The 1,153,433-nt window shown below is 44.9% G+C and overlaps 2 protein-coding genes across 2 annotated transcripts in view; one reads left to right on the top strand and one right to left on the bottom strand.

The window, feature by feature from the left end:
- CPNE3 (copine 3) overlaps window positions 1-430,095 on the top strand; it is a 493,182-nt gene extending 63,087 nt beyond the window's left edge. Inside the window, exons 2-16 of the mRNA XM_078687070.1 lie at window positions 123,197-123,339; window positions 198,011-198,190; window positions 207,141-207,215; window positions 207,535-207,606; window positions 246,064-246,147; window positions 263,931-264,020; window positions 284,696-284,794; window positions 291,226-291,312; window positions 297,633-297,692; window positions 316,876-317,009; window positions 321,363-321,417; window positions 379,077-379,128; window positions 382,695-382,828; window positions 400,945-401,181; window positions 429,515-430,095. Coding sequence (XP_078543196.1) covers window positions 123,205-123,339; window positions 198,011-198,190; window positions 207,141-207,215; window positions 207,535-207,606; window positions 246,064-246,147; window positions 263,931-264,020; window positions 284,696-284,794; window positions 291,226-291,312; window positions 297,633-297,692; window positions 316,876-317,009; window positions 321,363-321,417; window positions 379,077-379,128; window positions 382,695-382,828; window positions 400,945-401,181; window positions 429,515-429,625 — 1,605 coding nt within the window. The 5' untranslated portion in view covers window positions 123,197-123,204 and the 3' untranslated portion in view covers window positions 429,626-430,095. The remainder of the gene's footprint in view (window positions 1-123,196; window positions 123,340-198,010; window positions 198,191-207,140; window positions 207,216-207,534; window positions 207,607-246,063; window positions 246,148-263,930; window positions 264,021-284,695; window positions 284,795-291,225; window positions 291,313-297,632; window positions 297,693-316,875; window positions 317,010-321,362; window positions 321,418-379,076; window positions 379,129-382,694; window positions 382,829-400,944; window positions 401,182-429,514) is intronic.
- A 69,388-nt stretch (window positions 430,096-499,483) lies between these two features.
- On the bottom strand, window positions 499,484-1,064,469 carry CNGB3 (cyclic nucleotide gated channel subunit beta 3). The gene is made up of 16 exons (XM_078686155.1): window positions 1,064,192-1,064,469; window positions 1,030,177-1,030,331; window positions 967,200-967,391; window positions 945,064-945,272; window positions 867,402-867,452; window positions 832,984-833,070; window positions 815,800-815,864; window positions 801,397-801,519; window positions 775,234-775,375; window positions 772,414-772,573; window positions 712,284-712,381; window positions 710,912-710,995; window positions 638,504-638,622; window positions 631,832-631,978; window positions 617,994-618,183; window positions 499,484-500,009 (listed from the first exon to the last, which is right to left on the bottom strand). The coding sequence occupies exons 1-16, from the start codon at window positions 1,064,467-1,064,469 to the stop codon at window positions 499,587-499,589; spliced, it is 2,523 nt and encodes an 840-aa protein (XP_078542281.1). The 3' UTR covers window positions 499,484-499,586.
- Between the last annotated feature and the right edge of the window lie 88,964 nt (window positions 1,064,470-1,153,433).

Genomic DNA, 1,153,433 nt, shown 5'->3' with positions numbered 1-1,153,433 from the left:
CATAAGTTAGCCTTTGTGAGTGCAGGCCGCCTTTCCCAGTTGTATATGTGCTAAATTACCAGAGTTTGCACTAGGAATGTATTGCATTGCAGCATTTATATAACACTTACTACACATATGTGGGCCAACATGAGTAGCACGCAACGCCATACAGGGTGTGTGGTTGGAAGGATATTGTCTTTGTTTTGATTCTGTGTTATGTGTTTCCATGTCATGTGTGATGACCACTCAGGTGCGTTTATCATGTTATGGGGCTCTGCGTGTAGCAGCGCGCTGGATGATGTGAGAGGCCGGCTCGTAGTTTTATACTTGGGACCTGCAGTGGTGGACTATTTTAACATCCTCTAAATTGTCCAGCAATGCGTAACAGATCACTTAAGTTATTCCATGTCTGTTCATTTGGTGATAAATGCAAAATCAACAGTTGATGAACTGAATGCAGAACAATGTCATACATTCACCCCAGTACAGAAATCTGGGCCTAAATCCATCCTTTTTTTGCTCACCACACCACCCCAGTTCAGACCTGGCCATTTGCAAATCAGCCTTGACCCTGTGCCTCATGGGAACAGTCCATCCCGAACTGCCAGCCATGTCTTCCCTGGACCGGAATCGAGTATCCTTAGGACCGGTTTCTGGTTAACAGCCGTCTTCATCCAGGATAGCTTGACTCCAGTGGCGTGGAGAGCACAGGACTCACGTCTGAGCCACTGAGGTCTCACGGGAGATTAAGTGATGTGCCCAGAATCACGGGATGTTGAGCTTCATTGCCAAGACTCAAACGTAGCTCCCCAAATTTGAGATCTACCGCTCTAGCTGTTAGGCCACGCCCTCTCCTGCAGGGTGTCCTTGATTCCTTGAATGTGATCAGCTAATGTAGTTAGATTTCCTTTATCACGATTTCATGTCTGCTTGTGACCATTGAGGCTTATTAGCTACTACCTGGACATGTATGTAGTTTTTAGAAGGTCACACAATAAGGAGTTGTTTCCAGATTCTCATCTCCGCATATTTATGGCTTATGCTCATATACTTTTTTTATGATGTTACTGTGAGAGACCGGTATGTTTTGCCCCTTGGTAATGTCAAAATACAAACGAGTTGCTGTTCTTTTTCAAACTGGAATGCAGTAAATCAAGCAAGTTGTAGTAGCAGTGCACAAACTCATCTGCTTAGAGCCAGGCAGGGGATCGTGTTCCTGTTTTCTAACCATGGAGATGCATGATTGACAAGCTAGGCATTTTCTGTCCTCTACTCAAACGCTGCAGTTGAAAAGAACCCGAACATTCCCGGATGTGATGCATGTGTGGAGTATGTTTCTCCGTAAAGAAACAGGAAGATGGTCAGTTTCATTATAGTGTGGCACTCCAGGTTCCATTGTAAAGCTTTGTGTTATTAAGAGTTTATTTTCTCAAAGCCTTATTTATAAAGCAGGTGCAGTTGCAGAGTGCGTGCATCTCCGGGCTGCTCGGGCAAACTTCCTTATGAGTATTGGTCACCAGGGCACATGACGTTCTGGAATTCAACTGAAAAAGCCCTGCGCCTGCTGTGCAGGAGGGTGTGCGAGCTGCTCCTGCGGTTCTGGCATTTAGTGGCCGGTGGTTGCATGGCCCCAGGTGCTTGGGAGAAGGTGACTTGTTCCTTTGGGTTCTGGCTTCTGGCTTCTGATGTGCCATTGGTACTATACGGATGTATGACGTTACCACGCATACTTTTAGCACGCATACCTTTACAACGCAATTTTTACAACGCAGGATCCATTACAACGAACTACCATTACAACACATTTTTTTACAACGCAAATACCTTTACAACGCATACCATTATGTAAATGTATGTAAATGTATTGCGACTTATATAGCGCACGTATCACCCGAAGGTATCAAGGCGCTTGCTTAGGGAACCCGTCCTGGTATTCCCCTGTGAGATACCCCGGCAGGGTATCCACAAGGTGAAAGCCAGGCATCCCGCCGCGAGGGGCCGTAGTGGAGATTAAGCAAGCTATTGCCCAGAGTCGCAGAGTGTGACCCCGTGAGTCGAGTAGGCAGCAGAGCGAGAATTGTCGAGTCCGTGGAATTTTGAGCCCGAGACCCGCCGAGGTGGGGAATCGAACCCTGGTCCACGGCCGATCTCAGCTTCCGGGTCTGCCACCTCTAACCACTGAGCCACGCTTCTCCACTAGTTCAACTGTTCACCCTCTCAACTTAACCGTTGGTTTGAGGATGTTCTATTGAGCTTCTTAAATGTTTCACAACAGATTCACTCAAAAATTCAAAAATTTCCGCATTCACGAACTGCACACCATTGTCTGAGACATGCGCTTCTGGGAAACCTTCCCTCATAAGACTTGAGTAAGAACCTGTGTATCTGGAAGCACCTGGCTCCTGTGGTATCGGCAATAAATGGACTAGTGTTGGTGAAGAAATGTTCGGTGTGTCTCCAGAAAAGAGGCAATAGCTCAAAAAGAATTTTACATGTTGTGTTCTTGGCTGTGCATTGTTTATGAAGCCCTGAATTTTTGGGAGGTGAGCCATGTGAGCGCACATAAGTAAATTACGCTGTCTTGCAGTCTAGTGGGGAATGGCAGCACAAGTATGCTCTCACCTTTGTTTGATATGGGAGCAGGAATTTCACTACAGCTTTGAGTTTGCTCTGTGCGTGTTTAGAAACCTGTCTTGTTGCCTGCAATCTATGTGATGCCTGATTAGCTTTATTGCGCTGCTGGGAAGCGGTTCACAATGTTAGGAAGAAATTTGAAATTGGAATTGTGCGCGTGCACCTTACCTGTCTACGGTACCACAGTTGTTTCTAGTGACGTCTTCGTTGGTTAACACGTCTCCTGTGCTGCCTGGGGACGCTCTGCAGCAAGGACGTGCGGAGAGCCATCCGGCTCAACGTTTACTACATGCGGCCATCTTGGATGATGTTCATGCTTTGTCAGACCTTCGCCTGGAATCCGTTTTGCGACTTTGCAAGTTTGACCAACAGGCCACATTTTGGAAAAACGTATTCTATGATGAATTGGCATCTTCATCACGTCAAGTGGTTTATCGATGAAGTAACTATTGATAACTGAATTTATGTTGCTTTGACTTCGTGTTGCGCTGTATTTTGGTTGGGCTTTCCATGAAAGGCTTGGAAGTGTCTTCGGAGATCTGGTATGCTGTGAGGAGTTTCGGGTGAGAAGTCGCTCACCATGGACTTCTATTTACCATTCTTAAATTACTGCATACATGTATTATCACAAGTACAACAATATCCATCCAAGTTAATCTGGCTTCAGACAGACACACCCATTGGGAAAGCCAATAGGTCTCGCCTTTTTTTACCAGTGCAGACCTACTGACTTTGGCATTGCTTTTTGATGAAGCTGTAAACCAAAAACTGTAATTGCCTTGTTGCCGATGCTGAACAAACCCGCCCCACTCCCGCCAGCCAAAAAAAATAATGATGTACACATGTGTATGTGTACTTGCACATCTGCGCATAGGTATCGTGATGCTTTGGAGTTCTTGGCATCTACACACATGCATGCTCATGCATCATCACGCTTAACATTGTGGTACATAAAATGGTGGTGGGCATTTTATTTTTCATGGTGGAAGCCCATATTGAAGCTGTAAACGTGAGGGGAAAGAAAAGTGCACCAAAGCTTTTTTTTGTATTGGTTTTTTTTTTTTTGGTGCGGCCAAACGACTAATTATATTACAGCGGAGGCGCAGGTGAGTTGGTAGCAGTCATACCCTAAGCGGGGATGACTCTGGAGCAATAGAGGAGCTTTCCAGGAGGGGGTTTAAATAAAAAATGGTCGCTTGAGCGAAGCAGTGGACAATCGGGGATGGTGGGACAATATGGAAAGCATAGCGGGAGAGGGTCAGAGCAAGGAAATTCAAATTAAAAAACGTAGTTCCCTGAATGTTAACAGTAGAAGGATAAAAGTTATTCAGTCGAAAGTATAGTAAAGACGTAGGGACAAACTGGAAGAAACAACATTGAATAAGAAGCAAACAAATGAGATTGACAAGAAAGCCAACGAATGGTAATGAATGGACTGACTCAACCCTACTTTAAGTTTTGGTGTTGACAACAACAGTTCTTTGCCCACAGACAGCTAAGGGCTGTCTCCGGGGGAGGCTTCCTGGTTAGCAGTTCTGGACCGGTTATTTACTTCTATATTTAAATACCCCGTCATGATGATGGTCTAAATGTCCCTGCGTTTTGAACCTTCTTTTTGTTCATTTGATTCTTCTTCTGGTGTTAAATAAACATTTGGTTTCTCAAGTATCAATACAGTGAGTTTAGGAATCCTATGTTATTTCCGTAGACAGTCAGCGAAGGCCAGCGAATTCATCCTTGAGAATGTGTTTCTGAATACTTCACTGAGCCCGGAATACAGCAACATGAGAACAGAGGGCTCTGGACACATACAACAGGGAGTTACATACATTGAGCCTGCCAAGCCATGTACATTAAAACATTGAGTACCCCGATATAGACTCAGGAGCACACGGAGACTGGGAGAGGCAGTAAGATTACTGGTGGGTAACTGAGACTGCATACACTGACACTGGGACTGAAAGAGATAACAATGGAACAAGGAGACATGGACCTCAGTTCAGGGGGCATGTTTTCACTGTTTGGACAGACAAGTGCACAGTGCAAAACTGTTCAGTGCTGTCACATTGACACAAACACATACAATGGAATATTAAAACACTGTTCCAGGGCAGGTAATCTTGGACACTGGGGCAGAGCAGCACAAACTCCTTCACTGGATAAAGGAGGCACTAAATTAACAGTGGTAAAGGGCAACATTGACACATACAACTAAAATAGGACTTCCAAGGGCTTGATGGAAAGTTGCAAGACAAGGGACGGGACCCACTGCCATCGGGAACATCCAGAGCCGGCATCGCCAAAAGTTCCAAGAACCCATGGAAATGGCAATCGCCTCTCTATTCAAAACATGTGTACTGAATGATGCAGGTTGATTTTGCATGGGTTGCCTCTCCCTTCTAGGCGTTTTGGGTGTGGTCTGCTGCTCAGTACAGTGTGGATATTCTTTATAGCTAGGTACGTAAGCATTACGTGCAAATAAAAAAAAAAATTGATCCTCTCTGCCATGTCTTTCTTAGTTGCAGGGATCGGTCCTCTCACCCGTCTTTACGATGGGGCAGTTGTTCTTGTCCTCAGTGCCCTTTTGGGTCCCTGACTCTCTAAGATGGATGATTGATGGACAGTCAGGGGGCTGAACAAGAGTGCATTTGTTGGTAAACTCCGATTTGTGTACAGCCCCTCACGACAGGAAACCTGTATGAGCGCAACCAAGTCAAATTGCAGTCCCCATGCGGGTAAAGTGCAGAAAACAATGGGAATCTCTCCCTGTTTCCATCTCTACGCAAGTTACTCACAACAGAGGGTGAGTTAGGCTTACAGTGCATGGCCAGGATAATACTGCCAATTTTAGGTCTAGCTTAAAAGCTATTGCCAAAAAGAGATTTCAGAAGTGCTACTATAAACAGGCTTAGCCTTTACACCACGTGTTGGTTGCCTTGAATACAGTACCTGACTTTGTGTGCCTTCACTGAAAAAGAGTGCTGGCTTTACACTTTTTGCCTTGTGGGAAAGTTTACGCTGAAAATAGCAGAGCGGTGTTGGTTGTGGTGGTAATCCCAAAACAAAGGCGACAGGCCACATCCTAAGTTAATAGAGGCAATTTGCCTCCTATTTTTATTGGGAAAATCATATGTTAATGTCCATAGCCATGTAAGGGTGGATTGTTAGTACTGTGTATTAAACCCTTCAAAGAGGTACTTTGTTACATGAAATCACAGATTATCATAGTAGGTAAAGGTGTTGGTTACTCTCTGCGTGAGAACATGGATATGTGCACTGTGATAACCCTTGTTGGGTCCTCTCAAGATAGTGTTTCATTTTGCCAAATGTTATTTTTTTAGTTCGATCCTAGAGCCAGCACGCATGAGCTGCTCTGCAAGACTGGTTGTGGCAGAGTCATGAATAGAAGCTCCACCCATTCTCCGCCCATATTTGCCATTGTCTTGTGTCATTGTCCGTCCTAAATGCTGGCTTCTAATTCGCAAATAGCCTTGTTAGTCCCTCCTTAGTACCGCCTCTTCTTAATTTGTCACCTCCCATGGCGACTGGCCCCTTTACTTCGGTTGTTATATGGTATGTCTTATTTACAATGCAAGCACTATTTTCTTTAATGAGGTTCTCCTACAGCGTTGTCTGTGCCTTCTGCCCCCACCCCACCCTTTCTCCCGTTGTCCGCGCCTTCTCCCCACCCCCGGCCCGCGCTCCCGTTGTCCGTGCCTTGTCGCCTCCCTTTACCTCTGCTCGTTGTCCGTGAAGCCAACGGGCAGGGATAGATCTATTGCATTGCAAATGCTTCTTTTTTTTTTTGTTTACTTTTTAACAATTGCATTGTTTATCATTGCACACGAGCTCCTGAATGTTAGCTACCCTAAAGTCCCTAAGGGGTCTGGGTGCTATGCTGAATGAGACTTGCATATAGGTGCCACGGAGAACATAACTTGTGCGCGGGTGCCATGAGAAATGGGATCTGGTGAGTCACACAGCCAAAGTTTTACATGCTTTGTAGCGTGTAGTTAATGTATACAGCAGGGTTATGAATCAAGCCAGTATCGGGTACCAACAGAATAACCACAGAGAACGGTCACCCCATCTTTCCTGGCTGCGATCACGCCACGTATAGTTATCACACCCAACCTGAACAGAAACTAAGAGGGTCTGCCTAACAATTCTTAACAGACATGATCGGTTTAAGATATAACTCCTTCTCCCAGAACGTCCCACCGTCAGAAGGGCAGACGAGGAGGGGCGTGGCTAAGCGCCCGACGCGGATGGCAGCACAGGGGTAGCAGCTCCGTCCTCACCGGAGATTACCGGCGGCCCGTCTCATTTCAGCGCAACAAGGAGACCTGTCCCCAACGGCGGAAATGGTCAGGATTCTCTACAGCTGGACCCCGCTCCTCAATTGAGCCGACATTGTACACGAGCGCCTGCTTTTGCTCCGGCCGCGGCTCCTCCCGGTCGCGGCCGCCATTTTGTTTTCTTCCCGGCGCTCATTTCAGATGTGCTTTTTGCCGTACGCAATCTAAACGGCTCCCATGGCTCATTTTTGATGCTGTTCTCCTCCCATCTCTTACTGAGGACCTTCTATAATCATCACAGGTGACTTTTTTTTCTTTCTCTGGCACTGTTTTTATGGTGTTTTATTGACTTTATCGCTCTCCTCAGGCTTGGCGGCCATTTTGTTCCTTTGAAGGCAGTTTTGCTCTGGCACGTTGTGGATGCTGCTCTTTTCCTGCAATTAACTGGATTTTTGGCTGCTCCTCTTCGTTGTTTTTGTTCTCTTTTTGCTTGACCCTCAATTGGCTTTCTTCTCAACTCTGAGCCCTTGCCTTTTTTATCTCAGCTACATTTCGCGCTACTCACGTGCTTTACTAACCTGCTTTTCAATGGCGCAGCGTCTTGACAAGCCCCCTAACCGCAACTACGTCAAAAATTCGAAATTATTTTCGGCGCTGGCTCAGTTAGAAGCCTCCACAGACCTTCCTACTGCTAGCACGACAGCAGACATGGAGGCTTCTCCTCAGGTTGCAATCAAAACTAATCCTAAAAGGCTGAAGAAGGACCCACCCTCCCCCTCGAAATCCTCCTCGACTATTTCCATCGAACTACTTCTTGAAGAAATCCGAGCCTTGCGCCCTTACATGGAAGACACTAATGCCAAGTTGCAAACTCTCACTGACAATTGGTCCAACATGGACGCAAGGGTCTCCACCGTGGAAAAAGATGTCTCATCTCTTCAGGAAACGGCAACCAAGGTTACTCACATGGATCTTCAGATATCCTCCCTTCAAAAGCAGGTTGAGGACCTTGAAAACAGAAATAGACGTAATAACCTGCTTCTCTACGGCCTGAAGGAGGGCAGCGAGGGGAATGATCCTATTGCCTTTTTCCGGTCCTTTCTTCCCAAGCTACTGCACTTACCCGAGGACACCTCACTCAACATTCAGCGTGCTCACAGGCTTGGTCGACTCCCCTCCTCTGTCTCCACCTCAACTAAACCTAGAGGGGTGATAATGTATTTTCTGGAGTACACAGACTTGTTGAAGGTCCTCTTAGCAGCCAAGGCCTCACCACGTATTACTTGGTCTGGATCTACCTTATTCTTTGCTCAAGATTACGCTAAGTCCACGGCTGCTCGTCGTAAAGCCTTTCTTGACATGAGAGCGGATCTTCGTTCCATTGGAGCCAGATATGGACTTTTCCATCCTTGTTTATTTAAAGTCACCTATAACAACAAAACTACAACTTTTGAAGACCCTGTACGACTTCGAAGTTTCCTGAACTCTTGTGGTTCTGTTGGCATGGATTTCTCCAGTTCTTCTTCTCCGTTTCCACCATGACTTTAGTTGTTGTTTTCACTGATTTTTCCATGCCATTTTGTTCACTGTTCACTCATGTGTACTTAGTTCCAAATTCTTAGACTCTCAGCCGAGTCTATATTTCTCTTCCTTGTTATCCGTTCTCGTTGTATTCATTCCTTTTTCTCGTGTCGATATGATATTTGTTTGTATTTTCGCTGTTTATCGTTCTCTAACCCGGTTACTCTCCTTTCTCCACAGATTTTATCTAACGTTCCGTCCTGTCTTCCCCGGTTGGACATCTCGCTGCCCTGTGTACCTGCCGTTCGTTGGTTGGTCTTACCTCCCTCCCGTTACATCCGTCTTGTCCCCCTTTTGATAGTCTTCCCTCTTCGACATCCTTGTAAGTACCTCCCCTCTCCTCTTATTTTACCATGTTACCATTTACCGCATTTCTTCTCTTTTTTCTACCCTTCCTGACTTTTTCAATTCTTCTGGTGTCAATTTCGTCTAGATTGTTTGTTACTCTCTGCGTGAGAACATGGATATGTGCACTGTGATAACCCTTGTTGGGTCCTCTCAAGATAGTGTTTCATTTTGCCAAATGTTATTTTTTTAGTTCGATCCTAGAGCCAGCACGCATGAGCTGCTCTGCAAGACTGGTTGTGGCAGAGTCATGAATAGAAGCTCCACCCATTCTCCGCCCATATTTGCCATTGTCTTGTGTCATTGTCCGTCCTAAATGCTGGCTTCTAATTCGCAAATAGCCTTGTTAGTCCCTCCTTAGTACCGCCTCTTCTTAATTTGTCACCTCCCATGGCGACTGGCCCCTTTACTTCGGTTGTTATATGGTATGTCTTATTTACAATGCAAGCACTATTTTCTTTAATGAGGTTCTCCTACAGCGTTGTCTGTGCCTTCTGCCCCCACCCCACCCTTTCTCCCGTTGTCCGCGCCTTCTCCCCACCCCCGGCCCGCGCTCCCGTTGTCCGTGCCTTGTCGCCTCCCTTTACCTCTGCTCGTTGTCCGTGAAGCCAACGGGCAGGGATAGATCTATTGCATTGCAAATGCTTCTTTTTTTTTTTGTTTACTTTTTAACAATTGCATTGTTTATCATTGCACACGAGCTCCTGAATGTTAGCTACCCTAAAGTCCCTAAGGGGTCTGGGTGCTATGCTGAATGAGACTTGCATATAGGTGCCACGGAGAACATAACTTGTGCGCGGGTGCCATGAGAAATGGGATCTGGTGAGTCACACAGCCAAAGTTTTACATGCTTTGTAGCGTGTAGTTAATGTATACAGCAGGGTTATGAATCAAGCCAGTATCGGGTACCAACAGAATAACCACAGAGAACGGTCACCCCATCTTTCCTGGCTGCGATCACGCCACGTATAGTTATCACACCCAACCTGAACAGAAACTAAGAGGGTCTGCCTAACAATTCTTAACAGACATGATCGGTTTAAGATATAACTCCTTCTCCCAGAACGTCCCACCGTCAGAAGGGCAGACGAGGAGGGGCGTGGCTAAGCGCCCGACGCGGATGGCAGCACAGGGGTAGCAGCTCCGTCCTCACCGGAGATTACCGGCGGCCCGTCTCATTTCAGCGCAACAAGGAGACCTGTCCCCAACGGCGGAAATGGTCAGGATTCTCTACAGCTGGACCCCGCTCCTCAATTGAGCCGACATTGTACACGAGCGCCTGCTTTTGCTCCGGCCGCGGCTCCTCCCGGTCGCGGCCGCCATTTTGTTTTCTTCCCGGCGCTCATTTCAGATGTGCTTTTTGCCGTACGCAATCTAAACGGCTCCCATGGCTCATTTTTGATGCTGTTCTCCTCCCATCTCTTACTGAGGACCTTCTATAATCATCACAGGTGACTTTTTTTTCTTTCTCTGGCACTGTTTTTATGGTGTTTTATTGACTTTATCGCTCTCCTCAGGCTTGGCGGCCATTTTGTTCCTTTGAAGGCAGTTTTGCTCTGGCACGTTGTGGATGCTGCTCTTTTCCTGCAATTAACTGGATTTTTGGCTGCTCCTCTTCGTTGTTTTTGTTCTCTTTTTGCTTGACCCTCAATTGGCTTTCTTCTCAACTCTGAGCCCTTGCCTTTTTTATCTCAGCTACATTTCGCGCTACTCACGTGCTTTACTAACCTGCTTTTCAATGGCGCAGCGTCTTGACAAGCCCCCTAACCGCAACTACGTCAAAAATTCGAAATTATTTTCGGCGCTGGCTCAGTTAGAAGCCTCCACAGACCTTCCTACTGCTAGCACGACAGCAGACATGGAGGCTTCTCCTCAGGTTGCAATCAAAACTAATCCTAAAAGGCTGAAGAAGGACCCACCCTCCCCCTCGAAATCCTCCTCGACTATTTCCATCGAACTACTTCTTGAAGAAATCCGAGCCTTGCGCCCTTACATGGAAGACACTAATGCCAAGTTGCAAACTCTCACTGACAATTGGTCCAACATGGACGCAAGGGTCTCCACCGTGGAAAAAGATGTCTCATCTCTTCAGGAAACGGCAACCAAGGTTACTCACATGGATCTTCAGATATCCTCCCTTCAAAAGCAGGTTGAGGACCTTGAAAACAGAAATAGACGTAATAACCTGCTTCTCTACGGCCTGAAGGAGGGCAGCGAGGGGAATGATCCTATTGCCTTTTTCCGGTCCTTTCTTCCCAAGCTACTGCACTTACCCGAGGACACCTCACTCAACATTCAGCGTGCTCACAGGCTTGGTCGACTCCCCTCCTCTGTCTCCACCTCAACTAAACCTAGAGGGGTGATAATGTATTTTCTGGAGTACACAGACTTGTTGAAGGTCCTCTTAGCAGCCAAGGCCTCACCACGTATTACTTGGTCTGGATCTACCTTATTCTTTGCTCAAGATTACGCTAAGTCCACGGCTGCTCGTCGTAAAGCCTTTCTTGACATGAGAGCGGATCTTCGTTCCATTGGAGCCAGATATGGACTTTTCCATCCTTGTTTATTTAAAGTCACCTATAACAACAAAACTACAACTTTTGAAGACCCTGTACGACTTCGAAGTTTCCTGAACTCTTGTGGTTCTGTTGGCATGGATTTCTCCAGTTCTTCTTCTCCGTTTCCACCATGACTTTAGTTGTTGTTTTCACTGATTTTTCCATGCCATTTTGTTCACTGTTCACTCATGTGTACTTAGTTCCAAATTCTTAGACTCTCAGCCGAGTCTATATTTCTCTTCCTTGTTATCCGTTCTCGTTGTATTCATTCCTTTTTCTCGTGTCGATATGATATTTGTTTGTATTTTCGCTGTTTATCGTTCTCTAACCCGGTTACTCTCCTTTCTCCACAGATTTTATCTAACGTTCCGTCCTGTCTTCCCCGGTTGGACATCTCGCTGCCCTGTGTACCTGCCGTTCGTTGGTTGGTCTTACCTCCCTCCCGTTACATCCGTCTTGTCCCCCTTTTGATAGTCTTCCCTCTTCGACATCCTTGTAAGTACCTCCCCTCTCCTCTTATTTTACCATGTTACCATTTACCGCATTTCTTCTCTTTTTTCTACCCTTCCTGACTTTTTCAATTCTTCTGGTGTCAATTTCGTCTAGATTGTTTTTTCTTCTCTTCTCACTTCTCTTTTTTCTTCTTTTCACCGTTCTTTGGTTTCATATACTCAGTTCTTTCTTTTTCCTGTCTTTTCTTTCCACTCTATTTTGCTTCTCCTCTTATCTTACCACGCATTTTTCATCTGTTCATTTCCCTATTACATTTTTTATACGATTCTTCATGTTTCTCCATTCCGATGATTCCACTTCATCTTGGTTTACACCTGTTTTTCTATCACAGCTCACTCATTCTCCTACATCTTTCTTCTTCTTCATCAAAATCCTTGATATTATTCTCCTTGGTGTCTTTTTTCTCCTGCTCTCCTATGTTTCTTCTTATTTCTTATATCATTCTTCTCTATCGTTCCTTTCCTTTCCTTCAATCATTCTTACAGTTGCTGCAGTCCTATTCTCCTTTGCATCTTTGCTTCTTTTGATCACTTCCTACTTTCCCTTTCTTGGCTTCCTTTCTTCCTTTTTTTCCATTTTTCCTGATTATGAGGCTTTACTTTTGTTCATTATTTTTATTATGTTCTCCCTCATTAATTTTTCTTGATGTCAATACGTATTGTTTCCTGGAACGTTAAAGGTTTGCATTCCCCCATTAAGAGGCAGAAGATCCTTTCCCATCTAGCTAAATTGAATGTAGATATTGCCTTTCTGCAAGAGACCCATTTATCTGACATTGAAGCCGCTAAGCTTAAAAGAGGTTGGGTGGGGACTGTTTTTTCTGCTCCTGGTGATGGTAAAAGGAATGGTGTTGCTTTGTTACTTTGCAAGTCTTTTTCTCATTCAGTTTTACAGTCCGAATTTGACCCTGAAGGCAGGTGGTTATTTGTTAAACTTTCCTCAAAAGGTATTCCTTTTTCCCTGCTTAATGTTTATGCCCCCACTGGTGGGAATCCTATCTTTTGGAGTGCGTTTGCCTCCCGTATCACTGAATGCATTGATGATAATTTCATTTTGGCAGGCGACTGCAATATGCCTTTGGACCCCTTTCTGGATAGACACTCCAAATCTCTTTTTGTCCCTCACAAGTCTCACAAGCTTTTCACGCACGCCATTTCTCAACACAAGCTTGTTGATGCTTGGCGATTATGCAACCCGACCTGTAAGGAATTTACTTTTTACTCCCCGGTGCATCACTCCCAATCACGTATTGACTATATCTTCTTGTCTCACCGTATGTCCCAATCCCTCACTCAAGCTGACATAGGCCCCATAATGTTTTCTGATCATGCCCCAGTTTTAATTAATATTGATATTTTGCCCAAATCCAGTGGACCTAAGAGGTGGCGCTTCAACAACACTCTTCTCCTCGACCCCAAATTCACTGCCTCCTTTACCGATTTTACCACTGAATTTTTTGTTTTCAATGTTACACCCTCTTTAGCCGAACACACCATCTGGGATGCTTACAAAGCTGCTGCCAGAAACTTCATCATCAGACATGTTGCCGCAAAACGCAAAGCTGCTCGTAAGCGCACTAGTGATCTTTTATCTCAGATCAAGATCCTAGAACATGCTTTCTACACTTCCCACACTCAGGAAAGTTTAACAGCTCTTGTTGATGCCAAAATGAAATACAACAAGCAATCCACTGAAGATGCCTCACTCTACCTACTAAAATCCAGTTCGAAATTTTACGGTGGGAAAAATAAGGCGGGGAAAGTTCTTGCTAATTATTTGAAAGTTAAGCAAAACAAATTGAATATTGAGTCTGTTTTTGATGTTAATTCAGTCCTGCAACATAAAGATGCTGATATCTTGGAAGAATTTTCTCGTTTCTACTCTACACTCTACTCTTCTGGAACTCAACCCTCTGCTCATTCTTTCTCCACCTTCTTTGCAAGCATTCAACCTCCTCCCAACCTTCCTATTGACCTGTCCACCCTTGAAACCCCCATTACTGTTCGCGAATTACATACCGCACTCCACTCACTTAAAAAAGACAAAGCTCCAGGCCCAGATGGGTTTACAGTCGAATTTTACCAACATTTTGCAGCCCTTTTGTTACCCAAATTACATTGTCTCCTTGATTCCTTTAAAGCAAGTGGTGCATCCTCGGGCACTTTTTCAGACGCTTACATTTGCATTATACCCAAGGAGGGGAAGGACACTCAACATTGTAAAAATTACAGACCAATATGACTTGTTAACATAGACTACAAATTATATGCCAAATCTTTAGCCATCAGATTAGATCCTTTTCTTCCAGAGCTCCTTGGCCCCGAACAATCTGGATTTGTCAAAGGTCGCTTCATTACCGATAACACCAGACTCCTCTTCAATGTCCTTTCCAAGTCTTCGCGTTTTAATGACTCCCTAGCTGCAATCGCCTTAGACGCTGAGAAAGCGTTTGATAGAGTAGAATGGTCTTTCCTTTTTTCTGCACTAAAATGGTTTGGGTTTGGCCCTAATTTTATTTCCCTCATCTCCTTACTTTACATGAACCCTAGAGCAGCAGTTTGCGCCAATGGCTTGATCTCTTCCTTTTTTAGCCTTGGCAGAGGCGTTCGCCAGGGCTGCCCTCTTTCACCCTTCCTCTTTAACTTGGCCCTAGAACCTTTCCTATCTAAACTACGTCAAAATCCAAACATTCATGGTTTTCAACTTTCCCATTCGCAGGTTAAACTAGCTGCTTATGCAGATGATATTTTACTCTTCATTTCCAATCCCTCCGATTCCATTCCCGCTTTCCTTGCCGAAGTCGACGTTTATTCTCAACTTTCTGGATATAAACTGAATAACGATAAATGCGAAATTCTCCCCCTTACCAAATTCACCTTCAAACCTGATTTTGCGGCATCCAACTTCAAATGGAGCCCGGCCCATATAAAATACCTTGGTTTGCATATAACCTCTTCTATTTCAGATACTATTTCACTATGTCTTAATCATTGTACCCAAAAATTATCAGACCTTACCTCTAGATGGCACCCCCTCTACCTCTCCTGGTAGGGTCGTCTCGACACCATCAAGATGATGTTATCCCCAATCGTCCTCTATACCATTTCAAATATTCCTGTTTCCATCCCTGTCAAATTTTTTACTAAAATCAACAAAACCCTATCCTCCTTTTTATGGTCTGGTAAAAAACCGCGCATGTCTTTATTCCGATTGCGTCTCCCCAAATCAGAGGGTGGGGTTAATTTCCCAAATTTCCCTGCATATCACAAAGCTTTCCTCCTGAAACAAGCTTCCCTCTGGCTCAAAGACCCTATCCAGCCTCTCCCCCTTTGGGCTGCACTTGAACGTCTCTCTCTCTCTCCTTTTTCTTTTGCTGAATATCTCTCCTTTTCCCGCAAACCCCAATTCATTTCTACTCCAATTCACAAATATACTGCGAAACTACTCTTAGCTTCTGCTCCAGATCCTCCCTCCTCTGTTACTGAACTTCTCAACACCACTATCTGGTATAATAATAGCATTCTCATCAACCAGAAGCCTTTTTACTGGAAAACTTGGAGGCAGCGAGGCCTAATCTGGGTTTCCCAACTCTTTATTGGGTCTGTTTTCAAGTCCTTTTCTGTCCTTAGTCGGAATTTCTCTCTCCCTTCCTCCTTTATCCGCAAATTTGTCTTACTCAGGACTACAGTTATGTCCGTCTATGATTCCCTTTCTCACTCCCAGCCTTCCGCTGTTTATTCTAACCCAACTTCATCACTCCATTCCCTATTACGTTCAGGCCCTTCAGCTTCTTCCATTTATCATTCCTTTTACAAACCTCCATCACCTCGGCCGAAATCCACGGTGGAGGAGCAGTGGGAATCTGAATTTGCCACATCTTGGTCTACCTCCCTCTGGGATAAAATATGGACTAAGCTCCGCAAATCCTCTAGAGCTGCTTCCATCACACAAACACTTTTCTTCCTTTATAATCGACTCCTCTATACGCCATCTCTCCTTCACAAGAGGTTCCCCTTGGTTCCGGACCTTTGCTGGTCCTGCTCCGCCCCCAATGCCACGCTCTTTCATATGCTTTTTCTATGTCCCCTCACACACACCTTCTGGACTCAAGTCTGGGACCAAATCAATACTATATTCCAAACTTCTATCCCCTTCTCTCTTACTGACATTTTCCTTGGCTCACTTTCCTCCTCCTGGACTGATGTTGATGCACATGTTAAAATTATAGATTTGTTAATAGCTGTCGCATTCTAACAGATTACTGTGAATTGGAAAAACTCAAATGACATTACTTTCAGAGCTTGGTGGTTTAATGTATGTTATAATCATAGACTTGATACTGCATTTGTCTATCCCCTTAACCTTGCCCCGAAAAGACATGCCCTATGGCTTCCCATCACCCTTTACCTGGATGTTTGTGCCAAACGTTCCTCTCATTTACCCCCTTTTCAACAAGAGGTTTCAAAACCTCCCTGAGTTACCTTTCGTTCCTTTATTTTCTCTAGTATTTATTTTTCCACATATAAAATGTACCGCCTCCCCCATTTACACAGCCTCATATATTTTATATCTCTAGCCTCATTTACTTTTTTTTTTTCCTCTCCTTCCTCCCCTGTAATCTTTACTTTTTGATATTTATTGTTGTAACCTAATTTACCTTACTTCTTGATGATAATGTATCTCATTTCTTTTTCTGTAATGACACCTTTGTTATTCTAATAAAATTTTACTTGAACTTAAAAGAAGGGCAGACGAGAGCGCAGCAGGGTCCCACTGTCCGGCCTGTAACTAACTCATCTCAGGAAGACCTCCGTCAGCCAAGCCAAAACACGCACCATTGCTAAAGAACCGCAACACTCACGAGCTGAGTGTATCTTCACTTTCTTAAAGTCAATGTTTTGGGGGTTTTCAACAACTTCAGTCATAGCCTGTTGCCAAAAAATAAATCTGCATCTAGGAAGTCATTTCGCTGCCTTTAAAAGGTCATCGGCCTGGACAATCGAAAAAGCGGTCAATTTGCTTTAAACCAAGGTTGCAGTATGCAGAGTAGCCGCTCTTCCGGCTGGCGAAACTCGGGGGTTCCCTATCCTAAACCCAACGCGCGCTCTGCATTGCTTCTAACAATAACCGCTTTCTGCAGGGTACAGCCCCGCCCAAGGCTTCGTATCGAGCCAATGGGGCGCACTTGGCAGGAAGATGCATCAACATGTAAGAATGGGTCAATAATGGGCGCAGATTCCAAGACCCATTTCGAAATGAAGACCAGTGTTCCAGGCAGGTCGCTGCAGCATTGGGCAGAGACAGTGTAGGAGTAAATTGGCAAGCATAAGATAACATGCCTGTCCAGCTTTGAAGTTTCCATTGACTGGTTAATTGAGCATTTGCAAAACAATAGGTCTTGCATTTGCGAGAGTTTGAGCTATTGCCATTGTAAACAACAAAACCTTTTATTTATGTCTTTTGAAAACCTGCAAACGATGCTTAAATACGCACTTTGTACTTACAGTCATTACTTACGAGAAACCAGGCTGGCAGTCACTGCTTCTTTTTGCTTCCGTAAGCAAGAACTATAAGTACAAAGAGCGTGATTACGCACTGCTTGCAGGTTTTTAAAACGCATAAATAAAAGACATAGCCATTTACAATGACAACAGCTCAAACTCTCGCAATTGTGGGACCTATTACATTACAAATGCTTGTTTGCATTTGTAATGTTATGACTGTATGACCTGAGGGTTGCATTTCTCAATACCGTAGGCCTGATTTGTTTACAGTTAGTTACAAGACAATGATGCTCACAACAGGCCTGGTTGGTTCAATGTTGTGTCCAGTGTTATACATCTGATCCGTTTAGCAGGAAACGTTATGACAAACTCAGTAGGCTGTGCTTATTTGCTGTGAAAAGCGTTTGTTAAAAGCAATGGGCCTTTTGCAGGGTACCTTAGCACACTTTTACAATTTGTGCACATGTATTTTGTTACATGAAATGTGACATATTAACATAGTAGGCAAGGGTTTTGGTATTGGTCCACCCTTCTGACAAACTGGGTGCGAGGTGTTGAAGATTGTATTCTGTGATGATCTCAGTTAGGCCTTTTGAGACGCATTGTATATTATTTTGCCATCACAATTGTGTACATATTTGTGATTCTATAACTGTGTTCTTGGTTGCCAGCTTATGTGCACTCCAGGAGACCTGTGTCGGTTACAGTGTTAAGCTAATGGTAAAGTTGTATGCCATATTGGTTCATTGGGAGACGTTATGTCAGATTCCATAGTATGTGTGTGTATATATATATATATATATATATATATATATATATATATATATATTTTTTTTTATTTTTTTATTATATGCTTAGTTAATAAAAACCATTGCATAAATTGCTTGTTGGATAAAAGAAAAATGAAATATAACTGGTTAAGACACACATTATCACGTTGTTGTCTCATTCACATAAGATGCTGAGGCTGAATTTACATAATCATCCTTTAAGTCCTGTCAGGTAAAGTCACATTTAACAGTTCTGTGAGCACAATCTCTGTTATCATTGTTCTTCCCTTGAGCATAGTTTGTTTTAGGTCAAGTTATTGTAGGTAGGAAGAATAAACACTTGTGGCCATCAGTTTAAAAATACTTAAGATCAGATAATGCTTTTCCAATTGAGATGCTCTTAAAATCTAAAAAAATAGGTTTGATCCGTTTATTATACAAAAGTTTCATTAGGCCTGACTTATTGTAAAAAGCATATTCTGGAGGCCTTAGATTAAGGGTGGAGTATTACACTATACCAAAGCCGGATTGCAGATATTTTGTTATATGGACTCTCACCAAGTACCTTAGTAGGCAAGGGTTGTGGTGTTGATGACTTACTTGAAGAAAACACGGGGAAAGGAGATTTGCAGTATGAAAATCCTAGTTAGGGACTCTTACGAAAGATTTTATAACGTTTGGACATCTGTACTTTTGTACAAATTTGCTATGTTATTATGGAATACCTGATGGTTGTCTTGTGGAAACGCTTAAACTCAATAGACTATTGAGTTTAAGCATTCCCACAGATAACCCTTAGAAGAGAGAACCAAAGTTTAACTATATCACATGGCCTTTGGAAATGGCATATTAAAAAGAGGAACTGGCAACAAATGGTGCCAAACGTGGAGTCCTGAACCTATCCTGTGAACCCTGACGCCCGTAGTGCATCAACTGGTGGAAAGGCAGAAGAAAATGCAATGGGTACTGTAATGGTATATTGCCCCCTTGCAGCGGGATCATGGCAATCTTCAACAAGCTGTCAAAACACAAGGCGAGCAATTACAACCATTGTTGTCCGACCAGACTAACATGTTAAATCAAATAAGAGCTGCCCTGACCCAGAGTAAATGAGGGATGGGTCAACCCTCCTCTGTAGTACTGCACACATTTGCTATGGGAGAAGAGATCCTAGTTTGTTTTTCTTAGCTTCGAAAGAATCGATTAAGCTGCCCATTGGCTACAGACAAAGTGGAGTGCCATCATTTGGGTCTCTTTTTAATCAAAGATATACAGGCGGCATTTCAGTGGGATAATCCAACCGGTACCACACCTTACCTTGCAATTAAAATGGAACAACATTGTTTTGCCAAAGAAAGATCGTTTGTTTCTGTAAAAAGGGGAACCAGTCCGGTTTCTCCTCATGCTCAGTTTTTAAATATTAAGGATTGGGATGTAAAGTGGTAGTCTTCTCAGAATGCCAATAAGGATGAATGGAGGGAGAGGATGTAGCCCAATGGCTACTGCCGTCAACCTCAAATCTGGGGAACCGGGTTCGAGTCTCGGCAGGGACGCTCAACATCCTGCGATTCTGGACGAATCACTTCATCTCCACATGCCTTAGAAAATGAATGTGCCCTCATATAATGCAAATGGTGCCGATTTAAAGTGCTCTGATACCGGATTTCGAGTCAAGTTCGCGCTATATAAAACTTCGAAAGAAAAAAAATAATAATAATGGATAAACTCGATCCAGAGCAATTCCAGGAAGCCTTTTCCAGTACCATACAAAGATGGCTGTGTCAACACAATGGCTTAAGTGTACTTTAAACCATTGAGATGGCAACTGCATATTGAAGAGACTAGAGCCACGATCACTATCGAAAGAACACAAAAAATATTGATATTTTCCTCTATACATTTCAGACCAAGTTACTTCCCAAAAAGGGTTAGGTTCAGCAAAGACTACTGCAAATAAAAATCACGTGATCTCCCAGAAACCACAATGCTTCGATTGTGGTAGCTGGGCGCCATATCACACAATACCGCCCTCAGAAGAAAAAAGAAGTAATGGAGATTGGGTGGACACAGAAACCCATATATTGGACTTGTGAGTCCTGGAAATTCCAATTATTGATATGGTGAATGGGGGGAAAGTAAATTCTCTGCTTCTTAGCTTGTAAAACCCCAGCAAATTCTTACAGAAAAATAGGTCAATATACAATCTGTACACCGGGATGAAATAGTTATCCACTGGCTGTAGTTGAACTTAAGACACCCTCACTAGTCCGGGTTCCGTTGGAGGGCGGTGTGTTAGATTACCTACTTGAGGCTTTCATTGTAGTCCCAGATTCTGAAGGCTTAAAAGTATTATTAGAGAGGCTCTTCTCCGAAAATACCAAGTGATTAAAAGAGGCAACTTTTCATGACCTTGAGATGCCTAGAGTAGACATACGGATGATATACAAGTCTAGGAGGGTGGGAACAGAGGATAAGAAAAGGGGAAGGGTTTTACCAATGGTTACTCTCCCAGGAGAGTTGGAAAGAGACAAACTTTCGTGCAGTGCAATTTCGCCTTTGATTGGTCCACTTTCATTTTTTCTTTACTTCTCTTTTTTACTGTCATTTTTATGGCATACTACAGCTACTCATATCATTCTAATGGGTTGTTTGCTTCCTGCTCATATAATCTGCAGTGCGCCGCATTTCACACAGCCATTGCTCCTCGACCATGCAGTCATCATGGAATGGCATTGCCTCTAGCATATCTTTTTATTATTATTTCAGGATGGCAAACATATTGGCTAAAGTTGGTGGCCATGCTGTAACTTAAAAACAATGATACATTATGTATAATACCATTGCAAAACGACCACTCTCTGCTATGTTTAATTGTATTTGTTATTGCAAGTATATGCCTGCCATGTTTAGGTGACGGCATATTTTCTATTTCTGATTTTATTTTATTAATTCATCTTGCGTATGTTTGTGTGTGTGTTTTATTTTGGGACATTTTAGATTACGTCAGTGCTGTTGCTGATGTATTTTGTCCTTAATAACTATATTAATGTGATGTGAGGGGGACAATGTCGATTTTCTGGTTTGTTTTAGGGTAATCATAAGCAACCTACCTTACCTAGCCTACCACCATAACAAACCTAACCTGTCATGCCTACTTACCTGTCATACCATACCTACCATATGTATATATATGTATCTCCCATACCAGTTTACCATTTGTACCGTACTTTATCTATTTTATCCAATGTAACTAACCTAACTTACCGTACAACATACCATACCTAACCTGTAATAGCTACCTCACTACGGTATGTACCTCCCTGTTTACCATACGTGCCTTACCTGCCATCCCTATATGACACTCGTGCCATACTTAAATTACTATGCCTAAATAACCTACCATAACTAACCTTGCTACTTGACCTACCCATACATATCTAACCTACCAAACCTACCTGCCAGACATGCATCCCAATTCTATCATTCCATGCCTTACTACCATAACTAACCTACCACTCATATCTGACCAAATCTGCATACCATACCTACTTAATTCCCCTATTTACATAACTAGCATATCTACTTACCTACACTATGCTTATGACTTACCTGCCTTTCATAACCACCATACATAAGTACCTTCCATATCTATGATACCTTACATGCCACACTTAACCTACCATAACTAAACCTTCCTCCGCCTCTGCACCATACATCACCTCTGAGGTGGAGGGGGTGTGGAAATGGCAGCTTGGGCCTATGGAGACCTGGGCCCTTAGCGGTTTGAAGTACTCCGCCTCCTACTGAAAGCACTTGTGCCTACCGCGAGAGACCTCTGGTATGCAAGCTGTGCTCCTCGGAGATCTAAGGTACACAGCCTGCATAGGGTTAATGCTTTCCAGGGCATGAGGATGTGTATACCATTGTTCCGTACTGCAAGATCCATTGGCTTTGCCACTGCTTAGTTTTTGTCTGACCTACCACTGGGTAGCAGTCCAATTGTTTTCGCATGTGTAGAAAACCAGTTAAATGCTTTATTTATAGCTTCACCGACACAATCCAGCTGCTCTCCATTGGTGAAATAGCACCTCGGCTGACTGATTCCGCACTGTAATTAGGCTAATACTAACCTCGCGAGCGCTGTGCCACTGCGGTCTGTTGGAAACCTGTGTACCGACTCCATACATTAATTAAACCCATTCACTTACAGCTTGTTGTGCCCACTGGTAGGGCGACTAGACATGACATCAGGGACTGCGACAATGTCTGTCATCTTAAAACAGCTTTGTTTACTAGTGAACTTTTTAATGATGGCCCTGCCTTCTTCAGTGAACACCCCTATAGATGCTGTTCAGTCTTTCACAACCAAAAAAAACTAATTCTGGAGCTACATCACCAGGGCGTACGTTACAAGAAGTCTAAGGGTGGGTTTTGGGCTGCGCCAATATGTAGTCCATGGCTCCGCTGAAGTCCTAGAGAAACAAGTGGGGGAGACTCCTTTGCATGTGCTATATCAAGTAATGCCACTGGCAGTGACACCCCCCCCCCCCCATCTGTTCCTAATCCACACTTTAATGTACATTTAGTAATCTTTTGTATAGAAGTTATTTCTCTTCATAGCTGCTGGGCAGTTGGTTCTACATTGAAGTTCTGTGCACCATACCATGGTATTGTCTATGCTACAGACTTACCGAGCTGACGTCAGGGGTTCACAGGGGAAGTTAAAGAGTAAAGGTTTTAAGGGTGATGTGGTGCCTGGGGTTTATGGACATGTTCGGTTTGGTGATGGAGTACACTTGCACTGCTCTCTGTGTATGTCGAGACCCGTCTTCTTCAGGACTCCAAAGTGTCTCCCTGTGACTACGTGGCAAAAACCCAGCAGTTAATACCCCATTCTTATTTGTAAATCACACAGTAGCATCACTTATTTGCAGCGCTTGGAAACGGCAGAATTGCGGTAGGAAAACTATTTATTCTTGTGCATCCAGAGAAAGTAACTGAGCGTAGAAATGGCCCCAAAGTGACCGCATTTTTAAACAAAATGGGGTTACTTTTTGCAGACATGTGAAACCTGCGTTTTTCGCTGAGCAAATAAAAAGTACTGAATGAAAGAAAGCAGAAAGTGCCTCTCTTAATCCGTAAGACATTCACGGCTTGTGACGGGTGAAATTGTAAAGTGTGGGCAGCTCGGATCCCTCTACAGCTGACATCAAATTCCTTTTGCTAAAAGTGGTATGGCAGTCCCTACTCTAGGTATTATTTCTTTTCAGCCACGATTAATCATTTAGGTTTTTTAATGCTGGGCCATTTATCGGCTACAGAGACCAAGTAATTTAACCACAATTTATGAACTGAGTTTGAATACTACTGATAGGAGCTTTTTGATCAATTGAAAAGGAAATGCGCAACATTAAATAACCTGCTGGAAGGTATTGTTGTCACTCTTCATCAGTGTAGTCTATTTCCATATGTGACAACAGTCCACATGATTTCAGATCACATTACTGTAAACCTTCTTTTCTTCATTGCGCTCTGGGGTGGATTGGATACCAGTTAGCAATGTAGAAATGCAGCAGAGTAAAAGAGGAAGCGAGCCTGGCCCAATTCCCATAGCACGTTTTTAGAGACCTAAGCCACAACGACCTATGCTATGCAGCTGGTTTCCCCATCAAGCTTTGCCAATGTCCGTGTTTTTGGGTACCTGTAACTGATTGCAAATGTTTATTTTACTGTAAAATGTAATTGCAAGAAGGAGGAGCGCTGCCCGCAGGACACACCTCTTTTCCTACTACTTCCGGTTGGTTCTTTGTTTTAGCCAGCTGGAAGGAATACACTTTTTACCTGGGGAGCACCTAGAAGGTTCAACGAGCTTCTGGACATCTGTGTGTTCCTGGTATGACAGACCTCTATGAGGGGGTAAACATGACCCATCTTTAATGTCTGTACCATTGAAATTGTAGGAATACACTGGACGGTGATTGGCCGTGGGTATCTGCTCAGCTTTGGGAATATTAGTTGTGGCTGCAAAGCAGCTGAGTGAACACTGTTTAGGTGTATGATGGTTGTGGTCCATTTTGCTGAACTGCATTCCAGAGTGTGGGGCTCCTCTCTTGTTGGCTAGGACTGAGCCTGTGGACCTTCTGACGTAGCGCTTGCTGGCCTTCTGCTGACCCTGCCATATGCTGAATCCCGGCAGTCCTGCATCAGAGTCTGAGCTGTTTCTGAGAAGGCAGAAGCGGCCTGCTGACGTCACCCTCACGGAGTCAGGTGTTCACAGACCTCCGCTGACTCCCTCACACCCCTCACCAATGACCGGGATGGGGTGCTAAATTCACTGCTGCAGGAAACGGGTGAGGCAGTGGTTACTGCTTCAGGAACACTCCCCTCCCTGCACCAATCTTTATTTGTTGGTCCTTTCATCTGCTTCCACTTGATCTTGCAGAGGGCAGTAGTCCAGCTTGCAGATACTAGCCACAAGCTGCGTGCAGTGACCCGCTTGGCCTCTTCTTCTTTTTTAAGTAAATTTTTATTGTTGCTCTGGGTGTATCATCTGAGAATATATGAGGACACGGGCTGGCTTCAACATTCAGCCAGTATCCGTGAGTTCCGCAACTTTTCTTTTGCCCATAAGGATCACTCACATATCAAAACGACAGTACTGTATAAACCAAAGCATGTTACGTATGCAAATAAAGGAGAACAAACAACCCCCAAAGAAACAGCTCCTGACATGCCCGCCCCCCTCCCCCACCCCGGAGTCCGCCCACCCTTCCCTGATGAAATTACATCCACCGGACAAAAACTGGGTTCTACAGTAAGACATTCAACAGTTCCAATCTTTGCCTCCACCATTAGGCGTGTATCAATCATCAAGTGTAACAGCGTTCTCCTTCAAATCCCCTGTGAGTTCACTCTAGACCGTGATATTGCCTCCACTTTGTCCACACTCTCCGGAACTTCTTGGGGCAGCCCCTGGCTTTATATGTCACCCTCTCAGCCGCCATATAGAGGTCGAGCCCTCTTCTCCATTCCTCTAAGTTCGGCGGTTCGACTGCCCCCCAGCGCCGTGCAATGTCTCTCTTGGCCACCACCAAGGCCAGCACTAGGAATATGGTCAAGGGGCGGGCCAAGTCCACTTCGGTCGTCAACCCCAACAGAGCTAGCTTTGGGTCACGTGGTAGAGTAGTTCCCAGGACCTCCTCTAATTCCCCAAATATGTCCTCCCAGTATACCTGTATGATTTTACAGCCCCAAAGTATGTGGTAGAAGTTCCCCTCTGGTTGGTGGCACCTAAGGCACGCCGTGTCCATGACCTTCCCCATTTTGTACAGTCGCACCCTGTCGTAGTAGGCTCTGTGTAACACCTTCAGCTGTATGAGACGGAGTCTGGACTTAATCGCAACCTCACGCGGGTGCATAAGAACCATCTCCCAGTCCAGGTCTTCCATCTCCCCCGTGTCTGCCTCCCATTTGTTTCGCAGGTCTTGTAGGTTTCCTAATGCATTGTTGGTCAGCGTTCTGTACGTGAGGGACACCGCTCCCCTCCCCATTTGCTCCTGCAGTAACCTACCCTCCAACGGAGCGTATTCTGGGCTGTCTGTCAGAATGATGTTCTGTGCCCTCCAGGCGTGCCTTAGCTGTGTGTATCTGGAATACTGAGTGTTATGTAGGCCAAAGTCCCCCTGTAAGGCGTGGAATGTTTTCAGTTCACCCCTGGCAATCACGTCCCCTATGGTCGAAAGGCCGATGTCATCCCACTGTCTAAAGCCTGTCAGTTTGTTAAGTTCACCCAGCCACTTACAGTGCCATAGTGGCGTCTGTCGGGTGGGCCGTTTGTCCCATCCCATGAGTTTGGTCGCCCTGTTCCATGCAGTCAACGTGATCCTAGTAGCCGGCAGAAGGTGTCTCCCCACTTGAATTCCGTATAGGTAGTACAGAACATTGGTATGAGACCATTTTGATCTTTCCAGCGCATAAGTAGGGTGATCTAGTGCTGCATGCAACCATTCATTTATCGGGGTAAGGTGTTCTGCCCAATAGTATGCCTCCAGGTTGGGAAGGGAAATCCCACCACTGTACTGGTGGCGTTGCAGTGTGGCCAAGGCCACTCTCAGGTGTTTCCCCAACCATAAGAATGTTCGTAGATCTGCGTGAATTTTAGGCAAGGTTGTGGGAGGCAGTGGGTAATATTCGTTTTGCAATGCATAGAGGAGCTTTGGCAGCAGGACCATTTTATATAGAGCTGCGCGCCCCAATAGGGTGAGCGGTAGCTGCCTCCACCGGTCCATGTCCAACTTCGCACTTGCCATGATGCGGGTCACATTGTTATTAAGGGAAAGTGTCCTGTCTAGCGTTATGAATACCCCCAAATATTGGAATCCCTCAGTGGTGTGAATGAGGAGTTCCGGTAGGCAGTCCCTTCGCTCTCGGCCCTGTGGCCGCTTGGCCTCTTCTAAGCCTGGGGTGTTCCAAGGTTGTTGTAATTGTCTCTCCACGCCCACCCCCTAGGCCGATGTACCTCGTAATGTTCAGTCAAACCCGCGAGCTCCGAGGCAAACTATTCTCTGGACGTTGTAGTTGTGTTTTATCTCTGTTTTGTGGCGATTTGGATGTTTTCAGTCCTTAATGGCCAGAAACAACAACAGTTACAATAGATACAAAGCAATCTGTTTTTACAATAGATACAAACCAATCTGTTTGGGGAGATTGTTGTAGTTCTTCATTTTAAATGTGGCAGGTTTTGCGAACAGAAGCTGTTTGCAAAGCGCTTAGTTATGTACATGCACTCGCTGGCATTGGAATTTTTTTTGTTTTTTTGTTAAAGGTGTGTTTTGAAGCTCTGTGAATAAGGATATTGTACAGTGTGATTAACCAAGAGCCTTGTTTTAATTACTGTATTGTGCTGAGCATCTACTTTAACTGGTAGTCATTACCGCACACGAGATTACCATCCTTACCGGGAGATTACATTTTATTACACCAGCATGTGTGATCTATTGCTGTATTGTTTTGTGGATTCCATTGATTTTGTTGTGTTTATATTGAAAATATACTTGATAGAAGATATTATTAAAAGTTTTGTCAATACACACTCTTGGCTGGGCATCTAAAAATTGTTAGCTTCATTGTGTCCCCCCCTTACACCTTCGGTGCTGTGCTTACCAAAGACTACAGAGCGTGTCGAGGGAGCATAAGTAACTTAGTCTTTCTGTTGCGGAATCACTACCTTAAGTTCTCAGGGATGGGCACCCAGGCTTTCCCTCTTACAGTGAGCCTAGTGACTTCTATAATGATATGCTCTGTGAGTTACCAGCCGGACAGCCCATTTATAGTTTTACTAAACAGTGCTGTCTGACATGCGCTAACACTGACCTAAAAAGTCTGATGGCGAGCTGACCCAGGACCTTGTTCTTTGGCTTTTTTGTGGAGACTTGCTTTGAGGCTTGATAATGCAATCCTGGTCGTTCCCTTAAACGTAAACAGCAGAGTGGTATTCTAGTTCATGTGTTCCTAAATGTGTTTGTTTTTAGGGAGTCAGACCAATGTGCTATTTCAGCTGTTCGTCAACAAAGAGAACTGAGCTGCTTACACTGAAGCCAACCAGAAAATCCCCTGTATTTCCTTGTGTACAATTAGCAACGTATACGATGTGCATGACTTCTGCCACACCTGTTGAGTGCCCTTTCCTCCCTTTTGTGAGCAGGTACCTCTGATGAGGCTAGAGGAGCAGAACCCTATAAATGGTTGAAGGGCGGAATACTGGATCTGGCAAAAGCACTACAGGCTTCTCATGGTCAAACCACAAGTTCACATAAACAAATATAGCACTTTGGAAAGAGTAGAGGAGTGCTGGAAATGATATAATTCACTGAAAAAACAATCCAGCGGTGGAGTATTCTCTTACAGACCACTTTTTGTCCCTACATGATAATTACATTCAAATAGTTTTGGTTTTCCGGATTAAAATTGGATACAGCACCAGTACTGTTCTTTCTTAAAGATAAGTCTTTTCAACCTGATGATTCTACCTGTCAAGTAGATATTAACTCCTGAGGGATAGACCCCTTATGAGGATCCTCTTCCAAGCACTACACTGGGTCCCAACAGAGCGTAAGGAACACTTTGCTTCTTCTCGATGAACGCTGCTCTACTGTTCTTCTCAATGGGCCACCACTTGCCCTCAGTAAAGGAATGAATACTTTTAGAGTTTTACAAGCTCACAGGGACAGGCCAAACGCCACTTACAGAATGTCATCCTCAGACCAGAAAAGAAAGCTAAGTAGCTTCCATTTATGTAGTAGCTTTAATACAATGCCGTTCATTTTATATATTTGTCCACAGGGATCACAGGCGTGCCCGGGTTCTAACCGTAAGCTGAGGACACTTACGTAATGTGCCCAAATCTATAGAACTCACCTTGCCTATCACTATTCTACATCAACTGAAAATAGAAGACTGATTTATGGTTGTAGGTTTTATGAAGCCGCCGAGGCTTTTGTCGAATATGCATGAACCCCCTCTGATGTGCACAAAGCCAGCCCTCTTTGGCCCTGTAGTCTTCAGATTTGAGGTACCATGAGTTCCCAATCTAAGGAAGCAGGCAGAGCGGAAGTGGCATGTGTTACACCTTTCATTTTCTGCATCATGCACTGAGATAATTAGTTTATTTTGTATGGGCACATTGGGGCTGTGAAAACACTTGCGATGCTAAACTACACCTCCAACTATTACATGAACTCTAGCTTGTGCAGAACATTGTTGGTCAAATGCTGTGGCATAGTGCTGCTCGCTGTGCTTCTATTGCATATTCCACTCGTTACCGTGTATCCTGTGAACTTCTAGATTCAGATCAAGATGGCTGCCCGGATTCTCTTACTCAGCATGGTCAAAGACACCGTTATATTCCAGACTATATAATATAGGGGGATTCTGCCTGCTAGTTACTTGTTCAGTCTCTTGTTTATTAAAAACACTCTGCTATCACTTTGCACTTACAATCAAAACCTCTACCCATGTCCCTAAAGACTCTGGCTGCGCAAGGTGCATATCTTCCTTCATGACTTACTTTCTATCCAGCTTATCGTTTTCCAAACCCTGAGATAGTAAAGATGACCCCTGGCACCAGCACTCAGTGACGGGCGTAGACATACATCCCCGACACTAACCTCTCTTCACGGAGAAGTGTGAAGAAGGCCTCCTCCACTCACCGAATGTAAAAGTAGGCTCACTGGAGTCTGCAGCAGCCTAACCTTCAGTAGTGCATGCGGAGGAGAACCTCTAGCTGGCCTTTCTTCCCTCTTCTTCTTCCCATACACCATCTGGTCACTCGTATGATATAATTGTATGGGATGTCCCTGTCCCAAACACATTACTCCACCCACCCCATCATCTCATTGTATTCTCCCTCGCTTCACTGTTTGACCTATTTATTTTGACAAAGGTATGTGTTTTAATTTATCTTCCTCCACTTCCTCGTTCAGTCTTCTGCTAAAAATGTTCTCAAAAATGTTTATTGAGCTTTAACAGGAAAACCAGTTTCGTAGCTGGCATATGCACCTAATTACACACAATTCAGGCTTAGAAGTGGACACAACTTCAAAACATAGAACATATAAAAAATGTCAGCCATGGTTCCAGGTCTATCACAAATCTTTAATAAGCAGATAAGGAGGCTATTGTTTTAGTCGGAGGCATCAGTTTCACAAATGTCGCAGTGGGGAGCTTGGTCAGTGGTAAAAGGGTTAGTGAAGAACATGTACAGCTTACCAGCACCTTAGTGGACTAGAGAGAACGGGAGAGAAACTGGGAGACAGGCAAGAGAAATGCGAGGTACTGCCGGGCAACCCGGCTCTGGGGCACATTCTAGAAGGGCATCCCTCGTATTATTTAATACACTATTGTTAGAAATGGGGGTCTCTAGTTGGCAGAGTTAGGTACCTTTGTCCAAATAGGGATCATTGCTTCTAGTCGGGGTAAGGGGGATACACACTTTAGATAACCCCTGCTCATCCCCATGGTAGCTTGGCACGAGCAGATAGACTTATCCCGAAGGCTATGTGTAAAGTAGTTGTACCAACACACACAGTAAAAACACCAAAAATGGACACCACACTGGTTTAGAAAAAATAAAGTATCTTTATCTAAACTTAACAAGACCAAAACGACAAAAAAAATACAAATATTAAGAAAAATGACTTTCAAAGGGATATTGCAAAAATCAAGCTTGTAGTAACAAATAGCACCACCTGGGGTTATTGCGATGTTGTGACAGCAATAAATCCAAAGTACGGCGCTGACCGCAAACAGCTTTGCGGCGGGCACGGAGTCACACAGACCCCCAAACAAACAGTACCTTTGAAACTAAGTCTGTGGCGATGCAAGACTTCAAGGAAATGAGGCGTCTGAGCCGATGTCGAGGCCAGCTCCAGGGCTGCCACGTGTGTATCCAGGACAGGGTTAGACGGTTGCATCGGCAGTGAGGTGTCAGTTCCGGTGACTATTCAAAGCCAGCGATTTCATGGAGTCACCCTCAGCGGTTATCGGCGCCGTGATAACAGAATGCAGGCGCTGGCGATGACTGAGTTGGTGTGAGCGCTGGAGTCTGGCATGGCCGATAACTGCAGGAGTCTGCGGGCATGGGAGCTGTGGTGCAGGCCGGGTGGTGCATCGTTCACTTCACGAGCGGTGGCCCGGGCCTTGGCATCGCTGATGGAGTTGGAATCAGGTTTTCTTACTTCTCTTAGGGTTCTTCCAGCTCCCAACAGCAGGACAACCTCCAGAGGCCCAACACAGATACAGGCACCTCTTGGCAGGTCAGAACTCCCAGCAAGGAAGTTCAGGGGAGCTGGGGGGTGTACTCGTCGTGTCCCTGAGACTTCAAAACAGGAGACAAGCTCTACTCAAGCCCTTGGAGACTTTCCTCAAGCAGGGTACACAGCACACCTCAAGGATCCGTCTCCTTTCCTTGGCAGAAACAGCAACTGCAGGCCAACCCCAGGCACACAGCAAAGCCAGTATTTCTCCTCAGTTTCTCCAGCTCTTCTCCTTGGCAAAAGTTCCTCTTGATTCCAGAAGTTGTCTAAAATCTGGGGTTTTGAGTCTGATACTTTAACCCCAAAATGTATTTGTTCTCTTTGTTCAAGGGGATCTGAGCCCAGTTCCAACCAGTTCTGCCTTCACTGGTGCAGCAGGATCATTGGAGATGGAGACAGCATTGTGCAAGGGGGACCGGCGCCATTCAGGTGCAAGGTAAATCTTCTCCCACCACTCTATATGCAGCCAGGGTCTATTAAGCTTAGTGCTGGGTCATCCAGGAAGGGCCAGGCACACCTCAACGCCCCAGAGGCTGTCTACAGGGAATGCACATCCTCTGTCACACTGAAACCAGACTGTCAATCTACAAACAGGCAGAGTGGCCCACAGGATGGTTAAAAAAGAAAATAGCCACTTTCTAAAAGGGGTATTTTCAAACGCACAATTTCAAAAACATATTTACTAAAAGACGTGTTATTAAATCCTGAGTTCAGGGATACCAAACTCCATTTTTCTAGCTTATCCCTGTGGAAAGATATGCTTGTAAAATGTTACAAACTATTCCCCAATCTGTCCTATGGGGCAAGATAGCCTTTCAATAGTGAAAAACGAAATTGGCAGTATTTCGCTAGCAGGACATGTTACACACACCAGTGCGTCGTACCTTTCACATACACTGCACCCTTCCCATGGGGGGGTACCTTGGGCCTACCATAGGGGTTTTCTATGTGTAAGAAAAGGGAAGGGTAGGGCCTGGCAAATGAGTGCACTTGCCAAGTCGACATGGCAGTTAACAAACTGCGCACAGGCACCGCAGTGGCAAGCCTGAAACCTCTTTTCAGGGCTACTCATGTGGGTTGCACAATCAGTGCTGCAAGCCCACTAGTAGCATTTGATTTAACAGCCCTGGCACACTCAGTGCACTTTACTAGGGACAACCTGGGAAAACAAATATGCCAATCAGGGAGAACCAATCACATTATCAATTTACAAAGGGAGCACTTGCACTTTGACACTAATCAGCAGTGGCGAGGTGCCCAAGGAATCTAAGCCAGCAAAAACAAAATCCAACACAGCATCAAAAACACAGGAGGTAGTGGCAAATAGTCAGGAAAAACCAAGCCAAGGATGCCAGGTCTAACAACTATCCTTTATTGCTGCAATCGTAAATGCGGCGCGTGAAGCAACTCACCGACATGATGCTTGGCAGGCGTCCTCATCCTCTTAACCTTAATTACCCTTGGTTATCTCTAATCCTTTGGCGCGTGCAGAAGAGTTTGTCTTCTTACCCCAGACAACCTTCTTTCTCCTGCTCTACTTATAAGTCGTTTTTAGGTTTTGCCTAGCGAAAGCTGCGCTCTGCGCAGCTTTTCGCGCAGGCGAAATCCTGTTGAGAACTGTAGGGTGCTTTGGGTCGGCCCTCGTCATTGATTGGCTGGCTCCGTAAACGGAGCCTTGCCATTGGACGAGGGGCCTGTCCGTCAATGCCGGACCAGACACGGGGGCGTTCCTGACATTCTTTGCCTTTTGCCGACGTCACGCGACGCCGGGAACGCCCCCGAGTCTGGTCCGGCATTGCCGGCACCTCCCTTGCTCTACTGTCATCACCACAACACTGCGCCCATTTTATCCCAAGCTAAACACTCGGAGAGGCGCAGTGACCGGGTCTTTGAAGGCCGCTCTCCCAATGAAAACAAGTTTTCTCTCCGAGTCAGCACGAGCAGGAAGACGAGCAGCGCGCCTCCCAGCTGGCCTCTCGCATCAGCATCCAGAGCTGCCCTGCGCGGTGTGTAGCTTCAGTGGAGCTTCAGAGTGCAGAGTGGAGCTTCAGAGTGGAGCTTCAGAGTGGAGCTTCAGAGTGGAGCTTCAGAGTGGAGCTTCAGAGTGGAGCTTCAGAGTGGAGCTTCAGAGTGGAGCTTCAGAGTGGAGCTTCAGAGTGGAGCTTCAGAGTGGAGCTTCAGAGTGGAGCTTCAGAGTGGAGCTTCAGAGTGGAGCTTCAGAGTGGAGCTTCAGAGTGGAGCTTCAGAGTGGAGCTTCAGAGTGGAGCTTCAGAGTGGAGCTTCAGAGTGGAGCTTCAGAGTGCAGAGTGGAGCTTCAGAGTGCAGATTCAGAGTGGAGCTTCAGAGTGCAGAGTGGAGCTTCAGAGTGGAGCTTCAGAGTGCAGAGTGGAGCTTCAGAGTGGAGCTTCAGAGTGCAGAGTGGAGCTTCAGAGTGGAGCTTCAGAGTGGAGCTTCAGAGTGGAGCTTCAGAGTGGAGCTTCAGAGTGGAGCTTCAGAGTGGAGCTTCAGAGTGGAGCTTCAGAGTGGAGCTTCAGAGTGGAGCTGCAGAGTGGAGCTTCAGAGTGGAGCTGCAGAGTGCAGATTCAGAGTGGAGCTTCAGAGTGGAGCTTCAGAGTGCAGAGTGGAGCTTCAGAGTGCAGAGTGGAGCTTCAGAGTGCAGAGTGGAGCTTCAGAGTGGAGCTTCAGAGTGGAGCTTCAGAGTGGAGCTTCAGAGTGGAGCTTCAGAGTGCAGCTTCAGAGTGGAGCTTCAGAGTGGAGCTTCAGAGTGCAGAGTGGAGCTTCAGAGTGGAGCTTCAGAGTGGAGCTTCAGAGTGCAGAGTGGAGCTTCAGAGTGCAGATTCAGAGTGGAGCTTCAGAGTGCAGATTCAGAGTGGAGCTTCAGAGTGCAGATTCAGAGTGGAGCTTCAGAGTGCAGAGTGGAGCTTCAGAGTGGAGCTTCAGAGTGGAGCTTCAGAGTGCAGAGTGGAGCTTCAGAGTGCAGAGTGGAGCTTCAGAGTGGAGCTTCAGAGTGCAGAGTGGAGCTTCAGAGTGCAGAGTGGAGCTTCAGAGTGGAGCTTCAGAGTGCAGAGTGGAGCTTCAGAGTGGAGCTTCAGAGTGCAGAGTGGAGCTTCAGAGTGGAGCTTCAGAGTGCAGAGTGGAGCTTCAGAGTGGAGCTTCAGAGTGGAGAGTGGAGCTTCAGAGTGGAGCTTCAGAGTGGAGCTTCAGAGTGGAGCTTCAGAGTGGAGCTTCAGAGTGGAGCTTCAGAGTGGAGCTTCAGAGTGGAGCTTCAGAGTGGAGCTTCAGAGTGGAGCTTCAGAGTGGAGCTTCAGAGTGGAGCTTCAGAGTGGAGCTTCAGAGTGCAGAGTGGAGCTTCAGAGTGCAGAGTGGAGCTTCAGAGTGCAGATTCAGAGTGGAGCTTCAGAGTGCAGAGTGGAGCTTCAGAGTGCAGATTCAGAGTGGAGCTTCAGAGTGCAGAGTGGAGCTTCAGAGTGGAGCTTCAGAGTGCAGAGTGGAGCTTCAGAGTGGAGCTTCAGAGTGCAGAGTGGAGCTTCAGAGTGCAGAGTGGAGCTTCAGAGTGGAGCTTCAGAGTGGAGCTTCAGAGTGGAGCTTCAGAGTGCAGAGTGGAGCTTCAGAGTGCAGAGTGGAGCTTCAGAGTGGAGCTTCAGAGTGGAGCTTCAGAGTGGAGCTTCAGAGTGGAGCTTCAGAGTGGAGCTTCAGAGTGCAGAGTGGAGCTTCAGAGTGCAGAGTGGAGCTTCAGAGTGGAGCTTCAGAGTGCAGAGTGGAGCTTCAGAGTGCAGAGTGGAGCTTCAGAGTGCAGATTCAGAGTGGAGCTTCAGAGTGCAGAGTGGAGCTTCAGAGTGGAGCTTCAGAGTGGAGCTTCAGAGTGGAGCTTCAGAGTGGAGCTTCAGAGTGGAGCTTCAGAGTGGAGCTTCAGAGTGGAGCTTCAGAGTGCAGATTCAGAGTGGAGCTTCAGAGTGCAGAGTGGAGCTTCAGAGTGCAGATTCAGAGTGGAGCTTCAGAGTGCAGAGTGGAGCTTCAGAGTGGAGCTTCAGAGTGCAGAGTGGAGCTTCAGAGTGGAGCTTCAGAGTGCAGAGTGGAGCTTCAGAGTGCAGAGTGGAGCTTCAGAGTGCAGAGTGGAGCTTCAGAGTGCAGAGTGGAGCTTCAGAGTGCAGAGTGGAGCTTCAGAGTGCAGAGTGGAGCTTCAGAGTGGAGCTTCAGAGTGGAGCTTCAGAGTGGAGCTTCAGAGTGGAGCTTCAGAGTGGAGCTTCAGAGTGGAGCTTCAGAGTGGAGCTTCAGAGTGGAGCTTCAGAGTGGAGCTGCAGAGTGCAGAGTGGAGCTTCAGAGTGGAGCTTCAGAGTGGAGCTTCAGAGTGGAGCTTCAGAGTGGAGCTTCAGAGTGGAGCTTCAGAGTGGAGCTTCAGAGTGGAGCTTCAGAGTGGAGCTTCAGAGTGGAGCTTCAGAGTGCAGATTCAGAGTGGAGCTTCAGAGTGGAGCTTCAGAGTGGAGCTTCAGAGTGGAGCTGCAGAGTGCAGAGTGGAGCTTCAGAGTGCAGAGTGGAGCTTCAGAGTGCAGAGTGGAGATTCAGAGTGGAGCTTCAGAGTGCAGAGTGGAGCTTCAGAGTGGAGCTTCAGAGTGCAGAGTGGAGCTTCAGAGTGGAGCTTCAGAGTGCAGAGTGGAGCTTCAGAGTGGAGCTTCAGAGTGCAGAGTGGAGCTTCAGAGTGGAGCTTCAGAGTGGAGCTTCAGAGTGGAGCTTCAGAGTGGAGCTTCAGAGTGGAGCTTCAGAGTGCAGAGTGGAGCTTCAGAGTGGAGCTTCAGAGTGGAGCTTCAGAGTGGAGCTTCAGAGTGGAGCTTCAGAGTGGAGCTTCAGAGTGGAGCTTCAGAGTGGAGCTTCAGAGTGGAGCTTCAGAGTGGAGCTTCAGAGTGGAGCTTCAGAGTGGAGCTTCAGAGTGGAGCTTCAGAGTGGAGCTTCAGAGTGGAGCTTCAGAGTGGAGCTTCAGAGTGCAGATTCAGAGTGGAGCTTCAGAGTGCAGATTCAGAGTGCAGATTCAGAGTGGAGCATCAGAGTGCAGAGTGGAGCTTCAGAGTGCAGATTCAGAGTGGAGCTTCAGAGTGCAGAGTGGAGCTTCAGAGTGGAGCTTCAGAGTGCAGATTCAGAGTGGAGCTTCAGAGTGCAGAGTGGAGCTTCAGAGTGGAGCTTCAGAGTGGAGCTTCAGAGTGCAGAGTGGAGCTTCAGAGTGGAGCTTCAGAGTGCAGAGTGGAGCTTCAGAGTGGAGCTTCAGAGTGCAGAGTGGAGCTTCAGAGTGGAGCTTCAGAGTGCAGAGTGGAGCTTCAGAGTGGAGCTTCAGAGTGCAGAGTGGAGCTTCAGAGTGCAGATTCAGAGTGGAGCTTCAGAGTGCAGAGTGGAGCTTCAGAGTGGAGCTTCAGAGTGCAGAGTGGAGCTTCAGAGTGCAGAGTGGAGCTTCAGAGTGCAGATTCAGAGTGGAGCTTCAGAGTGGAGCTTCAGAGTGGAGCTTCAGAGTGGAGCTTCAGAGTGGAGCTTCAGAGTGCAGAGTGGAGCTTCAGAGTGCAGAGTGGAGCTTCAGAGTGCAGAGTGGAGCTTCAGAGTGCAGAGTGGAGCTTCAGAGTGCAGAGTGGAGCTTCAGAGTGCAGAGTGGAGCTTCAGAGTGCAGAGTGGAGCTTCAGAGTGCAGAGTGGAGCTTCAGAGTGCAGATTCAGAGTGGAGCTTCAGAGTGCAGATTCAGAGTGGAGCTTCAGAGTGCAGAGTGGAGCTTCAGAGTGCAGATTCAGAGTGGAGCTTCAGAGTGCAGAGTGGAGCTTCAGAGTGGAGCTTCAGAGTGCAGAGTGGAGCTTCAGAGTGGAGCTTCAGAGTGCAGAGTGGAGCTTCAGAGTGGAGCTTCAGAGTGCAGAGTGGAGCTTCAGAGTGGAGCTTCAGAGTGCAGAGTGGAGCTTCAGAGTGGAGCTTCAGAGTGGAGCTTCAGAGTGGAGCTTCAGAGTGGAGCTTCAGAGTGGAGCTTCAGAGTGGAGCTTCAGAGTGGAGCTTCAGAGTGCAGAGTGGAGCTTCAGAGTGGAGCTTCAGAGTGCAGAGTGGAGCTTCAGAGTGGAGCTTCAGAGTGCAGAGTGGAGCTTCAGAGTGGAGCTTCAGAGTGCAGAGTGGAGCTTCAGAGTGGAGCTTCAGAGTGGAGCTTCAGAGTGGAGCTTCAGAGTGGAGCTTCAGAGTGGAGCTTCAGAGTGGAGCTTCAGAGTGGAGCTTCAGAGTGGAGCTTCAGAGTGGAGCTTCAGAGTGGAGCTTCAGAGTGCAGAGTGGAGCTTCAGAGTGCAGATTCAGAGTGGAGCTTCAGAGTGCAGAGTGGAGCTTCAGAGTGGAGCTTCAGAGTGCAGAGTGGAGCTTCAGAGTGCAGAGTGGAGCTTCAGAGTGGAGCTTCAGAGTGGAGCTTCAGAGTGGAGCTTCAGAGTGGAGCTTCAGAGTGGAGCTTCAGAGTGGAGCTTCAGAGTGGAGCTTCAGAGTGGAGCTTCAGAGTGCAGAGTGGAGCTTCAGAGTGGAGCTTCAGAGTGGAGCTTCAGAGTGGAGCTTCAGAGTGCAGAGTGGAGCTTCAGAGTGGAGCTTCAGAGTGGAGCTTCAGAGTGGAGCTTCAGAGTGGAGCTTCAGAGTGGAGCTTCAGAGTGGAGCTTCAGAGTGGAGCTTCAGAGTGGAGCTTCAGAGTGGAGCTTCAGAGTGGAGCTTCAGAGTGGAGCTTCAGAGTGGAGCTTCAGAGTGGAGCTTCAGAGTGGAGCTTCAGAGTGGAGCTTCAGAGTGGAGCTTCAGAGTGCAGAGTGGAGCTTCAGAGTGCAGATTCAGAGTGGAGCTTCAGAGTGCAGAGTGGAGCTTCAGAGTGGAGCTTCAGAGTGCAGAGTGGAGCTTCAGAGTGCAGAGTGGAGCTTCAGAGTGGAGCTTCAGAGTGGAGCTTCAGAGTGGAGCTTCAGAGTGGAGCTTCAGAGTGGAGCTTCAGAGTGGAGCTTCAGAGTGGAGCTTCAGAGTGGAGATTCAGAGTGGAGCTTCAGAGTGCAGAGTGGAGCTTCAGAGTGCAGAGTGGAGCTTCAGAGTGCAGAGTGGAGCTTCAGAGTGCAGAGTGGAGCTTCAGAGTGGAGCTTCAGAGTGGAGCTTCAGAGTGGAGCTTCAGAGTGGAGCTTCAGAGTGGAGCTTCAGAGTGGAGCTTCAGAGTGGAGCTTCAGAGTGGAGCTTCAGAGTGGAGCTTCAGAGTGGAGCTTCAGAGTGGAGCTTCAGAGTGGAGCTTCAGAGTGGAGCTTCAGAGTGGAGCTTCAGAGTGGAGATTCAGAGTGCAGCTTCAGAGTGCAGATTCAGAGTGCAGATTCAGAGTGCAGAGTGGAGCTTCAGAGTGCAGAGTGGAGCTTCAGAGTGCAGAGTGGAGCTTCAGAGTGCAGAGTGGAGCTTCAGAGTGCAGAGTGGAGCTTCAGAGTGCAGAGTGGAGCTTCAGAGTGGAGCTTCAGAGTGGAGCTTCAGAGTGCAGAGTGGAGCTTCAGAGTGGAGCTTCAGAGTGGAGCTTCAGAGTGGAGCTTCAGAGTGGAGCTTCAGAGTGGAGCTTCAGAGTGGAGCTTCAGAGTGGAGCTTCAGAGTGGAGCTTCAGAGTGGAGCTTCAGAGTGGAGCTTCAGAGTGGAGCTTCAGAGTGGAGCTTCAGAGTGGAGCTTCAGAGTGGAGCTTCAGAGTGGAGCTTCAGAGTGGAGATTCAGAGTGGAGCTTCAGAGTGGAGATTCAGAGTGGAGCTTCAGAGTGCAGATTCAGAGTGCAGATTCAGAGTGCAGATTCAGAGTGCAGATTCAGAGTGCAGATTCAGAGTGCAGAGTGGAGCTTCAGAGTGCAGAGTGGAGCTTCAGAGTGCAGAGTGGAGCTTCAGAGTGCAGAGTGGAGCTTCAGAGTGGAGCTTCAGAGTGGAGCTTCAGAGTGGAGCTTCAGAGTGGAGCTTCAGAGTGGAGCTTCAGAGTGGAGCTTCAGAGTGGAGCTTCAGAGTGGAGCTTCAGAGTGGAGCTTCAGAGTGGAGCTTCAGAGTGGAGCTTCAGAGTGGAGCTTCAGAGTGGAGCTTCAGAGTGGAGCTTCAGAGTGCAGATTCAGAGTGCAGAGTGGAGCTTCAGAGTGCAGATTCAGAGTGCAGAGTGGAGCTGCAGATTCAGAGTGGAGCTGCAGAGTGCAGATTCAGAGTGCAGAGTGGAGCTTCAGAGTGCAGATTCAGAGTGCAGAGTGGAGCTTCAGAGTGCAGATTCAGAGTGCAGAGTGGAGCTTCAGAGTGCAGATTCAGAGTGCAGAGTGGAGCTTCAGAGTGCAGATTCAGAGTGCAGAGTGGAGCTTCAGAGTGCAGATTCAGAGTGGAGCTTCAGAGTGCAGATTCAGAGTGGAGCTTCAGAGTGCAGATTCAGAGTGGAGCTTCAGAGTGGAGCTTCAGAGTGCAGAGTGGAGCTGCAGAGTGGAGCTTCAGAGTGCAGAGTGGAGCTGCAGAGTGGAGCTTCAGAGTGGAGCTTCAGAGTGCAGAGTGGAGCTTCAGAGTGCAGAGTGGAGCTTCAGAGTGCAGAGTGGAGCTTCAGAGTGCAGAGTGGAGCTTCAGAGTGCAGCTTCAGAGTGGAGCTTCAGAGTGGAGCATCAGAGTGGAGCATCAGAGTGGAGCATCAGAGTGGAGCATCAGAGTGGAGCATCAGAGTGGAGCATCAGAGTGGAGCATCAGAGTGGAGCATCAGAGTGGAGCATCAGAGTGGAGCATCAGAGTGGAGCATCAGAGTGGAGCATCAGAGTGGAGCTTCAGAGTGGAGCTTCAGAGTGGAGCTTCAGAGTGGAGCTTCAGAGTGGAGCTTCAGAGTGGAGCTTCAGAGTGGAGCTTCAGAGTGGAGCTTCAGAGTGGAGCTTCAGAGTGGAGCTTCAGAGTGGAGCTTCAGAGTGGAGCTTCAGAGTGGAGCTTCAGAGTGCAGAGTGGAGCTTCAGAGTGGAGCTTCAGAGTGCAGAGTGGAGCTTCAGAGTGGAGCTTCAGAGTGCAGAGTGGAGCTTCAGAGTGGAGCTTCAGAGTGCAGAGTGGAGCTTCAGAGTGCAGCTTCAGAGTGCAGAGTGGAGCTTCAGAGTGGAGCTTCAGAGTGGAGCTTCAGAGTGGAGCATCAGAGTGGAGCATCAGAGTGGAGCATCAGAGTGGAGCATCAGAGTGGAGCATCAGAGTGGAGCTTCAGAGTGCAGAGTGGAGCTTCAGAGTGCAGCTTCAGAGTGCAGAGTGGAGCTTCAGAGTGGAGCTTCAGAGTGCAGAGTGGAGCTTCAGAGTGGAGCTTCAGAGTGGAGCTTCAGAGTGGAGCTTCAGAGTGCAGCTTCAGAGTGCAGCTTCAGAGTGGAGCTTCAGAGTGCAGCTTCAGAGTGCAGAGTGGAGCTTCAGAGTGCAGCTTCAGAGTGCAGAGTGGAGCTTCAGAGTGCAGAGTGGAGCTTCAGAGTGCAGAGTGGAGCTTCAGAGTGTCAAGAGCAATGCCAATAGCTCTAACTTTAACAAAGGCAAAACCATTGCATTGTAAATGCTTGTTATGTATTTAGGTTTCTCTATAGTGCAGCCATATAACCCAACAGGCTGATAGAACTCTTTACATAGGAAATGGAACAGATTTACAATTACAGTGGTCCAGAGATGGGAAAACTACGTAAGTATTTCCCATAGTGGCAAGGAGAAAAACATGGGTGGAGAAAGAGCCTTGCAGCCTCATGAATAACCGCTTTCACCGAGTTCATGTGTGGAGCAGGGAGGCCAGGGAGAATGAGACGGCATCATTCAGTCACCGTATTGCTGGTGCCTGTGCAGCCTGTTGAAGATCTTCAGGCAGCAGTCTTTTCTTTTATGGCATGAGCTACCTGGTGTTGGGCAGCCGTTACCAGTGGTTTTAAATGCATGCTTACGCTGGGTTTGTTGTCTAATTTAATCCTGGAAGTTTGGCATTCTGTATCCGTGCAGAGCTAGTACTGGTCTTTGAATTGTATAAGCAATCATGTTGGGAGTATTTTTGCGGTTGAAGCTTATCATTTTGTCCTTTTTTGCAGTGCCACTTTCCTTTGGCACACCTACTCTCCCTCTCAGACTGATATCCCACAGCGCCCAACTCCTTTCCACACCCTAATAAAGATGTCCGGATTCATTTTGAGGATAGCAGTATTCAGCACACTTTGGCAAACTTTATGCACATTAGTATGTATGTGAGTGTTTGTGTATGTGGTCTTTGTTTAGCATTGAAAAATACCTTCAAATATCAGATTAAATTATTTATATCCTATATGCATGCTATACTCAAATCGCTCCTTTTTTGCTACTTTTTACGCTGACATTGGATATGCCACTAGGTCAGGATTTAATGTAATAAATCGCATTTGTGCATTCAAAGCATTTAAATATGATTGGTGAATTCCTACCCCGAATGCTGGACTTCTGACGAACAGGCCCTACATGGCCGTGGGGTATTCGACTTAAGACTCCAGAGTTACTGCCTGGAAGATCAACTATTTGTATGCTTACAGTTGCAATACACAGACTACTATATATCTACAACATTGATGAGCCACAATGGATCGCTTTGATGAGCGAGTTTAATCTGGACTTTCAATGGACTCGTGTTTGATTTAGATATTTCTGCTGTGGTCAGGCCTCCATGCAGTCCAGGATATTTGTATATTTGTGCATCACACTTGTCAAATTACTCGGTTCCCTCTTTGTACGTGTGATTGCCCTTAGAAGCCCTGACGAAGTTCTCCCAGGGAGAATAGAACGTGTTGGCTGAACCTATTGTTTTGAACTTCCATATGAATTGATTATTAAAGAATTTTGAAAATCATACTTTCCATCTCTGGACTTTTGTCACCCTGCTCACACCCATCATACGCTTTTAAAGGATCTGGACCACAGAGGCTTCATAGGACGGTTGATGCCTGGGTTTGTTGCGCTGGACTTTAGTGGATGTTGAAACTGGTGTGAGGTGCAGAAACGTCAGTCCACCGTCTTGTCTGTTTTGTTGTATGATTGGTGAATCCCTGTATTTACATGCTTCGGCATATTAGTTCACGACATATTGGCTTTGCCAAACCCTGTTCCGTTATTGCACTTATTCGTCTCCATTCTGATGAAATCCTGGTTGCACGTGTGACAAAAACTGTCTTTGCGCTGTAACGAGCGTCGGATGCTGACTCTTCAAATGTAATCAATGTTTGCATGTTGGAAAAAGGGGTGGGCGATCAACATACGGCTCAAACCAGCTTCGAGTCGGGGATTATGTACAAAAATAATCTGATGTAGTAAAGTGGAGTGCTTCTATCTGTTAAAGAAATACCTTTTTCATTTTAAAGAGATTACATTTTCACGTTTGTTGAATGATTTAGATGCCAAATATTTTCAGGGATTGGCTGCGCTCAGGTTCTTAAAGCCCAGCCAGACTCTTGGCTCGACTCGGCTCGACTCTCCTTGTTACCTTTGTTGGCTCTCCTACTTCTAGGGGGAATTTTGCGCTATAGTACCCTCCATGCCAGCGGAGCTTTCGGAAAATATACGCATGTCCACAACCTGGCATTAAAGTCACAGTGTGGCATGTTTCAGATGGCCGACTTGTTCCACAGATGGCAATTTAGAAATTGGAACCTATTTCCCCAACAGTTCACATCAGCTTGATGGGATTAGTGGTGTACAGAAGCGTTTGACATCTTGCTGGCTTTGTATGCTTTTTTTCTTTAGATACTCTTACTTATTGATTGGTTTTATAGATTTGATGTACATGTGTGTTGACAAACTGTTCTGGAACACTTCCTCTCCACCCATGCTAGCAGATTTCCCTCCTCGTAATATTACACCTTACTGGGTAATATGTATGAGAAAATGTATCTGCAGTTGTAAGCCGTTGGCATGGACATGTTAAAGTTACAAGTGCAAATGGTATGTGATCAGGCATCATATGTCTAAGACTTCTTTTTGGGTTCTGCTGCACTTTTTGGTTCCTTTTCACGTACAAAGTAGTACAGTTGCACCTGTTGAAGTACAGCTATATATATGTCGGAGAAGTAGCTGCAGTGGAAGAAAAGTGAGTGATTGGATAATGTCAAGGACGATGGACATGTTCTGGGTTCCAACTAAGGTGTGAGACTGATCTAGATTATTCTGATAGTGAATCAGAAACCTGGTTGAAGACTCAACTCCCCTGTTACTGTAGCTATTCAGTGGCATTGGTGCATGCTCTGTAATACTGATGTGTGTGCTTTTCAGCATGACCGAATTTTGACCGTATTTTGATGTTAATGTTAGATACGTTGTTATTTACCAGTCTATGAGGAGAGGTCCATGTATGCAGGCTAATGTTAACTGTTACTCAATGAAAATGTTTCTTCAACAAAAAAGTACGTCTGAGTACTGGTGTAGATGTACAACTTTTTGCCATTCACCAACATTCCCAGTAGTACAACAACCTTCTGCTGGAACAACTTTACACCAAGCACAGATTTAATGGGCATTCTACTGGGTGACACGCATCTTAGGTTGAAGTAACGCATTTTACTAATTTCCCTGCATCGCCACACTACCTGAGATCAGTCACGCAAATCAAGTGAGTCTATCTAATAGCGGTCTCTGAGGCTTTTGAAAGCTTTGTGCATCAAGGAAAATGTGTTGTGGCCACCCAGCTGCACACGTTCATTCAACAGCCAGGCATCAGCCTCAGTGAGGTGCACGCGTCCATTCAACAGCCAGGCACCAGGCCCAGTGAGCTGCACACGGCCATTCAACAGCCAGGCACTAGCCCCAGTGAGCTGCACGCAGCCAGGCACCAACATCTCAGCAGCCCCAGTGAGGTGCACGCATCCATTCAACAGCCAGGCACCAGTCCCAGCGAGGTGCACGGGCCCGTTCAACAGCCAGGCACCAGCCCCAGCGAGCTCCACACAGTCATCCTTCAGCCAGGCACCATCCCCAGTGTGCTACTCACGGCCATGCAACAGCCAGGCATCAACTCCAGTGAAGTGCATCTGTCAGTTCAACAGCCAGGCACCAGCCCCAGTGAGCTACACGCGTCCGTCCAACAGCCAGGCACCAGCCCCAGTGAGCTGCACACTGCCATTCAACAGCCAGGCACCATACCCAGTGAACTGCACGCATCCATTCAGCACCCAGGCCCCAGCCCCAGTGAACTGCACGCGTTCCTTCAGCAGCCAGGCACCAGCCCCAGTGAGCTGCACGTGTCCATTTAACAGCCAGGCACCAGCCCCAGTGAGGTGGACGCGTCCATTCAACAGCCAGGCACCAGCCCATGTGAGGTGTATGCTTCTATTCCACAGCCAGACACCAGCCCCAGCGAGGTGCACGCGTCCGTTCAGCAGCCAGGCACCAGCCCCAGTGAGCTGCACGCGTCCGTTCAGCAGCCCAGCACCAGCCCCAGTGAGCTGCACGCGTCCGTTCAGCAGCCCAGCACCAGCCCCAGTGAGCTGCACGGCTCCGTTCAGCAGCCAGGCACCAGCCCCAGTGAGCTGCATGCATCCGTTCAACAGCCAGGCACCAGCCCAAGTGAACTGCACGCTTCAGTTCAGCAGCCAGGCACCAGCCCCAGTGAAGTGCACTAGTTCGTACAGCAGCCCCAGCGAGCTGTACGCGTTCGTTCAACAGCCAGGCACCAGCCCCAGTGAGCTGCGCGCTTCAGTTCAACAGCCAGGCACCAGCCCCAGTGAGCTGCACACTGCCATCCAGCAGCCAGGCACCAGCCCCAGTGAGCTGCACAAGGCCATTCAACAGTGAAGCACCAGCCCCAGTTAGCTGCACACGGCCATTCAACAGCCAGCCGCCGGCCCCAGTGAGCTGCACACAGCCATTCACCAGCCAGGCACCAGCCCCGATGAATGCCCTTCATTCGTTGTACTTTGATCTTACCACCGCCTCGAGCTGCCTGTCATTTGTGGACATTCTGAACTCCGAGAGACACCGTCCTGCTCCAGCACCAACACAGTAGCAGTACTCCCGGGACAGGCAGACCACCATCTCTGCCTCTGGTTGAAGCTCTTCATGTGTGGCTGGTGCCGAGTCAGTAGAGGTCAACAAATGGATTTCTGTATAATCCCGAGCTGGCATGCCTCTGGGACACCTGCAGTGGCAGAGCTCATCAGTGACGCGGGGCTGGTAAGCAAAAGGTTCATTTAAATAGCAGGCAACCCATTGTGCTGGGGCCTCAGGGTCTTAGTTAGGGAAGGGGGGCATCACCTCTCATGCATCGCTAAAGTGGACTATTCCGTGTCTGTCAGCCGCTGTCCCATCCTTCGTAAACCTGCTATAATTGAATGCTCTGCAATGCACAGTAATTAATACATTTGCTATTTTCTAAGTTGCCCTCTGCCTGTGAGATTGTCAATAAAACCTTTGTTTGGTGTTCTTTGAGCCTGTTCGTTAATCACGATTAACACTTTCAGCATGCTCTCCTCTCTTCAGTGCTTGACCACTTTAGTTATGAACATTGCAGTTGTTGTAATGCACTTAACAGACCATTACATCACGCACCGAGCATTGGCAAAGCCAATAGTTTACGCCTACGCAACTTCTAATGGCTTTGTCAATGTTGTTAGACAATTTGCACAGCAGCGCGGGCTGCTATGCAATGTAGCTTAAAGAAAAAAAAACTATGATGCTGCCAGCGTTGACTGTGTCATAGCTCCTTTTTTGTCTTTAAACTATGTTGCACCGCAACCTGTGCTGCTGTGCAATATAGCATTGGAAGCAACACATGGGATGGGAGGGAAGGGGAGGATGGAGGTGGTAAAAAAAGCACAGACTACTGGAGGAAGGCAGGGGAAGTAACGCATGGACAGTGGGCGGAGGTCGGGAAATAAAGCATGGTCAGCAGGAGGAGTGGCGGAGTGGAAAAGCATGACAACAACAAAAATCCACGGGTCTATAACAAAGAAAAAAGTGTTTAGATCAATATTGCAGAGTGCATAAGACAGGAGACAGTAAACATGGAAGGAGTCTCATTTAAAAGGACTGATTCCCATCGCCCATTGAAGTGGCATGCTTCATCATTTGGGGATCTCCTCTCGGCTGCACACTAGTGCAGCCAAGGAGCTACAACTCATTGCTAGTGTAAAGGAGGAGCTCGCAGATGTTTTCAAATGAAATCCAAAACTAGATCACTTAAAATCAGTGAAGCATTATGCAGTGTAGTGAATATGTAGTGCAGTGTGGCAACAGGTGAGTTGAGATTGACTACCAGGGGAAAATTATATTTATTCAGTATCCTATGGTGTCAAGGGTTAAAAAGTGCAAGAACGCTCTAAATAAATGTACGAGCGCGCTAGTGGTGAGGTCGACATGTTTCAGCCATTACAGATCTTTCAATGATCATGAGGCTTCGGCGGTATCGAAGAGAGTGATAAAAGAGAGTGATAACCCTGCGGACATGCTCCGTAGTACCTCTCCCAGGGATGAAACCATGCTGAATGGGTCAACCAATTTACCTATGACTTTACAAAGCCTAAGAGCCATGGCCTTGGAGAAGATTTTTGGGTCAGAATTCATTAAAGTTATTGGTCTATAAGACCCTGGTTCTATTGGTGGTTTACCTTTTTTTAAGATGACTACTATACCGGCACCTGCCCAGGAACCTGGAACGGTAACTCCCGCCTGAGCCTACTGTACTGTTTCAATCAAATCGGAGCAGATTACCTCATGAAAGACTTTATAAAATTCAATGGGAATCTGATCGGGGCCCGCAGCTTTACCCGAGGGGAGACTTTTCATAGCGGTTTAAAATTCTCTTCGGCAGCCAAAGATGCATCCAATGCCTCCCTATCTCCCTTGGTGAGTGATGATGCAAAGATGTCCCTAAGATACCCTTGAATTTCCAAGAGGTATTTCGGGTGTTCATTATACAAAGTAGCATAGAATTGCCTAAAAACCTCTTGAATCCCATCCGGATCGTTAACTATCCCACCCTTTCCATCCGAGATCCCCCTAACTTCCCCCAGAGCCGCTTTGTCTTGTGCGTACTGCTAATGTTTGCCCAACGCGCTCACTTAGCTCATAGCATTGCTTCTTTCTTGCCAGAAAAGTAGCGGCCGTTTTATTAGCTATGATCGCCTCTGCTTCGGTCTTTGCCCATATGACTTTGAGCAAATCCTGATCCAGAGGTGCCCCCGACATAACTGATTCATCGATATCAAATCCACACATAAATGTAAATCTCCTGTGCGCGTACATGTCAAGACCACTGGGACACCCACTCCGAAGCCTCAGTAGGTTGGATCAATTCTTTAGCACATAACTTAGCTAAAAGATTTTTTTAATCCTTTTTCTCACTAAGGGGTATTGTTCTGACATTATGTATGATCGGCACAGCGTCCTTTTTTCAACCTAATCTCATGTTAATATCCTTTTACATTATTAATTTTGTTCCTAAACACACCAGGGTACTCGGCCATCACCATCTGCACAACATCCTCCTCAGTACTCACTGCCAAAACAGAAGTGTCTCCCAAAATAATGGCATTCTCATGACCAAGTCTTAAAAGAATCGCCAATCTTGCCAAATATTTCCACCCCACAATGTCACGACCTCTCACCACTACATATACCTTTGTCCAAATGGTTCTGTCCAAACATTCCAAAGTTGTTTTAAAGTACTCCAGCATATCAATATCATAATTCTTAAATGCCTTGGGATTGAAGTCCGTAGAATTACGGTCTTTTTTAGACCAAACCTTGTAATATGTAGTGTCTGTCAAGATGGTAATTGGTGCCCCAGAATCTGCCCTAGCCAACAGTCAAACTCCATCAACATTTGCTGGACAAACATGCCCCTTTAATTTTCTAACTAGCATTAGCATCCTTCCCTGCATCCAGTGTCAATAGAACATAGTCCTATTTCCCCACACACTCTTGCACACACGCATCCAAACATTCTTGTTGTAACTCCACATTAGTTATTTTCGCTTTGTTTAACACATTTGTGATGGCCGCGAAGCGATTGAAAATGTCCAATCTTCCTGCAGTTGCTGCATTTCTTCCCAACTATGGGACAAGATGTATTATTCCCAATGTGCCTTCTAGAACCACACCCATAACACTTGTTTGTGAATTTCTTATTTTTTACAGTCTTAACATTCATTGCACACAGAATTGAATTGTCTACAGAAATGCAATTGACAAAATATAATCTCCCTTGAGTAGACAAAGGTTGCGATTAAATAGACCTCCCTATACTTTTAGCTATGTCTATAACTTCTGTCAGAGTAGTATTTCGGTATGTTAACAGATGTTCCTGAGTTTTCTTGGAGTAACAGTTAAATACAAATTGGTCTCTTCTATAGATATCAATGTTGCTTTAAAATTCACAAGTGGAGGCTAGCAATTGTAGGGCAGCAATAAACTCTTCCACCGATTACTCACTAGACTGTTTCCTTTTGAAAAAAATATGCCTCTCCAAAAGTACACAGGACTCCTCCCAAAATTGTTTTTCCATTCTCTCCTTTGATTCCGTGTACACATTCCAAATAACATTTTCATCTGTGGTAGCAGCTACCATAGAAAGATTATCAACACTTTTCCATCCAAAGCCCAAACGAGTAAATCATTTTTAAAAATACCTAACCACTCTTTCCATTTTATTTCTGACTTGCCTGCTCTCTGCAGAAATGGCGGTGGCTGTATCACCCTTTGGTTAGATGCCATGACAAAAAGACTCGTAAAAGATATCATGAGTGAAAGAGTATTAAAAGTAATAAAAATACAGATAAACAATAAACTTGCAGATCAAAAATACATTTTCGGAAAACAAATGCACCTCAAGATTTAGTCCTTATTTTTCTTATATTGTTCCCTTTGGTGATCAGTGCTCCACAAGCTGCTGTCTCACGAAGGTCAAAGGAATAAACAGACTGGTGCCTTACAACCGAGATGCGACGTGCAAATCCAAAGCAGTCGCGCCTCCCATCCTATCCCAAACGCAATCGATCCAAAATAACTGCTGTATCAACATCAGACGCTCACCTGTTCATTGCCAGAAAATGGCTACCATGTCTCACATCAGATGTGCCAATGTGAACCCGATTAAAAAGGACTGTTTCGTCCACGTCGGATCCACCTTGTCTCTAAAGCCTGAAGGTAAACCCACAACGGCACACCTCCTCCACCTGGTTGTGCACTAGAGCCGCAAGCCTTTTTATTGTCTCTGTGATGGAATGTGTGTGCTGGCTTTCGCAGGTGAGTACGTAGTCTTAACTGTTGGTGGTAACCAAACGCACTCACCTGGCGCAGTTGCCGTACTTGTAAACTTTGTCCGATGTCCATAGTTACCACAATAAATGTCTATCCTCCTGTAGTCTCTATGGGTCCTTAACGATTTTATGGTCGGTTCTCCCTTCTAGAGGAGCACCTTCATGGTAAAATGCAAACTCCACTCCTGGTAGCAAAAATATGTAGCAGGCTCCCCTGTAAAGGCAGGCAAGAAGAAATACTCTAGGCAGAACTTTAGCTAACTGAGTAAGAAGCTTAATCTTCCAACAAAAGGACCCACGAGTACAGACATCCATATAATCCATGAGATCAGCAGCAACTGACAATCCCAGAACCAACATAATAGAAGCCCAATACATCTGATATCCACAAGGATCTTGTTCGCGCTCGATAAAACGTTCAAAATAAAATAAATACATTAAATGAATAGAACCTCTGACAACATCAGAAAAGTAAACAAGCAAAGGGTGAAGGGAAAGAACAAAGCACATTAAATTACATTCATAGTATATTACATGGCTGCGTTTGAAGTCACATATAAGTCCGAATGAATGTGTATTACAATGGTCACTAGCAAAGACCATAAAAGAATGGGCCGTTTCAAGTACCTGTGAGTCCCCTGGCTGTCCCCTGGCTGTGCCCCTGATCAAGGCGTCTAGAATTCAAGACATCTGACCAGCCATCAGCAACCAGGGCACTTAGGCAGTTGCTTCTGTGCGCTGGTGCAGTTATTGTGATATAAAGGAGACACACATTACAGTTCACTATTGTGCTATAGTGACATATGTTATCTACAACGCTTGCCTTGGTATTTAGCACTATAGGATGCCAATTATTATTAATATAGTAATCGGATGAGGCCTTCGTGTTGCAACTGGAACAAAAGCATTTCCCATTCATCCCTCTGGGTAATTCTACCATTTCATACAGAGACTTAAGTTTAATCCAGGTTTCTTGGTAGACCGATTAATTATACATTATGCGGCCGGCCCTCGATACGCTGCGTGCCTAAGCTGGTCTCGATGTGTTGAGAGTAGAGGCTGGTCATGAAAGGACCGCTGCAAATTGTTCTCTTTTGAGTCCTGTCTTTTGCCAAATGAAATGGTGATAAATCTGACTATTTTTCTGTATAATAATACCAATAAACCTGGATTAAATTTGTGGACACATACCTTTGTGGTGACTTACCATTCATGGTATTTTGGTATTAAAGCCCATTGGCCACACGTGGGTCTGAATCGGTTGGTTTTGAACCATAGGTTGCCCTATACTGTTCGTATTGTCCTGATGAAGACCCACATGCTGAGGACTTAATCAATGAGCAATGAGTCGGGTAACACGTCAACATTCTCTACCTTTTGGCCTCCTTGATTGGTTTGCTAGCCCTTCTTGAAAGGTGAATCCAGACTCTATGATCACTATCCTCCAGTATGGACTCTAAAAATAAATGTTTTCTCGAAACAGGCCTCCCACACTGGTCTTTTCTCCAAAGTTACACCAGCCAATGTTCATGTCACAAATTAAAAAATTGTTCCCTCCCTATTTTCCTGATTCTTTTTCCTATTTCCACTTTGTACATGAGCACTCTCATCAACACATCTTAATGCACTCTTTTTGAGCAACCGCCGAATAATCGTTTTTTATATGTGTATGCATTATTGATTTATCTTAAAGAAAAAATATAAAATGTGAATCTTTTTCTTATTAAAAAAAAGTGTGTTTTCTTTCTCGTGTGTCTATATATTTATTTCTCTCATAAGAATCAATTTGCTTGATCGTAGACCTCATATTTTGGTTTCCTTTTGATAATACGTATTGTCATTGGGGCCATCTTGTTTCTGTATCAAATTGTACCCAGGTCCTTTAGCTTACCATGCATTACCCCGTTATTCTGTAATGGTACATCCTTTCAATGACATACGAACTGCTGGATCTGCTCATCTCGGGAATTATGCCATAGTAGTGAATTATTAGCAAAATGAATTCAGGTACACTGATGCCTAGAAAATGATGTTCTCAATACCGCGTCCTGTGATGAGTTTAGCAGGGCAGCAGTTTTGAATAATCAAAAGCGCAAGGTGCGGTTTAACTAAGGACCATTGTCTAGTGAGATTCTAAGTAAAAAGGTAAACAAAACTTAACTTAAATACTACATAAGAACTGCCTGCTGTTAGCTGAACTTCAGAAAGATTAGCCACAAATTCCCCCACTCCTATGGATAAATATTACTTAAAAATGAAAAAACCCAACACCTACTGGTTGTCATAACTAAATAATTTGTTCAGTTCATTTTACAAGTACCAAAGAGCTTTCGACAATATTGAAATGTATGTTTTCAGCACGCTTCTATTCTATCAGTGTACATAGTTAATACACTCGGTTAAACACAACTCCTCTCACCGGTATTTAAGGAGGTTTGGATTGGTGTCTCCTCCCGGCATTGTATTTGCTATTGTTTCTCCACCTGTCACAAAACAGATTAATGAAAGGGTCAGTCTGCTGGTTCTAATTTAGATGCACGTTCCGCACTCACGAACAACTGGAATTGGTGGGAGGTGATAGCTGAGTGTGACACAGAGCATAGAAACTGTAGAAGTAAGGTACAACGCGCATTTTATAGCACACTAGTCCCTACCCCTCAGGTCTTGTAACGCAGCTCCATTTTCTGGACTAGATACGATTATTTTATAGAGCACAGTCGTAAGCTCAATGGCAGGATCTGACTAACAAGCTCGTTAACATGGAAATGGAGTGGCTGTGATTGACCTCAAGCCACAGTGATTCAAATTAGCTGCAGACACAATGAATGGCTTGCCTAGGGGATCTGGAGATCATCACAGAGTGCAGGCCTCCTTTAATCGGATTTCCATATGTTGAAACTGTTTTGTTCAAAGTCCTTACACAAAGAGGAAAGAACAAACAACAAGCAGTATTTCAGCAGTATGTATACCATTTATGAACTGCAGTCAATCCTAACTTCAGAAGAAGATGTTGGAGAAACCATGTCTATAGCATTTGCTGTTCTCCTTAAGGTGGCAAGTTCCGATTCTGGTTTTTTTCTTTGTAGCAAACGGGATAGAGCAGAGGGAGTTTGGGGAGTGGTGAACATTGGAAGGATGAAATAGGGTCGGACAGGCAAGCAACAGGAGGGGGATGAGTAAGGGAGTTGGTGAAAGGCGATGAATGGAGGCAGTAGGGCACACCGAAAAAGGACAGTGGAAGGGGAGAGTGGAGGTAAGCAACACGAGGGGTATGGGGGAGGAAGGGTTGGGAGATGGGAGGGAGTCAGAAAACACACGGACAGCAGGGGAGGGCGGACAAACTACAGACATGTACACTCTAAGAGTGCATGTCTAAGAGTAAAAAAAAAAGGACCTTGGGAAGCAAGTATCCAGTGGAAGGGCACTGATGCAGACAGGAAACTGTAGTTGGTCCAAACTCCACCACAGGGAGGAAAACACGAATCCCAGGAGGAGGCAGGAAGCTGCTGACCCGTAAGAAGGAATGAAACCAGAGTGATGCACAAGCCAATCAATGTTAGTGATGGCAAGTATGGGGCAGCCTTTATACCCCTTTTAAGTTTTTTTTTCTTTCTTTATTGCAAAAGTTTTCACAAGGACAGTGCAGAGATCGAAGTACATAGTGCAGCGATCGAAGTACATAAAGAAAAATATGGCCACTGTGATGCAGAGTACCATGGAGTTGAAGACATGGCTAAAAGGAACAGAATATTCTATAGCTATTTTGTCGGCCTTTCACTTACAGGTAACTTACATATAAAATATAATGCACACATCTTAAAGGAAAAATAAATGCGACTTAAATTTATCTCTGGGAAATGCATTAACCTGGTAGGAAAGTGTTGCGGTGAAAGCCATAGGGTACATCGAACACCAGTAATCTTTTAACAAGATTTAATGGAGCATACAAACTGGCGTCCATTTTCTCCAAGGTGCTGGGTGCAACTGGCAATCTTGGAACACCAACTGACTTACACTTTAGAATATAATACATGTAAATTCATTTTAAATCATAACACATCCCACTCTCTTCCTGCATAACAAAATGACATAATATTACTATATTAAGGTGCACATGAGATAGGAGCACACATCGTAGGAAAAGTAAACCAAGATCTCATAAATGAAGATGAACAGAAAATAAAATAATGCTATATCATTAAACATAAAACTCTCTTCAACACCTATAATGTACATGAATAAGTATACAAAAAGAACACTCGATGGACAGAATGCAGAACAATGTCATACATTCACCCCAGTACAGAGATCTGGGCCTAAATCCATTGGTTTTTCGCTCACCATGTCATTCCAGTTTGAACCCAGCCATATGCAAATCAGTCTTGACCCTGGGCCCAATGGGAACAGTCCAGCCCGAACTGCCAGTCCAGGTCCTCCATGGACTGGAAACTAGCATTTTAGGACTGGTTTCGGGCTTTTAGCCCTCATCAGCCAGGATAGCTTGACTCCAGTGGCATGGAGAGCCTGGCTGATGAAGGGCGTTACCCAGAATCTGGTCCCAGGATGCTTGTTTCCGGTTGAGCGAAGACCTGGCTTGGCAGTCCGGGCTGGACTGTTCCCATGAGGCACAGGGTCAAGACTGATTTGCATATGGCTGGTTCTGAACTGAGGTGGCGTAGTGAGCCAAAGAATGATGGTGGATTCAACCCAGATCTGTGACTGGGGTTGAGTGTCTGAAAAGTTTCAGTGCTCCGTCCGCCATCTCCTTGTGTTTGCTTTGTTCGCCCTAAGTTGGCAAGGTATGCCCAGACGTGGGTCCCTTTCTCACTTTGGCACTGGATTCAAGCTAGCCTGGCTGATGAAGGGTGTTACCCAGAAACTGTTTCCAGGATGCTTGTTTCCGGTTCAGGGAAGACCTGGCTTTCGCAGTTTGGGCTGGACTGTTCCCATGAGGCACAGGGTCAAGACTGATTTGCATATGGCTGGGTCTGAACTGAGGTGGCGAAGTGAGCTAAAGAATGATGATGGATTCAACCCAGATCGGGGACTAGGGGTGAGTGTCTGAAAAGTTTGTGCTCCGTCCACCAACTCTTTGTGTTTGCTATGAATAGGTATACACCATGCAATGTATCATCATGGAGATGAATACAATCTCATATAGTCCTCAAGATAAGAGGGTGATCTGCAAACTAAACTCTTGCTTTCCTGGTAAGTCGTGAACCACCAGCTTCACTACAAATGGGTTTGCTAACAAAACCTTCCCCCCCTCATTGATTTCGTAAACTCTGATCAACATCATACCTAAGCATCTCTCCCTCCTCCTCTTTACTTACACATTCACCTATTTTTTGATATAACAGCACAATTTTGAAATTCCACCTTTCTACTCCTTCTACCACCACAAAAACCTTGCTTAGCTTCACAATATGAAAAGAACCTCTAAATTTCCAAAGTCCCCCTGTCACCCTTCTAGATTTTTTCTTGACCCAATCACAACCTCATAATTTAGGATCCCCTTTTTCCATGGACCTTACTACATTCAGACCTTCTGCTTTGACCCTTTGTTTCAACGAAGCAGGAGCTAACTTGGTACTATGTAAACGCCCTCGGATTGCTGGAAGGAACTTTTCTATGTGATAGTGTGAATGGTGTTGCGATACACCCAAACCATATCAGCCATTGTTTTCTTAACATTACATTGATTAGCTAAAGCCAATTGAATAGTAACTGTGACTAATATGTTGGCCCTTTCTTCCATACAATTCCCTTGTGGATTATACAATGCGGTGCAAGAATGTTTTACCCCACATAGCTCCAGAAAATGTACCAGTTCACAGAAGTTAACTGTGTACCATTATCAGTTATGAGAATGGAAGGTACACCTTCTTCCTCAAAAATTTCCTCCAAAATTGCTTTAGTAGTCCTTGTAGTAACATCTGTCATGAACTTTACTGTCAACCATTTGGAACATACATCTACAATCTCTACTGCAAACCGTAGCTCACCAGGCATTTCCGACATGGGGCCTATAACATCTAAGCACACTGTGTGCCAAGGCTTACCAAAATCCTCAATATGGCCTCCTTCACTCTCGATACCCACTGTCCATCTTTTCTCACTTTCCATACAAATCCTACACTTCTCTACTCACCTCTTGACCTGATCATCCAAACCAGGCCGCCAAAACTCCATCTGGAGCCTTCTAAATGTCAAACTCTGTCCTAAATGGCCCTCATGTCCCAAATTGAACAATTTGCACTTCAAACCTTGAGGAAGTACAAACCGATCACCCCTCATGACAACGTTTTGATCACACACCGATAACTCATCCAGTACTTGAAAATATGGCCTCATGGTACCGATAATGTACTTTCTCTCATAGCACCCCTGTGAATCATTTTGATAACCTCCTTAAGGACCACATCAGATTCAATTTCCTCATCCCATTTCAACATGGTGAAAGCTTCCAGCCCACTGTGTACCACCTCTGCATCTAAATTCCTCTCTGCAAGGCTATCCACCATTTCCTCATCCAAGGACAATCTCGACAAACAATCCGCCTGTACATTCTTCCAACCCTGAATAAATTCCACTGTAGACAAATATTCCTGAAGCCTAGCAGTTAACCTGGCCAGCCTAGCTGACCCTTTTTTCTGCGACACCAGGTAATAAAATCTTAATCAGGGGCTTATGATCAGTTTGCATAACAAAAGGCAAGCCCCACAAATATATATGAAAATACTCTGCACCCCAAGCAGCAAATAAAGCCTCATGTTCTATTACAGAATAGTTCCTTTCTGCAAACTTTTTTTTTTTTTATTTATTTTTTTTATAGTTCAACTGCTTTTATTAATGTTGACTTCAATACACTGTTTCGCACGCCTACAACCCGGAGGCCGGCGGCTACCCTGTAATCAGCAGAGAGTAATCAATTATTCAGACACAGCCTTAAACCGGCATCCCTGAGGCCCGGTGGCGATAGGACGGAGGTGTGAGAGGAGCACTAATCAGCCTGTACCATTGAATTTGTAGCGCATTGAAGGATGTCGTGCAGTGGAACAAAGGGAGCATCGTAACAAACCCAACTTCTGAACCCTTCCCCCCCCCCCCACCCACTCGTAACCTAGAAACAAGAAAACCTGGTCAGTGAGTTTCATCTTCCTCAGCACAGTACCAGCGCCACGAGCGCAGTGGCAATAAACACATTCATCTGATATTCCCATTTGTCAGGGATCTTAGTCTATGTCTTCCTGCCCAGCCTGTGTAGCCAGGGGAGGTTCACATATATTACCTCTAAATTCATTCCAGCAGGACCATATATCATTCCATTTGCGGGGGCAGCCTCTTGTCTCGTAGACTGTCTTTTCTTGCAGCATGCACCAGTCCATGTCGCTCTGCCACTCTCTCAGTGTCGGGGAATGAGGGGCTCCCCAGAGTCTTGCTACGTTTCTCTTTGCCACCATCTGTCCAAGTGTTACCCAGACCCTCCCTTTGGAAGACAGGTCCGTGGGTTCCCATATGTTTAGGAGGCATTGTTTGGCCTCAGGGCGAAGTGCTACCTCCATAACCTCCTGCATACAGTGGACCACTTTCCTCCAGTATCTTTGCACCTTTGGACACTCCCATAGTATGTGGAAAAAGGTGACATTCCCGCCACAACCCCTTCTACAGAGACCATCTCCACCCCTCCCCATCGCCGCCAGCCTAGTGCAAGAAATGTAGACTCTATGGAGGATTTTTAGTTGGACTAGCCTTAGTCGGGCCGAAATCGCTACCTCCCTGGGTGAGGCTAGTGCGTGAGACCATTCCTCCTCATCTATCTCCAGCCCGTCAGTGACCCATTTGTCCCTAAGAGGAAGTAAGGAGTCAGGGGGGTTGTTAATTAATTTACGATATGTGAGGGAGATGGCGTGTTCTGGGAGGTGCCCATCAAGTAGTCTATCCTCCAGTGGAGAGGCTAGGGGCAAGGTGGTGTCTGGTGGGATATTCGCTTGTAGTGAATGTCGGACCTGTATGTATCGGAAGTACTCAGTGCGCGCCATGTCGTATGTGTCTCGTAGGTGCGCAAACGTGTGGACACCCTTTGGACCCCAGAGGTCTCTAATGTGCGAAATCCCTATCAGGTCCCAGCCGCGGAACCCTTTGGTGCGTCCCAGAGTGCCCAGCTTTTCAGAGGCCCACAGAGGCGTGGACATGGTGAGGACATTAGACCATCCCAGCATTTTGTGAGCAGTGTGCCAAATTTGAACTGAGTGCTGGGTCGGCCCGGTAAGTCGGTACCTCCCCGGCCTTGAGTAGAGCGCAGCCTCGTAGTTCCCCCCAGGGAGCTGCCACCTGTCCATCCCGTATCCGGGGTCATCCCCACTGCAGTATGTCCCTTGGTTTATGGCTGCAAGGTGTGCTGCCCAATAGTATTTTCGGATGTCGGGAACCTTTCTGCAAACTTAAGGATGCGTGATGCAAATGCAACAGTTTTCTCTTCCGCCCCCCCATGTATTTGAGACAAAACAACTCCTAATCTTTTTGCACTGGCATTCACTGTGAGTATTGACTTCAAATTGATATTAAAAGCAGTCAAAATCCCTGCATTACAAGTTTCTACCTTAATACTATCAAAACATTTCTGTTCCTCCTTCCACACAAATCGATTCCCTTTACGAACTAGCTTTCTTAAGTTTTCTGTTTTGTCAGCAAATCTCTCCACAAATTTGGCATAATATTCTATATGACCCTAAAATGATCTCAATTGGTCTTTGTCATTGGGGGCAGGTGCCAATCTTATTGCACCCAGAAAACACCGCTTGGGTTTGATTCACCTATTCGATTTCATATATCCAAGATACTTAATTTGTTCAGTTAAACAACATTTTTCACGAATGAAAGTCAAACCAGACCCTCCCACTTACGTTCATACCATTCTCAAGATGACATTATATTGCTCCACTGTCTCACCATTATCCAGTATGTCATCTTGAAAATAGACAACATTTTTCATCCCTTCAAACATCTGTGTCCTCATTCGTTGGAACACACTTGCAGCTTAGACTAAGCCGAACATCATGCGAGTGAATTGGAATGTACCTTCTGTCATTATGAATGCTGTTAAAGCTTTTAAATCTTCATGTAACCTGATTTGATGGTAAATACTTCTCAAGTCTAGCTTTAAGAAGTATTTACCACCCTTCACAGACCATAACAGTTTATTGATATTAGGACGTGGGAATGTATCAGAAACCTGTGCCCAGGTTTCTAGGATCTCCGGTCCTCACAGAACCTCAAACGACTATCAGTTTTTTTGATAATTACCCCGTAAGAATCCCAAGGAGAAGACTACAGGTTCTATTATACCTCCGTTAAACATATCATTGAGCAATTCTTAACTTAATCTCTCACTGAAAGAGGTACCCTTCTAGGTTTGTGCTGTATAGGCACAGCATTCTCCTTCAAAATAATTTCATGCACATACCCTATCAAACATCCAAGAATTTTGTCAAAAAACCCTTTGAGCGCCATCCAGAACATCTCCCAGTTGAACTTCTTACACAACCATTACCTGATTTTGTGCTCTAGGATGAATGATTATATTATGATCAAACTTGTGCATACAAGTGTGAAATATATACTTTTAGGAAGGTAAAATTGCAAATGCTGGACCTAGCACAGTCAATACAATAACACACAATCAAAAGAGTAGTATGAAATACAACCTGTTTAGTGCATAATAGACAACAACATTTTCTATTTATTTTCTTATTTGGATTTTTAAATTATTTTTTATTATTTGTCATAAATACCATATAAAGAGGTTGTCTTAAGAATTACATTTATCAGGTTATGTTGCCCAATAAAGATTATAAAACTGTGGTGCAATTATATTCCTTTTTTTCACAGTTTGTAAAGTTCAAGCTTAACTTTCTTAATTCATTAGATCTGGAAACACATCAGAAGAACATATGATGATGACATGGCTTTAAATTCTTGTATATCCTACGCGCGTTTCGGCAGTCAGCCTTCATCAGGAAGCCATGAATATATTTCAATAAAACCTTGCAATGGATGAGGAACGTTCTATCTGCAGCATAGGACGACCAACTGTTGCCTCCCTGTGGATCTATAAATGACCAACTGTGATCTAAGGAGACCTGCTATTTATATCAGAGTTGGTCATTTATAGATCCACAGGGAGGCAACAGTTGGTCGTCCTACCCTGCAGATATAACGTTCCTCATCCAATGTAAGGTTTTATTGAAATATATTCATGGCTTCCTGATGAAGGCTGACTGCTGAAACGCGCGTAGGATGTACAAGTATTTAAAGCCATGTCATCATCATATGTTCTTCTGATGTGTTTCCAGATCTAATGAATTAAGAAAGTTACGCTTGAACTTTACAAACTTTGAAAAGAAGGAATATAATTGTAGCACAGTTTTATAATCTTTATTGGGCAACATAACCTGATAAATGTAACTGTTAAGACAACCTCTTTATATGGTATTTATGACAAATAATAAAAAATAATTTAAAAATCCAAATAAGAAAATAAATAGAAACTGTTGTTGTCTATTATGCACTAAACAGGTTGTATTTCATACTACTCTTTTCATTGTGTGTTATTGTATTGATAGTGCTAGGTCCAGAATTTGCAATTTTACCTTCCTAAATGTATATATTTCACACTTGATTACTAGCCCCGGTTTAGGAGTATTAGTCGGGGGTACCTCTTTTCTTTACAAACTTGTGCATACATCCTAAAATGGAAGGACCAACCACTGAGAGATACACTTTTTCCTTCAGTGCACCTCATTCCATACTGTATGGAACCTTCCATACATCCTAAGATATCTATGGATTAACCCCTATATCCCCTTGAATTAATATCTTTAGGCATTTGTATAACATCATTACAGTGCGCCCTTAACAATATTTCTGGGATGATGGCATACATTGACGCAGAATCTACCACGAGTTCTACTTAATACCCACTGACACTAAACATAGCTGTAGGTCTTGACATACTTCTCTCGTCACCTGTCAACATACATTTGTTACCCTTGTCTTCTGTACGCTGATCTATCACAAACACCAAGTCACCATATTTAATTTCCTCTGCACTACTCTCACTCTAGACTTGCTATCTTTGCCCAATTTGTTGTTCTCCATACACATGCGTGCATAATGACCTTTGTTACTTGCAAAACACTGCTTGGAGTCTGACGTTTGATATGTGGGCTCCCACAACGGGTACATTCCTTCACTTTACCTCTGAACATAGTCACTGCACCCCCCTTTCCATCTTTTTTCAATATAATGCTGACGTCCCACTCTAAACTCTGAGTATCAATATTTACTATGGATACAGCACTACTTTTCGCTCTTCTGCTTAACTCCTTCATACATCATTGAGACTTCTCAAGTACTTTAGCCATTTTTACAGCCTACTCAAGGGATGGATCCTTCGCCGCTCATAACCTCTTCTGAATCCTCTTCTCTCCACACTGAACACTGAGTTGATCGCGAATTATCTCTTCTGTCATGTTACCAAAATGACACTTGACAGAAAGCTCCCTGAGCCTCACTACAAATGTATCAATTGATTCATGTTGAGCCTCATTTATAGGTCGCCATAACTTTTCACTTCTTTTGCAAATCTGGTCTCCAACAGTTTAAGCGCTTCTTTATACACATCATCCATGGGCTTCCGTTTGGACCAAATGCCCAAAAAAGCTGCACAAGGTCCAGTCATACTACAGCACTAAACAACGGCTAAACCCATTGTAGTGATCCTCACAGAAGCAGCTCCTGAGCTCGAGCACGTGTTATGGGCCAACGCTGAGTGCCCCACACAACTACACCAAACCGAGACCTTGCCTTCAAAAGCAGAATCTTTGCTATGTCGCCAGGGATAAGTTATGCTCACACCACAGCCAGACACACCAAATGTCGCTGTAGCTCCACCCCTGACTTCACGCTCATCAGTCTCCTTGCTTCTCACTGTCTCCTTAATAACCGCACAGCTGGATCACCCAGGTTTTGTGCCCTCTCCCTTCACCGAGGTTTTCTAAATAACAGCACCAAAATGTTGTGGTGCGAGAGAGGACACCAGTAATCTTTTAACAAGATTTAATGGAGCACACAACCTAGTGTGGATCCTCTCCAAGGCGCTTGGTGCAACTGATAATCTTGGAACACCGACTGGCTTACACTCTAGAATAGAAAACATGTAAATTCAACTTGCACCATAACAGAAAGCTGGGTTGGTTAATGTGAACACCTCAGATGTCTGTGGGTGTAACCTGACAGTCACTGATTTGAATTCTGGTCGGTGTACAGAGGATATAGTAAAGTGTATTTACAGTGCTTAAAGAGCCAAACCTGTGACGGAAAGAACTGTGAATATGTATGTCACTTGTTTAAACAAGCATCTGCAATGCAATAGGTCTTGCATTTACAAGTTATGTAAATGCGACACCTATTGTATTGTATTGCTTTTTTTTTTTAAAGTGCCTAGTACCGCGCTTTCACTTTATTAGCGGCCGTGCCCTTTTCCTTGGACTCTGCTCATTCAAGGTAAGGAGCACGGCCGCATTTAAATCATAAGTGTCCTTAGAAAACACTCACACGCTTGCGTTGCTCCGACGGGGCTGTTTATGTTGCACAAGGCTTCTGCATGTTAATTTATCGTGGTGGCTCTTTTGTAATAGGGCTTTTTGGTGCAGCTTCGGGGCACTTTTTGGAACATCGTTGCTGCTGATGCCAGGAAAGCTGAAAAGACCTGCCCACAGCAGGCATGTTAAAGCAATTTAACGAAATAGTGCTTAGAGGCTGTAATTAACGGTTAAACCGCGGCGCAAATTCCGCCGCAGTGCGGCGGTTTAATTAAGTGGGCGGGGGCCGCGCCGGCCAACGGACTTGTGCGGCACTACGGAGGTAGTGCTTGCGACGGCCGTTGGTCGACAGAAGCTGTGAAAAGGCTAAACCTCCCGAGCAACAACACATGTAACAGGGGATGCCGCCATGGGATGTTACAAAATGCGACAAGGTGGAACTAAGGAGGGACTATTAAGCCTTTTCACTAATGAACAGCCACAGTGGACAAGGACTAAAGGCAATGAAAATATGGGCGGCAAGTGGGCGTGGCTTCAAGTCCTACTTCAATACAGGATGGTTCGCAGAGCAGTGCATGCGCTGCCCAGGCTCGATCTAAAAATGTATTACACACAGTATAAGATACTTTGCACCCATTCTAAAGAGGTTGTTGCAAAAAGTGTAAAATGATTGTCTTTATATGTTTACAGTGCTTCCAGAAGTTATGCTTTTAGTAACACGTTTCTGTATCTTGTGAAATCCTTTTTTTTAGGTTTCCAGTTACATTCCAAATTCTATCAGCTAATGCCTATAGTGAAGCAGCCTTTAGATATTCTAGTTAACCAAATGCACAGATTTACATTTCTTTCAAGTAGCTGGCACCCTAGAGAGAAGGCCGGTTTATTCCTTTGCTGCCTCTCCATTCTCTCACTTATCCCCTTTCAATCTGCAGCAACTCAACTGTTCAGGAACTGGAACTGTTTTAATCGAGTTAATAAAGCTTTGGAACGCCATTACCCAGTCCACTTAGACCACTGGGAACGCGCATGCGCTGCATGCAATGTTCAGGCAAAACCTAAAAACTGGCTAATATGCTATCCTAATTCCTGCTTCTTGAATTTTTCCCCATGAGTGTCACTCAAGGTTTTTTTTTCACAACAGCACACTGAAAAGATCACACATGAGCAACAGACTTGGAAGTGATGTATGTAATCTCTTCCTCAAGTTTCTATTCCCCTTGTCATGAATTCTACACAGCATAGAAGAAGGCACAATGGAAATGGAGCCTTCTGTGCTAATGCCCTACACTCATGGCAAACCTGGGGGTGATCCTAGAAAAGGGAGTTAATGCAACCCTTGGCTTGAGGATCTATATGACCATTTCAATGGTGGGAAGAGGTATTGAAGTTTGGGAATGTCATGTATGGACGGTTGTGGGCGTTTCCAAACTGAGAGGAAAAGTCACACCTGGGAACATCCACTGCCCATTCATTGAGCAGGATTTACGAATGTGGATTTGTCCACACTTGTGGCTGAACAATCCATAGCATTAAATGTCTTTATGCCTTGCTCGAAATCCTGTGGTGATTTTTTTGTCCGGTATAAATAGAGGCACATTTACTGTAAAATTATGGAAGGACGCTGGTTTAACATGAAGGCCTCTGGTTTACAGAGAACTGGCGGAGAAGGGAACTGGGTCCTGCTTTAAACGCACACCTCATGACTGAGTCTTAATAATGAAGGTAGACCAGAGGCTTCAAAAATAGCTTCACCACTTCCTTTACGTGCAGCTTTACAAATGTTTTAAATGCATAAATGCCATTTTAATGGCACCCATTCCTGGCTTTTATTTGTCTGAAAAAAATTAGTCGGAAACCATCTTGTACAATAATGGTGGAAGCGAATTACAAATCCCAGCTTGCAAAGTGCTGAATGGTAACAAGACAAGACTGCTTGAATAGGGCATATAACCAGGGCCACTGGAATTATGCGCAGGACAGGGCTAAATTATGTGGGTTGAGTAAATTGAGCCGCAAGAAAAAACTAATTCTAAGACATAATGCGGCACATTTTCTAATATTTTTACATAATTTTTTCATTTTTACACTTAACACTCTCTAGGCATTGGTTTTATCTCATTGGTACTGGTTTACCACAAAAAAGTACTTTTTATGTACGAAATATGTACAATCTGAAACAAACTTGTTCAGTAATATTTATATTGGTAGGAGCCAATTACAAATCCCAGATTGCAACGTGCTGCATGCTAAAAATCCAACACTGCTTGAAGAGGACATATAACCAGGGCCACTGGAATTATGCTGCAGGACAGGGTCAAATTATCTGGCAGGGTTGAGTACATAAAGAGGCAAGGAAAAAACAAATGTGACATAGTGCTTCACATTTTCTAATAGTATTACTTAATTTTTAAACTTGTTGACACTGTCTGGGCATTGGTTGTACCTCATTAGTACCAACTTAACACCCAAATATACCAATAAACAACAAATGTGACGAGTCAACCTTTACAAAGGGCCTTCTTCCACTGTGCTGCATCACGTGGAGAAGTGTGGCTCAATGGTTAAAGCGGCAGACCCTGATGCAGAGGTCTAGCCCGGGCCCAGGGTTCAATTCCCACCTCGGCGGGTCTTGGGCTCAATTTCCCCGGACCTGATAATTCTCACCTCGGTGCCTATTCTAATCATGGGTCCCACTCTGCAACTCTGGGCAATAGCTTGCTTAAACTCCACAACGGCCCCAACAGCGCTAGGATGCCTGGCTTCACCTTGGGGGTGCCCAGGAGTGGGCACTTCACAGGGAAAGGCCAGGAAGGGTTCCACAGCGGTATGTGTACAGCGCCTTGAGGCCCCTTCGGGGGTGATTTGTGTGCGCTATATAAGCACTACATTTACATTTACATTTACGTCTTCTGCGTTTGTAGTAACTTTTGAACCGTTTGAGCTAGGAACATTATTTTTGTTATAATCAGCATATTTTGTAGTGGATAATGGATCATGTTGCAAATTATGCGAAAGCGCAGCGGCTACACAATCGCATAATTCCAGCGGCCCTGCATATAACTTACGACTCTTGGCAACAAACAAACTAACATGCCTCATTAACTGTGCATGAGTGGAGAATTGTAAACTTTAAACACCAGTGACCTCATGTTGTCTATAATGTTTTGCATTGCAGTACTTGAAGTTTTGCTTATCCCATTATCAGTCCACCACTAAAGCACCAAGAGTGCAATTCAGTTGGATGAAACATGATTGCACGAGCTACTCCTACTTGACACGAGAAAACCGCCTATGAAATGAAGCAATACCCTTGGGCACGTTTAACCTCGTGTGCCACTCCTGCAGCAGGCACTTGTTTTACACACACAACTTTGGTTACTCTAGTTATTCGGTAAGCTCACTCTATTTTAAAGACCCACTTGTCTACTTTTAAAGTAGAATTGCGTATTTTCGAAAGGGTTGCCCAACCTCCTGCATTGTTCTAGTAGCACCAGAAGGAAGGAGGCGGTAGGGGAGGTGCTCATTGCAGCCCCTGTAGCCATGATTAGTTTTAGTTCTGTAAACCATTAATTAGCCTCTCTGTCTGTGAGTCCCGCAACCCTAGAACTGTGAAGTTTCTCAATTCCAGTAGCTCGTCAGATCAGTTTTTTCTTTGCTTTTTGAGGTTTGGCGTCCTGTTTCTCTCTTTGCAGGTGTAGTCCTGTTTCCCCGTGTGTAAAATTAGGACAATACTTCTTTGAGAAAAAGAACAGGCGTTGTAGAGCGGCCGCAGACTGGCAGCTACATGCTCTGAAAACTGTGTTCAGGGACACCGTCTCGGCACAAAGGTGCGTGCTGCTTCAGAAACACGCCACTTCCGCTGCTGACGTAGTCACGGAAAGCGTGTGCCTGCAGGCCCCCCGGGGGCTCTCCTGGTGTCGTGCAACAGAGCCAGTTAGCAAGCGACATAGTTCCAGTTAAGGGTAAATGTTTGACCATTCTCATTCGATGCGCCATAACTGCGCCTTCGTTCTACAGCGCATTTTATTAACATTTTTGCACTTGGCCTACTCCCAAAATGAAAAGAAAAAAAGATGACTGAGTAAGCTACTCATTCATGGTAGCTCCGCAGCGCCTCTGTCTGGTGACAGATGCATGCACCCTTTTTGCATTGAAAACTGTCCTAATCAGATTTTCAACTTTGACAAACCTACATTTGACGGTTCTGTCTCAACCCAGACCCCTATTATCTTTACTTGCCTCATTCCGTGTCAGCTCTAGTGGGTGAAGCGGCCAGTTGGGCAGTTCCTCGTCAGGCAATAGGGCAGTTAATGAAGTATGAAGTCTGCAAGCTCTGCTGTGCCTCAGGCCAGCCTTAGGAATAAGATTAAAGACCGGTTTGGTTTTGTGGAGTAGGAAAAACAGGTTTCAATGGGGCTCTCACATGCTCCTTAGGAGGAAATAACCTTTTTCCTACACATTTTAGGGGTTTTAGTGCGTTCATCAATGTTTGAAGTAAGCGCCAGGAGAAGAGTAGGCAGAGTCAACCCCTGAGCCGGACTGGCAACGGAGAAGCTTGATCTTCCTGCGGGCGTTAAACTGTGTCTGGCCATCCTTTGCCCAGTCGACAATGAACAGCTGGCCAGCCCCTTAAAGTGATTTTTCCTGCTTACCGCTGTGATACATACTGGGATATTGATTGCTTATGTATGACCAAACATAAGGCAATAGTTTGCAGGAAATGAAGCCCTAGAAGTATTAACTAGGACTGTTGAGACGAATGAACGTTGTGGTGCCCCGCAATCAGTCTTACTTGGAGTGGTATGAAAAATATTCCTGTTTCCGCCACCTATTTTCTGTGAGACAAAAAAAGTGGTAAATAATTGCAGTAAGGAGGCAACTCCCACAGTAATCTTTGTAAACTAGGTATGTCGTGATCCATGGTAACAAAAGTCTCTGATCAATCTTAGAAAGCGGTTTACAGGTACATCATGTGGCCTCTGCCAAAAGAATGGTGTCCCTAGGCTTGCAGAGGACAACATCTTGATTGTTTAGCTATGTCTAGGTAGTCCTGGAGCTGGCAAGCAACCAGTTTTTCCAGCATCCTGAATTGGAGGGGGCTAGGATAATATTAGGCATATTCAATGAATCCTGAGGTTTGTTTTAGGACGATTTCAATATACCTTTTATTGAAACCCCTTCCCGGCGGTGGGAATCCGAAATAGAGCTACTAGTGCAGCACATGCCTGAATATCCTGAGCTGGAATGGGGACAGCGCACAATTCCCTGCTTTTAATGACTAAGAAAAGACGGTAATTTGCCTGTTAAATAGGACGGAGAGAGCAAGAGAAAAACCTTATACGTGGTGGGTTATCTGTGGTTCTTTTCCTGTAGGGTAACCTACACTGTCAATGAATTAGAGAGGGCTTTTGTTTGGTCTGGCTTTGCCAAGACATTTTGATTTTACAAAAAAATAGATGTATTATATAATTTCTTAACAGCCTTTTTGCCAGCCCTCTTCATCCAATTGGCCTGTTACTGTTTCATTCACATTTTACTTCCAGCTACTACAACACACAGTATACAACAGTGGGTCTAGCCACTTCAGTCATTGGCGAACTTCTCTCTGAGTCACGGCATTCCTTTCTTTCCCAAAGAGCACATCCACACACAAACTAGTTCCCTTCATGTCCAGGACAGCTATGGCAATGTGCTGCTTTTTGAGATCACCAATTATTTTTAATTTTAGCCTTTTTTTTTTTTTTTAGTTTGAGATGGGTCTGACTGCTTCCCAAACAGTAAACGTTTGCAAAACTATGAGAAAACAAGCCTGTGACAAAACCAAAAGGCCACCAGCCAAAACCAGGCCTTTTGGCTTTGCCAATGCTTGTATTAGTAATTAGTTTAGTACAAGCCTTTAGAGGTAAGATATGTTTTTAGAGCTTGGCCTAACTCTCTGTATTTGCCTTTGTTAAGCAAGGCAGAATCAATTCGAGTTAAAACTCCCTACGTAGAAGCATAATGTGTAACACTGGACAGTAGCAGTGTGGTTGGTTAGATAAAGACAAAGGCGATGTGTACGGAAGGTGAGGGTTAGCACTGAAGGCATGGGACATATAAAAGGCAGATATTACTTTTTTTTGTATTTTCAAATTTTTATATTCTGTTCCAGACATGAGATGCTTTGGTGGTGGGTTGGTTAGATGTCGGCAGTCCCATTATTACAGTATGCTTGGTGTCACTTGACAGTGCTGTAGTTTGTTCATTGTGAAGTTGATTGAGGTGGGAGTAGGCGCAGCCAGCATTAGTGCATTTTGGGGTTGAAGAGGTGGGTAGGAGTGTCATCTAGTAGGGCGAGGATGCACACAGATCACACGTGAGGTATTAGCAGGGGTGACTAGCTAGACTCGGTGAAAGTGAGTGGGGACATGAAGTTTTACTGCTTTGTTGGAAGTGATGTTGGCTGTACTCTGGGCCTGAGGAAGAGTAGAGGGCGTTCTAGTCAGTAAGGTGGGGTGACGGGCAAGGTAGGGCAGGATAGAAAAACGCAATGGATTGCCATTGAGCACTATGGAGGAGAGTATGTATTTCTAATGATTGTGTGCTTCATGGTAAAGGTTGAATAAAAGATTGGAAGAATGAGGCTAGAACATGGGGGACTGAGGAGTGAAGAGGCGATGCCCTCAAGTCAGTGAGTACTCCGAGTGTAGAGCACAGGATAATGGGATCAGTTATATTGTGTTTAGAAAGGTAAAAGGGTTATAAAAGCGCTCCAAAAAGCAGTGGTTAGAGTGGGTGGGATCTGTTGGGAACGGCGTTCCCAATCTTTTAAAATTTTACACCACCAGTTCCCATATTTCTTGTTGCCTTCCTACAGATTCGCCGACCTCACTTCCACTACACGCATCATATGCTTAATTTTCACTGAGTTCTATTTTCAATATGGCATATCAAGTGCCCCTCATATACAGAAGTACAAGTATTTAATAATGGAGAACCAGCTTGACTGTTTTGTATGTATGGAACAAATATTACATTATACATTGTGTAAGAGGGGAGTTTGTAGCCTTACGGCTAGAGCAGTCGACCTCGAAACTGGGGAACCGGGTTTGAGTCTCGGCAGCGACGCTCAACATCCTGTGATTCTGGGCAAATCACTTAATCTCCCCGTGCCTAACAGAAATGAATGTGTCCATCTGTATTGAAACTGGTGCTCATGTAAAGCGCTTTGATGCCCGATTTCTCGGGTCTAGTTCGCGCTATTTTAAACTCTACAATATAAATAAATAAATAAAATAGTCCCCATACTTTTTATGCACTGAAAGGTCTTCCAAGGACTGCTGGCGTGGAGACACCAGAACAACCCATGAGTCTAGATTTATTGTCCTAGTACCTAGTCTGTAGGTCTGGTGCCTCCATATCCGTCTCTCCGTTAATGTTAAACAGGGTAATTACCAGGGCTCGAGTCGGGGTACCACGCGGGTGGACGGCGTCCCCCCACTTATTTTACCGGGACCATCCCCCCTGCCAAACAGCTGGACTTCACTCTTTGGCCTCTCTGGGACGAGGACCTCGGCACCTTTCGTGACGTCACTTCCTGTCACGACGTCACCTCCGGTGACAGCGTCCCCCCACTTCTTTTTTTACGACTTGTGCCCTGGTAATTACATAGATCACTTAACGGTGACGTATTTTCCCTGAGCACATATCTTTACTTCGCTGGTATATAGTAAGCCGCTTCCTGTCCCCTTCCCACCCCATCCCGCCACAGGCGAGAATATCAATGGGAAGTTTGTGGGACTGTTGGGCTCTTGTGAAGCAAGGTGCACAAGGGTGTGGGGGCGAAGGGTGATTGCAGGAACTATAAACACCCAGGGAAGGTCACCTATTCAATTAGGCAGGTAAAACAAATTACAAAATCTGTTTTAGGAACGTTTATTGTTGGAAAAAGGTCAAAGGTATCCTACACATTGATTAGTCACTCACTACTGTAGAGTAATTTTGCTCTTTCAAATTAAAATGCAAAGAGGCGCGTTTTAAGTGGGAAAGAGGCAAACACCACGACTCTGGGATACCGTCCTGAAAGCAAGGTCCTTCTGTTCGCCCATGTGTCTGAGGGAACTTTTTATAAGACACAAGGGCTGCACAAAGGGACCAAAGAGTGACTTCTGGCTGCAGCACAGTGTTGCTTCGGGGGGCGTATAGAACAGTATACGCTGACAGGGTGATAAAACAGTTTTGCCTGACAGACTGTGTGCTGTACAGGACTGCCTAGAGGGAGGGATCACTAGGCAGATACTTTATTTAGTCAAATTAGTCTTGCCATTGATGAGAGGATGTAGGCGTCTAAAAGAGTAGTTTGTCTTCCACAATACTTCTGCTGTCTCTTTCCATTCAAGCACTTTAAGACCTTAAGTACCACATTAGCTGTCAACAGTTTAACACAAGGAGGTCGCATCTGGAGTTTCGGAGCTTCTCGCGCCCGCCTCTTAAATGATTTGGATGAGTTTTTAGAATGGAAGTGTCTTAAATTGGTCACTTATAGCATCTGGGATTATTGCCAGCAGGGCAAATATCTCCATATTTGTGTTTGTTTTTGCTAAAAAGTACATTTGCAGTCCAGTGTTACTGGCAGAGGGGTACTCCATACTATGAGAGGTGTCCCCATTAATTCTGTATAGACTTTGAAAGCCAAAACATATATTGAATGTATTTGATCATGAATGAGAAAACTGAGGCAAACCAATGAGGTTGTCGTTTAGATTGTTCTTGCCTGCTTCTGCTTTATCTTTTGTTATCTTTTATGTCAGTTGCGCGCAATAGTTTAAACAGTGCAGTGTGGTTTCAGCTATCTTAGACCTGCTCTCTCCCCCTGCAGCTCCTCTGTTGTGCCGCTGCCCTGTGCAGTGCTCTGTACAGGTAGGTGCTCGAGGCCCTCCTCCACCCACAGGCTCCTTCCTGCACCTCATCTCTGGTGGGCCAGTGGGAGAGCCTTGCTGTTCCGCTGGTTCCGCAGCTGTCTGTATTGTGTTATCAGTTTTTCTGTCTTTTGTTATTATGCCGGTTTTTCTGTCCTACTGTTATTGTGCCTCTGTATTTTTATTTATTTGTTGCCTTGTCATTCTCTGTTTTGTTTGTTATTTTCTGCTAATTTCCCTTTCCCACCGTTGCTGCCCCCGCAGTACCTCCTACCCTGCCGGTTCCCACTCCTGCCTCCCAGCTGCGCTTTCCTCTCCCTTTCCCTATTTAATGGCAGCCGCTGGCATGCCAAAGGCGCACCGAAGGCAAATCAGTCTGCACCAGTCCGCGACCAGCACCAGGGACCCTTGCTCTCCGACCACCCTCCGCTACAACTCCGCTGCCCTCCTCGCACTCAACCCCAGAAGGAACAACAACTGTCGGCTATCCATGCCGAACAGCACCCACGGCCAGTTCTCCTGCCACCACTGCCCCTGAACCTTCACTACCCTCCGCACCACCACGGCTGCCTCCCCCAGGCCAGCCGCCAACACCACCGAATCCCTGAAGGGCATCCTCCTCAACATGCGCTCCCTGCACAGACATGCCGTAGAGATATGGGACCTCCTTGACACCCTCTTGCCAGATGTCGCCTTCCTCACGGAAACCTGGACCAATGATTCCTCCGCCCCGACATCGCCCTGCCGTTCCCGATGGCGGCAAGATCCAGAGGAAGGACTGCCCCAACCGCCCAGGGGAGGACTCGCCATCATACACATGAGCACCCTCCGACTCTCCACCTCCACCACAAGCGACTCCGCCACCAAACACCTTGACTTCCAGATCCAGACCAGCTCTAGAACCACACTTTGTGGCACCCTCGCCTACAGACCTCCTGCTTCGTTCGCCACTACCATTGCTGACCTCATCTCACCCCAAGCTATTGCCTCCATAGACTACATACTCATCGGAGACCTGAATTTCCACCTCAGCGACCCTAACTCCAGCGCCCTCCTCGACAACCACGCCCACATTGGACTGAAACAGTTTGTCACCACCCCTATTTACAAGGCAGGACACTCCCTCGACCCCATCTTCGCAGGTCAGAACAACATCCGCTTCAGCCACACAACGCAGCCCTTCCGGACAGACCACCACTGCGTACACTTCTCGTTCAACACAGCCACTGCTCTCAAACCCACTCCTCGCCCTCCGCGAAGGAACTGGAGAAAATTGACAGAGGAGCACCTCAACTCCACCCTCGTCAATGACCACCCCCCACCTCGACCCACGCCATCTCTGCAGCCAAGTAACTACATCGCTGGATCACCGACTGCGCAGACAAGCTTGCATCCCTCCACACCACGACACACAAGTCCCCCTGAAGGCCACCTGGTTCAACACCGACCTCCAAGAAGCCAGACGCTCCTGCAGACGTCTCGAAAAATGATGGGGAAACAGCAAAACCATGGAAGACCTGACCACCTACAAGAACGCCACAACAGAATACCACCAATGCATAAGACCCACAAAGAAGGCCTTAATCCGGAACAAAATCCTCACCAAATCCAGAAACTCGAAGGAACTCTTCAACATCATCTAGTAATTCACCAAACCCCCCAGTGAAGCCACAGACGTCACTCCCTCCCAGGACCTCTGCAACAAGCTCAGCTTCTACTTCCACCTGAAAATCAAGGCCCTCAGACTCCAGAAACCACCCTTCCCTCCAGCGATGACAGCCGGCCCACCATCACCGCCTGGACCCCTGTCACCACCGAGGATACCACCACGACCACGAAGAGCACTCACTTAGGAGCCCCCACCTACCCCTGCCCTCCACACATCTTCCACAGAGCCGCTGCTGCCATAGCGCCCGAGCTGTGATGCACCATTAATGCCTCCTTAGAATCCGGCACGTTCCCCGATGACTAGAAATGCACAGAAGTCAAGCCCCTCCTCAAGAAACCCTCTGCAGACCTGACGGACCTGAAGAACTACCGACCCATCTCTATCCTTCCCTTCACAGCCAGTCACAGAGAAGATCGTCAACACCCCGCTGACAAACTTCAACAAAGAGAACTCCATCCTCGACCCCTCCCAATCCGGATTCCGCAGCAACCACAGCACCGAGACCACCCACCTCGCCGCCGCAGATGACATCCGCACGCTCCCTCGACCGAGGACACACTGCAGCCCTCATCCTACTCGACCTCTCCGCAGCCTTCAACACAGTCTCCCACTGCACTCTCGCAGCCAGACTCCATGACGCTAGAATACAGGGAAATGCCCTTGACTGGCTCCGCACCTTCCTTGCTGGCAGAACGCAAAGGATCAGGCTCCCACCGTTCCTTTTCAAACGATCAACTGCGGAGTACCACAAAGATCATCGCTCAGCCCCACACTCTACAACATCTACATGGCCCCCCTCGCCACCATCGTCGGACAGCATGGACTCGGCATTGTATCCTATGCCGATGACACCCAGCTCATCCTCTCCCTCACGAAGGACCCCAAAACTCCCAGACTCCGCTTTCAAGATGGAATGAAAGACATCGCAGATTGGATGAGCAGCAGCTGTCTGAAATTCATCTCGGAAAAGACAGAAGTCCTTGTCCTTTGACCCATCCCCTCATCTTGGGACATCTCCTGGTGGCCCTCGGCAACCCTCCCACCTCCACGGACCACTACTGAAACTCGGCATCATACTCTACTCCTCCCTCAACATGACCCAACAGATCAACGCTGTCCGCCTCCTCCTGCTTCAACAACCTCCGCAAGACCTTCAAGTGGATCCCTCCCAAAGCCAGAAAGACTGTCACCCATGCACTCATAACAAGCAGACTGGACTAAGGAAACGCCATCTAGCTGGAATGAACAAATCCCTGCTACACAAACTCCAGACCATCCAGAATATCGTGGACAGACTCGTCCTCGGCATCCCACAACATGAGCACATCACACAACACCTGCAAGACCTCCACTGGCTCCCGGTCGAGAAGAGAGTAACCTTCAAGCTACTCACCCACGCCTACAAATCCCTCCACAGCACCGGACCCAGATACCGCAACGAAAGAGTCTCCTTCCATGTACCCAAAAGGAACCTTCACTCCGCCAACCTCACCCTAGCAGAAACCTGCGCATCCGCAGAACCAGAGCGGGTAGAAGAGCCTTCTCCTACATTGTGGCCAAAGCCTGGAACGAGCTCCCAGTCAACATCCGATGCTCCCTTGCTTGGCACGCCTTCAAGAAGAGCCTCAAGACCTGGTTCTTCGGCTGAACCGGAGCTGCACCCCTGTGCCTTGAGATCCTCATGGGTGAGTAGCACGCTTTAAACCCCCTGATTGATTGATTTAAGCCTGCTAGATGGAGATGAAACACAGTCTATTACCAGCATGCAAGGCAGCCTGTTGCCAGCCTGCAAGGCAGCCTGTTGCCAGCCTGCAAGGCAACCTGTTGCCAGCCTGCAAGGCAACCTGTTGCCAGCATACAAGACAGTCTGTTGCCAGCGTGAAAAGTAGTCTGTTGCCAGCATGCAAGGCAGCCTGTTGCCAGCATGCAAGGCAGCCTGTTGCCAGCATGCAAGGCAGCCTGTTGCCAGCATGCAAGGCAGCCTGTTGCCAGCATGCAAGGCAGCCTGTTGCCAGCATGCAAGGCAGTCTGTTGCCAGAGTGAAACGCAGTCTGTTGCCAGAGTGAAACGCAGTCTGTTACAAGCATGAAACACAGTATATTACCAGCATGAAACACTGCGTTTCATGCAAACATACTGCATGTTACAAGCATGAAACGCCGTATGTTAGCATGAAACGCAGTCTGTTGCCAGCGTGAAACGCAGTCTGTTGCCAGCGTGAAAGGCAGTCTGTTACCAGCATGCAACGCAGTCTGTTACCGGCATGCAACGCAGTCTGTTACCGGCATGCAACGCAGTCTGTTACCGGCATGCAACGCAGTCTGTTACCGGCATGCAACGCAGTCTGTTACCGGCATGCAACGCAGTCTGTTACCGGCATGCAACGCAGTCTGTTACCGGCATGCAACGCAGTCTGTTACCGGCATGCAACGCAGTCTGTTACCGGCATGCAACGCAATATGTTACCAGCATGAAACTCAGTATTTTAGCATGAAACTCAGTATTTTAGCATGAAACGCAGTATGTTACTAGCATGAAACGCAGTATGTTACTAGCATGAAACGCAGTATGTTACCAGCATGAACAGCAGTATGTTACCAGCATGAACAGCAGTGTTACTAACGTGAAACGCAGTATGTTACCGGCGTGAAACGCAGTGTGTTACCGGCGTGAAACGCAGTGTGTTACCGGCGTGAAACGCAGTGTGTTACCGGCGTGAAACGCAGTGTGTTACCGGCGTGAAACGCAGTGTGTTACCGGCGTGAAACGCAGTGTGTTACCGGCGTGAAACGCAGTGTGTTACCGGCGTGAAACGCAGTGTGTTAGCAGCGTGAAAACACAGTATGGTACTAGCATGAAACGCTGTGTTTCATGCTAACATACTGCATGTTACAAGCATGAAAAGCAGTATTTTTTTCGCACGAAACGCAGTATGTTAGCATGAAACGCATTATGTTACTAGCATGAACAGCAGTATGTTACAGCGTGAAACAGTATTTTACCAGCGTGAAACGCAACATGTTATCAGCGTGAAACGCAGTATGTTACCAGCATGAAACGCAGTATGTTACCATCATGAACGGCAGAATGTTACCAGCATGAACAGCAGTATGTTACCAGTGTGAAACACAGTATGCATCATGAACAGCAGTATGTTACCAGTGTGAAACGCAGTATGTTACCAGCGTGAAACGCAGTATGTTACCAGCATGAAACGCTGTATGTTACCAGCGTGAAACGCAGTATGTTAGCGTGAAACGCAGTATGGTACCAGCATGAAACACAGATTGTTAGCACGAAACGCAGTGTTACTAGCATGAACAGCAGTATGTTACCAGCGTGAAACGCAGTATGTTACCAGCGTGAAACGCAGTATGTTACCAGCGTGAAACGCAGTATGTTACCAGCGTGAAACGCAGTATGTTACCAGCGTGAAACGCAGTATGTTACCAGCGTCAAACGCAGTATGTTACCAGCATGCAACGCAGTATGTTACCAGCATGAAACACTGCGTTTCATGCAAACATACTGCATGTTAAAAGCATGAAACGCCGTATGTTAGCATGAAACGCAGTATGTTGCCAGCATGGACAGCGGTATGTTACCAGTGTGAAGCGCAGTATGTTAACAGCGTGAAACGCAGTATGTTACCAGCGTGAAACGCAGTATGTTACCAGTGTGAAATGCAGTACGTTACCAGCATGAATTGCAGTATGTTACCAGCATGCAACACAGTATATTACCAGCATGAAACACTGCGTTTCATGCAAACATACTGCATGTTACAAGCGTGAAACGCAGTATGTTACCAGCGTGAAACGCAGTATGTTACCAGCGTGAAACGCAGTATGTTACCAGCGTGAAACGCAGTATGTTACCAGCGTGAAACGCAGTATGTTACCAGCATGGACAGCAGCATGTTACCATCATGAACGGCAGAATGTTACCAGCATGAACAGCAGTATGTTACCAGTGTGAAACACAGTATGCATCATGAACAGCAGTATGTTACCAGCGTGAAACGCAGTATGTTACCAGCGTGAAACGCAGTATGTTACCAGCATGAAACGCAGTATGTTACCAGCGTGAAACGCAGTATGTTAGCGTGAAACGCAGTATGGTACCAGCATGAAACACAGATTGTTAGCACGAAACGCAGTGTTACTAGCATGAACAGCAGTATGTTACCAGCGTGAAATGCAGTATGTTACCAGCGTGAAATGCAGTATGTTACCAGCGTCAAACGCAGTATGTTACCAGCGTCAAACGCAGTATGTTACCAGCATGAAACACTGCTTTTCATGCAAACATACTGCATGTTAAAAGCATGAAACGCCGTATGTTAGCATGAAACGCAGTATGTTGCCAGCATGGACAGCGGTATGTTACCAGCGTGAAGCGCAGTATGTTACCAGCGTGAAACGCAGTATGTTACCAGCGTGAAACGCAGTATGTTACCAGTGTGAAATGCAGTACGTTACCAGCATGAATTGCAGTATGTTACCAGCATGCAACACAGTATATTACCAGCATGAAACACTGCGTTTCATGCAAACATACTGCATGTTACAAGCATGAAACGCAGTATGTTACCAGCGTGAAACGCAGTATGTTACCAGCGTGAAATGCAGTATGTTACCAGCGTGAAACGCAGTATGTTACCAGCGTGAAACGCAGTATGTTACCAGCGTGAAACGCAGTATATTACCAGCGTGAAACGCAGTATGTTACCAGCGTGAAACGCAGTATGTTACCAGCATGGACAGCAGCATGTTACCATCATGAACGGCAGAATGTTACCAGCATGAACAGCAGTATGTTACCAGTGTGAAACACAGTATGCATCATGAACAGCAGTATGTTACCAGTGTGAAATGCAGTATGTTACCAGTGTGAAATGCAGTATGTTACCAGTGTGAAACGCAGTATGTTACCAGCGTGAAACGCAGTATGTTAGCGTGAAACGCAGTATGTCACCAGCATGAAACACAGATTGTTAGCACGAAACGCAGTGTTACTAGCATGAACAGCAGGATGTTACCAGCGTGAAACACAGTATTTTACCAGCGTGAAATGCAGTATGTTACCAGCGTGAAACGCAGTATGTTACCAGCGTGAAACGCAGTATGTTACCAGCGTGAAACGCAGTATGTTTTACCAACGTGAAACGCAGTATGTTTTCTTGATTTTCTTTTAAAGGTCCATGGTGCGAGACATGAACTTCCAATCTAACTGATAATTGGCCGTGATCAACTGGCTTGCCATCAAGTGGAAGAAACACAGAAGTTAGGTTGGTCCTAAACTGCAGAGTCCATTTCACACTTTCACCCGAATAGCCCCAGATTTTCTGGGAACCCTTAACTAAACTCCATTTTTTAAATGGCTCTATATATATTATTTTACTTGCTTTTATTAGAATACTGAAATGTAGTAGTGTATTCGTCAATCTTACTTAATACTAAGTGGTGTATAGATAAAAAAGAAAGTGTGAGAAATAGAGCCTAAGATCCTGGTTTAAGGGACAGTGGAATGTGAAATCTGCAAAAAAATGCGAGTTTGGCTGCACCTCTGTGGTATTGGTACGTAATTTGGATGTGAGGAATGGCAAGGTAGCCTCAATTTGGGGGTCACATTTCTAGCTCTCACATGTTGACAGAAATGCCATCATCTGGCAATGGGCATTGGTAGAAATGTACCATTCACAGTGGCCCCTCCCCTTTCCATACATATTGACTTTGGCATAGTACCCGCTCCTATCATCACGGTGATCTCTAACCACCAGTGTGGGGTAGGAGTTAAATCTACTACTACAACTGATAGGGGTAGGAGGAGGGAATCTCCAAATCTCTAATGAATGTCCGCAATACATTCTGTCAGTGCATGGAGTAGTCAGGCCCTTAATAGACCCAGAACCAATCCAGTATGCACAATTAAAATTCTTCTTTGCAAAGTGTGCAAGTACAATGGTAGGACTTATGGGACAGAGCAGAGTCATGGGCCCTAATTTATTAGAATTAGTTTTGCTCTGTATCCGTGAGCAGATCTGTCTACCCCTCCTCCCCCAGTTCACCAAAACCTCTTAAGCCACTTTCTCACGTTGACCAAGCGCGACTAGTTGTGCTCCGTCTCTGTGCTAGCTCTATAGGTCACCTTCAAAAAGCAATCGGATCTAACCTAGTTTCCCAGAAGCCCTGTATCCGATTAGGCTAGCTTCCTCTGGCAGCCTAGTGAAGACCTACATTCGTGGAAGAATTCACTACAAAGCTCTTAGACCACTGGACAGTCCAGAGTGCCTCTCCTTCTGCCTTTTCAAGGCCAAGATATACTTCCCGTACTCAAACAGGTAGAGATGTATGTAAGACCGCCCCTCACCTTTGCTTAGTTGCTATGGAGTCCTATTTGCCTTTGGACTGCCATATAGAGCATAAAACCAAATTAGACCAGTTGGTCAAGGCATTCAACCGCCATTATCCACAGTCCAGCTTTTTCTTTTTCCATACAACAAACCCATGGTCGGTCGCAGGACTTTAAGTGGATGAAAAAAGTGTGTTTGGCGGCGGAGGGGTGCTGAAAGGGGCGTGGCATATATATTTAGGGGCGTGGCTTAAACATAGTGCCACTGTACCCACATATTTGCACAGAATCACAACTGCAACTGGCACATGTGACCATTGCTCTGTGCAGTTTGCAGAGGGGCCAAAGATTGGATGGCCACTTATTCTGAACACCTTTTTGCCCACCAGGCACCGCCTTCCACAACTCAATTGTGCCCGGTTACAAAAGCTTGGATACAACTGAATTCAAATGATGCACTAGAGTGATATGCTACCTGAAAAAATAAGTAATACAACATCCTGGAAAAAGCAAACCCTCATAGGGACGCAAGATAAGTAAATCTTGTGAAATGTAAGCAGCAACGACATCGATTGCCTTAAGGTTTTTTGCACCCATTAATCACAAATAGGTCTGTGTTTTTGCATTAAAAGTTAAGGACATGAATACAGGGACCGAAAGCGACACGTTATAGTGTCCTTTTTAAATTATTACCGAGATTGTGACCCGGAGCGACCCGGCCCACTTAAAGCCCTGGTTGGTGTACATGTATCAGTTAGGTAAGCACTGTTTCACCGCTGCTGCCTTCCTCACCCTGATGCATTCCTCTCCTGCTTTCAAAGGCAAATAGCCTAACATCACAAGTCGGCTTTTAGCATTTTAAAATCACTGCAAGTAAGCAGCAGAATACGCCCACTTCTCCCACCCAGCCAGACAGTTCCTGTATTTCTCCCTCTGACACCACGTGATGGGTCTTGGCAGGCTGCACACAGAGAGACCACATTCCATTCTGCCGACACCCACTGCTTCACCTCATTCCAAGCTTTGACACGGGTCAAGACTGTCTTCCCCATGGTCGGACTGGGACGAAAAAACTACGCCCTAGTATAGGGTGACCCGACGTCCCGGTTTTTCACCAGCTGTCCTGGCAGATTTGGGTAATTTTGGCTCATGTCCTAGTTTTTAGAGGGGGGTAAACTGAAAACAGTGAGAGGCACTTTTTTGGTTGTTTAAAGCTGTGCTATTTAGCAGCTGTTATAAGTAAGCAATCTAATTAATAGGTATGATGCTTGTAAAAATTAATTTTTTTAATGCATCTTCTGTGATCCTATGTTGATGAGAGCTGTCATTCTGCGCCATTCCGTGGATGAAAAATTGTAGTCCTCCTTCTCTTTTTCAAAAAAAGTTCCGTTTTTTGGTTCTCAAGATCTGGTAATCCTACCTAGCATCAAAATAATAGTTGCCTCCAATAAGCGAACCAGGGGGCTAAAAAAGTGGCCCACACTTGGATATTAGACCAGTTCTCAACTTGTAAAGGTGCGCTGTATGGGAGACTGCATGCATTTATGCTTAAAACATTTTTTTGTCATCATTAATATTTAAAGTTTGCATACAGGATACAAGGAGCAATCATGACTATCCTGACATTGCACTATGCAGTAAAAAAACGTAATAAGTAATCAATCAGATTTAGCAGACAACCATTGAGCATCTTCACCCCCACCCCCCCACCCAAGAGCTACCACGTAGATATTAATTCCTATCTCGCAGGTAGTTTGCATCCCAGGATTTAGTGATATGTCGCAGTGGGCCCCTATGCATCTATTTCCTGTGTGCTGGCCATGGCATCCGGCCACGCCCCTCCCATCGCTACATCAGTGCCCCGAACCGCCGGGCTCAAGCTATGTCTGACCGGGTGGCTTCAGCAGTGCCCGTGTCATTGTTTCAGACTAGTAAAGCACCTTGTGCCTTTTCAGCTTTCCTGGTCCTTTTCATATGCGCATCCTCTGCTCCCACCCTAGCATTCCCACCCTAGCCCCCTGTTGTCTCACGTACCTTGTAGGGATTCCGACTTGGAGAAGGAAACCCAGTAATACAGTTGCATTATGAACAAAACACACCAACTACTTTGTTTTGTGGGAAAATCGTTGCAAGTTTATTTGCATTTTTGTTATGTATGTATATATGTGTGTGTGTGTGTGTATATATGTATATATATATATATATATATATATCTATCACTTTCCCTTGGTTCCTTTTCACCGGGAACTGCAGCGCTCTCAAATGCCGGTTCGTTAACCCCTGGGGGCAGAACCACGCCGCTTTAGACATCCAGACAAAATCTTTCCAGTTTGAAAAGAAAACGGCGACGAACTTGCTACTCTATTTTTCACTTTTTATTGCCATCCTTTAAATCATGGAAGCTTTTTGGCAGGCAGGCAGGCACAGATCAACACGTTTCAGGGTGCCACAGCCCTTGCTCAAGATCGTGAGCAAGGGCTGTGGCAGCCTGAAACGCGTTGATCTGTGCCTGCCTGCCAAAAAGCTTCCATGATTTAAAGGATGGCAATAAAAAGTGAAAAATAGAGTACGCGAGTTCGTCCCCGTTGTTATACATTATATATATATATATATATATATATATATATATATATATATATATATATATATATATATATACTCTCAGTCTCTCACTCTCACTCTCATACTTATCTTACAGGTGATCATCTGAGTGAAGCGCTGTTAAGGACTAACTGCTGGCACCCCTTCAGAAACAATCTACAGCCACCGGGCATTGCGTTGCCATCTTATTCTTTAACCGGTGCTGTATCTTAGGTATTTGGGCTGCAGCTCAATCCTTTTTAAAACGATTGCTGCACCCCTGCCACCACGGAGCGAGATAAGACCAACTCCCAGCTGTCAGGATACCAACTGTCCCTTATGGGAAGAAGGGGTCACCCGCGTTCGACTCATGGCCCGCTATGGCATGAGGATCTCGTTTTATATTGGCAGACCCATCGCCCCTCTGATGGGGTATAGCTTGCCTTTTTTGCATGAAGATCACCCTGTAACTCCGCTTGCGAAGCCGTTTGCCAGTTCTTGCATGCGTGTTTTGTTCTTCTCCCCTGCTGGGTGGGTGGCAAAATCCTTCTGCGGCCTGTGCCGGAAGAAAAGAGGGCTTGCCCAGGTGAGTACCCCCCTATATACACTCTGTGCCCCAGGAAGTGCGTTGTCCCTGGGGGGAGGCGGGATCAGCTAATGATTGCCAGGTAGGCATAGAAGAAATACTAGCCCCCCTTCTGGGCATTGGAGGAATGCTAAGGGGCTGTCCCCTCTAGTGTCCCTCTGTGGGGGACGTGGCTATCCGCCATTCCAGCGGGTCTTTCTTCCCACCACCTTGAGGCCTAGTACTGTAAAGCACCGACTCAGTCGCTGCAGGCAAAAGCTTGTGGTGATAACCGAGAAATCGAGGATAAAAGCTGGTCCACCAAACCATAAAACATGCCAACAAACAGCCAAGAGCCGACCCCCACACTGGCCTGTCCGACCAGCCCATTGGGCGCTGCCTGGTTGCCCTATAGGGTCGTACGACCCTGGTCTCCCTGCCCCGGTCTCCCTGCCCCATTTCCACTAGCTTAGTTATCTTTGATTTTCTATTAATTTGTGACTTCACATATGACGGGGGAGAAAACGGCCTAACAAAAAATCTTATACATCACACACTTCAGTCGAAGTGAGTGCTCTTTTTTTTTTTTGCGCCCAAGATCCATGAAAATTGGAAAAATTATACAAAATAAACTTTGCTGTGTATTGACACTATTTACATATACATTAGAAAAAAGATTGTGACTCGTGACCCCAGGGATTTTTTGTTGTTGTGCTGTTTTCTCCCTAGTTCTATGTGAAGTCATAAATTAATGGAAAATGAAAGAGGTAACTAAGTGTTGAACATATTGACTATCAATAGCTTCCTGTGCATAAATCACTGCAAGACAATTAAAACCTGCTTAAAACAATAATTCTTTGCGTAAATGAGTTCCCTGTGAACAATTGTGCTCTCGCTTAATAACTATACCTAGTTCACAGGGACATATGGGTTGCTCTTGTTTTTTGTTGAACCGTTTCTACTAGCAACCAGAGTTCTGGTAAACCATTGTGCATCTTGTAATATTGATAATTCAATCACTGGATGACACACACTCTGCTCCGGCCATTGCATAATTGAATTAGATACTGTACCCGTGTCCTTTTTGTTTCTAACTCCTTAATGACGACAGGCAGTGCAGACAGTTGGTGGCTCCGACCTGTTGGTAATCCAGACTGTTTGTGAGGATTTACATTCAGATGATTATACCTGCCTTTGACATTATTACTTTAGCACATACCTTGCAGACTGATTCCTGCCATTAAAGAGACTACGTGTGTTTTACTTGCAGATTACTGCTCCTTTTTGAGGGCTGCTCCAACCTAGAGGCGTCCCGCTTGTCACCTCCAGCAATAAATTATTCTTTTGAAGGGTTCGGACTTCCATATCAAGGGAAACACTGTTATTTTGCCATGCCCTCGGACCCTTACTCGTCGCAGAGCAGAGGAGAGCTTTTGCTTTAGGTGCATACGTTACATTCCTGCACTCCTCTTAGTGTCGCTGCATGTTTTAACTGTCAAGGCTTTTTTGACATTTCCACGACTGACTGTTTTGCATGATTTTTAATTACAGTATACTACTTCGTCACAACATCCATCTTTGATGCAACTGAACGCTCTGCAGTCCTGAAGTCCCAAATAGTCTCATTGTCAGAACTCATGAACGGTTGCCAGCCACTGTTGTACCTTCTTGGACGGCATTCTGGCATAGTAGGGTTGCAGCACGTTTAGAGTGCGGAAAAGCAGAATGGACACGTTAGACATGGTGTATATTGCATTTCTACGTTCATATCACTGAATTAATGAATGAGAGAGTTTATAAAGCACACAGATACTCCAAAAGGAGTGTCCCGGCGCTACAGAATCACACGGCTGCTGACACAAGAATGAATTAACTTCCAAAGAGGCAGGTTTATAACAATTTCCTGAAACTCAGCAAATCCTAAGAAAGCCTGAGGGGTAACAGAAGTTTATTCCATGCCTGTGCCCCAGATGGCTAAAGGATTTTCCTACCCTACGTGCCAGTCGTACCTTAGACACGCAGGCATACGCCCCCAAACTTGATCTTAGAGTGCTCTTTGGGGTGTACCAGCTAACACGCTTTCTGAGATTATATATATATATATATATATATATATATATTCACTGAAAAAACCATAGGTTATAGACCATATATAGTTAGGAATTAGCATTTAAAAAACCTTATTTTACTCACACAAAACCATTGAAATTCCATATATAGTTAGTTGTACTAACTATATATCGCGCACCCGCAATCCACTGCTGATCATGTCACATATTACATCATTCATGACATGGTCAGTGACATCTCAGATGACATCACTGATGACATCTCAAATGACATCACTGATGACATCTCAAATGACATCTCAAATGACATCACTGATGACATCTCAAATGACATCACTGATGACATCTCAGATGACATTACTGATCACATCACTGATGACATCATTCATGTGATAATACGATGAACCTCTTCAGACTCTAATATAACCTTAGATACACTCAGTGTAAACAGACACTCACAGACTGTCACTCATCCATGGAGTTACTCAGACACTTAGTCAGTCATGCAAAGAATCAATCACACCTCCATTTCCTCAACTACACACCTTACTTATTCAAACATATACTAAAACATATTTACTCACTTATACAATCCTGGATACAAGTTCACAATGATCCATACAGCCACTCACACATTCACTGGCTCTTATGCACATTTATATATGTCAACTCTCACATGTACTGTATTTTACATATGTACTTACTTTGACATGTAGCACTGAGATATCCATTCACTCACCAATACACTCATGCACACAGTCAACCGCCCATACAGCTGTTTCCACATGCACTTTTGAACCCATACATCTAGTGAATCAACTGCTCACACATCTATGCAGAGAGTCCTACACCTCCCAGCCACCCACACACACACTCAGTCTCCCATACAAATGCTTGGGCAACCAATCAATAACCCATATAGTTAATCATATAGCTACTGATCAACACATGCAGCAGTTTACAGAACAGACATAATGATGCACAAATTAAGACAGTTTAGTCACTAACCCATGCACTCAGTGAGACACATTTAATCAGTCACTCATACAGTCAGTCATGCCCCTACTAAATCCTTCATCAAGACACTTATACATTCACTTATTCTTCAATATGTAAGACATATTTTAACTTTACAGAATTATACAGTCACTGGATGTAGTCATCAGTGATGTCATTTGAGATGTCATCAGTGATGTCATCAGTGATGTCATTTGAGATGTCATCAGTGATGTCATCAGTGATGTCACTGACCATGTCATGAATGATGTAATATGTGACATGATCAGCAGTGGATTGCGGGTGCGCGATATATAGTTAGTACAACTAACTATATATGGAATTTCAATGGTTTTGTGTGAGTAAAATAAGGTTTTTTAAATGCTAATTCCTAACTATATATGGTCTATAACCTATGGTTTTTTCAGTGAATTTTCAAGGTTTTGTAAATGCTAATTCCTAACTATATATGGTCTATAACCTATGGTTTTTTAGTGAATTTCATTGGTTTTTTAAAAGCTAATATCTGTAGCTGTAAAATGTATTCTTCTTTAAATCCAAAAATATATGTTATATGTTTATTAATAATTTTTTTTTTAATATTTTTTTTTCTTCGCTCCCGGTTCGCGAACCGGGAAGCTTCCCGTTAGCTCAATTTGATGCCGCGACCCAGTCCGCGAACCGGTAAACGTTCCGTTTGCGCAACTGCCGCGTTAGAAATCAACATCGTGACGGGTCACGGAAGCGCGACGTATCGCGTTGTCGCGTAATGCGTCTTATGACGCGCCGCCGGAAGTGCTCCGGTACGCGAACTGAGACGCGAAGCGCAGCTCCCCGGAAGCGATCAGGGGCGCGTCGCGAAAGCGCGACGTATCGCGTTGCCGCGTAATGCGTCTTATGACGCGCCGCGTTAGCGCACCCGGAAGTGCTCCGGAGCGCGAACCGAGTCGCGAAGCGCAGCGACCCAGAAGCGATCCGGGGCGCGTTCCGCAGCGCGTAACGTAAGCGTAACAGGTCATGTGACTTGTTAATAAAACTTTTCATTAGTTCATTTCACTTTTGGTTTCATAATGATGTAAGGCTAGGTCAGGTGACCTAAAAATAACACTTTTCATTGGTTTAGAACTATTGTTTTTCCCAAATGATGAAAACCCCTCCTTCTTTCCTCACTCTGACTTTCATCTTTGTGAGAGGAAGACCTTTTTTGATAGTTCAGCAATGGCTTCATTGGTAGCTTCAGCTGGTGGACCCCCACCACCACCACCACCTCCTCATGGGAAGAGAGGACCACCTCCCCAGTTCATCAGCAACACAGAGGAGGAAGAGGATGAGCAAGAGGAAGAGGAGACAGAAGGACCACAGTTTTTAGAAGAGCAGCCCCGGGTTTCTCATCGGAAAAACAGTTTTATTTGGCAGTTTTTTTCGATCCCTGAAGGGCAGAAGAAAGTAAATGCCAGATATGTCACCTGCCTCATATGTAAGGAGAAGTTATCTAGAGGCACCTTAAAAAGATACAGCTTCGGTAACTACACCATGCATCGTCATATGAGCAGGTGGCATCCTTTAAACTACAGCCGGGCAGAGATACGTGACCAGCAGGACAACCCAACAACTCCTGTGGCCAGGTCATCATCACAGATATCTTTGACACCAGCAGAGGCACGGGAAACCGTGCCAAACATTCAGGAAAACTTTGTCCATATGAAGTTTACCTGCTTGTATTGTGGTGCATTATTGTCTTGTGGTAATATGAGTATTACCTTATTCAACCGAGCTTATGAAAATCACAATTGCCCTGAACGCCGCAGACAGTAATTTTTTTTTGTTGCTCCTGTTGAGCCCTTTCCAATGCCTGTTTTTTGTTGTTTCCCCTCCATCAAAAACCAAAAAAAACATAAAACTGTTCAAAAAATACAAAAAAAACCAAAAAATGTTCAGAAAAATAAAAAATATATATAAATCAACAAAAACAAAAAGTTCTTTTCAGAACTACCTCCCCTTTCAAAAAAAATTGCTAGAATGTTTAGCACTCTGGCAAACTCTATTTCTTTTGGTCGCTTCCCGGTTCGCGAACCGGGAGCGAACCAAAAAAAAAAAAAAAAAAGAAGAGTTAGTATAAGGGAAGTAAACACAGAGTAATGTTAAAAGAAAGACAGCTATAGGGATTAAACCAGAGATACTGTTTAATAGATCTATTTACCGAAGAAAAGATGGAAGAGGGTATAATTGTGAAAAACAAAATAAAAAAGGAAGTGAAAGAAAAAAAAGAGAGTAGAACAATAACAAAGACGAGTTTCTTGGAGAATGTGAGTGAATGTTCAAAATAAGATTAAAACATGTGGAATAACAGAGAAAAAACAGAAAACAGAAAAGAAAAAATAACAGAAAAAGATTAATTGAAACAGCAAAGAAATGTAAATAACATAGAGCCATATCATCAACATAGCCAATAAAAGTTTTGCAGCTTTTATCTGCAGAAATGTGTCGCTAAAGCCGCTTTTGCGGCAGAAAACTGCCGCTAAAACCACTTTTGCAGCAGTTTTCTGCCAATAAAAACAGCAATAATTTTATTGGCTGTGTTCATAATATGCCCCTTAGTGTGCTTCAACTACACAGAGAAAGCATTATGAACAAGTAGTGAAAGAGTGATCAGTCAAAGACACTAAGAGTAATAGAGACGGAGTGAGTGAACAAGAGTGAGGAACTATGAGAAGAGAGGGACTGAGAAAAAGAGTGGAAGGAGTTGAGTAAGTAGGTAATAGAGAAAGGAATGAGGAAAGTAGCAAAGGCAGGAAACTGAGGGTTAAAGAAATGAAGCTGTGGAACTAATAGTAGGTGAATGTGATAGAAATGTAACAAAAAGAGTACAAAACATTTACCTTATAATTGTCGTTAACTTACTCACTTTTTATTTTTATACTTTCAATCTGTGAAAGAGAGAACAAACATTTGAAAAATATTAAAACATGTATTTAAAAATTTGAAAAGACAAGGGAATAGATTGAAGGACAAACAGTTTTTCAACAACTTTGACACTTACAGAAACTTCTGCTTCTCCAGGCCCCCTACACAGTCCTAAAGATATACATTTTAAACTAACAGTATCTTGATGCAGATGAAGTGAGGCCTATCTTAAAACATGGTGCATCTTTTGCACTGCTGTTGTCTCACAAAAGTGTCGCAAGACACTAACATTTTAAATGATTGTTTCAGGATGCCAATAAGATGTGTCCTATCCAGAGGTTTGTTTGAGGTGAGGCCTACTCAGGGTTCCAAATGAAATTTCGAGTTGTTGAAGAGAACAGAGGACATAATACATGTGAAGGCCTACCAATGAAGTAAGTCATGTCCACTTCACTCTTGAACAAAGGCCAGACCTCTTCTGTGTCCGTGGACAGACCTAAATTTCATCTGCACAATGTCATTCGTAAACTTAGGAAACACTGGTGATGTAATTGAAAAATGTGGAGTTTCTTTTCCTCATTTCACAATCACATCACCTGTGTTGCCTTTGGTTAGGTATCTCATAGTGCAGATGGAGTCTAGCATATCGAGGAGTACATAGAAGTTGAGCAGTATATACAACAATTTTGACATTTACAGAAGACTTAGCTTCTTATCTTGTTGGAGATGAAGTCAGGCCTGTCTTGCAACATGGTGCATCTTTTGCATCACTGCTGCATCGGTTTCATGTGGCACGGGTTTTTTACAGCATGACACATCTGCCTAGATGCATCAATTTGTAATTTTGTCACCTCATAGCAAATCTTTTGCACCGCCGCTGCATCACAAAAGTGACGCACAGTGGTGCAAAAGAGGCATACACCTATCATAAATCTGTCCCTAACATTTGAAATGATTGATTCAGGATGACGATAAGGTGTGGCCTCTCCAGAGGTTTGTTTAATGTGAGGCCTACTCAGGATTGCATATCAAATTTATGCTTGTTGAAGAATACAGAGGAGATAATACATGTGAAGGCCTACCAATGAAGTAAGTCATATCCACTTCACTCTTGAACAAGGGCCAGACCTCTTTTGTGTCCGTGGACAGACCTAGACTTCATCTGCACAATGTCATTCGTAAACTTAGGAAACACAGGTGATGTAATTGAAAAATGTGGAGTTTCTTTTCCTCATTTCACAATCACATCACCTGTGTTGCCTTTGCTTAGGTATCTCATAGTGCAGATGTAGTCCAGCATATGAAACAGTACCCAGAAGTGCAGCACTGTATGCAACAACTTTGACACTTACAGAAGCCTCACCTTCTCCATGCCTCCTACACAGTTCTACATGTACATCATAAATGCAAACAGTACAGAATTAATTATACATGTTAAATGGTTTATTTTTGCTGTTCTCAGAATGTATCAAATTTCACTAAAAACAGTGACTTGAAGGTATTCATCATATAACAGCGGGGAAAAAAACCACAATCAAAATGATTGTGTTTAAAAAACCCATACAACATAACAAATCAGAATTCAGAACTCCTTAAAGTTAACTTACTTTCCATGACGTCGAAGGATGTCCTATGAACAGCTTACACTCTGTTGTGCTGTTATTACTTTCAGCCCGCCACTTTCTGAAAGAAAACCTCCATCGTTTTGAAAAATATGTTACATACAATAAATGACTTCTCGCTCTCTACCACACGTTTCCACAAGGCCAAATCATGTCAGAGCCATTTATAACTCTTGGAATTCTTGTAAGCCAATCCCGTCATGTTGTATTTCCGCAACTTTCAGAATTAAAATGTTGAAGATCATTTTCACAATCCTGGACTACTAATATCTTACCCTTCTTGCTCACTCATGTTCTACATTTCCTATGACACTGATACTGCTTACTATGAAGCAGACTTACACTACCTCTATGACTACTACAATTATTCAATTCTCTACATCACTTTTAATCACAAAGCAATATAAAACAGTAGACAGCATTGCAGACTTACATTCCCTCTACTCCATGTTTTGATTGGCTGCTTGAATTAGCTTATAAAAAGAAATAGTTTTTCTGAACTCATTCAAAGTGCACTTATTTTTCCATGACGTCCAGTGTTATGGTAAGAAGTTATGTCTCTGTACTACACTTATCCTCAAGGCCAAATCGTGTAGGAGCCATTAGAACTTCTTGAAATTCCTCAGAGCACATCCCGAGATTCTTTCCCTAAAATTTTGGTTTTAAAAACACCAGGTAAGAATTTTTAAGGTCATACGGCAATTTTTTTTTGAAAATTAAAACAGAATCGTTGCAGAATGACCAGCCATTTCTAGACTTTAAATAAGCTGTGTAATGTCCTGATGTTATTGAAGGACCGTCATGATATATAATTGCTACAGTTACAAAAGTCCTTCCTGATATTGACAACTGTGAAGCCACAAAATTTTTAATTAAAGTTGTCAATTTTGTTCCATCAGACCTACATCGTTGGAACATTAAAATGACATACTGGCCATATGTTCGTATAAATAAGGTTGACATCATTTCAGATTTACATTGGCTACATTCCATGTTGTGATCAGCTGCTTTTACTAGCTTATTAAAGGAGACTGATTTACTGTCTGGCAAAGTTAAATATATAAATCTTTCTGAGTCTACACTAGTAGTACTTGATACCCTACAGTTCTCGCAGTCATGCTGCCATTGATAAGAAAGGCCAAACAGGTGATCTACATCTACACCTTCAGCATGCAATACATCAAGCATATACAATAAAAACTCCTGACAATCTTGCTGAATATTTTGAGAGAATTGTGTTTGGCCTGAACATCTGTCTAACAGATTTCGAATTTCAGACACACTTTCTATTTTTGTTCTATCAGTGCTACATTTCTCTAACACAGAATTTAACAAACTGCATAATCTTTGATCAGAATTGACCACAATCTCTTCTTTTACATTTTCTAGAGAAAACAAAACATTAACCACTACATTAGCATAGCAGTTGACACCAGAAGTGTTTTCAAATTGAAAACCAACAACATCTTCAACAGAATCCTTTTTGTTTCTGCTTATAATTTCAGGTTCATCGACTTTTCGTCTTTTTGCTACAACCTCCCCAGTATTGGTCACATTTCTTCGTTTCCGGCCTACCACACGTTTCTCAAACAAAGGATATTGAGGCAAATGTGGCGCATACTCTCTTCTCAACCTATTGTATTCCTTAACACAATCTAGATCCGCACAAATGTTTGTGACATCACACTCAATCAAGTACAATCCCGATAAAGTTCTAACTCTTGACAATGCCACATATGCCATACCCTCCTTGAACACAGAACTGCCAATATTCACCAATGCACTGTCTACACTTAAACCTTGCGATTTATGGATTGTCACCGCATATGCCAAGCAAACAGGAAACAGCTTACGGCGAACATATAAGTCTTTTACAAGCAAAAATCTAGCAGAACAACGACCAATTAGCTGTACTTCCTCAATGCCATCAAATTTAATTTTTAAAAATTCAATTCCATCTCTATTTCTGTATTTCACAAAATCAACAACATTACCCATTGATCCATTTACCAGACCTCTTTCAACATGTAAATTCCTTCTTAAAATTATACGGCAGTTCAAGCACACATTCAGACTCTTTTCAAAACCTGCAGTTTTAGATGTAGTCTTCTCTAATGAATCCAATTTTGATTTCAAATTCTCAGACAAAATAATTGTTGATCCCATATGCTCTACTCTGTCAATAGCTTCCAGTTTCACAATCTCTTGCTTTTCTAAATGCAACATTATGTTGTTGAAGATGGCACATTCTGCAAGAGTTGGCATCAAACATATTCCAGATTTCTTCTCAGTAATTTTCTGAAAAATATTCTCAGGCACAACATCTTGTTCTGGATATAAATTTGACAGTAATCGTGCATGTAAAGCTTCTTTCCCATGCTCGGTCACTTTTCCAATTCTAACATCTTGTAGAATATTCTTGTAAACTTCATCCTTCGCCTGACGCATATTTTCATGCAGTTCAGCATAATTGAAGTTTAACCATATATTGACGTTGCCAATGCTCCCTAGGCACTTCCTGGTATCTTCATGCGTGAGCATTTTGAACACAGGTTGCCCTTTCACTGGTGTCAGCTGCAGAAGATCTCCGAAAACAATGATGTGTTTGCCACCAAATAACACATCATACTCTGTTTTGAGAACTTCTTGCATTCTCAAATGCACAAAGGCAAGCATGACATTGGAAACCATGCTTACTTCGTCAATGATAAGAACTTTCATTTTCCTCAAGATTCTTGAAACTTCACAACAAGCATCTCCAGATAGCTTGTGATATTGTAATTTGTTGTCATGCTCCACTGGCAGCATCAGTAAACGATGTAAAGTAATCCCTTTAATGTTATGTGCTGCCAGTCCAGTTGGAGAGGTGACAACACAAGACAGCGATGATTCAGTCCTTTCCTGCAAATAACATGAAATTGCTTTAATAAGGAAACTTTTTCCAGTTCCCGCTTCTCCACTCACGTAGAGTCGGACAGGCTTCAACGACGAAAAAAGTTGAGAAAGTTATTGATCAGGCATTTGAAATTAAACATAAGTTATTTATTTTGATAATCAATAGAATTAGGAAGCTAAACAAGGCAATTTATGATTTCAAAAGAAATAGTAGATGGAAGAGAATAGTTAATCGTAGTAATTTTTGTGAAGTTTTTTCCGGAGAATGGATGCATAGTTCAAGTTGTGAGGCATTTTTTAATGAGGAGAGTTATTTCCAGGATAATGATTTGGTGCATGCAGTTGACACCAGTGGTCGAGCTTATGAAGTGAAAGATGGTTGTCCAGTTGAAAAAGAAAAACTTGTGACAACAGAGACAGAAGAGGTGTTAGGTAATGAGGTTTTAGGAAGACGTCCTAAGGGTCCTGTGTACACCTGGAAGTGTAAAATTGTAAAATTGTTTAACAAGAGTAACATTTTGCAGCTATTATTTAGCCATGACCAGCGATGCTGAGGAGGTAAGGCCTATGTCCAAGTTTTCAGTGAACAGGACTCATCTCTTCTTAACCTTGGATAAGCCTCACCAACTCTGTGTCCCCTGCTCATACTTAAATGTAAAGTGGCAGATTTATGTTAACTGACGCATTCCCAGGGATGCACCAGTTAATGTGCACCGCTGCTCTGCCACCCATGGTGTGCCGCATTTACAATGTGGAGCACCATTGAGTGAAAACAGCACAGATGCGTCACGCATCTGTGCCGCAAAAGCAGCACATTGCAGGAATCACGTCGTAAGCGCAACATGTCTACTGCAATGCACAGGAGCAAGTCACACATTGCATGGTGCATCACTCCTTATGCCTGTTTCAAACAGGCGTAATGATTTGATTCAGCAATGCTATAAAGCTGAGTCAGTGAAATCTTCTAAATTTCACTGTGTTAGTTTTACAGGGCTTTCTTGCAAATTAATGCATACCTTGCAACAAAACACCTATATGAAAACTGACGCAGGTTTCATGTGGCACAGGACTTTACAGCATGACACATCTGCCTAGATGCATCAATTTTTAAATATGTCGCCACATAGCAAATCTTTTGCACCGCCGCTGCGTCACAAAAGTGACGCACAGCGGCACAAAAGAGGCACACAGCTATCATAAATCTGTCCCTAACATGTTAAATGATTGATTCAGGATGACGATAAGGTGTGGCCTATCCAGAGGTTTGTTTAAGGTGAGGCCTACTCAGGGTTGCAGATTAAATGGAGATGGGGCACCCCTGAGCCTTGCTGGAGCTGCATGGCACTTGCGATGCAGCTCCAGCAATGCGGCACCTTTACGGCACAGATGCGTCACGCATCTGTGCTGTTTTTGCCCCATGGTGCGCCGCATTGTAAATGCAGCGCACCATGGGTGGCGGAACAGCGGCGCAGGATGACTGGCACATCCCTGGGGATGCACCAGTCATCATAAATCTATCCCTAAGCTTCTTATCTTGTTGGAGATGAAGTGAGGCCTGTCTTGCAACATGGTGCATCTTTTGCATCACTGCTGCATCGGTTTTATGTGGCACGGTTTTTTTACAGCATGACACATCTGCCTAGATGCATCAATTTGTAATTTTGTCGCCACATAGCAAATCTTTTGCACCGCTACTGCGTCACAAAAGTGACGCACAGTGGCGCAAAAGAGGCATACACCTATCATAAATCTGTCCCTAGCATTTTAAATGTGGAGCACCATTGAGTGAAAACAGCACAGATGCGTCACGCATCTGTGCCGCAAAAGCAGCACATTTCAGGAATCACGTCGTAAGCGCAACATGTCTACTGCAATGCACAGGAGCAAGCCACACATTGCATGGTGCATCACTCCTTATGCCTGTTTCAAACAGGCGTAATGATTTGATTCAGCAATGCTATAAAGCTGAGTCAGTGAAATCTTCTAAATTTCACTGTGTTAGTTTTACAGGGCTTTCTTGCAAATTAATGCATACCTTGCAACAAAACACCTATATGAAAACTGACGCAGGTTTCATGTGGCACAGGACTTTACAGCATGACACATCTGCCTAGATGCATCAATTTTTAAATATGTCGCCACATAGCAAATCTTTTGCACCGCCGCTGCGTCACAAAAGTGACGCACAGCGGCACAAAAGAGGCACACGGCTATCATAAATCTGTCCCTAACATGTTAAATGATTGATTCAGGATGACGATAAGGTGTGGCCTATCCAGAGGTTTGTTTAAGGTGAGGCCTACTCAGGGTTGCAGATTAAATGGAGATGGGGCACCCCTAAGCCTTGCTGGAGCTGCATGGCACTTGCGATGCAGCTCCAGCAATGCGCCACCTTTACGGCACAGATGCGTCACGCATCTGTGCTGTTTTTGCCCCATGGTGCGCCGCATTGTAAATGCAGCGCACCATGGGTGGCGGAACAGCGGCGCAGGATGACTGGCACATCCCTGGGGATGCACCAGTCATCATAAATCTATCCCTAAGCTTCTTATCTTGTTGGAGATGAAGTGAGGCCTGTCTTGCAACATGGTCCATCTTTTGCATCACTGCTGCATCGGTTTCATGTGGCACGTTTTTTTTACAGCATGACATCTGCCTAGATGCATCAATTTGTAATTTTGTCGCCACATAGCAAATCTTTTGCACCGCCACTGCATCACAAAAGTGACGCACAGTGGCGCAAAAGAGGCATACACCTATCATAAATCTGTCCCTAGCATTTTAAATGATTAATTCAGGATGACGATAAGGTGTGGCCTATCCAGAGGTTTGTTTAAGGTGAGGCCTAGCTACATTCATGGGGAAATGAATTAAAATGTCCTTAAGACACATGAAAGCGTTTTTTTAAAGCCTTTGCAGCATTTTTGGGTCACTTTTAACATGGCTTTGTAACTCAAACTATCAAAATGTAAATTTGCCAAGCACAGGTGGGAGCATATTTACAAGGAATTTGCACCACGGGGAAAGGTCTTACATTAAAATGGGAAAAATAACATCAGAGACACTCCAATGCCTTATAAAGAAGCAGACACCATTATGTCCTAGTCATAAATGTTAAAAGCATTCCTTTTCCTCAAAAACGATTTTCAAGTCTTAATTTGAAAACACTGCACATGGGGAAATGACTTAAAATGTCCTTAAGACACATGAAAGCGTTTTTTGATTGCCTTTGCAGCATTTTTGGGTCACTTTTAACTTGGCTATGTAACTCAAACATTCAAAATCTAAATTTGCCAAGCACAGGTGGGAGCATATTTACAAGGAATTTGCACCACGGGGAAAGGTCTTACATTAAAATGGGAAAAATAACATCAGAGACACTCCAATGCCTTATAAAGAAGCAGACACCATTATGTCCTTCTCATAAATGTTAAAAGCATTCCTTTTCCTCAAAAACAATTTTCAAGTCATAATTTGAAAACACTGCACAGCTCCTATGCACAAAAACACACTGTCAGTACTAATACTTCACATTTTCTCCAATTACAATTTCTCAAAGAAACAAAATCTATTTGTAAAACACTTGAGGCAAAGCAACATTTTAAAAACACAACTTTCTTCATAATTTTCTCCTTAAAGCACACTATTCTCAATCTAAATTAAATGAATCTTTTCTCACCTTAGCAAATACTTTGAGTTTCAAAACAGTCTCAGAAACACACCACTTTGTCTTTAGCAGAGCAAAAGGTATGCACTCCAGAGTCTGCAGCTATCAAAAGCACAGAAATGCTGTAATTCTTCACACATATCTCTCATGTCACCCAATCAAAACTCTTCCCTCACTTTTTTCAAATCAAAACCCTTCCCCCCTCTGCCCTCTCTGCCTTTTTTGCATAGCAACCACCTCTTGGAAGACCTCTGGTGTTTGCAAGTTCACACAACAATGTTTCAATTGAACTCTGAACTCTCAGTGCACCTGCATATCCAGTGCAATCTTTCATTTAATGATTTTTTCTTGACCATTCAAAATACATCTTTCAAAGAACTCATCCATGCACCCTAACTTTCTGTTTTCAGCAATCAAAATCCACCAATCACTGTTACTGCTTCATTAACACAGAAACTCCTCAGTTTTTTTCATTTTACACTCTTATTTTTTCAACTGCCATTTCATTGCCACACTTCATCTGACTGCAGCAGAACCTTCTCTCACCATGTTTTCTGTCTGGATTGTTGGACATAGTTACATCTACTGGGCTCAGAGGTATGCTGATAACAGAAATTTACCTAACCTCAATTTACAAGATGTGGAAATTAAGTGGTTTGGCCACAGAGGATTAAAATGTCACCAATTGATACCATTGGTGAAAACCTTTATGCATTTGCCAAAACCTGACCTGTTAATTGTGCACTGTGGAGGTAATGACTTGGGCACTTTGACTGGGGTAGGTCTGGAAATGCTTTTAAAGGACACCTTTGAGCAATTAATGGCACTTTTTCCTCAGACTGCCTTGGTATATTCAAATATATGCCAAAGACAGAAATGGAGGTGGTCGAACCAATTTTGTCCACAAATTGAGAAGTCGAGGAAGCATGTAAACAAATCTGTTTCAGCTTACATGAGAGACCATGGAATGGGCTCCGTGTACAACAATAACTTGCGTTACTACATGCAAGATATCTACAGAGGAGATGGAGTTCACTTCTCAGATGAGGGCAACAGAATTTTCATTCTGAATTTAAGACTGTGCATTGGTACCTACTTATAAGTACCTAAATGTACCATAAACCCAAAAGCTCTTCTCAGAGCTACCCTACATCTGATCACTCACAATTATTATTTTACTCTAACTTTTTTCACTAATTTTCAACAAAGTACGCTCCCCAGGGCGCTACCCGGTGGGCGGACCGGAAGCTAACCTCGCGAAATTTTTTAAAAAAAATGTTTTTTTCCCGCACATATGGGCCTCCTCAGCCACCCTCAGAAAACCTAGGGGGTCAAGATAAGTCTACCGTGCCCCCTTCTACCCATTCTGAACATTAGTTGCCCTCCATCTTGTATCTTAATTCGACCGAAACACAAAATGGTGGACTCCCGTAACGCTTCAGGTTCGCGTACCGGGGCGCTCGCCAGTTCGCGTACCGGGACGCTCCCCGGGAAGCGCTCCATCAAAAAAGGTGGGAAAGTAATTTACAGAAAAACGACTGGAGACACTTTCACCAAATATAGATTAGCTCATACTACATACCAATCCCTATCATTTTCACAAATTTGATTGAAATTCCATTTAGCCATTTAGCCTGTAGACCTCTCTAAATACCGTGAGGTAAATTACTTCACAAAACACATCTGAAGTGTTGGAATTGACAACCAATGAAAATGTTACTTTCATTTTCTACTTTTTTTACCTGACATTTGATTGGTTATATACCTGAATATATATAAAGGAAGAGAAGGAAACACAGCCATTTTGACTACTACTTCCTGGTGTACATTTCAATTGGATTTTCACTAATCACTTCAACTTCTTTGTAAAGGTAAGTTGTTATTTTAAAAACTGAAGTATATTGTGCACTATCAGTTAATATGGTAAACTTTTTCTGATAGTTATATACTATCCCTCTGTAGTAGTTATAGATTTAGATAGACTTCTCTGTTATAGTTATGGATAGAGTTAGGTTTCTCTTGTATAATTATGAATTTACTTACGTTAAATCACATACACTTTTTTATATTCCTACTTCCACTCTGATACTATACACTGCCCAAAGATAAATTCACTGATAAAAACTGCCTATCTAAAATTAATCCCAACAGTGCCCTATCTCTACTAATATATTTTTTTTTTATCCAAATTTCAGGCAACATGGAAGGCGAACAGAAAGTTTCATTTCAAATTGTCCTGCAAGAGAGCAGCCAAGAATTAATTGATCCAAATTATATAGAATTTATGGATGAAACTTGGGACCAAGAACTACTGCAATGTGTGCAAGCAGTAGATGACCTCCTTCAAAATGAGGACATTTTACACACTCAGAGATTACAAGCTATGTTCAATGAAAATGACGACATTTCAGACAGTGAAATGTTAGAAATGTTATTAAATTTTGAAACACAATCACAATAATAAATAATTGCTTAAAAAATAAAGAAATTAAAAAATAATCAACAAAACCAACAATCAATTAACATACAGTATTTGAAAAGTCTATCATTCTTTTTTCCTTATAGTACGCTCCCCAGAACGCTTCCCGGTTCGCGGACCGGGCGCTCCCCACGCAAAAAAACAAATATATTTTTTTTTTTTTTTGCACTGCGGGGCCCTTTTAAAGCCTCCACATCAAACCTAGGGGGTCAGGGAGGATCTACTATGCCCCCTTATGGTCATTTCCCCCTTTGTTTTGGCCTCCTCTTGTCTCTCGATCCTACCGAGAGACAAGATGGCGGCCGCTCCGGACTGTTTAGAATGTTGACAGACACCGGAGAGCCTATCAGCTTCGCTACGCGAAGTTCCGTTACGCGTCAGGTACGCGAACCGGAGCGCTGCCTGGAGCGCGCTTACAGATATATATCTTTTTTTGAACGTTAATTTCTCAAAATCCACTGGAGCACATATATTGAGACCTAGCAAAGGCACATCGGGCTAACAGTCCCTACAATTTTGCCAAGTTTCGTGCAAATCCATTCAGCCGTTCGGCCTAAAAGTGAGGCCAACCGCCCTATGGAAATTAACATGGGAAAAACACGTTTTGGGACCCCCCTTTTTTCTCGGCCACCCCTTGACGAACACCCCCAAATTTCCAGGGGCTGCTCAGAAACAAAATGTTCCATTTTCCTGAAAATTTCAGCCAATTCCGTCCACAAACGCCAAAGTTATTAGACATAGAATTTTCAAAAATCCCATAGGGAAAAAATCCTAACTATATATACCTACTGGCGACCGCCAGTAGGTAATATATATATATATATATATATATATATATATATATATATTCATCATCACACAAGGTTGCCCCCACCTTTGAGAATGCACTCAAGAAGCAGTCGAATTCCCTCTTTTGTAAGCAGCCTCCTTTATTACAGCAACCGGCAAAAAGGCATTCTGAACAATTAAATGCCCTACGCGTTTCGGAACTCCTGTTCCTTGGTCACCGACAATTTGCATGCTGTGAGGCAGAATGGGCGAAGGTAAGAGTCTGTTTTTATATTCCTTCAGTAGGTAGCCCTCCAGTGGGCGTGTTCATCAACTTGGCATTCTGGGACCCGCAGTTCTTCACCCTTTCGCGCAAAATTCGACTTTAGAAGCTGGTGAGTCGAGAGACCCAGCACAACATGGGGGCGTTTTGAGTGACATTTGACCATTTTGGAGTGTTGCATATCATAGCACACACGCACTTTACCCTGGTGAATATCAACAGTAATTATAACAGAAATACGGTGTAAAAAAATGTTGGAATTTACATTGTGTCTATCTCACGTTCCCCTGTCCGTTTGATTGTTTGGTGTACTGGATATCGTCATCATTAAGTCTACACCTTTTGGCCACCTACTTTGGAAAATCAGTACTTTTACAGTGAACTTGATTATTTGCCCTGAGGAAGCCCAAAACGGGCGAAACGCGTTGACTGTCTTTCTGATCATCTTGTATCAAGAATATTGGCTGCCTGTGTTAACATCTTGTACCAAGAGGATATATTAAAAATAACTTTTTTCAAATAATTGAAGGACATTTGTTTCGTTTTGGTGCTTCGAAGCACTGTATAATTACCTTATTGCTGCCTCTCTATGTGCTTGGTGTTTGTTGGTTCTGTATATAGATCAGTATATTCTTAGCTAAGATTTTGTGAAGAGCCTTTTATCGTTCTGTAATTTGCTCCCCCCTTCAGAATCGGTGTGGAAAACTACACCTCAAGGAATCAAGCTTGTTTGGGTCATAAATTATATTTATAAATAATGATATTGTATTGCAGCATTTATACTGCACCAAAGCACCAACACAGATAGCTTGCTAGCTGCATCATACGGGACTGTTTGATTATAAGCATGTTGTCAATGGGGAACAGCCTTTACAACGCGGGCATTACCACGTGCTGCCATTTACTACGCTGCTTTTACAACGCAAGTCGTTTCAACGACTTGCGCTGGAGGGCGATGTTGGACAAGGAATAGTTTAATTTTCTACTCCAACACCTTCCCTACTGTAACGTGGGCTGGAGTTGAAATAGAAAATTAAACTATTCCACTATCCAGCGCTCACAGCACAAGTCATTGTAACGATTTGCGTTGTAAAAACAGCGTTGTAATGGCACGCGTGGTAATAGCCCGCGTTGTGCTGACATACAACCGTTGTCAATGGGAGTGTGGTAAATAAATAAATAATACCCTATTTTTGACTAGACATATATCATAACAGATAGCTCAATAAATAAGAGTCAAGATTCGAGGTAGTAGGAGTTTTGCAGGTTTATTACAGCATAAGGACAGGAACAGGACAACCTGCATAGGAATAGGATGACAGGGCCTAGTAGGGCGACAGGGGCCCAGCAGCTGCTGGGGCTGGATCTGGGATGAGCGCGCTGGGAAGGATAACCTTTTAATAACAATACGTGAGCATATATACATAACGCGAACACATAGCATTACATTGCAGTAGGCGTAGCAGTGGGTGGAGCAGAAGGCGTGACGCGTAGCAGTCGCGAAAGATAAGAGTAAAAAGAAGGTGTAACTGGGCGTGTACATAGACATGTGGTGCAGACGTAACAGAATATGTCATGAATGGGGTGGAAACATAGGAGGGGGCTACCTAAGGAGTCGGGACCTCTAACCTGATGGTGGTGCGCAAACTGGCAATGACGTGTTACGAGGAGAAGCTGGGGGCTATGAACTCTGTGCTAGGAGCAGAGACTAAAGTCTGGAGGGTCGGAGCGACATGTACCTAAACCCTATCTGGTATCTGATGTTTAGGGAACATGTTGATATAAACTAGAAGTCATGAGGGGAAAAGCTAACTGACTCTAAGACTGGACCATGCATTATTCTACATGTAGTGCGTGATGAAGAATACTAAATGACCATTAAATACAGTATTTCTCTTAACATGGAGCCGCATAGGCTAGACAGTGACGGAAACTATTGATGCAGTTCAGTAGCTTAGGAATGCAGAGAAGGAGGACTGAACTGATAGCTGGAATCACAACATAGTCTTGGCAGACTCAGAGGCAGAGCCAAGCTGCACCGGGCACTGCGAGGCAGGAAGTAAGTGAAAGGTCGAGGATACAGGTGGGGGCTGTATCGCTCCTCAGCGAGGCTTCAGGAGACAGGAGCTGAATCTAGTGTCCGGGCCCTGTTGAGGCCTGGAAACGGGGACTTTATAATGGAATAACGTGCACACTGAGAAACGTGGCAACGTAGCTTTACATAGGCCTGATATTCGTAGTATTCACGAGGACTGGAAACTGGCATACTAGAGGTGGACACAACTATAATTGCGTCTTGAATCGGACATGGGGAATAACATATGCATATTGGTCATGCACACATAACATATGATGGATGACTCGTAGGGACACAGAACATGACAAAATTTACTTTTCCACATTCCCTCCTTGTCACTACGTTTCCATCAGGAAACATCAATATTCATGATACCATCTATCATTTCATACAGTACCATTTGCTCGTCTCGAATTGTCTTGGAACGGGATTTAGAACGGGGCTTGGGACTAGGAATACAAGAGGTAGCACAAATGCCGCAAATCGCAGGGCCACATTGTATACAGAGGCAGCAGCTGAATATGATCGCTACTGCGATACCTAGAAAGGACAGGACTTTCCATCCCCATGCGGAAATTATATTCCAGAACCAACCGGACCATGTCCAGGTGCCTGGATTCTGGTGTATCAGATGGGCAATTTTATGGAGTCTGGTTATAGCTGAATAAACAGACGGCGCGTTATTTGGAATGAAAATGCAGCAACTAGATCCGATGACTCTACAGGCCCCGCCCCTATCGGCCAGTATGACGTCAAGGACGAGACGATTCTGGAGCACGACAATTCTCATAAAGGATTGCTCTTCAGTTAAGTTACCTAGAGCGGAGGCAGTCTCATCTACTACTGCTTCAAGGGTTCTTGTTAACCTACGGATTAGCTTACTATTTACAACTGTACCTAAATAAGGGAACACACCTTTATCAATATCAATGAATTGCTCTGCAGCAGTTTCAGTATAATCGACAATCGGGAGATTTCTCTTGTGTCTAGTATGTACTAGATGTGTGTTTCTATGATAATCAGGTGGGGCTAGAAAAACAGGTGGCAGTAGGAAGGCAATGTAACAGGTTCCCTCCCAATCGAGGGGCAAACGAACATATGCGGTTTGATCACAAACAAAATAAGAATGACGTGAAGCTTTAAAAATAGATTTCCCACTGTCACTATACTGGATAATAGTAGTACAATCACTATGTCCTACATGTACGGAACCCTTATTTCGGACACATAATTCGCCTTTAACTGGTAGTACTGAAATAGCAGGTGAGTCTGGAGTAGTATCAGACTGAACATTCAGGACCATGAAATTCGAAGAATAGTTACCTAAATTGTACACTTCATTCTCTAGATCTAAACCTGTTCTGTGGGGGAAACCTTGCTTGTCTGGGAAACATGTACTGTTAAGAAAAGACATATCTGTTAAGGATGACGTTAACGTGGACCATGCTCCACACGAACCATTATGTGAAAAAGGATAAGGAAAGAGTGGCAGAACTCCCTTCGGTGTCTGGAAAGGGGGGAGTCGACCACACACCCAACAATTAGTGGCATTGCTGGTCTGGTGTGAGTAATGTAACATACGGATAAATGAGTTATTACGCATAGCGAGGCGGTATGAATATTCGTGAGGAGGCAGGTCACTAAACGTGTGCTCTACTGTAACATTAGCAGACTTTTTTACATGAGGAACTGAAAAATACAGGAAAAATGCGTAACTGGTGCAGGAAATCATTATGCTGATGAATAATATGAAACTTAGAAAAACGATACATTGAATTGAGTTTTGACTAACTCTCTCACTATGGGGGTCTATTTTATACATGTCAGAAACAGTCTAACCGTTTCACCTAGGGGAGGACTTAGACAATCAAACTGACTGACTTATTTTACTAGACCAGAGTTTTTGCTTATACTCCTGCTGCGGAGTTTTCTCTAACAGGGGAGGGGTTGTAGCAATGTCTTTTGCGGGACAGTCCTTTAAAACAATATTTTGGCAGGTCTTGATATCCTGGGAAATGTTCTTTAAGGCGGGTTTCAGTCCGTTAAAAAGTTTAACATGAGAAAGGTGTATCCATCCCTTGCGTCCTTCCAACTTCACGGCTGTACGGGTGGTGAGGAGGACCTGACGGGGCTCTTTCCATCGAGGCTCCAGCGGACTTGATCTGTCAAAGTTTCGGACCATCACCATCGAACCTGGAACGATTTCGTGCGGTGCCACCTCGGTATTGTCTGGAAATGCGGCGGCAACCTGTGAACGACATGAGTTGAGGGCAGACATCAAGGAAGCTAGGTAATCTGTCAGCATATTACATGAAACATCAGTAATACTTCGGGGTCTAGGAGTACCCCACATGTTAGGGGGGCGGCCGAATACGACCTCATACGGGGACAGACCTGATCTGGAATGTGCGACCATGCGCATATAAAACAAAGCAACTGGCAGAGCTACTAGCCAGTCCACACCCTTGTCTTTACATATTTTAGCAATTCGGATTTTCAGAGTCTGATTATGTCTCTCAACGAGACCGGCTGCTTCAGGATGGCGTACACAATGAAACTTCCACTGGTACCCTAACAACAGGGAAACGTGCTTCATCAACTCAGATGAGAATGGCTGACCGTTATCAGAATATACGACTCTAGGGAGTCCATATCGAGGGAAAAATTCACGAACCAACTGCTTGGCAGTGGTCGCGGCTGTGTAATCTGGGACTGGATATGCTTCTGTCCACCTGGACAAAGCGCATACTACTACAAGGACATACTTGAAACCTCGACATCGCTCCATCTGAATATAATCCATCTGGAGGACTTCAAAAGGGTGGTCAGGAGGCTGGAATCCACCTTGTTCCACCGGGACACTTTTACCTGGATTAAACTGACAACATATCATACAGGTACGGACTTTCTGCTTGGCTGCAGCTCGTAAATGCTTGTTGAACCAAATGTTCTGGATACTGTCTAACATAGCTTTTTCTCCTAAATGTGCTGGACTATGTGCGGTATTAATGATGACTTGAACCATAGAGTCGGGGAGAAACCATGTGGCTCTACCCTTTGTTAACCATCCTTGATCTGTCTGGACCCCTCCTTGTTCGGACCATTTCTTGATTTCATCGGGAGTAGCATGTGACTGGATATCTATGACATCTTGTGCAGGGTCCTTAACTGTCATACATGTAATCGGATCTGGAGTATGTGTCTTGTTAACTGGAATGTCTGGAGTCTGGGCTGTAAGCTTGGCTGTGCGATCTGCTAGATCATTACCTTGGGAAATAATGTCAGTAACTTTCGTATGTGCTTTGCACTTCATGATAGCGATAGATGTCGGTAAATGTATGGCATCTAACAGAGCTTGAATGAGGAGACCATGCTGAATCTTGGTTCCATGAGAAGTCATGAAACCTCTCTCCTGCCAGAGCACTCCGAAGTCGTGTACGACTCCAAATGCGTAGCGTGAATCTGTGTAAACATTAACTTTCAGGTTCTTGGCGTGTATGCAGGCTTGTGTCAGAGCAACTAGCTCTGCTGCTTGAGCGGACAGGGTATCAATACGGTGTGTTTCAATAACTTCGGTGTCAGTAGTCACTGCATACGCGGCGACCAGTTCTCCTGTACTAGTTCTCATACATGAACCATCCACATAAAGTGTCAGGTCAGGATCTGGTAACGGAATGTCTGTCAGGTCTTGTCTTGGCTTTGTCGTAATGTTGACTACTTCCACACAGTCATGTGTGGCTAGATTTGAATTAACTGATGGTAACAGTGTAGCAGGATTCAGGATGTTGCAGCGTCTGATTTCTATGTGTGGCTGAAACAGTGTCAATTCATAACCTGTTAGACGTGCAATTGTCAAGTGCTGAGTTTGTGTTCGATTTAAAAGAACTTCCACGGAATGTGGAACTTGTACTGTCAGAGAGTGTCCTAAAACTATGGAATCACTTTGTCTGATAGCTAGGGCTGTGGCTGCAACTGACTTGAGGCACGCAGGCAACGCCTGGGCGACTGGATCTAATGTGCTCGAAAAATAAGCGCAGGGCTTGTATTGTCCTGCTTGATCTTGTGTAAGAACAGATAATGCTGTACCTTCACGTTCAGTAACGAAAAGTGTAAAGGGCTTACTGTAGTTCGGTGTCGCTAGAACTGGAGCTTGGCATAGGGCTTTCTTTAACTCGTTGAAACTAAGTGTATGTTCAGATGTCCAAGGGAGGACAGTCGATGCGGCTGCCTCCTGTGTCGTTAACTGTATCAGTGGCTTGGCTAGAAATGCATACTGAGGAATCCATTGTCGGCAATAAGAAGTAAGGCCGATAAAGGCACGTACCTCCTTCTGGGTTCTGGGCTGGGGAAGACTCGCTATCAACTGGATACGGTCTGGTGTCAACTGCCTACCCCTCTTGGACAGCAAGTGTCCTAAGTATACCACTTGCTGGACACAGAATTGAAGCTTCGAAGGGGACACCTTGTGCCCCATCTCGGCTAGGAAATACAGAACCGTCAGTGACGCTCGCTCGCAGTCACGTTCAGAACGGGCTGTGATCAGTAGATCATCGACATACTGGAGCAGGGCAGTGTCAGTTGGCATATGAATGTTGTCAAGTTGTCTCTTAAGTGCTTGGCTGTAAATACTAGGGCTTTCTGTGAAACCTTGAGGAGCTCGTGTAAACATATAGCTCCTTCCATTTAAACAAAATCCGAAAAGAAACTGGCTGTCTGGATGAATAGGAACACTAAAAAATGCGTTCTTGAGGTCTACGACAGTGAAGAACGTGGCTTCGGAATCAATGGCTGTTAATAGGGAAGAGATGTCTGGGACAACTGGGTACTGCGGAATAATACATTTGTTAAGCTCCCGTAAATCAATCACTAATCGATATACAGGGGGTGCATTTGGATCAGTACGTTTCATGACTGGAATGATCGGAGAATTACATACATTGGAGTCAGTTTCTACAACTACTCCTTGAGCCATGAGCTCGTCTATAATTTTGGATAAGGCTGCTACAGCCTCAGGTGGCAATCTATACTGCCTGATTCGGGGTAACACTACACCTGGCTTGAGAGTCACACGATGGGGTGTGATTTGCATGTAACCTACATCAGTTGGACCTTGCGCCCATAAATACTGCGGAACTTTAGACAGTCTTGAATCAAAATCTCGTAATACATAGTGACCCTTAAAGTCACGTAGGAACAGACGTATTCCCTCTGGGGAGCAGCAAATAACTGCACCTAACTCTTTCAGTGTCCTAATGCCTAATAGGTTTTCTGGACATGACTTAGTAAGTAATAGATCAGTAGTACGGGACAATGGACCTACTTCTAGAGTGACTGGCTTTGAAATCTCATTAACGATCGGCTTTCCTGAAAATCCAAGGGAAACATTTCTTGAGCCTGAGAGCGGAGCCCCTGGAACCTCGGCATGACTAATTGTGGTCCTACTTGCCCCTGTATCAATCAAAAACTTTCTATCTTTCCCTAATACTTGACTGTGAACATAGGGACCTTCTTGATCTACAGGTATCTCGATGAGAGGCAAGCCTACCTCCCTCTCTAGGCTGTTTCATGAATATGGCTGGTACTCTGGATACTCAGACTGTGCATACTGGTACATCTGCGATGTAACATGCTGTGTTGCAGCAATAGGCTGCGGTGCTGTAACTGTCTGTGGTGCATTCTGTGACTGAGGAGTCTGTGAAACTTGTTCTTGTCTAGGCGGACGTGGTCTTTCTTTAGTCTTACCAGTAGCTATGTTGTGTTTCAGAACTGCACACTCGTTTATAAAATGACCTGGCTGTTTACAATAATTGCAGTTCCCTTTAACGGGAGCTGCAGGATGACTGGCTTGATTCGGACCCCTCTTCTGACTGTCTTGAGGAACAGATTGTGCAACTAGTACTTTCATTTTCGTGTCTTTCATACGTTTTCTTTCGTGTTCTTGCTCTTCTCTGATTCTATTCTGGTGGTACTGGAGCATCTGGAGCATCTGGGACGGAGTATTTGCTTGCCAGGTGCTTTCGACTTTCAGAACTCGGTTTTTAATTGATGGACTTGAATTCTCGACTAATTTAGTAACGAAAAGGTGAGGGTATGACTCACTACTTGTCTTGAGACCACTGTTGATACTGAAACATTTTTCAAATCTAGAATAAAAATCACTAATATCTTCATCTTGTTTCTGTTTACAGGCTGAGATTGCATCCCAGTCTTCTTTTCTAGTTGTTAATAATCTAGGTAAAACTTGTATTAATAATTCTGGTAATTCTTTACATTTATCTCCAAGACCGGTACCTGGTACTCGTGCCTTGTCTTCAGCTTCTAGAACTGCCCAATCGATCTTTTTCTCTCCCACCTCCCATTCTTTTTCCTTTAGCTTTTCATACACCCCTGCGGGCAACAGGACCTTTAACATTTTAATGATATCTGGGTAAGTGTATTCTCCCATACGGAGCATGTCTTTTAATTCTCTATGGAACCCTGCTGGATCTTTGTCATGACAGGGAATTAATTTCTTCATCTCGAGGAGTTCCATCTTTGTTATTGGAGTGTATACAAACACTCGCTGCATTTCGCCACCCGTTCCTTTAACTGGGTGGACTTCTCGTAACGGATTCTGTCTGTCTATGTAGAATGATTTACTTTCTGGGGGTGAGGCATGAACAAAATGCGGGTTCAGAAACGTTCTATATTTGTGACGCTGTTCTAGAATGACACTAATTAAATCGGTACCTAGACCTTTCCATCTATACTGGAGTAACTCGTTCAGGACATCATGTAACGGACCTGGATCAGAGTGTTGACCCTCATACAAAGTAATGAGGTGCTGAATCATATACATACCCACCAGTCGTTGCTCGGCTGGGGGCATTTTCAGAAACATTTGTGCCACTATTTCGTCTGGAAAAGTGGTAGAATCAGTAATCCATCGGACTGCTGATCGGGCTAGTTCCTGTTCATGCATGGTACTTAACTCACTATAACCGATTCGTGATTTCAGAATGTGATCGGTAGCTTGGAATACTTGTTCTAGAGAACCTTGTTCTGGTGCTGGATGATGAAAAATAGACTTGTGTTCTAGGCGTAAATGGCGGTCTGGAAATCTAGATTTTCCTACATACGCTATTCTGGCGGGATTCTCGTCTTCTACCTCTTCAGTATCAGAGATACTTTCTTTCTCGCTTACTTGTGCTGCTTTACGTTGTTCGTGTATCTTTATTATTTCCCTACGGATTTTCTTGTACATACTCTCCATAGCACCGACGGTCTTGTGCTTACCCTCGGCTATATTATCACTCCACCTTGTCAGGATTTTCATTTCGGCAGGATCTTTAGACGGGTAATCTTGTTCTCTTATTAGACAATTTATCAGAAACTTTAATATCATGAGCTGGATCTCGGCTTTCCTTTGAGACATGGCCTCGCAAATACTTTCTGGATCATCCCCTGTACGGATGAAACGATATATTCTGTCTAGATCTTCTTTCATATTCGGTAAGGTGACTAGATACTCGGCCACCTTTCTTACGCGGAATGAATATAAAACCATATTATCCTCGCCTGGGACTGGATCATAGCAGCATTCGGCAAGGGATTTTCTTATTTCTGCTACAGTCTGATGTCTAGGCGTACGCTGTGACGCTTGTGCATGTAATTCGGCTAACGTTAAACGCTTGTGTGGCGGCGGGGTTTGAGGAGGACCTCCCCCTGCGGCCCCTAAACTAGAGTCTAGGTCTACTGAGGCTCTTCGTCCTGGCAATGTGGGAAATGGAAATGTAGGCTGGACTTGTATGGCGGGCTGGACCGGGGGTACCGTAACAGGTACTCCGGTGTCTGGAGGAGCGGGAAGTGCCTGATTTACAGGGACTGGCGGAGCGCGAACAGGATTTGCATATTCTGGGACTGTGTCGTCCAAATAGGACGAAATAAAAATATCAGCTGCGGTCTGTTTGTGGCGTAGCTTGGTCGGAACTAATGGTGGCGGGATATTACTGGATGCCTCTGGGGTCGCTTTTGGCAAGCCTTCGGCAAGAAGAGGATACATACCCCTAATAAGGGCATGCCTCTGTCTGTCTGACTGTTCGGCTTTGACTTGTTCACCTATCTCGATTAGTTCTTTTTCTTGGGCTCGTTCTTGGGATTCTCTACTTAGTTCTGTCTTTCTGATTTCCTTTTCAGTTCTTTTATGAGATTCTTTACGCCATAACTCGATGGCATCTTTCTGTGACTGTCTGGCTTTCTTTTTCCATAATGCTTCTTCTACTCGCATGATGCATTCGGCATCCCATGTACCCGATACGGGCCATCTATACTTCTCTTCTAACTGTTTGGTATACTCTACCCATAAATCTAGATACAATATGGCGCTTATGCCATGTTTCTGATACATAAAATGACCTGGACTGTCCCTCGGCGGAACAGGAACTGCTTCTTCTAACAAACCTTTTCTAGTTTTTAGCTGACGTAATCTCGAAAAGAGAGACATTGTAAACTTGAATCGGAACACAATACAATACACGAGGAACAATAACAATTGGGAGAACAATTCAGGCATACCACGACATTGGAAATACATTGAACAACATCATAACATAACAGTTCGGACGGAATATTACCTGGAATACTGAGAACAGAAACACAAGAATTTCTCGAGAACGGAACAGACTAGAGTTACTGGATGCACTGCTGAAAGAGTACGGAACATACCGGTCCCATAAAGGGACGCATCAAGACCCGTATCCACCTAGGTGAACACTTCGTTTGTGAGTCTGGGTACCACCAACCCACGGACCAGAGTCAATTTAGATTGACCCTGTCTAGATACTACCCCAGTAATGGTACTCACCGGGCAGCAAGAACGGAAAGCCTCGGACTGGACTGGACTGCTACGACGACGGACGACGAACTTCGGACTTCAGTTACGGGTGGGCCTCCGGATACCTCGGACCTTGGACTCTTGGCTTGGGCTCTGGTCGGGACTCGCCGCGTTCCTCCACCGTCTCGTTTGGATGCTGGACCGCCTCCTCCGTCTCCTCCGTGGGCCTGAGGGATACTTGAAGCAGAAATATCTGCCGGTGCACGGTATGGTTCCGTCACGGCTGCAGAGGGTCAGGGGGTCGGCGTGGCTTCACCGACGCGTGGGGAAAGGGCAAGTCCCTATTCGGGCGCCATTATGTGGTAAATAAATAAATAATACCCTATTTTTGACTAGACATATATCATAACAGATAGCTCAATAAATAAGAGTCAAGATTCGAGGTAGTAGGAGTTTTGCAGGTTTATTACAGCATAAGGACAGGAACAGGACAACCTGCATAGGAATAGGATGACAGGGCCTAGTAGGGCGACAGGGGCCCAGCAGCTGCTGGGGCTGGATCTGGGATGAGCGCGCTGGGAAGGATAACCTTTTAATAACAATACGTGAGCATATATACATAACGCGAACACATAGCATTACATTGCAGTAGGCGTAGCAGTGGGTGGAGCAGAAGGCGTGACGCGTAGCAGTCGCGAAAGATAAGAGTAAAAAGAAGGTGTAACTGGGCGTGTACATAGACATGTGGTGCAGACGTAACAGAATATGTCATGAATGGGGTGGAAACATAGGAGGGGGCTACCTAAGGAGTCGGGACCTCTAACCTGATGGTGGTGCGCAAACTGGCAATGACGTGTTACGAGGAGAAGCTGGGGGCTATGAACTCTGTGCTAGGAGCAGAGACTAAAGTCTGGAGGGTCGGAGCGACATGTACCTAAACCCTATCTGGTATCTGATGTTTAGGGAACATGTTGATATAAACTAGAAGTCATGAGGGGAAAAGCTAACTGACTCTAAGACTGGACCATGCATTATTCTACATGTAGTGCGTGATGAAGAATACTAAATGACCATTAAATACAGTATTTCTCTTAACATGGAGCCGCATAGGCTAGACAGTGACGGAAACTATTGATGCAGTTCAGTAGCTTAGGAATGCAGAGAAGGAGGACTGAACTGATAGCTGGAATCACAACATAGTCTTGGCAGACTCAGAGGCAGAGCCAAGCTGCACCGGGCACTGCGAGGCAGGAAGTAAGTGAAAGGTCGAGGATACAGGTGGGGGCTGTATCGCTCCTCAGCGAGGCTTCAGGAGACAGGAGCTGAATCTAGTGTCCGGGCCCTGTTGAGGCCTGGAAACGGGGACTTTATAATGGAATAACGTGCACACTGAGAAACGTGGCAACGTAGCTTTACATAGGCCTGATATTCGTAGTATTCACGAGGACTGGAAACTGGCATACTAGAGGTGGACACAACTATAATTGCGTCTTGAATCGGACATGGGGAATAACATATGCATATTGGTCATGCACACATAACATATGATGGATGACTCGTAGGGACACAGAACATGACAAAATTTACTTTTCCACAGGAGCGTGCCTCTATGGGAAGCATGTTGGAGTTTGTGAGTGATCAGAGAGATGGTCTTATTTTGTTATGGATCACAGTGTTAAGCCGTGTGATGGATCACAGCAATGCGAGAGAAAGATGCTCCAGTTTATCCTTGCAGTCTTTTGGCTGTGAATTAGATCTTCGGGTCCCTGATCTAGTTTGTTTTCTTCCTTTTAGTACTTTTCTGTGCTCTTTAAAGCATAATAGTGTCTATTTTCAGGTCTTATGTTGGTGGGCATGGGACCAGGCTGTGGTGGTGAGGGCAAAAGTAGATTTTTACCTGGATGGCTTGTGTTAAAGTCATCTTTGTTGTGATTAGTATTCAAAGTGTGAGATATTTTAGGAGTAGGTACCCAGACACATTCTGGGAGCATGGTTCAACAGGTTTGATTAGGCAAGATTCGTATCATCCGTTTTTTCAGGAAATAATTCCAATCCAGCACTGATTTGTTGTGAGGTATTTATAGTATTATTGGCACTCTATTCGTAAGAGTGAGTGAAAGAAAAACAGCCAACACGTGATTCGCCCCTTACATGGCCATCCGGCCTGGGGCTTCCTCAGGGCGGGTAATAGTAATTGAAAGTCAGTCAATGTCGGAGGAAAGTAAAAGTTCTAAGGATTCTTAGGTCACAGGCTTAATGCCGGGTCAGGATATGTCAGTCCGACGTAACCGGACTGACATATCCCAGCCCTGGCATTATGCCCGTGACCTAAGAATTTTTGGTATTATGGGCTTTTTCTAGGGTTGCTCTATGAACGATGCTGAGTGCATTTCATATTAGTCATGGGGGCTATGGGTAGCCAGTGCAGTACTTCCAAGATTAGCTTCATAAGCTTTGTTGGATGTAGGCTTGCAGCTGTTCTCTCAGTTTATTGTAGCTTTATGGTGTTAGCACCTTCCCAGTAAATTCCGGTGGCCTTCAGTTGTTTATACGGCAAAGGTCTCCCCACAATTTACTCAGAATGTAGTTACCTGAGGCTGTTGTCAAATTACTCCTAACACTACAATGTTATTTCTTCAGTTATACCATAAATTGCGATCTCGGTTTGCCTTACCCATTCACATGTTTTCACTACTCTGCTCAGAGCTATTGCGAATGGAGTACACTCCGCTGTAGAGATGCCAACTAGCCAGTAGTTTTCAGGCTTCACCATTATTTTCGAGGCAAGAGTGGGAAAAATAGTGAGCGAAACAGTAAAAGTCTCTATTTATAAGGCTTGCTATGTTAAAATATTAGAGGAGTTTACAGAAAACCATTTACAAGTACTAGCTCGATTTTCAGTTGAGAAAGGTGGCAACCCTACTTTTGGTTACCACTCTAAATTGCTAGTGCCTCCAGATGGCGAATTCAACTAACGTTTCTTTGGGGTTTTAAGAATAAATGTTTAATGGTAGGCGTATGTTGTCATTTTTACTGTTTATCGTGCTGTGGCTGCTTATAGAAAAATTACGTTAAGATTCGATGTGTGTTTTTTGCTGGAGGCACTCTGGCACTATTGTACGTTGCATGCATGCACCATAGTGCGGACAAACTCCCGTCCAGGCACATGACAGTATACTGCCATCAGTATATCTTAAGATACCTATCCCTTACATTGACGGTATTGCTGCAGGAAAGACGACTATGTTCCTTTTTACACTTCACTCCCACGAAGCACTAGCACTGTACTAGAAATACCACATTCCATTAAACAGTCCTGCCACCCAAAGTTCCATCCCCTCGTAGTAAGGGTACCAGCTTTGCAGGGTTACTGTGGCACTTTTCTACAGCTTGCGGAGACCGAATAGGCCTTTCCACATGGCCATCTGAGTAGTTAGCATAACAGTGGTGCATGGATGGGAGAAGATATGAACGTTAATGTCTTTCTTATGGAAAGGTATGTGGAAGTAATGTGAGCTTAGTTTTACAAAATTCATATTCAAGCCACTTAAAAAAACGATCACAGTTTAGGACTACTGGTATCTTGATTTTTGGGCCAAGAGTTCATTGCTATTCTGAATTCTTCATGGTTGATGCTTGCTGTCCCCTATTTGATTGAGGAGTGTAACCCCATTCAGGCATGCTGGTTCCCCCATCCTTCTGGGCCATACAATGTATCGTCCCCTTCCCACCAATCATTCAGGGGACAATAGTTTGTGGTGAATAAAGGCCGCAGTTTATTTCAAAACATGGATCATACATCTTGCAACTTACTGGTTGGTCATTCACAACCCATGTTTGTTTATTACATACCACACTTATCACTCTGAATATTATCCACTGGTTTCCTCCTATCTCTGTATGACAGCACTGCCCCTGCACAATGTCCCTTTTGCAGATGTCTCATGTTCTGTGGGTTCTAGGCTTACCTTGCTAATGACTTCAAACCCAGCCCGGACTGCAAGTGCCGTTCCGCTTTCCTGGACCCTTGCTGGCCACTTGCCTGCTCCCTGTGCCCCTGCCGTGTGGCTTCCCAAGGATAATGTCTGAGCCGCTCTTTCATCTGGCTGTCATTGTGTGCCGTCACCTGCCTCGCCTTGCCTGCTCCCCGGTGTCCCTTCTGTGAGGCATCCCAAGGACACTGTCTGAGCAGCTCCTCTACTTCTTTTCTCTGGGTCCCCTTTTTGTGCTGCCTCCACCTCACCCTCATCCACTGTCCTTACAGCTGCGACGACCATATTCTTTTGTTATGGGTGGGTTCCAAGGTGATGAGGCAAGGTCCGATTGTAGTAAAGGTCAGCCCCTGCCGCCTTTTGAGCCTGTTGATTTCCCCGCCTTTCTTCATGTAATGGGCAGTTCGTACTTGTCAAAAGACGCGCCCAATTATTAAGCGTGTTTTTTCGCAGGCTTTCGCCCTTTGCACTTCCGGTGGTCCCGCCGCCGTTAGGGGTTCCCTGCAGGCCCCTATCATTATTATTATTATTTTATTATCTATGCGTTTTTATATAGCGCGGACTTTACCCGAAGGTGTCAGAGCGCTTCACAATAGGAACAGAACTGATACATGAGAACATTACAAGTGAACAAATTACAAAAGCAAACGTTACATTACATGAGGCAATAGTGACAATTGTGAGCAAACAAAATACAAGAGGTAGCAAACGGTGCATTACAGGAGGAAAAAGTGACGCGTGCAGGTTACAAAAGCGTACAAAGTACAAGTAAAGGTATAATACTGCAATAAATGGAGGACACTCAAACACAAGAACAAACGTTACGTAGGCAATGGTGTCACTTGTGCAAGTATCGAAAGGAAACAAGATGTAAGAGGTAGCAAACAGTGTGTTACAAGAGAAAAGTGACGTGGGCATGTTACAAAAGAGTACCAAACACAGGTAAAAGGGTAATACTGCAATAAATGGCAGACTCTAAAACCACAAGAACACACTGGGAAGGCACTTCCATAGTCATGGAGAATAGAAATTTTCTATACTCAAAGGTCTTCCTTCAGATAATAGAGAGGGCATGAATTAACTTTAGAAGTGTCTTTGGAGGAGGAGAACTTTGAGGTCAGTTTTAAAGGCCTGGGAGGAGGTGGTGGTCCGGAGCTGAGGCGGAATTGAATTCCAGATTCTCACTGCGTTGCCTGAAAAGGATTGGGCCATCGATCTTTCCATCTTGAAAGTGGGAGGTTCAAGCAGTAGATTTTGCGCATTTCGTGATGGTCTAGAGCCTCCAAAGTTTCAGTTTATTCGCCAGGTAGCGAGGAGAGGAGGAGTGCAAGGCTTTGTGGGTAATGCAGGCAGTCTTGTAGATAGATCTTGCCTCGATGGGAAGCCATTGGAGGGTGGATAACATGGGTGTGATGTGGTCACTTCTTTTGGCCTCATAAATGAAACGAGCTGCTGAATGGAGAACAGACTTAAGGGGGGACAGGTGGGATTTGGGGAGGCCAGTAAGAAGAGAATTGCAGTAGTCCAGTCTGGAGAGGACCAGCGATTGGACCAGGGTTTTAAGGTCATGCTCCGGGAAGAAGCAACGAATCCCCCAAAGAAGGCGCAGTTGGTATCGAGCAGACTTTGCAATTGAATTAATGTGGGAGAGTAGATTGAGTTTTGTGTCGAGTATGACACCAAGAGATTTTGCGCTGTCGACAATGATGGGTTTATTGTTCAGTAGATTCATCTGGTCCACCCATGATTGAACCGGGGGAGAAGAAAGTGAGGAGGAGAGGAGGAGGAATTCAGTTTTGGAGGGATTCAGAATCAGTTGATGTGTTGACATCCAAATTTTTAATGGAGTCCAGAGTCGAGCTTAGGACGGAGAGATTGTGATTGGAGGCAACCTTGAGGTAGATTTGAGTGTCGTCTGCGTAGAGATGATAGCGGACCCCGGATTTACTTAGGAGATTTCCCAGTGGTTCCAAATAGAGATTGAACAATGTAGGTGCAAGTATAGAGCCTTGAGGAACACCTTGACCCATCGCCAAAGGAGATGAAAGACTGTCCGTTATTTTGATAATTTGGGATCCATCAGAAAGGAAGAAAGCAAACCATTTAAGAACAGTGCCCTCCATGCCCATTGTCTGTTGAAGAGTGTTGAGGAGGGTGTTGTGATTGACAGTGTCAAAGGCTGCAGAAAGGTCAAGGAGAATTAGAAGACAAGACACCCCCGAATCGGGTATCCGCAGCACGTCATCAATCACTTGCAGCAGGGCTGTTTCAGTGCTGCAGTTTTGGATGAAGCCGGACTGAAAATTGTCAAGAAGATCATTGTCCTTGATATGACGAGAAAGTGGTTTCGCAACACATCTTTCTGTGATCTTCGCAAGAAAGGGTAGGTTACTGATGGGGCGGAAGTTGTTGAGGTCATTCGCATCAGCAGTGGTTTTTTTAAGCAGAGGGGTGACCTGCCCAGTTTTGAAGGGAACAGGAAGGGAGCCTTGACAGAGGGAGAGGTTGACCAGAGTGGTCCAATAGGGAAGAGAATGGGTATAGAAGTCAATGGCAATGGCACTAGGGATGGGGTCAAGAGAATGGTTGGAGGGCTTCGTTTCGAAGATGCACTTGAGGAGGACATCTTCAGAGATTGGGTCGAAGTTCTGCCAAATGGCTAGTGATTTGCGCTCCTCTGGAGGGGTAGGATGAGCGACCTGAGCCCATGTCTTATTCCACCGCTTGCATGTCAGAACTGAGATGGAGCTTATATTATATCAAAATTTTAGGTCCGCAGGCACTTGCAAAACTTGTGTTCAGTAAAGGGCTTGGAGCCCTGCCATGACTTACATTTCAAGGCTTGATTGTCAATTATTTTAACTGCCTCCTAATTGGCCATCATATTCCTCATGTTATTTCCTTTGTTCCGTTCCTATTTCTTTTACAGTAACAAGCATCTGCCCCTGACTTGGTATTCCCATGTTGCTTGCTAGGCCTCCACACCCTCCTAATCAGTAGCTGCTCTTGCTTCCCCTGCACTTGGACACCAGCAAGCGGAAGAAGCTGCAATGTTTTGAAGTCAGAATGTAAGCTACAGCAAAATGGAACATACCAGTATATAAAGCCCTAATCTGAAAAGCTTTTAAAGTGAGAGTGATTTTGAAAAGTAGAGCCCACTACAAATGCACTCTGCGCTGTCTACTGGCAAAATTTTAACACATTCCTGGTGTGGTTAAAAGACTATGAACAAGCATTGGCATAGCCAATAGGTCTCGGCTTTGGGACCTTCTAAGCATTTAGACTATAATACAGCAATACATACAGCCTAACTTCCCTTCTCCCATCTGTGTCTTTTACCTTCCGGTAACTACATATCAAATAACCCACAGCTTAAATGAAAATTCATAGTGAATCAGTGGGAAATGCACTATTGTACGTTATGAAACCTCTATTAGTTAAGGCACCGCACCAAATCCTGGTTGGTGTAGTGGAGAATAGTGACGTGTATATTTAGTGCTACAAGGTTCCAGTCTGTGACAGAAAGCACTGTAAACATGTAGGCCATTATTTTAAATTTGCATTACACACAGTATAGATATAATATGTGCAAAAATGCTAAAAGATAAAAATTACAATTACAAAAATGCTTCCAAAATATAGGTATTTTGCAGGCTGTATGTAGTGCAGTGGTTTATTTATTTATTTTGTGAACACTTTTTTTTGACATGTGTGTCACCAGACAGCTTCAAGGTATTCCATCAATAAAAGCCAATGCCAGGTTCCCAGCTCCCATCACATATGCAGATTGACCAGTTGTGCCCATTTACTTTTCTTTCCCCCCCAGTGACGGCAGCTCCCACTTCCTCATGGCACTGTTTCTCCTCCCTCTTCATCGTGCTACTGCTCCTCCCACTTCATGGCACTGCTTCTCCTCTACCTTCCATGTGCTACTGCTTCTCTTCTTCATCGCATTGTACTCCCCGCCCCCACTTCATTCTACCCCACTCCGCCCCACTTCAATCTGTCCCAATCTACCCTACTCAAATCTATCCCCTTCTACCCACACCTACCCACACCAATCTACCCCAATCTAACCCATTGTATTTTACCCAAATCTACCTCACGCCAATCTATCCTACCACAATCTACGCATCTCCAATCCAACCCACTCCAGTTTATCCCAATGTACCCCATCCCATTCTACCCCACTCTACCCCAATCCAGTCTACACCAATCTACTCTATTCCAATTTACCTAAATATACACTACTCCAATTCACCCCATTCTACTCCTCCCAAACCACCCCAATCTTCACCTCTCCAATCTACCCCACTCCAATCTACCCCATTCCATTCTATTCCACTCTCTCCTACTCCATTTTACTCGAAAAGACCCCACTCCAATCCACATCCACCCCACCCAATCTCACCCACCTCAATGTATCCAACTCTACCCCACCCCAATCTACCCAACCTTAATTTACCCCACCTCAATCCACCCACTCCAATCTGTCCCACCCCAATCTACACACTCCAATATATCCCACCCAAATAACTCCAGTCTACCCCACCCCAATCTCCTTCAACCAAACCACACCCTACCTCCAGTCTACCCAACACCAATTAGCCCCAATCTACCCTACTCCAATATACCCCACTCCAAATTTCCCTACCCCAATCCAATCTGCCCCACTCCAATCTACCCCACTACAACTACTCCAGTCTACCACAATCAACCCTACTCCAGTTTACCCCAATCTACCCCACTCCATTGTACCCTACTGCAATCTACTCCAGTCCAGTCTACTTCAACCTACACCATTTCAATCAACCCCATCCAACCCCGCTCCAGTCGACTCCAATCTACCCCACCCAACCTACCCCAATCCACCCCGCCCTACCTACCCCAATGCACCCCACCCAACCTAACCCAATCTACCTTACCCCAGTCTACCTTACCCGAGTCTACTTCAATCTATCACACTCCAATTTACCCAAATCTACCCCACTCTAGACTTTCCCAATCCAACCTGCCCGACTTCAGTGTACCCCACTACAATGTACCTCACTCCAGTATACCCCACTACAATCTAGCCCACCCCAGTCTATCCCTCTACGATCCTCCCAATTCATCCCACTCGAGTTTACCCCAATCTGCCCCACTCCAATTTACCCGTCTGCCCCATTCCAATCTCCCTAATCCACCACACACTGATCTACTCCAATCCAACTACTCCAGTCTACCCAAACTACCCCACTCCATTCTACTCCATTCCAATCTACCTTAACAACCCCACTCCACCCCAAACCATCCCAATCTTCTCCACGTCAAACCACCCCAGCCAACCTACCCCAATCTACCCTGTCCCAATCTACTGCACCCAATCTACTCCACTCTAATCTATCTCACTCTAATTTACCCTAACCTACCCCACTTCAGTCTGCCATACTCCAAACTATCACCCTCTAACGTACCGCAAACTAACGATCTCTCCAATTTACCCCAACCTACCCACTCAGTCTACCCCACTCACATCTACTGCTATTTAACCCAAACTACACCAATCTACCACTCTCCAATCTACGTCAACCTACTACACTCTGATCTACTCCAATCTAGCCCACCACAATGTCCCTTGCCCCAATCGATCTCCTCCTGCCCCAAACTACCCCACCCAGTCTACCCCAATATGCCCCAATCTACACCACCACAATCTACTACACCCTAATATACTCTACCCCACCCAAACTATCCCACTCCACCACAATGTACCCCACCCCAGTCTACCCCACCCCACTCTACCCCACCCCACCCCACTCCACCCCACCCCACCCCACTCTCTTTTAGCCATGCTGAACAGCAGTCACACTGGTGTACACCATGGCTAAAACACACTGCCAAAGCTAATATCTCTTGCATAGGTCAGGCCACTTTTAGCCATGCTGAACAGCAGTCACACTGGTGTACACCATTACTAAAGCTCACTGACAAAGCCAATAAGTCTCACATTGGTCCGGCTTATTGGTTTTATTAATGCTTCTTCAAACAAGCATTGGTAATGCATCGGTTTCTCCTGTGTAAAGAATAGAGAGCTGTTTTCATCAATCATCGTCTGGTAGAAGGAAAGAGCTCCCTGACAGATAACAAGGAAGTGGAGAGGATGTGGCGCAGCAGCCAGAGGTTCCGACTTGAGAGCTGGGGAATCTCGGTTTGAGCCTCGGCGGCGCCGCGCAACATTCTGTGGTTCTGTGAAAATCACTTAATCTCTCTGGGTCAAATAATGTTATATAAATATGCTGCAAGAGTAAAAGACAAAACGCTATGAAAATATAGTTACACCAATGCAGATGATAACCGTTTTTCGGCGGCAAGTGATAAGAGAAGCAGGCAAGGTACAAGCATTGGTAAATGCATCAAAATATGCGACAGTCAATAGAAATGGGGGAAAGCTAAGTGTCACGCACAGGAGCCAATGGGAAGCTAGGAAAGAGAGTAAGTCCCTTATATTAAAAACAATAGACTTATCAAGCACAGTGCTGTGCTGACTAAAACTAAAAAGGGATTCCAACATGCAGGAGCATGTAGATGTAAAAAGGGAATACAACCCACAGAAGCATGTGGATGCATATTGTTCACTGAAACAGTAACGTTTTTATGATGGAGAGAGACGACAGTGGAAACTATAAAAATAATTAAGTAGTGTTGCATATGAGTCACCAAGAACCAGTGAATAGTGGATCTGCAAAGGGGAAAGGGAACCGGTGTAACCAGAACGGTTCAATAGCTTTGAGCAAATATTGAGATGGCGTGCCTGAGCCTTTGCTTCGCACGCCCTCCCACAAGGTTTGAGGAGTGAGAGGCTGGCACAGGGCCAGCCACGGCTCGCTTCATCATTCTGCAAGACGGAATCCCGTTTTAGGCAATAGGATTGTGACACTGAGCACTGTAAGAACTGAATATAGTACACACAGCATGTGTTGGTGAAAGGCTGCAGATGCAAAGGTAGCAAGGGCTGGATTGTGAGAATCTGTGTGAAATGGGTTGCAAAATTACCACCGACAATGCCACTGGGTTGCCTAATTGAAGAGTCCTGGATCTGGTGTCTTGCATTCAGCGCTTCCGTTAACATTGTTGGAGAGGAAGCCAAATGACCAATAACGTCCCATTCCTAAAATGTGTAAGGCGTTTTAATTTCTGGATAATGTAGAGGTCTCGATTTCTAAATTTTTGGGGTTAAATGATTCATGTGACAAATATAAAGGCCATTGAATTCCTCCAAATTTAGGTTTTCAGTTCTGAAAGCAAACCGAAAGCAGTGCAGCCAACAGTGTTTGTGGGAGTGACAACCTGGGCCCTGGAACTAGGAGTGGCTTTGGATGCGGTTGTGTGGGGCTCTGTGAATGCCATTCGAAGAACTCTCCTTATGCTACTGACTTGGAGCACGCTGTGACATTTATGGGAGTCTTTCGGTCTTTGGCTCGTTTTCTTTAAGTTGGTTATGCCTTTTTCTGCACATAAACACCCGAAGCGAGCTTAACTAAAGCCCCCAGCGCATTGAAGAAGAAGATATAACAGAATGGTATAAAATTATTGTAAAACATTTAATCATCATTTCATTCATGTAAGACAATATATGATCCCCAAAATGCGTCCTGATAGTTGGTCTTTGAACCATGCTATTTTCACAGCCATTGCCCCCTGGTACTACACAACCCATTCAGAATGTTGGCCACCAGCCCCCCTACGCCCATAGGCCTTCCTCTTGCAGCAGGGTCTCACTCGCATAGGCATGACCTCTTCTTCCTCCTTAATCGCTCCATGTGCTCGGCATGCACCAGGCACTCTTCAGAGCAAACCCACAATTCCATGCAATGTTTTGAAGCTTTTAAGTGTTAAGAGTTTGGGTGAGAAAACCTTGGCCTTAGATGCCCCCCTTAGATGCTCCTCATCAGTAAGTTAATGCCATGTTCAGCAGTCGCCCATGTGGGCATATTAGGTGTGTAGAATGATATAAAGAATTGGGTACTGCTTTCCCAATTACAAGAACTACTCTACCCCTCCTGAACTGCAATTCTACAGAATCTTTTCTTTGGCCGAGAGGTGCTTTCCTGGTTTGATGAGCAAAATTGTCTCTGAAGAAATTGGATGTCTCCAGTCTGTTTGTCCTTCGACTCTGGTTTTCTTTCTAGTGTCCTAAATTAAAGAAGCCAGTATGGCAAGGGAGACCTCCGTCCCCTTCTTTGAGCCCACTAGGAAAACAAGGCAATTTAATACAACCTTTTCTTGAGCCCAGCCAAAAACCCATTTCTGTTTAGAACTACCGTATTAAAGTGCAGTATGTCACGGAGGAGGATACATATAGTTGATACTAGCTGCTAAAAAATCCAAGTAATATCAGTCTTAGGCTGGCCACTAAATTCTATTTGACAAACTGGATTATGCACTTCTACCCAGAGGCATAGACAGACGTGACAGAAGGAACTAGGACAGATGATCCGTGTTCACTAGGCAGTCTCCTCTTCCGAAGGATCAGGTGGGTATCTAAGGTGTTGTGGGATTGTTGCCACAAGCATTCAAATGTTTGCACTTTATTTTCTATCCTCGAGACTGCCTTCTATGGTACATAAAATATTCAAATCAAGTTTAAGCCACTTTCAATTTCTTAATGTTTGTGTGTTACCACTCAGTCAGTGTTTTACGCACGTCTGGTAAACCGCTGTACTGTAATCTGGTGTTCCGACTTCAATGACGTTTGTTGATGTTCTTTGTTGACTGCAGGGTAGGAGATGGCGGCTCAGCAGTGTGTAACAAAGGTGGAGCTCAGTGTCTCTTGTAACAACCTCTTGGACCGCGATGTGGGCTCAAAATCAGACCCGCTGTGTGTGCTGCTCATGAATTCAACTGGACAGCATTGGTTTGAGGTACTGTATCGCATCCATCTTATTTGTACCCCTGGCATGCTTTTGACAGTAACAAAGTGTAAAACTCTGTAACACATATCAGCACCCTAGTGTAAATATTTGTGATTTCATGATCTCTTGTAGAGTTTGCAATGCTTGATAGTATCATTTAATTTTTATTATTTTGTTGGCGAAATACATATGAGCCAGTTTACTCCCGTTCCCTTGCCATGGATAGCTGTATACTAACCCTTCATACAAGTCCCTCACCTATGTCTCCAGGCCATATATAGTGTTTGTCATGGCTGCTGCATCCTACACATGCTGTGGGTTGTTCTGCTGTAGCCCTGAAGGAGTCCAATAGAAATTGACAACGCTCGATGTAATGTCAAGTGGGCATACTCAATCAGCCACTCCTTTTCCCCACCACTACACGATTTAGACTGCGACGCAAAAGAGGTTTGGAGGACCCTTTTGGTCTCTCATACAAAATGCTTCCCCCATCACATACTCCACGTTGCAGTAAAGCGCCTCTCCAACCCAGCCCTCCCTCACTGTGTAGTATGACTATGCAGCCAATTCTCAAATGATCTTCAGAGCCTGAAGCAGGGATGAAGTGCTCTACAAATGAAATTGCACTTTGAATATTTTGAGAAAGCCACAAGCCAGCTGTATTTAACAACCATGAAAATTGAAACCCTTTGCATTTGATGTTTTTATCCAGACGTAAGCCAAATCCTCTTGCAGCGTACATACTTTGTGGGTGGGCTAAGGGCCAGCCCTCTTCCACCATTGGCTTCTTTTGGTCAGCTCCCTCAAGCCATTGCTTGCCTGGGTTTTCTATCACGTTTTGTTTTGTCAGATCATGACATTCCGTGGATATTTACATTTGCACTTTGGTAATTCATCATTTTATGCTGTTGATGATTTTCCTCAAGCCCCCATCACTTTGCTACTTCCACGTGTCCTCCCAGTTTGCTGCTAATAAACCCTCCAGAGCGATCCTGCCCTAAAGCACCTCTAAGATCCTGAGCTGACCATATAACTACTGTCTTCCCTTAATACAGAAAGCAGCAACTTAAACTGTACTGCGAACAGGAAGTGGATGGTGGCAATTCCTTCTGCTCACCCCTAAATATCCATATGTTGGTTTGCACAGATTACAAGGCCGAGCACTTTGGGCATTACTACAAAGAGGATATTCCCCCCCCCCCCCAGGCAGGGCACAGCACAGCTCCGCTTCAGTTGCATTGCAGACATGTCTCCCTCTTTCCTTGCCCACTGATCTGTCCTTCTCCAATGGAGGACATGCAGTAGCGGTAGACCATGGAGGAGTCTACAGGGTCAGGAGATGCTACACTCTTCAGAGGAGCACAGTTAGAGGTCAGAACCACTTTCAGAGGGCTACAGGGCCCGCAGGTCTTACTGGGCCCATCCATGGTGGCTGAGGCCTTTTACTCCTGATGCCCTGGGGCCCAACCTACTATGGATCTCGCTCAACTGGGCCAAGCACCCCTTCTGCACTTGACTCTCACTGGTAGCTGTGGTAGAGCAATCCAGGCTCCCTCGGATGGGATGTAGATCCAGGTTTGTGAACACGACTCATAACTTAAAGTGCAAACAATACGAACAATAAATCAATGTCCAGCCAAATACTTGCTTTTACATGAAAAGCAGTATTTTATTTCTAACTCTACACGTGCAACGAAGTACGACATTCAGAAGCAACAACCCAATCTCCCTTGCAGTTGGGGGCTCTAGTAATTGTCAGGCGAATGTGTGTCCCGCCCTCCTTCATGTCACGTGTTCATGGTTATTCCCCATTCACTGGTGGAAGTAATCGGGAATGAAAACTATTAGGCTGTACTCAAGAGTTCTCAATTTGACTCTTTAGGAATTTAATCAAAAGTATCTATGGTGCCGCAGCACCATTAGCAGCAAGTTCTCTGGGCCCAACTGACCCAGTTCGCATCTTACCCACTCTCGCATCATGCAAGAGTTCAGCGATGCCGTGGGTGCCTTCTAGGCGAACCCACACGTCCTGCTAATTTAAGAGAATTCTGACTGCTTGCGGCAAATGCGGCAGCACCCAGCGGTGCAGGCTCTCTCTCCTAAGTGGCGCAGCGGGAGGTCTTTCAAATGTCAGAGCAGCTCCCTCCTCGCGAAGACCCGCTAATTTGACTCTGCTCAGCGGGGGGAAAGGAATCCTTTCTTCAGCTTCTGGCTGGAGCCAGTGAGGGTGCGATGTCTTCCAAGGTGTCCCCGGCAGTCCTCAGTTTTGAGTCAGGGGCCGTTCCCTTGCAGTATCGGTCCAACCCGTGGCCCATATCCTCAGTCTCTCCTTCGAGCAGCAGCTAAAATCCTCAGGCAACGTAATTACTGGCAGCCCCTCCTGGCATAAGAGTTTGGTTATACAAACCATTTGTGCAGGCTCTCCCAGCACAAATAGTCACTAGTATTGGCACTCCTTTTAGTAGGAACTTTACCGGTGGCCCCCTCTGACATACAGGGTCCTCGCAGTGCAGCGGAACGGTGTAGCAGACCTGCACACCATTCAACACATGGCGCAGTCTACGGTGGCCCTCTCGTGGCATACGGGGCTCGCCTAAAATAATCCTGCACATGGGAGACAGCCCGATCGGTGCACAGCCAAATCCTCTGACCTTGCACAGGGAGTCCTCATGGTAGGGCTCCCCGCTGGACCTTGCTTCCTTCAACACTCCACTTTGCCTCACAAGGTAGACTGATCTTGGCAGGTGCTGGCGCTCCAGGGCAGGAGGTCTTGATTTCCCTGGGTGATGTTTCCTCAATCGGGAGTCTAGCTGGTCACATGTAGAAGTTTTGTAGAACTTTCCATTCGCAAACAGCCCATCTGACTCCTTGACAAATGACACATATTTGGGGACTCAACCTCCCCTTCTTATAGTCCTTTTCCAGACCCCAACTGTGATTTAGGATCTGGTTCTTTGAAGTTTTACGTTGGTGTTCTGCATCTTTTTAAGTCGGCATTTCTCCTTTTCTTCTTTCTTCGTGAGATGTCGGTCACAGCAGGCACAACTCCCAATCTGATTCTCCACAACACAATTCATGGGAGTGACCAGAGTTCACACCTGGATGTCAGCCATAGTGATATATGCATCAAAAGGTTAATCCCACACCCCCAACCGTACTCTTTATGACCCTTTATCAGCCCCATCGCCCTTCCTGAGATGTGTCCAGGTCCCTTCCTTGTGATCTATCACTGAACCAAAGAACAGTCTTTTGAAGTGTAAATTGTGTCTCTTCCTTTTACCTCCAGTGTGTTCCTACCCACCTTACTGGAATACAGCAATACACAAATCTGGCTTGGGGGAGGGGGGGGGGGAGTCCTCTAGTACCCATGTCTTCACCAGACAGGCCTGGGCTTCCCAGAATGGTACCTAGGGTTCTCCATTGTAAATGGATGGCTGCAGCATAAGTCCCACAATTGAAGAACAGTGCAGCTCGATGCAGATGAAGCATGGAAGCCCCTATGGCAAAACTGAGCTGTCACTAGCCATGCCATATGTGCGAGTGAGGAAGTTGCATGCTGACCACAACCGCAACAGCACACTTGATGCGTTTGCAACAGTGGTGACTGGTGTGGTGATCTTTCAAACTGGTAGGCATAATACTTGGCCAGGAGTTCACCCTATTTTTTCAAATTTTTCTTTGGATGTTCCCCCTGTGTTAAGAATTAACTCCAGTGTGTGACAATGCCAGCATTTTGTCATGGGGACTTCCGTATGCCTACAAATTACATAAATATGCAAAAACTAGAATTGGGCCATATACTTAACTCTCCATATACCAGCATTTGTACATGGCTTACTTCACCCAACCCAACCTCTAAGCCCCAATATGTCATGGTTGTGCCCCCTGAGGCCAAGATATACCTCCAGTATGCCAGCACTAAATATTTTGCCATAGGTGTCCCCATATGCTCAGTACTACTTCTAGTATTTTAGATTCTGTATTTTGCAGTGGGTGCCCTCCCTTATGCCCAGATTTGTCTCCAGTGCCGAGCGCCAGCATTTTGCCACAGCTGCCCACAATCATGGAATTACTTCTAGTATGTCAGAGCCACCATTTTTACTGTGATGACCTCCCTTATGCCAAGAATTACCTCTATTATGATAGCAGCAGCATGGAACCTTGCTAGTCCCCATAACTCCAAAATTATATCCCGTATGCTATGGCCAAACTCAGACTCACAAGCATAAAAAGTAAAACTCATAAAAACACACCTACTCACACACACACACTCACTCATACTCACTTCCTCTCTCTCATTCACATTTACTCTTTCCCCCTCACTCACTCATTAACTCACTCTCTTTTACTCATTCTCAATCCAAATCACTTTTGCTCACACCCAAAATACTCACACTCACTGTATCCAGTCTCACAAACTCACTTATTATTATTATATTTAAGTTTATAAAGCGCTCAGCTACCCGTAGGTTTCCCGGTGCTAAAAACCAAATGAGAGAGGAGAGTCAGGAGGAAGGCTGTTACATGTTGAATAACCAAGTTTTTACTTGTCTGCGAAACCTGAGGTAGCAGGGTTCAGTTCGTAACTGGAGAGGAAGGGAGTTCCAGAGTGAGGGGGCCAGCCAGGCGAAAGAGCGGCCACCCATTCTGGATTTTTTGATTCTGGGAACCGAGAATAAGTGCTGATTGGATGATCGCAGAGTGCGGAGGGGACAGTAGTGCTGTACCAAGGAGTTAAGATAGGGTGGTGCCAGGCCAGTATTTATTCTGTGCATAATGCAGAGGGCCTTAAATTTAGTGCGGCTTTCAATGCGAAGCCAGTGCAGAGTGCACATGCTCACCCTTTCACACTCACTTTAATCAATAGGATTCACCACTGATGGGTACATCCCTGGCTCATTTCCACTTCTCACAAACTCCTCTCATTCACTCATAACTCCCTCACACTTCTTCACTTACTCCCTTGCACTCACTTTCACTTTTTCATACTCACTCACTTTCACATACTCGCACTCTCTCTCACTGATATTCACTTTCACTCTCATTGACACTCTGTCACTCACTCCCAGTCACTCATTAGCACATTTATGTATTCTAACAGGTTTTTTTTTGTACTTATCTTGCGTACTTTACCAGTTACTCAGAGTCTTCATGGCCGCAGCAAACAGGAATCCAGTGCTGGACATCGGAAACGGTGTACGGAATAAGGGGTTTTACCCAACAATAGTCACTGGGACCTGGGTTATCTAAGTACTAAGAGGAGAGGGTGCAAGTTTAATCGGTATACCGCCTGATTCAATCGGCACCCGACATCGTTGGTCCGCGAGTTTTTCAAAGCAATTATTCCCCCTCGAGGAACGCGTCTTGAACGCAATGACTGGACACAGCTACGAGTTCCCCTTCGAGGAACGCGTCTTGAACGTTTTACTGGACACAGCTATGAGCTTCTTGTAACCAAATCGTATCCATTTAAGATACAGGTTGCCTGCCCCAATGCACGTCCTGATGAAGACCCCATGGCAAGGATAATAGAAATACCTGCGCTTTTCAGAGGGTCGAAACGTCGACAACTACCTGTTCTTTTGATGTCAACTCCATGTCCTAACTGTCCATTGGTTGAGCGTTGTGGAGTATGACCCATGTAAATAGACAGTCCGAACTTTATTGTCCATTTTCTTGTACATAATATGTAACTCCTTTTTACCGTTTACCTCCAATTGATTGATTATTCTGTCACTCAATTCCTTCCCTACCACATTGTCCTCACTTGAAATCACTCACCCCCTTCCCTTCCCCTACCGGGGCACTTTTCAACCAATTGTTATTGTTCTAAAAGTGATATGCATTACTTTCTCCCATTGTGAATAAAACAATGTGGACGGATTCATTCTTTGTAAGATTTTTTTATATTTCAATTTTTTCATATTAATTGTCTGTTTAGGCTGGGACCCTCTCCTCTTAGGACATCGGAAACGGCAAGCTATATTCCCGATAATTAGCCAGACTGAGCAGCAGAGCCATGTGTGAGAGAGGACGACTCCCCTCAATCCCTCTTCCCAGCATCTTGATAGGACTGGAAGCGCAGCCCTTTAAGAAGCTGGGCCAGTGCTACGGGACCAGCCATTGCTGCTCTGTGTGGGCCGTCATTGGCCTGAGGATGCACTGGTTGGCGCCTTGACAATCCCATTTTACCACAGGTACTGTTTGTCATACCTAAAGAATGCGCAGTATCTCTGCTAAATAAAATGGATGGTGCCTATGTAGTTGTAGTGAAACTATGCCCCCTTACATGTGCAATCCAGACACCCACATACAGCACTCTGCAGGTGGTTCCTGCTCGCGCCCCCCCTTCTCCGGATCCTGGAGAAGAGGCAAAGAGGGCTGACCTGCACACCAGCAGTGTTCTTGGAAACAAGACGATTGCTTTCATGATCACTGCTCAGTTCAATAAGTAGCAGTTGGGGGTGGAGGCAAGGACCAGTCCGTAGAGCCTCACAGGAGGCAGGGCTATGCCCTGAAGCCTCTTTTAAAGAGCCGCCACTGGCTTGCAGCATTTGGAATGTGCAGGTAAAGGTAGCTTAGAAAAGACTACTTTTATTTTGGAAATGTAATCCAACGGGTACCTGGCCGCTTGCACTGTGGCCTTCGGGAATGACCGCATGCTCTGTGCTTGAAGTGCTGGGGTCTGCACGGTTGGTTTGGAAGGCGGTGACTGACATCTGTGAAAGTTCATACACATTAACATAGCATGTGCAGATCGCAACAGGCGTTCAGGTAAAGGCTGAATCTGTGCACATCATCATTCGACCACATTTATATTTCATTTCCCAAAGCTACTGTATTCTTGTAAAACATTGTGAGGGACACCTACCCCATCCCACAGAGACCAGGTCCATACTGCATTGTAAAATAAACAGTAGCTTAATTCATTTCACGTTTTACACTTTATTGATGAAACCTGCTTGGGGAAATTCACATATATGTCCTGAATTAGATGTGTTATTAACGTTCATTTGATTTGAACATATACCACGACGGTATTGGAGAATTGCGTACATTTGTTAATACTTTCATACCATTATATTTCCCTTCACAAAGGAGAGTTTGTGCAGGTGTGTAGGCCCACCTGTGTTGGAGCCACAAGTGAGCTTTGGAAGGCTTCCCATCACAGAGTGATGAAGTGAAAACAATATTACACTCTTTTCTGCTGCATTCAGGGTTTGTAGCTAACCTGATGTAACAATACTGCAATGAAAAATATTGAAACATAGTGCAAAACATTATGTATCAAGCCGCATTCAACCCATTGTAAGAAATACTGTTTTACATTTTAAAACGGATTATGCACATTAGTTTACAAAATGCTAATTTCCACTTTTTTTTAATGGAGAACTGCTGTTTGACATACATAGTGTTTGTAAAACGTCTCAGTTCATGCTATACGCTGGACTTAAGTTAGACCGATTGTGTTAACTTCTGTGCTATCAGCTGACTAATTTGGGTACAATCCGTGATAAGTAAAGGAATTTGTGGTGCATTTGCTTAGACATTGGCCAAATAAGGCACATTCTTATTTGACTTGTTTGAAGTAATTGTTCTAATTTTCACAATTCATTCAAAACCTCTTTTATGAATGAACAACATTGTTGGACTTGGTCCTTTTCGCAGGTTCACCCCTAAACTTTTTGCATTTCTCCCAGCCTTTTTCTCTGTGTAGTGTTAGTGGTTTTAGGCCGCTGGGCACTTTAGCCCTGTGGTCCAATGTAAAGTGCGTGCGCTCTGTTACATTTAGTGGTAGTGAGAGTGGTCTGCCCTCCCATGGGAATGCATGGGGGATTCCCTGCTCAGTGTGTCAGTGGTAATTCCTGTTATGAGAGTAGCTGTATTGTCAAGTCTGGTATGTATGAAATTGCGGGAATAAACTCTGCGCAATGGTGTGCGCAGATTTATTACGACTATGTGAGAAATGCCACTTTTAGAAGTTGGCATTTCTGTGTTCTATGTGTCCGCCTGCCTTATGTGAATTGCATGTTTGTTTTTGGAGGGACAGGGCAGGCTGAGCCAGACATGGGTTGAATAGAGAGATCTGCAGTTGGAATATGGGGAGGGATGACCCTTTGATCTGAGCAGGGCTGTGCCTGGCAAGGTGAATGATGGCTCCACCTCCCACTGTGCAGCTGATGGTAGACCCCCTCTTCCTCAAAGGCAGGATGCAGCCTTGTAAACAAAGTGCTCCACTACCACACCAAACTGGTTCTGGCTGGGTTCAGTGACTCATGACGTTTGAGAGCAAAGTCTTTTGGTGGTATAAGTAAAGGGGCTGTGACCCCATGAAATTGTTCAGTTCCATGGTGCTCTTCTAGGATGATGTGCTGTTCCTGAACCTGCCGGGGCATGTTGCTGCTGGGGCCCAGGAGCAACTGCCAAGAGGGCTTGCCTCCCTGGGTGCTGCATTGCCCCCTTGATTGCTGAGGACTTTTGCTTTTGGAGCTATGGCTCCCTGAGCCCTGTGAGCGCTATATTTTAATTCGTTCCTGGAGAAAGAACGTGTTACTTCTGGATGCCAAGACGAACCTCTGTCCGTGTAACTAGTGGGAAAGGACTTTGAAACTTTCATACATCTTGCTGAAGCAACTACCCATGGGCCTGAGTTGAGCTTGCCTCCTGCTGAAATCTCAGGGACATTAGACTTCACCCATCAGCTGTCCGGATTCCTATTTGAGGGTAGTTCTCCTCCCGGGTGAGGCCTCTGTTTAGAATTCCAGAGCCTCTGATTCTAATGCGGGGAACGTGGGCTGAAAGTCATCGTTATCGCTATTGTGGGCGGCGGCGGCCGAGGAGCTGTTGCCGATGAGAGCCCGCATTTTCTTGTGTTACCAACATCATTGTTATTGCTATTGCGGGCCGCTGCAGCTGAGGAGTGTGGCCGCTGAGTGTCCACATTTGCCGCCCTACGAGAATCATTGCTATCGCGTGCCGCTGCAGCTGAGGAGCTGTGCCGCTGAGTGCCCGCATTTGCCGTACTACGAAAATCATCGCTATCACTGTTGTGGGCTGTTGCAGCTGAGGAGCTGTGCCGCTGTGCCGCTGTGTGCCCGCCTTTAAGCCCCGTACTTTCACAGCTGTGCAGCACTTAGTGGCAGCTGCAACGTTTAGGTCTGCGCAATTGCGCACATGGATTCTGCTGCATTAGCAGGCGCCATGACACTTTGGACATAGGGCATTTTGATCCCCTTTGAGAAGGCCAGTTGGCCAGTGGGACTGTTAGGTTTGTAGGGCTCCAGGCCCTAATGTGATGGATGTGGTGCTAGGAAATGTGATTTACGCACCCTGTTTTATTTCTTTAAATGTGGTTTATGATTGAGTTTTTGCATACTGTATTTTTGTTTGAGTTATCCTCTACTGTGTTTTATGCTAGTGAGATTATTTCCTAAGGTCAGTTATGCTCAGGAGTTAATGGTCTAATATGTTTAGGCTTATGAGGTTGGCGCAGGATATATTTCACGCCTAATGTGATACTGTGCATAATGATTTATGTTACAGGATGATGCGGAGTCCAGTGTTTGCCAGTAATTACTGGTTGTGTTATATGCTTATTATATGTTCTCCATTTACTATCTTTACTAAGTGACAGTTCGGACAGTGGTCCAAGTGGCCCTGTCATGTGTATATAATCCCCTGTAAATATTGCCCAGTGCTAGTTGGCACAGTGTATATTGTGTGATTACTATTCTAATGTGTTTTATGATAATACAAAGGCTATTTTTGATATAACCTTGTGTGGAGTTCCTTTTGTGGTGTGCTGAGTATGTTGTTGCTGTGTGGGTTGCACAAAGGCTTTACACATGGCCTCCGGGATAAGCCTGACTGCTCGTGCCAAGCTGCCAAGTGGGTGAGCAGGATTTATCTTTGGCATGTAACTCCCTTGCCCTGACTAGAGTGGTGGTTTCTACCTGGCTTAGGCGCAAGCCCTAGCCAACCAGAAATCCAATTTCTAACAAAAAAGAATTAAATTATATATTAAATAATATAGCGCATGAAAGAATAACCGGTGGGCATTCTGGTACTGAAACTTTGGCGAGGTAAGTTGGATTTTGTTAGAATGACCACGTTGTAGCCTATTTCCTGCAGCAGAGATGATCAGTGTTCTCTCTGAGGTACAGAGGGAGGCTGTTCTAGACTTGGGTGGCAATGGATGTAAAAGAGCAACCAACAGGTCTGGGGCTGCTGACATTCAGAGCCCTGGTTAAAAATAAAGTCCGATTGTAGAGAGCGTTTGATCTGTACCAGGAAAACTGATCTGTGTGTTGCCAGCAGTGTAATAGATATTAAAGCCAAAAAGATGTTACCAAAGCTGCAAGAGGGGAGCCATAAACATTTAAACGAGTGGGACTTGGTGAGGAACCCTGGGGGACTCCGCAACTAAGGAGAACCACTAGAAAGGATGGGGGAGCAGGATACAGCCTGTGTTCTGCCAGTGAGGAAACTATGAATCCATTTCAATGCCACCTCACCAAGACCTGCACCTGCAAGGTTGCAAAAGAATCGCCTAGGGAACTGTGTCAAAAGCCACTGAAAGGTCCAATAAAATAATGGCTGCAGAGTCACCTTGATCTGAAATGTGTCTGTCATCCAAGATTGCCTTCTGTACAGACTGAATACTGTGGCTGGATGTGAACCTTGACGAAGAACTGTCAAAGATCTTGTTCTTTTCTCGATAGACTGAGAGCTGTACGTTAACTGCTAGATTTAAGGTTTTGGTGTGAGGGGGCAGCAGATAGATTGGCTGGTAGTTAGAAAAGACCAAAAGGTAGACCTAGGGTTTTTTTAGGAGGGGAGTGACCGCCACCCTTATCTAGGCAGAAGGAGCAGTACTTGAGGAAAGATACTGATTCCATCATGATGTGAGTATAGGAACAACTTAGTTTCTAATTGAAGAACAATAGGGTGGCAGGGATCTAAGGGGAATACCGATTTAACCAGAAGGGCAAGCTTGTATATTTGATGCTCCAAGATTGGGGCAAAATCGCTTAAATAGTGATAGCAATGGGAGTCCTCAGACTTGCCGAATAAGATCTCGGTATTGATAATAGGGTTTTGAAAATTTGGTGTGTATCAGGTTTGTTTTCTCTCTAAAGAAGGAGGCTAGATCATCGCACAGTTTCAGCGATGGCAAGGTATAGCTGTTCAAAGTTGCAGATTGAGTGAGCTGTTTAACTATGGCAAAAAGCCTTCTTGATGAGTGAGTTGACTGTTCAGTCGTATTAGCGTAATAGATGGATTTTGCACCTGTTCTAAGGTCCTGGCCGTTTACTAAAGCAGTACTAGCTACAATAGGTTAGCTACTGTGACTTTAGCCCACGGACAAGAAGAACGTCTTGTATTAAGTGTTGGTGTCACTTTAGAGGACCAACAAATATTAAGTGTCCCCTGAATGATCTAACCATTCTAACTGTATTTGGTAGTCAGTATTATGTTTGAATCAGAATAGGTTGGATCCAAGATAAAGCAGTGGGGAGGCATCAACAATATTTGGGCAGAGAAATCAGTTAGTCATGTTTGATTTAAGAATAAAATGTCTTGCTTATGGTCTCAGATCAACTTGTTTTTCGAGTTTCTTCTGGGTTAGGATGCGAATATTCAAGAGATGGTCAGAAAGAGTATGGGGTGGCGGTGTGGCATGGTTAGAGTAGGATTGATGAGATCTAAAGTTGTAGCGGCTCGGTAATAAGCTGAGTAATTGTTTGCTTGTAGATAAGCTGCAGGTATTAGAAGTATAGGATAGGGAGCAATCCAGATCCCATGCACTGCACAACATGTTAGCTGGATTAAGGTCAATAAGGGATTTTGAGGTATAGATTAGCCGATTGACTCGAGCTGAGAGCCTGGGGACCTGGTGCTAGGTGCGGTCCAGGTGCTATAGACTGCCATGGGAAAAGGAGTGGGGCCGGACAGGATCCGCTCATGTCAACAGTTGTAAAGAAGGCTGGGTGCAGAATTTAAAGCCAAACCAGAGTTAAGCCACTCCTATTTCATGGGGAAGACTTTTCTTTCTGAGAAGAGAAAAGGCGTGTTCCAAGATGCACCTGTTGTGTCAGAAGGGAGCAAGTCCTGTCCAATGGGCCTGTCAGAGGCTTACAAAGACATGAAGAGTGGTAAAATATATCAGCCAGCAGGTGTCCCGCCTAAGATTTGCACAGGTGTGCTAAAGTCTTGCTTCAGTAGCCCGCCATGCGCAATGAGGCATGTCCGGGCAGGACTTGCTTGCATGAGTAAGTGTAAAAAGGATTTATTTTAAAGCCAAATCGAAGCTTAACCACAACTATCTCTCAAGAAAAGCTTTCCTTCCTGAAGGCTATAGAGAAAAAAGAAAACTAAATCAAAACTAAATCAAGCATGTTTACCAAAAAGCATAAAATAAATAAAATGCGCTGTTCCACGGTTGCGCGTGTTGTCGCAGAGTCGACCAGGCTCCTCTGATGGCTTTCCAGAGGCTGAGAAGGAAATGAAATGGGAGTAAAATATATTAGGCAACTGGCATCCTGCCTAAGATCAAATGAAGGTTATGCTATAAGTGTACCAATGTTTTTGGTATTAGGGTTAAATATTGGTATCACATTTCTATAACTTCCTATCATGCGGAACATGCACCCTAGAATCCACACTGAGGCATGTGAGTGAGTGAGAGACGTCAACTGTCTTCTCTCAGAACTTGCATACATCAATAAAAAACATACAAAGGTAGACTTAGACTACCTTCTCAACTCCGTGCTGATCTGCCCGAGCAGTAACATAGCCCTGAAGCAGTCTCCAATACTGCCGCCAGAAAAACCCTCCAAAAGAAGTTTTTTTGCCTCACCAAATAACTCCCACAGTCTCCGACCCAGCAAACATACCAGAGCGTCCCTCTCCTGCTTCAGGGACAGCTCTGTGCTCATCAACAACAAATGTACCCCTGCATCCCAGTAGAAGTCCTATTCTAAAGAACGTATGTCCGGGTGAGCTAAATGTTATCAACTCCCCATTCACCTTAAAGCGCGCTTTATCAATCGCTGCAGGTTTCTTTGCACCCTGCCATTCTCTTCTAGGAATAAGTCCTCTCCACAGCAATGTTGTCCCAGGCAGGTCCTTTTTATGGCCAACAAGTCACTTTTTGATGGTCTTTAACACAGTTAATCCCTTCAATTGTACAAGAATGTTTTCTCTGAGGTGAGTTAGCAAAACGTCAGGACAAATACTCCCGCAGGCTAAACTGTTTAATCAATCAATCAATCAATCAATCAGAGTACTTGTAAAGCGCGCTACTTACCCGTGAGGGTCTCAAGGCACTGAGGGGAAGGGGTGCCGCTACTGCTCGAAGAGCAAGGTCTTGAGGAGTCTTCTGAAGGCGAGTAGGTCTTGGGTCTGCCGTAGGTGGGTAGGGAGGGTTTTCCAGGTCTTGGCGGTGAGTTAGGAGAAGGATCTGCTGCCAGAGGTTGTTCGTTGGATGCGGGGAACAGCGGCGAGGGCGAGGCTGGCGGAGCGGAGCTGGCGGGTGGGGGTGTATAAGCTGAGTCTGCTGTTCAGGTAGGCTGGTCCGGCGTTGGGGAGTGCTTTGTGTGCGTGGGTGAGGAGCTTGAAGGTGATCCTGTTGTCGACGGGGAGCCAGTGTAGGTCTCACAGGTGGGGGGTGATGTGGCTGCGGCGGGGGACGTTGACGATCAGTCGGGCGGAGGCGTTTTAGATGCGTTGTAGTTGTCATAGGTGTTTGGCTGGGATTTCTGCGTAGAGTGCGTTGCCGTAGTCCAGTCTGCTGCTGACGAGTGCCTGTGTCACCGTTCTTCTTGTTTCTGTCGGGATCCACTTGTAGATCCTGCGGAGCATGCAGAGGGTGTTGTAGCAGGAGGAGGAGATGGCGTTGACCTGTTTAGACATGGAGAGTCAGGAGACGAGGATGAATCCTAGGTTGCGTGCATGGCCGGTGGGTGTCGGTGCTGTTCCCAGTGTGGTCGGCCACCAGGAGTCGTCCCAGGCTCAGGGGGTGGGTCCGAGGATGAGTACCTCCGTCTTGTCCGAGTTCAGCTTCAGACGGATGTTCTTCATCTAGTCGGCGACGGCCTTCATTCCCTCTTGGAGGTTGGTTTTGGCGGTGTGCGGGTCCCTGGTGAGGGAGAGGATGAGCTGGGTGTTGTCCGCGTAGGAGATGATATTGAGGTCGTGTTGGCGGGCCACTTGTGCGAGGGGGCCATGTAGACGTTGAACAGCGTCGGGCTGAGGGATGAGCCCTGGGGGACGCCGCAGATGATGTCGGTGGCCTCGGATCGGAAGGGCGGGAGGCGGGCGCTCTGGGTTCTGCCGTAGAGGAAGGATGTGGTCCAGTCAAGGGCCTTCTCTTGTATTCTGGCTTCTAGGAGGTGTGTCTTTAGAGTGCGATGGCAGACCGCGTTGAAGGCAGCTGACTGGTCCAGGAGGATTAGGGCTGATGTTTCTCCGTTGTCTAGTTGGCGCCTGATGTCGTCTGTGGCGGTGATGAGGGCTGTCTCTGTGCTGTGGTTTCATCTGAACCCGGACTGGGACGGGTCCAAGATGTTTTTGTCTTCCAGGTGGCGGGCCAGTTGCATGCTGACGATTTTCTCGATGACCTTCGCCAGGAACGGGAGCAGGGAGATGGGCCGGAAGTTCTTGAGGCTCTTATGGTCCGCCTTGGGCTTCTTGAGGAGGATGTTGATTTTGGCGTGTTTCCAGCTTTCCGGGAATGTCGCTGTTTCGAAGGATATGTTGATGACCTTCCGTATTTGGGGTGCGATGGCAGCGTCTGCTTTGTTGAATACGTGGTGTGGGCAATGGTCTGACGGAGATCCTGAGTGGATGGAGTTCATGACCCTGCGTGTCTCGTTGTCGTTGACGTTGGACCAGGAGGTCAGGCGGTTGGCGCTGGTGGTGTTCACAGGGGAGGTGGGGTCTGGCGTAGTCTGGCGGTCATGGTGTTGAAGCTGTCATGGATGTCATCGATCTTGCGGTGGAAGACGATGGCCAGTGAGTTGCACAGTTCTTGTGAGGGTGGTATGTCGTTGGCATTGGCGCTGGGGTTGGAGAGTTCCTTTACAATGCTGAAAAGCTCTTTGCTGTCGTGTGCGTTGTTATCCAGGCGGTCTATGAAGGCGGATCTCTTGGCTAATCTGATGAGGTGGTGATGTCTGTGGGTGGGGTCCTTGTGGCCCGCATGGTTGTCCGGAGTGCGTTTGTGGAACCATATCTTCACCAGTTTCCGGCATGTACGTTTGGAGGTCTGCAGCTCGTCGGTGAACCAGGTGACTCTCTTGCTGGCATGGTTGTTGGAGGGGTTCTTGAGTGGGGCTAGGGTGTTGGCGCAGTCGTCGATCCACTGTCTGAGGTTGCGGGCTGCGGTGTCTGGGTTGGTGGGGTCAGTGGGTGTGTTTTGGGCGAGGGTGGTGATCAGCTGGTCTTCGGTGACTTTGCTCCAGCAGCGGCGAGGTAGCTGTTGGGTGCAGTGGTGTGTGGTTGGTTTATTGAAGGTGAAATGGATGCAGCGGTGGTCGGTCCAGTGGAGTTCGGTGGTGTGGTCGAAGGTGACACGGGTGCTTGTGGAGAAGACTGGGTCCAGCGTGTGGCCAGCGACGTGGGTGGGTGCGGTGACAAGTTGTCTGAGGCCGAGGTTGGCAAGGTTGTCGATCAGGGTGGCGGAGTTGGCAACAGTTTGTTCCACAGCTTTCCTCTTTTCCCACACCATTTTATTTGCACGTTGGTATTGTCAAAGTCTAGTTGTCTCCCAAAGCTCCATCTATAAACCACTGAGGACAGATCCAAATTTCAATGTTCCCACTTAGCCATCCTGAGACACAACCTGCAAAATTAACAACAATAATAACACTTAGAGAAGTAATACTCCAAAAGCCAAGAAGGCCTTGTCTAGTGCGTGTAGCACTCTGATTTCTATCTCTGCATATCCTTATCTCCTCTCCAGAGCAGTCCCGCAGCTCCGCTTCAGTGGTCACAGGTATGCAAAAATTAATGCTTTTTAAGTTCTTCTGCTGGCAAACTGCTGCGTCTTAGGTAAACCTGCAAGCAATCTAAAAGGTGGAATTCTTGAGTCCAAGACTATTATACTTGTAACTTCTCCACCGGGTCATAAGACAAACCCTCGAATCCTGGTAAGGTATCAAATCCATGCACTTTCCTATCCCTCTCTGATTTTTTTTTTTATTTTGACAACCAACCACATCTTTTCCTTCTACTAAATCTGATAAAGGTAAACCATTCTTGCCCCGGTCACCAATATTTCAGGCAAAAAAATGAAAAAATTGTTGCACCAGGGAATTGCAATGCCTCCATGCTGTCCCTGCACACATCCCGAACCGCAGCCAAAACCGTGCTCAAAATCGGTAGCATCAAAGGTCTCCTCACGTTGTTACCCCTTTCTCATGTGTCCACCCCTCCAATATGCTTCTTTCCTGCTGACGGCTCATACACCTAAAAAAGCTTTCCATAAAATGCCGACACAGCCTGCTTCCCCTCAGTTGTCTGATGATAAACCCTTTCCGATCAGTGTCATAATGAACGTAACTGCATCATCTCGGTCGCTCCATACTGCCTTCCAAAATATCTCCTCTTTGCACCTGGTGCTAAAAACCTCATTTATACCTTCTTGGTTGACTCAGCCAGTGACTGTTCAGCTATCTCGATCATTCCACAAATGTTATACTCCACAGCTTCTGGCATTGGTGTCTTCTCCTCATCTACCCCCAGCCCTCAGAATCTCCTTCAGCACGAACGAAGCAACACATCCACAGTTTCATTGTTAACACCCAGATGGTGCTTGGCTCTGAACACTATGTTGTAATGGGAACAACCCAAAACAAATACTCTCCACAACTGCAAAACTCTCACATCACATGCTGACTGCCATGTTATCCAAATTTAAAAAGCACCCTCTTGTTTTGGATAAACCTGCCTCATAGCACCAATGCCGCCACCAGTTTGAATAACAATGAAAAGGTGATGTTGCATCCTGCCCTTATCCGGCATGCCTCAGCACACCACCTCACCTGGCAAAAGATGCTAAAACCTGCACCTCCCGCAGCATCAGAGAATGTCTCAATGGCCCACTCCGCTTCTACTCCTATATCCACCAAGTATATTCCATTGAAATCAGGCATGAATGTTTTCTACTCTTTCAAGTCCTCCTTCACGCCTGCCGATAGTTAAACTCTTTAATGAGGAACAGTGTACCCAGAAAGGGCCACACTCAATACCCCAGGCGTCAGACTGGATCTAGAAACTGTCGGTGAGCAGTACCCTGCGTGCCAGTAGGTAGTGTCTTTCTGCTCCGCGTGGCGTCATCCGCATCAGAAGGGACATGCGCAGTGCCTATATAAGCACCACCCAAGTGTGCTGAAATCAGTTCTTTTCTTTCCATGCCAGTCAGCGCAGATCCGAAGTCACTTTTGACTGACCTTTTTTTGACCTTTTGTGGAAGGTTTTTTTTTACCTTCGCATGGTGTGCAGGATGTCTACCAGAAAGGCAGGTTTTAAACTATGCGGCGCCCATCACCGACAGATGTCAGTGACAGACCTGCATTTGGTTTGTCTTTGGTGTCTTGAGTGACACCGCAATGGCAAGACAGTTGAGGAATACTGCAACATGCACCCTAAGGTGCTGAAAGAATGCACCCTCAAGCACCTTGCTGCCCGACATCGATCGAATCCGCAACGCTATCAGTTGCGAAAAAGAACCCAAGATCATTCACAAAGTCATATACCGTGATCTTCCCATTCCAAGTCCTTGTGGAAGTCTGGGAAATCACACAAGAAGAAAATCGAATAGGTCTTCGACTTCATAGCGCAAGACTGCGGATGAATCAGGGGACCTTCGGCACTCGAGACCTAGCATTGTGGTGGAGCCTGCGCCTGGGCTGTCTCTGTGCCTCCCTGAATTAGCCAGAGCTACTCCAGTCCAACTTAAAGAATTTTACAGGGCCATACACCAAATCATTTGGCAGCCTGACCAGCCTGGAGCACCCTTGGGCCCCACGGGTCCGGGAAGGACCACTACTCATCTTCTGCCGGCGGGTTCACCCTTGGTGCCAGTCAGTCCCCAAGGATCCGTTGACAGATCACGAGCGGCACCATTCGAGAGACTGACGTTCCCTGGTACCACCGATGCCTAGTGGTGGTGCCTCCCCACCTCATCATCCCTGACTCTGATATTGAGCTGCCTCGGCGTCACCTGACGCTGTGTTCAGCATCGACCTGGGGCAGACGCCCCATGTTGAACCCAGTGCCTTATTCATATGAAAGGCCTGACTTGGGTGATGATTGGGAGTGGTCTGCGACCCTCATGGATTTCAGACATTAGAAGATCCAGAGGACAACTGGTATGGGGAGCTAGCGGATGGCAGTTGATTGGACACCTCCCCAGAAACTTGCCCGGTTCCCCCTACCATGGCTACAGAGAAGAGTGCCTCTTATACAGTAGTGGTGTGGCAGGTGGCTGAGGTCCTGGAGATGCCCTCTGTGGCAGTCAAGACAAATGTCTTGACGGAGGTGCTTCAGCTGAGCATTATCCCAAATGACCCATTATTCCCGTTCAATGAAGCCCTTACCGACAACTTACTCCGGGCCTGGTCCAAGCCTTGCTCAGGGATACCTGTGAATAGAACAATTGCCCTCCACCATCGTCCTGCCCCGGGGGACCCCAGTTTCCTCACCCAGCACCCCAAACCAGATAGCTTGGTGGTCAAAGCCTCCACTAACAAAATCAACTCTGGCACATTTCCTACCATTCAACTGGTTAGGGAATCCAAAAAGATGGATACCTAGGTTAAGAGGATGATCTCTTCTGCCAGCCTGGCACTGCGGTCGGTGATCAACATGTGCCTCCTGGGCCGATACTCCGATACGATCTGGGACTTGGTTGCTTAAGTGCTGCCCATGGTCTCGGAAGAGGCCTGAACCATACTCTCTCAAGCAATTACTGATGGGAGGAAGGCAGCCAAGTTCACCATTTTAATGTTTTATTGTGAAATGATATTTATACCACAATATTTGTAATGAACTCAATTTTATGAAATGTGTTTTTATTTTCCATGATTGTGATGATTTATATTAATTGGACAATAAAGAATAATAATAAAAAAAAAACACAAGATGTGGGCTGGACACAATAGACTCCCTGGGCAGAGCGATCATCGGTGCCCCTTAGGTGCTGTGCCTGGTTAAAAACCACTGGCTTTCCCTGGAGACTTGATGGTTGGTATTGCTGGACTTGCAGGATGCATATTTTCATATCCCCTCTTGCCTATAAACAGGGTTTACCTGTGGTTCATGGTCAGCCAAGAGCACTTTCATTTGCCTCACTCCCCTGTGGCTTTGCCAGCACCCTTCGGGTGTTCACGAAAGTGATGGCAGTAGTCGCAGCTCATCTCCAAATGTTAGGAGTTCCAATCTTTCCCTTCCTCCACAATTGGCTGTTGAAGGTTGGTTCACCCCAGGCAGTTACCTCCCATTTCCAGATTACAGTGAACCTTCAGCACTCGTTGGGGTCCACTATCTACGCACCAAATTCACACCGACTCCCTCTTGCACACTCCCTTTCATTGGAACTGTTCTGGACACTGGGCAGTTTAGGGCTTATCGTCCTGAGTGGAGCGTTCAGATTATTCAGGTTACGATACTGATGTTTTAGCCTCTGTCCTGGATTTCAATAAGACTGACTTGGGTTGCTGGGCCTAATGACCGTGTACATCCTTCTAGTGACACACGCCCATTGGCATATGCAGACTGTGCAGTGGGGCCTGAAGATCCAGCAGGTGCAGCATCAGGAAAGTCTCTTTGACATGGTCCAAATCTGGGCTTGAACTTCAAAAGACCTGTAGTGGTGGCTAACAAACCTCAGTTGGGTCAGTGGCAGACCCCTCTGCCTTGCCCAACCAGAGCTTACTGTAGTGACAGCTGTGTCACTCCTGGGCTGGGGTGGCCATCTGGGAGAGGTGGATATCAGAGGACACTGGTCACCGGTGGAATCCAGGCTCCACATCAGTCTGTTGGAGCTTCAGGCAATCTGATTGGCATTGAAAGTCTTTATTCCATTAATCAGAGGAAGGCTGGTAAGAGGTGTTCATGGACAACACTACTGCCATGTGGTATTGTAAAAAACAGGGTTTGGTGGGGTCCTGGACCCTTTGTCAAGAGGCTTTTGCGCCCCTGAACTTGGCTGGACCACCAGGGCATATCCCTAGCGGTTCAACACCTGGACGGGTTCTCTGAACGGCAGAGCAGACCAACTCGGCCATCGATGCCTAGAAGATCATGAACGATGACTCCATCCAGAGGAGGGTCAAGGTGTTTTTCAAGAGTGGGGAGATATTTGGTTATATCTTTTCACCTCTGCCAAGAACGGCAATGTCTGCAGTTTTACATACTGGAGTTTCCAAGGCTGCTGTCACTATAAGATACTTTTGGTCATTAGTGGAGCTCCAGCCTCTTGTACGCCATTCTGCCAGTACCTCCTGCCCCAGTTCTCAAAAAAATCAGGAACGACTGGGCCCAAGTTATTCTTCTTGCTCAGGATTGGGCATAGAGAGTCTGGTTCGGAGCTGGTCCCTCGATCAGGCTGCCTCTTTGGGAGGATCTTCTGGCGCAGTAGGGCAGGGTTCTGAACCCAACGCTGAAAACACTTTGCCTTCATCCTTGGAAATTGAGTGGTGACAGTTGAAGGCTTTGGACCTTCCGCCCAAAGTCTGCAATGTTATACCAGCAGCCAGGCGTCCTTCCACCAAGAGCAAGTCTGTGGTAGAGTGTACAGATAAGCATGTTGACACTCAATCTGATCTTCTTTCTCAAGTTATTTTGTTTATTCTTACATTAGTTCATCAGGGCTCTGCTTTGGGCATGTTAAAAGATTATATTTTTTTGCGGTTGCCAGATCAGCCATCCCTATCCAATTCCCTTATTGTACATAGGTTCCTGAAAGTTCTCCAGCATAAATTCCCACTAACACCTTTCAGTAGACAGTGGAACCTCAACCCAGTTCTCACATTTCTAATGTGAGCCTCATTTAAGCCAATACAAATCTGTCCCCTCAGGCTTCTCACAACCAAAACGGGTTTCCTAGTGGCGATGACACCTGCCCAAAAGGTCAGTGAATTACAGGCACCTTAAGATCTACCCAGACAAGCTGGTCCTTTGGACTTTAGCATCTATGTTACCAAAGTGGGAGACTCCCTTTCACATGGGCCAGTTCAGCATTTTGCCTACCTTTTATGCTCCGCCTTACCCCGCTAAAGGTTGAGAGAATCTATCGGCTGGACCCTAAAAGAGTGCTGTCGTTTTACCTGGACTGCACAAAAGAGTTCTGTGTGGGCGATCAACTTTCCGTGGGTACGTGAGAGAGAGAAAGGGAAGGCGAGGCAGATACACCATCTGACGACAGGTACTGCTCTGCAGCAAGATCTGCTAAATCACCGGCCAAAAAGCAATCTCCTAAAGACTGCGACCACTGTTAGCTCGCAGGGTTCCTGTCCTGGATATCTGCCAGGCAGCAGTGTGAGCTTCCTTGTAAACGTTTACATAGCACTGCTGCCTGTACACTCAGTTCTGGTGTGGCAGTCACTTTGCCCGTTCGGTCATACAGGACTTATTAGTCTAATCTATATTGCAGCCCAACCTCCGCGGAGGTATTGCTTTGCTATCTAGGCATGGAATCTGCGGTTGGGTGACTCTTATCAATGAACAAGTTACTTTGGTAACTCCATATCTAGTAGAGACTCTGTCTAGCTGCAGAATCCTTACTGACTCACTCATCCTACCCTCTTTGTGAACGGATTTTGTAGTAAAGGGTTGTCCCCATTTTTAAGGGCCCTAGCTTAATGCATCAGTGGTCATTGTTCCTTGTGGCTCCATGCTTCTGGCATAGAAAGTCACGAAAAAAAACTGAGGCTAGCATGCTGGAGTGGCACCTGTATGGGCACCGACGACGCCTAGCAGATGCAAAGGACACCACCTTCAGGCGTGCAGGGGTACTGCTCACCAAACGTTTCCAGATCTAGCCTGACACCTGGGGAATATTTTAAGGTAACGAATCTGTGGCTAGCTAGTCTCGACCAGATAAGACATTACCAAAGTTAAGTAACTTATTTATTAAAAGTAAACCATCATTGCAGGAAACTGCAGAACATCTGAGCAACTTAGCTCCAAACCTTCAAAAATGGATCACCAGACTCCAGTCCATGGGTTCAAGTTACAGAGGGCACCACACAACTCTAGTACAAGTCCACAGCAAAATGTGAATTTTCAACTGGAATGTCTCTGTTGTAGGAGCAGCTTGAGAAATCTACATGATAGTTGAGCTTTTCAGAAATTGGATACCATTTTCCCTGCGGTAGACAGTTGAAATATCCAGTTAAAGCTGGTCTTTTGGTTGTCTCTCATGTATGTCACAGTTTCCTCTGTTACAAGAACTTATACATTTTCCAACAACAGGAGACAAATTTCATAGCAGCAATCAGCTTTTACTGGCAAGTTATCGACCGCTATATCTATCACTAGAAGTCGGGGAGAAGCTTGTGGTATCCCCTCTTGGTGTTCCTTTCTGGTGCAAGAGGTTCATGACCGAAATTGAGACAACTCTCACCACAGTACTATATAAGGCAGGCTGTTTAGCCTCATTTTGGAAACGATTACAAAGTTGTTTGAGAGATAAAGAGCGCAATGGTTGTATCTTGTGTGAGTAGCATTATGAGGACCTACGGATACACCCCTCAGAATAACTGGATCAGATGAGCTAAGGGGTGTTTACATCATGTGTGGCGATGAGCACAAGAAAGAGACCATCTCAAATGCACATCTGAGGTAATATGAGGACAAAAAAGGAAGGCAGTTTCGTTCAGCAACAAGTTAAGTATTATTCTCGTCTTCCACTTCAGACAGCTCTCTTCTAACAGTGTAACCATGGTCTATTTCTCAGTACAGTTTGTATTTTATTTTGTTGAAAATTAATAATTCGCAAGCAACCACCTGGAGGCTGAATTCGAATCCATAGTATAACCATAAACAAGATAATTACAGCTTGTTGATCCAACTCCTGCAAGAACGTTCTCAATTCTTCACACCTCACTAATTAAAAAATGAACACCCTTATTGTGGAATGCTTTGGCTTGTTTCCCAGCGCAAGATAAGGCAACAATCCATCCCTCAGGTCACGAATACAGCAACATCTATCCTTGGATCAGTCTTATCAGTAAAATCCCAATGTCCTTAAAGTTGTCATGCTATGCAGCTTGGGTGAGTCACTTACAAGAAAGTCAACTTTTTTAGACTCGTGTGAATTTGCCATACATATCATTAACAATATGGGTCCGGAATTCCATCACCAGAATGCCACAATTTCTCTTCTCCACGCAGGCATTTATAGTGGATAGTCTGTTACTTCCAGTGACACAGAATCTCCAGTTAGACCCTAGTAGCATATGAGGTTTAAAAATGCAGTCACTACTTAGACGTACCCTCAGCACCTCATCCCTTAGACCCAGAATCAATAGAGCTATTTTGTCGTTAACAGGTAACCTAGAATCTTCTTTATATGATCCAATATTTCTTCCTGGAAAAGTTCAGTTTATAGCAAGACCTCCATATGTGATATACTTCTTTTATTCTCTCTGTCATTTGACATCAATATGCATACATAACTTGCTTAGTGTTCTTGGGGTGATATACTGGTCGTCAGCTTTTGGAACCTTTACCTTGCTTAGAACAGGTTGATGCTCTGGATCATTCTTCCTACAATTGTTGATGTTGTTTGGATCGATTTGGATCCAACTATTTACGTCAACGTAATAGTTGGATAACAAACGCCCAGTGTTTTATATAGGACTGAGGTGTGGCAGCTCAATGGAATTGTATATCTTGAAGAGTTTTTCATGCAACACATTCATTTAAACCTGCAGCATTAATCTCAACATCCATGACCCATTGCCTGCTTATAGATAAATCAACCGTGGTCTCTCGTCTAAGTAAAAACACACATTCTTACAAGTTTCAAGGACTTGTGGTGTCATAGGGTTTCGGTCGCAAATTGGTGCTGCTTTCGCTCCATCATGCTCAGGGTCCGCCGACCCCTTTGAGGTGTAGAGGAGTTACTCAGACTGCTAAACATGTACGTTCATGGGTGTGCATACAGCATCTGTGCATGCCAGTCTTGAATCTAGCACCGCACACACCTGCTTTCGGCCCCTATGAGCAGATTTCTCTGCAAGAAATATTTTTAAGAGCTTAAATCCAACTTCTTCACGTGTAAGCCACACGGAGCTTTGAGAATCAGGCCATTAATGTTTTAACTCTATTAAGACCTTGAAGAGTTCATCGAATTGTAAAATGTAATCAGCCCTGTAATTTGCAGCTGCTTATACGAGATTCCTAATACATATCTTCCGCCATGACCTTGCCCTGAAGGTGTCATAAAAGCACATCTTCCTCCAGTCCTCCCACCTACCATCCTATAGGGAAGATGGCGGCATACTGTATGTGCTCTGACAATCCATACAGGGCCAGAGTCCTCTTTCTTTAGAATGCCTCTAAATATTTCAACAGCATATTTTCTGGGGTCACTATCACCCAGATTTTGTTTTACTTTACTCAGGTAAATGTCCCTCACCTGGCATGGTCTTTCAGGCCATTGTGCTTGTTGCGCTGCTCCCTCGTGCACACACCGCATTGCCGTCTTCCATTTCAAGTGCTTCCTTATGCCTTTCATATCACCAGGCAGAAAGGAAATATTATCTTCATTGGTGCTCACTCTGTTCAGCATGTGCTGAATTTCTTTAGAGATCTCCACGAACAACTTGTCATATCTTCCTTGACACCTTTGGTTTGCCCCTCATATGTGTTATGCTAGAGACAACTGATGCAGCCCCGGGGTCTTCTTTAAATCTGTGGCATGGGTATCTCCATATAGTTTAGCACCTTTCCATGGCATGGATCTCTTCCAAATAAAACGTGATGCCCATTTAAGCCTTTCCTGTGACACACTTCTTGAAAGATGGGCTCACTGTTGTACGATGTATGATATGCGAAAGCAAGCAATAATTCAGTACCAAAGGCAGCAGAAAGTTCTGCCTGCCAGTCTGAGGTACAACAGGATTTAGTTCCATTGCCCTCATCTCATAGAGACTTCAGAATCTCACAACAGTGCTGGTGTAGATGGTACTGAGGCAAAACCCAGGCCAGCCAAGGATGGCGCATGCTCTCGCTCCATGCGCCTCAGTACAGCAATCCACAGCTTCTCAGAGCACCTTGCTTTAATTCTGAAGGAATATCACAATTTCACACAGTTTGGCACCCAGGATGCAGTTAACGCACCCTACAGATCTAACTGTATTCATGAATTGTCAGAAGGAGCCGTCTTAAGAGCGCCTGTACCCCAATAGGCTTCATGTGGATGAAGGCCCCGGAGACGGGCCGTTTCTCCTCCCCTTCATAGTGTGCATTGCATTTGCATCAGAGAAAAGTGGGGAAGGAGGTTTTGGAACCCTGTGTGGTCTGCTCACCATATATGCCTTTGTCCTTTTGCACAGCACTACAGAGAGTCTGGATGTCTGTATGCCATCCTCCTCATACCGACAAAACCAGTCAGCATTCTGTCTGTAGTTGGGTTGGCCACCTCCTTTACCACTCCACTCTATGGACACCTAATGTCCTTACCAAGCCAAAACATTCATACTAGGCAGCCACATTAGATGTCTTGTCGCAATCGGCACCTATCCCCTTGACTGGTCACCTTACGGTCATCCTCTCTCAGAGCTGTCAGTCCCAGCACAGGCTAAAACTTCTTTAGTGGGTTATTTCTTTTCTGTTTTCCAGGGAATCTGTGTCAGAAAAAAACACAGTAATGGGTGCAAGCCCAACAACAGAATGAAGCTCACTGTAGGCACTTCGGCTACTGCTGCCTTAGCGAATATATAAGAGGGTGAACTGGACCAAGGTCAACTCCCAGAGTCCTCCATCGCTTACTGCACCTTGTGAGCATGGAGTTTTTAAAGGGTAAAACTAGTGAACAAAAGTTGAAAATCCATGCAGGTCGCCAGCTTCTCACTACCATATATTGCAGCAGGATTGACCCAATTCCTGTACATGGCTTCAGGCAAAAATTGGTCACAGAGTCCCTTTCACCACAGAAGCTTTCATTGTGGATCAATTTCTGGACAGAGCTCTTTCAGTCTCGTACTCTATCCATAGCTGGCCAAGGTACTACTACCAAGTACCACAGGAATCCTTCACTTTTAATATGTATCTGCTGTAACTTACATGTGGATGTTGACTTTAGAAGTAGGCTTCTGTTCCCATAACTAAACAAACATTTACAATGCAACGGTCTCGCCTTTGCAAAAGTTAGAGCTATTGGCATTGTAAATGGCGTAATTTTTATTTATGTGTTGGTTTTGAAAACAGATAAATAAATGGCATTGTCATTTACAATGCCAATAGCTTAATCTTGTAAATGCGAGAATGTAGTGTGCACTGAGAGGGACAGTAAGGTGGCAATTGCGTTGAGAGGGGCAGTGAGGAAGTATTGTGCGTTGAGGGGGGCAGTGAGGAGGTATTATGCGTTGAGGGTTCAGTGAGGAGGTATTGTGCACTAAGGGGGCAGTGAGGAGGTATTGTGCGTTGAGGGGGCAGTAAGGAGGTATTGCGCACTGAGGGGGCAGTGAGGAGGTGTGCTGCCAGCACCTTTAAATCACAAAACTGTAAAGAAAGTTATTATTACTTGTGTTACCCAAAAGGTGCATCGCTGCTTGACCTGCTAACAATAACCAGCACGGGAATCCTCTTTCACCAGCAGGAAGAACACCCACACCTACCATGCATACTATGCATGAAGAACTTTTAAGAGCAAGGTGGAATGCTTAGGAGACCTAAATAAAAGGGGACAATAATTATTAGCAACACGACCTTTCTGCACGCAAAACCTTAGGCGCATGTCGCGTTTACATAACTAATGCACACAAACTGCTTTCCCCCTGAAAAGCCAATCATGCTTCCCAAAGAAGGGGTGCAGAGCCTCTTGGGTGCAGTAGGAGGTTGGGCATGAAGGTATTCAGTTTACTAATGCTTTGGATAAATTCTGTTTATAGCTTTTGTTAGGAAAATCCGGTCCTTTAAGGAGAGAATGGGAACACGGCTCATCTCTGGGTTTGTGATCTTTCACTGGGGCGGGAGGTAATACATTCACCATCACCCACAAACTAGAGAACCAACCACACTGCTAGCCCAGTATACTGAACGATCAACCTATTTTTCTTGTATATAACAATCGAAGGTAGGAACGATTTTCGGTTCATTTCAGAGTGCTGGGACACAGACATTTTTGCCAACCATAAAATTAAGCTGCATTAGTAAAAGAGGCTACCACTGTATTAAGAACAGAGGATGCGAGTTGCAATAAGAAGGATGAGCCCGGAGAAGAAAGAGTCTAGGAATTATTCCGCGAGTAATTTAAGGTCCAATTCTCTTAAACGGATTATCCCATCGACTACTGTCGTCGTGACAACAGCAGTCATTTACTGTGTGCCTTAACTAGTTTCCACACGGTTATTGGTCTTACGTCTGCCCTCACTTGACACTTTAACCCCTTCACTGCGGCGGCTATTCCGCTGCAGTGCTAAGGGGGCGGGGCGGCCGAGCGGCAGGCGCATGCTGGTGACGGAACCGCTCCGTCACCAGCCGCGGTTGCGCTGTGCTCATGACGGTACAAAAGGGGATGATGGACGGAGCGTTTGAGCAAATCAAACACTCACCCCCAGTCAACTGATCTGGGTTTAATCCATCACCATTCTTTAGCCCACTCAGCCACTCAATTTCAGACATGGCTATATGCAAATCAGTCTGACCCTGTGCCTCATGGGAACAGTCCAGCCCGAACTGCCAAGCCATGTCTTCCATGGACCGGAAACAAGCATCCTGGGACCGGTTTCGGATTCATAATCCTCATCAGCCAGGCTATCTTGAATCCAGTGGCCAAGTGAGCAAGGGACTCACGTCTGAGCATACCCTGCCACACTTAGGACGAACAAAGCGATACAAAAGGGGATGTATCGCTTTGTTCGCCCTAACAAAGGGTATGCTCAGACGTGAGTCCCTTGTTCACTTGGCCACTGGATTCAAGATAGCCTGGCTGATGAGGATTATGAATCCGAAACCGGTCCCAGGATGCTTGTTTCCGGTCCAGGGAAGACATGGCTTGGCAGTTCGGGCTGCACTGTTCCCATGAGGCACAGGGTCAGACTGATTTGCATATAGACATGTCTGAACTGGGGTGGCTGAGTGAACTAAAGAATGGTGATGGATTAAACCCAGATCAGTTGACTGGGGGTGAGTGTTTGATTTGTTCAAACGCTCCGTCCATCATCCCCTTTTGTATCGCTGTGCTCATGACGGAGCGGTTCCGTCACGGCCCCGCCCGCTCAATGGAACGCTCAGCCCAGGCGCAGAATCTGCGCCGCGCAGGCGTGCCGAGCGGGCCGTGACGGAACCGCTCCGTCATCAGCACAGCGCGACCGCAGCTGATGACGGAGTGGTTCCGTCACCAGCAGGGGAGGGGTTAAGTAATGTTTCTAGATCAAAAATCACTTTAAATAAAACGGTGGGAAAACAGTTGCTGCACAGAAGGCTTTGTTCGACGGGACTGAAAAGTATTAAGGAGGGTAATGCTCCAGCAAAGTGTAAATTGAGACAGCAGAATTAATGCTGGTAAACACCCATCTTTTCTCTCCCCGACCACCGTTCACTGATAAATACACACGCACACATCTTCCCCAAGGAGTTCTGCTTTGTGTCCAATTAGGTGGTTACGTATATATTACCCACACCCACTTAAAAAACGTAACTTGTGCTATGTAAAGCGCTCTGATACCTGATTCGGTTCGGGTCTAGTTCGCGCTATATAAAACTCTACCAAAAAAAAAAAATGTGCGACAGGGAAGGAAGGATCAGATTATGCTGCAGGTTTAACTTAATAATGTGACAAGAAAAGGCAAAATTATGCAACGCATTTCGACAGTATTACAGCATGATTTTTTTTTTTTTTTTTACACGTGTTAACACTGGCTGGAGTACGGACACATGTTTAACACTCAAATACAGCAACAAGCAAATAAAGTAACCAGTCTACTTCCAATGCATGACAGCATGTCGTTTTAGGACCTTTTGATCCGTTTGAGTAGCAGATTATGTACTACATGGCAAATTAATAAAGTCAATATTTATGTGAAAACGATACAGCCTCACAACATCGCAATTCCAGTGACCATGCCTATAACTCAAGATAAATGCACCGTTTCAAACAACGTGTGTACTTACCAGTCATTGGGTGTATACATCAAGTAAGGAACAGTATTATGTGTGCTTACAGCAGTCAATACAACAATGCAGTGTCCAGAACCCTGAAGCCACTCCCAGCATCAAAGTAAAGGAGATCCAACAACTGCTTGCTAATTCAAGTACCAAGACACTGCTATCGCCTGGGGCTAATCTGAAAACGTGAACACAAGCCATGGTTTATTGTCACGATAGGCTGCAGCCATTGGTTGGTATTTTAGTACCTATCTACCATTTTCCCCTGACATTCACTCATCCTAGACACGCTGTGCAAATGTATGTATCATATGTATATATTCCTGCCTACTTTGTTTTAATCTTCCGGATTGCTGGACCAGTGAGTAAACGGAGTGAAATTTCGATTTTTCCTATTTAAAAAAAGAAAGTGTCTCTCAGTCACGGGAAAGAAGGAAAAAAGTTTCTCTTTCTTGCGATTGATAGGGTTTCTGTGCGGACGCACAAAATAAAGACGGAAATGCTATTGGCATCTAAAACACACAGATCAAAAGTTTAGCAATATGACCCATGTCCCTTTGTTAGCAAATTCCTTCTCGTTCCATAGGGTCTCCAACTCGCTGAATTGTGCCTTTGTGTCACATTTGGGCGCACTCCCAGTAGATGCTACATACAAAGCAGGACTCCCGTTCCAGCTCGGGGATGTCTGAACAGGGGGTTGGGGGGGCTGAAAAGCGAGCGGGAAGAGGAACAGGGGGATTGAGGGGGGGGGGCTGAAAAAGCAAGCGGGACGAGGAACAGGGGGGTGGGGGGACCGAAAAGCGAGCAGCGAGCTGAACGAGGAACAGGGCGGGGGGGGGGCAGAAAAGCAAGCACTCAACGGCTGGGGCGGAGGACTCCGCGACTTCTTCCGGCGGCGGTCGGGCAGAAATGGCATAAGTAAAGCACTGCCATTTTCGCATTCGGGGGCGTGGTTTTTGCAGTTGAATGACGGATGACGTCACAAAGTTAAAAACTGCAAAAAACACGCCCCGAATACGAAAAAGACGGGGCTTGAACTGAGTGACGCCCCTCTCCTCCAATGGCTGGCCAGCATGTACGAGGCCAGCCAATGGAGAAGAGGAGCGGGTTCAAGCCCCATTCTCTGAAAACATAATTTTCTCCCAGCGGAGACTGCGCAAGCGCAGCCTTCGCTAGGCGAAACCTAAAAAGGTATGTAAAATCTGTTCACAGCGAGATGCAACCTAGAATAGCTTGCAGGCTTGTCTTACCTCCTTGCCAAGCCTGTTGGATTGCAGGCTGGTCTTTGAAGCGGTACAAAAGGGGGTGGTGATGGACGGAGCATCTGAACCAATCAAACACTCACACCCAGTCAAAATATCTGGGTTTGATCCATCACCGTTCTTTAGCCCTTTCTGCCACCCCAGTTCAGACATATCTATATGCAAATCAGTCTGACCCTGTGCCTCATGGGAACAGTCCAGCCCGAACTGCCAAGCCATGCCTTCCCTGGACCGGAAACAAGCTTCCGAGGACCGGTTTCTGGCATTCCAGCCGTCTTCAGCCTGGCTTGCTTGAATCCAGTGGCAAAGTGAGCAAGGGACTCACGTCTGAGCATACCCTGCCACACTTATGGCAGCCAAAGCGGTACAAACTGAACTGGGGTGGCAGAGTGGGCTAAAGAACGGTGATGGATTAAACCGAGATCTTTTGACTGGGTGTGAGTGTTTGATTGATTCAGATGCTCCGTCCATCACCACCCCCTTTTGTACCGTGGTCTTTGAAGCAGCAGCTGCTGGCGGTTCTTTCAAATGCATGATTGAGGTGTAAATGACTGGAGGTGAGCCAGGAAGGTGAATGTCTTTTGTCGAACGTTGCAACTTAGAATAGGTGGACTAAATTTAATGTGTCTGATCTGGATAAATCTTGGTAGGTAGAAAATTCTGACTACAACAATAATGTTATCATATCGGGCAGCCAATATGCTACAAATTTGGTTTTGGTGTTTTTGATGCTGAAGAAAAATTTATCTGATAGAGATTTCTAGCTGCAGATTCCGTAGTGTAGAAAATTCCCTGGTATGCCGATAGGTGGCGTCATGCGGCTCTGTGTTGTGTCAGCAGAAATGAGCTGTGCGGTGGCTATGTAGGTGCTGTCCAAGCACAAATCCAAATCGAGCTCCCCATATCATCTTTTGAACAACGTCTTTCGACCTTTTGTCGAAGTCTAGTGTGCCTTCTCTTTTTCCAACTTTTTTTTAGAGGTGTCCCCGAAGAAACCCACCGGGTTCAAACCTTTTAGAGCTTGTTCGACAGATGTTGGTGACAGACCCCTACTTGGTAGGTCGACAGTGCCTGGAGGGGGACCATGACTTAGCGCCATGTACAAAGTGCAAGACCATGAACTCCAAGGCCATCCGCGAGCGGACCATGAAGCCCTTGGTGGCTAGTCATGTTACTCTTCGCCGCTCTAGTTCCCTTTCGTGTGGGAGGTCTCAGGTCTGCTCACAGAGTTGCTTGTGTCGGTCCTGATCCCACTCCAGGACTTCTTCTGTTAAGTCCCACAAAAGGAAGTCAATATGTTGAAGTGCTCTTTGACTTCTGTGTTGCTCACATCCTTCAGATGACGTAGGGGGTACGACGCCACAAGTCTCGACTTCGCTCACAGGTGGTCTCTATGCATCCGGTGTCAGAAACTGGGTATGCTCGGCACTTCACCAAATTCCCTGGAGGCAGAGCGACCCCCACCCAACTCAGAGAGTATTATGAGGCCATGAGCCTTAATTTTGGGTGGTCAATTCTCTACGGAGCACTTTTGGTTTCCACGGGTTTAAGAGCGGCTCTGCTGGCAGGTTCGCCCTCCGTGAAAATCAACCCCTTAGAATTCGTTTGTGGATCCAGATCAGCCCCACTGCGACTTTGTAACTCCCTCCAAGGATTGTTCCATCAGGATTTCTGACTCCGATGCAGAGCCGGACCATCATCTCCCGATGTCTGTTCCAGCGCTGACTGGGCTCACACGGCATGAATTGGAAAAGGAGCCCTATTTCACAGAAGGGCTTACTGAGGAGCATGAATAGGGGGGGAACTGAGGATCCCTATTCGTATACTGTACTCCTTACGAAGTCCATGACCGCTGACAACTGGTATGAGGTCCTGGTTAACGCCTGGGGTCTGGACACATCACCTGATGCTAGCCTCCTCTCTCCTCCCACAGTGGCTACAGCAGAATGGTCTTGCTTTGTATTGGTGGTCTGGAGGGCGGCCGAGCTCCTGGACCTAAAGCTGCCCACGGTTCAAGTCAAGTTTTTACTGAGGTGCTTCAACCGGGGGTATCCCCAACAGGATTCTTACTACCCTGCAACAAAGCCCACACCAATGTCCTGATTGGTACCTGAAACAAGCCCTGCACAGGCACTCCTGTGCTCAATACCAATGCTTGTCACCATCGTCAGCTCCTGGGGACCCAGCCTTCCGCTCCCCTCACCCTACCTCTGAGAGTTTGGTAGTCCAGGCCTCAACTTCCTGAATCAGTCTTGGTGCATTCCCTACCACACCCCCTGATAGAGAATCCAAGAGGCCAGATACCTTTGGAGAGAGGATTTCTTTCTTTCACCAACCTGGTAATGCGGTCCGTGAGCACTGTGTGCTTATTGGGCTGTTATTCTCATACTGTTTTGGATACAGTTGCGCAAGTACTGCCTATGGCCCTGTGTGAGTCCTGGGCCATACTTTCCAAAGCTATTGCTGACAGGTGAGATGCACCAAAGTTCACAATCAGATGTGGGTTGGATATGACCAACTCCCGTGGCAGAGCCATTGCTTATTTGGTGGAACTTCGACGTCACAACTGGTTGAGGAATACTGGCTTTTTAGTGGATGTCCAAGTCTTGCTCATGGACATGCCTTTAGATTGAACCTGTCTCTTTGGAAACAAGGCCGATTCAGCCCTGCAGAGATTCAAGGATAGTATGGCCACTGCTGGGTCGTTGGGGCGAATACCTCCTTACACCCCTTCCATGGCTACAATAGGGGTTATCATTCAAGTTTCCCCCCTCCCCACAACCACCACGGCCAGCATGCTCTGTCCTTTCATGGTGGCGGATGTAAGTTCTGCAAGCCGTATAGGGCCCAAAGCAACAGAATGGCCCAATTTGCTCCGCTCAACAGCTGCACAGACAAAGCCTATTCAGTTTGCCCTCAATTCAGCATTGTCCATCCTAACCATGCCTAATCCCTTGTGTATGATGGCATTAATCCTAATTTCATCATACTGCCTGCCCCGTTGTGCCCCTACCCATAACTACACCATAGTCCCTGTGCAATTATCTAGAGCCTAGTAGATGTACACCTACTTACGCACATCATACTTTGACACCTACCTGGCCCCAGTGTCTCACTCCCTTTAACCTTCACTTAATCCAGCTGATTTGTTTTCTCACTACCTTATTTCATGTGCCATTTTCTCTTTCACTCTTTTGATAAGTTGTTTGCTGGATTTCTTCACTATTAACTTGGAAAAATGTTTTCTCGTTTTGGGAAATTTCCAAAATGGTGTTTCACCAGCCTGGGGTTATCAGGTCGGTTTTCTTCATTTTTTTATTTGTTATTTTCTCAAATAAGCTGTTGCGGGTTTTAAAAACATTTTTCTCAGAAGTTGCAAAGTTAAGATTTAATTCATTTTATGTTTTGTTTTGTTCATTAAATCATTTTCACGTTCTAAAACCAATTTTAGGATTTAAGGTGCAAGTGGAAAAGGTTTTTGTCTGTGCGACGGCTTTGTGCGTCCCTGGGGCACATTGATATTACAGACTCATCTACGGCCCCTTCTGAAATACTGACAGCACTGGGGCACATTGCGTGCCAGCGCTATCATGAGGGGGAGTTCTCTCATTTGCATAGAGACGTGAACCAATGCAAATGAGGGAATTTATTTGCCTCTGCGCCAACGGCATATTATTGACACAGACACAAACAGACCAGTAGAATCCGCACTCACAGTGCGCCACAAAAAGGTGATGCATTGTCCGTGAACTCCCTGAGGGCTGCCCTCTCCTAGGTTAAATGGGGTCCCATAAATTCTCCCAACTCCAGACATCCCTCATGCATGGGGGTATAGTCGCTCACTTCTCAGCCTTTAAAGGAATCTCTCTCCCCTCGTTAAAGCACAGCTTTGAACCAGCTACTCCATATTCCACTGAATGCGCTACTCCCAGGCAATGGTCCCACTAATTTTTTCCTCTGTGTTCGGCAGTGGAGGGTCTCTGTGCTCTGCAACCATGGCTATGTACGACAGGAACTAGAGTGCGCGTGTGTGCAGCGCTAAATATCACTCCAAACTTTTGATTAAAGTGAAAAGACGGTGCATTTCAGCACATACAGCACCACGTTAAGGGTCTTACGGCAGGTTTGAAATTTGGATACATACGCCATGACATGAATTGGTTACACAGGCAAGTACACTCCGGTTTAGAAAAGCACAAGGCTCCCAATGGTGGTATCATCAGAAGATTTTACAAAATATTCTTAACAGGAGCACTGTTAATTGGGTGGGGTAATGTTGAGAGCCTCTACAAGATCACATGAATACTTAAACAATAGCACACATTCTGCTCCGCTGCTCCGCAGCCGCGCTTTACTAACAAAAGAGTACAGCAAGTTTAAAAACAGGGCGTGTGCTTTCAGATTAAACTGAAAGTACACGTGTTTTTAAACTTGCTGTACTCCTTTGTTAGTAGAGTGCAGCTGCGGTGCAGATTGTGTGCTTTTGTTTAAGTATTCATGTTAATCACAGCGTGTGAAGGGGCTGCACCCACACAAGCAGAACCACATGTATAGAAGCAGCTCAAGTTCCCATTATATACGCAAAATCCTTAAACAACATTAAGTAGTAATAAATGGAAGGCTGACAGAAGAGGATGACGTGTAGAGAGTCATGGTCGAGAATAGACTGGGGAGGATTATAAGTAGAAGAGTTGTTGTATGGCGTATTAGGATCCGAGCAAATTTTCCCGATTCATGCCCTTATATAGGTACAATTCACATTGTCCTAATATAGGCATAGAAATCATACCCTTATTTAGACATAGCCCATGCAGTCCAAATACAGGCATGGCTACTTCCACCCGTACCAAAACATCACAACAATTTCTTGGAAAATTGGCTTTAGCAGTCAGGGACCTCCCTTGGTTGAATATTGATATGTCCAAGAACGCATGTACTTTACAAAGAACTACTATTCCCTTGGGGTTCTTTACTGACGTTATTATGCTCGACTTTACGTCAAACTAGGCACCTTCAAGGTATAAATATGCCTTTACTTGCTCTAGCAAGACACGGTGGTTCGGAGCAGTTCGACTATCTACTTGCCCGACGCAGCTCGCTACAGCAAGTGCCGAAGAAAGCCTTCCCTCCAGCTGACGCACTGATCGAGAAGCTGTCCTTTCTCTCGCTGAGAATCCAGCTCCAGTGTTTCCAAGCTCCCCTTGCGGGGTGTTGGGAAATCGAGTCCTGAGGCAGAGATACCAGACCTCCTTCATTCTAAACCAAGGTATGGAGCTGATTCGAACCTAAGAGAAATCTTGGATAGATTCTTGGCAAAGAAAACCAAACCTATGCTACACACTACTTACTCCCTCCCGCGTACTAGACTTAGGTTGGGTACATTGGGGAAGGCGTATTTTAGAAGCACCAGTTGAGTATTTTAGCCTGTGTATTTATGTATGTATTTTTATATGGCTTAGAAACCATACAATGCTTTTACAGTATTATTTTATAATACTATTCTCGCTGTACGCATTATACTTTGCAGCCTGCATTATGATTGTAGCAGTTCACTTTACTTGCATGAGAAAGAAGACTGTTCAATAATACCTTTTATTGAAAACGCCCGTCTCTCTAGTTCTCTGCACCTCTGTTGAAACGAAGCATGCACGATTGACTGAGTGAAATATTTATCTATTGTGTCCGCGACACTAGAGATGTCATTCTTATTCTTGGGAAACAAAATTGTCATGTTTATGCGGTTGTCAGAAACTAATCCCTTCTTGTGTGTTTGAGAAAGTTTCCAGTGATCTCTGAGTTAGCTGGCACACTCACTATTAAGTTTAATACATTCGATAGAACCCTAGTCGACCTCAGTCCTACGTCTAAACTATAGGATATATTATTCCAATGCGCAGAGCCTATTGGGAATATAGGAACTACACTACATGGTGCCAAACATTTGGTAAGGCACTAATTTAACGCTAGATACTAAAGTAACTCAGTCGTGCTTTTCTCAGAGACCTCTTTTTCCCGTAAAATACTCCAACAGACGTCTGGAGTGGGTGAAAGGATAAAATATCCGCCATAAGTGAGTAGTACGAAAATCCTATGTATTAGTTTTTGGTTAGTTCAACATTGAATGATACAGTGTTCCAAAAATATTGTGCACCTTATTTTTGTTTCCTTGAAACTTGCTCTTCAAACTTTCAGCCAACAAAATGACTGAAAACGAGACCGGTGGAGCTGCAGCAGCTGCAGTCCAACCAGGCCTAGACGTTACAGGTTTCCAAGAGACTGAGACTGATGCAGATGCTATAATCATCCCGGAAAATTTAAGAAAAACCATCACTATAAAACTTATAACAAATAGCCTATCATCAAGCGGTGGTAGGGTAATTTTTGCCAGAGAGGCACATGAATATCGGCAGACAGAGGTATTCTAGTCATGGATTATCTACCCTGAAGCAAATCCAGTAACACATGTGCTTCACTTCATAAAGAAGAGGAACCTCCAACGGAATACACTCTTTTCGAGGAAATTGAAATTCCACTAACTTACCAAGAGCATGCGCTCTGACTTAAAGGCACCCTACAACATCAAAATCACATTATCAGGCTCGGTCCACTAGGTAGACCAGGAGCAACATGGCAGGTATTAGCCAGCTATACACCACATCCTGCCATTGAAGAAATGTCAGATGCGGCACTATTAATTCAACTAAAACAACTAATCAAAATCCATAGACAATTGGTTCAATATGTCATGCGAACTTTAACAGTCCAACCTCCTATAAGGATTCCACAACACACCCCTTACCAGGGGAACACAAATAAGATTACACCACAGACTATATAATCAGTCATTGGTAAACTGCAAAACTGGAATAAATTCCATTCTGGATAGCTCAAAAAATTACTCAAATAGAGGCAGTATTTCCCGATACTACCCGTCATGAGAAACACATGATTTTTACAATCTGTTTACCAATAGGGATCGCACCACACCTGGAGGACTGTGACACTTGGGGTACAGTCTTTGCTGCAAACTACACAAAAACACATGGTGTTCCGTCTATGGCGGTAATACCAGACGTCCTGAAACAGATTCAAAATGAATACGGGGCAGAGCCTGCTTAAAATTTGGGTATGAAACTACTGAAAGATTCCAAACCGGTCTCAACAATAATATTAGCTAATATTATAGGTGAGGGAGCATCTGTGGCGATCCGCCAAAAGTTAAGAGAATTTGATGTAACTGAGCAACCATTTGAACTGGGCAGAATAATTAAAAAATCCTATGAATAACTAGGTAGCGATAGTTTGGGTGGGAAACCAGTTAAACCCCAACTAACAAAGTCCTGAAAAAGGTCTTTATGAAAAACACTTTCACTGTCCCTAAAAAGAAGTGGGAGAACACTAAACAAACTTCTAAAGAGAATCGTTCTCAATCCTGAGGTAGGTCTCCTCAAAAGGAGCCCTCGGAAAAGAGGTATAACATCAGGAACAGGGATATTTTGAGAAAACCTGATAGATATCAAGATACTGATACACGTTCCTCTCGTACCTTTCCGACTTCCTCACAGAAATCGGAAAGAAGAGGACAGTCAGAACACAAGCAAGAACGCGAGAAGTCCCAAGACGATCAACACGTTCCAAAAATTATGAAAACCCAATTCTCCAAAAAGAAGGTAGCAGGTCTAACAATCAGATATGCTGAGGATCTTGAGGACACAACTCCGGAACGGGGAGTGGGCTCAGACAATGCTGGACAGCGCAGCAGAAGTAACCATAGCTCGCAAAATCTTGAAGGATCATCTGGAGACAGAGGACTTGAATGAGTACATCCAAGTTGAAACTGCTGATACCAGGGTTAGTGTACCCCATAAATTATATGAAGTAACACTCCGATGGAGGGGGATATAACTAGAAAAATAAGAGCACTCTTTTGGGAGAAGCTCTCTAAGGGTTATGACATTCTTCTAACTGAGAAAGACTGGCCACCTGAATTTGTCAGGGAGCGCTCACATGGCGAAGACATAATTATGCCAGCCTTCTCCAATCATTTTCCAATTCGTTTAAAATACACCTATGCCAGAAAATGAGCTGTAGCCCAGGCTCCAGCATTGTATAAAAATCATGTAGGATGGGATGAGGATTCCCTTCACCATAAAATACAGTTACAAACTCAACCAACTGCACAAAGGCAGTACCCAGTTAAGCAAGAAGCTAAAAAACAGGTCATGGAGATATTAGATCAACTGAATACCAAGGGGTGATTGAACATGCACCTCGTCAATGAACAATCCTTTGTTTCCTGTCTCCAAACCAGACAAAACATATCGTCTAGTTTTGGATTACAGACATTTAGGGCCAGATGTATGAAGCTCAAATGGGTTCGCAAACGCCGAAATTCGCATATATGTAGCAAATTTCAGTGCAAAATAAGGAATCGCAAATTTGGGATTCCTTATTTTGCGATTTCATTTAAGGAATTGCAAAATTTGCAATTCCTTAAATGCAATGTATGAAGTTTTAAAAAATTGCTAATTGTCCCTAAGGAATCGCAAATTACCACCAACTTCAAGTTGGTGGTAATTTTCAAATTTTTTGAAAAATGCCCATTTTTGCATTTTTCAAAGTGCCATGTGATGCACATACAGCACCACATGTGCACCCATGCTTATTTCAGGGGTGCAACAGGGTGTCCTTTGGACACCCCTGCACCCTTGAAATTATTCTCAATTTGCGATTCGCAAATTGCGAATCGCAAATTGAGAATATTTTCACATTCTGAATGGGAAATTATTCCTTAATTGCGTTTTAGCAATTTGCTAATCGCAATTAAGGAATTTTAAGAAATCGCTAAAAAATAGCGAATTTCCACATACCATTTTGCAATTCTCAAATAGTGATTCCTTAAAAATCGCTATTTGAGAATCGCAAAAGTGTATCTTGATACATCTGGCCCTTAAACTCTTGTTGCAAAACTTTTGCAGTGCAAAATGCACACAGTGTAGCACTAATGAATAACATTGTGCGTAAAAAATATAAATCCACATTAGATATTTCTAACGGTTTCTTCTGTCAAAACATTGCACCAGAAAGTAGGTACTTGACCGCTTTCTCAATTATGGGGACACAAAGTCACCTCTGTCGTCTCCCCCAGGGATTCAAGATCAGTCCGGGGTTATTTTCAGCTAGAGTAACAGAGTTACTACAAACGTATGATGATGAGGCATTTTCTTATGTCGATGACATCTATCTAACAGACGATGACTTGGACAGGCACTTGAACAGAGTGAATACCATTATACTTGGATTTGCCTCTGAAGGGTATGAATTCAATTTTAAGAAATCAAGAATTGCCCACCTCAACGTCTTTTTTTCTAGGTTACGAGTTATCAAGTGAAGGCAAAAGCCTGGCAGACAACTTTTTAGAAAAGTGTGCGCTGCTCCAACCTCCAAAAACGCAGAAAACGTAGTCAATTCTAGGCATCCTAAATTTCAGAAGAACATGCATTCTAAACTACGCAGAAAGGGTTAAACCTCTACGAATTAATCAAACCTGATTTCATACAAATTAATTGGACTCAAAAACACATAGAAATGTTGCGTTCAGTACTAACAGACATGTTGGCAACAACACATTTACAGACTCATGTAAACGTACGCAATCTTATAATCCGAATCATTCCAGGAAGATGCGGATTCATGTACTGAACCTTTAATGAAGGAGAAAAAGTACCAATAGCTTATACATTATACTTGTACACACAAGCTGAGATGAAATTCACCTCTACAGAAAAAATTCTGACAGCGGTTCAAACTGCATTAGCAAAAGAGAGAGCCCTCGCACAGGGAAAACGCATAATGGTCATTACTCCTGTACCCGCCTTAGAGGCAGTGACAAAAGCGAGCATTCCGAATGCAAAGGCTTTACATCCGAGATGGATACAATGGGTTAACTCTCATGCTGCAACAGACGTTGAATAAATTTTTGGCCCATACTTGAAAACACAAGAATTTCTACAATACGAACAAGAATGTCCTCTGCCCACCTAGATTCTGCCTCTAGAACAGTACGAATGTATAATTTATACAGATGGATCAGCACAGCCCGCAATTGGAGGTAAACAAGCTTGTAGTGCTGCGTGCACGATCGTTAAAGGTCGCTGGCGCGATGGTAAATTCCAACCTATGGTCACAAAAACGGAAGCTCTCGGAGATTGTACAGCTCAGCGAGCTGAACTAAAAGCATTCAAGATGGCGCTTGAAAATACCGATTGCGAATTCCCCACACACATAGTGTGCGATTCCTATTACTGCGTTCAATCTTACAATGAATACTTGCAGAACTGGATTCAAAACGGTTTCAAAGACGCAAAAGGTGGCACAATCAAGCATAAGTTGTTTTGGGAACAAGTAGTTCAATTACAAAAAGAACTACAAAAAATCACGTGATCCATACACATAGTCTTCAACGTGATGGCGTTCACGTTGCAGGGAATTCATTGGCTGATGAAGCCGCGAAGGCAGTTGTGCAAACGGCTTCCGTAGCTGCAATCACTCGTTCAAAAACGAAAATAGACAGCGAAATAATGCAAGCTGTCACTGCTTCCAGCAAAGACAGCGGTAAAACATTACCAAAAGGCTTTCCACTCAAATACTCGTATATAACTGATGCAAATAATGTTCTGTTTGCTCAAATCCCTGGAGTGGGGGATAGAGTAATTCCAAACATGGAAAATAGATTAGGACTAATTTTAGCAGCACATGAAGGGCTTGCCTCAACACATGCAGGTGTTTCCGCCACAGTGTCGTTATTAAAACAGAGATACTGGTGGCCGCGCATGAGGAAACAGAACAGAAACTATGTTTTGGAATGTGAAATCTGCCAAAAGATGAAAGTCTCTACAGTGAAACGTCCTTATATAGGTACAATTTACATTGCCCTAATATAGGCATAGAAATCATACCCTTATTTAGACATAGCCCATGCAGTCCAAATACAGGCATGGCTACTTCCACCCGTACTAAAACGTCGCAACGATTTCTTGGAAAATCGGCTTAAGCAGTTGGGGACCTCTGTTAAAAATAGCAATATGTATGTACATAAGCGGCGTTCATTTGTGTTCTCAGTGCCCCTTGACGTAAACAGAACGAATATCGCTAAAACTCTGACTATGTTGTCTCCCTAGCATAGACCCATGCACACACGTACGCGACAGCCATTTTAGGTACCATGGTCTCCCTGTTCACGATCGCTCATCAGCGCCCTTCCCTGACCCTGCGAGCACCCCCCCCTGTGTACCCTGACTGCCCCCGCTCTCTCATGACCAAGTCATGAGCCCTCCCCTCCCGCATGACTCTGTCCCTAAAGAATCGCACCCCGCGCCTGACCAACACCTCCTTCCCTTGAATACCCCTCTTGTGATCAACCCTTCCACAGCATTCGACTGTCCACACTGACCCTCCCTTTCATGAATATCTCTCCTTTGATGACCTCTTCCTCTGAGCCTGAATGTTTGCCCGGACCACTGGTCATCCCTTAGCCTGAGGATACGGTTTATTGCCCATTACTCTATGCGCTCGTCTCTCTCGGAAGAAGCTACTATTGATCACGGCCACCCCACCCCCTGAGACTCGACCAGACACACACATTCCAATGGAAATCAGCAGAACACTCAGCTGCGTGACAGCCCCTCCTCTTGCATGGAGGATAAGGGCCCGTACTGTAGCCACGTGTTGAAATACCTTCATACTATACAATGTATTGATTGTAATATAGGATGCCTGTGTGTCACGAACCTGTGTATAAAAGGCGAAACCTCAGAGAACTTGTTAGAGCACCTCCCGAATACACTATGCGAGTGTCCCAAAGGACAGGCTCTCCTCATGAGTAATAAACCCTGTTCTTGTTTTCCTACTTCCAGTGCCCGTCTCTTTATTTGGTAACTATTCAAGAAGGAAACGAAGAGTCGCCCTGCGCCAGCAGCCTGGGCATCCGGGGCGTTATGGGCTGACTTTTCGACACCTCCCCTTGCTTGAATATTGATTTGTCCAAGAACTCATGTACTTTACAAAGAACTACTATTCCCTTGGGGTTCTTTACTGACGTTATTATGCCCGACTTTACGTCAAACTAGGTACCTTCAAGGTATAAATATGCCTGCACTTGTTCTAGCAAGACACAGTGGTTCGGAGCAGTTTGACTATCTACTTGCCCAACGCAGCTCGCTACAGCAAGTGCCGAAGGAAGCTGACTCTCCAGCTGACGCACTGATCAAGAAGCTGTCCTTTCTCTCGCTGAGAATCCAGCTCCATTGTTTCCAAGCTCCCCTTGCGGGGTGTTGGGAAATCGAGTCCCGAGACAGAGATACCAGACCTCCTTCATTCTAAAACAAGGTATGGAGCTGATTAAAACCTAAGAGAAATCTTGGATAGATTCTTGGCAAAGAAAACCAAACCTTTGCTACACACTACTTACTCCCTACTGAGTACAAGACTTATGTTGGGTACATTGGGGTAGGCGTATTTTAGAAGCACCAGTTGAGTATTTTAGCCTGTGTATATATGTATGTATTTTTATATGTCTTAGAAACCATACAATGCTTTTACAGTATTATTTTATAATACTATTCTCGCTGTACGCATTATACTTTGCAGCCTGCATTACGATTGTAGCAGTTCACTTTACTTGCATGAGAAAGAAGACTGTTCAATAAACTTTTTATTGAAAACGCCCGTCTCTCTAGTTCTCTGCACCTCTGTTGAAACGAAGCATGCACGATTGACTGAGTGAAATACTTATCTATTGTTTCCGCGACTCTAGAGATACAATTCTTTTTCTTGGGAAACAAAGTTGTCATGTTTATGCGGTTGTCAGAAATGAAACTTTCTAGTGAACTCTGAGTTAGCTGGCACACTCACTATTAAGTTTAATATATTCGATAGAGACCTAGTCGACTTCATTCCTACGTCTAAACTATAGGATATATTATTCCAATGTTCAGAGCCTATTGGGAATATAGGAACTACACTACAGAGTGAGATGTAATTGGAGACGGGCGAGGCAAAGCAAAGAGGATAGTGATGAAGCAGGTGGTGAAAGGGAGGCTTGGAAGCAGAAATTGAGAAGGACGAGGCAGTGAGACAGTGTAATAGTAATGTAGAATGATGAGGTAAAGGCACAGCGAGAGGATGGTGTGGTGGGGAGAGCATAGTGACGCAGAAAAAGGGGAGGAGGATTAAGTGAGAGTACCGTGAGGGTGGAGCAGAGAAAGGAAGCAGGCTAAGGCAGGAAGAGATAGAGATGAGGTGGAGAAAGGGGAGGATGAGAAAGAGGAGGGTGAGGTGAAGAGAAATGAGAGCAAAGCGGGAGAATGCAGGGGGTGAGGTGGGCAGGAGAGCAGGGTGTAGTGGAAGGAAAGGTGGTTGAGGTGGAGAGAAAGGACAGTGTGAAAGATACAAAGGTGGGTGAGGCGGAGTCCAAGGAAAACGAGACAGAAAAAGCAAAAGAGATAAAGCACATAAGTACAACTCTCCATAAATACGGAATGGAAACTTATAAGTAAGACTCCACCACTAGGTAGGTTATGCAGGACATCCACCCCCCTTCAAAGAGTATCCAGCATGCCCAGACCCAGCTTGTGGACACCTGGGAGATGCTAAGTATCTTTATTAATCTTCATGCCCACCCAAGCTTCCTAGTGGCTCTCTCAGATCGCGAATCATGAAGCCGGGCCTGCAGTGCTAAGCAGTTGAATATGGTAATGTGATTTTTTATTGTGACGCTATGCTAGAACTGCTTTGTCTCACCTTGGGTACCGGTGACTGATAGAGATGCAAAAGTTGTGTTGCCCTGCCAAGGGTGGTTATTTTTAGAGCAGCCGTGCAGGGGGAAAGAAGGCGAGCGGGAGCTGTGAGCCCATTTACATAGTCCCTTTCCCAAATATTGTGGAGCCAGCCAGGTGTGATTAGTGCACTGCACCTGTATGCAGCACCTCCCGCACTAGCCGAGATTTCTATGTAGTGGTCACTGAAGATGTACTTCACAGGGTGATGGGAAACACTAACAGGCTATCCACTCTATTGTCACCCTGTGGGTGATATGACTAGCCGGCATCTTCTTGTATTTGCTGCAGTGCTTCAAGTGGAATGAAAAAACTGGAAGGTCTCTCAAAGGGGTGTGGCTAATGTAATTTAGGGCATGGCTTAAAAACACTTAAGCTAAAAACCTGTGCTTAGCTTTGGTATGTTGCTGCTTCTGACATTCCATTCAGATATATGCTACAACAAGTAGCATTACACCTACAACAAGCCAGGACCATTGCTTTGTCACTGGTTGTTGGTTGCATAAATTAGCAATAACTACGACTTTGTTGTACAGAATATTGGAAATGGGTTAGTCCTTGAGGGAGAGGTTGTAGCGTAATGGCTGGCTGCTGACTTTGGAGCTGGGCAGAGGGAAGCAGGTTTGAGTCTCGGCATCTGCTCCCCGTCCCGTCATTCTGGACAAATCACTAATCCCCATGCCTACCAAAAATAATATGAACAATGTCTTTTGTGTAATGTAACTGTTACCCCTGTAAAGCGCTCCAATACCTTCGGGTCAAGTTTGCGCAATATAGAGCTGCCAATATTTACTAACGAAAGAGTACAGCAAATTTAAAAACAGGGCGTGTGCTTTCAGATTAAACTGAAAGTACATGCTGTGTTTTTAAACTTGCTGTACTCTTGTGTAACTAAAGAGTGGTTGCGTGGCAGATTGTGTGCTTTTGTTTAAGTATTCATGTTAATCACAGCTCGCGAAGGGGCTGCAATTAACATGAATACTTAAACAAAAGCACAGAATCTGCCCCGCAGCCGCTCTTTAGTAACACAAGAGTACAGGAAGTGCCTTCAGCCCAACAGCCCCAAGCTAAGACAGACTTACCTGCCCCTCCCGACTCTTCCTCTGCTGTCCACACCGTATTCAGGAAATGCCAGTTTTTCACGCCTCTCGCTTTTTTAAAGCGCTGACATAAACACTCCTATCTGTGTGCGTGCTCCACACACGGCAGTGTGTGCTCGTGGGAAGAGAGGTGCACACGTGTGCGTGCACCTTATAGAGAACAGTGCTCCCAGGGCAGCGCAAGTTCGCAGCCACCCTGAGGACAGTACATTCATTGTAAAAGGGCGTTCTTTCTCTGTTTGAGCCCGGCGCATCAGATTAAAAGTGCACCCTGGCGCAAGCAGCAAAAGTGCAAAACCATATGTAAGACAGGTCCAGATGTTCGTAGTAAACATTGGGGGGAGGGGACACAAACAAAATATTTATTTTACTTAAAGGGGTTAATATCAGATATTCAGTTTGAGTAGTATCCACTTGATACTGCGTCCCATTGTGGGCTTTACTCATGACATAAAAATAGCTTCCCATATAGGGACCAAACAAAGGAAACACTTTAAACCCACAACATGTAGGCAAGTAGGCGCGGTGCGTCCATTGGGACGTGGGGGCGTTGTCCCCGCGCCCGCAGCTCCCTCGGCGTCTCTGAAATTAAGTAAACTGACTCAGTTTACTTAAGCTCAGAGATGCCGAGGGAGAACTGACAATTATGTCAGTCAGCATGTCGTCAGACCGCCCACTCCCTTCAGAGTCTGAAGGGGGTGGGCAGTCCGGTGTCATGTTGACTGACATGATTGTCAGACCATTTTGTGTAGCAAAATGGGGGTACCCCTAGATTAATTTCCTAAATTAGGGAGAATAATATTGTGTGAATAAAATTGAGTAGACAGAGATTGACATGCAAAAAAGACCAAAAAATGTAAGAAAATATATATTTATTTATTTTGTTATTATTTTATCATATGGATATTTCATTTAATCAAACAAAAAAAGAAATATATATATACATTTTTCAATTAATGCTATTGGGACATCTATTGATGAATAGATTGCCTATACTTTGTAAGAGTGATGATGATGAAAAGACTTTGGAAAACTAATCATACACACAAATTCATTCACTCGTGGCCTAGGAATATTTTTAATAATGTATCAAAGCATGATATTGTTCAATATAGTACTTAGACGTTGCTCTCAACAATAGATGACCTAAAGAAACACATTCAAACATAAGACAATGAAAATATTAATAAGGCCGACAGTGTCAAGGCTAACAATATTCAAATCTGCGCGCGTTTCGGCCTGACGCCTTCATCAGGTAGCCATGATGGGGAATTTTTTGCCCGTGCCCAGTCATGCGCACTTGTGTTTGCACTGCCTTGCGCATGCCAATTAGGAGCCCCTCGGTCTCCTAATGGGCAGGCGGCGGGCGAAGAGAAACCTGTTCCTCAAGTCAAATCCCAGCGCCAGGATTGGCTGAGTGGTTGCCATTCCAGTGCTGCTGTTCTGTTTGAAGAGGCGCGGACCAGGAGCAGAGACGGTCAGGTAAGTTTTATAAATTTTAGTCTCCCTCGGCCCCCACGCGACCACTCTCCACCCCTACCCGGACCCCCCTTCCCCGTGAGTACTGCGACCGAGCCGCGACTGTACAGGCCTCTTGACACATTTGAAGGGGGGAGTCCTCGCTGGGTTATTTAGAAACCTAACTTCGAAGCTTTTGTGTGCGGTTTATCTTCGACCCCCCCTGCCCGGAATTCGTGTACAGGACACAAGGCTAATAGATTTTCATTAAACATACTCTTTTTAATGCTCGCTAAATAATACTTTTAAAGTATTATTAAAAGCCTTAGCATGAAAAGTGCAAGTGCTGCACTCTTTCCTCGACCTGCGCTCTTTGTCTGTCGAGCCTGAACCTGAGGGGGTGGAGGTGGGGGCTGGGCAGAGGTACGAGTGTCTCCCCAAGACATATTTATAGTTCGTGAATGTACAATTTAATTATATTTCAGAAACCGACACCCTTTATTTAGCTTGCCTTCCTTAAAAGTAGTCTGTGAAACGATTTTTTAAAGTTTCGCATAAAAATTAGCATGCTGGCCGAGATGGGCAATGTGTACCACAGCAAAGACAGAATGAAGTGCACTGAACAGAACCAGTGAAAAGGAAACAGCTATATTCAGGGATACAAATCGATCCATCCTGTGGGCATGCATGCATTCATCCACCCATCCATGCATACATCCACCCACTTATCCACTAGTCCATCCATGTTCCCATCCAACCACCCATGTATTTACCCACCCGTTCATCCATACAACCAACCGTCAATTCCTCCACTCTGGCATCCATTCAGTCACCCATCCAGTCACTCATCCATTTCAATACCTCTAATCATACATCCACGTGTCCAGTCACCAACCTACGTACCCACCCATCCATCCACACCATCAGTTCATCCAGCCAAACATACATTCATACACCCATCCATTTCTTTTGTGTATACGAATATATAACATGTACCCTGTATTTTGACCCTACCATACCTCTCAAGTGCCCTGTTTACACCACAAAGTAGCAGGCAGCTGGCCCACGACGGTACATTTCCCTAGAACCTTGGGGTGTTTTTAGGGAACAAAAGATTCGCTCGCCTGGCCTTGTGTATTGCATGCTGAATGTAACATCTGAAGGGTCCCATTTTTAAAAAATAATATGCAAGTCGCTGAATTTATATATTTATTGTGAATTATAGAAAACAACTGCCTGGTGTGATATTGGTCCCGTGAATTTAGGTTCTGGCCTGGGTACGGTGCTGTGCGGGCGCTGTGATAAAGGTTATAAGAAATGACGTAATCATGTGCTGCGCCTTCATTGTGGGAGGGCGAGGGTCCTGGTCAGTGATACAAATTGTTAGCACCGGGCAGCTCATGCAGGTGGTCCGAGATTAGTGCTCAAAGGAACCCAGAGATAGTTAAAAAGGCTATTGTGTCTCACAACAGCAGCTTTTCACTGATCTATCTATGTGGGCAGCCACCCCTGGGTTGCAGGCTCGCCTCTGTGCGTGTTTACCTCGCAGCTGCATCTGTTTAGATTGTGGAGCCGCTTATCCTGTGACGGTGCAGCGTGCACCTTGCACTCCCCGATGGAGAGGGTGTGACATCTATCGGAGTCTCTTCAGAAAGAAGACCACTGGTGCTGGTGTTGCTGGAGGAGTGCAGTATTCCAGGGGTCTCTGAGCGTGGCGCTAGGCCGGAGGTATTTGTTTCCTTTTAAAATACGCTATGTGGCTTTACATTATTCACTTTTCCATGCTTTTTTGCAGCTAGGTGTTTTGATCTTTAAACCTATTTTCTGTGTTTCGATAAAACATGGGGTAGTCACGAGCCTTGTTTGAACTGACCAGTATTAATAGCTCTTCTATGTATGTACTATTGTTTGCAAGAGCCAGGCAGGCAGCTAAAGTTATCAGGCCAGACCTAAAAAAAATTGAAAAAGTCATAGTACCCTGAGGTCTGGACAGAAATGCATGCTTTGCTGAATGTTGTGTGTTGCTTTAAACCACTCTTAGCACCTCAGTTTATTTGATTGCGCAGGTCCACTGAGTCCATTAGCGCAGGCGAATCCATTGCATGAACGCTCTGGCCACTTCCATTTATCAGTGTTTATTATCTGCTCATACCTGATAATTTGGGAGCCTCTGTTGACGACGTGGGGTGGCTTTTCTGCTGAGAATTTTGGGAAACAATAACATGGGAAGCCTTTGCTGTTATATGCAGGCATTTTTTACACAGAGTACCATTTGCAATGCATTCGTATTTTCTGCGCTTTACTTTTTAAAATGGTGTTTCTTGCATGAAAACAGAAAATTAATGTAAGGAAATAGTGTCATCGTATTGATGTACAGCATTGCACAGTCAATGAATGTATTTATTGTATAGCTAAAACCATTACAAGTGTATCAGTGTGTTCAAAAATTAATGTGGGTAAATAACATCAGCATACGCGAAGATCGTCCTCTATAGCTCATAAAAATTAGCAATTTCTTAAATGATAAATACTAAATCATATTGCTTTATTAAACTTCCTGTTTCCTCAAATTTGCTTAAAATTGCACCATTTGTCCACTCTTTTTTCCAAATTTAGGTTGTTCAGTCTCGCTCGCTACGCTCGCCGCAGTGCTTTACGACAATACTCCCCCTCCCCCCAACCAATTTCAAATATCACCAGCCGCCGCTGTGGGCAAGTGCTTCAGCACCCCACACGGGGGTAGTAAGTGCACCATAACCGTTATAATAGAATAAACACAGAAAACAGCAGTCCTGCTTTTACAACTGGATAATTGTACAGTTACTTCCAGGTAATGTTATGTGTACAATTATCTGGCTTATTATTGGTAAATTGCAATAAGGGCCACTAATATTGCGTAAATAAAGTCCTGTGTGGAATTGCCGGACAATCACCACTCTGTGGGACACATTCCTGTTCCTATAATAACACACGTTTTCCGTGATTGGATTACTATATGCACTGCTGCCAGGGAGGTGGGAGAAATTAAGATTGAGGTTAGTAAATTAACGTTTTGCTGAGATCTGGCCCCAAAAACAAGACCTTCAAAGGATATAATGATGTGACGAAGCAACTGAGGGACAAAGATCTTAAGTAGGAAGTTATTGGTAAGGCAGCTTCGGAATGGATGGAGAAACAAACTCTTTGGTATGAAGTATGACGAGGCGATTGTGATGTTGATAAAGCAGGATACATACTAATTACCTAAAAAAAGTTTGACCACTTATCGGTTTGCATTTTGTAAGTAGTTGAGCAATACTTAATATCTGGGAGCGGCATTAGAGTGCCATGTAGTTCTGGGAAGTAGCAAATAGTTTTGGCGCTTTGTATTGAACATATATTTGAGGCGTGTATGTGTGTGGGTGTTTTATATAGAAGATCATATGCATGAAGAGGCTGCGGAGTCTGCGTGGGACACATAAGCACCATGTAATCTGCTGCTTCTTGAGTGATCTCCTGGACTACTTGCGGATGTGACAAGGTAACCGGTGTAGAGTTAATTGTTTGTGTCTTGCTTTGTAACGTAACAGCCAGAGCTGCCAACTTTTGATTTGATTTGATTTGAGATTTATAAAGCGCAGCAATTACCCTAAGGCATCAAGGCGCTAGAGACCAGCTATCCATACACAGGAACTAGAAAGAGACAAACTCCAGCTAGATGCTAGACCGCGAAAAGCCAGGCTTTAAGAGCTTTTCTGAAGGGGTAGGGAATTCCAGATTTTGCTTGCTGCCACCCTTAATGCTCTATCCCCCCACTTCTTCTTCTTGGTACAACCAGTTGCATTTGGAGTGAAGAACGCAGGGTCTGCTGGAAGAGTTCCACTTGAACACAGTCTTCAACCATGCAGCGATTTATGAACAATACAAAGTGATTTGAAGCTAATGCGTTGTTCAATGGGGAGCCAGTGGAGGAACTCCAGTCCCTTCCTGGAAGATTGTTTCCAGGGAATGTCCAGAATGAGTCTAGCCAATGCGTTCTGCAGTACCTGGAGTTTGTACTGCATACTCTTATTGGCGGCCAGGTATAATTCATTACAGTTATCAAGTCTGGACATTACCAAGGCCAGTGCTACCTGTATCAGAGCTGGTCGTTGGATAAAAGGGAAGATTTTTTTAACATCCTTATGAGCCAGGAGCATGTTGAGATGGTACGGTTCATTTGGATATTAAAGCTAAGTTCGATATCCATTCAAACTCCAAGGTTCTTAGCCTTTTTGCTCTGGGTAGGACAGCAGCTACTATTCCACTTGGATGACCCTGATTTAAATCATCACTTCGGTTTTATCCCCATTAAGTTCCAAAAAGTTACCAGACATCCATTCTGCCACTTTGGTCATGCATCCAATAATATTTTCTGACGATGAGTAAGGCCCTTTAGGGATAGTGACCACAATCTGTGTATCATCTGCATATAACACCATCTCCAATCCAAATGAGTGGATCACAGTTGTTAGGGGTGCCACATACAGATTGAAAAGAGTAGGGCTCAGAGATGATCCCTACAGAACTCCACATGGTAGAACAAAGGAGTCTGAGTGAAAGGATTTTAAATTCACCCTTTGGGATCTCCCTGTCAGAAATGAGGACAGTAGGGCTAGTGCTTGATGTGAAATGTATTTATTTATTTATTTTATGCGTTTTTATATAGCACGGACTTTACCCGAAGGTGTCAGAGCGCTTCACAGTAGGAACAGAATTGATACATAAGGAGAAACATTACAAAAGCAAACGTTAATTTACATGAGGCAAAAATGACAATTGTGAGCAAACAAAATACAAGAGGTAGCAAACGGTGCATTACAGGAGGAAAAAGTGACATGTGTGCAGGTTACAAAAGAGTACAAAGTACAAGTAGAGGTATAATACTGCAATAAATGGCAGACACTCAAGCACAAGAACAAACGTTACGTAGGCAATGGTGGCACTTGTGCAAGTATCTAAAGCAAACAAAATGTAAGAGGTAGCAAACAGTGTGTTACAAGAGAAAAGTGACGTTTGCATGTTACAAACGAGTACCAAACACAGGTAGAAGGATAATACTGCAATAACTGGCAGAACACACTGGGAAGGCACTTCCATAGTCATGGAGAAAAGGATTCTCTATAATGGAGGGTCTTCCTTCAGATAATAGAGAGGGTGTGAATTACATTTGGAAGTGTCTTTGAAGGAGGAGAACTTTGAGGTCAGTTTTGAAGGCCTGGGGGGAGGTGGTGGTCCGGAGATGAGACGGAAGTGAGTTCCAGATTCTCACAGCGTTGCCTGAAAAGGATTGGGCCATCGATCTTTCCTTCTTGAAAGTGGGAGGTTTAAGCAGTACATTTTCCGCATTACGTGATGGTCTAGAGCCTCCAGAGAGTTTCAGTTTATTTGCCAGGTAGCAAGGAGAGGAGGAGTGTAAGGCTTTGTGGGTGATACAGGCAGTCTTGTTATTTTTATTTTTATAGTGTGCACAGCTACCCAACAAGGGTTTCCCAGCGCAGGCCATAACAGAAGCTAGGAGAATATCGGAATTAGCAATGTAGGTTAAAAAACCAGGTTGTTAATTGTTTCCGGAAGACGGGAAACAGCTTCTCCCTCCTCATCGCATTAGGTAAGGAATTCCATAAGGTTGGCCCAAGAAGAGAAAAGGAGCAGCCTCCCATTGTCAACAGTTTAAACCTCGGGATTTCAAACAGTTCTCCTGATGACGAACGAAGCAGGCGACGGGGATGGTAATCATGAACCAGATCTTGTAAATATTTGGGGGCAGAGCAGATCTTTATTCTGAACATATAGCATAAAGCTTTACATTTTATGCGATGTTCTACCTTGAGCCAATGCAGTTCTCTCAGGGCATTTCCCATGTTGGACATTCTGGGAAGGCCGCAGAGCAATCTAGCGGCACCATTTTGCACCACCTGAAGCTTACGTAGTACCTCTCTGTTGGACCCCAAAAAGAGAATGTTATTAAAGCCTGTACAACTGTTCTTTGGGTGTCTACAGGGAGCATCCAGATAATTTTTTTTAGCCATTTTAAGATGGTAAAACAGGTGGCTGCTTTCTGAACTGCCTGTTGTTTCATTGACAATTTATTGTCAATGATACAGCCTAGATTACGTGCCTGAGAGGAGGGTGTGGGTAAAGGTCCCATTTCAGCTGGCCAATGTTTGAGGCCCCAACATTCAGACTATTTCCCAAAAAAGAGTACTTACGTCTTTTCCCCGTTAAGTTTGAGCAAATTTAGTTGCATCCAAGCTGCAATCCTGCGCAAGCCTAGTTGCAGATTAGAAGGGTCCTGTTTCCCCCTGCTGATAATGAAAAGATGATTTGTGTATCATCAGCATAGGAAAACAATGCAAGCCCTGCTGCAATAATTGCTAATGGTTGCACATAAATATTGAAAGACAACGGGCTCAAAATAGAGCCCTGTGGCACACCATTTAGGGAGGAATACGACTTAGACGAGGCCCTGATGGAGAACACCTGGAACGTTCGTTCAGCTAAAAAGGAAGACACCCAACCAAGAGCCGTCCCAGCAATACCCAGTGCCTTTAAAGATTCAATTAATACGGTATGAGAAACCGTATCAAAAGCGGCACTTAGATCTAATAAAATAAGGGCAACTGTGTCGCCGGCGTCCAAGCGCTGGCGTAACATCTCAGTAACACCCAGCAAACTGGTCTCCGTGGAGAACCCTGCTCTAAACCCTGATTGCGAGTTGTGCAGAAATTGAGACGCTTCCACGAACAAGGATAACTGTCCATTAACGTGTTTCTCCAAGACCTTGGAGAAAGTCGGGAGGAGGGAAATGGGTCTAAAATTAGATGGCATGGTCGGATCTGCATTAGGCTTTTTCAACAGAGGTAAGACCATTGCATGTTTCCAGACTGTGGGCATCTGTGCTTCTCCAAGAGAAGCATTTAGTAGCCCCATCACTACTTCAAGAGCAGGTTGTTCCATCTGAAAAAGCACTGTGGCTGGAAGCAGATCACAAGGAGAACCCGATTTAATATTAGTTAAAATTTTTAATAGGGACCCCATATCTAAAAGATCCCACTGCTCCAGTTTTAACCGCGAGACTTCTGACCCGGAATACATCCGGGCAGTGTTCTGGAGGGCTGAGGTGGACACATTAATTCCCCCTAGTTTCTGATAAATTTGCTCAACTTTGTTTATGAAGAACTTGGCTAGGGAATCACATTGAAGTTCATCAAGAACAGGCGGACTTGGTTCAGTCCCAGCACCTGCCAGCTTTTTAACCATGGAAAACAAAGTCCGCAAGCAATTTTTTGCCCCCGAAATGGACGGTGAAACATAATCAGCACGTGCCTTTTTACACAATGCATGATATTTTTTCAGTGCGGCCTTCTAAATCTGTTTGGCCTCTGGAGCATAGTTCCTTCTCCAATTTCTTTCCACTGCTTTCCTCTTGCTTTTTTCGATTTTTAACTGCTCTGTAAACCATGGGGCAGGAGGGCGATGGTCATTAAATTTTTTAGCCGACAATGGCAGGCACGCATTGGCCGCAGAGGCAATCCAATTATAAATACTATTCAAAGAGGCAAGAGAAATGGAATCCTGCGCAGGGAAATTGTTTAACAAAATTTGATTAAATTTAGCAATGTCCAATTTTCCCCAATTTCTAGACCGACCGGGTAATTCGGGAAGCAGAGGTGGCAGGGTAGACAGACTACTATATTGGAATTTAACCGCATAGTGGTCAGACCATCTCAGTGGTAATGCAGGCGAACATTTAATGCCAGGCAGATTAGAAAAAATAGGGTCCAGCAAGTGACCAGCTCTGTGCGTGGGGCCATCATTGCAAAGAGGAAGATTCAATGCAGAAATGTCCGCAATGAGCGCCCTGCTTGCTGGGCAATCAATGTTCTCCAAATGAAGATTTAAATCTCCTAAAACAGTAAAATTGGCTAGTTTAAGTAGCCAAGCAAGGAGCCAGCCGATCTGACAACTGGGGCACCCAGGCACCAGCTGGTCCTGGGGGACTATAAATCAAGGCCCCAGATAGAGTGAGTTGGGGAGAAAGCATAAGTTTAAACAAGGCAGCTTCACACTCCTGTAGAGGAAAATCCTCAAATTTGCATGAATAGCTCTTGTAAATAATCGCAATTCCACAACCCTTCCTAGGAGTTCTGTCTCTCCTTATTATTGAGTAATTATCAGAGAGGGCACCGGCCACATCAGGACCTGAACTATCATTCAACCACGTTTCCGTTAGAAAGATCGCATCAGGTCCTTCACTATGTAACAGATTAAACGCATCCTCCCCGTGTTATGGTAGAGAGCGCCAGTTAATGCTCCAGAAATGGTAAGTTTTGTTCCACGTGCGGTATGTGTTATTTAAGCTAGGATTATTAAAACCAAAACTGCAACCACTGCACCGAGAGTAGGCCGCTAGTGGACATAATAGCTTACATTCCCCACCCTTCCTTCCCTGAAAGCTGAGCAAGTAATCTGCCGAGTACTGTAGTTTTGGATTAGGGAGGGGAGAAAATTGGGCATGAGTCCTGGTCCTGGTAGGTCTCGGACGGTCGGAGACGGTCTTGCCTTTGTCGCGGCTTCGTCGCGACATTGGCACGACCGCTGCGCGAAACCGCTGCGCGTCAATACCATGGCTCTTAAGAGGTAACAGGGCCAGTGATTGTGCAAAGACTAGAACGCTGACCTCCGTCAGCGCTTGGCAATTTCAAAATGGCCGCCCGGGGCCAAAACGAGTCCCACAAGAGCTCAAAACACCGTTATACAAGCCCCAGGTGAGGTACTATTCAATGGTGACAAAGGTTTGCTCCCCAGAATAAAAACAGTGTTGAAAACCACTGAAATTGGTTATGTGCAAGAAATTATTTTTAAAAGATGTGAGCAGCAAAAAACATTACAAGCGATTCACAATCCCCCCCGCAGCTTTTTAATTCCAAATTTACAAATTCGAATAGAGCAGCAAGCTTCAGTTAAGCAGCTCACCCGACCAAACCAAGCCCCTTAAGTAGGAACAGGGCCGGTGATCGTACAAAGACTAGAACGCTGACCTCCGTCAGCGCTTGGCAATTTCAAAATAGCCGCCCAGGACCAAAATGAGTCCCACAAGAGCTCAAAACACCATTATACAAGTCTTGTAGATAGATCTTGCCTCGATGGGAAGCCAGCGGAGGGTGGATAGCATGGGTGTGATGTGGTCGCTTCTTTTGGCCCCATAAATGAAGCGAGCTGCTGAATGGAGAATAGATTTAAGGGGGGGACAGGTGGGATTTGGGAAGGCCAGTGAGAAGAGAATTGCAGTAGTCCAGTCTGGAGAGGACCAGCGATTGGACCAGGGTTTTAAGGGAAGAAGCGACGAATTCCCCAAAGAAGGCGTAATTGCTATCGAGCTGACTTTGCAATGGAGTTGATGTGGGAGATTAGATTTAGTTTTTTGTAACCCTGGGCGAAGGACTTCGCTACGCCCACGAAGTGGGCGTAGTGTTGCCTACTTCGCCCTTTGCAAAGTAGGCGAAGCAGGCAACACTACATCCACTCCTTGGGCGTAGCGAAGTTTCCCGCCACCCGCCTCCCTCCCGTCCTCCCGAACAAACTTAAATTTACTAAATGGGCAAATAAAATAAAAGAAAAGGCACTTACCTTGTCCACGGCGTCCCGGGGCTCCCTCTGCTCGTTCACGGCGCCGTCTTCATAACCAATGCGCATGCGCGGGCGGCCGCGCATGCGCATTTCTCGCTACTTGCCCACACACTAGTCCTATTTTCGATGATGTCTTACAGTTTTTCAATGCACCTAAAAATTCATCTTTGCAGCCAAGAGGTACCGTAGTTTATAACGGTATCCTTCCCCAAGATTGTGATACAGGGTATATGTATGTAAGAATGCAGCTTTCAAATTAGGAAACCATGTTTCAGTGGCATAATGTGGTGATGATGGCAATCATCACAACCAGGCTTGACTGGTTGGGAAAATGTATTTTTATCATTAATAGGACATACTACTTTGAATAAAACAGTAGTGTTGGACAAGCTTGAGTTTTGCCTTTACAAATAGCCCATGTTTTGTTGGGAAAACATATTTGTTGAATTGTTTTCTGTCACTGGTAAATTAATGTAGTCTGCAAAGGCAGTGTAGGGTAGAATGGGAAGGTTTGTTGAGGAGCTTTGTCAAAGCAGGACTTGTTATCTCCAACGTGATGCATTACTACTGAGTGTGCTTTATCTGAAACCTATGTGCAGGTGATTGAAAGAGGATGCAGTAAGTGCGAAGCACAGGCTCTACATAGTGGATTTCCAAATGCTCTAAAGTAGCTACCATTCAGGAAGTTAGACCCTTGCCCATAAATATTACATCCGACTAGAACAATATTTCTAGAACCACGTTGTTCCATAACTGTCTGACGCATATCATTAGATGGATGCATGATAACTACCTCAAGATAAAGACAGACAAATCGCAGGTGGTGGAGTTTGGGAATGTCCCTCCCCTTTGGAATAACTACTGGTGGCCCTCTGCGGAAGGTTTACGTCCTGACCCGGTTAACAAAGCGAGAAATCTGGGAGTCCTGGTTGACGATCAGCTCTGCTTTTCAGAACAGATTACCCATATTACATCTTCCTGTTTTTTTCTCTTGAAAATCTTGCGAAAGATCCTCCTCTACATTCGACAAGAAATGTGAAAAAATGTGATAATCACTCTGATCTTGTCTAGAATAGACTACTGCGATTCCCTTTTTTGGGGCATTGATAAACATCTACAACTAAAATTACAGTCTTTAGAAAATACTGCTGCACGGGTGCTGTTGAATTTTCCCAAATTTCATCACATAGCCACCAGCATTAGCGACCTCCACTGGTTACCTGACCAGGTAAGGATAAGGTGTAAAGTACTGTGTGGTGCACAAAGCATTGTATAATGGGGTGCTTGTGACTACAGAAACTTTATGCGGGTATTGTCTGTGACAGGACCTAAGGTCTACCAATGCTGGGCTGGTTATTGTTCCTAGGATTAGAAGGGCTAGGTGAGGTGGTAGAAGTCTATCCTACCGGTTTGAGAAACTTTGGAATGCGCTGCTGGTCTCAATCTGACTGTAATCTAAATAGATCCTCTTTCAGGAAGCTACTAAAAACTTGGCTTTTCCCCTCCAAGTAAAAAGCAAATTTGTCCTCCATTCTCAGATGAAGTACATGTAACCGTTGGCGGCAAGACGCCTCGGCATTCGTTGCGCTTTACAAATGTTTACTTACTTACTTACTTAAATACTTACTTGGATCACAGTACCAGATGTCCCCTTCTCAAGCAGATGTGGCCTCTTTTAGCCAGTTGTGATTGAAAAAATGGTACCTACACTTGCTAGTTGTTGGCTGAAGTAGATTTCTAGCTTCTTTACTTAAAAGCATGGCCACTAGAATTATATGATTGTGCCACCGCTGAGTTTTACACATAAATATGGATTTGCCACACAATCCGTCATTTGCTGCATAATTTGCATATTTTAACAAGAAAAAATGTGTTTCTAGCTCAAACGGTTCAACAGTTATTAAACATATAGTGACACATGTTGCTGCACACAAGGAGGCCCTTTACCAAGATTGACTGTTCACCTTTCCCTTACTTCTTGTTATATTTCTTTGTTGAACTGATGCATATGAGGTGCCACCTATGCCCAGGCATTGTTAATAAGTGTAAAAATAAAATTAATAATGGAGTAATACTCTCACAAAACATTTCCACATTACACCACGTAATTTGGCTTTTCTTGCTGCATAATTTAGGCCACGTAATTTGGCTTTTCTTGCTGCATAATTTAGTCAACTCTGCCAATAACTTGGCCCTCTCATGCCACATAATTCCAGTTGCCTTGCTTAGAAGCAGTGGATGGCTTGGAGGAGTTTATAGACGTGTTAGTCATTGAATAGGCATCTTAGAATGCACAAGCAGGAATGTTGTGGTCGCTACCGTACCTGAGTAGTGCATTTGTAGCACCGCGGAAAGTGACCAAATGACGTGCTGTAGTAGTCGTATAGGCCTCTGTTATAATAGTCATTTATGCCTCTGGTATGAGATTGTCGTAGGCTTCAGTGATATTAAATGTGGGTTGGGAACGTGATGACTCTAGTTTGAGTTAAAAATTAACCAAACGAGCCAAGATGAACACCGAACATAAACTGGTAAAATGCCAGTGTCTTTTATCGTGCGCCAGCAGCCCTTGTGAAATTCAGTAGATTGTACAGGGTACTGTACCATGAGCAATGAACCGCAGGTTTATGCGGAAAGGTCTGTGACAGGAATAACATTTTTACAGATGAAAGGGCGAGATTTTGATCGATACCTTATATCTATTGATCCAAACCTCGATCTGGTCGACTGAACCTTTGTTGCCTGTCTGTAAGGAAAGAAAGTGCACCTATTTCCAAGCTAGTTCACCCAAGAAAGGACTCTACTCCCAAAGATCACTGACAACTTCTAGTTTTCCAAAGTTTATTGTAAAGATATAATGAGCTGCAAATACAGGCATCTCAGAATGAGATTCACGAGATACACAGGTCCAATTACATACATGTGCTCTCGGAAAGCCCTCAGACGAGCAACAGAAATCACTAACACAAGTTCTAAGAATAATAAAGCTATCAGCATAGACGCATATCTCTCCTTCATTTAGGTTGGAGGAAAACAAACACAGGTTAGGCGTCCCTACCCTGTTCTAGATGGTATCCCTACTTAACCAAATCCCAACCTAACAAAGGTGTCAGCAGTGAATGACCCCCAAGGGAAGTCACCCACTCTAAGTCTCTTGGTGAAAACCTAAAGTTCTCCAGTCATGACCCCTCACTGCCTACCCATCCGCTCTCTAAAGGGTCCTCAGGTCTCTGCTCTAACTCCACCCAGGGGTGCTGTCCCTAATACAAAACAGTCAACAACATTTGAGACGCCCCTTGCGAAACGCCTCTCACGTGGTGTAGCTTCAGGCTTTTTCCATGATGCTCTGTATTGGGCCTCAGACGTTAGAGTTGACCTTGCTTCTCAGGCTCTTCTCCGGCCCGCTGATACCCCTTAAACATTCCAGAACCCTCCTCCATGTCTGGGCCGTCTACTGAACAGACCTCTATTCATTCATTTATAATTGGATCCCCCCTTTCCTGTTGCAGACAGATATCTGCCGCCAAGAACCCAACTCTCATAGACTTCTAAAAAGGCTTGCAACATTTCTCAGCCCAGACATGTACGTGTAAATCAATGCTAAAACATTTCAGGCCTACAATATTTCTCATTATGATTATAGCATTCAACTTCTTCATTTAATTAAAGCATGTTAATACTCTTATTCTATTATTAAGTAAACATTTCTATAAATCATGGCCCATTAATGCAATGACCAAAAACCTTAATATAATCTGTGTCGTGAAAGGAACCACCTTCCCTTTCCCTCCAGCTCTGGCCCTGAGGCCTACCACGTTCTGCTTTTAACCATATACCATCTTATGTTTTAGCAGCTTCACGACATAGATTCAAAATAATCACATCTAATAAATCATATAATGTCACACATTTCTGTATTAGTTCCACTTCTACTTAAATCTCTATATTAGCTATACATTCAGAATATAATTGCAGATACTATTAGCACTCATGGCATTTCTCTTCATGATTTGTGCTTACTACAGGTAAGTGTGATGTACTCATACATTTAAATCAGTTTGCGCTCTCTCAGTTCCCCCCTTTGATGACCTCTCGGGGTCATCACTAACATTTAAACTGCAGTTATTGCTGGCATTCTCTGCGCTTCCAGAGCCCTCAGGCTCCTATACTGATTATCTTGTATGGCAGCCAATCTCCGCAGCTGCTCTCTTTGGGCCCTTTCTGACCTTCTTGCTCTGTACCATTTGAATACCCTCACCAATCCCCACAATATTATCCCACAGATCAATATTATGATGATAGGCTTTAGAATGTACCATACAAAGCTTTTGCCTAAGGCGGAAAACCACCCTCCAACTGTACTCATTCCGTGGCCCACCTTTTCCCAGACATTTTCTCTACTCAAGTCTTCGATCTCCTTGTGAACACTAGTTATGTTCTTAATAACTTTCTCAAGGGGCTTCGAATTGTCTGGAATGTAAGTGCAACATTCCTGGACCTTCAAAGCCTTACAGACTCCGCCCTCTTTTGCTAGTAGGACATCTAATGCAAGACGATTTTGAAGAACCATAGCCCTTATCGATTGCATCTCTCCTTCTACCAGCATTAAGGACTGAGCAGTGCTGGCAGACAACCTGTCGACAACTGTTGCCAGTCGTCTAATTTTAACATCATTAAGGATTATTCCCAAAAGAGGGAACATAGCTCCAAAGACATCTCCAACCATTTCGGCATCACCTACATCTCTCCTTCCCCTCGATGATGTCTGACCCTCAATGATCACTAAGTCTTGTGCATGATATATTTTGGGGAAGACAATTGCCAAGTAACATGATCCATACCAGTTGTCAGGTAGTCTCACGTAAGCATTTCTTCCACATACAAAATACACATTTGGAATCACTTGCATTCCCTTCAGGAAATCCTTAGTGTAATACTCTAAATTAAAAGCATGCTCACAGTCAACTTCACCCACGTATACATTTTCATAATACGTTTTGGCTCGGTGAAGACATAACTTTCCTCTCTGCGCTCTATCTAAAGCTATTGGACCACTACTACCCTTTCTCTTATGTGACTTCTCTTCCTCGGTCCAATCTATTTTCCCTTGTCCAGATTTTTTCAAAATCTTTTGTCTCCTGTAACGATCATCCACCTGCCCTATGAACTTCTTCTCGACTTCTGACACCTTGCATGTCAGGTTATTTCTACGGGCATGTGAAGTATCTAAGGTAATCCAAGGAATGAAGAACTTGGCCAATCTGTCTTCACTCTTCCAGTAATCCCATTTATTCATCTGCTTATAATTTGGGACTTCTGGCAACACTGAATCATAATTTGAGAAATAGTATTCAAAACTATCTCTCTCATAAAATATACTAAGCAATAAGCTACATGTAATGCCATATGTCAGCGGGAGGTGATGGTATCTAATACCCTCGTCTACAGATGCCGGCAACTGCATGCAGACGTAGCAATCCTTAACCTCCATGGCATCCACGTATTCATATAAAAGTTTAGCATAAGCATTTGACCTAAAGTCTCCTTGGGACTCGTCTACATGTAACCTGCGGGCTTCTGCAGCTAATAACGCTTTCTCTTGAGTGTTTTCCCTTTTCTCACCAGCAACAGTGGGTGTAAGCGTTTCTGCAGAATTCACATCAGTTACCTTTACCTCTTCTTCATGTCCCTTCACATAAGAAATTGTTACCACTAAAGCTATTAATATTATCACTCCTACTATTAGTGTACCTATTATACATTTAGCTCTGCGGTTCGGGGTGCCGGCCTCCATTTCGTCAGACAATCTGGCTCTCTCTTATCTTAGCAAAAAGTTATTTTCCTCTCGTTCCTTTACAGTCTCTTTTCAATCCTTTTGTCTTTAGAATCCACACAACTGGAGGCTGACAACCTTCTTCGCAAAAGTCCTTTAACAGTTCAAAAAAAAACAACCCTAGCCCTTCTCCATCAACTCAAGGGAAGTTCCCTAAAATTCTCTGCTTCCTGGGCGCTAGGTAATCTTCTTTTTTCTGCTTGCTTTATTTACAAAGTCCTTTAACAGTCTACTATCAGATTTGTGGTTGCAGCTTCAATAGCATAGTTCAGTATTTCCAAACGAAGATTGTGCTCTTCATGTGCTGTTATCGTTGTACCAAAGTCGGGGAATTGCAATTCTGTAAGAAACATGTGTTTTAACTTGCTGAGGCGGGGAGGTCTGGGGAGCATGAATGTTAGTGACCCTTCTTGTTCGACACCGGGTACCAACAGTCGTATTTCCACGGTGATAATGGGCTCAGAACTGGACACCACCACCGCTCGGATCCTCCCTGTCTCCGGTTTCACAGACATTTGTCGCCAGATATGTCCACTCAGGTGTGGAGTATCTTCTGTTAGGCACACGCACTCTTCTTGACCTTCTTCGGTCCGGTGCTTCAGCGCCCTGAGCACCTTCTTCGGGGTCTGAGTCTTCTGATATCGGAGGAAGGGTTGCTTCTGGAGTTGACCTCAGGCTAGAGCTCCTTCTTTGCGGCCAATTTGCTTCTCCACGTGCCCTTCTACTCCGTCTCCTTCTGGTCTGTTCTCGCTCTCTTTCAGACCTGTCAGGGTCTGACTCGTACTCCCAGCTACTTTCTCCTTCTGTAGCGTCTTCTGTTTCGCTGTTGTACTGACCGTCCTCAGCTTGGTCAGACTCGTTCCCTGCTTCCGCTGGCACCTCTACAGCTTGGCTAGCCCCCTCTATGGCTTCTTGGTCCTCAGCTGGACGTCTATCCGAGAGAGGAGCTGTTTCCAGAGGTGCTGGAACCCTTTTCGTATGTGACGCGTGGATCCAATTGGGCAGGCCTCCCACCTTTACAGCTGTGTTTGTGATCAGGATGACCTGGAAGGGCCCACGCCAACGAATATCCAAGCAGCTTCTTCTCACATGTTTCTTCACCAGGACCCAGTCCCCAGGATACAGGTCATGGCAAGGGCCCTGGCACGCTGGAACCTCGGCAGCCTGTACCTGAAGAGACACAGAACGCATTGCGTCAGACAGCCCCTTACAATAGTCCAGGATCATATCATCTGTGATATTTAACAGTGCAGTAGCTGGAATAGATGGCAGCCTCATTGCTCTCCCCATTAACACCTCATGTGGTGACAACCCTGTTCTTCTGTCTGGGGTACTACGAAGGCTCATGAGGACTAATGGCAGGGCATCAGGCCAACTCAGGGTCGTTGAGGAACAAACTTTTGCTATCCTGCACTTGATCGTTCCATTGATCTGTTCCACAATTCCTGAGGCTTCTGGTCGGTAACTGCAATGCAGCTTTTGGTCAATATTTAGCGCTACACAGATCATCTTCACAAGCTCGCTGTTAAAATGTGTTCCCCTATCTGATTCCAAAAAGGCCGGCACCCCGAAGCGAGGAATGAGTTCTCTAAGCAGTAACTTGGCCACTGTGAGGGTGTCGCACCTACGTGTAGGGTATGCCTCAACCCATCTGGAGAACACACAAACAACCACCAGGACATAGCGGAGGCGGTTGCACCTTGGCATTTCAATGAAATCTATCTGCATTCGATTGAATGGACCTCCAGACCTTCCTATGTGACTTAGTGCAACTGGTGTTCTTTTCCCTACATTCAGCTGCTGGCAGGTCACACAACGCTGGCACACTGCTTCTGCTGCTATTCTAAACTTAGGATTGTACCAAGTCTGTCTAAACACTCTCAGCATAGCATCTCTCCCTAAGTGTACGGGACCATGTATGAGCCTAGCCATTGGACTCACCATCTCATTGGGCAACACTGCTCTGCCGTCTGCTGAGACCCAAAAATGGGTCTCACCCATTACACATCCTGCCTTTTCCCATGTTTCTTTTTCAGAATCAGGAGCATTTTCTTGCATGGTTGACAGTTCATCCCAAGTATCAACAGTTTCCAGTATCATGGCTAATTCAGTTCTTACATTTATTCCACCCACATCCACCTCTGTGAAAGAGTACCCTTGTTCCGCGCAATACCGCGCAACTTCATCAACATATCTATTGCCTTTCGAAACAAAGTCCTCATTTCTGGTATGTGCGATGCACTTTACAACTGCGATACTTGCTGGGCATTGCAATGCCTCTAACAACAGGCGCACAAACTCTCCATTGCGAATGGGAGAGCCTGAAGAAGTCATGAACCCTCTTTGAGACCATAACTGCCCGTAATCATGAACTACCCCATACCCATACTGGCTGTCGGTGTATATGGTAACTCGAATTTGATTGCCTGCTAAGCAAGCACGTGTCAGGGCAATAATCTCGGCTACCTGAGCGGAGTGTACTCCTTCCAGGCACCCAGCTTCCACAACTCCTTCAATTGTACAAACAGCATAAGCTGCTCTCAACTGCCCAACTTCGTCTCTTACACATGAGCCATCGACAAAGAAAACTTCGTCTGGGTCGGTCAGTGGCTCATCTACGATGTCGGGTCTGGGTTTGGTGCATAGTTCAGTCACATCGAGACAGTCATGGTCTGTACATTCATCATCATCATCGATATCATTTGGAAGTGGCATCAATGTAGCAGGGTTCAAAACAGAGCATCTCTTGAGGGTCACGTTCTCTGCAGCAAGAATAACTTGCTCATAGCGCGTGAGCCTGCTATTGGTCAGATGCTGTGTTTTGGTCCTGGTCATTAACAGTTCAACAGAATGTGGCACGCACACCTCTAACGGGTGCCCCATAACGATATTTTCACATCTTTCAATGCTGACACCCGTTGCAGCAACGGATTTGAGACATCCGGGCAACGCTGCGGCTACTGGGTCTAAAGTAGCCGAGAAATAAGCAACTGGTCTACGGGCATTCCCATGGATTTGGACCAACACAGACAACGCGCAACCTTCTCTCTCACAACAGTAAAGAAAAAATTGTTTAGTGTAATCAGGCATTCCCAATGCCGGAGCACGACACAGGTCCTCTCTCAGCTGTAGGAACGCCATCAAACAGTCTTTGTCCCATGGTACCGGATCACTCACCTCTTTGTGCGTCAGTTTTTGCAAGGGCTTTGCTTTCAGTGAAAAGTTCACGATCCACTGTCGGCAATAACCCACCATCCCTAGGAACATCCTGACCTCTCTCTGTGTCTTAGGCGCATTCATTTTCATGATCGCCTCTATCCTGTCTGGTGACACTTTTCGTTTGCCTTTCTCAATTCTGTGTCCCAAGTACTGCACTTCTGTCAGGCAGTACTGCAATTTTCCCGGGGACACCTTGTGCCCATTGGCAGCTAGGTGATTTAACAAAGCAATGGAGTCTTCCCTGCAAGCTTCTTCTGTTTCTGACGCCACAAGGAGGTCGTCTATGTACTGGACCAGAACTGACTTCTGGGGCAGCACTAGACTTTCAAGATTTCTCTTCAAAAGCTGGTTAAAGATCGATGGGCTCTCTGTATACCCCTGAGGGATACGACACCATGTTAGGACGCGATTTTCCAGCTTAAATGCGAAAAGAAAATGGCTTTCTTCGTCCAGAGGGATCGAAAAGAAAGCCTGACAAAGATCGATCACAGTGAACCACTCTGCTTGGAATGGAATCTGAAACAGTATCACTGATGGATTCGGTACCACTGGACAACACGAAACGACTATGTTATTAATCTTTCGAAGGTCCTGCACTATCCGAAATTTCCCATTTGGTTTCTGCAGACCCATAATCGGGGAGTTGCATGGACTACCCACGATTTCTTTCAGTATTCCCTGTTTAATCATGGACTCGATCACGGGTTTTATGCCTGCAATCGTTTCTGGAGTCAATTTATATTGGGGTGTTCTTGGGAACTCAGCATGCGGTTTCACTACAATTTTCACTGGGTCCACCCCTTTGACCAATCCAATCTCTTCCCCAGTGAAATCCCATACTTCTGATGCCACTGTCTCTCTCAAGTCCCAGGGGAGCTCATCTACTGTCAAAGTAGGGTACAGCTCCACACATATTCTAGAGTTTGCAACTTTGAAATCTGCATCATCATCATTAGTCAATACCTCCACTCCCTGGGGGGTACAATATATAGTACAATTCAATTTGCACAACAGGTCTCTTCCTAGCAGACACACAGGGCTTGAATCGCAAACCACAAATTGGTGCTCATCACTGTACTTCCCTATTTTCACCTGCACCGGTTCTGTCAATTGGCTGGTTATTCTCCTGTTTGCGACCCCTACCACCTGTATAGTCTCTCCAGACATGGGCAGGTCTGGAACTGCAGCTGATCTGATCGTGGATCTAGTGGCTCCTGTGTCCACCAGAAATGTCGTAGGGCACCCTGCTACTTCTGCTTCAACATAGGGTCCCCTCTGATCTACCTCCAAGGCTGCCCCGAGGGTGCAGTCTTCTCTTTCCACTCTCTGTCCGGTTAATGGGTCCACATAATAGCACTCTTCCCCTTCCACAAACAGGGGCATTTGTCTATAGGTCTTACCCATACTCCCTACTCGAGGAGGTTGCGGGAACTGGGCTCGGGGAGGAGCCCCCCCCCCTTTGAGCACCTTTCCTTGGTATGGCGTTACCCCTCTTGTAGGCGCGCTCTGAACCTCTTCCTCCTCTATCTCTTGCTCTCCTATCTCTACATTGTAAGGGCACTCGCGTTTCCAATGCCCCAGCTCGTTGCACTGGTGGCACCTAGTCGTTTTCTTCAAGGTAGCTATGTCTATTCTGGGTCTAAAGGTGGAACTCTCCTCATTGCCCTTGTTCTGACTGTACTGCTTCTTTCCTCCTGTACCTGTTCCTTGCTGCTGTTGCTGTTGTCCCCCCTTCCCTGCTGCCTGCATCTGTACCACCATCAACTTTTCCTTTAGTTTCTTAGCCTTGGAATCTATCTCATCACAGCAGTACCTGGCATATCTCAGTATTTCATCTAGGGGTTTAGTTTGCCAACAAATCGAGTGTTGCTGAATCATTAAACTAATATCCGGTCTCAGTCCCAGGACGAACTTGGACACGAATTGCCCTATGTCTTTTGGATCCATTACATCCAAGCCGCTATACTGTTTAAACGCCTTCAGCAATCTCTCGTAATATTCATGAACTGTCTCTTTGGGTTCCTGTCTTGTTCGGTCTATTCTGACCCAATCTATGTCTTGCATTGGCACTTTCTCTTTCAGCCAAGTCATCACTCTCTCGTATTTTGCCATCACAGTCTCGGACGGCCCATTAGTCTTGGCATCTCTCTCTGGCTCAGTTGTGGGCCACTCAGCGCTAACCTTGCATGCTGTCCACAGATCGCCTGGTACTACAATGTCAAACAGCGTGTTCAGATCTATCCAAAGGACCTTTGAGATTTTTACAAATCTCTCCACTTGCTTGTACCACTCCACTGGGCTCTCACGTAATTTGGGGAAAGAGGTGGTAAAAGCAGCTAAATCTCCCCTACTCCAAGGGACATGTACATAGTTCCCATTTGCAACTTCACGCAAAGGGTAAGCTTCTATTCCCTGCTGTCCTGGTGTCATACCAATCATGCTTCTCCTGCCGGTCCCTTTCTTGGACCACCTCTCTTCCCACTTATCTAGTGCCCTCCATGTCCTTATTCCAGTAATCAGTTCCCTTATGTGTGTTTTCAGCCCAATCGTTCTCCTCTCATCTAGGTCTCGATCTGAGTAATGTAGCCTGTGGTTACCCTGTAATGCTTTGGTTCTTGACAAGTCCACCATATATTTGCCTGCTAGTTCGACTAACTTCTCATGGACTGCTCTCGCTTTTCGAGTAATGTCCTTTGCCATATACAGTATTTCATCCTGTTCATACATTTCCATCCTTTCTAAAGGCAGGGTACCATCTACCATGTCATCCAGGTCTGACCTTAAGCTGGAGACATCAAGTCTTTTGGCTTTTATCTCAGCTCGCAATATGTCTTTCGAAGGGGGCTCGCTGGTTTCCCTACCATCCCAACTTCGAGCTCTACGTTTGGGCTCGGGAGAGTTAATGGGTGGTCTCCCTCGCTCCCATCTCTCCAGGTCCCATGCTCGGCCATCCGATCTGGGAAGGTGATGGAACACGGGCCTGTTACCCCCACTCTCTCTCTGCCCACTCTCTTCTTCTTCTCTCCTCTCACCGCACACCTCTCTGTTATTTTCCCTCTGGTCGCTACACTCCCTTTGCCTCGTATCGCTCAGTATCCGATACGATCCTTCCTGGTTCCCCATATTCCCTGGGCTGCGCTCATTGCCGTCATCACAGGGACTATGGTGCGACCTCTCACAACTCCCATTCAGTTCTCTGGTGCCGGGCACACAGTGTGGACACTTAAAGCTATTTCTGTACTCTTGCGCTCTCCTCTCTCCTTCACTGAGTATTGGGCGCGCCACCCCTTCACTCCCGGGGCCCCCGTTTTCCAGGTCTGTTCTACCTCCACTCCGGGCCCAATGGGTGACTCCCCTACTCCCTCTACAGTCCCACTCCGGGCTACTCTCCCCAGCCCCGCAGTGAGTCCGTGCTCGGCTGCCCTGACTTTCCCTTTCAGCTTCCGCAGCATTGATGCTCTTTTGAGCCTTCACTGCCTCATCCCACTGCTTCATGTATTCATTTAACTCTTGAAAGGATTTTCGTCCAGATCCCCTCAGATCCATTGGCCATCTAGGACCCCCAGGATCTCCTCCTGGGTCCCCTGCTGTGTGCATCGGGGTACTCCACTCTCTGGGTATCGGCATCTGACTTGGGGAATTAGTGGTATCGTTCCTCCTTGCCTCCTCTGCTCTTTCTCTGTCTTTCCGTTTCCGTTCTTCCCCTCTTGCTCTCTCTTGGTCATATATCGATATTATAGGACCTATGGTAACAGGTACCTGTAGTGCATCTGGTAATGGGTAGGATGTGGCGCTTTCCGTTTCCGGCGCTCTTTGTACCACAAACCTCCCGACTACCTGTTGCACCTGACCAGGCTGGGACAGCTCTTTCTTTGGCTCAGGATCCCACTCTGAACTGGGAAGCGGTCTATGCTCTCCTGCATTGCCCCCCTTTTCTCCTTCACTCTTCTCGACCTCTCCCCCTGCTCTATTATACGGGGGTGGCCTGTCTGTCAATAATCTGTTTATCAAGCTATCCTCTGTTTCGCTCTCATCATCTTCTTCCAGGGGGGTTTTATTTACGGGCGCCTCTAACACTGGGTACAGTTTATTTATTTCCAAATTATGCACTCTCCATCTTTTAGCATCCGCATCCCACCTGGCATCCTGTACTGCCCTTACCGATCGTTTCACCCTTTCTTGTCGTCTGTTCATATTCTTTTCATGCGCTGCCCTAAGCCATGCATCAAGAGCTTCAAACTGGGTTGGTCTAGGCAAGGGTCTCATTGAGGTCATGACTGATTTTAATCGATGTAACACCTCTAATCTGAACGTCCCGTACTTCGGGAACGTCAGTTCCTCATTTCCTTCAGTAATCTTACTCCACTCTGATATCCAAAGGATCGTATGCAACCCAACATTTACTGCCATGTAACGAGCTGGCGTACCCTCCGGCGGGGCTTCTTCCCCTTCATACGATCCCCGCTTCTCTTTCTTAAACACCGCCTTCAACCACTTAAAACACTTCATAATTATGCGCACAAAATCCAGCCTCGCTACTCTGTTTACTTCCTGATGACAATCCACCAATCCTGTCGCGGCTTTGCTAGCTTGGCCTATCACAGCGCGGTCTTTCTCCTGTCGGCCAATCACGTCGCGACCCTGTCTGACGTGTTCGCTAGCTGGCCTATCACAGCGCGGTCTTTCTCCGGTCAGCCAATCACTGCGCGACACCACCTGACGTCACTTTTCTCCGCTTCGCAGCAGCACCCCTCCCTTCTCAACTCGTCTCCCGGTTATGCATGCGTCCCATTCATACACCGAAAAATGACTACTTCCGACCAAGCGGTCACTTCTCTCGACTGTACGTCCACAGTCTATCTGTAATTGTCAACACAACTGACGAGATGTCTATCGTCTCTCTGATAGGTTGCTTACACACACAGTAACTTCCGACCAGCGTCCGTTACTCACGCACTCACTCTTACGTTCCCCCTATCTCGGTCTCTCGGGTGATCAATGGTACCTCATGACCCCCTTCACACTAGTTGACAATTACTCTGGGTGTCCGATACACCCGAACCACTTAAGCTCTCCTTGAACTTAAGATTTCCACCGGTTGCGCGCGCTCACAACCTGTTCCACAGTCACTCTACAGACATTCAACTCCGCCAGACATTACAACATAGATACAATACAAAACACCGCAATCTAACACGCATAACCCTTTATACTCACTCTCAACCGATACTGCTGCTTTTTCTGTCTCACGTCATCCGGATCTTCTCCAGCGGGCTGTTCTTCCGATCATCGATCTCTAGGGGCCTTGGGGTAAGCTAACCTGGCCTAGGTCACCGTCCTCAAGAAGGCAACCATCCTCTATAGCTACCAACTGAAAGGGCGAGATTTTGATCGATACCTTATATCTATTGATCCAAACCTCGATCTGGTCGACTGAACCTTTGTTGCCTGTCTGTAAGGAAAGAAAGTGCACCTATTTCCAAGCTAGTTCACCCAAGAAAGGACTCTACTCCCAAAGATCACTGACAACTTCTAGTTTTCCAAAGTTTATTGTAAAGATATAATGAGCTGCAAATACAGGCATCTCAGAATGAGATTCACGAGATACACAGGTCCAATTACATACATGTGCTCTCGGAAAGCCCTCAGACGAGCAACAGAAATCACTAACACAAGTTCTAAGAATAATAAAGCTATCAGCATAGACGCATATCTCTCCTTCATTTAGGTTGGAGGAAAACAAACACAGGTTAGGCGTCCCTACCCTGTTCTAGATGGTATCCCTACTTAACCAAATCCCAACCTAACAAAGGTGTCAGCAGTGAATGACCCCCAAGGGAAGTCACCCACTCTAAGTCTCTTGGTGAAAACCTAAAGTTCTCCAGTCATGACCCCTCACTGCCTACCCATCCGCTCTCTAAAGGGTCCTCAGGTCTCTGCTCTAACTCCACCCAGGGGTGCTGTCCCTAATACAAAACAGTCAACAACATTTGAGACGCCCCTTGCGAAACGCCTCTCACGTGGTGTAGCTTCAGGCTTTTTCCATGATGCTCTGTATTGGGCCTCAGACGTTAGAGTTGACCTTGCTTCTCAGGCTCTTCTCCGGCCCGCTGATACCCCTTAAACATTCCAGAACCCTCCTCCATGTCTGGGCCGTCTACTGAACAGACCTCTATTCATTCATTTATAATTGGATCCCCCCTTTCCTGTTGCAGACAGATATCTGCCGCCAAGAACCCAACTCTCATAGACTTCTAAAAAGGCTTGCAACATTTCTCAGCCCAGACATGTACGTGTAAATCAATGCTAAAACATTTCAGGCCTACAATATTTCTCATTATGATTATAGCATTCAACTTCTTCATTTAATTAAAGCATGTTAATACTCTTATTCTATTATTAAGTAAACATTTCTATAAATCATGGCCCATTAATGCAATGACCAAAAACCTTAATATAATCTGTGTCGTGAAAGGAACCACCTTCCCTTTCCCTCCAGCTCTGGCCCTGAGGCCTACCACGTTCTGCTTTTAACCATATACCATCTTATGTTTTAGCAGCTTCACGACATAGATTCAAAATAATCACATCTAATAAATCATATAATGTCACACATTTCTGTATTAGTTCCACTTCTACTTAAATCTCTATATTAGCTATACATTCAGAATATAATTGCAGATACTATTAGCACTCATGGCATTTCTCTTCATGATTTGTGCTTACTACAGGTAAGTGTGATGTACTCATACATTTAAATCAGTTTGCGCTCTCTCACAGACATATTTATTTCGTGACACCACCCTTCGTATGGACTATTTAGATGATGTTAACGCCTAAGGTTTTGTTATGATTCTCTTATGCAAACGTAATGGTGTGTATTATGCCCAAAGCATTCATTTTGTGAGTTGTCTTATTGTAACATCAAAATTTGGAGTCACCATTTTTCAAAATGAACTGGTGGACTTGAGATTACTTTTGGGGCGGTGTTTGTATGCTTAAAATAAAAGTATTAATAAGCTGTAAAGAAGTCTCTGAGCAGATATCCAGGGGCCTGATTCACAAAGGAAAACCTGCACTTTTGTCTAATTTACAATAGTTTGCTATTCACAAAGGTATTTGTTAATAGTATATTTACGACTGCTGAGTCTCCATACATAAAAAGATATGACTGTCCTATATTTTTGTGTGCGTGGACACGACTATTGTAAAGATATTCCTAGTAAGATACCTTTGTGAATAGCAAACCATCGTAAACTTATACACACAGTGTAAGTTTCCCTTAGTGAGCCAGGCCCATTGTCTGTGTGCATGGGCGCATGTTAAGGTGTAGACAATCTGCAGCCAGCTCAGCACATCCCCAGCTCAGGAGAAGTGTCAAGAGGATGGGTCTGTGAGTGAGAGAACGGGGTCTGTGAGTGAGACTGTGGAAAGTAGTAGCCTGAATAGTAAGGGACACAAAGTGTAATATTGATGAAGGGAGAGTGTCAGAGTGGATGGCTGTCATAAACCTGGCTCATTCTGATGGCCATAAATAGGACTGTTAGTGTCCAATTACCGGTACAGAGCTTCATTTGGCATTTCTAAGGACATCCATGAGGTCTGAGGCACAGAGATTGATGAAGTAGTTTAGCCATGAGGGTGCAGTGTAATAGAGATCTGAAGCAGGGAGTGTAGCTCAATCCATGGAGCGGAAAGGATGGCTCTCCACCCCACGCTGCACACGCCTTACTAAAGTTACTACAGATGGAGAGTACAGAGTTCATTTACACATCAATGTTTGATACACAAATGAAATATCACCACCCTCTGCCTCGCTGTAGTGTACATTGTGACAATGCAAGGCATGGCTTCCGCGACAGCTGCAGCACACTCTTCAGACACACTGGGTTCTGTCGAGCACAGTATGTTGCTATTGGGCTCACCTGAAATGTCCCGAATTTAGTGCCTATACCTTACTGTGGATCTTACGTTTTCCTTAACACATGCCATGTTTTCCTGTTGTGCTCGTAATCACAATATTGTGTTTTGACATCAGGTTATGTGAGCCCAAGTTAGAGTGTGGCTTCAGTAACACCAGATTATACACTCCACCGCTACATAAACTGTGGAATGTGGAAATCCATATCACTCCTATCATGTCCGTCAGGTCCTGCAGGCAAGCAGTCCTGGCATGCTTCTCAGGTGACGAAGTCCAAATGGCTTGTCGATTGGTAAAATATATCGAAACTGCAGAAGCCCGAATCAACAAAAAGAAAGAATAAACGGTTAAAGACAGCGCACTGTCCATATCCCCAGAGCTAAAATATTCGAATTATACAGAGGCACAGCTGGCTCATAAGAGCACACAAGGACAGATTACCATAAAGTACGAGCATACGGGGAAAAGAACGTCTTGCCTCCTATATGGAATGTGGACTGCAAGCACGCAACCATAAGAAACCCCCCATGAGGAACATAGAAGTGCCTTTGCGGCGGACAAACATTCCTTCCTATCTACTTTTTAAACTCTAATTTTTAGTATTGTCTAATCGAAGTTTTTTTAATAACTTACCACAAATATTATTCCCCATGCTGCTATAGATATTTATAATTGTTTTTATCGTTGCTGGTTTTGTAATGGTTTTTATTAACTGTACAATAAAGTATTACTTACTATCATGTCTGTCTATAAAAAGACCACTCCGTGTATTCCAGACACTGGTCAGTCAGTGTATATGGCACTTCATAGCCTTCTGGCTTGCGAACTACACATTAAATGCATAATTGATTTACCAAACATTCATCAAAATTACTAACTACACTGCCGGTAATGGGGATCAGTAATAAAGAAGTGAACATGTTTTCTCCTAATATAATAATTTGCTATTTCATAATTGATCACAGGCTCCAAATACATGATCAAATTGTATTTTTGTTATTTGAAAAGCGAAGCGATTGATTCAAGAGTCTGTTTTTTCCTCCTGTTATTTCTTCTAGGTTGATCGCACTGAAAGAATTAAGAATTGCCTGTCCCCAAAATTTTGTAAGCGATTTAAGGTGGATTACCAATTCGAGATAGTGCAGAAGCTGATCTTTGGCGTCTATGACATCGACAATCAAACCATCGGCCTGGACGATGATGATTTCTTGGGACAATTTGAATGCACTCTCGGACAAGTAAGTACAATAGTAAAATGGCCGTGGCTTCATTGATTTATCCTTCCTTGCAGTCGTCATATTTTGCCGACAGATCATATTAATATTTTAACACATTGATCTGCAATGCATCTTCAAATAATCCCTAGGCCACTGCAGACAAAATACAGAATATTAATAACAATGTATAAATGTGTAAGTGGAATGAAATGGACAAGTGCATTGTATTTGTCTTTTTCAATATAGCGATAACATTATCTACTAATGCTACCATAGTGTACAGCACGCGAGTGTGCAGACAAAATGTGGACTTAGAATGATGCTACGGAATGAAGTGGATGGTTGAAATCTCACCATTGTGATTTGGACATGATTTTGTGGTGGCGCAAGTGTGTGAAGCATTAGTCTTCTTACCGCATACATGGGCGCAGGCAGTCTTGATGCTGAAAGCTCATTTTAGGAGGTGGGGTTTCCGTTTTATGCTGAACTTTTTTTCTTTGATTTCATTAGATCCATTGGATGGTGAAAAATTATCATTTCTGTTTTCCGGAATTAGCTGATGTGCTTTGAACGTTTCCTTGGACATTAGGTCAAAAATGATGATCTCATCGCTTTTCATCTCATTTATTATTAACATGATGTGAAATCTAAAGAAGGTTCCAGGCAATGTTGAAGTCTTCACCGCTGACCACACCATAAGCGGGATCATAAAGGATTTCTTAAGAAGAGTTAATTGAAGATTAAAGACTTGTAATTGATCATTGTGGCCCATGATAAACAACATTATCCCATGTTGTGGTAAATAATATTATCACTTGTCTTCTAGCTAAACATTCTGAATAGTACATTCTGTATAGTTCCATAACTTCCTAAGTCTCCAATGAGTTTCATCGATAATTTATAGGGCACATATAGGGTGCAGAAGTGAGAACCATCTTGACTTCTACCACTCTTGGGCCCCCTCCATATAGCTAACCGTGCAGAAATAATTAACTATTTTTTAACTTCTGATTGAAGCTATTGTCCTTCTAAGCGCTAACATTTTACAAATGTTTGCCTGGTATTGAATCATGCCAGTAGGATCATACAATTACATTGCAATTAAAAGAAAATGAGCACTCATGTCACAAGCCACAGCTCTACCTTCCTGCTAAGAGCTCTGTGCAGAACTCATTGCTGCAGGCATGGTTCCCTGATTGTGTATGCCGATTGATGTTTGACAATTAGCAGTTGCGAGACCAGTTTGTTCTGCTCCAAGGTATTTCTCCGATTGTAACAATTTTCCCCAGCGACGAGTAGGGATTGGTGGCACTCTGTAGAGCCGCTCATGTCATATTATTAAAACCAGCCCAAGAGCATTCGTGTTCCTGCTGTTTTCCTGGTCTCCTCATCCCCTGACAGCTGATGCTTCTTACCTTCTCCTCTGTCCTCATCTGCTCTGTGCTCTTAGTCTTCGCTCCTGCCCTTGTCTCTCTGTTCCTGTACACAGCTGATGCTTTAGTTTTTTCTAGACCTCTGCAGTTATACAGCTAGCTCTCTCCTCACTGCTCTTATGGCCTCCACTTGTACTACTTTACTTCTCTCCTTGGGCTGCAGCTTCCTCCTCCCTCAAATCGTTTTGCTCCCATCTTTCTACAGTGCGACCGGAACTGCTGGTCCTCTTCTCAGCTTTCAAAATCTCTCTGATTCACACTGTTTCAAGCGCCTTCCCTTATGCCCCCACATGCGCTCCAAATTTGCACCCCAACATCTCCCCACCATTGCTCCCTATGAAATCCCTTTCACTGCCTCCTGTTCAGTGTGCTGCATTTGCTGATTCACCTGATTTTTTCTCTGCCATGATCTGCTTGCCTCGCTCCCTGTCCAGCCAGACGTGGGCAGCATGCTTTGTGTTATAGTCTGGTTTTGTTTTTCTGGCCACCGTAAGACAAATTTAGTCAATTTTAAGAACTCTGTAATTGCGCTCACATTTTTCTTTGATTATTTTTTGTCTAAATACTGTAACTTTGTAGCTATGGTTAATATTGTGCCTTCATCTTGGGCTAAAGCTAGAGCAAATAGTGCAGTCGGAGACACTAATAAGGTTAAAGAGTACCCACTCAATATTAAAGAAATAAAAAAAACTCTATACCATAATACCAAAAAACATATCCACAAAACATCAGGTTATCTCAATTGTTCATCGGTACATAGTTATTAAAAACAACTCCTAAATCCAGAAACTGTAATTTGGTCTTCTCAGAAGATTTATAAGGAAAAAAGACATTCTTTAATAGATAATCAAGCATCAAACACGGAGGTGGAATTGCCATAATCTACAAGGACACCATCCGCTGCACGATCTCCTCAGACGAATAGACCACGATAATGGGGCACCTCAACTTCCAACTCCACACAGATGGAAAAAGTGCCATCAAAGGCAGCCTAGCCTACAGACCACCAGTGCCACGCCCCAGCTTCTGCAACTCCATCCCTGACCCATACTTGACCACATTTTCACATCCAGTGACAGAGTTGTGTACAACCACGTCTCTCAGCTCACCTGGACCGACCATTACAGCATCCACTTCACCATCCCAGGACCTACCTACACTGGCCCCCTATCCACCAACTCCATGTGCAGAAACTGGACAAAGATATCACAAGATAAGTGGAAAAAGGCTCTCAACTGCCACCTCCCAGACACTACATTCAACCATGAACAGGCAGTGTAGAACTACTCCCAGTGGATCACTGAATGCGCCAACAGAATAGCCCCTGCTAAGCCAGCCAAATATAACCGACCTGCCAGGACCGCCAGCTGGTTCACCATGAAGTTGAAATCCACCAAAAGCAACTGCTGGCAACTAGAGGGGAAGTGGCGCACCGGCAAAGAGACCATACCACCTTCAAGAGAGCACTCAGTACCACCGCCTCCTGAAAGAAGCAAAGAAGAGTGCCCTGGCAGATGGCATAGCAGCCAGCACAAACCACAGCAAGGAGCTCTTCTCCATCTAGAACGATTTCTCCAACCCTGCATCTGACGGGAACAGCATTACCCCCTTCCATGAACTGTGTGACACCCTGGTTGCCTTCTTCCACAGCAAAATCTGTCATCTACGAAAATTTCAAACCCCAATCCACTGCCACCAACCGCATCGGCCTTCTCACACCCACAATCCCCGAACACCTGATCACCCACTGGGACCCTCTCACACCTCAAGCCACCATCTTCATCGTGAACTCCGTGCGCTCCGGTTCACACTTGGACCCCTTCCCCCACCATGTCTTAAACCTCGGGAGCAAGAAAGACCTGAACACCTCCATCACCTCAGCCTCCTTTCCTGAGGACTGGAAGCACGCTGAAGTGAGGCCAATCTTGAAGAAACCCACCGCCGACCCGAGAGATCCAAAGAACTACCGGCCCATCTCCCTGCTCCCCTTTCCAGCTAAGGGTATCGAGAAGGCAATCAACCATCAACTCACCGAACAACTGGAACACAACAACCTCCTTGACCCCTCTTCATCAGGTTTTGAGCCAACAGCAACGAGACAGCCCTGATTGCAGCCACCAATGACATTGGGGCCCTCCTGGACCACGCCAGAACGGACCTGTCAGCCACCTTCGACACTTGTTTCCCATCACGTTTTGATCAACAGACTCCACCACATCGGAATCCAGGAAGACTCCCACAAATGGATTGCCTCAGACCTCACCGGAAGAACCCAGAGAGTCAGCCTTCCACTGATCATCCCGGAACCCAAGAAGATCATCTCGGGCATCCCCAAAGATAATCCCTCAGCCCCTCCCTCTTCAACGAGTACATGACCCCCTGGCCAGCACCATCAGATCATACAGCCTCAACATCCTCTCATATGCCAATGACACCCATCTCATCATCCGCTGTCTAAAGAACACTCCATCACCAGAGCTAACTGCCACAGGTGCATGAAGAACGTAGCTGACTGGATGAACAACAGCTGTCTCCAGCTCAACATGGACAAGACGGAAGTCCCCTCTTTAGAACATCACCTCTCCATGGAACAACGCATGGTGGCCTACTGAACTCAGCCCGTCCCTCTCCCCGACAGACCACACCTGCAACCTTGGCATCATCTTGGCCAGCAAGCTTTCCATGAAGAAATAAATAAACGCAGTCTCATCTGCCTGCTTCCACACCCTGCGCATGCTAACTCAGGTCCTCATCACCAGCAGGCTGGATTATGTGAATGCACTCTACGTAGGAGTCATTGCAGACTCTTGAAGAGACTACAGATAATGCAAAACTCAGCGATCATACTCATCTTCGACATTCCCACATGTTCCCACATCACGTCCCACCTCAATAAGCTACACTGGCTCCCGATCCAAAAGAGATGCCAGTTCAAGATGTTAACCCACACATACAAAGCCCTGCACAACTAAGGACTAGCTTACATCAACAAAGACTTGACCTACTATTAACCAACCAGGCACCTACGGTCCGCCTCCATCTTCTTGGCAGACACCCCATTGATCGCCAGAGCATGTTCTCCATGCAGGCTGTAATTCAGCCTGCATGGAGAACAGGAAAAGTGCGCACGACTCTTTTGGGCGGCCCGAGAGGGCCAACCAGTCATTGCGCACTTAGCAGGATTCTACTGCTCCTCCTCTGCTATGCAGCCTGCCCCACCCTGTCAGGCAAAGCTGTTGCAGCAAAAGGACAAAATAAAATGATAATAACATTGTTATTATCATCTTATTTGTTCCTTTTTTTGCTGCTTCAAGGCAGTGGGGCGACCTCCGCCTTAGTGGAGGAACCGCCACTGGATAATGCATATTTTTTGCTTCTGTTGACACATTTGGTCAACTCTTTAAGTTTGGCTTTACGTGTCTGTTGTGCTGAAAGACTCTTGTATGACGATATAAGAGCTGCTAACTCTCCGGAAAACCATCTATTCGTTTGGTGCTCCAAGTTAAGATTTCTCGACCTGACCTGTAGGCGGATTAGGATATCCTGAACACTTAGGATAGTGACATTAAACAATTTTAACATTAATGAGGAAGCTTTAGAAGAACCTCATCCAGAGACCTTTTGAGCACCTTGGTTAGTAAAAATGTCATCTGTTTAAAGTGTAGTGATGGGCAACATGGGTGTGCCTGCAAAACATTGGAGGAGATTCAGAGATAACCCAGAAGTAGACTAGCGTAGCTGCTGATAATCATCTTTTTTGACAATCACACTTTATATACATTTTTATTCATATTCAAATATAACATATTTGTTAAATATCAAATATTAATGAAAGAGGGAGTTGGGTCGGAGGCACAAATACACCAAGACAGTCCTGGAAGCATTGTGGCAGCCATATTGAATACTCTTCCTGAGCTGACAGCAGGTGAAGCTCATCTGTATGCTTTGTGATTTGGGGCACATATGGTGGCCAGGGCACAAGGGTTGGAAGGGATGAGGGCAGAGCCGCAGTTAATTTTAGTGGCATGTTGGTGGCACACAATGGGGTAGCTAAAGTGTTTAGAACACGCTCGGCTGTGTACTGCTGAAGGGATTGTAGTTTGCGTTTTGGGAACAAATTTAGGTGGCTCAGAGCATTATGGTGGGGTGCAGGGCAACGACAAAGAACAGGGGACAAGAATTGAAACGACCAACACCATCTCGCTGAAAAAAAAGCTGACCTCGCACCACTAAAGAACCCTTCCAGCAGACCCGGCAGCAAGAAAACCCCCTGGTTCACCGACGAACTCAAGGAATCCAAGAAGAACTGCCGCACCCTCGAGAAAACCTGGCGGCTCGACCAGACCACAGACAACAGGACCGCCCTCAAGCACGCCACCCGCAAACACCATCAGCTGATCCGCGCCACCAAGAAGACGGCACTCAAAGAACGACTGAACAACAACGCCCACGACAGCAAGGAACTCTTCAGCATCGTCAAAGAGTTCTCCAACCCCAGCGCCGGAAACAACGGCATCACTCCCTCGCAAGACCTCTGCAACTCACTCGCCTCGTTCTTCCACCGCAAGATCGCCGACATACACAACAGCTTCGACGCACAGACCACGCACCCGACCACCGAACCAACGCCCGCCACCACCACCCTCTGCAACTGGACCCCGATCAGCACCGAAGACACCACCCGCACGATGAACTCCATCCACTCCGGATCACCAACCGACCCATGCCCACACCACGTCTTCAACAAAGCCGACGCCATCATCGCATCCCATCTCCGAGACATCATCAACTCCTCCTTCCACACCGCCACCTTCCCGGAGAGCTGGAAGCACGCTGAGCTGACCGCCCTCCTGAAGAAACCAACGGCGGACCCCACCGACCTCAAGAACTACCGTCCCATCTCGCTCCTTCCTTTTCCGGCCAAAGTCATCGAGAAGACCGTCAACAAACAGCTTGCCGCCTTCCTCGAGACGAACGGATCCCTCGACCCCTCGCAGTCCGGGTGTCGGGCCTACCACAGCACCGAGACCGCCCTAATCGCAGCCACCGACGACATCAGAACCCTGATCGACAACGGGGAAACAGCGGCCCTCATCCTCCTGGACCTCTCTGCGTCGTTCGACACTGTCTGCCACCACACCCTAGTGAAGCGCCTCAGCAACATCGGAATCCGAGAGAAAGCGCTGGAGTGGATCATCTCGTTCCTCGCCGGAAGAACCCAGAGAGTCCGCCTCCCTCCGGTCAGATCCGAGGCCACCGAAGTCATCTGCGGCGTACCACAAGGATCTTCACTCAGTCCAACCCTCTTCAACGTCTACATGAGCCCCCTCGCAGCCATCGCACGCCAACACAACCTCAACATCATCTCCTACGCCGACGACACCCAGCTGATCCTCTCCCTCACCAACGACCCCACCACCGCCAGAGCCAATCTACACGAAGGGATGAAAGACGTCGCCGACTGGATGAGGATCAGCCACCTTAAACTGAACTCAGACAAGACGGAAGTCCTCATCCTGGGATCATCACCCTCCGCCTGGGACGACTCCTGGTGGCCCCCGGCCCTGGGCACCGCCCCCAAACCAACGGACCACGCACGCAACCTAGGCTTCATCCTGGACTCCTCCCTGTCAATGACCAGACAAGTCAATGCCGTCTCATCTTCATGCTTCAACACCCTGCGCATGCTCCGCAAGATCTTCAGATGGATCCCCACTGAAACCAGGAAGACCGTCACCCAGGCACTTGTCACCAGCCGACTGGACTACGGGAACACCATCTACGCCGGAACCACAGCCAAACTTCAAAAAAGACTCCAACGCATCCAGAACGCCTCCGTACGACTCATCCAGGACATCCCCCGACACAGCCACATCACCGGACACCTGAGAGACCTGCACTGGCTCCCCGTCAGCAAGAGAATCACGTTCAGACTCCTCACCCACGCACACAAGGCTCTCCACGACCTGGGACCCAAGTACCTCAACGACCGCCTGACCTTCTACACGCCCGCCCGCCAGCTACGATCGACCAGCCACGCACTCACCACCGTACCACGCATCCGCAGAGCCACCGCCGGAGGAAGATCCTTCTCCTACCTTGCAGCCAAGACTTGGAACTCCCTCCCCACCCACCTTCGGCGAACCCAAGACCATCTCTCCTTCAGGAAGAAGCTCAAGACCTGGCTGTTCGAGCAGTAACATACCCCTCTCCCCCAGCGCCTTGAGACCCTCCCGGGTGAGTAGCGCGCTTTATAAATGCTGTGATTGATTGATTGATTGATTGATATTTTTAGATGAGAAAATAACGTTTGTGATTTAAAAAACAAACTAAATGAGACCCTAAAATTATCACTTTAAGGAGTGTTGTGGTTACCATCTTAAACCCAACAACCACTGAAATTCACCATTTATAATGAGCGAGGCAACCATAGCTCCCTTCCAATACACTGCTCAGGAACCTTCACAGGATGTTACAGATTATATGGATCTTATGTGGAGAGTGGTGTGTGTGTGTCTGGCTTCCCATTCTACTAAGAAATTAAACCGAGTAGCCCTTCATCTTGCATTGTATTTTCCCCAGGTCATTTAAGGTGTTTCCACGTGATAAAAAGACTATCTTGCCGCCTTTAATAATTAATTTAATATGTTCGGATTCAATCGTGGTTACTATCAGTAAAGTAAGTAGAGTCCTGTATCCTACATGCCAGCGGCGGAGGTGACGCTCTCTTGTTGAAAACATGTCACTCACTATTCCAGAGGAAGGATTTTGCCTTCTATAAATAGCGCGCCGTGCATGTGGCGTTAATTCTAAAACTGCGTGCGTGTTCCACCTTTTTTGCCGCTTACTTGGGCTTCGTTCTGCAGTTTTATAATGACTTTGTCACTCCTCGACTAGTGACTGCTGATTACACAAAACATATCTGCTGACGGAGAATGAAACCCTAGGCTCATTACTTCGACAAGTGACTATCGATTTCACAGTATGCAATCCAGGGAGAGAAAGGATCCGAATTACGTTTTTCAAATTATTTCTCAACTAAAAATAGCAAGGTGAATTATTCATTATCTCAGTTTGGAAAATATGAGATATGCGTACATTGTATCCGATTTACCTCTTTAATGAGTTTGTGTGTGCTACACTGAGAAATTGAGGAGTAAACCGGGTTTATGCTGCGAGAACACCGTTGTGCAGAAAACTACATGGAAACTGAGCCTTCTATTCGCCCTGCAAATACCACAAAAGATATCCCTATATTTCACGAAGTTTGTTGTGTCCCGTTGATCAAAAAAGAGTGGCAGGCCATCTGCATTGCCAATAAACACACCTGTTGTGTGTCATACTTGAGCAATATATGTAGAGATGTCTTCCAAAATCAGTCCTTTGCATATATTGATCTCTAATCTCAATGAAATTTGAATGCACGAGGTCGTCCATTTTAGGACTTCTCCAGGAAAATAAGCCATTCGTAATAAGTAAAGCACGAGCATCTTTGTCGAATATGAATGTTTTTAATGCATATAGTTTCATTCCAACAGATCGTATCCAGTAGGACGATAACAAGACCTTTGGTGCTAAAGAATGGCAAGCCAGCCGGAAAAGGAACCATCACGGTATGTAATCTTACCCATAATGTTATTTTTCTATTGGCTTTCTCTTGTTGACAGTGCAGCATTGTTATTGTTTAATTCAAGAATGCCCTCCTTCAGAATCTCACTGCTTTCTTATGTAGAATTTTATTGGATAATTTAAAAATAAGTGTGCCAATTCTCCAGGGTCTATAGTTTTAAGTTCTGCTGTTTAAAAAAAAAAAAAATACCTTAAAAAAGTCGATTCTTTTTGCTCTTTGCTAATCTAGCTTTTGATCCGCATTAAATGCTACGTGAATATTATCATCAACAAGTTTACTCATTTCAAATTTTCATTTTCTAGATTGAAGCCGAAGAAATAAAAGATAACAGAGCTGTCCTTTTCGAGGTAGAAGCAAGAAAACTGGACAATAAGGTATGTATAATCTGTTTGCTGCATGAGAAAGCAACAGTAACGTCACTAGCTTCAACTGTTAGGGCCTCATGTACAAAGCCACTTTGCGATCGCAAATCCTGCAAGTTGCTAATCACAAGGTATGGGGCTACAACATAGGTTTTTAATGTACTTAATACATTTTCTGTGTTACTGGATCACAACATGGGTTTGGAAACATACAACAAATCTCTTTGGAAGGAGAATGTTTAGAGCATCCCTCCCAAACAGCAATTCGTTAAGGTGTTTATCAATGTTTTGCGATCGAAATGCAGTTGCAAAACATTGACATTTTACTGACACCTCAAAGGAGCTTTTGACGCTACACCCCCCATGAACGCTTCTGAACACACCACCGTCCGGAGTTTATCTCCCCCCCCCCCCTTCCATCCCCCCCACGGCAGATCCATCTCCCTCCCAGCTCCCTCTCCACTCTCACTCGCGACACCCCCACCCTCCCAACCAGTCCCACAGAACATACCGCCTCCCTTACCTTAGCATCCCCCCCTCTCTCCCCTCCCATTCTCAGCCCCCACTACCTTCCTGCCACCCCCACTGTCTTCAGCCTTCACTCACTCTTCAACTCACCGGCACCGTCTCCCACTGAAGACACTACCTATGCCTCCCACCCTCCCCCTACTTCGCCCACAAACCCGCCCACAAACCCGCCCACACTCCGAATGCCATCCCACTCATTATCACCGTAGAACCTTCCAACAACGCTAGCATATCCCCCCCCTCGATACCCTGCCCGCTTTCCAGCTCACAACTTAACCATTCACCAATGGCTCTCACCACCAACGCCATCTCCAATCCTCCTCTTGACCTGACTTTATCCACCCTCCAACAAGTCAAAGAGGATCTCCTACAAGTCAAAAAAGATCTCTGCGCAATCAAAGACCTTCTCGTCTCACAGCCCAGTCTACCTCCCACCATCCCACTACCCTACAAACGACGCACCCTCCCTACATACCCTCGCCTCCAACGACCCCCGCGATGGCTGACTATCCCCGTTCGCAATAACTCCCCCCGCCGTGTCCTCAACTCACTGTCTGACCACGACCTATGCTCTCTCCTACGCTCTTATGGCCCAGGTCCGGTAAAACACATATCCAACACACACATCCCCATACCCACAATTCTCTCAAATCCTCTGAGGCTCCCAACCCATAGCAACAGAGGTTCCATCCCTAACAACCTCAGAAAAGTCCCCCTCTCTCTAGAAGGCTCGACCACCTTTCTCACTCCCAAACTCAAATGCATCCTACTCAATTGCAGATCGGCCCAGAGACACTCCTCCGACATCGCTGATCTCGTCTCAGCAACGGATCTGGACCTAGCCATTCTGACTGAAACGTGGCTTACTGAAGCCTCTACCCCGATAATGGACATATTAGTCCCCCCCAATTATCACATCATTAGACTGGACAGGCCTGGCAAGACGGGCGGGGGAATTGCATGCATTTTTAGGAGCAACCTCTCCGTTACTAAAGCCACCTCCCCCTCCCTTACTTCCTGTGAACTCCTCTGCCTCGATATCACCAGCGAGGGCAAACAAGTTTGTGCTTTACATCTCATCTATCACCCGCCTGGTGACAACCTCATATTCACCCAACAACTCATGGACACGATCACATCCAATGCCGGTCGGCAGATCACCCAAGTCTACCTGGGTGACTTTAATCTCCACTGGAATGATCAGAAAGACACAGCGGTGAATAGTCTCAAAACTTTCCTTAATGCGCTTGACCTCACCCAAATATGCGATAGACCAACACACGACAAAGGCTCGATACTCGATCTCATCATCGCCAAAGAGGACTCTACCCAACTGGAGGCGATCCAACCCTGCGACTGGTCAGATCACCACATTATCACCTTCTTTATCAACGAAAAAGTTAAACCTAACCCGGCTCAACCCACCAAATCCAAAACCTGGAAAAGGGACATGAAGAATCTTAACCCCACTACCCTGCCTCCCCACATCGGCAGTCTCCTCATTCCCCCTTCAGGTGCCTCGGATGTTCAATCACTGACCGACCACTACCTTGACTCTATGAATTCAATAGTCAATGAAGTCGCCCCATTGCAACTGAAGAGAGTCTCCACCAAAATTTCTAACCCCTGGTATGACGGCAGACTCAATGACGACAGGCGTACTATGCGAATGGCAGAACGTACCTGGAGATCTGACCCCTCATCACTGCATCTAAAAACGCTTAAAAACAAGAGAAATGCCTTCTTTAGGAAAATAAAGCGCACAAAGTCGGACTTCTTTAGCCGCCAGCTGGACCAAGCAAAAAACAGGCCAAGAAAACTGTTCGAACTAATCAAGACTCAAACAAAGACACAACCCTTACAATCAAACAGCGCAACAAGCGACACCCCACACTGTGAAGCCTTCTCTGCTTTCTTTAAGCTAAAGACCGACAACATAAGAAATGACCTCATCATGGATGTAAGCCGATTCCCCAACCACACCAGAATGTCTAACATTCAACCTAAAAACAAGGCATCCTGGCTGTACTTCGACACCTACTCGGAAGAAGCAATACACAAACTGCTCTGCACCTTGAAGCCCTCTAATCACCTCACAGACCCCCTACCTGCTAATGCAGTAAAAGACTTCATCCCCTTGCTCCTCCCTCTTTGGACCAAAATCATCAACAGCTCCCTTCAACAAGGTCTCATTCCAGACTCCCTCAAGGTGGGGCAAGTCACGCCTATACTCAAGAAACCCACAGCTGACCCGTCTGACCTGAACAATTACCGGCCTATCACCAATATCCCCACCCTGGCCAAACTGCTGGAGAAATGTGTCCAACTCCAACTAACAAAACACATTGACCAATTTGACCTCCTCAACCCTCACCAATCAGGCTTCTGAGCGAAACATAGCACGGAAACAGCTATGACACACATAATTGATGACGCCCTCCAAATCCTTGATCGCAATGAGTCCTGCCTCCTCATCCTTCTTGACCTCTCTTCAGCATTTGACACGGTCAAACATGAGAACTTACTGGAGCTGCTAAGCACTAGAATGGGTCTATCGGGAACTGTTCTCAAATAGTTTTCTTCCTTCCTTCATAACCGGTCTCAGAAGTTCAAGATCGACAATGTGCTATCTACACCGGTGCCTGCAGATCTAGGTGTTCCACAAGGATCCTCCCTCTCCCCCACACTGTTCAACCTCGTCATGGAACCGCTCGCCACCTTGCTCCAAGCATCCAATGTTCAATTCCATATGTACGCCGATGACACACAACTTTACCTAAAGCTACAATCCCCGGAAGATATCAAACTTCTGAATTCCACACTTAGTAACACTCAATCTTGGTTGGCCGATAATCACCTCAAACTAAATGCGCTGAAAACTGAGTTCCTACTCATCTCACCCCCGGCGAAAATTTCCACCACCCAAACCTGGCTCAATAACCTAACAGCACTCAATGTCCAACCTACCATCGTGGACTCGGCGAAATCCCTAGGCATCACAGTCGACGCCAAGCTCAACATGCAACAGCACGTTAGCAAAGCCACAAAAGGAGCTAATTTCCAAATCAAGACACTGAGGAAACTTAAACCCTTCCTCCCTGCCAAAGACTTTCAAACTGCTGTACAAGCTTTAGTCATCCCTCGCATAGACTACGGAATTGTGGCCCTCAGCGGACTCCCGCGATCCACAACAGCACCCCTAAGAGCCTCCCTGAACGCTGCCGCGAGACTCATTACTGGCTCAAGAAAACATTCGCATATATCCCCAGACTTAAAATCTCTAAAATGGCTGCCTTTTGAAGCCAGAATACAGCTAAAAATTGCAGTTATGACACACTCGGCCGTGCACCACAATGCACCCAACTACCTCGCTCAAAAGTTGTCTATATCAGGAGAGTCGAGATCCAATAGAAGTACAAAAAATCTACTCCTGAAACCTCGTAGATTCCGGAAAGAAAAAACATACAAGCGCTCCTTCTCAGGAATGGCACCCAGGATCTGGAATGCGCTCCCTCCGGAAACCAGGCTTATCTCCTCCACTGCACTCTTCAAGAAAGAGGTGAAAACAATCCTTCTGGCCAAGATCTCCTGAACTTTATAGGTACTGGATCTGAGACTCTGCATCGCTTTGTATCACTGATCACCTTGTTCTTTGGCACTACACTCCTACTTGATGGTGACACTACTACGCTACTCTCTTACTACCGACCAATATATGATACACTTTGGTTTATTGAATCACCCTCCCGATGCCCCCACCCAGTGCTTTCTCTATCCTAAGAAATTGGTATAAGCCATCCACACATCCAAGGTTTTACCTGAACCCTTCTGTAGTGGGATCAATGACTTGTGCCGTCTTATATTACTTGTTTACCTGATTGTATATTGATATGTTTCTGTACATTACTGTTATCCTATTATGTTAGTGATTACTATACTGCTCCCATTATCTTGTTCATTCCTGCTGCCCCTACCCCTGTCTCTGTGAAGCGCTCTGATATCTGTAAGGATCTTGTTCGCACTATATAAAACTTTGAATAAATAAAATAAATAAATAAATAGACCTATTCGCAACACATTTGTGTATATAAAAAAAAAAAAAGGTTTGGGGGAAGGCTGAAGAATGTTGGAAGTTTGTGAAGATTACTTGCTTTCTTCCGCTTATGTCCTGAACCCATAGGAAGGAACTCAGTTGTGGCTCTGTTTATTTATTTATATTTATAAATTCTTTATTCGGAATTTCGAATTTTGAAATCCATAAAAGCAATATTAATACGTTTCATTTAAAAAAAATTTAAGCATAACATTTTACAATACAGTGAGATTTAGTATGCACAAATTATTTTCACAGTACATTTTAAATGCATTAGTTAATTATATTTACAAATTTTTCCTATGCCTAAATATGCATTTCAAGAAGTTAAGAACGTGATAGCAGGTGGTTTCTGAGTCTAAATACTGTAAGTGTAGCATGGCTGGACGACACTGCTTAAATCCGCAAGATTTTAACAAAGACAATAACCACAATTTACGGTGTTCTTTGTAAAATTTACAAAACAAGACTACATGTATGGTGGATTGTACTGAAGTTTCGTCACAGGGACAGAGGGGTAAGGGCGTGTCCCAAGAGTTCTTTTCGGGAAAGGCTACTATCCTATGCAATAAGTTTAATCTGAACCTCGTCAGAAGAAAACGGTCAAATATGCTTATTTCAAGGTTTAAGTAGGGCTGTATAGTGAGGGTAGTCTGGATCATTATAGCGTGTTGGACAGAAGGCTTGCCTGATTCGGTAAGAAGTCTCAAATTGTCCAAGTGACCCAGGGCCAGGTCTTTTAGCTCTTTCTTGGAGATTTCACTAATATTTTCCGGAGTGGAGTAATAAATCTCCAATCCTAGGTCAGTGAGAAAATTCTTAATGTAGGCTAGCCATTTTATTTTTTGAGAGTGGTCCAATGACATGGCATCTGCCACTATCTTTTTTGTAAACACGTTTTTTTCCGAGGTCCAGATACGCCGCCATAGGAGCAGCGGTTGAATTCTTGCCAGATCCTCGACATATGGGGTGCCTAGTTCTACGTGGCACGCATATGTTGAGGATCTCTTTGGGGCCATCAGGAGAAACCTAAGAAATGCGTTTTCTGCAACCTGTAGGGCAGAGACATCTGTATGACCCCAGACGCCAGCCCCATACAGTGCTGTTGACTGGCATTTGGCTCTGTATATTTTTAATAGTTCAAGGGGTGGGCGTTTGCCCAGTTTTTGTCAAAAGGAGACCAAGGCTGCTATGGCTCTCTTAAAACAGTGTTTCCTGGCCTCAACTGCCGCCTTCCAAGATAGTTTATTATCTATCGTAATGCCCAGGTAACAATAGTCAGAAGTGAATTCTATTTTTTGGTTTTCTAGCACCAAGTCTTTGGGCTGTTTTCTCCCTGTACCTTACAAAGGTCTTTGTCACGTTTATGTGGAGATCAAGGCTACCCATAAACGAAGAATATCTACTGAGAACCTTCTGGAGTTCACGAGGGGTCCGTGCCAGCAAGACGGCGTCATCTGCGTAGAGTAGAGCGGGAATCGGGCGTTGTTTTGCCTGTGGGAGGTCCTGGGCACCCCTCAAGAGCTCAACCTCCAAGCTGTTAGTATAGAGGGAGAATAGGAAGGGGGCCAGGACACATCCTTGCCTTACTCCACGCTCCACTCCGAATGACGTCGATAGCTCGCCCTTTGTGCCATAACGGACTCTCGCGGAAGGCTTGGAATACAGCTCCCTCAAAAAGTTTAAGAGTGGCGAATCCACCCCCATTTGAGACAGCACTGACCATAGTTTTTCATGGGAGACACAGTCAAATGCGGCAGACAGATCCACATAGACCATGTAGAGTCTGTCTTGCTTTGCATGTAAGTATTTTCCCATGATGATGGAGAGATTAAGGGCCTGTTCCACTGTCCCGAAGCCCTCCCGAAAACCAAATTGCAAATCAGAGAGGATATTTCTCTCCTCCACCCATTGCTGTAATCGCTCCAGTATTACCCTGCCTGCTATCTTGCCCAGTGAATCCAACAGGGATATCGGGCGATAGCAGGCAGGGTCCTGGCGATTTCCCTTTTTAAAGATCGGGACCATCACAGACCTTGTCCATGACTCCAGGAGTCCTTTCTTTGCGGCTGCCGTGCATACCCTGGTAAGGATGGGGGCCCAAAGGTCTGTATTGTGCTTAAAAAGATCAGTCGGGACTCCATCCGGGCCAGGGGCTTTTCCATTTTTAGTTGCTTTTATGGCCAGAAGGATCTCCGAGGTTTCAAACTCTATTTGGATGGGATACATAACATCTGGTAGTGTTTCTCGTTCAACTTCTTGGTATGTTGCCCGCTTTTGGAAAATTTTGGAAAAGTGGGATACCCATTCTGTCTCATCTATGGCTACTTCAATTTTTGGGGTCTTATCATCTGCCAAGAATGGGGTTCTCACTACTCTCCAGAATGCTTCGCTATTTCTTTCTTGGGCACTAGAGTGGAGTTCGTCCCATAGGGCCTGCTTTAAATCCGCCTTTCTCTTCTTCCTTGTTACGAGGTACTCCTTTCTTAAGATGGCAATTTGATGGGGATCTCTATCGTTTTTATTTAGTGCTAACTTAAGTTTAGTGTGAGCCTGAGTGCAATCATGATTAAACCAACCTTTATCGCTCCGGGGTCGAGTGCTTGGTCTTGCTGTGAGTAAGGTTTTTATTTTTTCCATAATTATGGAGAAGTTGCTAAGTACCTCCTCGTCTCCCGTCGTTAAGTCTAAACATTTCATAAACTGGGAGTTAGTGACTTTTATCAATTCTTCAGTAAGTTCTCCGGGATTTATCTTCCCCCATTTAATTGTAAAACCGTTTAGTTGGCCCAGACTGATGTTGTTCTCAGTCAGTGCCTTAGCTATTATTTGGGGTAGGGACCGTTGTTGAATTAAGTTCATTTCCAATTTAAGAACTGAATGATCGCTTAACGTGTTTGGGATGACTTCAAAATGTTTAACCCTAGTTTGAAGAGCTGCAGATATTAAGATGTAGTCGACCGTTGACAAAAACCCCCTTCCCACATAAGTTGGTTCTAGGTGATTCGTACTACCGTCTAGGGTATTAACTATCTGGAGGTCCAGATCTGATAAAAGGTCGTTCATTATGGTACCATAGTTAGTATGGGAAAAGTGAGTGAGGGGATTGCCCTCCTCAGTCACCATCCCAGCACAATTTTTGTCCAGATTCTTGCAGTGATGCAGGTTGAAATCCCCCGCCCATATGAAAAAGACAGAACCCTTTTCACCTTTTTTTTCCCTTAGGGTAGATAGTTTCTCATGTAGATTTGCTATCGCCCTAAATAACTGTTGTTCCTCGAGATTATTATAGAAATTTATGAGGATAACTTGCTCATTTTTAGGTAGGGAAAGACTAAGAATCTGAGAGTTAACATCCAATTGGATTGTCGTTATTTTTATTTGCTGAATGGTATTAGCTATATGGATGTTTAAACCTCCCTTTGGCCTGCCTTTGGGTCCTTCCAGAGCTGGGGAGAAATACGTCTTGAAGCCTAGGAGGTGGTGTTCTGTTGTTGACCATGTCTCCTGAAGGCAGACTATTTGATGTCTACCCACAAGGTTCATGATGCTCCCATCTTCGATCTTTGAGCGTAAACCGGCAATGTTCCAGGACACTATGTCCAGGTGTGAATAATCGCTCGCGAGGATGTTATCGCTATGGGTGTCAGCACTTTGGGAGTTATGGGAGGTGTTGGACTTCTCTGGATTGTTGCACCCTGGGTCTGCTGGCTGTGGTGGTCAGTCTACTGACTCTAAGCCGCTGTACCTGTTTGTTAGTGGGATTCCATTCCAACCCTCCCATCGTGATGTTTCTCTATAATTCCCCCTCTGATATGGCTCTCTCCACTCATCCCTTCCTCTTCCCCGATAGCGAGGACCCACTGTGTACCAAGGTCCATCATTTGGGGAGGTACCTTCCGTAAATTTTGGTGGATAAAAAAAAGGAGAGGCGCTTCGTACCGATCCCCCCCATTCAGACTAAGTTCCTCCCCTGAGCAAATGTGTTCTACTATTCTAGGGTCTTCAAAAGTGATTAGGATACAGTCTCCCTGTATTGTTTTTTCCCATGGCCCACCTAAGGGGCTCTTCTAACCATCAGGATTCTTGCTGAACAATAGGGCGGAGGTGGGCGATTAATACTGAGCCAATGTTGGATTTTATTCTTGAGCGACCAGTTAGGTTCGGAATTTTGGTCCACCAATTCTGGGACGCCAGTCATAATGACAACAAATGGGCTTGCTTCTGGGGGAAGGGTGACTGGGCGTGTTACGGCCATTGGTTGTCACTCCCTCTCACTGTTTGTTTGTGATTGTTTTGTTTTCGTAGCTATGTTTGTGTTTTGGCGGGGGGTAATATTTGGTCTGTGTGAGGGATTTGGTAATTTTCTGTTTTATTTTTGACCACTGGGATATTTGTGGGCTTGGCTACTACTGCCAATGATGGAGTCACATTTTTCAGTTGGGGAATGGGAGTTGAACAAGGCAACTTGGCTGCCGCTGCTTTCTGCGGCTCCTGGATTAAATTAGATTTTTGAATTGGTTTCATCAGAGCTAAAAGATCGGCTATCGCTGTTTCTAGCTTTGTTAGTCTAGCTTGTATGGGTGAGAAAGTTTGTTGTAGCAGGTCACAAATTTTTGTTAAGAGTTCGGTATTATAATTGTGGCCTAGCTCATTTAGTTGTGGGGCGTTGGGTACTATTTCCAAGCTAGTAGAGGGTGTGGTATCGTGAGTATGGTGTATCATCACCGTATGCCTGTTCTGATTTTCCAACAGGGGGGGGCTAGGTGTGTTCTCTGTGGTCACGGTTAGGGATACTATTGGTTTGTCTGTAGTTATATTATTAGCATCTACGAGTTTCTTTTTCTTTACTGCGCCCTCCCTCCTCCCTCTTGCCTGTCTTACCTCTTCCGGGGTGGGTTGGGAGGCTAAGTCTGGAGTCTTCTCTAGGTCGGAAGTTAATTGTGTTTCCGAAAATTGTGAGACTGATAGGTCCACTGTGTTAGGAAGGCTCTGTCTTTTACTCCCGCCCTCACTCTGTTTTCCCTCTTTGTGGGACACTGGCGTTCTTATATTTGCCAGGTGTCCCATAGAGGATCTTCTAGCCTCTAAAAGGTCTTGCGATACTCTACGTTCAATGAGTGTAATGCTCTGATCTATAAAAGAGTTTGCTCTCGTGATAAAACTATCTATAGGACCGGTAAGTTGCCTATTTTTTTCAGCGGTTTTACTTCTAGTTCCTCTCGGAGACATAGTAGCAAATGTAACAACGTTAATAAATAAATATAAAATAGTAACTGTTACTAGTGGGGCTAAATCACAACAGGAGTTAGAGGTGTGGGCCGGCCCGGCCCTAATCGGCCTCTAACGGCCTAAAACGGCCCGCTCTTTGCCCGGTCTTCGCTCCGGGCTGCGTCCCGCGCTGCGGGAGAATAGGGCTTTAATATAGGGGGACGTACGGGCAGTGGGCGGGACAGCAGGGAGAGCGGACCGGAAGGTGGGAGTCGGTCACGCAGGGACTCCTGGGATTTGGAGTCCCTGCAACGCTCGCAGCCCCGCTGTGTGCCTGGCCCAGTTCAGAGCTCCTCGGTTCCCTTGGGGAGAGATGTGCAGCCCCTCACGCCACCAGGCGCTGCGGCACCCGCGAAGCGGGTGCGGTGAGGTCCGAGGCTGGAAAGGGCGAAGCTCTCCTCCTGCCGGTGTCTCCACAAAGTTGAAGGTAAAATGTCCAGTGATCCCGCGGTGAAAGGCGGAGTTTGGATTTTTAAAAGAGTCCAAGGGGCGGTGGGCGGGACAGCAGGGAGAGCGGACCAGAAGGTGGGAGTCGGTCACGCAGGGACTCCTGGGATTTGGAGTCCCTGCAACGCTCGCAGCCCCGCTGTGTGCCTGGCCCAGTTCAGAGCTCCTCGGTTCCCTTGGGGAGAGATGTGCAGCCCCTCACGCCACCAGGCGCTGAGGCACCCGCGAAGCGGGTGCGGCGAGGTCCGAGGCTGGAAAGGGCGAAGCTCTCCTCCTGCCGGTGTCTCCACAGAGTTGAAGGTAAAATGTCCAGTGATCCCAGTGGCACTGTTTAGTTTTATCCCACTGTTGATCATCCAATAGTCTAAGTTGTTTAATCCATTTAGTAAGATGCCAAAATTATCACTGGGGATCATTACATCGCATCATTACAGACAGAGTATCCTCATTATTGTGGACTTCTTTAGTCCAAGCACTGTATGACACCATTAACCACTCATTGCCCCATTGCCCTACTATACCGTTCACAGGCAGTCATTGCGCCGGCTCACTGTTCAACCCTCCAGCACCATCCTCCCCATATTTACCCTATTTTTTTTTTTTTTAATACGGATATTTGACCGTTGATTATAGGAATCCTGTTAGGCTACGGTTGTACCTACTTTGCTATATTTAGCTCTATCTCCTTCCCCATTGGCGGATTCGATCTAAGAATTGTAATGCTAGGTATGTGCAGGTTTCAGTTCCGCCCCTTTCAAGATGGAGCCCAAACAGGAGGCTGTGGACACTCCTTGGATCGAGGTGTAGTAACGCTGGCTAGTATTCTTAGTGAGTTTTTATCTCTTAATCACTTTTACCCCTTGGCCGCGATTATGGTTTCACCTTTTAAGTAGTTCATTATGTGTTACATTATTTGTGTCTTAATTGCAGAGTGTAGCACTCCTTACTCACAGCATTGCCAATGTTCACTTATTTGCGAGAGGCATCTTCTACAGTGTGATATGGTTTTGTAAAAAAACAGTACTTTTTGTTTGACTTTTGTGCTACTAAGATGACCAGCTTTTAAGACAGGAATTATAGGGAGCTTATATGAATGTTATTCTATTTAGAATGAAGTTTCCACACTGGAATCAGCCGTGCTTTTACCTCAATATGTAGAGATTTGAATGTTATTCATGTAAGTATATATATGTATATATATATATATATATATATATATATATATGTGTATCACGGTGTGATGTCATGTTGCTTTTGATTTGATTAACTCACACTTTGGTGCTTTGAGGTTACACAGGTTGAGAGGAGACACGAATAAGGTGTCATAGGCAGGCAACACGTAGCACTTTAAGATATGTGTATGCTTTTTAATGGTGTGCACAACAGATAAGGTTATTTTTTTTAAAAACAGATTTTATTTGTCTGGATGCACATATGATGCACTGCTCCGAACACCAGAGACTACTGCAATCAACAACATAGCAAAAATACCATATGCAGACTTTTACAGAAAACTTTACTTTGGGGTCTCGAGGAAGCACCCAGGCCAACACCTCCGACAGGCCCTGAACCCCCTCCCCCGAACCTCTGCAGTGCTGAACAGCCCCAAATAGTATGTAAGAGTGTGCCCACCTCTGAACCACACCTAAGGCATTCAGGGAGCCCCCCATTCTGGCCCGCCACAGGCGCTGTCGTGTAAAGTATGTGCGATGTAGATATTTGAATTCGATTAGGCGCAGGCGAGTGGATATTGCGGCAGTCCACGGACTTGCCAGAGCTTCATTCCAATCCTCCTCTTCTAGGTCCCCAACGTCCTCCTCCCATGCAGTCCTAAGTTTAAGTAAGTCGGATCAGCAATGGTGGACCAGTGTCTGATAGATGCGTGAGAGTTTCTTGTCTGGCAACTCACCCATAAACAGTTTGGCCTCTAGCGGGCTAAAGTCGGGGAGTTGCTCCAGGGCAGTCAAATAGGGCGTTAGGGCGTGGCGAAATTGAAGATATTTAAAAAATTGGGAGCGGGGCATCCCAAACTCATCTTGCAAGTCCTGGAACGACTTCAGGGAGCAACCTGTCATCACATCCCCCAATGAGGAAAAACCTATAGCGTCCCAGCCCCGGAAGCCCACGAGCGCGGACAGGTGGGGCAGGCGACCATTGTGCCATAGAGGGGTTTCCTGGGTAAGCACGTTCCACCATCCCATTCTACGAAGCGCTTGCCTCCAGACATAGAATACCACTTGCGTGGCCGAGGGAAGGCAGCGCCGAAGCGCGGCTGAATACAGCAGCGTATGGACCGATGCCGAGCCCATGAGGAATCGTTCAACCGCATATGCAGGGTCTCCCCTGTCCCCGTACCACCAGTCATTTAGGACCAGTAGATGTGCAGCCTGATAATACGAGAGTACGTCAGACGTGGGCAATCCCCCTGTGTAGGTAGAGCGGAAGCAAGTCCGCAATGCCACGCGCGCGATCCCTCCCTCCCACAAAAACCCACTCAGCGCCGAGTTGACTTGTTGGAACCAGCGCTAGGATGGGATGGGATCCGATAAGGATGGTTTTGTAGCTAGTACACGATACGAGGGAGTGCCACCAGCTTAAAGATGGCCGATCTGCCATGAATGGCCAACGGCAAACGGGACCACACCTTCATATCCTCATGCGCACGATCCCGACAAGGGTAAGGTTGCGCTCCCGGGAAACCGTAGCCTCTTCCGACAGGTACACACCCAAGTATTTCACCCCACCCGACGCAATCCGGAGCCCAGAGGTTCATTCCCCGACCCGCCCCCACTCGCCAAGCACCCACAGCGTTGACTTGGCAGGGTTCATATATAGGCCAGAGGTTTCACCAAAAATGTGCAAAATGCGCAGCAGCCGCGGCCCTGAGCGGTCTAAATCTGTAAGAAAAAACAATACATCATTCGCGTAGAGCACTATTTTGTCCGCCAGGCCCACGGACCATTGGAACCCCTTAAGTTGGGCATCAATGCGCACCCACGCCGCAAGGAGCTCCATAGTGAGCGCGAACAGATAAGGGGACAGGGGGCAGCCCTGACGCGTCCCCCGTTGAACCGCGAAAGATCGGGAGATTTCAAAGTTGTATCCACAAAGACTGTTTATTACTATGTCTTGTGGTCTTTTTAGTACACCAAATCTTTGATTTCTGAGTTTGACATATCCTTAATATGTTTTTTAATTGTGGGTATTGCATGGAGACGCTAGCTACCACTGTATCTCTTCTACCAACTTGGTGAACAATTGGAAGCTGAGAATAGGTCACAAGAATGGTTATCACTTTTGAGAGAGCACATGTTTTAAGTGTGTGCTCCTGTTGATTCCCTTAGGTTGTAGAGGTTACAAGGCCTAGGGACAACTGCTGGTTTACCACTGGTGGCCCGATTGATGGACAAAACCTGGGTGACAGTGAGCATATAGTAGGTGAGTGATTGGCCGAAGGAATGGGCATGCCTGAAGCCTGTCTGGGATAGAATGTTCTCTGAGAGCGGGAGAGATATTGTGGCCAGGCTGGAAGAGAAAGGAAGCTTTCTTGTAGTTGGTTGCCTTGCACTTTAGGTTGCATTGGGGGTTGGCCCTGCTTGGGAAGTGACCGCGCAGGACATGACAAAACAGTTGTCAAAGAGTTGGATGAGTGGACATCAGGATGCCTTAAGGTGCAGATGTGTGTTTCCTGGGGCCGTTTTCATCCCTTCATCCACTCTGGAGAATGGAGTAGTGTGGTATTTTGGTATTCTCAATGCAATCCTTCTCTACCACTAATGGAATGTTCTTTCTCTACCACTAATGGAATGTTCATGAGATGTTTCTATTAGAATGTTGGTGCTCTGCCTGGGAGTTTACAGTTGGCTGGGCTGAGCACCATGTTGGATGCTCCTGGTGGGGTCTGTCTATCTTACTTGGAATAAATTATCATAAAACCATATGATTACTTGTGGACTTCTCATCATTACAAGTAGCCAGTATCCTGTTGGCAACAAGCCACCATGTGGATGGGTCTAGGCACTGGACAGTGTCTTACCTAACCCTGGAGGGCAAGGGGGTTGCTCCTCACCTCACTGTCTGCCAGGTGACATGTGGCACTATGATTGCAGTTTCAGAGTATTTTATGGCCCAGTTCACACAAGAAGTGGAGTTACCCATCACATTTAACCCAAAGTCCACTCACTACCTACTAACATAGGTGCCCAACCTTTTTCCTTAGACCTGGGATGCTCTTCTATTTTTAGTGCTTCATTTTCTTTAGATATTGTCCAGAGCAACCGGAAAAACAAGGTGTTCAAATCTCTTCTGAAAAAATCTGTGTTGGATCCCAGACACATGAGAAATGATCGACCTTTCTCCTACCAGCCATTGCTTTGTTAGAGAAAAATGTCTTGCACAATAGCGCTCGGTTTGGAAAATGACAAGTTGCTGGATTAATCAGAAAAAGAGCTTCACACAAGCATGAGCGTAATGCCTTAGTTACAGTTCTAGATTACCTAAGGATGAGACGGGCCTCTGGTTATCCAACTCGCCTCATTATTGCATTTCTCTGCCCCTTGTGTTACGGTCAAACATTCCATTTTACATGGCTTCTCAGTGCCACATTTGTTTGGTTATCATATTTTCTATTGTGATACAGCCAGTTGCTCATTCTCTCCCCTAAATTACAAAGAAGATCAAAAGTGCGACTGACCAAGGTTCAGCACATCAAATCCCAGGTAGATATAAATAATTAAAGAGTCTGTGCAACTGCTTCCAGAGCCCGCCGCACTTTCGCTCCACTGGAAACCAGATAGGCAAACATTTTGCAAAAGGGAAGGTGCACCAGAACAGAGTCAATTGGCTCCAGACTTATCCAAAATTATCTTTATTGTCGATTGGGATTAAAAATTGGACATAAACTGGTGTCCAATTTTTAATCCCAATCGACAATAAAGATAATTTTGGCTAAACCTGGAGCCAATTGACTATGTTCTGGTGCACCTTCCCTTTTGCTCAAAGCTCATTCTCTCCCCTATTGATCCAGCCTCATTTCAGTGTCATGTCAGGCCTATTTCTTGACATAAGTAAGGTCCTGGACCTATCCTGCTCCTGGAGGGGCACAGAAACTGTGTTGTCAGTTGTTGGAAAGTGTGCGAATGTCCCTGTCATGGGTTTACCATATGGCGCAATGGAGGCATCCTACTGTGATTTGTGAATGAGTAATTGTGACAAGGCATTTTTTATCTGTGTCACTGGACTGGAGTCCAATTGGCCCACTCATGTGAAATTCTGCTTCTGGGCACTGTTGGGTCTTAACGCTAACATCCCAGTGTATGTTATGCATGTTTGTATGTGTGGTGCATGCATGATATGTATGAGTGAACCAGAGTAATGGCAGCCTGTGGATTCCATTTTGAAAGCCCTGAGCCTACTCGTACTGAAGGAGGAGGTGAGGGTGTTTTCCCAGTGAAGTGTATTGCTAACATTCTTGGGGCTGGAGGGAGTAGACCTAGACACGGAGGCAGGGAAATAGGAGACAAATCTCCTTTCGAAATGTAATTAGATCCTTTTGCTGAGCGAGGCTTCTGATTAGTCTTCTTAGTGTTGCTATTTGTTAGATATTGGGGGTGAGGGATGGGGCTTCAATCCCCATTGTTCAGACTGTGAAGGATCCTTGAGGTGAGGCCTGCCTTGTTTACCTGTACTTCTGCACTGTTAAGTGATTCTGTTTGGAACCTGGTTCAGAATGTTAATGTAAATGTATATGTCATGGTACTTATAGAGCGCACTGTCACCAGACGGTCACCTTGCGGTGTCGCCTATGCGGCTTCCTGGCGCTGATACTCATACCGCTGTGGAACCCCTCCTGGCTTTCCCTGTGAAGTGTCCACTCCTGGGCACCCCCGGGGTGAAGCCAGGCATCCTTAGCGCTGTTGGGGCCGGTGTGGAGTTGCAGCGTGGGGCCCGTGATTAGAATAGGCACCGAGGCGAGAATTAACAGGTCCGAGGAAATTTAGCCCGAGACCCTGCCGAGGCGGGAATCGAACCCTGGTCCCTGGCCAGAACTATGCATCAGGGTCTGCCGCTCTAACTATTGAGCCACACTCCTCCACACCTCCACACCTCCTCCAATGTTCACACATTTTTGTGCCTTGTGGGTGTTCTAACCTAAGATGACCATGCTGTTGGGAGCATCACTTTACACAAAGGCTGTGTCTAGAGGATAGACTGGAAAGAACAGAAGACGCACCCAACCTGGTTCTGAGAGTGGACACATGGAATACACATCCCTGTTCTGCTTTGACTGTATTAAAGTGGTAACTTCCCGCACCTTTCATGTTTCCAGTTCCAAATTCTCTTTGACTTAGGAAGGGGAGTGCTTTGCAGAGTACCCAGGAGACTGCATCCAGAGCTAGTGTCTGGTGGGAGTCAGCTTCACAGAGATGAGGGGACATCACCTGGAGTCTGACCTGAGAGGGAGAGCCGTCTCCCTGTCTTTAAGCTTCTGGAAGTTAACCTGCTTGAGGGAAAGAGGAAAAGAGTGAGCCATTCTGAAGGAAGATCTGACTGCCAGGATGAATCGATGCAGCTGACTCTGGAGCTGAAGGTCTCTCCGCCAAAGGCTCCAAAGAGAGTGCATGGTGTGCTCCTGGATCGCAGCATTGTCTTTCTCGGCAAACTGCAAACCCTTGGCACTATTGTGAATTACCAGACTGGACTGAGGCACTGTGTCCTAAACTGTGTGGTCTTGAAGCAGGGTGAGGAGCTGCAAGCCAGAAGTGGAGCTGGAGTAGACTACTTGCTGCCTGCCTTAAATCAAGCATCTGCTGTCTGTCGACATGTGGGGGTAGCTGGTGCACATTTACCTAAAAACTACCACACATACTTTACCTTGAATAAAGCGGAATGTAGAAGGGAACAGGGAGGACATTGAACTCTAGTGCCAGTGATTATTCTTAACTGCAGTTTGTAGTGTGTGGTCTTTTTGTTTTCAAGTCTATTAAAGTACTTTCTTTTATAAAAAGGCAAGCACTGGCTGGGAATACCAGTTATTGCGCTGCTAACTGTTGAATGCGGAGCTTGATGCACCGTGACACTACCTCCTTAAAGACATCAATGACTGCTCACCACTTCTTCCACTGTGAGTCAAATGCAGTAGGGATTGTACTGACCCAGCTTGCAGAGCTATAGAGGATGGGCCTAGGACATCATTCCCAGTAGCCCCTGCTTGCCCCATGGCCCCCCTGAATGGGTCTGAAAATATGAACAAGTATCAGAAGCATGTTGCAGACTACACGATCTTCCATTGGAATGGGGAAGTGTCCCCACCATCCATCCTCGTATCTTACAGATACCTACCGAGGTTTCCTATGGTTATCTAGCCATCTGGTGGGATTCGTTTCTCATGTCAAATGGACTCGTATGAAATGCAGAGCTTTTTCTGTGGTCTCTAAGTTGTGAAACCACTTGCTGTCTTTTCACAAACCACCAAAAATCCATTTAATTTATTAGTCTTTTGGACTTCTGTCTGAACCTCTCATCAGTTCTAGTATTATCAGTTCTCGTCTCACCAGTCCTAGTGCCGAGAGGCCTCTGGGCGAACCTGCGCTGTCAAATTAAAATTTAATGTATTCAATTCTGGTGTGATGGGTAACATTGCTCTGTTGCAACACTACTCACTGAGTATATGTCGAGCCAGTGCTGCTAGTATAAATGTGATTCTTCGTATTTATGTGAGAGTGGATTGTTTGATGATGTGCCTTATCCACCGTAAAACATCCTGTGGCATTGTGCATGCTCACAGCAGGTCCGTCTCCACCCTTTTGACATAATGTCCCTGTAAATGAGTTTGGTACATTGGGTTTATGTTTCTATTCTTTTTTGGGAGTTTGCAGGGTCACAGAGTAGTTCATGGGCTGTCACTAAATCAAGTTTAGGCACTGATTTAGGGTATGGTTTATTGTAGTCGGTTCCCTGAATTACACAGGCTCATTATTGGGTCCGACAAGACCTTTCGTGCATTGTCCACCTCGGTTGGCCCTTCTTAAAGGAAATTATATCATGCCCTGCTATGTGTCTTAAACTCTAGGCTGAGGAGGCAAGTGTTAAATAAGACACAATTCCTGGAACAATCATTTTGGACAAAAGCCAGATTAGTTCATTGTACCTTTAGCAATCGCAAGTAACTGCTGGTGCAAACCTAAAGAACATGAGTTTGAATGTCTTGATTCTTAATATGTAAATTGTTACCTGAATCTAAAGCTTCATGTAGTTTTGCTGCAAGATATGCTATTCTGAAAACAGGTGAATTGACATCTTTTATACTTCCAAATTTAGCTGTATTCCAAGATATATGAATGGTTTTTCCTTTACCTGTGTGTTACAAAGGCAGTGTACCTAGTTTTGGTGAAAAAAAACTGGTATGTTAGAACATTATTTTTTCATGGAGAACGTGTTGAGAACGACACAGGCATCACGATGAACTGTTTGTTCTGGTATAGGATCTTCAGTAAATATTTACTAAATGCCAAGAATATTTTATTCAAAAACATTGCTTGACAATTTAGTTAAATGCATTTGAATACACTTTGAAACCAGCACTCGCAATGTCAATAGGTCTTGCTTCAAAGAAATGTTGTATGGTAATGGGAATAGCAAAGGAATATATATGTATTTGTATGGAAGCAAAGAACTGTACAATAATATTGGTATGGGTAAAAGGTCAGGTGACAGTTGCACTGTCAAGATGAGACCTAAAAAGTTTAAGGACTGCCTTCCTCCCATATGTGCTGCTGCCACAGAAATCATTCCAGAATTTTCTAGTTATAAAACAAACTTTCACAGCAGTACGGTGTTATGTCTGTGCCCCTCTAAGTTCATGCTCCGGCATCTGAATAAATAAACACAATCATCACAGCAGTGTGGAGAGCAACCACTTTTTTTGTAAACGCATACAATTTCTGCTCAATCAAATCATGTACTCCTGGCTAAAATAACTCTCTATTAATGCTCACATAATTGTCTGGCAACATCTGTACTTTCAAGTCTAACCATAAAAAGCAACGAAATTGCTTTGATTGGTCAGGTAGAATTGTGTTAGCGATGATAGCATTTGTATTCATAAGTCTCCTCGAACATATGAACTCCTTATATTTTTCAAAATACTCTTACTGTCACATCCACTGTTTTTGTTATGTGTTGCATCCAGTGAATTGAGTATTTCTGATCTTTAATATATTTCTGTTGACTCTTAGATAATGAATGTTTGGCTCAACCGACTAATGCAGTTGGTTGAGTTGTAAATGCTTCTAAATGAAGACTGTATTTTGGATGCTGTTAAGCCTGTACTAGACCATTCTTCAGACGATCACAGCACTTATAGACTATTTATCTTCTTCTCGTGTCAGTATCCTTGAAAAGAAACCGATCTGATGAGTTCAGGTCTTTATGGACTGTTAGAATCACTGTTAAAGGGCCATGGGGCTTGCAGAGGCTACTGAGCCCAATCATAGGGGTTGAGACATTTTACTCCTGTTAACGCGGGATTACTGGTTACTAATTATCTTACCAAATCCCATTTCCTGTCGACTGAATCGTTGGTACCTGTCTTGAGTAAAAGGTAATCTCGAAGTAAACAATCAATTTAAGAACTTACACCACTCTAAATGACCACTGACCAAAATGAAGTTTTAAAGATTTAATATAAAGTCAAAGATAACTGAAGATACAAACTTCTCAAGATGAGATTCAACAGGTATATCGGAATCACTATGAACATGAACTTCTTGAATAGTCTGAGTCTGAAGAACAAAATAATAAGTACAAGTTCGAATACCATCAGGGTTGCTAAAATGGATACAAGTTGCAACCTCAAAGTCATTACAGAAAAGAAAATTAAGGTTAGTCTGTCCCTACACTATACTAAATGACATCCCTACTTAACAAGATCTTAACCCTCTAGGTGTCAGCCGAGGTGACTTCCTAAGAAGATCACGCACTTCTCTTTGTCTCTTCTCTGATAATGGGTCTCTCCTGATCAGCCTATCTGCCTACCCATCCGCTTCCTTAGGCTCCCAAAATCATCTGCTCTGCTCTCCTCCCGGGTCACTTTCCCTAATACCAAATCACATTTCCAATAGAAACGCCCCTTGGGACGCCCCTCACGTGGTACATCTTTCCGCGGCAAACTCCATGATGGTACTCTTGAAGACCCTCGTTAAAGTTGACCTTGGTTCCCAGGCAGCTTCTTCCGTGCGCTGATACCCCCTGAAATTCCTGGAAACTCCTACAGGCCTGCGCAAGGGGCCACTGAACAAAGTCCCTTTCATTCGAGCTGATTAGGACCCTCGCACCTGCATACAGCTTTTCCTGCAGTGGGCCTCAAATTCCAGACTTCACCATATCTTAGGCCATAAAACACTCTCAGAGTTTCATACTGGACACCTCACGACCTCTCCTCTAACGAGCACATGACGATTTCAACTTCATGACATTATCGGCTCTGGCCTACTTGATTTACATTCAGCAGGTTCCTGCACTCCTAAAACGTTAACTTGATTTAAACAGCAAACATTCTTAACTAGTATACGTTTCTAAAATAACACATCTATAAAGCATATACTTTTAACCCTAAATTCAATAGTACATTTTGAAAGAACCATGTCAACCTTGTCTCACATTATTTTAGCAGCACGTTTAGATTTGCTTGTGAATTGCCATGAGGCCTACACAAAATACTGGGTTTTAAGAGTTACATTCAACTCTTACATTATTCCTTTAACATGAGAACATGAGGTTTTCATATTCATCCCAAACATTTCTACATTAATCTCACACAGTTATGATTATCGTTACTCTACTTAAACATTCTATGCATTTCTCCACTGAATATAAGACACTCTGTGTATTTCACTTCTAAATATAAACACTCTGGGTATTTCACTTCTAAGTATAAACACTCTGGTGCAAAGTACATGTGAACTAACTACGTGCTTGTAAATATGGCGTACTTATACATTTTTTTTCAAACTTGTGCTCTCTCAGTCCCCCCTTTGATGACCTTCAGGGGTCATCATCACCATGACACAAAAATGTAGAACCTTTAAAGTGAAGTCAGGACAGTACCACTTCTTTTCATACTCTCTAATGCTTTCAGACTTTTGTATTGGGTGTCCTGCATCGCTGTCAACTCTTCTTCCTGTTTCTTCATAGCTCTCTGTAACCTATTTGCTCTGTACCATTGATACAAACGCACCAATCCCCACAAAGTGATTACACAAATCACTACTATGATGATGGGTTTCAATATGTACCAAACGATACCCTTTCCTAAGTTGGCAAACCAACTTCCAACTTTACCCATTCCATGGCCTACTTTTTCCCACACATTTACCTTGGCCAGGTCCTCAATTTCGTAGTGTATGGCAGTGATGTTTTGTATATACTTCTCTAGAGGCTTTGAATTGTCTGGAATGTAAGTACAGCATTCCTGTACCTTCAAGGCCCTACAGACTCCTCCCTCTTTTGCTAACAGAACATCTAAAGCAAGTCGGTTCTGAAGAACCATTGCCCTAATCGATTGCATCTCCCCTTCTATCAGCATCAAGGATCTTGCAGTACTGGCAGACAGTCTATCTACGACTGTAGCTAACCTCCTGATCTTAATGTCATTCATTATCAATCCTAAGAAAGGGAATGCAGCACCTATTACATCTCCAATTACTTCTGCTGCACCTAGCCCTCGCTTCCATCTAGTTGATATTTCTTTCTTAGGCGTGTCTAAATTCTCAACATGATATATTTTAGGGAAGACAACAGCCAGATAGCATGATCCGTACCAATTATCTGGTAACTTCACATAGGCATATCTTCCACATACAAAATATACATTTGGTATTGCTTGCATCCCTTTCATGAAGTTCTTAGAGTAGTACTCCAATTGAAAAGCATGTTCGCAATTGACTTGTCCTACAAAAACGTTTTCATAGTAGGAGTAACTCCTGTGAATGCACAGTTTCCCCCGTTTCTCCTTATCCAAAGCAATTGGACCAATACTTCCTTTTCGTTGTTGTGCCCTCTCCTCCTTGGTCCAATCTGTTTCTCCTTGTCCTGATGCCTTCAATGCCTTCTGCTTTCTGTACCTAGTATCTACCTGAGCTATAAACTTTTTCTCAACTTCTGATATTTGACAAGTCAGATTGTTGTTTCGAGCATGTGAAGTATCTAACGTTCTCCATGGAATAAACCATTTGTGTAACCTGTCTTCGCTTTTGTAGTAGTCCCATTTGTTCAAATGCTTGAAATTCGGAACCTCTGGCAATGTCGAGTCGAAATTCGAGAAGTAATACTCAAATCCGTCTCGTCCATAAAACATACTTAACAATAAACTGCACGTTATTCCATATGTCAACGGGAGATGATGGTATTTGATACCCTCCTCCACCGAAATTGGTAACTGCATACATACATAGCAGTCCTTTACCTCCATGGCATCAACATATTCATAAAGCAACTTAGCATAAGCATTTGACTTGTAATTCCCCTGTGATTCATCCATGTGTAACCTTTTTACTTCTGCATCTAACAACGCTTTGTCTTTCTCATTGATGTTTCCCTTCTCCTTAACTGTGGTAGTTCTCGGTGTTGACACTCCCCTATCCTCCTTAACTGTGATTCCATCCCCTTCGTGTCCCGCTAGGAATGAAACAGTTACCACTAAAATTATAAGAGAAACCACTACTCCTAAAAATGTAACAGCTATACATTTTGCCCTGCGGTTCGGGTTGCCAGCCTCCATGTTCTCAAACAGTGTAGTTTTCGACTATCTTCCAGCATTCACTTCCTCTTCTTTTCAAACAAAGTCTTTCTCTCTTGCAATGTCTTTCTTGAAACACTTGGAAGCTTGACAATTTGTTTCCGCAAAACAGTTCAAAGTCCAGTAGAAATAGACAACCCTAGCCCTTCTCCATCCACTAAAATGAAACCCCTATCACTTTTCTTCTTCCACTCGGCGCTAGGTTATCTTGCAACAAGTTTACAATTTCTTTTCAAAAGTCTTATTTTCGTCTGAAGTTATGTATGACTCAAGGAGTGACACTACTTCTTCATAAATGTCCATCCGAAGTATCATTCCCTCAGGTTCTGGACAGTTTGTACCACACCATGGAAAGTCAATCTTTTCTAGGATTATTCTCCTTATTTCGCTCAAGACAAGTGGACGGACGAAATTGAGAGTTAGCGTTTTTTCAATTTCCAATCCTGGTACTATCAGTTCTATATCCACAATTACAAAGGGGTCCGTTCTAATCAAGATCACTTTCTTCACTTTTCCAGATCTGCACCCCTTTGAAGACATTCGTAGTATGATCTTAGTCCACAACAATAAGCACTCCTAGCAATTCTACTACTCGTTCTAGCATTTCCAAACGAAGAAGAGTTCCCTCCAATATTGGATATCGTGAACAGCAAACTGGAAACTCAACTGTCTCTAAAAGCAATTTTCTTATTCCACTCAGGAGAGCAGGATGAACGATGTTGAGTGTCAGCAACCTTTCGGTCTCCGCTCCTGGCAGTAGAAACTTTATTTGCACTGTGATGATCGGGTCAGTTCTGATCAGTTCCACTTCCCTGATCCTCCCTGTTCTGTGTCTCCCAGACATCTGCAACAAGGTAGGTCCAGTCGGGAGTAGAGTATCTTCTGCTAGGCACTCGCACCCTACTTGATCTTCTAAGACCCTCCTCGGTTTGATCCTGGATATCTTCTTCTGGATCTGAGTCTTCGGATATAGGAGTAAGTGTTTCTTCTTGGGCCGACCTCAAACTTAGCCTTCTTCTTCTTGTCGGCCAAGTGGCAGCTCCAAGCCTTATTCTCCTATTCCTTGTCCTCCCACTTGGTTCTTGATCGCTCCGATACGGATCTGAGTCTGAGTCGTATTCACTTCTGCTCTCTCCTTCAGTTGCGTCTTCTGTCTCACTGCCGTCCTGCCTTCGCTCTTCTTCTGAATCCGATGCGTTCCCAACTTCTTCCGACACCCCCTCAGCTGCCTCAATCCCTTCTTGCGACTCTTCTCCCACTTCCGGGCTTTCGTCTGGGATGGGAGCTGTTCCTTCTAGAGGTGCTGGAACTCTTCTAGTATGGGATGCATGGATCCAATTTGGCAGCCCCCCGCACTTCACCGCGGTGTTCGTGATCAGGATTACCTGAAAGGGCCCACGCCAGCGAACATCTAGGCAGTTCTTCCGGACGTGTTTTTTAACCAGGACCCAGTCCCCTGGGTTCAGGTCATGACACAGGTTCCTCGCTGTTGGAACTTCAGCCGCATGCACCTGAAGGGACACAGAATGGATGGCGTCAGACAGTCCTTTACAATAATCCAAGATCAGATCATCTGTAATATTCAATAGAGCAGTAGTTGGAACTGTAGGAAGTCTCATGGCCCTCCCCATCAGGATCTCGTGGGGAGAGAGACCTGTCCTCCTATCAGGCGTGCTGCGCATGCTCATGAGCACCAATGGAAGAGCATCTGGCCAACTCAAAGATGTGGATGCCACTACTTTAGCCAATCTATTCTTCAAAGTGCCATTCACTTGTTCCACAATTCCTGAAGCTTCTGGTCGATAACTACAATGCAGCTTTTGATCGATATTCAGCGTGGAGCACAACATCTTCACTATTTCGCTGTTAAAATGTTTTCCTCTGTCCGATTCCAAAGAGGCAGGCACCCCGAAGCGCGGTATCAACTCCCTGAGCAACAATTTTGCCACTGTGAGTGTATCGCACCTACGTGTAGGGTATGCCTCAACCCATCTGGAAAATACGCATACAATCACCAACACATACCGAAGGCGATTGACTCTTGGCATTTCGATGAAGTCTAGTTGCATTCTATTGAAAGGCCCCCCTGACCTCCCAATGTGACTCAGTGTGACTGGTGTTCGTTTGCCTACGTTCAGTTGTTGGCAGGTAACACATCGCTTACATACTGATTCTGCTGCTATTCTGAATTTCGGGCAATACCAAGTCTGCCTAAAAACTCTCATCATAGCATCCCTTCCTAGATGTACTGGACCATGTATTTCTCTCGCCATGGGATTAGCTAATTCTTCCGGTAACACAGCTCTCCCATCTGCTGAAACCCAAAAATCCATTTCACTTCGCACACAGCCTGCTATTTCCCATGCCTTTTTCTCTTTTTCAGGTGCGTTCTCCTGCATTATCCTTAAATCCTCCCAAGTGTCTACAGTTTCTAACATCATACTTAATTCAGTCTTTTCTTCTGCACCTTCTATTTCCACCTTTGAGAAAGAATAACTTTGTTCCGCACAATAGCGTGCGACTTCATCAGCATATCTATTACCTTGTGACACAAAATCTGTATTCTTAGTATGAGCTGCACACTTCACCACTGCAATATCAACAGGACCTTGTAATGCTTCTATCAGCAATCTCACAAATTCTCCATTTCGAATAGGCGAACCAGAGGAGGTCATGTAACCCCTCTGAGACCACAACTGCCCGAAATCATGAACCACACCGAAACCATATTGGCTGTCCGTGTAGATGGTGACTCTCTTTCCATTTCCTGCTATGCAGGCACGAGTTAGGGCAATAATCTCTGCTACCTGTGCGGAATGTACTCCTTCCAGGCAAGCGGCTTCCACAACTTCAGTAATGGTACAAACAGCATAAGCTGCTCTTAACCGACCAGTATCGTCTCTTAAACATGAGCCATCAACAAAATAAATTTCATCGGGGTCAGACAATGGCTCATCCACCATATCTGGTCTGGGTTTCGTGCATAGTTCAGTCACATCAAGGCAATCATGGTCTTCACATCCTTCGCCTTCTATTACAGTAGGTAATGGCATCAAAGTAGCAGGATTCAAGACAGAGCATCTCCTGAGAGTCACGTTCTCTGCGGCAAGTATAACTTGCTCGTAGCGCGTGAGCCTACTATTGGTCAGATGCTGCGTCTTCGTCCTGGTCATTAGCAATTCAACTGAATGTGGTACATACACCACTACTGGATGTCCCATTACAATACTTTCGCTCCTTTCAATGCTGACACCCGTTGCAGCAACGGATTTGAGACATCCGGGCAACGCTGCGGCTACTGGATCTAATGTAGCCGAAAAATATGCAACTGGTCTACGGGCATTACCGTGGGTCTGTGCCAAGACTGACAAAGCACATCCCTCTCTCTCACAGCAATAGAGTGAAAACGACTTTTCATAATCTGGCATTCCCAGAGCCGGAGCACGACATAAATCGTCTCTCAGCTGTAAAAACGCCACCAGACATTCTTCATCCCATGGTACCGGATCACTCACCTCCTTGTGCGTCAGTTTTTGTAAGGGCTTTGCTTTCAGTGAAAAGTTAACTATCCACTGTCGGCAGTAACCCACCATTCCTAGGAACATTCTAACCTCTCTCTGAGTTGTAGGCGCATTCATTTTCATTATCGCCTCAATCCTCTCTGGGGACACCTTACGTTTCCCTTTTTCTAACCTGTGCCCTAGATACTGTACTTCTGTCAGACAATACTGTAACTTGCTCGGAGATACCTTATGTCCATTTTCAGCTAAATGATTCAGTAAGGCAATTGAATCTACTTTACAAGCTTCCTCTGTTTCTGACGCAACAAGTAGGTCATCTATGTACTGTACCAGAACCGAGTTCTGTGGCAGTACTAGATTCTCTAGATTCTTTTTCAACAACTGATTAAAGATGGATGGACTGTCTGTGAATCCTTGTGGGATTCGACACCATGTTAGAACGCGATCTTCCATTTTAAACGCAAAAAGGTACCTGCTCTCTTCATCCAATGGGATTGAAAAGAAAGCCTGGCAAAGATCTATCACGGTGAACCATTCTGCTTGACATGGTATTTGAAACAATATCACTGATGGATTCGGTACCACGGGACAACATGAAACGACTATGTTGTTAATCTTTCGTAAATCCTGAACTATCCTAAACTTCCCACTAGGTTTCTGCAAACCCATAATCGGGGAGTTACAAGGACTGCCCACAATTTCCTTCAGTATTCCCTGCTGTATCATTGACTCGATCACAGGCTTTATTCCTGCAATCGTTTCCTGGGACAATTTGTATTGAGGCGTTCTTGGAAACTCAACATTTGGTTTTACCAGAATTTTTACCGGTTCTACCCCTTTAATCAATCCTATATCTTCTCCTGTGAAATCCCATACCTCTGACGCTACTGCATCTCTTAAGTCTTGTGGAAGATCTTCTACAGTCAGAGTAGGATATAGTTCTACACAGAATTTTGAATTGGCCACCTTAAAGGTAGCATCATCGTCGGTAGTCTGTACCTCCACTCCTTGTGGGGTGCAGTATATGGTGCAGTTCAATTTGCACAACAAATCCCTACCTAACAGACATACCGGGCTCGAGTCACAAACCACAAACTGATGTTCGTTCATGTGGTTTCCAATTTTCACAGACACTGGTTCTGTCAAGGGACTAGTCATTCTTTTATTTGCGACTCCTACCACCTGAATTGTTTCCCCTGACATTGGCAAGTCTGGAACCACCGCTGATCTCAGAGTCGAACGAGTAGCCCCAGTGTCCACTAAGAACGTAGTGGGACACCCTGCCACTTCTGCCTCAACAAATGGCCCTCTCTGATCCACTTCTAGAACTGCCCCGAGGGTACAGTCTTCTTCACTGCTCACCCGTTGTCCTGTCAATGGATCAATGTAATAACATTTTTCTTCCTCGATAAACAGAGGCATTTGTTTAAAGACCTTTCCTCCAGCTGCTACCTTCGGTGGCTGTGGGAATTGGGCCCGTGGAGCCGAAGTCCCCCCTTTGGCCACCTTACTGCTTGGGACTGTCACTTTTTGCACTGGGTCTTCCTGGACCTGCTCTTCTACTTCTTGCTCTCCGTTTTCAGGGTTAAAGGGACACTCGCGTCGCCAATGCCCCACCTGATGACACAGATGACACTTTGTCGTTTTCTTTAAAGTGGCAAAGTCTATCCTAGGTCTCTGCCCTTCTTCATTATCTTTGTTCTGACCATTTGGTTTTCGTCCCATCCCCTGCTTCTGCTGGCCACCCTTCCCAGCGGACTGCATTTGCACCACCATCAATTTCTCCTTTAGATTCTTGGCTTTAGAATCTATCTCGTCACTGCAGTACCTCGCATATCGTAAAATCTCATCTAGTGGTTTGTTCTGCCAACAGATTAAATGTTGCTGTATCATCAAACAAATATCAGGTCTCAACCCCAATACAAACTTTGACACGAACTGCCCTATGTCTTTGGGATCCATTACATCTAATCCACTGTATTGCTTGAATGTTTTCAACAATCTTTCATAAAACTCGTGAACTGTCTCCTTGGGTTCCTGCCTTGTTCGGTCTATTTTTACCCAATCTATATCCTGTGGTGGTACCTTATCTTTCAGCCATGCTATTACCCTTTCATACTTTCGCATGACTATCTCAGCTGGTCCATTAGTTCGAACATCTCTCAATGGTTCAGCATTTGGCCAGTCGACACTAGTCTTACAAGGGGTCCACAAATCAGATGGGACCACGATGTCAAACAACGTGTTCAAATCTATCCACAGTACTTTCGAAATTTTAACAAACCTCTCTACCTGCTTATACCACTCGACTGGGTTGTCCCGCAACTTCGGGAATGAGTTGGTAAATGCGGCTAAGTCTCCTCTACTCCAGGGCACATGTACATAATTTCCATTTGATATTTCTCGTAAAGGGAATGCCTCCATCTGCATTACCCTTCCCTCAGGGGTCATCACATTTGTACTTCGCCTAACTGTGCCCTTTTTCGACCACCTTTCTTCCCATTTATCCAGTTCTCTCCACACTCTTATCCCTGTTACCAGCTCTCTTATGTGTGTTTTTAATCCAGCAGTTCTCTTCTCATCTAGATCTTGGTCTGCGTACTGTAATCTGTGGTTACTCTGTAATGCCCTTGTCCTAGACAAATCCACGGCATACTTGTCTGCCAAATCAGTCAGTTTTTCATGAACCGCTCTAGCTTTCCTAGTAATATCCTTTGCCATGAACAATAACTCATCCTGTTCATACAATTCTATCCTCTCCAAAGGCAATGTTCCATCTATTATCTCATCTACATCTGATTTTAAACTGGTAACATCAAGCCTTTTTGCCTTTATTTCAGCTTTCAAGACACTCAATTTAGCTCCTCCGTCCGCATCTCTCCCATCCCAGCTCCGAGATCTACGTTTAGGTATTGGTGAATTATAGGGAGTCCTCCCCTGTTCCCATCTCTCTAAGTCCCATGCCTTTCCGTCTTCTCGGGGTGGGTGGTGAAACACTCCTTCATGCCTCCCAGCCTCCCTCTCTCCATCCTGGCTAGTTTCACGGGATTGAGGATAAGAGGTTCTATTACTCCCTCTTTCTTCCCTACTTCCCTGTGCTTCCTGAGTATTCGAGGCGTGGCGGGACCTATCGCTGTTCTCCTTTCTCCAATGTTGAACGTCTTCCCCAAGCGTATGATGAAGGCACCTAAACCTATTCTGAAAGTTCCGTACCGCCTCATCTCCTCCGTTCCCCCAGAGACGGGACATTTCCTCACATTCTACAATCCTAGTATTTTGTTCCGACTGTTCTCTCTGACTTGTAGGACCTGCATCCCCTCTATTCTCTTGACTTTGGCCTTCCCGGCCCTGACTGCTTTCGCTGGCCCCACAATGAGATACAGTCGCGTTACCCCTGCTTTCCCACTCTGGTTCTGTTCTTGTCCTGTTACTCGGAGATACTATGGACCCGTCCCATTCCCTCAAATCAGCTCTTAACTCTGAAAAAGATCTTGGCCGCGGTCCCCTTAGATCCATTGGTCCTCTCGGACCTCCCCGTTCTGAATTGGGACCGACAGTGGTGTCTAATGGGGTGTTCCACGTTACCGAACCTGGTAATTGTTTCCATGCATTTGTCACATTATTCCTCCTTTCCATCTCAATCCTTTCCCTATCCAATTGCCTTTGTTGTTCCCCTCTATCTCTCTCAGAATTATAGATCGAAACTATGGGTCCTATGGTAACAGGCACTTGAAGAGCGTCTGGCAATCCCACAGACTCAACCCTTTCTGTGGTTGGCGTTTTCTGCACCACAAACCTTCCCACTACACTCTGTACAGTGTTGTTTGGAGGTGTTTCTCCGCCTTTGCTAGGTGTCCATTCCGATATAGGGAGTGGTGTATACCCCTCTATCTCATTCCCATCTTCCCTTGCGAGCCCTCTATCTTCTATCAATCCCACTCTCGGAGGTGGTCTATCCATCAACAATCTGTTTATCAGATTGTCCTCCGACTCGCTTTCCTCGTCTTCTTCCATGAGGTTTCCTCCTCCTGACACCTCCCTCATCGGATACATTTTCTCCACCTCAATAGTCTGTACCCTCCAACGCTTTTCCTCCTCATCCCATTTGGAATCTCGCACTGCCCTTACCGATCGCGTCAGCCTTTGTTGACGCCTGTTCAAATTTCGGTCGTGTGCAGCCTTAATCCATGCATTAAGAGCCTCAAACTGTGTTGGTCTAGGTGAAGGTTTCAATGAGGACATGGTTGCTTTTAGCCGATGTAACACCTCTAACTTAAACGTTCCATACTTCGGGAACTGCATTTCCTCATTTCCTTCCGTAAGCTTATTCCAAGCCCCAATCCACAATATCGTATGCAGCCCAACATTCGTTGCCATATAATGAGCTGGTGTACCCTCTGGGGGAGCCTCTTCCCCGTAATAATGTTCACTTCGTTTACGTTTAAAAATCCCTTTCAAACACTTAAAACACTTCATGATTTCTCTTTTCTCCGCGTTTGTTTACTTCCTGATGATATTCCACCAATCTCGGCGCCGTTCTCACTAACTGGCCTATCCGTACGCGGCTTTCCTCCGACGTCACTCTAGCCGCCCAACCAGAGCGCGGCTCTAGCTAACGTCACACCAACCGCTCAATCAGAGCGCGGCTCTAGCCGACGTCACCCGTCCCCCTTCGCAGCAGTTCCCCTCCTTTCTCAGCTCGTCTCCTCGGTCATGCACGCATCCCATTCATACACTGAAAAATGATTACTTCCGTCCAAGCGATCACCTTTCTTTGACTGTACGCCCACAGTCTTTCTGTAGTTGTCACCCTAACTTGGCGAAATGTCTTTCCGTTTACTTCCAGACAATCGCCTTCTCCGATAGGTTACTCACACGCAGTAACTTTCGACCAGCGTCCGTTACTCATACACTCACTCTTACACTCCCCCTATCTTGGATCCACGGCGGTCAATGGTACCTCGTGACCTCCGTACTATGGTCGACAACTACCCTGGATGTTCGATACACCCAAAACCACTTAAGCTCTGGCCTGAACTTAAGATTTCACCAGTTCACCCGTTTACCAGGTTACCAGTTTACCAGGTTGCGCGCGCTCACAACCTTCTCTCATTCACACTACAGGCATTCCACTCCGCAAGACATTACAATACAAATACAACACAAAACACCGCAATCTGTTCACGCATGACCCTTTTTATACTCACTCTCCGATACTGCTGCTTTTCTCGCACCGTCTGCACCTTTCGGCACACGATTCTTCCGCTGCTCGTCTCTCGACGTCTCGGGCCTTGGGGTAAACTAACCTCTCTAGATTACCTTCCTCAAGAAGATAACCATCCTCACTCTGCTACCAACTGTTAACGCGGGATTACTGGTTACTAATTATCTTACCAAATCCCATTTCCTGTCGACTGAATCGTTGGTACCTGTCTTGAGTAAAAGGTAATCTCGAAGTAAACAATCAATTTAAGAACTTACACCACTCTAAATGACCACTGACCAAAATGAAGTTTTAAAGATTTAATATAAAGTCAAAGATAACTGAAGATACAAACTTCTCAAGATGAGATTCAACAGGTATATCGGAATCACTATGAACATGAACTTCTTGAATAGTCTGAGTCTGAAGAACAAAATAATAAGTACAAGTTCGAATACCATCAGGGTTGCTAAAATGGATACAAGTTGCAACCAAGTCATTACAGAAAAGAAAATTAAGGTTAGTCTGTCCCTACACTATACTAAATGACATCCCTACTTAACAAGATCTTAACCCTCTAGGTGTCAGCCGAGGTGACTTCCTAAGAAGATCACGCACTTCTCTTTGTCTCTTCTCTGATAATGGGTCTCTCCTGATCAGCCTATCTGCCTACCCATCCGCTTCCTTAGGCTCCCAAAATCATCTGCTCTGCTCTCCTCCCGGGTCACTTTCCCTAATACCAAATCACATTTCCAATAGAAACGCCCCTTGGGACGCCCCTCACGTGGTACATCTTTCCGCGGCAAACTCCATGATGGTACTCTTGAAGACCCTCGTTAAAGTTGACCTTGGTTCCCAGGCAGCTTCTTCCGTGCGCTGATACCCCCTGAAATTCCTGGAAACTCCTACAGGCCTGCGCAAGGCGCCACTGAACAAAGTCCCTTTCATTCGAGCTGATTAGGACCCTCGCACCTGCATACAGCTTTTCCTGCAGTGGGCCTCAAATTCCAGACTTCACCATATCTTAGGCCATAAAACACTCTCAGAGTTTCATACTGGACACCTCACGACCTCTCCTCTAACGAGCACATGACGATTTCAACTTCATGACATTATCGGCTCTGGCCTACTTGATTTACATTCAGCAGGTTCCTGCACTCCTAAAACGTTAACTTGATTTAAACAGCAAACATTCTTAACTAGTATACGTTTCTAAAATAACACATCTATAAAGCATATACTTTTAACCCTAAATTCAATAGTACATTTTGAAAGAACCATGTCAACCTTGTCTCACATTATTTTAGCAGCACGTTTAGATTTGCTTGTGAATTGCCATGAGGCCTACACAAAATACTGGGTTTTAAGAGTTACATTCAACTCTTACATTATTCCTTTAACATGAGAACATGAGGTTTTCATATTCATCCCAAACATTTCTACATTAATCTCACACAGTTATGATTATCGTTACTCTACTTAACCATTCTATGCATTTCTCCACTGAATATAAGACACTCTGTGTATTTCACTTCTAAATATAAACACTCTGGGTATTTCACTTCTAAGTATAAACACTCTGGTGCAAAGTACATGTGAACTAACTACGTGCTTGTAAATATGGCGTACTTATACATTTTTTTTCAAACTTGTGCTCTCTCACTCCTGATGTCCCCGGGCCCGACCTAATATGGATTCTGAGCAACGGGGCCAAGTTCTCCTCCTCGCAGGGTTAGCATTGTCCGAGCATTCCAAAGCTCCCTATGGGGTTGGTGGGTACAGGATAGTGAACGCGGGCTCACAACTCCACATTCGCACATAAATAAATGATTGTCCAGTCAAATACACACTTTTATGACAACTTATTTTATTTCTACCACTATCCACACATTCCCAAAATAATACATCCACAAACATTTACACAGTAGTCTCTTGAGGTCGGGGGTCTCTACTGTTTCTTTGGTTGTTCCCAAAATGATTAGCGCATTAGCGTTCGTAGTTATTCCCCATTCACTATTGGTAACATCCAGGGTACGCCCCACAAGTAGTTCAAGTCTCAAGAGTCCACTACGATTTTAACTTTTAAGTCAATAGTGTACCAACGTTATTGCGGGTTTTAATATTAATAATAGTGTAATAATAGATTTTAACAGAATCCAAGCAAATACAGACAATTTACTTGGTGATGTGCTGATAACTATTTTCTGAAACACCTTATTTCCACATAATATAATTTGTGTGATATATAGTTCTACCAGTAAAACTGCAAATTTAGTGACCATTTCAATAGAAAATTGTCTGTCTGTAAATTACTTTTTTGCAAACACAACAGTGTTCCAAAATGCACCACTGGCTACATACCACAACCTTACTACTTTCCTACATGAATCGTCGCAATACATTTGCTAGGCTTGGACTTTTCACACTCACTAGGACTTTAACGATGTAACAATAAGGTAAGCACCCCATCTCTGACAATAATCTAGCATCACTGCCTGAAGTACCAGAGGCTGATTTGGGTTGGCTATGACGATCCTCTTTTGGTCCTTCATCTGATTGAAAGTGCTCACCTGATATCCTTGCTTCTCCGGTGAGGGAAGAACAAGTCTCAGTCTTTGGCGACCCCCTCCGACATTTGAGGTGTCCACAACTCACTGTCAATGGGTTTTGGCATGATTAATATGGTTAAGTTCTCCACTGCATCCCTTACTGCAAACAGGGTTGTCGCCTTGCTACCGCACAGGTCTACGGACCTTACAATACTGCAGTTTTTCCCATGGCGCCACTCCTGGCATACGGGCTTCCCACCAGGTAACTGCACAAGGATTTGGCCTTCCAGCATGACAGTCTTTCCCACAGTGGTCCTCTCTTGGCATATGGGGATCTCCCACTCTGTCCTGTACACAGGCAACAACCAGATCGGTGCAGCAGCTGTTTCCTCACACCTCGCATAAGGAGTCTCCTCGACAGGGCCCCTCACTGGGCCTTGCTCCATCCAATGCTCTTCCTTTCCTCATGTCACACTGGTCTTGGCAAGAAGGCAGGTGCTTGTATACTCTGGGTGATGTACCCTCACCCAGCAGGGAGACTAGCAGGCCTTGGCCCCCAGTCCTGGTCATAGGCAGAAGTCTTGCAGAGATTCCCCTCCTCACACATCTTGTCTGGCTGCTTGGCAGATGACACTTTTTGGGCTTTCAAACTCCCCTTTTTATAGTCCATTTCTAGAACAAAACGTGATTCAGGGTCTAAGTCTTTGACGTTGTATGTTGGGGTTCTGTTTCTTTTGTAGTGTTTAATCCTCTGCTCCCTATTCCTCTTGAAAAGCAGTCTTTCACAACTAGCGTGTGTCCAAAGCAAGCTCATAGTCCCACACACAAGCCATGGAAGCGACTAGAGTTCACACCTTAATGTCAGCCACAGTGAATGTGCGTTAAAAGGTTAGCATTGGGCCCCTACCTCTACCAAATTTGATTCTCTTATCCACCCCATCTCCTTCCTAAGATGTGCCCTGGCCCGTTCCTTGTGACCTCTCAATGAATCAAAGATCACCATTTAAAAGCGCATGGGGATGCCTGGTCTTCCCCTCCCCAGTGTGTGTCCCACACAGCTTACGGAAATGCTGCAATACACAAATATGTCTGGGGGAATCTCTCTACCCCCATCAATGTTTCCTCATGCAGGCCTGGTTTCCCAAAATGAAACCCAGGGCCCTCCACAAATTGTGCCATTCACATAGCACACATATATCCAATGCATTTGTTCAACACAAATGCACTGCACAGTACTGTATCCTCCATGTCCTGCACCAGCCATAGTCCCACATACATCCAGCATATGTTTAACAGCTCTTCTCATCTTGGGAAATTCCGACAATCTCAAGTCTGGTGTAGTAATACCTCTCCTAAAGCCTAATCTGGACGAGAATGAGGTAGCTATTTTGGCTCATGTATTTGCTTCTATATTTGACCAATATTATTGAGAAAGTTGTCTCGACTAGGCTTACGAGCTTTTAGGAGGAGAATAACCTGTTGGATCCCCAGCAAGGGAAAGAAGTACCGAAGTTGTCCTGTTGTCTGCATTGATTGATCTGCTTGGTGAGGTGGATAATGGTGGTAGTCAACCTGATAGAAGCAGCTTTCATTGTAAACATAACTGTTAATATTATAAAGCTCTGTTTCTTTTGGCTGTCAAACACGAAAAGGCTTATAAAAATAATAGAATAATCGAATTAATAAGTTAACTATTGCTTGCAGTATGAAAAGAATAATCTAATAAATAAGCAAGCATAGCTTTTCTGATGGATACTTCTAACCACAGATTCCTCACCAGATAAGATTTGGAAAGCTCTCCATTACAGTGCTCCTGCAAGCCACTAGGTGGTACTGGGCAGTTCCACATGGACTACATACCACCCCGGAAGTGATAGAGTGGAGCCACATATAAGTGGCTTTGCGCGAATGTCAGTTAATTTCTTCCCGTATCTTCTAACGTGAATCAGGAGCTCCACTCAACATTTCGTTGCCCTTCCAACAACTCCTAAAACAGGGAAAATTCCATTTTGCTAGGGAAGGATACCCACTCCTAAGGCTAGAGGTTTGAATCCATGCTGCAACTGTAGAAAGCAAACGTCTGTCATGGACCGCAGGAGGTGTCTGTGGTGTTCACGACTCAGTCATGCGACAAGTGTGCTCTTATGCACCCGAAGGCATTGGGACTGTGAAGTGAAGCTGTAACAAGAAGTTATGGACCTCTTTTACATCCTGCTCCAAGTCAAGAAAACACACTCCTGTGAGGTCAACTTCGAAGTCCTCCAGTAAGTCCAAGTCTAAGCGTCAATTCAAGAAAGTGAAGTGGAACTCTGCCCCATCCTGCCACTCTCTATCTAAAGAGAAGACATTAGTCCTTCACAAAGTATGTCGGTCACCCTCCAGATCTCCAGTTGTGGATCTGAGTGCTCATTTGCTCCTGGTACCTCCTGCATTTCTCGGGCCATCTAGGACACTGAGGCTGATTAAAGCGTTTATGAGAGGCCATATTGCAGATATATGGCATTCTTCTAGCTTCCTTTGGCATGCCCTTGGACCCCAAGGATCCGCCTGGGCCATCAGTCAGGCTACCACAGGCAGACTTGTTCTCTGCGCCATCTGACCCCCATGGTCCCAGTACAGAATCCTTACTGACTCTGGTATAGATTTCCACCTAGCTCCACAACCATAGGTAGATGGCCAGAGCTTAGACAGGCCCCCTGCAACCCTGATTTCTACACTAAACATCCTACTCCAGACAATCTGGGTGTTGCCCCTTCAAGCAGCACCCATTTAATTCCATATGAGTCCCCTGGATAGGGAATAAGGATTGTGGTTTTCAGAAAACGAATGCAATTTGTTTGCATACCCTCTGGGGCTTGACCAGTAAGATCTTTTCGGTGATCCCGGAAGACCTTAGGTCCTCACTGGCTCAAACCATTTAGAATGGTCCAGATGCAGCCAAATCCGTGATTTGTACTGGGCTCAAAACTACTGATCGTCTTGGTTGGTGACCAGTGTTATACTCCTCTGACATGTTTGAATGCTCACCACAAGATTCTCTGGATCTGTACAGGCCTCTATCATGGATATGCCTTTAGATGGTTAATGCCAGTTTAGGGAAAAAGCAGATAATGCCTTGGAACGCTTAAGAGAGAGTATGGCCAAGACCACCCCCTCCCCAGTAAGCACAGGACACACGTCTGGGCATACGCTTCCACAGTTGACAAAACAAAAAAACTATAGATGATGGACGGAATGCTGAACTAATCAAACATTCACCCCCAATTACAGGTCTGGGTCCAATCTGGGGTGGCATGGTGAGCAAAAGGACAATGGAGTCATTTAACCCAGATCTGTGATTGGGTGAGTATGTTTGATTTATTCAGCAGTCTGTCCCTCATTTGTTTGCGTAGCATTGGATTAAAATGTGTCATGGCCCTTAACTGACCCCATTCCTGATTTCAAGAAAGCGAATCCGACACGATACAACGGTTAATGATAACAAAGGCATTGGATATTTCTGTTTTCACGTTATCTAGAGCGATAGTAAAGAAAACTGCCTCTGCGCTCCACCAGCTGATTTTCTTGAATTCGATACAGCAGTGCAACTGTTCCTGTAGTTGTTCCAGCAGTTTTCAAGTGTAGGAGTGGTTGGAAACTCTCTGGAAATTTCCTATACCTCTTCACCATAAGAATGTTATTCCTAATCCATAAATATTCTGTAATTGGTTTTTGAAATGTGGATTTTTTGTTTTTGTTTAATTCTCCCAACCATTATTATTTAGAATTCAGAAGATCCATGAATACATTGACTTATTCTTAAAGTTTCTTGTCTCCTTTTCCCATAAGCCTTGTGTGCCTGTATGTGTATCTGCAACAAAGAGACAATGTCGTTTGATCCTTACACTGTATTTACAGTCTCGCTCCCATCTGCCACGCTTTTTTTTTTCTTAAGAGATTTAGTTCAATTATAACTGTAAATCTTTTACCTGAATCATGCCTGAAGATGGCCATTCCAGGTGCATGTTAATGGAAATATGTGACTTGAAACCAATTTTGAAATCTCTCATTATTTTTTTCAGGACTTATTCTCGAAGTCAGACCCCTACTTGGAGTTTTACAGGCAGACAACCGATGGAAGGTGGCAGCTCGCTCACAGAACAGAGGTAAGGCTGATTTTCTTTTAGAATGAACTCAATCAATCGTTGAACAGTTTCTCCTGCTAGGGGAAATGTTGCACCATATCTGGAAAAGATCGCTTGTCTATAGCATTTTGTTACTGGATAATTGTGTTTGTTCTTAGATTTGGAGCAGTGTAATTATTTTGTCAACAGCTAGTTTTTGTTTCCTTAAAAAACACGTCGTCAAAGTTGTGGTAATTTGTAATCTTGCAGAATACCTGTATCTTGCAGAATTTACTGTGCCCTAGAAACAGTAGGGGCACAGTAAGTTCGTCACATAATATACGAAGTCAGGAGGAAAAGGTAATATTTTTAAAATCTTATCAGACTGCACCTTTGAGGCAAAGTGTCAATGTTGGCTAAACGTAAGCACGTTGCTACAGTGCATGCATTTAAGTGCAGTAACTAAAGAAAAGGTAGTCGCCTGAAACAAGAGTGGTGTGTTATTAGAAACCATGTACATTAGTTGGCTCATTGAAGCAGAATGTGAAGAAACAGTGTGCGTTCCTAGATTTGCAGTGTAGTTCAAAATAGTAGTTAGATGGGCTGGCACCCGTTATACAATATACATTCTTTAGAATTGTCTATGATTTGGCAAAAATTCCCAAAGCAATTGGAAATTGTCATGCCCCAAAAAACTGATGTGCGTGTTCGGACGGTCATGTTAACAACCAGACGATCGTGATACCCAACCCAGAATAATATAGAAAAAAATATTACTTTCAAAGGACATATGGTCCGAGGATTAAAGGGGGAACTAAAACAAAGTAGTATGTTTCCTTAATGTTAGATAGAGGTTTGTTTAGGGATCCTACTTGTTACAGTAGTGTACAAAACTGAGTCCTAGCATTGCTGTAAACAGCTGGCCCTCTGAGAGCAGCCACATGAAGAAATGCCTCTCGTATACCTGGGTATGCTGGATATAAAATAAAAACACCACATTCATTGAAAGATGTCAAGTGGCGCTACTTTAGTAGGCACCATCTTGCATGTGTAGGCATACTAGCATATATGACATAACAGAAGAGTTGGAAATGTGGTGCTAAAATGTCAGCTCAAAAAAACGCTTACTATGTCATGTAAGACAACAGTAAATATAAAAAACATTGCATTTTGAGCCATACCTAGAAAGGTCAATTATCGTCCCATTTTAGGATTATAAAACAACGAGAAGAGATGCTGAATCCTAGTATGAAAGGTACAAATAACTTTATGAAATATATTTTTGCAAGGGTGTGACCGGTTTGTCCAATAAAAGGCTGGCCAACATGGGAGAAAATATACAGAACAATTTAGTAAAATCAGAGCATGAGTATAATATTATTGAAATTAAATGTGAGGTAAAACGTAGTAAATGTGGTGTTGTAGAGGAAAGTATAGAAAATGAAATAATCTGCCATTTTTAATACCATGCATCATCATTCATATGTAGCAATAACGTATATACAGCATAATGGGCTGGACATATGGTGAAATTACAAAATACAGTAAAATATATGTATTTGGCTACAGCGGATGAGAATGTACACTACTAATAGTGCAAATTAAGGAGAAATTAAGCAGTATTGGTAATTTAATAAAGCAATGTGGTTTAAAACAAGAGGCAGTGTCGAACAGGTACATAATAATTTCATTAAAATGAATGCGTAATTGGTGCTCCATATCCTGTTTCTGACTCTTTTTCTTTAGTGAGTTTCTAGATCTACCCATATAGATCAGTTTGAAATGGCAAATTGTAACATAATCAGCATATTTGTTATTCATATTTATCAAACCACTAATTTGATAAATCGTGATAATAATGTATGTAAAATATTTCCATTTTTGCATTCCAAACTGGCATGTTTTGCAGTTGACAAATTTGTAAAAACCCTTGGGTAGAGATGATGACCATACTTTGGTGTTAAGTAACTTGGACACATCATGCATGTATTGGTCGTGCCTCATATATAGGTAAACAAGGTGTTCATGGTGGTATTCTTTCTAAGGCTGCTGTCTTCCAGTGCTTCGGGATTTTATTTAAATGCCTTCCCTGGCAGTACTTGATAGCGTAATCATTGCCATCTTATAATGGAATTGCCATTTTTGTTTCCTTATAGTGTATAGTGACTGTATATTTGTTCAGTCGTATTTATTTAATGCTTATCTGACAAGATGCTCTAGATAGCCTTATCTCTAACTCTGCTTTCTAGGTTTTGTGACCTGGTCTGAAAGTCACTGTTCATACTACAGTTACATTTGAATCGTGGTATCTCCGTTAAAGGTATTTCATATATCCTGGTTTTAGTAAGTGCACTATTAGCACATGGTAGAGAATAGAGATTTGAGAATAGAGAAGCAGGATCTCATGGTAGAGAATTGCAAATTATAGTTTTACGAAACAGTAAAAAAATGTAATGCTGTTTTCAGTACAGGAATTTGACATCATATCGATTCGCATTAAGGTAGGCTTGTCCAAAGTATTAGTACGACATCAATCCTACTTCCCCAGTACAATATGCTATTAGTATATTGTTTTGCAAAGGCTCTAGACCTACTTTCTCTCAAACTACCTTTTGACAGGGTTTTTAAAAGAGGATGCAAACCTGGAGCACATCATAACCAGAACTGTTCATTGCTGTTCAGTCTGCGAACTGCCCTGTACCTGTCCATTTGAGTATGTCTAAGAAAGTAAGCTTTTGTTGTTTACATAATGTTTTATGTCCCTGAGACTGACTAACATGTCTGGTTCCTAGTTTACATACAAAAATGCAGTGTTCCATTCGGATTCATTCAAAATCTTTCAAATTTTAAGGGAACCTGAAAGAGAGAATAATCTCTGGTAACAGACAATGAGATGCACTATTGTAGGCTGCCACCGCAAATTAATAGACCGTTCAAACACTAAGGCTATCATTTTGATGTTGTTCAGAAAGCCTCCGACCTGTTGATCATAGGCTTTCGGATATATATCTTTGGTTTCACTTTCGATTGCTGTGTTACAAGGAGCCCGCCGGCCAGTCGGAACCAGCCTGTAATCACTTAAGGACGGCGTTTTCCGCCGTCAGGATTACGAGGTCTGTTTCCCACAGGCTTTTCATGTCGGGCTTTCCGATTTGAAAAGCCTGTCAGAAAGCGACATATGGTGCCTGACACCCGATGAAGGGTTTAACAGAAACTCCCAGCTTGTGCTGCGGCCGGTTTCCGACCGCAGCACAAGCTCCCATAGGGAAATGGGAGTGTGCGGTCGCATCCTAATACTGCGGTCGGGACTGCGGACTAGAGGTCGGTCGTCCGAATTCAGCAACGGTGTCGGGCAAGCATGTTTCCGCCCGACATCCTAATGAGGCCCTTTGTGTGCCTAGTTAATAGACAGTTATATACAGTTAGCATTGCTCATGGTAACACACATTAATTAGTATTGAGATATATTTCAAATGAGGATTGTAAAGAGTCCAACATCAAATGAGTAACCAAGGCTAGAAAATGTTGATGTTTTGATCTCCTACATGATTCAGAGGAGCACTCCGCTTACACTACAAGGTCACTGCATGGTGGAATACCAGCTCAGCTGATTCCTGCTTACCAACACAAGGGATGTGCAGCTGTACACCAAGAAAGACAGCCTGATGGCACTTACCCGCAGGTAATGGGTAAGTTAGACTACCCAGAAGAGTTTTGGCAGATCATCCACCCAAGGCAAGACTAGGTTAGGGAGCTCCAGGTAGGAGACAATTATACACAGTAATCATATGCCGGCTTATATTCACTGTTATAGCACAATGGCAGAATTGTTAGTCTTTTTCACTATTTTTGTAATGCTAATGACCTTTTTATTAATCATTGCTGCACACATATTTTACTCAAGAATCACAATGCTTTAATAAATGTTGAAACTGAAGGTTGTGTATTTCTTGTGTATTTATTTGGATGAAGTTCTAAATCTGTTACCACGATTTCCTTGGGTTTTCACAGTTTTCATGTTCTGAGGTTGCATAATCAATCTGTTACATGATTGGGTTTGGGGTACAGATAGTGCGCTCCAACATATCCTGAGGGTGTACCTAGAATCAGTCTGGCACAATCCTGACATTTTTGTTCTCCAACAAATTTATAGTTTTTTCTTGGAAGTATAAAGCGGCGACAAGTTCTTTCTCAGAACAAAAGACGGGTAGCAACCTGACTGGGTATTATGAAGCAAAATAATTGTGTATCATCAAAACTGAGGGCTGAGCTGGTCATTGAATGTATATGAATGTTGATATTGGTATATGAATTGCACATTGCTCTCTTGCACACCCCCCGTTACATCAGAGCCCAACTTAAAATCATTTTTGTTTAAGAGGTCTTTCACATTGTATTACTATTGAAGATTTTTAACCAGTGGGCTTAAGAATATACCTACGCAGTCCGAGAGCTTCTCTGTGGGTGAACAAATACTAGAAATAAAAACCCGTCCGTGAGGAATGAACCCAGGTTTATGGCTCTTTGGGAGAGCATAAACATGGATTCTTAGGGAATTACATCCATAAATATCTGTATTCTAAAACAGATATCAGTCGTTCTTTAAGCTAGACCAGTAAGTGTGTTCCATTTAATCCATTTATTTTTGGGATGGGATTATTTAGTATGGTTTAATTTCTAGTATCATATTAATCTGCTTAACTTCTCTTTTGCCACTGACCTGTTTTGAATTTCTCTGTTTTTGGGGCCTGCTGTTTGTCTTCATTCTCCGTCCGACCTGCTTGTTGTTCGCCTTGATTTGTATTGTTTTGTTATCAATGCAAAAAACAAACGTTTGTTTTTTTTAAAAAAGAAGCTTTGTGGCTGTCTATTTGTTGAATCATCCAGTACTGGACAGATCTGATCCATACTGAAGTTAGAAAATACTAGATCGTTAGTTGTATTGTTTTTTTAATAATCAATGTATTGAGTTTTTAGCCAGCAGTAGGTGAGCTGTAATCATGTTGACATGCAACACATAAGCATATGATACTATTCATGGAACTCAATACATTGAAGGTGGTTGGTCAAAGAGCAGTGGTGACTGATGTATTTTGCATCAACCATCATGATAATGAAATATGAAAATGGTCCCACCAGGGCCCCTATATTTTCCTGTGCTTCTTAGGGCATCCTTCTTCTTAGTATATTGATTCTTCTGTTCAAGAATATTTACTCATCCTTCTGAACCACTGTTTGATTAAGGGGTGTGATTTGATCTCCAGTGCATTGCAGCATCTCTCTTGCCTAGCAGGAACTCCATCAGACCCACCCACGTCCTACATAATGCACAGACTCTCCCCGCTGTTAGGAGCCAGATCTACAAGCTACCACAGTATCACTTAGTGTGTGTGTTGTGTTGCCAGTATCTTTGCATCACTTTTTAGGTCGACACCTCATAAAAGAAGTTTCCTGTCCCTGCGTGGTACCTTATAGACGTAGGTGAGGAGTACTACCCATCGTCCATTGCTTGTCTGGTGTATATTTTATTAAATTGAAGTATTTAAATTGAATTACTCAGAGTTCACTGATATGATTAGGTCCTGGCATGCCATCTTCTCCTCCCTCTATTCATAGTCCTGTTCCCATCACAATTGCAATTCAGCATGGCAATTTTGAGTGTAAGCCACTAGGCCACAGCAAGTGTAAGTCTTTTTTTTTTTTTTTTTAAATACTAGGATTTATGGAGTTCACTCCCAGGCTTAATCGTTTTCAGGTATACCCTGGTGACTGTACAGCACAGAGTGGGTTCAACGGAGACTTGTACACCCAAATATTTAAAGCTGAGAGGCTATCATTGGTCCTTTAAAATTGCCATGCTTTCATGGAATTTTCGTCCCAGACTCGGACTCTGATGGATTTGTTCAAGTTGGTTAGTAAGCCAGCTGTTTCCCCAAAGATCTTAAATATGTCCTCAACCTTTGCCCAATCTATCTAAGGGAGTGAACAAAAAGAAAGATGTAGTCTTCATAAAGCAATACCCTGCCTTCAATGTCATTGTCCCATTGAAAGTCTTGCACTAAAGTGTGGTGCTTGGTCCCCCTTGGACACTGATATGCAAGTCGTCCAGCTCCACTATAGCAACCTGGCTTCTGGAGATATGTAGCTCTCTTGTAGGGATTTGGTAAATATATTTAGAAGGTGTCAATCCTGATAATAGAGAAGCCTCTCAAACATTTCTAAGGTGAGGTTATTAGGCCCACATTTGTCCCCCTCAGCTGCATTTTCCAAATAGCTTTTGAGGTCTCCTTCGGAATCAGTGAGAGCTCTGGCATATTGGACTCTTTATTAGAAAGACTTGAAATTGGCAGGTCTTAGTTCAATGGGGTTGCAATCTCACAGTTCTCTAGTGAGTGGCATACATATCTTTGTAAACTACTCAGGTGGCCATTTCTCAATTTGCTGACCAATGAAGTTTGCATGCTTAGTCTCCTGTATAGTAGACATGCTGCTGCGAGGCCAGCCAAGCAGATTGAGCCATGTCCAATTTTTGCCGTCTTAAAGCCAGTCTGGCCAAATCTAGTTGACACAGTATAAAGGGGTATTTAGTACTGATGTACCTCTTTAGCATGGCTTCCTGATCCACTGTCTTAGATTTCCTTTTACTTCTTTTATTGGTAAGGCATACCATTTCTCTACCTTTGAAGGATTTCCACACCATTCTGGCAGAAAAAAAAAACAATCCCATGTTTAGAACTCTGCAGCTTCTCACAGGTAAGCTTAAAAGTCACCATCAACCAGCCAACAGACATTGAGGGGCCACATGGCATGCTCTCCGCCCCAAAGTCGGTGGAACATCAGTTTGACTGGTGAGTGATGGGAAATCCCCTCAATGGTGGATAGTTGAGCCAGACACCCAGGACAGATCTGTTAGAGGAAGAAAATCCAGACTGGAAAACAACCCATGTAATTCTGAGAAATAAGTGAACTCCTTCTCACCCATGTGCCAGCAACTACATACGCCAACAGGAATCCTGCTTTCAGACAGCGAAGTGTTTGTGTAAAGCTGCTGCATGTATGTCTCCCCCACTAACTGTTCCACCTGAGATGCCTCAGCCAACAAGTTGCTTATGTCATCTAAGGTGCCCTGAGCTACGGTGGGAGTTGCCCAAACACTAATGTCCAAGGGTGACCCTCCAGCATTGTGGCCACTTATACTTACCTCCCGTTTTTCAGTTTTAGATGGGGTGACAGCTTATATGACTTTCATAGTAGAATAGCTACTTCCATAGAGCCTCAGGTTAAAGCAGAATAGTTAACTGTGTAACCATGCCACTCAAGAGAGCCACAGTGTGTGCCCCACGGGTAGGTCTCTCGTAGACATGTGGTGAGTGCCCATTAGTCAATTGTAGCTCTGCCTCTCTTTTGATCCTATTATTCTGACCAATTATGTTGCAAGATATGATGCAATATCTGTCTTATTCATTTTTGCTGTGGCATATTGGCCATACATATGTTTAGCTATCATTATAGTCCATACTTGAAACTCAAGTTTGGTTGAGATACATTGCAGCATGCACTCATTCATCCAAGCCCACTCGCGTTGGCCTGAAGACTAAACCTTTGGTTTGCATTGAGTTATGGTGGGCTATGCAAAGTTAGCAACTTGGAACCTCAGTGAGAGGTGTAAAAAGCAACACTAAGGATCTATGTGTCTCAGATCAACGCAATCATAATGGCACTGGTATTAGAGAATTGGGATTCGAGTCACTCATGAGTCAGTCACTGGCTGGTTCCTTCTCATCTGCGCGATCTGGTGAGACAAGGTGAGTGGCTTCAGCAAAGCTTCTGGTTGGGGTTTGTTGGTCAGGGGACAGTAGTCTTTTACAGTGATAAACAGGAGGAGAGTTATTGGCTATTACCATAGCATGCTACCAATTGTGTGAGTTAGAGAAAAATGAAGAGTTGATGAAGTAGAAACATAAATAGTTGACTTGAACAGAATGAGTTGAAATGGAGAAGATAGCCCAAAGAGAGATTTGTGTTTGTGAAAGCGACACAGAGGAGTTGACAGGGAAAAAGGGGTAGAAAGTGAGAAATAGACTCAGCCTGAAAAGGAGTAAGATATTTAGACAGGTGAAGGAGAGTGAACAGGCAGAAAGGAAGGAAGTGGTTTAGGGGTGTGATGTAGTAAAATAATAGTGAGATAAATTGATATGTTAGGTAATCAGAGAGAGGGGGTGGCGAGGGAGATATGAGGTGGAGAGGGAAATGAGTAGAGAGGTGATGGGGAATGGTGAGGCGGAGTAAGGGGTAGTGAGATGCAAAGTGAAGGATGATGTAGACAAAATGCTGAGATCAAGAGAATATCAGGAGTGATTTGATATAGAGGTCGGCACTGAAAGTGATTTATAAAGAGGGGCGAGGTAGAGAGGGATAAAATTGAGTGAGTGTATTGAGAGAGACGAAGGAGACAAAGGTGAGGTAGAGAATGCTGATTAATGCTGAGATAGCGAGAGCGTGAAAGTACAAAGAGATATAGAATGAGGTTAAAATAGAAGGTTACAGTAGAAGACGTGAGGTAAAGTAAGGAGGGAGAAATGTCACAGATTATTTTTCAATTTACTTGCCAAAAACTGCATGAGAGTGCGAGGATGGAGGCTGGGCATACCAGGCATGCACACCAATGTCGAGGTTGATCAACTCTTTGCAATGGTGCAAAGTCACTAAAAGTTACTCAAATGGGCGCTAAGTGTTGGTTTGAGATTTACTTTGTAATGTAAAATATTCTTTGCTCTGGAAAGTTCAGCACACACAATTGGGAAAAATGTGAAAGTACATCTAAAGATAGTATTTTGTATTGGACGAGTACCCTTTCAGTACAAAACCTATGCTAGGCATATACTGACGCCTTTGCGCTGTGGTGCAAAGGTATGTGTATGATGCAAGGCAGAGTGAAAGCACCCCAGCACTTGGGAGAAGAGCAGCAGCACCGTATCTTTGCAGATCTCCCCATTTCACATAACACGGTGCATCAAGTTTAGTTGCTGTGCAGTGTTGTGTGTAAATAAAATTACATTTGCACCTAATCGTCTCTGAAGTATGCTGAGCTGTCCCTTTTAAAGGACACAGCAAAGTATATTTTGCAGTGTGGAGTGAACTCTAAAGAGTGTGTTTGGGAACTGAGAATGATATTCTCTCATGGTTTTACTTTGAATAATCATTTGACTTCATTGCGACACAGGATAAATGTATTTCCTGCATTGATTCCCTGTACCACCCATAATACTTTTTGTCAATTCTATTTAGATAGTATGCACTCAGAATGTTCTCCAGGCCCAATATACCTCTATCACTCTTTTTCGTACCTCACTTTAACCCGGCCTCTCACTGTGCCTCCACCACTTTTTCCTCTATCAGCTCTCTTTACGTCACAGTTATCTACACCCACTTGTTCTCTTTCCCACTTCCTCCATCTCTTTACACAGCTCTTTCTAACTTGCCTCCTTGTCTTCACTGTATAAATCTGTATAGGCCCTCTTTACATCACCTCTCTTTACCTCCTAGCTTTCTATCACTCCCCTCTATATTTTACCTCACTTCTATCTACCTCCCCTTTCTGCTCACCTCTTGCATGCGCTACCTCTTATTTCTTGTGACCACTCCTCTGTGTTTCATTGGCTCACTTCTCTTCTAACTCACTTAACCTCTCAACCCTCCTCGTTCTGAGATTCTCACATCTGTCCTCTGCAGCTCTCTTCGCCTCAGCTGTGTCCCTCTGTTTTTGTCACCTCTTTCCCTGTACATCACATGCCATTTGTTAAATCCTCTGCTGGAAGTTTGTCATCTGGAAGAGAATCTTCCTGTGGAAATTCTTCTGATCTACTAACCGTATGGCAGAGGAACTTCATGTCACAAGCATAAGGAGGGTTCACAGATGCACACAGAGGATGATTTTCTTTTACCACCAGATGCATAATTAGGCCATAGCGGTTCATAGTCATAGTAAAATAATCTACAGAAAGGGAGCTCAAAAACCTCACTTGCAAAGAAAAAGGTGGGAAATTATTAAGATTGGGAAAAAGTAATGAGGGAAAGACTTTTACGCATGCAACCGAATTACAAAGCGAACAATAGAAAAAGATGGCTCAACATGATTAGGTAATAAAAAAACAATGGAAGGTTGAAGGGCAGGCAGTTGATCAGAGGGCTTGATTCAACTCAAAACATTGCTATTGGCATGTGATAGAGTAGTGATCAACTGGGATCAATTGTGAAGGGTTAAGAATAGATAGTAAAAATTGAAGCACCGGCGGTTTCTGCCTAATTGAGATTGAAAAGTCACTTGTAAAATTCTATTAGAACTGGTAGAAGAAAATTAAATGGAGACTCAAAAATTTTTCTGCCAAAGGAGATATGAGAATGCAATTAATGAAATCTTTAAAAATGACAACCACACTACCTCGGCTGTTGTAATCCTGATCAATATGATGGATCCTATCATGATCTGGAAGCAAACCATCAAACGTAGGCTCTGAAAAGGAAATACACCGCATATTGTGGTGAAAAGAATTAAAAAAATGTACAAAAACAAATCTTAATAGATCAGTAGTGTTTTTGCAGAGTATTACACAACATACTAAAACACGTGGAAGACCTGGTGGAGATATATGTACTAGTGGAACTAGAATAAATGAGTAGCTCCTTTAGTTTTAGCTACACAATTAATTTCTCATATATACAAAAGCCATAGAAAAAACATTCCATATAATTATATTTTGATTGGAACAATAAGATAATCCTTTGAGATCTTATGACGTACATTTGTATGTATGAGAGATTAAATGTAAATAGATATTTGTATTTTGTGGTGTGTGAGAAAGGTTGTAGAAGAGTATTGCGGTGATTGAGTGGGAGTCAATGTTTTTGGAATGTGTACAGTGTTATGTATTAGTCATTGTATAAATTGTTTCTTTGGTGTGTAGGTTGAAAAAAATTGTACAAATGTTATAAACTAATTGATGGATGTTCTTTGAATAGCTTACTAAAATAATGATTTATTCAGACTAAAGTTGCAGTCCTAATCCCATATTTGGTTTAACTCCAATGTGCTGTGAAAATAAAGAAGAATCACATACAACAGTATTGGCAAATTGTTCAGTTTAGTATTAGGTCAGAGGCTTGGCCTTACTGTTGGGAGCCCGGACCCAGTGGTGTTTTGTCACCATACATCTCATATCACTGACAACTGTGACCCTTTGTTTCTGTGCCATGTGCGACTACATGCAACATTGTTATCCCACATTGGATACCAATGCTGCCATACACTGCCAATCCAGTTCAAACACACTACTAGCCTGTGTCACAATAACTTATTAAGATCTTACGGTGGTCTGCTGCAAATATTATGCACCATACCTGAAATTGGCTTTCCCGCGAACAGCCTCACTTTATATTTCATTGCCCGTCACAATTTTAGTTTGGTCCTTTAGAATACCATTTATTGACGAAACACCTGTCAGCTGTTTCATTATAAGGTATATATTATTAGATATATCAAGAATAGCATATATAAGTCTATTATATGAACTGTGACACTTTGATGCATGAAAAACTCAGGATTTGTATATAAAAACAAACACCTATCGAAGTGCATAAATTGTTTCCGATTGTTGCATTTTCACAGTTGTACTAATAAATCCAGGAGTGCTGCCATAAATCCCTGTTAGGTATTCGATCAGTTCAGTTCTCCCACCATAGGAAGCTTCCACTGCACAATGTACAAGTGTCTAGCACTTATAACGTTCCTGAGTTCCGAACAGGCCAGAACAGATAAAAATAAGAGTGCGTCATGGCCAGTTGTTTAGCAAATGAGGATCCACAATATGGTGAAGGGTGGCAGTGTTAGACTTTGATGACACAGGGCAATCTTTATTGGACATCCCTTCCTTGTTGCTATTTCACGAAGTAGGTATCATTGTCAATGTGACCTCTCAGATGAGGTCCTTGGATACATCAGAAACCACAAAATCACTGTAGGTAAGGGCCATAAACTAATCTAATGAGGTGGGACAGGAGAGGAGGGCAAAGATGGAGCTTTTTGATCCCTTGTTGCATTGTCCCTAGCCCTTGAAATTCTATTAAAGTAGTGCTAAGGTTAACAAACCTGATTGGGCACTGGTACAGATGCTTTCACATGGTGAGTTGTGTATCGAAAGTTTAATAGGAGTGAATAAGTTCTCTCCATGCTCATGTAATCTGGGGCAGTGGTAACACAAACAATATGAAATTCGGCCTTGGTGGGCAGGGCTGCTAGTTTTTAGTTGAAATAATTTTTTTCTTCAGCCACCTCTTTGCAGACTTCATCACCTCTGGTAGTCTCAATACTAGCTGTGAGGGCTGGTCAGATGTTTGTTGGTGGCCTTCTGTTAGTGAGACTTGGGTTGGCATAGAGCAATGGTGCATCAATCACTGGCGTCTTGTATAGGCTTTTAACTGTTTTAAGCAGAATGTTCACAGTGTGTTGCTCAAACAAACCGTTAATAGCGATCACAGTTAATTATTTTCTTTGCCATTCAATCAATCTTATTTGTTTTTTACATGTAACTAACTATTCCACTTTCTTTCCAAACTTCGATTTCTACAGTGGACAAATATTAAATGCAATTTCTGATTCCTCATTTTTATTCGGCTCTGGATGGGCTTGCGCATGTAGCAACTACAAAATTATCTGTAAGATGTCAGATGAGGGAAATTGCATAAGGCTCACAATCCAATTATGTTTTTGCAAGGTGCATACAACACACACCAGTTACAACTAAAATAGCTTGAGTAACAGAAGACGTTAACGCTTGCCCACATACTTACCTTGCAAGTTTGAGGTTTGCGGTCTGTAAACTGTATGTCTAAAGGTTTTGCTTTCTGCTGTTTGAGCTCATTCAAATGACCTGTGCTTCTCTAGGTACATCAGCCAGTCCATTGGCGGTATAAACACCCCGCAAGGTTGGAAAAGGCTTAATCTTATGTGCCATGCATCAGCACAGTGTTGATAGTCTCACGTGTTACTGTATACAATTTACCGACCATAACACCTGGGCGAGCTTATTGTGAGCTCATTGGATTTTGCGGTATGGACACCAGGGCAGGAATCACTGATTCCACCGAGTTCCCGGACTAAGAAATTAGAAGATTACAAGCATTTTTCCTCTAAAGCGGGGAATATCCCACAGACCCACAAATATGGGAGTCCAAATCTTGGTGTTTCCCCCATGCCGGGGAAAATAACATGCTAAAATTCTGCATCCATTTACCATCTGCTTGAGCAGGAGGAAAGTGGCTGTGTGGTCTTTCCTTAGGCATGTGGTTGGGGCAGTGCAGGTTTGGGGAAGAGAGGAAGAGCATTTGCCGCTGCCCTGATTGTACATGAGAGGAGGAGACCGGCATAGCAGCTCCTCTTAGCTCCTGCAGTAACTCACTCATGCAGGACTGGGTCGCCTGGAATTATCAGGTCCTCTGTTTTTCGACTCATTAATCTCAGGACCACAGCAACTCTAGGCGACTCAGTGCGGGCTGACAACTGATGAGGGACTAAGAATTTGCCTCTGACTCCGATCACTGAAACAACTATATGCTTCTAGTTGAGAGTTGTAATGCTTTCTTTACCATCTCTTTTCTCATGACAATATATATTGGCATTTATATGGCCCAAACCTAGCTAGGAAACAACAGAGCACCGTACATTACACAGGGGAGTTGGGAGACAATCTACAGATTGTCTACATCAAGTTGGGATTCCACAAATACATTTGACATTGATTTTTAAGAACAGAGAGATTTAGTGAATCTGCCAGAATCACACAATGTTGAGAGAAGCACTGAGGCTGGGATTTTAACCTGGGTCCCCAGGTTCCAAAGTTGGCAGGTCTAGCCACTTCTCCTTCTATAGTACTTACAACAGTACGGGTGAAACGTACCAAAGACAGGAAACCTTGTTCATCCCCTTGAGTTTTTTTAATGTGAGGAAATTCTACATCCTTCAGACAAATTGCACCCCCTATACAAGTCTGCTACAGCAAGGATAATCGGAATCCAGCAGCAGCATCGTACGCAATGCAAACAATAATCATGCGGATCTCAATTTTGCGACTAGTAGCTATAGGGCTCCCATCCAAGATTGGCAAAGGGAAAATTTGAGGAAGGAAGCTGGGCTATCAATCTTATGTCCCACTGATGCGAAAAGGCAGAATTCTTCTGCAGGAACTCCTCACATCCCATTTCCCATCACATCGATTCTAGGCCACCGTGAGTAGTCAGGAGCAGCCTCGCTCTAATTTATAGCAGCTGTTCTATTGGTCTGGGCCTTAAAGCTGGGAAGCAACAAGCAATCAGCTTTGTAGTAGTGCAGAATGGGTGTAATGTTGGAAGTGCAGGAGCATCTTGGTCCATCCCAGCATGTGATGTTAATTTGCTTTCTCAGCAGTGCGGTGTAGTGGATCCAGGCTCAGTGCATCAAGCTCTGCCTAAGATTGTGCACCAACTATAGATTTGCATTTCTGACTCCAAAATACAAGTTGTGCCCTCTGACTGACATCTGCGCAACAGAAAATTATAGGAAGTGCTGTACTTCCCCACTACCGTTTCTTGATAGCTGAAAGCGGGTGCAGGGGACAGATCTTGTCTTCTGTTTTGTTCACCTATATCTGGTAGATGATGAGACAGATATGGGAGAAGAAGGAAAAGGCTAAACAACATTGGAGACTATGTTCTTTGACAGACCAGAGTGACACTATCATTTATGGCTATTCAAGGTAAAAGAGGGCTCTTGAGATATAAATAGACCACTCTATAGTTCTCTATCTTTACAAGCGATTGCTTTGATGTGGATGTGACATTTCCAAAATGCATAGTAAGACTTTATCTCTTGGAGGGGTTTGTAGAAGAGTGTCCTAGTGTGGTCAATGTGGATCCAAGTTGGCCAATATGTCGGGCAACACCGATGCCTACAGAGTTTGCCAGACCTACTGACACAGTGGAAATACCTAAAGGTATCACATGAAAAAGTAGCATTTTGCAGCAAGCACCATTCTGAGATCTGGCCCATGTGCAGTCTTCTGTCTGTAGTCTCTTGACAGATCTGCTGAAGTTCTATTCTGCTCTTCTTGCTATGGAGGATTGGTTTTCTATTCTATCAGCTGCTAAGAAATTGAATGACCTGTTCTTATTGGGTATTACATTTGATAATCTAAGAGTAACAGTATCTAATGTTGATATATTTGCCTCCGGAGTGGCGGTGTTCCAGTTGAGATTGTTTCATGTTTGTAGTGGCTGCTCCTCATCCCATGGTTGACCCCGCTGTAGGACTGGAAGTGTTGTCAGGATGTTGCTTTTGTTTCCTAGTCCGACCATATGGATTGTTACTCTTCCCACTTACTGTCTTCATGTGAAATGCATTTAACTACCAATAGGTGGAGGAACTTATGAGAAAAAGATATGATCTGGAATGCTATCCTTTTTCCAGCCAGAAGTGGATAATTTCAAGTGGATAATTACAATGATTGTAATCAATCATTGTAAAAAGGAAAGTAATTTACTTGTGATTTCAATATTTGTCTCACAAAGTAATTAGCAGGTGGATCAGTGAGGTGAAGAAATGAGTGGTATTACTCCATAATCCTTCTACTAAAAACCAAATGGCACATTTCATATTTTTCTGGACTGTCGCACCAGGTTTATTTCTAACTTTCCTGGATGTACAAGATACATATTTCGATATTCCAGTGAAGCCATTGTATCAAAAATGCTTCAATATATGCAGTAGTTGATCTAAATTATTAGTTTCAGCTTCTCATATTTTGGCTAAGATCCACCTCAAGAGTCTACACAAAAGTGCTGGCTCTGCTACTTGTAAGAGTTCGTATATTTTATTAAAAAGACTTGCCCCTAACTCAATGGCCAGCTAATGTGTGCAGGGGCTTAGGCACACAATTGTCCATGAAACACAGAGCTTCTCTCTGTATGTAAGTGGGGAATACCAGAGGTTAATCCTTAACTGACACTAGTGTGCCATTTGTGTTCCTGGGGCGTGTACAGTAAGTAGATAGTGGTGGCTTCCAACTGATTTTGAATCTACAGTAGTTGGGCACACATCTTTCCCTGTTCCGAAAAATAGCACCATGCCTACATGCCTGCTCGTGTAAAATTCTGATTGGGTGCCATGCCCAGATGTTGCAAAGACATCCCTATGTGTATGTTGAGTGTGTGTTGTGTATACAGTACCTGCTTGTAGGACTCCATGTTCTAGGTGGGTGTGAGTATGCTGAAGCCAGTGGGATCCATTTTGGATTGCCCCCGTTTTTTAAATGGTAGAAGATTCAGATGTTTATACAGCCCCCCAGACAATAGAAGTGTATTTTCTACATTCCTGGGCTAGAGTGTATTGCTCGAGACACTAAAGTGTGGAAGGGAAGGAGACTGGGCTGCCTTTAGAAACTCCATGTGGCCTATTGCTGATTATCAATAATAATCCCTAGTGGCGAGGGCCTCCAACTGGTGTGCACAGGACAGGATTATTGCTATAGCAATTCAATGTTATTAATCCAATCAATCACTCTCAATCTTCTGTACCCCACCGCTGCAGGACCACCTCCAATGCAAAATACCACAATGAAGGGAGCACCGTATTCAGTATTTGCAAATGCAAATTTGTTCCCAACTGATTCAAAGAAAGACAAATTTCCTTAGATCCACAATTTATTGCACGTCACTTTAGGATAGTGTTTCCACTACAATTATAACAGTTCATCAATATTAATTGACAAACTTGTAGCAGTTCATCAACAGAAGTTCCTAATAAATTCAGCCAGCGTGTTTCGTGCAACGTAGGACGTCATCAGGGCTATAGTTCAGTGTTGTTTCTGTATAACTTCTACCTATCACACAAACGGTTCTGGGGCTTTAAATGAAGGGATTGGACTGCAAATAAGTAAGATGCTTTGACAAGATCACTGTAATAGCTGTTTACAGGTAATCATTGGAGCATCCATGAATAGCTAGCATTTCTTGATTTATTGTGTACTTGTTGGTTAAATATTTTGGAACAATCTAGGAATTGGGGGAAAGAAAGTGTTTTGAGAGCAAGAGGTGAAACTAGCTCTTGGGTACCTCATAATGGTCATTGGCCTGAAATTGCTTTGGTAAGCTGGGGGCCACATTGCCAATGGTCAACTACACAGTGAACACCCAAGAACCCTTCCCTAAGTTCAAACTAATGACAGTGGAAAATCCAACACACTTGTAGATTTTACTTTTTCCTTTAGTTAGATTTGGGTTTGGAAAACCCTTCAAACACTGATTGTATGAATCAAAGTGTAGGGATTTAAACCTATCCAACTTTCTGCCATTGTAAGTGTGTCCTTAAGTTTGTTTGTGACTGGCTCAAAGTGCGTACGTTATTAGACCACTGCTCATTAGTTTGCTTTTTAGAGTATAGTGTTGGGACACTGGAGAACCTCTGAAACAGGAAAGTCATCAGAAACATTTCGTGGTTCTCATGTACCTGCTCACTAGCTGTGCAAACTGAAATCGCAGAACTTTTAACAGAGGTGCATCTTCAGCAGACATTTGGACAACCGATACACATTCAAGTGAAATAGATTGCAAGGTGTATTTTCATAATCTCTCGGCTCCTGGGAAATTTCATAGAATGAATGAATGCCTTTCATGTCACTGCTTAATTGTGCAAAAAGCTGTTGATAGAATTGTTTGTAATACTCACAGTAGCAGGAATTAAGAATAAGGAAAATATCCATTCGTCCATATGTTAATTTCATGTGTGTTTATTTTTGCAGGTTATTAAAAACAATTTGAATCCAGTCTGGAGGCCCTTTAAAATACCCCTTCAGTCACTGTGTGACGGAGACTTTGACAAACCAATCAAGGTAAATTCTAGTACATACATATTGTATATGCATGAAGAATTGCCATTCGGGGTGTGTGACAGTAAAGAGGGGTAACATTTGTTTAATAATACCTATTTCTGTCTTCAACAACATAATGTAAAATTCATAAAACTTTCAGCATAGTCCAATGTTCTCGTCCATTTACTATGTATAGTTTTATAATTCAAATTAAATGGCTCGATTTAATGAGGGGGCATTGCAAGAAGAAGCTGCAGGCAACTTGATCTTTATTGTATAATCCTATGTTATTTGAAAATATCTATTTTCAAGGGCTCCAGTGTAATTAACCTGGCTATGACTGGACTATTTATTTTCAGTTATTGTCTTTTTGTTTTCACTAGCAAAGTACTGTCTGAAGTGGCATCCACCCGTTTAAAAAAACTTTCTGCATAGAACAAAAGAGACAAAAATCTCTTTGGAGATCGCCTGTCACGTAACCACAATGATAATGTTAGTCTAATTTCTAATTAAATGCTAATAGCTGGATTTTTTCATTGTAACATGGCAAAGTCGACTGCTTTCTTGTAAAGCCTAACATTGCATTTGACCATAGACCCATACTTCGTTTAATATGAGAACTGTTGTATTAATGGTTTCTCAGCAAACCAATTGTATCTACTATGTTGTAAGATCAGCACTACAGTCTAACCTCATTAGATTGAAAAGTATATAGAAATAAGAGTGGGGTATATATTTTAATAATATTGCCATTGGTCACAGTTTCCTATTCTTGTGCACACCTTTTTTGAAGACTGTGGTGCAATTTCAGCTTGCATAATCGATGCATCTACCTGGTGGTATTATTTGCTACCTGGCGACTTTCAGGATTAACTGCAGAGGAGACCATTTAGCGAAGAATGCAACTATTAAACAAGCATTAGCAATACAACCAGTCTGACATACCTGTAACAGAGCAGGCACATGTTGATGCCGTACATTTGTGAGCCAACATCGTAGCTGCTTTGCCAGTGATATAATGGGGTCAACTAAACTGTGCAAATCTGCTACATGCTCTGGTCTGGTTGTATAGAACTCATTAGATTGCCAACAGACCACTAAGGCGGTCTGTAGCCAGAGGCTAAAAAGAACTAGATACATTGAAAGATTAGTAATGCCGAATGAGAACCTATGACCTTGGTCGAAGAGTGAGCCTCATTCATGGCATGCATTATATTACTAATTTAGAAACCTTGATCTCTCAATGTGGTTAAGGTGTTAATTCTTATTTATAGACCCCTATTATACAGCGATAAATATACTAGGAAAGTATGCTGTTTTATTTTATAGCCCTTTTTGTCTGTAGTCTTATGTGGAGGAGTGTGGCTCAATGGTTAGAGTGGCAGACCCTGATGCAGAGTTCTGGCCAGGGACCAGGGTTCGATTCCTGCCTCGGCGGGGTCTCGGGCTCAATTTCCTCGGACCTGTTAATTCTCGCCTCGGTGCCTATTCTAATCACGGGCCCCATGCTGCAACTCTGGGCAATAGCTTGCTGAGCCTCCACACCGGCCCCAACAGCGCTAAGGATACCAGGCTTCACCCTGGAGGTGCCCAGGAGTGGATACTTCACAGGGAAAGCCAGGAGGGGTTCCACAGTGGTATGAGTATCCGCACCAGGAAGCCGAATAGGCGACACCGCAAGGTGACCGTCTGGTGACAGTGCGCTCTATAAGTACCATGACATTTACATTTACATTTACATGTCATCTTAAGCTCAGAACTCTCTAGAACCACATATACTGAACATCGAGTGTTCTTTAATTTGGAAGCCAACATACTCGCCAATCATTTCTGAACACAGGTCATACCATCACCTCACCTACTGGCTTCCCCATGCCCCAGTCCATTCTCAATACTGCTTGGAGACTGGGAATTTTTGCACAATGTATGCAAACCTCTGCCTGCATGTCTGTTTTCTGTGTACTTGTAAGGCTCTTTTTATGCTTGTTATTTCTTTTTCCTTTTGACTTCCCCAGTTGGTCCCAGTCACCTGATCGTGCTGTATGTGCCAGATTTACAATAATACATCCGTTTTTAGTTGTGGCTTTCTGATTTTACTTGAGCAAGTCACACCTATGCATGGCAAACGTTTTGCGTATCGTTCCTTGGTCTTGAAGAGTTGAAAAAATGTAGCTCCTGTTGCCCTTATTTCTTGGAAACTGCCTTAGAGTTTATCGATCCAGGGTCTCCCATAGATTGTGTTTCCACAGTCTGCAAGAGATGAAACCAATACCCCTAGGTACAAGAGTAAATATCTGAGAACTCCAAGTACTCTTTGAGCCCTGCAGCTCATAACGAACAAAGCAAGCACATTTATTTCACGTTTTCGGAGTTCAAAATTAAGCAGGCATAGTGAAAAATAACTCACGAAACCTGGGCTGTCAGAGGTCTGATATGGCTTCAACTACACCATAGCAACATGCCCATTCTTTTTCACTGGGTGTTTTCCCTATATTCAAAGAACTCCTTTTGAAAATTTACAAGCTCTGCTATGTGGCATGCCATTGACTAAATTCTATCAATTATTTAACCTAGACCTGAACGATACCTACATTCTTATTCCAATTTGGCAGTCTCAGTGGACATGTTAAGTGGGCGACTCACGTGAGTGTATTACCTGTGCAAGCTGCTCCACTTTGACCAATTCCCTCTGGAGTCTTAAGTGTTTACATCTACTTAGGCAACTGCTTGTTCATAGCCACTTCCCCATGGATGCTCTGAGTTCTTTCTGGTAGATGAACGATGTTCAAGCCGGTCTGACAACAGAGCACTCTCCCCCTGGTTGGAGCACCACAGTTGACCTTCTTTTCACAACTGCATGTTAGCTTTCCCTGCCCGGTGCTTTCTTAACGACCTTTCTATACCCCAGGCACATTCTCTGACCAGAACATAGTTTCTTCAGAGAGAGGACTCTTGGACTTCAGGTCATGAGTCCACACGTCCCTTCAAAGTGTTTGTCATGCTGCTGACCCCCACATGTCATCAGGAATCTGACCCTCAGCCCCTCTATATGCATATTTGATTGGTCGCCCATATACGTCTCAAAATCACGTCTTACTTTGAGCTCAGACAGCCATGACTTCATATGGGCCCAAGTACAGGTAAAGTGTCACTTCAACATTTGGCCTAGGTCACCGTCTTTAGTTCCAGATGAATAGTGGCTCCCTACATATGCATCCCGGAGTTAAAGACAAAAATTGATAGACAAAAGACTTTACTTCATGCAGTGCGAAACCAAAACCTTTTGATTTACACTGACTATGTAACTGCAGTGTTAATAAACAAATGTGTGTATTCTTCTCTTGTTTGAATGAGAATTTAGTATGGGTTTTGGATTCTCTGCAATCAGCCATCCATTAAACAGAGCTGCAGAATATTCAAGTAGAGCATCTGGTCAAACTAACGCACACCGCAAACATATGAGAGTTGCCCAACACAGACGCATCTTTGTCATACTCTGGATGTAAAAGTTCTGTTGTAAATGTCTTAAATTTAAATGATGTATGGTTTTATGGCAGGTCTCTCTTGTGGAGATGTTTACGGTTTGATGAGATAGGCTCTATTTCTCATTTAACTCTAAATATTTTTTAATCACAATCAGATCGGCAAATCAACAGTCAGAAATGTTCCATGGGTCAGATAACACGTGTATTCCACAGTCCTTCCAGAATCTAAGCTCACCAAGAATTGACTAGCGCGCTAGTGTTCCTCTACTCCAGCGAGGCAGCATTCCATCGCAGGCACAAGAGTTAGTGCTTCACTCCTTCTGAATAGTAAATGTAAACATGTAAATTGATACTTGTATAGCGCACTACTCACCCGCAAGGGTCTCAAGGCGCTTGTACGAATACCGCTGTGGAACCCATCCTGGCTTTCCCTGTGAGGTGTCCACTCCTGGGCACCCCCAGGGTGGAGGCCAGGCATCCTTAGCGTTGTGGGGGCCGTTGTGGAGATTAAGCAAGCTATTGCCCAGAGTTGCAGAGTGGGACTCCATGATTGGAATAGGCACCGAGGCGAGAATGATCAGGTCCGTGGAATTTTTGAGCCCAAGACCCGCCGAGGCGGGGAATTGAACCCTGGTCCCGGGCTAGACCTCTGCATCAGGGTCTGCCGCTCTAACCATTGAGCCACACTTCTCCAGTAGCCAATAGCTACTTTGTGCCGCAGAAATTAGCCTTAAAACCCTAGGGATCACTACACAACATCATATTTCATCTTAATGCCGAGAAGAACTTTTTCAGGTAACAGTATGAGAGCGAATAAACACATTCTGCTATTGGGATAGTCAAAGAATAAATCTGCTTATTCACTCTTATACTGTTATGTTGTGATATTATTGTAATATCCACAGTGGGAAGCTGACTTTCTCTTGATATTCCTTTGGAATTCTGATGTTTATGATCTTTTTGACAGCCGTTTCAATTTAAATTTACTTTACCGGAGAATTCATTAAGTTTGGGATTACAACCATATGTCTTCATAAAAGGCCGTATCTTTATTTGAAAGAAGCACAGACTTCCTAGCATAGTGATAAGGTTTTTCTTCTGTCTCACCTCACCCTTTTCCCAACATTTTATTTAACTTACATCTTTAAAACTGGAAATTAGGAGGACCATCAGAGTTTAATTTGACCTTCTGAAAGCCTTCAGGTCCTGCTCTAGGATTTCATGCAGATGCAGGCAGGACTAAGGGGACATCGGTAACTTTTCATTGACTTGTTCACTAAACATGCTCTGCATTGTTTAAGCCTTTTGTAGTCCGATTATTGTAATTCATCTTTCTCCATTAAATTATATGTTTTATTGAAAAATAGTTGATCTCTGTGAATTCTGGAAATGTACGTAACAGAAATCCAAGGAAAATGTGTTATTTGAGACCAAGTTTTCTAGGTGTTGTGGGTTAGAAAACATTGTGGGATCCATGTGAGGCACATCACCAAGAACTCCACTCGATGTCTAGTTTTTAGAAATGTCTGGGTTTGGTCGGTTTCCCCAGGTGGTGGCCGACTCAAGCCTGAAAATTGCATCCATTCAGAATGGGAGGTGAGACGATATTGGAATTTAGGCCCACTCTGTTAGCCCATTTGTAAAAACAGCACCCAAAAGAATCTAAATTTCCTCTTGCTTGCCATAGGGATGGGGATGCTTTAGTCTCCAGGTGAGCAGAGAGACTGTTGAGGCTTTAGGAATGGGACCTGATGTCAGGATGAGCCAGATTTAAATCCATTAAATCCATTATTTTATTTAAATAAAAACAAATTTGTGTCATCCAGTGGGCTTTCAGCCCCCTCTCTGCCCCTAGGGCGAGGGTATAGTCCAATGCCAGGGTGGATAGATTGGGGATAATCACCTCCATCCACCTGTGTGTTTAGGACATAAATACTTCTACTGTTGGGAGGATGTGATGAGCACAAGCACTTGCCCAATGGTCCGCTCCCCCTGCTACAAATACCTGGATCTAGGTTGAGGGCCAGGCAAACATATCCCAATGTGATTGCAAGGCATTTTGCTAGGTAAGGGAGGTATTGTTGGAAATGTTCCTCTCTCAACTTTCCAACGCCACCTCCCTTTTCGCATAGATCAGGGCTATTTTCAGCCCCCTCCACACCCCTAGGGAAACCAGGAAGTACCTGGTGTTAGCCCCGCCAATGACTTGATCATATATCTGACGCAATCGCTCAATGAAAGGAGAGTCACACCCTCCTCAGCTGGAATGGGAGAGTCTCACCCTCTTACCAAGAGGGATGTGACAAGGTCACTGGAGCAGCACACAAGGGATACTGTGTTGTTGCCTTGGTGCTTGGACATACAGGCTTTGGTGCTTGGACGTGACCTCCAGGTCCATAGCGCCCTCTTGGGATTGCTACGGACATCAAGGTCATGTCATAGCACTCAGGGGGATTAGACTTTCTAACTCTCCATTGTCCAGTAAGTCCCTGTGATGTGAGCTGCTCCCACCCCTTCATTTTCTCCTTTAATCTTTGCCTGGAGTCAAGTGCACTTTCTGACCACCCCACCACACCTGAAGTGTTGGGAGAGACATGGGGGGTATGGGGTGGAGTATCTCCCTTTTAGCACAATTCCCTCGGAGCATGGAGAACAGAGCTGTTTGCAAAGATGTAGGATGTTCTTCAGCTACATGTGATGAATCACCGCTTGTTGGTACCAAGGGTTGGGAGAATCCTGTGGTTTTCCTGCATCACTTGTTTGCCTTTTTACATTTTGTTTCGGATTCTAAATGTAAATAATATATTTTGAGAATATTGCCATGATAACAAAAATACAATTAATCACTGCCTGACCAATTTTATGTATTTGGGCTGCTTACCTAACAACTATGCTGCTGTAGCAATGTAAGTACAAGGTGTTTTATGTTTTCACGGGTGATCGTTTACAGCGACTCACCTTGTGCATTAATTGCTAATGCACAAACCATTGTGAGTCATCAGTGTGCCATTTATGTGTGTTGTGCTATAAGCAGCAAGCATTTTGTAGTGTGACTTATAGGTGAGCCGGTAAACCCCATAACAATTTTTGTGCAAGTCTCAGGAACAAGGTTAGTATAATGAAAATCACTTAATTTCATGTACTCTCTTTGGAGACCATGTACTCTCCAAAGAGAGTACATGGTCGATCGATGTGTGCGCCTTCAATAGACTCTTGGGAGTCGCATCATCATTGTTCAAGAATGAGCCTGGGTTCCACGTATTAGTCCAGTTGAACATCTCCTGGACATTGTTCTCATGCACTGAGTCTTGGAGGAGAATGATGCACTTGCTCTTGTAGCAGTCATGCAATCTATTATCCTAGAACATTAAACCTGGGCCTTGAATGAAGACTTGTAAAGGTGCGATGGAAATACCCATCACATTCCTGCACATGTGATCATGTGGCCTTCTAGCTACTTGTGTCATTAATTTGGACAAGATTTTGTGGACTGTCAAATAGTGTCAGAAATTAATTTAAATTACTATTTGACTTAGCAGTAGTCTCCAGTCTAAATTGTAACCTGTGATGTTTGCATGTTATGTAATATTTATCTGAAAGAAACACGTTAGTGTTAGATTCCTTACCTTAGAATATCCCCAGGCGTCAGACTGGATCCGGAAAGTTTTCGTCAGCAGTAGCCCTGCGCGGTGGTAGGCGTCGTCCTATGGCTCCGCGTCCGTCGTCGGCGTCACCGGAATGACGTCGCCGGAATGACGTTGCTGGAGTACTTAGACGCTGCCCTCGCGCGCTGACGTCAGTTCTTTTTTTGACTCCTGGTGCCGGTAGGGATGCCTGGTTTCAAGCCGTGTGATGCCTGTCACCGACTGATGTCGGTTACCGACCCCACCGCTGTTGTCTCTACTGTTTGGGGGCTGACCATGATGACATGTTGTGCCCCGACTGCCGGTCCTTGACGTCGAAGGCTAGGCGGGAGCGTTCCCGTAAGCTCCTCGAGCTCTGGCAGCCGGCTCCGCTCGAGGAGGAAGTCGAGGGACCAGTCGCGGAGCCGCAGTCATCCTAGATTGTCTGGATCCAAGTCCTCGCACTCGGGTAAGTCGAGGCAAGGCAAAAAGAAGTAAAAGAAACATCATCATTCTTCGACCTCCCCTCGCCGGTCGCGCAACTTGGCCGAGGGTTCAGGTGCGCCGCCCACACGGCTCAGGCGGAGCCCGCGCAGTCGCATCCAGCCCCGCACCCTCCTGTCCCTATGCTCAATGCAACTCCGGAGCAGATTGGAGACTTCTCGTGGCCATAAGGACTGTTCCCGCCGTCGAGATCCGCCGGCGCGCCTTCAGGCCCCGCGGGTCCGACTGGATGTCCTAGCCCTGTGCTGCTGGCAGCTTCGGCCTCAGCGCCGCTGGCGACTTCGGTCCCAGCGCCGCAGGCCCTCGAGGGCTCCAGGCCTGGATCCCGGTCGACGCCAGTTGACCTTACGACTCCGCTGGCGCCGACCCCCGCGGTGCCACCCCCGATGCCGTCCTCGGTCTACGGCGTCCCCGTTTTCAGCCCGGGTTCGCCGTCAGAGCGGCACCACTCGGCGCCAACTGGTGAGCTTTTCACCTATTCCCTGGCTCCGTCATTTTTGCCTATTTGTGTCAGGACACGGATGAAGGGGAACACTGGGATGGGTCTGAGGACCCTCTGGCACAGCAGTGCCAGTTAAGTCAGGACTGGGCAGGTGAGCTGGGGGAGGCCAGTGGTCTAGACACTTCCCCTGACACTGGTTTTCCCTGTCCTCCTTACATGGCTACGGAGGAGGGAGCGACTTATGCTGTGGTGCTGCGCAAGGCGACCAAGGCCTTGGGCCTTGAGCATCCTGCAGCGGCCTTGAGCTTCCTGCAGCGGCCGTGAGGACTAACCTCCTCACAAGGTGCTTCAACCGCCAGTAAGCTCTTCGGAGCCTCTGCTGTAGTTTAATGAGGCCCTCTCTGACGATCTGATGGGCACTTGGTCCAAGCCCACCACAGTCCCTCCTGTGGATTGGAACGAGGTCTGGCGCCACTGCCCAGCTCCGGGCAACCCCTGCTTTCTGTCCACCCACCCCATCCCTGAGAGTCTGGTTATCCAGGCCTCCACGTCCCAAACCGCATTCCCTACCGCACCCCGGACCGAGAATCCAAAAGGCTGGAACAGTTTGGCAAGAAACTGTTTTCCTCTGTCAGTCTAGGATTGCGGTCCATTAATACCGCATTCCTTTTGGGCCGTTACACCCACTCTCTGTTGGATACGGTGGCAGACGTGCTGCTACAGTGTCCGGAGGATGGTAAGACACAGCTTGCCCAGGCTCTTGCTGAGAGGCGGGATGCAGCACAGAACTCCATTCGATGTAGACTTGACACCACGGACTCGCTGGGAAGAGCCTTTGCAACAACGGAGACAATTCGTCGTCACACCTAGCTGAGGTCCACCAACTTTTCAGGGGATGTCCAGAGCACTCTCATGGACATGCCTTTCGATGGCCATTGCCTCTTTGCCGACAAGGCAGATAGTGCGCTGGAGCTGGCCAAGTCCTTGGGCCTGTCAGCCCAGCGCCAGCAAACTTCTGCTTTTCGCTCCTTTCGTGGCCAAGGAAGGGGCACCCTCACATTTGTCCAGCCACAGGCCGCAGAACCAACCTCAACGCGGATGTTCATTCCGCCATGGCGGAGCAGGGGGCCAGAGAGCCGGTCAGTTCAAATCTGCTCCTGCAGCATCTGCCTCAAAGCCTTCCTAGTCCGAGCTTTCAGGCCCATTCCACGCCAGTGGGAGGCAGAGTTCGCCATCACTTGCTCCATTGGCGTACCATCACTTCGGACAGGTGCTGCAAATCGTCCTAAGGGGCTACTCCCTCCCCTTCAAGACGACCCCTCCAGCCATGCCACTGAAGTACCACAGCATGTCGGGGGATCACTTGCAACTTCTGCAGGAGAAAGTTATGGCCCTCTTGGCCAAGGGGGACATCGAGGGCGTTCCTGACCCAGAAGTAGGGATGGGTTTTTCCTCCCACTACTTTCTGGTTCCCAAGAAGGGCAAACTGGGCCTGCGCCCTGTCTTGGACCTCAGGAGCATCAACGTCTTCTTCCGGAAGGAGAAATTTAAGATACTGACGTTAGCTCAGATTCTGGCTGCCCTAGACCCCGGAGACTGGATGGTAGCGTTGGACTTGCAGGATGCTTATTATCATATTCTCGTCCTGCCGGCCCATCGGTGTTACCTGTGGTTCACGGTAGGCCATGAGCACTTTCAGTTTACAGTGCTCCCCTTCGGCCTCACCAGTGCCCCTCGGATGTTCACAAAAGTGATGGCGCTGGTCGCAGCTCATCTGGGCATATCAGGGATTCCAGTTTTCCCCTATCTCGACGACTGGTTCTTGAAGGCAGGCTAGCCCCAAACAGTTGTCTCCCACCTCCAGACTACGGCCGACCTCCTGCATTCCCTGGGGTTCTCCATCAACATGCCGAAGTCGCACCTGAGCTCCACCCAGAAGCTTCTCTTCATCGGAGCGGTTCTGGACTCTGCGCAGTTTCGGGTTTATCCTCCCGAACAGCGGGTACGAGATATTCAGGCTCTGAGTCCGATCGTTCAGCCTTTATCCTGAGTTTCGGTCCGGTTGACCCTTTGGCTTCTGGGACTGATGGCCTCCTGCATCCTACATCCTTCTGGTATATCACGCCAGGTGGCGGATGTGGGCTTTGCAGTGGGACCTGAAGTTCCAGTGGGCACAGCATCAGGGCAACGTGTCCGACCGCATCCTGTTCTTGGAGGGCACTGCGAGTCAGTTGCAATGGTGGCTCACGGACCGCGATTGGGTCAGTGGCAGATCCTTCTCCCTTCCCCAACCGGAGCACACAGTGGTGATGGATACGTCCCGCCTGGGGTGGGGGGGGCCACATGGGAGAGGCAGAGATCAGAGGCCTCTGGTCTCCGCGGGGAGTCCCGGCTCCAGATCAACCTTCTGGAGCTGTGGGCGATCCGGCTTGCACTGACGGCATTCCTTCCCTCTGTCCGGGGAAGTGTAGTGCAGGTGTTCACAGACAACACCACGGCCATGTGCTATTGCAACAAACAGGGCAGGGTGGGGTCGTGGACCCTATGTCAAGAGGCTCTGCGCCTCTGGACATGGCTGGAACATCAGGGCCTCACCCCTGGTGGTTCAACACCTGGCAGGTTCCCTGAACGCCAGGGCGGATGAACTCAGCCGTCGGTGTATGAGTGGCGTCTGAACTAGAACGTGGCGCAAGGTCTCTTTCAGCAGTAGGGAGAGCCTTGGTTAGATTTATTCGCCACAGAAGAGAACGCGCAATGTCATCAGTTCTGCGCGTTGGAATTTCCAAGGCGGCACTCGCTCGGTGACGTTTTTCATCGCGAGTGGAGTTGCGGTCTATTGTACGCCTTTCCACCTATACCACTTCTGCCCAGAGTGCTGAAGAAGATCAGGCGCGACCGGGCCCAAGTCATCCTTGTGGCTCCAGATTGGGCATGAAGATATTGGTATCTCGAGCTACTCAGTATGTCAATCGATCCCCCGATTCGACTACCTCTTCAGGAGGACCTTCTGTCACAGCAACAAGGAACGGTCCTCCACCCGAACCTGTCCAGCCTCCACCTACATGCGTGGAGATTGAGCGGCGACAGTTGATGCCATTTGACTTGCCTCTTGAAGTCTGTGATGTCATTCTGGCAGTAAGACGTCCCTCCACAAAAACGGTATACGCCTGCAGGTGGAACAAATTAGTGGCATGGTGCACAGCAAAGGCTGTGGATCCCCTCTCTGCCCCTCTTTCAGAGGTTCTCCTCTTTCTTCTTTCCCTGGACCAGCAGGGCTCTGCTCTGGGCACTATCAAGGGATATCTTTCAGCCGTTTCAGCCTTCCTGAAGTTTCCTGATCAGCCTTCTCTTTTCAAGTCCCCTGTTGTAAATAGATTCTTGAAAGGCATTACTCACATGTTTCCTCCTGTTCCCTTTGTAATGCCTCAGTGGGACTTGAATCTGGTGTTAACCTATCTAATGTGTGCTCCCTTTGAGCCGCTTCATAACTGTCCTTTACTTTTTCTGACTCTAAAGACTGCTTTCCTGGTTGCCATCACCTCTGCCAGAAGAGTGAGTGAGCTCCAGGCTCTTTCTTCTAAGCCTCCTTTCCTCTGTCCTTCCGGACAAAGTTGTTCTGAGGACTCGTCCTCCTTTTCTACCCAAGGTGGTTACTACCTTTCAAATCGGTCAGACCATTACCATGCCCTCCTTCTTTCCGCCTCCGCATCCCTCAAAAGAGGAAGAGAGGCTCCACCGTCTGGACCCAAAACATGCGCTCTCTTTTTACCTGAGCTGCACACATCAGTTCCGGGTGGACGACCAACTCTTTGTTGGCTACGTGGGTGCTAAGAAGGGACGGGCAGTGCACATGTGGACCATCTCTCTGTAAATCGTTTTGTGCATCAAGATCTGGTATTCCTTGGCTAAAAAGGAACCTCCCGTGGGGCTGCGCGCCCATTCCACTCGGGCCACGGCGGCGAATACTGCCTTAGGACGGGGAGTCCCTTTGCAGGACATTTCTCAGGCAGCTACGTGGGCCTTGCTGCACACGCTTGCCAGCATTACTGCCTTGACAGCCAACTCTGGAGAGACGCCTCTTTGGCCGTTCTGTTCTCCAGGACTTTCTGGTGTGATTTTGGTTCGCAGACCCACCACCGAGGTTGGTATTGCTGGGGTATCTATTCAAGGATCTAACACTAACGTGTTTCTTTCAGATGCACAAGTTACTTACCTTTGGTAATGATATATCTGTAAGAAACATTAGTTAGTGTTAGATTCCTTATCCCCCCACCCATCCTCCCCGTTCTGTGAACCGATATCTATGGTTACGGACTTTCCCTGTTAGGGCCCCCAGTTTCATGGCACCAGTGTCGGTTTCTTGCATGGCTCTGTGTTCCTGGTGCGGAAATCTATGTACAGAACTGATGTCAGCGCACGAGGGCGGCGTCTAAGTACTCCAGCGACCTCATTCCGTCGACCACGATGCCGACGACGGACTTGGAGCCACAGGACGACTCCTACCGACGCGCAGGGGTACTGCTGACAAAAACTTTCTGGATCCAGTCTGACGCCAGGAGATATTCTAAGGTAAGGAATCTAACACTAACTAATGTTTCTTACAGATATATCGTTACCGAAGGTAAGTAACTTGTGCTTCAGGTAGGGTACCATTAGACTATTTAAAAGAGTGTCTACATATGTCTCTCTTCATCTGGCATAAACGTAATACATTTGGTGGATTTATAACACAGCATTACATATTCCTGACATCTCATCACATTAAAAAATGTCAGTTGATGCTTTTGATATGCAATGCACAAATTAAGTCTGGTTGTCCACCCACGCATGTGCATGTGGGCTTTTCTGTGCCGTATTTCTGAAAGGTTGCACAAATCTAACAAGTGCCTGATATTTTAAAAATGTAAACTACCTAGTGGCAGCATCAGTTGAGGCAATTTTATTAAAGAAAAACCTACTAAGTTCTTTTTCGTTAGTGGAATGTGCTTATATGTTTATGGTGTGTGGCATGTTTTTATGGATAATGGACCAAGAAACATTTTGCTTTAATTATGCCTCCATATTGCCTTATATACAGCACCTTATGAAACCTTTGCTCTTTCACCCCCAGGTCATTTATCAGGGCTACTGGATGCTTACTTACTGCTTCTCACCATCAATAAACATAACTGTCCGCTTCTTTGGTTTATGATAAAAATACCACAATTCGAACAGTCTCAGACCTGCTTCTATTGTGTTCATCAAGAGGCTTTGGGTGATAACCAGAATATCTAAACATTTAGGCACTTCATTTTTCCCTTCTTGAATGAATGGCTGACCTGGGCTCATTTACTGCCTCAGGCCTTCTTCAGAACGCTTGAAATGTTTTGTTGAATCTGTTTCTCTGTACACTGACCCAATTAGAAATTACTTTCTTATCAAAGTTTCTTCTATTTGAGGTCATTGTAAACCAATCTGCTGAGAGGTTCCTGGATTTCAAGAGCAAAACTTTGAACAGAGATGTCCATTCCAGAGCCATTTTATTAAGCATTTGGCTTCCCCTGCTCTCCATATTACTACTGGGGGGGCCAATTGCAGCCATTTTTAAATTGCTTTTTCAGGGGGACGTATACGTGAAGATTGTGTAATGTTTGGTCTGTACAACAGATGGCTGGTTAGATTTTTTTTGACTGTCATTGCAGATTTGGGAGCCAGTCCTTAAAGTAGTTTTGCTTCAGTCCTGGATACACATTTTGCTTGTGGGTCATATCATGAACAGAAATTGCAGCTTATTACTCACCTAGGGTTTGATGGAATCAATTTTAAAAGAGATTGCCTCATGACTTAACTTAATACATTAGGGTAGGTTCACTAGCAGGGCATAGTTTATGTTGGAGAAGATAGACTCAATAGACTTTGCTACTCTTTACATGAATGTTAAATGAGCTATCTAATTACTCAATGGATATTCAACTTTTGTAGGGGGCATTTTCAAAGTGAATCCATGTTTTGCACGCATAATTGCACATGGATGACCAGCTTCTCTCAAGGAGCGGATGATCTAAACCATGAAATGCTGCTCCAGCAGCTCGTAAGAAATAACCCCAGATGATAGGCACTGTATCCAGCTTCTCCATCAATTTTTTGTTTCCATCTACAGTGGCATCTATGAAAGGATTATACACTCATAATGAAGACTGTGCTTTCTGATGAATATTCTAATGGCAAACTCCTCACCTTTCAAATTTCCCCAGGGACCAGACTGGATCCAGAAGATGTTTTAGCATTGCCCATGTGCACCAGTAGGTGGATTTGTGTGACTCTGCATAGACTTTGCTCCACACCGGATATGACAGCTGGAACCGCATAGTGGCTCCACCAAAGTACCCTGGCATCAGTTCCTTTCTCTCCACGCTTCGTACGCTGATTCAGATTTAGCTCCTACTTTAGTTGACAAGCATTTTTTCAAATCTATTTCCACTATGCAAGGAGACGCATCCATTGCTACAACTACAGGGTTTCAGCATTGTAGGGACTGGTGCAAACAAATGCCTGTGGTAGATGCCTACACAAGTTTGCTGTTGTCTTGTTTAGGGCCACTACTGGAAGTCATGTGGGAGGGTGCCCTGATGAACCCGAAGGCGATCCGGAACTGTGAAGTGAAGATACACGCCGCTGTACATTGCAGTAAGTCACGTAAGGCCCGCTATCACTTGAGGTTGAGGCCATGGATCATTCTTGAAGCCGGTCCCGCAGCAACTTATCGTGGCAATCCAAGTCTTTGGGTAAGCCCATGTCCATAATGAAGCACTCGTCTCATCCTGGACAATCTCCCCCCCCTGATCGCATACTCAGGATCCAGTTGTATAGCTGATCCCAATTCACCACATATTCACTGAAACCTCCAGTCAGGTTACCACCAGCGTGCCCGCCATCAGCGCCGTCTGTGCCTCCTGAATCTGGAGGATGGGGTGCTGGGCGCTTTGCCAGGAGACCCCACACATCTGGAACAGGCTGAATCATCAGGGCATCTTCCTGATTGTACCCCACACGGCAGGATCTTTAAATAGCAGGGCGGAAAAACTCGGCTGGTGACGACTAGTGAATCATGAATGGCAGCTACACCCGGGGGTGCCGTAGGGAACACTCTTGCTGATCTCTTCACCACTATTGAGAAAGTGCAGTGTCAACATTGTTGCACATTGGAGTTACCAAAAAGTCTGTCTCTCAGAGAAGCATTGCATTTCCCATAGAATGGAGCTCGGTATTTCTGCTTGTCTTCCTGCTGCTACCTCTCCTGCCCAGAGTTCTGAAGAAGATAAAGAACGCTTACAACCAAAAATCACACTGAGGGGAGAGAGAAAATTCTGTTATGGGGCCTGGAGGATACTATGTCCCTATCTAGAATTCACCTCTCAATGAGAATCCTACCTTTCTGCAAATTATTATGAAATAATGACCTTGTCCTATTTCCCCTGAAGAAGCATTAAGAGTTTTATTGTGGACCCTGATACACACTTTTGGTGTCATGCTTCATCATCATTTCGCACCCTGGTCCCTGACAACCAGGGTAGGCTCAACCATCTTCCAGGGATCACTTGGGATGATATTCTAATCCTGATGGGGAGTATACATATTATTAATACCTAGTGGTCACCCCAGTTCCCTTTATTTTGGGTGCCACTGGTATGATTAAAATATATGTTCATTATTCGGGTGAATTAAGGAGAGGGTTACTACCCCAATACCCTCATACTACGTCAACATGTTTACGCCCTTCCTCACGAACCATACCGGGTCCCGGGCTTTTATCAGTATTTATGTTGATTCCCTGGTCCTTATTTAATGTCACTGTTTAGTCTGTAGTTTCTGGTGTTTCACGCTCACTCCAAAGGTTGCCTTGGGGAAAAACTTCGAGGGTGGAGCAGAGTTGACGTGGAACCACACAATGTCACCTACTGGCTCAGAGAGGCTATGCTGAAAACTCTTCTGGATCGAGTCTGACGCTTGGGAGTATTCTAAAGGTGAGGAATCTCTAGTTTGAGAGACTATCAACCAGAAAAAGTTTTTTCCCCCAATTCGCCAGATCAGCTGTTAGCCAGCAGACTGTATCGCCACAGTGTCCATGTTTCTGAATCAACTTTCTAACTGATCCTATCATTGGATAATTGAAGATAAATGGAGGCAGCACCAGGGATGAAGTCACATTAGCCAATATGTTCTAGTCAAATTAATTTTATTCTTCTTTAGAGTAAAGCAACAGGACAACAGCCAACGTGTTTCATTCCCTTTGTAGGAACTTCATCAGGGCAGGAGATTTTCTGTATAAAACAGCTACCACTTGAAATATCAGGGTGATGGTCAGCCCAACGATGCAGGCAGTGTGAGATCAGATTTTGTCCGGAGCATATGAATGTCCCTAAGCAGTGTCGGCGCAATAATCCGACTGATGATGGTTCGCTCTAATAGTTCCCTCACAGATATCCGACGGAGTTCGGCGTAATTAGAGGATCTAAAGTGTCCAGCCATGCAGATTTGTAACTGCGGTCAAGTGTCCACATGTACAGCAATGACATTGTTATTGACGAATGCCATCCACCCACTATCGTCTGAAACAGAAGTAGTTCTTGGGGAACAAAAAAAGCAGTAGTATGTAGCTACCAGCGAAATCCCAGGACGAATGAAATCATAATCTACTCCAGTCGATACAATCAAAAAGAGCCTTGTGTAGCGGCAGCCATGAAATGAGCCCAGGCAAGCCGTGAAAAAAAGCAACAAAGCTTTCAATCATTGGATAAAATCAGAGTGGCTAAACCGTTTTATAATAGTGTGGCCATCTTTGCATTTTGAATTTGTCTCTGAATATTCTTATGTGCAAATCAGGTCCATAAAAATCCTGTAACCGTCCTATGATGTCTTGTTTTAAAACCACATGTTGATACATTTATTAACTATTTTTGTTTTGTGACATTATTGTGGTTTGTAAATATGGTTTATAAATCATTACTGTTCTTCAAATATGGTTCCAAAATATGGCTGAGATAGCCGAGTAGAAAATATACCAGAACAGATGTCTTTGTTCCAATGTCATTCTGTTAATATTAAATAGCATTGCGTGCTTCATTGCATCAGTGATTATATTGCAGGTTTAAAGATAACGGTTTAAGCTGGTTTGCCTTCTCCAGGGACATCTATATTAAACAAACGTGTTTTGCTATTTTGTTCCTTGGCACTGGCTGTACAATGATACAGGAGTGATTTACAGCAGCTCAGCTATTGCCACAGAAGCTTGCTGTCCGACTAAGAAATGCATTGTGTAGTAATGGTGAGGCCTTTACCTGGTCTTAAACAGAACAGCCTTCACGGAAGAGAGTTGCAGAAGGGCTGGCCCCAAAAAGCTAATTCACCGCGGGTTTCAGCGTGAGACTTGGTACCCCACAAGAGACTCCTTCGTGACTCAGGAGAATCACCACATCGGAATAATTTGCCATCGAATGGAATCATTTGTGTAAACTCACGTGATATTGATGACTTTCTGCAGATACTCAATTATTCTGCCTCTGTCTGGCCCTCTCTTATTTGCTGTCTCGCTGCCTCAATCCAATAGTTTTTACTATCAGATTCTCACTCTCCCAGATTCTGGATCGGTCTTGCTAAATAAAAACTGGGTCCCTTAATCTATTTACCTAAGCTCCATCCTACCGTCCATTAGTCCTCTGTGCAGGTCGGAATGTGAGACCATACCTGCCCACTTTCCTGGCTGGACTGAATTAATGTCCAGACTGCCTTGCCTGTTCCTTCTGAAGCCGTGGTTAAAGGACGTCACCCATTCTTTCCACTTCCCTCTATGTACTATTGAGATTTGTCTGTAAAAGGGGCAGATTAATGATGAGTGCTGACCTTTTCCTATCATCGTGTGTGAACCATTTTTTTGTTTTTTTAAGAAAATTAGAAGAAAATAGTGCTGCACCATGATTTCAATCCATGATTCTTATTTGACTTTTTTTGTTAAATATAATTTTCTGTTCCAATTATGAATTGAACATTCTAAGTACAAGGAACCTCCCCTCCCCCAACCATGTCATGGTTCTGGAACGAAATTGGCCCAAACTCCCCACTGACCAATGGAGGTCAGTTTTTGAAGCCTCTGGACCAGCTACTGACCTCAATCCCACACTCGCAAATGATAAGTTCAACCACTGGATTACCAGCTCCCTCAATTTAGTACTCCCAAAAAAAACCACCCTCAAGAAATGTAGACAAAAATCGGCCCTGTGCTTCTCCTCTAAGCTCATCCAATCAAAAGAAGAAAGCAGAAGACTAGAGCCAAGGTGGAAACAGAATTATTTTGAATCCAGACTACTGAAAGTTAATCACACGTTATAAATCCGACATTAATGCTGCCCAAGCCTCCTTCTATGAGGAGAAAATCAACGCTGCCGCCAACTGCCCTAAAGTAATTTTTCAAATCGCTAAAACGCTCTCCAACATGCCTCTAAAACAACAAACCTCAGAAGGGGCACTCACGCGTGGAAACAACCTGGCGGAATTCTTTCAACATAAAATCCAAAATATCTATATATCTTTCCAAGCCTCCCAATGTAAACATATAGCCCCTCTTACTTCAGAACTTCCTGTTGAACCCCTAATCTCGCTAAGCCGATTTCCTCTGCTGGACTCAGCTTTACTGGCTTCACTCATAGTTAAAGTAACCTTAGGCTCTTCCTCCGATCCAGCCTTCCCATCAGTCCCTTAAATTAGTCGCTAACATCGTCCATCCAGCAATACTTGATCTCCTAAACTCATCTATCCTTACTGGCACAGTTCCCCCTGCTTGGAAATGTGCTCTGGTCAAAGCCCTTCTAAAAAAACAATCTTGACCAGGCTAATCTAGTCAACTATCGCCCCATTTCCCTACTTCCCTGGCTGAGCAAAGTACTAGAAAAGCACATAAACTCCGTTCTGGTTGAGTACTTGAAATCGAATGTCCTCCTCCACCACTCCCAAACCGGCTTCTGTCCCCAGTTGGGGACCGAGACTGCCCTCTTCGCGGTAACTGAGGAGGCCAGAAGGATACTGGACCAAGGAGGTACTGCCGCAATCATCCTCCTTGACCTCAGTGACGCTTTTAACACTGTTGATCACAACACCTTTATCCTCCGTCGTAAGAGCCTAGGAGTATCCGGCACTGCACTAGCATGGTTCCAGTCTTTCCTTAGTGACCGCTTCTTCCAGGTGTTTGAAGGAGATGTCGTCTCCAATCGGCTGCCGCTCAGTTGTAGGGTTCTCCTCCTTAAGCCCCACTCTTTTTAACATTTATATGTCCATCCATTTGGCATACAATCATCACCTATGCAGATGACACGCAACTTGTGGTAGCACTAAATCATCCCGAGCGGTCATCTAGCACCCTTGGTCCCTGCCTAGAGAAGGTTGCCAAGTGGATGGAACTCTCCTGTCTCAAACTGAACGGAGATAAAACTGAGCTAATGCTTCTAGGCAACTCTCCCCCCTTCAACCCTGCATTGCTATGGCCCCCTTGTCTCGGCCCCGCTCCAGACTCTAAGGACCAGATCAAGAGCCTTGGCATGTGGCTTTACCACTCCCTTAGCTTCAACTATCAGGCTACTAAGCTCTCAGCTTCCTGTTTTGGCCTGCTGAGGATGCTCTGTTAGATCCTCCACCTTCTCCCATTTCAGGCGAGAAGAATCCTGGTTCAGGCCCTTATCCTCTCTCACCTGGATTATGGAAATGCTCTTTATCTGGGAGCCCCCCTGTTCACCATTAATAAGCTCCAGATCATCCAAAATTGTACTGCTAGTCTGCTTCTTCAGATTCCCCACAGACAATCCGCTAAACCAGCATTAAGCAACCTTCACCGGCTCCCCATCAGGGCCAGGATCCTATTTAAAGCCATGTGTGTGGCACACAAGTCCTTCTGGACGTGCGGCCCAGCCATTTCCCAATCCCTGGTCACACCTTATCACCCAGCCAGGAACCTTCGCTTCAGCCTCACCTTCTCTGCCGTTATGCACAGAATACGGAGAGCCAGATGGGGCGGGCGCTCCTTCTCTTTCAATGCTGCAAACTGCTGGAACTCCCTCCCCCTACATCTGCGGTTGGAGTCCAACATGTTGGCATTTCGAAAACTCCTGAAAACTCATATTTTAACATCCCTTTCTAGCACTTGCTCCTGGCCCACTTGATCCGTCTGCAGCGCTGGGAGGCCTCAGGTTAGGCATGTGCTATACAAGTATCATTTCATTCATTCATTCATTAGTATTTTATCAGTAATCTTGTAGCAGCACTCTACAAGACATCCTATCAAATGACATTGCCACATGGTATGTCCAATCAGAAATTTCCGTTTCCGCATAACATTTTGTGGCTTTCAGTAAGGCTTCTTACATAGCTCAATCGATTTTCCATTTTCATTAAATCTATTGCTGTCTGTCAAAGTATTACATTATAGCCCTGTGTACCCGGGATGTATATTTAAATTGAGGACTTCTAAGTTAGAGCCTTCTTTCACAGTTTCGCACAGTTACCTTTAAGGAGTAACTTTACCTTCCACTTTGTCAATTGTAAGCCATTGGAGAGTTTTTTATTTGAATGAATTGTTACTTAGATACATTTATTAATAATAATAATAATTTTTTGCAGGTGGAATGCTACGATTATGACAATGATGGGTCGCATGACCTGATAGGAATTTTTGAGACGACGATGACAAATTTTAAGGAAGCAAAACGCTCATTGCCGGTAAGTTCCTTCCTAAACTGTTTGAGAGCTTGTTTTTCTTTTTTTAATTGAAAAACCGAGTTTGAAGAACCGAAATGACCTTAGTAGAATTGATGTTTCAGCCCTGCATTTATTCTCTAGTTTGCATACAGGAAAGGGTTGGGCGAGGCTGTGTTCAACTCAGAATAGTGGATGAGTGGACTTCATTGAAAGGATGTAAGCAATTTACAGCCCATGCCACTGTGGGTAATCAGTGCTACATGTGGAGGCAGCGTGCTAACCGTGAGCTTACAGGTGGTGGGAGTGGGAGACTCATGCTCAAAACACTGTGGTAAGTATGCATTTGGCAAACCAAAGTCACTAGATGAAGTTAATGTCAGGAACAATGGAAGTTGTTGAAAACTATTGGACCCTAAGCTCTTAGCATGCAACCCTTAAACAAGCATCCTATGTCTAGAATAGACTAATGTGGAAGGAATAGGTGATCCAAAAGAAATGTAATGTAATGCATTGAGTCTTACCCCTGACGAGGTGGTTAAGTGCTTTTCGATGCATAGAACGCTACTCTGAACCCAAATGATTGGTAGTAGATTAGTATAGGGAAATAGTAGTTGTTAATTTGAGCAGTGGACATGTGAGTCTGTTAGTTTGATTGAATAAGATAAAGGTGGGATAGGGGAGGGAAGGGTCTAGATTGTGTTATTTTGGAGCTCATATTCGTAAAATGAGGTTTGGGGTAAGTCAAAGGAGGGATCGAAGAGGAAAGAGTCTAGGAAGTGTTATTTTGGAGATCATAGTGATAAAATGAGATTTTGGGGTGAGTTAAGGAAGGATAGAGGAGGAAACAGTCTAGAAAGGGTTGTCTAGGAGATCATAGTAGTAGGCTGAGGTTTGGGGTGAGTCAAGGAGGGAGGGAGGAGGTAAGAGTCAAACAAGCATTTGCTATGCAATAGGTCTCACATTTATGCGAGTTTAAGCAATTGGCTTTGTAAATGACAATGCCTTTTACTTATGTTTAAAAAGCGAAAACAAAAATAAAAGGCATTGTTATTTGAAATGTCAATAGCTCAAACTCGCATAAATGCGAAACCTATTTGCAAATGCTTGTTTGTTATGAGGTCCCATATTACAAATGAAACATAGGAAGCTAATTCAGGCTCTGAGCCAGCAGCGTGCTGACTCTTTGAGGCCTCCAAGCTGGTGGCTTACACCATTATTCCCTAATCAAAGAAAAAAAATATGCTCCATCTCAATTTAAAAGTAACATGTATGATATATAAATAAAATAGAAAAAGACACCTTTCGTGTGAAAAGCGAAACTACAGGTCCTGGAATGCAAAGTTTCAGTAACTAAAAGAACCCGTGCCGGCTGAAGGGAATGGTGAGCTAGGCAGCTAGTGATCTCTCTGTCACCATCCCTGTCACACACAGGCACCCCAATAACCACAGTGCCTGTTCACACCTGCTGTCCAGATCATGCTCACTGACTCAGCATGGTGATTCAAAAATGATGTAGCAATCCTACTCCAAAAGTGAATCTCATCTCAAAATGCCCTGAGCACACTGCAGTACGAACAGAAAATCATATAGTTGAATTTAAAAAATACGCGTTCCAGTGCAATAGGAAAGGCAGCTCTTCACATAGGCAGCAGCTGTCTCAGGCGCAATAGACAAGCACGCGAGTGGTGCCCGCGCGCCACAGCGAGACATCTGGTTTCAATTTTCGTGCCCGTGTCTGGGCACGATAATTGAAACCACATGCCGGCTGTGCGGGTAACCGACACCAATAGGCCATGGGCGGAGCAATGCGCCTGCCTTTGGACAATTGCGTGCTGTCTTTGTTAAAAAGACGCAGGCAAAGGCCAATAGCGTGGGCCAAAACAAAAAGCACACGCACAAGCGTGTTCGATTCATAGGCTAGTTTTGAAACCCCCTACATGAAGTCTTCGCCAGAACAGCGCATGTGCGCTGTTACAAGCTCGACCTAAAAAGTAGTACTTACCTAATACTGCACGAACATACGGTGTGTTATCTATGCATACCACCCCCAGTACTCAAAGTAATCAAAAAGTAATCTGAAGGTACTTACTGTGTAATTCATACTGTATTTCAAAGTAATACATACCTATAACAACTTCAAATTTAACCACAACTGCATTTCCTTGAACAGTCTTGCATTAGAGAAGTGTATTTTACTTACCTGTGCCAAGTCCTGCTTGATTCTAAAAATAAAACATAAGTATACCTTTTTTTTATACTTACCTAATTGGTCTGGATTCTGTCTCTTAGTGTGTGTATTAGTCCTTGATTGAGTAAATAGTATAAATGCTTAACGCACCCTCTAGATAAGCCTGACTGTTCGTCCACACTACCTTAAATAGAGTAGTTAGTACTTATCTAATTTAGATTTGCTACAGCCCTGGAGACTCCCAGGACACTGTACACATTATACCTAATTTTGGTGTATTATATACAAAGCCAGCTTCCTACAACACAAGAATGAAAAAACTCTTTTGGACCAGAGTCTACCGCTCAGCTCTCTCACAAAGTCACTCCCCTCAAAAGAAGGCATCTCACTTATCGGATGTTTGTACCTATGGCCACATGATACACCTTCAGAGTGCACCAAAAGCAAAGCTAGTTGCACTAAAATGCTACATAAACAGAGTGCAATATGCAGGCATACTTAGACTTTTGATTTATAATGAGAAACAAAGATCTATATGTCCCAGAATGCAAAGCAAAGATCTATTGCCATTAGTGAGCTATTCCGACATGGAGAGCTCCAAAGTTTTGTCATAAAGAAATGATTAACTGAATAAGAAGACCCTCAGCCAGGGGCCCTAGCTCACCTGCCTGTCCCTGGTCTTGATCTTCCCGTGACAGAGACAAGTGGTTATGTAACAGGACATTACTTCACGTTCTAGCATTTAACAGAGTTTTGAGTCTGATGTTTTCTTTTGGCATACATAAAGCGTGTCTCCCCTCGCCTTTCCTTCAAATTTTTCTATTGCATTTTTGTTATTCTACTTTTGTTTTTACCATTGTAAAAACAGGACTACAAATCCCAGAATGGAATGAAAAAAAGTAGGAATCCATGAAGAACCCACATTTGTCAAGGATTGCGGTGACCGCTCTTTTCAAACCAGGCTATTATTTATACTCTGAGTATAGTCTTTCTGCATCCGTGGAATTTGACAATATGTAGCCGTACTCGAACGACTGACACGTTCCTGTTTTTGGTTTTGGACATCTGTTCACCCTAAGCAGTGTTGCTATGAAATGGACGGAGGTGTTCATCCTCACGAACCAGGTGTGTTTTCATAGCTTGGAACTTACTTTAGGTCTTCTGGATAAGGGTCTTCAAATCAGAATGCCTTTGCCGCTATCTTGATTTCGTTTCTGAACTACATCAAACAGTGAAAAATGGGACAGCCAATCGGAAAGCTAGTTTTCGTTTACATACAGCTAAAAGGACCAATCTAAAGGCTTGGCAGCCATGCAGCTTCGGAGAAAGTTGCAATTGGTTAGAAAGAGAAAAATGTGTCCAGGAAGTGTGACACAATAGCCCAGGAATTAACCTTAGTTGACCTGGCAGCTGCCAATTCTTCCCTGTGCTAATTTTCACACGCAGTCTCAGAAAGTAACACTGAGTTGAATGTGCGTGCGGCAGGTCCATCGCTTCCGCGTTGGCGTGGGCTGTCATTTCCAAAACTGCTAGGGTCGTTGAACTTTGCAGCTTCAGTTTTCAGGAAGAGACCGGTCTCATCGCTGCGTTGCTGGTGTTTGTGGAGGGAGTGATCTGACAGTCCAGCCCGGGGGAGATCCAGTTTTCTTCGGTACCATTCAGCGAGGGCAATTACCCTCGACCAAATATATCTTGCGGTTAGACAGCGCACAGTAGGGGGTTCTGGCATAGGAGACGACGCAACAACAGGGTAAGTGAGGTCCGTGGGAACTGCTTATGAGGGAGCGGACGCGCACGGAGTGTGGAAGAAGCCGTCACCAGGCTAGGTTGAACATGCCTAGTGTGGCAGTAAGGAAAGAGGAGCCCAGCGCAAGCCGAAGCATTTGTTTCTACATTCCACGCCATATACGTTCGAGTCAGATCCAGGAAGTGTTTGGTAAAATCTGGGAGGTGTTTTGATTTGGGTGGGCGTGTGTGTGGTGCCCCTGCGTGGTACAAAAGGGAGTGGTGATGGACGGACCATCCGAACCAATCAAACACTCACACCCAGTCAAAAGATCTGGGTTTGATCCATCACCGTTCTTCAGCCCACTCTGCCACCCCAGCTCAGACATGGCTATATGCAAATCAGTCTGACCCTGTGCCTCATGGGAGCAGTCCTGCCCGAACTGCCAAGCCATGCCTTCCCTGGACCGGAAACAAGCCTCCAAGGACCGGTTTCTGGCATTGCAGCCGTCTTCAGCCCGGCTTGCTTGAATCCAGTGGCAAAGTGAGCAAGGGACTCACGTCTGAGCATACCCCGTCACACTTATGGCGGCCAAAGCGGTACAAAAGGGAGTGGTGATGGACGGAGCATCCGAACCAATCAAACACTCACACCCAGTCAAAAGAACTGGGTTTGATCCATCACCGTTCTTCAGCCCACTCTGCCACCCCAGCTCAGACATGGCTATATGCAAATCAGTCTGACCCTGTGCCTCATGGGAACAGTCCAGCCCGAACTGCCAAGCCTTGCCTTCCCTGGACCGGAAACAAGCCTCCGAGGACCGGTTTCTGGCATTGCAGCCGTCTTCAGCCCGGCTTGCTTGAATCCAGTGGCAAAGTGAGCAAGGGACTCATGTCTGAGCATACCCCGCCACACTTATGGTAGCCAAAGCGGTACAAAAGGGAGTGGTGATGGATGGAGCATCCGAACCAATCAAACACTCACACCCAGTCAAAAGATCTGGGTTTGATCCATCACCGTTCTTCAGCCCACTCTGCCACCCCAGCTCAGACATGGCTATATGCAAATCAGTCTGACCCTGTGCCTCATGGGAACAGTCCAGCCCGAACTGCCAAGATATGCCTTCCCTGGACCGGAAACAAGCCTCCGAGGACCGGTTTCTGGCATTGCAGCCGTCTTAAGCCCGGCTTGCTCGAATCCAGTGGCAAAGTGAGCAAGGGACTCACGTCTGAACATACCCCGCCACACTTATGGCGGCCAAAGCGGTACAAAAGGAATGGGATGTCTGTTTCATCACTAATTCTTACGTTTCCTGTGTGTATTCAGAGAGTTTATGTAGCACGTCCTGTTTGTAGTGTGTCCTTTTCAGCGGCGAGATTAGAAACGGAGGTTATTTTAAGACCAGAAGATAATATTTTCAATTTGTACTGACAAACTAAGCCGATTATATTTACTTGAAAAGTGATGTTTTATATTGTTTATTAAGATTTGAAAGCGCAACAGCTCAGCAGTGTTTTTCCTGCAAACATCCAGGGCTTAACCATTGGACTAATTAAACTGCAACTACATCCGAGAAGGGAATGGCATTAATGAACTAAACAATCCATGGAATCGTGCAGTTGGGGATTTAGGGCGAACTTTCCAGAATGTTTTTCTTCTTTCTTGATATTTTACAATTTAAGGGGCTCATTAGGCGATAGTGCAATGACTTCATGTTTCCCCTGTGACTAGCTTTAATGAGAGAACAAATAAACCAGCTATATATTCCTGTCCGCTCGAACTTATGACTCAAAGGGTTATCTTGAAGATGCCAACAGCTGAGAGGGGTTTGCAGTGCCCTCACCCTCCCTGGCTCTTCACTGTTTCTGCAGGGCTCTGGACTTGCACAGCCGTGCTGCAGCAACACCAAAGCAAAAGATGATGGACGGAAAGCAGAGCAAACCAAACATTCACCCCCAGTCAAGAGATCTGGATTAAAACCTTCCTTCTTTTGCTCACCATGCCACCCCAGCTATATGCAAATCAGTCTTGACCCTGTGCCTCATGGGAACAGTGCAGTCCAAACTGCCAAGCCAGGCTCTCTCTTGCCGGGAATCGGGCATCCTGGGACCAGTTTCAAGGCCTCACCCTTTGTCAGCCAGGCTAACTTGACTCCAATGGCACAGTGAGCCTGGGACCCATGTCTGGGCATATCCGGCACGCTTAGGACGAAAAAGCAAAAGACCTGACCTGGCACTTCGGGCTGGACTATTCCCATGGGGAACATGGTCAAGACTGATTTGCATATGGCTGGTTCTAAACTGGAATGGCGCAGTGAGCAAAAATCAATGGATTTAACCCAGATCTGTGACTGGGGGTGAATGTTTGATTAACAGCATTCCGTCCATCATCTGTTATTTTTGAATTTGCTGTAACACCAAAGGCACGTGCTCAGCATTCACATCGAAAAGTGCACATTCTACTTGTGTTGTAAAATTGTTTGGCCCACTGATAATCTGCTTGTCATTGATGATCTGTGACATGTATTCCTTTTTGTAGGTTGAATTCGATTGCATAAATCCGAAAAAGAAACAGAAGAAAAAAGGCTACAAGAATTCTGGAGTAGTGAGTGTGAAACAGTGTGAGGTAAGTGTGAATATGGTTCTAATTGCACACACATTAAAGAAATGTAACTTTGAATAGCACTTGGATATTTTGATGTGTGCAATATCCGTGCTACGGAATCGGAGGCATAGGTTTCATGATGTTTAGCTGCAGGGTCTGAGCATCTACATTAATACTGAAAAGTATTCTTTTTTTTTTAATATGTGTTTTGGTTTGTTTATAAGAATATATAGATTTAAATATTTAATTACACAAGCTATCCAAATCTCATTAAAAAGAATATTTGACCAACAGAGAACAGCACAACAAACCGTTCCAACTGACTATCTTGTGAATAAAAAAGTGAATTTCCAAAATTTGCAGTCAAAGAAGAAACTGTATAACACAGTCTTGATCATAAGTGGATCAGTTCTTGATATGTTGACACGTAGATAAAGCATACATACAGCTGACACGTGTTTCGTCGTTAGACGTTCTGAAGTCTCAAATCTGTGTCCAAATAAAGAGAACGTAATCATTTGTACACCCTTTTCTTATATTTTAAAGGGGTTCGTATCCAAGAAATGCAAAATTATCTTGCCAAAGTGAAAAAGATAATCACTCCTAGCATCAGGAGAGCTTCAAGACTCGTTATAATAGACGAGCGGAGGCAGTGTACCAAGCCTTAAGGAAGACAGACGTCTTCTGTAATAGTCCATGTGCGCATTGTTCCCTGCTTGCGTTCAATAAAGAACTCATTAAAAAAGAGGTTAAGTATACATTTCAGTGACAATTTAAGGAGATATATATCTTGCCTACTGGCGGTCGCTAGTAAGTAGTTTTAGTTAGCTAGTTTCCATAGGAAAATCATTTCTTGTTTTGCTAATAACTGTGGCGCCAGTTGGAGGAATCTTCCAGAAATTTTCAAACTAATTTACCAGTCACTTCAGCTGCTATTTTGAAAGTTTCGGGGTGACTCGTCAACTGGGGGCTAAGAAAAAGGAACATGTTTTCCCTATGCAATTTCCCATACCACCTGAACCACTGAACGAAATTACACCAAATTTGGCAGAAAGCTAGATCTTGGTCCAGAAAGAATGCTTTTTGTATTTTGCTGAAAATCTGTTCAATAGTGTTGGAGTAATTAAAGGAAAACAAATCTTTGAATATCTAGGGACACGGATCTACCACTGTGGATCTGCGGATCTACGCACCAACAGCAATGCTGCGATTGTCTACCACCACTTGAACCAGGAAGTGTTGGCAGCCATCTCGGGGCTTGGCCGAGTCTCAAGAAAAACGGCAAAAAACACAAGGGGTCAGTGTAGGAAAACCCTGACTTGATAGACCTGGTAGTGGGGTCCGAAAGGGACCCGCCTGGAGCCAAAACCTTTTTTTTAATAACATTTTTATTTTATTTTGCAGCCAATTTGTTTAGGATCTGTGGCGATATGTTAAAACAAAACACAGTCACCCACGCCTGGCCTGATTCTAAAAGTGGGAGGAGGGTACACAGCCCCATACCCTGGGCCAATTTTGGCCTCCGAGTTCCGACCGTATAAGTAATGAGGAGGAAGACCATGCGGGGCCCCACCCTAGGACAATTTCAGCCCGGGACCCCATCCCCCCAGGGCCAGCTCATATATTATGTCCCAGTTGTCTCCCCCTGGGACATAGCGGTTTCCCAACCCGCACTGGCGCGAGCAGGGAATCCTGTATTTGGCAGGAGCAATTTCAAAACTCCTGCCAAGCTGGAGCAAACACTAAGTCCGCTCTCAGCAGATGGGAACATGAACAATTCTCCATCCCGTTGGGAGCAGACTCTTCATCTATTTCCCTTCCCCACACTGCCATAGTGTGCAGCATCTTTAGCTGCTCCCTGTGGGTGGGAGCAGTGCCAGCTCCCTCTAGAGGTGGGTAGCTGGCTGAGGTTGTGGGGGCTTCCTCTGGAGCCCACAACAGAGTGGGGTGGGTGGGCATCAGGGCACCAACCTTTTGTTGGCCTGGGGAGGGGGCTGCGTTCCCCCTCTCCCCTTTTGGAATATGGCCAGGCCCTGGTTGATGGGGTCTCCGTGGCCAAAATCAGCCAAGGGGGGCTGTGTGCCCCCCCCCTCTTGTAAATATAGAGGTCAGCCTCTGGGATTTGTCCCTGGGGTCATAATCAGCCCAGGGAGGTGTACACCTGTTCCCCTCCTCCACAAAATGTGGAGATGGGGTCCCTGGGTCTGAAATATGCACAAGAAGGGAGGCCAAGTGCTCCCCTCCCAATTAAATGTGGTGCTGGGGGTTGAATCCCTGGGGCCAAAAGCGGCCCGGTGAGGGGGCCTGCAAATTGAGTGCCTTTGGGGATTAGCCAGAGGGTCTGGTCTCAGGCCAGGCCTTGTGCCCTATACAATAGTGCCCATGGCAAATGGCCATGCGCGGGGGCAGTTGGATTAACATATGGTAATTAAATATTACTTTATGTTAAAAAATCCTAGAATATTCACTGGAAAAAAAATCAAAGGTTACAGGGACTTTATAGTTAAGTTCAGATTTTACACACTTAAAATCATAGAAATTCAGCAATTATAGTTCTCAAGAAACTATAACTCATGCCCTAAGGTAGCTATGACTTGCGTCCTCGCCATGCACTGCTAATTACCCCACATATTACATCAGTCATGACATCTTCTATGACGACATTGATAATATCACTGCAACATTGGCAATACAATTATTGATGAGAAAACTGTACATGGCAGGGGTGTGAGTTATAATTACTTTAGGGCACAAGTCTTCGTTTCCTGAGATAACTAAGTGCTGAATTTCTATAGTTTTATGTGTGTAAAATCTGAACCTAACTAACGTCCCTGTAACATTTGTTTTTTTAGTGAATTTATAAAGTTGTTTTAATTCTATTTCTGAGCTATAACATCCTTGTAACCTTTTTGTTTTTTTCAGTGGAAAAAATAATATATATATATATATACACACACACACACACACACACACACACGATGCTTGTTGTTTTATATCCTGAACTGCGAATAACATTACGTTAATGAGGGTAAATCGGCAAAGGTCCTAAGTAAATTGAAAATCTTTAAACACGTTATTCTTAACTTATTTGCAAATGGTGTCTGTCCTATTGTCAGAATATTTCCAGCACATGCAGAGTCAAAATCAGAGTCCAGTATTGTATAGATATCTTCAAGGTATGTACACGTGGAGTTAAGAATAGTAAATCCATATTTACCTAAATATACTTAACTTCACAATGTTGTAGTAGTCCATATCCTGGATACAGAAATTAGCCAGGATAATATTTAGTGCTCAATATTGTGATGGAGCACCCTCTTGGTTGTTTGTCTCAATATCAAAATCAGTTTTGACCTGCACATGTATTGACTACACATTGCCTACTACCAAAATATTATAAGACTAGTAAATGTAGGGAAGGATTGTTTTACTGTTGACAACTCCGCACTAATGTACTTTGAGGATATGCTGGTAGTCGATAATGTGGAGTTGAGGTAAGTGCAGGTTGATATTAACTCTTGGATATGGTAGGACACCTCACAGTTGTAGTCATTGTAAAACAACATTGAATTATGTTGTTGTTGTAATGGAACTAAGGATCAAAAGGACACATCTTTGACTTTGTCTTCTCAACATCACCAAGAGTCCATTGCAAACCTTCCATACCCTAGACTACAATGACCATCTCACCATCCCTATCTCCCTTCTTAGCATCTTACCAACAGCCCAAATGAGATAGCCAAACCTTCAGATCCTTCAACTGCTTCGGCATTGACATCCTAATGCTTGAACTCATCTCTCAATGCTAACACCTTTCTAAATGGCTTCAACACGATTTTCAAGAACTATGTGAACATCTGGGCTTTAACTAAAACACTCAAGTACAAGCCAAAACCTTCAGCACCTTGGTGTTTTCAAAACCTTGCTGATAATAAATGCTCCATCCGCTGACCAGAAAGAAGTATGGCGGAAAAACAAAACTCCTGATGACCTAATGAAATTGATCTCCTTCCATGCGACACACAGACAGCTCACCATGTCAGCCAAAGCAAGTCCTAGACCAACACCATTGATGAAGCCACCAACAGACCCTGGATGCTCATTTAAACAATCGAGCCCTACATATCATGCTGCAGCACGGGAGCTTCTGCCTTACTCATCATGGATGATGCCCTCCTGAACTATAGGTGAAGATGACCCTTTCCTCCTGATACTACTGGACGCCTCCCTGGCTTCAGCACTTTTGTTGACCATGCCACCCTCCTACATGCCTGTAGTCTTCAATGGGTTTCACTGGCAGTGTCCTGTTGCTGGCTGTCCTCCTACCTCTATAAAAGACATCAGATTGTTCATATAGACACCTGCAGGGCCTCCACGATTACATACCGTCCCGTCATCTTCAATCTGTGCATGGAGCACCTTCACCTGGGTGCCCTAGCATCAAAATTCACCAACATGCTGACAATACACAACTGTATTTTAAAGTTTCCTCCGCTTTGCTTCAAACACTGCCTGTACCGCAACCAAACCTGCATGTTCAGTGCCGACCTGAAGCTCATACCCAAAAAGACAGAATTCCAGTTGTTTGCCTAGAGCAACAAACAATAAAAAGTATACTCTTGGGCCAGGGACCTGACCCTTTATGGCTTTGAATCACAACTTTTACCAAATGCCAGATCACTTGGATTCACTTGGACACCAACCTTACCCTCAAGGACACATTGCCAAGAAAATAAAGATTTAGAACCATCTGTCTTTATTGAAGAAAGTGAAACCAGAAACTGGCTTCAGAACCGCTGTTCAAGCCCTCATATTCTCACAGCTGGATGGTAGAAACACCCTTCTCCAGGTCCTCCCAGACTCCACACTGGTACCCATTAAAGGGCATCCTACCTGTCGCAGTCCGTCTCCACCAAGTACTGCAGAAATATGATCACATCACCCCCATTCTGATGGAACTCTATTGCCTCCTCTTGCCAATCCGCACCATCTTCAAAGCCAGCTGTATCGCTTACAAAGCCAGAAAAAACGGGCACCCCGGCATATCTAGAAGGCAAGCTCGCCATCTCTGGTGGTTCTCGGCACACCCTCAGGCAGGACATCATCAAACAGGAGATTGAGAAGTGTGAAAAAGAATAAAAACAAGACAGCAGGCCTTTTTTTCTGTGTACCTAGGATCCAGAACAACATCTTAACATCCAGCAGGATCGCCCCCGAGCTTCTTTAATTTAGCAGTGAGTGGAAGACTCCTCTCTTTAAAGAGCAGTACATTACAAAGCAATAATTGTACACTTTTCTGCTCCCAGAACCAGCCACATCTCTTTTAATTCATTAACTACTCGCTTGCTTCAAACCCTATACATGGTTCAGCTGCCTTTCGGCTAGGTTTGCGCTATACAAATACCAAATATATTCTCACAACTAAAGGGCGAGACTCTTAGGAAAGCACATTGAGTCATGGAAAACGTCAAGCGTTGGTCCTACACTTAGTAAGTGGTTTGGTGCATTTTCTGTACTGATAGTAGTGGGAACACCTGCGGGTGGAGTGACTGCTGGGTAGAATGTTCCCCTTCAAGAGATTTCATCTTTGATGCCCTAAAAATGGCAACTGTAGCATAATTCCCACATCTTGATTAACAGACTCCATATCTGGAGGCATTTACGCCTACTTTATAAATTAATGTCATAGAAAATCTGTCAGTGTTATAGCCTTTCCACAATAGTAAGTTTAGGGTTTTGTGGGAAATGTTTGTTCTGAGGAGTGGGGTAGTATGGGGACTTTTGGGTAGCTGGTGAGCCCTCTGAAATTCTTAATGATGCAGGTATTCCTAAATATTCCCAGTATATTTTCCCTTTTGCACACAAACATACTCCTGAAAAGGTGGGGTAAATACTTTCTTGAAACACTTTCAGATATGTGACTTTGCAACTTATTGTGGATTTTGTGAACCACCAAAAAGTCTGATATGCTCTTCAGTTGAAGTAGAAAAACTAGTCTGAGTAGACTGTCGAATTCTTCTTAAAAATGATTTGTGAGCCGTTACTGTAGTAAGTCCATGTCACTGTAGTATGTTAAATAATTTTCTCTTCCGGGCAAATGTCATCTCTGGTGAATATTTCAATAAACTTGCATAAATATTTTGTGAACATTTGAAAGCTCTCTGTATAGTTGCAACTGTTGAATGCTGCAGAACAGAAATATGTTTTGTTTTTGGTTTTTCCTGCTTTGGACGGTTTTTAAAGGATTATCAGATGCTGATAACAAACATGTTTTTTTATCTTATGTTGGTTTTACAGTTCATGCAGTTGTGTCAAGCTCACCATGGTGTGTTTCCTTTTAGATTACAATAGAATACACATTCCTTGACTACATAATGGGAGGATGCCAGATGAATTTTATAGTAAGTAAAGCATATACAAAATACTTGCAAGGAGCTTTGTTTTCTTAGAGAAATCATGCACATATAGAGTGTCAATTTTCCCACAGTATTTGTTTTTTACAGCCGTAGACGCAGCTGCTTGAAAGATGATTTGGTTCCCTGCACTGTCTAACAGGTAGCCGCATTTTTAAAGAAACCTCTAACTACCTAGCTAAATGTTTCTGGCACGTAGGTCACAGTGAGTGATCATAAGACCGTTGGGTATTTTAGGGATTCCTGACCACTTAGAACACTGCGGCTTTTAAAACTGTCGTTGGAATGTACTGTCGTTTTCTGCCGCAAGCAAAGGGCGCGTGTTTTCAGAGTTGTCAGCTCTGTTGATGCACGGAGCACGACCTTCGTCAAACAAAACACTTGATGCACAAGCCAATCAACATAGTTTTACCAAATTCGAGGCATTTTCAAAATGAAATGTAACTGTCAAAAATACATGTGCACAGTTGCATATTTGACATTTTTGGACTGCCTCCTATTTTTGAAAAACCATGTAGCACCTGTGGATGTAATACATTTGAGCATGCCTCTGTCACCAGAATGCAGCCCAACCCACGTGGACTTACTTTGAAGTAGTCTTTTATGGCTGATGAATGTAATGCAAAGCGTAAGGCAGTCAAAGCGATGTGGCGCATGCGTATGGGAATGCTCTCCATTTAAATTCGGTTTAATTAGCAAAGTACTGTTACCTGTCATGTGATCTTTAGGTTGATAAACATATTTTCTAGTGAGGTCATACAGAAATTTTTGATTTCTAAAGTAAAATTCTTTGAGCAAAGGGCCAGTTCACCCTCTTAAAAACTTGAGGCCGTTTGGTAAGATGCAAAATAATATTTTAAGGTGGCTGTCCATCTTTACTTGCTTTTTAAAAAAAATCAAATATCAAGTGACCACCAGAGCAGTGAGTTGGAGAACACTCTAGACTTTGCCTCTAGTGGTCTCTTCCATTTCCCATATTTTAATTTAACCCATTTCAGGCTACTGTTGTCACAGAGCGCATCTGCTCTCTTAAAAGAGGGCCGGTCTCATTTGAAGACTTGAAGTTTCAGAATTGTGGCTTTCACAAAAATTCGCAAATAGAAAACTGAAACAGCAATGTTTGATTATTCCGAATTCTAGCAGGGTTGAGGAAGGCATAGACATTCACCTACTACTGAAATTACTTAATCCATCATTTTTCTGGTACAGCAGACTTGGGTGTGAAAGAGTACACAACATCAAAACGCAAACCCAGGCACACGTTTTAAAAGGATTACTTTCTTCCTCTTCGGATTCTTCCTGAGTGCCCCTTCCAGAGTCTGTTACTTGCTTCAGTCAACCACCAGTGTTTAAAATGAATTTTGAAGTACGTAGAGAACAAGAACAATATTAAGTCTTTAGCACGGTCATAAATAATGTCCCTTGGATTTACCTTACCACAGGGTGACATTTGAAAGTGGTGGGGCGCAAAGTGATTTGCATACAGCACCGTAGCGAGCGAGCGCAGCGAGCCCGAACCCCAAAAGGGGGGTTTGGGGGGCTAACCCCCCCCCCCAAGAAAATTTTGAAAAAAAAGAAGAAAAATCGTGCATTTTTAAGCAAATTTGAGAAAGCAGGAAGGTTAATAAAGCAATTGTGAAAGTGCAGTTATTACATTAATAGATGGCATAACCTAGGTAGCTGCTCATTCAGTATAACCACAGAGCTTCATACATTCCGTCCTATTACGCTCAGGTGCTGAATTCAGACTATAAGACTTTCATGAAAATCTCAGCTCTAAGAGTAGAAGAAGTTGCACAGCAGTTGGGATCTCTGTGACAAAAGCAGTGACTCACTGACCTATATACATCATATGCATTTTGTGATCTGCATCAGGTACATGTTTTTTGCAGCAGGCACATTAACCTTCTGCGCTACCGCCTGCTGCTATTTCACTACTGGGACCACAAACATAGGCTAGCTCTGCCGGACTATTCTTCAGATTCCACTACTATTCTGTTTATGCAGAGTCTAAGTACAGGCTGCAGAGCTGTCCCTCAGATTACAAACATTTTACAGACTATAGAGCAATTTTAAATGGCTTATTCCTGGATGAGCTGAATGTGAGAGGGGTCTCTGTCAAACTGACTGACTTCATTAAGGAAAACAACTCCACTTAATCTCTCCTTTCAGGCCATCCAGGTAACAGGTGGAGAGGTTAATGATGTCTTCCTGTAGCATCATTGCTGTTTGCGGCTGTAGGGGCATAGGATGGGAAGGACCTTTGTCCAAACCCCCCACCCTACTCCATATTGCCACCATGCCTCACCTTCACCACCTTAAATCCAAGCACCATTTCCTTCCCAGAACTACTTCTACACACTCCATGTTCCAGTACTGTGGTGCATGTGGCACTCATTTGGAATCAGCCTCTGCCACCTCTGGGTGGACCTACAGTCCCTCTTCTGCGGTATCTCCAATGTGCCCTGGGTTGTACCATTACAGCTCCTGAATTGCCCCACAGATCTACTACTGTGGTGTCTCTAGTTATTCATGGGATGTTTTGCCCAAAACCTCTGCCTTCCTCTTCCTCTCCTCACTAGCTTCTCTTGAGCCTCCAATGGGGCGGGGGAGGCCACATGTTTAGCCTCTTTTTTAAGCGTATCTGTGTCTCACATGTCAGCACCTAAAGAGGTACATTGTAGCACATAAAGAAATATTCAAATGACTAGGCTACCTTAAGAGTGAACAAAGTCATTGCAGACATTCCCATGCCATATCGTTCCAGTAGGTTTCTCAGACAGAATTCATGATGTTAATATACGGAACATAGCCCATAATTTAATTACCCATCATCTAATCGCACCTTAGAAACAATAGGCAAACACTATATCACTCATTTTAGAAGTAGTCAATTAATTTGAACCATATTTTCTAGATTAATCCCTAATAACAATATTGAGCACAAAGCTCTGAAATGAAATGAGCATTAAACCAATGATGTTCTGGTAGGCAACCTGAGTTACAAGTGGACTTGGGAGCCAAGTACACACATTTATTGGTGGAGCTCAGTTCACATTATCCAATATGGAGTATACATTGGGAAACCCTGCATGTGTGTCAGGCTTATGGATTGTGATCTGTGAAATTTGATCTATTTTTAAGATTGAACTTCCCTTTAATTGTACTTCAAAATCTCTGCTTCTACCCCCCTATACATATACATGTACACTCACTCGCCTTTGCTCATCCACTTTCCTCCCTGTGCTCTCACACCAAGCCCCTCCGCTGCCTACAACTTTTGAACGATTAATGCACCCTTTTACCTGCCCCTCCAGCTCACAAACCGCCCCCTTTGCACATATTCTATTCTCCTTGTGCCCCCACACTAACACCTCGACTGCCTGCATCCTCTTAACACTGCCATCTCTGCTCCCTGCCCGTCCAGCTCACAAGCTGTCCCCTTTGCGCATAAGGCTGCCTGCTCGAGCAGGCAGTCCACTATTGCCTTAGTACAGTGGTTCCCAAACTTTTTTGACTGTGGCTCCCTTGACCTAATTGGCAGTTGGCCATGGCTCCCCACCAGTTTTTTACCGGTGAGGGATGCAAGCCCGACCTCGGGAGCACTTCCAGTTGTCTCCCTGAAATTGATTGGGATGCGATGAAGGTATTATAACCATATTTGTAACAAAATAAAAAATATACGTTTTTTCTTAAAAACTTTAGGTTGCTATGCCTTGATGGAATTCAGGCCTTCTGCATCCAGGATCAGGAGTGATATTTCCATATCCATTACGACTTCCCCTACCCTGCTCCAGTAATTTAGGAACAAGCTGAAGAGACATGTTTTTTTCAATAGCACCCCATCATGATGTAGTAAAAGTCCACTCTTAAAAACCAGCTAACCTGCCATTTGCACGTGGACTGTGTCTATGCATTATATAGGGATTGTGGTTGCAGACAGCCGTATATATGCCCGCAGATTTTGTGTTGCACTGAAACATTTGAGTGTGCCTTGCACTCAGGAGAAGAGGGCCCAACCCCAAGCTATCCAACCTTAGAGTGAGTGAGCAGGCCATAGAGACAAACGTTTGATTTGCATTCTGGTGCCAGAATCTGCCACCAGATACTATGCTTTGTTATGGATAAAAATGGCTTTACATTACATACACCGGGCTAGCACAGAAAAACAAAACCAGATTTACAAATACCAGAATGTAAACGTAAAAGTAAGACTGGGAGAGCCATTCGCAGAACACTTGAAACAATTGAAGCCCTCTTGTGTTTTACAGATCACTACCATTAATAATCATGACCCATGTGTAACCACTTGCACATGCGCAGCTAACCAAACATTTAACGTGGTTAAACTCACATAAAAGACAATGACATGGCAGCCGAAGGGATAAAAGGACATTATCATAAATTGCAGATAGAAGCTCCCAGAAGTGGCTGTGTGTAAAGGCTGCTGCTGCTGTGCGCTCTCCTGGGCCTGGCTGGGAATGAGCATGCTTGCTGGGAACCTAACGTGTTGCTAACATTATGGTAATGCGGACTCTCTTTTTAGCAGATTATGTAGTTGTAGGGCAGGCCCCTAACCCTCCTCTTAGAGCTGTCACTTGTCAGAACCGAGTAGCTGGCCCTCATCACTACCCCGCTTCCTCAATAACATGTAAAGTAAATGCTGGTTGCAGCACTTGACTTTCCTGGCTTTGGCACTTGCTGGCCTCGCTGCACAGACCCAGCCCCGATGCTCGCCCTAACAACACGGTTGTGCGCCGAGGCCAGCAAGTGCCGGGCCGGGAAGGTTAAATGTTCCAGACCACATTTTAATTTACATGTTATTAATTTTACAGGGTTTGTGCCGTCATGTTTGGGAGGGAGATGGTGAACGGGGAAGAACTACTACACAATAGACGAAAGATATGAATCATGTGGCTGTACTAACAGTTATCAATTCATTAGCTTATTTTTGTGAATGAAGTGTATTGTCTTGTGTGTTTTCTCTCTCTCCCTCCCCTTTCTTTAAGGCGGAAACCATATTTGGATTGTGCTGTATGAACTTTTATATTAGTCATTAATTGTTTTCATGTATTTTTGATAGTGATATTGGGACTGGATTTTAATAATAAGTCTGTTTTTATTAAATATATTTTTTAGATATGATTTATGATCTTGTGGCATTATATACTCCTGTAGGTGGGGTCATAGGTATGTATATGTGATCAAGTCATGGCAAGTGAAGTGTGTGGTAAGTGTGACGTGAATAACCGGTTGCTTAAGGGAACATTTGCAGATATGAAAATCTAATATTGGACTACATTATCTTATCTCAATGTGATTCATTCTTCCCAGGCCAGAGAGCCTGTGCTTTTCTAGGCTTAAAATATTACTGATTTGTGGACGTAAAAACGTTTTCCTTAAAATATTCCCGTTCCTGCAACCCTCCTCATGTTGTCCAATTTAGCCCTCAAAATGTAAGTCCGTTGCTCGTGGGATGCCTTTTTCTTGGATTATGGGTCACCTTGTCCTTCTTACAAGAATTTCTTTCACTCTTCGTGTTATTTGCAAATTTTTCAGGAACACTGCTTCTCATTCACAACTATTCAGCAGATATCTATCAGGCTCAGGAACTGGGAGCAGTTGTGTTCAAGTGTGTAGTTCATAATTGCCTTGCTTGCTTCTATCAAGATAGATGTTCATTTGCAGTTTTGCAGTGTCAAGACAAGGGTAGCACATTTTGAAGATCCAACACTCATCCACATGTGTGTGATCTGTGGACTTAACTTCATAGTCGTGCTCCAAACAGCATCATTGTGTTTACCTTGGCCTGGAAGGTCCTGTTAAGGAAACGGGTAATGTGTGATCTATATTTGATGTCACAATATGGTACAGTATCTTCCATCCCCTATGCTTTTTCAGTTGTGTTTACTTTGAGTGTGCTTTGCTTGTCCAGAGGGTGAGGCCTAAATATTGACATTATTTACTTAATATAGGAAGAAGGTTTTGTGTCTAAGTTAAGATTTGTGATGATCCCGGGCTATGACCGTGCCCTTCTGCTTGTAAATTTCTCTTTTCTTTCCTTTACTGTACCCGGTGGCACTGGACAGTGGTTGCTGGAAGGCTTTCGCTATTCAGAATAGTACAATATAATCACATGAGTAGGTCAGGAGTGGAAAATAGTAGCCGACTAGTACCACTTTGTTCGCCATAAGTTGGCAGGGTATGCTCAGACGTGAGTCCCTTGCTCACTTTGCCACTGGATTCAAGCAAGCCAGGCTGAAGACGGCTGAAATGCCAGAAACCGGTCCTCTGAAGCTTGATCTGTTGACTGGGTGTGAGTGTTTGATTGGTTCAGATGCTCCATCCATCACCACCCCCTTTTGTACGACTAGTACAAGGGCATGCTCAGCAATTTCAAGGGGAGCTGGTAAAATTGACACACAACCATGCCTTTCTTCAGACATTATAGCCTGATGAACAGCTGCTGTGCAACCTTTTTCAGTAACAGTGCAAATCTCATTGAACCTTAGTTTAGGGACATCTTTGTATAGTATAGTACTTGGGGGCAAAACTATCTCAAAAGATGTATTGATACCAAGGTTAAGCGGTATAATCTGTAACAACAACCTTTTTGGCATGGTATGTGAGCTGCTAAATCTGGCACTGGCTGCCAACTTCTTCCCAAAGTGAGGTGGTAATTGATAAGACAGATATAAATACAAATGCTTTGACATTTCAAAATAAAGCTGGTTAATAAATTCTAATTATTGCCCAGCTTTATTCCCTCTTGTTAGTGAGTAGGAGAGTCCTTTTGGCTTCTGTAAAGTTAACAATTTCGGCTGTGAGTCAGTCTCAGGGTCATACTTGTAGCAGTCCTCTGGATAATTACCTCCATTATCAGTTGTTCCATCCCACAATGATTTGTACCTAATCCTCGTCAAAAGTAGCCACTTATTACTTTTGGAAGCTATCAATCTCAGTGCTTCGACCAAAGTCAGGATCACCTATAGTCAGTAAGGTTTTAGAAAAATAGCTATCAATCAGTTGCTAAATCATTTTGATGGACATGGGATCATCTTTATATCAGTCTGTGTTCTGCACCCTGTCTCGGATGGAGTCTGCACGGATTGATGTTGTGTACTATCTTTTACAGATGATGGACGAGGACAATATGGCTATGCGCTCATGATTCATGCCTTTGCTGCAAGTGACATAGAGGGGCACTCGTTGTTAGTCCAGCACCTACAAAAGATGACATGAGTAAGGGGTCTTCACTGGGCTGGTTTTCTTAGTTCCTTGCAGACTGTGTTTAGTTAGGTTGGTAGTCTTTACTTTAGCCAATAGACAAATGGAGTGTGGGAGCGTGGGGTTCGCCTGTATCATTGTCTATGTGAAAGATAGATCTATATAAGTCCACTCCTTGGGTTAATTTATGAGCGTGACCTAGTGTATCAACCATACATGGTTAACACACAGATCCTTTTAAAAGCTTGCAGTATGGCTGATCAATATGGCAACATGTTCGATTGCCTGTCAGAGGTGAAATTATACATGAATCAGAGTTGGCTTCAGGATCAAAGGGCAAAGACCAATATTTTTTTTCATTGCTCAAGCTCTGCCTAATGCGCAGCTTCATCATAAGTCTCGGTCTTAATTCTTCATAAAGCAGCTATTACCAGTAGAGTTGTGGTGAGAAGTGGATGAGTTAAACAAAAATCTATCAATGTACCCACAATTCAACTATTCTGGACCTTCTTTTCCATTTAAAAATGGCAGAAGGCCTGGTTCCTATGGGGCTTTGAGGTATTGACCACAATTGATGCATTGGCTGCGCCCCATGTATTACTGAAGCACAGGGAAACAACATCTAACAAAACAATAAAAGGCAAAGGATGTGGAGGTTCACTCAGCTGCAGGGGTAATAAAGAAAAGAAAAACTAAACCTTCTCAAACCTCTAGGCCAGTGCAATTCCAGTATTAAAATGGGAACAGTGCAGCATGGTCATCTTAAGAATCCAAACTTGAAATTCGTGTTCTAGAAATATACGATTTGAAACATGTTTTTTCACTGCATTCAAGTCCCAAGTTTTCAAAAAAATCTGTTATAATCATGTTCCTACTTCGAGGTAACGTAGTAGTGCACCACCAACAGAGATGATATATAACTCTGTTGTATTGTAGTTTGCATTCATATAGTGATTTTTATCCCTGCCTAGGTGTTGAAGTACTTTATGAAAGGCAGCACACTGCTGCGGAAACCCGGGGTTAGTGATTTATCCAGTGGTTATTGGTTGTTTTTAGTTATTGGGATTATTCTTGTGCTCTAAAGCAGAACCTGCTATGCATTTAGTGCAGCGTTTTTATTTTATTTATTTATTCAAAGTTTTATATAGCGCGAACAGGATCCTTACAGATATCAGAGCGCTTCACAAAGACAGGGTAGGGGCAGTAGAGATAATGGGAACAGTATAATAGTCAATAACATGGTAATAACATGGATAATAAAAACATACATAAAACCAATCCAAATACAATCAATTAAGGAAGTAATATAGGACAGCACAAGTCATTGATCCCACTACAGAGGTGTTTAGGAGGATCAGTAAACCAACGTGTATCCGGTCTTGGTCGGTAGTAAGAGAGTAGCGTAGTAATGCCCCCAACAAGTAGCGTATAGTGCCAAGGGATAGGGTGAGCAGTGACATGAACCAATGCAGAGTCTCTGAACCAACCTCTATGACGATCAGGAGATCTTGGCCAGAAGGATTGTTTTCACCTCTTTCTTGAAGAGTGCAGTGGAGGAGATCAGCCTTGTTTCAGGCGGGAGCGCATTCCAGATCCTGGGTGCCATTCCTGAGAAGGAGCGCTTGTAAGTTTTCACTTTCCGGAATCTACGAGGTTTCAGGAGTAGATTTTTTGCACTCCTATTGGATCTCGAACCTCCTGATATAGACAGCTTTTGGGCGAGGTAGTTGGGTGCCTTGTGGTGTACGGCCGCGTGTGTCATCACTGCAATTTTTAGCTGTATTCTGGCTTCAAAAGGCAGCCATTTTAGAGACTTTAAGTCTGGGGATATGTGCGAATGCTTTCTAGATCCAGTGATGAGTCTCGCGGCAGCGTTCAGGGAGGCTCTTAAGGGTGCTGTTGTGGATAGCGGGAGACCGCTGAGGGCCGCAATTCCATAGTCTATTCGAGGGATGACTAAAGCCTGTACAGCCGTTTGGAAGTCTTTGGCCGGGAGGAAAGGTTTAATTTTCCTCAGCGTGTTAATTTGGAAATTAGCTGCTTTTGTGGCATTGCTGACGTGCTGCTGCATGTTGAGCCTGGCGTCGAGTGTGATGCCTAGGGATTTCGCCGAGTCCACGATGGTAGGTTGGACATTGAGTGCTGTTAGGTTGTTGAGCCAGGTCTGGGTGGTGGAGATTTTCGCCGGAGGTGAGATGAGTAGGAACTCAGTTTTCAGGGCATTTAGTTTGAGGTGATTAACGGCCAGCCAGGATTGGGTGTTGATAAGCGTGGAGTTCAGATGATTGATATCTTCCGGGGATTGTAACTTTAGATAGAGTTGTGTGTCATCAGCGTACATATGAAATTGAACATTGGATGCTTGAAGCAAGGTGGCGAGCGGTTCCATAACGAGGTTGAACAGTGTGGGGGAGAGGGAGGATCCTTGTGGGACACCTAGATCTGCAGGCACAGGTGTAGATAGCACATTGTCGATCTTGAACCTCTGAGACCGGTTGTGAAGGAAGGACGAAAACCACTTGAGAACAGTTCCCGATAGCCCCATTCTAGTACTTAGCAGCTCCAGCAAATTCTCATGCTTGACCGTGTCAAATGCTGAGGAGAGGTCAAGAAGGATGAGGAGGCAGGACTCATTGCGGTCCAAAATTTGGAGGGCATCATCAATTATGTGTGTCATTGCTGTTTCCGTGCTATGTTTCGCTCTGAAGCCTGATTGATGAGGGTTGAGGAGGTCAAATTGATCAATGTGTTTTGTTAGTTGGAGTTGGACACATTTCTCCAGCAGTTTGGCCAGGGTGGGGATATTGGTGATGGGCCGATAGTTGTTTAGGTCAGCCGGATCAGCTGTAGGTTTCTTGAGTATAGGCGTGACTTGCCCCACCTTAAGGGAGTCTGGAATGTGGCCTTGTTGCAGAGAGCTGTTGATGATCTTGGTCCAGAGAGGGAGGAGCAAGGGGATAAAGTCTTTTACAGCATTAGCAGGTAGAGGGTCTGAGAGGTGATTAGAGGGCTTCAAGGTGTAGAGCAGTTTGTGAATTGCTTCTTCCGAGTAGGTATCGAAGTGCTGCCAGGAGGCCTTGTTTTTAGGTTGAGTGTCTGCCATTCTGGTGTGGTTGGGGTATCTGCTTACATCCAAGATGAGGTCATTTCTTATGTTGTCAGTCTTTAGTTTAAAGAAAGCAGAGAAGGCTTCACAGTGTGGGGTGTCATTTGTTGTGCTGTTTGATTGAGTGGGTTGTGCCTTTGTTTGAGTCTTGATAAGCTCGAACAGCTTTCTTGGCCTGTTCTTCGCTTGGTCCAACTGGCGGCTGAAGAAATCCGACTTTGTGCGCTTTATTTTCCTAAAGTAGGCATTTCTCTTGTTCTTAAGCTTTCTGAGATGCAGTGCTGAGGGATCCGATCTCCAGGTGCGCTCTGCCATTCGCATATTACGCCTTTCGTCATTGAGACTATCATCATACCAGCGGTTAGACATTTTGGTGGAGACTCTCTTCAGTTGCAGAGGGGCGACTTCATTGACTATTGTATTCATAGAGTCAAGGTAGTGGTCAGTCAGTGATTGAACATCTGAGGCCCCTGAAGGGGGAAGGAGGAGGTTGCCGATGTGGGGAGGTAGGGTAGAGGGGTTGAGATTCTTCAAATCCCTTTTCCATGTTTTGGTTTTGATTGGTTGAGTAGGGTTAGGTTTAACTTTTTCGTTGATAAAGAAGGTGATAATGTGGTGATCTGACCAATCGCAGGGTAGAATCGCCTCTAGTTGAATAGCGTTCTCTTTGGCAATGATGAGATCGAGTATCGCGCCTTTGTCGTGTGTTGGTTTATCGCATAGTTGGGTGAGGTCAAGCGAATTGAGGAAAGTTTTTAGACTATTCACCACGGTATCTTTCTGATCGTTCCAGTGGAGATTGAAGTCACCCAGGTAGACTTGAGTGGTCTGCCGACCGGCATTGGAGGTGATCAGGTCCATGAATTGTTGGGTGAATATGAGATTGTCACCAGGCGGGTGATAGATGAGATGTAAGGCACAGACTTGTTTGCCCTCACTGGTGATGTCGAGGCAGAGTAGTTCACAGGAGGAAAGGGGGGGGGAGGTGACTTGAGTAACGGAGAGATTGCTCCTAAAAATGCATGCAATTCCCCCGCCCATCTTGCCAGGAGACCTGTCCAGCCTAATGATGTGATAGTTGGGGGGGACTAGTATGTCCATAATCGGGGTAGAGGCTTCAGTGAGCCACGTTTCTGTTAGAATGGCTAAGTCCAGATCCCTTTCTGAGACGAGATCCGCGATGTCGGAGGAATGTCTCTGGGCCGATCTGCAGTTTAATAGGATGCATTTGAGTTTGGGAGAGAGAAGGGTGGACGAGCTTTCTAGTGTGAGGGGAACTTTTCTGAGGTTGTTAGGGACGGAGCCTCTGTTGTTGAGTGTTGGGAGCCTTAGAGGCTTTGTAAGAATTGTGGGTATGGGGATGTGTGAGTTGGAAAAGTCTTTTACCGGACCTGGGCCATAAGAGCGCAGGAGAGAGCATAGGTCGCGGTCCGACAAGGGGTTGAGAACACGACGGGGGCGGCGGGAATTATTGCGAACGGGGATAGTAGTCCATTGATGGTGTCGTCGGGGGCGAGGGTATGTAGGGAGGGTGCGTCGTTTGTAGGGTAGTGGGATGGTGGGAGGTAGACTGGGCTGTGAGGAGAGAAGGTCTTTGATTGTGTGGATGTCTTTTTTGATTTGTAAGATTTCCTCTTTGACTTGTTGGAGGGTGGATAAAGTCAGGTCAGGAGGGACATTGGGGAGGGCGTTGGTGGAGAGAGCCGTTGGTGAGTGGTTGAGTAGTGTGCTGGGGAGCAGGCAGGGTATCAGGGGGGGGGGGTATACTAGCGTTGTTGCGGGGTTCCGCGGTGCTACTGAGTGGGATGGTATTCACGGTGTGACCGTGTTTGTGGGCGAGGGGTGTGGGTGATGTAGGTGAGACAGGCGGTGGGTGGGAATCATAGGTAGTGACTTCAGTGGGAGACGGTGCCGGTGAGTAGAAGAGTGAGTGAAGGCTGAGGACAGTGGGGGAGACCGGAGGGTAGTGAGGGCTGAGAATAGGAGGTGGGAGAGCGGGGGATGCTAAGGTAAGGGAGGAGGTATGTTCAGTATCTTTTGTTGGGAGGGGGATAGAGTTGTGAGTGGGAGTGGGGAGGGAGCAGGGAAGGGAGAGGTGTCTGCCGCGGGGGGGATGGGTGGATAAACTCCGAGTGATGGTGTGTGCAGATGTAGGCGTGTTGTGAGTGGGAGTTGTTGTGTCAGGTGTGAGAGACTCGTGGGTGGGAGTAGGGAGGGAGATGTGGAGGGGGAGGTGTCTGTCATGGGGGGGATGGAAGGGGGGGGTGGATAAACTTTGGGCGGTGGCTTGTTCAGATGGTGGTGTGTTGTGGGCGGGGGATGTTCTGTCCGGGGGGGGAGGGATGGAGGGGGAATGGGTGGGGATAAGAAGGGTCATGTTAGAGGGGCTGCTAGTATGTGCGGTGGCGTTATTTGTGACTGTCCAAGGGGAGTGGTGGGCGTTAGCAGCAGGTGGGCCATTTACTGGGGTGTTAGGGGTAGAGGTGTAGTAGGTGGTGGCTGCGACGTCAGGGGTGGAAGTGCTGGCGGAGTTCTGAGTGGGGGTCCGCCGCTTGGAGAGGTGCTCTTTGAACTTGGGGAACAGGTTGTCTAGTAGTTCCAGATTCTTGTCCGTGGATTGGATTAGGACAATCCCGGTATTGTATATAGTAATGGTAGACCTGCCAGGGAAGAGGTGGGAAGGTGTGATGGTGAGAGTTAGGCCATGAGCTGTTTTCCTGGTGGTGGAGACTGTGAGTAGGGATAGGAAAGTTTTTCTCCATTGGGCTCTGCGTGAGGTGTGGAAGATAATGTCAGTGTTCAGGGCTCCATTGCCCGGTGAGAAGTAAGTGTCGGCAAAGGGTGTTTCAGGGTGCGCCCTCAAGAAGTTGTGTTTAAAACGTTTAGTGGCATTTTTGGAGAGCGGAATGGAGGGGTAGTTAATTCTAAACGTGTGCTTGCCGTTAAGCTCCATATTAGAGAGGTTGTGGTGTTAGGAGTAGGAGATAGGACGATAGTACAAGCTGTCAGCCGCTAGTTACAGGGCCAAGGAAGACACTAGTGAGTGTCGCTAGTGATAGCCTATAATATAAATAATATATTGGAATAAAAATAAAATACCTATGCAGGTAGTAAAATACCTGAATCGAAAGTGACAGTAGTGAGAATAAAAATAAAATACCTATGCAGGTAGTAAAATACCTGAATCGAAAGTGACAGTAGTGAGTGGTGGGTTAAATTATTAGTAGTTTAGTGTGGTCATCAGTAGGGTGTGTACGAGTTCATGCAGATAGTTGATGGGATTAGTGAATGAACTAGAGGAGATTATGTATTGCTAGGTTTCAGGGTAGGACTTCCAAAGGAGGACATGTTGTTATCTTTGAGCTGAGGTGTTGGCAATTCACAGAAATACAATCTAGAAATTAATTCCAATATGCAAATCACTTAAAGTAGGCTGCACCCAGAGAGAGGAAGCACACATAGGATATGGTGATAGTATGTGGTGATAGGAAGTAAGGTGAGGGTCATTCAAAGAAAATAGAGAAGTGACAATAAAAGATTTTACGTCAATGCAGGATTTTAGGAACATAAGAGTAAACATTTGAGGCCCGCAGGATGCAAACCTGTAGTAAGAAACATCCTTATTTCTATGTGAGATAGTGCTTTATTAGGTACTTTTTGACAGGCCCTCGAATCAGATGAACATTCTCCCCACTGCCAGGCTACTGGTAGAGCACGGCTTCGGCATGGACAGCTCATCAGCTAAGGGGTCGGAAGCGTGAAGTAATGGCCGGACACATACATAGGGAGATATTGAGAGCTTTAGGCTGCACTAGAATGAATCAGTTGACATGATAAATGCAATGCGAGGGAATATACGGGGGAAGAAATTCAAACACTGAATGTAATCATCAAAAAAAGGAATTTCTCAAAATGCTGGAGCATGTGTCTTCTGATGTTAAAGTTTGATTCCCAGCATTTATTATAAATGTAATGGCGCTGCATTTTAGATGGTCCAAGAGGAACCCCAGAACCACGTGCAAGGGCATCTCAAAGTGGTAGAAAGGCCCAATACAAATATTGACTTGACCTACAGACTGAGGAGTTAATTTAGAGCTGAAAATTAAGTAAACTGTGCCGGAGCTCTTGGAGATGGTCATTCGCCTTAAGAGCCCCGTCGCTCCGCAGCAGAAGTGGAGAAGTGTGGCTCAATGGTTAGAGCGACAGACCCTGATGCAGAGGTCTAGCCCGTGACCAGGGTTCAATTCCCCACCTCGGCGGGTCTTGGGCTCAAAAATTCCACGGACCTGATAATTCTCGCCTCGGTGCCTATTCCAATCATGGAGTCCCACTTTGCAACTCTGGGCAATAGCTTGCTTAATCTCCATAACGGCCCCCACAAGGCTAAGGATGCCTGGCCTCCACCTTGGGGGTGCCCAGGAGTGAACACCTCACAGGGAAAGCCAGGATGGGTTCCACAGCGGTATTCGTACAAGCGCCTTGGGACCCTTGCGGGTGAGTAGTGCGCTATACAAGTATCAATTTACAATTTACAAGTGCTCCGAGCGGGACTCGAGGTCTCGACAGAGGTGTTGTCATTTCCGGAACTGCAAACAGGGCACTTGAGCAGTATCCGGACGCAGCTGCGTTCTTGAACCCCTGTGGGCTGTATCTCAAGTGCTGCGCCCCCCTAGTCTGTGAATGGCCCCTCTCTTGTGGTGTTATCTCTCGCCGCCTCTCCTTTCTATATACAGCTTGGGTGCGTTTTTCTGTCTGTCCTACTGCCACTAACGCAGGACAGATAAGTGGACGCTCCAAGGGCTGAGGGTGGGAAGGCAGCGTGGGCCCAGCAGTCATAGGTTGGTCGTCTGGCTTCTAACATTAGATTAGATAAAAATGAATCTATAGTATTTATAGCTCCTCCTTATTATCGTAGCGGTTAGGGAATGTTTCACGTGACCTAAAAATAACTAGATATAAATCTTTTTTTAAAACTGCCAATCACACTTCTTGTCCGACCAGTGGGCCCTTATGCAAACGCACACGTGTTTCTTTCCCGAAGAGAGTGCGTTGCAGACAGGAACAGCACTTTACACCTGGCACGTGCAAGTGGCTTGCTTTACAAGTGCAAGCATTAAGCAAGACACAAAAGATGAAAAATACCGTCCGAATTTGATTCACACGTGTGCAATTTTATCTCAGTATGACGTAATGTTATGCAGGTGTAAATCTACTAACCGGTACAAGCGCTGGGTCATTCTGGGCGAGGATGTTTGGGCATTCACAAACTTATCATGCAACCATTTGATTCCCCGTCCTGTAAACATATTTAATCCGGTCATTGGCAACAATTAAGCAGATTTAAGAGTGGTAATAGCAAAGAACACACTCAAATCTGGTGGGTGTGTAAGGGGAGGTGTTTATCGACACTTCCCATGGCTAGAAAAGTAGCAGAAAAAAAGCGCCATTACACTCAGTACCTAATGCTTTCAGGACCGTATTTGCAGAGACAAAATTAAGTAATCGCAAAACGTTTTCAAGACTACTTACAGAAGCAGCGTGGCACCGGTGGCTTACCAACTTGTGGTGGAGGCTGGCGTGCTCGAGGGCTGCCAGTGCCAGTGGGGTGTGTGTGGCAGCTTTCCCTCCACCCATGCCTCTTTCTGACTAACCTCCGTGGACCGCTTCTCTCTCCTGCCGCCTCCTCGCCAGTCTGAAGAAAGCAGACCACGAGGAGAAATGGAGGCGTCGCATCCGGGTGCGGCATGACGTGAGCCAGGTGTAGCCAATCCAGGCGCTGGGGGGGCACATTTGCTGCTCGCCCTGTCGCCCCTTACAAACCCGGGCTACAGCAGGCAGAGAAGTCCCCGCAGGGTCCCACTGGGGTACTGTAGTGCGCATGCTTGCAAAAGTTGGAACCCAACTCGCACTTGCGCACTACGGTCTGTCTACTGCAGCCTGAGTGTACTGTCACTCAAGCTGCAGCAGGCCACCACCCCCCTTGCGCATTCCGAAATCTCCGGGTGTGTCCCGGCGGCTGACTCACAATCCTTACAATAAATTACTCTGTACTAGTACAGAGTAATTTATTGAATGGATTGCGTTGGCGGCCGCGATGCGGGTCCATGTGGCTGGTGGGGCTACGCCCCTACGCCCCAATGGACGCACCGCGGCTGCCTTACCATCGCTAAATTTTGGTTTAAGAATCATTTATTTTGAAATGAGGATGTTATGACATCTACTGAAGTCTCTTGCCTTTGCTTCTCTGCCTTGGCCCTTGTCATTTACCCTCCCACTTCATTGTCTAGTCCATATCTTTGCAAGTCTCCATTTTTGCACACATTTCCCTTGGCCACCTGGTTAGTTTTTTGTCGCTTGAATTCCAGGCCCATCTTCCTCCTGCCCCTCCTTGTTCGAGCCTCTTCTGGTGTTTGGCTTTCTCTTTGTGTGATCCTTTTACTTTCAGTATTTTTTCTTTTATGTCTTTACTCCCACATGGCATCTTTCCCTTCATCTTCTTCCCGTCTTCATATCTCCTTGCCTTTTCTCCCTTACACTCTGATCACGCTCTCCGTTTCATCCTCTTCCTTCTACCCTGGAGAGAGGGGTATTGGGTGCAAGGCTTGGGGAAAGACCACCTCCTTTTTCGACTGTATGCTGTACTTGACCAAAAGACGAGACTAGCCGCAGGGCATGATCAAAGGCATTTAAGCAGCCATTGAGACTGGGCTGGCACCACACTACACCCAATGCCCACTGTAAAAAAAACAGATTCTTTGTGCAGCGGGTTCCTATTTTTGCCAGTATAGCATAAAAAAAAGAATATTGACAATCTTGTCAAAGGAAAGTTATTGTTTACTCATATGAGAAGAGAAAAACAAAGCATCAATTTAAATTGAACATTTTGATTACAATGTAAACCCAAAAGAACTGAAGTTCACCATTTATGCTGAGCGGTACAGCCTTTACTCCTCCCTCTAAACCTTGCAAAGCAGTGATATTTCCTTGTAATGACTGCCTATTTATTTATTTATATATTTATTTATTTTGTGTTTTATAGAGCGCGAACTAGAACCGCAAGGGTATCAGAGCGCTTAACAGGATTGACAAGTGGTATACAAAAGAACTTAGGAGGGGCGGATACGTTAGGGATAAAATAGATGGACACTTTTTACAAGAAACAAGCGGTCTCAGATTCCAGGGTTATACATTTGGGATAAAAACAGGTATATACATTTTACATGAAACAAGCGGTGCCGGGTGGATATCATCTGGAAAAAACATGGCGAGGCCATAATAGGAGGTAGAATAAAGTCGCTGAGGTAACTGTAATGCAAGAGTTAGGAGAGGAATTTGCCCATTAGGAAGGTTTTGGCCTCCTTTTTGAAGCGCGCCAAAAACGGGATTCTTCTAATGGCGGGCTGGAGTGGATTTCAAATTCTTGGTGCAGCACCAGAGAAGGCCAAATTGTATGGGGTTTTTTCCGCAAGCATGCTGGTTGGAGCAAGAGGTCTCTGGCGGACCGGGAGTTTCTGGCTCCTCCGGATATCACGAGTTTCTGAGCGAGAAATGCAGGGGAATTGGATTATAAAGCCTTGTGAGTGAAGCCTGTATTCTGTTGTGTGCCTAGATGCTGGCGTTCCCTCTGTCGTCTCAAAAAATATAACTAGACAGTTTTTGAGTAAGATCCGCACTGCAGAAGTATATGTTACATACCTGTAACACACATCTTGGCACCCTTTGTTTCTTTACATACACCATCTCTGCCTCTTTAAGAGGAAAATTATGTTGGTTTCTCAAAGTGTGACAGAGCAGTAAATGTCTAATGATAGCCTTGCTGAGAAGAGAATTCTAGTGTTCCTCTGGATCCCATCAGGGTCTCCTTACAGTGGGCCTACTGATGGCTCCTGTGAGTTATTTTTTTTAATGTGTTTGACCTTGAGTCACCGAGTAGGTGAAGAATATATGCATGAAGTAACATTAAAGACTAGACCAAGCTGGTGAACCAGTTTTACAGCCGTCCGGGGCTGACCGCAGATGTGCCAACTTGACCCTAGCTGTTTGTCTGCTACCCTGGTAAGAATGGCTTAAGTGATGTAAAATTATTGATCAGCAGGCCCCTGGTCCAGTATGTGGTGCTCTGCCTCTGTTCGCTAGCCTAGTTGAAGAAACACATTCATGCCTCTAATCTAACATCTCCATCCTTCGAGGTTATTGGAGATTGAAAGCAACATATAAAGACCAGGTGGGCAAAATAAACCTGATTTGGACTCCGGAGAAGAGTGCTGCATGGGCTATATATCTAAATGTGAATGTGCTATTTGACCCTCCATCTCTGGAAACACATGAATGCCTCTGCTCCATCGTCGCTACCCTTAGAGAATATTAGAGATCACAGAATAGGAAACAAACCAGATTTGGGATCCAGTGAAAGTTACAGTATATATTATATTTACATGTGAACGATTGATGGACCTGTAAATAAATACATATTAATAAAATAATTAAATAAATATTGTCCTAGGTGTGCACTACAGCAACGCGGCTCTGCCATTTACATCAGCCTCTTTTAGTGCTGACTAAAATACTCATTTGCCATAAGCAAATTCGCTCTTTTGATGCATACGAATGACTGAGTCTGCTGCAATTCTGTGAATGGCCCCTCCTAGCATTGTGACAAATATTCACCTGCAGTGTGGGCATGTGCTACCCCTTTGATTAATCAAGGTTCACAGGCGCATTTAGATAATCTTTTTTATTTTTATATTTTGTTTACTAGTCCATTTTCAAATCTAGCCATTAACAAATCAGTGCGTATCTTCTGTTTTTTGTTGGTGAATTATTTGTTCCTTCTAACAGGTTGGGGTAGACTTTACTGGCTCAAATGGAGACCCGCGATCACCAGATTCTCTGCATTACATCAGTCCCAATGGAGTGAATCAGTACCTAACAGCGATCTGGTCTGTCGGGATGGTCATTCAAGATTACGATACGTATGTCTACTTCTCTTCTTCATTTGATTTGAAATGATTCATTTATAAAGGGCTCTGCTAACTAGTCACATTAAAGGATTCGGATGTGTACGTTTTTACATTTAAAAAAATTGGCCCTGGTTAGGTCTGCAAGAAAGTGACTTAAAATTACATATGCAAGATGCTAAGTAGGAAAACAAAGTGGTGCTAGTATTTGGTCGAAAAATTCTCACTGCTAAAAGGACCACAAGATTGGCAAAGTGAAGCAATGTGCAGGCAGTTTGCTGTCTGCTTTGTAGAAAAAGCCAGATAAATTCTATGGTGGTAGCTGTGGTTAATATAGTGAAGTTTCGAAGGTAGAGGTAGGGTCGTAGTATCTGCGAACCAGATATGTTTAAGAGCCCTATTCAGCTGTAATTGTAAATTGTGTAGACCTTAGTAAGGCCCTAATAAAATGTATTCCATTAGCTGTGATGAAAACAAATAGTTGTTGCATTTAATTTTTTTAATGTAGGATGATCTCAACATGATTCAAAGAGGGTAAAAGCTGGCTGTCAGACACATCCGTACCCAGCTATGGAGCTAATGTAAGCTTGGGATCAAACTTCAGCCTAAGATGGGATCTGGTTGCAAAACGATGGGGATGGGAGCGGATGGAGGTGCAATCCAAACCGGAAGAGTCTCGTCAAAAAACATTGTTTTTAGTTTTGCTTGAGCTTAGCTTCCGAGAGTTAGAGTTCTTACATTAACCAATAGGAGAGTTGCATTGCTGAAAGTGGAGTTTGGGTCCTATTCATTGGGTCTTCTGATAGTCTTTCTAATAGTCTGTTTTCAGTGTCTTTCTTTCATCACCTCTCTGAACTGTGGCCCACTGGCTGGCTACTTTTGTCTAAGATGTGGACTCCGCTCTGGAAACCAAAGACAATGCAGCCCGCTTTGTAGGCTCAAAACTTGCATAGGGAGGAGTAGTAACATAAATATCAACGAGAAGTGTTTAAGTTTCATTGGCAGATGGAAACTGTCTTAAGGTCTGTATACCAGTAAGACGAGAAGAAAGCTAAGGTTAAGATAATCGATGAAAAGAGTCAAAGCACTGCATAGGTTTGAAAATAAAATGGATAGAGAAATTGGGAAGAAAGGTGATAGATAAGTGATAAAGCTCTTCCCTCATGTAAAAAGAATAGTATTATTGACACTGTTTTTTAAGGAATTAACATCACTGCAATTTCGCCTTTCTGTAGCTCAGAAAATTTGTTAAAATTACCATTCTTAATGGTGTTCATTTTATCTACCTGTGAAGGACTTGGGGTTGAATTAGCCTGACGTGCTTTACCGTCTGCGTGCTACCATTGTATATCAGGGTGCTAGTCAATATGCCCGTGTAATGCTATCAGGTTGTTGCTTCTTCCTGATCTTCTGTCATCTCTCTTTACAAAGTAGGAAACTGTTTAAGCTATTATTATTTTCAAATTCCCCATACCTCTGGCTTGCTTCATCCATCATTCTGCTCGGGAGAGTTGGGGGTATTTCTATATCTGTGCTTCTCAAATGTATTAAACCTATTAGAACAACAATCCCATTTTTAGAATGGCAAACTTTCTCGTCCCACCTAGCTAAACGGACATGAGAAGGGGCGATTTTTTAAATGTAATATTAAACTTGTTCTTCAAAATGCTCATAATTCCCAACATAAAATACTCTACTTTTTGTGTGTTCCTCTGTAACAGTAGGTAGTAACTGTCACAATGTTGACCACGCCTTTCGATATGTCTTCATATGACTGTGGTCAAGATGTTGATCTGCTCATAAAGGTAGCGGATGGTGCACTGGAGCTGGAACACGTTTTAGAGTGGGGTGCTGGCCTGTGGCATCTGTTCACTAAACTCGCAAGGCCTCTGAAAAATATTAGTGTTAATACGATTGATTTTAGCAGATTCGAAAAAAGCCTTTCAGCAGAAGAGTATGGGGATACAGTCTCATGTCTATTTTCGTTTTAAGACAAAGCCCTATGGTATATTTTGGACTCCATAAATAAATATTCCAGGTTTCTATATCACAAACACTGTTTAAGGTATGGGTACTCACAAATACTTTCCCTGGGGTCAAACCGTTTGGTTGGTGGTGTGGCAGAGGGCCGCATTGACGCCAGAAGGGGGCTGGGGGGTTAAGTTTGGTGTAGGCGACATGACACATGTACAACTTAACTACAGTCTGACTCTCACAATGTGGAACCAGAAAACCTGGGATCAATTCTGGCTTTTTTTTTGCAGAGTTTTATATAGCGCGAACTAGACCCGAACTGAATCAGGTATCAGAGCGCTTTACATAGCACCAGTTACGTTACATGAGGACACGCATTCATTTTAGGCACGGGGAGATTAAGTGATTTGCCCAGCATCACAGGAGGTGTTTTGGCGTCGTTACCGAGACTCGAACCCAGATCCCGAGGTCGAGCGCCCTAGCCATTAGGCCAACTCCTCTCCCCCACTTGACAAAACTGTGTGATTGTAGACATTTTTTTTATTTTACTTTCCCTGCATTATTACATATAAGAGGGCCTTGAAATGCATGGCATCAGGACATGCATCGAACAAAACCTTCTCGTGTGTTTTATTTAATTAACTATAATATTCATGTATACTAGCAACTCTGGTCACCCAAAGGGTGCACATAACAACTGACTTGCCTCTTAGTTTACTATTGGTATTGTTTCCAGCATGGGGGAGGGGAGCATGAATGTTTCTAAATTTATGTTTGAAAACTATCACTTTTAAATAAAAATACTTCTCAGTGCATTGATATAATCTGATACTAAGGTGAAACGATCCTGCATGTTAATTAACTGAATTTTGAAGAGCCTGCTGCAAGATGTCTTTATAAATTGAGGTGTTCCTAAAGTTAAGCAGTGGACACCCTAGTTACTCCCACTCTGTAATCTTTAAATAAATGCTTCCCTATTTATTTAACATATTTGTAAAGTTAGTGCTATGTCGAGTAAACAGCAGCCCAATTCTGCTGTTGACCAGAGGGCTGCACATAAAGGTTAGGAGGGCCGCATGCGGCTTCGCTGGGCTGTACTTTTAGTATTACTGGTCTAAGGGCAGTGGAGCGCTCTACATGAGCACCAGATTACATTATATTAGGCCCTATTCATTTTATTTTAAGCACAGGAGAAGAAAGTGATTTGCCTAGGCCTCCACTGGGACTCTAACTTTGTTCCCCGGATTCAAAGTCAAAGCTCTAGCTGTTAGGCTACATCCATATTTCTCAATTTATGTGTGACAGTCTTATACAAGTGGACTGATTGTGTATGATCACCTATAATAACATAATATGTATTTGTAAAGCACACATTCGCCCAAGGGTATCTTGGCGCTCAATAACATGCTTATTGTTACCCAACTCAATGGAACTCATTTTATTGACCTCATTAGGATGAAAGACTGAGTGGACCCACTATGATTTGAAGCAGTGATCATGAGGTCGAACAAAGGCCCCTACAGTGGATGCGTTAGTCCATTAAGCCAGCAGACCCGCCTAGATTGTGTGCATTCTCTGTTGTAATGGCATTCTGAAGTACAAAAAGCTGAAAAAACTACTGGAAAGTTCAACTTGAGTCTTGCTTTGGAATTCTTGCAAGGATTTCTTTTAAAACTGGATTTAGTCATAATATTGTGTTCAGCAGGCGAGTGGTAAAGCTGTAGCATGTAGCTTATGGTCCGTTTAGGAGCACACTGCCACAAATATAATGCTAAAGCATTGTGCAGTAGCGCACTGTCATTTACAGACAGCACAGCTTCCATTGAAATGGCCATTAACTTTGCGCAGACACATTTTTATTGATAAAACTATAAATCACACAAATGATAATGTGTGAAAATCGGGGTTCAGTGAATATTTATCATGCACATAAACCACAAGTATCTTGATGTGTTTTCATCCTATTAAAATCTGTGTCCGTCAATCATTTTTGCTTTCCTAAGTGCTGATCTATTCTGAAATGTGGCGGTTTATTTACGGTTATCTAAATGTTGTTGTGTGTTACAAAAATGTACATCCTACGGCCTTTACTTTCTATACCCCAGCATGTTTGTCATATAGTTCATTTTAAAAGCTCCTCTAGTTTTGCAGTCAGGGAAAGAAAAGTAAACACCAATTCCCATGTTAAGCCGCAATTTATCAGGAGACATAGTCTGACATTTGACCTCTGTCTGAAGCACAGGAAATGCGACAAGATAAATACAAACTGATAAATACCAACGGTAAAGTCATCTTTATTTATTGCTCTTTCACGGCCTATCAGAAATTGGGCGATGGGCTACAGTTTGGGAAACGCTGGTCTATATAATTAAATTATCTTTTCATTTATTTCAGGGACAAGATGTTCCCAGCGTTTGGATTTGGTGCTCAAGTACCACCTTCATGGCAGGTAAAGAATCTCCCACCTCCCCTATGCCCCTCATTTTTACATCAAATTCTCTCATAAAATGGTTCTTGATGACTCATGCCACCTCTGATTAATTTCTACTTCCTCAAACTACTCATACCCCCTTACAATATATCTCGCATATACCCAAACCAATGTTCAGACCTATGACAGTTTCAATGTAACTGCTACCCCATTTTATGACATTTGCTCATAAGAACTCAGTTTGTTGATTTGCTATTATCCTATGTGCTCATTCCTCAACTTTTTCTGCACCCTCTTCTTTACACCTCATCATAAACATAATGTCCATTCAGGGAAGTTGTTTACCCTGGCTAGGGAAAGGAGCAGCCACAGGTCACCACCCATGTCTGTGTCTTACAAGGCCCTCTCCCTCTACTTTACTCCCACATAAATCATTTTGCAGCGTGAATCTTTCTTGATTCACTGTGCTGTGCATTATTCTGCCATCTAGTGGTTGGGTCCGTAATTGTAGTCTTTTTTTTTTTTTTTTCTTGACCCAGGTGGGCGTCGACATACCACCATTTGGTGTCCTTCGTGATGTTGACGCGCTTCCTCCGGAACCTCCCACCTTTGGTCGCCATCTTCAGATTCTTTTTTCCGCTGTTGGCTCTGCATCGTTACCGAGGAGTTCCAGAGATTTGGAGAGAGAATCGACGAAAATAGCAAAGAATCCATGAAAATCACTGATTTCAACTGACACTCGTCTTTTCTACCCTCGTCCATGTAGACTGGATGTGGTGGTGTTGAACGTGAAGGCTGCCACTTTCTATACACTCGTCCTGCAGTTAGCTGAGGTTTGTGGTGAGAGAGGAGAATTTTCAGTTCTCTGTGCTCCCCTTCGAGTTTTCCCAAAAGTGATTGCCATGGTGAGAGCACACCATTGTCAACAATCTCCATTCTACGGTGAGCCTCCTGTCATCCTTGGGGTTCATTATCATCGTGTTAACGTCAAACCTTACTCCTTCTCATATGCTCTTCTTCATCAGAGCCAATCTGGACATGGTTCAGTTTGGTGCCTTTCTCTGGCAGAAAAGAGTCCATGACATTCGGACTATGATCCCATTCTTTTAGTCTCGGTCCTGGATTTCAATGAGGTACACTCTGAGGCTGTTGAGACGGATGGCCTCCTGCATCCTGCTAGTCAAGCACGCCAGGGGGCACGTGGGCTTTGCAGTGGGATCTGAATTCTCAGTGGGACCACTATCAAGGGGACCTCTACGACCACATTCAGGGCAGACAAGCTCAGCCGTTGGTGCCTAGCAGATCACAAATGACAGTTACATCCAGAGATGGTGCACGTTTTCTTTCACAAATGGGGAAAATCTTGGCTCAGTTTGTTTGCCACCGCTGAGAACACACAATGCAAGCTGTTCTGTGGGATTGAGTTTCCAAGGCATTGCTCACACGGAGATTTGTTCCGCCTCGAGTGGGACTTGAGATTTGAATGCCTCTCCACTGATATCTCTCCTGTCCTGAGTTCTCAAGAAGATAGGATTGAGCATCTGTCCTTTGCTTAGGCTGCCCCTCTGGGAAGATCTGCTGTCATAGGATACGGGCAGGGTTCTGCATCCGGGCCTTCGCAATCTCCACCTTCGTGCTTGGAGATTCAACTGCGACAGCTGAACACCTCGACCTTCCTCCAGAAGTGGTTGATGTCATCTTAACAGCCAGGCATCCCTCGACAAAAACTGTGTCTGCCTGTTAGGACAGATTTATAGCTTGGTGCGGTGTTTCACACACAGACCTCTTTCAGGCAAAATTATCTGATGTTTTGTTATTTGTTTTGTCCCTGGTCCGGCAAGGCTTTGCTTTGGGCACCGCTAAAGGGTACATTTTGGCTCTTTCGGCTTTTTTACAGTTGGCAGATCAGCGCTCAATGCTGACAGCCCCATTTGTTATGCAGATTTTGGAAGGTTTGTAAAAATTGTCTGCTCCCTCTTCTTTTGTCATTCCCCAGTGAGACATTCACCAAGAGAACGCTGACCTTTTGCATAAATCACACCAAAGAACACTAGGTGTACAATCTGCTCTTTTTGGGATTTGCTGGAGAGAAAAATAGGCAAGGCTGTGCAAAGGGAACCATCTCCCACTGTATCATGCTCTGCATTAAGCTCTGCTACGCATTGGCTAAAAAGCAACCTCCATAAGGACTGCCTGCCGGATTTTTGATAGGGACTATATCTAGCCTCCTACCCCCCCTACTGCGATTGGACTCTATCCATTGATAGGAACCCAAGTCTAGGAATCTGCAAACTGGTCACATCAATTTGCTTTTGATGCTCTGCATCTGGGGGAGGGCGGGCACATATTGGTGCGCAGAGGTACTGCTGAAAAGTCTGGATCCAGTCTGATGTCTGGGGAATATACAAAGACAAAAGGTCAGGAATCTGCAGCTATATAGTCTCTCAAAGTTATCTATTTTGATCATCACATAGTGCTGAACCTGTGTGAGCCGTTCTCCACCTGTTATCACTAGTCGTACTTTTTTATTCCACATGCAAACCCGAATGCCATCTTCTCATGATCCCTACTCTGGCTTTCTTCCCTCTTCTGCTCCGTCTTTTTATTTTTTGAGTTCTTATTTCATATTTTGGAGCACTACCACTAATGTAACACATGATGCAATCATGATGTCACTGGTATTGAGTATAATAAAAAACAAAAGCTGCATGCTGTAAGTTATATGCTGCACTTGCTTTGTGTTTTTGTTTTTTTGCAGAAGGGCTGTTGCTATATATATATATATATATATATATATATATATATATATTATTACCTACTGGCGGTCGCCAGTAGGTATATATAGTTAGGATTTTTTCTCTATGGGTTTTTTGAAAATTCTATGTCTAATAACTTTGGCGTTTGTGGACGGAATTGGCTGAAATTTTCAGCAAAATGGAACATTTTGTTTCTGAGCAGCCACTGGAAATTTGGGGGGAGTTGGTCCAGGGGGGGCCGAGAAAAAAGGGGGGTCCCAAAACGTGTTTTTAACATTGAGTTTTCCATAGGGCGGTTAGCCTCACTTTTAGCCCGAACGGCTGAATGGATTTGCACGAAACTTGGCAAAATTGTAGGGACTGGTAGCCCGATGTGCCTTTTGTAGGTCTCAATATATGTGCTGCAGTGGATTTTGAGAAAATAACGTTCAAAAAAAGATATATATCTGTAAGCGCGGACCAGGCAGCGCCCCGGTACGCGTACTTGACGCGTAACGGAACTTCGCGTAGCGAAGTTGATTGGCTCTCCGGTGTCTGTCAACATTCTAAACAGTCCGGAGCGGCCGCCATCTTGTCTCTCGGTAGGATCGAGTGACAAGAGGAGGACAAAACAAAGGGGGAAATGACCATAAGGGGGCATAGTAGATCCTCCCTGACCCCCTAGGTTTGATGTGGAGGCTTTAAAGGGGCCCCGCTAAGCAAAAAAAAAAAAATTTTTTTGTTTTTTTTCGTGGTTAGCGCCCGGTACGCGAACCGGGAAGCGTTCTGGGGAGCGTATCACAATGAAAAATGAATGATAGACTTTTCAAATGCTGTATGTTAATTGATTGTTGGTTTTGTTGATTATTTTTTTTATTTTTTTTTTAAGCTTTTTTTATTGTGTTTCATAATTTATTAAACTTTCTAACATTTCATTGTCAGAAATTTCATAATAATCATGGAATATAGATTGTAGTCTCTGAGGTTGTAAAATGTCCTCATTTGCAAGGAGGTTATCTACTGCTTGTACACATTGCAGTAGTTCTTGGTCCCAAGTTTCATCCATAAATTCAATCTCATTTGGATCAATGATTTCTGTGTTGGACTCTGGAAGGACAATTTCAAATGAAATGTTTTGTTCACTTTCCATTTTTCCTGAAATTTGCATAAAAAAAATATATATTAGTAGAGGTAGGGCACTGTTGGGATTAATTTTAGATAGGCAGTTTTTAACAGAGAATTTATCTTTGGGCAGTGTATAGTATCAGAGTGGAAGTAGGAATATAAAAAAGTGTATCTAAATTTATAAGTACTACAGAGGGATAGTATATAACTAACAGAAAAAGTTTGCCATATTAACTTAAAGTGCACAATATACTTCAGTTTTAAAAATAACAACTTACCTTTAAAAAGAAGTTGAAGTTATTAATGAAAATCCTATTGAAATGTACACCAGGAAGTAGTAGTCAAAATGGCTGTGTTTCCTTCTCTTCCTTTATATATATTCGGGTACATAACCAATCAAATGTGAGGTAAAAAAAGTAGAAAATGAAAGTAACATTTTAATTGGTTGTCAATTCCAACATTTCAGATGTGTTTTGTGAAGTAATTTACCTCACGGTATTTAGAGAGGTCTACAGGCTAAATGGCTAAATGGAATTCCAATCAAATTTGTGAAAATGGTAGGGATTGGTATGTAGTATGAGCTAATCTATATTTGGTGAAATTGTCTCCAGTGGCTTTTCTGTGAACTACTTTCCCACCTTTTTTTCCCAGGGAGCGACCCGGTACGCGAACCGTTGAGCGCCCCGGTTCGCGTACCTTAAGCGTTCCGGGAGTCCACCATTTTGTTTCGGTCGAATTAAGATACAAGATGGAGGGCAAATAATGTTCAGAATGGGTAGAAGGGGGCACGGTAGACTTATCTTGACCCCCTAGGTTTTCTGAGGGTGGCTGAGGAGGTTTATATGTGCGAAAAAAAAACATTTTTTTAAAAAATTTCGCGAGGTTAGCTCCCGGTACGCGTACCGGGTAGCGCCCCAGGGAGTGTACTTTGTTGAAAATTAGTGAAAAAAGTTAGAGTAAAATAATAATTGTGAGTGATTAGATGTAGGGTAGCTCTGAGAAGAGCTTTTGGGTTTATGGTACATTTTGGTACTTATAAGTAGGTACCAATGCACATTTTTAAATTCAGAGTGAAAACTCTGTTGCCCTCATCTGAGAAGTGAACTCCATCTCCTCTGTAGATATCTTGCATGTAGTAACGCAAGTTATTGTTGTACAGGGAGCCCATTCCATGGTCTCTCATGTAAGCTGAAACAGATTTGTTTACATGCTTCCTCGACTTCTCAATTTGTGGACAAAATTGGTTTGACCACCTCCATTTCTGTCTTTGGCATATATTTGAATATACCAAGGCAGTCTGAGGAAAAAGTGCCATTAATTGCTCAAAGGTGTCCTTTAAAAGCATTTCCAGACCTACACCAGTCAAAGTGCCCAAGTCATTACCTCCACAGTGCACAATTAACAGGTCAGGTTTTGGCAAATGCATAAAGGTTTTCACCAATGGTATCAATTGGTGACATTTTAATCCTCTGTGGCCAAACCACTTAATTTCCACATCTTGTAAATTGAGGTTAGGTAAATTCCTGCTTTCAACGTACCTTTGAGCCCAGTGAATATAACTATGACCAACAATCCAGACAGAAAACATGGTGAGAGAAGGTTCTGCTGCAGTCAGATGAAGTGTGGCAATGAAATGGCAGTTGAAAAAATGTGAGTTTGAAATGAAAAAAACTGTGGAGTTTCTGTGTTCATGAAGTAGTAACAGTGATTGGTGGATTTTGATTGATGAAAACAGAAAGTTAGGGTGTACAGATGTGTTGTTTGAAAGATGTATTTTGAGTGGTCAATAAAAAATCATTAAATGAAAGAAAGCACTGGATATGCAGGTGCACTGAGAGTTCAGAGTTCAATTGCAACATTGTTGTGTGAATTTGCAAACACCAGAGTTTCTCCAAGAGGTGGTTGCTATGGAAAATAGGCAGAAAGGGCAGAGGGGGAAGGGTTTTCATTTGAAAAAAAGTGAGGGAAGAGTTTTGATTGGGTGACATGAGAAATATGTGTGAAGAATTACACCATTTCTGTGCTTTTGATAGCTGCAGACTCTGGAGTGCATACCTTTTGCTCTGCTGAAGACAAATTGGTGTGTTTCTTAGACTGTTTTCAAACTCAAAGTATTTGCTAAGGTGAGAAAATATTTCTTTACTTTAGATAGAGAATAGTGTGCTTTAAGGAGAAAATTATGATTTATGTGGCGCAAATTGCTTGTAAATATGCTCTCACATGTGCATGGAAAATTTAGATTTTGAATGTTTGTGTTACATAGCCATGTTAAAAGTGACGCAACCATGCTGGAAAGCCAATCAAAAAATGATTTCATGTGTTTTAATGACATTTTAAGTCATTTTCTGATGTGCAGTGTTTAGAAATTATGATTTGAAAATCGTTTTTGTGGAAAAGGAATTGTTTTTAAATTCATGACAAGGATATAATGGTGTATGGTTCTTTATAAGGCAATTGACTGTCCTTGATGTTATTTTTCTCATTTTAGTGTAAGACCTTTCTCTGTGGCGCAAATTGCTTGTAAATATGCTCTTACATGTGCATGAAAATTTTAATTATCAATGTTTGTGTTACATAGCCATGATAAAAGTGAACCAACCATGCAGGAAAGCCAATCAAAAAACGCTTTCATGTGTTTCAATGACATTTTAAGTCATTTTCTCATGTGCAGTTTTTTGAAATTATGATTTGAAAATCGTTTTTGGGAAAAAGGAATTGTTTTTAAATTCATGAGAAGGACATAATGGTGTATGGTTCTTTATAAGGCAATTGACTGTCCCTGATGTTATTTTTCCCATTTTAATGTCAGACCTTTCTTTGTGGCGCAAATTGCTTGTAAATATGCTCCCACCTGTACATGGAAAATTTTGATTTTGAATGTTTATGTTACATAGCCATGTTAAAAGTGACCCTACCATGCAGGAAAGCCAATCAAAAAACGCTTTTATGTGTCTTAAGGACAATTTAAGTAATTTTCCCATGTGTAGTGTTTTGAAGTTATGATTTGAAAATCGTTTTTGAGGTAAAGGAATGTTGTTAAAATTTATGTTCGCCATATGCCCCCAAATTTCTTTTTCAGGGTTGCAGCAGGGTGTTCTTGAGACACCCCTGCACCTTTGGAATAAATTCCTAATTTGTGATGAGCAAATTGTTAATCGCAAATTGCACCTTCATTTATATGAGCCTCCTAGCCCATGGAAATGAATGGGTAATTTGCAATTAGCAATTTTCTCAAACAAATTTGGAATGGTAAAGAATCGCTATTTATTCCTTAAAATTCGCTTTTTTGGAAATGCAAAATAGTTATATGATACATATGGCGGTTGATGTCTAACAAGATAAGAAGCTTATGGATACATTTATGATGACTGGTGCAATGAAGTAGAAATCACTTACTTCATTGGTAGGCCTTTACAATAAATTATCTCCTCTGTATTCTTCATCAAGCGTAACTTTAATCTGCAATCCTGAGTAGGCCTCACCTTAAACAAACCTCTGGATAGGCCACATCTTATTGTCATCCTGATTTAATCATTTATAATGCTAGGGACAGATTTATGATAGGTGTATACCTCTTTTGTGCCACTTAGAAAACATTGTCCATGGGGAAATGACTTAAAATGTCATTAAGACACATGAATGTTTTTTTTTAAAACGTTTGCAATTTTTTTGGGTCACTTTCAACATGGCTATGTGTCTGAAACAGTCAAAATCTAAATTTGCAATGCACAGGTGGGAGCATATTTACAAGGAATGTGCTTCATGGGGAAAGGTCTTATAATGTAATATGGGAAAAATGACATCAGAGACACTGAAATGCCTTATAGAGAAGCATACACCATTATGTCCTTGTCATAAATTTGCAAACCATTACTTTTCCCCAATTTTTTGTGATTTGTGATTCCTTAAATGCAATGTATCAAAAAAAAATATGTAAAAAATGATATTAAGGATTTGGAAACTACCACCAACTTCTAGTTTGTGATAATTTGCGAATTCTTTTCAAAAAGCATTTTTTTTTTAAAAAAAAAAAAGGTCCCATATGACGCCCATACATGCCATTAGGGCATGTAGGTGTGCCATGTGCTCCCAAATTTCTTTTTCAGGGGTGCAGCAGGGTGTTCTTGAGATACCCCTGCACGCTTGAAAAAAATCCTATTTTGTGATGAGCTAATTGCTAATCACAACTTGCAACATTAATTCTTATGAGCCTCCTAGCCTATGGAAATGAATGGGTAATTTGCAATTAGCAATTTGCTCATTGCAAATTAGGAATAGTAAAGAATCGCTATTTATTCCTTAAAATTTGCTATTTATAATATGTAAAATATTTTGATGATACATATGGCAGTTCATCTGTAACAAGATAAGAAGCTTAGGGATAGATTTATGATGAGTGGCGCATCACCAGGGATGTGACAGTCATCCTGCGCCACTGTTCCGCCACCCATGTTGTGCTGCATTTACAATGCGGCGCAGCATGGGGCAAAAACGGCACAGATGCGTGACGCATCTGTGCCGTAAAGTAAAGAGGAGAATGTTGAAATTGAGCAAGAAGTAGAGGGTCATTTGGAAGATAGTGTACATGTTTCCAGTACAGATAATTTCCAGAGGGAAATTGCGACGTTTGACATGAAATCAAGTGAGAGGCCTAATTTCACTTGTGTGTGTTGTAGACGCACTTATTATAAGAATCAGACTAAGTTAGTGGATTTATATGCAAAAAGTGAAAGGGAAAATAATAGTGAATGGAAGGATTTTGCAACATACTTGATGGTAGAAAATTGTTTTGATTTGGGATTGGATCAACGTGTGTGTACTTATTGTTGTAACAAATTAAAACAAAACCAGTTGCCTGCTAGAGCAGTTCATAATAATCTGGAATTGGTTGAGATTCCTTCTGAATTGAAGGACTTAAATACTTATGAATCTATTTTGATTCAAAGTATCCATCCCTTTCAGGCTATTGTAAGAATGGAGCCAAAGACAGGGAAATTGCCTCCATCAGATTTACAGAGAGGATTAAAGGGAAGAGTTGTTTATTTGCCTCTAGATTTCAAGAAAAACATTAACACAATTGGAGTAGAAAAAGTGGAAGAGGAACCTCTGGTTATCTTAGTTAATGGGGTTCCGACAAAGAATAAGAAAATATGGCAAGATTTAGTAGATGTTAGGAAAGTTAAAAAGGCAACATTGTATTTGAAAAAAATAATAAATACTATAAGAATGTATATGTTGCAGAAGAGGAAGTAAGTGAGGAAGAGGATAGCGATTTGTGTGCTGGTCAAATTGAGAAAGTAGAACCCTCTACTAGTGAGGAAATATATGAACATTATAGTGTTCATCCTTTGCATTCAAAGGAAGTCATGGGGAATGCTATTGAGTTGTTTCAAATGAAACAAGCCAAAGGGAGTCCCATTAGTGTTTGGGAGGAAAGTTTGGAAGCTCGGTGTTTCCCACAGCTTTTTCCAACAGGTCAGGGAGGAAGATATGATGAGCGACCTCATCAAATTCCTGCTTCTGAATACCGGACTTTGCGATTGTATGCAGGAGATGCTAGGTTTCGACAATGCATTCCTTATTTGTTTCATCTCCTGTTTGAAAGCGATCTGTCTGGACTGTCATATGCAGTGAACCACATCTTGAAAAGTGGTATACACATGCAAAACATCTCGGCAAGTGATTTTATGGATAAAGTGAATGTCCAAGATAGTATTTTGGATTCTCACCTGATTAATCTCATGGCGTGTCAGCGTGGTACTAATGAGTACTGGTACCGTCGTCATGGTGATTTAAAATGTATGCTGAGGAACTTAGGTACTCCCACATGGTTCCTCACTCTGAGCTGTGCCGAGTATGGCTGGGAAGACTTACTTCAATTTCTACGAGAGGCAAATGCTAACGTAGAAAACATCGAATTCAAGACACCCGGAGAACTGTGCTCTTTGGATCCAGTCAATGTATGTAGGTACTTCAATCATAGATTTGAAGCTATGATGTCTTTCATCATGAATAAGAAGAATCCACCTCTTGGAGAGGTGTTGGATTTCTTCTGGAGAAAGGAGTACCAAGCAAGAGGTGCTCCTCATATACATATGTTGCTGTGGATCAAGGATGCACCTAAATTTGGAACGGATCCAGAAGACTCAGTGATGAGTTTCATCCAACAGTATTCTACGTGTGCTGTTCCAAACGCAAAGGAGAAGAAAAGCCTAAGAGAAAAAGTTCTGCGTTTCCAAAGCCATCGATGTGGAAAGTACTGCCGTCGTAAATTCCGAAACAAAGACAAGTTCTACACCAAATGTCGTTTCGGCTTTCCACGACCGGTGATTTCTAAAGGAAGAGTAAACAGTTTGATGTCTTCGCTGCGACATAATGTGATGAAGAAATCACCTAAAAACACTTACAATTTGAAGAGGAACGAAGAGTCCAAGTACATCAACGACTACAACCCGGTGATTTTGTCCATGTGGAATGCTAACATGGATATACAGTTTGTGGCTGATAACTGTATGGCTGTGGCTCGGTATGTGACGTCTTACATCACCAAAAAAGAGAAGACAGAATTGAAGGATATGTGGGAGGACATTTCCCATGAAAAGAGCCTCAGCAAGAAGTTGTACAGTTTCAGTCTGAAGATGTTGTCGCATCGAGAAATCGGAGCGTACGAATGTTCTGACCGGTTGTCTTCAGCAAGTCTCTATGCCAAGTCCAGGAGTATCGTTTGGGCGAGTCTTGGTCTTGCTGCAACGCGTAATCGAGTTCTCAAACCTGTGCGGGAAATTGAGTATTTGGCGGAAAAGGAGCCAAACAGTACCGACATTTTGAAGACAAACATGTTGGATACATATTATCCAAATCGAAGCAGTCACCTAGAGAATGTTTGTCTGTATGAGGTTCTGCAAAATTACATGTTCAAGAGGAACATCAAAGAAGATACTGAGAAAGGAGTGTATGCTGTAATAGGAAGTGAGGGATGTCTGGTCAAGCAAAGAAAATGCCACTTGATAAACCATCGAAAATTGAGTGGCGAATCTCCTGAAAAAAAGGAGTTTTTCTATTTAGCACTTTTGCAACTTTTCAAGCCTTGGCGTGCAGAAGAGGAACTGCTTGGAGATTTCCTCTGTTACGAAGACTCTTTCAATGCCGCCAAGGAGACCATAGAATGTCCTGCTTTTCCCAAATATGTAGAAATGTTGAATGCGGAAATTGAGCAGGAAGCAACGATTGCAGCCGAGATTGCCAGAGACAGTTCTCAGGACAGTCAGAGTTCTGCTTCATTGAGTCAGGATCCACTAGGAGGACCTCTTATTGAAAATGAAGCTGCCACTGCTATGAATGAGGTGGAAAGAGCCATGGCACATGCTCAAGAGGATGCGGTTAACTTAGAAGAGTTGGAAAGGCAACTCAACGTTGAGCAGAGGAAAATATATGACGAAGTTACCATGCAAATTGATCATGGATTAAGTCATGATAAGAAAGAGTGCTCATGTACGTCGTTGAAGCCTGTCCGACTGTACGTGAGTGGAGAAGCGGGAACTGGAAAAAGTTTCCTCATTAAAGCAATTTCATGCTATTTGCAGGAAAGGACAGAGTCATCGCTGTCTTGTGTTGTCACTGCTCCAACTGGACTGGCAGCACATAATATTAAAGGGATTACTTTACATCGTTTACTGATGCTGCCAGTGGAGCATGACAACAAATTAGAATATCACAAGCTATCTGGAGATGCTTGTTTTGAAGTTTCAAGAATCTTGAGGAAAATGAAACTTCTTATCATTGACGAAGTAAGCATGGTTTCCAATGTCATGCTTGCCTTTGTGCATTTGAGGATGCAAGAAGTTCTCAAAACAGAGTATGATGTGTTATTTGGTGGCAAACACATCATTGTTTTCGGAGATCTTCTGCAGCTGACACCAGTGAAAGGGCAACCTGTGTTCAAAATGCTCACGCATGAAGATACCAGGAAGTGCCTAGGCAGCATTGGCAACGTCAATATATGGTTAAACTTCAATTATGCTGAACTGCATGAAAATATGCGTCAGGCAAAGGATGAAGTTTACAAGACTATTCTACAAGATGTTAGAATTGGAAAAGTGACCGAGCATGGGAAAGAAGCTTTACATGCACGATTACTGTCAAATTTATATCCAGAACAAGATGTTGTGCCTGAGAATATTTTTCAGAAAATTACTGATAAGAAATCTGGAATATGTTTGATGCCAACTCTTGCAGAATGTGCCAAATTTAACAACAAAATGTTGCATTTAGAAAAGCAAGAGATTGTGAAAGTGGAAGCTATTGACAGAGTAGAGCATATGGGATCAACAATTATTTTGTCTGAGAATCTGAAAACAAAATTGGATTCATTAGAGAAGAGTATATCTAAAACTGCAGGTTTTGAAAAGACTCTGAATGTGTGCTTGAACTGCCGTATAATTTTAAGAAGGAATTTACATGTTGAAAGAGGTCTGGTAAATGGATCAATGGGTAATGTTGTTGATTTTGTGAAATACAGAAATAGAGATGGAATTGAATTTTTAAAAATTAAATTTGATGGCATTGAGGAAGTACAGCTAATTGCTCGTTGTTCTGCTAGATTTTTGCTTGTAAAAGACTTATATGTTCGCCGTAAGCAGTTCCCTGTTTGCTTGGCATATGCGGTGACAATTCATGAATCGCAAGGTTTAAGTGTAGACACTGCATTGGTGAATATTGGCAGTTCTGTGTTCAAGGAGGGTATGGCATATGTGGCATTGTCACGAGTTAGAACTTTATCGGGATTGTACTTGATTGAGTGTGATGTCAGAAACATTTGTGCAGATCTAGATTGTGTTAAGGAATACAATAGGTTAAGAAGAGAGTATGCGCCACATTTGCCTCAGTTTCCTTTGTTTGAGAAACGTCTGGTAGGCCGGAAACGAAGAAATGAGAACAATACTGGGGAGGTTGTAGCAAAAAGACAAAAAGTGAATGAACCTAAAATTACAAGCAGAAACAAAGAGGATTCTGTTGAAGATGTTGTTGGTTTTCAGTTTGAAAACAGTTCTGGTGTCAACTGCTATGCTAATGTAGTAATTAATGTTTTGTTTTCTCTAAAAAATGTAAAAGAAGAGATTGTGGTCAATTCTGATCAAAGATTTTGCAGTTTGTTAAATTCTGTGTTAGAGAAATGTACCACTGATAGAAGAAACATAGAAAGTGTGTCTGAAATTAGAAATCTGTTAGATAGATGTTCAGGCCAAACACAATTCTCTCAAAATATTCAGCAAGATTGTCAGGAGTTTTTAATGTATATGCTTGATGTATTACATGCTGAAGGTGTAGATGTAGATCAGCTGTTTGGGCTTTCTTATCAATGGCAGCATGACTGCGAGAACTGTATGGTATCAAGTACTACTAGTGTAGACTCAGAAAGATTTATATATTTAACTTTGCCAGACAGTAAATCAGTCTCCTTTAATAAGCTAGTAAAAGCTGCTAATCACAACATGGAGTGTAGCCAATGTAAATCTGAAATGATGTCCACATTATTTATACGAACATATGGCCAGTACGTCATTTTAATGTTCCAACGATGTAGGCCTGATGGAACAAAATTGACAACTTTAATAAAAAAATTTGTAGCTTCGCAGTTGTCAATATCAGGAAGGACTTTTGTAACTACAGCAATTATATATCATGACGGCCCTTCAATATCATCAGGACATTACACAGCTTATTTAAAGTCTAGAAATGGCTGGTCATTCTGCAATGATTCTGTTTTAATTTTCAAAAAAAAATTGCCGTATGACCTTAAAAACTCTTACCTGGTGTTTTTAAAACCAAAATTTTAGGAAAATAATCTCGGGATATGATCTGTGGAATTTCAAGAAGTTCTAATGGCTCCTACACAATTTGGCCTTGAGGATAAGTGTAGTTCAGAGACATAACTTCTAATCATAGGATTGGACATCATGGAGATGTATGTGCACTTTAAATGAGTTCAGAAAAACTGTTTCTTTTCATAAGCTAATTGAAGCAGCCAATCAAAACATGGAGTAGAGGGAATGTAAGTCTGCAATGCTGTCTACTGTTTTACATTGCTTTGTGATTAAAAGTGATGTAGAGAATTAAATAATTGTAGTACTCATAGAGGTAGTGTAAGTCTGCTTCATATTAAGCAGTATCAGTGTCATAGGAAATGTAGAACATGACTGAGCAAGAAGGGGAAGATATTACTATTCCAGGATTGTGAAAATGATCTTCAACATTTTAATTCTGAAAGTTGCGGAAATGCCAAATGATGGGATTGGCTTACAAGAAATCCAAGAGTTATAAATATCTCTGACTAGATTTGGCCTTGTGGAAAATAGTGGTAGAGAGCAAGAAGTCATTTATTGCATGTAACGTGTTTTTAAAAACGATGGAGGTTTTCTTTCAGAAAGTGGCGGGCTGAAAGTAATAACAGCACAAAAGAGTGTAAGCTGTTCATAGGACATCCTTGGACGTCATGGAAAGTAAGTTAACTTTAAGGAGTTCTGAATTTTAATTTCTGATGTTGTATGGGTTTTTTAAACACAATCATTTTGATTGTGTTTTTTTTTCCCCGCTGTTACATGATGAATACCTTCAAGTCACTGTTTTTAGTGAATTTTGATACATTCTGAGAACAGCAAAAATAAACCATTTAACATGTATAATTAATTCTGTACTGTTTGCATTTATGATGTATATGTAGAACTGTGTAGGAGGCATGGAGAAGGTGAGTTTTCTGTAAGTGTTAAATTTATTGTATGCAGTGCTGCACTTCTACGTATTCTTTCATATGCTGGACTACATCTGCACAATGAGATACCTAAGCAAAGGAAACACAAGTGATGTGATTGTGAAATGAGCAAAATAAATTGCACATATTTCAATTACATCACCTGTGTTTCCTATCATTACGAATCACATTGTGCAGATCAAGTTTAGGTCTGTCCAGGGAAACATAGGAGGTTTCTACTTTGTTGAAGAGTGCAGTGGACATGACTCACTTCATTAGTAGACTTTCACAGATATTATCTCCTCTGTACACTTCAACAAGTGTAAATCTCATCTTGAACTCTGAGTAGGCCTCACCTCAAACAAATCTCTGGATAGGAGACATGTTATTGGCATACTGAAGCGACACTTTTCTGAAACAAGAGCAATGCAAAAGATGCACCATGTTTTAAGATAGGCCTCACTTCATCTGCATCAAGATACTGTTAGTTTAAAATGTATATCTTTAGGATTGTGTAGAGGACCTGGAGAAGCAGAAGCTTCTGTCAGTGTCAAAGTTGTTGAAAAACTATTTGTCCTTCAATATTTTCCCTTGTCTTTTGTAATTTTTAAATACATATTTTAATTTTTTTCAAATGTTGGTTCTCTCTTTCACAGATTGAAAGTATAGAAATAAAATGTGATTAATTTAACGGCAATTACAAGGTAAATAGTTGTACTCTTTTCGTTACATTTCTATCACATTCACCTACTATTAGATCCACTGCTTCACTTCTTTAATCCTCAGTTTCCTGCCTTTGCTACTTTCCTCATTCCTTTCTCTATTACCTATTTACTCAACTCCTTCCACTCTTTTTCTCAGTCCCTCTGTTCTCATAGTTCCTCAGTCTTGTTCACTCACTCCATCTCTATTACTCTTAGTGTCTGTGAATTACTTTCCCAACTTTTTTTTTTTTGGACCGCTTCCCGGGAAGTTGCCCGGTTCGCAAACCAGCAGCGTTATGGCAGTCCACCATTTTGTGTTTCGGTCGAATCAAGATACAAGATGGAGGGCAAATAATGTTCAGAATGGGTAGAAGGGGGCACGGTAGATGTATCTTGACCCCCTTGGTTTTCTGAGGGTGGCTGAGGAGGACCATAGTTCTTCACTCTTGTTCACTCTCTCTGTTTCTATTAATGTCACTGTTTATGACTGATCAAAAAAATGTTTTTTAAAAAAGAACAGTAACTATAAGGGAAGGAAATAGACAGTTATGTTAAAAGAAAGACAGCTATAGGGAGTAAACTAAGGATACTGTTACCTACAATCCACTGCTGTTGATGTTACTGACCATGTCATGAATGATGTAATATGTGACATCATCAGCAGTGGATTGTAGGTAACAGTATCCTTAGTTTACTCCCTAGAGCTGTCTTTCTTTTAACATAACTGTCTGTTTGCTTACCTTATACTTACTGTTCTTTTTTTAAAAAAATATTTTTTTTGGTTAGCTTCCGGTACGCGTACCGGGTAGCGCTCCGGGAGCGAACTAAGAGAAATAGAGGTTGGCAGAGTTCCAAATATTCTACCAATTTTTTTATAATGGAGAGTTAGTTCTGAAAAGAACTTTTTTTTTAATGTTTTTGTTGTTTTATATTTTTTTTAGTATTTTTTGAACATTTTTTTACTTTTTTTGTATTTTCTGAACGTTTTTAAATTTTTTTTGGTTTTTTTGGGGGGGGGGGGAAACAAAAACGATCCATTATAAAGGGCTCAACAGGAGCAAAAAAAAAAAAAAGAATTTATTTTTTGGTGCGTTTCGTACAAACAATAATATGATTTTGAATTGCTCGCAAAATCAAAGTGATGCTACTTTCTCTGTAGCAGATGAAAGTGCCACATTCCACGCACACTTGCTTTACGTGCCCAAACAACATTTGGATGTTTGCGATCATCTCCCTCGCCTCTGGTCCCGACACCTCTGGAACCACCGATCTTCTTGCCATTGGGAGGGGATTTTGTTGTTCGTCACGTAGCTGGGCAGCACTATAATTATTTGGGTGCCACCTACTCATATGCCGATGCATAGTATGATTGCCATAACTGTATTTTTTATCAGTGCCCCTTGACAATCTATCACCGCATATGCGGCAAAACACGTAACGTGCATTCACTTTCTTTTGCCCCTCAGGAATTCTGTAGAATTGCCAGATGTAATTCTCCTTTCGATTGTACCTCCTGGGCTCCTCTGGCAAAAACTCATGCTCTTCCTCCTCTTCCTCCTCTTCCTGTTCTTCCTCTTCTTGCAAAATTACTTCTGCAGGTGGTCCTCTCTTTCTTGGATTTGGTGGAGGTGGTGGGCTAGCACCAGCTGAAGCTACTAATGAAGCCATCTCAAAGTCTCAATAAAGGGTCTTTCTCTCACCAAGATGAAAGTCAGAGTGATGAAAGAAGGAGGGGTTTTCATCATTTGGGAAAAACAAAAGTTCTAAACCAATGAAAAGTGTCCATTTTAGATCACATGACCTTGTATTACATCATTAGGAAACCAAAAGTGAAATGAACCAATGAAAAGTGTTATTACCGAGTCACATGACCTGCTATGTTTACGTTACGCGGTCGGCGCCGCGCCGCGGATCGCTTCCGGTTCGCGTACCGCTGCGCTTCCGGGTACGCGAACGTAGCACGTAATATGACGTATTACGCGAGAACGCGAAACGTCATGCTGACGCGAAGCGTCACGATGTTGTTTTGTAACGCGAGAGGTGCGCAAAAGGAACGTTTACCAGTTCGCGTACCGGGTCGCGCCTCCGGATTGAGCTAACGGGAAGCTAACCGGTACGCGTACTGGGAGCGAAACAAAAAAAAATAAAAAAAAAATTGTATAAAAAACATGTACAAAATATTTTTCTTTTTAAAGAATAATACATTGTAAAGGTTTTGATATTAGCTATTAAAAAACCAATGAAATTCACTGAAAAAACCATAGGTTATAGACCATATATAGTTAGGAATTAGCATTTACAAAACCTTAAAAATTCACTGACAAAAACCATAGGTTATACACCATATATAGTTAGGAATTAGCATTTAAAAAACCTTATTTTACTCACACAAAACCAATGAAATTCCATATATAGTTAGTTGTACTAACTATATATCACGCACCCGCAATCCACTGCTGATGATGTCACATATTACATCATTCATGACATGGTCAGTGACATCACTGATGACATCACTGATGACATCTCAAATGACATCACTGATGACATCACTGATGACAAAATCCAGTGACTGTATTTTTCTGTAAAGTTAAAATATGTCTTACATATTTATGAATGAGTCGATGTATAAGTGTCTGGACGAAGGATTTAGTAGGTGCATGACTGAATGTATGAGTGAGTGATTAAATGTGTCTCACTGAGTGCATGGGTTAGTGACTAAACTGTCTTAATTTGTGCATCATTATGTCTGTTGTTCTGTAAACTGCTGCATGTGTTGATCAGTAGCTATATGAGTAACTATATAGGTTATTGATTGGTTGCCCAAGCATTTGTATGGGAGACTGAGTGTGTGTGTGGGTGGCTGGGAAGTGTATGACTCTGTGCATAGATGTATGGATTCAAAAGTGCATGTTGGAAACAGCTGTATGGGCGGTTGACTGTGTGCATGACTGTATTGGTGAGTGAATAGATATCTCAGTGCTACATGTCAAATTAAGTACATATGTAAAATACAGTACATGTGAGAGTTGACATATATAAATAACTGTGCATAAGAGCCAGTGAATGTGTGAGTGGCTGTATGGATCATTGTGAACTTGTATCCAGGATTGTATAAGTGAGTAAATATGTTTTAGTATATGTTTGAATAAGTAAGGTGTGTTTAACTGTATAGTTAAGGAAACGGAGGTGTGATTGATTGTTTGCATGACTGTCTAGGTGTGTGTGTAACTTCATGGATGAGTGACAATCTGTGAGTCTGTGTTTACACTGAGTGTATCTAAGGTTATATTAGAGTCTGAAGAGGTTCATCGTATTATCACATGAATGATTTTATCAGTGATGTCATCAGTAATGTCATTTGAGATGTCATCAGTGATGTCATCAGTGATGTCATTTGAGATGTCATCAGTGATGTCATCAGTGATGTCACTGACCATGTCATGAATGATGTAATATGTGACATCATCAGCAGTGGATTGCGGGTGCGTGATATATAGTTAGTACAACTAACTATATATGGAATTTCATTGGTTTTGTGTGAGTAAAATAAGGTTTTTTAAATGCTAATTCCTAACTATATATGGTGTATAACCTATGGTTTTTGTCAGTGAATTTTTAAGGTTTTGTAAATGCTAATTCCTAACTATATATGGTCTATAACCTATGGTTTTTTCAGTGAATATATATATAGTTAGGATTTTTTCTCTATGGGATTTTTGAAAATTCTATGTCTAATAACTTTGGCGTTTGTGGACGGAATTGGCTGAAATTTTCAGGAAAATGGCACATTTTGTTTCTGAGCAGCCCTTGAAAATTTGGGGGGGGTTCGTCAAGGGGGGGCCGAGGAAAAAAGGGGGGTCCCAAAACGTGTTTTTAACATTGAGTTTTCCATAGGGCGGTTGGCCTCACTTTTAGCCCGAACGGCTGAATGGATTTGCACGAAACTTGGCTAAATTGTAGGGACTGGTAGCCCGATGTGCCTTTTGTAGGTCTCAATATATGTGCTCCAGTGGATTTTGAGAAATTAACGTTTAAAAAAAGATATATATCTGTAACAGCGGACCGGGCAGCGCTCCAGTACGCGTACTTTTCGCGCAACGGAGCTTTGTGAAGCGAAGCTGATTGGTTCTCCGGCGTCTGTAAATATTCCAAACAGTCCGTAGCGGCCGCCATCTTGTCTCTCGGTAGGATCGAGAGACAAGCGGAGGCCAAACCGAAGGGGCAAATGACCATAAGGGGGCATAGTAGATCCTCCCTGACCGTTTAGGTTTGATGTGGAGGTTTTAAAAGGGCTCCGCGGGGCAACAAAAAAAAATAATAATAATAATCGAACAGCTGAATGGATTTGCACGAAACTTGGCAAAATTGTAGGGACTGGTAGCCCGATGTGCCTTTGCTAGATCTCAATATATGTGCTCCAGTGGATTTTGAGAAATTAACGTTCAAAAAAAGATATATATCTGTAACAGTGCACCGCTTCGCGTACTTTTCGCGTTACGGAGCTTTGCGAAGCGAAGCTGATTGGCTCTCCGGTGTCTGTAAACATTCCAAACAGTCCGTAGCGGCCGCCATCTTGTCTCTCGGTAGGATCGAGAGACAAGAGGAGGCCAAAGCGAAGGGGCAAATGACCATAAGGGGGCATAGTAGATCCTCGCTGACCCCCTAGGTTTGATGTGGAGGTTTTAAAAGGGCCCCGCGGGGCAAAAAAAAAATAATAATAATAATAATCGAACGGCTGAATGGATTTGCACGAAACTTGGTAAAATATTAGGGACTGGTAGCCCGATGTGCCTTTGCTAGGTCTCAATATATGTGCTTCAGTGCATTTTGAGAAATTAACGTTCAAAAACAAGATATATATCTGTAACAGCGCTCCGCTTCGCGGAGATAAAATTATATCTGTATTACCTAGCTGTTGCTAACACCAGTTAGCGACGGCTAGTAGGAGATAGCGACCATCTTGGGCCCCACTTTGCATGTGAGTGATATTTATCACTAATGACATGCAAAGTGGGCATGCCAAGATGTTAGCGACTGGAAACAGTCGCTAACATCGCTATCTCCTATTATCAACTTTTGGAAATATTCGAGATAAGCGCGAATATCTCCCAAAGCTAGCACCTGCCCTGAGCAGTTCTTAGCCATGTTATCCAATGGGAGGTGGATAACATGGCTAAGAGCATTAGCTCGGTAATGCATGAATATCGCTGAGTTTTCAGCGATATTAATGCATTGCGGTCGTTTTTTATCGTATTTGCGATAAACCTTGATAATAGCAAGGTTTATCTGCGATAATTTCTGACGGTAAAAAAATCGTTGCTAAGCATCGTTAGGGATAAATATCGCTTAACTTTGGTAATATGCCCCAACGTCTGTTAACGTTCGATTCGAAGGAAATCAGGAAGTGTTGAAAAACATTGTCTGCGCCATCTTGTCTTTTTTCAAATGCCACACTTTTGTCGTGCACGGCAGCCATTTTAGATGCCTTGACCAGACCCACTCTGTGCACGCTGTCGATCCTTAGCATGGCTCCCCACCCTCGCAAGCATCTCCCCCAGGCAGTGGTCACCCCCGCTCTGTCTTATGCATGGGTAATAAACCTCCCCCCATCTGCGCTGCTCTTCCCTGAGAATCACACCCTGTGCCCGCCCGACACCTCCCTTTCGCCCTATTCACTACCGCACCCTCTGACACTCCTTTTCCTCTGTGTCCGATTGTCCAGGCTGGTCCTAGGGTATCAGCTAGCCCTGCAGATGTAGTTTATGGCCACAGCTGTAAAGAATCACCCCTCTTCAAAGGAGTTATAGTAGATCAAGGCCCACACTCGATGAGATCCGTCACAGCAGAAGCGTTGCTATTATCTGAAAACCATCCTGTATTGTGATTGGGGAGGGGACCGAGCCTGAAGCGGAAGATTCCAGGGATGACTCTTTGTACATCAAAGTTTTTACAATTATGTGTCACATTAAAAATATATAGCACTCCGACAAAGTAGTAAGATTATAAAACTTTAATAATTTATAAATATATACAAGAAAACAAAAATAGTAATAACATATAAACATTTTTAGGGAAAAACAACGAAGTAGCGGTCGGCTGTGCGAATAGTCCCAACGCAGCACAACGTCCAGATTTCCGGCGTGGGGCGTCGCGGGGGGTGGGTCATCAGTAGCAAACTGTTGTGCGAATAGTTCCAAGGCAGCAGAACGCGTTGAAATCTAGATGACACGAAAGTGATGTCTAGTAAGTTGCCACCCAGCAAATAACGGCGTGGGGCGTCGCGGGGGGTGGGTCATCAGTAGCAAACTGTTGTGCGAATAGTTCCAAGGCAGCAGAACGATGGCACCAAGGTGATGTCCAGTAAGTTGCCGCACTGGTTTTGGTATCCTACAATGCTGCTCCGAATAACGGCGTGGGGCGCCCCGGGGGAGGCGGCGTGAACGGGCCTCTCCAGGTGGAGTGTCATCTGTTGTAGTGGGGCGCCCCTTTACCGTTTCAGTTGCCATTCCGTCCGTTTTTGGTCCACTGTGTCAAAAGCCGCAATTCAGCTGAGTTGCGCCCACTCTTGCGGTGCAGCGATAGGCGGCTGTCACAGGACTCTCAAAATGGCGGCAGGCTGTTTCCTTTTTGGAATAACTACTAACAGGAGGGGGGAGAGAGAGAGTCAGTGGATTCAGTCTCCCGAGTCATATACATAAACAAAGTGGAATCCACTCAGGTGATAGTGATCCCTAAGGTGATGGGGAACACACAATGTTGTTTAAATGCCCCTCACACACCAACAGGCCCCTTGGTGTCATGCTTCATCATCGGGGCCTTCGCACCCCTCTACGGGATGCGGCGTGCTACGACTCGCGAATACGCAGGAGCACTTGACGTGAACTATGTGTGGGGGTGTGTGTTTTTAACAAGGATGTGAGTGAGGTGAGGTGAAAAAAGTGGGTGGTTAAAAAATACCTGGCACGTGGGAAGAAAAAAACTTTATTAAATCCCCGGCTGGTATTATTAAAATTTAAAGTGCAGGGCGTGGTTGTAAAAAGATACGTATTAGGGTATCAAACCACTGTATTAAAAGTCAACATGTTTCGGAGGTCAGAGCCCCCTTCTTCAGGACAAGGGTGTATGCACTTACCCTCCCCTTACTCACATGTAAAATGTAAAAGTGAAAAATAAAATTACCACAATGTGTAATGTTCCTCACAATGTTATATGTAAGTGAGTGTAGTTGCGCCCAGTTGGCGTAAGAACCTGTGGAAACAAAATCATATATAAACAGACAGTTTATCACAGTTTTAGAGGAGAAGGATAATGCTTCTCTGAAAAAACATCAGGTGAAACCAAAAAATAATTGGAACCTGGAAGAAGAAAGAAAAAAGACACTACACACATATACACACGCATACCAACACAAATTGCTGCTCAGATGGAATATGAGCAGAACAAAGAGAACAAAAGATCTTACTTAAAGTTCACAACTAGAGGACTTCATGAGCCTTTAACGTATATTGGGGAATCCTTTCCTAATCAGAAACCTAGGAAATCAAAGGTTCAGCAAATCAGTGGAAGAACTCAAGCATCTGAGCGCCACAAGAACAATGTACAACTGCTTCTCAAAATGGTCTCATAACTCACGGTTACAGCAACAACAAATCGCCTGCCATCCCTCAACGCGGCTCCGATGAAGTGAGCAGCAGAGGGATTCGGGCCTTTAAATACGCTTGTCAGGGGGTAATTAGTGAGGGTTAATTGATTAATGCAAACCGGTACAAGCCCAAATACGGAGAGATATCACCAAATACCCGGTAATGCGCTAACGTCCTACACTGATCCTTCGTGCATGCGCACAACAGAGTACAGCCGGCGCATGCGCGATAGACTGATCTACTGCGCATGCGCACATGCAAACGCTTTGTAAAAGACGCGAAGCTAGCGGTATCATATTGAAATGCTTGGAAGTGGATGGCAAGATCTAATGCGCATGCGCACCTGCAAATGCTTCGTGAAGGACGCGAGGCTTGCGGTATATATTGGAATGCTTGGAAATGAATGGAAAATGGCCTATTTAAACCCAAAAAAACAAAAATAAGGCAGGGATAAGGTGTTATGGCCAGTAGACAAAAAGAGGATTACCCTATTTCAGGGGTGTGCCTACCTGTGGTGAGAGAGGTTAAGGTCAGCTCCAGAAAGGGTTCAACATCCATCAAAAATCGATGGTACCACGTTGAGCTGATGTGTATAACCCTATTGGTCCACAAACAATTATTAAGTAACCATATGAGTATATTGACCAAAGCTCATTGTAAAGGGTGGGCAGATCGAGTGTTTATCTAAGAAGGTTCCATGGAATGGAATCATTCAGTCCAGTGGTGTCGGTCCCCAACCGAAACACCCACCGTTGTTCTTTTTCCAGCAGACCTGTCTCTGAGGGCAATTGTTCAATAACTGTCCACTGCAGCTCATTCACACAGTGTTGATTTTCAATATAATGGGTTGACATTTTGGTAGTTTGTTTCTTGCACCTGATGTTGCTCTTGTGTTCATTTAACCTGACCCTAACAGGTCTGGTGGTCATGCCCACATATTCCTTTCCACATGGGCAGGTAATTAAGTAAACTACATTTTTGCTGTTGCAGTTAGTAAATGCCCGCTGTTCCCATGTGGTGCCATTGGAAAAGATTAGGTTCTGCGTCTTTTTTGTGAGGTGGCAGTTATTACAGTTTCCACATGGGTAGTGCCCATGTAAGCCTTGCAACCTCGTCTGATCCTTGACCGGGGGGGGCGGTCGAGTGTGGACAAGTATGTCCCTCAAGTTCCTACCTCTTCTGTGTGCAAAGAGGGGTTTCTCCAAAGACAAGCCACACCGCGTTGAGGGATGGCAGGCGATTTGTTGTTGCTGTAACCGTGAGTTATGAGACCATTTTGAGAAGCAGTTGTACATTGTTCTTGTGGCGCTCAGATGCTTGAGTTCTTCCACTGATTTGCTGAACCTTTGATTTCCTAGGTTTCTGATTAGGAAAGGATTCCCCAATATACGTTAAAGGCTCATGAAGTCCTCTAGTTGTGAACTTTAAGTAAGATCTTTTGTTCTCTTTGTTCTGCTCATATTCCATCTGAGCAGCAATTTGTGTTGGTATGCGTGTGTATATGTGTGTAGTGTCTTTTTTCTTTCTTCTTCCAGGTTCCAATTATTTTTTGGTTTCACCTGATGTTTTTTCAGAGAAGCATTATCCTTCTCCTCTAAAACTGTGATAAACTGTCTGTTTATATATGATTTTGTTTCCACAGGTTCTTACGCCAACTGGGCGCAACTACACTCACTTACATATAACATTGTGAGGAACATTACACATTGTGGTAATTTTATTTTTCACTTTTACATTTTACATGTGAGTAAGGGGAGGGTAAGTGCATACGCCCTTGTCCTGAAGAAGGGGGCTCTGACCTCCGAAACATGTTGACTTTTAATACAGTGGTTTGATACCCTAATACGTATCTTTTTACAACCACGCCCTGCACTTTAAATTTTAATAATACCAGCCGGGGATTTAATAAAGTTTTTTTCTTCCCACGTGCCAGGTATTTTTTAACCACCCACTTTTTTCACCTCACCTCACTCACATCCTTGTTAAAAACACACACCCCCACACATAGTTCACGTCAAGTGCTCCTGCGTATTCGCGAGTCGTAGCACGCCGCATCCCGTAGAGGGGTGCGAAGGCCCCGATGATGAAGCATGACACCAAGGGGCCTGTTGGTGTGTGAGGGGCATTTAAACAACATTGTGTGTTCCCCATCACCTTAGGGATCACTATCACCTGAGTGGATTCCACTTTGTTTATGTTTCCTTTTTGGGCCTGGTCCACTGAAATGGCCCTGGGACACCTTGGAAATCGGACGCTTGTCTGCTAGGTCTTGGACCCCATTCTCGAAAGCGTCCCCTCCGCCTTGAGAATTCATCAAAAGTTTTGGGAGCCCCGACTCCCGCAGGCTTCCGGTGGGGAGCGGCTGCCATGATTGCTCGCGGAATGACCACGACGGAGCCACGAGATGGTGGTGCTCTCATGCTGACGCCAGCTTCAGTCTGAAACATCCAGAAACAAGGTGGGGCTTTCATCGTTTGGGAAAAAAAAAAAGTTTTCATCCAATGAAAAGTGTTGTTTTTGGGTCATATGATCAAGCCTTCCATCATTAGGAAACCAAAAGTAAAATGAACCAATGAAAAGTTTTATAAACAAGTCACATGACCTGTTATGCGGCATAGGGTATAAAATGCGGAGAAAATACGTTGGCACGTGAGGCGGCGTCAGTAGCGGACCGATGTGCGAATAGGCCGAAGGCAACACAACGCGCCAAGATCCGGATGGCACCGAGGTGGTGTCCAGCAAGTTGCAGCACTGGTGTGGCCATCCTACAATGCTGAAAGTCGGCGTGGGGCGCCCCGTTGGCCTGTGAGTTTGCGTCAGTAGCGGACCGATGTGCGAATAGGCCGAAGGCAGCACAACGCGCCAAGATCCGGATGGCACCGAGGTGGTGTCTAGTAAGTTGCTGCACTGGTGTGGCCATCCAACAATGCTGAAAGTCGGCGTGGGGCGCCCCGTTGGCCTGTGAGTTTGCGTCAGTAGCGGACCGATGTGCGAATAGGCCGAAGGCAGCACAACGCGCCAAGATCCGGATGGCACCGAGGTGGTGTCTAGTAAGTTGCCGCACTGGTGTGGCCATCCTACAATGCTGAAAGTCGGCGTGGGGCGCCCCGTTGGCCTGTGAGATGGCGTCAGTAGCGGACCGATGTGTGAATGGGGCCGAAGGCAGCGCAACAATATTTTCGGAATAGAAGACACCACTAGGCGCTGAGATGCCAAGATCCGGATGGCACCGAGGTGGTGTGTAGCAAGTTGCCGCACTGGTGTGGCCATCCTACAATGCTGAAAGTCGGCGTGGGGCGCCCCGTTGGCCTGTGAGATGGCGTCAGTAGCGGACCGATGTGTGAATGGGGCCGAAGGCAGCGCAACAATATTTTCGGAATAGAAGACACCACTAGGCGCTGAGATGCCAAGATCCGGATGGCACCGAGGTGGTGTGTAGCAAGTTGCCGCACTGGTGTGGCCATCCTACAATGCTGAAAGTCGGCGTGGGGCGCCCCGTTGGCCTGTGAGTTTGCGTCAGTAGCGGACCGATGTGCGAATGGGGCCAAAGGCAGCGCAACAATAGTTTCTGACTGACACCACAATGCGCTGAGATGCCAAGATCCGGATGGCACCGAGGTGGTGTCATAGTTGAGAGTTCTGAGCAGCGGTTGTAACACTGTCTGAAGCTTATTTGCAGCTGCTGCAGCTTCACTACGCGTCAAGATCCGGATGGCACCGAGGTGGTGTCTAGTAAGGTGCACTGGTGTGGCCATCCTACAATGCTGAAAGTCGGCGTGGGGCGCCCCATTGGCCTGTGAGTTTGCGTCAGTAGCGGACCGATGTGCGAATAGGCCGAAGGCAGCACAACGCGCCAAGATCCGGATGGCACCGAGGTGGTGTCTAGTAAGTTGTCGCACTTCTGTGGCCATCCTACAATGTTGAAAGTCGGCGTGGGGCGCCCCGTTGGCCTGTGAGATGGCGTCAGTAGCGGACCGATGTGCGAATGGGGCCAAAGGCAGCGCAACAATATTTTCTGATTTGAAGACACCACAAGGCGCTGAGATGCCAAGATCCGGATGGCACCGAGGTGGTGTCTAGCAAGTTGTGGCACTGGTGTGGCCATCGTACAATGGTAAAAGTCGGCGTGGGGCGCCCTGTTGGCCTGTGAGATGGTGTCAGTAGCGGACTGATGTGCGAATGGGGCCAAAGGCAGCGCAACAATATTTTCTGACTGACACCACAAGGCGCTGAGATGCCAAGATCCGGATGGCACCGATGTGATGTCTAAGTTGCGGACTGATGTGCGAATGGGGCCAAAGGCAGCGTAACAATATTTTCTGTATGGAAGATACCACTAGGCGTTGAGATGCCAAGATTCGGATGGCACCGAGGTGATGTCTAGCAAGTTGCTGTACTGGTGTGGTCATCCTACAATGCTGAAACTCGGCGTGGGTCGCCCCATTAGCCTGTGAGATGGCGTCAGTAGCGGACCGATGTGCGAATAGGCCGAAGGCAGCACAACGCGCCAAGATCCGGATGTCACCGTGGTGGTTTCATAGTTGAGAGGCACTTCATCTGCAGTGGGGCGCCGAGATCCGGATGGCACCGAGGTGATGTCTAGCAAGTTGCTGTACTGGTGTGGTCATCCTACAATGCTGAAAGTCGGCGTGGGGCGCCCCATTAGCCTGTGAGATGGCGTCAGTAGCGGACTGATGTGCGAATGGGGCCAAAGGCAGCGCAACAATATTTTCTGAAGAGAAGACACCAAAAGGCGCTGACATTCCAAGATCCGGATGGCACCGAGGTGGTGTCTAGCAAGCTATGCAGTTGAGTTGTGTGCGCACTTGCGGCGAATAGGTCGAAGGCAGCATAACAATGTTTTCTGAATAGAAGACACCACAAGGCGTTGAGATTCGGTTACCACCGAGGTGATGTCTAGCAAGTTGCCGCACTGGTGTGGCCATCCTACAATACTGCTCCGAATAACGGCGTGGGGTGCCCGAAGGGGGGGGGGGGGCCGGCGTGAATGGGCCTTCCTAGGTGGAGGCTCGTCTGCTGTAGTGGGGCGCCCCTTTACCGTTTCAGTTGCCATTCAGCTGAGTTTCGGCTGCTCTTGATGCTACAGCGACAGGCGGCTGCAAGAGGACTCTCAAAATGGCGGCCTGTTCTTTGGATTTGGGCCTGGTCCACTAAAATGGCCCTGGGACACCTTAGAACTCGGACGCTCGATTTTTTTTTCCTTTCCTGTACATGCAAAAAAAGGTAAATGCCCGGTACGTTACACGCTTCATCTGCCACGATGAACTCTCCAGAGGAACCGAAAAAAAATATAGTTGTGGTAACTATACCATGCATCGTCATATGGAGAGGTGGCACCAATTAATTATAGTGCTGCATAAAAGAGAGATTTGGAGGAGAACCCCTGACCTGCTAGTACATTCATCAAAGAAGTGGCACTGAGAGCTTCAGAGGCAAGGGAAACGGTCCCAAATATTTAGAAGAACTTTGGAAAGATTAAAATGACATGTTTAGATTGTGGCAAATTAATTTCATGTGGACAGAAATGAAATGAAATGAAATGAAAAAGAAACTTATAAAGCGCTCTGTGGCCAAGCGGCTTCCTGGCGCTGAGGAACACATCAGTGTCTGCCTAACAGGTGCGGGAGAGTATTAGCCCGGGAAAGCCTGGAGGAAGAAAAAAGTTTTGAGGGCTTTCCGAAATTGGGGAAAAATGGGAATGGAGCGGATAGGGAGGGGAAGAGTTCCAGATCTGCGGAGCGCGCACAGAGAAGCGGGTGCCCCCTGTGCGGGACTTACGGAAGCGGGGAACGTGAAGGAGAGAGAGGGAGGAAGATCGGAGGGAGCGGGGAGGGGCATGGGAGGAGATCAGAAGAGTTGATGAAGAGAGGAGCGGACCGGGCCTGTGCCCGAAAGGCCAGGCAGGCAAGTTTGAACTGGGACCTGAACTGAACGGGGAGCCAGTGAAGGGTTTTTAGGGCGGGAGTGATGTGAGAGAACTTCGGAAGACGAAGGACAAGACGGACCGCCTGGTTCTGGATGGCCTGGAGACGACGGGTCTCGTAGGCAGGAATGCCTACATACAGGCCATTGCCATAATCCAGGCGGGATGTAATAAGGGCAGTGATGATAACTTTGAGGGCATCAACAGAAAAAAACCGGGAGATCTTACGGATGAGGCGGAGGGAAAGAAAACAAGAGGATACAACAGAACTAATGTGCGCGTGCATCGAGAGATCATTGCTGACCTTGATGCCCAAGGTCCGAACAGAGGGAACCGGGGAAGGTGGAGGACCAAAAGAAAGGGGCCAGTGGACAGAGGACCAAGGATTGGAGGGGCCACCAGTGAGGACAAGCTCTGTCTTATCAGGGTTGAGCTTCAAGTGATTGAAGCTCATCCACTGAGAAATAAAGACAAGAGTCGACCTGAGCTTGGGAAGAGAGTGAGTGGGGGAAGATAGATCGAAGACGAGCTGGAGGTCATCAGCGTAATTATACACTGAGACCCCCAGCTCAAGAAGCGAGGAAATGAGGGGGCGGATATAGAGGTTGAAGAGAAGGGGGGAAAGAGAGGAGCCTTGGGGTACCCCACACGTGACCGGAAGGGGAGGAGCAGAGAAGGAGGAGAGGTGGACTGCCTGTGAGCGTCCCTGCAGAAAGGACGCGATCCAAGAGAGGGCAACGCCCTGGATGCCCGCTGCGCTGACACGGTCAAGAAGAATAGCATGATCGACCGTGTCAAACGCAGCGGACAGATCCAAAAGGACTAAGGCCTGAGGAAGGTTGCCATCGGCCTTGCCCTTCAGTTCGTCAAGGACCACAAGGACCACGCCCTCAGTGGAATGGCCCGGTCGAAAGCCGGCCTGGCGGGAGGCCAAGATGTTGTTCTCCTCGATGTAAGAAGAGAGACAAGATGTTACATGGCTCTCCAGAATCTTCCCTAGATAGGGGAGGAGGGAGATCGGCCTGAAGTTCGATGGAAGGGAGGGGTCCAGGCCAGCTTTCTTCAGGATGGGAAGCACAATGGCAGACTTAAAGAAAGAAGGGACAGAACCCAGAGCCAAACAGGAGTTGAGAAAGGTTAGGGGGGGGTAGGACAGCTAGTGAATAAAGTTCTGAGGATACGAGCAGGTGCGCAGTCCACCGGGGAGCCGGACTTGACCTTAGCAAGGAGGTCGAGAAAAAGCTCGGGTGAGATGGGTGTGAAGTGATCAAAACCGGGGGAAGAGAGAGGAGGAAGGTCCGGTAAATCAAGGTGGGGAACAGTCGGGATGTTGGCCTTAATGGTGGTTATTTTGTTGATGAAATAGGTGTTCAGCGAGTGGCAGAGGGATTGCGAAGGAGCGGGGGAAAGACCAGCACGGTCAGAAGTGGCAAGGCTACGGACCAGAGAAAAGATCTCACGAGTTTTGTTAGCCGAAAGGGCAACACGGTCCGAGAAGTATTTGGATTTGGCTGCTAAAATAGCCGATTTGTAATTATTGAGAAGGGCCCTATATTTCAGGCGGAGAGTGGGGCAATAGGTGCGACGCCAGCGACGTTCCGACTGTCTGAGCTCGAGCTTCAGGGATCTAAGGTCATCGGAGAACCACCTGTGGGCGTCGTGAAGACGGGCCGATCGAATCTTTTTAAGAGGAGCGGCCTGATCGCAAGCCGAGGAAAGCCAGGTGTGAATGGCATCCGCCTGATTTTCCACAGAGAGGTCGGTCAGAGCAGGGGCCGATAGAGAAAGAGAGGAGGAAAGACCATCGAGATCAACCTTATTCCAGCACCGAGCCCAGATGTTCTTGGGCAAAGTAGCTTTCTCGGGCTGAGCTAAGGGGATGGAAAAGGAGATCAAGAAGTGATCTGACCAGCCACAGGGGGAAATAGAAGACACCAGGGGATTGCAACGGAGAGACCAGATCTGGTCAAGAATATGACCATGAGTGTGGGTAGGGGTCGAGACGTGAGATGAAAAATTGAGACAACAGAGGGTAGCGGAAAAGTCTTTCGAGAGAGGGTCCTCCTGCGGGTCGCCCGGCCAGAAATTAAAATCCCCCAGCAGAATTAGCGACGAATTATCAACAGCCAGGGTGGCCAAGAGATCCTGCAAAGAGGACACAAAAGAGGACATGTACTGAGAGGGGCGGTACAAAAGAATCACCGTGAGGGGAACCGGAAGGTTGCGAGAGCGGGCCACCAGAAAATCTACATTGGTAATGCCAGGATGCGAAAGAAGCTGGAATTGCAGGGATCGGCGGACTATCATCGCCACGCCACCCCCAGTTCTTCCATCTGGGCGGTCGGCACGGAGGGCGTAGTGAGTTGCAGGGAGAATAGCAAGAAGGTCAGGAAGTGAATGGGAGGAAAACCAGGTCTCAGTAAGGAAAAGAAAGTCCGGGGGGTCCGTATCCAGTAGGTTGAAGAGGGCGGTTTGATTTTTTACGGCAGAGCGTGTATTCAAGAGAATGGCAGAGGCATCAAGGGAGCCGGGGGACACACGAGGAGGAGAGGGCAGGGAAGAGATTGGAGAAGAAGAAGAAGGCAAGACGACACCGGGGAGGGGGGGGACGTAGATACCATGCGAGGATAAGTGTAGAGCTACAGATGGGGAAAGAGGGATTGAGGCAGAGAATGATGAGAGTTGGGCCGAAGAATACGCCAGGCGAGGGGCAGAGTCTATGGCCCCTGGTCCCGGTCGGTCGCGGACGGGCGCAGACGGGCTTGCCTTAGGCGCGCCTTCGGCGCGCAAACGGCGCGCCCGCTGCGCCCGTCCGCTGCGCGAACGGTAAAGGCACATGTTAAGTAGTGAGGGGGGAGGCGGGATCAAGGGGGCGTGGCCAATAAGTGGGCGTGGCCGGGAGGGCGCCCGCTGAAGGCGGGAAGCGAGTGGGAAGGCTACCGCTGCAGCGTCCAACTCGGCTGCGCGGGAGGGAGAGAACAAGGGCAAGGACCCTGAGCAGGTAAGGAGAGGGTAGGTTTAAAAAGCGCACTCAGGCGCTGAGAAATCAAAATAATCAGGGCTGAGGTAGATTTAGCAACTAAAAGCTCCCGCGGAAGGCAGGGAGTGATCCTGTGATGAGACAGCTCGTAATCAGCTGCTAAATAGCGTCCCGGGGGGCGTGGCCAATAAGTGGGCGTGGCCGGGAGGGCGCCCGCTGAAGGCGGGAAGCGAGTGGGAAGGCTACCGCTGCAGCGTCCAACTCGGCTGCGCGGGAGGGAGAGAACAAGGGCAAGGACCCTGAGCAGGTAAGGAGAGGGTGGGTTTAAAAAGCGCACTCAGGCGCTGAGAAATCAAAATAATCAGGGCTGAGGTAGATTTAGCAACTAAAAGCTCCCGCGGAAGGCAGGGAGTGATCCTGTGATGAGACAGCTCGTAATCAGCTGCTAAATAGCGTCCCGGGGGCGTGGCCAATAAGTGGGCCTGGCCGGGAGGGCGCCCGCTGAAGGCGGGAAGCGAGTGGGAAGGCTACCGCTGCAGCGTCCAACTCGGCTGCGCGGGAGGGAGAGAACAAGGGCAAGGACCCTGAGCAGGTAAGGAGAGGGTGGGTTTAAAAAGCGCACTCAGGCGCTGAGAAATCAAAATAATCAGGGCTGAGGTAGATTTAGCAACTAAAAGCTCCCGCGGAAGGCAGGGAGTGATCCTGTGATGAGACAGCTCGTAATCAGCTGCTAAATAGCGTCCCGGGGGGCGTGGCCAATAAGTGGGCGTGGCCGGGAGGGCGCCCGCTGAAGGCGGGAAGCGAGTGGGAAGGCTACCGCAGCAGCGTCCAACTCGGCTGCGCGGGAGGGAGAGAACAAGGGCAAGGACCCTGAGCAGGTAAGGAGAGGGTGGGTTTAAAAAGCGCACTCAGGCGCTGAGAAATCAAAATAATCAGGGCTGAGGTAGATTTAGCAACTAAAAGCTCCCGCGGAAGGCAGGGAGTGATCCTGTGATGAGACAGCTCGTAATCAGCTGCTAAATAGCGTCCCGGGGGGCGTGGCCAATAAGTGGGCGTGGCCGGGAGGGCGCCCGCTGAAGGCGGGAAGCGAGTGGGAAGGCTACCGCTGCAGCGTCCATCTCGGCTGCGCGGGAGGGAGAGAACAAGGGCAAGGACCCTGAGCAGGTAAGGAGAGGGTGGGTTTAAAAAGCGCACTCAGGCGCTGAGAAATCAAAATAATCAGGGCTGAGGTAGATTTAGCAACTAAAAGCTCCCGCGGAAGGCAGGGAGTGATCCTGACAGATGAGTGTTACTCTAATAAATACAGCATATGAACATCATCATAGTCGATGGTTGGTAGAGACATTTTGACTATATCCTGGACCTGCCCGTCCTCGCCCAAAATGGCGCCGGAATAAATGGGACTCGTAACTCCTTGTTGTGTACTGGTTGCAGAACCTTGAAATCACGAGATACGTATGCAGTTTTGAAGCACATGGCGGGCGGGGACGAGAATTGATTGAATATTTCGACTTCCCTATTGATATTAAGTTATGATGTGTTATTGATTACTGTACTGTTGAAAGTTCGAATTAACGTCACCCATGGCCCTTGCCCGCAAATGTATATCTAGATAATTTTATTGTAACTGGCCCTGTCGTATTTTAATTATAAAATGTACGTCCACCGATTCCGTAACTGTTAGACACCTTAGTTCTTGCAACCTAATGGCCCGCCCGTTACGTTCCTCTACAGTGTAAATGTCTATTCATCATATACGATTACAGTTTGCTCCGTGGCAGGCCCACGTGGTTATAGGCTCGTATTTGTATAATGAAATTTTCACAATAAAGGTTTTTAAAAGAAAACATGGTAGTAGTATATACATTGGTAAAGTTTTTAATAATAGTCACTGTTTTAGAATCATTAAAAGGCAAGTGAAATAAAGCAGACCAATTACATGAAGGGTAAAAGGTATAATACGAAGGAACGCAGTAAAGATAAATGGTCAAGGGCTGTTGTGTTTTCTATTCCTGCAACATAAAGTGATCGATAAGAATCTCATATTCAGGCGTATCGGCGACTAAGACAGCAGGTCGACCCTCTTTTGCTCAACGGCTCCGTCATGGGACGAAGAAACGCTCTTTTTCTCGAAAAAAGAATATATTTTACTTGCAGGACAGTTGTAAAATTTCCGGGAAAGTACATTAGCCTGGAACATTATAACATATATTTAAGAAAAAATAATGTTCGGAAGTAATGAAAAGCGTAATTTTTAGGTCATATGACCAAGCCTTTCATCATTACAATAAGAAAAGTAAAATGAACCAATGAAAAGTTTTATTAACAAGTCACATGACTTGTTATGCTTACGTTACGCGCTGCGCGCCCCGGATGACTTCCGGATGCGCTAACGCAGCGCGTCATATGACGCATTACGCGACAACGCAGGTCCAGAATATAGTCAAAATGTCTCCAGCGGTCGGAACACAACCCCTTTCAGCAGGCTAAATAGTTCTGTTAAATGACAACAGAAGGGACAGGCAACAAGAACCATCAGTCAAAGAGGGGAGGGCTAGTTCTTCTCTACCGGGTTACATTGGGGCGCTACCGGAACTGATCGAATTGGTAGTCTACAGTGTTTCTGGATGTTTCAGACTGAAGCTGGGGTTAGCATGAGAGCAGCACCATTTCGTAGCTCCGTCGTGGCCATTCCGCAACCAATCATGGCAGCCGCTCTTTATCGTTATTTTGGGCGGGGTGGGTGGCGGAGCCGAGCTGTTTTGCAGCCATCATTGTGTGGAGTTCAGTTCATCTCACTAGTTTTGTATTTGTCATGAGGGGTTGTTCCTAATGTTTCTATTTTAGCGAGGTCAAAAAGAGATCCCATTAGTGGCCTACTGATTTTGCTCGATTCCTTTTCTTTTTTTTTACACGATTTTTCGTTATCTGCAAAGACTAAACAGAGTATTGCGACTCTGTGTTTGTTTGTAAATAGAGAATGAACCAAAGAGAACTAATTCTAAAACAGTAAATACTTGGATAACAATCAATCAAATGGAGAGAGAAGCAGGCACGACGGATTACAACGGGGGCAAAGGCCTGCGTTAACTACCTTTCACTATCTGCAAAGAGAGAGTACTCCTAATAGAAATAAGGGGGGGGGGGCACCATTCAAAGCAGATCAGTGTGCATAAACACGAAAATGTTTTCACTTACCACGTACTTGACATTCGACAGCTTATGATATTTGCTATTAAAAAACCATTGAAATTCACTGAAAAAACCATAGGTTATAGACCATATATAGTTAGGAATTAGCATTTACAAAACCTTGAAAATTCACTGAAAAAACCATAGGTTATAGACCATATATAGTTAGGAATTAGCATTTAAAAAACCTTATTTTACTCACACAAAACCATTGAAATTCCATATATAGTTAGTTGCACTAACTATATATCGCCCACCCGCAATCCACTGCTGATCATGTCACATATTACATCATTCATGACATGGTCAGTGACATCACTGATGACATCACTGATGACATCTCAAATGACATCCCTGATGACATCACTGATGACGTCTCATTTGACATCATTCTTGTGCTAATACGATAAACCTCTTCAGACTCTAATATAACCTTAGATACACTCAGTGTATACAGACACTCACACACTGCCACTCATCCATGGAGTTACTCACACACCCAGTCAGTCATGCAAAGAAACAATCTCACCTCCATTTCTTCAACTATACAGTTATACACACCTTACTTATTGAAACATATACTAACACATATTTACTCTCTTATACAATCCCTGATACAAGTTCACAATGATCGATACAACCACTCACTCATTCAGTGGCTCTCATGCACAGTTATTTATATATGCCAACTCTCACATGTACTGTGTTTTACATATGTAATTACTATGACATGTAGCATTGAGATATCCATTCACTCATCAATACACTCATGCACACAGCCAACTGCCCATGTAGCTGTTTCCACATGCACTCTTGAACTCATACACCTAGTGAATAAACTGCTCACACATCTATGCACAGAGTCACACACCTTCCAGCCACCCCCACACAAACTCAATCTCCCATAGAAATACTTGGGCAACCAATTAATAACACATATAGCCTCTCGTATAGCTAATGATCAACACATGCAGCAGTTTACATCACAACAGACATAATGATGCACAAATTAAGACAGTTTAGTCACTAACCCATGCATTCAGTGAGACACATTTAATCACTCACTCATACAGTCAGTCACGCACCTACTAAATCCTTCATCCAGACACTTATACATCCACTCATTCTTCAATATGTAAGACATATTTTAACTTTACAGAAACATACAGTCACTGGATGTTGTCATCAGTGATGTCATCAGTGATGTCATTTGAGATGTCATCAGTGATGTCATCAGTGATGTCACTGACCATGTCATGAATGATGTAATATGTGACATGATCAGCAGTGGATTGCGGGTGCGCGATATATAGTTAGTGCAACTAACTATATATGGAATTTCAATGGTTTTGTGTGAGTAAAATAAGGTTTTTTAAATGCTAATTCCTAACTATATATGGTCTATAACCTATGGTTTTTTCAGTGAATATATATATATATATATATATATATATATATATATATATATATATATATATATATATATATATATTACCTACTGGCGGTCGCCAGTAGGTATATATAGTTAGGATTTTTTCTCTATGGGGTTTTTGAAAATTCTATGTCTAATAACTTTGGCGTTTGTGGACGGAATTGGCTGAAATTTTCAGGAAAATGGCACATTTTGTTTCTGAGCAGCCCTTGAAAATTTGGGGGGGTTCGTCCAGTGGGGGCCGAGAAAAAAGGGGGGTCCCAAAACGTGTTTTTAACATTGAGTTTTCCATAGGGCGGTTGGCCTCACTTTTAGCCCGAACGGCTGAATGGATTTGCACGAAACTTGGCAAAATTGTAGGGACTGGTAGCCCGATGTGCCTTTTGTAGGTCTCAATATATGTGCTCCAGTGGATTTTGAGAAATTAACGTTTAAAAAAAGATATATATCTGTAACAGCGGACCGGGCAGCGCGCTGGTTCGCGGACTTTTCGCGCAACGGAGCTTTGTGAAGCGAAGCTGATTGGTTCTCCGGCGTCTGTCAACATTCCAAACAGTCCGTAGCGGCCGCCATCTTGTCTCTCGGTAGGATCGAGAGACAAGAGGAGGTCAAAACAAAGGGGGAAATAACTATAAGGGGGCATAGTAGATCCTCGCTGACCCCCTAGGTTTGATGTGGAGGTTTTAAAAGGGCCCCGCGGGGCAAAAAAAAAAATAATAATAATAATTGAACGGCTGAATGGATTTGCACGAAACTTGGCAAAATATTAGGGACTGGTAGCCCGATGTGCCTTTGCTAGGTCTCAATATATGTGCTCCAGTGGATTTTGAGAAATTAACGTTCAAAAAAAGATATATATCTGTAACAGCGCTCCGCTTCGCGTAACGGAGGTTTGCGAAGCTGATTGGTCATTCTGTCACTGGGCTATAGTTGGGCTACATCTGGCTGATATTTGGGCTACATTTGTTTTTTTGTGTGTCTGGCGGCCATCTTTGGGCTACATTGGGCTACATTGGGCTTCATTGGGCTACATTCGGCTAATTAGCAAATAGCTCATCGCAAACTAGGAATGGTAAAGAATCGCTATTTATTCCTTAAAGTTCGCTATTTAGGAAATGCAAATAACTTTGATGATACATATGGCGGTTCATCTCTAACAAGATAAGAAGCATAGGGATACATTTATGATGACTGGCGCATCACCAGGGATGTGTTAGTCATTTTGTGCCGCTGTTCCGTCACCTATGGTGTGCTGCATTTACAATGCGGCGCATCATGGGGCAAAAACAGCACAGATGCGTGATGTATCTGTGCCGTAAAGGTGGCGCATTGCTGGAGTTGTATCGCAAGTGTGATGAAGCTCCAGCAAGGGTCGGGGGTGCCCCTGTCGCAGGGTTTCTGTTCTCACACAGAACTGTGGACAGAGGATTGGAACCTCGGCGAATGCATTGCTGGAGTTGTATCGCAAGTGTGATGAAGCTCCAGCAAGGGTCGGGGGTGCCCCTGTCGCAGGGTTTCTGTTCTCACACAGAACTGTGGACAGAGGATTGGAACCTCGGCGAATTAGGGTGTCCCAAAACTCACGTTAGTAATCAAAAACTCCTTAGCAAGCTAGGTACAGTGTCACATTGGATATAACAAACTCTCAATGTTTAGACAATCCAGAATATGAACTTATAGTACCTCAGGATACGTGGAACTCATGAACAGTCGGTCGTTATAGATTTCTTAGAAACCAGAACATGGAGTTAAGAAGAACAGATGTGTATTTGAAATGTTTATTTACTAATGCCGTCTTCTCAGGCGTAGTACCTTAGATAATAAAAGTACACATATTATCAGTAGCAAAATTACCAGCATAGTTACTAGTACATAAAAAGTGAATGGTGATAGTATGTTAACATGCTGTAAATGAATAAGAGTTAGCAACACTTATAAGCAGCCGCGGGCCGTGGAGGGAGTTACGGTGAGGCAGGGAGGCGGGGAGGGGGAGAAGCAGGGTGGAGAATACAAGTACACATATTATCAGTAGCAAAATTACCAGCATAGTTACTAGTACATAAAAAGCGAATGGTGACAGTATGTTAACATGCTGTAAATGAATAAGAGTTAGCAACACTTATAAGCAGCCGCGGGCCGTGGAGGGAGTTACGGTGGGGCAGGGAGGCGGGGAGGGGGAGGGGCAAGGTAGAGAGGGCTCCACCCTGCTTCTCCCCCTCCCCGCCTCCCTGCCCCATCGTAACTCCCTCCACGGCCCGCGGCTGCTTATATCTCACCCTCCCTAATACACATATTATATTATTTGCTAAGAAGGTCTCTTTGTGTTGGTTTAGGGCGTGCCCATACTTTAGTGTCTTAGATTTGAAGGAATCACATCAGCATACACCAGCTCTCTCTTCATGTGAACCGCATCAACTGTTGTGTATGTGTGTTCGGCAAAGCAATATAAAACCCGCCTCATGCCCAGAATTGGCAGAAGTTGCACTTATGTTATGAGTATGAAGTTGTGGAGATCAGACCTCATAACAATTCTGTATCGTGTTGTTCTTGAAACTTTAGCACTCGCTGTACAGATATAGTTTAACAAGTAAAGCAGATAGTAGACCAATAACATATTATTCTCATGTAAACCACGATGAACTACTAGGTGGAAAGCTAAAGCAACAACTAAGTGTCGTGTGCAGAAGTTGCAAAAAAGGAAAAATGGCGTTTAAACCGGTAATGAGCCCATGCTAACTTAACACGGTGTAAAGATATCCAGGACCTAGATGACACCTCCTCATGATCCGGAAACGAACTGAATAAGATAATAGAAGTGCCATCTCATGAGAGCAGATTGCAAGTTTATATGTGGACGGTCCGCAAGGTAAAGCATTAAAAACTAGGAAAATTTAATGCTAAAGAAAAATAAAACAGCCAAGTACTTTATCGAGTCTTAAGCCAATAGGCAAGGTAAATAATAAAAACTTGACAAATAAGTCAATGAATTGTCAATGAAATGCTAGTACTCAGCATATCAAACATGAAAAAGGTCTATGACATAACTGTGTATGCAAAATAAGCTGCAACAGCCTCCAATAGGAAGTCACCGTCTTCATCCGAAAACAGTTCAGCCATCCAATTTAAAAGCGGAAAAGAACATACGTGCTCTCCCAGCACCGGATCCTCTATCACCATCAGAGGACAGCTCGGTGGGTTTTCAAGAAAGCTCTGTTCCAAGAAAGACTGTGCTGCCGCCAGTAAATTCCAGGGACCAAGTAGTCCATGCATCAATGCCACAGCCATAATCCTTTCGCCAGGACAAACCAACTCGTGAGTAATGATAGGAGTCATCAGCTGATTAAAGTCGACGTCAGGAGAAACCGGTCCGCAGAGACACAAATCAATGGCCCAATCGAAATCACAGGTCAGGCAGTGAAATACAGGCTGGACACAGGTGAAGTAGGAGAACCGAAAAGATAATCCATATGCCGTGCTTAATATCGCCAACGGCATTGTGCCATAATATTCTAGCATGCGATTGCGGAACAGTGTCAGCAGCTGCAGGGTCGGAGGTTGCATAGGAGGGACATCCATATTTAAAAATGTAAAAAAGCACAAGAGCGTCCGCTGGTAATGCAAGTAAAAATGCCAATCTACGAACCAGAGTGCAGAAAATACAATGAAAGGAAGCAGGGATGACTCCAAAGATTTTCTCAAATGAAGTCACAAGACCACTGGTAACAACTTTAAAAAAGTGTGCCAGGGACTTTGTGGAGGATGCGTTAAAGATAGTCGGAAACATGTTGCTGAAATTGAAAGGCAAATCTTAATTGAAAAGGGTGTGCACCTCTGTATGGGTGTTCGCTATGTGAAGTACGAAAGTTTCACGGGCCGAACTCAAGGCCACCTCTCTCTGAGACAAAAGAGCTCTTATTCTTGCCATGCCGTTGAAACGTGTCCCAAGGTTGGTATTTGTGGCCAGATTGAAAACTCCCTATGTTCATGTGTGGGAGGAAATAGAACATTTCTGCAGCAAATAACCCGTTCACTTACTGTTACGATAAAAGGAATACTTTTAATTAACTCAGAACAATCTTCATTATTGAGCATCAAATAACTACCATTTTCCAACAACTTGAACGTGGGGATGATAGCAGGAACTGGCGTGCCTTGCAACACGCAAGCCATATTTGGTCGGTGTTTGTTGCATGAACCGTGTAACTGTATGTGCCTACACATTAGTGAATGATCTGGCGTCTCAGTGCATTCCTCTCCATTCAGATAAACTTCTTGATCATCTTTGAAACATCTGTATGTGTATGGAAGCGACCAGACCTCATGAAGAAAAGCACTACCTAAAGGTTCATAACGACCTATTGGTATATATTTCATACAATTTGAAAACTTATATAAAGCAAAAGGCAGCGTTATTAAACCGTGGATAAGGCATGTTGCCAAAAAACCCGCAATCCTCTGCTGATGATGTCACTGAGCATGTCATGAATGATGTAATATGTGACATCATCAGCAGTGGATTACAGGTAATGGTATCTCTAGTTTACTCCCTTATAGCTGTGTTTCTTTTAACATAAGTGTCTGTTTCCTTCCCTTATACTTACTGTTTTTGGTTCGCTTCCGGTTCGCGTACCAGCGAGCGAACTAGGAAGCGAACTAAGAGAAATAGAGGTTGGCACAATTCCAAATATTGTACCAATTTTTTAATAACGGGGAGGTAGTTCTGAAAAGAACTTTTTTTTTATTTTTCTGAACATTTTTTTACTGTTTTTGAATTTTTCGGAACAGTTTTATATTTTTTTGGGTTTTTCTTGGAGGGGGCAATGAAAACGATTCATTGTAAAGGGCTCAACAGGAGCAACAAAACAAAAAAAAGAAGTATTTATTATTTTGGGCGTTTCGGACAAACTTGCATATGATAGTCAATAGCTCTGTTGATCAGAGTGATGCTTTTTTCTCCGTAGGAAATGAATCCATCGCAAAATGCGCAGATGTGTTTTACATCACCAAATCTCATTTGTATATTTGGCACCATCTCCCTGCCCTCTGGTCCCGTTACTTCCGGTACAACAGATCTTCTGGCCATAATAGGGAGATTATCTAGGTCGTTCCGAAACTGTGCAGCACTGTAGTTGTTAGGATGCCACCTAGTCATATGGCGATGCATTGTGTAGTTTCCGAAACTGTATTTTTTGTCGGTCCCTCTGGACAGTCTATCTTGACATATAAGGCAAGTTACGTATCTTGCATTTACTTTTTTCTGACCTTTGGGAATTTAAAAAAATTGCCAAATGAAGTTTTCTTTCCGGTGAGACGTCCTGGGCTGCTCAGGCAAAAACTGCCTCTCTTCGTGCTCGTCCTCCTGTTCCTCTTCTTCTTCTTCTTGTTGAATTAGAACTTGAGCAGGTGGTCCACTCTTCCTTGGATGTGGTGGAGGTGGTGGGGAAGCACCAGCTGAAGCTACTAAAGAAGCCATTGCTCAGTGATCACAAAGGGTCTTTCTCTCACAATGATGAAAGTCAGAGTGAGGAAAGAAGGAGGGATTTTCATCATTTGGGAAAAACAAGAGTTCTCAACCAATCAAAAGTGTTCATTTTAGATTATATGACCTAGTCTTACATCATTAGGAAACCAAAAGTGAAATGAACCAATGAAAAGTGTTATTACCAAGTCACATGACTTGCTGTGTTTACGTTAAGCGCTTTGCAGGGCCTCCCGGTTTGCTTCCAGAAACCTGCGCTTTGCGACTCGCTTCGCGTACCAGTTCGCTAACGTAGCACGTCATATGACGTATCACGCGACAACGTGAAACGTCATGCGGACGGGAGGCGTCACGATGTTGTTTTCTAACGCGGCACTTGCGGTAAAGAAACGTTTACCGGCTCGCGGTCTATTTCGCGGCATCAAGGTCAGCTAACGGGAAGCTTCCCGATTCGCGAAGCGGGAACGAAGAAAAAAAAATATTTAAAAAAAAAATTATTCATAAACATATAAAATATATTTTTGGATTTAAAGAAGAATACATTTTACAGCTACAGATATTAGCTGTTAAAAAACCAATGAAATTCACAGAAAAAACCATAGGTTATAGACCATATATAGTTAGGAATTAGCATTTACAAAACCTTGAAAATTCACTGAAAAAACCATAGGTTATAGACCATATATAGTTAGGAATTAGCATTTAGAAAACCTTATTTTACTCACACAAAACCATTGAAATTCCATATATAGTTAGTTGCACTAACTATATATCGCGCACCCGCAATCCACTGCTGATGATGTCACATATTACATCATTCATGACATGGTCAGTGACATCACTGATGACATCACTGATGACATCTCAAATGACATCACTGATGACATCACTGATGACGTCTCATTTGGCATCATTCTTGTGCTAATACGATAAACTTCTTCAGACTCTAATATAACCTTAGATACACTCAGTGTATACAGACACTCACACACTGCCACTCATCCATGGAGTTACTCACACACCCAGTCAGTCATGCAAAGAAACAATCTCACCTCCATTTCTTCAACTATACAGTTATACACACCTTACTTATTGAAACATATACTAACACATATTTACTCTCTTATACAATCCCTGATACAAGTTCACAATGATCGATACAACCACTCACTCAGTGGCTCTCATGCACAGTTATTTATATATGCCAACTCTCACATGTACTGTGTTTTACATATGTACTTACTATGACATGTAGCATTGAGATATCCATTCACTCATCAATACACTCATGCACACAGTCAACTGCCCATGTAGCGGTTTCCACATGCACTCTTGAACTCATACACCTAGTGAATAAACTGCTCACACATCTATGCACAGAGTCACACACCTTCCAGCCACCCCCACACAAACTCAATCTCCCATAGAAATACTTGGGCAACCAATTAATAACACATATAGCCTCTCGTATAGCTAATGATCAACACATGCAGCAGTTTACATCACAACAGACATAATGATGCACAAATTAAGACAGTTTAGTCACTAACCCGTGCATTCAGTAAGACGCATTTAATCACTCACTCATACAGTCAATCACGCACCTACTAAAACCTTCATTCAGACACTTATACATCCACTCATTCTTCAATATGTAAAACATATTTAAACTTTACAGAAACACATAATCACTGGATGTTGTCATCAGTGATGTCATCAGTGATGTCACTGACCATGTCATGAATGATGTAATATGTGACATCATCAGCAGTGGATTGCGGGTGCGCGATATATAGTTAGTGCAACTAACTATATATGGAATTTCAATGGTTTTGTGTGAGTAAAATAAGGTTTTCTAAATGCTAATTCCTAACTATATATGGTCTATAACCTATGGTTTTTTCAGTGAATTTTCAAGGTTTTGTAAATGCTAATTCCTAACTATATATGGTCTATAACCTATGGTTTTTTCTGTGAATATATATATATATATATATATATCCATACCAGTCTCTCTCCAACCAGCATACCGAAGAAAGTGTGAACAACTCCGGGGGAACAAAGTGGCTTTTAATAAATGAAAAGCGCTAACAGGCAAGTTGCTTTCTGAAACGCTAGGCAGACGCGTTTCATCCTTTAGATATGAATCTTCAGTGCCCGTTTCAGTCCGTTAACAAGCACAGGGGCCATTGCTTCGATGATTTTTGAAGCTGACACCACTCTCATTCCGTGGCCACACCCTGTACCTGCCTCGTAGGTGGAAAGTTCTAAGAAACCATGTCAGCTCACAGTGCTGCATTATGGGTCATGTGGTCCGCCGCAGGGTCCCATACAGTGAGGGGTTTTCCGTAAACATCCAGTATATATATATTACATTAGGAGAAGGCATAGGCAGCAGTTGGAAGCTAGAACCCAATGGCAGCAGTTCACGTCATCCTATGAAAACAAGCTTCACAATGTTAGAAAAAAGGGGTCCATGTTTGATGGACTTATTGCCTTGAAATTTAATGAGTGTTGTAAACCCTAGAAAGAGAGCAGGATGATAAATTATTAGTATAAACATAATCACTTGGGGTATCATTAGGAAGAGCCTCATTCCATGCCTACACATTAATATAAAGATCAATCAAATAAGTGCAAGATGTGGTCCAAGTCCTACTAAGCGTTTGTTGCACTGCTAAATTAGAAGTCCTGCTTAAGAAGCAAGAAGTTGGTGGCGTGGCCAAGATGGCGGCTTGGTAGGACGTGTCCGCGGAGGCTCCCCAGGCCCGATCCCCCACCAGGGATAGTTGCGGACCACAGCCTTGCCCAAGCCGGCCAAAGCGAGCGGACAGACACCCGGCAGTCCTCCGAAGCCGGGGAGCCGCAGACTAGACCTTGGTACGGAGAGAGGCGCCAAGGAACAGTGACACCTGGCAGCTGCCGGAAGGCGCGAACGGCCCCGTCCCGCACCCCGGCACCTGGAAGCCCAGCGTGGCCGCTCCACAGCATCGCGGGAGCGGGGAAGGCGAAACTAGGACCCCCGGTGACATCCGCGAGGTTCGAACAGCGACGCTCCAGGCGGGGAGTCCGGAGGCCTGACGGAGAGTGGAGCGGTGCCGGGCTCACCGGCCCTCAGATCTACGCAAGGCCCCGGCGTGGGCCTGGTAGTGGACGGCGCGGCCGGAGCACGTAACTGGCCGGCGGCAGCACGGAGCGAGACCCAGGAGGCGACCGGGAGCACGAGCGGCCCCAGCACCGGAGGTAGGGAGTGAGGACGTCCCCCCCCCTGCGAGGCAGCGAGAATCCACGGGGCCCGGGTGCAAGGGCAAAGGGAGAACGGTGCACAGACCGGGGGGAAGCGGGGGTGCGGCTGTGGACCTCCCCCTCCCCCCCCCCCCCAGCGAGAACAGCGCTGCAGCGCACACACGGAGGCACAGACAACCTTTGGGCCCGTGTGAGGAGGGGGCCGCGACCCAGAGACACAAGAGGCCCCGAAACTACGGCGAGACTAGGCCCCTGGGACTGCTAGTGGGGGCGGTGGACCCCGAGTAGTGAGGCCTGGGAGGTCAAACGCGGGCCCAAGGACCGACCACGTGTGCAGGGGCCTACGCTAAGCACGAACAGGAGCAGCAGAGAAGGGACTCAGAGGGGAGGCACCGGGGACGGGAAGCCGGCCCCCACCTCGCGACCGGAGCACGCCTGGGGACCCTACAGGGGCGCCCGGTGCCCCGACCAGGCTGAGGCCTACGGCCCAGACAGCGACCGCCATGACGACCGGCAGTCGCAAGGGGAACCGCAACATCTCAGAGATGCTGTCCAAAGGACCCCCCAAAGCGGACAAAAGCCCAGACAAGCCGGCATCGGGCCCCCCCCCCAGGGGGAAGGAACTTCCAGAAGGCGAAACGCCGGCGACTAAGGCATTTATGGAGGCCCTCTTCACTTCCTTGAAAGATGATATTCAAACTTTCCGACAGGAGATGACCGGGGAATACAAGGAACTCAGGCGAGACGTCGACGACCTGGGGGAAAGGGTGGCGGCCAACGAGCTCTCAGGCCAGGCCAGGAGCGAGGAAATAGAATCTCTCAGGCAGGAGATCGTCCGCCTTCACGACCAGCAGATGGACCTACAGACCCACACAGAGGACCTGGAGAACCGCTCCAGGCGGAATAACATTCGGGTCCGGAACGTGCCACTCAAGGCGGAGGGGGACGACATGGCGGGGTACCTACAAGCGCTCTTCCGGATGGTGCTGGGAGAGGGAGAGGACTTCGCGATTCGCATCGACAGGGCCCACAGGGTGGGCCCGGCCCGCCGGACCCAGGGCCCCCCACCGGACATCCTGGCCTTTCTGCCTGACTACCCCCTGAAGGAGCGCATACTGAGAGAGGCCCGTCTCAAGCAGCCCCTTCGCTTCCGAGACCACAATGTGGACCTCTTTCAGGACTTAGCTGCGTCCACCCTACAGAAGCGGAGAGCGCTCAGGGTTGCCACCGCCTTCCTGCGTAAGGAGGGGGTCCCCTACTCCTGGGGGCACCCTTTCCGCCTTGTCTTTAAGTGGAATGGCACCCTCCACCAATTGTGTACCCTGCGAGACACTTGTGCAGTACTGGACATCCCCTACGAGGAACCACCCCAAGACGGCACGAATGAACGGCGGCCCCCCGGAGCCACGTCGGGCTCCCCCGGGACGTCGGGGGACGGATGGCAGAAAGTGCGCCGGAACAAGCTACGGAAGAAGAATCTCAAGCCTGACCCAGACACGGTGGCCCAGGAGAAGGCCGCAGCGATCCACGAAGTATCTAAAGACACCGGCTCCGCTTCCTGAGTCGACTCCAGCGACGGTCGTCATCAGCTAAGTTTTGACTCCTGGTTGGGGGGGCTGGGGGGCCGAGAGCCGCCACTGCCACACACCCATTCATTGACTCATTCACTACAGGCCTAGACTGTCTAATGATTGGCCTGGGACTATGTTCTCCAGTTGGGGGGGGGGGCGGAAGGGATGGTTGGGGGGGGAGTTGGGGCTGGGGTGGGCACGGGGGGGGGGGCTCGGTGTGTTCAGCCTGGATTAGCGACAGGAACTCGGGGTAGGGCCAGCGGGGGGCTCAGGTCGAAGCAGGTGAGAGGCTCGAATACCCATGGCTGTTGATACCATTCGTATACTTTCCCTTAATGTTAAGGGACTCAATAACCCCATCAAAAGAAGGGCAGTCCTCTCCTTCCTGGAGCGCTCTGAGGCCGAAATCTGTCTGCTGCAAGAAACACACCTGCTAGCGAAGGATTGGCATCGCATGAAAGCAAGGGCATTCCCCCACCAATTCTACTCTGTGACCAGTGAGAAAAAAGCTGGCGTGGCCATCCTGGTGGCCAGACACTTTAGAGGGCGGGTTGGGAGCAAGGTGGCGGAGATCAGGGGTAGGCTCCTAGCACACACGATTCATGTAGGCACTTCTTCCTTCACGTTAGGATCTCTCTATGCACCCAACACGAAACAGGAAGCCTTCTTGAGGGGAGCGCTGTCTGAGACGCTGGCTGGCGATTTGAGGCAGGTGGTGGTGGGGGGGGACTTGAACCTGGTCATGGACAACGTGGTGGATAGGTCCGGGAAGAGGTTTGGGGACACCGGAGCACTGTCGGTGGCCGGGAAGCAGTGGCTGGGGGAAAGGGGACTGATTGACCTATGGCGGGATAGACATCCCACGGCCCCGGGTTACACCTTTTACTCACACGCACACCACACCTACGCTAGAATAGATCACTTCCTGGGCTCCCGAGACATGTTACCCATGGTTCATGACATTGACACCACCCCGGCGGCACTTTCGGACCACGATGCAGTGATCCTCCACCTGGTGGTTCCGGGCACTCCCCCACACAGAGGCAGATGGCGACTCAGGGAAAGTCTACTCTCCCGCAAGGGAGTGGCGGAACAACTGTCCCAAAGCATTTCCGACTACCTGGCTCACAACGACACAGGGGAGGTGTCTCAGGCGACATTGTGGGGAGCGCTTAAAACGGTCATAAGGGGCGAAATCATGGCAATCGCGGCGGCGGACAATAAGGAGCGGAAGGAACGGAGGCGGGATTTAGAGACGCAGGTGCTAGAGCTGGAGCGGGTTCACTGCCGGACGGGTGCTCCCCGAATTTGGCGCAAGCTGAAGGCGGCCAGGGCACAACTGGCGAGTTTAGATCTGGACAGGGCAGAATACGCGGCGCTCCGCCTCCGCCACACTTACTACGTGGGGGGAGACAAGACGGGCCGCTTGCTTGCTAGCAAACTTAAGGCCAAAACCGTCCGCTCCCAGATCACAGTGATCCGCAGAGACGATGGCGTAGAGGCCCGGGAGGATGCCCGCATAGCGGAGACATTCCGTGCCTTTTATGCGCAGCTGTATGCCGCCGACCGGACCGTCGGGGAGGAGGCGGGAAAGTCCTACCTGGACACTATGGAGGTCACCGCTCTTAATGAAACGAACTCCTCGGCGCTGGACGCCCCTTTCCGTTTGGAGGAAGTCATAGCAGCCATCGCCCGCCTCAAGCCCCTAAAGGCTCCGGGCCCGGACGGCTTTTCCGCAGGCTTCTATAAGACCTTTTGCCCCCTCCTGGCACCGGTCCTCACGAAGCTGTTCAACTCGTTCGGGGGCCAGGGTTCGATCCCAAAGGAGATGTTAGAGGCGGAAGTCATAGTCCTTCCAAAGCCGGGCAAAGACCCCTCAAGATGCGCAGCATATAGGCCGATCTCGCTTCTCAACATTGACCTTAAGCTCTTCACGGGCATCTTGGCCTCCCGCCTGGGTCCATGCCTACCAGGCATCATCGAACCTGATCAGGCGGGCTTCGTCCCCTCCCGGCAATGCGCGGACAACACTGCATTATGCATGTCATAGACAAAGCTCATTTCAACGCCTCGGATGCGGCTCTGCTCTCGGTGGATGCCGAGAAGGCGTTCGACAGAGTCGACTGGAGATTCCTGGAACAAACGTTGCTTAAGTTCGGCGTGGGCCCTCGCTTCCGCTCTTGGGTGGCAGGATGTTACACGTCCCCTAAAGCAACCGTCAAAGTCAATGGGGTTAGCTCCAAACCGTTCGACATCCAGAGAGGCACGAGACAGGGTTGCCCCCTCTCGCCGCTCCTGTTCGCTCTCTATATTGAGCCGTTCGCCCAGCGCGTCCGGGACAACGATGCCATTGCCGGAATCAAGTTCGGGGGCATGGAGCAAACCATAAGCCTCTATGCTGACGACATTCTGGTAGCAGTGGAGAACCCGAGGGTCTCCTTGCCGGCCCTCCTGTCGGAAATGACCGCGTTTGGGGGGGTGTCTGGCTTTAAAATGAACATCCAAAAATCCGTCGTCCTGCCGCTAGGTAGCAACACCCGGCCGGCCAATAGAGCATCGCTGCAGGTAGGGGGGCTCGAGGTCAGCACCACCATACAATATCTGGGGATAGACTTGACGCCAGCGACTACCCAAACAGTGGACCTTAACTACACTAAACTACTGTCACGAGTCCAAGGGGACATAGCGAGATGGAAACGACAGCCGCTCTCGTGGCTGGGCCGTGTGGCAGCCATAAAAATGTCCCTTCTACCCAAGATCCTCTACATATTTCAGACTATCCCAGTCACTCCCCCACTGGGGATGCTGAAAAAGCTACAGGACATCCTGAACCACTATGTTTGGGCGAACAAAAGGTCTAGGCTGCGGCGCGACTTGGTCACGAGACCGACGGCGGAGGGGGGCTTGGGGGTCCCAGACCTGAGGCGCTACTTCCAGGCGTCTCAGCTTAGATTCCTCCTGGAGTGGTCCCGGCCAACTTCGGAGAAGCACTGGTTGTTCCAGGACAGGGCCATGGCGGGCCTGCCCCTCTGGAAAGTTCCCTTCCTCGCACGCCCAGACAGGCCGCCATACCTCAAGAAATCCCCAATCACCAGGACCCTAATGCAAGTGTGGGATGCAACAGCGGTCTCGAGGGGCCTGACAACCTTTCCCTCCCCCATGACGCCACTGCTGGACAACCCAGCGTTCCCACCAGGCCAGCCCCCGGGCGCGTTCCATCAGTGGAGGCAGTCCGAATGCCGCTCCGCCGGCCACTTGTTTGACACGGAGGGCTTTTTGACCTGGGACATAGTGACGGCAGACTATTCACTGGATAAGCCGCTTCGCTACCAGTATTTCCAGCTAAGGCATTGGCTGACGCACGCCGATGTGGCGCCATTGACGAGCCGCACTCTTACACCCTACGAGCGATGGATCATGACCAAGACCTCAGATACAGGGTCCATCACTGACTTATATTCGATGCTATCTCCCCCTCCTCCTACGGAGAAGTCGGCCGGGCAGAGGCGCTGGGAGAGAGAACTGGGGCGCACCCTTTCTGCTAAAGAATGGACAGACATCTACTACCGGGCTCACCACACGGCCAGAAACACGGCTAGCAAAGAGGCGGCGGTAAAGATCGCCTGTTACTGGCACCTGACCCCAGAACGCCTACACCAGGGAAACCCGAGTAAGGACCCCAAATGCTGGAGGGGGTGCGGGCAGACGGGGACCATGCTACACATTCTATGGGACTGCACGGAGGTAAGGGAATACTGGGAGGCGGTACTTAAGGACATAGACACACACTTTGACACCGACATTCCACGTTTCCCAGCCTACGCTATCCTCGGACTCCCAAACAGCCTCACTTTCCCACTCAAGTCCATGCGGGGAAAACAGATGGGATTGGCGATGGGGGCAGCCTCCCAGCATATCTTGTCGCTATGGGGGAACCAAGAGAAAGCCCACACACACAGGGTGGTTACATAGGTTATGGTATATCATGGGGATGGAGAGGATACAGGCCGCGCTCACGCAGTCCTCCGAGACCTTCAGAGAAACATGGCAGCCACTCATCTCTTTGCTTTCCCAAGAATTTACGGAGCTTACGTGCCCGAAATATCTCAGGGTCCTGAAACTGGCGGAAGGGTTTCGAGACGTAAGAGCCAGAGTGGAACATAAGGTCTAGCCTGACCCCGAATAGTCACCATTAAGCGCTACGAGGAACACACCGGGCGAGGGAGGGGGGATGGAAGGGGAGGGGTTTGATGGAGGGGAGGGGTAGGGCACAGTTGGGGATAGTTGAGGGGGCGGGTTTGGGGGGGGGTTGGTAGAAAAGAGTTCTCGCGGACGGCGAGGGGCAGGCCTCCCACTGTGCAAGCATACATGGACACATGGCCCTGCCTCACTTATTGAATGCAAAGATGGGTACCATGCATCGTAGGGGATGGTCGCAGCGACGGTGCTCCCTGTCTGTTCTGGTCATTGTATACGTGTTTTTGCTTTGTGGAACTCAATAAAAATATATTTGATCAAAAAAAAAAGAAGCAAGAAGTTTGGGCCATCATAACCACTGTCTGTTTTTCAAATATTGGCGACAATAATTCTACAGTATTTCTTAGAACTTGAATTAGATATTCAATATGGTGTTCCATTTTTTATGTGGATACTGGATTTTAATGTGGCTCCCAGCTCTGAATCTGGGTAAAATTATTTACAGGCTCCTCCTGTATGTTGTCAGATAGTACTCTTATTGTGTTTGCTTAAGATCCAGACCTAGTACAATGAAAAACATTGAAATGGAGATTCATCACAGTACCTCCCCTAAGACGGGGATTTCATTGAGGTGGCATCAACATTTACAAAAGACTTCTTCCAAAGTTAGTTTTTTTCTGCAAAGTCTCCCAACATGACAGACCTCTTTAAAATCTTGTAGGATTGACCTCCATACTTCAGACATCTGGTCACGATTTTCAATTACTTTTGGCTTCAGAATTGAAATCCAAAAGCCAGTTTGCATTTCCTAGTTTAATCACTCCATAAACCCCTTAAGCAGGGGTCGTAATTTGGGTCCCACCTGTGATCTGGGCAGAAGAACTTAGCTGATCACTCTGGTCTAGATCTGTTTCTTCTCGCAAGGAGGTGACTGGCTGCTTTCTATGCGTCTACAGGAGGCATAACGTCAGATGCCAGTTTCAGAAAGCCTCCTGATTGCTGCGCTACCTGATGGGGTGTGAGAATCACCAGTACATCTTCTGATGTGACTAATATTGATCTCCATGTGTCTTTCACCAAAAATATATATTTATGCTTATGGCGCACCTGATGCCAGGATGCGCCCGTCTATCTGTGTGTAGATGCCAGGATTTTAGGGCCCTGTACTCAGCCTAGATATCATGAGCCATTCCTTAACTTTGACATTGGCAGTGAAACTATCCAAGTAGCTCCTGAAGTTGACTCAGAAGCTATGTTTCATAGCTTGGGGCTGTATTTGGCAACTGCAAGGAATAGTGTTCCTCTATGGTTTGCCTAAGCTCTACAGAGCAGCAATGAATGACTTCTGTGACTTTATAATGGGATGTAACTTTGCCTCCTACATCTCAGTGTTTAGGATTAGAGGCTTTTAGCTTCATCCCGAAAGCATAAAGAGATGTGAATGCTCTCTAAGGGAGGCGTCCCTTTACTTGTGCAAGTTTGGGATTTAATCTGCCTAATTTGGGGTTTTGGGTCCCATGGTACCGTGTGGTTTGGGACCACTAACATATTGAAGTTTGTTTGGAAACTTTTAATGCGCATCAGAGGCTTCCAAACAAACTGAGACTCAATCTATACTCAAAAGAATACTATTGTCTTAAAATAGGCTTCATCGAGCCAACTGTTATTATTATTATTAGGCTTTTAAAGTCATTATCCTTCCTCGATGGAATCTATTCCTGACTGCCAGTTTCCTGTCTTTGTCGTAATTTTACATCGGTATTGATTTGTTTATCAATGTAGAGGTTCTCCGAGAAATTACTGCCATATGTTTGCTGATTCTGGCAATAAGATTGTTCCCTGAAGGAAGTGAGATATTGGAAAGGAGTATAAATAGGTTCTGCACCTGTTACTTCATGCTTTTCCATTATTTGGGATGAGAGTCTGAGGCAAAAGCTAACAGTGGGAGATACTGAGAAACTCTTAAGGAGTTTAGAAATATTAGAAACTATAAAGTTTAGTTGCACATGAGGAAAAGACGCCATTACACAGCAAAGCAGATTCTACAGACCCTTCTTGCTGTATCCATGAAATTTATGAATTTAAAATGTGTTGTAATGTCGTGTCCTAGAGGATTTCAGAGTTGGATCTGGAAACTTTAGAACTATACAGTAAAGCGAAGTCTATGAATAAAAGGTTAGGCACACTGTACCATAATTATGATTGAATTGCAGCCTGGCTGAAACCGAGTGAAAATTAAAGTTTACAATACAAGTTAACAGTTGCCATCATGTTTGTGTGTGTGTGCAGACCTGGATTCTCAAGGGTTACACTTGCCAGCTCAACTGTATGTTTGTCCTAGCATATATGTTAAAGTAATCTGAGCGGTTCTACTTCTGGTCCAGAAGAATAGATACTGTTACATGCAACGAAATGGTGCACTTGGGTAAGGGTTGGTTCTGTTCTTGTCACAGTAAACAAGGAAGGGCCAAGTTCCCTGATAAGTATTTCTTAAAAAGACTGAAACAGTCCTGTCAAGTCAAGTCAAGTCAGAATTGATATAGCGCACTACATACCCATAGGGTCTCAAGGCGCTTGAGGAAGAGGGAGGGGGGGTTTATTTATCGAATATCCATGTTTTAAGTTGTTTTCTGAAGGCTAGGTGGTTTTGAGTAAGGCGGAGGTGGATGGGAAGGGAATTCCAGGTCTTGGCCGCTAAGTAGGAGAAGGATCTTCCTCCCATGGTGGCTTTGTGGATGCGCGGTACAGCGGCGAGGGCTTGGTTGGACGAACGCAGCTGGCGGGTGGGAGTGTAAAAGGAAAGGCGCGTGTTGAGGCAATCAGGTCCAAGTTCGTAAAGGGCTTTGTGTGCGTGGATGAGGAGACGGAACGTTATTCTCTTGTTGACGGGGAGCCAGTGAAGGTCTTTCAGGTGAGCGGAAATGTGGTCTGTGCGGGGGATGTCTAGTATGAGTCTGGCTGAAGCATTTTGGATGCGTTGGAGTTTTTTCTGTAGTTTCACGGTGGAACCGGCGTAAAGGGTGTTTCCGTAGTCCAGGCGGCTTGTAACCAGTGCGTGGGTGACCGTTGTTCTTGTTTCGGTGGGGATCCAGTGAAATGTTTTTTTGAGCATGCGTAGGATGTTGAAGCATGAGGATGAGACGGCGTTGACTTGTCTGGTCATCGAGAGTGAGGAGTCCAGGATGATGCCCAGGTTCCGTGCGTGGTCCGTCGGTATGGGGGCTTTTCCTAGGTCCGTTGGCCACCAAGAGTTGTCCCAGGCGGAAGGGGATGAGCCTAAGATGAGGACTTCCGTTTTGTCCGAGTTCAGTTTCAGACGGCTTTGCTTCATCCACTCGGCTACTTCTTTCATCCCTTCGTGTAGGTTGGTTTTGGCGGTTGTTGGGTCTTTGGTGAGTGAGAGGATCAGCTGAGTGTCATCAGCGTAGGAGATGATGTTGAGGTTGTGTTGACGTGCGATGGTTGCGAGGGGGCTCATGTAGATGTTGAAGAGGGTGGGGCTGAGTGATGATCCTTGCGGGACGCCGCAGATGACTTCGGTGGCCTCTGACTTAAAAGGGGGAGGCGGACTCTCTGAGTTCTTCCAGCGAGGAACGAAATGATCCAGTCCAATGCTTTTCCTTGAATTCCCATGTTTCTGAGGCGTTGTATCAGGGTGCTATGGCAGACTGTGTCGAAGGCTGCGGAGAGGTCAAGGAGGATAAGGGCGACTGTGTCTCCGTTGTCCAGTAGTGTTCGAATGTCGTCTGTTGCTGCGATGAGGGCGGTCTCGGTGCTGTGTTTGGCTCGGAAGCCAGACTGTGAGGGGTCGAGTGATTTGTTGGTTTCGAGGAAGGTGGCGAGCTGATTGTTAATGGCTTTCTCAATGACTTTGGCAGGGAATGGGAGGAGCGAGATGGGGCGGTAGTTTTTGAGTTCGGTGGGGTCAGCTGTGGGTTTCTTCAGAAGGGCGCTGAGTTCGGCGTGTTTCCAGCTATCTGGAAATGTGGCGGAGTTAAGGGAGCAGTTGATGACATCTCGGAGCTGGGGTGCGATGATGGAGTTTGCTTTGTTGAAGATATGATGGGGACATGGGTCTGTAGGGGAACCTGAGTGGATGGAGTTCATCAGGCGAATGGTCTCTTCTGTGGTGATTGGGTTCCATTCGAAAAGGATATTCGGAGGAGGTAACGGTTCGGAGGTGAGTGGGGTGGACTGGTTTGCAGGTTGACTGTCGAAGCTGTTATGGATGTCGGCGATTTTGTCATGAAAGAATGAGGCAAGGGAGTCGCAGAGGACTTGAGAGGGGGTGATGTCGTTAGAGCTGGCGGTGGGGTTGGTGAATTCTTTGATGATGTTGAAAAGTTCCTTACTGTTGTGGGCGTTGTTGTCTAGTCGGTCTTTGAGTGCTGATTTCTTGGCTGTCCGTATTAGTTGGTGGTGTTTGCGGGTGGCGTTTTTGAAGGCGGCTTGGGTGATAGTGTTTGGGTCTGTTTTCCAAGTTTTCTCCAGGGAACGGCAGAGCTTCTTGGATTTCTTAAGGTCATCGTTGAACCAGGGGGCGTTCTTGCTTCCTTGCTTGATTTGATGTTTTTTCAAGGGTGCTAATTTGTTGGCGGTTCGGGTTAGCCATTGTGTGAGGTTGATGGCGGCTTGGTTAGGGTTCGTTGAATAGGCAGGGGGTTTTTGAAGAAGCGATGTTGAGATCTGGTCGATGGTGATTTTGTTCCAATTTCTTCATAGAGTTGGTTGAGGGTGGTTGTGGATCGAGGTCTTATTGTAAATAAAGTGGATGCAGCTGTGGTCCGTCCAGTGGAGGGGTGTGGTATGAGTGAAGGAGATATGCTTGCTGGAAGTGAAGATAGGGTCGAGTGTGTGTCCTGCATAGTGTGTGGGGGTGTTAACAAGTTGTTTGAGTCCGAGATTGGCGAGATTGTCCAGAAGGGTGGTAGTGTTATTGTCGTTGATCTTTTCCAGATGAAAATTGAGGTCTCCCAGTAGAATGTATTCTTCCGAAGGGAGGGCGTGTGGGGTGATAAAGTCAGTGATGTCTTCGCTGAATTTTGTTCGGGTCCAGGTGGCCTGTAGAGGAGGGTGCCCCTAAGTGTTGTCTTGGGGTCGGTGTGGATCTGGAAGTGAAGGTGTTCGGCGATAGCGAGGTTGTCATCTGAGCTCGTTGAGACGCGGATGGTGTTCTTGTGGACGATGGCGATGCCTCCTCCTGTTTGGATGGGGCGGTCCTTACGGATGATCTTGTAGCCGTCCGGGATGGCTATGGAGATGTCTGGAGCTGACGAGGCATTCATCCAGGTTTCTGTTAGGAAGGCGATGTCCGGAGAAATGGTGTCGAGTAGGTTCCAAAGGTCGATTGCGTGTTTGTGAACCGAGCGGGTGTTGAGAAGGATGCATTTGAGGTGGTTGGTGTTGGCTCTCTGTTTGGTGTTTGTGGATTTGGATTGGGGCTTGACGCTGGTGAATTTGCAGGAGTGGCAGGTGAAGGGTCCATGGGTGTGTCCTGGTGCTGCTTGGGCGCAGAAAGTCAGTTGGCCGGGGTTGAGTGCAAGGAGGGAGGAGGCGTCGTATGTAATGCGGGGAGGATGGGTGCAGCGGGGACCAGGGGGTCTGGCTCTGGGCGCGGTCCAGGCGCGGACGGGCGTAGACGGGCTTACCTTTGGCGCACCTTCGGCGCGCATTGGGCGCGACCGCTGCGCGCAGAAGCATCAGACATAAGTGGATGGTGGCGGGGGAGGGGCGTGGGAGGGGTAGCTGGGAGGGGGGAGCGAGGTGTAGTGACGGTGTGGGAGGAGGGCACAATAAACAAAAACAAAATGGCAGCAACAACAACAAACGCTGCAGGGTACGACGAGATGAGGTACGAGCAGTGAAAACAGTGGAGCGCCTATGGGGAGAATAATGTACTAGTACCTAGCTGTTCAGGCGCGATGAAAGATCAAAAGCGCTAAGAGATGTGGCAGTCCCTTTAAATAATGTGCACGTAGTCACCAAAGCAATCGAGCCCAGCAGTGTGCAATGCGCAGGTAAATAAATAATTGTATAATGCACTCAGCAACCAGTGAGGGACAAAGCGTTATAAAAGCCCAGCAGTAACAAATGCCCAGCAGCGCTATGAAATAATTGTATGTTGAGCCGTGCGCAAATGAAGGCTGAAATGAAAATAAACACTACGCAGATCGTTAAACACAGAGCGAGCAGCCAAAAGCAGAGCGTTACAGATGCTCAGCAGTGCGCGATTATTCTATCTCAGGCAATCGTTGGATTAAAGTACTTGGCAAAGTTAAAGCGCTGTGGAACGATACCAGGTCGGGAGGAAGTGGTGGGAGCGGCCGTTTCTGCCGAGGACAGGACGGTCACCTGTAAAGAGACAGAAACCCTTTACCCTACCCAGAATGGCGCGGCTGAGTTTGGGAGCCTGGCCAGTGGCCATCCTATTTTGTAAAATAATTTGAAGTAAAATCAAAAGTGTTCTTGCCTGTAAGTACTAAAGTGTGATTTGCAATTAGCTTATCACGGCTGTAATATCTGTGCTGTGGTCACATTACTGGCAATGTATACGAAAAGAGTAGCAAATATTGTGAACAAAAAGATACAGATGGAGGAGGAGAACTTAACAAAAGTAACTATGTTTACCGCAAATTACATTTTAATGTTTATAACTGAAGTTGTTTGTTCATGCCGCCAGGTATCGCACGAGTTTCCACTGAACTTTAACCCTGCAAACCCTTACTGTGCAGGTAAGTTTACTTTTAACTATTTACTAATAACACTTGTCTATTGATGGTTTCTTTTTCTACATTTCTGGATTTGTGGGGTATCATGACTCCTAGCAGCAGTCTAATAAAAATGGTAATTCATGTCTATTAGGATTTTTTTAGCAAGTTTTATAGAGACAACTTGTGCAGTTTATCTATTGGTGCGCTCTCTCCGTGTGACAAACTGGCCATCAGGGGCGGCTCACTCTTATGCGCTTCTTGTCACTGCACCCCTTATTTTTCTGTCAATTTTTCCTCTTTACTGGTAAACTGATATTCACTGGTAAAGTAGTATAAAACATGCTGTTTGAGATATGCAGATGACTGCTGGCAGCACACCAGTGAATTCTTATCCCATCCTTAGCGGCCTTGCACGTCTCAGTGACTCCTCATCTGTGATGCAGCACAGAGTACCTGTCACAGGTAGCCCTGTGATTTTTGGAATTTTGCCTGCTGCTGTCCGTCAGTGTGTCATCCCACCCTTTCCCAACTAATTACAGAGTTAGGAAGGTTTGGATGAGAACGCAAGAGACTGAAAGCTAAAGCGGTGCAGTACGTCAGCATGGACCCTGTGCCATCAGGACCACTCATCAGTTGAGTTTCACAGACAACAGTTAAGTACTTCTAGGGCTGCTGGGTACTCTAGAGGGGCTGAATTACTTTTAATATTTCTCCGGTCACTGGGCAAATTTAGTGGTAGTCTAGGCTCTCTGCTAGGAGATCGGGAAGAAACAACTTACTTTTATCATCTATGGCTATTTTTCACTTCATTCCGAGCAGGATCCATCCTGAATTCCAAGAAGTATGTTTATTCAGAGGTCTCACCAGTAGATGGAGCTAGAGAGTGGGACCATATTCCCATTCCACATGGCCTCACTGTTAGATGTATTGAACTGGATTGAGAGGGTGGGCCACTCTCTCCCATCATTTTTTATCTAACTATGCATAAGAAGATGCAAGTGGAAGGAAGACGAGGTTCTCTTTCTTTTAGCTCCAGATCCGTGGTGGTATGAACTCTGAGGTCGAAGGATCAAAGAGAGGTCAAGACAAGCTGACATCTTTGTAAAGGGGCTCAGCATGTTTGCATCGACTAATTGCCTTTCTTCTATCTCTCCTTGCTATAGGCAGGACCTATATTAGTTTTTTCTGATTGAATCATAGGACATTTTATTTGCTACAAATTTCTTTTTAAGGTAGAGTCTCTTATGGGCTGGCTAATACTTAGAGTATTAGGCTCTCATCCTGATGGTTAAAGATTCATTTCCCACTTTCTGCAAGAGTATGTATCTTGATTTATGGTCCATCCCATTACAATACTTTCAACGTTGTCTGGATTAAAAAGAAGGGACATTTTGGGCACTTGAGACCAACCTTGGGGTCCGCCTTGAGTGTGCATGAGAGAATGTTTCTTTTCTCTCTGTGTCTCACTGTTCGGAGGCATTCCTGTGGCAAAAGCAAGTCACCGACTTCTTCAAAAAGGTTCCTGCAATGTGTTCTGTCCTTCCGTTTTCTTCCGCATGGCCTTCACAGATGCTGATGTTCAAACTCCAGATTCTAAGCCTAAAGGCAAGTTTGTCAAAGAGCTGAACTTTCTGTACTGTTAAAGTACATAAAAATGTGGTCCGGCAATAATCTTTCCTCTCCAAAGACGTTTACGTTTCTGATATGGTGGATCGCGAGGTTGAAGTTTCATTGAAAAAATTGTTTTTCCAGATTGAACCGTGCCAATATTGCTGTTATCTATATATATATATGCATCTCAGCCTTTGATAAAGGACTTTCAATCTGTGTCCGCAGCTATTCAGGAGGGCATGAGCTGTGCGTAACTATTCCTAAGTATTAAAGTATATAAAAAAGTGTTGGATGGAATGCTTGAATTGATCTGTCACTGGTAATCACACTGGTTATATCCCACTCCATCGTTCTTCTGCACACCATGCCACCTCAGTTTGGACCCAGCCATATGCAAATCAGTCTTGACCCTGCTCCAATGGGAACAGCCCAACCTGAACTTCCAGGTCCTCCCTGAACCGGAACACACGCAACCCAGGACCGGTGTTGCCATATTTTCAAGGTTTGTTTTCTCTTCTCCTTTCTTGGTATCTTCCTTTAATCATAAGGGCATTACAGTTCCAACTTCTAACCATCTTGCACATATTAATCTTAAACATCTGACACTTTAGGCGTTTTTTTCTGGAGTCCATAACGTTAGACCATAGGCTACGAGAATTGTGTTTTTAAATCATGTGATCCCCATGTTTGCAGATTTTACGAGTAGATTCGTTTTTCGTTTGGGAACTGCTTTTCATCCCATGGTAACGTATGCATTCCATCATGAAAAGGAAATTAAACTTCCTTCTTTTTCTTCATCTTCGAAATAATCCTTGCATAGATTAGATGTGGTCAGAGTCATTCAGGGTTATCTTACTATTTCTCAGGACTACAAATAATGATGAAACCTACCTTTTTGTAAATGCTGTCTGTAGGCATGAGCATAAGACTTCCTCTTCTACCTTGAGTTTATGAATTAAAAAATGATTTCCATGTCATATATTCCACAGAGCTCTCCTCTAAGGATTAATTGAGGGTTGGTGTACATGATATGTGACTGCATCTTGGGTGAGGCCTGTAAGGCGGCAGAGTGGGCCACCCCACCTTTGTCTCTAACTATGGGCTGGACTTTGGAAATAATCAATCCATGGAATTTACATCTAGAGTACAAGCGGCTACAATTCCTAGATGAAATAATTCTTTCCTATTTTTTCTGCAAAGTTCCTGTTAAAACTAGATGTGGTGCATCAGTCAGGAGTCTTTTTATCTGGGTAATCCGGTTGCTATGACTTCTCTAGTAAATCCTCAAATAGTAAGTACTGGTGCGAGTTCTGGAGGTAATGTCTGATTACTGGCAAGTAACCTTCATTGATCTGATTACCCTTTTCTTTTAGCAGTACATAGGGCCCTCTATCCTCTCCCACTCAGCCTCGATTTCTTCAGGCTAGAGCATGAGAGGATGTGTACGAGACCTTTCCTCATTTTATTCTCCTGGTACACTGAGGGGCCAAGGCAGGCTAAGGAGGATGGTGAATAGCCATTTTTTTTGTTTTATTCTATTTTTTATTTTTATTGCTGGGTCATGTTGTGCCTGGATGTTCTGTGCAGAACCTCATATAGTAAGCTCTGGTATGAGAAAAGGTAATAAGATAATGTAGTTTACTGGCTAGTAATCCATGCATTATGTAATATTACAGCCTGCAAGGATACTTCAGTTGTCCATTCTTGCAATTGGTGTTATGGTATCACGAGGATTTTTTTTTTTTAAAGAATAGACTCTGTTTAACATTATGTCCATCACCACTTTTGTATGACTATACAAACGTCACTCTATTATATATGTACAATTCAAGACAAAATGTGAATGGCGAAGTAGAGTTACGAATGGAAAGACATCTATAATTAGAAACTATCATGTTTTAGCTAGAATAAAGCACTACAGTGATGCAACACTGAGTTTTATCTGCAGTTACAAGACTTGTAATGTGTTTTCTCAGGTATTCAAGGCATTGTAGATGCCTATCGAATTTGCCTGCCCCAGGTGAAGTTATATGGCCCCACCAACTTTTCTCCAATTATTAACCACGTGGCTAAGTTTGCTGCAGCAGCAACCCAACAGCAAACCGCTTCTGTAAGTATTTTTCCTGGTGTTTGTTTTGTATTGCATGGAACAGATTTAGAGTAGCATATCATGTTGCAGTTCATTTAATCTCCCCCACCTTCGACTAAAGAACTCCACGATCATTCTTTACGAGATTTGGGGTATATCCAATTTAGGTAGAAACAGAAGTTTCCTCCCAGATAAACATTGAGTTATGCAGAAAAACCGTTCTCAACAATTTTCTACCCTCTATAGATGTCTTCAGAATTCTCCATTTGCTCCCAATGTCTGGGTACAGACCTTGCAGTAGTTTGGTGATGCTGCTCTCCTAGAATTGCCATATCCCACAGTGTTGCAGGTGAAACATTACTGATACGGTTTACCGACCCATCACATGATAAGGGTCATATTTTTTTAAAGAAAAGCCCTATAGAAGTTATGTGTAGATATTTGCTTAATGTTCTGTGCACTGTACAAAAAGCTCCAACGAAGTCCCCTCCTGGAACGACAGCCAGGATAGGTGTTCTAGTGTCCGGAAATAAATAGTTTCAGCAGTACAAACAAAATGCAGGTTGCATCAGCTAATACTTGAAACAAAAGAATACCAGGAGTGTTTTGATCTTACTCGACATTCAGTGTTCTTATTTGTTCCCAGATATCCCATTATTACAGCAACCGTTTGATAGGCTGAGCCTGCAAACGGAGGATATGATGACCAAAATGCCGGAATTGCCCCTCATTAATCCTATAAAGCAATGGCAAACCATGAGTAAAGACATAAAACACAACATTTCACTGAATAAAGGGAATCTTAAAGGAACCATTAGATGTAATACCTAAACATCTTGCCACACTGTGTCATTGGTAATCTATGAGAGGATTGGAAAGGAAAGAAGACAAAATACAAACAAATGTAAAAGCCTGAGTAGACCGCACCGTAGACTATGACAAGATTTGTCATTTTTATTGGATGCTCTCATTAACAGAGCTGATAAGGGCGTGAATGTAAAGGAGAATTTACTGACCTACCTCAGAGAGGTTTGTTAAACTTGTTTAAGCAACGTAGGTAGCTCAGGTGTATCCACTCAAAAAAAGGCCACTGCAATGCAATGTATACCCATGATAATGGCTTAGCGGGAACACCAGACTGACCAGATGTTCACGAAAGGCTTTGAAAATCAGATTTAAATGTAACAGAATATTTTTTTCAAATGCAAGACACTCTAAAAACCTTTTCCAACTTTGATAATGAAGTGTATGAGAAATATATACATTAACTTTGTTTTGCTACTATTACTATACTATCTGATGATTGCAATTTCCTAATTACTACTGATTGTCCATCAGCTGTATACATGAATTCATATTGTAATTAACAACATGCCATGATTCTATCTTGTTAATATCTTCAAATAATATTTTTAATTGTCATATTTATAAATAAAAACATACAAAGACCCCTCTTCTGCTCTTACATATGAGGATGTTCTTAGAATTATATGTAATACCCGTTCTGATGGATGCCTCTAATCGCAGATTCCTCACCTTTAGTTTATTCCCCAGGTGTCAGACTGGATCCAGAACTTCATAGGCCTCATTCTGCCTCAGAAGGGGCAGAGCATAGACACATGGAAGTGCCAACTCTGCGAGGCATCAGCAGTTCCTTTTTCTGTTGCTGTCAATCGCAGATCCAATCTGTGCACCCTTTATGTCAGTTGAGAAATTCCTTCCAAAATCTTATTGAGTGTGCAAGGGAACAATCTCCTCTCCGATGGCTACAGGGGCCGTGGTGTACCATGGCTGCTGTAAACAGATGTCAGTGACAGACTCCCACAAGATGTTCCTCTGGTGTTTGGTCTTGAGCTCAAATCCAGGTTGTGCGAAGAATGTGCCCTTATGCAACCAAAGGCTATCCCAGACTATGAAGTGAAACTGTATGTCTCTGAACACAGAAGGAACTCGCAGACCTTACATTAATCCAGTTACAAGTCAAAGGCTCTGACTTGTTCCTGTTCTTAAGGCGGCTCCTGCTATGGGTCCTCTTTGCAGTCAAGAGCACCTGATACGTCAAAGTTTGAATCTAAGAAGAAGCATGGGATTTTAAACAGGACCCCCACGCAATCCTTCCAAACTCTGTCCTGTGAGAAGTCAGGAGGATGTCCAGGAGTCAATCAATCTCACTCCCAATCACCAGCTGAAAAGCAGATTTCACAACTGGTCCTGTTGTACCCTGAATTTCCCAGGCCATTGGCAATGCTGCAGTAGGTTAAAGCATTTAAGGGGGCCATGCTGCCTGTTTTTGTCATCCTTTCGGCTCTCTGACATGCCTTAGGGCCCCAATGATCTGCCCTTGGTGCCGTATGTGTCCCTACATTAAGCTTTAATTCCAGTGCCAAATTCCATTCTGGTTCTAAGATCTGTGCCAGTCCCTTTCCCACTAACTTTGGTTACAGCGTTGCCGGAGGTCAAGCTGTTGCAGACTTTACTGTTCAACCTCAAGCCAAATTCACTTTGACCCCAACTGAGGGTACACCTTGACTCCACTCCAGCACACCGAGTCCCTGTATGCTCTGATTTGGAGAAAACACGTTGTCTACCACCATGCCTTACTCAGAGGCTTTATCACCTTTTTGGCTCTGATACTAAAACTTGATAATTATTGTGGCGATGATGGGAATGATTAACCCACACACTGTCGTGGTGATAATGATCCCTATATCGGCTTTTGGGATGCCGTTGGACTGGATACCACCCATCACATGGGTTGTTTTTTTCCCATTGGACTCCCAACGTTGGGTAGAGGCGATTAGACAGCAGCTGAGGTCTTCTCCGCCTCCAGTCAAGTCAAGAAAAACGTCCTTTACTGATGTTTTGCACTGTGCACCAACTTTATCTGAATGCCTATGTTCGAGGCATATGAGCTGCAGATTCTACACTTTGCATTAGATCGCCACCTGGTTTTGGGCTCGGATGATTGCATGTTGTTGTCGTCTTGGAAGAAGTCTTTGTAGTCACCCGATAGGTGACTCCTCCCTTGGACGATAGTGCGCATGGGCATCGGCTCCATCCTTAGATTGTGTTTTTCCGCCAGTGGGTTCAGATGAAACTTTTCCGCTCCGGTTCGAAAACTACTTTTGAAGTACTTATACGTGTAAACATTTCTTCAAACTTCACCAAACAACTTTCGATACCAAAAAACATCGACTAGACTTCATCAGCTCGATTCCGAACGGCGATGCGGGCCGTTGAACCTACCCACGCCGTGAGGCCTACACCTCATGGAAAGGACTAGCTTTCAAAAGATGCCCAGAGTGTGGAGCAAAATTCCCACACAGTGACCATCACGAGGTCTGAAACCTGTGCTTATTGCCAGAACACGACAAATCCAGCTGCACAGCCTGTGCATCCTTTCGATCGAAAAAGACGACTCTGGATCGGAGGGCCCGTCGACCCGACATTCAGAGATCAGCGCCGGAACCATTGGTTATCTTCGAAGGTCCATGTGTCCCGGAGGAAGGTTCCTATGATCTCCATCAGGCAGATGACGCTGATGACTCCATACCTTCGGGGCAACGATGCCACTACCACAGCCCAAACACCAAAATCGAAGGCAAAGGTCAACACTCCGCCTACGGGGCCCAGTCGAGACAGAAAAAACACTTTAAAAAACCCGCGATCGAGCCCGGTTCCGAAGAAAATAATGAAGCCTTCCGGTAGCTCCATACTGAGCAGACCGCATGTGTCGACACCACCTGCTCCCTCTGCACCGAAACAAAAAAAGTCCCGGTTCCAAAAGACACTCCGAAACCGTCGACTCCGAGAGACAAAGCGGCTCCGAAAACAACGAAGCCGGTTTCCGATGCCCCGAAAACAGCTTCCACTCCGAAGCCGATACCCTCGATGCCGAAACAAACAAAGCCTGCTTCCGATCCTTCCAAGTCCACGAAACAGGCTTCAGCTCCAAAGACAATACCTTTGGTGCTAAAATCTACACCAAAGGACTCCACATCGGCTCCTAAGGCTAAAGACAAGCAACAAACAGGTTCGGAACCAAAAACATCGGTGCCGAAGGCTGTGCCTCAAGAAGAGAAGCTTTTCCAACCAGATCCTTTACAAAAAAGGATCTACATTGATCCAGAAACAGGACATGTTTCCACCACACCACACAGGAAGAGGAAGTCAGATACAGCACCAACAACTCCAGTGCCTGTGAAGGACTCTGCCACATTTCCTATGCACCCTTCTTCTCCTGCATCTCCTTCACCTGCTTTTCCTTTAAACATTTCACCTCAAAATTCTCCTCCTCATTCTCCACAACATACACCTCCTCAGGATGTTGATGATGATGAGTATAGCATGGGGGGGTGGGGAGACCCAAATGACCATTTTCCCTACCCAACAGGTTCACCAGACTGGGAGTATCCAAACCCACAGGATGTACCAGATATTCCTGAGCCACATATATATCCATCTAAACCTTCTCCTCCGGAAGACAATATTGGGTTTGGACACTTAATTAATAGGGATGCCATCTATCACAATGTCACCATGCATTCAGATGAGGCAGAGGAAGATCTTTTACTAGACACTTTTGAACACTCAAAAATCTGTGCAAATACTGGCAATGATTAAAGGAGTCATTAAACATGCACCAGAAGTGTTTAAAGATCCTGTATGAGCTAGAATCATAAACCCAAGGATGGAGAAAAAGTACAGAGCGGCTCCTGGGGATCCTGCCTACATTAACGGACAGCTACCCTTAGACTCCCTAGTAGTTTCAAACGCTAGGAAAAGAGCAAATTCCCAAACATCAGGTGAAGCACCATCTCCTGATAAAGAATCAAAGATCATAGATGCTTCAGGAAAAAGAATAGCTGCCCAAGCTAGCAATACATGGCGCACACAGGCCCTCCTCGCAAGATACAACAGGACTCACTGTGATCAGCTAGAGAAGCTCTTACAACATCTACCTGACCAATATAAGGCACAAGCAGATGACCTCATACAAGAGGGTAAGCTTATATCAAATGCCTCTATTAAATGCGTACTAGATGTAGCAGACACTGCATCCAGAGCAATAAACACCAGTGTCCTCCTTAGACGTCACGTGTGGCCATGCATTTCAGGATTTAAGCAAGAGGTGCAAACTACTATCTTAAATCAACCATTCAACCAACAACAATTGTTTGGTTCAGAGGTAGACACAGCACTTGACAAAATGAAGAAAGACACAGACACAGCCAAGTCTATGGGAGCTCTGCAGTCCACCCAAGCAAGATGCTCCTTTCGTCGCTCCTTCTACAGAGGAGGCTCCAAACAAGCTGGAGCAGACAATTCAACTTCTTTTAAAACAAATACACAAACATCCTCTAATAAGGGATACTTTAGAGGGGGCTACAGAGGCAACAACATCAAGGGAAGAGATCGAGGAAATAACAATAATCAAACCTCTCCCAAAACAAAACAGTGACTTCCTTCTGCTCCCCCAACAGAATTCCACTCATGTGGGGGGCAGACTAACACAGTTTCTACCTGTCTGGAATTCCATCACAACAGACAAGTGGGTAAGACAAATTATCCAGTATGGTTACTGCCTAGAGCTTACAGCTACCCCTCCACATATACCACCCAGACAGCGTCCAATGTCCATAGAACATCTAACGCTGCTCCGACAAGAGGTTCTCTCATTGCTGCAAAAAGATGCAATAGAACTAGTTCCGTTAAAACATCAAGGAACAGGAGTTTACTCACTCTATTTCCTAATACCTAAAAAGGACGGAACACTAAGACCAATTCTAGACCTAAGGCCTCTCAATCTGTATATACACTCAGATAATTTTCACATGATCACTTTACAACAAGTGCCCCCATTGTTGCAACAAGGCGATTTCCTAACCACACTAGACCTCAAGGACACCTACTTCCACATTCCCATACATCCTTCTCACAGGAAGTATCTCAGATTTGTAATAGAAGGACAACACTATCAATTCAAATTACTTCCATTTGGGGTCACAACTGCACCACAAGTGTTTACAAAGTGCCTAGCAGTAGTAGCAGCACATCTCAGAAGACAACATATCCACGTCTTCCCATACTTAGACGATTGGCTCATAAAAGCCAAGTCATTCAATCAGTGTGTCCAACACACATCTCGAACGATCCAAACACTGCACGACTTGGGGTTTACAATTAACTACACCAAGTCACATCTCCAGCCCTCTCATGTACATCAATACCTAGGGGCTACCATATACACCAATACAGCTCTAGGTTATCCCAGTCCAGCCAGGATACAGAGCATTCAAGCCTTAGTTACAAGGTTTTAAAACCAACACTCTCTCCCAGCCAGAGTGTTCATGCAATTAATAGGCATGATGGCATCTTGTATTTTTATTGTCCCATATGCAAGACTGCAAATGCGCACATTGCAGGAATGTCTAGCACATCAGTGGAATCAGGCACAAGGACAACCAACAGACCTGGTGTTGGTGGACAGCCACACACATCGCTCTCTGCAGTGGTGGAACACCAAAAACTTGACCAAAGGGCGGCCGTTCCTCGAGCCAGTTCCACAGATAGTCCTGACAACAGACCCATCCCTGACAGGATGGGGAGCACATCTGCTCCACCACACAAGTCAGGGAAGATGGACCGCTCAACAAAAGGTGCTTCACATCAATCATCTAGAGTTGCTAGCAATTTACTTAGCACTGAAGTCCTTCCAAGTGCACATACACAACAAAGCTGTCTTAATCCGGACGTACAACGTGACAGCCATGTACTACATACAAAAACAAGGAGGCATACATTTCCTGCAATTGTCCCAGCTCACACAAAACATTTGGAGATGGGCCATTCCACAAAAGATATATCTGCTCGCAGAACACCTTCCAGGAGTTCACAATCAGATAGCTAATCTGTTAAGTCGACAGACACAACAGATTCATGAATGGGAACTACATCTGCAAGTTCTTCAACCATTCTTTCACAAGTGAGGTCATCCAGACATAGACCTGTTTGCCATACACGAAAACGCAAAATGCCCAACCTTCGTCGCCAGGTTTCCACACCCGTTGTCCAAGGGCAATGCGATATGGATGAACTGGTCAGGCAGATTTGCGTACGCTTTTCCGCCAATCCCTCTAATACCACTAGTGATACGCAAGCTTAGACAACAGTCTCTCAAACTGATCTTAGTAGCCCCCACAAGGGCACGCCAACCCTGGTTCACCACACTTCTAGAACTCTCTCTAGTTCCACGCAAAAACTGTCTCTGACGCCATCCATGCTAACGCAGAACCATGGAGACATCAGCCATCCAGATCCAACTCAACTGACTCTGGCTCCTGAAGTCTTGGAGTTTGGTTACCTTAACCTGCCACCAGACTATGAATATCATTAAAGAAGCCAAGGGACCTACTACTAGGGCTTGCTATGTGGCTAAATGGAAAAGATTTGCCATTTACTGCACTAACAATCAAATTGATCCTTTAGATGCTTCCATCTAAAATATTATGTTACCTTCTCCATTTACAAAGCCATTGCGGCATATCTACAAAACAGACAACATTTGGCGTTGTTTAGAGTACCAGCAATAAAAGCTTTTATGGAAGGATTAAAAAGAATTATTCCTCCTAGGTTACCACCCTCTCCACTGTGGAACCTAAACATTGTTCTTACCAGGCTCATGGACCCCCTTTTGAACCTTTACACAAATGTGAACTACAATTTCTCACATGGAAAACAACTTTCCTCATTGCTATTACCTCTCTTAGAGTTAGTGAGATTCAAGCTTTCACTATACAAGAACCATTCTTACAATTACACCGTAACAAAGTGGTTCTAAGGACTAATCCTAAATTCCTTCCAAAAGTAATTACCCCTTTTCATCTAAACCAATCTGTAGAGTTACCAATGTGTTTTCAAAACCCAGACTCTGTAGCAGAGAGAGCTCTACACACACTAGATGTCAAAAGAGCTCTTCTCTATTACATAGATAGGACCAAATCCTTTCGCAAAACAAAGCAACTATTTGTAGCTTTCTCTCCACCACATAGAGGCAACCCCATTTCTAAATCAGGAATTGCATGGTGGATTGTTAAATGTATACAAATATGCTGTCACAAAGCAAAACGCACATTAACAATTCCTCCCAGAGCGCACTCCACACGCAAACTAGGAGCCTCCATGGCTTTCTTAGGGAACATTCCCCTAGAAGACATCTGCAGGGCAGCAACATGGTCTACAACACACACACCTTCACTAAACACTATTGTGTTGATGTGCAAGCCAGGCAGCAAGCTGCAGTAGGCCAAGCTGTTCTCAAAACTGTCTTTCAAACTACTTCAACGGATACAGGTAACTACCGCTAGGTGAGACACTGCTGCACAATCGATGCAAAGTGTAGAATCTGCAGCTCATATGCTACCAGTATGCATCTGTTCTTGGCATGTAGAGATGCAGATTTTTACACGTCCTCCTGCCTCCCCGGGACCTGTACCTGTTCCAGTTTTGTTTTAATTAGATATACATGCATGGACATCCCTTATTTCTTTCTACTAACTCCATCATTTCCCATCATGGCGAAAAACAATCCAAGGATGGAGCTGATGCCCATGCGCACTATCATCCAAGGGAGGAGTCACCTATCTCGTGACTACAAAGACTTCTTCCAAAACGACAACAACATGCAATCATCCGAGCCCAACACCAGGTGGCGATCTAATGCAAAGTATAGAAATCTGCAGCTCTACATGCCAAGAACAGATGCATACTGGTAAGTAGAATTTTCCTTCCACTTAATGAAGCCCTGACTGGCATGCTAACGGACAGTCGGGCCAAACCCTGTCTTTTGATGGGCCCTGCCTCTTTGGAGAAAAGGCTGATTCTACCCTTGAACAGTTTAAAGAAATCAGAGCCACAGTGCATTATTTGGGCCTTTGAACCCCTGCCTGACAGTTTCCTCAACAGTCGCAACACTTTTGAGGCTACTCCAAAGCCTTGGCATATAGGCAACACCAAACCCTTTCACCACCACAGCAACCGCCCTTTCGTGGAATGGAACTTGGATCAAGAAGACATTGTTCAGGTCACCAGGGACACCACCTCATTTAGTAACCCACCCATGCGGAATCAGCCTCTAAGATGCTTAGTTTGCCCTTAGTGCTGCACACCCATCCTGTGGGAGGCCGGATCAGACATTTTCTTCTACGGTGGATGGCCATCACATCTGACAGATTGGTCCTTCAAATTTGCCAGCATGGTTATACCCTTCCCTTCCTACTCACCTCAACTTTCTTCCATATCAGTGCGGTTTTAGAGGAACACCTTGCCATCTTGCTGAAAGAGGTGCATGACTCCACTGGCCAAATGACACAATGAGATTGTGCCAGCCTTAGAGGTAGTGATGGGTTACTACGTGTCTTATTTCCTTTTCCAAAAGAAGGACGGAGTCATTCATCTTAGTTTAGATCTACACCCTCTGAATGCCTTTCTTCGGAAGGAGAAATTCAAAATGCTCACTCTGTCCCAAGTTGTGTCCGATCTGGATTTGGGAAACTGGATGGTCCAACGGATGTCTACTACAGTTCATGGTCCGGCGGGAGCACCTTCAGTTTTCTGTATTCATCTTCATCCTTACCATTGCACCTTGGGGATCAACAAAAGTGTTACCAGTGGTCGCAGCACATCTTCGGTGATAGGGGAAACCAGTTTTTCCCTGCCTCTACCACAAGCTGCTGAAGGCAGATTCACCACAGTTACTCATAGACCGCTTTCAGACAATGTCAAACCTTCTGACCTTTGGGGTTCCCGATCAATGAGCCAAAGACTCACCCAATTTGTTTGCAGAAGCTTCCCTCTGTTGGAGCTCTTCTGGATATGCTGCAGTTCCGGGCATTTTCTCTCCCTCAATCAGTACACCGCGTTCTGGCTATAATCCCAGTGTTTCAGCCTTAGTCCTGGAACTCGATGAGAGCAGCTCTGAGGATTCTTGGAGTGCTGGCTTCTTGCCTCCGCCTTTTTCCACTTTGCCTGGTGGCATGTGCAGGTTTTTGTAGTGGGATCAGAAGTGTAAATGTGCAGAACACGAAGGAAACCTGTTGGATATCATCCAGATTTCAGTGGAGACTGCACAAGATCTGCAGTGGTAGCTGTTAGACCATAACCTAACCAGCGGCAGACCCCCTCTTCTTTCCCCACCCAGAATTCATGGTGGTGATGGATGCATACCTAGGGAGGTCATCTGGGAGAGGTGCAGTTTAGAGGACCGAAACCATCTCCCCTATATCTGTTGGAGTTGCAGGGCATCTGTCTAGCATTGAAGGCCTTCCTGCCATCCACAAAGGAAAGGCCTGGGGCAGATTCTCATGGGCAACACCACTGCTATGTATTACTGCAACATGAAGGGCAGAGTGGATTTCTGGGTCCTGGGCCAAGAGGCGCTGCACCTTGGAGTTGGCTAAAAGGCCAGGACATCCTTGTGATCATCAACCACCTGGCGGGATCGTTATTTGTAAGGGTAGACAAGTTCAGCAGGCAATGCTTGGCGAATCCCAAATGGCGGATGTTTCCAATTATGGTGCCAGACATCTACCGATAGTGAGAAGAGCCCTGGCTGGAACTTTGCGGCACTGTCAAGAACATGCAGTGTCAAAAACTCTGTGCATTGGAGTACCCAGGAATGTTTTCTCTACGAGACAAATTCAGGATAGAGTGGAGCACAGGACTCCTATGTGTTTTTCCACCACTGTCTCTCAGTTACTGAGTTCTGAAGATCAGAAATGGCTGGGTCCAATTCATCCTAGATGCTCCGGATTGGGTCAGGAGAGTGTGATACCAGGAACATCTGGGCGTGAACATCTGTCCGATCAGGCTACCTCTTTGGGTGGAACTTCTACTGTAGCAACAGTACAGGGATCTGCACCCAAACCTGCGCAATCTACACCTCCATGCGTGGAGAGTGCGCAGCAGCAGTTAGCTGCTTTCAATCGATCTCCTGCGGTTGTGAATATCATCCTCATAGCCACCTATCCCTCTGAAAAATCTAATAAAATCTATTTTTGCTGGGAACTTGGACAAATTTAGTCTCTTGTGGCGTCCACAACTCAGACTCCTACTTCCAAACAGTTGAATGTTCTGTTGGATTTTTTTTAGCTTTGGCCCAACAAGGTCTTGCTGTGCGCACCATGATAGGCTGTCTGTCCTGTCGCCCTTTCTGCTTTTACTGGACCAACCATCCTTGTTTAAATTACCTGCTGTGATGCACTTTATTAAAGGTTTGAGACGTGTGGTCCCTCTCAAACCACTTGTGAGGCCAGGGGGACCTTAAGTTGACTCCTACATTCCTTTTGTGCACTCCCTTCAAGTTAGTGCACAGCCCTTCATTGTCTTCTGACTCTCAAACCCATCTTTCTCATTGCGATCTCGTCATGTGAGTGAATTCCACTCTCTTGGTGCAACTGCTCTACATCATCTTTTTCCCAGACAAACTGCTTTTGAGAACCAGAGCAGCCCTTTTGCCTAAATTCATCATGTCTTTTCATGTTGGGAAATAGATTACACTTGTCTCATTGTTTGCCCTTCCTCTCCCTTCGAATAAGGAGAGAATCTATTGGCTGGTCCCCACAAGAGACATGAGCTTTTATATCAATCTCAGCAAAGGCTATCTGGTTGGACGGTCAGCTTTCTTTGAGATTCTTTAGAGCTAAGAATAGTAAGGCCGAGCAGAAAAGGACTTTGTTCAGGTGGATAGTCTTCTGCATCAAGGCTGGATATGCAGTAGCAAAAAGCCAGCCTCTGGAAGGCCTGAGAACGCGTTGCACCCGGGCCATGACACCTACCATTGCATTGACTCACTGATGGCTATTTCTTCACATCTGCCAGCCACGATGTGGGCATCGGTGTGTTTGCTCATGAAGCAGTATTGCCTTGACATTAAGGTCCAATGGGAAGGGCATTTTGCACGTTCGGTCCTGCGGAACATTTTGGTCTGTGTCCACACCACAGACCCTCTGTCTTAAGTATCTAGTCTTGGTGTGAGGAATCTGAGGTTAGAAGTACCCCTCAAAACAAGTTAATTACCTTTGTTGATGTTCTTTCTGGTGGATACTCTATCAAACTGCAGATTCCTCACTGCCTTCCCACCTCCCAGTTATTGAACTGGCCTCTTTTTTACCATCTATAAATGTCCCACATTAGAGATGGGCACACTGGTACTGACAACTATTTTGTGCTCCATGTCCGAGGGCATGTCAAAAGTCTATGAAGAAACTGACGCTCGACAGGAGTGGTGCTGATTTGCTGCTCCGCTCTGTCACTTTGAGGATAGAATGAGGCATATGCAGTCACATGATGTCACCTAGTGGCCGGCAGGACCACTGCAATGAAAACTTCTATATCCAGTCTAGTGCCTGGGGCGTATTCTAAAGGTTAGGCATCTGTTAAATGGAATATCCACCAGAAAGACTATCAAAGGTAACAAGCTTGTACTTTGGTGTGACAGAAGAGTAGGAAAATGAGAGAGAAGGATCATGGAAAATGTCTTTGTTTGTATTCGCGAATATTTTTCTTGCATTCCCAGACTGAAAACATTTTCCCCACCATGACCCTGGCATCTCTTTACATTTCTTTTCTGATCTCTAGGCCTCACTTACGACTAAGGGAAGGCCTGACAAAATAGGTGGACATTTAAACATGAATAAGTAGATTCCCATTTGGAAATCCTGATTCTGCGTTTCAAAATGTCCAATTTGTATCAAAAAACCCATGTTCCTCGCTCATGTGACACTTTTTTTGCATAGGAAACTTTGTGAATTTACCCTTAGTGCAATGAAGTTGTAATCCTACTAAATTTCCTCCAACCAGTTATGTATTAGAGGGTAGAACTACGCTAAATTCCTGAAATGGACATATTTGGGGGATTAATGCGATAAATGTCCTATCCATGGTTTTCATTTCTTAACACCATGTTTGTTCTTCCTAGTGAGCTCGACAGACATGCTAACCTGCTGGAGTTGCTCCCAGTTGTTTCACAATGCTGAGCTCTCTTGTCAGGGGAACACTCAACGGCTACTTCCCTCTCTCCCACAGCTAATTGGAGACTGATGGTGGTGAGAGGGTGCTTCTTGTCATTGACGGAGGCTCTTTACTTTTGCGCCTGTGAGGGGACTACATGATGGCTGCCCGCTAGTAGAATTTAAGAATGGGCGTTGAAACGGGTTCCTATCGGGTCCTATATTCAGGCCCTTAAGTTTACTGGGGGATTAAACACTGACGATTTCTGAACAGTTAATGTAATAAATGTGCAAGTAATCCTTGTCAGAGATATAGTTTCCATGTATATTTCACATGTGTGTTGGCTATCGCCAGGATGTTGTTTTTGTATTTTTTTTCTGTTCATTCATCAATCACTCAATCAATCAGGGAATTGTAAAGCGTGCTACTCACCTGTGAGGGTCTCAAGGCGCTGTGGGGGGGAGGGGGTTGGGGGGGGGGGGGTTGTACAGCTCCGAGTCAGCCAAAGAGCCATGTCTTGGGGCTCTTCCTGAAGTAGTGCAGCCTGGTGGAGTGTCCGATGATAAGCGGGAGCTCGATCCAGGGCTTTGCCACGACATAGGAGAAGGCTTTTCCACCCGCTCTGGTTCTGCGGATATGCGGGGTTTCTGCTAGGGCGAGGTCAGCGGAGCAGAGGTTTCTCTTGGGTATGTGGAAGGAGACTCTTTTGTTTTGGTATTTGGGTCCAGTGTTGTGGAGGGGTTTGTAGGCGTGGGTGAGTAGCTTGAAGGTTACTCTCTTCTCGATGGGGAGCCAGTGGAGATCTCGCAGCTGTTGGGTGAAGTGATCTTGTCGTGGGACGCTGAGGACTAATCTGGGCGCGGTGTTCTGAATGGTGTGGAGTTTGCCCAGCAGGGTTTCGTTGATTCCAGAGTAGATGACATTTCCGTAGTCCTGTCTGCTTGTTACGAGTGCGTGGGTGGCAGTCTTTCTGGATTCAGGGGGGGATCCATTTAAAGGTTTTGCGAAGGATGCAGAGGGTATTGAAGCAGGTGGTGACGATGTTGACCTGGCGGGTCATAGTGAGGGAGGAGTCAAGTATGATGCCGAGGTTCCTGGCGTGGTCTGTTGGGGTGGGGGGTTGAGGGTTGCCATGGGCGGTGGGCCACCAGGTGTTGTCCCAAGCTGAGTGGGTGGGTCTGAGGACAAGGACTTCAGTCTTCTCCGATTCGAGCTTCAGACAGCTGCTGCTCATCCAGGATGCAACCTCCTTCATTCCTTCCTGGAAGCTGAGTCTGGTGGTGTCTGGTTCCTTTTTGAGGGAGAGGATGAGCTGGTTGTCATTAGCGTTGGGATACTATGCGGAGTTCATGCTGTCTGACGATGGTGGTGAGGGGGGCCATGTAGATTTGAAGAGCGTGGAACTGAGCGATGATCCTTGGGGTACTCTGCGGTGGATCTCTGTGGGTTTGAAGAGGAAAGGAGGGAATCTAATCCTTTAGGTTCTTCCGGCGAGGAAGGAGTGGAGCTAGTTGAGGGCGGTTCTCTGTATGCCGGTGTCATGGAGACTGGCTGCAAGAGTGTGATGGGAGACTGTGTCGAAGGCAGCAGTGAGGTCTAGTAGGATGAGGGCCGCGGTGTGGCCTTGGTCGAGGAGCGTGTGGATGTCTGTGGCGGAGAGGAGGGCAGTCTCGGTGCAGTGGTTGCTGACGAATCCAGATTGGGAGGTGTCGAGAATGGCTTTCTCTTCTATGAAGTTTGTCAGCTGGGTGTTGACGATCTTCTCGGTGATTTTGGCTGCGAAGGGGAGAAGAGAGATGGGTCTGTAGTTTTTCAGGTCGTCTGGTCTGCCGAAGGTTTCCTGAGGAGGGGCTTGACTTTTGGTTCGTTTACAGGTGTCGGGAATGTGCTGGATTTGAAGGTGGTGTTGATAGTGCATCGTAGCTCTGGTGCAATGGTGGTGGCTGCTCTGTTGGAGATGTGCAGCTGGCAGGGGTCCGTGGGGGCTCCTGAGTGCGTGCTCTTCATGGGCGTGGCGGTATCTTCTGTGGAGAGGGGGGTCCAGGCGGTAATGGTAGGCTGGTTGTCGACGCTGGAGGTAGGGGTGGTATCTGGAGTCTGTTCGCTGAAGTTGTGGTAGAGCCTAGCTTGTTGCAGATGTCCTGGGAGGGTGTGAAGTCCGTGGCATCACTGGAGGTTTTGATGAATTGCTGGATGACGCTGAATAGTTCCTTTGAGTTGCTGGAGTTGGCGAGGATTTTGTTCCGAAATAAGGTCCTTTTGGGGATCTGATAAATTGGTGGTATTCTGTAATGGCTTTCTTGTAGGAGGTATGGTCTTCAGTGGTTTTGCTGTTCCTGCATCTTTTTTCTAGACGTCTGCAGGTGCATCTGGATTCTTGGAGGTTGGTAGTGAACGAGGTGGCTTTGATAGGGTGCTGTCTGTTGGGGTTCCGGAGGGGGGCGAGTTTGTCTTTGCAGTTGGTGATCCACTGGTGTAGTTCTTTGACTGCAGAGTTGGTGTCGGTCGAGGCAAGAGGGGGATCATGGTTGAGGGTGGAGTTGAGGCGCTCCTCTGTGACCTTGCTCCAGTTCCTTTGCGGTGGGCGTGGAGTGGGTTTGTGTGCGGTGGCATTGTTGAAAGAGAAGTGTATTCAGTGGTGGTCTGTCCAGAGGGGCTGCTGGGTGTGGCTGAAGCGGATGTTGTTCCCTTCTGCGAAGATGGGGTCCAGGGTGTGTCCTGCATTGTAGGTGGGGGTGCTGACTAGCTGTTTCAGTCCGTTGTTGGCAAGGTTGTCCAGGAGGGTGGTGAGGTAGCTGGGGTTGTCAAGTTGGAAGTTCAGGTCTCCGATGAGTATGTAGTCCATGGAGGCAATACAGTAGGGCGTGATGAGATGGGGATGGTGAACAAGATTACAAGATTCGGGGGCTCTGTAGGCAAGGGTGCCGCGCAGCATTGTTCTGGGGCTGGGCTGGATCTGTAAGTGTAGGTGTTCAGTGGTGGAAGGGGATGCTCTCATCCTGGAGGTGGAGAGTCAGAGGGAGCTCTTGTGTGCGATGGCGAGTCCTTCTCCCGGGCGGTTGGGGCGGTCTGTCCTCTGGATCTTGTATCCGTCTGGCATGGCGGTGGCGATGTCGGGCGGAGGAGGCGTTGGTCCAGGTTTCTGTGAAGAAGGCGACGTCTGGCGAGAGGGTGTTGAGGTCCCAGATCGCTATGGCATGTCTCAGCAGGGCGCGCACGTTGAAGAGGATGTACCTCAGGGCTTCAGTGGTGCTGGCGTCTGGTGCTGGGACCATGGGAGGGTCCAAAGGAATGTCAGCAGAAAAACTGGCTGTGGGTGGTGTTCGGCATCGACAACTGGCCGTTCTTGTTCCTTCCGGGCTTTAGTGCGAGGAGGGCAGCTGAGTTGTTGCAGTGGGTGGTTGAAGATTCAGGGTCCCTGGGGCTGGTCGCGGATGGGCGCAGACGGGCTTGTCTTTGGCGCGCCTTTGGCGGACCAGAGGCGCAGCTGCCATTAAATAGGGAAAGGGGAGGGTAATGCAGCTGGGAGGCAGGAGTGGGAAACCGGGAGGGGCTGCAGGGGCAGCAGTGGCAAAAAACAGGCACAGAGGCAGAAATAAAGAAAGGGGGTTAAGATAAAATTGAAAAAGAGGAACTAGAAACACAGAAGGACAGAAAACGAAAGAGAAAGACAGAAAACGGGCACAGCACGAAGACAGACAACACCGGACCAGCAGAAGAGCAGGCTCTCCCACTAGGCCACAAGGGATGAGCTGCAGGCAGGAGCCTGTGGCTTAAGGAAGGCCTTGAACATCTACCTAGCAGCGAGGTGAAGGTGCAGTGGCACTACAGCGGAGAGCTAGGTCTCTGACCAGGAGTTCAGAGGTCTTGCTCAGACGTTCACACAACGGCTGCCATTAAATAGGGGAAGGGGGAGGGGAGTGCAGCGAAAGCCGGAAAACGGCAAGGAGGAGGGGCAGCGGGGGCAACAGCAGCAAAAAACAGGCACGGAGGGCACAACAGGAACAGAGGCAGAAATAAAGAAAGGAGGCAAGATAAAATAAAAAACTGAAAATAGAAGCACAGAAGGACAGAAAAAGACAGACAAAGACAGAAAACTGGCCCAAGGCAAAGACCGACGACAACGGACCAGCAGAAGAGCCAGGCTCTCCCACTGGACCACCAAGGATGAGGCGCAGGTAGGACCTGCGGTTGGAGGAGGGCCTCTAACACCTACCGACCAACGAGATGAAGGGGCAGCGGCACTGCAGCCGAGCGGCAGGAGCAAAGAGCTAGATCTCTGACCTGGAGGTCAGAGGTCATATCGCTTTCGTTCAGTGCAAGTTTTGAAACGAGTCGCCTCCAGGTGTTTATAATGGCCACGATGAAAACGTCTAGATTTGAAGTTGAAGGCAGTGCGAGTTTCTCAAAGTGCCTGTCAGTGAGTCAAAAGAGTGTTCTGAATACATGGTCGTCCAATCCTTGGCTTTTCTCCTGAGCGCGCGCAGACAACCACTGACAAAGCCAATAGTTGTGTCTAGTTTTAGGTGTACGTCAGTTGCTATGTTATTATACCTGGATACAATGACATAAAGCTCAGAGAGACACCAAAATACACTGGCACAATATGGGAATTACAAATGTAGTTTGTGGTTAAACCACGCCTATACTACATAGACCACGCCCCTTTAGTGCCCCCCTCTTTTATATCCTACTTAAAGCCCTGCATATATGTATTGTTCTGTTGGTTTGTTCACAGATGTTTAGTGTGCTATGCATGGTTTTTAATTTCAGGTGATTGCGGATGTTTCCCTTGTTACTCAACCTCTCTGTAGGGAATTTATCTTTGGTAGTGAGGGGGCACTCTCTTCAAACTTCCAAAATCAGTGGGAAATCCTGCACAAAATGACCTCTAGGCACCATTCTTTGGGGTCTCTTAAACCTGTGCCACTGAACTCAATTTACATAATAACCACTAACGGTACATTCCCAAAATGTGAATTTGATATTGGACTTTGTTAGCTGTTGCTAAAAATTAAAAATATGCTACTCAATATTTTTTTAAGCTATATGTTATACTTGCCTATATTTTTAAATTGTAAATATTGGGAGTAACATTCCATGATTTAAAAGTGTGCTCTTCTTGGCAGCAATACTTTGTGCTACTTATAATCACGGATGGAGTCATTACGGATCTCGATCAAACGAGGCAGTCCATCGTGAACGCGGCCAAGCTTCCCATGTCAATCATCATTGTTGGCGTGGGCGGGGCGGACTTCAGCGCTATGGAGTTTCTGGACAGTGACGGGGGAGCGCTCAAAGCCATTACGGGAGAGATGGCGGTCCGGGATATTGTGCAGTTTGTGCCATTCAGAAACTTTCAAAATGTGAGTTGTCATTCTGTTTAATCTCCGTGGATTTGTAATGCTTTATTTCATGTGTTATTTTAGACAGCTGCGTTTCTATTGTGTGCTGCTGCAGTACGAAGCCACTTAAATAATTGAGAACATACATTATTGCATAGCGGTGATTTACCTTTGTTCTTTGCCTGTGTCAGTTGTATGAAAACCTTTCCCTTGCACATTCTAGTGTGTACCTTCTTTCTTCCAGTGTTCAATGGCCTGTTTCTGTCTGTTAGCCGTTCTCACATCTACAAAGACCTCACAGTGACGACCAAGAACTGGCGGGTGTGTGGGCAGAACTTCGGTCCACAACTGCCGCACCCCAATACATTCCCTCACCCAGGAGACATCAGCACATCTGTATAAAATAGAGATACCAAACAAGTTCTCTCCATACAACCCCTAAACCTACTGGCTCTATTTAGTTGTTTAAAAATTGAATATTTTCCATTATTTTAACTATTCAAATACCGTTATGCAAAGCAGGATTTGGATGATTGACTCTGGAAGCTAGTGTTTCCCTGGTTGAGAAATGTAATGTCGCTGTGTGAGGGATTCCACGCGTCACTGGCCCAGGAAGTTTCATCCTCCTAAAATGAAGGAGAAGAATCATGTTGAATACGTTGAGAAACGTTTTTGATTCTGATGTACCCCATCTTTGGCCTGCATGTCCCCGATGATAGACGAGGCCAGAGAAAATAAGGTTCCCAAGGCCATTCCGGTGAGACTCGTGAGGTTCGTGCCGGCCCCACAGGCAATGTGGGCCAACTTAATTCTTCCTTTATTATTTCAGCCATAAAGTATAAGGCACAAATCACAGCAACTGACAACGGGCCTGGGTGACTTTTGAAACTAAGATGTGGTACAAAAGAGGGTGGGGATGGATGGAGCATCTGAACCAATCAAACACTCACACCCAGTCAACAGATCTGGATTTAATCCATCACCGTTCTTTAGCCCACTCTGCCACCCCAGTTCAGACATGGCCATATGCAAATCAGTCTGACCCTGTGCCTCATGGGAACAGTCCAGCCCGAACTGCCAAGCCATGCCTTCCCTGGACCGGAAACAAGCTTCCGAGGACCGGTTTCTGGCATTTCCGCCGTCTTCAGCCCGGCTTGCTTGAATCCAGGGGCAAAGTGAGCAAGGGACTCACGTCTGAGCATACCCTGCCAACTTATGGCGATCAAAGTGGTACAAAAGGGGGTGGTGATGGATGAAGCATCGGAACCAATCAAACACTCACACCCAGTCAACAGATCTGGGTTTAATCCATCACCGTTCTTTAGCCCACTCTGCCACCCAGTTCAGTCGGACCCTGTGCCTCATGGGAACAGTCCAGCCCGAACTGCCAAGCCATGCCTTCCCTCGACCGGAAACAAGCTTCCGAGGACCGGTTTCTGGCATTTCAGCCGTCTTCAGCCCGGCTTGCTTGAATCCAGTGGCATAAAAGATAGCATAAAAGGAAAGTGCAGACAATTGTTTTTACTATCGTCGAGCTGTTAAAATTCAATATTTATAGACATATCTCTGAATCCCTTATGGACACCAAGGGGGCTCTTTGTACTCTTGGTTGAGAGTTCTGTCTGGTGATTCTTATTGTTTTAGGCATCTGGCGAGGATATTCTATATTATGTGCTTCTCCAGGTTTGCAGGGGTGAGGGGGGGGTTGGGGGGGGGGGTTAAGGCTCTCTCCCCTATTTAAATTTCAACCTAATCGCTCTGTCTTCGGGTGGCATAACACCTGGGTTTTAAGGTCGTGCTGGGCCAGGCAAACCAGCTACTTAAGGCAGACTAGTGGAAGTAGTAAATTTACCATCAGGAGCTAAATTGCTGTAGATCGTCAGGTCTGCCAGCTCGAAATACTTCACTATAAACCGCACAGGGGACACATTCTCGAGATGTTTGCCCCTGCACTAAATGAACTATGAGGACCCCTGCGGGGGGGCTAGGGTGACCAGATCGTGCCACCCAAAAACCGGGACATTTCGCAAAATAGAGGAAGGACTACAAGTTTACATCAATAATGTGCCTATGAATGACAGCCCTCATCCCAATAGAAACACAGAAGAGGCACTAAGAAAATAAATAAAAGGTAGTTGTTAAACCCAGCATTATACCTGTACATTAAATTGCTTACTAGACCTGCTTTGGAACACCTAAAAAAAAAAAAAGCCTTTCACAGTTTTCAGTTTACCCTCTCAAAAAATCGGGACATGTGACACTTTTACCGAAATCTGCCGGGACAACTGTTGTAAACCCGGGAGATGTCAATAATCAGACTGTGGAAGTGCAAATCTCCAACATCCAGGGTCAAGACAAATGAGGTCGAAGGTGAATTTTAATTCCTTCCCTACTTTTTCCTTGGATAGGATATCTAAAAATGGTCATGCATCAATCACCGGTCCGTAATTAATTTTTAGCAAAAGTGAAAGAGTGGACCCCCAAGTTACTGTGGACCACTTGGCACAGTTATTCTTTTTCAGAAATAAAACCCTAAAGCAAGAGTTGGCTCTGAAAAAGAAGTAGACCAATGACCATGAAAGATAGGGATTTTTTTCCTGAGAGTTAGGGATAATATGCTTTCCTGCTTGAGACTACTATGCCCTTGGGGCCACCTACCAGTGGGGCACTGTTTGTGGAGGTCCAGAGGCACGGGACCCGCTTACCGCCGCCGCCGGAGCAGATTGCACGGGAGCAACTACACTTCCCAGCGTCCCCTGCTTTTTCCCGGGGACGCCGGATGCAGCGTCAGCAGCGACAGCCCACAGCGCCCAGAGGCGCATAAGAACCAGCGGCCCCTGCAGAGGAGCGGGGCACCTACCAGTGGGGCACTGTTTGTGGAGGTCCAGAGGCACGGGACCCGCTTACCGCCGCCGCCGGAGTAGATTGCACGGGAGCAACTACACTTCCCAGCGTCCCCTGCTTTTTCCCGGGGACGCCGGGTGCAGCGTCAGCAGCGACAGCCCACAGCGCCCGGAGGCGCATAAGAACCAGCGGCCCCTGCAGAGGAGCAGGGCACCTACCAGTGGGGCACTGTTTGTGGAGGTCCAGAGGCACGGGACCCGCTTACCGCCGCTGCCGGAGCAGATTGCACGGGAGCAACTACACTTCCCAGCATCCCCTGCTTTTTCCCGGGGACGCCGGGTGCAGCGTCAGCAGCGACAGCCCACAGCGCCCGGAGGCGCATAAGAACCAGCGTCTCCTCCCGCGTCGCGGGATGCGCGCGGGCATCACCGGGCGGAGCCCGGGCAGAGGGCGGGCCGTCTGTGGCCGTCCGTGGCAGGAGGCGGCAGGGCAGGGCCAGAGACCCTGCTCAACTCATCCGGAGACCCGTAACGCAACCACAAGGTAAAGAGAGCGTCATAGCTTAAGGTCTTTCGTGAACTGTTGTGCTATCGAATTGACCTCACCTTCGTAAGCTCTGAACTGGTTAGCGTATATTAAACTCTTGGTCCAGTACACATGCCGGGGCCCATGAAAGACAAGGCTATTGTGGGGGCGGGTTATATTGACAATTTTCTTGTAAAAATGGTAAACAAGATCAATAATGACAGAAGGGCCTCCTTGGGTAGAGGTAATTCCTCAGATCAAGACCAAGTCAAGGAGAGCCCTTTTCCATTAGAGGTTCTACCGGATACCGTCACCATTACAGACATTGAACCAGAGGCAATCATTGCAGTAGAAGCACTGAACCACCAGGCCCCGGATACAGAAGTACTTGACAAGTCCATCTCGGAGTATGAGGAGGAGGCAGCTCCTGTCCAAATCCAAATCCATACTAGGCCAGTTAGAACCTGTAGGAAGCAGCAAGGTAAGAGGGCGGGAAGGCATGCACTGAAAAGAAAGGCAGAAAATTATCAGTCTGATAGCAACCCCTTCCCGGATTTGACTGTTATGGCGGAGAATAAGAGTGAGGATAATATAACTCTGAGCCCTGGGCAATTGGGCCTGTTAATTCAAACTATGGAAGCCAAATTTGAGTTGAAACTAGCGGAATCCCTCAAACCACTAGTGTCTCAGCTGGAAACCGTTACTGCAGAGGTCAAAAGATTAGGTGCCTGTTAGAGAAGCAGTTAGCTGACATAGAAAAAGTTAACCCCTCTCTACCCACACCTAATACAGACTCCTTGGAGAATGGCAGGATCGGGACAGCCAGGATTGATAAAAATTTACACGCCTTACGTCAATCCTCTAGTGCTACCCAAGAATCTCCTGGTTCTTCTGTTCTACCCCCACCTCCACCTATCAGTACAGGAGTACACCCCAAACCTGGGCCAGTCACAAAGCCAATTGCTACCCCTATTAGGAGAAGTAATTTTATTGATCTTCCCCCTGGTTGTGCCCCTTATGTAATTGCATTAGTAAACGTGCCCCCACAAAACTCATCTTTGGTTGAGCCACTTGAGGAGTCACATGACTCCCTAAAATATAAAGTTGTATCTTGGCTGAACTCAAAATGTGGTTTCCCTCCAAAATTCGCAGGAGAAATAATCACAGTTAGGAGGGTAAACTGGATTGCCCCCCCACGCAAAACTTGCACTGGTGATTGCGTGGTGGTAAATTTTAGATTCCCCCAGCATGTGGCCACAGTTCTATTAAGGGCAGCCTCGATGGCCACCGATAGTAGCAGTATCTGTGTGCGCCCTTTGGGATATTTCTATAATTACCTTACAGGACCTCCCACCCCTAGCTTAGGCAGAAGCTCCTTTACACCTTTTGGCCCTCTATCTGCTATCCCTAGCCAGGCTTCAGGGAGGGAGAACCTCTTTAGGTTTGGACCCAACATCAGAACGCACAATAGATTTGACGCCTTGTCGGGTCTCGAGTTGTGCGATTGACGGGGGCTGGAGAGGGTATGGAAGATGCTGCTGTAGTGGATCATGCCCCTATGGCTCCTGTACCTTCTTCAGTTAGCAATGGATGTAAACCGGAGCTGAGTACCCCTGATAAAAGGGATAAGATCAGATTATTAAGCTGGAATATTGCCGGCTTACCGTCCAAGAGAGAAGATCCCGACTGGCTGAACTTTGTAAAATCGTATGATATTGATGCTATGCAGGAGACCTGGGACATGGACTGTGACTTTTGGTTGGATGGATTTATTTATTTCTTTGTCCCGGCATTACCATCTCCTGCAGGAAGGAATAGAGGGGGCCTGCTGATGTTGGTTTCGGTGAATGTAAAGGGTAAAATTATAAAAGTTGATTGTGACACCCATAACTGTCTAGTCTTAGAGGTAACTCTGGTTGACGGCAACAAACTACTCTTTGTGAATTTTTATAATTCACCGAATGGCTACCCTGTAAATGAACACTTAGTGTGGCTAACTGACTTTTTAATTACATATAAAGAAAAGCAATCCACTTATTGCCATTTTATACTGTTGGGCGATTTTAATGTACATTTATGTGTAAATTGTGACCTAATCGACTCAGATGCCCCTGACAGTATTTCCCCCCCGCATTTTGAACACAGTCAGAAGGGGGTGGTTATGGAAAATCTATTGGCGACCAATGATTTATATGAGGCAGAATTTTTTGACAAAAATTGTAGGGTACCTACGTATACTGGAAGGGACTGTGATTCAATAATTGATTATATATTTTTATCGTTAGGTCTCCTTAAATTCGTGATTTCTTATAACGCTGTACCGATGCCAGCGAGCGACCATAACCCCGTGGGGATGGAGCTAGTTAATGGCTTCTCCCTTATAAATTCTACTGATACATTTCAGGTTGTTTTACCAATTAAGACCAAAGACCAGGGGAGGAGGATTAAGTGGCGACAGGTAGTACCAGATGATTTTTTTCTCACCATAACCACTGAGGCTGCAGAACAATTGAACATCTGTGTTAATCCCCTTTCAAAAGGAGAGGAGGTTTTAACCTCATTTGAAGGCATGTGCCATATAGTATCCCTGAATTTAACATGCAAAGGTCAGGGAGGGAAAAATAGACCGGCATTAGGTTGGTTCGACACTACCTGTAGTAAAGCTCACAACCGCCTAAAAAAAGCACTTAATACCTGCCCAAGGGACATAGCCTTAGTGCGGCAGCTGAGAAAGGATTATTCCAGGACAACCCAAGCACGTAAACATGATCTAAAAAGGGAAGCCTGGGTGGAGCTCATGGATAAAGCTACCTTAAAAAATAGCTCGAAGTTCTGGTCAATAATAAATACCCCACTATTTGCACGTGATCAAAACGTGGAACTGGAACTTAATATCCCTGAGGACGACTGGCTTAACCATTTTGAAAAAATTTACGGACGCAACATGGAGCAGGAGCTCTTTGAGCTTCCTGCTTCAGAATTTCCTATAGTGACAGTAAATTTCAACATAACTGAAGTCATTGAAGCAATCGAGAGTAGCGCAGGTCAAAAGGCACCTGGACCCGATGGGGTTCCTTCGGATATGTTTAAGGCTAACTCGTTTTATTGGGCAGATATTTTATCTAAAGTCTTTAATGCTTCAACTGTTGTGGGATTCCCGAAATCTTGGTCCAGAGCTACCATAATCCCCGTGTTTAAAAAAGGCCAGAGGGGAGATCCAAGATGCTATAGGCCCATATCATTATTGGACTCCTCTGTTAAGATCTTAGGAAAAGTTGTACTAGCCAGAATAACAGCTTGGGCTACCAGGAATAATATCCTGACGGATGTACAATATGGCTTCAGAGCGGGGAGGAGCACAGAGGACCAATGTCTTAACCTCCACCTGATAATATCAAAGTACACAAGGGCTAAAAGGGGATCTATATTCCTAGGCTTTATGGACCTATCCACAGCTTTTGATCTAGTCAATAGATCAAAGCTGTGGACTATGCTCCTGACAATGGGCCTTGATTCCTCTTTGGTATACTTCCTGGCGGAGCTGCATAAAGATCTAAATGCCTCCATTAGGATGACTACCGACGGGAAGTGTACAGCAAACTTTAGGTCCCGACGAGGGGTACGCCAGGGCTGTATATTGGCCCCAATGTTGTTCACGTTGTACGTGAATTAGTTGGAGGCCAACTTAACAGCTGTAACTCAGGACACACCGTGCATTGGGGGGGGAGGCCAATCCCGGTGCTCCTCTATGCCGACGATGCGGTGCTGATAGCCAGGACCCCGATTGCCCTACAAAAACTCCTTGATTCTTTTGGATCCTTTATGTCCAATCTGGACTTGGTCATTAATAGTGCCAAATCGCATACAATGTCAGTGGGTTGTTCTAAAAGCAAAGAATTTTTTTTTTTTTGCGGCAGTGAAGCTATCTCCGGTGTAAAGGTTTTCACCGACTTAGGTGTAGTGTTTGATCAAAGGGGAACCTGGGTTCCGCAGCTAACTTCCAAGGCAAATGCGGTTAGAAGTTCTGCTTCCGCAGTATTGGGGTTCGCAAAAAGACTTGGGGGGGTGGGGGGGGAACCCACAGAGGCTATTCTGGCCATTTACAAAGCCAAATCAGTTTCTATAGTACGATATGGGGCAGCAATTTGGGGATACACAAAAACAGATTGCATCCAAGTGGAAGAAAATAAATTCCTACGATCATTGCTCGGTCTGCCCCATCAAACAGCAACCTATCCCCTACACCTTGAATTAGGGGTGGGATTTATTACTGATATGTTAAAATTAGCACCCATCATGTTATGGATAAAACTCTGGTTAAACCAGAACCTTAGTCTGAATCATAAAATCATTAAAGACTGTATGAAACTAGATCACGTGAGGGATATCCAGTGGTTGTCATATGTAGAGAATGTGGCTGCAAAGCTAGGACGACCTGAGATTTTTGAAAGACCGGAATCCCTATGTAAAGAAGATCTAGTATGGGTGAAGATCAATTTCATTAAGCACTGTGACGCGGAGCGAGAGGCGAAGGAACTGGGCAAACCCTCAGTGAGGAGTCATGTAATGATAACTACTACTCCTGAGATGGCGCCTTATTTGTCAGTGGTAACAAACTTTTTCCATAGATGGTTACTGACAAAATTCCGTTTCAATCAAATTCATACAGTCTTATGGGATATGAAAATCTGGTGTAAGTTAGAGGATTCTACCCCATGTAAATGTGATGACAAGTCTATTCAGGATACTGCGCATTTTTTATTTTTTTGCCCTTGGTTTTCGGAACCCCGTAAGCGATATGTCAAACCTTTGCTGAAAGAGATGAGTTTTTCTCAGTATAAACCTGCACTGCTATTTTTGTTAATGTTCGAAACCCCTGTCATTATGTATTGTATTGCTAGTTTTTTGACAGCTGCTGTAAGAATTAGGAGATTAAGATTGGACTTTTAATGCTGCAAAACATCTTTTTTAAAACTGTATCTTGTATATGAATTATCAATTGTGGGGTTTGTCTGGAAAGGGAATCATGAATTTAATTGTATTAATTTGACTTTTTATACTGTTTTTAATATGTACTTAACATGTTTTAGCATACTTTTATGATTTTAATTAATCGAATAAAGTGGTTTTGACTGACTGACTACTATGCCCTTGCATGGCGTGACTTGGCTGAAAAAATCAGTGGCGCATGCCCTGCCCTTAATAGGGTAGGGCAACCTCCACTGTGACACAGTGGCCCATTATGAAGCCTCATGCACCAGATCAACATATACCACGTAGGCCAAACTACAAACACCCTTTTGACCATGCAATCCGAAGGGTTCCCAGGAATCTGATGCCAATCAGAGGGCTGGATGGCCTCGCCTAGGGTGTAAAGCCAGGAAAGCTCTCTAATCCTTGCAGTGGGTATGGAAAGCACTGTGTAAGTACTGGTACCAATCAAATGAAGCTTAGCTTATCATCACACCCAGCCTAGTCTACCATACCTAATTTAAACTAACGAAGCCTTGCCTAATCTAACTTTATCATTGTTATGTTATGTTACTGCCACTTGTTACAGTTATAGTGCAGCAGCTCACACCTGGAGGTGTATCTCGGCACTTCACTAACTTGGGGCTGGTAGAATACATTAAAACAGCCACATCTTCAGAAGTCTTTCAAATTTACAAAGGAGGTTTGCTCCAATGGAAAGGGGCAAGGTATGAGAAAGATCTGTCGCCAAATCTCGAGGTGTGGATTCCAGGAATCCGTAGTAATGCTTTGTGTATGGATCAAAGCAATCTGAGGGTGCGGTAGTGGCAAAGCCTACTGTGCAGATAGATTGGGACTTTGCTGGTTAGTGCCTTGTGAGTTAGACAACATAACTTAAATATTGCACGCTTCCTAACTTGCAACCAGTGCAAGGCACTTCAAATGGATGCTTAACGAGATCCTGAGTGAAGATTCACATATTAGTCGGGGGGCTGTGTTCTGCACAACCTGAAGCTTGCACATCAGCGTGTTATTGGCTGCAACTTGCAGTGCGACCAGAGTTCTGTGATCCAGGCAACTCTTAATTAAGGCCTGGACTAGGGTTTTCCTAGAGGCAGACGGAAGCCAATTGAAAGCTTTCCATAACAGGCTCATGGTAACAAAACATATGCCACAAGTGGCAGTGTCCTCGGGGACGAGGCCAGACCTAGTTCAGCGTGTCGCCAGTCAGCTGACCAAAGCTGCTTAGCCTTTCCAAATAGCAATATCTCGGTCTTGTTGTTGTTTAATTTAAGACAATTGCTTGTCATCCAGTCTACAGTATTTCTAATGCATTCATTTTCCATCTACACCCTCAAAACACTAGTTAGGAAACGGCATGACTATTGCAGATGCCATATGCATGATGCAGTAAATACTAGTCGACAACATATTATATAATTTCTTTATATAAGAAAGTGTGTAATACATTTTGATAACTAATAATCTGGCAGCTGCATGATAAATAGCTTGACAACCTATGTCAATGTCAGAGGTTCTTATATAGGTCAACTTTTCACCGTGAGGTCTCAAGGCGCTTGCAGCCTAAGGAACCCAAAAAGAAGACAGAAGAGAAAAGGGGATTACACAACACAGGGGGTCCTACTTGGGAAAAGTCAGGTTTTCAGTGCTTTACGGAATTTCTGGTGCTCCACGATGGAAAGGAGGTGGGAGGGCAGTTTATTCCAAAGTGTCGGGGCAAGGTAGGAAAAAGAGCGTTGGCCGTACCTAGAGGAACGCACACAAGGTTGGGTCAGCAGAGACTTATTACTAGACCTTAAGGGCCTTTTCGGAACATACCAATTAAGTTTTCTTTGGAGGTAGCGGGGCCCTTTGTTATGCAGTGCGTTGTGGGCCAGGCTCAGGATCTTAAATTGGCTTCTTTGCTGAATGGGAAGCCAGTGCAACTTTTCCAGACACGGCGAAGAAGCAGTTCTAGACGGCATGTCCAGCACTAGTCTGGCAGCAGTGTTCTGCAAAGTTTGCAACTTTGCCAGTAGGTCCCCATTCAAGCCATGGTACAGGGCGTTACCATAATCAAGACGACTAATGATAAGGCCCTGCACCAAAGGTTTTCTGGCCTCAATGGGGAGCCACCTAAAGACTATAACCACCTATACCAAACCTATACCTATAACCTATACCAAACCACCTATACTAAACCTATAACCACTATGAATTCGGCCATATGACCTAAGGAACTTGTAGCTTATCTAACCACATCAAAAGAAGTTAGAAAACTAGGAGTAACCATAGATTCAGACCTATCCTTGATGCCTTATGTTAACCACTCCAAGAGTGCCTTCTACAATTATGAAAACCCGTTGCTCCCATACCTTGCGTACCAGCATAAACTGCAAACCATCCTCCCGCTTGTAATCTCCAAACTTGATTATACCAACAGCCTGCACCTTGGTGCATCTGTGTTTAATATATGCAAAATACAACTCATCCATGCTTCCGCAAGGCTTCTCCACCTCCTTCACCCAAGAGAATACACGACTCCAGTCCTGCAATTGTTCCACTGGATACCTATAGCTAAATGGGAAATGTTTATGGCACTCTTCATTGTCCACAGAACCACCAAAGGAAAAGGGCCTTTATACTTATAAGTTAAATTCAAGCAATATAAGCCAAACAGAAAGCTGTGCTCCAGTCTTGCACCAATTACCATCACACCACCTTACCATAAGAAAGCTGGAGTAGGCACTGCTTTCTCAGTACAAGCTGCCAAACTGCTGAACTCACCACCAGCCAACATTTAGAAGCATCCAGGAACATAAACACTTCCGAAGACAGTTGAAAACATGGCTATTTACTTGATAACTGCACCACTTGCAACCCCGGAATAAAGCCCAAAAACACTGCACCCTCAAGCGAAATCTGCTCTCAACACACAAATTGCAAACAACTCCACCAGCAAACTGCTATCATTAGGCAGGCAAGCAATAAAGGAGCTGACTTAGGGTTCACTGTGGCAATATATTGATATTTACTTCCATATATACCAGTTATGTCCCGCAATAATGCCAAGACCATAATAGACAGCTGTCAACAACAAACTGTAACTTATACCGATTAAATTCAAGTAAGATGTATCTTCTATGAGGGTTATCCATCGCCAGCAGTGTACAGCCAAAGCAAAACATCACCAAATGAACAGGCATGGAATAACGGAAGAGATCTTTCTCTTTACTGGAAATTTTTGGAGGACTTTTATATAGTCCATTCACTACAGGTCATGAATATCTGTAAATTCTGACCACTCCTTTACATCTCACATAGACACTAATATAAGGGATAATAATGAAAATAACCATCACAACAGATCTCTGCACTTTTCTCTCCCTGCAGGTGTGCAGCTCAGGATCACAACTATACACTAAATCTTAGACTGGACAACCCAGTGCAGTAACCAGCTAAGCAGACTATATCATATGACCATAAAGGGACCTGCAGAGCTTTTCAAAGCTGCCAACATTCTGAAAAACTTAAAACTGCATTTCATCATTCAGCACACTGCTCCACGCTGCGTCCCATAACAAGTTAGTCTCACCTCTGTGGTCTTCACACACAATTTGGAAACACTTCCCACATAGGGTCAAAACAAAGATCACATTCTTCCAATCACACACCCTACGTTGTGTGCTAATCATGCAGGCAAGCACTTCAGCGACCCACATAGGGGTAGGAAGCGCTGCATAATGCTGCAATGCAATATAGAGGATCATAGTGATAGCAGGCGGTATATAAATACCTTTCCCATAACATTCCATGTATGCGCCGAAATGCTGTGTAATACTTAACCCGGGGCAATGAACTCCGCTCTGCTAGCGGAGTTTGCGGAGATTTGTTAACTACGCATTCCATTAAACACAGGGAATTCAGGCAAAAACTCCGTTCCTCCACATTGTCCGCTACTAAACTGCACCCACAAATTCTTTGATAAAGCAACTTTACATGCTAAAAAGCATATAACCAATTCACAAAAGTGAACTTTGAAAATGGAAAATATCAGGCCATGAGAGAGGTGATGATTTTGGGGTCCCCCCTAACTTAGAGGGAAGACCAAGCAGATGCTTTGAACACAAAGAGCATATCATGATGAATGATTCAATGGTGGCCTCATCCTCTTAGGACCAACCCAAGCACAGTTATGGGCAAAAATACAATGCCAACCAAGGCCCTGCAAAGCATTATGGGACGAGATTAGCAGCGGGCAGTGAATATTACATTATCCAATATCAAAATAATTCTACAAAGAGCTGAGGTTCAGCTAGTCGTTACTAGGTGTACCTCACAAGTCAAATGCAAAAGCATTGAAATCATTACATCAAGCTGCAGAGTCAAATGCAAAAGCATTGAAATTATTACATCAAGCTGCAGCTCAACTAGTCGTGCTAGGTGTCCCTCAAGCCAAATGCTTTTGCTTTTGACTCATGAGGGACACCTAGTAACGATTAGTGGAACTGCAGTTTCTTGAAAGGGTTTTAATGCTTTTGCATTTGACTCGTGAGGGACACCTAGTAACGACTAGTGGAACTGCAGCTTAATGTAATAATTTAAATGCTTTTGCATTTGACTCGTGAGGGACACCTAGTAACGACTGGTTGAGCTGAAGCTCTTTGTAGAATTATTTTGATATTGGATACTATAATATTCACTGCCCACTGCTATCGTTCAGCAAGATGTGCTATTTGTTTTCAAGGCATATGCTTGGTTCTCTCTCAAGGTTAAGGAGGATCCCAAAATCATCACTTCTTTCACTGCTTGCTAAATTTTCATTTTCACTTTCGTGAAATGACTATATGCATTTTAGCATGTAAAGACAGAGATACTTGTTATTTTACCAAAAGTATATGAGGTTTCTGTTTTATTAATTGGTGGTGTGACGGAGCGAAGTTGCGGACTGACTTTTTGTTCAACTTTTAGGAATTCTGCGTAGTAGTAATAATACAGCTAGAATCAGTTTCTGGTCCTGCCTTTAGGTGGCAGGTATAACCCAAAATGTTGAAAAAGGGAAAGAGCCTACAGACCAAGAGTAACAAAGTCATCTTAAAGGTGTTTGCATAATAAATCGGAGTCTGAGTTCTGCCGCTTTGAATTCTGTCTGGTCGGTAGCATTAGTGATAACTGAATAGCTTTAGAGACTCCCGGCAATGGGTAATCTGTGTAATGCAGTGTACTTTCCCTTATTGAATTAGGGCATTACTTAATAGTTGTATATCCACAATCAGGCATTTGTGGTCCTTGGTAGGATTCTGGACCCACAACAAAGAATTGCCTTTACTTTTTCAGGCATTGAATTACATTTTAGATATCTCATATTAAAATAAAGTTCTGAGTCCTGGCGACAAAATCATGCTTTGCATATACTCAGGAAAATATCTAGAACTAATAACGGAAGATGCACACATAATCTAATCTGAAAAGTGCCTTTGATGCAAGAACTTGTAAACAAAATTGGATCGGCTAGCTTTTCCCTAGAATTAGGATGCACATTTTTGAGTCCAAGCTCCCTTAGTTTTTGTATAATGAGAAAAGAGCCGACTACCTTTCATGGCATAATTTCTCTAAGCCCCCCTTGCAAAAAAAAGAGAAACGCTTTCAACACAATTTGAAGGGTATCTGGTCTTCTCACACCTACCCCAGTTGTTCCTGCTTGCCTTGTTTGAAACGAGGCCTTTCTTTGAAGATTAGTAGATGAGCCTTCAATGGTTGACCCTGCACCCCTTTTTGTGTTGTCCTTGGCCCATGAAAGGCTCTCCTGCTTAGCCACTAAAGCTCTAAAATATGTGTTTGGGTTTCTGCCAACCTCCACTAAGTCCTTTTGATTATTGTTTCACGAGCTGGATTATTACACAGGTAGCCCAGAAATGCCACTTATCCTTCCAAGTGTTTGCTCTATGTCTATTAAACGAATATTAATGTGTGAAGTGATGAGCCTATTTAAAATGGCTCACCTCTTGCTATTGTTAATGCTCGCTTTTACAGTTTCAATTCTGAAATATGAATACAAGTTCATGTAGATGTTGTGCAGTTGCTTTGCTGATTGTTTAACCAGTAAAGTATAGATATAGACGTGGACATGTGGTGTATCTTATTCATGTTCTTTCTGCCCATCGATTGTCACACACAGTTGCCTTGTTCTGAACCTCACCATCCACAGGTTTAACAAGCATTGGCAAAGGCAATAGGTCTGGCACTGTCCGCCAGCCTTTTGGCAGTTGTTTGGTCATGGTTTTTGCAAAACTTAGTTTGATAAGCTGTTTGGCCCTCATCAGTCACATAAAACATTTGACTACAAGTACAAATGTTTTTTTGGTCTCAAGAAAGCATACAGTACCATAGCACTCCCTGGCACTGAAGGGAATTACTTTGTGGGTGGATGTGCTCCTTGTGAAAGGGAAGCGTCCAGTAACTCATAGTGAAGTCACCCAACTGAAGTAGTATAACACCTTAATGCACGCTAGAGTGAGTAGAAGAAAGATGTTATTGACACAACCGCAGACTAATGGATGAAGTCTGCCGAAAACCTAAAAAATCCACTCGGTCTGGCATTGGTTGCCAGCCTCTTGCGTTTCAGATAGAAGGCTTAAAAAAATAAATGCAACATAGAAAGAAGGGAAGAAAGAAAACTGGCAAGAAAGAAAGAAGTCGGGTTAAAAAAGACAGCAAGAAAAAGAAATCCAGAAGGAAGGAAAGTAGTCCAGAAAAAATGAAAGAAAGTTTGCAAGAAGGAAGGGAAGAAAAGGGACAAAAAGGAAAGCAAGAAAGGAGAGAAAGAAAGAAGGCTGGAAAAGAAGGAAAGAAAGAACAAAAACGCTAATAAAGAAAGGCGGCTAGAAAGAAATAAAGGAAATAAAGAAAGCAGTAAGAAAGAAGTGTGGATAAAAAGGTTGTGTTACAGATTGGGAAACTTACTCAGAATCAGCCCATGGAGCTATCTCAGCAGCATGCAAAGGTATCACTGAATCCATTATAATAAGCTGTCTACCTGGCTCATGAATGTGTACGTAATTGAGTTATCTCACTATCTTCAAACGTATCAGTGACTATATTATAAATAACTATCTTACTAGTGTATGAAGATAACTATAATTCCATGTTCAGATACTGAAGCACCCGTATGTTTCTCAAATTGCTTCTAAGAGTCACATTCTAAAATATTGTTTACTGAAACCCAAATTACACCCCATCTATGTTTAAATAAAAGTGTTTGAAGTGTGCTGCGAATCATACACTTCTACGGTTTCAGCTACGAAAATAAGGAAAATGAGCATATTTCTCACTAAGGAAGCCCTGCTGCAGGTAGTATTAGAAGGGAACAAAGAGGGGAGTAGAGAGGTACTACGTATCACAAGTAGTGGAGGTGGCTACGTCCTCCTTTTATAGTCTATATACCATGAAGATCCACCCTTAAACAGTTTCAAAAGCCGTGTCCTCCCAAGTTAGGTATGTTTCCTACAATGGTGGAAAATATACAGTGTTTTTAAATACCCCTCACACACCAAAAGGGCCCTTGGTGTCATGCTTCATCATGGTGGTCTTCCCGCCCCTCTACGGGACGGGGCGTGCTACGACCTACAGATACGCAGGAGCACTTTTGTTATGAGACGACTATGTGTTGTGTAGGAGTGTGAGTGGGAGGGTCAGGGGTGGATGGGAAAGTGAGGTTAAAAAATACCTGGCTCGTCGGTTAGAAAATAATTTTTAATACACCTGTGAGCTGGTATTGTTAAAAAAGTGGGGACGGAGGTGTGTATGCCTCAATGAGCTATGCCTCCTGGGTTAGTCAACATGTTTCGAAGCCCCCCAGGCTTCTTCTTCAGGACTAAACAGATTCCTATCGACACTCACTATTTTATGTGGTGTGTGAATTCACACTAATCTTCATTAGACAGGTGTATTCGTGAAAAATATATATTATAATGATGTGCACGTAGATTCCCAATGCACATATACGATACCTTAATAGGTATCTTTAATCAATTATCTGGAAGGGAAACAGTGTTGCATGTATTATAATGCCAGACATAGAACTGGGCCAGCCACCGTGACATAATGAAACCTGCAAAGGAAGTGAGATGACTGAATATGTATTCCTTATCATTATTTATTGTGCAAGTGGATGGTGGCGTGTCCCGCTGTTAACTGGAAGGAAAAGACAATGGACAAAGACTCACACACATAAAACATAAAGCACACACACTATGTCAAAGGATCTGATCTATTGATCCGTAGCGTTGGTGTCATATCTCATCAAATAACGTATAGTTAATAATATTCTGTCAGGAAAGGTATTGTGGTAGGGAAAATAAAACATAAAGCACACACACTATGTCAAAGGATCCGATCTATTGATCCGTAGCGTTGGTGTCATATCATCAAATAACGTATAGTTAATAATATTCTGTCAGGAAAGGTATCGTGGTAGGGAAAAATAAACCTACTTGGATTCAAAGGAAAGCGTGCCCCATGAGCCTGTAACGGGTGGAAGGGGTGCCCATAATTGCAACCTAGAGGGAGAAAAATACATAGCGGAGGTATGTCTCCAAAGTGGTTGACTCAGCCTGAAACAAGCCTTCCAAAAGTGCAAAGGACCCCCGGATATGCCGTACTCGCTGCTACTGGGACACTGCCCCGCCATGTCTGGCGGCTCTGCTGGACAATGGAGCTCGGTCGGGAAGGGGTTTAAATACAGTTACTGATTGCTGTTCGCGCTCTGGAGTCACCAACTGATGGGATGCACCTGAATTTTGCCGGGCTCAGGAAGCTGGAGTGCTAACCCTCTGTGCTTCTTAAGAGAGGTTACGGTGCACTGAGCCGCAGCGTGACGCCGTCACTGAATATGGCGTATACGGTGTTTGGAATGTTAAACGCTGGTGTGCTAACCTAATGTTAGAAGTGGGGCGAGAAAACAATAAAGACTGGGTATTGGCTTAAAAATTATAAAAATCAAGAAGACGGTGGTACGTCGATGGTACCAATGCTTGTAGTCCGAGAGAATTCCAGGTGATGTTGGCAAACATATGCCCTCCCAAAAATAGGGGTACCTGTAAGGTGTAATATTAAGACAGAAGGAGGGACACATTAAACCGACTCTTCCAAAGAGTACCCAGAACAGAAAGTTCAAGTGGTATTGACGTTTGAATCTGATATTGAGAGGTAGTAGCAGTGGCCATTGCACTGCTAACACCGTGCAGGTGTAGGAGAGGTGTTCAAAATGATTAAAATCGGTGGTAAAAGTGTACCCACTGCATGAGGCACCAAGAGTTGGTAGGGGTCCCTCAAAGGCTGTCTTGTGATAAAAATGGTGTTAGTCAAGAGGTTGCACAGGGATATCAACTGTAGGGATTCCAGTCTTCTAACCCATCTCATGAGAACTGGTTGCATGGTATTTCATCGTTGAGCCTTTCGTGTGTACCCAGACGAAACACCCATCTTTGTTCCTTCCTAAAGAGTCCAATCTCACTATTGAGTTGTTCAATTACGGTCCACTTTAAATCGCTCGTTCCATGATTGTGGGTAAGGTAGCAGGTTGCCATATTGGTTGTGCTTCTTCTGCAGTGAATGTTGCTCTTATGTTCCCCAATACGAATTTTGACGGGTCTCGTGGTCATTCCAATATATTACAAGCTGCATAGGCAGGTAATAATATAGACAAGGTTCCTGCTATTGCAAATAGTGAATCCTCTTTGTTTCCATTCACTACCATTCCTGAATTTCAAAAATCTACTTTTGCGGGTCAGGTGGCATGCGCTGCAGTTGCTACATGGATGGTGTCCCTGATCTGGTGGCAATAGTTGGTCCCTAGATCTGGTGGGTGGGAGTCTCTTAGGTCTTGTATGGACAAGCATGTCCTTTAAATTCCACCCTCTCCTGTGAACAAACATTGGTTTGGGGAAATTTAATTGGTAATTGTTGAGGAGTATCCAGTGTTTATTCACCACCTTGGTGATCTGATTCGAATGTGTGTTACAAGTGGTAATGTTGATGGGTCGTTCCTCTTGCTCAGTTGTCACTTTGTCCTCCAACAGAGAGTCCCGATTATTGTTTTTTGCCCTTTTCATGGCCTTGTCAACGACCTTTTTAGGATATTTCCGTTTCAGGAGTTTTGTTTGTAAGTCAGCTGCCTGGCTCCTGTAATCATGTAACTCCGGGCAATTCCTCAGAAGGCGGAGGAATTGTCTGTAGGGAAGGTTCTCCCTCAAATGGCGGGGATGAAAGCTATTGTACATTAGTAAGCCATTCTTAGCTGTCAGTTTGAAGTGTGTCTTGGTCTTTAGGTTACCTTCATCTGGGTAAATGTTGAGACCAGGTATACCAAATTGGTAGATGAGGTGGTACTAGTAAATTTCAGAAAACTGTTCTGTTCCTTCAGCCATACCATGAAGGCTTCAGTGGATGGGGTGTCCCCTTTCCAAATTACTAGTATGTCATCTATATACCATTTCCACGTTTTTATGTTTTGGTAGAAGGGGTTATGGGAGTTCAGGATCTTCTTGGACTCCAGATGGTACACGTAGAGACCAGCCAGGCTGGGAGCAAAAGTGCTCCCCATGCTGGTCCCGTGCTTCTGTAGATAGTAGGTGCCTTCATACATGAAGTCATTTTTTGTGAGTGCCAGGGAGACGCACTCCATCACCACATTTCGTGGTGTTTGGTATTCTCACTCGGTGGAGAACAAAACCTCCTCAATTATAGTCAGTCTCATTGTGTGGGAGGCTTGTACATAGGCTCTTCACATCGAGTCCTATGAGGATGTTCTGCTCTGGGTCGAACTCAATATTTTGAAGTAGTTGTAGCACCGCCTTGGTGCCTTTCAAATAGGTATCAGTTGCTCGGACCATTGGGCGGAGGAATGCATCCGCGAATTTGGACAGAGGCCCCAAAATTGAGTCTATCCCAGAGACAATTGGGCGCACTGGTGGTTGCCCAAGATTCTTATGAATCTTGGGTATAGTGTAGAAATTTGGGATCCTTGGAGATTTTTTAGTAAGTGTTAGCCCTGGTCTTGTCCCACATCGATTATGCGAACTCCCTATACTTCGGCCTGCCTTCATACCTGACAAAGAGACTGCAACTTGTGCAGAATTAGGCCGCAAGACTCATTTATTGGCAGCCCAGATGGCAACATGCTTTCGCTCTCATGAAGAAGCTACATTGACTCGCTGTACTCCAACAATGTACCTTTAAAATCTGCTGTCTTATCTTCAAATTGTTACATGGTGCATGCCCGGAATTCATCTCCAATATCATTCAGAGATATACACCTACCCGCGATCAGCTCACACGAACCTGCAGGTCATCCTGTACTACAAATCAAAACGGTTAGGTGGCAGTAGATTCGTTGTACCTGCCCCCTGCTTTTGGAATGCCCTGCCTCCTTAAAACATGGCTGTTTACTCAGGCGTATGATGAACTTCAAACTTGGCTGTTTACCCAGACATCTGATTATCCGCCCAGGACTCCGGTCACTCCTATAGTTAGCGCCATAACAACATAAACTATAAAGGTTGTCTTTCTTCCTGTACCAAGTTGATTAAATAACCATTTTAGGATAAACATGTTCTTCAGAATTGTCTGCTTTTAAACTCACATCCTATAATATTGAAACTCTCGGTTTGTCTCATATTAAAATAGATAAGTTATATTTGCACTTAACTGGGTGCATTGTGAAAAGAGGATAACTTAATACAGGATAGCTTCACATGGGCATAAAATGGCATGTTGTGCATTCTCAGCAGTGCTGTAAAATAGCAGTCAAATAAACTTTACAACAGCATTAACAGGGGACAGTAACTGATAAAGATGGAATGTGCCCTGTGCTTACATCAAAAGCATCCAGCTATTAAATCATGCTCTTAACATAAAGGCAACTCTAAAGTAATTACAAAGTAAAAACAACAAGCATTGGCAAAGCCAATTGGTCTTGCGTATGTGAGACTATTGGCTTTATATGTAATCAAAAATGAACTGGTCCAACAAGATTTAGTACAGGACTCAAAATGGTATGTATTGGGAACAGAATGTGTTCCTTCATGAAGCCCTCACCCACCTACCTAGTTGGTGGCATGCTTCATCATCGGGCCCACCCAGTGATACCGAATGTGCAATGGGTGCTCCAATTCCTGAAACATGGCGTGGCGCAGAGATTGTAGCTATCTTTAAGAAGGGGGACCGTATGAACCCAGCGCACTATAGACCGATTAGTCTAATCGACGTCCTACAAAAGGTCTTTGCAAGGCACATTTTAAATAAACTGAGTTCTTGGATTGTGGAAAATAGTATCCTAACCAAGTACCAGGCAGGTTTTAGGGAAAAAATTAGTACAACTGATCAAGTGTATAGATTTCTTTGTATTATCTAGAAGTATATTAAAATAAGAAAGGCGCATCTGTATATTGCATTTGTTGACCTCAGGGCAGCTTTTGACCTGGTCCCCAGAAATGCACTGTGGAAAACACTAAGGGATCAGGGTGTCCCGGGGGACATTTTAGCACAGGTTATTAGGCTGCATGAGGCTAACTTTGCTAGGGTCAGATGGGGCCCAAATGGGGAACTGACAGATCGTATATATATATATATATATATATATAATAGGAGTGACCGCTGTGCCTTTCTCAAGGCCGGGTCACCCCCTTGCTCCCCACGCCTGCTGATCGCCAGCCTCCTTGCCAGCCTCCTTGACGCCGACGCTGACACCGTCGCCCCCCCAGCCTGGGACTGGACAACAACGCACACAACAGCAAGGAACTCTTCAACATCGTCAAAGAGCTCTCCAACCCCAATGCCGGAAACAACGACATCACCCCTTCGCAAGACCTCTGCAACTCCCTCGCCTCCTACTTCCACAACAAGATCGCGGACATACACAACAGCTTCAGCACTCAACCGACGCACGCCACGACCGAACCCCCGCCCCCCACCACCACCCTCCGCGCCTGGACCCCGATCAACACCGAAGACACCATCCGCACGATGAACTCCATCCACTCCGGATCTCCGACCGACCCCTGCCCTCACCACGTCTTCAACAAGGCCGCCGCTGTCATCGCACCCCACCTGCGGGACATCATCAACACCTCCTTCGACACCGCTACCTTCCCGGAGAGCTGGAAGCACGCCGAACTCAGCGTCCTACTCAAGAAGCCTTCAGCCGACCCCACCGACCTCAAGAACTACCGCCCCATCTCGCTGCTCCCGTTTCCTGCAAAAGTCATCGAGAAGACCGTCAACAAGCAGCTGGCCGCCTTCCTCGAGACGAACGGATCCCTCGACCCCTCGCAGTCAGGCTTCCGGGCAAACCACAGCACCGAGACCGCCCTGATCGCAGCCACCGATGACATCCGTGCCCTGCTCGACAACGGAGAAACAGCGGCCCTCATCCTCCTAGACCTCTCCGCGGCCTTCGACACTATCTGCCACCGTACCCTAGTACAGCGCCTCAGCAACGTCGGAGTCCAGGAGAAGGCACTGGAGTGGATCATCTCCTTCCTCGCCGGAAGAACACAGAGAGTCCGCCTCCCTCCGTTCAGATCGGAAGCCACCGAAGTCATCTGCGGCGTCCCTCAAGGCTCCTCGCTCAGTCCAACCCTCTTCAATGTCTACATGGGCCCCCTCGCTGACATCGCACGCCAGCACAACCTCAACATCATCTCCTACGCCGACGACACCCAGCTGATCCTCTCCCTCACCAACGACCCCGCCACCGCCAGAGACAACCTACACGAAGGGATGATAGAGGTAGCCGAATGGATGAAGAACAGCCGCCTGAAACTGAACTCGGACAAGACGGAAGTCCTCATCCTAGGATCCTCACCCTCCGCCTGGGACGACTCCTGGTGGCCCCCCGCCCTGGGCAACGCACCCCAACCCACAGACCACGCACGCAACCTGGGCTTAATCCTGGACTCCTCCCTCTCCATGACCAGACAAGTCAACGCCGTCTCCTCGTCGTGCTTCAACATCCTGCGCATGCTACGTAAGATCTTCCGGTGGATCCCCACCGAGACCAGGAAGACGGTCACCCAGGCCCTCGTCACCAGCCGTCTGGACTACGGCAACTCCCTTTACGCCGGAACCACCGCCAAACTCCAGAAGAGACTCCAGCGGATCCAGAACGCCTCAGCACGTCTCATCCTGGACATCCCCCGGCGCAGCCACATCTCCGGACACCTGAGAGACCTGCACTGGCTCCCGGTCAACAAGAGAATCACCTTCCGACTCCTCACCCACGCACACAAAGCCCTACACAACAAAGGCCCGGGATACCTCAACAGCCGCCTCAACTCCTACGCTCCCAAACGCCAGCTTCGATCGACCGGCCACGCCCTCGCCGCCGTCCCCCGCATCCGAAGAGCCACCACAGGAGGACGGTCCTTCTCCTACCTCGCCGCCAAGACATGGAACTCCCTCCCGACCCACCTCCGCCGGACCCAGGACCACCTCGCCTTCAGGAAGCAACTCAAGACCTGGCTGTTCGAGCAGTAGCGGACCCCCCCTCCCCAGCGCCTTGAGACCCTTTGGGTGAGTAGTGCGCCTTATAAATGCCGTGATTGATTGATTGATTGATTGATTGATTAAGACAAGGGTGCGTGCTTGCCCCCACACTGTTTGACACCCAAAGGCCTACAAAACCTACTTTATACTTTTAGAATCTACTGTGAGACCAAAGGACTAGAGATCAATTCATCTAAAACCAAATATAAGGCAGTCAACTCGCATAAAACTTAAAAAAAACTTTGTCTGTTAATACAGAAAGAATAGAATATGTGTATAATTTTAATTACCTAGGCATTACTCTAGATACTAAACTAGATTGGAAGCCCCAGCTGGACAAGAGTGAAAAATTCTTGTCCAGAGTAGCCAATCAAAAGCCGGCTCCCCAGTATTGGAGCTATACAAATATAAGGTGCAATATGCTTCCCTTTATGGTGCAGAACTATGGGGTTATGCTATGCTATGCTATGGACACTTATAGTGCGCACAGATGCTCCAGCAAAGGAGCGTCCTGGCGCCCGACAAGGTAGAACACAACACCGCTAAATGCAAAGACAGAAAAAGGGGAACAGCTACGAGGGCGAAATTTAAAATAAGAAGGTTTTAATGGCCTTACGAAACAGCAGGAGGTCCTCCAACATACGGATCTCTACCGGAAGAGAGTTCCAGATAGCCGCAGCTCTCACTCGAAAGGAACGGCCCCCAGCTCGGCTGAACTTGAACCGGGGGACCACAGCGAGAGCTTGGCCCAAGGATCTGAGAGAGCGTGTCGGGACATACAAAGACAAGAGGTTGGCAAGGATCTGGGGAGCAGAACCTTTCAAGATTTTGAAGGCCAGACATAAGACCTTAAAATGAATTCTCATCTTGACCTGCAGCCAGTGCAAGGATCGTAGGGTGTTAGAAACGGAGCAGAACCTGGGCAGGCCAACTACCGCTCTGGCTGCAGCATTTTGAACGCGCTGCAGGCGAGTGATTTCTGCCTGATTGGCCCCCACCAGAAGAGAGCTGGCATAATCAAGCCGGGACATCACCGTCGCCTGAATCACCAGCTGCCTGGTCGGGGCATCAAAAAATTTGAGGACATGTCTTAAGCCCCGAAGAACACCAAAGCAGCAGGCCGCAGTTCTCTTTGAGTGGCCAACAAAGCTGAGGGTGGGGTCCAGCCAGACTCCCAGGTTTCTTAATTCCGTAACCGGAGTCGGAGATGGCCCTAGTTCCGGAGGCCACCACCTGTCCCCCCAGAGTTCCGCTCTCTTACCGACAATCATGATTTCAGTCTTTTTTGCGTTAAGCTGGAGACAGTTGGCATTCATCAAGCTAGCCACCGCCCTCAGTCCACTCTGGAACCTAGGGGCATCCCGCTCAGCATCCCCACTGATAGTGACCGCTAGCTGAGTGTCGTCGGCATATGAGACCATAGTCATGCCCCACTGCTTGACGACATCAGCCAACGGTCTCACGTATAGATTGAATAACGTGGGACTCAGCGAGGATCCCTGCGGAACCCCCTTGTCCAGAGGATGGAATTTGGACTGGTGAGGTGGGATGGCCACGCAAAAAGAGCGATTGTCGAGGAAGGAGCGGAACCACTGCAGAGCAAGCCCACCGATGCCAATCTCCTCCAAGCGATGCAGAAGAATACGGTGAGAGACGGTGTCAAAGGCGGCGCTAAGGTCTAATAATACAAGCGCCGCCATCTGACCCGCATCCAACACCGCACGCAAATGCTCCACCATGGCGAGAAGGGCTGTCTCCGTGCTGTGGCCAGCGCGGAAACCGTTCTGCGTGGGGTCCAGGGCATTGGCCCGAGTAAGATGGTCTGAGAGGGCCAGATTAACGTGGGCCTCCGCAACTTTCGCCGGCCAAGGGAGCAAAGAAATAGGACGGTAGTTCTCAGGTTTTAGTGGATCCAACGAAGGCTTTTTCAGGATTGGAGAAACCACCGCCTGCTTCCATTTGGCTGGAACCATGCCCAAGGCCAGTGAAAGATTAATCAGGGAGCACACCGTGGAGCGTCCCAAAAAAGACTGGTCTCTAAAAAGGGCAGGTCTTAACGGATCCAAAGGGGAGCCGGACTTGATTTGCTGGGCCAATTTGTAGAACCCCTCGGGTAGTAGCGGGGGAGGAGAGTGCAGGATGGTATGACCTTGAGTGCAGTCTGGGGCTCCTGGAGATGGTCCAATACTAGGGAAAGCCTGATAAATAACCTGGACTTTCTCCAGGAAAAAGGATGCCAGCGCCTCGCAGTGGGAGGTGGAACAGGCTTCCGGGGAGGAGATCCTTTTCGCCAAAAGGTCTTTAAGGACTTTAAAGATGGTTTTAGACGGGTTCGGACTGTTGCGGAATTCCGAGGAATAGAACGCCGCGCGAGCTCTACAGATGGCTCGATGGTAGATGGTACACTTTTATGGCACAAGAGAACATTTTCTTTAGGAAACTTTAAGTATCCCAAGGCCTACACCTTTAGTTCCTCTTGTAATGAACTTACACATCCATCGTACTGATGACCACGCAGCTCTACGACCATTACTGTATTGGGTCCGCTTGTGGTCAACAGACCAACTTGCTCATTACAGAGAAGCATTACAGGAAATTCTGAGAATAAAAAACATGAGGTTGGCGTGGATGATCCATATCGAAGACTGGTTTACTAAGTTGGGGCTGAGACACTTTTGGGAGGACCCACATTGCCTGACCCTGAGCTGTAAAAAATTGTTAAAGTTAAGATACTGGGCGTTTATTCAAAACTCCCAGTTAGACAACCCCAAACTGAGCACCTTATCTTTGAGGTATCTCTCAATGAAACCAAGTAGCAAATTTGAGTCGTTTTTGGATGAAATTACACCAGGTCTTGCTAAATCCCTGTACTTAAAATTTCTTTATGGTATTTTACAAATGAAAGCTGTGACTATAAAATTGGACAGGAAAGGAAAATGATGGTAGTTGTGAATTCTACAATATAGGCGCCAAAGAGAATGAAGGACATATACTATTCTTCTGCCCCGCTTACACCCATGCTAGGAGAAAATGGATCAAACCAATTTGATCCAATTTGTCGCCTTCTGGGATTTAGACGCTGCAGTGAGGCGGAAAGAATATTGCAAACGGACACTACCCAAACTATTGTGTTTAGCATAAGCAGATACCTCTTCTTTGTAGATCTAATAAGGAGGAGAAGGGGTTTTAAGTTTTAGCTTCTTTTGTGATTAATCTTGTGCAAGGCGAATAACAATAATTCGTAAAACGTATTGGTTTGGTTTCTGTATGTAATGCAGATAGTTTTTATTATATTTTAAGAAGGAAATAACGTCATATAAAAATTTTGTTTAAATGAATTATCAACAATGTAGTTTTACTAAAAAGATATTCTTGACGAATGTTCCATTATTTTAAGATTCCAAAACTGTATTTATTGTTTTAAATATTAGGAAAGACCTTTTATTGGGACTTCGATTAGTTCTTTTTTTTACTATGTCGGAATGGATGTGCGAGGGATTGAAAAATTTGTTTTATGATTGTTTTATATTGTATGTAATCTTTTATGGTTTCTTATAATCGAAATAAAGATTATTGAGTTGAAACCGAATGTGTCCTGGGTGTGCTTCAACGCCTGTGTTACAGAAGAGCTGGTATGTTACTGAGAGTGCAGTGGTGGTAGAGTGATACGTGAATAGGTTAAAAACTATCCAGTGGTCCCAGTGCCAGTGGGGGCTATCTTCAATATCTGGGCCTCTGGTAGCGTTAAAAACAAGGCAGTGGATGTAGGTGGAGTGGTGATTATAAACTCCTGCATCTAGTGGTAGGTCTACATGTTTCAGCCAGGCCTTGTCTTAAACTGGCTTTCCTCAGGACCAAAAAACTGTGAAGGTGGACACTACACTAATAGTGAGTGTGTGGTTTAAAATGTGTTGCACGCACTAAGGTGCCTTACGTGTGGGAGGGGGGGGGGGTTCCCTCTCCAAGCGTAACTGTACACACAACATAAATGACAGACAAAACATACAGGGAAGAGTCTTAGCATGGTTGCAGTAAAAACAGCTAAATAGTATTGTTTCTGGTGATGATGCGCATATAAAGCGGGTAATATGCGGTTAATTGTGTGGCCGTATTGGTGGTACCGATAGGTGATTTTACTGACATGTGGATAGTTTTTAACCTGTTCACGTATCACTCCACCACCACTGTACTCTCAGTAACATACCAGCTCTGCTGTAACACAGGCATTGAAGCACGCTCGGGACACATTCAGTGTCACTGGGTGGGCCCGATGATGAAGCATGCCACCAACTAGGTTGGTGGATAAGGACTTCATGAAGGGACACATTCTGTTCCCTGATACATACAGTTTTGAGTCCTGTACTAAATCTTGTTAGATTAGTCCATTTTTGATTACATATAAACACTTTGGGTATTCAGATTGGCTACCCAGTCCTCTCTCTCTCTTTGATAATTGGAGACTATTGGCTTTGCCATTGTCTTTTGACCATGTTATACCGCAGCATGGCTAAACATTAGTGCTGTAGCTTAGTGGAGAGTCTCGTTAAGCTGAGTGAAGTGGTGTAGAGTTGTGTAGAGTGACATAGCGTACAGTGGAGTGGCAGAGTAGAGTGGCTTAGAAAGCAGTGGAGTGGCGTACATTAGAGTGGAATAGCGTAGAGTTGAATGGCAAAGAGTAGCACAGTTGTGGGTGCAAGTAACTAAAGTGTCAAAGACAACAGAGAGGGTGAAAGCAACATAAATAATAGGCTGTATGCTAGTTTTTAAAGTAGGAAATGCACTTTGCACAACCGGGAATGAAACTGAAATATGTGTAAGATTAAAAAAAAGTGATTTGCAAACGAGGAAGAACACATGTACTTGGTCCATGCTGCAGGGTGGAATGGAAGAGAAGCTTAGGGGAGCTGAGCAATATAAAGATTGCAAATGAAAGTAACAATGAAAAGAACTAATGGTATTCTGTGGGATGGTTGTAAGCCCACTGATTTATAAAAAATGTCTCGGCAGCACAGTGCATACACTATGTAGGCAAGACCTAAAAAACACTGGTACTGAATGGAACTAACTTGTGTGCGGATGTGCTCTGTTTGAAAGAGCAAAATGCTGTTACTCAGAGTGAACTTAGCCAGTGGCTGAAATAGGCTGATCTATTGCCCCATGCTGTTCTGGGCAGAAGCAAAATGTGAATGACACAACACATCAATAGATGGAGAGGTGGCTAAAAGCAAAACAAAAAGGTGTATGCTAAGACCTGACTTTAAATGTGAAACAGGTTTGTGCGGAAAACCAGTGTGAATGAGTGAATACTATCTGCTGTTCCAGTTAATTTGGTTGACATTTACCTTTTGTTTATAAAAGTAATTATGTTAAATTTGAAGAAACCCTGCTTTACAATGTAGTAACATACTCACCTGTGCGGCCACCATGTTAGAGTTCACGATTACTAAATAAATACATATGTTTTCTTCAGGCTCCAAAAGAATCCCTGGCTCAGAGCGTCTTGGCTGAGGTGCCCAATCAAGTCGTATCTTACTTCAATATGTACAAGCTCCGCCCACCCAAGGATCCCGCTGCCAAATAGGAAATCTCGTGATGAGACATGCAAGAATGGCCCCGTGTAATTCAAGTGATGGACGAGTCCAAGATGTGCCCTGCAGTCTTCATGAACTCTAGCGTTTAATCTCTAGCCGATGTCGCCATATAACTACTATAACGTAATATAGTAAAAGTAGACACTCAGGAGCACGTGCTTTTCCACAGTGGATGAGCAGTCATAACTACTTAATCTTGTAGCTATTCCTATTGTAAATATTAGTAAAATAATTTCCTTTGTCCATTCAACGATGAAGAAGAATATTAAATCAAAGCTAAAACTGTTGTAAAAGTAAATATATCAGTCAATTGTAGCATAAAATATACATTTTTTATTAAATATGAAACGTGCAGCTCTGTCTTGTAAATGCACAAGGCATGTTTTAAATGTCATTTTACAGTGTTTATAACATGTTTCTAAACATATAAGCAAGTTTTAATAAAAACAAAAATCGCTAATTTGAGCTTCATAGCCTGGTTTCTCACATATGATGTATGTATTTACTGTTCCAGTAACTTGTTTGGTATTTATAGTGTTTACAAGACAGAATGATTTTGTTATATGTCCAGTAAGTCATATCAAAATGTTCATTCCGCTTTCACACCACAGCATCTTTTTTTCAGTTGTCCATACTTGTAGGAACCTAAAACATGCCAGCAGTCATTTGTGTACAATGGGACACAATAATTTGTATTAAGTCAAGAGAAACATATTGTACAATGTATAGTGCCCCCAAGTGATGACATGCGTCCATTGAGACTACTGATTGTTAGATAGATTGTTCCAGATTACTTTTTAAAATCTAAAAAGGCCAGCTAAAACCACAGAATTCTGTAAAGTGTGTTCCCTGTAGTCACTGACGTGAGGTTTTACCTTCCAGCTCCTTGGACAATTTCACCTCTTTCCAAAACCCACTGGGTTTGCAGGTGACTCTGAAAAGCTGCTCAAGGCTCCACATTTTACCATCAACCGCATCCGTGGCACAGCATTTGCTGCCTGCTTTAAAACACAAAATCCCACAATCAAGTATTTAAAAAGCAGTTTGGGGCCGATTTCCCAGCCTAAAAGGGCGGGGAGGGGGGTTGTAGTTTGAGAAGAGACTGGAGAAAAGTTTCAGCCACTTCCATCAAAGGCTCCTAAGAAGCCAAATAATGGCGGGCACCACACGATTAGCTACTTCAAGGGCAAAAAAAGGATCTCTGTATGTATATGCTATTTCTGTGGTACCAGAATCATCCAACCTACTATCAAGACCAGTGAACTGTTCAAAAATATTCCCTGCAGTGACAACCTGAAGAAATCCAGAAACAAAATTCAAGAGCTACTGTGAAAACCAGCTCACCTCATTCAGTGACGAGATGGAGAAATTAGGGCTGGAATACTAGAAAGTAGGGGCAGATCACACTTTGGCTTCATAGCACCTGCCAATATCCAGACCGCCATCTTCTACTCAGTTCATACTCTCAAACAAGTCTTCTGAAGTACAAGAACAAACAAAGACTCAAACCTCCTGAGTGACCCGTATCAACCATGAGAGAAGACTTCAACACACTGGCACCCCCAGCAGTTGATGTTTGTATGTTTGAATCATTACTCTGACATAACCTGGAAATCTCTGGTATATTAATATAGCTGAATCAGTGCTAACATTCCCATAGGCCAAATAATAATGTTTGTTTAGAAGCACATTCACCTTCCTGCAAAATGCCCAAACCTCAGCTAGGTAGGTCAATCCACCTGACCTCACAGGAGTAATCTCTTCCCTTCATGTAGCCTTCTATCCCTTCCCTTCATTTAACTCATCTCACCACCTATATCTGTAAAGATTGACAAATCAGGGCCAGCTTTAGGGCAGTGCGACTGGGCGCTGACCAGTGGAGGGGGCGCCGATCTCATGGGAGGGGGGGGCATTTGTTTAGCAATAACTTATGATTGGAGAGATGAGGGGCCCTTATGCCTGGTGGTAGTGAGAGAATCGAGGAGGCGGTCATGGGGTGTGGGGCATCAAAAATGATTCTCGCACAGGGCACCACCAGCGCTAAAGCCGGCCCTGTGACTAATCATAGTAGCACTACCAATAAAAAAAGAAAGCGCCGCAGACCCCATGAACATTTATAGAGTCCCCTTTCCAACGGAAGATTATGGGGTTCTTGATCATTCGTAAAATACAAGAACATATGAAGACAGATAAATCGTATGTTGTCCACCATTGTTGCTTCAGTCAACAAAGGGGCACCAAACTTGTTTTTTCGACTTAAGGGTGTGTTTCATCACTAGAAGTACAGTCGGTGAAAATCCTGACTCCTTAATTTTTCTGTCCCTTATAATACAATAGACCACAACATTTCACTGGGGTGCTTGGAGAATAGGGCCGAAATTGCATGAGCCAGATTTGTTGAACAGATACAGTATTATTGTAAATAGTCAATATTTACCAACTGTACAGAACCTGAGCTACATTGAGTGAGCTGGATGGTGCAGAGTTAAATGCTCAAAATGTGAATGAAACTTGGGAAATAGTCCAATAGTGATACATTTAAATTAGATGCACGAGAACTCTTTATACAGTTAACACAAGTATGCTCTTGTATAAGTGAGAAGCAGTGGCACATCAATCGAGGAAGTGAAAGTTATTAAATTAGCTCATGAAGAAAATGTACTGATTGGACTATGGTCAGAATGATCTAGGACTTGAAAACACGGCAGGAAAGTGCTACCTATATCAGTCAATGCAGGTTTAGTGTGTGAGAAGGCCAGAATGTACATCACAGAAGTCTGTACGGGAAGCATCCTTTACAACAAAACTTTTACAACGCAGTGCTTTTACAACGCAGGTTTTACAACGAAAACCATTACAACGTATTGCGCTGGGGGGCGCTCTAGGATAGGGAATAGATTTAATTTACTATCCAACACCTTCCCTAGTGTCCACAGGGACTGGAGTTGGAATAGTAAATTAAACTATTCACTATCCAACACCCCAAAGCGCTATGCGTTGTAAAGGTTTGCGTTGTAAAAACCGCGTTGTAACAGCATGCGTGGTAAAAGCATGCGTTGTAACGTCATACATCCGTCTGTACAGTGGGTTGTAGGGTTTAAGGGTATAAGTCCCTTGAAATAAAGTGGTAAGCTGGTGCACTTATCAGTGGAATATGAGAGGAGACAAAAGGCTCACCAAAAATAGATTTTAATGTTAGGCATAAACGAGCAAAAGCTTATTTCTAGGTAGCAAAAGGGACACTTTTACACATGAAGTGACCTCAGGATTGGCAAGGTTAGGAAGGACTGATAGAAGCAGCAATTATGAGTTATGTCTGTAGCACGAAAGACCATTCATCGATATGGGCCAGGAAAAGCAAAGCCCAATTACTCATTCATACATGATTAACCCTATAATGTGTTCCTCACAGTGTTACTGCTTAGATGAAGCGCACACTATGAGCAGTAATGTATACAAATATGCTCATAAGGATGTAAGATGTCTGCATTTGTGTGGAAGACACCCAAAAACCGCACCATCTGCTGGTCTGTTTCTGAAAAACAAGGAGACTGCGGAGTATGGAATAAAGTATACAGATTTAATCAGAACAAGAATTAAGCATGGGGCTTTACATAGCAGGATGCTCTAGTCTGTTTTCGAAACACTGAAGACAGACTGCCTAGTGCCAAAAATGGAGATCAACCATCTGTAGTCTGTCTTCTGTGTTTTTGAAAACAGATTTGAATATTGAGCAGTCGCACCCCCACGTGTAATCTAGCCACTACTACCAACAAGCATGACTCAATGGAATGAACTTGAATAACTTTCCTCTACATAAACCTCCCACATTATGCCATCCACAGCTTTAAAACTCCTATCACACATTAGTCCAAGAGAGCCCTACAGCAACTATTTCAAAAAAATGAAGCCCTTCATCCAGGAAGAGACGATCTGATGGAGAATCCAGGCACTGCTTATGTCTTACCTTGATGGAAGCAATTCTCAAATGGCCAGCAAACCTGAAATGTGCCTCACTCCTGACGAGCTTCCTACTTGTGGCAGTAAGACTGGCCAAAGGGTTTTAGACATTGTGGTGATATGATGCTGGCAGTGTTCAGCAAGATTACTGAATGTTCACAAGCATCATACCCTGAGTGTTGTCTGTGGCAGTTTCCACTTGTGCCTTGGCTGTGCCAGCTGGGACAGCTCTCTGTACCTCCACAAGAAATACATCTTATGGAAATCCTCTACTGTGCCTACTACCCTTCCTCTCAGTGGCGACAGAGGACGGGATGCCATTCTGCCTACTCACGGCCACTTGCTGTCTTTCAAGAACCTTTTGTCTACAACTCAACTGTGAGTCAAGTACCCCTTGTTTACAGCACAACTGTGAGTAAGCTTTATTTTTATTACTCTCTCATCCAAGGCACACACCTACTTGAACTAGTACAGAATAGAGAGCCGTGCCCAGTTCTTTAACATTTCTTCAACATTTCTTCTAAGCGATCGCTGCTGAACGCTTTAGTTACCTGCCTTATACTTCGATTTGTTTTATTTATTTAAGAGCTGCGCGGACTTTATTGCCCGTTTACAATGGATTTGAACTGGATTTGAACTTTCATCCGGATTTTTTGTGTAATTTGGGACTTTGGCTGGTACCTTGGTTGCCCGCACAAGACTAACGGCAGTAAATCCGTCACGCATGCATATTCTCGCGCTCACACACGCGCATCTTCATGAGTATCTTCACAAGCTGTCACGCGTGCATCACAAGCTGATTTTTAGGTCTCGTCCTTTACCATTCCGAAGGAATGGGAAATGGCCGAGAATTCAAGTGCTCGAACTGATTGTCAAACCACCGCTTTTTTTCGTGGCGTTTTCTTCGAGTGCACGTACAGGCACGCGCTTTTGGCCCATACACTTTCATGGCCATCTGTTCCTCAATGTCCCTCCCACCCTTCGTCAGGCTAATGGCCCTCCCCCAGCACAGAGCGCGCATCGCGGCCGCACAGCACATCAAAGGGCTTCTCCCAGCGTGTGCTGTGCGGATTCTCCTCCCCTAATTATGTGGCCGGCCGTACTTGTGTTTCCCGGCCGCTTCCCGGCCACTCTTGTATTTAATTAGCAGCAGCAGCATTTCTCCTGCGCCAGGCCACATCAAAGGCTCTGTGCCACTTTCACCCACACAGCAACACTTACAGACACGCAACGCCACTCACACCCACGCAAGCCCACTATCATCCACGCAACGCCACTCACACACGCAACGCCACTCACACACGCAACGCCACTCACACACGCAACGCCACTCACACACGCAACGCCACTCACACACGCAACGCCACTCACACACGCAACGCCACTCAGCCACGCAACGCCACTCAGCCACGCAACGCCACTCAGCCACGCAACGCCACTCAGCCACGCAACGCCACTCAGCCACGCAACGCCACTCAGCCACGCAACGCCACTCAGCCACGCAACGCCACTCAGCCACGCAACGCCACTCAGCCACGCAACGCCACTCAGCCACGCAACGCCACTCAGCCACGCAACGCCACTCAGCCACGCAACGCCACTCAGCCACGCAACGCCACACGCAACGCCACTCGCACACGCAACGCCACTCGCACACGCAACGCCACTCGCACACGCAACGCCACTCAGCCACGCAACGCCACTCAGCCACGCAACGCCACTCAGCCACGCAACGCCACTCAGCCACGCAACGCCACTCAGCCACGCAACGCCACTCAGCCACGCAACGCCACTCAGCCACGCAACGCCACTCAGCCACGCAACGCCACTCAGCCACGCAACGCCACTCAGCCACGCAACGCCACTCAGCCACGCAACGCCACTCAGCCACGCAACGCCACTCAGCCACGCAACGCCACTCAGCCACGCAACGCCACTCAGCCACGCAACGCCACTCAGCCACGCAACGCCACTCAGCCACGCAACGCCACTCAGCCACGCAACGCCACTCAGCCACGCAACGCCACTCAGCCACGCAACGCCACTCAGCCACGCAACGCCACTCAGCCACGCAACGCCACTCAGCCACGCAACGCCACTCAGCCACGCAACGCCACTCAGCCACGCAACGCCACTCAGCCACGCAACGCCACTCAGCCACGCAACGCCACTCAGCCACGCAACGCCACTCACACATTGTGGGTGCAGATTGTGGGTGCAGATTGTGGGTGCAGATTGTGGGTGCAGATTGTGGGTGCAGATTGTGGGTGCAGATTGTGGGTACAGATTGTGGGTACAGATTGTGGGTACAGATTCAGGGTACAGATTCAGGGTGCAGATTCAGGGTGCAGATTCAGAGTGCAGATTGTGGGTGCAGATTGTGGGTGCAGATTCAGAGTGCAGATTCAGAGTGCAGATTCAGAGAAAACTCAGCAGCACCACCACCATTGCAATGCAATAGGTCTCGTTTTAACGCAAATTTAAGCTATAGGCCTTGTAAATGACAAAGCCTTTTATTTATGTTCCAAGAACCAGAACGCAAAAATAAAGGGCATTATCATTTACAATGCTAATAGTTCAGACTCGCGTTATTGCGAGACCTATTGCATTGCTTGTTTTTCTTCAAGCGCATCAACGCTTGCCCCCTCTAGTTTCAGCGCATGCTAAGAATGCTCTGTTGCTTAGCGACCAACTATTTTGATGAAATACAGTCTCGCTAAGGCTCCGTTTAGAAATGCAAGATTTATGCCTTCAGCTATTTATCTGTTTAAAAACTACGCTGATACACTCAGCACAATGCTCGCCCTTGTGTGTCAGCTTCACTTCAACTCATTCAACGGTCACACTGAGCAAGCAGGGAAGATTTTTCATAGTGTTATGCGATATTCATCCCATTCCTGCTGTTCTCGGATGCTGTTCTCGTTTTAGCTGGGCAGAGTCTCCAAGTTTCTTTCTTCACGCTGACATGCACAGCACTAATCATTGCGTGCGTTTTCATTTGACCTCTTTTTCCTGCGATTCTTAGACAGTTGTGAGAAGATCCCTTTCAAAGGAAAATTCCTTTGAATATCCGTTCAAAGGAAAACTTGAAAAAAGCAGAAATCCTGCAATGTTATCAAACGTTGCCATCTAGTGGCCAAGGTCAAGACTAACAGTTCATGAGAAATTTCTTCTGTGACACACTCATTTTTTTTTCTTGCTCTTCACTGGTGTTCACTTTCTTTGAGACCACTCAAGACATTATGAAGAAGTGTTTTATTTTGCACAAAACCAAGCATGAAGCAAAATTAGTGAACTTTCTCTGTTTTCATTGGTGCCTCTAGTCCTTCTTCTTCTCTTCTCTTTTCTTTTTCTTCTTTACTTTTTTCTCTGTGTTTTTTGTTTTATATTTAATCTTACTACTTATCTTTAACACATTTTGTTCCACAGGTGCTCTGCCGACATGCAGAGCGTCACTCCGCCAGCGCCTTTTCTATAAGTTCCCGGTGAACCACCATTAGAATGGAAGTTATGGTTTAGATCCTTTGGCGTATTTAGGCACAATTGATGGCCAAAGGTACAAACCTGAAAGGAAAAAGAATCTCTTGTATTAATATCTGGGGTCGAAGGTCAAAATGCATTTGACCATTTACTTCCATATGATCCCCCTGAAGGTGAAGATCCCGACGAGTTTGATATAGCTGTGGCTCAATTGGACAAGTACTTTACCAAAACAAAGAATGTTGTAGTGCACAAACACAAGTTTTTATAAGGATGCAGAAACCTGATGAAAGCATAGATACCTTTTCACTGCTTTAAAAAGCTTAGTCTCAAAATGTGAGTTTGACAACTTCACTTTTCAACTTGTAAGAGATCAACTTGTTGTACGATGCTATTCTAAAAAGATTCAAGAGAGACTATTTACCTGCAAGGGTCCCTTTTTAGATAAAGCAATTGACATTACCAAAAGTATTAAGAGTTCCATGGATGATGCAAAGCAACTTGAAACTGCCCTATCCAATACTACTATTTCTGGTGCTGTTTCTGTCAAACCTCCTATTATCACACGTGACATGTGCTGCTGCACGCTCGGAGTGTTAGGAGATCTTCGCTCGGGCAGAGCAGCTGGCCACCATCAGGGACGAAATACGCCAGGGCATGAAAGGTAGGGGGTTAATACGGGTGGCTTGTGTCACGGTCAAACAGTACTGAAAGTCCTAAAAGTGCAGGCTATAGTGGAACCACAAATTGATAAAGAAGTGAGTAATGGGGACTTAGAAGAGCAGGTTTTTACTCACTCAGACTCTGAGAAATCCCGAAAATACAGCCTCAAAAACGCCCTCTCAGAGAAAAAGTAAGACAAGAAGTGAAAAGGAAAGGCAAAAACCAAAAGAAGAAAGCAAACTCTATTGACTCCAAAATTAAAATTACACCTTCATTGCGCTCTTTTTTTTAAAGTACAACCACCTGTACTGAATTTAAACAGACCACTACAGATAGAACCAGAGGGTCATAAGAGCACCAGGGAGCCTACATCTATTATAGGTATTAAAGACCCCACCATGGAGAGTGGAGGTCAGGTTAATGCTGGAGAGCACCCCAAAAGTAGCCTTTTTGATGGAATGACAACTCATAAAGGTGATAATACTCAGGTCACTCAAGATAAGAGAGATAAGGGCGATGGTAGACATGAGAAGGATATGCCAAACACGCCAGATGCATCAGATGCGAATATAACAATCACCAGCAAAAGGGAGCCAGGTGGTCCAATAGCCGGGTCCTGAGAGGTGATGATGGGAAATCTAACCACAGACATTAGAACGGGCTTCTCAGTATCAGAGGCAAATCAACATGAAATTCGAGGATTTTGTGAGGTCTTGGAAAGAAAACTAGATACTCTACCCAACAGGACAGAAATCCTCGAAGGTACAGTAGAGGAACTAAAAAAGGACCTTGCCAGTGGTAGAGCGGAACTTCAGGCACTGCGTAAAGATGAGCAGGGTCTTCAAGACAAAGTTGAACAGCTAGAGAATAATTGCCGAAAAAATAACCTTAGGCTATTAAATGCACCTGAAGGTAAAGAATCAGAGGATTTAAAAGCATTTGTGGTAGCCCTTATAAAGACCTCGGTCCAGATAGAGGAAAGTGAAATGGATATTGCTAAAGTTATACATAGAATTCACAGAGTCCCCTTTAGAAAAAACCCAGGAAGAACAAAACCGAGAAGAATTCTTATTAACTTTCAAACGTATGCACTCAAAGAAAAAATCTTGGTATCTGCGTTGAAATTAAACACCCTTAAAGGCCCTGACTTTTCCTTTGAAATACGTTCAGATTTATCAAGAGCCACTTTAGACAGATAGTGGGAGCTGGGTAAGCGCATGGATGACTTTAGAAAAGCTGGTGCAAATGTCCAACTTAAATTTCCGGCATCACTACTTATTATGTACAACAAAATGCACATGGTCAGGAACATAAGAGAAGCAAATGACCTTCTGGAAAATATTAAGGGTGGCAAAGAGGGAAGCTAAGGACCTTTGGGAAACATTTCAGGAAGCATTTGTGATAAGGATATAGGTTGATATCCACTAGACATATACACAACATTTTTTAGCTATTAGAGGTGGGGCTGAGAGCGATCAGAGCAAAAAATTTAACTTGGACTAACATCATGTCCAAGAAGAAGAAGAAGCAGTTTTGGGTTCTCCAGGGTAGGTGGGAAGGGGGATTGGTGGTGGAGGGGCACAGGGTGAGGAGCATTTGGAGAAAAAATACAAAAAGAAAGTCCTCAAATTTCTCAGTATCAGTTAGAATAATAGAAACATGTCCATACAGATCCTAAATTGGAACATTAATGGTCTATGAGTAAAGGGCCGAAGGGATAGGTTAATGCAATACTTTAGGGACTCCCCGGCACATATTTTACTTCTGCAAGAGACACATTTGCTGAAAAAAGAATGTATTGATCTTTTAAAAAAACAAAGATGGGTAGATCAAATTTTTTGTACAGACCAGACCGGAAATGAAAGAGGGGTAGAAATTATAGTCTAAAAACAGGCAAGAATATGTGACACACAAACAAGAACAGATAAAGGGGGAGATGGATTATAGCCAAGGCCAAAGTGGATGATAGGCCTCTAACACTCGTAGGCTATTATGGGCCTAATCATGATGATTGCAAACCATTAAAAAACTTGTTCACCAATCTGTTAGATTTTCCTAACAAAATAATCATGGGAGGAGATTTTAATGTTGTGCTGGATCTTAGTTTAGATAAATCGAGTAAAACTAGAACTACTCTGACACCCAATTCCCGTGTACTTTTAAAAAACATGATGACTCAACACACATTGTGTGACCTCTGGAGAGAAAGAGCGGGAACTGTATAGGGTACATCTTTTCACAATAAGAAGTATGGGAATAGGTCCAGCATTTACTATTTTTTAGTAGACTGGAGCCTCAGAGAAGATATTTCAGAAATAGAATACAAGGCGGCTCACTTATTAGATCATTCAGCAGTCCTTTTAACACTTAAAAACTCCAATTGGTGCATAGAGAACAGGTGGACTCTGGACCAGACTGTATTGATGGAGAGTGAAGCAATGGAGAACCTCAAAGAACAGGTTAGAGAGTATATTAAGGTCAACAGTGGCTCCGTCTCAAATGGAATAGTGTGGGGTACTCTTTATTAGAGGTAAGATCACAGGTGTAACATTCTACAGAAATAAGGAATATAAAGGAGAAATCTCACAACTGGAGAATGAGATGAAGAGAATAGATATGGAAATTAAAAGATGAGACCCGGAGGAGAATAAAATAGAATTAGAAAAACAGTTGCTACTAATGAGGAGCCAACTATAAGAGACCCTCCAATTTAGAATTAGAAAAAGGTGGGATGCTAGTAAATTAGCACATTTTGAGTATGGAGAGGGAGCAGACAAACTCCTAGCCTGGAAAGTGAAGACTGATTGAAATAAGAGCAGAATCAAGGAGATCAGGGAAAATCGGTGTGGAAATATCTTGAGTAGTGAGATTGAGATCAAAGAGGCCTTTAAGGAGTTCTTTAGTGAGTTATATATGGAAGATAAGGAAGAAGTGGGAGCCACTGAAATAGAGGGTTGGTTGAAGGAATCCACTCAACCCATAGATATTTACCAACAAAATATTCTAAACCAAGAGATCACTCAGGAGGAAATGGTTAAAGCAATTCAAAGCAGTAAAGGGGGTAAAGCAGCTGGGCCGGATGGCATAATAACGGAGCTGAACAAAATCTTAGTAGAGCTAATATCCCCCCTACTGACATTAGTGATGAGTGAGAAACTGGGTCATGGAGCACAACTACCAAAATCATGGAATGAGGCCACAATCGCCGTTATTTTGAAACCGGGTAAAGATCCAACATTATATGAGTCGTATAAACCACTTTCCTTTTTAAACTCAGACCATACATTTTTCACCAAAATCTTAGCCAATAGGCTAGCAAAAATTGCAGGCGGTACCATCCATGAAGATCAGAGGGGTTTTGTGAAAGGGAGATACCTACACGAGCTCACGTATGAGGTTAGAGGGGCTATCGATTTTGCTACGGCCTTTGACACCCCATTAGCTGTAACACCATTGGATGCCTCTAAAGCATTTGATAAGGTGAGATGGTCTTATCTATTTTTAGTTGTTAAAAGATACAATTTGGGAGATAACGTTTGCAGAGCTATAAGGTTAATATATAAAGAGCCAGTAGCAAGAGTCCTGGTAAATGGAAAACTAACATCTTTTTCCGAAATTCAGAGGGGTAGAAGACAGGGCTGCCCTCTATCCCCCCTTTTGTTTAATTTTTATATGGAGCCCTTGGCCTTTAAAATTAGACATACAATCGGTATTCCACCCTTCTATCAGGGAGATTGGGTCAGGAAAGTTGCGTAATACGTAGATGACCTTATGGTATACTTGTCTAATGTGGATGTTGCTTTACCAATAATCCTACGTATTGCAACAGAATTTGGAGAAGTGTCGGGGTACTCTGTGAATGAGCATAAGACGGAAGTGATGATATGGAACCATGTAAGCAGTAATCGATTAATTAAAAAGGAGTTGCGATATCTTGGGTTGAGGATAGTTCAGGATATTAACGCAATTGCTGAAATCAACCTAAGGAGGGTGTTTAAAGAGATGGTTCAACTAATGAAGAACTGGGTACACCTAACAATCTTAGGGAGAGTTAGTTGGGTTAAGATGACTATCCTACCAAAGATAACTTTTATATTTGATTCCATACCTTTACACTTCGATAATACCTTGACACACAAAATACAGCAGGCAATACATTCATTCATTTGAGCTAACAAAGGGGTTAGGATCTCATGGAAAAAACTGAAGAGGGAGAAGGGAGGCCTAACCTTGCCAGACATTCAATACTATGCATGGGCCTTCCAATTAAAGAATTCCAGAATGCTTCCAAAGACATCAGATGGATCCAAGATAGGTCTAATGTACACAGCAATGTTAAAGAAGTGTAAAATAGATATAGATGGATTCTTTAAATTTGGTGATCCCAAATATTTTAAGAAAATCAGACTGAAGGTGCTACAGTCAACGGCGACAATGTGGTATTACATTAGGCGCCTTTCGAAATTGGACTATTACTTCCACTATGCCCCACTTTGGGACTCACAGGAACCCCAGAATGTCTTACGGACAAGTTGGCGTTCCCGATTGAAGAAGCTGACTGTAAGACCTGGGGAGCTGACAAGATAAGGTAATCTATTACCCTGGCATGATCTACATGAGTTGTTTAAAGGGACCCTTTTAATGTTTAAATATTTACAATTAAAAAGTTGGGAGCAAAGTAGAAAATCGACACTGGGCATAGGTAATGTCCTAGAAGATCAACTGGTAACAAAACCATTAGGAAATAAGGGAGTAGCACTCTGGTATTGGCACCTTCAGGACACCATGGATGGAGAGTTCACCTTGGCTGAGGAGCTGTGGGGGAATTACTTGCCAAGGGAGCAGCTGCAGAATATTTGGCAAGTATCTATGCGCACTCTTTACCACGTTGTAAAACCTGCTTTTTAAAGAAGGAACCACCTATTTTCACTTCATAGGACATATATATCTCCCGAAAAACTATCAAAGATGGGGAAAGGAAGTCGAACCAGCTGTGCCAAATGTGGGCTAGAAAAACCAACGGATGTACATACGCTTTATCAATGCCCCACAATTAGCGACTTGTTGAACAAGGTGGAAACGACAATCTCAGGTATTTTGGGTCAGCGTATAAAGGTAAGCCTTTCAGTGGTTATCTTTGGCGTGATCGATGAACTTGTAGCAATATCAGAGATATGCTGTTCTATGCAGTTTTACTTGCCAGAAGAGAAAAATGCTGGAAGTGGGTTAGTAATCTACCACAACAGCATTCAGAGTGGTTGGAGTCCCTTGTATATATGTGTAAGATGAATCTGTCATGGAAAATGTCTAAGGAGAAAGCTTTTTGGAATTTGTTATCTGTATGGTTGGGGAACCCAGAAGGGTTTGCTATAAAGTCTTTTTAAGGTTAAGCATCGTCGAACAAGATCACAAATATGTCCAATGATTACACAGACTCACAACTCTTAGACTGCTACAGGGCCCTGTCACACTTCGAAAATCGTAAGCAGTACTGGTGTTTACACCATGTGAGAGAGACAGCCGCAGAAAGCCTGGTGCCTATTGTAGTATGCCCGTCTGTGTTCAGTACCTCTCCAGATAAAAAGGACAGAAACAATTGACACTTTCTTCTTTTTTTGAGGTGAATGAGGACAAAAACAAATACAAAAATAAAAAAAAACATTTTTACTGCTAATTGGAAAAAAGCCTCATTATTGTCAATTCAAGTGTGGTGGACATGGTTCCTTTCTACTTGGAGAGGTGCCAAAGTGACATTATCAAGTCTCCGAAATATTAATTTCTGTGGAAATTATTATTTAGGTTTACATCACTTAATAAGTTGTATTATAGTTATTACCTGTTCTATGTATAAGTTTAACACTTAACTTTAGTAGCTTTCTATATTTCTATGTATAGATTTTTTTAATTTGTTCCCTTTTTATTTTTATTGCAGTGTCCTAATTGTAGTAATAACGGTATTTTATCAATTATACAAAACTAATTCATAATGTTTATTTGTTCACATACTGTTTAAATGTACATTTAACTGTACCCTTTTGGGGCTCTTTTTTGTATGATTTTCTTGTCTTTAACCAAAATTGAATAAAATATTTTTAACGTTGCACAAATAGAGTTCTTTTGTAGATTCATTAGATTGTCTACAGCCAGATGAAGTACATTCCTGTCATTGCAAAATGTTGCATCTTGGTTTAAATATGGTATAACCGTGATAATATCTGATGTGTATTTTTTTAACTAACTTGAAGCAGTCGAAATTTTGCCTGTCTGCAGTATTAAAATACAACTCAGCAAATGTAAAATAAGCCATTGAGTCCAGTCTACTTTATAATTCCATCTAACAATACTTTTCTTGTGAAGTTCTAGTTCCCCATATGGTGTAGATAAACTTCCTAAAACAGAACTAGCAAAATTAAATTGCACATGTACTGGCAAATGGTCACTGAGAGTGTTCTGCAGTAGTTCCAAGTTTATAACAATTTCCATGAATCTTAAAATATTAAAAAGTAATAAGTAATAGATTTGGTGCCGCTCCTACTTCAAATGAATTGGGAAACAGTCCTAACAGGGCCCACTGTTTAGAATTACTAGATTCAATCCACAGTCTTACAGGTGGTGACCACATTGCTCTCATTGTTGGTTAGTTATCATTGGGATATCAATTTTCAAACCTCATCCAATGTCTTTAACTCATTAGAAAGGTATGAGAAAATTGTAACACTTGCTCCAGACAGACATAACAATGTAGCTTAGATCCTGGAAAGACTTTGTAGTTTTGTCAAATAAATGCAAATTCCTAGTGGAATATATTTATTAAGGATAAGTAACTGTTTGCTTATTGTCGGAACTTCATGGTGAAATTTGTAATGCAAGATTTTTTTTTTTTTTTTTTTCAAAACAGATTTTATTGAAAGATTGCACACCAGGCGCAGCACTCTGTAACCCGGAGAAATCTGCGAGCATTTATACAACATCAGTCAATTGGCAATCAGGATATCTTTTAGAATAAGCAACAATATCTAAACCCCTTCTCTACCCCCCCCCCCCACCCCTTATCCCCACCGGAATTTTGTGAATTTTAATGTTTAAATCTATTGCTTGCCAATTTAAATCCGATTTTGATAAAATGGCTAAACCTGCCCCCTAGCATTACCTTTTAAGCTGGTTTAGAAACCACCTGATAATTAGTCAAATCAAACAAATGAGTCATTCAGTAGTCTTAAAGGCATATTATTTGTGCATCTACGCAAAAACACAAACACAGCCAACTAAATACCAACTTGAAATGGAAAATAAGTCCTTATGTTTTTAAAGGCTAGTTTTTACCATGAGTAAATTTAGAGCAGCCGTCACCTAGACTAACGTTTCAGGCTTATTTCCAACACCAGAAAGAGGGCATAGTATAGCCTGATGTAACCCTTCACTAGTTGCTACTAACACATTTCAAGTATATTTTCAGACATCATTGGGTAGGAAATATGCCAAAGTAGGTTGGAAAATGGTTGGAAATGGTCCTACACAATCATAGTTAACCCGAAAGCATGAATTTACATTAATCTCGTCCATATGATTTTTGTGGAGGAATTACATTTGTACCCATTTTCCTTAATCATCTTTATGTTGCCGTATCTTTGTAGAAGTGGCTGAGTTACAAAAGGAAAACCACAAGATTTTCCAAAATGTGCTGCCGAATGGCATATTAAAAAAAGACCAAATTTGTTTAATTTGTCCAAATAAATTCGAGGTTTAATATAGGGTAGAAAATACCTAAACATGACCAAGGTTTAAACCAATGATGATAATTGTCAGAGAAAATATTCAAAAAGCCTAACTGCCATCTAGAAATCTAGAAGAAAACATTTAGAAACAATTTAGTTGCAGAGTATGATGGTGCAGTATTTGACAGATTTACTATGACTACCATAGAAGCAAAGGTTCTTTTTTTTAAATCAAGTGTTTTTATTGGGTTTTGCATTGATCAATAACAGAAGCATGAATAGCCCATGAAACAGACAGGTTTGCATCAAATAACGCACCCACCTACCTGTTCAACGCCACCTGAGAACGCCTTACAAGTGCCATTTGTTGCTAGATCTCCAGCCCAATGACGATTTTTGTTAAATAGCTGTGGTTGCTCGTGGCTGTGTACGCCAGTGTGGAGGTTGCCTCTCCATAATTGCCAATCTTGAAATAGCGATGGCTCTCATCTAATTTACATATTTCGAGTGTGTCAGTGTTTCACTCGCTGAGCTGCTGCTACATACTTTTGGTTTTCTATGAATGCTCCCCAAGGCCAGGTCTGTAATGAGGGGTATGGGGGCCACCATAATCTTTTGGCAATGCAAGTTTTTAAGCCCTGCCTATTAATACCTGTTAATCCCTTGCCTGACCCCAAGATGGCTGCCACTGGGTTCCCTACACCGTTTTGCTACTCTCTAAAAAAAAAAACAGACTTTGACCGTGGCAACCTAGCTTTTTGGCCGATGCTCCGTGGAGCTACTTGATAGCTATAGAGGAGATGGGCTGTGGACTTCCCCTTTGGCCGTATCGTACCCAGCCAGACATTGGGCAGACCTCACTTCGTCTCTCCGTCGTACTCTCCCTCCTACCCCTTTAGTCCACCCACTTGATCCTTTACGCTCTATTTATCCCTCCTCTTTGCTCTCTAATTGTTTTTCTCATTGAGACCTAGCCGCTTGACTGATGCCCGGTGGAGCAACCTGATAGCTATAGAGGTGATGGGCTGTGGACTTCCCCCTCGGGCCATCACTTACTCAGCTGGACTTTGGGCAGACTCTCGTTCGTCTCTCAATCCATCCTATCACCATCCTTTCTACCTCCTATACCTTTACCACACCCCCTCACCCTTCTAAGCTCCATTTATTCCGTCTTCCGATGCTCTTGTAATGTTTCTTGTAACTGATGTAACTTGTGGATCCTTATGTAAAGTGCTCTGATACCTCCGGGTCTAGCCTGCGCTATATAAAACTCAAATAAAAAAAATATATATATATATTTTTTAATTGGGAAATGGTGACACCAGAATAATGTAGTTATCGAGGAATCTGATGTGCGGGTGAATAATATGAGAGAGATATCAAGGACAGCAGGTTGGATCCTGCACCTAGACTAGCAGTAGTTGGGGGCTTCTTCATAAACGAGGGGAGTGAAAGAAAAAGAGTGGGGGTAAAGGGGCGATGTAGGACCAGATAGCCATTAAGTAAAGTTTTCGGTTAAGTACAATGTGTGCGACTGTCAAATTGATGCCGTTGCGTTCAAGTTGACATTATTGTGAGTATGGGGTTTCCGGGGGCGATGGAGGTGAGAAGGTCAGTAAATGTAATGTTGTCTGGAGTGAATGGAGGGTAAGGAGGAATTAAAGGATTGGCAGTTAAGGCAAGAGGGTTTACCGGTGAGGAGGCAGCAAGCTGGGGTTCACAGACATAGGTCATCATTGTGTATTAATTGGAGAAAGTGTTCAAGGAGGGTGTCCCAAGGGGGGGAAATGGGGCACTTGCATAAATGATGGACCTCCTCAAAGTGCAGGGCCTCCAACCAGCTCTTTCCCAGTGCCTTAGTGCTCCAAACCAGGCCTCGGATGCAGTGGCCTGACTCTATCTCTGTTGTAATGCGTTGTTTTGGTTGCCGTGGAGGAGAACGAGGCTGGAGAGCACACCCTCACTGCTATGCGCTCTCCATGCTTGAAAATGCCCAGTGTGCAGGTTTCCCAAGTATAGATGTCTGGAAGTTCCATTACTTCATGGAGTGTTGTGTGGATCGTGCACCAAAATGTGGAATGGGCAGAGCATCAATCAATCAATCACTCAGGCATTTGTTTAACCGCGACTACTCACCCGTAAGGGTCTCAAGGTGCTAGGGGTGGGGGTTGCAGGTTCCAGTCCATCAAGAAGGGGGTCTGTCGAAGAGCCAGGTTTTAAGGTTTCTTGCGAAGATGGGGAGCGATGTTGTCTGAGGTGGAGCGGCCTCCTGATCTGGTCTTTCTGGTGCGGGAGACTACGGCGTAGGAGAGCTGGGCTGATCTTAGGGTTCTTTTGGGTGCGTGGAATTTGAGTCGGTTGTTCAGGTATGCTGGTCCGTTGTCGTGGGTGAGCTTCTTGAAGGTGACTCTAGCCTCGATGGGGAGCCAGTGGAGTGTGCGCAGGTGCTGGGAGATGTGGCAGTGTTTTGGCAGGTTGAGGACCAGTCTTGCAGCGGCGTTCTGGATGTTCTGTAGCTTGCAGGTGAGGTTTTGTTTGTTCCGGTGTAGAGTGTGTTGCCATAGTTGAGTCTGCTGGTGACCAGGGCGTGAGTGACAGTCTTTCTGTGATCGAGGGGTATCCATTTGAAGGTCTTATGTAGGAGGCGGAGGGTGTGGACGCAGGAGGATGAGACTGAGTTGATCTGGCGGTCGATGGTGTGGCGGAGTGTGGGTGCGATGGTGTCGGCAGCTCTGTTGAAGACGTGGTGGGGGCAAGGGTCTGTAGAGGCCCCGGAGTGGATTGACTTAATTGTCTTCATTGTGTCTTCAGTGGTGAGGGCTGTCAAGTTGTCAATCGTTGGCTTCAGGGTGTAGGAGGTGGTTGATGAGGGTTCAGTGTGTTGGTTGTCTTTGCCGAAGTTGTTGTAGGTGTTCTTGATTTTGTGGTGGGAAAAGGTGCTGAGTTTGTCGCAGAGATCTTGTGAGGGAGGGATGTCAGTAGACTCGCTGGTAGGTTGGGCGAACTCGTTGATGATGAAGAATTCTTTTCTGTTGTGCGTGTGTGTGGAGATTCTGTCTTCAATTGCTTTTTTCCTCGTTTCTCTGATGAGTTGGTGGTGGGCGTTGGTGGCGGCCCTGAAGTTGTTGTGGGCGTCTGTGTATTTGGGGTTCCTCCAGGTCTTTTTGAGGTGGCGGGAAGTGCGTCTGGACTCTTGAAGTTCAGTAGGAAACCATCTGGCTTTCTTGGCACGGCTGTTGTTTTCCTTGAGGGGGCTATGGTGTTGGCGCTGTTTGAGATCCATCTATGCAGGGTTCGGGCTGAGATGTTGGGGTCGTCGTTATCTGTGATGGTTGCAGTGGAATTGTTGAGTGAGGAGGTGAGCTGGTCATCAGTGATTTTGGTCCAGTATTTTTGTGGGAGCCAGGTGCTGGTGTCTGTGGATGGTGGGGGTTCTGAAGGTTAAGTGGACGCAACGATGATCAGTCCTTGGGAGTTCGGTGGTGTGGCTGAAGGAGATGGAGTTTCCTGTAGTGAAGAGGGGTTTGAGGGTGTGCCCTGCCGAGTGTGTGGGCTCGGTCATGATCTGGCGGAGTCCAATGTTGTAGAGGTTGTCCAGGAGGGATGTGGTGTTGGGGTCCAGTTGGTTGTCGACCACAGAATGTGCCGGAGATCTTCTGACAGTGCGAGGCAGCACAACAACCCAGATTAACAGTGGGGACGAAGCGATTAAGTTATCCAGGTATTAATTAGGCCCTGTGAAGGATACTGAACTGTATGCTTTTGAAACATCATTGCAGGAGACCCTGTGTGGGAATTAAAGGCACCCTATCCCATTCAGCATCATGAAGTGCCCGTCCAAAGTCAGTTTCCCATTTTGTCCCTCAGTGATGTCTGCGGGACCCTGATGTGCTCTCTTTGTGCCTTGGAAAGCCATGTTATCAGATGACTGCCTGTTCCCATGTTTAGTAGAGTCTGTATAACAGAGTGGGCTTGAGGCTCCACGTCTACTATGGACCCATGGGTGCAGAACATGTGTCATAATTGGTGATATATCAGGTATTGACCCCTTGGGAGGGCAACATTATCTATTAGCTGGTCGAGAGAGAGGAGGTGGCCATTTGCAAAATGGTAGATAGGGAGCAGGTGAGTCAGGGTGCTAAATCTGCTGAGGAGTGGAAGCCAGGGGGCATGGAAGGCCTTGTGGGGGAATGCTGGAGCATAAGGAGTGATGTGGTGGGTAAGGCAAGTTACCCTCATGTTGCATCTTTGTGAGATAATGGTCGGTATCAACAGCTGGGTCCTAGGGGCAGTTCCAGGCAACAGTACTCTCTGGAGCACTGAAAAAGGAAGATGGCCAAGCCTGCACATGTTTCGACTACATTGCTTTGTGGAAGCCACCACAAGACCCATTGAAGCTGGGCTACCAAATATTAGGCCTCAAACGAAGGTGCACAGAGGCAGTCTCTACCCACTGGTAACTGCAGTTCATGTAGTGCGATGCAGTGCCGTTTAGTGCCCTAAATAAGATCTAAGAGCATCATGTCAAGATCATGAAAAAAGCTGAAGGGGTGAAGTACAGGAAAATTGGCAAAATAATAGAGAAGGAGGGAAGGACGATTATTTTGGATATACCTATTTTGCTAGTTGTGGTCAGGGGGAGTACCCTCCAAAATTGTACCTGTGATTTCAGGCCTGTGAAGCCCGTCTGAGGTTGCCCTCAAAGAGGTCGGTAGGAGAGTGGTGAAGGCGCTCTTCAAGATATCCAATGGTGTCACCTCTCCAATCTAATAACCATCCTCCGAATCACTCTTCGACAGGGGGCAGGGTGTCACTCAGGGGAAATGTGCACGTTTGGCTCAGTTCACTCCCAAGTCAGCAATGTGTGATAACGATTACATTGTTGTATTGATGGGGTGAGGATCTGAGCAAATATCGCAGATGTAAAGGTGTAAGTTGTCCATGTAAAGGAACACCACGTGGGTTGTGTCATCTAGGGGTATGGCCTAGTCCAGAGTCTGGTGGCAAGGGGCCGCCAGATCAACTCCGTCTTGTCCTCCTGCTTCCGCACCCTCCACCTCCTATGCAAGACCTTCAAATGGATCCCCCTCGAACACAGAAATACCGTCACTCACGCCCTGGTCACCAGCAGGCTCGACTATGGCAACACACTCTATGCCGGAATAAACAAAAACTCCCCCCGCAAGCTACAGAACATCCAAAACGCCGCTGCAATACTGGTCTTCAACCTGCCAAGACACTGCCACATCTCCCAGCACCTGTGCACACTCCACTGGCTCCCCATCCAAGCTAGAGTCACCTTCAAGATGCTAACCCATGGTCACAAGGCCCTCTACCACACGGACCAGCACACCTGAACAGCTGACTCAAATTCCAAGCACCCCAAAGGACCCTATGATCAGCCCAGCTCTCCTACGGGGTGGTCCCCGGCACCAGAAAAAACAGATTGGGAGGCCGCTCCTTCCGCGCGTCCAGAACCTGGAACGACCTTCCGCTCCACCTCAGACAGATAACATTGCTCCCCATCTTCGCAAGACATCTCAAAACCTTGCTCTTCGACAGACCCCCTCTTTGATGGACTGGAACCTGCGACCCCCCGCAGCGCCTTGAGACCCTTACTGGTGAGTAGTCGCACTTAACAAACACCTGATTGAGGGGTTTCATTGCTAGTGCAAACAATAAGGGAGAGAGAGGGCAGCCCTGCCTGGTGCTCCTTTTAACAGGGAAATGCAAGGAAACTAGCTGGCCCAGACGAAACCTGGAAGTGGGGTCAGTGCAGAGCAGCTGTGTGTGTAGGCTCGACAACCTTCATCTATCCCCATGGTGGACAACACCTGGAAGAGGTGCTCCCTTTCCAGTGTATCAAATGCCTTTTCCAGGTCAAGAATGAGGCAAGCTGCATAGGGTAACCAAAGGGGAACTTGATCCATCAGATGAAATAGACAACATATGTTGTGCAAGGTGCTATGCCCAACCACAAAGCCATTTTGGTCAGGGTGTACTAAGGCTGGTAGGATTTGGGCGTAGTGCTCAGCCAGGATTTTCCCAAGGGTCTTGTAGTGTGCACCTAATATGGCAATCGTCCGGTAAGGTGCTAGGAGGGCCGAGTTTCTGTTGCTCTTCAATATTGATATTAAGAGAGAATCATGCAAAGAGGAGGGCAGTCTCCTAACTCGTGGAGCCTCTTCATGCATCTTGGCGAGCCAAGGGGCAAGAAGTGGTTTAGTATTCCACTGGTAGACCATCAAGGCCGGTGGTTTTATTCCTTGCTATGGTACAGATGTCCTGTTTATCTTCTGGATGCTGAGGGGCTCATTGAAGTCTTCTGTGCTAACAAGCACCACACACGGTAGAGGAATCCTCAATAGGGATGAGCAGACCACCTCCTCCGGCAGATGGTAGGTTGCCACGTAGATCGAGGAATAAGAGGGGAAGAAGGAATCAAGGATATTGCGGTGAGTGTGGAGGCCAGCACTAGTTGGTGAAGTTATCTCGAGGATTGACCGGACTGGCAATCCTGGCGAACCATCCATGCAAAGAGTAAGCAGTATTTGTCCCCCTCTCGGTGCACCCTAGCCTCATAGGCCCTAAATTTGAAGCAACGCAGATGCTCCAGGAAGGTCACGTAATGGGTTTTTGTCTCTGTGGGTGTATCTCTACGGGAGGTGCCCAGGGCCACTGCTTTGTCTAGATCAACTATCTGGCGCTTGGAGTTTACTTCTTCGCGTTCGAGTGTCTTGCAGACACCCATTATTTCTTGTAAGCAGTGTCCCCGGTGACCCCTTTGAAGGCGTTTAACTCAGCTGCTCTAGAGGACGCCACACCTTGGTTGTTCAAGAAGTATTGGGTAATACACTGGCTCTAAGAGTCCTCAGAAGTCTCTCAAGGCTGCAGCCACAGCCGCACCAGATGCAGTGGAGCTCCCTACGTCATATCAACAGTGGTTGCATCGTGACCAAAGATTAGGAGGCCCAGATGGTTGGCTTGGTGTATGACATCTAGGAGCGAGGATGAGAAAAAAGAATGCGGTCAAAGCATGTGCATAGATCATTTACTGTTGGGTAGCGGTAGACTTATTAGTGTGTGTGGATCGCCACTCCTCTACTAATGACCACTGGTGGACCCCTCTCTGAAAGTGATCTGTCGGTGTACAGGGAAGAGAATGGAGCAGGAGTGGGGGACAGCGTTCTAGGGACAGGTCAAGTGAGCAATTATAATTGCCAGCCACAATCCAGTGTCCCCCCGTTTTATGTGCTAGTGCCCTATAGAGTATATCCTAAAAGCCCTCCTGCTCTACACTAGGAGCGTATTACCTGCCAACAAGGACCTTGGAGCCATCAAGGCAGCCCTCTACTATGGCAAAGCAGCCCTCTCTGTCTAATATGATATCTAACGCCTGGAAGGGGACTCCAGACCAGGATAAGGGCACCGCGTGCGTAGGCGGAGTAGATTCTGGCTATAAAGTGTCCCCTCCAGCATTTGCGTAAGTGCAGCAGTCTGGTTAATGTGATGTGTGTATCCTGGAGGAAAAAATAATGCACGCTTTCGCGCCTTTTAATTTAGAAGTAGATGGCCTAACGCTTTCTTGCCTTATGCATGCCCCTGACATTTAGAGTTAGGAGTCGTATATCATCTAGAGGGGCCATGACATGTAAGAGTAGGGTTCCTCATGAGGACTGAAGGAATATGAAATCGATGTCATATAATGTTGGCCTAATATATCCAATATATTAACATGCTGCCTTAGACAAACCCCTTGTAAATACACTCATACCATGTATACATTAAGAATCGGGCCTAGAATGAATAGACGCCATTATGGCTTCAATTTCTGGCGTCTCTTTCGTTAGTAAGGAAAACACGTGACATGCTACTGTAAGGAGAGCCTGAAAGGTTGGCCTGGGCTATGAACAGACCATTGATTCTAACTTAGGAAACTCAAGGTCGCATCTGCCTTTCTTGTGGGATAAGCACATTCTTGTAGGCACCATGCCTGTACTCCCGTGCACCAGAATGAAAGGGAGGCACCTTCACTGACCTACCTTGGGAATAACTTGAGCTAAGTTTCGAGTCAATCAGTTGTGCCTTATATGGGTTTTCCTGCTGGTTTCATAAGAAGCGGTACTTTTCCATGTACGGGGTTTTCATGAGGTATGCTGATAGTATATATGCACTGTCTTGTGTGTAATCCACCAGTCTCCTCTGCGCACCTTTGAGGGCTGTGTCGAGAGGGAGGGTGCTTTTTTGCAAAATAAACGATTGAACCTTCTCCATTGCCTACTGACTTATTCTTGGTAAATAAGGTATATAGCTATTGGTAAGTATAGCTCTATGGTATTTTTTTTAGTACTTCAGGACAATTAACATAGGTTCGAAGGGCTGTAGGAGAGTCAATACAGTGCCTTTTAATCGCAGGAGTTATTGAAAGCACAACCTTGGTCTAGTCGCAATGTTAAGGAATATAGGGAAAGGGGTAGCACAAAAAAAATTTAGGACTTTCTGCAATGGCAGTATGTCCAAATGGGGTAGCACTTGTTCCATGACTGAAGGCGGGGTTGCAGCTTGGCGGAGAATGGGGTCAAAACAGTTGCGATAGTCAGCCACATAGAAGTTTGGAGAAACTGACTGGGGCCTGACATCAGAAGGGATCTGAAAAGGGAAAAATGGGGATGGGCAGCGGGGAAGGGGGCAAAAGGATAGAAGAATTAAAGTAGGGGCCCCACTCAAATTATGGAGTCTGCCTTTTGTGGGGTGACCAGTAGGGGAATCTGGAAGCCAAGATGTGGTACGTCTGTTGTGGCGGAATAGTCATCAGATGTGAAGATGCAAGAGCCCCTTTCTTCCTCTGAGGAGCCAGCACTGTCTCCTGATGATGCCGCTGCTTGTAAAGCCCACCGCTGATCTGCAGTGAGTTATTCAAGGGAGGGTGACTTTGTGGGAGCTGGGGGAAAGGAGATGCAAAGTTCAGCTCAATTCCATCTCCCTTTTCCTGATTGATGAGGAGGCCTCCTCTTGTGGGCCTAAGGGGATCTGGAGTGATATCTGTCTATTCAGTCCCAGACCTCTTTGGGGTCTGCAAAGAAGAGGGATTTGCCTTCCGATAGGAGTTAGAGGTGGGCAGAGAACAGTAAGGAGTATTGAATTCCTAGTTTGCAGAGCTGCTTCTTTGCACTCAAAAACAAAGTCCTCTGATGATGTACAGCTGGCATGTAATCGGGGAATAACATGACAGATTGATTGTCCAGCTTCAGGGGTCTAGCAGATCTCACAGTCTGCAGGATAGCTTACCAATCTCTGAAGCAAATAAGTTTGGTGAGCATAGGGCATGGGGGTGCTCTAGGAATCGGTGGCTTCACTGATACAGTTCAATCTTTCCAGAGAGAAAAATAGAGTGAGATCGGAGGTGCAGGCAAGAGTAAAACCAGCTTTCCAGGGATGTCAGAGGGTCTTGGCATTCCAGCCCCTATGATACAAATGTTCCTTCTGCGGTAGCAGTCCTCTGTGTCTTCCACTCACTCTTCCAGGATCTTTACATGATCTTGGAGGTTCACAAGTGCACGTTGAGCATCAGACATATGGGGTTGTAGCAAAGAAATCTCCTTTTCACCTTCCGCGACGCGGTCCGACAGCTTGTGGTGGTCGTCTTGGAGAAACCTAAGTTCGGTCAACAGGGTTCCTACTTTCAATTCCATGGAGAGGCAAGCTTTTTTAATGGCTGCAAGGACCTTGTCAAGATTGTTATCTGAAGGAACCAAATTACCTTTGGGGTTGTCAGAAAGAGGTGTCTGCGGTACACTCGTCTGTTGTGGGTGGCCTACAGCATCGGTACAGTCTCAGTCTGCCAAAGTCTGCCCATTGTACCAAGGGTGGGAGGGGTCTCCCATGATGGTCTTCTGGGTTGTAGATTAGATTGGTGGGAGGCAATGGGTATATGTAAGGGCTGCTATGAGGGCGTGCAACTGAGTGAGACCCCCAGAGTGTCCAGCAGTAGATGAGGGTACTATGGTCGAAAGTGTGGCAGAATATGGAGGTTGTCAATATCCTGTAGAAAGGGAGGGCACGGGGTAAAACTGATTGAGCTGGGGGCATTGCTGGAGCCATTAGTCAGCCCCCTTCGGTGGACAGGTATTCTGCAATACCTAGTTGCCCGGGACTGTCTAAATTCATGGTAGGGGTAGAAAATGAGGGGACTCAGAAGGAGTAATAGGTAAGCCTTTGGTCTTCCCTATTAGCAGAGTATCAAGGGGGACAGTTGATGATCACCCCCCTCTCCAGCAGCAGAAGGGTGGCTTCCCCCTGAATCTGCTGGTGGATCATCTCAGGGCATTGGTCTCCCTCCCTCATGGAAACTCCTTGTCGATAGTTAAGAGAGACTAGGGGAGAAATGTGATGTATGGCATACCAGGGGAGGTTGAGGGGGACCCAGGAGGTGTGTGTCCAGCAAATGTCAGTTTATTGTGGGGGCACACCTCTCCTCACCTGGTTATGTTTCATATAGGTACCCTAATATAGGACCGGGTAACATCATACCCTTTCACCTACATCACCACCGCTACACTACACAGTAACGAGCCTTTTAGGATTTAACCTTTACCTAGTTCTAGTCCTGGGTGCAGAAGGAGGGTTTCTCTGAACAATGGCATTCTATGACTTCATCTTTAGACTGACACAGTATGAATGAATATTTATAAGGGTTCTTGGAAACCAGGCTGGGGTTCCATCTACCTGCAGAATATCTCCGTTCAAGGTTCATCCCATAGGTCATCCTCAAACCCAACAATGGCTAATACAAGAAACAAGGGACAAAGGAACCCTAGATACTTTTCTGTATAAATACAGCACCTCTTGCTAGTATTAGTTAGAGAGAACCGAGACTTCCAGGACGACACACTGACCAGAGACGCTGAGGCTCCTGCATGCAGACACTCAAGCTGACAGTGGTCTAAACATCCCTTGCAGGATATCCGGTTAGAATAAACCTAGAGGGATTCTTGGCTTCACACCTACTCACATGCTAGGTACACGTAGGTACATCTAGATAGGCATCGTAGGAGTACACGCACTTTCTTTTATCATGAATTTTATATCCATGTACATGTTGATGACTATTGCAAAATGGTAGAACTGCACTATCCTTTAATATTCACTGTACTGCTAATCTTACATCTCTGCTACTGTCTAACGGTTGTCGCAGCACATATATTTTACACTAGAAGAACAACTGTGCAATAAATACTTACTGTAATACGCCCGACTGTTTCTTCTGTGTAACTCTCTGAGAGAAACTAAGTGAGCACAAGTGAATTGACGAAAGGTAGTACATTGTTTCCACAAGCCTGGGGGATCTGGGTTGTCATGTTCTAAGGTTGCCAGAAACTAATCTCTCCCCGATAGGAGATTCTAGTGGCACTGTGAGCTAGTTAATGCAAACAGGCTAACATACTCAGTGGGGGTGCTCAGAGTTAGTCTGCCACCAATCCTACAGTTTATGTTATCCAAACACGCAGGTCTTGTATGGGTAATAGAGGAACTACATTACAACCTACTGCTGCCAGTACATATGCTAGGGTCTTCTGAGGACGTCACAGATGGGTCTGCCCGCCACCTGCTTCGAGGAGTACTCTGGGGAGTCCACTAGGGCCACATGCATTCACAGCTGGGCCCGACCAGGCCGACCAATGTCGGCGGGTAGATGCTCCACACATCACCTGCCCACCTGATTGCGGTAGGTGTAGGAGATAAGGGGGCACACAGAGTCAACAGGTTCATCGGATGCCCCCTCCTTTTACAAAGGATGATCACCCCCCTGTGCCAAGAAGAGTGGGCTCCACCAGGGAGCACCGTGTGGTGGGGATCCCTCGGGACAGCAGTTGTCCACCAATGCCCCTCCTCACCCCACCTCCAGTGGGGACCGCCTCTGCAAGGCCGCATGGTCCTAGGGCAGATGAGAGCGAGCCGAGCGATAGGCCTCTAATATTATGTAGTCCACCGCAGCATTCAGGCTGCAACGGCAGCCCCTGCTTTCAGGAGGTCGGCACTCAGGAGCCTGTAGCACAACCACCTCAGTCTCCTCTCGCCAGAGAGTAGCTGGGTGAGAAGCTATGCACAGCTACGAAGAGGGATTAAGAGGATAACAGTGGCCCACGATGTGGAGCTCTAGGGGAAAGAGTCTGCCATGTTGGTGAGCCAAGCCGCACACCCCACCATAGAAGCAAAGTTGTTGTCAAAATGAACTTCTCTTACATCTCTTGGCTTTCCAATAAAATTGTCAAACATGGGATTTAAAGGCAGGTCAGATTTTCCTGATAGGGATATCACCTTAGTTACCTGAATGGCATCATCGGGTTGAAGTAAACTGGTCTTAGTACAGCGTTTTTTTGTAATAATGAAGAATTTTAAGGTCCTTCTTTTAAACTTCATTTTTAGGTCTCGGACCTAAAGGCTGCGCTTGCGCAGTCTGGGGTCGGAGAATTAATGTTGTTTAGTAGTGCTTTGGATCCCGCCTCCCTGCCCTGTCTCTCCTCCATTGGCTGGCTTCCTAAACGGAGGCCAGCCATTGGAGGAGAGAGCCGTCCCTCCAAAGAAGCTCCGTCTTTTTCGGATTTGGGGCGTAAGTTTTGCTGTTCTTTAGACAGTGACGTTGTCTGTCACTCAAAACAGCAAAACCACACCCCCGAATCCGAACAAATCGGAAGCTTGCGTCAGCCATTTTGTTGGGGGTTGTTGGTAGAAACAGCCGCACTGGCCCAAATGCTTGGCTGGACGGACTAACATGGTTGTGTGGACTTACCCCGTAACTTTGCTTTTGGCTGGACGGACTAACATGGTTGTGTGGACTTACCCGGTAACTTTGCTTGGGTCTGATGCTAGAGCGTGGAGATCCGGAAATTGTGGACTGTTATTACAGCGGTCAAAAGGGATCGGCTTGACCCTTCGGCTGATTTGTTATATCGGAGGCTGTGTAGACACTGGCAGCGAGGTATGTATCTTAAATCAAACAAAGCGGCTAAAGATTCAAAGGAGACCTTGAAGGATGGCGCAATGGATACAGCACAAGGCTCGAGCCAGGTGCGGCACGGGGGCCACTTGAGGAAGGGTCAAGCCAGTGTGACGAAGCCGAAAGAAGCTGGCGTAGCGGGTGGAACTAGTCTTTGTGCTGCTGCTGCAGTCATGGAGGGCTCCCTGCTGCAACCGACAGTAGACGAGGCATTTAGGGCAATGATGGCCCGAGTGGTGTTGCTCTCGCCGCCCCAGCTGTCTCGAGGGCTCAGAGGGATGATTCGGGCGGGGATGCGGCCGGTACTAAAGTTATGGAGGTTGCGGAGATGGACTCTGGTCAATTGCCGTATACATGACATTGCCGTTTTAAAATGGCTACAATGTTTTCATTACATTACAAGCTGTGGTATACATTACGGTGCTTGTCCTTCTTTTGTGTTCATACCCTTTAGTGTTTGCATGCACGTGTGTTTGTCTGGGCCCTCTCCTTACCCCGCTGACTCTGTACCCTGCTGCCGGTAGACATCATGGGGAAGACCGGGAAACTGCGCCCTGGCACGGCCGGCAAGCTAAAGCGCTGGAAAAAGGGACATAGCAGCGACTCCAACCCTGCCACCAAACAGCACCGTGAGGCTGCAAGGAGCCGCTTTTTCAGTCGTCCTGCAGGTAGGAGAATTAACACTTGGTGGTCTTGGAAAGTTGGATGTACCAGCAGTTTTTTTAATGGTCCCTTAATACACGAGGTGGTGTTAAATTTCGGAGCATTCGCTGGCGTTTGAAACACATACAAGGTGAATTTAGCCTGCAATGCATGCTTGACTCGTCTCCGCTCTGCTGGGGGGTGCCTACGTGCACTTCTGGGGGTGTGCCTGTGTGCATTCTCTACCTCTGTGCACTGCTGGGGTGTGAGCCTGCATGCCTCGTCTGCGCTTTGCTGGGGGGTGCCGGCGTGCACTTTTGGGGGGTATGTGAGCCTGCCTCATCTCCACTCTGCTGGGGGTGCGGTGCCTGTGTGCTTTCTCTACTTCTGTGCACTACTGCTTGGGGGGTGCCTGCCTGCTGTACCTCTGTGCACTGATGGGGGTGCCCCTCACTGCTCTACCTCTGTGTACTGATGGCGTTTTGCACCCTACCTCCGTGCACCGCTCGAGGATGTGGGGGGGGGGCATGCATGCTGTACCTCTGTACGTCTAGGGGGTGACTGTGTTCTGTACCTCTGTACTGCTGGTGGTGTGCCTGCTTGCGTTCTCTACCTCTGTGCACTAGTGCTGCCTGCGTACTGAACCTCTGTGCGCTGCTGTGAGTGTACCTGCCTGTTCTACCCCTAGTCTGTGCACTGCTAGAAGTGTGCGCCTCACTGTTCAGGTTCTGTGCACTGATGGAGGTTTGCCTGCCTGCTCTACCTCTGCGGACTGCTGGGGTAGTGTGCCTGCGTGTATACCCCTGTGCACTGCTGGGGGCAGGTAGGTGTCTGCGTGCTGTACCTATGTGAACTGCTGGGGGGGGGGGGTGCCTGTGTGCTGAACGTACGTGCGCTGCTGGGAGTGTGCCTGCCTGCTCTACCTCTGTTCAGTGCTGAGGGTGCGCCTGCGTGGTTTACCTGTGTGCGCCTGCATTCTCTACCTCTGTGCACTGCTGGGGGTGTGTCTGCCTCTTCTACCTCTGTGAACTGCTAGAGTTCCGTACATGCAAGCACTACTTATGTGCGCTGCTGTGAAGTGTGCCTGCCTGTCTGCTCTGCCGCTGCGAACTGGTGGGGTGTGTGTCTGCCTGGCCTATTCTATCGCGGTGAACTGCTGGGGGTGTGTCTATCTGACTTGTTTCTGCAACCTGCTGGGATCGTGCCTGTCTGTTCTATCTCTGTGAAATGATGGGTGCGAAGTTGCCTGCTCTACCTGCCCATTGTATCTTCGTAGTGAGTTGCTGAAATGAGTGACTATCTGTTCTACCTCTGCGACCCGCTGGGAGGTGTGATTGCCTCTTCTATCTCTGAACTGCTAGGAGGTCTGCCTAACTGCTCTCTCGCTGAACTGCTGTGAAATGTGCCTGCCTGCTCTCTCTGTGAACTACTGGCCTGCCTCTGCCTGTCCATCTCTGCCACCTACTGGGATGCGTGTCTGCCTGTTCCGTCTCTGAAATGCTTGGTTGTCTGTCTGCCTGTTGGTTACGTGTCTGATGTCATGACGTGACTGCCTGATCCCTGTCTGCGACAGGACAGGCAGCAGAGGAAGGGGCGTGGGGAGGAAAGGAAGCGAGGGGGAGAACAGTTAGTTAGGAGGTAGACACTGGTGAATAAAGAAGTGTCTCCTGCCATCAGTAAGGCTCCTGTGTCTTCTGTAGGGGAAGCGCGACACTGGCGACGAGGGTGGGATGGTCATTCAGACACCCACATCGCTCAAACCCCTGCCGCCTGTAAGCGGCCGTGAACAGAGAGCCTGCAGCCTGTGTCGGAGCGGCGCGTGTGGAGCGCGAAAATTGAAGGGCTCACATGCTGCCTCTGATTGCTGCCAAAAGCGGTATCCGGTGGACTCCACCAAGCTGCCTGCCTAAGTGAAGAAGACGCCCGGCGTGCGACGCCTCAATCAGCCAGAAGTGTGGCCAAAGTGAAAATCAGCGCGGAAACGGCGCGAAAATCGGGAAGCACCCGACGAGCAGCTGCACCGATCGTGAATGAGAGGGTGAGTCCTGCCCAGCAACAATCAGCCTGCATGACCCATACTGGTCCGAAGCTCCGTGGCCGGAAAGCTGCGTGGAGTGCTGAGGAACTCGTGAATTCAAAGGTTCACGTTAAGTCTGCCTGTCTGGAGGGCTTTATCTGCCTGGATAGCCTCCTACCCACCAGGAGACAAGCAGTGCGATTAACACGGCAGCCTGAGGCTTCTTTTTTTCTGAACAGACCTGGTCGGGGTGTATCAAAATAAAAGTCCTCCCCAGAAGGAGCGCTGCCTCAAGGACAACGATGTCCATCTTGTAGAAACACAAAGCAGATGCCTTTCGCTTACGAGGCTACGGATGTTTAGCCAGTTGAATGGACATTTAGATCCTGTGCACACCTTTTCTTAAGTATAACGCTGAGGAAGCGCGATTGCGCGCGGAAGAATCAGGAACTCACCCCTGAAGCGTGAGTCATCGGACGTGACGCTGCGAGCTCACCCCAGTTACCCTTGTACCATTCGCCACAGTTGTGGAGACATTAGCAGCCTCTGCGCCCAGGAAAGGGCCCCCCCTGCACCTGGTGAGTGTTGTGAATGGGTGCCGAATGCCTGCAGCATAGGGAAAGAGCTAAATCTCGCGAAAGACGAGATCTCAGGGAGTAAGCACAGCCAAGTGCAAGAGCCATAGTGAACAAACTTTGACAAGTGCAAGGCGACGACAAACATAACAAGCATTAGCAAATGCAAGAATTGAACTAAAACAAACACGAGCACAAGTAACAAAGGATGCAATGAATCAAAGGTATTCCGACAACAAGCACGAGCCAAAGCAACAGTGACACGCAACAAATACCAGCACGGGTGAAATCGAAAATAGGAACAAGCACAAGCAAATGCAAATTCCAAATGTGAACGAATACCAGCAAATGCAAGTTTCACATGTAAACAAACACGAGCAACCGCACGTCCTGAATGTCACACACACACAAGCAAACGTCAATTGCGAATGCAACAAGCCCCAGCCCATGCAAGTGTCAAACGCAACAAAGCCTGAGCAAGTACAAGTCCCATGGTAAACCTCCAACACCACGTGAACGTAAGCAACTGAAATCAAAGGAAATCAAGAACATGAATGACCTGGAAACACGAATAAACAAAAATCGAGGAAGCTTCCGTTCGTCAATTAAGTGACTGGTAACCTGCACTAGTCGTAAAAAGGTATATGAGAACAAGATAGCGACATCGCCACGTACCGGCGCTGAGGAAACACAAAATACTTGCAGCCAGCACGCTACATTACAGAAAGCAGAAACCCCTGAGACACGAGCCGCGCATGCTGCAGCTGAGTATCAGCCATATGGAATTCACTGAGGTCTACTGAGCCGGTCACGCTGAGGGTGGACACCGAGCCAGGTTGGTAGTGAAAAGGGAAGGTCAAACCGGTGGACACACCTGACAGTGGCGTACGAGGCCTTGCCCCCATCATGTCAGTGCGAAAGGAGGCACGTAAATCTAAACCCTGCATTGGAATACCACCCCCAGTGACACAGTCCAGTGGCCGGAGTTTGGGTCCCAGATGGAACCGGTGGCTAGAATCACTAGATGCATTTCTCGAAACAACCGGCGAGCAAAGAGATAGCAACTGTCTATTATTACTACGTCAGCTGTTGGGTCACGAAGGCCGACGCCTAGTCAGGACGTTTTCAGTAAAGGACACAGAGACATATAGACACCTCAAAGAGACGCTACGCACTCACTTCAACACACAAGAAAACGTAGATCATGAACGCATGGTTTTCAATGCAGCCCAGCAGGAACCAGGAGAATCTCTGCCAAACTTCATCACAAGGCTGAAAAGCCTGGTACAATGCTGCCATTTCAACACATTCTCAAATGAGGAAGCAATTAGACTCCGGGTAATTGAAGGCTGTTCCAATACTAACACAAAGCGCAAGATTCTTCGAGGGCAGTGGTCGCTAGAGGAAATCATCAGGAAGGCCGAAGTTGGAGTGCGGGTTAAAGCAAGAGAATTATCAAAAGAAGTGCACCCGAGTGCAAGACACAAAGGTACCAGGAAAAAGATATCTCTCATGTCTGTAAATAAAACCCAAGAAGCAAACAAAGCCAGAAACGGGGAGGATGAAGGCAGACCAGAGACCAGACTGCGGGAGAGACAAAGTGACATGAAATACTCTGAGTCAACACAAAAGACTGAGATGACCCAGGATTGCGACAGCGTCACTGACACAACCTTAAGGAGTGATTCAACCTCAAGGAGTCATTCAACACATGGTGAAAACGATTCTGAAGCAGAGGACGTGTCAAGTGGGACAGACTGCACCAATGGACCAGATGACAGCCTGCCCAACAAAGATGCAAGAATGACAAACCATAGAGGACTGGACCAGTCACGCCAACACTGGACATCGATACACGGTCACACCCGTAACACAGATGTCAACCCACAAGACAAGCGGGAGGAAGAAGCAAGCCGCACAAGACGGACAAACATGTGGTTGTCAAACAACCTCCCAAGTGAGATGGCACCGAAGCCACTTCGAGAAAGGTACCCGGAGAATTATCCGAAAGATAACTCTGACTCGAGGAGCAGCTTGTCATGGCCTACCCGTTTCGGAAATCTACCATTCAAGATGCCCTCAAAGGAAGGTTCCCAAAGAGCATCAACAAAAGACCCCTCCGATTCAGAAAGCATGTCTCTCCGATCTCTCAGGTCGACCGAGTCATGGTCCCGACAATGGCCATGGCATCAACCACTCGAACACACCACAGAACCACCGGACATTCTTCCTATCCAGAGCGACACAGCTCTCACCAATGTCTCTGAATACCCACTCACCCCACAAGAAAACATGTCATGTCAGCCGCAGGTATATCAAGACATCAGCAATATACCGTCACCCCTAATGGGATCAGCGAGGCTGACTCGAAGGGCCTACAGAAGGAAAACAGACATAAGTGGCATTACCAACTGGATGGGAAAAGGCTATCCAGTCACTCCGCAAGGAAGGCCGGGCGTGGTGACAGCGACAGATCATCATCGGATGAGAGAGAAAGAGGTCCATGCCCAGATAGCTAAAAGGTTCCCCAGTCTCGGGGCGGGACAACCAGAGGCAGCAGATGAGGCCCCTAACAAAACTAGGATGACCCTGTCAGATAGTGCCCTACCGGCTGGCATGCATGACTCTGAACAGGAGGACAGTGTTGCCCTCGACCGGACGAGACAAAAGGAAGTAGAATTATATGCGGGTGCTCGGAAGAGAACCAGAACAACATCTACTCACAGAAGAGATCGAGCGTCAATCGAACAAGAGCCACAAAAGAAGACGGAGTGCCGCCATAAAGCTGAGCCCTTCACGGTCACCTCCCGAGGGACAATCATGGTCGCCTCAGAAACTGAAGATGAGTGGATAACCCAGAAGCTCACAGGAAACCGCCATGGATCTAGGACACACCTCACCGAATCAGGACACCAGAACAGGCTGATCGACCCAGACGACAAACTAGACGGCCGGAGCGTCTCATTGAAGTAATCTAAGACACAGTAAGACTTTGTACAAAAGGGGGAGATGTCATGACGTGACTGCCTGATCCCTGTCTGCGACAGGACAGGCAGCAGAGGAAGGGGCGTGGGGAGGAAAGGAAGCGAGGGGGAGAACAGTTAGTTAGGAGGTAGACACTGGTGAATAAAGAAGTGTCTCCTGCCATCAGTAAGGCTCCTGTGTCTTCTGTAGGGGAAGCGCGACATCTGCCAGCTCTGTTGATTATCTGCTAGAATCTGTGGCTGGCTGCTTTGTCACTACAAACTGCTATGATGCGTGCAACTATGCTCTGTGTCTGTGAACTCTATGCTCTGTGTCTGTGAACTGTTAGGATGTGTGCCTGCCTGGGCTTTCACTACAGACTGCTGCCATGTGTGCCTGCCTGCTCCATCACTACAAACGTCGGGGATGTGTGCCACCATGATCTCTCTCTCTCGCTCTCTGAACTGCAGGGATGTTTGCCTGCCTGCTCTCATGGCATGTGCCCCCTTTTATTCCCTCCTTAGGTACCAGCAGCTTTTTTTTCTGCAAGCATTGATTCACTTGTAACGTAATCTTTTGTGTAGCGCTTTATTCTGCATGAGGAGCACGTCAGAGCATACCACGCTCTAGTTTTAAGAAACAGACTTCTCTTTTTTTGTCCGAATAATGTTCCATGTTTGCAATTTGAATTTTTGCTTTTCCATTATAAATCTGGGACTGTAAGCCCTCGAATTAGATTTTTTTTTTAAAACCGCTTATGTTGATCCGCAGACCTTTGTCGAAATTTTTTATTTTGCTCGACTTTGCAAGCATATGGAGAAAGTAGACCCCTGCACACCCCGGCCCCCTTAGCCTCGCCTTGAGCGTTTCCAAATGTTGTCATGTGTCGCTTGCAAGGGTCTCTGTTAATTTGGTTCTCAACTTTTGCGTCCAGTGTACAACCACGTGTTTGTAAAGCTTATGAATGAATGCATTAATGAACAAGCTCGCACAGAGCAGCTGTGTGAACCATATCGGCCCCCTGGGCACATGCAAATGAGGCTGGATTGTAATGTTTACAAGGGCTGTATGTGTGCGCAGGTCCGTTCACACTGCCTTTGGCCAAATGTCTTTTTTTCCATGTTTCTTCCGTAGGTTACTAGTGATGTTAATACGAGTGTACGGATGCATTTAACAGCTTTTTACATGCATTGTTTTGTAAAGGTCGTTCATAGACAGGGTGGCAACAAGCAGCCATTGACATGCCTTGCATGCAATAATTGCACTGCTTTCGGCATATGTGCCCTGCTTGTTCTAGAATAAATTTATTTTGAAATGATATGCCAGAGTGACTGACAGTAAATCAGAAGCTCCCCCACCCCCCAATCTTATTGCCCATGCTCCGCCCCTCGCGCGAGGCTGATTTTGTCCGGGACCTGTTGGCGCGCGGAGAATGATTTGGCACATAAAACGGTTGCCAAGGCCTTCTGTTGAACGAAAGTTGGAAACTCACACCAGCCAATTGAGAATGCAGGCAGGCTCAAATAGTGCCATGTGCAGGATCTGCCTGGCAACAAGGCGCTAAAGAGATGCAGGGAGCAGAGGGCCGCAGTCGGGCAGTATCATCAGTTCGTGAAGCGAGCAGCAGAGGCGGCCGTCTGTACGTTTGCATCTGAAAATCAGCCACCTCTGAAGCCTGCGAGTTTATCCCAGACCCCATGGACGACCCCTCGCTGTGCTTGCTCCCATGGCTGTGCTTGCTCCCCTGCCCCTTGGCTGTGCTTGCTCCCCTGCCCCCTGGCTGTGCTTGCTCCCCTGCCCCCTGGCTGTGCTTGCTCCCCTGCCCCCTGGCTGTGCTTGCTCCCCTGCCCCCTGGCTGTGCTTGCTCCCCTGCCCCCTGGCTGTGCTTGCTCCCCTGCCCCCTGGCTGTGCTTGCTCCCCTGCCTCCTGGCTGTGCTTGCTCCCCTGGCTGTGCTTGCTCCCCTGCCCCCTCGCTGTGCTTGCTTCCCTGCACTCTCGCTGTGCTTGCTTCCCTGCACCCTCGCTGTGCTTGCTTCCCCGCGCCCTCGCTGTGCTTGCTCCCCTGGCTGTGTTTGCTCCCCTGTCCCCTGGCTGTGCTTGCTCCCCTGCCCCCCTGGCTGTCCTTGCTCCCCTGCCCCCCTGGCTGTCCTTGCTCCCCTGCCCCCTGGTTGTGCTTGCTCCCCTGCCCCCTGGTTGTGCTTGCTCCCCTGCCCCCTGGTTGTGCTTGCTCCCCTGCCCCCTGGCTGTGCTTGCTCCCCTGGCTGTGCTTGCTCCCCTGCCCCCTGGCTGTGCTTGCTCCCCTGCCCCCTGGCTGTGCTTGCTCCCCTGCCCCCTGGCTGTGCTTGCTCCCCTGCCTGTGCTTGCTCCTCTGCCCCCTGGCTGTGCTTGCTCCCCTGCCCCCTGGCTGTGCTTGCTTACCTGTGTGTATGTGGCTCTGTGTGTGTATGTGGCTCTGTGTGTGTGGCTCTGTGTGTGTGTGTGTGGCTCTGTGTGTGGCTCTGTGTGTGGCTCTGTGTGTGTGGCTCTGTGTGTGTGGCTCAGTGTGTGTGTGTGTGGCTCTGTGTGTGTGTGTGGCTCTGTGTGTGTGTGTGGCTGTGTGTGTGTGGGGCTCTGTGTGTGTGGGGCTCTGTGTGTGTGGGGCTCTGTGTGTGTGGGGCTCTGTGTGTGGGGCTGTGTTTGTGGCTCTGTGTGGGTGGCTCTGTATGTGTGTGTGGGTGGCTTTGTGTGTGTGGCTCTGTGTGGGTGTAAATGCAATAGGTCATGCATTTGCGAGCGATTAAGCTATTGGCATTGTAAATGACAATGCCATTTATTTAACGATTAAGCTATTGGCAATGTAAATGACAATGCCATTTATTTGTGATTTAAAAAAAAAAAGTCATGAGCAATGCCAATAGCTCTACCTTTAATAATGCCGAGACCATTGCATTGTAAATGCTTGTTTATGTCTGGTCTAGAGACAGCTTTGTTTCTCCAGCCTCATGTTTACCAAAAAAATCATAATACAAAATATACAAATATATCTATATATAGAGGGGCTTTTGACCAATCATGTGCGTCCATTTGTCTGTTCAGCTACCTCTCACATTGACTTAACCCACCCCAGCATACACCATGGGTCAGACCACTTCTGCCATTGTCTCTCTTGCCTATGAGTGACGGTACTTTGCTTGTGAACATATGCATTTGCCTAAAACGCCACAAGATGGTTTATTATTTACTTTTTTGGCACTTAAATATTAATTTTTTCACTTTAATGGCGGCTGCGCCCTTTTCTTTAGACACAGCTCATCGAAGGAAAGGGGCGCAGCCGACATTAAAGTGGAATCACTGCATGGGCGCTTTTACAAACAAGCATTTGTAATGCAATAGGTCTTGGATTTACAAGAGTTTTGTAAGTGCAAGACATATTGCATTGCAAATACTTGTTTCAGATTCTGCCCAAACGACAAAAATTCACAATACAGTATTAAGAAAATGACTTTAATATGGTTGAAATAGCTTAGTTCACTTTCGATGATAAATGCGACACGTTTCCCACAAAGTACCTTTGGATGCGTCAGGCAAGATGAACAAAAGGTTCGCAGGGAGAACGATGTGTCGGTTCCTTGCTTCGGGGGAGGCGATGCATCTGTTCCTCAGTGCTTGCGCAAAGTAGGCGATTAGTCTGTTCCTTACTGTAGAGGAGGTGATGCGACGAACTCGTGGTGCAGCCCGGTTGCGATGCAAGAAGATGGCGCATTCATGCTATGCGACAATCCGCTGCGATGCGAGAAGATGGCGCCCTTGATGCGCTGCGACGATGTGAAGGCGATGGGTGCACGCCCGGCAGCCACGCGGTGACTCTGTAGCTTGGGAGCCGCGACAGACCCTGCGACACGCTTCTCCGGTGATGCGACGAAGACACGCTTCTCCGGTGATCCGGCGACGACCCTTGCGGTGGCGACACGCTTCTCCGATGATGTGATGACAGCTGTGGATGCAACACGCTTCTTCTCATTGAGTCACGCTTCCAGCTCCCTACAACACGCATTCTTCTGCAGAAAGAATTCCCAGCAAGGAAATTCAGGAGGGAGCTGGTGGTGAAGTCTTGTATTCCTGAGGCTTCAGCAGGAGGCAAGCAAAGTTCAAACCCTTGGAGATTCTTCTTCAAGATGACGAAAGCTGCAAATAAAAGTCTTTCTCCTTTCCTTGGCAATAAAGAAACCACTGCAGGCCAACCCCAGAAAGCAACACACTGGCACACAGGAAGTCTAAAATTTCCTGCAGATTCTCTGGTTCTTCTCCTTGGCAAAAGGTCCGTCTTGATGTTCAGAAGTGATCTAAAGATCTGAGGTCTGGGTCCCTCTTTTTATACACACACATTATTTGTCTCTGAAGGCAGAGAGTGTCTGTACCTAGTCCAAACCAGTTCTGGGTGCATTATGCCAGTGCACAACTTCTTCCTTTGTCAATGTGGGCCCGGGTCATCAGATGCACCACAGGAGGTGGAGCCAGCATTGTGGAAGGCAGGCACACCCCTATTCAGGGCCAGGTCCTACTCCTCCCACCACTTCCAATGTCTATTCAGCCTAGTGCTGACTCACCCTGCCTCCTGGACCCACCCCAGCCCCTGTCACTCACAAACCATACATGCAGTACACAACCTAGCAGAAGCAGACTGGATGGTTAGGCAAGAAAATTCCTACTTTCTAAAAGTGGTATTTTCAAACACACAGTTAAAACAAACTTCACTGCATACCAAATTCGTTTTTCACCATGTTCCCTGGGTCAGTTAGGATTTTAAGATGTTATAATCAAACTGCCCATTCAGGCCTATGGGGACAGGTAACCTTGCAATAGTGAAAAAGGAAATGTCCTGTAATTCACTATCAGGACATGCCACACCCATAAGGGCATGTCCTACCTTTCACATACATTGCACCTGCCCTAGGGCCTACCTTAGGGGTGGCTAACCTGTAGAAAAGGGGAGATTTAGGGACTGGTAAGTGGGTGCACTTACCAAGTCAACATGGCAGTACTAGACTGCACACAGGCTCTGCAATGGCAGGCCTGAGACACACTTTACAAGCTGCTTCTGTGGGTGGCACAACCAGTGCTGCAAGCCCACTAGCAGCATTTTATCTACAGGCCCTGGGCATACATGGTGCACTGTACTAGGGTCTGACAAGTAAATCAAATACCCCAATCATGGAGTCACTAATCCATTACAATCATTTACAATAGGGAGCACTTGCACTTGCACTGAAAAGCAGTGGCACAGTGCCCAAAGCATCTAACAAGCAAAAACATATCAAAAACAGAGGAGGCAACAGCAAAAAATGGAAGGAAGACTCACGCCAATGGTACCAGGTCTAACACAATCCCAGTGATCTCGGTCAGAAACCTATCAATATGTTGTAGCAGTTGAGCTAAGTTGGTGCACGCATACAAAATATGAACAATATCCGCCTCATCTGACCCACAACGGAAACATTTCCCATCATTAATACCACCCCATTTTAACATTTTTGCTGGGGTATAATACAAACGGAATATTGTGTCTTATAGTGTTGTGCCCTTAGCTTGGCAGAAACCAAAATTCTTTTGGCCATCTCTATACACCTATCATAGCGTGACCCTATATAGCCTTAACCACAGGATTAGTTTCTACCCCTTTCAATGTCTGTTTCCTATATAGAAATCCCTAACCTGTAGATATTTTTAAAAATCAGTTCTTCACACTCCATATTTTTCAGTCAAAGAGGAAAAAGATGAAAGGCCCACATGCTTGTAGAAGTCACCAATTCGCCCTATTCCCTTGGACCTCCATCTAACCATTATCGGATCCCGACAAATAGCTGGTAATAGGGCTGAAGCATCCGTATGTGTATATAAGCTTATCCCCTTGATCTGAAAGCTGCTCCGGACCGCCTTTCAAACTTTAAATGCGGTTATCAGGACTTTAAACCTAGTATTTTTTTTGTAATAGCTTGTTCCCAAAACCCTGACTAAGCAATTCTTAGCTGTCGCCCGAGCAGCATCTGATATGTTGATTGTGCTTCAGCCTCGTTACCTACACCTTCCCCAGTTAACAGAATACACATATTTTGTAAAATACATGCAAAATAATAAAATCTAAAATTAGGAACTTCCCACACCCGACTGCGTGGTAGTGACATCAACTTAAAAGCTCTGCGGGACTTGTGTTGAGCCCAAAAAAAAATTGCACAGATAGAGTGCACGCTTTTAAACTATTCCTGTGTCATCTCAAGTCGAACGGCTCCGAAAAAATAAAGGATTTTAGGTAGCACCTTCATTTTTCAGTGTTATCACTCAAGAAGGAAAGTATTGGAATCTTAACCGTGTCTCTAAATGTTTGAATTCTGGGACCTCATGTCATGATAGCAGTTACGCAGATAATGTTGATTGAGATAGGGGACCATACCACTTTGAATGCTCCACATGGGGACTCTGAGTCCATTGCTGATCGGGTCAGGGTACTTCCTCTTTGAATAGTGTAGTCTTCTTTAAAAACTCATGCAATGATTTTAAAGTCATATTTTCATGAGGAAGAGAGATGTCATGTTTTAACCTATTAATGTTGTGTACAAGTACAATACTAAGAATATGTATCTTTATTTCTCCGTCTGTCCTTCTCTTTCCCTCTTCTCCCCCCAAACCCCTTCCTTCCCCTGCATTGGTATGTCCCTGGAATGTTGGTAACGGCTGGTGATTATTGTGTACTTGCTTGCCAGAGACAAGAATGGAAACAATAAACCAGCTTTCTTCAAATTCTGCCTGTGTGTCTTATCATGTGTGGCACCCTTTGCTTCAGCAATCACCAATTTAAAGACTCTTTCAAATGTCGTGTCAATTCTTTGTATTAGAACCCAGGTTCAAACAGGAGCATTTACTGCAGCAGAAATTGTTAAATATATTACATGCTTGCCCTTCGAATAATGTATTATGGTTGTAATAATTAGCGTCTAAATGTCCTTTATGTTATTTTCATTCTGACAGAATAGTCCTTAAGTAGACTAACCCCTTCGGGGCGGATGACGAGCTCAGCTCGTCATGGGCGTAACCTGCGCTACGCGGATGACGAGCTGAGCTCGTCACGTAACACGTTTTTTTTTAAACACAGCTCGCAGCGGGAAAACCGCTAGCGCGCATGCGGCTAAGCAGAGAGTGCATGCTGTAGCATGGAAATGTCAAAGCATTCTGTAGCTTAGTCGGTAGAAGGTAGCACATTCCCAGGTCATTTTCGACCTGATTGGAAGGATTTTTCAATCCACAATAGATTATCACAATAATGCAGCTGTTGCCAGCAACTGAAGAGAGCATCTGTTATTCCTTTGCAGTGTAGCTGATGGAACTATTTTTCTGAAATTCAAATGTATTGCACTAATGAAAATCGAACTGTAGCAGGCCTGAGCCTCTACCCTCCCCACTCAAAGAGAACCAGAGCCACAGGGTAGTCTCCTTCCAAGTTGTCACCAGCAACAACTTGATGGAACGTGTTATAGACTAACTGCACTGATGACACCTGCCAGTACGAAATACAGGGACCTTATGTCAAAGGTCCAGAGACCTGGTGGGTGTGCTTATGGTTACTGCTTACTGAGTCAGTGTGTACCACAAATTGTATGTAAGAAAGAAAAATTTCTTTCTAGAGTCCCCTCACTCACCGGGGTTGCCCCACGGTGACATGCTTCATCATTGGGGCCATCCCAGTTCTCTACGAAAAGGGGCGTGCTGCGACAAGGCGACTACGCTGGAGCACTGGTTTTGTGAGATGACTATGTGTGGTGCAAGTGTGATAATGGTGGAGTGGGTGTGGGATTAAAAATACCGTGCTAGTGGGCCTCAACAATTTATTTCGCTCCTAGTGTGGTATAAAAAATTAAAAAGGGGTAACACTGTATTCTAACTTTTACTGAGCTAGATCAGTGTTCAGGTCAACATGTTTCAAGCTCCCCCAAGCTTTTCTTCAGGACCATACAGGGTCCAGCCCTGTATTGCCACTCCTATTTTCAAATGAACAAAGTGTTGCTAAAAAAATATATATATATGTGTTACAATGTACGCTGTTGTTAATAAAACATGCGTGCTGTACATACGTTCTGTATTTCACTGCGTTTTATAAAAGAGTGTATGGTTACACCCCATGGTCTTAGGCGAGGGCAGGAACGCCTCGTGGAAACATTGTTCCTATTGGCAGACCCGCTCGGTACTACCTGGTTGCTTCCTCACCCGACCGCATACTATGCAACACTTTGTTCATTTGAAAATAGGAGTGGCAATACAGGGCTGGAGAATACAGTGTTACCCCTTTTTAATTTTTTATACCACACTAGGAGCGAAATAAATTGTTGAGGCCCACTAGCACGGTATTTTTAATCCCACACCCACTCCACCATTATCACACTTGCACCACACATAGTCATCTCACAAAACCAGTGCTCCAGCGTAGTCGCCTTGTCGCAGCACGCCCCTTTTCGTAGAGAACTGGGATGGCCCCAATGATGAAGCATGTCACCGTGGGGCAACCCCGGTGAGTGAGGGGACTCTAGAAAGAAATTTTTCTTTCTTACATACAATTTGTGGTACACACTGACTCAGTAAGCAGTAACCATAAGCACACCCACCAGGTCTCTGGACCTTTGACATAAGGTCCCTGTATTTCGTACACAGACTGGAGGCCGACCTGGTCTGGTTTAACCTCCTTCTCCCCCTTCTTTGTTGAGACACCTGCCAGTAGGCATGCAGGCATCTGTGTCTCTCATAGCCTCCATGCTCTGACAATTGACGGATACCCACTGACTGTACTTCCTAGCATTGCCAGTCATGTGGGTTTTCTGTACCATCTCTGCATCACCCAGGGACACCAAGGTCAACTGTACATGCTCCCTAAAACTAGCTGGGACAATCTCCTCCCCAAGCACTAGACTAGCCAAGCCCAGTGACTGCCCACAGGTGGGGGGCTGTACCCCTTTGAGACATTTGGTGTTCCCTTTGTAGTGCCCTTCCTGCTGACACTCATAGCACTCGACGAGAGCCTATCCTGCAGACTTACTGGCAGGGAACCATTTCTTATTTTCAGCAGGGGTCTGGGAACCCTGACCCCCAGAACTAGCTTGGGGCCCTTTAGAGAACTTCTTCTTTTTGCCCCCTTCTTCTTCTGGTGGAGACCGTGCCCACCCTTGTTGTGACCCCTCCCTCAGATACCTTCCTGTGGACCCTAGTGCTGACCCAGCAGACGGCCTCCTCAGCAAGCTAAGTGAGCTTACTATCAACAAGATATTGGCGCAAATCTGGAAAGCAAAGACTGAACATGTGCTCTGTTGCAAACACATTTTGCAGCCCCCTGGTAATCTTTTACCTCACTGTCCTTCAACCAGCCATCCAGTGCCTTGCAAAATGAATACACACAATCTACCCAGGCCTGTGGGAAATCTACTGAATATCCCTGAATTTCTGTCTATATTTTTCTGGGGCCATACCAAACTTTCTAATTAGGGCCTCCTTCATGGGGGATATTGCATCCTGTCACTTCCTTCTAGGGCCAGTAGATTGTCCCTCCCCTCACTAGGAATATGTCTCCAAAGACTAGACCCCAGTCTGGTTCAGAGTGGGGGGCATTTGGAGTGCAATTTCATAAGCCTCAAACCATATATCTATGTCACCTCCCACCACACCAGACCCATGGGTATGTGGACCCTACTGTCAGAGGGCACGGACGAAATACTGCCACCCTCACTGCTGGCCTTGATGTCCTTCTCTCTCAGGCTCAATTTCTGAGCCAGCATCATTTTTTTCCCTTAATACCCAATCATTTTTGGCTCTCCAAACCCCCATTCCTAGAAATACGTTGCCCTCCTCCTCCACAGACAGCAGCCCAAGGCTTCGCTTAGACTTTTCACCCAAATCATCCCCCTCGTCCAGCTCTTACTCACACTCCACCGGCATTCCAACAGGCACATCATGGGCTTTAGATCAGGCTCTGAGTGCCTTTTGCAGCTCCTCCTACCTGGTGGTGCTCTTTAGTGGAAGCCCAAAATATTTGCTGAGATCCTAGAGCTGGGCCACAATATAATCCTCAATTCTGGCCAACTCAAACTCCATTCTTGCAGATGCATGACCACCAATCAGAGACATGATTTTAGAGTAAAACACTAAAAGGCCAATCAAGGAGAATTGAAAAATTAAAAATGCCAATTGAAGGGAGCAGGAACAAATGCCAATGGGGATCAGAGACAATTAATTTGAATTGATCTAGATGTGGGTAGTAGTGTACACCAACTTACTGTAAGTACTGCACAAACACAATTCCTATCCTTACCACTGATCACCTATATTAGAAATTGAGATTTATGATTGGCAGAATATACACCTAGTCCAAGCAGGAAGCACAATCCTAGTCAGGATAAGTCAGATACACAACCTAATGAACCTGTGCTCACCCTATGATAGCGTGGCACAGTGCAGTCAGGCTTAACCTAAGAGGTGATGTGTAAAGTATTTGTGGAACACTTAAATTACACTTACACTATGAAAAAAACCCAAAAAGACTCCATAACAGTGTAGCTATATAGACAATATTTATCGGACTAGAACATAACTAAAACAACAAAAATCCTATAAGTAGAACTTAAGATATTATTTTTTTAAATTACATGTAAAAACAGTGCTTACAAGTCATTAGCAGTCAAAAGGTTACTTGAGGTTGCGAGGGACTGATGCAAATCCGATGTTCAGGCTGACCAGCTACAGAACTCCTACAGGGTTTGCTGAAAAAGTACCTTGTATGGAGCAAAGCGTTGATGTCGAGAGCACAATGCGTCTTTCTTTTCCACGCAGTCGGGTCAATGCATCTGAGTTGAGCCTCGCAGACGGTGTCGAAGACTCGACGCTATGTCGTTGTCGAGCCACGCAGACAGTGTTGAAGGATCAGGGCTGTGTCATCGTCAAACCTCATAGCCAGTACCTGCGTCGTCATCAAATCAGCACTGCGTCGGTTCCAATCAGTGCAAAGGGGTCACTGCTTCAAACTTTTAGGAAACAGCTGCAGAACCCACTTCTGAAGCCCAAGACTGGAGGGGGCACCTCAGGAAAGGGTAAGACTCACAGATTGCTGAATCCAGTAGCACCAGCCGAGTTGCACGAAGTATTTTGTGTCCCTGAGTCTTCAGAAAACAGGAGGCAAGCCCTAGGAGAATATTGGTTTCAAAGATGTAGAGAACAGGTCCAGTCCTTCTCACTCCCAGACAAGAAGCAGCAGGCCAACCCAGGAGAGCAGGTAGTAAAGTGGCAGTCGCTACTACAGCACAGCAATCAGCAGGCAGTAGGCCAACACAGCAATGCAGGTAACAAAAATGGCAGTCCCTCCTACAGCACAGCAACTTTTCTTCCAGGCAGCATGTCCTTGGTTCCAGCAAAGTTCTGTTTTGGTGGTGTCGGGATCCAGTACGTAAATCCAAATGTGCCTTTGAAGTTGGGGCGACTTCAAAGAGGCCTTTAAAGATAACAAGGTCCCTGCCTTTCCTGCCCTGGTTCCAGACTCACTACAGAGGTTATGCAGCTCTTTGTGTGGGGACAGGCATAGCCCTATTCTGGTGCAAGTGTCAGCTCCTACCTCCCAATCTCAGGATGCAAATGTCACACCCCTGCTCGCTTTGTGTGACTGTCTAGAGGAAATGCACAATACCCAGCTGACATCCAAGCCAGACGTATTCAGAGACATGCAGAGGCACAGAAGGGTTAAAGTATGAAAATGCCAACTTTTTAAAAGTCAAAAACCAAAACAGTTGGTGGTTGTGTTTCTTTCAGTTTTTTTACTTTTCACACAAGATCATTGCTATTTTTGATTCATGTCATCTTGTTTATTAATTTTTTAAACCTATTTTTATTGACATTTTGTATTTTTGTTACACTTACACAAGCAATATATTTGCAACACTTTTCAGTATCATTCTCTTTTATCTTTTAGACAGGGATACATACGTCTCTTTCTTAGAGTCTTGCATGGTGTCACTTATCTTGCATATTCGTTCACTGTCCACCACTCTTTGCGTGCCCACTGACCCCCAATATCATTACATTAATAATTTTCATAACCCGCCTACTGCTCTTCCCTGCCTTGCCTCGGGGGGGCAGTTCAAGCCGCTACCCAGGATTCAGGGAATGTCCTCATCAATGTCACTTTTATATCCATAACCATTAACAATTCAACCACTGAAAAAGAAACAAGAAGAAAAGAAACAGCAGAAAAAAGGAAACTTAGCAAAATTTAGAATGCATAAGAGGCCTGAGTACCATCTGGTTCTAAGGATGCATTTGTGAATCCTGTCAATTATATGTTATTTTCTGCGTAATGTGTGGGTTCTCCCGGGGAGGGGGGGGGGGGGGAGAAGAGTCGGGGAGGCTGCCATCTCCCCATCCAGCGACCCCCTCTCACATGCTCCATCTATCTTTCCCCTCTCTAGGACCACTGGTTCACCCTCTCGTAGTGGATATACCGTGCACGCCCCTGCCTTGTGGGTCCAAGGTTGTCCTCATGGGTGCTTGTAAGTCACTTACTGTCCAGACTCCCCCCCCCTGTCGTCTGATCCTGCTTTGGGCTTTCCCAGTTCGCCAGCACTTCTTTCCATAAGTCTGCTATCGGTCTTCTCTGGATGCCCCTCGCTTCCTTCCAACTCGGGGCTCTGCCCTCCGCTCCGCCCAATGAATAACCTCCCTGTTCCAACTGGTCACTTGTGGCCCAGCGGGGGATTTCCACACCAGCGCTATCTGTCTCTAAGCTAGGTACAGGGCTAGGTCAATAAATCGATTCCTCACCTTCCATTTGGGAGGGTGCGGGAAGAGCCCTAACAAACAGACTTCTATAGTCCGAGCCAGTTCCTGCCCCAGTGCTTTCTTTATCTTAACCAGGATTTCCGCCCAGCACCCCTGTACTACTCCACAGCTCCAGGTCATGTGTATAAACCCAGCATCCACATAAGCACACCTCTGGCATTTCCTCGGCTCGCCACCATACGTAACATTAAGTCTGTGAGGCGTCATGTAAACCACATGGAGGTAGTTGAACTGCCTATACTTAAGCCTGGTGTTCCTCGATATTTTCTTATGGACCCTCGTTACTTTCCACCATTCTCCATCAGTAAGCTCCCTACCTATCGCCCTTTCCCATTTGCCTCAGAGAGCCCCCATAGGGCTAACGGACGTGGCGACCAGGGCCTCATGATGCCACTTCACTTGATGACCCGCAGTGCCCAAAGTGTTTATCGCATGCAGAACTGCGTGAGTCGTTGGTTCATCCCTACTTCCACCCCATAGCTGTCCAAATATACGAACCAGAGCTTCGTACTGCAGGAACTGACTGGAAGAAATGCCATAACTATCCATCAAGTTCGCAAATGGGACTATGGAGCCATCTTGAAAGCAATCACTCACCGTATCTAAGCTCACCTCTGTCCATGACTCCATCTGTTCTGCCGTGAACACTGTCACCGGATCCCCATGTGGAAGCCTGTTGCAAAGTCATCCTGTGCCCTCGGCACCCCCCCAAATTTTGGCTAACTGATGCTGGTGGTAACTGACTCTGACTGACTCTGGGCTCTGCCTAACCAGGCCCAGAGCCAGTGCTTTGCTGAAAGAGAAACATTAGAATACAGTTAAAACACCTACATAAACTAGGGTACACATGGTATGGTGGGTGGCATGACCTACCCTATAGGCCCCAACTATATAATAGGGCAGGGGGATTGAAACTACCTAGAAGTCCCCAGTACCCTGGAGCATGGCAGTTTAGAGGCCAGCAGCCTTTTTCTGCACTTGCATGTGTGCACTGTTGAAGCCTGAGGTCAGTTTAAAAACATCCTTGGGTGCCAAGACTGCTTTTAAAAAGTAAATTGTGCCCAAACTCGACTTTGGTTTTTGGGGCACTTACAAATGGGGAACCTACAATGTTTTGGCATATTAGGGACCCCCAGGGTCTCCCCTAGGTATCCATGGGGTGGGAGGTCAGGTAGCTATAAGGTACACCCTTATAAAATGAGTTTTTATATGCCTGGGTAAAGTGAAATTTCACATTTCACTCCCCACCTTGTGGTAAAGTGCTGCTCAAATTCGACTTTGATGCTAGGAGCACTGTAGTGGGAGAATCTGCAATATTTCTACAGATTCAGAACCCCTAAAGTCTCCCCTAGTTGCACATGGGGTGGGGTTCCTGTAGATATAAGGCAAGTACTTATAAAATATGTTTTTGTAAGTCCTGGTGCTGGAAAAATGGCCCAAGTCATTTTTCCCATTGCAAATCCCCTGTTACATAGGTTGACATGGTAGAAAGATATTGATTAATAACTATTGATAGGAGGGGGATAGAAATGCAATTCAAAGACTTCCCAGAACGGTATTAATAAATCCAACAATATCATATTGTTGAGTTTCTCCTAAAGTGTACATACAAGAAGTTATAAGACTTTCTTCTTTGTAGGTCCAAATTCAGCCTTCCAGTGGTCTGCCCTAATTGGTCAGAGTTAAGTGGATTAGCCGGGCTGCCTTGGAGAGGTGATAAAGAGCCCCTGGGGTTAACCAGCTCTGCTGGCAGGGCAGTGTGCTGCTCCATCACGCCTGGCCTGAAACTTTGACTTTGCCCCGGTCTATCGCGAGCAGGTATCCCAATATGGTGCTATAATCTTGTAAGTGCTATATTTTATTAAATCTTTTATAAATTCATATCTCCGGTTCCCTACATTGGATTTTTGTTGTTTTGTTGGCCTTTTAAAAATATTTCCTATGTTTATAAATTGGTGTTGGATTTTTCTTATGTATTGTGTCTTATTCATTTACTAAAATTGTGTTTTTAAATGCTTTACATACCTGTCTTTGAAGTTAAGCCTCTCTGCTCACAGCCACGTTACCAAGGGTTGAGCATAGGAATAATTTTTAAGACCTATGCTGAGTCCTAGCATGTGTTAATGACCTTATTGCCAGTGGCAGACCTACATGTGCCCCCACCAATAACCCACTTTCCAATATTTGGTGATCAGTGGTGTGGATGAGGACTTGTGTATCAAAAGTACACCTTTCAGTGAATGATTTAAGATTATAAAAATCCTCTAAATTGCCTTAGAACAAAACATTTGAGTTTGATTTTTGGAATTTGTACTAAACTGGTTTTTATCCATTGTTTTGATTTTTCCAAATTGTTCTAGGTCTGTTGTGCCTATTGTTTTTGTGACCCAAAACTAGGGAACCATGAAGCTGGGTCTGGCTAATCTGCCCCAGTTCAAGCTTTTTGAGCTTGGGTAACAGTGTAGGCTTAGGGGCTGCCTCCTGCAATGTAAATGTAAATGCAAATGTATTGCGACTTATATAGCGCACGTATCACCCGAAGGCATCAAGGCGCTTGCCTTGGGAACCTGTCCTGGCTTTTCCCTGTGAGATAACCCCCTACTGGGTATCCCCAGGGTGAAGGCCAGGCATCCCGCAGCGGGTGGGCCGCCGTAGTGGAGATTAAGCAACTATTGCCCAGAGTTGCAGCGTGGGACCCCATGATTAGAATAGGCACCGAGGCGAGAATTATCGAGTCCGTGGAAATTTGGGCTCAGGACCCTGCCGCGTCGGGAATTGAACCCTGATCCTGGGCCAGATCTCTGCATCAGGGTCTGCCGCTCTAATCAGTGAGCCACACTCCTCCAATGAAGATGAGGAAGGCAGGGTTGCTTGAGTCCCTAAAGGCCTGGGCCGGGGCAGCTGAGGAAAACCCAGGGGGGTGAGAAGATGTCCCCCCCCCAACCTCACCCTAGAGAGGGGTTAAGATGAGACCTCTTCCATTGTGACTAGTGTTAGCCAGGTGAATCAAGGTGGTGGTGGGAGTGAGAAGGGTCCCTTACTCAGGTACCACTACTGTCCCTTGCAGAGAGACAGCTTGAAGCTCAATTAGAGTTGATTGCCTTGGAGAAGGAGAAATTCGAGTTGGCTAAGAGAAAATGGGAGAGGGAGGAGGAGAAGAGGAATGGTGGCAGCAAAAGTGAAGAAGATGTTGAGATGTCCAGAGGTGGTAGATTTGAAACTTCCCAAGGGCATAGTGCCCAAGTACACAGAGGGTGATGACATTGATAGGTGGCTATCAGCTTTTGAGAGGGCCCTTAAAATGAGTAGGGTCCACTCTAGGTATTGGGGTGCACTCCTGTGGGAGTTGATTCCAGTAGCTGGGAGGGATAGGCTCCTGTCCCTGAAGGGAGAGGATACAGAATTATACCAGCAGATGAAGGCATGCTTAGTCAAGAGATTTGGTCTGACTCCAGAGCAGTACAGGGTGAAGTTTAGAGACATCCAGAAATTGAGTTCAAAGTCTTAGGTAGACTTTGTGGACATTTCAGTGAAGGCGCTGGATTGTTGGTAACGAAGTTGACACATAAGAGGGATTGTATAATTTGTTTTTGAAGCAACATATTTTGACTCATTGTGCAAAGTTACGCCAGTATCTAGTGGACACTAAGCTGGCACACCCCAGAGAGTTGGGGAATCAGCTGATGAGTGGGTGAGAACTTGGGTTTCCATTCAGCACCAGGGGGGGGGGGACCAGAAGAAAGAAGGACAGGTCCCTTCCCAAGGGAAAGCACAGGGAAATGAACGTCAAAAACCTAAGAAGTCCTCCAAAGACCCACAAAAACCTGCACAAGTAGGGGGGGCCCTAGCCAACCCAAATACAAAGGGAGGGAGTTTCAGGGAGAGCCTGGTAGGTTCTTTGATCCCTCAAAGGTGGGTAAGTGCTTTGACTATAACCAGCCAGGGCATAAGCAGAGAGATGCTGTCTGCACCAAGAAGCTCCCCCCTAAGGGCCATCCACATGGATTGCCAGTGCCAGTGTAGGGGTGGAGAGTGGTTCCCCAGAGAGGGGTAGTCAGGTGGTTGAAGCAACCTTAGTGTTCTTGGGTGGGATAAATATTGCCACCCTTGCTGCCTTACCTCCAAACATGGACAAGTACAGGCAGAGGCCTAACGTGAATGGGACTGAGGTTGAGGCTATCAGAGACACTGGGGCTAATGTAACTATGGTTCTGGATGAACTGGTGCCTCCAGAGAGGTTGTTACCTGTTGAGTTTCACCAGGTGATATATGCAGACAGCTCTACCAATCTCCATCCTATGGCTGTGGTGGATTTGGAATGGGGAGGTGTGACAGGCCCTATGAAGGTAGCTGTGTCAAAGGTGCTCTGTCTCCCTGGGCAATGATCCTGAAGCCTCTGTGTGGTCAGAGGTGGAGAGAGGGCTCCATATGAAAATATTGGAGCTCCCTGAGTGGGTATGTGCTGTGACTAGGTCACAGAATAGCCAGAAGGGAGGGGTTGGACACTTGGACCCTAGAACAAAGGGCCAAGTATCCAAGGACAAGGGTACTGTGCCTGGTGAGCCAGCCCAGGGAACTCCAGAGGTGCAGGAAGAATCTAACCCTGATGGGGAGGATCTGGCCTCTAAGGGAGGGACTCCATTCCTGCCAGAGCTGTCAGATTTGGCAGAACTGACAGGAGCAGATGGACCCTCCAGAGAGGAGTTCAGTAAGGGGCAACGTGACTGTCCCACCCTTGAGGGCTTGAGGCAGATTGCTTCTAAGCAAGAGGAGGGGGATACCAGTGGGTTTCTCAAACTCTACTGTGAAGATGGCCTGCTTTATACTGAGGCCAGAAACCTCAAGGAGGGGGCCACCAGAAGTACAGAGAGTTCATCCTGACGTTGGGTCATGATATCCCCTTGGCAGGACATTTAGGACAGACAAAGACATGGAACCGATTGGTGAACCATTTCTACTGGCCCCTTATGTCTGAAAAGGTAAATGAGTTGTGCAGCTCCTGTGTCACCTGCCAGGCCAGTGGCAAGGCAGGGGGCAAGACAAAGGCTCTCCTAATACCACTGCAGCCAGTGGTTGGGGTTCCTTTTGAAAGGGTGGGGATGGACATTGTTGATCCCCTGGACCCAACTACTGCATCAGAGAATAGGTATATCTTAGTGGTAGTGGGCCATGCCACTAGTTACCCTGAAGCAATCCCTTTTAGAACCATTGATGCTCCTGCAGTGGCTAGAGCACTGCTTGGTGTGTTTACCAGAGTGGGTTTTCCAAAAGAGGTGGTGTCAGATAGGGGCACAAACTTCCTGTCCATCTATCTGACTGCTATGTGGGATGAATGTGGTGTTAACTACAATTTCACCACCACTTATCAGCCACAAGTAAATGGTCTTGTTGGGAGATTCAACAAAACCCTGAAGGGCATGATAAATGGGTTGTCAGAGAAACTCAGGAGGAGATGGGATGTTTTCCTCCCATGCTTACTGTGTGCCTAAACCGAGGTGCCACAGAAGGGGGTTAGGTTCAGTCCCTTTGAGTTGGTGTTTGGACACCTGTGAGGGGGCCATTGAGCCTGCTAAGAGAGTCTTTAGAGAAGCCTCTTAAAGAAGCAAATGACAATGTGCTTGACTATGTGCTAGGCCTGAGATCTAGAATGGCAGAGTACATGTACAAGGCAAACAGGAAACTGGAGGCCAGCCAGCAGCTCATGAAGCACTGGTATGATCAAAAGGCTACCATGCCTGAGTATACTCCAGGACAATTGGTGTGGGTGTTGGGGCCTGTAGCTCACATGGCCCTCCATGACAAGTGGAATGGGCACTATCCAATCTTTTAAAAGAAGGGTGATGTTACCTATGTGGTTGACCTTGGCGCCCCCAGGAACCCTCACCGGGTTCTGCGTGTGAATAGATTGAAACCCCACCATGACAGGGCAGACATGACCTTGTTACAGGGCACTGATGAGGGTGTGGAGGAAGAAACTGCGCCTGTTCCCGACCTCCTCTCCACTAATATGCAAGATGGGTCAGTGGAGGGAGTTGTAATCTCTCCCAAATTGACAGACCAGCAGCACAGAGACTGTAAGCAAGTGCTGGAGCAGTTTGCTGGCTTGTTCTCTTTGACCACATGCATCACTGAGTGGTGTGTGCACCACATTGACACTGGTGACAACCTACCTGTCACAAATAAACTGTACAGGTTGTCTAACCATGTCAGAGCCAGCATTATAACTGAGGTTGCTAAGATGCTGGAACTGGGGGTAATTGAACCGTCTAAGAGTCCCTGGGCCAGTCCAGTAGTGCTGATATCTAAATCTAATCTCAGGGGGGACCCAAGGAGTTAAGATTCTGTGTGGACTACAGAGGATTGAATGCAGTCACAAAGACTGACGCTCACCCTATACCTAGAGCTGATGAGCTCATTGATAGGTTAGGGGCTGCTAAGTACCTGAGTACTTTTGATTTGACTTCAGGTTACTGGCAGATTGCCCTCACTGATGGAGCAAAGGAGAGGTCAGCGTTCTCCACATCAGAGGAACATTATCAGTTCAAGGTAATGCCCTTTGGATTAAAGAATGCATCTGCCACCTTTAAAAGGTTGGTGAACAGGGTCTTCTCTGGGTTGGAACAGTTCAGTGCAGCTTGCCTGGATGATACAGCTGTATGTACTTCTACCCGGGAGGATCACTTAAGCCACCTAAGAGAAGTGCTTCAGGCCAGGCAGCAGGCAGGCCCGACTATTAAGGCAAGCAAGTGCCAAATAGGGCAGAGCTCTGTAGTGTACCTGGGCCACCTGGTAGGTAGAGGACATGTACAGCTTCTCCAACAGAAAATCCAAACTGTTTTGGATTGGACAGCTCCTGTTACCCAGACACAGGTCAGGGCATTCCTTGGACTGACAGGGTACCAGAGAAGGTTTGTTCAAAATTATGGGACCAATGTGGGGCCCCTAACAGAACTCACTACTAAAAAAGAGGCCCAAGAAGGTGATTTGGACCCCAGAGTGTCAGACAGCTTTTGACACTCTGAAAGCTGCTATGTGTTCAGCACCAGTGCTACTAGCCCCTGACTACACAATGAAATTTGTGGTTCAGACAGATGCTTCAGAACAAGGGATTGGGGCTGTGTTGTCACGTCTAAATGAAGGGGGCCTTGATCAGCCAGTTGCCTTTTTTAGCAGGAGGCTTCTTCCCAGAGAGCAGAGGTGGAGTGCCATTGAGAGAGAGGTGTTTGCTGTGGCGTGTTCCTTGAAAAAGTTGAGACCATATTTGTTTGGGACTCACTTTCGATTTCAAACTGACCACAGGCCTCTCAGATAGCTCATGCAGATGAGAGGGGAGAATCCAAAGCTGTTAAGGTGGTCCATTTCCCTACAGGGATTGGACTTTACAGTGGAACACAGACCTGGGGTTGCCCATGCAAACGCAGATAGGCTTTTCAGGTTTTTCCACTTAGATGATGAGGACTACCAGGGTGTAGGTTAGTAACCCATCACCTTTCGTTTGGGGGGAGGGCTATGTTGCAAAGTCATCCTGTGCCCTGAGCACCCCCCAACTTTTTGCTGACTGATGCTGGTGGTAACTGACTATGGGCTCTGCCTAACCAGGCCCAAGGCCAGTGCTATGCTGAAAGAGACACATTAGAATACATTTAAAACACCTACATACACTAGGGTACACAATGGTATGGTGGGGTACCCCTGTGATTGGCATGACCTACCCTATAGGCCCCTAGTATATAATAGGGCATGGGGGGCTGAAACTACCTAGAAGTTCCCAGTACCCTGGGGCATGGCAGTTTGGAGGCCAACAGCCTTTTTCTGCACTTGCATGTGTGCACTGCTGAAGCCTGAGGTCAGTTTAAAAACAGCCTTGGGTGCCAGGACTGCTTTTAAAAAGTAATATGTGCCCAAACTCGACTTTGGTGTTTGGGGAACTTACAAATGGGGAACCTACACTGTTCTGGCACATTAGGGACCCCCAGGGTCTCCCCTAGGTATCTCAAGGGTGGGGAGGTTCAGATATTTATGAGGTACACCCTTATAAAATGAGTTTTTATATGCCTGGATAAAGTGACATTTCACTCCCCACATTGTGGAAAAGTGCTGCTCAAATTCGACTTTGATGCTAGGAGCACTGTAGAGGGAGACTCTGCAATATTTCTACAGATTCAGAACCCCTAAAGTCTCCCCTAGTTGCACATGGGGTGGGGTTCCTGTAGATATAAGGCGAGTACTTATAAAATATGTTGTTGTAAGTCCTGGTGCTGGAAAAATGGCCCAAGTCATTTATCCCATTGCAAATCCCCTGTTACATAGGTTAACATGTTACAAAGATATTGATTAATAACTATTGATAGGAGGGGGATAGAAATGCCATTCAAAGACTTCCCAGAATGGTATTAATAAATCCAACATCATATTGTTGATTTTCCCCTAAAGTGTACATAAAAGAAGTTATAAGACTTTCTTGTTTGTAGGTCCAAATTCAGCCTTCCAGTGGTCTGACCTGATTGGTCAGAGTTAAGTGGATTAGCCAGGCTGCCTTGAAGAGGTGATAAAGAGCCCCTGGGGTTAACCAGCTCTGCTGGTAGGGCAGTGTGCTGTTCCATAGGAATGCCAGGCCAGGGGGAGAGTTCGTAAACCATGCTCTTCAAAGGGGAGAGCAGAGACCATTGTCATTTACAGCTCTGAACTTCCCACTTTAGGCAGACGGTAGGATTAAGGAAGGCATGAGCAGATGCAGGGGGGAGAGTCTAAGTAAATTAGCCATCCTAGGTGTGTGTTTAGCCAGCTCTTACCTCCTTGCTGGAAAATCAGCCAATATGGATTTGGAAGATGTGATGCACTCTGGGGCAAAATAATGCCACACTCTACAGGATGTGGTCATAACTTTAAGGAGTTACCCTTCTCCCATTGGTCGGACGTGACCACCTGCATGACCCAGAGATCTTGGAATAAGTATCTGAGAGTGGCAGAGCCCTCCAGATCTGCTGCTTGAAACTTACTGAAGCAAGAAGTGCCCTGTTGAGATGTTTTGCTGTGCAAAGATTTCTAATGCCTGACCTCTGAAGACTGCACCACCTGAAACAACATCCCTGTGGATTATCCTGCTGAAAAAGAACTAAAGAGTGGACTCCCTGAAAGCTACATGTTAAAAGAGCACACCTGGAACATCACCAACTACTAAATCTACACCATGGAGTCCAATAAGTGGATTTGTAAGGGTTTTGTACCAGTGGATTGTGGGAACTGAAGTCCTCAACTTTCAAGGACCATCTTGGAGATTCCAGACCCTTGGAGTGAGTTTGAGACACTTGGGGACGTCTTAAGGAATCAGGAAGAAGTTTGGAGAAGTTTGGACCAACTTTGAAAAAAAGCTCCATAGAGGGACCGGCTCAACCTGGCCAGCCAGGCCGCCTGCCTTCAACCTCGAGCCGCCAAGCCAAACAGGTTTGTCCCGTTTAAAGCTCCATAGCTCCAACTTCCAGAGATTGACCGGGACTAGAGAAAATCTGAAGTCGGCAAACCTTCACCGGATCCGGCTACATGAGGAGCATCGAGAGACCCCGTGAGAAAATGCTCCAGTCTCTAGTCAGGGCTCCTCCTTTCTGCCCCAAGGGCGGTCCCTCGGTTTTGTAGGCCTCAATGATGCCCCCGCTCCTGCTCCCCACCGCCTTTCAGTCAGACCCCAATGTGCTCTGTGGTGCCACTGTCCTCAGCCTCAGTTCGGCGACCCACCTCGTTCACTGGTCGATGCAGTGCCTCCCGGCCAGTTAGCAACTCCTCGGATTTACCGCTGATTCCCCTCAGCCAGAGGGCACACCCCACAACACAATGCCCGCTGGCACGGCCAGTTCTAGAGTCGCCCAGTGCCAGCGTGTGGAGTCAAGGCATGGCACAGGGCTCCAGTTAGGGCAGGTTGTCTCCATTTCTTTCTGGCCCGCTGCAGCACACCACTAGGTGGATCACGTCACACACCCCACTCGGTGCCCTCACTCAGTCATGGGCTGTTCCGGTGGGTCTTCTGGGGCCCAGACCCACCTGTAGCATTCACCGGCACCCAGAGGGTCCAAACGAAGTACCAGCCCCAGCCACGCAGTTTCATTACGCCAGCTACCGGTCTCCAGGCCACAAACAGTGCAGCCGCCACTCACCTTGAACGGGGTAATTCCCAGGGAGGCGAGAGGCTGCCACAGCAATCTCCACTTTGCATCCATCTCCCCAATCGTCTCCGCTACACTCCTCCGGCCGGTAATCTTGAGCAGAAGCCCAGCACCCTCCGGCGTATTCCGCTCACTGCCTCTGTCATTGTACGTGCATCAGCGTGCCTCACTGAGGTCCCAGCCGGAACGGTGGCTCACCCCCTCTCCAGCTCAGGAATGGCCCCCAACGGGGCCTTGTGTTGCCAGTAGCGCTCCGATCTCTGGAGTCCGCCGCCAGCCAGCCTCTACCTCTCTTGGGCGCCGGCCACAGCTGGCCTCCTCCTCCGCTCAGAGACTGCCTCAGGCCGCCATCTTGTCTCAGTTGCGTAGGTCACACGCAGTCCCGGCGTCGCTCCCGTCTCGCCCCTGGACCCCAGAGGAGCGAAATTGGAGTCCCGGGCACCTCTGGCGGGTCAGGTCTCCGGTAATGCACTCCTAGACACCAGTGGACACCACGATGTACAGGATAAATGGCACAGCTGGTGCGGAGCTCTCAGCTCACACGTACGCCATCAATGGCTCCTAAGCCACGCCCCTCACCTTGTTTATTAATGTATGATTTATTTTGCGATATAGAAAAAGTTTGTATAGGTTTGCAATTCTTTTTGTTATCACTCTCTGATCTTATATATTTAGCAATAATGTTATGTTAGGATGATAAAATGTTATAATTCATTTACAGGTCATGTTTATTAAATAGAATGAAATTGTGTGAAAAAGGTAAAAACAGAAAGAAACACAACCACCAACTGTTTTGGTTTTTGATTGTATATAGACGTCCATGGTGGTTGCAGGAAAAAGCCCAACCCCCTATTGTTGTTTTTCAACTTTTTAAAAGTGGCATTTTCAGACTTCCGATTTAAAATCGGGCCTCACCATAAGTTGTGATTTGAAATTATCAGCACATAGACACCAAACTCCAAATCTCTGTTTACCCATTTGGAAATTACTATACATTTATTTTTTAAGGCAATCCCAATGTTAACCTATTGGAGCAATAGGCCTTGAGCACGAGGGTATGAGAACATTAGCGATCTGGAGCTGGTGCAGAATTGTTTTCTGTGAGCCCTCACCAATTGCCCTCCCAGCATGCCACTAGTCCCCTTTCATTTAGACCTTGGTCTCAGATCGCTCACCCACGGAATTAAACTCAGACCCTTGTTGTACTGGAGGAGAATCTTGTCCTCTGAGGCACTGGTGCTTTTTCGTTTGGGCCTTGAAGAAATCCTCAAGAGTTTGGAGGCCCATGGGATTCCATAGTTGCCTATATCAAGCACTGTTTAATAGATATTGGGTGTGTGAACCTTTGGGAGCATCCTGAGTCTGCATGCAGTGTCCCTAAGCTTGCTCTTAAGATGATGTACTGGAACTCTGTTGGTGGAGGGCTCCACAGGTCTGGGAGAGCAGGTACCATGACTGCAGCTTTTTTGGAATTCAAGGATACTTACTGCTTGGAAGCCTACATGGACCTCATTGAGCCCCTGCTTGCCAGTCTCTGTTCATTAAATTTCCGATCAGGAGGTTGCTGCTCCACACGTTTACTGAGAATTGGCCTTGTCCCTTTTCCAAAGCTTATATGAATTGCCCATTTTGCCTTCAGACCAGAGAATATGTTGATCACATATTATTATTCTGTCTGCAATATCATGTCTGTAGGAGGGCATCGATCTTGCCATTGTGCCACAACTTGGGCGTTCGGGATTTCAAAATTGCTTCAAGGATACTCAAATCCAATCCTTCCCAACTGTTTGCTTTCGCTGACTCCCGCTGTTCACTCTGAATGTGAAGATGTTGACTAAAAAGTACTGTCCTTGGTACTTCTAGCCTCCCAACCTAAGGGATTTGTTTTTACCTCTTGTATGCCTCCTCTAAAGCTGCTTTTGGATGCACCTTACCTGGTTTCAAATATGGACCAACCATTATTAGCAACCGGTGGTGGGAGTGCTGCGGGGCAGGGGTGAAGGTTAGGGTATGGGGTAGTAAACTATGGAATACGGCCTAGCGGAGGTAAGTAAACAAATAAATAAATAAAACAAATTTACTTTCACACACTGCATCTCATTTGGCAATGCAGTGAGCGCAATGAAATTCGTTTTATTTATTTATTTGTTTACTTACCTCTGTTCGGCTGTATGCAGCAGTTTACTACCCCCACCCTACCTCACCGCCCGCAGCACTCCCACCACCAGCTGCTACTGCCAATCATTAGCACAATGAATGAGCTTTAACTGCTTTCAATTTTGTTATAACAGGTCTTATTGTATACATGTACTGAATTGCATGCGCTTTTTTGGCAATTGTCGCAATAACGTTTTTGTGTGTGTTTTTGCTTGATAGGCCTCGTAGTAGTACAAAACGAATTTAGCAGTTTTTCACTACCAGGCCATGTAAAACTCAAACGTACATGTCCTACCTTGTAAATGCACTACACCTTATTCATGGGGATGCCTGGGGAAAACCTTATTGGTGACGTATATGAAAGAGAAGGTTTGGGCTGGGCAAGTAGGTTAACTTGCTAGGTCAAAGTGGCAGTTTACAATTGCATACACAAGGCTCTGCAGTGGCAGGTCTGAGCCATGTATAAGGGCTACGGAAGTGGATGTCACAATCATTGCTGCAGACCTACTAGTAGCATTTAATTAACTGGCCCGGGACACATATAATGTAATTTACTAGGGACTTTATAAGTAAATTAAGCATGCCAATTGTGGATAGTCAATGGTACCATGTTTAGAGTACAGAGCATATGCACATTAGCACTGGTTAGCAGTGGTAAAGTGCCCAGAATCCTAAAGCCAGTAAAATTGAAGTCCGCAAAACAGGAGGCAAAAAGTCAGAGGAACCACGCTCAGAATGGCATATCTATCAATGCGTATGCGTATGATCTTCTTTTTTAACAAATCCCTGTAGTAGGTGTAGAACTGGGCTACCACAGTGAACATTGTAGAGCCTTATATCTGGACCTCCATTACAGTGTGTAGTGTTTTGTTCTGCTGTATTTTTAAAGTACTCTTCTTACTCAGACAAGCACTGGGCTGGGCTGTGAATTATTATGTCTATTGGTTGGCTTTTGGATTCAAAGTATCTACCCTCCCAATCTTCCTCCCAGACAAGTCATCGACTGCTTGCACTCACCACCCTGAGAGTCAGCTTGAAAGTGGTGTACTTGGCCCAGTTTACAGAGCCATACAAGAACAGACCCCGGAGCAGCAAAGGCAAACTACTACCACCTCCAGGGTTGTTGTCCAGTAGCCCCTACTGCTCCGTGGCCCCCTCAGAGTGGTCTGTCACTCTCCAATCTGTCAATGTTGTGGGTCCAGGTGTGACTGTGTTCATCAGAGATGGCTAGTTTCTTGGCCAGGAAAGTTGTGGCGGTGTTCCTGTTAGTCTTGTAAAGGACACTTTTGATCTTAAAGATGAAACATGAATGGAGAGGGAGACAATCTTTTTCATTCAGTTATGTAGTCAAACTGCTTCAAACCCTTGATGAAATGTCTTGATGAAATGTGCCCCGGTGTGTAGGGTGCCGTTTGTGGCTGCCAAAGCGGTGTCTGCACCGGCGTAGCTAGGCGGGGGGGGGTCTGCCCCAGGCGGCACAATTTTAGGGGCTGCCGCGCAGCACTAGTGGCCCGTTGCGGCGGCCTTTATAATTTATTTGAGGAAACAGTCGGAGCCCAAATAAATTAAAAAGGCCGCCGCGGCCGCAACGGGCCACCAGTGCACGCGGCTCAGTTTGAAAAGTGCACGCCCGCCGTGCCGCCCGCATTGACCTGCTGCAGCAAGGACGACCCGTGCTTGTGTCCGTCCCAGCCTCCAGGGCCATCAATCCAAATTGTAGCGCTAGAGCGCTACCAATGACTGCCCTGGGCTGGGCGACATTAAAGAAATGATTTCTTTGGCCAGCCCTGCCCTCGCGATGAGAACGACGTAGAAGTGATGCGTCACGTGCTTCACCTCTACACGCTCTCGCGCTCATTCGGCCTGGGGCAGTCATGCTTCGGAGCAAGAGGAAGCATGAAGAAAACGAGACAAAAGTAGAAGGTGGGATCAAAAAAGAAGCCTTCAAGAGGAGATAACGTAGAGGAACTGTAGGGCAGTGGAAGAAACTAATTATACTTAAGTCTTTTAAAGGCATCAATTTAGAAATGTCATAGATAATTATCTTTATCCTAGGACCGATTTCCTTTTTATGTTCTTTAATCAAAGGTACATTTTGCAGCGTAAGTATGTAAATGGATTCAATGGCGGGATTTCACAAGGAAGCAAGGGAGCCTGGCATAGAGTGGTGGTCGAGAGGGGATGGAGAAATGTTTAAGTCTTGAAATGGTCACTGTACGCGAAGCCACGTGGTCTTGTGGGGACGATTATGCTTATTTTGTGTGGTAGCAGTAGGAAAGCGAATATAACTTGTATACACATTTTGTACAGAAAGTTGGAAATAGGATGGCTCTAATTGAATGCCCTTCATTTGAAAGTCCACTCTGTGCTATAGCCTTAGTCTGGATTGAAATAATTTACTTTTATGGAATTATATGTAATATTGAAATGTTATCTATATAAAATATGAGATCATTTATTATGTTAGGCATCTGTACAAAGCTGTTTCTTAAACAATAAAAATATTTTCCTAAAATGCAGATATATTTGGAAATACCCCACTACCCCTCTAAATGCCAGGTGGTTGACCTGGCAAAAGGCGCAGGGGTTGCACAAATCAGAGAAAGTAGCTGAAATGTTCTGCTGCCTGCTTCTTCCTGAATTTGGAATGCAATTGAATTAACAAAGAATTTCAAATTCCTGCACAGTTCTTTTGTGAATTATTCCGTATTCTGCACACGCTACCATTTACATATGTGTAAATGTGGGAAGTGTGTATTTACAGATGCTTGAATGTGACGCTAGAATGCATTTGCCCTTTCAGAATAATTCCTTTGTGAGTAAAATGTTCTGATTAGAGGAGTTCACTTCCCAAACACACCCCCTAATGTTGGTGTAGTTACCTCTTTCCTGTATTCATTCTCATCACAACTACATGTTTATGCTGCCTTTTAAGTGTGGTAAATTTAGGAGTGTGTTTGATGTAGAAAACTGGTCTCATGATTCACTGAGTTAAATGCTCACTACTGACATCTGTTTATGAACAGAAGATTCATGTACATCCAGGGTTCGATGCAGTCTGTGTGTACGTTTTGTTGTACTGCCAGTCACCGGTGTATTCAACTGTGTAGCCTTAGACTTTGTAATGTATGTGCATGTAACTTGCATGATCTAGGTAACTAGGTAACTATTAGCGGCGATACTACGTGTCTCTCGGACCTCTTTCAAGTGCTCGCCGTCCTTTTCCCCCAGGACTCCCCCCAAGGGGCGGCAATCTGAGCGATAGCCCCGGGCGCCACAAGCTCTAGCTACGCCTCTGGGTGTCTGAGAGGCTGTTTAGCAGTGTGCTGCTTTCATGAAGGTGGGTGAGGACGAGAACTTACACTTGTGTTCTTAAGCTGCATTCTGAAGGTAGGGTTTCACTTTCAAGAGATAAAGCTTGTACTATTCTGTCTTGGTTTTCATGGCCATGTGTTTTTGTTTGCGAGGTCTTTGTCAAGGGGGAACCTTCGGGATGTGTATTTTATTTTTTCAGCTGGTGGGTGAAGTCATCTAGTTTCATGTCAGAGTTAAGCTTGGAACTGTTATTGTTTGCTTTGTTTTGTTGTGCTTTAGGTAGGTATTTGACATCCAATTCTGGATGAGTTTGGGGGAGGATTGGATGTAGTTAATAGTGCTTAACTCTTACTTCACACTCATTCCTTTGTTACCTGGGCTCAGTAGTACTCATTTCAATCATGAGCTCCCGCCACACCTTGCACAATAACCAACCAACTGATCTGTTCATGATCAAATACTGCATTTAATAAAAATCATCTCGTTTACATGCTTCATTTATTTACTGCAGCAGCAACAAATTCTGTACATCGCAAGCAGTTACACTGTACATAAGCAGTTATGAGAGCATATGGGGGTGTTATAATATAGTACGACAGTACGAACAAAAAATATCTCATATATACATATTTACATTGACAGATTTAATGGGAAAGTGAGGTTGGCGTGGTGAATAGTCAGATTGTTCCTAACATATCTATTCCTTGAAGAAGGTAAACAGAGAGACACAGCAGATTTCATTGAAAGGAGAGTTTCAGTGCAGCGCCCCAGTAAAAAGAAGGACTGAAATCTGGATGCCACATGTAGACGTTTGGGAGTGAAATGAACCTTTAGATCGGCTGAATTAAAGTTATGAGTTGGAGCAGAAAGAAGAGGCAGTTCAGAAATGAGTCATTTATAGCTGAAAAAAACAGGATTTTCACTAATTGAAATCTTGATGCTGTTTGTGTTGGTTATGAAGGCTTCCATGTTCATTGATGTGTTGAAGGTACTCTGAGGTTTGTGGTTGAGAGTTTGGGAGGTGGTATATCATGAGGGTGGATAAGGTAGGGAAGCGAAGTGAAGCAAAACATTCAAGAAAATATTTTATTGCCATTGGATGAGTTAATATATTATTATATATGTATTATATATATATGAAAGAGGTCAGCATAAACGATTTGATAGCCATATAGTGCCAAAAAGCAGTGAGAGATGTGTTAATATGTAGGGAGCGTCGGAAAAGAAAGATGTTGGTGTTGCCCGCACTCAGTGATAAGGAAGTGATGGTTTGGCTGATAGATGAGGTACAGAGCGATAAGAGAAGTCCCAGGACGGAGCCTTGTGGGATGCTAGCTTGTAGAGATGAGGGAGTGAACAGCAAGGGGTCCAAAGTCTGTGATGATTCCAAGATTCAATAGGGTGACCAGTATTTTGAGAAGATCCACAGTTTCAAATACAGCAGAGAGATAAAGACACATGAGACTGGAGGACAGGTTACTGTGATAGGCAAAAATATTGACGTTGGACATAGCACAGTTCCGTTGAGAGCAGAGAAAAAAAACAGATTGAGGGAATCAAACAGGCGCGGAGAAGTGAGGAAGGCAGTGAGGCTGGTGAAAGCAAGTTCATGAATGTTTTAGAGGAAAAGGAACAGGGGAACAAGACAGTAGTTAAAAAGGGCAGAATGGTTGCAAGCGTTAATTTTTAATCGTGATATGACTACAGCTGATTTAAAGAAAGTCAATTTAAAGAGATATATCTAACAACATAGGACATGAGAGGAAAGAGCCACGAGAGCAGTGATTTGGGGATTAGAAAATGAACTGGTGCACCTCGTGGGAGAGAGCTTTTATTTTATTAAGCAGATGGGAGAGATAAAGGAGGTGGGCTTGAGTATTCTCAAGTTTGTCCTAATGCCCAGATCTTAGAAGCGATATGGTGTGAAATATTCAGCTGAAGATGGATGAGGAACACTGAACAGGTTTCCGAGGAGGGAAGTGAAAACTGTTAATTTTGCTGGTAAGAGGTTGAGGGTGAAATCATAGCTGGATCCTTGCTCAAGTGACCACTTGAAGGCAGGTTGCCATGTCGTCCTGTACTCTGTCAGTCGCTTGCTGTTGCTCTGTCCTGGGATATTATTAAGATTCCTCAGAAGAGAAATTCGTTTTCGTTTTCTCTCTTCTCTAAGACTTGATTCAGTTCCCTTTCGAACACATGTCCAATACATTCAAGATTTTGAGCTGTGTCGGGTGAGATTTGGCTATGTTCAGAAGACATCAATGAACCTGAAGAACTTTGAATACTGCAGAAATTCTTGCATCCCTTTGAAAAAGAAGTGGGAGAAATTAACCAGCCACCCAGGTACAGGAAAACTTGAATTCCCTGCAAATACAACAGTCCACCAGTGGAGTCATTACCTTTGTGAAGACCTTTGAAGCTCAGGCGAAACCAAAAGGGTGAACTTGTAATTAAAAATCCCCCACAGTAGAATATAGAAACCTATAAGAGGCTTGATGAACAGAGATATGCAGATACCCATCCAAGAGATCCATGGATGCCAGAAAGCCCCCTTGGGAGATGAGAGGTAGAACTGACTGAAGAGTGCCAACTTTGAATGGAGGATGTAGAATGTAAACATTAACTTATTTAAGTACCTTTTGTACCAAAAAATAGTATCCAGTAATGTTCCAGCCCATTTCTGTTTGAAGTACAGGGACAACTGCAGCCTTCAATAGTAGTCTTTCTATACCCCAGGACAGGGTGTGCCGATCAACAAGGCATTTTGGAAAAACAGTTGGTTGATAAAAGTTGGGCAGGTGCTTCTTGAAGCAAATCTGATAAATGTCCCTTATTACCTCTAGAACCTCCTGGTCTGAGACAGAAGGATTCTAGACATTTGAATAACTATTCTGCTGGCCTCAACAGGTAGCACCCCAAAATAGTCATAATTTTGGGGATTGAGGGGTTAAACTGGCAGTTGTCTGTTACCAGGGTTTTTCGGTGGATGGAGTCCGCCCACCCAAATACCCACAGACAAGAAGGCTGGAAAGATCCTTTAGTTGCTGTTCCATAGGCTCTTTTCATTCCCTAACCTCTCCTCCTAACAATAGGACCAACTGGAGCCATCGATTAGTGATCTTCAACTGACCTTTTGGCTATCTCTTCAAGATGAGGTCCAAACAATTTTAAACTGGTGAATGGTAAATGTATCAGGAAGCTCCTTTGTATGCTGTCCGCTTCTATGCCCCAATACACATATGATATCTTGCTGCTATAGCAGACCTGCCACTGCGGCAGAGACATAAAAAAATACATAGATACAAATATAACTTGTTGCTCAACTATTGCAAGCAAAGGTGTGCATTCCTTTGCCTATTGGCATGTCATCAGCTAAAGTTGGAAAAACCTTCAACAGGGATTGCAGAGGGGGAACAACCTTTACAACGCAACTTTTACAACGCACTACCATTACAACGAAACTTTTACAACACAACATCCATTACAACGCATGTCTTTACAATGCAACCATTACAACGCATGACACTACAACGCATACCACTACAACGCATGTCATTACAACGCAGTCATTACAACGCATACCATTACAACGCATAACATTACTATCCAACACTTACCCTACTGTTGCACCCCCTGGAGTTAGAATAGTAATTTTTACCCCTACACTAATCAACACTTACCGTACTGTTGCACCCCCTGGAGTTAGAATAGTATTTTTTACCCCTACACTATCCAACACTTACCCTACTGTTGCACCCCCTGGAGTTAGAATAGTATTTTTTACCCCTACACTATCCAACACTTACCCTACTGTTGCACCCCCTGGTGTTAGAATAGTAATTTTTACCCCTACACTATCCAATACTTACCAAACATGCAATGTAATGTTATGCGTTGTAATGTTATGCGTTGTAAAGGTAGTATGCGTTGTAATGGAATGCGTTGTAAAGTTAGTTTAAAAATATTCGTTGTAATGGAATGCGTTGTAATGGATGTTGCGTTGTAAAAAATGTGTTGTAAAGGTATGCGTTGTAAAAGTATGTGTTGTAACGTCATACATCCATTGCAGAGCATTACTGGCACATGATGGATATTCGGAATATGCTCTTTTAGCTGTCACATTTACTCTCCTGTGCACCAGGTCAAGCACGACGTTTTCTCTGAAATAATTGTTCACTGAGATAAAAGTCCATCCCTCAATGAATCAACATTCACCACATATGGGAACTCTTGTGCAAACAGGGTCAACAAATAACGTTTTCGAAGAAACCTTGATTAATTTGATTTCTCTACTTAGTTCCAGGGAAAAGAATGACGAATTTCTCCATTTAGTGGAAAGAACTCAGGCTCTTATTTTACAATACTGTGCAAAAAGAATTCTTCCTTGTTCACCTGTTCTTCGACAGGTCCATCATAGTTCCCTATATAATCCATTCTGGGTAGCTTAGGGGGAGAAGATTCTGTTTTAAAGCAACAGACACTGCTTAGTTAATCATCTGCTGCAAAACATCTGTTGATGAAAAAACCCTCTTTTACGAGCCTCCATCCTGCCACAACTTAAGGTCACTCACAACTAAAAAGGTGAGCTTTGCTTTCCTGTTTATATCATTTCCAAGGAAGAGAGAAAAATAGGACGAGGTTCTCTCGCTTCTTGCAAAACCACTACCACAACCTATTGGGGCTTTTCGGCATCTGGTACTATATCATATCAACACAATTGCCCCATCCCTCGTACAGGAAAACCTGTACATCAGATCAGAATATCTTTACTGTCGCGCCAAGCGACAGGGGGACCCCTAAAGACTCAGGGAAGACCTCGTCTATGCCTCCTCCCCGAACCACAGTCCGGCTCACTGCTTGTCCCGCATGTGGTTTTAAACCTCAGCCGTGTGCCAGCACCGGGCTGATTCCAAGCAAGAGGGGATTGCTAAAGCATGCGTTGAACAAATAAAAGAAAAGAGAAAAAAGGCAAATATACCTGTAGCTAGGATGTGCATTCCTGTGGCGACAGGGACCAGAAAAAGGAATAGGGAGGGTGGTCGCTCCCTCACTCAGGACAAGAAACGGGCATGGTTGAGTTGGGAAGTACATTTATTTTAATTTAATCCTTAGCAAGGGGAGGCAAATCCTGTTTGGTTGACGGCGCTACCCTCAAGTAGTGAGGACTTGCAAGAAGACGACGGGTGAAGAGGTAATGCAGGTAAGGTGTTGTCTTTTACGGCTGATCTAAGAATCCGTAATGGCAATGAAGTAGAGTTGGGAAAGGAGATATTTAAAATGCCCTTAATATAGGTTGTCTTGATGCTAATGATGAGTGCGGTCAACAAACAGAATGGTATTTGAAGGAGCTGAGATTTGTGATTTTTGTTTGAATTATGTATGGGTGCATATGAGATGAGTGGTAAATGGTATATTTGGCCAGCCAAAAGTCAGACAAGCGTGTAGTGGGGTGTAATAGTGAAGGGTGGAGGGGAAGGAGGAGTAGTGGAAAGAGAATTGTGAATGGCCATTGAAGCAAGTGCCTTTGTGGAGTAGGAGGTACAGAAGGATGATGTAATCAATGACATGAGCGGAAGCATGATGGAAGATGGAGTAGCTCAAGTTAGCACTTGTTACTGGCAAAAAAGAAGGGGTTGTGTTTTGGTTGCAGTTGTGAGATAGAATAAATATTTTATCCACCGCTCATGAGGTGCTGAAAGTGCAGCCATCACTTGCTCTTGAGTCAGCATTACAACCTCATTCGACAACCGCTGTGGAGGTCATTTGTAGTGACAGAAGTGGTTCTGCCTTCATGAGGCCCTATAATATAAAAGCGGGGCCATGATCATATCCTGAGAGGCCCCTGTGTAGTGTGCATTTTCTTAACATGTGGTGTTCTGCTTGAAGTTTGGTACATGGTGCTGGGCCTTTGATCTTCTTCTGGTGCATTCTGGTCATTGCACTTCATCAATGTTGTGGCTTGGTTGCAGTCGGCGGGGGGGGGGGGGGTGAGCATCAGCAAGGAAAGCAGATCAGTAGGGTGGTAGTTAGCTCCTGCCCGCAGCTGCAGGCGTGGCAGTTTTCTTGGTGGAAGTCGGATGCATCTGATGAAGAGGCACCTCCAGTGATTCACTGGACATGTTTGGCAGGTGATGGCAGGACCCGGAGGTAAGTGGTTGGCTCTTGTCTGTGTGCACGGGCCATTTCTGATTGCACCACAGTTGCTGTAGGGGATTGCATCACAGTATTGTGTCGTACATGCAGGCCTCAGTGAGAAAGACACAACACAAAGCCTAGTTGTTATACATGAGCACCCCCTCCAAAGAGGCAAGTACCCACAACATAGAGCAGCATTTCCACTGCAATACAGAATCATAATTCATAGTTGGAGTGCCGGAGAAGATGTACTTTTATGTGAGTTGGAAACATACCTTCTCCATTCAGGAAGGTTCACTGCATGAATATTTGTGACTCTAGTAATCAGCTGTATCAACTATTTCCTCTTCCCTTCTTTGACTTCGACAGTGAGCACCTCCCCCTCCCCTAGCGTTGTTGAAGGCGCCATGCTGATGATAAGCGATTTATTGGTTGTGCCTCTTAGAAGGACTGACTTCGATGATGTGGCTGCTCGAGTGCTCGGAGCTGGACTTTCATCCCGTTTCTCAATCTGGGTACTTTGAGTGGTTGTGGTAGGTTGCCCCGGAGCCTTGCCTTCCGGCTGCTTAGCATCTTTCACTGTGTCATCCTTCTTCGCTTTCACTGTGTCATCCTTCTTCGCTTTCACTGTGTCATCTTTCTTCTCTTTCACTGTGTCATCCTTCTTCTCTTTAACTGTGTCATCCTTCTTCTTAGGTTCTGATTGGTCGTCTTTCTTTACTGACGTCTCAGGAGCGTCTTTACTATTTACATTTGCTCCCTGGAAGAAATAATGGTATACTTATTAAATTAGGTAATTATTCTAAGTGATTTTACAAACTAAGGTGGTTGGACGTATGTTTTGGCATTCATTTTCAACAGGCATTGTACAACAAAGTTGAAGCAGAGATCAAAGCATGGTTAAGTATTTTTAAAAAGTCGGCTAATTTATACTTTTCACAGATGTAAAGAAACACGTTTCTATTTGGGGGAATTGTAAAACCATTTATTGAATGGGCCTATATTGTAAAGTCTTACAATGATGTTAGTGTGATTTCTAGGAAACTAACAGCAGAAAAACAGAAAATCATGCAAAAACTACACTTAATCTGCATAATATAGAATCCCTCCGAACAGAGAATTAGCAATAAACTACAGACCAAAAAATAAATAACATAAACATTATATTTCTCATCCAGGGGTGCCACCTGAGTGTCTTTCAGTGTGACCCTCAAGACCCGCAAATCTCAGAGAGGCTAATATCATACAATAAGTAATAGTGGGGGAGAAATTTGGAGGCTCCCCTGAGGTACATCTGTGGTCCCAGTGCTTCTATACGTCACATATATGTTTTAGAGAGCCTTTTGATGCTATTAAGGTAACTTAGGGGTCTATTAGGATGGCGGGCGCGCTTTGCCTGCCCGCCACCCTATTGGTAAACGGGACCGCCCGCCTTAAGGGCGGGGGACCCAACGCCAGCATTAGGATTTCTAGCATTGTGGCGGGCGGTGCTCTCAGCACCGCCTGCCACAATGCTAGAAATCCATTTCTGCATTTGCATTAACAAAGCGGCAGGCACCGCGCGGTTCCTGCCGCTTTGTTAATGCAAATGAAGGGGGGTCCCACAGGTACCCGCCCATGTGCAATACCCCCCTCCTTCACTCTGGGGGCCCGCAGGGGGCCCCCAGAGTGAAGACCGCATGCCTTTCCTTGGCGGCATCGCCGCCACGGAAAGGCATCACCCTCAGTCCATCATAATATGGCTGGCGGTGTCTGCTTGACACCGCCACCATATTAATCATTTTCCGCCCCGGCCACAATGCGACCGGGGCGTAAAAGTGGCGGGCAGTGTTTTGTTCCGCCGTGGTCCCCCCCGCCATTCTAATATGGCGGGGGGGAATACAGGGAAGGATGGCGGGCGGATTGCCCCCACCAGCCTGGCGGGGGCAATCCGCCCGCCATCCTAATGGACCCCTAAGTCTTATTGTGTAAAGACACCCCAACCCAAAACCATCCAAAGTGGTAAATAGTCCCATCCAGTTCGGTTTTACATAATCACAGAAGTAGGTCTAATTTACATTCATTACAGTTAACTATTAAGTGAAATAGACTGTGGCTGCCAGTTACTAATTACTTGTTTAAAAAAAACACTTAATTCAATATAGTTTTTCATGTGTAATGCGTTCAATGCTTAGGCAAACGTTTCTCATTCATAATTTGATTATTCAATATATTTATATATACTTTCACGTACATGGTGTGCATTAAGTAAATAACTTTAACTAATGTCTTTACTTGCATTCTTTTCCTTTAAGTCTTTCTCTTTGCTTCTCCTCTTTCTCTTTTTCTGGTCCTGGTGTCTTTTTCGTAAATCAAAATCTGCTCATATATTTTTTTATTTGATTGTGCTTATTAAAAATAATACCAACATAAGTCAACAGTGAGTCTACACAAACAAAGTACCCAAATATAAAATATAATAGGGAAAGGTTTAACAAAAACAAGTTCCCATCAGTCCACCATCGAGACCGCCCTTCATCATCTGGGATCTCTTTTGACACATATAACTATTGCTGTTAAAGGTGAAAAAACCTGTACTGGCTGTGTAACAAAACCATGTACCAGGAAAAACCACAGCAATTATGTAGATGTGAGAAAAATGGCGTGTCTAGTGGAGAACTGAATAGCAGTGCATAGAATAAAGTGTGTTGTGAAAAGAATAAGAAAAGGGTTCTAAAATTAGGTCGTGATCAGGGACAACAATTTTAATAAACAACCTCACACTCCTAAATCAATAAAAACAGTGCAAATTAGTGGCATAACAAATAACCACTTAATCAAGATGTAAGGTCGACATGTTTCTGCAGTCTAATGGAGTCTCGAGATCTCCTGCTGCTTCCTCAGGACCATTAGTGCTACTGCTAGATAAGATCAAAAAATAAACCATATCACCTGGATAGTGTATGTTACTGTACAATCATCTTCTCATCCTGGATATAAGAAGAAAAATGTATATGTAAGAAAAATATACGTGGGTACAATGTAAAGCATTAAAAATAACATGCAGTATTATGCATACTATATAATGTAATGCCAGTCATATAAAGTTGTTGACCGACAACTGGACCGTCTAAATCAGTCACCAATCACCAAATCGTGAGTATGCACATTTGAATTCACTCACCCACTCGATGAGAAGGAAAAACCCCACCTCACCTGGCGCAAGCTCAGGTAGTGGATGCACCGCACTATGAAGAGAATAACACACAAATCGATGTAAGCTACACCCATATGTATTCCTAGGTAAACCAGTCTCAGCATGCGCCACACATAGCGCCACAATCGTATGCCAAAAAACCACAACCCGGCCGCGTTCCTCTCTCGTTTCAGAGAGTATTGACGCATGTTTAGCGAGCTATCAGCTTCAACAGCCACTCATCAGTGACCCCAGCATGTTTAGCGAGCTATCAGCTTAAACATCCACTCATCGGTGACCCCAGCGGCTACACATACACTGGTACCATTCTTTGGGGGTAAAGTTTAGAAAAATAAAGCAAACAGCAGCTCACCTCTCCGTCGGTACACCGGTCGTCCCTCTAAGCTCAATCTTGGGGAGGAGCCGACTCGGTGTACCGGGGGGGAATAAGTCCGAAACCTGCTTCCGCGTCAGGCATGGGGCGTGTGCAAACGTGCACAAACGCGCGATGACGTGACACAAAGCGCGAAGGACGCGCTGTTGCACCAGGGAAATGTAGTTTTCCAGGATCGTTTGCAGGCTAAGTGGTAGGTTCGAATCCCCGAAGGGTGATTCGAATCTGCAGCGATGATAAATTAATCATCATGCGAGGTAAAAATTGTTTTATTAAATGTTGAACAATCACCATCACAAAGGAACAGCCTTGATCTTGGCTCAAACTCGCTCTGATATAATGCTGAGATATTGCCGGGAGAGTGTAATCTTAAGCTCTCACACTCTGATTCGACCAACAGGCACTCCACTCGATAAATTACTCAACACACTATACAAAGTATCGCTTGTAGGAAGTGTATGCGTGAGTACGCTACATGACATTAACCAACCAGTTTTTTATAATTCAGGCAAAGTTGCCTGGTATAGTAATAACATGTAGGAAGATATATACCTGATAGTATTTACTAAGACATTGACAATAATAGCAACATGCCACTTGTTATACAGATGCTATGTCATGTCTGAAACACTTTAATTCATGGAAAAATGTGGTTCATGGGAGGATGCCAAGCGTTTACAGCGACATCCAAGGAATTTCGTCGTTTAACCCACATTCATCACTCCGAAGTCTGTAAACCCATTTCTGTTCGCATTTGAACAGAAATTTTGAGATGTCAATTACAGAAGGAGGAATCCAAGGTTGATCCAATACAGTCCAGGAAATATCTGAGGGCTGGTGACCCACTTGTAAGAAGTGATTAGTCAATTTCGTTGCTTGTTTGCCACAACGAATTGAACTTTTGTGCTCAAATTCTTGTTTTAATTTTTCTGGTGGTCATCCCCACGTAGTTCAATTTGCAGGGGCATGTTATCAGGTAGATTAGGTTCGAGCTATTACAATGGGAAGTGTTTTTGCTCCTAGTCTCGCTAACCTGTACGTCCATACCTTCGAACAAACACACGTACTCGCAGACACCAATCCCCATCTACAGTGTCTGCGAGTATGGAAAAGATATATTGATGACATCTTTGTCGTATGGCGGGGAACGGTAGACGATCTTCGTCTCTTCCATACTTGGCTGAATGAAAGGAATCAATTCCTAAAGTTCACCATTGAGTTTCATAAACATCAGTTACCTTTTCTGGACTTGTTAATTTCTGCATCAGGAGGGGGCCTACATTCCGAGTTATATCGGAAACCAATGGCAAGGAATTCCTTGCTTAACTATGAGAGTTTCCATCCCAAATCATTGAGGGATAATTTACCTTTTGGGCAATTCCTCCGTATCCAGAGGAATTGTTCCACTAAAATAGCTTTTCAAGAACACTCTCAAACCCTTGAAAGTAATCTACGGGACAAGAAATACCCCAAACACCTCATCAGACATGCGAAAAAACGGGCTGCTAATAACAACAGGGAAAGCCTGTTGGAACTACTACCCCCAAAAATACAACAAGAGAGGATCACTTGTGTGAATACATATAGCACACTCTCTAATAAAATCAAGAACATTGTCACCAAACACTGGAAGATCCTCAATACGGGCACTGACTCAATACCTCCCCCTCTGTTTGCCTTCAAGAGAGGCCGCAGTTTGAGAGACCAGTTGGTTCATACGAGACCTAAAACCTCGATTCCCCGGGCGGTTGGTACTCTATGGGACTTACCCGCGGTTACTGGACACCATCCTTGTGGTAGCTGCGCGGCTTGTCCACAAACTATGAAAACACTCTCTATAGACATAGGTACCAACAGACCTTGGCAACTTAGACGATTCACCAATTGTAACAGCTCGAACCTAATCTACCTGATAACATGCCCCTGCAAATTGAACTACGTGGGGATGACCACCAGAAAAATTAAAACAAGAATTTCTGAGCACAAAAGTTCAATTCGTTGTGGCAAACAAGCAACGAAATTGACTAATCACTTCTTACAAGTGGGTCACCAGCCCTCAGATATTTCCTGGACTGTATTGGATCAACCTTGGATTCCTCCTTCTGTAATTGACATCTCAAAATTTCTGTTCAAATGCGAACAGAAATGGGTTTACAGACTTCGGAGTGATGAATGTGGGTTAAACGACGAAATTCCTTGGATGTCGCTGTAAACGCTTGGCATCCTCCCATGAACCACATTTTTCCATGAATTAAAGTGTTTCAGACATGACATAGCATCTGTATAACAAGTGGCATGTTGCTATTATTGTCAATGTCTTAGTAAATACTATCAGGTATATATCTTCCTACATGTTATTACTATACCAGGCAACTTTGCCTGAATTATAAAAAACTGGTTGGTTAATGTCATGTAGCGTACTCACGCATACACTTCCTACAAGCGATACTTTGTATAGTGTGTTGAGTAATTTATCGAGTGGAGTGCCTGTTGGTCGAATCAGAGCGTGAGAGCTTAAGATTACACTCTCCCGGCAATATCTCAGCATTATATCAGAGCGAGTTTGAGCCAAGATCAAGGTTGTTCCTTTGTGATGGTGATTGTTCAACATTTAATAAAACAATTTTTACCTCGCATGATGATTAATTTATCATCGCTGCAGATTCGAATCACCCTTCGGGGATTCAAACCTACCACTTAGCCTGCAAACGATCCTGGAAAACTACATTTCCCTGGTGCAACAGCGCGTCCTTCGCGCTTTGTGTCACGTCATCGCGCGTTTGTGCACGTTTGCACACGCCCCATGCCTGACGCGGAAGCAGGTTTCGGACTTATTCCCCCCCGGTACACCGAGTCGGCTCCTCCCCAAGATTGAGCTTAGAGGGACGACCGGTGTACCGACGGAGAGGTGAGCTGCTGTTTGCTTTATTTTTCTAAACTTTACCCCCAAAGAATGGTACCAGTGTATGTGTAGCCGCTGGGGTCACCGATGAGTGGATGTTTAAGCTGATAGCTCGCTAAACATGCTGGGGTCACTGATGAGTGGATGTTGAAGCTGATAGCTCGCTAAACATGCGTCAATACTCTCTGAAACGAGAGAGGAACGCGGCCGGGTTGTGGTTTTTGGCATACGATTGTGGCGCTATGTGTGGCGCATGCTGAGACTGGTTTACCTAGGAATACATATGGGTGTAGCTTACATCGATTTGTGTGTTATTCTCTTCATAGTGCGGTGCATCCACTACCTGAGCTTGCGCCAGGTGAGGTGGGGTTTTTCCTTCTCATCGAGTGGGTGAGTGAATTCAAATGTGCATACTCACGATTTGGTGATTGGTGACTGATTTAGACGGTCCAGTTGTCGGTAAACAACTTTATATGACTGGCATTACATTATATAGTATGCATAATACTGCATGTTATTTTTAATGCTTTACATTGTACCCACGTATATTTTTCTTACATATACATTTTTCTTCTTATATCCAGGATGAGAAGATGATTGTACAGTAACATACACTATCCAGGTGATATGGTTTATTTTTTGATCTTATCTAGCAGTAGCACTAATGGTCCTGAGGAAGCAGCAGGAGATCTCGAGACTCCATTAGACTGCAGAAACATGTCGACCTTACATCTTGATTAAGTGGTTATTTGTTATGCCACTAATTTGCACTGTTTTTATTGATTTAGGAGTGTGAGGGTGTTTATTAAAATTGTTGTCCCTGATCACAACCTAATTTTAGAACCCTTTTCTTATTCTTTTCACAACACACTTTATTCTATGCACTGCTATTCAGTTCTCCACTAGACACGCCATTTTTCTCACATCTACATAATTGCTGTGGTTTTTCCTGGTACATGGTTTTGTTACACAGCCAGTACAGGTTTTTTCACCTTTAACAGCAATAGTTATATGTGTCAAAAGAGATCCCAGATGATGAAGGGCAGTCTCGATGGTGGACTGATGGGAACTTGTTTTTGTTAAACCTTTCCCTATTATATTGTATATTTGGGTACTTTGTGTAGACTCACTGTTGACTTATGTTGGTATCATTTCTGTTCAGGGGATTCAACAGGAAGGGTCTTTAAATATACCCCTGGGACCTTCTCATTGTGATTAGCTTATTAAAAATATACATTTGCATTCTTTGTACTATTCAGTATTGTATTCATAACTTCTTATTATCACTGTATACTTTTGACATGTGATATTACTTTTGTATTTTTTCTGTAATAAATAAAGTTAAACTTAAAAAAGAACTTACAAAGGAGGAAAACTGGTTTTATTGGAGAAGAGATGCAGATTCTACCCCTCCATAAAACTACTGAACTTTTATGCCTGGGACCGAATGACAAAACAGAATGGAGGTTCCAATATACGGAGTGCAAAGGCACCATGCAGGGAGACACCCATTTTCTGCAGACTCAAATAATGAGTCTGCTCCCTAAACTATTGACTTAGCACATGTTTTCCTGTTTCCACACACACAAAACATGTAACACCGCAAACAACATATCCTAGTTAGGGTTTGGCTGCAGTTGTAAGGGACAGTGTACATTTTATACAAGGAAGACTGTGGGGTGACGCCACACCAGGAGTGCAGGTAATAGTGAACAACTGTTTAGTTGTCACCAACTGCCAGCTAAATATGACCTGAAGTGAAATAGCAGTGGCTATGGGCTGATTGGGGGCCGCCCTCTCTGGGAGCCTGTCCTACGCCTACGAAGTCGGCACGGAACTTGGGAGTGCTGATTGACCCCGCTCTTTCCATGACTTTGCAGGTTAATAGAACGGTTGCTACCTGCTGGGGTATTATTAAAATACTCCGAAAAATAAAATATTACCTGTCTCCTCAGGCGCGGAAGCAAGTGGTGGTAGCACTTGTCGCTTCGCGACTTGATTATTGTAACGCTTTATACACCGGCATGAATAAGAGCTTGTTACAGCGTCTTCAGACTGCCCAAAATGCGGCCGCCAAATTTGTTCTGGACGCTCCCAGATTAGCGTCGGCAACAGCAGCCAGGAAGGCCTTACACTGGCTTCCTATTGAATCGAGGATTACATTCAAAACTCTCTGCCTCACTTATAGTGCCCTCTCTGGTAAGGGTGCTGGGGGTGTCAAGAAGCTGTTGCTACCCTACGTATCGGGTAGAGACTTACGCTCCTCTTCAAAGAACTTGCTTGTGGTACCTCGTTTCCGCAGGAATAAGTGGGGTGGTAGGGCTTTTTCTTCAATCGCCCCTAAGCTATGGAATACTCTTCCTTGCGAAATTAAATCACAGCCCTCCGCTCTGCTTTTTCGAAAAGCCTTGAAAACTTGGCTGTTCGCTAGGGCGTACCCGTAGTTACTTTATATTTGTTCTGATGGTTTTTGTTGATAGGTGCCTTGATGCCTTCGGGCTTAGTCGCGCATTACAAGATTCCTTTCGTTTCATTTCATTTCATTTCAGTGGCCACCCTTTACTCTGAGTGCAGGTACACTTTAGGTGCATCCCCGTACCAGAACAAGCATTTGCAATGCAATTGGTCTCACTTTTGGGACCTTATATGTATTTAGCTATGCAGCACATTAGCCCGGGCGCTGAAATATCTACTATTCTTTAACATGGAGGGAAAGTAAGCATGAAACTGCGTGACACGCCAGGTATGGGAACACATGGAGAGAAATATTGCCTTACAGCAGGAAATAGTATAGTTCAAATCTCTGTTTTTGATATAAAATCAGGGCCTTCGATGGTCATCTAATTGAAAATAAAAGATTAAAAAAATATATTATTGTCTACAGGTGCTCGTGGAAGACAATTTCTATGGACTGGAAAAGAGAGGATGCTAAAGTGATTATTGTATTTTACTGACCTCTGCTGGTAGTTTTCTATCAAAAGAAAATTACTCTCTTTAAAGGATTTCCCTTCCTCTACAACGCTCACCAAGTGCACATCAATGTGCCTGCTGTTTCTGCAGTCTGTAGAAAAAAAAAACGGACCGCCTGTCCCAGGGCACAAAACAGAGCCCGATAGAGACCCGTTTCGAGGCCCCCTTAAAAAAATAGCCGGTACTCAGACCCGGTGAGACCCGGCCCACTTAAAGCCCTGGACAGGGCCTTATATTTAAACTGGATAGCACCCACAGAGATAGGAGTGGAGCCCAGGGTTCCCCCGGTGCCTTCTCTATCACAACTTTCTCCATATATGGGCCTAACGGTGATAGAGAGGCCTTCTATGCTGACCTTTTACTGATGGTCTCCTTCTTTGCTCGAGGTGACATACTCCTTGGTGGAAAACTCAACGTTTCCCTTGACCCTCAATGTGAGTGACATTCCTGGCAGGGAAATCTACCTCTACCTCAAGCCCTAATCCAGGGCCTGCTTGACCTCTCCTTAGTTGATGCTTGGCGCCACCTTCACCTGCACGAACGGGATTACACATTCTATTCCAACGTTCACAGGACATACTCCCATATTGATTACTTTTTAGTCTCCCGATCGCTTCTCCCCAGCCTAATTGACACAGCGATCGAGGTCAATGTCCTGTCTGTTCACACCCCCATGTGTCTTAACTTAAGCCCCAGTGTAACTCAACCACTGTTCCCAAAACCATGGATCATGAATGAGCTAGTGTTTCACAATCCGACTCTTTGTGATGGCATTAAAGATTTGATTGAACACTATTTCACTGAAAATTACACTGGCGGAGTGACACCGGCAACCCTATGGGATGCAGCAAAAGCGGTCATCAGGAGGGAACTTGTGTCACACATTGCGGCATTCAAAAGGGTGGCCAAACTCCATAACAGGAGCTTGAAAGTCTACTCCAACAAGCTGAGTCAAGATACATGAAGGGAGGTACACTTAGGGCCCTGAGAGACCTTCTGCACATTGGGGGAATTTGAGCATCCACTGATGAAAGAAGCAGCTAAGAAACTTCTCAATATGTTTCAAACATACTATGAATGTGGGAATAAGGCCGACCGGCTCCTTGACCATAAAATACGCATTCACTTCAAACGCAACCACATACACGAGATTTGTGATGGGGCGGGGAAGACTCACACGAGACATCTGACATAGGGTCGGTCTTCCATGATTATTATTTGGCAATCTATCGAACCCAAAATCTTGACGAACAGTCCCAAGATGACTACCTTGGCGACTATGTACCCCCCAACAGAGCGGAAGAGCTGGCACTACTGGAGGATGACATAAGCCCAGACAAGGTTAGGCATGGGTTCGCTTCTATCATTTACAAGGCCTTTAAATCTTTCCTGACGAACCCTTAGCACGGTGTTCAACTATTTTTTTATGTCAGTAACAGTCACCGACCCAATGCCAGAATCCAATCATATGTTACTTTTGAAACCTCATGTGCCCCTGATGTGTTGCCCAAATGTGCGTTTGAATTACGATGTAAGATTTTCACATTCATTCTTGTAGCGAGTCTTAATCATATGTGGCCGACTACAATAACACCTCAGCAATCAGGCTTTATTAGTAATAGGCAAGCTAATGATAATACCCTCATGGATGTTGCCCTTATGGAAGCAGCAGAGTGGAACCACCAACCCTTGGCACTTCTTTCCCCGGACACTGAAAAAGCGTTCAACAGGGTGGGTTGGGTATACCTATAAAATTTCTTGGCTAGAACACACATGGGCCCAAAGATGAAAACCTACATACATGCCAATTTTTAGAAGCCCGCAGCCAATTTAAGATGAATGCTTCCTTGTCGCCCACTATCTCTCTCGCAAGAGGGATCATCCAGGTATACGCCCATGTCATTTTCCCTCTATCCATGAAACCTCTTGAAGCAAAAATCCAGTATAATCCTGAGATCCATGGTATGCAAGTCTGCAACAGCGAGCATAAACTGACCCTCTTTGCATACGACATAATATGCTTTATCACCAATCCTGAGTCTTCCATCCCAGCATTAATGAGGGAATGAAACTTATTTACCAAGGGCATCTGGCTTTAAGATTATTTTTTTTAAATCCTAGGCCATGGGAGTGGCTGAACCACAAGGTAGCGTCTGTGAACATAGCCAGTGAGTCGATTTGCAATGGACAACATCAGCTATCACGTACCTTCGGGGAAAACTTCTGTCACATTCTAGTGGTCTATAGCATAGCAATATACATCCTGTGCTCACTGTCCTTTTTAAGGACCTCTACCGATGGGGCAAACTAGAGTTCTCTTGGTTAGGATGACTTAACTTCCCTAAAATGAACTTTGTGCCGCTCATGCTTTACATCCTCCAGCCCCTTTCCTTTACTATATTTAAGACAAAGCAAATACAAATACGCCATAAAATGCTTAGTTTTGTTTTGGGGGACAAATCATCATGATTGGCCCAGGTGACCCTGTTTCGGCCAACAACTGAGGGTGGCCTAGGTTTCCCAGACATTTCCATTTATATCCAGGCAGCACTACTTCAGCCCTCATTATACTGGACTTATGGCCCCGACAACAAACCCTGGGTGTAGGCCAAGCAGGTCTTTTCTGTGACCCCTTTGGATGGCCGGTTGTGGCTTCCCCTATCAGTGGGTGCATCAGATCCTCCACCTCTCCCGTTGACTTCTACACTACTAGCTTAATGGCGAGAGGTCCTAGCAAGACACAAATTCCCAACTTACCCGTTCCCCCTCACTCCTCTTGCACCCAACCAGGATTTCCCGCCAGGTGTGATTCACCAATATTCCTTCTGCTGGGATCACAGACAATCCCCCAAGCTGATGGACGTCCATGATGACGGCAACCTGAGGACTAACGAAACCTTGCAGGAGAAATTTGCTCTGGCTAAGCAAGATGATTAACAGATAGGTCAAGCATTACATTGGGCTGGACGACCCTCTGCTCGCCTGGCCATGCAAAGAGAGAAAACACCTTACAAACTCCTCATGCGCTGGTATTTGACACTAGTGAGGTTACACAATATGTTTGGGAGCTCAGATAACTGCAAGGAATTTGGGGAACAGGGTACATTTCTACATCCATAGTAGACATGCCTGAGAGCGCAAACATTCTGGGACGAGGTCCTCCTCACGATACATAGCATTGCCAACGTCACACTACCCCGTGATCTACTGTTGATCCTCCTGGGTGACCCTGGCGCAGAGTGAATTTTTCCTTGTCAACTCCACGAGGGCAATTAATTTCCCATTGTTAGATTTGGGGGTCTCTAGTTGGCAGAGGTAGGTACTTATGACAAATAGGGACCCCCAAATCTAACATTGGTGGTCAGCGGTGAGGATTCTGGACTTGCATTTGTGACTCCTGTACAGTGATTGGTGAACACACTAGTGAGTGCAGACCAAAACGCAACCACATACTTTTGGTAGATTTCTTTTTGGGATTTTCTATTTTTGAGAACTGCCAAGTTTAACCATTATGGAGAGAGCAGAATCCATAGCCTATGATGGTTTTGATTAGGAAGAGGAGAAACTGGAAAGCTACAAAGTAAAACAGCTGAAGGACTTCTGCAAGAAATTTAATGTCTCCATTATTGGGCTCACCAAGAAGGAGTTCTACAAGGGGCGGAGGGCCTAGGTATAATCATGGAATATCCCTGAGAATGAGGATGGGGGTGATAGTGCAGATTTGCAGCTTAAGGGCTATTGGGTCCAGGAGGAAGGAGAGCACATTACCCCGCAGGTAGCAGTGTTTCTGCCAAGAGTCTACCTCCGAGGAGCTGGAGGAGAGAGAGAGATGCAGGATGCATGAGATGGAGCTGACAAAGCTCAAGTTAAATGGGCAGTTGGAATTGGAAATGCAAACCAGGAAGTTAGCCCTGGAAGAAAATAAATTGCAGTTTGAACATAAAAAGGTTTTGAGGGAGTTGGAATTGAAGGCCAAGAGCTTAGAGATTACTCCCCCTGGTGGCAGCACAACGTCAATGCCTGTGGAAGCTAGAGTTGTATATTCCTAAGGATGTGGTGAAGGAATTTTATAACAATAATGATATTGGGCAGTGGTTCAGAGCCTATGAGGTAGCCATGTCTTCCCACCTGGTCCCTGAGAGAGATTGGGGAGTGGGGTTGTGGGAGCGGTTCCTTAGTGAGGGGCGGGACACACTGTTAGACATGCCTTCTGAAGTCCATAATTCTTACAGCCACATGAAGGATGCATTAATGTCCAGGTACGGTTTGTCCCCTGAACTGTATAGGCAGAGGTTCAGGAATAGCAAGAAAATAGAGAGCAGTACCTGGGTGGAAAATGTTCTTTTGAAGAGCATTGGATGGTTGGGTGAAGGGCAGCAAAGTTAATGAATTTCAAAGTCTCTTTGATTTAATTGCATGGGAGCACTTGTCCAGTAATTGTTTTCCAGCTCTGTGCCAGCACCTGATTGATAGCAGGCTGACTAACCCTAGGAAACTTGCTGAGGAGGCGGACCGCTCGTGAGCACCTGGGTCCACAAGGGTCACATGGGAGACTCAGCCAAAGGTGCACAGGGTCCTCAGCAGAAGAGTGCGGGGGACAAGGGTAAACAGAAGGAGTTCCATAAAGGGCCCCAAAGTAATTCCCAAGGGAACCTAGGAAAAGGTTTCCAGCCTCGCCCTGAGAGAAAGCAAGGGGCCCTGACAGGTAATCCTGTTCAAGAGGGACCCCTGAAATGTTACTAATGTGGGGACCTGGATGATAAGGCAAATGACCCCAGGTGCCGCCTATTTGGAAAAGCAGCACCCCCTGGTGCTCCACCCAGGCAGATGGCGAGTATAGCCTTGGGGGAGGAGATTGGTGTCCAAGGTGGGTGGGGTCCCGCAGAGATGTCCCTTGTCTCTTTAGGAGACTGTGAGGTGGTCCTAGGGACCCAACTGCCCAACAACACTAAGAAATATGGGCAGTGGGTGACCATCAATGGCCATAAGGTGGAGGCACTTAGAGACACAGGAGCCAGTGTGACAGCTGTCAAGTGTTACCTCGTGTCTCAAGAGCAGATTGTCCCTCATTCATTTTGCTGAGTTGTTGCCACTGACAACACAGAGAGCCATTGTCCAATGGCTCAGGTTCCCTTTAAGTGGGATGAAGGGTCTCTAGTACTCTTCAGGTAGCTGTGAGGCCCGCCATGCCTGTTTGTTGGGGAATGATTTGGAGCGTTCACCTTGGGGAAAGGTGGAGCAGAGTACTCACTTGGAGATGTTGGGTCTGCCTGACTGGGCGTGTGTGACCACCCGGTCAATGGCAGCCTGTAGGGGTGCTCAAGAGGACCTGGAGCCTGAGAGGGAGGCCCAGGAACCTGCTTTAGAGAGAGGAGGCAGGGGGCGCAGGAAACCGGCCCTCGAAGTTCCCACGGTCCAGGAGGAGGTAGACCCGATGGAGATGCCCTGGAGCCTACAGGGGAACAGGTAGCTGAATTGGGAGACCTGCCTGAGCTGACCAATTGGCAGCAGGAAGGAGGCCCCTCCAGGGAAGAATTCTGCAAGGAGCAGAGAGAATGCCCCTCTCTCGTGGGTTTGCGGCAACAGGCTGCAAGCCAGGCAGCCGGTGATCAGTCTTGATCACATTGGATCTACTGGGAGAATGGTCTCCTGTATAGTGAGGCTAAGGTTCCTGAGCCTGGGTCAGCCAGTATGCTGGTGGTACCCCAGCACTTCAGAGCCTTCCTACTGGGGCTGGCTCATGATGTGCCATTGGCAGGACATTTGGGGCAGGACAAGACCTTTGAGAGGCTTATCACCGACTTTCATTGGCCCCAAATACGCAAGAATTCAAACACTCATTGCAGGACATGTCAGACTTGCCAGGCAAGTAGAAAGAGTGGGAGGAGGCAGAAGGCTCCTCTTCAGCCATTCCCTGTGGTCAGCACCCCCTTTGAATGGGAGGGTATTGACATTGTGGGGCCACTGGTCTCCAAGACAGCCATGGGCAACAGGTTCATCCCGATCTTGGTGGACCATGCCACCCTGTACCCGGAAGCCATACCTCTGAGGACAGTGACGGCACCATGGTGGGATGAGCACTGATGGGAATTTTCTTCCCAGTGGGATTCCCTCAAGCGGTAGTGTCTGACCAGGGGACCAACTTAATTTCCAAATATATGAAGTCCCTGTGGCAGGAGTGTGGGGTAACTTACAAGTTTACCACTCCTTACCACCCCCAAGGAAATGGGTTGGTTGAAAGATTCAACCGAACCCTGAAAGGCATGATTATAGGTCTTGAGGAACCTGTGAGGCTTAAGTGGGACGTCCTCTTACCATGCCTGTTGTTTGCATACCGTGAGGTGCCACAGAAGTCTCTAGTGTTCAGTCCCTTTGAGCTTCTCTATGGCCACCCCGTGAGAGGACCTTTGAGTCTGGTCAAGGAAGGCTGGGAGCAATCTCCCAGGAAACCTCCCCAAGATGTATATAGCTACATGCTGGCCTTCAGGAACCAGACTAGGCAATTCAGGCAACTCGCTGAGGCGAATCTGGAAGCCAGCCAGGAGGAGATGAAACGGTGGTACGACCAGAATGCCACTCTGGTACAGCTTCAGACTTGTCAGAAAGTGTGGGTCATAGCCCCAGTGAAGCCCTGCGCACTCCAGGATAAGTGGACCGGACCATTTGAGGTTGTGGAACGCAAAAGTCCTTTTACCTACTTGGTGGACATGCGGTCTCCCAGGAACACCTTGCGGGCCCTGCATGTCAAACGCCTGAAGTCCCACTTGGAGAGGTCCGAAGTGGGCATGCTGGTGTTTGATGATTTGGGCACTGTGCCACTGCTGTCCAGCGCCACAGTGCAAGTGCTCCCTATTGGAAATTGATGTATGGATTAGTGATTCTATGATTGGCTTTTTGGTTTACTTGTCAGACCCTAGTACAGTGCACTGAGTGTGCCCAGGACTTGCAAACCAAATGCTGCTAGTGGGCTTGCAGCACTGGTTGTGCCATCCACAGAAGCAGCCTTGTAAAATGTGTCTCAGGTCTGCCATTGCAGAGCCTGTGTGCAGTCTGGTACTGCCAGGTTGACTGGGCATGTGCACCCACTTGCCAGTCCCTAAACCGTCCATTATCCTCATATCAGACACCCCTATGGTAGGCCCAAGGGCAGGGTGCATTGTAAGTATAAGGTAGGACAAGCCCTAATATGTGTGGCATGTCCTAATAGTCAATTACAGCCATTTCCATTTTTCACTATTGCAAGGCTACCTATTCCCCATAGGCCAGAATGGGCAGTTAGATTATTACATCGTATAATCTTAACTGACTCAGGGAACTAGGGGGCAGATGTATATTCCGTTTTTTTTGTCGCAAACGCTGCCATTCGCAAAAAAGCAGTGTTTGCGACAAAAAATCAGCAAATGCGATGTATGAAGAAAATCTCATCGCAAAATTAAGGAATCACAAAATTTGCGATTCCTTAATTTCGCACAAGCATTTAAGGAATCGCAAAAAACGATTCCTTAAATGCTATGTAAGAAGCAATCAAGTTTTGTGATTTCACATTAAGAAATTGCAAATTACCACCAACTTGTAGTTGGTGGTAATTTGTGATTCCTTTTACAAATGCACTTTTTGGCATTTGTAAAGGTGCCATGTGGCGCTCATACATGCCCTTAGGGCATGTATGTGCTAAATTTCAGGGGTGCAGCAGGGTGTCCTTAAGACACCATTGCACCCTTGAAATTATTCTCAATTTGCGATTAGCAAATTGCGAATCACAAATTGAGAATAACTTCCCATTCCTTCCTATGGGCCTCCTGGCCCATAGAAATGAATAAATATTCCTTAATTGCGATTCGCAATTTGCTAATCGCAATTAAGGAATTTTAAGAAATCGCAAACCAAATGCGATTTTCTACATACATCCCTATTTGCTAATCTCAAAAAGCGATTTCTAAAAAATCGCTCTTTGGACTTCCTGCCATCATAAATTCAGGCCGGAGGATTGTCTGAATTCACCCCCGTGCGTCTGTTTTCAGACAATTCCCGTTGGGTCTGTTCCTTTTTTGGGCCCTATTTCGGGTGCGAAAGGTGACACTACGAGCAGTTGTGCCATGAGGGAACTTGGCTTCCTTTTAAATGCACGATCAATTATAAAACATAATGTTGTTTTCAAGGACTTTGTCCTAGACAGAAAACCCACTTGGGTCTTTGTTACCGAAACGTGGGCTAAAGATTCCTCGGGCCCTGATCTGGTGGAAGCTGTTCCCGAAGGTTACACACTGGTCAGGCAGGATAGAGTCGGACGGATAGGGGGAGGGTTAGGTATTCTGTTTAAGGAGGGTCTGGTATGTCACACCACCTCTCTAACTGATCCTCAGGAAACCTTTCAGGCCCTTCATTTCTCCTTAAATGGTCCTTAGTTGATCCCATTTATGGGTATCCTTATCTATCGACCTCCGGGGTCTAGAAAAGATTTTGAAAAAAATTTGCTAGGCATCTTAGAACCCTATTTTGGTCGCGAGCACTTAACGATTCTGGGGGATTGGAATTACCATTTGGAGGACCTGGAGTCCACGGAAACCCTCTCCCTCCTGGATGCTTTATCTGCTTGTGGGCTACAACAGCGAGTAAAGGGGGCCACCCACCAGGCGGGTCATACGCTTGATGGGGTTTTTTCGAATGAAGGGAGGCTGACTGTCACAGACCGTTTCCTCTCTCGTGGTCCGATCACTTTGCTGTCCCGATAGAACTGACCTTTTCCTCCACGAATAGCAAAATAAAGGATGGGAGTAAAATGGAATCTCGGAGAAATTTTCAAAATATTTCAAATGAGTCACTTGCCCCAAGGATCCCTAGTGAGGCTATTTCCCGGGAGGAAGATGTAGGCTTGGCGGTACATCAACTAGAAACCGCCGTCATAATAGCAATGGAAGAGCTGGCCCCGGCCTCTCTGCGTTATTACGCCAGGAAGAGGCCGTCGGCCCCCTGGTTTTCTGAGTCGCTAAGGCTTCTTAGGCAGGGAGTCAGGAGACAGGAACGCCTCTGGCAGGCCTCCTGGGACCTCAAGGACAAAGTAGCTCATAAAACATTATTGAGGAGGTATAAGGCGGAGGTTATTAGAACCAAGCAGGAATATTTTACAACTCTTACCACCTCCCTGTCCTCCCCGAAAGAGCTTTTTAAAATCGTTGACTCTCTTACCTCCCTGCAGATGCCTGACCCCGTCATTGGATCTCAACAGCTCTGCAACGACATTGCCCAATTTTTTCAATCAAAAATTGGGGATATTTATACCGCGTTAGAGCTGCAGAAGTCTTCCTTATCCATTTCCCCTCCTCTTTTATCCCCCCCCTTATTGGTGGCTGAGGTTTCCTCTCCGGGCAGTCTGTGTAGTTTTCCTCCCCTTTCTCTTTTAGACCTGGAGAATCTTCTTAGCAGGATCGGGTCGGGCTCCCCGCTAGACCCCTGCCCTCTCAAGCTCCTAAAGCAGTGCAAGGAGACTCTGTTGCAGCCACTCTTGGAGATTATGAACAGGGCGATGAGGGCCGGGATTTTTCCATCGCAGTGGAAGAGGGCAGTGGTGAAACCACTGCTGAAAAAACCCACGCTGGATCCGGGGGTGTTCAAAGATTTTCGCCCCATTTCCCTGCTCCCAGCCCCAGCGAAGATGCTGGAAATACATCTGAACCAGCATCTCTCAGCCTTCCTGGAAAACTCCGATCTCTTTGATCATTCACAGCATGGTTTGAGGAGGGGGCATAGTACGGAGTCTGCCCTTACCATTGTGCTTGACAACATCCGCACTAGAGTGGATAAGGGCCAGACTACCCTGCTCATCCTCCTGGATCTCACTGCTGCGTTTGACACCTTCTCTCCCTCGGTATTAACATCTCGACTGAGGGAGATAGGGGTGGAGGGGGCTGCACTCAGCCTACTCACCTCCTTTCTTGATCGGAGAGAACAGAAAGTCAAGCTGGGTGAGTTTCTATCTCCATCCCTTCCCGTGCACTGTGGGGTTCCTCAGGGGTCGGCATTAAGTCCGACCCTCTTCAACATCTATGTAACCCCACTGGCCAGGCTTATTAGATCTTTTGGGAGGGAGGTAGTCTCCTATGCTGACGACACCCAGATCCTGGTGTCTCTCGCCCATTCTGTCACTCTGACTGCCTCCAATTTTAGACTATGCATGGAGGCAGTCGCCCAATGGATGATTAGCAATTCATTGAGGCTTAACGGCGAGAAGACAGAGATTCTGGTGTTCGGCGGAAAGAAGGAGATATGGTCGGCGGAATGGTGGCCCACCTCGTTGGGAGTCTGCCCAGTACCTACGGACAGGCCAAGAATTTGGGAGTCCTGATCGACCCATCGCTTAGCATGCAGCAGCAGGTGAACAGAACAATCGCTACCTGCTGGGGTGTTATTCATATTCTTAGGAAGATCAAACACTACCTGTCCTTGCAAGCGAGAAAGCTAGTCGTTGTAGCCCTTATAGGGTCGAGATTGGACTATTGTAATGCGTTGTATGCAGGGATCAATAAAGGCCTGCTGCAGTGTTTACAAATGGTCCAGAACGCCGCAGCGAGGTTTGTTTTAGACTTGCCCAGACGTTCATCAGCCACCGCTGCTAGGAAACTCCTTCATTGGCTGGAGGATAGGATCCTTTTCAAAACTCTCTGTCTGACATACGGAGCTCTGGCGAGAAATAGGCCGGGAGGAATAGGAGACCTTTTGGTCCCTTACAGCCCTTCCAGAAATTTACGTTCGGCTAAGAAGTCTCTGCTACGAGTACCTCGCTTTCGTAGAGCTAAGTGGGGGGGCAGAGCCTTCTCGAGTCTTGCGCCAAAATGGTGGAACACCCTACCGGATGAACTTAAGTCTCTGCCCACTATGCAAGCCTTCAAAAAGGCTTTGAAGACTCGTCTTTTTGCCAAAGCCTACTTGTAGTTTTTGTCTCTGCCTTTTTTGAAGACTTTTGTCTGTTAGGCGCCTTGATGCCTCCGGGTTTTAGTTGCGCAATATAAGTTGTCTTTCATTTCATGAGATTCGCAAATCAGGATGTTGATACATCTGCCCCTAGGTAGAGATTCAAGTTTAGTATGCCTGAGCTCAGAATGATAAAATGCATCTTTTAGTGAAGTTGGTTTTAACATTCTGTGGTTGAAAATACCACTTTTAGAAAGTACGTATTTTCTTGTCTAACTATCCAAGCCTGCCTCTGCTAGGTTGTGTATTCCTTGTCTGGAGTTTGAGTGACAGGGCTGGGAATTCCAGAACACAGGGTGAGTCAGCCCAGTGGTGAATAGAGAGATCTGCATCTAGATGGCAGGGAGTAGTTTATTTATTTATTTATTTATTTATATAGCGCGACAGCTACCCATAAGGGTTTCCTGGCGCTGAAAGACAATTGCAGCAAAATACAATCCTAGGAGAAATTATTGGACAAAAAGACAGGTCTTCACGGCTCTACGGAAGCGGATGTGGCAGTTCTCCATCCGCAGAACCAAGGGAAGTGAGTTCCAAAGTTTGGGTCCCAAGGTTGCGAAGGAGCTGCCGCCCATTCTCGAGAGTCTGAACTTAGGAATACAGAATAAGTGTTGGGAAGAAGAGCGAAGTGAACGGGCAGGAATATAAGGTGTAACGAGGGACTGAAGATAAGAGGGGGCAACTCCAATCTTGATCTTGTGCATAAAGCACTGTGCCTTGAATTTTACACGGTTGTCAAGACTGAGCCAGTGAAGCTCCCTCAGTCGCTCAGTGATGTGATCCCGTTTTCGGCAATCACAGAGAAGCCGTGCAGCAGCATTTTGAACCAATTGGAGACAGCGTATGACCGCCTTGGTAGACCCCAGATAGAGCACGTTGCCGTAGTCCAATCTGGAAGTCACCAAGGCCGTCATCACGGATCTCTGGGTGTTAGAAGGTAATATCCAGAAGATTTTTCTCAGCCACCGTAAGATGGTAAAGCAGGTGGCTGCAACTTTGTTGGCCTGATCTTTCATAGATAGACCCTTGTCGATAATGACCCCGAGATTACGTACTCGTTCTGATGGAGTGGGCAAGGAACCCATGGCCGATGGCCAGTGTATCGGGCTCCAAAGATAAGGTTTGTTTCCGTAGACTAATACCTCAGTCTTTCCGCTGTTTAATTTAAGAAAGTTGCGATTCATCCAGCAGGATATTTCGCTGAGACCCGTTTGCAGAGAAGAGGAGGAAGTAGAGTCAGCTTGGGATAGGGAAAAAACAATTTGAGAGTCATCAGCGTAAGTGAATAAATTTAAACCAGAACGATGTGCAATATGGGCCAAAGGAATAACGTAAAGATTAAAAAGAAGGGGACTAAGGATAGAACCCTGGGGCACACCATGTGGGGATACAAAAGTATTGGAAGTGGACGTGTGAGAGAAAATTTGGAAAGTCCGATCCGTGAGAAAAGACGTAAGCCAGTTCAGGGCTTTTTCGCCAATGCCAAAGGAAGCTAGGTTGTTAAGAAGGCTACTGTGTGATACAGTATCGAAGGCTGCACTGAGATCAAGTAATATCAGTGCAGCCGTTTCACCTCGATCCAGTAGCAGGCGAAGATTCTCAGTCACTCCTAGAAGAGTGGTTTCTGTTGAGAAACCCGGACGAAAACCAGACTGGGAGGGATGAAGAAGATTGTTAGTTGCCACAAATTGTGATAAATGCAAATGAATATGCCTCTCAAGGATTTTAGAGAATGTAGGCACTAATGAAATAGGGTGAAAGTTAGAAGCAACATTAGGATCCGCGGTCGTTTTTTTTAATAGCGGGGTGACCATTGCGTCCTTCCAACAACTAGGGACAGTGGCCGAGCTAAGTGAAAAGTGCAAATCATGGTAAGTTGAGGGAGCTCCATCATACGTAAAATCGGAATGGGTAAAGGATCAATTGGAGAGCCTGACTTAATGTTGTTCAAGATCTCCAGTAAAGCAGAAGGGCAAAGATCAGGCCAGGTCAAAAGTGAGGCCGAAGGTGGACACAAGGCTGTGGGTAGCGACAAGGGGTCTGCGCCATTCCCCGCAGTAGAGGGTGAATTCATCAAGGCATTGCTGTCATCTCGGGCTGCAATATCCAGGTAAATATTCTCGATTTTAGAGATGAAATACTGGGCAAGTTCATCACATTTACTGCTAGATAGAGGGGGGGGTGTAGCAGTAGTCTGTGAGCCAGCAAGATCTCTGACCACATTAAACAATACTTTGGATTTGTTTATTGCTTCGGTGATTATTTTGTTTGCATAAGTGGCTCTATTATGGACACAAGCCTTGTGATATTGCTTTAGTTCCGTTTTATAAATAAGACCGGCTGAGATGGAGTAATCCCTTCTCCAGGCACGTTCCAATTTTTTGCATCGGGATTTATGAAGACTAAGTGTCTCGTTGTACCAAAGGGCAGGTGATTTATGAATAGTTTTTTTCTTTTGAGCAAGGGGGAGACAGATATTAATAGCTTGCACCTGGGACCTGAATAGGACTGTTTCTTCCCTCCACAATGCTGGCTCCACCTCCTGTGGTGCGTCTGATGTCTCTGCCCTGCACTGTGAAAGGAAAGAAGGAGACATGTCAACAAAGTGCTCCCGGACTGACCAGAACTTGTTTGGACTAGGCAAAGTATTAGGACCCTGATCCCAAGAAATTAGATCACTTTTGAACAACAAGAAGAAACCTTTGCTGCGGAGAGGAACCTGAAGAAACTGAGGAGAGACTATCCCTAATCTGAAGTGCTGCTTGGGGATTGGACTGCACAGGGGAAGGCTTGCCTCCCTGGGCCCTGCCCAGCCCCTGGATGCCTGGAGTACTTCTTTCTAGGACCCTGCTGCTTGCTGGGATGATTCTTATGGCCCTTTGGTGCTATTTTGCCCTTTAGGTGGTTGCCTGACTGCCACAGAACGGAGAAAGGATTTTGTGTGCTTTATTCAACTTGTAAGCATCTCCAAGGGCTTGAGAGAATAGCATGACCCTGCTGAAGTCTCAGGGACAACAGACTTCAACCCCCAGCTCCCCAAGATTTCTTTAGAAGTGCCTGCTGCTTTTTTGGGCCTTCTGAGGCACTGCATGTCGCAAGAAGCTGGAAGCGTGACACAAGAGGGAGAAGCGTGTCGCTGCTGCAGCCGCTACCGTTGCATCCTGGCTGACGCCGCTGTAGCTGTTGCCTTGTACCGCATCTCAAGAGACGTCCTGCAACCTCGAAGAAGGGTGTCGCAGCCGCTGCCGTCGCATCGTAGATGGCCGCGCTGTAGCTGTCGCATTGACCCACATCAAGAGAAGCGTGCCTTCGTCGGAGCCGCTGTCGTCGCATCACGGAATAAGGGTGTCGCCCCTGCAGCTGTCGCATTGAGCGGAAGCATCTCGTATCGTCGGAGAAGAGTATCGCTGCCAAAGCCGCTGTCGTCGCATCACGGAACAAGCGTTCGCTGTTGTAGCTGACGCATCGAGTCGAGACTTCTCGCAACATCGGAGAAGTGTGCCGCATCAGGAAGAGAGCGACGTCTTTATTTGTTTGCACCAGATCTTTGCCGCATCTCCATCTCTGCAACACTTTCGTTGTAGAAACGTTACGCATCGTAAGGTACATTGACTCAAAGTGTTGCATTTTAAATATCTAAAGAGAACTAAGCTAAACCTACCATTTTAAGTACAGTATTGCAGATTTTTGTAGTTTGTGGTGTTAAATCTATATAAAGAATACTTATTTTTAATATACAACTTGTATGGCGTTCATCTGTAGTGTTGCCACTTGATTACTGTATGTGGTCACAAATGCTTTACACACTGGCTCTGAGATAAGCCTGCCTGCTCGTGCCAAGCTACCAAGGCAGTGAGCAGGGGTTATTTTAGGAGTGGACCCCCTTACCCTGACTAGAGGCAAGGGTCCCTATTTGTTACAAGTACCTACCTGTGCCAACTAGAGACCCCCAAATCTAACACCCATCTATTAGCCGCAAGGTTAAGCATAGGTCAAATATGAAGACAACCTCAAGCACCCACAGTAAACCTTTGGTGGGGGAAAGCTGTGGAATGTGTTCACAGTGCAAAATCTTACCCCTATTCTTGGGGTGAAGGTAGCCAAATTTGATGCAACATGGCGTCTCTTCATTACGCACATACGATGACAAAAGAGACTTAGGCAAATACATCTCAACATGTCCAAAATGATGAGATCTTCCAACATATGGGTCTTCTCCCCCTTAGGCTCATTGGAGGACCCACCTTGATCCATCCGTCCCTCAGGCTCATCCACAATACACATCAACCCTGCTTTGTTGTGTAATGTTTTTCCTTATCAAGAGTAAATAATGCGTTTTTCCTTTCTCGGCTGGGCGATCTGGTGCAGGCATGGCTGAGTATATTAGCACTTTGTCAGTCTTTTCCAGTTTGCCTAACGTGAAATCCTGTGAGGTAATGGGGGCTGAGTCTTCTTGTCTTCTTCGATGCTTATGCTGATACTGAAATGAATCTTATGTTCTATTTTGCCTACCAAAAGGCTAAATAAAGTTGTTAAAAAACAAACATACAGCTTTTCCATGCTGATTTATGCCCTCATCATTAGTGCATATGCAATTTAACACATACATGTATGTTCTCATCAGCACTCATTTTTGGCTGCCTCTGCATACATTCAATGTAATGCTCCAGAAGCAATATTATTCAGAGGTGCTTTACCAGGTAGTTAATAACCAGGATTAACAATAATGGGTATTTCTGAGTTTTTTTGTCAGAGGTTTAATCATAGAGCTATTTACATCGAAGGTTACATAGTGCGCGGAGCAAGATGGCGCGTGAGTAATTCTCCACTACACTGCCTCCCAAGCCGTGAGTGGTTCTCGGCCATTGGCTATTCTTCCTGGTCCGCAAACGCTGCTCTTTAATCTCCTGTTTCTTCTTGGAAGACGCCGTCATTGTTTCTTTCACAGGTCTGGCGCTGATGCCGCTATGAGCATTCTTTACCCGGGGATACAAGATTGTCTTTGCTTTTGGGTTGCTGCAGCGTTCTCTTTCATCTGCTTCGCGGCTCCCAGCAATCTTCAGCGGGCTCTTTTGAAAGAGACAGGCTGCAATTTGAGGCTGAATATGGCAGCCCGCAGTGCAAGAGGGACCAAGACAAGGACTGCTTCTGCCAACAAAAAGGAGTCGACATGAAAAACATAACCAGTTGAAATGGGACTATTCCGGCTCACAACTTATCTTTCCCAATGGTGAAGATCTCGGTAGGATCCCTGGCTCAGAAAGCACCAAGGCGATCACTGAACTCACTGTAGAACCCTCTCAGATGGCTATCATATTGTCTATTACGCAATTTCAAGAGGAGGTACAGATGGACAATAGATAAGAAAAAGGAGCGGCCGAAAAATTTCAAGAGGGACTCAGAAAACTGAATAAGACCTGTTCAGATATTGTAGAACGGGTCACGATGATGGAAAGTCATGCAGAATGCAGAGAAACTGAAGTCACCTCCCTGAACTGGGTTCTACTCAAGGTGCTTGCATGACCGATGTTATGTGGAAGGTAGAAGATCAAGAGAACAGGCAGCATCTAAACAATCTCCACATGCTGGGGATCCCCGAAGGGGTAGAAGGAGAAGACTCCCACTGATACATGTGAAGCTCCTGAAGGGTTCCTTTTCTGAGTATTCAGATTGGAACTGGGAGCAAGAGATAGAGAGGGCTCACCATTTTCCCTTCACCTTGAAGAAACAACACGCTATTGGGAGTGAGAAACCTAGAGCCTTATTGGTGTTTTTTGGCAACTTTCTAATCAGACAGTTAGTGTACGAGCACGCTCGGCCGAACTCAGAGAAATGGTTTGAGGGGGGGGGGTTTCTTTGCAAAGCCTGACTTCTATCATGCTACGGTTGAACGTAAATGGCGTCTTCGTCAGTTATTTATTCCTTCTCAGCAGTTGGGCGCTCACGTATTTCTAATGAACCCTGCTAAACTGAAGGTTATTCTGAAGGGTTTTTTCCGCACTTTTGTGTTAGAAATCAAGGCCCAAGAATACCTCAATGAAATCAAGGCTAGGAAGAGGCATAGCTAAAGAATGCCATGATATAATTAGGGTCAGTCTTAGACTCTTCTTCTTGGGGTTTCCTCTTTTTTCTCCTTGTCTTTTGCTGCTTCTTTCTTTTGGCCTAAAAAGGTAAAAAATGTATGGTAAACTATGCGGCAGGGTTGGGTGGCGTGGGCTTACTATAGGCGTTCTTCATTCAGGTTTTCCCTGATTGCTCTTTTGTGTGGGGGTGAGGGGGGTTCTCTCGGTTTGGGGGGCTAGGAGGGGGGGCTGGGTGGGCTGTGCTCTGTTGGGTCCTTCACTGTTCTTATTTAGGTGCTATTGAGCGAATGTGCTTTTTTCTTGATTAATTAGAAAGCATAAGAAATTGTGGTAACTGCAATTTTAGACTGATGGTATCTTGTTATTGGGGGTTCTCCCTTGTGCTTATTCTCATGCCTTATCTTTTTTACTATGCTGCTTCATTGATGAAATAGATATGGAGCTAATATGGCAAACTTAATGCACTTTAGAATTGCTTCTTTGCATGTCTGTGGCTTAAATGATGTACGAAAGAAGCAGAAGGTCTCACAGGGTTTACGTCTGCTGGCCGCAGATTTAGTCTGCCTCCAGGAAACACATATTGAAGGATCACAGACAAATCTTCTAAAAACTATGGATACACCCTGATTGGAGGGACAACACAAGGGTTGGCATTTTGACTCGGCGCAATGGTCTGCTTCAGACCAAGCGAACTAAATCGGATCCTCTTGGGAGATGAGTTCTGGCAGAATGTAAGCTATCATCTAAGCCCTCCTTCACTCAATGTTCAATTTATGGGAGCACAGTAGAAGAACCCAGAGTAATTAACTAGACTACAGGGGAATTAGCTCATTGGCCTCTCTCTGTTATAATATGTGGGGACCTTAACATCAACCTACCCTGAGATTGGGACACGGATACACAATCACATTATTCAGGCCAGAAACCTAAAGTTTTACAGGCCTTGAGGAACCTATTCCACACGCTTGGGCCCGTTTAAAACTGAATCAATCAGGGTACACCTACTATTCTGTGCCCCATCCATCACATTCCCGACTTGATTGTTTGGTTACCTCTTCTTTAGTGCAAGATATCTAAAATTGATATTATTCCACAATTCATACGTCAGACCATAACCCTGTGATTTTAGGTGTCAAGGGAATGTCCTTCTGCAAGGAAGCTCCATCTTGGAGCTTTGAGAGGGCGCTGCTGTTTGATAAAGTTGATCAAAATCACATGATAAGCTGGTTACAGGACTTTCTCTAGAGAAATATTGGCTCTGCTCCAATTGAGCTGGTTTGGGACACCCTGAAGGCATGTATCCAGGGGGAGACTGTGCAGTTTACTCTTAGGAAGAATAAGCAGGAGAAACTGCAGATCTGGGAGCTTCAAGAAAAACTAGCAAGGGCAGATGAAAAACTTATCGGAGCTGACCATAAGGGGAAGGAAATTGAGCTGGCACAACTAGAAGCTGCAGCAGTAAGAGCCGAAATCGGCGCAATCTTGGCTGAGAAAGCTGTCGCTATATGGGCCGCTGCTTGTGATTTTTTTTATGAATTCAGTGAGCAAATCAGTCACCAGTTAGCTCTAAGGACAAGGCAGCACCTTACGAATAATACCATACATTCCATTCTGGCCCCTTTGAGGGGAATTACCAGGGAGCCAAATAAAATTCAAACCACCTTCCGCCAGTTCTGTCAAGACCTGTATACGGAGGAAGATACTGGCTCTCCAGTGGCCAGACAAAATGCTATTGACAACTTTCTAAACCCAGTCTTGATATCACGCCTCAGTTCAGAGCATCGTGAACATTTAGAGGATCACCCTTCTTGGGAGGAGATTGCCATGGCAATGTCTAGTCTACCTGATGGTAAGGCGGCTGGCATGATTGTATACCAGTAGAATGTTATAACGTTTTTTCTAAGCAGGTAAAAAAAAATGTACGGCCCTTTTGGTTCAAATTTTTATTGGCTTTACCCCCATCTTCATTGTGGTCGACAGCCAAAATTATTATCTTTCCTACAAAGGATAAATCTCCCTTGGAAATGGGCTCTTCCCACCCTATTACACTCATAAATGGAGATTCTAAAATCTAATCAAAGATCCTTGCTTCCCGGCTATCTACCATTATTGAAAAACGTGTCCCCAATAGCAACATGGGTTCATTCCCTAAAAATGTACTACTGATTATATCTGGAGGACCATTACTCTGTTTGATGCGGCACAGACCACAGGAGACCTGATGGCGTTAATACTTCTCGATGTGAAAAAGGTTTTGATCGGGTCTTCTGGTTGTTTCTGTGGAATGTCATGCAGAGAATCGTTTTGTGCCCATGGTTATTTAGGCCATCATGGATCTATATATAAATCCTACGGCTAGGGTTTTGATCAAAGGGGAATTGACAGAGCAACTTGTAATAACATAGGGGATTCGCCAGGGTTTCCCCGGTTCCCAGTTGCTCTTTGCAATGTATATTGTCCAATTTATTAAAAGCCTTGCAAACAACTAAGTGATCCTGGCCATCTATAGACATGGCTTTGAAACAAAAAATATGGCCTAAACCTAAGCCAACCTGGCTTTTGTGACCTCGACCCCTTCAAGGCTATAGAAGCTATAGAACGAGAGGTTCAGAAGTTAGGGAAGGTCTCCGGGTATGCTCTTAACAAAGGAAAACCCAGATAATTATGAATGATAAAATCAATTGGATTGATAGCAGAGTTGTTATTAAAGCAAGGTATCTTGGGGTGAACATCTTGGCTGAAACATACCTGATAGTTGGAGAGAATCTAGTCCGGCTAGCCTCGGAGACAAAGAATGCACTGAATCGTCTTAATAACTTGCGCCTGTCATTAGTTGGCCGGTGTAATGTCCTCAAAAGGATTTTTCCCCAAAAATTCTTTACTTTTTTAGAGCTATTCCCCTCGAACTTACCAACACAATGCTAAAGAAATGTACCAGTCTTTTTTCACGGTTTATTTGGGTATATTCGCAGACAAGTAGGTCATTGAAATATCTATCTCTTCCTTGTGAGAGAGGCGGCTGGGCACTTCCAAACCTGAAAATCTATTACTGAGCCACTATCTTGCAGATTTGGCCAGTATTCTTACAAGATCAGCCTTTAGCTTTGAATACGGCCCCCGTCTCTATTTGAACTTTTACTCAGGTCAGATGCTTGGGGGTGCCTATGGCACCAGCAGGAGTATGGCTATTATAAAAAGGTACGGTTCACGACCCTTATGGGAACCTATATATCTTTACCGCCGTGCGTAAGCTATTGGCTTTTGAGGATCTTAAAATTCAGTTTGGTCTAAGTCATAAAGAGGTCTTCGAATATGTAGCTAGTAGGAATTTCTTGTCAAGCAAGGCAGGAGGGCTCTCAAGGTTCACTAAATGCGAGCTTATTGAGAGACTGCTAAATCCCATTACCATGCAAATCGGGGCCATCGATGGCATCCTTATCAGCTTTGTGCCTGACGATTCGGCTAAAATTTCAGGGAAGTGGCAACTGAAATTAGACATTACCAACAATGTCTTTCAGCTAGCTCTTCAATTTGCCCATAGTGATTTCCTCTTAGCCAATTTACAAGCCTAATTTTCCAAAACATGATTTTTCTTGTACTATACACCGAGTAAAGTCGCGTCATGGGGAATGGACAGAGGCACTAACTGTTCCTTGTCTGAACATAGTGCGGATTCCGTTCATATGTTTGCCACGTGTGAGAAACTTGGCTACTTGCTTACGGAGATCCAAGGCTTTCTCCGCTTTGTTTTATCTCAAGATATCCGACTTACTTCCATCGTAGGTCTACTGGGAGTACAAGACACCATAGATATGGAAAGTGGAGGGGCTCTTATCTTCATCCCCATGGCAATCTATAGGCTGTGTATCCCATCGGCTTGGTTAGACCCCAATCTCGCCTTATTTCAGCAGTTGGTGGCCCGGCTATATTCAATACACAACCTTGAGAAAGCTATCTACGCTAAGAAGGGTATCCGGGCTAAACGGAAAAGATTGGTAATTTGGAGATCTTTGTGTATTTGGCTTTGTCAGACAAACCTTCATTAAATTATGGGAGGGGGTATCTCATGTACTCCTGAGCTTGTCTGACAGACCGCAAGAGGATTGGACAGCTTACCCACTATTTAGAAGAAGGTTTCTGCCCATCATGTTATCCTCGTTCACCTTTTGCACTTTCCCCACGGACTTTGTACTTTCGCATGGGTCACTTTATATTTGTGAATGTATTCATGAAAATACATTATTCACACTTTTGCACTTTATGAAGATTTGGGGTCTAAAGAATTGTAATGATTATCGTTTGCTACAACCTATGATATGATGGATTCACTTTTTTATGTAAAATTTGAGTAATTTAAAACTGATGTGACTTTTGTTTTTCAGATAGTGTTGGACCGGGAAAGTTAGGGGGTGAGGGTTGGGGGGGGGGCAGGGAACTCGTACCTCGATGCTTTGGTTTTTCTTGCTTGTTTGTAAATTCAAAATGATAATTTAAAAATAATGTAACCAAGAAGGTTACATAGAGCATACCAGTGCTATAGTGTGATTTAGTTAACAGCCACTACCATTTTTAGGTTTCGCTGAGGCAGCGCGCATGCGTTGTCTGCGAGACTTAAGTAAGGGGCTTTCAAAAATGCTCCCAAAGGCTTTTCCAGGCGGCTTGCCTACAGTGCATGTGTGCGGGCGCGTGCACATCGCAGACCATTTGGCAGCCTGTGAGCCTTTCTCCGCACTCATGCTGGTTTGCTTGCAGCCGGCATCAGTCTTCAAACACTTTAAAGGAATCCGCTCCCGCGTCCCCTGCCATTTCTGGCTTTGCTCTATGAAGGCTGTCATACACAAAATTTGCTATCGGAAGGATTCTGTAAGTCCGCTTCAGCAGCAGGCAGTGGACACACATTTCGGGAATGCTTGTTTTCCTTTGGGTGAGGGCTTGTCATTTGCTCCAAACAAAGAACTAACCTTACGTTGTGTGAACTGAACCATAAATAAAGAACAAATTTGTTTCTGAGGGAATAAATATGTTTAACTTGAAAATTCTGTTTGATCTATCCACATATCCCCTTTTGGCTACGATAAAGCAGGTAGAAATGATGGGATGTAAATACAGCATAAAAGGTCCATACAGAAATCCTGAAATCGATAGCATTTATTAAGCAAATACAGAATGCACCACATTGAACGGACTATACACGAGCAACCATTTGATCTTTCTCGGCATCCATCCTCTCATATTGAAGTATGTCTTCAGCCGGGGACTAGTCTTGATCCCATTAGTAAACACAATCACATTTCTCTTTGAATGGATGGATGTGCAGAGGACAATCCTTTGCTGCAGACCCGGGCCCAGCCCTCCCCTCCACATGCCTCTTTCTTGCACAGTAATTGGCTGAGGCCGCTGGAGTGTGCAGCGCGCATATGTCACAGATAGCCGGCCGAGGGAGTGCACTCAGGCCCATCTGTTACATTCTAGGAGGCGGCTCACGCGTCCACCCGGCCGTCATTTAATTCTTGTCAGAAAGTAATGTAAGTCTTGTTTAATTCTGAGGTCGCAGCTGAGACTTATGGCAGTGCACCCCCTGCAACGTAGACACACTGGCTGCATTGGCTGAAAAGAAAACCTTTCATGTCTGTGGTCCATATTAACAAGAGGGCCTGCAGCGCGAGTGGACCTTTTTATGAAAACCAGGCCGACATAGCTCTCAGAGAAGGTCCCCCCTTGAAGATACCCTTCATTCCTTCTTGCCCTGTTGTCCACCCTGTCTCCCCCTCTCCTGAGCTTTCTTCTATCTGATTGCCTGCTGTTAGACCTGGCACCTTGGCGTGAGTTTCCCTTCCACTTTTTGCTGATGTGCCTCAGATGTTTTGCTGGTGTTCGATGCTCAGGGCACTGCGCCATGGCCAATCCATGCCGCAGTGCAAGTGCTCCCAATGTAAAGTGTATGTGTAATTGATTTCCACGATTGGATTATTTGGTTTACTTTCTGTCCCCAGTAAAGTGCACGAGGAGTGCCGGGGCTTGTAGATACAAATGCGGCTAGTGGGCCTGCAGCGCTGGTTGCGCCACCCACAGAAGCGGCCTCGTAAGATGCGTCTCGGGTCCGCCATTGCTGACCCCGCGTACAGTCTCGTACTGTCACGCTGACTGCGCAAGTGCCCACACTTGCCAGTCCCGCAACCTTCCCTCACCTTCATATCAATCACCCCTATGGTAGGCCTACGGGCAGGGTGCGTTGTAAGCGTAAGGTAGGACAAGCCTAGAGTGTGGCATGTCCTAGTAGTGAATTACCGCCCTTTTCGTTCTTCACTATTGAAGGGCTACCTGTTCTCTTAGGCCAGATGAGCTGTCGGAGCTATTACACGCTATAGTCCCGGCAGGCTCAGGGAACACGGTAGCAGGTCGAGTTTAGTATGTCTGAACTCAGAATAATAAAAGACTTCCTTTAGAAGGGTTTATTTTAATATCCTGTGTTTGCAAATGCTACTTTTAGAAAGTTAGCCTTTGCTCGCCTAACTGTTCAGCCGCCTCTGCCAGGATGTGTATCTGCTGTCTGGGTTTGTGTGAGTGACAGGGCTAGGAGATTCCCGGGGATAGTCGGGTGCTCCAGGTGGTGAATGGGGTGCTTACACCAGGATGGGTGGGCGGAGTAGTCCTTGACTCTGAATAGGGTTGTGCTCCACCGCCACAATGCTGGCTCCACCTCCTGCGGAGCGTCTGATGTCTCTGCCCTGCACCCTGAAAGAAGACGGCAGCGTCCTGTCAACAGAGTACTCCAGAACCGGGTTGAACCAGGCTCAGGCCCCCTGGCCTGCAAAGAAAAAAGAAACGCAGTATAAATATAGGAGCTCCGCTCCTTGCAAATCAGATCCAGTTTTGACCACGACGAACCTCTGCCTGACTAGAAGGACCAAGAGAAGCTGAAGGAGGGAAACCCGTCTGTATTCTGTTAGACTGGCCTGCAGTGGTGCCTTGCTGAGAACGGAGAGGAAAGGACCAGAGAGGACTTTGTAGACTTGTGCCTGAAACGATCTCCAAGGGCATGATCGAGAGCTTGCCCCCTGAACGGAACCCCAGGACCATTGGGTTCTATCTGCTTGTGCCCGTCTGCTGTTGGGCCTTAGTTCTTATTCCCTCGCCAGAGTTGTGACTCGGGTGCCTTCGCCCCCTCCCAGGTCGTGAAAGCTCGGAGCCTGGTCGCCCCGCCGTAGAGAGCCCCGCTCATCCCTGAGTCGCTCTCCGCTTCAGTGCCGGGCCGCCCGCTCTCCTGTCACCTCGCCGCTAACGGAGCGCGTTGTGTGCCTCTCATCTTCTCCAGCCGGAATCTGCACGTAGAGCATTCTATAGCCCCGGATGGTCCGTACGTCGTAACGTACCCGACTGTCTCACTTTGCCCTCCTGCATACCAAGGCTCGTGCCGCACCTCAAGAAAGGCCTCCCCGTACCGTGGTACCAGAGCCTGGTGCTTCACCCGTCTCCCCGAGAACGCAACGCCCCTCACAGATCCATGAGTACGACCCGGCGTGCTAAGAAGTAGTACGTCCCGCAGGCCTGAACGGCGCCTCGCCCCGTGAGCTGCATCGATCCCGGATCGCCGCAACCCTCCACAGTCTAGCTCCCCCGCCTCGCTCCTCGAGGGGGACCGAGCCGGAGAGATCCTCTGGAGAACCGTCGGCCTCGTCCAGGGTCCGCCCTCACCAGTAGCCGCGCCTGAAACGCCCCGAACTCCCACAAGCAAGGTACACTTGAACTCCGTCCCGAGTTCAGATCGGATCCAGGGTCCGCAACGTTCTTATTTCCCTGTCATCGTACCTTGGTGAACAATGAACATTCAAAGACTAAGAGCCTAGTGTAATCTGGTGGCCTCAAATCGCTAAACGTTATTTGGTCTTGTGATAATCCTGCTTGAATCTATCTTTTATATAAAGTATACGTATTTTTGATACAACCATATGGCTGGTGTCCATTTGTGGTGGGTCAGTGGGTTTACTGTGTGTGATCATAAATGCTTAATTTACTATCGCCCTGAGGATTAGCCTTGTCTGCTCGCGCGACACTACCTAGAGGGTGAGCAGGGGTTATTCGAAGGAGTAGTTCCCTTGCCCTGACGTGGAGCTGAGGGTCCTTGCTTGTCACAAGTGCCTACCGGTGCCAACCAGAGACCTCCGGTTCCAACACCCGCCCTTCCTGCCTGTTCTTATCTTCATCGTTTCAGTGACTTATTCCCTGGCGCTCTCCCTCTTTCATCTCAATTCCATTGCCTGTTTCCTGTTTTCGTAGGCAGCAGTTAATGACTTGTAAATGTGAATCTGAGTGGTTTCAACCTCAAAATCCTTTTCTTGCTTTTCCCTCTTCCCTTACATTCATACATTTATTTAGTTCGATGTAGCCTGCGGATTCACCAGTTTTAACTTGGTTCGCATCGGGATAATTTTTTTTTATGCTGTTATTTTTTTGATAGTGTGCTCTTTCTTTCTGATTGGTCTGACTGGGATACAGTGATGCCCTCACTTGGCAGAGCTCGGTTAGTTGACCTGCCAGGGGTGGCTGAATAATTGTTTACAACAGGAGCCGCTGCCCTCCCTCAGCCTGAGTTTTTACAAGCAACACTTGATGGAGGGATTGTGAGCTTTCTCTTCCCCAAGACAAACACAGTACTGTGCCATTACCAAGAAAGCCTGTGTGCCTTTTCAAATGCACACTTTCCAGCTTAAAGCCGCTGCTTAGAATGCGACCGCCCGCGGCCCCCGCAGGGGGCCACCTCAGAGGGCGGCCACCCGTAGTTCCATTTTAGGCACCTCCCCATTTGCTTCTGGAACTCCAGGAGGAATCTCCTTACAGGGCGCGCTGGAAACCTAATGTCCGGCGTGCCGGGGGAAGCGGAGGGGTATTTAGGCCTCCACCGCCATTGTTGGGCCTCTTTGCTGCCCAACATGCCGTCTGGCTGTGTCCTTGGTCCGGGAGCTGAGAAGATCGCGTGGTGAGTGCACCCCTCCCCCCCCTGGGCAGGACACCATGTTGACCTCGCCCGGTGGGGCAGCTTACCCAGACCTGTGGTTGGTCTGCTATATCCCCCATGGCATTGTTCCTTTAATTGGTGGCACTAAGGCCTGGGAGGGCAACAAGAGAGCGTACCCGCCACGGCGCAGAGAGACTTTTCCCACACTTGCAGGCGGGCATGTGGGGGCGGCAATGGGGTATGGTAGCCTCGGAACAAAGCCGTTTCCACCACAGTGTTTAGATGGGGGACAGATGGAGCAAGGATTCGCACGTAAAGCGCCTTGCTCGTATTCATGAACCTCGAATAACCCTAATTAAACTAATCAACCTGTTTGTCTTAATAATTTCCCTTTATTCTGACATTTGGGTGTCCGAGTGACGCTTGCTTATGTGTTTATTAATCCTAATATGCTTGCTACTTAAGATGGCTGCTGCTACGCGGGAATTTCTACTGCGCATGCGTCGGTCATACCCATGTGACGTGACGTACTCGCAGTTCTGGTGGGAATCTGTTGCACTTGCGCATTAGAGCTAAAATGGCTGCGTTGTGTTCTCACATGCCTGAAGCTTGCAGTGCTGCTTTTGCTATGCTGTTTGTTCTGCATTAATCCTAATGCTATAGTTTATTATAAAGTAAGGGGTATAGAGTAGAGATTCATGGTATACAGGTGCATTCATTTATTCTGTGTTCTAAAACTTTTCCCTTTCCATTTCATGGTACGTTACGAAATGTGGCCTGATGTCCCTTGCCGTACTCCATTTTGCTTGAAACTGAGTCTGCGCAAGATCTGCGAGTCTCCACAGCAATGACCTTTGGAACTTTGCCCGATGGTGGTCCCAGCCAAGATGCGCCTGGGAAGAAGTTTCTCACCTAGTCGAAGAGGCTGAATTGTACCAAACAGAATACATTGTATATAATGCTAAATTCACCATTGTTATGTATAAAGGCTTATGTCATGTGAAACCAAAATTCGATGGGCGGGTATAAAAATTCTAATAAGGGCTTGAGAAGCACAAATCCTAGGTAGTGTGATGACCTGTCCTTTCTTTTGTCCAATCAAAATTGGGGATCCTTACACTTGCAACATTTGGGGGGTGGTACACTGACCTGAAAACAGTATAACTAGCTTAGGGTTAGCTATAGAATTTGTCCGACTTGTCCGAATAGCTGACCTGTCACTGACCCAACACACTTAATAGCTGATCGAGAACAGAGGTGCTGCGGAGCACTCTGTCAGACAGACCCACAGACCCAATCGGGGTTTTTGGGAACCTTAAGTGCTGGCGAAGCACTTTGCTGGGGAATTCGATAACCCAATCGGGGTTTTGACTGATAGCTGCAGAGAGGGTGTAGCGCAGGCGTTGCAACTGAACTGCGGGTGCTGGTCTCAACTTTGGTGGTCCGGTTCTGATCCAAAACTGGGTTTCCTGTCCTGGTTTCAATACTGCACCTGCTAGCCTATTGGCAACTGCATTCCTTGGGGTTTTTCTCCTGTCCTTTCAACTGACCCGTGGCCAGGGTTGGTCTTCACACCGTTCTAGGTAACTATAATTCTGTGTGGGTAATAGCCAAAATTATTTGCATCCTTTCTTACTTTCCTTTCATCTGTTAAAGTCGTAATTTGCATATGTTCCTTTTTCTTACCCTCCCTTTTATGAATAAAAGATAAAGCCTGATATTTCTAACTGTTTATTAGCATGTTCCAATTTCTTTACCCTCCTTTAAGTCAAATTACTAAACGTTTGGACATGAAAATATAGATGTTCCTTCTCTTTACCCATTCCTTTAGACAAACTGAAGTGATTAGCCTGAATCATTAGCGTGTTCCATTTCTTACCCATCCCTATAGTTATATGATAAACTCAGTTTCGTCATTACAGTTCACGTTCTTTTCTTTACCATCCTTTTGAACCATTAAACTGTGATATTTAGTATGTCCCTTATTTTCCCCGTCCTTTAGACATTCCATATTAAAGTCTAACTTTGCTGAAAGTTTTATTAGTATGTTCCCTGTTCTTACCTTCCTTTAGAATTTATAAATGATTGGCATCATTTACCTTTTACATGGTTATACACTCTTCATGATTTTGGTTATTGATAGTTTGTTGGCTGTAAACCTCTTGCTTTTGAACCTTGAAGAAGATTAGATAAAGGTTTTCAAAACTTCCTGAGTTTGTGGTTATTTCAAGAGTGCAAATGTTATAAATGCTATGGTATTTTTGTGACTGCTTACCTTGACAGCTAGCTCCCTGATCCGTTGTGGTCATAAGCACCAGAAGGACGAGAATTGGTAAGCCTAGAGGTATAGGAATTAGTCGGTAACTGGGTTACTGATAGTAGAGTGTAGGTTACCCGATTAAAATAAATATGGTAAATTAATGTTATGGGCCCAAGTGTGCCTATGGTAAAATTATTAGTCAGGTGACCTGCGCGCTCGATCAGTAATTTTCTGGTAGCAGAGGCATGGTTAGGGACTAGTTAAGGTAGGTAGGACTAGTTGAGATAGGTAGGTAGGTAAACTGCTGTGAAACGTGAAAATTAAAATTTGCTGCTAAAAGTATTGATCGATCAAATAAAAATTGTTTTTGAAATGTTCTGAAATGTTTTGATATTTCTTATATGCTGCTATATTGATCTTTGTATTAACAAAAACTCGTCTATGATTGTTATATGTTTGTCTGGAATCCCCGGGGGCAGAATAGCTGGTGGTAAGTGGAACCCACACCGCAGTGAGGTCACTTACTTGCAGGAAAGTTAGTGGAGGTTGGGCAGAACTGGAAGCACTAATTAGGGTTTTCTGTATGAATGTATGAATAAGTGATAGCAAAGAGTTTGTTGGCAAAACGTCTATTGTGATATCACCTAGTAAGGGTCACACGGAAGGAGTAGCAGGTTCGTCTGAGCTTGATTGGTAGCAAAGGGGTTCACTGGTGAAACATTGGCCTTAGTATATATCCCTGAGTGGGAAGTAGCAGGTTCTCTAATGCTTGTGTGAAGGGTAGGCAGAAGGGATCTACTCGCAGTATTTGAAAAGTAAACGGAAGGGATTTACTTGCAGTGAAACAAATCTTTTCTTTCTAGACACTCGAGTACAGTGGCGAATGTTTTGCGTTGTAAATTAAACAAAGCACTTGCACTGTAAAAGGTAGAAATTGAGTTTTCCGGTACCTTGTGAAGAAGGGAGTCAGTTGCGGAGCTGCGCTGACGTCACTCAGTGCCGCGCTGGTATTGGTTGAGACAGCAGGCGTGTAGTTGAGCTTGCATTGTAAAGGAGGGGTGAGCACAGGAGCGTGGGAACTTGTCTCACTAGAAAAGCTGCGCACTGATTGGTCGAATTATTTTGAAATTGCAAGGTTGGTTGGTTGCAGACAAATAAAAGAAGTGTTTGTATTGTAAGTAGTTTTGTAAACAAAGTAATTTTGCGAAAAGGGTATATGTGGTATCCAACTCGTCCAGAGATTCGACCTGATCCAAGATATCAAGGTTTTGTGAGAGATCAGTGGAGAACAGCTAGAAATAACATAATGTATGGAAGTAAGAGGAAAATGACACTTGTAGACAGAGTAAAGAATTATTTTAAGAAAGACATACCCATCAAAACTAGAGAAGGAGATATTATTCCACCACCGAATACTCCCGCATCATTTATGATGTTTGATAGAGGTTACCACTCTTGTGTATGGTTGGAGAATTGGGTGGAATACACTAAAGATGACAGAATTTTACCATTTCCCTTAGAAGGTACATTTAACGGAAGAATTTTGTTTAATTTGAGGACCCGAATGAATGATTTACATTCCAGACCTAGACTCTCGCAATATGAGGCCTTAGAAGAATGGGAAATAGAGGCTTTTGAGCGAGACAGACCCAGAATTGACAAAGGGTTAGCTAAATTTTATCTGAAGGTAAATAAAGAGACCCGAGAAAAAAGAATGAAAGAATGGAGACAGAATATGATGGTAGAAGGATTGTACCCTGTATTGACAATAGAGGAGCCTATGGGAGGAAAAAGGACCGAGAAAACAAGACATTTAATGACCAGTGGTGATTCAGACGATGATTATCTGGAGGATTTGTTAATGAAAAATCCACCACCTTATAATGAGGGACCAAGATCCCTAAGTACGAGAAACCCATTCCTGAAACCTAATTATGGTGAGGGATCAAGTATGACAAATCCAAGTGCCCCGAGTTTAAACCGTCCTTTGATTCCACAAATAGTACATAAAAACCTCCATGGACAAGGTACTTCAGGGATAGAGAGCAAGAAGCTTTAATCAAACAGAGAACTGAACTAATCCAGAAAATCTCCCAATTAAATACCAGTCCTGAAGCTTTGACAATCCCAGTAACTATTGGCCCAGTTGTTCCTTTGTACGGGGATAAGCAAGGTAGTCCAAGAACTCCCGTTATAACCTCATCTGTAGTGCAGCCGAGAAAAGAGCCCTTAGTAGTAGATGATCAAGTAAGTGAATGCGAATCTGTGATTTCCTTAATGGATTTACCAATAAGGGAACCAGAAGGGAGTTCACAGAGAAAGAACACTCCTTTTAGTTCAAGAGAAGTTCAAATTGAGTCAGCTTCTGGTACTAGAAGTGCCACGGTAGTGACTCCTGAAGAAATAGACAGATGGACTAGAAAAACCAAATCCTCAGCCAAAACCATTGGATATATACAAACTGAGAATAGAATTGGAGGAGTTGATGGCTGGGAATGTGGGTTTGGACAGATTAATCACCCTAAGTGAAGGGGAGTTGTTATTTATTTGCAAAAGCCTTACCCGAAATACCAGGGTGTACCATGAGAAATTAGTGGACACCGCAGCTAGTATGGGAAAAGACATTAGCAGATCTAAAGTGTTGCAAAAACCCTACAGAGCAGAATTCTCAGACAAGGATTTGGAAAACATGAATGTGTCAGGAAAAAAGGTGCAGATAAGAGAATTACTAAACCTGTTACAAAAATGGGGAGATTTAGAAAAATGGAAAGCCAGATGGGCAAAGAAAAAGGAGGAGAGTAGATCAAAGCAAATGACTTCTGAGTATGCCCTAAAATAGACAGAAAATGTGGAAAAATTATATCCTATGAGAGAAATGCCAGGTGGAGGATATGTACATGTTCCATGGTCCCGACAAGATATTGTGTCCTTTACAAATGATTTCCCAAAATTGCGAGAAAAACCTGTAGAATGGTACAGACAGGTCGAGAGATTTGTGAAAGTCCAAAAATGCCTCCTGAAAGATCTAGATGGTTTCTTTGACATTGTAGTTCCAGTAGACTTATGGACAGAATGTAAAATTGCTGTTGATTGGCCTAGTGAAGAATACCCAAGAGACCCAAAGACAGGGGCTCCTTCAGGGGATGTCATGAGGAAGTACAACCAGGTAATGTTGTATTTGAAAGGAAAGGTGCCTGCAAAAGAACATGATTGGACCCGAATAGATAGAACTACTCAGAATCGAGATGAAACTGTACATTCTTACTATGAACGACTGTTACAAGTGTTCAAGACGTACAGTGGCCTAGATAATATTGAAATGAAGGACATGACCCATTTCATTTATCGATTTGTGTTAGGGTTAAGGCCTGAGATTTCCCAGTGGATCAAAGACAATAAAATCTGCTGGCAGGCAAAACCAATTGACGAAGTCCTAAAATATGCAAAGTACTGTGAAGATGAGTTAGAAAACAAAAGAAAAGAGCTGAAAGAAAAGGTCATGTGGGCACAGGTAAAATTAGCAGAGCACCAAGAACAGCAGTTGAGCAAAATGACTAATAATCAGAGTCAGGGCCCCGGGGGTGGGGGAAAGCCGAGAGTAAAGATGAGCCGAGAAGAGGCAAGGAAAAGGTTCCCCTGCCACGGGTGCGGAAAGGTGGGACACTGGAGAGTGTAAGGCTGTACAGAATGGTAATGTGCAAATTAATGATTTAAATCCACAGACGCAGATTGAGACACCACGGAAGACCCAGCAGCAGGTAAAACAGCATCAGTTACCACGTGCACCTAGGCCAAATTACAGGAGCAAAGCACAACAGGGTGAAGACACCACAGATTGGGAAGGAAGGGAGGGTAGAAATGCAGCAACTTCACAATTCTTGTTAAATGACACATTCCTCTTTGACGATACCTACTGACGGTGCCTGGCGGGGGAGGACGAGGAGTGCGTGCTTGGCGCCTCCTTGCCGGTGGACCAGTCAGGGCCATACATTGAAGGAAAGTTGAAGGAAATGATGTCACCTTTCTGTTGGACACTGGTGCTACCCGTTCTACTGTGAGAACAGCAGACGTTCCAAACCTACCCCTCTCGGGAGAAGCGATCCAAGTAGTGGGCGTTTCTAATAAGCTAATTAGTTAGTACCCCAGTTACAGAACCTATGGAAATTAAAATTGGACATTTTAAAGAAATGCATAGATTCGTTGTTTGTGATTCCAGTCCTGTGAACCTATTAGGACGAGATTTGTTGTGTAAAATGAACTGCACTATCTTTTGCACTCCAAATGGTGTTGAAATTCAGACCCCAGATGAAGATGGAATTTACAAATGAATGTTAGCAAGATCCGACTCAGAAATTAAAAGACTGACAATACAGGACTTACCTGAAAAACTCCAACAGACAGTGAAGCCGGAGGTATGGGATTTTACTGGAAAAGATGTAGGACTAATGGCAAATGTTGACCCAATTAAAATAGCCACAAAGGAAGATGCAGTCTACACAAATACTAAACAGTATAAAATGAGTGCAGAAGTGAAAGCAGGAGTTGCTATTGAAATAAAAAGATTGCTGGAAGCAGGCATTTTGCAAGAAGTGTTGAGCAGTCCTTGTAACTCACCGATAATTGGCATAAAGAAACCAAGTGGTAAGTACAGGGTCGTACAGGACCTGCGCAAGGTTAATAAAATTGTTGTTCCTTGCTGTCCTGTCGTACCAAACCCTGCAGTGATTCTATACCAAATACCGTGGAATGCTGGATGGTTTACCGTCATTGACTTATGTCATGCATTCTTTTCAATTCCATTGCATCCAGACAGCAAATTTATTTTCTCTTTTGAGTTCGACAGTCATGTATACGTCTGGAATCGTCTTCCTCAGGGGTACACGGAAAGTCCTTCGATTTTTAGTCAGATTCTTAAAAAATGCCTTGAAGCTTGGGTATTACCAGGAAAATCAGTCCTGGTGCAATACATAGACGACCTCTTGGTGGCGTCTAAAAGCAGAAAAGACTGTGTTGTTGATACAATTGCCTTACTGAACCATTTAGAAGAAGGTGGACATAAAGTGTCGCCAGACAAACTACAGTTCTGCACCTCATCAGTAAAATATCTGGGGCACCAGATAGAGAGAGGTATCAGGAAAGTTACAAGTGAAAGAATTAGGATAATTCGAAACATGGAATTGCCCAATACCCAGAAAGAAATCAGAATGTTTCCTGGAGTTGTAGGATACTGTAGGCAGTGGATTGTGGGATTTGCAGTCCTAGCAAGACCATTGATAAAGATGACAAAGAAAGGAGCAAAAGACCCAGTGGAGTGGGATGATGAAAGCATGACTGCTTTCGTAAAATTGTGAGAATGTCTGTGTACAGCTCCGGCACTGGGAATGCCTGACTATTCAAAAGAGTTTGCACTTTTCTGTGATACACGAGACAATTGTGCACTCTCAGTCCTGACCCAAATTCATGGATTGGCCAGACGTCCAGTGGCATATTTTTTGTCCACATTGGACCCAGTAGCAGCTGGATTGCCTGTATGCGGTACAAAAGGGGGTGGTAATGGACGGAGCATCTGAACCAGTCAAACACTCACACCCAGTCAAAAGATCTGGGTTTAATCCATCACCGTTCTTTAGCCCACTCTGCCACCTCAGTTCAGACATGGCTATATGCAAATCAGTCTGACCCTGTTCCTCATGGGAACAGTCCAGCCCGAACTGCCAAGCCATGCCTTCCCTGGACCGGAAACAAGCTTCCGAGGACCGGTTTCTGGCATTACAGCCGTCTTCAGCCCGGCTTGCTTGAATCCAGTGGCAAAGTGAGCAAGGGACTCACGTCTGAGCATACCCTGTCACACTTATGGCGGCCAAAAGCGGTACAAAAGGGGGTGGTAATGAACAGAGCATCTGAACCAATCAAACACTCACACCCAGTCAAAAGATCTGGGTTTAATCCATCACCGTTCTTTAGCCCACTCTGCCACCCCAGTTCAGACATGGCTATATGCAAATCAGTCTGACCCTGTGCCTCATGGGAACAGTCCAGCCCGAACTGCCAAGCCATGCCTTCCCGGGACCGGAAACAAGCTTCCGAGGACCGGTTTCTGGCATTACAGCCGTCTTCAGCCCGGCTTGCTTGAATCCAGTGGCAAAGTGAGCAAGGGACTCACGTCTGAGCATACCCTGCCACACTTATGGCGGCCAAAAGCGGTACAAAAGGGGGTGGCAATGGACGGAGCATCTGAACCAATCAAACACTCACACCCAGTCAAAAGATCTGGGTTTAATCCATCACCGTTCTTTAGCCCACTCTGCCACCCCAGTTCAGACATGGCTATATGCAAATCAGTCTGACCCTGTGCCTCATGGGAACAGTCCAGCCCGAACCGCCAAGCCATGCCTTCCCTGGACCGGAAACAAGCTTCCGAGGACCGGTTTCTGGCATTACAGCCGTCTTCAGCCCGGCTTGCTTGAATCCAGTGGCAAAGTGAGCAAGGGACTCACGTCTGAGCATACCCTGCCACACTTATGGCGGCCAAAAGCGGTACAAAAGGGGGTGGTAATGGACGGAGCATCTGACCGAATCAAACACTCACACCGAGTCAAAAGATCTGGGTTTATTCCATCACCGTTCTTTAGCCCACTCTGCCACCCCAGTTCAGACATGGCTATATGCAAATCAGTCTGACCCTGTGCCTCATGGGAACAATCCAGCCCGAACTGCCAAGCCATGCCTTCCCTGGACCAGAAACAAGCTTCCGAGGACCGGTTTCTGGCATTACAGCCGTCTTCAGCCCGGCTTGCTTGAATCCAGTGGCAAAGTGAGCAAGGGACTCACGTCTGAGCATACCCTGTCACACTTATGGCGGCCAAAAGCGGTACAAAAGGGGGTGGTAATGACGGAGCATCTGAACCAATCAAACACTCACACCCAGTCAAAAGATCTGGGTTTAACCCATCACCGTTCTTTAGCCCACTCTGCCACCCCAGTTCAGACATGGCTATATGCAAATCAGTCTGACCCTGTGCCTCATGGGAACAGTCCAGCCCGAACTGCCAAGCTATGCCTTCCCTCGACCGGAAACAAGCTTCCGAGGACCAGTTTCTGGCATTACAGCCGTCTTCAGCCCGGCTTGCTTGAATCCAGTGGCAAAGTGAGCAAGGGACTCACGTCTGAGCATACCCTGCCACACTTATGGCGGCCAAAAGCGGTACAAAAGGGGGTGGCAATGGACGGAGCATCTGAACCAATCAAACACTCACACCCAGTCAAAAGATCTGGGTTTAATCCATCACCGTTCTTTAGCCCACTCTGCCACCCCAGATCAGACATGGCTATATGCAAATCAGTCTGACCCTGTGCCTCATGGGAACAGTCCAGCCCGAACTGCCAAGCCATGCCTTCCCTGGACGGGAAACAAGCTTCTGAGGACCGGTCTCTGGCATTACAGCCGTCTTCAGCCCGGCTTGCTTGAATCCAGTGGCAAAGTGAGCAAGGGACTCACATCTGAGCATACCCTGCCACACTTATGGCGGCCAAAAGCGGTACAAAAGGAGGTGGCAATGGACGGAGCATCTAAACCAATCAAACACTCACACCCAGTCAAAAGATCTGGGTTTAATCCATCACCGTTCTTTAGCCCACTCTGCCACCCAAGTTCAGACATGGCTATATGCAAATCAGTCTGACCCTGTGCCTCATGGGAACAGTCCAGCCCGAACTGCCAAGCCATGCCTTCCCTGGACCGGAAACAAGCTTCCGAGGACCGGTTTCTGGCATTACAGCCATCTTCAGCCCGGCTTGCTTGAATCCAGTGGCAAAGTGAGCAAGGGACTCACATCTGAGCATACCCTGCCACACTTATGGCAGCCAAAAGCGGTACAAAAGGGGGTGGTAATGGACGGAGCATCTGATCCAATCAAACACTCACACCCAGTCAAAAGATCTGGGTTTAATCCATCACTGTTCTTTAGCCAACTCTGCCACCCCAGTTCAGACATGGCTATATGCAAATCAGTCTGACCCTGTGCCCTGGGTGGCAGAGTGGACTAAAGAACGGTGATGTTGCTATGTTGCTGGATTTCGAAAAGAAGGGGAAACTTTGTCTTCAGAGAGAAAGAACCAGTTATTATAACAATATATTCATTGGTTCCAGTGAATGCGTACACAATTAGAAGGTAATTGGGGGTTGGGGTTTCAAAGATGGGTCAGAACCTGTGTTTCCTGGAACTTATTATATATGTGGAAACAAGGCTTATTTCAAATTGCCCGACCATTGGTACGGAAGCTGTTACTTTGGTATTGTCTTCCCAAAGATATACCATGTGGGGAAAATCACTGGAAGCACTGAATGAACAAATGAATTAGTACGTAGAAAAAGAGAAAGTGTTGGTGAAATTGTAGGTGATATTTTTAGTGCATTGATACCTACAGTGGGAGTTGCTGTGAATACACACAGCATTTGCAAATTGTCCACAGTAGTAGATCGGTTATCATCTGACACTGCTGGAGGTTTCCTGATGGTCAATACCAAAATGGTTGCGATCAGATCAATGGTTTTACAAAACAGACATGCTCTTGATATATTATTGGCAAAAGAGGGCGGAGTCTGCAGAATGTTGAAAGCGCAACATTGTTGCCTTTACATTCCTGACAAAAGTGTGGAAATTAAAGGATATGTGAGAAACATTACAAATTTGGAAAAAGAGCTTAAACCACTGGAGGTTTATAGTGCCTGGAAGAGTCTCACTGATGGTCTCTCTGCTGTAGGTAATTGGTTTTCTAATTTAGGTAAAAGTCTTGTGAGTAAAATACTGATGCCAATAGCGGGAATAGGTTTATTAGTGTTCATAATAGTAATTTGCTGCAAATGTCGAAAACACAAAAAGAAATATACTGTGAATAGGCGAGGTGTGAAACGAAATGTTGAAGAGCTTGAATTAGAAGAATTGAATAATAAGATTTATAAAAGGATGAGAAATTCTCATCCTAATAAAGATGTTGAGAAAAAGCTCAACGAAAAGTTTGAAGAAATTGAAATGGGTGAAGTGTGACAAGTTGGCATCTGGTTCCATTAATTGTGATGATATAAAATATCATCAAAGAAGGGATTGATGGAGCAAGGATTCGCACGTAAAGCGCCTTGCTTGTATTCATGAACCTCGAATAACCCTAATTAAACTAATCAACCAGTTTGTCTTAATAATTTCCCTTTATTCTGACATTTGGGTGTCCGAGTGACGCTTGCTTATGTGTTTATTAATCCTAATATGCTTGTTACTTAAGATGGCTGCTGCTACGCGGGAATTTCTACTGCGCATGCGTCGGTCATACCCATGTGACGTGACGTACTCGCAGTTCTGGTGGGAATCTGTTGCACTTGCGCATTAGAGCTAAAATGGCTGCGTTGTGTTCTCACATGCCTGAAGCTTGCAGTGCTGCTTTTGCTATGCTGTTTGTTCTGCATTAATCCTAATGCTATAGTTTATTATAAAGTAAGGGGTATAGAGTAGAGATTCATGGTATACAGGTGCATTCATTTATTCCGTGTTCTAAAACTTTTCCCTTTCCATTTCATGGTACATTACGAAATGTGGCCTGATGTCCCTTGCCGTACTCCATCTTGCTTGAAACTGAGTCTGCGCAAGATCTGCGAGTCTCCACACCAATGACCTTTGGAACTTTGCCCGATGGTAGTCCCAGCCAAGATGCGCCTGGGAAGAAGTTTCTCACCTAGTCGAAGAGGCTGAATTGTACCCAACAGAATACATTGTATATAATGCTAAATTCACCATTGTTATGTATAAAGGTTTATGTCATGTGAATCCAAAATTCGATGGGCGGGTATAAAAAGTCTAATAAGGGGCTTGAGAAGCACAAATCCTAGGTAGTGTGATAACCTGTCCTTTCTTTTGTCCAATCAAAATTGGGGATTCTTACACTTGCAACATTTGGGGGGTGGTACACTGACCTGAAAACAATATAAGTAGCCTAGAGTTAGCTATAGAATTTGTCCGACTTGTCCGAATAGCTGACCTGTCACTGACCCAACGCACTCAATAGCTGATCGAGAACAGACGTGCTGCGGAGCACTCTGTCAGACAGACCCACAGACCCAATCGGGGTTTTTGGGAACCTTAAGTGCTGGTGAAGCACTTTGCTGGGGAATTCGATAACCCAATCGGGGTTTTGACTGATAGCTGCAGAGAGGGTGTAGCGCAGGCGTTGCAACTGAACTGCGGGTGTTGGTCTCAACTTTGGTGGTCCGGTTCTGATCCAAATCTGGGTTTCCTGTCCTGGTTTCCATACTGCACCTGCTAGCGTACTGGCAACTGCATTCCTTGGGGTATTTCTCCTGTCCTTTCAACTGACCCGTGGCCAGGGTTGGTCTTCACACTGTTCTAGGTAACTATAATTCTGTGTGGGTAATAGCCAAAATTATTTGCATCCCTTCTTACTTTCCTTGCATCTGTTAAAGTCATAATTTGCACATGTTCCTTTTTCTTTCTTTCCTTTTATGAATAAAAGATAAAGCCTGATATTTATAACTGTTTATTAGCATGTTCCAATTTCTTTACCCTCCTTTAAGTCAAATTACTAAACGTTTGGACATGAAAATATAGATGTTCCTTTTCTTTACCCATTCCTTTAGAAAAACTGAAGTGATTAGCCTGAATCATTAGCGTGTTCCATTTCTTACCCATCCCTATAGTTATATGGTAAACTCAGTTTCGTTATTGCAGTTCACGTTCTTTTCTTTACCATCCTTTTGAACCATTAAACTGTGATATTTAGTATGTCCCTTATTTTCCCCGTCCTTTAGACATTCCATATTAAAGTCTAAACTTTGCTGAAAGTTTTATTAGTATGTTCCCTGTTCTTACCTTCCTTTAGAATTTATAAATGATTGCCATCATTTACCTTTTACATGGTTATACACTCTTCATGATTTTGGTTATTGATAGTTTGTTGGCTGTAAACCTCTTGCTTTCGAACCTTGAAGAAGATTAGATAAAGGTTTTCAAAACTTCCTGAGTTTGTGGTTATTTCAAGAGTGCAAATGTTATAAATGCTATGGTATTTTTGTGACTGCTTACCTTCACAGCTAGCTCCCTGATCCGTTGTGGTCATAGGCACCGGAAGGATGAGAATTGGTAAGCCTAGAGGTATAGGAATAAGTCGGTAACTGGGTTACTGATAGTAGAGTGTAAGTTATCCGATTAAAATAAATATGGTAAATTTATTTTATGGGCCCAAGTGTGCATATGGTATAATTATTAGTCGGGTGACTTGCGCGCTCTATCAGGACCCCACGAATAATAGTTACTCCTCGGCCTTGCATTAACTTCAGAACCCCACCTACTGGGCACTACCAAGGGGCGTACATTGCCTTGAGGACAGGCACAGTTCGTTTGATACTGCGCCCTCTGCAGCAGGTACAAGTCTCAGATATAGGATGCCGCGGGTCGCATTTCCGCATTTTGGCCGCACCTGGTCCTAGGTCCGGAGGCTGTTCTGGCCAGGGGTCGCTTAGGAAGGTTCGGCGCTTTTACCAACTAGTCTAGATGCTCCCCCGTTGACCCATGCCGCCTCCTGACCCGGCCTCAGCCAAGCACAGCCTCTAGGCTTAAAGTTTCTCACGGATATAGTGCCGAAAGGCGCACCAGGTTACCACATTACTATACCAGCGAGGGAGTGGCAAACTCGACTCATCAGATTATATAGTCTTTAGGTCTGGTTAATTGGTACACCGAGCCTTCTGATTTTGATTACGCACCATTCTCTGCTGTAGTTTTGTTGACAACCTGTTGACAATCTATCTGCATAACTTTGTTTTATTTGTATTATTTATAAAACTAGAACAGATATATTGTGTAAGTTAGTTAACCATTTTCTGTCGATGTCTTCTAAAGTAAGTTATTTATGATTACTACTAGAGCATGCAATAGAATGGTGAGACTGCAGTGGCCACTATTCTGGCTCACAAATAGGCCAATAACTAGAAGTAATGCCCTGCGTTCTAAATCTATGAATCGTGATGGATAGTGGTCTCCCGGCGATCCATAGTGTGATCAACACTGTTTTTCTGTTGCTCTTTATACGTTATGAAGGCATTCATTTTTACTGCTACAAAGTTAATGTCCTTTAACTATGGGGTGGTGGCGACGGAGTTGTTTCAGGAATGTACGGATGATGTTGCTGACCTTGGAGCCAGTCATTAACCGTATCTGTTACCACTTAACCTTCATATACATTGGACGATGGCCAACTAAAATTTTTCACTTTTCGGTCACTGTACTGCATCATTGACAAATTGAGAGCAGTGATTAAGTGTGAGGGTAATTTTGCATCGGCTACACAGGGCTATGGTGCAGCACTCATGCCTTTATAAATGACTAGTAAGAACATGCGCATCATTTTGTGGGATGGGCAGAGCCTCTTCATAATCTGATGATGAACTGTTTCATCCGTCAGTTTGGGCACATCTTTTGAATGGTAGGGTATTATTATGTTTAAGTGCTTTGCTGTTCTTAGTTTGATTATATTTACTTTGTTAATGTAGTTACTATGATTTGCCATACTTCCTGAATGCTGGAGCCAGCATCAAAAGTTGGTTCCTGCACTTGTCTGCGTGCGGTTTATGAATAGTTATGTTTGCATTTCAGAGACCTGTGCACCAGCTGTTGGGGTGTAAAGGTGCTGTTTTTTTTCCAAGGACGACCTCTTGTTCATGGAAGTAAGTAGGAAGGAGCATGGCCGTCTTTTAAGAAAGGATCTTAACGTGTTGGGGATTTTTTTTTTTACATTTAAGTAATTTGCATGCTAACTGAAACTTGTTTGGGCATGAGGTAAGGAGAGAGGTATTATGCCCAGGAAAGTTAATAGAGGAGGTTAAAAGGTTGATGTGAGATCCTTTATGGGTCTGTCAACATTTTATTTGAAGTTCATAAACATGTTTGTCAGTAAAGCTAATGGCTGAGAGTTATTAAGGAAAAAACATACAATTGAGTAGATTTATAAACTTGAGGAAGTTTTTGTTGCGGTTATAGAGGACGTTCACTAAACCACTCCACTTATGGATTTGACCTCCATGCCATGAGTGTAATAACCACGGATTCCAAGAGGGAGGGTTAGGGTGCTGTAATGTCACAAGTTGAACAAAATGGACAAAATGGAAAAGAAGCCGCCAGCAGAACGCCGCAAAGGGATTCCAAGCCCCATAACGCCTGGTTAACGTGCCTGGAGGCGCTGACGCTGCTTGTGCGCCCGGAGGCCCTATAATTCTCATCACTGCACCGGCTTCATGGGAGCCGCCGGCAGAATGCCGTAGGGGGACTCCAAGCCCCATAACGCCCTGGTACCACACCTGGAGGCGCTGACCCTGCTTGTTCTCCCAGAGGCGCTATAAATCTCATTGCCGCACTCGCTTCGCGGGAGCCGCCAGCAGAACGCCGCAGGGGGACTTCAAGCCCCATAACGCCCTGGTACCGCGCCTGGAGGTGCTGACCCTGCTTGTGCGCCAAGAGGCGCTATAAATCTCATTGTGGCACCCGCTTCACCGGAGCTGCCAGCAGAATGCCGCAGGGGGACTTCAAGCCCCATAACACCCTGGTACCGCACCTAGAGGTGCTGAGACTGCTTGTGCGCCCGGAGGCGCTATAAATCTCATTGGTGAAAATTGCAAAAAACAGTGGAGTGCAAAAAAAGATGGATTTAGGCCCAGATACTTGTACTGGGGTGAATGTATGACATTGTTCTACATTCTGTCCATCAACTGTGTTTTTTGCAATTTTCACCCCGAGTGGGCTGGGTATGCTCAGACGTGAGTCCCAGGCTCTCCACACCACTGGAGTCAAGCTATCCAGGCTGATGAAGGCTGATAGCCAGAAACCGGTCCTTGGATGCTTGATTCCGGTCTGGGAAAGACATGGCTTGGTAGTTCGGACTGGACTGTTCCCATGAGGCACAGGGTCAGAGCTGATTTGCATATAGCCAGTGTCCAACCCAGGGTGGTGTGGAGTGCAAAAAAAGATGGATTTAGGCCCAGATACTTGTACTGGGGTGAATGTATGACATTGTTCTACATTCTGTCCATCAACTGTGTTTTTTGCAATAAATCTCATTGGGGCACCCGCTTCATGGGTGCGCGGGGGCGTGCACTGGTGAAGCCCGGGCCAAGGGTGGGCCCGTCCAAGCCCGTCATAGACCGGATGAGACTGGGCTGATCCATTCCCCTTGGCGTTGCATTCGGATGTTGGACTGTGGGACATCGAGAAACTAGCAAGCAATCCTAAGGTCAATGCACTCATAAGAGCACATTGCTTGTATTTCCTTCAAAGCTACTAAGAAACTTATGTACTGTTGAGGTCCATCTTATAACCAGCTATGGGCAAACGCACCCCCCTAGCGAAAGGTCTACTACCCGGCAGAAAGCTCCATCTGCACTTCCAACTGTACAACCTACTGCAATTGATAAAATGCTTCAGCGGGCAATTGGAGCCCTCTCTAATGGAATCGAGCGCACAGAGAGACGCCTCTCATTAACAGCGATCATAGGTCCAAGTCCTACCCCATCTGATTCCGGGACTTTGCTTTTATCTCCAACACCTAATGAGATCCCAGACCCAGAGCCCCAAAGGACACGAGCCCGGACAGGAGCAGGCCATGCCCACAAGACTCGTTTGGGAGGCGGAGGAAAAAAGAAAGGGGGGAAACATAAATCTGTTATATACAAGGGAGCAAAGCGGAATAAACAAGCATCCAACATGCCACCATATAGACCTCTGGGGGAAAAAGGAACAAGCGAGCAACCACAGATGACCTCAGAGCAACCTCTGTGGGTGTCTAAGTTGGTGTTGGACCTTAAAGCACACTTTAGTTCTGTTGTAAAGATGAACTCGATGCCCTAACAATACGAATTGATAAATTATCATCTTTGGTGGACCATTGGGTGGGCAAAGCTAAATCTACCCTTAAAGTAATTGAGTCTACCAGATCTCTTGTTAGAGTTGGCCTCGCAACAACAATTGTTCCAGACACATTATCTGTTCCTGTTTGGTCCAACATACCCACACATGAGAATGGAGCTCCCACTTCCAGGTTGTCTGCCCCACAGAGCCGGGACCCATCTAAACCACAATTGAGGCCTCCCTATTGTCCTCCTCCCGAACCTGCAAATGGTTTAACATCAACCACATTAGGCCCACTCAACCCAGAACAACCAAGAGGCCCATAAGAGGACCCCACCACACATAAAACCTAGCGAAATCCAATCTGCTTTACCACATATTTATTTGCCCCCAGCCTCCACTCCCTATATCATTGTGTTAGCCGGAGTACCTGAGTTGGAAAGGGGCTCAGGGGAGTCTCAGTCCGAACTCTGAAACAAATGTATCCATTGGTTAACCAAATATAGGCCCCTTCCTTATCAAGATCAAAGTAAAATCCTATTCACACTGGCTGGGTAAGCTGGCTGGGTGGAAGCGAAATGACATAGCCGGGGATTGTATAGTGATCAACTTTAGGGACACCCGGGCTGTCCAATATATCTTAGATTGGGGTCATTCTAGGGAGGCCTGGGATATTTCTATCCTCCCAGGCAAATGCCACATAATGAGGGAAATATGGACAACGGTTGGTGGGGTAAGTGACTAGGGCGGCGCCATGCCGCAAATAGGCTGGGACCGTCCAACATCACTGATATACAACATCCCCGTTGCCAATAGATTCAGCTTTTTAGATTTGGTAGATTGACTAAAGCCCACTGGCCCCTCCAACAAATGGCCCAGTCACAAATACGAGACTAGAATGAGATACCTGCTCCAGGGCGGCCTTGTACAAAAAGTTGTACATGGGAAGAAAAGAAGAGATAAGGAGAAGATGAATGTGGGCGGCCCCCAGCAACTACCCCCACCTCATCTAGTAACCCAAACTTGGCTAACTAATGCATCCCTAGGGGAGGAGTAGGACCCAAAGATACACATCAGGCTCCAGTACAGGAAAGTCCCACCCCCCAGGCCTCTTTAGCTAACATAGCAGGACCACCAAGCAAACAGATTTTATCATGAAACAAAGCGGGCCTTAACACAAAATTGAATATTCCAGATTGGGGGGCATATATGGACCAACACAAACTATGCTTGTTCCAGGAAACATGGTCAAGGGCAGACACACTTAGAGTGGGCTATGCATCGTACTGTATCCCAGCAGTTCAGGGGGACAGGGGGACAGGGGGAGACCCTCGGGGGGCCTGTGCACCTGGGTTGGAGTGCACCTGGTTTGCAAGGCCAAAGAGTTACAGATTTTGTGTGTCCTTCTCACCTTCCTTAACTCTGTAAGGATTGCTCTAATCAATGTTTACTCTCAGCCAGTATGCTATGGGCAGTCCTCCCACAAGCTCGATTGCCTAACCTCATTTCTCCCCACCATACCGGAGAACTGCTGGGTCATCTTAGGTGGGGATTTTAACTGTCAATTTGAGCCCCTGAATGGCCTATCCTCAAGTATTAGAAGTGAGGAGGATTCAGTTTGGACAATTCCAGAGCCCAACATTCCACCGACACAGGCATGGACTCCTCTGGTCCTACAAATGAATGCACTCACACTAAGCCACTCACAGAGGGCCTGTAATGGTCGATTCCCATCTGATAGTCCTGGGAATTTCACTTTTAACAGACCCCGGCTGGCATTAATTTTAGATTACATCTTGGTAGACGTCAGTATATGGCACAGAGTTCTCAACTATAAGGTCATTCCCCACCACGAGAGTGACCATAATTCTTTGGCCCTAGAAATATCCCTTCTGCTTGCTGAAGGACATCTTAGCACATCCCCAAAATCTATCCCAAGCCTAGTATCGGCTGAAGGAGGGTACGCTGGGGAGAACTCGCTCAAACACTGGATAAAGTGGCCTCCCTACATCATCATCATCATCATCATAAATCTTTATTTCGGTTATTGTTTCACCTTAAAAGATATACATAATTACATTCAGAAATATTAAAACATTAAAATAATAAAATGAGAATTCATCCGGATAATAGAAAATTTGCTTTGTACAGAATTTCAGATTTTATTCTAGAGTCTGTCCATAATCAGTCACTGGCCTTAAGATATTGGCTTCTCCGATTCCACATTGCTCCTAAATACTTAGCGACAGCAAAAACAATGTGTGTAGAGAGATCAGATTTGAGAACTCTGAACGTGGCCTTACATTCCGTGAACCCCAAACTTCTACAAATGGGAATGATCCATTTCTTTCGAGAAGCGTAGTAGGCTGGACAAAAAAAGACTATATGGAGTTCTGATTCATTGTCCACTCCACAGGCCGGGCATAGGCTAGAAGGAGATTTACTCCACTTACTAGTTAGCATTCTGATTGGAAGAGTCCCATGCCTCCATTGTAAATATAATTTCCTAAGAAGTGGAGGATAAATATTATCCAGGGCTGGTTCAAATTTGTAGCTGTCCTTGATGGTTAAAAATAGTTCCGTGTGCGTTCCCAAAGTTTCTTGGCGACACAGTGCCGCTAGTTTGCTTTCGTGGTATACCTTGGCCAATCTCTTTTTGGAAATTAATGGGACTGCCGATAGTGGATCAGTCCATAGTGTCGATAAGCCCAATTCCTCCAGCTCGGTTCTAATAAATTTAAGCCACTTGATTTTACCAGCATTAGGCATGGCTAAGACTTCCTCCAGACCCTGCCTGTAACTGCTCAGTTCAGGAACTGCCCACAGCCTGCGCCAGTAAACGAGAGGACGCAGTGCCAGTTCTTCACTTATGGGTCGCAGCCCTAGATCTAACCTCAGTGGGACTAGAGGCGTACTAGGCGGAAGTTGTACCACCCTCCTTATAAACTTGTTCTCCTCTATCATCAGTTCATGGGAAGGTACATGCCCCCACAACTCACAGCCATACATAGCGGCCCCCCTTGCCTGTGCCTTATAAATCTGGAGTGGTGGACCAACTGGTTTAATGGATGACCTATTGTTTCCCATACGCCTCGTGACCCCTCCTGAATACTGTGCCAATTTAAGTAGTGCTTTCTGTTGGTGTGTGCACCAGGTCATATTCTCATTTAGTAGGAGCCCAAGGTACTCAAAGGTACGCACCCTCTCTAGTCTCGTCTGTCCAATAGTAGGGGCAGTTCGTAGCCTTTGTGGGGCATTAAAGACCATAAATTTAGTTTTTAGGGTGTTCACTTCTAGGCCATGTTCCCCACAGAATTCGACAAATCCATTTAGGACGCGCTGAATCCCCATTGAGGATTTTGAGAGCAACAGGGTATCATCGGCAAACATTATCGCCGGTACCCTGCTGCCTGCCAACTTTGGGGCATCCGAATTGGGAACTCCGCCAAGATGGGCTATTACCCCGTTGACGTAGAGGCAGAACAGGGTTGGCGCAAGCACACAACCCTGCCTAACCCCCGCTTCAACCGGGAAGCGGTTTGATAATGCCCCCTCCTTGCCACACCTCACCTGTGCAAAGTTGGCGGTGTGGAGACGAATAATCATCTCCAGCAACCCCCCAGGGACCCCTAGTTTGGTCAGCACCTCCCATAATTTTCTGCGGGGGACCAGGTCGAAGGCCGCCCTCAAATCCACAAACACGGTGTAGAGGCTGCCACCCTCCAACTGTACCGTTTTCCAGTGGATGAGGGCAAGCCGAAAGACCTGGTCTATAGTTGAGATCTTCTTTCTAAAACCCGCCTGGAATGGGCTCAGAATATCGTGGTCTGACATCCATTCCGATAGACGATCCAATAATAGCCTGGTGAACAGTTTCTGAGAAACATCTATCAGGCTTATTGGCCTGTAGTTGGCTGGGAGCAGAGGGGAACCCTTCTTAAAAATAGGGACTATCTCTGCCCCCAGCCAAGTCAGGGGGATCGCCATGCCGTTCAGAATTGCATTGAACAGCTCCCTCAAGTAGGGGGCCCAGATCGCAACCTCCTGTTTGTAGAGGTCACCTGGGAGTTTATCCAAGCCAGGTGCCTTTTCAGGCGCGAGGTCCAAGATTGCCCTATTAAGTTCTCCCAAAGTGAACCCAGCCATCTTGTCCAGATTTTCTAAGGGCATTGGTGTATCAAGTGTATTCCCTAGTTGGCCCGGATTGGGGACACTATACAAGGATTTAAAGTGATCTTCCCATACTGTGGCAGCAATATTAGCGTCTACTGCAGGTGTGGGTTCAGCCGAACCGTACTTGACGATCTGCCAGAATTTGCGTGCATCGTGAAATGCCAAGGCAGCCGTCATTTCCGACCAGTTGTGCTGGTCCCATTCTATTTTAGCATTGCGGGTAGTAAGTTTGTAGGTCATCCTATTGGACCGTATCTTACTAGGGGAGTCCCGATTTTTTAGGGACTCTAAGAGGGCAGCCTTTGCACTTCTGCAAGGAGCATTGAACCATGTGGCTCTCTTTTTCTTCCCCTTTTTCATCACAACCACTGGGTTTAGTACTTCTGCTAGCTTAGTGCAGAGCTCGGAATGAATATCCCCCAATACTCTGGAGTTATCAGAAGTTGATGACTGAAGGAGAAAATCCCTTACTTTATCCAGGACAGGGACCACTATCTCATATAACCTCTGAGTATTCTTTGGGTTCTGTACTAGTGTAGCCCATCTTATCCTGCGTCTGTTACTTGATACCACAAGGCCTTCCGAATTATTAGAGTTTTTGTCTGTGATTACAGATGGAATACCCTGTATACCGAACCTCAGTGAAAGTACGTTATGGTCACTATCAGTCCTTTTGAGTATAGTGAAGTCCCTGACTTTATTCCAATCCCTGGTCCGGACCAGAAGATAATCAATTCGGGATTCATACCCTGGTCTGTTAAAGGTGTACCGTGGTGGATTATCCCCTTTAAACCGCCCATTACAAGCCCTTAGTGAGTGAGCCAGCGTGAGTGACATTATTTGAGTGGCAAGGGGCGACCATGATTTTATCAGCGGACCTGGCAAAGTGGGTATCTCCCAGAGTTCATCTTCTTCATTGAACACCCCATCCAGATGATCCGAAAGGGGCTCAAACTGGATGTTGAAATCCCCCCCCAGTATAAGTGATGGACAGAGGGTTGCATGATCAAGGAACACCGCCAACTCCTCGATTGTTGCTGAAGTGCCCCCAACACCGACCGGTCTGGAGTATACATTTATTAATGCTACTCCATCACCGGTCGCCCACTCCAGGACAATACACTGGATGTCTAGTGAGTTTGTTATCAAATTTCTTGCCTTGCATCCAAGATGGGAACTTACCCAAATTGACAAGCCGCCTGATGGACGGCCCTTCCATCCCCATTTTGCCATGATTTCAAAAGTGGCGAACCCTGGGTGGGAATGTTGTTCTCTAGCCCACGTTTCTTGGAATAGACATATGTCATATTCCTCAACGAATTCCACCCACTCTGGTGAGTCAAGTTTATTGCCCAACCCCGCTAGGTTCCAGGACAGTATCGAAAGTGTACTTGGTACCCCAACCACTTCAATAGTATTGGAAGTCAATGAACGCCTACTTATCCTGCTCTGGCAGTTAGTGGGAAAGGAGTGTCCCTCTAAAACCAGTGGGGAAATGACATATGGGGTAACAGCTGGACATGGGATAACAAGCTCATCTTCTTCTTTTATATGCTCGGTGGAAATATCCACGAATGTAAAATTGGCAACCCGCTTCCCTATACTTTTAGTTTCCCCTGTGGTTTGACTACGTTCTCCTGCAAGATATGGGAATACTGCCAATGTTTCCTGTGCCCCTTCCATTGTTGGTAAAGGGGAACAAGGTGTGTGATGGGCTGAAGAGTGATACAAATCTGTCAGGGGGGATGCATCAAAGACCCAATAGTGAAGTCAATCCACATCCTCGAGGCAACCAAATCTATTATAAGTGGGGGCCCCATTCCACCCTCCATAATTATCTTGCCATGAATTGGGTGGCCCGCCCTTCCTAATGTTTCGTTCCGGGATCATGTTCCAATTCTGAGTTACCCCCCTGTGAGAATCGGAACGTGGCGGATAAAAGTAGGTTACTGGTCTAGTTGCTATGGGTGAGTATGCACCATGGCCACTCCAAGAGTAGATAAATTGTGCAGTATTCTGATTTTCAAAAGAGACCATTACACAGTCACCAGAGATAGTTTTGTGCGAGGTCCCTACATCAACAAAGTGTCCCCTTTTTAGAAGCTTTGTTTCAACTATCTGCAACGAGCAGCGCTTTATCTTCCCAAATGACAATTGCAAAAAACCACTAGGACATGTTTTCTGCCCTAGCACAATCTTTTCATAACAGCAATAGGCATAGGCCTATTTCTACACCAAGGCCCCCATGGTATAACAAACATTGTAAGGTAGCCAAGCAAGCCCTTCTAACCTCCATCAGAACGAATGATAGACCACAAATTAAGGAAGCCAGGGCCAGTTATAAAAACACTGTTGCTAGAGCCAAAATTAACTGGGAAAGTGATAAATGGGAAGCAATAAAACAGTATTGGATAATCATGACATGAGAGCCTCTGGAACTTAGTTAAGACAGGGAAATCCAAAGGCCAACTGCCAATAGCACCAAACCTAGGGGAAGAAGTTTGGAGAGCTTATTTTAAATCCTTATACTCAAGGACCACAGATGACGAGGGTAAGGTAGAAACAGTCACTCTAGATGCAAAGCTCCCAAATCTAGACGCTCTACTCTGCATTATGAAGGAGATTATAGAGACACTGGGCAAGCTGCTCCTAAATAAAGCACTGGGCTGGCGACCTATTTCGCTCTGAACCCACAGTCTCGGCACCTTATCTGTGGTCACTATTTAACGCCGTACTACAAGGCATGGTGCTGCCCTCCACATGGGTTGAGGCAGAAATTATCCCCATTTATAAAAAGAGCTCACCACTTAATCCAGCAAACTATTGCCCCATAAGCCTCCTGGATGTTACCCAAGAAATCTTTGCTTGTGTACTCCTGGGGCGTTCACAATCTTGGATAGAAGAGAACAACATATTAACACCCCTACAAGCAGGGTTTAGAGCCAAGATCTCCACCATTGACCAAATCTTTAGATTACAACTAATCCACTGGAAAACCGTGGTGTTAGAGGGTGGCAGCCTCTATCTCCCATTCGGTTAATCTAAATTCCGCTTTTGACTTGGTGCAGTGAGATCAACTGTGGCGTATACTCCTCGACATGGGAGTACCAGAATATCTTTGCCACCAGCTGAAACCAGGCCTCCCCACCCCACCAGCGCACCGTCTCCAAATCCCGTAACAAAATATTTCTATCCCAAGCTGCCATAAATTGACACCAGAGCCCAACATCCAGAATGCCAGTGTCTACTGAGGAATCACGGGCCACACATAACAAGAACAATACAGGGGGTGAGAATAACCCGCAAGTTACTCTGAGCCTTGACCCAGGTCCTCCTGCGGCGGCTCCAGTTCCAAGCCATGGTAATGCGCCCAGCGCTTCCAAATGTTATAGTGCTTCCTAGGGCACCCTCTAGCCTCAAAGATGGGGAGCTCGAGGCCCATACTAAAGTCAAGACCCTTTTTTCCAAAGTGAAACCGAAGGGGCAACCACTGCCTTGCAGGCTCGAGCTATGTCTCTTTTTGCTAAAGTAAAGCCCAGGAGCATGAGATGTCGCTCATAAATGTGGCCCCCAATCCCTTCCATCACATGGAGGAGGACTAGTTTTGGTGAGTGAGAAAGCTCCCACCCCAGAACCTCGGAGAGACAGGCCAGTACCCCCCTCCAGAAGCATGTGAGCGCTGTATAGTGCCATATAGTGTGTATCAGGGACCCCTATTCATGCCCACAGTGGAGACACCTCGCGGAAGCCACCAGCCCGCCTCCATAGTCTCACCCTGGTAAAATAAACCCAGTGGAGGTATTTGAATTGGATTAACCGCAGGCGCACTGCTGTGGCTGCCACACGTGGGGATGTCAAAGCTTCTGTCCAGTCTTCTTCCTCCAAGTGACCCACATCTCCCTCACAGGCCTCCCTCAAACACTGCAAGGAGGGGGAACAGTGTGTAACCAGAGATTGATAGATTTTGGAAATCTTATGATCCCATAAAAACTTCAGCTTCCACCGGACTAAACTCCGGTAGTGAATCCAGACCCTCTAAACTGGTGGCGATGGCATGCTGATATTGTAAATATTTTAAAAACTGACAGCCAGATTCATCAAGCCACAATCGGCTCGCAAAGGGTCAGATTCTGAGAATCTGGCCCTTTGCGAGCGCTATTTTTGCATTTGGGATTCATCATCCCAAATGCAAAAATCGCAATTTTAGAAATCGCTAAATTGCGAATAATTGCATTTAAGGAATCTCAACTTGAGATTCCTTAAATGCAATTCATGAACCATTTTAAAATTGCGAATTCGCAATCTGGGTACGCTATTTACCACGAAGTCTAACTACGTGGTAAATAGCAAAAACTTAGAAAAATGCACTTTAGTGCATTTTTCTAAGTTGTAAGTTACACACACACATGTCCTTTGGACATGTGTGTGCGCAACACCAGTGTGAATTACCATTTCAGGGGTGCTACAGGGTGTCCTTTGGACACCCTGGCACCCTTGAAATCGCTTCCTTATTTGCGATTCGCTAATTGCTAATCGCAAATAAGGAATGATTCCCCATTCATTCCTAGAATGAAAATGAATGAGAAAGCCATTCCTTATTTGCGATTAGCAATTAGCGAATCGCAACTAAGGAAGCAGTAGAAATTGCAAAAAATATTGCGATTTCTAAATGCATCCCGTTTTGCGAGTCTTTAATAGCGATTCCTTAATAATCGCTATTAAGGACTCGCAAAACAGGACTTTGATGAATCTGGGGGTGAGTCTTTGGCATCTGAAGGTCATCTGGATATCTTGGAAGGATTTCAACACCGTGCCACGCATAACGTCCCCCAGGGTAGATATTCCGATATTATCCCAATCACGGAACCCGGTGAGACTCAGGAGCTGTGGGAAACAACCGTTATGCCATAATGGAGTTTCCCTGGTCAACTTATTCCACCAGCCCATCTTCCGTAATGCCTGTCGCCAAATCTGAAAAACAATCCGTGTGGCCGACGGAAGAAGACGCCTCAGCGGTCCAGTATAGAGAATAACATGGAGGGAGTGATCCACCATGCATCATCGCTCCACAGCGTACGCTGGGTCAGCCCTGTCTCCATACCACTATTCATTTAAGACAAGGAGGTGCGACGCAACATAATAAGACCAGATATCAGAGGTTGCCAGTCCCCTGCTATACGTAGAAAGAAAGCACGTCCGAATCGCCACCCATACCCCTCCACCCTCCCAGACGAACTGACCCAAAACTGAATTCACCTGGTAGATCCACCAGCTACAGATTTTGTAGCTGGTACAATAATCGCGGGAGTGACACCATCTTAAATATGGCCGACCGGCCATATATGGACAGAGACATATGGGACCATATCTTAATGTCCTCGCGCACCCGCTCCCATACGGGTGCAAGATTACGTTCCCATGCCGTGGCGGGAGAATCAGACAAGTATACCCCCAGATATTTGATGCCTCCTTGTACTGCTTGCACAGACGATGCCCAAAAACCAAGCTCGCCCTGGCCACCCAGTACCCACAGCGTAGACTTCCTAGGATTCATATGGAGATCGGATGTTTCCCCGAGGATCTGCATAATACGCAGCAACGAAGGGCCTGTTCGTTCCAGATTGGTAAAAAAAAAACAGGACATCATCAGGATAAAGGGCGATGCGATTGGACAGTCCCTGTGCCCATTCAAATCTGGACACCTGAGCGTCCATCTGCACCCAAGCTGCCAAGGGTTCCATAGCTAAGGCGAAAATATATGGGGACAATGGGTACCCCTGTCTGGTGCCCCGCCCAAGAAAGTATGCAGAAGAAACAAAGCCCACCACTCGCACCGAGGCCGTCAAGTCGGTATATAGCAGGGTAACATAGGACAAGAAACGCTGTCCGAAATTCAACCGCTGCAAGAGTGCGACTAAATAGACCCAGCTCAAGGAATCGAACGTCCTATCCATATCTGTTAACAGTAGTGCAGTCTGCTCCCCCAGATCTTGAATCGTTAAGACTGCCACATGTGCCCGTCTAATATTGTGGCGGTTTGCACACTGGGGCATAAACCCTGCTTGGTCCGGGTGTATCAGCCAGGCAATATGTGGGTGGAGGCGATTCGCTAAAGCTTTAGCCAATATCTTGGCCTCCACATTCAGGAGGGAGATAGGGTGATATGAAGTGTGTAGTTCCGCCGGCCTACGAGGCTTATGAAAAACCACTATCTCCGCGTGACACCAGTCTCTGGGCAAACGCCCCAGGTCCCTGACCTCCTCAACCACCCTGCAGTAGTCGGATCCCAACTGCAAGAAATATTTTTTAAAGAATTCACACGGGAAGCCATTAGGGACCAGAGCCCTTCCAGCATTAAGATCACCCAGGGCCGCCCCCAATTCTTCATCAATGAGTGGGCCTTCCAATTCCTCCCTAACCGCATTTTAGATTGCCTTCGGCAGGAGATCGTCCTAAAAGCGATCGATGAGCTGCGCAGGGAGGCACTTCACAGGGGCATATAATTGAGCATAATACTCTGCAAAGCTGCTTGCGATAGCCGACGCACCTGCAACAGGGAGCCCGTCCAGCCCTACAACACCCAGGAGGACCTGTGGGCGAATCAAACCTTGACACAAACGGTGCAGCATTTTACCAGTTTGTCACCTCATTGGTATATCCTAGTAGAGGTAAGTCCAATTGATCGCACACTGCTTGTCCTATCAGCGTGTTACCCCAAAGCATTGTGGTCCATGAAGTAAGCATAAGCGGGTGCGCCTCTGCCATGGTCTTGAGCAAAAATCACTGTCGCGTTGGCCATCCCTGGACACGTGTTTCGAGGTTATTACCTCTCATCAGCAGGGAATAGGCATATATGTAGGGGCGCTGCGTAGGCTGCCAAAAAATATTCTCAGGTTCGGTACCACTCGTGGCACGCAGGTGCGTAACCAGGGCTCGTCAGCCCCACCAGCTCAAGGGAGCCTGAATAAAAAAGAAAGTCCAATTGGTCGCACACTGCTTGTCCTATCAGCGTGTTACCCCAAAGCATTGTGGTCCATGAAGTAAGCATCAGCGGGTGCGCCTCTGCCAGGGTCTTGAGCAAAAATCACTTTCGCGTTGGCCATCCCTAGACATGTGTTTCGAGGTTGTTTCTTCTCGTCAGCAGGGAATAGGCATAGTAGGGGTAGCAAGCCAAGCCTGTCGAGCCTCATCCAATAGGATAAGGGAATATTTATGTTGCGCTAGCCGTAGCCGATGACAAGCCAACGTCCGCTCTCCTCCCTGCTGCGCGCCTCCAATTCCAGAATAGTAGCCTTCGCTCTAACCAGAGCCTCTCTACGCTATTTCCGGGCTGCTGTGCAAACAGAAATGTCCACCCCTCAAATAGTGGGCTTCAAGGCCCCCCAGGGGGTCCCAACCCCCGAAACCAAGCCCACATTACTGTGTCTAAATAACGATCAAGGGCATCTCCCATTCGTTCCCTGTAGTCCTCCTTCTGAAGATTCCAGACTGAGAGGCGCCAACGGAATGGCCCACAGGCTCCCCCTGCTCGTATGGTTAGGGCAACTGGAGAGTGGTCGCAAAGTCCTTGTGGGAGGATGTCAGCTGCTACCACTCTGCCATCAAATACTCGTGGGATGAACAAATAATGCATGCGAGAGAAAGAACCATGGACCGCCGAAAGGTATGTATAGCCGTGCACATTGCCATGTAGCCTGCGCCAGGTGTCCACCCAATCGATGTTTGTCACTAAGGAGGAGAGCTTAGTGGGATGGCAGGCCGCAGATAGACCCCGGACCTCCACCTATCAAGCGCTACATCCATCACATCCTTACAATCCCCTCCCACCACCGCTAAGCCCTAGAGTATATTCGCCCACAGGGTCAGAATCTTTTCTGCTAACCCCCAGGAAAGAGGCGGGGGTCATAAACACACGCTAGCACAAAAGTCACACCCCCTACTGTGCCCTGCACAAACACGTATCTGCCCTGAAGATCTCCCCAGGTCTTAACGTATGTGTATGCAACCCTTTGATGTAGTAAAATAACAACCTCCCTGCAGCCTCTCACAAACCCAGAGTGAAAGATCTGTGTATATCTGAAACACTGGAAGCATACTGCTTTTGACCCCATGAGGTGGGTCTCATGCAACAACAATATATCAGCTGGAGCTCGATTGGCTGATGTCAGAATAGCCCCCTGCTTGATCTTTTCCAGCGCCCCTCTAATATTCCAGCTACGAACCCCCACAAGACCAGGGGCCTCCCGTGTGCTAACAGGCATTCCTATCCTGTGCATATCTCATACAATACCATGGCAGCATCCCGGATCCTCCAGCAAGCGCAATACAGTCCAGAACACAAGTAGACAGTGCGACAAACCCCCCTCCTAAAAAAAAAAAAACACACAACCCAACAACTCCCCCCCCACCCAGTACCTCCAAAACAGTGAAGTACCTATCACGGCAGGAAGAGCAGGCTGACCCCAACAGGAGGTCCGACCCACCAATGGATCCCCAAATTACCACCCATTGTCTAGTGACCTCTTCTCCTTCCGTGGAGCCCCATGGAGAGATTGACGACATATACATACCATTCAGCACAAACAGAATACTTAAGCTCAAAGGATAACATCTTCATCCTGGTGTCAGTCCGCTGAAACACGTGGTTGGGATTCGGACCCCTCCCGGATCGCAGATCCTGCAGATTGTGAGTGGCGCCTGGACTTGGAGCATCTGTCCCTTCTTCCCCTCGGCCCATGTTGAGTCCGGGCAGGCCCATCTGAGGATGAGTTGGATTCCCTACCCAGGGGGGAGTGAGGACGGAGACGCACTGTCCAGTGAAACACCTCCTCTGGGGAGTCAAAGAAATGGGTGCGGGATCAATACACCACCCGCAGCCTGGCCATGTAAAGTAGAGCATAAGGGAGCTTGAGTTCACGGAGACGGGCCTTGGCGGCCAGGAATGACTGCCTCCGCTGCTGTAACAGCTTAGTGTGGTCCAGAAAGTTCAAAGTACGGGAGTTATTGAACAATAATGGCTTCTTAGCTCGAGCTTGTTTCAGAATGATGTCCCTGTCGTGGTAATTGAAGAGTTTGGTGATGACAGGCCGCAAACGGGCACCCAGGGGGGGGGCTTCTGCATGAGAGCCCTGTGCGCATGTTCCACCATGAAGCAAGGCGGGAAGCCAACTCTCGAGCCAGTCCATAAGGTATCGCATCATATTCCCATTCTCGAAATCGTCCGGGAAGCCAACAAAGCGCAGGTTGTTGCGCTGTGCCCTCCCCTCCACGTCTTCCACTCGTACGACCAAGCCCCGCTGGGCGGTCTCAAGGGACGACACTTTCTGCTGCAATATGGCCACCACAACCTTCATGCCCAATATTTTTGTCTCCTTTTCCTTAACGCGGGCCACTGCATTCCTCAGATCTTGGCGCAGGAGAATTACATCGGAGCCAACCGCCCCGATCTTGGCATCCAAGGCGTCCCTAGATTGTGTAATGGCCCATAAGGGCCGCATTATCAGGCATAGTAGTTGGAGATCGCCCAGGAAGCGCCGCCGACGGCCCCTGGCCCGGGAATTTGTCTATAGTGCTCTGTTTGGCAGAGCCCCCACCGGCCTTGTCCCTGGTCATTGTGGCCCGATCACTGCCACCGATCCTGGTCGGAAACCCCCAGGAGGTGGATAGGCTGCCATTGAAAAATAGGTCAGGGTCCCACACCTAGTTCTGTCTAGCTAGAGGGAGGGTCGCCTCCCTAGCATCCCCTTGTCAAGCCAGTCCTCTCAATCCCGCCTGGGGAACCCCGATACACCCCTCCCTGTGGTCCGACACGGCCGCCGAGCCCCTGGTGGCACTATCACGGAATAGGTTCCAGAAGGGGGGGAAGGGCCAGGTCTCCAACGAGTATGCAAGGGCACTGACCCCAGCGACACTCCCCAACGCAACCCGACTCAGTCGCCGATGTCCCCAACACTCCAGTCTAGTCACACCAGAATCAGGAGAGTTGCCCCAGCCCCGGGTTCTCACGCTATATGGCCAGCAGCCGGCCGGTGTGCCTGGGTAGTCTGTGGGGGCCGGGGAAGGGGCACAGTGGGCCACTCCGGGCTGGGCATCTCTCAGGAGTTTCCCCATCTGCTAAGGATGCTGTCACCCGCTAAACCCCCTTCCGTGGCCCGACCCGACCACTGACCCCTCAAGTAGTTCACCCCCCCGAAATAACGGTGGCTGTACTCACTCTGGGGGCGCACAAGTGACTCTGGAGGCCCCCACTCTACGATGGTCTTTGCAGGCGAATACTGTGACCCCAAGATGGCGGCCTGCGGACAGCGTCCCGTACTCTTGAGGCTTTCACCTCGCTGCCCCGTGACCCAAACAGGCCACTGATTTCAACTCATCCCCCACCGGGGACTTCTTGGCATGGATGTTGGTGGGCTCCACGGACCGCCACCAGGACTTACGCTGCCGCCGGCGTAGGGCACACTCTTGCAGTGGCCGCCACAGCCAAGCAATGCGCCCAGAAACTCCAGGCAACCCTACGACTCGATGAGTGGCAGCGCCACAAGCAAGCCTCTGCCGTCGCCTATCCCCACTCCACCACCCATGGCCCTCCGAGAGCACTGAGGACCAGCTCCGGGAACAGCGCTCAGCAGGCCGCAGTGACGGGGTGTGGCCCAGGAACACAAGCAGGTGCTGAAAAGGCAGGATAAGTGTAGGATCAGTGTGAGGCGGGACAGAGCGCACTCAGCTCACGTCCGCCATACTGGCCTGCCAAGCCACACCTGTGGGTATCCATATTTGACTATTTAGGGATCACACTGACTGAAAAAATGGAATGGGGGACACAAATAAAGAAAACCAGTCTAAAACTGACCCAGTCCCCGGGGGGCATCATAAAAGTCTATAAGAGTTGTATGCACAAACTGATAGGTCCAGTAGCAGAAATTTACAAGATACAGGCCAGGGGAGCATCACTGTATGGGTCAGAATTATTGGGTCATTTGTTATGCAATTTGTGCCTGTGCATCATGAATTGTACATGATGCCGGTGGTTGATGTAGGATGGTCCTTGGTCATGGATAGCTTTGTAGGCATGTGTGAGCATCTTGAGCTGGCACCTCTTCTGGATGGGGAGCCAGTGGAGGTTTCTGAGGTGAGGAGAGATGTGGGTCCATTTGCGGAGGTCCAGGATGAAGCTGGCTGCAGCTTTCTGTACAAACTGGAGTCTTCTGAGAAGCTGAGTGGGGATTGTGGTGTAGAGAGTGTTGTAGTAGTCAAAGCGGCTAATGACAAGGGCTTATGTGAATGACTTTCTGGTGTTTACTGGGGTCTATCTGTAGATTCTGTGGAGGGTGTGGAAGCATGAGGTGGTGGCTATGTTGAATTGTTGTTTTATGGTTGGTCAGTTGGCTGTCAAGGAAAATGCTGAGCGTGGTTGGTTGGTTGGTGTGGGTGGGGGTCTGAGTACCTCCAGACACCAGCTGTGGTCCCATGCGGATGTGTTCTTCACTTCTTTTTGTCAGAGTTGAGTTTGAGGCAGCTGTTTCTCAGCCAGTCAGCTGTGTCAGTCTTAGCGTTGCAATAGTTGGTTCTGGTATTGGAGGAGTTCTCGGTGAGCTCGAGGATGAGCTGGGTGTCATTGGCATAGAAGATACAGTTGAGTCCATGGGCTGGGCTCTGATGATTTCTGCAAGGGGGAGACCATGTAGATTTTAAACAGGGTGGAGCTGAAGGATGAAACTTGGGGCAGGGCGCTTATGTCCTTGGGAGCAGAGGTGAAGGGAGGTAGAGGAATGCTATGTGTGCGTCCTGAGAGGAATTAAGTGATCCACTTGAGGGCATGTTTCTGAATGTCGATGTTGTGGAGTCTGTCGATCAGGATGTGGTGGGAGATAATGTTGAATGCTATGGAAAGGTCGAGATGGATCAAGCTCACAGTTTCTCCTTGGTCGAGGAGGATTCTGATGTCATCTGAATACTGCATTTGATGCCTGAGGCTTGAGCCGGGCGGTCACTCGTTTGTCTTGCTACCGGATTTTTAAAACTTATTGCGAGCACTTGCCCTTTGTGTCCTCTCCCCCCTGCACTAGCGCGCGGATTTAGCGCGACGCTTGTTGTCTCACCGATTTTAGGGTGAAGGCATTATTTTAATCCTCTCTTTTAAATAAATAGATTGCACTTACTGAATTTAGCGCTGCCTTCCCCCAGAGTGTCCGGCCGATTTCAGGGCTGGTCTACCTGGGGCACGGGCAGAGTTACAGCGGCGGCCATCTTGGGTAGGGCTATCCTCCCTTGGGGCCAGAGGCACCAGTATAAAAACAAGTAGATTGCCCTACTCGCGAGAATACTGCATTTGACGCCTGAGGCTTGAGCCGGGCGGTCACTCGTTTGTCTTGCTACCGGATTTTTAAAACTTATTGCGAGCACTTGCCCTTTGTGTCCTCTCCCCCCCTGCACTAGCGCGCGGCTTTAGCACGACGCTTGTTGTCTCACCGATTTTAGGGTGAAGGCATTATTTTAATCTTCTCTTTTAAATACATAGATTGCACTTACTGAATTTAGCGCTGCCTTCCCCCAGAGTGTCCGGCCGATTTCAGGGCTGGTCTACCTGGGGCACGGGCGGAGTTACAGTGGCGGCCATCTTGGGTAGGGCTATCCTCCCTTGGGGCCAGAGGCACCAGTATAAAAACAAGTAGATTGCCCTACTCGTGAGAATACTGCATTTGACGCCTGAGGCTTGAGCCGGGCGGTCACTCGTTTGTCTTGCTACCGGATTTTTAAAACTTATTGCGAGCACTTGCCCTTTGTGTCCTCTCCCCCCCTGCACTAGCGCGCGGATTTAGCGCGACGCTTGTTGTCTCACCGATTTTAGGGTGAAGGCATTATTTTGATCTTCTCTTTTAAATAAATAGATTGCACTTACTGAATTTAGCGCTGCCTTCCCCCAGAGTGTCCGGCCGATTTCAGGGCTGGTCTACCTGGGGCACGGGCGGCGTTACAGCGGCGGCCATCTTGGGTAGGGCTATCCTCCCTTGGGGCCAGAGGCACCAGTATAAAAACAAGTAGATTGCCCTACTCGCGAGAATACTGCATTTGACGCCTGAGGCTTGAGCCGGGCGGTCACTCGTTTGTCTTGCTACCGGATTTTTAAAACTTTTTGCGAGCACTTCCCCATTGTGTCCTCTCCCCCCCTGCACTAGCGCGCGGATTTAGCGCGACGCTTGTTGTCTCACCGATTTTAGGGTGAAGGCATTATTTTAATCTTCTCTCTTAAATAAATAGACTGCACTTACTGAATTTAGCGCTGCCTTCCCCCAGAGTGTCCGGCCGATTTCAGGGCTGGTCTACCTGGGGCACGGGCGGAGTTACAGCGGCGGCCATCTTGGGTAGGGCTATCCTCCCTTGGGGCCAGAGGCACAAGTATAAAAACAAGTAGATTGCCCTACTCGCGAGAATACTGCATTTGACGCCTGAGGCTTGAGACGGGCGGTCACTCGTTTGTCTTGCTACCGGATTTTTAAAACTTATTGTGAGCACTTGCCCTTTGTGTCCTCTTCCCCCCTGCACTAGCGCACGGATTTAGCGCGACGCTTGTTGTCTGACCGATTTTAGGGTGAAGGCATTATTTTAATCTTCTCTTTTAAATAAATAGATTGCACTTACTGAATTTAGCGCTGCCTTCCCCCAGAGTGTCCGGCCGATTTCAGGGCTGGTCTACCTGGGGCACGGGCGGAGTTACAGCGGCAGCCATCTTGGGTAGGGCTATCCTCCCTTGGGGCCAGAGGCACCAGTATAAAAACAAGTAGATTGTCCTACTCGCGAGAATACTGCATTTGACGCCTGAGGCTTGAGCCGGGCGGTCACTCGTTTGTCTTGCTACCGGATTTTTAAAACTTATTGCGAGCACTTGCCCTTTGTGTCCTCTCCCCCCCTGCACTAGCGCGCGGATTTAGCGCGACGCTTGTTGTCTCACCGATTTTAGGGTTAAGGCATTATTTTAATCTTCTCTTTTAAATAAATAGATTGCACTTACTGAATTTAGCGCTGCCTTCCCCCAGAGTGTCCGGCCGATTTCAGGGCTGGTCTACCTGGGGCACGGGCGGAGTTACAGCGGCGGCCATCTTGGGTAGGGCTATCCTCCCTTGGGGCCAGAGGCACCAGTATAAAAACAAATGGCTATGGCTCCGCGCAGCGGACGCGTTCAGCAGGCGCGCCGTATTCGCGCCGGAGTCAAGCCAGAGTCCAGCCGGTCTGCGCCCGTCCACGACAGACCAGGGCGCGGGGCGGGTCCCCCTAGCCCTTCGGTGCCACCTGACAGGTTGGAACCACCCAGGCATAATCTACACTATACTCAACAGGAGCTATTGCTCCTTCGCCCAAGTGTGACAACCAGCTGTGTCCACCCTTTTCAAGCTGGCTTACTACCCCTGGCATGCGGCATTTGTGAGCAGACCTTTCAACTCCCTAGGAAGACCATACATGATATATCTAAAGCTAATATGATATTACTAAATTGCAGGTCGATGGAAAAACATAAACTTGAAATATATGATCTATTAGCTACAAACTGCCCTGATGTGCTTTTCCTCACCGAGACGTGGATGGACGAAGATTCGTCTCCTGAAGCGCTCGAGGCAACTCCTCCTGGGTACTGTCTACTTCGTCTAGATAGACATAAACAAAGAGGGGGGGGGTTAGCCCTTATTTATAAATCCGAGCTAGAATGCACTTTAGTGAAGGCCACGTTACCTAATAGCGAAAGTGGCTTATTCACTATCACAATAGGGCCGAGAAATGTCATTCATGGGCTGCTGGTGTACCGGCCGCCTGGTGTGGCGGGGCAGTTTGGTAACCAGCTTCTAGATTACATTACTCAGCCGGCACTCCGATACAAAAAATTCATCATTTTAGGCGATTTAAATCTCCATTTTGATGATAAGGAATGCAGGGAGGCACAGGATGTGGCTGTAGCATTGACATCTTTGTGGCTCAACTTAAAATCCACTGCCCCATCACATCAACTTGGCCATCTCCTAGATCCCATCTTTGCTAACTGGGAGGGCATTAAAGTCTCCATTCCTGTTAGAATAATCTGGTCAGATCACTTTATGATCCCGTTCACAGTAGAAAAAACCCCTCTAGAAAATAAACTCTTTAAACCCCCTCCCCTGAAATGGAGAAAATGGAAGAATTTCAATCAAGAAGCTTTTAGAGGTGCACTACAAAAAAATCCCCCTCCACAAAGTAACTCTCTTGAGGAGGCCTGGAATAGATATGAAAAATGGGTGACTACTGCACTGGACGAGATAGCTCCTTGGACTTCCAAGCCCCCTGCTAGGCAATCTAAAACCGCCCCCTGGTTCTCGGAAAAACTTAAACATGCCAGATCCAGATGTAAAAACCTAGAGCGTAGGTGGAGAAAACATTATAATCCTGAGGATAAACTGCATTATAAAAGGGAATTAAACAAATATCAGAAACTGGTAAGATCAGAAAAAACTGCCACCTCAAAAGCAGAATTGACTCAGCTAACAACCCCACCAGAGAACTTTTTACTATCTATAGAGAGCTTACGGTCCCAACCAGACTGGAAGCTCAAGATTCCTACTCGAAAGAACTGTGTGACTCTATTGCCGATTTTTTTATAGGCAAGATCGACAAGATCCACGCCACCTTCACGGTGGATGAGACCCACCCGAGTAAACATGCAGAAGCCAAAAACATCTACACGGGGAATTCTTGTCTCACTTGCTTTGTTACACCAGAGATGCAAGAATTAGTAAGCATTGTCAACAGTATACAATCTGGCTCGCCTTGCGATGTATGCCCGCCGGCTCGCTGTAAAGGAGTCATGGAGACTACAATAATAGATCAGATCAGTCTTATTGTGTCGCTCTCATTCCAAGAATGTCAGGTATTGGATGCGTGGAAAACTGCTCAGGTAATCCCCCTTAAAAAGAATCCCAACATCCACATTTCCCAGTTCCAGAACCTTCGCCCTATCTCCCTCCTCCCCTTCTGCGCTAAAATCGTTGAAAAGGTGGTGAATAAGCAGCTCATGAGTTATTTGGAGGAACATTCTCTCTTGCACCCCACTCAATCGGGTTTTAGAGCGGGACACTCCACAGAGTCAGCCCTACTCTTTTCCACCGAGGGCCTAAGGAGCATAGTGGATGATGGAGAGACAGCAGTGTTGGTTCTTTTAGATCTTAGTGCAGCCTTTGACACTATGCTGCACTCAACGCTGCTGTCTCGGCTGTCTGACATGGGAGTAGAGGGACGGGCTCTAGCCTGGATAGAGTCCTTCTTGGTCAACAGGAGCTTTCAGATGCACTGTCCCCCCTTTAAATCCTCTCTCAGAAACGTAAGCCACGGGGTTCCACAGGGCTCGAGTCTGAGCCCTACTTTGTTTAATATCTATATGGAACCCCTGGCCCGTATAGTTGAGACATTTGGGGTGGGCATTGTCAGTTACGCTGATGACACCCAATTGATGTTTAAGCTCACGCCCGACCACAGAGAAGATGCCACCAACTTTTTGAACTGTCTTTCATCGGTGGCAGCTTGGATGAACCGCAACTGTCTACGCCTTAATGGCGATAAAACCGAGTTGCTGGTTGTGGGGAAATCAGCTTCAGCATGGTCACACATGTGGTGGCCTGCGGAACTAGGCAGTCCACCTTGTCCTGTGGAATCGGTGCGCAATCTGGGCATAACCCTTGACTCTGATCTCTCTTATAAATCTCATGTCAGTAAAGTGACAGGCAGGTGCTTCAGCATACTGAAAGCTCTCCGTAAGGTGTTAGATCTCCTACCCATCGACTCCAGAAAGACCTTAGTCCACGCCTTGGTTACCCCCCACCTTGATTACAGTAATGCCTTGCTTTTAGGTTTAAGCCAAAAAGGACTACACCAACTCCAGTGTGCTCAGAATGCCGCAGCTCGCCTTGTACTTAAACTACCCCACAGAACATCAGGGAAATCCGCTCTGGTCAAACTTCACTGGCTCCCTATTAAGGAGCGTATTAAATTTAAGTCCCTTTGCTTCGCTCATCGTATCGCTCAGGGCATAGGCCCGGACTATCTTCAAAATCTTCTCACGATACATCGCCCCATTAGGGACCTGGGATCAGCCGGTACGATGATGTTTAAACTCCCCAAAATCACCAGAGCTAGGATGGGCGGACGTTCGTTCAGCTACTTAGCTGCTAAGTGCTGAAACGAACTCCCGCTCGATCTCCGGATGGAACCCTCTGAAATTAGGTTCCCGGAGAAAACTTAAAACTTTTCTCTTTCCCCGGACGTAACCCCTGTTCCTTTTCTGCTCCCTTTTGGCCCACCCCTGTCCTTTCCTTTGAGCTATTTTGCAGTACTCAGCGCGGGGACAAACTGTTTTTGCTTAACCAGGCGCTTTATAAATGGTTTTATTATTATTATTATTATTATTATCTGTTGCGGCGATCAGAGCGGTCTCAGTGCTGTGGTTGGTCCGGAATTCTGATTGAAAGGTGTTGAGTAGCTTGTTCAGTTCAAGGTAGTTGGTGAGCTGCTGGTTGATGGTTTGTTCAAGTACTTTGGCTGGGTATGGGAGCAGGGAGATAGTACAGTAGTTTTAGAGGTCACTGGGGTTGGTGGATAGCTTCTTTAGGAGGGGTCTGACTTCTGCATGTTTCCATCCATCTGTGAAGATTTCTGTGGTGATGGAGGCATTGAATACAGTGGTCAGTTCAGTGCTGATTATGTTTGATCCAAGGTTGAGACAGTGGGAGTAGGGGTCAGTGGGTGCCCAGGGGTGGATGGAAGATATGATGGTCATGGTGGTCTTAATGTCGAGCAAAGACTGGGTTGTTATGGCTGGGCATGTGTTCATTGGTAGGATGAGGTTGTCCCGGCTGCACGTTTTGGGTTGGGGGCTGAATTTGTTGTAGATCTCGTCAATCTTGCTTTGGAAGTAGTCCAATAGGGTGTTGCAGAGTTGTTGGGAAGGGTGAACTGTGTTTACTGTGGCTGCCGGGTTGAAGAACTCCTTGATGATTTTGAGAAGTTCTTAGTGTGGTTGGCCTCAACGTTTATGTGGTCAGTGATAGCTGCTCTTTTGGGTTTCTGGATGTGCCGGTGGTAGTCACTGAGTCCTGTTTTGTGCACTGCTCTGTCAGAGGAGTCCTTGTTGATGCACCATCACTTCTCGAGTGGAAGACATTTGTCCTCGGTGGTTCTGAGCTCCGGGGTGTACTAGCCTGCTTGTATTGAAGTTCTGTTGGTTTTTGGCAGTTTCAGAGGGGCGACTCTGTCAGTGCATATGGTGCATATGTTGATCCAGGTGGAGAAGTTGTGGACGGCTTGGTCGAGGCAGGCTGACATGTCTTTTGTTGTGGCACTGAGAGTCTGCATCTACTGGCTGAGGTTCTTTGAAATCTGAACCTGTGTTTAAAATATCATTATTCTGCTTTGATTTTGATATCAGAGAAACGAAAATGGCAAGTTTTATATGTGTGTGTATTTTCATCACGATACAATGATGAATGCAGAAGTTATTGACAAATTCATTCTGAGCCCACAGGTTCTATGTTGTGAACAGCAGCCATCTTAGGTGTTGCCCTTTACATAGGCATATACATGAGCCAATGATTCTGGTAGAGCAAGTATTAAAGGACACGTACCCCTTAGCTTGAGTTCTCCCTGACTCCCATTTGACCTGAACAGGCTGAATCTGCCTACGTGATGTTGGCCTCACCAAACCAGTCCATGCCCTCTAGTCAATCTATATTAAAGATCTGAGCAACTTGTTGTGTACATTGGCCTGAGCAAGATTAGAAGGCCGAATACAGTAGCCATGCCTGTTTATGACCCACAAGCACACCTTATCCTACATTTCTATCTTCCACACCTGGCTCTGTTTCTCTGCTTCTGGGCTTTTACAATGGGGAGGTGACTGTTTATATGATGGGGAGGAAACCAGTTCTATTGTGAGTTTCTCCAGCCTGCACAGGAAAATATGTGAAGTTTGACATATGTTCATGATGGAAGATGGGTTGGTCAGTTTGGGCAAGTAGAATGGAATTCATAATTATAGCCTGCTTTGTTAGTAACATGGGAGCGACCTACAATGATGTGTTTCACAGCAAGAATGTGAGCCTAGGGCCAAACTTTTTGTATAAAAGGCCTGCCTGAGAAAGCTCAGGCAGGCTCCCTCTTTCAATTGTAAAACTACGGTTGGACGACGAAGCCTCATAATTAATTATAATAAAGATGTCTTTTAATTTTACAGATTGCCTGTCAATTCCTTTGCTGCTTTATTATGCAAACTGCTGGATAGATCCCTGGTGGGGAGAGTGAGTCATTTTCTACTTTTCCTCAAATGGCGCATCCAACTGTGGGCCTTATCATGGAGTGGTTATCTTCAGTAGTGTTTTGTCAACGGATGGAAAAACTACTGGGGAAGACAAGACAGAATTCTACCAAAAAGAGGTACTCTGGGCACAGGGTTTTCTGGGGGATTATTTGTCTCTGCGGCCCAGTATGTTTTTTGATTTTCCTGACTTAAAACTCTCCTGAAGTTGCCACTCCTGACTAAGGAACCCATTCTTTTTTTGCTGTAAGTATTTTTTAACAGACTGTTAGTGCAGTGGGGAATTGACAGTTATAATTTGGCCAAATATTTGTGTATATGCAAATTGCAATTTGTATAGGCAGTTAATGAAGAGATATTTTCTCCATCTGCTTTAATTGAAGAATAAGTGGGTCGCTCCCACTCCTTTTTGGTTCTGAGTCCTTAGTTATTTATTGGTCGCGGAAATGTGACGCAGTCCTTGGTTATTTATTGGTCGCAGAAATGTGACGCAGTCCTTCGTAAGATTATCACTGGTTATTCTGGTTACGATAATCATTCGGTTCAGTTCGGGTATCGGTACATTTGGTTCGTTCGGTAGGCCTTTGGTTGCTGTGGTTCAGATTATCGCCGGTTGCTTTAGTTGGATAATCTTCCTCAGTATTGGTTCCTTAGTATTATTTGAACACTGCAGTATTCAAAAACCGTGGGTCACGTACATTTGCGTGTATATCGTTGGAGATAGCCCCATGAAGTCTGAAACCCGACTAGTGAGCGCAGATGCCTGGTCGCGGTATTTTGTTTTGTATTAGTATTGACTAGGTTGCAACAAAGGATTCCCGGTTGGAGGATTCGCGTCTGATACCTCCGGTTGGAACTCCAATTTATGAGCTCTCTCTCTAAAGGTCTGTGAGGCTGTCCCTTTTGCAGCCTTCTGGAAATCTGTTGAAGAATTTAACAAAAAAAAAACGAAAAAAATAGGAACAAAAAAGTTTTTGTTGTAAATATGGTTTACAACTATTATTGGCAGGTTATTTTTGAAGACAGTCTGTAGGCTGTTCCTTGTTCCTGTCCTAAGTGTTGACCTATGGGTTAAAATGTGTGTTTAAATGTCTATGTTGTTTGTGGGTTTTGTTGTAAATTGCGACGGCGCTATTTACAAGAAATGGTTAGAGCACGCTGTTTTGTGTGTCCTGAATGTTTGACCCCCCTTCTGTTTTGTGTCTGGAATGAGCTCAATGTATGTATGTGTATGGGTCACGTCCAATAGATGTAAATAAGGCTCCAAAGAAAAAAAAAATGAAAAAACGAAATTGCCTGTTCTTTAGACGCACGGTGTTAGATGTTCACAGCCAAGTCTTTTCAGCTGCAGTATATCTAATAAGAATGTTCATTCAGCCAGCACCTCTCTAGTTAAACACGGGTGGTGGAATTTTGCAAATAGTCCTTTTTACATAAATATGGCGCAGTAATCTCACGCAGTCCCAGTTAGGCTTCTGCGCCTAGGCTTATGTGTTAATATGTATCTAAATAATAGGCTAGGGATGTAGTGAGCGTTTTACATGTAGAACAGTCACAAATAGCAATAATTAGGCTTCATTAGGAGGAAAAAATTATTAATTATGAAAAATAATAATTAAAAACAAGTGCTACAAAAATCGTTTTTTAATATTTGTGAAGCTTAACACTCATACTATGACCCCCTAGCATTAAAATGTTTGATTTAAGTTATGTTGTACCACGAAAATGACCAAACACTTCTGTGTGCAATTTCCCTTACCCTAGGCGCAAACAAGCTCATTTCTATAAGGTATAAATAATTATTTTCAAATGTATGACTCCTAAATTTGATATTAGACATTCTAGTAATACCCATTATGCAAAAAAATTGTAGGATATTTATTTCTTAGTATCCAGAATGCAAAAGTCGATTTTCAGATAAATAGACTGTTTTGAATGGTTTCAGGGCCCCTTTTTAAAGCGTCACTTCAGTAAAATGCATACATTTAGGTCATAATATATGTTTGCAGGTTGTGCCTTCTTATGATTCAGCGAGTCAATGTGTCATAGAAATTGTTTTAAATATAGTGAAATATTGCAGGTTATGTGGAAGTGGTTAAACCTACTGGCTTTGTCAGCTTCAGTTACCACGAGCAGGGGACTGGCAGAACCTGTATAACATGTTCCAGCAGTAGCGGCCGAGATGTTATCTTGCAAGGCTGTCTTGTTGACATTTGTGACCTTTTAATTAGGGCCTCGCCTGTGGAATGCAGCATGACATGGTTAAACATGCATCTGATGCTAACTTCAGCTGCCTCTTTGTATTTAAATCCCTGCCCCTGCCACGGTCCTGACCTGAGGTCACTTGAATAGCCTGACTTGCTCCGATAAATTTAATTCCTGCGCATGTCCATAATTTAAAAGTGTCTTCTTAAAGCGTTACAAATTTGACATTAGCTGGGATGGGGTTTCTGTTTTTGAACTAAAATGAGCAGAGGATGCAGGGCACATGTACAGCAAATGATGATTGCATTTTAGCCAAAGAATAAATAATAGCTCCAGTATGTTCCCACAAAACGCTTGTTGTTCGGTAAATTATGTCATCAACACATTTATCTCAAATTAGAAATACGGCAGGGCTGACACAGCATTGCATCCCGCTAATAATAATAAAAGGAACACTATTTAATTTGAAAAACTGCAGCCTCATTTGTCAGTACCCTGAAGGATTCTAGAGCCCACACGTGGTTTGCATAGCTCCCAGTTGCTTTCAAAATGCTGCACACAAGCGCTTTATATGAAATGTAGTTGATTGTATATGATTTAAATCTGTAACCTTCATTCATTGCAGGCTGGCTTGTTCTCATTTGCCGCATTCACATTACATCTGCGTTAAAAGCGCACATCTGAGATAATAAACAAATAGGAAAGGTATTCCTCATGCAAAATTGTAGCACCTGCACTTCATGTCTTACAAATTAAGCACTGTGTAAAATGAGGGAACATGATTTAGAAAAGGCAAATGCAAAAGTGATTTCTTAAAAAAATATATCAAACATTCTGCTAAATGATCTGTAGAACTGGTATATGTGTGTCTCCATGCTAGGAACTAATGATTTTTTTTAGTTAAGTTTATTTGACAAAAAGAAAAACGAAGTGTTACATTGAGTTTTAGATAGGCAATAAGTAGAAGCCCTTCCCCAAAATTCTGCAACTTAAAGGCCTTAGGCCTGAGTGAGAATGGGCGTTTTTGCAAGGTACATGGACAAAAAGTTACAGGTAAATAATGAAAAGTTTTTGTATGTCACATTGTGTCATGTTATGTAGTCTGATAAAAAGGGTTATAATTGATATTGTATTATGAGAAATGTGTGTGTTGTGTATCTTTTCTGCTTCTTCCTACAGATAATTCATGGATTAATTCACAAGACACGTGAGTTGGCTGGTTGAAGAGAAATGTTTTTTTTGCGTAATTTCTTTAAGAAAAAAAATGTGTGTTTATGTTTCATTTATACATTTGGTCCACTGAAACGCGTTATTTGACACAGCGACATTATATTTTTACAGCAGAGTATCAATTACCTGATGCCCTGCTGTCAAAAGTAGGGTATAGGATTTTAGACTTGACAATTGAGATTGGGCTGCAGGTTTATAGTATACAGTACATGTGCCATGGTATTATGCATGACCGTTTATTCATATATGCTGTTTGTTTGTCTGGGCTGTTTTTTTTTTTTTCCCTTGTGCTTGATATACAGCAAGTATATCTTCTGGCTTGAGATGGCTTGATATGTGTATTTTTTTTATCCCCTGTGCTGTGAAGGAACACATATGACGATATGTGTTATTTCACAATAAATTGGATGAATATTGTATTAAGATAAATTTCACAGATATGGACCTCATACTGTGAGCGAGTAAGGCAGCAGTTTTTCTAGTGCATGCCTAAATTTGGCTGTAATGATATTTAAGAAAAATAAAATGATATACTGGATCAAAGTGTGCCATCCGTTGTTAGTCACTTAACTGCCCTTTTTCCTTAAGGACAGGCAGCTCTGCATTTATGTATCCTTGATTGGGCCTAAGGATGGAATTATAGATCCGTGACTAAAGGTGGCCTAATTTCGATATCGCATTTTTTGATCGCAATTTTTTTGATTAGCCTATGGATTCATTTTTTTTTCTCTTTCCCTGAAGAGACAACTGAACATTAGTTAGAATTACCGTGTAGGGTATAGATTGTCAGCGGTAGAGTTAAATTTCTGTAACATTGGTCTTTCATGTATCCCCGTGCTCTTGGTGCTGCGTCACACGCCTTAGGCCACCCAGGCAAACTCTTGTCCTTCCTATAGATTTTTCTTTTTGCTTCTTACCTGACCAATGTTGCATCATGTTTATTTATTGAAGATTTTAGCTGTGTTCTACGTCCATTTTCCCTTCTCCATCTTCCTTTCACCAGTCAGCCCATTTATTATTATGGGTGTATTGTTCATGTTCACACTTCTAGACTGCAGTGATGTATTAGGAACCCCCCCTTATGCTACATACCATTCCCTTTTTGTGTGACCAGACTGGTTGCAAGAATTTTCTTTAGGCCTACTTCAAATGCCTTTTCAGTCTGACTGTCAGGATAGTGATAGCCTGGTTGATTGACCCAATACAAGTTTTCCATCTCAATAGGAGATATCCCCAGTTTTGTTTCTGCTGCCTCAAATTTTTTTAATTAGATGTGTTCTAATCATGCAGATACCAGGAATCTCTAGTTCTTGTCCTTTTGACTGCACAGTTGATCAGTAGCCTTTGTATTACATAGCGCACCTGATGCACATTGTTTTAAAACGGGACTTTTCTTCATGTCCTTGATAATGTGCATTATGTCATTTCTCTATTTGAGATGTTCTAGATAAGGAGTTTAGGAACACCTAGGCTTCATCATTAAGGAGAATATGTATTTACCCCATTAAATAATGTATCCCATTAGATAATGCCACTGTGTGAGGGCATCCATTTAGGTTCCCATGACGTATTGCCACTCCTTTGCAGATTACAGGCCACTTGCTTGCAGTCCTCTTGCCAAAAAAAGCCAACCCATGAACTGTTTTTATATCTGACTTGAAGGAAACTAACAATTGTGTTACACTTCCTATATCACTAGGTTCTGCGGGAATCTTCCAGAGTCAAAAAGGAAGAATGTTACCCTGCAGACCGGTGATCAAGAAAAAGTCTGGTCCCCATCAGTAAACATGGCAGACGACTACAGACTTCTTGGCCTTGCAATTCCTGACAGCAATCAGCAGCGTGACAGCAATCAGCAGCGTGAACAGCAATCAGCAGCGTGGGCAGCGGTCATCAGCATGGACAGCGATCATCAGCGTGCCTTCAGTGGTACCTCCTAAGCAAGCCATTTGTTTCATCAGAAGGCGTTGTAAAAAGAGAAGAAAAAAAAAAAAGGAGCTGATTTTCTGTTTTGCCTCAGAAGTTCAGTGCAAAGATGCGGAGGATCCCTGCTTCTGATGGCAGAACTGTCATCTACTTTGTTCAACTTGTTCAAACTGTCATGTGCTTGAACCTCTGACAGCGCGCGGTCCCCTGACCCCCCTTGGCCTGAGTTTTTGGCCTTTCCCCACACACACCTCTTTTTCTTTGCTCCAGCGGAAAGGCAGTGCACCTGAGAATATGAGTTTGGAAAAAGGCACTACCTTCTGGTGCCCGTGAGAGAGCAGCTTGAGCGTCCTCTGACACTAAATAATGAGTGTTGGAGTCTGAAAGTGCTGCTGATCTTGCTGGCTTGTTTTTCAGTAGTGCTTGGATCTGCATGAAATGCTTTGTGCCCTTGATCAATGAAGGGCGCATCATCTGTAGTATCTGCCACGAAGAAGAGACACTGGTGCACTGCCTTGAGACATTGAGACTTTGTAATTGAGCTATGAGTGTTTGCCAAGAGGGCACTCCAACGGATACTGAGTCACGAAGAGCCTGAATGGAGAGGCCCAACGCGAAGAAGACACTGGAAGCGGATTTGATGGACAATAGAAGCCTACCAGTAGAGGCTTTGACGGACTCTGGGTATTTTCTGTGAGCTTGTCTAGAATTGGAGTTTGGAAACTAATTTTTGCAGCTTTGCTAGCATTATTTTAAAGTACTATTCCCTTGAGTTGAAGCAGAATAACGTCCATTTTCTGTGAAAGAGTACCCCCTTTTCACCTCAGAGCATTAATGAGAGTCACCACTGTTTCACTTGAACATATGATGAATTACAGAAATGCATAAGAATACCTAAAATGTACTAGATAATTTTAGGATTTACGTTTGCTTAGGGTTGTGGAAAATTATGATTCATTTGTAATAGCGGTCACTGCTTTGTTTATATGTTCCTAATGACGTGTTTTCTAGTGTGTTTTAAACATGGCGTTGTCTTTTATGGGTAGGATTGTTTTTTTTTTTCTCTGCCCAATTCACATCTGCACCCACCTCCCACACCTATGTCTTTCTTCTACTTCTTTGCATCTTTCCAGATGTTTCCCGAACACGGATAGTTAGGAGATCAGAGTTTACTGATAATTCCTTTTGTATCGTTTTCATCAACACCAGTTAGTAGTTGGACATCACTTATTGTTGGGTGTGCGGTCTTGTACCACATACTACAGATAGAGGCACTCCCTATTTTTGTCCTGCCATATATGGCCTTTGTTCTACTACGTGTGTAGGGAGACCTGTCCCGAGAAAGATGCTAGGTAATAGGATTATGCTTCAGTAACATCTTGAGGATTTTTATAAAATATAGATCTGGACCCCGTCTAGCGTGAGTATAGGTTATTGCCTATGTAAGGGCAAAAGGGGCGTCTGAGGTTCTTTGAAATCTGAACCTGTGTTTAAAATATCATTATTCTGCTTTGATTTTGATATCAGAGAAACGAAAATGGCAAGTTTTATATGTGTGTGTATTTTCATCACGATACAATGATGAATGCAGAAGTTATTGACAAATTCATTCTGAGCCCACAGGTTCTATGTTGTGAACAGCAGCCATCTTAGGTGTTGCCCTTTACATAGGCATATACATGAGCCAATGATTCTGGTAGAGCAAGTATTAAAGGACACGTACCCCTTAGCTTGAGTTCTCCCTGACTCCCATTTGACCTGAACAGGCTGAATCTGCCTACGTGATGTTGGCCTCACCAAACCAGTCCATGCCCTCTAGTCAATCTATATTAAAGATCTGAGCAACTTGTTGTGTACATTGGCCTGAGCAAGATTAGAAGGCCGAATACAGTAGCCATGCCTGTTTATGACCCACAAGCACACCTTATCCTACATTTCTATCTTCCACACCTGGCTCTGTTTCTCTGCTTCTGGGCTTTTACAATGGGGAGGTGACTGTTTATATGATGGGGAGGAAACCAGTTCTATTGTGAGTTTCTCCGGCCTGCACAGGAAAATATGTGAAGTTTGACATATGTTCATGATGGAAGATGGGTTGGTCAGTTTGGGCAAGTAGAATGGAATTCATAATTATAGCCTGCTTTGTTAGTAACATGGGAGCGACCTACAATGATGTGTTTCACATCAAGAATGTGAGCCTAGGGCCAAACTTTTTGTATAAAAGGCCTGCCTGAGAAAGCTCAGGCAGGCTCCCTCTTTCAATTGTAAAACTACGGTTGGACGACGAAGCCTCATAATTAATTATAATAAAGATGTCTTTTAATTTTACAGATTGCCTGTCAATTCCTTTGCTGCTTTATTATGCAAACTGCTGGATAGATCCCTGGTGGGGAGAGTGAGTCATTTTCTACTTTTCCTCATGGCTCTTGGTTACTTTGCACCAGCTATGCAGGGTGGCACTGTGGTGCTTGGTGATGGTGTGCTGGGCATCAAAGATGGTAAAGTGGATCATTGTGTGGTCGATCCAGGTGAGCTCCGTAATGTGGGTGAATTTGATTCTGTTGCTGGAGGAGAAATTGGTATCAAGGGTTTGTCCGGCTCTGTGTGTGGGTTCGGTGACTAGTTGGGTAAGTCTGAAGTTATTGAGGTTCTCCATAAGGGAAGTGAAGTTGGCGTCCTTGGGGCCCTTGTTTTGGAAATTAAGATCACAGAGAAGGATGTAGTGGAGGGAGTCAATGGCGAGGGGAGCGATGATGTTGGTGATTACATGGCAGAAGGCTGGTCTGGGTCCAGGTGGTCTGTATGCAAGGATGCCTCTCATAGTTGTCTTGTCGATTTGTAGTAGTAATTGAGGTGCTCCATGAGAGGCTTTGGCTCCTCATTTGTAGCAGTGCTTTGGATGGATTCCTTGAATATTATGCCGATGCCTCCACTCTTCTTGTTCCGGCTGTCTCTGTGCATTCTCTTATAGCCATAAAGAGTGGCAGTGGTGATGTAGGGCTTCGAGGTGGGGGTTGAGTCACATCTTGTTGATGAAGGCTACATCCGGGGTGAGGGTCCCAGATTTTGCTGAGAGATCGGGCATTGAGCAGGATGCAGTGGAGTGGTTTCGGGCTGTTAGTTGTCTTTTGGAAGGTAGCAACATCTGGGTGGGTAGTTCTGTGGGGCAGGAGAAGCCGCATTGCTGGCAGTGTAAGGGTCCCTTGGTGGAGTAGCAGCGGATGTTGTGAGGGCCAGTGGTCCTGTAGCTGGATGTGGTCCAAGCATGGATGTGGACAGGAGGACTTGCCTTTGCATGGCTGCAAAGCAGCCTCCATAAATGGTCCTGGGAGGTGGGAGGGACAAGCAGGGGGGCAGAAGGGAAGAGCAGCAAAGGTGGGGAAGATGGCATCCGTGTAATTCGAGGAGAACTAGTGGTTGCTGGGCAACCAAAAACAAAGACAAAAGGCAGCGAAGCAAGCTAAGCAAGTGTGGGCAAGATGTGTCAGGGGGAGTGTGAGCTAGATTCGGAGGTCAGGGATTCCTCCCTGAGCATCAGCACAGAAGGGATCTGTGCATTTCCTTTACCCTGCTACAGAGCATACATTAGATTAAAACATTTTATTTCATGCATGTGTTGCTGACATCAGAGCTCGGAAACACATTGAGGCAATTACTGCATTGTGTTTCTGAGCTCTGAAAGTCATGCAACTTGGAGATATTTGGAGGTAATGCATGCCACTGAAGGCCGAAAAATGAAATACGCAGATTGCTTCACCATTGGTGCCCCACAGAGAACAGGATCTCAATACAGCCCCTGTGCTTAAACAAGCAATCCAAAACTGAGATTTATGAGTGTGTCTTTATCATTGCTGCTGTGCTGCACTGGTTCGGCATATACTCCAAGTCTCCTCTTCAACACCTCTGAGGTATTTAACACCGCCCCATCCTTTTGTCATCTATCTGTACCATACCTCCTGTAGTGCTGTCTGCTGTGGTGTCATACTTTACTGTACAGTGTGTAATACAGTTATATACCAAAGTATTCATTTGGTTTGAATACATTACAACAGCTAACAATGCATTTTGAGGTTCTTAGGGCATAGGTACAACAGGGGTCTCCCATGGGCAGCAGCATGTATTATGCCACCCATGAGAGCTTGCTGTCTGTGTAAGCTGGTGCTAGCACCACTTACGACAGATATACGCATCCTTATATCTGAGGCCACTACACTTAAACCTAGAAGTCACCCCTAAGGCAAGCCTTTTCAAGGCAGGATTCTAGGTTATAAGTGTGAGGCTGCCCCTGCATGAGAAGGACACCCCTACAAAACCATTGAGTCGATTCTCTAGGCTTTGTAAGTGCCGTCAGACGTTTTGATACATATAGTGGCTATCTGTCATTAAACAATGGCTAACTATGTAGTGGCTGTGCCGAACCTGGGCATGTTTGTTATCAAACATGTTGGAATCATACCCCAACACGGTCACCAGTGTTAGAGGTATGATTCCATGCACTGCGGGCCTCCTCGGGGAATCACCTAGTTATCCCTGTAACAGAATTTCATTGTCTGCTAACAAGCTAGTGCTGCTGCAACCACAGACATGATTCTGCCCTCCTGCTGCTGAGCTGAGCTTGAGCAGGGGAAGATAGAACAATAGGTTTCCTGTCACAGGGAGGTGTGGCCACCTCCCAGACAGGAAGTAAGTGTATTGGGCGCAGGGGTTGGGGGGTGCTTGCCAGTGCCACTAGACTGCTTTGTAAGGCACATTTGGTATCCTCCTTGCATACTCCAGTTTTAGCCAGCTCAAGGAGCCTTTGGCTCCCACTCTGGCATGAAACTGGAAAAAGACCATAGGAGTATCCTCCTATTTGTGTGGTCCCTCCTCTGGGCGGAACCCTTGAGTCATCCTAAACCCTTTCTTGGGGTATAAAAGGGCTTACCTGTGGGTGGGTCCTCATATTCATCATGGGACAAGACTCAAGCCTAAAACCACATCACTCTTCAACGTTCTGGACACTTTGACTTCGCTGGACTTTGCCTGGAACTCAGACTGCATTACGGAAGACTCCTGCTGCTCCTGGTCTCGTTGTTCTGCAAGTCTTCTTCATCGTCTGTGTGTGTGCGTCGTCCAGGATTCAAGAGACTTGTAGGCATAAAGGACACCTGAAGTTATCTCCCTTGGATTGAAGGAGTCACTCCCCTGCATCTGCAGTCACCAGAACAAAGCTGACTAGTCTGCTGTTCCTGACATCGCACAGACTTCAAAAGGCTCAGCAACACAGGTAGTAGTTGTGCAACTCCTACGAGGCCTGACCTGTTCTCTCTGCTATTTTGAGGCCAGTATCCCTCGTGTGAAATGCTTTGTACGTAATAAGACAAGAGAAGTATGATTATGAAAACTTAAAAAGTCTCTGGTGGAAAGGCGCCGTTGTTTAACTTCTTATGTAGAGGATCAGAGGATCAAAGGTCTATGCTCTTAGTTTCCGATTATGTAGATTAAAACTTTCTAATGTGGTTCTTGCATTTCTGTGTGACACTGCTCTCCCTTGCTTTGATTCTACTAGTGACAGGAATTTCACTAGCTTCCCGTTTAGCTGCTGGTCCTTGGAGCCAAAGCATGCAATCACAGACTGCCTCCGGGTTTGAATACCTCATTTGTTAAAGTGGGCTTTAAGTAATCCTGTCTGTCCTCCTTGAGTTCGATACAGGAGCAGATTACGTTTTCCATGTCTTCAGTGCCATTCCCACATAATCTGCATTTTTTTATACATTTTTCCCTCTGGCAGGGTCGAAGGTGTGGATTGCTGGCAGAACTCCAAGCCTGTATTTTAAAAATTGTACTTTGGTCTTCCTGGAGTACCCCAGGTTGAAGTACGACTTTGGCCCAAGTGACATGTAACCGCTCAGTCATCCAGGCATGTCTACTATGGGAAAAGGCTTTGTCTTCGATTAGGAAAATGTTTTATATTACTTTGTTTACTACTTGCTTAAAAATCAAGTGGGTAGTTTGAGGTTCCCATAGGTTGGCTAGCCCGGTAGTAGCAAGTGAGGCCTCAAAGTACTTTCTGGCCGGTGAATTGGGTGTGTTAGAAAATTCTTGCCAGAGCTGATGGTTCAGCGTGTTCCGTGGAGAGTTCTTAATTTTGTGCCAGCACGTTATTAATGAACCTTGCCTAGCCAAGAGTTGTTTAGTAAGGCCGAACTGCAGGTGAATCTGTGCGGGTGAAGCATAGGTTGGAAGGCTAAACATAACTCTGTAGGCCTTAGCCTTGGTGGTGTCCAACAGGTTTGCGTCCCTGCCTCTCAGTGCCTCATTGCCGTAGGTGATGGTGGGTAAGATTTTGGCTTGGGTGACCTGAAGGAGAGGTGAGAAGATAGGTCCTGTAAGATTTGTTTTTAACTGTCTTAGTGTTTTTGCTATTATCATTCCCTTCCTCTGGATAGCATAAAGTTGGTTAGCAAACTGACCGCGTTTATCAATGGTTACACCCAAGTATTTGTAAGCAGGGGTGTTCGTTATTAGAGTTTTTTTCCAGGTACCAAGAATGGGTCCGTCGTTTGCCGTTTATTGTCAAAGTTTTTGGTTTATTGATGTTTACTTCTAAAAGGTTTTCTGTAGCGTACACATGCATTTTATTGAGTAAGCATTGCTCGCCAACTTGAGTGTGGCTTATTAGGACAACCTCGTCGGCGTACGAGATACTGCGTATAGCTGTGCCTTCGAGCCGTGGGGCATGCGCATTGCAGGTGCCAAAGGCTGATGTAATGTCCACTGTATACAGGTTGAACAGCATTGGCGCAGGCACACAACCTTTTTTGAGCCCTTTGGTGGTTGGTATATGCCTTGAGAGACGAGAGCCATTACCTAGTTTTACCTGTATCCATGTGTTGGAATGGATGTGTATCAAAAGATTCAAAAGAGGTGACAGAATTCCCCAGGAGGCCAACTTTCTCCACAGTCTTGCTCTGTTGACATTGTCGAAGGCTGCCTTGAAGTGGATAAAACAAAAGTGGATCCCCTGTTTGGATGATTTCACCTTGTCAATGAGCAGTGACATGGTTAGTATATTTGTCGATGTTCCTGTATCTTTGCAAACCCTGTTTGGTAAGGGGGGATATTTCCTTCTCTTTTGCCCAGTCCTGGAGCTCTGTGAATAGGGTACTGGCAAAATATTTTGCCTCTATATCTAATAGTGCAATCAGGCGATAGTTGTTTTGGTGAGTTTTTGTCGCTGGCCTTGAAAATTGGAGAGATTAAAGAGCCCTTCCATGAAGCGGGTATGAGTCCGGACAGTCTGATGGTGTGAAAGAGGGGGACCAATATTTCTGACCAGTACTCAGGGTCTTGTTTGAAGGGAGCTGGTGGAATCCCTTTAGGCCTCGGGCCCCTTCTCTCCTTCCTTTCGAGATTTAATTTTTAATTGTTGTCACTTCCTTTCCCTTTGCCTCTTCCTCTAGGTTTCTTTCAGGTTTTTGTTGGTGCATCCATTAGTTATCCAAAATTGCTTGCTGATTAAAATGTAATTCTAGAAAATATGTCCACGAGTTCTCGGTAATATACAATATTAGGCCTCCCTGTGCCGGTTGTAACATTTTTGTTGACAGTGGCCCAGAAGCGCGTGCTCTTGGTTGCTTAGGAGTCGTTTCGTTTTCAAAAACTTTATTCGATTCACACAAGAATCATAAAAGTCAGATAATACATTTCAGAACATACTTTAGAATTCATTTAGAAGCAGTTTTAAATTTATACAGTAAATTAATAAAATACATTGATTAATAGTCACAGTTATAGCCCATAGCTATTCGATCAGGTTAAATTAATCATAAGTACTTCATATCAGTGTTGTATTAAAAGTCAAGGAAAAAAACCCATAAAACAACAGTATACCTGGGCAACGAAACTAGTTCTAGGAGCCAAAATTAACTATACCGTTTTCTGATCAAGAGTGACACACGTATAAAATTTAGCATTGCACAACAAACATCAGATGTAGACAGAGCTAACAAATGGTCATAGCCCTCTTTATTGTGGCAAGGTTGTTTTTCCTTAAGGATCGGCTTAATAAACCTCATTCTCGGATCCTTATATAAAGAGCAGAAAAGAACAACATGCATCGTGCTTTGGCTAATTCTGTTATTACAAGGACAGGGGGGCAGTCTCTCACACCAGCTCCCCTGTCTAGGAAACGCAAAAAGAAAATGCAAAATGTGTAACCTAAACCTTGTCAAATAGAATCGCCATTGCACATGATTTGTAAAGGTTAAGTAAAACTGATGCTGTAAAGTAACCTTAAATTCGCGAGGGCTAACCAAGGAGTGCACAAATGAGGATTTCCAATAACTTGATTTGATGACGGATTTAATATCTCCCTGAATGTTTTCGGGGTTATCAAAAATGTCACCCAGGCCTATTTTGTGAAGTGTTTCATTTACATAAGATAACCATGGGATCTTATTCATGTGTGTCAGTTTTAGACAATCCCGAAGGATGTCTCTAGACAATTGTAGATCCTCTGATAGCCATATTTTGCCCCATAGTAATAGGGGGGAGAGGCGAATAGTGTCACTCACATAACTCAGACCTATCTCATCATGGGCGAATCTATTTGAGGAACTTAGTGGAATGGCCAATACACGTTTTAAAAATTTATTCTCCATAATTTGTATTGTATCTGGGCTTTCGGTTCCCCAGACCCCTGCCCCATAGATAGCTACCGACAAGCATTTTGCTTTATACAGAGTTTTTAAATGTTTGACAGGTTTTTGACCTAACTTCCCACAGAAACGGAACAGACCTTCGATAGAGCGACTAGCACTCTGGACTCGAGTCTTCATTAACGGGGCCCAACTTAATTTGTTGTTAAAAAGATTTCCCAGATAGTTAAAGTTTTCCACCTTTTCAATGGTGCAGTTGTTTACTACGAACTTTCTGGTTTTGGTGCCCTTTGGGCCACAGACCATAGCGAAGGATTTGGTGAAATTTACCTTCAGGTCTAGGTCCAACATAAAGTTATGGAAGGCATCAAGACAATGCTGCATACTATTTCCTGTGAGAGTCATTAATACCGTATCATCGGCATAAGAAAGCATCGGTATACTCCTACCATTAACCTTTGGAAATCATGGCAGTGGTCCAACAGGTATTTTTCCAGCCCATTAGTATAGACTAGGAACAAAAAGGGGGCTAATATACATCCTTGACGGACGCCCTCAGTCGAGGGAATAGACTTAGTTTTCTCTCCCCCTGGCCCGAACCTTATGGCTACAGTGGTTGCTTCATGGAGTCTACGGAGCAGGTAGACCAAGGGTTCCTCGAAACCCATATCCTCCATCATCTTCCACAGCTTGCTTCGGCACACAGTGTCGAATGCACTTGAGAGGTCCATGAAGGCAAGATGGATGGAAGAATTCATTGCCTTCATGTGTTTCCCTATAATCAATGCCAGGTTCAGGCACTGTTCGACAGTACCTTTGCCTTTCCTAAACCCATATTGGGAGTTTACAATAAGGCCCACCGAATCTGCCCATGTTTCCAATCTGGCTAAGATAACCCTACCCAATATCTTACATGATGCATCAATTAATGAGATTGGGCGATAGCATCGGGGATCAGATCTATTGCCTTTCTTAAAAATCGGCACCACTACTGCCTCCTTCCATGATGATGGAATACGACTAATAACAACTGCTCTAAATACATTTAATAAAAGAGGGGCCCAAATCTTAACATTGTGCTTAAAAAAGTCCAACGGCACTAGATCAGGGCCGGGAGCTTTTAATGATATACCTTTCGACAGAGCATCTTCCACTTCTTGCAGGGTGAGTGATAAGCTCAGGGACAAAGATGATTGCGAAACCACCAGTTCCCTAGGGTCTCCCAATAACGGTTCGTTAAGTGAAGTTCCATGTGGATTAAAAATAGCCCCAAAATGTGATTCCCATGTTTCACATGCGATCTGCATCACAATATTGTCCTTACCATTACTTATGAAAAGAGGGCGATTAATTACTTCCCAAAATAGCCTGCTGTCCTTCAAATCAGAGGCCTTTTCTAAGTCTTCCCAAGCCAGATTTTTTAAGTCCAGCTTCCTTATTCTTATTGCTTCTTTATAGGCCAGTCTAGATGCCCTAACCAAATCTATATCCCTAGGTTTTTGGTTTAATGCCACTTTCAGGGATCTATGTGTTGCTGAGCATGCAGCATCAAACCATCTGGGCCCTGACCTTTTGTTTTTCCCAATTGGTTTTGTAAGGCGTTCGGCTACATGCCCACATAATAATTCAAAATTCCCTATAACCTTTTCGGGGTTAGCTGTTGGTGATAGACATGCATCATATTCTGAGCTATATCCGGTTATAATCTCTGCCTCAAGACCTGCTGCGTCTATTTTACCCCATTTAAGAGTGATACCTTGATTCCTGTTACATTTTATAGGTTGATCCCAGACAGGATGTTTGGGTTTAACAGGACAAAGGAGGGATAGGGTTAAAGGGTTGTGGTCACTGGCAGCATTAGCAATTACTTCCAGTTTATCAACATAGTGGAAATACCCACTGGAGATAATTACAAAGTCAATGAAACTCATCGTGCCTCTACTTCCCTGAAAAGTTGGTATCGGGGCCGAGTCTGGACCAACCCAGGGTTCCACTATAGATAGGTCATTCAAAATGATGATATTATTTAAAGCGTCCCCCTGGGGTGTGTGTTTAAAGTGTGTCAAAGGAAGGTCATGAGGGTCTCTCAAACCACACACCTTCGAGTCCCCATGGGTGCATAAAGAGCAGTTGAAGTCTCCCACCCAGATGACAAAAAGTAGGGGTTGCTCGTGACGTGCCCTGGCTATGGCCTCCTCCAGCTTCAACATTACAGTTGTCTCGTTATTATCAAAGATGTTATAGTACCAATTAATCAATAACAACGGTTCAGGAAACAAATTGACCAACATCAGCACTTGAAACCATGGGGTGTCAACTATCTTGGAAATTACAAGTTTACACAGTTTTAATGAGGTTGCTGTCATTAGACCACCTTTTGCCCTACCAGCTTGTGAAGGTACCGCTAGGGTATTAAGGGCTCGAAAGCCCTCAATATCCTGTGCGCAACGGCTCCATGTTTCCTGGAGGCACAAAATGTCACAGACACCCACAAAATCTAACCATGCCTCATCCTCCAGTCTTGGAGCAAGCCCAGCAATATTCCATGAAATTAGGCACATCCTTTGTTCACTTTGGATCTTTGTGGCTGGCTTAAGTGGTACTTCCGGAACTTGCCATTGGATAGTTGCACTTGATGCACTTTCTATGTTGATACCAGCCTCAGGGGCTTGGGGGTTGGAAGCACGATCGTCACCGATGGGAACATTCTCCCATGGGTTATCGTTACGACTTTCTCCCTTCTCCCTCTGGCTGGGCTCTCCTATTATCAGGGCATTACCAGGAGAATATTGTGGTGGTCAATCTTGCTCATCCATGCCCACAAGTGGATCAAAACGATTTCTTAAAGGAATATTATTTGGAAACCATCCTGCCACCTCCTGCAGGGAACCAAACATGTTGGTGGTGGGTGCCCCTTGCCACCAATTTTGCTGGCTGTATCCATCGGACCTATTTGTTGTCCGTCCGGTGTTCTGGACAATAGTCCATGAACCTTCCTTCGCATGGTGATTTCTTGGAGGGTAAAAGAAGGTAAGGGGTCTCATAACTATTGTAGGGTTAACTTCATACGATGGCCGCGCACATATGTTCTGTGCTGTGTAAGGGTCAGCAAAAGAAACAATAATACAGTCACCTGCCAAGGACTTGGGTGTGGAGCCTATCCATGGCACTCTTCGGACCTTTAATATACTGCTTCTTTGATGGACAGGGAGCTGTGTGTTGGAATTAAGCCAATGAATGACTTTATTTTTCAGGGAATGGTGGTTCTCCTGGGAATTCTGGTCCAACTCAGGAACTCCAGCTAGTATAGTGACATAAGGCCCGGCTTCTGGTGGAAGATCAATAAAACCACCATGAAAATTGGAGCGACTGGACGGCCGCTGAAAATTATTCAGATAGTTTTGCCTTTTGCCGTGTTGTGGGGCGGCTCGTAAGTTAGAATTCTGCCTATGGGCTGGATTAGGCAAGGGACATAATTTTGGTGCAACAGAACTAGGGGTTGATACAGTCTGGTTTGCAACAGTGGTGCGTGGCTTCGGTATGGGTTTTGCTATTGGTAAGGGCATAGGAATATTTTGAGGTATTTGTAAGGGTAGTGGTAAGGATACTGGTTCTTTTATCTGGGGGGATAAATCAGTCTCACTGGTACGTTTAGCTTCCATTTCCTTTAGGCTCAGGCTGGCCAAGGTAACTATGGTCCTATCCATTTCTAACAGATTATTCTCTATACGAGAAAGCCTTAATTCCAAGGGGGTAAGTAGCTGTTTTAATGTGCCCCAAACTATATTGAGGAAATCTTCATCTCCCCCTCTATCATTTAGTGATCCACCCACTTGAACCATCGGATCATTCGTTCTATTCGTCCCTGGGGAGGCAAACAGGATGCTATCATCCGCGGAGATGTTTAAATCCGGAGCGGCTGCCCCACCCAGAGTGCCAGGATTAATTTTCATACTGTCATCCTTTGTCCCAAGAGATCCTAGTGCCCTTCTGCTATTGAAAAACTGTGATCTAGCAATTTTCGCTTTTTTCCGCGCATGAATGGCCCTGGCAATGCATTTCTTTTTATAAATTGCCGTTTTCCTGGCCCTGCCTATATTCATAAATGAATTAATTTTAGGGGGATACAAGGTGCCTGACATGCAAGTTAGTAGGACAGGATCCTTAATTGGTTCCAATGGAGTGGGTGAATGGATCAAAGGGGATATTGAAGGGGTAGTAGAAGGAGCTGGATGGATGACAGCCGTTGTCAATAATGGCCGCGGACCTACTGTATGCTCGGGGGTGCGGGCAGAAGCAATATTCCCCATAGAAGACTTTCTAGTAGTAGCTAAATGCTCGGATAACCTTCGTGCAGCTTCAAGATCCAATGAGACCCTGTGCTGCATTTTGCTGATTTCCTCATCAATGGCCAAATTGGTTTTGACTAGGAAATCATCCAGTGTCCGATTAGAATTACTCGCGGCCATTAGGGTTTTACTCCGACTACCCCGTGAGCACATTATACAGATTAAGAAATACCAATAAATAATTAATAAAATATTACACCAATAAAACTGTATAATGCACCAACCAAGGGGCGTGGCCCAGCCCAGTCCTCTTAGACCTCGAACGGCCTCAAACGGCCCAGTCTTTGCCCAGTCTTCGCCCCAAGCTGCGTCCCGCGCTGCGGGAGGGACAAAGGAAAGTTATAGGAGCGTAGATGGCGGGGGGAGGGCCAGCAGGGAGAGCGGACCGGAAGCTGGAGGACGGTCTCGCAGGGACTCCTGGTTCCTGGAGTCCCTGCACGCTCGCAGCCCCGCTAGCGCCTCTCACCCGCTGTGTCCTGAGTCCTTGCACGCGAAGCGGCACCCGCGGAGCGGGTGCGGCGAGGTGTAGGCTCTGTAGAATGGGCGCGGGTGAATAGCCTGTAAATGCCAGGTGAGCCTGCTGTCTGCCGAAAAGTTGAAATGGTCTCCCACGGAACAGGCAAAGAGGGTAGCTTTTCACTCCTCGATGGCGGGGGGAGGGCCAGCAGGGAGAGCGGACCGGAAGCTGGAGGACGGTCTCGCAGGGACTCCTGGTTCCTGGAGTCCCTGCACGCTCGCAGCCCCGCTAGCGCCTCTCACCCGCGGTGTCCTGAGTCCTTGCACGCGAACCGGCACCCGCGGAGCGGGTGCGGCGAGGTGTAGGCTCTGTAGGCTCTGTAGAATGGGCGCCGGTGAATAGCCTGTAAATGCCAGGTGAGCCTGCTGTCTGCCGAAAAGTTGAAATGGTCTCCCCTTAGGAGTCATTATAGAGTGTTGCCCAAAATGCATTTTCGTTGGACCTTTTGATTTCCCGCTTGAGTTTTTTAGTTTGCACTTTCCTTTGATGGAGTTGCTGATTCAGGCCTGCATCCCCAGGGTAAAGCCTCAGCGCTCTAAGAAGTTTGTTTACTGGTTTTTGGAGCATTTGTTAAAGTGGGCTTTAAGTAATCCTGTCTGTTCTCCTTGAGTTCGATACAGGAGCAGATTACGTGTTCCATGTCTTCAGTGCCATTCCCACATAATCTGCATTTTTTTATACATTTTTCCCTCTGGCAGGGTCGAAGGTGTGGATTGCTGGCAGAACTCCAAGCCTGTATTTTAAAAATTGTACTTTGGTCTTCCTGGAGTACCCCAGGTTGAAGTACGACTTTGGCCCAAGTGACATGTAACCGCTCAGTCATCCAGGCATGTCTACTATGGGAAAAGGCTTTGTCTTCGATTAGGAAAATGTTTTATATTACTTTTTTTACTACTTGCTTAAAAATCAAGTGGGTAGTTTGAGGTTCCCATAGGTTGGCTAGCCCGGTAGTAGCAAGTGAGGCCTCAAAGTACTTTCTGGCCGGTGAATTGGGTGTGTTCGAAAATTCTTGCCAGAGCTGATGGTTCAGCGTGTTCCGTGGAGAGTTCTTAATTTTGTGCCAGCACGTTATTAATGAACCTTGCCTAGCCAAGAGTTGTTTAGTAAGGCCGAACTGCAGGTGAATCTGTGCGGGTGAAGCATAGGTTGGAAGGCTAAACATAACTCTGTAGGCCTTAGCCTTGGTGGTGTCCAACAGGTTTGCGTCCCTGCCTCTCAGTGCCTCATTGCCGTAGGTGATGGTGGGTAAGATTTTGGCTTGGGTGACCTGAAGGAGAGGTGAGAAGATAGGTCCTGTAAGATTTGTTTTTAACTGTCTTAGTGTTTTTGCTATTATCATTCCCTTCCTCTGGATAGCATAAAGTTGGTTAGCAAACTGACCGCGTTTATCAATGGTTACACCCAAGTATTTGTAAGCAGGGGTGTTCGTTATTAGAGTTTTTTTCCAGGTACCAAGAATGGGTCCGTCGTTTGCCGTTTATTGTCAAAGTTTTTGGTTTATTGATGTTTACTTCTAAAAGGTTTTCTGTAGCGTACACATGCATTTTATTGAGTAAGCATTGCTCGCCAACTTGAGTGTGGCTTATTAGGACAACCTCGTCGGCGTACGAGATACTGGGTATAGCTGTGCCTTCGAGCCGTGGGGCATGCGCATTGCAGGTGCCAAAGGCTGATGTAATGTCCACTGTATACAGGTTGAACAGCATTGGCGCAGGCACACAACCTTTTTTGAGCCCTTTGGTGGTTGGTATATGCCTTGAGAGACGAGAGCCATTACCTAGTTTTACCTGTATCCATGTGTTGGAATGGATGTGTATCAAAAGATTCAAAAGAGGTGACAGAATTCCCCAGGAGGCCAACTTTCTCCACAGTCTTGCTCTGTTGACATTGTCGAAGGCTGCCTTGAAGTGGATAAAACAAAAGTGGATCCCCTGTTTGGATGATTTCACCTTGTCAATGAGCAGTGACATGGTTAGTATATTTGTCGATGTTCCTGTATCTTTGCAAACCCTGTTTGGTAAGGGGGGATATTTCCTTCTCTTTTGCCCAGTCCTGGAGCTCTGTGAATAGGGTACTGGCAAAATATTTTGCCTCTATATCTAATAGTGCAATCAGGCGATAGTTGTTTTGGTGAGTTTTTGTCGCTGGCCTTGAAAATTGGAGAGATTAAAGAGCCCTTCCATGAAGCGGGTATGAGTCCGGACAGTCTGATGGTGTGAAAGAGGGGGACCAATATTTCTGACCAGTACTCAGGGTCTTGTTTGAAGGGAGCTGGTGGAATCCCTTTAGGCCTCGGGCCCCTTCTCTCCTTCCTTTCGAGATTTAATTTTTAATTGTTGTCACTTCCTTTGCCTCTTCCTCTAGGTTTCTTTCAGGTTTTTGTTGGTGCATCCATTAGTTATCCAAAATTGCTTGCTGATTAAAATGTAATTCTAGAAAATATGTCCACGAGTTCTCGGTAATATACAATATTAGGCTTCCCTGTGCCGGTTGTAACATTTTTGTTGACAGTGGCCCAGAAGCGCGTGCTCTTGGTTGCTTAGGAGTCGTTTCGTTTTCAAAAACTTTATTCGATTCACACAAGAATCATAAAAGTCAGATAATACATTTCAGAACATACTTTAGAATTCATTTAGAAGCAGTTTTAAATTTATACAGTAAATTAATAAAATACATTGATTAATAGTCACAGTTATAGCCCATAGCTATTCGATCAGGTTAAATTAATCATAAGTACTTCATATCAGTGTTGTATTAAAAGTCAAGGAAAAAAACCCATAAAACAACAGTATACCTGGGCAACGAAACTAGTTCTAGGAGCCAAAATTAACTATACCGTTTTCTGATCAAGAGTGACACACGTATAAAATTTAGCATTGCACAACAAACATCAGATGTAGACAGAGCTAACAAATGGTCATAGCCCTCTTTATTGTGGCAAGGTTGTTTTTCCTTAAGGATCGGCTTAATAAACCTCATTCTCGGATCCTTATATAAAGAGCAGAAAAGAACAACATGCATCGTGCTTTGGCTAATTCTGTTATTACAAGGACAGGGGGGCAGTCTCTCACACCAGCTCCCCTGTCTAGGAAACGCAAAAAGAAAATGCAAAATGTGTAACCTAAACCTTGTCAAATAGAATCGCCATTGCACATGATTTGTAAAGGTTAAGTAAAACTGATGCTGTAAAGTAACCTTAAATTCGTGAGGGCTAACCAAGGAGTGCACAAATGAGGATTTCCAATAACTTGATTTGATGACGGATTTAATATCTCCCTGAATGTTTTCGGGGTTATCAAAAATGTCACCCAGGCCTATTTTGTGAAGTGTTTCATTTACATAAGATAACCATGGGATCTTATTCATGTGTGTCAGTTTTAGACAATCCCGAAGGATGTCTCTAGACAATTGTAGATCCTCTGATAGCCATATTTTGCCCCATAGTAATAGGGGGGAGAGGCGAATAGTGTCACTCACATAACTCAGACCTATCTCATCATGGGCGAATCTATTTGAGGAACTTAGTGGAATGGCCAATACACGTTTTAAAAATTTATTCTCCATAATTTGTATTGTATCTGGGCTTTCGGTTCCCCAGACCCCTGCCCCATAGATAGCTACCGACAAGCATTTTGCTTTATACAGAGTTTTTAAATGTTTGACAGGTTTTTGACCTAACTTCCCACAGAAACGGAACAGACCTTCGATAGAGCGACTAGCACTCTGGGCTCGAGTCTTCATTAACGGGGCCCAACTTAATTTGTTGTTAAAAAGATTTCCCAGATAGTTAAAGTTTTCCACCTTTTCAATGGTGCAGTTGTTTACTACGAACTTTCTGGTTTTGGTGCCCTTTGGGCCACAGACCATAGCGAAGGATTTGGTGAAATTTACCTTCAGGTCTAGGTCCAACATAAAGTTATGGAAGGCATCAAGACAATGCTGCATACTATTTCCTGTGAGAGTCATTAATACCGTATCATCGGCATAAGAAAGCATCGGTATACTCCTACCATTAACCTTTGGAAATCATGGCAGTGGTCCAACAGGTATTTTTCCAGCCCATTAGTATAGACTAGGAACAAAAAGGGGGCTAATATACATCCTTGACGGACGCCCTCAGTCGAGGGAATAGACTTAGTTTTCTCTCCCCCTGGCCCGAACCTTATGGCTACAGTGGTTGCTTCATGGAGTCTACGGAGCAGGTAGACCAAGGGTTCCTCGAAACCCATATCCTCCATCATCTTCCACAGCTTGCTTCGGCACACAGTGTCGAATGCACTTGAGAGGTCCATGAAGGCAAGATGGATGGAAGAATTCATTGCCTTCATGTGTTTCCCTATAATCAATGCCAGGTTCAGGCACTGTTCGACAGTACCTTTGCCTTTCCTAAACCCATATTGGGAGTTTACAATAAGGCCCACCGAATCTGCCCATGTTTCCAATCTGGCTAAGATAACCCTACCCAATATCTTACATGATGCATCAATTAATGAGATTGGGCGATAGCATCGGGGATCAGATCTATTGCCTTTCTTAAAAATCGGCACCACTACTGCCTCCTTCCATGATGATGGAATACGACTAATAACAACTGCTCTAAATACATTTAATAAAAGAGGGGCCCAAATCTTAACATTGTGCTTAAAAAAGTCCAATGGCACTAGATCAGGGCCGGGAGCTTTTAATGATATACCTTTCGACAGAGCATCTTCCACTTCTTGCAGGGTGAGTGATAAGCTCAGGGACAAAGATGATTGCAAAACCACCAGTTCCCTAGGGTCTCCCAATAACGGTTCGTTAAGTGAAGTTCCATGTGGATTAAAAATAGCCCCAAAATGTGATTCCCATGTTTCACATGCGATCTGCATCACAATATTGTCCTTACCATTACTTATGAAAAGAGGGCGATTAATTACTTCCCAAAATAGCCTGCTGTCCTTCAAATCAGAGGCCTTTTCTAAGTCTTCCCAAGCCAGATTTTTTAAGTCCAGCTTCCTTATTCTTATTGCTTCTTTATAGGCCAGTCTAGATGCCCTAACCAAATCTATATCCCTAGGTTTTTGGTTTAATGCCACTTTCAGGGATCTATGTGTTGCTGAGCATGCAGCATCAAACCATCTGGGCCCTGACCTTTTGTTTTTCCCAATTGGTTTTGTAAGGCGTTCGGCTACATGCCCACATAATAATTCAAAATTCCCTATAACCTTTTCGGGGTTAGCTGTTGGTGATAGACATGCATCATATTCTGAGCTATATCCGGTTATAATCTCTGCCTCAAGACCTGCTGCGTCTATTTTACCCCATTTAAGAGTGATACCTTGATTCCTGTTACATTTTATAGGTTGATCCCAGACAGGATGTTTGGGTTTAACAGGACAAAGGAGGGATAGGGTTAAAGGGTTGTGGTCACTGGCAGCATTAGCAATTACTTCCAGTTTATCAACATAGTGGAAATACCCACTGGAGATAATTACAAAGTCAATGAAACTCATCGTGCCTCTACTTCCCTGAAAAGTTGGTATCGGGGCCGAGTCTGGACCAACCCAGGGTTCCACTATAGATAGGTCATTCAAAATGATGATATTATTTAAAGCGTCCCCCTGGGGTGTGTGTTTAAAGTGTGTCAAAGGAAGGTCATGAGGGTCTCTCAAACCACACACCTTCGAGTCCCCATGGGTGCATAAAGAGCAGTTGAAGTCTCCCACCCAGATGACAAAAAGTAGGGGTTGCTCGTGACGTGCCCTGGCTATGGCCTCCTCCAGCTTCAACATTACAGTTGTCTCGTTATTATCAAAGATGTTATAGTACCAATTAATCAATAACAACGGTTCAGGAAACAAATTGACCAACATCAGCACTTGAAACCATGGGGTGTCAACTATCTTGGAAATTACAAGTTTACACAGTTTTAATGAGGTTGCTGTCATTAGACCACCTTTTGCCCTACCAGCTTGTGAAGGTACCGCTAGGGTATTAAGGGCTCGAAAGCCCTCAATATCCTGTGCGCAACGGCTCCATGTTTCCTGGAGGCACAAAATGTCACAGACACCCACAAAATCTAACCATGCCTCATCCTCCAGTCTTGGAGCAAGCCCAGCAATATTCCATGAAATTAGGCACATCCTTTGTTCACTTTGGATCTTTGTGGCTGGCTTAAGTGGTACTTCCGGAACTTGCCATTGGATAGTTGCACTTGATGCACTTTCTATGTTGATACCAGCCTCAGGGGCTTGGGGGTTGGAAGCACGATCGTCACCGATGGGAACATTCTCCCATGGGTTATCGTTACGACTTTCTCCCTTCTCCCTCTGGCTGGGCTCTCCTATTATCAGGGCATTACCAGGAGAATATTGTGGTGGTCAATCTTGCTCATCCATGCCCACAAGTGGATCAAAACGATTTCTTAAAGGAATATTATTTGGAAACCATCCTGCCACCTCCTGCAGGGAACCAAACATGTTGGTGGTGGGTGCCCCTTGCCACCAATTTTGCTGGCTGTATCCATCGGACCTATTTGTTGTCCGTCCGGTGTTCTGGACAATAGTCCATGAACCTTCCTTCGCATGGTGATTTCTTGGAGGGTAAAAGAAGGTAAGGGGTCTCATAACTATTGTAGGGTTAACTTCATACGATGGCCGCGCACATATGTTCTGTGCTGTGTAAGGGTCAGCAAAAGAAACAATAATACAGTCACCTGCCAAGGACTTGGGTGTGGAGCCTATCCATGGCACTCTTCGGACCATTAATATACTGCTTCTTTGATGGACAGGGAGCTGTGTGTTGGAATTAAGCCAATGAATGACTTTATTTTTCAGGGAATGGTGGTTCTCCTGGGAATTCTGGTCCAACTCAGGAACTCCAGCTAGTATAGTGACATAAGGCCCGGCTTCTGGTGGAAGATCAATAAAACCACCATGAAAATTGGAGCGACTGGACGGCCGCTGAAAATTATTCAGATAGTTTTGCCTTTTGCCGTGTTGTGGGGCGGCTCGTAAGTTAGAATTCTGCCTATGGGCTGGATTAGGCAAGGGACATAATTTTGGTGCAACAGAACTAGGGGTTGATACAGTCTGGTTTGCAACAGTGGTGCGTGGCTTCGGTATGGGTTTTGCTATTGGTAAGGGCATAGGAATATTTTGAGGTATTTGTAAGGGTAGTGGTAAGGATACTGGTTCTTTTATCTGGGGGGATAAATCAGTCTCACTGGTACGTTTAGCTTCCATTTCCTTTAGGCTCAGGCTGGCCAAGGTAACTATGGTCCTATCCATTTCTAACAGATTATTCTCTATACGAGAAAGCCTTAATTCCAAGGGGGTAAGTAGCTGTTTTAATGTGCCCCAAACTATATTGAGGAAATCTTCATCTCCCCCTCTATCATTTAGTGATCCACCCACTTGAACCATCGGATCATTCGTTCTATTCGTCCCTGGGGAGGCAAACAGGATGCTATCATCCGCGGAGATGTTTAAATCCGGAGCGGCTGCCCCACCCAGAGTGCCAGGATTAATTTTCATACTGTCATCCTTTGTCCCAAGAGATCCTAGTGCCCTTCTGCTATTGAAAAACTGTGATCTAGCAATTTTCGCTTTTTTCCGCGCATGAATGGCCCTGGCAATGCATTTCTTTTTATAAATTGCCGTTTTCCTGGCCCTGCCTATATTCATAAATGAATTAATTTTAGGGGGATACAAGGTGCCTGACATGCAAGTTAGTAGGACAGGATCCTTAATTGGTTCCAATGGAGTGGGTGAATGGATCAAAGGGGATATTGAAGGGGTAGTAGAAGGAGCTGGATGGATGACAGCCGTTGTCAATAATGGCCGCGGACCTACTGTATGCTCGGGGGTGCGGGCAGAAGCAATATTCCCCATAGAAGACTTTCTAGTAGTAGCTAAATGCTCGGATAACCTTCGTGCAGCTTCAAGATCCAATGAGACCCTGTGCTGCATTTTGCTGATTTCCTCATCAATGGCAAAATTGGTTTTGACTAGGAAATCATCCAGTGTCCGATTAGAATTACTCGCGGCCATTAGGGTTTTACTCCGACTACCCCGTGAGCACATTATACAGATTAAGAAATACCAATAAATAATTAATAAAATATTACACCAATAAAACTGTATAATGCACCAACCAAGGGGCGTGGCCCAGCCCAGTCCTCTTAGACCTCGAACGGCCTCAAACGGCCCAGTCTTTGCCCAGTCTTCGCCCCAAGCTGCGTCCCGCGCTGCGGGAGGGACAAAGGAAAGTTATAGGAGCGTAGATGGCGGGGGGAGGGCCAGCAGGGAGAGCGGACCGGAAGCTGGAGGACGGTCTCGCAGGGACTCCTGGTTCCTGGAGTCCCTGCACGCTCGCAGCCCCGCTAGCGCCTCTCACCCGCGGTGTCCTGAGTCCTTGCACGCGAAGCGGCACCCGCGGAGCGGGTGCGGCGAGGTGTAGGCTCTGTAGAATGGGCGCGGGTGAATAGCCTGTAAATGCCAGGTGAGCCTGCTGTCTGCCGAAAAGTTGAAATGGTCTCCCACGGAACAGGCAAAGAGGGTAGCTTTTCACTCCTCGATGGCGGGGGGAGGGCCAGCAGGGAGAGCGGACCGGAAGCTGGAGGACGGTCTCGCAGGGACTCCTGGTTCCTGGAGTCCCTGCACGCTCGCAGCCCCGCTAGCGCCTCTCACCCGCGGTGTCCTGAGTCCTTGCACGCGAAGCGGCACCCGCGGAGCGGGTGCGGCGAGGTGTAGGCTCTGTAGGCTCTGTAGAATGGGCGCCGGTGAATAGCCTGTAAATGCCAGGTGAGCCTGCTGTCTGCCGAAAAGTTGAAATGGTCTCCCCTTAGGAGTCATTATAGAGTGTTGCCCAAAATGCATTTTCGTTGGACCTTTTGATTTCCCGCTTGAGTTTTTTAGTTTGCACTTTCCTTTGATGGAGTTGCTGATTCAGGCCTGCATCCCCAGGGTAAAGCCTCAGCGCTCTAAGAAGTTTGTTTACTGGTTTTTGGAGCATTTGTTAAAGTGGGCTTTAAGTAATCCTGTCTGTTCTCCTTGAGTTCGATACAGGAGCAGATTACGTGTTCCATGTCTTCAGTGCCATTCCCACATAATCTGCATTTTTTTATACATTTTTCCCTCTGGCAGGGTCGAAGGTGTGGATTGCTGGCAGAACTCCAAGCCTGTATTTTAAAAATTGTACTTTGGTCTTCCTGGAGTACCCCAGGTTGAAGTACGACTTTGGCCCAAGTGACATGTAACCGCTCAGTCATCCAGGCATGTCTACTATGGGAAAAGGCTTTGTCTTCGATTAGGAAAATGTTTTATATTACTTTTTTTACTACTTGCTTAAAAATCAAGTGGGTAGTTTGAGGTTCCCATAGGTTGGCTAGCCCGGTAGTAGCAAGTGAGGCCTCAAAGTACTTTCTGGCCGGTGAATTGGGTGTGTTCGAAAATTCTTGCCAGAGCTGATGGTTCAGCGTGTTCCGTGGAGAGTTCTTAATTTTGTGCCAGCACGTTATTAATGAACCTTGCCTAGCCAAGAGTTGTTTAGTAAGGCCGAACTGCAGGTGAATCTGTGCGGGTGAAGCATAGGTTGGAAGGCTAAACATAACTCTGTAGGCCTTAGCCTTGGTGGTGTCCAACAGGTTTGCGTCCCTGCCTCTCAGTGCCTCATTGCCGTAGGTGATGGTGGGTAAGATTTTGGCTTGGGTGACCTGAAGGAGAGGTGAGAAGATAGGTCCTGTAAGATTTGTTTTTAACTGTCTTAGTGTTTTTGCTATTATCATTCCCTTCCTCTGGATAGCATAAAGTTGGTTAGCAAACTGACCGCGTTTATCAATGGTTACACCCAAGTATTTGTAAGCAGGGGTGTTCGTTATTAGAGTTTTTTTCCAGGTACCAAGAATGGGTCCGTCGTTTGCCGTTTATTGTCAAAGTTTTTGGTTTATTGATGTTTACTTCTAAAAGGTTTTCTGTAGCGTACACATGCATTTTATTGAGTAAGCATTGCTCGCCAACTTGAGTGTGGCTTATTAGGACAACCTCGTCGGCGTACGAGATACTGGGTATAGCTGTGCCTTCGAGCCGTGGGGCATGCGCATTGCAGGTGCCAAAGGCTGATGTAATGTCCACTGTATACAGGTTGAACAGCATTGGCGCAGGCACACAACCTTTTTTGAGCCCTTTGGTGGTTGGTATATGCCTTGAGAGACGAGAGCCATTACCTAGTTTTACCTGTATCCATGTGTTGGAATGGATGTGTATCAAAAGATTCAAAAGAGGTGACAGAATTCCCCAGGAGGCCAACTTTCTCCACAGTCTTGCTCTGTTGACATTGTCGAAGGCTGCCTTGAAGTGGATAAAACAAAAGTGGATCCCCTGTTTGGATGATTTCACCTTGTCAATGAGCAGTGACATGGTTAGTATATTTGTCGATGTTCCTGTATCTTTGCAAACCCTGTTTGGTAAGGGGGGATATTTCCTTCTCTTTTGCCCAGTCCTGGAGCTCTGTGAATAGGGTACTGGCAAAATATTTTGCCTCTATATCTAATAGTGCAATCAGGCGATAGTTGTTTTGGTGAGTTTTTGTCGCTGGCCTTGAAAATTGGAGAGATTAAAGAGCCCTTCCATGAAGCGGGTATGAGTCCGGACAGTCTGATGGTGTGAAAGAGGGGGACCAATATTTCTGACCAGTACTCAGGGTCTTGTTTGAAGGGAGCTGGTGGAATCCCTTTAGGCCTCGGGCCCCTTCTCTCCTTCCTTTCGAGATTTAATTTTTAATTGTTGTCACTTCCTTTGCCTCTTCCTCTAGGTTTCTTTCAGGTTTTTGTTGGTGCATCCATTAGTTATCCAAAATTGCTTGCTGATTAAAATGTAATTCTAGAAAATATGTCCACGAGTTCTCGGTAATATACAATATTAGGCCTCCCTGTGCCGGTTGTAACATTTTTGTTGACAGTGGCCCAGAAGCGCGTGCTCTTGGTTGCTTAGGAGTCGTTTCGTTTTCAAAAACTTTATTCGATTCACACAAGAATCATAAAAGTCAGATAATACATTTCAGAACATACTTTAGAATTCATTTAGAAGCAGTTTTAAATTTATACAGTAAATTAATAAAATACATTGATTAATAGTCACAGTTATAGCCCATAGCTATTCGATCAGGTTAAATTAATCATAAGTACTTCATATCAGTGTTGTATTAAAAGTCAAGGGAAAAAACCCATAAAACAACAGTATACCTGGGCAACGAAACTAGTTCTAGGAGCCAAAATTAACTATACCGTTTTCTGATCAAGAGTGACACACGTATAAAATTTAGCATTGCACAACAAACATCAGATGTAGACAGAGCTAACAAATGGTCATAGCCCTCTTTATAGTGGCAAGGTTGTTTTTCCTTAAGGATCGGCTTAATAAACCTCATTCTCGGATCCTTATATAAAGAGCAGAAAAGAACAACATGCATCGTGCTTTGGCTAATTCTGTTATTACAAGGACAGGGGGGCAGTCTCTCACACCAGCTCCCCTGTCTAGGAAACGCAAAAAGAAAATGCAAAATGTGTAACCTAAACCTTGTCAAATAGAATCGCCATTGCACATGATTTGTAAAGGTTAAGTAAAACTGATGCTGTAAAGTAACCTTAAATTCGTGAGGGCTAACCAAGGAGTGCACAAATGAGGATTTCCAATAACTTGATTTGATGACGGATTTAATATCTCCCTGAATGTTTTCGGGGTTATCAAAAATGTCACCCAGGCCTATTTTGTGAAGTGTTTCATTTACACAAGATAACCATGGGATCTTATTCATGTGTGTCAGTTTTAGACAATCCCGAAGGATGTCTCTAGACAATTGTAGATCCTCTGATAGCCATATTTTGCCCCATAGTAATAGGGGGGAGAGGCGAATAGTGTCACTCACATAACTCAGACCTATCTCATCATGGGCGAATCTATTTGAGGAACTTAGTGGAATGGCCAATACACGTTTTAAAAATGTATTCTCCATAATTTGTATTGTATCTGGGCTTTCGGTTCCCCAGACCCCTGCCCCATAGATAGCTACCGACAAGCATTTTGCTTTATACAGAGTTTTTAAATGTTTGACAGGTTTTTGACCTAACTTCCCACAGAAACGGAACAGACCTTCGATAGAGCGACTAGCACTCTGGACTCGAGTCTTCATTAACGGGGCCCAACTTAATTTGTTGTTAAAAAGATTTCCCAGATAGTTAAAGTTTTCCACCTTTTCAATGGTGCAGTTGTTTACTACGAACTTTCTGGTTTTGGTGCCCTTTGGGCCACAGACCATAGCGAAGGATTTGGTGAAATTTACCTTCAGGTCTAGGTCCAACATAAAGTTATGGAAGGCATCAAGACAATGCTGCATACTATTTCCTGTGAGAGTCATTAATACCGTATCATCGGCATAAGAAAGCATCGGTATACTCCTACCATTAACCTTTGGAAAATCATGGCAGTGGTCCAACAGGTATTTTTCCAGCCCATTAGTATAGACTAGGAACAAAAAGGGGGCTAATATACATCCTTGACGGACGCCCTCAGTCGAGGGAATAGACTTAGTTTTCTCTCCCCCTGGCCCGAACCTTATGGCTACAGTGGTTGCTTCATGGAGTCTACGGAGCAAGTAGACCAAGGGTTCCTCGAAACCCATATCCTCCATCATCTTCCACAGCTTGCTTCGGCACACAGTGTCGAATGCACTTGAGAGGTCCATGAAGGCAAGATGGATGGAAGAATTCATTGCCTTCATGTGTTTCCCTATAATCAATGCCAGGTTCAGGCACTGTTCGACAGTACCTTTGCCTTTCCTAAACCCATATTGGGAGTTTACAATAAGGCCCACCGAATCTGCCCATGTTTCCAATCTGGCTAAGATAACCCTACCCAATATCTTACATGATGCATCAATTAATGAGATTGGGCGATAGCATCGGGGATCAGATCTATTGCCTTTCTTAAAAATCGGCACCACTACTGCCTCCTTCCATGATGATGGATTACGACTAATAACAACTGCTCTAAATACATTTAATAAAAGAGGGGCCCAAATCTTAACATTGTGCTTAAAAAAGTCCAATGGCACTAGATCAGGGCCGGGAGCTTTTAATGATATACCTTTCGACAGAGCATCTTCCACTTCTTGCAGGGTGAGTGATAAGCTCAGGGACAAAGATGATTGCGAAACCACCAGTTCCCTAGGGTCTCCCAATAACGGTTCGTTAAGTGAAGTTCCATGTGGATTAAAAATAGCCCCAAAATGTGATTCCCATGTTTCACATGCGATCTGCATCACAATATTGTCCTTACCATTACTTATGAAAAGAGGGCGATTAATTACTTCCCAAAATAGCCTGCTGTCCTTCAAATCAGAGGCCTTTTCTATGTCTTCCCAAGCCAGATTTTTTAAGTCCAGCTTCCTTATTCTTATTGCTTCTTTATAGGCCAGTCTAGATGCCCTAACCAAATCTATATCCCTAGGTTTTTGGTTTAATGCCACTTTCAGGGATCTATGTGTTGTTGAGCATGCAGCATCAAACCATCTGGGCCCTGACCTTTTGTTTTTCCCAATTGGTTTTGTAAGGCGTTCGGCTACATGCCCACATAATAATTCAAAATTCCCTATAACCTTTTCGGGGTTAGCTGTTGGTGATAGACATGCATCATATTCTGAGCTATATCCGGTTATAATCTCTGCCTCAAGACCTGCTGCGTCTATTTTACCCCATTTAAGAGTGATACCTTGATTCCTGTTACATTTTATAGGTTGATCCCAGACAGGATGTTTGGGTTTAACAGGACAAAGGAGGGATAGGGTTAAAGGGTTGTGGTCACTGGCAGCATTAGCAATTACTTCCAGTTTATCAACATAGTGGAAATACCCACTGGAGATAATTACAAAGTCAATGAAACTCATCGTGCCTCTACTTCCCTGAAAAGTTGGTATCGGGGCCGAGTCTGGACCAACCCAGGGTTCCACTATAGATAGGTCATTCAAAATGATGATATTATTTAAAGCGTCCCCCTGGGGTGTGTGTTTAAAGTGTGTCAAAGGAAGGTCATGAGAGTCTCTCAAACCACACACCTTCGAGTCCCCATGGGTGCATAAAGAGCAGTTGAAGTCTCCCACCCAGATGACAAAAAGTAGGGGTTGCTCGTGACGTGCCCTGGCTATGGCCTCCTCCAGCTTCAACATTACAGTTGTCTCGTTATTATCAAAGATGTTATAGTACCAATTAATCAATAACAACGGTTCAGGAAACAAATTGACCAACATCAGCACTTGAAACCATGGGGTGTCAACTATCTTGGAAATTACAAGTTTACACAGTTTTAATGAGGTTGCTGTCATTAGACCACCTTTTGCCCTACCAGCTTGTGAAGGTACTGCTAGGGTATTAAGGGCTCGAAAGCCCTCAATATCCTGTGCGCAACGGCTCCATGTTTCCTGGAGGCACAAAATGTCACAGACACCCACAAAATCTAACCATGCCTCATCCTCCAGTCTTGGAGCAAGCCCAGCAATATTCCATGAAATTAGGCACATCCTTTGTTCACTTTGGATCTTTGTGGCTGGCTTAAGTGGTACTTCCGGAACTTGCCATTGGATAGTTGCACTTGATGCACTTTCTATGTTGATACCAGCCTCAGGGGCTTGGGGGTTGGAAGCACGATCGTCACCGATGGGAACATTCTCCCATGGGTTATCTTTACGACTTTCTCCCTTCTCCCTCTGGCTGGGCTCTCCTATTATGAGGGCATTACCAGGAGAATATTGTGGTGGTCAATCTTGCTCATCCATGCCCACAAGTGGATCAAAACGATTTCTTAAAGGAATATTATTTGGAAACCATCCTGCCACCTCCTGCAGGGAACCAAACATGTTGGTGGTGGGTGCCCCTTGCCACCAATTTTGCTGGCTGTATCCATCGGACCTATTTGTTGTCCGTCCGGTGTTCTGGACAATAGTCCATGAACCTTCCTTCGCATGGTGATTTCTTGGAGGGTAAAAGAAGGTAAGGGGTCTCATAACTATTGTAGGGTTAACTTCATACGATGGCCGCGAACATATGTTCTGTGCTGTGTAAGGGTCAGCAAAAGAAACAATAATACAGTCACCTGCCAAGGACTTGGGTGTGGAGCCTATCCATGGCACTCTTCGGACCATTAATATACTGCTTCTTTGATGGACAGGGAGCTGTGTGTTGGAATTAAGCCAATGAATGACTTTATTTTTCAGGGAATGGTGGTTCTCCTGGGAATTCTGGTCCAACTCAGGAACTCCAGCTAGTATAGTGACATAAGGCCCGGCTTCTGGTGGAAGATCAATAAAACCACCACGAAAATTGGAGCGACTGGACGGCCGCTGAAAATTATTCAGATAGTTTTGCCTTTTGCCGTGTTGTGGGGCGGCTCGTAAGTTAGAATTCTGCCTATGGGCTGGATTAGGCAAGGGACATAATTTTGGTGCAACAGAACTAGGGGTTGATACAGTCTGGTTTGCAACAGTGGTGCGTGGCTTCGGTATGGGTTTTGCTATTGGTAAGGGCATAGGAATATTTTGAGGTATTTGTAAGGGTAGTGGTAAGGATACTGGTTCTTTTATCTGGGGGGATAAATCAGTCTCACTGGTACGTTTAGCTTCCATTTCCTTTAGGCTCAGGCTGGCCAAGGTAACTATGGTCCTATCCATTTCTAACAGATTATTCTCTATACGAGAAAGCCTTAATTCCAAGGGGGTAAGTAGCTGTTTTAATGTGCCCCAAACTATATTGAGGAAATCTTCATCTCCCCCTCTATCATTTAGTGATCCACCCACTTGAACCATCGGATCATTCGTTCTATTCGTCCCTGGGGAGGCAACCAGGATGCTATCATCCGCGGAGATGTTTAAATCCGGAGCGGCTGCCCCACCCAGAGTGCCAGGATTAATTTTCATACTGTCATCCTTTGTCCCAAGAGATCCTAGTGCCCTTCTGCTATTGAAAAACTGTGATCTAGCAATTTTCGCTTTTTTCCGCGCATGAATGGCCCTGGCAATGCATTTCTTTTTATAAATTGCCGTTTTCCTGGCCCTGCCTATATTCATAAATGAATTAATTTTAGGGGGATACAAGGTGCCTGACATGCAAGTTAGTAGGACAGGATCCTTAATTGGTTCCAATGGAGTGGGTGAATGGATCAAAGGGGATATTGAAGGGGTAGTAGAAGGAGCTGGATGGATGACAGCCGTTGTCAATAATGGCCGCGGACCTACTGTATGCTCGGGGGTGCGGGCAGAAGCAATATTCCCCATAGAAGACTTTCTAGTAGTAGCTAAATGCTCGGATAACCTTCGTGCAGCTTCAAGATCCAATGAGACCCTGTGCTGCATTTTGCTGATTTCCTCATCAATGGCCAAATTGGTTTTGACTAGGAAATCATCCAGTGTCCGATTAGAATTACTCGCGGCCATAAGGGTTTTACTCCGACTACCCCGTGAGCACATTATACAGATTAAGAAATACCAATAAATAATTAATAAAATATTACACCAATAAAACTGTATAATGCACCAACCAAGGGGCGTGGCCCAGCCCAGTCCTCCTAGACCTCGAACGGCCTCAAACGGCCCAGTCTTTGCCCAGTCTTCGCCCCAAGCTGCGTCCCGCGGGAGGGACAAGGAAAGTTATAGGGGCGTAGATGGCGGGGGGAGGGCCAGCAGGGAGAGCGGACCGGAAGCTGAAGGACGGTCTCGCAGGGACTCCTGGTTCCTGGAGTCCCTGCACGCTCGCAGCCCCGCTAGCGCCTCTCACCCGCGGTGTCCTGAGTCCTTGCACGCGAAGCGGCACCCGCGGAGCGGGTGCGGCGAGGTGTAGGCTCTGTAGAATGGGCGCCGGTGAATAGCCTGTAAATGCCAGGTGAGCCTGCTGTCTGCCGAAAAGTTGAAATGGTCTCCCACGGAACAGGCAAAGAGGGTAGCTTTTCACTCCTCGATGGCGGGGGGAGGGCCAGCAGGGAGAGCGGACCGGAAGCTGGAGGACGGTCTCGCAGGGACTCCTGGTTCCTGGAGTCCCTGCACGCTCGCAGCCCCGCTAGCGCCTCTCACCCGCGGTGTCCTGAGTCCTTGCACGCGAAGCGGCACCCGCGGAGCGGGTGCGGCGAGGTGTAGGCTCTGTAGAATGGGCGCCGGTGAATAGCCTGTAAATGCCAGGTGAGCCTGCTGTCTGCCGAAAAGTTGAAATGGTCTCCCACGGAACAGGCAAAGAGGGTAGCTTTTCACTCCTCGATGGCGGGGGGAGGGCCAGCAGGGAGAGCGGACCGGAAGCTGGAGGACGGTCTCGCAGGGACTCCTGGTTCCTGGAGTCCCTGCACGCTCGCAGCCCCGCTAGCGCCTCTCACCCGCGGTGTCCTGAGTCCTTGCACGCGAAGCGGCACCCGCGGAGCGGGTGCGGCGAGGTGTAGGCTCTGTAGAATGGGCGCCGGTGAATAGCCTGTAAATGCCAGGTGAGCCTGCTGTCTGCCGAAAAGTTGAAATGGTCTCCCACGGAACAGGCAAAGAGGGTAGCTTTTCACTCCTCGATGGCGGGGGGAGGGCCAGCAGGGAGAGCGGACCGGAAGCTGGAGGACGGTCTCGCAGGGACTCCTGGTTCCTGGAGTCCCTGCACGCTCGCAGCCCCGCTAGCGCCTCTCACCCGCGGTGTCCTGAGTCCTTGCACGCGAAGCGGCACCCGCGGAGCGGGTGCGGCGAGGTGTAGGCTCTGTAGAATGGGCGCCGGTGAATAGCCTGTAAATGCCAGGTGAGCCTGCTGTCTGCCGAAAAGTTGAAATGGTCTCCCACGGAACAGGCAAAGAGGGTAGCTTTTCACTCCTCGATGGCGGGGGGAGGGCCAGCAGGGAGAGCGGACCGGAAGCTGGAGGACGGTCTCGCAGGGACTCCTGGTTCCTGGAGTCCCTGCACGCTCGCAGCCCCGCTAGCGCCTCTCACCCGCGGTGTCCTGAGTCCTTGCACGCGAAGCGGCACCCGCGGAGCGGGTGCGGCGAGGTGTAGGCTCTGTAGAATGGGCGCCGGTGAATAGCCTGTAAATGCCAGGTGAGCCTGCTGTCTGCCGAAAAGTTGAAATGGTCTCCCACGGAACAGGCAAAGAGGGTAGCTTTTCACTCCTCGATGGCGGGGGAGGGCCAGCAGGGAGAGCGGACCGGAAGCTGGAGGACGGTCTCGCAGGGACTCCTGGTTCCTGGAGTCCCTGCACGCTCGCAGCCCCGCTAGCGCCTCTCACCCGCGGTGTCCTGAGTCCTTGCACGCGAAGCAGCACCCGCGGAGCGGGTGCGGCGAGGTGTAGGCTCTGTAAGCTCTGTAGAATGGGCGCCGGTGAATAGCCTGTAAATGCCAGGTGAGCCTGCTGTCTGCCGAAAAGTTGAAATGGTCTCCCCTTAGGAGTCATTATAGAGTGTTGCCCAAAATGCATTTTCGTTGGACCTTTTGATTTCCCGCTTGAGTTTTTTAGTTTGCACTTTCCTTTGATGGAGTTGCTGATTCAGGCCTGCATCCCCAGGGTAAAGCCTCAGCGCTCTAAGAAGTTTGTTTACTGGTTTTTGGAGCATTTGTTAAAGTGGGCTTTAAGTAATCCTGTCTGTTCTCCTTGAGTTCGATACAGGAGCAGATTACGTGTTCCATGTCTTCAGTGCCATTCCCACATAATCTGCATTTTTTTATACATTTTTCCCTCTGGCAGGGTCGAAGGTGTGGATTGCTGGCAGAACTCCAAGCCTGTATTTTAAAAATTGTACTTTGGTCTTCCTGGAGTACCCCAGGTTGAAATACGACTTTGGCCCAAGTGACATGTAACCGCTCAGTCATCCAGGCATGTCTCCTATGGGAAAAGGCTTTGTCTTCGACTAGGAAAATGTTTTATATTACTTTTTTTTTTTATCCCTTTAGGCCTCGAGCCCCTTCTCTCCTTCCATTTGAGATTTAATTTTTAATTGTTGTCACTTCATTTCACTTTGCCTCTTCCTCTAGGTTTCTTTCAGATTTTTGTCGGTGCATCCATTAGTTATCCAGAATTGCTTGCTGATTAAAATGTAATTCTAGAAAATATGTCAACGAGTTCTCTGTAATATACAATATTACGCCTCCCTGTGCCGGTTGTAACATTTTTGTTGACAGTGGCCCAGAAGCGCGTGCTCTTTGGTTGCTTAGGAGTCATTATAGAGTGTTGCCCAAAATGCATTTTCGTTGGACCTTTTGATTTCCCGCTTGAGTTTTTCCATCAAACTTCCTTTGATGGAGTTGCTGATTTAGGCCTCCATCCCCAGGGTAAAGCCTCAGCTCTCTAAGAAGTTTGTTTACTGGTTTTTGGAGCGATTTAAGTTTGGTTCGCTGTGCTCTTGTGGCCCTCCCCTCAACTGTTGGATCACTTGAAGGGGTATGTCTGGCTATGGTCGCAAAGGAACTTGCGAGTGTAACTGTGAAGGTTTCCCATGAACTGAACGGGATGGCTCTAAAATTAGTATGATCACGTAGCAGTATTTTTGCAGCCAGGAGGACCTCCCCGGAATTTTCAAGAGAGGACTTGATTCTTTTTAGATTTATTGTATGGCATGCGTGCCTGCCCACCGGATTATTAGTTTGTTTGTGCAGGAATGCTAGGATTAAGACTTCCTGAGGCCAGTGATCACTGTCCCCTTTGTCTCCCAAGCAAAATCCTGATATGTATTGGAAGAGTGATAGGGAGACTAAAGTGGAATATATAATGGAGTTTGCAGTTCCCGAATAGAATGAAACAGCCGGAGGGGAGTCATCACTGAATCTACCATTGAAAACCCTTAGATTGATGTGCTCCAGATCTTCTAGCAGCTCTTTCCCTACCTTGGTTGGTCTGCCATAATTGCCTTTATTTTGGGTTAGTATGTTCCAGTAGAAAGACTGGGCCAGTAAGTTATCGTTTGGGATGTGCCTAAAATTTGCTGGTTAATTCTCTGGAGAGGAGGAGGTTGGTCGTACTCTGAGAGCTAAAGATAGTGAGCCGATGGTTGATTAATTGTTTTGACTCTTGTTTTTTCCATCTCGGATTTATATATGTATTGACCACTAGTACCTTGTCTTTGGAGCCACTAAGGTTTAAGTGGATCTTGACTGAATTTACTGATGACAGTGGAGATTACATTTCTTGTACAATATCAAATTTTGTTATAGCAATGTATGTGGCTAGGCCCCCCGATAAGTGACCGTATTTGGAATATCTCAGTGCTAGAGTATGGAAGCAGATGTACCCATGTAGTTGATCTAGATCCACTGTCCATGTTTCCTGCAAAAGGACAATGTCAAACGTTTTTAAGTATGCAAGGAATTCAGCATCGGGTACATTACTGCTCAGCCCGTTGATGTTCCATGAGTAAACTATGAAACTTGTGGACCCATGCTAGGTGTCCTGCCATAGTTCGCAGACTTGTCACTAGATAGGCAAACTATAAAATTCATTGACTCATTTAAGATCCTCTGCTGCAATCTGCAGACTTTGTATGCAGTTCGCAACTGTAAAATGTGTGAACTTATGTTATGATCCCTAGGCATGTTATTTTGGATGTGTTGAGTGTGAAGACTTGACATTAGGTCTGCAAACTATAGAAACATACAAGGGCCATTTAAAATGTTAAATCAATTTTTTCCCCTCTCTATTTTGAGATTCAGGAATTAGATGTTTGAATCCAAGGGCAGGACTTCAGTGAACTCCATAAACTTCTAGAAGAACCCACAGACTTTCTGGCAACATAAAGAGTATTTGGAGAATTTGATGGGCTGCAGGTTCAAATATTCTTCCACTACATCAAAAAGGGCCTGCTGGTGAAAAGACAAAGGCCCAGTTTTAGAGCAGTAGAAGAATTCTGCTTTCTGGAGGAGTGATGGAAGCCTCTCACACCACATTTGCTGGATAATGGCTTATATTAGAAGGGAAGAAGAGGTTGCTTCAAGCTAGGATCATCTGGAGGTTCATCCGAGGTCTCACCATCACAGCCTGCAGTTCCATCAGCAAATGCTACAACAATTAGTGATGCCATTGAGGAATCAATCGGTGAGGGACAGTACACAGGGTTTGGTAGTACTTCACTAATCCATCCACTTTAAAAACTAGGGGCCCGATGTAGGTAAATCTTTTTTACCACTTCCTAAATACCGATTCATACCGAATCGGTATTTAAGGAGTGGTAAAAAAGAGGAGGGCAGATGTAGGTAAATATTTACCGATTCGGAAGGAATCGGTATTTACCGATTCGGTAAATACCGAATCGGTAATGCCAATTGATTCCTATGGGCATTGAAGCCCATAGGAATCAGTGGGCAGTACCGAATCGGTATTTACCGAATCGGTAAATACCGAATTTTGCAAGGGTGCAGGGGGTGTCACTTTGACACCCTCAGGCACCCCAATTACAGGCATGTGTGCCATGTGGCACACAGACATGCCCTAAGGGCATGTCTGTGTGTCACATGGCACAGGTGTGCATGCACAGATGTGCATGCACACCTGGATTCGGTATTTCACCACCCAATTGGATTGGGTGGTAAAATACCGAATCTAAAAGGCCTGTAGCACTGGAAACAGTGCTACCTACATCAGGAATTTTCCGAATCAGAAAAATTACCAATTCGGTATTTTACAGAATCTGTAAATTTACCGAATCAGTAAATTTACCGACTCTGTAAAATATAGCCCCCTACATCTCAATGACCCTTTTACCGGTCGGTATCGGCCGAATTCGGCCGTTACCGACCGGTAATGGCCACCTACATCGGGCCCTAAATGTTTGCAAAGTGATTTGAAACATCTGCAAGCAAGAGCACTACCGGACAAAAGCTGGAAATGATTTCTTTGGGAGAACTGCCACGTCTCACTATTTAAGAACCAAGGATCACATCAGCCATGGCGGAAGAGAAGGCTAGAAACAATAAAGTGTGAGTAGCTGCCGGGGACCTGCAAACATTTCACTGGATGTGCATGAGGAAGTAGAAAGTTAGGTGAATCCAGAAATGGTGAGAATGGCAATACATTGCTCAGAGAAAAACCTTTGTATTGTACTTGACGCAAAATATATGAATATAACACAGACTGCGGGGGCACCCCAAGAGAGAGTTGTGTGTGTTCATGAAAAAAAGAATTCTTTTTTTTCTCTTGTTTTTTTTCAAGTGGACAATTTTAACGTTTGTAATAAACAAAACCCCCTGCCCCAAAAAGATTCTTTTTAATGCCACACTTTTAATTGCTAAAATGTAGAACTTTTACAGAAAACATCATAAGGGCGTGTATACAAAGGCATTTTGGAATAGGTAAAGTAGTACTCCAGTAGTAATCTTTTGAAAACTTTTACATGCCTTTGGAACTTGGCTTCAAAATGTGGGAATCCAATTGGGATATTCAGGTAACCGTTATAACCAATTAGTACAAATAGAATGGCCTGCACTTTGAAGGGGGATTAGAGCTCCGCAGCAAGAAGATGTTTGGGTGGTCCGTAGGACCAGTGACAGCTGACACCAATCAAGCGTGGCAGGGTGGGGAGGGGGTGTGATAAAAACTGTACCTTATTGCTGCATCTCTCCTCTGCCATGTCTGCCATTGAGCCATAAACAAGAAGCACCCAGACTCCCCTAAGCCAATCACGACGCTGCGATGCAGTGTTGTGATTGGCCTGAGTGCCGTGGTTTGGTGCTCAGATGGGGACTGGGAGCCGCAGCATGTTCTGCACCTAGGCTGTAATGCAGCCTGGATAGAGAACATGCAAAGTGTGCATGACTGTTTGGCTGGCCCTGGCTCCCCCTGCTCTGTGAGCAGCCCCGTCCTCAAAGCTGCCGCAGCAGGAATAAAGAAAATGATAACAATGTTGAGTTATTATCATTTTAATTTTCCTTTCTAACACTGCTGAAAAGCAGTAGGGGATATTCTCCTCCGCCTTAGCGGAGGAGCCACCACTGCATAGGACCCCCTCCAGAGGTCACCTCTCAGGGAGCGTACTGATAGTGCACCACCTTTCAGGTGGCGCAGTGTCAGTGCGCCTGCTGAGAGCTTCTTTGCCTTTGCGACCTCATCTGTAATAAGGTGCAGGTGCAGAGGCACAGGGATTCCCTCATTTGCATTGGGTACGCCCCAATGCAATTGAGGGAACGCCCCTGAAGATAGTTCTGGCGCTTTATGTGCTCCATGCTATTAGTCTTACAGAAGGAGCTGCATAAGCATTTGCGGCCCCTTCTGTAATACCAAAATGACCCAGGGGTGCGCAAATGCCCGTTACGCCTCTGTGGCACTTTGTGTAATACAGCCCCAGCAGTCATTTGTTGAATGCTTGGGAAGTGGTTGAGGCAATTTAATATTTTACTCATAGTTTAATAAGGTCCTGTCCCATCGCACATTTAATGAAAATGTAAATCCGAACAAGGTGGTGTTGGGGGATGGGGGGCAGATCCATCTGCTTAACAGAGATTCATGAGTCATTCTATTGGGACAAGTCTCTTTTTAGGGTAGGGTATATTCTCTCTCTAACTCCACTACCAAGGAATGAGTATTGTTTATTTGAGTTAATATTTATACAATTAATATCATATTATCGACATTCTGCTCAGAAGGGGCTTCCATAGAACACCTCTCCAGTCAGTATACACCAAAGTGATATTTTGGAAGACATATGTGTTCAGCAATTGCAAATATATGTAGCTTTTAAAAAAGCTGTTCCTTGGAACAACCATTGAATAAGTACTCTCCCCTTAAAAAAAGAGGAAAGTCCCATGAAATTACTTTATCAGACTCCTCTCTTTTCAGTTTGTGTAGCAGTTTGAAGCCTTGCCTTCCCGCAGCTGCAGCCATTATGGTTCTGAAAAGTTTGGGCGTTTCTGGTCGCGTTGGTATCAAGTGTGCAAAGTGGGAAAAGCCTTTTGTTGTAACTGATGGTCCTCCTGCAGGCTTGCCCTTGTCCTGCAGTAGTTTTCTGTAAATAAGAAAGGAGAACAATATTAATACCTTTCTCTCAATCACCAGAAACTTGCAGACGTTAAGCCCTTACTAGGGAAATAGTGATACTGCCAGTTAAAGTAGGTATTTACAACTGGGGAATGTATACCACCCCCTTCGAAGGAGAAAAAAACTTCCCAGCAGCATAGGGTTACCATCAGTGGGAAATTACAGCCAGTAGGATTTGGGGTAACTTTTAGTTGTGATTAATTCACTGAGAGCAACCCAATTTGAGGAAAAAAATACTGGAAGAAAATTATGAAATTTACTATTCAAAATAAATTGAAATCCCAGCCTTTTCTTGGATTGTGTAAATTCATAACTAGCTTCCACACCAAGATGTGTTGGCTATAAGGGCTCACTAAACACTCATGTGTTGATACAGTACTTTTTTATTCTACAGGGGCCTCAATATCGATTGTACTGCGTAAATGTTAATTCAGGCACAGGATTGGACTGGCCTATATGGCAATTAGGCAGTGCCGGATGGGCTGGTCTGGCAGGTCAGGGTTTTTTAGCTGTTTGTGGGCCTGTTTTCGTACAGTTGATTTCCATGGTAATAAAACAAACATTGCCTGCAAAAAAACTCAGATTCTTACAGTCTTTTGTGCCTTGCAAAACGCTGATATAGCATGTCACCCTCTGTTACAAGTTCAAAGCTGCCCCAATTTTTAGCTTTTGAATTTACTAATGGGGGGCACTTTCATTTTGGTGCTAGGCTTTTTTTCTGGCCCAGCTCAATGCTGCTCAGGCATTTATGTATTTTATCTCTGCCAACTATATTTGTACTCTTTGTACTAATTCTGTACCTCTGATGGTGATGCATAACTGTTATGTGTTAATCAAGGTGAAGCATTAAATCTTGATGGAGCTATCATCTGGTGGAAATTATAGTTCTTGGTCAATAAGGACATTACCTTTAGTCGTCTACCATAAGTCCATACAATTTGCAAGTTGTGTTATGTTAACATTCCTTGGCCACTAAGGACCTTATTTAGAATTTGATGGATGTGAGATATGCAACCAAAAGCAGCAGTTATTCTGTCAGCCAAATACTAAATTGTATGAAAAAAGAGAAGTATGTTATGTCTACATTTACTCACACAAAGAAAAAAAAGACATTAAAAAATACCTACACAGTCCCCTGAGGTCAGTGTTCGAGGGTTTCCTTGGTGGTTCCCTGCCCCACTTGCTCCTAACTCTAGCTATAGTGGGTATTCCCCATTCACTATTTGAACATCCAGGGTATGCCCCAGCAGTAGTGTGAGTCTCAAGAGTCCACTTGGACTCTGCTCTAAAATCAAAAGTAATCCAGAGCATACACATTATTCTAGTCAGCAAGTTCCCTCAGGGTTGACTGGTCAGAATTCAGTCTTGCCCGCTCCAGCAAGCTTGGAAGGTCCGGAGTGTCTGAGTGTACCCCCTCTGCGACCATTGGAGTGGCAGAGTCTGGTGACTTTATTTCATGTGGCTGAGACAGGCTGCACTTGCTGTTTCCTGATCTCCTTCACACACAGTCATACTCCACTGACAGGGATAAGGTGACGAGAAGTTCCTGGTGCTGATCCCTTGGTGAGGTGCTCCCACAGTGACCTTACTCCAATTATACTCTGGGACAGTAAACACTTCTGGCTAGGTCCAGGGACCCCTGTGGCATACAGAGTCACCATATCCCTACTGTACGCTGACCCCAACACGTTTCGAACAACAGGTGTCTGCACGGCATCCCCTCTTGGCCTTTGGGGTTGCCCATCCACAGCCGCACACGCACATAGGCTCAGCCCGAGTGGTACAACGTGCAGCAAAGTTCATGTGGGGCATTCCCTCCTGGCACTTGGGGTTGGTCCTTAGCTGCATGCAGGTTACAGCCCAATCTGCGCAGTGGCCACCATGGCTCACTTTACGGCGGCCCTCTCCTGATATACACTGGTCGTCAACTTTGTCTTGCGCACACGCAATAACCCGATCAGTGCAGCAGCTGTTTACTCATCCTCACAATGGTAACTCACTCAACAGGATTTCACATCAGGCCTTGCTCTCTCCATTGCTCACTTCTTTCTCACAGGGCACACTGGTCTTGGCAAGCAGGCAGGCAGGCTCCAAGTCAGGTGGTCATGGGTTCCTTTAATGATGTACCCTCACCAGCAGAGAGACTAGCATACCATGGCTCCCATTCCTGATCACAGGCAGACATTTTGCAGAGCTTCCCCTCCTCGCACAGCCATCTGGCTGCTTGGCAGATTACCTTTTTGGGGGCCTCAAGCTTCTCTTCTTATACTCCATTTCAGATACCAAATGTGATTTAGGATAGGAGTCCTCGAAATTTATGTTGGGGGCTTTGGCCTCCTTTGAAGTTTCCGCTCCTCTGCCCTCTTCCTCTTGACAGCAGTCTGTCACAGCAAGAGTGACTGCAAAGCTGATAGCACCACAACAAAGTCCATGGGAGTGACCATAGTTCACACCTGGAAGTCAGCCACAGTGATATATGTATCAAAAGGTTAGCTCAGGGCCCTATCCCTACTCCTTATGATTCACTTATCAGCTCCTTCTCCTGCTTGAGAAGAACCCACGCCCCTTGCTTGTGTCCTCTCACTGAATCAAAGAGTGCCCAATGATGTGTATGGGAAAGCCTGGCTTTCCACCCTTCAGTGTGTCCCACCCAGCTTACAGGAATACAGAAATACACAAATCTGTCTGGAGGGATTATCTACCGCCTCATCTTCCAACATGCAGGGATGTGCCTCCCAAAATGGAACCTAGGGCCCTCCATGTATTGTACAATCCATTGGCACACATAAACCCTGTGCAGGCAGCATATACATACTGCACAGAACACTAACCTTCCTGCACTGTATACATACACTGTACACATACACCAAGCCCTGGCCCTCCGCATGCATGCACTGCACATCAGCCGCGGCCCGTGGAGGATGTTTCGGTGGGGCAGAGAGGCAGGGTGGGGGGTGCGAAAAACCGGAGTATGGATAATTGAAGGTAAGTAAACAATTTAATTAATAAAACAAATTTAGTAGCGCGCCCTGCATCGCAAAATGTGATGCAGGGTGCGCTACGATATTCGTTTTATTTATTACATTGTTTACTTACCTTCAATTATCCATACTCCGGTTTTTAGTACCCCCCACCCTGCCCCTCCCGCGCTCAGCCTCTCCGCCCCACCGAAACACCCTCCACGGGCCGCGGCTGCTGCACATCAATATATCCTTCAAGTGCTGTACCACTCAGGCACATATACATCCAGCACATGCATTTAACATGCATGCACTGTTCCTGTCAAGTAGTATTGTACCACTCATTGGCATACAAACATCCAGCCCGTGAATTTAACATCGAAACACTGCACCCATCAAGTATTGTACACTCACAGGTACACATACAAAATGTATGTGCATTTAAGCTTAACACATTACACAGCACTACATCCTTTGTCTACTGTACTACTCATAGACACATATACATCCAGCACAAGCCCTCAGCTGTCACGAACTGCACAGTACTGCTTTATCTCTGCATAGTACTCTTCCCAGGAATATATACCCCCAACGCATAAAGACCAATCATTTGCTACACATGACATACTGATTTAGGCCAAGTGTGAGCTAAGCACACAGGAGCTGAGCTGTAGAGTAAGTGAGCCTGTAGGCCCTACTCTAGTGATTCAGTTAAAAAAGGAACTGATCACCCCATGGTGTGCCTCCACCAAGGCTCTTGTGCTGCTTAACTCTCACCACTTTGAGGGTAGCACTTTGGGTTCCCCTTAAGGTCCAACAAGACCAATCCGTGAGACAGGCCTATGTCATGGTGCACACACATTATCTGTGTTCGTCTATGACAGCACAAATCAGCATTAGTGCTAAAAATGTGATTCATGTGGTATAATGAATGTAGAAAATGAAGGAAACCTTCTCATGTCAATGCAAGTATCAGCAGAAAGATGTGTACAGATATACGTCTTAAAGGAAAAATACAGGCCTAAGCTGTCCGTACCAGCAGATTAAAATTCACTAATGGAGTCAGGACCTGGGGGAAGGAAAGTAGACATGAACCTTAGTAGAACAGAGAAATATAATTAGACACATCAGAAATGGAAAGTCACAGATGCGCATTGCTAGAACACGCCTCTGAGAAAATATGCACCTAAAGCAGCACACAGGCATATGATAAGTGGGAGGTTAGGCCTTTCAGAGCAATAGACATGCAGAGAGTAGGGCATTGCTAGGCTTCAATGCACGAGAAATGCCAAGAACACCGGTAGTGCAGCGGTGATGTGAAAATGTAATAATAACGTGCACATGCGTCGCATTCCATAAACGTGTAGTTTGATTTTTTTTTTGCAGAAAGCATTACCTTTTTAAAGATAATGTTGTACTTGATCAAACATATGATTTAATAGGGACCTTTATGACATATTTGTGGTTTCAAAGGTATAAAAGAAACATTGTAAATTGATGTTCAGATTCCAGTTCCACAGAGATGACTGACCTTCCACGTGCATTTTATGAACTCTGTACTCTATTGCCAACAGAAGTAGTTATGTTACATGAATTTGTAACACGCACAGCTATCCATGAGTGTCCCGGCTCGATGCCTAGCGGGGTGTGGAAAGTGAGATTCAAGAAAATGGATGTGTTTTCAGTTTCTTCTTAAAGGCCACTGAGTCATGGATAGTATGCAGGGCAAGAGGAAGGGCATTCCAGGCAACAGCAGCCTTCACCAGAAAGGAGCTGCCCCCTAGCCTCTGAAACTTGAAACGAGGAACCTGTGCAAAGCATAGTATGGTCATCTATTCTTTCATCAAGCAAAACCTTGTTGGCTGAGGTATGCACTCAGGCCAGGTAGGAACTACCACTCTTGTCAGGGTAAGCAAGATACACAATAAAATAACCTATCCTCACCCTCACATTTTCACTCTTCATTTCTTTTCTTTCAATGACATTTCGTTTGTGGTTTTGCCAGTGTTTTTTCAGAGTTTATATGTTTACATTGGTGAGGGCTATTTCCCTTTTGGTGGGGTTTTATCAGTTATTATAAGTTTAAACCGAAAACAGGATAGCATACATATATTGAATGCAGCATCTGCAGGCATGGAAATCAGGATGTGTGCTATGTTGTTTTCACTTTTGTTGGCACCATTTCTAGCAGTCAGAAAAGGCAGGCTGTATGAGTGTGGTGAGGGATCCATCAGGTTGGCAAAATACATGCTTCAGGCCTTAGGGACCCTCTTTAGAACCCATGCCCTAGGTACCAGGGGTAACATTTACTAGGGACTTACATGGGGGCTAAAGGTCTTGTCAACTGGGGAACAATTGTTCTGGTTTAGGAAAGGAATCTGTCACTAGGGACCTGGATAGCAGGAAGCCAGTGCATGTCTGTCAAAATCGCATCAGATATCAGGCAAAAACAGAGGGTGGCCATGTCAAAAATGGCCACTTTTCTACACAACCCCCCCACACCCCAAACAAAAGAGAATGAGACTAACCTTTCCCAATGTCACCAATGCATTCGGATGAGCTAGGGTGCTTCCGCTAGCTGTACCGAGTGAGTGAAATTAAGACAACTCACGCGCGATGCGTGGGAATTAGCATAGCGCAATACGGAAGACTACAATACCCATGGAGCTTAGCGCGAGCAGCGCTAGGAACACAGGTGGAATCAATAAGGAAGGCACAAACAATCTCAGGGGCTATAAGTAGGCAGGGACGCTAGAAGCGCTGCCGATAATTGCTTTGCAGTACCGAGGGTCCACAGCGGAGTGTTCTTTGATTCAGCCAAAGTCCCGGAGGAGAGAGCATTCGTCCGGAGGTTCCGGAACCGGCTTCTGTTTTCTTGCTCTGTCGTGATCAGGTAACAAGGCAGAAAGGTATTCTCCTCTGTTGGAAGAAACGCACGTTTGCGTATTCGTGCAGAGGAGGAGTGTGCACGTAGAGGCGCTTAGGCTGTTTTTCTCTCTGTTGGAAGAGACCGGCCGGTCTCATGCAGAGATGTTTAAACGCCTGTATTCTCCTCTGTTGGAGGAGTCGCCTATTTCCGGCGTACTCGTGCAGAGGAGGAGGGCGCACATAGCGGCGCTGGGGAGGTGATACTCTCTGTTGGAGGAGACGGACGGTCTCGTGCAGAGAGGAAAACACCCCTCATACCTAGCCTAGTGATATCCAGTCATTTTTTGTTCTATGGTGCTTTATTTACAAATCAGTGTGCTAAGGCTTATCAGTATCACTGAACCTTTTTCTGAGTTTGACATTGTTTTCTATCTTGGGGTGAACATTGCTGGGAGTCCTGCGTATTAAGGATTCCGTCTTTCATTTAGAGACAACGTGCGTTAACCGGATGGTAATGGACACAAGTCTCTTTTGGGGATTATTTACAGACAGAGCTTATTCCAGAGATATTGAACTCATGTGCGTGAATCTATCTCCTGTACAAGTTGCCTGGTTATTAGTTGGAAGAGACCATGCATACAACAGGTAATAGTCTAGATCTATTGAATATCAAGGTCAGATAGAGTAGGCGGCAGACACAAGGGTTGATCTTTTGTTGTTTACTTTTGTCTCCTTTGCAGGGCACACCCCAGAAGTCCCCGCCCTGGTTCCTGTTTTTTCCCCCGCTCAATCGCGCCCAAAAGTCCATGCTAGTTGCAAACCGGACTTGGGTCGATTAAGAGGTGGGCCCCCATATAGCATCACACAACCCTGAGGGAAGGAGAACGGAAGGCTACGACACCCAAGAGAGTCTTCATCATTTTAGTGGAAAAACCTAGAAAGGTCATCTGCATTGGCATGGTCAGTCCCTGTCTATGTTCCGCTGTAAAGTCCATTCCCTGTAGGGAGATGGGCCACCTTAACAGTTTGGGTTTTACACCTTTCATTTGCATCAGCCATCCGAGTGGTTTATGGTCAGTTTGAACAAGGAAGTAAGTACCAAACAGGTTTGATCTCAAACCACAGCAAAGGCTACCCTCTCAATGGCACTCCAAGGTTCCTCTCTGTGGAGCAACCTCCTGCTAATGAAATCAACCAGCTGATCAAGGCCATTATCATTAGTCTGGGATAAGGCCACTCCTATCTCATGTTTAGAGGCATCAGTCTGCACTATGAACTACTTAGAATAATCTAGAGCTTTTATAGTGGGTGATGAGCACATTGCTTCCTTCATAGTGTCAAAAGCCCTTTGACAGCTCACTGTCAAATTACCATCTTTAGCATCTTCTTGGAGGTCAGTTCTGTGAGGGGTTCCACAATGGTACCATAGCCATTCACAAACCTCCTGTAGTACCCCGTCAAGCTGAGGGATGCCCTGACTTGACTCTGGGTGGTTGGAGCTACCCAGTCCACAACTGTCTGGAACTTGGGTTGTAATGGTTGGACTTGAACTCCACCGACAAGGTGGTCTAAGTATACTTCAGAACCCTGCCCTATCTGGCACTTGCATCTCTTGATAGTGTGGCCTCAATTATGCAGAGCCTCAAGGACCTTTCCAAGGCGGATTAGGTGACCCTGTCAAGTGGAGCTATAGACAGCAATATCAACTAGATAAGCTGCACTAAAAGCCTCCAACCCAGCAAGGACTTTGTTCACCAACCTTTGAAAGGTGGCAGGGGCATTCTTTATTCCAAATAAATCAATTCATTAGCCCTTGGGATAGGGTGTGCATCTTTCGTTAGTGACAGTATTGAGACTATAGTGTACACAAAAAATCAGCTCTGGTTTACCACCCTTGAAATGAGGCTTGGGGACTAAAACCACAGGGCTAGCCCAGGGACTTACAGAAGGTTCTTGCTAGGTTCCGGTCTAATACTTTCACTTGGTCAGACTGTCTGTATATTTTATTTTTGACAAGTAGGCTGTCACCAGTATCTGCCTGATGGGTGCACCAGCTAGTCTGACTGGGTATGAAGAAAAAGAGCCCATCATACTGCTCTAAGACTTGCCTACTGTCAGCTTGCTGTTGGGCAGAGAGAGGTGATCCTCATCAGGTTCCATAAGCATGTCCACATCAGCCCTGTCATGGAAAGGCTACATGGATGATCCTGTGAGGGCTCTTGCTAGCGCGTAGCTCAACTAAGTAGGTGACCCCGCCTTGCGTTTCAAGGCTAGGTTAGGGACCACTCCATCTGTCCCGGAGGAGCCTGGGAGCCACAGGCTCCAATGCCCATACCTTCTGCCCTGTTCGCAACTCCGCTACTGCAGCCTTTTGGTCAGGCCAGAGCTTCTGGAGCTCTTGCCTGCTGGCCTGAAGGTTTTTGGACATTTGTTTGTGGGTGATAAGGGGTAGTGGACATATAAGTCACACCATCATCATTCCACATTGCCTTTAAATATGCAGACATGAAGGCACTATCTCTGTCTGATACCACCTCCTTAGAGAAATCCACTTTTGTAAAAATACTTAAGAGGGCTCTGCCTACCGCAGGAGCAGTAGCAGTCCTAAGTGGAATGGCTTCAGGATAGCTATCTCATAATCCACTACGGCTAGTATGAATCTGTTTCCTGATACAGTGGGAGGGTCAAGTGGACCAACCATGTCAAACCAAACTTTTCAAAGGGAGCTCCAATCACTGGAAGTTGAATTAAGGGGGCCTTTGGGGAGTTTACGGGCTTGACAGGTAACACAGGACTTGAAAAAGCCCTTCACCTTCTGGGACATACCTGGCAAGTAGAAGTGGGTGACTAACTTGCTCCATGTTTTTTGTCTGGCCAAGATGACCAGCTAAGGGAATGTAATGTGCTAGAGAGAGTAATAACTCTCTGTACTGCTGAGGCACTACCACTTTCGTAGTAGCACCAGGTTTAGAGTTTCTGGCCTCATTATTCAGGAGTCCTTCTTCCCAATGGGTTCTGTGGGAGCAATGACTTCTTCCTTTCCCTGGTCAGCAGCTTGCTGTTTCTGGCTCTCAAGAGTTAGACACGTTTTCTGTCCCAGGTGCATCTCTAAAGGGTCCCTCTGGACCTAGGAGCTCTGCTGTGCAAGGCCAAAGCTCCTGGATAGAAGAAGGTTATCCAGGGCTCTGATGAAAAAAAGTATATGGTAATTAGGTATAATTACAATTGGCAATGACAGACCCTGTAAGTCCCTAGTATATATCAGGGCAAGAGGGTGGACACTACCTCTAAGTCCCTAGTTTAGAGACCCAGCAGATTTCCTGCACTTGCATGTGTGAACTGCTAACCCTGAGCGGAGCTTGCGTAGTAGCACTCCGCGGAATTTCACGGAGTTACTAGAAAACTCAGTGAAATTCTACTTAGTTCTGTGGTTGATAGAGTTACTTATTGTCCCTCCCCCTGTCCCCCCACATCCTTTTGCTAAACCACAGGCCCCACTCCCTCCCACTAAAACTCCAACCCAACCACCGCCCCTCCTCCCTCCCACCCACGTAGTGCCTGCTTAACGGAGTAAGTACTTACCGTTCTCCTCCAGTACCACGGTGTCCTGACTCCTGCCTGCTCTGCTCCTGCGGCTCGCTCCACTCGCCTTCCGCTGCTTGGCTGCTCTTGTTCAATTAATTACCAGGAAGTACTGCAGTGTGTATGGTGTACTGCGTGAAGCCATGACTGACCCCATTTATTGAACCGGAGCAGCCTAGCAGCGGAAGGCAAGTGGAGCGAGACGCAACAGCAGGCGCAGAGCAGGCAGAACACCGTGGAACTGGACGAGAATGGTAAGTCTTACTTTGCTCCACTCCAACGGAGTGCAGAGTTTTAAAAATCCGCAAACTTCGCTGGTAGAGCGGAGTTATCTGCCCACCCTTACTCATTTTGATGGCAGTCTTGCTTTGCAGACTGCCTTTAAAACTATTTCATATGCAAATTCAACTTTGGTGATATGGGCATTTTAAATGTGCTAATCTACCTTATTTGTACATATTAGGCACCCCAAACGTCTACCCTGGGTGTCCCAGGGGTCAAGGCCATGTAACTATAAGAACGGACCTTTTACAAGATGTTTCATTTGCCCTGGTGAGTGAAAAACTGCCCATTTCATTTCTTCCCATTGTGAATACAAAGCTCCATAGGCTACCATTGCAATCTTTTATTTAATTATAACTATTGCTAGGAAAAGAGTAACATTTCATTCAATGACTCACAAGATTCGTATTATTAAATTCAACAACCTGCCACTGTTGAATTTATCATAATTAGTACAGTAAAGAAGTTCTAAGACTATCTTTTAAGTGAGCAAAAATCTAGCCTCCTAGGGGTCTCCCCTGATTGGACAGCCCTAAAAGGCATAGACAGGCTGCTTTGATTAGGTAATAAGTGGCCTGGCCGGAGCAGAGGTTATCTGATAGTGAGAGTTCTGCAGCTGCAAAGACCAGGCCAGGCATGGGATGGGTAATACAACATGAGCTTCAAAGTGAGGAGTACAGTAAGGAATGCCAACCAGGCCCACCAGGCCCACCCCCATTTCCTGTCAGGGTCAAGAATGGAATTTGCAGGGGCCTGTGGGGAGGGTTCAGGTAAATGAGCCCCCCCAGAAGGTAGGTTTAGCCAGATCTTACTCCTCTGGAGAGAAATCAATCATGTTTGATTTTGGAAGTGAAGTGCTTTGTAGGACAAAAAGATGTCACACTTTGGACGAAGCTGTCATGCATTTGTGTGGAACCCTGCACCTCATTGGACAAGGGTTCCCCCCACTTGTTGCCTCAGATCATTGAATAAATAGGTGAGAATCGCAGGACAACTCCGTTGTAAATTTGAATTTGCTGCCTGAAACTACTAGAAGAAGGATTGTCCTGCTGCACAGGATTGCTCTCTGAAGTACTGCTCCTATTTCGACACTTGGTACTACAGCCGTGAGGACTTGGGCTTGCTTCAAAAAGGATTAAGGAGTGGACTCCCTGAAAACAACAGGTTAAAAGAGCTTGCCTGCAGCATCTCCTCCAAGAAGTCCCCAGCCTGGACTGTGTCCAGCTGACTTTTAAGGATTTGCCCAGGTGCATTGTGGTAATTGTAGTCTGAACTTCCATGGGCTTTTTCAGAGCTTCTGACCTTTGGATTTGTGATTTGGACACTTTGAGCCCTTGGGAGGAAATTCAGGTAGAAGTTCCTGAAGTTATCGAAACTTTGGGGAACTTTTGTGAAAAAGCTCTATGAGGTAAGTGACCAGAAGTTGAGAGTCAAGTCGACTACCTTCAACTGCGACCCAGCCAGAAATTCAGGTTGTTCCTGTTGAAAGCTCCTGACTTCCAGGACTTCACCGAGGACTTTCAGAAATCAAGCCGGTGAACCCGCACCAAATCTAGAGGGCAGATCGACGTTGGAAGGAAAAGATCCAGAAACGTTTCTAATTGTGAAGGTAACATTTTGGCTGGGTGCTCCCGCTTAGTGTATCCAGCCAGGACTCCATAGTGGTCGGCCTCAAACTTTGAGTTTGTCCCGATCACGCACAACCAGATGTCCCAGGTTGGCGCTATTTGTTTTAAGCACAGGAACATTGCAAACAGTGATGTTCCTGTGGAAATAGGGGCTTGTAAATATGCCCCATTATTTTCACATACTACAACTACTTTCACACACATTAGCCTTCTTTTTCTTACTTTACAGATGTCCCTAAAAAATGTTCTTCTTTTCGGAATAATCCTACTGAAAAAATATAGAACCTAGAAGGATCATGGATCTCTAGTTGAATTAGCGCAGCGTGTAATTTTTCTGAAGGATAATAGCTCTCTGTGTAATGTCAGACACAATGGTTTGTGTATCTTTTATAATGCTATGGGTAGAAGGCATATTCTACATGAATTCATGGTTTTTAAAGTAAAAATTCCACCAACGCTGCTCTATGCCATTGAATCCATCCCTGTCAAGGATTGGAATTTTTTTGATAGAATCGAAGGTAAGATATTGCGTAAATTGTGTAATTTTAATACGTTAGTTCCAACGGCTGCTATTAGGCTTGAATTTGGCTTAATAAGTTCCTACATTCAAGGTTAAGCTAGGGTTTTACGCTGGGGATACCAGTTGAAAAATAGCGAGCAAGACTCATTAAGAGGGATCATGTGTCAAGAAATTTTCTGTGTTCAGGCAAGTAATTATTCCTTCGATAACAATTTTTTATTTGCACTAAAAAACTTCTCTGTAGAAGAAGATTTAGTGACTACTCTTCCTCCATCAGAATTTAAATCTTTCTTAAAAACCTGTAGTCGTAAGATTAGCTTTAATAGAGACATTGAATTCTGCAATTCCAAAAAGAGACTAGAGTTGATCGCAAGGAAAAAATACCCAACGGTTTCTAAAAATATATATACTGTAATTTACAGCATGGTACCCAACGTTTTCTCACACTATGTTGCATGAATCTTCTACCTTTAAATGATCTAACAGCAAACTGGTCCCCAAATCTGAGAAATGTAAAAACCTGCAACCTTTGCAAACTAAGTGCTCAGACCCTGGATCATATCTTATTTGCATGTCCAGCATTGACCTCGAGCCGCCGTCGTTGGCTACGGCCAATGTTCTTACAAAATGGTGTTAAAAATGTAGCTTCAGCCCGCGATTTTCTATTTAGTTCAAAAAATGAAGCAGTGTGTTCAAAACATTTTAATTATTTTAAGGAGTTCATGTATATATTTTAATCGCTGTTTTCTGCTGCTGTTTGCACAAGAGGGAGATACTGTGTTCATTTTCCATCTTTTGTTCTGCTTCTAAGTTAAAGACTTAGCCAACGTGAGATTCTGGATTGCGTTTTTGCACATGCACTGCTGCTATTGAATTGTTTTTTGAGCAGGTTCAGATATGGTAAATTCCGTTTTTGCTGCTAAAACCAAATATTCTGCTGGGGATGAATTCTGGATTTTATTCTGTATTTGAACTTGTTGATAGTTACTGCTCCTCGTACATTTTTGTATTAATTAGAATACGCATTGCCATTTTCTCCCATTTGCTGTTTGTGGAATGAGTTTGTTATATTTAATTTTTTCTTGTATCAATTTGTATGCATTTTATGTGGACCTCACATGAGTTCCAAATCTTAGTAAATACTTGAATTGAATTGAGTAATGTCATATGTGTTTCGAGAGTCTGAAGTTGGATTTCCAAGCTTAACCAAGCCTTTCAACAAAGTCATTACACAATTAGAAAAATTAAGCCAAAGTTAACAAAATCAGCTATTTATTAGCTTTGCCTCCTTGCAGGAGTCTACAGGCTTCTCAGGGCACGGACAGAAAAGAGGCCTAGGTACCAAAATAAAGGCTGTCCCCATTAGTGAATGAGTTAGCTTAAAAGTGTTCCACATCTACAAATGATGGCAATTCAGAACTTGTACAGGCACGATGTAGAGGTGTTTTGGATTTCAACTTGATGCAGGCAAAGTTTGTGGTAATATCAAGCAAATCAGCAGCAAACAAACATCCCAGCAGGCCATCAAACAGGCCCACAAACAACCCGGAGAACCAACCTCCAACACTGACCTGTCAAACGACTCTTCTGACACTGCCAGATTGCCCTATTGGACAGTTCGACCCTGATGCTTACTATAACATTTTCTTTGAAGTACTGAGAATGAATGAATTTTACTAAAACCTACCCACTCAGAGAAGTACAGGAGCTGGGCTGGCATTTTCGTTAGCAGACTTTATTTTTTAACTAGTAAGGATAGTAATCTACGGGACTCACTTGGCCTTCCTCATTAGAAGTATTTTTGACTCTGGATAGTGCACAAGAACTTCCCCAAGGTTCTTCTTATCCAAAATAAAAAGATTAGCAAATCCATGAGCCACCACATCCGCAGTGCGACGATTCCCTCCACCTGTGGCCAAAAGACTGCAAAATGAATACAAAAACAGAACATTAGTTTGCAGGATTTGCCTGTGTGAGTTGTGATTCTATCATGCATAGGAAGAAGTTTGAAGCAGGAAACAAACTATTTTTACACATCAGCATATACACTGCTTAAAGTGCAAACATTGAAAAGTCAAGCAGCTCCATGTTTGTAACTTTGTTAAATAATGGCTGTACCTTGCCCCTTGGAAAGTGATGTGCATATAAATAAGCATATTCATCTCGAACTGCATCTGATGATGGAGGGAATGTGTATATCTATCTATCTCTCTATCTCTCTCTCTCTCTCTCTCTCTATATCACTCTCTCTCTCTCTCTATCGCTTTCTCTCTCTATCTCTCTCTCTCTATATATATATCTGTCTCTCTATCTATCTATATATCTCTCTCTCTCTATATATATATATATGTGTGTGTATATTTATATATATACATATAAAACTCACGAAAAACAATGAGACAATCCTAGGCTTAGGATTGACATATTGCCCTCCATGTGATTTTAACTACGCTGATACCAGGATGGATGCATATAGATTTGTGAGGAAATTAAAACTGAACAAATTCGAGCTGAAATACCAAGTAGTCCATCACTACTAAATGCAGGAGACCGTTCGGCGTTTGAAGATATTTGGTCACAACAAAATGAAACAGACATGCCAATGGACATGTCAATGACAACTTCAAGAGAGGATCAGGGAATATGTAGAACTCCTTTTAAACCCAAATCTATCTTCCAGCCGGTCATGACTCATGACAATCTGGATGTGTATCAGGAATTGATTACCAAAGACTTGAAGAAACTATATATTGCCACAAATAAAAAACATATTGCAATAAACAAGAGAAATCAAAGCTATAACAATCTGATTAAAAAACTTGAATCTAACAAAAACATCATTGTTAGACAAGCAGATAAAGCCGGGAACATCGTTCTATGGCCATGCCAGATGTACATAAGTGAAGCAGAGACACAACTACAGGACTCCTTATGTTACAGAAAAAGCAATTTTCTAGCCATAAAATCGGCATGGCAGGATCAGAATTCAAAACTGATGGCATGGAGGAGTGGCAATCTCATTTCTAATGAAGAATTTTGTTTCCTCAAGAAGGACCACCCTGTAGACCCTACACTCTACCTGATACCCAAAGTACATAAAAACATGGACATGCCCCCTGGTCGACCAATTATCTCTGCCATCAATAGTTGCACCGAAAATATTTCAAAATATATAGACTATTTCTTGCAGGATTGGGTCAGAGGACTATGTTCCTATGTACAAGATACCTCAGATTTTATTCACAAACTAGAGAATGTTGTTTGGAACTCAGAATGCTTGTTAATGACATTGGATGTGTCTTCATCATATACCTCTTTAAACACTATGATGGGGTAAAGGTAATACAGCATTATTTAAACAAGCGTCCGATGAATTTTTCATCTCATAACAAAATGCTGTTATCAATGATTCCAATCTGTCTAGAACAGATTTTTTTCTTGTTCAATAATCAGGTATACCAGCAAATTAGGGCGGTAGCTCTGGGGGCCTGCTTCTCCCCCAGTTTTGCATGTTTACACATGGGACTGTGGGAGGAGCAGGTCCTCATGGTTCGACATCAGGCTATTATGCGAGAAAATGTACCCATTTACCTGAGATATATAGACAACCTATTTATGATTTGGCAGGGATCTAAAAGTGACGCACAACTATTTGTGGAGGAATTAAATGACAACACCTTAAATTTACAATTTACCTCTACTATTGATGCCAAATCAATCTGCTTTTTAGACGCGGAGGTGTACGTTGAGAACACAAGTCTGGCCACAAAACTACATAGGAAGTGAACTGTAGGCAACACCATACTGCACGCAGCTAGCCAACACCCACACCACCTGATAACCAGCATTCCCTTCGGGGAGATGCTGCGTATAAGGAGGATATGTAGTTCAAATCCAGAGTGTCTGAAGGCCCAGGAAGAGAGCAGATTATGATTCTTGGCGAGAGGATACTCGTAGGAGGTCCTTACAAGAGCCATAGACCGTTCAAGAACAGTGTTAAGAGAACAAGCTCTAATCTCTAAATCTAGAGTAGTGAGGAGCGAATTGAACAAGTCTAAAATTCAGCCAAGAATCATATTAACATTCAACAGACAACATAAGGACATCAGAAAGATTTTCTACAAGAACTGGATCCTGGTGGCAGGGGATCCTGTCATAGGGGGGTTAATAACTAAACAAACAGAGCTAACCTTTAGAAAATCACCATCAATGGCAAGTAGATTAGTAAACAATTGTCCAGAGGTATCAGTACCCAGTACTTGGGTGGCACTGAGTAAAGGATTTAAGAAATGCTTTACTTGCAAAGCATGCCGTCATGGTTGCAATAAGACACATTTTACAGTTCCATTCAAGGAAAAACCTGTACCAAACAGGAAAAGACTAACCTGCAAGTCAGATTATGCAGTCTAAGTGCTGCAGTGTCTGTGTGGGCTGTGGTATGTGGGGAGCACCCGACTGCCCACCCACAAACGGATATTGCAGCACATTAGGGCCATCACTGGAAAAGATCAAGCATATCCGGTGGCCCGTCATTTCGAAAACGTACATGACAGTGATCCCAAACACTTACAATATTTTTTAATTGATACTATAATGCCATTGAAGCAAGAAGGAAATAGAGAAGCACAACTACGCCTCCTAGAAACAAGATACATATTGGAACTTGATAGTAAGACTCCGGCAAGTTTGAATGCAAGTGAAGATTTGTATACCTGCCTATAGTTTCAAGGCAGCTGTCAATAGAAATCAATGTTTATGGAAATCATTGATTATGGGAACCACCATTCCCTACATAGGGATTATGGAATAATTGTGTGGCCTGTCAGGGAGAAGTAAGTACAACGGCAACAAACAAACATTATAAATAGGCTGAACTTCCATCCATTTTTTAACATTTGCACACATTTCACTTTATAGCAGAATTTGCACACAAACAGCACATTGGTTTTTACACTGAGAAGAGGAGTATATAGTTTACATTTGATTGAATAATTTAGTTCAATATATGACAGTAACCCACCTGGGTTGTATATGCAGTTAATTAATAATGAGATACTGAACCAGCAAATATGAATTGAAATGTATTTATATAGATATTTATATATATTTTTGTACGTGTATATTTGCACATATTTATTAGCATTGTATTTCTATAATGGTTAAACATTGATTTTAGACACCGTGTCTTTTATTCAAATCAAAACTGTACCATTGTAAATATGTTTTCAGTCTCTATTAACTTACTGCATTGAGCGTGGCCATTATTCCCTGCGTTTTTAAACTATAAGTACCCTCTCTAGTATTTGCAACATGTCATGTGATCAAGCCTCTGGATGTAATCGGTGATGTCACTGACCATGTCATGAATGATGTAATATGTGACATAATCACCAGTGGATTGCAGGCGCGAGAGTTACAGTTAAAACAACTAACTATAATGAAGGAATATCAATGGTTTTGTATGATTGAAATGTCCAGCTAACTATACCACCCCTGAAACCTATGGTTTTTTTCAATGAATTTCTAAGGTGTTCTAAATGATAATTCCTTACCTGCTTGAAACCTTTGGTTTTTTCAGTGACTTTCAAAGGTTTATTAAATGATAATTCCTAACTATAACCTGCCTGAAACCTATGGTTTTTTCAGTGAATTTCAAAAGTTTTTTAAATGATAATTCCTAATTATAATGTTCATTAAGCATATCTGTTTTTTCTATCTTTTTTAATTATCATCCCGTTCTCAACGTCGTAAAAACTGCAAATATTACCATTCTTCAATTTATTCCTTCCTTCAAGAAAATCACCTCAAACCAGAACCAGAACTAACATTAATGATATACAAACTAGGCGTTGCTTTTGTAAAAAAACAAAAAAACACTACTTCCCCATATTTTTAACAACAAGCCAAATCTGCAATGCTACCTGAAAAAAACAGGCGATTTAACTAGTGTAAGAACGTGGACTATGTACTGCGTGCATGTAATAGAGGTACTAATTATGCACTTCCAACAGCCAACAAAATCACAACACTTAGCATCACCACCACTACAACCACCTCTCCTGACCCCCCCGCCTCTACTACCTCAGAGAAAGTGCAAAACAGGACAGTGGACATTCCCAAAATAATATATCCTCTCAACAGCACACTAGCTCAATGGTCAGAGATGTGGCAATCAACTATGTATAAGGGAAGGAACTCGCATATCAACAATAATGCACACAATGCTAACACTATCGGTGATATGCTATACACAACTCATTATACAAACCAAAAACATTTCTGTGTGTAGATATACTATTGATACGTGTAGTGTACTGCACAGTGGACGCAGCCATATTATCTCAGACACTGGGGAATAGTTCGGTAATGCAGCTTTGTTGTCTCCACCCCTGAAGCAGAAGCGGAGTGGGATGTCCAATGTACGCAACTCCAGCATAAGACTATAAATAATTAGCCTACGCCTTGGGCGTGGTTCACTTCTGCAAAGAGAAGAGACTGCCACAGCGAAGGTCCTCACCCTGCCACGTGGCTTCCACCATGGCCACGTGCCTCCTCGATACACTCCCATTGCGAACTCAGCGCCACAGCACTGCAGGCTACTGCCTTTGATCTACACTGCGGACTGCAGGGTTCACAACTTGAATTCAGATTTGGATCTACAATACGCACAGCATTGAAGTTAGCCTTGATTTTATAGGGCAGAGACAATTGTATTCTATGTCCTCAGACTTTGTTAAAATAAGTGACAAAAATTCTTCGTTGATATTTGTGCTGACTACTGCCATCGATCTACAGTGCGGTCAGTAGAGTTTACAACTTGATTCCAGTTTGGCATAAACATTACAGACAACATTGAATTCAGTCTCGATTTATTTAAGGCAGAGGCAATTGTAATCAGTCCTCAGATTTAGAGTAGAACAACTGATCTCGGCTTAAGCCTCATCACGATTAGATCCCAATCGGATATATCTAGTGCTATACCTGCCAGCTGCCCTTTGTTTTATACGTTTGTTGACATGGTCTTCAACCATTGTCCACTCGTACACCTCCAGGTGCCATTAATTGGTTTTAAGGGTGTGAGCAGATTTCCATGTTGTGGCAACAGTTCTCTTTGTTATAACTGTAGCTAAATCATTAAACCTACTCATTGTTTTATCTTGTTTAGATCTAGACATTAAGCCTATAAGGCATATTTTGTGTAGACGATGCCGACCGGTAAGCAATATATGTGACACACAGTAGGTGGGTCCATTGCTCTCACACCGGAATGTGGTGAGAAAAATATTTGTAAAGTGGACACGTAGGTGGATTTACCATCAATCAAGACTGTGATGGATACCCACGCTTTGGCGACTATGTCATTTTCTGCACTGATTGTCGAATGAGTTCTAACTGTTGTCTCTATAACTAATTATTGAATAGTGGCATGGCCAATTTCTCTAGAAAATTAACGTTATTTGAGTTTAGTTATTTCATCACAGGCAAGGAAGGAGCTGCTAGGACATTTCATTTTCATGAGGCTTTTCGAGCCTGGTGTCATGTTTGTTATAAATCCTAATAGTATTTTCACAGGTCATATTGAATTCAGTTTTTAAGACTGCTGGCTATGTGACAGTTTGTCACTGGTAATGGAATTCTATGTTTCATGTAGGCTTCGGAAACATACATGGCTAATGCTCTATATTTAGATGCAGTGGTGCAGTGTGTTCCTCAGAACACATGTATTGCGCTAAAGTACTGAATAACCTACATGGTAGATACCTGTATGTGGCAGGTGAGCAACAGGGACACCAAAGTCAAAACCATTTAAACAAATCGCTATTGGCAGATGCGACTATAGTGACTCTCAGCAATGCAACTTTTCAATACAATAGTTTGTGTTAAAAGGGGGCAATTGCCTCAATATGTTTAAACTACACTACCATAACTACCCATAAAGAGCATCTCAAATAGGCACCAATTTTGGAATCATGTCATTGTCACATTTAAAAATTTAGGTATTTTGCTTGACAAAAAACCTAGTTGGCGTTGGCTTTCCTTCAGCTATCAGGAACCCAGTTCCTGTGTAATATGGTTATTTTCATGAACATTGAGCCACCGCATAACGAGAAGGGGTGGCATTTATATCATGTAAGTTTATCAAGGTCTCTGGGATTCTTTAATGCCTTCCATCTTAAGAGAAACTCACTTCTGAGATCTTTCTCATCATTAATGTTTTTCCTCTTATAACTGTTACATCCTTCTAAAGATGATTTTTGTTCAGGATGTCACCGATTTCATATTGCAAATAGATCTGCCTTTTTGGCAATAGCCAAGTAATCATGCTATAAAACATGTTAATATTAAGTATATGAGATCATACAAATATTACAGTTGTTTCAAAGCGTATCTGGCTGCAAGTACTCTTAACTCTTTAACTGTCTCTTGGACTCAAAGGTAGTACCATACCTGATTTCTCCGAAGACCGCACCGGCTTTCAAGGTAACAAGAATAGTTTTGCCATCGGGTCCTCCGAGAACTTGAACTTCACCTTGTTTAATTATGTACATCTCTCTGCCAATTTCTCCCTTATGGGTGTAAGCAATAACAATAAGATACTTCACAAAGTACCAAGATTTTCGCCTTAACTAAACACTCGTTCATTCTAAAACTTTATTTAGCTATCAAAAACAGCCATAAAAGTACATATAAAATAACACAGTTAAAAACGTTTGATACGATACATACAATAATAATTGTAAAATTCATTGGTGCACTATTACATACTACTTTTCCTCACATTGATAGGATTTAAAATAAATAAGACGACATTATAACATACGAAATGTTTGCTTAGAGAGACCAAATAGTTCATTGCTACTTTATGTGACCTGCTATGCTGTGCAAGAAGCATGGGTTTAAGATTAAAAAACCCTAAGATTCTGATACAATTTATAGAACAATAGAAAGTGCAATGTGTTTTGTTTGCTTTGATTATCACAAGGGCAAAGGGCCATGTCAGGTGGGTGAGACTTCATAGTTGGAAAAGCAACTAGATTTTTTATTTTTTTTGTAAAACAATTTTTATTGCAGAGGTAATGCGGGTCACATCACATATACACCAGTGTGGTCTCAAGGTCGCATCCATATCCGTACTTTCCTCCCTTACGTACACAGCCTTACAACCCACATCCCGGAGGCTGGGCGGCAGATAATCACTCATCATGGTGTACAATCTCCAGTCGCAGATGGCTCAGTGAGTCAACCCCCTCCGCTTTTGGGTGTGCCACCCTCGTTGCATCCCCTCGTCCCGTGGTGGTGGATGAGCTCCCTACTTAGTATTGATTAGTTTAACTGTTTTCTCCCGCCCCCCTCCCCGTGTCCCTGGTGTCTGAACCAAAGTGTCATGTCCGTAAACTCAGGCGAGTTGGTTTAGGTAGGATCTTGGAAACAAAGCTTAGGTGTGTGTGTCCGGCGTTAGTGCGGTGTCCTACCCTGTTTCTTCAGGGGCCTCCCCGTGTGGGGTTTCTTCCTCATCCTCTCTCGTTTCTACACTGTCCCTCAGCTCCTGGACTAGGGTCTCCCATGCTAGTGCCGCTTCCTGTGCCTTCTCGTCCGCCGTGCGCCGGGCTAGCTGGTACCTGAGTGTGCTCTCTGCCGTTGCCCATTTCAGGAATTCATGCAGCCATTTGTGGTGCGTCGGTGCTGTCTTAGATTTCCAACCCATAGTGAGTTCCCTCTTCGCAATCAGTAGGCCCATGTCTATAAACTTGCTCGATATTTTCGTTTTGCGTGTGTGTGGAAACCAGTGTAGGAGGGTGACTGCGCTATCGCAGTGCAGGGACCTGTCTGTGACCTCATTTAGGGTGTCCCCAACCCCCTCCCAATACTCCTGCAATCGCGGACAACCCCTGAGCATGTGTAGCAAGTCGGCATCTATTAGCGCGCATCTGGGGCATGCTGCATCTGTCGCGCCAAAGTATTGTATTATTTTACTTGGAGTGAGGTAGGCCCTATGCAGGATGTAGAGATGTATTAATTGGAAACTGGCATTTCTGGTGCTTTTCCTGGCCCATTGGATGAGATGGAACCACATCGCGTCCGGGATCTCTCTCTGCAGGTCAGACTCCCAGTGAGTTTTGAGGCGTGTTAACGGCAGAATGTTTTCGGTGCTCATGCGGGAGTAGAGACATGTAACCGCCTTGAAAGTGCCTGCCGTCATCATCGTGTATTGACACGCCAATGACAATTTAGGTTCAGTCAGTCCCTCCCCCCAGTGTGTCTGAATTGCCCCCACCACTGCCGCATGTAATAAGTAGTCCCCACGTGGGAGGCCATACTGTTCCTGCAGAGTCTGGAAGTCCGTCAACACCCCGTCGGTGTATAAGTCACCTATCACGTGGAGGCCCGCCTCCTCCCATAGTTGGAGGTTCGACCAGTCCCCTCCGTGCGGAAGCGCCGTCATCATCCCTAATGGAATCTCGGGCGCGTATGGATGTCCCGGACCCGCACGCCGCTGCATGCGATTCCAGCACAGACGTAGAGTCCTTTTCTCCAGGGTCAACCCCCTCAAGAGCAATGTCTGTTGCAGGGCTATGTATGCCAGTACGTGGCGGGGGGTGCCCGCGTCCCTCTCCTGTTCAGGTCCCCGATACACCCTTGCCACCTCCTGCGTGAAGAATTGAAGTTGTGCCGCCAGGTAATAGAGCTCGAAGTCTGGGACTGCAAGCCCCCCCTTTGGGGCGCATGAGAGTCGCCAATGCAATTCGCCTCCTGCCTTCTCCCCAGAGGAATGACACCACGCTTGATTTTAAGCGCCGGAACATGTCTCCCGGTATCCATACCGGTAGGGTCCTAAAAAGGTACAATAAACGTGGAAGTGCAAACATTTTGAGGAGGGACACCCGTCCCGTCATGGACAGGGGGAGGGTAGCCCAGAAGGCCATATTGCCCTTCAACGACCGGATACAGCGACCAATATTCCCGTCAAGCAAGCTGGTGGGGTCGTGATAGATGTAGACCCCAAGGTAATGCAGGCAATCTGGTTCCCAGCGCATGCCAATGTTCGTCGGCGGCTGTTTCTCTTGCTTTCGGAGCGGAAAAAGGCAAGTCTTCGCCCAATTCACCTTCAAGCCCGATAGCGCCCCGAATCTCAGTAGTAGCCCCTCTGCGCCTCTAACCGCCTCATCGGTGTTATCTAAGAATAGCAAGAGATCGTCCGCATATAACGATATATGATGGTGTACCCCCCTAGCTTCAAGCCCACAATATGCATCCCCTCTCCGAGCCATCATTGCAAACGGTTCCATGGCCATAGCGAACAGCAGAGGCGACAGAGCGCAGCCCTGTCTCGTTCCCCTGTGCACCTCGTAGCGATCTGATATTAGTGCTCCCACTCTCACCTGCCCGCGCATATAGCACCCTGGTCCATTTTATATAGTCATCCCCGAGGCCAAAGCCCCGCATCACCGCGTAGAGATAGTCCCACCCCAAACTATCGAACGCTTTTTCAATGTCGACAGATAACACCACCGGGCTTCTTGCAGCCTGCGGCGGGTCCGCCAGCAATCTGAGCAGCCGTCGAATATTGTGGGACGTGTTCCTGGTGGGGATAAATCCCAATTGGTCCTCGTGGATTAAACCCTTCATATGTACTATCAGTCTCCCTGCCAGGATCGTACTCAAGATTTTGTAATCCGTCGTCAACATTGATAACGGGCGGTATGAAGCTGGATCTGTGCTATCCCTGCGCGGCTTTAGCAACGGAATCATGATTGCTTCACGCATCGATTGGGGCAACTCTCCCTTCTCTTTGGCTTCATTATACACCGTCCTAAGTTTTGGGGCTAGTAACTCCGCATACTTCGCATAGAACTCAATTGGTAGTCCATCGATCCCCGGCGTTTTGTTTCGCGCCATTTTCTTAATGGCTCCTCTAATTTCCGCAAGGACGATCGGACCTCCGATCGCCGTAGCGAGTTCCGGGTCAATACGGGGCAGATGGATCTCTGCTAACAGGGCTTCCGTTGCTTCGGGCTGGGCCTCCATTCCCCTCCCACATAAAGTGCTGTAGTAGTCTGTGAAACATTGCACTATTCCTGGTTGGGTATCATGCACTACCCCGCTCATATCAGTTAGGGACAGTATTGGGGAAGAACCTTTATGGGGGTTGGCCAGCCAGGCCAGGAGTGTTCCCGTTTTGTCCCCCTCAGCGAGAGTCTTAGTTAAATAAGATTTATAATCAAAGCTGCGCAGGTTTTCCATTTCGACTGCAACCGCCTCGCGCGCCGCACTAACCCTGTCCTGCAATTCGGGATGGCCGGGTCGCAATTTCTCTGCGTCTCGCAGCGTTCGTTCCGCCTTGTCTAGGTCCTCCACCAGCGTACGTCGTGCGCCTGCAAACTTCCCAATACAGTGACCCCTTACCACCACCTTGAATGCGTCCCATTCGGTGGCTCTGGAGGAGGTGGTCTCCTCGTTTTCTTCAAAGTATTGGGTGATCCTAAGGTCCAGGTCCGCCCTGAACTGTGGAAAAGTAAATTTTGCCATGTTCTGTGTCCCTACGCCTCATCCAACATATGTCATGTGTGCATGACCAATATGCATATGTTATTCCCCATGTCCGATTAAAGACGCAATTACAGTTGTGTCCACCTCTGGTATGTCATTTTCCAGTCCTCGTGAATACTACGAATATCAGGCCTATGTAAAGTAATGTTGCCACGTTTCTCAGTGTGCACGTTATTCCATTATAAAGTCCCCGTTTCCAGGCCTCAAAAGGGCCCGGACCACAGATTCAGCTCCTGTCTCCTGAAAGCCTCGCTGAGGAGCGATACAGCCCCCACCTGTATCCTCGACCCTTCACTTACTTCCTGCCTCGCAGTGCCCGGTGCAGCTTGGCTCTGCCTCTGAGTCTGCCAAAAGTATGTTATAGTTCCAGTTATCAGTTCAGTCCTCCTCTTCTTCATTCCTAAGCTACTGAACTGTATCAATAGTTTCCGTCATTGTCTAGCCTTCTCGTCTCCATGTTAGAGAAATACTGTATTTAATGGTCATTTAGTATTCTTCATCACGCACTACATGTAGAATAATGCATGGTCCAGTCTTAGAATCAAGTTAGCCTCTCCCCTCATGACTTCTAGTTCATATCAACATGTTCCCTAAACATTAGATACCAGATAGGGTTTAGGTACATGTCGCTCCGACCCTCCAGACTTTAGTCTCTGCTCCTAGCACAGAGTTCGTAGCCCCCAGCTTCTCCTAGTAACACGTCATTGCCAGTTTTCGCGCACCATTAGGTTAGAGGTCCCGGCTCCTTAGGTAGCCCCCTCCTATGTTTCCGCCCATTCATGACATATTCTGTTACGTTTGCATCACATGTCTATGTATACTCCCAGTTACACCTCTTTTTACTGTTATCTTTCGCGACTGCTACGCGTCACGCCTTCTGCTCCACCCACTGCTACGCCTACTGCAATGTAATGCTATGTGTTCGCGCTATGTATATATGCCTGTGTTTTGTTATTGAATGTTAGCGCGCTCATCCCAGACCTAGCCCCAGCAGCTGCTGGGCCTCTTTTCCCTTGCTGGGACCCAGTTGCCCTGCTGGGCCCTGTCATCTCTGTTCCTATGCAGGTCGTCCTGATCCTGTCCTTATGCTGTAATAAACCTACAGAAACTCCTACTACCTCGAATCTTGACTCTTATTTATTGAGCTATCTGTTATGCTATAAGTCTAGTCAAAAATAGGGTATTATTTATTTATTTACCACATAATGGCGCCCGAATAGGGACTTGCCCTTTCCCCACGCGTCGGTGAAGCCACGCCGACCCCCTGACCCTCTGCAGTCGTGACGGAACTCTTCTGCGCAGTGGCAGATATTTCTGCTCAAGTATCCCTCAGGCCCACGGAGGAGACGGAGGAGGCGGTCCAGCATCCGAACGAGACGGTGGAGGAACGCGGCGAGTCCCGACCAGAGCCCAAGCCGAGAGTCCAAGGTCCGAGGTATCCGGAGGCCCACCTGTAACTGAAGTCCGAAGTCCGAAGTTCGTCGTCCGTCGTCCAGTCCCGTCCGAGGCCTTCCGTTCCGTGCTGCCCGGTGAGTACCATTGCTGGGGTAGTATCTAGACAGGACCAATCTAAATTGACTCCTGGTCCGTGGGTTGGTGGTGCCCAGACTCACAAACGAAGTGTTCACCTAGGTGGATACGGGTCCTGATGTGTCCCTTTATGGGACCGGTATGTTCCGTACTGTTACAGCAGTGCATCCAGTAACTCTAGTCTGTTCCGTTCTCGAGAAAATCTGTTCTATTTCTGTTCTCAGTATTCCAGGTAATATTCTGTTCGAACTGTTATTTATAATGTTCTTTATGTATTTTAATGTTGTGGTATGAGTGCGATGTGTTTTCGTGTTTTTATTGTGTATTGTATTGTGTCCAGATTACAGTTCAGTCATGCCTATATTTTCCAAGTTACGTCAGTTAAAAACTAGAAAGGGTCTGTTAGAGGAAGCAGTTCCTGTCCCGCCTAGGGACAGTCCAGGTCATTTTATGTATCAGAAACATGGCATAAGCGCCATAATGTATCTAGATTTATGGGTAGAGTATACCAAACAGTTAGAAGAAAAGTATAGATGGCCCGTATCGGGTACATGGGATGCTGAATGTATCATGCGAGTAGAAGAAGCATTATGGAAAAAGAAAGCCAGACAGTCACAGAAAGATGCCATCGAGTTATGGCGTATGGAAGCGCATAGAAGAACGGAAAAGGAAGTCAGAAAGTCAGAATTAAGTAGAGAATCCCAGGAACGAGCCCAAGAAAGAGAATTAATCGAGATAGGTGAACAAGTCAAAGCCGAACAGTCAGACAGACAGAGGCATGCCCTTATTAAGGGTATGTATCCTCTTCTTGCCGAAGGTGTACCAAAAGCGACCCCAGAGGCGTCCAGTAATTTCCCGCCGCCATTAGTTCCGACCAAGCTACGTCACAAACAGACCGCAGCTGATATTTTTATTTCGTCCTATCTGGACGACACAGTCCCCGAATATGCCAATCCTGTTCGCGCTCCGCCAGTCCCTGTGAATCAGGCACTTCCTGCTCCTCCAGACACCGGAGTACCTGTTACGGTACCCCCGGTCCAGCCTACAGTTCCATTTCCCACTCTGCCAGGACGTAGAGCCTCAGTAGACGACTCCAGTTTAGGGGCCGCAGGAGGAGCTACTCCTCAAACCCCGCCGCCACACAAACGTTTATCGGCACTCGAATTACATGCTCAAGCATCACAGCGTACTCCTAAAAGTAATAAGTCTGTTACAGAAATCAGGCAAGCCCTTAACGAATGTGTCTATGATCCAGTTCCAGGCGAATATACTATGGTTTTATATTCCTTACGTGTAAGGAGAGTGACCGAGTATCTAGTCACCTTGCCGAATATGAAAGAAGATCTAGACAGAATATATCGTTTCATCCGTACAGGGGATGATCCAGAAAGTATTGGCGAGATTATGTCTCAAAGGAAAGCCGAGATTCAGCTCATGATATTAAAGTTCCTGATCAATTGTCTAATAAGAGAACAAGATTACCCGTCTAAAGATCCCGCCGAAATGAGAATCCTGACAAGGTGGAGTGATAATATAGCCGAGGGTAAGCACAAGACCGTCAGTGCCATGGAGAGTATGTACAAGAAAATTCGTAAAGAAATAATAAGGTTACACGACCAGCGTAAAGCAGCACAAGTAAGTGAGAAAGAAAGTATCTCTGATCCTGAAGAAGAGGACGAGAATCCCGCTAGAATAGCGTATGTAGGAAAATCTAGATTCCCAGATCGCCATTTACGCCTAGAACACAAGTCTATTTTTCATCATCCAGCACCAGAACAAGGTTCCCTAGAACAAGTATTTCAAGCTACCGACCACATTCTGAAATCACGAGTCGGTTACAGTGAATTAAGTACTATGCATGAACAAGAACTAGCCCGATCAGCAGTCCGATGGATTACTGATTCTACCACTTTTCCAGACGAAATAGTGGCACAAATGTTTCTGAAACTGCCCCCAGCCGAGCAACGACTGGTGGGAATGTATATGATCCAGCACCTCATTACTCTGTATGAGGGTCAACATTCTGATCCAGGTCCGTTGCATGATATTCTGAACGAGTTACTCCAGTATAGATGGAGAGGTTTAGGTACTGATTTAATAAGTGTCATTCTAGAACAGCGCCACAAATATAGAACGTTCCTGAACCCGCATTTTGTTCATGTCTCACCTCCAGAAAGTAAATCGTTTTACATAGACAGACAGAATCCGTTACGAGAAGTCCACCCAGTCCAAGGGGCGGGTGGCGTAATGCAACGAGTGTTTGTATACACTCCGATTTCAAAGATGGAACTTCTTGAAATGAAGAAATTAATTCCCTGTCATGACAAAGATCCAGCAGGGTTCCATAGAGAATTAAAAGACATGCTCCGTATGGGAGAATACACTTACCCAGACATCATTAAAATGTTAAAGGTCCTGTTACCCGCAGGGGTGTATGAAAAGTTAAAGGAAAAAGAATGGGAGGTGGGAGAGAAAAAGATCGATTGGACAGCTCTAGAAGCTGAAGACAAGGCACGAGTACCAGGTACCGGTCTTGGAGATAAATGTAAAGAATTACCAGAATTACTGATTCAAGTTTTACCCAGATTATTGACAACTAGGAAAGAAGACTGGGATGCAATCTCAGCCTGTAAACAGAAACAAGATGAAGATATTAGTGATTTTTATTCTAGATTTGAAAAATGTTTCAGTATTAACAGTGGTCTCAAGACGAGTAGTGAGTCATACCCTCATCTTTTTGTTACCAAATTAGTCGAGAATTCAAGTCCGCAAATTAAAAATCGAGTTTTGAAAGTCGAAAGCACCTGGCAAGCGAATACCCCGTCCCAGATGCTCCAGATGCTTCAGTATCACCAGAATAGAATCAGAGAAGAGCAAGAACACGAGAGAAAACGTATGAAAGACACGAAAATGAAAGTGCTAGTTGCACAATCTGTTCCTCAAGACAGTCAGAAGAGGGGTCCGAATCAAGCCAGTCATCCTGCAGCTCCCGTTAAAGGGAACTGCAATTATTGTAAACAGCCAGGTCATTTTATAAACGAGTGTGCAGTTCTGAAACACAACATAGCTACTGGTAAGACTAAAGAAAGACCACGTCCGCCTAGACAAGAACAAGTTTCACAGATTCCTCAGCCACAGAATGCACAACAGACAGTTACAGTACCACAGCCTATTGCTGCAACACAGCACGTTACATCGCAGATGTACCAGTATGCGCAGTCTGAGTATCCAGAGTACCAGTCATATTCATGAAACAGCCTAGAGAGGGAGGTAGGCTTGCCTCTCATCGAGATACCTGTAGATCAAGAAGGTCCCTATGTTCATAGTCAAGTATTAGGGAAAGACAGAAAGTTTTTGATTGATACAGGGGCAAGTAGGACCACAATTAGTCATGCCGAAGTTCCAGGGGCTCCGCTCTCAGGCTCAAGAAATGTTTCCCTTGGATTTTCAGGAAAACCAATAGTTAACGAGATATCAAAGCCAGTCACTCTAGGAGTAGGTCCATTGTCCCGCACTACTGATCTGTTACTTACTAGGTCATGTCCAGAAAATCTATTAGGCATTAAGACACTGAAAGAATTAGGTGCAGTTATTTGCTGTTCCCCAGAGGGAATACGTCTGTTCCTACGTGACTTTAAGGGTCACTATGTATTACGAGATTTTGATTCAAGATTGTCTAATGTTCCACAGCATTTATGGGCGCAAGGTCCAACTGATGTAGGTTATATGCAAATCACACCCCATCGTGTGACTCTCAAATCAGGTGTAGTGTTACCACGAATCAGGCAGTACAGATTGCCACCTGAGGCTGTAGCAGCCTTATCCAAAATTATTGACGAGCTCATGGCTCAAGGAGTAGTTGTAGAAACTGACTCCAATGTATGTAATTCTCCGATCATTCCAGTCATGAAACGTACTGATCCAAATGCACCCCCAGTATATCGATTAGTGATTGATTTACGAGAACTTAATAAATGTATTATTCCTCAGTACCCAGTTGTCCCAGATATTTCTTCCCTGTTAACAGCCATTGATTCCGAAGCCATGTTCTTCACTGTCATAGACCTCAAGAATGCATTTTTCAGTGTCCCAATTCATCCAGACAGCCAGTTTCTTTTCGGATTTTGTTTAAATGGAAGGAGCTATATGTTTACACGCGCTCCTCAAGGTTTCACAGAAAGTCCTAGTATTTACAGTCAAGCACTCAAGAGACAACTAGACAATATTCACATGCCAACTGACACTGCCCTGCTCCAGTATGTCGATGATCTACTGATCACAGCCCGTTCTGAATGTGCTTGCGAGCGAGCATCCCTTACAGTCCTGTATTTTCTAGCCGAGATGGGGCACAAAGTGTCACCTTCGAAGCTTCAATTCTGTGTCCAGCAAGTGGTATACTTAGGACACTTGCTGTCCAAGAGGGGTAGGCAGTTGACACCCGACCGTATCCAGTTAATAGCGAGTCTTCCCCAGCCCAGAACCCAGAAGGAGGTACGTGCCTTTATCGGCCTTACTTCTTATTGTAGACAATGGATTCCCCAGTATGCATTTCTAGCCAAGCCACTGATACAGTTAACGACACAGGAGGCAGCCGTATCGACTGTCCTCCCTTGGACATCTGAACATACACTTAGTTTCAACGAGTTAAAGAAAGCCCTATGTCAAGCTCCAGTTCTAGCTACACCGAACTACAGTAAGCCTTTTACACTTTTCGTTACTGAACGCGAAGGTACAGCATTATCTGTTCTCACACAAGATCAAGCAGGTCAATACAAGCCCTGTGCTTATTTTTCTAGCACATTAGATCCAGTCGCCCAGGCGTTGCCTGCGTGCCTCAAGTCAGTTGCAGCCACAGCTCTAGCTATCAGACAAAGTGATTCCATAGTTTTAGGACATTCCCTGACCGTACAAGTTCCACATTCAGTAGAAGTTCTTTTAAACCGAACACAAACTCAGCACTTGACAATTGCACGTTTAACAGGTTATGAATTGACACTGTTCCAGCCACACATAGACATTAGACGCTGCAACGTTCTGAATCCTGCTACACTGTTACCATCAGTTAATTCAAATTCTGACCCACATGATTGTGTGGAAGTAGTTAACATTACGACTAAGCCAAGACAAGACCTGACAGATATTCCGTTATCAGATCCTGACCTGACACTTTATGTGGATGGTTCATGTATGAGAACTAGTACAGGAGAACTAGTAGCCGCGTATGCAGTGACTACTGACACTGAAGTTATTGAAACACACCGTATTGACACCCTGTCCGCTCAAGCAGCAGAGCTAGTCGCTCTGACACAAGCCTGTATACATGCCAGGAACCTGAAGGTTAATGTTTACACAGATTCACGTTACGCATTCGGAGTTGTACACGACTTCGGAGTGCTCTGGCAGGAGAGAGGTTTCATGACTTCTCATGGAACCAAGATTCAGCATGGTCTCCTTATTCAAGCCCTGTTAGATGCCATACATTTACCGACATCTATTGCTATCATGAAGTGCAAAGCACATACGAAAGTTACAGACATTATTTCCCAAGGTAATGATCTAGCAGACCGCACAGCCAAGCTTACAGCACAGACTCCAGACATTCCAGTTAACATGACACATACTCCAGATCCGACTAAATGCATGACAGTTAAGGACCCTACACAAGATGTCATAGATATACAGTTACATGCTACTCCCGATGAAATCAAGAAATGGTCTGAACAAGGAGGGGTCCAGACAGATCAAGGATGGTTAACGAAGGGTAGAGCCACATGGTTTCTCCCCGATTCTATGGTTCAAGTCATTATCAATACCGCACATAGTCCAGCACATTTAGGAGAAAAAGCTATGTTAGACAGTATCCAGAACATTTGGTTCAACAAGCATTTACGAGCTGCAGCCAAGCAGAAAGTCCGTACCTGTATGATATGTTGTCAGTTTAATCCAGGTAAAAGTGTCCCGGTGGAACAAGGTGGTTTCCAGCCCCCTGACCACCCTTTTGAGGTCCTCCAGATGGATTATATTCAAATGGAGCGATGTCGAGGTTTCAAGTATGTCCTTGTAGTTGTATGCGCTTTGTCCAGGTGGACAGAAGCATATCCAGTCCCAGATTACACAGCCGCGACCACTGCCAAGCAGTTGGTTCGTGAATTCTTCCCTAGATACGGACTCCCTAGAGTCGTATATTCTGACAACGGTCAGCCATTCTCCTCAGAGTTAATGAAACACGTTTCCCTTTTGTTAGGGTACCAGTGGAAGTTCCATTGTGTACGCCATCCTGAAGCAGCCGGACTCGTAGAGAGACATAATCAGACTCTGAAAATCCGTATTGCAAAAGTCTGTAAAGACAAAGGTGTGGACTGGTTAATAGCTCTGCCAGTCGCTTTGTTTTATATGCGCATGGTCGCACATTCCAGATCAGGTCTGTCCCCGTATGAGGTCGTATTCGGCCGCCCCCCTAACATGTGGGGTACTCCTAGACCCCGAAGTATTACCGATGTTTCATGTAATATGCTGACAGATTACCTAGCTTCCTTGATGTCTGCCCTCAACTCATGTCGTTCACAGGTTGCCGCCGCATTTCCAGACAATACCGAGGTGGCACCGCACGAGATCGTTCCAGGCTCCCTTGTAATGGTCCGAAATTTTGACAGATCAAGTCCGCTGGAACCACGTTGGAAGGAGCCACGTCAGGTCCTCTTGACCACCCGAACTGCCGTCAAGTTGGAAGGCAGGAAGGGGTGGGTCCACCTTTCTCATGTAAAACTTTTCAATGAATTGAAATCAGTCTCCAAGAACATTTCCAAGGATTGCCAGGATTCGAAAGATTGCCAAGACATTGTTTTAAAGGACTGTCCCGCACAAGACATTATTACAACCCCTCCCTTGTTAGAGAAAACTCCGCAGCAGGAGTATAAGCTCAAATTAAGGTCTAGTAAAATAAGTCAGTCAGTTTGATTGTATAAGTCCTCCCCTAGGTGAAACGGTTAGACTGTTTCTGACATGTATAAAATAGACCCCCATAGTGAGAGAGTCAGTCGAAGTTCACTTCAATGTATCGTTTTTCTGAGTTTCATATTATTTCTCAGCATAATGATTTCCTGCACTAGTTACGCACTTTTCCTGTGTTTTCCAGTTTCTCATGTAAATATGTCTACTAATGCTACAGTAGAACACACGTTTAGTGATCTGCCTCCTCACGAATATTCTTACCGCCTCGCTATGCGTAATAACACATTTATCCGTATGTTACATTATTCACACCAGACCAGCAATGCCACTAATTGTTGGGTGTGTGGTCGACTCCCCCCTTTCCAGACACCGAAGGGAGTTCTGCCACTCTTTCCTTATCCATTCTCACACAATGGTTCGTGTGGAGCATGGTCCACGTTAACGTCATCCTCAACAGATATGTCTTTTCTTAACAGTACATGTTTTCCAGACAAGCAAGGTCTTCCCCACAGAACAGGTTTAGATCTAGAAAACGAAGTATATAATTTAGGTAATTATTCGTCGAATTTCATGGTCCTGAATGTTCAGTCTGATACTACTCCAGACTTACCTGCTATTTCAGTACTACCTGTCAAAGGCGAATTATGTGTCCGTAGTTATGGTTCCGTACATGTAGGTCATAGTGAATGTACTACTGTTATCCAGTATAGTGACAGTGGGAAATCTATTTTCAAAGCTTCACGTCATTCTTATTTTATTTGTGGTCAAACTGCATATGTCCGTCTGCCCCTCGATTGGGAGGGAACCTGTTACATTGCTTTCCTACTGCCACCTGTTTTTCTAGCCCCATCTGATTATCACAGAAACACACATCTAGTACACATTAGACATAGAAGGGAGTCCCCAATTGTCGATTATACTGAAACTACTCTAGAACAGTATACAGATTTCAATAAAGGTTTCTTCTTCTTTGTAGGACCTGTCCAGAATAGTAAACTGATCCGTAGGTTAACAAGAACCCTTGAAGCTGTAGTGAATGAGACTGCCTCTGCTCTAGGTAACCTAACCGAAGAACAATCTGCTATGAGATTTGTCGTTTTGCAAAATCGTCTCGTCCTTGACGTCATACTGGCCGATAGGGGCGGGGCCTGTAGAGTCATCGGATCTAGTTGCTGCATTTTCATTCCAAATAACGCGCCGTCTGTTTATTCAGCTATAACCAGACTCCATAAAATTGCCCATCTGTTACATCAAGATCCAGGCACCTGGACATGGTCCGGTTGGTTCTGGAATATAATTTCCGTCTGGGGATGGAAAGTCCTGTCCTTTCTAGGTATTGCAGTAGCGATCGTATTTAGCTGCTGCCTCTGTATACAATGTGGCCCTGCGATTTGCAGCATGTGTGCTACCTCTTGTATTCCTAGTCCCAAGCCCCGTTCTAAATCCCGTTCCAAGACAATTCGAGACGAGCAAATGGTACTGTATGAAATGATAGATGGTATCATGAAAATTGATGTTTCCTGATGAAACGTAGTAACAAGGAGGGAATGTGGAAAAGTAAATTTTGCCATGTTCTGTGTCCCTACGCCTCATCCAACATATGTCATGTGTGCATGACCAATATGCATATGTTATTCCCCATGTCCGATTAAAGACGCAATTACAGTTGTGTCCACCTCTGGTATGTCATTTTCCAGTCCTCGTGAATACTACGAATATCAGGCCTATGTAAAGTAATGTTGCCACGTTTCTCAGTGTGCACGTTATTCCATTATAAAGTCCCCGTTTCCAGGCCTCAAAAGGGCCCGGACCACAGATTCAGCTCCTGTCTCCTGAAAGCCTCGCTGAGGAGCGATACAGCCCCCACCTGTATCCTCGACCCTTCACTTACTTCCTGCCTCGCAGTGCCCGGTGCAGCTTGGCTCTGCCTCTGAGTCTGCCAAAAGTATGTTATAGTTCCAGTTATCAGTTCAGTCCTCCTCTTCTTCATTCCTAAGCTACTGAACTGTATCAATAGTTTCCGTCATTGTCTAGCCTTCTCGTCTCCATGTTAGAGAAATACTGTATTTAATGGTCATTTAGTATTCTTCATCACGCACTACATGTAGAATAATGCATGGTCCAGTCTTAGAATCAAGTTAGCCTCTCCCCTCATGACTTCTAGTTCATATCAACATGTTCCCTAAACATTAGATACCAGATAGGGTTTAGGTACATGTCGCTCCGACCCTCCAGACTTTAGTCTCTGCTCCTAGCACAGAGTTCGTAGCCCCCAGCTTCTCCTAGTAACACGTCATTGCCAGTTTTCGCGCACCATTAGGTTAGAGGTCCCGGCTCCTTAGGTAGCCCCCTCCTATGTTTCCGCCCATTCATGACATATTCTGTTACGTTTGCATCACATGTCTATGTATACTCCCAGTTACACCTCTTTTTACTGTTATCTTTCGCGACTGCTACGCGTCACGCCTTCTGCTCCACCCACTGCTACGCCTACTGCAATGTAATGCTATGTGTTCGCGCTATGTATATATGCCTGTGTTTTGTTATTGAATGTTAGCGCGCTCATCCCAGACCTAGCCCCAGCAGCTGCTGGGCCTCTTTTCCCTTGCTGGGACCCAGTTGCCCTGCTGGGCCCTGTCATCTCTGTTCCTATGCAGGTCGTCCTGATCCTGTCCTTATGCTGTAATAAACCTACAGAAACTCCTACTACCTCGAATCTTGACTCTTATTTATTGAGCTATCTGTTATGCTATAAGTCTAGTCAAAAATAGGGTATTATTTATTTATTTACCACAGAACGGTGGGTCATCCAGCGTGTCCGGTCTAAGCTGCCACGTTGGAATTGGCGTGTTACCGTTCATCCAGGCCAGGGTGAATAGCAGGGGATTGTGGTCCGAGATCGTGCGTGTTAGATACTCCGTGCGGGTAACCAAGGGCAATACGTGTTAAGAGCAGAGGAACGCATCTATACGAACATGTAGGTCATGCATGCAGGAGTAAAAGGAATAGTCCCTGTCAATAGGGTGCTGTGCCCGCCACACATCAGTCAGGTCCCAATGCCCCTGCCATTGCAGTCTATGTTTCGCTAGCCTGTGCACCGGGGATGCGTGCAGCGGTGGGTGAGATCTATCTAGGGTGGTGTCCGCAATAGAGTTGAAATCCCCCCCCAGTAACACCGGGCCTGCAAAGTAGGTCGCTAAGTGCTTGGACAGTTTGGTGAAGTAGGGCGCTTGCTCAGTGTTTGGTGCATAGACGCTGCAGAGCGCTATATGACGACCCCTCAGTAACCCCTCGACCGCCACAAATCGGCCCTCTGGATCCGTAGTATGCCTAGTGACCTTGAGTGGGACCCCCGCCCGAATCCAAAGCAGCGCACCCCTAGCAAATGCGTAATATGTGGTGTAGAACAAGTGCCCCCTCCATCTCCTCTGTAAAGCGGCCCCTTCCTTTTTGGTCAAATGGGTCTCCTGCAGGAAGGCAATGTGGACCCCCCTGCGGATCAGGTAAGAATGAACTTTGTGCCTTTTAGTCATTGAGTTCAGACCCCGCATCTACCAGGACACACATTTTAAGGAACCCACACTATCCATCATCTCGATTCGGTTTGCTAAGGACTCTGTCCCCTAGCGGCCAGACACCAGTAACACCCCCCCCCGTCCCCCATCCCCAACTGTATTGTCTCACTTCCCCCTCGCTCTCCGTCTCCATCCCGCTCCGCCCCTCTCCCCCCCCTTCCCACCCTGCCCTGAGTCACCCCAACATTTCTGGACATCCCCCCCCCCCCTAGAACAGGACCCAACTACAAAGAGTCGCCCCCGTCCAAACAATAGAGCAAAAGTGCTCTCAAAACTGTCTACTCCACAGTCTGTACTGCGGCGGCCTTAGGGGCCTCTGGGTGCGTTAACTAGTAACTTCAGCAAAATACGCCTCCCTTGTCCCTTACCGCCCCACAATAGTCATCCAAACTCACGATTAACCAGTCTCACTGCTGCCTGCTCCAGCGTTCGGGCTCGCCAGTCGATCCAGGCCTCCACCACCAGCCCCCCCCAATCACAAGCCTCAACTGCCAAATACTTCTTCCGCCGTTTGTGGCGTCACAGTCGGGCCCATCGTGCTGTCCACCTCCGACAATTCAGTTTCCGATCCTGTTCGTTTGTCCCCCGAAGGCGATTCTTCCCGCCGCCGTGGCAGTACCTCACCAGAGACTTCTTGCACCGCCTGCAAAGCTGCCTTCCGTTCTATCGCCGTCTGTGATTCCGTCGGTCGCTTGTGGTGTTGGCCACGTTTCCGAAGCCATTTGGACCGTCGCACTGATCTCTGCTGGAAGGCCTCCGCAGCTCTGAGACGTGCCCCATCCGATCCTGCCTTATAAGAGTCCCACCAAGTCCAGGCGTCCGCTGACGATGTGAAGAACAGTGCTTTCCCATCCAAAGAGACTCGAAGCCTCGCTGGGAACAACAATGAATACTGCAGGCCCTCAGTTCGCAGTTCTTTTTTAATGGAAAGGAAAGAGGCCCTTTGTTTTTGAGTTTCGAAGGTATAGTCTGGGAACAGTGTTACTCTGCTATTGTCGACCTGGAAAGGTCCCGCTTCTCTTGCGCGCTGTAGGAGCCAGTCCCTGTCCCTGTAGTGGAGCACTTTAATCACTACCGGTCGCGGGGGGAGTCCCGGCTTCGGGGGTCGAGCAGGCACGCGATGCGCCCTCTCCAACGTGAAGAAAGGGGACAGGCCCTCTGGTGCCACAACTGTCCTCAGCCAATTGTCCACGTAGCCCAGTATGTCCGTCCCTTCACTTTTCTCCGGAAGGCCCACCAGGCGCACGTTGTTCCACCGGCTTCGGTTTTCTGCATCCTCCGCTCTCTTCTCCAGAGTCTGTATGCGCTCCAGGGCGTCCGTCAGCTTACTCTCCAAAGCTTTTTGTCCCGGTACAACTTCTTTCAGAGTTATTTCCGTTTCCTTGACCCTGTCGGCGAGCTTCCAATGATCTGCCCGCAAGAGCCCTAGGCCCGTCGACACCTGAGCAATGTCGTCATGCAGAGCGGTCCTCGTAGCCGCAATGGCTTCCAGGATTTTGTCTTGCATCGTCAGCAAGTCCGACTGGGGTTGTTGCGAGGCGTCCGGGGTCTCCGCAGCCGTTCCCGCTTCCCCTTTTGGTCCTTTCGGTTTCCCCATGGCTCCCCCTCGGTGACCGCTGGGCTAGCAGGGTCGGACGTCACCGCTAGGATCTTCAGTCGGCCGACCGGTCGCAGCTCCTAGGCCGATTTGGTACGTGCAAGGTGGGGGTGGTCCGCGGGCCGAGCGGTCAGGAGTCGCACATCGGCAGTGGTAGCTGTGTCCCCGGGGTCTCGCCGCTTCACCCGGGTGCTCCCTTACTACCACCTCGGTGGCGGGGTGGCTGCCCCAAACCGGTCTCCTCCGTAGTGCAGGTCCACAGCGATCCGCCCACTCCTGTCGGTCCGGATAGGTTCCCGCTCCGCACCCTGGTGCCGAACCACCACGCTCCCCCTCACCGCGTGGGTCGCCAATAGAGCTGTCCGTGTGTTGGACGTCCGTCAACTCCTTGGTGGGTGAACCAGTTTCCGCCGCTATGCACCAACTGGGCCACTTATCATTGCAGCATGAGATTGCTAGCCCGCCATAACCTCCATCTGCTCGGGTGGTTATTGAGCCCCCTGTCTGTGCCCGTGTTGACCACAGCTTCGAGTCACGCAATTATTGTCCCCCCACTCTGATTGCGCATCACCACGCCTCTCCTGTAGATCGTTGACCACTTCTACAGATATCCCCAGGAGTCGGACAATGGGGGAGCTGGCAGCCCGGGCGGGGCGAGCAGTTGGGGCAGGGGTGTACCTTCCAGTGCTGGTGCGCCTTATGAGCGGCAGTCGGGTCCCCCCCAGGGCTCTCAGGGAAAGGCGGGCGGGTCACTCAGCAGGACCCACGCTCAGCTCTCTGCCGCCGGGCTCATTCTCATATGGCCTCCTATCGTCTTCCGCCAGCACCTCCCCGGCACCTCTGGCGGTCCGCGGCAGTACCCCACCCGGGACTCGGGTTCGGTCACTTACCCGGTGTCCTCCCGGGGGTCCGTCCGCACGTCTCTCGTGCGCGCTGCAGTCCGCGCCGACGTCAGAGGGAAGCAGGCCCAGAAGCCGGGACCTCGATTTTCGATCTCCCCCGGGCACCGGTCCTCACCACGCTCCACAGGCCTCCGTCACCGCCCCGCCGGCCGCGGGCACCAGGTCGCCTCACAAGAGCAGCCCCCTCCTTCCGCTGGTGTCGGATGGTGATCGCCAAGCACTGGACCCCTTCGCCGTCAGTGGCAGGGCTAGTCGCTTCCTCACTCCGCCATGTTGTTTGCGGCCGTCCCCAGGTCCGGGGGAACCCCAGCGCCGATCGCGGGCAGCCTACAGGCCCGACACATATCCGGAGCAGGCGCCGATGATGATGGCGGAATCAACCCGATTGCACGGGGATTCCGCTCCGGAATACGGATATTAGGGCGGATTAATGGGGCAAAGGACGGGAGCCTCGCTAGGCTACGTCCGCTCGCATCGGCTGCTAGCCACGCCCCCCCGTTGGAAAAGCAACTAGATGGTGCACAATCCCACATCTCCTTCTTACCAGCACAAAGCAATTCTGCGTATTAGTCACATATTATAAATAGCTATTTCCTCCCTCCTCCGAGTTCAAAGACTTATAGAAAGCGACTGTTGATTCTTCTTATCATACATCGATCGTTGATCCAGTCTATACTAAAGGAAGGTTTCTTTAATCCTCCTCTTAGAGAGTATAACTTTGTAGGATCTGACCATATAGATCAATTAAACAGCCTGGCGAGGGATGAGTTAATATACTGTAATCATGGGATATTTTGTGCACCATTCAAGGTTAAACAGTCTAAAATAATTAATCTGGTAAAAAACAGTTTCTTCCTTGGCCTATAATGAAGCCCACAATAGCAACGGTCTGGATGAAAAAGATCCTCCAAAAACTGCAGTCTGACCTTATGGTGTAAAATAATATTTGATACAGAAGAGGGTAGGCATAGTAAACGTTTTAAAACGCTGTTTTCACCTACTTGCAGGCTGTGCTATTTGCATAGCCCCAAGGCCTGGCCCATAAAGTGCTGTAGTCACTCCTTTTGCTTTGTAAATAGCTACCATTTTGTTAATGGGTCAGTTCCCTCATTCTGAGGAGAATTTAAAAATGCCTTGCCATGACCTGCTCACTTTCGCTCTAGAATTTAAAACCTGTTGTGTCCATGAGCCATTGCCCGCAAATAAAATGCCCAAATAACAAAACAAATTCACTAAAACAATTGGGGTGTTTTCTATAAAAAAGGGTTTACAGAATTTATGCTTAGGCCGACAAACCATGGTAAAAGTTTTAGATGTGTTAATCACCATTTTCTTTTGGATCATAAAGTCTGCAAAAGCATTCATCAGTCGCTGAAGACCAACTGGAGTTATTTCTGATAATTGTCTACCCCTTTGATAAAAAAGAGAAAATGATATTTGCGCGAGCACACACCCTTGCCGAATACCTTGACCCACTTTAAATTTGGTTGAGCATTTCCCGGGAGCCGAACAGGACTTGGCTTGTTAAGTTCTCATAAAGGCAGGACAGAAAGCCAATGATTGGCCTAGGTGCACCCAGGGAGGTCAGTGTTGACCAAAGTAAGGTATGATCAACCAGGTCAAAGGCACTACTTAAATCAGTGAAGCATAAGTGTGCCTGCCTTAGCCCTAGTATAATTACCAATAAGTACCTGTAGTTTGATACATTGTTCGATGGTCTCCAGCTGTTTTCTGTACCCAAACTACACCGGGAATAAAATAGCTTTCTCTGGCGCCCATTCCTCCATTCTTATTAACAAGACTTTACTCATTACTTTCAAGGAGAAGTCCAAGCGGAAAGTAGGAAAATAGGGAACTAGTTTTTTGGGTCTGTTTTACCCCCTTTTTAGGTCAAGCCTAGCATTGCAGCGCAGGCGCTGCTCGCTTTGCGAACAAAAAAAAACTGCCTAGGTAGGTAGTAAACACTGTGCACTGTTCAAATTCAGTGGTCCAACTGGACCTTATAAATTGATCAACAGTTCATCCAAAATTAATATAAATACAAACACATAAGCCATACATTAAACTTGTATTTTATGCAAGTCAATTCAAGTGATTATTCATCATATAAACGCGTATTTGAGTTATTTTATATTTCGAAACATAAACCTATACAAAGACGGAACATAAATTCATTTCATCATGAACAATAATCAAAGATATGTTACATAACAATCCTCTCATAAATGCAAGCTTGAAAGAGCCCAGCCCGATGCATTTCGGGACATTGGTGTCCCTTCGTCAGGGGCAGCCTGTAAAAACAAAATACATCTCACCAATATGTATTCATATAAACATAATGATCAGCGGACAGCTTTAGGTGAAAACCATATCAACATGTCACCACATGAAAAAATGCCAACAGTGTTACCAATTTTATGAATGTCACCATACGATAAAGTACACAACCATAAATCAGTAAAAAAACAATTAAAAAACAATTACCCAACGTAGTGCAAGTGAAAAGACCGACATGTGTTTATAAACATGAACGTGTATTAATGCACGATAGATAACTCCAGATGAAAATAAAAAAAAGAGAAAGAAAACCTAAATGTGCCACCACCTGGAGGTCTAATAATATTACCCTACCTGGCTGAAGTCTTATGGTGGGTACTGAAAGAAACTAACACTAACGGTTACCAACCACAGCCTAATCACCAAATGTCACCACCAAGATGGACCTTGTGTTTACCCACCTGTGGAAGCAGGATGATAATGCCCAATGCGGGTGAAAAAGCGAGAAATATCTAGTTGGTGAATATTTTGTAGGTGAATATTCACTACGATTGAAAAAATGAAAGGAGGGGATTAAGAAAAGAATGCTGGCATGTAATGAAACCTACGCGTCAATATTGTAACTAAAACACTACTCACCAGCTGGAGTGGGGGGTATGTGATGCTCGATCTGCTCATAAAATGCTGAGCCCAAAAGTATGCGCCAATATTCTTAAGCACAAAGCCGTTCCTTTGTTAAATGCATCTAAACACAATAATCTGAGGGTTACCCTCTGATCCACAAAATCCAAATGCTCATAATGGAGTCAAGCTGCCTGAATAAATCCTCCAGATAAAAGCTTACCGAGGAAATGAATGAACTCGATCACCGAAAGGGATGCTTCCGTTTACTCCATGGTCTCTTCCCAAATTTAGAAAGTGTGCACTACACCGCGCGCAACCTTAAACATGCTCTAGGTGATAAACATAGACAGGGGACTGGGACAGAAACAATGACGCCTCCATGTTGGAACAGTAAAAAATGCGAACGGAGTGTTAACCCTGAAACATATTTGTGTTGAATGATGGAAAGACCAATCAAACAAGGTGGGTGCAGCCCGTTAGAGTAGAACTCACTCTCATAAATATCCCACGTAGATAGAGAGACATAGGGTCTCACTACCTTGCGGGGAAACCATGGTAACCACTAACTCCGGGTCATAAATAACCAAAAGCAAAAACATGTACCTCCTTAGAAAAGTTTCCCAGCAAAGAACAAAAAAGTGTAAATGAGACCGAAGGAAAACAAAATAAAAAGTAAAGCATAAATAAATAAAGAGACAGAATTTGTCCAGGGGATATTATGCCATATGTCAATGGGCAACCAATAGAGACCTACACCAAAGTGTTGATATAGTGATCATGTGAATTAAGTGAAAAAGTACATAAAAGCCACGGGGGTCATTGGACAAACAATAACGATACAGAAAATAGTAGTACAAAGAAAAATAATTGCATTCAAGTGAACTCAAAGGTAACACATTACAACCATCACGCATAAATTGGTACTCCAAATGATAAATGTATCCCAATTCTAGGAAGTCAGGAATATTGAGGTAGACAGAATACATGATACGTCTTGAACTGCCTAAGTGTGATATAAAGGAACAATCATAAACAGCTGCTGTAACCATGATAAATGTGAGAGCTACTAAATCCTCACAGGAAACAGGTCATATCAATACGGTCATTAAGACCGACTGGGTGCATGGTGCCAAGTGTTTGAATCCAAAATATCTCTCTTTTAAGAAGGAACTTGTTAATGTCTTTGCCTGGTCTAACCTCTGCCTGTTCAATAATTTGGAACCTCAATTGTGAGATTGAATGTTTTGCCTCTTCCCAATGGGTAGCCAAGCTGGACGTGACATTCTTGGTGCGTATCCTGCTTTTATGTTCTGTGATCCGTGTCCTTAATTTGCGTGCTGTCTTGCCAACATACGCTTTCCCGCATGGGCATTTTATACAATAAATGACATGAGCAGAATTGCAGTCACTCGTATGATACAATTTAATCCTTCTTCCAGACAATGGATGGGTAAGGACATTGCCAGTTGTGACGTTGTTATAATCGGTGCAGTTGTTGCACCTCCGGGTTCCTGCGAAATCCTGTTGGGTCTTCACACTTTGTGGAGTAGCCAATAAAGAGCGTAAATTATTGCCTCTTGTATAGGCAAATAACGGTCTTTCCAAAAAAATGCTGTTAAAGTCTTTTTCATTCTGCAACAAATCCCATCGTTAAATATGATGTTTTTGACTGCTTGAGAAACGGTAGAATATTTGGAAACTTATACCATCCGGGGGGGTGGGCTACGAAGACTTTTTCTGAAGCAAATCGTTACGTGACTTGTTCAATGTTTTCTGAAGACACTCTTGAATGATGTTCTCGGGATAACCCCTTTCCCTAAAACTTTGGGAGAATTCTTCAAGTTTGGCACTGCTAACCATGGGATCGGAGCATATTCTTCGTATTCTTATGAACTGAGAGTATGGCAGATTCTGGATCAGGCCTTTAGGGTGAAAACTGGAATATAACAATGTGCTGTTGCGATCCGTAGGTTTCGAATAAACAGCTGTGAAATTTGTTATCCCGTAGTTTATGGATCTGAACATCCAGATAATGTATAGTTTCCTGTTGAATGTCAAAAGTCAAATTGATGTGTGGGTTAAGATTGTTTAGGGTATCGATCATGGCAAATAATGACTGTTCAGTGTCTTGCCACAGTAAAAAAATGTCATCAATGTACCTACAGTAAAGGGGTATCTTTTCCCACCACAGTGTGTTAGAGATGATTTTGTCCATTTCGTACTGAGACATGTAGATGTTGGCATACGATGGAGCCCCTGAAAAACCCATGGAGGTTCCTGTCAATTGTATGTAGAAATGTTGCTGCCACTCGAAGTAGCTGTTGTTCAAACAAAACTTTAGCAGTTGCAAAAGAAAGATTTTCTCCATGTTGATATCAGTGGATTGTAGTAACGCCCATTCTACAGCTTCTAGGCCTGCTTCGTGCGGAATAGACGTATACAGGCTGTGACGTCAATAGTACACAATAGAATGGAAGTTTGGGGGTCGATTTCCAGTGCGGTCAATTTCTGCAAAAAGTGAGTGGTATCTTTGAGATAAGTACACCACCTCTGAACGAAAATCTGTAGATAGAAATCCAAAAGTTTTCCCACCGGGTCAAAGATGGAGCCGCAACCGGAAACTATTGGGCGGAACGGTGGATCTTGGGCATCCTTATGCATTTTGGGTATCATGTACAGTCTTGGTCGCCGTGGGTTTTGAGTAGTTAAAAATGCTTTAGTCTGATCGTCAATCCAGTCCTTATCATAAGCCTCAACTAAAATGGTGTCGAGCATATTCTGCAACTGCAGGGTAGGGTCATATGTGAGCAACATGTATGTGTTCAAGTCGTTCACATGTGTGTTTACCTTCTGTTGGTAATATTGAGTGTCCATGACGACTAAAGCGCCGCCCTTATCTGCTGGTTGCATTGTGATAGTGGTATCATTGGCTAATGTATTGATCACATTGCGCTCGTACTTAGTGAGGTTGTCATGTTTTTGGCCTTGTAACACAATTGTTGGATATCTTTGTACACCAAGGACTCAAAGGTGTCCAGCATTTTGTGGTATACTGAGGGAATGAATGTACTTTTAGGTTTGAATGGTTGCTCAGAGCGGGTAGTACGCTGAGGGTCCTCTAGAACAATATTTGCAAAAAAGTGGCGTAACCTCAATAATCTCATAAATCTGAATGTGTCTGCTTGTACTTGCAACGGTGTAGTGGTATTGGTAGGTACAAACGACATTCCTCGACCCAAAATAGCAATCTGTTGTTGATCAAGCTGCTTAGAAGAAATGTTCATAACTAAGGTACAGTCTTCCCGCTGCGCAAAGATTTTCCTGCCTTTTCTTTGTCCTCGCCTGGTTTTCCTGCTGATAACAGTTGACTTGATGCTGAGCTGGTTGGTGGTTGGTCTAAATCCGGTACCTGGGACAAAAAAGACACTGTTGGCATGGATTGCGGTGTTTCAATTGTTTTTTTGTAGTTGGTCCTGCCGCTTGGTTAGGCATGAAAGCTTGCGCAGGTGTACGACTCATGGTGGTATCAGAGATGAAGCTCTCTTCTGAGGAAGTCGTGGTAGTGGTGGTTTTACGGTGATCCAATCTTCTTTTGGAGTAAATCTAAGCCCAAGTATAAACCTCATTGAGTTTATAATCAATAGTATCTCTTTTATATTTGCGGAGTTTGCCCTCCTGCAACTCTTTTTCATCCTTCTCAAGTTTTTGATTAAGGACCTCAAGTTGCATGCAACATTCAGTATAGTGTGGAAGCATTGTGAAAGCTCTGCCCATATTTTTCATTGACTTACGCCCTAAATGATGCTTTCCGATTGGTTTTAGCCTTGCTAGTCTCTCCTCATGATGGCTATGTCATCATTTGTATCCTTCCAAGGCTACTGGCCCCTTTACTTTCAGTGACTATTTTCTTCCTGTGTCAAACAACAAAAGAGTGTCACATGTAGTAAATGTGTGAGCACAAATACAAAGGATAAGTGAACCTTACTAAATCGTATTGGATTGGAATTTATAAGGAAGCCCTCACTCACCAACCTGGGTGGTGACATGCTTCATCATCGGGCCCACCAAAAGAAGCCGAATGCCTCCCTGGTGTGCTACAACGCCAGAATAGTGTGGAGCTGGTTTTTTCGTGACAGTGATGTGAGTTTAAAAATGTCAAGGTAGTGTACCACACAACATTTGTTTATTCAGTGGTTAACCTGACATGGTTAAAAGTATGTGTGGGAAATTGCCAAATAATATTTTGGGTATTTCCATTTAAAGTGGGGTCGACATGTTTCTGCCCGTTATGTGTAGTTTACTGGGCTTTCTTCAGGACCATGGGGAGTGTACCTCGGCGGTGTGGGCGTGCTAAGCTCCACCCTACCAGAGGACGTGAAAGTTAAAAAATGGTGTAAAAATTAATAGGTGCAAAAAACAAACCAACAAGTTGTGGGACTTACCTCAAAATTGTGAGGAAGCTGTATAGTTTGTTAGATAAAAGATCCACACCCCATAGATCTCAGGAGGGGAGTGGAGGCGACAAATGGCACACCACTCGCGACGCCTGGCACCCGATCAGCTCCTGGGAACACCCTCTACCGGACCTCGTGGATGAAACATATTTTGTTCCTGTGCCTTTCTCTCCCACCTCCCCCTCCCGCAGTCTGCGCATTCTCGTCCCCCCTCTTGTTGTTCGTGCCTTCTCGCTCCCTGCACTCCGCCCACAATCCCGTTTTCAATGCAATAGGTCTCGCGTAAATGTGAGTCCTAATCACAGGATCTGGAGTCAGCCCTGAGGCTCGAACCTTGGTTTTCCTGCTCCAAGGTCGGCAGTCTAGCCTTGAGTAGTGAAATGGTTTTATCGCTAACCAAAAAAGCTGACCACAGGACCTTCCCATGACACTGATCCTGTAGGTGAAGCACAACATTTATAGATGACCACCACTTTATTGACAGAACATGGCACACACTACTGTGGTCTGTGTGCCAGACATCATATGGTCAGGCACAATCAGGCCAGGTTTCCTGCCAGGGGAGAGTGAGGACGCTTTGCCTGAGGCCATGGTGAAGTACACAGTTAGAGGTAGTATAGCCAATGTAGTCCTTCTTTTGTGTCAATGGAGTTCTCCTTATTACCCAGTTTCCTTCCTCTCTGCTTTACGGCAGGACTGTCGCAAGGCGGCAGCGTGACACATCTGGTGTGTGCACAAAGCCAACCGTGAACGGTGGAGGTGTTGTTCTCTAGCACTGGATCAGCCTGAAGCAAATGGGCTATGGAAGGCCCATTAGCGCCCGAAGGTGAGCCAGCTCTAGGCTTTTCATATCCTGGACTTTGTCTGGGGGGAGTGGATAGGTCTGCATGAAGCATCTCGAGGCTGGACAGAGCCCCAGGCTACCCCGGGGCTGTCAGCAGACACACCCCGAACCTGTCCGGGCCTCACAGGCATCTCTCTGTTCTTGGTCAGCTTTCTGGACAGACTGGCTTCGGTCTCCTTCTCCAGGACTAGACAGAGCCGCCCCCCTCACTGACCTGCTGGTTGCCAGTCAACCAGCAGGTTTGCTTTTTAGAGGGAAATTCTAATTACAGCACTCCAAATAAATGTATATGTATCAGTTATGGGCTCTGGTATATAGCCCTCAGCACCAAAAAGCAATTGAAACTGTTGTTGAATAATGGACAGGCAACCTAGAACACGAGTCACAAAGGATAATAAGGGGTCCACAGTTATCGAGACATATTCAATTGAAGTCCGAGTCAGTATTCTTCAATCATTTCTTTATTCAAATTTCATAAAAAGTTCTCCCAGCACGTTATTCGCCAACACGTGTTTCGTCTCACACTGAGACTTTATCAAGGCTGGAAATATTAAATACAAACATTTTAGATTACACAAATATAAACTATTTACATATTAAAAAAGTACTGTGCATTGAAACAATGCATACTACTACTAAATATCAACAATACATAACACTATAAACAAATCCAGGACATAAGTAAATTCCCAAAGCATATAAAACATGGTTTACATTCAATTCATACTTCTAGGTGGAGCGTGGAGAAAAGTTAATTCAAGAAATGGGACAGCATACATATATATTCTACAAGTCAAAAGAGCAGATTGAACATCGATGTAAAACAACCTGTAGCCAGCTAAACGGAGTCTCTATACTAAGAGACATTATTTCTAAAGTATGCTAGAGACAGTAAATGAAAATGAAAACCCACCATAGATAATGTAGGAATATCGTGTTGTTTTATAAAAGTTTCAAAGCACACTGCAGACATCAAATGATAGAACACCTGAGGAGAAAAATGTCCAATATTAGCACGTGCGCTATTATGAATAAAGTGAGCGTCAAAGCCATGACACCAAGTGTTGTCATATCTACAAATCAGTAGATGCAAGGATAAGACAATCAGAAATAAAAAAATGTAAAAACAAGAAAATCCATAACATTTTAGGGAAGTCAATTAATGGGCAAATATGTAAAGGAACAACATGGGTCAACACGTGCAAAAGACTGCCTTCGCGTATAATGGGGGCATGGTGAGCATGTTCACCACGACGGTCAAACAAACAATCATAATCATATTAGTAATCTCACCATGTACTTAAGGCAGCGTGGCTTATAGCTGCAGTGCGTCGCAACACGGTACTCGTTTGGGAAATAGTGAGGAACTGCAACATCTATCCTTATTCAAAGATGTGACCGAAATGACCCAAATTCTACATATATAAAAGAACACGAGAGAAAAACATATTAAAAGGACAATCACATAGCACCATATGCGACCGGATAAGTTTGGACTTAAGAAGGACATAGGTGATGTACGCTGAACAGTCAGTAGATAACTAGTCATATGGAAGAGCACAACACATGAACACAATAACTAGGTGTAGTGACTGAGATATTTAAAGGGAGTTGCTACAAGCGTTATAAAATAAATGCAAAGAAGCGTAAACAATACCGAGTCAAACCACAGCGCTTGAAAGGCTGTAAAATATACATGAAAGTATGTGTCCGTAATAATCGTATTTAAGAGACTTATATAACCTGTCATTGCCCAGTACTATCCTAGCAAGACTAGGGTGACCAAAAGATCACAGGGGGGGTGGTGCAACACCCACTGTTTCAACACGGGGTGCCAATTATGCGATATAGGTAGTAGGCACTATGTTGTTTACACTAGGCATATCAATATTCAAACATGTCCCATGCATATATTATAGGTATATCTATAGAAACCACCGACAGGTCTAGAAAAAGAATCACGAAGAGCGGTATGCCAGAACACCTAACCTGACAATATCGAAGTATAGAATTAAAGACAGAAGTCACCTCTAAGGTGAAAGCAAGGCGGGCTATCAAAGTAGGTCCCTAGTAGCAAAACACATTCGGTTGGTAGACGGTCATCGGACCGATGCTATAGTGGAGGCTTTGTATGCAACCATGATAAGTTGCAATCTATAGAAAGAAAGATAAGAGGAAACGTATTACTCAAATATCAGAAATCAGCAAAAACTGCATCCCCAACAGAGCCATAACGAGTATTAACGATGTTCCTTGTAACGCTTACCAGGAAATAAACCAATGCTGTGTCCAATTCTCAGGGCCCGCAACAACAAACAGTCTTGCCGTGTGGACGCCATTATATATACCGCGCACTCGAAATACACAGAGAACTATGTGATGCGGAAGTCGAACTCCTGGCATGGAGATAAACAATGGACTCAAAAGCGATTACTTATTAATCCCGAGTGGAATATGGTAGCCATATTGAAGCATATTACGTCTTGCAACATATTGTAAGACAGGCTATGAGTATCAAAGCAGGTATCAACAGATACAAAATAGTTATGAAAGTCCTGATCTGCATCATAAAATACGAGATCGTGATGGAGGGCACATGTATTAAAATAAGGTGCTATTAGCACAGATTCGTAAGTCAGTTGAACAATCCCTATCAAAAGCCGGGGAAGAAATTATTTCTATCATCTTGGAGTTCCTCACTCCAGGATTCGACAAAGATAGGTTCAAAAATAGTGTTCAATGATAGTAACTATGCAACATTAGATGAATGTTTAGTATACAGTGGTGCCCAAAACATTTGGAAAGTAAGACACACCACACACAGGTAAACACCCATATTGCACCCTAGAATTATAATTAACGCCCTTCTTAGAACAATAGAAAGATGTTATTTGTAATATACAGAACAAACACAATTTCATTCCATCTTTCTTATACACATAGTAAGCAGCAGAAAAACGCTATACATATGCAGTATAAAGATGTATAGACACAATACAGCAATCAATGACAAAAATGTAGGTGAAAACATGTATACAAGTTGTTAATCTTTGAGGAATACATGAAGTTCTCGATCTATGTTCAAACCTCTGTCTACTGCCCTCAATTTGATTAACCATTGGGATTCTAATCTTCTTAAATTAGTCACTCTATCCCCTCCTCTTGGATTGGCCCCGGCCACAGCAATGCCATGAAACTTGATTGCAAGTATTTCTGATCCAGCATGTACCGTGTTGTAGTGGACAGCTAAAGGATAGCTTGTGTTGTTATTACGGATAGCTCGTATGTGTTCTTGAATCCTCTCTTTAAGAGGTCTAATCGAGCTCCCCACATATATCTGTCCACAGTGACAAACAATGCAATATACAGTGAACTTAGTATTGCAATTAATAAATTGATTGATATGGTACGTTTGCTTGGTATTGTATGTGAAGGTTCTCTTTTTATCATCCGCGAATTGACATATGCAGCATTGGGTACATTTATAAAAACCTTTGGGCTTGGTAGGCATCCATGTGTTGACGGGGACTGAGTGAGCATTTGTACTTACAACAGAGGGACTTATGATGTTCCTAAGACTCTTTCCCCTCTTGTAAGTAATTTTGGGTTTAGTAGTCACATGTGTCACAAGATCAGGATCCATTTTAAGGATCTTCCAGTGTTTGTTAAGAGTTCTAAATATCTGATTACTGTATGAGTTGAACTGAGTGATAAATGATATCTTATCATCCTTGCTGGAGGATTTCTTTTCCTTCCGCTTAAGAGTTTCTGATGTGGGTATTTTGTTGATTCAATTGTGTGCTCTGTCTAATGTGGGCTTGTCATATCCTCTTATCAAAAAACGATCTTTCAGATTTGTCATCTCCTTTTGAAAATCGTTTTCAGTACTATAATTGCGGCGTTTTCTGGTCATTTCGCCGAATGGGATGGCTGTAATCTGGGAGGTGGGATGGGCACTGCTGGCATGCAAAACGGAGTTGCACGCAGTGGCTTTTCTGAATAATTTACTTTCAAGTTTTTCATTGCCAACATATAGAGTGGTATCTAAAAAATCAACATTGTTTCTACTGTAGTTGGAGGTGAAGCTAAGATTATATGTATTGTTATTGATGTACTTAACAAACTCATTGAGTGAAACTTCATCCCCTGCCCATATTAGAAAGATGTCATCTATAAATCGACACTACAGTATGATGCGGTTAGACAAATCAGTTGGACCATGTCTCCATATATGGAACTCTTCGAAGAATCCCATGTAGATGTTAGCAAAGGAAGGCGAAAATTTCGCCCCCATTGCTACACCTGAGTGTTGATGGTACCATACATCATTGTGAACGAAAAAATTATTGTTCAATGCAAAAAGAGTTAGTTCCAATACCATCTGGGTATGCTGGTATAAGGTAGCATCCCGTTTGGATAAATAGAAGGTCAAAGCTTCCATAACTTTGTTGACTGGGATGCTTGTATATAAAGCACATACATCAAGTGTTACCAACAGAACATCATCAACCCAGGCCAAGTTCTCCAATTTATTGAGTAGATCTTTTGTATCTTCTATAAAGGAAGGAAGATTACGCACAATGGGCTGTATGATGATATCAATATACTCTGAGATGTGTTCTGTTGTACTGCCTATCCCTGATATAATAGGCCTTCCCGGGGGCTTGGTGATATTTTTGTGAACCTTCGGGAGTATATATATATATGCAGCCATGGGACTAGGATTGTAAAGATATTTAAGTTCTAGATCGGAAAGTACACCTGCACTGTGCCAATATCTTAACATTCTGTCCAAACACTGATTGACTTGTTGGGTTGGATTATGATCAATTCTAGCGTATGAGTTAACATCCATCAGGAGTCTGTCAATTTCTTCCAGATAGTCAGTTTTATTAAGTAGGACTATGTTGCCCCCTTTATCGGCTTCCTTTAGAACCACATCCTTGTTGTTTGACATTTGTTTAAGGGCTGTTCTTTCAGGTACACTAAGGTTGTCATGTTTGGCAACGAAGGCCCATTTAAACGTATCTTCTAATTTGTATAGTTCTTCAGTAACTGCTTTGAAAAAACAATCTATAAGATTATCAGGGGGAAGCTGGGGAACAAAATTCGATTTGTTTCTAAGTCCACTATCTGTTTGTAAATTGCTCTCAATACCCAACTCCTCCATCAATTCTTCCATACCCGGAGGATTCTCTATGCTGTCATCAAGTCCTAATAGCATTTGCACATTTTGTATGTCACTAATAGATTGACCACTCTTGGCCACTGTGTATATAGGTACAGTAGACAGTCTTTTGTTTGTTTCAAAAATTTTCTTTCATTTAAGTTTACGTGTAAACTTGAATAAATCAACATGTAATGCAACAAAATCAGGTTTAGCAAGTGGACAGAACCCAAGACCCTTTTTCAGCAAATCTACCTCAGCAGTACTTAATACATTAGAAGATAGGTTGATAATAGCAACATCATTAGTCATGGTGGAACAATTCACAATCTGATCATTATCAACAGTATCATATGATGTAACTATTTCTTCTCTACACGGGATGCTGATCTCGTTACTCGTTTGCTTTCGTCTATTCTTATTTTTTCTCCCACCCCTCCTTGTTCTCTTCCTCCTGTATTCTTCCGGTTGTCCGGTGTTTTGGTTCCCTTGCGGAATCTCTCTAGTTCTAATAAAAAAGCAGAACCAGTGCCAGTGTTATCAGAGGCCAGGGTCGTTAGTGAAGATTCACTTCTGTTTTCACTGATCCCGCTGGCACAACTCGAGAGGTCAGAGTCACTAGCTGATGTGATAGTGTCTGATTTCTTATTGAGAAGAGTGGCTACACCTGCTCTAGGTTTTACTTCGTCAAATTTTTTAGCGAATGTGAAAATTCTCCCATTGCGATAATCATTTTCGTCCCTTTTGAGTTTTCTAATTTTCTTGTCTCTAATGTAAGTTTGATGTGCAGTCAGTATATCCTTTAGAATTTTAAAATTCTTGTCTGAAATTTCTGGTAAGTTAAGCAATTTAATCTCTTCTTCTATTGACTCAATTTCAGTTAACAGTTTGGCCCTTTTGCGTTCGGCATGCCGAATGAGGATATCAATCATCCCGAATGAGGAACCAGATATTAAATGTTCCCATTCACTAAGTAGATCAGGATCAAGGTCAAGGTCAAGGGTCAAGGTCCCGAGTGTAATGTGAAAGGGTTTGCAGTGACAGGAATAGGAACTTCAAGTCTTAGGCCTGTGAGAAGGCTCATTTACTGACCTGGCAAATTGTTTTTAAACACAGTCAGCAAGTCAGTTTGGGAAAGAAACGGAGAACAATTTAAATTGAAAACAAAAGACACGCTACCTTAAATCTGTTAATATATTTTTTTTAACTCGAATCTTGCATTGCTGAGAGATTATATGCAGCATGCATACCCGGAACTGTCTATGTGCTTGCACTTCTACTCTAATGTGAATTGTATTAGCAAAATGTCTGACCTTGCTTTAAAGATGTTGCACTAAGTGCTCCATCCATGTACGATTTTTAGCATTGGATCGTAGCAAGCTTCTCCTTAAAGCTGAAGTTTAGTGCAAAAACGCTGGGCTCTCTATGAGCATACTATGAAATCATGGTTTTATTCTATAGATTAAAGAATTAGCAGAGTATCAATTTTCCGATTTAAAAAAAGGACTACAGGCCATAGAAGGCAAACAAGCAATGGCACCTTTCAGTACTCCAGGATATGGGGTGAATGGATGAATGAAAGATTGAATAAATGGATAATGAGAGAGGATGGATGGATTGATGAGAGGGGAAGGATGGAGAGAAAATTTAAATAGCTGGATGTATGGGTGGAAGGGTAGCTGGATGATGGATGAGGGGAAAGATGGATGAGGGGAAGGATGGATGATGGATGAAAGGATGGATGGATGAGGGGAAGGATGGATGGATGAAGGGAAGGATGGATGAGAGGAAGGATGGATGGATGAGGGGATGGATAGAGGGGAAGGATGGATGGATGGATGGGTGGGTGAAAGGATGGATGGATGATGAGGGGAAGGATGGATGATGAGGGGAAGGATGGATGGATGATGAGGGGAAGGATGGATGGATGAAGAGTGGATGGGTAGATGGATGGATGGATGATGAGGGCAAAGGATGGATGGATGATGAGGGCAAAGGATGGATGGATGATGAGGGAAAAGGATGGATGGGTGATGAGGGGAAGGATGGATGATGAGGGGAAGGACAGATGGATGGATGGATGGATGGATGGATGGATGATGGGTGGGTGAAAGGATGGATGGAAGGAAGGATGGCTAAGTGAAAGGGTCGATGGAGAGAGAAAGGGAGGATGGATGGATGACTAAAATAGTGGATGGGTGGAAGGATTAGTAAGTGAAAGGATGTCTGGATTGGTGAAAGGGTAAATGGCTGAATGGATGAGTGAATGGATGGATGGGATGAAGAGTGGATGGATAAGTGTACAGATGGATAGGGTGAAAGGGTGGATGGATAATGGAGACGAGTGAAAGGATGGATGAGGGGATGGATGAAGGGATGGATGAGTGAAATGATAGATGGAAGGATACATGATGGATAGGTTTGCAAACGGTTGAATATGTTTGGAAATGGCTGGGCTTACTTATATACTATTGCGCGACCTCTGATGTGTCTGTAAAACGTACCTATTGTCCTGAAGTTTTGTCCTGAATTTTGAGCTCCTGTCCTGAATTTGTGTCCTGAATTTTGACCCTTTGTCCTGAATTTTTACACTCACCGTCCTGAATTTGCACCAATGCCAGTTGGTCACCCTATTCGCTGGCTTGGAGACGGAGCGCCGTGCAGAGATGTTTGTCCCTCAAGATAAACAGACAGAACCACTCTGCCGAGAGAGCTGAGGCGCACACGGGACGGGGTATCTGCAGAGGCGCGCTGGACAAGGGATGAAGTCTGAGGGTTGAGCTCACCTATTGCAGACCATTTCCCCCTGGGAGTGAGCCATGGGAAAAATCCTAGAGGTGAGAAATTTAACACGGGCGTCAAGTGGCCCCATGTCATGGGTGTCAACTTCAACCAGTCCCCGCTTTTAAAGCGGAGACGATTTGCAGGCTGACATTTTGCAACGAAACTACAAGTACCAACATGCAGTTCGCTACTGTGTAGCAAGTGACCACTTGGCGGTTTTGACTGCTCTTTCTCTAGTGGTTAGGTCTGTCGAACGGGCATCCGGTGGGATATCAGGTTGTGTTCAAAATACACTGTACTATTTAACGTGCTTACTAATAAAAGGGCGATAGGTATAGCCATCATTAGTGCAGCAGGTACAGTGGCACCAAGCTCAAAAAAGCAGCGCAAGGGGCTTGTAAATCTGCCCCAAAGTGTCTACATTGTAAAGAAACAAAATATACATAGCTTCATGTTGTTAAATAACTAAAAAAACGAAGATATCTGTGTTTGTTGTAGGAAAAATGGCCACATAAAATGCCGCAAAATTGCCGCTAAATTTCCATATTTGTGCCGCTAAATTTCCATTTTTGTGCCGCTAAATTTGCTATTCCATGCCGCTATATCCTGGGGGGTCTGACTATCACATCAGCTAGTGACTCTGACCTCTCGAGTTGTGCCAGCGGGATCAGTGAAAACAGAAGTGAATCTTCACTAACGACCCTGGCCTCTGATAACACTGGCACTGGTTCTGCTTTTTTATTAGAACTAGAGAGATTCCGCAAGGGAACCAAAACATCGTACAACCGAAAGAATACAGGAGGAAGAGAACAAGGAGGGGTGGGAGAAAAAATAGGAATAGTCGAAAGCAAACGAGTAACGAGATCAGCATCCCGTGTAGAGAAGAAATAGTTACATCATATGATACTGTTGATAATGATCAGATTGTGAATTGTTCCACCATGACTAATGATGTTGCTATTATCAACCTATCTTCTAATGTATTAAGTACTGCTGAGGTAGATTTGCTGAAAAAGGGTCTTGGGTTCTGTCCACTTGCTAAACCTGATTTTGTTGCATTACATGTTGATTTATTCAAGTTTACACGTAAACTTAAATTAAAGAAAATTTTTGAAACAAACAAAAGACTGTCTACTGTACCTATATACACAGTGGCCAAGAGTGGTCAATCTATTAGTGACATACAAAATGTGCAAATGCTATTAGGACTTGATGACAGCATAGAGAATCCTCCGGGTATGGAAGAATTGATGGAGGAGTTGGGTATTGAGAGCAATTTACAAACAGATAGTGGACTTAGAAACAAATCGAATTTAATCCCCAGCTTCCCCCTGGTAATCTTATAGATTGTTTTTTCAAAGCAGTTACTGAAGAACTATACAAATTAGAAGATAAGTTTAAATGGGCCTTCGTTGCCAAACATGACAACCTTAGTGTACCTGAAAGAACAGCCCTTAAACAAATGTCAAACAACAAGGATGTGGTTCTAAAGGAAGCCGATAAAGGGGGCAACATAGTCCTACTTAATAAAACTGACTATCTGGAAGAAATTGACAGACTCCTAATGGATGTTAACTCATACACTAGAATTGATCATAATCCAACCCAACAAGTCAATCAGTGTTTGGACAGAATGTTAAGATATTGGCACAGTGCAGGTGTACTTTCCGATCTAGAACTTAAATATCTTTACAATCCTAGTCCCATGGCTGCATATATATATATACTCCCGAAGGTTCACAAAATATCACCAAGCCCCCGGGAAGGCCTATTATATCAGGGATAGGCAGTACAACAGAACACATCTCAGAGTATATTGATATCATCATACAGCCCATTGTGCGTAATCTTCCTTCCTTTATAGAAGATTCAAAAGATCTACTCAATAAATTGGAGAACTTGGCCTGGGTTGATGATGTTCTGTTGGTAACACTTGATGTATGTGCTTTATATACAAGCATCCCAGTCAACAAAGGTATGGAAGCTTTGACCTTCTATTTATCCAAACGGGATGCTACCTTATACCAGCATACCCAGATGGTATTGGAACTAACTCTTTTTGCATTGAACAATAATTTTTTCGTTCACAATGATGTATGGTACCATCAACACTCAGGTGTAGCAATGGGGGGAAATTTTCGCCTTCCTTTGCTAACATCTACATGGGATTCTTCGAAGAGTTCCATATATGGAGACATGGTCCAACTGATTTGTCTAACCGCATCATACTGTGGTGTCGATTTATAGATGACATCTTTCTAATATGGGCAGGGGATGAAGTTTCACTCAATGAGTTTGTTAAGTACATCAATAACAATACATATAATCTTAGCTTCACCTCCAACTACAGTAGAAACAATGTTGATTTTTTAGATACCACTCTATATGTTGGCAATGAAAAACTTGAAAGTAAATTATTCAGAAAAGCCACTGCGTGCAACTCCGTTTTGCATGCCAGCAGTGCCCATCCCACCTCCCAGATTACAGCCATCCCATTCGGCGAAATGACCAGAATACGCCGCAATTGTAGTACTGAAAACGATTTTCAAAAGGAGATAACAAATCTGAAAGATCGTTTTTTGATAAGAGGATATGACAAGCCCACATTAGACAGAGCACACAATCGAATTAACAAAATACCCAGATCAGAAACTCTTAAGCGGAAGGAAAAGAAATCCTCCAGCAAGGATGATAAGATATCATTTATCACTCAGTTCAACTCATACAGTAATCAGATATTTAGAACTCTTAACAAACACTGGAAGATCTTTAAAATGGATCCTGATCTTGTGACACATGCGACTACTAAACCCAAAATTACTTACAAGAGGGGAAAGAGTCTTAGGAACATCATAAGTCCCTCTGTTGTAAGTACAAATGCTCACTCAGCCCCCGTCAACACATGGATGCCTACCAAGCCCAAAGGTTTTTATAAATGTACCCAATGCTGCATATGTCAATTCGCGGACGATAAAAAGAGAACCTTCACATACAATACCAAGCAAACGTACCATATCAATCAATTTATTAATTGCAATACTAAGTTCACTGTATATTGCATTGTTTGTCACTGTGGACAGATATATGTGGGGAGCTCGATTAGACCTCTTAAAGAGAGGATTCAAGAACACATACGAGCTATTCGTAATAACAACACAAGCTATCCTTTAGCTGTCCACTACAACACGGTACATGCTGGATCAGAAATACTTGCAATCAAGTTTCATGGCATTGCTGTGGCTGGGGCCAATCCAAGAGGAGGGGATAGAGTGACTAATTTAAGAAGATTAGAATCCCAATGGTTAATCAAATTGAGGGCAGTAGACAGAGGTTTGAACATAGATCGAGAACTTCATGTATTCCTCAAAGATTAACAACTTGTATACATGTTTTCACCTACATTTTTGTCATTGATTGCTGTATTGTGTCTATACATCTTTATACTGCATATGTATAGCGTTTTTCTGCTGCTTACTATGTGTATAAGAAAGATGGAATGAAATTGTGTTTGTTCTGTATATTACAAATAACATCTTTCTATTGTTCTAAGAAGGGCGTTAATTATAATTCTAGGGTGCAATACGGGTGTTTACCTGTGTGTGGTGTGTCTTACTTTCCAAATGTTTTGGGCACCACTGTATACTAAACATTCATCTAATGTTGCATAGTTACTATCATTGAACACTATTTTTGAACCTATCTTTGTCGAATCCTGGAGTGAGGAACTCCAAGATGATAGAAATAATTTATTCCCCGGCTTTTGATAGGGATTGTTCAACTGACTTACGAATCTGTGCTAATAGCACCTTATTTTAATACATGTGCCCTCCATCACGATCTCGTATTTTATGATGCAGGTCAGGACTTTCATAACTATTTTGTATCTGTTGATACCTGCTTTGATACTCATAGCCTGTCTTACAATATGTTGCAAGACGTAATATGCTTCAATATGGCTACCATATTCCACTCGGGATAAATAAGTAATCGCTTTTGAGTCCATTGTTTATCTCCATGCCAGGAGTTCGACTTCCGCATCACATGGTTCTCTGTGTATTTCGAGTGCGCGGTATATATAATGGCGTCCACACGGCAAGACTGTTTGTTGTTGCGGGCCCTGAGAATTGGACACAGCATTGGTTTATTTCCTGGTAAGCGTTACAAGGAACAGCGTTAATACTCGTTATGGCTCTGTTGGGGATGCAGTTTTCGCTGATTTCTGATATTTGAGTAATACGTTTCCTCTTATCTTTCTTTCTATAGATTGCAACTTATCATGGTTGCATACAAAGCCTCCACTATAGCATCGGTCCGATGACCGTCTACCAACCGAATGTGTTTTGCTACTAGGGACCTACTTTGATAGCCCGCCTTGCTTTCACCTTAGAGGTGAGTTCTGTCTTTAATTCTATACTTCGATATTGTCAGGTTAGGTGTTCTGGCATACCGCTCTTCGTGATTCTTTTTCTAGACCTGACGGTGGTTTCTATAGATATACCTATAATATACGCATGGGACATGTTTGAATATTGATATGCCTAGTGTAAACAACATAGTGCCTACTACCTATATCGCATAATTGGCACCCCGTGTTGAAACAGTGGGTGTTGCACCCCCCCCCCCCTGTGATCTTTTGGTCACCCTAGTCTTGCTAGGATAGTACTGGGCAATGACAGGTTATATAAGTCTCTTAAATACGATTATTACGGACACATACTTTCATGTATATTTTACAGCCTTTCAAGCGCTGTGGTTTGACTCGGTATTGTTTACGCTTCTTTGCATTTATTTTATAACGCTTGTAGCAACTCCCTTTAAATATCTCAGTCACTACACCTAGTTATTGTGTTCATGTGTTGTGCTCTTCCGTATGACTAGTTATCTACTAACTGTTCAGCGTACATCATCTATGTCCTTCTTAAGTCCAAACTTATCTGGTCGCATATGGTGCTATGCGATTGTCCTTTTAATATGTTTTTCTCTCGTGTTCTTTTATATATGTAGAATTTGGATAATTTCGGTCACATCTTTGAATAAGGATAGATGTTGCAGTTCCTCACTATTTCCCAAACGAGTACCGTGTTGCGACGCACTGCAGCTATAAGCTACGCTGCCTTAAGTACATGGTGAGATTACTAATATGATTATGATTGTTTGTTTGACCATCGCGGTGAACATGCTAATCCATGCCCCCATTATACGCGAAGACAGTCTTTTGCACGTGTTGACCCATGTTGTTCCTTTACATATTTGCCCATTAATTGACTTCCCTAAAATGTTATGGATTTTCTTGTTTTTACATTTTTTTATTTCTGATTGTCTTATCCTTGCATCTACTGATTTGTAGATATGACAACACTTGGTGTCATGGCTTTGACGCGCACTTTATTCATAATAGCGCACGTGCTAATATTGGACATTTTTCTTCTCAGGTGTTCTATCATTTGATGTCTGCAGTGTGCTTTGAAACTTTTATAAAACAACACGATATTCCTACATTATCTATGGTGGGTTTTCATTTTCATTTACTGTCTCTAGCATACTTTAGAAATAATGTCTCTTAGTATAGAGACTCCGTTTAGCTGGCTACAGGTTGTTTTACATCGATGTTCAATCTGCTCTTTTGACTTGTAGAATATATATGTATGCTGTCCCATTTCTTGAATTAACTTTTCTCCACGCTCCACCTAGAAGTATGAATTGAATGTAAACCATGTTTTATATGCTTTGGGAATTTACTTATGTCCTGGATTTGTTTATAGTGTTATGTATTGTTGATATTTAGTAGTAGTATGCATTGTTTCAATGCACAGTACTTTTTTAATATGTAAATAGTTTATATTTGTGTAATCTAAAATGTTTGTATTTAATATTTCCAGCCTTGATAAAGTCTCAGTGTGAGACGAAACACGTGTTGGCGAATAACGTGCTGGGAGAACGTTTTATGAAATTTGAATAAAGAAATGATTGAAAAATACTGACTCGGACTTCAATTGAATATGTCTCGATAACTGTGGACCCCTTATTATCCTTTGTGACTCGTGTTCTAGGTTGCCTGTCCATTATTCAACAACAGTTTCAATTGCTTTTTGGTGCTGAGGGCTATACACCAGAGCCCATAACTGATACATATACATTTATTTGGAGTGCTGTAATTAGAATTTCCCTCTAAAAAGTCATTTTGGCATGCACATTCTGTGTCTGCCTGTAGCACCTTTGGGTAGTAGGTGCCTTGAATTTCTTTAGCACCCAAGAGATATTTACTGTTTCAAATGTTCTTCTGTTATCTTTCGTGTACCACTTGAACATACATACATGTATCCTAAAGAATAGTGCGGACGTTTCCTTTGGGAACACTACTATCCAACCAGCAGGTTCGCTCCCTGTGCATGGGGCTCTGCACAAAAGTATTTACATCTCCCTGCTTTGTCTGTATGGGACCTTGGCTCCCACACATATTTGTGACTGGAGTGTGTCCCTGCAGTCAGTGGACGTGTCACCCACCTACCCTGATGTGTGTGCATAATAATATTTGCTTGCCGTGTCAGCAAGGAGCCCCTTTGTCCAACTTCAGATCAAAGCAGAACCCACTGCCCCAGAGCACTGGCGTTCTGTGACTCTGTGCATAAAGTCTTTTGCCTACAAGGGCATCCTACCACTTCTCTGGGGCTGGGCAGAGTCCTAGATCCAAAATCAGCCTTTATACGGTATATGGACAAAATATTGAGTCTAAAATATCGAATTACACAAATATTGACTCCAAAATATAGAATGGACAAAATATCGAATGGACAGAATATAGTCATCAAAAATATCGTTTTTAAGGTAAGTAATGTAATATCGATTTTAAAAATATAGAAAGTCAAAATATCGAAGTATATAATATAGGTTATTAAAATTATCGAACTTTTTATAATATCGAATTTTTTAAAGTGTTTTGTATGTTAGTATAAGTGTGAAAAGTGTATATTTTTTTTGTAATTTATTTTAAGTAATTAATTTTATGTTATTTAATTTTTGCATAACTTAATTCTGTAGCGGGTTGTGGGTTTATAGGGGAATAGGGTGGGAAGTAATTTAATTATAATTAATTAAATATGTTAATTTATTTTGAATAAATTGTTAATTAATTTCTAATTGGTAATTAATTAATTCTTAATTGGTAATTAATTTGTATTAATTGATTAATTGTTAATTATGTGAAGTATATTAATTTATTTTCTGTAGCGGGTTGTGGGTTTATAGGGGAATAGGGTGGGAAGTAATTTAATTATAATTAATTAAATATGTTAATTTATTTATTTGTTTTTATTTTGAATACATTGTTAATTAATTTTTAATTGGTAATTAATTTTTATTAATTGATAATTATGATGAATTATATTAATTTATTTTCTGTAGCGAGTTGTGGGTTTATAGGGGACTAGGGTGGGAAGTAATTTAATTACAATTAATTAAATATGTTAATTAATTTATTGGTATTTATTTTGAATACATCGTTTTTTTGTAACTCTTTTTTTATTGACAAATAAGAAACAAACAAGGCAATTGAAGCAATGTAGCAGGACATGTGTTCAACGAGGAAGGAAAAAGAATTACAGTATAATACAGTGAATCATTAATGTAGGAGGGGGGGCAGGGGAGAAACCAGAGTCAAAAGTATACAGGCTAAACAACCCTAGGAATGTCAGGTCAGGGGGAAAGAGGTACTTCCGGAATATCAGCTAGGGGAGGTGTGCATATATCTCCACGGTAGGAGTTCCATTGACCCCAGATTTTACCCACTTCTTAGGTCTGCCCGCGCTACATATACCGTCTTCTCTCTAAACATACACCAGTCCATGTTCTCCTTCCAAGCAGAGACCGTGGGCGGCCTCTGGGAACCCCACAATTGAGCAATGTCTCTCTTGGCAACCATATTCCCGAGGGTCGCCCACTGCGTCTGTGCCACATTATAGTCATTTGGTTCCCATACATTCAACAGACAATGCCTGGCCTTAGGCGACAGCGCGATTCCCGTGACCTCCGTCATCACAGCATGTATTCGAGTCCAAAACACGACCACTTCCGGACACTCCCATATTATATGGAGGAAAGTACCAAGTAAGCCACAACCACGTTTACACAGCCCATCAACAGAAAAACCCATATGAATTAGGCGAGGGCCAGTCACATAGGTCCGATGCAGGATCTTAAGCTGGACGAATCGGAGACGGGCCAGAATGGCGACCTCCTTAGATGAGGATATCACCGACTGCCAGTCCTCTTTATCCAATTCGAAACCGTCATTGGTCCAGACCTCCCTGAGTTGCGCCAGTAGGTCCGCTCGATCGTTAATCAATTTCTTATATATCAAAGAAATAGTGCTGTCGGGTACATAGCCATCAAGCACCCGATCTTCAAGTGGGGATGATTCCGGGATGGGGAGACCTTCAGGGAAAACCGAACTCAACGCGTGTCGAATCTGTGCATTACGGAAAAATTCCCTGTCGCTCAGCTTATATTCTGCCTTCAAACCTCAAAAGTCTTAAACCTGCCCTTGGCCCAGAGATCACTCACCCTACAAATACCAATCATATCCCACTTCTCAAATCCTTTCGTCTTCCACAGGCTACCCAATCTTTCAGACGCATAGAGCGGAGTTGCCCGTTCAGTTGATCCCTCCATCCCATTGCCGCATTCGCACAGTGCCACACTCGCACCGCTATCTTAGTGGGTCCCGAAAGTTTCCCTACAGCAGACTTGGAATAAAGCGCCCTATTATAATCGCCACCCGGTAGCAGCCACTTATCCATCTCGAATGCAGGATTTAACGGTGGACCATACATTCCATGATTGATTGCTCCCAGCTGAGAGGCCCAAAATTATCGCCTGATATCCGGAAGTGCGATACCGCCGTCATACCAGGGAAGCGTCAGTTTGGCTAGGGCAATACGCGAACGCCCATCCCATATCAACCGTCTCTGCAAACTCTCTACCTCCCGAAAATAGCTCGCCGGGATTACGTCAAACGTATTCTGAAGCGCGTATAAAAACTGCAGCAAGGACATCATTTTGAAAAGAGCTGCACGTCCGAGGGGGGACAGCGGAAACCTGCGCCAGCCCACAATGTCCGACATTAACCGTTGAAGCGGAGGAAGCAGATTGCGATCATAACGAACAAGAGGGTCTAACATTATAAAGACAGCCAGATACTTAAATCCCAACTGCGTCACCTGGATGGGACACCCGCATGGTAAAGGAGGGATGTCACCCGAGAGCACATACACGCAGGACTTGGTCCAATTAATCACAAGGCCGGAGTTCCTTCCGAACGAGTTTAGCACATCAAACAACACAACGAACGACTTCCGAGGCGACGTGAGGTACAACAAAATGTCGTCTGCGTAGAGCGATATGTGGTCCTCAAATTCCGGGTTCCACCGAATACCCCTCATCGACAGCTCCCACCGCAACCAGGCAGCCAGAGGTTCCAAGGCAAGGGCAAAAAGAAGCGGAGACAACGGACATCCCCGTCGCGTACCTCTCCCAAGAACAAAGGACTTAGACACTCGACCATTCACCACAATCTGCGCCAATGGTTCCTCATACAAAAGTTTCACCCAGCCTATAAAACCAGGACCAAACCCGAACTTCGCCAGAGCAGCCCAAAGGTACGGCCATTCCACTGTATCAAAGGCCATAGTAGCGTCCAAGGAAGGCAAGATAGCCGGTTCACGCAGTGACGATGCTCTCGCGTGAACGCCATGCAAGCGCCTCAAGTTCAGTGCTGTATTGCGATGTGGAATGAAACCGGATTGATCCGGGTGAATCAAGTCACTGATTACCTTTATCAAGCGGTTTGCCAGTAACTTTGCGAGGATTTTGGGTTCAGCATTCAGGAGTGAAATAGGCCTGTATGAGGCACAGCGATCCCGCGGCTTCCCTTCCTTATTAATCACCACAATGGTCGCAAGACGCTGATAAAGAGGGAGGGAGCCAATGTCTCATGATTCCAGGAACATGTCACGAAGATATGGCGCCATCTTGTTAGGACGCAGCTTATAAAGTTCGATGGGAAGACCATTGGGGCCCCTTGCTATCCCCGAACGGACAGAACGAATAGCGAGTGGCACCTCGTCAACCGAGAGTGCTGCGTCCATCAAGTCCCTATCTGAGTCTGACAGACAAGGCAACGCAACGTCTCGCAACAACAAATGGGAGTCTTCCTCAGATCTATCGGAAACTGGGGAGTACACATCTCAAAAATGTTCAGCAAAACACTCGACAATCTCAACAGGGTCAGACAGTCACACGCACTCCATCAGTCCTCTCAATCACAGGAACCACACGACTCGCCCTCTCTTTTCTATTTAACCACGCAATCAGTTTCCCTGCCTTGTCCCCCACATCGTACAGCCATCCCTGCTGTTCTCTATTCATAACTTTAGCGGCGTCTGTTACCAGCGCCCTGTAATCAAGTTGTTTGAGGCTGAGAACATGGACCTTGTCACGAGTAACACCTTGCTCCAATTCCCCTTCCAGCTCAGTTATTTCAGTCTCGAGGCGAACCACCGCCTCATTATTACTTTTCTTGGCACCTGCAATTAACGATAGTGCCTGTCCATGGATAACCGTTTTAAATGCCTCCCACAGTGAAACGGAGGAGGACACCGACCCCTCATTCTCAGCGAAATACTGATCGAGAGACTTGACCAACTCAGTCAGGATTTTGGGGTTACTGAGATACCATGGATTGATCGGGGCCACCCGTCCCTCAGAACCCATCTTCGTATCCATCAGGAGCCACAGTGGGGGGTGATCCGAGACACCCCGAGCCAAATGTCTAACTTCCCTAACTGACGTGGCCTGTGCTGCAGGCATCAAAACATAATCTAGTCTGGAGTGACTACCGTGGGCACCCGAGTGAAAGGTGTATTGTGCCTTTGAATACATTGTTAATTAATTTTTAATTGGTAATTAATTTGTATTTATAGTTAATGAATTTTAATAATTAATATTTATTTTAAATTGATTAACTATTATATTGTATTAAATTGGTATTTACTTTTAATTATGTTTTTATTGGTATTGATATTTTAATTTATATTTACTCACTAGAGTGGGAATAGTAAATTTTACCCCTACGCTATCCAACGCTTTCCTTACTGTTGCACTCACTGGAGTGGGAATAGTAATTTTTACCCCTACGCTATCCAACGCTTTCCCTTCTGTTGCACTCTCTGGAGTGGGAATAGTAATTGTTACCCCTACGCTATCCAACGCCTTCCCTACTGTTGCACTCTATGGAGTGGGAATAGTAATTTGTACCCCTACGCTATCCAACGCTTTCCCTACTGTTGCACTCTCTGGAGTGGGAATAGTAATTTTTACACTCCCGCTATCCTACGGTAATAATATTGTTTATTTTTTATTAATATAATGTTATAATATATATATATATTTTAACAAATATGATTGTATTTTTTTATAACTTCAATTAATTATTTAATAATTGTAAGGTTATTTAAGTATTTTTAAGTATATTTTACTTATTTATTTTTAATATTTTTTTAATTTTACATTATTTTTAAGAAATTCAATATTTTTACAAAGTATATATTTTTAAACGATATTTTGGATTCGATATTTTTTTGCTTACCTATTTGTAGATAGGAATTCGATATTTTGTAACACACTCGGTCTTGCCCTGCCTTGTACTCTGTCATTGTCTGGCTTGCAAGGGCAACTCCATTAGGTATCCTCTTTCCCACCCCGGCCCCCTTGGTCTGAGACTTCTGCTCAGGTGCTCTCAATAGGCAGGCTTGTCGTGGCTTTTCGATATAATATAAGTTTTTAAAAAAAAATTATTTTTATTTGCATTTTGTTAATAACTCAACATTACAGTCATGTCTTTGGCAGCGTAAATCCCCTAGTCCCTCTTGTTATTGTGTACCTCCCCCTCCCAGCCCCCCATCCAGCCCATGATAGTGTCTCCACTTGGACCAAACCTTTTTAAACTTCCTGGGACAACCCCGTGACTTATAGGTCACCCTCTCAGCCGCCATGTATAGGTCTAGCCCTCTTCTCCACTCTTCCACGTTCGGGGGGGGTCGATGATCCCCAGTGTTTCGCGATATCTCTCTTAGCCACCACCAGGGCCAGAACCAGGAACACCAGGAGGGGACGTGGCAGGTCAACACCGTTGGTCATTCCTAATAGGGCCAGTTTGGGCTCTTGTGCAATAGGTACAGCTAATACCTCACTAAGCTCCGTAAATACGTATTTCCAGTAGGTTTGTATCACTTCACATGCCCATATTATGTGATAGAAATCTCCCCCTTCTCCGTGGTATCGGAGGCAATTAGTGTCTGTTGCTTTCCCCATTTTGTATAATCTCACCCTGTCAAAGTAGGTCCTGTGTAGCACGTTGTATTGGATGAGACGGAGCCTAGACTTAATCGCCACCTCACGCGGGTGCATTAACACTACGTCCCAGTCTATGTCTTCAAGTGCTCCGACCTCCTTCTCCCAGATATCTCTAAGCTTCGCCAGGTCCCCCAGCATATTATTGGTTAGTGTCTTATAAGTGAGTGGGACTGCCTTACTTTGTATCTGTTCCTGGAGAAGCCTACCCTCTAGTGGAGCGTATTCTGGAAGACCCGCTAAGTGTATGTTTTGCGCCCTCCAAGCCTGGCGTAGCTGGGTGTATTTGAAGAGCTGTGAGTGCTGGAGCCCAAACTCTGATTTCAGGGTCTGGAAGGGTTTCAGTTCCCCGTTAGCGATCACGTCCCCTATTGTGGAGATTCCAATATCATCCCACCGTTTGAAGCCTTGAAGTTTATGAAGTACCGTTAAACACTTGCAAAGCCATAGTGGTGTCTGCCGGGTGGGTGTCTTTTCCCAGCCTGTGCGCTTAGTAGCCTTATTCCAGGCCCTTAGTGTGATGGCCGCAGCAGGAAGCAGTGGCTTCCTTGCGGAGCCGGCGTACAAGTAGAACAGCAGGTTGTGTGGGGACAATTTATGTCGCTCCAGGGCATATGTGGGGTGATCCGCCTGTGTATGAATCCATTCATTGATTGGGGCCATGTGTTCCGCCCAGTAGTAGGCTTCGAGGTTGGGGAGTGAGATCCCTCCGCTATATTGTTGGCTTTGGAGAGTGGCAAGTGCCACCCTCGGCTGTTTGCCGAGCCATAGAAAGGTCCTGAGGTCTGAGTAGATTTTATTCAGTATCATGTCTGGGATTAAGTAATATTAATTTTGCAGGGCATATAGGTATTTGGGGAGTATGATCATTTTGTACATGGCCGCTCTACCCAAGAGTGTCAGAGTTAGTAACCGCCAGCGATCCATGTCAGCAATGGAGTTTTGCATTATCCTCTCTAAGTTTTTTTGCAGCGAGAGTTTCTTATCCAGGGTGATGTAGATGCCAACATATTGGAAGCCTTCAGTGGTAACAACCAATCGGTCTGGCAATGTCGTCACCCGGTCACACCCTCTGGGGTCATATAGGATAGACTTATGCCAGTTTATAGCATAGCTGGAGTATCGGCCATAACGTTCCAGTTCCAGGAACAGCTCCGGGACAGTGGTGTCCGGGTTGGTGATGTATAGGAGTACACCGTCCGCGTAGAGGGATAGTTTCTCATGTGCCAGGTCCGTGTCCGTTACGCGGAATCCAGTGATCAGTTGATTCTGTCGGACCCTAGCTGCCAGTATCTCAATGGTAAGTGTGAACAGGAGGGGTGACAAAGGGCAGCCTTGGCGTGTGCCTCTCTGAATTTGAATTTCGTGAGACAGTCTCCCATTTACCCTCACTTTAGCACGCGGGTTGGTGTAGAGGAGACGGACCCATGTCTGAAACTTTGGGCCAAAACCAAATCTTTGTAGAACGCCTTCCAAGAACGGCCAGTGCACCGAGTCGAAGGCCTTCTCGGCGTCGAGTGAGAGAAACCAGTGCGGTGGCTCCCTATCTCTCACCTCCTGCAGCCAGTTATGAGTGCGCCTAAGGATGAGTTTCGTGGCCCTGTCGGGCAGGAAACCGGTTTGGTCCAGGTGTATTAGGTCTGGGATTACCGATCTCAGCCGCTGCGCCAGAACAGTCGCAAGGAGTTTCACTTCCGTATTTAGAAGAGAAATGGGTCGGTAGGACGAGCAGTCCTCCCATGGTTTGCCCTCTTTATGAATTGGGATGATTGTCGCCAGTGAGAGGTCAGCGGGGAGCCTTCCCTCCTGATATGCTCCCAGGAAGAGGTTCCTCAAGTGCGGGGCCAAGATAACTGCCGTGCACTTGAAAAATTCGGCCGGGAAACCATTCGGTCCCGGTGTCTTCCCAGCTTTTAGCCCAGCAATGGCCAAAGTGACCTCCTCTATCGTAATGTCAGCCTCGAGGGTCTTGAGGGTCTCGGAATCTAGCGTAGGGAGATCGGTCTGTTCCATATACTGGAGAGCATCCTCGCACGTGCCCAAGTCTCTGGCTGTGTAGAAGCGCTCATAGTAGGCCGCGAATGTCTCTGCAATATGTGGGTCTGTGTTGACAAGCACCCCCTCCGCATCCCGGACATGTTCCACCCATCTCGCTGCCCGTTCCTTTCGGTTAAGCCACGCCAGAAGTTTGCCTGACTTATCCCCAACGTCATATAGGCGGTGAAGGGTGGCCAGGTTCTGAGTTCTCGCCTCCCCAGTTACCACTTCTCTATATTGGCGCTGAGTGTCTCGCAGTTTCCGCATAGTTTCGGAGCTTCCTGTAGTTACATGATCCCTTTCTAACACCACTATGGCGCGCTCCACCGCCGCTACCTCATCCTGTATTCTCATCCTCTCCACTCCCAGTCTGCTTTGTATTCTGTCTCTCATCACCGGTTTTAGGGCTTCCCACAGGGTTACACCCGAGTCTACTGTCCCTTCATTTTCAGCCAGGTATACCTGTACATCTGCCCTCACGCCTTTGCCGACCGTCTCATTTTTAAGGTCCCATGCAGCGAGGCGCCAGGAGGCCCCGTCAGCACCCCGAGTCTGTCCCATCGTCACCAGTAACGGTGAGTGGTCAGAGAGTGCCCTCGCCTTGTATTCCTCCACGACATCTATGCTTAGATCTTGTCTGGACATGAATATGTAATCTAATCTGGAGAACACTTTATGCGCGGCAGAGTAGAACGAATAGGCTGCCTGGTCAGGGTGCGTCTGCCTCTAGACATCAGTGAGTCCTATAGTGGTGATCATCTGAGCTAGGGGGGTCTGGCTCCCCTGGGTGTGTGACATTCCTGATCTGTCCATTCCCTTATCCATCACGTCGTTGAAATCTCCTCCCACTATTTGAATGGTGTCTGCAGTGTCAAGGAGTATGTTGGCTAGTACCCTAAATGTATTTGCCTGCAGTTTGGGCGGTGCATACACTGATATCAGCGTGTATATGCGTCTACGCCATGTCCCCTGAACCCCCACACAGGTCCCCAGAGGGTCCCCCCAGGTGCGTGTGATGCTGAACGGGGAGGAATTCTTTACAATGATTGCTACTCCTCTAGAGTCAGTTCTGTAGCCCGCATGTGCTAGTACCTTGTACCTTCCCCTGGCTATAAAGGGGCATTTGGTGCCCTTGAGGTGCGTTTCCTGCAGGAAAATTATGTCTGAGCCTATTCGTTTGAGGTAATTGTTTACTAGCCCCCTTTTAATCTTGTTACCGAGTCCATTCACGTTCCATGTCAGGACGCTGAGTTTCCCGTATTCCATAGGTTGTGTCGCTAATGCACTTGCCATATTGAAGTATTGTCTAAGTGGTGTGGGCGGTTGCTTGTACAGGAGATTAACATGCCGCACCAATGCCCATGACTGTGGTCAACTAACTGTGTCCCCTCACCCCCCTCCCCACCTCCATTCAACAGAACTGTTCGAACATCCCCCTTCCCCACCTCCCCCTCCCCACCTCCACCTCCCGGCCGTCCCACCCGTGCAACCATTGACGCATAGGACTGCCAGGTGACGAAGGTCTGTCGCCCACCCACGAACAACCCCAACTAGGTTATTTCTAGCGCTCTAACTTGAGCTCCCAAATGGCCCTTCGGGAGTCAGCAGTCCAGCTGACCGAGGGGTGGGCCAATCCAAGCCGCGGGGGCCACTACAGGAGCAAACCTATTCAACAGAAAAAATGGTATGAGTCTACCCAAAAGAAAAAGTGTTTGCCACTTGCGTGCCCCAGAGCGAAGAACTGCTGTTTCCAATCTCAGCTCCACAGTTCCTCAGGAGTGGGAGTCTTGCGTTTCTACATCTTGCTCTTTCGAGTTGTCAGTCGCTCCTTGCTCCAGCTCTCGGATTGCAGCGACCAGAGGGTGAAGGGATTGTTCTGCCTGTTCCTCCGAGTCCGACATATGATTACTGCCCTCATTTTCAGTCTCCGTTTCTGTGTGTTGCGCCAGGCAACTGAACCTGGATCCCGGTGTTGTGTCGCCGTCCGTTGACCTATCCATGTTCCGGCCTCCTCTGCTCGTCATGTGTTGGTCTGGGTATGGAGTTAGCTGTGATTGTCGTCTCGTCCGTGGATGTTGCGATCTTTGGGCCTTGGGCGGACTCTTCCGGAAACTGGCAGCTGCCATCTCATTACGGATTCTACGCCCCTCCTCTTCAGCTTCACGTAGCAATGGTCTCTATTCCAGCCATTGCCAGGCCTCCTCCGGACGATTGAAGAAGTAGGACCTGCCCTTGAATAACACCTTCAGTTTCGCAGGGAAAAGCAGCATGTACGATATGTTCAATTCTCGGAGCTTCACTTTCACTGCATCATAGGAGCGTCTTTGTTTTTGCACATCCTGACTGTAGTCAGGGAAGATCATGATATTAGTGTTCTCGAACCGCAGTTCCCCTTTTTTCCGGGCTTCCCTCAGGATGAGATCCCTGTCTGCAAAATTTAGGAACCTTGCGATGATCGGTCGTGGTCGCGCCCCCTCCGGTGGTTTCGCTAACAGGGCTCTTTGCACCCGTTCGAAAACAAAACAGTTCGAAAAGGGGGCCTGGGGAAACATGGACGTTAGCCAGGCATGCAGGAAGGCAGCAACATCCGTCTTCTCAATTCCCTCTCTAAATCCCACGAAACGCAGGTTGTTCCGCCTTGCCCTATTTTCGGCATCGTCAACCCTCCACAGCAGCTGTCTGTGGGATGCCTGCAGCTCCGTCATATCTTTTTGGAGGGTAGTGAGGGACTCTTCCGCGTCAATAATTCTGGTCTCTGCTGTATTTACCCGTTCAGACAAGTTTCGGATGTCTTGGCGTAACAGAAGGACTTCCGAGCCCACCTCCCCTATTTTAGTCTCTAGTGCCGCTCTCAAGTCTTGGATGTCTGTCCTCGAGGCCTGAATTGCCTCCAGAAGCATGGCGGTGTCCGTGCGAGTGCCCAGTCCCATAGGGGTCGTTTCTTTCTGCGCACGTGTCGTGGCATAATTGTCTATGGTGTCCTGCCTCGCAGGTCTTGCCGCCGGGTCTCTCTTCCCCATTATGGCGAGGTGCCCCCTCCTGGAAGTGTATTATACCGCCGCGTGTGTGGAGTTAGGGGGGGGACAAGGCCAGTTGGCTCGAGACACTCCCGGGTTCGCCGCTTATTGGGAGGGAGGATGGGGATACTCAGCAGGCTGCCCGGGTCTCTCGTGCGACACAGGTACGGGGGGGGGGTCGCGCTCCTCTGACCCACCCAGGCGTGGTGGTGCGCCTCGGGGCCCAGTGTCCGAGGGACCAGACTCCTCTGCGTGGCCGAATCTCCAATGGCAGGCGGCGAGGTTCGGGCGCAGGGAGGGGGGCTCTCTTCCAACCAGGTTCCTCAGGCCAGCGGGGTGTCAACCCTGGTCGCCTCACAGAGCATCCCGAAGTGAAAGTTTTCCCAGTATGTGGTGGGGGGGAGGGCGGTTGCTCACTCACCGCGCCCCGATTCCAGTCGGAGTCTCAGTCGGCTCGGAGGGGGTCTCTGACCCGGTGGCCGGCCCCGGCTCCACCCGCCCAAGCCGCCTCAGTGTTACGCAGCACCGCTCGTGGGAGGGGGGGCTCACCGCTCGATCTGTTTGTTCGCCTCCGCCGGTCAGCCGCTTCCCCGCATTCAGCTCCGCATCTCCCGCAGCCGCGGGGCTTTCCCGGTCTGTGTCTCGTCCGTTGTCAGCCCCGGCCGGGGCACAGGGTTCCGTACAGCGCTCTCCTCCTCCCAGCGCTCGCCGCCGGCACTGGTGACCACACCCCCGGGTGGCAACTGGGGGGGGAGGGTCGCAGGTGTGCTTTCACCGTCAGCGGGAGTCTTCTCCCACCTCCGATGGGGGGCCGCTCCAGGTGCGACTCGTTCCCGCGCCGGGAGGTCACAGTTTTCAGGCCGGCGGAGCGCCGCGAGCCGCCATCTTGGGAACGGGTGTTTCGCGGCAGCGAAGTTTCACCGCCAAATCCAGCTCTCCTCCAGCGTTTATCTCGGCGCTTTTGGTCTCAGCTGGTGCAGTCCTCTGCCCGCTTCTCCCGTAGTCGGATTTCAGTGGTTTTCAGTGGTTTTAAGCAGTTATTTACATCGGATCTAGTGCAGTCTTGCGGGAGCTACGCTGAGGCACGTCTTACTCGGCCATGCAGTTGGCCACGCCGATATAATATAAGTTTGATCATCTCTGTAAAGTGCAACACCTGGTGTCTGCGGATATTGGCTCAGATCCTCCTGCTAGCACTGAACCTTCACCTTTCTGTAGAACAGCCCAGTATGAACCTATTTGCGAACCACTCTAGCCTGGGCTATTCGGCCACCCTCTCCATTATGAATCTCCCAACTAACCGCAAAATTGTCCTTATTCTAACCTCTTAGTCAACCCTCCCTGATTTCAGGCTGGAGCACCTTGCACATCTCTCGCAGCCTGGATTTTCTTGTTGGCCCACTATACAAAATTCATTATTGTTGGCCCTCTGTAAACACCCCGCTAACCGCTACCTGCTGTGGCGTTCGGTGTATCTCGCATTGTTGACAGTATAGATTTTCTTGTCCTTGCCCCTCCAGCACCTTTCCCCTCATCACAAGTTAGATCAGTCTTTCAGCACATCACCTCTTTGCCTGGAATTGAAGAATTACCTCTCAAGTGGAGGGGTGCAGTGAAAATGTGCGTAAACTCAGCATGCATCTGTGACTAATTTTCTCAAATTGTCTGCCTCAACCCTCTATGTACTTCGCTCCAGTAACCTCTCCATTGCAAGATGTTGTGCAGACCTTCAGTTTCATAATCTATGCCCACAACAGGCACCAATCCATTATCCTCAACTGCCTGGACCTCTGTGACTCATTTGATACAAGTTGCATAATGTTGACAACTAGACCCCTCTTGATCTAGTTTCTACATCAGACAGACATGCTGAATTAATTCCATAGGCACCTCCCAGGGTTCTGTTTTTGGAGCCTTTTTTTCCTAAAACCTTTCTTGGGCACAGTATCTTAAACTTTTTAGGTCGAGCATTTGAGACCTCTTGTATATACTTTAGTATATGTACTTTAGTATATGCTTTGGTATATACTTATATGTGTATGTACCTTGTGGGCTCTGGAGATCAGTCCTGGGACTTGTCTGCTTCTGCTTAGGGACTTTTTTTCTATTCAACTGCCTCTATTTAACTGTCTTGATAGAAAATGACCAGCAAAGGTCAGTAAAATACCAGAATTGCTTTCGGCTGAAGGACTTTCTTTTTTAATTTCTCTGGCAACTGCCTCTGTTAGTAAAATACCAGAATCACTTTAGCATTCTCTAGATTCCAGTCCATAGGAATTATCTTCCACGAGCACCCATAGACAATTATATTTTTTTCAAATCTTGTATTTTCAGTGATATGAGCACTGAAGGCCCTGCTTTTATATTAAAAACAGAGCTTTGGACTATACCATTTCCAGCTGAAAGGCAATCATTCTTTCCATATGTTCCCATACCTGATGTGTCACGCAGTTTGGTGCTTAATTTCCCTCCATGTTAAAGAACAGTAGATGTTTCAGTCTGCAGGCTAATGTGCTGCATAGCTAAATACATATAAGATCCCAAAGGCGAGACAGAATGCATTGCAAATGCTTGTTTAAATATGGGTACAATAGTAGATTTACCACAAGAAGATAGAATCATATCAATTGAGGCTGAATTAAACACCCTAGTTAAGATAGGCCCCCACTATTCTGGGATGGATTCAAAAACATCAGCTAGCAACCCGTCTGGGCTTGTTGTCGGACCCCAACACTGGCCTGTATAGCCAGATGAATTTCACCATTAGATATATTCAAGAGGAGGCCCCCCCGCCACACACACACACACAATGGCTCCCAGTCTTGCCCTATGGCATCCTTGCTACTTTGTCTACAAAGTTCGGAAAAAGGATCATCAATCTATCGCAAGGGACAAAAAAAGCAGAGCTCAGGGATATGATCATTTAAAAAAAAAAAAAAAAAAAAGCGTGCATTCATTTTATCCCAGAAAAGTTTGATGTTCCTATTTTCTGGAGCAATAGCCAGGTTTTCCCATGCTTCAGCCTGGAGTCTCTTTTTCACAATGGCTATAGCTGATTTATACTTGACCCAGAGGGACTTAATAGCCAGTATATCCCGTGGGGAATTAGACAAGGCATATTTAAGTGACTAAGGCTTTAGATCAAGCACTATCTAGTCATCCCCTTTTCTTGTTCCCTGATGTATTTGGGTACCTGGTTAAAAGTGATTTAATAGAAATAGTAATATGGCTGAAATTGTCTATCATTATCTTTGGGACAATTTCGTCCTGGAGACAATAGGTTATTTCCCTAAGGTTATTCACTACTATTTTCTGCAAAGTCCCACTAGGGTCAATGCCCATTTATTTGATTCTTACAGCATTAACCCTAGTGGGAGTAATACTATTTACTAAATGATGTGAAGCTTGCCTTTGACACCGCAAGAAGAAGGGTAATATAAGTAAATTGTGGTCACTAAAAATTGAAGGTATGATACTGAGATTGCCACACATATCCTTAGCAGAGACAATTAAACACTGAAAAATGCTTATCTACTCCTATACATCGTACACACATTATCAAATTGGCCCTTTACTCCACCAAAGATCTAACTAGAGTTCTTGTCGTGGAAAAGAGCAACAATGTCTGTCAAATTTAAAGGATGTCCAGTTTTTTCTCCCCCACAATAACCATGGCACATCCGGACACTCACTGCAAATCGGATGTGTTTTATTGCAGGGTGCTCACAGAAGTTAGATGAAACGACTTTGCACTGGAACCTAGGTAGGTTCAATCTTCGCTGAATCAATCCAGGATCTTTCTAGAGGAACCGTTAGGAGATGATGATGATGATGATGATGATGCAGTAAACTTTGTTTTAACATATTTACCTGTTATTTTCAGACCCATATCATATGTTACTCTAAGAGACCTTCTCAACAGAGTGTTTAATTGAAAATATTGAAGCTTGATTGTGCCAGCTAACTTGTGTTACGTTTTTGAGCTATAGCTTTTCCTTCTACTTATATTGTTGCTGTAGCTTGAAGATTCAGAAAAGGGGGTGGTGATGGACAGAGCATCTGAGTTAAACAGAACACTCATACCCAGTCAAAAGATCAGGTCTTGATCCATTTAGCTTGAAGATGCCATCTACTTTTCTTCCCAATGGCTCTTTCACAATTGGGAAGTCATTTCCCTACTAGCTGGAGTTTGAACGTGTCAGCCAAGGGGTTTAGACACAAAATGATTCCCATAGCCTGTGGGTCGTTTCAGCTACCAGTAGGGATACCTATGGCATATCTCTTGTCAGTAGAACAGGTTAATTCCTGGAGCAATTGTTCCTTGGTCTCACTGCATCTACATCATTAGATCTCTGTGCTTCTTCCCTGGGTATCTGTCTGGTTGTGCAGTGTTTTAATTTATCTCTTCACTGAATCGTGTTGCTTCTTTATGGGGCCTTGGTACTTGTCTAGTCATCCTGATTGTCATCTTTCCTAATTCACTGCCACACTATCACAGCTGCCTGACTTTGTTGTTCCAATGACTAAGAGATATTAGGCTTGGACTGGCAGTATAAAACCTTACATTCCCATTTCGGTTTAAGCCTGGCAACTGGAAGGGTCAGTATTTGTGTATTCTAGCAGTTGCTTGTGTGTGACTCCTGTTTGGCTCTCTCCACTTCCATTTTAAGCCCTCACATTAGGCAGCAGTATGTTCATTAATTTTTATTTGAACAGACACAGTATTTTTCACTTAAACTGGCTAGAGCACTGCTAGATATCTTAAAGAGTTTGGGTCCTGTGGAAAAATAACTTTTTGATAATAATAGGAAGGTCTGCGCTATGGCAATGGTTCGAGTTATGTGTTGATATCTGAGACAGAGCGGCAAAACACACATGGAAAGCGGTAACCAATTTTGTTTACAAAATAAATTGAAATAACATGAATAATACTGGACACAAAATTGGTGAACGGTGCCCCCGTGAAAGTGTAAGGAACCTATAGCGGATGTGACATATTACATGACATATGGGCATGGTTTCCTTAAAAAACAAAAGCGACCATTAACAATTATACGTTTTGTAATCCACACTTTATACAATAAAAATGCTGAGTGTTGATTCGCTGTTATAGTAGTCGACAGCGTTCAACCCTGTTGTGCAATGAAGGGTCTCTTCAGGACCTACAATCGTAGGGACACCTGAATGATGTTAGGCACTGTCTGAGGTATGAAGTGCCACCATGCATTGAAGTGAAGGAAAAGGAAAGGATTACTCACAGGGTGACCCAGCCGGGCACCCATATGAGGGTAGAGGTCAACAGTGAATGACACGTCTTGAGTAAAACTGTTGTGGTACTGATTCAGATGAGGGCCCCAGATGGGTGCATGTAAGCGCAGAGTAGGTTAACAGTGGTCACTGTACCGAGCAGAGTGATTAACCCTCCTCTGCTCTGCATTAACCCGGGAGAAGATACATCTACATCCAGCATCCGCAAGACACTATTGAAGACAACTAATGCTACAGAGGCGGTCTTACTCCCGGCTACTCGGCGCTTGCACACACCCATCTGGTGCCCTCATCTGAATTAAATACTTCACTCACCCTAGGCTCCATGTGAGTAGGGTTCCCTTGTTTCTTGTTATAAAGACTTAAAGAGTTTGGGGGCATATTATCAAGAACGGCATTAAAATTATCGCCTCTTTAGCGGGAGGAAACTATTGCTAAAGTGGCGATAATGAGCTTGATTATAGGCCCTTGTGAATTCCCATAGAAGCCCAGGTTCTTGTGTGAACATGGGCTTCAATGGGAATTCACAAGGGCATACTATCAAGCCAATTATTGCCGCTTTAGCGGCAGTTTCCTGCCGCTAAAGCAGCTAACATTTTAACGACATTTCTAGATAATATACCTCTTGTTATCCTTCACCATGGGGGATCAAATTATAGGATTTTATTTGCAATACTGGGTACCACTAGTTTAGATGTCCTATATATTTTTGGGAAAAATAAATGTTAAGCATAATTCATTCCGTGATGGCTTTTTGTTTTAGTCCTACATCAAGCAGAAAGAAAAAAGGGTCAAGACCAATTACTACGCAGAGATAAACATTGAAACGAAGCGATCCAGGAGGGAGACTGCAGGGATTCTGAACAGCTCCTCTTCTAATGATTTCAATAAGATTGAGGGTTTGAAGAGCACAGATCAATACAATTCCGGACCCCATCATAAAATCCCAACACCACTCATATCTACCCAGGGACCTAGCAGATCAAAGTGTGTTTGGCTCATTGGTGCAGAGACACAAAGTTCCTCTAAGCACAAATACTGCAGTCAACCCTTATGGAAGCTCACCTATCAAAAATCAAAAACATTCCCTAGTGCTTAGTATATGGATCCCTGCTCAACCTCATTTAAACCCACACATATCCAGGGGTACACAAGTGTGAGCCATGCCTAGGCAGGGATATTGTCCGCCTTGAGGAAGAGGGAAAATAATTACCATGTTTTTGACAAATGCCATGCAAATTGCATTGTTTCAGCCAGACATTCAGGATGATGGAATTGTGATTTCCAGAAATAGAAACATTATAATGTGCAAGTGTTGAAAATATATGGTTATGGTAGGTTTTCCTAAAATCCCCATGTGATATTTGTGACTAAAAACACATCCCCGAAACCCACATTTCTCTTTGAGTTGCAAATCTCCACAGTGCACTTGCACCTAGTGTATCACCTGTGTGAACCTGACCCAATAGAAACCCCTTTATGATTTCATGCTAAGGAGACTAAGAGGAACACAAATGGGGTCGAACCTTGCCAAGCATATGTTTTTGATTAAAGGTGGCTGTAGATGGAAGAAATGTGATACAGATAATGTTCAGCGTATTCTCTCAGGCAGCCAATTAGGACAAAGGAGGTCTGGCACCCAGCTACCAAACTTGTAGGACTGTAGATTATGAAAATGTGAGGTTATGGTAAGTTTACATAGCGCCCAAGGGTGATACCTGCAACCAAAAGACAAGTAGTCTAAGCCAGCTTTCCATTTCCAGTTGCTTTCTAAATTCTCCAATGCACTGTAGCCAGTTTATCGCCTATGGAAACCGAGAAACCATAGAAAACCTGTTGTTACCAAGTACAAGCTTGCTTAGGAGGCCCAGAGGAACATTTGTGATTAAGACATGGCAGTTTCTGCATGAGGGAAACTGTAATAAATTACCATGTTTTGGAAAAAATCCTACACATATGACAAACATCACGTTCAGTGTAGTTTCTAATGGAGCCATTGAGTCCGACTGTTTACAAATATTCGCCTGGTCCACCTTCTTTGTGCATTTGAAAAGCAACCTTGTTAGTGAGATTTTTCCCCCTATTATTTTAGATCAGAGAAGCGCTTAATGATCTTTAACTCTGACCGAGGAAGAGTCCTCTGGAATTCACCGGCTGCTTGTTACTGACAGATATGTAGAAACCTACCTGATAGGTTTACTTCTCCAGCTTTAATTCTATTGGTATGTCTTATCCGCCAACTACTCTGGCTATCGCTATCATCTTTACTTTATAATGTCCATAGGCTGACTGATGGCTTTTTGTATTCCCTTCTTTTACCCCCCTCCTGTTTTTCTCAGAGATACAACCGAAGTCCTTTTCATCTGGATTGTGCTGAGATCTTGTTTTGTTGAGGCCTGTATATATATATATCTGAATATTCGGTGTGCCTCAAATCTCTGAAAATGGTATGTTTCAGTGTTGCAGAAATATCTTGTTGCATGCTGGTGTCGACCTCTATGGGGTGTGGAAGCATAATATATCCACTCTTTGGTGTCAACTTCTCTGCTGGGTGCACGTGAACTATTCTTCCCCCAAATCTACATTCTCTTTCTCTATTGGGTCTGTTAAAGATTCTGGCACATCTTGGGACCTGGCTTTAATATTCTTATTATTTATTCTTGGGTGTTTTTTATTATTTTCTTGAAGGTGTATTTTAGACATATAGCCCATGTCTTTTTCTCATGTCGAATTAATATTGTGTGTTCTAAATATGAATCATGCGGTTTCTCATCTCTTATCATCTTTGATTGTTTATTCGATCCCCCTGAACCCCATTTTTCGTTCTCTGGATGGGTAAAAATTCTGTGCCTGTTTAAAGTATGTATATATTCTCTTCACAGACATCCTGTCCCACTATGCCTCTGTATACTCCTGCCCTGATGAAGGTGTAGCCCCGGCCGGGGCTTTACACCGAAACGCGCGTTGGCGTTTTCTACATCCAGGGACCACCTGAGCGATCTGGGGTTCTTCCCTAGTGGATTGTTTTCCATCTATTACCTTCAGATCAACCATTGGCTATGATATATCGGTGGAGTTGTGTGTTGTGTGTGACTAAAGTTGTATGTATGTTGGTATGAAAGTGTAGGCTGGCATGTGGGTTTGCTATGATGATGTGATTGAGTTATTTTTATATTAAATGATAAGATGATGCAATTATTTATGCAATTATTATGTATTGAGAAAGCTTGCTTTTCCATGTAATAAAATCTTTATATTTTTGTAACTATTTTGTGAGGTTCATATGTGTGGTTCAGGGGTTGATGCAAGTATATAAGGACCTATTTCTAGGCCTACACTAGACCTTTACGGGCAGGCTATTTCTGTTCTCTTTTGTTTATTGCATTTTCCCTGCCTACCTGCCTTGAAGTTACGAGGGGTCCCCCTTCTATTCAGTGTGTTTTCCTAAGCCAGCCAGTCAGGGGCAATATATATCTAGCTAGACCTTATAGATTTCTGAGGCTGTACAGACTTAGAAAACATACAGGTTTTGTCCTTTCCATATAGTCCTGCATTTGACATCTATATCACTCATGGGTTCATAGATATTAGCAAGCCCTATTCTGCTTCATGTAAATTCTAAGGGAAACATCCTTTACCATGCATCAATTACAACGAGGTATGTTACATTGCGGTTTTGACTACACAAGTCATTGCATCAACTTGCACTGGAAGGCGCTCTAGACTAAGGAATAGTGTAAATTAACATTCCAACACCTTCCCTATTGTACGTAGACTGGAGTTGGAATAGTAATTCACACTGTCCATAAGTCCAGCACCCTCCAGCGCAAGTCGATGTAACGACTTGCATTGTCAAGACCGCGATGTAACATACAGCTTTGTAATAGAATGCGATGTATCGTCATACATCCAGATTCTGGATGTGAATGAATGCTAATTGTGCTGTATCAGAGGCAAGGAAAATGCATTTAATACAGGGGTCATGGTCACAGAAGAATTATTCTATCCAAAAGCTTACATTTTTCACTTTGAAGTAGATGATAACCAACATGTTTCCTGATTTTCTGTGTGGTAACAGATTTATGGTGATAACGAACAAATCCCCCATAAGTATGTGGGCATCATAGCCACAGGTCACCCATGGCTAGTCGGAAGGTCCACATATGGCTCATCACTACAGTACAGATCTTGGAGGACAAACACGGATGACAACGGCATAATCAGGTGTCCACATCTCCAGGAGCCAGAACCTCCAATAGTAGAACTGTCATCTACATTAGCAAAGCCTTTGTACTCTGTAAGGCTATGGTTGCATTGCCTACCTAGGTGAAATCAACCATCTGAGAATAGGAGGGATCCTGGTTGTCAGTTCTGATACCCTTCCATCAGCCTACTGAAACGTCTCCTAGTTGTATCTGACATCTGCACCATGCCTGCACCCTGAAGAAAGCAGAGAAATAACCTAGGGGATCACAGCATTTAATCAGTACTGAATGGAAAGAAGATGGACATTTTGTGATGTGGTAAGGCTCAGTTGTGTTTACCCAGAGACGTGTCATTCTCTGTGCCTTATATGGACTTTTTGTTCAGTGAAAGGTCATTCAACAAGAGGCTTAGAATCTTCGGACTCACACTTTCCTTCGGCCAGTATTATCAAGAAGTCCTCAATAGATGCTTCAGCAGTCCCTGCATGATGACAACAGATATCGAATATTTGATGAGTTCTTTGATATGGTTCAAAGGAGGGTGTATTGGACCTTATGTTGAGAGGCATCACAAATGCTGCAGCTTTCACATTGTCAGTAAAATTCAACCAAAGATTGCAGCAGTGATGCCACAGTTGGAAAGATGTGGGCCTGGACGTTATGTCATTGCCACATGACAACCGAAGAATGCAAACAATCTGTGTGATTTCAGACCTCTGGGATAAATCACATGTCAGACTTCATTCTGATCAGGTTAATGACTTTGACAGCATTGCAATAAGGTCCACACAGAATCTGAAAGAGTTCATGACAAGGGTATCCAAGGTGTCCTCGATGCAGGTGTATCAAAAGGGCACATGCTGAACATGTTGGGCGGCAAGAAGACCAAATGGAACAAGCAAACCTGCAAATGTGAAAGAATTGATTCCACAGGGATTATTCCTTAATTCTCTCTCTTTGAATTCCCTAATTTCCTTTGAGGTAAGGGGCAATACCCAACTAGCTGTGGACACATGCTTCAGTATCCCAACCCATTGCAGTATTCCTGAAATGTTTTGCTTGTACTAATAAGATCTTGAGTGGCAGCGGATGAGAATTTCCAAATGTACGCAAATGTGGCAGCCAAGAACATGCAGTTTATCATGGAGACATAGTGCTGCTTTGCTTTTAAGCTTTCACAAAAAGGAAAAGGTAATATAGGCGATTGCCAGGATTTCACATTCTTATCAGGAAGTTACAAGACATCTCTCTGTAAATGCACCACAGGGAGATAGGCCCAGGATTGGCAATATTTCTCACCCACAATAACCTGGGTCATTTGCAACAATTGTTAAGAGGTCAGAGACCGATGTACTAATCCTGTTTGCAGTTGAAAATTCTGCAGTTCACAAAATCACAGGCTTTGCAGATGCCAAAGGGCAAGTCTCAATGTAAAAAGGACACATTGTTTGTCAGAAGTGACTTTCCTGCTCACAAAATACTCTTTGTAACTGATAACAATTCGATAGGAATACCTTCTGGTATTTAGACAGAATATTGGAAACAAAAATATTGTCAGACAAAATATTGTGTCAAGTACACATAGGACAAGAATATTGTGAATGTAAGTTTCTGTAGGTAAGCACAGTTTTACTATGTACAACTCCATATATATGAACAATGATGGTATATATCATCAAGGTACATAGATGTGAGTTAAGAATAGTAAATGCAAACTTAACTATTTGCACTTGCCTTCTCAATATTTTGGTCTTCGATATTTTTGAGACGATATTCTGTCCACATTATATTGTTGTTTCCGATATTCTGTCAGTGATCCCAACTGTTAATTTGAAAGCAGCCCCTGTAACTTTAAAAGCAGCCCCTGCCTCTTGAAGCAATTCAGGCTGCTTAAAAAAAGTCAATCAGGGATTGAGCAAGGCCACCATCCCTTTATTTGCAGCTATTCTCCAGGCCGTATTAAAGGACTCCTGCTTCATAAATAATAATAAGGTAGAAGCTTTTTGAATCTCCGTGAATGGGCTTTTTGTGATGTGGCTGATTAGTACATAAGTGGCAAACTAAAATGAAAGTTGGGGCTCAAACCAGTTGGAGTGCAAAAAACAGTGACTGGTTTGTTACTTTATACTTTGCCCCCAGGGTTTTCTATCCTAGAATGATAGCCCAATTGCCAGTTACCCACAGTCAAATGCAAAAACCCCAACAATGGGCTACAGAAACCTAAAAAGATCCTGTATTTAAAAATGAAACATCTGAGAGAGACCCATATGAGGACCTCTGGCATGTATTTCATGATTATATATCAGCGCCACCAGCAATACTACCTCCAACAATGCAGCTGGTGGAAATAAATCAGGAGACCAAGCAAACTGTTATTTAAACCAGCGATGGTCAGAGCCAAGACTGTCAATCACATGGCATCTGAACCTCCACAGCCTTTTCCCGCTCCTGTGGTCCCTGTTATGGCACTGCAAAAGCAGAAGCCACATCACTTTAAGGATCAGACAGAGACTAATCACATATTGCATTTACTAATGACGCACCCTTTCCCTATAGAGATTTTTACATCATGATAGAGGTACAAAAGAATTTTACAGCCAAATATGTTGTTAAATAATTTAATGTTACATGTACTGTACTGTCAAGAGCTGTAAGATTCCTGTAAGATATAATTAAGCGATTATTCACATAACAGTCCTTGGTAGTAGAAAATAACTTTTAGCTTGTTATTCCTAGGGGACAAGGGTGAATTTCAGGAGAGGATGGTGTCAGGGTGTTTCCCTTGGCGGTGTACCTTTGGAAATGTGTAAGAGCGCTTTTCCTTCTGAGGGCACATATCCTTGCAGCTCTCCTAATACCAACCTGAACTGAGGGGCTTGCACACTGTGGGACACCTGGGCCGCACAAGAGAGCTTTGCACTTTAGTTGTCAGCAGGTAAGGGGGCAGTGGACAGTACCCCCTCTTATTGTTGGAATGGTGGATCTCCAGTTTACTTCAGTGCAGGAAAGAGGGAGTATAAGGTAAGGTTCCAATGACCCACCAATGTAACTGCCTTGTTTGGCAGAATGTCTAATAGTGGTTTTGCTGTGATAAGGACAGGATCCACTTTAGAACTCACTGAAACAGCTAGGAAATTGAACGCATGATAAGGCCATAATTGTCAGTCCATCTCTCTCACTTTACCAAATATTGTAACTTGGATCTCTATGTAAGTTCACATGGCAGAAATATTTATGTTACTAAGATAATAACCTAAAATGTTACGGACATTTCAGCATTTACAATATTGCCAAAACCTTAGTCTAATACTGAGACCCTTATCTTCGCATTTTCGAAACCATCTTTAAAAAAATAAAAATCTGAAAGAGACAATTAATTATGGATTCTTCACCTTAGAATTACCCCCAGGCGTCAGACTGACTCCGGTGAATTTTTTCCTCAGCAGTATCTCTGCCTGTCGATCGGTGGCGTCGGTCAATGCCGCGTTCGTTGTTGGAATCGTAGTCGCCAGAATGACGTCGCCGTATCTAATTAGATGCCGCCCTCGCGCGCTGACGTTAGTTCTTTCTTTTTCCGTGCCAGCCAGCGCAGATCCAGAGAGAGCAGTACCTCGAGTCACTTTTTTACTTTCTTTTTTGCGACTTTTGTCAACACCGTTTTTGAGTCAATCGACTCCTGATGCACAGAGGGATGTCACGTCAGACTGGTTTCAAGGCTTGCGACTCCTGTCGCAAATTGATGTCAGTCATGAACCCGCACCTCGTGTGCCTTTGGTGCCTTTTGTGCCTCGACCACGACCCAAAGTCGTGCTCCGACTACCAGGCCATGAACCCAAAGTCTTTTCAGTGGCGGTCCAGAAAGCTTCTCGAGGCCTGGCAGTCTGCTCTGTGCTGTTCAAAGGCCTCAGTCGAGGGGGAGGTCGTGTACTGATCACGGAGCCACAACCACCATTCATCATCGAAGTCTTCATCTTCAGGTAAGTCGAAGCACAAGAAGAACGCGAAGAAGCATCGTCGCTCTTTGCATTCTCCCTGTCTGTCGACCGAGGTGACGCAGGGAAGCGGAAGGTAGACGTCTGACTCTGCCCGCGGAGCCTGTTGGGTCGACTCCGGCTTTCCCTCTCTTTCCGGGAGCCGGAGCGACCCCTGCCCCTGCTTTGAAGCTTTTATGAAAACTTGCATTCCATCTTTGGGCAGCCCGACTCTGCCGGTGTGCCCTCAGGCCCTGCGTACTCGGTTTGGGGCTGTAGGTCTTCGATGCCGGCGGCTTTGGCACTGCAGGGCCCACAAGAATCCAGGCCTGGATCCGGATAGGTGCCGGTCGACCTCGTGACACCTGCTCCGGCACCGAATCCAGTGATGAAACCCCGCCGCCTCCGACACCGGTTGTGTCCCCAGCCGGTGTCGGCCTGGCCTCCCCCTCGATGACGACACAGAGCCGAAATGACATCGCCTGATGTCGGAACCGACACTGACTGATACTTATGTACACCTGTTCTCCCCTGATGTTTCCTACAGCGCTGAGTGGCTTACAGGAGAAGGAGGGGTCTGTGGACCCCTTTGCAGACCAGTTGGAGGAACTGGACTGGAGAGAGGAGTTGGGTGAGGCCATTGGTCTGGACACCTCCACAGACCTTGACATGCTATCTCCCCCTACCATGGCTATGGAGAAGGGTGCACCTTACACAGTGGTATTGCGTAGGGCAGCCGATGCCTTAAACCTCGAGCTTCCTACAGTGGTAGTGAGGACTAACCTCCTGACAGAGGTGCTTCAACCGGCAGCGGCCTCTTCAGAGCCCTTGCTGCCGTTCAATGAGGCCCTTACGGACACCCTTTTGGGCACTTGGTCCAAGCTCAACACAGGTGCTCCTGTGGACAGGATGACTGCTTGATGCCACCGCCTGGCCCCAGGCAACCCCATTTTCCTCTCTTCCCATCCTACCCCATAGCACTTGGTAGTCCAAGCCTCAACATCCAAAGGCACATTCCCTACCGAACCACCTTATAGGAAATTCAAGAAGCCTGACCACCTTGGGAGAAGATGTTTTCATCCTCCAGCTTGGGACTGCGGTTGGTGAACACCGCATGTCTATTGGGCCATTACTCCCACTCAGTGTGGGACACGGTTGTGCATGTGATGCCACAGTGCCCGGAGGATGGCCGGGCCATGATCTCCCATGCTGTTGCCGATGGGAGAGACGCAGCGAAGTTCACCATCCGTGTGGACTGGACTCCCCCGACTCACTGAGCAAGATAATTTCCACATCCATCAGTAGCACTGAGATGCTACACCAGGTTGAGGTCCACTGGCTTTTCGGGGATGTCCAAGCAATGCTTTTAGACATGCCCTTTGATGGCTGTTGCCTGTTTGGCGACAAGGTAGACAACGCGCTCAAGCACTTTAAGGATTCTAGGGCTACGGCCAGATCCTTAGGCCTTGCTTCCACCTCACGCCCACCGCAGTCTGCTTTTTGCCCCTTTCGGGGCTATGGAAGGGGTGCCCCGCCATGTCCTGCTCTGAGCCACAGGCCTACGCAAGCTGTCCAGCCTCTGCACGGCTGGGGATGTGGATCCCACCACCGTGGGTCGGGGTTGCAGCAGGCGGGCCAGTCAACCAGCATCCCTCTGCAGCAGCCTCCAATCCCTCCTAGTCCGACCTTTCAGGCCCATCAATCGCCAGTGGCGGCAGGATTTACCATCACTTTCCTCACTCGCTCAACATCACATCGGACAGGAGGGTTTTGCAGATAGTCCGTCACATGTCTGGGGATCACCTGGCCCATCTCCAACAGGAAGTTACGGCTCTCTTGGCCAAAGGAGCCATAGAGCGCGTTCCTGCCCCAGAAGTAGGTAGTGGTTGTTATTCCCACTATTTTCTGGTGCCCAAGACGGACAAAGGCCAGCGTCCTCTCTTGGATCTCAGGAACGTCAACCGCCTCCTCCAGAAGGAGAAGGTCAACATGTTCACACTAGCTCAGGTCCTGTCTGCTCTTGACCCTGTAGACTGGATGGTAGCGTTGGACTTGCAGGATGCTTATTTTCACATCCCCATCCTGCGTTATCTGCGGTTCACGGTAGGCCACACGCACTTTCAGTTCTTCGTGCTCCCCTTTGGCTTTACCAGTGCCCCTCAGTAAGTGCAGACCTCCTGCATTTGCTGGGGTTCACTATCAACGTGCCAAAGTCACACCTGATTCCCTCTCAGAAGCTCCTTTTCATTGGAGCAGTTCTGGACACAGTGCAGTTTCGGGCTTATGCTCCCGATCAGCGAGTCGGGAATATTCGGGCTATAATTCCGATCTTTCTGCTTCTATCCCGGGTTTTTATTCAGAATGACCCTAAGGCTACTGGGCCTCAGAGCCTCCTGCATCCTGCTGGTGGACTATGCCAGGTGGCATATGTGGGCTCTGCAGTGGGACCTGAAGTTCCAGTGGGCATAGCATCAGGGGAATGTTTCCAATTGCGTCCAGATCTCGGAGGGCACTGCACACCAATTGCTTGCAGTGGTAGCTAACCAACCGGAATTGGCTCCACGGCAAATCACTCTCCCTTACCCAACCAGAGTTCACAGTGGTGACAGATGCATTACTTCTGAGGTGGGGCGGCCACATGGGAGAGGCATAGATCAGAGTCCTCTGGTCTCCAGCAGAGTCCGGGCTTCATATCAAGCTTCTGGAGCTTCGGGCGATTCGTCTTGTGCTAAAAGCATTTTTTCCCTCTGTCTGGGGAAGAGTGGTGCAGGTGTTCACAGACAACACCAACGCCATGTGGTACAGCAACAAACAGGGAGTGGGGGTTTATGGACCCTATGTCAAGAGGCTCGCCACCTTTGGACATGGCTGGAACATCAGGGCATATCCCTGGTTATTCAACACCTGGCAGGTTCTCTGAATGCCAGGGCGGACGAGCTCAGGTGCATGATGGATGACGAATGGCGACTTTACTCGGAGGTGGTGCAAGGTCTCTTTCAGCAGTGGGGAGAGCCTTGGTTAGATCTATTTGCCACCAAAGAGAACACGCATTGTCAGCAGTTCTGTGCATTGGAATTTCCAAGGCGGCACGTGCTAGGCAACACTTTTTCTCCCGAGTGGAGTTGCGGTCTTCTATACGCCTTTCCGCCTATACCACTTCTGCCTGCTGAAGAAGATCAAGCGTGACCGAGCCCACACCATCCTTGTGGCCCCGGATCGGGCATGGAGAGTCTGGTATCCCAAGCTATTACACATGGCCATCGATCCTCCGATCAGACTGCCCCTTCGGGAGGATCTTCTATCGCAGCATCAGGGGACATTCCTCCACGTGAACCTATCCAGCCTCCACCTCCTTGCGTGGAGATTGAATGGTGACAGTTGACAGCTTTTGACCTTCCTCTCGAAGTCTGTAATTTTATCTTGGCAGCCAGGCGTCCCTCTACTAAAACGGTATATGCCTGTAAATGAACCAAATTTGTGGAAAGGCTGTGGATCCCCTTTCTGCTCCCCTTACAGAAGTTCTCCTCTTCATTCTTTCTTTGGCCCAGCAGGACTCTGCTCTGGGCACTCTCAAAGGTCACCTTTCTGCCATTTCGGCCTTCCTTCGGCTGCCTGACCAGCCTTCTCTTTTAAAGTCCCCTATTGTAAATCGTTTCCTTAAGGGCATTACTCAATTGTATCCTCCAACTCCTTTCATGATGCCCTGGTGGGACTTGAACCTGGTTCTTACTTATCTGATCTGTGCTACTTTGGAGCCACTACATAACTGTCCTATAAGACTCTTAACCCTTAAAACTGCCTTTCTGGTTTCCCTCAACTCAGCTTGCAAATTGGATGAGCTACACACCCTTTCTTCTAAGCCTCCTTTCCTGGCTGTTTGTCCTCTGCACTAGGCCTTCTTTCCTTCCCTAAGTGCTTACCGCTTTCATATAGGACAGACCATCATTTGCCCACCTTCTTTCCGCCTCCGCATCCTTCTAAAGAGGAAGAGAGGCTACATCTTCTGGATCCAAAACATGCGCTGTCATTCTATCTGGATCGCACAATACAATTCCGTGTGGATGACCAGCTCTTGGTTGGCTATGTGGGGGCCAAGAAAGGTCGGGCTGTGCAAAAATGAACCATCTCCCGATCAAATCAGGTGCTTTTTTAAGCGCGACTACTCAACCATAGGGTCTCAAGGCGCTGGTGGGTGTGTGTGTGTGTGGGGGGGGGGTTCACAGGTTCCAGTCCATCAAGGAGGGGGTCTGTCAAAGAGCCAGGTTTTGAGGTTTCTTGCGAAGATGGGGAGCAATGTTATCTGTCTGAGGTGGAGTGGAAGGTTGGCTTTGGCTCTGGCCATGTGAAAGGAGAAGGAGCGGCCTCCCGATCTAGTCTTTCTGGTGCGGGGGACCACGGCGTAGGAGAGCTGGGCTGATCGTCGGGTCCTTTGGGGTGCGTGGAATTTGAGTTGGCTCTTCGGGTATGCTGGTCCAGTGTTGTGGAGGGCCTTGTGAGTGTGGGTTAGCATCTTTAAGGTGACTCTAGCTTTGATGGGGATCTAGTGGAGTGTGCGCAGGTGCTGGGAGATGTGGCAGTGTCTTGGCAGGTTGAGGACCAGTCTTGCGGCGGCGTTTTGGATGTTCTGTAGCTTGCGGGTGAGGTTTTTGTTTATTCCGGGATAGAGTGTGTTTTTACCATGGTCGAGCCTGCTGGTGACCAGGGTGTGAGTGATGGTCTTTCTGTGTTCGAGGGGGATCCATTTGAAGGTCTTACGGTAAATATTTTGAAGGTGATTCTTTTTTTCTATGGGGAGCCAGTGGAGGTTCGGCAGGAGTTGGGTGATGTGCTCGTGTCGAGGGATGCTGCGGACAAGTCTGCCTGCGGTGTTTTGTATGGTCTGGAGTTTGCGGAGCAGGGACTTGTTGATCCCGGCATAGAGGGAGTTTCGGTAGTCCAGTCTTCTGGTTATGAGTGCGTGGGGTACAGGGGTAGCCTTGCTGGAGTTTTATGGATGATGTAATTTAAGATGGCCGCCCGTAGGGGCAGAGAGCGAAGTCCTGGCGGAGTCAGCAAGATCATGGCAGGATGACGGCAGTCTTCTCTCCCATTTCCAGCCAGCAGCTAAATCAGGCATGTGGACCTCCAGACTGGCAGACAGGAAGACCGCCAAAAGAGTCCACTCTATCACGACCCTCCAAGATCTAAATCATGCCCAAAGTCTTGAAATATTAAACACATTCAAAACTACCCTATATCTTATTGCAAAAATAGGTTCAATAGTTACTGTAAAGAGCAGGTTGTACAGCGCTACAACTTTAGGCCCTTTGAAGTGTGTGCTTGCTCAGTGTCTTGCCCTACATTTTGTATCGACTTTGGAAGAAAATGCTCTAACCAGGTTTCGGGAAGCTCCCACAGCTGCTAGCTGTGATGAGTCATATGGAAATACGTGCAGACAAGCCTTTAAGTGGAGAAAGTTGGGGCTCTCTAAAAGGGAACATGTAAAATACATATCTGTGATTCCCATAGTGTGCGACCGGGACAGTATTTTGGTTTCTCTCTCAGATGTTCATGCATCCATGCGTATAACACAACAATCAATCAGGGGAATTGTAAGTGCACTACTCCCCCATGAGAGTCTCAAGGCGCTGAGAGGGTGGGGGTGATGGGGATTTGCAGCTCCATTTAGAGGAAGAGCCAGGTCTTGAGTGTCTTCCTGAAGGTGTTCAGGGAGGGGGTGTGTCTGATGTTGATTGGGTGTTCGTTCCAGGTCTTGGTCGCGATGTACGAGAAAGCTCTTCCCCTGATTCTGGCTCTGCAAATAAGCTGGATTACGGCGAGGTCGTCAGATTGGAGGTTTTGCCTGGGTGTGTGGAAGGAGATTCTCTCATTAAGATATTTGGGCCGGTGTTGTGTGTCTCCCCACCACCACTGTTGCCTTCCATCAGTCCTCCAACAACAGGACACCACCAGCCCAAAGGGAACATCCAAATCTAGGTGGGACCCTGCCGTCAGGACAGTGACAGTGGGTGGTTCACCCGCACAGAAGACCGCAGAGGTGACGGTCTTCTGTCTATCGTGTGTACATCTAGATGGGGCAGGCGGACCACAGCCAGCCAACAGTCTTCAGGGGCCACGGCGGCGGCAGGCCGCAGTCAGACCGCCAAGATCGAAATCAGGCCCTATACGTTCCCACTGCTTATAAACCCTACCTTTCTCACTAAATTCATTTTGTTTTAAAATTATAACTTGACAATCTTATTTTCTTTTTTCTTTCGGGAGAACCATCCACGTTTGTACATTATGCTTCCTGGCTTCACTTGCTACATAAAAGTCATACCCAACTTTTACGTCCCACCACTTCCAAATGTCACCAATTGCTACTGTCCTCAACTAGACAGGAGTTTGTATATGGATCATAACTCTTCATGTTGTAATTATTCTCTGTTATATCTTACTAGTTAATATGTGATGAAATGTATGCCTGCCAAAAAGGTTAAACCAAGGGATTTTGGTTTAATAAGTACTGAATTCACGCTACTATGCCTCATTCCAGGATGTAAAATTGAAAATAAGGGACTGGTAAAAACCTTACTCCATAGTGCCAGTACTTACCAGTTGCGCTAAATACCCCCAATTTATTTCACCCTATACAAGAAATCAGGGCCTAAGTAGCACAAATGTGAATAGAACACGTTACTGATGAATACCAAATCTCACCTTTTTGCAGACAAAGTCTCCAGGTAAATATACAATTGAAGTAAGCCTCATCAATATATCGTAAATCATTTGCTTGTCACAGCCCTGTATAAAGAAAAATATAGACATCATTAGTACACTGTGTAGCAGTAAACAGAGGATACAAATTAATATTTCTTCACCAAGCCTGTGCTTGTAAAATAAAGGTGTACACTGCTATGTTTTATGGCTTTATCTAAGCATTCTGCTATTCTATTTCGACCATTTTAACGACAGCTGTGCCAGATTGTGAAGTTTTTGAGAAGTAAAGGCATTGTGGAGAAGTGTGGCTCACTGGTTAGAGGCGGCAGACCCTGAAGCAGAGGTCAGGCCCGGGACCAGGGTTCAAGACCCGACGCGGCAGAATCTTGGGCTCAGTGTCCACGGACTTGATAATTCTCGCCTAGGTGCCTACTATAATCATGGGTCCCACTCTGCAACTCTGGGCAATAGCTTGCTTAATCTCCACAACGGCCCCAACAACGCTGTGATGCTTGGCCTTACCTTGGGGGTGCCCAGGAGTGGGCACTTCACATGGAAAGCCAGGATGGGTTCCACAGCGGTATGCGTACCAGCGCTTTGAGACCCCCTTGGGGGTGATATGTGCGCTATACAAATATTATTATTAATATTAATTCCTCTTGTATGAATGTGTGGTGATGGTAACCTGATGGATAACCTGGACTCTCATTGAAAGTTTGTGTTGAACTTGTTAGATTTCTGCCTGCTTCACAAGTAGTGTGGCAGGATTTGCGGCTGTATGGGTAACAGACTCATGGAGTGTCATGGAACTGATGAGCCAGCAGCATGCCTGATGCAAAACGTGCACGAGTCCATCAATCTACTACACACGTGACAACAGCCTGAGGCCATGACCTAATGCTGGGAGTAACAGCAAATGGGATTAGAAAGGCCTGTGATAGAAGGATCATTTTTATCATTTATGACGACTAATAAGTGCGCAGAAAGCATAACATTTGAGATATTTTGCCAACGAAGTCAGATTATGATCTTGATAGATTCTCTGTGATTGTTTAATTATCGTTTTCATAGATATAAAAATACGGCTGTATTAAAGTTGTACTTCATTTGACGTTAGACAGTCACGACCCAATGCACCAGCAAGTATGAGGGTGCAATGATATGATTTAATAATGGGATGTCACACATGGCTGTATGACACAACATTCCAAGCTCGACGCATCAAAACGATTTGTGGCATCCGCATTCACTGTTTTTCATTAAAGCGACGTTTCTAAATACCAATCCCCATGGACCACTTGTTAAAGTTACTCTAGTGCAACATTATATATATTGATTTCACAGGACACATATTGGATGAACAATTGCTTGCCTTAAATAAGTCAACTTTTTCAACAATGGAAAGGTTTACATCCATGGCAATCGCAAGTTGCATCTTTGTTGGCATCTGCTCCAGCAGTTCAGACTCATCTACAAATGATAAAATATGGTTATTTTCTCTTGTTGTGAACTTCAGTAAATGCTGAAACACAAAAAATGAATTTCAACATTGCTTTTTCTGATTGATAATAGGACACATTTAAAGGCACACCTGAATAATAAGACACTGAGGACACATATTAAGAAACGCCATGCATTTTTAAAATGAATAATCAATCAACATTTTGTAGTATAATACATACAAATATGTACAACATGGTTATGTATGTTATATAAATATATATACATATATGTATACACACACACACATATATATTACCTACTGGCGGTCGCCAGTAGGTATATATAGTTAGGATTTTTTCTCTATGGGATTTTTGAAAATTCTATGTCTAATAACTTTGGCGTTTGTGGACGGAATTGGCTGAAATTTTCAGGAAAATGGCACATTTTGTTTCTGAGCAGCCCCTGAAAATTTTGGGGGGGTTCGTCAAGGGGGGGCCGAGAAAAAAGGGGGGTCCCAAAACGCGTTTTTCCCATGTTAATTTCCATAGGGCGGTTGGCCTCACTTTTAGCCCGAACGGCTGAATGGATTTGCACGAAACTTGGCAAAATTGTAGGGACTGGTAGCCCGATGTGCCTTTTGTAGGTCTCAATATATGTGCTCCAGTGGATTTTGAGAAATTAACGTTTAAAAAAAGATATATATCTGTAAGCGCGCTCTGGGCAGCGCTCCAGGACGCGTACTTTTCGCGCAACGGAGCTTTGTGAAGCGAAGCTGATTGGTTCTCTGGCGTCTGTCAACATTCCAAAAAGTCCGTAGCGGCCGCCATCTTGTCTCTCGGTAGGATCGAGAGACAAGAGGAGGCCAAAACAAAGGGGCAAATAACCATAAGGGGGCATAGTAGATCCTCCCTGACCCCCTAGGTTTAATGTGGAGGCTTTAAAACGGCCCCGCGGGGCAAAAAAAAAAAAAATTTTTTTTTAGTTTTTTTGCGTGGGTAGCGCCCGGTCCGGGAACCGGGAAGCTTTCTGGGCAGCGTACTGCAATGAAAAATGAATGATAGACTTTTCAAATACTGTTGTTAATTGATTGTTGGTTTTGTTGATTATTTTTTATTTTTTTTTATTTTTTAAGGATTGTTTATTGTGTTTAATAATTTATTAAACTTTCTAACGCGGCACGTCATATGACGCATTACGCGACAACGCAGGTCCAGAATATAGTCAAAATGTCTCCACCAACCAGCGGACGGCACACAACCCCTTTCAGCAGGCTAAATAGTTCTGTTAAATGACAACAGAAGGGACAGGCAACAAGAACCATCAGTCAAAGAGGGGAGGGCAAGTTCTTCTCTACCGGGTCACGTTGGAGCGCTACCGGAACTGATCGAATTGGTAGTCTACAGTGTTTCTGGATGTTTCAGACTGAAGCTGGCGTTAGCATGAGAGCACCACCATTTCGTAGCTCCGTCGTGGCCATTCCACGAGCAATCATGCTAGGCGCTCCCCACCAGAAGCCTGCGGGAGTCGGGGGCCCCCAAGACTTTTGTAGAATCTTCAAGGATGAGGGGACGCTTTCGAGAATGGAGCCCAAGCTCTAGCAGACAAGCGTCCGAGTTCCAAGGTGTCGCAGGCCCATTTTAGTGGACCACGCCCAAATCTGAAGAGATGGCCGCCATTTTGAGAGTCCTGTGGCAGCCGCCTATCGCTGCACCGCAAGAGCGGGAGCAACTCAAGTACATGGTGAGCGAGACGCTGTAGTCGAAAGAGCGGGCGGTAAACAGCTGAATAGCGGAAGAGGCACAGTGTAGCAAAAGCGGGCTGAATGGCAAATGAAACGGAAAAGGGGTGCCCCACTACAGCGTGTCTTTAGGTGAAACGGATTGTGGGACAAGGTGAAGAATGGAAGAGTCACCAAAAGGAAAAAAGTTCCGCTTGACCCCGGGAGCCGGCCACCTATGTCGGGGGCGATCTCAGGCCACACCAGGGCAACACGACTTGGGGAGGGGGCCGGAGCCAAGCGCCCCCTCCGAGTCCGCGACATGACACCGTCCCTCGGGGGCCTCCGTCAAGCGGTTCAGGGTGGCACCGCATCACAACAGCCCCCACTTACTTTAAGAATAGTGAAGATGAAGCAATTGCAAATAGGCTTCAGACAATGTTACAAGCACTCCTCAAAACTTTGAACTTTCAGAGTGCATGAGTTGGGACAGCGAGGGGTGATTTGGTTTCTCGGACTGTTTTTCTGGTCTCTCACCACTGGCATACTTTAACGTTTTCTTGTTTCTAGGACATTAATAGGTTTTATCATTACGTTATGTTATCGTTTCTTTGTTTGTTGTTTAATAAAAGTTCATGTTCATCAGTGGCCTACTGATTTTCGTTTTCCTATTTTTTTCTTTCCAGGTTGTTTCATGGTAAAGTTTCTGTTAACAGGATACAGTGATCACTTCGTTATTATTGCATATGTCCTTTTCACTAGGGGTGCTCTCTGGTCGGGCCAGATGACGTATCTCTAGTAAATGGTCCGGGTGAAAAAGGTGCATCAATCAGTGGGGAGTAGATAGGCATGACAGATTACAACGGGGGAGAAAGGTCCGCATTACGTACCCTTTCACTACTTGCAAAGATTTTCCTACGTTTATTTGCAAACAGGGAATACCTCCAAAAAGAACTAATTCCCAAACAGTCAATGTTCGGACAATCAATCAATCAATGAGGAATGAAATAGGTACGACGTGTTAAAGGCTTGCGTTACCTACCCTTCACTATCTGCAAAGGGAGAGAGAATATTCCTATTCTTCCTCGTTTGCAGGTAGAGAAGATCCTTAAGAGAATTAACTTCGAACAATTCAATGCTCGATTGAAACAATCAACAAGGGGTACTGTGAACACAAATGAACGCCGCTTATGTACATACGCATTGCTATTTTCAACAGGTTGTTCCTAATGTTTCTATTTTAGCGAGGTCAAAAAGAGATCCCATTAGTGGCCTACTGATTTTGCTCGATTCCTTTTGTTTTTTTACACGATTTTTCGCTATCTGCAAAGACTAAACAGAGTATTGCGACTCTGTGCTTGTTTGTAAATAGAGAATGAACCAAAGAGAACAATCAATCAAATGGAGAGAGAAGCAGGCACGACGTATTACAAAGGGGGCAAAGGGCTGCGTTAACTACCCTTCACTATCTGCAAAGAGAGAGTACTCCTAATAGAAATGAGGGGTGGGGGGCAGTATTCAAAGCAGATCAGTGTGCATAAACACGAAAATGTTTTTACTTACCACGTACTTGACATTCGACAGCTTATGATATTTGCTATTAAAAAACCATTGAAATTCACTGAAAAAACCATAGGTTATAGACCATATATAGTTAGGAATTAGCATTTACAAAACCTTGAAAATTCACTGAAAAAACCATAGGTTATAGACCATATATAGTTAGGAATTAGCATTTAAAAAACCTTATTTTACTCACACAAAACCATTGAAATTCCATATATAGTTAGTTGCACTAACTATATATCGCGCACCCGCAATCCACTGCTGATCATGTCACATATTACATCATTCATGACATGGTCAGTGACATCACTGATGACATCACTGATGACATCTCAAATGACATCAATGACCACATCACTGATGATATCATTCATGTGACAATACAATGCATCTCCTCACGTTTTAATATAACCTCTGTTTCACCCAGTGTTAAATACAGAGTATAATTTTTGAAACCATTGACACACCAATACTAGTTACTACATACGTACTCACTGATTCCTACGTCTACACACACATTCACTCATTCACCCATACAATCATTCATACATACAATCACTCATCTTTACAACACTATCATATGCACTCATACACCTATACAGACACTTACACTCTGCCACTCATCCATGGAGTTACTCACACACCTAGTCAGTCCTGTAAAGAATCAATCACACTTCCATTTTCTTGTCTATACAGTTAAACATAGAGCACCTTACATTTTCAAACATACACTAACACATACTTACTTTCTTATACAATCATTGATACAAGTACACATTGATCGGCACAGAGTCACACACCTCCCAGCCAGCCACACACACACTCAGTCTCCTATACAAATACTTGGACAATCAATCAATAACCCATATAGTTAATCATATAGCTACTGATCAACACATGCAGCAGTTTACAGAACAACAGACATAATGATGCACAAATTAAGACAGTTTAGTCACTAACCCATGCACTCAGTGAGACACATTTAATCACTCACTCATACATTCAGTCATGCACCTACTAAATCCTTCGTCCAGACACTTATACATCTACTCATTCTTCAATATGTAAAACATATTTAAACTTTACAGAAACACACAGTCACTGGATGATGTCATCAGTGATCTCATCAGTGATGTCATTTGAGATGTCATCAGTGATGTCATCAGTGATGTCATTTGAGATGTCATCAGTGATGTCATCAGTGATGTCACTGACCATGTCATGAATGATGTAATATGTGACATGATCAGCAGTGGATTGCGGGTGCGCGATATATAGTTAGTGCAACTAACTATATATGGAATTTCAATGGTTTTGTGTGAGTAAAATAAGGTTTTTTAAATGCTAATTCCTAACTATATATGGTCTATAACCTATGGTTTTTTCAGTGAATATATATATACATATATACATACATATATATATCAAAGTCTAAACAGGAAGCCCCAAATTGAAGCAAAGCCACACGAAGTTCAGATCAGCACGTTTATTTGCATCCATTTCACTGCTCGCTCCTTGACAGCTTTCAGAGCAATCTTTGAACATGAAAAGCCTGACGCGTTTCAGGAAATAATCCTTTCTTCAGAGGCAATGTTCACGAAGGGCTGGAAGAGCAGTTTCTGGCCGCATCTGCTCATATAATCACTGGCACCTGCCACAGTGGGCGTGGCTAGATCGCAAAGCCTTCTGTGCCTTGTAGTACGCTGGCCCTCTTCCCCCATTGGGGCCACTCAACAGTCCTTGCAATTTGAACCAAGTATTCACAGAGTGGAGTAAAGTAAAGCGCTGTAAGCCCTCAGATTGCGCTTTGCAGCAGTGAACTCGTGCTCAAGGCAGCACCACCTGCATTGGAGCTGCTCTTGTCTTCGTTCCGTCTTTTCAAGCCCCTTCTCAGAGCCTGCACGAACCCTTCATAAGGTGGGCCTCGCTTCTCGAATGGGCAAACAGCCGATATCCATCAAAGTCTAAACAGGAAGCCCCAAATTGAAGCAAAGCCACACAAAGTTCAGATCAGCATGTTTATTTGCATCCATTTCACTGCTCGCTCTTTGACAGCTTTCAGAGAAATCTTTGAACATGAAAAGCCTGACGCGTTTCAGGAAATAATCCTTTCTTCAGAGGCAATGTTCACGAAGGGCTGGAAGAGCAGTTTCTGGCCGCATCTGCTCATATAATCACTGGCACCTGCCACAGTGGGCGTGGCTAGATCGCAAAGCCTTCTGTGCCTTGTACGCTGGCCCTCTTCCCCCAGTGGGGCCCCTCAACAGTCCTTGCAATTTGAACCAAGTATTCACCAAGTGGAGTAAAGTAAAGCGCTGTAAGCCCTCAGATTGCGCTTTGCAGCAGTGAACTCGTGCTCAAGGCAGCACCACCTGCATTGGAGCTGCTCTTGTCTTCGTTCCGTCTTTGCAAGCCCCTTCTCAGAGCCTGCACGAACCCTTCATAAGGTGGGCCTCGCTTCTCGACTGGGCAAACAGCCGATATCCATCAAAGTCTAAACAGGAAGCCCCAAATTGAAGCAAAGCCACACGAAGTTCAGATCAGCATGTTTATTTGCATCCATTTCACTGCTCGCTCCTTGACAGCTTTCAGAGCAATCTTTGAACATGAAAAGCCTGACGCGTTTCAGGAAATAATCCTTTCTTCAGAGGCAATGTTCACGAAGGGCTGGAAAAGCAGTTTCTGGCCTCGTCTGCTCATATAATCACTGGCACCTGCCACAGTGGGTGTGGCTAGATCGCAAAGCCTTCTGTGCCTTGTAGTACGCTGGCCCTCTTCCCCCAGTGGGGCCACTCAACAGTCCTTGCAATTTGAACCAAGTATTCACCAAGTGGAGTAAAGTAAAGCGCTGTAAAGCCTCAGATTGCGCTTTGCAGCAGTGAACTCGTGCTCAAGGCAACAGCACCTGCATTGGAGCTGCTCTTGTCTTCGTTTCGCCTTTGCAAGCCCCTTCTCAGAGCCTGCACGAACCCTTCATAAGGTGGGCCTCGCTTCTTGACTGGGCAAACAGCCGATATCCATCAAAGTCTAAACAGGAAGCCCCAAACTGAAGCAAAGCAACATGAAGTTCAGATCAGCACGTTTATTTGCATCCATTTCACTGCTCGCTCCTTGACAGCTTTCAGAGCAATCTTTGAACATGAAAAGCCTGACGCGTTTCAGGAAATAATCCTTTCTTCAGAGGCAATGTTCACGAAGGGCTGGAAGAGCAGTTTCTGGCCGTGTCTGCTCATATAATCACTGGCCCTGCCACAGTGGGCGTGGCTAGATCGCAAAGCCTTCTGTGCCTTGTAGTACGCTGGCCCTCTTCCCCCAGTGGGGCCACTCAACAGTCCTTGCAATTTGGACCAAGTATTCACAAAGTGGAGTAAAGTAAATCGCTGTAATCCCTCAGATTGCGCTTTGCAGCAGTGAACTCGTGCTCAAGGCAGCACCACCTGCATTGGAGCTGCTCTTGTCTTTGTTCCGTCTTTGCAAGCCCCTTATCAGAGCCTGCATGCACCCTTCATAAGGTGGTCCTCGCTTCTCGACTGGGTAAACAGCCGATATCCATCAAAGTCTAAACAGGAAGCCCCAAATTGAAGCAAAGCCACACGAAGTTCAGATCAGCACGTTTATTTGCATCCATTTCACTGTTCGCTCCTTGACAGCTTTCAGAGCAATCTTTGAACATGAAAAGCCTGACGCGTTTCAGGAAATAATCCTTTCTCAGAGGCAATGTTCACGAAGGGCTGGAAGAGCAGTTTCGTGCAGGCTCTGAGAAGGGGCTTGCAAAGACGGAACGAAGACAAGAGCAGCTCCAATGCAGGTGGTGCTGCCTTGAGCACGAGTTCACTGCTGCAAAGCGCAATCTGAGGGCTTACAGCGCTTTACTTTACTCCACTTGGTGAATACTTGGTTCAAATTGCAAGGACTGTTGAGTGGCCCCACTGGGGGAAGAGGACCAGCGTACTACAAGGCACAGAAGGCTTTGCGATCTAGCCACGCCCACTGTGGCAGGTGCCAGTGGTTATATGAGCAGACGCGGCCAGAAGCTGCTCTTCCAGCCCTTCTTGAACATTGCCTCTGAAGAAAGTATTATTTCCTGAAACGCGTCAGGCTTTTCATGTGCAACGATTGCTCTGAAAGCTGTCAAGGAGCGAGCATTGAAATGGATGCAAATAAACGTGCTGATCTGAACTTCGTGTGGCTTTGCTTCAATTTGGGGCTACCTGTTTAGACTTTGATACATATATATATATATATATATGTACATACATATATATATACACATATACACACTCACTTAAAAACAAAGGTTAAAGTCATGTTATGGTTAGCTATTGTAATAAATTGCTAACATATCTTAAAAGAAACCAGAGAAATTCACCAAAAACCAAAGGTCAACGTAACCTGTTGAAAGGAGATAAGAACAAATATTTAGAAACGAATGGGTCAATGGCAAAAGAGAACACCCGCCATAGGTGCGGCGGTCCCGCCATTCAAATTGAGATGCGCCCGCCACACTGGCAGGCGCATCTTGCATTTTTTACATTGCGGTGGTCGGTGCTGTAAGCAGCACCCACCGCAATGTAAAATATGCATGTTGCGCGGTGCCTGCCACCTTGTGCATGCAAATGCAGGGGGGTACCATACGTACCCCCCATGTGCACCTCATTCCCAACACCCTGGGGGCCAGCAACAGGCCCCCAAAAGCAAAAACCACATGCCTTTCCATGAAAGGCTTATCTCCGCCATCATCATAATATGGATGTTATTCCCCTTTTCCGCCTGGTCGACGAGTCGACAGGCGGAAAAGTGGCGGACGGTCTTTCCGTCTGCCGCGGACCCCCCAGCCATGCTAATATGGCTGGGAGTCTTTCTGGTATGGATGGCGGGCGGATCGCCCCCGCCGGGCAAGTGGTGGCGACCGCTGGCCCGGCGGGGACGATCCGCCCGCCGTCCTAATGGGCCCCTAAATAACCACTGATATTCGACAGTTATAATTGTTATAATTTAGTGAAGTAACTATATCCTGCCTTGCTGTCATGCACTGCTTATGACTTCAGAAAATAGGTGAAAATCGGACGGCGAAAGAGAAATGGTAATACAGACCTCATGAAAGAGACCAAATACTGTTTTGCACAACATAGCATCAGTATTACAAAAACAAGCAGATTGTTCTCAGTGTCCCAAGTGAAATAGAGCCAACAACATATAACTGACAAAATATAACACACAGCAAGATTTCTGAGTATATACAATCAACCATTTTTGAATAAACAATGTCCTACAACAGCATTCTTGTTAATTTAGAGAGCCCAGATATGGTTTATTTACGGTGTCGACAATGTTTTGACCCCACATACAATAGGGGGTCTCATCTGGACCTTAACATTGGGGACACATGATGAATCACAACGGTCTTATGCCAGAGTTGCTGAAGTGCACACCAACTGAGTGAAGAGAGAAAAGGGGTTTTATACTCACATAGGCCCCAGCTAGCCGCGGCCGGCAGTGGGAGTACCGGCCAGGCGGTGACGTGGGGAGGGGGAGGGGCAGGGTGGGGGGTAGTAATGTATGGATTACAGACTTTAAAAGGTAAGTAAACATAAAAATAAATAAAACGAATTTAGTTGCACACACTGCATCACATTTGGTGATGTAGTGTGTGCTACGAAATTAGTTTTATTTATTTTTATGTTTACCTACCTTTTAAAGTCAGTAATCCATACATAACTAACCCCACCCTGCCCCTACCCCTCCCCACATCACCGCCCGGTCGGTACTCCCACTACCAGCCACGGCTGGCCCCAGCCAGTGAGGGGAAGGGAAGGTTCCACGTTCTGGCAGCGAGCAGTATGCGACAGCGTGTCAGTAGGGTCCACATAAATGATAAAGAGATACTTTTTGTAATGAAGACACGCAAACCCATGTCAGATGAGTCAACTTAGTCTGCTTGGTAATGGGGGCCGCTCTCTGTCTGAGAAAATCATCAGAAGCATCTAAGGGTGAGAAGCCTTCATTTCAAAAGGAACGAGGTGCGGGCGGCCAAAGTCAACCTACGCAATGGTTGCCGACAATAAGGCCAATCCTACCCATTTCACTGTGAAAGAAGCGTGGGCTGCCAAAGCAGCCTCATGGAGCCAATGCTAAAGCTTTCCTTTTGAAACAAATGCATCTGCAGCTCTGTTAGGATCTTTGCGAACAAGGCTGTAAGAGAATTCTGCCAGTTACTCTCTTTTCTTATTATATTTTATCTGTTTGCTTGCCTGTGTTTTTATATGAATCTGACATTTATATGAAATTTATACCCAATCTATGAAATCTAACATATATCGAATTGTTAAACTATAACACTTTTTGTTAATAATGTTGCAGCTCTCTCCAAATAAAAATATTTTTTTTAAAGAAAATGAAACAAAGGCATCTCTTCCTTAGACGGTTCTATGTCATTAGGACATTTATAAGGTGTGGATGTTTATTTCGAGAACGTTCCTGAAGATTTTCTGGCATTGCAGATTGTTGAATAATGTAGAAAGTGGGAGTGATCACCTAGTTGTGGTTTAACTGATACTGGGATTGAAAGCTGGCTCTAGGGTTGCATGCATTGTGCTTATCTAGGTAATCTGTATTTTACCAAAGTATGGAGTGTTGTCCATGGAGCCTGGCTGAACATGTTTCATCACTGGCAAATGTTACTTACTGGTTAACCACTTGATTTAAAATTGTAGATCTTGTGAAATCAAAAGGGGGATCCCGTTAAGGTGAACAGGGTATGAATTAATTTTTTGCGAGTGTTGAAGGTTTAAAAAGGGGGTGACCCCATTAAATTCAATGGAGGCATTGTGTGTTAGGTGGGCCAATATCAGTAAAAAGAGGGCAGCGTCCACCAAATGTGGTGACTTGCTGATATGCTATTTTAGCATGAGGTGAAAGGTTATAAGCATTTGGTAAGAGTACATTGGGTACAGTTGTTGCTTTAAAAAAGATTATAGTTTTTATTTGTTTGAATACAAAATTACAGATTGTTGAGTAATGCACACAGTTAGGTACAGTTTCGTAGGCTGCCCGTAGGCTGCATAGTACTATGTTATAGGGAATGTCGGAGACTGAATAATACATTCATGTAATCTAGCCATTTTTTTGATTTTCTATGTCTTCCTAACAAATATAAAGTTAAATCTCCCCCCCACCATAACGTTCCTTGAACATTTCTTCAAATTTGCTGTCCTCCTCACAAATAACATCAGTCATAATAAGTCGAAGACAGTGATAACATTCTTATTCTTTTTTTTTTTAAAGTATATTTTTATTGCAGAATTATGAACAAAACATCGAGAAAAGCAACCATTAGCACCCCCTCCATACAAGGCACCACATGTTTCCTGGAATGTACACAGCCCATCAGCCCACATCCCGGAGGCCGGGCGGCGCAAGGTCAATGTCCAACAAGGTTCCTAGTATGTTACGTAGGGGTGACTGGTCACAAATATAATCCTGTTTCCGCATTTTATATCCCCACAACAACAACTCCCCCCCCCCTAGATATCCCCTGAAGGGTCGTGCTTACCACACAGGTCACACTGAAGCTTACTGAGTTTACAGAGCATGGTCCCGCCTATGTATCAGCGTGAGGACTCACCCGGTTCATACTCTGGGTACCTACCTCCTAGCTCTAACGGGGCAGTCCACAAACTCCTCTACTCCCTCCCCCCCCTAGTTGCTGCTGATGTGGGTGGCGGCGACGTGTGTTGGACAGACGGGTGCGTCAGCATCAATGATTAAATGTTCATGTTTCTAGTCTCTTTGAACTCAGTTTCCGAAGATCCCTCCTCTGTATCGTCTGTCAAATAATCACACAAAGCCTGCACAATCGTCTCCCAGGCCCTAGCTGCCTCTATGCCCCTCTCATTCCCCAATCTGGTGGCCTGCCGCATCCTCAGTACACTCTCGCATCTCGAACACTTCAACAGCTCATTCGTCCATCTCCCCATCACAGGTCCTTCCTTGGTTTTCCAGCGCCACGTGATCTCCCTCTGTGCTAACATAAGCCCCAAATCAATGAACTTGCTCGTGATTTTCGTTTTCGCTGTGTGGGGAAACCACAGTAAGAGGCACGCCGCCATATCAAATTCCACCTCCCTATCCGTGACCGCGTTCAGAAGGGCGCCCACCTCGGGCCAATACGTAGCCAACTTCGGGCAACCCCACATCATGTGGTCCAGTTCAACCTCCGGTGCCGAGCACCTCGGGCATGCCGCGTCCTGCACCTGGAAGTGCCGGCGGAGCTTCCCCGGGGTCAGATATGCTCTATGTATAAGGAAGAAATGTATTTGTTGGAACCTAGCATTCCTGCTACCCTTCCACGTCCGTTTCAGGATGTGGCCCCATTCTGCGTCCGGAATAGGCTTGCCTACACTGTCCTCCCATCTGGCTTTCAACGCCGCGAGCGGCTCCAGCCCGTCGTGCAACATCCGTGATTGAAGACATGTCACCGCCTTGATCGTACCCGCGGCCATCATCACGTACTGACAGGCCGCGGTCGTGTCCGGCTCCGCCAATCCCACCTTCCAGTGTTTCTGCATTGCAGCAGATATCGCCGCATGCAGGAGATAATCCCCATCTGGAAGGCCAAATTGCTCCCGAAGCACCGCAAACGGGGCCAACACTCATTCCATAAACAGATCACCCACAACATGCAAACCCAGCTCCTCCCATTCCGCCAGCGGAGACCAATCTCCCCCATGTGGCAGCGCCGTCAGCATCCCTATAGGGATCTCCGGGGCATATGGTCTCACTGCCCGCGCCCGCCTCAGGCTCCTGTTCCAGCATAGCCGGAAAGTTTTTTCCTCTAGGGTGAGCTCCCTCAACACCAACCTCTGCTGCATAACAATATAGGAAAGGACATGTCTCTGGATACCCATCCCTCGGAGCTGATCAGGACCTCTAAACTCCCTGGCCACGTTCTGTGTCAGAATCTGAAGCTGGGCTGCCAGGTAGTATAACTCAAAATCCGGCACCGCCATCCCCCCCTCAAGTTTGGGTCGAATCATGGTGTGCAACGCCACCCTACGCCTACCATGCCCCCAGATGAACTCAATAACCATCGACCGCAGGTCCCGAAAGATCCGCTGCAGGATCCAAATAGGCAGAGTTCTGAAATAATATAGCAGTCGAGGGAGTGCCACCATTTTCAACAACGCCACTCGCCCTTGCACCGACAAAGGGAGAGATGCCCAAAAGGACATGCAGCCACGTAATCCCCTGATGCACCGCCCGATATTTCCCTCCACTAGGCTCGCCGCATCATGGTAGATTCGGACTCCCAGGTACGTAAAGCACCTGTCCGCCCAGAGCACATTTACCGTAAGGGGGGGGCGCTGGGTATCCGCTCGCAGTGGGAAGACACAGGTCTTATCCCAATTCACCCTAAGTCCTGACAATTCGCCGAAGGAGGAGAGCAGCCCCACAGCTCCGCTTAAGGCCTCCTTCGTATCCTCCAAATACAGCAACAGGTCGTCGGCATACAATGAGATGTAGTGAATACTCTCTCCGCAGCGGACTCCCATAAAGGAGTCCCCCGCCCTGGCCAGTGCCGCCAGTGGTTCCATCGCGAGAGCGAACAGAAGGGGAGAGAGAGCAACCCTGCCTAGTCCCTCTGCGTACCGGATAAGCGGATGATATGAGCGATCCCACTCGCACTCTAGCTGTGGCCAATGAATATAGGACCGTCGTCCAGCGCGCAAACCCCTCACCGAGTCCGAACCTCTCCAGTACCCCATCTAGGTAACACCATTCAAGGCTGTCAAAAGCCTTTTCAATATCCACCGATAAAACAGCCGACGCACCGTCCGAACCCAAGGCACCCTGCAGTATACCGATCAGCCTGTGTGTGTTAATGGCCGTGTTCCTTGTAGGGATGAACCCTGCTTGGTCATCGTGCACGAACCTGGTCATATGAGGGAGCAGTCTGGTGGCCAAAATGCGGCTCAAGATCTTGTAGTCTACCGTTAGCATGGAGAGGGGTCTGTACGACGTCACCTCCAGCGCATCCCTACCTGGCTTCAGAAGCGGGACCACCAGCGCCTCCCTCATGGAAACGGGAAGGCTCCCCAGCGTCATCGCCTCCGAGTACACTGCCAGCAATCTGGGTGCCAGTACATCCACATATTTCGCATAAAACTCGATAGGCAGGCCATCCACCCCCGGCGTCTTATTCCTGGCCATCTGCTTAATAGTCCCTCGGATCTCCATTAGTGAAATCGGGCCGCCCAGATCCTTCGCTGGCTCCTCGTCTAGTACCGGGAGTTGCACCGCGCGTAAGTAATCACCTATGATCGAAGGTCCCGCCTCCAGCTGAGTATCATAAAGGTCCGTATAGTACGACTGAAATCGCTCCAGAATGGCCGTTTGTGAATGGACCACCTCTCCTGTGTCGGTTCTAAAGCACATAATTGGGCCACTCTTCGGTACCGGGTTAGCAAGCCTCGCCAGCAGGGTGCCCACCTTATCTCTCTCCGCATGGACTTTCAAGAGGTACAGTTTATAACCATAACATCTCAGTCTCTCCGTCTCTCTCGCCACCACTTCCTTCGCTTCCACCAGTCGTCCCTGCAAATCCGGGCATTCAGGCCTACTCCGCTCAATCTCTCTCAGCACACCTTCCGCTTTCTCCAATTCCGCCAGGACAGTCGTTCGGACATTCGAGAAGTTACCCATGCACACCCCCCGCACCACCACCTTCATCGCGTCCCACTCCATTGATCTAGTGGCAGTCGATCCCTCATTCTCTTCAAAATAAAGCGTTATACCCTGGCCAACCCTGTCCCCAAACACCAAGTCCTCTAGAGTGTCTGGCCGCAGCCTCCAGGTCGGGATCGCAGATCTCGCTCTCTGCCATCTGACCGCCATCAACAAGGGATTATGGTCTGAGATGGTCCTAGCAAGATATTCAGTGTGTGTTACCATGGCAGCTATGGGGGCGCTACACAGTATGGAATCTATTCTGACATGTAGAGCGTGCAGCGTCGAGTGAAAGGAGTAATCCCTATCGGTCGGGTGCTGTGTCCTCCACACATCCAGCAGACCCCACCTTTCCTGCCAGTCTCTCCTACGTTCCGACAGCTTACGCACCGGGGAGTCAGCTAACGGTGGATGGGATCTATCCCACACTATATCTGTGATGGAATTAAAGTCTCCCCCTAGGATAATGGGGCCCGCCAAAAAGTGGGCCAATGAGCCCGAGAGAACATCAAAATAACGGGCCTGGTCCACATTGGGGGCATAAACGCTACATAAGACCACCTCAGTACCATGCAGCCTCCCCCCCACCGCCACAAATCTGCCTCCAGGGTCCACCACCTGCTCTGTAACCTGGAAAGGAACCCCCGCTCTGACCCATATGAGCACCCCCCTCGCAAACGCCGAATAAGAGGTTCCAAACACTTGGCCACGCCACCTTTTCTGCAATGCATCACACTCTAGTTTGGTCAAGTGAGTTTCCTGCAACATGGCAATTTGAACCCCCCTTCTCACCAGGTAGGCATGCACTTTGTACCTCTTCGACATTGTTCTAAGACCCCGAACATTCCATGTGAGACACTTTACATCAGGTAATGACCCCATCGCTGCCGTCTCTCCTCCACCCCACCAGTGTCAACCAACCCACCACATCATAGCAGCCGTACCCTCCCCCCCAAACACCCCAACAAACTTCCCCAACCCCACTCCCCAGGACAGGACCTAACAGCACTGCTCTAGCCCCCATCCAAACGCATAACATCACACTCATTCTACTAACCTGTGGTAATCCCCACAGGGAGCCTTAAGGGCAATCGGGGGGTACTCCAGCGCCAACCCGTGACGGGCCAACCCTCACCCCAAGCCCATGATCCCATGAGAGAATCAAAACAGAGTACCTGCTAAACGCCGACCAGCAGGATAAACGTACAGCAGTGAAGAACCATCATCATACCCCGTATTAGTCATTAAACAGGCCATCCGCCGTTTGAGGCGTGACCGTCGGTCCTGCAGAGCTGTCAGCTTCCGAAAGTTCTCCACCTGATTTGTGCCCTCCACCTTCCGATTCCGAGTCCTCCTCCAACTCTCCTTGCTGCGAGCCCGTGATAGTTGCCGTGGCAGCCAATGCTCCCCTCCGTCCCGCCGCCAACAGGTCCTCTCTCATCGCCTGCTTGAGCCTGTCGCGCTTACGGATCCGTTGTGACTTTCGGATCTGGACCGGTCTCTTCTTCTCCTTCCCACCTTTGTGCTGCCGGTCAGTCCCCGCCCTGTACGATTCTAGCCACGACCAGGCCTCGTCAGGAGATTGAAAAAAGTGGGTCGTTCCGTCCAGGATCACTCTCAGCCGGGCTGGGAAGAGTAACGAGTATTGGATACCCTCCTCCCTGAGCTCTCTCTTGACCGCAAGGAACGTTGCCCTGTTCCTCTGAACTTCCTGAGTATAGTCCGGGAAGAGTGTGACTTGACTATTCTCCACCTGGAAGGGTCCCGCCGATCTTGCCCTCTGTATCAACAAGTCACGGTCCTTGAAATGCAAGAGCCTGGCCACCATCGGTCTGGGGGGACGACCCTGCTGGGGCGGACGAGATGGAACCCTATGCGCCCTTTCTATTGAAAAGAACGGAGATAAGCCTTCAGGAGCAACGGTGGATCTGAACCAGTTCTCCAAATACGTCACTGCATCGTCCCCTTCAATTTTTTCCGGCAAGCCCACCACCCGTACGTTGTTCCGCCGGTTGCGACTTTCGGAATCCTCTGCTCGTCTCTCCAGCGCGGCCAATCGGGACAGGATATCGGACAGTTTATGTTCAGTGGTGACCACCGCAGGTTTTAGCTCCTGAAGCAGCAGTTCGTTGTCTTTCACTCTATTGGAGAGTTTTGCGTGATCCGCCCTCAGGAGGCCCAGCCCCGTAGCCACCTGCCCAATGTCCTGGTGCAATGACTCTTTGGTCGCCGCAATCGCCTCCAATATATTATCCAGGTGTGCATTCAGTCTGCGTTCCTACGCTGACGCTTCCGGGCATTCCTGAAGAGCGCCAGCCATATCCGGCCCAGCAGTCAAAGTCTGAGTCCGTCCCGCCGCCATGTCGCCATCCACGTACGCCATCCGGAGTAACACACGGGTGCTCACCACAGCACCTAGGGCGAGCTGTTCAGCCTATGTCAGCAGTCCTCGGGCAGGGTTATCCCTTCTTGCCAGCACTGCCCACGCGCCAGGTGAGGGCGCCCCCCTCCCAACTGTGAGTCGCCCGACGCGTGGGAGAGCACACCAGGTATTAAAGTGATCTGAGACCACGTGCCTCTCTAGGATCAAATCACCTCTGTGGGGGCGGCAGGTCCTAACGATACTCGAGCATTGGTCCGGACCCCACTATGTCCACTCCCATGCCGATGCTTCCCAGCTGCCCAGTTCTCCGTTTCAGGCCGATGCCGGAAGTCCAAATGGGGGAAAGGAGCTCGCTGCGCCACCACTTCCGCGGATTCCTCAATCCGATCCCCCTCCTCAGGCCTTGCAGGGCCCCCCAGCTGCGCAGCGCCGTGTCCGTCGACGACCTCCTGGGCAGAGCACCCCTAACGTTGGGGATAATGTGTATCTCGGCCAGCGCCGCTCCAGCGTGAGAAGCCCTACCGTCGGCACTCCACTCTCCGCCGTTCCCTCAGGCTCTGCAAGTGTCAGGACGGTGCCCGGGTCCTCCCACTAAGCAGCCGATCCACCTTCACTTCGGGGCCCGCTGCACAACGCCGGCGCTCCGTGTCTCCAGGGCTGTCCGTATCCCTCACCCCTCAGCGAGCTGCAGTGAAGGGCAGCCGGTCTCCCGAATCCACCAGGGCAGCAGTGGGGGGAGGGGCCACCAGCCCGCCGGCCGCGGACCCGCCGAGCGCTCACCGCAGCGCAGACATCCCCTGCTCCTCCTATGCCGTCGGGTCACTGTCCCGCAGTCCGCACGCGGCGGCCGCCCCCAGTGCACCACGGTCGGGCAGCCCCTCCGAGCTCCGTCCCTCAAGCTCGGATCATCGCCGCCGCCGCCATCTTGGGTCCCAAGGCACAATTCCTCCAGAGCTCCGCTCTGTCTCCCCGCACCGCTGCAGGACAGAATCCAGTCCTATAATGCTCGCCCCCGTCAGTCCACTGCGGAGGGCGAAAGCTCAGGACGTTTCGTCGGTCCTATAGCAGGTATTAACAGGATTAATGCGGGATCCGGGACGGAGCTCCGGGCTCACGCCGCCATCCCAGTCGGCGCTTAGACCACACCCCCCGTGATAACATTCTTATTCGACCCCATTGTCTTAGATAGGGATTAGCGGACTAACATTGGTTCCCCCATAGATTGGCACACTAGACAACTGCTGAAGCAATAAACACTCAGATATAGTTTCCTAAAATATACAAAAGTAGTACACAATGGGAGTTTATAGATGCTGATCATCATGGGCACAGGTATAGCTTGTTGTATTACTTCATATCCACTAACCCTATAGGTCACAGTCCCAATGACTGCTTGATGCCACCTTTGATGTCATTTGAGATGTTATCAGTGATGTCATCAATCAAATCGCCTGTCATGAGTGATGTAATATGTGAGGTCTTAAGCAGTGCATGACAGGGTTGCAAGTTATAATTAGTTCACAAAACTTTAACTAGTGAATTTCAGTGTTTTTAGTTTTTTTAAACATCTGCTCTTTCGTCACATTAAGCTTTGTTTTTTTCAGCGAATTGTTTAAAGTACGTTAAAAATGTCTTGCGTCACACTCACCACAGCAACCCAGCGTAGTTCCACTCAAAAATGACACCATACCGTCTTTTAGAAAAATAGAAAATGCTGTATCTTATTCTTTAGAACCTTTTTAGTTGCTAGCAGTAAATAACTTTACATCTTTAGCACTTCCACCTATAATTAATCGTTTCAATAAAAACAAGACATTTCATTTGATTATAGAACAGTTCACAGGAGGCCAAGAGATTAACAATTTCACACCACCTAACTTCTCAGGTAACTTGCAGTTCAGAATTAGGTCAAGCAGCAGGTTTTTTAAAAGTTAAATCAATTGGCAATTGCAGAAGTTCAATAGCCGGTGGGGGAACCATGTGACTCTTCGTAAATAAAGCAGGCAGGTAATTACACTCCTTCCTATGGTTGTCTTCTAACTTGAAGTCAGGTAGGCAAACGTAAATTATATCTGACGCTTAGCTTGTGGCTTAGCCTAGTCAGTGGCCTTCTTTTCCTGCCAGAATGCTTGCCCACCACTCCTTCTATATAATTCCCAACTCTCTCCTGTCTCCCTGCTAATTACGCTGCTCCACGTTGGCACCACCAACTACTCGATGTAGAAATCCAGGCAGGCAAGTTTTTAACATAAAATAATACACTTTTGCCCCTTCGGGCCTTACCAACTCTCTCCGGTGCTCTTGCCGGCCTACTTGCACTTCCAAAGGCCAGCAGAGCTTTCTAATCCATGCCCCCAGCCTCCTGATTCTGAGCTGGAAGCAAGGTGGGCAGATAACAGGAACGCTTCAGGCCCTCGCTGATACCCTTCTCCCCCTTCCGATCTCTCAGGCCTTCACCGTGCTCTCCCCGGCCTGCTGTCATGAGCGATCATCAGGAAGAGAGAGAGCAGACAGTGGCAACAGCACCAGGCTCTCCCCGCTCCCTCCCAGGCCAAGACTGCGCCTCCTCACAATCGTCGACTGGGGCAGCCCGCACCGCCCATCCGCGTCACTCCTGTCAGGCGAGTCGGCCCCCTCAGGCACCAGTGCTCCCAGAAATCCACCGGGTGGCACTCCGCGGCCTCAGGGCCCGCCCCCCTCTCCAGTGCAAGATCTCAGGGAAGCGGGACCGGCACGCTCTCTCTGCCGGCCTGCAGCGGAAGCGACTTGGGGCAGAAGCACCAACGGAATGTCACCAGGGCTGAGGCAACGCTGTAGCGATCCTGAGGGGCACTGGAGTAAGTCTTTCCTCCCTTCCTTTATTGGAAATTAGTCAGTTGGGATCAAGCCTTTACAGCACCCAGGGGAGGGGGGGGGGGCCCTGAGCCTACGATGAAAGACTCCTTTATCAATCAGCACTTTCCCTTCATTATGGTGACGATCCGGTCGCGGTTTCAAGTCACGAAATTCCTCCAAAATGAAAGAAAGGGGGGTACTTTATATGCGCCAACCCCCAGGATCCTCTAACTCTAGGCACAGCGGTTCAAGTTCCCTTGGGGTTCCACTCACCACCATTCCTCCAGGTGAAATGGGGACCCTCAATAGCCTGGCGATCACGATGGACAGCAAAGGGCGGAAGAGTTCAGTTATCCCTCCTCACACTGGTCACAGATGAGGAGCTCCCACAGGGTCAGGTCAACGGACGGGGGGTGGCATCAACAGGAAGCCGGGCAGCCCCTGGAAGCAATAAAACCCCTTCTGTGCACCGACCTCCTCACTCCACAGCCTATACTCCTGACTGGACACAACTACCCAAAATGGCCGTCCAACATCCGCCTTTATATAGCCTGGGCCCAGAGTGTCCAGAGAGGACCAGAAGGTTCTGGAACCCCTCATGTCACCCTTTGGCACTAAGCTATGAGGTAAAACTTGACAGTTGGGAGGCCACCATTTTGTAGATGACCTCCTACACTTCCTCCGGTTTAGTGGAGCACCTGCGCTTCATTGTTAATTAGTAACAATGGAGTGCCCAGAGACCTAAGGTCAACACCAAAAAAATGTAGTAGACCAAAAGAAAATGGAAGGCAAAAAGGGGAGAAAAAAAAGGAGGGACCACCCAAAGGGCTGACAGGTCTAACACGCGTCCCCCCCAGCTGAAAGTGGGGAGAGCTACCCAACCCCTTGGGAGTTCTCGTTACTAAGGCGGAATTACCTGGAGAGACCGTCAGCATTGGCATGGTCCACTCCTGGTCGGTGTTCCACCCTGAAATCCATTCCCTGTAGGGAGATCGACCACCTTAGCAACTTGGGATTCTTGCCCCTCATCTGCATCAGCCAACGAAGGGGCCGGTGGTCAGTCTGAACAAGGAAGTGCGAGCCAAACAGGTATGGCCGCAACTTCTTCAGAGCCCATACCACTACAAAAGCTTCCCGCTCAATCGCATTCCACCTCTGTTCCCGGGGGAGCAGTCTCCTAGATAGGAAAACCACAGGTTGGTCCAGACCCTCCTCGTTGAGTTGCGATAACACTGCCCCAATGCCATGCTCCGATGCATCCGTTTGGATGATAAATTCCTTGGAAAAGTCAGGGGCCTTTAAGACAGGAGCCGCACACATTGCTTGCTTTAGGGTGTCAAAAGCTCGTTGACACGCCTCAGTCCAGACAACCCGTCGAGGATGTTTCTTGGATGTAAGCTCAGTCAAGGGGGCCACAATTGTGTCATATCCCTTGACAAAGCGAAGGTAGTATCCTGTGAGGCCCAGAAAAACTCGGACCTCCGTTTGAGTCTTGGGGGGTTCCCAGGCCATGATAGTCTCAATCTTAGCCTGGAGGGGCTGCACCTTACCCCGGCCCACCAAATGGTCTACGTACACTACCGACCCCTGCCCGATCTGGCATTTGCTGGCCTTGATAGTCAAGCCAGCCTGCTTCAGGGCTTGAAGGCCTCCATTTTTTAGAGGACCTGATTCACCAACCACTGAAAAGTGTCAGGGGCGTTCTTGAGCCCACGGGCATCACACAGAACTGGTAGTGGTCCTCAGGAGTGGAGAAGGCTGATCTTTCTCCGCTCCATCTGTAAGGGAGATCTGCCAGTACCCTGATGTGAGGTCAAAGGTACTTAGATATTGGGCAGCTCCCAGCCGATCAATGAGCTCATCCGCCCTTGGGATTGGATGAGCATCAGTCTTCGTCACGGAATTCAGGCCCCTGTAATCCACACAGAACCTGAGTTCTGGAGTGGTGCCCGGCTGGGCAGCTTTTGGTACCAAAACCACCGGACTGGACCAGGGGCTGCTTGAACGTTCAATCACTCTCAGCTTCAGCATCTTAGTGACTTCACTATGGATGCTGGCCATCACCTAAGCATGGGCGGATTTTGCGGATTGGCAATCCGCGAACTTGCGTATTTACGGATTCGCAATCCGCGAAGATCCGCGAACTCTAGCGGATTTGCGGATTTTTCCGTTTTTTGTGTTGGCGCGTGTTCGCGCCGATTTTGGGACAAGTTCGCAATTGCGAACTTACTTTTCGGCTCGCAACGGCCGCGACTATGTTGTTTCTACGTCTGGTTTATCATCACAGGTTCACAGCACCCTCTGTTTCACCACTGTCACCCTCTGGGACACCCATGCCACCCTCTAGTACATCCTCACTGGCACCTATTAGGTTTATTTATCACTGTAGATTATGGTGGTTGAAAAAAGCAAGCACACCTGCCCTTCTTCAACTGCCATCAATTAATTTGTGTTTCATTAATGTGTCAGTAATTTTGAAAGTTCCAGTCTGGCTGGCACCTGCTTCCTTCCTTATCTGTAATTTGCTTTTTGTTGCAGTGAAATTTTTTTTTCACAGGACCTTTATGGTGCTATTCTATGAGCCTGCTGTTTGGGTCATAGCAGGGTCATAGAATAGTTGCAAACTCTGGAGGGGCCCATCAGGAAGCACTACCTTGAATGTTACTAATGTTAAGTTTGAACTTTTGCACCTGCTCATTGCTTTCAGTTTAGCTAAAATCGTTTTTTCTGCAATTTCGCGCGTTTTTTGGGGCGCGAATCCGTGCGAGATCGATTTCGGAAGCCGCGAATACGTGCGAATACAAAATTGTTTTTGTTGCGACGTGTATGTTCGCGTGATCTTGCGCGTGTTCGCGAGGCGCTTCTAGCTATACGTTTGCCAAGTTACCCTATCGGTCGTACACGGGCGCGGCCATCTTGTTGGCGTGACGTAATTCCGTTTCCGCCCGCTATGTGTAATCTCGCAAAGTGTGCTGCTCGCTAGTACAATTTCACGCGTACTCGCAAGGAAAATCTCGCGCGAACTTACCCACGCGGTCGTGAACGGGCGCGGCCATCTTGTTTCTCATTCATTGCTATGGTTCTGGGCATGCTTTCTCTATCCTCTCTCAATCTCTGCCATCCTTTGCTTGTTTGAAGTTTTTTTGATCTAATTTTACTTATTATCTATCCCTCTATTTTTCTAGCTCTATATTTTTGTGTTTTCTGCAGCTTTTAGTTACTTTTAAACTACTTTTTTAAACTCTTTTCTTTTCTTCTTCACTATTCTATTTCTTCTTTATCATTTAAGTTTATTTCTGCCCAGACCATGGTAAAGGGAGCCGGGAAGCACCCTGAGAAGGGGAAGGGTCCCGCACCCCGTGCCCGGCTCCCGTGCGGGCGTTTAAGGGGGGAGCAAGTGGTCCAGAGGGAGATCTTCAGCGCGGAGGAAGTGGCGGCACTGATCTTCCACGTCCAGCGCCGCCTCCCCAAGACGATCCTGGGAGGCGGCAAGATCGCGACCGGCTATGGCATCCGGGAGCGTCGCAAGCGGTGGGAGAAGGTGTGCCGGGCCATGTACAAGATCTCTGGGGTCCGGCGCACATATAACCAGGCCACCCACCGCTGGACCGATGTCATGGACCGGGAGCGGGACTTGCTGGACGCGCTCGGCGTAGAGGTCCCCGGGCTTGGTGAGTAGTAGTAGTAGTACATTTACTACTCTGTTTTATCCTGCTCTGTTATTTGCAAATCTTTGTTCTTTACCAAGAGCAATAATGCTGCCGATTACATTGAGGTAAATTATATTTCAAAATCTTCTATGCATTTCAGGTGCACTGCTCTCCTTCTCAGTAGCCTTGCTTGCTACTATGCTTCTTTGTTTTGTATGTTGTGTTCAGAAGCATTTCATTGGCCTGAGAAATTATGTATGAGTGTACTGTAAAGAAAAGAACTGCGTAATGCTAGACAGTAAGGGTCATATTTTCAATTACCGGCGCATCCCTGCAAAGTAGCAGGGATGCGGCAGTAATTGTGTGCCATGCCACCACCACCCATTGGCCCAAAACGTCACAGAAGCCTTACGCATCTGTGCCGTAAAGGCAGCGCATTGCTGGAGTTGCGTGCCAACGATGGCGCAGCTCCAGCAATGCTCTGGGGTACCCTATCTCCCCAATGCTGCATCAAGCCGTACGTCGGCTTCAAGCGCGCAGGGTTTGAGTCATGCATCATTGTCCTAAAAGTGACTGATTGACATCTTGTAGATTTCCCTCAGCCACTTTTAGGATTCGTTCCTGCGCAGGTACGCCCTCCCTTGCGCCGGAACTTCCCCTGATGGCGCAGGGCTTTACAACGTGATGCATCGCCCATATGCCCATATGTGTTTTTTTTTTTAATATATACGCCGCACCAACACCATGGCGAGTCTTTTGTTCTGCCGCTGCGTCAGAAAAGGCACGCAACAATGGAGGAAAATCAGCCGCAACTTCCGCAAGGGACTTCTAAATCAGCCCCAACAGACTGAAGTCCAGTCCTTCCTTTAGACAGTCACATGGCTATAAGAAGAAATAGTGGCGGTGGTGGCGGGTGGATTGATAGTTTGAGTATTCACTGATCTGCAAGCAGGATGGACTTTGTCTGTCACGTGTTGCGCACTGCTGCCTGCAGTGCCAGGCCTAGGCAAACCTCTTTAGTAGTCTGTTTATTGAGTTACATAGGAACTTTCTAAGTCAACGTTCCGCAAATCAGGCAATACGAATAACGTAGTATACCACATGAGATAGATCCCGTGGAATAGTTGTCTATCTATTTGCTATTTTTCCAAAATATGTTGTTATTGTTCTTTTGAAATGTTTGATTTGGTTGAAAAATCGCATCCATGTTTTCTGGTTTTTCTTTCTTTCATGTTGTACATCAGCTCCCCCCAAGGGCAAGAGGACACAGGAGGAGGGTGCTGAGGATGCAGGCCAGGATCGGGCAGGCGAGGGCTCCTTTGCTGGCCCCAGTAAGTTTACATTTTAATAAACAGTACCTATTTCTTCCTAGCGTTCCTCATTCGATTTTTTCTAAATCGTCTTTGATCTTCTTGTAGACTGGATATAAATTCTTATCCTGCCTCGAATATGACTCCCTGTGGTATTACTAGACTATTCTTATTAGTCTGTCTGTGTAGCTAACTAAGATTGGACATTTGGCAATTCCATTGGACTCCCATTATATTCAGCAATACCTCTATGCACTGTCTCCTTACTGACTAGATAGTGTGGCAGAGTCATTCAGCTCCCGAAGTCACCGATTATAGATCCCCAATGATCTCTAGATTATCGTACGCAGGACAAGAGAGTAGTACGGAGTCACAGCACAGTCAAGAAGTGTCAGAGGCACTCATGCTTGCAAAAATTCCAAAACCTTTAGCTCATCCACTCTAGTCTAGAGGAACAAAAACCACAGAGTCTATTTAAGTTTAAAAGCTTTATTAAAAGTAAACACATTTATTAAAATCTACTTTGTCATAAAACTATTTAACTGTAAACGGAAAAGTGGTTAGTGCTGACGATTAATTGGACACATTTCTTGTGGTCGAGCCGAACTCTCACCTAGTTTGAACTTGATCCTGGTCGTGTTCTTAGGACTCAGGAGTCAAGCTTCTGTCTGTTAGGAGAAAAAGTGGTGCGTGTTAAAAATCAAAAGCAAGCATTCATCAGTTGTGCATAAAAGTGCAGCAAGACAACAGCCTTCCCTGGAAAATGGGACATTTTTACTATGGAGTAGACAGTCACAAATTATTACATTGTATTCTGTTTTTTTAACATTTCTCCTAGACCAAATATTATATAGTAGTGAGTGGTGTATTCTAACATTCTTAAATGTACTTTGTAGGTGTAACATCTGGTGACGGGGCCAGCGCGGAGGTGGCTGTGTTGGACCAGGACTCGGAGGCCTCTGGGGAGGAGGCGGCGGTAGAAGAGCTGGCGGCCGTTCCTGTGGGGGATCAAACGGTGGTGGCGGAAACAGGTAAGCTATATATTCCTTACTTATTGAGATTGAAGACTGCATAGTGTGCTTTCTGCACGGGTGTATTACAATTACAAATCAACCAGGTAGTAGCCTCCTCGAAATGTACTTCGACTTAGCTGTGAAGTTTTTGGTGAGAAGAATCCCAATAAGTTCTTAGACGAACGTGATGGATGGGATGAACGAAAAGCGAAAGAAGGGTGTAAGTAAGTGGGACGCGAACTTGTATGATGGCTGGCAAAGAAGAACGATATGTGTTTGCTTGGACCCAGAGGTGGCTGGGAAGGAAAGAATATGGTATGGTGCATGGCTGGGTCAATGATGAAGCAAGGATGGGTGGACGGACAGCAGCCTGGGTGGGTGAAACAGAAACTGTATGTGTGCGTATACTTTGACTGAATGGATGCCTGGAGCATGGTATTCTCTGACTCTTAGATAGCACATGTGTATCTAGAGAGAGTAGATGGTCGCCAGGTGAAGTAAGTGTTACCTTGAAGAGCATGTACCACCGCACCCGCACGTCCGTCCCAGTGCAGGGAAGGCAAGGAAAAGAAATTGTAAATGTGTCCAATACTACCATGAATAGTAGCAGTACTTTGTATTGCGTTTGCATTCACAGCATATATCTGGTTATTACGGTGGACACTCCGTACCTCTCTTAATAACTTTAGTTTACTTGTAGTACGTCATTCATGTGTGGGTGTATCACTGTTCACTCAATATTAAGCAAAGCACCTAAAGTCATCTCATCTGTCATTAAATACGTCCCATGTGAAGTGATAGATAATCAAATTAGTTAGTTTCTTCAGTTTCCTTTTCTAGTACTCATTTGCACTGTAGGGTGAAAGGTAAATTAATTAAGCAGTAGCCCTTGTAACAGAGTATTCTCAGTGCCACCCGTAATAGAAAAGTAATAGCTTCACCACCTGCATGTACTGGACCGGTACAGTAACGCAAGTCTGTCTCACTCATCATGGTGTGCAACTTTTTTTCTCGGGTGCAACTTCACTGTGCTGTGTCCATGTCATTCTGCCGGCTTGCATAAGATAACGTACCCATTTCCCTAAACAAGAGAGAAGAAGAAGAATAAGACTGGTGTGCTGTCATAGTCGACTGTAATGGAAGTCCATAGTGGTCGTAGAATTAGTTCATTAAACTACCACTACTGTTAGAGCAAGGATGCAGAAGTGGGAGGTTACATAGATACTGTCCTCAATAGTTATGTACTGTGCTTTCAATTTGCTACTTGTACTCTGTGACCCAACTTTCGGCTCAATCACTTTGTGTTATTAATAAGGAGCATTGGTTACAGACTATGTCTTTCTTTCTTCATATAGTTGCTCCTTCCAAATCAACAACAAGGAGGGAGCAGGCTAGATTGGCCCGGCAACGGAGGCTGGAGGCCACAGTCGCCGAGTATCGGCGGCTGGTGGCCCTGGAGGAGGAGGAGGACACGCAGTCGAGCGGGGCAACATCCTCGACTGTGACCACTGCATCCTCCTCCGTGACTAAGCCACGGGACCGAGCCGGGCTAAGAAAGACGACCGCCACCGCCAAGCAACCGAAATACCAGCTGCCCCCCACAGGAGCTGCAAGGAACGCCAACGCCGCCTACGAGTCCGCATGTCCAACCTGGAGCAGGAGGTCCTGAGGTATAAGAACTTGGTTAAGGGCCTCCGCTCCGAGCTTGCCACCCTCCGCAAGGAGTATGATGCCCATGCCGCATCATGCACCAGCACCAGCACCCTCCAGTAGTGGAGTGTCCCTTGCCCTTTTTTTATAGACTTTTGGGGGGTGGGATTTGGGAGTTGGGATCGTTTTGGGACGTTTCAGAGACAATCGTTGGGGTTAGGGTGGGTGAGGGAGATTATTTTGTTAGGGCTAAATAAATATATTTTTCAACTTTATCTGACCATACCTGTTTTTTACTGCTTTTCAGTCTGGTGGGTGGGGGGGCGGGGGTGTAACAGTAACTTTGTTTTCCTGAACAGTCGTAGGACTTTAGTAGTACAACCGTCAATCTCTTGTCTACTCCGAAATAATACTCCATTATACTACCTCCCACCAAACGCTTATCTTACCTGTAATTTGTGTTAGAAATTAGGGCTAGGCCCAGGGCTGGCTCCAGGTGAAATGGGGATTAACGTTGTCAATCCTGGGCGGGTGACATTTCCTCATTGCGGTGGTACTAGTGGTGTGACACAGTGGCAGTTGCATGCCTATGGAAAAAAAGAAAACGAAACCTTGTTTGTCCTCCTTACTGTAGCATTACAACGGTTACGGTACGATCGAGAAAATAGCAGGTGACAGTACACTAGAACAGTGCCATAATGTAGCCTAACAAATGGTAAAGTATTTGCTTGCAAGTATAACTAGTACTTGCGTTGAATTTATTTGACATTGGCTACTACTACTAGAAGATATAGTACTGAAGCTGAGTAAGTCTAGAAGATATCCTCGTATTCCTTCACCAGCCTGTTGCTGCTATGACCTTATCCTCCCCAGCAAGTGTGTGGAATTATTGATGTCATTTTAGTCAGACATCAAGCAAAACAACACAGCCCGGGGGAAGAGGGTTAGGGTTTGTAAAATGGATGGGAATGGGGGTTTCTTTTTGGGTAGGTTTTGTTGAGAGAAGAAAAAAAAAGCAGAGCATGGACAAACAATAATTGAAGATACAGACAATCTTTGGTTACAAACTAAAGGTAAGCACATGCAGTCACACTCATAGAATAAAAGACAACAATGGATACTGTATCTGTATTGCGTATGTTGTTGGAGTTGTCCTGTTGAAATTGGTAAGTAAGTTGCATGCAGCAAACAATTCCTCTTATTGGCGGCACTCCTCCATTCCAGCTGACGCTTCGTCCATCAATGTGGTGACCACTGACAGAAGAGACACCCTGTCCACTGCCTGCCTGGCGGATGTTGACTGAAACCCGGCCTGTAATTATTGAACGGAAAACAGGAAGTGCTATTACAATACCACTGATAAATAAATAAAAGGTATGTACGCTGTGTGGTTCAAAAAGTGACACTTTGATTTCCCTAATAGACAGTACAATATTTTTGAAATTGCGTGCTCTGTCTGAGTCACCTTTTTAAGGATCAATAAGTATGGCCAAAATATTATAGCGGATCTTTCCCCTCAAGGTGGGTGTACTACTGTGTTTTAGAACAAAATTTGACCTTCCCAGCAATGCTCCCACCAAGACCCTTACTAAAGCCAGTCGCAAAAATGTAGAAGAACCCCAATCATATCTCCAAAAACGATGCCTAGCAGAAAATGGTTACAAAACGTACTTTGAAAGTAACAGTAGGCCCAAATACAGACCGTGGATTGTATTCAAACCACTTGCAAGCAAGCAAAAGTATCCATAGCCAGCATCGCTCCAACAGTGCTCTACAACAACAGAACCGCGTTGCAATAGAACCCCCCTAAACACATGCAATCCTGCTGCTAGGGCTAACCCTAACGAACCCTAACTTACAAAAAGTGCCAAAACTGGTGTTTCCTTATGGATTTTGTCCAACAAACTTCTAGCCGGTATTAGACCTTCCCAGGAATGCCCCAGGCAAGACCCGCCAACCCACCCGCAAAAAAACACCCGACACAACACCCCCAAACAGCGAAAAAGCTAAATCTCATACTTACAATGTCTCTCGGCCTTCGGTCCAAACGCGGCGCTGTGCAGCTAGGTCGTCATCATCATCAATCATCATAACTCCTGTTTTCCACCACGGATTTCCTGAAAAGCAAATGCAATCAAGATTAGACTGTCGCAGCAGTGCTTCGACAGAGACCCCGGCCGCAACCCACCCACGAACAGCAGGAAGCCCCCCAAAACGCTACATTGAGCAAGATGTCTGAAGAAATGGCAAAAAAAAGGCTGTTCCTTATGGATTTTGTCCAAAACACTTCTATCCGGTATTAGACCTTCCCAGGAATGCCCCAGGCAAGACCCGCCAACCCACCCGCAAAAAACCACCCGACAACACCCCCAAACAGCGAAAAAGCTAAATCTCATACTTACAATATCCCTCGGCCTTCGTTCCAAATGCGGCGCTGTTCAGCTAGGTCATCATCATCAATCATCATAACTCCTGTTTTCCACCACGGATTTCCTGAAAAGCAAATGCAATCAAGATTAGACTGTCGCAGCAGTGCTTCGACAGAGACCCCGGACGCAACTCACCCACGAACAGCAGGAAGCCCCCCAAAACGCTACATTGAGCAAGATGTCAGAAGAAATAGCAAAAAAAAGGCTGTTCCTTATGGATTTTGTCCAAAACACTTCTATCCGGTATTAGACCTTCCCAGGAATGCCCCAGGCAAGACCCGCCAACCCACCCGCAAAAAACCACCCGACAACACCCCCAAACAGCGAAAAAGCTAAATCTCATACTTACAATATCTCTCGGCCTTCGTTCCAAATGCGGCGCTGTTCAGCTAGGTCATCATCATCAATCATCATAACTCCTGTTTTCCACCACGGATTTCCTGAAAAGCAAATGCAATCAAGATTAGACTGTCGCAGCAGTGCTTCGACAGACACCAAAAATTACACACAAACCCCCGGAACCCCGCCAAAGAGCACCTCAAAGGCAAGCAAGTCAGCAAAAACGGCAAGAAATTTCCACCTCATATTTGGTCCAAAACACTTTTGTCCATTATTAGAGCTTCACAGCAATGGGCCCAAATCCGTCAACTCACCCGCAAAGAAGTACAACACCCCCACAAGTGCTGAGTCTTTCTTCATTGGGCGTAATCCAGCACTCTGCTTGGAGGGAAATCGCAGTCTGGAGGAGGAGGATAGAGGAGCATGTTCTTCAGAACTTGTGAACCTGAGGAATGTAGACTGCGGCACCTTCAAATCAATAAGCAAACAAGTGAAGACAGTTCTGATGATGGTCTTGTTTTTGGGATTAGGTGATTAAAGTTTGAATTAAATTAACTGTGCAAAACAAAGAAAGAGAGACACAAAGCACACAGGAATAAAAGTGAATAAGGACGAAAAAGAAAGTTCTTGATTGATTGTCTCATTTTCAGGGCTCGGTGTCAGGGAATAAGAACAAGATTTCGTCATCATACTCTGCGAATTCAGGCTGGATGAGGTCAGTGGCACCGAACAGAGAAAAAATCCCCTCATCTACGTTGCTGTCCTCCTCGTCTTCATGCGGCGTGCTTTCTCGTACTTTGTAATCTGGTGGTATGAGGTGCTGATTCATCTTGATCATTGTCAGCCGCTCCACATTTTTGGGCGAGAGGCGGCTCCGTTTGGGAGTTACAATGCCACCAGCAGCACTGAAAACACGTTCAGAAGACACACTTGCGAGTGGGCAAGACAAATAGTTTATAGCCAGGTTGAAGAGCTGTGGCCACAATTGTTTTTTGCCATGCCAATACTGCAATGGCTCATCATTAAGGAAGACCTCTGTTGAGTCATTCAGATAGTCCTGCACCATCGACTCAAGGTCATCAACTGTTCCTCCACTTTGCTTACTTTTTGCTGTGCCTGTGACATTTTTTCGAGAACCATACCCCATCAAACTTAGCCAATCCTCCTCCCCAGCCACTGTTAGTGTTGTCATTGTGTGTGGTGCAGATGATCCAGTTGCCGGTGTCTTTAACGGCTGAGAGGTCACTTGTGCCCCAGCCACAGGTGCAGAAGTGGATTCTTGTGACTGCGGATGGCCTGCTGATGCTGATGCTGATGTACTGGCTTCTCCTTCAATAACCTGCCGTTCTTTTTCAAACCTCTTGGCTGACCAGGCTAACCAATGTTTGTACTTTTGAACACCTGCATCAGCGAAAGGAAAGAATGCGTTGTCTGCCAGCGCCTTTTTTGTAGCGTGGATCCAGAATAGTAGCACAAATGTAATGCTGATCTGAGTTGATGTTTTGAAGACGTTCATCACCACGTAGGCGATGTAATAATTTCTCAGACAAAATGAAATGGTTTTTTTTTAATTCATCTTTTTCAAACTCAGAAGAAACCGCCATCAGTTGGTGCTCCAGTATGCACAACAATGGGATAGCTTTTCCCAAATTACAGTCCTCCTGGCTGACTGCACGCGTGAAGAACTCAAAAGGACGAAGCATGTCTGTCAGGCTTTTAACTATGTCCCATTGCGCCTTACTCATCCGCAGGTCCTCCTTCTGAGATGTAGCCTCTGTCAAGAAATAGTGATCGAGTACCGTATACTGCTCATACAGACGCTCAAGCATGTAGAAGGTTGAGTTCCAACGTGTTGCCACCTCCTGGATGAGTGCTTTCACTGGCATTCTACGTTGAAGTAGCAGTCTCCGCAGATGCTTCCGGGCCTTAAAAGAATGGCTGAAATGGTTGCACATTTTGCGGCAGGTGGCCATTACCTCGAACGCTGGACTCTCTTTATCACTCAAGAATTTTTGAACTACCAGGTTGATACAGTGCGCCAAACACGGCACTCTAACATGGTCACCAATGAACATGGCCTTAACTACATTGGCGCCATTATCCGTGGAAACATAACCAATCTTGCGTTTTAGGGGGGATAGCATTGTCAAGACCTTTTTGTCAAACTCTTCCAAAAGGTTTTCTGCTGTGTGACTTTTCTCCAAGCCAAACATGGCTAGTGTTGCATGTTTCCGAGCAGCTTTGAAAACTTGGTCCGGGTCAACACCTGCGTTTAGCTTTGCTTTAACACCTGAAAAAGAGACCCAGTGTGCAGTGATGCACATGTAATCATCGCCTGGGCCACTGGTCCACATGTCTGTTGTCAGATGTATTGTGTGAACAGCACTCTTCTGCAAAGCTGCCCCAATCGCCTGCAGCACATCTTCATGTAGTGCTGGAACCGCAACTCTGGCAAAATAGAACCGGCTCGGAACCTTCCATTTAGGGCAGAGCGTTGCAACTAATTCAAGAAAACCTACCGCTTCTACAAAAGAAAAAGGTAGAAGGTCCACAGCTAGCATTTTAGCCAGCTTAGTGTTATACAGACGCGTCAGTGGGTGGTTGCGTTCATATGGCACGTCTGAAGTAAGCATTGTTCTAATGTTGCCCTGGACCAAGCATTTACGGGCTGATAATGACTTCGTTGACCCAATTTTGCTCGCTGGTGAACTTTTGTGCGTTGGTGTCTCACTCGCTCCAACACTCTTAGTGTGCCTCACATTGGGTGTGCTGCTGACAGGGGTACTGGGTGTAAGGGAAGTGTTTGACACGTCTTCTTCCTGCTCGTCATCATCAGATGAAACATCAACGTTTCCTTGATTTTGGCCTTTCTTGATCGCATCTAGGTGCGCAAACCATTTGACAGCGTGCTTTCTCTCAAGATGACCACTCTGGCCGCCGGTACCATAGTTGCTACCTGACTTACCACGACTAACTGCAAGCTTACAAAGGGTACAAATGGCAAACTTTGGATTTTTGGGACAAACAGTAAAGAAGTCCCAAACTGGGGACTTGAAGTGTCTGTGGGACCTGGAGGAGGCGGCGATACTGGTGGTGGTGGTCATGAAGCTAATGCCAGATGAAGTGGAGGATCTGGATTGCCCAACTTTTGTACGTTTTCCACTTTCACCGCCACTAATTAAGGTCGAGGTTGACGGAGGTCTCTTCTTGCCAGAAAGAAATATGGAAGCGGGACGAGTTGGTGTACTACTTAACTCCAATGATTGTGGTGTTTCCACTGCCTCCTCATCGACAACATCATCATCATCATCACGCGCAGCAGCTCTTCGGGCTAGGGTCAAAATGTCTGTTTGCTGCATGCCCGCTGGGGCTGCAGTGACCTTTATGATGACTGGGTCGTCGTTGGCAGAGTCTTCATCAGCAGCAGTATCCGCCACTTCTTGTTGAGCCTCATCACACTCCATAACTCTGAGACTTTGGACGAGCTTCCTTTTACGCTTAAGTACCTTTGTTGGATCATGGTGTGCCTCACTCTCAGACGGCTGTGGTGCTGGTTCCCAAGTTTGATCCGTATCATCAGAAGGAGGTGTGCTTGAAGAGGATGTAGACACCACCCTTGATCTCTTCCTTGCTAGGGTTGTGGAAGACAATGAAGGATCATCAGGAGGAGTGGCTTCCTCAAATGATACCTCGCCTTGATTGTCGATTTCCTGATGTGCCCCTACTTCGGGAGGAACAACTATTGTGGGCACTTGTGACCCTCCATGCACCTCTGCTTGCGCATCTCCTTGCGCTGCCTCTCCTTCCACATGTACTTGGGCTTGTACTTGCACATGTGATTGTTGTTGCGGCTGTGGTTGTTCAACACTCGTCAGATGAGCTACAACAACCTGTGTTGATTGAGGGACATTGCTGCTGCTTTCTTGCGATGAGCCAACATCACTGGTCGATGGTGATTGAAGAACTATACTGGCTGCCTCTGCAGCACTCAAGGGCTTGGACTTAAGTTGGCGTGGTGGTGGTGGTGGCACTGAGCCCAATGGAGCGGGGGGGGTGCTGCCAGCTTGGTCCCCAGCAGATCCCGCTGCTGCTGCTGCAGGCATACTTTTTTTTTTACTCCCAAAAAAAGGGGCTGGCGGCACACCAGTCTCCTTGGTAACTTGCTTCTTCTGCTCCTTACTGGCACCTTTCTTGCTAGAGGAGCTACGGGTTACTTTTTTTGGGGCCATCCTCTTCAGAGCAGGTCAGCAGGCAGCAGTTGCACGAGTTGCAGAGGGTTCTGTGTCCAGACGTGACGTCGCGTGACGTTATGCTGCACACACCGCTGCAGGACTTCTTCCTGGCACTGGTGGTTCTCTTGAGTCTTCTTGTGCACCTAAAAGCAATGGAAGACAGAGGAACATCAGTTCAGTTATACACCCCAAAAATTCGACAAAACACAGAAAAATGAGCACAATCCCATGCCATCCTTGATGTTTACATTGAAGACACCCCACAGAAAGACTACGGACATGCAAGTATGCAACACTCACTACCCCTGGGCATAATGGATGAAAAGTAGGCAAAATAAGTGCAGGCCTCAGACACTGCCTCTCCTCAAAATGGCCCCTTACACCCCAGGCACATGTTGCCTGTACCAGCCAGCACTCGAGATGGCCACCACCACCACCCACATGGCCAGTCCACATCAACAGTACACCCCCAAAAAACAGAAAAACAGCCAGAAATCACCACAATCCAACGCCATCCATGATGTTTACATTAAAGAGAGTGAGACCACACCACAGGCACACTCAGTCCATGCACCACCCACCACCCCTGGGCAAAAGGCCACACCAGCAGCCCCCCAAAAACGACAAAAAACAACAAAATAAGCCCAATCCCAGCCCATCCATGGCCTCAATTATGTTTAAATTCAAGAAGACACCCCTCAGAAACACTAGGCCCATGCAACACTCACTACCCCTGGGCATAATGGATGAAAAGTAGGCAAAATAAGTGCAGGCCTCAGACACTGCCTCTCCTCAAAATGGCCCCTTACACCCCAGGCACATGTTGCCTGTACCAGCCAGCACTCAAGATGGCCACCACCACCACCCACATGGCCAGTCCACATCAACAGTACACCCCCAAAAAACAGAAAAACAGCCAGAAATCACCACAATCCAACGCCATCCATGATGTTTACATTAAAGAGAGTGAGACCACACCACAGGCACACTCAGTCCATGCACCACCCACCACCCCTGGGCAAAAGGCCACACCAGCAGCCCCCCAAAAACGACAAAAAACAATAAAATAAGCCCAATCCCAGCCCATCCATGGCCTCAATTATGTTTAAATTCAAGAAGACACCCCACAGAAAGACTAGGCCCATGCAACACTCACCACCCCTGGGCAAAGGGCCCCACCAGCAGGCCCAAAAAAACGACAAAAAACAATAAAATCAGCACAATCCCAGCCCATCCATGGCCTCAATGGTGTTTAAATTCAAGAAGACACCCCTCAGAAACACTAGGCCCATGCAACACTCACTACCCCTGGGCATAATGGATGAAAAGTAGGCAAAATAAGTGCAGGCCTCAGACACTGCCTCTCCTCAAAATGGCCCCTTCTTACACCCCAAGCACATGTTGCCTGTAGCAGCCAGCACTCAAGATGGCCACCACCACCACCCACATGACCAGTCCACATCAACAGTACACCCCCAAAAAACAGAAAAACAGCCAGAAATCACCACAATCCAATGCCATCCATGATGTTTACATTAAAGAGAGTGAGACCACACCACAGGCACACTCAGTCCATGCACCACCACCCCTGGGCAAAAGGCCACACCAGCAGCCCCCCAAAAACGACAAAAAACAATAAAATAAGCACAATCCCAGCCCATCCATGGCCTCTATTATGTTTAAATTCAAGAAGACACCCCACAGAAAGACTAGGCCCATGCAACACTCACCACCCCTGGGCAAAGGGCCCCACCAGCAGGCCCAAAAAAACGACAAAAAACAATAAAATCAGCACAATCCCAGCCCATCCATGGCCTCAATGGTGTTTAAATTCAAGAAGACACCCCTCAGAAACACACTAGGCCCATGCAACACTCACTACCCCTGGGCATAATGGATGAAAAGTAGGCAAAATAAGTGCAGGCCTCAGACACTGCCTCTCCTCAAAATGGCCCCTTACACCCCAAGCACATGTTGCCTGTAGCAGCCAGCACTCAAGATGGCCATCACCACCACCCACATGACCAGTCCACATCAACAGTACACCCCCAAAAAACAGAAAAACAGCCAGAAATCACCACAATCCAATGCCATCCATGATGTTTACATTAAAGAGAGTGAGACCACACCACAGGCACACTCAGTCCATGCACCACCCACCACCCCTGGGCAAAAGGCCACACCAGCAGCCCCCCAAAAACGTCAAAAAACAATAAAATAAGCCCAATCCCAGCCCATCCATGGCCTCAATTATGTTTAAATTCAAGAAGACACCCCACAGAAAGACTAGGCCCATGCAACACTCACCACCCCTGGGCAAAGGGCCCCACCAGCAGGCCCAAAAAAACGACAAAAAACAATAAAATCAGCACAATCCCAGCCCATCCATGGCCTCAATGGTGTTTAAATTCAAGAAGACACCCCTCAGAAACACTAGGCCCATGCAACACTCACTACCCCTGGGCATAATGGATGAAAAGTAGGCAAAATAAGTGCAGGCCTCAGACACTGCCTCTCCTCAAAATGGCCCCTTCTTACACCCCAAGCACATGTTGCCTGTAGCAGCCAGCACTCAAGATGGCCACCACCACCACCCACATGACCAGTCCACATCAACAGTACACCCCCAAAAAACAGAAAAACAGCCAGAAATCACCACAATCCAATGCCATCCATGATGTTTACATTAAAGAGAGTGAGACCACACCACAGGCACACTCAGTCCATGCACCACCACCCCTGGGCAAAAGGCCACACCAGCAGCCCCCCAAAAACGACAAAAAACAATAAAATAAGCACAATCCCAGCCCATCCATGGCCTCTATTATGTTTAAATTCAAGAAGACACCCCACAGAAAGACTAGGCCCATGCAACACTCACCACCCCTGGGCAAAGGGCCCCACCAGCAGGCCCAAAAAAACGACAAAAACAATAAAATCAGCACAATCCCAGCCCATCCATGGCCTCAATGGTGTTTAAATTCAAGAAGACACCCCTCAGAAACACTAGGCCCATGCAACACTCACTACCCCTGGGCATAATGGATGAAAAGTAGGCAAAATAAGTGCAGGCCTCAGACACTGCCTCTCCTCAAAATGGCCCCTTACACCCCAGGCACATGTTGCCTGTACCAGCCAGCACTCAAGATGGCCACCACCACCACCCACATGGCCAGTCCACATCAACAGTACACCTCCAAAAAACAGAAAAACAGCCAGAAATCACCACAATCCAATGCCATCCATGATGTTTACATTAAAGAGAGTGAGACCACACCACAGGCACACTCAGTCCATGCACCACCACCCCTGGGCAAAAGGCCACACCAGCAGCCCCCCAAAAACGACAAAAAACAATAAAATAAGCACAATCCCAGCCCATCCATGGCCTCAATTATGTTTAAATTTAAGAAGACACCCCACAGAAAGACTAGGCCCATGCGGGCAAAGGGCCCCACCAGCAGGCCCAAAAAAAGGACAAAAATCAGCACAATCCCAGCCCATCCATGGCCTAAATGGTGTTTAAATTCAACAAAACAGTTGTATCATGCACCCCTAACCAACCCTGGTCCTACTGGATACTGTGGCTACCCACAATATAATTTATTTAATGTTCTGAAAAAGTTCCAAAATTTTACTTGCAGCAACTGTAATGCCCCAAACAAACTTACTTGTGAAAGTTGATTTCTAATCCAAAAGTGATCCAAAGACAGTCAAAAAGGCCTCAAATCCAAATATCCAGCAGCACCCACAAAAAGTAATCCTTCCAGCTCCAGATCCAAATGAAAGTGACCAGGAGATGGACAAAGCACTGGGAGGAGCCTGCTGGACAGGAACAGGAAGTTGGAGACTGTGGGGCACTTCCTTCCTCCCCCCCCCCCCAAAATGGACTCCTTGCAAAAAAAAGGCCATGCAAATGTCAACCTGAGGAGTGATTCTGATAAAAATCATAATTTTCTGAAGGTTTATCCTGTTTGCTGGTGATTTTCTTGTGCGAAATTGCAAAATCTCTATTTCGCAAGTGCGAGATTGTTCCTTTCCGCCGCAACTACGTGTTCGCAATTGCGAACTCTCGCGAGGTGTGCTGTGCAAGGTGGCAAGCCGCGAGTACGTATTCGCGGGCGCCAAACTCCCGCGGGAACACGCAGCAAGATCTAAAATGGCGCGTCACTCGCAAAGAAAAACAACTCGGCAAACGCTAAATGACGGAAAGTGAACGCCGTGCACCACGCCGCGCGCCGCAACCAAGCAAAAAATCCGCCGCGAGCGGATTCACGGATTTTCGACAAATTCGCGAGCGTTCGCGGATTGCGGATTTGCCGAAAATCCGAAAAATCCGCGAGCGGAGCGGATTTTTGCGCCCATGCTTACCATCACCTTATCTGACAGCCGGTAGGACTTGGACTTCACAGGTGGGCTGTCCCCTGTGTCCACATCATGGGTACACAGGTGGGTCCTTCCCGGGATAAGGGAGAACAGTGAGGAATACTGCTCCAGGACTTGACGGCAGTCTCTCCGCTGTTCGGGAGTCAGGGATGGTGAGAGGATCAACCCCTCTACTGACCCATCCTTCTCTTGGGATGCAAAGAGATCAGGGAGAGGCTCACTTTCCTCTTCCTCTGTCCCATCAGTCACCATCATCAAGATGGCCTCGGGCCTCTCATGGTGGAGTTTGAGGCGGTTGAAATGGAGCACCCGATGGGGCTGCCTGGGGGTCTTAAGATCCACTAAGTAAGTGTCCTTGCCCTTCTTTTCAACCACTTCAAAGGGGCCTGTCCAGCGATCCTGGAGGGCACTAAGCTCGGTATACAACCTTTACAACGCAACTTTTACCACGACCTACCATTACCACGCATTTTTTACAACGCAGGATCCATTACAACGCATACCATTACCACGCATGTATTTACAACGCAGGTACTTTTACAACGCATACCATTACAACGTAAGTATTGGTAAGTATATTATTTTATTAAAAATATTATTTGGGTTTTTTGGTAAAGGGGTATTTTTAGGGTTCAGGGTCAGTTTTGGGTTTTTGGGTAAAGGGGTATTTTTAGGGTTCAGGGTCAGTTTTCAGTTTTTGGGTAAAGGGGTATTTTTAGCTTTTAGGGTCAGTTTTCAGTTTTTGGGTAAAGGGGTATTTTTAGGGTTCAGGGTCAGTTTTCAGTTTTTGGGTAAAGGGGTATTTTTAGGGTTTAGGGTCAGTTTTCAGTTTTTGGGTAAAGGGGTATTTTTAGGGTTTAGGGTCAGTTTTCAGTTTTTGGGTAAAGGGGTATTTTTAGGGTTTAGGGTCAGTTTTCAGTTTTTGGGTAAAGGGGTATTTTTAGGGTTCAGGGTCAGTTTTCAGTTTTTGGGTAAAGGGGTATTTTTAGGGTTCAGGGTCAGTTTTCAGTTTTTGGGTAAAGGGGTATTTTTAGGGTTTAGGGTCAGTTTTCAGTTTTTGGGTAAAGGGGTATTTTTAGGGTTCAGGGTCAGTTTTCAGTTTTTGGGTAAAGGGGTATTTTTAGGGTTCAGGGTCAGTTTTCAGTTTTTGGGTAAAGGGGTATTTTTAGGGTTCAGGGTCAGTTTTTAGTTTTTGGGTAAAGGGGTATTTTTAGGGTTCAGGGTCAGTTTTGGGTTTTTTGGTAAAAGGAGTATTTTTAGGGTTCAGGGTCAGTTTTGGGTTTTTGGGTAAAGGGGTATTTTTAGGGTTCAGGGTCAGTTTTGGGTTTTTGGGTAAAAGGGGTATTTTTTGGGTTCAGGGTCAGTTTTGGGTTTTTGGGTAAAAGGGTACAGTGTAAAAATTAAATATAATTAAATTTAAATTACATTAAATTAAATTGATTAAATTAAATTAAATTAATTAAATTAAATTAAATTAAATTAAATTAATTAAATTAAATTAAATTACATTATATTAATTTTAATTAAATTAAATATAAAAAAATATTATATACTTACCAATACTTACATTGTAATTGTATGCGTTGTAAAGGTATATGCGTTGTAAATACATGCGTGGTAATGGTATGCGTTGTAATGGATCCTGCGTTGTAAAAAATGCGTGGTAATGGTAGGCGTGGTAAAAGTATGCGTTGTAACGTCATACATCCACTAAGCTCTCCAGGCTCCATGACCCACACCTTCTGTTCAGGCTCCAACTCCACAGGGTGAGCACTGTGGTCATACCACTCTTTCATGACTGCCTGGCTGGCTTCAAGGTTGTCAGAAGCTTGCTTCCACAACTTAGCCATTTGTCTACGGAAAGCCAGCATGTAACTCACCACATCCTGGGGAAGTCTCCTGGGAGTCTTTTCCCATCCATCTTTCACCAGGATAAGAGGTCCTCTAACAGGGTGCCCATACAGAAGCTCAAAGGGGCTGAAGCCCACTCCTTTCTGTGGCACTTACCTGTATGACAACAACAAACAGGGTAGGAGGATGTCCCATTTCCTCTGCAGGCTCTCAGGCAGACTCCTAATCATGCCCTTCAAGGTTTTGTTAAACCTTTCCACCAGACCATTGGTCTGGGGTTGGTAAGGGGTGGAGAACCTGTAAGTAACTCGACATTCCTTCCACATAGCCCGCATGTATGCTGACATAAAGTTGGCCCCTCTGTCAGACACAACTTCCTTGGGGAAACCCACTCGGGTAAAAATCCCTATCAGGGCCCGAGCCACCGCAGGTGCAGTAACGGTCCTCAAAGGAATAGCCTCTGGATACCGGGTGGCATGATCCACCAGAACCAGGATAAACCTGTGACCGGCTGAAGTAGGTGGATCCAATGGCCCAACAATGTCGATGCCCACCCTTTCAAAGGGGGTGCTAACGACGGGTAATGGTTCCAGGGGAGCCTTCAGCTTAACCCCTGTCTTCCCACTGGCTTGACAGGACACACACGTCCTACAAAAGGTGTCGGACATCACAATCATCTGAGGCCAATAGAAATGGGGGACAAGCCGGGCAAAGGTCTTGTCCTGGCCCAGGTGTCCTGCCAAAGGAATCTCATGAGCCAACTCTAAGAGAAAGGCTCGGTAACGCTGAGGAACTACCAAGGCCCGTGACCAACCGTGCACCAGAGCCTTGGGTTCGTTGTAGAGGAGGCCATCCTCCCAATAAATGTGAAAGTTCCCTGAAATGTTACCTGCTGCCTGGGCTTCGGCCTGTCGCCTCAGACCCTCAAGGGTAGGGCACTCCTTCTGCCCTTGACAAAACTCCTCCCTGGTAGGTCCTCCCTCCACATGCCACTCTGCGGGGATAGGTAAGTCCTCCAGGGAGACAACATCCCCCTCCGTGGATTTCGGGTCCACCACCTCAGGTGTCCCATCCATCTCATGGGGTATGGACTCCGAGGCAGGTTTCCCCGGTCCCCGGATCTTTCCCTTGTTGGCAGCTGGCTGTGCCTTTGTTCCAGGCTCCAGCCCTTGCGAACTCCCCCTCCGGGCAGTCGCGGACCGTGTGCTTGCATAGGTCCTATCAGGTGATCCCAGCATTTCTGTATGTGTCCGGAATTCCACCTCCTTCCAAGCATTGTGCTCCAGGTCATTTCCCAATAGACAATCGACTGGCACGGCAGGGCTTACCGCAACTAGTAAAAGACCCGCGACCCCTCCCCACTCGAAGGGAACTTCGGCCATAGGATAGTGACCTATTCTGCCGTCTGCCATCACAGCTGGGTTGAGAACGTTTGGAATCACCTGCTCTGGGGACACCAGCTGACTCCTTACCATGGTCATGCTGGCACATGTGTCCCTCAGAGCCTCCCCTCTCTGGCCATTGATGGTGACCCACTGCCCAAACTTGGTGGTATTTGGGGGCACATGGATCTTAGGAACCATCTCACTGTCTCCCAGGGACACTAGGGTTAGCCCTGCCCACTCACCTCCCTTATCTAAGGGCAGCTCCTCCCCGAGCACTGCACTCGCCACCCCAGGATTTTTTCCTCCAGTGGGAGGGTGTGGTCTCTTGGGGCACTTGGTATCCCCCTTATAGTGCCCAATCTCACCACACTCGTAACAGCGGACAACCCTAGGCTGCTGACTATGGTCAGGATAAGGGTTTTTTTGTTGGCTAACCTTGAGAGTGAAACCTGACCCCTTCCCCTGCAAGCTACGTTGGGGGCCTTTCGAGAACTCCTTCTTTTTGTCTCCCCCCTCTTTCTTATGGGGAGTGCCCTGACCAGTCCTTTGGGAATCCCCTCCAGTCCCCTTTGAGGACACCCGGGTACTAGCCCAAACGTCTGCCTCCTCTGCAAGCTTCCTAGGGTTAGTCAGCTTGCTGTCCACCAGGTGTTGACGCAGCTCCGGAAACCATTTCTAGAGGAGGTGCTCCTTCAGGAACAGATTGTGCAACCCCTCATAATCAGTCACCTCACTGCCTTGTACCCAACCCTCTAAGGCCTTTTTAGCGTGGTCCAGAAAATCCACCCAGTTTTGTGTAGTTAGTTTGTGGCTGTTCCGAAATTTTTGCCGATATGTTTCAGGGGTCAGCCCAAACTTTCTGATCAAGGCAACCTTCATTGTGGGGTAATTGGTCTGTTCCTCCTGCTCCAGAGCTAAAAGAGCATCCCTCCCCACTGGAGGCATGTACTTGTACAGTCCACCCCCCCAATGACTTTCTGAAATCCCATGGGCTCTTAGCGCGACCTCAAAGGCAGCCAACTATTTGGCAATGTCATCTCCTACACTAAAACCGGCAACTACATCTTTGGGCAAATAGGGTCTAGGCTCCCTGGTAACTTCCTTAGGTACGCTGCCACCAATAGGATTACTGGGGGTCCCTATCTGTAGGGCTTTGAGGTCTAACTCCCTTAAAGTGAGTTCATGGATAAACCTCCTATCCTCCCGCTCCTTCTCCAATCGGGCCAACTCCAATTTTAGTTGTCTCTTCTCCCTCCTATCCGCTAATTCTGCTGAAGATAGGCTTCTTCCAGACACACTACTGCCCGCCCTCGAAGGTGTCCCAGGACCTGGTAACAGATTCCCCTCTTCGGTTTGGTACAGCATGTCCAATTCTGTGATGGTGTCAGGCTCCCCTTCTTCCTCCCCCCTTTCCCCATCTGGGTGAGCTGTTACCCATGCTCTCAAGCTGGTTTGGATTTCTGCTTTCTTCGCACCACGCTTAAAGAACACCCCTTTTTCCTGGCAAAATTCCCTAAGTTGCGCCACTGAGTAAGTCTCTAACTCATTCAGCTCAAACTCCATTTTGCTAGACGGGCCCTCAGACATTTGTTTGGGTTACTCAAGAGAGAGGCGTCAAATAAGAACTATTTATAACCACCACCAGAAAGGATTTTGGAAAAACCAAAAATATCCAACAAGGGAGACCAACTAGGAGAAAACTCCAATCAGAAAAACAAATATTCAGGTGTAAGGTGCGTGGTGCACACTGGGACACTGTCAAGTGAGCGCAAGCACAAGCCCTGATCCCACCACTGAACACCAATATCTTGGACCCGGGGTCACCGGTCCGACTAGGGTAGCTTGACACAAAGTGGGAAGGCCAAACTCCAACGCATTTGTGTTGTACTTGCGTCACACTCACCACAGCAACCCAGCGTACTTCCACTCAAAAATGACACCACACCGTCTTTTAGAAAAATAGAAAATGCTTTATCTTATGCTTTAGAACCTTTTTAGTTTCTAGCCGTAAATAACTTTACATCTTTAGCACTTCTACCTATAATTAATCGTTTCAATAAAAACATGACATTTCATTTGATAATAGAACAGTTCACAGCAGGCCAAGAGATTAACAATTTCACACCACCTAACTTCTCAGGTAACTTGCAGTTCAGAATTAGGTCAAGCAGCAGGTTTTTTAAAAGTTAAATCAATTGGCAATTGCAGCAGTTCAATAACCGGTGGGGGAACCATGTGACTCTTCGTAAATAAAGCAGGCAGGTAATTACACTCCTTCCTATGGTTGTCTTCTAACTTGAAGTCAGGTAGGCAAATGTAAATTATATCTGACGCTTAGCTTGTCGCTTAGCCTAGTCAGTGGCCTTCTTTTCCTGCCAGAATGCTTGCCCACCACTCCTTCTATATAATTACCAACTCTCTCCTGTCTCCCTGCAAATTAAGCTGCTCCACGTTGGTCCCACCAACTACTCGATGTGGAAATCCAGGCAGGCAAGTTTTTAACATAAATAATACACTTTTGCCCCTCCGGGGCCTTACCAACTCTCTCCCTTGCTCTTGCCGGCCTACTTGCACTTCCAAAGGCCAGCAGAGCTTTCTAATCCATGCCCTCAGCCTCCTGATTCTGAGCTGGAAGCAAGGTGAGCAGATAACAGGAACGCTTCAGGCCCTCGCTGATACCCTTCTCCCACTTCCGATCTCTCAGGCCTTCACCGTGCTCTCCCCGGCCTGCTGTCATGAGCGATCATCAGGAAGAGAGAGAGCAGACAGCGGCAACAACACCAGGCTCTCCCCGCTCCCTCCCAGGCCAAGACTGCGCCTCCTCACAATCGTCGACTGGGGCAGCCGGCAACGCCCATCCGTGTCACTCCTGTCAGGCAAGCCGGCCCCCTCAAGCACCAGTGCTCCCAGAAATCCACCGGGCGGCACTCCGAGGCCTCAGCGCCCCCCCCCCCCCTCTCCAGTGCAAGATCTCAGGGAAGCGGGACCGGCACGCTCTCTCTGCCGGCCCACAGCGGTAGAGACTCGGGGCAGAAGCACCAACGGAATGTCACCAGGGCTGAGGCAATGCTGTATCGATCCTGAGGGGCACTGGAGTAAGTCTTTCCTCCCTTCCTTTATTGGAATTAGTCAGTTGGGATCAAGCCTTTACAGCGCCCAGGGGAGGGGGGGCCCTGAGCCTATGATGAAAGACTCCTTTATCAGTCAGCACTTCCCCTTCACTATGGTGATGATCCGGTCACTGTTTCTAGTCACGAAATTCCTCCAAAATGAAAGAAAGGGGGGGTACTTTGTCTGCGCCAACCGACAGGATCCTCTAACTCTAGGGACGAGCATGCAGCGGTTGAAGTTCCCTTGGGGTTCCACTCACCACCTTTTCCTCCAGGTGAAATGGGGACCCTCAATAGCCTGGCGATCACAATGGACAGCCAGGGGCGGATGAGTTCAGTTATCCCTCCTCACACTGGTCACAGATGAGGAGCTTCCACAGGGTCAGGTCAACGGACGGGGGTGGCATCAACAGGAAGGGGGGCAGCCCCTGGAGGCAATCAAACCCCTTCTGTGCACCGACCTCCTCACTCCACAGCTTATACTCCTGACTGGACACAACTACCCAAAATGGCCGTCCAACATTCCACCTTATATAGCCTGGGCCCAGAGTGTCCAGAGAGGACCAGAAGTTTCTGGAACCCCTCATGTCACCCTTTGGCACTAAGCTATGAGGTAAAACTTGACAGTTGGCAGGCCACCATTTTGTAGATGACCTCCTACATCTCCTCCATTTTAGAAGAGCACCTGCGCTTCATTGTTAATTAGTAACAATGGAGCGCCCAGGGACCTAAGGTCAACACAAAAAAAAATGTAGTAGACAAAAAGAAAATGAAAGGCAAAAAGGGGAGAAAAATAAGGAGGGACCACCCAAAGGGCTGACAGGTCTAACAGCTTCATAAGGGAAAAATAGAAGGCAAACCTAGTTCAAAAGGTATAGATTAGCTATATTTTGCGGGGATTGCTGTGTGTCCCAAATCTCAAGAGACATATGTGGGTGGAATCTGACTAAAACAAAATGGGACAGTGTTGATCAGTGTCACGTCGTGGGACTCATCTTGGATGACAGTGGTTTTTGACCCAGTCCTATATTGAACACTGGGAAGTTAAATGGTTATGTTAAACTTCTTCGTCTTGACTTTTACCCCCACATGGGAGAAAATAGAATTTTGTCCAGAAATAGAAAGTCTAACATTTTGGGATTAGACAGATGGCTGAGATGCATGGAACTTAGATGATTTTATTATGCACAAGGAGCCTTAGTCTTTGACAGCAGTAAATGGTTTCCAGGTTAAAAGGACAGGGATGTTTCAGAGATTTGCATTTTGTGCAAAAGCTAAGCACTATCAAGATAGCTGGAATCAAGAGCCTGATTGTAGAAGAAACCATCCTGGATAGAGGAAGTAGGGGGACTTCCTGGAAATTAACTTGCAATCCATACAAAGTACCAATTTACATGTACCTTTGACTACTAGGTACTAAAGACAAGCACGCATTTACCACCAGGTAATAGCAGGGGCTAAGCTATATCCGACAAACCCAAATACACCTGAACGAAAATCACTGCTTTTTACCACTTAGCCTTTGATTGAATTTTCGACGCTGACACAGTTACCAGAACGTCTCATGCATGTCCTTCCTTGGCTCAACTCATGGCCACAGGACATTTATTCTCCCCGTACCTCCCAATACGTAACAACCCTATCCTGCCCTTATCATATGAGCATTATCCTATGAGCCCCCTGCCATTCAGCAATTATCTACAATGGGCATTACAACACTTGCAGAATTATTCCAGAATGGCTCATTTATGAAGTGTTGCATTGTTGCGGTAAAACAGCGATGATGCACTTTTCAGTGCACCTTCCTTGCGACACCATGGATGCACCGTATTTACTGTACTGTGCTCCATGTTGCAAGGAATGACAGATACGGCAGGAATCCTGCCATATGTGTCCGTGCAAAAATGACTCATTGCTTGAGTGTGTCTGGAAACAAACGCAACTCCAGCAATGTGTCATTTAACATAGGGCAAGCCCCAAGTGAAAAGGCTTGCGTCACCCCTTACGACTGCTTCAAGCTGGTGTAAGGATTTGACGCAGTGAAGCCGTAGAAGTGTTGCATTGAAACTCATAGATTTCACTGTAACCTTTCTACGAGCCTTTTCTGCGCCGTAACACCCACCCTGTATATATTATAACAGTCGCTGGTATAATGTAGTGGCGGGGTTTACAAAGGGATGCATCTGCCTAGAAGCATCCCTTTGCAAGTATGGCACAGTGTGGCACATTTTTCACGCCACCGCAGCTTCTCAAAAAGTGACGCAACAGTGGTGTAAGGGCCTCTTAAATAAGGCCCTTAGTCTAGTGTAACAACAACATGGATACCTATGCCTCTATGCTCCCTTGAACATCATGACCTAAATACATCTGGCTTCCACTTGGCACATATCTTTTCTCTCTTTAGACAGCCCAACTTCATCTAATATGAATTAAATTATGTTTAACAATCTATGTGCAATTTGAGATAAAGAGAGGTGAGAGATTCTACTTCCACCTGTTCAAAGAGGTACCCAGACTAGTTGGCGAATGGTGCATCAAAGACACATACCAGAATAATAAAAGCCTTGGTTGTAATCTGCAGGAGGAACAAGGACAACTTACCCCATTCTAACTGGCACTGGTCTGAGATCAGCTAGCTGTTACAGGTATATGTAGCCTCCCAGTTTTGGGCCAAAATTCAATTAATCAAAAACATCTATAGTTAATTTCAGCCAAGTTTGTTAAATGCCTTAACCATGACCAGGGAGGCAACCAAAGACAGTGGGTCATCAGTCAGCAGTTCCTTATCCCTTAGCTTCAGGAGAGGATGTGTTTTTACCTGGGATAAAACCTTCTGGTCAGGATGGCCTAGAGGCATCACAACAGTCAATAATTTAAACGCAGTCAGCTTTCTGAGAACACAGTGGTTTGAGGAACTGTTGAGTGGATCCATACTTAGGCTAAGGGACCACTGCCTCTATTGCTCCCATCATGAATGGTGGAAGCCTCTATTCCTTGCATGCACACTAAGTTAACTTTAGAACCCTAGACAAGCATCACTAAACTCCTCCTGGATCTTCACTTAACCCAGCAACTTGATGGAGGCTTTGATCAACCATGCCTTCATTAATGTAACAAGCAATTACCTTTTAGGCCAGCATTTGGTGCAATCACCTTGCCCTGGTGTAGATGTGGAGTATGGGTATTTGTCAGAGCAAAGTAATTGAAAAACACCCCTTTAATATTATCCTGTGAACAAACTAGGAACCGTCATCAGCCATCAAAGTCATGAACTCACTCCTGGCAGCCTCACTGTGTAACAACCAAGAAAGGATTTCCCACACCTCTTTATTTTGCAAGCATTGTCTAGCAGCACACCAGTGGTGATCGAAGCACTGCAGGTGCTCTGTATAACAGTATGCCTGGCTCTCTGCCAGGAGCTATGCATCAAGAGCATGGTCTGAGACGCACCTGAAATTGCATCTTTAATACAGTCAGTTCTGTGAGTAGTTTGCTGTGGGTACCAGAGACCCACCTTCAACGTGTTCCATTCGCCACCATCTAAACGCTATCAATTCAATTCCGCTGTGTCCAAGGGACCAGTATTCACACAAAGTCTTTGATGTATGTTTCCTTACAGGCTGCATAATGCAATACAGTTGTCTTAATGTGCCACGTCAGGATACAAGTGAAAGACCAATCCCCCACTAACTTAATTAGCAGTGAGCTGTGGTCAGACACAGTTCTGCTCACGTTGGTTGTTTTGCTAAAACAAATATCAATAGAACTTGGGGTTTCAGATAATGTTTGTGAAAAACAATGGTTCATACAAGGCCAACTGGTCCAGGTAAAGATAAATATGTTAAATATTTTCAAAGAGGGGTAATTTTTTAATCATTCAGTACCTCTTTGACACAAGTTAATTTTGAAGAAACTATGTATAGGACGGGACGCAAGTGAACATTGAAAAGTAATTCATTTATTAAAAATATTCACTATATTATTACATGCAGATTGTAGATCCTGTTTTCACAGCTGAGTGAAAAAGAACGATTTTAAAAACATACATAGCATTGACAACAAAAGCAAAAACCCCTTTTAAATTAAGTTTAAGAATTTTAAGGAGTTTGTTTGTAGAAGGGTCAGCAGCGTTTCGATCTCAACAGTATGAGATCTTCATCAGGAAAGAATTGTGAGCCTATTGTATCTACAGGGTAAAAAACAAGACATGTTTCATATTCATGAAAAGGTCTTGAAATATTATCATTAATTAGTGTTAAACATTTAGGTGAGTTATATAGGAACATCAGGTATGCAGGATGCTTATGCCAGAAAAGACGGAGAGAGAATTCTTCGAATTATAGATGAAACAATCTCCAGAGGATGTATAAGAGAAGGAGGGTCTCAAAACCAGTTGGCCATGTATGAAATATTGTTTTTCACAAAACAAGTATATCCTACATGTATTAGGAATGTATCATATATTTTCTGCAATGTGTGCCTCGGGGAGCAAAATAAGTATTTTCTATGTTTTGGATAAGTGCTGCAAAAAATAAAATGAAGTTCCCATTGTGCTAGTCAGTTCCAAAAGACCAGTGTGGTTGTTTATTACAAATCCTGAACAAAGGGTGGTAAGATTGCTCAAGTGCTGGTACTACAACACAGTTGAAGTCACATCCCCACAGTTTAAGTGAGCATACACTACCCCTTGTGTCTGCCAATCTCTTGATGCAGGAATTCTGCAACACATTAAGGGTATATATGCTACCAATATACAGGGGTTCACCTTGTAGTGGACACCTCACCCATGAATTACCTCTTCTCCCTCTCCACCTGCACAGAGGTGTTTTTAATTGAAACCTTGTTCAAATCCAAAATAAAATTCCCTTGCAAAGGAGGAATACTAGTTATAAAGCAATTGGTTGGTCCATCTTCTATGAAGACTTTCCCAATCAACCCTGAATAAGTTAGGTTCTTGTAGCAAATGAAAAGAGCTGCAGTTTAGTATGCAAAAAACATATGGCTTTTCATCAGCCATGCCACCCCTGACATTCTGTGTAAAAAAGAAATTTGTAATGAAGCTTCAATAAATGTTCTGTTGTCACATGTGAGTAGGCTACGCCCGACTTCTCCCTTCTCTGAATCTGATACCCTACAGGCCTGCAACCTATCACACAGTGATGAATAAGAATGCTGGACAGGCCGATAATTGTCTCCCAAGGTTGGGTACGAAAGGGGATGTTAGGGTGCATCATGGACTGGGTTCCCCACAATGCAAGTGAGAATAAGAAAGCATAAATGTGGTCAGTTAGGAGTCTTGGGAACCAGTGTACTGATAGGGTTAATGACACAAGAGGGGCTGTACAAACCTGAACAAAACTCCCTAGAATGAACGCCAAGGGCTCATATTCCACTCTTTCACTAAATGATATAGCCTGCGTAGCAGGCTATACCGGCTATTAAAGGCCCTCTCCAGCGTTCGGCTCGGGCCTTTAACAAGGAAGAGGGACTTTAATAGCTGGTATAGCCCAGCTACGAAGGGCTATAAGGCTATTAGAACATTCTGCCACTAGAGGGCAGAATGTTCTAACAAATAAAACAAAGCCTTCAGGGAGCACAAGGGGATTGGAATCCCCTCAGGCTCCCTGAAACCTTTGTTTACAGCCAGAGCTGTGAACAAAGAAACATTGGAATGTTGGAGCTCCAGGCTTATACCAGCCATTATAAGCCTGGAGCACTCCATTGTTTTCAATGAAGCTCCCAACATTGCAATGTTCTAATAACAGTTAACTAAGCACACCCCATTTTTACATGGTCCAGCCAAGTTCAAATGTGGGAGTGGCAGCTTACTCATGTGAGCTGTACACAAGATCACAACTAAAGAAAAAGTTACAATGTGAAAAAGAAATGGAGTGTTAAATTGTAAGGTGTCACATTCCTCCCTCTGACTGGGTTGCTTCAAATATGTGTCAATTCCTGACTTACTCAAATGTGAAGTAATGGTGAATCCATCAGTTCAGGGGCTGGACATGGTCACAGCTTTCCACACCTCTCATCCCCAGCACCAGTCCCAGCTCTCTCTCATCATGGAAAAACATGTTTAGCCACGGGGGTGACTGACAGTCTGAGCACATCTGTACCTGTACATTAATAAACTGTCCGATGCGAAGAGGCCAAATCACTTTTGAAAATAGGGGCATCAATACGACACATTGTATGAATCCTGGCAACCACCAAATCTCTTTTTTTTTGTCTGTTGCTTGGTCGGTCATTAATCACTAATGTATCGCACTCTGCCTTCCGTGAGAGCTGTGAGTAAGTACTTCACTTAGCATTAGTTGAAACACATCACTCATCCCAGTCCCAGTCCCTGACCACTCCTGAGTCCAGGAAGAAGACTACCCTGCAATTTGCTATCACCTTGTGCTTGGCTATGAGATGATACATTACAGATGAACTCTCTATGCTGAACAGAGGATTAACGGCAAGAAGGATTGCATCGTGCTACACGACTGTCACAATAATCGCTAACACTGGTGATTCTCTTGAATACCTCGAGTCAAAATTACTTAAGTTCAATAGCGACCTTGCTGGGAAATCGCAATACGTTGGACTTCTTGTTTACGTTTGGAGCCTTTGAAACGTTACTCTGATAAGTCGATAAAAGTCATCTTTGGCACCAGAAAAGTATGCTCACTGTACATTTGCATAAGAATATTGACTTGATCTTTTTTCAAGGAGTCATCCATTAGAAATGAATTCTGTTTTTGCACTTTTGTAGCTTTCACAAGGAGTCATCCCTCAGGATTATAAACTCTGTTTTGCAATTTGTTTATTTCCTCAATGAGTCAGCCATTAGGACAGATAACTCAATATTCATCACATTGTTTGTACAAGAGAAGTCAGTGGAAACCCGTTCATACAGACTTGTCATTGTTTGAAAAATAAATATGGTATTAAAATATCAATTAGAGCATGTTTGTGATTGCTGGACGTGTACCTGAACTACTAACTCTGTGTTATTTAATGCTTGGCATATTACAGTTATCAACCTGTTAACTTGAATGTTATATAAGCCACGGAAGGACATCATCTAATATTTCTGGGAAAATGTTGAGTTTCATTCCAGAATAGGGAGTTGGAAATACAGAGAGTGTCACCATGTATATTATATATTAGAAGTTAGCCTATATCAGATGCTTCTCTTATCTTTAGATAGCAATGCTCCTGCAATGCAGACCAAGCCCTGCTGCGAGACCATTCAGTGTTACAGTATCCAGGGTCTATCTCATGTGCCAGCCATTCCCCTTTCTCCAAGCGTATTTCCATCCTACATATTGTTGTAAGGTTGGCCGTGAGTTTGGAGAGGAGCAGAAGCTCTCATCACTCCCGCTGGATCTGGATTGCCAAGTTAGTCCATCTTGTCAAAATCAAATCGCCACTTACCAATTTGAACCCGCTTCCTCTCCGATATGAACTGGAGAGCCATAATGTGAGGCCAGGACCAAACAAAGGGATGTTTTACTTCATGGAAAAATATTGCCAAAGTCTCTCATTACCATTGTTGTTATCCAAAGTTTTGCCAAAGTATCAGAAATTTCAGTAATGTAGTGTTGATATAAATCTTGGTGTCTACTGCCTATTAAGGTACTGTTATCTTGATTCACAGTAAATTGTGGAGAATTGCGCTTCAATTAATTTAAAGCCTAACAGAGTAAGGACCATCAGAGGTTAGGTCATTTGTCTACCTACCCTATTTAGAGTGGGCATAAAAATGGCCAGTTTTTACTTTCACACATTGCCATCCAAATTGTGGTGCCAAGTTAAAGTAAAAGGATTTTTTTTTTTAATAAAAAATGTTTTTTGAAAGTGGGCTGTATGGCACCATCTTATTAATGGAGTCACATGGCACACTTTCAATGCATTGACTGGAACTGCTGTGATGGTGTTTCCTGCGATTTGTAAGTGATGTCTGCTGGGGTGGTGGATAGCTCTAAATACGGAGTACTGTTTCTGTGAACTTTAGATCAGCCCCCTAAATCTGTGCTATTCTCAAACGAACACAGCCTGTCCCCTACCAAGTACTGGCAGTCTCTATCTTTCTGATAAGTATAACAGTGGTTTAAGCATGAACTTTTAGAATTTAGTCTGCATTGAAATAGGTAGTGGAAGTCACGGAAAATATAACAGTTCAGTAAACTTGCAAAGCAACAAACCAGAGACCCACACAATAGCAGTCCCATTGGTTTAAACAAATTCTTAAATATCTAATTATAAGGTTTAGAAAGGTGTCCCTAACTGTTCTAACTTTTAAATATCTTAAGTATAATTATTGCAAAGTAAAAAATACATGGGCTAAATTAATAAAAAAAACAGCCGTGTTTTACACTCCTACATAACTTTTATAACCATTAAATGGCATGATCGAAAATCCAGGAATCTTGAACAATATATTTAGTCTTTTCTAAACCAAAGGGGCAAACACTGTATGATGCTGATTACAGCACTTACGAAGAGATATAAAGTCATCTTTTTTTTGTGTTGAATGATTTTTATTCTTTTGAACAACACACCTACAGTTCAGGAATTATATGCATAGCTGATACCTTTTCAGATTATTTGTGTGCTTTGGAAGGGAGCAATAACACAAAGGAGCCAAGAGGGAAAAACAAAATACAGAAGGGATCACCCTCCACTCAAGTCAAACAATCACAAAAAGATCCCTGTACCAAGGAAAATGGTTAGCATGCGTCTAATCAACATGAGTGTACACAAATGTGGATATTTTACTATATAATTCCAGAAACAACCCCTCTCTCTTCATGGTAAGGTGTGTATTCTCTAATGTCTTGCTGTCCACAACAAACCAATGTTTGTTTCTAAAAACCTGGAGTTTACGGGTGGCATTCAACTCAACACGTCCAATGATGACTGCCCCCGTAAGACAGTACATCCACCCACAATTAGACAGATGAAAAAATGTGTGGTGGAAAGGAAGGCACCTCACGGGCGAACAACCCTCGGGGAACTTGGCAGATGTTACCAATTTTATGCCCCTTTCTCATCATTGGTTACCATTCCAATTCCAAAAGGAAATAAGTGTACAAAACAAAGGAAATGTACAAAACAAAAGGTGCGTGCAAAAAAGTGCTAGACAAAAAGCTAATTGAATAGCTCCCTAGTGTGACCAACATACAAGAGTGATAAAATCATCAGACACACTCATTATTTAACTTTATTATTAGTACTGGTGTGTACTGGTGAGTTAAAATGGCTGGTAGCTTAATATCGCATACCACTACCTGACACCGACATGTTTCACTGCCCCATTGCTTTTGGCAGATTCATCAGGGTATTAACACTCGGTCATCGCACCAATATTGGACATCGTTTTAGGACACCTCAATCAGCCAAGTCCTCTCATACCAGCTGATCTGGCACAATTCCGCCCTATTGTAGATTGAAGCATCAATCGTACAAGTGTGGAACAAGGACCTTGTATCATCCCAGGAAGTTAAATAATGAGTGTGTCTGATGATTTTATCATTTTGTATGTTGGTCACACTAGGGAGCTATTCATTTAGCTTCTTGTCTAGCACTTTTTTGCACGCACCTTTTGTTTTTGTTTTGTACATTTCCTTTCTTTTGTACACTTATTTCCTTTTGGAATTGGAATGGTAACCAATGATGAGAAAGGGGCATAGAATTGGTAACATCTGCCAAGTTCCCTGAGGGTTGTTCGCCCGTGAGGTGCCTTCCTTTCCACCACACATTTTTTCATCTGTCTAATTGTGGGTGGATGTACTGTCTTACGGGGGCAGTCATCATTGGACGTGTTGAGTTGAATGCCACCCATAAACTCCAGGTTTTTAGAAACAAACATTGGTTTGTTGTGGACAGCAAGACATTAGAGAATACACACCTTACCGTGAAGAGAGAGGGGTTGTTTCTGGAATTATATAGTAAAATATCCAGATTTGTGTACACTCATGTTGATTAGACGCATGCTAACCATTGTCCTTGGTACAGTGATCTTTTTGTGATTGTTTGCTTTGGAAGGGAGTCAGTGATCTTCAGCAGCCAAACGTGTGACACTTGCAGATTTATATAGCGCATACTCGACCCGAAGGTACTGGATCGCTTTACATGGGCACCGGTTACATACACAAGGACATATTCACTTTTTGCTAGGCAAGAAAAGATTACGTGATTTGTCTAGAATCATAAGATGCTGAGATGACGCCGAGGCTCAAACCTGATTCTCCAGCTACAAAGTCGGCAGCTCTGGCCGTGAGACCCATGCGTTGTCACAAATAACCAGCATTTACAATGCAATAGGTCTCATAATTGCAAGACTTTGAGCTATTGGCATTGTACATGATAATGCCTTTTATTTGTGTTTTCAAAAACTGCACGCAGCGCCCCAACAGTCACCCTGCACTTATAGCTGTTCACTTCAATAGGTCTCGTGTTTCCAAAAGTTAACAACCATAAGTACAAAGTGAGTGTCAAGGCACTGAGTGCAGGGTTCCAAAACACATTAACAAAAGGCATTGTCATTTTCCTTTTTTTAAAAATAATATTTTTATTGGTTTTTACGTGATACAGAGAACAAAGTGACATACAACAAAAAAACATGTTTTCGGACTTTCACATCGGACAATCTGGCTTTTGGTGGTAATATTGTTCGAGTCAAGTTCGTTGGTTGGTTTTACGGTCTTCACGAGACTGCCCCTCCTTCTTTCGCACATATAACATTGAACATTTAAGTTATCGCTGATGGTTGCGTGTATAGATGATACATAAAACGTACACAGAACATAAAGTTGGTGGGTGGTTGTGTAGTGACAGGTCGTTAGGCGGCCCTGGAATTGTGTATAGCTGATTAGGTTCAGGATTTTTGTTCTTCATGATGATTTGTATGGGCTTAGGAATGTGTCTAGTTTTGACCACATTGCTCTGTTGGGGTTCTTCCATGGTGTGTGTCTGAGAGCAGTGTTGTCGGCTCCTCTGAGAAATGTCATCCAGTTCAGCCACCCTCTGAATGTGACTTTGGAGGTATCTTTCCATTTTGCTAGAACAGTTTTGACTGCCGTAGTTAATAGGAAGTCCAGGAGGTATCTGTCCTGTTGTGTGGCTATGTCAGTTGTGATATGGGCAGTGGTAGTTGTGGCGAATGTTCGGTCTAGAGTGCAGCCTACAGTTTTGTTGATGAAGTTGAGCACCTTCCCCCAGAATTTGCTGACCTTACTGCAGTGATAGATGAGGTTTGCGAGGTCATCTTTTTCTGTGTCACAGTTCCAGTATCTGTCATTATCTCTCAGACCTATCGAGGCTAGACACGCTGGTGTCCAGTATGCTTGGTGTAGTAGCCAGAATTTCTTTTGTGCCAAGACCTGCGATATTATGTTTTTAGAGGGGGCTGCCCAAAAGGATTGTAGTTCTTGTTCAGTGAGTTTGGTACCTAGCTGTGTTTCCCAGTAGTTGGTGTTTTTGGCGTTGAGTCTGGTGGATATAGGGCAGAGGAGTTTGTACAGTTGTGAGACCTGGTGGCCCGTCTTGTTTATAGTTTCCATGTAATGGAAGATTGAGGGTTCGTACTTGGTTAGCTTTAACTTGGATAAGGCTGTTTTGATTGCCAGGAAATTGTATAGTTCTATGTCTGGAAGTGCGTGTTGTGCTTTCAGGTAGTTGAAAGTGTGGGGAGACCCTACTGCTTCCAACTGCGCTGGATAAGAGAAACCTAGTCTTCTCCATGACTTTATTGTCAAGGGGCTTGCCTCTGTATTTGATCTTGGGGTTTGCCCAGAGTGTTAGCCATTGCGACTTTCTGATGCTGTGCTCAAGCTTCTGATCTACTTTGAGCAGCGCTTGTCTTGTGATTTTAAAGATAGGGTTGTTTTTTTGTGCCTGCTTGTTGGCAGTGAGGAGAGTTAAGGGGTCAGTGTTATATAGAATGGCTCTCTCAATAGAGAGTCATGATGTTGGTGTGTATGTCTGGTTTGGGAGAATCCAGTGCATTCCTTGTCTGGCTATAAAGGCTGTCTGAAAGATTCTCAGGTTGGCTACGTTGAGTCCCCCTAGCTTTTTCTCTAGTCTGAGTTTTTGGAGGCCTATTCTAGGTTTCTTATCTCTCCATATGAATTTGTTTAACATTTGGTCTATTTTTCTGTGGAATTCATCTGTGAAAGCCATGGGAAGCATTCCTGCAAGATAGTTTACAATGGGCGTGATCATCATCTTCACTGTATCTATCCTCCCCCACCAGGTGATGAACTTGGGTGACCAGGATTCTAGTAGACCTTTGATCTTATCTAGTGTTGCCTTCTCATTTTGCTCCAGGGTGATTCTCAGGCTTTTCCCGAATTGGATGCCTAGATATTTGACAAAGCCGGGTTCCTAATATCTCTTTGGTTGTGTTTATTTTTAGGGGCATGCATTCTGATTTATCTCTATTGAGCTTATATCCTGAGTGTTTAGCGTACGTTTCGATGGTGTGCATGAGTGCTGGTATGGATTGGGTGGGATTTCCGTTATTATGAGTAGGTCATCCGCGTAGGCTGCAAGTTTGGCTGTAGTATTGTTAATGGTTACGCCCGCTATATTTCTGTTTGCTAGAATGTCCCTAATCAGGGGTTCGAGTGCTAAAAGGAACAGCAGCAGGTTAGCGGGCAACCCTGTCTCGTTCCCCTTTCGAGGTTAAATTGGGCCGATGTTGTACCATTTATAACTATCTGTGCTGTGGGGCACTTGTACAGTGCCATGACTTTCTTTGTGAAGCTATCTCCTAGGTTGAATGCACACATGCTCTTTTCTAGAAACTGCCAAGATACCCAGTCAAAAGCCTTTTCTGCGATTAGCGTAATTGCTACCGCCAAGTTAAATGAATTGGACGAGTGCTCTATTATCTGGCAGAGGAGTCTTGTGTTGTCGTGCAACATGCGTGTTTTCAGGTATCCTACCTGAGTGCTGCCAATCAGCTGAGGGAGCACTTTGTTAAGTCTTGTGGGTAGGATTTTGGCATATAATTTGCAATCTAAGTTTATCAGTGATATGGGTCGTTAGTTTTTGGGACATTGTGCGTCTTTGCCTTCTTTGGGTATTACAATTATGTTGGCTTGTGACATTGATTTGGTTACTAACCCTTCTGTGCCACAGTGGTTGAAAACATGCGTCAAGACCGGCAGTAGCTGGTATTGGAACGTTTTGTAGAAGGACGCTGTGTATCCATCCGGTCCTGGAGCTTTGTTGTCTTTTAGTGCCCTAATGGCTGTGGTGATCTCTGCCCTTTTTATGTCTTGACCTAGTGTCTTAGCTTCCTCTATGGTTATCGTGGGTAGGTTCATACTGTCTAGGTAGGCTGGGCAGCCGTCCTGGTCAAGGTTGTCGTCTTTTTTGTATAGCTCTTGAAAGAATTCCATGAACGTGTGTAGGATATCTTCGTGTCAGGTGTGTGTTTTGTTGCGTGCATCTGTGATTGTGGAAATACAGTGTTGCCTTTGTTTGTGTTTGAGATATGACACTAGGATTTTCCCCGGCTTGTTTGCTTCGCAGAGCTAGATTTGTTTGTATTTTCTTATCCATAGACCGGCTCGTTCGCTTAGAATTCTGTTGAATTTGTACTTTTTCCTTGTGAGTTCTGCAAGGGCGGCTTTGTCCGAGGTATCTCTGATGTGTTTAATTTCTAGTTGTTTGATGTTGCTTTCTAGCTGATCTAACTGTGCTTTTGTTTCTCTGTCTCTTCTGGCTTTGATTTCTATTAATTTGCCCCTGATGGTCGCCTTAAGGGCGTCCCACAGACTTTTTGTATCTATGTCTGGTGTGTCATTCGCTTTGATATAGTCTTTGATGGCTCTTTCGATTCTATTTTTATCTTCCTGTTTCGCCATGGTGATGTTGTTGAGGTGCCACATGCGGGTGATGTTCTCATTGTGTTGGCCCGTCAGATGTAGGCTAATCCAGGAGTGGTCTGAGATTCTTGCCGCTTTATCTGTGTGTTCTATCAGGTGAGCGTGAGAGCCTGAGATGAGGATGTAGTCTATTCTACTGTAGGAGTTGTGTGGGTTGGAATAGAATGTGTAATCTCTGGTGTCTGGGTGTTGTAGACGCCATAGGTCTTTAAGGTTGAATCTGGTTCATATGTTCTTTAGGTTGTTGTGGGAAGCGGGAGGTCGAGTCTGGGAGCCTGATTGTCTATCTAGGGTGTGGTCCAGTACAAGGTTGAAGTCACCTGCCATGACGATCATTTGGTTCGATTGTTGTTCCTCTAGTTCTTTTGTTACCCCCTCCCAGAATGTTGTGTCTTCTGTGTTTGGTGCGTATATCTTTGCTACCCGAATGGATTCTACACCTCTTTTTAGCTGTGTGATCAGTAGTCTGCCCTCTTTGTCATACTGTTCTTTCTCAATGGTAATGTTGGATTTGCTGCTAATCAGGGTGATTACACCTAGTTTTTTGCCCACTGCTGGTGAGCAGGCTGTCTGGCCTATCCATCTTGCCCTAAGCTTACTTGCGTCATCCATGGAGAGTTTTATTTCCTGTAGTAGGATAATATCGCTTTTAGTCTTTGCAAGATAGTCTAGTACTTTCTTTCTCTTAATCGGGTGGTTTAGACCTTTGGCGTTAAGGGATACAATTTTCAGGTCGGTCTGTAATGTGTTCTTTTTATTCACGGTCTTGTGTCACTGATCGCTGGCCAATTTGGGTTTCTAAATGGTTTACTGTACTGCCAGTAATGGGCCCTTGTAGACTGCCTACTTGTGGTGGATGGTTTGACCAAGTCGGCCTGTCGGCGAGTTTGGTTTGGACATGGACAGAGACGTGGACGAGACATAATAGGAAAACGGGACAAACGTAACAAACATAACGGACGGGACACCCTCTCCCTTCCCTCTCCTCCTCCCTTCCCTCCCTTACCCCCCCGCTTATGCAACAGCAAGGTCCCTCCCACCCCGCTACACCTTCGGGATAGTCTATCGCGCTGTTCTAGTTTGCTTATTCTAAGCATGTCCACTTACAAGGTAAGACCTGTCTAACGCAAATGCCTGATCATTGTTCGTTCATGCCTAGAAGTTAAAGGATATAGTCAGTTTTTTTGTGAGCTGGTGAACTGGTTGACTTCTTCTTCTCTGGCCACTCGTCTGGGATTTGCGTTGGCTTGATTTGAGGTAGGTTTTGTTGTAAAGCGCTTGCAGTCTTTGTAGGCATATGAGGTAGATTGCGTTAATAATAATAGGTCAGTATGATGGACGTGTTCAGTAAAAATATCACATCCATCGGCATTTAGCAGGCGAGATAACTACTTTGTCCCATTACAGTTTACTCCTAATCCAAGAGCAGAAAACCAAAATGTATAGACTTATGGAATTTATGCACATTGTAAATACACCTCAATCACGTTATACAGATCTTAACCTTTTTGGTTCTCTAGTGGCATTTGGACAAGCTCAGCATTGATTTCAAATGTATGTTTGTACTTGTTAGACATATATTTGCCTACCTAACATCCCTTGTGATTCCCATGTGAATTCATACCAGGAGCGAATTCGGTTCTGAACGACTTTAGGGATCTTGTATGTATTCATGTAGCCAACAGTGTCATCCAAACAGGCACGGTAGTAGTTCTGCCCAGCTGTTGCTGCTCCAATAACATCTCGCATCTACAAATAAAAAACCTGAGTAAGTGTTTTATCTTACAATAATAAATATGCAGTCAGTTGAAGCAATTTTCTTTACAATTAGCTTTATGCTTCTCCCCTTCTAGGGCCTGATTCTCAAACCTCTTTTTCAGGTCAGGAAAAGAAGCATCATAGGCACATGCAAATTCACAGAGTACTAGATTTTATGGACCACAAGTACAAAGGTAATTGTTTGCAATTACCAAATAGCGAAATTTAGCAATTCACTTTTTGGCAATCGCAAACACCAATGTACGAATTTATCTTTGACACATTTATCAATTCTCAGTGGGTTGCAAATAAACCTACCTCACATATTAATGAGGTAGTTTGCGGTTTGTGACCCATTGGAAATTGCTAAAATCACAAGCATAGTTGCCAGCTGAGGTCAGCAGACCACCATGTTTGTGACTGCTTTTAAATAAAGCAAGCTTTTTTTTACATGCAGCCCATTTTCCTTAAACTGGTTGTGTTTAAAAGAAACAATGAAAAGTTTTCTTTTCATCTTTTAAGAGTAGGCAGGGGCCCATGGGACCACTGCCTGAGATCACTGCTTCCTCTTCCTTTAACAAACAATCACAATGGTGAAGGGGTCCTTGCGGAACCCCTTGCCATTTGCAAATGGGTTGCTACCTCCTTGAATTAAGTGGTAAATTGGAAGGTTTTGCGACAACATTTCGGTCACAAAACATTCACACATACAACTGAGAGTTGATATTGGGAAGGGACACCCTGAATATGCCCAGTCCTGATACTGATTCGCAAACCCAATTTGCGATTCAGTAATAGGTTACCAAATTGCAAATAGGGCTTTGTACATGTGACAAAGCCTTTTTGCAATTACAAATTGGATGGTTAAGCAAATCAGACTGTTTGCGGCCACAAAAAGCCTTTGTTCATGGGGCCCTTTAATAAGGTTAAGGGCCACACGTACAAAGATAATCGTTTGCGATTACCAAATAGTGAAGTTTTGCAATTCACTATTTGGTAATCGCAAACACCAATGTACAAATGTGTCATTAACCCATTTTGTGATTCCTAATGGGTTGCAAATAGACCTACCTGATGAATATTAATGAGGTAGGACACGGTTTGTGACCCATTGGAAATTGCTAAAATTACATGGATGGTGGCCTGCTGAGATCAGTAGACCACAATGTCTGTGATTGCTTTTAAATAAAGCAATCTTTTTTTTCAATGCCACCCATTTTCCTTAAAGAAACATAGGATGCATTTAGAAACAAAAAATAAAAACCTATATTTTCATTTTTTCAGGCAGGCAGTGGTCCGTGGGACCATTGCCTGCTCTTAAAAATGTTTCTACCAACATTCACAAACGTGAATGGGTCCCTTGTGAGTTATGTAGTAAAATGCAAATGTTTTGTGTCCGCATTTTGGTCGGAAATCATTCACACATACCACTGTGATTTGGTATTAGGAAGGGACGCTCTACACAAGCCCCTTCCTGTAGTGTTGTGAGGCTATGTGTGCTAGGACCCTTGCCGGTCTGGGCAGACTCAAGAGAAGAAGTGCATAACTAGATGGCAGGTGTTAAGGTGTGGTTATTAACGATTATGACGTAGTCAGAGAACAGAACATGACTGTATGCTGAGGAATAAAGACGTACAATACAGAGCTCCATTTGTGGCGTATTCCTTTGCATTCTCCTGGGCTTGGGAGGATGCTACACTTCCTAATACTGACTCACAAACCCAATTTACGATTTGGTCAAAGATTACCAAATTGCAAATAGGGCTTTGTACATTTGAAAAAGTCTTTTTGCGTTCCCTAACAGAACAATTCCACAATTCAGCATGTTTGCGACCATAGAAAGCCTTTATACATGTGGCTCAAAAAGCATAGATGTTTTACCTATGCTTAGAAAATATTTGATTAATTGTATAGTGCACTGATTGAATCACTGCAGGTGTGTGGCACACAAGTTATATCTGCTGAGATTAAAATGTTGATGATGAGACGTGGTAAAGTGGCAAAGTTGCTACTGTGTGGAACAAGACAATATCTAATGCCAGAGTGCTTTCAACCACATTCTGTAGCATTTACTAAAAAATACTGCCCCCGTTGTTGTAATTTCTCTTATCAATCAAAAGTTAGAAGATTATATTACTGTATTATTAAAGGTAAGATAACCACCCATGGTAATGTAAAATTACTGCCAAGTGGTAAATGCAACCCTTTACAAAAGTAGAAAACAGCCTCCAGCTGCAAAATCCACTCAGCTGAAGTTCAATTGTTGCTGTTGGAGATTGCATCATTGTCACCATCTCATTATAGAAAAAATGCTGTCCAACTATAATGGAATTTACCACCCAAGGCTAGAACAGATACTAATTATGTTTCCTGGGGTTCTAGGATACTTAAACTTGTAGCAAGGTAATGTTAAAAGATCCTACAATAGACGTAACTAGGACTGTTGCAACCTCTTCTCTGTTGATGGTGTTGCCTCTCCACTAGACCATCTAAGCCATTGCTGTGGCTTCTACTAGAGAAAGGAATACAACCAAGCAAGCAAGGGATTTATTTAAAGAGAACAATAACTGTTACAAAATTAAAACGTAATGAAAACTGTAACGAATGCGCAATGAATATGGCTATTCATTAATCATTATTTCTCTATTTACCTGACCGATTAAGCTGGAGAAGACAAAGACACCCAAGAAATAATTCAAAAGCTGAAAGAATATCTCAAACAAAGTTTGTGGTTCTGCAAGGCCACCAATGGTGATTAACGTTCTCACAGCAAAGTAGTAACATCTGAGATACCTGTAGACAAGGAAGATCAGTTTATAATGAGCATCCCCACTTACACCATCAGAAGAGTTGTAATGAACACAGTAAAATTGATGAGAAGATTTGTGCATACATCAATGACCCAATGAAACAATGACACCAAGTAAGCAAAAAGCTAAAACAAGTATTACCATGCATGGAGTGAAATTACATCACCTACAGAAAGTACAGTAGATATAATTCTAATCACAGTCTTTCTGTTCATCCTGTTAGCACACAACAAATGATCCACAGTTTGTGGCTGGTGTAAATAACCTGGAAATAGCCTTGTTTCTTTTTTTTTCTAACAGCCCTTCCTAAATTACTTCTATTGAGTAAGGAGTGTAAGGCAGGGTCATGGTCGGACCCTAGGTACAAATTTACGAAATGTCATTCAACGCAATACTGCAAGACAACTTGCTGTGCTGCGTGACTGGGAGAGAGCAGAAATGTGCCATATCTACTAAGATATGATGCATTTCCCTCTTTCCCTGCACTAACGCACTGAGAGCTGCCTAACGCCAGCGCAGGCACTCATGCACCATTGTGCACTAGTGCATATGAGACAGGCAGGATTGGTTTGTGGAGGGAGGGACACCTTCATGCACAAAAACAATCTTCAGGGGCCTTTTTCCACTTTCTGCAGCACACATAGAAAGAGGAAACATATTTCTCCTTGTTGCACCTCTACTGGGATGGGGTGCCAAAATCCATGTGTGGATGCTTAAGAACTCCCACATTCCACCCATAGAATTCCTTCCCAACGCAGAGTAAGGCAAGGCAGAGGCTTGCGCTAACTTGAATTATTCTAGACTTACTGAACCACACAGAGCCAATCAAGGTGGATTTGCTTGAGTTAGTACATCTCATTTCAAGTAATTCTGACTTGTATTTCCTTGCATCACCTTGCATGATGCAAGGGCAATGCAAGCCCACATGAAATCTGAGCCTTAGTGTGTAAGTATCTACTGGATTAGCGCCAAAAGGCAATCTACATAGTGAAGTGTGTTATGTAAGTGTTATCCACACTAGAATGGAGATCTCCAGTAATATAGTACTTGGTGCGGCTAAACTAACTTTTTTTAAGTCCGAAAAACAACATAAAAAGTAAATAAATTAGCTGCTGAGTGTATTTGACTGTCTGATACAGTTCTCATAAACCTGCCAGTAATATGCTTGCAAGAACATTTCCACCATTCCAGCTGTGACTCCACCAATCCTGATGTGAATGGACAGATTTGACATACAGTTTCCTCTCCATAATACCGAAATCTTTCACAAAGGAAACTTTACGTAAATTCCATCAATTATTGCCGAATTTGTATACTCTATAAAAGGCATCTCTGTAACTTCCTAAAGGAAACCATAGGAGGGAAGCCATGTGCTCCAAACACATTCTATCCTGGACTTACCTCCAAACCTGTCTTTTTTGGTTTAATAGTTAGTTCACTGTTAGCTCCATAAATTAAATTAGATAAATGTAGTTAGCTAGATAACATTCGAAGCTGACATATTCATTGAGGAAGCAATGCTTGTTTAACTTTTTAGGAAAAAGTGCCATACGTACGAAGCACTGGTTGCAAAATTCTGGTCGCAATTTGCAACCAATATTTTTGTTACCGGAGAGGCAATATGCAAACTGACCTATTTAGTAATAGGTCGGTTAGCAAATTACTGATTTCTAATGGGTTGCAATTTTACTTACCTCACCAATATTATGAGGTTGGACACAAATTGTGACCCAATAAGAATCACAGCCATCACAGGAATGTTGGCAACCTAAGATTAGCAGACCACCCTGCCTGTAATTGCTTTTAAATAAAGCATTGTTTATTTCTTTGAGATGCGTTTAAAAAAAAATGAAACATGTATTTTTCATTTTTTTTTAGGTACTCTTAAAAAATGTTTTTGACAACATTCACAAAAAGGGAAGGGGCACTATTGGGACTCCCTCCTGTTTGCGAATGGTTTATCACCTCCTATGAGGAGTTGATAAAAGATTAATGTTTTGCCAACCAAAATTCGGTCGTAAAACATTAATATATTCCAATCCAATCCAATATTTGCAAGGGACACCCTAAACACACCTCTTCAAATACCGAATCAGTATTGGGTCTCAAACCCAAATTGCAATTTGATAACTTGTTACTGAATCGCAATTTGTGATTTCTACATAAGAAAATGGATTTTTTGCAAAAGCAAATGGTCCGATTCTGCAAAAATGCTTTGTACATTTGGTCCAAAGTATTTTTGGCCAATAGCGCAGTTCCTAGCTGCACACAGAATAAAGTAACTGTCGTGATGAATGCATTCTTTTGTACGCATAAAAACATAGCTCATAAATAATGTTAATACTTTGTATCCAACTAATAATTTCACAGATATATTTGCCTTTTGCTCCAGATTCCTGCCAGATGAAGTTAATAACCATGTAGTCTAAAAATGGTTTGGCCATGTTATTTTATAAGAGTTTTTCCGGATCATAGACTTGTGAGATGCTATTTTCAAAGAAAATAACTGTCAGCTTTGATATTTCTTTCATGGCTGACTGCGTTAAATGACAGGATTCTGTTTTTTGAGTGACCTTTTATTTGTTCTCTATTTGCTACTATTTTCCATTGCCATTTGTTTTTATTAATCACATCAAAGAATAGTCATTTGTAGAGGAAGGAAGAAGAATCATATTTCAGAATTAAAGTTACTTAGTAACACAACATTCAGATTTTAAAGCATGATTTATTAACCACAGAAAGCGAAACCAACAAAGCACATGCTTAAGCAGGAAGGCTAAAACACAACGACCCAACAGACAATCCAAACCCAAAGCACTGACAAAAATAATGAAATTGACTTAGGATAGTGCATTGACACATACAGACACCCACAGTAATTCATACAGCATCATTGTTAGACCTGGCATCATTGGCGTGAGCCTCCCTTCCATTTTTGACGGATTGCCTCCTCTGTTTTGATATGTTTTTGCTGGTTATATGCTTGGGGCACTGGGCCACTGCTATTAAGTGCCACAGTGCAAGTGCTCCCTATGTTATTTTATTTATTTATTTATTTAAGTTTTGTATAGCGCTAGCTAGACCCGAAGGTATCAGAGCGCTTCACAACGGATACAGATAAGTATCAACATAACAGGTAGGTCGAGCAGGGTAGGGAAAGTATGGGAAAGCATAGTAGAAAGTAAATATCTACACATTGATAGCATGAAGGCGACATGGCGGAGAACAAGGGAGGGTCATCAGGTTCTCGCTGGGACAAAAAAGACAGTGAACTATAAAAGTCAGACGGAGATTCTCGTTACAATCCAGCTCGCTCAAGAAAGAAGGTTTTTAGTAGTGTCTTCAATTTTAGGAAGGAGGTTGTCATCCTGATGTGTGGGGGGATGGAGTTCCATATTTTAGGAGCATTTCCCGCAAAGGACCTGTTAGATCTTTTGCGTTTCTGTGCTTTCAGAGGTATGAGTAGGAGCATGTTGGAGCTTCTGAGGGTCCTGGCCTGACCGGCTCTCTTGAGTTTATTGGCCAGATATTCCGGTTTACCTGTATGCAGGGCTTTGTGTGTGAGGCAGGCTGTGCGGAAGTTGGCTCGATGATTAATAGGAAGCCATTTCAGGTCCTTGAGAGCCGGGGAGATGTGCTCAAATTTCTTAGTTCCTGTGACCATTCTAGCTGCTGTATTCAGGGTAGCCGACAGAGGACCTAGGTGAGATTTGGCTGTTCCAGTCAGAGTAGCAATGCCATAGTCGATCCTGGAGAGTACCAGTGCCTGAGTGGCCTGTTTCAAGTCTTTCAAGGGGAGGAAGGGTTTACGTTTGTAAAGAAGTTTCAGGTTAAGGAAAGCACTTTTGGCAGTTTTAGAGATGTGTTCTTTCATGTCCAGATTTGGGTCCAGAGTGATCCCCAGTGATTTGACGGAGGTTGTAGGAACAAGAGGAACATTGAGGGCGTTTAAAGCTTTGAGCCATTCGAGTATTTGGGGATTTTCATTTTTGTTTGAGATGAGGAGCACTTCTGTCTTTTCTTCATTAAGTTTGAGGTGGTTGGATGAGAGCCAGTGTTGTACCTTTGTGAGAGTGTCATTTAGTCTGTGGATGTCTGCAATCGAATTGGTTTCCAGGTAGAGTTGTGTGTCGTCCGCATAGAGGTGAAAGGGGATGTTGGTGTTCCTTAGAATTTTAGTGAGGGGCTCCATGTAGATGTTGAAAAGTTGTGGAGAGAGTACTGACCCCTGTGGGACTCCTCTAGTAATGGGGAGGGGTTCCGAGTTGTAGCTTTTAATTTTGATAGTTTGAGTGCGGTTGTTGAGAAAGGAGGCGAACCATTTGAGAACAGTTTTATCCAAACCCGCTCTCTTCTGAAGGACATTGAGTAGTAGGTTGTGATCCACTGTGTCGAACGCTGCCGAGAGGTCTAAGAGGATGAGGAGGCTACATTGGTTGGAGTCGAGAGACCTGTGCAGGTCATCCATCACATTGAGGATTGCGGTTTCTGTGCTGCAGCCCTTTCTGAACCCAGATTGGTGTGGGTCAAGAAGATTCAAGATCTCCAGGTGTTGTGTTAGCTATGATAGCACACATTTTTCCAAGATTTTCGATAAGAGCGGCAGGTTTGACACTGGTCTGAAGTTGTTCAAGACCGTAGGGTCGAGGCCAGGTTTTTTTAGGAGTGGCGTGACTTGACCTAGTTTAAGGCAGTCAGGAATTGAACCATCGCTCAAGGAGCTGTTGATAATCTTGGCCCAGATAGGGGCTAGAGTAAGTTTCAGGTCTTTCGTCAGTCTCGGGGGCAGCTGATCGAATGAGTGCGACGAGGGATTAGCGATGGCAATGAGATCGCTTATCGCTTCGGTTTGGATGGGTTGGAAGGAAGACCAGCGAGTTGTTGCCGTTGAAGAACTTGGGTGAATCGAAGCAGTAGGGTGCAACTCTGATAGGGCGGAAAGATTGCTGTAAGATCGGTCAATTGAGGCAATTTTTTCGTTGAAGAAGTTAGCAAAGTCGTCGCACTGGGATTTGGACGCAGTTAAGCTGTCTGACATGGGTATGGAGGTTTGGTTTCTGATGATATTGAAGAGTTCTTTGGGGCGGTTTTTAGCCTCATCTAGAGTAGAGCAGAAGAAGGATGATTTTTTGTTCTTGATATGATTAAGGTAGGTTTTGCGGGCTGTTTTGAGTTGGTCCCGGTTGAGGGCAGTGGGGTTGTTTCTCCAGGATCTTGCCGTGGCTCTTAGGAGTCTGCGTTCATCATTGATGTCAGTGGAGAACCAAGACCTGGAGGGAATGCTTCTGTTTTGTTTTAGTTTTCTAGGTGCCAGCTGGTCCAGGACACACTCTAGGTTGGAGTGATAGAGCGAGGTAAGATCCGTGGTTGAGAGGAGCTCTGTCGAGCTCGGGAGGAGAGAACTGATGGCATCTTGTAACTTGTCTGGGGGGACTTTCGATAAGTTTCTGACCCACTTGGGGGAGGTTTGGGTGGGTGGGAGGAAAAGAGCCGGGAGGTTGATATGAAAGAGGATGGCATGGTGGTCGGACCAGTCCACGGGGATGATGTGGTCAATGGAGATTGTCTTTTTGTCCGCAATGATTGCATCCAGGATCGCTCCTCTATGGTGTGTTTCTTCTGAGCAGTGTTGGATCATATCGTGGTCTTGTAGAAGGGAGGTGAGAGATTGGATGAGCGGATTTTTGGTTGCGTTCCATCTTAGGTTAAGGTCGCCCAGAATTATTTTGACATCACTGTTGAGAGCGGTTTGAGTGATCAGATCCGACAGCTGTTCGCCAAATACAGTAGCGTTGCCTGGGGGGTGGTAAAGGAGAAGGCAAAGGAGTGGGCTGTGGTGGGGCGAATTGATGTTGACCGAGAGGGATTCAAAGGAGTTGTAGATGAGGGAAGAGGATTCAGTAATGGAGAGGTCACTTCTGTGGATAATTGCTATTCCGCCTCCTTTGCGTAAGGGTCTGTCTTTGTGGATAAGTGAGAAGCCGGGAGGCACCAGCGTGTCCAAGATGGGAGGGGATAGGGTGTTCAGCCATGTTTCGGTGATGAAGGCTACATCTAGGTCATGAGAGAGGATAGTTTCGGCTAGTTCAGTCGCATGTTTGACGGCTGATCTGCAGTTGATGAGCATGCAATTGATGGGGGGGTTTGCATCCGGGTTCCGGTTGACCAGATTCGCTCTAGGTAGGGATGCGAGATGGGCTGGGGGTCTGGCGGTTTTGCGGTGAGGCGGGTCTCTTCTCATACCAGTGATGACTTGGATCGAAGAGAGGGGAGAGGGAAGTGGGAGTATAGCTTGTGCAGGATGGTTGGGGGGGTTTATGGGATGTGACTCGGTAGCTCACTTCGTGAGGGGAGAGAGAGGAAGAGGTTCTTCTGGGACAGTCAACTTGTGATTCAGACCGGGGTTCAGTAAGAGGAGGCCGAGAGCCTGGGGGGGACGGGGGTCCGATCGGGGGGGGCGTCATTCCTAATGGGAGGTTGCATTAGGAGGCGAGGTGAGACGAGGTGGGGGGGTAGGGAGGAAAGGGTTTCTTTAAGTCCGAGGATCAGCGTGGCGATCTGGGCTTCAAGAAGGTCCAAGCGATGTGACATCCTGGGAGCTGGGGGAGGGGTAGTGAGGGGGGGCTGGGCCTTAAGTGAGAGGGGCGAAGGGGTAGGGCCTTCGTGGGGGGGGGGAGAGGAGGTAGGAGGGATCGATTTCTCGAAGTGGGAGGGAGGGAGTGACGAGGGAGAGAAGTAGCGGGGCGTGATGTTGTTAGGAGGGATAGTTGGGGAGGGAGGGACTGAGACAGCGTTGGGGTTCAGATGGGCGGGGGCCGGAGAGGGGGAAAGGGTTTGGGGTGGGATAATGACTGGGGGGATAGCAGGGGTAAGGGGATTAGGTTCAGATTTCGAGATCAAGTGGTCAGGGAAACGAGGGGGAGGAGGGTTGCAGCCCCTTTGTGAGAGGTGGTTATCTTCACTGAGTGGATTGGAGCACGTTAGAGTTCTGGGAGGTAGGGAGGAAGGGGGGGTGTCTGGGGCATTAGGAAATGTTAGGGAGGGAGGGGGGAGCAGAGTACTGGGAGGTAGGGAGGGAGTGGAGGTGGCCGTGGGGTGAGGGGAATTGAGGGACGGGGTTGGGGGAGGTGAATGATTGGTGATATGAGTAGGCATGGGCGGTGGTGCACGAAGAGGTGAAGGACGCCTGCTTTGCGGCTTGGGAGATTGACTGGAGCCACTGGGGGGGAGGTGCGTGGCTGGTGAGGATAGAGAGCAGTAGCCGTCTTTAGAGTGGGGAAGAGGGAGTCGAAGAACTCTAGGTTTTCATCTTTCGCCTGTATAAGAATAGTGCCATTACGGAAGATGGTGATGTTGATGTCTCCGGAGCGAGACTGTTGGTTGAGGGGGGAGATAGTTAGTTTCCGGTTATGTTCCGAGAGGGTGGTTTTTGAGACAGGGAGGAGTGAGTTGAAGGTGGTAACCCATGAGTCCGATCTTAAGGTGTGGAAAATGAAGTCCATTTTTCTTTGGCCTCTTGATGAGCAGTGGTAGGTGTCCGCAATGAGCGTTTCGGGATGTTGTCTAATACGATTCTGTTTAAAGCGTTTTTTTGCTGTGAAGGAGAGTTTTTGTGGGAAAGTTATGGTGTAGGAGTTCTGACCAAGGGGGGAAAGGAGATTCTGAAACGGGCTAGACTGCATGCTTGAACTCATGGCCGGCGGCATCTTGGAGCAATTAGGTGGAATGGCTTGATGATCTCCTGGAGTGTTTATTTAAGGCGTGAAAGTTAGGTTGTGGCAGAGGCGAAGGGCGGTGTAGCAGGGGTCCAGAGGCGTGTGTTTGGCTCCGATGATCCTTTAATCTAAGGTGAGATCCCTATTAGTGATAGGCAGCTCTTAGCAGTGGAGCTGGACAGTCATACCCAAAGACTCCAGATGTCTTTTGTTTTGATTTCAAGTCGCTGTTTAGGGAGCCGGTAGGGGTGCTTTTTGGTCCGTGGCTTGTTTGATTAGCAGTAATGTCCGTGGTGGCGGTCATCTAGAAGTCGATGACAGTCAAACCCAAAAGCTCCAAATGTTTTTTTTGTTACGGTGTTGAGTCACTGTTTAGGGAGCCGGTAGGGGTGCTTAATGGTCAGTGGCTTGTTTGATTAGCAGTAATGTCCGAAGTGGCTAAATTGATGTACTAATTGTTGATTCCATGATTGGGTTATTTGATTTACCTGTCAGCCCCTAGTACAGTGCACCATGTGTGTCCAGGGCTTGTAAATCAAATGTTGCTAGTGAGTTTGCAGCACTGGTTGTGCCACCCACAGAAGCGGCTTGTAAAGTGTGTCTTAGGCCTGCCATTGCAAGGCCTGTATGCAGTCTAGTACTGCCATGTCGACTTGGCAAGTGCACCCACTTGCCAGTCCCTAAACCTCCCCATTGCTTCATATTAGACACCCCTATGGTAGGCTCAAGGGCAGGGTGCATTGTAAGTATAAGGTAGAACATGCTCTGGTGTTTGTAGCATGTCCTAATAGTGAATTACAGCCATTTCCGTTTTTCACTATTGCAAGGTTACCTGTTCTCCCTAGGCTAGAATGGGCAGTTAGATTATTACATTCTTATAATTCTAACTGACTCAGGGAACATGGTAGACATTCGAATTTAATATGCCAGAACTCAGAATGATAAAATACATCTTTTAGTAAGGTTGGTTTTAATATTCTGTGTTTGAAAATACCACTTTTAGAAAGTAGGTATTTTCTTGCCTAACTGTCCAGGCCTGCCTCTGCTAGGTTGTGTATTCCTTGTCTGGGTTTGTGAGTGACGGGCTGGGGGATTCCAGGAGACAGGCTGAGGCAGCCCAGTGGTGAATAGAGAGATCTGCATCTAGATGGGAGGGAGGAGTTGCACCTGGGACCTGAATAGGGCTGGGCCTTCCCTCTACAATTCTGGCTCCATCTCCTGTGGCTTGTCTGATGTCTCTGCCCTGCACTGTAAAAGAAGAGAAGTAATCTTGTCAAAAAAGTAATCCAGAGCTGTGCCTTCCCTCCTCTGTGCTGGATCCACCTCCTGTGGGGCGGCTGATGTCTCTGCCCTGCACAGCAAAAGGAAGGAGCGTGTCATGTAAACAAAGGATTTTGCGGTGTATATATATTGGGACCCTGATCCCAAGAAATTAGATCACTTCTGGAACAAGAAACCTCTTGCTAAGGAGAAGAACCAAGGAAGCTGCAGGAGTTTGACTGCCCCTCTGCCAGTGTGCTGTTTGCTGGGTTGGCCTACGGTGGTTGCTTCATTGCCAAGGAAAGGAGAAGGAACTTTTAAGGACTTTCATCATCTACAGAATATTCTCCAAGGGCTTGAACTGTGCTTGCCTCCTGCTGAAGTCTCAGGGACAAAAGACTTCATCTCCAGCTCCCCCTGTGAATTTCCTTGCTGGGAATTCTATCTACAGACATTTGTGTGTCGCTGGGTGCCTGAAGCGCGACGCATCGAGAAGAGTGTCACCGCCGCCGCTGAAATCGTGGCATAGCCGGAGAAGCGAGCCTTCACCGCATCTCCCTGGAAGCGTGTGTTCATCGAAGCTGCCTGCTGTCGCATCACCGGAGAAGTGTGACGCCATCGAGAGAGTCGCCATCGCATCACGGGAGAAGCGTGTCGCAGGGCCTGTCGCGGCTCCAAAGTACAGAGTCATCGCAAGGCTGACAGGGCGCCTAAACATCATCATCGCAGCGTCATCGCATCGTCGCATCAAGGGCAACATCTTCTTGCATCGCAACTGGATCATCACATCGCATCAAGGCGCCATCTTGCGCACTGCAACGGACCCGCAGGCCGAGAATCTACGCATCACCTCCGCACCGGTAAGGATCACAACGCATCCCCTACTCTGCGCAAGCAGCGACGCATCATTTCCCCCACATCACAGAACCGACGCATCTCCCCTTTCGCAAGCCTTTTGTTTACTTTGCATTACGCATCCAGGTACTTTGTTGAAAACTTTGTTGCATTGATCATCAACATGAACTAAGCAACATTTTATCATCCTTAAGCAATCTTAAGTGTAGTATTGTGGATTTTTGCCATTTGTGGTCTTGTGTTAAGTCTATATAAAGAATGCTTATTTTTATTCAACCTGTGTTGTGTACATCTGTAGTGTTTTCACTGTATCAGTGTGTATATTCACAAACGCTTAACACACTGCCTCTGAGATAAGCCTGTATGCTCGTGCCAAGCTACCATGGTGGTGAGCAGGGGTTATTAAAGAGTGTAATCCCCTTATCCTGACTCAGAAGTAAGGGTCCCTATTTGGACAAAGGTGAATACCATTGCCAAATAGAGACCCCCAGATCTAACAATCATCAGCTCATTTACAGTCATCTCTGCATAAACACAAAAGGGAAGGGATACGAAAGATATAGCATCAATGTTGCCGAAGAGCGCCTATAGTTGTGGCACTCAGAAAAAGCATCCGTTTGCAGAACCTGAGATTTCATCCTGTCTGCACGCTTCTGAATGTCACTGAACTTCTCTGGATACAGATTCCTGCTGCTATGATCCCTAGAATTTCTTGAAGAGTCCACTAATAAGGGGCCGATTCCGAATGCAATCCGGCCGGAAAAACTACGAGCAGTGTGTGTGTTTTCCGCCCAACTCGTATAGCTGTACGACCGAGCCAGTACGATGCGAGCTTCGTGAAAATCACCGACCAAGTCATTTCCATGTCTTGGCCGTAAGCTAACCGGGGCGTGCAATGGATGCAATTTACGACCGAGCCAGTACGATGCACACGTCGGACAGCTGGTGCAAGCCGAAGTGTCCGGCTCGTAATGCATCCGGGAAGTTGCCTTTGGTGGTCCACATCGGACCCCCTGTCACCCGCAGCCCTACGACTCGGACACAAGGGTCTCCGCAACACAGGCATGTACCGTGTGGATGGCACTGACGCATACCCACTGTAGGGGGTGCCCTTGCGTGTCAATGGGAGCTCATGTACACGTCGTACGACTGGCTCTCATTGACTTCTATGGGAGTCCGGCAGCATACGGCCGCATAGTACTCGCTCGGTCAGACTGCAGGACTCCGGCTCAGTTGGAAAACACTCCGGATCCGGCTCGGTCGGAGAGCTTTCCGACCCAGATCGGAATCGGCTCCTAAGTTGTACATTACTTAAATGTTAACTATTTGGACCATGGTCTGGTACCATTGCTGTGGGGTCGAGAACACTTAGCTAGTTTATGTATCACATATGTATCACACTGTGCATCTTGCTGACAACAGCGACCTTATAATTTGTCTTTTGTTAGATTGTGGATGAAGATAGATTTTACCCCACGTTTCGTGCTGTGAAGATGCTTTTCTCAAGGAAACTAAGATCCTGCTATGAGACTTCTCTACACAGGGTCCTTTGCCCAAGCAGGGGAAGTCTGCTTCTGTGACCGCATCCAGAACTGATCAGAAGATTTCCTGTGAACCCAGACAAATATGCCCTGGGAATGAGATGTGGATTTTCTTTCCACACTCCACTTTGTCAATTATGCGCACAGCCGTGTCCCTGTCAGAGCTTTCTTTTTTCATATGTATAAATCTTATTTTTTTTTTAGATAAACGATGCACATATGTTATTCTCATCACATGATTCCCTCTACATTTCATACATTATACACTGTATTTAGAGTAGGTAACTAGAGGGTACCCTGGGTGTGGTCTACCTCAACAAACTCTTGTCAGATATAGACTGCTTCATCCTCCCCTTGGATCTATTTAAAGCTCTAAAAAAATTATTCGGTGAATACATGGAAATCTTTACCAGAAACAACTGCTATATCAGCAGTCAATACTAGCCTGACATGGTCTCCTTGTCCTGCACACAGCTTTTTCCACTTGGCAACCAAATTTGCCCTTTGCATATAAACCGTCCATGGGCACAGCATCTGGGTTGGACCTGTTTGACTTTTTATACCTCGAGAAATATTCCTAAGTGTGAAGGTAGAAATAATGAACAGGCCTAACAGCAAACACATTTCAAGCATTTGTACGTGCAGGTTGGACTCTTGAGGTGTCCCCGTACCTTTCAGACCTTGATAGAATACATAACTATTTTTTGGTAAAACTTCAATGCAAGGCAACATATTATTTACTCTTGTTTCCAATGGCACGTTTTCTCATTGACTAACGTTTTAACCTGTTGATCATTAACATAATTTATTTTTATTTTTCTACTTAAATATTTCTATTTCTAATTTAATTTGGTGTTGACCTTTAAGGTATTTCTTCAACTGCCTACATTGTGATTGATTTGTTACAAATACCACCACCTGCTTTTTCTTTAAAGACTGGCTTGATGCCCAGGTAAAGCTACGAAATGTGAATCAAGGTTACCTTAATTGAAACATGTTTGCATCAGCAGCATTTTCTGTTGATGTGGTGTGGGAATTGAGACACAGCTCATTTGCCATACAAAAACTCTTGCCTCCCTCTCAAACAGTTTGGCAGTGGAATTCCTTACACTAATGCTAATCACTGGGATTTGCCCTGTGTGCTTTTAGCATTTACTAAACAGCTCTACCTATAAAAGCATAAAGGTTTTGCTATGGGAGTAGTATAACATTTGTTCCACTTTAGCTTTTTGTGATTTATGATAAGAATGGAAATTGAGAGGGCTACTCTTCCAGATCTGGCATCCACCAACACTGGCAAATGTTCCAAACGAGATAGCTCTTTTATAAGCCAAACAGGACGTAGCTGTAGAAGCACTCAAAAGCTTATGGATGATGAGACAAGCCCAAAAAAGGCATGCACACTGTGTCAATGAAACCAAGCCCCTGGCTGATGAGCCCTAAGTAAGGCAAATCCGGTCCTTGGTTGCTTGCTTTCCGGTTCAGGGAGAAACTGGCTTGGCAGTTCAGGCTGGACTGTTTTCATTGGAGAAGGGTCAAGACTAATTTACACATAGCTGGGTACAAACTGAGGTGGCATGGTGTGCAAAATAACAATGGATCGGGATGCAGCACAAGCAATTACCAGTGGTTGAGATTAAGTCATGCATTCCATCCATCACTTTTTTGTATACCTTAGCGAAAAAAACTTGAAGCATGAAGCTTTTACCCTCATCGGTGCTCATGACGGAATGGTTCCATCATGAGCACCAGTGCTCCTGTGCTAATGACGGAACCATTCCGTCATGAGGACTGGGGCATGAAATCGCTCTGCTGCAAACAGCAGAGGGATTTCCATTGTTTTGGGAGCCTCGGGAGGTGGGGAAGAGCTTCCCCAACCTTCCAAAGCCCTTTACTCATTTTCAATCTAATGACGATCGCTCGCATGACGCGCTGTCATCATTACATTGAAAGCAAAACTGATGGCTCGTGGGGCTATTTCAACCCCGAGCACTGAAACACTTGGGAGAGGTATAGTTGGAAAGGGGAGAATCTCTAGCACACTAAATGCCAGGGAATTTTTTTATAGGCCAGGGGTGGGGGCTGCCCAGAATGGGCATGCTAAAGCCCCTATCCTACCCCCCCAAAGAAGGAATAAGACGTTCTGCCCCCCAGGAGGCATATGGGGGCAATAGCCCCTGATCTGTCTCCCGGGGTGGGGCAGAAAGCCCCCTAGGCCCCAGGGATTTTATTTTCATATATACGTTGGGGTGGGGACTGACCAGAATGGCCATGCAAATACCACCTCACCAAAAATGCTATGGTCTTTCTGCACCTCCTGGGAGGCAGATGGGGCACTAGCCGAAAGCAGAAAGCTCACTCGGCACCAAAGTTCGGGGTGGGGCTGCCCAGATTGGGCATGCCATTGCCCCACCCCCCAAAAAAATGCCACAGCCTTTCTGCTCCACCCTCAGGAGGCAGATGCGGGCATTAGCCCCTGATCTGCCCCCCGGGGAGCAGAAAGCCCACTGAGCCGCAAGGATTCCCCCCCCCCCCCCGGAGGCATATGGGGTAATAGCCCCTTATCTGACCTTTTGGGGAGAGTGGGCAGAAAGCCCTCTAGGCACCAGGGGTAAATGTTTTTCAAAATTCAGGGGTGGGGGCTGCCCAGATGGGAATGCCAATGTCCCCACCCCCAAATAAATATGCCAATGTCTTTCTTTCCCCCCCAGGAGGCAGATGGGGGCAGTAGCCCCTGATCTACCCCACGGGGGCCAGAGAGCCCAATAGGCACCAGCGATTATGCTGGCTTTTTTTATACGTAGGGTTAGGGGCTGCCCAGAATGGGCATCCCAATGTCCCCACCCACCCAAACAAAATAGCCACAGTCTTTCTGCCCCCCCTTGGGGCACATCAGGGCGGCAGAAAGCCCACTAGGTACAGACTTTTTTGCGGAATGTGCCTACCTCTGGATTTTGGGTCCTAGTGCAGCTTGCACCCAAGGAAACCTAGCAGAGCTATACATTTTTGAAAACTAGACACCCAGGGGAATCCAGGATGTGGTGACTTGTGGGCTCTCACTTGGTTCTGTTATATAGAATCCCTTGCAAACCTTAAACCTTGTAAAAACAAACCACATTTTCCTCACATTTATGTGATGGAAAGTTCGGAAATCTGTGCAGATCCACAAATGTCCACCCATCCTGCATTCCTCAAAGTCTTCTGATAAAAATAGTGCCTCACTTGTGTGGCTAGGCCTATTGCCCGCGACAGGAAATGGCCCAAAACGCAACTTGGACACACCACATTTTCACATTGAAAACTGACCCTTTTTTTGCAAAGTGCCTAGCTGTAGATTTTGAACCCTAGCTCTGCCGACACCTAGGGAAACCTAGCAAACCTATACATTTCTGAGAACTAAATGCTATGGGGAATCAAGGATGGGATGACTTGGCTGGCTCTCACCAGGTTATGTTACCCAGAATCCCATGCAAACCTCAAACTTAGTGAAATAAAACACATTTTCCTCACATTTCTGTCATGGAAAGTTCTGGAGTCTACGTAGATCCAAACATTTCTGACCACCCAGCGTTACCCCATGTCTCCCAATAAAAATGGTACCTCACTCATGTGGGTGCCCCAAGTACCCGCGAAAGGCAAGGGCCCAAAACTTATTGAATTAGGAACAAGTGGAGCGGTCCACTACACCAAACGTCCTACCCCACAGCGTCCTACCCCACAGCTCACTTTTGTGGGTGTCCAATGCAGAATTGGCCGAAAACGTATTTCTAAAAACATTTAGCGCTTAGAATTCTCGATGCTATACCATTAATCCCTATGTTTTAGGCTCTTCCCAGTCACATGCCCTTGCCCCACCCACACAAGTGAGGTATCATTTTACTTGGGAGACTGAGGGGAAAGCTGAGGGGTAGAGAATTTGTGCCACCACAGTGATTCCTCCCATAAATATTTGGAAAATGTGTTTTTTTCAGCTACATTTGAGGTTTGCAGGGGATTCTGGGTATGAAAACTTTGGAGTATCCACACAAGCCATACCTCGCTAGACTCCCCTGCGTATCTAGTTTTCAGAAATGTCTGGGTTTGATAGTTTTCCAAGATGTACACCGAGTCAGGGCAAAAAACCCAGGTGACCCCCCCCTTGCAAAACCAGGTTTTTTGTGATAGGTAATTTTGATGTCTCCTTAATACGTTTTGAGCCCTTGCCTGTCGCTGGTACTTGACCCACCCTGGGAACGCTGGGTGGTAGGAAATGTATAAATCCATTTACCCACATAGAAATCTGAGAACTTAGTGTTTTTTCCAGCTAAATTTGAGGTTTGCAGGGGATTCTGGGTAGTAAAACCCTCGGGGGACCCACGCAAGTCATACCTTGTTGGACTCCCCCGGGGGTATAATTGGCAGAAATGTGTCAGTTTAGTAGATTTCCCAAGATGGCATCCAAGCCTGGGGCCAAAAACCCAGGTGACTCCCCTTGCAAAACCAGGTTGTTTTGTGATACGTCATTTTGATGTGTCCTCAATATATTTTGGGACCTTGCCTATCACTGGTACTTGGGGCACCCACATATGCAAGGTACCATTTTTATCGGTAGACCTGGGGGAATGCTGGGTGGTAGGAAGTTTGTAGATCTACGCAGATTCCAGAACTTTGTACCACAGAAATGTGAGAAAAATGTGTTTTTGTTTGCAAAGTTTTATTGTTTGCAAAGGATTCTGGCCAACAGAACCTGGTGAGAGCCAGACAAGTCACCACGACCTGGATTTCCATGGGTGTCTAGTTTTAAAAAAATGTGTAGGTTTGCTGGGTTTCCCTAGGTGCCGGCAGAGCTAGAGTTGAAAATCTACAGGTAGGCACTTTGCAAAAAAAGGGTCAGTTTTCACTGTGAAAATGTGGTGTGTCCACATTGCGTTTTGGGCTGTTTCCTGTCACAGGCACTAGGCCTACCCACAGAAGTGAGGAACCATTTTTCTCAGAAGACTTTGGGGAATGCGAGGTGGGTGTAATGTTGTGGATCCATGCAGATTCCAGAACTTTCTGTCATAGAAATGTGAGGAAAATGTGTTTTTTTAAAAAGTTTGAGGTTTGCAAGGGATTCTGGGTAACAGAACATGGTGGGAACCAGACAAGTCTGCCCATCCTGGATTCCGATTGGTGTCTCGTTTAAAAAACATGTATAGGTTTGCTAGGTCTCCCTAGGTGCCAGCAGAGCTAGGTTTAAAAATCAACAGGTAGGCACTTTGCAAAAAAAGGGTCCGTTTTCACTGTGAAAATGTGGTGTGTCCACGTTGCGTTTTGGGTTATTTCCTGTTGCGGACACTAGGCCTACCCACAGAAATGAGGTACCATTTTGTTTTTGGGAAAACTTTGGGGAATGCGAGTGGGTGGCATTTTGTTGATCCACGCAGATTCCAGAACTTTCCACCACGGTAATGTTAGGATAAAGTGTTTTTTTGACAAAGTTTGAGGTTTGCAAGGGATTGTGGGTAACAGAACCTGGTGAAAGCCCAACAAGTTACCCCATCCTGGATTGGTCTGGGTGCCTAGTTTTTAAAAATGTATAGGTTTGCTAGGTTTCCCTAGGTGCCGGCAGAGCTAGGGTTCAAAATCTACAGCTAGGCACTTGCAAAAAAAGTGTCACTTTTCACTGTAAAAATAAAGTGTGTCCACATTGCATTTTGAGCCGTTTCCTGATGCTGGCACTAGGCCTACCCAAACAAGTGAGGTACCATTTCTTCTGGAATACTTTGGGGAATGCGGGGTGGGTTGAATTTTGTGGATCCACACAGATTCCAGAACTTTCCACCACAGAAATGTGAGGAAAATGTGGATTTTTTTTTCACAAAGTTTTAGGTTTCAAGGGACTCTGGGTAACAGAACCTGGTTGGACCCAGACAAGTTACCCCATCCTGGATTTCCCTGGGTGTCTAGTTTTTAAAAAGGCATAGGTTTGCAAGGTTTCCCTAGGTGCCAGCAGAGCTAGGGTTAAAAATCTACAGCTAGGCACTTAGCAAAAAAAAGGGTCAGTTTCCCTGTGGAAATGTGGTGTGTCCATGTTGCATTTTGGGCCATTTCCTGTTGCGGCCACTAGGCCTACCCACAAAAGTGAGGTATCATTTTTCTCTGAATGCTTGGGGGAATGTGGGGTGAGTAGAATTTTGTGAATCCACCCAGATTCCAGAACTCTCCACCACAGAAACGTGGGGAAAATGTGGTTTTCTTTGACCAAGTTTCAGGTTTGCAAGGGATTCTGGGTAACAGAACCTTGTCAGAGCCAGACATGTCACCCCATCCTGTATTTCCCTGGGTGTCTAGTTTTTAAAAATGTATAGGTTTGTGAGGTTTACCTAGATGCTGGCAAAGCTATGGTTCAAAATCTATAGCTAGGCACTTTGCAAAAAAAGGCGAGTATTCACTGTAAAAAGAAAGTGTGTCCATGTTGCGTTTTGAGCTGTTTCTTGTCGCGGGCACTAGTCCTACCCCACGAGACCATTTTTATCGGGAGACTTAGGTTAAGACAGAATTGTAGAGCAACTGTTATTACCTATTGACTTTTGATGCATTTCTGCCTTCCAAATGAAAGCAATGTGTAAAAAAGAAGTAACTTTGGAAAAATTTCCTATAATTCTCATGCTAGTATGGGTATTCACAATTTCGGAAATGTGCAAATAGCTACTGTTTCTAAACTCATTTAACACATATTTGTGGGTGTAATCACTGTGCCGGAACAAATGAGCTAACCCACAGTGTTCCCCTCAGTATTCCGAGTAAAATGATACCTCACTTGTGTGGGTGGGGCAAGGGTCTGTGACAGGAAAGAGCCCAAAACATAGGGATTAAAGGTATAGCACTGAAAATTCTAAGCGCCGCCTTTTTTAAAAAAAAAAATACGTTTTTCGGACACTCACACATGTTAGGTATCATTTTACTCAGGATACTAAGGAGAACACTGTGGGATAGGATATTTGTGCCAGCACTGTGATCCCATGCAAAAATATGTGGAAAATATGTTTTTTTCAGCTAAATTTGAGGTTTGCAAGGGATTTTGGGTAACAAAACATTGGGGGATTCACACAAGTCATACCTCTCTGGACTCCCCCGGTTGTCTAAGAAGCAGCAGCATCCATCCAGACACTGTACAACCTTGTTGAATAGCCTCAGTTTCTTTTCCCGTTAAAGTTGTTCAGTGGTGTGTCTAATCAAGCTACTGGGTACAGCATGTACATCTTCCCACTTGATCTGTTCAAGGTCCATTAGATGACTAAGCCAGTACACAGAAATTGTGACTGAGACAAACCTCCCTATCCAATCCATCTATGGATGCTTGCTAGTCAGCTGCAATTGGTTTGCAAATTATACTCTGAGCCTTTTCCATAAATCGGCATTCACTGAAAGTAGTGTCATTCCAGACATCCCCTACAGGATAGTACTAATTGAATTTTCGTTCCTACATACATATTTTTAATGGTAGAAATCTTGACTTCTCTCAGCCACCAACTCCAGTGCTCTACTCTGCACTCACTAAATATTCCCAATTGGACCTGAAGAGGACACTTGGACATTTGTGTCCAATTTGCCATTTGCTACTGAATGTCAAATGCCCTATCAATGGGACATTTTTTCATTGCTTAAAATTTTACCCATGGGGGATGCATTCAAACCAGAAATACAACCATTTGGGTTGTGTCATAAATGTTATGTATAAGGACCATAATGTCAAATTACAGAGTAGAGACAAACTCGCCTAGCAATTTTCCCAGCAGATAAGATAGATCTCATACACACAGTATGTAGTTATGTTCATGCAAATCCATCTATTCTGTTATGGCTACCATTTCCAGTACTGTGTATTCCCATTCTTCCATTGTACTTATCTGGCAATAATGAGTCCAAGCTATGTCCAAAAGATCCAACAACTGGAAAGTGACATGACCAAGCGTTTAAACTGTCAAGGATTCTGATCTTGAAATCGGTTCTATTTTCTCACCCTCATATTCCCCATATTACTGTTGTTTTACTGCATTTCTTAGTCTTGCATCCCTTTTACTTATTTTCCCTTTTGCATTCTGCCTCTAGAGGTCAATTATTCAATTGCAGTTTTCTTTTTTTGCACACTAAAGGCCGCAAGCCAAATGGTTCAATAAAACATTTAAATTAATGTTTTTGTCCAATTCCCTACAGTTATTTTTTTCCTATTTTTTTCTCATCTCATGTCATTTAATTTCAGGGTGGACCGCTAAGTTCTACACACCTCACACAATTTCTTTTAGTGTTGACTTGCTGCTCAGGCAAAGTTATCAAAGGTAATTAATGATTATTCCTATTGAAACATTTTTGCCTTTGTGAGATCATATATTTGCACAGTATGGGGGGTCAGCCTCGGCATACATCCAGATTGTTGAATCACATCCCCTTTAAACTGCCAGATGATTTTCCATTCCAGGGAATGGTAAAAGTAAAGATTTCCTGAATAGAATTTGAAGCAAGTCTTATAGCCATGCTCAAGATAATTAAGTAAAACATCTGTTAGGAAAGCAACCCATCTTTTCATGTTTCACTAGCTCCGCAGGAAGCTTTGGAGCTGCCAGTTCCATTGAGATGTTGAAAACTAGGGACTGCATGCAATCTATAATCAACTTTGTGCAGTTTATTATGAAAACTACATCCCCTTGAAGGCTTGTGATGAAACCATATTGGCAAGCATGCCTTTCATGCCTTTGGACACCAGTAACATATTTTATCCATGTAATATGACTCTGAGTCCCTGTAACGTCGGTCAAGTTATCACGAGCTTCGAAATCTTTGAACATAACTATTTTTTTGAGATTAGGCCAAATGAATGTAATTCATGTCAGTCAGTCAAATAATCTTTATTCGGTCGAAAGGACTGGATAAAACAAGTTACAAATATCACACAATAAAATCACAAAGATAAAATTACTCAGTTACACATCATTTATTATCTTTCCATCGTGCCGTGACTGAGTCGCACCTCATTCTTTCTCCTCAAACCCCTTGGCTGGGTAATTAATTTAAATAGTGAGAAAGAGATTGTAGGAGACTCACAGCGTTGTAAAAATAATAAACCTTCTTGAGGGGTTTTAAAACATTGCCCTACTAAAACCGGGCGTAACAACCGAGTTCTAAAAGCTGTGTATAAAGTGTAGAATAACATAAAGGGATTGGTGGACTGTATGAACACTAAATGTCATGGACAGTGGGGTTATGAGGCAAACCATGTCCCTGTAACGGGGAAAGCCACGAGGAAGTGAATCATATTTATTCGAAGGCGTGTTAAATAACATGTGTGCTCTGGTCCTTCATCGGAAGTAAAAATACAACGCGGTTCGACATACAGTCTATCTTTTATCCATCCGGTCGCGTCTATCAGGAAATACCGCGAGAGTCATTCAGTAATCATAGAGGCGGCATATATCGTTGTCTAACCTCGCTATTAAAGATACCAGACATGACTGCTTATCAGACCCTGTGAGGAATGTGGATACAACGTTCACCTAATTCCAATAGCCAGAAAAGCTTACCGACATTAAAGAAACCTCATGCTGCAGAACGCCTGACTGCATGACTAGGCTAGAGATATTAACATTGCAGATGGGGGATAGTGTCACACACTTGATTCCTGCATTTTGGAGAAACATTGGAAGCCACAGAATCATTATCGAACATCATAGCATTAAAGACTTGATGTAGGCTCGACGAAAAAAGGATATTATATATCAGTGTATCTTTTAATTATAGAGTTACAAGTTAATCTCCTGAAGAAGGCGGCCCTCCGCCGAAACGCGCGTAGAGACTGATGACGAAACCCTTTGGACTGTATAGTTATGAACATTTGCATTTCTAACTGCAAAAGTGCCCTCATTTGTAAATCTATTGACATTGTGATGTTTATATTTTAATTGTGTATTTTTATTAGATTGACCGCAGGCTCCTGCATGTGTTTTAAGATTTAATGTTTTTCTGTTTTTATTCATTGTGAAATATATTTTATATGTGTATTACAGATAACTTTGTGAATAAAAATTACTTTTAATGAAGCTAGATATTTGTCCTTGGTAGATACATTGGGGCTCTAGATCATCCTTTAGCCATATTTTCTACCTAACCTGAGTTAGGTCCCATGTTGCCTAGGAAATTTTGAATATTTGGGGCCAGATGTAGGTGGCCAATTACCGGTCGGTAACGGCCGAATTCGGCCGTTACCGACCGGTAATTGGAATTTGAGATGTAGGTCACTCAATTTTACAGAATCGGTAAATTTACCGATCGGTAAATTTACCGATTCTGTAAAATACCGAGTCGGTATTTTTACCGAATCGGTAATATTGAGATGTAGGTGGGACTCTTCTGAGTCCCACAAGCCTTACCGAATCGGTATTTTACCATCAAATCCTATTTGATGGTAAAATACCGATTCCGGTGTGCATGCACATGTGTGCATGCACACCTGTGCCATATGACAGGCAGACCTGCCCTTAGGGCAGGTATGCCTGCCACATGGCACCCGAACCCGTTTTGGGGGTGCTAGAGGGTGTCAAAGTGACACCCCCTGCACCCTCGGTGAAATTCGGTATTTACCGATTTGGTAATTACCGAATCGGTAATGCCCATTCATTCCTATGGGCTTCCGGTAAATACCGAATATTACCGATTCGGTAAATGCACATCTGGATTTACCTACATCTCGGTACTTCTATTTTACCACTTCTTAAATACCGAATCGGTATGATTCGGTATTTAAGAGGTGGTAAAATAAAATTACCTACATCTGGCCCTTGGTATTTACCCTGTCCTAGGAACAACATACGGAATCAGGGGGTCCTTGTTTTACAGAAAAATGCTCTGGTTTCATTATCCATAATAGGTAACACAGCATGCCTTCACAAGTTGATAAAGGGATATGCGCATGGATAGTTACCCTGTCCAGAGCTTTTGCAAGCCTCATCTTATCTCTATGGGCATAGTATGTGTACTTTACCAAAAGCCTTATTATGTGAGCCAATCTCGCTATTGTTCTAAAAAAAAATAGTTAATCCTTAAATCATAAAGTGTATATTTTATATACTTGATCCAAGGGATATCTAGCATGTTAGTCTGTTTCAGACCATGCTCCAATCTTCCCCGAGTGAAGCTTAGCTCTGGTGTGGACCAGATTTCAACCCACAACAAAATTGGTGCCATGGCTACATTATCTTCTATAGAATCGAGGCCCATTTCTTTGTGAATAATAAAACTTGCAGTGGATCTGGAAATTCCTAAAAGCCTTGCTGAAAACCGAATTTTTTGCTACCTGAAGGGTCTTTACAGGTGTATGTCCCCAGTCTCCTACATTGTATGTACGAACCGACAAGCATTCATTTCTGTATAGCATTATCAGTTCTTTTGGGGGATGTGTCCCAATCTTTTTGCGAATCTGTACAAGGATTCACAGGCCGTCTCCAACGACTATGATTCTTGAAGAGTCCGACGGTCCCAATTCTAATTTGCACTAAACAGAATGCCAAAATAGCTCAAATCTGTCGTTTTCTTTATTGGTGTATAGTCACCAGAAAAACGTATTTTAGTGGGTGGTCTTAGGCCCACATGTTAAAATGTAGGATTTATCATGCCATGTAGTACTCCTTGCCACAAGATACTACTTCCATCAGTGATCCTCATGATAAAGTAGTATTGAAATAAGTATCCTTTAGGTTCAACTTTACAAGCAAATTGACCATGCAACATCCCCTATGAGAATAACTCCCTTACTCTTGGATTAGATCTATAGAGAAAAAACATGTGGGATACTCAAATATATCACTGGATACCATCCTTTGTCTAATTTTATGGCCAAAAGTAAGGTGCTTGCAAATACCTAACTTTTAGGACTGAGGCCTGGGGGCAAAATGGAAGTAGGAGAGCTTGAGATACTTCTGCTTACATATGACTGTTTTGGGCACAATTGTAGTCTTAGGTGGAAGGGGTAGGCAATGTTGTTCTGAATGTTCTACGCTCTTAAACTATGCCCTAGTGAAAATTCACAAATTAGTCATAACATCTGTTGCCTCTAAAATAACCACTGGATTCTATTTTGATAAAAAATATTTTTGAGGGGGGTATTGCCCCTTCTACACCCATGTGTTATGTGTATTAGTAAAGATGACTAACACTTGTAAGGTTATTCTGGTGCTGAGCATGTGTATGTGTGTGCCTAGCCATGTCAAGGTAGGCTGGTTAATTGAAAAGTCAGGTCTTTAGCTTCTTGCAGATCTTGTGAGACTGAAGCCAACTTGTCTCTGTACGATGTTGGACACCAACCTCTGGGGGTCAGGTAGCTAGTTAACATGGAGGAGTCTCATTTGTTATTGGAATTAACTAGACAAATCACTTCACCAACTAAGAACGGCCATGAACCACCACCCACAGAATCAAGAAAGAGCTATCAATCTGTTAAATTCTTTCCGTGTCCGGGCACGGTTTCCTATGTGAAAAACAATCTGGAGTTTGCAGAGTGATGGAAGGTTTACTCCATGTTCTCCATTTCATTGAATGGTTTAACATTATGCATCCTCTTCATCAGGAAAAGGCTCATGTAAGGCAGGATGAAATTCTCAGGAGGCTTGTAGCTTTGTCTGGATGTATAGATTTAGAAAGCACAGTCTCTCTGAAGATAGAGTCATGTTAGCATTTTCACCTAAATATATTGTTTGGTGCTCACATAGATTGAGGTCCTCTGGTTTTAAAGCAATGCCTCTCTTAGGGCCTCAAAAGATAACTGAAAAATGTGGATAACTTTGTCGAGCAAGTCATCTTGGAATGTGTGCAATATGCCATTGAACACCTTCTTTGGATTTGTCCTAGTTTTAACTTATTGACCTCTAGATCTAAAACATGTGTCTTCTCAAACTTAGAGACTATGATGGGGCAAGATTCCACACCCTTCACATAATGTTGGGCAGACTCCTGAAAACTTGAGAGATATTGATTCCACTGAGATTCCAGAAGCCATGAAGACCACAGTGTGTTTGGGATCCTGATAAACTTTGTTTGCTTGATTACAAAACCTAGAGGATCTATGAACTTATGACGGCCCTCATGTCCAGGATCAAGACTTCCTTGACCATTAAAAACAACTTGTTTAGCTATGTTATAATTCTAAGATGACCCAAATTTCAGGGAGGCTAAAAGGAAGGCAACTGTACTCCCATAGCTCATCATGCAAGTAGATCTACAGCCTATAGACAGTGCTCCACCATGAATTAGAGTACACATCCAAGGATCTTTCAAGTACAGTTTCACACGTCATAATTAAGATGCCACTTGAAAGAAAACTACTCTTCTTTTAAAAAGGTTGTACACAAGAAAACTGCTTAGTTTCCTCAAGGTTTTTACCAGGAGCTATGCTTCAACTGTTTTCAGGCCACACACATGATGTTTGATGTATTTGGTCTTGTAGAAAAGGAAATCTTTCTTACTGCACACATCTCTTGTGATGAGAGTAACTCCACTTAAGCTTTGCACACACAAACTTGCTGAACCAAAGCACACCTCTATTGAAAATTATGTGAATAAGGACATCGAAAAAACTTGAATGATCCCAATAACAGCTTGGAAAACCAAAGGTTTGCGGGTATGACAGCTGGATTATGAACTATGAAAATTGGGACCCCTCTTGAATGATGCCCTGATGGTAAAGGTCTCAGAATGTCTCACTGAGGGATAGCAGAAAAGACTGAAAAGCAGAGTTTATTTGTGCCTGTTTCAGGCATGATTGTATTCAGAGGATGGTGGCAGGAGGGGAGGATGTAAACTTCTGCCCTAGTGTATGCTTAATCTTAGTAGCCTCAGAAATATGCTCTGGACAGCCACTTAGTCTTGTTTAGATGGAGGTAGTCTTGGTTGGGGATACTACCAATAGCCTCACCCGTATGAGTGGAAATTCTAAATGGTATCCATGGTAGAAAAGTACCCTGCCTCCTCCTTTTTCAATTCATGAAATAATGTAAATTCTGCCTTAGTTCTACCAGGAATGTATCACTGAAAAGTTTGTCTTCTGTGACAAAACTTGATTTCTTTGACAACTTCTCTGTGGCTTTTCGGTTGCGCACTGCATCTCTGATGTTGGCATTGCTTAAGAAATATATTACTTTTTTTTATCCATTAACTAACCCCATTTTGCTTAATGCAAAAACAACAAGGTGAATGATGAAATGCTTGCATTAATCTCAGCTACTGGCAAATGCTCAGGCTGCATTCCAGACCATCATTATCCCCCCACCATGCTTCCTCAGTTTGGACCCAGCCATATGCAAATCAGTCTTCCCACTGTTCCTCATGGGAACAGTCCAACCTGAGCTGCCAGGCCATGGCCTCCCTGAACGGGAACACAAGTAACCCATTATGAGAAAATGGAAATGTCACTCATTGTAGAAATGTGGGAAAATATTAGTAACACTCATCTAATATTTTGTCTTATTTGGAATTAGGGCTTGAAAGTATTGGAAAGAATAAGGGATAAATCAATGCCAAGAAGCTCAATTCTGTCATGGACCTTACATCAGATATGGCAATAGCCCACACGGGTACAAACATCTTAATTATATAACTATGGACTGCTCAGAGACTGAAGTACTTACATGTTTCCGTTGCCATCATATACCCACTTGGTGCTGCCAAGACCTTCATAGGCTGATGCCATATAGTAAATGCATGCATTAAGGTGTAGGATAAACAACAGATATCCAGTTGTACGAACCACTCTGAAAAACAAAATGTAATAATTCTGTCACTATATATCCTTCAGTGGAAATCCCTGTGCAAAAAGGAGTTTATAAAGAGAATATAAATATGCCCTCCATTTATAATCCGGCACAAAGAGGAGTCTGTGCCCAAATCATTACGAATTGTGTGATAATTCTCACACACCCACAATTTTCCTCTGACAGATTGTGCCAACAAAGCCCCGTAGAAATATATCCAGGAGGGGGTGGAGGAAATGGATAGCATGAGGATAGAACAAAAAATACCATATCTACATTTTATGCCTTTTCCCAGGGCAGAAACGTATATCCTGAGGCATTGCCACAACCGGAATGTACTAGCTTGGGCCAGTTTGGCTTTTAAGTGTCCTTCTTAGGCTTTCTTTCAGTCTCAGACTTTGTCTAAAGTAATGCTCCTAATAGCAGGGTTGTCTCCGGGATGAAACAGCACCAACTAAGGGAGTGCAAGTATTCTTCACTTGCCAGCCACACCTGCTAGTAATCACAAAGCAATACAAATGGCTGACCCCTTTCAAACTCTGAACACAGGAATTGCAGTCCCACCCTTCCACTCCACCAAATACCAGTTTCAGAAAGACTAATCAGCAATCCTTTGATTTAAATCAGTAAAGGGAAACCTGTCTCATATTTCCCCTCTTCAGTGGCTAGTTTCCATCTCTCTAGTTCCAGAAATGTTAGGAATACGGTTTAACTGTCTGTGAAAAGTATCTCTTCTACATCTTTAGCACATGAATAGGCCAGGGGGTTCCAAAATGGAGCCGGCAGGCCTTTGTCACCTTTTTGCACTCAGATACTCTCTTATGTGTGTTCAGGATCAGCTCAAGTGTTAGACCTGATATCCTTGGTGTGGGATTCTCCCAAACCAATTACCTTCACTCCTCATGTTTTGCTGAATTTTTTTTGTATGCATTAGGATGTTGTGCACTTTACTACTGCTCATGTGATTGTGCTCTCTCTTTCACACATGATACATTTGACCTACACCTAACTGGCACTTTTTAATTTACTTGCTAGTCTTTCCTAAATGGCACAACATGCATCAAAGTCCTGTAAATTAAATACTACAAGTGGGCCTACAGCACCCTTTGTGCCACCCACTAAATTAGCCTATTAAAAACTTATCTCAAGCCTGCTACTGCAGTCTGTAGTGCCGTTTTTTGAACTGTCATTTCGACCTGGCAAAATAAACCTTTTGCCACATCTTAAATCTTCCTTTTTAATACTTATTAGTCACACATAAGGTAGGCCCTAAGGGCTCATAGGGCAATGTGTCATTTATTTATTAGTTTGACATGTGGGTTTAAGGTTTACATGTCCGCAAGTGAACAAATCCTAAAGTAATTTTTCACTGTTGTAAGGCATATATTTCCTAATGACTAACTCTTGGTTACCTTATTACAGTAAATAGATGCTAACTTTGCATTAGGAGAAGATAAAGATATAGTGTTAACACTCAATTGAATTGTAATTAAAAATTCTTGTTAATGGTAAAATCAGATTTACGTTAAAATTCTTAAAATGCCACTTTTACTGACACTGAAACTGATAACGTACATTTCTGTTTATGGAGACTGTATTTAATAACAGTGATCCCCTTTAATTGCTTCTGCTGTTTGCCTTACAGTAATTTACAAACAATTATAAATTATACAAACTACATTTCAATACACAAAACAAACAATGTAAGACATCTCAACTCTGTTCAGTGCATTGGATTGTCAACTGCCCCACACATACAAAATACAATTATGAAGACCAATTAATACAAGGCAACATATAACACAAATAAAACAGTTCTGAATTGTAATGTCCAGGCGGAAACGTTCTTAATCTTCCACTATTACTACTAAATAATTCCTAATAAATGGGCTAGCTCAACCACAGTGCCAAGCTTATTAGGAACAAAGGAGTTGCCTTGTAATTGTTCAATATCATCCACCACCGTTCCAAACACTCATTAATATCATGCACTTTCGGCTGAGAATAGGTCAACAAATTTTAAACCCTTCTCATTTTACAGGTTCTCGTCAGGACTCAGAACTGACATAAACTAAAAGAAATGATGCAAACATGAATAACTCTAAAAGGGAAGGTTGACTGAATCCTAAATAATGTAAGCACCACTCAAGTTACCTCATGTCTATTCCAACCAAATGCCATGAGCACCCAAATGCATCACTTAATGCACCGATTGGACCTGCAATAACAAAACATCGCATATTACTTCGCCATATCCGACCATGCTCGAATGAGTTTACAATGTGGTCTCAATCTGAGTCCAACTTACTCACAACAAGTTTGGTTCTTCTTTAAACATCACTGAATATTTATCCATGGGTTCCGTTTGTTAGAAAAGAAGGAATCCATTCACCAAAGGCGGGACGCTTCTATAATCTAGAATGCATAAATAAACTGTTCTCTCTACTGGTCTATTGCAGAAACTCATAAGCAACTGCCTTATCCACTCAAGCAGTGTTTAAATGATAATTTTCTTTGCTTGTGTTGCGCATGTATTGTGCAGGTCTGTGACACCCTGTCATAGCACGCATTGAAACTTCAGTCAACCTCTACTTCCGTGTTAAAAGGGGGTAGAGAAAGTGCTTCCATAACAAATTGAAGTGGGAGGCCTGCTCAAATCCCTACTCCATCGGTGCATATGGTAATGTCATCGGATTAGTACATTTATCCATATAGATACTATCAACCAGTCTGTGTCGGGTCACCTCACCAAACCTGTACAATATCCTAAAATACTCGTGCTTTTAATCGTGCCAGTATATGTTCTTAGTAGAATGCCCTCGTTGACTCAGTTTCTTAATTTGGCGTGTGAACCCGGCTGCCAGACACCTACAGATGCGGCTTACGCTACTTACCAGGTCAAAGGTTCAATAATATCTTCCTGCAATCAACTGGCAGAGCAGAAGACCACTGGCCAGAATCAGAGCATTATGTTTAGCTGCAAGGCACTCTAATTCATAACACGCTGTATACGGCTCTGCTGTCTGGCCATTATTTCCTTACTATACCGTGTGGGACTTAGCTGGAAGGTCAAAATGCTGAGATACTCTGGGAGAGTGAGTTTGAACAAAGCATTCTAGCTCAGAAAGGCTCAATCAGGTTCATTCGTGCGTTTCATGTGAAGAAATAGTAAAGGAATTAAATGTTATCCATTTTTTAAATGTTGAAACACAATCTTCTATGTATACTCAGAATTAAAACTCGCTGCTGAATTGAAATACAAATTTAAATACGCTTCTTTTTAGATAAGTCATCTCTCAAGATCGCCGCCACGGGGTCCGACTGTTTTTCAATCCTGTAATTAACCAATGGTGCTGTCATGACTTTATGTCTAATTCTTGATTTGTGCTGTATCATTCTTTTTCATACCTCTTTATGGGCCAGATGTAGGTACATTTTATTTTACCACCTCTTAAATACCGCATCATACCGACTCGGTATTTAAGAAGTGGTAAAATAAAAGTACAGAGATGTAGGTAAATGCAGATGTGCATTTACCGATTCGGAAACAATCGGTATTTACCGAAGCGGTAAATACCGACTGGTAAATGCCCATGCATTCCTATGGGCTTTGAAGCCCATAGGAATGATTGGGCATTTACCGGTCGGTATTTACCGCATCGGTAAATACCGATTGACACAAGGGTGCAGGGGGTGTCACTTTGACACCCTCTGGCACCCCCAAAAGAGGCTCGGGTGCCATGTGGCAGGCATACCTGCCCTAAGGGCAGGTCTGCCTGTCATATGGCATAGGTGTGCATGCACACATGTGCAAGCACACCAGAATCGGTATTTTACCATCAAATAGTATTTGATGGTAAAATACCGATTTTTTAATGCTTGTGGGACTCAGAAGAGTCCCACCTACATATCAATTTTCCCTATTCCGTAAAAATACCGACTCGGTATTTTACATAATCGGTAAATGTACCTATCGGTAAATTTACCGAGTCTGTAAAATACAGGGCCCTACATCTCAAATTGCATTTACCGGTCGGTAACGGCCGAATTCGGCCGTTACCGACCGGTAAATGCCTACCTACATCTGGCCCTATATGTTTTTTAATGAATGATTTCTCACAAGGACATTTGATTAAATACATTTGATTAAACAGACTACGTATTCTGTTTTACAATTGGAAAAGGTTTTGTGTGGCCATTTCAAATGTTTGTGTGTGTACGTAGATCCTTCTGTTGTTTGATGGCAATTCACACATGTTCTACATTTGTGGTAGCCTTCTAGAGGCACCTTATTCCATAATTGACATAGTGTGTTTTTGATTTTTGGTGGAGATTTATATGCTCGTACAATTTGACTGCCTACAGACCGTTCTTTCTTCAATGCAAACAATGGTTTGGTAAAAGATTCATCTATTTTTGCAATCAAATGCCAATTTTGGCAATTTTGGCATGTGATTCTCTTGAAGATCCATGAAATCAAACAAACTACTATGAAGGAATACTTCTCTAGTAAAATTAATACCGCGGATCACTCATCAAAAATGTTATTTCAAATCGTGAAAGACTTCACCAAACCAGCTGCCCTCACTCACGCGATTGAGCCTAGCCAAGAGCTCTGTGATGGTCTCTCTGACTTCTTTCATGAGAAAGTCATTGACATCTGTTTCTCCTTCAACACTACTGGTGGGCCTAGCGAAGGGATCTCTCCCCTGAACCTCGCCCCCACCAGTGATAAGAGGTTGCGCACGTTCAAACCTATCTCATTGGATATGGGCGTGCAAAAAATACAGCAATGTAAATCAGGTTCCCCGCTGGACCCCATGCCCGCCCAGGCATTCACAGTCATGGCTCCTACGGTCGTGCAACCCCTGGCAACATTATGGAATGCCTCCCTTCAGTCGAGTCTTTTCCCGGAGGCATGGAAACAGGCCATCTTAATTCCTCTTCTGAAAAAGGCAGAGGCAGACCCGGCAGTGTATAGTTATTACCGCCCAATATCTCTTTAACCCAAGCCAGCAAAAATTTTAGAAAAACTCGTCCAAGAACAACTCTCCGACTATTTAGAGTCAAATCATCTCCTTCACAACTTTAAAAAATGGCTCTCTAACATTGTCACATGGATGACTAATAATACTTTAAAATTTAACACCAACAAAACTGAGGTGCTATTTTTTAATCAATCAACCCCCTACAGCCTGGCAAGTGGTGGCCATCAGAGCTGAACCCTCCCCCTTCCCTCGTTAAAGTTGCATGCAATCTCGGTGTCCAAATTGACAATGAACTTTCTTTTAAAACTCAAATTCACAAAGTTACCTCGGCCTGCTTTGGCAAACTACACATGATAAAAAAAATCTCCCCCTACCTGCCTTTGGAGTCAATGAAGACGGTGATTCATGCCCTCATCACTTCCCACCTGGACTATACCAACAGCCTCTATCTGGGAGTGCCTGCCTACCTCCTACACCGGCTACAGATCGTGCAGAATACCGCGGCAAGGCTGATCTGTAAGGTCTCTTACCATCACTCGATCTCCCCTCACCTGAAGAACCTTCACTGGTTGCCTATTGCCGCAAGTATCCAGTTTAAAGCCCTGGTACTTATCTTCACGGCTCTGAATGATAAGGGGCCTGGATATCTTAGACGAAGGTTGAAGATAATCCATTTGTCACGGGCACTTAGATCTAACCACCTCCGTCACCTGCTTCCCCCCAGATTCCATCTAGCCAGGAAGGGTGGCAGAGCTTTTGCGGTGGTTGCCTCCAGACTCTGGAATGCCCTGCCGGTCAATCTCCACCTGACTGACTCAGAATCAAAATTCAGGAGCAAACTGAAGACATTCCTATTCTCCAGCTGCTAACCCCCAGGTTTCTTTCACTCGCGGTCCTCAGTGCCGGGACACCCCCGTCAGGGATGGCCGCGCGCTTAATAAATGTCAGTATGATAATAATAATAATAATTTAGTTGTTTTAGGACAGAATGTAGAGACGCATACTATATGTTCGATTGTCTTTTTCTCTTTTTTCTGTAGAAGTGACTCCCTTGTTGTCCACCTTGTTGTCCACCAAGCTCTTTTCATTGAATTTCTTTGCAACTTTTTAAGATAGCCTCTCTCGTTCAAATTCTCAAACAACAATTTAGTATGTTGGAAATAGTCATTATTTTCAGAGCAATTCCTCCTAATCCGTAAAAATTGCCCATATGGCTAATTGTATCTGAGACTTGCATAAGGGAGTGCACATTGCAGACAGTTTCCTTCATATGCAATGCTGTTAGTAGCTGTCCATTTTTTGCTACAACTTCTATGACCAAAAACATAATGGTGTTTTGTGACTATTCAAACAGAATTTGATGTCACTTGATCGCTTATTGAGCCAATGAAAGAAACAATTCAAAGAATCTTCTTAGCCTATCCACATACAAAAATATTGTTAATCAATCATGCCCATTTTGAGATATGCTGGGAGAAAGGATTGCTATTATAAACAAACCATTCTTCAAATGTTGCCATGTACAACACAGTCAACTCCAGAGCAAAGGGACAACCCTTTGTAATTCCTTTTATTTGCATAAAAAATTCCTCATCAAACTTTAAATAATTTGACTTTAATGCAAACCTTGCTTATTTGATTATAAAGCTTGTTGGACCCTGATATGGTCTTGGCTGCTCCTCCAAACATCTTTCAATGGCTTCCAAATGGCCCTCTTGTGCTATTTGTGTGCATAGAGGTACACCATCTAATGTCACTATTATCTGACTTACAGGGTCGAATTCCAGATATTCCATTTTATTTATAAAATCCATAGTGTCTCTAAGGTAAGACTGTACCTGGTGTATAAAAGATTTTAAGTACACATCAACATACTTTACTATTGTTAGAGTACAGAGTCACACACTGAAACAGTTGGGCAGCCTGCAGGTGACTTCTGGTCTTTGTGCAATTTGGGAAGTAAGCATAGAACCACAGTTCCAGGGTTCATTTTTTTCAAGAACTCATAATTGCATGGACCAATGTATCCTTAAACAAATGTTTTTTTCTCCAAATTGTAGTAATTTCTCCCGGTATATCTCTAATGGGGCCTGTCTGTATTTTCCAGTAGCATTCAACATTCAGTACTTGCCATTGGCCTTCTTTCTTATACTCCTGAGCAGCGCCTTCCGCTTCAGTTCGTTACAGAATCCCTTTCTCTCCCCCCTTCTAACACGGAAGTAGAGGTTAACTGAAGTTTCTATGTGAGCTATGACAGGCTGTCACAGTTTTGCACAATACATGCACGACCCATGCATAAACAAATTCTTCATATTAACACTGCTTGTATGGATAAGGCAGTTAATTATGAGTTTCGGCAATGGACAAGTAGAGAGAACAGTTTATTTATGCATTCCAGATTAGAGAAGCCTCCCGCCTTTGGTGAATGGATTCCTTCTAATCTAACAAATAGAACCCATGAATAGATATTCACTGAAATTTAAAGGAGATTCAAACTTGTTGTCAGTAAGTAGGATTCAGATTGAGACTATGTAGTAAATTCATTCGAGCATGGTCGGCTATGGTGAAGTAATATGTGGTGTTTGGTTATTGCAGGTTCAATTGATGAATTAAGGGGCGTATTTGAATGCTCATGGCATTTGGATGGAATAGACATGAGGTAAATTGGGAGGTGCTTACATTTTTTAGGATTCAGTTAATCTTCCCATTCAGAGTCATTCATGTTTGTATAATTTCACTCACTTCACGTCAGTTCTGAGTCCTAATGAGAACCTGTACAATGTGAAGGGTTTCAAATTTATTGACACATTCTCAGCCGAAAGTGCATGATATTAATGAGTGTTGGAACGGCGGTGGATGATATTAAACAATTACACTGCCACTCCTTTGTTCCTAATCAGCTTGGCACTGTGTGTTTAAGCTAGCCTTTAGGAGGAATTTATTTGTTAGCAATAGTGGAAGATTAAGAACATTTCCTCGTGGGCATTTAACTTCAGAACTGTATTATTTGTGTTAATTGTTGGTTTGTAATAATTTGTCTTTGTAATTGAATTTTGTTATGTGTGGGCCAGGTGACAATGCAATGCACTGAACAGTGTTGAGATGGTTTACGTTCTTTGTTTTGTGATTTCAATATGTTTTGTATAAATAATAATTGTGTGTAAATTATTTGCAAAGCAAAAAAAAAAAGAAATGAAAGAGGATCACTGTCATTAAATACAGTGACCATGAACTACAATGTAAGTTTGTAGTTTCAGAGTCATTATTGGTTAGAATTTTCAGTAGTCTAGCCCTGCTGACTAGTTAAGGGCCCGGTCCCCAATACAGGTATTAAACTTTTCGAAAGGTGGCATTTTCTGGCCCATACAATGGTTGCCTTCTGCCCTTGTCCTGGGTCACATGATTGTGAATGGCTCTGCTGTTGGGGTTTGTGTGTTGCTTCCAGACAGTAAGACAGAGGGGGCTTAGGTGTAGATAGGATGGGCCATCCTGGCAGGATGACTGGGGAGGAGCTGTACCCAGCCTCACTTTCACTTCAAATGGCTTTGCCTCCTGCTCACACAAATGGACCTTATACTAGGCCTGCCCTGCCTTTTGTCACTCTCAGACAGTTTGGAGCCTTGACAGGGGATGGGGAAGAACTTTCCAGAACCAGATGTGGGGGTAAGACAGGGAGTACCCACACACAAAGTCTTGCCTCAGGTATAAATATTGGACCTCCAGTGCCATTCATCAAAACACTCCTGGATCTGTTCTATTTACGTATGTAGAGTAGCCACTTTTCCATACCTGGGGATCACTTTTGATGAAAGAGGCACTTGAGGTCCCCAGTTAAAAAACAGAAACATCTCCCTTGCTAGATCATCCTCTGCACTTCAGGGTTTTACGAAAAAATTAGGAGCTAGGCCAATAGCAACCTTAATAAAAATATATAAAGCAAAATGTCTTGCGGTGGCCACATATGGTAGTGCAATTTGGAGATACTGTTCCTCGGACAGCATTCAGATTACCGAGAACAAATTTTTAAGAGCTGTCCTCTCAGTCCCACAGTCCACTCCAATTTACATAGTCCACACTGAACTAGGAGTAGGATATATTCCAGACTTGATTAAAGGCCCCTGTTCTAGCTTGGCTGAAGAACTGGTTGAACCAGGAAATCCCCCTTAACCACATTATTTTAAAAGACTGCTTACAGCTAGATAGAGTAAATAAAATCCCGTGGCTAGCTTACATTAAAGACAGTCTTGTCAAGTTAGGGAGACCAGAGCTCTTCTTTTCCCGGCCTCTATAACAACAAAAGACATTGCCGTGATTAAAGGTATGATGGGAGAACTGCTAAGTCTGGAGAGGGAACAAATGGAACTAGAGAAACCAACGGTGAGGGCTAGCATTATCATGAGCACCCAAGTAGGCCCTGAACTGTATTTAACTACTGTGAACCAACCCTATCACCGTTTTCTTTTAACTTGTTTCCGGTTTAACTTGATTCACTTGAACCTCGGACATTTTCCAACTTGGTGTACCCCTGAGAATGCAATGCCGTGTACTTGTGATAATTTCTCTACTCAGAACACATTGCATTTCTTGATGTTCTGTGGTCATTACACGGCAGTAAGGACGAAATTCCTGATCCCTATTTTAAAGGAGGCAGGGTTCTTTCAGGTAAAGCCAGCGCTCCTGTTTTTACAGTTATTGCAGACCCCCAGGATTATGTTCCACGTTGCTAGTTTCCTAGTGGGGGCTGTTAGGATTAAGAAAAGGAAGATGACCAATAATTCTACTAATATGGTTCTATAGTGGATGAAATTGAATATTGTTTACATTATAGGGAATGCTTACTTAATGAAATTGTTATGTATAAATGTAACATGTATGTGATTATGTAGCCCTACCTAACTGACCTCTTTTTATAGTATTTTAATGTATTTTAACATGTACTTTTAAAGGAAAACATTTTTTATATCTCTTTTTGTAAATACATAGATCGTGTAAATTAATCATGATTTTATTCTGTATTAATTATGTATCTTAGATTGTGTGAATATTGTATAGTGCTATTGTCTTTTTATGATATTGATTTAGCGAAATAAAGTATTTTGACTGACTGCTGTTCTATTTACAGAAGAAGGACTGCCCTGCTGCCAGAGGACTGCCATGTGGCTTGAAGGACAGCCTTGCTGTCTCAGAAGGAAGATTGGACCTGCTTGCCTTTATCCCAGGCTAACAAGAGTGACTACAAGGGGCAGCTGGCAGATCTCCTTTGTGAGCTACAGCAAAACAATAAGCTTCAGAGGCCTTCCCGCAACTGTCCAGTGGATCTGCTTCAATTGAACCTGCCTGGACCTGCAACTGTACCTACATCAGCCCTCCTGACTCTGCTGGAGTGAGGCCTTATCCCCAAGAGGTGCCTGGACCCATGGCTGGCATCAGACTCCTTGTGTCCACAAATGTGCTCATTCCCACCACGACTCTGCCGCCTGCATCTATCGCCAGCAAGAAGTTCCATTAAGACCTACTCCGCAAGAGCTAGACTTTGTGCTAGAACATCAACAGCCCGCAACGACTACGAAAGAAAAGCTCCAGCAATGACCACCCATGAACCTTGACCAGCTCTTCTCGCTAGAGCGACAGCTGTCTGTGACACCCAAGTTGCTCTGCGAGCTACAGTCACAACTATCTGCTGCGCCTGACCTGCTCTTAGGCCTATAGCGACAGGCACCCCGCCGCCCAGTCGTCTCCTCATGGCCTCCTCCATCACGAACCGAACTTTTGGCGCAGACTTAGAAGGTGCCTTTTTTCAGCAGTACAAATCTGATCCTTGTATCTGACCTGTGCTCCATTGCGGTCGGCCTGAACATGCGGCTTTCCCTTTGACTAGTGCGACCAGATGACTGCAAGTGGTGCTTTGTGTTTTTCAGGTTTATATTCACTAAAAAGCTTTGACTTGCATATCTTTGGTTCTACTGATTGGGCTTTTGTTGTTCTGGTATCATTTTATTTATTAAAATTCACTTTATGTTTCTAAGTTGGTTTGAAATTTTGCTTGTGTTGTGTTTTCACTTTATTACTGTTTACGTGCTGCATAAATACTTTACACATTGCCTCTAAATTAAGTCTGCTGTGTGTCAAGTTACCGGAGGGTTAAGCACAGGAAAATGTAGAAATTGTTGCTGTTCACCCTAACAACGATTGTAGGTGCAGCTTGAGTAAGCCTTCCACTGGGGGTGAATGCTTTGCCATTGTGCAACATTCTGTCCATCATCTTGTGTGTTTAGCTGTTTACCCTATGTGGGAAGGGTATGCCCAGACGTGGGTCCCGTGCTCACTAAGCCACTGGAGTCAAGCTATCCTGGCTGAAGACGGCTGATAGCCAGAAACCGGTCCTAGGATACTTGATTCCGGTCCACGGAAGACATGGCTTGGCAGTTTGGTCTGGACTGTTCCCATAAGGCACAAAGTCAAGACTGATTTGCATATGCCCATGTTTGAACTGTGGTGGCTTGGTGAGCAAAATACCGATGGATTAAACCCAGATCTGTAACTGATGGTGAATGTTTTTCCATTGTGCAACATTCCGTCCATCATCTTGTGTGTTTTGCTCCTCTCCTGTGACACAGGTAAAAACAGCCATGGCCTGTAGTAGGTGTAACTTCAGGGTGGTGACGTGGGGAGGGGGAGGGGCAGGGGCAGGGTGGGTGGTAGTAATGTATGGATTACGGACTTTAACAGATAAGTAAACATATAAATAAATAAAACAAATTTTGTTGCGCGCACTCCATCGCATTTGGTGATGCAGTGCACACAACGAAAATCGTATTATTTATTTATGTTTACTTACCTGTTAAAGTCTGTAATCCATACATTACTACCCCCCAGCCTGCCCCTCCCCCTCCCCACGTCACCGCCCTGCAGTTACACCTACTACCGGCCGCGGCTGGGTAAAAATTCTTGTCACTCTAGGATTTCCAAAAAGATGATATGCTGCAACCACCACGCTACATAATGAACCTGTGACAGGGACCAAAGTCCTCTGCCACTATGGAGACCAAAGTCCTCTGTCACTATGAAAACCAAAGTTCTCTGACACTATGGAGCCCAAAGTCCTCTGCCACTATGGAGAGTGCGCTTGTTGGGCCCATGCAGGTTCAGGGTGAACACAAGCTGACATTCAATGAGCCAGCCTGACTTCTGATCAAATCACACTTCTCGGCAAATTGTCAGACCAAAGGAGAGGTATCACCCAAACAATGATCACTCATCAGCACACCTTCATGGATTAGGGATCTGAAGCTATATATGAGAATACTGTATTGGCAGGGTTTAAATATGTATGAACGTTCAGAGGAATCATCCTTGACTCCAATACAGGAACCTCATTCCCAGAATTGGCCAGAAAATTGCAGTTTGCAGAACAGAGGAACACTCTAGAGGGCCTGGCTTGACAATGAAGCATTTAATGACAAATCTTCCATTTAGCTCCGCCTCACGTTAGTTCTCCCTTGAAAGATATTTACTTTGTATTTCAAGAGTGAATAGGAGGAAATGTGAGCAAAGCAAGATCAAACGAGATTAGGATCGGGGAACTACAACCACCAGCAACCCAAGGCAACTGCCACAGATCACCCGCTCTTCTTATACCCTCTGACACCACCAAAAATCCATCAAGGGGCCACAGAAGAAATGACATTCCCTTCACTCCCCAACCTAAGGGAACACCTAGCAAGGACTGCAACTGCAACAGTCAATCAGCAGCCGTGTGTGGATAATCTGCCAGGCAACCAGAAATACGTTCAAGTGTGTACATGTGCGACAGGAAATGGGGAAATGCAGCCATGAACCTGAATCTTGTGAACTTACAAGTTTACCCAATTTTAAGCGTACACATGTCACAATAAATTCCCATAGCTAGGACCTAAACTTGTATATAGTGAGGGGAAGGAATGGGAGATCTAATACCCCGAAAGCTTTCATACACCCAAACTATGCAAACACAGTAGAAGGGGCATTTTACAATGCAAAACTGATGTCATACATTCAGGTCGAAGCAGGGCACTGATCAATGCAACAGAATCATTCTTCCTTTCAAGTTGGATCATGCAGGCAAAAGTGTCCTTGCAAATAGGCAGTAAAATAATCAGGTACAATAAAATGAAATAAAAGTACCTGAGCCACAAAAGCTTGCAAAATGAACTTCCATGATGACTACCATGTAAGCAGTTTTCCACATTTTAGAAATATATAAAATATTCCTTAGTTGTATAAGCCCAGAAGCTAAGCAAGGTGTAGACATATCCCTGCTCTTTTCTTTTCAGTATTATATAAATGCAAACATTCTCTCATTTGTAGCTCTGCCTTACCTTACCCACCAGAAAATGTGGTGGTCTTTTGAGTCACTTTCACCTCCTGCACATAAACAAACCTAAAATGCCAGTTTGTAACTTACATGTGTGCTGCCACACATGTGAGTTACAAAACTGCATTTAAAAAAATGGTTGGTTTATGTACAGGAAGGGACACCTACCTGCACATAAACAAATCATGGCATTTTGCATTTTCCATGTGCGCTGCACTAGGCAGCACACATGGAAAAGCAAAAACGAGGAGAAATAAAGAGTTTCTCCTCTTACCGCCAACTTAAGACCAGGGTTTTCCTGGTCTTAAGTTTGGTGTCAGCTCCTATTTATACTGCCCTTGTGAAAAGGGGGCAGCGTAAATATTAATAGGTGTTGCTGTGGAATGCCGACCACAACACCCACTGCACGCCCCTTTCACGCTAAACACAGCTTGAAAGGAGGCCTATTCACAAGGTAGCATTAGGCCACGGCTTAACGCTGCCTGGTGAATAATGCGAGGCCCTATCGCAGTGACGTTGTGGTAGCGATAGGGGCTTGTTAATATGTTCAGTTCTTCATTTGTGCCTGTGGTAGCGGGTGCAGGGCAGCAGGCTTCCACTTTGAGTATCCAACTTCATTTTCCTCATCAGATTTTGACAAGGAGCAAGAAAGAGATAAAGGCAGAAAAGGTAGGGTGGGAAATATGGTAAAAGAGCAGAAATAGAAATCAGGGATAAAAAAAGAACTTGAAATAGTGGGATAAAGAGCAATGGAGTGAAGGGGTGGAGGAAAGGGCCACGAGGTGGAATCAAAAATACGCAGCCTTGGCATTCGGGAATCACGGCATTTGGCGTTGGGCCCGTAAAGAAACTCCTGTACTTACTGCTTGTACAAATTAATCTCTGAATTGTGAATTTATGTGGCATCATTGTTGTCTAGATTGCTGTTAGGATGCTTACCTGTACATGTATGCCTTCTTCAGTACTGCTTCCAATCGATCATTGAACTCAAAGAACGAAGTGTACTAGACAGAAGCAGAGGATATACATTAAGTTGTTTGTTCAGTATTTATCGAATACTTTTTTTTACTCTTATTTAGGCAAGCGTAGTTTCATTTCAGTTTATATGAATCAGAACACATACATTGCCCTCAGACGGTACTTCTAGCATTTAAATAATGAAACTGACGGCGGATTGCCCTTTTACGTCACCCTCTTTTGGATTGCTCTTTGCATTTTCAATGCAATGCTGCCCTCCCTTGGAAATCTGCAATCACGATTGTGGCTTTTGCTATTTACAGAGAGAAAGAAGACCAGGATCAATTTATCTATCCTTCTGTCTGTCAGTCTGTCTGTCTGTCTGTATTTACATATATTAATTACATGGAGAAGTCTTCTTATTGAATGTTTGCTAGCGGGTCATTGGTTTCCAGCTCGTATAGCACAGAAAAGAGGTCTAACTGTTAATTATTTCTTGTAATTAAACAAGTTCATTTTATTTGCAGGATATTTACCTTCCCTAGACAAGTAAAAAAGTTAGGCATATCATTTTGTCTATCTTTCAGTGTTGATAAAAAAAGCACACTTCTTTCACAACGACAGTGCAACTCTTTCAAACTTTAATCTGCACCTCTGACAACTTCTTCCTTGCAGTCCCAACCTTGATGCAAGCATCTACCGAATAGTCCCCAGTGAGTGAAAATAAACATTGTAAATCCAGAACCAGAAAAAACATGACACTGCCCCATGTAGCACTTAGTATCTAGCTTTATATATGTCTTGTTAAACCTACTCTATAGTGATAATGAACTACATAAGAAAAGAACATTTTAAAATGCATGTTTTTCATTTCTTTAAAATAGGGTTTGCATTTAGAATGCGATTCTTAATTATACACATTGTTACATTCATAGACATATCTGCAGTCTCAGGCAAATAATGAATATTGAATGGATGATATGAACATGCTTTAAATCTTTCCGAAGAATATTAAACCCAATTAATAAGCAATATAAAACTGCACAATATGTAATATGGTTCAATGTTGCCATCTTGAGGTTCAGTCGACATTTATAAACCACTTGGCCTTCAGCTCAGTTTCCCCTGTAACTACCCTGTTCCAGGGAGCCCGATATGATAAGTAATTGTCATACAAACAAGTCTGGCTACCTTCCTCCCGCTTTACTTTGCGAGTGGTGAAATACATAATAGTGGAAGCATTTGCTGGTGTTATCCTGAGCATTTTTAAGGGTAAGCATGAATGGGTCTCCCAGAACCCACTCAGGTGGTGGAGGGCTGCTGGGGGACCCTTCTTATCCCCCAGGGGATCGAGGTGAAATCATACTTCTTTCTCTTCTCTGAAAACACAGTGAGTGTTATTTAGTTTGGTGCATATCGGGCATATGGCAACAACTGATGGATGTCCAATCCGCAGTATTTAGACTGCATATTCATCTATAGCTAAGTACCCACTCTAAATAATTCGGATGAAATAACTGCCAGTGCCAGGTGGATATTCGACATCTGCTAATCTCTAAATAACACCTTCAGACTGCTGAGTCAGGTAGAACAGTGAGCCCGGCTAGTGTCCTGGGGCTGTGCTTGCCAGACTCGCTCCATCAGATAGAAATTGGGGCCAAAGTCCTCTCTTCCTAACAGGTGATTAGCGAACGATTTATTTCGGTAATACTTCTCGATTTACTATCACAGCTCTTATGGAACAAACACTCCAGCTGCCTGAATATTAAGCTTGCTATAGGAGGGACCATGATATTAGATATTAGCCTGTCAAATGGTCTCATTGTGTGTCTTTTAAAGACTGGCTTGGCAGAATATATATTGCCACACCTTATGTGATCAGTAGAACAAGAGCTGTAAGAAGCACTACAGACAGAGGGGCTTTGGCTTCACCCCCATGTTGATCGTCATCTCTACAGGATATGATTGATCACAAGTTGTGCACTTCTGATGATATAGAGTACTTGTATTGCACAGATTATGCCCAGTTGTGTAGACCTGAGTTGGTCATGTTAAAAATCCAAAGATCAAAGCAATCGGCCTGATTGGTTCATTAGGAAAAGTTATGTTAGACGTTATAGGTATGTTTATCACCAAACACGATGGCAAAGATAGTAGGCCTGCATTATTTATTTTTTAAAGTCAATAGCCCTATATAGGTGAATTGTTAATGCACAGTATAGAAGACTGTAGACAAGTATTTTCTAATATAGAACATTGATTCCCACAGATTATCATACTCTGTAAGGGCTTTGGTTACCCCTGCTGATAAACGCTGTTTTGGGAATTTCATTGGTTTTTAAGCCTGGCTTAACAGTGAAGCTATCTGCCTCAGAATTTGTGATCACCAGAAAACAATCTGTAAGGAATAGTCCTAAGAGAGGTGCTGTTGGCCGAACCCATGTTGAATATCTCTACAAACATTAGAATGAAAAATAGCTTTGAAGTTTACCTGAGAAGTGGTTCATTTGCTTATAGTTCATGGAGACTTTGGCAATGCAGACCCCGGGTCAAATATAGTAGGATGGGGCTTTGCATGGTGTAATCCAGTGGCCAATTTAAAGAGGTTGCATATCAAACATGGAATTGTCCTGGCCCCCTGGCATCCACTTTAAAGTACCGGGGGCCTGATGGTCCTATTTACTCCCCAGAGGGCCTGTTTCAGGGCTTGAGTGGAGGCGTGTGGCCTGAGAGCTCGTTGACGCATTTTGGCCACAGGGAGACTCCCAGTAGCGTCTCCGCAGGGGGGTGTGCCAGAAGTCCAATGGGCCTGCCTCTGGACTTATCGAGTTGGCGCGGGCAGGCCAGAGCCCAGAGCGATGGGAGGGAAGGGGAAGGAGGGTAAGTTGAGAGTGTGGTTACCGGTGCAGGGCACCAGGTGCCCGCAAGTAATGTTTTTGGCCAAGCTAGTGTGGGCAGTGGAGCTATTGGCCAGGACATTGTTTTAGGGGCAGACATGAGCCTTAATTTGTTTATGTCCCAGGGAGATGGTTTTTTTAGCACCCTGGGTTTACTGTTTCAGACAGGCTGAATTTTTGCCAAAGGCCTGGGCAACACAGGTGTCCCCGGTTATGTTGGGGACATCCATGCTGCACAGCAGTGAGGCCATGATGCCCTTCTTGGTGCCTATAGCACATACCGTGGTGTGGTTGGGACCAGTGGCTTGCTCAGGATGGGGACCCAGACAGGTGGTTATGGTGTTCTGATGGGGCCCCATGTGATGGACAGGCAGTGCAGAGGAGGCATAGCCAGCAAGCCTGGAGGGTCTGCTGTGGCCTGGCCACCCCGGTCCAAAGTCAGGGCATGTGTCCGTGTGGTTGGCTCTGGGACTGCGGTGGCCCCATCATCGGTGCACCCAGTACTGGGTTGTATGCCCACTTTACTGGAGTTTGATCCGTCACATGATTTGTATGATGCACAGTTTGGTGATGGGGGTGTGAGTGACAGTGAGCTCCCTGGCATGAGTGCAGAGCCTGGTGGAAGGTGGAAGGGGACGGAATGGGACTTGGATTATAGAGAAGATGAAGTGGATGAAGGTACGACTGTTGAGGCGGATGGGGAGGATGAATGGTGGGAGGCCCTTCAGGATGGACAATGAGTTCTGGGTGTTACCAACAGAAGGGGTAGTTTAAGTATGTCGGAGGTACCAACGACGACAGTGTCCACTAGCAAGGCGACATTTGCATCAAGAAGTATGGATTTGGTGCGCCCCGACCTTGAGGGCAGGTAAGATGTTGCAGTTGTCATGCACTGTGACGAGACGCAGCAACAGTGGGGTACTGGCCTTGTATATCAAACAGTAGGTATGTACAGGATCAGGGCACTGGTATGGAAACTGACAAGAAGACAGAGAAACCATTGGGTGGGGGGGCTGGTGCAGTGCATGAGCCCGAGGTGACAGCAGACATAGGTGAGGACAAGTAATATGGGGAAAAGAAAGAGAGTAAGGAAGTGAAACGAAAAACATTGCCCTACATGGGTATCTCTAAGCTTCAAGGGGCTCATTTAATGTTGGCTACCAATGAGAATATTTGGAATGGGGAGTACATAGAGTTGTTTTAGCAGTTGCACAGGGAGGAGCAGGCTAAGAGAGGCTCTAAAGAGGAGGCGTACAAGTTATCACGCAGACCCAGGGTGCCCACTAACATAGAGAACTAGACTGCTAACTTCCTCAGATACGTGGGTGTTTACTGCGAGGTGTGTGAATTTTTCTAAATACCTTGATGTGGCGTGCTAGGTGCAAGTTACATTTGGGGATTGGTCCTGTGTGAGTATGACAAGGAGTTCAAGCCTCGTCTCTCTGAAGAGGAGAATAGGGTATCGGCACAGTTGGACATAGAGTTCTTTTTGCAGACAATGACGCCTGAACAGCCAGCCCCATTGACTTATACTGTGAGTGGCAGGCTGGTCATTTACAAGCACTTTCAGGGGCTTCCCACCCAAGCTGGGGTGGGGGCAACAGCAGGAGTGAGGGCAGCAGGACGAGGGCAGGTGGTGACAGGAATGGCATGTTGGTCATACAACAGGGCAGTGTTTGCAGGAATACTGAAAATACAGGTATGAGTGTGACGGGAAGAATTCCCTCACACAGTGAGGGAATTCCGGCGAACTGGTGGACTGGTTCCGACGAACGCAGTAGAGGCAGGGATCAGAATCCCATGGCTAAAGGCACGCACAGCAGGTAGATTGGACAGGTTGCAAATTTAGCTGCAGTTACTGGGTACTAACGAGGAAAAGGAATTGCTTCTGACTGCCTTTCAATTGGGTTTTTCTTTGTGGTACTATGGCCCCCGTGTGCCAGGATTTGGTATGGAGCAAGCACTTAAAGAAGGTGGCGGAAGACAGGAAGAAAGGGCTTTTTTCCACTGGCCATTGGAGAATATGAGGGTTTCACTGGTAGGAGTGGTCCCTAAGAAGGAGGCCTGATTCACCATTTGTCTTGGCCAGGCGGTTTGTCGGTGAATGATTCAATTCTAGAGGAATGTTGTAGGGTTCATTACGCCTCGGTGGATTTTGCGGTGCAGTTGGTGAATGCCATGGGTCAAGGGGCAAAATGTGATGTAAAACTGCTTTCCGCCTATGGCCTGTTCACCCTGAGGACTAGGATCTATTGGGTATTCAGTCTGGTGGCAAGTTCTTTGTCAAGGCTCTCCCTATGGGTTGTTCAGTGTTCTGTACTTTATTTGAAGCTTGCAGTACTTTTCTGCAGTAGGTTTTTACTCATACGCAGGAAAGTATGTCATGACCCACTAGTTGGACGATTGTTTCATGGTGGGGGTGATGAATATCAGGGAATGTCAGGAGAGTTTGTCGCTGTTTCAGGAATTGATGGAGGACCTGGGGGGTTCCTTTAGCGCTGGAAAAGACAGTCGGACCAGTGCAGGTGCTCACTTTTCTGGGGAATCAAATTGGATTCTGTAAGAATGGAGATCAGGCTGCCAGAGGATAAGAGGCAACATTGTATAGAGTTGCTGGATAATATGTTGGTCAAAAGCAAGGTGCAGGTGAAGGATATCCAGTTTTTTTTGCTGGATCATTTGAACTTTGCATGCAGGGCTGTGTGGGCCGGGAGGACTTTCTGCAGGAGATTGGGCTTTGGCTGGCACATCCCTACCACACCACCATGTGCGCCCCAAAGTGGGGGTTAAAGAGGATCTGCATATTTTGAGAAATTCTCTACGTGAGTGCAATGGGATCCCCATGGCAGGCTTGGGGAAGCAGATGGAATGGTCCATTGAGCAGTTTCTGATGCAGAAGGCTGTCATGGGTTCAGCATATCTTGGCAAGGGCAGTGGTGTGTGGAGAAATGGCCTGAGACATGGAAGATACGGGCGGAGTATTGCTTTTGTGGAGTTCTTTCCCCTTGTGGTTGCAGTTTGTCTTTGGAGGTCATCATTTTGCAAACAAGATGGTCCTTTTCAATGTGGATAACATTTCTGTGGTATGGTCAACCACCAATCTGCGTGGGATCCCAAGGTCTGGCAATTGCTACAGGTTTTTGTGCTCCAGTGTCTGCTTCTAAACATTACTTACTAATCACAGCATATTGCCGGTGCCAGCAATAAGATCGCTGATGCTCTTCATCGTTTTCAGTGGATGAGGTTCCGGTAGGAAAGGCACCATGGGCTCACAAGATGACGACAGCGATCCAGTGCACTTGTGGTCAGTGGGCAGGAATTTGTGCTGGAGCTCATCTTTGTGTCATTATCAGAGTCTACCTGTGTGGAATATCGCCTGCCGTGGAATCAATTTGTGCAATAGGGGGCAGTACGGCGGAACGGATGAAGGTCTGGCTCAGAAGAATGACGTGATTCATTTCATTATGTCTCTTATTGTCAAAGGTTTGTCAGCTTTTACTATAGCTGGTAAGTTTGCAGGGGTGCCTTTCTATGGTAAGGTTTTCTGGGGTTACTGGCCATCAGTGAGGGAGCTGGGGAGACACATTCTGGAGGATTGGTCAAGGGAGCAGGGCAATGGAGCAAGGGTGCGGTGTCCCATTACATTGGATGGTTTGAAGAAGGTAATTGACATGTTGCCGAAGGTGTATAACAATAAATGGTTCAGTTGGGAAGGGGTTGCTGTGTGACTATGAGAGAATATCTGGACGTGCAAGTCTGCCTCCGGGGTCGGTGGGTGACACTGTCTGGTTACAGGAGGGGACAGGGAGAGATTTTCCTGCATCATGATTTGTGGTTTATGGCCTCACAGGTGTTGGTGGTTATGAGGAAATAGCTTCTGGCACTGGTGTATTGTGCTCAAGACTTGGCGACTCATTTTTTCCAGATTGAGATGGCGACGAATTCCGAAAAAAGGGGTTTGGCAGCGGCATACATTGGACAGGTGTGTTATTGGTGGTCCAATTGTTCCCAGCACTATTTGCAACCAGCTTGACTTGCATGAACATTAATTCTTTTTCTCCTAGGTTGCATTGCGGGCCCAGACAGAGGACATATTGAGGTTTGGATCTGTGGGGACTCCTTTGTGATGTGGGCATCCAGACATGCTGACAATAGGAGATGAGGCCGCCAATTGCGACTGCCTGTTATGGTGGTTCAAATAACATGGTTTAAAAAAGGAGGAATGAGGTGGCATGACTGTTGCCAGAACAAAATATTTTGGTCAAGTGTTACCCCTGCCACGACGTCCTGATTTTGCACCAGGGGGGAAATTATGTTGTTAGGTTTCAAGGGACTTATGCAGGTGAAGTCTACGAAGCAGGATTTACTTTGTGTAAAGGGAGTGTGATATAGCACAACAGTTATTTTGAGAGGATTAATGCCAAGAAAAGTTTGGTGTGGAGCTCTGATACCTAGGGCAATAGACAGAGCTCATAGAAAAAGTAACAGAGAATTGAGGACATTTTGCAAGGCAGAAGGTTTTATATTTTTGTAACACAGCGACATTAGATATAAGAATTTTGAGCTCTTTAGAGATGATGAGGTACAAGTGTGTATTTTTTGTGCTGAGTTGTACCTAATGCAGATACGGAGTATTTTGGAAGGGATGCTACATTTGCCAGTCAGGATGGTAAGTCAGTGAGTAAATTGGGGGGTACAGAAAAACTCAGTGGTTTTACTGGTGGGGGTTCACTACACAACTTTAAAAAGTTGGTCATGTTTAGACACAGTTGAAGTTTTGGGAGGAGGGAGGTATTTGAGATGGCAACAGTGTTGTATGCACAGGATTTGGATGAGGGGAGTTTGAGTCAGGAGAGTTATGATTGGAATTTTGTAGGATGTGTTGGGAAGGGTTACTTAGGAAAGGGGTTTTGGATGGTGTTAGAAATGGGGGCCCCTAGTTGGCAGAGGTAAGTACATTTGCCCAAATAGGGACCCATGCTTCTAGTCAGAGTAACGGGGATACACTTCTAAAATAACCCCTGCTCAACCCCTTGGTAGCTTGCCAGGAGCAAACAGGCTTATCCCAGAGGCAGTGTGTAAAGCATTTGTGAACACATCCAGTAATACAGTGAAAACACTGCATATGGACACCACAACAGTTTAGAAAAGTAAGTAATCTTTATCTAAACCAAACATGACCAAAATGACAAAAATCCACAATACAGTAATACAAATATGACTTTCAAATGGTAAAAATAGATCAGTTCAAAACAAATTGCAGATGCAACACTTTTCGCACTATGTACCTTGGATGCGTTGTGCACACAAACAAAAAAGGTAGCAGGGTAGTTGATGCTTCGGTTCCTTACACTCAGGGAAGGTGATGCGTCGGTTCCTTGCTCCGGGGAAGGTGATGCTTTTGTTCCTTACTGCTGCACAAGGGAGGTGATGCGTCAGTTCCTTCCCAGAGAGGAGAGGATTTGTCGGTTTCTTACTGCGTTGGGAGGTGATGCATCGGTTCCTTACTGCATCCCCCAACAATGCGACAGACCTGGCACCTCGATGTGATGCGATGAACCAGTACGGTGCGTGGGTTCTTGCAGCCGTACAGCAGGGCTTTTGTTGGAATCAGTATGGTGATCTTGGGCCTCAGAGATTGGTGCCATCGATGCAGTGTGTCGCAATATCTCGAGCCACGGGCAGGAGCTGTAACATGTTTTTCGGCGATTAATCAGAAAAAGGTCTCGAAGTTGCGTTACTTTTCCAGCTCCCAGCGGCAAACAGCCGCCAGAGGTCCAAAACAACAGCAGGCACAACTTAGCAGGTCAGAATTCCCAGAAAGGAAGTTCAGGAGAGCTGGTGGTGAAGTCTTTGTGTCCCTGAGACTTTAGAACAGGAGGCAAGCTCAGTTTTAAGCCATTGGAAATCTTCCTCAAGCAGGGGACACAGCAAACAGGAAAGTCCTTGTCCCTTTTCTTGGCAGAAAGTAGCCACTGCAGGCCAACTCCAGACAGCAAACAGCACAGAGGCAGTATTCCTCCTCATTTTATCGAGCTCTTCTCCTTTGCAAAGGTTCCTCTTGATTTCCTACTCTGAATGCCGCCCAGGTCTATTAAACCCAGCCCTGAATTACCTTAGAAAGGCATGACACACCTCACCCCCCAAATGGCTGTCTGAACAGAATTCCCATCCCCAGCCCCTGTCACTCCAAAGCCAGACAGTCAATATACAACCTAGCAGAGGCACACTAGATGGTTAGGCAAGAAAATACCTACTTTCCAAAAGTGGTATTTTCAAACCCAGAATGTAAAAATCACCCTCACTAAAAGATGCATCTTAACATTCTGAGTTCAGGCATGTCAAACTTTATTTTCCTATCTTGTTCCCATGGGCAGTTATGCTTATAAGATGTTTTGAGCAAACACCCCATTCTATCCTAAGGGAACAGATATAGCCTATAGCCTTACAATAGAGAAAAACTAAATTGGCAGTATTTCACTATCAGGATATGCCACACATATCAGGGCAAGCCCTACCTTTCGCATGCACTACACCCTGCCACGGGGTTACCTTGGGCCTAACTTAGGGGTAACTAACATGTAAGAAAAGGGAAGGTTACGGCCTGGCAAGTGGGTGCACTTGCCAAGTTGACATGGCAGTAGCAGACTACATACAGGCTCTGCAATAGCAGGCCTGAGACCTTGTTGCAAGGCTGCTTGTGTAGATGGCACAATCAGTGCTGCAAGCTTACTAGCAGCATTTGGTTTACAGGCCCAGGGCGCACACAGTGCACTGTACTAGGGACTTAACAATAAACCACATACACCAATCATGGAAACACCAATCCATAACAACAATGTAAAAAGTGAGCACTTGCATTTTGGCACTGAACAGCAGTGGCAAAGTGCCCAAAGCATCTAGACCAGCAAAACAGAGTCCAACACACAGCACAAACACAGGAGGTAAAGTTAAAACATGCAGGGTAAACCTACGCCAATGATGCCGGGTCTAGCACGTGTTCCCTCCAGCTGAAATGTGGAGAGAACTACCCACCCTCTTGGGAGTTCTCTACTCTAAGGCAGAAAAATTTGGACAGACCTTCAGCATTGGAGTGTTCTGTACCAGGGCGGTATTCCACCGTGAAGTCCAACCCCTGTGGAGAAATGGACCACCTCAACAACTTTGGATTTTCAGCCCCTCATCTGCATCAACCATCTGAGGGGCCTGTGGTTGGTCTGAACCCGGAAGTGAGTCCCAAACAAGTAGGGCCTCAACTTCTTCAGTGACCAGGCCACAGCAAAAGCCTCATTCTCAATCGCACTCCACCTCTGTTCCCTTGGAAGTAATCTCCTGCTAGGCTATGGGTTGATATAAGCCCTCCTCATTTAGCTGTGAGAGCACAGCCCCCTGCGTCATTTTCTGAAGCATCTGTCTGCACCACGAATTCCTGTGAGAAGATGGGTGCCTTGAGCATGGGCACCGTGCACATGGCAGATTTCAGGGCATCAAAAGCGCCGTTCACTTACCTAAGCTGCTTTCTGGAAGTCCGCTCTGTCAAGGGGGCAATAATGGAGCCATAACTGTTGATGAATCTTCTGTAATAGCCAGTGCATCCCAAGAAGGCTCTCATCTCTATCTGGGTCATGGGGGGGTTCCCAAGCCAGAATGGTATCAATCTTGGGCTGTAGGGGCGCCACTTGGCCACTTCCTACCTGGCATCCCAAGTACACCACCAAACCCTGCCCGATCTGGCACTTGCTTGCCTAGATCATGAGGCCTGCCCTCTGCAGAGCCTTCAACGCATCCCAGAGGTGGTGCAGGTGTTCCTCTAAAAGTGGTACTGAACACTGCTATGTCATCCAGGTAGGCTGCACTGCAATCCCTCAGTCCAGCTATCACCTGATTGACCAACCTCTGAAAGGTGGTAGGGGCATTCTTCAACCCAAAGGGCATCACCCCGAATTGATAGTGCCCCTCTGGCATTGAAAATGCTGACCTCTACTCCAGTGACACCAGGGGTTAAGGAGAGCAGAGCAGCAAACTGCCACAACAGTTGGCAGCAGTCACTCTGCTGTTCAGGAATCAGGGTGGGGGAGAGTGTTACACTGTCGACTGACCCATCGTGTTCCTTAGCAGACAGGAGCTCAGGAAGAGGCTCAGTCTCCTCTTCCATTCCAGTATCTGTTGCTAGGAGCATGCCTACTTCGGGCCTCTCTAAGTGGGGCTTAAGGCAGTTCAAATGTAGGACCTGCAAAGTGTTCCTTGGAGACTGCTAGTCCACCATGTAGGTGACTTTGCTCTTGAGCTTCACCACCTCAATTGGCCCAGTCCACTTATCTTGGAGCACACAAGGCTCCACTGGGGCCATAACCCACACTTTTGATCAGGCTGAAAATCAGAGTGGCATTCTGATCATACCACAGTTTCATCTCTTCCTGGCTGGCTTCCAGATTTGCCTGAGAAAGTTGCCTGAAGTGCTTATTCTGGTTCCTTGAAGGCTAGCATGTAGCTATATACATCCTGGACAGGTTTACTGAGAGCGTTCTTCCATCCTTCTCTGACTAGACTTAGAGGTCCTCCTACAGGATTGCCATACAGAAGCTCAAGGATTTCCGCGGTACCTCCCTGTAAGCAAACAACAGGCATGGTGAGAGGATGTCCCACTTATGCCTCATAGATTCACCAAGACCCATAATCATGCCCTTAAGGGACCAATTGAATTTCTTAACCAGCCCATTACCTTGGGGGTGGTAAGGAGTGGTGAACTTGTAGGTAACACCACATTCCTGCCACAGGGACTTCATATACTTAGATATGAAGTTGGTGCCCCGGTCAGACACCACCTCTCTGGGGAACCCCACACGGGAGAAATCTCAATCAACACACTACCCACCATGGGGGTCATCACAGTCCAGAGAGGGATGGCTTCTGGGTACTGGGTGGCATGGTAACCAAGACCAGCATCAACCTGGTTACCATGGCTGTCTTGGGATCTATAGGCCCCACAATGTCAATTCCTACCCTCTCAAAGGGAGTGCTGACTACGGGGCAAGGTTGAAAAGAAGCCTTGCACTTCCTCCCACTCTTACAACTTGCGTGGCTAGTCTGGCAAGACCTAAAATGTGTGAATTCTTACACATTTGGGGCCAGTAAAAGTGGGTGACAAGCCTTTCAAAGGCCTTGTCTTGCCCCAAACGCCCTGCCAAAGGCACATCATGAGTCAGTCCCATTAGGAAGGCTCTGAAGCGCTGGGGTACCACATCACATGGGCTGACCCAGGCTGAGCAATCCTAGGCTCACTATACAGGAGACCATTCTCCCAGTAAATCCAATGTGATCCAGACTTTTCACCTGCTGCCTGGTATTCAGCCTGTTGCCACAAACCAACAAAGGAAGGACATTTCTGCTGCTCCTGGCAGAATTCCTCCCTGGAGGGTCCCCCTTCATGCTGTCAATGGGTCAGCTCAGGCAGGTCCCCCAGTTCGCCCACTTGCTCCCCTGTAGGCTCCAGGGCTCCTGGGCACCCTCCCCAAGGTTTGCCTCCTCCTTGACCGTGGCCACTTCGGGGCCGGTTTCCTGCACCCTTGCCTCTTCTCTTTCTGGCCAGCACCTGGGCCATTGTTTCAGGCTCCATGTCCTCTTGATTGCCCTTAAACGGCTGCCGTTGACCGAGTGGTCACACGTGCCCACTCAGGCAGAACCAACATCTCCAAATGAGACTTCCACTCCACCTTTTCCCAAGGGGAACTCTCCAAATCATTGCCTTGCAGACAGCCAACAGGCATGGCTGGCCTCACAGCTACTCTCAAGGTACCTGAAACCCCACTCAAAGGGAACCTGTGTCACTTTGCAGAGGCACTCCGAGTTGTAAGCTGTAACTACTGGGTAGAATGTGTTGGGGACCACCTTCTCCTCAGACACTAGCTGACAAGTGACAGATGTCACACTGACTCCAGTGTCTCTTAGAGCTTCTACACTATGGCATGATGGCCACCCACTGCCTGTACTTCTTAGTGTTATCAGGCAGATGAGCCCTTGGGACCATCTCAATGTCTCCCAAAGAGACCAGTGGCATTTCTTCTGAACACCCACCCCTCTTATGCACCCAACCCATCCCCCAAGGCTACACTAGCTATCTCCTGGGGAGGTGCACCAGTGGGTGCATAGGTAATCATATTGGGACACCTAGGGTCCCCCTGTAAGTTACCATAACTCGCCCTGGGGCCCTTCTGACCAGGCTTACCTGTAGGGACCCAAGGCTTCTGTTCAGTGGGAGGCTGGGGGAACTTTTCCCTTGGTTCCCTTGGGAATTACTTTGGGGTCCAAAACACAGCAAAAACACAGGAGGTAAAGGCAAAAATACAGTGGAAACCCACGCCAATTATGCCATGTCTAACAGATGGTTATGAACATATAGTGAGGACACATTGTTATTTTTATGTAGGGCTTAGAGTCAAGGATGTTTATTAAAGTTTTACACCTGTTTCATTAAAGTGGCCTTTACCACACTATTATGTAGGTGGTCATTTTTTGGAAATGTCATCCTGCCTTATACTAGGTCAGACAGCAAAAGATACACAATTGATGGACGGAATGCAGAACAAATCAAAACATTCACCCCTAGTCAAGAAATCTGGGTTAAATCCATCATTCTTTTACTCACAATGCCACCCTAGTTTAGACCTGGCCCTATGCAAATCAGTCATGAACCTGTGCCTCATGGGAACAGTCCAGCCCGTACTGCCAAGCCAGGTCCTCCTCGGACCAGAAAGAAGCAACCTAGGACCAGTTTCAGGGCGTCACCCCTCATCAGCGAAGATAGCTTGAATCCAGTGCCACAGTGAGCCTGGGACCCACGTCTGGGCATACCAAGCGCTCTTAGGGCGACAAAGCAAAAGACACACAATTGATGGACGGTAAGTAGGAGAAATCAAAACATTTACCTCCAGTTAAGAGATCTGGGTTAAATCCATCATTCTTTTTCTCACCATGCCACTCCAGTTTATACCTGGCCATATGCAAATCAGTCTTGACTCTGTGCATCATGGGAACAGTCCAGCCCGAACTGCCAAGCCAGGTCCTCCTCAGACCGGAAACAAGCATCCTAGGACTGGTTTCAGGGTTTCACCCCTCATCAGCCAGGATAGCTTGTTGATGGCCGGAATGCATAACAAATCAAAACATTCACAGCTAGTTAAGTGATCTGGGTTAAACCCATCATTCTTTTGCTCACCATGCCACCCCAGTGTAGACCTGGCCATATGCAAATCAGTCTTGACCCTGTGCCTCATGGGAACAGTCCAGCCCGAACTGCCGAGCCAGGTCATCATTGGACAGGAAACAAGCATCCTAAGACCAGTTTCCGGGTTTCACCCCTCATCAGCCAGGATAGCTTGAATCCAGTGGCACAGTGAGCCTGGGACCCACGTCTGGTCACACACCAGCCTCATTTTATGCGGTCTTTGACTTTCTCCGAGAGAGATTCAATATTCTTTGAATCCAACTTAGCGAGCCCCACTAAACTTATAGAAGTGCGCTGCAGTTGTTCCGTAATAGTCAATCTTTTTCAGCAGTTTTGGGGTGAATACCTCGCAGGGAGTTAGCCTATGTGCATCCAACAGTATTTTACAGTTGGATGCAGGACGGCACCCTCTAATTTATGAAGGCACAGCATCAGTCTGGCTACTTGTAGCCTTTCATATCCTTTTCAGATCCTTATTGTGTGCACTGTTTCTTCTAGACTGTTGTGAACCAAAGTTGAAAGAGGTCTACTATCCACGCTCCCACTTCTTCCTTGACCGTTCTTGGAATTTAAGAAACCACAAATGAAGAGTGTATCATCAGGATTTCAGGTAGTGTGTCTGCAGTGTTTCCTTTCTTTACATCAAGCCCTTCATTTCTTACTCTCATGATGTAATGCTATCCATCCTGTTTCAGTGAAAACAGCCCATTTTGGCATACGAGAGAGACTACGTTGGATTGTCACAAGCTTCATGATTATTAGCTAACTTCAGCGGATCACTGACTAAATATCGACAACAAAAATATAGAATGGACAGAATATAGACACCAAAATATCCAAGGTCAGAATATCGAATCCCTATCTACAAACGGGTAAGTACAAAAATATCGAAGAAAACATATCGTTGTTTAAAATATAGTTTGTAAAAAATATCATTTTTTTTTAAATATGTTGAAAGTAATATTAACTTAATTAAATAATCAATATAATTAAATAAAACATTCCTAAAATTAATTTAAATATATTCAAATTAATAAATAATATATGTAATCTCTAAAAATAAATTTACATCAGTGTTGGATAGCGGGAAGGTAACATTTACTATTCCCACTCCAGTGAGTGCAACAGTAGGAAAATTATTGGATAGCGGGAGGGTAAAAATTACTATTCCCACTCCAGAGAGTGCAACAGTAGGGAAAGCGTTGGATAGCGTTGGGGTAAACATTACAATTCCCACTCCAGAGAGTGCAACAGTAGGGAAAGCGTTGGATAGCGGGAGGGTAATAATGACTATTCCCACTCCAGAGAGTGCAACAGTAGGGAAAGCGTTGGAAAGCTTAGGGGTAAAAATTACTAGTCCCACTCCAGTGAGTGCAACAGTAGAGAAAGTAATGATTTAATATTTAAATAAAAATAAATTAATTATCAATACCAATAAAAAACATTCTTAAAATTAATTACCAATTACAAAAAATGTAATAATTAATTAATTATAAAAACCAATAAATATTATTTATTAAAAATGAATAACCTATTAATAATTAATTACAACCAATTAACTTTCCAATACCAACAATGTAATAAATAATAAAAAAACAATTAATAATTAATTAGAAATAACTTAATTATCAATACACAAAAATAATTTCAATAATTACTTAATTACAATTAAATTACTTTCCACCCTTTTCCCCTATAAACCCACAACCCATCCCAAATAAGAAATGAACACAATTAACAGAATTATCAATTAATCAATTAATAAACACTAATTACCAATTAATTACAATGAATTACCAATTAATAATTAATTACCAATAAATTAATTATCAATACCAATAAATAAAAATAAATATTTACTTAGTTACAATTAAATTATTTTCCACCCTATTCCCCTATAAACCCACAACCCGCTACAGAACTAAAACGCTAAATTAAATTAAAAATAATTAATATTTCCTAAAAACTAATATTTAATTTACTATAATTAAACTACTTCCTACCCATTCCCTATAAACCCACAACCAGCTACAGAAGTAAAATACGCAAACATTATTTTACATAAATTTCTTAACTTAAAAAAATAATTAAACATACATTACAAAAATAATATACTTTTTTAAAACATATACTAACATACAAAACACTTTAAAAAATCGACATTATTAAAAATTCGATATATTTTGATGCCTATATTATGTACTTTGATATTTTGACAGTCGATATTACTTACCTGCATTTCAATATTATAAACCACTATATTATGTCCATTCTATATTTTGAATTCGATATTCTGTCCATACTATATTTATTTTCCAATATTGTGTCTAGTTACCAACTTCAGCATGTTAGCAGTATTCTCACTTCCGTCCCCATTGGTAAGCATGATTAATGATGATTATACATTAAGCCACAGCAGGAAATAATAAAGAAAACAATATTCTTTATACGGAACAACCTAAAGGCTAAGAATTGATAAGACATAAATATAAAACGCTATAAATCCGTATGAAATATGATGTTTTGATGTATCAATCTATGCAAAGGAGAGAACATAAGGCAAGTGTAATTTTGAGCACTATGATCTATATTCACAGGATTATTTGTGTTAAACGCTAAATGTTTGATTAAAATCTTCGTTTTTATATAGAATTACAAGGAGGGGAGTGTGTGAGAGATATGTATGTGTACAAATGTAATGAATTGGGTTTTGTTGGTTAGTCGTGTTTTTAACATTGTTTACACTATTGTAGATACCTGTCATTTCATGGGATAACATGTTGTATGACAAAGAAAGGAGATGAAAAAGTTATTGACAATATGAATTGACTAAATAAAATAGTTGCCTTTTTAACAAACACTGTTCTGAGCCTATTTCATATACATGAGAGTCTCTAGGATGTACACCGACTAATTGGGAAGATTAAACGGGGGTCTTTTTGTGTATATCATAATGTTAACCAATACATTACAAGAAATGTACATCTTTACAAACTTTTCATTTCGCATAATGAAAAGACTTTCCTTTAACAAGTGCATGCTTACCTTTAACATTCTGTTTACTCTAAACACAGGTTTCACTCCAAAGACTACATATAACAGATCAAAAGGTAACACTGATGCTACATCGAGCTGTAAAGCAAACAAAGTGGAGTTAGTGCTTGTAAACCAATTACAACCTGTATTTGATCTTTGTTTCTGCAAACAACATCAGATATTGCTTTCCCTTGATAGAAACATTTTATACCTGTAAACAAATATACACTATACTTATTAACACGTCTAGTCTTGTACACTGCTCCATTGCTTTACCACTAGATTTACACTGTGTGCAGACATTTGCAAACATTTACTATTACATTTACACTAATCATGATGTGTCAAAATTACAGTGAATGTGACTGTTTTTCTGGGCCTAACATAGAATTTGTTGCGCGGATTTGCATGGTGTTAACATACATTTCATGAAGCAATGTGTCCCAAGATAAGGAGCAAAACAGCATTTCAAAATTCAGTTAAATAAAAAAAAGGACTGAATTGAAGAAATCTAATTCGGACCCCTTTAAGCTTTCCAACTAAAGGCCCATATCTCTACTTCTATGTCTTAGTAAAATCATAGAGACTTTAATGAATAAACAGCTTCTGATTTACTTGGAGGCCCATTCTCTTCTGGATCCCTCTCAGTCAGGTTTTCGAGCCTCCTACAGCCCAGGAACTCTTCTTTGATGTAGGTATACCAGGGTACTTTTCGACTTCTCTGCCGTATTTGACACAATCTCACACTCTATCCTGATCCAGCGACTCATAGAGATCGGTGTCGGCGGAACAAAATGTAGGATGGCTTAAAACTTGTGTTAGTAACAGGACTCAAACTGTGCTTATAGAATCCTTTAAATCCCGTTCCATGACCCTCGATAAGGCGGGCCGAAGGCCTCCTCATTGTCCCCCACACTCTTTAATATCTACGTGGCACCATTGGCTCAAGTGGTAAGATCCTGTGATGCTGAAGTAATCGCTTATGCAGATGAGACTCAATTGATCGTCTCAATGGGACCAACTCCCAATCTAACAAAAGTAGATTCATTAAATGTATGAAGAAAATTGCTTCTTGGATGACATTGAATTGCCTACAACTAAACGGCAATAAGACAGAGATTCTGCTTTGTGGTAAGACCCATGCACACTGGTCGTATGACTGATAGCTGATGGCCTCTGGAACAGGGCACGGCCCCCCACCATAAAAAGGTAGTGAAAAACATGCCAATCCTGATAGATGTTAAGCTCTTCCTGAGGGAGTGGGTAGGCTCCACCTACGACACCTGCTTTGGGATCATGCGCCTGCTCTGGAGGGCACTCCAATGGCTGCTGCCGCAAAGCAGGAAAACCCTTACTCAGGCATTTATTGTAAGAAACCTAGACTATGGGAACGTCCTCCTGGTTGAAGCAAATGAGGCACATCTGTCCAAGCTTCAGTTAGTGAAGAACACTCCTTCTGTGCCTACTTTAAAATCCCTACACTGGCTGCTGGCGTGCCTGGTTCACAAAATTCATGTTAGGCAAGGGCCTCTCTCCCTCCATGTTAGACCTGGCATCTTTGGCGTGATTTCCCCAGTCCTTTTGGCCTCTACCTCCTGTATTTTCGATGCTGTGCTGGATTTTGTTTTTGCTGGTTTAGATGCTTTGGACTGCTGTTCAGTGTCAGAGTGTAAGTGCTCCCTGGGTAAATTGATATTGTGATTGGATATACATGATTGGCATATTTGTATCACCATGAAGTCCCTAGTAAAGTGCACTGGGTGTGCCAGGGCTGGTGATGACAAATGCTACTAGTGGGCCTGCAGCACTAATTGTGCCACCCACATGAGCAGCCCTAAAAGGGTGTCTCAGACCTGCCACGGCAGTGCCTGTGTGCAGTCTGTGAACAGCCATGTCCTTCTGGTCAGTGTCCCCACTGACCAGGCCTAACCCTTCCCTTTCTGTGCACATTGGTCACCCCTATGGAAGGCCCAGGGTACCCCCTTGGGCAGGGTGCAGTGTATGTGAAAGGTAGAGCATGTACTTGTGCAGGTGACATGCTCTGGTAGTGAATTACAGCCATTTTCATTTTTCACTGCTGCAAGGCTATCTTGCTCCATAGGCTATCATGGGGGATGCTGGATACAGTGGCTACCAGCATATCTTCCCATAGGAACAAGATAGGACATAAGAGTCTAGTATCCCTGAAATCAGAATTTAATAACACATATTTTAGGAAAGGTTGTTTTTGAATCCTGTGTTTTAGAACAGCACTTTTAGAAAGTTGCTGTTCTCTTGTCTGACTTTCCTGTGTGCCTTTTGCCTGTTTGTGTATTGACTGTCTGGTTTGAGAGTGACAGGGGCTGGGGATTCCCCAGGAGGCTGGCTGAGTCAGGCCCAGACTGAATGTCTGCATTTGGAACTTGAGTGGTGGGAGGAGATAACACCTGGGCCTGAATGCTGGCTCCACCTCCTGCTGGGCGGCTGACGATCCTGCCCCTCACTCTGAAAAGATAGGAGAAGCCAGGAAAACAAAGTCCTCAAGGAACACCCAGAACTGGTTCAGACCGGGCTCAGGGCCCACTTGCACAAAGAGAACAAAGACTTTTAGGGGTATTAGTACAGGACCCCTGACAACAGAAAATTAGATCATCTGGAATCAAGAAAGAACCTCTGTCAAGGAGAAAGCTGAAACTGAAGAAGGAAGATTGTCCAGCTGTTGCTCTGCTGGATTGCCCTGCTGTTGCTTTGCTGCCAAGGAGAGAGGAAGGACTTTGCTTTATGCTGTGTCCCCTTGCTTGAAGGAATCTCCAAGGGCCTGAGAAGAGCTGGCTCCCTGTTTTGAAGTCCCAGGCACAAAAGGACTTCACCCCCAGCTTCCCCTGAGCTCTACTGAGAGAGTTCTGTCCTTCCTGAAGTGAGTGGCCCATGTGTGGTGCATCTGGAAGCTGTACCTGTGCTGGGAAGCTGGAAACTAAGCTTTAAAGACTTTGCTACCGAAAAGTTGTTGCATCGCTCGCTGCGGAGCGCATCTCCGACAGTGCGAGGAAAATCCCACCGCTACGAAGGCCGAGAACGTCGCAGAGCTTGTTGCCGCTGCCAGAGCGGTCAAACCCTTCGTTTGTGGGATGCGCCAGACCGGTGCGGGAAGACTACCATTGCTGCGAGTGTCCTCGCAGAGAGTGTCATCGCTGGGTGAGATCGCCGCACCGCTTGCTTGTGGACCGCATCACGTTACTGCGAACATCGTCGCAGAGCCTTCGCATCGAGGAGCTGCGAGAGAAAGATCGCCACTGGATCGCGCATCGTTGCCCCGGAGATCGTCGCAGCCCCTACGAGATCGACGCATCGTGCCTTTGCGAGAACAAACTTCCTACGGAACCTACGCACCAGAATCCATAGAAGTGACCTTCCTCCCCACACAGACCGGATTCATCGCAACACGCCCGCTGCTGCAGCGGGGTTGTCGCATCACCTCCCCAAGGTCTCAGGAGCAACGCATCGTTTGTTTTCTACCGCACCAGCTTCTGCTTTTGGAACTTCGTCGCAACTAAAGGTACTGTTGACTAAACGTGATGCAACTGTGAAATTTTCACGTATTTGTGGATTATTTTATCGCACCTTTAAGAACTCTTTTGAAACCATATTCTTGAACTGTGTATGTTGGATTTTTGTTGTTTTGGTCTTGTGTAGTTTAGATTAAATGCCTTTATTTTTCTAAACTGTTGTGGAGTCAATTTGTGGTGTTTTCACTGTGTTACTGTGCGTGTTGGTACAAATACTTTACACATTGCCTTTTGATTAGCCTTGACTACTCATGCCAAGCTACCTAGAGGGTGAGCAGGGGTTATCTCAGAGGGTTTCCTCCTTACCCTGACTAGAAGCAAGGGTCCCTATTTGGACAGTGGTACCTACCTCTGCCAACTAGAGACCCCCAGTTCTAACATTGTTAGTCAGCGGTGGGGATTTGAACTTGTATTTGTACTGGACCCACAGTGATTGGTGTACATCACTAGTGAGTGCAGATCAGTACGCCACCGCATACTACTGTTTTTGATTTTTGATTCTATTTTTGAGTAACTCTTCAAAGCATCATGTCTGTGAATGGAAAGGCACCCAGTATGGAGGCAGAATTAGAGTTTCGCATTGAGGATTTGTATTCTTACAAAGTTACACAGCTTCAGCAATTCTGCCACAAGTTTGAGTGCCCGATAAAGAGCGGCTACAGGAAGGATGAGCTGCAGAGAATCTTGAAGGCCCATTGGGAGGCACAAGAGGGAAATGATGCAAGTACAGGGAATGGTTTTCAAATCACTGATCTGCCTGTGAGCAGAGTAGTCTCAAGGCCTGGCAGAAACCATTCCGGTAGAGGTTTCACCAAGGAAGAGTTAGAGGAGAATCAAAGAGTGAGAGTACATGACTTAGAAGTCCTGAAGTTGAAAATGAAGCAGTTGAAAATGGAGAAAGAAAGGGCGGCGGAAGACAAGAAAAATGCCCGTGCCCTGGAGGAAAAGAAATTGCTTTTGGCTCATGAGTTGAGCATGAAAGAACTGGATCTTAAAGCCAGGGAGGTGGATGCCAGTTCAAATGGTAGCAGCGCACAGCCAGTGCATGGGGGTAAAGTATATATTCCCAAGGATCTGGTACAGAATTACAAAAGGAGTGAGGATATTCATGCCTGGTTTACTTCCTATGAGATTGCATTGAGAATGAATGGTGTGCCTGAACAGCATTGGGGGGTGGGTCTGTGGAAACATTTTGAGGCTTCTGGGAGGAGTGCTCTAGGCCCATAGAATAAGCATGTGCCATGACCTACCCCAATATGAAGGAAGCCCTATGTCTCAGGTATGGACTTACTCCAGAGCAGTACAGACTGCAGTTTAGAAATTCTAAGAAGAAAGAATCTGAGACTTGGATGGAGTGTGCGAATTTGTACTCACGTGCACTGGAAGGTTGGATGAAAGGCAGCAAAGTAACTGATTATAAGGGGTTGTTGCATTTAATTAGTTGGGAGCACTTGAGTAGCCTGTGTTCCAGAGCTGGGCCAACATCTTTTAGACAGCAAGCTGACAGACCCCATTGAGCTTGCTAAGGAGGCGGACCGCTGGACCAGTACCGGGGTCCACAGAGGAATTGTGGGTACCACAGCCAAAGGTGGGCAGGGTCCCCAGCAGAAGAGTGGGGGGACAAGGGTAACCAAAAGGAGTCCTCGCAAGGGCTGCAAAATAGTTCCCAGGAGAAGAAATCCCACTATAGTGATCCACTCCTGTTGAAATGCATTAAAGAAATCAGCCAGGCCGTGATTCCCTTATGAACAAAAATTATTAACGCCTCTCTCTCACAAGGGATACTCCCAGGATGCCTAAAAACCGGTCAAGTAGTCCCCATTATCAAAAAACCGACTGCGGACCCGGCAGACCCGAATAATTTTCGCCCGGTAACAAACATTCCGGTACTCCCCAAACTAATAGAGAAATGTGTGCAGAATCAACTTAGCCAACACATAGACAATTTCTCTTTATTGGATGAATGTCAGTCAGGCTTCAGAACAGGACATAGCATGGAAACGGCGATTTTACATATAGTCGATGACGCTCTTCAAGCCTTAGACCAAAATAGATCATGTCTACTCATCCTGCTGGACCTGTCAGCTGCATTTGATACGGTGAATCATGCAAAATTACTGAACAGGCTCCAGAACAGGATGGGAATATTAGGTACGGTGCTGAAAAGGTTTGAATCCTTCCTTCAGGATAGAAAACAAAGATTCCTAGTCAATCAATTTCTTTCATCTTCAAGTCCAAACACGATTGGACTACCCCAAGGATCCACATTATCTCCATCACTGTTCAACTTATATATCGAACCGCTCACAGAAATTCTTCGAAACTACAAAATTTCCTTTCACATGTACGCGGACGACAGACAATTGTATCTCAAGATCTCGTCGTTGGAAGACATCAGGTTAATAAATGAGGCCTTAGAAATGACACTGCAATGGTTAACAATCAATCATCTAAAATTAAACACTCAAAAAACAGAATTCCTTCTAATATCACCCTCAAAGAAGCACACAGAAGTTAAGGAATGGGCTCAAATGATCACGGCGCTTAACTGCACCCCTACCTTAGTAGACTCAGCTAAATCACTAGGAATAACACTTGATGAGAATCTGGATATGAAAGAGTATATCAAGGCAATGGCAAAAAGTGCCCGTTTTCACTTGAACTACATCAGGAAGGTGAAACCCTTCATTTCAAAAGCAGATCTTAAGCTGGCAGTCCAATCATTGGTCATTTCGAGGATAGAATATGGGTGTACTACGTTAGCAGGCTTATCACAAATCTCCACAACACCGCTAAAAGCCTGCCTCAACGCAGCGGCAAGACTTATCTCTGGGTCAAGGAAGTTCGACCATATCTCTCCCCACCTAAAAGCATTAAACTGGCTACCATACGAAGCCAGAATTCAGCTAAAAATAGCATGTATCACCCACAAAGTGCTTCATTACAACACTCCAAGATATCTTGCCCAGAAAATAGTAGTATCTGGTGGAAATAGACCTGCTAGGAGTGCTAAGGAGCTGGTACTGAGACCACCCATTTTCTGGAAGAAGAGAACGTATGATAGAGCGTTCTCGGGAGCAGCCCCTAGAATCTGGAACTCTCTTCCACCAAACATCAGAAAAATAACAAACACAGCAACATTTAAGAGTGAAACAAAAATATTTCTAATGAGCAAATTCCTCCCATAGCTCCAGATCGATCTTCTTTAACATAGAGACAGAATTAAGCCCAAGACACTTACTCACAAGAAGCGAAAATAATCACAACAACGGAGTAGGTCTTACTAGAGGGATACAATCCAAGGATGGTGAAGTTGGATATGACTGGACAAGATACTGGACAAGTGAACTCATATCCTAAAAACAATATATACCGCAGGTCACTGTCCATACTTTGTTGAACTAAAATAGTACTTTACTAATCATGGTATTAGAATGTAAAGAATATTGAACACTTCGGAAAGATCATTTATAACCTTTCTGCAATCAGGAAACCTCACCACAGAGATAGCTTGTATTCAAATAGATATTCTCAGCCTTTTTATATATTGTGTTTATTGTATTTTTATCTTGAGTTTGATCACATGTAATGTATGTCATATCTCTTTGTTTAAACTTTCCTGATAATTTGTGTCTTCATACTACCTCATGCTATGTAAAGCGCTCTGATACCCATGGGTCTTGTTCACACTATACAAAACTCTTTAAATGAAAAAACAAAACAAAAACCCAGACCTAGACAGCAATGGCCCCATAGGGGCAGGCGGGACAACAGAGATCCCAGGGACAACAGAGGTCCCCCTACCTGATTTCACTGCAATGAGGTGGGACATGATATCAACCGATGCCCCAAGAGACCCCCCAGCACCCACTGGTGCTCCAGCCCCAGGGTTAGCAAGTGTAGCTTTGGGAGGGGATTTGATTTCTAGTGGGGAGGAGGGGCTGGCAGCTATGTCCCTTGTCTCTTTAGGAGACCAAGAGATGGTCCAGGAAACCTTACTGCCCCTGAACACTAAGAAATATGGTCAGAAGGTGACCGTCAATGGGAGGGAGATAGAGGCTCTGAGAGACACAGGGGCCAGCGTGATATCCGTGAGGTGTCAGTAGGTGTATGAAGAGCAGTGTATCCCCAATGTACTCCGCCTCTTAGTAGCAGCTGACAGTTCAGTGCACCTCTGCAAAGTGGCACGTGTTCTCTTTGAGTGGGGGGGGAGTCTCTGGTCTTCAGGAAGTTGTTGCCAGTGATGCCTTGCCTGTAGACTGTCTGCTAGGTAATGACCTGGAGAGTTCTTCATGGAAGGATGTAGAACATCGAACTCATTTGGAGATGTTAGGGTTACCTGCGTGGATCTGTGTGACCACGCGTGCTATGGCAGCCAGTAGGGGTGATTCAGCAGAACTGGAGCCTGAAACAGTGGCCCAGAGACCTGCCAGGAGAGGAAGGGGCAGAGGGTGTGGGAAACCAGCCCCAGCCGTTCCCACGGTCCAGGAGGAAGCAGACCCTGAGGGGGATGCCCTGGAACCTACAGGGGAACAGGTGGCCAAACTGGGCGACCTACCTGAGCTGACCCATTGGCAGCAAGAAGGTGGGCCCTCCAGGGAGGAATTCTGCAAGGAACAGAAAGAGTGTCCTTCTCTCGTGGGTATGCGGCAACAGGCTGCAGACCAGGCAGCAGGTGGAGCAGCCAGAGATCACTTCATCTACTGGGAATACGACTTGTTATATAGCGAGCCTAAGTTTGCTGAGCCTGGTGCAGCCCGTGTGCTGGTGGTACCCGCGCGCTTCAGGAACTTCCTAATGGGTCTGGCTCATGACGTGCCTCTCGCAGGACATCTGGGGCAAGACAAGACCCTAAACCGGCTTGTCACCCACTTCCACTGGCCCCAGATGAGGAAGCACATTGGTTACTTTTGTAGGTCTTGCCAAACATGTCAGGCCAGTGGCAAGACTGGAGTGAAGTGCAAGGCACCCCTCCAACCCTTTCCTGTGGTGAGCACCCCCTTCGAGTGGGTTGGCATCGACATCGTGGGGCCCCTGGACCCCAAGACAGCCTTAGGCAAAAGGTTCATCCTGGTCTTGGTGGACCATGCCACCTGGTACCCGAAGCAGTCCCTCTCAGGACAATCACAGCACCCGTGGTAGGCCATACATTGATGGGGATCTTTCCTGTGTGGGGTTCCCCAGAGAGGTGGTCTCCGACCGGGGTACCAACTTCATCTCTAGGTACATGAAGTCTCTGTGGGAGGAGTGTGGGGTAACTTATAAGTTCACCACTCCTTACCACCCTCAAGGAAATGGGTTGGTTGAAAGCTCCAACCGCACCCTGAAGGGTATGATTATGGGCCTAGAAGAGCCCATGAGACGGAAGTGGGACGTCTTGTTACCATGCCTGTTGTGTGCCTACAGGGAGGTGCCTCAGAAGTCCTTAGGGTTCAGTCCCTTTGAACTCCTGTATGGCCACCCTGTTAGAGGACTTCTCGCACTGGTGAAGGAGGGGTAGGAGAAATCCCGTAGGAAAACCCCCCAGGATGTGTTCAGCTATGTGTTGGCCATCCGCAACCAGACACAACGCTTCAGGAAGCTTGCTCAGGAGAACCTGGAAGCTAGCCAGGAAGAAATGAAAAGATGGTACGACCAGAATACCACTCTGGCCGAATTTCAACCTGGGCAGAAAGTGTGAGTAATCGCGCCAGTGGAGCCTTGTGTGCTCCAGGACAAGTGGACTGGACCATATGAGGTGGGGGAAAGGAAGAGTGAAGTAACCTACCTGGTTAATTTGAGGACCCCCAGGCAAATCCTGAGAGTCTTGCATGTGAACCGCCTCAAACCACACTTTGAGAGGTCTGAAGTGACAATGCTCATGGCTACAGATGCTGGAGGGGAAGAGGATAGTGATCCTCTCTTTGACCTCCTGCAGCTAAGGAGCAAGACGGGTCAGTGGATGGTGTGGTCCTCTCGCCCACCCTGACCCCAGAATAGCAGAGGGACTGTCGCCAAGTGCTGGGTCAGTTTGCCCCCCTGTTCTCCCTGACCCCAGGTATCACCAATTGGTGTGTCCATGATGTGGACACTGGAGATAGTTTACGTGTAAAACAGAAATTTTACAGGGTAGCTGACAAGGTCAGGGCCAGCATCAAGGAAGAGGTTTCCAAGATGTTGGCGCTAGGGGTGATTGAGCCCTCCAGCAGCCCCTGGGCTAGCCCAGTGGTCTTAGTGCCAAAGGCTGCTGCGCCCGGTGCCACTCCAGAACTCAGGGTTTGCGTGGACTACCCTGGGCTCAATGCGGTCATGAAGACTGACGCACACCCCATCCCCAGAGCTGATGAGCTCGTGGATCGGTTGGGAGCTGCCCAGTACCTCAGTACGTTTGATTTAACGTCTGGGTACTGGCAGATTGCCTTAACTGATGGGGCCAAAGAGAGATCTGCATTCTCAGCACCAGAGGGGCACTTTCAGTTCCGAGTCATGCCCTTTGGGTTGAAGAATGCCCCTGCCACCTTCCTGAGACTGGTTAACCAGGTACTGACCGGACTGGAGGAATTCAGCACAGCATACCTGGATAATATTGCTGTGTTCAGCTCCACGTGGGAAGAACACTTGCAACACCTCTGTGAAGTGTTGAAGGCTCTGCAAAGGGCAGGCCACACTATCAAGGCCAGCAAGTGCCAGATAGGGCAGGGATCTGTGGTGTATTTGGGACACCAGGTGGGGAGCGGCCAGGTGGCGCCCCTACAGGCAAAGATTGATACCATTCTGGCTTGAGAGCCCCCCAAGACCCAGACAGAGGTGAGAGCCTTTTTAGGTCTCACCGGGTATTACAGACGGTTAGTCAAGGGATATGGCACCATCGTGGCCCCCTTGACAGAACTGACTTCTAAGAAGCAGCCCAAAAGAGTGAACTGGACCGAAGCCTGCCGGACTGCTTTTGATACCCTGAAGACTGCCATGTGCAAAGCACCGGTGCTCAAGGCACCTGATTTCTCCAGTGAGTTCATAGTGCAGACAGACATCTGTCCTACAATACTGATTGGTGCTCCTTCAGGTACAATGGTGTCTTAATGATTTTTGATAAACATTCAATCTTTGTGAAGGTGAACATCCCTCGGTTGCTTTATGACTCAACTTTCCACCTTCTCCACTTGAACAACTGATATAAAATGGACATAGCGTATGCTAATTTAAATGGTTATGGATATGTAACTCGGCCGGTAAAAACAACTTTTCCTTTTGGATATATGAGTGGTGGACATTTTGTTCTTCATGGTAAAAAAAAGGGATGACCTCCTAGGACAGCCTCTCAGTATTAAGCACAGTTTGGGGATGCAGCATCTCATGAGGGATCCCAGCAATTGTTAACCGAGGGCAGCACCAATCTTCTCCTTCATTCTTCTCTGCAGTATGGACTCTATTAAGCTTTGGGGATTCCAGCCATGTCTTGGGTACAACAGGTAACATTTGTGGCAATTGGACATGTGTGGAAGGAGAATAGTGCTGTTAAGTGAATTAATTTTTTTTGCCATTTTTAGAACAGTGAGTTCTTTGAGGGTACAAATAATGTTGTTAAGTATTGCTCTGCCTTTGTGATTTTATTGGAGAGCTAGTTGCACAATTCTAAAGCAATCAAAAATGTGAGGGAAATCAATGTTTTGCTATACACGCTTTTAATCAAGAACTAGCCAACAAAGTCGGAACACCACAACTTTCTGTAAATATTAGTGAAGGTGGAGATGTGTATAATTTTCAGTTCATGGTCAATGGGGATAACGTCTCTTTATGTTTCAGGGTGTTTTGACAATGGAAATATAGCAAATGTGACAAATCAGGAGCATCATTGTTGACATGTCCTAGTTCATGTAGGGGCAATTTTACTGGCCTGTGTGACAGGACAATTGATGATTTCTATAATGGGCCAAAAGAAGACAATGTAATGCCTCATATAGATTATCTGCGGTTTACGTGGGGCAATATTTGTTTCATTTCGAAGGCAGATATATGTATTCCTGTCACATGGCACATGTGTGTCTAAATCCGTACTCCTATTGCACATGTTCATAATTATCAATTGAAGTACTGTATATTGCTGGGATAACTGCATGGTTTAGGATGGATAAGCTTCATGTTGGTCACTTTCGTTTCCTACCAAACAGAGTGCCATTTCCTGCATAGCACTGTACAATATCATACCTCAGGCACCAGGGAGCCCATCATAACTGTATTTTTGCAATAGTTTCTCTAAGAAATACTGTTTAAAAAAATAGTATGGTGATCTTACCACTTTTTGAGTGAATAAATATCCATCTCCAAGACCCAGCACGGCAGCCTATTTTTTTAGGTCTTCCTGGTCTATGCCATTCGGGACTTCTGATTGGTCGAATTGCATGTTACATTGTGTGCAAATTCATCAAACCAAAGAAAACCATGTTCCAACTGCCGCCAGGCCGGAGGCAGGCACAGAGACTGAAAGCAATGCAGCAGGTAGTGTCAAGTTAGTCATGTGACTGAACCCAACTTGGCTGGTGCAATGGGAATAGATTGAGCCAGTAACTGCTTAATGCAATGCTGAAACTACATTCCATGGCTCCTTGATGGACCTAAAGGAACATGTTGCTTTGTTTTCACCTTTTCAAACTCCTGCTGCAAACAGTATTGGTTATTAGATAAAAAAGTAACTAAGGAAGCAGCCTGACATTTTGAAAAACCAAAGCTCGCAGCACCACTGGGACTACAGACAGTGATGGACAAACATTTGTACCCACAGATGTATAACTTGCATTATTTCATCTACTTCTTAGGAACAGTTGCAGTTTAAGTATGCATAAACTACTCACATGGGTCCCAATTAACGGACCTTCTGTGCAACTATATTTCATGTAGGAGCCCAAAAATACCAACTGCAACAGCTAAAAATTGATCATCTTTCACAGAATCAGAGCTGCAGCTTGTTATGATCACAGATGAATCTTAGCAGTGGCGGCTCCTTTTATAATGTGGAGGGGCATCGCCCCACTGCCATAATGCAGCGAAAGAAAGAAAAAAATGAAATGATAAATACGAAATATTATCTTTTTATTTTATCCTCCTGCTGTGTCAGCTGGCGTGGGGGGGACATGGCGAGGCTGAAGAGCAGGAGAGGAGGGTAGAACCCTACAAATTGCTCAATGACAGTTTGGTTGGCCCTCTAAGGCTGCCCAAAACAGCTATGCGCCCTTCCCCTGTTCTCCATGCAGGCTGTACAGCCTGCATGGAGAACATGCTCACCCCTTCAGCCCCTGGCTGAGCAATCACAACGTTGCACTGCAGCATTGTGATTTGCTGCGGGGAGCGTGGGAGCCCTCACGCTTCCTGCTTCCTGTTTCCCCAAAGAAAGAAGAGGATGCAGGTGAGGCTGCGGCAGCTGGCGAGCCGGTCAGGCAGAAGGTAAATGTTTTTTGTACCAATGCATCCCCGCCCGCCCCTTCCCCTCCACCTGCTCGACTGCGGGTGGGAGGTAGGAGCCAAGACTGAACTTGCAACTCTGAAGAGCCGCCCTTGGGTCGGATATATTTTCTGCAGTCGGAAGTAAAATAACGGAGTGCTGGGAATTCCTACGGGTGAGCCATTCCTGTTCCTGGGACATCTACAGCATTGGTATTTTGTTGGCATCCATGAAATTATTTTAATGACATTCCAATATTAACGGCATACTTAAAGTTACTACAGGAAAAGCTGTACTGTTGCTGTGGGAGGGTGCCTCAAACTCTTCCATATTTCCTGGAAGGTATGGCGGAAAGAAAAAACAAGCATTGGAAATGCAATAGGGCTCGCATTAGGAAAGTTTGAGCTATTGGTCTTATAAATTAATTTTTTTTATTTATGTGTTTTTTTTTAAAATAGCTACATTAATAGCTTTGTCATTTACAATGCCAATAGTTATAACTTTCGCAAATGTGACACCTATAGCATTTTTAATGCAACATGTTTTGTATTTACGTGACTTAGATGTATTGATATTACAAATAACAATGGCTTTTAATTTTTTTAAATAATTAATACTTAAATAATTTATTTAATTTGTAATGGCAATAGCTTAAACTTTTGTAAATAACTTTTGTGAAGATTATGTTCAGTGTTTTTTATTGTGACAAAAATCCAAGAACAGAAGTGAAATATTAACATCTTTTTGTGATTTGTAATAAAGCGTGAAAGCTTGAAAACTGCTTGAAACATTGAAAGAACATATTTGAATCAGTGATGCTGTGGTTGCGCTGAGTGATGCTGTGGTTGCGCTGAGTGATGCTGTGGTTGCGCTGAGTGATGCTGTGGTTGCGCTGAGTGATGCTGTGGTTGCCCTGAGTGATGCTGTGGTTGCGCTGAGTGATGCTGTGGTTGCGCTGAGTGATGCTGTGGTTGCGCTGAGTGATGTGTGCATCGGTGGAGCTTAGTGGGTGCATTGGTGGAGCTGTTTGGTGGGTGCATTGGTGGAGCTTAGTTGGAGCATCGGTGGAGCTGTGTGGTGGGTGCATCGGTGGAGCTGTGTGGTGGGTGCCTTGGCGGAGCTGTGTGGTGGGTGCATCGGCGGAGCTGTGTGGTGGGTGCATCTGTGGAGCTGTGTGGTGGGTGCCTCGGTGGAGCTGTGTGGTGGGTGCCTCTATGGAGCTGGGTGGTGGGTGCCTCGGTGGAGCTGTGTAGGTGGAGCTGTGTGGTGGGTGCATCGGTGGAGCTGGGTGGTGGGTGCATCAGTGGAGCTGTGTGGTGGGTGCATCGGTGGAGCTGTGTGGTGGGTGCATTGGTGGAGCTGTGTGGTGGGTGCATCGGTGGAGCTTAGTTGGTGCATCTGTGGAGCTGTGTGGTGGGTGCATCGGTGGAGCTGTGTGGTGGGTGCCTCGGCGGAGCTGTGTGGTGGGTGCCTCGGCGGAGCTGTGTGGTGGGTGCCTCGGCGGAGCTGTGTGGTGGGTGCCTCGGCGGAGCTGTGTGGTGGGTGCATCGGTGGAGCTGTGTGGTGGGTGCATCGGCGGAGCTGTGTGGTGGGTGCTTCTGTGGAGCTGTGTGGTGGGTGCATCTGTGGAGCTGTGTGGTGGGTGCATCTGTGGAGCTGTGTGGTGGGTGCATCTGTGGAGCTGTGTGGTGGGTGCCTCGGTGGAGCTGTGTGGTGGGTGCATCGGTGGAGCTGTGTGGTGGGTGCATCGGTGGAGCTGTGTGGTGGGTGCATCGGTGGAGCTGTGTGGTGGGTGCATCGGTGGAGCTGTGTGGTGGGTGCATCGGTGGAGATGTGTGGTGGGTGCCTCGGTGGAGCTGTGTGGTGGGTGCATCGGTGGAGCTGGGTGGTGGGTGCATCAGTGGAGCTGTGTGGTGGGTGCATCGGTGGAGCTTAGTGGGTGCATTGGTGGAGCTGTGTGGTGGGTGCATCGGTGGAGCTTAGTTGGTGCATCGGTGGAGCTGTGTGGTGGGTGCATCGGTGGAGCTGTGTGGTGGGTGCCTCGGCGGAGCTGTGTGGTGGGTGCCTCAGCGGAGCTGTGTGGTGGGTGCATCGGTGGAGCTGTGTAGTGGGTGCATCGGTGGAGCTGTGTGGTGGGTGCTTCTGTGGAGCTGTGTGGTGGGTGCATCTGTGGAGCTGTGTGGTGGGTGCATCTGTGGAGCTGTGTGGTGGGTGCATCTGTGGAGCTGTGTGGTGGGTGCATCTGTGGAGCTGTGTGGTGGGTGCCTCGGCGGAGCTGTGTGGTGGGTGCTTCTGTGGAGCTGTGTGGTGGGTGCTTCTGTGGAGCTGTGTGGTGGGTGCATCTGTGGAGCTGCGTGCTGGGTGCATCTGTGGAGCTGCGTGGTGGGTGCATCTGTGGAGCTGCGTGGTGGGTGCATCTGTGGAGCTGTGTGGTGGGTGCATCTGTGGAGCTGCGTGGTGGGTGCATCTGTGGAGCTGTGTGGTGGGTGCATCTGTGGAGCTGTGTGGTGGGTGCATCTGTGGAGCTGTGTGGTGGGTGCATCTGTGGAGCTGTGTGGTGGGTGCCTCGGTGGAGCTGTGTGGTGGGTGCCTCGGTGGAGCTGTGTGGTGGGTGCATCGGTGGAGCTGTGTGGTGGGTGCATCGGTGGAGCTGTGTGGTGGGTGCATCGGTGGAGCTGTGTGGTGGGTGCATCGGTGGAGCTGTGTGGTGGGTGCCTCGGTAGAGCTGTGTGGTGGGTGCCTCGGTGGAGCTGTGTGGTGGGTGCATCGGTGGAGCTGTGTAGGTGGAGCTGTGTGGTGGGTGCATCGGTGGAGCTGTGTGGTGGGTGCATCAGTGGAGCTGTGTGGTGGGTGCATCGGTGGAGCTTAGTGGGTGCATTGGTGGAGCTGTGTGGTGGGTGCATTGGTGGAGCTGTGTGGTGGGTGCATCGGTGGAGCTTAGTTGGTGCATCGGTGGAGCTGTGTGGTGGGTGCATCGGTGGAGCTGTGTGGTGGGTGCCTCGGCGGAGCTGTGTGGTGGGTGCCTCGGCGGAGCTGTTTGGTGGGTGCCTCGGCGGAGCTGTGTGGTGGGTGCATCGGTGGAGATGTGTAGTGGGTGCATCGGTGGAGCTGTGTGGTGGGTGCATCTGTGGAGCTGTGTGGTGGGTGCATCTGTGGAGCTGTGTGGTGGGTGCATCTGTGGAGCTGTGTGGTGGGTGCCTCGGCGGAGCTGTGTGGTGGGTGCTTCTGTGGAGCTGTGTGGTGGGTGCTTCTGTGGAGCTGTGTGGTGGGTGCATCTGTGGAGCTGCGTGCTGGGTGCATCTGTGGAGCTGCGTGGTGGGTGCATCTGTGGAGCTGTGTGGTGGGTGCATCTGTGGAGCTGTGTGGTGGGTGCATCTGTGGAGCTGCGTGGTGGGTGCATCTGTGGAGCTGTGTGGTGGGTGCATCTGTGGAGCTGTGTGGTGGGTGCATCTGTGGAGCTGTGTGGTGGGTGCATCTGTGGAGCTGTGTGGTGGGTGCCTCGGTGGAGCTGTGTGGTGGGTGCCTCGGTGGAGCTGTGTGGTGGGTGCATCGGTGGAGCTGTGTGGTGGGTGCATCGGTGGAGCTGTGTGGTGGGTGCATCGGTGGAGCTGTGTGGTGGGTGCATCGGTGGAGCTGTGTGGTGGGTGCCTCGGTAGAGCTGTGTGGTGGGTGCCTCGGTGGAGCTGTGTGGTGGGTGCATCGGTGGAGCTGTTTAGGTGGAGCTGTGTGGTGGGTGCATCGGTGGAGCTGTGTGGTGGGTGCATCAGTGGAGCTGTGTGGTGGGTGCCTCGGTAGAGCTGTGTGGTGGGTGCCTCGGTGGAGCTGTGTGGTGGGTGCATCGGTGGAGCTGTGTAGGTGGAGCTGTGTGGTGGGTGCATCGGTGGAGCTGTGTGGTGGGTGCATCAGTGGAGCTGTGTGGTGGGTGCATCGGTGGAGCTTAGTGGGTGCATTGGTGGAGCTGTGTGGTGGGTGCATTGGTGGAGCTGTGTGGTGGGTGCATCGGTGGAGCTTAGTTGGTGCATCGGTGGAGCTGTGTGGTGGGTGCATCGGTGGAGCTGTGTGGTGGGTGCCTCGGCGGAGCTGTGTGGTGGGTGCCTCGGCGGAGCTGTGTGGTGGGTGCATCGGTGGAGCTGTGTGGTGGGTGCTTCTGTGGAGCTGTGTGGTGGGTGCATCTGTGGAGCTGTGTGGTGGGTGCATCTGTGGAGCTGTGTGGTGGGTGCATCTGTGGAGCTGTGTGGTGGGTGCATCTGTGGAGCTGTGTGGTGGGTGCCTCGGCGGAGCTGTGTGGTGGGTGCCTCGGCGGAGCTGTGTGGTGGGTGCATCGGTGGAGCTGTGTGGTGGGTGCTTCTGTGGAGCTGTGTGGTGGGTGCATCTGTGGAGCTGTGTGGTGGGTGCATCTGTGGAGCTGTGTGGTGGGTGCCTCGGCGGAGCTGTGTGGTGGGTACATCGGTGGAGCTGTGTGGTGGGTGCTTCTGTGGAGCTGTGTGGTGGGTGCATCTGTGGAGCTGTGTGGTGGGTGCATCTGTGGAGCTGTGTGGTGGGTGCATCTGTGGAGCTGTGTGGTGGGTGCATCTGTGGAGCTGTGTGGTGGGTGCCTCGGTGGAGCTGTGTGGTGGGTGCATCGGTGGAGCTGTGTGGTGGGTGCATCGGTGGAGCTGTGTGGTGGGTGCATCGGTGGAGCTGTGTGGTGGGTGCCTCGTTGGAGCTGTGTGGTGGGTGCATCGGTACCCAGAGGTGGGCTGCGCCACTGCCTTGGTATATTGGTGCGAAAGCAAAAATGTTACTGACGACACATGCCAATTGATGAGGAGGTCCGAGTCAAAGCCTTTCTATGTGTGCATGCATTTTTTATAAGACTAGAATGATTGTCTAGGCCAATCCTAACAAATGCTCTGGACCCCGAGAACATGGAAACAACACTATGCACTCTGTTCAACTCACCCAATTTACCTTTCAGCAATAGGGACATGATTTTGATACCCTAGATATTACTTTTGAACCGATATAGCACTTTGCCAGCGGTAGTATAATGCCCTGCTCTAGGTTTCAATATGAAAACCAGACGAGGTAAGCTGCCTGGCAGACCTCCAACAATGTTTTTTAATTATTCACCGACTAACTTAAAAACACCTCTGTGGACCCAGATATTTGAAAATAACTATGATCAAAGGCAGCAGCACCGAGAGGAACTTTACTGTAAAAATGCAACCCGTTACCATCAAACATGGCCCTGCACGGCTATGCTGCTCATGCTTTCCTGAGCGGCCACGGGATGGCTATTCTGTATGCGCTCTACCTCAGCATAGTCTGCAGCTCCAAGCCCCGCCCACTTCTAGGAAAGACAGCCCATCCCGCCTGCCGTAACCATGATAAGAATGTTAATTAATACCCCGCTCATGGACACAGCAGAAGGGGAGGGGGGCCGAAGGGGGCGCATTCCTGAATCTAGCCAACTAACAGACATAAGGAAAATAAATGACTTTCACATGCGAACGCTAGTCATCAAATATTGTATCGCTTTCTAACTATGAATTTGGCAAACTAAGTAGTTGAGTTTTAAAAACGAATAAGTTATCTTAACATTTAAAAGTGCGGGAACATTTCTACACCATGCATAGGACATGTTTGAGTGAATAATGCGCTATTTCCACTGCCAGCTTCGCCGGTCTGCAAACAATACCAGGAAAAGAAAATTCGAGAGAGCAGTCCGAAACTGGTAAAACTGAAAACACACTCCTCCCTGCCCGTGCTCCCATTAAATGTATTACAAACAATAGCCGATTCATGTAAAGACTCAAATCTAGATAGAAAATGCTCAATGTTTTCCAATTGAGGGGCACAGCAAGCATCCATGGTAAAATTGCAAGCCGAAAATAAACCGTAAAAGCAACATCTGCTTATTAGTGATCCAAATGTCAACGCTTCAGAGTGAGTTTCTTTAACCACTGTTGTGACCTCACTGCAAGCACTCGTAAGCATACCATGTCAGAAGTCCCAATGCAGACAGGCTGACTTCGCAATATCATCCTTTCAACGTCGAAAACGGAATTGTTTATAGCAGTACTGGTCGCCTTCAGTACATCGAATGTGACGTGCAGCGTCCCAGGTGATCAGTTCACACTTTGTATTCGTGTTAAATCCCTTCAGATGTAGCTACACCCGAGCTGTATATCGTGCACTAATAAGATACGGGTTTGAGATGGTGGAAGAGCTGCTTATCTCTTATGGAGATAGATTATCTGGGGGGAGGAAGGGCTCCTAATGGGAAGTGTAGACGGGGAGAAATTGAGAAAAAAGCTGAGCAGGGAGGGTGTTATTGCGGCTATCTGTTTGCCCGAGGGGAGGAGAAATGCCGGCCTGAGGCAGAGCACACGCTGAGAAGCTTGTGGGAGGGGGGCTGGTCTGCCTTTGATCTGGTAATGCGAGGCAGGCAGGTAGGCGGCTGGTGGCATTGTGCACGCGCTTTTTAGGGCTTGCGCTTGCGCAATGACCTAAAAAGCACATGCACTTGAAGGAATCGCCAGTGGAATCGCCAATGGGCTACTTACCCCTGCAATCACTACACTACCTAGATGACCACTTCCAGTGGGAAGTGGGCATCACTCGGTCACAGAGTTCCTAATTTCTCCACACACAAGATGGTGCAATCCTTAATTTTGTGTTCACTTCAGGTAGCACACTCTAGGGGCGTGACTAGCCTGAGGGTTTAACACGCCTCCTGCCTATCCTGCTGCCAATGGACCTCAGGGCAGGGGGTGGCATCCTACGGGGTCTGGGAGAAGCGAGGCTTGGATATCAAAGGCAGCAGTGGGCTTTGAAGCTTCTGGCCTTTACATGGTGATTCACTATCTTTCCTTCTGAGGGAGGTATAAACATCTGCTACCAGGGAAAGCTTTGTTTCTGACATCTAAGAGCAAGGCTCTCACCACCTAAGGGGTCAAAAACTCTCCTGTGGTGGCAGGCTGGCCAGGACCAGTTAGCCAGCACACTAGATGACTGGTAGGGTTCAGAGGGTACCTTGAAGGTACTCTCTAGGTGCAAGTACTAATAAATCCATCACTGGAATCAGTGAGAGTTTATTAATACAAGTATTTGATACATAAACACCATTATGTACCTGGGTAACTCTTTTTGACCAGTGCCCAGTACATACCTTAAGATGGCGCCCCTGGTCACTTCCAATATCTATTAATAGAACTAGACATCACAGGGGCATATCTGCTCATGAAGACATGTCCTCACATAAAATATGGGCCTCAAAGGCCCGATATTAGAGTGACGTACGTCTATTAAATGTAGTGACTTTGGCACGGCACACAGGAGTGTGCCTGGTCAGGTTTTCACATCATGGTTTGCACCATGTCACACAGCCTGCTCTGGCAGTCTGCCAGAGTGTGGTGGTGGGTCCCTTAGAGTGGAACAATCCATGCTGCAGCCCTTAGGGACCCTCTTAAGTACCCAGGTCCTAGGTACCAGGGGTACCCTTCAATAGGGACTTACAGGGGTGCTAAAGTCTTGTGCAAATTGTAAAACAATCAGACATACCTTGTTTTAAAAGGCGACTTTGGCACGGAGGTCTGGTTGGTAGGCCTCAGTGTGCTGACAGAGTTCAAAACCAACATCTAGTAGCTAAAAAAGTGGTCAAAAAGTGGGGGATACTACTATAAAAACCCAGTGTCCTACAATGTTCCTGCCAATCTAAAATGGTTTGAGAAAACAGGATTTAAACAGTAAAAGGGTGCCTTCTCAGGAGAAAAAAAAAGGCATTAAAAGAAGGCCACTGGTGCATGTGGATGTGTTGCGAAGCAATGGTGGCCATCTTTGGATGTAGTTTTAGTTTGATATACCAACCTTTAATACAGTTAATGTCAAAGCAACATATAAAGGCCCACTGGTTTTAACAAACGATTCACACAATTAATTAAATTGGTCAGGCTTCTTGACTTGGTCATAACTTTGCACGCTAAACATCAGACCTATGGCATAAGGCATACATGTTCAATAAAAAGCAATCAGTCCTACAGTCTTTACCTTTGGCTTGTCAACTTTAACAGTCGTACTAATTACTGCATAAGGTTTGCCGCAATGCAACCCTCCAGGAAACAGCCATAAGTGTGAATATACACAAAATTACAGTAGGCAAAGTAATATTCACCCCTCCTAAGAAGTTTAAAGATCATCTAAGTGTAAATCTTCCAGCAGAAGGGTGAACGACAACCACCAAAAACCCTTGCCTACCAGAGTAATCTGAGAAGCCAAGTAACCCAATACATGTCTAAAGGCAGTAATAAAAAAAATAAAAAGGCCTTTTGGTTAGAACATATCATTTTCACAATAAGACAGGCCTACTGTGCATGTTAACTTTTCTTAAGAAGAACCATTCAGGCCTATAGCCTTTATCATTTACTTCACCATAATCACTTCAGGCATACTGTATTCCACTAGCAATTCCCAGATGGCAACTATCATTAACTAGGCATAAAAATAGAAATACATGGACTAAAATTTGCACCCCTGACTAAAACATAACAAGGACTCTCTAACTGCAAGTCTTCTAACCCTAGGATGTATCGCAGGGGGTAACTAACACAGCGACCCTTGCCTCCCATGAAGCTGAGATTGCCCGTAACAAAAATACCTGCCACAGTAAAGGAACAATCCACCCATAAAGGTCTATTTGAGTTACTAAATATGTAGAAAGCTGGCTTTTTTATGTGATGTCGTGTAGAGTCCAGGGGGCCCTCGTGAGTGGACAGGGGCTTGCTATGCAATCTCAAAGTGCTCTATTAGGGGGTAGAGTGGTCAAGCAACCTCAGGCTTAACACAGAGCATAGCATTTGCAAATATACAAAACGATCATATAACTGACATGACTCAAGGAGATCCATACAAATTTATAAAAATAGCAAGTATCTTTACAGATGTTTAGGCAGAAAAAAAAAATCGCTCAGGTAAGTAGATTTTCACTTCAAAAAGTGGATACAGTGCAATTTCTGAGTTCTGGAATGTTATCCTATCGAAGGTAGAACAAGTTCTGCAAACCGGTATTGTACAGTGACTGACAAGACCAAACTCAAGGAGTTAAAAGGTGAGTGGTGGGCAAGGTCCAGGGCAGCACCTGTAGTACACCACCAACTACACAAGGGCGGACAGGTGCATAACAGCATCAGGAGCCCAATAGGTTTCAATGCAGATCGGTCAATGGGAACTGAGTCTGCAGGCTCTGTCTGGAAGGCCAGTTGAGACGAAACAGGAGGATGCAAAGCTTGTGATGCTTGGGGACACCAGAGCTCCTCTTCTCTACCCCTGGGGGCGAGTGATGCAGAGGTGTCTTTAGGCATTGGAATTTCTTACCTGGAGCAGTCACGGTTGAGGATGGCTGCGTGCAGAGGCTGCAGGCTAAGTCCGGGAATCCAGGAGGGGTGAACCCACAATGGACTCTAGCTCTGGAGGACCTTGTAGACACTGGTGGCCCACTTCAACTCTGGCCAGAGGCAACGGGTGCAGTGGTGGCTTCAGGTGTCAGGTTTGGCAGATCCAGAGGCCTCAGACTTTTCTTTTGGAGTTTTTCGCAGTATGCAGGTAACAGTTTTTCTGTTCTTCTGGAGGTTTTAGTCTTTATCAAAAGGTAGGCAGTCCTCCCAGGTTTCTGGGGTCAACAGCTGCAGGACGAGTAGACTCTGGCGCAGTTGGACGAGAGAATCAGACAGGCCGGCAGGGTTGATACTAGGTCAGCTGTTTCTGCCCTGCTTTTGCACCTCTTAGGTGTCCTCATCTTAGGTGGACTGAAACTGTTTCTCTTGTGCCAGGGGCTCTCCTAAATACTGAATTTAGAGGCATTAGGGGAGTGCAGGGCAGTAGCCAATGGGCTACTGAACCTTGGGGTCATTATGCCCCTCAAATGACCACTTCCAATTGGTAGTGGACATAACCCTGTCCCAGAATTCCTGAGTATGCCATCACAAAGGTGGCTACTTCTGAAAAATAGTGTCCACTTCCCAGTAGCCCACCTTAGGAGTGGTATTAGCCTGGATGTGCCATGCATACCTTACTAGCAAATTTTCCAACCCACCCTAGTGCCAAGGGGGTTCTGGACAATGGGGATGGCTTCCTCTCCTGTGAGGGTAAGCCAGATTTCACATTTCAATGGCAGCAGCCCTTTCAGGCTTGCCACCCAAGGACGGCCAATCAGCAGGTCATCCAGTGGGAGGGGGAGTTACATCTTTTTCCCAGACAGGCTTTTGTTCTAAGTCTCATGGGTGCACAGGGCTCTCACCCTGGGAGGTCAGAACAGTGTCTCGGGTGGTAGGCTGAAGGAAACCAGTCAGCAAGGACACCAGAGGCTGGTAGGTTTTCAGGGGGTACCTCCAAGAATCACTTTGGGAGAATGTATTGGTAAATCCAACTCTGGTATCAGTGTGGGTTTATCAATACAACAGGTTTAATACCAAACACCCCTACTTTCAGTGAAGCAATCATGTAGCTGGGGAACTCTTTTTCACCAGTGTCCTACACACATCTTAAGATTTTTCCCCTGGTCACTTGTACTGGCCAGTAATCTACTGACCAGCACAGGGCATATCTGCTCATGCAGGTATGCCCTCACATGTACTCTTCAGCACCCTGCACTAGGGCTGTTAGACCTGCTATTGGGGTGTCTTACAAAAATTACCTGCAGTGGTAAGGGACGTGTCACACAGGACGTGTGACATGTTGTGTTTTCACTTTTGTCTGCACCAAGACATGCAGCCTGCAATGTCAGTCTTGCATGTGCTTACTGAGAAGTCCCTTAGGATGCCACAATTCGTGTTGCAGCCCATAGGGACCCTCTTTAGTACCTCGGGGCCTAGGTGCCATTTACTTGGGAATTACAGAAGGTGCTAAAAGTTTTGCCAATGTGGGGTACAATTGTACGGTATTGAGAAAGAGTTCTGGTATTGGGGGCCCTTGTTAGCAAAAAGTGCTGATAAAGCGGCGATTATGCCCTTGATAATATGCCCCTTTGTTCGCACAACTTGTCTGGGTGGTCATGTCAGTAAAGTATTTCTTTACTTTATAATGCCCCAGCAGTAAATTGGCTTTACTTAATCCAGATGAGTAACATTGGCCAGGACGTTTCATAAGAGAAAGGTCAAAGAAAAGAAATGCAAGGGTGCCAAGCCACTAGTCTAGCTCTGAGGAAACTGAACTCTGAATGGGTAAATCTAAATAAACCAGTTAAAAGAATACACTAATCTCGACAAGGAGGAGTAAATTTATTGCAGGAATCAAAATATGATTTTTTTTTTAATCATTAATAGTACCCAAATACACATACAATCTCACTTCTCAAGTAGGGAAATGAGCTCAACCAGGTTAAGTAAAGTGTGTTGTTATGGGGCAAGTTTAAGATGTGGAGACCGAGGATAACTCTGCGCCTGCCAAAGCATACTAATCACTCACTGATTTTACATTTGGTGCGCACAAGCCTAAACCAAGGGTACTCGCAAACATTTTTCCAAGGGCCAAAATGTTGGTCTGTGATAAGACTGTGGGCAGCACTGAAGTCAGTAGGGTGAGATAAGGTAGGTGTAGGGGATGCAAAGCATGTAAATATAGTGACGGATTTGCACAATGTGAAACTAGAAAATCTCAGCTTCCCCACCTGATCAGCGAAGAGGTGTGGCGCAGCGGCCAGGGTGCCTAACTCTGGCCCATGGGGTTCACGGTTCGATCCCTGGCACCGGCTGCAGGTTAGCCCAGCACCATGTGACTCTGGGCAATAGCTCGCTTAAACTTCCAGCCGGCCCCCAGCGCAGGACACCTCTACGGAGGTAGCTGTGTGCTTTACAAATGCTGGTATTTCATTATTTTGCAAACTGTGTGACCCTAGGCAATTGTTACATTTCATTTTCCTTCCTTTTACTTAGTTATCGCATATAAGAAGACCTCCAAATACAATACTTCAGGTTTTACGCTGTACAAAACCTTCTGTATTTGATTTAATAAACTAAATGGTGTTGCTGTATAATAGCAACCCAAGCTGCTCGAAGGATGAACATAACTGACTTGCCTCCAAGTTCACTATTGGCATTTTGGTCAGGGTGGGTGGAAGAAGCATGAATATTTCTATATTCATGTTTAAAAACCATCACTTTTCAAAAATACTTCTCAATGCACTACTGTAACCTGATGTACTGGGATGAAACGGTTCTAACGGTTAATGAAATACACATTTTGAATTTACTTTATCATATCTTAAACGTTTGCTGCAAGATTCAATTAACATTTCAAGAAACATTTTCACGTGTATTTAACATGTTTTTATGTTTAGTGGAGTCGAGTAAACAGCATCCCAGTGCTTCTTTGAACCTTGGGGGGGGGGGGCATGTAAAGGGGCATGTAAAGGGTCAGGAGGGCCGCATGCAGTCCCTAGGCTGTACTTTGAGTATCACTGACCTAAATAAACCATTAAACATTTGATTTGTTCAGCATTCCGACAATCATCTGTTCTTTTTTCTTTTGCTCATCCCCTCCCAAAAGTAAGTTGCAACACAGCTCACAATCACCAGGCCTGTCCTGAAGGGGTCTATATACTAAAACATGATGTCACCGACAGTATATGCTGAAAAATTAATTTTGCTAGTAGCTTTATGTAAATAGTCTTATTTTAGTTGAGCGCCAAAGATGCCACAGAAGTGCCAGTTGTACCTTTTACTAGACAGATAACATAACACATGGGCCAGCATATGTTGTCAACTACAGTTTATAGTGAACTACTTGAATGCAGATCCTATGAGTCTATCAGTCAATCCTTTATTCAAGATGTGGAGCTCAAGCGAGGTCCGCATGAAAATAGTAGCTTTACAACGATCTGATACAAATGTATGCGTCAACTATGGATGTGGGACTAGACGGTCTGTAAACAGAAGTATGTAGCAGATGTGCTCATATATTTGGAATGTCCGCCTTGTTCTAAAGCGTGTGGTTTTATATTAAGCCCGTAAGTTTTAATAAGCGAAATTCGCTTGTTTTCAAGTTTCACTTCTAGGAAAGACAGCCCATCCCGCCTGCCGTAACCATGATAAGAATGTTAATTAATACCCCGCTCATGGACACAGCAGAAGGGGAGGGGGGCCGAAGGGGGCGCATTCCTGAATCTAGCCAACTAACAGACATAAGGAAAATAAATGACTTTCACATGCGAACGCTAGTCATCAAATATTGTATCGCTTTCTAACTATGAATTAGGCAAACTAAGTAGTTGAGTTTTAAAAACGAATAAGTTATCTTAACATTTAAAAGTGCGGGAACATTTCTACACCATGCATAGGACATGTTTGAGTGAATAATGCGCTATTTCCACTGCCAGCTTCGCCGGTCGGCAAACAATACCAAGAAAAGAAAATTCGAGAGAGCAGTCCGAAACTGGTAAAACTGAAAACACACTCCTCCCTGCCCGTGCTCCCATTAAATGTATTACAAACAATAGCCGATTCATGTAAAGACTCAAATCTAGATAGAAAATGCTCAATGTTTTCCAATTGAGGGGCACAGCAAGCATCCATGGTAAAATTGCAAGCCGAAAATAAACCGTAAAAGCAACATCTGCTTATTAGTGATCCAAATGTCAACGCTTCAGAGTGAGTTTTTTTAACCACTGTTGTGACCTCACTGCAAGCACTCGTAAGCATACCATGTCAGAAGTCCCAATGCAGACAGGCTGACTTCGCATTTCATCCTTTCAACGTCGAAAACGGAATTGTTTATAGCAGTACTGGTCGCCTTCAGTACATCGAATGTGACGTGCAGCGTCCCAGGTGATCAGTTCACACTTTGTATTCGTGTTAAATCCCTTAAGATGTAGCTACACCCGAGCTGTATATCGTGCACTAATAAGGTACGGGTTTGAGATGGTGGAAGAGCTGCTTATCTCTTATGGAGATAGATTATCTGGGGGGAGGAAGGGCTCCTAATGGGAAGTGTAGACGGGGAGAAATTGAGAAAAAAGCTGAGCAGGGAGGGTGTTATTGCGGCTATCTGTTTGCCCGAGGGGAGGAGAAATGCCGGCCTGAGGCAGAGCACACGCTGAGAAGCTTGTGGGAGGGGGGCTGGTCTGCCTTTGATCTGGTAATGCGAGGCAGGCAGGTAGGCGGCTGGTGGCATTGTGCACGCGCTTTTTAGGGCTTGCGCTTGCGCAATGACCTAAAAAGCACATGCACTTGAAGGAATCGCCAGTGGAATCGCCAGTGGAATCGCCAGTGGTGGTTAAACACTGGATAAGCCGTAATAGAGCTTCGCCAGCGATGCGCAGAAGCGCATCAGCAGGCGAGCCCTAAAAACGAGAGAAGAATATATAAATGAACATCCTCTAACCTTGAACCTCTGGGTTGTATACCTGGAACAGTGTGCAAGTGGAGGAAAGGAGAAACGAGTGTACGTATAAACATTACCAATGATCTTAGCTTTCCTGACGTTCTGGTGAATTTTGTGAATTAAAAGAATGTAGTAAAGTTGTAGGTGTAAACATGTAAATAATAAAACATTTTGTTAAAGAATTCGGTTCGGGCATTGAAAATTAGGACTGATTCAATTTCTGGCCAGAAAATAAATCTTTGTAGCTCTGGGAAAAAGGCTTCTGTGGAACAGCATCCACAGAATTGCTATTTTCAGAACAGAAAGTAGAGCCTCTTAAAAAGCGGCCCTCAAATAGATGTTGTATATGGAATAGCTAAAATGACTTTGAGAAAAGAGAAGTTGTTGTTGTCTGTGTATGACTGTTACTGAGATATTTTCCTGAAAAATGCTTAGACATTCTGGCCTAAATTACTGCTGTGCCTTCATAATGTTGGATATATTTACATCCATCCTATGAGGCACAGAATTTCTTGTTTAGCATTAAAATTATAATTGGTCATAAACTGTTAATAGCCAGGCTTAACTGCTGTTCCATTAGCTTTCCAATCTGATAAGCAGTGCTCAGGGAGTGAATGAATAAAGATGCAATTTGCATTTAATTATGTAGACAGGCACTTTGGAAAGTGCATGGAATGATCAGCATGTTTGTACAATCCGAGGACACACCGTTCCTTGCAAATCTCCAATAAGTAATATTTTCTGCATTTGAGTTAGTTGCCCACTTTGAGCAGGACTAATAGAAAACTAATATTGATTCAAAGCTCCAAAACTATCAATGTGTACAAAAAAAACTTTGAGGACCCACTTATTTAAAATATACGAACTTGAGGATTTATTTTTTAAATACACTAGTGCTTGCTCATTTATCATTGGTGCTTAGCAATTTTGTACTGACATCTGGTTTTAGTGCATGGTGTTAGCTGGTATGTTTCACTGTTAACACAGGACAAGGATTGGTGAACAATTGCACATTAGTGCAAAATTGCCTGAAGCTAATGCAAACCTTGAAATGTGGCTCTCTAAGTGCCTGATTATGATGTCCATCGCCACCCCCTTTTGTACTGATTATGACTTTGGCGGTCCTAGAGCGGGATGCCATGCCAACGCCCCGCTCCAGGACCACCAAAACTGTCCGCGCACCGCCCGCTGGATTACGAGGTAATATCCGGCAGCCAGTCCTGCGGCAGATTGCTCACAGAGCTAACTTTTTATAGGCTCATAGGAGAGCCTTAGAAAGGCAGCAAGTGGGCCAGCCACAGCACGTTCCAGTACGGCATGGACTGTAATCCCCTGCATGCACCCCCATGCACAGGGGGAAAGCTGGGGCCCTGAAGGGCCCCCCTTCCAGCAGTAACATGGAGGAAAAACCTCCTTGACACCGCTGGGAGTGAGGAAAGTCATAATATGCTTGGCGGTGCCTCAGGGCACCACCACGCATATTGCTGCCCTCAGACTGCTATGGGACCGCCAGGGAATGTGGTATCCTGGCGGTTGCGGCAGTCTAGTGGCGGTTCGCGGCGGTCATGTGGCAGTTCGACCGCTGCAGTTTTAATACTGCAGGTGGTCCCGCAGTGTGGCAAGTGTCAGACCGCCACCACGACTATGATGGTAATGAGGTTATAAGTATTTTAGGATGTAGACTTTCAGATTCACTGAAGAGTTGGTGCAAAGTAATTTGGTGCACAAAGAGGACTTTACTAAAAAGTAACACATAATCTTTTACCAAATCAAAGTTTCATGAACAGGCTAAGGACTAAAGGGCACATGCACCAAGCAAAGGAATTGCGATTCCTTAATAGTGATTATTAAGGAATCGCTATTAAGAACTCGCAATTCCTTATGGATGTAGGAATTCCCTTATAGCGAATCACAAATTGCAATTCGCTATTAGGGAATGCCTTCCCATTCATTGCAATGGGTCAGCCCATAGGAATGAATGGGACAGCATTCGCAAATTGCTATTACCATTTAGGTAATCGCAAATTACGAATGCAATTTCAAGGGTGCTATGGGGCCAAAAGGTCATTCTGATGCACCCCCAAATATGGTATGTATGCACATGTGCTGCATCACATGGCACTTAGAAAAATGCAATTTTGTGCATTTTTCCAAAGATTTGCATATTAACATCAACTTGAAGTTGATGTTAATTTGTGAATCCTTAATGCAGAGTCGCATTCTGAGAATGCTTCTTGCATTGCATTTAGGGAATCGCAAATTGTGATTCCCTAACTTCATTAGCAAAATAGGTTTTTGCAAATTACCTATTTTGCGAACCATTTTGGGTCAAATCGGCTCGTTTGCGACTGGTAAATAGGTTGATGTATGAGCCCCACAGAGCTCAATTCACCAACTTTTATGGCACCATAATTCAATGTAGGTGCATAAAAAGTGGAAGTTCCAAACCCCAATTACTGGTTCAGAGAACAAGTTTTTGGGGGGTTGTGCTGACCAAAATCTCCACCTCCAACATAAGGCAGTCCACCAGTATGGTAGATTTCCTGCAGTCAAAATCTTATGGGCTGTCAGTGGAGTAAGTGCAGGTTAGGCAAATGAGTGTATGTCAGAATATCGATAACAAACATACTGTCTGCCATAAATTTTGCAGCCTAAATATTGTCTACAATAATATTTTTCCCTTGGTTGTAGATTCTCTTTTTTAACTCTTGATGAGCGATATTCCAGTAAACGATGTTTAAAACAATATTTTTTTCAGAGGATATTTAGGCCAAAATATTCTGGCACCATACCTAGGGGAAATGTCAAAAGGTGATGATGCAAAACATTTACAGCACCCACAAAGTCAGAACCTTTTGTGTATGCAAAAACGTTTAACTGAGTATTCCTACCCTGGAAACATTAGAATATATATGTGAAGAAAGGATAGGACTAAGTATCTTTTAGCGACGGCGAGTCTGTGTTAAACTATTACGTTTCATGAAGGTTTTACAAGTGGAGAAAAAAACAATTGACATAATACTTACACAGTACTGCCCATTCCCAAACGTAACTATGGAGGGGGAGGAGAACGCGTGGAAATGTGTGATTTGTGGACATTTCTATGCATATTTGTGGATTTTTGTAACTCCCCTTAGGTCGGAAATGTATTCAAATGATGAAAAAAAAACAAATACATCTTTGACCTTCAAAACGTTCTTTACGAATCTAGCCAAAAGAGAGTGTAAGCTTTGTGTTATGAGACGCCACATTTATGGCAGTGACTATGGCCGGGTCTGTGTAAAATGAGGCACTTTAATTTAATTGAAGTGTTTCAAAATTAGTCTTCGTCTTAACAATATCTTGATGAATAAACATATTCTTGCTCTCTACGTTCATGCTCACATAAGCAATTCTGCATCCACATGCTGCAGTGCTTTTATTCCAATGCACCCAGGGTGCTGCATGAGCCCATTCTAAACCTGCACATCCCTGCCCCTAGTTTTAAAAACGATTGAGCCCTTTATAATCTAAACACGGAGGGGCATATATATGAGATTTTCAGGCAGCACAGCAAGGGAAAGGGCAGGAATGCATCATATTTAAAAGAATACAGTGTATTCCTGCTTTTTCTCCTGCACTGGTGCCATTTTGCCTGTCTGGCACCCTAGCACCATGGTGCAAGGGTGTCTGGGTTGCAAGGTGGATTGGTTTTGTGCAGGAAGTGGCACCTTCTTGCATAAAACAATCCACTGAGGCATTTGTCCCTTTCTATGCGTGCTGTAAAATGCAGCACACATAGAAAGAGGTAAAAAATAGAAAATAAACATATTTCTGCTTGTTTCTCCTCACCCAGGGAGGAATAGGTTTTTTACACATTCCCAGGTCTACAACTTCTGTTAAATCAGGGAATGCATCAAAATCCATGGATGTTGTGTGGGAACGCCTCCCTGGGACAGAGTTAGGCAACATCATGATTTGCGCTGCGTTGCTTTACTTGAGATGTTTGAAGGCACTCAGGGCCACGCGTGGCCTTGTGTTGCTTCATAAATCTAATTTTTGAGTTGCGTTGCTCTTGCACCGTGCGGCGTGGTGCAAGAACAATGCAACAGGTCTCGTAAGTATGCCCCAGCTCAGAAAATTAGCATGTAAGCTGGGACAGCACAGCTCAGGAGCATGCAGTTTTGATTGCCGCTCTGCGTTTCCAAGCTGTGATGCCCAGGAAGTATGCACTAGATCAGAGCTTTTTAGCATTTAGATTTCTGTAGACCTCCACTTAAACATTACTAGAACCTGGCAAACCCCACTGAATCATTATTGGAATCTGGAGACACCCACTGAGTCATTATTGGAAACCAGGGAACCTCGTATAGGCGTTTTTGATGAATTGAACTGCAAAATTCCAGAAACAAGTATTCCACAAACAAATAAACACATGATGAAATATTTTAGATAATTCACATAAAAATATGAAAAGAATCAACATTTTAAACGTAATGTTGGAGCATCCACTTAATTAAATTCACCATTGATAACATCATTTTGGTTAAACCCCCCCCCCCCACTGATGGGGGAACTGCAAGGAACTGGAATAAAGTCGACAAAACCCTATTCCTTAATACATTGGCCAATACTGTCCTGCCCAATCAACTATCCGTCAACCTTAGCGATGAGAGCCTAACAACCTGGCTATCAGCTGACAGCAACAAACATGCACCACTAAGTTCAGAGATGGTTCTTTGACAATCTTAAAGCTCAGAAACAAGCTCTCTGGCAACTTGAAAGGAGCTGGAGACGCAACTACCAATCAGAGGACAAACGGACCTTCTTAAAAGCGATGGAAAATTACAAAAAATCTATTTTGGCAACTAAAGCTTCCTATTTTTCCTCTAAAATTTTAAACGCCACCAATAAGTCCAAAGAAAATATCTCCATTGTTAATGAGCTGTCCAACCCTGAGAGAATTACAATAAAACCCACCCCCTACCAAACCTTCTGTAATTCCTTGAATACCTTCTTAATTGAAAAGATCACGAAAATTAAGGCTAGCTCCCGAAAAGTTCCAACCCCGAGGCCAGCCCCACTGCACCCAGAAATCCCTGCATTTGTTATCAATTTCCGATAATAAGCAACCAGACGTTCTTGGATCTTCTACACAAAATAAAATCAGGCTCACCTAGTGACTTCTGCCCTCCTAGTATTTTGAAATAAGTATTCACTGCCCTTCCTGAACCAGCTCTCTCCCTTTTGAAAGAGTCACTGTCCGAGGGCTGCAATCCCGCAGCCTTCAAGGAGACAATCGTCATCCCCCTCCTGAAGAAATCAAGAGCTGACTTCCAAATACCGTCAAACTATCGCCCTATATCCTTACTCCCATACCTGGCTAAGGTTTTGGAAGCCTATACAAATAGATGTCTGTCTGTTTTCCTAGAACAATCTGAGTACTTTGATCCCCATCAAGCAGGCTTTCGCCCAGCACACTCTACTGAGGCCGTCATACTGTCGGTACTGGATACTGTCCGGATGGAGACGGACAGGGGTCTCCCGCAAGCCCTGGTGCCGCTTGATCTTTCTGCAGCTTTCGACGCGGTCGACCATGATATACTAGTCAACCGTGTCAAAGACGCAGGGATTCAGGGGTCAGACCTCGGCTGGATCAGCTCTTTCTTGGAAAACCGCTTTCAGGTGGTCCATATTGCTCAGTTCACTGCTCCCAAGATGAGTACTCACTGCAGAGTTCCGCAGGGCTCATCACTCTCCCCCCTCCTGTTCAATCTCTATCTTCTCCCTTTAATCCGAGCCTTGAAAGAAAGGAAAGTCTGCACCTTTAATTACGCTGGTGACTTTCAACTAATCTTCCCCATCAACAACTCCCTCTATTCAGTTCGCAACTTTCAGACCACCATGCTGTTCATCAGCGAGTGGATGAACAGTAACCACTTAAAATTAATCCAGATAAAACTGAGCTAGTTCTTACTGGTGGCACCGAGAACCCATGGAGCCCCTACTTTTGACCAAAAGAATCAGGTCTACCCTCTTCTCCTTCTACCTCAGCCAAAAGTCTCGGAGTAACAATAAATTGTGATCTCACCATGAGGTCCCAAACAGGATCAGTGATATCAACCTGCTTCTTCCAACTGCGGAAAATAAGAAAGATCAAAAGATTTTTCATGCAGGAAGCTCTGTTCCAGGTGGTCCTTGCCATGGTGATGTTCCACATTGATTATGCCAATTCCCTCTACTTTGGCATTTCACAGGACCTAGCCAAACGATTGCAACTTGTGCAGAACCAGGCAGCGAGACAGATTTTTCATCAACCTAGTCAACAACATGTTACCCCCTCATCAGGAAGCTGTACTGGCTCCCTATCTAAGTATGCTACCTTATCTTCAAGTCCCTCAACGGAAGGAGCCCCAAATTTATAGACAACCTTATCCAAAAGCATACACCTATGCACAATCTGCGCTTGGCTCTCAAGCTCCTTCTGTCCACTCCCTCTTTTACACTGAAGCCTCTGGGTGGCGCCAGGTTCGCGTCCTAGCTCCTACACTGACCTTCTGAGATTTAGGAAGCTCCTTAAAGCCTGGCTGCTCAGACTATCTTACGAGTAAATCCCCTGGGCCTTAGCACCTCTTTATGTAGCGCCCTGAAACCAATCTGGTGTACGTGCGCTTTATACAATTAATTGAGTCCACTCATCATCTATACTATACCATGTTTAATGTACTTGCACTACTCCCACAAATCAGAGGATACTTAGTCAATTTTTAGCCTGCAATTACAAAAAAAATCACATTTACAGAAAGTTTAAACATTTTCAATTGTACATTTTGGTTTTTTATTTATATAAATGTTATTAGTCAGTTAACATTATTTATTTTCTAAGCAGTCGTAGACCCACTCAGTAGGCTTTGCGGGCACAGAGGGATACTTGGATCACAGGTTTAGAGCCACTGTAGTAGGTCATTGAGTTACTGAGTTAGTGCATGTGTGCATACAGTGGGATTTCTTGCAAAAATGTATGCACAAATCCCTTCTGCGCATGTGTGCCTGTATGCTGCCACATAATGGGATAAGAATCTAGTGCCAGAAAGCCATCAGACACAAAGAACCTAGAATTTAGACATACCAACCTGACACTTTGCAGAGGTCCAATAGTTTTTCTTCATTTCTTTTCTGTCAGTCTAAAGAAAACGATATCAAAATAGAGGTAAGAGAAATTAGATTTCATTCTGAATTTGAGAAAGAGGCAAACAAGTCAGAAAGGTTATACAGAACAAATTGACAGCATGTGTGCCAGCTCTTTCTTAACCATCCAGAAACGATTGATGCACACGTTTGACGTGTATCTTTCTTGAGCTAGAAATTAATCATACAAGTTCAACGGGGAGGAACATGAATATGCCACACCTGCATCACAGGCTGGATGAAGCAATGTATGTGCAAACATTCTGTTAGAAGAAGGGAGATGCATTGTTTAGATTCAAAAGCACTAATTAGCATATTGTGATCACCTGAGGACGCATAAAAGCTGAATTTGCCTTCACACAACATAAAGTAAAAGTTGATGAGCCAGCGCCATAAAAGTGTTCTTAACTAGGGTGAAACAGTAGGATTAATAAACTAGAGAATTTAAGACGTTTAATTAACTGAGTACCTATATTCTAAACTTTGATGACAACTTGGCATTGCTATTTTACTTCAGTTCACCGACATATTATCAAAACCATAAATATCGTGCTACCAAAATATCGTGTCAAAATATTGACAACAAAAAATATTTCTTTCTATACATACAAAGGTAAGTACAAAAATATGTTTGACATTTTATTGAACACTAATATCGACAAAAAATATATACAAAAATATTGTTTTTCAATATATCTATAGACATATATATATATAGTTTAATTTAGTAAATAATATATATTTTAACTTGCAACATTAATATAATATTTAAATATGTTTAAATAGTATTTAAAGATGTATATAAATATATACTTATTTAAACACAAACACATATCTGTATGTGTATAGTTATGTACAGATAAAAAATCTAAAACAAAAATTATGAATATTCATTTTAATTTATAGTATTTTTTTTGTCTTTACTAATGTAACAGGTATATATATATATATATTCACTGAAAAAACCATAGGTTATAGACCATATATAGTTAGGGATTAGCATTTACAAAACCTTATTTTACTCACACAAAACCATTGAAATTCCATATATAGTTAGTTGTACTAACTATATATCGCGCACCCGCAATCCACTGCTGATCATGTCACATATTACATCATTCATGACATGGTCAGTGACATCACTGATGACATCACTGATGACATCTCAAATGACATCACTGATGACATCACTGATGACATCTCAATGACATGACTGATGACATCACTGATGACATCTCAAATGACATCACTGATGACATCTCAAATGTCTTACATATTGAAGAATGAGTGGATGTATAAGTGTCTGGATGAAGGATTTAGTAGGTGTGTGACTGACTGTATGAGTGAGTGATTAAATGTGTGTCACTGAGTGCATGGGTTAGTCAGTAAACTGTCTTAATTTGTGCATCATTATGTCTGTTGTTCTGTAAACTGCTGCATGTGTTGATCAGTAGCTATATGAGTAAGTATATGGGTTATTGATTGGTTGCCCAAGTATTTGTATGGGAGACTGAGTGTGTGTGTGGGTGGCTGGGAGGTGTATGACTCTGTGCATAGATGTGTAAGCAGTTGATTCACTAGATATATGGATTCAAAAGTGCATGTGGAAACAGGTGTATGGGCGGTTGACTGAGTGCATTGGTGAGTGAATGGATATCTGAGTGCTACATGTCAAAGTAAGAACATATGTAAAACACAGTACATGTGAGAGTTGACATATATAAATAACTGTGCATAAGAGTCCGTGAATGTGTGAGTGGCTGTATTGATCATTGTGAACTTGTATCAGGGATTGTAAAAGAGAGTAAATATGTGTTAGTATATGTTTGAATAAGTAAGGTATGTATAACTGTATAGTTGAGGAAATGGAGGTGTAATTGATTCTTTGCATGACTGAGTAGGTGTGTGAGTAACTCCATGGATGAGTGACAGTCTGTGAGTGTCTGTTTACACTGAGTGTATCTAAGGTTATTTTAGAGTCTGAAGAAGTTCATCGTATTATCACATGAATGATGTCATCAGTGATGTCATCAGTAATGTCAAATGAGATGTCATCAGTGATGTCATCAGTGATGTCATTTGAGATGTCATCAGTGATGTCATCAGTCATGTCATTGAGATGTCATCAGTGATGTCATCAGTGATGTCATTTGAGATGTCATCAGTGATGTCATCAGTGATGTCACTGACCATGTCATGAATGATGTAATATGTGACATGATCAGCAGTGGATTGCGGGTGCGCGATATATAGTTAGTACAACTAACTATATATGGAATTTCAATGGTTTTGTGTGAGTAAAATAAGGTTTTGTAAATGCTAATCCCTAACTATATATGGTCTATAACCTATGGTTTTTTCAGTGAATTTTCAAGGTTTTGTAAATGCTAATTCCTAACTATATATGGTCTATAACCTATGGTTTTTTCAGTGAATTTCAATGGTTTTTTAATAGCAAATATCAAAACCTTTACAATGTATTCTTCTTTAAATCGAAAAATATTTTTTACATGTTTTTAATACAATTTTTTTTTTATTATTTTTATTGTTTCGCTCCCGGTACGCGAACCGGTTAGCTTCCCGTTAGCTCAATTCGGAGCCGCGACCCGGTCCGCGAACCGGTAAACGTTCCGTTTGCGCACCTCTCGCGTTAGAAAACAACATCGTGACGCGTCGCGTCAGCATGACGTTTCGCGTTCTCGCGTGATACGTCATATGACGTGCTACGTTCGCGTACCCGGAAGCGCAGCGGTACGCGAACCGGAAGCGATCCGCGGCGCGGCGCCGACCGCGTAACGTAAACACAGCAGGTCATGTGACTCGGTAATAACACTTTTCATTGGTTCATTTCACTTTTGGTTTCCTAATGATGTAATACTAGGTCATGTGATCTAAAATGAACACTTTTCATTGGTTTAGAACTTTTGCTTTTCCCAAATGATGAAAACCCCTCCTTCTTTCCTCACTCTGACTTTCATCTTGGTGAGAGAAAGACCCTTTATTTACACTTTGACATGGCTTCATTAGTAGCTTCAGCTGGTTCTAACCCACCACCTCCACCAAATCCAAATAAGAGAGGACCACCTGCTGAAGTAATTTTGCAAGAAGAGGAAGAACAGGAAGAGGAGGAAGAGGAGGAAGAGCCAAGGTTTTTGCCAGAGGAGCCCAGGAGGTACAATCGAAAAGAGAATTACATTTGGCAATTCTATAGATTTCCTGAGGGGCAAAAAAAAGTGAATGCACGCTACGTGTTTTGCCGTATATGCGGTGATAGATTGTCAAGGGGAACTGAAAAAAAATACAGTTACGGCAATCACACTATGCATCGGCATATGAGTAGGTGGCACCCAAATAATTATAGTGCTGCCCAGCTACGTGATGAGCAACAAAATCCCCTCCCAATGGCAAGAAGATCGGTTGTTCCAGAGGTGTCGGGACCAGAGGCGAGGGAGATGATCCCAAACATTCAAATGTTGTTTGGGCACGTGAAGCAAGTGTGCGTGCACTGCGGCGATTTCATCTGCTACAGGGAAAGTAGCATCATTTTGATTATGAGAGCTATTCAGAATCATGTTAATGTTTGTCCGAGACGCCCCAAAAAATAAATTCTTTTTTTTTTGTTGCTCCTGTTGAGCCCTTTACAATGGATCGTTTTTGTTCCCCCCCCCCCAAAAAAAACCCCCCAAAAATATAAAAACGTTCAGAAAATACAAAAAAAGTAAAAAAATGTTCAAAAAATACTAAAAAAAATATAAAACAACAAAAACATAAAAAAAAGTTCTTTTCAGAACTACCTCCCCGTTATAAAAAAATTGGTAGAATATTTGGAACTCTGCCAACCTCTATTTCTCTTAGTTCGCTCCCCGGAGCGCTACCCGGTACGCGTACCGGAAGCTAACCAAAAAAAATATTTTTTTAAAAAAAGAACAGTAAGTATAAGGTAAGCAAACAGACAGTTATGTGAAAAGAAAGACAGCTCTAGGGAGTAAACAAGAGATACTGTTACCTACAATCCACTGCTGATGATGTCACATATTACATCATTCATGACATGGTCAGTAACATCATCAGCAGTGGATTGCGGGTAACAGTATCCTTAGTTTACTCCCTATAGCTGTCTTTCTTTTAACATAACTGTCTGTTTCCTTCCCTTATAGTTACTGTTCTTTTTTTAAAAAATTTTTTTTGATCAGTCAGAAACAGTGACATTAATAGAAACAGAGAGAGTGAACAAGAGTGAAGAACTATGGTCCTCCTCAGCCACCCTCAGAAAACCAAGGGGGTCAAGATACATCTACCGTGCCCCCTTCTACCCATTCTGAACATTATTTGCCCTCCATCTTGTATCTTGATTCGACCGAAACACAAAATGGTGGACTCCCGTAACGCTGCTGGTTTGCGAACCGGGCCACTTCCCGGGAAGCGGTCCAAAAAAAAAGGTGGGAAAGTAATTCACAGACACTAAGAGTAATAGAGACGGAGTGAGTGAACAAGACTGAGGAACTATGAGAACAGAGGGACTGAGAAAAAGAGTGGAAGGAGTTGAGTAAGTAGGTAATAGAGAAAGGAATGAGGAAAGTAGCAAAGGCAGGAAACTGAGGGTTAAAGAAGTGAAGCAGTGGATCTAATAGTAGGTGAATGTGATAGAAATGTAATGAAAAGAGTACAACTATTTACCTTATAATTGCCGTTAAATTACTCACTTTTTATTTTTATACTTTCAATCTGTGAAAGAGAGAACCAACATTTGAAAAATATTAAAACATGTATTTAAAAATTACAAAAGACAAGGGAAAAGATTGAAGGACAAATAGTTTTTCAACAACTTTGACACTGACAGAAGCTTCTGCTTCTCCAGGTCCCCTACACAGTCCTAAAGATATACATTTTAAACTAACAGTATCTTGATACAGATGAAGTGAGGCCTATCTTAAAACATGGTGCATCTTTTTCATTGCTCTTGTTTCAGAAAAGTGTCGCTTCAGGATTCCAATAACATGTCTCCTATCCAGAGGTTTGTTTGAGGTGAGGCCTACTCAGAGTTCAAGATGAGATTTACACTTGTTGAAGTGTACAGAGGAGATAATATCTGTGAAAGTCTACCAATGAAGTGAGTCATGTCCACTGCACTCTTCAACAAAGTAGAAACCTCCTATGTTTCCCTGGACAGACCTAAACTTGATCTGCACAATGTGATTCGTAATGATAGGAAACACAGGTGATGTAATTGAAATACGTGCAATTTATTTTGCTCATTTCTGAATCACATCACTTGCGTTTCCTTTGCTTAGGTATCTCATTGTGCAGATGTAGTCTAGCATATGAAAGAATACGCAGAAGTGCAGCACTGCATGCAACAACTTTGACACTTACAGAAGCCTCACCTTCTCCATGCCTCCTACTCAGTTCTACATATACATCATAAATGCAAACAGTACAGAATTAATTATACATGTTAAATGGTTTATTTTTGCTGTTCTCAGAATGTATCAAAATTCACTAAAAACAGTGACTTGAAGGTATTCATCATGTAACAGCGGGGAAAAAAAACCACAATCAAAATGATTGTGTTTAAAAAACCCATACAACATCAGAAATCAAAATTCAGAACTCCTTAAAGTTAACTTACTTTCCATGACGTCCAAGGATGTCCTATGAACAGCTTACACTCTTTTGTGCTGTTATTACTTTCAGCCCGCCACTTTCTGAAAGAAAATCTCCATCGTTTTTAAAAACACGTTACATGCAATAAATGACTTCTTGCTCTCTACTACAATTTTCCACAAGGCCAAATCTTGTCAGAGCCATTGATAACTCTTGGATTTCTTGTAAGCCAATCCCGTCATTTGGCATTTCCGCAACTTTCAGAATTAAAATGTTGAAGATCATTTTCACAATCCTGGAATAGTAATATCTTCCCCTTCTTGCTCAGTCATGTTCTACTTTTCCTATGACACTGATACAAGCAGACTTACACTACCCCTATGACTACTACAATTATTTAATTCTCTACATCACTTTTAATCAGAAAGCAATGTAAAACAGTAGACAGCATTGTAGACTTACATTCCCTCTACTCCATGTTTTGATTGGCTGCTTCAATTAGTTTATAAAAAGAAACAGTTTTTCTGAACTCATTCAAAGTGCACGTATTTCTCCATAATGTCCAGTCCTATGGTTAGAAGTTATGTCTCTGAACTACACTTATCCTCAAGGCCAAATTGTGTAGGAGCCATTAGAACTTCTTGAAATTCCACAGAGCACATCCCGAGATTCTTTCCCTAAAATTTTGGTTTTAAAAACACCAGGTAAGAGTTTTTAAGGTCATACGGCAATTTTTTTTGAAAATTAAAACAGAATCATTGCAAAATGACCAGCCATTTCTAGACTTTAAATAAGCTGTGTAATGTCCTGATGTTGTTGAAGGACCGTCATGATATATAATTGCTGCAGTTACAAAAGTCCTTCCTGATATTGACAACTGTGAAGCCACAACATTTTTTATTAAAGTTGTCAATTTTGTTCCATCAGGCCTACATCGTTGGAACATTAAAATGACATACTGGCCATATGTTCGTATAAATAATGTGGACATCATTTCAGATTTACATTGGCTACACTCCATGTTGTGATCAGCTGCTTTTACTAGCTTATTAAAAGAGACTGATTTACTGTCTGGCAAAGTTAAATATATAAATCTTTCTGAGTCTACACTAGTAGTACTTGATACCATACAGTTCTCGCAGTCATGCTGCCATTGATAAGAAAGCCCAAACAGCTGATCTACATCTACACCTTCAGCATGTAATACATCAAGCATATACATTAAAAACTCCTGACAATCTTGCTGAATATTTTGAGAGAATTGTGTTTGGCCTGAACATCTGTCTAACAGATTTCGAATTTCAGACACACTTTCTATGTTTCTTCTATCAGTGGTACATTTCTCTAACACAGAATTTAACAAACTGCAAAATCTTTGATCAGAATTGACCACAATCTCTTCTTTTACATTTTTTAGAGAAAATAAAACATTTACCACTACATTAGCATAGCAGTTGACACCAGAACTGTTTTCAAACTGAAAACCAACAACATCTTCAACAGAATCCTTTTTGTTTCTGCTTGTAATTTTAGGTTCATTGACTTTTTGTCTTTTTGCTACAACCTCCCCAGTATTGTTCTCATTTCTTCGTTTCCGGCCTACCACACGTTTCTCAAACAAAGGATACTGAGGCAAATGTGGCGCATACTCTCTTCTTAACCTATTGTATTCCTTAACACAATCTAGATCCGCACAAATGTTTGTGACATCACACTCAATCAAGTACAATCCCGATAAAGTTCTAACTCGTGACAATGCCACATATGCCATACCCTCCTTGAACACAGAACTGCCAATATTCACCAATGCACTGTCTACGCTTAAACCTTGCGATTTATGAATTGTCACCGCATATGCCAAGCAAACAGGAAACTGCTTACGGCGAACATATAAGTCTTTTACAAGCAAAAATCTAGCAGAACAACGAGCAATTAGCTGTACTTCCTCAATGCCATCAAATTTAATTTTTAAAAATTCAATTCCATCTCTATTTCTGTATTTCACAAAATCAACAACATTACCCATTGATCCATTTACCAGACCTCTTTCAACATGTAAATTCCTTCTTAAAATTATACGGCAGTTCAAGCACACATTCAGAGTCTTTTCAAAACCTGCAGTTTTAGATATACTCTTCTCTAATGAATCCAATTTTGTTTTCAGATTCTCAGACAAAATAATTGTTGATCCCATATGCTCTACTCTATCAATAGCTTCCAGTTTCACAATCTCTTGCTTTTCTAAATGCAACATTTTGTTGTTAAATTTGGCACATTCTGCAAGAGTTGGCATCAAACATATTCCAGATTTCTTCTCAGTAATTTTCTGAAAAATATTCTCAGGCACAACATCTTGTTCTGGATATAAATTTGACAGTAATCGTGCATGTAAAGCTTCTTTCCCATGCTCGGTCACTTTTCCAATTCTAACATCTTGTAGAATAGTCTTGTAAACTTCATCCTTCGCCTGACGCATATTTTCATGCAGTTCAGCATAATTGAAGTTTAACCATATATTGACGTTGCCAATGCTGCCTAGGCACTTCCTGGTATCTTCATGCGTGAGCATTTTGAACACAGGTTGCCCTTTCACTGGTGTCAGCTGCAAAAGATCTCCGAAAACAATGATGTGTTTGCCACCAAATAACACATCATACTCTGTTTTGAGAACTTCTTGCATCCTCAAATGCACAAAAGCAAGCATGACATTGGAAACCATGCTTACTTCGTCAATGATAAGAAGTTTCATTTTCCTCAAGATTCTTGAAACTTCAAAACAAGCATCTCCAGATAGCTTGTGATATTGTAATTTGTTGTCATGCTCCACTGGCAGCATCAGTAAACGATGTAAAGTAATCCCTTTAATATTATGTGCTGCCAGTCCAGTTGGAGCAGTGACAACACAAGACAGCGATGACTCTGTCCTTTCCTGCAAATAGCATGAAATTGCTTTAATGAGGAAACTTTTTCCAGTTCCCGCTTCTCCACTCACGTACAGTCGGACAGGCTTCAACGACGTACATGAGCACTCTTTCTTATCATGACTTAATCCATGATCAATTTGCATGGTAACTTCGTCATATATTTTCCTCTGCTCAACGTTAAGTTGTCTTTCCAACTCTTCTAAGTTAACCGCATCCTCCTGAGCATGTGCCATGGCTCTTTCCACTTCATTCATAGCAGTGGCAGCTTCATTTTCAATAACAGGTCCTCCTAGTGGATCCTGACTCAATGAAGCAGAACTCTGACTGTCCTGAGAACTGTCTCTGGCAATCTCGGCTGCAATCGTTGCTTCCTGCTCAATTTCCGCATTCAACATTTCTACATATTTGGGAAAAGCAGGACATTCTATGGTCTCCTTGGCGGCATTGAAAGAGTCTTCGTAACAGAGGAAATCTCCAAGCAGTTCCTCTTCTGCACGCCAAGGCTTGAAAAGTTGCAAAAGTGCTAAATAGAAAAACTCCTTTTTTTCAGGAGATTCGCCACTCAATTTTCGATGGTTTACCAAGTGGCATTTTCTTTGCTTGACCAGACATCCCTCACTTCCTATTACAGCATACACTCCTTTCTCAGTATCTTCTTTGATGTTCCTCTTGAATATGTAATTTTGCAGAACCTCATACAGACAAACATTCTCGAGGTGACTGCTTCGATTTGGATAATATGTATCCAACATGTTTGTCTTCAAAATGTCGGTACTGTTTGGCTCCTTTTCTGCCAAATACTCAATTTCCCGCACAGGTTTGAGAACTCGATTACGCGTTGCAGCAAGACCAAGACTCGCCCAAACGATACTCCTGGACTTGGCATAGAGACTTGCTGAAGACAACCGGTCAGAACATTCGTACGCTCCGATTTCTCGATGCGACAACATCTTCAGACTGAAACTGTACAACTTCTTGCTGAGGCTCTTTTCATGGGAAATGTCCTCCCACATATCCTTCAATTCTGTCTTCTCTTTTTTGGTGATGTAAGACGTCACATACCGAGCCACAGCCATACAGTTATCAGCCACAAACTGTATATCCATGTTAGCATTCCACATGGACAAAATCACCGGGTTGTAGTCGTTGATGTACTTGGACTCTTCGTTCCTCTTCAAATTGTAAGTGTTTTTAGGTGATTTCTTCATGACATTGTGTCGCAGCGAAGACATCAAACTGTTTACTCTTCCTTTATAAATCACCGGTCGTGGAAAGCCGAAACGACATTTAGTGTAGAACTTGTCCTTGTTTCGGAATTTACGACGGCAGTACTTTCCACATCGATGGCTTTGGAAACGCAGAACTTTTTCTCTTAGGCTTTTCTTCTCCTTTGCATTTGGAACAGCACACGTAGAATACTGTTGGATGAAACTCATCACTGAGTCTTCTGGATCCGTTCCAAATTTAGGTGCATCCTTGATCCACAGCAACATATGTATATGAGGAGCACCTCTTGCTTGGTACTCTTTTCTCCAGAAGAAATCCAACACCTCTCCAAGAGGTGGATTCTTCTTATTCATGATGAAAGACATCATAGCTTCAAATCTATGATTGAAGTACCTACATACATTGACTGGATCCAAAGAGCACAGTTCTCCGGGTGTCTTGAATTCGATGTTATCTACGTTAGCATTTGCCTCTCGTAGAAATTCAAGTAAGTCTTCCCAGCCATACTCGGCACAGCTCAGAGTGAGGAACCATGTGGGAGTACCTAAGTTCCTCAGCATACATTTTAAATCACCATGACGATGGTACCAGTACTCATTAGTACCACGCTGACACGCCATGAGATTAATCAGGTGAGAATCCAAAATACTGTCTTGGACATTGACTTTATCCATAAAGTCACTTGCCGAGATGTTTTGCATGTGTATACCACTTTTCAAGATGTGGTTCACTGCATATGACAGTCCAGACAGATCGCTTTCAAACAGGAGATGAAACAAATAAGGAATGCATTGTCGAAACCTAGCATCTCCTGCATACAATCGCAAAGTCTGGTATTCAGAAGCAGGAATTTGATGAGGTCGCTCATCATATCTTCCTCCCTGACCTGTTGGAAAAAGCTGTGGGAAACACTGAGCTTCCAAACTTTCCTCCCAAACACTAATGGGACTCCCTTTCGCTTGTTTCATTTGAAACAACTCAATAGCATTCCCCATGACTTCCTTGGAATGCAAAGGATGAACACTATAATGTTCATATATTTCTTCACTAGTAGAGGGTTCTACTTTCTCAATTTGACCAGCACACAAATCGCTATCCTCTTCCTCACTTACTTCCTCTTCTGCAACATATACATTCTTATAGTATTTATTATTTTTTTTCAAATACAATGTTGCCTTTTTAACTTTCCTAACATCTACTAAATCTTGCCATATTTTCTTATTCTTTGTCGGAACCCCATTAACTAAGATAACCAGAGGTTCCTCTTCCACTTTTTCTACTCCAATTGTGTTAATGTTTTTCTTCAAATCTAGAGGCAAATAAACAACTCTTCCCTTTAATCCTCTCTGTAAATCTGATGGAGGCAATTTCCCTGTCTTTGGCTCCATTCTTACAATAGCCTGAAAGGGATGGATACTTTGAATCAAAATAGATTCATAAGTATTTAAATCCTTCAATTCAGAAGGAATCTCAACCAATTCCAGATTATTATGAACTGCTCTAGCAGGCATCTGGTTTTGATTTAATTTGCAAGAACAATAAGTACACACACGTTGATCCAATCCCAAATCAAAACAATTTTCTACCATCAAGTATGTTGCAAAATCCTTCCATTCACTATTATTTTCCCTTTCACTTTTTGCATATAAATCCACTAACTTAGTCTGATTCTTATAATAAGTGCGTCGACAACACACACAAGTGAAATTCGGCCTCTCACTTGATTTCACCTCAAACGTCGCAATTTCCCTCTGGAAATTATCTGTACTGGAAACATGTACACTATCTTCCACAAGACCCTCTTCTTCTTGGTCAATTTCAACATTCTCCTCTTTACTTCCAAAGTAACAAAACTCAATTTCTTCACATATATTCTTCACATCTATTTCAGAACCATGCAAAAGAGCAGCGCATAATTGTTTAAGCATAATTGCTGGACTCTTAGCATAATACAACATTCTAACTAATTTCCTCACTTTGTTATGATGCACTGCTAGCATCCTGAAATGATGAAAAACACTCTGGCATACTCTCCTGGAAAGACAAGCCAGTGAATGTCCATGCAAACCTGTCACTTCTCTTACTCTGCAAGGATCTAATTCTTGCAACAACATCATTTTCTGCTTCAAACTTTTCTTATTAAATGACCGTACAAAATCACAAAGCAAATTGATGGAATCCTGTCGCACACTGCAAATACTACTACACTTCCAGGTGTACACAGGACCCTTAGCACGTCTTCCTAAAACCTCATTACCTAACACCTCTTCTGCCTCTGTTGTCACAAGTTTTTCTTTTTCAACTGGACAACCATCTTTCACTTCATAAGCACGACCACTGGTGTCAACTGCATGCACCAAATCATTATCCTGGAAATAACTCTCCTCATTAAAAAATGCCTCACAGCTTGAACTATGCATCCATTCTCCAGAAAAAACTTCACAAAAATTACTACGATTAACTATTCTCTTCCATCTACTATTTCTTTTTAAATCAAAAATTGCCTTGTTTAGCTTCCTAATTCTATTGATTATCAAAATAAATAACTTACGTTTAATTTCAAATGCCTGATCAATAACTTTCTCAACTTTTTTTTTTGTCTTATAAAAAACTAGTTTATGTTGACCTTTCTTAATATTTTTTAACAAATTGCCAATTATCCTGTTCCGGAACATTCGTTTACGAATCTCCCTAAACTGTTGTTTCCTTCTACTATCATGCACAGAGTTATCTCTTGCTCTAGCAGTAACATTTTTCATTGGCCTTTCTTTTCCATTTGATTTCCTTCTCGTTTTATGGACTGAAACATTTTCTGTAGTAATATTTTTTTTATTACACATATTTCTTATAAAGTGTTTTGTGCTCTTACCCGGTGCTTTCTTCGTGACTTGACAAATCTTTTTGTTAGAGGACTGCTGCGTATTATTTTTCACCTGCTGTCTTTGACGTTTTGCAGCCTTTCTCTGTCTTTCTATTGTAGGCATGGTGAAATCTTGAAATGATCTGCAGTTGAATCTGTGGAAAAATATAATAAATAATGTTATTAACCATTATTACCAAACAGTAAATCAGTAACAGTGATAAAAAACTTAACACACTACTTGACATTTTAATTAGAAGATTTTTTAGTCGTTGGCAAATTTACAATACAGAAATACCAGAAAAGAAATGACATTTATATTTATGTTACCTATGCTATTTTATATGTGAATCTGATCTAATTTTATGAGCATATTTTAATATTTTATTGAAGACACTACACATAACCTGCTTTTGAAGGTGTCTTTATTTTTAAATTAAACGGTTTCCTTTTTACTTTTTATTAATTATAAATTTTAAAAATAAATGTTTATATTTCCAAAGGCTCAAGCAGGTCAGCTTCCCATCCTATATCATATAATTCGGACAAATCTGCATCCTCATCATGCTCTTCTTCATCCTCAGGATTTAAATCATCCAATGGATCAACATCCACTGATGTTTCAATTACAAGTTCAATGATGAGGTCAAAATCAACTGATTGCAGATTGTCGCTCATGTTGAGGTTGTCTTTATCTTTAAAGAAAGATAACAACAATGAGATGTTGCAGAGTAAGAGACAAATCTCACAGATTATAATAGTAAAATTGTTTAACAAGAGTAACATTTTGCAGCTATTATTTAGCCATGTCCAGCGATGCTGAGCAGGTGAAGCCTATGTCTAATTTTTCACTGAACAGGACTCATCTGTTCTTAACCTTGGATAAGCCTCACCGACTCTGTGTCCCCTGCACATACTTAAATGTAAAGGGGCAGATTTATGTTAAATGGCACATCCCCAGGCATGCACCAGTTAACGTGCACCACTGCTCTGCCACCCATGGTGTGCCGCATTTACAATCAGATAGGAGAAACCTGTGTCAAAACCCTGCACCTGCTTGAAGCAGGCATAGGTCTTGACGCAACATTGTGGAGATGGTGCACCCCTGAGCCTTGCTGGAGCTGCATCGCACTTGCGATACAACTCCAGCAATGCGCCACCTTAACGGCACAGATGCGTCAAGCATCTGTGCCGTTTTTGCCCCATGCTGCGCCGCATTGTAAATGCAGCACACCATGGGTGGCGGAACAGCGGCGCAAGATGACTGGCACATCCCTGGTGATGCACCAGTCATCATAAATCTATCCCTAAGCTTCTTATCTTGTTAGATATGAACTGCCATATGTATCATCAAAATATTTTGCATTTCCTAAATAGCGAATTTTAAGGAATAAATAGCGATTCTTTCCTAATTTGCGATGAGCAAATTGCTAATTGCAAGTTACCCATTCATTTCCATGGGCTAGGAGGCTCATAGGAATGAAGGTTTAATTTGCGATTAGCAATTTGCTCATCACAAATTAGGAATTTTTCCAAGGGTGCAGGGGTGTCTCAAGAACACCCTGCTGCACCCCTGAAAAAGAAATTTGGGGGCATATGGCACACATACATGCCCTAAGGGCATGTGTTGGCGTCATATGGGACCTTTTGTTTTTTTAAAAAAAAGCTTTTTGAAAAGAATTCACAAATTACCACCAATTTACCACAATAGTTTCCAAATCCTTAATGTCATTTTTTACATATTTTTTGTTTGATACATTGCATTTAAGTAGTCACAAAATTTGCAAATCCTTCAGTGCAATTGCAAAATAAGGAATAGCAAATTTTGCTACTCCTTATTTTGCATCAAACTTGTTTGATACATACCATTTGTCTAATTAACATTCGCAAAGGCCAAAATTCGTAGAATTTTGATCTTTGCGAATGCTAATTAGCTTGATACATATGGCCCCAAGTGAGGCCTGTCTTACGACATGGTGCATCTTTTGCATCACTGCTGCATCGGTTTCATGTGGTACATTATTTTTTACACCATGACATATCTGCCTAAATGCATCAATTTGTAATGTTGTCGCCTCATAGCAAATCTTTTGCACCACCGCTGCATCATAAAAGTGACGCACAGTGGCACAAAAGAGGCATAAACCTATCATAAATCTGTCCCTAGCATTTTAAATGATTAATCCAGGATGACGATAAAGTGTGGCCTATCCAGAGGTTTGTTTAAGGTGAGGCCTACTCAGGATTGCAGATTAAAGTTACGCTTGATGAAGAATACAGAGGAGATAATACATGTAAAGGCCTACCAATGAAGTAAGTAATGTGCACTTTATTGCGCCAGTCATCATAAATGTATCCCTAAGCTTCTTATCTTGTTACAGATCAACCACCATATCTACCATCCAACTATTTTGCATTTCCTAAATAGCAAATTTTAAGGAATAAATAGGAATTCTTTACTATTCCTAATTTGCAATGAGCAAATTGCTAATTGCAAATTACCCATTCATTTCCATGGGCTAGGAGGCTCATAGGAATGAAGGTTGCAATTTGCGATTAGCAATTAGCTCATCACAAAATAGGAATTTTTTCAAGCGTGCAGGGGTATCTCAAGAACACCCTGCTGCACCCCTGAAAAATAAATTTGGGGGCATATGGCACACCTACATGCCCTAAGGGCATGTATGGGCGTCATATGGGACCTTTTGTTTTTTGGAAAAAAATGCTTTTTGAAAAGAATTCGCAAATTACCACAAACTAGAAGTTGGTGGTAGTTTCCAAATCCTTAATATCATTTTTTACATATTTTTTGTTTGATACATTGCATTTAAGGAATCGCACATTTTGAATTAAGGACATTTTAAGTCATTTCCACATGTGCAGTGTTTTCAAATTATGATTTGAAAATCGTTTTTGGGGAAAAGTAATGGTTTGCAAATTTATGACAAGGACATAATGGTGTATGCTTCTCTATAAGGCATTTCAGTGTCTCTGATGTCATTTTTCCCATATTACATTATAAGACCTTTCCCCATGGAGCACATTCCTTGTAAATATGCTCCCACCTGTGCATGGCGAATTTAGATTTTGACTGTTTGAGTCACATAGCCATGTTAAAAGTGACCCAAAAAAATTGCAAACGTTTTAAAAAAACACATTCATGTGTCTTAAGGACATTTTAAGTCATTTCCCCATGGACAATGTTTTCTAAGTGGCGCAAAAGAGGCATACACCTATCATAAATCTGTCCCTAGCATTTTAAATGATTAAATCAAGATAACAACAAGATGTGGCCTATCCAGAGGTTTGTTTAAAGTGAGGCCTACTCAGGATTGCAGATTAAAGTTACGCTTGATGAAGAATAAAGAGGAGATAATACATGTAAAGCTCTACCAATGAAGTAAGTGATTTCTACTTCATTGCGCCAGTCATCATAAATGTATGCCTAAGCTTCTTATCTTGTTAGACATCAACCGCCATATGTATCATATAACTATATTGCATTTCCAAAAAAGCGAATTTTAAGGAATAAATAGCGATTCTTTACCATTCCAAATTTGCGATGAGAAAATTGCTAATTGCAAATTACCCATTCATTTCCATGGGCTAGGAGGCTCATATAAATGAAGGTGCAATTTGCGATTAACAATGTGCTCATCACAAATTAGGAATTTTTCCAAAGCTGCAGGGGTGTCTCAATAACACCCTGCTGCACCCCTGAAAAATAAATTTGGGGGCATATGGCGCACATAAATTTTAACAACATTCCTTTACCTCAAAAACGATTTTCAAATCATAATTTCAAAACACTACACATGGGAAAATTACTTAAAATGTCCTTAAGACACATAAAAGCGTTTTTTGATTGCCTTTCCTGCATGGTTGGGTCACTTTTAACATGGCTATGTAACACAAACATTCAAAATCTAAATTTTCCATTCACATGTGGGAGCATGTTTACAAGCAATTTGCGCCACAGAGAAAGGTCTTACACTAAAATGAGAAAAATAACATCAGGGACAGTCAATTGCCTTATAAAGAAGCATACACCATTATGTCCTTGTCATGAATTTAAAAACAATTCCTTTACCCCAAAAACGATTTTCAAATCATAATTTCAAAACACTGCACATGGGAAAATGACTTAAAATGTCATTAAGACACATGAAAGCGTTTTTTGATTGCCTTTCCAGCATGGTTGGGTCACTTTCAACATGGCTATGTAACACAAACATTTAAAATTTAAAATTACCATGCACAGGTGGGAGCATATTTACAAGCAATTTGCGCCACAGAGAAAAGTCTTACATTAAAATGGGAAAAATAACATCAGGGACAGTCAATTGCCTTATAAAGAAGCATACACCATTATGTCCTTGTCATAAATTTAAAAACAATTCCTTTACCTTAAAAACGATTTTCAATTCATAATTTCAAAACACTGCACATGGGAAAATTACTTAAAATGTCCTTAAGACACATAAAAGCGTTTTTTGATTGCCTTTCCTGCATGGTTGGGTCACTTTTAACATGGCTATGTAACACAAACATTCAAAATCTAAATTTTCCATGCACAGGTGGGAGCATATTTACAAGCAATTTGCGCCACATAATTCATAATTTTCTTCTTAAAGCACACTATTCTTTATCTAACTTAAAGAAATATTTTCTCACCTTAGCAAATACTTTGAGTTTGAAAACAGTCTCAGAAACACACCAATTTGCCTTCAACAGAGCAAAAGGTATGCACTCCAGAGTCTGCAGCTATCAAAAGCACAGAAATGCTGTAATTCTTCACACATATTTCTCATGTCACCCAATCAAAACTCTTCCCTCACTTTTTTTCAAATGAAAACCCTTCCCCCCTCTGCCCTTTCTGTCTTTTCTGCATGGCAACCACCTCATTGGAAGACTTCTGGTGTTTGCAAGTTCACACAACTTTGTTGCAATTGAACTCTGAACTCTCAGTGCACCTGCATATCCAGTGCATTCTTTCATTTAATGATTTTTTATTGACCATTCAAAATACATCTTTCAAAGAACACATCCGTGCACCCTAACTTTCTGTTTTCAGCAATCAAAATCCACCAATCACTGTTACTGCTTCATGAACACAGAAACTCCACAGTTTTTTTCATTTTAAACTCTCATTTTTTCAACTGCCATTTCATTGCCACACTTCATCTGACTGCAGGAGAACCTTCTCTCACCATGTTTTCTGTCTGGATTGTTGGACATAGTTATATTCACTGGGCTCAAAGGTACGTTGAAAACAGGAAATTACCTAACCTCAATTTACAAGATGTGGAAATTAAGTGGTTTGGCCACAGAGGATTAAAATGTCACCAATTGATACCATTGGTGAAAACCTTTATGCATTTGCCCAAACCTGACCTGTTAATTGTGCACTGTGGAGGTAATGACTTGGGCACTTTGACTGGTGTAGGTCTGGAAATGCTTTTAAAGGACACCTTTGAGCAATTAATGGCACTTTTTCCTCAGACTGCCTTGGTATATTCAAATATATGCCAAAGACAGAAATGGAGGTGGTCAAACCAATTTTGTCCACAAATTGAGAAGTCGAGGAAGCATGTAAACAAATCTGTTTCAGCTTACATGAGAGACCATGGAATGGGCTCCCTGTACAACAATAACTTGCGATACTACATGCAAGATATCTACAGAGGAGATGGAGTTCACTACTCAGATGAGGGCAACAGAGTTTTCACTCTGAATTTAAGAATGTGCATTGGTACCTACTTATAAGTACCTAAATGTACCATAAACCCAAAAGCTCTTCTCAGAGCTACCCTACATCTAATCACTCACAATTATTATTTTACTCTAACATTTTCACTAATTTTCAACAAAGTACGCTCCCCGGGGCGCTACCCGGTACGCGAACCGGGAGCTAACCTCGCGAAATTTTTAAAAAAAATGTTTTTTTTTCGCACATATGGGCCTCCTCAGCCACCCTCACAAAACCTAGGGGGTCAAGATAAGTCTACCGTGCCCCCTTCTACCCATTCTGAACATTATTTGCCCTCCATCTTGTATCTAAATTCGACCGAAACACAAAATGGTGGACTCCCGGAACGCTTAAGGTTCGCGAACCGGGTCGCTCCCTGGGAAGCGCACCATCAAAAAAGGTGGGAAAGTAGTTCACAGAAAAGCCACTGGAGACAATTTCACCAAATATAGATTAGCTCATACTACATACCAATCCCTACCATTTTCACAAATTTGATTGGAATTCCATTTAGTCATTTAGCCTGTAGACCTCTCTAAATACCCTGAGGTAAATTACTTCACAAAACACATCTGAAGTGTTGGAATTGACAACCAATGAAAATGTTACTTTCATTTTCTATTTTTTTTACCTGACATTTCATTGGTTATATACCTGAATATATATAAAGGAAGAGAAGAAAACACAGCCATTTTGACTACTACTTCTTGCTGTACATTTCAATAGTATTTTCACTAATTCCTTCAACTTCTTTCTAAAGGTAAGTTTTTATTTTTAAAACTGAAGTATATTGTGCACTATAAGTTAATATGGTAAACTTTTTCTGATAGATATATACTATCCCTCTGTAGTAGTTATAGATTTAGAGAGACTTCTCTGTTATAGTTAAGGATGGAGTTAGGCTTCTCTTGTATAATTATGAATTTACTTACGTTAAATCACATACACATTTTTATATTCCTACTTCCACTCTGATACTATACACTGCCCAAAGATAAATTCACTGATAAAAAATGCCTATCTAAAATTATTCCCAACATTGCCCTATCTCTACTAATATATATTTTTTTAATTCAAATTTCAGGCAAAATGGAAGGCGAAAACCAAGTTTCTTTTGAAATGGACCTGCAAGACAGCAGCCAAGAATTGATTGATACAATTGATCAAATTGACATTGAATTTTTCGATGAAACTTGGGACAATGAACTACTGCAATGTGTACAAGCAGTAGATAACCTCCTTGCAAATGAGGACATTTTACACCCTCAGAGACTACAATGTATATTCCATGATAATTATGAAATTTCTGACAATGAAATGTTAGAAAGTTTAATAAATTATGAAACACAATCACATTAAAAAAATGCTTAAAAAATAAAGAAAATAAAAAATAATCAACAAAAACAACAATCAATTAACATACGGCATTTGAAAAGTCTATCATTCATTTTTCATTGCAGTACGCTGCCCAGAACGCTTCCCGGTTCGCGGACCGGGCGCTCCCCACGCAAAAAAAAATAAATTTTTTTTTTTTGTTTTTTTTGCCCCGCGGGGCCCTTTTAAAACCTCCACATCAAACGTAGGGGGTCAGCGAGGATCTACTATTCCCCCTTATGGTCATTTGCCCCTTCGCTTTGGCCTCCTCTTGTCTCTCGATCCTACCGAGAGACAAGATGGCGGCCGCTACGGACTGTTTGGAATGTTGACAGACGCCGGAGAACCAATCAGCTTCGCTTCACAAAGCTCCGTTGCGCGAAAAGTACGCGTCCTGGAGCGCTGCCCGGTCCGCTGTTACAGATATATATCTTTTTTTAAACGTTAATTTCTCAAAATCCACTGTAGCACATATATTGAGACCTACAAAAGGCACATCGGGCTACCAGTCCCTACAATTTTGCCAAGTTTCGTGCAAATCCATTCAGCCGTTCGGGCTAAAAGTGAGGCCAACCGCCCTATGGAAAACTCAATGTTAAAAACACGTTTTGGGACCCCTCTTTTTTCTCAGCCCCCCCTTGACGAACCCCCCCCAAATTTTTAAGGGCTGCTCAGAAACAAAATGTGCCATTTTCCTGAAAATTTCAGCCAATTCCGTCCACAAACGCCAAAGTTATTAGACATAGAATTTTCAAAAATCCCATAGAGAAAAAATCCTAACTATATATACCTACTGGCGACCGCCAGTAGGTAATATATATATATATATATATATATAAACATATAAAAATAAAAACTATATCAAATAAACTGAAAAAAATGTAAAATATATTGGCAAATTTAATTATACATAAAGGGGCTCATTAAGATGTTGGGCAGAAAGCCTCCACCCGACAGTCTGACCCTTCCCTACTGCGTTGGAACCCTTCTGACCAACTCGGTTGGTTTACATTCTGACCGCCCGATTATGATGTTCAGTTCCGACAGACTTGCAGAGTATTCCTGTTGGTCGGAACCGCAACGTATTCCCCTATGGACGGTGTTTCCGCCATCGGGATTACGATTTCGGTTTCCAACAGCCTATCCGTGCCGGCCTTTCCGACGTGGAAAGGCTGTGGGAAAGTGACTTTTGGGGCCCCTGTGACCTATGGTTGGTGGCCGAGGGATTACCTGAGGTACCCCACTGTAAAACCACCCTGCACTGTGTGGCAGGCACCCTGGGATGCCTACGACAGGGTGCAGTGTTTTACACACACACCCCTTTACCCCATTGGAGCCTGTGATATGGACAGGTAGTCGGTAGGTCTCGAATCCGTAATAAGCCCCAAAAAGTAAACAATAAAAATATCTTTAAAATAAATGTACTAATTGACAAAATATAAAATGAACTATACAGACACATAGTAAAAATATATTTAAAAATATTAACTATTACATTTTAGAAATAATACCTATACTATTCTCACTTCAGTTGGTGCAACAGAGCAGGGAAAACGTTGGACTCAGAAGGGGTAACATTTACTATTCCCACTCCAGTCAGTGCAACAGTAGAGAAAGCTTTGGACTCAGGAGGTGAAATTTACTATTCCCACTCCAGTCCGCGCAACAGTATGGAAAGCATTGGACTTAGGAGGGGTAACATTTACTATTCCACTCTAGTCAGTGCAACAGTAGGGAAAGCGTTGGACTGCATAAAGGTAGATTTGACTATTCCCACACCAGTCCGTGCAACAGTATGGAAAGCATTGCACTCAGGAGGTGTAAAATTACTAATCCCACTCCAGTCGGTACAATATTAGGTAAAGCGTTGGACTACATAAAGGTAGATTTTCCTATTCCATCAGTGCATCAGTAGGGAAAGTGTTGGACTCAAGAGCCCTAAAGTCCTACAGTCTTCTCCTTTAACAGCTGATGTCCCCTTCCTTATCCCTATAACTTTGCCACATGCTAGACTAGAGTCTGTGCAAAGATCCTCCCAGCAGGCCTCAACAGGCTTAAACCGAGCCCCCCGTCACCGCTCGCTTTTCCCCCACTCCTTCCTCCCCTCGCCCAACACTCAGATTTGGCTGCGCGCCTTGATGATATATCTCTACAGTTACACCTTCTCACCTCTGAGCTACATGACCTGAAAGCCCTCTCAAATTATCTCTTCCCCAAGAACAGCTCTCTCCTCACCTCTGCAAATTGGCCTAGAGTGTCCACTAGGGACAGTGATCACATGGATCAGCCTTTAGCCCCCTCCACCCTGAAATCCATTCCCCTACCCAACGCCTGCTCCAGCCACAGAGGATTTGAGTCCCACCCTGCGTCCATTGATCTCCATGACTCTCACAAATCTAGCTCTACTCTGTCCAAATCTAACATATTCCCTCCATGACAAATACTTTCCATCCTTTCTAACCCGAACAGAGAACCTCCTCGCAATCTTAGATGCTCAATACTGACAGCCTCACCTGTGTGAACGTCACCCAGACTCCTTCCCCCCTAATCCACTTCGACTTAAATGTGTACTACTTAATTGCAGATCTGCCAGTAAACACGCCTCCGATATCTTCGACCTCATTCAGCACAATGATTTAGACATTATCATCCTCACTGAAACTTAGCTAAATCCCGTTTCCACTCCTATCTTATGCCTCCTAGTACCTCCCACTCATGACTTAATTAGGCTAGACAGAGTTCTGAAGTTGGCTGGTTGCCTAGCCTGTATCCACAGGAACACACTCTTGATTTCTCTTTTAGAGTCCTCGAAGCCCTCCTCATGTGAATACCTCTGTCTCAGCATATCAAGTATGAACCTACCGGTGTGTAAACTTCACACCTTTTACCACCCCCCGGGAGACAATCTCCCTTTCATTGAGCAACTAAATGGAAATCATCTCTAGCACTGTCGACTCAGCGGTGTCCCAAATATTCCTTGGTGATTTCAACCTTCATTGGTCTAACCCAACGACCCCGCTGTATCTTGCCTTAAATCTTTCTTAATTGATTAAGAACTGACTCAGTATTGTGACCAACCAACTCATACTAAAGGAGAAACTTTAGACCTCATCATCTCTAAAGGGCCGACTGTCACCCTAGATTTCATTACCCAGTGTGACTGGACCAACCACCACAGCATCCTCTTTATATTAACAGGGAAGTGTTGATGAGGAAGGCTCAACCACTGAAATCAAAGATATGGAAAAGAGATCTCAGATCAATAAACTCTCAAGAACTAGCTGCACACTGTAAATCTGCCCTCTCCTCCCAAGTTGACCTGGGTGAGGTGCAATCACTCACCTACGCCTACAATTTGACCATCTCCAACATCATGGATAATATTGATCCACTTCAACAAAAAAATGGTTCAACACAAGTATCAAACCGTGGTATAAAGAAGACTTAAACATGGAACGCCACAACCTTAGGGCATTTGAACATGCCTGGCGAGCTAATCCTTCCTCGGCCCAACTAAAACTCCTTAGAGATGACAGGAGCCTCTACAACAAACAAATCAAGAGTGCCTACTTCAGACAACATCTGGATCAAGCAGCAAACTGCCCCAAGATACTTTTCGAATTGGTCAAACAACAATCAGTCGTTGGTCCTAACCTCTCTGATCCTGGTGGCAACCCACCCTCATGTGATGATCTTGCCACTTTCTTCAATGAGAAATCAAGACTCATCTCAAATGACCTAATCTCTAAGAAGGCTCTGTTACCTTCTTACAGTGCTGCCTCACCCATTGACTCCCCTGAAAAGCGTAAATCAACCTCCACGAACTCCAAGAACAATGCGTCATGGGGCACCTTTACCACATTTAGTGAAAATGACATCAACAAGATTCTTCAGAATATCAACCTTTCCAACAACTTCAGTGACCCGTTGCCCCCCTCCATCTTCAAAGAAATCAAGAATGCACTCATCCCCACCTGGACAAGGAATGTAAACGCTTCCCTATCGCAAGGCATGATCCCCGACTGCCTAAAAGCAGCTCACGTAACACCTATACTAAAAAAAATGAACGCTGACTAATCTGACATCAATAACTTCCACCCCATTTCCAACATCCTCTCCTTAGCGAAACTCATAGAAAAATGTGTGCAATCCCAACTTTGTGCCCACCTAGAGAATTACCAACTCCTAGACCAGCATAAATCTGGCTTTGGGATGGGGCACAGCACCACATCGGCCCTCACTCACGTTATGGATGACATTTTCAAAATGATTGACTAAAATGAATCCTGCCGCCTGAACCTCCTTGACCTTTCCTCCGCATTCGACATGGTTAATCATGACAACCTCTTATCCATCCTGCAAAACAGAATGGCTTTTTCTGATCAGGTGTTACAATGATTGTCATCCTTCCTACATCACAGATCACAAAAGGTCTAGGCTAAACACTCTCTCACAGTCCTCTCCTGTACTCATGGGGGTCTGCTCTATCTCCTACGCTCTTCAATATTTTCTTGGAACCTCTTGCAATCTCACTAAACTCCATGGACATTCTCTGCCACATCTATGCGGAAGATACGCAACTATATCTGAAAATATCATCCCCGGAAAACATCATCTCACTCAATACTTCCCTAATGTTTACTTAAAATTAGTTAACAGAGAACCATCTCCTGCTCAACAATTCTAAAATGGATTTCCTGCTCATCTCACCTCCGAGCCACATACCCAAGCCAGTCCTCTGGTTGAGTCCCTTCCTGCTTTCAACTACAGTCCTCTCATCGTAGACTCAGCCAAGTCTCTCAGAAACACCATGGACAAGCACCTGAACATGAAAATTCATATCAGCAATGTATATAAAGGAGAAAAGGACCTGATGAGGTCACTAAGAAATATCATACCTTTCCTTCCTCTAAATGATTTGAAGCAGGTGGTCCAAGCGCTTGTCTTGCCAAGGCTAGACTACGGCAGTGCTACCTTCTGTGGCCTTCCCAAATACGCCCTGGCTCCACTGAGGGCACCACTGAATGCTGCGGCTAGACTGGTTACAGACACCAAACGAAACAAACAGATATCCCCAGTCCTAAAATCCCTCAAATGGCTACCCTACGAAGCACAAATTCACCTAAAGATTGCTGTTCTTATTCACAAGCGCTTTGAAAAGCCACCAGGGAGACCGATCGTCTCTGGTTGTGGGTCGGACCTTGAACCGCTAAACCAATTCATTGATCACTTCTTACAACCTTGGATTGTAGTGTGTTTATCTAGGGACCTGAATCGATATTTCTATTTTACGCCCTTGTCCGGTTATAAATCAATAATATCCCTACAACGGCATAAAAACCCTATTCATAATTCGTAGCACATGCTGTCACATTAAGCAAGCCTACTCCTTCAGCCCCCTAGAGAGCACACCGAGTTCTCTAAACAAACCAAGCCTCCAGCAACCTGGGAAATCCCCATTGCCTTTGTTTTGATTTCGTCCGAGAACTCCTGTAAAGCACTGTAAGAACGACCCGTTCTTAGTGACATCTTTATTGACGTCTTATGTCCAGCCTTACGTCAAACCTTTTAGGTATAAATATACCAACGCTGCCTTAAGCAAAGACACGGTGGTGGTGAATCTGGAGCAGCTATCTACTTGCCCGAGAGCCCAGCTGATGCGAGAGCCCACGGATGCTGCCCCTCCCTTTTTGACGCGCTGAGAAAGACGCTGTCTTTTCTCCTGCCGAGAAAATCCAGCTCCGGCGTTTCCAGCTTACCCTTGCGGGTGACTGGGATATCGAGTCCTGAGAGAGAGATATCAGCCCTTCTGCATTCTAATACCCAGGTACTAAACTGACTAAACCCTTCCAGAGAATTCTTGAGTCAGATTCTTGGCAAAACAAACTTAACTTAAACTGCTACTTACTTACTCCTTCTCACGTATTAGGCTTAGGTCAGGTACACCGGGGTAGGCGTATTTAGAAGCGTCAGTTGAGTACGATTAGTCAATGTATATATGTATGTATATATTTTATCTATTTTAAGGTATCATATGGCTAAGAAACCATATCAATGCTTTTACAGTATTATTTTATAATCCTGCTTTTACTGTATGCACTTTACTTTACTATAAGTATTGCAAGTGTAGCAATTCATTTCTCTTGTATGAGGAAGGAGACTGCTCAATAAATACTACCTTTTATTGAAAACGCCCGTCTCTCTTTTCTCTGCAATCTGGTGAAACTAAGTACGCACTTGTGACTGAGTGAAATAGCTATCTTTTTCACACAACTCTAGAGATACACTCTTATTCAGGGAGAGCAAAGTTGTCATGTTTTATTGTTGTCAGAAACGAAATCCCTTCTTGTCTATCCAGGGAGGTTAAACTCCTCCTCGCTTATTCGAGAAAGTTTCTAGTGAACTCTAAGCTAGCTGGCAAAAACTTAAGTCTAATATAGTCAGTAGAGACCCAGTTAACCTCAGTCCTACGTCTACACTGCTGAAGATATTATTCCAATGCGCAGAGCCTATTGGGACTATAGGAACTACACTACAGGATCCTAGAGACTAAATCATATGTTAGAAATACGATGCACATCATCCGATTGCTGGTAGATCAACCGTTCAACATCCAAACACAACTACTTGTGACTCTTGACGTTTACTCTCTTTATACGTCCATCCCACAGGCGAAGGCGTTAGACGTAGTGAGACTCACTCTGGACAAATGCCCAAGACCAAGGACATCCAGTTTACTATGTCCTACAACAATGAAGCCATTGACTTCTTGGACCTTACGTTGAGAGTGGATGAGGGTCTCCGATACTGTGACCCATACCGAAACCTACAGAAAGAAATACACTCCTCAAGTATGAATCACATCATCCACGGAGCTTGAGGGACAACGTACTGTATGGTCAATACCTCAGGCTCTGGAGGAATTACACACGCAGGTTGGACTTCTTTAAAGAAACCTAAATCCTAACAATTTGTTTGAAAGAAAGAGGCTACCCAACAGGATTACTCAAACAGGCCCGAAAACGAGCTTGGTACTGCCCACAGGACCAGTTATTCCAAATAAAACTAAAACAGACGAAGACGGAAAACATTGTTTGTGTGACATCATTCAATTCCAAAAGCAATGATATCAAAACGATTGTTAAAAGGTATTGGAATCTCAAACGGACTTAACACAACAGAAAACCCAGTTTTTGCTTTTAAGAGAGGCAGGAACATCAAGGACAATATAGTCAAAACCTACCTCGAGCCGACCAAGCCACCTGACCTGAGGAGCCAACTGGGCATACCACCAATAACTGGACATTATAAATGTGGACAATGCAAAGCGTGCCCTCTGACCATTGAAGGAGCAATCTTTACACAAAATAATCAACCACACAAGTTACCACTATTCACCAACTGCAATAGTACTAATGTGGTGTACTAATGTTGGCTGATTATGTCATTTACTCTATGTAGGGCAGACCACACAGAAGGTAAAGGCAAGGATACTGCAACACATGAGCAGAGTCAGGTGTAAAGTACAGGGAGCCCCTCTGGTTGAGCACTTTACCAACCACAATCACCCCACAGAGAGCATTCGATGGTGGGTAATTGAGAAATTCTGCTCCCATCCAAGAGGTGGGCCTTGGCTGTGAACCTAAACTTTAAGGAACGTAGATGGATCCATTCCTTAAACTCAGTGACAGAGGGACTCAACGAACTCAAGGAAACCTCAAAACAAATGAGCTAATTATAACGCACATCTGTATTGGTGCACCCTTAGCTTACATCATGACTGTACTATACTCGCCTGTGATGTTCAAGTTTGCATATGAATGCCACTTAATACCTCTAACATTAGACGAGTGGCGCCCTAGGACATCAACCATGCCTTGTGTGATCATAAACTCTGTAAAGAAATATGCCATGTATAAGTTGTGTAATTACCAATTTTTGTGAAGTTAATGCATTAGAGGCAATCAGGAACTGCAGCGTACCATTTCCTCAGTCATGTCCATTAGATTACAAGTGCGTTACTCATGTTTGTAATGGTCCTTTGAATATGATCACTGACATGGTCAAAATGCCTTTCCTCTTCACATCAGGGTGGCACATGTTTTATTATTAGCCGCTCCTGAGCAAATGCTAATGTGCATGAAATGCCCATGTTATTGTGCATGTAACTGAATGTTTCACCATTAGCCTTGCCCCGCTAACTGTTTATGATGTGGTGCGCTACGCTGCGAAAGTCCTTGTGCTCCTCTCCTTCATCGATTAGGCATACCCAGTCTAGCTGCTGCCTTTCCAAGTGCGACGTGCACGCTGTCAATACGTGCGTGCTACAGCCTTAAATCAGGGTCTCACACTACCGAGAAGGCTAGCTGACAGACATCTGCAATCGCACAGGACACATGCCTGTTTCTAATTTCCAGACTCACAACTCTGATGATCTTTTGACTCGGTGAGTGTTTCCTGAATAATGTGAGGACCAACAGTATTTAGAATATCAAATGCCCTACCACGCGGGTATTTTAAACTATTCACCACGTATTTTAAACTATTCACCCCGCCTTGATTTTTTCATCACGCCAGCAATTTCAGCTCCGGTGTTTTTAAATTGTGGTCTTCATTATCACCTAGCCCTACATTCACTAGTGGGCTCTAGGCACCATAAAGCCGGTACAATTTGAACTGTGCGACCCGTTTTTCACCTAGTATATCTATTGTGCTACCATGCAGGTATTATAAACTGATCATCCCGCTTTGATAGATTCATCACGCTGATAACTTTAGCTCAGGTTGTTTTAACCTGTGTTCTTCATTAGCACCCAGCCCCAGATTCACGAGCACGCTGTGGGCACTAAAAAGCGGGTATAATTTGAACTGTGCACCCCTTTTTTGCCCAGTACATCATGTGTCCTACCATGTGGGATTATAAACTGATCATCCCGCATTGATAGTCTTTAGCCTCACTCCAAGCAAGCCTGACATTCACAAGCAGGGTCTGTGCGCATGCAAGTAGGTTTAATTGGAATTGTGCACCCCATTTATCTTTTAGATCCACATGGCCTGGGCCAAGATTATTCATGATCTAACCACCAGGCACCACAAAATGAATGATTAACCAGGAATCACTCTGGTTCTTTGTGGGTGAGTACTGTCACCCTGTCTTCGCATTCGTATTCCTTTCAGACCCAGCTATGGAACATGCCAAATCTGTGCTTTCTTCATTTATAGGCTGTCACCCCCTACCCCCGTTTTTGTCCTGATGAAGACCCGCCTTGACTACTTAATGGAGCATAGTTTGGGGTGAAACGTCGACAATCTCGCATGGTCCAGATTGACCAAGGCTCTGCGCGCAAAAGATTAATTAATATACAGCAGAATCATTGTGTTTTTCCCCAATATTCTGGCCCGTTCCTTCCCATGTACATATTTTAACCACGCTGTACATATTGCGCACTAAACACCAGCACTGAGCACAAATGTCTCTTGATCACACATCACTAAGAACCTCACCTCGTATTGACAGCTTTGTTTACAAATGTGTAACTATATATGAATAGTCATGTGTGTTACTATTTGCTATGTGTTCCATATGTCCAGTGCCAAATATACTCGCAGCTGTGACACCGCCGCTGCCACACTAACATCCCTGGATTTAACTCAGGTGGGTTCAACACGGGCTTGGCGGTTTTTATGGGACCACCAAAATAGCATTCCTACAGGAAGACTACCACACTCGGAATCAGGGTGAAAGGGCGAGATTTTGATCGATACCTTATATCTATTGATCCAAACCTCGATCTGGTCGACTGAACCTTTGTTGCCTGTCTAGGAGGAAAACAGTACACCCATCTGCAAGTTAGTTCACCCAATAAAGGACTCTACTCCCAAAGACCACAGACAACTTCTAACTTTCAAAAGTTTATTGTAAAGAAATGATAAGCTGCAAATACAGACATCTCAGAATGAGATTCACGAGATACACAGGTCCGATTACATACATGTGCTCTCGAAAAGCCCTTAGACGAGCAACAGAAATCACTAACACAAGTTCTAAAAATAGTAAAGCTATCAGCATAGACGCATATCTCTCCTTCATTTAGGTTGGAGGAAAACAAACACAGGTTAGGCGTCCCTACCCTGTTCTAGATGGTATCCCTACTTAACCAAATCCCAACCTAACAAAGGTGTCAGCAATGAATGACCCCCAAGGGAAGTCACCCACTCTAAGTCTCTTGGTGAAAACCTATAGTTCTCCAGTCATGACCCCTCACTGCCTACCCATCCGCTCTCTAAAGGGTCCTCAGGTCTCTGCTCTAACTCCACCCAGGGGTGCTGTCCCTAATACAAAACAGTCAACAACATTTGAGACGCCCCTTGCGAAACGCCTCTCACGTGGTGCAACTTCAGGCTTTTTCCATGATGCTTTGTATTGGGCCTCAGACGTTAGAGTTGACCTTGCTTCTCAGGCTCTTCTCCGGCCCGCTGATACCCCTTAAACATTCCAGAACCCTCCTCCATGTCTGGGCCGTCTACTGAACAGACCTCTATTCATTCATTTATAATTGGATCCCCCCTTTCCTGTTGCAGACAGATATCTGCCGCCAAGAACCCAACTCTCATATACTTCTAAAAAGGCTTGCAACATTTCTCAGCCCAGACATGTACGTGTAAATCAATGCTAAAACATTTCAGGCCTACAATATTTCTCATTATGATTATAGCATTCAACTTCTTCATTTAATTAAAGCATGTTAATACTCTTATTCTATTATTAAGTAAACATTTCTATAAATCATGGTCTATTAATGCAATGACCAAAAACCTTAATGCAATCTGTGTCGTGAAAAGAACCACCTTCCCTTTCCCTCCAGCTCTGGCCCTGAGGCCTACCACGTTCTGCTTTTAACCACATACCATCTTATGCTTTAGCAGCTTCACGACATGGATTCAAAAATAATCACGTCTAGTAAAGTCATATAATGTCACACATTTCTGTATTAGTTCCACTTCTACTTAAATCTCTATATTAACTATACATTCAGAATATATTTGCAGATACTATTAGCACTCATGGCATTTCTCTTCATGATTTGTGCTTACTACAGGTAAGTGTGATGCACTCATACATTTAAATCAGTTTGCGCTCTCTCAGTTCCCCCCTTTGATGACCTCTCGGGGTCATCACTAACATTTAAACTGCAGTTATTGCTGGCATTCTCTGCGCTTCCAGAGCTCTCAGGCTCCTGTACTGATTATCTTGTATGGCAGCCAATCTCTGCAGCTGCTCTCTTTGGGCCCTTTCTGACCTTCTTGCTCTGTACCATTTGAATACCCTCACCAATCCCCACAATATTATCCCACAGATCAATATTATGATGATAGGCTTTAGGATATACCATACAAAGCTTTTGCCTAAGGCGGAAAACCACCCTCCAACTGTACTCATTCCGTGGCCCACCTTTTCCCAGACATTTTCTCTACTCAAGTCTTCGATCTCCTTGTGAATACTAGTTATGTTCTTAATAACTTTCTCAAGGGGCTTCGAATTGTCTGGAATGTAAGTGCAACATTCCTGGACCTTCAAAGCCTTACAGACTCCGCCCTCTTTTGCTAGTAGGACATCTAATGCAAGACGATTTTGAAGAACCATAGCCCTTATCGATTGCATCTCTCCTTCTACCAGCATTAAGGACTGAGCAGTGCTGGCAGACAACCTGTCGACAACTGTTGCCAGTCGTCTAATTTTAACATCATTAAGGATTATTCCCAAAAGAGGAAACATAGCTCCAAAGACATCTCCAACCATTTCGGCATCACCTACATCTCTCCTTCCCCTCGATGATGTCTGACCCTCAATGATCACTAAGTCTTGTGCATGATATATTTTGGGGAAGACAATTGCCAAGTAACATGATCCATACCAGTTGTCAGGTAGTCTCACGTAAGCATTTCTTCCACATACAAAATACACATTTGGAATCACTTGCATTCCCTTCAGGAAATCCTTAGTGTAGTACTCTAAATTAAAAGCATGCTCACAGTCAACTTCACCCACGTATACATTTTCATAATACGTTTTGGCTCGGTGAAGACATAACTTTCCTCTCTGTGCTTTATCTAAAGCTATTGGACCACTACTACCCTTTCTCTTGTGTGACTTCTCTTCCTCGGTCCAATCTATTTTCCCTTGTCCTGATTTCTTCAAAATCTTTTGTCTCCTGTAACGATCATCCACCTGCCCTATGAACTTCTTCTCGACTTCTGACACCTTGCATGTCAGGTTATTTCTACGGGCATGTGAAGTATCTAAGGTAATCCAAGGAATGAAGAACTTGGCCAATCTGTCTTCACTCTTCCAGTAATCCCATTTATTCATCTGCTTATAATTCGGGACTTCTGGCAACACTGAATCATAATTAGAGAAATAGTATTCAAAACTATCTCTCTCATAAAATATACTAAGCAATAAGCTACATGTAATGCCATATGTCAGAGGGAGGTGATGATAGCGAATTCCTTCATCTACAGACGCAGGCAACTGCATGCAGACGTAGCAATCCTTAACCTCCATGGCATCCACGTATTCATATAAAAGTTTAGCATAAGCATTTGACCTAAAGTCTCCTTGGGACTCGTCTACATGTAACCTGCGGGCTTCTGCAGCTAACAACGCTTTCTCTTGAGTGTTTTCCCTTTTCTCACCAGCAACAATAGGTGTAAGCGTTACTACAGAACTCACATCAGTTACCTTTACCTCTTCTTCATTTCCCTTTACATAAGAAATTGTTACCACTAAAGCTATTAATATTATCACTCCTACTATTAGTGTACCTATTATACATTTAGCTCTGCGGTTCGGGGTGCCGGCCTCCATTTCGTCAGACAATCTAGCTCTCTCTTTATCTTTGCAAAAAGTTCTTTCCTCTCGTTCCTTTACAGTCTCTTTTCAATCCTTTTGTCTTTAGAATCCACACAACTGGAGGCTGACAACCTTCTTCGCAAAAGTCCTTTAACAGTTCAAAAAGACAACCCTAGCCCTTCTCCATCAACTCAAGGGAAGTTCCCTAAAATTCTCTGCTTCCTGGGCGCTAGGTAATCTTCTTTTTCTGCTTGCTTTATTTACAAAGTCCTTTAACAGTCTACTATCAGATTTGTGGTTGCTGCTTCAATAGCATAGTTCAGTATTTCCAAACGAAGATTGTGCTCTTCATGTGCTGTTATCGTTGTACCAAAGTCGGGGAATTGCAATTCTGTAAGAAACATGTGTTTTAACTTGCTGAGGCGGGGAGGTCTGGGGAGCACGAATGTTAGTGACCCTTCTTGTTCGACACCGGGTACCAACAGTCGTATTTCCACGGTGATAATGGGCTCAGAACTGGACACCACCACCGCTCGGATCCTCCCTGTCTCCGGTTTCACAGACATTTGACGCCAGATATGTCCACTCAGGTGTGGAGTATCTTCTGTTAGGCACTCGCACTCTTCTTGACCTTCTTCGGTCCGGTGCTTCAGCGCCCTGAGCACCTTCTTCTGGATCTGAGTCTTCTGATATCGGAGGAAGGGTTAACTCTGGAGTTGACCTCAGGCTAGAGCTCCTTCTTTGCGGCCAATTAGCTTCTCCACGTGCCCTTCTACTCCTTCTCCTTCTGGTCTGTTCTCGCTCTCTTTCAGACCTGTCAGGGTCAGACTCGTACTCCCAGCTACTTTCTCCTTCTGTAGCGTCTTCTGTTTCGCTGTTGTACTGACCGTCCTCAGCTTGGTCAGACTCGTTCCCTGCTTCCGCTGGCACCTCTACAGCTTGGCTAGCCCCCTCTATGGCTTCTCGGTCCTCAGCTGGACGTCTATCCGAGAGAGGAGCTGTTTCCAGAGGTGCTGGAACCCTTTTCGTATGTGACGCGTGGATCCAATTGGGCAGGCCTCCCACCTTTACAGCTGTGTTTGTGATCAGGATGACCTGGAAGGGCCCACGCCAACGAATATCCAGACAGCTTCTTCTCACGTGTTTTCTTACCAGGACCCAGTCCCCAGGGTTCAGGTCATGGCACGGGCCCTGGCACGCTGGAACCTCTGCAGCCTGCACCTGAAGGGACACAGAACGCATGGCGTCAGACAGCCCCTTACAATAGTCCAGGATCATATCATCTGTGATATTTAACAGTGCAGTAGCTGGAATAGATGGCAGCCTCATTGCTCTCCCCATTAACACCTCATGTGGTGACAACCCTGTTCTTCTGTCTGGGGTACTACGAAGGCTCATGAGAACTAATGGCAGGGCATCAGGCCAACTCAGGGTCGTTGAGGAGCACACTTTCGCTATTCTGGCCTTGATTGTTCCATTGATCTGTTCCACAATTCCTGAGGCTTCTGGTCGGTAACTGCAATGCAGCTTTTGGTCAATATTTAGTGCTACACAGATCATCTTCACAAGCTCGCTGTTAAAATGTGTTCCCCTATCTGATTCCAAAAAGGCCGGCACCCCGAAGCGAGGGATGAGTTCTCTAAGCAGTAACTTGGCCACTGTGAGGGTGTCGCACCTACGTGTAGGGTATGCCTCAACCCATCTGGAGAACACACAAACAACCACCAGGACATAGCGGAGGCGGTTGCACCTTGGCATTTCAATGAAATCTATCTGCATTCTATTGAATGGACCTCCAGACCTTCCTATGTGACTTAGTGCAACTGGTGTTCTTTTCCCTACATTCAGCTGCTGGCAGGTCACACAACGCTGGCACACTGCTTCTGCTGCTATTCTAAACTTAGGATTGTACCAAGTCTGTCTAAACACTCTCAGCATAGCATCTCTCCCTAAGTGTACGGGACCATGTATGAGCCTAGCCATTGGACTCACCATCTCATTGGGCAACACTGCTCTGCCGTCTGCTGAGACCCAAAAATGGGTCTCACCCATTACACATCCTGCCTTTTCCCATGTTTCTTTTTCAGAATCAGGAGCATTTTCTTGCATGGTTGACAGTTCATCCCAAGTATCAACAGTTTCCAGTATCATGGCTAATTCAGTTCTTACATTTATTCCACCCACATCCACCTCTGTGAAAGAGTAACCTTGTTCCGCGCAATACCGCGCAACTTCATCAGCATATCTATTGCCTTTCGAAACAAAGTCCTCATTTCTGGTATGTGCGATGCACTTTACAACTGCGATACTTGCTGGGCATTGCAATGCTTCTAACAACAGGCGCACAAACTCTCCATTGCGAATGGGAGAGCCTGAAGAAGTCATGAACCCTCTTTGAGACCATAACTGCCCGTAATCATGAACTACCCCATAGCCATACTGGCTGTCGGTGTATATGGTGACTCGAATTTGATTGCCTGCTAAGCAAGCACGTGTCAGGGCAATAATCTCGGCTACCTGAGCGGAGTGTACTCCTTCCAGGCACCCTGCTTCCACAACTCCTTCAATTGTGCAAACAGCATAAGCTGCTCTCAACTGCCCAACTTCGTCTCTTACACATGAGCCATCGACAAAGAAAACTTCGTCTGGGTCGGTCAGTGGCTCATCTACGATGTCGGGTCTGGGTTTGGTGCATAGTTCAGTCACATCGAGACAGTCATGGTCTGTACATTCATCATCATCCTCAATATCATTTGGAAGTGGCATCAATGTAGCAGGGTTCAAAACAGAGCATCTCTTGAGGGTCACGTTCTCTGCAGCAAGAATAACTTGCTCATAGCGCGTGAGCCTACTGTTGGTCAGATGCTGTGTTTTGGTCCTGGTCATCAACAGTTCAACAGAATGTGGCACGCACACCTCTAACGGGTGCCCCATAACGATATTTTCACATCTTTCAATGCTGACACCCGTTGCAGCAACGGACTTGAGACATCCGGGCAACGCTGCGGCTACTGGGTCTAAAGTAGCCGAGAAATAAGCAACTGGTCTACGGGCATTCCCATGGATTTGGACCAACACAGACAACGCACAACCTTCTCTCTCACAACAGTAAAGAAAAAATTGTTTATTGTAATCAGGCATTCCCAATGCCGGAGCACGACACAGGTCCTCTCTCAGCTGTAGGAACGCCATCAAACAGTCTTTGTCCCATGGTACCGGATCACTCACCTCTTTGTGCGTCAGTTTTTGCAAGGGCTTTGCTTTCAGTGAAAAGTTCACGATCCACTGTCGGCAATAACCCACCATCCCTAGAAACATCCTGACCTCTCTCTGTGTCTTAGGCGCATTCATTTTCATGATCGCCTCTATCCTGTCTGGTGACACTTTTCGTTTGCCTTTCTCAATTCTGTGTCCCAAGTACTGCACTTCTGTCAGGCAGTACTGCAATTTTCCCGGGGACACCTTATGCCCATTGGCAGCTAGGTGATTTAACAAAGCAATGGAGTCTTCTCTGCAAGCTTCTTCTGTCTCTGACGCCACAAGGAGGTCGTCTATGTACTGGACCAGAACTGACTTCTGGGGCAGCACTAGACTTTCAAGATTTTTCTTCAGAAGCTGGTTAAAGATCGATGGACTCTCTGTATACCCCTGAGGGATACGACACCATGTTAGGACGCGATTTTCCAGCTTAAATGCGAAAAGAAAATGGCTATCTTCGTCCAAAGGGATCGAAAAGAAAGCCTGACAAAGATCGATCACTGTGAACCACTCTGCTTGGAATGGAATCTGAAACAGTATCACTGATGGATTCGGTACCACTGGACAACATGAAACGACTATGTTATTAATCTTTCGCAGGTCCTGTACTATCCGAAATTTCCCATTGGGTTTCTGCAGACCCATAATCGGGGAGTTGCATGGACTACCCACAATTTCTTTCAGTATTCCCTGTTTAATCATGGACTCGATCACGGGTTTTATGCCTGCAATCGTTTCTGGAGTCAATTTGTATTGGGGTGTTCTTGGGAACTCAGCATGCGGTTTCACTACAATTTTCACTGGGTCCACCCCTTTGACCAATCCAATCTCTTCCCCAGTGAAATCCCATACTTCTGATGCCACTGTCTCTCTCAAGTCCCAGGGAAGCTCCTCTACTGTTAAAGTAGGGTACAATTCCACGCATATTCTAGAGTTTGCAACTTTGAAATCTGCGTCATCATCATTGGTCAATACCTCCACCCCCTGAGGTGTACAATATATAGTACAATTCAATTTACACAACAGGTCTCTTCCTAGCAGACACACAGGGCTTGAATCGCAAACCACAAACTGGTGCTCATCACTGTACTTCCCTATTTTCACCTGCACCGGTTCTGTCAATTGGCTGGTTATTCTTCTGTTTGCAACCCCTACCACCTGTATAGTCTCTCCAGACATGGGCAGGTCTGGAACTGCAGCTGATCTGATCGTGGATCTAGTGGCTCCTGTGTCCACCAGAAATGTCGTAGGGCACCCTGCTACTTCTGCTTCCACATAGGGTCCCCTCTGATCTACCTCTAAGGCTGCCCCAAGGGTGCAGCCTTCTCTTTCCACTCTCTGTCCGGTTAATGGGTCCACATAATAGCACTCTTCCCCTTCCACAAACAGGGGCATTTGTCTATAGGTCTTACCCATACTCCCTACTCGAGGAGGTTGCGGGAACTGGGCTCGGGGAGGAGCCCCCCCTTTGAGCACCTTTCCTTGGTATGGCGTTACCCCTCTTGTAGGCGCGCTCTGAACCTCTTCCTCCTCTATCTCTTGTTCTCCTATCTCTACATTGTAGGGGCACTCGCGTTTCCAATGCCCCAGCTCGTTACACTGGTGGCACCTAGTCGTTTTCTTCAAGGTAGCTATGTCTATTCTGGGTCTAAAGGTGGAACTCTCCTCATTACCCTTGTTCTGACTGTACTGCTTCTTTCCTCCTGTACCTGTTCCTTGCTGCTGTTGCTGCGGTCCCCCTTTCCCTGCTGCCTGCATCTGTACCACCATCAACTTTTCTTTTAGTTTCTTAGCCTTGGAATCTATCTCATCACAGCAGTACCTGGCATATCTCAGTATTTCATCTAGGGGTTTAGTTTGCCAACAAATCGAGTGTTGCTGAATCATTAAACTAATATCCGGTCTCAGTCCCAGGACGAACTTGGACACGAATTGCCCTATGTCTTTTGGATCCATTACATCCAAGCCGCTATACTGTTTAAACGCCTTCAGCAATCTCTCGTAATATTCATGAACTGTCTCTTTGGGTTCCTGTCTTGTTCGGTCTATTCTGACCCAATCTATGTCTTGCATTGGCACCTTCTCTTTCAGCCAAGTCATCACTCTCTCGAATTTTGCCATCACAATCTCGGACGGCCCATTAGTCTTGGCATCTCTCTCTGGCTCCGTTGTGGGCCACTCAGCGCTAACCTTGCATGCTGTCCACAGATCGCCTGGTACTACAATGTCAAACAGCGTGTTCAGATCTATCCAAAGGACCTTTGAGATTTTTACAAATCTCTCCACTTGCTTGTACCACTCCACTGGGCTCTCACGTAATTTGGGGAAAGAGGTGGTAAAAGCAGCTAAATCTCCCCTACTCCAAGGGACATGTACATAGTTCCCATTTGCAACTTCACGCAAAGGGTAAGCTTCTATTCCCTGCTGTCCTGGTGTCATACCAATCATACTTCTCCTGCCGGTCCCTTTCTTCGACCACCTCTCTTCCCACTTATCTAGTGCCCTCCATGTCCTTATTCCAATAATCAGTTCCCTTATGTGTGTTTTCAGCCCAATCGTTCTCCTCTCATCTAGGTCTCGATCTGAGTAATGTAGCCTGTGGTTACCCTGTAATGCTTTGGTTCTTGACAAGTCCACCATATATTTGCCTGCTAGTTCGACTAACTTCTCATGGACTGCTCTCGCCTTTCGAGTGATGTCCTTTGCCATATACAGTATTTCATCCTGTTCATACATTTCCATTCTTTCTAAAGGCAGGGTACCATCTACCATGTCATCCAGATCTGACCTTAAGCTGGAGACATCAAGTCTCTTGGCTTTTATCTCAGCTCGCAATATGTCTTTCGAAGGGGGCTCGCTGGTCTCCCTACCATCCCAACTTCGAGCTCTGCGTTTGGGCTCAGGAGAGTTAATGGGTGGCCTCCCTTGCTCCCATCTCTCCAGGTCCCATGCTCGGCCATCCGATCTTGGAAGGTGATGGAACACGGGCCTGTTACCCCTATTCTGGCTCTGCCCATTCTCTTCTTCTTCTCTCCTCTCACTGCACACCTCTCTGTTATTTTCTCTCTGGTCGCTACACTCCCTTTGCCTCGTATCGCTCAGTATCCGATACGATCCTTCCTGGTTCCCCATATTCCCTGGGCTGCGCTCATTTCTGTCATCACAGGGACTATGGTGCGACCTCTCACAACTCCCATTCAGTTCTCTGGTGCCGGGCACACAGTGTGGACACTTAAAGCTGTTTCTGTACTCTTGTGCTCTCCTCTCCTCTTCACTGAGTATTGGGCGCGCCACCCCTCCACTCCCGGGGCCCCCGTTTTCCAGGTCTGTTCTACCTCCACTCCGGGCCCAATGGGTGACTCCCCTACTCCCTCTACAGTCCCACTCCGGGCTACTCTCCCCAGCCCCGCAGTGAGTCCGTGCTCTGCTGTCCTGACTTTCTCTTTCAGCTTCCGCAGCATTGATGCACTTTTGAGCCTTCACTGCCTCATCCCACTGCTTCATGTACTCATTTAGCTCTTGAAAGGATTTTCGTCCAGATCCCCTCAGATCCATTGGCCATCTAGGACCCCCAGGATCTCCTCCTGGGTCCCCTGCTGTGTGCATCGGGGTGCTCCACTCTCTGGGTATCGGCATCTGACTTGGGGAATTAGTGGTATCGTTCCTCCTTGCCTCCTCTGCTCTTTCTCTGTCTTTCCGTTTCCGTTCTTCCCCTCTTGCTCTCTCTTGGTCATATATCGATATTATAGGACCTATGGTGACAGGTACCTGTAGTGCATCTGGTAATGGGTAGGATGTGGCGCTTTCCGTTTCCGGCGCTCTTTGTACCACAAACCTACCGACTACCTGTTGCACCTGACTAGGCTGGAACAACTCTTTCTTTGGCTCAGGATCCCACTCTGAACTGGGAAGCGGTCTATGCTCTCCTGCATTGCCCCCCTTTGCTCCTTCAGTATTCTCGACCTCTCCCCCTGCTCTATTATACGGGGGTGGCCTGTCTGTCAGTAATCTGTTTATCAGGCTGTCCTCTGTTTCGCTCTCATCATCTTCTTCCAGGGGACTTTTATTTACTGGCGCCTCTAACACTGGGTACAGTTTATTCACTTCCAGGTTATGCACTCTCCATCTTTTAGCATCCGCATCCCACCTGGCATCCTGCACTGCCCTTACCGAGCGTTTCACCCTTTCTTGTCGTCTGTTCATATTCTTTTCATGCGCTGCCCTAATCCATGCTTCAAGAGCTTCAAACTGGGTTGGTCTAGGCAAGGGTCTCTTTGAGGTCATGACTGATTTCAATCGATGTAACACCTCTAATCTGAACGTCCCGTACTTCGGGAACGTCAGTTCCTCATTTCCTTCAGTAATCTTACTCCACTCTGATATCCAAAGGATCGTATGCAACCCAACATTTACTGCCATATAACGAGCTGGCGTACCCTCCGGCGGGGCTTCTTCCCCTTCATACGATCCCCGCTTCTCTTTTTTAAACAGCGCTTTCAACCATTTAAAACACTTCATAATTATGCGCACAAAATCCAGCCTCGCTACTCTGTTTACTTCCTGATGACAATCCACCAATCCTGTCGCGGCTTTGCTAGCTTGGCCTATCACAGCGCGGTCTTTCTCCTGTCGGCCAATCACGTCGCGACCCTGTCTGACGTGTTCGCTAGCTGGCCTATCACAGCGCGGTCTTTCTCCGGTCAGCCAATCACTGCGCGACACCACCTGACGTCACTTTTCTCCGCTTCGCAGCAGCACCCCTCCTTTCTCAACTCGTCTCCCGGTTATGCATGCGTCCCATTCATACACCGAAAAATGACTACTTCCGACCAAGCGGTCACTTCTCTCGACTGTACGTCCACAGTCTATCTGTAATTGTCAACTCAACTGACGAGATGTCTATCGTCTCTCTGATAGGTTGCTTACACACACAGTAACTTCCGACCAGCGTCCGTTACTCACGCACTCACTCTTACGTTCCCCCTATCTCGGTCTCTCGGGTGATCAATGGTACCTCATGACCCCCTTCACACTAGTTGACAATTACTCTGGGTGTCCGATACACCCGAACCACTTAAGCTCTCCTTGAACTTAAGATTTCCACCGGTTGCGCGCGCTCACAACCTGTTCCACAGTCACTCTACAGACATTCAACTCCGCCAGACATTACAACATAGATACAATACAAAAACACCGCAATCTAACACGCATAACCCTTTATACTCACTCTCGACCGATACTGCTGCTTTTTCTGTCTCACGTCATCCGGATCTTCATCTGCGGGCTGTTCTTCCGATCATCGATTTCTAGGGGCCTTGGGGTAAGCTAACCTGGCCTAGGTCACCGTCCTCAAGAAGGCAACCATCCTCTATAGCTACCAACTGAAAGGGCGAGATTTTGATCGATACCTTATATCTATTGATCCAAACCTCGATCTGGTCGACTGAACCTTTGTTGCCTGTCTAGGAGGAAAACAGTACACCCATCTGCAAGTTAGTTCACCCAATAAAGGACTCTACTCCCAAAGACCACAGACAACTTCTAACTTTCAAAAGTTTATTGTAAAGAAATGATAAGCTGCAAATACAGACATCTCAGAATGAGATTCACGAGATACACAGGTCCGATTACATACATGTGCTCTCGAAAAGCCCTTAGACGAGCAACAGAAATCACTAACACAAGTTCTAAAAATAGTAAAGCTATCAGCATAGACGCATATCTCTCCTTCATTTAGGTTGGAGGAAAACAAACACAGGTTAGGCGTCCCTACCCTGTTCTAGATGGTATCCCTACTTAACCAAATCCCAACCTAACAAAGGTGTCAGCAATGAATGACCCCCAAGGGAAGTCACCCACTCTAAGTCTCTTGGTGAAAACCTATAGTTCTCCAGTCATGACCCCTCACTGCCTACCCATCCGCTCTCTAAAGGGTCCTCAGGTCTCTGCTCTAACTCCACCCAGGGGTGCTGTCCCTAATACAAAACAGTCAACAACATTTGAGACGCCCCTTGCGAAACGCCTCTCACGTGGTGCAACTTCAGGCTTTTTCCATGATGCTTTGTATTGGGCCTCAGACGTTAGAGTTGACCTTGCTTCTCAGGCTCTTCTCCGGCCCGCTGATACCCCTTAAACATTCCAGAACCCTCCTCCATGTCTGGGCCGTCTACTGAACAGACCTCTATTCATTCATTTATAATTGGATCCCCCCTTTCCTGTTGCAGACAGATATCTGCCGCCAAGAACCCAACTCTCATATACTTCTAAAAAGGCTTGCAACATTTCTCAGCCCAGACATGTACGTGTAAATCAATGCTAAAACATTTCAGGCCTACAATATTTCTCATTATGATTATAGCATTCAACTTCTTCATTTAATTAAAGCATGTTAATACTCTTATTCTATTATTAAGTAAACATTTCTATAAATCATGGTCTATTAATGCAATGACCAAAAACCTTAATGCAATCTGTGTCGTGAAAAGAACCACCTTCCCTTTCCCTCCAGCTCTGGCCCTGAGGCCTACCACGTTCTGCTTTTAACCACATACCATCTTATGCTTTAGCAGCTTCACGACATGGATTCAAAAATAATCACGTCTAGTAAAGTCATATAATGTCACACATTTCTGTATTAGTTCCACTTCTACTTAAATCTCTATATTAACTATACATTCAGAATATATTTGCAGATACTATTAGCACTCATGGCATTTCTCTTCATGATTTGTGCTTACTACAGGTAAGTGTGATGCACTCATACATTTAAATCAGTTTGCGCTCTCTCAAGGGCATTATTGTTGAGAAGTCCACCACCATATAATGGATCTCAGAATGAGAATACGTTAGATAAAAATGCAGCTGAGAGCCCAAATTCACCTATTATGCCTGAGGTACCAAAATAAACTACATTGATTTCTCCTGTAAGAGAGGGAACAGCAATTCCAGTTCCAAAGAAACCCATATGAACTGAAAGCTTCAGATGCTTTGACTATTCCTGTTACTATAGGACTAACTCTTTATAAATCTGGGTTACAGGTAAACACTACACACACATTGACTGTACCTACGGGAATAAATACTTCATATGGTAATCCACTACATTTGACAACAGAATCTTTTTTACAGACACCAATAGTTCCACTCGAAGTGACGCTACTGGTACTAAGAATGCAAGTTTAAATTTAAATCAGACACAAATTGACATTCAGAAATCCAAGGTCCAGCAAAGGTCTTACAGATTAGGCTTTAGTGACAATGATTTTGCGAACAGGAGGCCAGCTAGAATGAAATTACAGATTAAGGAACTGAGGATAATGATCATGATATGGAAGAAAAGAGAGATAAGAAGATAGATGGTCAAAAAGAAAGATGTACACAAAGTTAGAATGCAGAAACTTCCAGTCGTGATTGACAAAGGATTAGGTGAAGTACAGATGCTTCCTATGAGAGGGGTACCTGGTGGAGGGTACATGCATGTGCCATGGAATAGAGGTGTTATTGTGGCATTCATAAATGAACTCCTGACATTGAAAGATAATCCTGTGGAATGGTACAGACAGATGGAAAGCTATGTGAAAATCTCAAAAGTCCCATGGATAGATTTGAATACCCTGTTTGACATTGTGATTCCTGGAGACTTGTGGACCGAGTGTAAAATGTCTGTGGATTGGCCTGACGCAGAACCAGCAACTGATTACATTCCTGAAAACCAAGATTTCTCCTAAAGATTTGACTGACAAAAGATTGACAGAACTACTCAAGAACTTAAAGAATCAGCTCATGTTTTTTTACAAGAGATTGATACAGATTTTCCGACAGCACAGTGGAACAGAAGATGTGGCAGAAAAAGATATGGGACATTTTGTTTTTAAATTTGTGAATGGTGTGCGTCCTGATTCATCGATGTTAACTGTGTTGGCAGAAAAAAACAATTGATGAGATTTTGCGCTATGCCAAGTATGAATTGGGATCAAAGCACAAAAAACTGAAGCAGAAGTTAATGATAGCGCAAATGGTCAGGTCCAACTGCAGTCCCAACGGATGGAGGGATCTGATCCAAGTTCCCGCCGGAATCTCCTGCATGTCCAACAGCAGCTCCACTAGCTACATACGGACAGTGCCAAAGAGGCGCAGAATTTATCAATGGGACGACAAGTCCAGTCAAATGCTTCACAGGTTGTGCCAGGTCCGGTTGACCCCGGCACAGGTTCCCCTATTGAAGGTCCCGGAAGGCACTATGTGTACCTCCCCCGAGGCCATGGTCCAAGCCTTGGCTTCCTTCTACGGCACGCTGTACGAGGCACAAGAGGTGATAGCTGAGCCCCTTATAGATAAATTCCTTTCTGACATTCCTCCTCGCCGGTTGTTCGATGAAATGCGTGACTTGCTGGATAGCCCTATCACGTTAGACGAACTGCAGGCAGCATTGACTAATGGCCACCCAGGCCGGGCACCTGGTACGAACGAGTTCCCCTGTGACTTCTAGCACCCACACATGGCGACCCTGGGGTCCCACTTACTTGAGGCACTGCACAAGGCCCTGAAACAGCACCTTTTGCCACTTGACTGGTGGCACGCCAAAATTGTTGTTTTCCTTAAACACGGCTGTCCCCCGGAAGACCCAGGCTCATACTGTCCCATTTCACTGTTGACTTTCAAACCCAAGCTTCTGGGGAAGATTCTGGCCGACTGCCTTCATACCTGTATTGAAGACCTGGTACACCCAGATCAGTCAGGTTTTATGCCACAGCGCTCAACTAGACATAATATCAGGCGAGCCCAAAATGCTATTGCAGAGGCCCCCAGCCTGGGTCATCCCGCGGCGGTTTTACTGGCTGATATGGACAAGGCGTTTGACTCGCTGGGATGGACTTAACTTTTTAAAGTCCTAGAGGCCGTCAACCTGGGTCCCCGGTTCATAGCGTATGCGAGCCTACTGTATACGGATCTCACTGCCTCTGTTCATGCGGCCAGATGCTGCTCGGCCCCCTTTCCCATCTGTAGGGGTACGCACCAGGGGTGCCCCCTATCCCCGCTCCAATTCGCCTTAGCGATAGAGCCTCTGGCTGCGTGGGTGCACCAAGACCCCCTCATTAGGGGACTGGATTGGTCACCGGAGCATTACAACAGAATTGCGCTTTACGCAGATGACACTCTGTTCTTCATGACAGACCCGTGGGTTTAGTGTCCTCCAAATTCTCTGTATCTTTGAGGAGACCTCCGGTCTCTTCGCCAACCCATCAAAATCTACACTGTTTCCTATCCACGGCGAACAGAGGAGCCAAGCCTGGGCCTCGGAGCTGAATATGGTAGAAACTGGCTTTAATTTATGTAACTGGGGGTCTATATCTCGCGGTGTCCCATCGTTGCCTGGATGCACAACATTGCTCCACTACTCCCAGCCGTTCACGATGAAATGACGATTTTGTCCCAACTACCCCTATTGTTGTATGGCAGATGTACAATTTTTAAAATTGTGTCCCTTCCGCAACTACTCTATAGGCTCCAGAATTATCCATACCCTAGCCCCCGTCGTGGTTTACCCAACTCAATGCACTTTTGAATAGATTCCTTTGGCAAGGGGGCGTGGTTCGTTTGGCTCTTTCAACATGTACACAGTCCACGTATTGCGGGGATATCGCGCCTGCAGATGTTCATGCGTACTACTATGCCTCGCACCGCCTGGTGAATTACGAGTGGTGGTACAATTCCCAGACGGACCCGGCCTACGCCGTGGAACAGATTGCCATGGCGAATACTCCTTTGCTCCACTTCTTATACAGCAGCTCTTCCCTGGATGCACTTCCTACGGCTTGCCGATAGTCATCCAGACATGGAGGCGGGTTGTTTGGTCCACGGGCTGGTGGGGTAAGCTGACGGGCGCCACTCCCCTCTGACAGGGTACTCATCTACGGCCTGTTTCGGCGCTCGTATGATTCCACAGGTGGGACCTTATTGGTTTATCTATGCTTGGGCACATTATGCAGGGGATCACTCTTAAATCCTTTAAAAGGCTGCAGTCAGATTTAGCTACGCAAGATAAAGGGACACCCTCTAGGGAAAATCTTGTAAGGTCAGGGAGAAGAGGGGAAAACCAACACTACAATCTAAGAGTGCTCCCTCATGACCTATATTTCTTTTATCTAATTGAAAATTAATTCAACATGGGCTGAAGTAGAATTAGACAATAACAAAATCCAAAAACATAAGCATATTTATAAATCTTGACATTATTGATTCATTTTCTTTGTTTTATCAAAAATATTTTTATACCTTAGTTTGCAAATTTTACATATACAATTAATATTATAAACATATACACACAGTTTTACAATATAATTACATTTTCATGTGTCAACATCATAAACCCCCGGGTAAAGAGACAACATAGAAAAATATTCCAACAAGCTGTCACGCATGAATACTTCTTCAACTACACTCATACCACATTCAAAACTACATATATCTGGAAAGTGGGAGACATAAAGTTGTTTTTATTCTCCACGACCATTTAAAGCAACTGCATATAGCAGGATCTGAATAGCATTGGTCGACGCGTTTCGGTGGCTTGAAGATTGGATGAACACCACCTTCCTCAGGACCTGCCAGATATCAGACCAATATCGCTACACCCAGGGGCTACCTGAAAGGGTATAAATACAATACATTCACAGCCCATGATTTACAATAGATTATATCGATTGAACCTTCATGCACGAACCAAGATTTACAAGTGCAGTGACTTGTGACCAAATATGGTTCATCTTTGCAGACAGTGCACAACACCGAAGAGTGTATTCCACATATCATCAAAATAAATAGGCTCATCCTCCCCCTACTTACTAAGGGAGGAGTTTTTTATTAAAATCAAAAAAGGAGAAATATTCTTATAGCACCACTAAAAAAGATATACCATGGAAAGCAGTTTGAAAAAGACAAGAGGCTAGGGAACCAAAATGAAAATACCACTAATTCTCAAAGATATACTAATAAATCTGTATTGCACGCTAGACAGAATGTGTTTTATGGAGAATGAAAGCACCTCTCAAAGTACTTACTACCAATATTTCTCCACCAACAGTTATTTAATTTGCATTCGTGACCCTTTTCACCGAGTACTATTGTCGCACTCTGTTAAGAATAGACAAAGCAATGCGTATCATAAGTGCTAATTCTCGGGGTGCATCCACTAGTCATTGACGTCTTACCTAAATTTCTCTTATGCACTGTGCATTGGGTAAGGTATAAATACAAGTATATTGTTGTAAAAGAAGTGGATCCTATGCAAGGGACATAAAAATATATATATATATATATATATTTTTTTTTTCCTCATTTGCCTTGCCCCTTACTTAGGAGATACCAGCCACCTTGCGTGTCCCTGACCAAGAGGCGGAGCAAGGATAGTCTTGCCCATCTCTGGCGCCAGAACCCGAGAATATTTTCCTGGTGGCAGAGAGGTCCCAAGAGGAAGAGGGGTTTTAAGATCTTGGGCTGACTCCATCTAGGTATATTTCAACCTATAGGACCAAAAACCGTAACGAGGCCAGACCCGGTCCAAGCAGTGTTGATGGCATAATCATAGGACCCGGGGAAAAAAAAAACCCGGAACACTATCTCCATTGTGTCAACAGATCCCAAAATACCAGGTTACGTTTATTGCAAGCTCTAGCCATGTCCACCTTTGATATTTCATGTAGGGACGTGAGCCAACCTGAATATGATGGAGCAATTTTCTCAACCCACTGTATGCAAATCTGCCTTCTAGCCAGCAAAATGGCATAGAACAAAAAAGATCTAGCCTTGCCGGTGATGCTATCCTCCAAGCCAAAGATGATAAGTGGCAATGAAATTACTAATGATGTATTCAGAATAGAGTTCAGGGTAGACATCACTTCCTCCCAGAACCGGCCAATGTCAGGGCAGTCCATGAACATATGAATGTCCGATGCTTCCAATAAATTGCAATTATTACATTTCTTGTCTGGGAGAAATTTGGAAAGTCTCAACGGTGTTATATAAGCCCGATGGGCTGTGAACAGGTGGTTGCATCTTAACCATGATGGCTTCACAACTTTATAGAGGAGCGCAAAAGATCTTAACCATACCTCCTCACACTGAAAGCCAGTCGCCTCTCCCCACAGTTCATCTGGGAGGGTAAAATCCCCATCAATTTCCTCCTGCAGCTGCCAATACCAAAAGGCCACCTCCTTGCCTCCCCTAGGTCTTTCCACTAGCAACTGCTCCAGGTAGCTTGACTTCCCAAAGTGTACGTCTTTACACCCCTGAGCCCTCCCCCAGCTTTTCAGCTGGATGAATTTAAATCTGGAAAGCGCTGGACCTATACGGTCGTATAATTCATCCCATGCTATTACCGATCCTTCCACCATTAGCTCTTCCCATCTAGTGATCCCAGCCTCCTCTAATGAAGAGGATAAACTGTCCCTTAGGCACTCCGGTAGACCCAGAGAGTCCCATAAGGGAGCGAAATTAGAGTAGTAGGACAGCCCCAATCTTTTTCTAATGGCTAACCATACCTAGCCCATGACTGTAAAATTTTTAGCCTTATTTTCTTAAAGAATTTCTGGCTCCCAAACTTAAATAGAAATCCATCAGCTGGTAGATTTGCTCCGGTTAACATGGCCTTATACATCGTCCCCCCAGGAAGATTAGATGGTGTTTTTAAAAGCATCCTGGAATAGGATAACTGAAAGGCCCATGCGAGTATACTAAGTCCGGTAGGGCAAGACCTCCCTTCTCCCTCCTCCTCCTCAACTTCTTCCATGCAATTCTAGTGGATTTGTAATTCCAGATAAAGGAATTAATCTCTCGCTGACACTTGTCAATCATCTTAACATCAAAACCCAAAGGAATGGCACCAAAAATGAATGTGAATTTAGGAAGAATAGACATTTTTATTAGGTTCACCCTACACATTATAGAAAGTGGCAGGTGAGTCCAAGATTTCAATAGGCCCTTACATTCCCTGGAGATTTGGTCTAGGTTAGCTTGGGCAATGATACCAATGTCTTGGGTAATTCGGATCCCGAGATAGCGCATAGAGGTGGTGATATTTATGCCTAACCGTAAATCTGGAATATTCCACACCATAACCTCGGTTTTGCTTGAGTTAATACTGTAGCCCGAGACATTACCAAACTCTTCTGCCCTTTGGATCACAGGAGGGAAGGACAGTACCGAATCCGAGGTAAAGATTAAAATATCGTCAGCATATAGTGCTGTTTGCCTTTCCCACTCCTTAAATTTAAATGATGGAATATTTTCGTCTGCCCGCAAAACCTGGGCAAACGGCTCAATATATAAATTGAAAAGGAGGGGAGAGAGCGGACAGCCCTGCCTCGTACCTCTCGTAATCTTAAAGGGTTCTGTCAAGACCCCATTAATCAACAGCCTAGCCGAAGGAGCCCCATAAAGCAAGGCAATGGTTCTGCAAAAGGCCTTCCCAAAGTTAATTTTTTTTAGTACATCGTTTAGATAGGGCCAAATGACCCTATCAAAGGCCTTTGCCGCGTCAAGGGTGAGGGTAGCCAGTGGAAGGGAAAAAGCAGAGGCGATATCTATTGCCCCTACCAAGTCGTGTGTAAGGTCCGAGAGATGGCGCCCTTTAATAAAACCTTTTTGGTTTTGATGGATGATGGTGCCTATTACTCTTCCCAATCTTGCTGACATTATGGCTGCAAAGATCTTATAGTCACTGTTCAGCAACGATATTGGCCTGTAGGACCCACAATCCGAAACATCCTTCCCTGGTTTGGGGATGAGAACAATTGTGGCCCCACCCCACGATTTTGGCGGTAGCATCCCTTCTCTAAGGATGCCATTAAAAAGGGTCGTCAATACTTGGACAATAGCCTCCCCCAAAACTCTATAGATCTCTCCAGGAAGACCGTCTGGGCCAGATGCTTTCCCTTTTTTTGTTTGCTGTATTGCTTCCCTCACCTCTGCATCTGTTATTACAGTCTCTAAACTATTGCTCTGTGCTATTGAGAGGGTTGGAAGCATAATCCCTTCCAGCCACGTATCCCTTTCCGTCTGATCATTAGGTAACTCTTCCCTATAGATTGCCTCAAAGAATTCAAAAAAGGCTTTGCCAATCTCTAGATTAGATACCCTTGGCGCCCAGCCGCGGGCCGTGGAGGGAGTTACGGTGGGGCAGGGAGGCGGGGAGGGGGAGGGGCAGGGTGGAGGGTGCTAAAAACCGGCATATGGATAATTGCAGGTAAGTAAACAATTTGGTAGTGCGCCTTGCATCGCAAAATGCGATGCAGTGCGCACTACGAAATTCGTTTTATTAATTTTATTGTTTACTTACCTGCAATTATCCATATGCCGGTTTTTAGCAGCCTCCCCCCCACCCCTCCCCGCCTCCCTGCCCCACCGTAACTCCCTCCACGGCCCGCGGCTGTTGGCGCCGCCTCCCCATCCACCTTGATTTCTCTGATGTATTTCAGGGCTTGGTCAGATTTTATTTTCCATGCCAATACCCTGCCCGCGGCCTCTCCAAACTCAAAATGGGAGATCTTACATGCTTTCCACCTTTTATTAACCCTCTCTTGTAAGATGTTTTCTAGATGGAGCTTTAGCTCAGCCAGTTTTGGCTGCTCCTCTAGGGAACCTAGAGACTGCCCTAGGTTTAACTCGATGCCCTTCATTTCCTGTTCCAAACTGGCTATCATCTGCTTGTATTTTTTACTCCGATAGGAGGCCCTGCTAGTAATATGCCCTCTTAGAAAGGCCTTGAAGGCCTCCCAGACCACACCCGGGGTTGAGGATTCAAGATTTATTTCAAAAAATGCAGTTGTTTCTGCGGCCAAAAAGTTGACTTCTTCTTCCTCAAGTAGGAGTGTCCGGTCAAATGACCAAGATGGATGTTCCATCCTACTATCGGATCTAAGGGTGCAAACAAGAGCCGAATGGTCTGACAGATGAGATGGGAGATACTCTATCGCTGTTAAGGTGTCTTTCAAATTATAGCTGAACAGGGCGTAATTGATTCTAGATTTGTGCTTGAATCGACTATTCCGGAAGGAGACCCCCATTTTACTACCTGCTCTTTCCCTCCATTGATCCGCCAGGCCAAGCTGGGTCATAATTGCTATAAGAGTTTGCCTGGACCTTGGTGAACTGCAGGCCCTCGAATTTACTGATTTATCCAACTTAGGATTCAGCACGATGTTGAAATCGCCCATCCAGATCACCGGATCCTGAGAAAGTACCATATGGTTCCTAATAGCATCCATATGCGATGTTTTTGTTATATTAAAAGATACAGAGCCATGGCAGTCAGATCTTGACCTTCACAAATCGCATTTCCATCGCTATCTGCAGTTTCGTCATGTCCTGACTCGCCTGATTTGGCAGCTAGAGTCTCTACCGAAGTTTCACCCTCTGGAGGGCCGCCTGTGGATGGGGTATCTTGGGGCCCACAAAATCCATCAAATTTACCAGACGCTCAATACACATTCCAAGACCACTATTCATAAAACCCGGGAGGCATGGGCAACTGATCTGGCAGCCCTCACAGATGACGACTGGGCCGAGGTGTTGGCTAGCCCACGATATGCTGCAGTCTCTACCAGATATAGACTAATCCAATTTAAATACCTCCACAGGGTATATTATAGTCGTCTTTGGCTTTGGAGAATGGGGGCAATCCAGTCCCCGGTCTGTCTTCGATGAGATGCAGATGAAGGGTCGTTCCTCCAAACGGGGTGGGGCTTTGGGGTGCTGCAGCCATTCTGGCCTGGCGAGTTGTCTTGCTTAGGTTGTGTCCTGGTGTGGGATATACTGTCGGACCCCAGACTGACCCTTTCACACAGCACGGAAGACATTGGGGGGGACCAGTACAAGAGACACCTCTTATTTTTGGGCCTCACCTTAGCTAAGCGCGACATAGCGCAGCATTGGAAGGACGCGTCCCCACCTAGCATAACTAACTGGAAGAAAGCACTGGACAGGTGCATGTCTGCAGAGATTGCGGTGTTTCAGGCGAGGGGGTATCCCCAGAAGCATGGGAAGATTTGACCTCGGTGGGCCACGTACAGAGGTATAGGCCTGCCTCCAATGTCGCAGTCCGCTACTCGTGATCCTATTGAACGATTGATGGTGAATAATTTACATGTCTAATGTATCGATGTTAAAGAGATGCGGCTGGGAATTTCCGTGGCTTATACATGCAATGTTTCCTAAGTATGTACAGTGCACATTAGGGGAGTGGGGGGGTTACATGTTTTTCCTGGTCTGATGTTCTGTAGACTATTGGGGGGGTTTCATACGGTACACAGAGACATTATTTTATGCACTATCTCTGAACTTTGCTTGTCGCGCTCTGCCCCTCTAGTACGCTGAAAATTCAATAAAATCTGTTGTTAAAAAAAATGATAGGGCAAATGAGAGCAGTACAAAAAGATCAGAATCCTTTTGACATTCCAGTTTCAGCACAGGGAGGATTTAACACAGTTCCTGTGATGCAATGTGTTAATGGTTTTCAGCAGCAGAATTTCCAGACACAGGGTAGAGGTCGTGGTGTTTCAGTGATTCTAACACAGGTATTTGATTTGCCAGTTTTGAAGAAAATGAATCCTCCTTACATGTACGAAAAATGTAGACATTAGAAACGTGAGTCAAATTTAATGTGAGTAATTTTGGAAATCAGATGCAGAATGGAGGGATTGCACAGTTTCAGGGAAATGATCAACGGGCACAAAGACAGAGAGTCTAAAACATCCCAATGAATGCAGACACCCCAAGCTCAAGTACCTCAACAGAATGTTCAAGTACAAAGGTACAATACACAGAATCAGTAGATGAATAGAAATTCATACAAAAAGTGTCACAATAGTATTTGATTCAGACAGACGATTTTGATCAGGACCCATCATCCTGACGGTGCCTGAGGGAGGAGGAGGACTGCATACTTTGTGTAGCCTTAGAGGTAGACCAGAGTGGTCCATATGTGGACAGTGAGATAAGCGGAAATCATGTTTAGTCCTCATTGACACTGGTGCTACCCGCTCTACTGTCAGAATGGGGGACATCCTTTTCAACGCGGATGTTACCCCGCAGTGCTTTTACGACGCGTCCTTTACAACGCAAGTCGTAACCACGACTTGCGCTGGAGGGCGCTAAAGGATAAAGTATAGTATATTTACTATTCCAACACCTTCCCTATCCACGGGGACTGGAGTTAGAATAGTAAATTATACTATTCACTATTTGCGCCCAACAACGCAAGTCGTTGTAACGACTTGCGTTGTTAAAGACGCGTTGTAAAGGCACGCGTTGAAACGGTAAGTATTGTACCGTCATACATCCGTAAGAACAGTAGCAGGACTAACCTTCCTCTCTTGGTAGAAGGTTTTCAAGACGTAGGAGTTACAAATAAAAAGTTGCCCACCCCAATTTTAGAGCCAGTATCTGGTAAAATATGGTTCTTTGAAGGTTGACACAGATTTGTGGTGTGTGATTCAAGTCTAGGGAATCAGCTTGGATGAAATCTGTTATGCAAGTTCAATTGTTCAATCTATTGCTCTCCAAATGGTATTTAGTATCATACTAATAATGTTGATGTTGTTTTCAAACTTTCCCGGCAGAGATCTGACATGGGCATGTATCCCCTTCTAACCAAAAAGGATCTACTCATTGCTGCCGAGAGACACTGTGTTGCTTAAAGTCTGGAACTTTGCAGGTAAAAATATCGGACTAATCAAAAGTGTTGACCAAATCCGAATCGCAGTCAAGCCCAATGCAGAATATCCAAGAATCCCACGTTAATAATAATAATATTAAGCCATTTGTAAAGCGCCTGGCTGCACTAAAAATAGTGTGTCCCCGCGCTAGAACTGATGCTGTATCTCAAGAGGTAGAGGGTTTTAGGAGAAGACAAGGTCGAAGTCAGGGAGATAGGAAGAAATTAGATGGCTGGAAACAGGTGAGTTTTAAGTTTAGCACGAAATCTGATTTCTGAAGGTTCCATTCGGAGGTCGAGTGGTAATTTATTCCAGTGCCTAGGAGCCAGGTGCCTGAAGGAACAGCCTCCCATCCTGGCTCTGCGAATGCGGGGGAGTTTGAACAGCATCGCTCCGGACGACCTCAAATTCCGGGTGGGGCGGTGAATAGTGAGGAGCTTTTGCAAGTAGCTAGGGCCTTTGCCCTGGGCGATACGGTGTGTAAAGCATAGAGTTTTGAATTTGATGTGTTCCTTGACTGGTAGCCAGTGAAGTTTCTCTAGAGCATTCTTCCCAGATGCTCCTCGAGGTAGGTTAAGTACCAGGCGGGCAGCAGCGTTTTGAACGCACTGCAGTTGGTGCAGGCCTTTTTTACTTAAACCTAGGAGCAGGACATTGCCGTAGTCAAGGTGGGGTGTGACTAAGGCATGGACAAGTGTCTTTCTGGCGTTGATGGGAAGCAGGTCAAGGACTTTACGGAGGGTTTTCAGTGTACTAAAACACCTGCCCGTGACTTTGCTAACCTGGGAACTGAAAGAGAGATCTGAGTCGAGCATCACTCCAAGGTTTCTGACGGAGTCGAGGGGAGTGGGGAATTTGCCCAGTTCTGCGGGCCACCACATGTGTGACCAGGCAGTTGGGGATTTACCGACAACTAGAAGTTCTGTTTTTTAGCATTCAGGCGCAGACAGTTGTTGTTCATCCAAGTTGCCACTGATGACAGGCATTTGGAGAAGTTGGTGGCATATTCCATGTGGTCAAGCGAAAGCTTGATCATCAGTTGGGTATCGTCAGCATAGGTGACCATATCCACCCCGAAATCTTCAACTATATGAGCCAGGGGTTCCATATAGAGATTGAATAAGGTAGGGCTCAGACTGGAGCCCTGTGGAACCCCGTGTCTCAGCTTACGGGGGGAGGATTTGAAAGGGGGGCAGTGCATCTGGAAACTTCTGTTATCTAGGAAGGATTTTATCCAGGCAAGGTCGGATCCCTCTACTCCCATGTCAGAGAGGCGAGACAGCAGCGTTGCGTGCAGCACGGTGTCAAAAGCTGCACTCAGGTCTAATAAAACCAACGCTGCTGTCTGTCCTTCGTCCACCATCTGTCTGAGGAACTCAGTGGAGTAGAGGACGGCTGACTCCGTCGAGTAGCCGGCTCTGAATCCCGATTGAGTGGGGTGGAGGAGGGATTCCTCCTCCAGATATTTCATAAGTTGCCCGTTGACCACTTTTTCCACTATTTTCGAACAGAAGGGAAGAAGGGATATGGGGCGAAGATTTTGAAGTTGGGAAATGTGAGTGTTGTTTTTTTTTTCAAAGGAATGACCTGGGCTGTTTTCCATGCATCAAGTACATGGCATTCTTGGAAGGAGAGGGTGACGATATGAGTGATCAGGTCGATCATGCTCTCTAAGACTCCCTTGCAGTGATTGGGGGGACACACGTCGCAGGGGGAACCAGACTGTATGCTGTTAGCAATATTCAGCAGTTCCTGCCTCTCAGGTACTTTAAAGCATGTCAGACAGGGTTTAACGGTGGAGTGGTCTCTAACTTCCACATTTTTGCTTGAGGGATCAGTGTTGTCTGTGAAAGTAGCGTGGATTTTGTCGACCTTGCCGACAAAATGATCAGCTATGGAGTCACATAGCTCGCTGGAAAAGGTGTCTTGCGCTTCGAGTCTGGTCGGGACCGTTAACTCTTTGTAAATGGCAAAGAGTTCTCTAGTGGGGTTATCGGCGGATTCTATTCGACCCTTAAAGTGGGCGCCTTTCACTGCTCTTACAAGTTTATGATATTTGTTTAGTTCTGTTCTATAAAGTGACTTACATTCTTGGTTATAGCTTTTTCTCCATTGTCTTTCCAAGTTTTTGCATTTGACTTTGGCTATTTTAAGTTCTTCGGAAAACCAGGGGGCAGTTTTGGTCCGTCTTGCTGGCGGTTTGTATGTCCAGGGTGCTACCGTATCTAACGCATTAGACACCCATCTTTCGTAACTGTTCCAAGCCTCCTGTAAGGTATTGCTAGGGGGCGGGGTTTTTTCAAGTAGGGCAAGATTAAATGTCTCCTGCTTGAATTTTTCCCAGTCTCTGCGCTTCTGGGGTAGCGGATCGTTAGATCTGGATTCTGAGGGAATCCCTTCTATTTCGAACGGGATGATGAAGTGATCAGACCAAGTCGTTCTTATCGGGGAGGAGACATTGACGCCCCCCCAATTGGCAAAGATGGGGTCTAGTAGATGGCCAAATTGGTGGGTGGGGGATTTAGATAGTAGGTTAAGCTCTAAGGCTTTCAATGCTTCTGCCACAGCTTGTGCCTCCCCACATTCGGTATCATCGAAGTGGAGGTTTAGGTCGCCCAGGATGAGGAATTTTTTGTAACGAAGTGCCGGCTGGGTCACCAGTTCAATGAGTTGGTCGCCGAACTGTGCTGCCCCTCCGGGCGGGCGGTATATAAGTAGTCCATTAAAGATGTTTTTAGGACCTGCTTTTATAGTAAAAAAAACGCTCTAGCTGTTAGGTAGCGTAGCCTTCAGTAGGGTACAATCTAAGTCTATTTTATAGATAAGAGCTAGCCCCCCACCTTTCTGTCTCTGTCTGTCTAATCTAAGTAGGCCGTAACCTGAAGGGATGGATTCGAGAGTTTCAGGCGACGAAGCTTCATCAAGCCACGTCTCAGTAAGAAATAGAACATCAGGACAGCTCTCCGTAAGTAGGTCATGTATCTCTATTTTATGTTTTTTCATAGATCTACAGTTTAATAGCAACAATTTTAACTTGGTTGTCTCCGTCTATTCCTTCTTCGGGAGTTGGAAAGAGTGTTTGCAGGTTTCACAGACAAGAGGAAAATAATCCGCTTGTAATGTGTGGTGGTAGCTATCATTAAGTGTCGGGCATAAAGCTAGTAGTGCTTGTTTAGTATAGTGTAACCTCTGTCTGTGGGATCCCATCATATCCAGGGGAGCAAGTGAACCAGGGGGACCAGCCCCGGGGCCCGTTCGGTCGCGGACGGGCGCAGATGGGCTTGCCTTTGGCTCGCCTTCGGCGCGCTGCCGGCGCGCCCGCTGCGCTCGCCCGCTGCGCTCGCCCGCTGCGTGTCCGGTGAGTGCACATTAAAATAGGGTAGTGGGAGGCGTGGCCTCAGGATTGGGCTTGGCCCGGGGGCTTGGCGCGCGATGGCGGCGATTGTTTTCCAAATCCCGCGGCAGCGCTAAGATCCGCTGCGTGGGGGGGATAGTGAGGAAAAATAGAGGGAAGTGCACCAGAGGTGAGTAGCCTTTGTTTAAAAACAAGATGTTTCAGTGATAATTAAAACAAGTAATTTGGCGATTTCTCCCGGCTTCCGCCTCAGGAGATTCAAGCAGCACTGGCGCGTCTAGTAATCAGCGCGCTTTTAAGGCTGGGGAGAGGTGGGCGTGGCCTCAGGAGTGGGCGTGGCCCGGGGGCTTGGCGCGCGATGGTGGCAATTGTTTTCCAAATCCCGCGGCAGCGCTAAGATCTGCTGCGCGGGGGGATAGTGAGGAAAAATAGAGGGAACTGCACCAGAGGTGAGTAGCCTTTGTTTAAAAACAAGATGTTTCAGTGATAATTAAAACAAGTAATTCGGCGATTTCTCCCGGCTTCCGCCTCAGGAGATTCAAGCAGCAATGGCGCGTCTAGTAATCAGCACGCTTTTAAGGCTGGGGAGAGGTGGGCGTGGCCTCAGGAGTGGGCGTGGCCCAGGGGCTTGGCGCGCGATGGCGGCAATTGTTTTCCAAATCCCGCGGCAGCGCTAAGATCCGCTGCGCGGGGGGGATAGTGAGGAAAAATAGAGGGAAGTGCACCAGAGGTGAGTAGCCTTTGTTTAGAAGCAAGATGTTTCAGTGATAATTAAAACAAGTAATTCGGCGATTTCTCTCGGCTTCCGCCTCAGGATATTCAAGCAGCACTGGCGCGTCTAGTAATCAGCGCGCTTTTAAGGCTGGGGAGAGGTGGGCGTGGCCTCAGGAGTGGGCGTGGCCCGGGGGCTTGGCACGCGATGGCGGCGATTGTTTTCCAAATCCCGCGGCAGCGCTAAGATAAGCTGCGCGGGGGGGATAGTGAGGAAAAATAGAGGGAAGTGCACCAGAGGTGAGTAGCCTATGTTTAAAAACAAGATGTTTCAGTGATAATTAAAACAAGTAATTCGGCGATTTCTCCCGGCTTCCGCCTCAGGAGATTCAAGCAGCACGTTACAACTTGACTCAAGATACCATTGCTGGAATTACTCCTGTGGTTGACTCAGTGATTGAGAATGGGATCCTAAGGGAGTCTATGTAACTCTCTCATTATGGGCATACAGAAGCCAGATAGCAAATATTGTATTGTGAAAGATTTGTGGAAAATAAATGCCATTGTTGTTCCATGTTGTCCTGTGGTACCGAATTCTGCTATGATCCTGTTTACAATTCCATGTGAAGATGAAAGGTTTTTCAACATTGATTTAGGCAAAGAATCCTTTTCCTTTCCCTTGCATGATGATAGTCAACACCTATTTGCATCCGTTTTGGCAATCGTGTCTTGGCATGGTGGGGAATCCCACAAGGGTATACTGAAAGACCCTCAATTTTTAATCAGATACTCAAGAAAAATCTCAAGTCTCTGTTGATGCCAAATCACTTAGTTTTAGTGAAGTATATTGACAACCTACTTGTGGTGTTAAATACAAAGCAAGCTTGCAAGACTGATAACATTGCCCTTTTGAATCATTTGGCAGAAAATGGTCATAAAGTATCTCTGACGAAGATACAGTTTTGCTAAACTGAATACCCTGTACATAGGACACTACATTGAAAAAGGAGCAAGGAAAGTGTCACAAGAGAGAATCGCAGCGATTTTGAAATATGAGTCCACCAATTACCCAAAAAACCATGTGCATGATCCTACGAATGGTGGGTTGTTATTGACAATGGATTCCACATGTTTTATTGACAATAAAACCTCTCCAGAGGTTGACACACAAAGGCGTGTCAGATCTGGTACCCTGGGATGACAGCTGTATAACAGCCTTCACTGAGTTGCAAGAATGCCTTTGTGGGGCACCAGCTCTGGAAATGCTTGATTACAACAAGTGCTCTGTATTATTTTGTAGTGAGAGAGAAGGCTGCACTCTTTCAGTATTGACACAGATGCACAGAAGCAATCATAGACCCATTGCATACTTCTCTGGGAGTTTTGATGCAGTGGCAGTGGCTGTGGCACTGCCTGGATGTTTGATAGCGGTTCCATCTGCATGTGTAAGTCTTGGGAAGTGAGATAGCATAGTAATGGGAAATTTACTGTCTATGTTTGTGCCCTATTCAGTGGAAATACTGTTGACCTGTACTCAGACAGAGTATTTCACCAATAGCCATTTGACTAAATATGAACAGATACTTCTGGGTGCAGAGATAATTACACTTAAAAGAGGCACAACATTGAACCCATCCACTCTGTGACGAATAATGTTGAAAATGATTACTGAATTATGTACTAAGCCTCAACCTGATATAATGGATGAGCCATTGGCTGAATATGATCATGTATTGTTTGTTGATGGTTCTTGCTTGCATGACAGTGCTGGAAATCTGAAAGCTGCATATGCTGTTTGTACTGTTGCAGGCGTTCTGGACGTGTTATGGTTACAATGAGTATATTCAGCTCAAGTAGCAAAGTAGCAGAGCTGATTGTGCTAACGTGAGCTTGCAGCAATTCAGAACAACTAAGGGGCATATTTACATGGACGGAGTTAAAATTATCGCTGTTTTAGCGGCAGAAAACTTCCGCTAAAGTGGCTATAATGGGCTTGATAATAGGCTCTTGAGAATTCCAGAGAATTCCAATAGAAGGCCATGTTCTGGTGTAAACTTGTGCTTCTATTGGAATACTATGGAATTCTCAAGAGCCTATTATCAAGCCCATTATCGCCGCTTTAGCTGCAGTTTCCTGCCGCTAACGCAGCGATCATTTTAACTCTGTTCTTGTAAATATGACCCTTAGAGTTAAAGTGCCAGATGTATGAAGCTCAAATGGGTTCGCAAACGCCGAAATTCGGCGTTTGCGAACTCATTTGAGCAAAATGGTATGTATGTAGCAAATGTCAGTGCAAAATAAGGAATCGCAAATTTGCGATTCCTTATTTTGCAATTGCATTTAAGGAATCGCAAATTTTGCGGTTCCTTAAATGCAATATATGATCCAAAAAATAATTCTAATTGTCCCTAAGGAATCGCAAATTACAAGTCAAGTCAAGTCAAGTCAAAGGATTTATATAGCGCACTACATACCCGTAGGGTTTCAAGGCGCTTAGGAGGGGGGGGAGAATTACTTGTCAAAAATCCACGTTTTAAGTTGCTTTCTGAATGCTAGGTGGTTCTGGGTAAGGCGAAGGAAAGCGGGGAGAGAGTTCCAAGTTTTAGCAGCCAGGTATGAAAAGGATCTGCCTCCCATGGTGGTCTTGTTGATGCGAGGTACAGTGGCGAGGGCTTGGCTGGAGGAACGTAGTTGGCGGGAGGGGGTGTAGAAGGACAGTCGTGAGTTGAGGCATTCTGGGCCGATGTCGTAGAGTGATTTGTGTGCGTTGGTAAGCAGTCGGAAAGTGATTCTCTTATTGATGGGTAGCCAGTGGAGGTCTTTAAGGTGACCAGAGATGTGATCGTTGCGTGGGATGTCTAATATGAGTCTGGCTGAGGCGTTTTGGATTCGTTGGAGTTTCTTCTGGAGTTTTGCGGTAGTCCCTGCGTAGAGGGTGTTTCCGTAGTCCAGTCGGCTCGTGACCAGAGCGTGAGTGACTATTTTCCTTGTTTCGGAGGGGATCCAGCGAAATGTTTTTCTGAGCATGCGAAGAATGTTGAAGCAGGAAGAGGATACGGCGCTGACTTGTCTGTTCATTGAGAGTGAAGAGTCCAGGATGACGCCAAGGTTCCGTGCGTGGTCTGTCGGGGTGGGTGCTTTTCCGAGGGCTTCCGGCCACCAGGAGTCGTCCCATGCAGAGGGGGATGTACCTAAGATGAGGACTTCTGTTTTGTCTGAGTTCAGTTTCAGACGGCTTTGTTTCATCCATTCGGCAACTTCTTTCATTCCTTCGTGTAGGTTGGTTTTGGCGGTGCTGGGGTCATTGGTGAGGGAAAGGATCAGTTGAGTGTCGTCAGCGTAGGAGATGATGTTGAGATTGTGTTGGCGAGCGATGGCCGCCAGGGGGCTCATGTAAATGTTGAAGAGGGTGGGGCTGAGTGACGATCCTTGTGGTACGCCGCAGATGACTTCAGAGGCCTTGGATTTGAATGGTGGAAGGCGGACTCTCTGGGTTCTTCCGGTGAGGAACGAGGTGATCCATTCAAGTGCTTTTCCTTGGATTCCGATGTTTCTGAGGCGCTGTAGAAGGGTGCTGTGGCAGACTGTGTCGAAGGCTGCGGAGAGGTCGAGGAGGATGAGGGCGACTGTGTCTCCATTGTCCAGTAGAGTTCGAATGTCGTCTGTTGCTGCGATGAGGGCGGTCTCGGTGCTGTGTTTTGCTCGGAAGCCAGATTGTGAGGGGTCGAGGGATTTGTTGGTTTTGAGGAAGGCGGCGAGCTGGTTGTTGACAGCTTTCTCGATGACTTTGGCCGGGAAAGGGAGAAGCGAGATGGGGCGGTAATTTTTGAGTTCGGTGGGGTCCGCTGTGGGTTTTTTCAGAAGGGCGGTGAGTTCAGCGTGTTTCCAGTCTTCCGGGAAGGTGGCGGAGTTGAAGGAGCAGTTGATGACGTCTCGGAGGTGCGGTGCTATGACGGAGTCTGCTTTGTTGAAGATGTAGTGAGGACATGGGTCTGTGGGAGATCCTGAGTGGATGGAATTCATCAGGTGGATGGTGTCCTCAGTGGAGATTGGGTTCCAGTCGTTAAGGGTGTTCACGGGGGGAAGATGATCAGCAAATGGTAGGGTGGGTTGGTTTCCGGGTTGGTTGTCAAAGCTGTTGTGGATGTCTGCAATCTTGTTGTGGAAAAATGAGGCTAGGGAGTCGCAAAGGGTTTGAGAGGGGGTGATGTCGTTGGAGTTGGCCGAGGGATTGGAAAATTCCTTGACGATGTTGAAAAGTTCCTTGCTGTTGTGGGCGTTGTTGTCAAGTCGATCCTTGAATGCTGTTTTCTTGGCTTTTCGGATTAGTTGGTGGTGAGTGCGGGTGGCGTTTTTGAAGGCGTCCTTGGTGCTGGTGGTTGGGTCTTTTTTCCAGGCCTTTTGAAGGGAGCGGCAGAGTTTCTTGGACTTCTTGAGATCATCGTTGAACCATGAGGCCTTCTTGCTGCTAGGTTTGTTTTGACGTTTTTTCAGTGGTGCTAGGGTGTCAGCAGTGTTGGATAACCAAAGGGTGAGGTTGGCGGCGGCTTCATTAGCATTAGAAGAGAGGGCTGGGGTGTTTTGAAGGAGCGATGCGGAGATCTGGTCGGTGGTGATCTTGTTCCAGTTTCTTTGCAGAGTTGGTTGGAGGTGGTTGGTGGGTTTTGGTTTGTTGTAGGTGAAGTGAACGCAGCTGTGGTCAGTCCAGAGGAGGTCCGTAGTGTGGCTGAAGGAGACATTGTTGCTGGATGTGAAGATGGGGTCGAGTGTGTGACCTGCGATGTGGGTGGGGGAAGTGACTAGTTGTTTAAGTCCGAGGTTGGTGAGGTTGTCCACGAGGGTGGCGGTGTTGCGGTCGTTGATCTTTTCGAGGTGAAAGTTGAGGTCTCCCAGAAGGATGTAGTCTTTGGAGGGGAGCGCGTGTGGGGTGATGAAGTCTGTGATGTCTTCGCTGAATTTTGCGCGGGGTCCTGGTGGTCTGTAGAGGAGGGTGCCTCTGAGTGTGGTTTTGGGGTCGATGTGGATCTGGAAGTGAAGGTGTTCGGCGTTGGCGAGGTTGGCGTCCGAGCTGGTTGATATGCGGATTGATTTCTTATGGACGATAGCGATTCCTCCTCCTGTGTGGCTGGTACGGTCTTTGCGAGTGATCTTATAGTCTTCAGGGATGGCAATGGTGATGTCTGGTGCGGAGGAAGCATTCATCCATGTTTCCGTTAGGAAGGCGACGTCTGGAGAGAAGGTGTCGAGTAGGTTCCATAGGTCAATGGCGTGCCTGTGCACCGAGCGGGTGTTGAGGAGGATGCATTGTAGGTGGGTGGGGTCGGGAATCTGTGGTGTGGTCGTAGCGGAGATGTTGTTGGCGCCGCTGAATTTGCAGGAGAAGCAGGAGAAAGGTCCATGGGTTTGGCCAGGGGCGGCTTGGACGCAGTTGGGAGCGCGACCGGGGTTCAGGGCTAGGAGGGTTGCGGCATCGTAGGTAATGCGGGGGGGCAGGGAGGGACGGGGGCCAGGGGGTTTGGCGCTGGGCGCGGTCCAGGCGCAGACGGGCGTAGACGGGCTTACCTTTGGCGCACCTTCGGCGCGGGTTGGGCGCGGTCGCTGCGCGTGAACGCTGCGCGCGGGAACTACTGTCATATATGGGTAGTGGAGGGGAGGGGCGAGGGCGGCTCGGCTGGGAGGCGGGGCGGGCTCGGGTCAATACGAAGCACAACAACAACAGCTACAAAATGGAGGGGGGAGTCGAGCAGGGCGCTGGGGGGTATCGCGCTATGACTTTGGCAAGAAAACAATGGTGCAAGCAGGCGAGGAGCACTCAATGCGGTTAAAGGCACAGTGAAGTAATGCAGCTCAGTTCTATGAAACCGGCAGGCAAGCGGCGAGGTAGAAACAATTAATTAAATTAAATGGCAGTGCAAATATGCTAGCGAGCTTACAACAAATAATTGAATGGCAATACAAACAAATATGCTAGCGACGTTTAAAACAATTAATTCAATGGCAGAAGCAGCGTGGGTCAAACAATTAATTAGATGGCAGAAGCAGCGTGGGTCAAACAATTAATTCAATGGCAGAAGCAGCGTGGGTCAAATAATTAATTAAATGGCAGAAGCAGCGTGGGTCAAAACAATTAATTAAATGGCAGAAGCAGCGTGGGTCAACGATACCGCTACACGGTGGAGAGGCAGAGGAGCGACCACTCGGGGCAGAAGCACAGAGGGATCACAGCGCTTCTGGTACAGGAAGCGCTGTAAATAGATAGTGGGAGGGCGGCTCGGCTGGGAGGCGGGGCGGGCTCGGGTCAACACGAAGCACAACAACAACAGCTACAAAATGGAGGGGGGAGTCGAGCAGGGCGCTGGGGGGTATCGCGCTATGACTTTGGCAAGAAAACAATGGTGCAAGCAGGCGAGGAGCACTCAATGCGGTTAAAGGCACAGTGAAGTAATGCAGCTCAGTTCTATGAAACCGGCAGGCAAGCGGCGAGGTTGAAACAATTAATTAAATTAAATGGCAGTGCAAATATGCTAGCGAGCTTACAACAAATAATTGAATGGCAATACAAACAAATATGCTAGCGACGTTTAAAACAATTAATTCAATGGCAGAAGCAGCGTGGGTCAAACAATTAATTAGATGGCAGAAGCAGCGTGGGTCAAACAATTAATTCAATGGCAGAAGCAGCGTGGGTCAAATAATTAATTAAATGGCAGAAGCAGCGTGGGTCAAAACAATTAATTAAATGGCAGAAGCAGCGTGGGTCAACGATACCGCTACACGGTGGAGAGGCAGAGGAGCGACCACTCGGGGCAGAAGCACAGAGGGATCAACTTCAAGTTGGTGGTAATTTGCGAATTTCTTGAAAAATGCCCATTTTTGCATTTTTCAAAGTGCCATGTGATGCAGGGCTTATACAACACAACAAGGGCCCTACTCACTCAGCTGGTCACACATTGGATATGATCTTTTCTAACACCTCTAAGATCGTTTGCCGCCCATCTACCCAGGTGAACTGGTCAGACCGTTTTGTTATTGATTTTTCTTTACTAGGGCTGGATAAGCCCTGTAAAAGGTCTCTCCGTTCTTCATTCTGGTGTAGACAATGGCATAAAGTGACACCAGAGGACTTCCAGAAAGTAATAGTTGAGCCCTCTACTACTGCCTCTGATAACATCGAATCAGCCCTAGCTAAATTTAATTCAGTTATTACATCTGCAGTTAACTCTCTAGCCCCTATGAAATTATGTTAGCAGCGCCCCACTGCTCGTCAAGAAGTGTGGTATAGTGACCAACTGCGAGCAGATAAGTAGGCCTGCAGGAAATTAGAAAAAGCCTGAAGGAAAACTCACCGGGAACAAGATAAAAAGGGCTATTACACTGCCTTGGGCACATACCATAAAAACATCAGATCAGCCAGGAAAAAGCACATTGCCTCCCAATTAGTGGATGCAGGTAACTCTTCGAAGGCCCTTTATCAGATCCCACAGACCTTTACTAAACCTTCGGCCTGTGAAAGTCTGGACGTTCCCTCACAGTCATTATGTGAGGATATTTCTCTCTTTTTTAAAGATAAGATAGAGCTGATATATGAGAAAATCACTAAGACAATGAATCCTATGGATTTCCCTCCCATAGCCCCCTTTCATCCTCAAGTCAGTAGTATGGATATACTCACTGTCTTCCCAGTTGCCAGTCAAAGTGATATTGAGACTCTTATTGGTAACGTGAGGACAGGGTCCCCGTCTGATCTTGTCCCGGCTAGAATTGTTTCCTCTCTGGGCAACTGTCTTTGCCCTATGATCCAGACTTTGGTGAATCGCTCTATCACTGAGGGCCAGGTGCCTCGAGAATGGAAAAAGGCTATTGTTAACCCAATCCGGAAGAACTCCACTCTCCCTTGGACGGATCTATCCAATCTCCGCCCTATATCTCTCCTTCCCTACCTGAGTAAGATAACCGAAAAGCACATTAACACCCACCTGTCGAGTTTCATCGAGCTGACTGGAGGTTTAGATCGTTCCCAGTCTGGATTTAGGCTCAATTACAGCACGGAATCGGCACTCCTTTCTGTGACAGATACCATCAGAATGTCACAGGATAATGGGAGTTCTATGGTTCTAGTGCTGTTGGACCTATCCGCGGCTTTCGACACGGTATCGCATCAAATCTTGCTCAGTCGATTGCAGGAGATAGGAGTTAGGGGCTTGGCCCTGTCCTGGCTGAATAGCTTTTTATCTGGCAGCTTACAGTGTCAATCTGGGTTCCTTTCGTTCGGCACCAACAGAGCTCACTAAGGGGGTACCACAGGGCTCATGCCTAAGCCCCACACTCTTTAATGTGTATGTGGCCCCCCTAGCAAATCTGATGAGATCATATGGTTTTATTCCTGTGTCGTACGCAGGTGATACCCAGTTGCTCTTTCCCTTTTAAAGGCTGACAGCTGCAGTTAAACACTCATTTTCTGAGGGGATGAGGGGTGTATCCCAGTGGATGGCCGCAAATTTCCTACAATGTAATGTGGGAAAGACTGAGGCCATGCTATTTGGAGAAGCGCCATTGCTGTGGTCACCGGATTGGTGGCCATTAGACTTGGGCCCCGTCCCCATTCCCAAACAGATCGTAAAGAATCTGGGTGTTCGACTAGATCAGGGCTTATCAATGAAGGATCACGTTAATCAAGTAGCGGGTTCCTGCCTTCATGTAATTGGACTCCTGAGACGAGTGTTTCCCCTATTGCCAGATACATTTAGAAAGACCCTTGTCCAGGCCCTAGTGCTTAGTCGCCTGGACTACTTCAATGGATTACTGATATCAGCCACTGATAGCACCTTAAGCAGGCTCCAGGTGGTTCAAAACACCGCGGGAAGGTTGGTTCTTAATGCCCCTCCTAGAACTCACTCTTGTCCTCTTCTGGATAAGTTACATTGGTTACCGATTCGTGAACGGGTAAAATGTAAAACCTGCTGCATAATCCATAAAAGTATTTATGGTTCTTGCCCTGTATACCTGCCGGAGAAATTTGTCCCCTACAATCCAGCACGCACTCTCCGCTCCAGCAATCAAATTCTTCTCCAGATCGCTTCTGCGAGAAGGTCAAGACTGGGTGGAAGAGCCCTTTCTTTTCTGGGCCCCACATTATGGAACAAATTGCCCCTCACTCTCAGACTGTGTACCAATCACCTAGCCTTTAGAAAAATGCTGAAGACCTTTTTGTTTTAATATATCCCCAGCCTCTGATTTGGTGAGCACTATGCCTACTACCTGCTGGTGAGCAAAGCGCAGAGATACTCCTTCGGGAGTCGGGTCTAGCGCTATATAAGCCTATAAATAAATAAAAACATGCCCTTCTGGGCATGTATGTGCACCACATGTGCACCCATGCTTATTTCAGGGGTGCAACAGGGTGTCCTTTGGACACCCCTGCACCCTTGAAATTATTCTCAATTTGCGATTAGCAAATTGCGAATCGCAAATTGAGAATAATTTCACATTCATTCCTATGGGCCTCCTGGCCCATAGAAATGAATGGGAAATTATTCCTTAATTGCAATTAGCAATGTGCTAATCGCAATTAAGGAATTTTAAGAAATCGCAAAAAAATAGCGAATTTCTACATACATACATACCATTTTGCAATTCTCAAATAGCAATTCCTTAAAAATCGCTATTAGAGAATCGCAAAAGTGTATCTTGATGCATCTGGCCCAAAAGTACGACTTTGGAGCCATGCATGACTTTGGCCAATTGTGGTCACAGCGAGGGTTCATGACTTCCTCAGGACCACCTATACGAAATGGAGTAAGTGTAAGGAACCTTTTATGTTCCCTACAATTGCCTGCCCAAATTGCAGTAGTCAATGGGTAAAAGGTTATCCAACATGCAGGAATGACAGCTTAACAGTAGCTACATTATTGTTAACGGAGTTAATTCCACGGTTCAACTTCCTGACTTCTCGCTAGGAAAACCGAGGAACTTATTTTAATAATGAGGTCTTGAAATTTTTAAGTGCAGCATTAGATGTTGAGCAGAAGTTCCATTGTAGTTACCATCCAGAGGCTTCTGGGTTGGCCGAACAAATAAATTGCACATTGAAATCCAGAATGGCGAAGATGTGTGCTTCAATGTCTTCGAAGTGACCTGATGCATTGCCTCTTGTGTTGATGAGCTTGAGAAGTACAACAGACAGAAGAACAGGATTGTCACACCCATGACGTAAAAATGGGCAAAGTGATGAGATAGCTAATGCTTTAGTCAACATAACAAATGATTTGGTCCTGGACTATAGTAAAGGTTTGGCTGATGGGGTACATTCTGGGTCTCACCAGGTTGGAGAGACTGCCCTTGCGACTCAAAAGGAGCAGTGCCATGACCTCAGTCCCAGTGACTGGGTCCTGGTGTAGAAGTATGTGCCAAAATCCTGCTTGGAGACCCATAGGAAAGGACTTTATCAGGTGATCCTGATAACTAACACTGCTGTAAAGTGCGGAGGTCTCCTGAACTGGGTACATGTTGCGCAGACTCTCAGAGTCCCATGTCCGCTTGATAATACAACAGCACCTGTCCCAGGTGTGCTGATGGTAAGAGAGAGACAAAGGGTGAATTTAGTCAAGCTGTTGGGGACCAGTAAGCTGCTGGGACAGCACTCATTTGGCCTGAGGAGGTTCTGAGGGAGTCAACTAGTGTTAGTACTGAAGGGTTTCAGCCAGGAGAGTTGACTAAGAGCAGTGTTGAGCATAACAAAAGTCCTAGTGCACCAAAAAAACAAGTAGTACCAGGAGACAGTTGGCCCTGAAAAGGTGAGATATTGCAACATTGCTTACCAGAAGGAAGAGTGCAAGTACCACAGACAATTCAAAAAGGTTCTGATCAGTCTTACCAGAGTGACAGTGATTATGAGAGACCAAAATAAGTGAGAGTACCCACTCAAAAGTACATGTCTCCAGAATGGACTTATCTGGCTGCAAATTAATAGAAGCAGGAGTTTGCTACATGTTGCTTTAACAATACAAATCCACCGGAATCTCCTTGAAACAAACTTTGTTGTAGATTTGAATTTCAATTTTGGTGTACCGCTTGAAGGACTGACACAATTTATTCTAAATATACTCATCAAAAAAGCTGATCTGCACATTTTTTATTTTGAACAGAACTACTTTACAAACATTTTTTTATTTTACTAATTTTTTACGACATGAATTGTGAGAAGCCATGAGGTCTGTACGCAAGAAGGGTATGGCGTGCCTCTGAAGCCAAGTGTAAGAGCAGGGAGATACTAAAGGTGGGGGTAAGCCTGAGTGGCCCCACACTGAAAAGAGAGGAAGGGGAATTCCCCTTTCCGGAACTAGGACTCACACACCTAGCAAGCTAGGTGTCATGCTTCATCATATGAGCCTGCCCCTCGTCAGGTCGGCGCTGCGATACCTGACGGGCACCCAGTACATGGCTCTTTAGCGGGGATCTTTAGTTCCTGCTGTTAGGTGCAGTGGGGGTAAGGGGCCTAGTATGTGTAGATGTGGGAGGGAAGTGAGTTAAAACAGGTCAGTTAGTCCTAACAGTTATTTATTCAAAAGGTAAACTGTCTGATTAAAAGTATAGAGAGTGGCAGTGAACTAGAGGCAATGTATCTAGCTGTATGTGTCCTACTCTCGGTCGGTCAACATGTTTCGTGCCATGAGTGTCAGGAGGATATGGGAACTTCTTCAGGACCAGAGTGAACGCTATCTACACAATGTAGTAAGTGAAAACTACATACCACGTTCTCACATCAATAACCTCTACTGTTGTCTAGTGATGACTGCAACAGTACCTGGCGTTCAGAATGGACACCAATTTGGGTCCACGTTCTCAGGTCAATAACCTCTACTATTGTCTAGAGTGAGGAGTCTTTTGGTTGTTAAAAGTTCAACAATGTTGAACTTACATATCAGACAAGAGTAAGGATCTAGAGAGCTACATAACAAATATTACTGACTTCAACAAAGACCTAAAAGAATACAAAAATTAAAGTACATGCAAAATAATAGGTAAAGGATTGTCAACTGTTAGCAACTGGTTGGGTAACTTGGGTAATGGACTAGTGTTTTCCAATCTTGAGGTCATTAGTGGCAATCTATTTGAACATACTGCTGATTATACTAGCTATCAAAGCCTGTAAATATAAAAAAGGGAAAAGAGGAGTGAAAAGAACAAAATCAGAGTTTGAATTTCAAGACGAACAATGTAAAATTTAGGATGAAAAGAGTTTAGAGGAAAAAGGCTGAAGACAATACAAATATGATGTGTGATGACCCGTTTTGCATTTTTGTGATGGCTTAAGTTGGCATCAGAGGAGGGCTTGAGGAAGCGTAGAAGCTGATCTTGCCTTTGCACAAGACACACACTGAATTATGACTATAAGAACAAATGCGCCCTTTGCACATGTTTAGAAAAATAACACAGAAACTTAGTAAAAGTTGATGAGCCAGTGCCATAAAAGTGTGCTTGACTAGGTAGAAACAGTAAGATGAATTAATTAGTGAATTTAATATGTTTAGGTAACTGATTAATTTATATTTTTAACAGAAATACCATGAACTTTGATGATAACTTATTATTGCTATTTGACTACATTGCAGACTTTGGTGCAATTCCTAAACGAAACATAGTAGATGTCTGAAATTTTCAGTACAAGTGCTTAACAGTATAACGATCATTTGCACTCAAGAACGATTTTGTTTTGATCACTTTCACAATTATTTACATGTTGCTGCTTCCCTTAAATGGTGGCAGTAGGTCATACTTGAAGTTGAACATTTCCGTGTAACATTTACCTTACAAAACACGCTCATATATGAGATGCGCGATTAATTTCATTATGTCTCAACTTAATTAGAAGTCTGTAATACTAAAAATTAAATGATGAATTTAAACACAATGAGAAGTTTTTTTCTCCGTAAGCTGCATTATTTCATAGCCTTGTGCAATGGATTTTGATACTTTCCTCAAATGTTGCCTTATTTGTTCTTGGTTCAAGCAACATTCCTTATGATAACAAATATAGCTCTTTACTCCTTTGTGTGTGAATGGAGGGGAGATTATATTTCCCCTACATCCATAAAATGTAACACAATGAACAAGCTCCTTGTCTACTAACCCGTGGGGATGGTAGGACATTTGTTTCTCTATAACTTATGTGGGAAATTATGCTGGAGAAACAATTTGTACCTGGAAAGACGGAAAAATGATCACATGACGATCAGACCATTGTGGACCAACCACTGATGCCATGATGGCCAAAATGAACTATTCAGCCACGATACACAGGAGGGGGAGAACACCCTCATTGCCCTTTTTGGTTCTTTTGAGGAGAGCATACGTCTAAGTTCAGGCTGCCCTTTGACATTTTTCCTTACTTCCAGGCTGGCTGACTAAGCATCTTTGTTATGCCCCTTTCTCTTTTGCCTTTGCTGAGGAACTTGCCTTTTGGATAAATTGGAGCAGTTTGATGGGATACCAGACTTGAACTTTCCTGGTTTATTATCCATTTCCCCTTGCTCCTTTCCCAGGGACTTTGCCCCTAGTGGACTCTAACTTGATCCCTCTTCCAATGCTTAGAGAAAATTTGAGAACCAACTTCTTGCTTTGTTGGGGGTAGATATAGTATTGCTGACCAAAAACCATCCTTTTATGGATTCTTTATTTAGGGATAGATTATTTAACTAGATGTATGATTATGTATTCCGAACTGTTACTTTTATGCATTGATTTTGGATCTTTAATACAATAGCCAAATTATCTAAAGTTGTCTGTGTCTAATGTAATTGACAGAATCTGTAGATTTCTAAATGTATAATACAGACAGCCATAGATTATTTTCACAAGATCAGGTTATTTTGCTCTTAGTCTGTGTAGCCACAGCAAATCTTTTGGTTTGTATGATTCTTGTTAGACTAAACTTCTTCAGGAGTTTTGGTCTACCAATTGCCATACTTTATTTCTATAGCATGGTTCTAAGAGTAATTTACCTGAACCTGATTACAAATGTGTTAGTTGGCTACCAATTAATTGTCCTCATTGGGCAGCTAACAGTTGGACATCCTGTTTCCTCACCCCTCACTAGAACAGAGAAAGGTCCATCCGAGGACCATCGCCTTTGAGGTGAAGTATTGAACCTGAGTAAAATCCTTCCCTTATGGGCCCAGCAGGAGACTTGAAATTATGTTAAAAAGTGTATTTGGCTTCCACTGCATCACACCTGAAATTACCTCACGGAAAATCACATGATATTTTATTAAGACCAGAAAAACTACCACGTCAATCCTGGCTCCGATTACATCATTCGTAAATTACATTAATAAGTGTTCCTTGAGTATGTGGCCAGTCGTAACCTCACTAAGCACTGTTTCACCACAATACAGTGAAGTGTTGCATGAGTGTAAAGGAGGTCCCTGTTGCCCCTGTGGTGCGGTGGCCCCAGGATTTCCTGTTTTCGAGAAGCCATGTCATTGCATGCCTGGCAGAATGCATGCAAAGGCATGGAATAAGAAACGGTTAGACGCTCAGGCAAGCCACTCTACTGTCCCAAGCAGACAGAAACAGAAAAGCATCACTTTTAATGTAATATTCCTGGAAGACAATGGCCCAGAAAATGTACCCCCATGTCCCCATGGCAGGGGCATAATACAAGCTCCTGCGCAGTAGTGGGGTCCCAACCCTTCAGGGGGCCTCTCATCACAATTTACTGGGGCATTAATTTGTGCTACGCCACCGAAGTTTTGTCATTTAGTTATTAAAGCTACTTCAAGACAAAGATTTCAGATCGTTATTGGTAACTCTTCCTGCTCAGGGAGCTGGCTTTCACCTCTCAACAGGTGCAGTCAAAAGATTTCCCTAAAAACAGCAAGGTGACAAACAAATGGCTGTGGTGGTCTCAAAGGAAAAGTATACTACTGCCTTAAACAGTAGGGCTGTCAAGTATGGATTCAAGGATGCCATCAGCACTCATTGCCTTGGCACTACTTCTCTGAGCTTAGGACATGTATCATACATAAAATACATTTGGGTAACCAACTGTATGTCCAATACTCAACTTTTTTAGCCGTTTGCAGTTACAAAACATCTTTGATGAAAATAACTTGTACAAAACTTGCTATTTTGAAAGGATGTTTTTAATATGATACATGAACCAGTCTTTCCTGGAAGAGCCACAAGAATCTGGAACTCTTTGCCTCCATCCCTCCATCTAACCACCTGCCTAGTAACCTTCAAAAAGGACTTCAGGCTCCTCCTTTATGACAGGCATCTTGGTTAATTCACCTTCGACCAGCCTTATGTACTTGCTCCACGGTGTTCTGGCCTGCCTTCGCTAGTTGACCCCACCATCTAAATTCATGCTGTAACTGTGTATTTCCTCTGCCCAATTGCTGCAGCTGTTTCTTATGGTTACTCCTGCACACATCCACTGATGTAATTGATTAAGTTTAATTATCATTAAGGTAACCCAATGTAACCCTTCTTGTTGTAAAGCACTCTTATGACTTTGGCACATGTCCACACTATATAGAATTGCAAAACTAAATAAATCATAGACTTATTTAATAAGTGTTAGACCTATCAACCTTAGGGTGGTTTTCCCCCAGATATTTTGCCTTCCTCCTCCTTTTTTGCTGATCTCTTTTATGCTGGCCTTAAGACAACGTGCATAGTACTACTGCTAACCAGTGCTAAAGTTCATGAGTTCACTCCTGAAAAGATGGTAACATTGGCTTATCCCCCTTTGGCATATTTCATTTACTTATAAGACCTTAGTAAAGTGGTACTACATGTACCCAGGTCCTGTAAATTTAAAAAACTGCCATTTTGACTTGGTGTGCCTGGATGGGCCATCACTGCCAGGATTGTTGAGCAGAGCTGGGCACAGACCTACGTACACATGAATAGGCTGTGTCCCGCCTCCACACAAAGGGCTGACTAACCTAGAAAGTAACACAGTAATTGAGCTTAAACAGTTCTACTAGGAAAGGGAACTACAAATGAAAAAGGGCACCAAAAAGTTGCAGCTGCAGAAAGCTCTGAGGGTCTGGACACAGGTCCACCATTTGTTGAGAGGAGCAGAGTAATGAGAATCATGGGAATGAGCAGGATCAGGACCTGCACATCAGCCCTGAAATGCAGCATTTAGTGAAGAAGTAAGACCCAACTCCTGAGTTAGAGCTCCATGCCAGAGCAAGAAGCAGTGTGGTCTCACATAGCCTGACCCCAGAGGAACTGGTGGACAGGAAGGCAGATAGAGAGTTCAGGATCTAGATGGCCCAACTCAGAATGGAGGAATGGAAATTGGCACAGGAGGAGTACAAAAGTGGCTCATGAACGGAGCCTCAGAGAGCTGGAATGTATGGCAACCCAGTGAGATTGCACCAATGGTGGCAGCATACAGTCAATGTCAGAAGGCAACAAGAAGGTCTGGATCCCCAAGGATTGGTACCCAGTTATGTGGTGGGTGATGAATTTGATAAATGGTTTTCAGCTTACGAGGTGACCGTGAGAGTATACAAAATTCCAGATGAGCACTGGGGAGGTAGTCTGTAGAAGCATATGCATACAGTGGGGAGGGACACTCTTCTGGCCTTAGAAGTAGAGGACCAAACCAGTTACACTCCCATGAAAGCCATCTTTCAAGCTAAATTTGGACTGACCCCTGAAATGTATCACCAGGTGTTAAGGGATAGCCATAAACTCTCCAATTATTCTTGGGTGGATTTTCTAGACAACTCTTACAAGGCACTGAATGGCTGGGTGATGGTCAGAAAAACTCATAATTACAATGGGCTATGCAACTTGATTCTCAGCCACCACATGCTCAATACTTGCATCACAGGGCTGTACCAGCACCTAGTGGACAGTAAGCTGACTGACCCAGGAAGCTTGCTGAAGAGGCAGATCTCTTGGTCCTAAAAAGCATCTAGGGGAGGGGAGGTCGATCCCAAAAGGGTGTTCAGTGGTCCCACCAGAAAAAAGAAGGGGGAGAAAAACTTAAAAAGTAAGGAGTTCTTCAAAGGACTGCAAAATAATTCCTACGGTAACAGTGTTAAGCACTCCCAATCTGAGCCACAGAAGAAGAGATTATTTTCTAACCAGACAGGGAGGTTTGCCCTCCAATGTACTGAGTGCTACAAATATGGGCACTTCAAGGGAGACTCGAAATGTCTCCACTGGGCACAGGCCCCCACCGGCGGGCAGACATCCGAGTTGGCAAGAGTAGCGCTTGGGGAAGAGGTGGTGCGAGTTAGCATATGGGAGCAGACAAAGGTGACCCTGGTGTTCCTCGGAGATATGGAGATTTTGCTAAAAGTCCATGTTCCTGTCAATACTTCTAAGTACAGGCAGTGGGTCACCATCAATGGACAACAGGTGGAGGCTCTTAGGGACAAAACGCGTATTCCTATCTTCACCTTTTGTGTGTTTGATGTCCAGCCATAAGTGGCAAGTGTATAACCAGACGTAGTTCTCATGCTCATTGTACCACTGAAACCAAGCTACACCCAACTGAAGAGCCTCAATCAGGGCAAAACCATTCTTGGATTGCTTGTGTACTGGTCCAGGGAGGGCTGGCCTGACAGTTCGGTCCGAACTGTTCCAATTGGAGCAGGGTCAAGACTGATTTGCATATGACTGGTTCCAAACTGAAGAGGCATGATGTGCAAAATAACGATGGGCTGGGATGCCATAAGTAACTACCAGTGGCTGAGATTAATTCAATATTTCCATACATCACTTTTTGTATACTTTAGTATGTCTCTCTAAGTGGGTGGGCATGCCCAGGTGGGCCCCTGCAATCTGTGTCACTGGAACCAATCTAGCTGATGAACCCATAACAAGGGCAAAACAGTTCATAGATTGTTTGTCTTCCAGTTCGGGGAGCGTCTGGCCCGGCAGTTTAGGCTGGACTACTCCTATGAGGAGCAAGGTCAAGACTGGTTTGCATACAGCAGGGTCCAAACGGAGGTGACATGGCTGGCAAAAGAACAATTAGTTGGAATGCTACCTTGAGCGATTGCCAGTGCGTAGACAAACTACAAGCATGCCTCCCATCACCATTTGTGATTGTTTGATCTACCGTCCTTAGTGGCAAGTTTATGTCCAGATGTAGATCGTGTGCACAGTATGCCACTGGAACCAAGCTACACCTGACTGAAGAGCCCCAGTGCCAGTGGAACCAAGCTACACCTGACTGAAGAGCCTCAATCAGGGCAAAACTGGTCTTGGGTTGTTTGTAGTCCTGTTCAGCGAGGATCTGGCCTGGAAGTTTGGTCTGGACTGTTCCTATTGGAACAGGGTCAAGAATGATTTGCATATGGGTGGCTCCAAACTGAGGTGGGATGTGGGCAAAAGAATATTGGGCTGGAATGCAACTTCGAGTGATTGCCAGAATTAGACAAAAGCATTCCTCCCATCGCCTTTTGTGTTTTTGATAGATGGTAACAGTCACACACATTGGAAGACCTCATTTGAGTAAAATAAGCCATTTTCATTTAGTTTTGTATTTGAACACACATAAACAGCAAACAAAGTTCCAGATTTCCACCTCTAGGCTGTGGTTTGATGTGTTCCAATCCAAAGAATTTGAACATTTTGTTGTGGGGGTGGCCCTCCTGAACCTTGAGAAAGCCCTGGCCTGCTTTTCACTTGTCTTGAAATAAAGAAGAAAAGACCACTATAACAGAGTACTCTACTTCCTGTATCTACCAAGTTCAATACGGAGTTTGGGATTCAATTACCCTGCAAACCTATATGATTTTGAGGGCACAAACTTATCATACACATGAAAACTTACCATAGATTAGGTGGTCTCTGGGTGAAACCACCATTTTGGTATGTGCCACATCCCAATTTGGGTCCTGACTAATAGTGTGTGAACCCTGGTAAGACTCATCATTTGTAAACACATGTTAATTTAGTGACTTTTGTGGTTCATCTTAACCAGGATTGCGGTTGTTGTCTGAGTGGGGCTCCTACCTCCTTCAAGCAATTTCGCACACTCGGTTACTACTCAAGGAATACATTTCCTCTACAGCATGTTCAGTGAGCAACAAATTACTATGCGTAAAATAGCTGAGGCATATATTAACCTTTAACTATATTTTTGAGACTTAGTTCCTCATGATAACTTATGGCCCGATCACAATGGTGGTCAGATCATGGAGGGATTGGGACCGACTGGTAAGTAGTCAGCAGTCTCCCACGCCAAATTATGATGAGACTGCCATGTTGGCAGTCGGAATCATGGCTTTTTCCATTGCGGCTTGTGCTGCAGCCTAAAAAACATCCATGCACTGTGTGCCAGGCAGCATGGGGTGACTGGCACAGGTACTCACCGGGCCTCATAGTAGAAGCCAACAGGGACAGGTGCCCTGCTAGGGACCCCAAAGTCAATTTCCGACAGCCTTTCCATGGCGGTCAGACCACCATGGAAAGGCTCTTGGAAAGGGACATTGTAATCTCTATGGTGGTGACTGTGCAGACACTGCCTCTGATATAGAGATTACGATCCGACAGACACCGCGATGGGCTCCTTAAGCCAGCGGAAGTGTTGATCGGTACCGCCAACCAATGCCGTCCAACTGACCACATCATAATGGTGTGGTGGTCTGACCACCATCCTACTGAGTCTCAAAATGTCTGGCACTGAGCTGCAGGAATTTTCACAGACATGACACAATTGCAGCTAACATAACTCATTACACAGGCCATTTAATTCTGTAGGTTTTCAGAAATATTATGCAGGAAATATTTAGCATTTACTGGTGCAATCCAATACCATGTTTTAAATGTACAATTATATATCCTCCATCAATATCTTCATCTATTTATAATTACAGAAATATCTCCCATTTGACAAACATAATGCCACAACCAGCAAGATTTATTCACAGATATTGAGAACTTTAATATGTTCTCTTACACAATACAACACCACAAGAGGATGTTCCTCTCTAATCAGACTTACTATTATATCACCACCTTTTACAAACTGCAGTCTTGGCTGGAAGACCATGATATCTAGAAGATACAAGGCATCACAGATGGAATCCATGGTGATCCAAAAGTGTAAATTATGTGGCTTTTGCACTGGGAATACACAACGCAGTGGGATGAACCAGCAATTCCAGTTAAAGGCAAGAGAAATCAAAAAGAGCCACACCAAGTAGGAGATATCTAGAAAAAAATAGAAAAGAAAAAAATGAGTCATTCTTATTATGTATCAACCCTATTTTTTTAATTGTTTCATTAACATATATTAAATAACATAGATTTGTCATGGAAACATTCTTAGTACAGATAGATGACCTATATCACAACCTATCATATCATATTATATCCAATCATATCAACAAATTAATTTATCTAGGGCTATTAACCAAGGCCACATCTACTGATTCTGTTGTGTCACAGTGATGCCTTAAAGCTATTACTATGTAGTTTTGACCAATCTATTTACAAAGTATATCACCTATACATACATTCCTCAAAATCAGTGTGTGAGGTCTCTGTGTATTATGTTGTCAACCTTGTTTTTAGTCTAATCGATGGATCATTAGTCTAATTGATGGATCATTAAGAAAGATAAACAGTTTGCAGAACCTACAAAGTATTCACTTTAGCACCTTTACATTTTTATCTACGGATCTGGATTTTGGAGATGTTACGTGTAGGGTTTGAAGTTAATCATTGATTCTTGCAATAATGTCCACATGTTCATATTTACATCATAGTGATTCTCTTATTGGCTGCAGACAGCAACATTTGGCCAACAAGCATAGCTTCCTTTCTTGATAAGGGTAGGGTACTCAGTCAATGTAGGAGGCATAAATCTTAACTTTAGGCATATGGAAAAATATATGAGAGAGTTGATAGATTCTGTTGACAGTTCCAAGTACTTGATCAGTTTGTATCAGTGCAGGATCTATGAATCAAATTTCTATAGCTCCTCTCACATTGCAAGCAAAGTTCTGACAACAAGAGAACAAATCCTGTAGAATTCAGCAGGTGCATAATTATAAGAATGAAAGTGTAGTCAGATGTGAGTCCCGTGCTCTCCACGCCACTGGAGTCAAGCTATCCTGGCTGAAGACAGCAGATAGCCAGAAACCGGTCCTAGGATGCTTGAGTCCGGTCCAGGGAACTCCTCGCTTGGCAGTTCAGGCTGGACTGTTCCCATGAGGCACAGGGTCAAGGCTGATTTGCACATGGCCATGTCTGAACTGGGGTGGTGTGGTGAGCAAAATAACGATGGATTTAGGCCCAGATCTCTGTACTGGGGTGAATGTATGACGTTGTTCTGCATTCTGTCCATCAAATGTTGTTTTTGCATTTGTCACCCCAAGTGGGACGGGTATGCTCAGACGTGAGTCCCGTGCGCTCCACGCCACTGGAGTCAAGCTATCCTGGCTGAAGACGGTTCATAGCCAGAAACCGGTCCTGGGATGCTTGTTTCTGGTCCAGGGAAAACATGGCTTGCTGGTTCGGGCAGGATTGTTCCCATGAGGCACAGGGTCAAGGCTGATTTGCATATGGCCATGTCTGAACTGGGGTGGTGAGCAAAAAAACAATGGATTTAGGCCCAGATCTCTGTACTGGTGTGAATGTATGACATTGTTCTGCATTCTGTCTATCAACTGTTGTTTTTGCATCTGTCACCCCGAGTGGGACGGGTATGCTCAGACGTGACCCCCGTGCTCTCCATGCCACTGGAGTCAAGCTATCCTGGCTGAAGACAGCTGATAGCCAGAAACTGGTCCTAGGATGCTTGATTCCGGTCCAGGCAACACATAGCTTGGCAGTTCGGGCTGGACTGTTCCCATGAGGCACAGGGTCAAGGCTGATTTGCATATGGCCATGTCTGAACTGGGGTGGTGTGGTGAGCAAAAACACGATGGATTTAGGCCCAGATCTCTGTACTGAGGTGAATGTATGACGTTGTTCTGCATTCTGTCCATCAACTGTTGTTTTTGCATTTGTCACCCCGAGTGGGATGGGTATGCTCAGACATGAGTCCAGTGCTCTCCACGCCACTGGAATCAAGCTATCCTGGCTGAAGACGGCTGATAGCCAGAAACCGGTCCTAGGATGCTTGATTCTGGTCCAGGGAAGACATGGCTTGGCAGTTCGGCTGGACTGTTCCCATGAGACACAGGGTCAAAGCTGATTTGCATATGGCCATGTCTGAACAGGGTGGTGTGGTGAGCAAAACAACGATGGATTTAGGCCCAGATCTCTGTACTGGTGTGAATGTATGACATTGTTCTGCATTCTGTCTATCAACTGTTGTTTTCGCATTTGTCACCCCGAGTGGGACCGGTATGCTCAGATGTGAGTCCCGTGCTCTCCACACCACTGGAGTCAACCTATCCTGGCTAAAGACGGCTGATAGCCAGAAACCAGTCCTAGGATGCTTAATTAGGGTCCAGGGAAGAGGGAAGACATGGCTTGGCAGTTCATGCTGGACTGTTCCCATGAGGCACAGGGTCAAGGCTGATTTGCATATGGCCATGTCTGAACTGGGGTGGTGTGGTGAGCAAAAAAAATGTTGTTCTGAATTCTGTCCATCAACTGTTGTTTTTGCATTTGTCACCCCGAGTGGGATGGGTATGCTCAGACGTGAGTCCCGTGCTCTCCACGCCACTGGAGTTAAGCTATCCTGGCTGCATTTTGTCCATCAACTGTTGTTTTTGCATCTACAACAACACAGGCTGCACCGAAAGTGAAGGGGAACATCATTTTAATGAGAACATGCAGTGACTTGTTGTTTTAAGTTCATTGTGTTTAGAATTAGGCATAATGTACCAATGTTCTTTGATCATTGTGACTGAACGGCTCTGCCCATTACTCATGTTGTACTTGGCAATTATAAATGTAGTTTTACTCAGAAAATATACAGTTGAGCTGATCATGATAGTTCTGTTTCAGACACAAAAAAAATCTTAATTAAATCCACTATAATTCTCTTCATCTGTTTCACAATTGTAAACCATCTGATCATGTTTCTGGGCCCCTCCCTGCTCCCACTGCCAGAGATCTCTTCATCTCTTTTGTTCTCAATATAATTACTTAAGGAACTGTTTGTCGCTGCTTCATGATTTGGCAAATAAGATAAATACCCCCCTTTCTAAATAGTTGTGTGCTGATACTCAACTGTTAAACAGTCTTTGACTAGTGCTAGGTTTTACACTTCCTATTAAAAAATTTAAGAATTGTGTAAATACACGACTCAAACAAATAAGTCACCCGTGAGTAGGTCTTTTTGCTTTTACAGCAGGGTCCAGGGTATTTAGCAGTAGGACATGTTAAAGTTTAATGTTGAACCTGTCCTTTCCGTGAAAAATTCCCCACAGTTTTTTTCAATGTAGCAGGGTTGACTATGCCAAAGGTAAGCAATGGGAAACAAAATGAAATTTAATACATGATATCTCCTCCTGGGAAACAGCTACTCATTTCATTTTTGGACTTTTGAACTATTTGTTTCAAGCCCAATTCCTTGGTGGAGTTGGTTTTTTAGGAAATATTTTGGAAAGGTGACTTTTAGAAAGTTACCTTTGTCCTATCTAAAGTCCCTGGAAGCTAAAACTGCATTTTGATCTCCTCTCATAACAGCTAGTAATTAGTATTCCAAAAGGTGTGAATGACGTGTGAATGTACCCTCAAGATAGGAGCAAAAGGCCTTGGGTATGGGTAGGTGTTTTTGTGCTCCTGAAAGGATGACCTGTGGACCAGACACATGGACTTGACTACCTCTAAAGAGACCTACCATGTCACAAGCCGATGTAGCTAATATAGAGGTGATTTTGTCCCACCAGCCACACTAGCCTCCATCAGGATGTATGACGTTACAACTCATACTTTTACAACGCATACCATTACAACGAAATTTTTACAACGCAAAAACCATTACACCGCATGTATTTACAACGCATGTTTTTACAACGCAGGTACCTTTACAACGCATACCATTACAACGTAAGTATTGGTAAGTATATATAAATTTTTTTAATTTAAATTAATTAAAATTAATATTATTTAATTTAATGTAATTTAATTTAATTTAATTTCATTTCATTTCATTTAAATTAATTATATTAAATTATATTAATTAAATATATTATTTAATTTAATTTAATATATATTAATTTTTTTAATTTAAATTAATTAAAATTATTATTATTTAATTTAATTTAATGTAATTTAATGTAATTTAATTTAATTTAATTTAAATTAATTATATTAAATTATATTAATTAAATATATTATTTAATTTAATTTAGTATATATTAATTTTCTTAATTTAAATTAATTAAATTTAATATTATTTAATTTAATTTAATTTAATTTAATTTAATTTCATTTAATTTAATTTCATTTCATTTAATTGATTTTATTTAAATTAAATTTATTTAATTTTTTAATTTAAATTTAATTTTATTTTATTTTATTTTAACCCTGTATCCATGTACCCCAAAAACCCAAAATTGACCCTGAACTCTAAAAATACCCCTGTACCCCAAAAACCCAAAACTGACCCTGAACCCTAAAAATACCCCTTTACCCAAAAACCCAAAACTGACCCTGAACCCTAAAAATACCCCTTAACCCAAAACCCAAAACTAACCCTGAACCCTAAAAATACCCCTTTACCCAAAAACTGAAAACTGACCCTGAACCCTAAAAATACCCCTTTACCCAAAAACTGAAAACTGACCCTGAACCCTAAAAATACCCCTTAACCCAAAACCCAAAACTGACCCTGAACCCTAAAAATACCCCTTAACCCAAAAACCCAAAACTGACCCTGAACACTAAAAATACCCCTTTACCCAAAAACTGAAAACTGACCCTGAACCCTAAAAATACCCCTTTACCCAAAAACTGAAAACTGACCCTGAACCCTAAAAATACCCCTTTACCCAAAAACTGAAAACTGACCCTGAACCCTAAAAATACCCCTTTACCCAAAAACTGAAAACTGACCCTGAACTCTAAAAATACCCCTAAAAAAACCCCAAACATATAACATTTTAAATATAATTATAAAAAATACCCCTAAAAAAAACCCAAACATATATCATTTTAAATATAATTATATACTTACCAATACTTACGTTGTAATGGTATGCGTTGTAAAGGTACCTGCGTTGTAAAAACATGCGTTGTAAATACATGCGTTGTAATGGTTTTTGCGTTGTAAAAATTTCGTTGTAATGGTAGTGCGTTGTAAAAGTTGCGTTGTAAAGGTTGTTTCCCCCTCCATCATAGTGAATCTTTTATTGACATTGCAGTGTCAGATCCTGCACAACAGTTCAGCTGGGGTTTTTCATATGACAATGTGGACGCTCTTCAAAGAGGGCTCCCTTGTGACAGGCAAATAATAATGATGCTCGGGCAGGTCCCTTATTTTGTTGTCCCAGTGAGACATGCCCCTATACAGTTTCAAAGCATGTTTGACAGGTCTGCTGGGTTTATGTATCATATTGGGTGCACTTTAATGGAGTGAAATAGAATACCAAAACATTGTGCGCGCATCCACTGTCTGGTTGCTGAAAGTTCTGCTTTATTCTACCATAGTACACTGCCCATATACACCCAGCTCAGAGAGCCCACGTTTAGTGTGGCAGAAGACTTCAGCCACCTTGAAACTGCCCAAAGTAGGCAGGGTTTGCCCTAGGAAACTTTACCCTATTTGATAGGGTGTTCCAAGGGGTCACTGTCACCCACTAGCTTGTGCCAGGCAGAAATTTGGAATCTTCATGCACCCACCTCAGAACCAGTTCTTGATTTGAGGAAGATCAGAAGATGACTGAACCTGGAACCTGGGAAAAGCCCAAGAACTAGACCTGTTCTCTCTCAGGGCAAAGAAGTGGACTCTAAGGGTAAAAAAAGTGACCTCTTGTTTAAGCTACAGGAAAACAACAAGCAGCAAAAGGACTTTCCTTAACTGCACAGCTGATCAGCAGCAACTTGGCCTGGAATGGACCTTGCTTGCAACCCTCCGAGTCTCCAAGTGCCTCCTCTGGCACACTGGGGGGCTTTAGAAGAGTACTCTTGTGGTGGATTGGGAATTAACGGACTAAAGTCTGAAGGTAAAAAAAAATATTCATGAACCTGGTTATAGTATCTGACTTGCACTCAATCAAGGTCAGCATCAAATTGTATCTTGGTCCCATTCTACTGCGAAGATTGACTATCATTGGCTTTTTGTGATTCTTGGAGCTATTTCTGCTTAAAGCTTAAAAAAATCATATTTCTGGCTCGCCTGACTGGGGATTTGTCATTTTGGTGTTGATTAGCTTATTACATTTGACTCTATTTTTCTAATCCATTTAGAGACTGTGACTGTTTTTCATTTTTACTTTATTACTGTTTATTACTGCATAAACACTTTACACATTGCCTGTAAGTTAAGTCTGTTGGCTCTGTGTCATAGCTACGGGGGGTTGAGCTCAGCTTAATGTAGTGACTTTAAGGGTTCACTCATCCGAGCACTGTGATAATTATTTGTGGAGGGTACTTCAACTAAAAACGCAGAAGATTTTAAGTGTTCAAAAGACTAACATGGGAAGCAAAAGATCATGGGTGAATTGCTTGAATTAATCTCAGCCATGGTAATTACTCTGGACAAACAATCCAGTCCCTCATTTTTTTGTCCGATATGCCACCATAGACAGGAATCGTTCATATGCAAATCAACCTCACTCCTCTCCAATAGGAACCGTTCTAGTCCGAGATTCCAGACGATGTCCCGTATGAATGGGAATACAGCAACCCCAGACTGGTTTTGGACTGTAGGGTGCACGTGGAGGATTGTTGGTAAGCTAAGCACAGGATCCACCTATGGGCATAACTGTTACAACCTGTTACACCTAGGGTGTAACACTGAGGAAAACCCTCATGACCAATCTTTCTGGGTGGTCCCAAGATCTGAAATGTGAGTCCTCCCTCCATCTGCACCATGGATCACTGACAGAATATCGAGGAGCAGAATATTGACCTGCCAGAATATCGATGAAAAAATATAGAATGACAGAATATCGACTTCCTACCTACAAACAGGTAAATACAAAAATATAGAATTCTAAATAACGCTGTAAATAATATAGTTTGCTAAAATATCGACGATTTCAAATGTCTTAAAAGTAATATAAATTAATTAAATTATCAATATATTCAAGTAAAACATACTTAAAAATAATTAAAAAACTTTAAAATTAATAAATAATAAGTAAAATGTAAATAAAATACATGCTTTTTGATTTTGTATTATATATATTAACTTAATAATATTACAAATAATTACCATTATTAATGATAAAATATTAAAAACATTATATATAAATGTATATATATATATATATATATATATATATATATATATATCAAACACACGAATTGCTCCAAAAATGAAGGCGCCTCACATGGTATGTTTAACTCCTTTTATTCAAAGACGGCAGGAAATGACAGCCACTCTCCCAAACCAAAGTTCCATCGCCAGACGCGTTTCAAGCATACCCTGCTCTTGTTCACTGGCCTCAGCATGGAGAAAGGCAGCATCGAATGTGGAACACCTGCAGCACTTTTAAATCCGCTGTACTTCCCTGGTGGGCGTTTTTCCATTGCACTCTGGTTATTGCAGTCCACATTCCCTTAAAACCCCAGTGGGTGTCGCCGAGCCCCATTAGTTTGTGCAAGTATTTACCCCAGTGGGTGGTTACAAGTAGAGAAAGCTGCCACGCTGCATTCACTTAGTCTTATGAATCGGACATACCATCCCTTTGACAGTGCACGAAATCTCCAGCGCTGTGGGTCCGCTCACGTTGCAGCAGAGCACCTTCGCGGCCAGAGCCGACCGCTAAACATCAAACACACGAATTGCTCCAAAAATGAAGGCACCTCACATGGTATGTTTAACTCCTTTTATTCAAAGACGGCAGGAAATGACAGCCACTCTCCCAAACCAAAGTTCCATCGCCAGACGCGTTTCAAGCATACCCTGCTCTTGTTCACTGGCCTCAGCATGGAGAAAGGCAGCATCGAATGTGGAACACCTGCAGCACTTTTAAATCCGCTGTACTTCCCTGGTGGGCGTTTTTCCATTGCACTTTGGTTATTGCAGTCCACATTCCCTTAAAACCCCAGTGGGTGTCGCCGAGCCCCATTAGTTTGTGCAAGTATTTACCCCAGTGGGTGGTTACAAGTAGAGAAAGCTGCCACGCTGCATTCACTTAGTCTTATGAATCGGACATACCATCCCTTTGACAGCGCACAAAATCTTCAGCGCTGTGAGTCCGCTCACGTTGCAGCAGAGCACCTTCGCAGCCAGAGCCGACCGCTAAACATCAAACACACGAATTGCTCCAAAAATGAAGGTGCCTCACATGGTATGTTTAACTCCTTTTATTCAAAGACGGCAGGAAATGACAGCCACTCTCCCAAACCAAAGTTCCATCGCCAGACGCGTTTCAAGCATACCCTGCTCTTGTTCACTGGCCTCAGCATGGAGAAAGGCAGCATCGAATGTGAAACACCTGCAGCACTTTTAAATCCGCTGTACTTCCCTGGTGGGCGTTTTTCCATTGCACTCTGGTTATTGCAGTCCACATTCCCTTAAAACCCCAGTGGGTGTCGCCGAGCCCCATTAGTTTGTGCAAGTATTTACCCCAGTGGGTGGTTACAAGTAGAGAAAGCTGCCACGCTGCATTCACTTAGTCTTATGAATCGGACATACCATCCCTTTGACAGCGCACGAAATCTTCAGCGCTGTGGGTCCGCTCACGTTGCAGCAGAGCACCTTCGTGTCCAGAGCCGACCGCTAAACATCAAACACACGAATTGCTCCAAAAATGAAGGCGCCTCACATGGTATGTTTAACTCCTTTTATTCAAAGACGGCAGGAAATGACAGCCACTCTCCCAAACCAAAGTTCCATCGCCAGACGCGTTTCAAGCATACCCTGCTCTTGTTCACTGGCCTCAGCATGGAGAAAGGCAGCATCGAATGTGGAACACCTGCAGCACTTTTAAATCCGCTGTACTTCCCTGGTGGGCGTTTTTCCATTGCACTCTGGTTATTGCAGTCCACATTCCCTTAAAACCCCAGTGGGTGTCGCCGAGCCCCATTAGTTTGTGCAAGTATTTACCCCAGTGGGTGGTTACAAGTAGAGAAAGCTGCCACGCTGCATTCACTTAGTCTTATGAATCGGACATACCATCCCTTTGACAGCGCACGAAATCTTCAGCGCTGTGGGTCCGCTCACGTTGCAGCAGAGCACCTTCGCGGCCAGAGCCGACCGCTAAACATCAAACACACGAATTGCTCCAAAAATGAAGGCGCCTCACATGGTATGTTTAACTCCTTTTATTCAAAGACGGCAGGAAATGACAGCCACTCTCCCAAACCAAAGTTCCATCGCCAGACGCGCTTCAAGCATACCCTGCTCTTGTTCACTGGCCTCAGCATGGAGAAAGGCAGCATCGAATGTGGAACACCTGCAGCACTTTTAAATCCGCTGTACTTCCCTGGTGGGCGTTTTTCCATTGCACTCTGGTTATTGCAGTCCACATTCCCTTAAAACCCCAGTGGGTGTCGCCGAGCCCCATTAGTTTGTGCAAGTATTTACCCCAGTGGGTGGTTACAAGTAGAGAAAGCTGCCACGCTGCATTCACTTAGTCTTATGAATCGGACATACCATCCCTTTGACAGCGCACGAAATCTTCAGCGCTGTGGGTCCGCTCACGTTGCAGCAGAGCACCTTCGCGGCCAGAGCCGACCGCTAAACATCAAACACACGAATTGCTCCAAAAATGAAGGCGCCTCACATGGTATGTTTAACTCCTTTTATTCAAAGACGGCAGGAAATGACAGCCACTCTCCCAAACCAAAGTTCCATCGCCAGACACGTTTCAAGCCGAGCCCCATTAGTTTGTGCAAATATTTACCCCAGTGGGTGGTTACAAGTAGAGAAAGCTGCCACGCTGCATTCAAAGACGGCAGGAAATGACAGCCACTCTGGAAAAACGCCCACCAGGGAAGTACAGCGGATTTAAAAGTGCTGCAGGTGTTCCACATTCGATGCTGCCTTTCTCCATGCTGAGGCCAGTGAACAAGAGCAGGGTATGCTTGAAACGTGTCTGGCGATGGAACTTTGGTTTGGGAGAGTGGCTGTCATTTCCTGCCGTCTTTGAATAAAAGGAGTTAAACATACCATGTGAGGCGCCTTCATTTTTGGAGCAATTCGTGTGTTTGATATATATATATATATATAAATTTTATAAAACCTGTGTGGTGTCCATCTGTAGTGTTTTCACTGTATTACTGTATGTGTTCACAAATGCTTTACACACTGCCTCTGCAAAAAGCCTATCTGCTCGTGCCAAGCTACCAAGAGGGTGAGCAGGGGTTATCCAGGAGTGTAATCCCCTTTCCCTGACTAGAAGCAAGGGTCCCTATTTGGTCAAATGTGCAAACCATTGCCAACTAGACCCCAGTTCTAACAAGGAGGCATTGCCTTCATGTGGGTTTCCAAAAGAGAACAAAAGCAGCTGGTGAGATATTCTGAAATCTTTGGTTCTACTCAAATAGCATTTCAATCATCTCTTAACATTTAGAGAATTAAAACATGTTTCTGCTGCTGAACACAGATTTGAGTAAAGTGCCTTTAGTATACCAGGTACATTCAAATGACTATAGGGACTTAGGGTGTAAACTTTGAGTTAGTTCTTAAAGTGACTTCGTTGCTGAGGAATTAGAGTAAAGGCTCTTTAATCATAATGGGTTCTATTTCACAAACCCTTCTTGCTGACGTTAAAGCTAGAAGTAAAGCAACTTTCCATTACAGGTATGTGATTCCTGCATTATGATTTGGCTCAAATTAACTTTGCATGATTAGTGAAAGAACTGTGTTCAGTTGCCATAAAACTAGAGGCCTTGTTACAGAAGCACATGTTCAGAATAATCTTCTTTTATTGGTCTATTAACATATTAGTGCATACAGGGTGTGCGTTTTGGGTCTGAAGCAATAAATAGAAGCTACATGAACTCTGATTGATCTGACTGTGCCAGACTATGTAAACAGGTAAGAACTAGATGTAGCATCACCGACATTTGGTGAAGATTTTGTTGCCCACACCATGCATAAAATCTCCTTCCTTTAGGACAATTTGTTTTGTTAATTAGTAATGTTCTTTTTTGTGCTAAATATGCTTCACACTCACTTAAATGTTTAAATAATGGAAAGCATTGTGTTCAGGAACTAAGCATGCAGTTTCATCAGTGGTGGGTATTGATGGGGAATCTAACTATTGGATCATGTCAGTAGTTGCAGTGATAGTGATAGCCATAGTGTAATGGCTACCGGAGACTAGCAGGAGTACTGTGAACCACAATTGACTTGACCACGCCAGACCTAATGATATTATATGGTATGGTTCTATTCTAATTTTGTTCAGTACTTTCAGGATGAGGGGAATGGGGGAAGAGTAGGCAAAGTCACTGACCCTGCTATTCAAAAGGCATTCCCCAACAGTTCTTCTAGCATGTGCCTGCTGATAAAGTATTGGCATTTGCAATAGGTATCTGTCAGTAAGAGATGTTTTTTCAGTTTGCCCCAATGCTCAAAAAACCTTGTTGATTTGTCTCTGGCTCAGCTCCCACTCATGACAATCTTCCACAGTTCATGTGAGTGTGTCTGCTAAGTGGTTGTATTCTCCTTGCAATTGTTCTGAAGTTAAAGAAATCAGTGTTAAACAGCCCAATTGCATAAAGCAGGAGCCTTTTCCAAGAAAATTCTTCATCTCATGCCTCCGTATATTCATATAAAACATATTTGTTGTGTTGTCTTTATGCAATAGGACACATTATGCTTTTATCCTTGAAAAGAAGGATTATGTACCCAGTCATACTGCTCAAAACTATAGTCAGATTATAAATAGTTGCTGTTCTCTCTGAGGCCAGTTGGTGTTGATACGCACTCTCGGAGATGTATTGAAGCATCTGTTATTATCCTGGAATTTGTCGGCTCTGAAATGAATTTGAGGCCTTTAGCTGTGTTATTTTTTATGTCCTCCATAGTAAAATTACCCTAATTTCATGTGTTACTTTGATCTTGTCTATGAATAAACCAGCTGTGTTCACTAATTGTCTAGTTCCTCTTGTAACAGCCTCATGTGACAAGTGAATGTAAAAGGATATGATAGATAAAAAGGCATTTGAACTGATGGACTGTGAGCAACTCTTTGCTCTGTATCCGATTGACTAAATTGTGCAACGTTTCCTAACCCTGTGCCTAGGATAGAGCCTAATAATTGAATTCTTGTGTGAAGAATGAATTACAACATATGAATTTTGAATGTCTGGACCAAGATCTTCAAATAACCCTTGACATGTCTGCATGGACATGGTGGTTGAACCATATGTTGTTCCTTTTATGAACCAGTTGTCTTGATAAGGAATGCCTAGTGATCAAGTTTCATTAAATGTGCAGCAATGTTGACATGTATTCGTGGGATTGTTTTTTATCCAAAGGGCAATACTGTGTATCGATAATAGCAAAAAGCCACCTCCAAATGAAAATACGTTTGTTGCTTGGGGAGGATAGGAATATGAAAATAGGCATTCTGCAGGTCCAAGTTGGTCACAACTCTGATTCTCTTAACAATTGGGAGGATATTCTGCAACAAATCCATTTTGAATGTTTGTAATTTGAGGTTTACAATCAGTTTTTGTAGGTCTTAAATACGTCTTCATTTGCCTGTCTTTTATATCACTGAAAGAATGTTGTGTTGAAGCAAATGTAGGTCTTGATGTTGCATCTTGCCCTCTGGTGTTTAAGAGAGTTTCTAAAAAAACAGAGTGTGGCCATATAAATGGGGGTATTAATTGTGCAGGATAACAGGCCTGCACAATTAATAGGGAATACTGGGAACAAAGCCCTCCATTATAGCTCTTGAGTAACTCAGGGCAACAAAGCAGACCAAGGCCTATTCAAGGCAGGTGGTGGGGGTTACTAGTCACCATTCACTGGCATTCAATAATAACACTCAATAAGTAATTGTGCAGTCAGTGTTTTTTCTTTGAAAAATGAAACATATCACAAAAATCACTTCTCCTGAGGCGGAAAGCCGGGAGGAAGCTCTTCAGCATCTGTACATTCATTTTAACATGTATTTGATCTTAAAAAGTACTTGTTATTGTCTGGGGACCTGTGTCCACCCTGCTCTCCTGCCGCCGCTATCAGCGGCGAGGCCGCTAGCCACGCCCACTTTTTGGGCCACGCCCCCCGCCCAAAAAGCTTTTTAATAGCGCTGACTGCGAGCGCTCTGCAAAATCACTTCTCCTGAGGCGGAAAGCCGGGAGGAAGCTCTTCAGCATCTGTACATTCATTTTTAACTTGTATTTGATCTTAAAAGTACCTGTACATTCATTTTAACTTGTATTTGATCTTAAAAAGTACTTGTTATTGTCTGGGGACCTGTGTCCACCCTGCTCTCCTGCCGCCGCCATCAGCGGCGAGGCTGCTAGCCACGCCCACTTTTTAGGCCACGCCCCGACCAAAAAGCTTTTTAATAGCGCTGACTGCGAGCGCTCTGCAAAATCACTTCTCCTGAGGCGGAAAGCCGGGAGGAAGCTCTTCAGCATCTGTACATTCATTTTTAACTTGTATTTGATCTTAAAAGTACCTGTACATTCATTTTAACTTGTATTTGATCTTAAAAATTACTTGTTATTTTCTGGGGACCTGTGTACACCCTGCTCTCCTGCCGCCACCATCAGCGGCGAGGCTGCTAGCCACGCCCACTTTTTATGCCACGCCCCCCACCCATAAAGCTTTTTAATAGCGCTGACTGCGAGCGCTCTGCAAAATCACTTCTCCTGAGGCGGAAAGCCGGGAGGAAGCTTTTCAGCATCTGTACATTCATTTTTAACTTGTATTTGATCTTAAAAGTACCTGTACATTCATTTTAACTTGTATTTGATCTTAAAAAGTACTTGTTATTGTCTGGGGACCTGTGTCCACCCTGCTCTCCTGCCGCCGCCATTAGCGGCGAGGCCGCTAGCCACGCCCACTTTTTAGGCCACGCCCCCGCCCAAAAAGCTTTTTAATAGCGCTGACTGCGAGCGCTCTGCAAAATCACTTCTCCTGAGGCGGAAAGCCGGGAGGAAGCTCTTCAGCATCTGTACATTCATTTTTAACTTGTATTTGATCTTAAAAGTACCTGTACATTCATTTTAACTTGTATTTGATCTTAAAAAGTACTTGTTATTGTCTGGGGACCTGTGTCCACCCTGCTCTCCTGCCGCTGCCATCAGCTGCGAGGCCGCTAGCCACGCCCACTTTTTAGGCCACGCCCCCGCCCAAAAAGCTTTTTAATAGCGCTGACTGCGAGCGCTCTGCAAAATCACTTCTCCTGAGGCGGAAAGCCGGGAGGAAGCTCTTCAGCATCTGTACATTCATTTTTAACTTGTATTTGATCTTAGAAGTACCTGTACATTCATTTTAACTTGTATTTGATCTTAAAAAGTACTTGTTATTGTCTGGGGACCTGTATCCTCCCTGCTCTCATGCCGCCGCCATCAGCGGCGAGGCCGCTAGCCACGCCCACTTTTTAGGCCACGCCCCTCTATATCCTCATCCTTTTTCCGGCACACATATATAAATGTGCAACCCTAGGAAGCGCAGCGGACGAGCGCAGCGGGCGCGCCTAAGGCAAGCCCGTCTGCGCCAGTCCGCGACGGGCCGGGACTAGGGACGACGGCCCATGCCCCTTTACTCCCAGGGCTATCCTACACTTACTCTAGGGAAACCCTCCTCAATCTCATGCCTCCCCAGCATGACCACTGCACTACCTTGAATCCTCACTGCGCCCCTTGCGCCTGCTCTATCTACAGGCTCCCTCTTACCTCCCTTCCCTCTATAACCAACATAGCTGCCTCGAACTTCCCTCCCTTATGCCCCAAAACTACAGACACTGACCAGACCCTAACTAGAACACTGCTCAGCCTAAACTGTAGGTCTCTGGGCAAACATAAGAGAGAGATATTCGATCTTCTGGTCTCGGAGAAACCGGCAGCTCTCTTTCTTACAGAGACATGGCTAAAATACCACTCTTGCCCGGATATTGCCGCCGCTCTCCCAGACAACTATACTTACGTTGGGAAAAATAGACCCAAGAAAGAAGGTGGAGGTATAGCCATAGTGTACAACAGATTATATTCCTGCAAATGGGATGACTTTGTGTTACCCAACTGTGAGGCAGGTCTGTTCAAGCTTTCACTTTCTCCCAATTTTACTCTCTCTGGGCTGCCTATCTACCGCCCCCCCGGGCCCAGCGAATTCTTGGGCAGCCTCTCTTCCGGAGTTTATAGCACCGCTAATCCAGAGCTCTACAAATTTTTCCATTATCGGTGACCTCAACCTACACCTGAATGATCCCTCATGTACTACCAGTAGCAATCTCCTACAAGATTTGGCTGCTTTAAACATTCTTTTACACAACTCTGGTCCTACGCATAAAGCAGGGAACCTCTTGGACCCTATCTTTTCTAATCTAGAGGCCATTGACTGCAAGGCTCCGTCTCCCATTGCATGGTCTGACCATTACATAGTGTCCTTTATTATTAAACTAGGTCAGCAATCGACCACCCCCTCTAACCCTACAGAACCTAGATTATCCAGAAATTGGAACAAATTGGACCTGAACAAATTTAACTCCTGTCTCGAGAAAACCAGACCTCTCATGGAAGATACTAGTACTGCAACTTCTGCCGCTATAAACAGCTGGCTTGCACAAGCTGCCGACGCATGCCTACCCCTACCCCTGCGCATGCAAACGCACAATTTTCATCATTCACCTGCACCCTGGTTTACCGAAGCTTTAAAAAAAGAAAAAAACATCTGTAAAAGCCTGGAACGCAAATGGCGCACAAAATATGACTCCTGCTCCAAGCAAACCTATAAAGCTGCCTTAACAAAATATCACTCCCTATGTAAAACTGCTAAAGCTGAACATGTCAACCATACCATCCTTGAAGCAAAAAATCGTCCAAAGGCACTCTTCAAGGCAGTACAAAAACTCTCGGGCGCACTGTGTCAGCCCAAACCTCCCTGTCTCAACAAGGTACAGTGTAACTCACTGGCTGAATTTTTTATTGCCAAAATTGATAACATCTATTCAAATTTTGAGAACTCATCTCCCCTTCCCTCTCTACCCAACTTACCTGTCACAATCTCATCTTCCGATCTGGGGACACCAGAGGACAACAGTCCCATCCACTTTTCATCGATCCCCCCCTCTCCACCCACGCCCTCCTGTGACCTGAGGCCCCCATCTGATACCTGTCCTTCGGTCACTCAGTTGATCGACACATGGGATCCGCTCAATATTGAGACCCTCTCCGACATCATCAGTAAAATCAAATCCGGTTCCCCACTGGACCCTATTCCCCCTCAAATTCTAGAAAAACTGGACAAATCCTCCCTAGAACCCATTATGGACCTTCTAAATTCCTCCCTTAGAGAAGCTACTGTACCCTCCGCATGGAAACACGCGATGATTATGCCGCTATTAAAAAAAGCTAATGCCGACCCCAGCATTCCAGCCAATTTTCGTCCCATCTCGCTTATTCCGGTATTTTCTAAAATTTTAGAAAAGCACATTAATTCTCAACTCTCCACCCATGTTGCGCTAAGGGGTATCTTACATCCGTCACAATCCGGCTTCCGATCAGGCTTCTCGACGGAATCCACTCTGCTGGGAGTCTCAGAAAACATCCGTCACCGAGTTGACAGGGGGGAAACCGTGGCACTCATTCTGCTGGACTTGAGCGCCGCATTTGACACGGTTTCCCACCCCATTCTTGTCAACGCCCTCCAATCATCTGGCATCACCGTTTCAGCCCTCAACTGGCTTGTCAATTTCCTATCCGACCGCACCTTCCAAGTTTTCTCTTCCTCATCCACTTCCCAAACTTTTACATCTGCGTATAGAGTCCCACAGGGTTCCATCCTGAGCCCCTCGCTCTTCAACTTATACGTCAGACCTCTGGCGTCTGTTGCGGAGCAAGCTGGGCTCACCATTTACTCCTACGCAGATGATACCCAGATCATCTACTCCCTTTCCTCATACCCCATGCCCCCTCATCTGCCCTCTGCTCAGGACTGAGTAACATTGCAGCCTGGATGTTGGACAACAAACTCCAACTGAATGGGGGAAAAACAGAACTTCTTCTGTTCGGACATAATACCACTCTATGGGGACCCCAACACTGGCCCACTCAAATGGGCACTCCTCCTACCCCCTCTAAATCAGCAGTCAACTTAGGCATGATCTTTGACGACCAGCTGTCAATGAAGAACCATGTGGTCAAAACCTCCTCCACCTGCATCACAATCATTAAGTGGTTGCGCAAGATCATCTGGATGCTGCCTGTGGACACCCAGAAAACTGTAGTCCAGGCTTTAATCACTTCTAGACTGGACTACAGCAATATTCTTCTTCTGGGCGCCAGCAAAGAGGTGACCCGCAAATTGCAGACAGTCCAGAATATGGCAGCACGACTGCTCTGCAATCTCCCCAACACTTCTCCTACCTCTAATTCCCTTCGCTCACTACACTGGCTCCGCATCGAAAACCGCACGAAATTCAAGGCTCTCTGTTTCATGCACAAAATAAACACTGGCTTGGCCCCACCTTATCTGACATCCTTGGTTCACCACCATTGTCCCCCCCGCACTCTGCGCTCATCTAGCCAATACCTTTTCTCAGTGCCCAGAATCAGAAAAGCCAGAATGGGAGGCCGCTCTTTTGCCTGGCTAGCCCCTTCATTATGGAATTCTCTTCCCCTTCAGTTATGAAAAGAGCCCAATTACCTTAGCTTTCGCAAACAGGTGAAAAATTGGCTATTCAACATGTAGCCTCCTCCCCTCTGACTTCCCCTCTCTATTAGTTGATTTTAGCGCCGGGAAACCTTCGGGTAGCTGAGCGCTTTATAAACTTAAATATAATAATAATAATAATAAAAAACATATATTTATTACACACACACTACTTAATATCACAAATATATAACGTTACTTCACAAGCATTTACAACGCATGCCCTTACAACGTGGTCAGTACAACAGCCGCGTTGTTACCACGTGTACTATTACAACGTAAGTTATTTCAATGTTGCGTTGTAATAGTATGCGTGGTAACAATGCAGTTGTTGTACTGACCGTGTTGTAATGGCACCGCGTTGTACTGACAGCGTTGCAAACACTGTTTCCCAAATACCACACATTAATTTACAAGCACATACATCGAGGGAGATAGAAATACCTTTGATGATATTATGAAATCAAATGTGACCCTTAATGGGTCATTACCCACACAAATCAAAATACCCCCCAACACACACCAGATCGAACATCACTATACAATATGTATAACCTTAAATAGGGCAGGCCTATTGACTTTGTCACAGGTCATCACATAAAACTACAAGGTATGTGTACATCTGTCAGCCGTAGGGTGGTCTTCCCCCAATTTTGTTTGTTTTTTGCCTCCACTTTTTGTTGAATCTTTTTTTTGGCCTTAGGATGCTGAGCTCTTTACCCTTGCTAATAAGTGCTAAAGTGCATGTGCTTCTTCCCTAAACATGTGTGTAATTGGTGTATACCTGATTTACATATTCAATTTACTTGTACACTACTTGTAAAATGGTATACCATATACCCAGGACCTGTGAATTGAATGTTACTAGTGTACCTGCAGAACTGCTTGTGTCAACCACAGAAGTAACATTTCAAACCTGTCTCAGGTCTGCCACTGCAGGACCTCTGTGTGCAGTTTACTGCCACTCCGACTTGGCATTAAAACTACTTGCCAAGCCTGAAACTTCCCCTTATCTTACATATAAGTCACCCCTAAGGTAGGCCCTATGTAGCCATTAGGGCAGGGTGCTATGTAAGTAAAAGGAACGACATGTACTTTTATGTTTTGCATGTGCTAGTAGTGACAAAGGGCCTACTTCATGTTTCACTACTGTGAGGCCTACTCCTCTCATAGAATAGCGTTGGGAATTCCTTAATACACTTATAAGCTGTAGTTCCTGATCGGAGAAGAGTATCTTTATCATGTTTTATATGATTGGAATGGTATTGATAAATCCTACTTACTGGTGAAGTTGGATTTTTAAATTACTATTTTAGAAGTGGCTCTTGTAGAAAGTGGCCAATTCTCTGCACTTACTTCTCTGTGTGCCTGAAAGCCTATCTCCAATACACGTCTGAGGTGGGTGACAGCTACACTTTGTGCATTCCCTCTAGACAGCCATAACACAGGACTGATAGGTGTATCTGAGTACACATCTATATAGATCTGCATTCTGAAGATCTTGCATGGGCAGGAAGGTAAGGGAGGGGCTAACACCTAACTTGAAGAGGTAGTGTCCTGTCTTTACATAAAGGGCTGAGTTACCCCCAAGGATAACCTGGCAGACAGGACTGGACTGAAAGGGGAACCTGTGCACTCCAAAGAGCTACTTTGTAGCCACCCCCACATATCAAAGGCACTTTTGGGCAAAACTACTGGGTCTCTGACCCCTTAAATTCAGACGCTTCTGGATCTAAACTGACTCTCTGTCAAATGGACTGCCATGCTGCTTAAAGCACTCAGCTCTGTACTGCAGACTTAGAAGATCTGCTTTTCTCTTGTGTTACCCTGCTGCCTGCTGCTCTCTGACTCTGCTGAAGTAGAGCTAGACTCTGCCTTCCCTCCAAGTGATCTCCAAGGGCTTGTTGGCTTGCCTCCTGGTGCTTGAGAGTCAGGGAAATCAAATTCTCTACCCCTGCGCCTAGCTCACTAAAAGTGGTCTAAATACTTGTAACATATATTTTGACGTACCTCCTATCTGTGGGTAGCAGAACCAGCGCACCGACCCAGTTGCAGGAGTAAAATCGCTGCATAGCTCCAGAACCAGAGGTTTTCCACCTGAGATTGACCGATCAGACAGCCTATCACCACTGTTGCAGCTTGGTAAGATGAACGCAGCCCCTTAACTGCTTGGTAGAACCCAGCGCATTGCTCGACACCTCTCGACTCGGGCATCCGTCTCGGAAGTGATGCATCACCTTCACTCCATGAAGAAGATAGATGCATTTTGCTGTTTGTGACCAGGAAAGGTACTTTGTTCATCAGGGCATGCGTAGGTCCTGTACCGGCCGGGGCTCTATCGTGGTCCAGCTGAACTTTGCCCTGGTCCACCGTGAACTAAAGTAACCTTTTTAGCACTACTTGATTCTAAGAGCTTTCTGCATTTATTCTTTTAAAATTCAATAACTCAACTTCAGTACATTGGATTTATGTCATTTTTATCTTCTTATATTTATAATATAATAATCTATTTTTGATAAACTTGTGTGGAGCTTTCTGTGGTGTAATCTTTGTGTTACTGTGTGTGTGTTGCACAATTACTTTACATGTTGACTTTTTAGATAAGCCTGACTTCTCTGAGACAAGCTACCAGTGGGTGAGCACAGGTTATCTTTTGTGTGCATCTAGCTTACCCTGACTAGGATTGTGGCTTTTGCTTGACAGGGTGCATACCTTTGCCAACCAGAAACCCAATTTATAACAGTAAGCCTTTGTCAAGGGGTCAGCACATCATTTCATAAGGCAAGCCTATTGGATTTGTCAAGGAGTCACGACATCAATATATATGTGAAGCCTATTGGCTTTATCAAGGAGTAGTAACAGACCAGTAACCACATGCTAAAAGCTGACATGCTCTAAAATCAGAATGAAGCAAATCTTACCAAGAAAAGGCTGCTGATGTCTAAACTATGTTGAAAATATTAGTATCAGAATAGAAAAAAAACCATATCTGAGGGAATTTTAGCAGGGCTCACAGGGATTCCCTTCACACACTATGTGCGGCAAAGATCTGAGGGATGGTAGCCTCTGCAGGGTGTGGTCTTCAGTCTACTCCAAAGTGATTGACAGATTGCTTCTTTTTAAATGAGGTGATTAGACTGCTCAAGTGACAATGTTTAGAGCCACTAGGCTTTGTTTAACATAAGATTGCTATTGTATAAATACCATGGTCCTCCCAGCCCAACAACAGAGATGATGCATGTATGTGAATCTAGAAAAACATCCATTATTGGAGAAATGATAAACACCTTGCTAGTGGCATCAAATCTGAATATTGTTATAGGTATAAACTTTGTAATCATAACTGCAGTGTTGCTTGTACTGTCTGAGTCGGCTCTTTCTCCTACTTAATACCTGCATGCATTACAGGAACTTTATACTTACTAATTACAGACCTCCAGCTAAAGGTTGAAAAAATATTTCAGATTTATCATGGTAATGGACTGGTAAGCATCTGTTCAGGGTGATAGCACCCCTCCTCTGGCTCCACACCTTAAAACCCAGTGTCATTTCTGGTGCATAGGATTTCCACATTTCTTAGAAAGAAATACCGGGCGTTTAAAGTTTGCTGTTCCAGTCAAGAGCTGGCAAAAGAAAAATAATTTGTGTAAACTTGTCAGGATTAACTCTATTTGCTCCATTAATCATTCTGAAACAATTTAGACAGCGCACACATACTTTTTAACTGGTTTCTATATGCGTTTGCTGTTTTAAGCTTATGCATCAGAAGAAAAAAAGATATCTGATTTCAGTTCTTATCTCAATATTTTTACCGTCTGGACTTAAAAATACAGGCAGGGCTGGCAAAAGAACGGCCAGGTGGCAATCATCCGGTGGTGTAGAGTAAGTGCATTGCTGAGAAAAAATTACCCTGGTCAAAACTATTTTGATAATCAATATTCACCTAAAAAAATAAAATGTAACACAATATACTATTTTGCCAACTACTTGAACAGCAAATATATTATATTCGTCTTACTCTCAAATACCTGAAAATCAATTGTATGCTTTTTAAATAAAAAAAAGTTTTCACCAACAGTTATTCTCATTTACATTGCATGCGGACTCATGAACATTATAAAAAAAATGTAATGAAATAAAAGTAACCCTGTCCTAAAGTTTTGCACTTCTTTCCCAGATGAACAAGCCTCCCGATTTCAGACAACTTCGCGACCTATGTGCATTACCTGTGTATGAATCAATGGAATCTGGAAGTTTAAATTTCTTCAAGCACTCTTTAAACGTCCGCTTTTTGAACTTGCAACACAACATGTCACAATAGTGCTCCTCTTCTGGCACGACTTCCGGCTCCTTTATTTTATTCTCTTCTTTCATTGGCGGCTGGGCTTCCGGTGCAGGCGCCTTCTTTTTGACCGGAGCTAAGAAAGGAAGGAATACAAACAGCATAGGTGTGTGAATAAGGCCACGTTTTTGAAGGATTACTCTTCTGGCGTATAATGACCCAAGGGCTTTTCAACAGCATGATGAAATGCACACATTCGCAGCAAAACATGACATTACTTAATGCCCACTTTATAGAAATTCCAGTACTGGTTTTTGAGGTAAGCATGGTTATAAAATGAAAATACTGGCACTGGAAACGCTAGCTCGTGCTATCATGCAAGTGAGTAGTTTCAGGATTTCTTTGGTAAGCATCATTTTTAGGTCTCGCATAGGGCAGCGCATGCTCTCTGAGGCATTAAGTAATCAGTAGGTTGGGTGAAACTCCATCCATTGTGTTTATATTTGTATTTTCGCAGCCGAGTTTGGAAGTGTTGGCTTTAACGTAATGTTCCGTGATTGTGGGCGAATCACTTCATCTGCCGCCGCTAGTTTAGGTTGTGGCTTGCAGTAATCCTGTTGTCCTCTGTTGGTTGTTTGGTAATCGCATTCCTGGCACCTGTACCACCTATTGTGTTGATTGACAGTATGGGTAAACATTACATAGTGTCCAGGCCAGGATTTGAGCCTTGCGAGTGAGCCAGGTACGCGGCCGGCACGAGAATAGGCTGTGGGTCCCGAGTGGCGGCTTAGGAGACCCGGGCGACTATATCCCAGCTCTGCACTCAGTTTCGTGCAACGGGTCCCTGGTGTGGCTGTCACACTGCGTGAATCTCTTCACAGTACCGTTTAAGCCAGCAAATACTGGGAATGCTTGCCTCATCACCACAGTCTCTCTGCCAGTGACATCAGAGCCTAATCATGACTCTAGAAAGCTGATGAATGAAAACATGACCGGACTCCGTAGCCGACAGGAATGCTGGCAAAATGTAGTAAGAGAGCTAGGGTGTGAGTGCTGACACGCCCCTTTCCAATCGAGTACTCATCCCATCACACTTTCCAGCAAAGCCCAGCTAGTCAGTTTTGCCAATAAGTTTTCGGATTTTAGGTTACATATTCTAATAGCTTTAATTCAAGCAGCAACTCACGTCTATAAAATCTCAGCAGCAACTCACGTCTATAAAATATTCACATGCCTGTTGCTGTCGCTGTTGTAATGATGGGGGCCCTGGGCCCTCATGCTGGAAAGGACTGACGCAGACACAGGATGGATAGTGCGTAGAATGGCCCAGAGCACATGGGCTCGGCTCCTTTTATTAAAGCTGTGTCACCTGACCCGGTGACATCAGTGGTGGGTGGGTGTTCAGTGTAGGGTTTCTTTACAGCAACTAGGCCGTGTCCAGCAGGACAGTACATCCCTCCCAAACTCGGGGAAAAGTCAAAATAAAGAAGAGTCCCAAAACCTATGGGAGGAAAAGTACAGTTTGCAAAAACCCCACGACAAAAAGTTAAACCTGTGGGAAAGAAAATGTACATAAAATATAACACTGGACTGTATGATTTGAAGTGAGTCTCTTTGGCGGATTGCAGGTCGCAGACGGTGTAGTTACTGCATCCAGGGCCCATGAGTCACTATGGCATGGTTTGCCGTTGTTCGGCGGGTCCTATCTTCTGTCTGCGCCGCCTGGACGTTGTTCTTTGTCTTGTCTTTGCTTCACACCACCGGTGACAGTTGGTAGCTAGATAGAAGGGTGACGTGATATGAGTATTGTTTGTCTTCTCGGTTCTCCTCTTCAGTCCTGGTCCTTGGTGATGTCTCTGGGCAGGCTTCAAAGTGTTTCTGGGCAGATGAAAGGAGTAGGTGCATACATCCCTCTCACTAGGATGCCCCTCTCGCCGGTGTTCCTCTCTCATAGGATGTCCGAGAGGACCTCTTTGCCAGGCTTCCACTGGACTGGTGCTCTCGGTCGTGTTGCTCCACCATAGCCTTCGGGCCGTGAGCGGGGCGCTCCACGAGCCTCACCGTTGTGTCCTAGTTCCACCTGAAGGTTACGCTGTTGATTCTTTTCCTGCACGCGAAGCTTTCCTCCCCGTGGATCTTGCAGACGCACCATTTTGGTTCTGTCTCTCTTGCGGGACTTGCTGCCACCAGAGTCCCTTGTGGCCTTTGCTTCTTGGGCTGCCACGGGTTGGTGTGGAGTGGTCAGTTCCTCAGCCGGATGTATGAGCACTCTCGCCATCCAATCTTCCGCTCAACCCCAAAGGTAGATTGTCGTCAACAGTCCAAACTTGCCCTCTTCTGCGATCGCCACATGGATGGATGGCTTGTAGGTGGATATCTTTGACTTGTGCCGCGGGTGTTTATGCCAGGCCTTGTTCTCCCCTGCACTCCGGTGTTCTGGTGCATGTCACCATCTTCTCCTGATATGTGTGTGAGTTGACTGTTCACAACTCTTCTCTTCTTGTGATCTTCTAGTTGCACTGTGGCACTCACTTCCCTTATTCTCCACCTTTCCTTTCACAACGTGGTTGGTCCCTTTTCTTTTCTTCAACCACCCAGGCCATCTCCGTGTGGTGTGCACTTCACACGAGTCTCCCTGGTTGCGTCCTACCCCTAGGATACACTTTCTCTTCTTCCGATGGCCAAACCAGGCATCGCACCTTTCTTCCTGTCGCTCCTTCTTTACTTCGAGTCGGTGTCATCAGACCTCTTATGGGTCCAGTCCATGGACCTCTTCTTGATCTATTCAGTTACTATGCCTTTGATCTTCTGGCATGTCTTCGCAGTCGTGATCTTCTAACTGTCAGCTTCTCCTTCTCTTTTCCGGGTGACCATCTGGCTGGTCAGCTGCTTCCTTTCTTTTCCAGGCGACCATCTGACTGGTTAGCTTCTTCCTTTCTTTTCCGGGTGACCATCTGACTGGTCCGCGTCTTCTTTTCTTTCTTTTCCAGGTGACCATCTGACTGGTCCGCGTCTTCTTTCCTTTCTTTTCCCGGTGACCATCTGACTGGTCCGCGTCTTCTTTCCTTTCTTTTCCGGGTGACCATCTGACTGGTCCGCATCTTCTTTCCTTTCTTTTCCGGGTGACCATCTGACTGGTCAGGTTCTGGCGGTGACTTTCTGGCAAGTCATCTTCGCTGTGACCTACTTACAGGTCTCCGAGGACGCGCACCCTGAATGCACATCTTAGCCTCGCTTCTTTTTTTGAAAAGAAAAAAACAAACGATTACAGATTCTGTAATTGTGCTTGGAATTTTACAGCCAGAAAGAATATGATTAACTAGACTGAATAAACATTTGCTTCGCTGCGGAGAAAAGTATTTGCCACAGGCTTTAGCATTAGGTGTAGAGTTAACAGTCAACTGCACTTTATGATAGTTAACGGACTGGTCATAAAGTCCTTGTGTTCTCTTAATATTCTTGCCATATTAATGAACTCTAGCCAGCAATTAATTGTCTCTGCAGAGGGGCTATAGGTATCTGAATAAAGTTTTGAGTAGTGATCCCCAAAAACCTCTGGTAATGCTTGAGGTATGATACAATATGCGTGTTGCAGGATCTGAGATTTTCTTTATTGAGCTGCAGTTGGTTTACGTTTTCTAACGTTTTATTAGCCAAGCCAGGTATTTACCCATATGCTTGCCCTCTTCATATCTTTTTTTAGAGCTTTATGACTTAAAATTTCTTTTATAATCTTGAAAATTGTGACCTACTTGAGCTACCTCTCTTTTGATTGCAGCACTTAGAGTGAGATTATATGCTGTATTGGCCTGCAGGTGTAGGCATTTCATCTTTTGTAGCTGTCTTTGATTTGCCTGAAAGGCAATGATCTGACCCTTGAAAAATTCTTTCAGTCCTTCCTGTTCCATTAAGTCAGAGGCGGAATCGATATTACGTTCTAAAAAATCCTCCAAAGTTTGACACATCTGTCCTGCCATGCTTTCATTGAGAAGCAATGTTTTATTTAAAGACCCATGTAGAACTATGTTGCTGTGGCGCTGCCAAGCTGAGATCTAATGTAGTTATCAAATGGTCTGAGAATGCATTGATAAATATTTCTGCTTGACCTCTACAGAGGTTGTGAGATGCTAAAAATAATGTATACTTGAAGCTGAGTTATATCTTTTAGAATGGCAGGTATATTGTCTTACTTTGGGGTGATGAATATGCCATGGGTCTTCCAGTGCTAAATCTTGCTTCAATAATCGCAAAATCATAATAGTTTTTTCTTTATTCTGGTGTTTTTTACATAAGATGAATCTTAAGATATATTTGGGAGTAAGTTAAAATCGGCCTCTATCACTGGAGAGTCAGGCATTTCTTTCGCACTATCATATATGGCTTCTAAAGCTGAGAGTGATTCCTCCATAGGACCATTATGACTTACGAAGTTTAGCAGTTGATGATATATCTTGGATTTCACCCAAATCCATCTGGTGCCTGGGTCTCTGTTTACCCTGAGTATTCTCAACGATCTAAGAGCCAAATCTTATTAAAAATTGAACGGATCTTCTTGCAATGAATTCTAATACATTTATATTTCGGAAAATACCTCAGTCATCCAACATTCACCTCCTCCTCAACCCCTGCATTCCACCCATCATCAGAGTGGAATTCTCTGAGAGACTCACCTGCTCCGGACTCTCATTAAGATTCGGCTCTGTCCCTCCGTCCCTCCCTACATTCCCTAACCCTCCTTCTCACCCAGCTGTGTGCCTTGAACTTGCACACATGAATGATTCTCCATCGGCAACCGTTGTTGCAGCCTGTCACTCTGCAGTTTTCCCCGCTTGGAGGGGAAACAGAAAATTAAAGAAGAAGAAAGAGAAAAAGGAATAAAACCACAAAAAGCAAAAGCGCAATAGGGAAGAGGCCAGAAGGAATAAATCACATCCGGGATCCCTTTATGGTGGGCCACCACTGTTAGAGAATGGTCTTCAAAGTTCTTTATGAGTCTCTTTTACCTCTCCGCTTCTCAATAATGGACTGCGAAAATTCGATGGCTTGATTCACAGAGCAAAAACACGAAATTGTCTCTCAAACAAGACTTTAAATTTTGCTAGCTGAATCAAAGCTGTTTGTGTTCTATGTTGTTAGAAGGAGTCTATCATAGCCTTAAATTCAAGCCGACGTCATGCTGTGGTCGAAGATGTGTCCGTAAAATGTTTTAATAAAAAGTTATCAGATGCTTGGAACCCTTTATTCTGTGTTGGTTCCATTGAGACTTATTTCCTTTAATTGGAAGTCTTCGAAATTCACCAATTTAGTGCATGGAAATCTGTCATTTGGGGGACAAAAGGAGGAAACACCATGTGAACGTGTGACAAAGTGATCTTCTAACTTTTCATAATATTCCGGAATAAAGTACTGTGTTATGAAATCGGAGATACAATTGTGTCTTTACTGTTCTCTCATCCTTTCAGAACCCCTATGATGCATATATTTGAGCAGTGAGATCTATCTTCTATATTTTCAAGCTTTAGCTCCAACTCAGATATTTAAATTTGATCTTTCACTAAAGATGAATACATTTTTGTTTGAGAGTCTTTGAGATTTGAGATCCTTTACTCTGTATTATGCAATCTGGTATTGAGATGCTGTAAACGTTCGTTTATTTCAATAAGTTGCTCTTGTGACTCTCTGTAAATTCTGGCTTGTGAATTCTTCATTTCTTTGGGCTCTCCTAACAATCTCATTTAACTGTGGAGCTTGTTCTGCTCAGATTTTAAGTGCAACATCTGAATTTATAATCTCATTATAGAGAGAATTTTCTGTAGATGGAGTGGAGGATAGCCTGAGAGAGATAGAGGATACATCTAGAGAATGCCGTTTATGAAATTTGAGTCCTTTTTCCATGTTTTCCATGGGATACTGAAGTATCATATTGTGGATCCATCTTCTTCTCCACTGTTTGTAATTGGTGCCGCTCGCAGAAGGACTGCAAAGGACGCCTAACTGCCCTCTGAACCGTGACAAACGGTGTCTGCCTACGGCCTGGGAGCCCGAGTGCTCGGCCATTACTATCAGCAAGGACTCCATTGCCAACAACCGGGAGCGGGACTGCGAGGACCAGGAGCGCTTGCATTCCTTCATTCCGCGCACCTGGTGCCTCTTCCCGCCCCCTCCTCCTATTTAGGCCAGCCTCCTAACGCGATCGCGGGACGCGCGCGGACGGAGGCGCGGGCGAAGACCGGGCAAAGAGCGGGCCGTTTGAGGCCGTTCGAGTACGTGAGAGTCCGGTCCGGGCCCTGTCTCTTTTCTGCCATATCAAGGACGTTTAAACACCTGTGAAATGAGTACCAGGGAAACCAGAAGTAAAACATCCTCCCTAGCCGCGGCCGGAGCTGTCAAAGGCCCCATTGACACCTACTTTGCTAAAGCTGGTTCTCTCCTGATTGAGGAAATCGAGGTCCTGGAGCGAAGAATCTCCCAAGAAATAGACTGGGTAAGGAGATCTTCAATGGGCCCAATCGCCCAAGCTAGAACCCCAGAAGTTAGATCCGGTTTGGCAACTAGCGGTAGCACTGATCAGGTCACATGTCCATTTCCAGGCATTTCAATTACAAACCCTGAGTTCACCATTGAGGTTCCGAGTGACTTTGAGGATATGAGCCTTATGGCCCTACCCAATACTCAAATTCCCCAAGCAACATCAACATTAGCCGAGAATACTGAGGCTGCCAAAGTTATAGAACCCAACATAGATAGTAATAGGGGGGCTAGAGAAGGGGCTATACAAAAAAAGAAGTGGGGGCCCCAAAACAAAGAAGATAACAGGATCAAATCTCCCAAACCCAAACCATCTAGAGGTAAAGGGGGGAAAGGAGCCACCTCTGTTACCGTGCCAGAGAGGTCGGGAATGTCAACTCCCCCTAGAACTATTAACACAACCTCACTACTACAGCCTACTAACACCGCGCCAGTAGACATCACTTCTGATGACATCACACTGGAGGACATAGGCACACTTCTTAGGTCCCTATTGAGTCCCCTGGAGGCTAGATTGATTAAGATCGAAGCCAGATTAGTTATCATCGAAAAAGCAACTGTGCAACTTGCTGACTCAAGGAAACTCGATAATAGTGGATCTAAAACAGTAAAAGAGGGACTAGGACCCAAGTCCGCTAAGGGTAATGGACCTCCTATAGCCACAAATAATAAGCTTCTACCCACAAACCCCAAACCTTTACAATCCATACCAAACAATACTCCGCAACCTCCAAATGCCAACAAGGCCCCTATTCCAACACACCAAACAGCAACTGCCACTCCTAAAATAATCCCTCCACCGAAAGACAATGCTCTGCCCTCGACTAATGCTAAGGGTGACCCACCATTTACTGGAGAGAAACCAAACACTAACCGCAGATATAAGCCTATAAACCTCCCCCCAGAAGCAGCACCTTACACCTTAGTTCTGGCGGGGGTCCCAGAATTAAAATCTCCTATATTTGAATCTACTACCGCACTTAAGAACAAAGTCATTAACTGGCTCTCTGTAAATAGACCACTCCCGAGAGGAACAACCAGTGATATCTCCATGGTAGGAGGGCAACGTGGGTGGGTCACACTAGGAAATCCATTAGGGGAGACTGTATCCTGGTCACCTTTAGAGACCCGAATACAGCCGCATATATCTGCACCTGGGCCTCCGATGAGGATTTTGGCAGTAACATTCAACCACTTCCTCTTTCATTTTTTTACCCCTCAAGCTTTTATAACTTAGAGGACCACAGATGGGGGCACCACCAAGAGCTACTGGACGGTTGGGAAAATTGCACTAGGGAGAATAATGTCCACCCACAACACAGGGGAAGACTAACAGAGCAGTTCCCTTCGTATGGGGATGAGGCTGGCTGGGAAATAGTTACAGGGAGGAGGGGGGGGTGGTTACAGGAGAGGAATTTCTGGGCCACACAGAACACACTACCCAGCCTATCTGTCTACCCACAATAGATACAGTAGTTTAGAAATGGTGGACTGACAGGCGGCTGAAGTGGGGAGTGTTCTACAAGTATCTCCCACGATTGAGATCAATACACTCCCAGCGCCAGATACATATACTAAGGCATTTAATATAGTTGAATTTAGTCAGGATCTAAGTATGACGGACCCTACTTTATCCCCTACTAATATGCCTTCGGATATGAATTACTCGCCCACAAGCCAATCGGCGCCCATAGAGCTCATCCCCAACAACCCGGTTTTTATAGGCCTAGCCACTACCCAACGGTCACATATAACAGTGATCTCTTGGAATGTGGCAGGCCTAGCCAATAAAATAGACTGCATAGAGTGGGGTTCCTACATCAGCTCCAAAAATATACTCCTTTTCCAAGAGACTTGGGCGCGCGAGGAAATATTATTTCCGGGCTTCGCCTCTTTTTCCAAAGCCGCTAAATGGGGGGGAAGGGGCAGGCCGTCAGGGGGACTCACGACCTGGGTAGCAACGGACCTAGGTTGTCAAGCTACCTGTATAGAGACCGCCTCAGATGACATACTGGCTGTTTTAATTGAGTGGCCAGACTCCATGAAGTTGTTAGTCATTAACATTTATTCAAGGCCGATACCAATGCACAAAGAATCTGGTACCATAGATGAATTAGCTCGGCTTCTAGATGGCATTCCATGTGAACTCGCCTGCCTGGTGGGAGGTGATTTTAATTCTCATTACGAACCACTGCCTGGACTACGTGACGGGCCTTCCTATGAGGAAGATTCATGTTGGTTCGTCCCTGAGACGGTGGCACCACCTCCAAGGGCCTGGACTCCTTTGGCTTTGCAGATAACTGCCCTCACTCTCAACCAAGGTCTAAGGGCATGCAACGGCCGCTGCAATTCAGATATACCCAGTATCCATACCTATAACAAAACAGGCAGTGAATCTAGACTGGATTACATTATGGTTAAACTGTTCATGTGGCCATCAATAGTCGATTTTAAAGTCACCGAAAGAATGGACAGTGACCATAACGCCTTAGATTTGACTTATTCCCCGCCTGGGGGTGAGGTAACATCTCACGGAACGGACAAAGATAAGGCGGGGCTCCTACTTGAAAATAATCGGAGGAAAGTCAAGTGGGAGAAACTGGCCAATAGTCTAGATAGATTACCGCAGTTATATGAAAGGATCATCCCATTTCTGGAGAGCGCCTTTCAGTTAGGAAATGAGGTGCAAGATGATGCCGTCAGAGGAATGCTTGCACAAATACACGCAGACATCATCAAAACCTTAGAGCAGGATCTGTTCACATCCTCAGGGAAAAGGAAAGGCCCCCCGTCCAAGACGTCTTGGTATAACGCCGCTTGCAGGGAAGCCAAGGCCCATTTGTTACTTGCTATAAAGGGACGTCTTAGCAAGGAAGAAATCCGTGCCAGGAGAAGATTGTACAAAAATCTCCTGGAGAATGCGCGGGCGGAATGGGACCACGATTACTGGGAAAATCTAGTTGGAGCACTAACAAACAGAGACTCCCGCAAATGTTGGCGCGTAGTGGCTAATGGCACGGAGGACTTATCCTCCGCAATAGAGCCTAACATAGCCCCTACGGTATGGCATAGCCACTTCGAGGCGTTGTATGCGGAGGGAGGGGGGGACCAAAATAGAGCTGGTATCATAAAGACATCTAGCCCCACTGGGGTTCCTTTTACTGAAAAAGAGGTGAGGGAGGCTATTAAAGGCCTAGCTGCTGGAAAAGCCCCGGGACTTGATGGGGTGCCCGGGGACTTGTTCAAGCAAGAACCAGGGATATGGGCACCTTATTTCACATTGATATTCAATGCCATTCTGGGGGGAATGGAGGTGCCCGATACTTGGTTGGGAGCAGAGGTGGTCCCAATCTACAAAAAGGGATCCCCTCTGCTTCCTGCCAGCTATCGTCCCATCAGTCTTATCGATATATCCCAAAAACTTTTCGGAAGACTGATCCTGAATCGGCTCCAGGCCTGGATTGAAGAGATGGACATCCTGTCCCCCTATCAGGCAGGATTTAGGCAGGGTGTATCGACCATAGACCAAATTTTCAGGCTGAATCTCCTTTACTGGAGAACAGCGGTAATCGACGGCGGCACTCTGTACACTATTTTTGTAGACTTACGTGCCGCCTTCAATTCGGTACCCAGAGCGAGACTGTGGAGAGTTATGGAAGAGCTGAACGTCCCTGGTGATATTCTGGCAGTTCTGATGAGACTACACTATAACAACTACGCTCGCGTAAGGTGTGGCAAAGGTGGCAAGTTAACCGAAAGGTTCCCCATTCGCAGAGGGGTTAGACAGGGTTGTGTGCTCGCACCGACCCTGTTTTGCCTCTTTGTGAACGGGGTTGTTGCCCACCTAAACAGGATTGCCAATACTGATGCCCCAAAGTTGACAGGCAGCAGGGTGCCAGCAATTATGTTTGCAGATGACACCCTGCTGCTGTCTAAATCCCCTATGGGGATTCAACGCATCTTGGACGGTTTTTTAGAGTTCTGCTCTGAACGAGGATTGGAAATCAACCCACAGAAAACTAAATTTATGATTTTGAATCCTAACCCCCATAATCGAGCCCCACCTAGGCTAGGCACAGTCCAACTAGAACGTGTGCACAATATTGAATACTTGGGGATTACTTTAAATGAACATTTAACGTGGACGACTCACCAGACTAAAGTGAACATCAAACTGGCTCAGTTGGCGGGTGGCACTATGCGTCTGGCGAATAAATCCTCCTATCGCCCACTAACCCCAATCATTCATATCTCCAAAATTCAAGCCTGTGCAGGTGTTACATATGGGGGTGAGCTGTGGGGACATTCTCAACTCCCTAAATTACAGTCAACTGAAAATAAATTTCTGAGACAGGTCGTTGCCCTCCCACAGAGTACTCCATTGCTTCCCCTTAGATTAGACTTGGGAATTCGACCAATAACGGAGGAGCTAGGACTTAAACCCCTAACATTTTGGAGGCGTCTGTGGTGTAGCCCAGATCTTATAAACTATAGAGAGGAGCTGCAGGAATTCCTGGAGCTACGGAATGCCAAGAGGATCCCGTGGTTGACTTATGTGAAGGGAATGCTAGAGGAGATGGGCTACCCGGAACTTTGGACGGATCCTTCAAACACCTGCCTAAAGATTCCAAAAAAGGCACTTGTGAGAGCATACCAAGAACTGATGCTCACAAAAGCTATTGACGCCACTCGTGAGGGATCCTTGACACATTTGTTCCTAAAAGTGAAAGACTCCTATTGTCTCGAAAGTACTCTAGACGCTATGTCTCCTGTATTAACGAGGAAATTATTCTTACAATGGAGATACGGAAGCCTCCCTTTAGCTTCATTTACAGTGTCCTGGTCATGCGGCTCCACCACAGAAACTTGCCCAGTGTGTGCTCATTCGAAGGAGGATGACGTTCACGTTGTCTTCTTCTGCAAGGGCTATGAGAGGAGCAGGAAATACTGGTTAGTCCCACTACTCAGGAACCTGGGTTTTAGATCTTTTCAACCTGCTTACAGAGTTTTAAAGACAGACCTTTCCCCCACTGTAGTCTTTGCCCTCTCGAAATTTTTAACCTCTATGTGGTTCACTCGAAGCCGATGGGTCAAAAGACTTGTATAAAAAGACTCCTTGAAAGTTATATACTGTTTTCGCAGCACCCCTTGTTTTTTAATGTTTTATATTGGATCACATTGTGTTTAATTCATTTTTAATTGTGTATAAATGTTATGTATCTTTTATGATCTGTGATCGAAATAAAGATTTTTGGAATGAAATGGAATTGTACTTACCCCTCCCCCGAGGGGATTTTTGTGACAGATGGGGAAAACAGTGGGTAATTCAAAACAGGTGCTGAGGTTTTCTGTGTTTTATGGGCCTTCATTGCTTGTGGTGAGCTTTGTGGTGATTTTGATAACTCCGCCAGGCAAAGATTTATTTCCTCGAGAGCCACTGTTGCATCCAAGTGACAAGCCAGTAAGGTAAGGTTCGAATCACAGTAGATTTCCATATAGGCCACCGTTCAGTCTGTTTTGTCTCTGTTGTTGAGGGAGACTGAAGGGTTCTGGTTAGAGATTGTGATTTTCTGTGCTAGATAAGTCCACCCTCACGTTTGAACCCCGATTTTTTGTTTTATCTCCTTGGATACTGAACAAGCTCCACCTGTCTTCCTTTTCTCCGTTTTTGTATCCTCCTGTAGTCACTTGAGCACTACTACTCCTGGAGGATTTGATCGATTTCACTGGAACTCTTGCGGATACTTATCACCGGAGATCATTTTTTAGACTAAGCTGCACTGCCATAGGCTTTTTCTCAGGCCACCCAGAGAACAACTTCACCAAAGGCTTTAAGGAGCCACAAATTCAGCCACAGCTATGTGGTTCATCTCTGTGATTCCCCAAGCCCCTATTACCTTCTGGGGGCACCTACCACACCACCCTAGAGTTGACCTCCAGAACACAGCCCATTGAGAGTTGTATTGCTATGTGAGATGGAACTTTGGCTTTTAGGGTATTTTAGCTGTGTTTCTAAGCTGATTGTGGGATTGAAATGCTCCCTGTCTATGTCAACAATCCTTTTTATTCTAGGTGCATTCCCCAAAAGGCGCTCATGTCATTAAAGAGTCTGCAAAAAAAAGCTGCTTAATGCCCCTGGCGTAGCCTCCTTAACCGAACTATTGCAAAATTCTATGTTGCCTCACCTCAAACGTTGAAGCCTCCCTGTGCGTCCTGGCCATTTGGCTCACCCTCTTCCCCTTTTGTTCCACCCTCTCTTTGCGGTGCCTTGTGAGTGACAACTGAAGACTGACTGGGGGAGGGTAGAGCAAGACAAACATTTTCATGGACAAATCTGTGCTTATTTGGCGGACTGGGATTCAAGAATTCGGCTCCGTTCCCATCATGTGCGCCTTCCTGCCAAGAACCTGTACCCCTGGCTGTGAGCTAGGAATTGCTCAATTACATCCCTCCCCCTTGTGCAAGGCTCCTTTCTCACCAACACTGTCTCCAAAGTCGGGCAAGCGTCCGCTGTTGCTCTGAAGCAGTTTTGCAGGTGCGAAGCAGGGCAGGAGCTCTCATGCCCTCCCTCCTCTAACGTTGCTATAAATTTCAAATGTTAGCAAGTGTTTACTTTTTAGCTTGGTTCCCAATTTTAGTATAATTTCAGTATAATACTAAAGAAACCTTATTGGTTGAAACACAGATTAAACAATGTAGAGATAAATATTGACCGTTGACTGATGTTCCTTGCCATTCGTATGAGGTGTGCATTTTACTTATCTAATTACAATGAGAGAGGGAGTAAAATTAGCTCAATGTACGATATTTTGGAAAATGTCATGCACCATGGCTCACCACTGTGGAGAGGAACCCGAGAAGATTGGAGGATCCTAAATTGTTGCAATCCTGACAAGATACCCTATTTAGGTGAAGGCTATTCCCTTTTACTCGTAACCCACGTAAACGTGGATATCTGGCTCACATGTTCCAAATGGCAGAGTCTCCCACGTCCAGAATCATCAACAGTTCCTCTATACGCTAAACAAAATGGTTTCTGTCCCTCTTCTGTCTGAAATTCAAAATGTATATCAAAAGGTAGTTTAGGTTGCACAAAGTGTTTTTGGCATAGTTCTCCGACTGCTTTTTTATTATTTCAGGTACGTTTGACAACTTTAACACTTAACTATAAATTAACAGTATCTTAAGGAGCTTCGGAGCATCGCCTAGATTCAGAGAAATGATTATAATAGACATAATGTGAGAGGTACTTTAATTGTCTAGTACAGCCTTTGACAATACAAGCCTAGTAAGGATTTAATGGCTTTCAGTTTCCTATATTTCAGTTCACCCGATAAATTAATCTCTTGCTTGGCCTACACGTATCAGACCCACAACCCACCTCTTCTATTCTTCTCCTAACACCTTGTCTTGCACAATTTTCTGGGTCTTTGCACTTTTTGTGTAAGCCTAAAATATGGTTATTTTTTCTTCAGCTGTCTCTGACTACCTTCAGGTATGCACCTCTCTCCTCCTGTGGCCTAACAAGTAAACATCTAATGGTACTGTTGTCAGAGCATTTGGAAGCTCTGTCACATTTGCTCTAATTTCTGATAATCTTTTCAGGCTTTTCTTAAAACTTCTGCATTTGCTGCTCTGCCTTGTTTTTGGTGTAATATGCGACTGTGTCTCTTTTCAGTTTAAGAGTGGTTCTGGGGCATGTAGGGGCTATCATTGATAGCTTGTTCAGATGCTTCCCCTCTGAGAAGTTCACTTTATATTCAGTCCTTTGAATTGAGCCCAGCTATCTCCTGTTCTCAGTGTTACAAGGCTATATACAAGTGGGGTCTATCTCATCTGTAGCTACTTTTAATTATCTTAAGTGTTCTGTATGTTGCAGCATATCTGTGTTATGTTCTACCTTATTTCACTGTCTTCTTCATGCGTATTGTGGGTGTTTGAACTATCTCTTACAATTTAAAAGATGTTAATTTAATCAGTTTGTCACTTTCTGAATGCCTCATTCTTTCCATTGGTTGAATGGCCAATGTAAGATGTGTGCTCAGATTATCACTCAAGTTTCTCGCTGCCGGCACCAATGGAAGCTGCAGTGAGCAGATAGCAGCAGGGAGGATATCCCAGATTCAAGGAGAACCCATCTTAGAACTCCCTGTACCTGCTAGCTCTCACTTGACTTATTGGTTGCAATCACTAGCTGGGAGAAGGGCCTCTCATCTAGTAATAATAGCTCAGCTTAATGGCCATCAGCCAGTCTATGCATGGCCCCACCAATGCATCCAGAATCTGGAGTTACCTATGCCCAGCTGTGGAGGGTAGGTGGTGGAAAACAAAGGGTCATTGCTGACTATCAGCAAAACAGAGTGTTTAGTCATTGAATGTGAATCCTCACTTGTCTGTTGTGCGCCATGCTTAACCTTCTCTGTCCCTCCTCCCTTTTCATGTATCAATCACCGCAACTCTTCTTTCTCTGATGCTCTTGTGGACTCAATTTCAGATATTACAATCAACTACAGAAATCTCTGTATCTAAGGAAACTTCACATCTGGTGAGACAGACACAGTCTGCACCAGACCTCATCTCTCCTTATAAACCTTAAAGCATCTAATTGCCATCAACTAGTGACTGAGCTCACAAACACCACTGGCCACACTGAGCATCAAAAGGACTTATGCCAGGCAGTGGAAACAAAACAATTATCTAGAGTCATCACTGCACCATCAATTTCAAACTGTGTCACTAGCCGGTCCAAACTAACGTACACATAATGGAGCATTAATTAATTTTTATCTAGACTGCTTTCAATTAGCACTAATTAATACTGTGCTCTGCATTCATCAATGCCCATCTCTTTTATGAGTTGCACTTCAGGTAGAGCTCCGTAGGTTTTCCAGAACCATAAGGCAAATCTTACAGAACAGGAATTATATTACAGTGCTGATAAAGTGGAAGAGGGACAGGGAAACATTTAGGGATGCTTATCAAGAATGTTCTATGCTGAGCCGCTAACAAAGTCATATGGAGACCTCTCAACCTCAGATCAAGACTGTGATGGAGGACAGAAAGGCATACTCTCTACTTTGCATGAGAAATAAGCGATCCTGCTTCTCCTACTTGACCATCAAACCAGAATTTGACCTTGCAAGGACTTGCTCCAGTATTGTGAAAAATAACACGCCATACAGAGTACTATGGATATAGTGGTGTTACCTCTATGCTTAAAGATTACACCTACTTTGGGGCCTATCTCCTGGTTCCTTGGGTGTCTGAAGTTGATAGGCTTTTGAACAGAAGACACATTTCGATGAACTATTCAATCTCTTTGGTTTAAGGTTTCCAGGCTTCTAGTTGTAACCTGCAAATTTATGTAAATTTAAAATAGCTAGAAACCTTACAAGTGCAGATTTCCAATGTTCTTTAAATTAAATAATTTGTTAGAAATTGGGTTTCAGGTTGGCAGAGGTATGCACCCTGTCCAATCAGGGGTCACATTCCTAGTCATGGTAAGTCACAGACACACCCTAATTTAACCCTTGCTCAACCGCTGATAGCTTGGCGCATGTCAGTGAGGCTTAACTGAAGAGGCAATTTGTAAAGTATTTGTGCAACACTTCAACCAGTAAAATAGTGAAAACACTACACAAAAGGTATTACAATAGAGTAAGAGGTATTACATCAGAGGTAATTAACAAAGAAGACCAAAACAGCAGAAATCCAATAAGTAAAACCGAAGTTATGACATTTTAAAGAATAAACTGAAATGTAGTGCTTAAAAGCATAAAGCGCCAACCAGGGCTATCTGGTCAGGCTAGACCGAGTCAAATCCAAAGGTTCAGGCCAACCGGGATGGACTGTGGGTTGGATACAAGGAACAGTCTTGGCACCCTGCAATGTACCTTGGTTGTGTCATTGTCGAAGACGACATGCGTGGTGCAGGCAAGGTGATGCATTGTTGACAGTACACACAGGTAGGCGATGTGTTGGTTCTGATCTGCGCAAAGAGAATAATGTGTTGAGAATGGGGTCAATGCGCCATACAGTTGCTGATGTGTCAGAGTCGACCCTTGCAACAGTGGCAATGCGTCCGCAGTGGAGGAGGTGTGCCGGTTCAGAGTCCTTGTATTAACAGTGATGGACGGATTCTGCTGCAGAAGTACTTTAAACCCCCTTACAAGGGCCCAAGACTGGGTTGGCACCATTTGGCAGGGACAACTCACAGATGGCAGAGTCCAAGTGCTGAGGCAGGTGAGTTGGAGTCACCAGGAGGCAGGCCCTTGAAATACCTTTGCTTCTAGTTTCAAGTGATGTGGGTCCAGTCTTTCTCACCCAGGCAACCTGGGCAGCAGGCAGCAGGTCAGCACAGCAAGAAAGCAGTTCTTCTAGAGCAGCATTCAGGCAGAGTGGAAGTCCTTCAACAACACAGCAGTCCTTTTTCCTTGCAACATATCCACAGGCCCAGAGGTGTACTGAAGAGTGGGTCTGAGAGGCTTATTTTTATACCCTGGTGCCCTGCCACCAGAAGGTGGGATACGTTTCTAGAAAGGCCCTTCGAGGTTCTGGGAGTTTCCTGCTTGCCCTGCACTGGCTCCAAGCTGGCTGTACAGACAATATTGGGTCGTTAGGTCTATTGTGAGGAGTCAGGACATAGCCTATTGAGGAACAAGTGGGTTGTGCTCAGCTCCTCCCGTCCCATCCTGCCAGTTGATGCAGCCCATTAAGGCTCTGCTAATCCTACTATTGTGTGACTGTCTGGAGGGAATTCGCAAAATCTGTCAGCTACACCCAGTCATGTAAAGCAGGCTGAATGCACAAAGCCCTGAGGGCAGGAAAATGCCAACTTTCTAAAAGTTAAGAGAACAGATGATGGACGGAATGCTGAACAATGTAAACATTCACCCCAGTCAACAAATCTGGGTTTAATCCATCATTTTTTTGCCCACCACGCCACCCCAGTTTGGACCCAGCCATATGCAAATCAGTCTTGACTCTGCTCCTCATGGGAACATTCCAACCCGAACTGTCGAGCCATGTTCTCCCGGGACCGGAAACAAGCCTGTGGGACCGGTTTCGAGGTATCACCCCCTAATCAACCGGGCTAGCTTGAATCCAGTAGTGCAGTGAGCATGGGACCCATGTCTGGGCATACACTTCCCACTTAGGGCGACAAAAGCAAAAAGAACAGATGATAGACTGAATGCACACCAATGCAAACATTCACCCCCAATCAAAATATCTGAGTTTAATCCATCGTTTATTTGCCCACAATGCCACCCCTGTTTGGACCCAGCCATATCCAAATCATTCTTCACCCAGCTCCTCATGGGACAGTCCAGCCCGAACTTCCAAGCCAGGTCCTCCCTGGACCAGAAACATGCAATCTGGGACCTGTTTTGCGGCATCACCCCCTCATCAGCTAGGCTAGCTTGAATCCAGTGGTGCAGTGAGCACGGGACCTACGTCTGGGCTTACCCTTCCCACTGAGGGTGGCAAAAGCTAAAAGAGCAGATGATGGACAGAATGCTGAACAATGCAAACTTTCACCCCCAGTCAATAGATTTGGGTTTAATCCATTGTTTGTTTGTCTGCCACGCCACACCAATTTGGACACAGCCACATGCAAATCAGTCGTGACCCTGCTCCTCATGTTCAACAGTCCAGTCCAAACTACCAAGCCAGTTCCTCCATTGACTGGAAACAAGCATCCTCGGACCAGTTTCAGGGCATCACCCATCATCATCCAGGTTATCTTGAATCTAGTGGTGCAGTGAGCACAGGACATACGTCTGGGCATACGCTTCCCACTTAGAGTGACACAAGCAAAAAGAACAGATGACGAACGGAATGCTGAACAATGCAAACATACACCCCCAGTCAACAGATCTGGGTTTAAACCATCATTCTTTGCCCACCATGCCACCCCAGTTTTAGCCCAGCCATATGCAAATCAGTCTTGATCCTGCTCCTCATGGGAACCATCCAGCCCAAACTGCCAAGCCAGGCCCACACTGGACACAAGCATCCTGAGATCAGAGCATCACCCCTCATCAGCCAGGCTAGCTTGAATCTAGTGGCACAGTGAGCATGGGATCCACATCTAGGCACACCCTTCTCACTTAGGGCGACAAAAGCAAAAAGAACATATGATGAACGGAATGCTCTCCATGCCACTGGAGTCAAGCTAGCCTGGCTGATATGGGGTGAAACTCCAAAACCGGTTCCAGGATCCTTGTTTCCAGTCCAGGGAAGACCTGGCCTGGCAGTTCAGGCTGGCCTTCCCATGGGGAGCAGGGTGAGACTGATTCGCATCTGTTTGGGTTTAAACTGGAATGGCATGGGGAGCAGAAAAACAATGAATTTAGGCCCAGATCTCTGTACTGGGGTTAATGTTTGACATTGTTCAACATTCAGTACATCAATTGTTCTTGTTGCAACTTTCTATAAGTGGAATTTTCAAAATAGTTGTTATAAATTAGATTTAACCATTAAAGGGGGTTTATCATTACAATTTCATAGGTGCTAAATATGACGCATGCACCTCCTATTATTTAGGGATTACAGCTTATCAAATGTAATAAGCAATCCTCTATGTTATCCTATAGGAAGGGTGGGTATCATAGTAGTGAAAAAAGAATCTGGGCGTTTTTCACTACCAGGACATGTAACACTTAAAACACATGTCCTACCTTTTGATTACACAGCACCCTGCCCTACAGACTACCAAATGTCTCCCTTAGGGTGACTTATATGTAATAAAAGGGGAGTTTTAAGGCTTGGCAAAAGGCTTAAAATGGCAAGTCGGCATGGAAGTGTCATACTGTATTCAGGCTGCAATGGAAGCCTGAGACAAGTTTTAAGGTGGTGAGACAAGTTTTAGGGTGGTACTTAAGAGGGTGGCATTATAAGTGCTGAAGGCCCACTTGTAGCATTTTATTTTCAGGCCCTGGGTATTTATGATATACCACTCTACAAGGGATTTACATCTAAATTAAAATGGTGATCTGTCATATAGCCAAGATAGGCCTGATAAGAAACACCACATTTACATACTCATGTTTCTTAAGTTGCCTTCTCTTTTAAACATGGTAAATTTTGACATACATATGAGTGTGTGACAAGGCAGGATAACATTCTCTCAATCAGCATTGCTTTCTTCTCAGGCACACTATCAAGACACCTTGAACATTTAGTACAAGGGTTAAAGTACACTGCACAAATGTCATCATTGTTATTGTCTTGAAGGCAACAATGCTATCCAACTAGAATAAACAATTGCAGGCAGAGATGAGTTGTGACATAGCCACATGGATGCTGTTTATTATATACACAGAACCACTTCCTTGTTGAGGGAGAGGAGCACTCAGCTGACATTGCGAGGGCACTACGTGCCGGAATTCCAGCACCACGGATTCCTACTTACTAATATGAGGAATGTCTAGCTCTACACCAATACGGGACAGCTTGATGACCCTTTGCGCGGGTAATGGGGAGTTAGACGACCTGGGTAGGGGTTTGGCAGATTACCCACTGTAGGCAAGATTAGGTTAGGGAGCACTAGGCAGAACTATACTACACACAGTACTTAAATTCCCGAATATAATCACTGTCTTATCACAATGGTGGAAATGTTCATCTTTTTCACTATTCTTGTAATGCTAATTTGTTTCATTCTATTGATTACTGCAGTGCACGTATTTTATAGAAGAATCACAGTGCTTCAATAAATATTGAAATTCCTTGCTGAGCACTTCTTGTGAATTACTTTGGGCATGCATGAGAGTTGGGATCAGGGTTGTCATTGTCTAAGGTTGCACACATATTTGTTCCCCTGTAAGGTTAGGGGTCCAGATGGTGCACTGTGGGCTAGCGGGGATGTAGGTCACATATGCTGAGATTGTGCAAAGAAACAGTCTAGCACAATCCTGACGTTTATGCTGTCCAACAAATGCACAGTTTTACTGGGGAGTTACAAGGTGTACGACAACTGGTGTATGTCAATTAAACTATGTTTTAGGGAGACAGCATAAGCACTTTCGCACTGGTTAGCAGTGGTAAAGTGCACAGAGTCATAACGCCAACAAAAACAAATTCCCAAAAAAGTAGGAGGATGAAGGCAAAAGGTTTAGTGGTGACCCTGTAGAGAGGGCTATTTTCCCAACACCCTTTCCTTGAGAGTGTTACGAGTTTACATATTTTTATATGCCGTTTTCAAAGAAAGGTAGTGGTCAGTTTCTTAGCTATCACAATTTATAACAATGAGGATGTATATAGCACAGACCACATAGAGATGTTTAGATGTTTAGTAATAGAGTTTGTTAATAAGGATTTGAACAAGTGATTTTCAGGTGCTACACCATCTGTCTCCTCACTGAAAAATTATTATGTATTGCAGCTGCCTCTACTTAGTTTTTTATTTAAAATATAATTAATGGTATTTATCCTAAATCTTAGATGAACACAAATGGGAAACAACCTTTACAACGCAACTTTCACAACGCACTACCATTACAACGAAACTTTTACAACACAACATCCATTGCATCGCATGCCATTACAACGCAACCATTACAACTCATGACACTACAATGCATACCACCACAACGCATGTCATTACAACGCATACTATTACAACACATAACATTACAACGCATAGTACCCTTACACTATCCAACACTTACCCTACAGTTGCACCCCCTGGAGTTAGAATTGTAATTTTTACCTCTACATTATCCAACACTTACCCTACTGTTGCACCCCCCTGGAGTTAGAATAGTATTTTTTACCCCTACACTATCCAACACTTACCCTCCTGATGCACCCCCCTGGAGTTAGAATAGTAATTTTTTCACCTACACTATCCAATACTTACCATACATGCAATGTAATGTTATGTGTTGTAATGGTATGCGTTGTAAAGGTAGTATGCGTTGTAATGGAATGCGTTGTAAAGGTCATTTTTAAAAATTCGTTGTAATGGCATGCGTTGTAATGGAATGCGTTGTAATGGATGTTGTGTTGTAAAAAATGCATTGTAAAGGTATGCGTTGTAAAAGTATGTGTTGTAACGTGATACATCCAACACAAATATCAGGGAAATTTATAGCAATCCTCCTAAGAATTAATAGCTTGATTTACAAGTTAGAATCTCTATTAATGTTGAAGGACACAACACATAACATTACCACAATGTTCTTGCAATTGTTAGTGCTACTATTCGGGCTTTAAAAAATTTAATGGCTGGTCACAAAATGCATTGTTGTATGTTTAGTAGTACTATAATAGTATTACAAACATACTATGAAATGCTATTCACTAAGCTATGGGCAGAGGTGTACAACTTCAACTCTCCTATCTTTTTTGTGCAGAGATGTTTTAGGTGCAGAGATGTCCACCCCGACTGCAGTGATTACCTCACCTGTAGGTATCTGTTTTAGTAGTAAATGCGGAAAGGAGGAGGTGAGTGTCTGGATCATGGGAAATATTTACAAATTAATGGGGGGCGTTTAGGGAGGAGTTCAAGGAGGGACATGCGTCCAGGGTCTACTTTAATGTTGGTGGCGCCCAGTGCCACAATCTTTGTTGGCACCCACTTATGCCCAGGTGACATCCTTCTCTACGCAATCCCTCGCTACCCCCTGCAATCTTGCCCCTCATCTCTCCTTAGTACTTAACTCATCTTTACTTAATTTCTTTTGTATCACTACGCATACCAATGTAAGTTATCAGAGTGCTTAACAGCACACACACATATTTTACAAACAATGAATGAATGTGTAAATCAATGTAAAGGAAATATTGCATAAGACAATGAGGGCCACAAGATCTAGTAGTCACATGTCACCTACACTAGTAGCCCATTTATGTTAAGAATGATTCATCTGGTGATAAGAAGAGACAGATTTACTAATCTTTCACACAGCACAGTACACAAATTTGGTGCAGCGTGTTCTGAAAAGAACAGAGCAACGCAGTGCCATCTCTACTAAGATATGGCGCTGTTGCTCTTTTCCCTACCACTGACTTATCTTAAGCTGCCCTGCACCAGAGATGTGATGCTAAACATAGGTACTGTTACTGTAATGGTATCCTTACAGCAGAAAATTCAATGGTTTGACAGGTTTTACAATTTTAGCAAGGTTTAACAACGTTATCACTTTGTATGTGTGCGAACAGTTTTGTCTGCTTTGAGGGTGTGTAATTTATTGACTCAAATCCCTTTCTACCAATGATTGTAGATAGGGATTAGCACCAAAATCCATAGTTGGTTGCATGGGAATGTCCAGGTACCACCAACTACTACTTCACATTACTTTAGCGTTATTTAGGATTTGTGCTGGACGCAAATCCCAAAACATCACCTTTTACCAGGTTTGTATCACTTTTGTGTTAGTTAATCTACCCCACTAACTCATGATATAAAACGTTAAACAGTGGCTGGGGCTGTTTATGCTAATAAAAATGTATTACACCCCAAAGGAATACTTTGTAGGTACCCTTAGAGTGAGAAAAAGCAAAAATGTTTTAAACTAATGTTTTGAACCCATGGCTTGCAGTTTACATACAGCACTTTAATGCCAGTTTATAGCTCACTGTGCTTTATTACAAAGATGGTAACTTCTGAAGTGTAATTAGCAGAATGGTGTTTGTGACGAAAGCATTAACCCACTGAGCTATCCACCAAAAATACAAATATATGATATACATGCTCCACCTGAGCTTTGCAGAAAGAACACTAACACTCTAAGCTACTTTAGCATGGGTCAAAACTATCAGTAGACAAATCACAGATCTCCCCATGTAGTGCACTCATCGCCAGAGTTACCATGCTGTTATTATTATCTCCTGAAAAATGTAGCACACACAAAGATCTCTGCAGGTTTATTTATCTCTCCCTAACCTGTCATTCAGATGGTGCCCCCGCGACCTTGGCTGCTGGTGTGATGGTACCTGTCGCACTGCCCTAAAAGCAGAAGTGCATGTATAAACCCACAAACTGCACTCGCGTAGGTACTCCAGCCATAATAAACCAAAACCAATTGTAAATGTACACCAGCTCAGAGCTGGAGTAAGTCTAGTAGCACGCATGACCAACCACTGTACTGCGACACACTTCAGGAGAAAATAATGGCTGCAGGCACTTAAAAGAGAACCTCATAGGAAACAATGGTAAACATGTTAATTTATTTTACCTTTTTAACAACATGAATATATTTAGTTTGATTTAAAAAAAATTACACTATAAATAAATATTATTTATTTTTTAAATATTTGAATTACTTTTTTAATTTAAAAATAAATAATAAGTAATTTAAAAAAGAATTAATTTAAGTAATTCTATACATAACTGTTAGACATGGAATATTTGGCATGTTTCTCCTGTCTTTTTGCTTGTTGACCTCCGGGTTTTGACCCTGTTTTTGCTGGTTTAGTGTCTGTGCGCACTTTCTCACTGCTGTCCAGTGTTAAAGTGCAAGTGCTCCTATTGTAAATTGTATTATGGCTGGGTCTGAACTGGGGTGGCAAAGTGAGCTAAAGAACGATGATGGATTCAAACCAGATCTGTGACTGGGGGTGAGAGTCTGAAAAGTTTCAGTGCCCCATCCATCAGCTCCTTGTGTTTGTTTTGTTCACTCTAAGTTGGCAAGGTATGCCCAGAAGTGGGACCCTTGCTCACTTTGCTACTGGATTCATGATAGCTTGGCTGATGAGGGGTGTTACCCCAAAACTGGTCCCAGGATGCCTGTTTCCAGTCCAGGGAAGACCTGGCTTGGCAGGTCTGGCTATACTGTTTCCATAAGGAACAGGGTCAAGACTGATTTGCATATGGCTGGGTCTGAACTGGGGTGGTGAAGTTAGCTAAAGAACGATGATGGATTCAACCCAATCTGTGACTGGGTATGAGTGTCTAAAAAGTTTCAGCACTCCATCCATCATCTCCTTGTGTTAGTATTGTACGCCCTACGCTGGCAGGGTATGCCCAGACGTAGGTCCCTTGCTCACTTGCCACTGGATTCAAGCTAGCCTGGCTGATGACGGGTGTTACCCCGAAGCCAGTCCCAGGATGCTTGTTTCCGATCCAAGGAAGACCTGGCATGGCAGTTCCAGGTAGACTGTTGCCACAAGGAACAGGGTCAAGACTGATTTGGATATGGTTGGGTCTGAACTGGGGTGGATAACAATGATGATGGATTCAACCCAGATCTGTGACTGGGGGTGAGTGTCTGAAAAGTTTCAGCACTCCGTCAAGCATTTCCTTGTGTTTGTTTTGGCTCGTGCCAAGCTACCAAGGGGGTGAGCAGGGGTTATTTTTGTAGTGTATCCCCCTTATCTTGACTGGTGGGAAGGGTCCCAATTTGAACAAAGGTGCAAACCATTACCAACTAGAGACCCCCATTTTTAACAATAACTTGTAGTAATGATTCACACATGATACCTAATGGCAACTATTGTACTTCTGGTAAAACCTTTGTGTAATAAATGTTAAAAATTAAAATGTTAATGTACTTAAATATTTAAATTAAATTAATTGTGCTGTAGCATTTTTTAAATGTATCCTACTTTTAAAATAAATAAATGTAAATTAACATGTATAAAAAAACTGTAACAATTTTGTTTTTAAATTTTTACACTTTTATACATTTCTCTATACTTTACCATAGGGAAATCTCTGCCCTGAAGCGGAGAACTCCACCAAGTGTGAAGAATGTCAGTTAGTGTCTAAAGTAACTACTACTAAAGTTACAAGTAGTAGATTTATCGTCGTATGATGATTTTACCAGGATGGGCCATGTGAGGCTACACTTTTGAGTAACTATACACTTGCACATGGTGACTAGCCAAACATAGTAAAGTTACTCAAAAGCGTAAGAGTGAACTTACACGTCTAGCTAGCTATACGCTGTATACCAGGACATTTACCCATCCCCACACATTCAATCCTCAAATAAAGTAAATCGTGTGGAATTTAGACCGAGGGATGATAATATTTTAAGTGTGCGCGGCTACCTATTTTGATAGGGCGATTATTTTCTATGCTTAGATCTTGATTCATAACAATTAACGTTTTCCTCAATAGTTTCTTACTCGGTTTTCTTTCATTTTCTGACTCACTATTGCGTGGTTGTCTGAAACAGTTGATGGTTTATATGTTAGTGCCACCTTCTTCCAGAAATACTTTTTTCAATGTAAACATCTAAAATTAGCTAAGGAACCCCACTTTGAAGAATAAATCAAAAAAGAACACGTAATGTCCTAAATAGGTGAACGTGTTATGAATAATCTAGTGATTTTTACAGCAGTCTAAGGCACACATTTATTGATTGAACTAAAATGAGGAACAAGCATTTGTGCAGACCTCATTTAAGCCAGTTGAGCTATACACGAGCACAGAACCTGCAGGTGAGTGATACATGAAATCTACAGGGATGCGACCTTTAAGTTTGCAAGTTATTCTCACTGACCATGTGAACCATGTACTGAAGTGGCTTGGTTCATAACAGTATTTAACATCCTCTGCAAAAATTCAGGAACATTTTTCCTTGCAGAAAGAAACTCACTAATGTCTCTCTCAATTCATGATCAAAATCTCCCAGCAGCCACAGGGACATTTTTGAATAGGGAGTTAGTGGTGCAGCAGTCCCTGTTCTTCCCTACAGCACCAATCATTAATTATATAATACCTCACCAGCCACTGTTTTTCCTGATAATCAAGTATATCCTGATAATCCAGTATTTAATACCTATCAGCACATATACTCCATTCTCTGTGGTTCAGCTCGCTCTGAGGGCCGGGGGTGAAGTGAACGCTTAAGAGCAACTCATAGATGTGTACCCCAGCCCTGAGTGCCCCTACAGCAATGATGTCTGGATTCATGATGCAGGTTTTCGTTGTCATAGGAGAATACGAATCGTGCGTATGCCCCATGACATGGGCCTGTCTCAAGGATTGTGGCCTGTTTGGACCAGGAGGGGTGCCCTAGAGCTACCCTCATAGTGGTGAAAGTCTACTGCCTTTGCCAGGAGCTAAGCAGATGAGCGCGAGGGTCACAGCATACAATGTAGTGAAAAGTGTAAGTGAACAGGCCTTTTTACCTATGTCACTCGAGTGAAGCCTACAGGCTCACTCATTTAAAGTTCCACTGTTGTGAACCTAACTCACCCTTGGCCTACATCGGATCAGTGTGTAGTGCTGCACAGTGGGAGTGTATATACATGTTCTGGGTATATGTGCGCCTCTTAATGGTGCAATAGCGGAAAGCTGCAGTGCTGGGCAGTGCTTGTGTGTTATTTACATGTGTTGGATGTATGTGTGCCTGTGAACGGTACAATGCATGGAAGATGTAGTGCTGTGCAGTGCATCTATGTTACATTCATGTGCTGAGTGTATCTGAGCCTGTGAATGTTGTAATAAATGGAAGAATATGGGTTCCATTTTGAGAGACCCAGAGCTAACTGGAGGAGCATGAGGAGGTAGAGGAATTCCCCAGACAGATTTGTAGATTGATGTATTCCTTTGCTCTGGGCGGGACACAATGGAGGAAGGGCAAGCCAGGCTTTTCAGTGTACTTTAAAGGGTGCTCTTTGATCAATAGGGAGGCCACTGGGAAGGGTCCTGGACACATCTCAGGAATTAAATGGGGCTGATAAGAGAATCATAAAAAGTAGGGCTGGGTACCTGGTGTAACATTTTGATATAATGATGTATATGGCTGACATTTTGGTGAGAACCTCTAGTCTCTTCAATGGCCTGTGTTATGAGGCGGGGAACATCCTTTACCCCAAATCTTTTACAACGCGGTACCATTACCACACAGGTTTTACAACGAAAGTCGTTACAACGACTTGTGCTGGAGGGCGCTGTAGGATAGGGAATAGTTTAATTTACTATCCAACACCTTCCCTACTATCCACGGGGACTGGAGTTGGCATAGTAAATTAAACTATTCCACTATCCTGCGCCCCCCAACGCAAGTCGTTGTAATGACTTGCGTTGTAAAACCTGCGTTGTAACGGTACGCGTGGTAATACCACGCGTTGTAACGACATACATCCTATGTGGCTATCAGATTTGGAATTGCACCTGCTGTGAGGGACTGCTTTCTGGAGGAAGGGTAAAGCAGAGTACAGGACACTTCTAAAGGAGGCAGACCCCCAACATAAACTTAAAAGATACATTTGGGGTCTGGAAATTGACTACAAGAACAGGAGCTAATGGTCTCCAAAATTATGAACTGTCAAGCAGCCAGTCAGGTGGTGTGTGGAGAAGCTCGGCAACATTACTGCCTGTGACCAGGCAGGAGGCCAAGGTCTGCCAGTCTCCCAGCTTTGTAAGGGCACATCACTGAAGGAATCCAAGATCATCTGCCTCTGGAGCCCCTAGAGCACCAGTGCCTGTCAGCTTGCCAAGACCAGTCTGCCCTGTGAGGAGAGTGCTGGAGAGGGTGCAGTCCAGCGGATACCCTGGCAATTGGATCTCTGAAGTGAAGTGCAAAGAGAACAGCATTTGAACCAATTGGGTTGTGGCCCATGTGAAGGTACCCAGCGAATGTGTATGGACAAAGGAGTGGACTCCCGGGATGCTGCCTCTGCAGGACATCGTGCGAGGAAATTAAGGACACCTGACCACTGGGTTTTCAGGGCCACAGCTGAAGAACTTCCCAGAGACAGCTGCTTTAGTTACAGAGTCAGGGAAGGGGTGTGTTTGGAGACTTCAGTTGTGCAGGTCCTGCTGGTGCGGTTAAGACTGATTTACAGGCCCGCAGGAACTAGCCTGCCATATAGGGCTTCAGTACTAGAACACTTTTGGCTGATTAAAAATTTCTACTCCTGAATGTATTTTGACTTTTGAGTGGGTTCACCCCCCTGTATCTACCTCCCCCGAGAAGCCTAGAATTGCTTGGCATTTTCCCCCACTGAGAGTCAAATGCTGAAGGGGTACTTGGCTCTGTTGGTCAGGATCCATAGTAGATCAGGCCCTGGGACATGAGCAGTAAAAGGCCTCAAGCCACTGGTTTGTCCCAATGACTACTGCTTGCCTGTGGCCCTCTGAACGGGGGTACTGGCATTCACCAAACTGCTGGACTTTGTGAGATTCTTTGTTGTTTTCTATTTTTTGAGGAGTATCTGTAACCTGTTAGGCCAGGGTTGTGAAGAACAACCACTGCCTAATTAACTACATTTAAGTCAGACATTCATGTGCCAGCCTCTTAATAACGAATTTGAATGCAGTGAATTGAACTCTCTGCACCCGGAGTGGAATTTTGGCATCCAGGGCGGAAGATACGCACGTAAAGAGAATACTCGTAGCTCCCTCTTGTGGATACAGAAAGTCATAAACTTAGACTTTTGGTCTAAGTTTGCCTTTGTGAATACCTAAAAGTAGTAAACTTTCACAGAAGTGTAAGTGTAAGTTTACCTATGTTATGTTTTAGATGTACTGAGAAACAGATTGTTCCTGTAGTAATAAATGCTTTCAACTTATAAGTGTTCATTCTTCTTAGTACAGTGTGTGATACAATGAATAACAAAAATAAGGTTTTTTGCTGTTCTACAGTGCCCCTCATGCCTTTATTAGGTTGTTAGTAACCCAAAAGCAATACTTCTATATCAGTCAAACTTTTAGTAGTGTTTGGAGGGCTACAATAACTTGTCTTTCATATTCATCGCTGGTGCACTGAATCAAGTTCATCCGTGCTACTCTTGGCTGATTAAGCACCCCTGGTAGAGTTATGCCAATTTTGTAACTCACGCAACAGTTGGCATCCACAGCAGGCTTCGTATCTTATGGCTACGACTTGAGGAGTTTATGCTATCACACTCATCTGAGCCATTATTACATCATTATGGAGATGTCCATAGTAATCTTGTTACCTCTTATTGTGAATAAGGAAATGCCTATTTCTACACATTTGTCAAGCTTGACTCATAAAAGGTTATTCCCCATTATGTGGGTTTTCGATTTTTTTTTTTTTTAAACAATTTTTATTTCCATTTCATCAACATACAATTACGAAACAATCAAGTACAGTCACTTTCAGTTACAGTAATCGATTAAATAGGATCCGGCAGCTTTTACTTCAGCAAGGTTTAAGAACATCACACTGACTGTAACTATCCCATTAAGTATCCACCCCCGCCTCCCCCATCCATCTCATTATTATGGATTCTCCGCTGCTACCTCGGGAACCTCCCCTTTTCATGGACTGTTTTCAGGTGTCAGTTCTGTGCACGGTGGCTCACACAGTTAACTCAGGATTCATTCCATTTCCCCCAGACTCGCATCCGCTTTCTCCGCTACCATAGCGATGTCCATATCATTTTCCCATTGTGATTGTGTGGGTGTCACCCCGGAGCCCCACTTCTGTGCTATATTTCGCTTAACGATGGCCTTTCCCAATTTTGCCCACGCTTTCTGCACCACACTGAGATCTGTTGACTGCCATATGTTCAGAATACAACACTCAGGGGTCCATTAGGATGTCGGGCGGATTTCCTCCGCCAGGGCGGCGGTAGCCACCGCCAGCCTGGCGGAGGAAATCCGGACGACATCCGCAGCCCAATTCCCCCCGCCATATTAGTATGGCGGGGGGGACCGCGGCGGTGAGAAACACCGCCCGCATGTTTTCCGCCCCGGTCGCCTTGCGGCCGGGGCGGAAAACGAGTAACATGGTGGCGGTGTCTGTTAGACACCGCCCGCCATATTACAATGGGCTATCACCAAAGCTTTTCCGTGGTGGCAATGCCGCCACGGAAAGGCATGCGGAGACTCCTTGCAGGGGCCCGTTGCGGGCCCCCTGGGAGTCCGTGGCTTGGGGGGTGCACATGGGGGGTACCTATGGTACGCCCCCGCATGTCAAGGTGCAACATGGCAGGCACCGCGCGGTGCCTGTCATGTTGCGCTTTGAAATGCAACTCGTGCATTTCTAACATTGCGGCGGGCGGAGATTTCAGCTTCGCCCGCCGCAATAGTAAATATACAGAATGCACCCGCCTGTGTGGCGGGCGCATCCTAATCCACATTTCGGGAGCCCGCCCTTAAGGCGGGCGGTCCCGTTTACCACTAGGGTGGCAGGTAGGCAAAGCCCGCCCGCCATCCTAATGTGCCCCTTAGGGTCTGCCAGGACAGGCAAACAGAAATGGCCATTCCACCTGATCGAAAGCCATTGTTATGTCCAGTGAGAGGATGGCCGTATCACATTGGAGTAGGTGGGTGCGAGCTAACACCCCGTGTAGGCGCCGCAAATTGAGGGAGGTGTTACGGCCGGGCATAAAGCCCAACTGGTCCGTGTGGACCAATGTCGTCAGATGGGGCTGAAAGTGTGTCGCCAGTGTCTTGGCCAATAATTTTGCTTCCGCATTAATTAGTGATATGGGCCGGTAAGACGAGGGTTGGTCTGGGGGCTTACCCGGCTTGTGTATCGTTACAATTGTCACTAGCCTCTGGTCTTTGGGCAGAGTTCCCTGCGTAAGGCTGTCATTATACATGTGTATCAAGTGAGGAGTGATCTTGCTCGCCACCTTTTTATATAATTCCACCGGCAACCCATTAGGCCCCATAGCTTTACCCATGTGTAGTGCCACTAGTGCTTTCCCCACCTCTTCCGCCGAGAGGTCGGCTTCTAACGTTTCCGTATCCTCCTCCAGCAGCATCGGTAGTGGTATACTGTCTAAGAACTGCCCACAGTCTTCCTCTGTTGCCTGTGCTCAGGTCGTGTAAACCTTCTCATAATATGTTGCCAGCTCTTCGACAATTAACTGAGGGTCCGGTGTCAGTGTGCCATCCGCTAGTGTCAGTTGTGCTATCCACCTTCTCGCCCTTTCCTTCTTTTCTAGCCATGCGAGCATTTTCCCTGTTTTGTCACCTAATTCATATACTTTCTGCATTGTGTCCGTATGTCTCTCTTTAGCCACATCTTCAGCATACGCCCTAAACTTCTGCCCTGCTAGTGTCAATGTCTGTGCTGTGGTGTCGTTGGGGTCTAGTGCGTGTGCCTTTTCCGCCTGTAGTGCAGATGCCTTTAGGGAGTCCATGATTTGGTGTTGTTTCCGCTTGTGTCGGGTAATAGTTGAGATTGCGTGCCCCCTGATGACTGATTTATACGCCACCCAGAGTGTGCATGGGAAATCTACTGACCCAGTATTGTCAGCAAAGTAAAGGTCTGTGGCTGTCACTAGGGCCTTTGCGATCTTAAGGTTCTGGAGGAAGCCCCGGTATAAAGGATAGATGCGCTGTCGCCGTGGGCGGTGAGTAGTGTAAGCAAGCTGAACCGGGGAGTGGTCTGATATGCCTCTAGCCAGGTGGTCGATCTCTGTGACGTTCTCTGGGGATATTGCCAGTGTAACATGTAGTCTATGCGAGAAAGACTATTGTGTGCCCCCGAGTAGTACGTGTATTGTTGTTCCGTGGGATGCTTAAGCCTCCACATGTCAGTCAGACCCATGGCCCCAATAAATTCCCTGAGGAGTTGACTGTAAGTAAGTAAGTAATATAAGCTTTATTCGATTTAAAAATAAAATCATAAAAGCACAACAAATACATCAGTTCAAAATTCAAAAACATTATATAAGAAGAATAAGTGCTTACTACTATATATTAAACCATCGTTAAAATAGGTTTAAAAAGGAATATCAACAAACAACAGCAGGTGGTTTTGTAAGACCCAGAGGAGAGATGTTATGCCACATAGATTTACGATACTTTATGACTGATCTTAGAAAACATGAGACAGCGAATATCACATGGTCATCTTCTAATCTTAATAATTTTGAGAAGGCTGGCCTGCAGTTTCTTAAACCCCACCGTTTAAGTAAAGGTTTCAAATATAATTTTCTGGGGTTAGAGTACAATGTGCAAAAGAACAATATATGAATGTTGGATTGCACCGCGATGTTATCACAGGGGCAGGTCAGCTTAGTAGGCGTCCAGTTATTCGCGTCGGGTAAGGTTACCATACGGTAAAAAATCCCAAGGCGCAAGCGGGACAGAAGCATTCGGTTGAATGGACTGGGGTCAACCTTCAGATACGTTTGCAAGCCTTCGTTGGGGGTAATTTCCTGGAAATTTTGGATGGTAAGTTTAAGTTTTTCACGATTCCATCTCGCAGTGTCCAGGTGAGTAAATATTATTTTTTTGAGGGCTGATCTAGGGACATCCTCCATGGATCTTGGATTTTCAAAATATTCCAGGAGTCCTAATTCTGTTAGTAATAATCTTACATAAGATAGCCATCTAAAGTTAGACACCCCGTCTAGGGCTAAGCAATCTTCTATGAGGTCCCTGTTAAAACCAGCTTCATGTGTTGTCCACACCTTGTGCCATAGGAGAATTGGAGACATCTTAATGATATCACTCAGGTGTTTAACGCCTGTCTCAATGTGAGTCATAAACGTAGATGTAGTTTTGGGTACTCCCATTAAATAACAGATAAATTGGTTTTCGCAGCACTGCAGGGTGCAATCCTTCTCGATACCCCATAAGCCAGCACCATAGGTAGCTGTGGAAACGCATTTGGCCCGATAAATCTGGATCAGCTCCTTGATTGGTTTCCCGCCTAGTCTATCAGAAAAGGCGCGCAAGGCACCTATGGTGCGGGTGAAGGCCAGCTTTCTGGCTGCAATCGCCGGCTTCCAGCCACACCTCCTGTCAAACAGGACCCCTAGGTAGCAAAACCTATCAATGGTAGCTAATTTTTGTTTGTCCAGAAATATAGTACAGGGGGCCCTATTACGTTTTCTAGTGCATGGCATGGTGTATGTTTTAGATATGTTTACTTTAAGGCCTCTCTCCTGCATATAACCTGCAAACTTGGTAACCGCCCTCTGTAAGCCCACTTGAGTTTGAGACATTATTGCCGCGTCGTCGGCGTAAAGGAGGATAGGTGTTGGTAGTCCTTTCACAGTAGGGTAATCATTTGGAAAGAGGGAAAGATATTGTCCCACTGAATTTATATAATACGTAAAAAGCCGTGGGGCCAAAATGCAGCCTTGTCTTACCCCTCTTGACAGTGCAAATTTATCTGTACACTCCCCCTGTTTGCCGTATCTCACTCTTGCCCCAGAGTTGTTGTATAGCTCCTTAATGAAGGTAATTATTCTGACATCAATACCCAGATCATCCAGCGTGGACCACAATAATAAGTGGTCCACGCAGTCGAAAGCGGAACTCAAGTCCACAAAGGTTATAAAGAGTGCTCCGCCTCTAGCCTGTGTGTACTTGGAGGAGAGGAGGGACAGGTTTAGGCACTGTTCAAGTGTCCCTATACCTTTCCTGAACCCATATTGCAAGTGTGACACAACATTATTGTCTTCCTCCCATACTTGGAGTCTTTTTAATATGATCCTTCCTGCTACTTTCATTAGGCCGTCCAGTAGGGATATTGGCCTGTAGCAGGTCGGATCATCCCGCCTGCCCTTTTTAAAAATGGGTACCACTATGGCATCCGACCAGGTTTCAATAAACCCGTTTCGATTTCCCATTTTCAAAACATTAGTAAGCAGAGGGGCCCAAAGATCCGGTTTGGCCTTATAAACGTCTACCGGGGTACAGTCGGGGCCTGCTGCTTTACCTGGTGCGCTTTCCCTGATAGCTTCTTGGACTTCTCCTATTGTGAAGGTTAAGTCTATCGGAAATGGATAAGACGGGGAATGTGTGCCTCTACTATTGGTTGAGCTTTTATCCACAGTTAAACTAGACCCTGGGAGTAAGGAAGTATCTGGTAAGCTTGGTTGATTATATAGCTGCCTGAAGTGGGTTAGCCATCTTTCCGCAGTTATAGCGAGGTCTATTTTGTTTCCATTGTCCCTCGGTTGGTATAGGGTTTTGACCAGCCTCCAAAACTGTGAACTGTTTTTCTGTGTAGAAGCTTCTCTCAGTGTTTCCCAGGCCTGCTTTTTTAAGGCCAGTCTTCTTTCTTTCAATGCAAGTTTATATAGTTTCCTGGCCTCAAGAATTCTATAGGGAGATCTTGGTTTCAGGGCCAGTGCATCTTTTAGAGCTTTTAATGCTTTTGTGCACTTTCCGTTAAACCAGCCTTCAGGGCTAGTGGGATTTTTTTTGGAAACACGAGTCAGCAAATTTTTAATGTGGTATATGATATTAGCAAAAGCTGACATAACAGTAGTGGGCTCCCCAAGTTCCTCCAAACATATGTTCACATCCGCTGCACAGTTAGTGATCAGCTTTTGTAAGAACATACTAGGAATAATTTTTTCCCATTTTATCACGTAGCCATTAGTTTTAGTTAGATCAACCTTGTATGGATACGTGCAGGAGATTCCCTTATTATCAGAGCGCCCTTTTATATTTATACCGATTATCAAGGGATAGTGGTCGCTGGATAGGTCTTTTCCGACCTCCCACGAGGTTATAAACCCTTGGTTAGCACGAGTTATAAGTATAAAATCGATAGTTGATTTACAGCCCCTTCCAAAGAAGGTTGGCTCAAAAGGTACGGGCAGGACACAATTCTGATTAGCAAAGGAAAAGTCGAAATTAAAAACAATACCATTTAACAACGTCCCCATCTTTGTGTGGACGAAATGTGTCGGTTCCTCCCCCCCATGGTCATCCAAACCACATAGACCTGAATCGGTGTGTGGACAAATAGTGCTATTAAAATCGCCGACCCAGATTATTCTTGCCCCCTTAAATAGGTCGACAGCTCTAGCAATATGCCGGAACATTAGACATGGTGGACTCCATTTCACTATTAGGGATATTGTTATAAAAGTTCACCAATACAATATTCCCATTTTGGCCCCAAGTGAGAGATAGGATTTGAAAAAACGTGCTGGAGAGCACTTTATTAACCTTTACCTCTGCAGATGATGAGACATATATACAGAGCCCACCCTTGTTGTGACCCAGTGTTGACAACTTGGCCGGAGAATGAATAGTCTGATACCCTAGCAGGTGTAGTTCTTCACAACACCATGTCTCTTGAAAGCACAGGATATCATGCTTGTGTATGACGTCCAACCAAACTGGGTTGGTGGCTTTACTAGCTAACCCTGCGACATTCCATGATAGGAGAGTGTTGGAATAAGGTACCCTGCTGGTAACCGCATGTAAGCTGTCTACACTTACTGGGGAATTTTGGAGTCGCAAAAATGGTGTGTTTATGATGGCAGTAGGGGTCCTAGGAGTGACGATGGAACAATTCTGGGGAATTAATTGAGAATAGTAAGGGACAATACTAGACATCGTAATATCTCCAGATGGATGTTTCCCCGACCACATATTAGCTCTGGTCGCCTTCGATGGACTTACTAGAGGATGTTGGATAGTGGTAGACTGTTGTTTCTGGGGCCCCTCGGGTCTCTTTTCTATTGTGAGAGGCTCAAAATGTCATTCATTTTCGTCCAGTTGAGAAAGAGGATGGAATAGATTAGCCAGAGGTACACTCCAGGTGTCCTTGGGGTTATAAGATTGAAGATTATCCCAATAGTCACTAGAAATACGATTTTGATATTTTGGCTGTTGATAGGTTGGCTGGCAGGGTGGGAAGCGAGGGACATAAGAGAAGTCATGAGGGTTCTGACCCCCTATCATCACTGGGAAATCTATTCTATAGGGAACGTGTGGTCTGTGACTCTTAGGTTGAAAAGGGGTGGGCCTAGGTTGAAGGGAAGATGGATTATGTCCCATGTGCGGACCTTGTGCTGGAAACCGAGGTTTTATGGCTCCATGCGAGCCTCTTAAATACCAGTTGTTCCTAAGGTTGGGAATTGTATTCCTCGGTTGTGATTTATTAGGTGGTGGTGGCTTCAGCATGGATTCAGGGTAGAAATAACCTAGGTTGTGCGTTGAAATCCCCCCCTTACCCATCCCGGGAAACCAGTCACTGATAAAAGTGACTAGTCTGTGATCTTTAAAGTTAATTATAATCACGTCGCCGTCTATATCCTTAGGTCTAGTGCCTACCCAGTTGCATCGCCTAACCGAAACAATATCGCCGTTTAAGTGCGAAGGAAGTGGTCTGTGTTTCCGCAGCCAGTAGATAACCTTGTTTTTTAAATTGTCCTGAGGTTCATGCTTACCAGCTGGCGGGGGAGGAACCCCTGTTAATACAATGACAAAGTTTAGGCTCTCTGGTGGTAAGTCAGCGATGTCCCTTGGGCTTCTTTTGGCATTATAAGATGTGGTAGGTGGAGGCTTTATCTGATTAGAATGAGTATTATGGATCCCTGTATTTTTTCTTATGATGTTAGTAACTGTGGCACAATTATTTTTAAGTTTTTCATTAGATTTATTATTATCCTGAACTGTTTTAGGGATCCCAGATAATGGTGATGGATTTACGTTAGGGGTACCACTCCAGGTCTTAAGTTGGTTAGGAGCTTTTGTGGACTGGGTTAAGTTGTTAGGGGCATGAGGTTTACCGGGCGATATACCCTTCTGATCTTGAAGGATTTGATCAACGCGCTCACCTAATCTAATAATCCTTTCTGAAAGAGGAAGGATCAGAGCCTTTATGAGGCAATTAATATCATTCAATAACCCTGCATAACTAGGAACAGATATTGAATTAGAAATCGTGTCTTTCGTAGACTCCGTTATTCCATCCTCTTGGGGAGTAGTAGGCTTGGAAAGTATTGGATTTGTCGGATTAATGGGAGGAACAATTCTCCTTTTTAATACATACTTTCTTCTTTTCTTCCTCGGCGGAGAGCCACAAGAACCCTTAGGATGTTTATTGGGGACCTTAGTAGATGATATTAAAGGCTTTCCATCGAGGATGTTAAGGGGGTGTTGATCAGGCCCAATTGGAGTAAATACGGGAGAAGGTATGCTTATATCATAAAGAGGAGCTGGTTCGTTTTGGATGGTACTTAAATCTATAGACTGTATGATTGGTAACTGAGGAGGGATAGAATCAGAAATAGTTATGGTGTCTATCTGGTCGGGGGACTGAGTTTGAAAAATACGAGGGATATCTTCTATAAAAGAAGGAGTGTTAACAACATCTTTAGGTGTAGTTAAATCTATTAGAGGTCCTATAACTGTTTCCTGGAACTGAAGTGGTCTTTGTTTTAACTTCTCGATAGAGAGACGTCGCTCAGCTCGTTTCTCTGCGAGAGTAAGCTCCCTACCGGCTTCATTCTTTATCTTAGCAAACAATTTGTCCAGGGGGCCTAAGAAGGAAGAAGAACACCCTGACGTTCCTTGGACAGAGTTTGCCTCGGAGCTAGGCATCTCGTTGGGGGAGGAGGTAATAATGATGTCCTTTGCAAAAGGACAGCAGTGTCCAGTACTACGGTGACAGGGTCAGATCAAGGGCGCACACTAATATAGCTCGACAGGGAGAAAAGAAAACAAAATGAAAAGGACGAAGAGAATAGGCCCAGCCCGGCCTCCTTCGGCCCCGGACGGCCACAGACGGTCCCGCCCTTGTCCCGGGCTTCTCCCGGCGCCCTCCCGCGCGCTCCCGCGCAGCGGGGTCACGCCTTCTTTAAATAACTCCCTGTTAGGAAGTCTAGCGGGCGGGCAGGGCTGGCAGGGAGAGCAGCCCAGCTGTTCCCAAGGGCGCGCAGGGACTCCTGGTCCTTGGAGTCCCAGCCAATGCTCGCAGCCCTGCCGGTTGCCCACTAAGTGCCCCCAAAAGTCTTGAAGCTATCGCCTATGTCCAAGGGCGATGCGGGACCCGCAAAGCGGGTCCGGCGAGGTCCTGTAGTGCAGACTTAGCAGGAAAGAGCAAGAAAGCCTGAAGAAACGCTGTTTCCACGAACAGCGCGGTATGGGAGGGAAAGCGCTCGGTCCCAGGTGCAGCCGCCCTTTAATTCAGGAGCGGGCGGGCGGGGCCGGCAGGGAGAGCAGCCCAGCTGTTCCCAAGGGCGCGCAGGGACTCCTGGTCCTTGGAGTCCCAGCCAATGCTCGCAGCCCTGCCGGTTGCCCACTAAGTGCCCCCAAAAGTCTTGAAGCTATCGCCTATGTCCAAGGGCGATGCGGGACCCGCGAAGCGGGTCCGGCGAGGTCCTGTAGTGCAGACTTAGCAGGAAGGAGCAAGAAAGCCTGAAGAAACGCTGTTTCCACGAACAGCGCGGTATGGGAGGGAAAGCGCTCGGTCCCAGGTGCAGCCGCCCTTTAATTCAGGAGCGGGCGGGCGGGGCCGGCAGGGAGAGCAGCCCAGCTGTTCCCAAGGGCGCGCAGGGACTCCTGGTCCTTGGAGTCCCAGCCAATGCTCGCAGCCCTGCCGGTTGCCCACTAAGTGCCCCCAAAAGTCTTGAAGCTATCGCCTATGTCCAAGGGCGATGCGGGACCCGCGAAGCGGGTCCGGCGAGGTCCTGTAGTGCAGACTTAGCAGGAAGGAGCAAGAAAGCCTGAAGAAACGCTGTTTCCACGAACAGCGCGGTATGGGAGGGAAAGCGCTCGGTCCCAGGTGCAGCCGCCCTTTAATTCAGGAGCGGGCGGGCGGGGCCGGCAGGGAGAGCAGCCCAGCTGTTCCCAAGGGCGCGCAGGGACTCCTGGTTCTTGGAGTCCCAGCCAATGCTCGCAGCCCTGCCGGTTGGCCACTAAGTGCCCCCAAAAGTCTTGAAGCTATCGCCTATGTCCAAGGGCGATGCGGGACCCGCGAAGCGGGTCCGGCGAGGTCCTGTAGTGCAGACTTAGCAGGAAGGAGCAAGAAAGCCTGAAGAAACGCTGTTTCCACGAACAGCGCGGTATGGGAGGGAAAGCGCTCGGTCCCAGGTGCAGCCGCCCTTTAATTCAGGAGCGGGCGGGCGGGGCCGGCAGGGAGAGCAGCCCAGCTGTTCCCAAGGGCGCACAGGGACTCCTGGTCCTTGGAGTCCCAGCCAATGCTCGCAGCCCTGCCGGTTGCCCACTAAGTGCCCCCAAAAGTCTTGAAGCTATCGCCTATGTCCAAGGGCGATGCGGGACCCGCGAAGCGAGTCCGGCGAGGTCCTGTAGTGCAGACTTAGCAGGAAGGAGCAAGAAAGCCTGAAGAAACGCTGTTTCCACGAACAGCGCGGTATGGGAGGGAAAGCGCTCGGTCCCAGGTGCAGCCGCCCTTTAATTCAGGAGCGGGCGGGCGGGGCCGGCAGGGAGAGCAGCCCAGCTGTTCCCAAGGGCGCGCAGGAACTCCTGGTCCTTGGAGTCCCAGCGAATGCACACAGCCCTGCCGGTTGCCCACTAAGTGCCCCCAAAAGTCTTGAAGCTATCGCCTAAGTCCAAGGGCGATGCGGGACCCGCGAAGCGGGTCCGGCGAGGTCCTGTAGTGCAGACTTAGCAGGAAGGAGCAAGAAAGCCTGAAGAAACGCTGTTTCCACGAACAGCGCGGTATGGGAGGGAAAGAGGAGTTGACTGAGTTTATAACTGTCCCTGTGTGGGTTACGGTCGACATTAGTGTCACATACTGCATTAAGATCTACACCTAGGATTAATTCGCCCTCAGGTAAGTCTAATAGGAATTTACCAAGATCCTGGAGTGTTGCCTGATGAAGTGTTGGGGGGATGTATACAGAGACCATGTTGTAACTTCGCCCCTCCCATTGACAGGTGAGTGCTGCAAACCTCCAATGACCATCCGTCCATGTATTTTTAACCACTAGTGGGGAGCTCTTGTGTAATAATATGCCCACTCCCCTGGATAAGGAGGAGAATTCTGCATGGGCGGCCATTTTAAATCCCCAGCGATTGAGTGCCTTAGACGCCGTTCCCGTCAAGTGTGTTTCCTGAAGTAGAACCACTGTGGGGACCTTCCGCTTTCCGCTTTAAATATTGCAGGACTAGACCCCTCTTGATTTTGTGACCCAAACCATTGACATTCCACGACATCACTGTCAAGGGGGGGGGTGATCAGTCGAGGTGTTTGGGGAGTACTTCCCATCAGGTTGGTGCTCTGCATGATATTTGTGGAGTAGAGTGTCATGAACGATGCCGCTGCCACTGTACTTTCGTCTTATATGTGCCCCCTGAGTCCCCTGCCATCTCCCTATCAGTTTGAGTCGAGACTGCGTAACCGTAACCTGTGAACAAATGCATAGAAACGTTGCATAACTTAGATCCCCCTACCCCCCACCCTGCCTCCCTGCCCGGTGGATCCAAACCTGTCCACCTCCCCAACTGAGCAGAGTGCTTACATTCCCTCGCAACCTGCATAACTCGGGAGGATGAGCCATCACCTATCCTAGGTAGTCCCCCATTCGGAATTAGTCCCATTAGTGCGAATTAGGTCCGATATCTCCTACCTCTTGCCGTCTTCTCAGAGTGGTTGGCTGTGTCCGCCCAGGTTCGCGGCAGATGTCAATTGTACATTGGATACCCCCCACCTCCGTTAGTGTCTGTCCATCCGTTGCAGACTGCAGTATTGACATTGAAGTTAGGATCACCAGTTCCATTGCAGTCTCATGGTCATGCTGCATTCCTCGAGGGTGACATCTTTCAGTGTTCCTCCAGCAGACGCTGCCTGCCCTCTTCCGGTTCTCCGAGGGCCGTTCTTTGATTTTTCGGGCCCCTTGCCGGCCGCCAACCTTCTAACCACGTCTTCCCTTCGGATTCTACACGGAGCCGCGCTGGGAATATCATTGAGTACTTGAGTTCTCTTCTCCGTAATTCTTGTTTAACCTCCACAAAGCTCCTCCGTTGTTGCGCCACCGCTGATGTATAGTCCGGATAGAAGGTGATTTCCGAGTTCTCGATCTTGATCGGAGGGGCCACTCTCGCAACTTGTAAAGTGGCGTCCCGGTCGCGGAAGTTGAAAATGCGCGCCAAAATGGGTCGTGGCGATTTCCCTGGGCGCGGTTTCCCTCCTGGCACTCGGTGGGCCTGTTCCACCGAGAAGTACTTAGATAGGCCTCGTGGTTTCAGCTGGGTTTGGATAATTTCCTTCACGAAGAGGTCAAGGGCCGGGTCTCCGCCCGTCTCCGGCACGCCAACCAGGCGTACATTATTGCGCCTGGATCTACCTTCCTGTTCGTACAGCTTAGCTTTTAGCGTCATGTTATCTTGCTCCAGCTTGTGCATTCTGGTCTGTAGGTCCGCTGTATCCGCCGATAACCCCGTCATTGTCTTCTCCACTTCCCCTAGGCGGTCCGTCACTTTGGCGAGGTCCGCTCGCATGAAGGAGATGTCAGTAGAGATCGTGCCCATCGAGGTCTGCATCGACTGTAGCGTCGCCATGATGTCTTTTAAGGTGATTTCACCAGTGTCTCCCGGATTGGGCGGCAATTGTGTATAGGACTGCGGCGCATTCCCTTTTGTTGTTTCGGTGCCATCTTTATGGTAGGCATAATTATCCAGTCTTGGGGCCTGCCCTCACCCCTCTGCCGCTCATAGGGCCTCCCTCCTGGGGCTGAAGCCTGGCGGTCACCTCTATTGCCTCTTCACACTGCTCTCTGGCCACCACTTACTGTCCGTTGGTCCTCCTGCGCTTTTGCGTCGTGTCCCAGCCAGGGGTTGGAGTGTTTGTCGCAGTGATGGTGGGGTCGCTCACCCAGCCGCTCTTCAGATTAACTGGGAGTGCTAATGGGGTGGTGAGCCTTCCTGTCTCTCGGCCCATGTACTGTTGCTCACCAAGTGCTCCCCGTGGGGTTGCGGGGGGGGGGGTAGTGCTGATCTCGGTGGGCCCTCAACCGGTCCGTCGTCTGCGCCCTCCGGCATGTGCTGCTCTCAGGGGCACCTTCAGGTTATTGGCGCCGTGTTTACAGACCAGAAGTTGTGGGCACCTGTGGCGAGGCTCTCAGTCACACCGCCACCGGGGCGCGAGCCGCAGGGGTCCCGCTGTCTGCCTCATGTCCGCTGTGGACACTCGGAGCGGCCTTCCCCTCAGCGGCGCTGTTACCCGGACCTTGGAACTAATCGAACCCCCGGCTCCGGCCGGAATAGTAGGCTGCAAATTGCCCCGCGTCGGATCTTCGTCTGTGGTGGGTCGCTGACGGCGCAAGTTGGCACCTTGTAAAGCGGACGTGCTCTGGTTACATAGTCTGGCGGTAGGCGCCAGTGTCAGGCAGGATTTGTGTGCGTATTTCGGCGGGAGGCTCCTAGGGTCCCAGAGCTCTCCTAAGCTGTGGCCATCTTGCCTGGTCGCTAGCCACGCCCCTTGTTTTCTAATTCTTTGATTCCAATTTGAAATTGAATCCATTCATTCTGCCAAAACCTATTATTATAGGGGGCAATTGCTCAAGGTGTCCCCAATTGAGGGAGGCAGTTACTTTTGTAATAGCTGCACATTCAGCATATGTCTTTGGGCCTTTTTACACCTAGATGGAGTTTGAGCCTGTGAATATTTCCTCAGTGCAGTTTAATGAATATACAGTGGTAGATCTGCTGGCCTACTATAAGGCTTATCAAGAAATGGGTTCTGTTAAGGAAATATCTGTAACGAAAGGAAAGAAAAAACAAGAAGATAAAGATAAAAGACAGACTGGATCACTTCCTTCTCTCGAATTTGGCTGGGGTGATTCTAACTTATGAGACAATGAAAACATTGAAAAGCCTGACTTGTATCAGTATACTGATAGCTGCTCTTCACATTCTTTTAGGGACACTGAAGGTAAAAGAACTGAAAGGGGGAGCTGAGCAGAGTACCAAAAAAAAAAAAGGGGAGCGCAGTCGGAAAAATGTACGTGGGTGCAAGACTAACATCAGAGTAAAGAGGGAAGAGAAAGGAATTGACCCTAAAACCCCAGTAAAGAAGAAGAACTTTTCTAAAAAAAAAACATGCCAATTCAGCTGTGAATCCTCCTGCAATGCTTGGGCAATGGAGCTTCTAGACTGCCCCGCAGAAGTCACAAAGAAGTACATCAGACATTTTAGGGGTTTCCAATGACTTCATATAGATCGAAACTCCAGATCAAAATTTAAACCCTACTGATAGGGTTTACAACCTAAAAATACAAATTGAAGGGGACATACCACATATTATCAACGCAGACTTCTAGACCAAAATGTTGAAAATGGCCTTTTCTGCAGGGTCATTCCCCAAAAATGTGGCCTTCCTCTTCCCCTTTTTGCTGAAATCATTTTTGTTAGCAAACACAAAATGCCTGCCTCCACCTTTCCTTTACACACTTATTCGAACCAGTAGGACAAACACATATTTTTTTACGTTTGGCCTGGTATTTATTTTATACCCATCAACTTCAATTTTTTGAATTATTTTTCGTATAAAAGTTTAAACAGAAAAGAAACAAATATATTCAATATATTTCACTTGAACCTGTACATCACTATTTACAAAACCAACATTATATACATCTCAAATATACAGTTCTCATGCATTTTACACATAATACACAATACAAACATGAAAAATGATTTGGACGAATTATTATTCAATAGACCTAATCTATATTTATAAGAAAAGAAAGAAAAAAAGAAAGAAAAAAAGACAAAGTCAAAGAGAAAGAGCAAGACTTAAGTTAGACAATGACTTGACAACTGGCCAAAGCCAGTTGGAACGCTTGATGTAACAAAATTGTTCCTTCAGATGTGCGGACGCGATCAGGGCTTTGTCAATTGTCTGTATCAAAAATGCAGAAAAACAATAAAATTTGCATTATGTGGCTGCATTCCTCTTGCCTATTAAAGTTGCAACACCAATTATTTCAACAAAAAGTACCTGAATTCTTCTGAAAAACCTGGCCTCTTTCGATATCTTCAGGCTCAGGTAGAAAAGGTTCTGTACACTGTTGTGCTATTTGTAGGGAAATGAAGACAGACCGACCTACAAACGGAATGAAGGCTACATTGTAACTTCATTTACTGAATCAAATGCGGGACTTATTGAGAGTAGAACCAGTTATGCCATACCTCTCATGAAGAGGATCCAATCTCAATGCGGCTATGTATCCACTCTTACTCCAATTTTAAGAGGAAATCTAGCAAGGGGATAAATTAACTCATTAGCCCCCTAACCTTTTTGGTATTGCGCTAAAGTATGTAGACAGCAATCTCAAAAACACATACCTTATTTTTCAAATTACGCGAAGAAAATTCTCATTCCCAGTCGCCCATTAAGGGGCTCCTGCACGGAGCGGTAAGAGTGCGAATAGTTGTACGCTTTCTGTATCTTCTCGTAGCTTTTTTTGAAAAAAATGCGCGTGTCCTCAAATGTTACACCTGCGGATGTAACAAACTTTTGTAAGTACACATGGACTCGCAAATGTGCCGCGGCTGCTGGTTATGCAAAACGCCGTGGCAGACGGTTGTCTAACTCGTACCTGTTGTCAACACCTTCCCCGGAACTGAGTGACTCAATACTGGGGCCGTCTTAAAAGACCTATATATCAAACTAAGCAGTCACCTCGAGATTTCTGGGACACGTAGTTTCTATAAATGAAGAGGCTGTTAGCGGTAATGCGTGAACCTGTAAACCTAACAATTCAGTGTGTTAGTTTAGTTAAATCTGACAGTTTGGATATGTGTTGTGCTCTGACCTTAGGCATTTTGTGTTTGCTAATATATAATAGGGTCCAGCCTACCCCACCCCTTACATGGGCCTAACTCCTTAGTTTTTCAAACTTTAGGGCGGACAGCTGTCCGCGAGAGTGAAAAGGATGCAGGATTCATCCTGTTGTATGTCTTTGTTCTAAAATATAGTGTAGACTACGGAAAGACTTTGTCTTTCCAGAGAATGGCAGAAAAGGATACACTATTGTTCAGTGAGAGCCACATCCAAGACTTGATTGCATCCTCCCCTTTCTCGTCTGTTGCACTTAGCACCTCTGCTAAACAGCAAAACGAATCTGAAAAGTTGACTCGACTTCATAAGAAACATATAAGGACAGAACTACACGGACATTTTCTTCTAAAACATCTTAAGGGAGGCACCATTCCATGGGGTCTCCAGGTTAAAAATGTATCAGTTATTTTTGTGGAGGATACTGAATACAAAAAGGGCTTTAGTTATATTAACACCAAATGTAGTAGGGATCTGATGGTACATATAATTGAAACTGCTCAGAGACTTTGTCGTAAAGAAGAGGAGGAAATTGAAGAACTCACTCAAGCTTTAAGAAATAATCAGGCTGTGACAGACGCTAAGGGTCTTTTAGAAAAAATCGACAAAGAAATTCAGATTTTTAAAGACAACACAATTAACGACAAAAGTAGTAAATTTGAGAGAGACTCTAAAGCCTTCAAAATAGATCTAGTATATCCTTTTTTAAAGGAGGACTATTATACTCAGATAGACTCTCGCAGGGCCCTATCCACATTTCAGGGAAGGTCGAGAAATATGTTTAAAACTTTTTCGGAAACCTCATCTTCCGACTCGTCCGACTCAGATAAGAGAGGCAACAACCCAAAAAAAAGAGGTTGCCTTTTTAGACCAGGGCCAGCAACCAAAAGGTCATTTACAAAATACCATGGGAAATGAGGAGAAGGAACCGATTCTACAAATCATAGGGGGTCCCAGTACGGTGGTAAATCTCTCACCAAAAGTACTTTCTATTGACGAAGAGGCTATTTTAAACTTGGGTTTGAAGTTTGTGCCATGCAAACAGGCTGACTTTACTAAGTTAAAACTAGAGGCCATAGAGTTTTGCAGAAAGATACGTTTGAAGGCTTTGAAGGCTTTCTTTTCTAATCAACCTATGATAACTAACAAAGAAACCACTGGTCTCAGAAACAAATCAACATTTGTTCCTAATCAAAACATCCCGAAACAGGTGCATGCTTTGAACAAGTGTTATTGTCATCAATAAATAAGTTTGAAAAGGCTAAAAAATAAGTGAAGCAAAATATCAGCTATAACCAATGTATGGCGATACAGTCACTGAAAGAGGATCAGTCTGTAGTGATCAAGCAGGCCGACAAAGGCAGACGGTAGTCATCTGGCCACGCGACATGTACTTGGCGGAAGGCCTCAAACAGGTACAAAATGAGATATGGTACCACCATCTTACTGAAGACCCCCTAAAACAGATTCAAGGAGTAATTGCGGACATCCTGCTAGTAGGTAAAGATGGAGGTTATCTGGGACCAAAGGAATTTGATTTTTTAATGAAGAAATCTCCCAGGACACACGTTCTTTACCTCTTACCTAAAATTCATTAGAATCTGCAGGAACCCCCTGGACGACCCATAGTATCTGGGTGCGACTCCTGCCTTGAGCCCATTTCGAAATATGTCGATTTTTTCCTGAAGCCATTCCTCAAGGATGTTAGATCTTACTTGAGAGACACGACCGATTTTCTGACTAAGGTAGAAGGTACTTCTTTTGATCCGATGACACAGGTAATGGTCACAATGGACGTCACGTCCTTATACACCCAGATCCCTCAGGATGAGGCACTAGAAGTTATTGAATTGTACCTCGAGAGCAGAGATAGACCACATCAAGTCCCTACTTCATTTATTCTCAAATTGGCAGAAGTGGCTCTTAAAAAGAACTACTTTATGTTCAATGAGCAATTCTACATGCAAATGAAGGGGACTGCCATGAGATGTCCTTATGCCCCAGAGATGGCAGTCCTCTTCATGGCGCAGTATGAGAAGAAATTTGTCGAAATTAACAACCCATTCGAGGAGCATATCAATCAATGGTGGCGCTATATAGATGACATCTGGCTCCTGTGGCAGGGGAGCCAGTTGGAGCTATTGGTGTTCCATGGTTGGTTGAATGCGAGACATGCTGACATTAAATTCTCGATTGAGTCCAGCAAGGTACAGATGACATTTTTAGATGTCGCAATAACAGCTGTCGAGGGACAGCTAAAGGCTTCCTTACATAAGAAAGCAACAGATAAAAATATCATTCTTCACCATAGAAGCGCCCATCCTAGAAACCTCAAGGCGAACCTGCCATTCGGACAGTTGCTCTGAATAAGAAGAAATTGCACAGAGCTAAGTGATTTTTATGAGCATTCTCAAACCTTCTGTGGTGAAATGACACAGAGGGGGTACCCTAAAAAACTCCTGAAACATTCTCTTAAAAGAGCAAGATTCACGCCCCGTGAATGTCTATTGGAAAAGAAACCCAAGAAGGAGTTAGACAGACTAGTATGTGTGACCACGTTTGGCCCTGACACACATAAAATGAGACAGGCAGTACTTAAGAACTGGCACCTGCTCGAGGGTCTGGAATGCCCTTTTCCGAGACCAATTTTTGCCTACAAGAAAAACCAAAGTATAGGCCAACAGATTGTCAGAGCTGACATTTCTGTCCCTAAGGCTAAAAATGACTTACTCAGTCAGTGGAAGATGAAACCACTTGAAGGCCACCACAGGTGCGGAAACTGTGTCGCGTGCTCCAGTACGGTAGAGGGAAACGAATTTCAACATTTGGCACGAAATGGAAACATCAAGGATTCACAACATGTAAAACAAAAAACGTGGTGTAATGTCATAATATGCCCGTGTAATAAAATTTACATTGGTAAAACTAACCAACAGGTTAATCTGAGAATCAGTCAGCACAGATCACGAACAAAAAAAGAAAGTTATGTAAAGTAAAGTAAAGTCCACATTTGTATAGCGCACAATCACCCGTAAGGGTCTCTAGGCGCTGGGGGCCGTCGGGAAGATTAAGCGAGCTATTGCCCAGAGTCACATGGTGCTGGGCTAACCTGCCGCCGGAGCCGGGGATCGAACCGTGGTCCCCAGATTCCAGCGTCAGTCACCCTGGCCGCGTCTGCCCCTATGGTTGAACACTTTGTTGAGAAAGGTCACAGTGAGAATGACTTCAAATGGTCTATCTTATTTACCACGAACCAGATGAAATGCCTAGTTGACGTGGATAGAGTTCTACTACAGAAGGAGGTATACCTTATTCTTAAATTTAATAGCACCGTTACAGGATTAAATAACCTGTCAGAAATAGCACGTCTGTGAGCATTCTATTAGTTGTAGGTGTAAACAATTGGAATCTCACAATGTGCCATTTGTGCTCCATTTCTGTATTTTTCATATATAGGATAGTAAATAGGCAGGAGAGACATCTTCTCAATTGCTGCCAAGTAGGAAGGATATAAACACCAGTGATGGCCTTTGCTTTTAATAATAAACCCTTCTGTTATACGACTGCTGCTAATATGGCCTTTTTTGAACTCTAGTCAGCCTCTCCAAGATTAATACAGATACGGGTCTGTCCTCATTTCGGGCTAATGTCAGAGCACAACACATATCCAACCTGTCAGATTTAACTACACTAACACACTGAATTGTTAGGTTCACAGGTTCAGGCATTACCGCTAACAGCCTCTTCATTTATAGAAACTACGTGTCCCAGAAATCTCGAGGCGACCGCTTAGTTTGATATATAGGTCTTTTAAGACGGCCCCCGGCAATACCAGTATTGAGTCACTCAGTTCCGGGGAAGGTGTTGACAACAGGTACGAGTTAGACAACCGTCTGCCACGGCGTTTTGCATAACCAGAAGCCGCGGCACATTTGCGAGTCCATGTGTACTTACAAAAGTTTGTTACATCCGCAGGTGTAACATTTGAGGACACGCACATTTTTTCCAAAAAAAGCTACGAGAAGATACAGAAAGCGTACAACTATTCGCGCTCTTAGAGCTCCGTGCAGGAGCCCCTTAATGGGCGACTGGGAACGAGAATTTTCTTCGCGTAATTTGAAAAATATGGTATGTGTTTTTGAGATTCCTGTCTACATACTTTAGCGCTATACCAAAAAGGTTAGGGGGCTAACGAGTTAATTTATCCCCTTGCTAGATTTCGTCTTAAAATTGGAGTAAGAGTGGATACATAGCCGCATTGAGATTGGATCCTCTTCATGAGAGGTATGGGATAACTGGTTCCACTCTCAATAAGTCCCGCATTTGATTCAGTAAATGAAGTTACAATGTAGCCTTCATTCCGTTTGTAGGTCGGACTGTCCTCATTTTCCTACAAATAGCACAACAGTGTACAGAACCTTTTGTACCTGAGCCTGAAGATATCGAAAGAGGCCAGGTTTTTTCAGAAGATTTCAGGTACTTTTTGTTGAAATAATTGATGTTGCAACTTTAATAGACAAGAGGAATGCAGTCAAATAATGCAAACTTTATTGTTTTTCTGCATTTTTGATACAGACAATTGACAAAGCCCTGATGAAAGTCCAGGAACTGGTTTCCTTGGACTAGAAACGCGTCGGTACATCTGAAGGAGCAATTTTGTTACATCAAGCATTCCAACTTGCTTTGGCCAGTTGTCAAGTCATTGTCTAACTTAAGTCTTGCTCTTTCTCTTTGACTTTGTCTCTTTTTTCTTTCTTTTCCTATAAATATAGATTAGGTCTATTGAATAATAATTTGTCCAAATAATTTTTCATGTTTGTATTGTGTATTATGTGTAGAATGCATGAGAACTGTATATTTGAAATGTATATAATGTTGGTTTTGTAAATATTAATGTACAGGTCCAAGTGAAATATTTTGAATGTATTTGTTTCTTTTCTGTTTAAACTTTTATACGAAAAATAATTCAAAAAATTGAAGTTGATGGGTATAAAATAAATACCAGGCCAAACGTAAAAAAATGTGTGTTTGTCCTCCTGGTTCAAATAAGTGTGTAAAGGAAAGGTGTGGCAGGCATTTTGTGTTTGCTAATATATAATAGGGTCCAGCCTACCCCACCTGGGCCTAACTCCTTAGTTTAAAAAAAAAAATATATATATCATTTTTGTTGGCTTTAGGACTTTGCGCACATTTCCACTGCTAAGCTGGGCTATAGTGCTTGTGCTCTCTCCTTAAAATGTGGTAGAGTGGACCAGTATGTAATTGATATATTTCATTTACCTATAAGTCCCTAGTAAAGTGGCACTAAATGTGCCCAGGGCCTGTAAATTAAGTGCTACTAGTGGGTCTCCCGCACAGATTGTGCCACCCTATTAGGTAGCCCTTTAAACATGTCTTAGCCCTGCCATTTCAGGACCTGTGTGTGCAGTTTAAACTCCCATGTTGACCTGACAAAATAAACCTTTTGCCAGGCACAAACCTTACTTTTCAATACATATAAGTCACCCATAGGTTAGGCCCTGGACAGCCCAGAGGGCAGGGTGCAATGTACTTAAAAAGTTGGACATGTACTTTTAACTTTTTAATGTTCAGGTGATGAAAAACTCTTAAAGTCGTTTTTTACTATTGCAAGGACTATCTCTCCCATAGGATAACATTGGGATTACCTATTTATTTAAGTGCAATTTCCAAATAGGAATATATAACTCGTTCACGTTTGGTTTCTCTGGAATCCTAATTTAAAATCCTACCATTTGGTGAAGTCACATTTTTACTTACAATTCTGAAAGTGTCACTTTTAGAAAGTCGGCATTTTCTTGGCCATTTGGTGCCTGCAGCCTGTCTCTGGTCACATGACTGAGTGTAGTTGGCAGTTGGGCTTTGTGTCTTCCTAATGGGAGCTTAGGTGTCAATGAATGGGCCATCTCTGGCAAGATGGGAGGGAGGAGCTAGGCCCAGCTTGCTTACACCTGAATAGGCTGTGTCCTGTCTCCACACAAAGGGCTGCATGCCCACTATAGCTAGTCTGGAGTCAGGAAAGGCAGCATCTGTGCACTTCAAAGTCATGCCTCTAGAAGCTTCTCCCAACTCCAAAGGCTCACCTGTGTCTATAAAGAAGGACCGCAGACACCACCAATTCAGTACACATCTGGACCTGTGGATACTCTGCCTGGAAGAAGGACTGCTTTGTTGCTGAAGGGCTGCCACTCTGCTGGACTACTGCTCTGAAGGAAATGCTGCCCTGCTGTGTTGACCTGCAGCCTGCTACCCTCTTGCATGGGTGAGTAGGACTGGACCTGCAACTCTTGAACCCAGGACCCACAATGACTCCAAGGACTAGTTGGCTGATCTCCTGATCTGAAGCCTCAGGGACATAACAGGCTTCCAACAACCTTGCACCTAAACACTGCCATCTGTGAGCCTAACCTGCCAAGTGGTACCAACCTATTCCCGGACCCTTGGAAGTGGACCTAAGGTGCTTGCATGTGGAACCGATTCAAAAACAGCAGTTGATGGACAGAATGCAGAACAATGTCACATATTCACCCCAGTCCAGAGATCTGGGCCTAAATCCATCGTTCTTTTGCTCACCATGCCATTCCAGTTTGAACCCAGCCATATGTAAATCAGTCTTAACCCTGTGCCCCATAGGAACAGTCCAGCTTGAAGTGCCAAGCCAGGTCCTCCCTGGACTGGAAACACAAGCATCCTAGGACCGGTTTCGAGCTTTCAGACAATGGAACCAATGCATCTTCTTTGCTGAGTATTGCATCCCCAAGCAGAACAGATGCATCTCCTCAGCTGATCAGCACATCCTCGAGCAGAAGCGACAAATCGCTGCTGCTGCCTTGGATTGGATGTCTCGCATAGATCCGTGTTGCCCCCGCAGTCTTCGGAATTGATGCATCGCCGATGACGCATCTCCAGCTGAGGTCCTTGCATCTTTCGTCAAAGGCAGCCTTCACGATGGCGCACTCCAGATCTCAGCCTCACTGTTCCTCGGAACCAATGCATCGCCAGCTAAATGCCAACTATTCAATACCATGACTTCGCAACGCAAGCTCCGTCAATGGGATTCTCAATGATGATGCAACAGGACCCCGCACCACAGCCTTGCAGCATCTCAGAACTGATGCATTGGTTCAGCTGCATGGCGCATTTGCGATTCAGATCCGCGCAACGTTCCAGCAAATAGGTTTTTACTGTACTTTGTTCAGCGGTCCTAACTGGGTCCCTGTATTCGGCCCATGTTCAATTGAGGTTGGTCGGAACTTGTGTCATTGGCCTAGTCTGGCATGACTAGATATCCCCAGTTGGTGCTTTGTGCTTCTTTGGTAGTATTTTGACCTAAAATCTGGATGTTTGTCATTTTAGTCTTGATTTATTTATAAAAAAATACTTTGTTTTTTAAAAAACTGATGTGGGATCTTTTTGTATGGTTTATTCTCTTTTTTACTGTTGTAAATGTTGCACAAATACTTTATACAGTGCAGTTAAGTTAAACCTGACTGCTTATGGTACCAACTAAGACCTGAATTTAACACCTTTACAGTCGAAGATTGTTTAATCTTGCCTAAGAGACTGGCCCTCTCTACAATGTTGTTTGATTCAGTTTTGAACGGGTTGCTGAATCAGCAACAAACTCCCAGAGCAGACATTTAATCCTTGGAGGAAAATGCAGGACTGTTAAATTCAGGTCTTAGTTGCTACCATAATCTGTATGGAGTTCAAAGAGCATTGAATACATTTCCTAGATGTGTATTGCGAAGGCACACTCCATACGATGTTCTCTGCAGAGTTCCTATGTATGTGCCTGGCTCAGATAATTCTGGGAAAGTGGTGGATGAAGATAAATTTGAATTGGTGAAACGTTTGAATGTTTTACAGTGTGTTCAAGAAGTCAGGGACGAGCTATCTAACACAAACCACTCTGACAAAGCCACCTGTGAAGAGAAGGTTATTACTGCTGCCGACATGTGGGTTCTCAAAGATGTGTAATGCGGTATATTCAAAATCGCACCTCCCTAGTGCGGGATGGCATTGGCATTTCCTCTGCATGGCAAATAGGTCTGCATCGTAAATAGTCATCCTCTTTACAATGCGCGCCAGCGTGGGCATATCCTCTGCACGGCGAGTAGGTCAGCATTGTAAATAGCCATCCTCTTTACAATGTGGTTGTAAACCAACGCGGTTGTGAAGAGGATGACTATTTACAACGCGGACCTACTCGCCGTTCAGTGGATATGCATACGCCGGCCCCACTCGGGATGCACACATTTGAATATACTGCATTACACATTATATGGCCTTTTCACAGTGAAATGGATGAAGAAGAAAAAATAAAATAAGGTTGCAACTTGGAAGTTGTGTGTTTATATTAGAGTTTTTGTTTGAGTAGGACAGATTCTTTTCCCTGACATTCTGACTAGATACTCATCTCTTATCTTCTAGACTTCTCTACATGAGAGCTTATTTTGCCTAATATAATATGTCTGCAGATTTATGACTGAAAAATTTCCAATTTGATTTGCAAAGGCGTTATACTTGCACATTGATCTCTCTCTCATCACAACATTTCATTGGGTTTCTGAACTGACACCTTTTCTCTCATTATATACTTTATTCTATTATATAATCAAATATCAATTGATGGACTATGTTAACTTTTAATGCTGAAATCCAAAGATTAAAGCTTAATGACTAAGTAGATTTGAAAATATAACCCTTTAGTTCATATCAACTTTCTTTATTGACTGAATTTAATTTTTTTTTAATGATTTATTGATTATGTAGGTGATTGCTCCTCATTTCTCTTTGTTGACAAACAAAGGTCCATAGACCAGTGGTGGGGTTATTTAATGATTACATTTGAAGACTTAGATAAAGAAGAACCCCACTTCATCAAGTGGCAGTGAGAGGATGGCTTGTGTCACACGAGGAAGGAGCTGAAAAAACGTGCCCCAACTTAGAATTGCTCATGTCCTTTAAGCCCAAAGCCTGAACCTGAAGTCTGAAGGAGTTGCGGTTTCGAAGGTGGTTGCAGTGGTGGAAGTGTGAGTATTCATAGAGTTATGAGTCATAATTGTCTTTTTGAGATTGCAATCTTGTGCTGAGGTAATGTTTTGTGAAATAATGGTGTTTATGCTTATACGTTGAGTATTTAAAGTTGTTATCGGACTCGAAGTAGTCTAAGATCCTTGGATAGACTGTTGAAAAATGTAGGTGTGATTCGTCTGCTAAAGGTTTGTGGTGCAAATTTGTAAGGTACCATCAATTGCACAATTGAGCTAGGTACTATAATGATTTGTTGTGATTTTACTAATATGGACTAGGGTTAGAAGAACCTATTGTGCAAAGGTGAAGCTACGTCAGTCAGGGTGATTTCCTGCTGGTCAAGGTTTCATTCATGTGTATATGTGTGTGTAAGGGAGTTGGAGGGTGTTAAAATTCTATTTCCAACTATTTCTTGCATGAATGAACTACTTTGAATTATTTAACGGACCTGAAAAAAGTGTTTTGTTTATTGTGCTTGCTTAGAGTTGTAGAATTTGTCCATGATAAAACTGTAAAGGAGGGTGAACAGATGTAAGGAGTAGAGGGTTATTTCATTAACTAAAGTGTTAAGTTGTAATAGGTTTGTGAAATAGGAATTGTGACAGAATTGGAGGAAAGTAATGATGTTTACGGAATTGTGAACCGAACATAACATTGAAGTTTTTGAATTTGAATACCCTTTATTTGTTGTTGAATGTTTACAATAATGACCTGCTTTAACACCTTGCATGCGGCGCCGATTCCGCCCCTGTGCTGGACATTCCAGAACAGGGCGCGGTCGTGACGGAACCGTTCCATCATCAGCACAGCTCTTCCGTGACTGATGACGCAACGGTTCCGTCACAAGCATCAAAGGGGTTAAAGCTCTTAGAGATTTGATATGGGGAGATGTGACGGTCCCAGTTCTGAATGGGGAGAAAACACCACCGCAAGGTACATCAGTTCATTATGTGGCAACAAATATAGGGCTCCTTGTTTGTGGCTTTGTCAATGGCACACGATCGCAGAAAATAAAGGACCATTTACTTTTGATTTAAAGATTATTAAAAACATATGAGAAATGTTATATGAAATGAAGGAACCTCCTAGACCCACACAGTACAAAGCAGTAAATGCTTGGGAGCGAGCGGCTCATTCTGAGGAGAAAGAAAAATACCAGAATAGAGCTAGGAAAGCAGTGCAAAATTATGCAGATGCTCAATGGGATGAAGGGCGGCTAAGATGGACTAAATGTGTAATTGAGTGAGCTAGAATGTAGCCAGCTATAATAACAGAAAAGGCTAAAAATAAATTGGAGCAGGGAAATGATGATGAGGACGCTGCAACAAAAACAGATATTGATAGTGATTCAGGGGATGGCATCTTAGAAGCTATGTTGTCCTCATGTCGACCTCCATATGTGGATCCTGCAACAAATATAGATGGTGTTACAGCCATTAGTGCTACGGTGGCCACAGCCCATGTTGATCTAAGCACTATTCAGATTGAGAGACCATTTCCAGCACTTCCCATGGTTCCTACACCTACTGAAGCAACCCTTACTGTAACTGTCTGGGTGTTACTTCCTCATTTGTGACTGTTCTTACCCCAGTGTCATAAGTTGTAACAGCAAAGGCATTGGTAGTGCTGGTTGCTTGACCCAATAAATATTGCTCCAAATACTGTTGTTTAAAGATGCTGTAAGAGGAGTAGCTGCAACAGGGTTCATCCCAACATAACAGAATTTACAAATTGGTGCCTAGACACCACCATAAAATGTCCAGTCATTGAGAAAAGGAAGGGAAATTGTTTTCATAATGCCAATTGCACAGGGAGAACCAGGATTATTTGATGACAGAATGTATCCCCTATGGTTTGAGGAGACTTCAGAGAATAAGAGTTGGAGAAACAGAGACCAACTATCAGCTTGGAAAAGGCAAGACGTTTAGATGAGCCAAAATGTAAGGTAGAATTAGAAGGAATTCATCAGAAGATACTTGGAACGCCAATGCATAACTAGGTCCCATAATGCAAGTCACAGGTGACCATTTGTAGAAGGAGAAGTTAATAGTCCCCAAGTCCCATTTCTTATTGACAGAGGGGCTATCTACCCGTTCCACTGTTAGAACAGTGGAAGTCTCGAACCTACCACTCTCAGGAAAGGCGATCCAAGTTATAGGTGTCACAAATAAATAAATTACTAATCCTGTTTCAAAGAAAGTACCTGTAAAAGTAGGATCAATTTAGGGAGACCCTCAGTTTGTGGTATGCAGATCTAGTCCTGTAAATCCATCAGGAAGAGATCTATTGTGCAGGCTAATTTGCACTATTTACTACACACCAGATGGTGTTAAATTTTAAATGAATGACAAAGATGTTGAATGTAAAATGGCCAGACAAGAAAGAGCTCAGGGGTATTTCATGTGAGAACAGTGGAGGATTTACCTCCCGATTTGAAAGCAACTGTGAATACAGAAGTATGGGATTTCTCGGGGAAAGACATCAGACTAAACAAAGGTGTAGAACCAGTCTGATTAACAATAAAACCAAATGCTGTGTTCCCATAAATGCCACCTTATAATTTAACACCTGAGACAGTGGCTGAAATAATGTCAGTGATTGAAAATGTACTAAAACAAGGGATTTTAAAAGACATTGCCAGGAGTCCTTGCAAATCCCCCATTATGGGTGTATGGAAGCCCATTGGAAAATACAGGATTGTACAAGATCTTGAAAAGATTAACAAGATAGTTGTTCCATGTGTTCCCCTGGTACTGAATCCAGCAACAATATTATTTCAGATTTGTTGTACTGCTGAGTAGCCTACCATGTGGATCTGCATTAGGCCTTCTTCTCTATTCTGTGGCATGAAATCAGACTATTTCTGTTCTCATTTGTGTTAGAGATAGAGTTTTGGCATGGTGTTGAGTTCCACAAGGCTATATAGAAAGTCCATTGATCTTTAATAAGATCTTGAAAAACAATCTTGAGACTCTATAGATGCCTTGCAATCCAGTTCTTGTCCAATACATTTATTATTTCCTTGTGGCATCAAATACACATGAAGCGTGTGAACTGAATACAATTGCTATTTTAAACCATCTAGCTGAGAATGGGCACAAGGTGTCCCTGAGCAAATTGCAAAACTATCAAAAAGAAGTCCTTTATTCATGATATATCATTGATAAAGGAATAAAAAAGTGTCAAAGGAATGAATAGAGACGATTCTGAAGATGAATTTATCCAGAGCTCAGAGAAAGAGGTCAGAATATTCATGGCAATGGTTGGCTTTGGAAGGCAGAGGATACCCCATTTATCTTAGTGGCCAAGCCTTTACTGAGGCTGATGCACAAAAATGTGCCTGATCAGCTTCCATGGGACAAACATTGCTTGAAAGCTTTCCTAGAGCTAAAAGAAAATCTCTGCCATGCCCCAGTTCTAGGAATGCCTGATTACAGCAAGACATTCACGTTGTTTTGCAGTGAGAGGAAGGGCTGCGCTCTCTTAGAGCTTAATCAGGTGAACGGAGACCCTCGTAGACCTGTAGCATATTTTTCTATGACACTTCACCCTGTTGCTGCAGGACTACCCAGCTGCCTTAAAGCGTTTGCGGCAGTCAGTGTCGGTATTGAGAGATGTTGGACCCTAGTGATGAGACATACTCTGACAGTCATGTTCCTTCATTCGGTTGAAATTTTGCTTACTCATATAAAACCACAGCATTTGACAAACAGCAGACTTACAAAGTAGGAACAACAAATACTTGCTGCAGAAAATGTCATATTAAAAGGATGTCATATGCTAAATCCGGATACATTATTACCATTGCCTGAGAATGAAATTGATGGGGATGACATTGAACATGACTGTCTGGATGTTATGTTTATGCGCCAAGACCAGACATTAACATTGAACCTCTCGATGGGCCAGACTATGTCATCTTTGTGGACAGCTTATTTTTAAGAGACAAATAAGGAACTTTGAGAGCAGCTTATGCGGTTTGCACAATTTAAGAACTTCTCTGATCCAAGAAGTGGTAGAAGCTTCCTCGCTTCAAGGTATTACCTCTGCACAAGTAGCAGAATTAATTCCAGAGTATGATGTGTGAAAAATGCAGATGACATTTGGGTTTCAGTAGATGGAAGACCAGAGTTGCCAGACAGTTTATTGTTTCCCATGACACAACATGTTCATGGCCCTGCACACATTGGAAGGGATGCAATGGTTAGGTTGTTTAGGCAAAATTAGTCCAATCCCAGATTTTGACCATGAGCTAAAGAGCTAGGTCATGATGCTTTACATGTCAACCATTAAACCATTGAATGTAGGAAGGAAAACCCATGTAACCCTCAGCCACTTTGGAAGATCAGGAGGAACCTCTAACAGGATGCAGTTGGATTTTATTGAAATGCCTTTTTACAATGGGCTGAGATATATCCTAATTATAGTGTGCGTTTTCCCCCATTGAGTGGAAGCCTACCCAACTCAGAGGAATGACAGGCTCACTGTAGCTAAGCTTCTGTTGAGAGAACCTATTCCGAGGTTTAAATGTTCAGTTTCCCCGGAGTCAGACCGAGGGACTCATTTCAATAATTATGTCATTTGAATTCTGTGTGTGGCTCTTCAGGTGGAACAGATATCATACTGTAGCTAGAATTCCATGGTTCTGTGCATAGTGGAGCTAGTAAATTGAACCCTGAAGTCTTGATAGGCCAAAGTTTGTGCATCCACTTCATTGAAATGGCCATGTGCTTTACCGCTGGTTTTGATGAGTCTTCGAAGCACTTCGGACAGGAGAATAGGATTATCAAATCATGAAATGCTGCGCAGGATGCATAATAAAGCGACTTATCTCTTGAATGTATGGCATATTTGCTGTTAACTACCAGTTGTAAATATACTGCAATCTCTCAATGTCATTTGACAATAAATCACGAGCCGGGATTTAAGTAATCTCTTCTGTTCACGCTGAGTTTGAGGCCGCAAGGAACACATGATGGTGACCTAGCTGCACATAGACAACAAAAGCATCCCCAATTCAATTGTGAAAGCAGACGATGTCAAAACAGAGACCAGCAGTTGCCTACCTACTTACTTACCTCTAGGCACATCAACATTAGACTTGAAAGATGACATGCTGTTTTATTTTGAGAGGGAGAGTACCGGCACCTCTCAAGAGTAATGTAATACTTTTAATTGGAGAGTACCGGCACTTCTCAGAACAAGCTGGACTTCTTTTTTTCCATTTCAAGTACAGGGTTCGGCCCCCATGATTTCAGCTCCATAACAGAAATGCAGACAGCCAAAGTCAGTTTAATACTGCGGCTCAGATTGCGAGAGTGGTGATCTATCCTGCACATCCAGATAACTATTTGGATTTTTTTGCTTAAATAATTTTGCCATGTTTGACCTACCAAAATATTTTTTTGAAACAAACTTTATTAAGCACCACAAAGCAATTTCAATTTGTTATAGCAAGTGCAATACAGCTTTTTCTTTTGTTAATCGTAACACAATGCCCGTCATAGAAATTACATCTGTGCTTGTCTATGTCAGATTAAATAAAATAGTCTAGTGACTATAGCCAAAGAACAGGAAGAATGAATACATACATAAAATACAAGCACCATTCGGTACAATATGTAGTAGATGCTTAAACAACCCCACTAACATACAATCCCCCATCCTCCCTCCTGGCCTGTGACCTGCCGAAATATATTGGGAGAAAGCTGTGTCAGTGTGATTTTAAGCACTTAACTTCATGGTATGTTTTACTGCAAAATCCTGAATTAGGCAGGACGGAGATAACGAGGGACTAATATTTGGTTGTGAAATTTTACAATTCAATTCGCTGTGATTGCAATACAGCCTAGGGAAAACATTATCTGAACCCTGAAACATTTGCACAGTCTCTTTAGGCCTCATTGTTTAAGAGTTATACTTTGTCCAATAACGAGACCAATAAAATGGCTAACTGGTTTCTCTAGTGACTAAGCCAAACTAAGGGGGTCATTAGGATGATGGGCGGACTTTGCCCGCCCGCCATCCTGACGGGGATTGGGACCACCCGCCATAAGGGCGGGGGTCCCGTGGGGGGCATTAGGATGTGCCTGCCACAGTGGTGGGCACATCCTGCATTTCTAGCATTGTTGGGGGGCGGTGCTCTCAGCCCCACCCGTCACAATGCTAGAAATGCATTTCAGCATTTGCATAAACAAAGCGGCAGGCACCGCGCGTGCCTGACGCTTTGTTTATGCAAATGTGGGGGGGTACCACAGGTACCTCCCCGTGTGCAGCCCCCACCCCTCCTTCACTCTGGGGTTCCGCAGGGTTTCCCCAGAGTGAAGACCACATGCCTTTCCGTGGCGGCAATGTAAAATGCCCATTGTAATATGGCTGGCGGTGTCTGATAGACACCGCCACCATATTATTCTTTTTCCAGCCCGGCCGGGGCAGAAAAGCGGCGGACGGTCTTCCCGTCCGCCGAGGTCCCCCCCGCCATACTAATATGGCAGGGGGAAAACGAGTGAGGATGTCGGGCGGATTGTCCCCGCCAGCCTGGTCCTAATGGGCCCCTAAGTAATGATTTCACCACTACCTTGACAAAAGCCAATGACAAAATATCCTTTGGCATCCTAAACAGAACCTGGGCTGGAACCGTGATTTAATTTGGATGGCTGGTTTTTGGCTCACTATCTTAGGCTGTAGTGGTTGGAATCTCAGCTACTCAGGCTCACAGCCACGGAGTCATGTAGCTTTGCACCCAGGCGCTCCAAAAAACTACAATAGACTGTCACCATATTTTAGTATTTTCATATACTGTTATTTTCTGCCTAGCACTTTTTCCCCACTGACTGGCTAATGTAAATAAACACATTGAAGGTAAAGACATATTTAGCTCCTTGAAGATAAACTTAGGGCTTAGTGCAGTTTCTTGCCTGCAGAAAAGATAGGACCTTCTCTTTTTTTTTGGATAGTTTTAACCAACATCTGAATGGCAGACCAGTGTCCGTGTCATGAGAGTGGTTACAGGAAGAGAGTTGCGTGAAATATCTGCCACCAGCCCTTACTCTGCTGTGCTGAGGAACCACTACAGAAGGCAAAAATAGGTCTAGGAAGTCCGATTCAGGGCAGCGTTTCAGAATAGCCACTCATTATGTACATACGCTCATTAAAATTCACTGTACATTACTTTCCATTCAAATTAAGAGTGCACGTAAATATGTGTCCTGAAAATGGCCTTGAATCCAGCCCTCCTGGACCTACGGTGGACACACACACTGCATCAAAAAATGTTGTCCTTAATACTATAAACCATGCTTTTTATATGACCCACTGACCCAGAATGTGCAACAAGGGGCACTCTCCCACTACAAAATTACTAAACAAGCAATGACATAGCCAATAGGTCTCGCTTTTGGAACCTTATAAGTATTTAGTTATGCAGCACAATATCCTTGGTGCAACAACATCACACACAATAGATGAGACAACATTTAAGGCTTCATTTATAGATTATTCAAGAGAATAGTTTTCAACAAATATATAGTCTAAATTAGTTCAAGAATACACACAAACTTTAGATACAAAGAACTGTTACATTTGTGCTCATTTACCTTCTTCAGCTGCGGAGGAGGTGACATATCACCATATCCCATTGTCATACGCAATTACAAGTAGTATTTTGCTTAGTTTATTTTATAAAGAGGAACATTTTTAACATTATTTTTCCAGTTATGACATGATTCTTTCTAAAGTTCCTCTTCAGGAAAGAATGTACCCTCATCTAAGAGCAAAGCATATGGAAATTACATTGTATTTCTTTAGATCACCCACAGTCATAAATACTGTTAGGGCACACAATAAGAACCTAACCTGTCTAATAAGACCATCAGCAAAGATATTCACACTTACATTAGGGGAAAGGGGAGCACGCAAGTATAGTTGCAAAAATAAAGAAGAAGATGTTTTAAGAAATGTTTGGAAGAAAGAAGATGAATATAAAAAGAAAATGTTTTATCCAAAGTTGAAATTAGATAGAAGATAAAAAAGAAAGTTATTTACAAAAGAAGAAATCAGGTTAGAAAAACACATATTGGAGTTAGTAATTGAAGATTAGGGGGACCTGTCCAAATATTAATAGGTAAAGACAGCAGTTATTTCTGTAGGTTATTTTGTATTTTGACAAAGTGCTTATTTTCAGTTTCCAGCTGTTTGGGAGGGAGTTTGCTGTTCAGCTTTGCTGTTTTCTAAAATGTATCATGTAAATAGAATAGAGGCTTAAACAATGACACCTCCCCATAAACACCTACCTAGTATAAATGATGGGACACAATTATTGGGGGATATTTTTGGTGCAATAATAGACCAGTAGGAGTAGTCTTAAATGATGAGAAAATTAGAAAGCTATCAAGGTAGTAGACAACTTAACTACTAGTAAATCTGGTGCCTCACTAGCAGTTAACACATAATTAGTGGCTATCAGATCAATGGTTCTGCAACATTGATTAACTTTAGATAGCTTCTTAACTGAGAAAGGCAGAGTCTCCAAAATGCTGAAAGCTCAACATTGCCGCATGTATAACACTTGATGACAGTAGCAAGATAGAAGAATTTACAAAGAAAATTTCTGATTTAAAACCTGAATTAGAACGTTTACAAACCTCTACTATATTAGGGAGCTTAGGGAAAGGAGTTTCACCATCAACAATTGGTTTGCAACAGTGATTGCCAGATTTTTATTGCCTTATTGAGACCTACACTAACCATTGCTATTTGCTTAATAGCCGTTTATGCATTATATAAAGGGTTTAGATGATATTTAACTAAAAAGAAGAAGAAAGAATAAAAAAGAAAAATAATAGAAGAATAAGAAATGGAGGAGAGAGAGAATATAGAGTACCCCGCTCCACCACCTTTATCATACACAACATAATTACTAAAATATTTGCTTGGGCTGAGATACATACTTACAGGTCACAGGACTAGTTTCAGCTGAAGAGGCTTCCAAATCCACAATCCTCTCCTTGTAGAGGCGGGTTCGTTGCCGCATTCTTCTGACAAGTTCTTGAATTTGAAGTTCTGCATATTCATTAGATATTGGGCTTGCAGTTTCAGTGCGTTTTGTGCTGTGTACAACAAAGCAAGAGGGTCAGAATACTTGACTTGTAAGAGCACCAGTTTAAAAAATTTGAAACCTGCTGCAGTTGTGTATGATTTAAGCAAGAGCAAATTAACTGAGATACAAACCCAAAAGAGCAGTTGAAATGAGCATGTATAGTTGAAAAAAGAATTAAATACCGATCTCAAGTCATGTGTGGCTTTTACACTCCACAAAGAATAACTATTTACACTCCCCAGAAAATCACCATCACCATCACTTCAATTCTTCAATTTCAAGTTAAGGAGAACTGTTATCCTCTTGCAGTATTCACCATTGTCCCTTTCCCTTTGGAAATAAAACCTTTGCAATCTGCATCTGCGGTCAAACTTAGATGTTCATTAGATACCTGCAAACTAAAATTTCTTTTTTTAAGCGAACACTTCAAAAATAATAAAAAAATACAACAGTCAATATAACACACATTAATAAAACTATTTTCTACACAATATACAATTATGCAGATCAATAAATAAGTCGGGACTCGATTTTAGGCTTGTCATTTCACTGTGCACGAGATCGGTGCTGCTAGCGCTCTCTATACTTTTTTAAAATATTGTCACTATTGCATTCTATGTGTTAGAAGTCTTCACAAAACATTTTCAAAATTGAATTGAACCTTCCGTCATCACTCCGACGCTCCAGACAACATTCCTAGGCCTTAGCCAATTGGCCCGAGAGGGGGAGGAGTCAGAGGCGGGGCACCAGCTCAAAAGCACGCCGTAGCACGAAAGCAGGCGATTTTAGGCTTGTCATGTCACTGTGCGCGAGATCGCTGCAGCCAGCGCTCTCAATGCTTTTTCAAAATTGTCACTATTGCATTCGATGTGTCAGAAGTCTTCACAAAACATTTTTAAAATTGAATTGAACCTGCTGTCATCACTCCGACGCTCCAGACAACACCCTAGGCCCTAGCAAATCGGCCGAGAGGGGGAGGAGTCAGAGGCAGGGCACTCACTCAAAAGCACGCCGTAGCGCGAAAGCAGGGGATTTTAGGCTTGTCATTTCACTGTGTGCGAGATCGGTGCTGCCAGCGCTCTCTATGCTTTTAAAAAAATTTCACTATTGCATTCTATGTGTTAGAAGTCTTCACAAAACATTCTAAAATTAAATTGAACCTTACGTCATCACTCCAACGCTCCAGACAACACCCCTAGACCACAACCAATCGGCTGAGAGGGGGAGGAGTCAGAGGCGGGGCACTACCTCAAAAGCACGGCGTAGAGCAAAAGCAGGCGATTTTAGGCTTGTCATTTCACTGTGCTCGAGATCGGTTCTGCCAGCGCTCTCTATGCTTTTTAAAAATTGTAACTATTGCATTCTATGTGTTAGAAGTCTTCACAAAACATTTTAAAATTTAATTAAACCTTCCTTCATCACTCCAACGTTCCAGACAACACCCCTAGGCCTTAGCCAATCGTCCGAGAGGGGGAGGAGTCAGGGGCAGAGTACTAGCTTAAATGCACGACATTATGCGAAAGCGCAGCGGACGCGCTGGCGGATTGCAGAGGCACGCCAAAGGCAAGCCCGTCTGTGCCCGTCCACGCCTGGACCGGGCCTAGGCCAGTCCCCCTTGCCCCGCTATAGCGCAGGGAGGTGTTTCTCACAATTTAAAACCGGTGGAAAAGACATGTGAGTATAGCTACACTGCTGACAAACTGCGGCTTTAGCTTTACTCCCAATCTAGAAGCCAGGATCACTAATTTATCGCCGGTGGAAAAGACATGTGAGTATAGCTACACTGCTGACAAACTGCGGCTTTAGCTTTACTCCCAATCTAGAAGCCAGGATCACTAATTTATCGCGCAACCCAGCTCCTCAAACTCCTCATAATAAATCCTTCACATTTATTTGTATTAATTGTCGCTCATTAATGAAACACAAGTTTGACATCTTTGATTTGCTTCTAAACGACCAACCAGACGCAGTCATTCTTACAGAGACCTTGCTCCAGGAGAGCTCAGGCCCAGACATCGCAGCAGCATTTCCCACCAACTACGCCACAGTAAGGAAGGATCGCAATATAAAAATAGGCGGAGGGATAGCGATTATTTTTAAGAATATATTAAAATGTGACTTTGAGCATCTGTCCATTCCATTATGTGAAGCTGTTTTAGTCAAGCTGACTCTTTGTCCTAACTTTACATTTGCAGTCATACTTGTTTATCGTCCCCCAGACCCTCCCTCAACTTGGTCCTCTGATTTTGCCGAACTCATTGCTGAATATTCCTTAAAAACAGCCAACCTCAACCTTCTAGGAGACATAAACTTGCATCTAGAAGATACAACTTGTAAAAATAGCGCCAACTTTATTGCTGACATTACTTCTCTAAATCTAAACTTACTTAACTCTGGTCAAACACATGCCGCTGGGCATTTCTTGGATCCTATTTTTTCAAATCTAAGGGCAATTTACTGCTCACCGGCTGTACCAACTAGTTGGTCAGACCATTATCTGATCTAATTTGCCCTCACTCTACCAATAGACAAAGTCACCACGGTCAGCTCACGGGGGGCACTGCAACGGAAAAGATCCCGCCAACATGGAAACATGCAATGATACATCCTCTGCTTAAAAAGGCAAACACAGACCCAGAGTTGTCCGGTAATTACCCTCCTATATCTTTGCTCCCTGAACTGTCTAAAATCTTGGTAAAACACATTCATGCTCACTTAACACAGTATGCCACAACACACCACCTTCTCCATTCCTCTCAATCAGGTTTTAGATCGGGCTTCTCCACTGAAACCACCCTACATGGGGTTAGGGAAGGCATTCGTCACCATCTGGACAACGGAGAAACAGTGGTGCTGCTTTTAAAATGGTATCCCACACAGTGCTCATAAACACACTCAAATCACAGGGTATTGAAGGGTCTGCCCTAAACTAGCTCACCGCCTTCCTCTCCAATCGCACTTTCCAAGTCTTTTCCCAAAATGCCTGTTCGGAAGTCCACTCTTTTGCCCATGGGGTGCCACAGGGATCCATCCTCAGCCCTTTACTGTTCAATCTTTATGTAAGACCACTGGCTGAGATGATTCTCAATTTTTTTTTCTCCCCATCTTCTCATAACACAGCCACCCCCTCTACTCTAAAGACTGGCCTAAATAACATAGCATCACGGATGCAAAATAACTTTTTGAAATTAAATGGAGAGAAAACAGAGGTATTGGTGTTAGGAAAACAGAAAGACCTCTGGAGCCAGCAACATTGGCCTAGCAAAATGGGTATTCTTCCATCGCCCTCACCACAGGTGCGTAACCTAGGTATCACAATAGATGAGACCCTTAGTATGCACCCCCAGTCAGTCAAAGTCGCAGCCACCTGCTTTACCATTATTAAATTGTTGAGGAAAATCTGTTAGATGCTACCAGAAGCGACAACAAAAAACGTAGTCAATGCCTTAAGTACATCAAGGCTTGACTACGGAAACATGCTATATGTAGGAGTTAACAAATCGGTAATCCACAGACTGCAGATGACTCAGAATGCTGCAGTCAGACTCCTATGTGGAGTCTCCAAGACCATGCCTATCTCAACTCATCGGTGCTAACTTCACTGGCTGAAAATCGAGAGTCGTATAAAATTCAAGACGCTCACCTATAAGGACAACATTAAATCCAGAAATGCTCCCAGCTACCTGATTGACCTGACTAAGCCCTACACTCCTTCTCGCAATCTTCGATCAGCCACTCAAGGCAGGTTTGTCATCCCGAAATTCAAATTAGCCCGGATGGGCGGCAAATCCTTTTCATACCTAGGACCCTCACACTGGAATTCCCTTCCCATCGCTCTCTGCAAAGAGACAAACTATAACAATTTCCGCAAGTCACTAAAAACCTGGCTGTTTGACAAATAAAACAAGCTCTGTCCATCTCGCCTTGACCTGCTTTTTCCCCCTGGAAACCCTTGTTGGGTAGCTGTTGCGCTTTAGAAATTTAAAAACTAAACTATTTAAAAACTAGACCCAGTGAAGTTAACCCACTTTCAAACCAGCCACAAACATGAAGTGGTTCGTAGACAACTACCCCAAACCCCCCCTCCCCGTCTGGAGAGTCTTTGCTTTAGAAATTTGTAGCCTACTCTTATTTTATGTTTGAAACATAGTATACTTATTGTTGTGACTCGGGTGCAAAACCAGCGTTATTTCACAAAAATGTATAGGAAAAAATAGTTAAGGCTCCAAAGGTCATATAATGTTCTATCTGTGGCTGAACAAATCCCATTTACCCACTGGGAATCCCTGCACTTGCTTTTTGGATACTCTAGTGTATGACCTCTCTCCGGTGGTTGGGAGCCTCTTTGCTCACTAAGAGGACATTCTCTTCTCTCACAGTACATCCTGTAGTAACATGTGACTAGCCCAACGTTTTCTCAGATCACTAGACTGGCACTGGGCAGTGACAAATATTAATAGCCAGCAACCAATAAATTGCAGTTAAACCAGGTCACACCTCTTTGGTCATATGTGTGCCTAGGTTTTGTTGCTCGTAATTTGCAATATTATTACGTTCTGGCTTAATAGCAAAGCTATTGCCAAACAATAATCTGGAAATGTTTTTTATTTATTCTAATAGTTTTTTTTATAGCCAGAGCAGGACCCTTACGGGTATTAGAGTACTTTACAAATGTACAGAGAGTAGAGTAGTAGAAAGAGTAATATCAAATTCACTACACATTCAGTAACAACCGAATATCATAGTTCCATCTCTAATAACAACATAATGTCATAGATCAGACCACTGCAAGTACCAGGCAGTGTTGAGAAGCAAGGGGTTAATGTCAGTATTGCTAGTATGAGGGCACTTGGTAGCCAGAGGCATGTAGTCATGTCAGCGAAACTAGAATCTTGGGATCTAGGGAGGAAATGTGTCCATAAGGAGTTCTTTGACTTCTTTCTTGAAGGATATGATCGAGGGATTTGTTCTGATTTCAGGAGATAATGTGCTCTAGATTCTTGGGGCAATCCTGTAAAGGCACAGTTGTAGGTTTTCTTCTTGTGGAATTTCTGAGGTTTCAGAAGAAAGGTGTTGGAGCTTCTGGATGATCTGGAGCTGCCAGAGAGATCGAGCGTCTGGACAAGATATCTAGGGTTATTGTGATGGAGGGCTTTATGCGTCATGCAGGCAATTTTTAGCAGGATTCTTGCTTCGTAAGGGAACCATTGGAGGGATTTGAGATTCAGGGTGATGTGGTTGTATTTTTTTGAGCCAGTGATGAGTCAAGCGATGGAGTTGAGCGAGGCCCTTAGAGGAGCTGGTTTGGACCTGGGTAGTTCTGACAGGGTTGTACTAAAATAGTCCAACCTGGGAATCACTAGGGCTTGTGCTGCATGCTAGATGTCATTGGGGGGTGGAGGAAAAGATTTAATTTTCATAAAAACCTCATTTGGTGATGTGCTGCTTTGATGGCAGCACTGATATGCTTCTGCATGTTTTCTTTAGTGCTGTGGTGAGGGAACTGATGTCTTCTGGGGCGGACACTTTTCGGTATAGTTGGGTATCGTCGATGTACATGTGATAGTGGATGTTGGATGAGCTCAGAATTTCTGTAAGGGGATCCATGAACAGTTTGAAGAGAGTGGGTAAAAGAGATGAACTCTGTCAGACTCCTAATGTGATTGGCGTGGTCTGTGATAGAGTGATTGAGCTTGACTCTTTGAGAACTGCTTAGGAAATAGGAGGAGAACCAGTTAAGAACTCATTCTGTTAGGCCTATACAGTATTCCAAAAGGTCTAGGAGGTTTACATGCTTAACCGTATCAAATATGATGATAGTTAAAGGAGGACTAGTAGACAAGCTTGGTTCTGATCTAGCATTTTTAGTGCATCGTCCACAATGTGTGTCATATTAGATTTGGTGCTGTGCCCTGCACGGAAGCCAAATTGAAATTGGTCTAAAGTTGAAATCGATCGATGTGGTTACAGAGTTGTATGTGAACACATTTTTCCAGGAGCTTTGCCAGAGTAGCGATTTTAGAAATAGGTCAGAATTTGTTATGATCAGTTTGGTCTGCTTTGTTTTTTTCAGGAAGGGGGTAGCTTGACCTGACTTTAGGCAGTCAGTGATGGAGCCTTGAAGGAGGGAGGCATTGACAATCTTTGTCCCGATTGGGACTATTGCCGGTATGATTTCCTTGAAAAATTTGGAGGGAAGAGGGTCATTGAAATGGTTTGAGGGTTCCAGCCTAGTGAATATTTTTTTAAAGGAGTCTTTATCAAAGGTTCTGAAAGACTTCCATGAGGCATTGTTTTGGAGGAAATGCCTGGGAGAACATGCTTGAACTGTGGGTCTCGGAGCAGAAGGGCAGGGTTAAGAGGTCAGAGGACGCTGTTCCAAGCCTGTCTGCAGGTCATTTCTCATGGTTTCTGCCTTCTGCAGAATGAAGGAGGTGAATTCCTCACAATTTGGTAGCGAATTGGATCCCACCAGTGACTGATTGGGTGTGTAGTTCAATTGTACTTTTATGAGATCAAACTGTTTTTTGGTTCAGTTACTGGCTTGATCTAGTTGGTTTCGGAAGACATTTGCTTTATAGATTCTGATGTTTTTTGTAGTATCTGTTCCTTAATGATCTCAGGAGCTTGAGGTGCCTAATGGACTGGTCAGATCTCCATTGACATTTGGCTAGTCTCAAATTACATCTTTCTTTGCTGAGATTGCCATTGTACCATGGTTTAGAGACTTTAGTGGACATTCTTTTTTAGTTGGAATAGAGCTATCGAGTCAAGAACAGATTCCATTGAGCGAGTGTAGTGATTTGTAAGATCAAGGACATCTGAGAGCTCTTCAGGGGGAGTCAAGGCGTGACTGAGAGAAGTCAGAGCATTCCCGCAGATGTTGTGCATGTTCCTTTTCCAGATTCTGGGCTTGGAGCATTGTGTTGTATTGGTTATAAAATTATCTGTGATGAGAATGTGATGCACTGGTTGATTGTTCCGATCACAGGATAGATTAGATTCCAATTGAATTGATTTGGGCTTTGCAATGATAAGATCTAATGTTGATCCTTTGTGGTGACTGGGTTTGTCACAGAATTGAGTTAGGTTCAGGTATGCAAGGAAGGTTTTGAAGCTATTGACTGCTGGATAATTCAGGTCATGTAGATTGAAATCTCTGAGGAAGATTTGAGGGCAATGCTGATACATGTTTGTTACAATGGTTTCCATGATTTGTTCAATAAAATCCAGGTTGTCACCTGAAGAGTGGTATATCATGTGCAGCATGCAATGGAATCTGTTGTTGCATGAGCTATCAAGGCAAAAGTGTTTTCAGGTGGGTAAGACAGGAGTTTATGCCTGTACGACTGATAAGTTGAGGTTGTGTATGCAAGCGATGCCTCCACCTGGTCTATGGGGTCTATTCAGCCTGGTAATACCATGGTTAGGGGGGACTAGAATGTCCATTGTAGGTACAGAGTAGTCATTTATTCAGGTTTCTCTTAGGATTAAGAGGTCAAGATCATGTTTTGAGGCAGATCTGCAGTTGATTAGAAATACATTTCACGCGGGGTGGTGTTCTGGGTTAGAATGTCTGAGGTTAACTCATCTGAGGTTATGCTGGTTGACACTCAATGGTTGAGCCTAAGAGCTCTGTGAGGGTTTGTTGTGATGGCCTGGATAGTTTCCAGACTATCCATATTCTGAGAGTGTGAGGAGTTGAATGATAGGAGGAGGATTTGGAGATCATCATTGGATAGGGGAGCTTTACATCTAGTTGGTGGTGAAGATGTGTTGTGGTAGTGCCTCCTTCTCCTAATCCAATGCGAGGGCAGAGTGGAGGGAGAGGTCCGGTTGACAGGGAGGTGTGTTCAGGTTCTGGCGGTGTGGTTGCGGGGTTTATCATGTGTGGGAGTATGCATTATTTGGTTCTTACTAGGCCTCAGATAGCTGTTCGTCACTGTTGTGATATGAATGAGTCTGGGTAGGTCCGCTGTGTTATCTTGAAAACATTTTGTAATCTCATCCAGTTTGAATCTAGGGAGGTATAGGGGCGGGTTGATATTTCTTGAGGCATTGGGCTTGGAGGCATAATGGTGAAGGTGGAGCGGGGGTGCAGATACATTAGGGTAGAAGCCTCGAGAAAGGGTAGATTGAGGGGAGAACTAAAGTCTGAATTAGGATGGGGAGAGCTCGAGAGATGGGTGCTGGGGCATGCTATCGGAGTATCATTGGGCGTTATAAGAGAAGCAGCATTTGGGGGAGACAGAGGTTGAGGGGCAGGTAGAGAGGTAGCAATGGAGGGGGTGGCTTGATTATGTAATTTCAGAGTGTTTATTCTCAGTGTTGGATGAGATGGCGATCTAGGCTGGTGAGCAGTGGTTACCGAATCCATAGTAGAAGAGGGTGAGTTAGAGATGTCTAATGTGGACGAAGGAATAGAGTGGCGGAGGAAACTGCGATTGATGATGATTTAATTGAGATCTGATGATGATTTCATTGAGATCTGGAATCGTTCCTGAATGCCTCAAAGTAGGCCAAGTCACGCCACTGCTGAAAAAACCAGGGCTAGACACTGAGGATCTGAATAACTTCAGGCCCGTATTGAACCTACCTCTTCTAGCAAAGATCCTAGAAAGATGTGTACTCCCTCAATTAACCCAGCACTTGGAAAACATGAATCTCCTAGACCCCCATCAATCGGGTTTCAGAAAAAAGCTGCAGTACTGAATCCGCAATCCTCAACGTCATTGACGATCTACTCAAGTCACTTGACTCGGATCAATGCTGCCTTCTCATCCTCCTAGATTTATCGGCCGCATTTGATACAGTAGACCACAAATTGCTCATCAAGGTTCTACAAGAAAGGGACAGTCTTCAGGAGACGGTCCTCCACTGATTCTCTTCCTTTCTTCACAACTGTTCCCAAAGAATAAAAATCAAGAACTTCGAATCCGACCTTCACCCTGTCACCAGGGGTGTTCCACAAGGATCAGTGCTCTCCCCTCAGCTTTTCAACATCTACATCGAACCCCTTACCTCTCTACTTAGGAAATCCAACATCCCTTTTCACTTATATGCTGACGACACCCAGCTCTATTTGGAAACCACCTCAATTGATGACATCCAGAAACTTAATACCACGCTTAAGGAGGTTTAACACTGGCTTCAACGTCAATCAGGGCAATTATATAATAATAGTCAGTTGCAAGTCCTTTGCTGGTTTGTAGCTTGACTGACATTTTGAGTGGATGAGGACGAGGGTATAGCATAATGGTGTATTTTCCACAAGCCACCATGGTGCACCATATTCACCGAGCAGAGATCTGTGCATCCAACATTGCATTGCGATCCCAGTGCGATCCAGAAAACAACTCTGGGAGTGCGCACAATTAACATAGCTCCTGCATCCAACATGGGTCACAATGAAGATCAGTCCCAATGGCATCGGGGGAGAGCGTGTAGTGCAGCAGCTAAATTCAGTCAATAACAGTGCTCCCGATCAGGATGTGAGGGATCGGAGGGCCACGGGCACCAACAAGAATCTGTGAGGCCGCAAGCAAATCCTGCCCCGCCGCAGGCAGGGATCCAGTGGACAAACCTAGAGGACTGGGGCTGTTGAGTGGGGTGGTTGGAGCTGCACGCCATGGTCAGAGGAGTCTGCACGGCCAGCAAAGCCCCTTAATGCACCGTCAGAGGCTCTGTCCCGGTGAGGAGCTCACCGGGAGAAGTGATTTGGCGCCTCCCACATGTTGGGAGCTAGGAGTACGTGTTTTGATTGGGAACAAAATTGTGTGCTTTCACAAAAAAAGTACTTTCCCTCCATGCAGCTATGAACATTTTGCTTATTTATCCAGGTGGCTGCCTGCAGGGTTTGGATGCACGTCCTGGCCAATACCATGCACGATGAAAGCCATGAACAGCATGAGGTTGGCTGCCTATGGAGAGGGGTTGGTTACCTCCGGATGGGTTGGCCACAAGGCCTGGCCGTAGTAAATTAAACAAAAATAACATAGAGCACCTTTGGGCCCATTGTGTTCTGCTATTGGTTTGTCTGTCATTTATACTTTGCCTCCATCTATGACAGCTAACTGCATATGATAATGGTTCAGTCTGCATCAGTCATTAGCTCTCTTGTCATTTGAATGATAGCATGTTCTGATCACATGTGCACATCAACCGGAAAATTTATGTGCTTCAGGATCAGGGCTTGTGATTCAAATGGTAATTTATTTCTCATGTTCCAGTTAATGTAAACCATGCATAGTAAAAACCAGCCAAGGAAAAAACTTTCTAGTCAATTTAGGTAAAAATAATATTAAAATCACAAAATATGAGTAGCATTATAAAATGAATCATATAAGATTGATATTAAAAGAGTAAAGTGCATTTAAATTCAAACACTAATGACACAACTACTGTGCCTACAAATATGTGCCATTTTTCAGTCCTCCTTCTCAAGATGGCTAAGCCTAGACATAGACATGAATTTAACCAGTCTGACACTCAACACTATACTTATTAGATTTAAAGCCATTATAACAGCCTGCCTGCATGACTGAACTTTCAAAGCTCTAAACAACATCTGAAGCAGCCGTTCAAGCAATGTCAGCCACAGGTCCATAATTTGCCAAATTGATTCAGTTTCCTTTTTGCACAGATTACTGGTGACCTAATTCATTGGATTGTGCCACTTTGGTATATGTTCCAGTGTTGGCAGGGCCCCAAGTCAAAAGGCCGTGAACATACATTTTGCATACCTTGAATGATTCCCTCCTAGGGATGGTTTACAAGAGATTCAATCCATCTCTGTTATCCCAGTGCGCCTTCGTCCAGAATTTTGCTCATGGTCCAAGCGTTCATGTTCACAACTCTTTTATACTCTTTTTGGCTAATGTCCGCACCCCCATATAACCTGGATGTGCATAATCCCCAAACAGTCTTCTAAATACTGGACATAAGCAGACTTTCCCTGGCTGCTCTTGAACTCATTCCATATAACTCTGTCACATCACGTGTATTCCAGTTTGCAACTCTGACCTTATGGCACAGCTTGAGGACCGTACTTTGCTTGATAAGGTCAAATTCCATGCAAACCTGTGCCGGCAATGCTAGTTTTGGTAATAAAAAAATGCATTTGTAAGTTCTAATCACTAGTGTGTCAGCCAGCATTGCATCAGCACCCAGCATCATTTCACTTCCATATGATAATACTGTGGACAACTTTGCCTGCATAGCCTGGAGAATTGAGTCCAGTCTTGGGCCCCACAGATTGTTTGCAGAAGTTGTAAAAGTGGTTTGAAAGGCATGAGCTTTATTCTTAACAGATTCTTTTTGTCTCTGGAAGGTCCCTCTATAGTGTAACCAGACCCCTAGGTATTTGTATTCAGACCCTTTGTTGATACTGATGGCATCCATCTGCTAAGAGTCCGGTTTAGTCAACCTTTTCCTGAAAATTATGATTTATGTTTTTCCAGGTTTATTCAGCTTGGCATATTTAATGGAGGACATTTATCAGCAACACCAGCTCATCTGCTTATAGTAGTTTGGAGAGAGGTTTCTTCTGGAGCTTTGGAGAGTTTGAGTTTACCTTATCCAAGGGCTTAGAGGGGTCAGAGATGAACAGATTAAAACGCAAGGGTGTCAAGAAGCGCCCTTGCTTTGAACCATCGGTCATTTCAAATGTTCTTGAAATAGAACTCCCATCACCCAATTTTATCCTTGTCCACATGCCTGTGTGCAAGAGTTCTATTGCCTTGACGGAAGATTTCAAGAACACAATTTTCCCCAATGTAATTTCCTCAGGACTTGATCAAAGGCTGCCTTAAAATCTATAAAGCATGCATACGGGAATGAGTGCTCTTGTTTGATGAAAACCATAAGCATGGAGATTACCATCAACTTTGATAGATACCCTTGTTTTTGATGAAAACTTGTTTGATTCAAGGAAATGATCCTTTAAATTGGGTATATTATCAAACCCCTTCTGGACACAGGGATTTCTCCCATCTGCAAGATTTGCCTGTACAGTGTTGAAAGCATATCAGTCCACAGATTAGGGTTCTTTTTAAACAGTATCTGAGGCAACCCATTTGGGCCTGGGGCAAAGTCGGCCTGTGATTTGAGTTATTTTTTAATAGAGTAGGGTAGTCAATTGTTTCATTGGTACTATCATCTTGCGCAATCGATTTCTGATCACTGTCATCCTCTTTGCTGAATACATCAGGTACAGATTCACTTCATATGGCTATGCGCGAAATATGCGGGCTTCCACTCGAGCATCCCATAGCTCTATCATCATGTAAATGACTTAGACTTTATTGTACATGGTAGAATCCCATGTGTTGAGAAGTGGATACGCTACATCTTTACGTTCACTACCACACAGAAAGTTTGTCCCATACTTATAGTAATGGGATTTCTTAAGCGCCTCTTTTTCAGTTTTCCCTATGAAAAGCCATTGCAGCTTTTAATTTTGGAGCTCTGTGGACGGATTATTAACTGCTGCTAAAATGTATTCAGCGATTTCTCGATATGCCTCACTCCAGGTGGCATCTATTTTTTCACACAAGCCTTCACGGTGCAACCATTGTTGGAGGGTTTCCTGGGATATTTTGAAACAATATACTCTATGAAATCTACCCATCCAGGTGTTGGGTCCTGGATTACTAAAAAATAAGTTGTGCAACGATTAGGAATATCTGGCACTTCTTCCTCATCCCTGGTGCATGCTGGTGGGATATCAATGAGAAACCTACCATTTGGGACCCTAAGACCTGCTGATGTGCAGATTTTGAAAGAGACGGTTCCCTATTTTCTAAGCACATTTTTAGGAGTATAAGCTTGCTCTGAAATTGCCCTATAGTTATCTATCACGCATTGATATGCTGTTTCTTCTTGAGTGTGGAACAGGTGATTAAAATCCCCTGTTAAGATAATATATGAATCATAGAGAAGTGTGGCTCACTGGTTAGAGGAGGTAGATCCTGAAGCAGAGGTCAGACCTGGGACCAGGGTTCAATTCCCAACGCAGCAGGGTCTTGAGCCCAAATATCCACGGACTCGATAATTCTCGTTTCGGTACCTACTCGAATCACGAGTTCACACTCTGCAGCTCTGGGCATCAGCTTGCTTAATCTCCACTACGCCCCCCCCGCGGCGGGATGCCTGGCTTCCACCTTGGGGATGCCCAGTATGGGTATCTCACAGGGAAAAAGCCAGGACGGGTTCCCAAGGCAAGCGCCGAGATGCCTACGGGTAATCGAGTGCTATATAAGAACGCATAATAATAATGGTCTGATTTCACATCCATTATGGCTGGGCATAACCTTTCAGTTGGTATCCTTTTTTCCTTTGGTCGGGCGGTTTAAATAAATGTTTATGATGATTTAAGAAGTTTTGACTTCCAAAGACCAGCCCTCATTGAGTACCGCTAGGAAACCAGACTCTGTTAATGAAAGCTCAGAAGTGCAAACCTTCAGGGTGGAACTTACATAGATAAAAACTCCCCTTTTAGTTGGGCCTAGTTGCTTAACTTTAATTGGTAGACAAAAATATTCAATGTTGCCTGTTAGCAGGAGAGAGGATTATGACCATGTTTCTTCAAGAATAATAATAAGGAATTGCTGCCAATATGTTATATATTGATTTTGCTACTTAAACCCCGCCAGATCTTTATTTCCTTCCGCACTAGCTGTGGGGTTTGTTGTAATTCAGTCACTACTAGGCTTTGTTGAGAGTGGCACAAGCCAACTCCACTCTAAGGAATGGCAATTTAAATGTCGGACTTAGTGCACAATCACTTCTTTATATGACCTAACAAGATCAAGGACACTGCCATCTGATGGACCAGAAAATACTGATGTTGGCCCCACTGCACTTCTCAAAAAGGAGGTTGGTTGGGGTCTTCTGCATTGATGTGGTTCCTGAATGATTAACCAGTGAGGGTATACATTCCAGTTAAACTGACTGATTTGTATGCACCAATTCCTAAATACGGCATTTCGTAAATCAGTCCAGCCAGATGATCTGTTGCAAAGGTTACAATCATAGGGTGCCGATAGTTGTATTCATCATGTAAGTATGAACTCAATGGTGAGAAGGTCTCCAGAACTTATACATGCCATTTCTGGGATGTTGGCCATGAGCTTATGAATGTTAATGATCTTCCTGATTACCCCCTGTTTTATATTCTTGGTAACACAATAATTTGTTTTGTTGGAATGCAAATACCTGGTTATTGTGTTGCTCGTGGACTCTGCTTCTTTCTGAAGCTGAGACCCCTCAGTTACTGGGGGCTGTGGGGTTTAGAACTTGCCTTGTTATTTTTATGCAATCATTCTTAAAGTTCTCGGTGCCTTTGTTGACGTTCCTCTTTAGTACACCTACCGATTTGAACATTATGGGGCAGATGTATCAAGCGTTTTGCGACTCGCAAATGGTCTTTTTGCATTTTTTTTAATGTATCAAAAATTCGCAAATTAAGAAATCGCAAAGATTTGCGATTCCTTAATTTGCCATAGCATTTAAGGAATCGCAAATTTTGCAAGATTTCAACACCCCACTTTCTTCCTATCGCTGCCAGGGAGGACACAAACACGTTAAACAACGTTGGGCTCAATGAGGCCCCCTGTGGGACCCCATATATGATGTTCCGGTGAGGGGATGAAAAGTTTCCCATGCGCACTGATTGCGTTCTATCTGACAGAAATGATTGTAACCACCCCAGGGCTCTGTCTCGGATACCTTATCCTGCAAGAGTTTTTAGTAGCAGGTTGTGTGGTACGGTATCAAACGCCGCCGAGAGATCTAATGCACAATTTTGCATTTTTTAAGGTGGCATGTGACGCACACACATGCCAATGGGGCATATATGTGCGCCATATGCACACACATGTACATTTCAGGGGTGCAGCAGGGTGTCTTACAGACACCCCTGCACCCTTGAAATAATTCTCAAATTGCGATTAGCAGATTGCGAATTCGCAATTTGAGAATTACTTCACAATCATTCCTATGGGCCTCCTGGCCCATAGGAATGCATGGGAAATTATTCCTTATTTGCGAATTCGCAAAATGCAAATTCGCAAATAAGGAAGATTAAGGAATCGCAAAAAAATAGCGATTTTTTTTATACATTCCATTTTGGGATTTCTAAATAGCGATTCCTTAAAAATCGCTATTTAGGAATCGCAAAATGGAATCTTGATACATCTGCCCCTAAATTATGCTCTTTGGGGCCTCGTGTGGACTGCTTGGGGGTTGGGTGAGCATTTGTGAAGACTGTAGAATCCGGCTTTGTCTCACTACTGGATGGCTTTGAAAAAGATGAAAGCTCTTTTGGATACGGTCTGCCTAGGTATGGCGGATACTACGTGAAGCATCTGAAAAGGCCGGGACAATAAGTTATGGACCTGTTCTAGAATCATGTGTAAGCGTAGAGGGGAGAAAATTGCTAATAACGCCAATCAATTCAATTCCTCTGGGCACATAGTAACCACAGACAAATACTTGAGGTTAGTTGATTTATTACAAAGCCAAAAATAACTGAAAATAGAAACAACTCAAAACGAGAGTGTAAAAATACATCAGCATAAAGCCAAATCTACAAATAAAGTTGAGTCAATGCAACATGAAAAAAACCAATTAGCTCAAGAAATAGGATCCAGAGAATCGAAAATCATGAGTCCAAATTTCCCTACATCGAGGGTTGATGAAAGTAAAGCAATAATCAATCCCTACACTAGGGCTAAACTGAAGTCCTCACTTTTGCATCATCAGGGAAAGGAATAAGAGTTGTCAGCATGTGGAGTCTTCCTAAGAAGTCTCTCCACCATTGATGGGTCCAGTAGCATAAAACTATCAAAACAGAATTTGTTTGTGATGCTCTCTCTCCGAAGGCAGAGAAGTGGGCACTTTCCCTACTTGCAACATTCCAATATTACAGGCATCTTATCAAGAGTCCTTGCGGGTCATGCCATCCGCTCCAACTACAATCTCATAGGTACTATTCCATGAGATAGTGGTGTTCCTGAACTGTAACATGTTGACCTTGATTCCCAGGCCTTCTCCGGTATGATACACAACAATTTCTCTTATTGGCTTTTGCTTGCGATGTATCTCCTTTTCTCCTTGCCTGACTAATCAAACAAAGACATTATTCTAGTTAACAAGAACGCTTCTTCCACCAGCAACAAGAACGTGAAAAAGAACAAAATCCACAGCACACATGAAATTAAGGCTGTTAATTACAATGCGAGAGCTCTCAGGGAAATGCATTTCAGGCCTACAAAGTCCCTAGTTCCCCTTTCCATTACTCGTATTGGTTGTCACTCGGCAGATCAGTGCCCCTCCTTTGCCCGATGTTTACTTTAATGAATTGTAAAACCCATAGGTTATAGGGAACACTTTGTCCTTCGTCCACACCACATACAGCAATTTACCCCGTAACAATAACCATTACTTCCTGGATCTCCAATTGTGACCCTTGTCCGTCCTTACACACGATCTGTGTCCTTGTCAATAAAGTTTCAGGATTGTATCCTTCCAAGATGGCTGCCAACACCACCAGAATTCTAGCCTTTACTATAAAACGAGAAACCCGGAAGTTCTCACTACGGGTCCCGGAGCAAGGGTAGGACGAAGACAAGTTGCCTCTGATGCCTGTAAGTATGCCTCTCATGCAGGAGCTCCCACTCTACTGGTAAGTCATTTGTGCCCCTTAAATTAAACTTGAACGCCTCGCATGTTCCTTTCCAGATCACCGGAGCAACGACGTACTCTGGCAAGCCCCGTCAGCCTAAGACGCATATACTAGGAATGAGTCTATGCAAGCATCGGGAGCGTGTATGTTTGTATACCGTGAGTTCATACCGTTTATACCGTTGCTGATGTGTGAGTATGTGTTACTTGCCAGTAGGCACCCGTAGAGCCTCCACCACGCCATCTTCATGGATGAGTAATAACGCACACCATTACTCTATTGCCTCACTGCCAGTATTTCACTTTCTAATACGTCAGCTGGATGGCCATTGACGCATAAGCCCAGCGTTACTTCCCGCTCTGTAATAATAATTCCTGCTCTGTTATAATACCACCCTTGGAGTTAGCCAATAGATGTTATGCAACTACGAACTTTAGCATTGACGTTACTAACCTTGGTACAACGCACGTACGTCCGCCTAGCAGCGATGTCGGGTCCAAATTACTACACAACTTGCAATGCTTAACGGTATGAAAACTCATATCTATAAGAGATTGTTGATCATTTGTCACGTTTGCACTCTAGTTTTCTTCCATGGCCTTAACTTTTTCACTGTCCAGCCACTGCCATTGTTTTTAAAAAACCTAGAACAATTGCTTTTAATTCATCACCTGACCAGCCGTACTTACTTCCGAACCTGCCTGATGTAACTGACTTACTAATATGTATCCATGACAAGTGGTGTTACCATGCTGTGTTGCCACTACGTCGACACACAACCCGTCCTATTTTTGTTTCCAATAACCCGGCAACATGAGCTGATGATTGCTTTTAATGATTTCTCTGACCAGCTGCAGACATTCGCGAACCTGCCAGATGTTTTGAATTTAATAATATGCGTTCAAACCTAGTTGTAGTATCATGCTGTGTTGCCTCTATGGGCAATGCATTTCCTTCAAACAGGCCAAAGCTTTAACGCCTTTCTTTTGGTTGTTCCTACCCCTCTTGTCCCTCCCTTTTTTACAGGTCTACAGAGCTCTCCAGTGCACGTCTACTAGGGCATTCCTACTGCCCCTGGTAATTCATGTCACTATACTGAATACCAGGCAATAGTGCACTTTATCACACTTTACCGGTCCTGACGAAGTGGCAATTGACCCGTTAGGGGCAAACTAGGCACGCAACATGTTGACCATTCACACATAGATTGACCCTTGAGGAACGTTATTGTCCACAGAGGGGCACACACACAGTTTTTAATTAGGTCAGAGCTAGCTAGTTTATTAAAATGTGATTCAATAGGACTGCTCTATACCTATTTTAACTATCTCACCCCCTTGTGCACTACCTAGCCCACACACCCGCACGCACCTTACAGCTTCTTCTTCAAAAGATCCCCGCCTAAGAGCCCCGGTTTTGGGAGCCCATCAGGCATTGCAGCGCCGGTCTGACGAGGGGCAAATGCCCTATGAAGAAGCATGACACCTCTTGGGGTGGTGTGAGTGCATCTAAAAAAAAAAAAGACCTGTCTTTCCCACATGTCTTGACAAGAACTGCACGCCCCTTTCTAGTTCTCTACAAATTAAGCGAATATAAGAAAAGTGGCATATGAGCTCCATGAAACTACATAAGAAATTAAGGGCCATATGTAGGTGACCAAATACCGGTCGGTAACGGCCGATTTCGGCCGTTACCGACCGGTATTTTGATTTTCTGATGTAGGTGGCCAAAATATTACAGATTCTGTATATTTACCGAATCGGTAAATTTACCGAATCTGAAAATTACCGATTCGGTAAATGTACAGAATCGGTAATATGGGATGTAGGTGGCACTGGAAACAGTGCCACAGGCCCTTAGGAATTCGTTATTTACCATGAAATATTATGGCATGGTAAATAACGAATTCCTGTGTACATGCACATCTGTGCATGTACACCTGTGCCATGTGGCACACAGACATGCCCTAAGGGCATGTATGTGTGTCACATGGCATAAAAGCCAGAAACAGGGGTGCAACAGGGTGTCAAAGTGACACCCTGTCCCCCTTGTAAAATCGGTAATTTTACCGAATCGGTAATTACCGATTCGGTATTTGCTATTGAATCCTATGGGCTTCAAGGCCCATAGGAATCAATGGCAAATACCGAATCGGTAATTACCGAATCGGTAATTACCGATTCTTACCGATTCGGTAATTGTTAAGGAATAATTACCTACATTGCATTTACCGAATTGTAAATACCGAATCGGTAAAATTCGGTATTTACGATTCGGTAAATGCAATTTACCTACATATGGCCCTAAGACTCTATCAGTTAATATTCCTACCTACATGTAAAATGATACATTAATAAACACATTCAATAAATGAATGATTGTCAGTTGCACAACATGAGTTCTTCATGTTAATGTTTTCTGCTAGTTAAATTTACTTTCTACATTTTGGGGTCTATTACAATAGCGGGCGGATCGTCACCGCCCGTATGGCGGTGACGATCTGCCCGCCATTTCTCCCCGCCCACCTCCCATTTCCCCCCGCCATACTGCGATGACGGGGGGACCCTGGTGGAAGGAAAGACAGTCTGCCGGTTTTCCACTCGTCGACAACTCGACTGGGTGGAAAAGGGGCTGAATATGGTGGTGGTGTCTGTAAGACACTGCCACCCACAATACAATGCAGGCAGAGGTGTGCCTTTCCATTGTGGCATTGCCACCATGGAAAGGCATGCAGTTCCTGCATGTGGGGGTCCGTTGCGGGCCCCCGGAGTGTTGGGGGATGGGGGTGCACATGGGGGTACTACATTGTCATGGACAAGGTGGCAGGCACCGCTTGGTGCCTGTCAGTTTGTGCATGCACCACCCGCCACAATGTTGTGGATGGGGGAGGCCACTGCCACCGTAGCATCCTAATTGCCGGTGCAGGACCACCGCACCACTGGCGGCCGGCCCCCGCACCCTAGGGTGGCGGGTGGACAAAAGTCTGCCCGCCTTCCTAATAGACCCCTAAATCTTCACGTTACTATTCAATTGCCTAAATACATCACGTTTCACGTTATTATATTTTGAATTCTAACACTTTATGTTAACACAACAAAGGATTCTATGCGGGTGCACTCTATATGTGTGATTATAATGCACCCCTACAAATAGGATGACATTTTTGCTACATCACATCTAAATGTTTTCCCACAGGGAATGCAAATGGATAAATATTGTCCCATTCAATTTGAGTTTTAACAGCCACTGTTGGCATGGCCTTCTCAAGCAGACTTTGATCTGTGGGGCCACATGACCCGCTAGGCATGGTGATCTCTTTGGTATGCACCCTGCTGCCCATCTGACTGCTGTTTAAGGCCTATGTATTTGCCTGTTGGAACTGGCTTGGGGGTTAGTCTCGCCTCTGCATTGAGCGGTGTTTCCTTGCTTCTCTCTTTGTTCAAGATTGAATATAACTTCCCCTTAGTCTATGCCGTGGCCATTATGAAGACGTTTATATTACTGCCTTTGCTGGGGTTAGTTCTCTCTCGTTTGTTTAGGCAGGGGCTCTTTTCTCAATGAACCTATTGGAGTTGGAGTTGAGCTGATGGTCCCCCGAAAAAGTTTCTTTGTCAGCTTGTTAGCTCACCTTAATGAATGATACCTTCATTGCCTCCTGCTCCTACCTGATTTACTAGTACATCTGCTGAGTCTGCTCAACAATTATGGATTCTACCCAAATCAACAACCCCAAATGTTTGCTATTTGTCTGACAAGAGAGATTATCTGCGTTTGTGGCTAGACAGCTTTCCACCCCATGCACTTCCGCTGTGACACTTATTTTGTTCCAGCTATCCTTTTCCACACTTGTTTGTATTTGATTTGTGATCAAATCCTGAGGCATTTGACAGGTTTCATTTGGTGTTTTTGCCTTAATTTTAGTTTACACATGTGCATGTGGTCTTACTCAGCTTTACTTTCTACATGAGTCAAGTTATAATGGAAGGGTGGTTAAACTGTCCAACATGGGTAAACCGGTGCAGGAGGTTTCTTGCTTAATGCTGGTTGCTGCCTGAATTCTAACAATGCGTGAGTTGAAGTGCCTAAGGTATCATCAATCCCTGCTACAAAGACATCCAGGGGCATATTATCAAGGGATTTATCTCCGCTTTTTTGGCTTTAAGAGCCAAGAAAGCTGACATAAAATGATCTCCCTATTACCTAGCTGTCGCTAACACCAGTTAGCGACAGCTAGTAGGAGATAGCGTCCATCTTGGGCCCCGCTTTGCATGTCAGAGAAATTTATCACTAATGACATGCAAAGTGGGCATGCCAACATCGCTATCTCCTATTACCAACTTTTCGAGATATTCGCGAAAAGCGGGTATACCTCCAAAAGCTAACACCTGCCCTGTGCAGTTCTTAGCCATGTTATCCAATGGGAGGTGGATAACTTGGCTAAGAGCATTTGCTTGGTAATACATGAATATCGCTGACTTTTCAGCGATATTCATGCATTTCGGCAGATTTTATCGCTTAGGAGATAAACCTTGATAATATCAAGGCTCCTAAGCGATAAAAATCGTCGCTACGCGGCGATAAAATTATAGCCGCTAAACCAACATAGCGATAATTATCGCTAGTTGTTGGTAATATGCCCCCAATTTGTTAAGAAGATTAACTTGGATGGAGAATTTGTCTGAATGGTAACTCATTGCCTCGATTGTTGCTTGCATCATGTTCAAGAGTCCTTGCCATGTAGGACCCTGGGTGAACTAGCTGGCTAACTTTTCATCCTGCAATGATGATAAATTAAGCAGGCCTGAAGTGTCATTGCCTCGCATGGATGACTGTGCTCGATAACTGTTTACAGGACTATCTTTCACACGCTATGTCTGTTCTCTTTTCTATCATAATATTGGATCTTTTCACATCCTTGTTTAATTTGTTTGGTTTTGACAGATCCTTCAGATATTTTACCTTTTCTAGGTTGGATGGTATTGGACTAAAATGATCTTTTTCCTAGAACTCTTGCGATGTGGCTGCCAGCAAAATAAGAGTCTACTGCAGTGCCGTATCTTGGAAAAATAACATCTGAATGGCCTTGGGCGGGTTATTTGACACCACTTGTGGCATCAAGCTGTCCACTCATATCGCACACCTCTCCTTGAGGCAAGCTGAATGGGGTGCATGAGCCAATGTTCAAGGGTTGATCACTCTCACTTGATTTTCTTCTGGCTTTGGATGTCTGAGGTAAAGAGGTCCCAAAAAACGTAAATATCCCTGGTGAGCTTGGAGCTATTACCAGGGATTTTTCCCTTCTCTGTGTTTTTTTATGTGCAATCCATGTGGACAGTGTTCTCCTTTAAAGCTCGATGCTGGTGCGCTGTAATCTCCTACGCTTTCCCCCTGCCACAATATTGATTCTGATTCCACCAGACCATGTAGCTGTTCACACATCCTACTCCTTTCACCTTTCGGAGTGTGCAATTTAACTTATTTCAATCTCTCACAGCTGACCTGCCCATACAGTGCCTCCTTACATTGATTATGTTTATTGAGTTGGAATAAACTAGGGACCTAGTGAGTGGTTAAGCGCACATTTACCAGATCACTTACATTTACTTTGCACTTATCACTTGCACTTATACTTAACATAGAGAAGAATGCGTCAAATTCTTTGGTGATATTCAAAGGTTGGGTTAGTAAAGTGTTATGTCTTGTGTAGTTCCTATAAACCTATATTGGAGCTGCACGTTTAAACAACGTAAACTATGCTAGCTCACAGTGCCTTAATGTGTCCCTCTTATCAAGCAGCAAATAGTCTCTGGCAACTATTGAACATGACAACCCTGATCCCTCAGAATAGTGGAAACAGTACAGTACTTTTCTCTCAGTCATCCGTGCTTACTTCGGCTCAGAGAAATACACAGAATAAACGGTGGGGACGTTTTCCAATAAACATTTATTGAACCAGCGTCATTCTAAAGTAAAATAGGTGTGCTGAAACAACCATAAGACAGACACAGATATAAATGATTGTAAGCACCAATAGAGTAAAAGCATGGTAGATTCTTACCATAGTGCTAGAACAATCAATACAGGCAAGTATGAAAAATACTTGACAGTAATAAATGCGCTTTCCTCAATGCATCTCTATCTAGATGTACCTACGTGTACCTAACATGTATGTATGTGTGGAGCTAAGAATCCCCCTAGAATAAAGCAAAACCCCATTACCTGAAGTGAGAGACTGTGGGACCCCGTTTTGGTCTTGAGATGGACACCCCGCGAAGGATGTCAGACTACTACGAGCTGGAGTGTCTGCGTGCAGGCTCCGCAGTGTCTCACACCAGTGTGTCAGCATGGAAGTCCTTTTTCTCCTCTCCCTGCCTCAGGAAAGTTATAGGGGTCCATTAGGATGACGGGCGGACTTTGTCCGCCCGTCATCCTACCGGTGAATGGGACCACCCGCCATAAGGGCGGGGGTCCCGTTGTGCATATTAAGATGCGCCCGCCACAGTGGCGGGCGCTTCCCGCATTTTTAACATAGCGGTGGGCGGTGCTGAAAGCACCGTCCGCCGCAATGCTAAAAATGCACGTTGTGCATTGAAATGCACAACATGACAGGCACCGCGAGGTGCCTGTCATGTTGTGCATTGAAATGCAGGGGGGTACCATAGGTACCCCCCATGTGCACCCCCCACCCCCACGGAGTCCCTGGGGGCCCGCAACGGGCCCCTGCAGGGGAACTCCGCATGCCTTTCCGTGGGGAAAGGCATTCCCAAATGCATATCCTAATATATCCTAATATGGCTGGTGGTGTCTAATAGACACCGCCACCATATAAACCCTTTTCCGCCCCGACCGCAAGGCGACCGGGGCGGAAAAGTGGCGGACGGTCTTTCCGTCCGCCGCGGCCAACCATGCCATGATAATATGGCGGGGTTTTTTTTTTGTCAGGATGGCGGGCGGATTGCCCCCACCAGGCCGGCGGTGGCTACCGCCTGCCTGGCGGGGGCAATCCGCCCGCCATCCTAATGGACCCCATAGTGTTTATATACCCAAAGTGGTACCCTCAGGGGATCTACCTTGCTGTGACATGTCAGACTAGGATGATGGAATGAATGACCCTTATACATAGTTATTATGCAGGAGATGGTAGTCCTGCTGAGATTCTAAGAATCCTCATGCATAATGAAAGAGTCTAGTTTTCGGAGAAAACCCCGCGTCATTTAAGCAGTACCATAACTAGGTAAAAGGTCAGTACCAAGAACCGTTGTGTAGTGTAATGGCAGTGAAAATATAGGTGATAGGTTTGGTTACTACCTGAGCCTATATCAGGGTACCTGTATGAAACATACCAGGCTGTCATAAAAAAACACTAAGGCCGATTTGGCTACCAGTTGTTTTAACTGCTGAGTGAGGATCCTGCTTGCTTTTTCTCCATGCTAGTAATGTCTCCCTTTTATGCCATTTAGGGATCTTTCAGCCTGTTGTAGCAGAGTAGCATTCAATTAATACTTTTTAGCATTTTCATATTTAATTTAACAAGGAACCAAAATGAGGGGGTTCATTTTGCCATAGAAATTATGGTTAGTGCTGTAGAAGAAAACGTAGGGCATGTTTTAAGTGAGATCTCAAATCCTCTTCTACTTCATTAGAAAATTCTGACATGCAGACTGAAACATTCACTTTCAATACCAGCAGTAGACTTCCAGTTAACTCCCTGGTTAGCAGTAGCTTTACTACAGTGATCTAATGAACAACTAGATTGCTAACATTCTGAATTTATGGCAAATCTGTGACACATCTGAATCCCTTCTTGATGGAATCAAAGTAAAAAACTGAAAGCATTTATTGCTGAGGAGACTGCAGTAAATGAGGAAATTGGGAATCTTCATAACCAATAAGTCTCCCAAGATGGCCACCGGAGAAAAAAGAGCCCAAATGTAGCACAAATATCACCCAGATGTAGCCCACATATAGCCCAATGACAGAAGTGTGCATAACACTTTATTTTTAGTTTTTCTGCAGTTTTATATAGTGCAGACTGGTCAGGTATTGGTGCGTTACATCTTACTTGGACCCCTTATTGCGTACTTTGCACGAAGTACAGGAGATTGATCTTGCGCAACATTGAACTTTACGATTCTGTTATCCTGAAGTTGCTCTGAACCGGGCTTTGTAACACCCGTTTTTACCTACTGGTTTTAATTAATTCTCACTGTATTGTATTAGGAAAGATGATTTACTGTTTTTATGTACACTTTTATGATCTATGTTTCTAAATCAGATCGAATAAAGTTTTATGAATTCTGTGGCAGGACGGAGGCGAGGATTATGCAAATCTTTCCTCACTTTATTTGCATAGCAGTTCAAAAAAAATGTAACACAGCAATCATTAAACAAAAGACTACACAACCCATGAACCATTAGGGAGGTAGTCTCCAAGGCAACTATAGTCCAATCATAGCACAGTCCATCGTATATAATATCGTGATGTCCGTTCCGCTTCATCTTTCTTCACTGCTCGTCAGTTAAGTGTATTCCTTATATTCTGGGCTTAATTTGACATTGTTGCTGTTTGTATAGCGGTTTATTGTGCACGTTATTAGCATTATTGCCTTGGTATTGCTTCATATTCCCTGCGCTTCAGGCAATTGCCCGAGCGTGTTCTCCCCCTCGCAGTTTCACCCGCTGTGCACTCTGCGCACGGTGAGATCCTGTCAGGCGCATCTGATCCCTCGAGCGCTCCCGCTGGTCTTTACGCTAATTTTTGAGAATCCGGTCACTCCTTTAGTGTCCGCTTGATTCCCGACCAACCCAGCCTAATTTTGACACTGCTGCGCGGTGATTTCGCCACACGGCCATGTTAGTGACCAGTATTGCGCCTCAGTCTATTCTTATAACAGCTTCAGGGAAAGCCCAGCTGTTGGAGCACCTGCGAGGGGGCTGCCTTAAGGATTTTAATTGCATTTGTTCTGTGCTCACACCCTCTGCTATCATGTCTTCTCCGGGAGACCATTTTTACTCCTCCTACCAGGAAGTGGAGGAGGAATGATCCCCCAACTTCTCCCTCCAGCAGTGGACCAACCCCTCTCTCTGGCTATTTCTAGGGTGCTGGCTCCTCTTAGGGATCAGGTTGATAAGCTGGCGAAAAGCATCCCTGGGTGTTCAGTGACCCAGATCTGGCGGTGGCGGGCCCCAGTAGCTCCCAGATGGGGAATAAAAGGGCTGTTAAGCATAACACGGGGCACTTGGAAGGATTGGATACATTTACGGAGATCTTCCTCAAGAGTGCACGAATGCTGAAACATGCATCCTGTCGAGAGGAGGAGGAGCCGGGAGAAAATTGAGAGGCTGTCACCACTATTGTAGACCCCGACGGCGGGTTTCCCTTAAAGGGAGACGGTGTATCGGAGGACGATTTCTCCTCCGATGAGGATAAGGACTCGGGGGTCCCTGGCATCCAGAGTACCACTCCTCTCAGTCCCCGGTTGGGGACAGGGTCCACTCGGACATGTTCGAGCCTACCTGTGGACCTCTGATGCCAAAGTGGCAGAGTATGCGGTGTAGAAAATCCATCAACCCCTTAAAAAGGAGGTCAGGAATAGGATGAGGAGAGAATGCCCAGGCCCTCACTGAAGGGGATGGTGGCACACACGCCTGAAATTGATGAGAAGCTATGTACCTTTTTCTACAAGTACATGAGGGATCCCAAGAAAGGAATTGATAGGTCTTGGATGTGGTGGTTGGGCCCTTGACCCAAATTATTCAATTGGCGGAGCATTCAAAAGAGTCAGGATCCCCTTTGTCCACGGATATTTCAGCTGGTTGGGCGCACTACCCTAAACCTTAAAACACTACCCTCTCCACTACCCAAACACCACTGCACTACCCTAAACCCTAAAATACTACCCCCAGCACAACACCCTACACTACCCAAACATAACTGCACTACCCTAAACCCTAAATCTACCCCAGCACAACCCCCTACACTACAGAAACACCACTGCACTACCCTAAACCCTAAAACACTACCCCAAGCACGACCCCCTTCACTACACAAACACCACTGCACTACCCTAAATCCTAAAACACTACCCCCCAGCATGACCCCCTTCACTACCCAAACACAACTGCACTATCCTAAACCCAAAAACACTACCCCCAGCATGAGCCCCTATACTACACAAACACCACTGCACTAGCCTAAACCCTAAAACCCTACACCCAGCACGACCCCCTACACTACACAAAGACCACTGCACTACCCTGAACCCTAAATCTACCCCCAGCATGAGCCCCTATACTACACAAACACCACTGCCCTAGCCTAAACCCTAAAACCCTACACCCAGCACGACCCCCTTCACTACCTAAACACAACTGCACTACCCTAAATCCTAAAACACTACCCCCCAGCATGACCCCCTTCACTACCCAAACACAACTGCACTATCCTAAACCCAAAAACACTACCCCCAGCATGACCCCCTACATTACCTAAACACCACTGCATGACCCTAAACTCTAAAACACGACCCGCTACACTACACAAACACCACTGCACTACCCTAAAACACTAAAACCCAGCACAACCCCGTACAGTACACAAACACCACTGCACTACCCTAAACCCTAAAACACTACCCCCTACACTACACAAACACCACTGCACTACCCTAAACCCTAAAACACTACCCCAGCACGATCCCCTACACTACACAAACACCACTGCACTACCGTAAACCCAAAACACTACCCCAGCACTACCCCCTACACTACCCAAACACCACTGCACTACCCTAAACCCTAAAACACTAACCCCAGCATGACCCCCTACATTACCAAAACACCACTGCACTACCCTATACCCTAAAACACGACCCCCTATAGTACATAAACACAACTGCACTACCCTAAACCCTAAAACACTACCCACAGCATGACCCCCTCCACTACAGAAACACCACTGCACTACCCTAAAACCTAAAACACTACCCCCACACTACACAAACACCATTGCACTACCCTAAACCCTTACCCTCAGCATGACCCCCTACACTACACAAACACCACTGCACTACCCTAAACCCCCTACACTATACAAACACCACTACACTACTCTAAACCCTAAAACACTACCCCCAGCACGACCCCCTAGCAACATAAACACCACTGCACTACCCTAAACCCTAAATCTATCCCCAGCACGACCCCTATACTACCCAAACACCACTGCACTACCCTAAACCCTAAAACACTACCCCAGCACTACCTCCTACACTACCCAAAAAACACTGCACTTCCATAAACCCTAGAACACTACCCCAGCACGACTCCCTACACTACCCAAACAACAGTGCACTACCCTAAACCTACCACCAGCATGACCCCTACACTGCCCAACCACTGCACTACCCTAAACCATAAAACACTACCCCCAGCACGACCCCTACACTACACAAACACCACTGCACTACCCTAAACCTTAAACACTACTACCAACTTGACCCCCTACACCACTCAAACACCACTGCACTATCCTAAACCCTAAAACACTACTCCAGCTCGACCCCCTACACTACCCATACACTACTGCACTACTCTAAACCCTAAAACACTACCCCCAGCACGACCCCCTACACTACTGCACTACCCGAAACCCTAAAACACTATCCCAGCATGACGCCCTACACTACCCAAACACTACTGCACTACCCTAAACCCGAAAAAACTACCCCCAGCATGACCTCCTATACTACCCAAACACCACTGCACTACCCTAAACCCTAAAAAAGAAACCACCACCTCATGCCCAATCGCCCTTACCTCTCACTCCTCGTGGTTCCTGCTTCACGCCGTTTCTGAAGGGCGGTGCATGTCGTTGTGAGGAAATGGAACAGCCTGTTTCCTTACAACAATGTGGATCGTCTACATGTTTTTTAGAACGCATGGTCATTTACCATACATACCTTTACAACTAAATTTGTTGTAAAGGCATGCATGATAAATGACCATGTGTTCTAAACAAATGCGTAGTAATGACTTCGCGATGTACAACGCATATGTGGTAATGCAGGTGTTGTAATGGTATTGCGAAGTAAAAAAGTTGTTGTAATGGCTGTTTACTGATCAAAGTTGGCGACTGTTTATTTATTTATTTTATTGAACTTATATTGCGCACAGCTACCCGCAATGGGTTTCCCGGCGCCAGGGACAGACTAGAGAAGAAAGAGAAAATAAGCAATGGCTGAGAGAAAAAGCAGAACTGAAGAATTTAGAACAGAAAAGTCTTAAATTTTTTACGGAAAACAAAAAGACTAGTTTCTGTTTTTAGCGCCAACGGAAGACTGTTCTTCAGTGGGACGTTTATTTGATTAATTAGGAGGAAGGAATGTGTTTTTTTTTACTGAAAAGTGCATTCTCGGCTGTTGTATTGTGAAAGTGTCCTCGTGGCCTGGTTTCACTTCCGGTGAGAGAGTGGAAGAGTCTGTTTGAGTCTAAAGGAGTTCTGCTGTTGGACGGGGCAGGCGCGACACGTCATCTGAAAACATGGCTAATGGAAAGCGCCCTCCCTGAAGTGTGGAGCAGTGCCATGAGAGGTCAACGAGAGTGCGTCCCACCGCAGTATGACCGTACCGTGTGACCCATGTGCCGCCTCCAGAGTACGGGAGACAGAAGTGGTATCGCAGGTCCTCTTGAAGACCGCAGTAGCACTAATTCTACATTTTGGTACTAGGGCATTTTAATTTCGATGTTCCTGCCAGATACAAAGAGAAGATCCCATGTTATTCAGTGCCCTCGTTACCTTTTTGTGGGTTGTGATGCATATCACTTCGCTGCTCCGCTGGTGCACATGACTGGGCACCCCACCTCGTGTGCCATCTGCAGGGCCTCTGCCCTCGGATCATTGGTTTCCTTTTCTGGAGTGGCAACATAAACAGTTGCTCCCAAAGGACTAGCCTAAACACTTAGGTGAATATCCCCTGCACCAGCATTCCACGGAAATTCTTTCCTAGCTCTCCCGCGTCGACAAGGACGTCATAATAGCACGGCTCCGCTCGCAACACCGTATGACATCATCAGAGCCAGAAGAGGACCTCGTCAGCTTGCTGACGTCACTTCCACCCATTTTGTCAGTGCCACTGAGGCAAACAGGTGGACCACAGATATTTTCACATGTATACATAGTATAATAAATATATATATATATATATATATATATATATTCACTGAAACAATCATAGGTTTCAGGCACGTTATAGTTAGAAATTAGCATTTAAAAACCCTTAGAAATTCACTGAAAATAACATAGGTTTCAGGCCCATTATAGTTAGAAATTAGCATTTATAAAACCTTAGAAATTCACAAAAAAAACATAGGTTTCAGGGGCTTTATAGTTAGTTGGACATTTCACTCGTACAAAACCATAGAAATTCCCCTGTTATAGTTAGTTCAGCTAACTATAACTCGCGCGCCCGCAATGCACTGCTGATGACGTCACATATTTCATCACTCATGACATGGTACACACACAGCTTTAACACTCAGTGGGTCCCTGAGGGCCTCTGCTATCTTGGTGTCCATGACAACACAGGGCTCTCTCACATGGTAGACGACAATCTCCTTTCATTGATAGCCTGCATCAAACATGAATTTTGAAATGGTCACACCTAAATAGATCCCTTTGGGGGAAGGTACAGATGAACAAAATATCTCTGGCTCCCTGGTTTAATTACATCTCTTCCATGTCGCCCCTATGGACACCTCTGCAATTCTCCACTGGTATTGAAGCTGACACTTAGTCCTATGTCTGGAGTGGGTGCAAACTCAGACTGTCAACACCTCAGCTCTGAACAGACACTGCAGGTGGGGGATTCAGCTACCTCAAATGTGACTTTATAGTCTGGCCTTTCACTTGTTGTAACTGGCCTCCCACCTGTGCAATCTCAACGAGACTCCATGGCGGGTACACCTGCAGCGCCACCACTTGGGCTGCCAAAATGACTCCTCTGGGCATAAGTTGCTGCCTCCAATAATGCAGGGGCTGTGAACCCGATCTAATGAACTTCAGTTCTTACCTGGAACAAAGCCACTAAAATTACAGACATGCCATTGTTACTACAACACAAGCGCTGGTTTGGTATAACATAGCCTTGAGCATAGGCAGGAATCTGTTATATTGGGCAATTTGGTACGGGAAAGGCCTGAAAAAAGTAGATACAGGCTCAAATTTATCAAGGTTTTGTTTCGCACTTACGCCACACAAGGAGATTCAAGGGCAAAGCAAAACCTAAATGATATTCACCAAGCCATGCAAGGACACCTTGCATGCCCCTAGGTTCCCTGATAAGTCAAGAGTAATGCAAGGCAACGCAAATCACTGCCTTGCATTTCTCTGAGGCAGCGAGTCGTGCCAAGTGAGGAGCATGGGTGTTGCCAAGCATCCACCCATGCATACTAAACCATTTGCAGATTTACCAGCATTAGTGGACCTGGTAATGTGTCAGAATTGGACACCTCCCCACCAGAGGTGCAAAGAGGGGAAATATCTTTATTTCTCCTCCTGGTTTCCTCTTAGTAAGCGTTCTGCATTGTTGAGCACACATAGAAGGAGGAAAACGCCTCTGAGGATTGTTCCTGTGCAGGAAGGTGTGCCTTCCTGCACAAAGACAATCCTGCCTACATTGCAGGCACCCTTGCACTATGGTGCAAGGGTGCCTGCGTTGGCACTAGGCAGTAGTTTGTGTGGCAGAATAGGCAGAGAGGAGGAATGTGCCATATAACGTTAAATATAGTGAATTTCTGCCCTTCTTTTGCGCAGCGCACCAAGGTGGCTTGTCACACTGTGTGAAAGATTGATAACTATGGGCCCAAATCTATAGCGGTGGAGCATTTAAACCATTCCCAGAAGCTGAAACTTGCATTTGAGCCTCAGAACTGCCGATCTTTGGCGGTACCTACAACTGAGTCACAGCCTCCAGGCTGCCTTGGGGTATTGCCCGAGAACTCTCCCTCCTCTCCTTTTCTCCATTATCTCCAGACCCTGGGCCATTTCTAAGGAGTGCTGTCTGGTTTACATGGAGTGCTCATGAAAGCACTACACTCTGACCCGCCCCTCACAGCAGTTAGACTTGGGTGGCAGATGCTCCTTAGCAAGGACTACTCGCATGAAGACTGTGCAATGTTACTTCTTGATCTCGATAGGATATTCAGAGTCCAGACCTACATTTTTGTATTTCAAGATATTAAATTCTTGGTACTGGTCTCATGGAGTGCTTACATGTTGCCTCATGACCTTTGCTGGAAATGTAATGCTGACAATGCCAATCTGCTTCACATCTTCTGGTCCTCTCACTCCCTACTGGCAGGACCCATGGGCTCACTTACTTTGCAATAGTCAGCCTTCGATACGCCACTCTTCCCACCTGGTCATCCTCCATGATGTCTCTAAACTACAAGACTCAATGACCCACCCACATCGACCTCAATTGCCGTAGCTAAAGTGAGTATGCTCCGCTTGTAGCCACAGCTATCTGTAAGGAGTGGCTAGTTGAGCTCCATAGACTAGCCGGTCAAGAACGGACTACTTACAAGCTTTATGGCAAACTAGATATGTTCGATGGAATTTGGGTAAACTTTCTGAAACTCGAAAATATGACTACGTAAAGCCCCCTCATCCTCTTGATCTCTCCAATACACCTCCCTGCAGGCACTCCGGATGTTTACCCGTCTCTGACCCATTTTCCCACAGTTAAGGACTGGTATCTTACTTTACTTACTATGTCTCACCACACCTACCGCCACTCTCCACCCCCCCACCCCATTCTTCACCGCACTCTTCCCTTTATTCCATTCCACCTCATGCAGGGGATACTGCCATACTGTTCGGATTATTAACACTGCATTGTTCATTCAGTATACATATTTGAGGTTCTCATTTGACTCTGAAACACCCCCCTCCGCCACGCCCTGCTGTGAAATTTTAATAAACAAAGGTTGCAAAAAATACATACAACAACATTAGACATACTCCCGTTTATTGCATGGGGCTATTAACCAATTATTTGAGCTACAGCTTACATTAGGCAGTTTGTATTTTGAACCGAAAAGATTGTGTGTGCAGCTTTTTTGCAATTAGTTTAATCCTTCAACACAAGATCGAGAGTTCATTGTCGTCTTTGGTAAATGTCCTAAACACTACGTGATAAGCACAATGAATTAATGCTCAGATGCCAGATTGAAATGTGAAAAGATTTTTTAATGACCAATTATTCACACGCAGCCGTGCAAGGAAAATACAGGATCCACACAAAGCTAATTAATATTGCTTTTTTAACACTTCCTTTTTTAAATTCAGATGACGTCAGAAGATATTTAATTGCATTTCATATGTACTGCGAATAACTTGGTGCTTTATTTTCCGTCAAGGCTTTCCACTTTCTGCTACTAATTATAACAAATACTATACTGTGAGAAAAATTGAAAATGACACAACTCCAGTAATTCTGGAGAATTTATTTCATTTATACTTTGGTGTTTCAGCAGAGGCAAGCTGCTATAAATAAATATAAGTTAATTTAATGACAGTTCACCTGTTATGAGCATTGAGAATACATTTAGAAACCTTCAAATCCTCATCCCTCTTGACCAATTAAGCAATCAAACAACTTTTATATAACTCACCACTGTCACCCCTTGGGGTATCTGGGCACTGAGGGTGCCATATCTCAGTCGTAAAACCAGGCCCTGAGTTTCTTTCTGAAGTTTGCCAGGGAGGGAGCTGTTCAGAGGTGGAAGGGCAGGTCCTCACACGTTTGGTGGTGATGTAGGAGAAGGAGCAGCACCTTGTGCGGCTACGACGGATGCTGGGGGTGTGCGCACAGGCCAGTGGGGAGGAACGCAGGTGGCTTGCAGGTAGATGGAAGTTTAGTCAATGGTTGATGAAGCACGGTATTTGATGTAGAGCTTTGTAGGCGTGCATCAGGATCTTGATCTGGCATCTCTATTGTATGGGGAGCCAGTGAAGGTTTCTGAGGTAGGAGTTGATGAGGGTCCATTTGGGGCTGTCAGCATGATTCTGACTGCTGCGTTCTGTATGATCTGGAGTCTTCTGAGAAGTTGGGTGGAGATGCCGGCATAGAGAGCATTGCCGTAGTCGAGGTGGTTGGTGAAGAGGGCCTGAGTGATAGTCTTACTGGTGTTGATTGGGATCCATCTGAAGATTCTGTGGAGTATGCGAAGGGTGTGGGAGCAGGAGGAGGTGACTGCACTGACTTGTTGTTTCATGGTAAGTTTGCTGTTGAGGATCATGCCTAGGTTGTGCATGGTTTGTTGGTGTGGGTGTTCGTCCGAGTTCTGCAGGCCACCAGCTGTCTTCACAAACGGAAGTGTTATTTTCAAAGATCAGTACTTCTGATTTGTCGGAGTTGAGTTTAAGACTGCTGTCTCTCAACAAGTTGGCTATGTTGGTCATGTCATAATGGAAATTGGTTTTGGTGTTGTGTGGAAAAGTAAATTTTGCCATGTTCTGTGTCCCTACGCGTCCTCCATCATATGTTATATGTGCATGATTAATATGCATATGTTATTCCCTATGTTCGATTAATGACGCAATTACAGTTGTGTCCACCTCTAGTATGCCAGTTTCCAGTTCTCGTGAATACTACGAATATCAGGCCTATGTAAAGCTACGTTGCCACGTTTCTCAGTGTGCACGTTAATGCATTGTAAAGTCCCCGTTTCTAGGCCTCAAAAGGGCCCGGACACCAGATTTCAGCTCCTGTCTCCTGAAGCCCTCGCTGAGGAGCGATACAGCCCCCACCTGTATCCTCGACCCTTCACTTATTTCCTGCCTCGCAGTGCCCGGCTCAGCTTGGCTCTGCCTCTGAGTCTGCCAAGAGTATGTTATGATTCGAGTTATCAGTACAGCCCTCCTTCTCTGCATTCCTAAAGCTACTGAATCGCATCAATAGTTTCCGTCATTGTCTAGCCTCTACGTCTCCATGTAAGAGAAATACTGCATTTAATGGTCATTTAATATTCTTCATCACGCACTACATGTAGAATAATGCATGCTCCAGTCTTAGAGTCTGTTCGCCTTTACCCCGATAACTTTTGGATTCCATCAACATGTTCTCTAAACATCAGATACTAGATACTGCTTAGGTACTGTTAGAAACGGGATCTCTGGCTGGCCAAGGCTCGCGCCAACGTCAGTCAGAGACCACCACTTCCACGTCAGGGCAAGGGAGTCACACACCAAGATAACCCCTGCTCACCCTCTAGGTAACGTGACGCGAGCAGCCAGGCTAAACTTGGAGGCTATGTAGGTTAAGTGTTTGCGCGCGCACCCAGCAACAACTCCCAAAGCCCACCACAAAGGAAACTCCACACAAGGTTATATAAAAATAGCCTTTGTATTATACCAAAACACATTAGATAAGAACACACATTTTACAATATGCCAACAGGCACGGGCAGAATTTACAGGGGATATGTACAAGACCGGGCCACATGGACCACTGTCAGGAATCATCACTTTTTAGGAATAGTAATTAGCACATAGAACACTTTGTAGAACAAAATAGAAAATGTAGCACACAACCAGTGATTACTGGATAAGGGTAAGTACCTCCTACGCAACCCTAACCACCTTAGGAAAATATTGCGCAGGGAAGCAAGACCTCACTAGCAACACCTGTACTAGGAGAAAAACAACCACCTAAGTATCACCAACATTTAGGGGTATAAGCATAGGAACATTACACATGATGTATTAACATTCAGCGGTGTAGGGAAAGAAAACACATGATGCATCAAAACACATTCAGAGGTGTAAGGAAGGAAACACATGATGCAGAACCTACATTCAGCGGTGTAAAAACAAGGAAAAACACATGATGCATCAAAACACATTCAGAGGTGCAAACACAAGCAATTGCGCAAAACTCACATGAGCCACAACCTGTGGCAGTCCCTAGGCACTCTGGCCTTGTTGGGGCTAGGACGCCCTGTGTCCCAGTGTCAGGGCCTAAACGTAGCAGCTGCCCACGAAGTGCTAGGCAGCTGAATCATCACTGATGGGCCAACGCAGATGGGGGAGCCTCACAGGCTCTGGACAACTGATTGTCCCCTCTTGGAGCCTCGCTGGGCTCTCAACACAAATAACTGCCCCTGAGCCTCTCTGGGCTCTAAAACAACTGTGTGGGCCCTGGAGCCTCGGGGCTCCTAATTAACCAATGCCCCCAGAGCCTTCTTAGGACTCTTCACAAGAAAATGCCGCCTTTTGGAGCCTCGGGGCTCGAAGACCAACTTGCCCCGTCGTTGGAGCCTCTTTTAGGCCCTCACGAGCCTCTCTGGCTCGTCAAACAGGAAATGCGCCCGTCGTTGGAGCCTCACTGGGCTCAGAACATGCAATGCCCACGAGCCTCTCTGGGACTCTAAACAATAATGGCCACTGTGGGAGTCCCTCCCTGGGGGGCTCGATCTCCCTGGATGCCCTCTGGGTCATGGGAGCGGCCCTCTGCCAACCGGGGCCGCTCTGAGCACACCCACCTGCCCACGGCACTTCTCTGCGTAGCGGAGCGACCCGGAGCCCGCCCGCCCTCTCCGGCTGTCTGAAGCGGCGGGTCCTCGCGGCGTCAGCTCCTCTCCGCTGGGCTCTTCTGCTTGTCAGTGGCAGGGCTCTCTCCTTGGGAGAGCCTCGCCGGAGGACGGTTCTTTCTTCTTCCCAGCAGGAGCGCGGGGTGGCCTCCCGTCCGCTTCCTGGTTTCTCCAAACTCCTTGGCAGCCAATCACCGCGCAGGTCGCCCGGCGAGCCTCCCGCAGCCTGAACCAATGGCAGCGCGGCTCCCGGGTGACGTCAGCGGTGGTTCCTTCGGCGTCTCCTTGGCTTCTCCGCGGCCCCACGGCTGCGGCGGTGATTTTCACGGGCAGAACGGCATTTTAAATATAAAGCGAGGTAGGCACTCGCTCGGGGCAATGAAAACGGCCACAGGTGCGGCGTGGGCAGCCGCGAACACGCCACAACACGCAGGGTGGGCACCTGCCTTCCCCCACGCAAAATGCGGGGCAACAGAGCGCTCAAAATCCACCAAAGCACAAACGCTCCCCAGCGCTAAAGGCAATCACCAGCGCTCCCAGGCGCTTAGGGGAAAATAAAGCGCTCCCAGGCGCTGGGAACCCAAGCACAGCACTCCCAGGTGCCCTCAGCAGAGCAGAGTTCCAGCAAAAGTCCTTAGGGAGGCAGGGCATCAGCAGTCCAGGGGCTGGGCAGGGCCCAGGGAGGCAAGCCTTCCCCTGGGCCCAAGCAGCAGCACGCCCCTGGCAGATTCAAGTGTCAGAAACAAGAACAACCTCTGTGGGGACACTGCCCCTTCTTATACTCATAACTCCTTTGTTTGGAGGTGCAGGGTGGGAGGAGACCAGTCGCAGCTGGTCTTGGAGCACCCTTGATGGCCCAACCACCCCTTTCATTCACTGGGGAGGCTAGGGTCATTAGACACACCACAGGGGGGGCGGAGCCAGCATTGTGTGGGGAAAAACCCAGCCCATTCAGGACACAGGTACACTCCTCCCACACATCACTCATGCTAATCTCACACTCACCACCAGGCAGACCCATCCAGACTTCCTGGAGCCTGGCATGCCAGCCAGCCCCAGCCAATCACGCTCCAGCACCCTCACTGCACACACACATCAATGTCCAGAAGTAGCACTTCCCTTCTAGACACATACATGCCGCATACACCATCTCGCAGCATTCACTCTCACGAGTTCACACATACTAAACTCGAGCCTGCACTCCCCACGCATCAGGAACTACCAGGGACACACACATTCCCCATGCATTCCTATGGGAGGGCAGGCCAGCCATACTACACGCACGCACTTTACTCTGAGACACAGGGAAAAAGTGCGCAGAGACCCATAAATCTCTAACACAGGTTACAGAAACAGGCTAGGCAAAAGCAAAAAGTTGCGGGGTGAACCTGCCAAAAGGGCCAGGTCCAACACAACCCCCTTCCAGCCAAAACGCAGGGTAGACCAATCACTCCACTGATGGGCTTCCCTGCTTTGGGCGACAAAACACGGACACGGGCCCGCACGGCAGGGACACCCTCCGGTTTTTCGCCACTCTGAACCTACATGGATTTCTCTCAACAAGAACTCTCTGTCCCAACTAGGATACCCCACTGGCACCCTCTAGTGGTCCACGGTCAGGACCAGGCCCTAGGCCATCCAAATGTCACAGGTCCTGACCACTTCACAGAGTGGGGGCAGTAACCCCTGGCACACAGTAGCCATTCTCCACTCTCCCTCTCAGTGTAGTTCCAAACTACCACTGATCCTTCATCCTAGGGTCCGCACCCTCAGGCTGACCAGAGGTCACGGGTAAGAATGACCCACCCTACCTCTATTTCTTGGGTTCCGGACCCTCCCAGGGAGGCACCCACCAGAACACAACTCTCCCACCAGATCAGGACCTCACTCCATCAACTGGTCTACCACCTGGGATCTACCTTCCGGCTACATCGGGGTCAGAGGCGAGGACTCCCTCCCTCTGCACCCCCTTCCAGTTCCATGATCACAGGGTGAGTCCCAGTATGTCTCAGGCTAGACAGAGCACACGCCAGTGGCGTATCAGTGACACACTTTCCTCCAGTACTCCCTATCACAGGGTGATTCTCAATATGTCCCAGGCTAGACAGAGCACACGCCAGCAGCGTATCAGCAACACACTTTCCTCCAGTACTCCCTATCACAGTGGGATTCTCAGTATGTCGCAGGCTAGACAGAGCACACGCCAGCGGCGTATCAGCAACACACTTTCCTACAGTACTCCCCATCACAGTGGGATTCTCAGTATGTTTCAGGCTAGACAGAGCACACGCCAGCAGCGTATCAGCAACACACTTTCCTCCCAACTGTTCAGGACCCTAATCACAGACGCTCTTCCCTCCAGGTCAGGCTGAACCTGAACCTGGCCTCCCCCCTCCTCGGGGAACGACCTCCAGAGGCCCCACAAATGGTCAAGCACTCTAGACGGCCAAATGCCCAGCGAACCAGGACTTCACGAGGAGCACGCATGCCCCACTACGAGGGTGACACATAACTACTGTGTCTTGTGACAGTCTGCCTGGCTCTAATCTCGCGACCTCCTGCCCACCTGGCAGGGCGCAGAGATCCCCCAGGACAGAAGTGGCATCACCATGGTCACTCACTGGTGGCCCAGCCCTTCTGGCTGGACCCTGACCCACTGGTTCCTCCACTGGGGACTCTTTCCCCCTCTCACTCCTCAACCAGGACTTCTGCACCCTCCACTTAGGAGCGGTACTGCCCAATACTAGGACCGCCGGAGTTCTGGTTACAGAAACTCCCCATCCTCTAGACACAGGAAGATCCTCCTCAAATGACCTGTAAGTACAGCCTAGGCCCCTGACCTGGCGCTGCCTTAAGGCACCCTCCAGGCCCTGAGACAGGGTTTCGGGCCAACGTGAGACACACCGTCCCACACTCACTCCGCCTCCACTGAGACAGGACGTGAGCCCTTACACCCCATCATCCTAATGGGACCTAGCTGGGCTACACATGAACCTCTTCACCTACACAGGATCATCAGATACACGAGCCACTACTTTTAGATTCACTCCCTAATGCCTCTGCAAGACATCTAGCACACCGCCAGACATCCACCTTCTTGTCCAGTGCCTCTGCAGGACCTCCTGCACACCACCAGAGGTACACCTCCTATGCAAGCTCCTTTAAAAAAAACTCACACCAACTCCTCTAGTTCAACACACCACTCATCCACACACTCCCCCTCCAGACTGGCGAGACAGTTCCTCACTGCCCCTGACTCTCAACCTGTACCCCTCTTACTGAGCACCAGGCACCATACTCTGGGAACTGGGAATGGGACTTCACGCACTGGACATATTTTAGCTGCCACCACTGGATCCTACCATATTGGTGAATCCAGACACACATACTACACTCAGGGATAACCACCCTCCTGAGCTAGCCATTTCTCCTCCACACCCCCTCTCTCTCTCCTCTATCCTCACCTCTGGGGACAGGAACGGGGATTGGACACTGGACCCAGGAAGGAACTCCCTATCTACTGGCGTCCCGCCCTATCATTTTCTCTCTTCTGCCACTAAACATAAAGCGCAGGAACACCATTTGAAAATGACACTCGAGGAAAAACAAAATCATAACAATAATTCCCTACATGTAATTATCTAAAATGCAGAGTTTTGTAGTGTGGCCTGTTGCCACTGTGATACAACGCAAACACAAATCCGGATCCTCACCGCCTGCCACCAATGTTAGAAACGGGATCTCTGGCTGGCCAAGGCTCGCGCCAACGTCAGTCAGAGACCACCACTTCCACGTCAGGGCAAGGGAGTCACACACCAAGATAACCCCTGCTCACCCTATAGGTAACGTGACGCGAGCAGCCAGGCTAAACTTGGAGGCTATGTAGGTTAAGTGTTTGCGCGCGCACCCAGCAACAACTCCCAAAGCCCACCACAAAGGAAACTCCACACAAGGTTATATAAAAATAGCCTTTGTATTATACCAAAACACATTAGATAAGAACACACATTTTACAATATGCCAACAGGCACGGGCAGAATTTACAGGGGATATGTACAAGACCGGGCCACATGGACCACTGTCAGGAATCATCACTTTTTAGGAATAGTAATTAGCACATAGAACACTTTGTAGAACAAAATAGAAAATGTAGCACACAACCAGTGATTACTGGATAAGGGTAAGTACCTCCTACGCAACCCTAACCACCTTAGGAAAATATTGCGCAGGGAACCAAGACCTCACTAGCAACACCTGTACTAGGAGAAAAACAACCACCTAAGTATCACCAACATTTAGGGGTATAAGCATAGGAACATTACACATGATGTATTAACATTCAGCGGTGTAGGGAAAGAAAACACATGATGCATCAAAACACATTCAGAGGTGTAAGGAAGGAAACACATGATGCAGAACCTACATTCAGCGGTGTAAAAACAAGGAAAAACACATGATGCATCAAAACACATTCAGAGGTGCAAACACAAGCAATTGCGCAAAACTCACATGAGCCACAACCTGTGGCAGTCCCTAGGCACTCTGGCCTTGTTGGGGCTAGGACGCCCTGTGTCCCAGTGTCAGGGCCTAAACGTAGCAGCTGCCCACGAAGTGCTAGGCAGCTGAATCATCACTGATGGGCCAACGCAGATGGGGGAGCCTCACAGGCTCTGGACAACTGATTGTCCCCTCTTGGAGCCTCGCTGGGCTCTCAACACAAATAACTGCCCCTGAGCCTCTCTGGGCTCTAAAACAACTGTGTGGGCCCTGGAGCCTCGGGGCTCCTAATTAACCAATGCCCCCAGAGCCTTCTTAGGACTCTTCACAAGAAAATGCCGCCTTTTGGAGCCTCGGGGCTCGAAGACCAACTTGCCCCGTCGTTGGAGCCTCTTTTAGGCCCTCACGAGCCTCTCTGGCTCGTCAAACAGGAAATGCGCCCGTCGTTGGAGCCTCACTGGGCTCAGAACATGCAATGCCCACGAGCCTCTCTGGGACTCTAAACAATAATGGCCACTGTGGGAGTCCCTCCCTGGGGGGCTCGATCTCCCTGGATGCCCTCTGGGTCATGGGAGCGGCCCTCTGCCAACCGGGGCCGCTCTGAGCACACCCACCTGCCCACGGCACTTCTCTGCGTAGCGGAGCGACCCGGAGCCCGCCCGCCCTCTCCGGCTGTCTGAAGCGGCGGGTCCTCGCGGCGTCAGCTCCTCTCCGCTGGGCTCTTCTGCTTGTCAGTGGCAGGGCTCTCTCCTTGGGAGAGCCTCGCCGGAGGACGGTTCTTTCTTCTTCCCAGCAGGAGCGCGGGGTGGCCTCCCGTCCGCTTCCTGGTTTCTCCAAACTCCTTGGCAGCCAATCACCGCGCAGGTCGCCCGGCGAGCCTCCCGCAGCCTGAACCAATGGCAGCGCGGCTCCCGGGTGACGTCAGCGGTGGTTCCTTCGGCGTCTCCTTGGCTTCTCCGCGGCCCCACGGCTGCGGCGGTGATTTTCACGGGCAGAACGGCATTTTAAATATAAAGCGAGGTAGGCACTCGCTCGGGGCAATGAAAACGGCCACAGGTGCGGCGTGGGCAGCCGCGAACACGCCACAACACGCAGGGTGGGCACCTGCCTTCCCCCACGCAAAATGCGGGGCAACAGAGCGCTCAAAATCCACCAAAGCACAAACGCTCCCCAGCGCTAAAGGCAATCACCAGCGCTCCCAGGCGCTTAGGGGAAAATAAAGCGCTCCCAGGCGCTGGGAACCCAAGCACAGCACTCCCAGGTGCCCTCAGCAGAGCAGAGTTCCAGCAAAAGTCCTTAGGGAGGCAGGGCATCAGCAGTCCAGGGGCTGGGCAGGGCCCAGGGAGGCAAGCCTTCCCCTGGGCCCAAGCAGCAGCACGCCCCTGGCAGATTCAAGTGTCAGAAACAAGAACAACCTCTGTGGGGACACTGCCCCTTCTTATACTCATAACTCCTTTGTTTGGAGGTGCAGGGTGGGAGGAGACCAGTCGCAGCTGGTCTTGGAGCACCCTTGATGGCCCAACCACCCCTTTCATTCACTGGGGAGGCTAGGGTCATTAGACACACCACAGGGGGGGCGGAGCCAGCATTGTGTGGGGAAAAACCCAGCCCATTCAGGACACAGGTACACTCCTCCCACACATCACTCATGCTAATCTCACACTCACCACCAGGCAGACCCATCCAGACTTCCTGGAGCCTGGCATGCCAGCCAGCCCCAGCCAATCACGCTCCAGCACCCTCACTGCACACACACATCAATGTCCAGAAGTAGCACTTCCCTTCTAGACACATACATGCCGCATACACCATCTCGCAGCATTCACTCTCACGAGTTCACACATACTAAACTCGAGCCTGCACTCCCCACGCATCAGGAACTACCAGGGACACACACATTCCCCATGCATTCCTATGGGAGGGCAGGCCAGCCATACTACACGCACGCACTTTACTCTGGGACACAGGGAAAAAGTGCGCAGAGACCCATAAATCTCTAACACAGGTTACAGAAACAGGCTAGGCAAAAGCAAAAAGTTGCGGGGTGAACCTGCCAAAAGGGCCAGGTCCAACAGGTACATGTCGCCCTGACTCTCCAGACTTCAGTCTCTGCTCCTAGCACAGAGTTCATAGCCCCCAGCTTCTCCTAGTAACACGTCATTGCCAGTTTGCGCGCACCATCAGATTAGAGGTCCCGGCTCCTTAGGTAGCCCCCTCCATGGTTTCCACCCCATTCATGACATATTCTGTTACGTTTGCATCACATGTCTATGTATACGCCTCTGTTACACCTACTTTCACCCTTATCTTTCGCGACTGCTATTGATCACACCCACTGCTCCGCCTATCGTATGTATTGTAATGCAACTGTTTTAGTATATATAATCGTGTATTGTTATTAAATGTTAGCGCGCTCATCCCAGATCCAGCCCCAGCAGCTGCTGGGCCCTGCCATCCTATTCCTATGCAGGTTGTCCCGTTCCTGTCCTTATGCTGTATTAAAACCTGCAAAACTCCTACTACCTCGAATCTTGACTCTTATTTATTGAGCTATCTGTTATTCATTTATGCATTCAAAAAGAGAGGTATTATTTATTTATTTACCACATAATGGCGCCCGAACAGGGACTTGCCCTTTCCCCACGCGCCGGTGAAGCCACGCCGGCCCCCTGACCCTCTGCAGCCGTGACGGAACCATACCGTGCACGTGCAGATATTTCTGCTTCAAGTATCCCTCAGGCCCACGGAGGAGACGGAGGAGGCGGTCCAGCATCCAGACGAGGCGGTGGAGGAACGCGGCGAGTCCCGACCAGAGCCCAAGCCGAGAGTCCAAGGTCCGAGGTATCCGGAGGTCCACCCGTAACTGAAGTCCGAAGTTCGTCGTCCGTCGTCGTAGCAGTCCAGTCCAGTCCGAGGCCTTCCGTTCTTGCTGCCCGGTGAGTACCGTTACTGGGGTAGTATCTAGACAGGGTCAATTTAATTGACTCTGGTCCGTGGGTTGGTGGTACACAGACCCACAAACGAAGTGTCCACTTCGGTGGATGCGGGTCCTGACGTGTCTCTTTATGAGACCGGTAAGTTTCGTACTGTTTCAGCAGTGCATCTAGTTTCTGTTCTAGTCAGTTCTGTTCTCGAGAAAATTCATGTATTCTGTGTTCCGTATTCCAGGTAGTATTCTGTTCGAACTGTTATTCTGAATGTTCTTCATGTATTTTAATGTCGTGGTATGAGTGCGAAGTGATTCTCGTGTTTATTGTGTATTGTATTGTGTCCAGATCATAGTTCAGTCATGCCGCTCTTTTCAAAACTGCGTCAGTTAAAAACTAGAAAAGGTCTGCTAGAAGCAGCAGTTCCAGTCCCGCCTAGGGACAGTCCAGGTCATTTTATGTATCAGAAGCATGGCATAAGCGCCATATTGTATCTAGATTTATGGGTTGAGTATACCAAACAGTTAGAGGAAAAGTATAGATGGCCTGTATCAGGCACATGGGATGCCGAGTGCATCATGAGAGTAGAAGAAGCATTATGGAAAAAGAAAGCCAGACAGTCACAGAAAGATGCCATCGAGTTATGGCGCAAAGAATCTCATAAAAGAACCGAAAAAGAAATCAGAAAGTCAGAATTAAGTAGAGAATCCTTGGAACGAGCCCAAGAAAGGGAATTAATCGAGATTGGTGAACGAGTTAAAACCGAACAGTCAGACAGACAGAGGCATGCTCTTATTAAGGGTATGTATCCTCTTCTTGCCGAGGGCCTGCCAAAAGCAACCCCGGAGGCATCCAGTAACTTTCCGCCACCATTAGTTCCGACCAAGCTACGTCACAAACCGACCGCAGCTGATATTTTCATTTCGTCCTATTTGGACGACACAGTCCCAGAATATGCAAATCCTGTTCGCGCTCCGCCAGTCCCTGTAAATCAGGCACTCCCCGTTTCTCCAGACACCGGGGTACCCCTTGCAGTACCTGCTACGGTCCCCCAGGTCCAGCCCGCCATACAAGTCCAGCCTGCATTTCCATTTCCCACTCTGCCAGGACGAAGAGCATCAGTAGACGACTCTAGTCTAGGGGCCGCAGGGGGAGGTCCTCCTCAAACCCCGCCGCCACACAAGCGTTTAACGTTAGTCGAATTACATGCACAAGCGTCACAGCGTACGCCCAGATATCAGTCTGTAGCAGAAATAAGAAAAGCCCTTAATGAATGCGGCTATGATCCAGTCCCAGGCGAGGATAATATGGTTTTATATTCATTACGCGTAAGAAAGGTGGCCGAGTATCTAGTCACCCTACCGAATATGAAAGAAGATCTAGACAGAATATATCGTTTCATCCGTACAGGGGATGATCCAGAAAGCATTGGCGAAGTCATGTCTCAAAGGAAAGCCGAGATCCAGCTCATGATACTAAAGTTTTTGATTAATTGTTTAATAAGAGAACAAGATTACCCGTCCAAAGATCAAGCCGAAATGAGAACCCTGACAAAGTGGAGTGATAATATAGCTGAGGGTAAGCACAAGACCATCAGTGCTATGGAAAGTATGTACAAGAAAATCCGTAAAGAAATAATAAAGTTACACGAACAGCGTAAAGCAGCACAAGTAAGCGAGAAAGAAAGTAACTCTGATACTGAAGAGGTAGACGACGAGAATCCCGCCAGAATAGCGTATGTAGGAAAATCTAGATTTCCAGATCGCCATTTACGCCTAGAACACAAGTCAACTTTCCATCATCCAGCACCAGAACAAGGTTCTCTAGAACAAGTGTTTCAAGCTACCGATCACATTCTGAAATCACGAATCGGTTACAGTGAGTTAAGTACTATGCATGAACAAGAACTAGCCCGATCAGCAGTCCGATGGATTACTGATTCTACCACTTTTCCAGACGAAATAGTGGCACAAATGTTTCTGAAACTGCCCCCAGCCGAGCAGCGGCTGGTGGGTATGTATATGATCCAGCACCTCATTACATTGTATGAGGGTCAGCACTCTGATCCAGGTCCGTTACATGATATCCTGAACGAGTTACTCCAGTATAGATGGAAAGGTCTAGGTACCGATTTAATTAGTGTCATTCTAGAACAGCGTCACAAATATAGAACGTTTCTGAACCCGCATTTTGTTCATGTCTCACCCCCAGAAAGTAAACCCTTTTACATGGAGAGACAGAATCCGTTACGAGAAGTCCACCCAGTTAGAGGAACGGGTGGCGAACTAGAACGAGTGTTTGTTTACACCCCGATCACAAAGATGGAACTCTTAGAGATGAAAAAATTAATTCCCTGTCACGATAAAGATCCAGCAGGGTTCCATCGAGAATTAAAAGACATGCTCCGTATGGGAGAATACACGTATCCAGATATAATTAAAATGTTAAAGGTTCTGCTGCCCGCAGGGGTGTATGAAAAGCTCAAGGAAAAAGAATGGGAGGTGGGAGAGAAAAAGATAGATTGGGCAGTTCTAGAAGCTGAAGATAAGGCACGAGTACCAGGTACCGGTCTTGGAGCGAAATGTAAAGAATTACCTGAATTATTGATTCAAGTTTTACCCAGATTGTTAACAACGAAAAAGGAAGACTGGGATGCAATCTCAGCCTGTAAACAGAAACAAGACGAAGACATTAGTGATTTTTATTCTAGATTTGAGAAATGTTTTAGCATCAACAGTGGCCTCAAGACAAGTAGTGAGTCATACCCTCACCTTTTTGTTACTAAATTAGTCGAGAATTCAAGTCCACCAATTAAAAATCGAGTTTTGAAAGTCGAAAGTACCTGGCAAGCTAATACCCCGTCCCAGATGTTACAGATGCTTCAATATCACCAGAATAGAATCAGAGAAGAGCAAGAACATGAGAGAAAGCGTATGAAAGACACGAAAATGAAAGTACTAGTTGCACCACGTCCACCTAGACAAGAACAAGTTTCACAGACTCCTCAGCCACAGAATGCACCACAGACAGTTACAGCACCGCAGCCCATCGCTGCAACACAGCATGTTACACAGCAGATGTACCAGTATGCACAGTCTGAGTATCCAGAGTATCAGCCATATTCATGAAACAGCCTAGAGAGGGAGGTAGGCTTGCCTCTCATCGAGATACCTGTAGATCAAGAAGGTCCCTATGTTCACAGTCAAGTATTAGGGAAAGACAGAAAGTTTTTGATTGATACAGGGGCAAGTAGGACCACAATTAGCCACGCCGAAGTTCCAGGGGCTCCGCTCTCAGGCTCAAGAAATGTTTCCCTTGGATTTTGAGGAAAACCTATTGTAAAATGAAATTTCAAAGCCAGTTGCTCTAGAAGTAGGTCCATTGTCCCGCACTACTGATCTGTTACTTACTAAGTCATGTCCAGAAAATCTATTAGGCATTAAAACACTGAAAGAATTAGGTGCAGTTATATGCTGTTCCCCAGAGGGAATACGTCTGTTCCTACGTGACTTCAAGGGTCACTATGTATTACGAGATTTTGATCCCAGATTGTCCAATGTTCCGCAGCATCTATGGGCGCAAGGTCCAACTGATGTTGGTTATATGCAAATCACACCCCATCGTGTGACTCTCAAGCCAGGTGTAGTGTTACCACGAATCAGACAGTACAGATTGCCACCTGAGGCTGTATCAGCCTTATCCAAAATTATTGACGAGCTCATCGCTCAAGGAGTGGTTGTAGAAACTGACTCCAATGTATGCAATTCTCCGATCATTCCAGTCATGAAACGTACTGATCCAAATGCACCCCCAGTATATCGATTAGTGATTGACCTACGAGAGCTTAATAAATGTATTATTCCCCAGTACCCAGTTGTCCCAGATATCTCTTCCCTATTGACAGCCATTGATTCAGAAGCCTCATTTTTTACAGTCATAGACCTCAAGAATGCATTTTTTAGTGTCCCCATTCATCCAGACAGCCAGTTCCTTTTCGGATTTTGTTTAAATGGAAGGAGCTATATGTTCACACGAGCTCCTCAAGGTTTCACAGAAAGTCCTAGTATTTACAGTCAAGCACTTAAGAGACAACTAGACAACATTCACATGCCAACTGACACTGCCCTGCTCCAGTATGTCGATGATCTACTGATCACAGCCCGTTCTGAATGTGCTTGCGAGCGAGCATCCCTTACAGTCTTGTATTTCCTAGCCGAGATGGGACACAAGGTGTCCCCTTCGAAGCTTCAATTCTGTGTCCAGCAAGTGGTCTACTTAGGACACTTACTGTCCAAGAGGGGTAGGCAGTTGACACCTGACCGTATCCAGTTAATAGCGAGTCTTCCTCAGCCCAAGACCCAGAAGGAGGTACGTGCTTTTATTGGCCTCACTTCTTACTGCCGACAATGGATTCCTCAGTATGCATTTCTAGCCAAGCCACTGATACAGTTAACGACACAGGAGGCAGCCGTATCGACTGTTCTCCCTTGGACATCTGAACATACACTTAGCTTCAATGAGTTAAAGAAAGCTTTATGCCAAGCTCCAGTTCTAGCTACACCAAACTACAGTAAGCCTTTTACACTTTTCGTCACAGAACGTGAAGGTACAGCATTATCTGTTCTCACACAAGATCAAGCAGGACAATACAAGCCTTGTGCTTATTTTTCGAGCACATTAGATCCTGTAGCCCAGGCTCTGCCTGCGTGCCTCAAGTCAGTTGCAGCCACAGCACTAGCTATCAGACAAAGTGATTCCATAGTATTAGGACACTCCCTGACAGTACAAGTTCCACACTCCGTGGAAGTTCTTTTAAACCGAACACAAACTCAGCACTTGACAATTGCACGTTTGACAGGTTATGAATTGACACTGTTCCAGCCACACATAGAAATCAGACGCTGCAACGTTTTAAATCCTGCTACACTGTTACCGTCAGTTACTTCGAATTCTGCCACACACGATTGTGTGGAAGTAGTTAACATCATGACCAAGCCAAGACAAGATCTGACAGATATTCCATTACCAGATCCCGACCTGACACTTTATGTGGATGGTTCATGCATGAGAACTAGTACAGGAGAACTAGTAGCCGCGTATGCAGTGACTACTGACACTGAAGTTATTGAAACACACCGTATTGACACCCTGTCTGCTCAAGCAGCAGAGCTAGTTGCTCTGACTCAAGCCTGCATACACGCCAAGAACCTGAAAGTTAATGTTTACACCGATTCACGTTACGCATTTGGAGTCGTACACGACTTTGGAGTGCTCTGGCAGGAGAGAGGTTTCATGACTTCTCATGGAACCAAGATTCAGCATGGTCTCCTTATTCAAGCTCTGTTAGATGCAATACATTTACCGACATCCATTGCTATCATGAAATGCAAAGCACATACGAAGGTTACTGACACTATTTCCCAAGGTAATGATCTAGCAGATCGCACAGCCAAGCTTACAGCTCAGACTCCAGACATTCCAGCTAACATGACACACACTCCAGATCCGACTACATGTATGACAGTTAAGGACCCTACTCAAGATGTCATAGATATACAGTTACATGCTACTCCCGAAGAAATCAAGAAATGGTCCGAACAAGGAGGGGTCCAGACAGATCAGGGATGGTTAACGAAGGGAAAAGCCACTTGGTTTCTCCCCGACTCTATGGTTCAAGTCATTATCAATACCGCACATAGTCCAGCACATTTAGGAGAAAAAGCTATGTTAGACAGTATCCAGAACATTTGGTTCAACAAGCATTTACGAGCTGCAGCCAAGCAGAAAGTCCGTACCTGTATGATATGTTGTCAGTTTAATCCAGGTAAAAGTGTCCCGGTGGAACAAGGTGGATTCCAGCCCCCTGACCACCCTTTTGAAGTCCTCCAGATGGATTATATTCAGATGGAGCGATGTCGAGGTTTCAAGTATGTCCTCGTAGTTGTATGCGCTTTGTCCAGGTGGACAGAAGCATATCCAGTCCCAGATTACACAGCCGCGACCACTGCCAAGCAGTTGGTTCGTGAGTTCTTCCCCCGTTATGGACTCCCTAGGGTCGTATATTCTGATAACGGCCAGCCATTCTCCTCAGAGTTAATGAAGCATGTTTCCCTTTTGTTAGGGTACCAGTGGAAGTTCCATTGTGTACGCCACCCTGAAGCAGCAGGTCTCGTAGAGAGACATAACCAGACCCTGAAAATCCGCATCGCCAAAGTATGTAAAGAGAAAGGTGTGGACTGGCTAGTAGCTCTGCCAGTTGCTTTGTTCTATATGCGCATGGTCGCACATTCCAGATCAGGTCTGTCCCCGTATGAGGTCGTTTTCGGCCGCCCCCTAACATGTGGGGTACACCCAGACCCCGAAGTATTACCGATGTTTCAAGTAATATGCTGACAGATTACCTAGCTTCCTTGATGTCTGCCCTCAACTCTTGTCGTTCACAGGTTGCCGCCGCATTTCCAGACAATACCGAGGTGGCACCGCATGAAATCGTTCCAGGATCCATGGTCCTGGTGCGAAATTTTGACCGCTCAAGTCCGCTGGAGCCTCGCTGGAAGGAGCCCCGACAGGTCCTCTTGGCCACCCGTACAGCCGTGAAGTTGGAGGGACGCAAAGGCTGGGTGCACCTGTCGCACATAAAGAAATTTTATGGACTGAAACCAGTCTCAAAGAACATTTCCCAGGATTCTAAAGACTGCCAAAGTACTATTCTTAAGGACTGTCCCGCAAAAGACACTGATACTGCACCCTCCCTGTTAGAAAAAACTCCGCAACAGGAGTATAAACTCAAGTTAAGGTCTAGTAAAATAAGTCAGCCAGTTTGATTGTCTAAGTCCTCCCCTAGGTGAAACGGTTAGACTGTTTCTGACATGTATAAAATAGACCCCCATAGTGAGAGAGTTAGTCAAAACTCAATCCGATGTATCGTTTTTCTATGTTTCATATTATTTCTCAGTATTATGATTTCCTGCACCAGTTATGCGTTTTACCTGTATTTTCCAGTTTCTCATGTAAATACGTCTTCTAATGTTACAGTAGAGCACACGTTTAGTGATCTGCCTCCTCATGAACTCTCTTACCGCCTCGCTATGCGAAATAATTCTTTCATCCGCATGTTACATTATTCACACCAGACCAGCAATGTCACTAATTGTTGGGTGTGTGGTCGACTCCCCCCTTTCCAGACACCGAAGGGAGTTCTGCCACTCTTTCCTTATCCATTTTCACATAATGGTTTGTGTGGAGCATGGTCCACGTTAACGTCATCCTCAACAGATATGTCTTTTCTTAACAGTACATGTTTTCCAGACAAGCAAGGTCTCCCCCACAGAACCGGGTTAGATCTAGAAAATGAAGTGTATAATTTAGGTAATTATTCTTCGAATTTCATGGTCCTGAATGTTCAGTCTGATACTACTCCAGACTTACCTGCAATTTCAGTACTACCAGTCAAAGGCGAATTATGTGTCCGAAATAATGGTTCTACACACGTAGGACATAGTGATTGTACTACTATTGTCAAGTATAGTGACAGTGGGAAATCTATTTTCAAAGCTTCACGTCATTCATATTTTATTTGTGGTCAAACCGCATATGTTCGTCTGCCCCTCGATTGGGAGGGAACCTGTTACATTGCCTTCCTACTGCCACCGGTTTTTCTAGCCCCACCCGACTACCATAGGAATTCCCACCTAGTACATACTAGACACAAGAGAAACCTCCCGATTGTCGATTATACTGAAACTGCTCTAGAACAATATATAGATATCAATAAAGGTGTCTTCCCTTATTTAGGTACAGTTGTGAATAGTAAACTGATACGTAGGTTAACCAGAACCCTTGAAGCAGTAGTAATTGAGACTACTTCTGCTCTAAGTAATTTAACCGAAGAACAATCCTTTATGAGAATTGTCGTGCTCCAGAATCGTCTCGTCCTTGACGTCATATTGGCCGATAGGGGCGGGGCCTGTAGAGTCATCGGATCTAGTTGCTGCATTTTCATTCCAAATAACGCGCCGTCTGTTTATTCAGCTATAACCAGACTCCATAAAATTGCCCATCTGTTACACCAAGATCCAGGCACCTGGACATGGTCCGGTTGGTTCTGGACTATAATTTCCGCTTGGGGATGGAAAGTCTTGTCCTTTCTAGGTATTGCAGTAACGATCATATTCAGCTGCTGCCTCTGTATACAATGTGGCCCTGCGATTTGCGGCATTTGTGCTACCTCTTGTATTCCTAGTCCCAAGCCCCGTTCTAAATCCCGTTCCAAGAAAATTCGAGACGAACAAATGATACTGTATGAAATGATAGATGGTATCATGAATATTGATGTTTCCTGAAGGAAACGTAGTGACAAGGAGGGAATGTGGAAAAGTAAATTTTGCCATGTTCTGTGTCCCTACGCGTCCTCCATCATATGTTATATGTGCATGATTAATATGCATATGTTATTCCCTATGTTCGATTAATGACGCAATTACAGTTGTGTCCACCTCTAGTATGCCAGTTTCCAGTTCTCGTGAATACTACGAATATCAGGCCTATGTAAAGCTACGTTGCCACGTTTCTCAGTGTGCACGTTAATGCATTGTAAAGTCCCCGTTTCTAGGCCTCAAAAGGGCCCGGACACCAGATTTCAGCTCCTGTCTCCTGAAGCCCTCGCTGAGGAGCGATACAGCCCCCACCTGTATCCTCGACCCTTCACTTATTTCCTGCCTCGCAGTGCCCGGCTCAGCTTGGCTCTGCCTCTGAGTCTGCCAAGAGTATGTTATGATTCGAGTTATCAGTACAGCCCTCCTTCTCTGCATTCCTAAAGCTACTGAATCGCATCAATAGTTTCCGTCATTGTCTAGCCTCTACGTCTCCATGTAAGAGAAATACTGCATTTAATGGTCATTTAATATTCTTCATCACGCACTACATGTAGAATAATGCATGCTCCAGTCTTAGAGTCTGTTCGCCTTTACCCCGATAACTTTTGGATTCCATCAACATGTTCTCTAAACATCAGATACTAGATACTGCTTAGGTACATGTCGCCCTGACTCTCCAGACTTCAGTCTCTGCTCCTAGCACAGAGTTCATAGCCCCCAGCTTCTCCTAGTAACACGTCATTGCCAGTTTGCGCGCACCATCAGATTAGAGGTCCCGGCTCCTTAGGTAGCCCCCTCCATGGTTTCCACCCCATTCATGACATATTCTGTTACGTTTGCATCACATGTCTATGTATACGCCTCTGTTACACCTACTTTCACCCTTATCTTTCGCGACTGCTATTGATCACACCCACTGCTCCGCCTATCGTATGTATTGTAATGCAACTGTTTTAGTATATATAATCGTGTATTGTTATTAAATGTTAGCGCGCTCATCCCAGATCCAGCCCCAGCAGCTGCTGGGCCCTGCCATCCTATTCCTATGCAGGTTGTCCCGTTCCTGTCCTTATGCTGTATTAAAACCTGCAAAACTCCTACTACCTCGAATCTTGACTCTTATTTATTGAGCTATCTGTTATTCATTTATGCATTCAAAAAGAGAGGTATTATTTATTTATTTACCACAGTTGGAGGAGTCCTCGGTGAGCGAGTGGATTAGTTAAGTGTCGTCAGCATAAGAGATTATAGTGAGTCTGTGGGATCTGATGACATTTGCAAATGGGTCATGTAGGTGTTGAACAATAGGGGGCTGAGGGATGATCCTTTGGGTACTCTGCATATGATGTTTCTGGGTTGGGAGGTGAAGGGAGGTAGCCAGGTGCTCTGTGTGCATCTTGTAAGGAAAAAGGCAATACACTTGAGGACACTTTGCTGTATGCCAACGTGGTAGAGTCTGTTGCTGAGGGTGTGGTGAGAAATGGTGTTAAACTCAGCAGAGAGGTCGAGGAGGAGCATGGCCACTGTCTCTCCATGGCGAGGACACTCCTGTTGTCTGTGGCAGTGCAATCCTGATTTTGAGGAGTTACGTAGGTGGTTTTGTTCCAGGTATTTGGAGAGTTGTTAATTGATGGTTTTTTCGAGTGCTTTGGCTGGGTAGGATAATTTTTTAGATCGCTGGGGTCGACGCAGGGTTTCTTTAGGAGGAGTCTGACCTCTGCGTGTTTCCATCTGTCTGGGAAGGCTGCTGTGGGGATGGAGGTGTTGATCACACTGGTGAGTTCCGTGCTGATTGGGTTGGTTCCGAGGTTGAAGAAATGGTGGGGGAAGGGGTTGGTGGGTTGCCTGGAGTGGGTGGAAGACATTTGTGGCTGTAGTGGTCTGAATGGTGAGTGTAGACCAGGTGGTGATCATTTGGCTGGTGTTTGCTAGTTTGCTGAGGCTGTTTAGTTTGAGAGCGGTGAAAAGGAGGGGGTCGAAGTTGTTGTAGAGGGCAGCAATCTTGCTGTGGAAGTAGTGCGAGAGGGTGTTGCAAAGTTCTTGGGAGGGGTGGATAGCGTTCCCTGTGACTGTTGGGTTGGAGACTTCCTAGACTAGTTTGAAGACTTCTTTCAAGTGGTTGGACGCTGTATCAATGCCTGCTGTCATGGAACAAGTTTCAGAAATACACCTTTTAAAAATATTAGCTACATTTGTGAATAGTTTTTACAGGTGCGATCAAGAGTGTAGTACTGGTGCATAGGTGTCAAGGAACTTCTTGCTTTGTACCATACCTTCTGCCAGTATGGGCTTTTTATCCAAAAGCACCTTGCCAGGACTTTAGAGTCAATGCCAACACTGTTAAAAGCTGTACTGCAAATATCAAAATGAAACACGCCATTGACTCAAAAGCCAGACCAGTCAGAAGGTGCCGCACATGACATGGACCTTGTAACATTTGGGCAGGCATATCATCCTGCGCCAAAGTAGGTCTGTACATTACATAACGTCCATTAAAAAAGGTAGAATCATTCTTCTTCTAAAGAGTCTCAAGAAACTGAAACCCACTGAAACAGCAGCAGATCGCTGTCAACTATCTCCGTTTAATTTATGTGACTTTTAGTTGGTTAGCAGACAACAATAATCATGCTGAAACTTACACTTTTACTATTTCCACAAGAAGCATGTGACTATAAAGCCCAGTATATCTAATTCGGTTGACTAAAATTAGGAGTGGTAGAAGGTCACATTCATGACACAGCCAGCCAATGGCTACGACAGTGAACCTGGTACCTACTACCTGGGAACTTAAAACATGTGTTGAATTAGTATGGTTACTAAATGACTCTATGGGCCCAATTATGAGTCGGCCAGAGGAGTATTTGGGGGGGGGGGATACTGCTCTGGTCCATTTCATGTGGCTCAGTTTTCTGAAGCACAACATTTCCGGAAATAGCATGACCTGTCACAATTTTAATGTGTCTAATTTTGTACCTGGTAAAACCTCTTATACCTGGGACAGGGGTGGCAGGCACAGGCACAGTTCGTCCCCACATTACACATTCCTACATAACTGAGAGAGAATAGAATGCCCTCCTGCCACACCCTCCCTCTCGTCCAACCCTCACTACTGCAATCTGTATTGGCCCCTCAGGTACACTGTGCTGAATAGGAGCTGGTATTCCTGGGTACCCATGGTGAACTTGTAATTGCATGGTAAAGGGGTGCAATTAGTGCCCCGAAGCAGTGATTCCGTGCCCGGTAATTTCGAGACTCCTGCACCTGCAACTTATAAATGAGGTTACTATTCTTAACTTCACATCTACATACCATGGAGACATATTTATATATACATATGTACATAAGTATATCAGGGGTTTCCAACCTTTTCTACGAGAGCTACTTCTGATCAATGAAAATTAGTCTTGATCTACTAATGGTATGGGCCATTGTTGCAGTGGTGATCACATGAAATACAATCACAGTAGAGACCACATCTTTCAGCATTACTAATAGTGACCATGCACATGTATATCACAATACTGAGTGACAAACTATCATCATGCCAAAGTATCATATCTGTAGTACAGACTAATTCAATATTATGAATGTATGCATATGCAGGTATGTATAGATAAGATTCTTAGCTCCACATCTATCTATCTTGAAGATACATGTATATTCAAGGTAAATAGATGTGGAGTTAAGAATGTAAATACAAATAAGCTTACTTATATTTACTTACTCTCACTATATTGAGGTGGTCGATATTCTGCATACAATATTATGACTGGATCATATTTAAAACACAGTCTCAAAGTAGAACACCATCCACTTTAATTCAGAACACAGGGTTAAACTGTCTTCGCCTTAAAATAGCCTTGCTCTCCTTGGCTACAGCACTACTAACGCACGGTTCTCACATGCTTCCACTCAGGCTCCATCAGTCTTCCCCACTTTGTTGACCCCAGTCTGACTATTGCTGAACCTTCTTTTCTTACCAGGTTTTAGAAATGCTGTATGATGGGGGCGTGGCTTGGACGTCGATGGGGGCGTGGCTTGGACGTCGATGGGGGCGTGGCTTGGACATCGATGCAGACGGTTGTCTGAGTCCGGGACCTCCTCCAACCTGAGACAACTAACGGCGAAACCGAGCATCTCTAGGATCCCGAGGGGACCGACAAAACACAAACCAAGTGTCTAAATATCCAGGGAACAACCCGGTGCGGAAGCAGAGAGTGGAAGGCTGCCAGAAGATTCAGAAACACGAAGGAAGTAAAGCGGAGTGGTGACCCCCCGCTAAAAAACAACAAACAGATTGTCGGAGCGTCGGGAAGTACTGAGAGCGAAGCGCCAAATAAGCAGACGCGCGACGAGATATGCACCCGACTGCCCTCCCGACACAACGTAATCTCAGTTCCCCCCAGCAAAGAAGATTGTAGATACAAGAGAGGGAGAAGGGGAAACCGAAAGTGATACTGAGAGCTGGGGGCGGCCATCTTGACTCCCATGTCCACGCTCTCACTCCCATCTCCACGGGACAACAAAACGCAAATGCAAACGTGAGGCAGGGGCAGTAAGCGCGAGCCCAACCGCACCACCAGTTGGCGCTGAGCTCCTCCCCCTCATAGGGACCGTTAAGGAAAGAGCGCTAAGAACCGCGAACATCGCGGTGACCGTGGGGGTGGCCATTTTGGAGTAACCCGGTCAGCAACCCGGTCAACAGCGAAGGAAACAGAGCACACACAGAAGGGGGCCGAATGGGAGAAAGGGAGAAGGCTGTTGGCTGTGGCATACAGACGCAAGAAGCGCCAACCGCGCATGCATAAAATGCTGCCAGCACACTAAGGAAACAGAGCAGAATACACAAACTCGCGAGACAAGACAGAGGAGAAGGCCGAAAGAAACCAATACGAGGTGGTGGCAGAGAGAACTTGGAGAACTCAGAGAGGTAACCGACCACACACCCATGGTGGCCCCCTAACCTGGCCCTGCAGAGAAACAACAAACAATTGGATGGTTGTCGCGCACCCTACCGCCACCCTAACGCAGGAACAAGCAATCAAGGGGAGCTGGCGGGGGCAAAGACCAGAACCAAGAACATTCGCGAACCCAGCAGGTTCCGTCTCGAGACCCTAACACCAGTAGGCAGAAAAAGAGTGGAAGTACCTAACCAGCATAGAGAAAATCGCCCGCGCTCATATCTGGTCGGCAGAGAGGTCCAAAAGATGGCAAGCCAAGACGGTAAATCCAGCAACGAGCCTAAGAAAAGAAAAGACTCGCCGGACTCACCAGCAAAAACAAATATGGACTTTAAGCATGAGGTCACACTAGAAACGCTATTAAAAAAAATAAATGAAGGGAATGACCTCGCCAAAGCTACCAAGCAGACCATAGACAACATGCAACTTGAGCTGGCTGGGATTAGAGTGGACCAAAGCAAGACAAACAGCAGGATAGACGCCGTGGAGAAAAGGATCAGCGACATCGAAGATACCTGCACTCAAACAAGCAAACACCTGGCAGGCGTCTCCAAGAAATCATCCACCATGGAGAAACAACTAGCGGAGCAGGAAGACCGCCTTAGGAAGAACAACATAAGACTCCTGGGGGTCCCAGAGGGGGCAGAGGAAATGCGGGATCCTGCATAGCATTGGTAGAGGAGCTGCTACCTCAGATCACGGGGATCCAGTTCGACAGGCAGTTCGAAGTGGACAGAGCCTACAGAGTGCCAGCCTTCAAACCAAAACTAGGTCAAGGACCTAGACCAATCATACTTAAACCACTAAGAGCCAACCACACAGAGGCACTCTTCACGACAGCAAGGAAGGACAAAAACCTAACGTGGAATGGGAAGAAGCTCATAATAACGCAAGATTACTCCAAACACACGGTTGACATCAGGAAGGGGTTTCTGGCCCTCAGAGACAAGCTGCGAAACAGAGGCATAACATTCACTTTTGCGGGACCTGCCAAACTGAAGATCACGAACAGAGGACACACACAAACGTTTGATGACCCGAATGACCTGAAGAGATACCTGCAGGGTCCGCCAATGGAGGACATGGACACTCAAAACATGAACATCAGCCCGGCAAAGAGAAGAGCATCAACAGGAAGCAACGAAGGAACTTTAAGTTTGTGAACTTTGCAACGGATCTACCTCAGAAAGATATCAATACCTCGAACTTTTTTCTACCTCAACCGCAGCAAAGCACCCATGAGAAGTCCGTAAAGAACCATATCCTTTTTTTTCTAACATGGTACTCTTCTGATTTGGACACTAAGCTTGGCGCTACTGATGCATACTCAGGGGGGGGGGAGGAGGAACTTCAATGTCGCACGCCCAACAGACAAAAGAAGGAGGAAGGGGGGTGGGGAGGGAGGGGGGAGGGGCAAGGGGGGGTCTAGGCAAGTACAGTTTCTGAAATTCTCTACCTTTTTTACTATCACTCCCACTATCCTTCACTTGGCCTTACTCTTTGAGGCAACACACTACACCCTGGGAGGAGGAGGCAGGAGGCGAAACAGGAGGGAAACTCAAGACGGGTATTCGGGCAACCGAGCACAAAGTAGACAGAAGAGCGACTCACAAAACACCACAGACCACTGAAATATAGACGCAGCTGACGGGGTCGGATGACGTCATCAAGGGAAGCACATACCACAACCGACCTTGAAATTGTCTCGCTTAACGTCAAGGGCCTTAACCATCCCGTCAAACGCAGAAAAGTGATTGAATACCTAACGAAACTCAAGAGTGACATATGCGTCCTTCAGGAGACGAAACTCTCACGGGAGGACGCATTGCGACTGAAAGCAAACTGGATAGCGGACCATGCATGCTCTCCAGCCATACACAAAAAAAGGGGGGTGATCACACTACTAAACAAGAAATCTAAGCTAATAATCCAGGATACATACTCTGATGAGGATGGCAGACTATTGATAACTACCCTCAAGAGAGGTGACGAGATGATACATGTAGCAAATATCTATGGCCCCAACACACAGGACAAGGAATTTCGGGAAGAGGTAGAAAAGAAACTAGGCGACGTTTCACAACACGAGCTTATAGTGGTTGCCGGTGATCTCAATGAGGTTATGGACGATACTATCGACAGACACTCACCCAAAGCACGCACAAGATCCCAAACACCAAACACGCTAAAAAATGTATGTAGCAAACTCCAACTTAGAGATCCCTGGAGACTGCAACACCCAGACACAAGAGACTACACATTCTACTCCCATCCACACAACTCATACAGCAGGATAGACTACATCCTCATATCGGCAGATTACACACACCTTACCGATCAAACTGAAATATCATCAATCACCATCTCAGACCACGCTCACATCAGCCTAACACTAAGAGGCAAACACAACGAAGAACGCTGCAGCAGATGGAGAATGAACAGCGACATTCTCAAAAACCCCGATAATGTGAAAGAGATCGAGGGTGCTATCACAGAATACCTCGAACTCAACGACACCCCTGACATAGACAGAGGGGTGCTGTGGGACGCACTAAAAGCAACACTGAGAGGTAGAATCATATGTATCAAAGCCAGAATGAACAAAGAAAGGAACAAAAAAATTGCTGAGCTTGAACAACAGATAACCGACCTTGAGAAAGGGCACATAGCTAATCTCAAAGATGGCAATACGCTGACAGAACTGTCTAAAAAGAAATATGAGCTGATCAGAATACTAAGCGAGAGAGCAGGGGGATGGATTAAAAAATATAAGGCTATCAACCTGTGCTCGGCGAACAAAGCAGGGAAGGCGCTAGCCGCCTACCTCAAGTGTAAGCAGAGACAGCACACTATAGTCGCGATAACAGACACCAACTCCAGGTCACAAACGGCTAACAAAGAGATCCTTGAGGTCTTCAAGAAATTCTACGAGGAACTCTACACAACAGACACCAACCTCAAGCTAGACAGTGGTGCCAATCTCCTAGAGAAAATAAACTTACCATGCCTCACGGCAGATCAGAGAGAAGCGCTAGAAGGCGGAATAACCGGGCCAGAAATAGAGAGAGCGGTAGCCTCACTGAAAGAAAATAAAGCACCAGGTCCTGACGGCTACACTGCCACCTTCTACAAGCGCTTCCTACACCTCCTAAAACCCACACTGGCGAAGGTATTCACACACTGCAGCCAAACGGGAGGCATGACCCAGTCAATGTCCGAGGCGAACATAATAGTAAACCCCAAAGACGACAAAGACCCCCAATACCCAGCCAACTACCGGCCCATTTCACTAATAAATGTACACTGCAAGATCTATGCGAAGGCACTGGCGATGAGACTAAACAAATATCTGCCAAGCATAATCCACATCTCACAGGTCGGATACATAAAAAATAGATTATCCAATGACAACACCAGACTACTATGCCACCTGATAGACAGGACATCCAAAACAAACAACCCAGCCGTGATGATAGCCTTGGACACCAAGAAGGCCTTTGACAGAGTTTCCTGGCCCTTCCTAAACAACTGCATGAGGAAATTTGGCCTAGGAGATCAATACAGGAAGATGGTAATGGCACTCTACAACAAACCAAAAGCCAAAGTAGTAGTTAACGGTGCTGCGTCAAACCCATTTACGCTGGGCAGAGGCACGAGACAAGGGTGCCCACTTTCACCGGCACTCTTCCTCTTAGCCATAGAACCACTGATAGCCATGATTAGGTCAAACACACACATAAAAGGTATCCCAATACAAGACTCTGTGCTCAAGCTGGCTGCATACGCAGATGATGTACTGATCATAACAGAGAAACCGGACACATCCATTGCAGCACTAATGTCCACCATCGAGGAGTACGCATAAGTCTCAGGGTACAAGCTCAACAAAGACAAGTCAGAGTGCAAACCACTGAACATCTACACCACAAAAGCGTCACTGAACAACTCAGGCCTAACATGGCGAACAAAACACCTGAAATACCTAGGCTTATACTTCGGAAGGGACCTAAAGTCAACCCTTGATTACAACGAGAGCAGACTTCTTAAGAAAGTGAAAGCGAGCATAGACACATGGTCTCCCAGATTCATAAGCTGGTCGGGGAGAATAGAATCAGTGAAAATTATGCTAACGCCCATAGTCAACTACACGCTTAGCATGCTGCCACTCACACCGACGGATGACTTCCACAGACAGCTAGACAAACTACTCAATAAGTTCATATGGAGGGACAAAAAACCAAGAATAAGCCTCCAGAAACTAAGACTAAACAGGAACCTGGGGGGCCTAAACCTCACCAATTTTAAGACATTCCACACCGCCTGCCTAGCCAGGCAAGGCATCCACTGGGTAGCCCCTAGCCAAGAGTACAAACCAGCATGGCTGTCTTTAGAAAGAGCAATAATAGGGGGCCTGGACCCGATAGCAATGGTAACTGCAAACAAACACCCCCAGGCTAACAACACTATCCTGAAAAACACAAAGTCAGCACTGCTCAAGGTAGATAAGAAACTAGAGCACAGCATCAGAGACACTGAATGGATCTCCATATGGCACAACACGAAGCTCAAGTACAAAGAGGAAACACTAGACAGGAGGGAGTGGTCCACGCAAGGCATCTCTATACCACAACAACTAATGAGACAAGGACAGCCCCTCACTTTTGACTCACTCAAGAACCAGTACAACCTCCCTAACCTTGAATTCTACACATTCCTGAAAATAAAAACCAGAATCACCAAAGCGAACCTCAACAAAAACACCCCCTCCATCATAGAATACATGTCAAACATAAACAGGCTAGGACACCAAACGGCCCACATCTACAAACTACTCAGCCCCCACACATCAAGACTTAACGACAAACCCCTTGAGCACATAGAAAGAGACATGGGGAGACGTCTCACAGAAAAAGAGAAACTAACCGTATGGCAAACCGCAACCAAACGTAAAATAACCCCACAGCTGGCCCAGACGAAATACTGGCTGCTGCACAGAGCGTTCTGGACTCCGGCCCGCCTGGCAGCTGCCGGCATTAGGGAAATCAATAAATGCTGGAACTGCCACAAAGTGAAAGGGGACCTAGAACACCTAATCCTACACTGTTCCAAGGTTAGGAAGTTCTGGAGCCAGATAAGGCAATGCATCTCTGAAATGATTGGCCAAACCCTACAAGGCAGCATCACTGAAATCACAGCGACAGCACTAGGCCCGACCCCGAAAGCCAAAGACGACAAAGACCTGATAGATCTCTTCTTAACATCAGCGGTGAAAATAATCCTCACGAACTGGAAGGATACCAGGAAGGCCACATTCAAAGGCTGGCTAAACTGGATCACCTTCTTGAGAGGAGCAGACAACATAGCCTCACACCACTCACCGAACCACCACTCGGGGGGGGGGGAATGTGGAGAGCACTAGACGAACACATGATCACCCTCAAACCTCCGTAAAAGTCCCTGATCACAAAGCTGACAGAGATCCCACCCTTGGGTTTTTCTTGTTTCCTTTTCTTTTTCTTTCTCTCTTTCTTTCTGATTTCTACACAAGTTCAGCGAAGGAGGGAATGCAAATGCAAGTGCCTAACCGTATATACCAAACGGACGCGAAGAAACACTGTAAACCACGCTGAACCACCCTTGATATATTGAAATACCGAAACTGTACTGTATGTATATATACTTTTCTTAATAAAAATGTGAGAAATATAAAAAAAAAGAAGTGCTGTATGATTGAGTGGGGCTTGCAAAGTGGCGATCTCCATGTGACTTTGCTTAATTGAGAGAGGAGACGTGGTTATGTTGCAGGTACTGCATGCTGTCACAGTGTGGGCTTTTATGTGTGAGCATGTGGCCCTCCCATTTGTTTGGCTGATGGCCACTCCAAGGATAGGGAGATGTGTAGCACTGCCTTCAAATTGGCTAGACCCTCTGAATTATGTTCTATTCTGGGCTAAACTTCAGGGAGCTCTTACAGAGTACTGGCGAGCTACTAGTAGCTCCTCCACTACACAATGGATATTCCCTGATGTAGACTGTATTCCCTGCGTCCCCTACGGGTCCCAGGATGCTTGTTTCCGGTCCAGGGAAGACAGGGTTTGGCAGTTCGGGCTGGACTGTTCCCATGAGGCACAGGGTCAGACTGATTTGCATATGGCCATGTCTGAACTGGGATGGCGAGTGTGCTAAAGAATGATGATGGATTAAACCCAGATCAGTTGACTGGGGGTGAGTGCTTGCAATGTTCAACACTCCGTCCATCATCCCCTTTGGTTTTGCTTTGTTCGCCCTAAGTTGGCAGGGTATGCCCAGACGTGGGTCTTGCTCACTTTGCCACTGGATTCAATCTAGCCTGGTTGATGATGGCTGATTAGCCAAAAAACGGTCCCAGGATGCTTGTTTCTGGTCCAGGGAAGACATGGCTTGGCAGTTTGGGCTGGACGTTTCCCATGAGGCACAGGGTCAGACTGATTTGCGTATGACCATGTCTGAACTGGCGTGGCAGAGTGAGCCAAAGAATGATGATGGATAAAACCCAGATCAGTTGACTGGAGGTGAGTGCTTGCAATGTTCAACACTTTGTCCATTTCCCCTTTGGTTTCCCTATGGAGGGGGTGGCATCCACAATACTGAGAGAGCCCTACCAGCTAAGTAGCATCTCTGTAATAAAAGTGCACCTGCCTGTAAAGAACATACACTTTTATTAGTGGTGAATGCTGAATAGGCAACCATTTTTAGTCTGCCTACTTGGCACCCTAATTTGTTATTGAGCAACAATCCCCAGAGGTGGGCTTTGTTTCTGAAAATCAAAAGCAAAATGTCCCTGGTGGGTGGCGGCTTTTCCCTTTGTTCATCAAGGAAAACTTTACATAATCCATCTGGGGTGCACTATTCCTCACATAAAAAATCAGTGATGATTAGCCCTCCTTATTACTTTGAGCACCGAGTGTGGAGCTCCCGCCATGCTCTGCGGCTGAGATGCTCTATGGCAACCGAGGGCATCCTAGATAGTAGGCGCAATGGGACATACACCACGTGACTCCTTCATGATGAAGAACTCATCCACTGGTACAGAAGTTATTTTGGCGCGCGCTACATGGTGGCGAGAGCCCGTGGAACCTGTGGGCTCATAAAAAGTGTAAAATAATTGCTTTTGGGCCTATTTATATATCGGCATTCAGTGAAAGAGCCGCACAGTCTCCCCCCTCTTCAATTCCTAATCGGATTCGCTATCTCGCTACTCACTCATAGAGGACGCAAAGGAGACACAACACTCTGTGAGTTAAAATTATGATGAAAGCAGGATAAGGTGTATAAGTGGAAACTGAAATCTACTGTCTACTTGTCTCACTACAACATTCAACAGGATGTCAATGCTATGTTAGAGAAGATGATGGCAGTAAAAACACTTTGAGAGAGGAAAGGCGGAGGAATTTTTGAAGCAGGACGCCGCTAATACTATAAAGAACACAACTGGGATTCATAGAAAGACATTTGGTAGCACACCCCGTGGGTTAACAATAGCATTCCTCTGGGTTGTGAGGACAATTCTGGGCAGTCATGGCGGTGGCCTGTATATCCACAGGTGCGGCTTGTGACCCCCAAGTGGAGCCCTTGGTGTAGTAGCATAAAGACAATGAAGTGGATCTCCAGTGATTCCTTCACTAAACCTTGCGTCTCTACTAAAATAGCACACAGTTTGCAACATCGCAACCATAACTTCTACGCCAGGGAAGTGGGGCTCAGATCCATTGGGACAGAATCGCAAACAACCTCCACTGCTTAGTTACTCAGGAAAATGAAGGGCCTCCAAGCATGCCTCTCGAACAGAGGGAAAGGAGCTGACAAATCCTATGGAGATTAAAGAAAATGTTCCTCTCGTCTCTAATACATTACAGCTTAATTTTAACCTCGCACCTAAATCTACTGTTAACAACATGACAAATGAAGTGGGAGAAAAAACAAACAAACAGCTGCCTAGGGACTGAGAAATATGAAGCATACCCCTTGTTTGTGCTGACTGGGCTGAAGAGACAGCTAAAAGGTGCTGCACTCTCAGAGACAAGGAACCTGAAAAAGATCAGGCTAGGTGCAAATCAGCCTCTGAGGCACAAAACGGTAAATGTACTAGGAGCAAGTAGCAATCTCCTTGCATCCACCTACAACATGCCCTGTACCGCCATCACCTATGATGTGGGAAAGCCAGCAGAGAACTCATGAAGTGGCTCTACAGGCGGCACTACTGCTGTCTGACCCCATGCATCCACAAATATCCATGCAAGCCGATGAGACAGGCAAAAGTCAGATCGCATCTAGGGAGGCTCTTCTCCTTTAAATATTAGGCAGATTGAAAACAATGAAATTTCTCAGGATGAGGCACACAAAAGATAGAACAGCAAATAAGCCTAATTAATGGCAATATACAGCAATTTACTGCATGCATAATCGCGGTTGAACAGCACGTGTCAGATTTGGAGAATGCTAGGACACATCTGAATGCATCTACTGACAAGCTTCAGGCTGAGCTGATCGATCTACAGATTAAAATTGATGATGCTGAGAAAATATCGCATCTCTCCAAGTTAACATTCACTGGAATACCTGAAGGACGTGAAAACTGTCAGACAACTGCTAGTCTTATTTTAGATCTCATACTGAAGCAGGTATGTCCTAGTCCCTTGGCCCCAAATTTGGACCTGACCATCCCGAGGGCTCATCGTGTCCCTGCAGTCCAATCCTCTAACACCAAAGGTAAACAGCGTTTACAACGCAACTTTTACCACTCACTACCTTTACCACGCAACTTTTACAACGCAAATCGTTACAACGACTTGCGCTGGGGGGCGCTCTAGGATAGGTAATAGTTTAATTTACTATCCAAAACCTTCCCTACTATCCACGGGGACTGGAGTTGGAATAGTAAATTAAACTATTCACTATACAGCACCCCCCAACGCAAGTCGTTGTAATGACTTGCGTTGTAAAAGTTGCCTGGTAAAGGCATGCGTTGTAAAAGTATGCGTGGTAACAACATACATCCACACCAAATATCCACGGATGACACTTGTCAACTTTGGAGATTAGCGGATCAAGGAACACTTTCTTTCCAACGCCATAAATGACAAGCTCTATCAGATTCCAGAGGACTTTCTGTTTAAGATTTTCTCCAACGTGTCAGTGTTTTCTGCACGCTGCCTGAAGGAATTTACAAACCTGATTAGCAAGTTACTGAATATCGGTCCCCCGCAAGCATTGTGCATTAATCAAACTAACATTTCTCTTTAAAGGACATATTTTCCATTTGGTGGAAGAAGCTCAAGACTTGTTACATTCAATTCATCGATTGAGTGGGAAGGATGGGAAGGATGAGAGGGGTAGGGACGGTCAGCAGTAACCACTAAGTCAGTATAAAAGAAAAATAATGTTCATGCTGCAAAGATTGCCACTTAGAGTTTAGTTCCCACTCGCTGAACCAACGGGGTTTAGTGTGAGGAGGTTTTATATGATCTATTTCTCCACAAGCATTGTTGCTGCTAATAGTACATGCTATAGTAACTTGGTCAAAATCTGAATAAAGGTTTTCTGTGGGTTACTTGCAGAGATGCCCCCGGCTGCTCTGAGCAGTCCTCAGGTGCTATGTAAAGGCACCGCTTCAGTGGTTGGGGGGAAATCCGGGGAGTAAAGGTTGAAGGAGAACACATAGGGTACAGAATGGGTGGGGAGCTCCTCTGTGGGAGGGAGCCTAGGACAGGTTAGCCTAAGTGTTGACATGAGCAGGGCAAGGGAGGTGGGAGGTATGGGAAAGGTAGGGGGCACACGTGGGGTGTACATTAGGAGAGGAAGCAAAAAATATGCATTAGACAGTTTAGAATAGAATACTCTTTAAGCAATTTTGCACAATCAACTGAAAATCGTCTCTTGCAATGTGGACCGCATACATAACAAAGTAAAATGTCAGTGTATACTGGCTTGGGTTAGGTATTTGGAAGTAGATCATATACTCATGCAAGAGACGCATCTGAAAGATAAGCGCCGCCAGCCTTCAACACTAGTAATTCACCTCATCTCAGGTTTTGCATCATGGGGTAGTAATGCTGATGACAAGTGAAGTCCAATCAGAAGTACTCAGAGTAGTGCCAGACCCGAGTGCCAGATGGATTTGGTTAAAAGCCAGATTTAGAAATCAAGTTCATAATTTAATAAGTTACAATGGAGCCACTGAATACTTGCCCTCTCCCATATAAGACCTTCATTCCCAATACAAACAGGCGATGGGCCATCTGATAATAGGGGGAGATTTCAGTCTTATTCAGACTTGTCCCTTGACACATCTCACTTGAACAAACATCAGAATAAACCCAAATCCATCCATGCTCTACAAACCTTAATACGTGTTTCCCACTCATTGACTCTTGGCGGGCACACCACTTGGCAGCGGGACAATACACATGTCACTCCAAATGTATGTATGTATGTATAAAATATTTTATTACGCGCTCTGCTACTACAGAGTATCCTGGCGCGATATGTGAGCTAAAACAGAGCCGAACCAGAGAGAGAGGAAGAGCAGCTAGATACTAAGTTTAAAAAGGTGGGTTTTCAGTCCTTTCTTAAATTCTGTCAGTGTCGCTGACGCTCGCAGAGAGAGCGGCAGGGTGTTCCAGGCTCGGGCTGTTTGGACAGAAATAGACTGACCACCCAATCTCACATATCTGAATTTAGGCATGTCCATCAGAAGGAGATTAGCTGATCGAAGTGCACGGCGAGGGGTATAGAAGGTGAACCTTTTGTGCAAATATTGTGGTCCCTGTTGGTGCAGGGCACGAAAGGCCAGAACCAAGGATTTAAACACAATACGCTGGGCCACTGGAAGCCAATGTAGCTTTCGGAGATGGACAGATGCGCTAGTTCTTTTTGGAAGATGGAAGAGAAGTCGAACCGCCGCATTCTGAATAATCTGCATTCGGTTAACGAGGTATTTAGGGAGACCGCTAAAGAGAGCATTGGCGTAATCCAGCCTTGATAGGATCAGAGCACGCAGAACCGTCTCTTTTGCTTCCCTGTGGAGCAGTGGAAGGAATCTTTTTAGTGACTTGAGGGTCAGGAAACAGGTCGCCGTAAGTTTTTTCATGTGTGCTTCAAACTTAAGATCCTGTCCAAACCAGACCCCCAAGTTTTTAGCCAGGCCTCCAAGAGAGCTGGGGCAAGCAAAATCAGACGGCCAAATGAGATCCTTAAAATTGGCCGGAAAGTTGCCATAAAACAACAGCTCAGTCTTGTCCTCGTTGCATTTAAGTTGGGCTAAAAGGAGCCACCGAAAGACGTTGGATAGACAAGAGCGGACGACACTGGCATCTAAACAATTCTTAGGCCAGGTAAACAACAGCTGTGTGTCGTCGGCATACGCCATTATTTTGGCTCCCCACTGCTCAGCCAGATGGATCAGCGGGGTCATATAAACGTTAAACAACAGAGGGCTTAACGTCGACCCCTGGGGGACCCCTGTACTGAGCTTCTTGGGAGACGAGGCGTGGGGGGGCATCCAAACTTGCTGCGTCCGTTCCGACAAAAACGAGGACAGCCAGGCCAGAACCGCGCCAGACAGACCGACCTCGGCCAGCCGGTTCAGCAGCAAAGCATGGGGTACCGTATCGAAGGCGGCAGATAGGTCCAGCAAAACCAGGACCGCTCTGCCGCCTCCGCCCAGACACTCCCTGATGGCCTCCGAGACTTCCACCAGAGCCGTCTCGGTGCTGAAGGCCGCCCTGAAGCCCGATTGAGCCGGGTGCAGGGCCTGAGAGGACTCAATAAAATTATTCAGCTGCCTAAAGACCACCTTTTCACAGACCTTCGCCAGTGCCGGGAGCAGCGATATCGGCCGATAGCTGGACGTGGCTAGAGGGTCCAGGCCGGACTTCTTAAGGAGGGGAAGCAATTTCGCCTGTTTCCAACAAAGGGGCACAGAGGCAGAGGCCAGAGACAGATTGACCACATGAGTGGCCTCCTGGTATACCAAGCTCGCAGCACCCCCCAGAACCCTAGCGGGGCACGGGTCAGAGGGTGAGCCCGACTTAAGAGACTCTAGGATGGCCAGCACGTCCGCTTGCGCAGCTGGCTCGAAGGTGGAAAATTGGCTGGTAGATTGCTTCACCCCAGAACTGGCAAAGGGTAGCGCGGGCTGAAGAAGACCACAAGAATTTCGGAGCTCTTCTTGAATTTTGATGATTTTGTTATCAAAAAAACAGGACAGTTCCTCACACCAGAGATCAGAAGCCGGAAGAACTGGGAAGGCAGCACAAGGGGAGAGGAAACTCTGAACAATGGCAAAGACTTCTTTGCCATTGTTGTCCGCCTTCTCTATCCTATCAGAGAAGTACCTACTTTTGGCAGCTTTAATTTCCGCGTAGTAAACCTTCTGCGCCCTCCGCAAATCAATCTTTAAATCAGGGCGGAACTCACGGCGCCAGGATCTCTCCAATTTTTTACAGCCGGCATTGATTTGGCATGACTTGACACATAGACTTCCTTTTAATATCATATGCAGTCCCGTGGACAAATGCCGCTAGTTTAACTTGTGCATTTTCTGATCATTCATTAATTTGCCTAGACATTGCTTTGGTTGAACTGTTATCCGAAAGGTCATGTTGGAGCTTTAACCAAGTTCTACTTACAGATGACTTCTGGGTTAAGTAGATGATGGATAGCTTAGAGGGATTTTTAAGCCTTAATCTAGGCACAGTCTCTGATTTTACAGCATGGGAAGCCTTTAAAAGCATATTTTATAGGTCTGGTTATCTCTTTTCAAGATGCACAAAGATGGAAGGAAAAGCAACAGCATGCTAAACTTCAAAGCTGATTGGATGAAGCTATTTAGGAGCATGTGCAGGCCCCAATAAGAGTACGCAGACAGCCCTAGCCCAAGCTAGATATAATTTCCAGACATTTTTTAACACCAAAGAAATAGTGAGTCCTACTTCATATCTATAGAACAGATATTAGGAAAATTAATTTATCATTAAATATTTAGCTTGGTCAACCAGAGAGCCAATACTAACACTATTAAAACAATTCATCGATCCTTTGACCAATACGACTCCATCACAACCTTCTGAAGTGGCTCAAATTGGTTTGAAAACACTATGCTAGATTATACTCTGAATCTCATAACTCCTCACTTAAGATTGTTGAAGAGTGGTTAAAAGATGAGAAGGTTCCTACGCTGTCTTCAGTGCAAGTTGAATCCATAACAACTCCAATAACTCGGGAGTAAGTACAGCTGGTGGTAATGTCATCGCCTAACACCAAAGCTAGCGGTAAGGATGGTATATCTGCAGAGGTATAAAAGAGGTTTTCCTCACAATTAGTGCCATTTTTTTGTTCGCCTCTTTGACCAGATCCTCCAGGGGTGTTCTACTCCTAGCACTTTCACCGAGTCAGTAGTGTTCAGCTTTTTAAAGATAGACTATTAGGATTGTATCCTAATTCATACCGCGACATTAGTCTTCTCAACAGTGATTATACTCTGTTCACTCAAGATTATCGAAGGCTATTATGCTTCAGCCCGGTCAGGTATTCAAATGGACCAAAATGGATTCCTTCCTGGTCAGACTATCTCCTCATACACACCATTTCTGGTGCAAGCAATATATTTCTATTCTAACCAGAGTACTAAGGCTGGTGCTATAATGCTCAAAGCAGAAAAAACTCCGATTTAGTAGATGGGAAGTTTTATATGTAATCCTTCCCAAATTTGCTTTTAAGCCGGGTTGAACGCAACTGCTGAATACTCTGAGGTTAAAGTCAGCATAATCATTATTAATATGTTGACTGGGGAGATATCACTCAGATGGGGGACTCGTCAAGGGGGCCCAATGTCTCCTATTTTATTTGCTCTATTTATAGAGCCATTGTCTTGGGCCATCTGTCCAGATCAAACTAACAATTCGCCCGTTTTGGGAGCACCAAAGTTCAAGCTATACAAGGATGATATTGTGCTATATTTAGCCATGGATACGGGCAATATTCTGCATACTATTGACAAAATTGCTGATTATACAGCGGTCGGTGGTTATAAAATTAACCGACAAAATTAGAAGCTATATTGTTTAGCTGTTCCCCAGATAGTCCCCCTCCCACTGTGCGTACGATGCTCTAGGCAGGGTGTCCCATTGGATACTTGGGTGTTAAGGTGACCTCAATTTTAATGATTTATTTGCTCTAAACTATGCTTCCTTATTAACCAAGGTCCAGGCGCTATTTAAACAATGGGAAAGATTGCCCCTCACGATAACAGGACTGATTTCGATTATCAAAATGAACTTGCTCCAGCTGTTTTTGTTCGCCTTCTCTAACGTATTGATTAAAACACCTAACTCATTTTTTGAAACCATCGACACAGAAATGCGCGCTTTCATTTGGCAAAGGAAAAGGAAATAAAACGTGAGTAAAACTACCAGTTCTTCAATTAACGCAGGAGAAAGGCAGACTGGCGCTCCCATGGTTTAAAATATATTATCAAGCAGCTCTTTTAAATTGGCTGGCATCTGTGTCCAAGAGGCCATTATGGAATGATAATTAGTACTTGAACAATATGCTAAAAGTAGCCGGAATAGAACCGATTTCTTTTTACAGATCCCCAGATTACCAAAAAGAATATGAAATAAGACCCACCGAATTGTGGTTGACCGCTTTAATCCATTGATTAGCCCCGCACTTTTTTTTTAGCTATACACAGATACAGCACTTTTGCTCCAGCTACCCAATGGGTATACGGGAAATAATGGATAACATTTCTTGGGCCTTTTTTATTTCCCATCTCTCAGGAGTTGGACATTTGTTCTGAGTTTTACTTCAAAACTTAGACCCGAAGTTACTATCCTACCATACAAGAAAAAATAGCCTCTGCCACTGGCTGCAAAATAACTTTAGCACAATGGTATTACTGCAATCAGAATAGCAGAAAAGCCATTTCTGTGGCTAACTTCAAGAGAATGACTTTTTAATGCAATTGGATGATTTATTATACACCAGATAAAATCAACAAGCTGTATGTTGGGGCGGAAGTGATATGTTTTAGATGCAGGTTGGAATCTGGGGATTGGCTCCATATGATATTTACTTGTCCCAGATTATTTACATTCTGGACCAACATCTTTAACGAAATGGTTAATTGGATGGGGCAAAAAATCACTCCTGATCCGCTTGGAGCCCTGTTTGGTATTCCATGTGGGTAGAATATTCTCTCCATTGAGCAAAACCAAAATGGCGAAGCAAGGGGCAGCGGTTTCACCCCTGCTCTTACCTATGACCGTTATGGGGCAGAGGCCTCAGGAATCGCCAGCACCTGCCCCCGCTCTATCATACGGTCGTTGCAGACGGAAAACGCAGGGGCCACCATGGGAAGCATAAGTCCTAGCAACGCCACTGCAAAAACAGCTATGTTTTATAGCTACCTTAGTGGCAAAGTCACTTATTTTAGCAAATTGGAAGTCCCCAGCTATTCCAACTGAGGTTTAGTAGCATAACAAAAGGTGTAATATTAAAAATCATGAGAGCTTGAATGCAAAAAGAGTGGGTTCAAATACGAGGTTTAAGAACATTTGGCAGAACTAGAAAAACAGTGATAACAGGGAAACCAGGGGATCTTTTGATAACTGGGAAATATAGGTGATGGCTTTTTTGAATAAGTGCTATTATTTTCATGAATGTAGATTATTCGTGGATTGTCAATATATGAATTATAGTTCTGATTTAAGATACAATGTTTCTGCTGCATTCTGCTAAATAAATTTTGTTAGAAATGGGGGTCTCTAGTTGCCAATGTTTTGCACCTTTGTCCAAGTAGGGACCCTTCTTCCTAGTCAGGGTAAGGGGGACACACTTCTATAGTAACCCCTGCTCACCCCCTTGGTAACTTGGCACAAGCAGACAGGCGTATCTCAGAGGCAGTATATAAAGCATTTGTGCATGCATACAGTTATACAGTAAAAACACTACAAATGGACACCACACCAGTTTAGATAAATAAGAAATCTTTATCTAAACCAAACAAGACCAAAACAACAAAAATCCACAATACAGTTATCAAAATATGATTTTTAAAAGGCAGAAACTGTTCTGTCCATGGCAAACTATAGATGCAACACTTTCAACACAAAGTACCTGGAATGTGTCAAAATCATAAACAAAAACAGCTGCAGAGAAGGTGATCCGTTGGTTCCTTATGCTCAGGGAAGGTGATGCATCGGTTCCTTACTCCAGGGGAGGTGATGTGTTGGTTCCTTACTGCTATCGCAGGTGAGGTGATGCATCGGTTCCTTACTGAAGGGGAGGTGATGCATCGGTCTCTTACTGTGCGGGGAGGTGATGCGTCATTTTCTTACTGCATCCTCAGTTATGTAGATTTGGCGCCCCGGTGTAATGCGTGAGGATTGGGGATGCGTCGGTTCTCGATGCGATGGTGGCAATGGCGCTGCGTTGGTTTCTCCAGCTGTGGTCCCATGATGCGTTGGGGCTTGCAGCCGCACAGCGGAGCCTGCATCGGAATCAGTGCAAAGATCTCCGCCTTTGTAGATCAGTTCATTTGATGCAGCTTGCAGCAATTTCTCCAGCCGTTGGAAGGCGCTGCATCGGTTTCTTGGACGATGCGTCGGAAACAGGTGCGGATGCGTCGCTCTTCTTGTCGTTAAATTCCTTGATTGGTTCTGTTGAAATCGTTTTTGGAACATGGTTCTGATATGAAAATACAATATCATAACATTTAATAATAGACACAATATATGACTGTTCTATTAAGGATCAAAGACTGTGTGCTTGGCATCTTTTAACATTTTAACCAAATCGTGGGTTTTGCGCTGTGCCCAGGTGGACGTCCCCTAACCAGGAGATGCTATTTGTTGTGATTTCATATACACTCTATGACCAGAGAGTGAAACCCCAGAGGCATGCCACAAACGTACAAACTGTACAACCCTGTAGTGCATGTCCTAACTTTATTTACGTCTTATTACGTTTCCAGCTCCCAACAGCAGGAACAGCCCCCAGCAGCCCAGAACAGCAACAGGCATCTCTTGGCAGGTCAGAACTCCCAGCAAGGAAGTTCAGGGGAGCAGGAGGTCTTTGTGTTCCTGAGAATTTAGAACAGGAGGCAAGCTCTACTTCAAGCCCTTGGAGATTGTCCTCAAGCAGGGGAGACAGCACACAGCAAAGTCCTTGTGCTTTCCTTGGCAGAAACAGCCACTGCAGGCCTACCCCAGACAGCACACAGCAAAGGGGCAGTACTTCTCCTCAGTTTCTCCAGCTCTTCTCCTTGGCAAACGTTCCTCTTGAATCCCAGAAGTAATCTAAAGTTCAGGGGTCTGGGCCTCACTTTTTATAGCACAAATTCTTTAGTTCTGTGGTGGCAGAGAAGCTCTTTGCCCGACCAAAACCAGTACTGTCCTCTCTGGTGCAGCTGCCCAGCAGGAGGTGGAGGCAGGATTGTCCAAGGCAGACCAGGCCCATTTAGGTGTGAAAGAAATCTCCTCCCCTACTCTAAGTGCAGCACAGCCCAGACTCACCGTGGAAAGGCAGGACACACCTCCCCCCGCCCCAAGTGGCTCTCTAAACAGAATGCAGATTCCCAGGCCCTGTCACTCCAAAGACAGACAGTCAATACACAAACCTAGCCGAGGCAAACAGGATAGCTAAGCATGAAAATGACTACTTTCTAAAAGTGGTATTTTCAAACACAGAATGTAAAAATCATCCTCACTAAAAGATGCATCGTTATAGTTCAGGCATACTAGACTTTATCTTCTTACCTTGTCCCAATGGGAACTTATATTTAGAAGATTATATAAATAAACTCACATTCTATGCTACAGGACAGATAGCCTTTCAATAGTGAAAAACAAAATTGGCAGTATTTCACTATCAGGACGGACGTGCCACCCACATCAGGGCACGTCCTACCTTTCACATACACTGCACTCTGCCTACAGATGTACCTTATGCCTACCTTAGGGGTGACTCACATGTAAGAAATGGGGAGGTTAGGGCCTGGCAAGTGGGTGCACTTGCCAGGTGGACATGGCAGTACCAAAGCTAGCACAGACACTTCAGTGGCAGGTCGAAGTTACATTTACAGGCTACTTATGTTGGTGGCACAATCAGTGCTGCAGGCCCACAAGCAGCATTTCATTTACAGGCCCTGGGCACACACAGTGCACTATACTAGGGACTGACTAGTACATCAAAAATGCCAATCATGGAATCACCAATCCATAACAACAATTTACAGAGAGAGAACTTGCACTTAGGTACTGAAAAGCAGTGGCAAAGTGCCCAAAGCATCTAGACCAGCAACATCGAAGTCCAACACACAGGAAAAGGCAAAGGCAAAAAACAGGGTAAACTCACAAAAAGGATGCCAGGTCTAACACATTTTTTTTAGAAATTCTTAAAAAGGGTGAGACTACAGAGACCATGACCCAGTCAGTGGCATAGATGAGGATAGGCTATGATATCAAAGGTTTCTACGGATAGAGCCTGCTGATGCTCCACTGGTAGAAACCTGGTGGTGCCTCCATTTCTAAATATGTGGGGGAAAAGCATGTTTCATTGAGCAGGATCCCCTCTAGTTCATGGTGTTGCCACAGTCATTCCAAACTCTAAATTTGGACCATATAGGGAAAAATATATCACTAACTTGAGCTTGATTGAAATTATCTGTTAAACAGAATCTGATTTTTAAACCCTCTATTATTTCCATAGTTCAGACATGTCTGCTGGACCTGAGAGTGTAGTGCACAAGCAGATAAACTTTAGGTATTTCGTTACAGTGGTGTGGATTCTGGAGACATAAAGTTGCAACCAGTACATTTCGAATTGGAGGGTGGTTAAAAGATAACTGAAACTAGGAAGATTGAGCTACAGCAATGATGAAAGGGCAATCGGCCATTGGAGAGATTGCCACTCATTTCCCTGATAATTGATGAAAAGATACAGGAATGGAGCACAATCGTTAAAGCTCTGCCCCATCTACTGATCAGGCAATCAAAGTGAGCTTAGGCACAAGGTGAACAGAATTTGCCACAGAGAACATTGTGCATTGAAGTCTGAAATGCACGTGCAAGTAGGTGTAATAGGCAAGGAACTTTAGAAGAGGCTCCCTCTTGAGTCTCCTGACCTTTGGAAAAAGGATTCCAGAATGGAACAGAACTGTAACAGCCTTCCTGGAGCCACCACTGTTACAGGCAGTGAATACATACATTTTACACTTTCACAGAAACAGTATTAACTTAGCCTGGTGATCCTGTTGACTCTCTGAGTTTGTGCTTGTTATGATAAAAGGATTTATAAAGCACATAGCTACCCCAACAACAGGACTTCTCAGCGCTACACCATTAACACAGAAACACAATGCACATTAAATCAAAGATGGGGCAAAAGAACAGCATACGCGGCAGCCATAAGTCTAAACTACAAGCAGCCAAGTTTCAAGCTGTTTCCTGAAGCGAAGGTGGTTCTGCATTTTCCTTAAGTATGGTGGAAGGTTGTTCCAGAAGACTGGAGCCAGAGCTGAAAAGGAGCAATCTCTTGCTCACATTCTTTTAAACTGAGGCCAAGAGCCAGATTCAAGTCAGCCAAGTGAAGAGCTCAAGTAAGCGAGTAAGATTCCCTGAGTCAAGAGAGAATAGGAGCTCCTAAAGCATACATGATAGTGTGAGTAGTGCGCAGGGCTTTAAACTGTATGCGTTTCTCTATGGGCAACCAATGGGGTTTACAAAGGGACCCAGTAGTGGAACAGAATTTTATGAGAGAGAAGAGTAATCTGGCAGAGGCATTTTGGACAATCTGTAGCCTTTTTATAATCAATCTTTTGGCCTCCAAATAGAGAATATTGCAGTAGTCCAGGCGCAACATAATTAGAGACTTTATTATCATCCACCAAACGTGAGGGTGAAGGAAAGCAGTGATTGGTTTGAGTACTCTCAGGAGGCCAACACATGTACCAGCTAATGTTTTGACTTGGGTCTCAAAGGAAAGTGTGTTGTCAAACCTCACACCTAAATGCTTTATAATCGGTTTAGGCTTTGGAGGGGGCCCAAGGCCTTCCGGTCACCAATGGTCTCCCCTTGTCTGAGTATGCTTCCCCAACAGGAGGACCTCTGTTTTACTGGCATTTAACTTTAGACAATTATCTTTCATCAAACTCGCACCTGCAAGCATAAATGTTTGGAATTTGACTATGGCTTTTGTCGCATCTACTGAAAGTGCAATGATAAGTTGAGTATCGTTGGCATACAAAAACAGATAGATGCCGAAGGATGTAACTGACATCTTTAGGCTTTTCTGGCATCGGGCTCTTTCTAGGTTTCCTGCTCAGCTATTTTGTCTCTTAGTCAGCCTAGAGGATGTACCCCTCACTAAAGAATGCAAGGAAGTCCTTTTGTCTTTCTAGGTCTTTTTTGTACTTCATGTTTGTTCTGCCCTTATACACATACATTATCAACATTTTCTACATTTGAGTGTGCAAGCAATGCAACCACCTTCAATTCCCTAGGCAAGGGCACCATCTACCTAGTCCTTCAAGCCCAATAACTTCCAGAAACTGTTATCTAAGTGACCCGTCTCACAGTCTGTTTCTCTAGACATAAGGAAGAGGTTTTCTAAATTCATTCAGATCTATAAAATCTGTGACTATGAATGTGGCACAAGAAATGGCTGCGATTGTTAACCATATGCAGTGATAGTTACAAAAAATACTTGCATCTTCAAATCACATCATGTTAATAAGTAACCAAATACTACTGTGACTGAGTTATTTAGACAGAGCATCTGATTCTGTACTAAGTATATATAGAACACTTTAGTGAAGTTTCTTCAGTTTATGTGGAGTAGTGTGGCTCACTGGTTAGAGGCGGCAGGCCTGAGAGCAGAAGTCAGCCTGGGACCAGGGTTCAATTCCCGACGCGGCAGGGTCGTGGACCTTGGTCAGCGGACTCGATAATTCTCGCTTCGGTGCTTACTCTAATCAGGGGTTCCACTCGGCAACTCTGGGCATTAGCTTGCCTAATCTCCACAACGGCCCCACCAATTCCGGGGATGCCTGGCTCCATCTTGGGGACTCCCAGCAAGGGACCATCCCACAGGGAAAGCCAGGACGGGTTCCCCAGAGTTATACAGCGCCGGGACGCCCCGTTGCTGGGGCAGCTGTGCGCTTTACAAGTATACTACATTTACATTTACATTTATGTAAACAGCTTTCCAGCTTGGGCAGAGATGGTTGTAACACTCTAATGATTATGTTACTTTTATGTTTCATAACAAAACCACAAATCTATACTACTGTAGTACCACTGTAGTGACATTATAGAAGAGCCATGGCTAATGATAACACCTTTGGGGTTTCCACCCACACCTACATGGAACATTGACACTCACTCACAGTGGCTGTCTAACATTGTAGGAGGACCGCCAACACCATTTTGAAGTTGTCAGAGTTATAAATGATACACTGGATAACTGCCATTGTGCAGAATTTGTGGGCAAGTCTCAGTCAAATTTGGTGAGATCTACTTTGCCTTTGTAAGAAAAGTCTTCAATTAATCTCAAGGAAAACTACAGTAGTCAGGGATCAATGATCCTCATGTAATCCGGTGCTCAATTTCATCGATATTTCATCAAACTTCTGCTGCTTGCTGAAATATCGAATGAGATTGGACAATGGATGATTTGAGGATCCTTAACCTCGGACCATTATCTTTTTTCTTGAAGTGAATTGATTAAGCTTCTTACAACATTCTGTGGCATTCATTTCCACTTGCTGCAGGGTACATCCTCACCTCCTGGCCTGATACACACCTGGCCTTGTAAATACATAGATTTTAGGGTTAAGTGTAGGCAATATACAAATGCTTGGTCACTGTAAATTAAGAATTTCCTACATACCTCAAGTACAAATTAAGAAAGTTAAGTTTGTCACTTCGAAAATGTTTTGAAAGCAACCAAGCTTTTCTAGAATTTTGAGTTGTCACTTCATTATTCACTATCACCTTTATTACAATGTATGTGCACTGTACCACGTCACTTTCTTTGTGTTATTTATGCAGCACCTTGCTGTACAGTTTTTGATATTTGTCTTATGAAAATTCCAAGAGTTGACTAAATAGTGCATTTGCGTAATGATTAATCATAACGAAAGTAAACATGCTAGAGGCTGTGTGAAGAACTATTGTTGTTTGTACAGTACATTGCACCCAAGTTCTGAGGAATACAGGGCAACCCCTGTTACATGTCCATTATTTGGGTCATGTTTGTGCAGCTGCTCTGTCTGGCGGCCGCTCATACATCTCTATTAGATTTAGAGGCATGTACCTGGTGAAAGGTGTCTCTATCTAGTGATTGCAGCCATCCTGCGCATACCATGTGGGTGTGTGTTGTGTCAAAGTCTTAGTAGGGGCAGCTACAACACAGTCATCTTATAGCATCTGCATTGTGGCAGCTGCATGCTGATGGCCATATTGGATTAATTCTGATGGGTATATGTTACTAAACTGTTGACCCTATATTTATTGTGGATTTGATACTGAGAATATCAACCTATTGCTGTGAAGATGATAAACTCTAATATTTTTCTAAATCAATGTAGTGCTAAGTATGTTGCCTGCAAAGTAACTATGGGCCAGATGTAGGTCGGTCGGTAACGGCCGAAAATTGGTATTTTCGGCCGTTACCGAGCGGTATTGAGCGATCGGTATGTAGGTAATAGAAATTGGGCCAAATCGGTAAATTTACCGATTCGGAAACTTTACTGATTCTGTAAAATACATAATCGGTATTTTTACCGATTCGGTAAATCCCAGATGTAGGTGGGACTCTTCTGAGTCCCAAGGGCCCTACAAATTCGGTATTTTACCACACAATCCAATTGGGTGTTAAAATACCGAATTCAGGTGTGCATGCACATGTGTGCATGCACACCTAGCCATGTGACAGACAAGGGCATGTCTGTGTGCCACATGGCGCACATGCCTATTTTTGGGGTACCAGAGGGTGTCAAAGTGACACCCTCTGCACCCTTGCAAAATTCGGTATTTACCGATTCGGTAATTACCAAATCGGTATTTCCCATTGATTCCTATGGGCTTCACAGCCCATAGGAATCAATAGGGAATACTGATTCGGTATTTACCGAATCGGTAAATACCGAATTCTAACGATTCGGTATTTCAACATCTGGAAATACCTACATCTCCCCCCTTCATATTTACCGACTCTTAAATACCGAATCGGTAAAATTCGGTATTTAGGAGTCGGTAAATATGAATTACCTACATCTGGCCCCTAGTGTATGTAGTGTGTATCCTAAGTACCATATGAAGTGGAAGACACTGCCACAAGTGGTAGAAGCCTCACACATGCCCAATTTGAAGATCTAGAAAATGGGCACCAATTAACAACCACTATTTGAAATGGGGCATTGAGGTCACCTGACCAAAGCCAGCTCATTGTTCTTAGGATGGTATGCAGAATGCCTTAGACCAGCTGCGGTCGGTAGTAGGTGTTCCTGCAGGGCGTGGGGAGGGGGAGGGGCAGGGTGGGGGGTAGTAATCTATGGATTACAGAGCTTTACAGGTTAGTAAACATATAAAATAAATCAAACGAATTGTTGCTTGTACTGCATCGCATTTTGTGATGCAGTGCAAGCAACGAAATTCGTTTTATTTTTTTAATGTTTACTTACCTGTTAAAGTCCGTAATCCATAGATTACTACCCCCCACCCTGCCCCTCCCCACGTCACCGCCCTGCAGGAACACCTACCTTAGACTACAAAACTGCAGAGGAAAGCCTTAGTTTGGTGTAGCGTACACGATTTGACACCAACTGAGCCTCACTGTGGCGACGGAAATACAAAGGGTTTTTATGGAGAGCCTCAGGATATCTAGCCCATCGTGATCTCCCCATTCCCAAAACTGTTTGCTAACCCCCGCAAGACGATCTATAACTCGATCTGGTGACTATCTCTGACATTTGAAAATGTCAATGATTATGTGAACGTAAGGGACTAAATTGTGTCTAGTCCATTTCAAATGAATCTCACATTATTTAAAAAACTGTAAATAATAAAAAAAAACGTGAATCAGTATCGCAGAAATACCTACGTGTACACTTTACTGAATGACTTGAGTGAAGTAAAAAAGAAAATGTTTCATTGTCATTGCTAAGGCGTCTTCAAAAATAGTAGACATATTTTATGTGAAATATGTCTAAAACATATTACATGGATGTTAAAGAGTTTATTTTTAAATAATTATGTTTCAAATAATAGATTCTCAAACAATTGTATAAACGTAGCTCACCTTGCTAGGATCCGTCTTTGTGCAGCCAATAGACCCTTCATACAAATGATGGTCAATGGAATTCTGAATATGACACTAACATGTTTTCTGTTGGTGTTCGTCGTGCTGTAATTGAAAAAGAACATTAGTAAAGACATAGCACTCACCAACACGAAACTCAGGATATATGCACTATGCAAACATACCCCCAGATGCATCAAGAACCCATTTTGCTATTCCTTAATAGCGAAAAATAACGATTCGCTATTAAGGAATAGCAAAATGCAATGCATGAAGTAATCACTAAAAAAATTGCGATTTCTTAAAATTCCTTAATTGCGACTCGCAAATTGTGAATCGCAAATTGAGAATGTGATTTCAAGGGTGCTGGGGTGTCCAAAGGACACCCTGTTGCACCCCTGAAATTGATCTGTGCACATATGTTGTGCACACACATGCCCTAAGGGCAACTTTGAAACTTTGAAAAATGCACTTTAGTGCATTTTTCAAAGTTTTCGCAAATTACCACGAAGTTGAACTTCATGGTAATTTGCGAGCCCTATTAGCGAAATCGCTATTTTTTAAACTTTAATGCAGTGCATTTAAGGAATCTCAATTTGAGATTCCTTAAATGCAAGTAATCGCAATTTTGCGATTTCTTAATTTGCGAAATATGCATTTGGGATGATGCATCCCAAATGCAAAAATACCGGTCTCAAAGGGGCAGATTCTGAGAATCTGCCCCTTTGCGAGCGGATATTACCTTGATGAATCTATGCCATACTCATTTAAAAAATATATCTCTGCCTCCTTTTAGGAATGACCTGCACAATATTCCAGGTCAGATCTTGCCTGAGAACTCCAATTAGTGCTAAACCTGTTCAATAGTTATTACACACATTATCCATTGGTGTTATGTATACTTTTCTGAATTATTCACAGTTGCACAGAACCAGTTTCCAATACAACTCACATATTACTATCAAGTGTTAACAACACTCCATTGAGCCCTTAAGAAGGTCATCACACTAAAAGGATTTGGCTGAAACATCAACAATAATAAAGATTACCTCATCTGCTCACAAGCTAATGTATTTGATTGACAGACGTTGCTGTGAGAGTTAGCTTAAACAGAATTTATATTTTACATGCCCATGATTTACTGGTTCTATATATCTCTGTGATGTTTAAATACTTTAACATGTTGCTTAATGATAGTTGTGGATTTACAGTTTGTTAAAGAATGTGGAGAACATTAAATTCTTGAGAATACCAGACCTTTTCATGAAGCGTACAGACCTGCTTCTCCAAATGCTCTAAAGGTGTTGCCAGGTTTCACAAGTGCAAACAAAGCAATTGACCGCCATATGTATCATCAAACTATTTTGCATTTCCTAAATAGCGAATTTTAAGGAATCGCTATTTAGGAAATGCAAAATGGTATGTATGTACAAAATCGCTTTTCAATAGCGATTCCTTAGCATTCCTAATTTGCGATTAGCAATTTGCTAATCGCAAATTACCCATTCATTTCCATGGGCCAGGAGGCCCATAGGAATGAAAGTGCAATTTGCATTAGCAATTAGCTAATCGCAAATTAGGAATTTTTTCAAGGGTGCAGGGGTGTCTCAAGAACACCCTGCTGCACCCCTGAAAAAGACATTTGGGGGCATATGGCGCACATACATGCCCTAAGGGCATGTATGGGCGTCATATGGCACCTGTGTTTTTTTGTAAAAAAGCTTTTTGAAAAGAATTCGCAAATTACCACCAACTAGAAGTTGGTGGTAATTTGAGAATCCTCAATGGCATTTTTTGCATATTTTTTGTTTGATACATTGCATTTAAGGAATCGCAAAATTTGCAATTCCTTAAGTGCAATCGCAAAATAAGGAATAGCAAATTTTGCTATTCCTTATTTTGCATCAAACTTGTTTGATACATACCATTTGTCTAATTAGCATTCGCAAAGGCCGAAATTCGCAGAATTTCGGCCTTTGCGAATGCTAATTAGCTTGATACATATGGCCCTTATTCTCTAAAATAAAATGCCTTTATTTGCGTTTGTCTGAGTTGGCCAGGGATTATATCCTATGTGGTTCTACAAAAAAGTGTTGCAAGTGTGTTTGGATAAGTAAATAGCTTGTCCCTGAGAAACTACTGTAGGGTGTTATTTTCAACTGCATTTTTAGCCTGCATTGTTATGGGAAAACATTTTAGGCACTCCAGTTTATATCAGGCAGCCCCGAACTGAAGAGTTCAGAAATCTATTAAGCCAAATCTGCGCTACTGGGCATAGATGTAGAATAACCTCCAGTAGACTTTGAGGTCTCTGCATAGGTTTTTAACGTTAAAAGGTAGAGAAACTCAAAGGAAATTCAGTTTGATCATATACCACCAAGCATGTTACACCTCTTCCAGGGCCCATCAATAGTGAGGAAAGACCATAGTATTCAGTAATTGTTTTACACTTAATAGACTACTTGTTGAGTGCAACAGGTCCAGCACAGCGCCACCTACAGCTTTGGTGATTTTGAATGTACAGTTTTTCATAGTTATACTGCAAGTCTATGAAAACATTTTGGTGACTCAAAGCCAAACGCCAGCACAAGGATTCAAGTATTGGATAACACTAAAAGTTAATTTTATAAATATTGATTCAGAAGTTTTACTACAATTCAGTTTATAGATGCTTGTTAGCCACCAGTCAGTTGAAGATAAGGTTGTGACTAAGGCAAGTGGAGGTAAGTGGGTTCTATTGAGGTGATTCATGTGAATGAATGGAAACACGAAAAGTAAGAAACCACATTGGAGGAGACCAAATAGTTGAAAACCAGTTTTAAGAAAAGACAATTTTAAGAAAATACAAATACATTGAAGGTTAAGGGAAAGATAATTTTAAGGGACAATCCAAAATTACATTAAACATGGATGGAGTATAGGAGTAATGATGTTTTTTTGGTCGAGTGATGTTTAAAGGGGTTGATGAGGGATTCCTTGGGTGCAGGGATGGGTGGAGATCAAGCATAGAAAGTGTTTTATAGGGTATAGGGATGGGTGGAGTTTAGGGGTAGTGAGGGATTTTTAGGGATCAGGGATGGGTGGAGTATAGGGATGTTAACATGTTTTAAGGGCTCATGGATGGGCAGAATGTAGGGCTGATGTGGGTTTTTAAGGTCCAGTGATGGGTAGAGTTTAATGGTAGGGAAGGGTTTTTAGATTTCATGAATATGTGCAGTTCAGTGGTGGTGAGGGGATTTAGGGGTCAGGATTGGGTGGAGTTTGGGGTGACAAGGGGATTTGAGGGATAGGGAGTTTAGATGCTGTAGGGACTTTTTAGGGGTCAGGAATTGGTGGTGTTCCGGAGTGGTAAGGTTTTTTTTAGGGTTCAGTGATGGATGCAGTTTAGGGGTGTTGATGGGTTTTGAGGGCTCAGGAATAAATAGGGTTTAGGTGTAGAAAGCCTTTTTAGGGATCAAGAATGGGTGTACTTTAAGGGTTCTGGGATGGGTGTAATTTAGGGGTCAGGAATAGATGTGATATAGGTATGGTTAGAGGTTTTTAGGGTTTAGGGATGGGTGAGGTTTAGGGGTAGAAATGGCAATTTGGGTTCAGGTATGGGTGCAGGTTAGGGTCAGGGATTGGTATGGTTATGGCATGGTGAGATGTTTTTAGGGGGCAATGATGGATGCTGTTGTGGGTTGAGGAGGGTTCAGCAAATGAAAAGCATCCAAGATAATTGTTTGACACTGCAAAATAAATACCTCTGAAATAATGTCCTGCAATCATTGCATTTGCACCTTAATTAAACATTCAATGAGTTGGTGCTATGAAATAGTAAATTACATTCATCCTGCAAATTTCCATCCAGTTAACAGTTTAGGTGAAATGATTTCTCAGTAATAGAATTCTATGAAATTGTTTTTCTATGAAATCATATACAACCCTATTGAGGCAGAAGGTTCGGCAGAGATAGGGCAGACTTACAGAACTGGAGAGGATGGGTCAATCTTCCGTTAAGGGTTAAATTGTTTCAGATTTTGGGTACATCGTGAGAAAATGTCTGTTTTTGAGAATGTTCCGTATTGTGTCTTTGTGTTTGTTATTTTGTCTCTAAATTTCCAAAATGGTGGTGTTGAGGCTGTAGACTGCTCTTTGACCAGATGAGATCCCAAGCTTAGTAGTAGGATAGTCTGATTTTAAGAGTTTCAATATTTTGTTTTATTTTAAATTTGTTTGGGATTTATGCTGGATGCGGTGCAGTCCGGGTTTGTGAGCGGGGGTAAGGCCAAACTAACTGTTGCAACATCAAGCTAGCTGGCAGACTTGCTTGAGTATCTACTGCAGTATAATATGAAAAAACCCATGCCCTACTAATTCCCATTTGGACCCTATGGAGAAAATAGTCAGCAACTTAATCATGGCCACTGCTGCCAGACAATAAGAAATGGAGAGCCTATCAACTTCTATTCTGTGTGGGGGACTCTACTTCATCTTAGAATATCATTATACATGAATTATTAATCATCTTTACAAAAAGATCACAAGATCAGTGGCAGCTGATGAACACTGAAAGTTGTGCTGTGGAAGACCTAATCCTAAATTTGCTGTGTGAGCAAACATAGGTGTCCAAATTGGGAGGGGAGAGTCTCGCCCCGAGAAATTGTTTAAAAAAAATAGAGTTTAATGTTGCAGTTTTAAGCTCAAGTTCTGTAATTAATCCACCAAAAAGAAATAGTTTTACAAGCATTTTGGTAGAGTTACTGTGAGTCAGCATGTTTGTCTTAGTTAGTGTATGATTTTATATATTCGTGCATGTGTGTTTATTTGTGTATCTTTGGCTACATGAGTTTATGTGTGGCTATATATCTGTATGTTGTGTGTTTTCATGCCTTTGTATCTGTTTTTGTATATGTGGGCATTTATGCATCTCCACATGTTGGTGTGTTTGTGCCTTTGCATGTGTTTGCACGTATATCTCTGAGCATTTCAATTCAATAATTACTATATTCAATTGACATCCGCAATCATAAAAGTACAATAAAAACGCTCCTAAAAAATATTAAGATTATTAGTTAATATCATGAAGTAAGTTCCCTACGATTCAGTATCAAGCATAAGCATAATACACAGTTATTAAAAATCTTGATACATACCAACAAACAGTAAAATTATCTACAAATTGTGGGTATAAAAGAGCGGGTCTCGCTTGATAGAAATTCACATGTACAGGTAATGGGCGAATATATTTTTTAAGCAAATTAGCCCATTTAAGGCAAATTAGTTCTAAGTGTAAAGTGTCCAGTGCAGAGAACTCATCACAAGAACATAAGGGAGGGTCTCGTGGCCTTTGCCATCCTGCTACAGGTTGCAGGAACATATTCAAATAAAAATATGTTAAAAATATTCTATGGTGCACCGGCATATCAATCAATCAATCAATCAATTAATCAATCAGTCCATTTGTAAAGTGCGCTACTTACCCGTGAGGGTCTCAAGGCGCTGGGGGTGGGGAATGCTGCTACTGCTCGAAAAGCCAGGTCTTGAGGAGTCTTCTGAAGGTCAGCAGGTCTTGGGTCCGCCGTAGGTGCGTGGGCAGGGTGTTCTAGGTCTTGGTGGCGAGGTGGGAGAACGATCTGCTGCCAGAGGTCGCTCTTCGGATGCAGGGGACTGTGGCAAGGGCGAGGTTGGCGGAGCGGACCTGGCGGGTGGGGGTGTGGAAGTTGAGTCACCTGTTGAGGTACGCTGGTCTGTTGTTGTGAAGTGCCTTGTGTGCATGGGTGAGGAGTTTGAAGGTTATCCTCTTGTTGACGGGGAGCCAGTGCAGGTCTCTCAGGTGGGGTGTGATGAGGCTGCGACGGGGGATGTCGAGGATCAGGAGTGCAGAGGCATTCTGGACGCATTGCAGCTGTTTCAGGAGATTGGCCGAGGCTCCTGCATAGAGGGTGTTCCCATAGTCCAATCTGCTGCTGACGAGGGCCTGGGTGACGGTTCTTCTCATTTGAGTGGGGATCCACTTGTAGATCCTGCGGAGCATGCGGAGGGTGTTGAAGCAGAAGGAAGAGATGGCGTTGACCTGCTTAGTCATGGAGAGGGTGGATTCGAGGATGACCCCTAGGTTGCGCGCGTGGTTGGTGGGTGTTGGGGCTGCTCCCAGTGCGGTTGGCCACCAGGAGTTGTCCCAGGCCAAGGGGGTGGATCCGAGGATGAGGACCTCTGTCTTGTCCGAGTTCAGCTTCAGTTGGCTGTTCCTCATCCATTCGGCAACAGCCTTCATTTCTTCATGGAGGTTGTTTTTGGCAGTGTGGGGATCCTTGGCGAGGGAGAGGATCAGCTGGAAGTCATCGGCATAGGAGATGATGTTGATGTCGTGCAGTCGGGCGACGTTGGCGAGTTGTGCCATGTAGATGTTGAACAGTATTGGGCTGAGGGATGAGCCCTGGGGTAAGCCGCAGATGATCTCAGTGGCTTAGGAGCGGAAGGGGGGAAGGCGGATGCTCTGTGTTCTGCCGGAGAGGAAGGAGGTGGTCCAGTCCAGTGCTTTATCTTGGATCCCGGCGTCGTGGAGGCATGTTCGTAGTGTGGGGTGGCAGATCGAGTAGAAGGCGGCTGACAGGTCGAGAAGGATGAGGGCCGCTGTTTCCCCGTTGTCTAGCAGGGTCCTGATGTCATCGGTGATGGCGATGAGGGCAGTTTCGGTGCTGTGCTTGCTGCGGAATCTGGACTGGGTAGGGTCCAGGATGCTGTTCTCCCTGAGGTAGCGGGTCAGTTGTTTGTTGACGGTCTTCTCGATGACCTTTGCTGGGAACGGGAGCAGGGAGATGGACCGGAAGTTCTTGAGGTCCTTGGGGTCCGCCTTGGGTTTCTTGAGTAGGGCGTTGATCTCGGTGTGCTTCCAGCTCTCTGGGAAGGTTGTTGTCAAATATCCAATGTTAGATGAAATTCAATTTTAGCAAAGATTTTACCATAGCATAATGTATGCAGCAGCGTTTACGCTATTAGTCTTGCATTCTAACTTCTTGGGTATACTCCCAGATTTTATACTTGGGTATAGGCCCAGATTTTAAAGGGTAGTTTTTATATAGCTCAACCATGGTATACACAAGCTAAAATTCAATAAAATTCAAACAATCTCTCAATATTTTTCTGTTACAATTCAATTCTTTATTAGTCCATATAGAGCACCATAATAGTATTGGGCGCAAAGGTATATAGTCAGCTATATAACCTGCCCCTATCTCTTCATGAGCTATTTCTGCAGGGACATTCTTTGGGATTCGTAACAGTTTCCTTAGATATTTATTTTCTGTCGTTAGTATTAAAATAGACGATTTGTAAACCCAAATTTCTGCCCCATTTGTTACAGTTGGGACACACTTAGCAATATAGAAGTGTAGTATAGACTTTATATGACTATAACCTAAAAGCTTGGAGAAAGCATAGATACTGAGGGCAAATCTTTTAAAGGATTGAGTATGTGATTTCAATAATAGCGCCCAGGACAGTATGTCATCCAGCAGTATGTCTAGGTGGCAGAACCTGTCCATCTTGCCTATAGTGTTATCCTTTATCACTTATTTTCCTGTCTTGGTCCCTAAGGGTCCTAAGGTCATAGTATATGTTAGACCTGGCTCCATTGGCGTGGGTCTCCTTTCCATTTTTTGCTTTTGCCTCTTATGTTTTTGCTGGTTTTAGATGCTTTTGGGCACTGTGCCACTGCTATTCAGTGCCACAGTGCAAGTGCTCCCTAAGGTAAATTGTTGTATGGATTAGAGACTCAATGATTTGCTTGTTTGGGTTACTTATCAGACCCTAGTACAGTGCACTGCGTTTTCTCAGTGCTTGTAAATCAAATGCTGCTGGTGGACTCGCAGCACTGATTGTGCCACTCACCGGAGCAGCTTGTACAGTGTGTCTCAGGTCTGCCATTACAGAGCCTGTGTGCAGTCTAGTACAGACATGTTGACTGGGCAAGTGTACCCACTTGCCAGTCCCTAAACCTTCCCTTTTATACATATTAGTCACCCCTAAGGTAGTCCCAAGGGCAGGGTGCATTGTAGGTAAAAGGTAGGACATGCCCTGATGTGTGTGGCATGTCCTGATAGTGAATTACAGCCATTTTCGTTTTTCACTATTGCAAGGCTACCTTTTCCCCATAGGCCAGAATGGCCAGTTTGATTATAACATCTTATAATCCTAACTGACTCAGGGAACAAGGTAGAAATTCGAGTTTAGTATGCCTGAACTCAGAATGATAAAATACATCTTTTAGTGAAGTTGGTTTTAACATTCTGTGTTTGAAAATACCACTTTTAGAAAGTAGGTATTTTCTTGCCTAACTATCCAAGCCTGCCTCTGCTAGGTTGTGTATTCCTTGTCTGGAGTTTGAGTCACAGGGGCTGGGGATTCCAGGAGACAGGGTGAGTCAGCACAGGGCTGAATAGACCCATCTGCATGTAGAGTGGTGGGGGAGCACCTGGGACCTGAATAGGGCTGTGCCTGCCTTCCACAATGCTGGTTCCACCTCCTGTGGTGCGTTTGATGTCCCTGGCCTACACTGTCAAAGGAAGAGAAGGAGTCCTGTAAACAAAGTGCTCCAGGACTGCACAGAACTGGTTTGGACTAGGCAAAGACACTCTCTGCCTTCAGAGGCAAAACATGTTGGTGTATAAAAGAGGGTACCCAGACCCCAGAACTTTAGATCACTTCTGGGAATCAAGACAAACCTTTGCTGAGGAGAAGAACCAGGAAGCTGAAGGAGGAGACCACCCCTGTGCTGTGTGCTGTGTGTTTCGGCAGTGGTTGCTTCATTGCTAAGGAAAGGAGAAGAGGACTGAGTGTGTTTTTCATCAACTTGAAGAAGAATCTCTAAGGGCTTGAACTAGAGCTTGCCTCCTGCCTGAAGTCTCAGGGATACAAGACTTCACCAACCAGCTACCCCCTGAATTCCCTTGCTGGACATGAAGTGCCTGCTGTTGTGCTGGGCCTTTTGAGAGACTGCGTGTTGCTGGGAGCTGGAAGCGTGACGCAACAACGAGAAGTGTGTCACCGCCTCAAAAGCTGTCATCGCATCGCCAAAGAAACGAGCCGCAGCTGCCGCTGTCATCATCGCATCGCTGAAGTGCGGCGCATCACCAGAGGAGTGTGCCACCGTCGCATCACCGGGAAAGCGCGTCGCAGCTCCAAAGATCGAGTCGCGCACGGCCATTGGGCATGCACGCATCGCATCAACGTTGTTGCACCGTAACCAAGACACCATTTTGTCGCATCTCACCAGAGAAGTGTGTCGCATCAAGGTGCTATCTTGTCGCATTGCACCGGAGAGCAGTAAGAAACCGGCGTATCACTTCCCCACACAGTAAGGAGGCCAGCATCAACTCCCCTGCGCAGCAGTAAGGATCCAACGCATCCTCTCCCCTGAGTGTAAGGAACCCACGCATCACCTTCCCTGCGACCCTTTTGTTTTCTTTGGGTTACGCATCCCAGGTACTTTGAGAGTAAAGTGTTGCATTTACAACCTGAGAAAACTGAGCTATTTTATACCATTTTAAAGTCTATTTTTTAGTACAGTATTGTGGATTTTGTCGTTTGGTCTTGTGTTAAGTCTATATAAAAATACTTATTTTTACAATACAACCTGTGTGGTGTCCGTCTGTAGTGTTGTCACTGTATTACTGTATGTGTTCACAAATGCTTTACACAATGCCTCTGAGATAAGCCTGCCTGCTCATGCCAAGCTACCAAGGGGGTGAGCAGGGGTTATTTTAGGAGTGTAGCCCCTTACCCTGACTAGACGCAAGGGTCCCTATTTGGTCAAAGGCACCTACCTCTGCCAACTAGAGACCCCCAAAACTAATAGTAAATGATTTAGAATAAATAATATTTAGCCCCAAGTTTTCCATAAAATCATACAATTGGCTTAATAAGAATTGCATGAGCTTTCCCGGAAATATGTACTGAATCATCCACATATCTCTGTGAATATATCTGTGAGCCTACACTTTAGTGTCTTTTTGGGCAACTTAGCTAACTACTTACTTTAGAGTGGAGGGTTTTTCTGTATATAAAAAGGTACATTTTCATTTTGCACGTCATCTGCAGGGCAGATATTGGTCTTCGGTGCACTGGGCTAATAAGCATGCTGAGCACCGTCAGGAAGACTATGTATGTGCATTCAAAGGCTCCTTCCATGTTGGAAACATTTCACAGATTCAAAATAAATGTTTTATATTTAGTGGATCTGTTGAGTTGATTACTTCCAGTTACAAACCTATGTATCCGAAACACTTCTCACCTACTCATGAGTGTCCCTTTAATCAGCACTTTATGGCTGGGCAAGCTACACATGTGAGCATACTGAGGAGGTGGAACTGCAGGGAGACGAATTATAGCATTCCATATGCCCGCTCAGGTGGTTGAGGGTTTGCTGTAGAGCCCAGGGAGGAATCTGCAGTTGAGTACACCTGACCTAATTACTACACACATGTAATGCATAGTTACAGTTAATGTTGCACTGTGCATTTTAAAATGTTACTTAGGCTGATTGTCTTTGTTAGTTTGCTGTGATTCAAACACAAATTAATTACAGATTCTGGTACTTGATGGGAGATCATGTGCAGGATATGTGTGTACAGGAAAGAACAACACAGAAAGTGCCAGGGTAGACACTGTTATCAATTAGTTTAATAATATTTACTTAATTCAACAGTGACTGAGTCAGCCCACAGGAAAAATGCTGCCCTTTGAGGCATGACCAATGCGTTGCTACAATTTCAATGCGAACATGCTCAGTGAAAGGATTGCCTGAAACCCGCCCCGTGCCATCTCGTCACAGTGCTGGGTGAGGTCAGTGATTCCAATGCCACACATGATGGGAAAGGGTGGGGGGGTGACTTCAGGGATGAAGTCTGAAACGCCCGGGTCTGACTTAAGGAGCGATGTCATCTGGCAAGGCCCTTAACCACGGAAAGTCAGGGCTTTGCTGGACTGATGACCTCACAAGCCCCAGCACTAGGAGATTGTCAGCCAGCACATTTTGGCTCTAGAGGCTGGTGCAAACACACCAGGACATGGAGTTTGCCTGCCTGACTCTGGCCTACAACTGCTTTCTGACCCACTCTCAGAGCGATGATCAGTTTGACAGATGCACAGCCATGGCAGGCAGTCTCGGTGCATCTGTTTTACTGGTACTATAGTGCCTGCTAGCAAAATAGGGGCGGAAAACACAGAGGATGTTGTCCCTGCGCCCTAAAGAAAGAACCACCTCTGCAAAAGATGCCACATGCTGGCTTCAAATCCATAAATACATCTCAAATCACCCTCACCAAGAATATTTACAAAGTTGGGTAGATAGTAATATAAGCATGACATCCTGAGACTTAACCTTCTGATAAAAATCACCAACAAACTAAAAAATTAAACAAGAATGACTCAGTATCATGATCAGGAGTCACTGTCCACCGAACACCCTCGCCTGATCATATTCTTCATCCACGACAAATCAATTACTTAACCTCTAGAAGAGCCCTCAAAGGTGCTGTTGACATCAAATGGGACAACATCTACCGCATCACAATCTTTGGGGACTGAAGCTCGCAGGCATTCAAAGATGCCTGCTCCCTGGCCTGGATTACTCTAAGACTCCTCAGCACCTACTAACAAAAGCACTTGCATCTGTCTGTTGGAAAACACATTGATAGCCACACTTCCTAATGGACACTTTAGGACCCAAATTACTACCAGTATCCATAACATACTAGAGGATAAATCCCCTTCACCTTGTCTTCACTAAGACTTCATTCAGAGACTCCACATCACATGCCTCTTCCACATGTGAAATATCACACGGTCTGCAGTCCAATTACCATATTTTTAGTTGACACAGAGAAAAAGGCAAATTAGGAGTAGCCTTCATATACGAGTCACAATCTCAAGCAAGGAAACCAAATACAAGACCCTCTCCATGTTTAATCACATCACGATGAAACTCTGAATGGGGGTAGAAATTAAGCCCTAACCCCAGCAATTGCTATAATTGGTACCTGCACTTCCAAGAGGGAACTGGTAAATAAATACACATCCACCAATAACCTTTAGCGTAAGAACTTGTGCGTATTTTAAGGGTCCACAAGTACCACTTCTGCTGACATAATAACTTAACTTCAGGGAAAGGTCACAACACCCCTTGATCAACAGGATGCGAAGGACTGTAACAAAAAAATAATAATAAAGTAATAAAATGCCATTTCAAACCCGAATAGCATATGCAGCAAAGACCACTAAGGAACTGTTCAATATATACAAGGAATTCTGAAACAGTACTGAACACTACTTTTTCCTCAACTGACCTGTACAACCAGAGTGTGATGTACTTTTAAAACAAAATTGACTTCATCAAGGTTAATGTCACTCTTCATATACCCCACTGGCAATACCCAAGCTTCAAAGTTGTTGTGAAAAGCACTATTGCAGCATTTCGCTCTGGTCAAGTAAGGAGTTATTAGAATCCTTAAAGAAATATAACCTAGTTTAGCAATTCAAAGGTTCTATGGTCAGTCCCCTCTATTCCAGCCTTATCTTTGCCTCAATTTGAACTTAAAAATGAAGCAATCAATAATCACATCATGTTTGAAAAGAAAATGCACATTCTAACACCCTGTCAAACAGTATAACACTCTCCAGCCTCCTTTTTATTGCAGGCATTTAGAAATTATAACAACCATCCAACACGCCATATGCATAGTCCAACAACCTACTAAGGGCTTCCCTGCAGGCTTCTACACATGGCATGACCAGAATTACATTGCCGAACATCTTGGAAGAATTACTTACAGCAAAAGGATAAGCACGAGCATTGATATTAGAAAAACTTCCCGCAGTGATCTTCACCCCCGACCAACTTGTGCTGCTCGATTGCCTGGGAGTGTTTGTGAGAGGTGGTTGAACCACCTCAGTATAACCCACATTATTTGTAACCACTTAGCAAACAAATTTAATTGGGTCTCTTCTTTTCCAAAAACCTCTATTGCCACCTGCAAAGTCCTGCAATGCTCACACACTAGCCAACACTCTTCAATGAACAAATGAATGATTTAATGCATTTTATTCTAGAATCAAAATCATTACAAATAACAAAACCAATACTAATAATTTTAATTGATGCAGTCAATCATATCTCAAAAGTTACATTACATTCTCCAAAATTAAAGTGATCATCTAAAACATTTTTAAAACAATCCGCATGTATTTTAGAAAGCAACCAATTAATTGTGGGTCAGATCCATTTATACAAGCTAAAATTAATCTTGAAATTTTCTTATTTTTAATTTCACAACCGCTCGTCTGAGCCAAGTTCACCTTAGATGGATTCATGGTTCACAAGAACAAACTATGTGCATGAGAGCCTCTTCTGTCTTTGGACAGAAACAACAATTAGGCTAATCTCTGCCTTAAGACTGCCTGAACGATGCCCCCTTAATATGTTTAGAACACACATAAGTCTTATTCTTTTTCTGGTTTATGGTTAACGGTAGGTCCAAGTACTTTTGTTTCGCCTTCTTGTCATATAATTTTCCAACCATCAAAAGTGGTTCCTTAATTTAATGGTCATCTGTTACCTGGTTCTAAAGATGTATGCAAAGTTGTATAGTGTAGTAGTAGCAAGAGACAAGTTGACTTATGAATAAACAAAAAAAACGGAGCAGACATTTTATGAGCTAGGGGCTCGGGGCTAGAATCCACATCTATGTTGAATTTTGTCAAATGAAAATAAAGAACAGAAGAAGAATTCTGTGGCAACTAACAGTGTGGACTGTTCTGATTACTTTGGACATTTATTGCTCAGGATATTAACTCTTTCTTTTGGCTATATGTGTGGGCGTTTGCCTACACAATTGGTGACGGCGGGTGGCCATTACCTACATCCTTCAGCATTCTGATTTATTTACTGTGACTCTGCACAACTCAGTGCATCCAATACCCTGTCACCCCTTTTCTCTATTGTTAAATGGCAGAGTACACTCATACATTGGGCGGCTGCGAATCATGGGTCATTATATGATGAAGAAATCAGGGCTACACAATGACCCCATAGTGCATAGATAAAGTAAGCTCATTTTAACAACTGTAAACCCACAAAAAAAATTATAACAAGCCCCCTTGAGATTGCCCATACGTCAGTCACGATCCTGCAATGACAAGATATAGGATGCTGCCTTAACAAACGTAGAAACTGTTGTAGACACCCACTCTGTTGATCACACGGAAGATAAGATGAAAATACTTAGATTCTCAGTGTAATGCAGATAATTAGCATTTCCCAAAATAAATATTTCTATTATATTCATATATTCCTAAATATTAACCAATCAAAGGGTGCCCTCCCCGAGTACTGTTTCGCTGAAATGTGAATTCTGCACTTTCTTTATCAGTACTGCACTGTGCATTTGAGTAAGACCTTTGCACAAACGATCTGCAGTACTGCACATAAAACACAGCAGACAAAGCTTAACTGGGAATTGTGCGGCCCACTTTCTCTTCACTGGCTCAGGTGGAAAATGTTCCAGGCTATTGTAGTCCCAACAGGTACATTACCCTCACAGGCACCGGTTGGAAAAGGCTCATTAACGCCGTATGATCGAGTTATGGTTTTAATTTTCTGTAGGCATGCTGTAATTATGTTAACTAAGACAGAAGAATTACACTTCACATCAGCAGGGCCACAATTCTACATTAAGGTAATGGCAGCATTAGGTAGCTTTAAGCGGTATTCCACTCAGCTTGCTAGCTGTAATTCCACCTGATTTCTCATTGGCTCAGGTGGGAGTTATTTCCAGATGTTCTGTCTCCAGAGTTAACCAGGCAGATCGTTAACACGTTTTATTAAGTGCGTTTTATCCTTTTGCATATTTTTCACAGCAAAGTATATTTGGAATACATGTGAGAGAACCCCATGCTTTGTTTGAAATACATTTTATCCAGCGGCTTGAAAATTAAAATGCGAAAAATGTCACTCAAATACAGTTTTGAATGTGCAGTGCATGTCTGAGGCTCGGGAACATAGCATTGTCTTAAATACTAATTACTTTTTCTTGTTCTCATATTAACACGTGAACCAAATAAAACGGTAAAATAGACATCTTCCAGGCCTTTTTTTTTTTAAATCAAAATGTCTTGTGGAAAAATAGTGTACAGGTTTTTCTCACACAAAACCTATTTATGCTATATATATTTCAATAATAAAAAAAAACTATTTACTATGAATTTCTTGAATTTAGGAGATCATTTATGAGAGGCTTGCGACGCTGGAGCATCACTTTTTTAGCATCATATTTTTTTGAGGCTCCGGTGGCACAACCCTCTCAATAATATCAACGAGGCCACGCAAAGCCGCTTTGGTAAGACAAAGCAGCACAAGTCACTGTGTTGCCTTACTCTGCCCCAAGGATGCATTCCACGGGCTTAGCAGTGGGTTTTTCCATGCTTCACCCATGGATTTTGACACTGCCTCAGATTTACTAAATCACGTAGATCTGGGGCAGTGCCAAAATGTTACACCTCTCCAGAGCAGGCGTAGCGATGAGAACTATTATTATTTCTCCTTGTTTTTTCATTTTTACAGGTGTGCTGCATTCTGCAGAACACATACAAAGAGGAAAACGCCTCCTGGGGTTGTTTTTGTGCAGTAGGGTATCCCTTCCTTCTCAAAAAACAAACTTGAATGCAATGCAGACACTCTTGCACCATGGTACAAGAGTGCCTGCATTGGTGCTAAGCAGCAAGTACACCAGCACAGGGGGAAAGGACAAAAATGCACTATATTCCATAAATACGGTGCATTTCTGCCCATTCACATTGAAGTAGAGCAGCACAGCAAGAAGCTTTGCGGCACTGCCCTACACCAGTTCCCCATAAGTCAGGGCCTATGTTTCTTACACCCATGTTATCAAGAGGGAGCTAGGCTTTGGGTTTTGCTTGGCAGCGAAGTGTTGCATGACCTCATAAGACTTTTAAGAAGCACTAATGAGAGAGGTGCTTTGGCTATGCATACAGGTTCATTACCTTGAGCACAACATTTAATTGAGCAATAGTTGTATTTTCCCTGAAAAGATTTGTGTTTGCACTTTATGCCTTGTGGGAAAGCTTATGCTCAATACAGCAGGGCTGAGTTGCTTATGTTGACAAACCAATGATCAAGTTCATAGGCCTGATCTGTTTATTATAAAAAAAGTTATGACACAAGGCAGTATGTCTAACACGTTTATTGTGAAAACCATTTGTATATGCAGAGAAGAATCTGAGGGTGGATAGTTATTACAATGTTCTAAAGTCACTAGAGAACTATTTTCTTGCAGGGAATGCCTGCGATTACCTTAATTATGTGTACATTTGTGATTTTATGACCTGCGTGATGGTTGCCTTGTGGGAAAGCTTCTGTCCTAATGCTCAATATGGTAGGCCAGAGTTTCCTAAAGTGACTAGCGAATGATAAACGTTGTGGGCATGATTGGTTGAATGGGAAAGTGAGACAATAGCATAGGCATATTATGTTTAATATGAAAAGCTATGACAAATGCAGTAAGCCTGATTTATTTCAATGAATTATCTTTTTAATTTATTTATGTTTTGGAACTCGATGCAGAAATACACCCATTACCAAACATCACTATATTTAATCAAAGTTTTTCCTAAAAGAGCACAGGATAAGGATCACGAAAATACATACAGCTGCAGAGGTAAGATCGGGCCTAAAAAGTGCAAATACACAAAATAGTCTATTAGAAATTGATAAAGTGCAGTAGGAACATATGACTGGAAAGAAGGAATGTAAAGTTCAGTCCACGATTAAAGTGCAATAATACTAGTATACTCAACAGTCAACCAACATAGGTCATAGCATATGGAGTGCGAATAAAGCAAATGACAGTGAAATGAGATTTGCGATTCATTGCAAATCAGTAATAGAATGCAAAGTGCAAGTACACATACCCACGCAAAATTGAAACACATTTAAAAAACATTTTGAAAAGTTGAAAATGTTTGCACGAGCCATTTCAGTTGGGGAAGCTAATAAATGTTAACAGGCCTGAGCTGCAGAAGTTATATTATGTTTCAGAAAGATAGGTCTCAAAAATTGGCAATGTGCAGAACGAACCTATGGACCTATAAAGACCACATGATTTAGATATTGGACATATTTGAGACAAAGATCAAAAACCTCTCTTGAAATGGAACACCTTCCCATATTCCAGTAATCACCCATAAAGGAGGCAGATCTAGCCTTAAAAGCAAGATAATTCTCCCAACACCATGTGGAAGATTCCCTAGGAGGTAGGGAGTATGATGTATTTATTGTGAAAAGCATTTGTTAATGTCAATAGGCCTTTTAGGGTGATTATTACTCATTGTGTTAAAGGCTGTAGATGTTTTGTTACATGGAATCTCAAAGATTACCGTAGTAGGCAAGGATGATGGTGTTGGTTACTCTGTCTGATAAGTCTGGATGGTAGAAGAGTTGCACTGTTATCATTCTTGTTAAGGGCTAGTAGGATGATTTGTACACTGTTTTTCCAAATGCATATTTGCAATTTTCAAATGTTATGCCTGCTGGCTGCCTTGGGGAAAACCATATGATTGAGTGCTCAATACAGTAGGCCTGAGATGGTTATTTCGCCAAACCAGTTGGACGGGCCATATACCTGATTAGTTCACTGGAAAAAGTATGTTGAAAGGCATATGTTTGATCTCTATGAAATGAAAAGTTATGGCAAGGCAAGTAGGTCTGACTTATTTAATGTGAAAAGCGTTCGTTAAAGGCAATAGCCATTAAGGGTGGATTGTTATATACTGTGTTAAAGACTAAACAGGTATTTTGTTACATGGAATCTCACAGATTACTGTAGTCGGCAAGGGATTTGTTATTGGTTATCACCTCAGACAAACTCTGAGTGTATACGATTTTCTCTGTACATTTTGTTTTGTTAAATCCTCTTAGAACGCACTGTATATTATCTGTCTAACTGTAACTATGTGTGTGACACTGCCTGATGGTTGCTTTGTGGGGATGCTTATGCTCAAAACAATGGGCCTGTGTTGGTTAGAGTCACAAGCCGATGATATAGGCTGGAGGCTTGGTTGGTTGATTAAGATACGGTATGTGAGATGCCACAGATCTGGTGTGTTTATCATGAAAAGTTACAACAAAACCAGTAGGTCCAATACATTAATTAGATAACACACTTGTTAAATCTACTAGGCCATTGAAGATGGATTGTTACTGTACAGTTAACAGGCAATCTCTTACATGGAATCATAGAGGTTACCAGAGCATCTGTAGGTTTAGGAGTTGCTTACCAGTTTTGACAAACCCAAGGGGGAGGGGGCTTGAAGATATGCACTATGATAGTCCTTGCTAGAACCTCAGAAGAGGGTCTGACAAGTTAAGTCTCTTGTAATACAACAAAACATCTAGAAAACACACTTTCCCATTCATATATATACATGCATTGAAGGGTTTTGGGTCATCCCTCTTCTGCCATTGGTCGGTTTGAGTGTCTTTCAATTCTGCTTCAGCCTACGACAGCATGCTTAAATTATTCTCAGCCACTGTTAATTACCCAGGTTGCCTCCCAGTCCATCGTTTCCATTATTATTTTGCCCACCATGTCGCCTTAGACAGTACCCAGCCATATGGGAATCAGCCTTGGTCTTGCTCCAATTGGAACAGTCTAGCACGAACTGCCAGGCCTGCTCCTTTCAACACTAGAACACAAGCACCCCTGTTTCTGCCTATTTGGGCCTCCTTAGTTGAATGCAGTTTGGTCCCAGTGGCACAATAAGCATAGACCCATGTCTTGGAAGGATGCAAAAATTATAAAGTGTGTGGATGAATGAAATCATTAGTGAATGGATGAGTAACACAATGCAGAAATAATGACTTATCCCCTGAATATGAGTCTTGAGGTCCACAGACCGCCAGACTCGTGGGGGTGTGGCGGTCTCCCGACCTCCCTACTACGATTTGGGAGGTTGGACTTCCACCGCCATGCCAAAGCCGACAGCAGGGAACCTTCATTCCCTGGTGGTGTTGCGGTGGTCAGGTGGCCGCAATATGCTTGGCGGGACCACTGTGGTCCCGCAAGCATAATATGAGTTTCCTCTCCGCCGGCGGTGTCATGGAGGTTCCTCCTCCATAAACATAGTGGCAGAGAGTAAACAAAGGGGGACCTGCAGGCCCCCTGTGCCTCCTCCGCATGGCGATGCACAGGGGGTGGGGCACAACATGTGCCATTCCTGTGTCTCCCCCTGTGTGCATTAGTCCCAGTTCCTGTACGGTATGGACTTTTCAGTCCATACTGTGTAGGAATTTTCTTTGGGCGTTCCAATCGCGGTGGCCATTTTTAGAGGCATTGCCTTGGGATCGTCAAAAACCAGCCGGCTAGACAGGAAGAAACTCCTAATCTGGTAGGAGGTCTGACCATTACTTTGGCAGTGCAGCGGCAGGGCAGACCCGGCATCGCACGGTCAAAGTAGTTTTCGGGCCCTTATCGAGTGCCTAAACTCACCACTGAATGATGAGTTACATTCAGTTATAAGCTAGATATAATGTAAGTCAAATGCTTGTTTTAACAGGCGGAACATGTTTTACCATTCCAAATGCAATTTAAAATCATAACTTTCCCAGACCATGCCCTACTCATGTCAACTGACACAGAAAAGGCATTTGATTGAGTACATTAGTGATTCCCCCAACATGTACTAGCTATACAAGGTCTAGGGGTCCATTCCAGAAATTGAACTGCAGCAGCTACTAAACCCACGGCCTGGGTCTTAGTCAGTGGGCTGACCTCCCCCTTTTGACCTCATCAGGGGCATAAGGCAGGGGTGCCACCATTCCAGCTGCTCTTTGCTCCTTACGAGGAGCCTTTGGCAGGAAAGGATACACACAATTAGGGGTGGCTCATTTGGCCGCCAAGAACGCAAAATAGCTCTGTACACATATGATGTGATGATCACACTCCCCAAACCCCACACATCCCTGCCGCCACTGCTTCAAGAGCTGGAGGCTTTTAGGAGAGCATTGGGGTTCAAAGTAAACCTGTAGAAATCTCAAGTTCTTCACCTCTCAGCTCCCTGTGAAGAAAGTGCCCACATAGAGCGCCTCTTTCCCTTCTCATAGGCAGTCAAATGGGTACCATATCTAGGCTTCAAATTGGTCTGTGCCTGGAGAAACCTGTGGAGTGCAACTACACAGACTTGCTGGCTGCAACCAGCACTTTCCTCCGCAATTGGAGAACTGGAAGCATCTCCTACCGCAATAGAATTGTAGTGATAAAAATGACTCTCCTCTCTAAGATCCTTTATGTGATTCAGACTGCTACAACCCCCACCTGGAAAAATACAGCTGCTCATTGACAGCTATATTTGGGAGGGCAAGAAACCATGAATGTCCAGGAGGTGGGTCTATCTATTGATGTCGGTTGGTTCTTAGGCATACTTCACAAAATCTATTTTCAGGTAGGCAGCCCAACTGTGCTAGATGGTGAAGAGGAATAGACCTCTCACCATAAAACATCAGTGATTTACTGATCAAACCATCTCAAGAATACATGCATGGAAAATTCCCTCACTCCCCAAAAAGCAGCCCACATGAGTATATATCTCGACGGTTACGCAGGCGCAGTAGGAAATTGGGACAAAGTCAAACTTGTGAAGCACTTGTCTGTAAACATCTCCCCGTACACGTCCATCATAGGCAACCCCAACTTTCCCCATGCTGCAGAGGGTACTGCATATCTCCCATGACAGGAAGCCAACTGCAAAAGACTAGATGACTTTTTTGAACACGGAGGCCTCATGGATTTTGTGCAAATCTAGGCTGCCTATGGCATAGCAGCAAGTGAATACTGGCATTACATTATAATTAAACACTGGGCCATCCACATTCTAATACTTCCACATGCCTGATGACCCCTCACCACCTACAAGAAATGGCTCCCTACTCACGCGCACCTTCTCTCAGACATTCATGGCTTCTTGAATAGACCTTCCCACACCAACAAATCCCCAGCACAGAAAAGGTGGAAGATTGAGTTAGAGCGTTCTTTTACCCATAGAGAAAGGGCCAACATCTGTTACAGGACCTGCACTTCTGCTTTCAGCGCAGCCGGTAAGGAGATGATGCTCACACTGACTACTAATTTGTATTATACCCCGGCCAGACTAGCCAGGTGGAAACACAACACCAGCAAACTACATAACTGCGGCCACCTAGAAATTCTGACGCACCACCTTTGACACTACCCAAGCTTAAATGATACTGAGAGACAATTCCCCCAAAGTCGACCACCGGCCACCCGCCAGATTAGGAGTTTTCTCCTGGTCTGGTGGGCAGTCCTTTGGTATTCCCACGGCAGTGCTTTTAAAAAAGGCACCGGAATGGGAATGTCAAAACAAGTTCCTGCACGGCATGGACTATTTAGTCCATGCCATGCAGGAGCTTGGCATGCATGCACACAGGGGGCACACCGTGTGCCTCACTGCATGCATTCCAACGTACAGGGGCAACAGGGGGCTCTATAGGGCTCCATTTGTTTCCCCATTGCCAGCCTTTTCATGGGAGGCTCACCGCCATGAAAAGGCTGGTGGTGGGGCAACTCAGAATATGCTTGGCGGTGGAGCCCTAGACCGCCGCACCACCGCCAGGGAACGAGAAGGCACCTCAACCATGGGTATGGAGATTAGTAATCAGGCCCTATATCTTTGGAACTCCTCCAACGCACTGACTTACCCTCTCCATTCCAACAGAGGCAGCACCATCACCTTAGCACAAGGGACAGTTAAACAGGCCATTCTATCTAAATGGGGTATGATGCCACACCGACCCATGCAGACTGGCTACTCACACCGTGGAACCGCCTGGGCAATGCAACAATGACAGCCTCCACTGACAGTAAGCTACCAGACTTTGACAAAACCTGGGGCTCATGTAACAATTCTTATTGCAGGCATTTTGAGAATTGTCTTGTCCAGCATGCCTTCGCAAACTCTGACTAACATCCACAGAGACAAATCACAGAACAATTCACCAGTGGCTGACACAGGCTGATGTATCTCCAGGTATACATCACTATGAGACTGTATGCAACCCCATGGGTGGTGTTGTTGATAGTCACGCCCGACCATCCCCATTCCTCCCCCTTTTTTTTTGTACGCATAGACTTGTTGGCTTTACCCACCTTTCCTCCTCCTGTTCTCTCTCTATGTTGGACTCAACCGCCGTTGGATGTAAGTGAGAGTTGTTGTGTTATGTTTTCCTTTTACAAAATCAATAAAATAGATTTTAACCACAAAGTGCAAATTTCCATACTGCTGCTTAGATTGAAGTGGAAATAATAAATGTAACCCCTCCTAAATCCAATCATTTCTGTACTGATGCTTGGATTGGACTGGGGATAATACATCTAACCCTTCAAAATTCCAACACTTTACCTAATTTTGCTTACATTAGAGTGTGGATAGTAAAGGCAATCCCTCCAAAGTTCAAAACATTCACTGTGTTACTTAGTTTGGATTGGCAATAGTAAATCTAACCCCTTCATAGTCCAACACTTTTCCTACTGTTGTTTAGTTGGAGTGGGAATATTAAATCTAACCCCTCCAAAATTCAACACATTCCCTGCTTTTGCCTAGATTGGAGATTACTTATTGAATCAAACCTATCCAAAGTCTACAACTTTTTTTGCTTTCGCCTATGTTGCAGCGGGAATAGTAAATCTAACACCTCCAAAGTCAAACACTTTTCCTACTTTTGCTAAAACTGGACTTATAATAGTAATATGTCTCCCTTAAAGTCCAACACTTTTCCTAGTGTTGTTTATTTTGGATTGTTCTTATATTTTATTTAATGTAATATTATTTATAAGAAAAGTTTCCATTGAAATACAGTTTTATATTAATTCTTTTTAATATAGGGCCTGATTATGATGGCGTTCAGACGAGCGTCCGAAAACCATCCTGTTGGGAACTGTAACAGCCGACAGGGAGTCGGCGGTCCTGCCAGACGAATTACGATCTGACCACAGTGGAGGCAGTCAGAAACATGCCTCTTACCATTGAGGCCTGTGCTGTGGCCTGAAAATGGGCTGCAGCACAAGTCTCACAGCAAAGAGGCATGTTTGTAACATCCCTGATCCTTGTGACAGGCACCATGTGGTGCCTGCCACACGGTGCAGGGATGTTTAGGGGAGCAACATAGGTGCCCCCAGAACCCAAAGCTGAGGGCAAGGGGGTAGGGGGGCCTTTTTCATATCTGGTGGACGCCCATGAATGGCAGGTGGAAAGAGATTGTAATCCCTAGGGCAATGCCTGAGCAGGCACTGCCACTACTGTAGTGATTGCAGTACCTCTGACGGTCCGACGGGCTCCTTGAGCCTGTTGGATACAAGGCGGATGGTCCTTCCGCCAGATGCCTCCACTTGCCATATCCTAATGCAGGGGGTGGTACTACAGGGGCCGATGGCAGTGGGACTGCCACCGATGGCCTGACGGTGGCGGACCTACCGCCATCGTAATCAGGCCCGAAATGTGATATAAGTTTTGTTATTATACGTTTCTTCAATTTATTTTTTGAATTATTGGTATTGTTTTAGTGTATTGATTGAAAAACTGTTTAAATTGTGGTTTTATTTTTGTAGTATGTTTGTCTTATACAAATATATATTTGTTCATTTTAACCGTTACCTTATTAGTATTTTTAATGTGATGATTCTTAAAAATTATATAACTATTGTATTTATATTTTTAAAGAATACCTACATATATGTATATATTTATTTATATTGTCTTTTATTTATTTAATTTGCATTCTTAGTTTGTATTTTAATATTTAAAATAAATTACACAGTGCTATACATTAATATTTTGATATATAAAATTTTTTTTGATGATATTTTGATCCATGATATTTTTGACTCAATATGTTGATAGTTAACATACAAAGTATATGAACTCAATATTTTTATAGGCAACATTTTCCAAGTGACATTTTGGTGTGACAATATTGTTGGTCTCGATAGTCTGTAATAAGACTATACAGTAAAGTATGCTTTGGCTGTATAGAATTATAGGTCAAAATCGATAAACCTGTTGTCATATGCAAGTGTAAATATTTCCCATAGTGTGCAAGGTGCTTGTTCTGTGGGAATGAATTATTATTGAATACATATAGAATGCATACAGAAGTTTTGGAAGCATCAACCTTTTAACCCCTTCTGCGCTCATGACGAGCTGAGCTCGTCATGAGTTGCGCGGCTCGCACGCTGATGACGAGCTCAGCTCGTCATGTAACGCGGCTTTTTGAAAAAAGCTGCGCAGCGCAAAAATAGCGGCCACACGCATGAGGTTAATGAAGTCAATTTGTCACACATTAGACAATGGGAGCCTGATCTACCAATCCGCTTGGACTGAGAGCCTCTGTATCACCAAGCCATTATTATGTCTTTTACTACTTCACATTATTTGTCTCTGGCGGGGGTGAGCAGAAAAACATTTCACTTCTCCCAAATTATAGAGATGTCAGAGTAGACGCTAAATCTAATAATTTCCCAGATAACCAGGGAAAGGTTATCCAATGGGAGAAAAGAAGAATTTCCCTCTTGTGAATATCCGCCCATAACCAGCATGCTTGTGGTTATTGCAACTTATTGTGCCACCCACTTAAGAAGCCCCTTAAAATATGTCCCAGGTCTGCTATAGGAGCATGAATCCAGTTTTAAACTGCCAAATCAATTTGGAAAAATAACCACCTTTAGTCTTAAACTCACTCCTCTTTTTTTACAGATAAGTCATCCCTAAGGTAGACCCTAGGTAGCCCGTAGAGCAGGGCATATTATAATTAGAAGGTAAGACATGTACTTTTCAATATTACAAGTCCTAGTAGTGAAAAACTGCTAAATTAGTTTTTTACTGCTGTGTGGCTTACCTCTCCCATAGGATAACATTTGGTTGTCTTAGTACATTTAATAAGTGTTAACTTTCAATTGGGAGTAGGTAAGGATTTCCTGTTTGGAAACTCTTCTTTAATGGTAAACAGGATTTTTTACATCACAATTCTGAAAATTCCACTTTTAAACAGTTGGCATTTTACTACCCTAACTATTTGGTCACATGACTGGGTGCAGTTGGCAGTTGAACGTTGTCTATTTCTACCAGACAGCCACACAATAGAGGGATTAGATGTGCCTGGGTGGTCCATCACTGGCAGAATGGGGTGGAGCTGGGCACAGCCCACTTGCAAATCAATAGGGTGTGCCCTGCCTCCACACAAAAGACTTAACACCACTTCATTGTTCATGGCACCAAGCTGGAGCCAGAGCATAGGAGGCAGGAATCTCCAGGTTTTTCTATGGGAGACTTGCAGCGGTCATCCCAGAAAAGCCAGTTTTCATTTGCAAAAGAAGCCAAATGGTGAGGGATAAGATTACTAAAAATGTCATGGAACCCATTAAAGGGAACAGTGGAATGTGGCTATACCTGTGGGGACTGCAGTTTTTGCCCTAATGGTCTCAAATGGACACAAAAGGTTTGTTATAACACCCAAAAAATATTTAACGTAGAGCAATTCATCAACTGTAGCAGTCAGTTAATGGTTTATGCTATTGCATGTAGTTGCTCTAAAGTATATGTAGGAAGCACTAATTGAATACAAAGGTTATGGATATTCAAACATAAAAGTACAATTGAAAACTAGGATGCTAAATCAAACGTTGGCTTAGCATATTAAATAAATAATATCACCCAGCAAACACTTAATTCAGGTTCCAAGGTATACAACGAATAGAAAAAGACCCTAGTGGAGGTACCTAATTTTGAGGCTCTAACAGGCTGAGGTTAGAGGGATTAGTAAATTGAGAAGAGTGGACAAAGTTTTATATTTAGGGAATGAAATGCACTATTTTCTGTGAGCTTTTTTCTGCATTTATTACACACACCTAGTGAATTGGAAAGTTATCATTGACATTATCAACTTGTTTACTCCAAGTTGGATGTTAGACTTACTCGTAGTCATGGATTTGGTGTTTCACTAATGAATTATGGGAGAATTGAGATTGAAAGATTTGCTTTTCTGTTTTTCCATCTGATATGAATGATATATGTGTCATTAATGTAATGAGCCATATATTTTTGGGATATGCAATTTTCTTAAAAGTGAGTCTTTTGCATCAGTGGTCTCACTAAGAGCTTCTTTCTGGCTTTTCTTCAGATGGCTTTTGCTGTTATTTTTTAAAGATGTTTTTTGTACCTTTTCCCAACTATTTGTGACCCTTTACTGGGTTAGTTAACTTTGGAGCTGGATGATATAACCGGTAACAACATTGAGACCCCTTTGTTTGGTATTCCGTTTAGGGCAATGAATGCCTGATTATGAAGTTCTCACTCAGGTTCCAAGACATATGTAGCCCATTCGGTTATTGCAGCAGCTTACTTTTGTAGGTTTCTCCAACCTAAGAGTATACAAGCCAGGGATTTTTTTGCTGTTCGATATCCAGTGCTTTTGGAAGGTGCAGTGGTTTCAGTGAACACACGAGTTATGTGGTTTTCATTTTGGTCCTCAATGATGATTTGCAATCGCAGTTTGGATATGACATGGGGATTTGTGATTGAAGGCGTGCTATTGGGGGATGCCACAGTTTCAATTAGCACATGAGTTGTGCAGTTTATTTTCTAGTCTACAGTGAGTATGTATGCTCGTCACTTGGATTTGACTTGCAGGTTGGTGATTGGGGGCTGCTCTTGGGCTATGAGCCATCTAGCTCCATTTACATTTTTGCGCTAAAATTGATAGGTTTTAGCATACATGGATCCCTTAAACAGGCATACTATTGATTGTGATTTCTTTACAGCAGGGTACCCTATATTAAGGTACTCTCTCTGGTCTGGATATAACACTTAATTATATACTGAAAGAGGATACAAGGCTTTAGATTGGCTGATTCAAATTTTATGGGAACATAAATGCCACATTTAACATCCATTTACATGATTGACCGCATCCAGTATCTAGCTTACGTTTACATTTCACAGTAAAGTTGATGAGTCTTAGCATACCCAGATACATTACACAGGCGTACTACTGGATGGTGATTTCTCTCCAATGAGGTACCTATATTTAGGTGCTCTCTCTGGTCCGGATGTAACACTTAACTTTAAATTTAAAGAGGACCCAAGGCTTCAGATTGGCTGTTTTAAGTTTTGTGGGAACATGATTGGCCACATCCCCTTGCAAATATGTGATTAGGGCTTTCAGTTGGTAGGCATCAGATTAACAGGATGTTGTGTCCTTCTGTATGATTTTTCTAGGAAGAAGGCTTGGAATTTGAGGTCTTGTAATATACTTGGGGTACAGGATCCCTGAGCGGAAAGTCGTGGAAGAATTTTGAAACTTAACAATTATATTTGGAGTTATTGGGATACAGTATGGTTTGGTTGGGGTAATTCTCTTTGTGTGAAAACTATAACTTAGATTTGAACTCATGTCCTTATATCATTCTGTTCTCCTTGGTCCCACTAGGGAATACAGATATTCAACTTCTTCTACTTTCTGCCCTATACTAACCAGGAAGCATTACAATGAGAATTTCAGAAAGTGAGTAAGAAGAGGGATGATGTGCATTATGGTCAAGAGTGTTAGACATGGCCGTATGTCTACTTATTAATTGAAGTGACATGAAAACCAGACAACATAGGATATATTTTTCGGCTAAAACGAATAAAATATTTCCTACTTCTATGAATCTACGTTAATGGAGGAGGGATAGTTTAAAAATGCTCCTCCTTTTAGATATTTTAACGCACTTTGACCCAATCGGGGACATATAAAATTCTCAGGAATCCCTAGTAGAATTACCAATTTTGGTGGGACTTTTAAATCAATGATAAGTACCAGTATCACTATATTTATGTCTAGTGGCATATGAATTATTTAATGTTTTTTCTTTTTTGTTGTGTAGGTGTAGGGAGCTTTTATATGTGCTTTCATGTAATTTGCACATACATGTTGAGTTGTTGGATGGTATATGTATATTAAAAAAAATCTGTATATATATTTATAAAAAGGTATGTATTCATTCGATTACAGCCCTGATAAAGTCTTATGTTGAGACGAAACATGTTGGCTGGGCTTGCTGTTGAACGTTATAAAGAATGAAGAAAGCTTTGTTTAAAAATCATATCATGGCTTCTGATTCATATTTGATTTTTGAGATCACTTTTGTGAAAACAATTTGAAAAGACTGCGCTAAATCGCACTCATAATTATTGAATTAACAATTATTGGACTCCTTAAACACTCCCTTCTTGCATGAGTTCTCTTTCTGTATGCCATGGTGTTTGAGTAGTAGGGCATTTGAGAGTTGAGTGTTAACTTGAGTATACTTAATATACTAACACCTGTGCGGTCACTTTAGAGCCAATACTACTCTTATTGGAGGAATTCTATAGAAACGTCTACATCAAAGAAGGTCCCAGTTACAAAGTAGGACCTTCAGACCCCCTCTTCCCTTCACTTTCTGGACATGTGGAGGACGCTCATAAGACTGCCTGCTGCTGTGGCCTGCCGTGTTCTTCAGAAGACTGCTTTACTTAACCGGGAAGGACTGCTCTGCATTGAACCCTCAGAGGTCTGTCTTGCTGCTTGGGCCCTATTCCACTGCTTGAACCCATGTCTACCAGAATGACCCCAGGGGCTAATTAGCTGGCCTACTGATCAGAGCTCCTCAAGGACAGAAAAAGCTCCAACGATCTTGAACTCACACCTAGATCCAGGTCCAATTCCTGGACATGATGTTCATGTACCTGAATATATGAAACACAGTTTGAGAACATGAGCCTATACTAGGGCGGATGGGCTTGTACATGGGCATATGTGGCTGCCTAATCATACCAGGGTGTATTAAGCATACGATGGCTGAACACAAGAAAAAGAAGCTGAACCTGCCATATTTTTATTATTATTAGTTTCTTTTATGGCATTTTTAACACGCAAAACAGCTGCGTAAATCTTCACGGTGAGTACCAATTGAGGATGGAGTAGGAGCCAGTGGAGGCAAATATATTGAGAATACCTAATCATGTTAGGCTATACGATGACTGGGTATCTGGGATATTTCATCTGCCTCAGAGACCCTTTTTGTATTCTATTAATTTTACAATAGTTGTAGGCTTTCTTTAAACTACTGTGATGCTATTTCCCGTAATCCCATCATGGTCTAATATTATTTTAGAGGGCAGGTGATGTCACTTACGCTGCCGTGATGTGCACTTTGTTTAATTGAGGTCGGTGATGGATGTACAATTACTACCTCCCCAGTGGCAGTGGGAATTTCTGATACCACGTGGAGTGAAGCAGATTTTGTGTTCCGATCTCTCCTTTAATGCGTGTGACTGAGAAAGATGCTCTTCTGGAAAATATTAGTAACAGCGTGTGGGCACCATTGATGCATACTTGACATTTTAATACATGATATGACCTTTGTAATGCATTAAATCTAATGGAAACATTTCTCTTTTCAGTTATGTACAAGCACCATTATGTATTGAAGCAGTGTGACCTTGATAAAGCGAGTAAATTGTTTTTACCATAATAGCAGTACATGCAATAATGACAGCTCTTGCCATCTGGCTTCCCTGTTCCAGACACAGGGAGTTATTATGTTTCAGCACCTCAGTAAATTGGATTTCACTCCCTAATCTTTGTGTTAACTTTTCAATCATAGGAAAATATAATGAATGTTTTATCGTGTAATTTATCTATAGAACATAACAGCACCTTTATGAGAGTTCGTTTTTAAATTCTCTTTAGAATACAGAGCTAACAAAAAGTTATGAATGTCTTAAGCTCCCTTTTTGTCAATAATAATAATACATTTTATTGTTTTGAATAATTAAAATCAACAATACAAAATAAAATCATAGACCATTTCATTACAAAATGAAAGCAAATTGAACCATAAAGCAAAAGCTACAAATGCATAATCATAAAAGCATAAGGTACATCATAGTGCCTGGAAATAATTGATCAAAGCATGCGGGGCTAAAGTTCAACCTTTAAAAAAAGAGTCGTTTTTCAAATTAGAATGCGTACTATGTACAAATATAATCAGCTGTTCTACCATTTCTCAACCTAAAAGGCTTATTAAGAGTGGACCGCCAGACTCACAGGGCTGCTTCTGACTGCACTATTAGGACCAGGGCAGTCGGGACGCCCTGGGATCATCGTAATCGCCATGGATCAGAGATCCCTGGAAGTGGTGCGGCGGTCTAGATGCCACAATACGCTTGGCGGGGCTGCTGCAGCCCCATCAGTCATATTCTGAGTTACCTCAAGGCACACTTTTCATGGCAGTGAGGAAACAAGCCCACTGGTGCCTCACGCCATGTGAAAGGACTCAGGGGGGGGGGGGGCACAATATGTGTCCTCCTGTTTGCATGCACACCACTACATAAACGTCATGAAATGCAGCAGTCCATGCCATGCAGGTACTGCCTTTGACGTTCCCATTGGGATGGCTGTTTCATAGGCACCGCCGTGGGAATGAAAAAAACCACCCGCAAGACAGCAGAAAACTCCTGATCTGGCAGGCGGTTGCCACACGGATTAGGCGGTGCGGGAGAGGGGCTTTCCTGCTCCCGCACTGCCAAACTCATAATAAGTCCCCAACCTATTAAATGTGGAAAGGGTGGCTAAATATAAAATCCAACATTAAATATTAGTTGTAAATCTATGATTAAGAATTAGTTCATATCAAATCAAACATATCTTAATGGCTCTATTACAACCATAAAAGAATTCACACAGTTCAATACACATCATATCACTAAAAATTAAATTAAAACCAATTCATGTACTGGATCACACTAAATATATTGTCCTACACATCTAAGTCCACGTGAATGGAAGTATGCTGCTCAAAGGCAACTGTCTCAATAATCCTTCGGCCTTCCTTCCCTGTAATCTCTAGCATGTATTCTTTATGTTATTTCATCCATTCTCGGATGACCAGTTGAAAGTATTTGCCTACTCTGCAGATCAACTGTAGGTCATGACCCAACACAGGAGCAGCCGTCGCCTCCATAATTGCGCCAACCACAAATTTTAAACAAGCATTTGCAATGCAATCGGCCTCGCATTTGTGAAAGTTAGAGCTTTTGACGTTGAAAATGACAATTTTTTTACTTTTGTTTGTTTATTTGCAGTGGAGTAATCATATTTGCATAGCGCTTTTGCCATGCAGCGCTGGAGAACCAGAAAACGGAAAATGTGTTATGCGGGAGGGGAGACAAGAGTAATATGCTGCCTGCATAAAAAAATAACAACATCCTGGAATAAGCAAACAGTCATAGGGAATGTAAGATTAAGTAAAGCATGTGAAATGTAAGTAGGAATAACATGGTTAACTTAACAGTTTTATACTTATTATCCATAAATCAATTAGTGTTTTTGTCTGAAAAGTTAAGGACATGACTACAGGGCCCGGAAGTGAACCGTTTCAATGTCCAGTGCTTAGATCCTTACAAAACGTAAGCAGTATGGTTTATAAATACCACATCCCTTAAGAGAGCCATGGTACACATTTTATAAAGTAAAATAAGGAAAACAGCTGATAAGGATCACTTAAATGTTTTCCACTCTACGCATTAACCAATTATTGCAGTACCTCCAGGAATGGTGCGCTTCCCCACCTGGGGAAAATAATGTTGTTCAAAGATAGGCGAGAAAACCAATGTTGCGCTTCACAGGCAAACTCTTTAAAGTGGAGCTAATGTGTGTGGGTGTGAATAACACCAATGTGGCCTATTTGCAACCATTCTGACTTGCTTTCTTTCGTTTTTTATTTATTTTTTATATTATGAACCTTTGTTTTCTCTCTGTCTGAGGCTGCACTTTGGAATAGAAAAATGCCAGAAAAAGCTTACATTTGTAGAAAAATTGCTTATTTATTTTTTGGATCCATTTCACAGGGTCACAAATAAAGTAAAGAAGAGGAAACAGAGGGTAAGAGATGTTTGTTGAAGTTATGTTTTTCAGCAAATGAGGAGGAGTGAGACAGAGACAGAAAGAGAGGGAATAAGAGGAAGAAAAGAGAGAGGTGTGCTGGAGCCGCTGCCAACGGCAGAGCAGAAGTGAGTACTGTAGGGAGGTGGGTGACGTGAGATGAGTGTGGTGAGGGGGAGGGTGGTGGGGTTAAATATATTGAGAAGGGGGCTCCTCCAACGTGATCAGGCAGATAAATCCATGCGATCAGATGGAAGTATTGCAAGTGGACCAAAGATATGCATTGTGACCAAACATTTACAAATAAATAAAAAAAAATTGCTTGTCGATTTAGGAGTTTCTCTGTCTTCTTTTCTGTTAACGAGTTCCATTTACATTTTAGGGAAAAGAACTGTGGTTACAGCACCCATTTCATTTGTTACAACAACGCTGCCTTAAAAAAAAAAAAAAACAACAACGCTGTACGCAAGGTGTGGTTAAAGTGGCAAAGGACATGCATCCTAATTTTTGCAGCGCTGTTGAAGCAGTGTCTAAAACTCATCGTTGTGTTTCAAAGCGAGGGGATTACCGCTGATATGCATCATGAGGGTGTTCGGGGCTTCAAGCATGTGCAAAAGAGCAGGGAACATTAAGCAAGCACGATGCTGTAAAACAGTTTTTAACTCACAGCAAAGAACAACTCCTGATAAGGATCACATTAAACGTTTTCCACTGTATGCATCAACCAGATATTGCAGTACCTCCAGGAATGGTTCACTTTGCCACCCGGGGAAAATAGTGCTGTTTAAAGACGAGAAAACAAAAGTAGCACTTCACTGGCAAGCTCTGCAAAGTGGCGCTAATATGTGTGGAACTCACTTCCACCATTGGAAATATACATACTTGCTAGAGGATGTGCGCGGCATGCCAGTGAAAGGAAACAGGGCGCAGAGTCAGCTGTTACCCACCCATTCCTGAATGGTGGCTGAGGGGGCCCTGCTGTAGAGGACGGCTGAGGCAGTCAAAAGGGGGAATATATGTTTCAGGTCTTGGAACATGATTTTTATATTATGTTCGACGGCACCCCAGCATTTCAAATTAACAAACCTTGAAGCCCTTGCGTATAATATAATAAAAAAAGTCTGAACTACTCGACGGGCGGGAGGTGGTGGTGTGGGGACAGATGGGAGACAAAGGTAAACCACAGCAAAGAGTGAGCAGGAAATAAATAATAACAAGCAGGCGGGAGGAGGAGAAGGCAGCTCGAAGAGAGGGCGTGTTGGGAAAGTGCAGTCGGAGAAGTGTGTAGCTGTCATCAGGGCCGGACTGGCCGTAGTGGTCACCGGGCAATCCCCCGGTGCGCCGCACGGGTGGGGGGCAGTTTTGGGCCCCTGGGGGCCGTTTTTGTTACTAGGCCGTTTTTGCAGCATAGCTGCAAAATCCTCCCTGTAACAAAATCGGCAGAAAACCGGCCCTGACAAAGAGCTCGGCGGCACCCCCAACCCGCCGCGGGGGAGGGGGGGCCCGAGCACTTTGCCAGGGCCGGTTTTGGTTCCCAGTCCAGGTCTGGCTGACGTGCCTGCAACTCCAGCTACGACGAAGAAGTAATTAAGAAAAGAGTGCTCAGAAACTGAAACTAAAACGTACCGAACAAAGACGCATTTAACAGGGGCAGTCCTCATGGGAGGTTACAACAGTAGAAAAGGAGAGACTAAGGAGGGACAACTAAAGACATTAACCAATGAAAAAAATATTTCCAAAAGACAAACAAAGAGGCCAATTAAAAACATGGGCGGAACATGGGTGAAGCTTAAATGTACAGTTTGTAAAGAAGGGGGACCCCTACTAATGATGCATTCACTACTTGTAGGGAAACATATAAGAACTTATTTGCAAAAACAGTAAGTAGTGAGATATATTATTAAGCCAATGAACCCAAGGAGAAAACTAACTAACTACATAATTATTGTGACATGTAGTAAAGGACTGATGAAGACAACACTTGTTATTGTAATGTAAATTGATATTTTTGTTTTATTTCAATCTTTTTTAACATTTTTGTAGAACATATTTTGTTTATAAAAATATACATTTCTAAGTTAAAAAGGCTGTGATAAACATATTTGATTTCAGAATAAGAAAATGAAAAAAATGAAAGTGAAAAGTGAACAACACAAATGACTCCGATGTTAAATAAAGCTTGAGTGGAATAAGCAAAGCGGTAGATGGAACTCTACGCGCGTTTCGGCATTAGCCTTCTTCAGGTACGACGAAGAAGTAATTAAAAAAAGAGTGCTCAGAAACTGAAACTAAAACGTACCGAACAAAGACGCATTTAACAGGGGCAGTCCTCATGGGAGGTTACAACAGTAGAAAAGGAGAGACTAAGGAGGGACAGCTAAAGACATTAACCAATGAAAAAAATATTTCCAAAAGACAAACAAAGAGGCCAATTAAAAACATGGGCGGAACATGGGTGAAGCTTAAATGTATGTATGTATGTATGTGTCTTGTAAAGCGCACTGCTGCCCTGAAGTGTCGTGGCGCTGTAGACCGCTAGGGAACCCGTCCTGGCTATCCCTGTGAGATGGTCCCTACTGGGTATCTCCAAGGTGAAACCAGGCATCTCCGGCGAATGTGGGGGGCCGTTGTAGAGATAAGGCAAGCTAATGCCCAGAGTTGCCGAGTGTGATCCCTGGTTAGAGTAGGCACCGAGGGGAGAATTATCGAGTCCGCTGACCCACGACCCTGCCGCGTCGGGAATTGAACCCTGGTCCCGGGCCGTTCTCTGCTTCCGGGTCTGCCGACTCTAACCAGTGAGCCACACCACTCCAGAACATATTCTGAGAGCAACATGTCTCGAAGAGACCGTGCAAGCGCTGCCTAAACAAGACCTAAAAACAGGCCTTAGTAAACTAATCCTTGATACTGATAGGAGGAACCACATGCACAATATATGAGACAATATTTTGAATTTTACAGCTGTAACCTCTGCAGTATTTACAAGATGTCATGCGTTGTGAGCTCCAGTTTCCTCGTAGGTCGCCCATCGCTAGAATGTGAAATCTAATTCTTATGGATTTTGTTCTTAACTTTAGTTCCATATTTGTTGTCACATAGTTCTGGACCTTAAATGCATTGAAAATAGGTAGCAGCTTCCCTCTTTTCAGCTGTGATAGCTTCTCCATGTTCTCCACAAATCATTCAATTAGTGCAGTGCTATTTTCTTGAAGGAGGTATTACTCTGGTCACTGTTTCAAACGTCAGTGAGTCCCAACCCATCCATAGTTCTGGTTAGGTTCTTAATTCCGTTCATAATATGAATTTTTTGGGTTTCCACAAATTTCTTTCAATAACCATTATGATTATACCTAACTGCGGCTGCAAGGTCTTTATGCAGTTTTTGTAAAAAGTTTATAAACTTATAATCCAGCTTTAAGTCAATTAGTAATCACCATAGCTTCATTCTGTTGACCCGGTTAAAGCTTGTCCATAAATGCCAAATGCACCGGCTCTCTTTTAGCTACTGTATAATTACCGATTAACAGGGTAAAGTAAAGCACTGATCAAGAGTGCCTTTAGCCTGCCTAAACCCATATTGTAAACAGGAAATGACATTGTTTTGCTCTAGCCAGTTTGATAATCTAGACAAGATACATCTACCCAAGACGTTAAGTGATGAATCAATGAGGGTAATCTGTGGTCTGACCTATTCCCCTTTTTAAATACTGGGACAACAACAGATCATTTCCAAAGAAGAGAGAGGACCCATTCTCCATGCCACGTTCAAGGCATGTGTTAATATTTTTGCCCAAACCAGTGGGTCTTGTTTAAAAATGCCAGGTGGGACCCAGTTCGACCCCAGGGTGTTGTTCTTGGTCAAAGCTTGTATGGATTTCATTACCTCCGCCACTATAAAACAGGGGTTAGAAACCTCCCTCTGTGGACCCAGTTGTAGAGTGGGGTGAGCCTCTTCTGATCTTCCATGGATCTCAGAGAAGCACTGAAGCTCAAGATCACAAGTAGAATGAAGGGTGTTGAAAAAGGAGTCATGCAAACCTTATTCATCTTAACCTCTGCCCATTATCCTGTGGTGCGATATCACTGTTGCTTGGACCAACATTTTTCTCCAGACCATACCATAAATAGGATTAGGGGGTTGTGGTCACTAAACTCAGACCACTGCACATTAAAACTACGTACAATCTGGGCTAATAGGCCGACACAAACATAATCAATAACCGTATTTGCCTTAAAATCAGCTAAAACTTAATTGAGGGTACTTCCTTCGGTGAGTGTTTGAAGTAATAACCCCAAATGGGGACTAAATCTGGGTGGCTTTCGTAATCATAACAACCTAGCAAACATAAGTGTAAGTTGAAAAGACCCATTAGAATAACCGAGTGGAAGACGTGTACTTTTCCTCAAAAGCTTTTAAACCGACTTCCAGGTGCATAAATGCTCTATAGATCAAAATAATTCTAAAAATGTATCTGCAGTGTGCTTGTTACACCCTCAAAATCTAAATAAACTGCCAGTATATTACTATGACCTACAGCAATTTGGGAAAGGGTACAACTTAAACTCAGAGATATCAATGTGAGGAGACCACCCTGCTTCCTGCCTGCAGGTGACAGTTTCGCCAGCTAAAAAAACGGAGGTGTACCTATCTTAATAAAATCAATTGTCTGGGTTCCAGGTGTCTTGTAATCCCACAGTCTGGTATTTTCTAATAACATCTAACGGGGTGCATTCTTTCTCTTGCTATCCAACGCAGCGATATTCCATCTACATATTTTTAAAAGGGCAGGTTGTTTTTAAGGTTAATCTGTCCTCACAATCACACTACCAACTGGGAGCCCAACCATGTCCTGTGCGGGGCTCATAGGTACTGAAACAAGTCAACCATTTTCACCTAAATCCCCTAATGACTGGAATCTGTTCCTCAACTCCACTGGTGAAACAATACGTCTATTGGGTGGATCCTACTGGTCACTATAATTTGGGCATATATTTCTGAGGTTCCCTATCCCTTGCCTTAAAGGGGGTGGATAGAAAAACATAATGGATACACCTGAATGCCTAGTCCTTGATCTGTGCTCTCCATGCCACTGGTGTCAAGCTAACCTGGCTGATGAGGAGTGATACCCCGAAACCAGTCCTAGGATGCTTGTTTCCAGTCCAAGGAAGACCTGGCCTGGCAGTTCCTGCTGGACTGCTCCCATGGGAAACAGGGTCAAGACAGATTTGCATATGGCTAGGTATAAACTGGAATGGCACGGGGAACAAAAAAATGATGGATATAGGCCTAGATCTCTGTACTGGGGTGAATGCATGACATGTTCAGCATTCTGTCTATTAATTGCTCTTTTTGCATTGATCTGTTTCGAGCGGAAGAGCCATATAGAATTCCTGGAAAAAACTTTGTTCTAAATTGTTCCAACATGGAATTGCCGGATGAACTTCAAACGTTGATACATTTAGCATAATTGGCTTCATAGATGATAAGGTCTGTTTAGCATAGCCTTCTGCTGCATTCTATGACACATATTCACGTCTTACCATATCCCCTACTATTAGTACTTCCTGACTTTTTCAATGTGGTACCCACCAATCGACCAGTTGTGTTGGCCTTTAGTTATTCCATAGAAAATGATTTGGGTTTTAGACATGTTAAGTTTAAGGTCCTTGTCAATGATATACCTGTGAAGGTAGGCCAGGGAACATGAAAAACCAATGGCGGTGTGGTCCACGAGAAACTTGTTGTCCACAGAATGCAGAACAGGAACCTGAACAGAATCTAGTTTTGGGAAAGGGCCTTTATGTTTTTTTAGTTTTGGGACAAAGACCGCTGTATACAAGTTAAAAAGAAGCAGGGCCAGTATACAACTCTGTTTCAGCCTTTGACTGGTTAGGCTTTCCGGGATACTGTGGCACTGTTTCCTATCTTCACCTGCACACACTTATCCATGTCTAACAGGCAGATGGCAGAAAGTAGTGTGCGCGGAATACCCCATTTGCATACTTTATCCCTGAGTACTGCTCTGTTTACTTTATCAAATGTGGCGCTGATAAGGCTCCACAAAGCCTAGAAGAACTGCAATAAATTACCTTTTGTGCCATCAGACTTCTCAACAACACATTAGAATGGGTTTTGGAGCCCTTTTAAAATCCAGTCTGAACAATGACAACTACACTGCCTCTTCCACACAATCCTCCAAATGGGAAAGCATGTTATGTGCGAAGATTTTGGCCTCGCTGTGGAGTACAGTGATGGGTCTATAAATATTTTGCATCATCTAGGCTTCCCTTCCTATGCAGTGGGTGCAGTGGCTGGCCCATTTCCCCTGCTTGGCCCCACACCTTCCCTCCCTGTTTCTTGGGCTGGTCCACTTTGCTCCACCCCAGTCTGAGTGGGAGTTTGTTTTTAGATGGATGCCAGGGGACAAGCAGTGAGGAAGCAAGGCAAAGGGGAGACTAGGTGGCACCAGTGCAGCAGGAGGCAGTCAGGGGTCGGCTGGTGGGGAGGTTTGAGTAGCTTCTTTGCTGTCCTTCACTTCACTTCTTGCAGGAGCTCTTGGCTCACCACAATGGTGTGACCTGTAACTTCTTTTACTTTTTGGCTCTTCAAGAAGCTCCCAGGACCTACACCCTTTAAGTTTGAAAGCCAACCACAAGATGTAAACCCTGAGCTTGTTATGTTAATTAGCTAATGTAAAAGCAACCAGCTGAATGGGGAAAGAGAGGACAAGCAGACCTAGCAGATCTAGTAAAATGTACTTCGTACAGTGCAAGAGAAACAAAAAAACTAAGGGAACCAAAGCTACCTAGCCGCAGATCTCACCTCCGAGCCTGGAAATAGCCATCTTCTTGAGGGGCAAGCTATAGCCTTCTTGGCCAAGGAAACCATGGATGTCCCTACACCTAATATAGATGACAAAGGCATATGTCAAAACTGTCCACAGGGATGCTACTCAGCAGCAGCTACTGCTCGGTGTGACAGCGCCCAGAGATGAGTCCATGCCCCCCCCTCAAACATGATGCCACAGGGATGAGCATGAGCTCACATCCAAGCCTAATGAAACAGAACAACCAAAGTCTGGCGTGAAGGACTGTTTCAAGGCCTCTGGCATGAATTCTTCTGGTCCTGGTAAAGGGAAACATTGTTTACAATGCATGCAATACATCGCATGCCATTACAAAGCAAGTTGTTACAACGACTTCCTGTAGGGCGCAGAAGGTGTTGGATTTGTTGGATTTTCAATCCAACATCTTCCCTACTGTTGCACATACTGGAGTTGAAATAGCAAATTATACTATTCAAACTCCAGTGCCCCCCTCTACAGCAAGTTGTTGTAACGACTTGGGCTGTAATGGCATGCGTAGAAAACACATGCGTTGCAACAGGTGCTATTTATGGAAACAGCAGGCAGGGAGTACCCAAGGAAGAATCTAACTGCATCTTACTGCCAATAGCCCAGTACACATGTCCCCTTAGCCCATTCATAATATTAAATCAATATAGCTCTCAAGGAGAGGCTCCATTAACACACATTTTGATTCCGACTTATTTGCTCGGGAGAGGCAACTTACATAAGATCAACAGGTCCCCCACCAGAAATCCTCAAAATGTGTTCACGCACACCAAGAGGTGCACAAGGTCCCCATTGGCAATGCGCTAATTTGATCAATTCAAGGTCCAGTGTCATCCTCACAAGAATTAGTCATACTCTGAAATCAAACAGAATGATCAATGGAGTCCTCTTTCTCTGGATGGGGTCTTTGAAGAGATACCAGAGTTCACAGAGGTCCAGGTCGAGGAACCCATGGCAGTACCTCACTCCTTCCCAAAGCAAGGATACAACCACCCAGCTGGCACTGACTTTACACCTTAAATGGGAAGCAATTAATAATGTGCTTTTTCCAATGGCGCAAGCCGTAACTCTGCACTATAAACTAGACATCCAAAAACCAGCACTGCAATATCAGGCCACCATGATCATATCAATCAATTCTAAACTCAACAAACTAGACCAACTAATCCTGAAAGCTCCAAATGTGTCCTACAGTGTTTCGCCTAAATGCCTTTGCAGCCCTTTGGTGCAGAAACTGAAAGTCCTCCTAGAAATAATGTTTTCCATAATTACGGACTTGAAGGGTGAAGTCGCCAGTGGCAGGGCAAGGGATCTCCAGAGATTAAACCTTCCTCTCAAGGCCCCACCTACTGCTGCTTTACCCAGGTAGCAGTATCTCACCCCGTTGTCCACTTCTTATCACCCTGTCTAAAAATCCAAAGTCAAGCTATGCCAAAGTGGCCACAGTTACTGTTATCTACCGGACTAAGGGCGATCATGCATGGGCTATCAGCATTCTTAAGCTGGATTTAGGTCCTGGTTTTGATGCCATAGTAGTTGCAGGAGTATCTTGAAGGCCCTCTCTGACGAAGCATTGTGCATCCCGTAGCTTATCCACTGGCGGGACGACAAGCTCTGCTACCAACGTGGAAAATGTAAATCTTGAATCTACAAAGATCTAGCTCCATGAAAGTCCCAGCAAATGGAGATGAGGTAGACATGCCTTTCTATGCTATCTTCGAACATAAGACTATCACTCCACTAGACATCAGGGCAGATCACATCCTTCCACAAATGTCATTCCCCAAAGATCTGGATCCCGATGGTGGTGATCCAATGGTCGACTTCCCTGTTACATCTAAGGAGGAGACCTATTACCATGTAGCCCAAGGCTTAAAAGTACAAGTGTACGCAGACCCGAACGTGGCATTTGATTGCACTGTGCAACCAAAAACAGACAGCATAACTGTTGCAATTCCCCTTTTCTCCCAAATGATATCCAAGAAAGTACTTGGCTTGGCCAGAAACTCTTCAGCAGGTCGGACAGCTGCTGGACTATGCACCTAAGGAATAACATCTATGGGAACAGCGAGAAAATAGGTCATCAACTGGCAGTATGAACAAAGCAGAAATGTATACATAATGAGATCACGAATATTAGAGACCCCGAACTGGGTGTGGTCTCTGAACCCAAAGAGATCCAAGTGGCCTTTCAGAAATACTACCAATCTTTGTACTCAGAGGAATCTGAGGGGGCAGGTCCCCAAAATCAGGATTTAATCAATTGTTATTTAAATCGGATGCGTGTGGCTCTATTGAAAGAGGAGAAAAAAGAATATCTAGAAGCACCCCTGACTGGGGAGGAGATGCTTGCAGCACTATTGAGTTTGTCTGATAGGAAAGCTCCCGGGCCAGATTTAATACCCTCTGAGTTTTATACGATTTTTGCTGACCATGTAAAAGATGTCATGATAAATCTTTTTACACAAATCTTTAATGGGGGTGTTCCACCAAAGTCCTGGGCAGAGACAAAAATTATCGTCTCCCCCCCAAAAAACCTAGACAACAGTTGGGTTCCTATCGTCCAATCACTCTGATTAACTGTGATGCAAAAGTTTACTCAACGACTTTGGCCTTCCGATTATCCTGAGTGGTTGATAAAATGGTTGAAAATGTCAGCACGGATTAATGCCCAGGAGTGGTACTATTGACCACATCAGAAGGATTATAACAATACTTGACGTGAGACAGGTGTCAGGAGACCCTATGGTAGTAATTTTGCTTGATACAGAAAAAGCTTTTGATAGGCTCTCCTGGCACTTTTTGTGGATCACAATGCCCGGGAAAAGGAGATAAGCCCAAACTTCATCA

Source organism: Lissotriton helveticus, chromosome 4_1, assembly GCF_964261635.1.
Source record: "Lissotriton helveticus chromosome 4_1, aLisHel1.1, whole genome shotgun sequence".
In the NCBI taxonomy this organism is placed as follows: Eukaryota; Metazoa; Chordata; class Amphibia; order Caudata; family Salamandridae; genus Lissotriton; species Lissotriton helveticus.
Note: the sequence above shows the minus strand (reverse complement) of the source record. Positions and strands in the feature narration are given on the sequence as shown.

Excerpts from the sequence above, each read along its gene's own strand:
- CNGB3 (XM_078686155.1), bottom strand. The coding sequence starts at position 1,064,469 with ATGACCAACATAGCCAACTTGTTGAGAGACAGCAGTCTTAAACTCAAC. Across the intron at positions 967,392-1,030,176 it reads TGAAACTAGTCCTGTGACCT|CTCCGGTCAAAAAGAAGGCG; the intron begins GTAAGTATGTAT and ends TTCCTTTCTTAG. Across the intron at positions 500,010-617,993 it reads AAAGAGAGGAGTCTGATAAA|GGAGCAAATGTAAATAGTAA; the intron begins GTAATTTCATGG and ends TATTTCTTCCAG.